General features: G+C 44.7%; 1 protein-coding gene across 1 annotated transcript; it reads left to right on the forward strand.

Annotated features, from left to right (window-relative positions):
* The first annotated feature begins 286,941 nt into the window (after positions 1-286,941).
* ABCC12 (ATP binding cassette subfamily C member 12) lies at positions 286,942-886,639 on the forward strand. The gene is made up of 30 exons (XM_069217731.1): positions 286,942-287,074; positions 361,165-361,322; positions 377,606-377,764; positions 382,061-382,208; positions 399,969-400,202; positions 402,504-402,677; positions 422,340-422,487; positions 425,047-425,195; positions 462,089-462,196; positions 463,133-463,405; positions 471,951-472,022; positions 477,241-477,365; positions 503,785-503,857; positions 521,246-521,449; positions 529,037-529,171; positions 532,676-532,775; positions 532,882-532,953; positions 547,524-547,613; positions 552,209-552,312; positions 572,491-572,697; positions 618,768-618,994; positions 630,745-630,882; positions 653,734-653,923; positions 718,764-718,853; positions 725,368-725,557; positions 739,825-739,984; positions 785,970-786,048; positions 834,875-834,988; positions 867,351-867,515; positions 885,261-886,639. Exons 1-30 carry the CDS (start codon positions 286,976-286,978, stop codon positions 885,345-885,347), a joined length of 4,272 nt encoding a protein of 1,423 aa, XP_069073832.1. The 5' UTR covers positions 286,942-286,975; the 3' UTR covers positions 885,348-886,639.
* The last annotated feature ends 195,952 nt before the right edge of the window (positions 886,640-1,082,591 follow it).

The raw sequence follows: 1,082,591 nt of genomic DNA on the forward strand, positions 1-1,082,591 counted from the left end.
GTCGTTCCATTCCTCCTGTAGGGAGTTCTCTGCAATGATTAACTTTTCAAAAGGGAGATAAGAGCCTTTACAAAACCTTGCATGGCATTCCCAGACGTACACCTGCAAATCTGCACCAAGCATACATTTTGGTAATGTTTAAGAATAGGGAAAAAACTGCTTAGGTGGAAGTGTAAATCTCCACACATCATTTTATGTTTATTTCTTGTACGGTCCATTATCTTTATATAATTAGGTGACAATGTGAGGGCAAGAGAATAAACTTACAAAACTCCCAGCAAAGACTACACTACCACTGCTAATAAGGCTTGGCAAAGCTAAGAGCTCTGGCTATAACGGAAAATGCCTAGATACTTCCATCCATTCAGCCATTCACCCACCTATCAGTGCACTGGATCACTAATTATCCATGTACATTTATTCATTCTTGTATTCATGCAGCTATGCATCCATCCATTGGCTCAGTTTTACAATCACCAACTCATCCATCCAAAATACCACACACAGATTCACCTATGATGAAGATGCATGTTAGGTAGTAGCTAGACCTATTGACTGTGCTGCTAGTTAGTGAGGAGTCTGATTGTACTTCCAGCAGTGTGTGACTGTAAGTAGTGGTTCACGGCTTGCCTGTAAGGATTATGAGTGTAATTCTGGTGATGTATGACTGCTATTGTGACAGATGTGTAAGTGCTCTCAGAAGTACTAGACTGCTGCCCATCGTGCCACATAGTTCCAGCTCTACTGCCGAAACTTGCGGCATGAGATGATGGTGCTGCTTTTTCAGAAACGACTTCCCCGTCATCTTTAGGAAGTTGTGTTCGCACAGCAGGGGGCGCAGGGGCAGATGGACAATAGCAGCACTAGTGATAGTTCCACTGGCAATGGAAATATCAATACACCTTCATCGCAGGTCATTTGGGAAGTGGTTGGGGGTCAGGGCAATCAGAGGTTACTTGGCTCCAATTAAGATGACTGCAGTATTTTACCTCAAGAATTGTGGGACCTCATTGCTACTAGACTCGGACTGTGCACCAGGTACATTTCTTTAGCATTTGCCCCTCAGGGTAGTGAGGCAGGGTATTTCAAGGTTTCATAAGGGTAGCTATGGGGGTTAGAAATTCACAACTGAGCAAAGCCCACAAAAGCAATTAATCACCCAATTTCAAAAATTCAAACACAAATGTTCAAGCAGTAGACCTAAAATTGGAAACATACACAACGAAAAACAACACTTTCTTGCTCTTCCTATACTAGACATCTGTATAAGAAGGTCTCCTAGTGTCATACAATGTAAAACTCCTTCTTTTAAAGCTTTAAAGCCTGCTTTATCTTGCCATGTTTTATCTCATTAGGTATTGATTTTTGTACTTTACTTTTTTGGTCTATTTCAATATGATCGCATAAAGCTGACTTGACTTGAAGCTTGTCATGTGGTGCACAATGTACAACTCCTTCCTCTTGCATTTGGCAAAGAGTTTACAACGTAAAGTCCCTTACTATTATATTCTTCAGAGCTTTTCACAATGTAAACCCTCTTCCTACTGCATTTGTCAGGGGGTTGCACTATGCAAGGCCCCTTCTGACTGCATTTTGCATCGGGTTTGCCTTAACAATATATATAGACGTTATGAGCAATGTAACTACTTAATTGGCGGCCTAGCACAATTGGAGCCAAAACAAATGCCTGTAAAGACGAACATCAACAGAGGGATGAAGCCAGAGCAACGGGCCCACCTCTCTGTTGGACCCAAACTGAGAATCCGGTAAACACATGTACAGAATTCCATATCGTGAACCAAAAATAGCTTCATACGTGTGACAAGTAACCAAGCAGTGGGTTGCACTCTTCGCGCCTGAGATGGGACACGCGGTTCCCGCAGAGCATGAAGGTCCATGACAGTGCCCACAGGCTGCTGCATCCTTAAACTAAACCTACCTTCATGCGCCCGTCACACCCATGATGTTCCCTATACTACTTTCCCCTCTCTCTCGGTCTCTCGGGGGGCGGGGTTTATCAGGAGACACCATCAACACCTTCATATTTCCAGTCATTTCTCTTTCTCAGAAACCCTTGTGAGAATTTCCGTGAAATAGTATTTGAACCAAATTCAGGCTGGGAATCTCTGTATTGAAGTCTGCCCCTGTTTTCACAATCCAGTATAGACTCTTAAGCATTTCCTGGTCCTTTTCCCTACAAAAAATGGCAATTGGTTAATTCCTTGCAGTGCAATGCCTTGTGCGGAGCTGTCGTTTTGTTCCAGTGCTCTTAATTGAAAGACAATTCTCTCCTGGGGTTTTGCAGTACTCACCCTATCTTCCATCCATAGGGGGTTTCCCTCTCCTCCAGTTCTTTTCTGAATCCTCCTTGGAATTCTCTGGCAGGGTTTCTTCTCCATCGTTTTCTCCGGCCTTGAGCCCCGGTCAGATTTGGTCAGTTGTTCCCGTCCAAAACTCCTGTGTACTCTCAGAGGTTTTTTGTGCCTTCTAGCTTTTTCCTTCACTCCGGACTTTTCAGGAGGCATCTTCTGCTTAGGTGCTACCTTGTGTTGGCAGCAACATGGCTACTGAAAGGGAGTTGCCCATACCTCTGGCAGACTAAGATGGGGAATGCCTGGGCCACTGGACCGGGCCGCAGCCAAAGACTCATCAAGTGTCAGCTTCACCACACAGTGTCATGTTCTTTGGACGAGGAAACTGATACTATTGGATTACTTGTCACATTGATTGTTATTTTTGGTTTGCAATACCACGTGATTATGTCTACGTCTATGACATAGGGGATGTATTAGCAAATGAACAATAATCGTCTCTCTCCCTGTTTTGTGAATAGAGCATCATGTACACATCTTTAGTATTTGATGCGCTGGGTAGAGAGGCAGAGCTGTCTAAGGCTCACTCAGCGAGGTGATAGGGTTAGAAGCTCAGAGCTCCACAAAACACACAATACCACTCAACAAATCAATATGCAGTCAGGTTACTTTAACAAAAGATCAGTGTAAAAATGTCTCTCAGGGCCAAATAATGTAAGCACCTTTCATTAGGCGATTTTCGCAATGTAGAACCCCTTCTGACAGTATTTATCACAGAACCCTCCATGAAAACACTTCCTATTGTATTTTCCACAAAGCTCACAACGAAAAACCTCTTCCTGTTGTAACTGTAAGACAGCTCACAATTATAAATCCCTTAGTGTATTTGTCAAGAGGTCAAGCCATGCAAAGCCCCTTTCTACTGCATTTAGCCTGGGGTCTCAATATCCCCATATCTCTGGCAGTTCTAAGTTATGGAAGTACCTAATAGTCTGACTAATACAACTGCTTCCCAATCACATTACTTAAAGAAGATGCTCAGTAATGAAAAGTGCCAGGGCCCCTCTCTCTCTGCTGCTTTTTCATTCTTTTTTGCCATTACTGGAGTTATGACACACAGCTAAAGCTCTTTCTAGTCAGATCTAATAAGGTGTCTAAAAAGCCGCTTCCTTGCATCCCAAAACATCTGTCACGTGTAGGGATTTACCATGTTTTATCAGCTACATTGCAATATTTCACACATAACTACTGCCAAGGACAGCCGGTGTTTGTTTTGGCTATGTGTATGAGTAATCTCCCGCTGGAAGAAAGCCTAGCAAGAAGTAAAATGCTACTCCCAGTACTTCCTACTGCCATATCTACAGAAGGAAGCTGACAGCATTCACAAAAAATACTCCTATATAAACTTCCCTAAGCGCTGCTACATTTTATCTGGCACATGGCCCTGTATTATGATTGTTATACAAGCCAATTGCAAAGACATTTATTTTTAAAATGTTGATCCCGCCTAATGCCCAGATGTGAGGTCCGCATGAACGGACAGATTCTCATAGTCTATTCTTCCATGGGTAAGTGAGACAATCTCTTAGAAATTCAGGAGTAAGATTGGAGTAAGTGAAGAGTAAGTAGGATCCTATTGAGAATGGTTGTGCATCTGTTCAGAATGAGTGAATAAGCTTGGCGCTTTGTTTTTCAAACATAAAGCTTGCAATAGAAACATCTGCATTTGTGGTTAGGGGCAAAGTAACATGCTTCATCAAGCAATGGCACAGCCAAAAGGTCTGATTTGCATTTCTAGTTGCCAACCAGACTTATTAGTTTTGCCAATGTTTGTTTTCGTGTTTGATTGAGTGTGTGGGCAGTGTCTGAGTAAGTATATGCATGTGTCTGAGAGAAGACAGATTGCACAAGTGTGCATAACTGGGAAGCTGCATTTTACGTTTTTGTGGGTGGTTGCCATTTTGATTGTGTGTTGTTTTTTGGGAGCTCCTGCACACTCTCACTTGAGAAATCTCTTACATTTGTGGAAGTACACCTGCCTTATGGCCTATGAGATGTCTTTCACTCCTCTAAAGATGCAGGGGGGAAGGGGACAGAGGGCAGCAGCTCCCCCATCTTACTGAGAAGATCAGGTCAGGCTTGGAAATACACACGGCAGCACTCTGCCACCTTGCGGCATTCAGGACGGGAGGCTGAAGGCATTGACACACCCGGAGTAGGGCAGCCATGAGATGGTGGTGGATAAGGTGCTGAGAGCCCAAGAGCAAATGAATAAGAAGCTGGAAAAGGGAGAGAGGAAGTACACAACTGCAAAGGGGAATGCTCTGCCAGTAGCAAGAGCAAGGACTGTGGAGAGAATTGCTCAGTTGCAGTGCTTAATTTGAGCCTATGGTTGCAGGTGAGGCTCAATGGCACTCATTTTTGGAGACCGACACTAAAGTTTCCTCATCAGACGTTGACCAAGTACAAGACAAAGAAAAACACAATAGGAGGAAAAGAGGATAAGAGGAGGAAGAGAAAAATGGGAAAACATCGACAGAGAGGGCAAGGATGGAAAATAACCTGCAAGAGTGAGATAGAGCGGCAGTGAGTGGATGGTGGAAGAAGAAAGAGGCAAGGCAGATTCGAGACAAGGGAGCCTTGCTATTCAGCAATTTCAACATTCATCAGCATTAGCACTATGTGCTATATTGAAATTGTCATCTAGTAGATTTAATATTGAAACACAGGTTCAGTGTCGAGTGCTAAATCCGTAAAGGGATAAATACCGCTGAGACTGAGGATGTTCAGCTGGTCTTTCCCTGAGATTTAAAATGACCCTGATCTAGTCTGCATCCTCGATTTCTGATGACCAAGTGGAGATGTGGCAGCTATTCTGGGGTTTTTTAAAGTGTTTTTGGAAGTATCAATAGGGAAAGGGCATTTTAACATGCGTTAGAGTATAATAGAAGATAGAGGAGAGTGGTGCATGTTGGGATTTGTAGTTCAAGAGAGAGTATGGCATCATGACTTTTTCAAAATTGTGAGTCTATGTATTATGTGCCTTTTATATGTGAGCTCGTAGGGCCTATGGTTATTGTCATGTTGATGTTTTTCTTTGATGTCTGAGGGTCTCACCCCAGATGCAACAGAGACAGCTTGTGGGCTTGTGCTGTGTGATTTTGGGTATGCTTGCCACACTTAGGCCCATAGTTATACTTTTTTGTGCAACATTTGCGTCATTTTTTTTGCAAGTTTGTGCCGTTTTTGCGTCAAAATGCGGTGCTAAAAAAAGTATGTATATGGGCCTAAGAGTAACTGTAAGAGAAAGTTGTGATTTAAATTGATGGACTCTTCAAAATCTGTAATCTCGAGATTTAGTAATTTTGTTGAAGTTATTTGCTAATGTAGAGTAGCATACTGATGACTGCTATCAGTCAGATCAAGATAGGGACGTAATATCAACTGTGTGTGAATGTACTAACCTGGATTCAATGTTTGTTTATTTTTTGGTGCACAGGATTAGATCCGCCAGGTCAAAGTAAGCTCCTGCAGGTATAGAATTTGCAGCTGTGAGATTGGAAGGGCCTTTGAAAGGACAATCTGCATCTTTGAGCTGTGATTTTCCTTTTTGGTTTAGGGAAAGCAGACTGTGGCTGTTCATTTAAGGTCATCAAACATTTTCATTTATTTACATTTTTGATATATGCTTTGTTGTAGCATTATCAGGTGTCATGCTGGGATAGGTCCGTTGGTGTCAAGAGAAGCACTGTGATCGATTGACTTTTGCACTTAGTGTGTTAGTTAGTCTTAGGTTAGTGTGTGGATTAGGTGATGCTAGTCTTTACTGATTATTGAGAAAGCATGGGCAATCTTGCCTAAACAACCCTGAAGTCTATATGTAAAAAGGATACATTGAAGTTCAAGGGAACACCTGTCAGTGCGATGGCAGTAAAGAAATGGTTCTATATATGTAAATGGCTCAAATTATGGCAGCAGTACACTGAGAAAGACTGGGATCTGCAGTTCCCCATTACACAGCACATTCCATAAAAGGAGCCTAGAGAAGCCGAGAAAGAGAATGTACGAGATGAAACCGCATCCCAGATCCACACAATTTAAGGCTCCAAACATTTGGGAATATACAGCAAACAAAAGACTGTGAGAGATACAAGATTCAGACAAGAAACACAATTTGCACTTGGGTTGTTGAGCAGTATGATGAGAGACAAATAATCTGGAGTCAGGATGTGATTGAGTCAGTAGGTGCTTATCCTGCAAATAATCTGGAGTCAGGATATGACTGATGCAGTAGGTGCAAGCGAAACCTCAGATAAGGAGAAATCCCCTAACAAGAAGAAATAGGAGAACGACATAGTGGCTGAGAGTGATGTGGATGATGATTTGTTGAGGTCAATGCCACCCACTTGCAGTCTAGTTCACCCAGAGGGCAGCCCCAATGGGTCTTTCTGGAGGGAGCCACAACAGGTCCCCCTGCAGAGGCAAGCACACCACCAGTGTAAGCAGACGTTAGTTGTACTTTCCAGCAATTCAAGGTGCTCCCTGAACATCAGTAACTCAAATCACTCCCCAGATTTTGGCAAGTACAAGCCTTCTGCTGATGCACTAAATTATGAACAGCCCACAAGTTCAAGTAATCTTAGGTACTCTACAGACCCTGTGAATGCAGGTGTTCCCCTGGAACTAAGGACCCCTGAGAGAGAGTCCACTGACACACCTAGCACAGAGGGGCCATTGTAGCTGTAATCTGTTAATATACACCACAGCCTAGTGGAATTGTCCTCAAAAGATTAATTCTGCACAGTTGAAGACTGAGCTTGAGGAGAATGTGAAGGGAAACTTGGACATATATTTTCTAAAACACGATAGCGTGCCTGAATTTGTGTATATGAGCAATGAAGCTGCAAGAGTTGTGTATGAGGTGTATGCTAAGATGGAGGTATTGGCTGATGAGTGCAGATTTGATTTCTTGCAAAAAAGATGTTATGAAAATTTTCAGAATGACTGTAATTGATAAGGACAGAAAAGGAATGAGGTTCTGAGGATTGAAAACACATGTCAAGGAACTGGTGGATTGTATCAGGGATGGGGAGAGTTGGAAAAATTCAGGAAGCAATACTGGAACAAGGAAAGGCTGAATGTGCGAAAACAAAGAGTAGTTTCAGAAGGTGAGATGGGTGAGAGCACTGATAGGGCAAAAGCGAAGGAGTACCCTTTGAGAGAAGTTCTGGGAGGAGCATATGCTCCACCAGACCTCTTCCATTTCACAAACAGTCGTCCAAAGGTTAAAGAGAACCCAGACAAATGTTGCACCCAAGTGAATAGAACATGGACGTCAATTCACCAAAATGTGAGGGCCAGCAGAAGTGACATCGCCAGGTGTGGCTTGCGGGAGGGAAAAGGGGTGGGCGGTGCGTGGCGGGGAGGGTGGGGAGGACCCAAATAAAATAAAAAATAAAACTTACCTTTTTCCCATGCTGCGCTGCTCCGTTGCTGCAGGCACAAGCTCCCAGCCTGCCCTGTGGCCAATCTTGACGCTGCTCAAAGCAGCGTTGGGATTGGCTAGGAGCGCCCAGCCAGAGAGCTCTCAGGCAGACTGGTAGCCTGTGCTTTCTCTCTCCAGCCCGGCAACACAGTGCTGGAATGGAGAGACCACAGTGCGCATGTGTGTTTGCCCGGCCCAAGACGGCTGGCCAAACATACATGCGCACTGAGTGGTAGTGCTCTGCACTCCCCCTCTGTCCCCGTCACACTGTGGCCCCGCTCACTTTTATAGTAAAACATAATACAATGAGTTTATTATGTTTTTACTATAAAAGTTTTGCAGCTCCTGCTGCTGGCGGGGGCGGTGACGCTCCTCGGCCCCCTGGACATCACATGCCATTTCATCTTTACTTTCACTCACACACACACATGCTTACACATAAACACACATTCACTCATACATACACTCTCTTTTACGTAAGCACACTCCCACCCACAAGCATGCACACAAGGTACATTGAAAAGTGTTCTTTACTTACTTCAGCTAGCAAGAAGGATCATATTCCAGCTAACTGTAATTTATTTTTTATTACACTAATAGTGAATAATATCATATGGTTCACTATTAGGGTAATATCAAAGATTGAATGAAAACAAGAAAGTGGAGCCCCAAGCAAAATCCGCAAGGACATGCTGCTCTGTGTTTCTGACACTGATGTAGCGACCTCTGAGGCCAGGGGTCGCAAAGGCAGTCACAGGGGTCGCAAGGGGCAAGCTGGGGGTCGCAGCTGCGACCTCTGGTGACCCCTAAATGACGTCCATGGGACAGAACTTTGACTATCTCGAAAGTTTTGTGGGAATACCTAGACATGTTCTTTGAGATGGTGAATCCGAGGGATCAAATGTAGGAAAGCTGGCCTGTCTGAGAGGCTCTGAGAATGGCAAATACCATTGCCCCTTCTAATCAGTTTAAGGCTTAGTACAGCACTGTGATTGCACATTTGAAAACTAAGGTACCAGAGAAAGGTGAATTGGCCCAGAACTTTGAGGTTGACACAGGAACTGAAGGAATCAGTGTATTCTTTCTTTCAGATGCTAATGCAGGTTTTTATAAAGAGCACAGTAGAATTGATGACCCAATTTCTGAGAATTTGAATGGTTTGTCTTGGCTTTTGTTCTTGGTTTGTTCCCAGAAACTAGCCCTCCAGTATGGCAGAACGTGATTTGTTGGCAGATTAAGTCCCTAGATGAGATCTTCAGTAGCAAAAGCGCACAAGCAAAGAAGGCTGAATGAGACATAAATAATCTTGCAGACAAAGCTGGCACAGAATAGTGATCCTAGAGGCTCCATGGTGGTAGATTCAGGTCTGTATCTTGCTCTGGGTGTGAGTGCGAACATGCAGGGAGTTGCCATTCAGTATGTACAAGGAGGTAATGTGGACTCACAAGGGAGAGGAAGAGAAAATATTGGTGGTACTAATATTAATGCTTTAAAGAAAGTTACCCCTTGCCACATTTGTAACAAGATTTCACTAGAAGAGGGAATGTAGCTATAAACCTGAAAGAGTGTAATTCGATTCTCAGATACAGAATGCCATGTCACAAGATAGGGTGATGTAGGAAGAAACCCTAATGCCAATGTCTCCTATGTACAATGTGAAGTACCAGTGATACATGAGGCTGAATGTGCCTGAAGCCCCGGTGGTGTAACCGTGGATGCAGAATGGAGAATTTATGGTTAGTGATCATGTTTCCAAGGCCCCTATGATGTTTGAAAGTTTCATTGGACTGACTTAGTTGCAGTGAAGTTGTTTGAGGAGGGAGAAGGATTGCACACTTGGAACAATGCTAGAGGTAGATCTGACTGCCCCGTATGTAGAAGGTGAGGTGGATGGCCACCCTGAATCATTTTTGATGGATGTGGGAGCTACCCATTCAATAGTTAGAATAAGTACGTTTCCAAACATGCCCCTCTTAGGAAAAGAGATCGAAGAGGTAGGTATTACACATCAGCAGTGCACATCTAAGCTTTCAGCCCCAGTCTTGGTAAAAATAGGCTCAGTCGGAAACTATTTCCAATTTGTTATTTGTGATTCAAGTTCCGTGAACCTACTGGGAAGGAATTTACTTTGCAAACTCAATTGTGTGATGTATTGCACACCTCAAGCTGTGAAGATGGAAACACAGGCAGCTGGTGTAGAATTCAAAATAAAGTCATAAGAGACTGTAACCAGGTTATATCCTGTCCTCAAAAATGAGGATTTGCCCCCTGACTTAAAGAAAACAGTGAAGGAAGTGTTGAATTTCACAGGGAAGTAAAATGGGCTGATTAAAAATGCAAACCCCCAAAATATTTAAATAAGGCAAGACACAGTTTTTCCATGGACATCCCAATACAAGCTTTCACCAGAATCAATAGCTAGCATAATGCAAATCATCAAAAGCATGTTAGAATAGGGCATTCTGAAAGAAGCCACCAGGAGTCCATGTAACTCTTCAATCATGGCCCTTCAGTAATAAAATGAAGAAATGAAGGACAATGCAGGGCCTGTGAAAAATCAATATAGCTGTCATTTCATGCTATATAGTGATACCAGACCCTGTAATTCTTTTTGAAATTTCTCCAGAGCCTGAGTGTTTTACGGGTATTTATTTGTGTCAAGTATTCTTTTCCATTCCTCTGCACAAGGACAGCCAGTACTTTTTCCCTTTCAGATTTCAAGATAGGACTCTCATGTGGTGTAGAGCTCCTCAAGGGTATACAGAAATCCCTTCATACTTTAAACAGATACTTCAGAAAAATCTAGAGACTTTACAGTTGCCTTGCAGTTTAACATTGGTGCATTACATTTATGATCTGCTCATGGCATCTGAGACCAAAGGAGAGTGTAGACAGGAAACTATCACCATACTCCATCATCTTGAGGAAACTGGACATAAGGTTTCCCCCAATAAATTGCAGTACTGCCAGAAGGAAGTCTGTTACCTAAAACACCAATTCAAAAAGGTAGCAAGGAGAGTGCTGCATGAGCACATCTCCACAGTCTTGAGAATGAATTACCCTTCCACACAGACACAGGTGAGACTATACCTGGGGCTGGTGGGATACTGTTGCCAGTAGGCCCTAACTTTTCCCTTGTGACAAAGCCCCTAAATAGGCTTACATGTAATGATGTCAGTGACCGGTACCATTTGATGAAGAATGCATGGAAGCCTGCCTGGAGCTCAGAAATATATGTTGTGGTGCCCTAGTTTTAGTACTGACAGAATACAACAAGGAGTTCACCTTATATTGCCCAGAACATGATGGACGAGCACAATCTGTGTTGACACAGACACACAGGGAGCCAAAGTGACCAGTTGAGTACTGTACAGCTACTCTTGATCCAGTGCCCACCATGCTTCCTGGCTGCTCAACACTGTTGTTGCTGTCAGTGTGAGCATACAGCAGAGTGAGGGCATGGTAATGGGCCATCCCCTCATTATAATTGTTCCACACTTAATTGAAATCCTCATGACCCGGTTCTCAAACCCAACACATGGCAAATAGCTCCCTCACTTTATATGAACAGGTGATTTTGGCCACAGAAAATGTGTCATGGTGGAGGTATAATCCACTGAACCCCACAATCCTTTTGTCTGCTTTCGAAGTGACACTGATGATTATGAATTTGACCACAGCTGTGTTTATTTAACGAAGTTGTGTACTAAGCCAAGACCAGATATTCTAGGTATGCCTTTTGAAGAATCTGATTACACACGATTTGTTGATGGCTCTAATTTGAGAGACAGACGCTGTATCTTGAGAGCAGCATATGCTGTTTGTACAACGAATGGGGTTATTGAAACCTCCTACTTGTGTCACATAGCATCTTCACAAATGGCTGATAAGGGCATGCTGTGTGTCTAATGGGCTGAGAGTTAACATGTATACTGATAGTAAGGATTCAGCGTAATGCACAACTTTTGACAGCTGAGGTCACAGGGAGGTTTGTTGACCATCTCCGGATTCCCTATGCGAAATACCCTGTATGCAATTAACCTGTTAAATGCCCTATAGTTGCACAAAAAAATGTAGCAGTTGTGAGGTGTACTGTCGACTAGAGACAATTTTGTCATCACAAGACAGTTATGCAGATGCGATTGCTAGGCACTGGGCTCTTCAGTCCAGCACATTTCACTTGGATGAACCATGTAGTGATGAAAGTGGGACTGTCCTGAATATACTGTTGATACTGTACAAAGTTTTAGTGAGGTCAGAGAATTACAGCATGAAGCTTCAGAAATCGAGAAATACAAATTCGAGAAAGGAGAATGTGTGAAAGACTCTAGCGACATTTTCGTGTCAAATGATGGCTAACTAATTCTGCTGATTCCATGTTGCTGGCTATGGTCCGACATCTGCATGGTCCGTACACTTAATTTGAGATGAGATGGGATGGTACAGATCTTCAAGTGTCATTGGCACAGCACACACTTCCACAGCATAACCAAGAGCATATGTCAAGGATGTACTATGTGTCAGAAAATAAACGTTGGAATGAAAACCATTAGGGCTATGAGTCAACCAGATGGTTCTTTTCAATTGGCTCCTGATCGACTTCTTGGAAATGCTTCAAATGTATCTTTTCAAGTTGGGTGTAGGCATATCCAACTAGGCAATGTAATACTTTGACTGTGGTCAATCTATATTTGAGAGCATTTATCCAGAGGTTTGGCATGCTGGTTTATCTTGAAGACCAAGTTAGTCACTTCAAAAGTGAGGTAATGCAGCTGTTGGCAACAGCCAAAAACATCAACCACATATTCCACTGCAGCTATACGCTGGAAGCATTAGGAGTGGTAGAGAGGGTGAATGGGATGATCAAGGCTAAGTTAGCAAAAGCATGTGCTGCCACATCTCTAAAATGACCGAATGCTCCTGCTTGTACTTAGGAGCATCCAAAGCACTCCCTGCAAAAGAATGGAACTCTTCCACGATGAGATACTGATGGAGAGAGCAATGAGAATTCCTTCTGTTCCTGCAGCTGTGCTTGCAAATATTATTGATGCCATAGACCTTGACTACTACAAAGGACTGGCTGATGTGGTGCATTCTATGTCTCACCAGGTCTACTTGGCGACTCCGGCTGTCAGGTCTGACCCATGTCAGAACCTGAACCCAGGGAATTGGATTCTCGTTAAGAAGTATGTTTGCATGTCTTGCCTGGAGAGGACCTTACAGAGTAATCCTTGTGACTAAAATGGCCATGAAATGTCTAGGCCTTCCTAACATGCCTCGCACACGAAGAGAGTAAGACCTGCAGAAGAAGAGGTGGGGACAACACCCACTGATTCTCATAGCCCAGCTCAATTTAAAGTTACTGAGGCATCGGAAGAAGATGGAGAAGAAGTCTGGCCTGAGAGTATGCAGCACAACTTGCATGAACAGCAGCCAGAGGGTAGCCCAAGCAAAATACCAGGGCCTCCAATCTAAAGGGAAATGCAGAAATCAGGTTTGAGGCTCCGTATCTGCAGAGTCCCTGTTAAGTCCTGGAGAATGTAGATAAATCATACAAAAATAGTGCACCACCAGTTGGAGAGATGCTGGAAGTGCAATAGGGGCAAATTCAGCGAATGAAAGCAAGAGGAAAATACTGATGAAATCGGGGAGGCGAGAGACTATCAGAGAGGAAAGGAAGCTAAAAGAACAAGAAAACACATAACAAGTAGAGCTTAGTGGCAGTGACTTTGACCAGCCAAAAACAAAGAGGCCAAAGAGAGTGAGAAAACCAAGCAAAAAGTACTAAAACCCCGACTGGACTTACTTTTTGAAAATTGACTCTGAATTAGATGACTTTCAAACAAGTTGAGGAGACTCCAAGAGAGTCAGATACAGTAATTGACAAAAAAGAATACTGACAGCAAAATTTTTTAACTTGCAGAACCTCACTGAAGGAACTAATTATATGGTTTAGATATTTGTACCTTAGGTCAACAATTAGACGACCATAGAGCCTATAGATACCCAGCTAAAGAAGATGACTATCACTTTAGATTTTGGTATAGGGTAGAGACCGTAGGGTAGAGTGTGAATCAAACTAACAAAGGCGAAAACTGAACTGAGACAGATTTTTCTTTCAATGAGTTGAGGTGTAAATAGAGTAACAAGCAGTTTAAGGCACAAATATGCTGCAAAATTGTCCTAGAAGTTTTGCCAATTGCAATAGTAGTGGCAATAGTTGGCTTGCTGTTACATGTCTATCTTCTGCAGAGATGTGCATCAACTAACGATAGAATAAATTAAATGTTAGGAATTAGTGAAGAAAATTAAGAAGGGAGGTTTTCACATAAAGCAAATTCTAAATGCATACATATGTACAATGTTTACTATAAAATATAATGATTTACAGAGTGTTGAAACTTTTTAACTCTCACCACCAGTCACAGATATGGGTTTTATCCATCATTATTTTGCTCGCTATGTCATCCCAGTTTTGAACTAGCCATACGCAAATCAGCCTTGACCTTGCTCTGCATGGGAGCAGTCCAGTCTGAACTACCAAACCAGGTCCTCCCTGGATGGGAAACAAGCATCCTGGGACTGGTTTTAGAGTATCACCCCTCATCAGTCAGGCTAGCTTGAATCCAGTAGCACAACAAGCAAGGGACCCACGTCTAGGCATACCCTACCCACTTAGGGCACACATAGCAACACCACAAAATAAAATGATGGACGTAGTGTTGAAACATTTCAAATACTCACACCCAGTCACGGATCTGGGTTTAATCCATAGTTAATTTGCTTGCCATGTCACCCCAGCTTGGACCCAGTCATATGCCAATCAGTCTTGACCCAACCCTGCTCCCTGGTATGGTGAGCAAAAAACACAAAAACTATGGATTAAACCCAGATGTGTGACTGGGGTTGAATGTTTGATTTGTTTAGATTTCCGTCCATCATCTGTTCTTTTTGCTGTGTTACCCTAAGGGGGAAGGGTATGGCCAGATGTGGATCTCGTGCTCACTATGCCACTGGATTCAAGCTACCCTGGCTGATGAGCGGTGACACCCCGAAACCAGTCCCTGGATGCTTGTTTACAGTCCAGAGATGACCTGGCCTGGCAGTCGGCTGAACTGTTCCCATAGGAAGCAGGGTCAAGACTGATTTGCATATGGCTGGCTCCAAACAGGGGTGGCATGGTGAGCAAACCACCCTTACACAAAGTACCTGTTGTTACCAATTTTTCAAAGCTACAGACATGCATGACAAACTCTACCTCTCTAGTTTTGAAAACGTACAAACAGGTAGATTACAACGAGTACATGAGTAAATATTTCCTATCTTTTACACTTTCCAGTGGGATTACCTCAGCTGCAAATGAGCTTTCATGCAAATGTAATCATGTTGAGAGGGTCTTTATAGACAAACTAAGTGAGAGAGTAAGAAAGAAAAAGGGAATTTCAGAGTAAGGAACAAAGGAAGAACTGAAACATGGGAGAAAAGAAGATTGAAAGGAAATTCTATGCATCATTTGTGAAAGAGAAGGTAGAAATGGTGGGTTAGAGTGACTGATCAGAATTATTTGGGAAGGACCAAATACTAACAGGAGATGAAACAAGTTAAGTATAAAGCAAATAAATAATGTGTGTGGAAAATGTATTTATTTCCTGTTGCTGCATACTTTGGTGGGAAGTTGCTATGTAGCTTTAGATTTTATACGGATTTACCATAAAAATAACATGAATAGAGGGAACAGCACTTATTTTAGGAGAAGGAGGCATAGTTTTGAAAAAGTACTGGGAGATATCTCGGATGCTTTAATGTATTTTGTAGGTGTAGCTTTAAATGATATGAAGATTAGAAAACTGTCTACTTTAGTAGATAGACTTGCTGCCAACTCTGCATGCGCCCTTGCAGTTATTAATAAGGAACTGCTTGCTATGAGAGCTATGATTTTGCAAAATAATCTTCATTCTGTAAAGACCTCAAAACCCGTCTCATTACATTCTAATTGGGTGACTTCTCTGTTCTCCTTAGCTTTCTGGACTCTAGCTCGCAACACTCCTTGGAGTAGCTGTTAACTTTATAAATATCATCATTTTTTTCTATCTCGTATTCATTTATTAGTTCATTCATTTATGTACTCTTCTCTTTCTTAGACGTTGTGGATATATTTCATCAAGGGGTCGGACAAACTGTGGGAAAAGGAAGCAGGCAGCAATGACCGGAAGAAAAAGGAAAAGAGTTAATATTGAATTGGAGGAGTTACAAAGTCCTGTGTACTGTGAGATGAAGGGGTTGGAGGAATTAATCTGAAAAGGTACTAGGATCATGCCTACTGTCTTGTAAAGATTTCTAAAGAGCAAATTTGTAATGATTCTAGTGAATCATCGGAAGAGAGGTTGATAGTTGTTTTTCTGAAATGTAATGCTTTGCACTAGCGACAACTCAAACTCTGGTTAACAAAGAGATTCTATACCTCAGCCTTCATCCTATTTGTGATGTTTCTTTGCATCACGTGGATAAACTCAGATTTTCATGTCGCACTGGAATTAAGTTTGAATGTGTTACAGTGTATTTTACAAGTTCCGAATAATCAATGTATTAATTCAAAATCACACCTAGCTGTCTTAGCAGAATCACACTTGATGTAACAAATATGTTTTCCAGCACAGGTGGTGCCCGTGAGAAGTTCCATGTTTTAGAATTATGAGATATTTTCTGAATGTATTAATTTGCAACTGTTACACTCAACCCTGATTGGTTTAATTAATGAGATAATAAATGTCTGAAACCCTTTGTTCAGGGCCCTATAAAAGTATTCTCTTTGGCATATGCAGAAAGATACTTATTTTGCTGACTCTTTGAGGTGAATCCGTGCCGGATTTCGCTCCCATTTTAGACTTAGCATTTGAAGACCTGAACTTTACTAAGTTCCCTAATTGATTTCTATACTTTAGCTGAGCATTTGCACTCTGATTTATTAATTGCCTGTATGACAACATTCTGAAAATAAACCCTTTAAGGTTAAGACTCCTCTGTCGTTTTTGCAGGACCAATTGGGTTCTAGTGCTAAACTGAAATTGTAATCTAATAGGTTATTATTGAGACAGCAAGGAGCACCAGAAACCCTAAGGGGTTTAACACAACTTCCGGTCCATCGGTTGCGAAGGAATAAGAGCTGCACTGTGATGTCGGTTGTGGGCATTCTGTGAAGCATGACGCCATGTAACTCATTTAGACTCGTCGTGGTGCTGTGTAGAAAGTCGAGTTTCTGCAGAGGTTACCAAAACAGGATGTGGTTAGTGGTGCACTTGCCACATATAAAATAAAACAGAAACTCACTCCAGTGAGATTATCAAAACACATTGACTTTGTAAATAGTCTAACACTGGATTCGTACCTTTAATAATGGAAAAAAACATTCACAACACTCGTTCTGTATAAGAAGAAAACATAAAAACCCTAAACTAATAATAGAATCTTCCCAGCTCCCCTTGAAATTCAAATCTCCCAATAATATTCCAATCTCACTTAATCTTGATTTATTCCCCTTTCACATTCTGACCGGTCACCGCACAGGGTGATGTTAGGCAAAAAACAACGTACCTTATGTAAAGTACTCATACATAGCAGGGAACCTAAATATCAGAGCTGAGCCTTTCTGTTCCAATAACAAACATGCCACCATACAGACACATCTCAGGGCTTCATTATAAATCCCATTTAAAATCCAAAGGTGTGGATTAACAAAATTATAGACTTCATCAGAATTAGCTCCATGTGACCAGTGACTTTCCCTTGGAGACTCCACCTAAAAGAAGAGGGACTGTGAAATGCTAGGTTCGAACTGAGAAAAAACCGGTGTGTTCTGGACTAGAATTAATAATTCACTTTTTATTTTCATTTATAAAGAGACACTTATTGTCCCATTTTTAATACTCAGTAAGTCTACTGCATGGACCTACCGTTGCTTTCAGTATCAGTAATTTCAGGGAGGTGACGGGGACCCTCAAAAAATTACCCAAAAGTTGCATATTGCATTAATAAATGCCATCATAATAGTTACCCCTCAAGTTGTCTATGCAGCTACACCTGTTCCAAAAATGAAAACACAAGTTTGATTGAGGCAATTAGGTTACAGGTTGAGGGGGTGAACCCCTACTCAAGCAGAAACCACAATTACTGTCTGGTAGGAACACAAGCAAAACCCAAAGTAACCTATGTTCAACCCTCTGGTAGCTTGGCACAAAGCAACCAGGCGTATCTTAGAGGCAATGTGTCTAGAATGTATGCAGCACTTCAAACAGTAATAAAGCAAAAACATAAAAGAAGAAAAATCCCACACCAGTTTAGAAAAATAGAGTACATTTTAACAAATGATTTGGCACCAAAACGACAACAATCCAATTAGTAGAACCACAGATATGCAATTTTAAATGTTTAGATAAAACTAGTGCTTAAAAGCACAAAGCACCAAAGGTGGTTCTCTGATCACACTAGATACAGGGCCACTGAACAAAGTACCTTAAATCCTGGTTGAGGAGCATTGCTTGATCCCGCACGGAGCATGCATCTGCAGCGTCTGGTCCAAATAGCTGCAGGGTGGAATGCAGAGTACTGCATCAAGGATGTGTTGTGCAGGCACTTCCGATGAGCTTCAGAGTTGTGGGGCAGCGATGCTAAATCTTGCGTTGAGGATGCATCATGGCGGGGTGGTTCTGTGGTGCTGCTGGGCCCTGAGTCGTGGATGCATCGCACAGTGGCGGTTCCGATGTGAAGCTATGAGGAGATGCGTCATGCTGCATTGGTTCTGCTCAAGTCCACAGCTGGGTTGGCACCTTCAGGCCCTCTTCTGAGGATCCAAGAATGGGGTGCCACCATTTGAGGTGCAAGACTCATAGTGGGCAGAGTCCAGCTGTAGGCTTCAAGCTGGTGAGAGCCTTTTTCTGTTCCTGAGGCTCTGATGAAGCAGCCAGTCAACTAGCCGTTGGAGCCACTCTCATGGTACTGGATTCAAGATGCAGGTCCAGTCCTTCTCACTCACTCATTCAGGCAGCAGTCCTTCTTACAGCAGAGCAGCACACCAGTCGCTCTGAGTTACACATGTTCAGAGGTGTACTGAAGAGTTAGGGCTGAGGGTTCAATATTTATACTTGGTGCCAGCTTTGAAGTGAGAGATGTTTCTAATACCTGCTCCTCTTGGACAGAGCTTTGCCACCCACCACCTGGTAGCAGTTAATGCATTAGGGGCCCCACCCACAGAGTATTGGGAGACACATTCCTAATAGTTCAGGGGTTACATAGAGCACATATGTATAATGCATTAAATGTAATCAGAGCAAAGGAGCACAGGCTTGAGTCAATTCAGACACACTGTGTTGCTGTTGCAGGAATCTTGTTATACCAGCACAATTTAAGAAAACAAAACTGCTTTACTTCCTTGTAAGTGAGTATTACCCTGCCAGTGAGGCACATAGGATATTAAATTTGGAGGATACAGGGTCCTACTTACCACAGCAGCAACATAATTAAAACAAAGGAAGAACAACAGGGAACGTCATTTGGTGCTTTTGGAGATTATATAGAGATTCAGCTTTTCAACCCGGCAATTTAATTTCATAAATGAGTCTGAGTGACCAAGATCAGACTTCATGGAAAAAGGCAAGATGGTTGGGCATAGGGGAGCTGTTTGGAGGTACAGCCAGATCCAGGCCACATTTTATAATTAGTGTTCCCCAAAGCACCTTGAGTTATGCACCACAGTAAACATCGGTGACAATCTAGTGGTAGTGACAAGGATGCTTGGAAAATCAAAAGAAATAAATTCAGGTCACATAACGATCCAGATAATGGTTGGGGGGGGCGTCAGTGCCAGCGCTTGCTGCCCTTGAGGCTTAGCAGAGTTACAGGGCAATCGAAAGGACTTTTTCGAGAAAAGCATCACCAAGAAAGAACCCTTAGGGGCTTCATGCCAATACTCTGGGAATCCTTATGGCAGGGCCCTGGAATGAAAGTGATGGAGCCCTGTTTTTCCCACAGAAAGGTGTAAACCTGAGCAACTGGGGTTTTCCTGATAATGCTCTGAGTTTTTTTCCTGGACTGTGGGGTCCAGATGTCGGGTGAACCCCCAGAGGATGTGCACCAGATGTTGTGTATTTCTGGTCCTCATTGGCTGGTCAGGCAGGCAGCCTGCTTAGGTCATATCAACACTGGTTGCCTTTGGATCGCCTGTAAGTTAAAACATTACCTTTCCAAATAAATCTGCAAAATACCTTCCTCCAAACAAATCTGGTGTGGTCTCAGTCATTTTGGTTGTGAACATTTTCTTTGCATGCATTTATTCAATGTAATCCAGTTTGGATGTGCATACACTTGGCTATGGGATATCTGCCCTGTGGGAGGGTGTAGGTAGGCGTCACACAGTATACACAAGGATCATCACCCATTATTCTGTATGCCTTTTTCACTCTGACAGCTTTGAAACGTGATCACAGGAATCTGCCTTGATTGCCGCCCCCTGTGAAAATGAGGGGGGCTGATTTACTAAGGTTTTTCTTCAGGGTTCCATCACTTTCATGGTGCAGCGCAAGTGTGAAATCCTTTTTGGCATTTACAAAGCTATGTAAAGCCATTAACACAGTGCATAGAGCTTCCTTGCGTTATCTTGTGTTAAGGAGGCATTCCATGGGTGGAGCATGGGAATTGCCATGCACCCACCAATGGATTCTGCCACATTCCCAAATTTACTAAAGCTAGTAAACCTGGGAATGTGCCAAAAAGTTACACCTCCCTGAAGTAGGTGTAATGAGGAGAAATATCCTTATTTCTCTGTGTTACGTCCTCTTTAGTTCAATCCCTTCCTCCACAAAAAAGTCCTGCCTGTAATGCAGACACCCTTGTACCATGGTGCAAAAGTGGCTGCGTTGGTGATAGGCAGCTCACAGTGCACCAACACTAGTAGACATCTGAAATTCACTGTATCGTCAGTAAATATGGCACATTTCTGCTGTCTCCCTTTCATACAACTTTACTTTTTGCTCTATTGCATGAAATTTAAGTCTATATGCCCCTGGGATTCTTTAAGGAAAGCTCAGATCTCAGAGAGATCATGCGTGCATCCCAGAGTTGGGATCCTCTGCAATGATTTTCATGGCTTGTAGTTAATGAGTCATCACTTACTTACTTTATACTTTATTTCGGCAAATATTGCCATAAAAGTCATGACAAAAGATAAATACAACATACATATATACATTTCACAATTAAGTATAAGATACAATACATAAAATTGGCAAGGAATATATGGATGTCTCCATGATTAAGCAGTACCGTATATAAAAATATAAATAATAATTTATAAATTAATTAAAAGCCAGAACTAAAAAAATGTATTAACTTGAATTGAAGAAACAGTGCATCATATACCTATACAAGGAAGGGAAAAAAAACGGGCCACCTAACAAATTATTACAGTTTGTAACCAAGTCGTTTTCTAATAAGGTACACATTGAATAAAAATCTACACGTGCCAAACACCACTAATTGTGAGGTATTAGACTGAAATATGCGCTCTGCTTCTTTGTAGGATCTAACCCCCACATATTTACAAACGGGTTTGATCCAACAATCCCTTGGTTTCTTGTATACTGGGCAAAAGAAGAGTAGATGAGCAACATCTTCTTTAGCCCCTAAAGTACAGAGGGCGCACAATTCACAACCTTTTACCCCTCCCCAATTGCATGTGTATGCATTAGTCTGTAAGATCCCATACCTAAACTGTAGGTATAGTGTTTTTGCCAGTGGAGGACCGATCTCATCCAAAAATTGTTCGAAATTAGGTGTATCTTTTATATTCAAAAAATTCAAAGTCAAAATACCAATCGATGAACTATGCAATAGCTCTCCGTTGACATAAGACCAAAAGGTGTCCTTTACATATTTCCTGGTACATGTCATATTCTGAGGAGCTTCCCATAGGTGTGATAAACCTAATCTCTCATACCACTTAGATACATATTTTAACCAAGGGGTATTCATATGACCATCTATCTGAGTTAATTCAGTCAATCCACTCTTGTAGTCACTCAACTCCGGGGTTACCCATAACCTAACCCAATACAGCAGTGGTCTTAATAATGCTTGGTAGTCTGCTCTTTTAAGGTTAATATCAAGGAAAACAGGGACTAGAGGAGTTCTTGTCGGTATTTTGAGTAGCCTTCGTACAAAGTGGTTTTCCGTTTTTCCAAAATTATTGTTACAATAGTAGCCCCAGAGTTCAGCACCATAAAGGGCGGCCGATTGGGCCTTCGCTTTATATACTTCAAGTGCCGGTGAAATTGCTTTGGAATAACTAGCTCCGTGTACTTTTAAAATAGGCATTGAGTTTTGTTTAAGGGATAAGATGCTTTTATCCATCTGTCCTTTCCAGGACAGGTTACTATCCAGCATTAACCCCAAGTAATTAAAACTCCCTACCTGTTCCAGTTTTTGATTCTCCAAGAACAGATTATTCACATCACATTTTAAGCAACAGCCTTGGATGAGTTCCATCTTTATTTCACCCCCAGTATCATTATGAGGCCTGTGTGGTGAGCTCATGAAGTCTAGCTTGGAAGAAATCAACAGATCCTTACTCATTATCTAGGGCCTGTCGTAATAGAAAATGAAAACAATCTGGATTGCAATGTACACAGCAGGTTATATTTATAAGATATTGAATGCAAAGCAAAACAAATACTTCACCGTGTGAGAAACTATTTACAGCTTCATCTTTCTGGGGTCTGCAAGTTGATGACTCCGGTCAACTGCGAGAAAGAGATTATCTACCCACACGGGAGACTGGCAACTGGCACCAAGTTCCAGCCTGAAGTCAGGCAGATTCGAATCTAATTCTCTGAAGCCCGTGTCATCCGTTACAAAAGTGTGCCTCCTCCTCTCAGACTCGGGAAAACTACGCAAGCCTTTGGAGACTGGCCAGATCTCCTAGACTGCTCCTCTTCCCAAGCCTGAGCCGAAAGGAACAACACCAAATGTACCCTCTCTTATCAGGTCTAGTCTGGTGTGAGAAAAACAGTTTGGTTCATCTTGTGGAAAAAGCCCAGCTTGGAAAAATACAGCTTGGATTCTCAACTGCAATGTCTAACTCCACGTTAAAGGCAATAGGCTGCCAACCTAAATATCAAATATAATGTCTAGTGTCATGTCAAAGCCAATAGGCAGCTGAGCTGAATGCAAAATGCAATGTCTAATATCATGTCAAAGCCAGTAGGCGGCTAAACTGGATACAGAAAGTAATGGCTAATGCCCTTTCAAAGCCAATAGGCAGCTAGGCTGAACAAAACATACCATGTGCTACTGGTGAACATTGAGCAACTAATATGCGCAGTGGTGAAACACAAAGTCATTGGTCAAACAAACTTAATGGCATCACAACTACCTAGGGAGTGGCCGATAGGCAGGCTCAGTGTACTTTGTCCCAGGAAATATACTAAAATCAGAACTGGTACTGAGGCCAGGAGAAATGATTATTATTGTTAGAAGGTGGGTCATTAGTTGTGTGGCCTGCACAATAATGGGTCCACACACAATCACCACTGGGAACCAAACAGCCCATTGTAGTGCTTGATTCTCATAGGGTAGCGCAGTAGAGCAGTCCAAGGCTCAAGGTAGGTGGTGTGGGCTAGTAATCCCCATTCACGAGCATACAAGCATGACACTCAATAAATGATTGTCGAGTCTGTGCTTTTTCTTTTGATAAAGTAAAAGTACATTTGTTACACACACTACTCAATCCTATGCAACAAATTACAAAAATACACAAACTGATGGAATTACTCTTGGGTGACCTTTGTGTAATCACTCAGGTCTCCCCCGAGGGGAAATATAATCCAACAACCCACATGGCAAAATAATCCCTGGTATCCCAGTGCACTTTTTAACTAATTTAGAGTGAGAGCACCTAAATCTGGCAAATAAGTACATCTACTGTGTAAAGAGGAGTCTCATTACTCAGATCAGCATCAACAAGGAACATGTAAAGACATGTTTAAATAATTTCAAGGGCTATGATTACTTTTGGATTACTTTTACATTACTCTCCAAATAATTCTTAGTTACCCTTGATTAACTTGGTGTAATACCACCCTACACCCCTAGAGGGTGCAGACCCACAAGAAAAGAACAAAAGGTCCAAGAGGCTTGTGTTTTACATTCTGTTGGAACCCCTGGGGGGGGTTATAATTCCTTTGTCCCACCCAATTTAGGGTGGGGACACAAACATTGCACTAGGGGGACGCTGCACTGTCCCTGCAGCTCCCCCTGGCAATAGGCGCTTGGTTGGTGGTGACCACATCTTCCTGGGGCCACCACGAGCTGAGCACACAGCTTGGAAAGACTTGGGCCTCGCAAGGCCTTACAGGGCACATGCATATTGAATGAGCGGCTCGCCTGTTGTGCCGGGGAGAGACGCTTCATGTTTCCTTGTTCTCTTTTTCTTCCTTTTTCTGCGGCCTTGCGCTGTGTTTCCCTTTGTTTTGTGGGGTGGAGGGCAGCACGGGGAGCCCACCCTCGGTTGCCCTTATGGTTGGGGGTGCCCAGTCCCACCTAGACACCCTCATCATGTGGCTTCTTCTTTGGAGGGCAGAGCGCAGAGATTACCCCCGGCTGCCCTCTTGCTGGGAGGGGGTTGTCCAGTACCACCCAGACACCCCGTCAGGTGAGTAACGTTGGGTAGTGGCTCGGGGAGCCCACGCCCAGCCACTCCCGCTGGCTCTCCGCACAACCAGCACCTCCTGGTGCTTCTGCAAGAGCCGGATCTGCAGTGGGTGTCTACCCACTCCTGCGGGCAGACATGTGCTTTGGCGACGGCTGAGCAGGCCTCCTGAGGGAGTGTGACTGCAACTCCCCCCACCTCTCCACCTCGCCAGGTCCCCAGGATGACCACTTTTTACAGGGGTGCAATAGCGCCCCCCGGACTTTGTCTCCCGGTGGGGCCCAGGGATGTGATCCTGGGCTCAGCCACCATCTTCATGGGGAGCACGATGGCGGTCCCTGGCTTCGTCTTTGGCCGCTGGCTCTCCCTCAGCCGGAGGCCATCTTCGCGGGGGACGCAATGGCGTCCCTTGACTGTTCTTCATGGCGGGGCCCAGGGATGGGGTCCGTGGCCCCTTTTTGCCATTTTCACGGGGAGTACGACCGGTCACCCTGACTTCCTTCGCTGTGGGTCCGTGATGGGGTCTGGGGCCCTCTCAAGTCCTCTTCCACAGGGGTAGCAATGGTGACACAGCTCTACTTCTTTTTGGGGGCAGCCCCAGGGGCCTGGCCCTCCCTGGGGTCATCAACCAGAGCAGTGCTGCTCGTTCAGAAATAGGTCAAATGTCACAGACCTTCTCTTTGTGATATCTCAGGCCCTAAGGGCTGATTTTGATGATTCTGGTGCTGTTTCACTCCTGGTGATGAGCCCTTGCCACCAGGATGTCTCCTGGACTAGAAGGGTCCCAAATTGTAGGGAGCCAGTCCCACTGAATTTCTGCGCTAGCTTTTCTTCTGGCTGCCCTCCTTTTCTTCTGGGCAGCGCATTCTCCTTGCAGGACTGCCACTGCAGTTGCGTGAACCTGGTGCATGCATCTCTTTTCACTAGAGGTCACTTCACCAGGTCACTATCCGTCTGTCAACACCAGAGCAGTACGCGCTCCATTGGTGACAAAAATGCAAAAACCCAGCACTCTCAAAACAACGTAATTTATGCATTGTGCTGATATGTTGTGGTTTAACCTTTTGCATTGCAGAGTTCAATCCTGAAAACTTATTTTTAATATGCTTACAAATACTGTTCCTTTGCAATGTATTGCTGCAGGTTTTCAGAGTGTGTTAGGGTGTGGTCCCTTTCCAGGGCCTTCCAGAGACTTTCCCTGCAACATGCCTGGGCGTGGTTCTGGCCTGGGCGAAGACTCTATGAAAGAGAGCCAGCCCCACTCCCAGTGCTCACTATTCAGAGGTCCCGGTGCCGAGCAGCAGCTTCTTCCTGAGCTCCTGTCCCGGCGGCCTATTTGGATCTTCCAGTCTTCTGCCCTTCATCGGTGATCATTGTTCCAGGCAGTAAGACGGTGGTTGGACTATCCCGACACCGTTATTGAGAATTTTCATATTCTTGGTTTAAATCCTAAATGAGTAACAGATTACTTGTGCGCTACCATTTCTTGACATTTATATGGTAGTTTACAAATAGGCAAGACGCGCGATTTGTTTCATAAAGGTTTGACTTTGTTATTCATTGTGTGCTACCATTTCTTGACATTGGCATGGTGGCTTAAGAATCGGCAAGACGCGCGATTCGTTTTATGGTGTTTAAACATTGTTGTCCATTGTGCGCTACTATTTCTTGACATTTATATGATGTTTTACGAATTGGCAAGACACGCAACTCGTTTCATGAGGATTTAACTTTGTTGTTTATTGCGCGCTACCATTTCTTGACATTTACATGGTGGCTTAAGAATCGGCAAAATAAGCGCAATTTGTTTCATTGTACTTTGATCTTGTTATTTATTGTGAGCTGTTATTTCTTGACATTTACATCGTGTTTTACGAATCTGCAAGACGCGCAATTCGATTAATGATGATTTGACTTTGATATTCATTGCGTACTACCATTTCTTGGTATTTTACATGGTGACACTCGAATCGGCAAGACGCACGATTCTCTCCTCGAGTTTAATTCATGTTGTTTATTGTATGCCACTATTCTAAGATATTTATTATGTAATATTCGAGTTGACAAGTTATGTGATTTGTTTCCTGAATCCATATTGTGTTATTCATGGTGCACAATCCTTTCATGGTGTTTACTATATATATATATATATATATATATATATATATATATATATCTGCAATATGCGCAAATTGTGTTGAAACATTTTAAGAGTACACAGAAGGCCAGAGTTTCTAGGTGCAATATTGTATGGTCCTAGTATACATTCTCAAAACAGGATTTATATGACTGGTTTAAAATTTAGTCAGACTGTTTTTCTGATTCTCATGTAAAGGAAAGTACTTGAATAAGAAAGTTTTCATTTAATTCATCTAGATTCCCCTACAGGTAACCGGCCATCTTGAAACTTAGTAATTTTAAACTTAACTCTTAGATTGTTCATGTTTTCAGAGTGACTAGGCTTAGAATCATAGTCTAGTATTGATTTCAGGAGATATATAATTTTCTTATTGTGTGTTCTAACCTTTTTCTTACTACAGGTCTCCTTCCCAGCTGTTCCCCTCCTAATCCCCTCTTCCCCTCTTGAACTCTCTCAGTCTCTGTGATTTATCTATCAGAGTCTTGGAGCTTTTCAGTGGTGGACATGTTGGGAACGTGCACAGAACCTGAGGATCTGGTGACTCTGACAACGTCACCCCAGTGGTAGGCCCTCTCAGCCCAGAGGGCAGGGTACATGTACCCGTATGTGAGGGCACTAGCAAAGGTACCCCCACAAACTCCAGACCCATTTTACTGGACTTTGTAATTGCGGGGACACCATTTTACGCATGTACTGGACATAGGTCACTACCTATGTCCAGCTACATAATGGTAACTCCTAACCTAGGCATGTTTCGTATCAAACATGTTGGAATCATAAACTAATACTTTTGCAAGTATTGATTGTATGGTTCCGTGCACTCTGAGGGCTCCTTAGAGGACCCCCAGCATTGGCTTGGGAGGAGTGGCCTTCCTAAGGCACTGGTATGCTTTGAAGGGCACCTTTGGTGCCCTCTGTGCATAAACCAGTCTACACTGGTTCAGGGACCTCTTGTCCCTGCTCTGGTGCAAAACTGAACAATGGAATAGGGGAGTGACCACTCCCCTGTCCATCACCACCCAAGGGGTGGTGCCCAGAGCTCCTCCAGTGGGTACCTGGGTTTTGCATTCTTGGATCTAAGGTTGGCAGGGAACTCTGGGAGCATCTGAGTGGCCAGTCAGGCAGGTGACGTCGGAGCCCCCTCCAGATAGGTGGTCACCCAGCTAGGTGACCAGTCCTCCTTTCAGGGCTATTTAGTGTCTCTCCTTTGGGTGGTTCCTCAGATTTGGGCTTTAAGATTCCAGCAGGATTCCTCTGCATCCCTTAGTTCGACTTCTGACCAAAGAAACCCGACGATCTGAAACAAAGACTTTGCCTGCAACATTGTTTCTAGGGCTCCTTCCAGCTTCTGCAACATTTCCCCGGTTGTGCATCCTCTGAGGACAGCCTGTCTTCAGTCTGCACAGGAAAGAAGAAGGAATCTCCCTTGGGGTGAAGGAGTCACTCTCTTGCATCTGCGGGCACCTACAGCATCGACGACTGGCTGCGTGGGTACCCTCTCCTGCTGAGCTTCTTGGATACTGCAAAACGGGTGGTGGTCAGAAGTGGTCCAGACGGTCCTCTCTACCAGCTGTCCAACTTGGGTGGAGGTAAGCCCTTGTCTTCCCATGCAGGACAGTACCCCTGTGGACCACATCCTTTGCAGCTGCCAAGGCTTGTTGGCATTTCTTCCAAGGGGTCTTCAGTCTTCTTGTAGCTCCAGCCCCCAGCACTCCTTCCTGTGATGCACAGCTCCCTGAGTGACTCTCCTGCGGGGTGGGACTCCTTTTCATAGTGTTGTATGGGCTCCTTCTGCAACTTCTGTGTCCCCGTCCTATGGGACTCCTATGTGTGCTGCCTCGGCTTCTGTGGGCTCTCTGCGACTCTGAGGGCCCCTTCTGACTCCCTCTCCTGGGTTGAGTCCTCCTGGGCCTTGCTGGTCCCTGACAGCACCACTTTCCACCAACCGTAAATTTTGCCTGTGCCAAGGCTTGTTGGTAGAATCCAGACACGCAAACTCGACTTCAATCATGGGACATCACCTGCATCCTCCAGGAACTTGACTCCAACTCCAGGGCTACAGTGGTGACTCTTCTTCCTCACCGTCGACCAACTTCTGCAATCCTCAGCTTGGTGGGCAGGGGCTCATGCCCCTACTGGACTCTGCTGTGTCTTCTGGACTTGGTCCCCTCTTTCCACAGGTCTTCCTCTTCGGGAATCCACCATTGGTTTTTTGCAGTCATCTCTAGGTTTTGAAATTCTCTTATTTTCTTCTAAGTGGATGTTCTGGGGAAATTATAGTAATTTACTTCTGCTTTCCTGGTTGCTGGGGGTGTTGTAGTACTTACCTTTGTGCTTTCCTGGTACCCCCACTGACCCTCTGCACACTCCACTTGCCTGGGTGGGGGTGATACTCTTGCATTCCATTTCTTTAGTATATGAATTGTGCTCCTTCTAGATCCACTATTCTCTATTGTGTTTTACACTATTTGCACTTTTTTCCAACTATTCTTATGCCTATTTCTGACAAATAGTGTATATATCTTGTGTATTACTTACCTCCTAAGGGAGTATTGCCTCTATAGTATTTTGATGTTGTGTTACCATAATAAAGTACCTTTATCTTTGGAAAACTGAGTGTATTCTTTCATGTGTGTAAGTGCTGTGTGATGAGCAGCTACCTCTAGAGAGCCTGGCTTCTAGACACGGCCTACACCACAATAGGTGATATCTGGACCTGGTATAAGGTGTAAGTACCTTAGGTACCCACCACACCCCAGGCCAGTGACTTCCTACAGCTGCACAACTTTGCATGATTCAAAACTTCAAATGAGACCTCCAGAGATGAGACACTAAGCAGGTCTCATAGCTCGAAGAATTGCAGTAATAAAAATGAGGTGCCCCCCGATCCTCTATTTTTCCAAATTATAGCATTACTAACTCTACAAGCAATGCTCCAACAGCTCCAACTCCTAATAAACTATTTTATATGGCACGACAAGCCCCACTGTATAGCAAGCAGGATACTTTATAGACCAGTGACAAAAGGGGGGCAAGCAGTCCTACATATTCTGTCCTACTTGCAGACCACTCACCTGTGATTAGTCAAACAATGGGGGAAGAAATAGTCATTGAAACAGTGGTGCTTTATAGAGCACCTCATAGCAAGCACATCACTCTGGCAGGTTACATGGCTAATGAAGTCACAACAAAGCTGGGAACTATACTCTTTACCTATAACTAGGGTCACCCTGGTGATCTGGGACAAGGTGTCCACAAGACCGGGGTTTAACACATTCCATTTCCCTTCATGACATATCATATTACCCATCTTTTACACCTGTTCTACTCACTTCCCCCTACAACTTAAGGTCTGGAATGAGAGAAGACATTCCATTATAGGCTCTCTCTTTGCGGACCAACAGATTATTCTACTTAAAGATCTCAAACAACAAGTTGACCCCCGGCATGTCCGAGTCTGAAAGAATTGTATACACCCAACTTTGACAGTAGGTACTCCATCCAACAATGAAAGACCACTTACAGGGCTGGAAAATGGCTTAAGGATGGTTACAAGTCGGCTTGCATAACAAGTCCCTGATATCCACTTTATAACTTTCTCATAAACACCACCAAAGATCCCAAAACCCTGCAGCAAAAAAGATGGGAACAGGAACTTGGCATAAATTGTCACCGAAAGGGTGGGGAAACCTCTTTGACAGAGCCTGCACATTCACTTCTGATGTGTGCTAGTGCAAAACACTATACAAGTTACTGACCCCGAGAAGAGTGCAAATAGGGCTCTACTTCAATTGACATATGTTGGAGGGATGCGGTTCAATGGGTTTTACTCTTACACCTATTGTGGCACTGTCTCAAGCTGGGGAGATATTGGTTTAAGATCATAGAGGAACTAAAGGAGTATTTGACAACCAGATCCCTTGAAAATCCAGTGTTATACTATTGAGATGTCCCTATACCTCGCGAAGATCACCAAAATCACTCTAGGGCAAGAAGTAGGCATGCTTATAAGACCCAGGATACAATGTCTTGTGATACTGCGGGGAAAGACCACATCTCTCAACCTCTACATGGATAGCCTAGATTTGGGACACCTTGGCAATGGAGAGGATAGTCTGCGCAACAGAGAACAAACAAAAGTCCTATGAAGTAAGCTGGTACCCATTTTATACAAATCCTAGCCCACGATTTCCGAGTGATTTCTTTCCCGTGCTGTCTCGAAGCAGTAAGGCTCATCCCAGATGAGTGTCCCAACTTTTACCTAGCTAGAACCCATAGATCCTTCACTAACTTTAAAAGCTGCACCAAACTGCCTCTCACAAACAGGAACCACCTGCAACAACGCACTACTAATAAGAAGACCACAAGGTGGGGGGGAGGTAGGGTGGAAAGGGAAGTTTACAGTTGAAATAATTTGCAATGTTTACGTTTCCCATACTAAGGATTCCTCGCAGACCAGAGGGTTGCAGGTGTTGGTATGCATACTTTATGAAGACCAAAATACAGCAAAACCTTTTTCCCATGCCATCTCTCCCTTTATCTTTCTGTCTCTTCGACCCTCTCTCAATCGCTTTTGTTTGCTCTTTATGCCCCATTACCTCTCTCTTATCCTCTGCATTTCTCCCTTTCTGTGTATTTGTTTCTCCACTCTGCACTGCGATGCCTGGCTCAGTGGGATGGCCCATAACCAGTACCCCCTGTCTACACAGGCCCCGTAGTCCTTCCTTTGTGTCTGTGCCTGATCCCTCTTGTGTACTATCAGACCATTTTCCAACTCCCCAAGAGAAGGGATAGGCCAGAGCCATTGACATTTTGTATTTTTATTGTAGAAATACAGATAACCAGCGGCGTTCGTCATCTCCTCCTTTATTGCACCCAAAGGAGGTGTGGGGGGAGGGGTGTATACGATGGATGCAGGGCTTGCAGAAGGTAAGGGTTCTCAGCTCACTTATTGCTCAAGAGACCCCGAAGAGCTCTGACCAAGCAAGAGCTAGTCATCTGCCTCAAGTCATGCTTGAGTCTTCAGTGGCTCGCTAACATCGATGTTAATGTGAGCTATGACTAACTCTCTGAAAGCCCAAACATTCTGGATATTATCAAGTGCACTGGGTTCTGTGAGTAAGACATCGTCCACTCTTGGGGATTGACCCAAGAAAAAACAGCTGCATGAGCAAACGTTGTAGCATGTGTGTCAATTGTGCGAAGCAATAATACTGTTAAGAAAAGAAAAAAAACTTGAAAGGGTTAAAAAGACAAAGATATCTGAAATTACTTGTCTGCGATCATTCCGCTCGGGCTGCAGCACACGGTCTAAAGACGCGCCGCGTCCCCAGCCTGCTCTGTACCTTTCGAGGCCCCAAATTGGGCATGGGGCCTCATTCTTTTTTAGCGCACTGCGCTTCCATTCAGGTGTGACCCCCCACTCACCTGTTCTTTTCTTCTTCTTCTTTTTCTGTCATCTTGTTGTGCCTTCCTTTTGTTTTTCTCCCTTTCCCATGTTACCCTTCTTTTCCCAGCATTCCTTGTTCCCTACTCTCTATGGCCCCCTAGTCCATTCTGTTCTATGTGCTTTTACCCATCTAAGATGGTGCCCTTTTACTTCCTGTTGGTCGCTTCCTGTTTGTTGGTATCTAAGGGCTGTGATTCTTTCTCTCCTTGCACTGCAACACTTTCTGTTTGGATGGTGTCTTCGCTCCTGCTTCCTTGCCTGCAGCACCGTGGCTACCAGAAAGAGTTGCCCCTACCTGGGCCAAGGCCGAACATTCAAGAACAGGATCCATGCCACTCGGACTGCGGACTCCAGATTAAAGCAGCACGTAAGTAGTGACATTACTAAGCAAAATTGCTTACAGATGAAAATAATCTTATGAAGTGATCACATGTTGCAGCAAATTTGAATTCGGGTTAGTTTAGATCAAAACAGTGCTTTACCTTGAATGACCAGGTCTTTTCTCAACAATGACACCTGAGGGCAACAGTGAATTCATTTTTGGCACCGAAAGAAAGCAATGTCTCTAGTATCTCAATGACCGAAAAGGGTGTCTTTGAAAGCCATGCATTAAAAGAGTAGGGCCCATATTTATCAAGATTTTGTGCAGCCCTTGCACCACGCAAGGGGGCCCAAGGGTGTCGGTAGTTTGCCCTCCAGTGGATTATACTAAGGGATTGAGTCTATGTGCTTAATGGAGAGGGTAACAGCTTGTCTGAGTTATAAATATCAGTGGACTTGGCTGTGATGTAGCTGATTGTCTTTCTGTAAGTCTTGAAAAGATTTCAGTACCGTGTTGCACATAGCATCGCCCAAGGTGGAGATCCTGATGTGATCCTATCTTCCAAAGCCCTCCAGACAGCTACTTGAAGCAGCCGTGTGCCATGCCATAGTGGTGTCCTCTCTGCTAATCTACCCCACCATCCCATGTGTGATACAGTGGTACGCCATAACCAGAGTACCACCTGTGTAGCAGGTGAGTGAGACGCTATCTCTATCTTCCCATGAAGGTAGTCTAACAGGTGAGTGTTGCCAATTGCCCATTTTTTTGACCATACATTCTGGTGATCGTACCACCATTTGTGTATAATCATTAAATGTGAAGCTGAATAGTAGGAGTATACTTCTGCTGCAGCTATGCCCCCTTGATATGTGGATTGAAAGCATGTGGCTAATGCGATGCAGGAGGCGCTGCCGTTTCAGAGGAACCCTGACAGGAAGGAGTTGATCTTCTTAAACCAGGATCTTATATAGGTAATTTTGTATTTGGTACAGGAGTCTGGGGAGGGAGACCATCTTGAAGAGGGCGGATCAGCCCGTCAAAGACAATAGGAGAAACAACCACACCCTTATCTCTTCTCTTGTCCGAGCTAATACTGATTCTATATTCCAGGACCACAACCACTCCATAACAGGCAATACATACTTGCCCAGTACTTGAAACCTCTGTCTGCCATACGTATGCCCGATGCCCAGGATGAAGGCCCAGTGTATCAATTAATGGGGAAGATCACCGACTTGGAAGTATTTCTAACTAAGCCGGATGTTTTGCCAAATATGCGAATGATTTGAAGGATGCGTGGGCCAGAAGTGTCAGAAAGAATAGGCGTACAGCTCCATGCATTCTGAACAATAAGGGCTCCAATCAAATCCGCATACCTGGGCTTCCATTTGGAACTAGAACGCCAGTGGTTCGACCACTAAGGCGAACAATAACTGAGAAATCGGGCAACCCTGGCAGGTTCCTGTCTTTATTGGGAATTCATCAGACAAGTAACCTGCTACACTCAGGGTAGCTGTCAGAGCTGTATACATTAGACATACATAAGAGATGAATCTAGGGCAAAGTTTATCCTGTGGAGTAGAGCGAAGAGATAATCCCAGCATACCAAATCAAACACCTTGCCCATGTCGGCCATGAGCACTACTGCCGGTCATTCTAGATGATTGACCAGTGCAAGGGCTTTGGAAACTAGGCAAATGTTGTGGCGGGTGGCACAACCTGGAATTAAGCCAGCCTGGTCAAGATGGATCAGGTATTTAAGTAGCCCCTTGGCGAGGGATTTAGCCAGATGTGTGGCTTCTACGTTCGGAAGGGAGCTCCAAAGATATGACGATAAGACGTCAGGGGGGCTTCCAAGTTTGGGGAAAACCAATATTTCAGCATGGCGCCACTCCTGTAGGAGAAGTATGGAGTTGTTGGCGGTCTGTATCACTTGCATGTGATTTTTCTCTAGTTGGTGCATGAAGGTTTTACAAAATTTGTCTGGGAGCCCATTCGGGTCAGGGGCCTTTCTGGACTGGAGTACTGCTAGAGCTGAGGCTATTTCAGCCTCAGTGTGCTCCTCGTCAAGGTGAGTCTGGGCATCACTGGAGAGTATCTGGAGGGACAGAGCCTCGACAAAGTCTAAAAGTTGGTCTAATTGTAATGTTTCCAGTCAGGCATACATCATCTGGAAATATGTCACAGTTATGTAGAATCTCTTTGGGTTCAACTATCAAGACTCCCTGCGTGTCCCGAATTAATGGTAGGGGAGGAGTTGGAACTATGGCCTGACAAAACCTGTGGAGTAGTTTACTCGATTTGTCTCCCCATTGATGAATGCGACTTTGTGACACTTGCTACAGATGTTTTAATTCATCCATGAACAGCTGACAATACTGCTGCTGAACCATTTCCAGATGTCTATGCGCGCTCTCTTCTCCTACGTGGCCCCCACGCTCCTCCAACTCATGGATTTGGGACTCAAGGCCGGCTATGTCTCGTATCTTACGCTGTTTTTCACCTAATCAATAACTAATGCCAATGTCCCGAAGGACTGGTTTAAATGCCTCTCATAACATCATGGCTGATGCTACAGAGCCTGTATTGAAGGTTAAGTATTCGTAGATATGTCATGTGAAGTGTTCTGTATGCGGGTAGGTGCAAGTTCAGTGGCGATAGGCACCTTCTAAAGGTGGCCGTCCCATGACCACCGGGGAATGGCAAGAAAAAACTGAAGGAACCAGTAGCAGCTCACCTCTCAGTGGCACAGGATGCTGGGAGTTGTAGTGCGGTGGAAGGTCTAAAGGGAGTAATTTACTCTGTCATCCTCTCAGCCTAGCCACACATTCATTCACTCAGAATTCCATTTACTCCCTCATCCTTTCAACCATCCATCCATCTTCTGAGTTTTCCATACATACTATCATCCTTTCACCCACCCAGCCATCCTTTTAGGGTTCCATTTACTGTGCCATCTTTTCACTCAACCACCCATACTTCAAATTTCCATTTTACTCTGCCATCTTTTCATCCATACCCATCCATCCTTCCATTCATCCATCTATCCATCCATATTTCGAGTGTTCCAATCCCTCTACTATCCTTTCACCCATACATCCATTCCCTTAGATTTCCATTTACTCTGCCACCTTTTCACCCAACCACCCATCCATCCTGCCAATTTTCCATTTACTCTGCCATCTGTCACTCATATCCACCCGTCCCTCCTTCCATCCACATTTCCATTCCTTCTGCCATTCTTACATCCACCCATCGTCTCACCCACTCATCGTTTTACCCACCCATCCTCTCATTCGCTCATTCACCCACTCACTCACTTTTACCCACTCTTTATCTATCCTTTCACCCACTCATCCTTTCATCAACTCACCTATCCATTCCTTTTACCCACCCACCCGTCCATCCTTTTACTGACCCATCCTTTCACTCACTCATCTTTAAATCATCCATCCTTTCACACTCATTCATCCACCTTTCGCTCACCCATTCTTTAACCCACTCATCAATTCTTTCACCCACTCAGTCATCCACTCATCCACCCATCCATCTATCATCTATCCTCCATCCTTTCACCCACTCATCCACCCGTACTTTCAACCACTCATGCATCCACTCATTCATCCTCCTTTCCCTTTTCTATAAGTCTGTCCTGCTTGTGGCAATTTTGAGCTTTTATCTGCCAAGTTGCAGATAAAAGAGGCCCATAACCCCCACTATCTCCCGTAAATGTCCGTTACATTATTTATGGTTTCTCTTTGTCAATATAGGTGTTGGGGGCTAGCCCCCGAGGACAGACATCTAACATGTAACAGGTAGCGCTATAAAAGTTTTCTACTTACTAACTTATCGATGTTTTTGCTTTTATACTAGCACAGCCAGTTTATGTGGGTACATCTTTCACCTGGAAGGGGGTGAGGTACATGTCACTTTACCTCTGCTACATGTGAAATTGGAATATCACTTAAATGTTTCCACAGTGAAGAAGACAGAGGGTCAATAGCATACGGGTGCCCTAGTGTGTGGTGCACCACCTAACACCTTGCACTTATTGGACACTTGCAAAAGTGCTTTGGTAAATATGTCGTTTTTGGCCCGTGTTGGCACCTGCCCGCACTGGACGTTCACCCATGGCAGACGGCATGAGCTGCCAGAGATGGGCTCGTTTGCTGGATTCGAATGAGAGTATTTTCCAATTTACGCATGTCACACGGAGACCTATTTCATTTACAGCAGAAGTTGCAACACGTTTAGTGGCAGATCACCCCTCTCCAGTTTGTGTCCTTGGCATTTGCTTGTACATGAAGTCCTCCTTATCTGAATGCAAGTAATTAGGTTTAAAGGTTAACTCGAGGGCTTATTCCTAGTTCTGTTCCCCTTTATCCACACTGCATCGATTACAGCTACTGTGGTAAAGGTGAGCCCACTCAGCAGCCTTGCCATTTAACGAAACATGTTTGTTTACTTAAAAAATGCAATGTCATTCGGAGCCGTGTGTTATGCGCCTGTGCAGCCTCATAATAGGCCCTGCGGCAATCATTGTCATCAAAAATAACTTTACTTTCCGTATTGTATCACCTCCCCGAAAGCCCGGACGTGTACGTATATGAGAAAACTTACAGGTGCTCCGTTGTGACCCTTACGTCTAGCCTCCAGGGGCAGCTCCTTTGCAATGGCGAAGGAGCGTTGCCCCACTGGCTGAGCCAGCAGCTGAAAAATAAAGATATTTTAATATCGTTTATATTTCAGCTGCTGGTTTAGCCAGCAGGTGAAGGGTGTGGGGCTGGTGCATGGGAGGAGGAGGGGGAGTGGAGTCAGTGCACATAGTGCGCATGTCAGTTTGGCCGGCCGTCTTAGACTGGCCAAACTGACATGCGCACTTAGGTTAGAAACTGCTTGACTCCCATGCAGTGTCTGAGTGGCAGAACAAGCCACTCAGACCAAATTAAGACAAACAGATACACACATTGAAGGGGAGCAACAGAGGCTTAATTAAGGACTGCCACTAGTTGGAGACTTTGACACCTTCTTCCTGGCAGTTGTGCCCTTCTAACTCCTTCTCTCATGCTGCCATTTCTTTTTGGTGTCCTCTGCAGTTTATACCTTCACCTCCAAAGCATTCACCCTGTCACTGACCTCCTATCACATACCAATTGTAAAAGAGGTAGTGATCCACTACATAATTCACAATTTCAGTCTCCTCCTCAGTGAAGTTCCTCTTCCTCTGTAGCTCAGTGGTCTGCACCACAGTGGCTGAAGTTGGTGCCAGATTCTACAGGGGTCTAGGGACCAGGATGTGCTCTCTAATTATGTGCTTTTAGGGTTCATTTTTGTCAGGAGTGGGTTATTTTCTTCAGGAGATACTTTTTCACTACATTTTTGAGGCACACTTGTCAAATATATTGCTGGCTCATCCTCAATTGCATCTCCTCTTATCTCTCTGTCAAATCTAGCATATCACATTTCCTCAATTCACATCACTTACTTTCAGCACCAACACTGGCGTACCACAAACTTTATTATCTCATTGCTCTTCTTCGAGGTTTACCTAGGCTCACTACTGAACCTCATTCCTTTTTTTAATCTTACCTGCTACTTCTATGCTGATGACACTCGGATCTTCTTAAAGCTGAAAACCCCAAAAGTAGATTACAAGGCATCTGCCTTTGGATGCTGAAGAACTGTTGCAAACCTAACTCTTCCACAAAAAAATATCCAAACCAATGGACAATGGAAGAACTACCAGCCTGTAACCATGTGGCTCACAAACTTGACAACCTCTTAGCAACATGAAATGGTAATGGATCTAAACCTACTCCTGATCCCCCCAGGTGAACTAATCCCAAAGAAGCATGTTCCGCATTGTGTAAATTCCTTAATGAATCCTTGCTTATCTAGATTTCCCAGAGATACTATGAAGTCCCATCACCTTTGTCATGTCTCATCTAGACTATGACAACATTCTTCTTACTTCACAGAATGTAAAGATGTGATCTGAATACATAGGCTCTCCGGGTCCTTCACTAAGTACCCTTGTCAAGACACTTTCAGCATTATTTGAAGTTTGGTAGACTGGATATTTCATATCAAATCTGGTGGCTGTCCAGTGCACCATGTTACAAGTGCATTATAGGTCAGTTACACTTATGGTAAAGTACGTGGGATATGTGTCTTGTTTTTGACAGAGTATCCCATCTGCCAAACTCTTGATCGCTCACACTCTCATGCACTGCAAAGGGCTAACCTTCACCAAGTAAAAGTGCAACAATTCTCACAGAACTGAATCCTCCACTCTTGAATGGCATCTAGGCTGCCACTCTGTACGAAGGAACACATCTGTTTAATCAACATTTCCATAAGAGCAGCAAAATTATGGAATTCTTTCCTGGCAAAGGCAAAACATATCCAAGGCTACACTTAATTTAGGAAAGCATTAAAGATCTAGGGCCAGAGGTACGACCCTCAGTGTTTGCAACACACAATGACCATTTATTTTGCAATTAGCAAATTGCGAGCTACAGACACTGATGTACAACAGTGTCTGAGACACTGTTTGTGATTTCCAAGTGGGTTTTAAGGGAACTGCCTCATTAATATTCATGAGGCAGATTGCAATTTGTGACCCATTCAGAATAGCTGGCACTCACAGGGATGGTGGCCTGCTGGGGTCAGCAGACCACCATGTCTGTGACTGCTTTTTAAATAAAGCAGTTACAAAAAAAATGCACCCTGTTTTTCTTAAAGGATAACAAGATGCATTTCAAAAATAAAAAATGAAAAGTTTTCTTTTGCTCTGAAAAAATGTTTGTGCTCCCATTCACAAAGGAGAAGGTGTCCCTTTGTTAACCCTTACCATTTGCGAATGGGTTACCGCCTACATCTAGAAGTCGATAAAGTATGAATTTTTTGTGACCGCATTCCTGGTCACAAAAACATTCATACATACCAGTGCGACTCTTTATTAGGAAGGGGCGCCCTTTAGAGGCCCCTTCTCAATAGTGACTCGCAAGCCCTATTTTGCGAGTTGGTACATAGGGAAATCCATTTTACCAGTCACAAATAGCCTGATGGGCTGTTTGTGACCAGTAAAATGTGTCATACCTCTGGCCCCTGGTGTCAGATGTACATCCAAAAAAATAATTACAGAGTTTACAATAATATGTGAAGTTGAGGTTCATACTTGAGAGGTTCAGCCAGTTTTCACAGTTATTGAAAGACTGGATGCCATAAGCCCATGTCACAACAATGTTATCAATCTAATGCCTCAGTAAGCGAAAAGGGGTTGCAGTCTGCAAAAATGATGTTCTGTTCAACATCATCAATGAATAGAATTACAAAACTAGAGGTAAAACTGCACATTTGGATGTCCCCTCGATCTGCAGGTAACCTTTAGGTCAAATACAAAGACATTTTTAGAAGAGCTAGTCCGCAGAAAAGAGATCATGAGGTCTGTGAGTCCTGTTAATGAAAGTAATACTTGTAGTGTCCTGCATTTTATGACTGAACCCTTTTGGCTCCCAACTGACTCTTTAACAGTGTTTTGTAATCGCTACAATAGAATTGTGGGAAATTGCCACTGTTGGCATGGTTACCCTCCCACTTTTTGCCTAGTGTTAAAGCCAATTTTGATTGAAAATGTTCTCGGATCCTGCTAACTAGGCCCAGCACTAGTGTTCTTTCCCAAAAACTGTACCTTTGTTTCCACAATTGGCATAACCCTGGCACACAGTTAAGTCCCTTGTAAAAGGTATCCATGGTACCAAGGGCCCTGTGGCCAGGAAAGTCTCTAAGGGCTGCAGCATGTATTATGCCGCCCTAGGGGACCCCTCACCAAGCACATGTACACTGCCTTGCAGCTTGTGTGTGCTGGTGAGGAGAAAAAGACAAAGTCGACATGGCACCCCTCTCAGGGTGCCATGGCCACAAACCACTCCCTGTGGCAATGGTAAGTCACCCCTCTAGCAGGCCTTACAGTCCTAAGGCAGGGTGCACTATACCACAGGTGAGGGCATAGCTACATGAGCAATATGCCCCTACAGTGTCTAAGTCCATTCTTAGACATTGTAAGTGCAGTGTAGCCATATTGAGTATATGGTTTGAGAGTTTGTCATTATGAACTCCACAGCTCCATAGTGGCTTCACTGAATACTGGGAAGTTTGGTATCAAACTTTTCAGCACAATAATCCCACACTGATGCCAGTGTGGGATTTATTGAAAAATGCACACAGAGGACATCTTGGAGATGCACCCTGTATGTTAGCCAAACTACTAGTGTAGGACTGACCAGTCTGTGCCAGCCTGCCAGTTTCAGACACGTTTCTGACCACATGGGGTGAGAGCCTTTGTGCACTCTGTGGTCAGAAACAAAGCCTGTCCTGGGATGAGGTGCTTCACACCTCCCAGCTACAGGAACTGTAACACGTAACGGTGAGCCTCAAAGGCTCAAGCCTAGAATTACAGTGTCCCAGGGCACTCCAGCTAGTGGAGCTGCCGGCACCCCTGGAGAAAACAGCCCTACTTTTGGTGGCAAGTCAGGCAGGTAAATAAGGGAAAACAGGGAGGAGTGACCACCCCAGCTAGGACCACCCCTAAGGTGTCCAGAGATGCGGTGACCCTTCTCCCTGCAGAATCCTCCATCTTGGTTTGGAGGAGAGGGACCAATCGGATTAGGTTTGTGCCCCCCTCCCCAAAGGGAGTGGACACAAGGAGGATGTAGCCACTCTCAGGGACAGTAGCCATTGGCTACTGCCCTCTGACCCCTAAAACGCCCCTAAATGTAGGATTTATGGGCCTCCCTGAACCCAGCTCACCAGATTCCTGGTGACCTAACAAGAAAAAGATGGACTGCTAAGCTGAAACCCCCAGCAGAGAAGAAGAAGACGACAACAAGGGATTTGGACCCAGCCCACCGGCCTGTCTCCTGCTTCAAAGAACCTGCAAAAGAACAGCGACACATTCAGCAGGGCCAGCGACCTCTGCCAAGCTCCAGAGTACTGACCTGCACCCAAAAGGACCAAAAACTCCTGTGGACAGCGGCCCTGTCCAAGAAGAAACCAACAACTAAGGACTTCCGTCTCACTCCAAATGCAAGAGTCCTAACCACTCTGCACCCGACGACCATGGCCCATGACAAGGTGGTCCAACCACATAGAGAGGATCCCTGGGTGATTCGAAGCAATGTCCCACCCCGGGCTGACCTCTCCACCCCTCCACAATGACACCTGCAGAGGGAATCCCAAGGGCTCCCCTGACCGTGAAAGCTACAGATGAAGATATCCGATGCCAAAGGACCCACTGCACCTGCAGCTCCCGGTCCTTGGAGACACCGACACCCCCTCATCGACCAGCATTGGAAGCCCGATGTCCTGTTTGCACCCTGCACCTGGCCACCCCTGTGCCGTTGATGGTGTGTGTTTGGTGCCTACTTGTGGCCGCTCCAGTGCTCCTTTAATCCCTCCTGGTCTGCCCTCCGAGTCACGGGTACTTACCTGCAGGCAGACCTGATTCCGAGTAGCCCTGTCGCAGAGGAGCCCACGTTAAAATTGCTCATCTTTGACCTCAGCACCCGGCCGACCCCGTGTTGCTGGTGGTGGGTGTTTGGGGTTAACTTGAAGTCCAACCATTGGACTTCCTAAAACCCAGAGACTGAAACAATAAGTGTTGTACTTTCCTGCAAATCAAACTAACATATCTTCCCCCCAGGAACTGGTTCTGAAAATTGCACTGTGTCCATTTAAAGCAGATAATTGCTAATATTTCAACAACTGTATGACATCGATTTCAAACAAAATACTGTTGATACATGTGTGAAATACTAATCTATTGAAGTACTTACCTGCAACTTGAACCTTGTGGTTCTAAAAATAAATTAAGAAAATATATTTTTGCTATTTAAAAACCATTGGTCTGGAGTTAAGTCATTGAGTGTGTGCTTCTTCTACTATCTGAGTGTGTACAACAAATGCTTTGCACTGCCCTCTGATAAGCCTAACTGCTCGACCACGCTACCACAAATGAGAGCATTAGTATTATTTACTTTAGCCTCTGTTAAGCCTCTGGGGAACCCCTGGACTCTGTGCACACTATGGGCCTGATTTATACTTTTTAGCGCTGCATTTGTGCCACTTTTTGACGCAAAAGTGGCTCTAACTTACAAAATGCGTAAGTTTGCTCCATTTTAACGTCAAAAAATGACACAAATGCAGCGCTAAAAAACTACAAATCAGGCCCTATATAATTTTGATATAGTATATGCAGAGCCAGCTTCCTGCAAGAATGTACTGAAAGCAACCCACAAGATCGTTCTGGGGATGGAGTGGTCTTGTCAGACACCCTCACAGGGCAACAGCAGGCTAATTGCAGGCAAGTCCTCAACCAGTATGCTGAACTATTTTCTCTGACCCTGGTAGCACTAACTAGTGTACCCATGATGTAGACACTGAAGACAGCTTGCCTATCAAAAACAAAATTTATAGGCAGTCAGACCATGTCAGAGAAAGCATCCAAGTTGAAGTCAACACAATGCTAGATTTGGGTGTCTTTGAGCCCTCTGAGAGCCCTTGGGCTAGCCCAGTAGTTTTAGTCTCCAAGCCTCACTTCAAGGGAGAGAAAAAGGAAATGAGGTTCTGTACGGACTATAAGAGCCTCAATTCTGTAACAAAGACTGATGCACACCTAATCCCATGAGCGGATGAACTCATAGACAGATTAGAGGTAGCCAAATAACTGAGTACCTTTGATCTTGCATCTGGGTACTTGCAGATTGGCCTGACCCCTGGAGCAAAAGAAAGATCAGCATTCTCTACCCTAAGTCAGCACTATCAGCTCACTCTAATGCCATTTGGATTAAAGAATGCCCCTGCCACTTTCCAGAGGTTGATGAACCAAGTCCTCACTGGGTTGGAATCCTATAGTGCAGCTTATCTAGATTATATTGCCGTCTACAGCTCCACCTGCCAGTATCACCTGATATACCTGGGAAAACTCCTTGAGGCTCTGAAAAAGGCAGGCCTTACTATCAAGGCCAGTTAGTGCCAGGTAGGGCAGGGAACGTTTGTGTACTTAGGCCACCAGGTACACAGAGGCCATGTTCCACCACTACAGCCCAAGATCCAAACAATTCTGACATTTGCCACATCCTTGAAACTTACACGTGAGGTAAAGTCAGCATTTTAGGCATTGGAGGCACTTTAATTTACTGCACTTTAACTAGGGTTTTCATATACTGTTGCTTTTAACTGCCTTTCTGATGTATGTCTTTTTAGCATTTACTTGTCAGCAGCCAACCATACACTGTGATTGCTGAAGAACTTGGGGGGATCTATTGTAATTATTTTAAATAATTGTACAATAAAGAATCGGTCTGTCTATCTATCTATCTATCTATCTATCTATCTATCTATCTATCTATCTATCTATCTATCTATCTATCTATCTATTACCATGTGAAGACCTCATTGAAACCACATTGATTTTACATGGTTAAAATTTTGACTAGTTCCTATAGTGGGCAATAAGCCTAACCACCCAAGTGAGGTACATTTTTTATTGGGAGAAGTCCGGGGAATGCTGGATGGTAAGTTTTTTGTGGACCCCAGAAGATTCCAGAGCTTTCCCTCCAGAAATGTGAGGAAAATCTCTAACTTTTAGTCAAAATGTAATGTTTGTAGAGCATTCTGGGTAAGAAAACACAGCTAGATGCTAGCTAGTCATACAGTCCTTGGAATCCATGGGTGTCTTGTGTTGAGAAATGTCTAGTTCGGTTCCGCAGGTTCCCACATCCCCAAGATCGGCCAGTCTGCAAGGTGAAATATTAATGTTTCTGTATTGCGTTCTGGGGCCTTTCCTCTATGTGGCAAAAGTCCCAGCCACTCAAGTAGAGAACCGTTTTTATTGGAAGAAGTGTGGGAATGGTGAGTGGTAGGAATTTTGTCAATCCCTGCAGATTCCAGAACTTTCCCCTTCAAGACATTTTAGGAAAATGTGTGATGTTAGTGGAACTCAGAGGTTCGCAGGGAATCCTGAATGAGATAACCCTGTGAGATATGCACAAGTAGTGTGGAATGTACATATATTGCGGGGTGGTCAGATTTTTTAGTGTAGCTCCAATGTCACTTACAGTGGGGGAAGTGCATACATTGGGAGGGTCAGGATGTTTACTATTCCAACTACAAGTCAGCCAACATTGTAGAAAGTGCATATAAAGGGGGGCAGGTAGACTATTCTAACTCCAAGTCCACAAACATTGGGGAAAGTGTATGTGTTGGTGGTGGGAGATTTACTATTCTAACCTCAGTCCCACTTACACCGTGGAAAGGTCATATATTAGGAAAGGGTGAAATTTACCATTCTAACTCCAGGCTCACAAACATTGAAGAAAGTGCCAGATTTTCCTGTTCTTACTTCAGTCCCTGTTACACCGGGTACAATGCATATATTAGGGCATGGGGAGGTGTCAAAATTACTATCCTAACTCCACATCCTCAATCATTGTGTTAATAATAGTTTGTTTAGGTTGAGGTAGGTTTAAAAAATATAAAACATGCTATATACAAATAATTATACATCCTGAACCAAAAATAAATGTGGTAAATATTAAATTTGAATGAAAAGCAAATTATACCTAAAATGAATATAAACCCCAATATAGTGTTTTAAAATTACATGATAATTTCCTTTAAATGTCTACATTAATTCAAACACTGAACATGCATATGTTATTAAAATTGTAAATCTTTTCAAATGTAAATACTAAATATTAAAAAGAATATCATTGACACACTCAATCTTAGTCTCAATTTAAGTTAAGTCACTAATAAAAATAAAATGCACAACCTATATCCCTTACAAAATAAGATGGCCATTTTCTAAATTGTACATTTAAAAAAGAACTATAGTTTTTTTAAACAAAGGGCCAGATTTACGAGGCCCAATCGCCACCGGAGAGTCACTTTTTGTGACGCTCCGGTGGCGCCATGCCCTGTGCTGTATTTACAAGGTGGTGTTAAGCCACTTTTTTGGCTTAACGCCACCTTGTAAATACAGCCCCTTCACACGCTGGACTTTGCGTGGAATGGGTGTTATTGTGGAGGTGCATTTTGACGCTGTCTCTGATTTATGAGCCTTCATAAACCTAAGGGATATTTCTTAAGGGATACATTAAACTAAACCTATATTATAACTACACTACCCACCCTATCCACAATAAACCCCAAACACAAGAAATAGAAAGTTATAATTAGGTGTGTGTGTGTGTGTGTGTGTGTGTGTGTGCATGTTGTGTGTAAAGTGAATGAGTTCATTAATACATTTATGAATTATTAACAGTACATTTTTAAATAACATGAACTACAACAAAACATTTCTTCTTAAACACTACCCACTCAATCCCCATTAAGCTCCAAAACCAGAAAAAATAAACCTGTAAACCAATTTTAAATGTATGTAACAAAAATGTAACACATATTAAAAGTACATTTATTGTAAACAAAAGACTTAACATCATTCATAAAAAAGTACATGAAATTCCAAGATATTTTAGTATTCTATATTTTAAATATCAATAATATTCACAAATTTAAAAAGACATGATATTTGCTTTCAATATTTTGGCCCACCCAATGCTGGTGACGTTGATATTTTAACCATTATATCATGCCCTATTTATATTTTGGAGTTGAAATCCATTAACATAACACAGAAACATACCTTTGCTGAGCAGTACTTAAACTTCAGCGGAATTAACTATTACGCAGGTCAGATAAAACAGGTGGATTGGGCTAAGTCTCGTCTTACCTTAGGAGAAATTTAGAAGAAAAGTCAAGGAGAAGGCAGAGTTTAGTGGGGCAAGGCAGCCAGCTGAGTTGTCATTTGTGGGGAGCGCTGGATGAAGCCTTGGTGAAGGTGTCAGTAATGGCAGGGAAAAGCTCACAAGAGAAACCAGATTTCTAGGCCCAGGAGTCATCGACCTTGAAGGGGAGCCTGTCACCGTCGAGCCCGGTGAAGATTTTTTCCTTTGCACTTACACAACTTTTGGGAAGACAGAAACCTCCAGTAGGACAAAGCTGAAAGTTGTAGCTGAAGAGGGCTCCATAAAGCCTGATACCATAGTGCAGAGGTAAAGCTGAACAGGATTTTCTGCTGCATAGAAGAACATAGCTGGGAGCTACTGCAAAGTCAGGCCGACCAGCGGATTGGCTGGCAGGTACATCCCGGTCTTCTGTTGGTTCCTCTCATACTTTTTGATGAAACATCATCCAAGTCCCATCGTTTAGGTTTAGGTAGGAGTAGCATCTCTAGCACCACTTCCAAGGGGCCAGATGCTGGGAGTAACACTTTGGGGGTGAAGGCTCACCCCAGCAGAGGGCAGGTGCAAATGTAAAGGGTGCAATTGATGGAATCACTTGAAGCGTCCTGATGACAAAGATTTGCTTTTTGAGTGGTATTGCAAAGGAGTTACCAGCTGAGCTTGGAAGTATGTGCCTTTAAAGGAAAGTTAGAAAAATACTGCACTATGTGCAGTCTGAGTAGTACTAAAATCTACATTTTGGAAGCACTTTTTTATGCTACATCTTTTTGTGCATTTTGTAGCACCCTATCTTGTACTGTGTGAAATGCAAGCTTAAAATAATGACTTACATATTCACAATGCTTTCTGTCACAGATTGGGACCTCTCATCACAAAACATACACAAATCACTATTCTCCAATGCTCCAACCAGGATTCAATTATGCAACTCTCTTGTTTCAGACACAAACCTATGAGATGCATTAGTTTTTTGAGGTCGAGGAGTGCACTAAAGTGGTGATCTCAGGGCCTAATATTTATACCTCGTTGCAGCCTTAGAAGTGGGGGAATTTCCTGCTCTACCCTCACATATGGTTATAGAACGTTATTTCCTTCCTCTGCCAAGGCTGTAGGATGTCTGGGGTGACAAACGCCTAGTGTTAGGTTCCTTTGTATGTGTGCTGTAGGCAGCCCTTTGAAATGTAAGTGGGGCAGAGAACAATTCCACCCCCAAGAATACTGGCAGGATGGACCGCCCTACCAACACTTAGTCCCCTTTTGTCTCACTGTCTCAGAGGAATGCACAAAGTCAAACAGCTAAGCTATTCACATTCATGTGACCCATGAAACTGTCAGCAGGCACCAAATGGTTAAGACAAGACAAGAAAATGCCAACTTCATAAAAGTGGCATTTTCCAGAACTGTGACTTAAAATTTGACTTTACCATTAAAGAGGATTTCAAATTACAATCTATTTGAGTTCAAACTTGATATCTCTATCTGTTCCCGATTAAAAGTTAGCACACATTAAATGTAAGAAGATAACCCAATGTTATCCAACGGGAGAAATAGGCTTTAAATTAGTGAAAAACAAATTTAGGAGTTTTTGACTGCCAGGACATGTAAACACATGCCCTACTTTTTAAATACACTGCTCCATGCACTATGGGCTTTTTGGGCCTACCTTAGGGGTGGTGTGTTCAGGGTGCATATACTGAGAAAGAAAATCCTCTTCTCTAACCACAGTGCTACAGACAGGAAGTTCTATATTATCCCTCAAATGCTGCAATAGAGCCGAACGCAGAGCCCCTTGAATAAAAAGGCCTCTTTTTTATCATCCTCTGTATCACCATCAGGGTCAATCTTTCAGTGGCAGCTGTCAACTACAGAGAGTGGTGGGGTGGGCAAATGGGTGGTGGGTACAAGCATGCTCCAAATTGCATTAACTAAATTGCCAACATGCATTACGTTAGCTTTAAAACCACAATGTAATGCATGTCGACGATTTGGTGCACATTAGCACAAAGATATAAAATACATTTAAAAAAGGAAATAAAATAGCCACTTACTTTGCTGCACATCCTCGCTCTGCACAGTGTTCTTCTCTCCTGCGTGAGATCAAGCCAATTCCCCTAACAAATCCTGGCAGTGCTCTCATGCTGTTAACCAGCATGAGGATTAGATGAAGTGGGCTCTCACAGCACTCCCAGGGGCACGGGAGGTCTGTGCTTGCTCCCAATCTATCTGTCTAAGACAGGTGTGTTGAGAGGATTACACTGCACATGTCCGTCTGGCTGTCGTAAGACAGCCAGCCAAAGAGTCATGCACACCTTAAACTTAAGTCCCAGCCCATTACTCCTCCTTGCTGCTGCCTCTCAGCAGTGGCCTGTTCCGTCCTGACATTCAGCTCGGAATGCAGGTTAGTAAAAAATTAAATGGTGATAAATTAACTTTATTACAATTTCGTTTTTCATCTCTGAGGCATGGAGACATTTTAGTTAGCAGGGCAACGCTCATCCACCCTAATGGAGGAGCCGCACCTGCAACTATTGCCTCTAAATGAAGCACTTTAGGTAGAGAAGGACATTCTCTTGCCTAAAATGCGGCCTCTCTGGCTTGTTCAGTCATCAACTGGATTGTAGCCACCGAGGGGAGAACCTGACGAGGGCCATGAAGCCTCCTCAACTGTCTCCTTCATTGTGCACCTAAGCGGGAGTAACACCACCAATGCCAGACCAAAGCCGGGTACCATCAAAACTTCAATAACCAAACCAAACTTCCTGTTTTTGGCTGGTTTCTAAACAACTGTAGGTCTCACAAGAGTACTCATGGATATGCCATAATAAATTGGGCCACTAAACAAGCAATTTTCTATAAGCATATTAACCCCGGCATTATGACAAAAGACATGCAGCACAAAAACAGTCCATGTGCACCTGACCTGAAAAACAACTAAAGCAAGTCTTGGGTGTAGCATGATGCAGCATGATGCTCATGTGCCCCGCCTCTGGAGCGAGGCATTGTTGGACAGAGAGCCAAATAGAAATAAAAGCTGCTGAAGCAGGCTTTCATACATAGAACAGAAACAAACAAAAAATGGAAATACTACTTACCTGCAACAGCTAGGGGCACAGGACGCAGAAACGGAATGACAGGAATTGATGTCAGTAATCCTCCCTTTTCTACTGATGCTGGGTAATAGCAGCCATACTGGGAGGATTCGCTGATCAGCTGGGGAACACCAGCCCTCTATTCAGTGGGCATGCCCTCATTTGCATGTGGCGTGGCCCCATGCAAATGATAGAGTCACTTCGCCTCTGCAGACGCAATGTACTATGGACATGGGCGCAGAGGCTAATAGGCCCTGTGGAGGTGCAAAAAGGTGGCATAGTCAGTGCACCACTTTAAGCCAGCCCTCTGGAGGAAGGAATGCCCCTGCAGGCAGGTGCAGTTACTCACTGCACATGCCTGCTAGGGATCTCTTCCCCTCTTTAAAGTGCATGTGGCTTGCTGCCTGCCTGTGAAATGCAGAGCAGCTTGTAACCAGCCAAAAAACAGACTGTAAATTGTGGGACAGAGAGCACGAGACACCAAAGTATAAGGTAGTGAGGCTTTTATTTTTTTTCCTTTATGTTAGACTTTGGTTTGCTTAGTTCTAGGGCCCTTACATAAAGAGTCTGAATTGTCCAAACAAACAAATTTCCCATGGAAGGATGTCTCTGGTCTATTCCCTGGACTTCCTAGTTCTGGGTTTGTCTTCCTCTCTTCCGCAAGCAGTATCAGAGGGCCCTTGTGAAGATAAAGCCTGGGAGGACTATTTCATATCAGGGAAAGGAAAACCCATCACTAATACCGTTGTGATTCACTCTGTGATTCAGTTTAGGGGCACTTGCTTGGAACTGTGCTCCAATCTTAGGGTCTCATTTACAAGGCCCTATCAGAACATTGCGCCACCGGAACATCATTATTTTATTGCTTCAGTGGAGCAGTGTGCCATCCCATATTTACCAGCTCACGCAAAGCCACCATGTGTGGCTTTTCACGGCCTTGTAAATATGGGCCCCTTTCACACATAAAACTGCGTGAAAAGGGCATTCCATGGGTGTTGCTGTGGGTGTTCCCACGCAACACCCATTGAATGCTAAGGAAACTGACGCATTGCCAGATTTACAAGTCTGGGAATGTGTCAGATTCCAATGCCACTTCAGAGGTGGCGTAGAAATGTCGCAAAAGTGAGAAATATCGCTATTCTACGCATTTCTTCCTCTTTCTATGTGTGCTGTATTTTGCTTCTCTTGACACTTCTCTTGATTGTTTTTCTGCAGGAAGGTGTCCCTTCCGCCTCAAAAACAATTTTCCCCACAACACACTCATCCTTGCACCATGGTGCAAAGGTGCCTGCATTGGCGCTAGACCGCAATTTGTGTGCCAGCGCAAGGGAGAAAATAGAAATGTGCCATATCTTGTATATCTCTGCCCTTTCCCTTTGGCATATGGTGGCGCAGCAAGACACTTGCTGTGCCGCCCTGTGCCACGGGGCTTGTAATTGAGGCCCTTAGTGTTTACCATGATAAAGAGCTAGGTGGCCACCCTTTTCCTCCATAAGCGCCGCCACCCTCACCAGACCCTTAGACATGCAAAAAGAGGGGAGTGCAACACTTGCCTTAAGCCGTGGCCTGAGGGTAGAGCCACAGTGGTCGGGTCCCCAGCACTTCTCTCCAGATGCCACGCTTGGGTATCCAATGCATCTTCGCCCTCTCAAATGCTCTCCGTCCCTCAGCCCCCTGCACACCTGTTCTGCGGTCTCTTCAAGTGGCATGCTCCTCCCTCCGACTGTGCATTCGTGAAACAGACACTTGTCACTTCTATCGTCTAGTGCTATGCCTGCTTGTGCAAAATTGATCTTTCCTTGTCAGCCATATTGGAATTTTCGGTGGTCATGTAGGAAACCCTGTCACACAGCGGCTCTGTTTTTCACTTAATGTGCTCGCCTAAAGGAAGGTGCTGGTTCACGGCATCTTTAAATTGATTCACACATGCTAGTGACTACAAAAAACAGCATGCAGACTCAACCAACAGGAGTATTGTCACCTTCAGGAAACAATCAAGGGGCCAGATATGATCAAAAGCAGGTTTCAGTATAGACAACCCTCTGTCAGCTCATGATCCCTTATGCACTTTTGGTACATGTTGTGAGAAAACAGGGCTGATTGCAGAGGCCCCCTAACATTTTGCCCCCATTCTTCACTTTTTGCTGGTGTTTTCCTGACTTTCATGGTGCCCTCGGTACTGCTAACCAGTCCCAGGGCCTGTGCTGTGTGTAAAATCAGTATGCAAATTAGTCTAATTATAATTGGCTAAGTCAACCTACCCTAGTATATGGTATGGCATGTAGGTTTAGGGACCCCAGCAAAGGTAGTGCATTCATAGGTGCACTGCTGAGGTGCCCAGTGTCATTTTAAAGGCAGGCCTGCCTTGCTGTCTGCTTTTAAATTAAAGTTACATGCAAATTCAACTTTGGAATTAAAAGTAGTTCCAAAGCCTTAAACTACCCTATTTTTACATATAAGTCACCACTAAGGTGTGCCCTATGTACCCCTAGGGCTGGGTGCCATGTAACTATAAGCAGGGACCTTATAAAAATAGTTGTATAAGCCCTGGTGAGGTAAAACAGCCAAATTTGTTTTTCCCTCATTGTAGTGAATGGCCCCCATAGGCTAGATTGGGGAGACTTTATTTTAATTTTAAAAATCCCCTTAGGTAACAGATACCATAGGTTTGGTATCAAATTAATTGTTATAATAAATCCCACAACTTCCAGTTGTGGGATTTAATATAACTTGTTTAGGTAAAGTGTTTTAAACTTTACCTGAAAAGTTGCCAACTTCAGCCCTGCAGTGTTTTTGCTGCTTTGCTCTATTTGGCCAGCCTTTGGCAGCCTGGCCAGGCTGCCTTGATGAGGTGTGAAATGGCCTGGCTCAACACAGAGATGTGCCTGGGGGAGGAGATCTCCCCTCAGCAGATGGGGAAGCAGGAAGGGGAGGAGGGCTGCCAAACTGGTCTTCAAAGGCAGGGAAGGACAATTGGAGCAACCCAGTAACACCCTCACATCCAGCAAACCCAGAAAATTAGGTGCCCCCTTGATTAGATTAGGAGAGGGCAGGAGAGGGGTGTGTTTAGGATTTTTAGCCACACCAGTGGGTGGGCTCAGCCAGATGTAACCTCCAAAAATCACTTTCAGCCATGATGGATTTTTGAGGAATGTTGCTCCCTGGTATTGATTTTTGCCACACTTCCCAGGAAGTGGTCATCACAGGGGGAAGGACCCTGCCCCTGACTGGAGAACCAGGACCCCCCTGATTTTCACCCAGGAGAAAGGATAAAACTGGTAGACCTGCACCCACACCTCAGTTCCCTACCAGATCCCTACCAGACTCCAACAAGGAAGAACTACAGAAGAAGAAGGACTGCCCTGCGGGACCCCTGGCCTGCACCTGGACAATGACTCTGTAAGACTGCACCAGCTGCACAGTTGGGCTTCACCACAAGAAGGACTTTGCCTTGCTTCAACTGGTTCAAGGAGGGACTCCCTTTTTGCTACAGGTGAAAACTTGCTAACCAGAGTCCCCTGCACCAACTACTGAAGAAACCAACCAACTGACCACTGTCCAGTGGCCAAAAAGGAGTTTGCACCAGGTGCATTCTGGGAGTTGTAGTCCGCACTCTCAAGGAGCATCTCAGAGTTTCTGGAACCTTGGGGTGAACTGTGGACCACAAAAGAACCTTAAAAAAATCTGATAGAAGATCCAGAAGTTTGGAGAAGTTTTGGAAAAATGCTCCATCAAGGGACCAACCCGCTGCGGCAACTCTAGCTGGCTTGCCTCAACCGCGACCCGGCCTGACTTGCAGGTTCGTCCCAGTGAAGAAAATCTCCAAAAAAGTGACAAAGTCTGAACTTTGGAAGTTGATCGGGACCTCCCCAGCAGTGTATTCGAAGAGGGCTCCAAGGATATCGGATCAAGATTCAGGTTTGCCCCGGTCAAAGGATTTTCACCTCGCAAAAAACAACTAAGTCCGAAGGTAAAAATCTCCACCGAGGGCTCCCGCAACGCGTATCCGAGGAAGAGTTCCAGGAGGTCGGATTGGACTGGCAGGTTCGTCCCGCTGAAGAAAATCTCCAAAAAAACGACTAAGTCCAAAGGTCAACTTTTGACCGAGGCCTCCTGCGGGCTGTAGCCGAGCCAGGCTCCATCACGGTCAATCTTAAACTTTGACTTTGCCCCGGTCGAGTTGCGACCAGATGACCAGATTGGCGCTTTTTGTTTCTATGCGCTAGAAAGCATTAATTCTTTACAAATTCATATCTCCGGTTCCCCTTATCCGATTGTATTCGTTTTGGTGTCATTTTGAAGCCAAAAATATTTCCTATTTTTATAAGTTGATTTTCAAACTGTTTCCTGTGTTTTATTTATTTACTGTTTTGTGATATTTGAATGCTTTATGTTTTGTCTCCTAAGTTAAGCCTTGTCGCTCATTGCCAAGCTACCAAGGGTTGAGCTAGGTTTAATTTACTGAGACCTAATTGGAGGTTAGTTGCCTATTGCTAAATGTAGGTACTTACCTGCCCTTACCAATAACCCATTTTCCAACAAATGTGGATGCCAAATCTTACTATCATGGTCTTTGCCATGCCCCCTAACATTATAATTAAATTCTATTTTGCTGTTTTGGGTGTAGGTTGTTTTAGAATTTCAAATGTTATAGGTGAAGCAGAGGTGAAGCAAAAATCAGATTTTATCACTGCCAGGTTATTCGCAGCATGTTTAATACCCAAACCAAACCTCACAACTGTAAATAAATCCACCCCTGCCACCTATTTTTAAATCTAATAGTGTGAAGGTTTTAAAAATGATATTTAAGATAGAACATTTTTGTCAGTTGATATTTAGTGCCCGAATGTCTGATATCACACTCTCAAACCATCTTCACACCTGTCCATTAGAAACTATTTAAAAAAAAATCATTTGCATCTTTGCTTTATTTGCATTTTTGTACAGCCATTATTTTAGAAGGGCATTTAAGGTGCTTATCAGAGCACAAAAAATAATTATAAACACTCCCAGCATTCGAAGTACTGTTGTCTAGGATGCCAACACTTGTTTAAGCTATCCCACATGACATGAAGTCACTTGGCGGGTAGTGATTCAACATAAAATGTGATCTAACCAAACATGTGTAGCCTTTATTACTGCTCATCAGTGTGACATTGTGTGTTGTGAAGGTGTTACTAATTTTAGAAGCAGTTTAGTTGTGCATGTTGTCAAACCAATTATATTAGAAACAACAATTCTAGCTAATTCACAAACAAAAGTTAACAAATGCGAGAACTCCATCAAACAATTAGATTGCTGTGCTGTGAAATAGCTTCAGGCATTTTCTTACAAAATGCCTGATGTTCTGTTATCCTACTGGATAGCTGTGTAATGTCACTACTTATTGTGCTAAGAGATCAAAGGGTGTCTGTGAGAAAGACATCTATTAGCATGTTCAACCCCATTTTTTCTGACTGATACTGGTGGCAACTTACGCTGACTGTGCCCCGGGCTCTGCTAACCAGGCCCAGGGCCACTGCTCTGATCAAAATATGGTGCAATTACTATTGGAAATGACATACTCCTGTTAGTTCCTCGTATATAACAGGGCATGGGGAATTAAAACTACCTATAAGACCCTGGCATATAATAGGGCTGGGAGGTTTAGAGGCCCAGTAGACTTTCTGCACTGCTGTGTTGCCTGCTGTCATATTTGAAGATAGCCCTGCCTTGCAGACTGTCTTTAAAAGTAAAATGTGTGCAAATTTGACTTTGGAATTAAAGGTACTTCCAGAGTGATAATCTACTTTATTTTACATATAAGTCATACCTAAGGTCTCCCCTAGGTGCCCATGGGGCAGGGTGCCATGAAACCTTTAAGCAGGGGTATTATAAAAGGAGTGTTATATGCCCTGGGGAAGGAAGAAGTGCCCCTTTAATTTTTTCTCGCTGTAGATCCTAGGGGCAGATTTATGAAAAGTGGTGCTGCCACTTTTCTTTCACCCCTTAGCACCCCCCCCACCACCACCATGTGTGCGCCATATTTAAAATACGGCGCACCATAGCAGTGGTCAGGGGTACTAGCGTCATAATTTCTGACGCTAGTCTGGCGCTTTGCATTATTAGCATAAAAAATGTTGACGCTAATCCTGCAAAGCACCCAGAGGCCCATTGAAAACAATGAGGGCCTCCATTTAATGTCTGCTCTTAGCAGGCATTAAAAATGCTGACAAAAATGATGCAAAGAAATCTCTTAGATTTCTTTACACCATTTTTTTTGCCCCCACTAGCGCCGCAAGGCCCCCTTCCATAAATTATGCCTGGCGCAGGCATAAAGTGGCGCAAGGGGTTACAAAGTGGCGCAATGAAAACATTGCGCCACTTTGTAAATATGGGGCAGTGTTTTTGGCCTGCCAATGCTACATTAGGACTCAAAAGAGTGGTAATGATAATCCAACAACTTGTCAATGTTGAATGTATCATAACTAATAAAGCAAAGCAGTTATAGGACTTTGTTTTCTGTAAGCCAAAATCCAGCCTGCTAGTGGCGTCTCCTGACCGGTCAGCCTTAACAGGATTAGACAGGCTGCTTTGATGAGGTGAAAAGAGGCCGACACGGAGCAGAGGTTATCTGGTGGGGGAGGTCTGCAGCTGCAGACGTCAGGCTGGGAAGGGGGCTGAGTAAATCAAGCTGGGCTTCCTAGAAAGGAATGCCAGGCAGGCCTGCCCTCTCACCCTGTATCCCACAGGCAGATAGCTGGCCCAGGAAAGGAATTTGGAGATGGGAAGGGGGAATGTTAATGATGAGCCACACAGGTAGTAGGTTTAGCCAGGTCTTGCTCCGTCTTAGATTTTAAAGTGCACTACTTTGTGGGACAAGAAAATGTCACACTTTAAAAGAAGCTGTCATGCTTTTGGGTGGCACCTTGCATCTCATTGGACAGGGGTGCCCCACCTGCTTGTCCCCCAAGGTGATTGAATAAATATCTGCAAGCTGCATTGCAACTCAGATCTGATGCTAGAAACCACAAGAAGGACTGCCCTGCTGGAGCCCTGGTCTGTAACCCAAAGGATAGCACCCTAAACTATGACTCCTGTTGCATGCTGGAACAACAGCCCCAAGGACTTTGCCTTGCTTCAGAAAGTACTAAGGAGTGGACTCCCTGAAAGCAACAGGTTAACAGAGCTTGCCTGCACCAGCTGTCACAAAATTCCCCAGCCTAGAGTGCGTCTAGTGGGCTTTTAAGGATTTGGCTAGGTGCATTGTGGAAATTGTGGTCCCAACTTCCAAGGACCATCTCAAAGCTTCTAGACCCTTGGATTTGTGTTTTGGACACTTTGAACCTTCAAGAGGAACTTCACGAAGAAGTTCGAGAAGTTTGGAGCAACTTTTGGAAAAAGCTCCATAAGTGGACCGACGTTGTGAGTCAAGCTGACTACCTTCAACTGTGACCTGGCCTGAATTTCAGGTTTGTCCAGCGGAAAGCTCCGGAGATCCAGACTTCCAGGATTTGACCTGGGCCTTCCAGAAAAGCATTCAAACAACATTGTATTGAAATTGGTATGCTGGAGAGGAGTGCACAATGTGTAAAGAGAAAAGCTCCAGAAAGGTTTCAAAGCTTGAAGGTAAAGTTTTGACTGAGGCCTCCCGCTTAGTGTATCCTAGCTGGGCTCCATCCCGGTCAGCCTCAAATTGTGACTTGTTCCTGGTCTAGTGTGACCAGATGTTCCCGTTGGTGCTATTGATTTCTAAGCACTAGGAAGCACATTTTTTTATTTAATATTTAAAAATTCATCTTTACAGTTCCCTATATTAGATTTTTGTTCTTTTTATGTCATTTTAAAGATACAAAATATTTCCTATTTGTATAAATTGCTGTGGGTTTTTTATTGTATGTTGTGTCTTACTTATTTACTACATTGGTGTATTCAAATGCTTTACATGCCTGTCTCCTAAGTTGAGCCTGCCTGCTCATTGCCAAGCAATCAGGGAATGAGCCAGGGGCTGATGCTTTGAGGCCTCGTCTGGATGTAGCATTGGGTTGGTGGCCCTATTGCTATTGATAGGTGTGTATGTACCCCTACTAGTCACCTGCCTTCCACCAGTGTCACTTCTATCTTCCCTGTAATGTTGCTGCAAAGGTGCTATAGGTATCTAACTACTTTAGGCCCCTGGTTTTGAAGGACCCCAATGGAGCCTTAATAGTAGACACATTTACAAACACACTGGACCCAATTCACAAATATATCACCACTCTCAAATTAGGCTTACATGAACAAATGGCAATATTTACCTATTCTAGCATTCACCAAAGGTGACTGAGCAGCCACGTTTACATGTACTCCTTAGTAATTTTATGGCAGCACTGCATGCAATTCCATGTTGCAGTGCCACATTATCACAGTCGAAATATCCCCTGACAAATATTGGGACAACAATATAAAATACAAAATATTGGTGCAGCAGAGTTAATAACAGTCACTCTACACTTATCTTGACAATATTTTGGAGTCAGTATCACGGTCATAGTATATAGGGGTAGGTCAATATTTTGACTGCCATAACATGACCTACAACAAAACTAAACAGCATTAAATCCGAAGGAAGGGCTCAGAAGTGGATGGATCATAGTTTTATTTGACGTGTAAGTAACACAAACAAGCATGTAAGCCTATGAGCATTCACAAACTCTTCTTTGACCCTCTCCCAGAGGAAATCTACATATGCCTCTGCAAGAGAAGGAGTAAATCCTATTTTACTGAGAGAATGGGAAAATAGCACCTTAATCCCCTTTGGGCATGTAATGGAAGGGATTTCTCCATGGGAAAAAGTATCTCTCGTGGAGGAAAAAAGCGAAGCAATGTGCAATTGTGAAAGTGTGCTGACTTTCACCCCTATTTACAAATGTATCCAGTGCACAGTTCTACCCTGGGGGAATAGCACCAAAAATGTCACTAGCCATTCTTATAATAATGGAGAATATAAACATGGCTCCTAGAGCCTTTCTCTTTCTGTTTCAGGACAGTGTCAGTAATAGCAAAGGCCAAGTTGAAAATGTCTGATTGATGTCTAATTGATATGATGGTGAATGTGCTCTGCCAATACAGTGCCAAACAGTTGTGTAATGAAACTTGAGGGGGGCCCGCTGTGAAGTACAAAGATGGCCCCTCCCCCCCAAATCAGTCAGGAGCTTTCAGACCTGAGGCCTTTAATCTGTGTACAGTGTACTTTGCTGAGGAAGACCCCTGGAGCTCAGGGGCCCCCGAACTGTGGGGGCTGATGGGGCTAATGTTACACCACTGGTGCCAGGTCTGCTGAGCACTATCTAGCCATTCAGTTTAGCTCTTTAATAGCCCTTAGAAGCCTGGATAGACACCAAGAAGCAACCTTCATTCATTAAATCAGTGGGGTCCAACATTGGTCCATCTATATAATATGCTATATTATGTTGATTTGTACAGTGTACAGTGTTCTAATCAACTGAGAGGGTATCCAGGTTCTTGGGCAGGTGAATAGGTGTGTAGTCCCCAAGGTGCTTATAAGAAGAGCCAGGACTCCAGCCTCTTGCAGAACTCAAGAAGCAAGAAGGAGGCTCTGATGTGTTGAGGAAGGTTGTTCCATGTCTTGGGTGAGATGTAGGCATTCTGGTCCTGTGTTGTGTAGGGCTCTGCATGTTTGTGTGGAAAGTTTGTATTGGCTGCACTTGTGAATGGGGAGCCAATGAAGCTGCCTGAGGTGCGGTGTGATGTGGGTGCAGTGTGAGAGGTCAAGTATGAGATATCATACACACATCATATTTTCAGGATGACCACAGACTATATGTTTTCTGAATAGATCCATTCTGTGCAAACAATTTTTGTAGCTATCCCAAAAATCTGCTATGGATCTAGGCCTTCTTTATCTACTAGCCTGGCCACCACAGCTTGGCGCACTTCAAAGAAACCGATATACCTCTTTGCACATGGGGGTACATTCTTTATCCATAAAACTCATGCAGTGTTTGTGTTTGAGCGCATTCTGGAACATGGAGTGTGATGATGGTGTCAGAATAGATGACGTAGGAGCGTGAGAAGAAACAGTTGAAGAGGAGGGCCAATGGTCCACCAAAACAGTGGCGAGGACTGGCGTGGGCCTGAAGTTTTAAATGAACTAAGTATTACAGTCCTTCCGATATGCAGTGCTGCCATCAACCTTCATGAACCTTTTTTTTCGTTTTTTCTAATTTAGCGTCGCATTTTTTGAGAAGTGGTAATTCTTACTTTTTTGTGTATATCTGCCAGGGGTAATTGAAGGTAGCTGGCCTCATCAGCACTTGAACATATAAAACGCCAGCCTGCAGATGTTTTTTTTTTCCGGCTGCCGAAGGACTGAACGGGCCCTGTCAGGCTCAGGTCAAAGTTCTTTAGGGCACTCAGGATTGTAAACATAAAATACATGTTCTGAAACAACTCAAATTAGATTGCTGCAGTCAAAGCAAGACAGAGGAAATTTCCAGACCTCTGAAAATCACACGAAAGCCAACACTTCAAGAATCTGTATTTAGTATTTCGTGGAAGGAGGACGAATAAGGGACACAAAGCACCGCTCTACCGAAGAAGCCAATCAAGAAGGAAGAAGCGCTCACTCAGTTCCTAGGGTACTGTACACTCTATTCATTATGCTTGCTGTTGTAAGACTACAGGATGTGCTGTTCCTTTCCTTTATTGTATCTGCCACGTACCCCACTATCATATAGTTTTTGTGAAAAAGAGTTGTACAAACCTATCAGAAATATAATTTAAGTTACAGGCTGTACTTTCACAATCTGTATGATTCTAGACTCTTTTCAAATCTGATGCCTTTTCGTGGTTTGACAAACTCTCTTTTAATAGCTTAACTGTAGACTATTTTTGGGAACAATGTGCACTATTAAGTCTTCACCTAACCTTCAATGAGGTCACGCTTTACCCGTTTATTTAGCTATTGTAGATGTGTTGTTTTTGCCAAAAAAAGCTTTCCGAACTTTTTTCAGTTTTTGTCACATAAAAGAGACTGTCATTCATTTTAATGTATTATTGTGGTTCCTTTGGCATTTGTTACATATCATTTATTGGATGTGTTTGCGTATATTTTTGGTAACGCATGCAGCCACGATACACTGATTACAGAAACTGTAAATAATATTTCAGGTTTCAAAGTCAGACTCTGCTCAACCTTTTCTCAGCTTTGGCGATCTTTGGTAAATGTCTGCGGGAAAGACGTTTTGCAGCCCATTCTTCATGTAGCCTAGCATGGCGGAGCTGCCTGCTCGTGTGCTGGTGTAGGCTCTTGGAAGACTAGAGACGTTTGCTTCTCCAGCACTTTGTACCTTCATCTTTTGGTGCATCCAACTGGCAACGAGACTAGGACTGGCTTTTCAGCTCAACCCTTACGAAAGTCCAGTTGAAAATGGCTAATAAATATGGAAAAAATCGCCACTGGACCACGTTATTTGTAAATTGTCAATATACATAATCATTGTAGATATTTGTAAACACGGACTGGATTTCCTATTCATTGGATGGACAAGCCCAGCGATAAATTACCTCATCTGAAACACCTCTGGCTAGGGCACATGTTGATGACCATCCTCAAAATGCTTGTCCAAGCAATTGCGAGTATAATCCCTTGTCCGGTGACTGACTAGACACCCCAACCTGGCACATACGAAAGTACTACAGGTGAATACTTTTCTGAACTAGAAATTCACGAATGCAGCCCTTGGATCTACGTTATGATGTATCCATTTCGCACAGGTTTCTAATCTCCCATGTATGCCATTGTATATCGACTTGTCGGCCTTGCTCTATACGGTCCATCCTCCCCTAGCTTGGCGTTGCAACATCATGTATCGTTCCTGAAAATATTGTTGTGTTCCCAACCCATGTATTGTATTTCCTACAAATGCTCTTGTATTTAGACTTATCCGCTTTGCTGTTTATCGGTCAGCTCGGTGTTGTGACTTCCTGTATCTCTCATGAACATGTAGTTTTGCCCTACGTGTTCCCTCTCGTTTGTTCCCGATCATTTGTAAAGTGCTCTAATACCCTCTTGGGACATGTTCGCGCTATAAAAAACTCTGTAAATAAATAAATGTAAACCAGATTCAAAATCCATTAGATCGTAGTATCGAACAGTGCTACTGCAAGTTGTTTGCATAAAATAGAAACAAAAAGGCGTCTCAGAGGAAAGGTATATTTTTAAAATACAATCCATTTTACGTCACGTGGAATTTAGAAAGACAAAATCCTTAAGCAATATACAGTCCTCATTAAGCAACTGAAAACAATTAAACGCATCTCACTTATATAGTGAAAGCCAACAACTCTTGAGAAATGCTACTAGCTTGTAGGTTGATAAATTTGTCTAAACCAAACCTCCACCAGACCATCTGAAAACATCGGTGGGGTCTCTTGATCATGAAAGTACCCTTTCAAGTAGATATAATTTAAGAATTACTTAAGTACATGTCGTACTAGAGAGGAGACTGTTGTATACCCATTTTCTAGCCATTTCTATGCTTGTCACCAGGACATCCGAGCACAGGAAATTAGCTGTACATGGTCATTTACAGCCTGTCGCCTTGTTAGTGGAAGTTATGGAACCCATTCCCTTGGTGTGTGGCCTCCCACCAGAGTTAGAGACTCCAGTGTGCCTGTTATGGATTTCTCTGCCTTCAGTGGAGCCTCGCCTCAGGCTGCTCCATTGTTGTCACTGATGCTCTGTTGAGTGGATGCCATGTGTGATGCTCCCGCTCTTCTCTTGTCAATAACGTAGGGCTAATTCCTGCTGTTTTATCTTCAGGACCACCAGACTTTTCCCGTTAGTCCCAAAATATACGTCAGAGGGATGGGGCGGATAATCTGACATAGCCAAGGCACTCTGGTGGACAGTTAAAGGTTTCTGACTTTGGAGCCATTTGAGGCTCCACCTGCGGAATCCCAGGACTTTTGACAGCTACCCCGCATCTGCCAAACACTAAATAATAGCCTTAGACACCTTCGGCTACCCAAGCATAATTCTGATTGTCACTGTATAGCTAGAAAAACAGAGCAGACGAAAGAAAAGCATTGCTTCTGCTCCATTACTTGGCCTGCCTCCCCCCTCAACTGGGGGTTCTGGCAGCAGGCATTGTGGCATCAGAACTCCACTGTAATAGGTTGTTGCAGTTAATTGGCTACATGACTGAGTGCATCACAAGTTACTGGTTATAAAGAATTTAGAGACAGGTTTTTAATATAGGGATTGCAGGCTCCCATATATTATATGACAATAGCCGCAACCTTTAGCATTCCACATGGAATGTTTCTTCCACATAAAAGGTGACACCTGCTGAGAATGTCAATTCTTTTCCAATAAAAGGCCTTGGGATTTAAATGAAATGATGTGGTAGATTATGTCTTATAGCCAGCCTAAAAGCTCAGTTGCAGTTGCTATAAAGTTGTTGGGGCCCTGATTTTAGGTGGCGAAGGGATTTACTACTTTGTGTACAGGTTTGGCAATAGGACTTTACTTGTTTATAAAAATAGAGAGAGATTAGAGATAGGTTTATCCCTTTTTAGGCAATGGAAAATACCTTATATCTTGATAATGGATAATAAGCGAAGCTTCATGGAGTCAATTGTTACTTTGCATGCAAAACTAGAGCAAGGGAGCAAGGATAGAGACCTCTTTTATTCTCACTTACTGTCTACAAAACCTGCTTTTCGGAAATCTACATCTGTATAAAAAAATGTCGAATACATCTCTACTTGTTCTCTGTTTTTGTCTGAAATAAATCTGGAATCTAATTCTGTGCTGGTTTACTTGGCGTAAATGTGTCTCAAGGAGGAAGCAAACATTTGTAATTCACAAATCAGTTATTCGCTTGATTGGATCCTTAAGCTCCAAACATTCTATGTAATGTCCCCAGCACCATGGGCAAATATGTGCAAACCCTCTGTGCTCAGCTCATCATTAAAGTTCTATAGATAATATTTGGATGGGCTTCCACCACTGGAGCTGTGGGAAATGTAATCCCTCCCATTCCTGCCTTACCAAAACTTTTGACACTTCTAACTAACACAGCATTTACGTACCATGCCACTAGTAATGCAGGTTTGACTACTCCTATCCTATGGCCCTGCACATTTAATGCACAATTTCCTTAATTCTCCTAACAGTCTCGATCAATTATGAAACAAATAGGGTAACCAGCTTTGTCAACACCATCCAATGTGGCACCTCGTCTGTCCATACAGAGCCCTACATCACCAACCTGCCTATGTAGTCTGTATGGCCCCAGGGGTCCCCACAATGTCTAGTTCCGTCAGTTGGTCTCTTTCTTTAGGGCCTCTACCGACCCACAGAAGTGATGGTTCACTCCCTCTTTGCTGGCTGCTATTTCATTGTTGTCAGGCTGATTCTTCTTGTTTTACAGCAAGGAGGTCCACGATCCACGATGCCCAGACCAAAGATAGCCCAGTAATAGTTGATGCTTTTGGATGACAGGAAATGTGTGACTGGTTTAAAAGCTTCCCCCATCATGAGTGTGATGGGGAGAGATCTTAGAAGAGTTGTATCTGCGCCCTAATGAAAGATCAACCTTGCTGTCATGTCTTGGACATTACAGCCTCCTTTTCTGTGAAGTAGTGAACTCTTACTAATACATCTGGGAGTAAGCCTCCACCCCAGCTTTGTAGGACCATCCTATGACCACTGTTGAGTTTAATTGGGTCTCCCTTCAATTCTCTCAAGTATGGCATCGAATAAATGTGAAATATATTGGTGCAATCAACTGGGAGCTGTCACAGGGGGATTCCATAGGTATATATGTTGGTTTGCCTCGTGTGATTTTCCAGGTCTCTGCATTTACTTTGATGTGTATGTGTTTTTTACTACCTTTCCATTTACAGCAATAATATATGCCTTGAGAGCTGTTCACAATTGTCGACCGGCTCATCCAAGTTACCCTCAAGCTGGTTTACTCTGTCTCCCAGTCATTGATGTGCTTCAACATCATTTTTTAATCCAGCAGTAGATCTATTTTTACTGCTTTTACCCCTACTTTATTTTCAGGAATGCCTGTAGTGGAAAATGCAGACCAAGTTGTGCTGCTCCTGAGGGCAGCTCCTAAAGAGTGTGGCTGGCTTGTGCCTAAGCTGCCTTAAAGGATGACCAGCTCACGCAACTGATGCGGATGGATGGACAACACTCACACACCTAATCAAAGTCCCACAAACACCAAAAAAGTATCTCTCTCATCTGCACCTTCGGAAAATAAACTTGCTACTACAAATTGAGATAAAATATATTTGAGCTAGTGCAAACCACTAACCTTAAACATAATCTCTAAACAACAAAGTCGTGAACCAAAAAACAAGGAATCTTTCATCATTATACACCGTTAACCTATGATCCTTTTAAAAACCAAGCAGTTACACAACATTCAAGGTTAATTAAACACCATCATTCTAGGACATTCAGAGAATCAGACAACTCTTAAGCATAGAAATTATTTGTGCATATCTGTGCATGAACAGCTACAATAGAAGAAAGATGGCTTTGACGGTGTGTTTTTATGCATGTTCTAGAACTTTAAAGTGAGTTATATATCTGAGTTCTGGCCCTATTACCGCAGTGTGTGAGGACATTAAAGGACGTATTGCATAATACCGGCCTCCATTCCTTGCTATGAAATCTTTGGTGATAACCGGATTCATTATTGAAATTGGTTCTGCATAATCTAGCTAGTTGTTTTCTTGCCATTCTTAGTCCAGTGGGTAGTTCCTTGTTGCTGGAGCTCTTTTATATTTGATTCTGTTTTTCCCCTTGCTCGTGGTCAAGGCTTCGCCAGGCAGCAGAACAGTGCATAACAATGAGGAAAGCCTATCTCTCTTCACTACTGGCTTGTTCCCACTGAAAGCCCAGTTGCCCATCTCTGGTCCTCAAACCTGCCTTCTTTATCTCTCCCTACAAGGGCTCTTGCCAATGACCAGGCCAGCAGTACCGCTTGTGGTAATTCAAGTAGATTAGGCAGGGTATTATTTCCCTCCCTCTCCCCAGTAGTTACTTAAGCTTTTATCAGAGGTCAATGATCTTCTGTCTTTTTTTGTGTGGGGTAGTCTATACCATGAATGTCCATGTGCCCACATAACCATCACCATTCAATATCCTGGCCCCAATCTCTATTTCCTTCACTGCTCCCTGAGTTGGTCTCTATGAACACTTACCTCACAAGCCCTCTCCTCTACTCAGACTGCAGACAGGTTTGTCTCAAGCCTCACTTAGACATACTACCTATTCAGTCCCCCAACCTTTCTCTCAGGTGTTTCAGGGCTCATCAGCGCTATCAGTATTAATTTAGTAGGCTGTTATGCACTCCGTAAGACCCCCAGGTCGGGCCTGTGGACAGTGACCCTCTTGCACTGGGTGAGGGGGCATGATTAAGTGGTCATCATTTCACATGCTTGGCCACACCTCTTGTTATGTTTCAGAACATAGTTCTATTGCTCCGTTATGAATGGTGCAGTAGATGTGCATCACTGAGTTTGCACCTGAGATAGCTGATAACATGGAAGTTAGTAATTTCAGGATGTGGATTACCTACCGTTACTGTCCAAAGTAGAATGAAATCTCGACTAAGAATCAGATATCTAGTGTGAAGTGTGCTAGGCATTATTTGGACTTAAAGCTGGCTTATTCTATGTGTGTATGCAAAACTTTGCTCAAATAGTAGAATTGTTGATGCAGTTGTTATGGCATTACTGGTCTAATCAGAGGTTCTTGTACATGCAGTATGGGAAGTATTTATGTGTATCCCTGAAATCATTGACATTTACCGCAATAACGTTATGGATTTTTGTAGGATTGTCAAACAATTGTCCCATTTCTAATATTTATGGTAAAGTTAATGGTTAAAAAAATCTGTCCAGTGTTATAGGTGAACATTTGGAATGATATTTTTTAATCCTAACCTGGTGCTGGAAAAATCATCAAAGAGCTCAGGATTGTGGGTGAATCATGACGTTTGTGGGGCATACCCCACATGTTGGGCCAAATCAACTGATTTGTTTGTCTAATCTACTTGTAATCTTTACTTACAGGTTTGGTTCTGCAATATTCTTCTATCCAATTTGGGTTCAAACTCTACATTTCTTATACCAGCATGCTATGCATCAGACTTTATTTTGATAGTTGTTTGGTAAAGCTCCCTTGAGGTGATGAGCTGACAAGTTCTGGTCGACGCACCTGCCCTCGATGAGTGGTTAGGAGACCTGAGAAGATTGTGAGCAGAATTCCCAGCACCTCTAAAACAAGTTATAGTTGAACTTAAAGTAGGGATACTGAAGAAGGGCTACAATCCTGAAACACATGGCTAGAGATACACAGCACTGGCTGCACCAACAATGATAAAAATGAAGAACTTTTACTGAACTTTTACTGAAATAAGTGTTATGACCACTGACCCTCGGGTAGGTCGCTCCCCTGCTCACGCAGCGCCTCCAGTCCCTGACTGCCTTCCTCTCCTGTGAGTGTGCTCCCCCCTTCTTGCCTGTGTACCCCGAGTGCTTGTGCTTGTGCTGGTGCTGACTAAAAATCCCTTTTCTCTCCTTGTATCCCGTGCGTGTGCCCCCGAGTGACTGAAATTCCCTTTTCTCTCCTTGTATCCCGTGCTTGTGCCCCCAAATGCCGTGCGCCGTCCTCCCCTTTCAGCCCCTCCTTTCTAGTAGATTTTAGTAGGCTCTTGTTCCCTTTTCGCCGTCTTGCCGCTTTTTCCCGCCGCTCCTACCGTGCTTTTCCCGCCGTTTTTTGCCGCTCTTTTTTCCCGCTTCCAGCTCCCCTGCCCGCCCACCTCCCGCCTCCCAGCTGACCCCGCCTCCCAACCTACCCCTTAAATGGCGGCCGCTGCGAGGTAGAGGTAGCGACCACTGACCCTCGGGTAGGTCGCTCCCCTGCTCACGCAGCGCCTCCAGTCCCTGACTGCCTTCCTCTCCTGTGAGTGTGCTCCCCCCTTCTTGCCCGTGTACCCCGAGTGCTTGTGCTTGTGCTGGTGCTGACTAAAAATCCCTTTTCTCTCCTTGTATCCCGTGCGTGTGCCCCTGAGTGACTGAAATTCCCTTTTCTCTCCTTGTATCCCGTGCGTGTGCCCCCGAGTGCCGTGCGCCGTCCTCCCCTCTCAGCCCCTCCTTTCTAGTAGATTTTAGTAGGCTCTTGTTCCCTTTTCGCCGTCTTGCCGCTTTTTCCCGCCGCTCCTACCGCGCTTTTCCCGCCGTTTTTTGCCGCTCTTTTTTGCTGCTCTTTTTTCCCGCTTCCAGCTCCCCTGCCTGCCCACCTCCCGCCTCCCAGCTGACCCCGCCTCCCCACCTACCCCTTAAATGGCGGCCGCGCGCAGCGGGCGCGCCAAAGGCGCGCCTAAGGCAAGCCCGTCTGCGCCCGTCCGCGCCTGGACCGCGCCCAGCGCCCGAACCCCTGGCCCCCGCGCCCCCCGCTTGACCTATGACTCCGCCACCCTCGCCAACCTCAACCCCGGCCGCGCGCCTGGCTGCTACCGCGCCACCCCCAAACGAACCCACGGACCCTTCATCTGCAGCAACTGCCGCTTCACCTGCCTACGGACCCACACCGCCACCACCAAGAACGACGCCCCCGGAAGCAACCTCGAATGCATCCTGGTCAACACCCGCTCCGTCCACAGGCACGCCATCGAACTGTGGAACCTCATCAACTCAACGAACCCAGACATCGCCTTCCTCACCGAGACCTGGATGAACCCCTCCTCGGCACCCGACATCGCCATAGCCATCCCCGACGGCTACAAAATCATCCGGAGAGACCGCTTCAACCGCACCGGAGGAGGCATCGCCATCGCACACAAAAGCTCCATCAGCATCTCGACCCACACCGACAACTCACTTCCCGACGCCGAACACCTCCACTTCGCGATCCACATCGACCCCAAGACAACCCTAAGAGGCACCCTCATGTACAGACCACCAGGACCCCGCACCAAGTTCAGCGAAGACATCGCAGACTTCGTCAACCCCCACGCACTCTCATCCACCGACTACATCCTCCTAGGAGACCTCAACTTTCACCTGGAGAACCACACCAACAACAACACCACCGCCGTTCTAGACAACCTCGCCAACCTGGGACTGAAACAACTGGTCAACACCCCCACCCACTACGCCGGACACACGCTCAACCCCATCTTCTCCTCAAGCAAACACATCACCTTCAGCCACGCCACCGAACTCACATGGTCGGACCACAGCTGCGTCCACTTCAGCTTCAAGAAAACCACTGTGCATCACCACACCCGGCAACCACCAAAAAGACACTGGAACCGAATCACCACAGAACAACTCGCAGCAACGCTCTCCCTGAACCAACCCACCAGCACCAGCAACCCCAACGAGGCCGCCAACAACCTCACCAACTGGATCTCTGACTGCACCAACCTCCTGGCCCCTCTGAAGACCCAAACCAACACCAACAACCACAAGAAAAACTCCTGGTTCACCACCGAACTCAAAAACTCCAAGAAAGAATGCCGCCTCCGCGAGAAGACATGGCGCCTCAACCCGACAGAGGAAAACCTGACAGCTCTCAAGGACACCACCCGCCAACACCACCAACGCCTCCGCACCGCACGAAAAACAGCCTACCAGAACAGACTTGACAACAACGCCCACAACAGCAAGGAACTATTTGGCATCGTCAAAGAGCTCTCCAACGCGGACGCAGAAACCAACCCCATCCCTCCCTCACAGGACCTCTGCGACTCCCTCGCGACCTTCTTCCACCGTAAGATCGCCGACATCTACAACAGCTTCACGACCACCAACATGAACCCGCCCCCGGAAGCCGCAAACGACATCTCCACCATCCTCGCCTGGAACCCTACCACCACCGAGGAAACCACCCGCGTCATGAACTCGATCCACTCGGGATCACCCTCTGACCCCTGTCCTCACCACATTTACAACAAGGCCGACAACATCATCGCACCCCACCTCCGAGACGTCATCAACGCCTCCCTCACCACTGCTACCTTCCCTGAAAGCTGGAAAAACGCAGAACTCCACGCCCTCTTAAAGAAACCTACAGCAGACCCCACCGAACTCAAAAACTTCCGGCCTATCTCCCTCCTACCGTTCCCCACCAAAGTGATTGAGAAAATCGTCAACGCTCAACTCACCGCCGCCCTGGAAACCTCCGACTCCCTCGACTCCACTCAGTTCGGATTCAGGGCCAACCACAGCACCGAAACCGCCCTCATCGCAGCCACGGACGATATCCGAGCCCTGACCGACAAGGGTGAAACCGTGGCCCTCATTCTCCTGGATCTCTCTGCAGCCTTCGACACGGTCTGCCACCGCACCCTGATAGACCGCCTCTGCAGCGCCGGCATCAGAGGCAAGGCCCTGGAATGGGTCATCTCCTTCCTCTCCGGAAGGACCCAGAGAGTCCGCCTCCCCCCCTTCAGATCCGCAGCCACGGAGATCATCTGCGGCGTACCCCAAGGATCCTCCCTCAGCCCCACCCTATTCAACGTCTACATGACCCCCCTGGCAAACATCGCACGCAAACACGGACTCGACATCATATCCTACGCCGACGACACCCAGCTCATCTTATCCCTCACCAGCAACCCCACATCAGCAAGGACCAGACTGCACGACGGCATGAAGGAAGTAGCGACCTGGATGACAGACAGCCGACTGAAACTGAACACAGATAAAACAGAGGTCCTCATCCTCGGCCCTACCCCCTCCGCATGGGACGACTCCTGGTGGCCCCCCGCCCTAGGCAGCACTCCCCAACCGACCAACCACGCACGCAACCTCGGCTTCATCCTGGACTCCTCCCTCTCGATGACCAGACAGGTCAACTCGGTGACCTCAGCGTGCTTCAACACCCTCCGCATGCTCCGCAAGATCTTCCGCTGGATCCCCATCGACACCAGGAAGACCGTCACCCACGCCCTCGTCACCAGCCGCCTGGACTACGGGAACACTCTGTAGGCCGGCATCACCACCAAGCTGCAGAGGAAACTTCAACGGATCCAGAACGCCGCAGCACGACTCATCCTGGACATACCTCGCCACCACCACATCTCCGGACACCTGAGAAAACTCCATTGGCTCCCGGTCAACAAGAGGATCACCTTCAGACTCCTCACCCACGCACACAAAGCCCTCTACAACCTCGGACCCAAACTCATCAACTCCTGCGTCTCCTTCTACACTCCTCCGCGCACTCTGCGCTCCACCGGTCAGGCCTTGGCAGCCGTTCCCCGCATCCGCAAAACCACCACCGGAGGAAAATCCTTCTCTTTTCTGGCAGCGAAGACCTGGAACTCCCTGCCCAGTCACCTTCGCGCCATACCCGAACACCTCCCCTTCAGAAGGCAGCTCAAGACCTGGCTCTTCGAGCACTGACCCCCTCCCCCCCAGCGCCTTGAGACCCTTATGGGTGAGTAGAGCGCTTTATAAATGTGATTGATTGATTGATTGACTTCATTTTCCATAATGCATCTGACCAAACTGAGTGCTGGGAAGAGAGGCTGTGTGCTTCCTTCCTCCTTTGCTTGTTTATGATACACTCAACATTCCCCACCCTATATCAACAAATATCCTCATGAACTTTTTAATAATATGGGGCCAGATGTATCATTAATTCCAATAGCGATTACCAAATAGCGATTTTTTGCAAATCGCATGTAAATAATCGCTGTTGGAATGTGATTCGCAAGGGCTCTCAAATGGACCTACCTCATTAATATTCATGAGGTTGGTTGCAATTTGTAACCCATTGCAAATGGCTACAATCTCAGGGATGGTGACCTGCTGGGCTCAGCAGACCACCATGTCTGTCATTGCTTTTAAATAAAGCAGTCTTTAAAAAAAAAAAAAAATGCAGCCCATTTTCCTTAAAGGAAAAAGGGATGCGTATAAAAAAGGAAAATGAAAAGTTTTCTTTTCATTTTTTAAGAGTAGGCAGTGGTTCGTATGACCACTGCATGCTCTTACATTTTTTTTCCGCATGCATTCACAAAGGGGAAGGGGTCCCTTGTGGACCTCTTCCCATTTGCGAATGGGTTACCACCAATTTGAAATTGGTGGTAACTGTGATTGTTTTGCGGCCGCAATCACGGTCACAAAACAATCATACATTCCTCTGCGATTCGGGATTAGGAGGGACGCCTTTGACACGCCCCTTCCTAATATCTACTCGCTATGTAGTCGCAAATCCAATTTGCAATTCAGTAACAAGTTACCGAATCGCAAATTGGACTTGATACATACCAAAATGCATTTTTGCGATCACAAAAATAGTTGATACACCTGGCCTAAGGTTTCGTCTCTCAGCCATCCCATTTTCTTCTGAGTGGTGAATATGTATTGTCATATACCACTCACAAGAAAATTGGATGGCTGAGAGACTAAGCCATATTTTACTAGCATCACGTTCACCTCCATTGGTAGTATTACTCTACTTTTTCTCAGCAGAACAAAACCCATCACAAGCAATGCTGCCAAACACAGCAAGCATATAACTTAGTACCCACAACCTTATTATAGGTTGCCATGGCCTAACTTTGAAGAAAGATGGGTAGATGTATTCAGAATGCTCTAGATACCCACTTTCAACCTTCACACATGCATCATTCAGTTGCCCCAACTGGTATCTAATTTCTATCAGTGTCATGTTCCTTTCCTTGGTGTTCACTGGTGCTCAACCAAGAACCTGAATGCAGAAAAAATCTCTAAATGTACTATAGCATAATTGAATTTAAAGAATGAAATACCAAATGGCATTCCTTAAAAAAAAAAATATTTTTTTAAATTATTTTATTGACAGTTATTTCAATCATACAAACAATTAACATTGTTAACGCCTCATCCCAAATTCTGTTCTACCCGGGTCCCACCCATAGATACTTTTAGTCCGGTTATGTATGTTTGTTATCTGGCTCTATGCTTATGCTATAAGAGGCGGGCATCTATCACAGGTATGTGTTCGTTCATATTTCCATATCCCATCCTCCCCACGTTCTTTCATATTTCTTCATACATCCTCTGCTTGTGTACACTTATTCTATAATTCTGCAGTATTCCATTCCCATTTCCCTATTCTGGAGTGTAGGTGGCGTGGCCGAGCCCCATCTCTGGGCTATATCTCTCTTGGCCACCATGTAGCCCAAGCTTATGAGTGTATTTTGATAGCGTATGTGGTCTGAGGTCTCCCAGATACCCAGTAATGCTGTTCTTGGTGTCAGACTTAAGTTCTCGCCTATTGCAGCTGCCAATAAGCTTTCTACCTTTCCTCAGAACCCTTGAAGACGTGGGTAACTCTATAAAACCTGCATAAAGGAGCCTTCCATTGCACAACTTCTCTTACAGCCCGCCTCACTTATCCACCTTCTTTGTATAAGAAGGTTTATGTGTAGTAGACCTGGTGTAATAATTTGAGCTGGATCAGCTGGAAGCTTGCTTTTATAGCCACTTTTTTGGGAAATTCAAGTGCCTCTGCCCAATCTTAATCTTCTAGGTTCCCCATGTCTAATTTCTATCTATCCCATAGTTTCGTCAGTGGACCTTGTGTATTCCTCATCAAAGTGCTGTATGCCAGTGACACCAATCTTTTTCAACTCTCCTGCTCAATAACCTGTTTTCAAGTGGGGAATTTTCTTGCATCTCCTCATTTGGAAGAATGTTATTTTTGAGCCACTGAGACTTGGTTATCTGATATTCTGAATGTTGGTATGAGAATAGGACTATCCCATTTGCGTCCCATACCTCCGCAAATGTGGATATTCCTATGGCGTCCCACCCTTTAAATCCCTGCAGTGACAAGACCTCTTTTAACCTTGTACCTTCCCATAGTGGGGTCTTGGGGGTTAGTCTCTCACTCAAGCCCATCTCTCCCGTAACTCTCCTCCAAATTTCGATTACCCTGTGCATCGCCGGGTACATTTTCAGAGGAGCTCTTCCTCCGTATAATGTGTGTAAGTAGCTATGTGGCCCCATCCCTGTTTTAGCTCTCCATATGCTGGATTGTCAGCCTCTATATATGCCCAGTCATTTACTACACTTACTTGCACTGCTTCATAGTACTTCTGTACATTAGGCAGTGCAATTCCCCCGTCGAATCTGGACCGCTGCAGTGTTTTCAGAGATATTCTGTTTGCTCTCCCGCCCATAGCAGCTTTCTTAACAGGTTATCTATCTTAATGAAAAACCTATCTGGTATTCTGTATAGTGTGTTTTGTAGAATGTACAGCATTCTGGGCAGTGCCGTCATTTTGAACCTGGCTTCTTTCCCTAGCAAGGAGAGTGGCAGTGACTGCCAATGTTCCACGTCTTGCTCTAAGTGCTGCAGAAGGGGTGCCATATTTGCCTCATAATATTCATCATCGGAGTGTGTTATCCATATTCCCAAGTATTTGAATTTGGTTTGCTCCATCCAAAGTGGTAATCTAAGGTGGGTTCTTATCTATGTCATCCATTGGGAACACTAGCGATTTATCACCTAGCGATTTATCACCGTTAATTTGTTGGAGCCTCTCCATTGTTCGCGACGTATTGGTTAAGTACAGCAGGATATCTTCAGCATATAGCGAGACACAGTCCTTTTTTTCCCCTGCCCACCAAGCCAAAGCCATACTTGTATATCCACTCTTATCCAAACTGCCAGAGATTTAATAGCTAATGCAAACAGCATCGGGGACAATGGGCAGCCTTGGCTGGTGCCTCTCATGATATTACACTTCTGAGAGAGATGGCCGTTAACTCGTATCCTAGCTATAGGGCGGTTATAGAGGAGTCTGACCGATCGTATATATTTCAGCTTGAATCCCATCCCTTCCAAGATTCCAAACAGGTAGCTCCATTCCACTGAGTCAAATGCTTTGTTGGCATCCGGGGGGACAATTGCTTTGCTCGCTGGTGACTCCCAGGCCATATCCAAGTTATTATGTAGGCGTCTAAGGTTCAGCCTGGTCGAACAACCTGGCATGAATCCATTTTGGTCCTGGTCTACTAACTCTAAAATCATGGTTTTGAATCTATTTTCCAATACCTTTGCTAGTATTTTTATGTCTCCGTTAATCAGTGACATGGGCCTATAAGATTCACAGCTATCCAGCGGTTTCCCTGCCTTTCGGATTAATATCACCATTGCAGTGCACATATCCTCTGACTAGTTACCTGTTCTACATGCTTCCAACAGGGCCTTATGAAGTGGGGTGGTTACGTGTGTTTGTAGTCTTTTATTAGTTCAATTAGGAATCTGTTCGGTCCAGGACCTTTTCCTGTTTGCATCTGACCCAATGCCTGTGCAATCTCCTCTACTGTAATGTCTTCTTCTAAGGCTTCTTTTTGGTTTTCACTCAGCCTCTTTATTGGCAAGTCATCAATGAAAGCCTTTATTTCTATTTCGGGGGCTGTTATGTGAGTCATTAAAGCGTTCCAAATATGTAGGAAACGCTTCCGCTATATCTCCACTTGTATGTATCAGATTCCCTGATGTCTGCCTAAGTTCCTTAATTGTCATTTTTTCCCTTTCCTTACTACCCTGCCACACTAGTAGCTTTCCTGTTTTATTCCCTCCTTCATATATTCTTTTTTGCTTTGCTAAGTAGGAAGTTTTTGCCTCATTTTTTGCTAATGCTTGGTATTCAAATCCCCTCAATTCAGCTGCTCTCTTACTGGTGGGATCCCCCTTCTTAGCATATGTTTCATCTATGTGTATTACTTCATCCTCTAGTTTTGCTAGTGCTGCTCTCCTTTTCTTCCTATTGTGTATCTCCCCAAAGATGGTTGTACCCCTTACTGTTGCTTTATATGCTTCCCATAATGTCATTGCTCTTTGCACCGTGTTTTTATTTTCAACAAAGTAAAGCTCTAAGGCATAGTTAAGCGTTTGACCTCTTCTTTATTAGTGAGGTGCCATATTTCCATTCTCCATAATTGTTTTGGCCTTGGAGTTTGGAGGTTAAGCGCCGTCCAAAGTGGGGAGTGGTCACTTAGTCCTCTAGCCAAATATATTGCCTTGCTAAATCTACTGAGGGTTTCCCTGTGGTTAAAAAAATAACCTAGTAGTGAGTGCATTGAATGTGCCCCTGAGTAGAAGAAGTAGCATTTTTCCTCTGGGTGTAGGCTTCTCCAAGTGTCACACAAGCCCGGTGCTTGTGTAAACACTTCAAGTCTTCCTCTAGTCCCGCCACCCTCTAAACTGGAACTACGTCTATCTCTACTGGTATCCATTACCAGGTTAAAGTCTCCACCCATCACCCCAAGGCTCTTGGGGCCTCCAGTAGTACATCGCACAACTTTTTAAGCAGTTCATTTTGGAGACCTGTTGGAGCATACACATTTACCAACAGTAGATCCTCTCCTTCCAGTTCCCCCAATATAGCTGTGTATGCTCCCTGCCTGTCTGTCCAGGTTTGTTTTTCGTGAAATGGTAGTGATCTCTTTATCGAGATTGCCACTCCTCTTGAACCAGAGGTGAATTGCGCCAAACTGCCTAGTCTATCTTCCCACCTGCCCATGCTTTGATGCTGTGGATCTAAGAGGTGAGTCTCCTGTAGGAACACTTTGTCCGGTTTTTGCCTATTGAGCGCTCTCTGAATGAGGCTCCGTTTTAGCCTGTTGCCCAGCCCATCAACATTTCATGTTAGTATCGATATTGTTTGCAACCACGTCATGCTGGATGTGTCCTGTGCGTGTTTGTGCATGTGCAGCCTCCTCTGTGTATTTGTGGGGACCCTTGTTTTGCTTCTTTGTGATTCTTGGTAAACTGAACCCCCTTGTAACTTGTCCCCCCTTCCTACCTTACCGTATGATGATTCCTGAACCAACCACCCCCCAAACATATGGTATGTGGTTACCCAAAATTAAACCATAACAAACGTTTTGTGCTTTTTCGACCTGGGCGTGGTGACCATCCTTTGGTGTCTTAGAATTTGAGGAGTAACCCTCAGTTTACACATTCCATAGTGATTGTCTGTGTGTTACCGCAGCTCCTCCGGTGGGCGACCAGGGCCCGAGGCCTGAACTTTCCCTTACCAGCCTACCTAACCCTAATCTTTCACCCCAAGTGTTCTGATGTTATAGGAGTCACTTCTGGTAGGTGTTTATCTTCTGTTTCCTGCCCAATTTCCATGCAATCAGAGTCACTTTTGTTGCCCACAACCAGTAGTGCTCTCCATCTATTGTCCGTTTGGGTGTTCATGTGTTGCTTCAGTTCTTTAACAGTATGTTTCTTTGTCTCCTGTGTCTGTTCTTTAGTTGGTGTTGCAGAACCTTTCCTCCCTTTTTTGTTCCGGCGTCCGGCTGTTGCGTATTCCCACCTTTCCCCCTGCGTTGTTCTTGGTGGCTAGCTCGTCCCTAATCCCTGGTATTCTAGCCATGTCTAGGCATCCTGTCCATTTTGTAAAAAATATGTTTTATCTTTCAGTTCCACATGTAGTTTTGCTGGGTAGCTAAGTGAATATTTTATTCCTTGTTGTCACAGTACTTTTTTAATTGGTACATATGCTCCTCTGTGTAGTCCGTATATATGTGCAACAATACTAAAATTGAGTGGCACTCATATAACAAAAAGTAGCATATATTATAATTGTCCATAAATGAAATATTCGTCCGTAGTTTACAACACAGTGTTCTTTATTCTTCTTATCAATTCTTGTGTTCAACAATATTCCTGTCACAATCCTTTCACATTGTCCAGTCAACACGTGTTTCGTCTGGGGAATACCCCTTTGACTTCCTCAGGACTTTCTACAACAGATAACAACCAATCTATAGATTTTTTGGATGTGGGATTATTCATAGATGAAAATTGGATTGAAAGCAAACTATATCGCAAATCCACAGCATGTAATACTATACTACATGCGACTAGTGCACATCCGAAGACACAGATAGATGCAATACCGTTTGGCGAAATGGTTAGAGCCAGATGCAATTGCAGTAAAAGTGATGATTTTAAAGATTGTATTAAGGATATGGGGCAGAGACTTATAGATAGAGGCTATTCACCAAATGTTGTCAAAAGATCTCACCTAAAAGTATCCAAGATATCACGCTCACATACATTGGCACAACATACAAAAGTGGAAAATAAGGAGAACGCAAATGAGAAGAAAATAAGAGTAGTAGTAGACTTTACGGACAATTCGGCTTTATTAATCAAAATTATGAATAAATGTTGGCCAATTTTACTACAAGATCAGACTTTAAAGAAATATATTGGAAATAAACCGGATGTATCATATAGGAGAGGGATGACATTAATCGATTAGTTATTTGAAAGATAGAATCAAGCCGAATTGGCTTAATGTATACAACACAGGTTTTTATAGGTGTGGAAGCTGTGCAATGTGTAGATGGGCATGGCATGGAAAGAAAGAATTTAAAGGAATTGGCAGCAGAAAATTCAGCATAACAACTCACATTAACTGTAATACGAAGTATGTTGTATATATGCTACTATGCAAATGTGACAATGTGGGTAGTACCATTCGTCCCCTTTAGGTCAGAATTGCAGAACATTGGAGAGGCATTAGGCAAGAAGATGAACGTTACCCTATAGCCTTGCATATGAGATCATGTAAGATGCAAGAAGCATATAAGGATTTAAAATGTTTGGGATTTGACTATTGTGAAATGAATCCAAGGGGTGGAATTAGGGAATCGGTATTAAGAAGAAAGGAATCAGTTTGGATTATGCGCTTAGGAGCAGTAGAACATGGTCTAAACTCAGACCATGAATTAGAATATTTTCTTTGAGATAGATAAAATAAGGTACACAGACATTTATTGGATTTATATCTGCTCAGAGATAAATCATTTACATTATAAGGTATTAGGTTTGTTAGTGTTTTACATGATGAACAACACATGGTGTAGATCTAGGAGGAATAAATAATTGATACAAGGGCATTAGGACAGATAAGGATAATTTGAGTGATTTGGAGAAGGGGTTAGTTAAACTATATGTTACCTTGACAGTGCTTAAAAAATTGTTGTAAATAGAAGATAGTCTATTTTATACAGCGACAAAATTAGGGGGTCAATTTTAATACATTCAAAATAGCCAAGCATATTCAAAATGGTTGTTTCACATTATATATGTTGGATCCATATAATAATGGTGATTATGTGGCTGTCAAATCCTGATATTTAACATATGGTTAAAGAAAAAAGATATGAGAGCGATGTCACTGTAAGTCCGCTCTCTATTTCTATAGGCTTAGAGGGGCTGCCAAAATATGAAGTCTAGGATATCAAGTCCGCTTTCTTTTTCCACAGGCTTGGAAGGGCGGGCTTATAAACCCGGAAAAACAACAAGTTTTTTCAATAGGATAGCTCTCCATAGTACTCGCGGAGCACGGCACAACTAATATCAGGTAGGAGAGAGTTATGTTGGTTATGAGGGACCAAGGGAACAACGATTACTTTGAGAGAAGGAGTAATTATTATAAACCTCTTTTCCCCAGGATACGCTTGCTTGCTTTTGAGGGGCATCCACATTAGCATTAGTTCTTAAATATACTTAATGAGGTAAGCGAGAGAAGCACTATTGCACTGACTGTGAGCATAGGAAGTGAACAATGAAGCAAACATTGGTTTAATATACAATTTCAATTACAGATCGTTAATAAATAATCATCCAACATTCATCTGTCAAAATATGAATTCTTAAAATCGGCATCATTCTAATTGAGATCAGGTATTAGCTGGATTAAATTTTTTGTGGATGTGGTTAGTTTGGTGACTTTGAATTAATTCTATAAAAATATTCATTATGCACCGTTAGTAAAAACTTTCACGGGGTGCTTGTACATATAATTATTGAGGATTACATATAACAATGGGATGTGCCACAAGGATTTCGCACAAAACGATTTATGCTCACTGAAATGTGAGGGTTTGGTGTCAATATTTGACAAATTGAGGATGATTACAATACTTAAAATCACGTTTTTCACAAGAAACTTTATATTAATCACTTTGAATGGTGAGGGGCTAATTACTAATATATGTATCATGAATTGTAACATATTGGTTGTTATGTGTTGTAGAGAGTCCTGAGGAAGTCAAAGGGGTATTCCCCAGACGAAACACGTGTTGACTGGACGATGTGAAAGGATTGTGACAGGAATATTGAACACAAGAATTGATAAGAAGAATAAAGAACACTGTGTTGTAAACTACGGACGAATATTTCATTTATGGACAATTATAATTTATGCTACTTTTTGTTATACGAGTGCCGCTCAATTTTAGTATTGTTGGACAATATTGTTTGTTATCTGGGTTGTAGGTGGAATTCCCAGTTAGTAGGCACCGTACAGGATAATAATTAGGTGATTTTATTTTGAGAGGGAGCGCCAATTAACCGAAGTAAATTACCCCTGGGAAGTTTGTGTTGTCCGTATATATGTGGATTTCAGCGTTTTCAACTAACCGGGAGCCGTGTTTTCTCTCCATCTGGAGGATGACATCTCTGTCTCTGAAGTTCATCAGTCTTACTATTATCAGTCTGTGGGGGGCTTCTGGTTGCATAGCACGAGTTGGGATTCTATGAGCTCTTTCAACGAGAAGAATTTGGATGGCTTGCCTTGCATTACATTGTTCATTAGCCAGTCTTCATAAATAACTCAATATTGTCCTTCTGCTTTTTCCGGCACCCCCACAGGTCTCACATTATGGCGTCTGGACCGCCCCTCCGCATCTTCCAATCTGTTTGTCATCTGTTTTAGCCCTACCTCCAGTTCCCTGCATTGCTTTATACAATCCGCTACTTGCGGTATTATTGTCTCTATAAGCGCCTCTGTTTTTTTTAACACGGTCTGTTAATTTCCGGTGGTCATCCCGTAGCAGTTCTACTTCCTTCGCCACAGCTGCTATTTGGGTCTCTTAGGATTGTTTTGTGTCCTTGATTGTTTGCAGGATAGTTGTCATGTGGGTTTCCATTGCATCTGGTCTCTTCTCCTTATCAGTCCCTTCTGCTCCAGGTGGGATGCTTTTCCCTCCGATACGGGGTCTCACCATTTCATTGGGTAGTTTAGTGAGCGTTCTCTATCTGTGGGTTGTTTTATAGGTCTTAGCTCTTGCTATTGGTGTTACCCAGTTTATACCAGTTCAAGGGGGTGGGGAGGCCACACATCTGTGTACTCGCACCTCTACTGCCCAAACCTCCCTTCTATGTGTCCTTCGGTTCTCTAATGGCCTTCTTTCCTCTCGCCCCAGGCTTGTAGCAGTCCTTCTCATGATTTCAGTTTTTCTCCGTCTCATTTGTGGCTCCACTGCCACCACGACTATGGTTATTGCTCAGTATCGGGGGTTGAGGCCTTGAGGATGTTTCCGGATTTTCAGCATCCTGTGTTATGTAGTGCGGTGACTTTCCTGCATTCTCTCTGTCTGCTGGCTCCTGTGGCTCTGCTAATGCTGCAGGGGTTGTTCGAGTCTTCGTATCTGCCCCTCCGGGGTGCACCCGCTCCGGCAGTCTCCCCTGGTCTCCTGGATTCACTCTTCGCGAGCCAGGAGTGTGTAAGGTTGGAGAGGGGGAGAGGAGAATGTTCTCTATTTGTGAGGGTGAAGTTCTCCCTGCTTTGCGGCTTTCTAGCGCGATGGGCGTGTCTTCTCTGTCCTCCCTTCACCTCTTGTGCCTGTCCGCTCTGCGCAGTGGCACTTCTCCCCTCGGGTCCTTTCTGTAGCTTCCCCGGTTGCGGCTCTAACCTCCGATCACCTTCTGTCTCTGTTGTGGCTGCCTCCGACGCTGCCTCGCCTGCATCAGTTCTGTCCGCCCTCTCCTTAGTGTCTTATGGCGCCCACCATTTTGGTTTCGCCATGCCAGTCCTCTAGGGGTTTTCTTCTTTCGTTTTCCCCCACTCTCTGCACTTCTCACCAGCACCACAGCGCCTCAGTTTTGACAGCGTAGGAGACCAAAGCTGTGTGTCTTGGGGTTAGGGTTCCTGCCTTTTCAGGATTAATTAGCCACGACCCCCCAAATGACATTGCTTAACATTAATGTTTTCAAAGTATTAAAATCTCATCTTCCTTTTTGTCTTCATATAGCCAGTTAAAACTGCATATCTCATAGATTTATGCACTGGCAGCACTCTGTATGTAAGATCCTGTATGTAAGATCCCTGTGGGTACCGAGACCAGCACTCACTGTGTATTGTGGAATACTAATATCACCTTAATTGAACACATCAAAACATGAAATTATGATATTACTTCATTTGAATCCATTTAGACCATTGTACCAGGGAACCTTTGATCTAAAGGCCATGACAAATGTTCAGCCTGCAGTTTCTTCTTGTCATAAATACCGTTGGCTAAACCCAGAAATATTATGTTAACATATTTATAGATATATGCTGCATTCATTGTTTACAAATATATGCACTTGTACTTATCTTTGTATACAAAATCAGCAAAACAATATCTCCAATTCTTGAAAATTCTTAAACTGCTCAAAGACATTAAAAATGGGACTCAGCTTAACTTTGAACATATCTCTTCAAGTTGCTGACTTAGATATTTTGAAAACAAACTCAACATGGGATGTTTTCCAAACACATGAATATTGGTGCCTTGCCAGATTTACATTTCATAATGCTCTAGTTAATCTTTCTTCACATTTACCAATTTAGTTGTAACACCACACAACTTGTGTCTTGTAAATACATGTTTCTTCTACATAGGTGCAAGGTTAACTTGCTCACAAATATTTTAAACATTGATTCTTGCTATCAGCTTCATTAGCTTCCTTTTTGGCAAGCTCTTCTCCCATGCTTTTGTCATTGGTTTATTTATCTTGTTTACTCTTATTAATTATTAATAGAGCTTGGATATTTCTTTTTAGTTGGTATCTCAGTTCCCAGTGGCTCTTCTGAGTTGTGTGGTTCCATTGACTACTGCACCAAGCGTTTATACTTCATCCTCTTGGAACAGATTACCACCACATTCCACCATCCCTTATTATTGATGATACCATCCTTATAAAGTTTAGGCGATTCTCATGGAAACAAACAAGTCTGAAATTATGCAAAAGGTGATAGCACCATAAATACCATAACCGCTTTCAAATATTCTCTTAACCCCTTAGCTGCTGGGCCTTTCCCCCCCCCAGTGCTGAGCCCTTTTTTGGCTATTTGGGGTAGTTCGCGCTTAGGGCTTCATAACTTTTTGTCCACATAAGCTAACCACGCCAAATTTGCGTCCTTTTTTTCCAACATCCTAGGGATTCTAATGGTACCCAGAGTTTGTGGTTTCCCCTGGAGGAGACCAAGAAAATAGCCAAAATACAGTGAAAATTTTGTTTTTTCCAAAAAAATGGGAAAAAAGGGCTGCCGAAGAAGGCTTGTGGTTTTTTCCCTGAAAATGCCATCAACAAAGGGTTTCTGGTGCTGAAATCACTAGCTTCCCACCTTTGAGGAACGGGCAGACTTGAATCAGAAAACCACATTTTTCAACACAAATTTGGCATTTTACTGGGACATACCCCATTTTTACTATATTTGGTGCTTTCAGCCTCCTTGCAGTTAGTGACAGGAATGGGTGTGAAACCAATGCTGGATCCCGGAATGCTAAACATTTCTGAAAACTAGACAAAATTCTGAATTCAGCAAGGGGTCATTTGTGTAGATCCTACAAGGTTTTCCTACTGAAAATAACAGCTGAAATAAAAAAATATTGAAATTGAGCTGAAAACAACAGCCATTTTTCTTTATGTTTTACTCTGTAACTTTTTCCTGCGATGTCAGATTTCTGAAAGCAATATACCGTTTTGTCTGCTGGACTCTTCTGGTTGCGGGGATATAAAGGGCTTGTAGGTTCATCAAGAACCCTAGGTACCCAGAGCCAATAAATGAGCTGCACCCTGCAGTTGGTTTTCATTCTATACTGGGCCTACAGCAATTGATTTGTTGAAATATGAAGAGTGAAAAAGAGGTATCAAGAAAACCTTTGCATTTCCAAAATGGGATCAAGATAAGGTTTTGAGGAGCAGTGGTTTTTTGCACATCGCTGAATTCCGAGGTGCCCATACTAGCATGTGAATTGCAGGGCATTTCTCAAATAGACGTCTTTTTTACACACTCTCTTATATTTGGAAGGAAAAAACGTAGAGAAAGATAAGGGGCAATAACACTTGTTTTACTATTCTATGTTCCCCCAAGTCTCCCGATAAAAATGATACCTCACTTGTGTGGGTAGGCCTAGTGCCCGCGACAGGAAATGCCCCAAAACACAACATGGACACATCCTATTTTTTTTTATAGAAAACAGAGCTGTTTTTTTCAAAGTGCCTACCTGTAGATTTTGGCCTCTAGCTCAGCCGGCACCTAGGGAAACCTACCAAACCTGTGCATTTCTGAAAACTAGAGACCTAGGGGAATCCAAGGAGGGGTGACTTGAGGGGCTCGGACCAGGTTCTGTTACCCAGAATCCTTTGCAAACCTCAAAAAGTGGCTAAAAAAACAAGTTTTCCTCACATTTCGGTGACAGAAAGTTCTGGAATCTGAGAGGCGCCACAAATTTCCTTCCACCCAGCGTTCCCCCAAGTCTCCCGATAAAAATGATACCTCACTTGTGTGGGTAGGCCTAGCGCTCGCGACAGGAAACGCCCCAAAGCGCAACGTGGACACATCCAAATTTTTTGAAGAAAACAGAGGTGTTTTTTGCAAAGTGCCTACCTGTAGATTTTGGCCTCTAGCTCAGCCGGCACCTAGGGAAACCTACCAAACCTGTGCATTTCTGAAAACTAGAGACCTAGGGGAATCCAAGGAGGGGTGACTTGCGGGGTTCGGACCAGGTTCTGTTACCCAGAATCCTTCGCAAACCTCAAAAAGTGGCTAAAAAAACAAGTTTTCCTCACATTTCGGTGACAGAAAGTTCTGGAATCTGAGAGGAGCCACAAATTTCCTTCCACGCAGCGTTCCCCCAAGTCTCCCGATAAAAATGATACCTCACTTGTGTGGGTAGGCCTAGCGCCCGCGTCAGGAAACGCCCCAAAGCGCAACGTGGACACATACAAATTTTTGGAAGAAAACAGAGGTGTTTGTTGCGAAGTGCCTACCTGTAGATTTTGGCCTCTAGCTCAGCCGGCACCTAGGGAAACCTACCAAACCTGTGCATTTCTGAAAACTAGAGACCTAGGGGAATCCAAGGAGGGGTGACTTGCGGGGCTCGGACCAGGTTCTGTTACCCAGAATCCTTTGCAAACCTCAAAAAGTGGCTAAAAAAACAAGTTTTCCTCACATTTCGGTGACAAAAAGTTCTGGAATCTGAGAGGAGCCACAAATTTCCTTCCACCCAGCGTTCCCCCAAGTCTCCCGATGAAAATGATACCTCACTTGTGTGGGTAGGCCTAGCGCCCGCGACAGGAAACGCCCCAAAGCGCAACGTGGACACATACACATTTTTGGAAGAAAACAGAGGTGTTTTTTGCGAAGTGCCTACCTGTAGATTTTGGCCTCTGGCTCAGCCGGCACCTAGGGAAACCTACCAAACCTGTGCATTTCTGAAAACTAGAGACCTAGGGGATTCCAAGGAGGGGTGACTTGCGGGGCTCGGACCAGGTTCTGTTACCCAGAATCCTTTGCAAACCTCAAAAAGAGGCTAAAAAAACAAGTTTTCCTCACATTTCGGTGACAGAAAGTTCTGGAATCTGAGAGGAGCCACAAACTTCCTTCCACCCAGCATTTCCCCAAGTCTCCCGATAAAAATGATACCTCACTTGTGTGGGTAGGCCTAGCGCCCGCGACAGGAAACGCCCCAAAGCGCAACGTGGACACATACAAATTTTTGGAAGAAAACAGAGGTGTTTTTTGCGAAGTGCCTACCTGTAGATTTTGGCCTCTAGCTCAGCCGGCACCTAGGGAAACCTACCAAACCTGTGCATTTCTGAAAACTAGAGACCTAGGGGATTCCAAGGAGGGGTGACTTGCGGGGCTCGGACCAGGTTCTGTTACCCAGAATCCTTTGCAAACCTCAAAAAGTGGCTAAAAAAACAAGTTTTCCTCACATTTCGGTGACAGAAAGTTCTGGAATCTGAGAGGAGCCACAAATTTCCTTCCACCCAGCGTTCCCCCAAGTCTCCCGATAAAAATGATACCTCACTTGTGTGGGTAGGCCTAGCGCCCGCGACAGGAATGGATCACACAAGGGTCAATGGTAGTCATTGCTTGAGGTCTACTGTTAACCCTGGAGTGATTCATTCCTGAAGCATGCACTAGGCGCAGGCACACAAGCGGGGTTGTGTTTTTATCAGGACAAGTGGGGAAACACTGGGTGGTAGGAATTTTGAGGATCCCTGCAGATCCCTGGACTTCTGCTCATTGAAATGCAAGGAAATGTGTTTTTTAAGCACATAATGTAATTTCAAGGGGATTCTGGGTGAAGGAAAACTGGTGAGAGCCATGCAAGTCCTGCACCCTTGGACTCCCCTGGTACTAGTTTGTTAAAGTTAACCCACCACTCACACTGGTTGGTTTTAGCACCACCAGAAATTATGGTTTCAAAGCATGATTACTTATCAAAGTATCTGAATATTGAAACCAAGCCTTCTGAAGGTGGGCCATAAAGCCGCGTCCAGGCACCAACCTCTTTATGGTCCATTCACACGCCATTCACGCACAACAAACAACCCTTTCATATCGCCAGCCACGGGCCCAATCCAATCAATCACTCCACTCACATTAACTTACCGCTGCCAGACAAGGGCCCATCACATTCACACGCCACAGAACGGAATAAGTTTGACTACATTTTACCACCTGTCAAGTAACTGCCTCCTTCTTCCTTAACATTAAAAAAAATGCATGCGTAACAAACCTTTACTAATGACTCCTGTGACAGCCAACTGAGGCTCAGGAAGACATGTTTTTCATGCGCCTTTAACGCAATCTCTGCGCTAAATCCAACTCCTTCCAGTTTGTGGATGCAAGTTGTGGGTGTCCGAGTATGCCGTACAAAGCGATTCCTCGAACTGAGTGTGCATATCTACCTTTGAAACTAAGGGAGACATGCTGGGGATTTCTCATGCTGTTACCTAAAGAGAAGGTCATAGGCTACCTGCCTCCTTCTTCCTTAACATTACCAAATGCATGCGTAACAAACCTTTACTAATGACTCCTGTGACAGCCACCTGAGGCTCAGGAAGACATGTTTTTCATGCGCCTTTAACGCACTCTCTGCGCTAAATCCAACTCCTTCCAGTTTGTGGATGCAAGTTGGGGGTGTCCGAGTATGCCGTACAAAGTGATTCCTCGAACTGAGTGAGCATATCTACCTTTGAAACTAAGGGAGACATGCTGGGGATTTCTCATGATGTTCCCTAAAGAGAAGGTCATAGGCTATGGAAAAGGGTAGTGTTTGGTACATAGGGGAGTCCATGAGAACGTAGCATATGTCCCAGCCAACATTATGTGCAGTGATGTGACTATAATGCACTTATACAGCAAACTGAACATCTACTAAGTTCTGATGGAGGATGAACATGAAAAGCAGGTCAAACACTGACCTATACAAGTCATTCTCCTTCACTGCTGGGATGGCACCAATGGGTTTGAATCCATAGGTGTAGATGATGTACATCTGTACTACCTTTACTATCTGCCTTCTACCTGTGCAATAACCCTGTGAAGGCACTCCTACCATAAGCTTTCCTTACCCATCCATGTCTCTGTTCTCATCAGAGTCCTGTCTAATCGTGTATAATAGCCAAGTGAACCTATACTAGTTTGTGGAAGCAAGTTGGGGGCTTCCAAGTATGCCCTACAAAGTGATTCCTCGAACTGAGAGAGCATATCTACTGTTGAAAGTAAGGTAGACATGCAGGTGAAGAAAGGGTACTCCATGGCAATGTGGCATATGTTCTGTCCACTAGTATATGCAGTAGGGAGAAGAAAATGCATGTTAATTGAACAGAACACCGACCACGCCAAAAGGAAGTCCATGATGAAGTAAAATTCTGTGGCTCCTTGCCTAACGAAGCAGTGGCCCATGGACGTTCGGTATCCATGCACTGCCACTGAAAGGATTACCCAACAGCAGCTCAACCTCAGTCGATTTCCCAGAACTTTGCTTTAGTATGATACAACGTAAAGCAAGTAGGGATACAGAGGCCTGGTTGTGATGGACACTGGGGACAGTAATACCGACTCTCCTGCCGCTTTCCATGCTTTGAGCACACTTTACAGCGACGACATGGACGATCCTTTTTGGGTGTTTTAGGTATGCGATCAGCAAAGTGTCGCTCCTGCAGCCTTGCCACATCCTCCAGAACATATGAGGTGGAGGCTGCTGCTTCTTCTGTAACAGCAGTGAGGCTTTCAATTACAGACAACTGGAAGTCAAGGAAAGTCATGAGTCTTCCTGTTGTTTTCTGACGGTAAACAACATACGCATTATATGTTGCCATCTGAATCAGGTGGGTGAACAGTTTCTTGTACCAAGTGCGAGTTTTACGACACGCATTGTATGGTTGAAGAACCTGGTCGTTCTTGTCCACTCCACCCATGTACTTATTGTAATCGAGTATACAGATGGGCTTGTGGACTTCGGCCATCTGACCCCAAACCGTGATGGGAGAAGTGCTCTCATCATGAATTGTAGTGAGCACGTATACATCACGTCTATCTAGGAACTTGACTGCGAGCAGTTCATTAGAACGCAATGCAGTACTCTGTGATTTCTGGAGCTTCTTGCAAACAAGCTCCCGCGGGAATCCTTTGCGGTTACAACGAACTGTACCGCAGGCCACAGTGCCAGCTTTGTAGAGCTCACTGAACAGCTCTACTCCTGTATAGAAATTGTCCACATAAAGGTTATAACCTTTGTGAAGAAGTGGCTGGACAAGTTCCCATACAATCTTACCTGTGACCCCTAACACAGGAGGGCAACCTACAGGGTTTAGGGTAGAATCCTTCCCCGCATACACTCTCAGGCTGTACACATAGCCAGTAGAGCTGTCACACAGCATGTACAGCTTTATGCCATAGCGAGCTCTTTTGCTCGCAATGTACTGTCTGAAAAGCAGCCGTCCTTTGTACAGGATCAAGGACTCATCGACTGCTATATTCTTTCCAGGAGTATATATCTCTGGAAACCTGGCAGACAAATGTTCCACGACAGGCCGAATTTTGAACAACCTGTCATGATCTGGATGGTCCCGGGGCAATGCAGCAGAATTGTCATTGAAATGCAGCATGCGCTGCAGTAGCAAAAAACGATCTCTGCTCATGTATGGTGCGAAGATGGGAGTTACCCAAACCGTGCGAGTCGTCCAGTAGGACTGCAAGGTGGGTTTCTGTACTAACCCCATTTTGAGCGTAAGGCCCAAAAATATCTTCAACTCCGCCAGCGAAGTGGGAGTCCACTGGCGTGCCCTAGAACGGGGCCCTAGAGTGCCTCCGCGCTCCCTCAGAAATTGGTCTGCACGCAAATTTGTTTGCTGCACAACTTTCTGAAGAAAGTCAACATCCAAAAACAGATAGATGTAGTCGACTGGCAAAAAGTTAGCTGTATCGACTTTACATCCAGCGTCACCAGTAAAAGGTGGAATTTGGGGCTGAACCAAACAGGGGGGCTGCCAAGAGAGCACTCTCTCTGTGCCTGCGGCAGCAAGCACGTGCTCTATGGGTTCGGCTAACCCAATGTGGTCCCGCTGCCCCGAATGTGCTTGCGAAGGGACAGCACGGATGTCGTCATTGTCTCCTTCAGACTCACTGGAAGAGGTGTCGTCAGATGGGACTCCGCCGACTGAAAAATCACTCCCAGAATCTGCCCCATTGTCCTCTCCCTCAGATGCTGTCTCAGTGTCTGCTGTCTCAGTCTCTGAGCCTACATCAGAACTGTCCTCCATAACCCGAGCTAGGGCTTGATCAGCAGTCATCCAACGAGACGCCATCTCTGCAACTGGCTAAACTGTCCCTCTAAATTACTAGCCTACGTAGAAGGCAGATAGTCACAAAATTGCGTGTGGGTATGTTTGTTGTGTACAACAGGAAATGTTGTCACCTTACCTTCGCTTCTTCTCCAATTCTGCAGATTTTCTGAAAACACTGAAAAAAACAAAAAAAGAATGTATTACTTCACCTTACCACACACCCTGTGCAACAGTCATTTTTGGTGCTCTGCCTCCCATTACCTCCAATTCTAATTCCCTCAGTACTACCCAGCAAAAGTGCCACTCATATCTCCATAGTTCCCCTGGCATTACATTAGTTTTAAAGCACAGGTAACGCTTGCCTTTACTAATCCACTCAGCTACTTTATGGCAACTGCCACTACAGAAAAGACATGCATGCATGCATATATATATACTGTATATATATGTATATATATATATATTGTGTGAACAAGATTCTCACCCCACTACACGAGGTTCAAATTGACATCTTTTATTGCAAGCAACAGCCACGTACGCGTTTCGACTCTCAAGGATTCTTGATCTCAGTAAATGAGTCCCTCTTTTCTTTCATTGTTTATACTTGCAATAAAACATGTCAATTTGAACCTCGTGGAGTGCGGTGAGATTCTTGTTCACAAAATATTTTCGAGGTTGCTCTCCCCCATCACTGAGCACCGGCAGTGGAGTGCACTGCGCAACAGTCTTTTTAACCAATTTGTGTTGTATATATATATATATATATATATATATATGTTTAGAAACAAAGTGGTTGAAGGGTTGCTGGGCGGCACACTCCACTGCCGGTGCCCAGTGACAGAGAAGACCAATCTAGAAATTATCTAATGCCGAAAAATGTCACCGCACCCCACGAAGTACAAATAAAAGTGTATTTTATTGCAGTCAATAACCACCAACGTGTTTCAACTCACCAAGGAGTCTTGATCACGGTCCTCGTGGAGTGCGGTGAAATTGTTCACCATTATAAAACAACACACACAAGAATAACAAGCATTTATGGGTCTCGCATCTGCTCGAGTTAGAGCTATTAGCGTTATAAACTCCTAACCCAACTTTTCTTGCCACATAAATTGATTATTGAAAGTTAAACTCTTTCACATAAGAGAGCCGATTCACAGCGCCACGGCCACCATGAGCATCATGTGAAGAGTTACACAAAAGGAAAAGAAGTTCGCTCGCAGTTAAACGTAACTGCAAAAGTGCACTTAGCCTTGTACCAGGGGCGATGGCCAAGGCGGTAACAAAACCTCCCCAAGGAGGGACAAAGGTAAATCATTTTCCAATGTCATGAAAGGATTTTTGAAGGGCAAGCCTACGAACGAGTGGTAGTGATGGGCGTGAGGTGGGCGTTGTTAGAAGCCCAGATACACACCAACAAGTCAGAAAAGCAGCACATGGACGCTGCAATGCTTGTCCTGAAAAAAAAAAAAATATATATATATATATATATATATATATATATATGTGTATATATATCTATATATATATGTGTATACATATATACACATATATATGAGAGCGAGAGAGAGAAAGAAAACACGACACTCATGTCACAAACCTTTTTTTTTATACATGTGTGCTTGCCCTTGCCAAAGCACACATGTATAAAAAAAAATTGGCCCCATTGATGGTCACCCTAAGGGCTGACCAACAAAATTTTTTTTTTTTCTTTTTTACCCTGGGGGGGGGGGGGGGGGGGGGGCGATTGGCCCCCCCCAGGCAAAACTACATGTTTTTTTTCCCCCCCTGGGGTCGGCCCGTGTTCCAAGGGCCGACCCCGCCATTTTATTTTATTTTTTCGTTTTTTTTTTATTTTGGGGGGTGCGATTGCCCCCCAAAACTGTGTACTATATTAAATATTGCCCCCGGGGGGGGGCGGCCCGTTTACGAGGGGGCCGACCCCCCCCAAAGAAGACCCCTGGTGCCTAGGGGCGTTTCCTGGCCGTGGATCGCAGCCGCGCTGCGATCCACGGCCAGGAAACGGTGCCAGGGAGGCATCGATGGAAAGGGGAGAGCCTCCCCTTTCCATCGATGCCTCCCTGGCATCTGGGGAGGCCGTTTTGGCCTTTTTTTCCCCACCGGAGAAAGAGAGAACGCTTACCTGCTTCTCTCCTTCTCCGTGGGGAAAAATTGCACATGGACGCTGCAATGCTTGTCCTGAAAAAAAAAAAAAAATATATATATATATATATATGTCTATATATATATATATATATCTATATATATCTATATGTGTATACATATATACACATATATATGAGAGAGAGAGAGAAAGAAAACAAGACACTGAAGTCACAAATCTTTTTTTTTTTTTTATACATGTGTGCTTGCCCTTGGAAAAGCACACATGTATAAAAAAAAAATGGCCCCATTGATGGTCACCCTAAGGGCTGACCACCAACTTTTTTTTTTTTTCTTTTTTTTTTAACCTGGGGGGGCGATCGGCCCCCCCAGGCAAAACTTCACGTTTGTTTTTCCCCCCTGGGGTCGGCCCGTGTTCGAAGGGCCGACCCCGCCATTTTTTTATTTTTTTTTATTTTGGGGGGCGAGATCGCCCCCCAAAACTGTGTACTATCTTAAATATTGCCCCCGGGGGGGGGGGGGCGGCCCGTTTACGAGGGGGCCGACCCCCCCAAAGAAGATCCCTGGTGCCTAGGGGCGTTTCCTGGCCGTGGATCGCAGCCGCGCTGCGATCCACGGCCAGGAAACGGTGCCAGGGAGGCATCGATGGAAAGGGGAGAGCCTCCCCTTTCCATCGATGCCTCCCTGTTATCTGGGGAGGCCGTTTTGGCCTTTTTTTCCCCACCGGAAAAAGAGAGAACGCTTACCTGCTTCTCTCCTTCTCCGGTGGGGAAAAACTGTGACGTCAGCGCGCCTCGCGGCGCGCTGACGTCATAAGGGGGCGGGAGGGGGGTGGGATGGAGACGCGGAAGCTCTTCCACGTCTCCTAACGTAAAAACAAAAAAATAAATAAATCCTCCGGTGCATTGCACCGGAGGATTTTTAACCCCCTCCCTGGTGTCGGCCACTGGTCGTGACCCGCACCAGGGAGGGTGTGTGGGCGTCGGCCAGTGGCCGACGCCCGCACCAAAGGGGTTAAAACTGTAAACATTTGATCCTGCAAAACAGAATAAAAATATGTGGCCCACTTTTAATTTTCTGTGGATTAAATGCAACCGTTGAAAGCTAGGGAGACCTAAACATCTTTATGAGCTTCCTTACCTTTCTCCAAAAAATAGCTGTCCCCTCCAAGCCTAAATTCAACTTGTAATTACAGAATATAAGTCTATGACCACTGCTTACTCATACCTGGAGGAATTGCCTCAGACAAGAACTCTAAATTTGGAAGAGTGACAATTGTGACCACTGTAATATATAGCCTTAGAAAGGAAACACTGTAGCAGACCACTATCCTTGCAACCAGAGATGGTAACTCAGAAATAACACCATCTTCTCAGAGTCACCATGGAGAATAGGAGGTGCTCCAAAGTAAGGATTGGTGAGGTGTGATCAAGTCACCTCAGAGTTCCATGACATATCCATGACATATCAAGGAACTCAGCCGTTGGCATCAATACTCTAAAAGGTCGCAGAACTCCTTGGTGACCTGCAATAGCCATGTAATGTACAGAAGGGTATACTTGTTCCATATATTTTAGACTGATTGTGATGAAATTACTAGATATGACTTTTGTATTCTTGTTGATCTGTTATTGCTTCACATTGTTTTTTTTGAGCTTAGGTGCACCTACATAAGCAAAGAAAACATATGTTTCTTAATTGGATACAACAGTACTATATCTATATGTTTAGTAGAACATATGTCCCTTTCATCAGTAATCCTGAGATCTTATTAATTGCCCATACAATACTGAAAAACCTGTATTCCAGTTTTTCGAAGAATGGCCTTTAATATTCAGTTTATGACTGTCACAAATAAATGTAAACTTAGACAAAATGATCATCATAATACTGCTCCTCCCACTCCCTTCCTGTTGACAAGGAACAATATATACATATCAATGAGAAAGAATGAAGAGAAAATGGGGGAGGAAGCGAGAGGAAGACACTGGTCCCAAATATCTGCTTCTGAAGTCAGCAAAGAGGTAGCAGTCCTGGTATGGTAGATGACCCTTGAGGCAAAGAAAGACAAATCAACATATATATCCCAATGAAGGAAAAATGAAGGCATAAAATATTCCAGTAAGTAAAATGGTGTGTTGCTAACCAAACTCCATGGCAGAATGCCCTGTAATGAGGCCTTTACTGACCAGGATATAGTTATAGAACCCCAGTATGCCACAGAAACCAAGTAGCTGCAGGGGTAAGTAAACAAAACAAGCAAGGGACACCTACCCTGACTAACTTCAATAACATAAAGGAGACACAAAAGAACAAAACAAGAAAAGTATAATGTTGGACCTGACCCTCTCTGCAGGGTTACCCCCAGCTTTTTGCCCTTTACCCTGTTATTTGCTGAAATCATTTCTGTTGTTTTCGGGGTTCTGTGTACTTTACCACTGCTGACCAGTGCTAAAGTGCTTGTGAATACTTCCCTAGACATGGTTTGATTGGCTTCTACCTGGTGGACATATTTTAATTTACTTATAAGTCCCTTGTAGAGTGGCATACCATATACCCAGGGTCTGTGAATTAAATACTACTTGTGAGCCTGCAGCACTTATTGTGCCACCCCCTTATGTAGCACCTTAAAGTATGTCCCACGTCTGTAGTTGAAGTCTGAAGCACTTTTTTAAACTGCCATTTGACTTGGCACTATAGCCCCCTTGCCAAGCCCTAAACTTCTCTTTTATTGTGTATAAGTCAAGTAGGCCCTAGGTAGCCCATAGAGCAGAGCCCATTGTGATTAAAAAGCTGGATGTGTGCTTTTAAGTTTTACATGTTCTGGTAGTGAAAAACTTCTGCATTCGTTTTTTTGATATTGTGAGGCCTACCAGTCCAATAGGATAACAATGAGTTGTCTTACTACATTTAGTAAGTGCTAACTTTTGATTGCGACTACTTAGCCAATTCATGTTTGTTATTTATGAAATTGTAATGACAAATAATCTTTGATGGTAAAGACTGATTTTTAATTACAATTGTGAAAATATCACTTTTAGAAAATTGGCATTTCCTTGATCTTAGCCCTTTTGTCCCTGCAGCCTGTCTTTGGGAACATGACTGGGTGAAACTGACAGACTTTATGAATTCCTACCAGACAGTCACACAATAGAGAGGTTGTATGTGCCCGAATGGGCCATCTGCTGGCAGGATGGGGGTGGAGTTGAGCAGAGCCCCACAGGCAGATGAATAGGCTGTGCTCAATAAATTCAAACTAATGACTTATCCCCTCCGCATTGTCATTGCAGTCAGCTTGGAGCTAGAGGAGTCTGGAAATTCCATGCCCTCCAAAGAACCTTTCTATAGGCTTCTCCCACCTTCCAGGCAGAAGGACCCTCAGCCCCTCCCTTCAGTCAGTTCACTCCTGGTCCTGTTGAAGGACTCTCAAAGGACTGCCAGCTGCTGTGACCTACTGTGTACTCTGCAAGATTGCTTTGCTGTAACTAGAAGGACTGTTTTGCTGTCTGGAGCCTGCCGGGAGCCCTCAGACGCCAGCCCTGCTGTTGAGCCCTGCATCTTCAACTGATTCCAGGATTACCAGATTTACTCCAATAGCTAGATTCTTGGCCCCCTGTTAAGAGGCACAGGGACACAAAAGAATCCCACCATTTTGAACCCACATCTGGACCCAGCCTAAGTGAGTCCAGAACCTCCAAGTGTTGTCCTACCAGTCAAGGGCCCTTTGTTGTGGTGCTAAAGGTTCCAGTCCAAAACTGAGGACTTACATTTTTTTTGCCCAAAACTGCTCTGAGAATCGAGAGCAGACTGGGACCTGCCAGCTTGCCTCTCTGCCTGAAGTGCATTGCTGATCGGATTTACTTCACAGCTTTTCCCTGCTACGTTCTTCTCTGCGGCAGCAAATACTGTTCAGCGGTCCTTTGCCAAAGGGGTATCTGAGCCCCTGGAACTGTCTTCGCTATAGCCTCCTGCTTCACACCGCTGGAGATTTTGACAACCAAAAAAGTGACTTAGGCCCATATTTATACTTTTTGACGCAAAACTATTTTTGTGCACTTTTGCATCAAAAAGTATAGTGCCGGCTTGCCATTCCAGAAATTTGGCGCCCGGCTGGAGTTCTCGAATGGCGCAATCCGGTGCAAAGAGTGGGCTAACATCTGGGAAAAAAACATTAGCCGGGTGGGGGTGGCGGTATGAGGAAGGGTATTTTGCACACAAAAAAATGACATTAGGCTGGTTAGAGGCAAAAAATGCCTCTAACCAGCCTAGCATCATTTCTTGACGCAAAACCATCCATACCACATGACTCCTGTCTTATAAAAGACAGGAGTCATTCCCACCACCCCAATGGCCAGCACAAGGGACAAGGGTCCCCTGGGCATGGCCATTGCACCCTGTGCCATGTAGGGAGGCCCATTTCAGGGCCCTCAATGGCACTTTAAAAAATAAATTTTAAATACCTACCTCTACTTACCCTACTTACCTGGGATGGGGTCCTCCCCATCCTATGGTGTCCCTAAACATATAAGTCTTCACCACAGCTTCGACCCAAGATTCCCTGACAATGATGCTCCTTCCTTGGACACTGCCTGCAGCCTTGTCCCGCTGAACTTTGACTTCTCAGAACACTTTTCTCAGAATTTCATCCAAGTCTGAAGATAAGCACTGACCGGGCACAATCCATTTCTTGAATCTGAACTGTGCTCCATTGGGGTTGATCATAATTTTCTTACTTTGATCTTGTCTTACACTACTAGATGTCCATAGTGGGAACTTTGATCTTCCAGGGGCGGTTTTTACTAAAAACTTTAAAAATTCATAACTCGGGTTTCACTGAATGGATTTTTGTTGTTTTGGTGTCAAACAAAATGTATTGCTTTTTTTCTAAATTGGTGTGGGATTTTTCTTGGGCTGTGTATTCTCATTATTACTGTTTGCATTCTGCATAAATACTTTACACATTGTCTCTAAGTTAAGCCTGACTGCTTTTTGGTGCCAAGCTACCCAGGGTTAAGCACAGGTTAATTTAGTGACTTTTTGTGGTTCACCCTGCAAGGGATTGTGGCTTTGCTTGACCAGGGCTCACACCCCAGTCAACCAACAACCCATTTTCTCACATGCAAGGAGCAGGAAAGATGACAAAATGATCAAATTGGAAAGTCACACCACTAAATTAAACATTGCTAGGAAGTATCTGCACCCTAGAGCTGATATCAAAATATCATGCTTCCTAAAGAATATTTTACTGAAAATACAATGGGCAAATTAACGTAGTATCCATTTATACATTTGTGCTGACAGAGAGTTGCTCTTGTGATTCATCCAACCAGGTATTCTACAGTTAGGGCTAAAATTGACAGTGTTATTAGCATTATCACAAAGGTAATATTAGCACTGTTAATTTAAAGAGTTATGGTAAGACCACCATTGAAAAAACAGCAGCAAAATCATAGCTTTGAAAGAAGATTATGGAATAACCTCTGAATACACAAGAGTAGCACTAAACATTAGCACTGTTCAATAATCAGGTAGAAAATACCTCTGTAAATGATAATACTGAACTCAAATACCTTTGTTCTGGAATCACAGGTATACATAATAAAATTAATTAGCATTCACTTTGAACTTCCTGCACAGTAGGTCACAGTGAATGAAGAAATGCCAGTGATAACAGACGGCTTCTAAATAAATAGCAAAAACACCTCATTAATATTATCAGTATGGAGTTTACCAGCTCCTCCCGAGCCGATAAATTAATGCTACTGTGTGAACTTTTATTGGGGCAATCCTTGTAAAGGTTAAAATAGTGCAGCTGATGGGCCCTTGTGCTTCACCAGGAGATTATTCCAAGTGAGTCTAAGGCACATTGAGTAGTCTGTGGGTTGTCAACACTATGGGCCTGATTCTAACTTTGGAGGACGGTGTTAAACCGTCCCAAAAGTGGCGGATATACCACCTACCGTATTACGAGTTCCATAGGATATAATGGACTCGTAATACGGTAGGTGGTATATCCGCCACTTTTGGGACGGTTTAACACCGTCCTCCAAAGTTAGAATCAGGCCCTATGTGTGACAGACTGCTGTATTAGACTCTTCTGCTGCACACAAGCTGTCCTGCAGCACCCTAGGCCCTGACATCAGAATGGTCCCCCTGGTGCAGGAAATACTCCCAACCTACCCACACCTAAGCTGTCATTTGGCCTATTCCCCTGAAACAGAGTTTGTCCCACCTGTCGCAGCTCCACACAGATCTGAGTAGTCTCCTGCTGCTCTACATCTTTTTTCCCTCTCAGGCCTACACACTGTTGCTTCCACTTCCCATATCCTATACGTTCATTGTGTGGGGCTGCAACACAATTAGCACAGATTTGCTATCACAGGATGTGCAGTATGGGAGGCATCCTTTGGCAGGAAATACTGACATGCAGTGGGTCAGGACACAGAACTTTACTTTGTAAAAGTTTGCCTTTGCATGACTTCTCTCACAAAGCTTTTCTATTCACCTGGCCCTAGATTTAATGCCATTGATTCTTGAATGTGTTTGAGGCCATTAGCTATAGACATGCAAATGTACTTGCTGTTTGATCCTATGAAGACTAGGGAAAAATATTATGAAATATGAACAAGTAACACACACTCGGCCAAAAAGATCAGATGCGACTTACATATATCACACCCTACTGTACTTGATTTCATCATCATCATCATCATCATCATCAACTTAGGCTTTATTTCGGTAATAAAAATACCATGAAAGCTTATCATACAATGCACACCTTAAAAATATAAAGGAGCAATAATATGAAACCCTCTAACTGGATAATATAAAAAATTATCAATCTTTGATACCATAATTCCAAGTAACAGTAGACTCTACAAACATGGGTAGCTGTTGGTTAGCAAATGGAAGTGGATGTTATCCCTCGCTATGGAAGAGGGACCACCATCCCTTATATTCTGAGGCTAAGTAAATATGAGACAGTGTCTGCCTTGTTGTTAGTTAGATGAGTGCTAATGCCCCTTTATGCCATACCATATGTCTGTAACCATGCAATGTATTTAAACGTAATCACAAATACCTTTAGTTTAGCATCACAAGGTGCTTTTTCACTCTTTGTCCTCTATAAGAAGCCGTAAAGGAGGTCACATGGCTTCTTTAACATGTTGAGGTAAGCATGTATTTTACATTGGTTAAAATGCAGCCACAAAGCACAGTCATTACACTATGAAGAAGTACTCCTCAGTGCACAGCATTACAAATGTATTCTTTATAACACTTTTATCTTAAGTGCTGTGAACAGAAATAATTTTCATATATTTATTATCAAATCTGGTGTAAGGGCTTTAGGAGCATCTACATTTTTTTTGTCTCAGTATTCCATCTTCCTTGGCAACATATAGGCTCTCATTAGGAGTCTGGAGGTCTCATGACCGCCAGACTTGCGGTGGCGGTTTGCAGTGGGACCGCCACATTATGACTGTCATGGAGCCGCCACAGTCGGACCACAGACACCGTCAGGCTGCCACCAACCGGCAGCCTGCAGCCTGGTAGTCCCGGTGGTTTTAATCCACCAGGGCAGCGCCGCCCTGGGGATTACGAATCTCCATTTGCCAGCCTTTCCATGGCGGTTTACACTGCCACGGAAAGGCTGGTGGAATGTGGGCCCCTGCACTTGGCATGGGCAGTGCAGTGGCCCCTATGCACAGCCCCGTTGCTCATTCCACTGCCCGAATTACAGGCAGTGGAATGCGCAGCGGGTGCTACTGCACCCGCCGCACTGCCACATTGGCACCGGCTCCATTAGGAGCCAGCGTCAATGTTAAGGCTCTGCTGTGAACTCTTAATAGGGCCGGCGGGGTTGAGGCCGCACAGGTGGTTTGAAGGCGGAACGAGTTGCTGCCCGCCAAACTCGCAATGAGGGCCATAGCGTCCTCTTATGGCCTTTTGGGGGAGAGGCCATAAGTCAGCTGCCCTCAATCACTTAGATGAAGTGGACAGCTATGGCTATTGTTACTAAATCTTACATATTACTTGTTTCGATTATAATGCTATGTGATTGAACAGAAGGGATTCTTATGTTAGGATTATATTTCTCATGCTATGGATAAGTGTCAAAGCATAAGGTATTAGTGCTCTACTATGTTTGCATGAATTGCTAATATAAGGAGTAGCCGATCATTTATATTTATTAATTACCTTGCAGTGCTATAAGCCTAAACTCTAACTCAGTTTTTTTTCTTATATTAACTACTGTTCCTTGCTATATGTTATGTTGGCTTTACAAAATATCTGCTCATTCTGCTTCTATCTATTTAAAACCTCTGCACCCGTCTTGTCTTTTATCTTGACTATAATACTTATATTTCTCCCTATCAGGCTTGCGTTATTAGATACTGTTTTACTCTCAGTTCAGATTCTATACACTTACTTGCTCTTCCTTACTTATCTTGATTTCCCAATTCACCCCAACGTGTTCACTTCTTCTGCCTCCATTTTTTAGCTGCTTCCCACTTGAATCTTATCTGGTGAATAACCTTTCGATTTCTTCCCCTACTCTTTCTGTTTGTTATTTGCTAACTAGTGCAAATTGAATGTATCCTGGTTGAACTAATGTAGATACCATATTTGTTTCATTATATAACATACTGCTTACTACTTTATTTTATAAAGCATATTTAATAAAGGCACTATAATAAATATTATAATAATAACAATTAAATAAACATGATGAATTGTGGTGTTCATAAAATCCGGAAGACAGCAATATCGAAACATGTTGTCCACAATTACTTTTAGTACTGTTAAACCTGGCAACCTTACTCATAGATGTGACATTGCAATCCTGATCCAACAATTTAATCATACAGAACAGACTCAATGCAGACACCACCTTTTGTCCTCTCATTACTTCAAAAGGAACTATCCCTATTACTGAATTTGGAGTAGTACAGTAAGACCAAATCAGATCTCTAGTGGCATCCACACAATCCACCCGATTTCATACCTCTCTGAATACAGTCTACTAAAACGTTATTAGGTGTAGGGGACACTGCAAGTGTTTAATTCCATAGTCATCTAGAAAATATGTTATGGCATATGATGTGAACTGAACACCATTGTCTGTTACAATTTCACATGGTATCCCTTCTCTAGCAAATATTTAGCCGAAAAAACAAATAACATTTGTCCTGGTGGGTTCGGATACTCCCTTAACATCCACCCATCTAGACAGATTATCTATTCAGACAATCAGATATTTCATGTTGTAGGGCAAAACATGAAAAGGATTTTAGAGATATCCACTTCAACTCTCTGCCATACCTTGCCAGGGCATTCAAGAGGATGTGGTGTAGGAACATTCAAGGATCATTTAAGTTGCCTTGTACACAGTTGTACACTATTTTCTCAATGCCTCTATCAATCCCAGGCCACCAAAAGTTATTCCTAACTTTCTGTTTAGTGGCACTCATCCCTCAGTGACCTCCATTGGCCATTTCTAAAATTCTTGATTGTAGGAAAGTGGGAGAAATGTATTTATCCCCTCTTATCAATATGTCACCTACAGAAAATTCTTCAGAAATGCTGTGAAATGGTTGCAAGTCACAACCTAATGAGCTTTCTTTAGGCCAACCTGGCAAAACAAAATTCAACACATCCTTTATTATGGGGTCTAATTTCATTATATTGATCAATTCATTTATTTTACTGCAAATTACCTTATCTTCAACCTTAGCAATGATTCCTTCTTCAGTTTAATGTTCAGAAACATCATGCCAGGGGTCATCAAGGACCAAAAGATGAGATAAGAAATGTGCTTTAACATCCTTGCCTTCTGCAATGTACTGTACTTTAAAGTTGAATTCTATGAATTTGGTTGCTAATCTTGCTAACCTTGCAGTAGATATCTTAATTGTATCTCCAGATAAAATATCAACTAGTGGTTTAGGATCAGTTTTCAAACAATATTTTCTCCCTGATTAGTAAGGTTTGAATTTTTCATCTCCTCATACTCTTCCTAATATTTATTTTTCGATAACAGAATAGCATGTTTCCACCTCTTTCAACCTTCTCCAAGTAAATCCACTGGTAACCTCCTTTAAATCATTAAGCCAGGAAAAGTATTGCCTTAATAGCATTGACACTGGCAATATGAAAAAAAGCATTTCATGGCCTGCACAAGGGGATAACACATGCCCCTGCAGCCCTGCAGCATAGAAGGTCCCAACCCCTAATGGGGTCACCAACTCATCAGGGGGTCCCCATTCAGTCTAAGTGCAATGAGGTATTGTAGACCTGGGGGGCCCTCCTCATATTCTGCAGGGGAGTCATCACTTTGTGGTATGCCACTGGACCTGCAACACATGATGGCAGAGCAGGGACTGATGATATACTCTTTTTGATCAAGTCTACATTTTCTTTGCATACTGAAGACCAAATAAACTCACTGTTCTTCTTTCATAAAGTTCTGTAGCACCCCATCAGATCAGAGATATTTTTATGAACTTTGAATAAAATTCACCTAATCCCAGGAACGGGCATAGTTGGTCTCTATCCTTGGGGCCCACAGCTTTCACAATGGCATCAACCAAGCCAGGTTTTTGGCTTTACTCCTTCAACTGACAATACATGTTCTAAGTATTCACATTCATCAATAAAAGCATTGCATGTTTCCCCTCTTAAATGAACCCCATTATCTTGCAACAGGGTAACACCTTGTTCAAAATGAATTCATGTTCAGCTTCAGTTTTGGAAAAACGAGAATATTATTCTGAAAAACAACAACATTACCAATATCTTTCAGAATCTTTGTCATAACTTTCTGAAATACATAAACTGCTGAGGTCAAAGGATTTCATCATCAGTTGAGAGGATGATGACCCAAGAATGAATGTGTATGTGAAGATGCCACACGAATGCACTCTGTATAAGAGGAAATTGAGTCATGCTGTCACAAAAGTGAAGTAGTGTGTTGTGTATTTTTGAAAATAATATCCTAGTTCAGTGACCCCCTGAGTCAGACTCATGTAAAACTTCAGTGCTGTTCTCTGTGTCCTTTCAGTGATGTTTTTCTCCTAGTTTGCACCGGCATATTCTTGTATAATTTCCGGCATTTTGCATTAGTTGTGACGCAGAATGCCTCATTTTATGCTACGTTGCGTAACTGAGATGCCGTTCAGGTAAAAATTCTATCAGGAGTACGGGTGCAACTTGAATGAACAGAAAACGAGTGGCTGTTGTTCATCTCACGCATTATTTTTGCGCTATTTTGTAGATCAAACTACATCCTAAATAGATGTGAGAATGCATACTGCTATAAAAAAAAAGTGGAAAATGTCAAACCCAAAGGAAATTATGTGAATTTCATTCAGGCCTACAAATATGTGACAATGTCATCCGAGAACTAGATTACTTACATGAAATCGTCAGGATTGGCTAAGTTTCAAAAAGCAAGTGCTCGCTTTCATTTCTATTGTTCGTGAACTGGAACTTTCTGACAATATACGAAAGTGGAAGAGGAGTGCAAACAAGCACATAATGTGGCAAAACATTATGTGCTTGTTTGCACTCCTCTTCCACTTAGGTATATTGTCAAAAAGTTAAATTTCACGAACAATAGAAATGAAAGCGAGCACTTGCTTTTTGAAACTCCCTTATCACAGACATTAGAAGTCAGAGTGGAAGGTCGAATAGAACTTCTTTATTGGCTCGCGCTGACCTTGTGTCAGTATGTCAGCTACCTCTACCCAACTGACAGTAAGTCGATGAACCGTAAATGTTACTGTAATTTAGAACACCATGGCCCATATTTATACTTTTTTAGCTCCGTATTTTGACGCAAAAGCGGCGCAAACTTACAAAATACAAGTTTGCGTCGCTTTTGCGTCAAAAAGCGGCGCAAATGCGGCGCTAAAAAAGTATAAATATAGGCCCATGTTGGCACGGGCTACCTTGTTCTTTAAAATTTGAAATTTCAGATACAGGCAGTAAAATCCTACTGACAGCATAAAAACTGCCAGTCACTTTTTAGTGTTCCTTTTAGTTTGTTTTCTTAATGTAATTGCACAATTGTTTGTTTCTCTGGCCACATTAAAACTATGTTTGCCAAAGAACACAAACCATTGCATTTCAAATTCAGTCTGAAAGAGAAATGTCAACACTGGTTTCATAAAAAGCAAAAAAGTAAAACTATATTGGTCTAGAAACGGAATAGGATGACGCATGCCCTCAACAGCGTAAATTCAGCTTGTCTTTAAACGACACAATATTCCGCCCTCTTTTCACACAGTCTCACCAGAAGGAATTTTGCAGCAACTGGTTTCTTTGTGAGACGTATACCTCACCACCAGGCGCGTCTTTTGAGGGGCTTGAAGACCTGCAGATGCGTGGACTCCCGCTCTGCCAGGGACGGAATGACATGTGCTGGCATTGCTCATGCCTCATGCTAGGGCTGTTCATAGACCATGCCTCAGCTGCTTGAAAGCTTGATTGGAGCGGTTCATGTTCCAATGTGGGATCGACCCTGTGGAAAGACTGGAGTGATCTTGACCTGGGATGGCACTGCCCATGTGCCCACAGTGAAACCTATAATGTGTAAATGCTGAGGGTGCTCATGTGTTTTGCTAGGACTGTTGACTGATTGTGCCAGGACCGGCCAATGCATGTGCAGGCTGGACAGTTCACGTGCCAGGCTTTGAAGCTAATCATCCTGCCTTCTAGCTGCCTGCCTCCCCCTGTCATGATTGTGGCCCTGTCCCACCTATTGAGGCAAATATCATTGAAGGCCAGTTGGTTTGCCAGGGTTATTGGAGTTGCTTGTGATTTAGTTTGAGCTAATGCTGCTCCCACTGTTTGCAGCCTAACCTGAGGACCGATCAAGTTAAGGATCTCAGTTATTTGCTGAAGTGGAAAAAACTGCCTAAATGTGAGAAGTGTGGATGGGACAGGTGCGAAAAAACCAAGCACTGTGCATGAAGCGGTCCTGTGAAGAGACTGGTGATGTTGCAAGAGGCCGGAAACAGCAATGGGAGCAGGGGGCTCTGAAGAACTGCTGGAACCGGTGGACAACTGATTCATTTCACAGAGCCATTTTTTCCTACATGACACTGGGATCTGGAGACCTTGTGATCAGCCCGGCCCAACCCAACTCTAGTTCCAGGCAATCCCACCTCCTTCTCTACTTCCACTTCTTTCTTTCACACACCACCAAGGCTGCTGCGGGGGCCTGAAGAATTAATTTGGTAGATAGAGTAATTCTCCTAAGCTACAGGAACAGCTACTGCTACAACATATGGCATTGGGAAGGAAGGAGTTGGCTGGAGATACAGAGACCCAGGTTGAAGGTAGTGAAGGGACAGAAGACAGTGACCAGAGCTGCTGAAGGCAAGCATACCTGTGCATCTCACTGTATTCTTGAGCAACCAAGCATTGGAAGTAGGTAAGTTTGCATGAATAGTAAAAAGGAGACAGTGAACCTTCCCCCTAGCATAAGATTGTCTCTGAGTAGTGAGCATATTTGATTGTTGAGGCATATGTCATCCATCTGCTTCTATGGTAAATTGTGCAACAGCCCAGTCTCTACAAAACATATCCAAACCACTTAAAATGTTTAAATTGGTCTAGCTATTTGACTTCTGATAATCCTTCCTCAAAATACCTCAAAGTCTTCAAGCTCTGTCAATGAACTCTTTGAACTCACAAAATAGCCTGAGATGTTCTCCCTTTTCATTATTTAGAGTGCATTGATAGCATGTCAGTAACACATCTTATTTTGTTTTGGTGATATCTGTTAACATCAGCAGCACCTTGACACCTGAACACCTCGAACGAATGCTACTTGGAGAATTGGACAGTCTGCCATATTTGGTATACTTGCCAGTTGTTAGCACATTGTATTTTTGCACTTCTGGTACCCTCAGCATTTCTAGGGCCTCCAGCCATTACTGGTACTGATACTTTGACATTTGGGCCTTACTATGAATTATTATGGCATATTTAATAACTTTTGGGAAGCAGAAGAACTGAGATGTGATTTAATTAAAGAAGATGGTGGTGTGGTAATAAATTAGGAAGCAACTACTGTTTACTTATCTTTTGTTTTAAATATGCATCTATGGTCTTGAAAAGATGCACAGTCAGTAAATACAGTCATTAATTTAATGGAGCCAGGATTATCCATGGACTTGGACACTATTAACATCAATGCTGAGCTTGCTAATTTTGTTAGTAATCCTATCTCTTGAAATGATGGGCCCCTAAAAATAAAGGCTATTCTAACTACAGATATCATCACAGCTCTCTGGGAATAATTTTGATCTCCACTCAAATCCATGTGATAGACTGCTGCAACTGTAAGGCTGGTCCTGATAGACTAATCCAGAAAACAATCTAAATGCAAGTTACTCTCAAGCCAGGAATGCCCCAATTGAAATTTCTACACCTACAATGAAGGTTACACAAGTGATGCAGGATTTAAAAGGCACTTTGTTCCTTAGCAGCTCTGACTCCATCTCTGGGCATTGAAGACACAAATGTTGTCTCTGTAACAGGTTGGGTATCCTTTTCAGAGAGATTTCTCAAGGATCTACAGCGCACTGAAGGGCTGGGATGTAATTTTAGGAGAGACCTGGAAGGACAGCCAGAATTTGATAGTTTTGAAGGGTTAAGCTGAAGGATAACCAGTGGTACTAGAAATATTGGCAGTTTCCTCACCATCATTCCTGAAGGTGGCAACTAAGCTTTGTCCCTTGGTGAAGGAACCATTAAAGCAGATAAGGCATCCAAAGTTCTGTTGACTTTCAAACATAGCAGTATATCTTGCTCTTGATGCTCTGCATGCTCTTTGTCACAAGACAGAGGCTATTAAGTTGAGACCAATAGCAAATTACTGCTGAACTTGGTACAAAATCTATGCCACCACTTACTCATCCATCAACGATGTACATCTCTTCCCTAAAGTCAGACAATATCCTGGAGGAGAGAAGACTCTAATCTCTATAATTGGTTAGCAATCTGAATAAAGGTAAAACGGATAGCAGAGAAACCTACTTTGGGGACATGACACAACTGATATACCTTCAGATGTCCTTGGTTAAATTGTAGTGCTAGTCATAAGGAAGTTAGCATTAGTCAGAGCTTGACCCTAAGGCAGCAACAAAGTCTTTCAAGAGAAGAAGACACACCACCGCAATTGAGTAAATTGGGTCACCATATAGACTGGCATAGAGGATCGCTCAGCAAAATGCTGGACTCATAAGAGGGCTAAGAGCCTACTGAGGAGGGTATTATTGACACCCCAAGGGAAAATGTCACATTTTCTATTGTCTGCAACAAGATGAAACAGAAAAAACTCAGTAAACTAAAGAACTGTGTAATAACTCACAATCAGCCCAGACATACCATCTCTTTGGCATCTAATTGCTCCTCAACAAATAAAATGGTGTTTTCCATATTTCACCTTTTATGCAGGAAAAAGGAAGAGGGCAATCCCATAGAAGATGAGGCGCACAGGCCAGTAACATCTGAGCAAACAAAACTGTGAACTGAGGGGGCATTGGCGTGTGGGCCACTGGCCCACAAATTGGCTAATGTGTGGCCTGTTATCAATCCAACTGCTGAATCCCTGACTGTTGTGACAACTTTAAATGCCCATGTTGAAATCTTTTTACCTGTGTGACTTGAAGAAGAAAGAAGTGCACCATTACCTGTAATTATGGAGCCATGGAGAGGCTTTGACCAATATAAGTTGGATTTGATGCCTTCCTATGCTTCATGGATTTAGTGTGATATCCTTAATAGAGGCTATCTTGTAATCTACTCAGGAAACGAATACTCTAAATTATTGGAAGATATTGGGTCACATGATATATTTTCTAGCAGGAATTGGTTTGACTACTAATGAGATAACAATGGTTTATTGGGAATCCATGATGCATTTCAAAATACAGAGGTCCCTTAGCGAGAGATTGGATGTATTAGGAATTAATGCATGTAAAATATTGCTAGAAAAGTGTATTTTCTTCTGGTGACCCCTGAGCAAAATCATTTTCAGAAGCCTGAGCTTGTGTTTCATGACGGGGCACATGGAATATAGTAGCCTAGCTACTGAAAAAGGCCCGGAGAGCTACTGCAACATCATCCCTGATGCTGGGCATGGTATTTCCAATGTTGTACGCAAGTCTAAGCCATAATTTTGCAAATGTAGTATATCTATGGGCTTGGGGAACAGGGAACGGTGGAGGGGGGACACTTCTCCTCTTCCACCCAACTTAAAACTAATTAGTTTAAAAACCAAAAATCAAAATTTCAAATATTTCAAAGGAACTGACTGCAGCACTCCAGATTTGACAGTTGCTTTTAACTTCAAGACTGAAAATCGCTCACATTAAACATCCTGGACTCCACTTTCGTTGAGCTTTGTAAATTTAGCCAAGGTAAAGGAAGGCCCATGATTGTAGTCACCTCTAATAGAAATTATGTATCTACTTGTGAGGAAGAAGACCAGCATACTAGCAATTTCAAGCCCTACTATAGCAATTTCTTTATTTTGCCATCTCATCGCAGATCTAAATACTGGGGCTAGAGGAAGCAGTAAGTATTAGCTCCAGGGCTAGAATGCCTTTGAGTCTGTGCAAACTTACTAAAATGCATGTTTTAAGGATTTTCACCAGCTATTTTCTAATCATTTCCCATACCAAGAAAGGATGGAAATTTACTTCTGGCAAGGGCAGAAGTAGAAGTTCTTTCAGGGTAGGGAAAAAAGGGTCAGGAAGGAAAGTGAACTTGTAAACGCTCAATAGATTTTTGCATGACCAAATATTTGCTCGTGCTAAAATACAGTTCACAAATATATTATGGAAGTACGATTTCCTGGTCTACTTACGTAAATTGTTGTGAATTTATGAAAGCCACTAATGTAAAGACATATACCATGGGTGCACTTTTGTGACTAAGAATTGGGCCCCCAAATAGGACAGTCGTTGACCAAGACATTTTGATTTTATTACAATTCTATTTCTCTCTCTATCCATCTATCGGCTGGCTTTATTGTGAGTGATAGCATTCTGCTCTTCCACAAGGAGCATTTGGCACACACAGTAGTTTTGTTCAGTGCCAGAAACTACTGTGGCAATGTGTGCTTTTTGAGACAAAGATTTGTTTTTGCTTTTTGACAATGTTTTTTACAATGGTGAGGGCCTTCGAGTTCCCACAACAAGAAAGAGTTACAAAAGCCATGTCAAAACAAAACACAGATTGACAAATCCAAGAGACTAACCACCAATGTTGGATCAGTTGGCTTTGCCAGTGCTTGTTTATTTTCATGTTTCCCACAATCTTGTTGAAAATGATTACACTGATTTTCCATTATGAATATTTTTTGGAAATACTAGGATGCATCAACACAGTTTACTAAATGATGCTTCAAAGAAATAGTACCTCAAAGTTCACAGTAATTTAGCAAACTGCTTTTTTTTCCTACACTGCATTTTTTTCTGAACTTCTTATTTTAAAAGCAAAGAATCATCAATATTGCTTGCAAGCTTCTGCAAACATCTGCATCTAATCAGAGAACATTCTGGGAGTATTACACGTAGCCTCATATTGTTAAACTTTTCAAGCGTGCGTACACACATTCTTTTTTACTGGAACCGCTCTCAGTAGTGCAGAGGCACACTACAGCGTTTATTTAGATTGCTCACTCTAATAATAAAGGCTTTGCATAATGAACCATAAATACAAGCCCGAACAGCATCAGCATATGGGCACAAATATTACCTCAACCACAGACAGTTCCCTTCCATGTAAACTGACAGCCAAAGTGTTTGTGCTGCAGGGGGTTAGGCCTACCTCTCCCAAGGACAACATAAACATGAAAACATGTTGTCCTTGACTTCAAACAATATGTCCTGGGTGTCAGGCTGTATGAATTCCACATCCCTGAGTTACCTTAGGGTACGAGTTACAGTTGCTTGAGATAATTATAACTGGTGAATTTCAGTATTTTTGTTTGTTTGAAAGGTTTGTTTTAACTGACATTTTAACCCAATTACAACATCCCTTTAACCTTTGTTTATTCAGTGAATATAAATGTGTATGTGTGACATCAGGGCCCTGAAGACACACTTGCATGAGTTATATATAACTCAACAGGGCGTCAAACAGTTAATGGTGCATTTCTTCCTCCTTTTTTATTCAGTTTCTCCTTAAATCAGTTGCTAATTAAGTTAGGGGCAATGGTATTTTTATTTTTCTGCTGCCCACCCACCAGTGCAAAACAAAGCAGAATCCCTTGAACTGCTGCATATATTGCACAACTGGAACAGTGAAAATGTGCCTCTATGTTGAGATATCTGAGAATACACTTGTTCCTTCTGTATGCTGCTATCGTTTTAATGATAAACAACCTACAAAAGCAACGGAGACATTAGTGAAAAAAACAACCAAAAGCTAAACTTGGTAGAGAGAATGCAAACACAATTGCCCTTTCATAATTCGTCCTAAAGGATACAATTAAAATGTAACTAGGAAATAGTTTATTTCTGTGCAAAGTTCAAATTACATAACATTGAAAATTCAGTTGAAAAGTGACAAAAAAAAGAGTCAACACTGAGTTGTCAATTGTACAAACAAATAGGATCCTTCATGGTTTACTGAGTGCCAGCTGGCAGAAAAACAGAGCAAATGTGGCTTCTCAACAGCTTCCAGTGCAAAGACCCACAGCTAACAGAATATGGAATTACAGCACTTGAAAACCAACACGCGCTTTACAAGCTTCAGGCGAATAGCTGCCTACTGCTCCAAGTGGATAATTACCAGCAGCCGCTACCCAATCCATTTATAAGTAATGGAAATGTAAAAAGATGTTATAAATTATAAAGCAGCTTTATTTTGTAGCCTGCAACTGGACAATAGAGAGATGACTAGAACTTTGCTGACTACATTGAAGAGTCATCCCAGTAAACAGCCTGCCACCCTCCAGCCTCACAGTAAATGTGCATGCTGCATCCCACCTGGCTTTGGGGCAGTTTGAAATAAAGGAGTGAGTAGAAGTAACAGGTCTCAATTCCTGGTAGAGGGCAGGCAGAGATTTGTAACATTCCTGGGCCTTCTTACAATTTAGCGCCTGCCTCACTCCTGGTCAGCAGGATAGGTAAATTTGCCTTTTTGTGTGGTCTCCTCGGATTCTTTGCTACCACATGTATCCTGGTAGCCAATTTCATTTTATAAATTACGTACAAGCTTCCAGTCTTTGACTCAGCTCCTCAGAAGCTCACTTCCTGGTTCTGCTAACTCATGACTCATCCCCCTTTCTGCTGCTAACCAGAGGCCCCCAATTTTTGGATCCCTAGAGTAAATGATGCCTATTTCCAGCACTGTTCGTAAGTATTTATACTGCACATTTATAATATGATAATGACACCGTTTGTGTTTTTTTGCAAGTAAGATCCTAGCCCAGTGACCAGCTGCAGCAGAATCTTGCCAAACTACTTTGCAGTGCACTATGACCTTGCTGGGGGGAGGAGGGGGCAGTTGAGCTTGAATTTGTGTGGTACCATACATCTGTAGTACTGTCATCCTGGGCCAGATTAACATTTGAAATCTTCTGATTTGGATACAGCGTCTTCCATTCTTGCTCTTATCTTCCACTTGAAGATATTTTCAGAATGTCCGCGATAATGAAAAATAGGAATTAAAAAAATACTTCCTTTTTAGGTCTGGCTTAGAGACAGCCTTAATAATATTTCAAATCTCAGCTAATGAAGACATCATAAATAAAAAATACAAATGTGCATACATAGAGAGGCTTTCAGCTTAAGCGTCAATTCACCAAATGCCAGGGGTAGCTGTCGGAAGTGACATCAGAGGACCTTTGACCTTCAGTTTCACTCACTCACAGATGCTTACACATACACAATCGCACTTACAGAGATTCACTCTCACCTAAAAACGCACATTCACACGCAAGCTTGTACACATCATACATTTAAAAGCACTTTTTTTTTAGTTACCTCAGGGGCCAGGGGTCACAGAGGCAATCCAATTGACTGTCCATGGCTTTCAGTCAGACCTCTTCATCCATTTTTCTGTTAGATAATACACTTTCTAATGGATACAACTACCTGTGGATTCCTCACCTAATGAATACTCCCATGGCGCCAGCATTCGACGGAAATCTTCTTACTAGTCTCTGCACGTCGACGAGGACGTCACTCTAGCCCACGCAACGCCGTCTGACGTCATACAGGCAATAAGAGGTCCTCGACGACGTGCCGACGTCAGTTCCCTTTTTTCCGTGCATTCGAAACGGTTATCTTCGAGGGAGCAACTGTTACTTTTGTGGTTACAGTGTATTTTTGCTGCGTAGTCTTTCTCTGTGGTAATAATGTCGCAGAGAAAGTCTGGATTCAAGCCTTGTCGTGAGTGTGGAGGCAAGATGTCAGTGACGGATCCTCATTCCGATTGCCTTTGGTGTTTGAGCTCCGACCACGACGCCTCGACTTGTGATTCATGCCAGCACATGAATCCAAAGGCCCTCAAGGAACGTGAGGCGAAGCTGTTTATGGCGAAATCGAAGGAGAAGCATCACAAGAAGTCTTCTTCACCAAGACATCGGCGTCATCGAGACTCCCGGAGCCGTAGAGAATCTCGGCGTCATTCAAAGGAGACTCGTTCCAGGTCTTCGGATCGGCGCCGAAGGACATGGGAGATCAGTCCCACGGTTACGCCGCATCCTTCGACGCCGTTGCCCTCTCCGGCGTCTCCAACTTCACCTGGACAGGCGTCGGTGATTGAGGTATTGGAGCCTCAGGTGTTTTCTCCGGCGTTGCAGACTTCTAGGCCGGCGTCGGGGTCGCCTCCGAGACAGGCACCCCAGTATCTGGCTTTTCCCACCCCTGGAGCCGATAGTTCCGCATTCTTGAATGCGATGTATGCCATCTTCCATCAGATGGCTCCAGGGGGTGCTCCGGCTGGGCCTTTGGCCTTTTCATTGGGTGATCCTGCGCCTCTTCGGCCGGCACCCTTTATGCCCTTTCTCCCTTTTGGGAACGTGGGCTCGGCGCCAGTGTCGGCGCCGGTGGCCGCTCCGGTGGCTTCAGAGGGATTGGCCCCGGGGATTTCCATCCCGTCGACGTCGACGTCGGGATTTCGGCCTGTGACTCCGGTGGGTCCATCTGCTTCGACTGCTCTTTCGTCGGCGCCGAAGTTACCTGTGGCGCCGGACGCGGCGTCGGTGGCTTCTGAAGATCGGCGCCGATCTTCGACTTCGGCGGAGGCATTGTCGACTCCGCGTATTGAACAACGGCTTCATTCGAGGAGACGTGCTCTCCGTGTATTAGAGGAGCAGGAGTACCAACGAGCCCTGGAGGAAGGAGAGCTAGAGGACTCGGGTGATGGGCTGCGTGGTCTGGAGTCGGCCAGTGGGCTGGACACTTCCCCTGAGTGGGATCTTTCGTCCCCGGGAGAATATACTGAGGAGGCTGCTTCCTTTCACGCAGTGGTACGGAAGGCAGCTAGTTTTTTGGACCTGCCTTTGCCGGTGGTGGAGGCTAAACAAAACCTTCTAACAGAGGTGCTACATCCGGCCTCAGCTGCGGCGGAGCCTCTTTTGCCATTTAATGACGCTCTGCTGGATCCGGTTTTAGAGGTGTGGAAGAGGCCGGCATCTTCCCCAGCAGTTCACAGAGCCGTGGCCAGGAGGTATCGGGCGGCTCCGACTGACCCTGGTTTTCTGTCTAGGCACCCTACGCCGGAGAGCTTGGTGGTGCAGGCCTCCTGTTCATCCAAGTCAGCGCCTGGTTCTTTCCCGACGGTGCCTGGGGACAGAGATTCAAAGAAACTAGAGGCGCAGTCCAAGAAGATTTTTTCGTCCTGCAGTCTGGCGTTGAAGGCCACCAACGCAACCTGTATCCTGGGGAGGTATATTCATGCTCTGATGGATGACATTTCCTCATCATTTACAGAGCTTCCCCAGGGTCTTTTGGATGTTGTTTCAAATGCCCAGGCTGCTGCGACCCAGATTATCCAGACGGGACTGGATACGACCGACTCAGTAGCCAGAGCAATGGGCACAACTGTGGTGGCAAGGAGGCAGGCCTGGCTCCGTAACTCGGGCTTTTCTGCGGATGTAGAGTCCACATTGTTGGATCTCCCGTTTGATGGGGACAAACTGTTTGGAGCCAAGGCTGATTCGGCCTTGGAACGTTTTAAGGAGAGCAGGGCCACGGCTAAGTCGTTAGGGCTCCAAGCTCCTTCTTCCACGGCCTCTTCCAGATTTTTCAGGAGGTTTCGTGGATTTGGGCATGGCTCTTCCTCCTCTTCCTTTCGGGGAAGATATCAGCAACCTGCCTCTTCCCATCCCTATAGATCTTTAAGAGGGAGAGATAGGGTCCACACCAGAGGAGCCTCTCAGCTGCACTCTGCCTCTTCCTCATCCTCTGGCGGGGTGCAGCAGGGGAAGCAGCCTTAGGCTTCCACCATTTCCCACTCACTCCTCTCCTGTAGGGGGAAGATTACAGCATTTTCTCACCAAATGGAAGACTGTTACAACGGACACTTGGGTTCTCAGTATTGTGGGAAAAGGCTACACCCTTCCCTTTCGGGAGTTCCCGCCCCTCATCCCGCCCCGCCCTTCTTATTGTTCAGAAGAACACCTCCTGTTGCTAGAACAGGAGGTACAAGCCCTCCTTTCAAAGGGCGCGGTGGAGTTGGTCCCAGAGCAGGAAAGGGGTCGAGGATGTTACTCAAGGTATTTCCTGATTCCCAAGAAGGATGGTCGTTTGAGACCAATCCTGGACCTGAGGATCTTGAATTGGTTCCTCAAGCAGGAAAAGTTCAAGATGCTGACCCTAGCACAGGTGCTTTTGGCGTTGAACAAGGAAGACTGGATGGTGTCTGTCGACTTGCAGGATGCTTACTTTCATATCCCGATACTCAAGTCACACAGGAAGTATCTCCGGTTTGTGGTGGGATCGCAGCACTATCAGTTTGCGGTCCTTCCGTTTGGTCTTACTTCAGCACCTCGAGTCTTCACGAAGGTGATGTCGGTGGTTGTGGCAGAGCTCAGAAGGAAAGGGATAGCAGTATTCCCTTACTTGGACGACTGGTTGATCAAAGCCAAGTCCCCGGAGCTTGTGTCGCATCATCTGCAGTCAACAACCCAGTTGTTGTTCGACCTGGGTTTTTCGGTGAACGAGCCCAAATCTCACCTAGAGCCCTCTCAGCGCCTCCTGTTCATAGGGGCAGTACTGGATACAACATTGGGTCGGGCCTTTCCTCCGCCTCAGCGGATTCAAGATATTCAGGATTTGGTTCCAATGTTTCGAAATGGAGCGGTAGTTCCAGTCCTCAAGGTCCTTCGTCTGCTCGGTCTGTTTGCCTCCTGCATTCTGTTGGTCACGCATGCTCGCTGGCACATGAGGGCTCTTCAGTGGTGCCTCCGAAGGCAGTGGTCTCAACACAAAGGGGATCTAGAGAGTACTGTCAAGATCTCCAGAGATGCTGCTGTGGATTTGAAGTGGTGGATTGCAAGCAACAATCTTTCACAAGGAAAGCCGTTCCAGCAGTCGCCACCAGTGGCCACAGTCATAACGGATGCTTCCACTCTAGGGTGGGGAGCTCATCTGGGGGATCTGGAGATCAAAGGTCTTTGGTCTCCAGAGGAACAGATGTTTCCCATCAATCTGTTAGAGTTACGGGCTGTACGTCTGGCTCTCAAGGCCTTCCTCCCTTCCCTTCGTGGTCAGTCGGTACAGGTCCTAACGGACAATACTACCACGATGTGGTACATAAACAAGCAGGGAGGAGTGGGGTCGTACCTTCTCTGCAGAGAAGCTCTTCGACTATGGTCCTGGGCAAAGGACCATCAGATTTGCTTGATAGCAAACCATCTGGCCGGAGTCTTGAACGTGCGTGCGGACAGTCTCAGTCGCCAATTCTCGGCAGACCACGAGTGGCGTCTCCATCCAGATCAAGTCCGTTTAATCTTCCAGAGGTGGGGGTTTCCTCGGGTAGATCTGTTTGCCACTCGGGAGAACGCGCATTGTCCGTTATTCTGCAGCCTCCAGTATCCGATGCAGGGAGCGTTGGGGGACGCGTTTCAAATAACCTGGTGCGGCCAGTTGCTTTACGCGTTTCCTCCCATACCCTTGATTCCTCGAGTATTGAGGAAGATTCGCCAGGACCGGGCTCTAGTCATCCTAATAGCTCCGGATTGGCCAAGGAGGGTATGGTACTCCGACCTTCTCCAACTCTCAATGTGCCCTCCGCTCCGTCTCCCTTTTAGGGCAGACCTCCTCTCGCAGTCGCAGGGGCAGGTTCTACACCCCAACCTCCAGAATCTGCACCTACATGCCTGGAGATTGAACGGGGCAACCTGAGTTCCTTCTCTCTCCCGCCTGAGGTAGTGGATGTTATATTAGCGGCCAGGCGACACTCCACTAAATCTATCTACGCTAATAGATGGTCTAAATTTGTTGCGTGGTGTGGAGAGAGGCAGATTGATCCTTTGCATGCTCATCTATCGGACGTTTTGTCTTTTGCTCTGTCTCTAGCGCAGAAAGGTTGTGCAGTGGCTACCATTAAGGGTTATTTATCGGCCTTGTCAGCCTTCATATGTCTTCCAGACCAACCATCTTTATTTAAATCCCCTATTGTTATCAGATTCTTGAAAGGTCTTCTAAATAAATATCCTCCAAAGCCATTCGTTATGCCGCAATGGGATTTGTCCCTGGTCCTGACTTTCCTTATGGGGTCCCCTTTTGAACCTATGCATTCTTGCCCCTTAAGGTATTTGGTTTTAAAAACAGTCTTCCTGATAGCTATAACATCAGCAAGGAGAGTGAGTGAGTTGCAGGCCTTATCAGTAAAGCCCCCTTATACAACTTTTTATGGGGATAAGGTGGTGTTGAGGACCAAGGCTGCTTTCCTCCCGAAGGTTGTTTCACCTTTCCATTTGGCTCAGGCAATTACTTTGTCCACGTTCTATCCTCCGCCTCATCCTTCCAAAGAGGAAGAAAGACTGCACCGTCTGGACCCAAAGAGGGCGTTGAGCTTCTTTATTGATAGAACAAAGGATTTCAGGCTGGAGGATCAGCTGTTTATTGGATACGTGGGCAAGAGGAGAGGAAAGGCAGTCCACAAGAGAACACTATCCAGGTGGGTTGTTCTTTGCATTAAAATCTGTTACTCTTTGGCAAAGAAGGATCCTCCTGAGGGCATTAGAGCTCATTCCACCAGAGCTAAGTCGGCCACTTCGGCCTTGGCCAGAGGTGTTCCTGTGGTCGACATCTGCAAGGCCGCAACTTGGTCGTCCCTTCACACTTTTGCAAAACATTACTGTTTGGATTCTGAGGTTAGAAGGGACGGCCATTTTGCACGGTCAGTGCTGCAGGATTTCTTGGTTTGACCATTTAGGCACCCACCGCCGGGCGTGGTACTGCTTTGGGACTATTCATTAGGTGAGGAATCCACAGGTAGTTGTATCCATCAGAAGAACGAGTTACTTACCTTCGGTAACGACTTTTCTGGTGGATACATTAGCTACCTGTGGATTCCTCACGGTCCCACCCGCCTCCCCGTTGCCTTTCTGGTCTTACCAAGTAATCCTTGAGTACGCTCCTCTTGGTCTTTGAGGGTGCAATAGATGTTGTATATATTATATTTATATATATGTATATATGTATATATCTTTGTGTATATACTTGATGTGTATATATATTTTAAAAAGAGAGAGTTATATATATATATAAAAGATTTACAGTTATTCATGCAATGTTGTGTATTTTTACAATGTAGTGGGATGTTGCCTTGCTCTTTCATTGCATTGCCTGGTTGTTCTCATGCACGTAAAAAATGATTGGTACTGACGTCGGCACGTCGTCGAGGACCTCTTATTGCCTGTATGACGTCAGACGGCGTCGCGTGGGCTAGAGTGACGTCCTCGTCGACGTGCAGAGACTAGTAAGAAGATTTCCGTCGAATGCTGGCGCCATGGGAGTATTCATTAGGTGAGGAATCCACAGGTAGCTAATGTATCCACCAGAAAAGTCGTTACCGAAGGTAAGTAACTCGTTCTTTGTGTCTATGCATAACACAGCATTCAGCATAGGGTTGTGGGTCAGCCCACTTCATCTGTTGTCTCACTTGCTATATGCGTTTTAGCATTTGTTCAGCCTAAAAAGAACTGTCGGGTACGGACTATCATTTACCAATGTTTTTTTTTTACCTTCTGTTAATGGAAAGTCAGAAGTTCGTTTTCTTTGTGCCAATATGAATTATATTTTCCTGTGATGCCTATTAAAAATGAGAAGACTTTTTATAACTGCTTTAAGTACTCCTTCCTACTAGAATACATATGTTCTTTCTTTTTTTCTCTTTTTCTTTTTTTTGTGGCATATGGTTTTGTTAAAAATATTTATAAATTACTATTGCACTAGCTTTTCACAGCCAAACCCTTTGGCTTTGCCAACGCTTGTTTAACGAGGAAGCTCGGAAAGCAATAGAGACCAGAGAGGGAGAGCGAAGGTCATTTTTTTATTGGCTCACGCTGACCGTGTCTCGTGTTACCTCTTGTACCTTACGGCAACAAATCAATAAACAAGTCACATGACATGGCTTACTATAATTTACAGCAACGTGTCTGCCCAGGTGAATTAGATTCTTTAAAATCAGTAGTTTGAGACACAGTTAGTAAAGTCCTCAGGTAACAGCATAAAAGATGAGAACTTAATTAGATGTTTTTATCTAATTGTTCTCTCGTTGCTTTTGCTTGTCACATTCAAACTGTACAAAAGGAAGGGACTATTTATCCGGCCCCTAGATAAATAGTACATAATATCTGCTATTTAGCCACCATCTGGCTAACCAGAGGCCGGATAACTATTGAGAAGGAGGTCTTTAATTAGCTGGACATAAAGGAAAAAAGGACCCCTGGCAAAAGGAGCAGGACCTGGGAGACCACAACTAGAAAAGACCAGGGCTTGCAGGACCAGAAGACCTGAATCGGCAGGACCAGGAGGACTACAAAGGACCAGGAAGTCCAGACCCAGTGGGACCAGGATCATAACGTGTAGCGGGGATGCAGCATGTGTGAAGCATTAGAAAGGAAATATGTATAAAAATGTGCAAACATATGTACAAAGGTAAGCACATGAATTGAGGTAAGTTGTTTACAGATGAAGAAACAGTAACATTCATTCTCAATAAAAAAATTATGATAATGTTAAAATAAGAAATGCAGGAATCAAACTTCGGTTTCCGGACATTCAGGATATGGTACACAGACATTCTTGCTGCAGCACAGGAGTATTTGCTTGCCTGCAAAGAATGAGTATGGTTATACATAATGTATTTCTTCACTTATGAGACGTAAATGCTTTCTTCTCTTATATGAATAAATTGTTTTTTTGACTTTTTTAAAAATGTTCATAATTCTCCTTTTGATGAATTTTGAGGGCTGGGATAGTTTGCGGCCTCTTATGGAAGGCCATGGGTTACGTTTGGGCCTCTTTGTAATATGGGACTGTGCTTGCTCAATGTTTCAGACCTGACAACACAGCAACAGTCGACAAGCAGCCAAGCAAACAGACAATTGCAAAGAGATAGGTGGTATTTGGGCAACTGAGGGAAGGAGACACACCGTAGGCAACTGGGGCTTGGGGCGGAGTGCTTTTGGACACTTGCAGGATGTAAACTGAGTGACACACTTTAATGATTAATGGGGCTTCTGAGGGACAGGGCAAGGGAAAGCAGGAGAGAAACAGATAAACAATGCATCTGGGTAGTAGCACCATCTTCATGGCCTTTCAAATACTTCAGCCATCCTGGAAATAATGTGATGTGCCACGGCCACCCTTGAGATAAAAGGCAATCCTACAGGGCACACATTCAATGCTTGCAGCTGAAGAATACTTGAAGGTCAGCTTCTCCAGTTTATACAGACAGTCGCCTCTCACCAGCCTGTGAGAGATAAAAACACATTCTATGCGTTTTTTTCTCCGTTTGTGGAGGTTTGTGAATGTCACAGACATGATTTATTTCTTTGCCTCCAGCCTGGAGGAGGTGAGGGGGTGGGATGCAGAAGCCAAGGCCATCAACAAAGATGTATTTTCTGAAGAAACCAGTCCGATGCCTCGAGGCAGTGGCTGTGGCCCAAGGCAAGGCTCCTGCTGAGGAACACTCGAGGCATACAGGCTGAGGTCAGTGTTTCAGATTTAGATTTTGTCCTACAACTAAGCATGATTTTTACATTCGTGCAAGAACATAATGATGTGAGGGCGCTCAAATACCATTTTTAAATTACTTTCTGCTTTCTTGTGTGTATTGGGTTAGGACGTCTTGATCACAGCATGCTCACAGCTGGTTGACTGGCGGGAAGGAGCTGGGCAGGTGACAGCCTTTGAAGCTGTAGTTATGCTTCTCAAGTTGTAGCCTTTTTTCATGAAGCTTGTATTTTAATCCCAGCTACCCCACATGACCAAATTGTGTGATCCTGGACAAGTAACAGGCATCGTATACCTTGGTTATCATATCCTATTATGAGTGCCTTGGGGCAATTCATTTGTGTTGTTTGGAAGCACATGCCCTTTGACTGAAGCTCTTATTTTCAAGAAGGAAGCATGTGGCAATGACAGAGAAACATGTTCAAGGAAAACATTGTCAGAACACACTGTCTACGTTGTTTTCAGAAAATTAGGCTTTAGACTTCTGCGACTTTAAAACTTTGTTTCAGCATATCACACCACACTATTGAGTTCATAGTGGTTCATAGTTGCAGGACAATGTGGTTATGGCACTGATGATGTTCCTTAAGCATTATTGTAGACTATTTTCCATGAATGAGGTTTCATGTTTGTGTTAGTTCGCAATAAAGCTTTTAATCTCTTTGATTGTTTTGAAGAGCTGTGCATTTAATCTTGCACATCTGGGGATTCTGCTACATAACCATTTTTGCACATTTGAGGATTCTGCTGCACATTTATTTGCACACATTTGTTTGCTGAATTGGTAAATGGATAATTGCTTAGGTGGCATGGGTATTTTTTCAATATAAACACAATATCTTAGATGTACCAACCCCTTCCCGTTGGTTTTGATCTCTCACTTATCTCACAAGTATCCTCCCCATATACATCTCTGCAATGATCCATTCATCAACGAAATGTATTAGTTCCCAAGTCATATTGTGTTATGTGCACTGTAATTTCTTACACTTTAGCCAATATGTTGTTTCATCCTGGAACTCTGGATGCCTCGATTTCTGAGTCTATTCTTACTGTGTTAAAAGTAAAGCTACATGCCGCAGAATGCAACATGGTTCCTGATAAACTGCCAGGACTAGTGAAGGGTATTACACAGGACATGAGTCTGCTTAGCAGCAATGGGTGTTTTTGGCTACCTCAAACGAGTTGACCAAAATTGTATTGAGAAAAATATTTTACTTCAGCCAGATAATGAATATTTTACATACTAGTTCTCTTGTGCACTCCAAGGAGTCATGGGGGTTCCAAAGCAATTTAGAGGTGTTGCAAATTTGCAGCCTTGCACCCTCAGTTATTCTACAAATCCATTACTACTATTTCAAGCAAACATGCCTAACTCATGTTTTTTTGTATTAGATGGTTAATTATACCTGTTACCATTCCATGCATATTGACACACGTTAGTCTAAAGTTTTCTATCGAAATTGGTAAAAGCAAATGCTACTAGGCCCACCTTCCGGGCCAAAAGTACAGTGGCATACTGTTCCAATTTTTGCAGGATAGTCCAGCAGTTCAGATGTTTGTCCCACTTTGTCAGTATATGACCAACTGTGAAAAAATGGATGCAGGAAATGATAGCCACAAATAAGTTCTGAATTTCTTTATCACAAAGAGGTGATGTCACAGCAGCCTAAAACTTCAATCAGTCATGTTTTGGCATGCTGGCATTGGCAGAACTTTGGTATATTGTCCTAAAGCTTATAGCTCCTTTTCTATCTGTCCAGTGACTTCCTCAGTGCTATGCAATTGTTGATGACATCAGATTCTGAGACATCATTTCGAATTATGTCACAGAAGTCAATGGTCATGCCCTATAGGTCTGTCCCCCCGGAGAAATTTGGAAGCTGGCTCCCCTTCATCTGCTTAAGTCAAGGGAGGAGCGTTTTTTCACTCTGCTGCCACCTGAATAAACACCCTTTTTCATACTATTCACCTAGAAGGGTGAGTTTCAGGCATAGATGCTTATTGGACTCTTGTCATGAGTGGCCGTTTCAGTCACACTGACATTTTAGTCATACTCTCAATATTTCATGGGAATAGTAGTTTCGTTTTTAACATACACAGCAGTGCTGTAAGTGTGCAAGGTCCTGTCTCTCCTGAGCCCTCATTTATATTGTCCCAGCAGGGAAATCTGGAACCCCCCCAAAATTATACAAAGATGAGTGAAAGGTTTGGAGGCTGTAGTTCAATAAACGTATTGTGGAGGGGACCTGGGGAAGGAACAAATAACACTGGTAGGAGGAGGAAAATGAGCAGTAGGAATATAAGGATCAGGAGCTGGACCACCAGGAGGGCTAGGACCAGAGCCACAAGGACCAGGGAGAAATAATCCACAAGGACCATGGTTACCAAGATGAGAGGTTACCAGAAACAAACAAATGAGGAGGTGATAAAGATCAGAAAGACCAAGAGAATATTGTACCAGGCATACCAGGAGAACAATAGAAAGAAGTGCCAGAGACAGGAGGCACCGCGCCCCAGAGCTCAGACCAAGACGGCCCATGGGACCATAAGCCTATGGATCAGGACACACAAAAACATGAACTGAACAGACCAGGACCTGTAGGACCAGTAGACCCTGTATAGCAGGATCAAGAGGAAAATAAAGGACCTGGAAATCCCAAACCTGCAGGACCAGGATTACAAGATCCATGAAGGTCAGACTGAAGGGGACCATAAACCATGGTGACAAGGACTGCATGAACTAGGCTGACCCCCAAAATGGATACTAGGAGAACCAGTGCCATAGTGATAAGGAAGACCAGGCCCATGAGGACCATTACGAGGAGGACCATGACAGAAGGGACCAGGGTGATATAGACAAGGTGATATAGACAAGAACAAGGTGTAACAGGCAAATCTGAAGACCAAGAAGAGTAACAGGATTGTAAGGAGGCAGGAGGACTGGGGATCTAAAAGGCTATGGAAACCAAGGCCAGTGGGACCAGTACCAGAACACTTGATATAGGAGGACCAGACAAAGGAGTATCAGAACTAAGATGAGGAGCAGAAAGACTAGGAACCAGAACTAGTGTGAGAATGATGAAATGTTCCAGGGTATAGAGTATGTGAAGCTGGAAACCCAGGATTCAGAAGACTATGGGGAACAGTACTTCGGAATGATGAAAGGCAAACCAGAACCAGGATCTACAGGGCTAGAAAGTTCTAAGGCAAGCATGAACTTGAGGTCCTGAACGATCAGAACAAGGAAAGTTTAGGGTGATCTATGCTGGGACTGGACAAATTATTACAGAACTATGAGGCTAGGGAGCAGGAGGACTAGGGCCAGTAGGATGAGTACCGATTAAGGAGGACTTTGAAGATCAAGACTAGACTGGCAATGTCCAGTAGGGCAAGGAGATCTGGAGAAGCCTGCCAGGGACTAAGTGGACCTCCATAATTCGCTTCTCAAATTGATGTGTCTTGATCCTTGGTATAATAGAGTGGTATGGAGTGTCATTCTGTGCCATGTGATAGCAATTACATTGGAAACATTCAAACATTCTCTTCAATGGCCAGTGGGTCCTCTAGGCCTGTGAGGTAGTGCTATTTGTATGCAACTTACATTTCAGTCAGGTTTAGCACTGTTTTGCATAAGGGCATGGGTGCAATTGTTTTCTACTTAGTAGTAAGTAACTGTTAAAATGCTAGCTTGGAGTAATAATACATACTTTCAGATGTTTAGACAGCAGCTGGGTAAATAGTGGAACTTTTCGCCTTTTCGCATGGCTACTGCCAATTTATGCATATTGTCTACTACATAGCCAGCCATCTGGTGATTAAGGAATTGTGTTTGCCATTTGAACAGCTGCTGGTGAAACAGTACATCATTTCTGCTATTTGGTCAGTGGCTGGGTGACTAATGAAGCATCTGTGTTATGCGCATAGATGTCATCCAAATACTGTAGTACATAATGTCTAATGTCTGCTATTCAGCTGGCATCCAGGTAGATAGCTACATTTCTTTGCTATTTACAAGGTCACTGGCTGAATAGTAATGCATGTCTGCTATTTAGACCGCAACTGGGTAAATAATAACATTTTGTTTGATAATTGCATAGTTGCTTGCCAAATTGAACATACAGTACATTTTGCTATTTGCCAGCAGCCAGGTAAAGAGTGAAGTTTCTTGGCAAATTTCACAGTTGCTGTACAAATAGTGCATAATGTTTTGCTGGCTAGGCATTAGCTGGGTGAATAATTCAGTTTCTTTGCTATTTGCTTGACTGTCTGACAAACACTATATAATATCTGCTACTTAGCCGTAGAAAATTTAAATAGTAAAATGTATTTGCTATTTGCCTAGCTGCCGGCTACGCAGTACATAGTCTCTGCCATTTAGCTAGCCGGCAAGTAAATAGTGAATTTTCCTTGCTATTTGGAGGTCCATCGGTGAAACAGTATAGAATCTCTATTGTTTAGTCAGTGGCGGGGTAAAAAGTGAAGTTTCTCTGCTATTTGCAAGGCGCCGGCTAAATGGTAAATTCTACTATTTAGCCAGCTGCCAAGTAAATAGCAGAGAATAGTTACATTTTACCCGGTTGCCATCTAAATAGCCACTACCTTTCAAATACTGCAATCCATTGTATACAATTTCAAATTTGAAAGAGAAATTTACATGCAAATTACCTGAAAGAGTAAAACTATATTGGTCTAAAAATTGAATAAGCTACCTTAGTACCTCAGAAGCATATATTGTTAGACTGCACCTAAACTGCATGATATTCCGCTAACTTTTGACACAGCACCATCAGGGAGAAAGTTTCCACAACTTAATGTAGTTAACTTTTATGGGGTAAGATGCTTAGAAGAAGCTTAACTGGGTGGTTGTTTATGTCTGGCAGCTCTAAATCCTTTCCTGATCTGGATGCAGGGCATCTCTGATTTTTTTTTTTGTCTCAAAGTTGAGCCAAGCAATCCCTGTAGTAATAAAAGATACTTTCAGGTCACTCTCAGAGGTGTTTGAAGAGTGACGCAATATCTTACACCACTGTAATACTTGATGATTCCCACATTTTTTAATATATTGCTGACTCTTTGATCGTGATTCTTGTTTCAATTGCTGCAAAGAAAGAGCTGAGTTGAGCATGTCAGAAATGGCAAGTCTTGGCCGATATTTGTGATTACTGCATGAAAGTGGCATATGGCCGTACCTCCGGATTTGAGTGTTCGAGGAGCTCTTTGGCTGTCGTAGAGTCTCTTGACCAGTCAGACACTTGTTGAAAGGTAGAAGTTATGTGAAGAAAATTTGTAACTCTTTTGCTAAACGTTTGTGACTCACGCACACAACGCTTTACAATTAACCAGTTGTGTTGTATCAGGGTTGCGTTTGTACCCTGTGCCACTTTCAGCTGGGGGCCTCCTTTTAGCCCTCTGCCCTTACTGTGCATTTACTTTTAGTCGGAATGGTCATAAACTGTGTGATGCTTCATTGAAGTCATTTGGAAAACGTTCTACTATTCTTTTTTCTGATCATGGGAAGCTGTGATAGAGCGTTCCGTCCTAATAAATTACCTATATTTGGACGCTCTTGGGTCGATGAATCTTTTGACCAAGTGGGGCTCTCTTCACCCGAGATTAGTCAATTTAATCTAATCAATAATCAATAACGAACATAAGCAATGCCCTGATCAACATAACACTTCACAATTAATCCAGAAAACATTTCGGCGAACCATGACCTTTCGGCCATGAATAACCACACCAGTTCATTCAAAGTTAATGAATTTATTTCCCTATATTAACAAAGCTAGCACGATATAAATGTGTCTCAACACCAAATGGTATATGTAAATGAACATTAATAGCTGTCCATAACGGCGAAAAAGATGCAATCTATGCAGCATTTGAATAACAATGCATTCGATAATAGCAACGCAAACCACTAAAACTATAATCTGTAATGGGCTAATTGCATACATTAGTCAGCATAACAAGGTCTCAAATTGCATCGTGCAACAAATCAATCCTCATCTAACATCAAATTAGCATCTGCATGTGGGACTTCATGCAAAAAACAATTTAGCAACATTGATTTGGAAAACTCCTAACTAGGGCTCTTATCAAAAATCAGCAGTTGGTTACCTAAAAAGAAACACAATGCAATTGTACATTTTCCTTTCATATTTACCAAATTCAATCAGCATTCAAGGAAGTCTTCGTCTCACAGGTACCGGTTTCGATCAGCATGGGACGGGGCAAAGGGGGCAGGGTGGACGGGGCAATTGCCTCACAGCGGCAAGATAAAAGGACAAAACTACTACTTTATGCAAAGGGGCAAATCAAAGTTAAAGTCTCTAGGGTGAGAATTACTTAAAGTCTCTTTCTCTCGATTAGAGAAAGCATCAAAGTCTCATTCAAAATGGCGTCGAACATCAATTGGCATCGTAGAAGATGGCAAAATGACGAGGTCGGCAAGATGGGCCATAATGGCTGCAATGGGCAATAATGTCCTCAATGGGTGCAATGGGTAGTGGCCGCTTTCTTCTTGTGCACCAGGTTTAAATAATCAACAGTTCAAATCCAGTAGGGTCTTCCATTGGAGGGTTCATAGGTTGGCTTCAAATTGTCCAATCAAAAACAACAATTCACAAGCTTCTACCTAGGCATACATTATCCTTGGAGTCGGGAACGTAAGTTGCAACATATTTTACCAATTAACTCACTTTCAGAGCTTCCATTGTCTGCACCTGCAGATTGACCTTGGAGCAAAGAAGAACATGCCAGGCTGGCACGAAACCTTAAAGATAAGCATGTGAACCGATCTCACTGGAAAAGTACAGCTTCAAGCAAGAATACACGTTTTATTAGCACATTAGAAAAACACGAGCATCTAAACCGTGAGACAAGGCAACTAGGCCGAAGCCTCCACTAAAGTTATGCTAAGTTAAAACATTTCAAACAAGCAAATCATGGCACACGTTTACGGTTATGTCAGATTAGTACAATTCAAATACATCACGTTATATAAAGCATGCTTATAAATGTTGGCGAACTACTCTGAGGGCACATTTGTCCCCGTACAATCTTTATTAGTTCGGTTAAAGTCACACTTGATTATTGCGGCACTACGTTTATGCGCTAATAAATGTAAAACCTTCGTTTCTGCGTCATCAGCTGTGCTATACAATATTATTAAATAAAACAGAAAAAAACAATATTGCGGAAGATGGTGAAAGCTTCAATTGTATCAGAATGGCGGCACAAAAATGCTCTAAACCATCATCTTTACAAAGAATGCTGGATTTGCAAACAAACCTGTCCAGTTTTGCTCCACATACATCGTCTGCTGTTTAGATTGCTTCACTTATGTACCAGGTCCACCTCGAAGAGCTCGCCTCTATAGTGCATTTAGGAAGTGCACACAGACGTACGTAGGGCAATGTTTTTTGATTTTACAGGTTGTCGTGGGAAAGGCTATTTATTAAAGGTGTTTGTTGGTTATGTGGTGATTCAGCAGTTCTAGTGAGCTATGACAGATATCGAGGAAACAATATTGAAATAATCAAATAAAACCTAAATAATAACGACGACAACAAAATTGTGACCCTATACTTAAACAACAAATATCAGCTACAAAAGCATAGTTGTAGAAAATATCCGAAAATATTTAAATATCAAAAACAAAAAGAAGGACAAAAAATAGCTCCCAAGTTAAACCATACAACGTAACACAAATATTGAAAATTTACTTATGGACTAATAAAATATCATTAATAATAAATAGAAAATACATTTAAAATACACTAAATTAATAATTTAAATACCAAAAAATAAAATTCAAAACATTTACCCATGTTATAACAAAAATTTAAAAGGTAAACATGATATAAAATATATTTTTTTTTAATATTGGTTTTATTGGCACTTACATAGCTGTAATTCACAAAACAATAGACATGATCATGCAAGAGGGGACATCCCACTACTCTCACAGTACATTCATACAGTTACAACACGTTAACTAATAAACACACAAAAATACCAGGAAAGGCTGCGGTACAATTACAGGGAAGGCAAAACCATCCCCAGTGGTCAGAAACCTGGGAGTGATGGCAGATGGGAGATGTGGGGATTTAGATGTTCTAGTCCAGGGGGATCCAAGCATGACATAGAGGTGAGGGGTCACCCAAGTCCCACAGCAATTTAATTCGGAGAGTAATCAAAAGCAGTGCGGAGGAGATGGACCCTAGATGTCCGTCACTGGGATGTAATTAGTTGCAGCATCACATGGGTGTCTATCCTATCATTATAGACTGCCGTGTCACACAGCCAATGCACGACAGGAGGAACTTTGAAGCGCCACAAGGTCAGTGCGGCCCAGTTCTTGGCCAGTAGGAGCGACGAACCCCGCCAGGACATCTTTAACATAACTAAGAAGGATGATAAGCGGGTCTGGGTACAGAGAATGCTGAGTATTTTCAGCTATGACCACAAGGATCGTCCACCAGCAAAACTGAATGGGGGGAAATTCCCAGGCCAGATGAAGAAATCCAGCATTATCAAATCTACAGCGCCGGCAGATGAGAAGGTGTGAGGCATCTATTCTATGTTGTTTCCATGGGGTAACATATGCGTGGTGTAGACATTTATAATGTAATAATAGTTTGTGCCTGTAGTTCATAGAGATGGAGCTGGTTTGCATACAGCAATATTTCGGATAGTCAGCAGGTATCGGTATGCCCAACTCGAATTCCTACACCCGACCCCGTAGCTGAGCCAGTCCAAGCTGACTGGAGCTGTGCCACCTGATCATAGAGCAGTGAGACTCATCTTGCACCAGCAGTTATGAGCTGGGTTACAGGGAGAAATTCCACCGGCTCCTAAGGGAACCCCGAGATGGTCTTTTGCACCGTATTAGGCAGACAAGCATAAATAAAAATGTCAAGTGCAGTAGCATCCCCCTGAGATTCGTACTGGCCCAGTGACAAAAAGGTACCGTCTTTGTATAGGTGTCCTATCTCTGACATGGCCATCTTAGACAGAGGAGCCTGCTCCGTACGTTCAACTGTGAATTGGAGAGTGGGATTAGAAAACAGTTTAATGGCAGGAACATATAAATAGATCCTACATAATGCCCTCCAGGCCCAGCAAGCCGTAACAGCAGTAGAGATTACCGTCTCGGGCTTTGGAAGGCTTGCAGGAAGAAGAAAGACTAACGGAATCCTATCCATCTGGGTACGCTTTGGGACAAGGTAAGAAATACACTGTTCTGATGGATACAACTACCTGTGGATTCCTCACCTAATGAATACTCCCATGGCGCCAGCATTCGACGGAAATCTTCTTCCTAGCTTCTGCACGTCGACGAGGACGTCACATTAGCCCATGCGACGCCGTCTGACATCATACAGGCAATAAGAGGTCCTCGCCGACGTGCCGACGTCAGTTCCCTTTTTTCCGTGCATTCGAAACGGTTATCTTCGAGGGAGCTACTATTACTTGCATAGTTACAGTGTATTTTCTGCTGCGTGGATTTTCTCTGCGGTAATAATGTCTCAGAGGAAGTCTGGTTTCAAGCCCTGTCGAGAGTGTGGCGGCAAGATGTCCGTTACTGATCCTCACTCCGACTGTCTATGGTGTTTAAGTTCCGACCACGACGTCGCAACATGTGATTCATGTCAGCACATGAATCCGAAGGCCCTGAAAGAACGTGAGGCTAAACTATTCATGGCGAAGTCAAAGAGAAAGGAGAAGAAACTTTATAAGAACTCTTCTTCGCCAAGGTCTCATCGGCGTCATCGAGACTCCTGGCGCCGTAGGGATTCACGGTGTCATTCCAGCAAGGAGTCTCGTTCGAGGTCGCCTTCGGCTCGGCGTCGGAAGACTTGGGAGGTCAGTCCCACGGTCACGCCACATCCATCGACGCCGTTGCCCTCTCCGACGTCACCGACTTCGCCTGGACAGGCGTCTGTGGTTGAGGTGATGCAGCCTATTGTGATGTCTCCGGCGTTGCGGACGTCGAGGATGGCGTCGGGTCGCCTTCGATCCAGGCACCCCAGTATCCAGCTTTTCCCGCCCCTGGAGCCAATAACACCGCATTTCTGAATGCGATGTATACCATCTTTCAACAGATGGCTCCAGGAGGTGCTCCAGCTGGTCCTTCGGCCTTTTCATTGGGTGATCTTGCGCCTCTACGGCCGGCACCCTTTATGCCCTTTCTCCCTTTAGGGAATGTGGGCTCGGTGCCGGTGTCGGCGCTGGTGGCTGCTCCGGTGGCTCCAGAGGTTTTGGCCCCGGAGGTTTCCATCCCGTCGACGTCAGGATTTCGTCCTGTGACTGCGGCGGGTCCATCGGAGACTCCAAGATTTCTTCGTCCGGCTCCTTCCTCGGCGCCGAAGCTGCCTGTGGCGCCGGACGCGGCGTTGGATGGTTCTGGAGATCGGCGCCGATCTTTGACTTCGGCGGAGGCCATCTTGACTCCGCGTATCAAGGAAAGACTACATTCGAGGAGGCGTGCTCTCCGTCTTTTGGAAGAGCAGGAATACCAACGAGTCTTGGAGGAAGGAGAGGTTGAGGACTCTGGTGATGGACTGCATGGTCTGGATACAGCCAGTGGGCTGGACACTTCCCCTGAGTGGGACCCTTCATCTCCAGGGGAATATACGGAGGAGGCTGCTACCTTTCACGCTGTGGTGAGGAAGGCGGCTAACTTTCTGGACCTGCCTTTGCCGGTGGCAGAGGCGAAGCAGAATTTACTGACTGAGGTACTGCATCCGGCCTCTGCTGCAGCGGAGCCTCTCTTGCCATTTAATGAGTCTTTGCTTGATCCGGTGTTATGGTGTGGAAGAAGCCAGTATCTTCCTCGGCTGTTCAAAGGGCTGTGGCCAGGAGATATCGAGCTGCACCATCTGACCCTGGCTTTCTGTCTAGACACCCTATGCCGGAGAGCTTGGTGGTGCAAGCCTCCTGTTCCTCTAAGTCAGCGCCTGGATCTTTCCCGACAGTACCAGGAGACAGAGACTCTAAAAAGCTGGATGCACAATCCAAGAAGATATTTTCCTCTTGTAGTTTGCCATTGAAGGCCACCAACGCGACTTGCATTCTGGGGAGATACATCCATGCTCTCATGGACGATATTTCATCTTCATTTACGGAGCTTCCCCAGGGACTCTTGAATGTTGTCTCGGATGCCCAGGCTGCCGCAACCCAGATTATCCAGTCTGGGCTGAACACGACCGACTCGGTGGCTAGGGCAATGGGCACGGCTGTGGTGGCAAGGAGGCAGGCCTGGCTCCGTAACTCAGGGTTTTCTGCAGACGTGCAGTCGACCCTGTTGGACCTCCTGTTTGATGGGGACAAACTGTTTGGAGCCAAAGCAGATTCGGCCTTGGAGAGATTTAAAGAAAGCAGGGCCACAGCCAAATCATTAGGACTGCAATCCTTCTTCTTCTGCCTCCTCCAGATTTTTCAGGAGGTTTTGTGGATTTGGGCGTGGCTCTTCCTCCTCTTCCTTTCGGGGGAGATTCCAGCAACCCACCTCTTCCCTCCCCTATAGATCATTTAGAGGGAGGGGTAGGGCCCGCACCAGAGGACCCTATCAGCAGCACTCTGCCTCTTCCTCATCCTCTGGAGGGGTGCAGCAGGGGAAGCAGCCTTAGGCTTCCACCATTTCCCACTCACTCCTCTCCTGTAGGGGGGAGGTTACGGCATTTTCTCCACAAGTGGGAGACTATTACATCGGACACTTGGGTTATCAGTATTGTGGGAAAAGGCTACACCCTTCCCTTTCAGGAGTTTCCGCCCCCCATCCCGCCCATCTTATTGTTCAGAAGAACACCTCCTGTTGTTAGAACAGGAGGTTCAAGTCCTCCTTTCAAAGGGCGCGGTGGAGTTGGTCCCAGAGCAGGAAAGGGGTCGAGGTTGTTACTCAAGGTACTTCCTGATTCCCAAGAAGGATGGTCGGTTGAGACCAATCCTGGATCTGAGGATCTTGAATTGGTTCCTCAAACAGGAAAAGTTCAAGATGCTGACCCTAGCTCAGGTGCTTTTGGCGTTGAACAAAGAAGATTGGATGGTGTCTGTCGACTTGCAGGATGCTTATTTTCATATCCCGATACTCAAGTCGCACAGGAAGTATCTCCGGTTTGTGGTAGGGTCGCAGCACTATCAGTTTGCGGTCCTCCCGTTTGGTCTTACTTGAGCACCTCGAGTCTTCACGAAGGTGATGTCAGTGGTTGCGGCAGAGCTCAGAAGGAAGGGGATAGCAGTATTCCCTTACTTGGACGACTGGTTGATCAAAGCCAAGTCTCTGGAGCTTGTGTCGCATCATCTGCAGTCAACAACCCAGTTGTTGTTCGACCTGGGCTTTTCGGTGAACGTGACCAAATCTCACCTGGAGCCCTCTCAGCGCCTCCTGTTCATAGGGGCAGTACTGGATACAACATTGAATCGAGCCTTTCCTCCGCCTCAGCGGATTCAAGATATTCAGGAGTTGGTTCCAATGTTTCAAAATGGAGCGGTAGTTCCAGTCCTCAAGGTCCTTCGTCTGCTCGGTCTGTTTGCCTCCTGCATACTGTTGGTCACGCATGCTCGCTGGCATATGAGGGCTCTTCAGTGGTGCCTCCGAAGGCAGTAGTCTCAACACAAAGGGGATCTAGAAGGTGCTGTCAGGATCTCCAGAGATGCTGCTGTGGACTTGAAGTGGTGGATTGCAGGCGACAATCTTTCACAAGGAAAGCCGTTCGCGCAGTCACCACCAGTGACCACGGTCATAACGGATGCTTCCACTCTAGGGTGGGGAGCTCATCTGGGGGATCTGGAGATCAAAGGGCTTTGGTCTCCAGAGGAACAGATTTTTCATATCAATCTGTTGGAGTTGCGGGCTCTACGTTTGGCTCTCAAGGCCTTCCTCCCTTCCCTTCGTAGTCAGTCGGTACAGGTCCTGACGGACAATACTACCGCAATGTGGTACATAAACAAACAGGGAGGAGTAGGGTCGTACCTTCTCTGCAGAGAAGCTCTTCGACTATGGCAAAGGACCATCAGATTTGCTTGGTAGCAAATCATCTGGCCGGGGTCTTGAATGCACGTGTGGACAGTCTCAGTCGCCATTTCTCGGCCAACCACGAGTGGCGTCTCCATCCACATCAAGTCCATTTAATCTTCCAGATGTGGGGGTTTCCTCGGATAGATCTGTTTGCCACTCTGGAGAACGCGCACTGTCCGTTATACTGCAGCCTCCAGTATCTGATGCAGGGAGCGTTGGGGGACGCGTTTCAGATAACCTGGTGCGACCAGTTGCTTTACGCGTTTCCCCCCATACCCTTGATTCCTCGAGTATTGAGGAAGATTCGCCAAGGCCGGGCCCAAGTCATCTTAATAGCTCCGGATTGGCCAAGGAGGGTGTGGTACTCCGACCTTCTCCAACTCTCGCTGTGCCCTCCGCTCCGTCTCCCTCTCAGGGCAGACCTCCTCTCGCAGTCGCAGGGGCAGGTTTTACACCCCAACCTCCAGAGTCTGCACCTACATGCCTGGAGATTGAACGGGGCAACCTGAGTTCCTTCTCTCTCCCGCCTGATGTAGTGGATGTTATATTAACGGCCAGGCGACACTCCACTAAATCTATCTACGCTAATAGGTGGTCTAAATTTGTTATGTGGTGTGGAGAGAGACAGATTGATCCCTTACATGCTCATCTGTCAGATGTTTTGTATTTTGCTCTGTCTCTAGCGCAGAAAGGTTGTGCAGTGGCTACCATTAAAGGCTACTTGTCTGCCTTGTCAGCCTTCATTTGTCTACCAGACCAACGTTCGCTGTTTAAGTCTCCTATTGTTCTTAGATTCTTAAAGGGTCTTCTAAATAAATATCCTCCAAAACTATTCGTTATGCCACAATGGGATTTGTCCTTGGTACTGACTTTCCTTATGTGGTCCCCTTTTGAGCCTATGCATTCCTGCCCCTTAAGATATTTAGTTATTAAAACAGTTTTCCTGGTGGCCATAACATCTGCAAGGAGAGTGAGTGAGTTGCAGGCTTTATCAGTAAAACCCCCTTATACAACTTTTTACGGGGATAAGGTGGTGTTGAGGACCAAGGCTGCTTTCCTCCCGAAGGTTGTTTCACCCTTCCATTTGGCCCAGACGATTACTTTGTCCACGTTCTATCCTCCGCCTCATCCTTCAAAGGGGGAAGAGAGACTACATCGCTTGGATCCAAAGAGGGCGTTAAGCTTCTTCATTGATAGAACGAAGGATTTCAGGCTGGAGGATCAGCTGTTCATCGGATACGTGGGCAAGAGGAGAGGAAAGGCAGTCCACAAGAGAACACTCTCCAGGTGGGTTGTTCTTTGCATTAAAATCTGTTACTCTTTAGCAAAGAAGGATCCTCCTGATGGTATTAGAGCTCATTCCACCAGAGCTAAGTCGGCCACTCGCCTTGGCCAGAGGTGTTCCTGTGGTCGACATCTGCAAAGCCGCAACTTGGTCGTCCCTTCACACTTTTGCGAAGCATTACTGTTTGGACTCTGAGGTCAGAAGGGACGGCCATTTTGCACGGTCAGTGCTGCAGGATTTCTTGGTTTGACCATTTAGGCACCCACCACCGGGCGTGGTACTGCTTTGGGACTCTATTCATTAGGTGAGGAATCCACAGGTAGTTGTATCCATCAGAAGAACGAGTTACTTACCTTCGCTAACGACTTTTCTGGTGGATACATTAGCTACCTGTGGATTCCTCACGGTCCCACCCGCCTCCCCGTTGCCTTTGTGGTCTTACCAAGTAATCCTTGAGTGTGCTCCTATTGGTCTTCAAGACTGCAAAAGATTTTGTATATATGGATATTTGCATATATATATATATATATATATATATATATATCTTGGTGTATATACATAATTAGTATATATTTGTTATATTAAATCTATAGCCATTTTATTGCAATGTTGTGTGATTTACAATGTTATGGGATGTTGCCTTGCTCTTTCATTGCATTGGGTTATTGTTCTCATGCACGTAACAAATGTTGGTACTCACGTCGGCGAGGACCTCTTATTGCCTGTATGACGTCAGACGGCGTCACGTGGGCTAATGTGACGTCCTCGTCGACGTGCAGATGCTAGGAAGAAGATTTCCGTCGAATGGTGGCGCCATGGGAGTATTCATTAGGTGAGGAATCCACAGGTAGCTAATGTATCCACCAGAAAAGTCGTTACCGAAGGTAAGTAACTCGTTCATCAGGGTTGTACCGAGACCTGACAAAGTGGCACTGTGCTGCATAATAATACATTTTAGGGTCCGGAAGCTTAAATACCCTCATTCAAAGGGCAGTACTAATATGTCCCAAGCAATCCGGGCAGCCTGATCAGTAGAGAATGCACCATAAACAAAGACATTTTTACTAAGAGGAACCAGCAGATTTGTAAAAAGGTACTGCAATTTAGGAAAGATTATTAGTTTAATCAAAGCCACTCTCCAGTCCAGGGAAGGTGGGAGTCCCAGCTACAGGTCTATCCGGTGGGAAAAGTTGTCTATTCCCAGGCTTTCAATGGAGAATTATACCATGATATTTAACAGAGTCCGTAGGCCGGTTAACAGGATAATCTAGGGGAACTAGTGTGGAGCAGTTGAGGATACGAAATAAATCTGATTTAGATCAATTCATGGAGATCACACAATAGGTGCCAAATCTAATAATCTCACAGATCAGAAGGGCATGGTTGGTCCCATGACCCTTCACAAAAAGTAGCATATTATCCGCATACATGGACATCAGAAGATGTCCATGTCATGAAGTAAGACCTCTATGGAGGTGTTTCACCAGTAATTGTCGGGCCGGTGTTCCATCGCCAGTATAAACAACAGGAAGAGGGTCATCCCCCCTGGAAAACCACAAAGGCATCAGATGTAAGACAATTGACAGAAACTTGAGTGACCAGGAGCATGTATAAATGTTGGATCAAAGCTAGAATGTTATTGTGGATGCCATAATAAAGGGTCTCTATAAGGCAAGTCCATCCAAGAGAACTAGCGGGATCGATTTGATTAAGCATTGAGAAGACCGTACAAAGATTAAACACCATAGATTTGTGTGGCACAAAATTCAGACTGTACAGTGCAATCATACATTTGAGGACCTGAGAGTCTTGTGGAAGAATTTTCACTAAAACCTTTTTATCACACTTAAGTAAAGAAAGAGGGCAGTGAGAGGTGCACTTAGTGAGATCTTTCTCAGGCTTGGGGAGGAGGGAAATGAGTGTCTCAATCAGAGATTGGGGTAATGTTCTGTCCTGCAGTGCTTCCGCATATACCTCAAGAAGGTGAGGTGCAAGAATGTGTTTATAGACTTTGTAAAAGTCAGCTGTAAACCCACCAGAAGCTGGGGCCCGGGATATGGCCAGAGAATCTATGGCAGCGATGACCTCCTTGAGTGATATCCACTGACATAGAAATTGGCGATGGCCTCCCTCCAACCATACCAGAGCCACCTCATCCAGATACTAGAACATCACAGCGTATGATGTACCAGACGTCTCACTGTACAGCAAAGAATAATAGTGTACAAAGAGGAATGTCATTGTTAGTGGTGAGAGTTATCCCATCGTGGCCCTCCAGACCAACTATACATGCTTTGGTCTTTCTCAGTGGAGAAGCCAGGCTAGCGTTCTTTCCAACCTCTCTCCCTGGCCATACAGCCTTGCCAGAGCATATTTCCCAAGGTGTCACTCCTCCTTGTAGGCCAGATCCCTGAATTGTTGAAGAAGTTGGTTCTGCTCACACAACAATGCCCAGGAAGGCTAACTTTTCATGCGCTTCTCCATAGTCAACAGTGCAACCTCCACCCTGGCAAGTTGGGCTTGTATGTCTCTGAGTTCCCCCTCATGATTCAATATCACCTGTCCACGAATATACACTTTGGAGGCCTCCCAAAGAGAGGCAGATTTGGAAACCGAACTAAAATTAGTCTGAAAATTCACTAAAATTACACCTTGGAGTTTGTTTTTGAAGACTAGGTACAAAAGCGAGGAAGCCGGGAAGCGCTGATGAGCATTATGAACAGGAGAGAGAAAGGTCACACAGAACATTGAATAGCCCGATCAGATACAGGGAATATGTTGAATGCCTGTATCATAGGAAAGTTGGTCAGAGGACGCAAACCAGTAGTCCAAGCTGGAAAAAGAATCATGTGGAGCTAAGTGAAAGATAAAGTCCCTGATTGAAGGATGTGCCCTTCACCATAAGTTTGACAGCACAACAAGGTCGATTATATCACCCAGAGTACCCACTGCCTGAGTGCCAGCGTTGCCGCCCCAAGGAGTCCAACAGCATGCCCAGTACCAGGTTGAAGTCATCCCCCCTCAAATGACAGTGTTGCATTGAGAGGTGCACAACTCAGTGGACACATCCAGAAAAAGGTGGAGAACATTAGTATTTGGTGCTTATGTATTAACAATGGCCAGAGGGAGATTTTGCAGTGTGCCCTCGAGCAGCAAGAGTCTGCCAGCAGTCTGCATTGAAGCATCACAGATTAAAGAAGACATGTGGAAAAATAATAATAGATACTCCCCGAGAGTATGTGCTGTACAAAGAAAAGTAGTGCAAGGGATAGGGTGACCAGGCCTCACGGATTTGCTGGGACAGTCCTGCTTTTTCAACAGCTGTTGCAGCATATTTCAGAAAATGTAGCTCATGTCCCGGTTTTTAGAGAGGGCTGACTGAAAATGGTGGGAGGCGTCTTTTTATGTTTTCCAAAGCAGGAATAGTTTGCAGCTGTTATAAGAAAGCACTTTAATTAGCATACATGATACTGGCTTTAACAACTGCCTTTTATTCACTTTCTTTGTAATTCCATGCTGATGAGCACCATCATTCTGCGCACTCGATTGTAGTGACATTGTAGTCCTTCCTCTATTTTGTTTTAATATCACAGTTTTTGGCTTTAAAATTCTGGTCACCCTAGCCAGGGGCCCACTTGGAAGCAAAGGAAGGTGGATGGGCAGGGGAGAGGTGTGACTGCTGGTAAAAGGGAATATCTACCCCAGGACCGCCCAAACATGCCAGCACCCTTCCAATTTAGCAGCGATCATTAAGGCGCGGATATTCAGCGGAGAAAGGGACGTGGCTGTCCTGGTGTGTATATGACAGCCAGAAGGCCACATACCTATTTCTTTCTTGGTTACATGACCAATCAAACACAGAACAAACAAACCCTCTAACCCACTCTCCACCACACTGAAAACCGCAACTGCCAGTGCAAATTCCCCAAACCAAATCTGTCCAAAGAAAATCAGAGTATGCAGTTGGTGATACACACCGTAAGTCATGACAATGCTCTAGAGTGAGACTTGGAAGTGAGCACAGACTTGAAGTAGAGAGGTGCATGGGGCCCCAAACCCACAATGCACCACAACATATTAAAGCACAAAAGCGGAGGTGTCAGGAGGAGACCGTGGGCCACCCTTAAGTATGTACTAGTGGGTAAAGCAGGAAACACTTGGTGAACACAAAGGCCGGGAACCCAATCCTCCAGGAAGCCATGGGCGTAGGAAGTGTGGGGGACGCAAGGGATGTATCCCCCACAGATTTTGGACTGTGGGGGACGAGGGTGGGGGGAACAAAATCATTTCCCCTTTTACTTCTATCATTCACAGGGCCATTAGCGTGCAAAAGCGCTACTTAGAATGGCCCTGGTTGCTGATTGCTGTCTGCATCCTGCCATCCTCTGCCCTGCCCCCACCTGCTGCCTTGAACATGAACCCTGCAGAGTATAATACGAAGATCTAAAGAGTGAAGAGTCCCCCTCACTCTGTCTCCTGCAGGCTAGAAAGGAGACTCTGTGAAATACAGTACTAACACGCTGTCTACCCTGCCAATACGTTTGGCCCCAGTAAAATATGGTGAATTTGTCCTGATGTAGCGGGAGATTTTCAGTAGCACCTGCACACACTTTCAGAAGTGCTTTCATTCATTCTGGGCATCATGGGAGAGGGCATTCTGATTCTAAATTCGTGCTGGCCCAGGACAAAGGCTGAAATCAAGCAGCCATCATTCCTCCTTTTGTTTGTTTATTCTAACTGGAAGCTGTCTGGAGCTTCACACCTAGCTGCTATGGAGATAAAAAAGGCACACAGCTTGCTATTACTTCACAGGTACCTAAGAGACACATGGTTTTCACTTTGTTCAGTCCCTGCATCTAAGAGATAGGTATGCACTGGAAGAATATCTGCTGTGTTTGTCTGACCCAGTATTTACACAAATAACAATTTAAATACCACTATTTTGCTTTATTTCTTTTATAGCGCTACTCAACCCAATACAGGGTGCCTAAGCGCTTTACATCATACATAAACATTATTATTGTTCCCTGAGATATACTGGGTACACAAAGATCTCTTCAGCAGGTGCCGTAACCCCCACAAGATATTTTAAAATGCAGAGTTTACAACCAATTAAGCAGAACTGATTTACTGCCACATTTCTCCTTTATGCCAATTTCTTTGTGGCAGAGCTTCTAAAAAATACATTTATAAATTGAGGCCCAGATTTTGTGTCAGGGTTGTGTAACTTTTTTGTCACAACCCCAAAGCAAAATCTAATTGGTTAAATATAGTAATGTGCTCATGACAGACCTGCTAAACATATGTCTGAGGTGTTAAGAGCTAATGCCACATCCTGTGAGGCCATGGGTTGTGATGCTAAGTGCAATGTCACGCGCTATGATATCATGCGCTGTGGTGTTACATGCATATTGCCTAACTTGGTTAGTCCACCACGTCTGTTTTTTGAGGGCTTGTGCCCTGAATATTTGTAGTTGCCTAGAATCACACCTCTGTAATCACCTTTCCACACATTAACATCTGTGCGCTGTATAATTTTATCAGCAAAACTGTAAGTCTGTTCAAATGTAATGATCATTTCAATTGAAGATTTGTTGCCTGTAATGGCAGTGTGCTACCACACTATGCATACTCCACTTTATGTCACTCGACTCGACTCTACTCTACACTACTGCATACCACTGCAATCTACTCTCTACCAGTGTAGAGTGTACCACTCTACTCTATGTCCCATTCCAGTCTAGGCGACTCCACTGCACTTTGCACAACTGCAGTGTACGGCAATGCACTCTATACAACTCTGGTATACACCACTGTACTTTACTACAGCACTCTACTCTACACCACTGCACTGGATGCCACTCTATTCTACTCTGCATCGCTGCACCCTACAGCACTCTATGCCACAGCACTCTAGGCCAGTGCACTCTATGCCACTCTACTCTACACCACTGTCCTTTATGACACTCTACTCTGTAACACTGCACACTTTGCCTCTGAACTCTGTGACACTCCTCTCTGCACCACTCCTCTCTGCACCACTACACTCTACTCGCCACTCTCAACTCTATGCCACTCTACTCCACTCTGCACCAATGCACTCTATGCCACTACACTCTACGTCACTCTACTCTGCATCACTGCACTCTACGTCTCTCTATCTTGCACCACTCCACTCTACCATACACCACATCACCCTACAACACAGCACACTGCACCACTGCACTCTGCGCCCTGCAATCTATGCTGTGCCACTCCACTCTGCACCCCTCTATTCTTCACCACTAGAGTAGTGCACTCTAAACCAATGCACTCTACACTTCTTTACTAAAAACTAATGCACTCTATGGCAATCTACTCTGCACCACTTCACTCAACCACTCTATGGCTCTTCACTCAACTACATTACACTCATGGTACTCCATCTGACACTCTACTCCATTAAACTCTACTTCACTCTGTGCCTCTCTACGACACTTCACTCGACTTTGTAACACTCTGCACAACTGCCTCTATGCCACTTCATGCCACTTTACTCCACTCTGTTCTATGACACACTACTCCACTCTATACCACTCCATGACATGCTATGCCACTTCAATCTATGATAATCTACTCCACTTTACACCACTCAACTCTATGATACTCCATGCCGCTGCACTATATGACAACATATGATGCTCAAAGCAAACCTGTTCAACTCTCTACACCCCCCACGTTACTTTACTCCACTCTTCTTTAGACCCCTCCACTCTATGACACTCCACTCTTACTCCACTCTATGACACTTTACTCGCTCCTCGACACACTGTGCCATACCAATCGATGGCACTCTTTGACACATTATTCTCCTTTATGCCATTAACTCATAGCCATGCTAAACAGTAGCCATGCTAGTTTAGAACATGGCTAAAACACATTTGCAAAGTCAATAGCTCTACATAGGGTGAGACCTATTGGCTTTGCTAAAGCTTGTTTATAAAGTATGGAACTTTGAGGTGACTTGCAGTATTCTTATCATCTATGCCAGGGGGTACAATAGCCCATATTATACATGGTAACACCATCAACTTTCCCACAAACCACTTAAAATCTTAGTGCAGCGGTTACCAACCTATGGCCTGAGGCCCCCCAGGGGGCTGTGAGATATTCCTAGGGGGTTCGTTAGGAAGGCACTTCTTGAGCTGGGGCCTCTAGAACCATGTGCATTGTTTTATTTATTACTTCCTTTGTGCAGCAGTTTTAAAAGCACTGCAAAGTTCCTTGTACATCCAGCAGCTTTCAGACAAAAATAAAAGCATCAAAATAACTGTCTACCTCAGTACCTTATACTTTGATTAATGTACCTGCTGGGGAGAGATTGGAATTTTATCTAGTGGCAGTTTTGACTCATATAAGGTAGTGCAGATGGTTAATAGGCCTGCTGCAAGGAACATGTATCATGCAAAGGAGCGTAGGTTATGTGGATTGCACAGTGGGTTACTACTTCTGTCACAGAGATTCTTTTGTTACAGTGCAGTTCATAAATTACAATCTTAATCTAGCACAGTAAACTATGAACTGCTGTCAAAGAGCTGCATGCAAACTGCATGCGCAATTTCAAAAGTAATGTTTTTTTCCCAGTCTTTCATTTTCCATATGCTGCTAAAAAAGGTTTGCTTGAATAGAAATATATTCTTATTACTAAAGTCAATGCTAACCACTGTGTTATTTTCTGAATCCTGAGTTTGTGCTTCTCCAGACCAAGCACCATTAAGAAATGCCTATCAGTGTGGATAACAAGTGAATCCTACACCTTGTAGTCCCCTGTAAAGTGCTCTGACACCCTGCATTGTTATGAGAGGTGCTATAAAACAAATGAATTACATGTGACAGAGAGGCTTTAGAGAGATGAGAGGCCCTTTTACTTCCTTTCCCCACCACATATCTATGTGAAAAATAGCATTCTCAGATCTTTTGTATCTAAATAATAAAAACAGAAATCTGACCAAACATTGAAAAGTTAGTCACCTGAGATGCAGCGCCAACCTTCCCATTAACATTTAGTTTTCTTCATAATTGTTCAGTATAAAATAATTATATATTTAGTAATTTGAGTATTTGTTTGGTGTGAACTTGTTGATGTACTTTTTGTGAATTACTGTTTTAATGTTTGAAATTTAAATCGTACTAATTGTGTTGGGGTCCCCGGCTTCCAGTAATGATTCAGTGGGGGTCCTCATGAGTCAAAAGGTGGGGAACCACTGCCTTAGTGCCTAGCTTCTGTCACTGTAAGCTATTAAAATACAGCAGAAGAAAGAAAAGCATTTGTTGCTTTGAACAGCTTCTTTAGTTATGCTCTGTGACCTGACCTGCCTTTCACCTTAGCTGCTGGCTCTCGCAGCAGGCATTGTGAGTCAGAGCTCGACTCTAATAACCTTATAAAAGTTGAGTTCTAACGTCTTTTATTTATAATCGGTGACTTGATGCATCAGAAGTAGCTGATTCTGATGTGTAGCTGAGCTGCCCAAGATCACACACAGGAGTAGAAGTGTTATTAGAACTATGGTTTCAGAGCACAGTTTATAATTATTGTACCTGTTTGCTTTTGATATCTCCAGTGTGGTTTCAAGTTGCATGAGGCGGGGGCATGATTGGTGGTGGCACAAAGGGTATGCTCTTCCTTTTCTCCCTCCTACCTTTATTTGCTTGGTGCATGAAGATGCAAGGTTAATCAACATGTTTCTTTCACATTTCATCTAAAAACTTTGTGAATGTAAATAACAATAAAAAATACTTTCAAAATGTGACAAAAAGCCTTCCTTTCTCCCTATTTCAATTCCAAACTATATGATTGTGTACAATTATCGGAGCCTGCAGTTCCTAAACAACGGGTGATTTATACAGGGTCAATTGAAAAGTCCCCAAGCCTGTCCCTCCCCCCCAGACATTTATTGTCTCCTACACCCTGCAGGGAGCCAACCCAAGGTGCAGGTAGCCCAGCATCTACTTCTGTCAGGGCAGGTCAGAGAGGTAGGTGTAGAGGCAGAGGCAAGAAACGACTTGTAGAATTGAAGAGCATCGGGAGCTTTCTGGAGAAAATACACCTTGCGGTTTCACCATTAGCCTTGCAGGATACGAAATGGAGTATGTAAACCCTCAGGCCTGGAGTATCCATCGAGCCTCAGTAAACATGCTCTGGGCATTCCAGACAACTACAGTATACTGTGGGTAAATAGCAATTGTAGAGCTTTGTTAGTGGAGCAGACTTCTCTCCCACACCATTTGAAGAACAGTATTGCAGTCTCAATAGTTAAGTAGTTTGCCAATAATGGGCATTAGTGGGTTGCCTGGGGTGTAGACGGGGACCAAGCAACATGTGCACCATGACACTTGAAATACCATCAAAAAGCCCTTCCAGTCAAATGTGTGGTAAGTAGGGTCTCTACAAAGGACACCATGCAAACAATATCCACTAGATTCCGCGATGCCCATTATGCAGACATAGGGGGTCATTACAACTGTTGTGGCAATTGCACCGCCAACAGGCTGGCGGTGCAATCCAGGGAATTATGACCGCAGCGGAAGCGACGTGGTCGCACCGCCGGGGCCGGCGGTTTCCCATCACATTTGCCCCAGCAGTGATAATCCGCCTGGGCAGCGCTGCCCAGGGGATTACAAGTCCCCGACCGCCAGCCTTTTCCTGGCGGTTTGAACCGTTTGAAGGCTGGCAGTACGGGGAGTCGCTTGGCCCCCTGACAGGGCGCCATGCAGTTTTTCACTGTCTGCATAGCAGTCATTTGGAGCCGGCTCCTGTGCTGCGGCCGAGATCCCCGCTGGGCCGGCGGGCGGAAACCAGGTTTCGGCCCAGCGGGGATCTCATAATGACCGCGGCGGGAGTGCGGCCGCATTGGCGGCCACCCGGCGGTCAGACAAGGGCCATAGTTTCATCTAGAGCACACCTCCAAATCCTCATTTTTTGTTGTGACAGTGAGCAGCTTTTTGTCCTGCTTGGCAGCCCTAGTTCCTGTGAATGCAAAGGAATCCTCATGGTCAGAAACTCATCACTGGACCCCGTCAATGTGCAGAGCCTGACTGTTCAGGCGTTCCGTTAGTCGGTCCAAATGGTTAGTCATGGATTTGATCTTGGCATCAATGGCCTGGAGATCTGCATGGAGCTCCAGACGGATAGCTGCAGTGGAGACAGAGGGCGTCTTGCTCTCCCCCTCCTTTGTAGGATCAGCCAGGGTACAGGAACAGTCTTTACATTGCGGGGTCTTCTTGCTATCACAGCGGAGCTTCCACTGTCATTGGTGTCCCTTGCCCATTGCCACAGGGAGTTCAGCATGCTATGCGCAGGTCACAAAATGTGGACTAAACACCAAAGCTGCACAAAAGAGGACTTTTAGGCAGCGCAGAATTTCAGGACTGATTCAGTCTCAACAATGCCCCAAGTAATGGCCAATCTAGGGCAGGAAGCAAAGGCCCAAACACTAGACCAGGGGCAGGGACCCCCTAGGGTGACTCCCAAGGCCACTAGCTCCCCACAAGCAGGAGAGCTCACCAGTACCCCGCAAAGGGTACTCCACTGGGCTAGGTCTCTGACGCAGTCCCACTCACCTGAAATCTGGATACTGCAAAAACGCAGATAGTCCATCCTCTCACCCTCTCTCCACTGACTGGTGAACAGATGAGGGCGTTAGACATCAGGGGAAAGGACGGAAAAGGGAAAAGGGATAGCAGAGAAACCTACTTTGGGGACATGACACAACTGATATACCTTCAGATGTCCTTGGTTAAATTGTAGTGCTAGTCATAAGGAAGTTAGCATTAGTCAGAGCTTGACCCTAAGGCAGCAACAAAGTCTTTCAAGAGAAGAAGACACACCACCGCAATTGAGTAAATTGGGTCACCATATAGACTGGCATAGAGGATCGCTCAGCAAAATGCTGGACTCATAAGAGGGCTAAGAGCCTACTGAGGAGGGTATTATTGACACCCCAAGGGAAAATGTCACATTTTCTATTGTCTGCAACAAGATGAAACAGAAAAAACTCAGTAAACTAAAGAACTGTGTAATAACTCACAATCAGCCCAGACATACCATCTCTTTGGCATCTAATTGCTCCTCAACAAATAAAATGGTGTTTTCCATATTTCACCTTTTATGCAGGAAAAAGGAAGAGGGCAATCCCATAGAAGATGAGGCGCACAGGCCAGTAACATCTGAGCAAACAAAACTGTGAACTGAGGGGGCATTGGCGTGTGGGCCACTGGCCCACAAATTGGCTAATGTGTGGCCTGTTATCAATCCAACTGCTGAATCCCTGACTGTTGTGACAACTTTAAATGCCCATGTTGAAATCTTTTTACCTGTGTGACTTGAAGAAGAAAGAAGTGCACCATTACCTGTAATTATGGAGCCATGGAGAGGCTTTGACCAATATAAGTTGGATTTGATGCCTTCCTATGCTTCATGGATTTAGTGTGATATCCTTAATAGAGGCTATCTTGTAATCTACTCAGGAAACGAATACTCTAAATTATTGGAAGATATTGGGTCACATGATATATTTTCTAGCAGGAATTGGTTTGACTACTAATGAGATAACAATGGTTTATTGGGAATCCATGATGCATTTCAAAATACAGAGGTCCCTTAGCGAGAGATTGGATGTATTAGGAATTAATGCATGTAAAATATTGCTAGAAAAGTGTATTTTCTTCTGGTGACCCCTGAGCAAAATCATTTTCAGAAGCCTGAGCTTGTGTTTCATGACGGGGCACATGGAATATAGTAGCCTAGCTACTGAAAAAGGCCCGGAGAGCTACTGCAACATCATCCCTGATGCTGGGCATGGTATTTCCAATGTTGTACGCAAGACTAAGCCATAATTTTGCAAATGTAGTATATCTATGGGCTTGGGGAACAGGGAACGGTGGAGGGGGGACACTTCTCCTCTTCCACCCAACTTAAAACTAATTAGTTTAAAAACCAAAAATCAAAATTTCAAATATTTCAAAGGAACTGACTGCAGCACTCCAGATTTGACAGTTGCTTTTAACTTCAAGACTGGAAATCGCTCACATTAAACATCCTGGACTCCACTTTCGTTGAGCTTTGTAAATTTAGCCAAGGTAAAGGAAGGCCCATGATTGTAGTCACCTCTAATAGAAATTATGTATCTACTTGTGAGGAAGAAGACCAGCATACTAGCAATTTCAAGCCCTACTATAGCAATTTCTTTATTTTGCCATCTCATCGCAGATCTAAATACTGGGGCTAGAGGAAGCAGTAAGTATTAGCTCCAGGGCTAGAATGCCTTTGAGTCTGTGCAAACTTACTAAAATGCATGTTTTAAGGATTTTCACCAGCTATTTTCTAATCATTTCCCATACCAAGAAAGGATGGAAATTTACTTCTGGCAAGGGCAGAAGTAGAAGTTCTTTCAGGGTAGGGAAAAAAGGGTCAGGAAGGAAAGTGAACTTGTAAACGCTCAATAGATTTTTGCATGACCAAATATTTGCTCGTGCTAAAATACAGTTCACAAATATATTATGGAAGTACAATTTCCTGGTCTACTTACGTAAATTGTTGTGAATTTATGAAAGCCACTAATGTAAAGACATATACCATGGGTGCACTTTTGTGACTAAGAATTGGGCCCCCAAATAGGACAGTCGTTGACCAAGACATTTTGATTTTATTACAATTCTATTTCTCTCTCTATCCATCTATCGGCTGGCTTTATTGTGAGTGATAGCATTCTGCTCTTCCACAAGGAGCATTTGGCACACACAGTAGTTTTGTTCAGTGCCAGAAACTACTGTGGCAATGTGTGCTTTTTGAGACAAAGATTTGTTTTTGCTTTTTGACAATGTTTTTTACAATGGTGAGGGCCTTCGAGTTCCCACAACAAGAAAGAGTTACAAAAGCCATGTCAAAACAAAACACAGATTGACAAATCCAAGAGACTAACCACCAATGTTGGATCAGTTGGCTTTGCCAGTGCTTGTTTATTTTCATGTTTCCCACAATCTTGTTGAAAATGATTACACTGATTTTCCATTATGAATATTTTTTGGAAATACTAGGATGCATCAACACAGTTTACTAAATGATGCTTCAAAGAAATAGTACCTCAAAGTTCACAGTAATTTAGCAAACTGCTTTTTTTTCCTACACTGCATTTTTTTCTGAACTTCTTATTTTAAAAGCAAAGAATCATCAATATTGCTTGCAAGCTTCTGCAAACATCTGCATCTAATCAGAGAACATTCTGGGAGTATTACACGTAGCCTCATATTGTTAAACTTTTCAAGCGTGCGTACACACATTCTTTTTTACTGGAACCGCTCTCAGTAGTGCAGAGGCACACTACAGCGTTTATTTAGATTGCTCACTCTAATAATAAAGGCTTTGCATAATGAACCATAAATACAAGCCCGAACAGCATCAGCATATGGGCACAAATATTACCTCAACCACAGACAGTTCCCTTCCATGTAAACTGACAGCCAAAGTGTTTGTGCTGCAGGGGGTTAGGCCTACCTCTCCCAAGGACAACATAAACATGAAAACATGTTGTCCTTGACTTCAAACAATATGTCCTGGGTGTCAGGCTGTATGAATTCCACATCCCTGAGTTACCTTAGGGTACGAGTTACAGTTGCTTGAGATAATTATAACTGGTGAATTTCAGTATTTTTGTTTGTTTGAAAGGTTTGTTTTAACTGACATTTTAACCCAATTACAACATCCCTTTAACCTTTGTTTATTCAGTGAATATAAATGTGTATGTGTGACATCAGGGCCCTGAAGACACACTTGCATGAGTTATATATAACTCAACAGGGCGTCAAACAGTTAATGGTGCATTTCTTCCTCCTTTTTTATTCAGTTTCTCCTTAAATCAGTTGCTAATTAAGTTAGGGGCAATGGTATTTTTATTTTTCTGCTGCCCACCCACCAGTGCAAAACAAAGCAGAATCCCTTGAACTGCTGCATATATTGCACAACTGGAACAGTGAAAATGTGCCTCTATGTTGAGATATCTGAGAATACACTTGTTCCTTCTGTATGCTGCTATCGTTTTAATGATAAACAACCTACAAAAGCAACGGAGACATTAGTGAAAAAAACAACCAAAAGCTAAACTTGGTAGAGAGAATGCAAACACAATTGCCCTTTCATAATTCGTCCTAAAGGATACAATTAAAATGTAACTAGGAAATAGTTTATTTCTGTGCAAAGTTCAAATTACATAACATTGAAAATTCAGTTGAAAAGTGACAAAAAAAAGAGTCAACACTGAGTTGTCAATTGTACAAACAAATAGGATCCTTCATGGTTTACTGAGTGCCAGCTGGCAGAAAAACAGAGCAAATGTGGCTTCTCAACAGCTTCCAGTGCAAAGACCCACAGCTAACAGAATATGGAATTACAGCACTTGAAAACCAACACGCGCTTTACAAGCTTCAGGCGAATAGCTGCCTACTGCTCCAAGTGGATAATTACCAGCAGCCGCTACCCAATCCCTTTATAAGTAATGGAAATGTAAAAAGATGTTATAAATTATAAAGCAGCTTTATTTTGTAGCCTGCAACTGGACAATAGAGAGATGACTAGAACTTTGCTGACTACATTGAAGAGTCATCCCAGTAAACAGCCTGCCACCCTCCAGCCTCACAGTAAATGTGCATGCTGCATCCCACCTGGCTTTGGGGCAGTTTGAAATAAAGGAGTGAGTAGAAGTAACAGGTCTCAATTCCTGGTAGAGGGCAGGCAGAGATGTGTAACATTCCTGGGCCTTCTTACAATTTAGCGCCTGCCTCACTCCTGGTCAGCAGGATAGGTAAATTTGCCTTTTTGTGTGGTCTCCTCGGATTCTTTGCTACCACATGTATCCTGGTAGCCAATTTCATTTTATAAATTACGTACAAGCTTCCAGTCTTTGACTCAGCTCCTCAGAAGCTCACTTCCTGGTTCTGCTAACTCATGACTCATCCCCCTTTCTGCTGCTAACCAGAGGCCCCCAATTTTTGGATCCCTAGAGTAAATGATGCCTATTTCCAGCACTGTTCGTAAGTATTTATACTGCACATTTATAATATGATAATTACACCGTTTGTGTTTTTTTGCAAGTAAGATCCTAGCCCAGTGACCAGCTGCAGCAGAATCTTGCCAAACTACTTTGCAGTGCACTATGACCTTGCTGGGGGGAGGAGGGGGCAGTTGAGCTTGAATTTGTGTGGTACCATACATCTGTAGTACTGTCATCCTGGGCCAGATTAACATTTGAAATCTTCTGATTTGGATACAGCGTCTTCCATTCTTGCTCTTATCTTCCACTTGAAGATATTTTCAGAATGTCCGCGATAATGAAAAATAGGAATTAAAAAAATACTTCCTTTTTAGGTCTGGCTTAGAGACAGCCTTAATAATATTTCAAATCTCAGCTAATGAAGACATCATAAATAAAAAATACAAATGTGCATACATAGAGAGGCTTTCAGCTTAAGCGTCAATTCACCAAATGCCAGGGGTAGCTGTCGGAAGTGACATCAGAGGACCTTTGACCTTCAGTTTCACTCACTCACAGATGCTTACACATACACAATCGCACTTACAGAGATTCACTCTCACCTAAAAACGCACATTCACACGCAAGCTTGTACACATCATACATTTAAAAGCACTTTTTTTTAGTTACCTCAGCTGCCAGGGGTCACAGAGGCAATCCAATTGACTGTCCATGGCTTTCAGTCAGACCTCTTCATCCATTTTTCTGTTAGATAATACACTTTCTGATGGATACAACTACCTGTGGATTCCTCACCTAATGAATACTCCCATGGCGCCAGCATTCGACGGAAATCTTCTTACTAGTCTCTGCACGTCGACGAGGACGTCACTCTAGCCCACGCAACGCCGTCTGACGTCATACAGGCAATAAGAGGTCCTCGACGACGTGCCGACGTCAGTTCCCTTTTTTCCGTGCATTCGAAACGGTTATCTTCGAGGGAGCAACTGTTACTTTTGTGGTTACAGTGTATTTTTGCTGCGTAGTCTTTCTCTGTGGTAATAATGTCGCAGAGAAAGTCTGGATTCAAGCCTTGTCGTGAGTGTGGAGGCAAGATGTCAGTGACGGATCCTCATTCCGATTGCCTTTGGTGTTTGAGCTCCGACCACGACGCCTCGACTTGTGATTCATGCCAGCACATGAATCCAAAGGCCCTCAAGGAACGTGAGGCGAAGCTGTTTATGGCGAAATCGAAGGAGAAGCATCACAAGAAGTCTTCTTCACCAAGACATCGGCGTCATCGAGACTCCCGGAGCCGTAGAGAATCTCGGCGTCATTCAAAGGAGACTCGTTCCAGGTCTTCGGATCGGCGCCGAAGGACATGGGAGATCAGTCCCACGGTTACGCCGCATCCTTCGACGCCGTTGCCCTCTCCGGCGTCTCCAACTTCACCTGGACAGGCGTCGGTGATTGAGGTATTGGAGCCTCAGGTGTTTTCTCCGGCGTTGCAGACGTCGAGGCCGGCGTCGGGGTCGCCTCCGAGACAGGCACCCCAGTATCTGGCTTTTCCCACCCCTGGAGCCGATAGTTCCGCATTCTTGAATGCGATGTATGCCATCTTCCATCAGATGGCTCCAGGGGGTGCTCCGGCTGGGCCTTTGGCCTTTTCATTGGGTGATCCTGCGCCTCTTCGGCCGGCACCCTTTATGCCCTTTCTCCCTTTTGGGAACGTGGGCTCGGCGCCAGTGTCGGCGCCGGTGGCCGCTCCGGTGGCTTCAGAGGGATTGGCCCCGGGGATTTCCATCCCGTCGACGTCGGGATTTCGGCCTGTGACTCCGGTGGGTCCATCTGCTTCGACTGCTCTTTCGTCGGCGCCGAAGTTACCTGTGGCGCCGGACGCGGCGTCGGTGGCTTCTGAAGATCGGCGCCGATCTTCGACTTCGGCGGAGGCATTGTCGACTCCGCGTATTGAACAACGGCTTCATTCGAGGAGACGTGCTCTCCGTGTATTAGAGGAGCAGGAGTACCAACGAGCCCTGGAGGAAGGAGAGCTAGAGGACTCGGGTGATGGGCTGCGTGGTCTGGAGTCGGCCAGTGGGCTGGACACTTCCCCTGAGTGGGATCTTTCGTCCCCGGGAGAATATACTGAGGAGGCTGCTTCCTTTCACGCAGTGGTACGGAAGGCAGCTAGTTTTTTGGACCTGCCTTTGCCGGTGGTGGAGGCTAAACAAAACCTTCTAACAGAGGTGCTACATCCGGCCTCAGCTGCGGCGGAGCCTCTTTTGCCATTTAATGACGCTCTGCTGGATCCGGTTTTAGAGGTGTGGAAGAGGCCGGCATCTTCCCCAGCAGTTCACAGAGCCGTGGCCAGGAGGTATCGGGCGGCTCCGACTGACCCTGGTTTTCTGTCTAGGCACCCTACGCCGGAGAGCTTGGTGGTGCAGGCCTCCTGTTCATCCAAGTCAGCGCCTGGTTCTTTCCCGACGGTGCCTGGGGACAGAGATTCAAAGAAACTAGAGGCGCAGTCCAAGAAGATTTTTTCGTCCTGCAGTCTGGCGTTGAAGGCCACCAACGCAACCTGTATCCTGGGGAGGTATATTCATGCTCTGATGGATGACATTTCCTCATCATTTACAGAGCTTCCCCAGGGTCTTTTGGATGTTGTTTCAAATGCCCAGGCTGCTGCGACCCAGATTATCCAGACGGGACTGGATACGACCGACTCAGTAGCCAGAGCAATGGGCACAACTGTGGTGGCAAGGAGGCAGGCCTGGCTCCGTAACTCTGGCTTTTCTGCGGATGTAGAGTCCACATTGTTGGATCTCCCGTTTGATGGGGACAAACTGTTTGGAGCCAAGGCTGATTCGGCCTTGGAACGTTTTAAGGAGAGCAGGGCCACGGCTAAGTCGTTAGGGCTCCAAGCTCCTTCTTCCACGGCCTCTTCCAGATTTTTCAGGAGGTTTCGTGGATTTGGGCATGGCTCTTCCTCCTCTTCCTTTCGGGGAAGATATCAGCAACCTGCCTCTTCCCATCCCTATAGATCTTTAAGAGGGGGAGATAGGGTCCACACCAGAGGAGCCTCTCAGCAGCACTCTGCCTCTTCCTCATCCTCTGGCGGGGTGCAGCAGGGGAAGCAGCCTTAGGCTTCCACCATTTCCCACTCACTCCTCTCCTGTAGGGGGAGGATTACAGCATTTTCTCACCAAATGGAAGACTGTTACAACGGACACTTGGGTTCTCAGTATTGTGGGAAAAGGCTACACCCTTCCCTTTCGGGAGTTCCCGCCCCTCATCCCGCCCCGCCCTGCCCTTCTTATTGTTCAGAAGAACACCTCCTGTTGCTAGAACAGGAGGTACAAGCCCTCCTTTCAAAGGGCGCGGTGGAGTTGGTCCCAGAGCAGGAAAGGGGTCGAGGATGTTACTCAAGGTATTTCCTGATTCCCAAGAAGGATGGTCGTTTGAGACCAATCCTGGACCTGAGGATCTTGAATTGGTTCCTCAAGCAGGAAAAGTTCAAGATGCTGACCCTAGCACAGGTGCTTTTGGCGTTGAACAAGGAAGACTGGATGGTGTCTGTCGACTTGCAGGATGCTTACTTTCATATCCCGATACTCAAGTCACACAGGAAGTATCTCCGGTTTGTGGTGGGATCGCAGCACTATCAGTTTGCTGTCCTTCCGTTTGGTCTTACTTCAGCACCTCGAGTCTTCACGAAGGTGATGTCGGTGGTTGTGGCAGAGCTCAGAAGGAAAGGGATAGCAGTATTCCCTTACTTGGACGACTGGTTGATCAAAGCCAAGTCCCCGGAGCTTGTGTCGCATCATCTGCAGTCAACAACCCAGTTGTTGTTCGACCTGGGTTTTTCGGTGAACGAGCCCAAATCTCACCTAGAGCCCTCTCAGCGCCTCCTGTTCATAGGGGCAGTACTGGATACAACATTGGGTCGGGCCTTTCCTCCGCCTCAGCGGATTCAAGATATTCAGGATTTGGTTCCAATGTTTCGAAATGGAGCGGTAGTTCCAGTCCTCAAGGTCCTTCGTCTGCTCGGTCTGTTTGCCTCCTGCATTCTGTTGGTCACGCATGCTCGCTGGCACATGAGGGCTCTTCAGTGGTGCCTCCGAAGGCAGTGGTCTCAACACAAAGGGGATCTAGAGAGTACTGTCAAGATCTCCAGAGATGCTGCTGTGGATTTGAAGTGGTGGATTGCAAGCAACAATCTTTCACAAGGAAAGCCGTTCCAGCAGTCGCCACCAGTGGCCACAGTCATAACGGATGCTTCCACTCTAGGGTGGGGAGCTCATCTGGGGGATCTGGAGATCAAAGGTCTTTGGTCTCCAGAGGAACAGATGTTTCCCATCAATCTGTTAGAGTTACGGGCTGTACGTCTGGCTCTCAAGGCCTTCCTCCCTTCCCTTCGTGGTCAGTCGGTACAGGTCCTAACGGACAATACTACCACGATGTGGTACATAAACAAGCAGGGAGGAGTGGGGTCGTACCTTCTCTGCAGAGAAGCTCTTCGACTATGGTCCTGGGCAAAGGACCATCAGATTTGCTTGATAGCAAACCATCTGGCCGGAGTCTTGAACGTGCGTGCGGACAGTCTCAGTCGCCAATTCTCGGCAGACCACGAGTGGCGTCTCCATCCAGATCAAGTCCGTTTAATCTTCCAGAGGTGGGGGTTTCCTCGGGTAGATCTGTTTGCCACTCGGGAGAACGCGCATTGTCCGTTATTCTGCAGCCTCCAGTATCCGATGCAGGGAGCGTTGGGGGACGCGTTTCAAATAACCTGGTGCGGCCAGTTGCTTTACGCGTTTCCTCCCATACCCTTGATTCCTCGAGTATTGAGGAAGATTCGCCAGGACCGGGCTCTAGTCATCCTAATAGCTCCGGATTGGCCAAGGAGGGTATGGTACTCCGACCTTCTCCAACTCTCAATGTGCCCTCCGCTCCGTCTCCCTTTTAGGGCAGACCTCCTCTCGCAGTCGCAGGGGCAGGTTCTACACCCCAACCTCCAGAATCTGCACCTACATGCCTGGAGATTGAACGGGGCAACCTGAGTTCCTTCTCTCTCCCGCCTGAGGTAGTGGATGTTATATTAGCGGCCAGGCGACACTCCACTAAATCTATCTACGCTAATAGATGGTCTAAATTTGTTGCGTGGTGTGGAGAGAGGCAGATTGATCCTTTGCATGCTCATCTATCGGACGTTTTGTCTTTTGCTCTGTCTCTAGCGCAGAAAGGTTGTGCAGTGGCTACCATTAAGGGTTATTTATCGGCCTTGTCAGCCTTCATATGTCTTCCAGACCAACCATCTTTATTTAAATCCCCTATTGTTATCAGATTCTTGAAAGGTCTTCTAAATAAATATCCTCCAAAGCCATTCGTTATGCCGCAATGGGATTTGTCCCTGGTCCTGACTTTCCTTATGGGGTCCCCTTTTGAACCTATGCATTCTTGCCCCTTAAGGTATTTGGTTTTAAAAACAGTCTTCCTGATAGCTATAACATCAGCAAGGAGAGTGAGTGAGTTGCAGGCCTTATCAGTAAAGCCCCCTTATACAACTTTTTATGGGGATAAGGTGGTGTTGAGGACCAAGGCTGCTTTCCTCCCGAAGGTTGTTTCACCTTTCCATTTGGCTCAGGCAATTACTTTGTCCACGTTCTATCCTCCGCCTCATCCTTCCAAAGAGGAAGAAAGACTGCACCGTCTGGACCCAAAGAGGGCGTTGAGCTTCTTTATTGATAGAACAAAGGATTTCAGGCTGGAGGATCAGCTGTTTATTGGATACGTGGGCAAGAGGAGAGGAAAGGCAGTCCACAAGAGAACACTATCCAGGTGGGTTGTTCTTTGCATTAAAATCTGTTACTCTTTGGCAAAGAAGGATCCTCCTGAGGGCATTAGAGCTCATTCCACCAGAGCTAAGTCGGCCACTTCGGCCTTGGCCAGAGGTGTTCCTGTGGTCGACATCTGCAAGGCCGCAACTTGGTCGTCCCTTCACACTTTTGCAAAACATTACTGTTTGGATTCTGAGGTTAGAAGGGACGGCCATTTTGCACGGTCAGTGCTGCAGGATTTCTTGGTTTGACCATTTAGGCACCCACCGCCGGGCGTGGTACTGCTTTGGGACTATTCATTAGGTGAGGAATCCACAGGTAGTTGTATCCATCAGAAGAACGAGTTACTTACCTTCGGTAACGACTTTTCTGGTGGATACATTAGCTACCTGTGGATTCCTCACGGTCCCACCCGCCTCCCCGTTGCCTTTCTGGTCTTACCAAGTAATCCTTGAGTACGCTCCTCTTGGTCTTTGAGGGTGCAATAGATGTTGTATATATTATATTTATATATATGTATATATGTATATATCTTTGTGTATATACTTGATGTGTATATATATTTTAAAAAGAGAGAGTTATATATATATATAAAAGATTTACAGTTATTCATGCAATGTTGTGTATTTTTACAATGTAGTGGGATGTTGCCTTGCTCTTTCATTGCATTGCCTGGTTGTTCTCATGCACGTAAAAAATGATTGGTACTGACGTCGGCACGTCGTCGAGGACCTCTTATTGCCTGTATGACGTCAGACGGCGTCGCGTGGGCTAGAGTGACGTCCTCGTCGACGTGCAGAGACTAGTAAGAAGATTTCCGTCGAATGCTGGCGCCATGGGAGTATTCATTAGGTGAGGAATCCACAGGTAGCTAATGTATCCACCAGAAAAGTCGTTACCGAAGGTAAGTAACTCGTTCTTTGTGTCTATGCATAACACAGCATTCAGCATAGGGTTGTGGGTCAGCCCACTTCATCTGTTGTCTCACTTGCTATATGCGTTTTAGCATTTGTTCAGCCTAAAAAGAACTGTCGGGTACGGACTATCATTTACCAATGTTTTTTTTTTACCTTCTGTTAATGGAAAGTCAGAAGTTCGTTTTCTTTGTGCCAATATGAATTATATTTTCCTGTGATGCCTATTAAAAATGAGAAGACTTTTTATAACTGCTTTAAGTACTCCTTCCTACTAGAATACATATGTTCTTTCTTTTTTTCTCTTTTTCTTTTTTTTGTGGCATATGGTTTTGTTAAAAATATTTATAAATTACTATTGCACTAGCTTTTCACAGCCAAACCCTTTGGCTTTGCCAACGCTTGTTTAACGAGGAAGCTCGGAAAGCAATAGAGACCAGAGAGGGAGAGCGAAGGTCATTTTTTTATTGGCTCACGCTGACCGTGTCTCGTGTTACCTCTTGTACCTTACGGCAACAAATCAATAAACAAGTCACATGACATGGCTTACTATAATTTACAGCAACGTGTCTGCCCAGGTGAATTAGATTCTTTAAAATCAGTAGTTTGAGACACAGTTAGTAAAGTCCTCAGGTAACAGCATAAAAGATGAGAACTTAATTAGATGTTTTTATCTAATTGTTCTCTCGTTGCTTTTGCTTGTCACATTCAAACTGTACAAAAGGAAGGGACTATTTATCCGGCCCCTAGATAAATAGTACATAATATCTGCTATTTAGCCACCATCTGGCTAACCAGAGGCCGGATAACTATTGAGAAGGAGGTCTTTAATTAGCTGGACATAAAGGAAAAAAGGACCCCTGGCAAAAGGAGCAGGACCTGGGAGACCACAACTAGAAAAGACCAGGGCTTGCAGGACCAGAAGACCTGAATCGGCAGGACCAGGAGGACTACAAAGGACCAGGAAGTCCAGACCCAGTGGGACCAGGATCATAACGTGTAGCGGGGATGCAGCATGTGTGAAGCATTAGAAAGGAAATATGTATAAAAATGTGCAAACATATGTACAAAGGTAAGCACATGAATTGAGGTAAGTTGTTTACAGATGAAGAAACAGTAACATTCATTCTCAATAAAAAAATTATGATAATGTTAAAATAAGAAATGCAGGAATCAAACTTCGGTTTCCGGACATTCAGGATATGGTACACAGACATTCTTGCTGCAGCACAGGAGTATTTGCTTGCCTGCAAAGAATGAGTATGGTTATACATAATGTATTTCTTCACTTATGAGACGTAAATGCTTTCTTCTCTTATATGAATAAATTGTTTTTTTGACTTTTTTAAAAATGTTCATAATTCTCCTTTTGATGAATTTTGAGGGCTGGGATAGTTTGCGGCCTCTTATGGAAGGCCATGGGTTACGTTTGGGCCTCTTTGTAATATGGGACTGTGCTTGCTCAATGTTTCAGACCTGACAACACAGCAACAGTCGACAAGCAGCCAAGCAAACAGACAATTGCAAAGAGATAGGTGGTATTTGGGCAACTGAGGGAAGGAGACACACCGTAGGCAACTGGGGCTTGGGGCGGAGTGCTTTTGGACACTTGCAGGATGTAAACTGAGTGACACACTTTAATGATTAATGGGGCTTCTGAGGGACAGGGCAAGGGAAAGCAGGAGAGAAACAGATAAACAATGCATCTGGGTAGTAGCACCATCTTCATGGCCTTTCAAATACTTCAGCCATCCTGGAAATAATGTGATGTGCCACGGCCACCCTTGAGATAAAAGGCAATCCTACAGGGCACACATTCAATGCTTGCAGCTGAAGAATACTTGAAGGTCAGCTTCTCCAGTTTATACAGACAGTCGCCTCTCACCAGCCTGTGAGAGATAAAAACACATTCTATGCGTTTTTTCCTCCGTTTGTGGAGGTTTGTGAATGTCACAGACATGATTTATTTCTTTGCCTCCAGCCTGGAGGAGGTGAGGGGGTGGGATGCAGAAGCCAAGGCCATCAACAAAGATGTATTTTCTGAAGAAACCAGTCCGATGCCTCGAGGCAGTGGCTGTGGCCCAAGGCAAGGCTCCTGCTGAGGAACACTCGAGGCATACAGGCTGAGGTCAGTGTTTCAGATTTAGATTTTGTCCTACAACTAAGCATGATTTTTACATTCGTGCAAGAACATAATGATGTGAGGGCGCTCAAATACCATTTTTAAATTACTTTCTGCTTTTTTGTGTGTATTGGGTTAGGACGTCTTGATCACAGCATGCTCACAGCTGGTTGACTGGCGGGAAGGAGCTGGGCAGGTGACAGCCTTTGAAGCTGTAGTTATGCTTCTCAAGTTGTAGCTTTTTTTCATGAAGCTTGTATTTTAATCCCAGCTACCCCACATGACCAAATTGTGTGATCCTGGACAAGTAACAGGCATCGTATACCTTGGTTATCATATCCTATTATGAGTGCCTTGGGGCAATTCATTTGTGTTGTTTGGAAGCACATGCCCTTTGACTGAAGCTCTTATTTTCAAGAAGGAAGCATGTGGCAATGACAGAGAAACATGTTCAAGGAAAACATTGTCAGAACACACTGTCTACGTTGTTTTCTGAAAATTAGGCTTTAGACTTCTGCGACTTTAAAACTTTGTTTCAGCATATCACACCACACTATTGAGTTCATAGTGGTTCATAGTTGCAGGACAATGTGGTTATGGCACTGATGATGTTCCTTAAGCATTATTGTAGACTATTTTCCATGAATGAGGTTTCATGTTTGTGTTAGTTCGCAATAAAGCTTTTAATCTCTTTGATTGTTTTGAAGAGCTGTGCATTTAATCTTGCACATCTGGGGATTCTGCTACATAACCATTTTTGCACATTTGAGGATTCTGCTGCACATTTATTTGCACACATTTGTTTGCTGAATTGGTAAATGGATAATTGCTTAGGTGGCATGGGTATTTTTTCAATATAAACACAATATCTTAGATGTACCAACCCCTTCCCGTTGGTTTTGATCTCTCACTTATCTCACAAGTATCCTCCCCATATACATCTCTGCAATGATCCATTCATCAACGAAATGTATTAGTTCCCAAGTCATATTGTGTTATGTGCACTGTAATTTCTTACACTTTAGCCAATATGTTGTTTCATCCTGGAACTCTGGATGCCTCGATTTCTGAGTCTATTCTTACTGTGTTAAAAGTAAAGCTACATGCCGCAGAATGCAACATGGTTCCTGATAAACTGCCAGGACTAGGTGAAGGGTATTACACAGGACATGAGTCTGCTTAGCAGCAATGGGTGTTTTTGGCTACCTCAAACGAGTTGACCAAAATTGTATTGAAAAAAATATTTTACTTCAGCCAGATAATGAATATTTTACATACTAGTTCTCTTGTGCACTCCAAGGAGTCATGGGGGTTCCAAAGCAATTTAGAGGTGTTGCAAATTTGCAGCCTTGCACCCTCAGTTATTCTACAAATCCATTACTACTATTTCAAGCAAACATGCCTAACTCATGTTTTTTTGTATTAGATGGTTAATTATACCTGTTACCATTCCATGCATATTGACACACGTTAGTCTAAAGTTTTCTATCGAAATTGGTAAAAGCAAATGCTACTAGGCCCACCTTCCGGACCAAAAGTACAGTGGCATACTGTTCCAATTTTTGCAGGATAGTCCAGCAGTTCAGATGTTTGTCCCACTTTGTCAGTGTATGACCAACTGTGAAAAAATGGATGCAGGAAATGATAGCCACAAATAAGTTCTGAATTTCTTTATCACAAAGAGGTGATGTCACAGCAGCCTAAAACTTCAATCAGTCATGTTTTGGCATGCTGGCATTGGCAGAACTTTGGTATATTGTCCTAAAGCTTATAGCTCCTTTTCTATCTGTCCAGTGACTTCCTCAGTGCTATGCAATTGTTGATGACATCAGATTCTGAGACATCATTTCGAATTATGTCACAGAAGTCAATGGTCATGCCCTATAGGTCTGTCCCCCCGGAGAAATTTGGAAGCTGGCTCCCCTTCATCTGCTTAAGTCAAGGGAGGAGCGTTTTTTCACTCTGCTGCCACCTGAATAAACACCCTTTTTCATACTATTCACCTAGAAGGGTGAGTTTCAGGCATAGATGCTTATTAGACTCTTGTCATGAGTGGCCGTTTCAGTCACACTGACATTTTAGTCATACTCTCAATATTTCATGGGAATAGTAGTTTCGTTTTTAACATACACAGCAGTGCTGTAAGTGTGCAAGGTCATGTCTCTCCTGAGCCCTCATTTATATTGTCCCAGCAGGGAAATCTGGAACCCCCCCAAAATTATACAAAGATGAGTGAAAGGTTTGGAGGCTGTAGTTCAATAAACGTATTGTGGAGGGGACCTGGGGAAGGAACAAATAACACTGGTAGGAGGAGGAAAATGAGCAGTAGGAATATAAGGATCAGGAGCTGGACCACCAGGAGGGCTAGGACCAGAGCCACAAGGACCAGGGAGAAATAATCCACAAGGACCATGGTTACCAAGATGAGAGGTTACCAGAAACAAACAAATGAGGAGGTGATAAAGATCAGAAAGACCAAGAGAATATTGTACCAGGCATACCAGGAGAACAATAGAAAGAAGTGCCAGAGACAGGAGGCACCGCGCCCCAGAGCTCAGACCAAGACGGCCCATGGGACCATAAGCCTATGGATCAGGACACACAAAAACATGAACTGAACAGACCAGGACCTGTAGGACCAGTAGACCCTGTATAGCAGGATCAAGAGGAAAATAAAGGACCTGGAAATCCCAAACCTGCAGGACCAGGATTACAAGATCCATGAAGGTCAGACTGAAGGGGACCATAAACCATGGTGACAAGGACTGCATGAACTAGGCTGACCCCCAAAATGGATACTAGGAGAACCAGTGCCATAGTGATAAGGAAGACCAGGCCCATGAGGACCATTACGAGGAGGACCATGACAGAAGGGACCAGGGTGATATAGACAAGGTGATATAGACAAGAACAAGGTGTAACAGGCAAATCTGAAGACCAAGAAGAGTAACAGGATTGTAAGGAGGCAGGAGGACTGGGGATCTAAAAGGCTATGGAAACCAAGGCCAGTGGGACCAGTACCAGAACACTTGATATAGGAGGACCAGACAAAGGAGTATCAGAACTAAGACGAGGAGCAGAAAGACTAGGAACCAGAACTAGTGTGAGAATGATGAAATGTTCCAGGGTATAGAGTATGTGAAGCTGGAAACCCAGGATTCAGAAGACTATGGGGAACAGTACTTCGGAATGATGAAAGGCAAACCAGAACCAGGATCTACAGGGCTAGAAAGTTCTAAGGCAAGCATGAACTTGAGGTCCTGAACGATCAGAACAAGGAAAGTTTAGGGTGATCTATGCTGGGAAAGGACAAATTATTACAGAACTATGAGGCTAGGGAGCAGGAGGACTAGGGCCAGTAGGATGAGTACCGATTAAGGAGGACTTTGAAGATCAAGACTAGACTGGCAATGTCCAGTAGGGCAAGGAGATCTGGAGAAGCCTGCCAGGGACTAAGTGGACCTCCATAATTCGCTTCTCAAATTGATGTGTCTTGATCCTTGGTATAATAGAGTGGTATGGAGTGTCATTCTGTGCCATGTGATAGCAATTACATTGGAAACATTCAAACATTCTCTTCAATGGCCAGTGGGTCCTCTAGGCCTGTGAGGTAGTGCTATTTGTATGCAACTTACATTTCAGTCAGGTTTAGCACTGTTTTGCATAAGGGCATGGGTGCAATTGTTTTCTACTTAGTAGTAAGTAACTGTTAAAATGCTAGCTTGGAGTAATAATACATACTTTCAGATGTTTAGACAGCAGCTGGGTAAATAGTGGAACTTTTCGCCTTTTCGCATGGCTACTGCCAATTTATGCATATTGTCTACTACATAGCCAGCCATCTGGTGATTAAGGAATTGTGTTTGCCATTTGAACAGCTGCTGGTGAAACAGTACATCATTTCTGCTATTTGGTCAGTAGCTGGGTGACTAATGAAGCATCTGTGTTATGCGCATAGATGTCATCCAAATACTGTAGTACATAATGTCTAATGTCTGCTATTCAGCTGGCATCCAGGTAGATAGCTACATTTCTTTGCTATTTACAAGGTCACTGGCTGAATAGTAATGCATGTCTGCTATTTAGACCGCAACTGGGTAAATAATAACATTTTGTTTGATAATTGCATAGTTGCTTGCCAAATTGAACATACAGTACATTTTGCTATTTGCCAGCAGCCAGGTAAAGAGTGAAGTTTCTTGGCAAATTTCACAGTTGCTGTACAAATAGTGCATAATGTTTTGCTGGCTAGGCATTAGCTGGGTGAATAATTCAGTTTCTTTGCTATTTGCTTGACTGTCTGACAAACACTATATAATATCTACTACTTAGCCGTAGAAAATTTAAATAGTAAAATGTATTTGCTATTTGCCTAGCTGCCGGCTACGCAGTACATAGTCTCTGCCATTTAGCTAGCCGGCAAGTAAATAGTGAATTTTCCTTGCTATTTGGAGGTCCATCGGTGAAACAGTATAGAATCTCTATTGTTTAGTCAGTGGCGGGGTAAAAAGTGAAGTTTCTCTGCTATTTGCAAGGCGCCGGCTAAATGGTAAATTCTACTATTTAGCCAGCTGCCAAGTAAATAGCAGAGAATAGTTACATTTTACCCGGTTGCCATCTAAATAGCCACTACCTTTCAAATACTGCAATCCATTGTATACAATTTCAAATTTGAAAGAGAAATTTACATGCAAATTACCTGAAAGAGTAAAACTATATTGGTCTAAAAATTGAATAAGCTACCTTAGTACCTCAGAAGCATATATTGTTAGACTGCACCTAAACTGCATGATATTCCGCTAACTTTTGACACAGCACCATCAGGGAGAAAGTTTCCACAACTTAATGTAGTTAACTTTTATGGGGTAAGATGCTTAGAAGAAGCTTAGCTGGGTGGTTGTTTATGTCTGGCAGCTCTAAATCCTTTCCTGATCTGGATGCAGGGCATCTCTGATTTTTTTTTTTGTCTCAAAGTTGAGCCAAGCAATCCCTGTAGTAATAAAAGATACTTTCAGGTCACTCTCAGAGGTGTTTGAAGAGTGACGCAATATCTTACACCACTGTAATACTTGATGATTCCCACATTTTTTAATATATTGCTGACTCTTTGATCGTGATTCTTGTTTCAATTGCTTCAAAGAAAGAACTGAGTTGAGCATGTCAGAAATGGCAACTCTTGGCCGATATTTGTGATTACTGCATGAAAGTGGCATATGGCCGTACCTCCGGATTTGAGTGTTCGAGGAGCTCTTTGGCTGTCGTAGAGTCTCTTGACCAGTCAGACACTTGTTGAAAGGTAGAAGTTATGTGAAGAAAATTTGTAACTCTTTTGCTAAACGTTTGTGACTCACGCACACAACGCTTTACAATTAACCAGTTGTGTTGTATCAGGGTTGCGTTTGTACCCTCTGCCACTTTCAGCTGGGGGCCTCCTTTTAGCCCTCTGCCCTTACTGTGCATTTACTTTTAGTCGGAATGGTCATAAACTGTGTGATGCTTCATTGAAGTCATTTGGAAAACGTTCTACTATTCTTTTTTCTGATCATGGGAAGCTGTGATAGAGCGTTCCGTCCTAATAAATTACCTATATTTGGACGCTCTTGGGTCGATGAATCTTTTGACCAAGTGGGGCTCTCTTCACCCGAGATTAGTCAATTTAATCTAATCAATAATCAATAACGAACATAAGCAATGCCCTGATCAACATAACACTTCACAATTAATCCAGAAAACATTTCGGCGAACCATGACCTTTCGGCCATGAATAACCACACCAGTTCATTCAAAGTTAATGAATTTATTTTCCTATATTAACAAAGCTAGCACGATATAAATGTGTCTCAACACCAAATGGTATATGTAAATGAACATTAATAGCTGTCCATAACGGCGAAAAAGATGCAATCTATGCAGCATTTGAATAACAATGCATTCGATAATAGCAACGCAAACCACTAAAACTATAATCTGTAATGGGCTAATTGCATACATTAGTCAGCATAACAAGGTCTCAAATTGCATCGTGCAACAAATCAATCCTCATCTAACATCAAATTAGCATCTGCATGTGGGACTTCATGCAAAAAACAATTTAGCAACATTGATTTGGAAAACTCCTAACTAGGGCTCTTATCAAAAATCAGCAGTTGGTTACCTAAAAAGAAACACAATGCAATTGTACATTTTCCTTTCATATTTACCAAATTCAATCAGCATTCAAGGAAGTCTTCGTCTCACAGGTACCGGTTTCAATCAGCATGGGACGGGGCAAAGGGGGCAGGGTGGACGGGGCAATTGCCTCACAGCGGCAAGATAAAAGGACAAAACTACTACTTTATGCAAAGGGGCAAATCAAAGTTAAAGTCTCTAGGGTGAGAATTACTTAAAGTCTCTTTCTCTCGATTAGAGAAAGCATCAAAGTCTCATTCAAAATGGCGTCGAACATCAATTGGCATCGTAGAAGATGGCAAAATGACGAGGTCGGCAAGATGGGCCATAATGGCTGCAATGGGCAATAATGTCCTCAATGGGTGCAATGGGTAGTGGCCGCTTTCTTCTTGTGCACCAGGTTTAAATAATCAACAGTTCAAATCCAGTAGGGTCTTCCATTGGAGGGTTCATAGGTTGGCTTCAAATTGTCCAATCAAAAACAACAATTCACAAGCTTCTACCTAGGCATACATTATCCTTGGAGTCGGGAACGTAAGTTGCAACATATTTTACCAATTAACTCACTTTCAGAGCTTCCATTGTCTGCACCTGCAGATTGACCTTGGAGCAAAGAAGAACATGCCAGGCTGGCACGAAACCTTAAAGATAAGCATGTGAACCGATCTCACTGGAAAAGTACAGCTTCAAGCAAGAATACACGTTTTATTAGCACACTAGAAAAACACGAGCATCTAAACCGTGAGACAAGGCAACTAGGCCGAAGCCTCCACTAAAGTTATGCTAAGTTAAAACATTTCAAACAAGCAAATCATGGCACACGCTTACGGTTATGTCAGATTAGTACAATTCTAATACATCACGTTATATAAAGCACGCTTATAAATGTTGGCGAACTACTCTGAGGGCACATTTGTCCCCGTACAATCTTTATTAGTTCGGTTAAATTCACACTTGATTATTGCGGCACTACGTTTATGCGCTAATAAATGTAAAACCTTTGTTTCTGCGTCATCAATCCCTCCTCTGATGACTATTTGTCATCACACAAAACTATTCCCACAAATTTTATTCCATTAACATTCTGTCAGTTCTCTTTGCCTTTTAGTTCCCCTTGTTCTTGCCTTGTATTCTTCTGCCATTCTTTTCATCATTTTCTCTTCCTTCCTCCTCTTAATTCTTGCCATGATCATTAGTATTCCCCTCTTTATTCCCCAAATCCCAAAGATGCAAATTAGTACTATTAGTATTCCCTGTATTATTTTTAGTAATATTCCATTCCAAATGCCACCAAGCCAATTTCCCACTGAAGCAACTCCCTTTCCAACCTTCTCCCAAACTCCTGGTTCTTTCAATTCCTTCAAGTCTGCACTCTCTTTTGTTAGATTTGCAAGCATTGTTTTAATCTTCACACTGTTGTCTGGTATATACGTGCAACAGTGACGCGCACCAAGCATTTTGCAAACGCCGCCATCCTTTGCTAAAAGAATGTCTAGGGCAAGCCTGTTTTGAAGAGTCATAGCTCTTTCTGCTGCAAGTTCAGCATCCATCAGGATTATAGCACCTGAAAACTTTGTCAACATGTTATCCACTATAGTAGACAACTTTCTTATTTTGATGGAATTCAACACAACTCCCAATGAAGGAATCATGTCTCCAAATATATCTCCTACCACAGCAGCTGCGGTCTCTCTTTTCTGGATACGATGAGATCCAGGCGTCTTTGGAATCACCGATAGGTCATCCAGTTGATAAACCTTTGGGAACACTATACCCAAATAACATCTCCCCCACCATCCCTTTGGAAGACGATAATAGACATTATGCCCACAAATGTAATATACACCAGGTATGACAGGGTCAAGTCCGTTCAGCATGAATGTCCATTTGGCCTTAACCCCTTCGCTGCCAGGCCTTTTCCCCCTCCTGTGCCAGGCCTTTTTTTGCCTATTCGGGGCAGTTCGCGCTTAGGCCCTCATAACTTTTTGTCCACATAAGCTAACCAAGCCAAATTTGCGTCCTTTTTTTCCAACATCCTAGGGATTCTAAAGGTACCCAGACTTTGTGGGTTCCCCTGAAGGAGGCCAAGAAATTGGCCAAAATACAGTGACATTTTCGTTTTTTTCAAAAAAATTGGAAAAAGTGGCTGCAGAAGGAGGCTTGTGGTTTTTCCCCTGAAAATGGCATCAACAAAGGGTTTGTGGTGCTAAACTCAGCAGCTTCCCAGCTTTCAGGAACAGGCAGACTTGAATCAGAAAACCCAATTTTTCAACACAATTGTGGCATTTTACTGGGGCATACCCCATTTGTGCAATTTTTTGTGCTTTCAGCCTCCTTCCAGTCAGTGACAGGAATGGTCATGAAACCAATGCTGGATCCCAGAAACCTAAACATTTCTGAAAAGTAGACAAAATTCTGAATTCAGCAAGGGGTCATTTGTGTAGATCCTACAAGGGTTTCCTACAGAAAATAACAGCTGAAAAAGAAAAATATTGAAATTGAGGTGAAAAAAACATAAATTTTTCTCTACGTTTTACTCTGTAACTTTTCCCTGCAATGTCAGATTATCGAAAGCAATATACCGTTACGTCTGCTGGACTCCTCTGGTTGCGGGGATATATAGGGTTTGTAGGTTCATCAAGAACCCGAGGAACCCAGAGCCAATAAATGAGCTGCACCCTGCAGTGCGTTTTCATTCTATACCGGGTATACAGCAATTCATTTGCTGAAATATAAGGAGTAAAAAATTGCTATCAAGAAAACCTTTGCATTTCCAAAAAGGGCACAAGATAAGGTGTTGAGGAGCAGTGGTTATTTGCACATCTCTGAATTCCGGGGTGACCATAGTAGCACGTGAATTACAGGGAATTTCTCAAATAGATGTCTTTTTTACACACACTCCTATATTTGGAAGGAAAAAATGTAGAGAAAGACAAGGGGCAATAGTACTTGTTTTGCTAATCTATGTTCCCCCAAGTCTCCCGATAAAAATGGTACCTCACTTGTGTGGGTAGGCCTAGCGCCCGCGACAGGATATGCCCCAAAACACAACGTGGACACATCACAGAAAACAGAGCTGTTTTTAGCAAAGTGACTACCTGTAGATTTTGGCCTCTAGCTCAGCCGCCACCTAGGGAAACCTACCAAACCTGTGCATTTCTGAAAACTAGAGACCTAGGGGAATCCAAGGAGGGGTGACTTGTGTAGCTCGGACCAGGTTCTGTTACCCAGAATCCTTTGCAAACCTCAAAATTTAGCTAAAAAAACACATGTTCCACACATTTCTGTGGCAGAAAGTTCTGGAATCTGAGAGGAGCCACAAATTTCCTTCCACCCAGCGTTCCCCCACGTCTCCCGATAAAAACGATACCTCACTTGCGTGGGTAGGCCTAGCGCCCGCGACAGGATATGCCCCAAAACACAACGTGGACATATCACAGAAAACAGAGCTGTTTTTAGCAAAGTGACTACCTGTAGATTTTGGCCTCTAGCTCAGCCGCCACCTAGGGAAACCTACCAAACCTGTACATTTCTGAAAACTAGAGACCTAGGGGAATCCAAGGAGGGGTGACTGGCGGGGCTCGGACCTGGTTCTGTTACCCAGAATCCTTTGCAAACCTAAAAAATTGGCTAAAAAAACACATGTTCCTCACATTTCTGTGGCAGAAAGTTCTGGAATCTGAGAGGAGCCACAAATTTCCTTCCACCCAGCGTTCCCCCACGTCTCCCGATAAAAATGATACCTCACTTGCGTGGGTAGGCCTAGCGCCCGCGACAGGATATGCCCCAAAACACAACGTGGACATATCACAGAAAACAGAGCTGTTTTTAGCAAAGTGACTACCTGTAGATTTTGGCCTCTAGCTCAGCCGCCACCTAGGGAAACCTACCAAACCTGTACATTTCTGAAAACTAGAGACCTAGGGGAATCCAAGGTGGGGTGACTGGCGGGGCTCGGACCTGGTTCTGTTACCCAGAATCCTTTGCAAACCTAAAAAATTGGCTAAAAAAACACATGTTCCTCACATTTCTGTGGCAGAAAGTTCTGGAATCTGAGAGGAGCCACAAATTTCCTTCCACCCAGCGTTCCCCCACGTCTCCCGATAAAAATGATACCTCACTTGCGTGGGTAGGCCTAGCGCCCGCGACAGGATATGCCCCAAAACACAACGTGGACATATCACAGAAAACAGAGCTGTTTTTAGCAAAGTGACTACCTGTAGATTTTGGCCTCTAGCTCAGCCGCCACCTAGGGAAACCTACCAAACCTGTACATTTCTGAAAACTAGAGACCTAGGGGAATCCAAGGTGGGGTGACTGGCGGGGCTCGGACCTGGTTCTGTTACCCAGAATCCTTTGCAAACCTAAAAAATTGGCTAAAAAAACACATGTTCCTCACATTTCTGTTGCAGAAAGTTCTGGAATCTGAGAGGAGCCACAAATTTCCTTCCACCCAGCGTTCCCCCACGTCTCCCGATAAAAATGATACCTCACTTGCGTGGGTAGGCCTAGCGCCCGCGACAAGATATGCCCCAAAACACAACGTGGACATATCACAGAAAACAGAGCTGTTTTTAGCAAAGTGACTACCTGTAGATTTTGGCCTCTAGCTCAGCCGCCACCTAGGGAAACCTACCAAACCTGTACATTTCTGAAAACTAGAGACCTAGGGGAATCCAAGGAGGGGTGACTGGCGGGGCTCGGACCTGGTTCTGTTACCCAGAATCCTTTGCAAACCTAAAAAATTGGCTAAAAAAACACATGTTCCTCACATTTCTGTGGCAGAAAGTTCTGGAATCTGAGAGGAGCCACAAATTTCCTTCCACCCAGCGTTCCCCCACGTCTCCCGATAAAAATGATACCTCACTTGCGTGGGTAGGCCTAGCGCCCGCGACAGGATATGCCCCAAAACACAACGTGGACATATCACAGAAAACAGAGCTGTTTTTAGCAAAGTGACTACCTGTAGATTTTGGCCTCTAGCTCAGCCGCCACCTAGGGAAACCTACCAAACCTGTACATTTCTGAAAACTAGAGACCTAGGGGAATCCAAGGAGGGGTGACTGGCGGGGCTCGGACCTGGTTCTGTTACCCAGAATCCTTTGCAAACCTCAAAAATTGGCTAAAAAAACACATGTTCCTCACATTTCTGTGGCAGAAAGTTCTGGAATCTGAGAGGAGCCACAAATTTCCTTCCACCCAGCGTTCCCCCACGTCTCCCGATAAAAATGATACCTCACTTGCGTGGGTAGGCCTAGCGCCCGCGACAGGATATGCCCCAAAACACAACGTGGACATATCACAGAAAACAGAGCTGTTTTTAGCAAAGTGACTACCTGTAGATTTTGGCCTCTAGCTCAGCCGCCACCTAGGGAAACCTACCAAACCTGTACATTTCTGAAAACTAGAGACCTAGGGGAATCCAAGGAGGGGTGACTGGCGGGGCTCGGACCTGGTTCTGTTACCCAGAATCCTTTGCAAACCTCAAAAATTGGCTAAAAAAACACATGTTCCTCACATTTCTGTGGCAGAAAGTTCTGGAATCTGAGAGGAGCCACAAATTTCCTTCCACCCAGCGTTCCCCCACGTCTCCCGATAAAAATGATACCTCACTTGCGTGGGTAGGCCTAGCGCCCGCGACAGGATATGCCCCAAAACACAACGTGGACATATCACAGAAAACAGAGCTGTTTTTAGCAAAGTGACTACCTGTAGATTTTGGCCTCTAGCTCAGCCGCCACCTAGGGAAACCTACCAAACCTGTACATTTCTGAAAACTAGAGACCTAGGGGAATCCAAGGTGGGGTGACTGGCGGGGCTCGGACCTGGTTCTGTTACCCAGAATCCTTTGCAAACCTAAAAAATTGGCTAAAAAAACACATGTTCCTCACATTTCTGTTGCAGAAAGTTCTGGAATCTGAGAGGAGCCACAAATTTCCTTCCACCCAGCGTTCCCCCACGTCTCCCGATAAAAATGATACCTCACTTGCGTGGGTAGGCCTAGCGCCCGCGACAAGATATGCCCCAAAACACAACGTGGACATATCACAGAAAACAGAGCTGTTTTTAGCAAAGTGACTACCTGTAGATTTTGGCCTCTAGCTCAGCCGCCACCTAGGGAAACCTACCAAACCTGTACATTTCTGAAAACTAGAGACCTAGGGGAATCCAAGGAGGGGTGACTGGCGGGGCTCGGACCTGGTTCTGTTACCCAGAATCCTTTGCAAACCTAAAAAATTGGCTAAAAAAACACATGTTCCTCACATTTCTGTTGCAGAAAGTTCTGGAATCTGAGAGGAGCCACAAATTTCCTTCCACCCAGCGTTCCCCCACGTCTCCCGATAAAAATGATACCTCACTTGCGTGGGTAGGCCTAGCGCCCGCGACAAGATATGCCCCAAAACACAACGTGGACATATCACAGAAAACAGAGCTGTTTTTAGCAAAGTGACTACCTGTAGATTTTGGCCTCTAGCTCAGCCGCCACCTAGGGAAACCTACCAAACCTGTACATTTCTGAAAACTAGAGACCTAGGGGAATCCAAGGAGGGGTGACTGGCGGGGCTCGGACCTGGTTCTGTTACCCAGAATCCTTTGCAAACCTAAAAAATTGGCTAAAAAAACACATGTTCCTCACATTTCTGTGGCAGAAAGTTCTGGAATCTGAGAGGAGCCACAAATTTCCTTCCACCCAGCGTTCCCCCACGTCTCCCGATAAAAATGATACCTCACTTGCGTGGGTAGGCCTAGCGCCCGCGACAGGATATGCCCCAAAACACAACGTGGACATATCACAGAAAACAGAGCTGTTTTTAGCAAAGTGACTACCTGTAGATTTTGGCCTCTAGCTCAGCCGCCACCTAGGGAAACCTACCAAACCTGTACATTTCTGAAAACTAGAGACCTAGGGGAATCCATGGAGGGGTGACTGGCGGGGCTCGGACCTGGTTCTGTTACCCAGAATCCTTTGCAAACCTCAAAAATTGGCTAAAAAAACACATGTTCCTCACATTTCTGTGGCAGAAAGTTCTGGAATCTGAGAGGAGCCACAAATTTCCTTCCACCCAGCGTTCCCCCACGTCTCCCGATAAAAATGATACCTCACTTGCGTGGGTAGGCCTAGCGCCCGCGACAGGAAACGCCCCAAAGCGCAACGTGGACACAACCAAAATTTTTGAAGAAAACAGTGCCTACCTGTGGATTTTGGCCTGTAGCTCAGCCGGCACCTAGGGAAACCTACCAAACCTGTGCATTTCTGAAAACTAGAGACCTAGGGGAATCCAAGGAGGGGTGACTTGCGGGGCTCGGACCAGGTTTTGTTACCCAGAATCCTTTGCAAACCTCAAAATTTGGCCAAAAAAACACTTTTTCCTCTCATTTCTGTGGCAGAAAGTTCTGGAATCTGAGAGGAGCCACAAATTTCCTTCCACCCACCATTCCCCCAAGTCTCCCGATAAAAATGATACCTCACTTGTGTGGGTGGGCCAGGTGCCTGCAACAGAATAAGGCCCAAAACCTGAAGAGATAGAAGGGAGAGGTATTTTTGCAATATATCATTTTGATGTGTGCACATACGTCCGTGATGTGCCAAACACTAAAATAGTGAAAAGAAACACACTTAGGTTATGTGAAGAAGACCCCTCACCCACCAACCAAGTTGGTGGCATGCTTCATCATCGGGGTCCCACCCGAGGCACCTAGCGTGTCACAGGTGTGCTGCGACGCCTGATTACAGCGGAGCAGGTTTTGTCATTTTTTACAACACATACTGGTTGGATTTGGCACGAGGGTGAGTGATGGTTCAGTGGATCAAATTTTATTAACAAGAGATTTCACAAAAATGAAATGCACTGCTAATAACTGAAAGGCAAAAAAGTGAACCAATGACTCACAGCTCGTGAGCTGTAAAGCCGCGACAAGGCACCAACCGCTTTACAGTCCATTCACACACCTTTCATACATGACACGCACAAGACCATTCACACCGCCAGCCACGGGCCCAGCACATTACAACACTCACATCGACAGACCGCGCCACTCAAGGGCCCATCACTTACATACGCCCACATGCCTGATACAAGAATCACACCAGCTGATGGGAGAGTGGACTGCCGTTTGGCTGGCACCGCCAGCCAAGCGCCACCCCACGCACACCGCCAGCCAAGCGCCACCCCACGCACACCGCCAGCCAAGCGCCACCCCACGCACACCGCAATCACTTTTTTTAATTTATAAACAACAAATAAACTACTAATTATAAAATAGGCACTAAACTACAAACACAAAACCTCAAACTAAATACACGACAGATGCCAACCGTGAAACATATGAAAATATAAAACAGACAGCTTACGCTCACGGTATTTCCCAAAAGTTTTTCCTTGTGTGGTAACTTCTAAAACAGCTGGGCACACACAGCCCAGGCTTTGAAGGGCATTCGGGGCAGTACATCCGGCTCTCCCTCCGGATTGATCTCCGGGCACATACTCTACATTTCTTTGTGGGCATGTCTTTTTTGGGAGTGGGAGGAATGTGATCTGGAAAGTGCCGATCTTTCAATCTAGCCACATCCTCCACCACTTCTACTCTAGGAACTCTTGCCGGTTCCACCACAATAAGGCTTTCTATCACCGACTCCTGAAATTTAACAAAAGTCATCCTTGACTCAGGTGAACAATCCTTGTATACAATAAAGGCATTAAAAGTTGCCAAATGAAATAAATGTAGGGCCAACTTTTTATACCACACATACGACTTACGAAGAGCAGTGTAAGGTTCCAACCTCTGATCTACTCTATCAACACCACCCATGTGCCTATTGTAGTCCAAAATGCACGCAGGTTTGCGCACTTCCGCAACCTGACCCCAAACAGCCACAGGGGAAGTACTCTCATCGTGGATGGTCGATAGCATGTACACATCCCTCCTGTCTGAAAATTTCATAGCTAACAGCTCATTATTCCGCAAGGCACTGCACTGTCCCCTCTCAAGTTTTTTACAGACAAGCTCCCTTGGATAGCCTTTGCGGTTAGAACGGATTGTGCCAAAAGCAACAGTGTCCACCCTAAACAACTCCTTGAACAACTGCACTCCAGTGTAGAAATTATCTACGTACAAATGGTGACCTTTGTTAAACAGCCGTCTAGCAAGTTCCCACACAATTTTTCCGCTAACTCCAAAAGTGGCCGGACAACCAGGAGGGTCAATACTGGAATCCCTACCAGTGTAGACCCGGAAATTATAAACATATCCTGTACTGCTTTCTGACAGCAGATACAATTTAATCCCATACCGTGCCCTCTTACTAGGGATGTACTGCTTAAAAACTAAACGCCCCTTGAAAAGGACCAAAGACTCGTCCACACTTATCTCTTTGCCTGGAACATAGACCTCTGAAAACCGATCCACAAAATGATCAAGGACAGGCCTAATCTTAAAAAGGCGGTCACAATCAGGGTGATCTCGTGGCAAGGCTAAAGCATTGTCTACAAAATGCAGCATACGAAGAAGAAGCAAATACCGATTACGTGTCATAGTTGCAGGAAATATAGCAGTTGCCATCAAGGGACTAGTAGACCAATAAGAAGCCAGTGACGGCTTCCTGATCAACCCCATCAAAAAAGTCAAACCTAAAAACCTTTTCATCTCTTCCAGATATGTGGGAACCCAATGAGTAGCTCTAGACTGAGGCTTAAGTCTGGCAGCGTTGTCCCGCAAATATTGCTCTGCATACACATTTGTCTGCTCCACAATCTCTTCCAAAAATACATCGTCCTTAAACAAGTGAAAGAATTGGACAGGCAGAAAGTTTTCCGTATTAACTCTACACCCTGGGAGACCAGTAAATGCAGGTAACTGTGGCTGCTCCATGTTTGGGGCAATCCAGGTGTCAGGTCTTCCAATGGGAAACCCTGCAGCCCCAGGCTGCTGCACTCTTGGCACATCAATGTCCTCCTCTAACACAGGCCCTTCATCTGCACTGAGAGTAGCTTCCTCATCAGAAGAATGCTCTTGGACAGAAAACTCACTTCCAGAATCTCCTGCTTCCTCCTCTGCCTCAGATGCAGAGTCAGTGTCGTAATCATGGTCTGAAGACGACTCAAAGAGCATGCGAACAACCTGCTGAGCGGTCACTTTGCGGCTAGCCATGATCCTAACAACAAATGGATTGCCAACAACAACTAGCACTAAAATAAGTAATGAACAAAGTGTAGCTTTATCACAAAGAGTTATGTACTACAAAAAACTATACCACACAGTTGCCTGAAATAGCTACTCACCAAGCAACTACTCTGCAATCACCAATGATATCCCACTAAAAAGAAAAAAGAAAAAAGCAATTTAGACATATGACAACACAAACACCACTGTGCTCAAATCTAAGGACAATGTCAAACACACAATACTGCATTTAGTACACCACCTACAAACATGTCAACAATACTCCTTTGGAGTAAATTGCGTTCACTTACCTAAAACATGCAACTATGCAAACCACTGGACAACTACTGCCAAAACCTCAAAGATCCACAGCAAAGGAAGCAAAAGCGTTGAACTAGAAGAAAAAGAAGAAATAAATTGTTATAATCACAAATACAAATACTTTGCCAGTTGACAAACACCCCACCACCAAGAACTTAGAAGTTGTCCCTGGTACCTAAGTGGATCCTGCCCCCCTCGGGGTAGATGGGCGTAAAAGAATTGGCCAATCGGACCCCAAGGGGGGCAGAAATGGGCAACACCTCTGTGCCCCCTTTCAGGGGGCGACCCTTCCCCAAGGGGTCGCCCCCAAAAACACACACAAAAAACGATATCCCTGGTGTCTAGTGGTTTTCGCCCCCCCCTGGGGGCAGATCCGCCGAAAAAACGGCCGATCTGCCCCCAGGGGGGGGCGAAATACAAATAAAAATTGCCCCGGGGGGGGGGGCGACCCTTGCCCAAGGGGTCGCCCCCAAAAACAAACATAAAAAAATATATCCCTGGTGTCTAGTGGTTTTCGCCCCCCCCTGGGGGCAGATCCGCCGAAAAATCGGCGAATCTGCCCCCAGGGGGGGGCGAAATACAAATAAAAATTGCCCCCGGGGGGGGGGCGACCCTTGCCCAAGGGGTCGCCCCCAAAAACACACACAAAAAACGATATCCCTGGTGTCTAGTGGTTTTCGCCCCCCCCTGGGGGCAGATCCGCCGAAAAAACGGCCGATCTGCCCCCAGGGGGGGGCGAAATACAAATAAAAATTGCCCCCGGGGGGGGCGACCCTTGCCCAAGGGGTCGCCCCCAAAAACAAACATAAAACAATACATCCCTGGTGTCTAGTGGTTTTCGCCCCCCCCCTGGGAGCAGATCCGCCGAAAAAACGGCCGATCTGCCCCCAGGGGGGGGGGGCGAAATCCAAATAAAAATTGCCCCCGGGGGGGGCGACCCTTGCCCAAGGGGTCGCCCCCAAATTTAGTAAAACAGAAAATCCCTGGTGGCTAGTGGAGATTCCTGCTCCACGATCGCGGGCCCTGCCCGCGATCGTGGAGCAGGAATCTTGAGAAAACAGACACAGGGGGAAAGGAAAAACCCTTTCCTTTCCCCCCATGTCTGTTTTCTCAAACCCCCCGCCCCCCAAAAACGGAGAGGACTCACCTTAGAGCTCCTGCTCCGAAGACGCGCTGGAAGCAAATGGCTTCCAGCGCGCCGGCAACACTCGATGACGTCAGCGCGCTGAGCGCGCGCTGACGTCATCGGATTGCCGTGGGGGGGGGCGGGGGTGGAAGGGGAAGGTCTTCCCCTTCCATCCCCGCCTGGGGGGGGAAGGGGGGTGCACGGGGGGCGCGCTAGCGCGCCCCCAAGTTCCCCTGTGCCATGGACGAGATGATCTCGTCCAAGGCACAGGGGAACTGTAGCCTTGGACGAGATCATCTCGTCCAAGGCACAGAACAGGTTAAAGATAAACGTATGTTTACATTCACTCGCTCCCACGAAAATGTTATCATAATAAGATTCACCACGATATATACAAAATTTCCCTACATGCCAAGCGTCTAAAGCTATTTTTCCTTGTGTTTTTATTGCGGCAAAAGCATAATTATCTACTGAAGTCCTCTTACTTAGCTCTTTTTCTAATTTCGCATTCATTTGTGCCCTTCTATCATCTGTGCGATCTAAAAAGCTTATTTCTACTGCAGAGAGCGAGCAGGTAAGGTTTTCCCTATGAGCGTGAGCTGTTTCAAAAGGTTGCATTGGCTCGAAAAATTCCCTCATTATTTTAGCATCCCAATCTTTAGCAATCTGGCTTAGTTGCGTTATTATAGGAACATATGCAAAGGTAACATCATAATTTGAATAAAAATACTGTATGTTAGTTTGACCATAAAATCTAGAAGTTACTAAACTACATGTAATCCCATATGTAAGAGGCATGTGGTGATAAGTCACCCCTTCCGTTACCGATGTCGGTATCTGTGTACACACATAACAATCTTTCGCATCCATAGTCTCAACATATTCTGTTAGTAGGCGATAGAAAACATTATACGAAAGTTCCTTCTTATCATGCAAGTGTCTCTCATCTAATTCTAGTCTTTTCAATGCGGTTAGTTCAGTGACAGTAACAGGAGCAGAAGTAGAAGCATCAATTTTCTCATTCTCACCCTTACCACGCGTTGCAAGCACTATTGCCATTATTATTAGTACACATGCAGTTATCAAGCCTATACACGCATATTTACAATATTTCACTCTACTGTTTTGTGTAGCGTACTTAGTCATGATCTGTATAGAATCAGAGAGCTAGAAGCACCTATAAAGAAACAATTTAGCAATTAGTTACAAAGCTGAACGAGCGCAATGTTCACACAGTCTTCTTCAGGAGCCCAGTCACTTATCGGTTAGCAGCATTTGTCTCAATTCGGCAATAACTCAGTCTTTTACCAGTTAGCAACGTTGTCTCAAATCGGGTTTAAGAGTCAATCAGGTTATCAAAGTCTTATCAAGTTAGCAAATGTCTCATCCGGTTTAGCAATGTCTCAGCTGGTTGTATCACGTTAGATTATAGCAAGCAATGTCATTTATCAGTTTTTCAGTCAATAGTGTCCATAAAACTTTTCTTTTCTATTGGTATCTCTTCTTCTTCGTTCTCGAGGCTAAGAGATACAAATTCGTCGGTCCAATCGTCATTGACTACATATGCCCATTCTGGACCGGAATATCTCCTGTTTGGTATCCTTTTCCTTTTCAATTTTGCATCTCTCTTTGATTCTGCCTCACTGGTACTTTCCTCTTTGGCCAAGTCTTTTTCTTCACTTGATGTTGGTACCACGACAGACACTTCCTTTCTTTTCTCTTTCACTCTTGGCCCTTCACTGTCGTTCAACGTTTCTCTAGTTCTTAGTTTTACTGGTGATATACTTGGTCTTCTCTTTGCACTGTGTCCACTTGATGGACCTGCGATCTCTTCTGAGAAAGTTTGAACAGTTTCGTTCTGTTCTGCCTTGTCCCCTCCTTCTGGGGAGTCAATCAGGTTTTCCTTTTCTTTTTCTGTACCGTCTGCTTCTGGGAAAGCCCTCCTCTGATCAGGCTCTCCTGCTTCTTCACCTCTTTCGAGCCCTTTGTCACCGTTACTTCCTTCAGGCTCTTTGTCACTTTCAGCTGCTTCAGGCTCTTTGTTACCTTCAGCTGCTTCGTCGCTGTCTGAGGTTTCTCCTTGGTCTTCCCCAAGTGAATCGGTTGTTTCGTCCTCAGAGAATATTTCTCTCTCCTCTATTTCTGCCTGTTCGCTTCTAGTTCTGTTTTGCTCTGTCTCAGCGCTCGGCACTTTGTTATCAGGTACTGTCAGTTTCAGCGCTTCAACTTCCTCATCTGTGGGACACAACACTTTCTTTGTATGACTGGCGTGAATCCAGTTGGGAACTCCCGCACACTTCACAGCGGTAGTGGTCGTCAGGATCACTTGGAAAGGGCCTTTCCAACGGGGTTCCAGACACGACTTCCTCACGTGCTTCTTTATCACGACCCAGTCACCTGCTTTCAGTGTGTGTCCTGGACCTTGGATCGGTGACAAGGTGGTTGCTTCCACCTGGTGAGAGAAAGAGCGAACCACGTCAGCCAGACCTTTGCAGTAGTCTAACACCATATCATCTGTAATATTCAAAAGCGCGTTTGCGGGAACTGCAGGAAGTCTCATGGCCCTGCCCATGAGAATTTCGTGCGGGGACAATCCAGTCTTTCTGTCAGGGGTGTTTCTCATTGACATTAACACCAAAGGCAATGCGTCAGGCCATTTCAAATTTGTCGATGCACATATTTTCGCCATTCTTGATTTCAGTGTACCATTCATCTGTTCCACCAGTCCTGAGGCTTCAGGGCGATAGCTACAACGCAGTTTTTGCTCAATGTTCAGCGCTGCGCAAAGTAACTTTATCACCTCGTTATTGAAGTGACTTCCTCTATCTGATTCTAAAGAGATCGGGAATCCGAAACGTGGTATCAACTCCCTCAACAATAGTTTTGCAACTGTAAGGCTGTCATTTCTACGTGTGGGGTATGCTTCAATCCAGTGACTAAAAATGCACACAATCACCAACACATACTTCAGACCTCCATGCACAGGCATCTCAATAAAGTCCATCTGCATTCTGCTGAACGGGCCACTCGCCCTGCCAATGTGGCTCATGTTCACAACCGTTCCCTTTCCTGGGTTCATCTGCTGACAAATGACACAACGATGGCAAACTGCTTCTGCAACTTGACGGAATCTGGGGTTAAACCAATCAGTTTTGAACAATCTTATCATGGCATCTCTCCCTAGGTGAGCCTGCCCATGATAGAACCGCGCTAGCTGCGATAAGAGACTATTTGGTAAAACAAATTTTCCTTCATTTGAAACCCATAACTTATCTGGTCTCCTTGTACATTGTGACTTAATCCAGGAAACTCTTTCATCCTCCCTGATGCTATTCTGTAATGCTTTTAGTTCATCCATTGTATCCACGACCTTCAAGGCAAATGCTTCAGCTGGTTCGAGCTCTGGCTCACTTATCAAATTCCATTTATCCCTGAGCAATATACAGTTCAAGGCACAAAATCTTGCGACTTGATCCGCATATGCATTTCCCAGGGAAACATAGTCCTGTCCTTTTGTATGAGCACTACACTTTACCACTGCAATTTCGGCTGGCATCTGAATGGCGTGTAACAATTCCCTTATTCTCCCCGTTTTTCACTGGGGACCCGGAAGAGGTCAGGAAACCTCTCTGTGACCATAATTGCCCAAAGTCGTGCACAATTCCAAACCCGTACTGACTGTCAGTGTAAATGGTAACCTTCATCAATGTAGACAGTTGGCATGCTCTTGTAAGGGCTACAAGCTCTGCTACTTGTGCGGAATAGACTCCTTGAAGCCAGGACGCTTCCAAGACACCTGTTACAGTACATACAGCATATCCTGCTTTCAAAATTCCCAACCCATCTCTTAGACATGAACCATCAACAAAAATAATATGGTCATTTTCATCAAGCTTAGTATCCCTAATATCAGGTCGGGGTTTTGTGCAAAATTCAGTCACCTGAAGGCAGTCGTGCTCGACGTCTTCAGCGTTCTCAATTTCAGCATTTTCACCGGGAAGCAAGGTTGCTGGATTCAACGTAGTGCACCTTTTCAGCTGCACATTCGGTGAGCCCAGAATTATTGTTTCATACCTTGTGAGTCTTGCTCCAGTCATGTGTTGCGTTCGGGAGCGGGTCAAAAGTATCTCAACTGAGTGAGGGACCATGACTGTTAATGGGTGTCCCATCACTATTCCTTCACTCTGAGTGAGGCTGATACCAACTGCTGCTACGGCGCGCAAACACCCTGGCAGTGCTGCTGCGACCGGATCCAAAGTAGCTGAAAAATATGCTACTGGTCTGTTTATGCCACCATGGGCTTGGGTCAAGACAGACAAAGAACATGCATCACGTTCATGACAAAACAATGTGAAAGGCTTTGTGTAATCAGGCATACCTAAAGCTGGAGCCCTGCACATGCATTCTTTCAATTCAATAAAAGCGTCCATCTCATCTCCTTTCAGCTCAATTTCATCCAATGCATCCTTCTGGGTCAGTTTCAGTAAAGGCTTTGCTAGAGTTGAGAAGTTGGGAATCCACTGGCGACAGTAGCTCACCATCCCCAAAAACTTCCTCACCTCCCTCCTCGTCTTTGGTGGACTCATTTGAAGTACACTTGTTATTCTTTCCTTCATTATTCTCCGTGACCCTTTCTCTATTTGATGACCCAAGTATTTTACTTTCTTCTGACAGAACTGCAACTTTGAAGGAGACACCTTGTGTCCATTCCTTCCCAAATGGTTCAGTAGAGCAATGGTGTCGGCTGTGCAGCCACTTTCTGTCTTAGATGCAATCAGTAAGTCATCAATGTACTGTACTAGGGTTGACTCGAATGGCAATTCTAATGCTTCCAAGTCTTTCTTTAGAATCTGATTGAAAATTGACGGTGACTCAGAAAACCCTTGAGGAATTCGACACCAACTGTAAACTCTGTCCAAGAATTTGAAACAAAAGAGAAATTGGCTGTCCTCATGAAGAGGCACCGAAAAGAATGCTTGTGACAAGTCGATGACTGAGAACCACTCGGCATCGCAAGGGACTTGAAACATTATCACAGCTGGATTCGGTACTACAGGGCAGCATTTAATTATGATGTCATTTATTTTCCTCAAGTCCTGCACGATTCGGACCTTTCCACTCGGCTTTATTAGTCCCATGATTGGTGAATTACATGGACTGCTTAACACTTCTTTCAATACTCCTTGTTTTACAAACTCGTCAATGAGTTGGGCGACTTTCATGAGGGTGTCTTGTGCCATGTGGTATTGTGGGGTCTGGGGAAAGGTTACATTGGGTTTTAGGGTCACTTTCACTGGTTCCACTCCTTTCACCAATCCCACCTCTTTTCCTGTCATATCCCACACTTCCTTTCCGACTGTTTCCCGTAATTCAGCTGGAATATCTTCTTCAGTTATCATCGGAAAAAGGTTAATCAGAGGATATTCTTCATCGACAGTTTCCATCTCATCCCCTTCTACACTGTCCTCTTCTTCCCCATCACTGCTCGTCTGAATTCTAATTCCATCGTTCGAACACATAATCGAACATCCCAATTTGCACAATAGGTCTCTCCCTAACAGTGCTATCGGGCTTGAGTCACATACCACAAAATTATGTGACCCTTGATAGTTACCAATTCTGACTTGTACTGGATCTGTGATTGGGTTCGTCAGGTGCCTGTTTGCTACTCCCACTACTTGAACTGTTCTCCCTGAGAGTGGCAAATTTGGTACTTCAATGCTCCTAACAGTTGAACGTGTGGCTCCTGTGTCAACCAAGAATGAAACACGATGACCCATAACTCTTCCCTCCACATATGGACCCTTTTGATCAACTTCCAAGGATGCTGCAAGCACACAATTTCCCTCCTCATCTGAACTTTCACTCTCCCATACATTGTTTATTCCATTCTCACTGTGTAATGGGAACTGTTGTACTGTGCCATTTGTATTCATCACCTGACCCGAGACCTGTGGAGGAACCATCACTTGCTGCTGACTCACTGGTGCCAAAGGTATTTGCATTTGCTGATTAGGTACCATGGGAAACTGCTGTTGCACTGGCTGCATTTGCATCATCTGCATACGGGGCATCTGCATCTGCTGCGGCTGCATGGGCTGTAATCCCTGCAGCTGATTTATGGTCTGAAAATTTGGGTTTGGACCTCTCATTTTCGGTCCCCTCATTGTCTGGAATGCATTGACATCATTGTTTTGCTGACCAACACCTGCACCTTCCTGCATCACCATCGGGCACTCGCGTTTCCAATGCCCGACGATTCCGCACACGTGACACGGCATCACCCTTTTCATTGCCTGCACACCATTCGGAATTGCAACAGTGTTCAAATCCGGACCATTACTCCCAAAGCCTCCTCTGCCTCTGCCTCTCGCCTGTGGCTGAAACACCATGTTTCCCTGCGGCTGCGGCTGCGGTATCTGCTGTTGGAACCCTTGCAACCCTTGCAAACCTGTCTGAGCTGCTTTAAGTTGCATCACCATCACTTTCTCTTTCAACCTTTTCTGTTTCACTTCAATTTCGTTGCTACAGTATTTCGCATAATTCAACACCTCATCAATCGGTTTCGACTGCCAACAAATCAAATGCGTCTTTATCATCTGACTTATCTCTGGTCTCAGCCCTTCCACAAATCTAAACACAAAATGAAGCATGTCCTTCGCCTCTATTGTTTCCGTGCCACTGTAGTTCTTGAACGCCTTCAACAACCTCTCACAGTAACCATGAATCGACTCTTTAGCCTCTTGGGCAGTTCGATCAATCTTCTGCCAATCCACATTTTTCGCGGCAACCTTCGTCTTCAAATGCTCAATCACCTTATAGTACAAGCTCATTACCATAGGTGATGGTGCACCCGTATCCCTGTCTCTCTCTGGTTCACTTGTCGGCCAACCTACAGCCCTTTTGCAGTCTTCCCACAAATCTGCCGGAACCACAATCTCAAAGAGGGTGTTCAGGTCTTCCCAAAGACATTTTGCAAGCTTCACAAACCTATCAGTCTGTTGATACCATTCAATCGGTTTCTCTCTCAGTTTGGGAAAATCATCCGTAAAAGACTGAATGTCGCTTCTGTGCCACGGTACATGTATTAATTTTCCCCCTGCTGTCTCCCTCATTGGTAACATGGTTATTGCATCACTACTCTGTGGTCTTTTCTCCTTATGCTCTGGGACACTATCTTTCTTCTTTTCCTTTTTCTTTGTCCATCTACTTTCCCATTTGTCTAAGCACCTCCACACTTGTGCACTCTGCTACAATTCTCTAAGGTGCGTTTTCATGCCTGCTGACCTCATGTGTTCAAAGTCTGTGGTCCCGAAATCCAATCTATAGCTCCTGCTCAAGTGTTTTGTCTCGTCTATCTCAACCCCGTTTTTGTCAGCTATTTCTTGCAACCTTCTATGTACCTTGTTCACTTCTCTCGTAATCCTGGGACATAGATACCTCAGCTCTTCTTCCGAGTAGGACTCTAACCTATTCAAACCCATAGTCCCTTCCACCAATTCTTCTGCTTCCATGTTCAACCTGACCCTATTCAGATAGTCCTCTCCCTTCCCACTGGCTGAGCTTTGTGTGGAATTCAGACTGTTGAACCACTGTGTCAGCTGTTGCGCATTCAACCCCATCAGTGTAGCATTCACATCGACTGCCATTGATGGTTGCGGCAACTTTTCAGTGTTCGATGATAGCGGTATCATCAGTGGGGGACTTGACCTCACCACTGTTGACTGAGCACATATGGGACTAAACTCCACCAAGGACCCAGATCCAGTTGGCAGAGCCGCTATCGGAGTTGTCTCTGGAGTGTTTTCTATGCACCTCCTTTCCGTCCCATTCTGCACCACTGATCCTTGACCGCTCATATCTAAGTTAGGCTGAATGTACAAAGGTACCGGTGGACCTACAGTAATGGGTAGGGATATCGCATCTGGGTTCTGTCCATTCCCCAGGTTCTGAGGCATGTTCATTCCCACACTATGGGTCATCATTGCCGGCATGCCCGTCTGACTCCCCGTCATCTGAGCATGTGCGGTTCCCCCCTGCATCTGCTTTTGAGGCATCAAAAACTGGGTTGATTCAGCTTGTGCCAATGTTGGGTTGCGACCATTCTGTACTCCCATTACGGTTGGATCTAGAATCATTCCCGTACTGTTGTCACTGCTGTAGTACCTTGGGACCTGCGGCTGATAATTTTCTGCTGTTTTCAACATAGGCACATCTGGATATATTCTCCTAACCTGCGGTATCTGCGGGGTGAACAGTAAACTCGGGTCCTTAGATCCCGATGGCGTTTCTGAACTCGGAGTTTCATTATTCTGTACCGGTGCCGGAGGGGCAGAACTGGTACTTGGACCCTGTTCACTCTCTGCATAAGGTGGTGGACGGTCGTTCAGCAATTGCATGATGAACTCCTCATCCTCTGACTCGTCTTCTCTCCTTAACTTTTTCTCTCATTAGGAGTCTGGAGGTCTCATGACCGCCAGACTTGCGGTGGCGGTTTGCAGTGGGACCGCCACATTATGACTGTCATGGAGCCGCCACAGTCGGACCACAGACACCGTCAGGCTGCCACCAACCGGCAGCCTGCAGCCTGGTGGTCCCGGTGGTTTTAATCCACCAGGGCAGCGCCGCCCTGGGGATTACGAATCTCCATTTGCTAGCCTTTCCATGGCGGTTTACACTGCCACGGAAAGGCTGGTGGAATGTGGGCCCCTGCACTTGGCATGGGCAGTGCAGTGGCCCCTATGCACAGCCCCGTTGCTCATTCCACTGCCCGAATTACAGGCAGTGGAATGCGCAGCGGGTGCTACTGCACCCGCTGCACTGCCACATTGGCACCGGCTCCATTAGGAGCCAGCGTCAATGTTAAGGCTCTGCTGTGAACTCTTAATAGGGCCGGCGGGGTTGAGGCCGCACAGGTGGTTTGAAGGCGGAACGAGTTGCTGCCCGCCAAACTCGCAATGAGGGCCATAGCGTCCTCTTATGGCCTTTTGGGGGAGAGGTCATAAGTCAGCTGCCCTCAATCACTTAGATGAAGTGGACAGCTATGGCTATTGTTACTAAATCTTACATATTACTTGTTTCGATTATAATGCTATGTGATTGAACAGAAGGGATTCTTATGTTAGGATTATATTTCTCATGCTATGGATAAGTGTCAAAGCATAAGGTATTAGAGCTCTACTATGTTTGCATGAATTGCTAATATAAGGAGTAGCCGATCATTTATATTTATTAATTACCTTGCAGTGCTATAAGCCTAAACTCTAACTCAGTTTTTTTTCTTATATTAACTACTGTTCCTTGCTATATGTTATGTTGGCTTTACAAAATATCTGCTCATTCTGCTTCTATCTATTTAAAACCTCTGCACCCGTCTTGTCTTTTATCTTGACTATAATACTCATATTTCTCCCTATCAGGCTTGCGTTATTAGATACTGTTTTACTCTCAGTTCAGATTCTATACACTTACTTGCTCTTCCTTACTTATCTTGATTTCCCAATTCACCCCAACGTGTTCACTTCTTCTGCCTCCATTTTTTAGCTGCTTCCCACTTGAATCTTATCTGGTGAATAACCTTTCGATTTCTTCCCCTACTCTTTCTGTTTGTTATTTGCTAACTAGTGCAAATTGAATGTATCCTGGTTGAACTAATGTAGATACCATATTTGTTTCATTATATAACATACTGCTTACTACTTTATTTTATAAAGCATATTTAATAAAGGCACTATAATAAATATTATAATAATAACAATTAAATAAACATGATGAATTGTGGTGTTCATAAAATCCGGAAGACAGCAATATCGAAACATGTTGTCCACAATTACTTTTAGTACTGTTAAACCTGGCAACCTTACTCATAGATGTGACATTGCAATCCTGATCCAACAATTTAATCATACAGAACAGACTCAATGCAGACACCACCTTTTGTCCTCTCATTACTTCAAAAGGAACTATCCCTATTACTGAATTTGGAGTAGTACAGTAAGACCAAATCAGATCTCTAGTGGCATCCACACAATCCACCCGATTTCATACCTCTCTGAATACAGTCTACTAAAACGTTATTAGGTGTAGGGGACACTGCAAGTGTTTAATTCCATAGTCATCTAGAAAATATGTTATGGCATATGATGTGAACTGAACACCATTGTCTGTTACAATTTCACATGGTATCCCTTCTCTAGCAAATATTTAGCCGAAAAAACAAATAACATTTGTCCTGGTGGGTTCTGATACTCCCTTAACATCCACCCATCTAGACAGATTATCTATTCAGACAATCAGATATTTCATGTTGTAGGGCAAAACATGAAAAGGATTTTAGAGATATCCACTTCAACTCTCTGCCATACCTTGCCAGGGCATTCAAGAGGATGTGGTGTAGGAACATTCAAGGATCATTTAAGTTGCCTTGTACACAGTTGTACACTATTTTCTCAATGCCTCTATCAATCCCAGGCCACCAAAAGTTATTCCTAACTTTCTGTTTAGTGGCACTCATCCCTCAGTGACCTCCATTGGCCATTTCTAAAATTCTTGATTGTAGGAAAGTGGGAGAAATGTATTTATCCCCTCTTATCAATATGTCACCTACAGAAAATTCTTCAGAAATGCTGTGAAATGGTTGCAAGTCACAACCTAATGAGCTTTCTTTAGGCCAACCTGGCAAAACAAAATTCAACACATCCTTTATTATGGGGTCTAATTTCATTATATTGATCAATTCATTTATTTTACTGCAAATTACCTTATCTTCAACCTTAGCAATGATTCCTTCTTCAGTTTAATGTTCAGAAACATCATGCCAGGGGTCATCAAGGACCAAAAGATGAGATAAGAAATGTGCTTTAACATCCTTGCCTTCTGCAATGTACTGTACTTTAAAGTTGAATTCTATGAATTTGGTTGCTAATCTTGCTAACCTTGCAGTAGATATCTTAATTGTATCTCCAGATAAAATATCAACTAGTGGTTTAGGATCAGTTTTCAAACAATATTTTCTCCCTGATTAGTAAGGTTTGAATTTTTCATCTCCTCATACTCTTCCTAATATTTCTTTTTCGATAACAGAATAGCATGTTTCCACCTCTTTCAACCTTCTCCAAGCAAATCCACTGGTAACCTCCTTTAAATCATTAAGCCAGGAAAAGTATTGCCTTAATAGCATTGACACTGGCAATATGAAAAAAAGCATTTCATGGCCTGCACAAGGGGATAACACATGCCCCTGCAGCCCTGCAGCATAGGAGATCCCAACCCCTAATGGGGTCACCAACTCATCAGGGGGTCCCCATTCAGTCTAAGTGCAATGAGGTATTGTAGACCTGGGGGGCCCTCCTCATATTCTGCAGGGGAGTCATCACTTTGTGATATGCCACTGGACCTGCAACACATGATGGCAGAGCAGGGACTGATGATATACTCTTTTTGATCAAGTCTACATTTTCTTTGCATACTGAAGACCAAATAAACTCACTGTTCTTCTTTCATAAAGTTCTGTAGCACCCCATCAGATCAGAGATATTTTTATGAACTTTGAATAAAATTCACCTAATCCCAGGAACGGGCATAGTTGGTCTCTATCCTTGGGGCCCACAGCTTTCACAATGGCATCAACCAAGCCAGGTTTTTGGCTTTACTCCTTCAACTGACAATACATGTTCTAAGTATTCACATTCATCAATAAAAGCATTGCATGTTTCCCCTCTTAAATGAACCCCATTATCTTGCAACAGGGTAACACCTTGTTCAAAATGAATTCATGTTCAGCTTCAGTTTTGGAAAAACGAGAATATTATTCTGAAAAACAACAACATTACCAATATCTTTCAGAATCTTTGTCATAACTTTCTGAAATACATAAACTGCTGAGGTCAAAGGATTTCATCATCAGTTGAGAGGATGATGACCCAAGAATGAATGTGTATGTGAAGATGCCACACGAATGCACTCTGTATAAGAGGAAATTGAGTCATGCTGTCACAAAAGTGAAGTAGTGTGTTGTGTATTTTTGAAAATAATATCCTAGTTCAGTGACCCCCTGAGTCAGACTCATGTAAAACTTCAGTGCTGTTCTCTGTGTCCTTTCAGTGATGTTTTTCTCCTAGTTTGCACCGGCATATTCTTGTATAATTTCCGGCATTTTGCATTAGTTGTGACGCAGAATGCCTCATTTTATGCTACGTTGCGTAACTGAGATGCCGTTCAGGTAAAAATTCTATCAGGAGTACGGGTGCAACTTGAATGAACAGAAAACGAGTGGCTGTTGTTCATCTCACGCATTATTTTTGCGCTATTTTGTAGATCAAACTACATCCTAAATAGATGTGAGAATGCATACTGCTATAAAAAAAAAAGTGGAAAATGTCAAACCCAAAGGAAATTATGTGAATTTCATTCAGGCCTACAAATATGTGACAATGTCATCCGAGAACTAGATTACTTACATGAAATCGTCAGGATTGGCTAAGTTTCAAAAAGCAAGTGCTCGCTGTCATTTCTATTGTTCGTGAACTGGAACTTTCTGACAATATACGAAAGTGGAAGAGGAGTGCAAACAAGCACATAATGTGGCAAAACATTATGTGCTTGTTTGCACTCCTCTTCCACTTAGGTATGTTGTCAAAAAGTTAAATTTCACGAACAATAGAAATGAAAGCGAGCACTTGCTTTTTGAAACTCCCTTATCACAGACATTAGAAGTCAGAGTGGAAGGTCAAATAGAACTTCTTTATTGGCTCGCGCTGACCTTGTGTCAGTATGTCAGCTACCTCTACCCAACTGACAGTAAGTCGATGAACCGTAAATGTTACTGTAATTTAGAACACCATGGCCCATATTTATACTTTTTTAGCTCCGTATTTTGACGCAAAAGCGGCGCAAACTTACAAAATACAAGTTTGCGTCGCTTTTGCGTCAAAAAGCGGCGCAAATGCGGCGCTAAAAAAGTATAAATATAGGCCCATGTTGGCACGGGCTACCTTGTTCTTTAAAATTTGAAATTTCAGATACAGGCAGTAAAATCCGACTGACAGCATAAAAACTGCCAGTCACTTTTTAGTGTTCCTTTTAGTTTGTTTTCTTAATGTAATTGCACAATTGTTTGTTTCTCTGGCCACATTAAAACTATGTTTGCCAAAAAACACAAACCATTGCATTTCAAATTCAGTCTGAAAGAGAAATGTCAACACTGGTTTCATAAAAAGTAAAAAAGTAAAACTATATTGGTCTAGAAACGGAATAGGATGACGCATGCCCTCAACAGCGTAAATTCAGCTTGTCTTTAAACGACACAATATTCCGCCCTCTTTTCACACAGTCTCACCAGAAGGAATTTTGCAGCAACTGGTTTCTTTGTGAGACGTATACCTCACCACCAGGCGCGTCTTTTGAGGGGCTTGAAGACCTGCAGATGCGTGGACTCCCGCTCTGCCAGGGACGGAATGACATGTGCTGGCATTGCTCATGCCTCATGCTAGGGCTGTTCATAGACCATGCCTCAGCTGCTTGAAAGCTTGATTGGAGCGGTTCATGTTCCAATGTGGGATCGACCCTGTGGAAAGACTGGAGTGATCTTGACCTGGGATGGCACTGCCCATGTGCCCACAGTGAAACCTATAATGTGTAAATGCTGAGGGTGCTCATGTGTTTTGCTAGGACTGTTGACTGATTGTGCCAGGACCGGTCAATGCATGTGCAGGCTGGACAGTTCACGTGCCAGGCTTTGAAGCTAATCATCCTGCCTTCTAGCTGCCTGCCTCCCCCTGTCATGATTGTGGCCCTGTCCCACCTATTGAGGCAAATATCATTGAAGGCCAGTTGGTTTGCCAGGGTTATTGGAGTTGCTTGTGATTTAGTTTGAGCTAATGCTGCTCCCACTGTTTGCAGCCTAACCTGAGGACCGATCAAGTTAAGGATCTCAGTTATTTGCTGAAGTGGAAAAAACTGCCTAAATGTGAGAAGTGTGGATGGGACAGGTGCGAAAAAACCAAGCACTGTGCATGAAGCGGTCCTGTGAAGAGACTGGTGATGTTGCAAGAGGCCGGAAACAGCAATGGGAGCAGGGGGCTCTGAAGAACTGCTGGAACTGGTGGACAACTGATTCATTTCAGAGAGCCATTTTTTCCTACATGACACTGGGATCTGGAGACCTTGTGATCAGCCCGGCCCAACCCAACTCTAGTTCCAGGCAATCCCACCTCCTTCTCTACTTCCACTTCTTTCTTTCACACACCACCAAGGCTGCTGCGGGGGCCTGAAGAATTAATTTGGTAGATAGAGTAATTCTCCTAAGCTACAGGAACAGCTACTGCTACAACATATGGCATTGGGAAGGAAGGAGTCGGCTGGAGATACAGAGACCCAGGTTGAAGGTAGTGAAGGGACAGAAGACAGTGACCAGAGCTGCTGAAGGCAAGCATACCTGTGCATCTCACTGTATTCTTGAGCAACCAAGCATTGGAAGTAGGTAAGTTTGCATGAATAGTAAAAAGGAGACAGTGAACCTTCCCCCTAGCATAAGATTGTCTCTGAGTAGTGAGCATATTTGATTGTTGAGGCATATGTCATCCATCTGCTTCTATGGTAAATTGTGCAACAGCCCAGTCTCTACAAAACATATCCAAACCACTTAAAATGTTTAAATTGGTCTAGCTATTTGACTTCTGATAATCCTTCCTCAAAATACCTCAAAGTCTTCAAGCTCTGTCAATGAACTCTTTGAACTCACAAAATAGCCTGAGATGTTCTCCCTTTTCATTATTTAGAGTGCATTGATAGCATGTCAGTAACACATCTTATTTTGTTTTGGTGATATCTGTTAACATCAGCAGCACCTTGACACCTGAACACCTCGAACGAATGCTACTTGGAGAATTGGACAGTCTGCCATATTTGGTATACTTGCCAGTTGTTAGCACATTGTATTTTAGCACTTCTGGTACCCTCAGCATTTCTAGGGCCTCCAGCCATTACTGGTACTGATACTTTGACATTTGGGCCTTACTATGAATTATTATGGCATATTTAATAACTTTTGGGAAGCAGAAGAACTGAGATGTGATTTAATTAAAGAAGATGGTGGTGTGGTAATAAATTAGGAAGCAACTACTGTTTACTTATCTTTTGTTTTAAATATGCATCTATGGTCTTGAAAAGATGCACAGTCAGTAAATACAGTCATTAATTTAATGGAGCCAGGATTATCCATGGACTTGGACACTATTAACATCAATGCTGAGCTTGCTAATTTTGTTAGTAATCCTATCTCTTGAAATGATGGGCCCCTAAAAATAAAGGCTATTCTAACTACAGATATCATCACAGCTCTCTGGGAATAATTTTGATCTCCACTCAAATCCATGTGATAGACTGCTGCAACTGTAAGGCTGGTCCCGATAGACTAATCCAGAAAACAATCTAAATGCAAGTTACTCTCAAGCCAGGAATGCCCCAATTGAAATTTCTACACCTACAATGAAGGTTACACAAGTGATGCAGGATTTAAAAGGCCCTTTGTTCATTAGCAGCTCTGACTCCATCTCTGGGCATTGAAGACACAAATGTTGTCTCTGTAACAGGTTGGGTATCCTTTTCAGAGAGATTCCTCAAGGATCTACAGCGCACTGAAGGGCTGGGATGTAATTTTAGGAGAGACCTGGAAGGACAGCCAGAATTTGATACTTTTGAAGGGTTAAGCTGAAGGATAACCAGTGGTACTAGAAATATTGGCAGTTTCCTCACCATCATTCCTGAAGGTGGCAACTAAGCTTTGTCCCTTGGTGAAGGAACCATTAAAGCAGATAAGGCATCCAAAGTTCTGTTGACTTTCGAACATAGCAGTATATCTTGCTCTTGATGCTCTGCATGCTCTTTGTCACAAGACAGAGGCTATTAAGTTGAGACCAATAGCAAATTACTGCTGAACTTGGTACAAAATCTATGCCACCACTTACTCATCCATCAACGATGTACATCTCTTCCCTAAAGTCAGACAATATCCTGGAGGAGAGAAGACTCTAATCTCTATGATTGGTTAGCAATCTGAATAAAGGTAAAATGGATAGCAGAGAAACCTACTTTGGGGACATGACACAACTGATATACCTTCAGATGTCCTTGGTTAAATTGTAGTGCTAGTCATAAGGAAGTTAGCATTAGTCAGAGCTTGACCCTAAGGCAGCAACAAAGTCTTTCAAGAGAAGAAGACACACCACCGCAATTGAGTAAATTGGGTCACCATATAGACTGGCATAGAGGATCGCTCAGCAAAATGCTGGACTCATAAGAGGGCTAAGAGCCTACTGAGGAGGGTATTATTGACACCCCAAGGGAAAATGTCACATTTTCTATTGTCTGCAACAAGATGAAACAGAAAAAACTCAGTAAACTAAAGAACTGTGTAATAACTCACAATCAGCCCAGACATACCATCTCTTTGGCATCTAATTGCTCCTCAACAAATAAAATGGTGTTTTCCATATTTCACCTTTTATGCAGGAAAAAGGAAGAGGGCAATCCCATAGAAGATGAGGCGCACAGGCCAGTAACATCTGAGCAAACAAAACTTTGAACTGAGGGGGCATTGGCGTGTGGGCCACTGGCCCACAAATTGGCTAATGTGTGGCCTGTTATCAATCCAACTGCTGAATCCCTGACTGTTGTGACAACTTTAAATGCCCATGTTGAAATCTTTTTACCTGTGTGACTTGAAGAAGAAAGAAGTGCACCATTACCTGTAATTATGGAGCCATGGGGAGGCTTTGACCAATATAAGTTGGATTTGATGCCTTCCTATGCTTCATGGATTTAGTGTGATATCCTTAATAGAGGCTATCTTGTAATCTACTCAGGAAACGAATACTCTAAATTATTGGAAGATATTGGGTCACATGATATATTTTCTAGCAGGAATTGGTTTGACTACTAATGAGATAACAATAGTTTATTGGGAATCCATGATGCGTTTCAAAATACAGAGGTCCCTTAGCGAGAGATTGGATGTATTAGGAATTAATGCATGTAAAATATTGCTAGAAAAGTGTAATTTCTTCTGGTGACCCCTGAGCAAAATCATTTTCAGAAGCCTGAGCTTGTGTTTCATGACGGGGCACATGGAATATAGTAGCCTAGCTACTGAAAAAGGCCCGGAGAGCTACTGCAACATCATCCCTGATGCTGGGCATGGTATTTCCAATGTTGTACGCAAGTCTAAGCCATAATTTTGCAAATGTAGTATATCTATGGGCTTGGGGAACAGGGAACGGTGGAGGGGGGACACTTCTCCTCTTCCACCCAACTTAAAACTAATTAGTTTAAAAAACAAAAATCAAAATTTCAAATATTTCAAAGAAACTGACTGCAGCACTCCAGATTTGACAGTTGCTTTTAACTTCAAGACTGGAAATCGCTCACATTAAACATCCTGGACTCCACTTTCGTTGAGCTTTGTAAATTTAGCCAAGGTAAAGGAAGGCCCATGATTGTAGTCACCTCTAATAGAAATTATGTATCTACTTGTGAGGAAGAAGACCAGCATACTAGCAATTTCAAGCCCTACTATAGCAATTTCTTTATTTTGCCATCTCATCGCAGATCTAAATACTGGGGCTAGAGGAAGCAGTAAGTATTAGCTCCAGGGCTAGAATGCCTTTGAGTCTGTGCAAACTTACTAAAATGCATGTTTTAAGGATTTTCACCAGCTATTTTCTAATCATTTCCCATACCAAGAAAGGATGGAAATTTACTTCTGGCAAGGGCAGAAGTAGAAGTTCTTTCAGGGTAGGGAAAAAAGGGTCAGGAAGGAAAGTGAACTTGTAAACGCTCAATAGATTTTTGCATGACCAAATATTTGCTCGTGCTAAAATACAGTTCACAAATATATTATGGAAGTACGATTTCCTGGTCTACTTACGTAAATTGTTGTGAATTTATGAAAGCCACTAATGTAAAGACATATACCATGGGTGCACTTTTGTGACTAAGAATTGGGCCCCCAATTAGGACAGTCGTTGACCAAGACATTTTGATTTTATTACAATTCTATTTCTCTCTCTATCCATCTATCGGCTGGCTTTATTGTGAGTGATAGCATTCTGCTCTTCCACAAGGAGCATTTGGCACACACAGTAGTTTTGTTCAGTGCCAGAAACTACGGTGGCAATGTGTGCTTTTTGAGACAAAGATTTGTTTTTGCTTTTTGACAATGTTTTTTACAATGGTGAGGGCCTTCGAGTTCCCACAACAAGAAAGAGTTACAAAAGCCATGTCAAAACAAAACACAGATTGACAAATCCAAGAGACTAACCACCAATGTTGGATCAGTTGGCTTTGCCAGTGCTTGTTTATTTTCATGTTTCCCACAATCTTGTTGAAAATGATTACACTGATTTTCCATTATGAATATTTTTTGGAAATACTAGGATGCATCAACACAGTTTACTAAATGATGCTTCAAAGAAATAGTACCTCAAAGTTCACAGTAATTTAGCAAACTGCTTTTTTTTCCTACACTGCATTTTTTTCTGAACTTCTTATTTTAAAAGCAAAGAATCATCAATATTGCTTGCAAGCTTCTGCAAACATCTGCATCTAATCAGAGAACATTCTGGGAGTATTACACGTAGCCTCATATTGTTAAACTTTTCAAGCGTGCGTACACACATTCTTTTTTACTGGAACCGCTCTCAGTAGTGCAGAGGCACACTACAGCGTTTATTTAGATTGCTCACTCTAATAATAAAGGCTTTGCATAATGAACCATAAATACAAGCCCGAACAGCATCAGCATATGGGCACAAATATTACCTCAACCACAGACAGTTCCCTTCCATGTAAACTGACAGCCAAAGTGTTTGTGCTGCAGGGGGTTAGGCCTACCTCTCCCAAGGACAACATAAACATGAAAACATGTTGTCCTTGACTTCAAACAATATGTCCTGGGTGTCAGGCTGTATGAATTCCACATCCCTGAGTTACCTTAGGGTACGAGTTACAGTTGCTTGAGATAATTATAACTGGTGAATTTCAGTATTTTTGTTTGTTTGAAAGGTTTGTTTTAACTGACATTTTAACCCAATTACAACATCCCTTTAACCTTTGTTTATTCAGTGAATATAAATGTGTATGTGTGACATCAGGGCCCTGAAGACACACTTGCATGAGTTATATATAACTCAACAGGGCGTCAAACCGTTAATGGTGCATTTCTTCCTCCTTTTTTATTCAGTTTCTCCTTAAATCAGTTGCTAATTAAGTTAGGGGCAATGGTATTTTTATTTTTCTGCTGCCCACCCACCAGTGCAAAACAAAGCAGAATCCCTTGAACTGCTGCATATATTGCACAACTGGAACAGTGAAAATGTGCCTCTATGTTGAGATATCTGAGAATACACTTGTTCCTTCTGTATGCTGCTATCGTTTTAATGATAAACAACCTACAAAAGCAACGGAGACATTAGTGAAAAAAACAACCAAAAGCTAAACTTGGTAGAGAGAATGCAAACACAATTGCCCTTTCATAATTCGTCCTAAAGGATACAATTAAAATGTAACTAGGAAATAGTTTATTTCTGTGCAAAGTTCAAATTACATAACATTGAAAATTCAGTTGAAAAGTGACAAAAAAAAGAGTCAACACTGAGTTGTCAATTGTACAAACAAATAGGATCCTTCATGGTTTACTGAGTGCCAGCTGGCAGAAAAACAGAGCAAATGTGGCTTCTCAACAGCTTCCAGTGCAAAGACCCACAGCTAACAGAATATGGAATTACAGCACTTGAAAACCAACACGCGCTTTACAAGCTTCAGGCGAATAGCTGCCTACTGCTCCAAGTGGATAATTACCAGCAGCCGCTACCCAATCCCTTTATAAGTAATGGAAATGTAAAAAGATGTTATAAATTATAAAGCAGCTTTATTTTGTAGCCTGCAACTGGACAATAGAGAGATGACTAGAACTTTGCTGACTACATTGAAGAGTCATCCCAGTAAACAGCCTGCCACCCTCCAGCCTCACAGTAAATGTGCATGCTGCATCCCACCTGGCTTTGGGGCAGTTTGAAATAAAGGAGTGAGTAGAAGTAACAGGTCTCAATTCCTGGTAGAGGGCAGGCAGAGATTTGTAACATTCCTGGGCCTTCTTACAATTTAGCGCCTGCCTCACTCCTGGTCAGCAGGATAGGTAAATTTGCCTTTTTGTGTGGTCTCCTCGGATTCTTTGCTACCACATGTATCCTGGTAGCCAATTTCATTTTATAAATTACGTACAAGCTTCGAGTCTTTGACTCAGCTCCTCAGAAGCTCACTTCCTGGTTCTGCTAACTCATGACTCATCCCCCTTTCTGCTGCTAACCAGAGGCCCCCAATTTTTGGATCCCTAGAGTAAATGTTGCCTATTTCCAGCACTGTTCGTAAGTATTTATACTGCACATTTATAATATGATAATGACACCGTTTGTGTTTTTTTGCAAGTAAGATCCTAGCCCAGTGACCAGCTGCAGCAGAATCTTGCCAAACTACTTTGCTGTGCACTATGACCTTGCTGGGGGGAGGAGGGGGCAGCTGAGCTTGAATTTGTGTGGTACCATACATCTGTAGTACTGTCATCCTGGGCCAGATTAACATTTGAAATCTTCTGATTTGGACACAGCGTCTTCCATTCTTGCTCTTATCTTCCACTTGAAGATATTTTCAGAATGTCCGCGATAATGAAAAATAGGAATTAAAAAAATACTTCCTTTTTAGGTCTGGCTTAGAGACAGCCTTAATAATATTTCAAATCTCAGCTAATGAAGACATCATAAATAAAAAATACAAATGTGCATACATAGAGAGGCTTTCAGCTTAAGCGTCAATTCACCAAATGCCAGGGGTAGCTGTCGGAAGTGACATCAGAGGACCTTTGACCTTCAGTTTCACTCACTCACAGATGCTTACACATACACAATCGCACTTACAGAGATTCACTCTCACCTAAAAACGCACATTCACACGCAAGCTTGTACACATCATACATTTAAAAGCACTTTTTTTTTAGTTACCTCAGCTGCCAGGGGCCAGGGGTCACAGAGGCAATCCAATTGACTGTCCATGGCTTTCAGTCAGACCTCTTCATCCATTTTTCTGTTAGATAATACACTTTCTGATGGATACAACTACCTGTGGATTCCTCACCTAATGAATACTCCCATGGCGCCAGCATTCGACGGAAATCTTCTTACTAGTCTCTGCACGTCGACGAGGACGTCACTCTAGCCCACGCGACGCCGTCTGACGTCATACAGGCAATAAGAGGTCCTCGACGACGTGCCGACGTCAGTTCCCTTTTTTCCGTGCATTCGAAACGGTTATCTTCGAGGGAGCAACTGTTACTTTTGTGGTTACAGTGTATTTTTGCTGCGTAGTCTTTCTCTGTGGTAATAATGTCGCAGAGAAAGTCTGGATTCAAGCCTTGTCGTGAGTGTGGAGGCAAGATGTCAGTGACGGATCCTCATTCCGATTGCCTTTGGTGTTTGAGCTCCGACCACGACGTCTCGACTTGTGATTCATGCCAGCACATGAATCCAAAGGCCCTCAAGGAACGTGAGGCGAAGCTGTTTATGGCGAAATCGAAGGAGAAGCATCACAAGAAGTCTTCTTCACCAAGACATCGGCGTCATCGAGACTCCCGGAGCCGTAGAGAATCTCGGCGTCATTCAAAGAAGACTCGTTCCAGGTCTTCGGATCGGTGCCGAAGGACATGGGAGATCAGTCCCACGGTTACGCCGCATCCTTCGACGCCGTTGCCCTCTCCGGCGTCTCCAACTTCACCTGGACAGGCGTCGGTGATTGAGGTATTGGAGCCTCAGGTGTTTTCTCCGGCGTTGCAGACGTCGAGGCCGGCGTCGGGGTCGCCTCCGAGACAGGCACCCCAGTATCTGGCTTTTCCCACCCCTGGAGCCGATAGTTCCGCATTCTTGAATGCGATGTATGCCATCTTCCATCAGATGGCTCCAGGGGGTGCTCCGGCTGGGCCTTTGGCCTTTTCATTGGGTGATCCTGCGCCTCTTCGGCCGGCACCCTTTATGCCCTTTCTCCCTTTTGGGAACGTGGGCTCGGCGCCGGTGTCGGAGCCGGTGGCCGCTCCGGTGGCTTCAGAGGGATTGGCCCCGGGGATTTCCATCCCGTCGACGTCGGGATTTCGGCCTGTGACTCCGGTGGGTCCATCTGCTTCGACTGCTCTTTCGTCGGCGCCGAAGTTACCTGTGGCGCCGGACGCGGCGTCGGTGGCTTCTGAAGATCGGCGCCGATCTTCGACTTCGGCGGAGGCATTGTCGACTCCGCGTATTGAACAACGGCTTCATTCGAGGAGACGTGCTCTCCCTGTATTAGAGGAGCAGGAGTACCAACGAGCCCTGGAGGAAGGAGAGCTAGAGGACTCGGGTGATGGGCTGCGTGGTCTGGAGTCGGCCAGTGGGCTGGACACTTCCCCTGAGTGGGATCTTTCGTCCCCGGGAGAATATACTGAGGAGGCTGCTTCCTTTCACGCAGTGGTACGGAAGGCAGCTAGTTTTTTGGACCTGCCTTTGCCGGTGGTGGAGGCTAAACAAAACCTTCTAACAGAGGTGCTACATCCGGCCTCAGCTGCGGCGGAGCCTCTTTTGCCATTTAATGACGCTCTGCTGGATCCGGTTTTAGAGGTGTGGAAGAGGCCGGCATCTTCCCCAGCAGTTCACAGAGCCGTGGCCAGGAGGTATCGGGCGGCTCCGACTGACCCTGGTTTTCTGTCTAGGCACCCTACGCCGGAGAGCTTGGTGGTGCAGGCCTCCTGTTCATCCAAGTCAGCGCCTGGTTCTTTCCCGACGGTGCCTGGGGACAGAGATTCAAAGAAACTAGAGGCGCAGTCCAAGAAGATTTTTTCGTCCTGCAGTCTGGCGTTGAAGGCCACCAACGCAACCTGTATCCTGGGGAGGTATATTCATGCTCTGATGGATGACATTTCCTCATCATTTACAGAGCTTCCCCAGGGTCTTTTGGATGTTGTTTCAAATGCCCAGGCTGCTGCGACCCAGATTATCCAGACGGGACTGGATACGACCGACTCAGTAGCCAGAGCAATGGGCACAACTGTGGTGGCAAGGAGGCAGGCCTGGCTCCGTAACTCGGGCTTTTCTGCGGATGTACAGTCCACATTGTTGGATCTCCCGTTTGATGGGGACAAACCGTTTGGAGCCAAGGCTGATTCGGCCTTGGAACGTTTTAAGGAGAGCAGGGCCACGGCTAAGTCGTTAGGGCTCCAAGCTCCTTCTTCCACGGCCTCTTCCAGATTTTTCAGGAGGTTTCGTGGATTTGGGCGTGGCTCTTCCTCCTCTTCCTTTCGGGGAAGATATCAGCAACCTGCCTCTTCCCATCCCTATAGATCTTTTAGAGGGAGAGATAGGGTCCGCACCAGAGGAGCCTCTCAGCAGCACTCTGCCTCTTCCTCATCCTCTGGCGGGGTGCAGCAGGGGAAGCAGCCTTAGGCTTCCACCATTTCCCACTCACTCCTCTCCTGTAGGGGGAAGATTACAGCATTTTCTCACCAAATGGAAGACTGTTACAACGGACACTTGGGTTCTCAGTATTGTGGGAAAAGGCTACACCCTTCCCTTTCGGGAGTTCCCGCCCCTCATCCCGCCCCGCCCTTCTTATTGTTCAGAAGAACACCTCCTGTTGCTAGAACAGGAGGTACAAGCCCTCCTTTCAAAGGGCGCGGTGGAGTTGGTCCCAGAGCAGGAAAGGGGTCGAGGATGTTACTCAAGGTATTTCCTGATTCCCAAGAAGGATGGTCGTTTGAGACCAATCCTGGACCTGAGGATCTTGAATTGGTTCCTCAAGCAGGAAAAGTTCAAGATGCTGACCCTAGCACAGGTGCTTTTGGCGTTGAACAAGGAAGACTGGATGGTGTCTGTCGACTTGCAGGATGCTTACTTTCATATCCCGATACTCAAGTCACACAGGAAGTATCTCCGGTTTGTGGTGGGATCGCAGCACTATCAGTTTGCGGTCCTTCCGTTTGGTCTTACTTCAGCACCTCGAGTCTTCACGAAGGTGATGTCGGTGGTTGCGGCAGAGCTCAGAAGGAAAGGGATAGCAGTATTCCCTTACTTGGACGACTGGTTGATCAAAGCCAAGTCCCCGGAGCTTGTGTCGCATCATCTGCAGTCAACAACCCAGTTGTTGTTCGACCTGGGTTTTTCGGTGAACGAGCCCAAATCTCACCTAGAGCCCTCTCAGCGCCTCCTGTTCATAGGGGCAGTACTGGATACAACATTGGGTCGGGCCTTTCCTCCGCCTCAGCGGATTCAAGATATTCAGGATTTGGTTCCAATGTTTCGAAATGGAGCGGTAGTTCCAGTCCTCAAGGTCCTTCGTCTGCTCGGTCTGTTTGCCTCCTGCATTCTGTTGGTCACGCATGCTCGCTGGCACATGAGGGCTCTTCAGTGGTGCCTCCGAAGGCAGTGGTCTCAACACAAAGGGGATCTAGAGAGTACTGTCAAGATCTCCAGAGATGCTGCTGTGGATTTGAAGTGGTGGATTGCAAGCAACAATCTTTCACAAGGAAAGCCGTTCCAGCAGTCGCCACCAGTGGCCACAGTCATAACGGATGCTTCCACTCTAGGGTGGGGAGCTCATCTGGGGGATCTGGAGATCAAAGGTCTTTGGTCTCCAGAGGAACAGATGTTTCCCATCAATCTGTTAGAGTTACGGGCTGTACGTCTGGCTCTCAAGGCCTTCCTCCCTTCCCTTCGTGGTCAGTCGGTACAGGTCCTAACGGACAATACTACCACGATGTGGTACATAAACAAGCAGGGAGGAGTGGGGTCGTACCTTCTCTGCAGAGAAGCTCTTCGACTATGGTCCTGGGCAAAGGACCATCAGATTTGCTTGATAGCAAACCATCTGGCCGGAGTCTTGAACGTGCGTGCGGACAGTCTCAGTCGCCAATTCTCGGCAGACCACGAGTGGCGTCTCCATCCAGATCAAGTCCGTTTAATCTTCCAGAGGTGGGGGTTTCCTCGGGTAGATCTGTTTGCCACTCGGGAGAACGCGCATTGTCCGTTATTCTGCAGCCTCCAGTGCGTTGGGGGACGCGTTTCAAATAACCTGGTGCGGCCAGTTGCTTTACGCGTTTCCTCCCATACCCTTGATTCCTCGAGTATTGAGGAAGATTCGCCAGGACCGGGCTCTAGTCATCCTAATAGCTCCGGATTGGCCAAGGAGGGTATGGTACTCCGACCTTCTCCAACTCTCAATGTGCCCTCCGCTCCGTCTCCCTTTCAGGGCAGACCTCCTCTCGCAGTCGCAGGGGCAGGTTCTACACCCCAACCTCCAGAGTCTGCACCTACATGCCTGGAGATTGAACGGGGCAACCTGAGTTCCTTCTCTCTCCCGCCTGAGGTAGTGGATGTTATATTAGCGGCCAGGCGACACTCCACTAAATCTATCTACGCTAATAGATGGTCTAAATTTGTTGCGTGGTGTGGAGAGAGGCAGATTGATCCTTTGCATGCTCATCTATCGGACGTTTTGTCTTTTGCTCTGTCTCTAGCGCAGAAAGGTTGTGCAGTGGCTACCATTAAGGGTTATTTATCGGCCTTGTCAGCCTTCATATGTCTTCCAGACCAACCATCTTTATTTAAATCCCCTATTGTTATCAGATTCTTGAAAGGTCTTCTAAATAAATATCCTCCAAAGCCATTCGTTATGCCGCAATGGGATTTGTCCCTGGTCCTGACTTTCCTTATGGGGTCCCCTTTTGAACCTATGCATTCTTGCCCCTTAAGGTATTTGGTTTTAAAAACAGTCTTCCTGATAGCTATAACATCAGCAAGGAGAGTGAGTGAGTTGCAGGCCTTATCAGTAAAGCCCCCTTATACAACTTTTTATGGGGATAAGGTGGTGTTGAGGACCAAGGCTGCTTTCCTCCCGAAGGTTGTTTCACCTTTCCATTTGGCTCAGGCAATTACTTTGTCCACGTTCTATCCTCCGCCTCATCCTTCCAAAGAGGAAGAAAGACTGCACCGTCTGGACCCAAAGAGGGCGTTGAGCTTCTTTATTGATAGAACAAAGGATTTCAGGCTGGAGGATCAGCTGTTTATTGGATACGTGGGCAAGAGGAGAGGAAAGGCAGTCCACAAGAGAACACTATCCAGGTGGGTTGTTCTTTGCATTAAAATCTGTTACTCTTTGGCAAAGAAGGATCCTCCTGAGGGCATTAGAGCTCATTCCACCAGAGCTAAGTCGGCCACTTCGGCCTTGGCCAGAGGTGTTCCTGTGGTCGACATCTGCAAGGCCGCAACTTGGTCGTCCCTTCACACTTTTGCAAAACATTACTGTTTGGATTCTGAGGTTAGAAGGGACGGCCATTTTGCACGGTCAGTGCTGCAGGATTTCTTGGTTTGACCATTTAGGCACCCACCGCCGGGCGTGGTACTGCTTTGGGACTCTATTCATTAGGTGAGGAATCCACAGGTAGTTGTATCCATCAGAAGAACGAGTTACTTACCTTCGGTAACGATTTTTCTGGTGGATACATTAGCTACCTGTGGATTCCTCACGGTCCCACCCGCCTCCCCGTTGCCTTTCTGGTCTTACCAAGTAATCCTTGAGTATGCTCTTCTTGGTCTTTGAGGGTGCAATAGATGTTGTATATATTATATTTATATATATGTATATATGTATATATCTTTGTGTATATACTTGATGTGTATATATATTTTAAAAAGAGAGAGTTATATATATATATAAAAGATTTACAGTTATTCATGCAATGTTGTGTATTTTTACAATGTAGTGGGATGTTGCCTTGCTCTTTCATTGCATTGCCTGGTTGTTCTCATGCACGTAAAAAATGATTGGTACTGACATCGGCACGTCGTCGAGGACCTCTTATTGCCTGTATGACGTCAGACGGCGTCGCGTGGGCTAGAGTGACGTCCTCGTCGACGTGCAGAGACTAGTAAGAAGATTTCCGTAGAATGCTGGCGCCATGGGAGTATTCATTAGGTGAGGAATCCACAGGTAGCTAATGTATCCACCAGAAAAGTCGTTACCGAAGGTAAGTAACTCGTTCTTTGTGTCTATGCATACCACAGCATTCAGCATAGGGTTGTGGGTCAGCCCACTTCATCTGTTGTCTCACTTGCTATATGCGTTTTAGCATTTTTTCAGCCTAAAAAGAACTGTTGGGTACGGACTATCATTTACCAATGTTTTTTTTTACCTTCTGTTAATGGAAAGTCAGAAGTTCGTTTTCTTTGTGCCAATATGAATTATATTTTCCTGTGATGCCTATTAAAAATGAGAAGACTTTTTATAACTGCTTTAAGTACTCCTTCCTACTAGAATACATATGTTCTTTCTTTTTTTCTCTTTTTCTTTTTTTTGTGGCATATGGTTTTGTTAAAAATATTTATAAATTACTATTGCACTAGCTTTTCACAGCCAAACCCTTTGGCTTTGCCAACGCTTGTTTAACGAGGAAGCTCGGAAAGCAATAGAGACCAGAGAGGGAGAGCGAAGGTCATTTTTTTATTGGCTCACGCTGACCGTGTCTCGTGTTACCTCTTGTACCTTACGGCAACAAATCAATAAACAAGTCACATGACATGGCTTACTATAATTTACAGCAACGTGTCTGCCCAGGTGAATTAGATTCTTTAAAATCAGTAGTTTGAGACACAGTTAGTAAAGTCCTCAGGTAACAGCATAAAAGATGAGAACTTAATTAGATGTTTTTATCTAATTGTTCTCTCGTTGCTTTTGCTTGTCACATTCAAACTGTACAAAAGGAAGGGACTATTTATCCGGCCCCTAGATAAATAGTACATAATATCTGCTATTTAGCCACCATCTGGCTAACCAGAGGCCGGATAACTATTGAGAAGGAGGTCTTTAATTAGCTGGACATAAAGGAAAAAAGGACCCCTGGCAAAAGGAGCAGGACCTGGGAGACCACAACTAGAAAAGACCAGGGCTTGCAGGACCAGAAGACCTGAATCGGCAGGACCAGGAGGACTACAAAGGACCAGGAAGTCCAGACCCAGTGGGACCAGGATCATAACGTGTAGCGGGGATGCAGCATGTGTGAAGCATTAGAAAGGAAATATGTATAAAAATGTGCAAACATATGTACAAAGGTAAGCACATGAATTGAGGTAAGTTGTTTACAGATGAAGAAACAGTAACATTCATTCTCAATAAAAAAATTATGATAATGTTAAAATAAGAAATGCAGGAATCAAACTTCGGTTTCAGGACATTCAGGATATGGTACACAGACATTCTTGCTGCAGCACAGGAGTATTTGCTTGCCTGCAAAGAATGAGTATGGTTATACATAATGTATTTCTTCACTTATGAGACGTAAATGCTTTCTTCTCTTATATGAATAAATTGTTTTTTTGACTTTTTTAAAAATGTTCATAATTCTCCTTTTGATGAATTTTGAGGGCTGGGATAGTTTGCGGCCTCTTATGGAAGGCCATGGGTTACGTTTGGGCCTCTTTGTAATATGGGACTGTGCTTGCTCAATGTTTCAGACCTGACAACACAGCAACAGTGGACAAGCAGCCAAGCAAACAGACAATTGCAAAGAGATAGGTGGTATTTGGGCAACTGAGGGAAGGAGACACACCGTAGGCAACTGGGGTTTGGGGCGGAGTGCTTTTGGACACTTGCAGGATGTAAACTGAGTGACACACTTTAATGATTAATGGGGCTTCTGAGGGACAGGGCAAGGGAAAGCAGGAGAGAAACAGATAAACAATGCATCTGGGTAGTAGCACCATCTTCATGGCCTTTCAAATACTTCAGCCATCCTGGAAATAATGTGATGTGCCACGGCCACCCTTGAGATAAAAGGCAATCCTACAGGGCACACATTCAATGCTTGCAGCTGAAGAATACTTGAAGGTCAGCTTCTCCAGTTTATACAGACAGTCGCCTCTCACCAGCCTGTGAGAGATAAAAACACATTCTATGCGTTTTTTCCTCCGTTTGTGGAGGTTTGTGAATGTCACAGACATGATTTATTTCTTTGCCTCCAGCCTGGAGGAAGTGAGGGGGTGGGATGCAGAAGCCAAGGCCATCAACAAAGATGTATTTTCTGAAGAAACCAGTCCGATGCCTCGAGGCAGTGGCTGTGGCCCAAGGCAAGGCTCCTGCTGAGGAACACTCGAGGCATACAGGCTGAGGTCAGTGTTTCAGATTTAGATTTTGTCCTACAACTAAGCATGATTTTTACATTCGTGCAAGAACATAATGATGTGAGGGCGCTCAAATACCATTTTTAAATTACTTTCTGCTTTTTTGTGTGTATTGGGTTAGGACGTCTTGATCACAGCATGCTCACAGCTGGTTGACTGGCGGGAAGGAGCTGGGCAGGTGACAGCCTTTGAAGCTGTAGTTATGCTTCTCAAGTTGTAGCTTTTTTTCATGAAGCTTGTATTTTAATCCCAGCTACCCCACATGACCAAATTGTGTGATCCTGGACAAGTAACAGGCATCGTATACCTTGGTTATCATATCCTATTATGAGTGCCTTGGGGCAATTCATTTGTGTTGTTTGGAAGCACATGCCCTTTGACTGAAGCTCTTATTTTCAAGAAGGAAGCATGTGGCAATGACAGAGAAACATGTTCAAGGAAAACATTGTCAGAACACACTGTCTACGTTGTTTTCTGAAAATTAGGCTTTAGACTTCTGCGACTTTAAAACTTTGTTTCAGCATATCACACCACACTATTGAGTTCATAGTGGTTCATAGTTGCAGGACAATGTGGTTATGGCACTGATGATGTTCCTTAAGCATTATTGTAGACTATTTTCCATGAATGAGGTTTCATGTTTGTGTTAGTTCGCAATAAAGCTTTTAATCTCTTTGATTGTTTTGAAGAGCTGTGCATTTAATCTTGCACATCTGGGGATTCTGCTACATAACCATTTTTGCACATTTGAGGATTCTGCTGCACATTTATTTGCACACATTTGTTTGCTGAATTGGTAAATGGATAATTGCTTAGGTGGCATGGGTATTTTTTCAATATAAACACAATATCTTAGATGTACCAACCCCTTCCCGTTGGTTTTGATCTCTCACTTATCTCACAAGTATCCTCCCCATATACATCTCTGCAATGATCCATTCATCAACGAAATGTATTAGTTCCCAAGTCATATTGTGTTATGTGCACTGTAATTTCTTACACTTTAGCCAATATGTTGTTTCATCCTGGAACTTTGGATGCCTCGATTTCTGAGTCTATTCTTACTGTGTTAAAAGTAAAGCTACATGCCGCAGAATGCAACATGGTTCCTGATAAACTGCCAGGACTAGGTGAAGAGTATTACACAGGACATGAGTCTGCTTAGCAGCAATGGGTGTTTTTGGCTACCTCAAACGAGTTGACCAAAATTGTATTGAGAAAAATATTTTACTTCAGCCAGATAATGAATATTTTACATACTAGTTCTCTTGTGCACTCCAAGGAGTCATGGGGGTTCCAAAGCAATTTAGAGGTGTTGCAAATTTGCAGCCTTGCACCCTCAGTTATTCTACAAATCCATTACTACTATTTCAAGCAAACATGCCTAACTCATGTTTTTTTGTATTAGATGGTTAATTATACCTGTTACCATTCCATGCATATTGACACACGTTAGTCTAAAGTTTTCTATCGAAATTGGTAAAAGCAAATGCTACTAGGCCCACCTTCCGGGCCAAAAGTACAGTGGCATACTGTTCCAATTTTTGCAGGATAGTCCAGCAGTTCAGATGTTTGTCCCACTTTGTCAGTATATGACCAACTGTGAAAAAATGGATGCAGGAAATGATAGCCACAAATAAGTTCTGAATTTCTTTATCACAAAGAGGTGATGTCACAGCAGCTTAAAACTTCAATCAGTCATGTTTTGGCATGCTGGCATTGGCAGAACTTTGGTATATTGTCCTAAAGCTTATAGCTCCTTTTCTATCTGTCCAGTGACTTCCTCAGTGCTATGCAATTGTTGATGACATCAGATTCTGAGACATCATTTGATATTATGTCACAGAAGTCAATGGTCATGCCCTATAGGTCTGTCCCCCCGGAGAAATTTGGAAGCTGGCTCCCCTTCATCTGCTTAAGTCAAGGGAGGAGCGTTTTTTCACTCTGCTGCCACCTGAATAAACACCCTTTTTCATACTATTCACCTAGAAGGGTGAGTTTCAGGCATAGATGCTTATTGGACTCTTGTCATGAGTGGCCGTTTCAGTCACACTGACATTTTAGTCATACTCTCAATATTTCATGGGAATAGTAGTTTCGTTTTTAACATACACAGCAGTGCTGTAAGTGTGCAAGGTCCTGTCTCTCCTGAGCCCTCATTTATATTGTCCCAGCAGGGAAATCTGGAACCCCTCCAAAATTATACAAAGATGAGTGAAAGGTTTGGAGGCTGTAGTTCAATAAACGTATTGTGGAGGGGACCTGGGGAAGAAACAAATAACACTGGTAGGAGGAGGAAAATGAGCAATAGGAATATAAGGATCAGGAGCTGGACCACCAGGAGGGCTAGGACCAGAGCCACAAGGACCAGGGAGAAATAATCCACAAGGACCATGGTTACCAAGATGAGAGGTTACCAGAAACAAACAAATGAGGAGGTGATAAAGATCAGAAAGACCAAGAGAATATTGTACCAGGCATACCAGGAGAACAATAGAAAGAAGTGCCAGAGACAGGAGGCACCGCGCCCCAGAGCTCAGACCAAGACGGCCCATGGGACCATAAGCCTATGGATCAGGACACACAAAAACATGAACTGAACAGACCAGGACCTGTAGGACCAGTAGACCCTGTATAGCAGGATCAAGAGGAAAATAAAGGACCTGGAAATCCCAAACCTGCAGGACCAGGATTACAAGATCCATGAAGGTCAGACTGAAGGGGACCATAAACCATGGTGACAAGGACTGCATGAACTAGGCTGACCCCCAAAATGGATACTAGGAGAACCAGTGCCATAGTGATAAGGAAGACCAGGCCCATGAGGACCATTACGAGGAGGACCATGACAGAAGGGACCAGGGTGATATAGACAAGGTGATATAGACAAGAACAAGGTGTAACAGGCAAATCTGAAGACCAAGAAGAGTAACAGGATTGTAAGGAGGCAGGAGGACTGGGGATCTAAAAGGCTATGGAAACCAAGGCCAGTGGGACCAGTACCAGAACACTTGATATAGGAGGACCAGACAAAGGAGTATCAGAACTAAGACGAGGAGCAGAAAGACTAGGAACCAGAACTAGTGTGAGAATGATGAAATGTTCCAGGGTATAGAGTATGTGAAGCTGGAAACCCAGGATTCAGAAGACTATGGGGAACAGTACTTCGGAATGATGAAAGGCAAACCAGAACCAGGATCTACAGGGCTAGAAAGTTCTAAGGCAAGCATGAACTTGAGGTCCTGAACGATCAGAACAAGGAAAGTTTAGGGTGATCTATGCTGGGACTGGACAAATTATTACAGAACTATGAGGTTAGGGAGCAGGAGGACTAGGGCCAGTAGGATGAGTACCGATTAAGGAGGACTTTGAAGATCAAGACTAGACTGGCAATGTCCAGTAGGGCAAGGAGATCTGGAGAAGCCTGCCAGGGACTAAGTGGACCTCCATAATTCGCTTCTCAAATTGATGTGTCTTGATCCTTGGTATAATAGAGTGGTATGGAGTGTCATTCTGTGCCATGTGATAGCAATTACATTGGAAACATTCAAACATTCTCTTCAATGGCCAGTGGGTCCTCTAGGCCTGTGAGGTAGTGCTATTTGTATGCAACTTACATTTCAGTCAGGTTTAGCACTGTTTTGCATAAGGGCATGGGTGCAATTGTTTTCTACTTAGTAGTAAGTAACTGTTAAAATGCTAGCTTGGAGTAATAATACATACTTTCAGATGTTTAGACAGCAGCTGGGTAAATAGTGGAACTTTTCGCCTTTTCGCATGGCTACTGCCAATTTATGCATATTGTCTACTACATAGCCAGCCATCTGGTGATTAAGGAATTGTGTTTGCCATTTGAACAGCTGCTGGTGAAACAGTACATCATTTCTGCTATTTGGTCAGTAGCTGGGTGACTAATGAAGCATCTGTGTTATGCGCATAGATGTCATCCAAATACTGTAGTACATAATGTCTAATGTCTGCTATTCAGCTGGCATCCAGGTAGATAGCTACATTTCTTTGCTATTTACAAGGTCACTGGCTGAATAGTAATGCATGTCTGCTATTTAGACCGCAACTGGGTAAATAATAACATTTTGTTTGATAATTGCATAGTTGCTTGCCAAATTGAACATACAGTACATTTTGCTATTTGCCAGCAGCCAGGTAAAGAGTGAAGTTTCTTGGCAAATTTCACAGTTGCTGTACAAATAGTGCATAATGTTTTGCTGGCTAGGCATTAGCTGGGTGAATAATTCAGTTTCTTTGCTATTTGCTTGACTGTCTGACAAACACTATATAATATCTACTACTTAGCCGTAGAAAATGTAAATAGTAAAATGTATTTGCTATTTGCCTAGCTGCCGGCTACGCAGTACATAGTCTCTGCCATTTAGCTAGCCGGCAAGTAAATAGTGAATTTTCCTTGCTATTTGGAGGTCCATCGGTGAAACAGTATAGAATCTCTATTGTTTAGTCAGTGGCGGGGTAAAAAGTGAAGTTTCTCTGCTATTTGCAAGGCGCCGGCTAAATGGTAAATTCTACTATTTAGCCAGCTGCCAAGTAAATAGCAGAGAATAGTTACATTTTACCCGGTTGCCATCTAAATAGCCACTACCTTTCAAATACTGCAATCCATTGTATACAATTTCAAATTTGAAAGAGAAATTTACATGCAAATTACCTGAAAGAGTAAAACTATATTGGTCTAAAAATTGAATAAGCTACCTTAGTACCTCAGAAGCATATATTGTTAGACTGCACCTAAACTGCATGATATTCCGCTAACTTTTGACACAGCACCATCAGGGAGAAAGTTTCCACAACTTAATGTAGTTAACTTTTATGGGGTAAGATGCTTAGAAGAAGCTTAGCTGGGTGGTTGTTTATGTCTGGCAGCTCTAAATCCTTTCCTGATCTGGATGCAGGGCATCTCTGATTTTTTTTTTTGTCTCAAAGTTGAGCCAAGCAATCCCTGTAGTAATAAAAGATACTTTCAGGTCACTCTCAGAGGTGTTTGAAGAGTGACGCAATATCTTACACCACTGTAATACTTGATGATTCCCACATTTTTTAATATATTGCTGACTCTTTGATCGTGATTCTTGTTTCAATTGCTGCAAAGAAAGAGCTGAGTTGAGCATGTCAGAAATGGCAACTCTTGGCCGATATTTGTGATTACTGCATGAAAGTGGCATATGGCCGTACCTCCGGATTTGAGTGTTCGAGGAGCTCTTTGGCTGTCGTAGAGTCTCTTGACCAGTCAGACACTTGTTGAAAGGTAGAAGTTATGTGAAGAAAATTTGTAACTCTTTTGCTAAACGTTTGTGACTCACGCACACAACGCTTTACAATTAACCAGTTGTGTTGTATCAGGGTTGCATTTGTACCCTGTGCCACTTTCAGCTGGGGGCCTCCTTTTAGCCCTCTGCCCTTACTGTGTATTTACTTTTAGTCGGAATGGTCATAAACTGTGTGATGCTTCATTGAAGTCATTTGGAAAACGTTCTACTATTCTTTTTTCTGATCATGGGAAGCTGTGATAGAGCGTTCCGTCCTAATAAATTACCTATATTTGGACGCTCTTGGGTCGATGAATCTTTTGACCAAGTGGGGCTCTCTTCACCCGAGATTAGTCAATTTAATCTAATCAATAATCAATAACGAACATAAGCAATGCCCTGATCAACATAACACTTCACAATTAATCCAGAAAACATTTCGGCGAACCATGACCTTTCGGCCATGAATAACCACACCAGTTCATTCAAAGTTAATGAATTTATTTCCCTATATTAACAAAGCTAGCACGATATAAATGTGTCTCAACACCAAATGGTATATGTAAATGAACATTAATAGCTGTCCATAACGGCGAAAAAGATGCAATCTATGCAGCATTTGAATAACAATGCATTCGATAATAGCAACGCAAACCACTAAAACTATAATCTGTAATGGGCTAATTGCATACATTAGTCAGCATAACAAGGTCTCAAATTGCATCGTGCAACAAATGAATCCTCATCTAACATCAAATTAGCATCTGCATGTGGGACTTCATGCAAAAAACAATTTAGCAACATTGATTTGGAAAACTCCTAACTAGGGCTCTTATCAAAAATCAGCAGTTGGTTACCTAAAAAGAAACACAATGCAATTGTACATTTTCCTTTCATATTTACCAAATTCAATCAGCATTCAAGGAAGTCTTCGTCTCACAGGTACCGGTTTCGATCAGCATGGGACGGGGCAAAGGGGGCAGGGTGGACGGGGCAATTGCCTCACAGCGGCAAGATAAAAGGACAAAACTACTACTTTATGCAAAGGGGCAAATCAAAGTTAAAGTCTCTAGGGTGAGAATTACTTAAAGTCTCTTTCTCTCGATTAGAGAAAGCATCAAAGTCTCATTCAAAATGGCGTCGAACATCAATTGGCATCGTAGAAGATGGCAAAATGACGAGGTCGGCAAGATGGGCCATAATGGCTGCAATGGGCAATAATGTCCTCAATGGGTGCAATGGGTAGTGGCCGCTTTCTTCTTGTGCACCAGGTTTAAATAATCAACAGTTAAAATCCAGTAGGGTCTTCCATTGGAGGGTTCATAGGTTGGCTTCAAATTGTCCAATCAAAAACAACAATTCACAAGCTTCTACCTAGGCATACATTATCCTTGGAGTCGGGAACGTAAGTTGCAACATATTTTACCAATTAACTCACTTTCAGAGCTTCCATTGTCTGCACCTGCAGATTGACCTTGGAGCAAAGAAGAACATGCCAGGCTGGCACGAAACCTTAAAGATAAGCATGTGAACCGATCTCACTGGAAAAGTACAGCTTTAAGCAAGAATACACGTTTTATTAGCACATTAGAAAAACACGAGCATCTAAACCGTGAGACAAGGCAACTAGGCCGAAGCCTCCACTAAAGTTATGCTAAGTTAAAACATTTCAAACAAGCAAATCATGGCACACGTTTACGGTTATGTCAGATTAGTACAATTCTAATACATCACGTTATGTAAAGCATGCTTATAAATGTTGGCGAACTACTCTGAGGGCACATTTGTCCCCGTACAATCTTTATTAGTTCGGTTAAAGTCACACTTGATTATTGCGGCACTACGTTTATGCGCTAATAAATGTAAAACCTTCGTTTCTGCGTCATCAGCTGTGCTATACAATATTATTAAATAAAACAGAAAAAAACAATATTGCGGAAGATGGTGAAAGCTTCAATTGTATCAGAATGGCGGCACAAAAATGCTCTAAACCATCATCTTTACAAAGAATGCTGGATTTGCAAACAAACCTGTCCAGTTTTGCTCCACATACATCGTCTGCTGTTTAGATTGCTTCACTTATGTACCAGGTCCACCTCGAAGAGCTCGCCTCTATAGTGCATTTAGGAAGTGCACACAGACGTACGTAGGGCAATGTTTTTTGATTTTACAGGTTGTCGTGGGAAAGGCTATTTATTAAAGGTGTTTGTTGGTTATGTGGTGATTCAGCAGTTCTAGTGAGCTATGACAGATATCGAGGAAACAATATTGAAATAATCAAATAAAACCTAAATAATAACGACGACAACAAAATTGTGACCCTATACTTAAACAACAAATATCAGCTACAAAAGCATAGTTGTAGAAAATATCCGAAAATATTTAAATATCAAAAACAAAAAGAAGGACAAAAAATAGCTCCCAAGTTAAACCATACAACGTAACACTAATATTGAAAATTTACTTATGGACTAATAAAATATCATTAATAATAAATAGAAAATACATTTAAAATACACTAAATTAATAATTTAAATACCAAAAAATAAAATTCAAAACATTTACCCATGTTATAACAAAAATTTAAAAGGTAAACATGATATAAAATATATATTTTTTTAATATTGGTTTTATTGGCACTTACATAGCTGTAATTCACAAAACAATAGACATGATCATGCAAGAGGGGACATCCCACTACTCTCACAGTACATTCATACAGTTACAACACGTTAACTAATAAACACACAAAAATACCAGGAAAGGCTGCGGTACAATTACAGGGAAGGCAAAACCATCCCCAGTGGTCAGAAACCTGGGAGTGATGGCAGATGGGAGATGTGGGGATTTAGATGTTCTAGTCCAGGGGGATCCAAGCATGACATAGAGGTGAGGGGTCACCCAAGTCCCACAGCAATTTAATTCGGAGAGTAATCAAAAGAAGTGCGGAGGAGATGGACCCTAGATGTCCGTCACTGGGATGTAATTAGTTGCAGCATCACATGGGTGTCTATCCTATCATTATAGACTGCCGTGTCACACAGCCAATGCACGACAGGAGGAACTTTGAAGCGCCACAAGGTCAGTGCGGCCCAGTTCTTGGCCAGTAGGAGCGACGAACCCCGCCAGGACATCTTTAACATAACTAAGAAGGATGATAAGCGGGTCTGGGTACAGAGAATGCTGAGTATTTTCAGCTATGACCACAAGGATCGTCCACCAGCAAAACTGAATGGGGGGAAATTCCCAGGCCAGATGAAGAAATCCAGCATTATCAAATCTACAGCGCCGGCAGATGAGAAGGTGTGAGGCATCTATTCTATGTTGTTTCCATGGGGTAACATATGCGTGGTGTAGACATTTATAATGTAATAATAGTTTGTGCCTGTAGTTCATAGAGATGGAGCTGGTTTGCATACAGCAATATTTCGGATAGTCAGCAGGTATCGGTATGCCCAACTCGAATTCCTACACCCGACCCCGTAGCTGAGCCAGTCCAAGCTGACTGGAGCTGTGCCACCTGATCATAGAGCAGTGAGACTCATCTTGCACCAGCAGTTATGAGCTGGGTTACAGGGAGAAATTCCACCGGCTCCTAAGGGAACCCCGAGATGGTCTTTTGCACCGTATTAGGCAGACAAGCATAAATAAAAATGTCAAGTGCAGTAGCATCCCCCTGAGATTCGTACTGGCCCAGTGACAAAAAGGTACCGTCTTTGTATAGGTGTCCTATCTCTGACATGGCCATCTTAGACAGAGGAGCCTGCTCCGTACGTTCAACTGTGAATTGGAGAGTGGGATTAGAAAACAGTTTAGTGGCAGGAACATATAAATAGATCCTACATAATGCCCTCCAGGCCCAGCAAGCCGTAACAGCAGTAGAGATTACCGTCTCGGGCTTTGGAAGGCTTGCAGGAAGAAGAAAGACTAACGGAATCCTATCCATCTGGGTACGCTTTGGGACAAGGTAAGAAATACACTGTTCTGATGGATACAACTACCTGTGGATTCCTCACCTAATGAATACTCCCATGGCGCCAGCATTCGACGGAAATCTTCTTCCTAGCTTCTGCACGTCGACGAGGACGTCACATTAGCCCATGCGACGCCGTCTGACATCATACAGGCAATAAGAGGTCCTCGCCGACGTGCCGACGTCAGTTCCCTTTTTTCCGTGCATTCGAAACGGTTATCTTCGAGGGAGCTACTGTTACTTGCATAGTTACAGTGTATTTTCTGCTGCGTGGATTTTCTCTGCGGTAATAATGTCTCAGAGGAAGTCTGGTTTCAAGCCCTGTCGAGAGTGTGGCGGCAAGATGTCCGTTACTGATCCTCACTCCGACTGTCTATGGTGTTTAAGTTCCGACCACGACGTCGCAACATGTGATTCATGTCAGCACATGAATCCGAAGGCCCTGAAAGAACGTGAGGCTAAACTTTTCATGGCGAAGTCAAAGAGAAAGGAGAAGAAACTTTATAAGAAGTCTTCTTCGCCAAGGTCTCATCGGCGTCATCGAGACTCCTGGCGCCGTAGGGATTCACGGTGTCATTCCAGCAAGGAGTCTCGTTCGAGGTCGCCTTCGGCTCGGCGTCGGAAGACTTGGGAGGTCAGTCCCACGGTCACGCCACATCCATCGACGCCGTTGCCCTCTCCGACGTCACCGACTTCGCCTGGACAGGCGTCTGTGGTTGAGGTGATGCAGCCTATTGTGATGTCTCCGGCGTCGCGGACGTCGAGGATGGCGTCGGGTCGCCTTCGATCCAGGCACCCCAGTATCCAGCTTTTCCCGCCCCTGGAGCCAATAACACTGCATTTCTGAATGCGATGTATACCATCTTTCAACAGATGGCTCCAGGAGGTGCTCCAGCTGGTCCTTCGGCCTTTTCATTGGGTGATCTTGCGCCTCTACGGCCGGCACCCTTTATGCCCTTTCTCCCTTTAGGGAATGTGGGCTCGGCGCCGGTGTCGGCGCTGGTGGCTGCTCCGGTGGCTCCAGAGGTTTTGGCCCCGGAGGTTTCCATCCCGTCGACGTCAGGATTTCGTCCTGTGACTGCGGCGGGTCCATCGGAGACTCCAAGATTTCTTCGTCCGGCTCCTTCCTCGGCGCCGAAGCTGCCTGTGGCGCCGGACGCGGCGTTGGATGGTTCTGGAGATCGGCGCCGATCTTTGACTTCGGCGGAGGCCATCTCGACTCCGCGTATCAAGGAAAGACTACATTCGAGGAGGCGTGCTCTCCGTCTTTTGGAAGAGCAGGAATACCAACGAGTCTTGGAGGAAGGAGAGGTTGAGGACTCTGGTGATGGACTGCATGGTCTGGATACAGCCAGTGGGCTGGACACTTCCCCTGAGTGGGACCCTTCATCTCCAGGGGAATATACGGAGGAGGCTGCTACCTTTCACGCTGTGGTGAGGAAGGCGGCTAACTTTCTGGACCTGCCTTTGCCGGTGGCAGAGGCGAAGCAGAATTTACTGACTGAGGTACTGCATCCGGCCTCTGCTGCAGCGGAGCCTCTCTTGCCATTTAATGAGTCTTTGCTTGATCCGGTGTTAGAGGTGTGGAAGAAGCCAGTATCTTCCTCGGCTGTTCAAAGGGCTGTGGCCAGGAGATATCGAGCTGCACCATCTGACCCTGGCTTTCTGTCTAGACACCCTATGCCGGAGAGATTGGTGGTGCAAGCCTCCTGTTCCTCTAAGTCAGCGCCTGGATCTTTCCCGACGGTACCAGGAGACAGAGACTCTAAAAAGCTGGATGCACAATCCAAGAAGATATTTTCCTCTTGTAGTTTGCCATTGAAGGCCACCAACGCGACTTGCATTCTGGGGAGATACATCCATGCTCTCATGGACGATATTTCATCTTCATTTACGGAGCTTCCCCAGGGACTCTTGAATGTTGTCTCGGATGCCCAGGCTGCCGCAACCCAGATTATCCAGTCTGGGCTGAACACGACCGACTCGGTGGCTAGGGCAATGGGCACGGCTGTGGTGGCAAGGAGGCAGGCCTGGCTCCGTAACTCAGGGTTTTCTGCAGACGTGCAGTCGACCCTGTTGGACCTCCTGTTTGATGGGGACAAACTGTTTGGAGCCAAAGCAGATTCGGCCTTGGAGAGATTTAAAGAAAGCAGGGCCACAGCCAAATCATTAGGACTGCAATCCTTCTTCTTCTGCCTCCTCCAGATTTTTCAGGAGGTTTTGTGGATTTGGGCGTGGCTCTTCCTCCTCTTCCTTTCGGGGGAGATTCCAGCAACCCACCTCTTCCCTCCCCTATAGATCATTTAAAGGGAGGGGTAGGGCCCGCACCAGAGGAGCCTATCAGCAGCACTCTTCCTCATCCTCTGGAGGGGTGCAGCAGGGGAAGCAGCCTTAGGCTTCCACCATTTCCCACTCACTCCTCTCCTGTAGGGGGGAGGTTACGGCATTTTCTCCACCAGTGGGAGACTATTACATCGGACACTTGGGTTATCAGTATTGTGGGAAAAGGCTACACCCTTCCCTTTCAGGAGTTTCCGCCCCCCATCCCGCCCATCTTATTGTTCAGAAGAACACCTCCTGTTGTTAGAACAGGAGGTTCAAGTCCTCCTTTCAAAGGGCGCGGTGGAGTTGGTCCCAGAGCAGGAAGGGGGTCGAGGTTGTTACTCAAGGTACTTCCTGATTCCCAAGAAGGATGGTCGGTTGAGACCAATCCTGGATCTGAGGATCTTGAATTGGTTCCTCAAACAGGAAAAGTTCAAGATGCTGACCCTAGCTCAGGTGCTTTTGGCGTTGAACAAAGAAGATTGGATGGTGTCTGTCGACTTGCAGGATGCTTATTTTCATATCCCGATACTCAAGTCGCACAGGAAGTATCTCCGGTTTGTGGTAGGGTCGCAGCACTATCAGTTTGCGGTCCTCCCGTTTGGTCTTACTTGAGCACCTCGAGTCTTCACGAAGGTGATGTCAGTGGTTGCGGCAGAGCTCAGAAGGAAGGGGATAGCAGTATTCCCTTACTTGGACGACTGGTTGATCAAAGCCAAGTCTCTGGAGCTTGTGTCGCATCATCTGCAGTCAACAACCCAGTTGTTGTTCGACCTGGGCTTTTCGGTGAACGTGCCCAAATCTCACCTGGAGCCCTCTCAGCGCCTCCTGTTCATAGGGGCAGTACTGGATACAACATTGAATCGAGCCTTTCCTCCGCCTCAGCGGATTCAAGATATTCAGGAGTTGGTTCCAATGTTTCAAAATGGAGCGGTAGTTCCAGTCCTCAAGGTCCTTCGTCTGCTCGGTCTGTTTGCCTCCTGCATACTGTTGGTCACGCATGCTCGCTGGCATATGAGGGCTCTTCAGTGGTGCCTCCGAAGGCAGTGGTCTCAACACAAAGGGGATCTAGAAGGTGCTGTCAGGATCTCCAGAGATGCTGCTGTGGACTTGAAGTGGTGGATTGCAGGCGACAATCTTTCACAAGGAAAGCCGTTCGCGCAGTCACCACCAGTGACCACGGTCATAACGGATGCTTCCACTCTAGGGTGGGGAGCTCATCTGGGGGATCTGGAGATCAAAGGGCTTTGGTCTCCAGAGGAACAGATTTTTCATATCAATCTGTTGGAGTTGCGGGCTCTACGTTTGGCTCTCAAGGCCTTCCTCCCTTCCCTTCGTGGTCAGTCGGTACAGGTCCTGACGGACAATACTACCGCAATGTGGTACATAAACAAACAGGGAGGAGTAGGGTCGTACCTTCTCTGCAGAGAAGCTCTTCGACTATGGCAAAGGACCATCAGATTTGCTTGGTAGCAAATCATCTGGCCGGGGTCTTGAATGCACGTGTGGACAGTCTCAGTCGCCATTTCTCGGCCAACCACGAGTGGCGTCTCCATCCACATCAAGTCCATTTAATCTTCCAGATGTGGGGGTTTCCTCGGATAGATCTGTTTGCCACTCTGGAGAACACGCACTGTCCGTTATACTGCAGCCTCCAGTATCTGATGCAGGGAGCGTTGGGGGACGCGTTTCAGATAACCTGGTGCGACCAGTTGCTTTACGCGTTTCCCCCCATACCCTTGATTCCTCGAGTATTGAGGAAGATTCGCCAAGGCCGGGCCCAAGTCATCTTAATAGCTCCGGATTGGCCAAGGAGGGTGTGGTACTCCGACCTTCTCCAACTCTCGCTGTGCCCTCCGCTCCGTCTCCCTCTCAGGGCAGACCTCCTCTCGCAGTCGCAGGGGCAGGTTTTACACCCCAACCTCCAGAGTCTGCACCTACATGCCTGGAGATTGAACGGGGCAACCTGAGTTCCTTCTCTCTCCCGCCTGATGTAGTGGATGTTATATTAGCGGCCAGGCGACACTCCACTAAATCTATCTACGCTAATAGGTGGTCTAAATTTGTTATGTGGTGTGGAGAGAGACAGATTGATCCCTTACATGCTCATCTGTCAGATGTTTTGTATTTTGCTCTGTCTCTAGCGCAGAAAGGTTGTGCAGTGGCTACCATTAAAGGCTACTTGTCTGCCTTGTCAGCCTTCATTTGTCTACCAGACCAACCTTCGCTGTTTAAGTCTCCTATTGTTCTTAGATTCTTAAAGGGTCTTCTAAATAAATATCCTCCAAAACTATTCGTTATGCCACAATGGGATTTGTCCTTGGTACTGACTTTCCTTATGTGGTCCCCTTTTGAGCCTATGCATTCCTGCCCCTTAAGATATTTAGTTATTAAAACAGTTTTCCTGGTGGCCATAACATCTGCAAGGAGAGTGAGTGAGTTGCAGGCTTTATCAGTAAAACCCCCTTATACAACTTTTTACGGGGATAAGGTGGTGTTGAGGACCAAGGCTGCTTTCCTCCCGAAGGTTGTTTCACCCTTCCATTTGGCCCAGACGATTACTTTGTCCACGTTCTATCCTCCGCCTCATCCTTCAAAGGGGGAAGAGAGACTACATCGCTTGGATCCAAAGAGGGCGTTAAGCTTCTTCATTGATAGAACGAAGGATTTCAGGCTGGAGGATCAGCTGTTCATCGGATACGTGGGCAAGAGGAGAGGAAAGGCAGTCCACAAGAGAACACTCTCCAGGTGGGTTGTTCTTTGCATTAAAATCTGTTACTCTTTAGCAAAGAAGGATCCTCCTGATGGTATTAGAGCTCATTCCACCAGAGCTAAGTCGGCCACTTCGGCCTTGGCCAGAGGTGTTCCTGTGGTCGACATCTGCAAAGCCGCAACTTGGTCGTCCCTTCACACTTTTGCGAAGCATTACTGTTTGGACTCTGAGGTCAGAAGGGACGGCCATTTTGCACGGTCAGTGCTGCAGGATTTCTTGGTTTGACCATTTAGGCACCCACCACCGGGCGTGGTACTGCTTTGGGACTCTATTCATTAGGTGAGGAATCCACAGGTAGTTGTATCCATCAGAAGAACGAGTTACTTACCTTCGCTAACGACTTTTCTGGTGGATACATTAGCTACCTGTGGATTCCTCACGGTCCCACCCGCCTCCCCGTTGCCTTTGTGGTCTTACCAAGTAATCCTTGAGTGTGCTCCTATTGGTCTTCAAGACTGCAAAAGATTTTGTATATATGGATATTTGCATATATATATATATATATATATATATATATATATATATATCTTTGTGTATATACATAATTAGTATATATTTGTTATATTAAATCTATAGCCATTTTATTGCAATGTTGTGTGATTTACAATGTTATGGGATGTTGCCTTGCTCTTTCATTGTATTGGGTTATTGTTCTCATGCACGTAACAAATGTTGGTACTGACGTCGGCACGTCGGCGAGGACCTCTTATTGCCTGTATGACGTCAGACGGCGTCACGTGGGCTAATGTGACGTCCTCGTCGACGTGCAGATGCTAGGAAGAAGATTTCCGTCGAATGGTGGCGCCATGGGAGTATTCATTAGGTGAGGAATCCACAGGTAGCTAATGTATCCACCAGAAAAGTCGTTACCGAAGGTAAGTAACTCGTTCATCAGGGTTGTACCGAGACCTGACAAAGTGGCACTGTGCTGCATAATAATACATTTTAGGGTCCGGAAGCTTAAATACCCTCATTCAAAGGGCAGTACTAATATGTCCCAAGCAATCCGGGCAGCCTGATCAGTAGAGAATGCACCATAACAAAGACATTTTTACTAAGAGGAACCAGCAGATTTGTAAAAAGGTACTGCAATTTAGGAAAGATTATTAGTTTAATCAAAGCCACTCTCCAGTCCAGGGAAGGTGGGAGTCCCAGCTACAGGTCTATCCGGTGGGAAAAGTTGTCTATTCCCAGGCTTTCAATGGAGAATTATACCATGATATTTAACAGAGTCCGTAGGCCGGTTAACAGGATAATCTAGGGGAACTAGTGTGGAGCAGTTGAGGATACGAAATAAATCTGATTTAGATCAATTCATGGAGATCACACAATAGGTGCCAAATCTAATAATCTCACAGATCAGAAGGGCATGGTTGGTCCCATGACCCTTCACAAAAAGTAGCATATTATCCGCATACATGGACATCAGAAGATGTCCATGTCATGAAGTAAGACCTCTATGGAGGTGTTTCACCAGTAATTGTCGGGCCGGTGTTCCATCGCCAGTATAAACAACAGGAAGAGGGTCATCCCCCCTGGAAAACCACAAAGGCATCAGATGTAAGACAATTGACAGAAACTTGAGTGACCAGGAGCATGTATAAATGTTGGATCAAAGCTAGAATGTTATTGTGGATGCCATAATAAAGGGTCTCTATAAGGCAAGTCCATCCAAGAGAACTAGCGGGATCGATTTGATTAAGCATTGCGAAGACCGTACGAAGATTAAACACCATAGATTTGTGTGGCACAAAATTCAGACTGTACAGTGCAATCATACATTTGAGGACCTGAGAGTCTTGTGGAAGAATTTTCACTAAAACCTTTTTATCACACTTAAGTAAAGAAAGAGAGCAGTGAGAGGTGCACTTAGTGAGATCTTTCTCAGGCTTGGGGAGGAGGGAAATGAGTGTCTCAATCAGAGATTGGGGTAATGTTCTGTCCTGCAGTGCTTCCGCATATACCTCAAGAAGGTGAGGTGCAAGAATGTGTTTATAGACTTTGTAAAAGTCAGCTGTAAACCCACCAGAAGCTGGGGCCCGGGATATGGCCAGAGAATCTATGGCAGCAATGACCTCCTTGAGTGATATCCACTGACATAGAAATTGGCGATGGCCTCCCTCCAACCATACCAGAGCCACCTCATCCAGATACTAGAACATCATAGCGTATGATGTACCAGACGTCTCACTGTACAGCAAAGAATAATAGTGTACAAAGAGGAATGTCATTGTTAGTGGTGAGAGTTATCCCATCGTGGCCCTCCAGACCAACTATACATGCTTTGGTCTTTCTCAGTGGAGAAGCCAGGCTAGCGTTCTTTCCAACCTCTCTCCCTGGCCATACAGCCTTGCCAGAGCATATTTCCCAAGGTGTCACTCCTCCTTGTAGGCCAGATCCCTGAATTGTTGAAGAAGTTGGTTCTGCTCACACAACAATGCCCAGGAAGGCTAACTTTTCATGCGCTTCTCCATAGTCAACAGTGCAACCTCCACCCTGGCAAGTTGGGCTTGTATGTCTCTGAGTTCCCCCTCATGATTCAATATCACCTGTCCACGAATATACACTTTCGAGGCCTCCCAAAGAGAGGCAGATTTGGAAACCGAACTAAAATTAGTCTGAAAATTCACTAAAATTACACCTTGGAGTTTGTTTTTGAAGACTAGGTACAAAAGCGAGGAAGCCGGGAAGCGCTGATGAGCATTATGAACAGGAGAGAGAAAGGTCACACAGAACATTGAATAGCCCGATCAGATACAGGGAATATGTTGAATGCCTGTATCATAGGAAAGTTGGTCAGAGGACGCAAACCAGTAGTCCAAGCTGGAAAAAGAATCATGTGGAGCTAAGTGAAAGATAAAGTCCCTGATTGAAGGATGTGCCCTTCACCATAAGTTTGACAGCACAACAAGGTCGATTATATCACCCAGAGTACCCACTGCCTGAGTGCCAGCGTTGCCGCCCCAAGGAGTCCAACAGCATGCCCAGTACCAGGTTGAAGTCATCCCCCCTCAAATGACAGTGTTGCATTGAGAGGTGCACAACTCAGTGGACACATCCAGAAAAAGGTGGAGAACATTAGTATTTGGTGCTTATGTATTAACAATGGCCAGAGGGAGATTTTGCAGTGTGCCCTCGAGCAGCAAGAGTCTGCCAGCAGTCTGCATTGAAGCATCACAGATTAAAGAAGACATGTGGAAAAATAATAATAGATACTCCCCGAGAGTATGTGCTGTACAAAGAAAAGTAGTGCAAGGGATAGGGTGACCAGGCCTCACGGATTTGCTGGGACAGTCCTGCTTTTTCAACAGCTGTTGCAGCATATTTCAGAAAATGTAGCTCATGTCCCGGTTTTTAGAGAGGGCTGACTGAAAATGGTGGGAGGCGTCTTTTTATGTTTTCCAAAGCAGGAATAGTTTGCAGCTGTTATAAGAAAGCACTTTAATTTGCATACATGATACTGGCTTTAACAACTGCCTTTTATTCACTTTCTTTGTAATTCCATGCTGATGAGCACCATCATTCTGCGCACTCGATTGTAGTGACATTGTAGTCCTTCCTCTATTTTGTTTTAATATCACAGTTTTTGGCTTTAAAATTCTGGTCATCCTAGCCAGGGGCCCACTTGGAAGCAAAGGAAGGTGGATGGGCAGGGGAGAGGTGTGACTGCTGGTAAAAGGGAATATCTACCCCAGGACCGCCCAAACATGCCAGCACCCTTCCAGTTTAGCAGCGATCATTAAGGCGCGGATATTCAGCGGAGAAAGGGACGTGGCTGTCCTGGTGTGTATATGACAGCCAGAAGGCCACATACCTATTTCTTTCTTGGTTACATGACCAATCAAACACAGAACAAACAAACCCTCTAACCCACTCTCCACCACACTGAAAACCGCAACTGCCAGTGCAAATTCCCCAAACCAAATCTGTCCAAAGAAAATCAGAGTATGCAGTTGGTGATACACACCGTAAGTCATGACAATGCTCTAGAGTGAGACTTGGAAGTGAGCACAGACTTGAAGTAGAGAGGTGCATGGGGCCCCAAACCCACAATGCACCACAACATATTAAAGCACAAAAGCGGAGGTGTCAGGAGGAGACCGTGGGCCACCCTTAAGTATGTACTAGTGGGTAAAGCAGGAAACACTTGGTGAACACAAAGGCCGGGAACCCAATCCTCCAGGAAGCCATGGGCGTAGGAAGTGTGGGGGACGCAAGGGATGTATCCCCCACAGATTTTGGACTGTGGGGGACGAGGGTGGGGGGAACAAAATCATTTCCCCTTTTACTTCTATCATTCACAGGGCCATTAGCGTGCAAAAGCGCTACTTAGAATGGCCCTGGTTGCTGATTGCTGTCTGCATCCTGCCATCCTCTGCCCTGCCCCCACCTGCTGCCTTGAACATGAACCCTGCAGAGTATAATACGAAGATCTAAAGAGTGAAGAGTCCCCCTCACTCTGTCTCCTGCAGGCTAGAAAGGAGACTCTGTGAAATACAGTACTAACACGCTGTCTACCCTGCCAATACGTTTGGCCCCAGTAAAATATGGTGAATTTGTCCTGATGTAGCGGGAGATTTTCAGTAGCACCTGCACACACTTTCAGAAGTGCTTTCATTCATTCTGGGCATCATGGGAGAGGGCATTCTGATTCTAAATTCGTGCTGGCCCAGGACAAAGGCTGAAATCAAGCAGCTATCATTCCTCCTTTTGTTTGTTTATTCTAACTGGAAGCTGTCTGGAGCTTCACACCTAGCTGCTATGGAGATAAAAAAGGCACACAGCTTGCTATTACTTCACAGGTACCTAAGAGACACATGGTTTTCACTTTGTTCAGTCCCTGCATCTAAGAGATAGGTATGCACTGGAAGAATATCTGCTGTGTTTGTCTGACCCATTATTTACACAAATAACAATTTAAATACCACTATTTTGCTTTATTTCTTTTATAGCGCTACTCAACCCAATACAGGGTGCCTAAGCGCTTTACATCATACATAAACATTATTATTGTTCCCTGAGATATACTGGGTACACAAAGATCTCTTCAGCAGGTGCCGTAACCCCCACAAGATATTTTAAAATGCAGAGTTTACAACCAATTAAGCAGAACTGATTTACTGCCACATTTCTCCTTTATGCCAATTTCTTTGTGGCAGAGCTTCTAAAAAATACATTTATAAATTGAGGCCCAGATTTTATGTCAGGGTTGCGTAACTTTTTTGTCACAACCCCAAAGCAAAATCTAATTGGTTAAATATAGTAATGTGCTCATGACAGACCTGCTAAACATATGTCTGAGGTGTTAAGAGCTAATGCCACATCCTGTGAGGCCATGGGTTGTGATGCTAAGTGCAATGTCACGCGCTATGATATCATGCGCTGTGGTGTTACATGCATATTGCCTAACTTGGTTAGTCCACCACGTCTGTTTTTTGAGGGCTTGTGCCCTGAATATTTGTAGTTGCCTAGAATCACACCTCTGTAATCACCTTTCCACACATTAACATCTGTGCGCTGTATAATTTTATCAGCAAAACTGTAAGTCTGTTCAAATGTAATGATCATTTCAATTGAAGATTTGTTGCCTGTAATGGCAGTGTGCTACCACACTATGCATACTCCACTTTGTCACTCGACTCGACTCTACTCTACACTACTGCATACCACTGCAATCTACTCTCTACCAGTGTAGAGTGTACCACTCTACTCTATGTCCCATTCCAGTCTAGGCGACTCCACTGCACTTTGCACAACTGCAGTGTACGGCAATGCACTCTATACAACTCTGGTATACACCACTGTACTTTACTACAACACTCTACTCTACACCACTGCACTGGATGCCACTCTATTCTACTCTGCATTGCTGCACCCTACAGCACTCTATGCCACAGCACTCTAGGCCAGTGCACTCTATGCCACTCTACTCTACACCACTGTCCTTTATGACACTCTACTCTGTAACACTGCACACTTTGCCTCTGAACTCTGTGACACTCCTCTCTGCACCACTACACTCTACTCGCCACTCTCAACTCTATGCCACTCTACTCCACTCTGCACCAATGCACTCTATGCCACTACACTCTACGTCACTCTACTCTGCATCACTGCACTTTACGTCTCTCTATCTTGCACCACTCCACTCTACCATACACCACATCACCCTACAACACAGCACACTGCACCACTGCACTCTGCGCCCTGCAATCTATGCTGTGCCACTCCACTCTGCACCCCTCTATTCTTCACCACTAGAGTAGTGCACTCTAAACCAATGCACTCTACACTTCTTTACTAAAAACTAATGCACTCTATGGCAATCTACTCTGCACCACTTCACTCAACCACTCTATGGCTCTTCACTCAACTACATTACACTCATGGTACTCCATCTGACACTCTACTCCATTAAACTCTACTTCACTCTATGCCTCTCTACGACACTTCACTCGACTTTGTAACACTCTGCACAACTGCCTCTATGCCACTTCATGCCACTTTACTCCACTCTGTTCTATGACACACTACTCCACTCTATACCACTCCATGACATGCTATGCCACTTCAATCTATGATAATCTACTCCACTTTACACCACTCAACTCTATGATACTCCATGCCGCTGCACTATATGACAACATATGATGCTCAAAGCAAACCTGTTCAACTCTCTACACCCCCCACGTTACTTTACTCCACTCTTCTTTAGACCCCTCCACTCTATGACACTCCACTCTTACTCCACTCTATGACACTTTACTCGCTCCTCGACACACTGTGCCATACCAATCGATGGCACTCTTTGACACATTATTCTCCTTTATGCCATTAACTCATAGCCATGCTAAACAGTAGCCATGCTAGTTTAGAACATGGCTAAAACACATTTGCAAAGTCAATAGCTCTACATAGGGTGAGACCTATTGGCTTTGCTAAAGCTTGTTTATAAAGTATGGAACTTTGAGGTGACTTGCAGTATTCTTATCATCTATGCCAGGGGGTACAATAGCCCATATTATACATGGTAACACCATCAACTTTCCCACAAACCACTTAAAATCTTAGTGCAGCGGTTACCAACCTATGGCCTGAGGCCCCCCAGGGGGCTGTGAGATATTCCTAGGGGGTTCGTTAGGAAGGCACTTCTTGAGCTGGGGCCTCTAGAACCATGTGCATTGTTTTATTTATTACTTCCTTTGTGCAGCAGTTTTAAAAGCACTGCAAAGTTCCTTGTACATCCAGCAGCTTTCAGACAAAAATAAAAGCATCAATATAACTGTCTACGTCAGTACCTTATACTTTGATTAATGTACCTGCTGGGGAGAGATTGGAATTTTATCTAGTGGCAGTTTTGACTCATATAAGGTAGTGCAGATGGTTAATAGGCCTGCTGCAAGGAACATGTATCATGCAAAGGAGCGTAGGTTATGTGGATTGCACAGTGGGTTACTACTTCTGTCACAGAGATTCTTTTGTTACAGTGCAGTTCATAAATTACAATCTTAATCTAGCACAGTAAACTATGAACTGCTGTCAAAGAGCTGCATGCAAACTGCATGCGCAATTTCAAAAGTAATGTTTTTTTCCCAGTCTTTCATTTTTCATATGCTGCTAAAAAAGGTTTGCTTGAATAGAAATATATTCTTATTACTAAAGTCAATGCTAACCACTGTGTTATTTTCTGAATCCTGAGTTTGTGCTTCTCCAGACCAAGCACCATTAAGAAATGCCTATCAGTGTGGATAACAAGTGAATCCTACACCTTGTAGTCCCCTGTAAAGTGCTCTGACACCCTGCATTGTTATGAGAGGTGCTATAAAACAAATGAATTACATGTGACAGAGAGGCTTTAGAGAGATGAGAGGCCCTTTTACTTCCTTTCCCCACCACATATCTATGTGAAAAATAGCATTCTCAGATCTTTTGTATCTAAATAATAAAAACAGAAATCTGACCAAACATTGAAAAGTTAGTCACCTGAGATGCAGCGCCAACCTTCCCATTAACATTTAGTTTTCTTCATAATTGTTCAGTATAAAATAATTATATATTTAGTAATTTGAGTATTTGTTTGGTGTGAACTTGTTGATGTACTTTTTGTGAATTACTGTTTTAATGTTTGAAATTTAAATCGTACTAATTGTGTTGGGGTCCCCGGCTTCCAGTAATGATTCAGTGGGGGTCCTCATGAGTCAAAAGGTGGGGAACCACTGCCTTAGTGCCTAGCTTCTGTCACTGTAAGCTATTAAAATACAGCAGAAGAAAGAAAAGCATTTGTTGCTTTGAACAGCTTCTTTAGTTATGCTCTGTGACCTGACCTGCCTTTCACCTTAGCTGCTGGCTCTCGCAGCAGGCATTGTGAGTCAGAGCTCGACTCTAATAACCTTATAAAAGTTGAGTTCTAACGTCTTTTATTTATAATCGGTGACTTGATGCATCAGAAGTAGCTGATTCTGATGTGTAGCTGAGCTGCCCAAGATCACACACAGGAGTAGAAGTGTTATTAGAACTATGGTTTCAGAGCACAGTTTATAATTATTGTACCTGTTTGCTTTTGATATCTCCAGTGTGGTTTCAAGTTGCATGAGGCGGGGGCATGATTGGTGGTGGCACAAAGGGTATGCTCTTCCTTTTCTCCCTCCTACCTTTATTTGCTTGGTGCATGAAGATGCAAGGTTAATCAACATGTTTCTTTCACATTTCATCTAAAAACTTTGTGAATGTAAATAACAATAAAAAATACTTTCAAAATGTGACAAAAAGCCTTCCTTTCTCCCTATTTCAATTCCAAACTATATGATTGTGTACAATTATCGGAGCCTGCAGTTCCTAAACAACGGGTGATTTATACAGGGTCAATTGAAAAGTCCCCAAGCCTGTCCCTCCCCCCCAGACATTTATTGTCTCCTACACCCTGCAGGGAGCCAACCCAAGGTGCAGGTAGCCCAGCATCTACTTCTGTCAGGGCAGGTCAGAGAGGTAGGTGTAGAGGCAGAGGCAAGAAACGACTTGTAGAATTGAAGAGCATCGGGAGCTTTCTGGAGAAAATACACCTTGCGGTTTCACCATTAGCCTTGCAGGATACGAAATGGAGTATGTAAACCCTCAGGCCTGGAGTATCCATCGAGCCTCAGTAAACATGCTCTGGGCATTCCAGACAACTACAGTATACTGTGGGTAAATAGCAATTGTAGAGCTTTGTTAGTGGAGCAGACTTCTCTCCCACACCATTTGAAGAACAGTATTGCAGTCTCAATAGTTAAGTAGTTTGCCAATAATGGGCATTAGTGGGTTGCCTGGGGTGTAGACGGGGACCAAGCAACATGTGCACTATGACACTTGAAATACCATCAAAAAGCCCTTCCAGTCAAATGTGTGGTAAGTAGGGTCTCTACAAAGGACACCATGCAAACAATATCCACTAGATTCCGCGATGCCCATTATGCAGACATAGGGGGTCATTACAACTGTTGTGGCAATTGCACCGACAACAGGCTGGCGGTGCAATCCAGGGAATTATGACCGCAGCGGAAGCGACGTGGTCGCACCGCCGGGGCCGGCGGTTTCCCATCACATTTGCCCCAGCAGTGATAATCCGCCTGGGCAGCGCTGCTTGCAGCGCTGCCCAGGGGATTACAAGTCCCCGACCGCCAGCCTTTTCCTGGCGGTTTGAACCGTTTGAAGGCTGGCAGTACGGGGAGTCGCTTGGCCCCCTGACAGGGCGCCATGCAGTTTTTCACTGTCTGCATAGCAGTCATTTGGAGCCGGCTCCTGTGCTGCGGCCGAGATCCCCGCTGGGCCGGCGGGCGGAAACCAGGTTTCGGCCCAGCGGGGATCTCATAATGACCGCGGCGGGAGTGCGGCCGCATTGGCGGCCACCCGGCGGTCAGATCTTGGCGGGCGGCTGAAGCCGCCCGCCAAGGTCATAACAAGGGCCATAGTTTCATCTAGAGCACACCTCCAAATCCTCATTTTTTGTTGTGACAGTGAGCAGCTTTTTGTCCTGCTTGGCAGCCCTAGTTCCTGTGAATGCAAAGGAATCCTCATGGTCAGAAACTCATCACTGGACCCCGTCAATGTGCAGAGCCTGACTGTTCAGGCGTTCCGTTAGTCGGTCCAAATGGTTAGTCATGGATTTGATCTTGGCATCAATGGCCTGGAGATCTGCATGGAGCTCCAGACGGATAGCTGCAGTGGAGACAGAGGGCGTCTTGCTCTCCCCCTCCTTTGTAGGATCAGCCAGGGTACAGGAACAGTCTTTACATTGCGGGGTCTTCTTGCTATCACAGGGGAGCTTCCCCTGTCATTGGTGTCCCTTGCCCATTGCCACAGGGAGTTCAGCATGCTATGCGCAGGTCACAAAATGTGGACTAAACACCAAAGCTGCACAAAAGAGGACTTTTAGGCAGCGCAGAATTTCAGGACTGCCCCAAGTAATGGCCAATATAGGGCAGGAAGCAAAGGCCCAAACACTAGACCAGGGGCAGGGACCCCCTAGGGTGACTCCCAAGGCCACTAGCTCCCCACAAGCAGGAGAGCTCACCAGTACCCCGCAAAGGGTACTCCACTGGGCTAGGTCTCTGACGCAGTCCCGCTCACCTGAAATCTGGATACTGCAAAAACGCAGATAGTCCATCCTCTCACCCTCTCTCCACTGACTGGTGAACAGATGAGGGCGTTAGACATCAGGGGAAAGGACGGAAAAGGGAAAAAAAGAAGGAAAGATTTCTCCTGAAAGTTGGGCAGCATTTTCAAGGAAAGGTACTCCGCATGGTTTCTACACAAATGATTTATGCAGCTAGATATTGTCCACAGACACAAATGGCCCTCATTACGACCCTGGCGGTCCGAAGACCGCCATGGCCACAGTGGTGGTCTCACCACCAACGGGCTGGCAGTGAAGACCATCACATTACGAGTGTGGCGGTTTGGCCTCTACTACACCGCCTCATCTCCACTGGTACCACCAGGGCGGTAGGACAGCTGGGCCGGAGGACAGCACCTCCGGGCCACTGTCCACTGAAGACTGCCGGCGGTATAATGAGTCTGCAGCAGGAGCACCTCCACTAAAACCCTGGCAGAAAGGCTGCTGGTGACAGAAAAATTCATTTCTTGTCAACAGCAGATGACTCTCCCAACCCCCCTGCAATTACAATAGCCCCCCCACATCCCCTTCCTTGACAGCCAACCCCTCCCCACACCCTATTCCATTACAGCACAACTCCTATCCCCACCACCCCCTTCCACAACAGCACCCCCCTCCCCAAATACATGCACACACACCCCCACATGCACCCCGCATACACTCACATGCCAACACTTACATTCACGCATACACCAACACTCACATTAATGCATTCACCAACACGCATACATACATTAATTTACTCACACCAAAAGACATACATTGACACAAACATTCTAAGACACACTCCCTTCAACAATCACACACACATTCACACATCCTGAATGCCAACTGCCTTTGCCAGGAGATAAGCAGCAAGAGCGTGGTGGTGGCAGCATACTGTTTAGTGATCATTAGTAGTGAACAGGTCATTTTTAACCTGTGTGATTAGAGTGAGGCCTACAAGCTCACTCAATTGTACGTTTTGCTACTGTGTGCTTAACTCACCTGTGGCCTACTTTGGGTTGTTGTGAAGTGCTGCACAGGAGTAGTGTATCTCCACTGGTTGTATGTGTGCCTGGGAAGGGGAGACAAAGCAAGGATAATGCATTACTGAGCAGCGTGGGCAAGGTGTATGTGAGCCCATGAGTGGTACACTACATGGATGATGTAGTGGTGTGCTGTGCGTCCATGGTATATGCATGTGCTGGACATATGCCTAGGAATAGTACGATACATGGAGGATTTTGTACTGTGCAGTGAGTGTGGCTGTATACATGCACTGGAAGTATATGTGCCTCTGGATGGTACAACACATGGAGTACCCTGGGTTCCATTTTGGACATGGAAAGGAGGTAGAGAAATCCCCCCAGACAGATTTGTGTATTGCTGAATCATTGTTAGCTTGGTGGGACACACATAGGGTAAGGGAGAGCAAGGTATTCCCTGTACACCTCAAATGGTGCTCTTTGATTGAATGAGAGGTCACAAGGAATTGCCTGGGCACATCTCAGGAAGCAGATGGGGCGGATAAGAGAATCATAAAGAGTAGGGCTGTGGCCCCTGGGATAACTTTTGGATGCACATATCACTATGGCTGACATCTACGTGTGAACTCTAGTCACTCCCATGGCAAGAGTTGTGGCACTATCTGCTTAGGAGTTGCTCCTGCTGTGAAAGACTGCTTTTCATTAGGAAAAGAGAGCAGAGGATTGGAGACTTCAAATGAAACAGACCCCAACACAAATCTGCAAAGACTCATACCCTAAATCACATTTGGTGTCTAGAAATGGACTATAAGAAGTGGAGTTTGAGTCCTCAAAAATTGTTATCTACTAAGCTGCCAGAGGAAAGGAAACTTTGCAAGATTTCTACCTTTGACCAGAAATGGGGGCCAAGGCCTTCTAGCCTCCTTTCTGGATGATGGGACATCACCTAAGGAATCCAAGACCACCTCTTCTAGAGCCTAGAGTACCACCCCTCCCTGCTTTTGCAACACAAGTGTGCCATGTGAGGAAATGTAGAGCACAGGGTCCACTGGGGAGTCCTGCTGAGTGGACTTCCTGTGCGAGGTGTGGGAAATTGGTTGCTGCACTGATAGGGTCATTAGGGTAGCACAGCCACGAAAACCTGGCGGAAAGGCTACAGGTGACAGGGAAATTCTTCCGGTAGATGACACCCCCAGCAAGCACTAAACCCCCCACCCCCTTGCAGGCACAGCACCACCTACCCCTCACCCCCCAGACACAGTACCCCCTCCCCGCATATATGCACATGCACATATACCCCCACACGCACCATGCATACACTCATTCACCTACACTTACATACATGCATTCACTCACACGCATCCATACTCTCATTCACCTCAGCACTCATACAAGCATTCAATCATGTATACTCACATGCAGACAAACACGCATTCACCACAACACTCACGCTCACATATACACATGCATACATACTTACATGCATAGACACACTCACTTCTACATTCAGACACGCATACAACCACGCATACACACATTCATGCACACATGCAGACAACACACACGCACACACAACACCCCCCCTCCCACCTCCTCCCTTGTTGGATGATCAACTTACCTTGTCCGGGGAGGAGGTCGTACGGAACGGGCACTTCCACCTCCGTCCGCACCCTGTCAGCAGGACACCACCAGGCAGTATTATTGCACATAGTAGGGCGGGTGGTGTCCTTCTGGTGGGGTGGGGCAGGTGGTGGAACTGTCCCAGCGCCTCTAACTGCCAGCACGACTACTGCTGGATTTCCACCAAAAGTGTGGCGGAAATCCAGCAGTACCCATAATATGGTGGGCAGACGACCTCCAGCACTGGCAGTCTTCTGGCACCTGTGACTTTCCGCCAGTCATAATGACCACCTTAACATCTGTTTGTGCGGGTAAGACTGATTTCGGGCCTGACGGTCTTGGGGGAACTTGGTGCTCGTTAGCATCATAGAACCATATTTACTCTAAATTAGAGTCAACGTGGACTCTTGAGACCTGGACTGCTAGTGGGTCACACCCTGGATGTTACCAAGAGTAAATGGGGAATAACCACTATTACTAACGCGAGGACGAAGTGGGACAGGAGATTGCCAAAGAAACACTAGAGCCCAGATCTCATGGGGGACTGTGTGATTGTTTGTGAATGTTGTGTTTTTCGTTGTGTTAGGCGGTAGAAATAAAATACTTCTCTTTTGTCATAGAAGTGAGTATTTGGCGAACAATGATGTATTGATGCTGCTGCGTGCATTTTGAGTTGTGAGCCCGTGTTCACTTTACTGTATCCACACCTCCCCCACCACTACCAGGCCTGGGACTGCTCGGATCACCCTTACCCTGAGAGTGAAGTGCAGACGTGGTACTGGGCCAAGTTGCTCATGATCTATAGTAAGCCGGGGCTTCGGACATCAGGAGTAAAGCTCCTCAACCCCCACAGTTATGCCCAGTGACCCCTGCTTACCCCGTGGCATTCTGAAAGGGGTTATGACACACCTCTTTAATTTACTGTTTACTGGATATGACAGAACCTCCATGTGATGAAGCCAGTGGCCAAGTGACATGGTAAAAACCCAGTGTCAATGCTTTTTACCGAAATTCCCTGAAGCCCAATTCAAGGTATTGACACACCCAAAACTCTGGTTATACCTTGTTTCACAGAGAACTTGAGGGTTATTAAACACAAGTAGGATGCTCTTATGCCTAGAGGTCATAATGACAGGGAATATTTTTTCCAGAATCTTTCAGCCTATATCTTTTTAGATATGCTCCTTGCAAAATCAAAAAATTGTGTATGCTGGGTGTAGGAGAATACATGTATCACTTAAGATGTAAGTGGATTACTTTTTTTATGTTTGTTAGAAATGGGGTCTTTGGCAGTCAGGTTACCCCCTGTCCAAGCAAGGACCTTCACTCGACCCTCACTCTAGTCAGGGTAAAGGACAATCACCCTCCGCTAACCCCTGCTCACCCCCTTGGTAGCTAGGCATGAGCAGGCAGGCTTAACTTCATAGTTCTAGGTATAAAGTATTTGTACCAACACACACAGTAACTTAATGAAAACACTACAAAATAACACAACATAGGTTTAGAAAAATAGAAGATATGTATCTAAACAAAACAAGACCAAAATGCCAAAATGCCAAAAATCCAACATACACATGTTAAGTTATGAAATTTTTAAGAATAAGAGTCTTAAATCCTTAGAAAACAGTGAGATCACTGTTAGCATAACAAAGTACCTGGATTGCGTCAAAATAGCACTGCACAAGTGAGTGTGCATCGGAAAAGGCCAGTGATGCGTCGATTTCTCACTCACAAGCGAGACCGTTTATCGTTCCTCCTCTGGTCGGGTCAGTGTGCGTCGTTTTTCCTCTCCGCAGAGCGATGCGTTGATCCGGACAGGCACCTGGGGTCTGGGCAGGCTTTGTGTTGTTTTTACACGCCCAGCGATGTTGCATGGAAAATCCGGTCCCACAGTATCACAAAACCGCGCTGCGTGGGGTTGTGACGTTATCAGCTTCCGTTAACGGGTGTTCTGCATCGTTTCTCCAGATGCGTTCGTCGATCTTCCTGCTGTGATGCAGGTGGAGTGTTGATTTCAGCTGCGAAGCCGGCGGCACGTTGTTTTTCAGCAGCGTCTCGGAAGGTGCGTCAAACATTTGCTGCACAGTGGTCTGTGCATGGATTTTCAGTCTTGTCTGCCAGCTTCACCTTTTAAGGGCCCAGGAACTGGATAAGGCACCACTTGGCAGGGAGGAGTCCTTTCAGGTGTAAGTGACCACTCCTCCCCTCTCTCCTAGCACAGATGGCTCATCAGGATATGCAGGCTACACCCCAGCTCCCTTTGTGTCACTGTCTAGAGAGAGGTGCAAACAGCCAAACTGTCAAACTGACCCAGACAGAGAATCCACAGCAGGTAGAGTCACAGAATGGTTTAAGCAAGAAAATGCCCACTTTCTCAAAGTGGCATTTTCAAACACACAATGACTCCCCATGCCAGTTCCCCAATCCACCTCAGGGACCCTGTGCATCACTGGAGCTACCTCATACCCCTGAACCTCCTGGTGTGTGTCAACACCCTCTTTTGAGTTGGGCACCAAGTCTCTGGGCATGTGCACTTCTTCATCTGCACTGAATACAAGATTTTTTGCTGCCACCATCTGAATTGGACCCAGCCCTCGTGGCTTCCAGCTTCAGCTCTTCACAGCTCAGCTCTTGAGCTGTAAACATTTATTTTTCTCAGGGCTAAGGCTCTCTCTGCCTCAGACCTCTCTAGCTCTTTATCTAGCTCTCTCAGCCTCTGCTCTTGAGATAGGAGCCATTCATCCCTTTCTGTTCTCCTCTAAGGGCCACTGCCCCCCTCCTCAGAGTAGTCCTCCTCCTCAGACTCAGCTGTTATGGTTGCTTCCCAGCGTTTCATCTCATACTGAAGCAGGGCTGTCTCAAGAACCCACCTTTGAGCCCTTCTCTTTACAGACAGCCCCTTTTCCTTGCAGAAAGCTTGTAGCTCCCTCTTTGAATAGATCTCCAAGTGCCAGAAGTTGACTTCCATTCTGCAAAGGCTTCACAACCAAAAACCAGAGTCCCAAAATATCAACAATATATCCAGGAGGACATCCGAGAACAAAAAGAAAAACTGTCTGTGGCCATGTAATGGTCTGCACTGAAAACAGTAGCGTACACTTAATCACTGTATGTCAAGTACAAATACAAGTCCAATCCCAACCGCTGATCACCAATGTTAGAAATGTGGTCTTTGGTTGGCAGCCAGGTTACCCCTTGTCCAAGCAAGGACCTCACTCTAGTCAGGATAAAGGAGAATCACCCTCAGCTAACCCCCTTGGTAGCTTGGCACAAGCAGGCAGGCTTAACTTCAGAGTTCTAGGTGTAAAGTATTTGTACCAACACACACACAGTAACTTAATGAAAACACTACAAAATGACACAACACAGGTTTAGAAAAATAGAAGATATTTATCTAAACAAAACAAGATCAAAACAACAAAAATCTAACATACACAAGTCAAGTTATGAATTTTTTAAAAATAAGAGTTTTAAATCCTTAGAAAACAGTGAGAACACTGTTAGCGTGAAAAAGTACCTGGGTTGCAGCAAAATACCACTGCATGGGCGAGTGTGTGTCGGAAAAGGCCAGCGATGCATTGATTTCCCACTTGTAAGCGAGACTGTGCGTCATTCCTTCTCCAGTCGGGTCGGCGTGCGTCATTTTTCCTCTCCGCAGGAGAGCGATGCATCAATCCGGACAGGCACCTCAGGTCCGGGCAGTGATTTGATTTACAGGCCCTGGGCACCTCTAGTGCACTTTACTAGGGACTTACTAGTAAATCAAATATGCCAATCATGGATAAACCAATCAATAATACAATTTACACAGAGAGCATAAGCACTTTAGCACTGGTTAGCAGTGGTAAATTCTCAGAGTTCTAAAGCCAACAACAACAGGTCAGAAAAAATAGGAGGCTGGAGGCAAAAAGATTGGGGATGACCCTGCATCAGCAAAAAAGTCCAACAATGTTAATGGAGTATACACTTTTCCTTTTCAGAAAATTTGCTCCACCCTCTGTTCTGGCACCAACTCAATGCATGGGTGGTCAACTGTGCATGAATGTTGTTATTTTCAACGACATGTAATGTTACATTATTTTTTAAATGTAGAAAGGTGAATATATTAATATAAGTTATAAATGTGTACTATTTTTTATTGTTTTAATTAATTTACATTCATTTATTTTTAACAATTTTTTATTTATTGTAATTTAGTTTCACATTATTTCCTATGGAGCTTTATTGGAATTCTAGCCTCTATTTTCTGTGGGAGGGGTGTTGCAGTACAAGTGTAAGTTCCTACAAAAGTGTAAGTTTCAAGTACAAATGTGTAACTTAAGTTACACCTGTGTTGAACCTGGCCCTTTTTACAGGGTCATCCCCAAACATTTTGCCTTCCTCCTCCTATTTTCTCTGACCCTTTTTGTTGACGTTAGGACTCTGGGTACTTTACCACTGCTGATCAGTGCTAAAGTGCATGTGCCCTCCCTTCTAAACTTGATATGATTGACTTTTACCTGATTGGCACATTTAATTTACCTGTAAGTCCCTTGTACAGTGGTGTCTCTATACCTGGGGCCTGTAAATTAAATGCTACTAGTGGGTCAACCGTGCAGCTTCACCACTCACAGAAGTAGCCTTTCAAACCTGTCTCAGGCCTGCTACCGCAGAGCCTGCATGCACAGCTTACTGCCAGAGGAACCTGACATCTAAATTGACTTGCCAGGCCTGGAACTCCCTTTTTACTACATATGAGTCACCCCTAATGTAGGCCCTAGCTAGCCCTTTTGGCAGGGTGCTGTGTATGTAAATGGTAGGACATATCTCTTTATGTACTACATGTCCTAGTAGTGACAAACTAGGTTTATTATCATTTTATTTTTAAAGGGGGCGGGCCATGGGGTGACAAGCAGTGAGGGGAATGCACAGAGCACTCCCCTCAGTGTGCATGTATGCTTGGCCGTCTGTCTTGGGCTGGCGAAACACACATGCGCAGAAGGGCCCTTTCCAACCTGTTGCTGAGTTGGGGAGAGCCGTCCCAGGCTCCCAGTCTGCATTGGAGCACCCAGCTTTGAGCAGTATCATGATTGGCCACAGAGCAGGCGGCGGAGAGTGGAGCTACCTTCAGGTAAGTATTTTTGTAATTCATATTTTATTTTTATTTTATCCACCCCCACCCCGCCACATTTCCAAGTCGCGAGCCGTGACTGCAAACAGTCTGTTTGGTTGTCGCTACTGTGGGTGCTGTCTCTCTCATAGGACTGCTTTTGAAATGCCCTAACATATGTCTATGTGGCATTGACTGATCTATGAGGGGTCGCGTAGGCATGTTTGGCATGGTTGCAATGGTAGTGAGAAATGCTGCTTACTGGTGTAGGTGGATTTTTTAATACCATTATAGAAATGCCACTTTTAGAAAGTAAGCATTTCTCTGGGTTTATGACTCTGGTGTTTTGCAGCTTGCTTCCAATCCACGTCTGGGACAGAGTGACAGCTGGGCTTTGTGCATACTTTATAGACAGCCTGTACACAGGGAGGGTGGAGGTGTCACAAGAGTGAATCTGTATACTGAATGGTCTTCATGGGCTATGATAGATAAAGGTGGGGCACTCACACAAAGGACTCCTTTACCCCCCACTGATATCTGGAGCCAGTGCTGGAGGAGAGAGAGGACATTCCTGGAGCTGGTTAGTGTTGGCTGGAATCCCCTCTCCCAGGGGGCTGTCCCTCACAATCAGCGACACTGTATGGACTTGGGAACAGATGCTGCTGGAGGGAGTCTGTGATGCTGCATGGAACCTTCACAGGACTTACTTGTGATGTGCTGGCCTGGGGACTGCTAAGCCCCAGAGAGACTACCACTTACGCTTCAAGGACCCTGGTGAGCTGGCCTATTGTCTTCCCTCTGCCCCGTGTTGCCCCAGTGCGCTCTCAAGGGTCAGAGAGGATTCCCCCATAGGCTACATCTGACTGGAAGTAAGAGCATAGTGAGCATTTCTTCTTTTGTGGAGCCCAGCACAGGGGGAGCCCTTTATTATGGTTGTCTGGTGCTAATTATTGAGTACCCACTGTGCTGGCTAAACTGAGGACGGGAAGAGTGCCCCTCAGCATTTTGCCCTGTTTCATCACCTGGAGAAGGGAGGGGTGGCAGTACAGACCAAGGCAAACTACACTGGCCCCACTGCCAGTTACCTCAACCGGGAGGGAGTGACTGCCACAGCACTTACCCCTGTGTGCTTCCTCTGGAGCTTGGGTGTGCGGCCGCAGGAGAGGTTAGGCCCACCCCGACAGTGCTGGTCTGCCTCGTTCCTGAGACGTCTTTCCACCTGCCCATCAGAAGGGCACCTTGAAGGCAGACCCTGCAAGGCTTCCCCCAACAGGAGAGGCTGGCATATGAGGCTGCTTAGGGGAGTGCCCAGAGGCTTCGTGGGGAGCTGTACTGCTGAGGCGCAGTATGGAGTGCACATTCAGACCCCGATGAGTCCTTGGTATTTCACTACACGGGCAAGAGAGGATCCTCAAGGGAGGTTCCAGTCGCACTAAGACTGACACCAGACCCAGGAGGCTCTTGTGGATTACCATATCTCCTGTAAGGGGAGCAGCATTTGGAGATCCTGCATGGGGAGGCCAGGGAGGGTCCCCCCTCCACTTTTTAGTGGGTTTGCCCTCCTGTTGGGGGCATACTTTCAAGCACTTGTGTGACTTGGCCAGCAGGACGAGAAGGGAGCCCTCGATGGAGGCACTGTCCCTGCTGTGCCCGCACCGCATAATAACTATGGTAATTGGAGCACAGGAGGCCGGGATTGGGATGAGAGTGTCCCTGATTACTGCATATCCTTTAATAGGAGTGCAGAAGCTCCTATGCCCAGCAAGGTGAATCTGTAGTTACCGTAGACCTTGTATAGGAAGTGCAGATGCGCTGCCATCTCCGTGTAGAAGGTGCATTATAATAATGTCTTGGCATTCCTGACACTATGTTCATGATGAGTTGTGCATTTTGGGTGTCTGACATGTGCCAGGTGGGAACGTTTCATTTCATGTGCATTCATGATCATGACGTGGCATGCACGCTAACGTGTTTCTGAGGATGTGTGCATCTTTGGTGGTAATAACATCCTGACTACTGCTTGTGTTGCAGAATACCAGTAACCTATATGGTTACCTGACTACTGCTCATTTTTGCAGAGTTACTACAAAAGTGTAAGTTATATGTGTACGTTACTATAAAAGTGTATGTTATACATGTAAGTTACTACAAAAAGCAGCACTTTGTAGTAAGTTCTGTAATACAACTTAAGTACTACAAAACTTAGTTCAAAGTTCAGTTTGTGCATAAGGTCCTCAGTGCATAGTAAGGTAGGCCAGTGAAGTCCTGTTACAACTCAGATGGCCCAGTGTCTTGCACAATGCTATGCAAAGCTTACACAATCACCTATTATTGCTAAGCCCCTGCAGTGAGTGTGCCACAGCAAGCTCCACTGTGATCCAGAGTGAAGAATGTCCATCCCCTATCATGTGGCACTCAAGTTAGATTTAACATTGCCTCTTTAGACAAATCTGACCACTTACACTTTATCTGCGGTTGATGACTCTAGACTTTGCACTTCAACAACTATAACAAAGCATAATTCTTCCACTTCACGGAAAGCACTTTCTCCACCGCCGTTTTTAGTTTGTGCTTATCCACCTTCTTCCTCAGTATCAATAGTGATTCACTGTCCCCAAGTTCTGTTTAGTGCTAGATCATGAAATAAATATAAATTGTAATTTTTACCTTATCATTGATTATAATATAGTTATTTTATTTTATTTTATATATTAAGGCTAGTTGGACCCATTAGGTCTCTAAATCTGATCTCCGTCTAGCCTCTACTCCTGGCTTTAAAGCATTACAACAAACTTGAAAGGGTAAAATGGGGGGAGGGTTTGCAGTTATTCCTGAAGATTTATTTAATTTGATCAATTTTACCATAGACTGCTTCCTGGACGCCAAACCTTTCCAGCCTTAAACTATTGACACTGAGCTCAAAATTAATCAACTTTATTTTTGCCTACTAACCTACTTTATTGCGAGCTTCCCTGACTTCCTTGCCCCCGTTGTGTCGAACTCTGTAAATCATATTTGTCTGGGTGATTCCAACATTTGGTTTGACACTGCTTCACTCCCTGAAAGTAATATTTTTGAAACCTTCTCTGCTTTCAGTATGATGTTATTGATCTTTGACACCAATTCCTAGCTGGACACACACAAGGTCAATTAATTGCCAACACCGATCTGTTGCTTTCTTACAGTCCACTCATTTCCCATATAATAGACGTCACACAACTCCTCGATTTCAACCCCCGAGAAGCAAACTTGTTGATAGGAGACACAGGTCGCAGGAAGATATCCACTGTGTTCTGATTGTTGGTGATATATACACCGACACTTTCAACGCTCTTAGACATGGAAGAGGTATGTGGGTACACTCACTGATGAGGAACAGAAACAACTAGGTTGGCACCAAGTGAAATGGCCATAGACAACCAATCCTGATGTTGTCCAGAGATGGTGGACAATGTGGACGGCCTACTTAATAGTTGCTGCTCTTTAATTGTGAGCAGCAGAAAAGATGTGGCTGAAAGACTTTTGGTCTTCTGCAAAGCTCCCATTTTCAAACTGAATCAAGCATAGAGTGAACAAGAGAGGAACACCTTTGACCAGCCATCGTCATCAACTAGTACATTCATTTGTAACACACAAACCAATGCAGATTTGCAAGGGGGAAATATAATGCTGGGCCTCAGACAGTCCTTAGTTGACATGGTCAACTTAGGCAGCAAGAAGTCCAGTGGGAGGCTCAATATAGTGAGTGTACTGTGTAGTCTCGCCCTAGAAATTCGAAATGCCTAGTGAACAATGATATACATCCTCAGATTTCCTCCGGATTTCACTCCATATATTATTGTGTTGGTTAATGTCTCTAAGCCAGCACATTCCCATATGGAAGATCATGCATCTCTCTTAAACTAAGTTGTCCATTGGCTTAGGAAACACTCTTGTTGGACTTGTAACCTGTGTGCAAGGATCTTATCTATTAGAAGAGGTACACTGGTTGGGACATGCACAAATGATTCCTTTGACTACTATATCATTATCAATTTAGAGAATCAATTTTTTCGTGGAGTAATCTGTTAGTTCACAAAACTCGAAGTAGGTTTCTTCTATGGGTCATTGAGCTGCTTCATAAGACCTCAGAGACCCCAGAGTACTAACATCGAATATTATGGCTCCAATTTGAATCCATTGTCCAACTTGCCAGCTACTAACAGATATGAGGCTCTCTCAGCATTGGACCAGATGGACTGACCATCAAGTCTCTCTTTTAATGACTCTGGTTGACAAGGAGGGAACATTTTGCATAAGGCTGATATCGCTGCTAGTATTACTATTAGTACTAGTGTCCCTGTTGTATCACAGGGTTTAAATGTTATTTCCTGGAGTGTGGCAGGACTGCAAACTAAGCTAACTAATCCAGACTGGCTACAGTTAGTGAATCAATACGATATTGTTTGTTGCCAGGAGACATGGCTCAGGGAACAATATCACATAAAGGGTGCACATATTTCATTACCCTGCCACCCCATCAGCCTCAGGAAGGGCAAAGAGAGGTCTGGTAATATTTGTCTTTGTTAAACTTAAACGATTAGTTGTGGAGAAGCTGCAGTACACTCCTATTATCAGATATTATTCCTTAAGCTTTAACAAATGTATAACCTCCTGTTGATAAATGTTTATCACAACATTTTTGATTTGTCAGCCATGGAGAGCATTGATGATGTAGAGGATTATTTGTCAAATCTGGAGCCAAGCAGAAAAAAGAGACTCTGATCCTCTGGGTGTGGGCCTTCAACGTCGTACCTGCAATCCCAAAACTGCAATGACCTGTGGTTTAAAATAATGCATTCATTGACTGTGCACTTTTGACACCCTCATATGTTGACTCATTATATAGGATAATTTGTTTAAAAATTTGGTATCTGCGCAAAACCTTAAGCCTACTGCTACCAATTTACTCCCAACATTTAATGACGTTGGAAATTGTCGCACTATTGATTATATAATACTTTCACCTGATTTGGCACACATGGGCAAGGTGCATTAGTGATCCTAATCAGGGCTGGCTTTAGGGCCGGTGGCGCCTAGTCCAACAGTCTTTTTAGGCGGCCCCATTTAACCTCCTCTGATCCATTCACTACCACGTTGCAAAAGTGCCCCTCATCTCTCCATAGCCCTTCTCTTAAATACATTTAATATGTTTTAAAGCACTGGTAAAGCCTGGTTTTGCCAATCCACTCAGCTAGCCACATAAAATACAGATCTGTTCTTTGCAGCAGACATAATAACCCTCTGCGGCACTTTATGGCGAGTCACAACTGCTACTGGATAAAACTTAAATCTCTCTCTAGCAGGAACATGAATCAAAAGATTTATCTTTTGGGGGCGTGGCTGGAGGTCACGCAAGATGGTCTCTGTTCTTTAGAGCGCTGCATAAATATGCCTTTATCTTACAGTCGTTTCAGAGACTTCATGTGAGGGCCTGAGGTAATTATTTATCTGCGTCATTTGTGCTTCGGTAAGCCTCTGCACAAACCTAAACTTTCACAGAGATGTTTCTATTTGACTATGTCAGTCTACACATCTAATTTCCTCTGCAATGGAATATTTATTACCTTCTGACAGCCAGCTGAACTTTTGACCTCTCTCTTCAAACACATTTAGCTGAGGTTTTCAACTTTCAGTATTCACTGGCAGCTCTTGTTGTCAAGGAGCTCTTTCAAATTGCTCCTCACAACATGGTAAATGCTTTCCTTTGACGGAGGGGATTTTTCCTTTTCAGAAGTTTCCCTTAAAACTAGTCACCAATTGTTTGACTATGTGCAGTAAAGTGCTTTGCTCTTGTGGTATTCTGTCATGCCTGTTCTGAGAGAATAATTTAGGATTTTCTATTTATATTGCTTCTCATGTAATATAATTTCATCATCACCTCACATTGCTGGCTTCCTATTACCAAATTGCTGCTGGCTTTTATGGGGAGACCACTTAATTCTCAGAGTAGCCAGTCATTCTCTTCCTCCAAGTCTAATAATCCTCTTCGAGTGGTGCGCACACATATAACTAAATCTTCTGTACCATCAGCTTTAACAATGGATAGTGCTACAGACTTTTTTAAAGGATAGCGCCTCTTCATCTTATGCTGCTGGCGCAATTGCGAAAAAACCATCTAACACCTCCTCTGTCAAGCGCCTAAAAAATACCTTGATTCTCCCTCAAATTCACCTACACATCTTAATCTAGATGATGTCATAGAGGAATTGCGTGCATTAAAGCCCTTTATGATGGACACTAATGCCTCTTTGCAACGTATCGAGGAGCAATGGTCCCAACACGAACAACAAATATGTACTCTGGAACAGAGAGTCAGTAACCTTGAAGATTATAACACTGTCAATCCTCAGATCTCCAAGGACATAGCTCAACTTAAAAGGCTTAATGAAAACTTAGAAAATAGAAATAGGAGAAATAATCTTCACCTTTTTGGGATTCCAGAAGGTTCGGAAGGCTCTAACATGATTGCATTCCTTCAAACAGCAATACCTTCAATTCTTCGCTTGCCTTCTACCTATCCCCTCTCTATCAAACGGGCACATCGTTTAGGTCCACAGACTTCAACTGGCCCTCGTGCCCAGCCTAGAGGCATTATTATTCTCTTTCTCCAATTTACTGACTTGATGCAAATACTCTTGGAAGCCAAGAAGATGGGCTCTTTGCTATGGTCAGGTCATAAAGTGTTTTTCACACAAGACTTCTCTCCTGCTACAGTTGCACATCGCAAACAGTTTTTGGACTTACGTCCACAACTCAAATCATTGAATATTCGATATGGTCTTCTTCACCCATGCCATTTCAAAATTACATTCAAGAACAAATCTTACTTGTTTGAGGAACCTTCAACACAACAAACTTTTATTAACCAACACAAAACAGAAGCAATGGAACTAGGAGCATCTGCAATTACTTGAAGATATAATTTAATTTGTCTTTAATGTCCTTTCTTTTTTTTCTGGACAGTTTAATAGTAATGGTTATGTTTAGTATTTACATCCACAGTTTTCCTTCTCTGCATCTTCTTCTTTTCTTCTTTTTTCTTTTTTTTTTGATAGTGTTCTTTGTGCAATCTTCATGTTCCTTTCCCAACCGTATCCCTTTCTCACCATCCAAATTGTTCTCCTACACGTTCCACTGGTAAGGTTTGATTTTTATTGTTCATCATGTCACATTCCTTTACTGTAGTTATAACGTCATTTCGTCTCCTGAATGGTACATTTTTCGTTTGTATGTTTTTTTTCTTCCATGAAACTCGCCTTCATATGTTTTAATATATAATATCACTTTTCTTGTGCTGAAGCCACTCTTGCCTGTCTTTTCAGGTTCTCCACTGTCCCTCTACCTTTTGGGGTATTCACTTTCTATCTTGTCTTCTTTAGCTTTCGTGGACTTTAGTCCCTGTATTTCCACATCCATCTATATACAACTTCTGGAGGTCATCTTCCTCCTTTTCTTTTTCTTTACTATCTTATTTCTTTCCCATTTCTTTGCTTTTGCAAAATTGATATGCCTAGTGTTTTCCTTGTTACAGCATTTGTTTATTAATACTTCTTGTTATGCAACTTAGAACTGTTACTTGGAATGTTAAGGGGCTTAAACACCCCATTAAACGTCAGCATGTCTTATCTCACCTAGCTCGTTTGAAATGCCACACTGCTTTGTGGCAAGAGACTCACCTCAACAACTCTGAGGCAATTAAGCTTAAAAAACAATGGGTGGGGGACATTTTCTACTCCCCTTCCACCACAAACAAAAATGGGGTAATTGTACTCTGTCATAAATCTCTCAAACCTACCATAATTTCACAGCATCAAGATATAGAAGGTCGCTGGGTACTTGTTACATTTATAATTGACAATATTTCTTTTACTATCCTGAATATATACGGCCCCACAAAACCAGATCCAAATTTTTGGAAGAATCTTTCACATATTGTCTCCAAACATTCCTCAAACAATTTACTAATAGGTGGTGACTGCAACCAAATTCTCAATCCATTTTTGGACCGACGTTTCACGTAACATTTCGTTCCACATGCCTCCCACAAAGCTTTTAAAAACTTTATTTTACAGCATTCTCTCTCTGATTCCTGGAGAATATGCAATCCCGACCTCTTGGAATACTCTTTTTATTCTCCTATCCACCATTCTCATTCTAGGCTTGGGTATATCTTTCTGAGTAAAGGTTTATTGCAACATATGGTCAACTCTGAAATCGGTGCTATTTTAATCTCAGATCACGCACCTGTGATTACTGACCTTGATCTTTTTCTTAAAGGTTCTAAAACATCTTCATGGAGGTTTAATAATTCTCTACTTTCACATGCTATTTTAATCTCTTCCTACAGTAAGTTTATAGAAGAATACTTCCACATCGATAGTGATCAACTATGATTTCATTTTGTGTGGGTTGCATTCAAAGCAGCCTCTAGGGGTTTCTTCATAAGTTACGCTCACTCAAAAAAAAGTCTGCTCAACAAAAATTGACTTCCATCCTTGAAAATATAAAGTTCCTAGAACATGAATACTATACTCACAAAACTAGTAAATCACATCTTGAAGCACTAATCCCAGCTAAAATGGAGTTTAACCAATATACCACTGAACAAGCATGCGGCACCCTCCTGAAAATAAATGGCAGATATTATGGTGGTACCAATAAAGCTGGTACTCTTCTAGCTCAATATTTGAAACAAAGAAAAGAAAAAAACATCTATTAAATCTATCACAGATAACAATGGTGTTAAACACTTTAGAGATAAAGATATAGCATCGTGTTTCGCTTCTTACTACAAGGACCTGTACACTCCAGAACACACACCAACAGTTGAATCTCTCAACCAATATTTCTCTAATCTCAAACCAAGCGACCCATTGCAGATTGACCTCTCATCTTTAGAGCGACCCCTACAACTTACCAAACTATATACAGCTTTACAATCTCTCCCCAAGGGTAAGGCTCCAGGCCCAGATGGCTTCACAGTAGAATTCTTTATTTGGTGTGCTAAGTCTCTCTTCCCCAAACTCTTTCATTTACTTAATCACTTTATAATGTCAGGTTCTACATCTGGCTCATTTACGGAGGCCATGATTTGTCTTATTCCCAAAAAAGATTGGGATGCGACTGACTGTAAAGATTTTAGACCCATATCTTTAATTAATACTGTTTGTAAACTCTATGCCAAAGTTTTTGCTCTCCGTTTACTCCCATATATACCTGACCTTATTGATTCTCATCAATCTGGTTTTATCCCTAGTAGAAATGTAGCAGATGATTCCCGTACTTTTTTAAATATTATTAACAAGGCATCTAAATTTAGGATTCCTCTGGCAGCTTTATCATTGGATGCAGAAAAGGCCTTCAATAGGGTCTAGTGGGGTTTCTTGTTGAAGGCATTGCAATGGCATGGACTAGGTACTAAATTCCGACATTTTATATCTATTCTTTATTCCTCACCATGTTTCTTGGTTATAACAAATGGTATCTGATCTCCTTTTTTCCCTCTTAAAAGGGGTACTCGTCAGGGATGCCCATTATCTCCTTTACTATTTATTTTGGCTCTCGAACCTTTTCTATACCAATTAAAAATGTCTGAACAATTTACGGGGTTTCAAATTAATAATGCACACATTAAATTTATGGCATATGCTGATGATATTCTTTTGTTCATGTCTCACCCTGACACTTCTCTTCCTGCATTCCTGCATGAGCTCAACTTATATTCTGATGTATCTGGCTATAAACTTAATATAGACAAAACAGTGGTCTTACCACTTAATGCTCATTGCACTGGCTCTGTATTCCTTGATGCAGGATTATCTTGGAATTCTTCTAAGATTAAATGCCTAGGGGTATGGTACTGCACTACTCTTGCAGTGGTTCCCAAACTGGGAGCCGCTGCTCCCTGGTGCGCCATCAAAACTAGCCGGGGCGCCGCACACAGTTTGGGAACCACAGAGCAATGTCCAGTTCGGACACAATAAAACTACACCTGGAAGCATCATAAGGAAGAAGTTAATGATAGGAAGAAGCATCATCTTAATAGTGTCCAAGCGGCCCCACCACGTGAGATATAACGGAGACCATTTCTGTGTGAGGTCTACAAGCCATCAAAACTAGCCAGGGGCGCCGCACACAGTTTGGGAACCACAGAGCAATGTCCAGTTCGGACACAATAAACTTTTACCACTTGTTCTAGTCTTCAGACTTTCTCTTCACTGATAGTGTCTCACTGTCAGAAGAGATGGTCTCCGGAGCCTTCAGAATTACTGGCCCTCGCTATCAGGGCCTCAATGGCAATGTACCTCTTTGTAAAATCAGGAACCACATTTTTTAAGAAAATTGAAGAAAGAGAACGAAAATAAAGGAGAAAAAAGAGAAAGCTTAGACTGTTCCTTAATCATAGTTGGTGACAGGATTTATTGACATTGCATTTTACCATAGAACATGTGGTTCACACATGTCAACAAATTATATATCACTTGAATCAAGCTTTAAAAAAAAAATATATATATATATAAATGCTTAAATGGTTTTTCTGTGGGCAGGAATTGTAGATCGAATAGGGCTGAGTTGCTTAAGGCAGTGGTTCCCAACATTTTGACTTCTGTGGACCCCCACTTTATCATTACTGGAACTCGCGGACCCCTAGTAAATCATTAATGGAATCCAGGGACCCACAGTGAGTCATTATTGGAAGCCGGGAACTCAGACCTATACATTGTTGATGATTTGAACCGCAAAACAATACAAAAAAAAATATAGAAACTCATTCCATCAAACACATACACAAATGATAACACATTTTCTTTAATTTGAAAACAAATAAAATAAAAGCAATCAACATTTTAAATTTAATAAGAAGGTTCGAACTTTTCTAAATACAATTGAAGCCACACATTGTCCATACTATATTCTGTTTCATGCACCTGCACTGCTCCCATGAATCAATTTAAGGACACTAATTTAATTTGTAGCCTCGAATTTCAAATTCCTTGACATTTACAGTACGTTTTAAAATTTTTAATTTTACATTTACCCGCTTTATTTATGCACACACTTGTAATCTGTTAATATTAATTACTTTTCTAAGTAGTCATGGACCCCCGGAGGATCCTTTGTGGACCCCCAGGAGCCCCCGACCACAGTTTGGGAACCACTGGCTTGAGGCGTTGGAAAAGTTCCCAACTTGCATTCGTTGTGAACATTTTAATTCTGGTGTTGAATGGTCTTCCTGTACACCATTTTCTATGGCCTATGTTGGCATTGTGAATTGATGTAACTTTTTCCCTTTGCAGAGACTACATTTTAAAATAAAGGAAAAAGGAGCAATATCTTAGAGAAGATGACAAGGGGTTGATTTAAAGAAGGGAGCTAATATATAAACATCCAGCCAAAAAGTAGCAGTAGCATGAAGTTTAAAGTTTATTGACAGATCGTCATACTCCTTTACAAGGCCCTTGTGCCACCGGAGTGTCACTTTTAGCGACGCTCTGGTGGTGCAATGCCCTGTGCCTTATTTACAAGGTAGTGTTAAGCCACTTTTTTGTGGCTTAACAATGCCTTGTAAATACAACCCCTTTATATGCATCACTTAGCGTGAATGGGGAGTACAATGGGTGTTGCTGTGGGCATTCTACTGCGAAACCCATTGCATTTTGATACTGCCCTAGGTTTACGATTAATCTTGAACATCAGGCAGCACCAAAAACTAACACCACCCCAGGGGACACCTTCCTGCACATAAGCAATCATTCCCTGCAACACAGGCACTCTTGCACTATGGCTAATTGTAGCGCCAGAGCTAGGGGAAACACAGGGCTGTGCTGTATTTTCATGAATACGGCACATCTCTGTGTTTCTTAAGTGATGCATAGAAGCGCTGTCACTTTTGGTGCAGCCCCAAACTGTGCCACTTTCTTGTAAATGAGCCTCTTAAACTCTTCTTTATGTGCTCACAACACACGTGTAGATAGTGCTTCTCTAGCAGCAGCAGATAGGGCTAAACAAAAGAAAATAAACGCTTAGTCAAGTGCAGCAACTGCTCAAAGGCACATCTATGTGTAGATATCTTAGAATACATACAGTAGCTTATGATTGTTCGAGGTCTCTGTAAAGGATGGCAGGGTGTTAGAGGGGTGGAGCAAAGGTCAGTGCCTCACTGTTTAACACAAGCACATGCGATGGTCTTACTGTGTCAGAACAGCAATTGCACGTCATGTAAGCTCTTCAGATGTTTGTACTGACTGAAGCAGGTGATGGTAGTTTGCTATTGGAGAGTATTAACCTTGAGCTGTTCTGCTCACAAATTAGACCACCGGATGCTGAGGAGACATGATATCTTGTCTCGCAACTCGAAGTCAGCTTGGAGGGATGTCCCCTCAGAAGGGGTGCAGGAGTTCACAGCAGTGATGGACCACCACTTGTGGTGCCTGGAATGGATGGCCTCATGTCTGTTGGTATTGATGCCATGGGAGCCTCACTCTATGGGTGGAGGGGCTCACAGCATGGATTAGACATTACTTGCAGTGCCAAACATAGGGCTAAATGTACGATGAAATTTAGCAGTCGCAAAAGGCGAAAATAGCTGTTTGTGACTACAAAATGGCCTTGTACAATGTACCATCCCTATTTTGGGAGTTGGTATCCAGTTACCTACTCACAAAATAGGGATTGAGACTTGCAATTAGGAAGGGGTGTCCTAAGGGCGTCCTTTCCCAATTGCGACTTGCAGGGGGATGTATGATTGTTTTGTGACCATGAATGCGGTTGCAAAACAATCGCAGTTAATGCCAATTTCACCCATCCGCAAATGGGAAGGGGTCCCCATGGGACCTTTTACCCTTTGTGAATGGTAGCGAAAATGTCTACTCTGAAAAACTGAAAAGAAAACTTTTAATTTTCATTTTTTAAATGCATCCCATTTTCCTTAAAAGAAAACAGGCTGCATTTAAAAAAAACTGCTTTATTGAAAAAGCAGTCATAGACATGGTGGTCTGCTGACACCAGCAGGCCATCATCCTCATGAGTGCACCCATTCCCAAATGGGTTTCAAACTGCGACCTGCCTCATGAATATTCATGAGGGAGGTCCCTTGCGACCCATTTGGGAATCGCAAAAGGTATGGTTAACACTGTTGTACATTTTGTTTTGCAATGCGCAATGTGCGTCTCGCAAACTGATTCGCTAATTGCAAGTTGGTCAACAAAAGGTCATAAATTGGCCCCATAGTCACATATACTTTCATCAGGCCTGAGGCGGTATGGTTGAGTGGTTTGTTCCTCCAGTGCAACAGCTCACAACCTTAATGGCCATGAATTCAAGATGCTTGATAAGGGTCATATATTAGCCTTTACCTGCAATGATGTTGGGCTCTTGAGACTGCTTCTCAAGATAATCAGCACCTTTGGGACTCAGCAGCAGTATAATGTCTCTGTCTGACTGTTAAATACCTCATGGTAGGGGGTGTGACTTGGAGGGGAGTGGCTTGGTGGTCAACATGGTGATTCCTGCACTCCCGCTTGAACTTGGATCAATCCTGCACAGTTATGCCCTTTACAAGGCCACGCACAATACTAGTGGTTGTTCTCAACTTGTGGTGCAATGGGTGGTGCCTTGGTGTCTCCGTCCTTCCTTGTCTTGACTGGGTGGCTGGGTGGTGGCTGCTGCACGCTCTGGGAAATGGTTGGCATGCCTGAGGGCTGGGTCCATGGGGCTCGGTGTCCAGAGATGTCTCGAGGATCCCCTTTGGTGGTCGGCGGACCGCCTCTTGGGGCCTGGGATCTCACAGGTGATGACTTGATCCCTGTTGTTTGACGACTGTGTCCTTGCCTGCTGGCACACGACTTGAGACTATACCTAGTGGGACACCTAGTGGGGGTGCTGCACAGTGACTGCTAATGCTGCTGGAGGGGGCCCTGAATGAGATACCATTGCAAGAGACTCAAATCCCTAGTGAGTGAAATAGGTGGGCCCCAGAACGATCGAACCCTGTGGTGAAGGCTGCAAAAGAGACAGGATTGGATGTAGGCCTCCAGAGATTTGAATGCACAATGGTGGTGGCCTCGTCAGGTGCTAATACTTACGGTGCCTCAAGAGATGGATTGCTGGTGTTTCCTTCTGTGCAATGGACAACTGGTGCTCGGGGGTTGCATAGCTTGATGTCACTGACGGGTGGCCCGCGCACACTTTGACCTCCTTGGGGGCACTGTGGAGAAGGCACTTGTGTGTGTACGACAGATGGAAGGGCGGGCGGGCAGGAGGAATGAAAAAAGGACTCCTGTGGATGCACTATTAAGGAGACACTAGGTGTATACCTCCAGCTTCTTCTCCTTTGGATTGTTTAAATAACAGTCCTTGTGCATGCAGCAGTGACTTGGGTCTGTCTTTCTCTCTAAGGCCTTCATACTTTCCTGAATGGCCTATAGGAGACTGTGACTAGTGTCTGGTAGGATCCTTGTAGTTCTGCTACTTAAGCCTGTTCTTGGCTCAGTTTCTGTTTTTTTTCCCCTGCAAATGTCAACATTGGTGAAAGATAAGGTTACACAGAGGCATCACCACGCCAAAATCGATACATGTGCAAGAGTACTTCCTTCAGGGCTGATGGGGACACTCATGGGAGATGAAGGGATGGGTGGCTGAAGCTGTAACCCAGGCTATCTCCCGCCAACATGAAGGCTATTTTGTTGGTAATAAATAACACAAAGTGCACTCTTGAGACTGGCATAGTGGAATTTAGTTATGATATGTTTCTCCTCCGACAGGATTTGAGGAATGCAGTTGACAGGGTCACCAAGGCAGAAGGCAGGATCAGTGAACTTGAAGACACAGTAAAAGCTAAGGTCCACTGACTCTCCATCTCCAGCCATTCGCTGCTTGACAGAGTAGAGCAGACGGAGAACAAATTCTGTTGCAACACAATTCACCTGGTGAGCATTCCAGATAGAGTGAAGGGCCCTAGTGTGGATCAGTTTATCCATTAGTGGCTGTGACCTTGAGTGGCAGACGAGGAGCTGTCACCCTGCTTTATTGTGGATCAGGCTCATAGGACTCTGACAGTGTGCCTTTCCCTCTGGTGCGCCTCCTGGACTGATTGTCACCAGGATTCTGAATAATAAAGATATAAACATTATCCTCCAGACAGCATGAGAAAAGGGTAGGCTCCTGTACTGCTCCAGCAACATTATAAATGTACCCTACTATACCAGAGAGTCAGCTCCAATCCTTTCATAGAGATAAGCAAGGACTACCCTGCCCAATTAAAGTAATCTAACAATTTAGGAACCTTTTTCTTCAGACATCCGAGACTGCTTAGTACTGGGTGGCTGAGTGGAAGGTGCTCCACAAACTTGGTTGTTTGGACTGTCGGTGGCCCTCTGCTAATGACTCGTCCCAGGTGGGGCCCAGGAGCTTGTGGAGGTGGCGTTGTGGTCTCTACAGGGGTGCTAATGCAAGGAGGGTACAGATATGGGATCAAGTACAAAGTCTGACCTAGTGCTGACTACACTGATTTTCAGCAGCAACTTTTTGGATGCTGCCTGAATACCCCTGGATCCTCTTTTCAGGGGTCCTCCTGCATCTGCTGTTTCTTGGCTCTTGCCAGGGCTGTTCTTTCTGGTATTCAGGGCCCTTTTCTCACTGCTTTCCATGTCCGAAACCTACTGGTCACCGCTGGTGATGTGTTCAGACTAGGATTGTACTCACACCATGGGGTATCTCTTATGGACCCTAGTAGGCTTGCTGATCCGATCTTCCAGCTCCATGCCACATTTATTGTTTTCTTTCACTGCATTTACTGACTTTTTGTTAGAATATTTTTGGAGTTGAGGTTACACAAGTCCATGGATACTGGTCTCTTTTGGCAGTTGTTCTTTGTGGACCACACAACAGATGCTTCTAGTTTCAGATGGGTTGGTTGGGACTTGGTTCTGTTTCTTGTTGGTTCTCTATTTTATTGTTCCCACTTAGCACACTTTATGAATGCTGTGGGCCTCTGTGATTAGCTTCTACCCCTGTGATAGTGCCCTCACCTTCTACTTAGGCCCATATGTCCTATTCTAGACTTGATTATATCTTGCTTCCCAATTCTGGCTCGAAATTCGTTCTGGATGTTCAGAATTTGACTAGGGGACTTTCAAACCAGTCCCAACTTAAACTAACAGTGTGAGGGAAGGGTGACTGTGTGCGGGCAGCTGCTGCCTCTCGGTTTGTGGGACTGACTGACCCCACATTCAAGGACTCCATAATTATGGAGACTGGGGACTACTTTTCACAAAATACTGGCTTTAAGCTTTTCCATGTGGTTCTTTGGGAGGTCTTTGAGGGCACATATATGTGGCTGGCGTATTAGTCATGTGTCAGACCAGAGCAGACAGTGAACACTAAAGGTCACTACCTTAACATCCCATCTTTTAAAGCTGGAATGCAAGTCTCAGATGGCTCCCTGTAAGAAAATGGGTTAATGGTTGGGGAATGTGGGGGTGAGAACCCTACACAAGTAACATCCACAGTCCTTGTAAGACTGAACCACAAAAATCTTTAAATTTACCTGTGTGGTTAACCCTCTGGTAGCTTGGCTTTTAAGTAGTCTGGCTTAATTTAGCGGCACTGTGTAAAGTATTTATTCAGTAAAGTGAAAACACAACACAATAGAAATCCCAAACCAATTTGTAATATTCATGGAAAAATAATAGAATTCAGCATTGCAGGAAGGACAAAGGTAAAACGTTTCCAACACCCCTGGCTCCACTCTCCTCCGTAACATTTTCCACCATATAACCAGGATTCAGCCATTACTATTAGGGGAGTCATGGGCAGCATGGTTGGCCTCTCAAAGCTGGTTGTGTAAGCACAGGGGCTGTGTTAGGGTTTGTGCACAGCAAAGAGCATGTCCCCTCTCACTGCACTAGTGGGTTCTGTAATAGCTCCCTTTTAAACTTACTATTGAAAGCCTTTCTTGTTATCTCACCTTCCCCCCTCCCCCCTAGGCTTCTGTGTATGTTTAATGTGCTGTTTTGTTTACACATTGGGCCTTGCTTTTACCAAGGCTTCTTTAAAACACTCCTCTCTAGGCCATGTGTTAATTCAACTCATTTGCATAATAACTGAAACTCTGCACACCTTTCAAGAACATGTGCAGCATGTGAGGACCACACCCAGCTCTTCAAACCACACCCAGCTCTGCACACCTTTCAAAAACATGTGCAGCATGTGAGGACCACACCCAGCCCTGTCTATAAAAGGCAGCCCCCGAGCCTCACCCAGTGCTTGTGCTCGTCTACCTCCCGCTTACCTGACAACAGATCCCTCGGCGCTGACACTCCTGCTCTCTACAGACTTCCATTGGCTTCAATGGGCGCAGCTGCTGGCTCTTCCTTCTTCCGGTTTCCGGTTCCTCCTTGCCTCAGCCTCTCTCCTACAAGCAACCTGCAAAAGAGAAAGAAGACAAGGTTAGACTGATCAGTATCTCTTGCCAGCAACAAGTAAGTGCAAAACTTTTTATTACCTGAAAGAACTTTGACAACAATTTCTGGATTCGTGTATAGACAATTTGAAACAAGATACCTTCCACGAACATTGTGATTCAAACCCTTTGTTACAAGAATACTTTGCGGAACTTTGTGAAGCAAACATATATTTTTTTTTGTGGAACTTTTAAGAATCGAACAGTGGAAACCATTAACAGCAAGGCAAACAGTAAATCAAGGACTTGCACAAATTACATGCTGTATTTTGATGTAAAAGTACAGTATTTGTTTTATAAAAGATTCTGGAAATATGGGAAAAGTGAGTCTGCTATTGGGAATTTAGGCTTTAGTTATATTAAGATGAATGTTTGATATTGGTAATTCTGATAACGGTATTTGTTTAATGTTTTAGAAGCTTTAGAGTAATAGAAAGCACATCCCAGAGCAGTAACACATTCCAAACCTGGAAACTAGAGACCAGGATCCAAGAGGTACTTTTAGAAGAGAATTTTTAATAAATAAAGGGATAGTCAGGAACCCAGTTAGGAATAGGTTGTACTTATCTGTTCTTTGTTTATGTTTCATTAGGCACCAGTTTCTACAGAAGTCAGAAAGGGCCGCAGATTTGTGCAGCACTTCAACAGTGGAAACGCAAGAACGGTGTTGTCTCTTTATTTTATTTTATCCACTTCCCCCCTTCCCTTGAGCTTCTGTTCTTAGTGCACTGTTTTAAAAACTAGTGAGCTGGAACAAGCAGTTTCAGGGTGGGGTCGGATTGTCTTCAACCTCCATCAGAACTGAACAAGGACTCAGGTGAGCTGGGCTTTGACAGAAGCACAAGCCTTAAAAAATTTCAGTTCTGGTGGACGATGAATACCGGGGAAGAAATAGAGGGCATTGACGTCACGGATATGGCGCAGGCCCTAAATGAGGACTTGGCTCATAATGAATCAGTGTCTGGCATCTTGAAACATATGCAAGAGGAAATAGAGAGATTAAAGATGGAGAATACCTCCTTAAAACAGGATTTAAGCAGGTATAAATTTAGGGGATCTCAGTGGAACACAGCTTTTACGCCTTTGTTTAAAACCTCCTCAGAGACAGGGGCGCCATCAAAACATACAACTTTGCCTCCCCCAGTTGAGGTCACTGTTAATGTTCCTAATGCTGTGCCCTTAGCAGCACCTGAACGTTTTCATGGAGATAGTAACAAATTCCATGTTTTTATCAATCAATGTCAATTACACTTCGTTTGTAAGCCACAACAGTTCCCTACTGATGCTACGAAAGTGGCATTCGTCTTGTCTTATTTGGGTGGCACAGCAGCCAATTGGTCAATTCCTTTCGTGGAGAGAGATGATCCCTTCCTCCATAATTGGAATCAATTTAAACGTACCATGACCAGCCTTTTTGCAAAACACACTTTCATGCAGGCAAGTGATAATGAGCTTTTAAATCTTAAACAAAGTAACAAGGATTTATTGACCTATCTCACTAGTTTTAATCATTTACTCACCGAGACACAGTGGCCAGAAGAAAAGCGTGTCTCCCTTTTTTATAAAGGTTTGAGAGACGAGTTAAAAGACGCGCTGGCTCATATCGTTGATTTGCCAGAAGACTATTCGGACTTTGTAGATTTAGTTGTGAAATTAGAACATAGACTAGGAGAAAGAAAGGGAGATAAATACAAACTGGAATCACGGTTAATTTTTATTAGACACAAGAAGAAAGACCCAGATAATAAACTCCCTGAACCTGAGCCTATGCAAATAGGGACACTCAGAGGTCCACTCACATCAGAGGAAAAAGAAAGAAGGAGAAAACTTCAATTATGTTTATATTGTGGAAGGGCAGGTCACTTTGCCAGAGAATGTCCAGTAAAGCCTAAAAATCCACGAAAGGGTGCTGTTTCCTCCACCTCCTCAACTGAATCGGGAAACGATTAAGCTCGACAAGGGGAGAGGTTACTTGTTCGAGAAAACATCTTAATCAAACCTCTAATGCTGCAGCCTTCATGGTACCGCACATACCTAGACATTTCATAATTCAGGTCGTTTTAATTGTTACTACCCAAGTGAGGCATTCTCTCCCTGTCCTACTGGACTCAGGCGCGACAGGAAATTTTGTGGATAATAAGTTAGCTGAAAACTTAGGACTTCCTATGTGCCTAAAGCCTTGTCCAGAAGCAGTATGTGCAGTGGATGGGTCAGAATTGACCTCTGGATTAATCACAAAACAAACAAGTCCACTTGTTATGGTCTGTCAGAACGGGCACACAGAAGTGATTAGCTTTGATCTGATAGATACTCCTAATTTTGGTTTGATTCTCGGGGTACCCTGGTTAACAACTCATAACCCGAAAATTGATTGGGTGAATAGAACTGTTACTTTGGATTCCTCTTTCTGTAGAACCAATTGCTATCAAGAAGCAGGTACAGAACAGAGCACAGTATTACACTGTGCTAGTGTTACACAAGATGAACCAAGTCTCCCTCCTGAATATTCTGACTTTAAAGACGTCTTTGATCCAGTAAAGGCTAGTGTGCTGCCCCCACATCGGTCTTATGACTGTCGTATAGATCTTATCCCAGGGGCCCCTTTACCTAATAACAGAGTATATGCTTTGACTGACGAAGAAACCAAATACTTAAGAACCTACCTAGATGACCGACTACAGTCTGGGTTCATCCGTCATTCCACATCTCCGGTGTCATCTCCACTCTTTTTTTATCCCGAAGCCGGATAAATCCCTGCGCGCGTGTATCGATTATAGAGGACTAAATAAGGCTACAATAAAGAATAAATATCCTCTTCCTCGAATACCTGTGTTGTTGGATCAATTAAGACATTCTACTGTATACACTAAACTAGATCTGCGGGGAGCTTACCACCTGGTCCGAGTAAAAGAGGGGGATGAGTGGAAGACAGCTTTCAAAACAAAGTTTGGTTTATTTGAGTACACAGTAATGCCCTTTGGGTTATGTAATGCCCCTGCGGCCTTTCAGTTCTTTATAAATGAGGTCCTACACGAATTCCTGGACGTTTGTGTCATAGTATACATAGACGACATCCTCATTTACTCTAAGAACTCAGAAGAACATACCCAACATGTTCGTGCAGTATTATCAAAGTTAAAAGAAAATCATCTTTTTGCTAAGTTAGAAAAGTGTACTTTTAATGTCAGCAAGGTGGACTTTTTAGGATACTGCCTGTCACCTCAAGGAATAACTATGGATGTAAAGAAAATCAGTGCTATTGCTGATTGGCCCGAACCATCCTCTGTAAAAGATATTCAGAAATTTCTGGGTTTCGCCAATTTTTATAGGAGGTTTATTGCACATTTTGCAGACATTGCGGCCCCAATAACTACCTTGTTGTGGAAAGGGCAACGATTTCTTTGGACTGATGAGGCGGCACACGCCTTTCAACTCCTAAAACAAAAGTTCACTTCAGCCCCAATTCTGAAACATACTGATCCTGACTCGCCCTTTTTTGTTGAAGCGGATGCCTCACAAGTAGCTTTAGGAGGAGTTCTCTCTCAACGAGATGCAGTAGATGGCCAGTTACATCCTATAGCCTTCTATTCCAAAAAGTTATTACCAGCTGAACAAAATTACACTGTGGCTGAAAGGGAACTACTAGCTATCAAAGTAGCCTTTTCAGAATGGAGGCACCATTTAATGGGAGCCAAGTACCCAGTTACAATCTTTTCTGACCATAGGAACCTACAGTTTTTTGGATCACTTAAAGCACTAACACCACGTCAGATGCGCTGGGTAATTTTTTTTAGCACATTTGACTTTGTAATAACCTATAGACCAGGTGCACAACAAATTCAATCTGATGTGTTATCTAGATACGGACATACCTCAGACATGAAACAAGATAAAATAGGAGAACCCATTATTCCTCCCCAAAAGTTTTTGGCACCAGTACAACAGAAGGATTTCATCACAGATCTATATAATGCACACATGCAAATAGCACCTCAGGATTGGTTAAAGGATTCCCATAACACAATACAACGAGGTTTATTGTATCACGACAACATGCTGTTAGTGCCCACCTCTGAATTACAAACACAGGTGATAATTTGGCATCACGCCTCACCGTTGGCAGGTCATCCTGGTTTGGTAAAAACCCTGGAAAATGTGCAAAAACACTTTTGGTGGGACACTATAAGAAAGGACATTAAGCAATTTGTCACTACCTGTCCAATTTGTGCAAGACATAAATCTTCTCATAAGGCCCCTGACGGCTTGTTAATACCAATGCCAACACCCAAACAACCTTGGCACACTGTGAGCGTAGACTTTATTGTAGGTTTACCACCTGTAAAATCTTTCACAACAGTGTTGGTTATAGTGGATTTTTTATCTAAAATGGCACATTTTGTACCATTACGGAAATCACCCACGGCGGCAGAATTTGCTGATATTTTTATAAGGGAAATTGTGCGTTTACATGGTTTACCAAGCAAAGTGGTGTCAGACCGAGGGAGCCAGTTCAACTCTAAATTTTGGAAAAAATTATGTAAAAAACTGAAAATAGATGTGGCATTATCCACTGCTTTCCACCCAGAGACAGATGGACAGACTGAACGACTGAACCAAACCTTACTTCAAACGCTACGTTGTTTATTGGCTGATTATTCTAGTGAATAGTTGGAAGCTCTCCCTGTAGCGGAGTTTGTTTATAATAATACTGAGCATTCAGCTCTACTTTGCTCACCATTCTATTTCTTGCAGGGGTATCATCCAAGAGCTATACCCATTTTGTTAGAAGATTCTCTGTTACCTACAGTAACGTATAGACTAACGAGGTTAGGTGACATACAAGACAAAGCCAGGAAACATTTATTAAAGTACAAGGAAAGCATGAAAAGACAAGCAGACAAACACAGATCTGAGGCCCCAATGTATAAAATCGGTGACAAGGTATGGCTCTCCACAAAGAACCTAAACATAGAGGGATCCCGAAAGCTGCAACCACGTTTCATTGGACCCTTTAGTATAACTGCCATAGTAAACCCGGTAACAGTAAAATTAGATTTACCAAAAGAATATCCAGTACATACTACATTCCATGTGTCCTTGCTTAAGCTGTACAATCCAAAAACCCGACCTGAACCTCCACCTCCACCCATACCAATTAAGGGAAATCTAGAATATGAAGTGAAAAGCATAAAAGACTCAAAAAGAATTAGTGGACGTCTGTTTTATTTAGTAGAATGGAAAGGATATGATGAATCTGAGAATTCATGGGAACCAGCATCATATGTACATGCCCCACAGCTGATTAGACGGTTTTATTTAAAAAATCCAGGAAAACCCCGTCCTGTAGGAGGGCCTTTGAGGGGGGCAACTGTTAGGGTTTGTGCACAGCAAAGAGCATGTCCCCTCTCACTGCACTAGTGGGTTCTGTAATAGCTCCCTTTTAAACTTACTATTGAAAGCCTTTCTTGTTATCTCACCTTCCCCCCTCCCCCCTAGGCTTCTGTGTATGTTGTTTAATGTGCTGTTTTGTTTACACATTGGGCCTTGCTTTTACCAAGGCTTCTTTAAAACACTCCTCTCTAGGCCATGTGTTAATTCAACTCATTTGCATAATAACTGAAACTCTGCACACCTTTCAAGAACATGTGCAGCATGTGAGGACCACACCCAGCTCTTCAAACCACACCCAGCTCTGCACACCTTTCAAAAACATGTGCAGCATGTGAGGACCACACCCAGCCCTGTCTATAAAAGGCAGCCCCCGAGCCTCACCCAGTGCTTGTGCTCGTCTACCTCCCGCTTACCTGAGAACAGATCCCTCGGCGCTGACACTCCTGCTCTCTACAGACTTCCATTGGCTTCAATGGGCGCAGCTGCTGGCTTTTCCTTCTTCCGGTTTCCGGTTCCTCCTTGCCTCAGCCTCTCTCCTACAAGCAACCTGCAAAAGAGAAAGAAGACAAGGTTAGACTGATCAGTATCTCTTGCCAGCAACAAGTAAGTGCAAAACTTTTTATTACCTGAAAGAACTTTGACAACAATTTCTGGATTCGTGTATAGACAATTTGAAACAAGATACCTTCCACGAACATTGTGATTCAAACCCTTTGTTACAAGAATACTTTGCGGAACTTTGTGAAGCAAACATATTTTTTTATTTATGGAACTTTTAAGAATCGAAACAGTGGAAACCATTAACAGCAAGGCAAACAGTAAATCAAGGACTTGCACAAATTACGTGCTGTATTTTGATGTAAAAGTACAGTATTTGTTTTATAAAAGATTCTGGAAATATGGGAAAAGTGAGTCTGCTATTGGGAATTTAGGCTTTAGTTATATTAAGATGAATGTTTGATATTGGTAATTCTGATAACGGTATTTGTTTAATGTTTTAGAAGCTTTAGAGTAATAGAAAGCACATCCCAGAGCAGTAACACATTCCAAACCTGGAAACTAGAGACCAGGATCCAAGAGGTACTTTTAGAAGAGAATTTTTAATAAATAAAGGGATAGTCAGGAACCCAGTTAGGAATAGGTTGTACTTATCTGTTCTTTGTTTATGTTTCATTAGGCACCAGTTTCTACAGAAGTCAGAAAGGGCCGCAGATTTGTGCAGCACTTCAACAGTGGAAACGCAAGAACGGTGTTGTCTCTTTATTTTATTTTATCCACTTCCCCCCTTCCCTTGAGCTTCTGTTCTTAGTGCACTGTTTTAAAAACTAGTGACCTGGAACAAGCAGTTTCAGGGTGGGGTCGGATTGTCTTCAGCCTCCATCAGAACTGAACAAGGACTCAGGTGAGCTGGGCTTTGACAGGCTGTCCTCGGCATATTTCCATTTTTGCTGTGCGGACAGCCAACTCGTCATAGGTCAGCAGAGGTTTAGCTTAATTTTCACTGCATTACTCCCTTCTCTATGCCAAGTGTGAATCCTGGGACTTGGCCATGTTACAGAATTTTGTCTGGGTCCTTCCACTTCCTTCTCTCTTGAGTGTTCAACAGGTGACCTTGGGGTGCAGGGTTACCGAGGAGGAATTTATGGAGTCACTATCCCAGCTCCAGACGTGGAACTCAATGGGGCTCTATGGTCTCCAGTGGAGCTCTTCAGACTCAGAGCCTCACATTCTATCCCCTCGCTCAGGGTGACTTGTGATGAGTCACTGGGGCTTGGTATTCTGCCAAATTGTCTGCAACTTGCTGGCATTGTTATGATCTCCAAACCAGGGGGCTCTTTGGACTTGAGTTGGTCATACCGCCCCATTCCTCTCATTAATCTAGATTTGAAGCTGCTGGCCAAGGTTCTGGCAACTTGTCTCTTGTCAGTGATCAGCTCTTTGATCCACGGAGACCAGTGTGGGTTAATGATGGGGTGAACGACTAGACATAACTTCCACAGATTCCATAACTCTTTGGCACAGAAGGATAGGTTAGAAGGTCCCTTGGTGTCTCTTATGGTCGATTCTGATGAGGCGTTCAATTTAGTGTCCTGGGGTTACATATTTGTGACCCTCCGGAAGGCTAACTTAATAAATACCTTGTTCACTAGTTTGTCTTCTCTGCACAGCTTTGGGGACTGGAGTTTGTCTTGCTCTGAGCTCGCTGTGGAGTTCCCTATCAAGAGGGAGATGAAGGAAGGCTAACCCCTTTAGCCTCTCTCTTTGCGCTGGTCCAAGGGCTTGCCTAGGCAAGGGAAATCTCTAGATAGAATTTCATTGTATTCAAATGATTTGTAGAGTTTTCTACGAAACCCTTTTGAATCTGGATCCAGAGCCCTTCAAATATTGCATATTTTTGGCAAATTTATTAGGTTTACAGTGAATATATTTAATTTGGTGGCGTATCTGATACTGACACTCTGGAAGATCTGGGTTTGTTTTTCTGGGATGACTTTAAATCTCTAACGATTTAAAATAACTACTGATAAGAGTAGAGAGTGGGAACATAATATCCTAAGGCAAGTTTCCAGATTACAGGCTGTTATCTCCTTCTGGTGTCCACTGCCCCTCTCTATTATCTGTTGGGCTGCCATCTTCAAAATGGTGCCTCAACCATGCACTCTTTATCAGCTGCAACACTATCCTTACAAGATTTCCTCAGACCTCTTTTAAATGTATCACATCACTGTTTAGGGGTTTCCTTTGGGGTGAGAAAGCCTCTACAATTGCCGCAAATAAATGTTCTAAGTCTCCTTTCAGTGGTACATTCATAATACAGAGCTGCGCATATTGCAGTGATTGATTTCAGGCTTCACTCCCCTTAGTCGAATCCTGCATTCGCCACTAAGAGATGTGCTGGGTGCAGTACATTTTTTTAATTACCTATATAGAGGCAGTATACTGCCCTCACTTTCCCCAGCAACGAGGCAGGTATTGGAGCTCTGAAGGACCGTGCTTGGGAACCTTGATTGGCACAAGAAAACAACTAGGGGGACTACGCTTTGGGTAGGCACCATACTAGGAGATGCTGCAGCTCTGGAGAGTTTCTGGGGTTGGGATGCCATCAGCATCTCTCCCTTTGTGGATATGATGATGGGTACCCGTATGGGCTCCTTGGACCAACTGTGGCCATCTTTTCACCTGTATAAACAGTAGTCTTTCTGCTACCTCCAACTCTGTCATGTCCTGCATTCATATATAACCCATCTTAATGAGCTGACGGATGTCAGCCAAATTGCTGACAGATGAATTTGGGTGCATAGAAATATCTTAGATTTATTGTAACATTATTGCTGATTCACCTGACATTTTAGATTGTCAGCAGGTGGCCTGGGAAAAGGATCTCAGGTACTTTTGGACAAAGACTGGCAGAATGTCAGGATGGCCCCTAGGATCACCCCCATTGCCATGTAGTTCAGAATGATTAGGTGAGTGTATTTGATAGGACCTACATTGCTCAATCAAAGCTATGATGCTTTGGGAGGGTTCCCATGCCTAACCATCTTCAATGTAGGCACGGAAAGGGTGGCTGCTTGTACACCATTTGGTCATGTTCAATGCTTCACACTTTCTGAGCAGCGGTGTTCAGGGTTTTAGGCAAGGTATTAGGTTGGTCCCAGCACCTTGAATCCAAACTTGTGCTACTTAACATCACCAAGGACATTGGCTCCAATAGATGTAAAGAGGCTTTCCTTCATGTAGGCTGAGATTGCCCAAGATTGGGAAGATGTCTGTCAGCCGTCCGTGGAGAGGTTGGCCAATGGATTAGATCATTGTATGGCTTTGGAGATTCCCATTTATGAATCTAGGGGCAGCCCGCAAAAGCAAGCGAGGCTCTGAACTGACTGGCAGGATCACAGGGAGATTGTTGTTCGGGGCCCTTGGTGAGAGGTCTGGACTTTTGGAACTGCAAAATCCTCCTGAGTTATGGAAACACTAAAGCTGTTGTAGACTTGTTGCAATGGATTTTGTGTTGTGTTGCTGATGAGAGGTGGGATGTTGATTCAGAAGATTACTTTTTGAATGTACGGTTTATTGAGAAATGTTAATAAAATTATAGCAAAAAAATACCTCATGGCACAATGACAACAAATGCAAATCAGGATATTGTGTGCAAGGCAGGCTGTAAGTACACCTGGCTGTCTACCACCTTATTCAGCAGGTGCAGCAGCGATGCTCCTATTCTCAGTACTAGAAGTATATTTATTACATCGCAATGGAAGACAGCCAAGAAATCTGTAGGGAGAAGGGATATTGCAGACACTGGCTCTCAATATGACTGTAGAGGCCCCTACAATCTTAAGAATTGCATGTATATGGGTGGACTATTAACATGGGTTTCCTACCTCACATGTTCCCGTGCACTCATATACATACAGCCTGTTGTGGCCTCAAGTGCTATTTGAAGGAATAAGACATTAACCCTAAGCATATTGGCCTGAAATAATTTTTAAAGTAATTATGAAAATAGAAAAGGCATAGAGAAGCCATGCTCTCATCAGTTTGGACTCATGTCACATTATATCACCTGTTCTTTGAAATTATTATGGCTTTCGTGGGTGGGGGAGCACTTTGTGCAGCCATATATAGAGGAATAACTGCATTTGCAGCCTGGGTCTGAGAAGTGCATGGTTACGGAAATCTCTTTAACCCGCATTTATTCTGCTTTCAGGACTTTTAATAGAGTAATGTTCATACCTACAGCCAGGATAGGGTTAAAGGCCTGATTTATATTTTGACAGGTAGCCTATCATTCCACCATGGGGATGGAATAAATTACTCCATGTGGCAGAGGGGCCACCCACCAAATCTACAAATGAGGGCCGTGCAGGCCATCATTTATAATGCATTAATAGGAACTGCCCTCACGTGTCATCACATTTAACTGTTTGGTGCAGGGATGTGTCAGGATGATGCAACCTTGCACCTAACAGTTTTCTTTTTTTATTTCCAAAAAGAAAATCCAGAAACATGATTTTCTTTTTGAAAATAAAAAAATTATTGCTCCTCTTCACATAGGAATCATCTCCAATAGCGGGGGGACAATTATTTGCATTTTATTCAGTGGAGGCTCCTCTGCTATGGCAGAGGAGTGTCACCCCACCACCAGCAGCGGCCGCTGCAAATCCTTTCACAAGGAAAGGATAATAAAGTATGTTTATCATCCTTTACTTGTGAAAGGGGGCGGGGCATCGGGGGTGATGAGCAGAGGGGAGAGCACTGTGCATTCCCCTCAGAGCACTTGTGTTTGGCCGGCTGTCACACACATGCATCGTAGGCTCTGTCCACACAGTTGCCGGGCTGGAGAGAGCCTGCACAGGCTCCTAGTCTGACTGGGAGCACCCTGGCTGGGCACTCCCATGTGATTCTGATGCTGATCAGCAGCATCAGGATCGGACACAGGGCAGACTGGGAGCCTGTGCCTGCCTGGCCTGGAGCTGACGCAGGATCGGTGGCATGCGGCGCGGAGGTAAGTTTTAATTTATTTTTATTGTTATTATTCCCTCCCCAGTGCGCCGCCCTGCCCCAGTAATCCCCGAGAGCCGCGACTGATTTTACTAGCAGTGATAAACCATGAAAAAATGGCTATATGTCTGCCCATCTCTGGTAGAGGGAGATCGAGAGAGAGTGGTAGAGAGCGATGTAGAGAGAGAGGTAGAGTGAGAGGGGGTAAAGGTAGAAAGAGAAGGGTAGAGTTAAAGAGAGAGGGGTAGAGGTAGAGAGAGGGGTAGAGTAGAGAGCGAGGGGTAGAGGTAGAGAGAGAAGTGGAGAGAGAGGGGTCGAGATAGAGAGAGGGGTAGAGATAGCGGGAGAGAGTTAGATGTGTAGAGAGAGGTAGAGGTGTAGAGAGGTACAGAGGGAGAGGTAAAGGTAGGGAGAGAGGTAGAAGTAGAGAGGTAGAGAGAGAGGGGTAGAGGTAGGTAGAGAGGAGTAGGGGTAGAGAGAGAAGGGTAGAGGTAGAGGTAGAGGTAGAGGTAGAGAGAAGTAGAGAGAAAGAGAGATATTCAAGATATCCAAGAACAAAGCACCATCACAAAGGAAACCTGAAACCCTTGGTGCCTTTCTAAACACAGCGTTTTCACTAGTGTGGTGTGAACACATTGTGTTGGACACCCAAGAGAACACTAAGGCTGCAATACCCAGATGCGTGGAGGGAGGAGAGGCCATCACACGCTGTAACGTAAAAGAAGCGGGAGCGTAGTGTGATGGCCAACAAAAATGTTCTGAAATTGCCTTAGAGGGAACTAAGCACACAAAGGAGGGACACTTAGAAAATGCACCAATAAAAAGGAAGCATTGAAGACAAGCACAACAAAGAACGAATAGCACTAATGGGTGTTGTTAAAGTCCATAGACTGAATCTAGCCTGTCTTGCAGACAGCACATGCAAGCTGCTTAGGTTTGACCTAAAAACACAGGCGATCTCGGATACATCCATTTCTGACTAAGTAGACACAATTCAGAATTCAACAAGGGGTCATTTTGTGTAGGTTGTTCATGGTCTTCCATAAGACACTTATCATTGAAATAAAACAAACAATGAAGTTAAGTAGGAAAAATCACAAATGAGAGACAAAGTTCATCTGTAATTTTTGCCCCAATAGATGATTAACTAATGTAACATACCAATACGTCCTTCAGACTCTTTCAGCCGCATAGACTTTTTGAAGCAAATTTTATTGATTTATAAGTGAAAATAAAGGGAAGAGAAAGGGGAAAAGAAACATCAAAATATTGCTTGCAATAAATTACAACATTATGACGTCAATAGAATAAGAACCAAACATCGGTGTACAGAGTTCTGAAAAAACTATATATATATATATATATCACATTTTTGTGATGTATATCATTAAAATCAGTAGTGAGGAACACGGTCAATCAGCTCTCCCAAAGGAAACCCTAGAAACCATGAATCCCAATTCACCAGCCAGCCACATTGACTTATAGTGTTTGTTTTAGTTTTTTGTCCAAAAGCATGCTGTACTTAGAGCATTGAAGGGAGCTGCAGCTTTAATCACTTTTATTGTTTACTAGCCATACATCAGTTTAGAAGGTAAAATCTATTGCATGAAAAATGGGCATGAAGGAAAGCATTGCATTTTTTTAAATGTGCCCAAGAATTTTTAATTAAGGGACAGAACAAACGTGATCTAACAGCTCTGTCCAGCCCATACAGAAATCCAGCAAAATGCAAAGCTTATATAGGTGTCCAACAGCCTGTATACCTAGCAAAGCCCAACAGAGCCAGAAAACAATGAGTCTTATAAAAGGGGCCACAGGGAGAAGTTGCAGCAGCCAAAGGAGGAGATTGTGTGGGGCCTGTCCATTGAAGGAGGGTGGCTGTTTCTTTCCTTCCACCACTGTTGTCAAAACTGTGGAAATCCTGTGCCAATGTATGATACAATTGGCAGGGTGGCCTCCCCATGCCTCAGTAAGGCTGTAGGTACCCCCCTAATGGAATAGGAGAGGTGTCCAGCTGGGGCAACTCTGGAGTTTTCCACTGGCCATTCTGGGAACCAGATATCCACAGTAGGATGGGGTGGCTAAAGGATGTGTGGGTTCCCCATGATCCCCCCTAGCACAGACAGAATGTGGCTAATGTCACCTGGAGAGAAGAGTAAACACCATATGTGCCACAGGAAGGAAAAACCTGCAAGCAAAACAAATATGACTAGACACTCCCTTAGGTGATCTAGTACCTGAGGTTTTGTGTCAGTAGGTTAAGCTTAATTGGGCTAAGTGGGGTTGAATGGGACCACATGGGATGCAAAATTACTTGTGGTATTGTTGCAGTCCATTAACTAAGCACATGAGTTTTGCAATATTGGGCTAGTCACCTGATATACCTGTCTATCAGTGGCATTTAGTAGTTTGCTCCCCTTGGCTTCTCCCACTCTTGCAGTATCTGTGATCAATGAAAAGGAGGGAGAGTGCTTGAATGCTGTCTCCACAAATGATAAGTTGCCCTTATGATGATCAACAACCTGAACAACAACCTGTCCCCCAAATCCTCCCCAAGTGCATCATAATTAAAAAAATACAAAATACACATGGAACAGTGGGTGAGACGTCTGCTACCTACACACAGTTTATCACAGTTCTTTTCGGTGGATCGTGCTCACTGTGTACTGGCACGTCAGCCGACAGACCCTTGTTGTTACATCTACTACACTATAAAGACAGGGATGCTGTTCTACGTGAGACACGAACGATACAGGACCTTTCAGTGGATAACGCCAAAATAATGTTTTTTCCCAGACTACACTATCATGGTGCAGAAGAGATACATCTCTTTTCTGGAGTTAAAACGCCAACTTTGCGTACTTGACTTCAGATATGCCCTCCTCTTTCCAGAAAGGCTGTGGGTGATGGTGGAGGGGAAGACGTTCTTCTTCAACTCCCAAGAAGATACCTATAATGCTGAAACACTATTTTCTGTCACTACCCCTGTGAACGTAGGAACATCAGTTGTGGCGACCACCTTTGTAATGAATAACTCACTTTACATCTATTTCTGAGGGCATGCTGTAAATGACATGGTTCTTCTTCAGTTGCAGGAACACAGGACCCCCTGAGTAGGCTAGACAGTCACCCTGCATTTAGATAAACATCATTAAACTGGTATGTGCATTGGTGATCCTCTACGGTGGGTGCTTGTACTCCCAATACAGGATACTGAATACATCTCCTTAATTGTATGCGGTGTCATCCCATTGGCTGCCTAGATTTCTTACCTAATCAGTTTTCCCACTACTGATTAACTCCCACTGAATTTGCTCCTTTCACAATTAGGGCAGAAACATGATGTTCCTCTGCTCTATTGAATGTCACAGTTAAATGTCATTACACATGCTTTATGTATTGACTTGCAACTTTGCCTGTCCCAGATTTCCACTACAAGTATCCTGTAAACACACTATGCGGAGCTCTACTCTAGTTATCACCTGTACTACGCCTGGATTGCGGGCCCCATACACTGTCATGTATAACTCATTTTAACATACTTACATAGAACGTGAGGGGCATGTATACTCTTTCTCAATGCTATTCAGTCTATCAATCAATCAAAATATTTATAAAGCGCGCTATGTACCCGTTAGGGTTTCGAGGCGTTGGGGGGGGGGGGTTGGTGCTGCTAACGTTCGAAGAGCCATGTCTTGAGGAATCTCCTGAAGGTGAGGAGGTCCTGGGTCTGGCGAAGAGAGGTGGGGAGAGAGTTCCAGGTCTTGGTGGCGAGGTAGGAGAAGGATCTGCCGCCAGAGGTCTTGCGCTGGATTCGGGGGACGATGGCTAGGGCGAGGTTGGCAGAGCGTAGTTGACGTGAGGGAACGTAGAAGTTGAGTCTGGAGTTCAGGTAGGTGGGTCCGGTGTTGTGGAGTGCCTTGTGTGCGTGGGTGAGGAGTTTAAAGGTGATCCTCTTTTCCACGGGGAGCCAGTGGAGGTTCTTCAGGTGCGGGGAGATGTGACATCGGTGGGGTACGTCGAGGATCAGGCGGGCGGCTGCGTTCTGGATGCGTTGGAGTCGTTTGTCTTTCGTTGGGATGCCTGTGTAGAGTGCGTTGCCGTAGTCGAGTCTGCTACTGACGAGGGCTTGGGTCACCGTCTTTCTGGTTCCTGTTGGAATCCACTTAAAAATCCTGCGAAGCATGCGGAGGGTGTTGAGGGTGTAGTCTACGCCTACCTGAAGCATCACTCCACACACATTGTGGTGCTGCAAGAGACTCATCTCATCCATGCTGAAAGCATTAAACTGCAGCGGCGATGGTGAGGGCAGGTATTTGCCACCAATTACTCCACCTATACTCCTGGGATGCTCATATGGGTCAAGTTTGGGACCCTGTTTGTGGCAGAGGACACGCTGCTAGTCCCAGAGAGTCAATATGTCGTAGTGTTTGGTCCCCTAGATAGCAAACCCATTCATTTCGGCTTTATATTTGCCCCAAACTCAGACCAGGCCACTTTTTTCTGTACCCTCTCAATCACGATCTCAAGATAGAGTGCTGTACCATGGCTTAAAGGGGAGGATTTTAACAGTGTACAGGACACCACCCTTGACTGTTTGCTCTCCCAGCTACTATGCACAACTGCATCCTCCAATGCTCAAATGTTAACAGACTAGCTTCATCATTGGGGGCTGGTTGACGTGTGACGGTCCCGAAATTTTGGATGCAAGGGTTTATTTCTTTTACTTCGCACCCCATAACTTACATGTTCGAATTGACAAGTTTGTTGGTATGCCATTGCTACTTTCCTCTATTACACGAGTATAGTACATTTGTCATACTCCTTCTGATCATAATGCCCTGATCATACAAGTCCAATGGCCGGCTGACCAGCCTCCTATCCCTACATGGTGCTTCCAACCTGCAGTGCTGGAGGTTCCCCCATTCAGAGCCTCCTTGGAGGCCAAGATCATGGACTAGTTTGAATATAATGCTGGTACCACCTCTTCTAAATTGATGGGACGCTTTCAAAGTGACATTACGGAGACAATGTCTAGGCATACAATGGAACATGAGGCAACTCCTTAACACGGGCATAACTAAGTTAGAACATACCTTGATGGGGCTGGAGACCAGAGCAGCTAACGAGCCCAGTGATACAGGGCATTCGACAGCAGAGAGGCACAAACATTTTACACTACTAGAAAGATTGAGCTGTCTTACCTATACCGCTCAGTCAGCCCGCACTCATGCCACAGCTGACAGAGCTGGACAACTCTTAGCGTGGCTTATACATCTATGTCAACCTCAAAGACCTATGCTAGAGCTATGCTCTGAATTGGGTTCTATCCTCTAACCAAGCATACTATCCACAAAGAACTTACACAACGTTATATACAGCTATATCGATCAACTGCAGACACAAGTTCAGAAGCTTATGACCTCTTCTTAGACAGCCTGTCGATTCCTCGCATCAACATGGACCAACATATGAAACTAGATGATCCTATCACAGTGATAGAAATTAAAGAAACAATAGCTGCGCTGTCCACTGGCCCTAATGGTTTACTGGCAGAAGACTTATGCAGCCTTACTGTTAATGTATAATGAGGCCTTATCCGTTGGTAGCCTCTCTGCCTCCTAAAGAGAGGCAACAGTCATTTCCTTGCCACATCTCAATAGGGATTCACTCCTTGTCAGCTCCTATAGACCATTTGCCCTGATCAACACTGATTATAAAATCCTGCCCAAAATACTTGCAGAGCGACTGGCTCCCTTGGTCCTGCCATTAGTTCATTCAGTTAAAACCACATTTGTCTCTGCCCACAACACCTCCTCAGTTTTGCGGCACTACTTTAGACTCATGACTTATGAATGACATGCTTGACCTTGTGCTGGGGGGGGGGGCTGGTCTTAGATCTTGAAAAGGCCTTCGACTCATTAGAGTGGGGATACCTCTTTGCATACCTCTTTGCTGCACTATTGTGATATGGTTTTGGCCTCTGCTTTCTTCATTTAGTGAAACTGACATATACCAGCACCCTAATTAGAGTCGAGATGGGATCCCTTTTTTCAGATGTCATTACTATACACGGGAATGAGACAGGGCTGTACCTTTCACCCCTACTATTTTCACTTGCGGTTTAACCACTAGCACTAGCCTTGCACAAAGGGGGACACAATGGGGCATTCCTCTAGGAGATAGGATACATGCAATATCTCTATATGCAAACTATATGTTGCTTTACATAAAAGACACAGACAATACTCACGACACAATCGCTTCCACCTCAGCCCAGTTTGAAACCCTTTCTGGTTTGCACGTAAACTGGGTAAAATCATGCCTGTGCCCCTTCCTTCTGGGTGCTCCTGATCCCTGCTTTACTCTTGGCAGAACATTGTTAGACTGGTAGCAACACACATTTGGAGACCTTTGAATATAAGTTTATCATTTATTCACCCTGGCGGCAGCAAGGGGGCAAGGCTAGGTAAAAGAGCCGCAGAACCATGCCCCGAGTGAGTGAGTGAGTCCACTGAGCATCACCAACATGTGTGTTTCTGCTTTTATCTCCACAGAGCCATCCATCACTCTGATATTTCATTCCCTGTCACCTCCTCTGATTGACTTGGTAACACAATCAATCACTGAAAATGTCATAAGGTCCTAATTTCCATTATGTTCCATTGCTTAGAACAGCAAAACTTAGAAGGAAAGAATGTTATTCTAGATGGCTTCTCTAACAGACCTCTAAAGTGGTCAATAGTTTTTTTCCTCATTCTCCGAATAAATGTTTCAGATGCCAGCAAGAAGGGTCCGATGATAGACAGCATGTACTAGATACCTGTTCAAACTTTAGAGATTTCTGGGATATGGTTTATTTCTCTTTTACTTTATAAATTGGATATTGTTCCCTTCCCCGAGGTTCAAGTCATTTTGTTTGGCCATACTATGAATGAGTCAAACCTTTCAGGTAAATAGATTTTCATTTTAATGCCCATTGCTCATTCATTGATTTTACAGACCTGGAGATTAACAGATATCCCTCGGTTGGGCCATTGGAAGGAAAAGAATGTAGCAGGTAGCCTATTTCGAATTAGGTTTTGCTAATGGGAAGAATCAAAAAATGATCAAGCTGTAGGGCATAACTTGGAATCAGAAACATATTAGAATATGTAGTCTCCTCTTTGGCATGTTGAACATGATTAATGGAGCAAGAAAGAGTTAGCTACAGATATTTTTCTATGTTCTATGATAACATTATCATATGTTGTGTTTTTAAGAAATATCTTGGCTACTTTAGTGAAAAGACAGGATAGTAGCAGTACTTAATTTGCGCTGGTGGATGCCGGTGGCGACCTTGGCACTCATTTTTGGGAACTAGCATTTATTTTTCCTTATCAGACATTTCCCAAAAGCAAGAGAGGGAAAACAAACCAAAAGGACAGAAGAAGGAAGTGAAAGATGGAGTAAACGTCACAAAGGGAGAAAGCAGGAACTTGCAGGAGTGAGAGAACAGGGCAGGGAATGTCTGGTGGCAGATAAGAGACATGAGGTGCGTTCAAGGCTAAGCAACCTTGGTAATTGGTGCACTGACGTTTCATAGCCCTGGTCCCAGCTTCTGAGCAGAGCTTTGGGCACAGGCACTCATTCTGTTACAAATTAAACATTGGCAATTTAGAGCGACTAACAGCACTTTTATCGGATATTGCAAGTGTTGTTTTTTAAAGAGGTTAATATATAATTGCGCTGAATCACGTTATCTTATATAAAATATGATCAATTAATTATGGCTAATTTAGAGATCTATTAATAAATACATTTTAGAATTGAAATTATTTGTGTTAAAAATGATTCGGGCTGAGTATTGATGTACTTTCTGCCACATCACCCAGTCACTGTATTTGTACTATAGGGAATTTCTTGGTAAAGTTTGGTTTTGTTTTGCTATACCTAGCTCGATAATTAGAAGTCATTGTGTCATCAAAATGTTTCTCGGTCTCTATTGATGCATCAGGACACTTTTTATATACTGCATACGCTTACTTCAAGAGTATGGGTGGGGGCAATATTCCTTCGATTAGCAAATGTATTATTGCGCTTCATCACTTTGTTCAGCTCAAAATGCTAATAATTTAGCTATTTTGCATTGTATAATGATACTTAGGAAGCTAGAATTGACTGTCTTAGTTAAATATGATTTATGAGATCGCTATGGGTGCATTTTGTTATATGAATTACTGACTCTACCAATTAAAAATAGTTTAAAAGAGTTTTTACAGCATTTACATGCTTTACATTTTATGCAACCTTTAAAATCCTAGCACAAAAAACCATGCATTCATGTCTGAGAAGAAATAGCTGTGTATTAGTCTGTTTCGAATTGACCTAATTCTCTTGAATATTACTCATGGTTTCTTAGAAAGTAGTTCACCTCCAACTGCATCACTAGTAAGTAAATTAAAGTGTTTATCCACGATCTTTATAATAGTTATGGTGGCTGTCATGTGTTGCTATGTGTCTCAAAGCTGTGTTATCCTTTGAAGTTTTCTTCCCAAATGGCACGTCCTCTCTTCTCCTGCTCTCTGCTCTAGATTTGGCCTCATTTAAGCTGTGTTGCTTTAACCCCTGTTTTTAACTATATTAACTTGTTCTGTTACATAGAGTTCACAGTTGCTGCAAATACATTTACCCCTCAACATCTCCCTGTACTTCAGGGGTAGTGGGTGAAAGATACTTACAGGTGAGGGTTGTTTCTCTTTTGTGATCATTGACTTTGAGACTTACATCTGATTTCAAAGATTCTGCCTTGGATATCGGTGACATCCCTTATGTGGGATGCACATAAGGTCCTAAAACAAGCTCTTCAGTCATCAGCTAGTCATTCTAGGGTGCCTGCGTGAGCTTATAACTGCCACATGGTGTGTAAGGTCAGGACTCATTCTTACTTGTGAATACTTGTTAGAGAAGAATTCCCACAGACGGGGGTGTTCTTAGCTCTAGTATATGCTGGGAGGGAACAAGTCCAGAAAAATGGGCTGCATGTTTTTTAACCCCCTGGATATTTGCGTTTTTGGACTACTTCGTTTTTGGACTTTCTCTGTAATGAGTCTCACTTAGTAAGTATCACTCAGTGTAAGATCTGTTATAAGGAGGGCTAGCTGCCATTGTCTTTTAAAACAAGGTCCAATGATGTGTAGCTAGGGTTAGAGGCTCTGGAATGGTAATGGCTGCACATTAACACATGCATACACATGTGTGGACACAAGTGCTGGCTGAGCGAGTGGGGCTATCATCCATTTGAGCCTGAAATCTAGGCACAGGTAGCCTGTTGCAGAATGGACCGTTCATGTATTGGTGCTGACCTGTGCAGGTTTTATTATGTGAGTGAGCATTAAAGTATGCACCAACATACAGTTTTGCCATAGCAAGGCTTATAGACTAGTATGACACACCAATAGTATGGTAAATAAGGATATCATGAATGCAGATTTAATGTGCCTTTTATCATATCTGCACTCCTTCTGGCTCCTGAAGATTTATTATATTTTTGACCCTGCTCCTAATTAGATTTTGACCTCTGTTCACTCAGCTTGCTCAGTTTAATGACTCTGTTGGCCAGCAGGAGGCTCAAAGGCTTCCCCATTTAGTAGGGCCATTTGATGCTGAGTAGACCTGTTCATGGCAGAGGAAAAGAGGAAAGGGTGGATATAGACTCTGTGTGCTAATTACCTTTTACAGTGTACAAGGCCTTTCGAAGGCTCAACCGAAGAAGATCAAAGATGAGATGGTCAGACCACTGGAGCCAAGCTCAGGAAGTGCTCCACTTTGATATTTCGACTGAAATGAACCAGGCAGCTGTGGCACATAGGGCTGTGGTTTCAGGTCTTTAGAGAGTTCTTTCAAATTTCTATGTTGAGAAGTCCCAAAATGATTTGCAGCAGCATTGAGACAAGAGTGGAGTGTTGATGTAGTAGTCTAGGAATGGGCAGAGGTGCCTACTGTTAGACCTGACATCCTTGGTGTGGTCTTCCCCCAAACATTTTTCTTCTCCCCTCCTGTTGTCTGGATTTTGTGTCTGTTGGCATTAGGAGTCTGTGCACTTTACCACTGCTAATCAATGATAAGATGCTTGTGCTGTCCCTTTTAAACATGGTAAAATTAGTCTGCGCTCATTTGGCACATGTAATTAATTTATAAGTCCCAAGTAAAGTGGTACTACATGATCCAGGGCCTGTAAATGAAATGCTGCCAGTAAGCGTGAAACACTTATTCCTCCATTCTACTAAAGTAGCCCTTTAAAACATGCCTCCGGCCTGCTGGTACTAAACCTTCTTTTTTAATATATATGTCACTCCTTAAGTAGGCCCTAAACAGCCCACAGGGTAGAGTGAGTGCATTTTATTAAAAAAGTACAATCTGTTTTTAAGTTTTATATGTCCTGATAGTGACCGATTTCTACATTTGTTTTCACTACCATAAGGCCAACCTCTCCCAGTGGACAACATTGGATTACCTTATTACCTTTAACATGCTAATGTTTTATTGGGTAGAAATGTCATGTTTAGCCTGAAATGAATTGTAATTTAAAACCCTCTTTATTGGTACAGTTGTATTTTAAGTCACAATTCTGAAAATACAACTTTTAGAAAGTTGGCATGTTCTTGTCTTAATCATTTGGTACCTGCAGCCTCTGTCCTTGTTCACATGACTAAATATCTTGGAAGTTGGCCTTTGCAAATTCTTAGGGGCAGCTCTTCCATTAGGGTGGAGGAGTGTCATTCCCCACCAGCAGCGGCAGCTGCAAACCTTTTACCAAAAAATTATAATAAACTGTGTTTATTATCGGTTTTGGCAAAAGGGGTGGGGCCACAGGCTGTGACAAGCACTGAGGGGCAGTGCACTGCACTTCCCCTCAGTACACATGTATGTTTGGCCGGCCGTCTCGGGCCAGCCAAACACTCATGCGCAGTAGGCTCTCTCCAGCCCAGCAAAACCGTTGCCGGATTGGAGAGAGCCTGCACAGGCTTCCAGCCAATCCTAACGTTGCTTTGAGCAGCGTCAGAATTGGCTGCAGGGCTTGGCTGGGAGCCTGTGCCTGCATGCAGCAGAGGAGATGGAGGAGCGGAGCGGCAGTGTGCAGGTAAGTGTTTTTAAAAAAAAATTAAATTGTACCCCTTACTACCTCCACCCCCCTTCCCACCCTCACACACCGCACCCGCCCTGCCCCGCGTGAGCGGAGTGAGCCGTGACTTTGTATTCTTCTTGAACAGTGAGACAGAGGTGGAGTGGGTGTTGGATGATGGGCTATTCTGCCAGGATGAGTGAGGTGGAGCTGTTCCTTTGCCAACTTATATTTAAAGGGACTGCCTCCAGCATATTCATAAAGGACTTTGATAACAGTCATTTATCACACTAGACTAGTTAGATCCTAGACAGGGGAAGGAAGGAACTTTACAGAACCTGTTGTGGGGGTAGTCTATAGGTTTCCCCCACCTCTGGCCAAGTCTGGCATTGGTTTAAATATTGGGCCTTCAGACCAATTCTTCAGAACTCTCCTGAACTTGTGAAGGACATCAGAATGACTGCCTTGGTCCCCCAGAGGACTGTCTGACGCTTGATCCCTGCCTTGTACCTCAGAGAACTGCCCTGCTGCTACGCGATTACTACTTTCTGCTTGAAGCTTGCCCTGAGCTGTCAAAGTACTACCCAGCTCCTTGAGGCTAGCCTTGCTGGTTGAATCCAGGACTACCAGAGTGACTCTAAGGGACAGTTGACTGGGCTTCAGTGTGAGTTACAAGGTACATAACAAACTCCAGAGACCTTGAACCATGCAAAAGGCCTTTGCTTGAAGGAGGCAAAAGAGCGTTGGATTAGAAGGCAACCACAGAGCTTGCCAGTGTTAGATTTATTGCAAGCACCCTCCTATCACCTTTTGTACGTTTGTTTTTTAGTTTAGTCACAGCAAATGAAACTTTCTTTTTTTGCTGATTCCCTGAAGTGCTTTCGCCACTTTCATTTTCTGCTTACATCAGGGACCACTTCTGTTGCATTTGCTGATTATTGTCTTTTTCTAATTACTTCTTTCACTTTATTTTTTTGAGGGCTTCAAATTACCATGCAAAGGTGTACACCCTTCCTGATTTTTAATCCATCTTGCCTCTCTGATACTTTAAGTTTTTTCTTTTTATTGTCCTCTTCTATTTTTGACAGTCTGCCCATAATACCTTTGTAGAATTTCTCAGTATACCTGCTGCTTTTGTGTTTTGTTAACTCGTTTTGTAGATTCTTAATTTCTTTCAATACATTTTCTTTATCCATGATAGGTTACTTCACTAAAATGTGTCCCATTTGTGCTGATGCCAAGGTATTGTACTGTGGTCATTCCTATAACAATTCAGGGTTTAGATTTTCATAACTTGGATTAATCAAAATCCACAATCCTTGTGGGCCTCTGCCAACATCTAAGTAGTTTTGAAGATAATTGCTTGCATAGTAGTCTGTAATTTCTGGTCTTGGCAAAACATTGAGTCTTCTGAGCATTTGGTGGAGTCCTAATCAAGGATTGCCCCACTGGCACAACCTAACAAGTCATCAATCTCCACAGCCTTGATCCATTTAGCAACCTTGGCCTTCAAAGGAGTCCCCAGGGTAAGTTTGACATATAATGAACACTGTACCTCGGTATAGATGGATCCAGATAAGGTTCAAGAAGATTTGTGCTTTAGAAATCCATATACCACAGTTCCACTCTTACTACACTCATTTATCGTTTGCTTTTTTATATTGCCAGTTGGGCTCCTTAATCTTGGATATTGTTTCCCAATTAACTGCTATGGGACCGTTGCAAATGATATAGAGTTTAGTACATGGTTCCACCAGAGCATCTCAGGCAATCTTGGATAATAGCCTACCTCTCTTATGGCCTCCAAATAAATGCCTGCTAGTCAGGTTATTTGTAGGCGGGCCTAATAAGTTATTAGCTGTAAGGCAATAATATTGGAAATAGGTTTAATACCCAGTTCCATATATAGTGCTGCTAAAGGGGTGCCTGGACCCCACAGCACCATTGCCTCAGAAACCTAGTCTCAATTTTCTGGAGCATAGAAGAATCTGCCTAACCCCAGATTTCTGCTCCATATATTACTGCTGTAACTACCTTTGCTGTATAAACATGTAGTAGTGAACTCAGTGACTGCCTCCTATTCTCTGCTTACATCTAATAACTGCGACTGCTGTCTGCTTTAAATCTGCAGCTGCTTTTACCCTTTGCTGTTTCCAAGTCAGTTTACTGTTGTAACTAATCCCAAGACAGTCAAAATGATTTACATACTTCAAAAAATCACTTTTCACGGAAAAAGGATACTTTAACTCAATCCTTGGCTTCAGTAGCCTAGATTTAGTTTTAAAAACATTGATGGTCAAATGTTTTCTTGCACAGTAGTCAAGGAAGCCCTTAATCACTTTATGCATAGAAAGCTTGGTACGGGAAAGAAAAACTGCAAGGTCTGCATATAACATAACAGAAATATGTGAATTACTGAGATATAGGTAATTTAAATTCAGACTATCTAGGTTAGGTCAAAAATAATGAAAAGAACAGGGGGACCAGCAAACACTGGTAGTTATCAGTAAACTCGCTGTGCATTCTCTCCTGGATCCATAAAGCACTTGAGCACCTGTGTCTCTGTACAAGTTCTGCAAGACTATAATCAGATACTGATGCAGTCCCTGTTGTTGTAGTCGTAGACAAAGTAAGTGCTTGTCTACTAAATGGAAAGCTGATTTCAAATAAATAAATGTTAAAATCAATGGGAACTTCCTTTGTCTGGTATATTTTACACATATACAATATAAACACATGCCTGTTCCACTGTTCCAGTACCCCTTCTGAAGCCTGCTTTGTTGTCTGCTACTATTTTCCCATCTTCACCTGATTTTGTATGTGATTGAAAAGCACCCTCCCGTAGATCGTACCCACTACATCTAGTAATTATAGAAGAATTATCACCCCAAAGCCATGATTTTGGCATGCTGATCTCTAGAGCTCAATAGAGCATTAGAAACCTTAGTGAGAAACGTGAGCCATAATGAGAGATCAGCCTTATATATTTGTGGGAACAAAATCAGATCCTGGGGCTTTCTTAAGCTTTTATTGTAGGATGGCTTCTTTGGCCCCTGATTTGGTGAAATCACAACCATCAGTACCTCGGAATGATTCCTTAAGCATAGGTGTAACAGTTCCTCTCCCCGTTTGAGGCATAAAGGCTAAAAAATGCATATCCCATTTCAGTTCCTGGAATTATTTTCCATGGCTGCCTGTATGACCTTATCCCAGGTCTTAAGTCCAATTTCAAACTTCTTTCCCCAGATCAATTCTTTATATTCCCTTCTTACTCTAATAAAAAAAACAGTCCGAGGCTGCCATGGCACCTCACCAAGGCGTATGAGAACTTCTTCTTTCTTGTCCAACATTCATGGTCAAACCAATTACCAGTATGATTATATATATATATATATAATATATATATATATATATACAATATATATGCCACACTTTTAGTAGTTGCCATAAAGGGGAACATCTCCTCAACGGTTTGCTAAAATAGGGCCATTACCTTTTTATCATAAGGCTCTTTATCCCCTTTTGTTAACAATTCCTCAATGCTAGGCTGGATTAAATTCCCCAAATCCTGCATAGAGTTTTTGTATTTTTCAGGATTCCGTCTAACCTCCCTTCTAAAACGTTCTCCTTTGGATGCTCTTTTGGGCGTGCAAACTTCCAAATTAAGTCTGACATAAAGGGATGTAAAAAGTACCTGGGAGGAGTACAACAGTTTCAGTTTCATTCAACAATTATTGTGCTGATTCCTACCTTTCTTTAATAAAACTGGTTGTAATGGTACTAATCAATAAGGGCCACAGGGACAAAGCATTTTTCTAGTCACAAACGCTCCGATTCTGTGAATCGGCGCATTTGTGATTAGAAAAATGTTTTTGGGGATGTATACAGCCCAAATTGTGATTCAGTAATTTGTTCCCGAATCGTAATTTTTGTTTTGCGATTTGGTATTAGGAAGAGGCATGTTCAGGGCCCCCCTTCCAAATACCAAATCTGAATGATAGCTATGATTGTTGTGCGACCTTGAATGCGATCGCAAAACAATTGCAGTTATCACCAATTTCAAATTGCTGCTAACCCATTTGCAAACGAGAATGGGTCCCCAAGGGACACCTTCCCCTTTGTGAATGGTAGTGAAAATATTTTTTCGGAGCAAGCAGTGGTCCCACAGACTGAAAAAATGAAAAGAAAACTTTTAATTTTCTTTTTTGAAAAGTATCCCGTTTTCCTTTAAGGAAACCAAGCTGCATTTAAAAACAAGAAACTACTTTATTTAAAAAGCAGTCACAGATATGGTGGTGTGCTGTCCCCACCAGGCCACCATCCCTGTGAGTGCAGCCATTCCCAATGGGGTTGCAAATTGTGACCTACCTTATGAATATTGATGAGGTAGGTCATTTGCGACCCCATTGGGAATCCCACACAGTGTACTTAACACTGTTGTACATTTTGTTTTGCCCCTCGCAATTTGCGATTCTCAAAGTGATTACAAATTGCGAGTCGCAAAATAAAAGACCATACATCTGGCCCCAAATTACTATGGTACACCTCCCTGTATCAACATCTCATAACAGGTTGGTTATGCTGCAAAATACCTCTCCCTTGTATATGTTCCAGTTTAAAAAGTAGAACTACTCGCCAAAGAGACAACCATCCTGTTCTCTCATTCTTAAATTCTCAACCACCAAATCCTGGGAAGCCCCATAGCTTCATAAGGTTAATTTGGCACATTGGGATCAGGGCCTGCCAGCCAAAATATTTTATCCTCAGGTCAGCGGTATGCCAGCTTTCGGCAAATCGATGTAAGTGTGGAAAGTCAGCAGAAACCATCTGTTCTGCTCATCATGTATGCCTTTTCCACATCATTTCTTTTCAAAAGAAATATCTTAACTCCGAAGCCATAGACAAAATCAATTTATTGAAAATTGACCAGATCAGCATGTTTTGGCCTCAGTCTGCCCTTGTAGATACGCATCATCAACCATATTTGTGAAAGAGGCACATATACCTGAATACCTTTATCTAAAAAATTATTATCTGATTTTTCAATAATATACTTTCCCAAAGGTGCACAAAGACAGAAAGGACCCCAGCTACGCAAAATTTCCTACCATTGTGCATGGAAAAATGCTATGCACAGAGTGGATTGCCGTATGTGGGGGTTTGGGCATAGATTCCGGACATATGGAAGCAAACAGTCCAACCCATTTTGTATGTTGGATGCAGGGTCTGGTGTGACACAGGGCTTTGCAGACAACCTCCATTGTACCTGTTCAAACTCTGTGCACAGCTGACACTTGTGGAGGAATGAGTACAGACCCTGGCTGCAGGCTTTGACCTGTGTCAAACCTTTCCCATGTATGGCTGAAAATTGTGTGCAGTGGAAGATGAATGCTTGCAAAGTGTTGGGTGTAGGGCCTTGCCTTAGGCACGGAGTCCAAGTGCTGATCTGGATTGGATGCTGGGTTTGACTGGTGACTGTGACTGAGATGGCAATTAACATATCATGAGTAATGTAATATGTGAGGTCATAAGTAGTGCATGATGGGGGCCAACATATTGGGGGTCATTTTGACCCTGGCGGTCGATGGTAATGAGGCAGTGGTACCGCCAACAGGTTGGCGGTACATACCGCCAAATTATAACATTGGCGGGTTGGCTGAAGCCAACCTGCCAATGTACCGCTCTGACCGTCATGGCGGTAGCAGCCTCCGGGCTGAAGATAAGAATCTCCAGTCTGGCGGCCTCTATTGTACCTCAGGCATTTTGACCCTGCCTACCGCCATGGTTTTCGTGGTGTTCCTAATGCCACGAAAAGCATGGCAGTAGGCCCTATCAGTGACAGGGAATTCCTTCCCTGTCACTGATAGGAGGCCCCCCAACAACTCCCCAGACACCCCCCACGCCTTCTCCATCCACATTCCCCCCTTCCAATCCCCACCTCTACACACACACACATGCAGACACGCACCACGCATACACACACCCACTCACACAGTCATACATGCATTCATACAGGCATGCAGCCATGCATTCATGCACACATCTGCACCACATCCACACTGAGACGCTGACATGCATTCACATATCCATACTTACACGCATTCTCACACATGCTTACACGCAAGCAACATTACACATATATTCACATTCATTCACACACACACTCATGCACACACCCCCACACACACACAACACCCTCCCACCCCCCTCCCCTGTCGGAAACCCAACTTACCTTGATCCAGGGGGTCACATCCCCCATGCAGACCTATAGTTAGCATGAATCAGACTCTGCTTGAAAACACTTCATGGTATCTAGATCTGTTTCTGTGCACCTATGTTACCGAACTACCATCGTATCTACGTGATACCAATGACTTTCTGGCTAAAATACACAACATTCCATGGCGTACAGATTATTTGATGGTCACCATGGATGTGGCCTCCTTGTACACATCTTTTACAAAAACAAGGGACAGCTATGGGGGCATCTTTTGCTCCCAGGTATGCCAATCTATATATGGGCTGGTGGGAGAAGGAGGTGGCATGGCCTGAAAAGACCAATATCTATATGGATAGAGTTGTACTGTGGGTGCGCTACATTGATGATCTGTTCATTATTTGGGATGGCACTGATCAATTATTGTTGGAATACATAAATATATTAAACAACAATGAATTCAACATTTATCTAGAAGCCACGTTTACCAGAGAGACCATTGAATTCTTAGATGTCCTTTTGGAAGTAAAAAATGATCATTTGAAGACCACCATATATCGCAAACCCACTGCATGTAACTCCATATTTCATGCCAACAATGGACATCCCACGGCATTGAAATGGAGCATACCATACAGTCAGTTTCTGCGGGCTCGCAGAATATGCTCAGATGAGAGTAGATATGACTTGGAGATTAGGACCATGATGGAAAGATTTTTAAACAGAGGTTATCCTCTTAAAATCTTAGAGGATGCACAGAATAGAGTTAGAAATAAAAGCAGAGATGAGTTACTTTTTAACAACATATCAACAAACAGTGACCCTCAACAATCATTTCCCAGAATGTTCTTGCAATATAATCAACAACATAATTTATTGAAAACCATACTGCAGAAAATCTGGCACATTCTACAGAATGATCCCATTATTAGGGACAATATTGTTCCTCGCCCGTCCATAACCTTTCGCAAGGCTCGCTCACTAGGGGACCATTTAACCAAAAGTTTTCTCCATGAAGACTAGCACGTCCTGGTTGAGCCAAAAAAGCTTAGGATTTTGGAAATGTGGCCACTGTAAGGCTTGTAAGTACAGTATGCACAGAACATGCAGAAATTTTAAACTTTTGAGGGTCGCTACTGTGAGATTAAAGACCGCATCACTTGCGACACAGAATTTGTGATTTATGTTATCGAATGTGGTTGTCACAAAAAATACATCAGCAGTACCATCCATAAGCTAAACGTCAGATTTTTGCAACACTTCAAAGCCATCAAAAATCATCCCTTGGCCAAACATTTTTGGGATATACACAAAGGTGATTGTAGCACATTATCGTTTTACGGCATTAAATCTATTAAAAACAATCCCAGACCAGGTGATAGAACATTGGAGCTTAGACAAATGGAATCGAAGATGATTCTACTACTAGGCTCTGAATCTCCTGGGGGACATAATCTTGATGCTGAATTATATGTCCATCTAAGATGAAAAAATGACTGTTCACTGCATTGATAAAGTGACTCTCAGTGCTGGGTGGTTGTACTTACAATTAATTGTGGTTATAACATCTCCACTTTTATCTCTATAACTGCCATATCTTAGGGATGATTTTTCTGTTAAAAGTGATTTTATAGGCAATTAGGAAAGCATATTTGTCTTTATTTTTAATAGATATCTGATGAGAGAAAGCTTTCCTATACTAGATTATCTTTACAACTTCTTAAGAATTTTCTTCCCGTAGAATTCAATATCTAGAAGAGTAAAAATAGATATATGACTTTTGTATTATATATATAAATTGTTTTTAGCACTGTTTTGCACCAGTTATATACACCTTTTTCAATATAAAATTATTTATATATATTTTTATATATTTATATATTTTTATATTATCAGCACTATGCACTTTAGTCTATGGTCGGCCTCTTTTTACTTTTTACTTCCAATATTTAACACATGCGGAAATTAGGAAACTCACAATTGAGATCCTAATAGGCCAATTTTGGACATACAACATTGAAATGTATTGCTTTTTGGATAATATTTTATAACACCTAGACACAATGAGATACAATTTTTGAACCAATATATTTATATGTCATACTTATGTGGACAAAATGTAGCCAAATAAGTGAAGTGGAAATATATTTGATTGTAGTCATAGATAGTGTAAATTATAATTAGATCATAGATTGATTGATACTGAACCATGTGATAACAATTAATTCATGGATTGGCGTATATGTATTGATCTAATTTCTTATACTAAAAACTATTTCAACTATTTAAAATGTTTTTTAGCACTATGCTATATTTACAACATCTTAGATAACTTTATTACTAACTATTACAGTCATCTTTATTTTTAAAATAATATACATTGAATAATATGTCCCACAAACAATTGATAAATTAAAATGATGGAGGTTGATCAAAAATTGACAAGATTGGTTCGAGTTATGTATTAGCACATAGTCTCATGGTTGTAATATTTATTTAACAATTTTTATCACATTTATTCAAGTCTATGTAGTATGCATTCATGAGTAGTATGTGAAATATATCTCTTATCGGTGTGTAAATTGTTGGATGATATCCCTACATTGACAGTCAAGCTTAAATTCCTAGTCTTTGCATGTGTTAAGATGGCCGCCGTAGTAGTTCACAATAGAATGTCATGAAAACAAAGGATGGAGTTAAATTTGTATATATACGGTGCTGGCTTGTTGGCCAGATTTGTCCAGTTGAAGGCGTTCTGCCAAAACGCGTTGACTTTTCTTTTCAGGACTCTATAAAAACCTTAATATTTAATAAAAAAATGTATGAATTCTACACGGCCTTGAGTGCGATGTTTCTCCGATGGTCTGGATCTAATTTGCGGGATTGGCGCAGCCGTTGGATGGCTATTGTTCCATCTATTGAGGATTACATATATATATATATATATGGACATATAAGTAGACATCAATTTACATACCATTTTATATATATATATATATATATATATATATATATATATATATATATATATATATATATAAAATGGTATGCAAATTGATGTCTACTTCCAGTTAGATGTTACATGTAGATTATATTTTATGGAAGGACTTTGAGGAGTTGTCCCACAAAACAGCTTCATCACCTCAAAACACTCATTGATAAAAAGCATAACATAAATTCCTGGTATCACTTAAACATGTCAAGTCCAGTCAGCTGGCATTTCAGATGTTACTGCTAGTGACATGAACTTTCCTTGCATTTTTGCATAAATTATGTTACAATGTATTCCCTGTTCTCTGTTACGTCCACAAGCAAACATATACAGTGACAGTAGTCACTTTTTGTCACTCCTGAGCAGTGGCTTCAAGCCTGTGTACCTAAAAGACTCAAGTGTCTAGAAAATAGAATATGCCTTTAGCCTCGCACCAAGCTTTTAACACACATAATTTGGAGTCAGCATCTAAAGAGGGTCTGTACCCAAAGCAATGACCTATATATGTGTGCTGATGATACACCGTTTTTACTTCCTTCTCTGTAATACCACTCAGTGCCCAGCAGAGGATTGTGGAGGACATTACGTCACTGCCCTAACGGAGTGCAGATGAAAAGCTGTTGATCCACCTGATTCACAATACAATGGTGACCTGGTGGACAGGGTACTCCATACTTTTTTGCGACAGAATATCCTGTTTGCCTACCTTGTCCACCAAATTCTAAATCAGGCACTTGCCAGTGTACTGTTCTATTATAGTACTATTCAAAATCTATTTTTCAAACTTCTTCACTTTCTTTATTTTAGAAACACAGATCACTGATTTATTCAATTGTTAATTGAACATGTCCATGAACGATGAAGTACAGTTTTCCAAAAATGATGGCTCCCTTGACCCAGAGAAAAGAGGAAATAGCAGAAACAACATTTCAGGCCTCTCTTATGTAAGTAAACATTTACTAAACTCATATGTTGCTCAACAAAAGAAGATAAAGGTAGGTCGTTTACATGAATCATTTTTAAAAGCAAGTGTGTCAAAGGAGTTTTATCCATTCGGTACAGTGAACAAGAACAATTGATTATGCATCAATACCTTATGTATAACTTTATTAAATGACATGCCTTGGCTTGGTTTCCTATAAATCGGTTCTGTAGTTTTCTAGAAATTAGCATTACAAATATTTTGGGTGGCCTTTAAGGATTACAAAAGTTAGAGATATCTTGACAGCTTAAAAAAGATTTTATTGATACATCTATAATTTTAACAGCCATTTCATGATTTAACATGCCATTTGGCAGCCACAAATCTGTTTAGCTTACACATGGGATTTTGCAAATGTATGCAGAGGTGTCAGGGGAGCTGCGTTTAAAGGAGAGCCATTAGCTAATAACTGTGACATCATTCGAAGAATTCACATGAAATTGGGTTTTCATTTAACATGCTCCATCTTCTGTAGTTTTGTGTAGAACCATCAAGGGGGAAAGTTAAAAGGGAGGGGCAAGATGTTTGTGTTTGCTGATAACTTTGGTACTATTGGCTGTTAACAAGTCAGTTTTCATCCAGATATAACATTGATTCTTTATTAACTTTGGCACAGTTTATGGACATGCACAATTCTTGGCAGGCACTTATCATGGTAAGCTTACTCTTGCATATTTATCGGGGGCACATGTTAAAGGGGGGAATGATAAAAAAAACACAATGCTTCCCATTTAAACTTCCAGGTCAACTTTTGCTCTCTGCTACAGAAGGAATTCCTAAAAGAAATTGCTTCAAACGTATCCCAGTTCCTTTATGTTACTTGGAGTAGTGTATTTGTGTTGTTTGGTTTAAATCTATTCAATAGCCTTTAAAAAATTGCTACTACAAAAATGTGTCAGGTGGGTTCAAAGAGTTGAACCTTAGTGATATATGGTCATTGGTCTACATGCAGACCTTAGAACTGTGTTCACAATTGTTAATGGACCTAAATATAAAAAAAGACCTGCTCCCACTGAATGAGAAAACTTTTGAGGAAAGGTTTTGCATGAGGGACGATTTTGCTCCCATTGCCATTTCGGGTTTGTGGTTTCAAAGTTAGGTCTGCAGGCCTGAAAAGTCTATCTAGCCACAATAGACATATTGATGTTGCAGATCCTACTAGAGGATATGGGGATCAGTCCAGGCATCTTGTAAAAATTGAGAGGACAGTTACAGCTCCCTCAGACTCACTATTCATTTAAACATTTTGAAAAAAGAAATATTGGTGCAGAGTTTTCTGAGCCTTAGCCAGGATGTTAAGATTTGATTGATGATATCATCAATGATGTCATTCAACATGTCACCAGTTACATGTGAGGTTATGGGAATTCTTAATGGGTTGTAAATGCTTTCATTGATTTTCTGAGATCATTTATAGATGTAAATTCTAATACTGTATGTTCTAACCATAACATTGATCTTTTTTTTCAGTGAATTGCAAAGGTTTAGCCTACATGTAATTTAAGATATGTCATATGAGCTTGAGCCATAACTTCACTTGAATTGTTCTTTCTTTAGTATAAAAGATATATTTTATATGTGTTCTAATCAGAACTTCACCATTGAATGTTTCAGGTTTATATAATAATATCATCAACATCTTTTGATAAATCTACATGAAACTTTTTATACCTCAGAGAAACTGCCTAATGTTTGACATGGAACGTTTTGTAGAGATCCGTGCAGGGAAAACATTTTAAAATAGGTGGTAAAATAATACATTTCTGATCTTACTTCCCACATAAAATTGTGATATGCTCTCCAGCAACTAGTTCTGAACAGGATTACTACAATTGTGGCTTACAAGTAGAATTACACTCCGAGACATCCCTTTGCTTTGCTTGATGTAGTGTGAACCTGCTCGGTTGTGTTTATAAAATTCATGAATCTATGAAGAAATGAAGCTAAAAGCTGTTTGGACAAAATATTGAATAAAAAATGTTGTTATACCAATTATTGTGTCAAGAATATAGGGATGTAAAAATTTTAAGGGCAGTAATATCGAACGGAAAAATATTGCTTTGTGTTGTTTTAAATATCATTGTAAAAAATATTGTTTAATAAAATAGTCTATATTGTTTTTTATGTTTTGTTTTTTTACGTGTATTTTATTGTATTTTGTTTTAGATGATTATTTATTTGCTAGATTAGTGTGTTTATTAAAACAATTATTCTGATGGATACATCTTCCTGTGGATTCCTCACCTTTCGAATATCCTCAATACGTCAGCATTCCGTGGAAACTTTTCTACATAGCTCTCTACGTCAATGAGGATTTCATAATGCCACGGCTCTGCACGTGCATCCGTGTGACATAATCGGAACCATAAGAAGCACATCGGTGTGCTGATGTGAGTTCCCTTTTTAACCGGGCCATGACCGGGCCATGACTCCATCTGGTGTGCCTGCGGGTCTCATGGGTCCGATGTCATATTCGTTGGGAGGTTTCCCAACACAGGACCACCAGTCGTTGTTCCTACCTTTCATGCTGATGGCCCAGGTACCCTCGCCTTCTCTAGTGCTGTGGAAGGTGACTCCTTCACTGATTGAAATTCGCCAGGAGCCAGCGGCGCCAATAGCGCCTTCACTGACAACGGAACGCACCGTGCCTGCATTGCATCATGTAACTCCAGTTCCTGTGGACCTGGCTGCTCAGGTGTTTTTCCGGCTCCTATAATGGCATCTTCGGCACTGATGAACTCTGCTGTAGCACCACTACTAGAGTTGAGGCATAGATACCATAGGGGAGCTCAGCGCCTTCTGAAAGAGGAACAATATTCGTGTGCCCAGCAAGATATTGACCTGGAGGAAGGGGAAATTCCTTCTCATGATCCAGAGTCTGAGAAGCAGGACATTGCAAGTGGTTTGAACAGTTCCCCAAAATGGGAATTATTGTCACCAAAGGGTATGCCTTCTCCTGAGGTCACATCATATCATGCAATGATTAGGAAGGCTGCGGACATGTTGGAATTGCCCTTCCTACAGGAAAACATAAGCCTAATTTATTGACTGAAGTGCTGCATCCAGCTTTCTCTGTGTCCAAACTACTATTTCCTTTTAATTTGGCCTTATCTGAGCCTGCGTTGGCCATGTGGTAGAAACCTTTGTCATCTCCAGGAGTGTCATACTCCATTGCCAGAAGTTACAAGATTGCTCTAGGTGGTCATGTGTTTTTGAATAGTCATCCATCATTCAAAAGTTTTGTGATTCAAGCTTTGTGTTCCTTGAAGTTCACTCCTGGGTCCTTTCCAATTACTCCAGCACATAGAGAGTCTAAAACAATGAAATAATCAGCAAAGAAGATATTTTCTTTGGGGAGTATGGCTCTGAAGTCAGACAATTCTATGTGCCTCTTGGTTCGCTATATTCATGACTTGATGAATTCTGCAAGAGCAGTGGTTCCAAAGCTTCCAGAAGATGTTCAGGGACAGTTTGTAGAACTATCAAGTGACAGCCACGCAGCAGTGAGGCAAGTTATTCAGTCCCGTCTGGACACAGCTGATTCGGTGGCTACTGCAATGGGGATCTCTGTGCCTACACAGTGGCATGCTTAACTGAGGGGGGGGTCTAGATTCTCGCCTGACATGCATTCCACTGTGATGGATTTGCCTTGTGATGGGGTATGGCTATTTGGAGCCAAAGCAAATTCTGCTTTGGAGAGATTAAAGGGCAGCAAAGTGACATCAAGATCTTTAAGCCTACAATCTGTACCTAGAGACTAAAGGCCATTTTGCAAGTTTTGGGACTGGCTGGAACTATTCCTTTCATGGCAGGCAGCATTTCAACAGCAGCAGCAGTCTGCCAATCCGCTAAACAAGTCCTACAGAGAGCATGGCAAAGGGAGACAGTGAGGACCTGCCCATGAGCCTTCCTCCTTCTCTTCTTCCCCAGCCAACTTCACAGGAAACCTACCCTAGTTCTGCATTCTTGGAGCATGATTTGCCAGTGGGAAGAAGTTTGTCCCATTTTCCACCTCAGTGGAGGTCCATAATATCAGACCAGTGAGTGTTCAGTATTGTAGAAAATGGGTATGCCCTACCCTTCCAGGAATTTTCCCCACCCATTCCTACCCAACAAAGGTTTTGTTAAGAAGAACATCTTTTGCCCCTCTAACAGCGGATCCAATCCCTACTTCAAAAAGGTGCAGTGGAGTTGGTTCCAGAGCAGAAGCGGGGTCAAGGATACTACTTTTTGTACTTCCAGAGTCCCCAAAAGGACAGTCGTTTATGTCTGATCCAAGACCTCAGGCCTTTGAATTGGTTCCCCAAACAGGAAAAATTCAAAATGCTGACCCTGGCACAAGTGCTTCTTGTACTGGACAAGGAAGACTGGATGGTTTCAAATATTTTGCAGGATGCATATTTTCTCATTCCCATTCTGCAGTTGCACAGGAAGTATCTCTGCTTCACGGTGGGGTCTCAACATTACCAGTTTACAGTCCTTCCATTTGATCTTACTTCCTCACCTCGAGTCTTCATGAAGGTAATGGCGGTGGTCGCAGCACATCTCAGAAGGTGAGGCATACTGGTATTCTCTTACTTAAATGATTGGCTGCTGAAAGCTAAGTCTCCAGAGTTGGTACTGCATCACTTGCAGTTGACAACACAGTTGTACAACTTGGGCTTTTCCACCAATGTGCCCGAATCTCACCTAGAGCCCTATCAGCGCATCCTGTTTGCAGGGGCAGTACTGGACTCTACAGTGAATCATGCCTACCCTCCGCCTCAAAGGATTTGGGACATTCAGGCTATGATTCTGATGCTTCACAGGGGAGCAATGGTTCTAGTCTGGAAAGTCTTGTGCCTGCTCAGTCTGAGAGCCTCCTGCATTCTGTTGGCCACCCATGCATGCTGGCAAATAAGGGCCATCCAGTGGTGCCCCTGCAGACAGTGGAGATCTCAGAGAGTCGGTCAAAATCTAGAGACACTGCAGTGAATCTTCAATGGTGGGGCGTGGACAGCACTCTGTCTCTAGGAAAACCATTTTTTCCTCCAACTCCAGTGGCCACAGTGATCATGGATGCTTCCACTCTAGGGTGATGAGCATATCTGGGGGATTTGAAGATCAAAGGACTTTGCTTTCCAAAGGAGCAGTTGTTGCACATCAACCTGTTGGAATTGTGAGCGATATGTCTGGCCCTGAGGACCTTCTACCCTTCCATTTGCTGTCAGTCAGTGCAGGTCTTAACAGACACTACTATCACAATGTGGTATGTCAACAAACAGAGAGGTGTAAGGTTGTATCTTCTCTGCAGAGAGGCTCTATGTCTCTGGTCCTTGGCTCAGAACCATCTAATTTGCATAGTGGCAAAGCAGTTGGCCAGTGTTCTGAATGTACCTGTAGACAGTCTCAGTCTGCATTTTTCAGCCGATCACAAGTGGCGTCTCCACATGGAAGTGGTGTGGTGCTTCACATCTTCTGGCTATGGGGAACTCCTCAGGTAGACCTGTTTACTACTCATGAGAATGCACAATGCCCATTGTTCTGCAGCCTCCAGTATCCGATGCAGGAGGTACTGGTGTACGTATTTCAATTGGACTGGGGTTCACAACTGCTTTACTTGTTTCCCCCATACACTTGATTTCTCAAGTTCCGGGGAAAATTCATCAAGACTTGGCCTAAGTCATAATAATAGCCTCAGATTTACCAAGAAGGGTGTAGTTCACAGACCTTCTTCATATCTCACTGTGACCCCCACTCTGTCTCCCACACAGGGCAGATCCCCTGTCACAGTCGCAGGGGCAGGTTCTAAATCCCAACCTCCAGAGCCTGCACCTACATGCCTGGAGATTGAACGGACAACCTGGGTTCTTTCTCTCTTCCCCCTATGGTGGATGTACTTTTATCAGAAAGGCGATGCTCTACCAAGTCTGTTCATGCTGGCAGATGGGCTAGGTTTGTAAAGTGGTGTGAAGAAAAATTGGTTGACCCTCTAAAAGCCCATTTGTCTGATATTTTATGTTTTGCGCTTTCCCTAGCACAACAAGGTTATGCAGTTGCAACAGTTAAGGGGTATTTGTTTGCCCTTTCAACATTCCCTTGTTTACCAGCCCAATCTTCCCTGTTTAATTTGCATATAGTGCTAAGGTTCATTAATGGAATTACTAATAAATATTCTTCCACTACATTTATCATGCCTCAGTGGGATCCTAATTTAACACTAGCTTACCCTATGGGTATGCCATTTGAAGCTGCCCTTTGAGACTACTTACTTTCAAAACTGTTTTTCTGGTTGCCATAACGTTGGCTAGACGTGTTAGTGAACTGCAGCCATTAAGTGTGAAAAGCCCCTCCACAACTTTCTATGCAGATAAGTTGGTATTGAGAACTAGGGCTGCTTTCCTACGAAAAGTGGTTACTCCTTTAATATTGGGCCAGTCTATCGGCCAGTCTATCAGCCTTACTACTTTCTATTCTCATCCCCATACATCTAAGGAGGAGGAAACGTTTCATCACTTGGACCTTAAAAGGGCTGCGAGTTTTATATTGACAGGACGCATGATCTCCAGCTGGACGATCAACTGTTCATTGTCTACTTCAGCAAAATTAAAGGAAAGGCTGTGCATAAGAGGACATTATCCAGATGGATCATCCCATGCACAAAGAATTTCTATGCCGTGGCTAACAAAGAGCCACCTGAAGGTGTTAGAACTCACTCCACTAGAACTAAGTCTTCTACTTCCACTTTAGCTAGATGTGTGCCAGTAGTAGAGATTTGTAAAGAGGTAACTTGGGCTTTCACAAAGCGCAATCGCTTAGACTCCGAGATGAGGAGGGACTGTCACCTTGCCCAATTTGTCATGCAAGATTTTTTTGGTATAGGCAGACAGGCACCACCTCTCTGTGTGGGAGTGCTTGTTTTTTTTTCTTCTGAAGGTGAGGAATCCACAGGTAGATGTACCCATCAGAAGAACAAGTTTTTTTCTAAAGGTGAGGAATCCACAGGTAGATGTATCCATCAGAAGGACAAGTAATTCTTTTTCTGGTGGATACAGTATCTATATATATATATATATATATATATATATATATATATATAGATAGATGAATCTGGATTGTGGCTTGTTGTTGCATTTCTGATGTTGGGTTCACCTGTTCGCCTTGAAGGCATGAAAAAAGTGGGTGGTAACTGACATCAGCACGCTGACAAGGGCTTCTTATGGTTCTGATGATGTCATGCGGAGCCGCGTGCAGAGCCGTGGCATTATGGCACCCTCATCAACGTCAAGAACTATGAAGAAAAGTTTCTGTGGAAGGCTGACGCACTGGGGGTATTCAAAAGGTGAGGAATTCACAGGTAGATACTATATCCACCAGAAAAAGCACTACCGAAGATAAGTAACTTGTTAATTATGTAAATTGTGATTTTTTTTTTTTTTTTTTTAATGCGCATACTTATTTTTTATTTTATTGAGTTACAGTAGTAGGATCTTGGAACTTTAGAGGATGAGGGAGGGAGAATTTTAAAATGCGTATATTTAAATTTGATTTTATGTGTAAAACTTAACAATATTGAAATTGATTATTTAATATTTTAAAGCCATTGCTTTCATTTATTAAATAAGTTAATTGTTATTTAAAAAATAGTAATAATTTAAATGTACCAATACATTTAAAGAACTGATAAAATGTGTGCATTTAATTACAATTTTATAAATATTTTTATTTAATCAAACACGATTGGAAAATTAAAATGTTTGCGTTTTAAGTTGTGCAGTGTAAATATTTACTTATTTATATAATTATTCTAAAACATAAAATTATTTTTTATTAAGTATATTATATTTATTTTCATTTTTAGTAAGTTGTGTAATGACAAATGACATTCATTTAAATTTAAATAATTCAATATTTTCTCAGTACATTTTATTGTGTGAAGTTTGAATACAAATATAGCCAGTACTTATTTATTATGGTGTATTTAACAAACATTATAATTATATTTTACATGGATTGTGTGTTACGAATATAGAATATTTTATTGGTAATTAGAGATGCCATATTTATATTTACGTATAAAATATGTAATTGGGAAAATACATTATATTTTATATTTTTGTTATATTTCATAGTCTGAATCAACTGTAATAATGTTTTATGTAATATATATATATTTTTACATTTTTACATTTTATTTATGTATATTTTTATTTTTTTATTTAAATGTTTCATTACTAAATGCTATATATTTTTTGTATAATAGACACATTTATTTAATACTTTATTACTTCATGTTTAGTATATAGATTTTTGGTAATAGTGTGCAAGAAGTCATTTTTTACTTTATAAATTAATAGTTATTATGTTTTACTATGGAGTATGGATTTTGTATGCAACTCTTTTAGTGTCTACTACCTTCCCCTAGTTGGTTTAGATTAGAGTGGGAGTAGTAAATGTTAACTCTTTATTTTCCAAAACCTTCCCTAAAGTGGTTTAGTTTGAGAATAGTAAATGTGACCACTTTAGTGCCCAATGCCTTCCCCAAAATGGTTTAGGCTGGAATGGGAATAGTAAATGTGACCTTTTTAATGTCTAATGCCTTCCCCAAAATTGTTTAATTTGGAGTGGGAATAGTAAATGTGGCCCCTTTAGTGTCTAATACCTTCCCCAAAATTGTTTAGATTGGACTGGGAATAGTAAATGTGACCCTTTAGCATGTAATGCAAATACATGATTTTGTTATCACCAAAATGATTTTGATTGGAGTGGAATCAGTAAATGCAATCATTGTAGTGTCCAATATCATTGGTAAAATGATTTTGTATGCAGTAGATGTAGGTAATTGTTACACTTGGCATCTTTGGCGTGGTTCCCCCTGTCTTTTTTTTCCTCTGCTCCCTGTATTTTTGACTATGTGCTGGATTTAGTTTTTGCTGGTTTTTGGTAGTCTGAACACTTTACCACTGCTGACCAGAGAAAGTGCAAGTGCTCCCTGTGTAAATTGTGATTATGATTGGTTATCCCTGATTGGCATATTTGCCTTACTAGTAAGTCCCTAGTAAAGAGCACTAGATGTGTCCGGGGCCTGTAAATCAAATGCTACTAATGGGCTTGTAGTACTGATTGTGCTACCCTCATGAGTAGCCCTGTAAACATGTCTCAGACCTGCCATTGCAGAGTCTTTGTGTGCAGTCTTTAACTGCCACTTTGACTTGGCAACCAAGTCTTCCCTTTTATTACTTGTAAGTCACCCTTAATGTAGGCCCAAAGCAGCCCCATAGGAAGGGTGCAGTGTACTTAGAAGGTAGGATGTGTACTGATGTGTTTTACATGTCATGATAGTGAAATACTGCCAAATTATGTTTTTACTATTGCATGGCCTCTCTCTCCCATAGGGTAACATGGGAATTCCCTTGAAATATCCTTTAAGTGAGTTTCCTATTGGGAGCAGATAGAGATTTGGAGCTTGGGGTCTCTGAACACACAATTCTTTTGGTAAAGTTGTTTTTTAGAATGTCTGTTTGAAAAAGCCACTTTTAGAAAGTTGACATTTTCTTGCTTAACCATTCTGTGCCTCTGCTTAGCTGACGTCCGGGTCAGACTGACAGTTGGGCTGTTTGTGAATTCACTCTAGACAGTGACACAAAGGAAGCTGAAGTGTGTCCTGCATTTCCTGATGAGTCTTCCTGGGCAAGAGTGGGAGGAGGAGCTGACACCTGCACTTGAAAGGGCTGTGTCTGACCTCACACAATGCAGTCTCCAATCCCCTAGAGTGTGCTGGGGCAGGACAAGAAAGAGGCAGGGTCTTGTACACTACACAAACTTTCCTTTGAAGTTTGCCTACTATAAAGGCAGAACTGAGTATAAGTATTAGACTGTTGACCCCAAAATTTTAGAACATTTCTGGATCAAGAGGAACCTCTGCCAAGGAGATGAACTGAAGAGCTGTGAGGAGGAGTACTGCCCCTTTGATGTGTGTACTTTGCTGGGTTGGCCTGCAGTTGCTGCTTCTGCCTTGGAACGGACAAATACTGGATTTTGCTGTTTATCCTGTTTGTGAGGTTTCTCCAAGGCCTTGGACTGAGCTTGCCTCCTGTTAAGAAGTATCAGGGACATCAAAGACTTAATCTGCCAGCACCTAGGCCCTCTTGGTGAGACCCATTGACTTGCCAAGTGGTGCCACATCCAGTCCCTGGGCCCCTGGAAGGAGAAGCTGGCAGAACCAGAGTGAAAATCCACACCTGGAGCCGAGCTGCAGAAAATTGACACAGTACCCTACTCACAGCTGTAAAATCAATGCATCGCCTGCAGAAATCGACGCATCGCCAGCTCAGTGTGGATTCATCGCTGCCGTATGTCCGGATTTTCCATGCATCATCCCTGGGTGTTAAATCTTCAACATCACCGCACGGACCCGAGGTTGCTCGTCTCCAAATCGATGCATACCCTCCCTGTGAGGAAAGAATCTACGCATTGCTTACCCATCAGAAAAAGAATTGACACATGGCCTTGCTTGCGAGTAAGGAATCCACACATTGCTTGCTTTTTAGATGTACCCTTGCCCCTGCAGCTTTATTTTTGAAGCATACCAGGTATTTTGTGTTAAAACAAAGCATCCATTGATTCTCATGGATTGAGACTCTTTTTACTTTAAAATTGAATATCTTTTCTTGTCTATGTTGGATTTTTGTTGTTTTGCTCTTGTTTGATGTAGATAAGTATTGGATATTTTTCTAAACTGGTGTGGAGTGCTTTTGTGGTGTCTTGCTGTATATGTTTGTGCAAATACTTTACATGTTGCCTCTGAGATAAGCCTTACTGCTTGTGCCAAGCTGCCAAGGGGTTGAGCTGTGTATCTGCCTTACCCTGACTAGAGTGAGGGTCCCTACTCAGAAAGGGTGTAAACTGACTGTCAGCTACAGAGCCCATTTCTAAGAGTTTTGTAATTTAATTAGTGTCTTAGATTTTCCTAAAAAATAATTCACATAGGAGTTGGTTGTGCACTTGTAAAATACCATACTTTTATTTAGATTTTTTTATAATAAAGATACATAACACATATGGAATTGGGCAACTGTTTGGGAGAAGCGTAAAACCCTATTCTAGTAGCAACCACAATTTTGTCAGGGTAAGGCACAAGCAAACTCCAAATTCACCTGTGCTCGGCCCTCTGGCAGTCAGGCTTTACATTGAGATAATGTGTAAAGTATTTATGCAGCACTTCAAGCAGTAATAAATGTGAACACACAACACAAGAAAAGTCCCACACCAATTTAGAAAAGTAGAACAAAATTTAATAAAAAAATTAAGGCCAAAACGAGATACATTCAAATAGTAGAACTTGAGATATGCAATTTTAAAGGTTTTAGTAAGAATAGTACCAAAAAGCCCAAAATGCCACTCACGATTACCTGGTCATGCAAGACCAGGAGAAAGTGACAAGTTCAGGCCAACCTCAATGTACGTTGGGCCAGCTACAGGTCCAGGTTATTCCTGCTGAAAAATGGCCTTCTCAGTCTAGCACAAAGAATCCTATTCGTAGTGGGGGAGGCCATGAGGAGTTGGGAAACATTATGGACAGTTGTCAATGTAGCCCAAAGAGTAGGTCTGTTTTGTGGACGATTGTCGAACTAGCATGAGAATCCTGTTGTTGTCACAAACGGGTGGGCCAGAGTTTCACAGTGGTGCTCCCATGTGCAGTTGAGGCTGTAGCAGGACTGGTCCGGTTGACAGAATTTCGCAGTGGCGTCAGTGCGAATGACAAGGTTGTGGCCTCTTCACTTCAGTTCCACCAATACCACACCAAGGGTGTGGTCCTGAGGAGCGCCCCTTGGGGATTAGGGGTTTACTCCAGATGCATCTTGGAGCTGGTTTAGGTGGTTGTGAACTTGTCATGTCCCTGTGGCTCTGAACAGGAGGCCAGCAGACTAACCTCTGGTGTCAGCCTGGGAGTCCTGGGTTCAGGTGCATGTCCAATCCCTTTGACTCAGGAAGGGTGGCAGCAGGGCAGCAATCAAGCAAGCCACCAGTCCAGTTAGGCAGTAATCCAGGAGGGCAGCAGTTGAGCAGAGGGGCATTCCTTTCAGCAGCAAAGCAGTCTTTCTTTCTGGAAGAGTTTCCACAGGTCCAGAAGTGTTCTAAAGAGTTGGTGTCTGAGGTCCAACATTTATACCAGGTGCCTCATTTAAAGTAGGAAAAGCTTCTAGGGGTTTCCCTTTGAATTGCACAGGTTTTCTGCCTCCCCTGTTCTAGGCTCCAGACTAACTACAGGGGATATGCAGCCCTCTGTGTGGAGGCAGGACACTGCCTAGTCTAGTGTAAGTAGGGGCACCTTACCATCCTGCCAGTGATGGCCCATTCAGGCACACCTGAGTCCTCGTTTGTGTGTGACTGTCCAAGAGGAATACACAAAGCCGAACTGTCAGCTACATCCAGTCTTGTGACCCAGAAACACCCAGATTAATTAGTCACCGTAGGCCCTTGCTCGCTGACAGGAGGCACCTGTCTCCAAAGGAAGGGTGAAAGGGTCAGGCAGGGTTGTGGATCTGAACACGGAGCAACGTACAATAAAGAATGAGGAGAGGAAATAAGAGGTGAATCCACCAGTTCTTGAAGGTTTGAGAATGACTGCAACTTGACTGGACTGGGGAAGCGCGTTTGGAGGCGGAGGCAGAGGCGGTCCACAGGGCAGGAGCCCTTTAACTTGATTTCGCGAAGCGTGTTTGGAGGCGGAGGCGGTCCACAGGGCAGGGGCCCTTTAACTTGATTTCGCGCTCCCGCTATCGCGGGACGCGCGCAGGTGGCGCCCGGGCAAAGCCCGGGCCAAGGGCGGGCCCGTCCTTCACCCGGAAGAGGCTGGGCTGGGCTGGGCCACCCCCCTGAGAACTTCCTTGGGACTTCAGGATCAGGCTCATTGGACTCCTAAGAGGTACTGCATTTTTATCTCTTGTGTTTGTTCTTCCATAACCCCCCTTTTTGGGTTTCACGGCTTAGGAGGTCCCAAGTAACTGGCATATAAGTAAGATCTGCTAATAGAGCAGTTCTACTTATTTATTTACTATTATCACACTGCCATAGCTTCCCTGTATATTACTCATATCGGCTTAGATTGGTGTTTTGCCCCACTATTATTTGCAAGATGATGGGTAAAAGAAAAACCACCACACTTGGGGCCGATGGAGCACACGCAGTGCCCGTCCAATCATCAATAACTAGCTACTTATCTTCAGTTATCGGGGCCATTGAAACTGAAATTGTCCAAGTGGAAGAAAGAATTGGGGTGGCAAATAACTTGACTCAAAGATCCTCGTTAGAACCCACGACTTATATACAGTCTGCAGTCTCTTCAATTGCTCCCCATGAATTCAATTTGCCTCTGCCTGAAGATGACGTTAATGCCTTGCATTCTTTACAGCCCTTTAACGCAGCTAACATCGAACATTTAGCTGACACTCCCCCTCCCCCAAAAAAAGTAAAGCTGGAGGACTCCGTAAGTGTAATAAGTCACTTAAATATCCAACGAAGGCTAAGGAATGTATTTCTACACCATTGGATACCCCGGCCGACCCTTTTTCAAAGGAAACTCCATTATTGGGCGAACTAGGCTCAGACTGCAGGATTCTAAGAGACAATCATTTGACCAACTTAGACTCGATCCTCAAACCTTTTTTTTCAGCTTTAGAGGAGAAGCTAACATTACTTATTGATTCCAAATTTGAGCAGTTACAAGAAACTATTCCTAAATATCTGCCTCAGCAGTCCACTTTAAAAACTAGCACAAATTCCCCTCCCTCTACTCCGAAACTGGTGTCTGTTCCCAATGCCTCTCAGCAGGCTAACTGTTTGACGAATTGCAACCAACTCCCGTTCCATCGCATACTTACCTGCGATTCCCATGATGACTTACTAACTGATTCTCTGTCTACTTTGGCTGGTGGTGCGATTGCCTTACTGAAGCCTGAAACTGCTTCTAAACCTAGATCTTCCACTAGTACAAAGGAGGTTCTACAGCTTCCTCCGGATAGCTTGCCATATGTTTTAGTCTTAGCAAACGTTCCTCCTCTTGATTGTACCCAGAAGGAAGATACTCATGCGCTAATAAGGAAATGTGCACATTGGATGAGCCAAAAACTTAGACACTAAGATGATCTAAATAAAAGAATAATTATGGCTAGGAGGGTGAAGTGGTTAGGCTTGTCTAAAAAAGTATATGAAGGCGATTGTATAGTGATTAATTTTGCAAATTCTCATTGTGTTAATTATTTGTTGGCGTCTCTACCATCAAGTCCAAAAGGGGAAGGTGGGATCAAAGTCTATCCATTAAGCTTTTTCTACAGGCCGCCCATTTCATCACTTCCTCCTACGAGGGTTTCCCATGGTAAAAATATTTTAACAAAGGCACCTTTACAGAACCCCACCCTTGACCCTGGGGGTACCCAAAATCACTCTTCCCTTGATGCAATTGATTGACAATTGGAGGGCTTGGGGCTCGCAAATGATTGTTTACAGGAACTAGAGCTGATGGGAGTGTATACACTTTTGGAGTCACCCATAGGGTCTGATGAGCTAGTTAGCTTTCTACATCTTACAACAGACACGGCCATAACTGAGGAGTCTGGGAAAATGCCCTAGCAAAGTAATGCATTGTTGGAATATTGCTGGGCTTCGTTCTAAAGTTGAAAATTTGGAATGGCTGGAGTTTATATCCCCATTTGATAGCATTTGTTTTCAAGAAACTTGGCTTACGGCACCCTTCCATTTAGACGGCTACTACTCCGTGTCTCAGCCAGCTACTCCATCTAGAGCAGGCAGAGCAGGTCTTCTTGTACTTGTGTCATTATTACTCCCAAAAATTGAGGTTTCATTGATTTGGTCTTCTGCTTTTTTTTTGGTAGTTTTATTATCAATATCTAGACGGAAAGACATTCTACTCTTAAAGTTTTACAATAACATTCCAAGCGTTGCCCTGCCAGGAAGTCTCGAAGAGCTTACAGACCAACTAGACTCAGCCGAGAAACTCCAGGACAAGGAATTTGATACTATCTGGGTTGGAGATTTTAATGTTCAGTTATGCAATTATGAATTACCCCACTTATGTGGTGCCGCTACAGAAGGCAGAGAGTCACTCACTCATTTCATTCACTCTAATTTAGGAAATGCCTTGAATACCCTCATTTATAAATTTGATCTTTCTTTTGCAAGGGATATGGCAAACAGTCAGATAAGAGAAATACCCACTTATACAGGGAGTACTAATGGCAGCATTATTGATTTTATTCTTATCAACTCCTCACTTTCACGTTCAATAGTGGATTTTAAAATTAAATCTCACTGTGCCAGTGACCATAACCCTTTGAGTATAAAATTATCCTTTAAAACTAGAGTAATCTTACCTAGGACTGCATATAAAGGGAAAGAGGTGTTTAAAAGAAATTCTGGCCCTCGCATGAGGTGGGAGAGAGTAAACCCTAACACTTTTCATGCGAACCTTATAACTCAAAATAAGGCTAACATCAACACTTGCTTGTCCCTGCAATCCACTCCATTCCACCTTATAACTGCCTTTGAATCTTTAAGCTGTGCTATTTCTGAGGCACTGACGTGTGCCCAATATCCCAAAGGTGTAAAACCTCAACGGTGGTTCAATTCTGCCTGTACGGCTGCCCATAGAGATCTAAACTCAGCTTTACCTGCTAAGAGATCTAAAGTCAGCGATCAAAACTATTCCATATAATCAGGATTTAATTAAACAGGCCAGGGGCCGATACAAATCAGTCCTTGAAGAGAGAAAGAATGAAATATGCACTAGCGCTTGGGAAGACCTTATGGCAGCGACGGAACTACGGGATCCCTCTCAATTTTGGAAGGTGGTTAATCACCCATATTTCTCAGGAAAGGAAAATAGGGACGACGACTGTTTGATACCAGAGGGGGTTTGGGTAGACCATTTTTCATCTGTATTTCAATCTGCAAATAATCCTAATGATGGAGGGGAGGTATGTGGCCTCCCATGTTCGGCTACTCTAATTCAAGTTAAGAGCTGCATTTTACTTGAGGCACACAAGATCAGTGCAGCAATAACTAAAATGAAACTAAGTAAAGCTCCTGGCCCCGATGGGATACCGGTTGACCTATTCAAATCTCTACCTGATCTGTGGGTTCCATTAATCACAAATGTTCTGAACAGTGCTATTCAAAGTGCTATCCCCTCCTCATGGTTAATGGCAATAATCGTCCCGATCTTCAAAAAGGGTAATAGGCTTGACCCTTTCTGCTATAGACCCATCTCTTTAATAGACTCCACGGCAAAGATACTGGGGAGTGTCATTCTGACCCGGCTCGAAGATTGGGTTGTAAGGACAAACATTTTATCGCTAATTCAATATGGGTTTAGGCCTGGATTAGGCACAGTGGATCAGGCCCTAAATTTACATCTTATCCTCAGTAAATATGTTATTGCCAAAAGGGAACCTATCCACTTAGCATTTATAGATCTGTCCAGTGCATTTGATATGGTGAACAGAGCAAAACTGTGGGATATAATGGATACAATGGGGATTGAACAAGATTTGCTGGATTTGATCAAACACTTATATTCTGAACTCTCTATTTTAATTCAGTTTGGACAACACAGCAAAAGGTCTCATCCCCTTGTTTCCAATTGAGGTGTTAGACAGGGCTGCACACTGGCACCTTTTTTGTTTCTACTGTACATAAATGGCTGGTATAATTGTTTGGTCCAAAATGGTAAGGATTTCCCAAGGATGAGTTTTAGACAATTGCCAATTTTATTATATGCCGATGATGCTGTTTTAATTGCCCGCACGGCCATTGGTCTACAGTCTCTCCTGGATCTTTTTTTAACACATACACAAGAGCTTGATTTGAAAGTCAATTTTAAAAAATCACACGTTATGACCTGCGGTCCTAAAAACACTTGTACCAAATGTTTTAGAATGGGGGAGGAACACTTTGACAAAGGTAAAAGACTTTTGCTATCTAGGTCTGTATCTAAGTTCCACTCTGTCTTGGAAATTCCATTTGAATTTTAAATTTCAACAACTGGCAAGAAATGTTGAGACAATCTTTCGTTTTGCCCGTAGATTAGGGCATAGACCGGTCCACCAGATCCTCACGCTCTACAACTCTAAATGTGTTTCGGCCTCGATTTATGAGGGTGGCCTTTGGGGATATACTAGTCGAAGCATTCTACAGCTTGCAGATAATAAATTCCTTCATCGGTTACTCATGGTACATAAGAACATCGCAAACATTTTATGCCATGAGGAACTGGGAATTCGCTGCATTACAGATTTGATAGATATTGCCCCACTTTTGCTATGGATAAAAGTATGGTCAAACCCGGCGGCTACTTTAACCCACGATTGCGTAAAAGATTGTATTTCACTAACAAACTGTAACAAAATTCCATGGCTAAATTTTGTTCACAATGGCTTCCGAAACTTGGACTTGGAGTATATGTATTTTAAACCAGAGCTCCTGCCAGCTAATGCGAAAGAAATTGTTAAACTTCGACATAAAGAGCATGTTATGAATCTTAGATACCAAGTGGCAGAGAAATTGAGTTCTTTTAATTCATACATACAAATTCTATCATCAGACTTGCTAGAACCTTATTTTGTTTAGTTCCCGACCCCTTCTTTATACTCTTTACTCGTACTTTTTAGATTTAACCTGATCCATTTTAGAGTGACGTTTCCGATAAAATGCGTGTGGGAAAAAACATTACCGCCATGCCCTTGTGATAACTTTTCGAAACAAAGTACTTGCCACTTTATTCTATTTTGTAAACTTTACTTAGTTCCCAGGAAATCCTTTCTATTACCCATTTTGCGTAACTTGCACGCTTCTTCTTATCAAGAAGGATTGACTGGCATCCAAAGCCTCTCATCCAAACAAATGTGCATTTCTATTCTTAGTTTTATTAAATCAGCTATCACCATTAGAAACCGATATGAACTGGTAATGTGACTATTTATTAAGAGAAACTAGGCATTGTCTCACTACTATATTGTCTTATCATTATATACGCTTTTATAAGTATTTATTATCTTATACTGTTTTAGTAAGCTTGGGCGGTAAGCTTAGATTTAATAGATTTGCTTTTTATGAATGCTATAAGTACTGTATTTTATGATGACTTTTATGTATGCATGTATACTTTTATGGCAAAACGCTGAATAAAGTTATTTTGACTGACTGACTGACTGACCCAGAAACAGCACAGACCTCATTACGAGGCTGGCGGTCTTAAGATCAGCCTTGTGGTGGCTGTCAGGACTGCCGCTGTTGTCGCAGTCTGACCACCACATAAAGAACCTGGCAGTCAGACTGCCAGTGTTCCGCCATCTCTATCGGTATTGGTGATCCCAACGGGTTGATGGCAGGTGGAGGTCGTAATTGGCCAGGGCAGCACTGCCCTGCGGATTAGCACCTCGCCAACCTTTTCATGACGGTTTCACCGCCCTGCAAAGGCTGTTGGAGAACATGTGCAGGGGGCCACATGAGGGTGCTTGCACTGGCATGGGCAGTGCAGGGGTCCCCCTGCCCAGCACCCTCTGCAGACAGTGAACATTGCAATGGTGCTGGTACAGCCTGCAGGCAACAGTATTGCCACCAGCTCAATTACAAGCCAGAGACAATGCTGCTGCCTGTTTCCTGCTAGGCCGATGGGCGGAATAGGTCCGGTGGGGTGGTCGCCACTACAGTAGCGGCTACCTTGTCGGGAGTTTCGCAGATGGGCTTTCCCATCCACAAAACTCAAAATGAAGCCCTAAATGGCCAAGACAGGAAAATGCAAATTTTCTAAAAGTGAAGTTTAAAAAATTGTAATTTAAAATCCGACCTTACCATAAAATGATTTTTTAATACAGTTCCGAATACACCTAGCATGAACTGGTTACCTGTTCCCATTTGGAAGTTACAGCTTATTAAATGTTGTAAGGTAACTCCAATGTTACCCTATGGGAGAGGTAGGCCTTACAGTAGTGAAAATGAATTTAGGAGGTTTTCACCACCAGGACATGTAAAACTTAAACATACATGCCCGACTTTTTAAATACACTGCACCCTGGCCTCCAGGCTGTCCCGGGCCTACCCTAGGGGTGACATATATACTAAAAAGAATTGTGTGGGTCTGGCAAAAGGATTTTTTCACAAGGTTGAAATGGCAGTTTAAACTGCATACACAAGCTGCATTGGCAGGCCCAAGACATGTTCAAAGAGCTAATTAGATGGGTGGCATAATCAGTGCGGAAGGCCCAATAGTAGCATTTAATTTACATGTCAGGGGCACAGGTAGTTCCACTTTACTAGGGGCTTACAAGTAAATGAATATTCCAGTTGGGTACAAGCCAATTCTACCATGTTTTAAGGAAAGAGCATAAACACTTTAACACTGGTTAGTATTAGTAAAGTGTGCAGAGCCCTAAAAGCCTACAAAAACGGTTTCAGAAAAAGGAGATAAAAGGCAAAATAATTTTGGGATGATCCTGCAGAAAGGTCCAAGCCCAACAACACAGTTTGTATTTTATTCTAATAATGATTTAATGTATGTTTTCATTTTTTAAACATGTATATTTTAAATTTTACAAAAACATTTTTATCTTGATATTTAAACAATATTTTACTACAATTTTTGTACCAAATAAACCATGTAAATTACATTTGAACAGTTTTATGTTTTGTGTATTTTCTGTAATTGTTTCAAATGTTTTAATTTTTTTATAAATTAATACAGTTCTTTTAAGTACTTTTTTTAAACATAATTGTTACATAATTTGCTTAGAATATATTAAACAATTTTATATTTCTATATTCTATTATTTAATTTATTCAATTTACTTCATTGTTTTTTACATATTTTTACAATTTGATTTACATGTTAAATGTTTTGTTTACATTTTTTAAACTTTCTTTTCATATATTTGCATTGTTTTTCAGTTTCGTTCATGGGCCATTTTTTACCACTACCTTCTATTTTGTGTCTATTTGTCTCAATTTTAGTCTATTTTCCTGGAAGGAGGCAGAAGGAAGGTGCTGCTTTTGGGCAGAACAGTTAAGACATTTTCAAAAGTTTTTTTAGGGAGGAGTTGTACATTTTAGCTATAGTGCTGGTTTGGGTTTTTTGTAGATGTTGATGTACTTGCTGTGTAATTCACTGGTGTGTGAGCCTAGGTGTTGGAAGAGTTTGTTCGTAATATATGGCCACATCATATTGTATAATGTTATGATATTTTATGTGCTTTATGATGATTAAGTGTAATGTATATGTTATTTTTGAAGTTACTTTTTTTGGGTGGGCAATGTGTTTTGCAGGTTTTTGATTGTCAATCTGGTTTATGGACATTTACAGTGGGCATTTTTCTAACACTTTTTTGTTTTGTCTTAGTTTGGACTGTTTCGATAGATCTTTATTAAACTAGTTAGTTTTGCATTTTTGGGAGCTTCCTGGAGTTTCTTTTTCCATTTTATGTGGATTATGCTTTTTTGTTTACATATGGAGGAGGACAGCCAATACAGAACAGTAAACACTATGGAGCTCATTACGACTTTGATGGCGGTAATCCTACTGCCGTATTAAGAGTCACACTGGGAAGTCTGCCAAAAAGCAGCCAAATTTCTGAAACTGCCAGGACACTGGAGGACGGAAAAGAGATGGTTCTATCACCAGCACCGCCAGCCCGACAAAATTCCACCACCAAATTACGATCTACAAATCAACACAACGGTTCCTCCATGGCAGAAAACTATTGACGGTCTGAAACACGGCGGTCACAACTCACTTCTGTCACAACACAACACCACATTTGACAGTTTGAATACCCCACACCTGACACACATCCACACACCAGACACACCTACTCACAGCACTATACAACACACCCCTAAACAACCCACAATCCTTTGGATCCAGAACACGATACACAAACAGCAAGAAGCCAAACAAGAATAGAATTTCTACTTGTACAGAATAGGCACACATAGACATTTCACTCAGCACACACCCCACATCAGCACATGCCATGACTTCACCCATCACTGTTTTGTTCATTTATGTTAGTATAATGGTTCCAGTTTTCCCTTCGCTATCCACAATAAATCACACTTAAACACAGATACTTGGGTATGTGTCCTTTATAATCCATGTACAATAGTTATGCATGTCAACTGTGGTGTAGTCATGTCCCCCTGTATCAAACAGCCATTGTAATGGACATCAAACGGAGACTCCCTCAGCAGGAGACTCATTACAACATAAACATTACCAGACAGATGTCAAAGATGTTGAAATCCAGGTCAACACACATTTCGAGCCAGTATTGCAATTAGCACATAGAGCATGACTGAGAGTACCATCAGTATGTATGCAACTTTTGTCATACAATGCAAATGCACAGGATACAGAAGTAAGGCCATTGGTAATCTACCTACAAAGCAGGGGCACACTGATAGATCCTCTATATCACCTGGTACAGGCTCTTTACATACTGATATCATAGCTTCAAAATCACGTATCCAATGGAACATACAAAGATTATTACAGAGGTACCCAGTACTGAAAACATACACTAACATTGGTCCCATACCTGTAGGATTGTCACTCACCTATGTCAGCCTAGAGTGATATGCACCTTGGACTGCAAAGTAAGAAGAAAATGACAGCTAGGTCCAATGGTGATCACAAAGTACTCCACCCATTGCGATACAAGAGGCTATGATCAAACCTTTACACGTGTGCCAGACACTTCTCCAGACACATAATACACCATTGGACATCCTCTTCCACTCCATAGGTAAAAAAAAAGGATAAACCATTTACCACTCACGTTTTATGATGGTTACACTATCAAGCTTACATCCCACTCAAACCAAACTGATATTACCAGGTATACGTCATGTACACCTCTCATGTGTGCCTGCAATTCCCTTTTGCTCATGACAGAGTATTCCTCAAGCCAAGCATGCAGAGTCAAACAGGATCTAGGCAAATCTGTGAGTGAAAGGCAAAGAGGATAGGAATTTGCACAAAAAATACCTCACATCTGAGAACTAATTTCCAGAAGCGTAAGTTAGCATCTGCTGTAACAGTACATGAGAATGAAGAACAATCTGTCCTGTACACAATACAAACTTTCAGTCTGCATTCACAACTCACTCATATGCATTGAAGCACATTACACCCCCAAAGATGAAGCAAGTAAGCAGGTGTTATGTCAGCCATCTACATCTGGTCATACACTTAAATCAGAACAGTAGGTCTACTTCACATAACTGTGTGTCAGCTGAACTACTGATTGATTAGATCTGCCCTAAAGTCACCTGCTTCATCATCCTCTGGCTCTCCATCACATGGCATATCAGCATTTCTAGCCACAGCTTCAGCTGCCTTCCCCTCATCTGCTATCAATGGTATTTGATGTCTCAGGGCTAGATTGTGGAACATGAAGCAGGCAACTATTATCTGACTTACCTTGTAGGGCAAATAAAGGAGGGATCCTCCAGGGACATAAATCTTGCTTTCAGGAGCCCAAACATCCGCTCAACTACATGCTTTGTCCTCCTGTGGGCCTCTTTGTAGCGGACTTCCCGTGGTGTGGCTGGGTACCTCACTGTTTCAACAGCCAAGGACGGTTTGGATAGGCAGTCACCTGTGAACACATTGTGAAAACAATACAAACATATATGTGTTACATACTATATTGTGATGGCAAGAGACATAAATCGCAAACACACAGTTCAATGGTAACTTTCCAACCAGCCAGGTCCTCTCTGTGTAGAGTAGTGTCATTAGCAGTGGGGCATTGCTGTTTCGCATGATGAAGGAATCATGCACAGATGCTGGATACTTGGCTGTGACTTGTGAGATGTACTGGTCTGCCAGACACACCACCTGAATGTTGTTTGAGTGGTAGTTTTTCCTGTTCCTATACACATGTTCATTTGCACTGGGAAGGACCAAGGCTACATGAGTGCCATTAATGGCTTCTACCACATGTGGAATGTGTCCCATCTCATAAAAAGCAGCCTTCACATAGGCCAAATGTGCTCGGTGGGGAACTTGATATAGCTGTCCAGGTGTTTCAACAATACACACAGTACATCCTTCAAAACCAGACTGGACATGGGCGGAGACATCCCTGCTGTTAGAGCCACTGTATTCTGAAATGACCCTGTGGCCAAGAAGTGTAGCACTGACAAGACTTGAATGATGGTAGGCATGCTATAGGGATTACGAATGGCAGGCATCAGATCTGGCTGCTACTGATAACAAAGATCCATGCTGGTATGACGATTCAGACGCCTGAATGACATGCCTTTCCTCCATGGTGTGCAGGTCTACCATTGGACGGTACACTGATGGTTGTCTTACTCTCCTCATGGCAGGATAGCTATGTGAAAAAAGTAAACATAGTATGAGAAATGCAGAATTCACACATCATGTACATCTATTTACAGTCCTCACACCTAACAACCTACATATACAGTACAGCATATAGCTATGTATCCGATTACACCCTCCTTGATGCACTTTGCCAACAATAACAATGGGATAGAACTTATGCAACTACTGTAACTGTCAATGTGTATAAAACCTATCAGTTATACATGTCTGACATATTGTTGGACTTAATAATTTTTTTCTGACAAATAGGAACCTCTGAGTAGCTGCACATAGCTATCACCACACGTCGTCACAAATCACAGCTTTTACAGCACATATGCACAATATGTCACCCAAACATGAGGGCAGTACATACAGATGTACAGCACAATAGGGGGTTAAGTATATGACACAGATTAGCAAACACTTCCATACATGAAATGTTCTCAAAATGGCAGGCGCCTGACCTACTGTCATGGACATCTGTAAGTGACCTAAGTCCGCCGGCTGAAGTCGTCATGGCAGTAGGCAGTCGCAATCGCAGTATAATTTGCCATTGGAAGACATTGATGCCTTGGGTAGACTTGGGCCAACGGTGATGTCCGCCAGCGGTGATGGTCAAGTATGTGGTGGCCGTGACCACCATCTTCTGCAGTATTGCTCTCTTGACTCCTGACACTACTGCCAGCTAGACCTCCCCGACCTGAGCTGCTGTGTGCTGCCTCTGGGAGCTATCATGTCAGGTCCTGCACATGATAGGGCCCCTGCATTGACCCCTGAAGAGCTGGAAAAGCTAGTGGAGGTGGTCCTACTCCTGTATGAACAGCTTTATGGTGCACCAGAGGAGAAGTGAGTCCAGTGTTATAGCAATGTATGATAGGTGTTGTGTTTGACGGTGAACAGCTAATTTAAACTTGTGAAGGTGTTGATGCAATCAGATAGTATACTGTGGAGGCGTGTGAGCAGAGAGGATGGGTATGTGTTCCAGTTTTCTATGACTGATGTGTACTGTCCACTCCTATTGGTATGATGCATGTGGACATGACTTTCTCCTATTGTCTGTGTCATCCATGCAGGTCAACGCCCATCAGAAGAAGGGGATTTGGCGTGCCATCACCAAGCAAGTGCTGCCACTGGGGGTCCACAGCCATCAGAGCACGCATTGCAAAAAGTGGTGGGAGAATCTGAGATGGTGGGCCAGGAAGACTGCTGAGGCCCAGCTGAGAATGCCCTCCTAACAAGGGAGGGGTGCCCATCAGACCCTGACCCCCCCCATGGACCGCATTTTGGTGTTGGCCTACCCTGCAGAGGATGGGTGTTTGAGGACAGCACAGCAGCCACAAGGGGGTCCTCTGATAGTTTGGTGTATGCTGTCTCAGTATAGCAGCTGTGTCAATGTCTTAGGTGCTACAGGTATGTTGACTATTGGGAAAACCTAGTACTCCAGTTGCCAATGTAAATATAAAGATCTGGCCTTTGGGTTGTGCATGGAAGCATGATGATCACCTGTGTCCAGCAATATGTATGACTTCATGTGGAGATGCACATGTGACAGAGCCACATGTTATTCTACTCAGCCATATATATGTCTGTAAGCTGCTGTATCATCCTTCCCCTCTAGTGTTCCCAAGTCCTATCATCCATTTAGTGTTTAATGTAGCTCTAAGGCGTCAAACCACTCCAATTTAAATGACCATGCTCTATGTGCAACATTGGGCCTGACATATTAGTTACAGGGCCTAGTTATCCTGTGTCCTGAAACAGTTGTAGACTTCATGTGAGGCTGGCATCCCCTTCAAGCAATATAGTACTGCCCATATGAGGTCTGAGGAGGTGTCCCCATTGTCAACTCATAATCATACCGAGGGATATGTGAACTTTGTAACGGATGGACATCCACCAATGGGGGACTCATGATGTATATTTTTCCTTAGCATTTCTTGTCATTACATTGACATGTGGACAGATAAATTGTATCCCAATGCCTTTGTTGTAGAGGAGGTAAGTGGCTAGGCTATTTTACCCTTAGACAATGTGCTTTGTCCATGCTAGGTATGCCAATGCCATACCTATAAGGGTACTACATATCGTATTACCTTCCCATATCATGCGTCACTGGATACTTGGTAGCTGATGATGTATAGTAGGTATTCTTTGCTTCTTTTACTGTAGATGATGTGGGCTGTTTGGACAGGATTTGGTCTTGGCTCACCTCATCTTAGCCAGATGTCATGGCTCTAGCTGTACTTCCATTTCATATACACATGTTGTTGTTGTGGAATATGTTGTCAGTAAAATAGCAGTCATGTAGGTGCATGTGTAATTCATGTATACATTGGTCTTCAGTGGGGTAAGTGTTTGGTCAGAACTTAGCTAATGGGAATCACGTCAGGACAGCTCTACGTGATGTAGGTGTACTCATGTTGTCATGTTGTGGTTCTGAATCAGCATGTCAGGTGGAATGCTATCAGCCCTCCTAGAAATTTGTAGCCTGTCCATAGTATTGTTGTTGTAACTATGCTCTCTGTAATTGTCTGCAGATGTATCATGTGTGCTAGGTAGGCCACAGTTTCAGTACATGGAGTTATAGTGTATTTGGCAATGTCTGTGAATAGTAACTGCAGAAAATCCTGTAAGATTTAGTATATGTCCAGACATGGAATATCAAATTGTGACTGCCACATGTTGTGTATTCATCAGAGAACATTGCCATTGTGTCAGTTATGTTCAGAAGGACCAGATAGGCATGTGATTGGAAGGCTTGGTGCTGTGTCGTATGTGATGAGAGATGACTGTCCTTGCATGGAACATGACTTTTGTTGATGCACTGGACAGCTGTGGAGTCGGAGCAGGCATGATATGGTGTTATCTGTCAACTGCATTTCCTTAGAGGTGATGGATAGTGATGAGCTGTATGGGGATGAAATATTTGTTTTAGCCAGGCCATGATGAGTATGCTGCCTTAGAGTTACAGGTGATTTGATGGGATGGTCAAGTAGTGCTCATATACTTGGCTCATGATGTTGGTGAGACAGATGACATATGGGGTAGTTAAAAGTATCATATTTTGACATGATGTAGGATCTGAGGATTTTAAACTGGGACTTCCCTTGCAGGAGTTCTATACCTACTGTTGTGCATGTTGTAATGTGAGTATGTGAAGAATGTGATGACCCTCTTTCTCCCTCTCGCTCCCTCCCTCTCTCTCTGTTTGTGTGCATCAGCATTGGCAAGCAAAGGAGACGAGTCTCAGGCAAATGGGGATACTGCTGGCCACAGGACTGGGAGTGCTGAGACCACCGACAGCCTGGAAGACGAGGGGAGTGCCACGGGGGAGACAGAATCTACATCATCCTCCTCAGAATCTTCCTCCAGTGGACACTCGCTGGTGGTGGCGGACCCATCTGGGGCTACCCCAGCACTATCATTGTCCACCATCCCCTTTCTACCACCCTCCCTGTAGATCCCGACCCAGTTAGTCGTGCCCATTCACCCAAGAGGGTGGTGGGCGTCTCCTTTGCCGCAAGCACCTCTGCCCCAGCCCCTGTTAGCCCTGCTGCCCTCAGTGAGGAAGCCATTGACCTCCTGAGGTCCATATCTGTGGGTCAGTCGATCCATCCAGGGACTTGCAACTCAAGTGAAACAGAGTAATGCGTTCCTGGAGGGCATTCACGATGCACTGGCTGGCCTTCAGAAATCCTTTCTGGCTCTGGGATCTACACTGACAGTAGCCAGTCACCCTTTGTCTTCCGTCCCCCCTCAACCTTCCTCTTCCCAATCCCAATCCCCTCTTTCCCGCCCCAGCCAAAGCACACAGGCAGACAAGCATGCATCCACCTCAATATCCAAGAGTAGCTCAGACAAACACAAGCACCACAGGACAACCCACAGGCATGCACACAAGCAACGTACAACTGCAGACATATCAACAGTCCCAATTTGCCCTGACATTGCCACCCCCCCAGCATCACGGACACAACACCTGACACACCTGTGGACACCACACCAACATTCACAGATCCAACCACTACACCTATCTTACCACAGACATCATGACAGCAGACCCTCAGGCATCTACCCTAGTTATCATATCTGTGGACACCACAACCACAGACACACCTACATGTAGCACATCCACCATGCCTGCAGTCACCACCCCAACAGACAGTCACCCATCCACCACGCCATCAACCAAGCACCTCCACCCCCAAGACACAATGCCCGCACTCACCCACCCACAGACCCCCACCACCCACAAGCATATTTCACACACACATGCAGCCGAGACATCCACAACTACACCTCAGACAACCACTCCCTCTCCCTTCACACCCAAACCCTTTTGCTATAACTGTCCCCATTTGTCAAAGAAAGCTTTCCTCTCTGAGTTTTCCCTTTTCCCCACTCCTCTCTCACCCCAAGATACCCCTAAATGTTCTGTGTCCCTCCCAAGTCCGGCCCTTCCACCTCCAAGACTTCCCCTGTCCCCCTGCTAGTACCCATGCCCCTCCCCTGCCAAGAAGTCAACCCCTCCCAAGAGTACGCAGCCCTCCCCAAAGCCTCGACCTAAGCCCCCCTCCCAAACCCAAAGGTCCCCCTCCCAATCCAAAGCCTAAAACCCCACTCCTGTCCCCCAATCCCTGAGGTGCCAGCCTGCCCACTAGATGCCCCTGCCCATGGAGTGTTACATAGCAGTCAAGTTGGGAGCACACACATGTGCTTTGTGTGCATGTTGCACTTGAAAATATTAGACTGGTTTCTGGCCTTGGACATTGATATTATTTATTTACAGTTATTATATATTAGGACCAACTTGTTGGTTTCAACATTACATCTTTGTTCTACATTTCTTTACTTAGGGCAGTTTTGGCCTTGGCTGATATCGTTTGGGTGTAAGCATTTGTGTATCAGTGGTGGTTGTGCTACCTGTTTTGTCTGGGCAGTATGTGTGGTTGTGTGCATAGCATTTGTCCCCCTGTGATGGGTGTATTGTGTGATGGCCATGTGTGTGTTGGTGACATGTTGTTGTGCTGGTGTTGTGTGGTGTTTGTGTTTACATGTGCTAGTTGCAGTGTTGTGTGCCTTTGTGTGGTTGGACTGTGTGCATCAGTGTATGTGAAGAATGGTATGTCAGATACACTGTGATGTGTGTTTGCGAGGTATGTCGTATGCTGCGTTTTTTCGATGTGTGATTGAGTCTGTTTGTTCCCTGGTGTTGAAATGTTGTGTTGTATGTATGATTTGTAAAGGGGTAGTGTCTATTTGTGGTCTTTGACCATGCTTTGATGGTGTTACAATTGTGGTGTAGTTGTGATGTTTGGTGGTGTTGCGTTTGACTGTGCTGATGCTGTGTATCTGGAGGTTGTGTGGTTTAGATATGTGTGTGATGGCTGTAGTGTGTGTACTATTTATGTGCGGGTGTGTATGTGGCTGTGTGTAATCTGCATGTCCGTTTGGGGTTACGTGTGTGTCGCCCTCGCCACCCGTTCCTGATTTGTATGTTGCGTGGGCGTATGTACTTTGACATAGTACAACAGTGACAGATAAATGTGTGTACTCATAGTTGCTGTCATTGTCACTGGTTCCTAAGTCAGGCGAGCAGGAGCAGAGGGAAGACATGTAGTTCAGGTTCCATGGCGGTTCTGGACGAGTATGGTTTCCTGAAGGTGAGTGTCTCCTTTTATACAGTTTGTTTCCGCCTGGGTTTCTGTGGTGGTGCAACCGCGGCGGAAACCTTGGTGGTGTGCAGCCTCATAATCTGTCCAATAGGAACATGGTCTCCGCTGGCCTGTGGAGGCCTGACCATGCTGGCAGTGCTGGTGGTGGTTTGGCTGTATTCTGTTGGAAGTACCGCTGGGGTCATAATTTGTCAGTCTTCTCCACCAGCCAGTTGGCAGTTCCACCGCCAGCGCCAACATGGCAGTCCTTAGACTGCTAAACTCGTAATGACCCCTTTTTGAGGATTTTTTTCCGGGTGGGAAAAATATTTGGTTAATTTTGACTGTTGTATGGACAGCTTTATGTGGTTGATATATGTTACAATCAATAGTTTTTGTTGTAAATACCTTTTGCAATACATTTATGTCATATTTGACGTTTGTAGTTGATGAGATTCGTATTTTTAATATAAATAGTATACATAATATTTGTATTCATCAGCCATATTTCAAGTTATAGCTTTATTTTTTTAATTTATGTTTTGACAGATATTAAAAATAATATGTATATTATTTATTATTTTGGGGGGGTTGGAGGTTATTATTTTCACTATTGAGTCTAAGTAGTATATTCCCTTGTGTTTTTTTATACAGTTTTACTTTACATTGTAGTATGTCATACATTCCAGTGGTTTAATTAGAGATACTGATGGTTGCATTCATAGTTGTTGGTAGCTTTGTTCTTTTTGTAGGGCTCCTACAAATTTATAGAGTGTAAGTTGGGTTCTGCCTAGTGTGGGGTGGAAGGCATTGGTCCATCCTTTGAATTGCATTGTTTGTGTTGGCTTCCTGTGCCAGGAAGCTGTCATAAACGTTCCATCATGGTATTTGGAATTTGGTTTGGCAATGGTGTCCAGAGCGATGCAGTCTACCAACCCATGTGTCTTCAAAATAATCCATTTGGGAGCTTAGTTTGTGTTTGTTTTGTTGCTACAAAGGGCTGTTGTAGTTTGGACTCTTGCTCTGAGCAAGACTTCTGGTCTCAGGATGACAGTACTTTCGTTTGTAGGTGACTAAGGTGGTCATTACAACCCTGGCGGACGGTGTTAAAGGTGCGGTAATTCCGCAAACAGGCCGGCGGACAAAAAAAGGGAATTACGACCCTGGCGGAAACCGCCAACTAAGACAGCCACTTTAACACACCGCCCGCCACAGCGGTACAGACAAACAGCGCGGCGGTCACCGCCAACAGACAGACGGAAGACAATGTACCGCCCACACTATCACAACACACCAATCCGCCACCTTTTCCGGGGCGAATTCACCGTGGATAAAAACACGGCGGAAACAGCTTGTGCTATGGGAAAACGCTCACCTCAACACATCCCACGAGGAACGAGGACACCATGGAGCCAGAACTACAAATACTCCCTGCCCTTGCATTCCTGCTCATCTACGACCAACAGCGACGTAGGCGCAGAACATACCGGTGAGTACAGCACCTACGACACGGGGGAGGGGGGTGGCAAAAGTTACGGGGACACCCACCAAACACCCCCACCCTCGCATATTACAACATACACACCAATGCATTCACAAAAATCACAGTAACAGCCCACAATCCCCCCGGAAGAATGCAAAGACAAAGCGAATAGCGGTCAAACTTTGTATTGTGGCAATATACTACTTATTAAAAAATATACGGATATTTATATCACAAAATCTGTCAAAAATAAATGTACAATACAAGAAGTAGTGCAGAGATGTACACAACAATGTCCGTGCACCAACAGTCCAAAAATGCATGGGCGACGCCCACAATAGATACCTGACCAAAATCCGAGAGAACACTGCCGGTGCATCAGATAGAAACAATACAGGCACCTCAGGGGGAAGGGAAGGGGTGGCACCTCAGCCAGATGAATGCGAAGCCAGATCCACGACGGGGCTCCATGCCCATTGATGTATCCAGGGGAGTGCAAAGCCACAGTCTCTCAAGTCTCTACAGTGGGTGGCTTGCCCACTGTGCCATCCTGGGGAGTGCAAAGCCACAGTCTCTCAAGTCTATACAGTGGGTAGGTTGCCCACTGTTACATCCTGGGGAGTGCAAAGCCACAGTCTCTCAAGTCACTTCAGTGGGTGGGTTGCCCACTGTGCCATCCTGGGGAGTGCAAAGCCACAGTCTCTCAAGTCACTTCAGTGGGTGGGTTGCACCACTGTACCATCCTGGGGAGTGCAAAGCAACAGTCTCTCAAGTCTCTACAGTGGGTGGCTTGCCCACTGTGCCATCCTGGGGAGTGCAAAGACACATCTTCGCAAGTAGATGCAGTTCTCTACTGGTGCCCAGACTGGATGAGTCTCCCCGTGAAAGGTAGTGTCCTGTCACTGTCCCAGCTGCACATGGGAGAAAGATGCCTGATGTGCCGGACTATTCATACCCACATGGTCTTTGCCCTGTTCAGCGGTCTTCACCATGGCGGTCTTTGCCCTGTTCAGCGGTCTTGGCCTTGTTCAGCGGTCTTCACCAAAGCAGTCTTGGCCTTGTTCAGCGGTGTTTTGCCATGGAAGTCTTTGCCCTGTTCAGCGGTCTTCACCATGGCGGTCTTGGCCTTGTTCAGCGGTGCCTTGCCATGGCAGTCTTTGCCCTGTTCAGCGGTCTTCACCATGGCGGTCTTGGCCTTGTTCAGCGGTCTTCACCATGGCGGTCTTGGCCTTGTTCAGCGGTGCTTTGCCATGGCAGTCTTTGCCCTGTTCAGCGGTCTTCACCATGGCGGTCTTGGCCTTGTTCAGCGGTGCCTTGCCATGGCGGTTCTGGTATGGATTTTGGTGTGTGGCATTACGATCTCCACACTGGACATTGGTGTGTGGCATGACGATCTCCACACTGGACATTGGTGTGTGGCAAGACGATCTCCACACTGGACATTGGAGTGTGGCATGACGAACTCCACACTGGACGTTGGTGTGTGGCATGACGATCTCCACACTGGAAATTGGTGTGTGGCATGACGATCTCCACACTGGACATTGGTGTGTGGCATGACGAACTCCACACTGGACGTTGGTGTGTGGCTTGACGTTCCATCATTGCCCAGCGGGGCTGTGGGATTCTGGACCCTCATGGGCTGTGACTCTGGCGGTGGTCTCCTGACCAGTTACGATACTTGAGCCCTCCTGGGCTGTGACTCCGGCGGTGGCGGTGGTCTCCTGACCAGTAACGATACTTGGGCCCTCCTGGGCTGTTACTCTGGCGGTGGGCTCGTGACCAGTAACGACGGTGCTGGCGGTTGTGTCTGGACCGCCGGAAATGATGGCGCACTTCTCCGCCGTGACACTCACAACAGGTTGGGGAGACTTTCTCGGGACCTTCCCCACCTTCTTTTGAGTTACAGATGACTCACCAATCGCCTTGGATCCCATTTCACTGTTTGTCCCACCAGGAGTCTTGACATGGTCCCGTCGTCCACTCTCCAATTTCGGAGCCTTTACAGGGGGTGTGCAGACAGTGCCTTGGCTCCGTGTCCTACTGCCTGCCCTGGTGGACGGGGCACTCCAAAAACCTGGTACACGCACCACTGGTACTGGAGGCTTTTTGGCTCAGGCGCTACGACGGGACCGATGAATTGGAGGGGGGGGGGGTGGCGGCCAAAAAGGTCAATTTGACATAGGGACAGTTTCTGACGTACACTGGGATGGGTAGCTGGAGGGGCTCTGGGAGTGGAGGAAGAGGAGATGGTTGTAGGAGGTGTCACTTTAGATGTTTTGGGTGCAGGTGCAGGAACTGGAGGCTGTCGTGAGGTGGATGGATGTTGGGTGAGTGATTGCCGGCGTTTGTGTACTTTGGGAGGGGGCGTCACAGACACACTGGGAGAGGACACAGGGGACGTGTATATGGCAGTGGAGGTGGTGAGTGCAGGTGAGCGGCCTGTGGTGCTGGGTGTCCTGGTGCGAGTCCTAGTGCCTGTAGATGTGGTGCATGGCGGTGTGTGTGTAGACGAGACTGGGAGGGAGGAGGGAGAAGAGGAGGAGGGGGACACAGTGGAGACAGTGTATGTTGCTGTGTCTGTGTGGGTCTGATGCTTGTGTGAGTGCCTGTGGTGTGTGTGGTACCTATGTTTGCTTGAGCTACTTGTGTGTGTTGACTTGTGTGCATGCTGGTCTGTAGGTGTGCTTGGGATAGGCTGGGGTACAGGGGATTATGTCTGGGTGGAGGAAGTTGGAGGGGGGAGGCTGGACACAGGAATAATGGCTGCCATCAGTGCTGAGGCCAGAGATTGCAGGGTTCGCTGAAGGGCAGCCTGACCAGAATGAATGCCTTCCAGGAATGCATTACTGTGTTTCAACTCTCGTTCTACACCCTGGATGGCATTCACAATGGTAGACTGCCCAACAGTGAGTGACCTGAGGAGGTCAATGGCCTCCTCACTGAGGGCAGCAGGGGTGACTGGGGCAGGGCCTGAGGTGCCTGGGGCGAGGGTGATGCCCACCCTCCTGGGTGAGTGGGCACGGGGCGAACGCTGAGGGGCTGCTGGGAGGGCGGTGCTGGTAGGGGAGGTGGCGGCTGTACCTGTAGAAGTGGGGCGCACAGATGCTGCCGCCACCACAGGGGAGCTCACATCGGCGGACGAGTCCGTGTCGCTGTTTAGTGATCCTGTGGCCGACGTGAAGCTCCCCTTGCCCTCCGTCCCACTGGTGAATTCAGAGTCTGTGGTGTGGCCCACCATGGCCATTTGGGATGCAGCTCCCTCGTGCTCCGGTGCCACTGTACCTCCGCCTGTTGATGCTGATGTACAGAAGGACAGGGAGAGCAGAAAAAGGGGGGAGACAGAAGAAAGAGAGTTTTAGTGCATGGCATACCGCTACCGTTGGCGGACAAGACAAACGCAGCAGTCCCCTGCATTACGCCGTGCTCCTGCCCTCTGCACATGCAATTTCTGGGATATGGCCTACATGGCAATGGTAGAAATCTGCCCACATGGATGGCAAAGGGGCAACTATACATCAATTTGCCATTTTTTTGAGCTGGGGTAGAGTGCCACATGGCCTACATAATGGAGGGGCCTTGCCTACATAACTCGCCCTGGCCTAGGGACACCCACAGCCCACCACCCCCAGCCAGACAGCTCCACTGCACGCAAAGTCCATAGGATGAGGTTGTACTCACCCCCTTGTGTCTGCTGTGATGTCCTTAAGTGCCCATCCAACTCCGGGTAGGCCACCCCCATGATCCGGAACATCAGGGGGGTCATGGTGCGACGGGCACCCCTCCCACGTTGGGAGGCCATCCCCAGTTGAGCCTCCGCCGTCTTCTTGCTGCAGCGGCGAATGTCCTCCCATCTCTTCCGGAAGTGGGTGCCCCGTCTCTGGTGGGCCCCCAGGGTCCGGACTTCCTTGGCGATGGCACGCCAAATGTCCCTCTTCTGGTGGGCGCTGACCTACATGACATGCACAAGGAAAGAGGAACAGTCGTTACCTACAGCACCGTTGTTCTACTTGGCCCCCTCCCAACTCTATCCCTGTGGCCCATTCATCCCCATGCATGACTGTTCTATGTACTCTGCCCCCTTCCCTCATCCACCCAGCCCTCTCCACCCAGGCCTAGCCCATACAACGTGCTCCCTGTGTACTAACCTGTTGGTCTGGAGGACCGTAGAGTAGCGTATACTGGGGGAGGACCCCATCCACAAGTTTCTCCAACTCCCGTGCAGGGAAGGCAGGGGCCCTTTCCCCAGACGCAGCAGCCATTGTCGCTTCCAGTCCGAGGTCACAGCAGCACTAGCAGTGTAGGTTCTCTCCTGTCGAAGGTCAGGTATCTAGTGAACAGATAGAAAATGGTGGTGACGTCCGCGGCGGTGACGTCCGCGGCGGTGCGCATCATCACCGCCAGCGCACCTGTTCATTGGCTCGTGGGACCCATAGGGTCCAATGTGAACCAATGCAGCATTGCGCCGCGCTCTACAACCGCCTACCGCGACGGTGTCCAACGCCAGCGCAGTTACCCCACAATTCCATTGTCCCAGTTTAGAGGTCAGGCAGCCGCCATTTCAGGGGCCCACATGGCTTCAATTACTAATGCGTCACACATACCGAGGCCTACACTCAAAACCTTTCCCGGATGGGTTAATTGTCTGGTGTAGTCTTGTGTGTGACTGTGAGTACATACCTGGAGGAATGCTGACAGTTTCTTCGCTGTTGTCCTTCTTAGGCACCGTCAGTTGGGACATATTGGAAGATGGCGGAATCCGCCGGTGTACCGACCACTGGTGGACCTGTTGACAATGGAAGAGCGACATGTCATCATGACCTACCGGTTTGACCGTGCCACAATCCAGGAACTATGTACCCAGTTGGAGCCAGACCTGATGTCGCCAATCCGCCATCCGACTGGAATCCCCCCTGACGTGCAGGTGCTGTCAGTGCTCCATTTCCTTGCAAGTGGGTCTTTTCAGACAACAGTGGCCATGGCATCAGGGATGTCCCAGCCTATGTTTTCCAACGTGTTGTCCAGAGTGTTGTCTGCCCTGCTGAAACACGTAAGGAGATACATAATTTTCCCTGAGGTGGCGGATTTGCCTACAGTGAAAGGTGACTTCTATGCCCTTGGACATATCCCCAACGTCATAGGTGCCATTGATGGGACCCATGTAGCTCTGGTCCCCCCCGCAGGAATGAACAGGTGTACAGGAACAGGAAGAGTTATCATTCCATGAATGTCCATATGGTCTGTTTGGCAGACCAGTACATCTGGCAGGTAAATGCAATGTTCCCGGGCTCAGTGCATGACGCCTACATCCTGCGGAATAGTAGCATCCCTGATATGATGGGTGAACTCCAGAGGCACCGTGTATGGCTATTGGGGGACTCTGGTTACCCCAACCTGTTCTGGCTTCTGACCCTAGTGAGGAATCCCAGGACCAGGGCAGAGGAACGGTACAATGAGGCCCATGGGTGGACTAGGAGGGTGATCGAGCGGACCTTCGGCCTCCTGAAGGCCAGGTTCAGGTGCCTCCATATGACAGGTGGTTCCCTATTCTACTCACCGAAGAAGGTGTGCGACATCATCATCGCCTGCTCCATGCTCCATAACTTGGCATTGCGACGCCAGGTGCCTTTTCTGCAGGAGGATGATCCAGATGACGGTGTTGTTGCAGCGGTTGAGCCTGTTGAGCCTGTGGAGCCTGTGGACAGTGATGAGGATGAAGCTGATGAAGATGAAAATGACAACAGGGAGTCAGTCATACAGCAATATTTTCAATGAGACACAGGTGACTACAATTTCATGTTTCACATTATATTACATTTCACACATCTACCTCTATCCTGTACCTACATTTCACTCCCTATTTGGTAACTGAGTTGTCCCCTTCCATTTCAGTGTCACTATTGTGGTAACCTACGTGTCAACAGCTTGCACCCTTGAAAGGCTTGTGATGTGTGACATTGGTATGTTGACCTTCCAATGGGTAACCTTTTTTAACACTGTAATTGACAATACAAAGTTCACAATCAATGACTGACTCCAATATTATTGAGGTTTCAAGGGTGTTTATTGAAGTGCATAAAAATGTAGGGGGGTTGTGAAATGGGGATAGGTCATGGTGGAAGAATGTCCATGGCAGAGTCCTGTCTATTAGTCTCACAGGTACATTGCACATCTGGCCATTGGAAGTGGACCTGGGGCAGTTCCAATCTGGACAGGGTAACAAAGTGGGACAGTGGGGGGACAATCAGGGTGGTCTTATTTCCTGGCGGGGGTCTTGCCATCTTGCTCTGTCCTGTTCCTGGATCTCAGGGCCCGCTTGCGTGGTGGTTGTCCGTCTGCAGGGGATGGGGTGCTGGTGTGGTGGTCCTGTGGCGGGGCTGCCTGCCCACTAGCGCCGGCGGAGGTGGTGGGCAGTTCATCGTCATGGCTAGTGTCAGGGGCCCCTTGGAGTGCCACGGTGTCCCTCAAGGTCTTTTGAATGTCTGTCAGCACCCCTATGATGGTGCCCAGGGTGGAGGCGATGGTCCTGAGCTCCTCCCTGAACCCCAAATACTGCTCCTCCTGCAGACGCAGGGTCTCCTGCAACTTGTCCAGGACCGTTGCCATCGTCTCCTGGGAGTGGTGGTATGCTCCCATGATGGAGGATAGGGCCTCGTTGAGAGTAGGTTCCCTTGGCCTGTCCTCTCTCTGTCACACAGCAGCCCTCCCAGTTCCCCGGTGTTCCTGTGCCTCCGTCCCCTGGACCATGTGCCCACTACCACTGCCCCCAGGTCCCTGTTGTTGGGGTGGTGGGTTAGCCTGGGTGCCCTGTAGTGGTGGACACACCGCTGATTGACCTGTCCTGGGTAGGGAGGTATGGGCCCGCTGGGTGGGTGCTGTGCTGGTGTTCCCAGAGGGTGTAAGCTCGGTGTTGGGCTGTGGCTGGGCAAGGGGAACCGACTGTCCTGAGGCCCACGATGGTCCGGGCTGGTCATCAAGATCCAGTAGGGCAGAGCTGCTGTCGTCACTGTGGGCCTCTTTTGGGGGTGGAGTGGTGTTGTCTGGACCCTCTGGTGACGTTCCTTCGGGTTCCTGCGGGGGTATAAGTACATGATTATTGCATGTGTGTGTTTCATGGTGTGCAATGGTTGGGTGTGCGTGAACCCCAGTGCAGGCATTCCTGTGTGGGGACTTGTGTGGTGATGGTTGGGGGGTGTTGTGGGTCTGTGCAGTGGGCATGCTTTAGTGATGGGTGTCCATGCTTAGTTATGTCATGCAGGTCTTGGGGTTGGGATGGGTGGTTGGTGTTATGGGTAGATTAGTGAGGAGTTAGGGTGATAGGGGAGGGTGTGAGGGTGGGGGTGTGTGATAGCATGCAGGTAGGGTGGGGGATATGATAGTGAAGATTTGACTTACCAGTGTCCGCTCCTCCAACGACTCCTGCGAGGCCCTCAGGATGCAAGATGGACAAGACTTGCTCCTCCCATGTTGTTAGTTGTGGGGGAGGAGGTGGGGGTCCGCCGCCAGTCCGCTGTACCGCAATGTGGTGCCTGGATACCGTGGAACGCACCTTCCCCCGTAGGTTGTTCCACCTCTTCCTGATGTCCTCCCTATTTCTTGGGTGCTGTCCCACTGCGTTGACCCTGTCGACTATTCTTTGCCATAGCTCCATCTTCCTGGCTATGGATGTGTACTGTACCTGTGAGCCAAATAGCTGTGGCTCTACCCTGATGATTTCCTCGACCATGACCCTGAGCTCCTCCTCGGAGAAGCGGGGGTGTCTTTGGCGTGACATGGGGTGGTGTGTGTGATGTGCGGGGTGGTGTATGTGTTGATGAGTGTGGTGAGTGTAGTGGTATGTGGTGTTTTGTGCGTGGATGTTGTGTGGGTGATGGTGTAGTGTGCCTCTGTGTGATGGGTTCTCTATTCTGTGCTGTCTCTCTCTGGCCTTCTCTCAGAAATTCTGGTCGTAGGGGTTTGTGGGTGATGTGGGTGTGTTTTTTATATTGTGTTGGGTGTGTGGGAGTGTTGTTTGTATGTGTATCAGGTGTGTGTATTTTGAATTGTCCAATGTGGCGGTGTTTTGGAGGTGTGTGTGTATTTTGAGCGCGGCGGTGTGTACCGCCAATGGAATAGCGCGTTTGAAAGACCACCGCGTGGAGTCGTGGGTCGTAATAGCATGGGCGTGTTTCTGTTGGCGTGGAGGTGGAGGATTTGTTTCCGCATATTTATCACTGACCTTTGATGTGGCGGACTTGTGTGGGTGTCTGAATTTCGGCGGAATACGTGATGTGTGTCATAATAGCTGTGGCGGTCTCCAGCCGCGGTGTATTGGCGGTCTTCTGCACGGGGGTAAACGGCTTTTACTGCCAATGTTGTAATGACCCCCTAAGTCTCTTCCTACAACTAGTTGTAACTGTTGCCTAAACCTTACCACTCACTAGCAGTACCTCACCAGAAACACAATAGTAAAAGGTGATTTGTAGTAGTCACTTATGCATGGACTCAAAGTAAGATATCTCAGGGTTGTCGTGGTTAAACGGAAATTACCCTTTTCTCACAGATGTATTATGTCTCATACAAACAAAGGTAATAACACAGACGCAGTGAAGTTATTATAGTTTTTATTTAACATAACTGCCATTTGCGATAAGTTGCATGAACTGCAATGATTAGGATAATGAATATACCAAGCAACAGTATTGTGAAGAAGAGAGTCATGGTTATAAAGACCCCCACCATGTTTGCAATATATGAAAGAAATATATATATATGTATGAGATGGAATATGCCCTAATACCCTAATGAGAATAGGCCTAACCTCCTACCTAAAGGAGAGCTGGGTTTGCTAAACCTAATCTGCCAAAGCTGTGTCCATGAGAGGAGCCCCCAACCCTCGTTACCTTGGAATGAGGTCTCTATTTCAGACTCCATAGGGACACGAAGACTGGGTCAGCGTCAAAAGGACTTCAGCATCGGTATCAGCGATGGTGGCGATGCCCTCTGGTCGGAATCCCTCTGATTATCTGTCTGAAGTGTGATGTATTTATACAGATCTACAAGGTCTCCTGACGTAGGTGTATTTCAAAACAATAGATAACAGGCATGCTTGGGACGGCAATTAATATCAACAATCCCTCGAAAGTATAGAGTATAGTGTGAACACCTACTGTTTGTTTGTCTTTTGTGCTTGATCTTGACGCCTTGGTGCAGTGACACTGATAATAAAACTCATAACAAGTGGCCTAACTATAAACAAGGCAGCCATCTTAGAGGAAGTAAATAATTAAATGAGCTAAGACAGAGAAAGCTAAGTAGGTTAAAAGTCACTAGGTGACGGGGGCACGAGTTTACACGCCTACCGCTAAGCTAACTCCAGTTATCGCATTAAAACAAACTAGAGTTCACTACAGGGCTTTCTATAAATAAATCCAGTGGTTTAGGTACTTCTGTGTCAGGGACATAGGCTAGTGTAATCATTTTCTAATTTCAAAGGATAATTGGCAGTTTGTAGCACATTCTACACTTAGGGCTTCATTATAAGTGTGGGGGTCTTCAGACTGACACACTAGCAGTGGCAGTGGGACAGGCGTGCTCCTGGCGGTCCCACCGCCACATTATGATTCTGGCGGGTAGGACTGCTGAAAGAACACCGTCACCACCAGAAGCATTGTTCCCATGGGAATGACGGCACTCTGAGTTGTGGTCATCTACAGAGGCACTGAACTCAGCACCGCCATGCTGATTACAACTCAGTTTTCCACCAGCCTTTCAATGGTGGTCACACTGCCATGGAAATGCTTGCAGAAAGCCAATGCCGGTGGCCACAGGGGGGTCCCTGCACTGCCCATGACAGTGCACATTCAGCGGGTGCTGGTGTACTACAGTATTGGCCCTTAAAGGAGCCGAGGCCAATCCCATAGCACTGTTCCCGACGGTCAGACCTGTGTAAACGTTGTAATACAATGTTCCCAGGGGGCCGCCCGACAGGAACATTGTAATACAACTGGGGGGATGCCACCGGCCTGGCTGTGGCATCCTCCCAGCGCATTGGTGGTCCTGTGATGGGACTGCCAATGTCATAATGATGATGTTAGTACAGATTGTTGGCGTTGTCTCCATATGCTTTGATTGAATTAGTTTCCCAGCTTGTATGGCTGTGTGTGGTAAAGTTGTAAACTAGTTTGAATCATGGCTTGTTCAAAATTAATTATTATTTCATATGGGCAGTGGCTGTTTTATTTTTAATGTGGTTCAATAGTTCATAATAAGTGCTACTTTGTTTATTAGTAGTAGATCATATATGAATCGTATATTTGTGTTTTGGTATTGACCATGTTGGAAACAATTTGAAGGCACCATCCATCATCCATTTTGGACAATGGCTCAGTTTTAGTAAGTGATCTGTGGTAGAAATTATTAGGATTCCTTTATCATTGGTTAGGTTATCATGTAAGAGGAAGGGTTCCTCATTTTGTGTGGTTGTTAAGTTTTCAGGCATTTCAATTCCCTGGTATCTTTCAAGGTCATGAAGGGTATCACTGGTGTTGTTTTTAGTTAATGTAATTCAGTGTTTAAAGTGAGTATTGCTGCTAGTTGTCCTGTGATGTGTCAGGGATTTTAAGGAGTATATCTTATAGGATTTTAGTTGTGACATATTCAAACCATTCAGTCTTTGTCATTGTGGCTTCAGATGTCACGAAAGCCCTCAATGGCAACATTGGATCATATTCCACATTTGCCCATTATGTGGACCATATTCCACATTTACCTAGTATGTATTATCTACGTTACATGATTTACTGTTTATTTGTTGGTTGCCAGTGGTTTTAGCCCCTGTAAAAACAATCAAAACTAATATTTTATGCATTTTACCTGGCGCCGCTGGCACCCCATAAAACACACATGGTGCTGTCTCAAACATGTGAAGCCCTTTCACCTCCAGTTTTGCACATATATAAATACATTTCTCACCCACCTACCTCCCATGCTATCATGGTACATTCTATTGTCTTTCATGCATTCAGGAAGTATGCTCAGACATTGACTAAAGCCAGGGAGGACTAGGAAAAATATATTGTATGACTTTCTTACATTATTCCCCTCTCCTTCTATCCCTTGCTTTGGAACAGAGCTGTATAAACGGTTTGCCAATGGAATACAGGACCAAGAACGTACTCTAATTGTACTCAAGTAAGGCACATAAAAGCTGTGAAACATATGGCCTTCTTAGTACAAGAAATAATGGAAGAAGGTTCTAACCAGAAATGTTGTTTAATATTGCAATAGGCAACAAGATTAACTGAAAGTAACCATTTTAAACATTGACTAAAGTCAGGGAGGACTAGGAAAAATATATTGTACGACTTTTTTACATCATTCCCCTCTCCATTTATAAATAAGAATGGAAAAGTTTATTCTGAAATCCATATTTCTGTTATGTTGTTGTACTCTATTTAGTACATCAACAACACATTTCAGAAATAATATGTATTTTGCGTAAAACATATCTCTCTTCTTTTTACATGTATCTGAGTTTATATAAACGAAATAGTGCCATAAACAATGTTCATGTCTTTCAAACTATGCAAGCAAATCCTATAATCCTGTAATCTAAAAACACATAACAGGCTATCTATCTATCTATCTATCTATCTATCTATCTATCTATCTATCTATCTATCTATCTATCTATCTATCTATCTATCTATCTATCTATCTTATCTATCTGTCAGTACATAGGGGCAACAATTATTATTGCAATTTGTGTGTTAAACGCATTTATATTATATGTATAAATTATGTTAATATTAATGATTATAATAATTGCTGCGCCTATCGTGCACATTATCAGCAACATCACTGATAACACCTCAAATGACATAATGAAAGTCAACCCTGATGAGATCAAATGTGACATCACCAATTAAGTGTTTATGGCTTTGGCCGAAGTTGATAATCTCCCTGCACCCTGTACCAAGAGTCCATTTGTGTCTAATACGTATTATACAAGCATTATGTTCTTCAAGCGCACTTTTAAATTGCAATCATTAAATGTATGGACCATTAATTTGTGTTTGTCACAGTTGTATAGTATAGTTTACAATTATTTGTAGCACTTGTTTGTCATATAAACAGAACTGACAGTCTGTGTCACACATTGCGTAGCTTGTATAGTGATGTCATCAGTAATGTCATTGGTGATGTCATATATGAAGTCAAGTTTGAGGTCATAAACAGTGTATCGGTAAGCATAAGTTATGATTTGTGTAGGTAATCATACCTACCCAATGCCACAAGATTTGGGATTTTTATGGAACTATAACTCCTTTTAAACTCAGTTTTTAAGTGACTTTCTATTTTTTTAAACCCCTTCGCTGCCAGGCCTTTCCCCCCTCCTGTGCCAGGCCTTTTTTTGCCTATTTGGGGCAGTTCGCGCTTAGGCCCTCATAACTTTTTGTCCACATAAGCTAACCAAGCCAAATGTGCGTCCTTTTTTTCCAACATCCTAGGAATTCTAGTGGTACCCAGACTTTGTGGGTTCCCCTGAAGGAGGCCAAGAAATTATCCAAAATACAGTGAAAATTTCGTTTTTTTTCAAAAAAATTGGAAAAAGTGGCTGCAGAAGAAGGCTTGTGGTTTTTCCCCTGAAAATGGCATCAACAAAGGGTTTGCGGTGCTAAACTCAGCAGCTTCCCGGCTTTCAGGAACAGGCAGACTTTAATCACAAAACCCAATTTTTCAACACAATTTTGGCATTTTACTGGGACATACCCCATTTTTGCAATTTTTGTGCTTTCAGCCTTCTTCCAGTCAGTGACAGAAATGGGCGTGAAACCAATGCTGGATACCAGAAACCTAAACATTTCTGAAAAGTAGACAACATTCTGAATTCAGCAAGGGGTCATTTGTGTAGATCCTACAAGGGTTTCCTACAGAAAATAACAACTGAAAAAGAAAAATATTGAAATTGAGGTGAAAAATACTTAAATTTTTCTCCACGTTTTACTCTGTAACTTTTCCCTGCAATGTCAGATTATCGAAAGCAATATACCGTTACGTCTGCTGGACTCCTCTGTTTGCGGGGATATATAGGGCTTGTATGTTCATCAAGAACCCGAGGAACTCTGAGCCAATAAATGAGCTGCACCCTGCAGTGCGTTTTCATTCTCTACCGGGTATACAGCAATTCATTTGCTAAAATATAAAGAGTAAAAAATTGCTATCAAGAAAACCGTTGTAGTTCCAAAAAGGGCACAAGATAAGGTGTTGAGGGGCAGTGGTTATTTGCACATCTCTGAATTCCGGGGTGACCATACTAGCATGTGAATTACAGGGCATTTCTCAAATAGATGTCTTTTCTACACACTCTCCTATATTTGGAAGGAAAAAATGTAGAGAAAGACAAGGGGCAATAACACTTGTTTTGCTAATCTATGTTCCCCCAAGTCTCCCGATAAAAATTATACCTCACTTGTGTGGGTAGGCCTAGCGCCCGCGACAGGAAACGCCCCAAAACGCAACGTGGACACATCCCATTTTTTTGAAAGAAAACAGAGGTGTTTTTTGCAAAGTGCCTACCTGTAGATTTTGGCCTCTAGCTCAGCCGGCACCTAGGGAAACCTATCAAACCTGTGCATTTCTGAAAACTATAGACCTAGGGGAATCCATGATGGGGTGACTTGTGGGCTCGGACCAGGTTCTGTTACCCAGAATCCTTTGCAAACCTCAACATTTGGCTAAAAAAACACATGTTCCTCACATTTCTGTGGCAGAAAGTTCTGGAATCTGAGAGGAGCCACAAATTTTCTTCCACCCAGCGTTCCCCCAAGTCTCCCGATAAAAATGATACCTCACTTGTGTGGGCAGGCCTAGCGCCCGCGACAGGAAACGCCCCAAAGCGCAACGTGGACACATCCAATTTTTGAAAAGAAAATAGTGGTGATTTTTGCGAAGTGCCTACCTGTAGATTTTGGCCTCTAGCTCAGCCGGCACCTAGGGAAACCTACCAAACCTGTGCATTTCTGAAAACTAGAGACCTAGGGGAATCCAATATGGGGTGACTTGTGGGGCTCGGACCAGGTCCTGTTACCCAGAATCCTTTGCAAACCTCAAAACTTGGCTAAAAAAACACATGTTCCTCCCATTTCTGTGGCAGAAAGTTCTGGAATCTGAGAGGAGCCACAAATTTCCTTCCACCCAGCGTTCCCCCAAGTCTCCCGATAAAAATGATACCTCACTTGTGTGGGTAGGCCTAGCGTCCGCGACAGGAAACGCCCCAAAGCGCAACGTGGACACATCCATTTTTTTGAAAGAAAATAGAGGTGATTTTTGCGAAGTGCCTACCTGTAGATTTTGGCCTCTGGCTCAGCCGGCACCTAGGGAAACCTACCAAACCTGTGCATTTCTGAAAACTAGAGACCTAGGGGAATCCAAGATGGGGTGACTTGTGGGGCTCGGACCAGGTTCTGTTACCCAGAATCCTTTGCATACCTCAAAATTTGGCTAAAAAAACACATGTTCCTCAGATTTCTGTGGCAGAAAGTTCTGGAATCTGAGGGGAGCCACAAATTTCCTTCCACCCAGCATTCCCCCAAGTCTCCCGATAAAAATGATACCTCACTTATGTGGGTAGGCCTAGCACCCGCAACAGGAAATGCCCCAAAGCGCAACGTGGACACATCCAATTTTTTGAAAGAAAACAGAGGTGGTTTTTGCGAAGTGCCTACCTGTAGATTTTGGCCTCTAGCTCAGCCGGCACCTAGGGAAGCCTACCAACCCTGTGCATTTCTGAAAACTAGAGACCTAGGGGAATCCAATATGGGGTGACTTGTGGGGCTCGGACCAGGTTCTGTTACCCAGAATCCTTTGCAAACCTCAAAATTTGGCTAAAAAAACACATGTTCCTCACATTTCTGTGGCAGAAAGTTCTGGAATCTGAGAGGAGCCACAAGTTTCCTTCCACCCAGCGTTCCCCTAAGTCTCTCGATAAAAATGGTACCTCACTTCTGTGGGTAGGCCTAGCACCCACAAAAGGAAATGGCCCAAAACACAACGTGGACACAACATATTTTTTCACAGAAAACAGAGGTGTTTTTTGCAAAGTGCCTACCTGTGGAGCTTGGCCTCTAGCTCAGCCGGCCCCGGGGGGGCAGAAATGCCCTAAAATAAATTTGACCCCACCAAACCCCCCCTGCCCGGGAGCGACCCTTGCCTACGGGGTCGCTCCCCCTGCGTGACATTGGCGCCAAAAAACAAATCCCAGGTGCCTAGTAGTTTCTGCCCCCTTGGGGGCAGATTGACCTAAAATCAGCCAATCTGCCCCCAAGGGGGGCAGAAATGGTCTAAATACAATTTGCCCCCCAGGGCAGCGACCGTTGCCTGATGGGTCGCTACCCATCTCTAAAAAAACAAAAAAATAAATAAAAAAACACAAAAAAAAAAATTGCCCTGGCGCCTAGAGGTTTCTGCCCCCCCTGGGGGCAGATCGGCCTAATAATAGGCCGATCTGCCTCCAGGGGGGGCAGAAATGGCCTAAAATAAATTTGCCCCCCCAACCCCTACCCCCTCCCCCCGGGAGTGACCCTTGCCTACGGGGTCGCTCCCCCTGCGTGACATTGGCGCCAAAAAACAAATCCCAGGTGCCTAGTAGTTTCTGCCCCCTTGGGGGCAGATTGACCTAAAATCAGCCAATCTGCCCCCAAGGGGGGCAGAAATGGTCTAAATACAATTTGCCCCCCAGGGGAGCGACCCTTGCCTGATGGGTCGCTCCCCATCTCTAAAAAAAAAACAACAACAAAAAAAATTGCCCTGGCGCCTAGAGGTTTCTGCCCCCCCTGGGGGCAGATCGGCCTAATAGTAGGCCGATCTGCCCCCAGGGGGGGTCGAAATGGCCCAAAATAAATTTGCCCCCCCAACCCTCCTCCCCCTCCGGGAGTGACCCTTGCCTACGGGGTCGCTCCCCCTTCGTGACATTGGCGCCAAAAAACAAATCCCCGGTGCCTAGTGGTTCTTGCCCCCTTGGGGGCAGATTGACCTAAAATCGACCAATCTGCCCCCAAGGGGGGCAGAAATGGTCTAAATACAATTTCCCCCCCAGGGGAGCGACCCTTGCCTGATGGGTTGCTCCCCATCTCTAAAAAAACAAACAAACAAAAAAATACCACACAAAAAAAAAATTGCCCTGGCGCCTAGAGGTTTCTGCCCCCCCTGGGGGCAGATCGGCCTAATAATAGGCCGATCTGTCCCCAGGGGGGGCAGAAATGGCCTAAAATAAATTTCAATCGCAGAGCTTCCAGCACAATGGGGAAGGCCCTGTGACTAATCAGCGCGCGCTCGCGCGCTGTCACAGGGGGGTGGGGGTGTGGGGGGTGGAAGGGGAAGGTCTTCCCCTTCCATCCCCGCCTTGGGGGGGAGGGGGGGTGCACGGGGGGTGCTCTAGCGCTCCCCCAAGTTCCCCTGTGCCTTGGACAAGGTCACCTCGTCCAAGGCACAGGGTTACTGTAGCCGTGGACGAGGTCACCTCGTCCAAGGCACAGAAGCGGTTAATTTGTTGATGTGTTATGAGCAGAACATAACGTACCCTTAAAGTTTTTCAGTGAATTGTTTACTTTAATGATATCTTATATCCAACGTCTATGCTACCAACCACCAATGTATGCAGCACACTGTGTATGCTGTGGGGTTATCAATCTGGTCCAACTCCTGTGATGCAAAGCCTGTGCACAGCCAGAGACTATGCATAGCTTACCTTGGCCAGGGGCCAGGCCTACTGTCATGCCCTGTACCCAACCTTTCACTAGGCTGCGGGTGGCATGGCCTTGAATATTGAGCAGTGAAAGACGGCCTCAAGGCCTGGCCTCTGGCCATCTTCTGCACCCAGTCTCCTATACAACTTACCCAACTGCACATGACAAAAGGCTGTGAGAAGCAGAGACAGACCAAAGGGCCTGGCCTTCAATTAATTATTTTGAATGTTTACCCCAAAATATTAACTTTCACACAGATAATTTTCAGGAAGCATTTTCTGATTTGGGAATGGCATGGAAGGCATGGGAATGTAGCACCAGAACCAATGACTTCAATAGCTCTAGCTCAAACAATTATCAGAAATGAAGGGTCACTATAAAAGCTCTATTAATCTCTATTAATGCTCATAAGGCTAACGTGTGTGATGCATCTGTAAAGCAGCAATGCAAAGAGAGCACAGGGCCCCTTATAAATACAGTAAAAGACTCCTTTTTTCTGCTGATCTTGGTATGACATCTGGAAATTTGAAAACACTCTAACCTTTTTGGATCTAAAGGCATGTGTCAATTACATTCCAGCTCAACACAAATCTATAGTAGACAGTGTTTACAAAATTGCAACAACTTAAAAAGTTTATAATTATCAATTCAATGTCAGTATTTTCATTTAACCAAAAGGGTTGAAGTACTTGGGTTGAGTCTCTTTTTTTTTCAGCGGTATAGCTGTTCTGCTGTAGACCATAGCACTGGCCTGCCAGTAATTCCTATAGCTTTGAGCAAATTAAAACATGTCCTCTACATCACATGTTCATTCCAAGCTAGTATGACTAACTCATGGCTACATGATGCTCATTTACTTGTGGAAATGGAGGTGTGTTAAATGTACACACTCTGCAATGATTTAATGCAAGCCAATTTTCACTTAGCTGCTGTACATTATTACATTCAACTGAAAATATCATGAGGTCTGCACAGCTGTAAAGTGTTAACCTTTGAATTGATCGCAAACATCCAGCTACGATATACGAAAAAGCAGAATGTGTCTTCACCTGCAATAATTGTGCACAATTATCACATCTACAATGTGATCTCATTAAGTGTGTCAAATCAGTTTGGTCCTCAGATTTAGGGCCTGATTACGACTTTGGCAGTTCGACCGTTGGACTGCCAAAGCCACAGAGAGGAGGCCACTGTCAAGCCAACCGCCTCCCCCTGTTGTATTATGATGTTTCCATCAGGCTGACTGGCAGAAACTGCATAATACGGTGTTTCCGCTGGTGAGCCTGGTGTAAACAGTGTGGCGGCATTGGCCTCGGCTCTCTCAGGGAGCCAAGGCTGATGCCATCGCACACAGCACCCTCGGAAAGCAGACAGTGCACATTCTGAGGGTGCTGGCAGGGGGGGGCCCTGCACTGTCTGTCGACATGGTCATGGGCAGCGCAGGGGCCACCAGCACTGCCTTCCCACCAGCCTTTTCAGGGTGGGGACCTCGTCTTGAACAAGCTGGCGGAAAGCAAAGCTGTGATCAGCACGGCGGTGCCAAACTTAATAATGCAATCCATAAATATATATATAAAATGAGGATCGAGCTAATTTTGTGTATATTAGACCACTCTACTTGACTGTGTTAGACCATAAGATGTTTTATTTTGCAATTCCTATTCACAAGGATCAAAATATGTTTAAACCGAGCTGAATTTCGCTTTGTCAGGGCACCAATTTATTCAGTGTAAAAAACCTTTTCTTTTCAGTATTTAATTGTATTTAACGAGCTGTGATGTGTATATATATATATATATATATATAATGTGTATATATGTATATATGTCCAACAAATCATTTGTGGATTCAAACAAGCAGCTTCCTCGGGGCTGATTCATAGTGGCCCTCTAATTTTAAGAGGAGTGTGATCATTAAAAAAAGTTGCCCTGTTCGAATTTACTGGGCCAGAGTTCCCCACTTAAAGTGACAAATCAAAATATATTTCCTCTGTATTAACGTAATTTCAAGAGGGTTTTCTGTGAAGTATTCTGTAGTAATTTATCTAGAGTCAAGAACACTGTGCTTTTTTGATAGCACTTGGCCGAAAACAAGTGAATCATATTTATGTCTTAATTAAATCCAGGTGATAGAGTTTAATAAATGTATTATATACAGGTCTCAAAAGAAGAATTCTAGTAGTAGTTAGATATTTGTACTAATAGGCATTCAATATTACACCCACCAGAGAGACACTTTATTTCAACTGATATTTATGCTAACAATGGAACCAGTTGTTACTTTTGTGAGGTAGAAATCTTTCATCAGCAACAAAATTCCTTCAAAAAAGAAACATTTCTTGAATTGTTTTCTCAGCTTGTGATGTTTATCAACATTACCTGATTTTATTAAAAATATAGATTAGCACAAATGCTGGTTGTAAGAAAGTGTAATATTAACTGGGGTGGATGGTAGTCCACTATAAGTTATATAGTCATGAACCAGTTCAGTCAGAGTTCTCAATAATATAATACTAAGCTCAACAACTTGCAGCTATGGCCCAGAGCAGAAAGGATTAACTTAACCAAAATGTGTAAAGCATCTAGAAGTATCAAAATGGATAAAAGATTATCAGGTTCTACATGCAATTTGAGGCCAAGTGTGATAAGGCACGGGTTGGAGATGCCAAGTGGATTGGTACTGATAAAAATCTGGAAGTCAGAAACTACAAAACTGTTTCTAAGCCCCAACTCAGAAAAATACTTTGCTGTTTTTCTAAAGGGGCATAGATCTCTGAACAGGACAAACCTGAATTCAGTCTAATACTGTGGGACTGTCAGTTGGATACGTTTTGCAGCAGGTCCCCATGAAGCTCTGGTCCTCTGAAGCAAACATTTTTTTAAAGTTTACAAACTACTTTAGGGCCCAAACAACCAGGAGATGCACTTCTAAGGCCTCCAGGACCTCAGTGACTGTAGTTATAGAATCCCAGGGTGCCAGGTAGAGGCTACTAGCAAAGTTGATTCCAAGTTCGAGTTGCCACAGCTTAGCAAGGTGATTTCCAGCAAAAAGCCTCTTACAGCCTGTTGTGTCCCTGTAGCCACAAAGGAGGTCAACCAACTGACTCTTGGAATCCAGTTCTTTGACCTGGATACAGAGTGGAGCAGATACATTCATACCTGAAGCCCATAAAAAGCTAAACAGACACTGGCGGAAAATCACTACGGACTCTTTTGCTCAGCAGTTTGATTTTATCGACACATTGATAGATTCAGACATCGATCAGATGCTTGCACTCTACAATAAAGCTCTAAACTCGTCTCTAGACAATATTGCCCTTCTTCACCTTTTCTTCAACTTTACTTTAAACATGGATCCTATGTGCTTATGTACACAGCAGAACTGAGGACAGAGAAAGCTGCCTGTAAAACATTTGAAAGATGTTGGTGACTTACCTGGATAAGGAAGCCTACAGAGCAGTTTAATAGTGTACCACCATAACATAAAAAGAGCCCAGAAAACTTACGATACTAGGCAAACTGACCAAGCTGGAAATTCTTCCAAAGTGCTATTTAAAGTGCTCAATGCTTTCACAAGCCATGGAGCTTGCTTCCGGGAACCACCTTCATTACAAGCACTCTGTGATTCTCTGGCTAACCATTTTGAAGATAAAATTAATGTGATTTACCAGAACTTCCCTAGATTGCATCACCAAGCAAGTATGAAGTGCAATTCTGCCCCACCCCCGACTAATGTGGTCAACAATCTAGGACAGTTTAATAATTTTTCACTGGGGACAATCCAGAAAGCACTTGTACTAGCCAAATCGGGCTCTCCATTAGAAATCTGTCCTCCCTGGATCACTGCAGCTCTTACCAACCAGCTCACCCCTGCTATCTGTTCCTTATTTAATTTATCAGTCAAATCTGTGAAAATCTCCGCAGCTTGGAATGCAGCTCAAGTCAGGCCAATAGTAAAAATGGCTAATCTGGCATGGGCCAATCTTACCAACTATCGCCCCATGTTGCTGCCTCCTCTATTAGGCAAGTTGCTAGAAAGACTAATAAACAAACAACCCATGGAGTAACTTCAGCTTAACAAGATCCTTGATTCATTCCAATCTGACTTTAAACCATTGCACAGTATGGAGACAGGCTTGATTGCTGTCATCGATCATATTTGAGTCTATTGATGCCAACTTACCATCCATGCTTGTTCTGCTGGACTTATCTGCAGCGTTCAATACTGTATTTCATCCTAAGCTATTTCACAGGCTGCAGAAAATTGAAATTCACGGAACAGTGATACGCTGGCTCACTGATTTCCTTTCCAACAGAACACAAGCCATCATGATGGGTGCTTATAAGTCTCACACCATGCCACTGAATAAGGGGGTGTCTCAGGGCTCCTTTCTTAACCTCACAGTTCTTAACATATATGTTACCCCCGCTTGCCACTATTGTTAAAGATTTTGGTCTTGATATAATTTCTTATGTGGATGATACACAGCTAACACTTTGCTTTGGCAAAGATCTAGTCAAAGCAAAATACTGTTTCTTATCAGGGATGAAAGCAGTCACCACCTGGAGGATGGAGAACTGCTTCCAGTCGAATGCTAGTAAAACAGAAATTATACTGATTGGCAAGGCCCAACAGATTTGGGCCTCTGACTGGTGGCCTTCTGAACTTGGTATAGCCCTAACACCCAAACAGGTAGTCAGAAACTTGGGAGCAATCCCTTACCATGAAAGAGCAGGTTATGTCCATCACAGGTTCGTGCTTCCAAATGATGCAGCTGCTTAAAAGAGTTTTTCCTTTCCTTCCTCTTGCAGCAAAGAAAACCCTGGTTCAGGCTCTTGTCATTAGCCATCTGGGTCATGGCAATGCCTTATTACCCTCTGCGGATGAGCCGCTGCTATCTTAACTACAGGTTGTGCAGAACATTGCCACCCATCTCATCTGTAACCTTCCTTCCGGGGCGGCTTCTGCTCCTCTTCTGCGGGCCCTCCACTGGTTACCGGTCTGTAAGAGAATTGTTTTCAAAATTTGCTTTCTAGCTCACAATGCCCTGACAGGGAAAGGTCCAAACTATCTATCTTTGATGATCATTCAATATTGTCTATCGAGACTGCTCAGATCACGGTCCCATGGATCAGAAAGACTCAATCTTGGAAAAGATCCTTTGGGTGCCTAGTCCCTTTTTACTGGAACAACCTGCCACTACATATTCATGCATGCACCAATCATCTCCTCTTTAGGAAAGCTCTTAAGACAGCACTGTTCTAAATTCTAACATAGCTGCTTCCCCCTGCCTGTGAATTATGGTTGCGCTGAGATACCCCTTCATGGGTTAATTGTGCCCTTTACAAATTAAATTAACATAACATTCAGAACTCCACTCAGGTTGAAGACAGTAGGTCCAGTCCTCTTCTGTCCTTCCACAGGTCCAAAGAGTGTTCTTAGAAAGGGTGGATCAGGGTCCAGCTTTGTATGGATCACAGTCTGTGGCTTGGGGACACCTTAAGATACTCCTAGACCCTCTCTAACCAATGGAGTAAATGTCCCCAGGCCTTGGCATACCTACTTTTTTAGTAATTTTTGTTTGCTTTCCTCCAAACAGGTCCCTAATGCAATCTGCCAGAGCAATCTTTAAGATGGCCAAAATATTTACCCACACTAAACTTGGACTCTAAAGGTTTGGTGTGTGTAGGAGAGTGGACTATGAAAATAATCTGTGTCCTTCCCCAACTAACACTAAATCCAGTTTGAAGCATGCCCCGTACCCTCAACAAACCAGGAGCTGGAGGTTCAGTAAAACAAAAGCAGAATCCTGCAGCCCTAGACAAGGGAATCACACAAATTGTCTTGGCATCCTGTTTGCTCCCCTTTATGGGTGCAGGTATTTTACATGTGCTCCAGACAGACCTGTCATGGAGGATTTGCACTGCAGTGTCAACAAGAGGGACACATCCCCACCCTTCTGCTCAATTCAAAGCAGTCATCCCTGCATATTTGCAGATTCAGGTCAACCAGTTAATCAAAGTGACCTATTGGGTATCTCCTGGGAAGAATTTCACACCTCATTCACACCTTATTCAGGCCAATGACAGGCTGTGAGGAGCTGGAGAGTTTATGCACATTAGCCTTCTGAAATTTCAGGCAGGTAACAGGTCACTTTTTCAATGTTACTGTTCTTTAATATTTCTTAAAAATCCAACTTTACATTTGATTTGGATTTTTGATGACTGTTAAAGTTAGTTGTTTAATTGTTTTTTCAGCTCTACTCTTTCCTGAGATACAGTATTAGTACTTTAATCTGTACTGGGGTTTATTAGACAGGTACAAATGCCAAAGTAAAAATAGCTTTGAAGGCCTTGTCACTGTAGGGATATGTTAACATTATCTTTCTACATGTCCCCTGTGAGAAATTGGGTTGTTAGTTGGAGGGGGGCTGAGTCAACAATGTCTGCAAACCCTGTCAGGGCGAAACTCAAAATTCACAAAATTAACCTGTGCTTAACCCTCTCATAGCTTGGCTCAAAAGCAGTCAAACTTAACTTAGAGGCACTATGTAAAGTATTTATGCAGCACACAATCAGAAATAAAGGGAAAATACAACACAAGAAAGATCCTTCACCAATTTGGAATAATAGAACATATTTTAATAAATTGACACCAAAAGTACAAGAATCCAGTTAGTAGAACTGGAGAAATAATTTTTTGAAGCTTAAGGTATAATCTAAAATCCTAAAAGATCAAAGCACTGACTGCAGGCATCTAGTCGTGTAAGACCAGGTCAAAAGAAATAAATATTGCCAATTCTGAGAAGAATGTTCTGAGAAGGTAAGGTTCAGTGGAGCAAAACTGCAAGCAGTGTCTGAGGAGGAAGCATCGTCGTTGAGTAGCTGCTGGATGAAGTCACAATGAAGATTTCTATGTTCAGACTTAGGGCCTCATAATGAGTTTGGTGGTCAGTGGACAGCCATGGTGACCTTGGCTGTCTGACTGTCATTGGGTTGGCGGTCGGACTGCCATATTACGAGTCATGCAGGCCTATGGAGCAAAGACTACCACGGTCCCGCCAGTGCCAACAGGAGGCACAGACTGCGACGGTCACGGGGCAGCACAAACAGGCCGGCTGAGGCAGTGTTTCTGCCAGATACATTATGAGGTTGCGCACCACCAATGTGACCATGTATCAGTAGGCGGAAGCAGGGAGACACTCACCTGCAGACAGCCTTACACATCCGATGCCACCACGGAGTCCATCACCATGAATGTCCTGCCACTGCAGATGATCGAAGTTGCATAAAATCCATGCCATCGTAGATGCAAGTGACCATAAGTACACTCAGCTATCTGTGTCATGCAGCTCAATAACAGATCGTCGCGCCGTCTTTCACATGATAACGGGGTCACAGTACGGGCACCAAGTACACGTCTCATTGTGTCCCAGATCGGATTCATACACAAAGAAGGATACATTCGCAGTCACCAAACGTCCCCTTTGGGCAGGTCACTCATACTGTACTGCAGCACTACACAAAAATACATGTCTGACCATCACAGGCACACGGGGACAGTGAAGTGTACACAGCATTGTGTCACAACACCAACAGTACAGCAACATGGTATCTACAGATACAACTCACACACTCACATTGCACACATGTCATGGACTGTCATCACATTCAACACACATATGTATGAATGTGGCATGGAACACAAACACCACCCCCATGACCATCCCTGGTATGGACACACACCTAACCAACGTTGTAACACAATGGAAGGACAATGCAATGCACAATAGTCAGAGAGGCAAGTATGCCAAGCTCACTATGTAAAATATACCTGAACAATAGGGATGGGGGCAACAGGAGCACTCAGGGAAGGAGACTACACTGGGACACATATCATTTGCACCTGTCCCTTAAACAACATTTCCACAGGAACAGGACCTTCAGGTATCCCAGAGGCAACAATTTGTAGACTCAAGAGACATGCCAGTCTGCACAATCTGCATACAGTCAACAGATACCTTTGTCTTGGGGGACCACCAGCAGTACTCACAAAGTCAGACACTGCAAACAACAGCAAATGGATCAGCAAATAGGGTCAAACACACACAACTATAGAAAGACAGTGCAAGTTACTGTGTAGTGGAACAACATTAAGGTAGAACAGGAATTGGAGGACAAATGTGTACCCAAAACACCAACAGCTTGGGTTTATTTGAAAAACAAACGTAAAACGTCAAAGAGGTTGGTACATCCGGATTGGTCTGTGTGCTTGGGATAGGTTGGGGAATGAGGGATTTGGATTGGTAAGAGAGAGGTGGATGGGGGGACGGAAGGTGGGTGAGGGTGTGACTTGCTGCTGTCAGTGTGGAGGCCAGAGTCTGAAAAGATCTCTATAGGCCAGACATTGCACTGTGAATGCTTTCCAGGAATTCATTTGTCTGCTGGAGTTGGGTGGACAACCCCTGGATGGCATTCACAATGGCTGCCTGACCCACAGAGATACTCTTCAGGAGGTCAATAGCCTCCTCGTTGAAGGAAGCAGGGGTAACAGAGGTTGGGGCAGAGGTGTCTGTGGTAAAGGAGATTCCCACCCTCTTGGGTGAACAGGCACGGCCAACAGGGTGGTGATAGAACTAGCGGTTGCAGACAAAGATGGTACAGAAGCATATCCTGAGTGGTCCACCACCACTAGGGAGTGGCCACTGGAGGAAGAATCCGATGCTGTAGATGATGAAGATCCGGTCTCTCCTGTGGCACTCCCCTCTTCCTCTGGGCCACTGGGTCCCTCTGTGTCAGTGCTGTCTTTACCCGATGTCCCATTGCTACATGCTTTCCCACTCAGTTGTGCCCTGGCTCCTTCGCTTTGCTGGGCTGATGTTGCAAAGAGAAAGCGAAACAGAGTCATCACGTGTCCATGATCACACATGAACAACAGCTCTGATTAGCAAACATTACCAGGATGTCAAGTAGGCACCAGCAACAAACTCCACCTAAGTGGCCCATACTTGTACCATACCACATGCATCCATGCCATATGAACTGTCAACAGTTGTCACTGGAAAATCAGGATCTCATACAACTACTGTTACATGGCTGAAGTTGTGCAGTAACTGTGACCATTGAACAAGTTGGAGAACTCATCACCTTCATGCTTTGCCTCATTGAGCATTCATCACTTGCCTGTCATCATCAAACGAGAGGCCAATGACAAATCCATTCCCACAGATCCCATACAAGGTCATGCACACATTTATTTGTCACATACACAATGACTCAACTATAGGAAATGATGGTTGCAGAATATGCGTTGTTGCTGACAACAGTACAATAGCCTAGAGGAGGTGACATGGAAATACTCATGTCACACTGGAAACATTTCTACAATGCACACTTCACCAAGTGCTATCTGTCCCAATGGAGTCATGGAGGGAGTACTAATGTTGCCCAGATATGCCACACATTTGGCATGGGAATGTACACTGTAGACAAAATGTGCAAAATATTATTGATATATGTCTCTAAAATCCACAACACAATAAATTAATTATCAAGTCCCAGGGAAATTACCACTAATGTCTGGCACCCCTTACAATTACATACTCTGAGTGCATCAGTAGATGTCATGAGTCCCTTGGATGTTGAAGAGGCCCATAAATGTGAAAGTAGTGGGCCCTCAACATGTTGCAAAATTATAAGCTCTATCACTGTCTCATTTTGGTCATGCAAGCCCAGATGTGTGTGGATGAATAGTTGTATCCAAACACATGTATTTCCAACACTCCATGATGCATGCCAACAGTCAGGTTACAAACCATCCCCGTTTAACATCTGCAAAGCACTTTGATACTTGATACTACATCAATGGCATGGAAATGCACATTGTGTTTGAAAATCTTTAAGCCTACCTGTCATGTCCCTCATCGTTACTGAAATTGTTCATGCAAAATGACATGCTATGATGGGTGAGAGTATGTGTGAGCCAAGAATCAATGGCGACACACTGCTGTCCGTGGCACAACATGAAATGTAGCCCCATTGTAAATGTCCTATTCCACACACCGATTGGAATGCACATATATGTGAGGAAATACAGAAATTATCCCCTCAACATAGGTGGACCATACATGAAACAACAGCTTACAACTGTTTTCTAAAGAGACTGGGACAAATGCTGACATGTAGGTTCAAGGAATGTTGGCAAAAGTGATGGTTCATAAATCATGTAAATGAACATTCCCCATTTACCAAGGGAAAGCAGTGATCCTTAGCTGCAACATCAAAAAATGTATGCACTGTCACATGTATGATGGCCATCTTCACATTACAGACAGTAGAGAGGCACCAGCACCAGTCACATGCTGAATACATGTAGCCTCTGGGTGGCAGAGGCCAATATACTAATTTCACCAGGCACATGGCTGAGGACAGTGATCCATTACTACCTTTTTTTGGCATGTAACATTGAGGAGTAATGGCCTGTTGCACAGATTTTACACCCACTACAAGAACAAACAGTACTCGATGATCACTGTACTTATATGTTGTCCCTGGAAACCAAATTGTTTGTGGGTTGTACATAGTTGTGTCCTAGGTCCCTGCGTCAATACATCAGAATGTACCACATAACATGTCTACACAAACAATCACCCATCTACTGTGTTACACGTTGCTCATCCCTAATGTCAGGGGGAACTGTAAGAACCTAACACATTCACTTGGCAATGTGACAGGCAGGAATATGCCCTGGTCTCCCCCCCCCCTTGTGGCTTCTCTGCTGACCTCAAACGCCCATCAAGGTCTGGGTAGGCCACTGCCAGAATTCGGGCCATTAGGGGGGTCATGGTCTGACGGGCACCCCTGCCAACATTGGGAGGACTTTCCCAGCTGGACTTGCAATCTTCTGGGCCCAGCATCTCAGGTCCTCCCACCTCTTCCGACTGTGGGTGCTCTGCCGGCTGTGGACCCCAGGGTCCACACCTTCTTGGCTATGGCTCTCCATAGCTCGTTTTTCTGATGAGTGTTAACCAGCATGAATGAAAAAGACAAATCACATGATTACAATCAACATTTTTGTCACAATCAGTTGAGTCACATACTGTACATGTCAGAAACACCAAGCTATAATGATTCAATTTGTGAACACTCCACAAGTGTGAAACACACAAGCCCATGAGTACAGTGACATGACTGACAGACATATGTATTTCCATCTGCAGACTAACCCATTACCCTTCTCAGGGCCTACAATGACTGAGCAAGCTTACTGCCATCAGGTAGCCCTTGCTCCAGCAACATGTACTGTGATGTGAGCCACAGGTAAACACTACACACCAAAGTAGCTTCTGAAGGGTAAACTCCTTAGGCCTGAATTGACAAACACATTCACACTCTGTAAGAGTGACTCTCTGCACACAGTCCCTACAGGTTACTGCTACAGTACAAACTTCACTCTTACACTTGTATCACAATGAAGGGACTGGCATGGTGGGCAGATAAAGCGTCTTTCTTGTGCATATGTGGACATGTGGCCTGCCAAATGCAGACTGTGGTCCAGTGGCATGTACATGTACTACAACACAGTACTTTGGACATATCTGTCTATCCGACAGAGATGGCACCCAACATCCAAAGGTATGCATTGTACAATGTCTGATATGTGACCAATCTATTGACTCACATATTATGGCATTCATGACATCAACACACTGTTTGCACTGTGGCTCAGTCATTTGTGCAATAAGCCTGTACATGACAAATACAACTTGTGTGAAGGTAACAACAGAACTATGGGAGTAAGGGACCTGTAATGAGTCAAGGACATACATTGACAATGAGGCAACATGTACATATGGAGTAGTTCAATGATTTACCTCTGTAACCCTTTCTAATCTGCTCAAAGGACTGAGACATTCAGGGCAGGTTTTGCCACTAGAGTATCATTTGACCACATGCCAGAATCTGCTGATGTACAGGGAGTGGGTACAGTGCCACGGTTAAATAGCCATAGTCACTCTCCAAAAGCCTGTACTAGGTCCCATCCTGTGAGATACAAGTGACAGGGCCTGGTCTCTGCCGTCTGTGCTGAAATAACCTACATGATATTCCATTTACATCACTTCCATGCATGTCTGTACATCATGTGGCCCTCTGCAATCTGGCACCTAGTTTGTGTGTGGGTAGTTGAAGGGCAGAGTGAGTCATTATATGCTTTCCACACAACAGTTTTGCAAGGCCTGATGTGGTTTGAAAGATCTGTGGCAGCACACACATTGCTCACATGATTCTCAAATGACTCCTACCAGATACATATGCAGCTCATGCTCTCATGCACATATATGTTGTCTAACATTTACAAACATTGTGAAGAAAATGATATCAGTGGATGGCAGTAAAAACTTCTTAGCTAGTTATATGCATCCAACACAAGGAGGATCTAGGACCCCAGGCTACCTCACACTACACAATGTGACTGAACTTAACATATGGTATTGCCCACCAATACCTGCACCATGCACATTCCATTGATGCCAGATAGACCGCAACAACAGGCACACAAGAAGACTAACTGGCGCATAGGGGCACATTGTAGCCTGTGAGGATGGAAAGGGTGGTGTCAAACAGTATCAATTGTGCCTATAGAGTTCTTACCTTCATACAGGGATAGGACCTCATTAACAAGCCTCCCTAGTTCCTCTGGAGAGAAGGCAGGGGCCCTATTACCTGCTGGACATGACATGATTTCTTCCAGATGCGGCACACAGCAGCTCAGGTCATGGAGGTGTTACTGGCAGCAGTGTCAATAGTCAAGTGAGTGAATCTGCAGAACATGGCAGTTGCATCTGCCACGTACACAGTCATCACCGCCAAAAGACAGCAATTGGGCCGCGACTGCCAATGGCAATAAAGTTAACCTATTGCTGTGTCCGCCTAGGACCATGACGACTTCTGCCGGCAGTCGGGAGCAGTTCCTAATGTCAAGTGGAGTAGGTCAGGCATCAGTCATTTTGGCAGCCTGAAATGCTGTAATGGACTTTATAAACTGCGTCACTCCTAAACAACATCTTATGTTACCTCACAATCATCCTTATACTATATTGTCATGTAGGTCATTCTACTCAACCAACATTATAGTATATTTCAGGGAACCTATGGCATTTAGCAGCAGTGCATAGTCTACCACCGCTGACTGTCAGTTAGGCGGTTGATATATGCAGTCACATTTCGGGGGGAAATTGTGTTGCTCATGTTTGAGATTGGTCCAAATCCATGTTATGGACACAGATTGGAAACCATGTGGGTCACATGTGACCCTTGTGTACTTGCCAGCTGGGGTGTGTACTGGGAGCCATGTCTATCAGTGTTATATCACATGATAATCTTGGCATGCATCATGCATATTGCTGTGGACACACTGACTAATGTTACAAATCATGTCTTGTCACACATTTGAACCCAGGGAGAGGGAGGAGGTGACAACCTCCTGTCTACCATCCAATGCCAGACCTTCAGACCATGGAGAAACACAACATCATCATGTACTACTACCTGGATAGGCAAACAATTATGGACTTATGTTGTCCATTGGAGCCATATCTGATGCCAGCTATTAGTTATCCAACCAACATAACACCCATTGTGCAAGTCACGTCAGTATTGCAGTTCCTAGCCACAGAGTCCTTCCAACATACAGTGGGCCTATCTGCTGGTATGTCCCCGCCTATGTTCAGTCTGAGGTTAAAGGATGCCTTCTCAGCAATATTGAAACACCTTGACACCTATATCTGCTATATCTAGTTTACCCAATGTGAGGATTTAGCCAATGTGAAGGCTGATTTTTATGGTTTTGCCCACTTCCCACATATGATATGGACTATTGATGGCACACATGTTGGCTTGGTGCCACCGCAGGCCAATAAACAAGTCTATCGGAACAGAAATAACTTCCATTCCTTCCATGTGTAAGTTGTCTGTTTGGCTGATCTTTACATATCACATCAGTGCCCATTATCCGGATTCAGTCCATGATTCCTTCATTATGCAGAACAGCACCATACCCCAGCTAATGTCACAATGGCGACCAGAGGGGCTGGCTGGTTAGTAAGTCATGTCTGTCCTGACTATGTGTGTGCAATGTCAGGTGCTACTAGCATGAAGTGTGGGACTTATTGTTGCACATATTTCCCATTCCTTACTGCCCCTGATTGTTGACATCACTAAGGAATGCAATTATGCCAGGGTAAGTCTGCTTCAATGAAGTCCATGGTGGAGCGGGCTTTTGGGCTCCTGAATGCCAGATTTAGGTGTCTTGATCTGACTAGTGGAGTCTTCCTCTACTCACCCGGGAAAGTGTGTCAGATCACTGTGGCATGCTGCATGCTCCACAACCTCGCGGAACATCCCATACATCCCAAAGGGGGGGGAGCCTTTAGTGTCCCCGGGTGAGAATCCTGAAATGCCTAGTGAGGGTGACAGTGGTGAAGAGCAAGGAGTGGAGTTGCGGGAAGATCCCATCAACAACTACTTTTTATGAGTGTAAGTATGTCCTGTGATGATATTACTGTGACTGTACCATGAACTGTAGTTGTGAGAATGTGTAAGGATTACTGTGTTTGAAACAGCTAGGGAGCTGAGACACTGCGATAAGCAGCAAAAGGCTGCTTGATAATATTGCTTTGACACATCCCCACCTTGATGATGTTGCTGTGTTTGTGTCAATTTGCTTGCAATGTAAGTTGTTTTCAAGATGATTGCTGTGTTATTGTGTAATAGATATGTGTTGGACCTGGGCCTTTTTGCAGGGTCATCTCCGAACTTTTTGCCTCCTTCCTCCTATTTTTTCTGACCTGTTTTTGTTGGCTTTAGGACTATGGGCACTTTACCACTGCTAACCAGTGCTAAAGTGCATATGCTCCCTGTGTAAAATGTATCTGTAATTGGCTTTTCCATGGTTGGCATGTGTAATTTACTAGTAAGTCCCTAGTAAAGTGCACTAAAGGTGCCCACGGCCTGTAAATCAAATGCTACTAGTGGGGCTGCAGCTCTGGTTGTGCTACCCACATGAATAGCCCCGTAAACATGGCTCAGACCTGCTACTGCAGTGTATGTGTGTGTAGTTTTAATCTGCCAATTCAACCTGGCAAGCGTACCCACTTGCCAGGCCCAAAACCTCCCTTTTTACACATAGAAGATAGCCCCATGGGCAGGGTGCAGTATATGTTAAAGGTGGCACATGTACTGATGTGTTTTACATGTCATAACAGTGAAATACTGCCAAATTCAGTTTTCACGTTTGCAAGGCCTATCTCTCTCATAGGTTAACAGGGGGACTGCCTTTAAATATCCTGAAAGTGCAGTTTCCCTTTGAAAGCAGATAGAAATACGGAGTTTGGGATCTCTGAACTCACAATTTAAAAATATATATTTTAGTGAAATTGGTTTTTAGATTGTTTGTTTGAAAATGCCACTTTTAGAAAGTGGACATTTTATTGCTAAAACCATTCTGTGACTCTGCCTGCTTTTGGATTCCCTGTCTGGGTCAGACTGACAGTTGGGCTGTTTGTGAATCTCCACTAGACAGTGACAAAAAGGGAGCTGGGGTGTAGCCTGCATATCTTGATGGGCCATCTGGGCTAGAGTGGAGGGAACAGTGGTCACTTACACCTGAATGAGCTGTGCCTGACCTCACACAGTGCAGTCTCCAGACCGAACAACAGAGACTTTCTTTGAAGAAAGGGGTATAAGTAGTGGACCCAAAACCCTAGCTTTTCAGATTACTTCTGGAACCAAGTGGAACCTCTGCCAAGGAGCAGAGCTGAAGAGATGGAGGAGGAGTACTGCCCCTTTGCATGTGACTGTGCTTTGCTGGGTTGGCCTGCAGTTGCGGCCTGAAAGAGGATAAAGACTGGACTTTGTGGCATATTCCTGCTGGTGAAGAATCTCCAAGGGCTTAGATTGAGCTTCCTCCTGCTTTGAAGTCTCAGGGCCATCAAAGACTTCTTCTGCCAGCACCTGGACTCTCTGCTGAGACTCATGCCTTGCCAAGTGGTGCCCTATACAGTCTCTGGGCCCTTGAAAGGTGAAGCTGGTAAAACAAGGACTGAAATCTACGCACAGGAATCCGTGCAGGGAAAATTTTGACGCACCACCTGCAACGCAGCTGTAAAAATGATGCGCCATAATCTCACTTGCGAGTAAGGAATAGACGCATCATTGACTTTTCCGACGCACGCTTACCCATGCAGCTTTATTTTTTATGCAAACCAGGTACTTTGTGTAAAAACGTTTCCATTGTTTTCTATGGAGTAAGACTCTTTTCACTTTAAAAATTCATAAGCTGACTTGTGTATGTTGGATTTTTGTTGTTTTACTCTTGTTTGATTTGGATAAATATTGCCTATGTTTCTAAATTGGTGTGGTGTTCTTTTTGTAGTGTTTCTCTGTCTGTATTACTGTGTGTGTTGATACAAATAATTTACACATTACCTTTGAGATAAGCCTGACTGCTTGTGCCAAGCTATCAAGGAGGCAAGCAGGGGTTATATAACTGTGTATCTCCATTGCCCTAGCTAGAGTGAGGATCCCTGCTTGGACAGAGTGCAAACTGACTGCCAACCAGATACCCCATTTCTAACAGTATGCCTTCAAGCCTATACTCCTTGTTTTGTCTATGTACAGGCACCTTCACCATGACATCCTCATGGGGGCATTTCAAAGTTGTGACATATGAAGTGGACATAGATTGTCCCAGGTAATGTGGTTCACAGAGTTTGTGTGTACAAGGCCTGTGTCAAGACAGCCTGCACAGTGTTTGGGTGGAAGGTCATCAGTGCCCATTGGACTTTTCTTGTGTGCTGTGGTGGGCTGATTGCTTCATGTGTGTCATCATGTGGGCATGCAATATGTAGTCAGAGATTGAAACCATGTCATTTTACCTTCACATTGGCAAAACTATTTTTGTATGACTGGTATGTAATTGTAGATGTGTGTCATCATTGCAGGCCACAGTGCCTGTGTCTCAACACTGACATACGTATGTGTCATACCACCAGATGCATGGTAACTGGATTACAATGGTCCTTCGACCAGGGACTGTTGTACTGCCATTGGTCTGTATCTTACATTATGTGTGGTTAGATTACTTTGTTGTATGTGTGAAAGCTCAAGCTGGTGACATCATCCACTTCAATGCTTGCCCATTTCACAGGACAATGTCTGACAAATCCCATGTATCTGTGGTCTGGGGGGATGTACCTTGGAATATGTACTTTGAGTCAATATGAGTCACACATTCTTCTTCCTAAAAGTCCAGACATGTAGACGGTCTATGTGCTGCACACTGTAATAAAATATTTGGTGTGACCAGACACTTGTACTGATGTGTTGTTGAGTAATGGTTGCAATCCTAAACAGGGCACTGTGTGCCTGTGACACATTCCTCCTTGCACAAGAAGCTTGTGTCCTTGTCATATGGTTCAAATGATCTTGCATTTCTACAGAGGAAAGCAGACACTGATTTTGTGATGGGTGACTTTATTACATTGATAATTCAGAAAATAAGTATTGGACAGAAAAGAACAAAAAGTAAAGTGAAAGTGTCAGTCATGGTGAATTAAATCATTGGAGTAGATGCCACACCATTGGTTCAGAGTACTCCTCCCATTGTAGCTGGTAGGTATTTGAGGATCAGTCAACAGAATGAATGTGTGGCACACAAAGGAGGTCCTTTAGAAAGAGTTCACTTGCTGGCAGTGGTGGGTGTCTTGCCCTCTGCACCTCCTGGGTTCTTTGCTGGATGCCCCTTCTTGTGTTTGGTGGGGGGATCTGCTGCTACAGAGGCAGGGTGTTTATGGCTGGTTGTTCCTCTGGCAGGGCCTCCCTTCCAGTGGCTGGCACTGATGTTGATGAGGGAAAGGAAGGAGACGATTGGTTTAGAGAAGCCCCTTGAGGGCTGTGTGAATATCCCTCAGCACCCCTGTTAGGGAGGCCATGTTGTTATTGTCAGCCTCCATCTGTTCCCACATGTCCCTATGGATATGCTTCTGTAGCTGCTTGATTCCCCAGAGTTCGGTCAAAACCTGGTTCATCATGCCTTGGGACACCTGATAGACCCCCAAGACATGGCTGATGGTGTCCCGGCCATGAGCAGCTCAATTGGCCTCTCCCCGCTGGCCCACAGCATCCCTCCCATGCACCCAACCCCCACAGGCCTGTGCCCTTACATCAGGGTGCCCTCTCCAACTGGGCCCTGGTCTCTCATTGTCAGAGGTTTGGTGCTGCAACACAGGATCCAGGACTGGTGGGCACAAGATGGTAGATACTGTGCTGGGTACACAGGTTGGGGGTGAACAGTGTACAATGTTATTGGTTGTATTGTGACATCTTCCTCCAACAGTTTTAGTGTTACAGTAAACAGAGATTTAGTACAAAGTTGAGACACAATTAATCCTATTGTTGCAGGTAAGCATGGCATTGGTAGTATTGTCATGACATTTGTGAAGCATGCCACTTCAGACAAGCAGCTGCCCATTAAGAGGCCTAGTTGACTGTGATGCAGGCAGACCCAGGAGTTTGTGGTTTATGTGACCAGAGTCATCATTTGGCCAGTGCAGTGTGCATGTGTCTGCTGACAATACCATTCTGATTATTCATCTTGAGCCCTTAGGGATAATTGTTTTGCAGACTGGGTAAGGTGTCCTTCCTGTCCTCAATAGTTTCATCTTGGGCTAGCAAGTCACTATGGAGTTAGGTACCCAGACACATCCTGTAATTGAGCATGATCTGTATATTGGTCACTCTTTGGTGAATGAACGTCAATTGAGATTTAGTAAGCCAGGGTATTTTGAAAGGTGACCACTAGTCTGCTATTAGGAGTTAGAGGAATAGTGCCGATTGGGAGTTGCAAACAGGTGTATGGGCAAGTGGACCCTGTGCTGGTGTTTGGAGTTACAGAAACAGTGCCTCCTGGCATTAGCAGTCATGTCACACTCTATACTGCACACACTTGACAAATGTTGTCCTCCCAGGTGAGAAAACTTCATTTAAGAGTTACCAAACAAAATATTTTGTAGGAGAGGACACAGGACTGTTGGTTGGAGTGACAGTAACAGTGACTCCTGGGAGTTGCAGTCTGGTCACTCTCTCTACTTCCCACCACTATACCAATGGTATCCTCACAGGTGAGTAAACTTTACTTGAGCGTTGACAAACAGGGGTATTTGGGCAAGTGAACCCTGTTCTTGTGTTAGGAGTTAGAGGAACAGTGCCTGGTAGGATTCGCAGTCTGGTCACTCTCTCTACTTACCACCACTATTCAGATGTCATACTCTCATGTGAGTACCCTTCACTTGAGAGTTAACAAACTTGTGTTTGGGCAAGTGAACCCTGTGCAGGTATGAGGAGTTACAGACCCAAAGCCTGCTGATATTTGCAGATATGTCACTCTATCTACACTACACACACTATACAAATGTTATCACTACAGGTGAGTCCACTGAAATTTCTAATCGTGATACTGATGTATTATAGCATATGACCACTGTGTTAGTCTTTGTAGTTACAGGAACAGTGCCTTCTGAGAATTGGAGCCATGTCAGTGACTTTACAACACACACTATACAAATGTCATCTCCCCATGTGAGTACACTTCAATTGGGTTTGGCCCAATAGAAGTCTTTGGACTGGTGCACACTGGGCTGGTGAGCGGAGTAACAGTAAATGTGGCAAAAGGTGAACTATGATCATGCATGATATGCCACTTTTATGACTTTTTTGTGTTTTAACTTACCAGACTCCACTCCCCCAGGTATTCCAATCAAGCCCTCAGAATGCAGGAAGACCACGACCTTCTCCTCCCATGGAAAAAGATGTAATGGGGCACTGGGAGGGCCACCACCAGTCTTTTTGGCCTGCAGCTTGTGCCGCCTAGAGACCAGGGAGTGTACCATGCCTCTAAGGTCATTCTACCGCTTCCTGATGTCCTCCCTTGTGCGCAGGGTGGTGCCTACAGCATTAACTCTGTCAATGATCGTGTTCCACATTTCCTTTTTCCCACTGAGAGGAGTATGCTGGACTTGTGCCTCAAACAATTGTGGCTCTACTCTTATGATTTCATCCACTGGGGCTCATAACTCATCTTCTGAAAAACGGGGATTTTTGGAATGTGACATGGTAGAACAAACAGGTGACAGTGAATTACTAAACAGGTGGATTGCAAAAGGGTGTGAATTGGCAAAGGTGTGAAACAGGGTGTTCTACGGGATGGTGGAAAAAAGGGGTGCCTAATCTATGTACTCTACAACAAATAGGTGCTCGGGCTTCTCTGTGTTATAGTGGTAATGTAAAGGATTGTGGTCTGTGAAGGGGTGTATTTTATAGTGTGCTTTCCAGGTGTGCCCAGTGTGGCACTATATGTCACCTGTGTTGTTTTCAAGTTTAACCAACGTGCAGTTGTGTACTGGTTTGCAGACCACGAACTGCCGTGGTTTGGACTGCTATTGGCTGACCGCCATGGGTGACTGCCACGGCAACTGTGTGTTTATAGTACAGTTGGTGGTTGGTCACGGGGCTGGTGAAGCAGGAGGTTGGACCGCCTATTTCCATGCTGCTGTGCCACTGACGGTCTGCTTATTTGGTTGCCAGTCGGCAGTCCTGCCTGTATAACTTGTAATAGGGCGGTTTGGAAGACCGCCAACATGGCGGTCTATTCAGGACTGCCCACATGGCAGTCTGGTGGTCTGACCGCAAAACTCGTAATGTGTCCCGTACTCTTTGGAAGTTGAAAATCTTCAGCTGAAGGAAGCAGGATGCTGTGGCTGACAAGAGTTTCAGGAGTCCAGATAAAGATCTTTGCTGAAGGACCGCTGAACAGGATTTTCTGATCAGGAGCTGTCATGAATCAGGCCGACTGGCAACTCACGTTGGGCAAATAGCTGAACAGATAAGTCCTGGCCTGGACTTTGGCTATCTAGGCACCTTTAGCATCACCATCAGGGATCCAGGACTAAGGGGGCACTATTTTGGGAGTGAGGACTCATTCAGGCTGGGTCTGGGGGGAAGAGGGGGTTTCAAGATGGAGGGAGTATTTCCTGTCCCTCAGGCTCTTGGTCTTGGAGTCACTCTGGTAGTCCTGGGTAGAGGTGATGAAGCAGGACTCAGGCAGAAATGCAGGCCTCTGATGTTCAAGGCAGACTCCAGGCCACAAGGAAGCAGTCCTTCCAGGTGCAGCAAAGCAGTTTTGTGGAGTACACAGAAGGTCACAACAGTAGGCAGTCCTCTGAGAGAGGGTCCTTTTAAAGGTCCAGAAAGTGAACTGAAGATTGGAGGATCTTAGAATCCCCTTTTTTTATCCCTAATACACCTCCTTTGAAGTAGAAGACATTTTTAGAGAATTTTCCTTGAACTTCTTGAATTTTCCTGACCTCCCTCCCCCGGTTTAGGCTCCAAGCTGGCTGCTTGAACAATGCAGGGATGACAAGTAAGAAGGCAGATCACAGCCTATTTAGTTGTAAGTGGGACTGTACTTAGCTCCGTCCCCCCACCCTACCACTTGATGGCTCATCTAGGCAAACATAATCCCTCTAATGTGTGGCGGCTGTTTGGGAGGAATAAACAAAGTCCAACTACCAAGTGCACCCACTCATGTGACCCAGGATAGGCTGCAGGCACCCAATAAGTCAGGGCAGAAATATTCAAACTTTCTAAAAGTGGTGTTTTCAAAATTGTAACTTAAAATACAACTTTACCATTAAAGAGGATTCATAATTACAATATATCATACACCAAACATGAAATGCTTACCTTTTCCCAATAAAAGGTTAGCACAATGTAATAAGGCAACCTATGGGAGAGATAGGCCTCACAATAGTGAAAAACACATTTAGGAGTTTTTCACTACTAGTACATGTAAAACTTGAATGTATATGCCCAACCTTTAAATTATAATGCACCCTGCCCTATGGGCTACTAGGGCCTTCCTTAGAATGAATGAATGAATGAATATGTTGTTTATAAACACACAGCTGTCAGGAAACATCCCAGCGCTTCTTGCAGAAAAAGAGGGAGAATGGCTGTAAGAGATTCAGCATGACTGGTATTGCCATGTTGTAAGCCTTTTCTTAAAAAAAGGTTCGCCAGGAGAAGCCCAAATAGATAATAGCAAAGAATTCCAAAGTTTTGGTGCTAGCTAGGAAAAGGAGCTGCTATCTAGACAGGCATGCCTCACCGGAGGAACCACAAGTGTAACATATGTAATAAAAGGGGAGTTTAAGACTTGGCAAGGGGGTTAGATTGCCAAGTCAAACTCGCAGTTTAAAACTGAATCCAGACTGCATTGACACCCATAGGACATGTTTAAAGGGGCTACTTAAGTGGGAAGCACAATAGCATTTACATTGGGGGTGACCCTGCAGAGATGGCCAAGTACAACATCCCTCTTTTAAATACCAAATACCCTACCTTGTGGGTTACAAGGCCTATGCAGGGGTCACCTGCACATTTTTAAAATGGAGTATTTTAGCTGTTAAAAAGTGTTATTAAATAGGGTGCACTGCAGGGTTACACCACAGAGGTCAGGCTAAAATTGAAAGCCTGAAAACCATGTTTTCCTTGTCACATTAGTGGATGACACAATAAGTGCTGCCGTCCACAAGTGACATTCAGCTTTCTATGCCATGGATATAGTTTTACACATGTGCTAGGGCCTTATAGAAATGTTACATATGCCATTCAGGGTTTGGTCTATCTCTATATGTTTTATGAGTGAGAGAACATACACTGGGCACTGGACAGCAGTAAAAATGAAGTTGAGCAAAATATGGGTGTGACCTTGCAAAGGGGCAATTTCTCATACTGGAATGACAATGTTCAAATTAGTAACTTGTTTATTCACACTTGGGTTTGCAATCATGCATTCTCATCCTAGGTCTCTGCTCATCTTTGCAAGTGTGCTGCAGATCTGTTTTCCTGACAGCTAAGCTTATAAAATATAATGTTTTATTATGAAAGAATAATTCAGTAGATTTAAAATGAGAAACAATGAAACATTTGTGTGTAAAGATTCTTTGTAGCCATAATGGTTGTGAGAAATGGTGCCCTTAATTTTCTAACACAACACAGTGATAGCATTAAAATAAATAATACCTGTACATACAAAGTCAAATTTGCAACCCTAAAACTCACCAGTTTGGAGTTGGGCTGTACCAGGAGACCTCTTTAACTTGGATTGATGTCTCATCTGCCTGACTCCGGGGGACTGCTTTATTTCTGATGGTGGAACCTTAGCCAGCTCTACCATTAGACGCATCCTGCTGGTGGGCCAACTGTAGCATGACCACTATTTCCTTGGTGTTAGAAAGCCACACTTACAATGTTTTGTTTTTCTTTTTTAACCACCATGAAAAGCATGTGTTCAAAATACAGGACAAAGGCAACAATTTCCCACAAGGGGTGAAACTCAAGAAGATTTATTTTCTGCCTTTCAGGGAAAAACTTTGGGGGTTGTTCTTGAAAAACAGAAGAATAGTGTCTACAAAGGTGATTATTCTATATTAACAGAAGCATGGTCATCATTTGGAACTCTAAATTTGACAGGTGGGAATGGCACAAGGCAGGTGTAAGTGGTTCCCACAACTGTAATGATGCCCGAAGTGCTTTGCTGATGTACAGTGGTTAGTGTCAGGACAATCTGGGGGTTATTCCAACTTTGGAGGAGGTGTTAATCCGTCCCAAAACTGACGGTAAAGTGACGGATATACCACCAGCCGTATTACGAGTCCATTATATCCTATGGAACTCGTAATACGGCTGGTGGTATATCCGTCACTTTACCGTCACTTTTGGGACGGATTAACACCTCCTCCAAAGTTGGAATAACCCCCTCTGTTCTTTCATTAGGAAAAGTGGAAAACAGCATGGAAGTATAATTTGACATACAGGTGATACCTGCTATTCTTGTACATATATTTGGGACCTGCACTCTTCTCTCTTAGAAAGTATTTCAATCTTCGCAAGTGTTACTAAATTTCTCTTCCAGGGGATCCTCATCAATAGTCATAAGCACTGATTATTCCTGCCTACATGCTGGGACCCCAGAGCACATCTAAACATATATGAATGTATAGCGTAAAAATTGTACATAGAATTTTAGAGACATATATAAATACACATGTATATACATATATCTATGTAGCCCATATTAAATGAAAAAAATGCCCACATACATGCTGTGTTTCTTTAATAAACCACATCAGACTAAAGCATTTCTGTAAACCAGAATAGAGAGAGCATAAAGTGCAAGTACAGCATTTATTGAAGAGAAAACTGCAAGAAAATGCAAAGGTATTGTTAGCCAATAGGCTGCATGAAAGTATAACAAAAGAATAGTGGCACAGTGCCTTTACTGACCTCCAGGACCTCATGTATTCCATCACGCCAAAAGATGACTGTTAGGTGACAGGTCTGTTTTTTTTTTTTTAAGGTAATATGCAGAACAGGACACAGGCATATATCACCTGCTGTATGTAGAATTCCTTTGGGGAAGTGGGCGGGTTGCTTATGACTTTGATAAGGATTCCCCTGGAAGAGAACCAGGATTACAGGTAAGTAACTTATCCTTCTCTTCCAGGTGATCCTCACCAATAGTCATAAGCACTGAATAAAGTAGCAAGCCCATCCCACATCCCTGCGGATGAGGCAAAAACTAGCAAAAGCAGTTGGCATGTTCATTTAAATAGGTTTCTTAAGAAGGCCTGCCCTTCTTGGGTGTCTGTCTTAGTATCTGAATCTAGACAGTAATGCCTTGTGAAGGTATGCACTGATCGCCAAGTAGCAGCTTTGCAGATTTCAGAGATGGGGACATTCTTTAGTAGGGCTGCTGTTGCCGCCTTGCCTCTTGTAGATCGGGCTTTGGGCTTGGCAGGTAATTGCTTGTTGGCCATCTGGTAAGTGACCATAATGCAAGAAACTATCCATCTAGAAATGATTTGTTTAGGGGCGACGATGCCTGTCCTCATAGGGCCATAGTTCACAAACAGGTGGTCATACTACCTGATGTCTTTAGTTTTGTCCAGATAAAACTTCCCTACTCTTCAGATCTAAAGAGTGTAACTCTCTTTCTTCTGGTGTGGACAGATTAGGAAAGAACGTAGGAAGTGAGATTGTCTGGTTAATCTGGAAATTAGATACCACCTTTGGAAGAAAACTAGGGTGAGTTTTCATCACTACCCTGTTGGCATGGAAAACTGTGTAAGGCTCTTTGGCACAGAGAGACTAAATTTCGTTGACTCTGCATACCGAAGTAATAGCGACAAGAAAAGCAGTCTGATTTACAGAAATGCCAGAGTCTGGTGTGATGTTTATTAAAGAAAAACTCAATGTGCATTATGCATTTTTAGCCTTCAATATAGGCTGCACAATTTTTATGCTATACATATATCCATATCCAATTACTGAATTTTTATGCTATACATATATCCATATCCAATTACTGAGAGAAACAAACTTATCCTCCTACCTTAAGCTCGTTACGACTAAAGCACAAGTTATAGCTGCTGTTATATGCCAGAGAAACACCACCTTCCACAAAACACACCTGGAACGCAATTTAGTTTTTAGGTGGAGCGCGCAAGCACTTTGACCTGTTGTAATCTATATGTGGGCTTTTAACCACACCCACCTCACCGCCCCTCACTATTACTCGTTCATGGGCTTGCCTTTCAATAATCCTTTGTTATCATTGGTACATGCTTGAATAATTGCACATTTGCAGATACGTTTGACTGTGAGCGACCTTCTTTTTCCTTTTGTGTCTCTCCTTCGCGGGCATGCTCATGGTGCCCACAGCGCTTTGAATTGGCTCGCTTATGTCACCTGTTTTACTTTTCATTTTCAATTTATGTGGCAAGAAAAGTCCAATTATAAATTTACAACGCTAACAGCTCTAACTCTAACATGCTTGTTTTCTCCTACATTCAACAGGAACACGAGTGAAGCACTATATCTTCTTGGCACATGCATCACAAAAGCCTATATAGAGAAACGTTGCTACTGAAAGAAACACCTGTGAAGGTCATTGAAGGACACATCCGTAGCTTTCTTATGCCCTCATTCCGAGTTGTTTTGGAAATGCTGGGCCTATTTGGGCCCATTTAGTAGCCATTTGAGTTTTTGTACTGAAATGGTTAATTACCAGACTCTTCATCAGCTGTGATTCCAAAGTAAATTCTGAGCCTCTTTAGTGCTACTGGGAGCCTCACTCAGTAAAACGTTTAATTCCGCGTAGTGATAATCTCAAAAATATGCAGATTTACCATTCCTTCATAACAATGGATGAGGGTCTTAGTCTGAGCTTCAATTTCCAATCTCCAAGTGTTTCAGTGAGACAACCAGTTGAATTTCAGATTTTATTCATTAATGTCATGGTTTTTCTCATTTTCGTCATACTAAATGTTGTTGGAAAAGGAAACCCAATCTCTAATTTAAAATGGTCTTTAGATCTGATGACGTTTTTTCCGACTTTACCTGCAGCACTTTGGTTTGTTTTCTAAAAATGTCGTAGGTGGAGGACTCGCACAATCACGTTTAGAGCAGTTTTAAAATCATGTTTTAAATAACTGATGCACAGTAGATTCCTGAAACTTCTCTAAACATCTACGGCCGACAGTTAAGAATAACACCTTTAACGGGGAATGATTATAGGGAAACTATTAAATGCAGGCATTGCTGAAGTGTTTCATAAAGGAAATATTATGGAGCATTATGGGAAATCAGTATGAATTGATGTGCTGTTTATTGCTTTACTTTATAGAAAAACACTACAGAGACCGATGGCCCGTGGTACCTGGAGACAAGTGGCCTGGAGGCCTCCACACCTGAAACCCTGGAAAGTTATGCTCGACATCACAGTTTCTACGAGAAATATCATTCAAGTTTACAGACGCTGATTCCAGTCCGCCGGAAACCCAAGTACGTCAAATAATTGCATGTTGCAGGTCAGATTGAGCAAAAGTAACACGATGCAGTGGAAGGGAGTGGTCTGTGAACGAGAGGAAGGGAGATCAATAAAGAGAGAGAGAGAGAGAGAGAGAAAGAGATCAATAGATAGATAGGTCAATAAAATGAGAGAAAGAGCTATTTAGAGAGAGAGAAACAGCTGAGGCGGAAAGGAATAGTAGAAAATGAAGCACGGGTGTGGAGCATTGAAAATGAGAGAGTCACGGGGAGAGAAATAGAGAACGAGGGGAGAGAGAGATACAAGTGAGTTAAAGAAGGTGAGAAAGTATGTTGGGAGAAATGATTGGAAAGGAGAACCAGTGGTAATGGATCAGAATAGAATTGTCGAATTGCCTCTGTAGCGTAGTGTAATTTGTTTCAAATATAGCTTTGTCCATGTATAAAACAAATCTAGCCAACACCTCACGAGCATGTCCACAAAAACACTTTTCGTAAATTATTATTTATGTATTTGAGAAGTCTGAACCTTCCTTCACCAGTCAACTAAGTTTCCAGAACAAAAAGATAAATTAATGGCTTAGCCTAATACAAAAAGTCCAACACCAGTTCTATAGATGCTCAGTCAGAACACTGGCATTTCAGAAAACCTATTTTAACCTATGTATTCTTTTCATTAGGATGTGTGGTATTATTAAAGATACAACTTGTTCAATATGAAAATATTGCTGCCATGGGCAACACAGCGTGTGCTTGAATTTCAAACCGCTGCTCCTACCTCCCCCACCCCCGGCAAGAACGCTTGCCCTTCTAAATAATGCCTTGTACACATCCCTACAAAATGGTGCTCCTGAGATGAAGCAGGAACAGAGACGAGGTACAGCATACTAACAACCAAATAATACCCAGCAATCCGTTAATTCCTTATACCTATGACGTTAACATTTATTTTTGCTTCTGGAGTCGTATTTCTTCTGGGAAAAGGGTGTGTGAGACTATTCAACACAATGAAACTCGATGCCTATAATTGTAAGGAATTATGAGTAAATCACAATTGAAAAAACTCTAAATATAATGAAAAAATGGTGCAAATAGAACTTGTGGGACTGGAGTGATAGGAAATAAACTGAAATGTTTTTTTCTGAAATTCATGACAGCAAGAGGAGATTCTGAGGGCAATATCTCTTTTTTTAATGTTTGTTTTCCCGAACTGTGTGCAGGAACACTATAGAAAGCAAAAATGCACAAATAACTTGAAAGGAGTTCATTACATTGAAAGTGCAATTCTCTATTTAGCTCCCCATCAAAGTGTTGTTAACTACATAGAGAATATTATCATTCGTGGGTTATCATCATTGAATATCACAGAACTGGATAAGGCTGAAAGTGGAACATGTGAGAATGCTTTGATGAGTAGTCTTTCCAGAACACAGCCTTACGAGGCTTTTTAGTGCCCCTCTCATAAAGGACTTTGTCAATGTGCCAACCATAGTGAAAAGCCAGTTGTACTGCAACTACTGCATAACCTGATGAACACTACTTGAGTGATATTCATTTCAGGTAATAATAATCAATTCTGTGAGATACGACAGGGATAGGTAGTGGGGCCCAAACACTCATGGCAAGGCACACTTGGGAATACTAGGAAACCATGAATATGTTTCAAGGATTTAATTTAAAGTCAGAATCCTATGCTAACGCATGCATTATGAATCATAACTATTATACAATTCAACAAAATAGTGTGAATGATCCATGTCAGAAAAGTGAACAACTACTAATATTGTAACATGGTGGTGATATCTTAACGCTTTATTTATATCAATGTCTCCAGCCCTACCCACCTTTCTCTTGGCGACTTAAGCTAAACCTAGCACCAAAGAGAGTTCTAGTTTGCGTTTCAAAGATGGCATCTACCTACTTACCTCCTCTGAACAATAGAACCAGTGTTCAGAAGAGTAACCAGGCCTAGGTGTAACTCCCTGTAGTCTTCAGCAAAGAAAGATGATTGTAGATCTGTATGTCCCTGCTGTTTTGTGTCTCTAGTTGGAAGTTGTTCTCTATCTCATTACACTCTGTTCTTAGTTTAGATATTGTATCTGTTGTTGAAAATTTTCAGAATAAACAATTAATAAAAAGGCCCATACACCATTTCACTTACATACATTCTGTGAAATCTTGCTTATTGTTTAAAAACAAAAAAAACCAAGAAGTGACAATATCAACTTCTATGAAACCTTATTCCCTACCTACAAATAATCACTGGAAAAGGAGACTCGATTGATACAGAAAAGCATGAGTATTTTCAAACAGGCTTGATCATCACATTGCAATGAAGAGAAACATGATTAAATGTTTATTTACATTTAGAACATATCTTAAATAAACAACATAAATAATTCAAGAAGGGAGAATACCTAAAAGGAAATATATTAGCTTGCTCTAACATAAATCAAATAGCAATAGAGTGTTCTTGTTTGACTATTATATTATTCTTATTTGATTGTAATAGTAACCCTGTTATTACATAACTAATAACAGTTTAGGATTCCCTGACTGTATGCCATGTTTCCTTCTTTCAAGACTTTGAATAGTTACACTCAGCGCAACAAAATCTGCACACCTTGTTCCATGCAAACATGTTCATTTATTACCTGCTGGGTAAGAGGCGGAAAACTAAAACCAGTGATTTCTGACCTGGCACAGGAGTTTCCAGGACATGCCTGTGAATGTGTAGCAATCATAGGTACCTAAGTGTTCTTCCAAAATAACTTTTGTGAATTATTTTTATGCATTCAAGAGTATATATATATAGGAAGGGTCGAAGACAGGTTTGTGAGTATGGGTGCTCACAAATTTACATGGCATTCACATTCTGTACTGTTCACTAGACACCCATGCCCCTGCTTGCCAGTAGATTCACTCACACAAAAATAATTACATAAGTAAATCCTTTAACGAGAGGAATACGAACTTTCGAGTGTAGCCTCACTTACACACAAATAGAATTGGGTTCTATTTTTGTAAGTAATTCACTCACTTATATATCTTTTTATATAGCATGGGCAAGGTTAAAGAGGTGACAGAGCTCTTTTCAAATAGGCATTCCCTAGTTATAAATCAATAGTAAGTCATAAGGGGAGGGAAAGCTAACACAAATTATACAATAAAAATAGTTGATAACTTGGACACCAGCATATTAGCATCTGTTAGGTAAAACATGTCTATGTTAGATCGCAAACAATTAATTGATTGGTAGAAGAATTTTGAAGTGCTTAGAGTGCTCATTCACATTTGAATGTAATGCTAAAATATTAGTGATTTTATTCTCTTTTAAAGGTTTTAATGCCTTCGCTGCCTGGCCTTTTCCCCTCAGTTGCCAGGCCTTTTTTGGCTCTTCGGGGCAGTTCACGCTTAGGCCCTCATAACTTTTTGTCCACATAAGCTACCCACGCCAAATTTGCATCCTTTTTTCCTAAATCTTAGGCAATCTAGAGGTACCCAGAGTTTGTGTGTTCCCCTGGAGGAAACCAAGAAATTAGCCAAAATACAGCTAAAATGTCCTTAAAAAAAAAAGAAAATGGGGAAAAAGGGCTGCAGAATAAAGCTTGTTTTTTTTCCCTGAAAATGACATCAACAAAGGGTTTGTGGTGCTGAAATCACCACCTTCCCTGCTTCCAGGAACAGACAGCATTAAATCAGAAAACCACATTTTTCAACACAATTTTGGCATTTTACTGGGAAATACCCAATTTTTAGTATTGTTTGTGCTTTCAGCCTCTTTCGAGTTAGTGACAGAATTTGGGTGTGAAACCAATGCTAGATGCCAGACAGCTAAAGTAGAGTAGACAAAATTCTGAATGCAGCAAGGGGTCATTTGTGTAGATCCTTCAAGGTTTTCATACAGAAAGTAACAGCTAAAGTAAATAAATATTGAAATTGAGGTGAAAAAAAGAGCAATTTCTAGCCACGTTTTCTTCTATAACTTTTTCCTGCTATGGCATATTTTTTAAAGCTATATACTGGTACGTCTGCTGGACTCTTCTGGTTGTGGGGATATATAGGGCTTGTAGGTTCATCAAGAACCCTAGGTACCCAGAGCCAATAAAGGAGCTGCACCTTGCTATAGGTTTTTATTGTATACTGGGTATACATCAATTCATTTGGTGAAATATCAAGAGTGAAAAACAGGTATCAAGGCAATCTTTGTATTTCCAAAATTGGCACAAGATAAGGAGTTGAAAAGCAGTGGTTATTTGCACATCTCTGAATTCCGGGGCCCCCATACTAGCATGTGAATTACAGGGCATTTCTCAAATAGTCGTCTTTTTTACACACTTTCTTACATTTGGGAGGAAAAAATGTAGAGAAAGACAAGGGGCAATAACACTTGTTCTTCTATTATGTATTCCCCGAAATCTCTTAATAGAAATAGTACCTCACTTGCGTGGGTAGGCCTAATGCCCGCGATAAGAAATGCAACATGGACACATCACATTTTTACATTGGAATCTGATGTGTCTTTTGGAAAGTGCCTAGATGTAGATTGTGGCCTCTAGCTCAACCGGCACCTAGGGAATCCTACCAAACATGTGCATTTTACAAACCTAGACACCTAGCGGAATCCAGGATGGGGTGACTTGTGGGGCTTTCACCATATTCTGTTACCCAGAATCCTATGCAAACCTCATAATTTGACAAAAAACACTTTTTCCTCACATTTCGGTGACAGAACGGCTGGAATCTGAGGAGCCACAAATTTCCTTCCACCTAGTCTCCAGATAAAAATGGTACCTCACTTGTGTGGGTAGGCCAAGTGCCTGCAGCAGGAAATGCCCCAAAACACAACATGGACACGTCACATTTTCCCAAAGAAAATTGACCTGTTTTTTTCAAAGTGCCTAGCAGTGAAGTTTGGCCTCTAGCTCAGCCGGGACCTAGGGAAACCTACCAAACCTGTGTATTTGTGAAAACTAGCCACTTAGGGGAACCCGGAATGTGGTGACGTGTGGCGCTCTCACCAGGTTCTGTTACCCAGAATCCCTAGCAAACCTCAAAATAGGGCAAAAAAAACACTTTTTCCTCATATTTCAGTGCTGCAAAGTTCTGGAATCTGAGAGGAGCCACACATTTCCTTCCGCCCAGCATTCCTCCAAGTCTCCCTATAACAATGGTACCTCACTTGTGCTGGTAGGCCTATTGCCGCAACAGGAAACGCCCCAAAACGCAACATGGACACATCAGACTTTTACATTGACAACTGACGTGTTTTTTGGAAAATGCCTAGCTGTGGATTTTGGTCTCTAGCTCAGCTGGCACCTAGGAAAACCTAGAAAACCTGTGCATTTTTGAAAAACTAGACACCTAGCGGAATCCAGGATGGGGTAAGTTGTGGCACTGTCACCACGTTCTGTTACCCAGAATCTTTTGCAAACCTCAAAATTAGGCAAAAAAAACCCCTCTTTTTCCTCACATTTCGGTGATAGAAAGTTCTGGAATCTGAGAGGAGCCACAAGTTTCCTTCCACCCGGCATTCCCCCAAATATTCCAATACAAATGGTACCTCACTTGTGTGGGTAGGCCTAGTGCCCCCAACAGGAAATGCCCCAAAACATAACATGGACACATCACATTTTCCCAAAGAAAGCGGACCTGTTTTTTGCAAAATGCCTAGCTGTGGATTTTGGGTTTAGCTCATCTGGCACCTAGGAAAACCTAGAAAACCTAGACATTTCTGAAAACTAGACACTTAGGGGAACCCAGGATGGGATAACTTGTGACGCTCTCACTAGGTTCTGTTACTCAGAATCCTTAGTAAACCTCAAAATGTGGCAAAAAGACACTTTTTCCCCACATTTCGGTGCTGCAAAGTTCTAGAATCTGAGGACAGCCACAAACTTCCTTCTACTTAGCATTCCCCCACATCTCCCGATAAAAATGGTACCTCACTTGTGTGGGTAGGTCTAGTGCCTGCGACAGGAAACGCCCCAAAACACTACGTGGACACATCAAAATTATCAAATTCAAAACTACTTGTTTTTGCGGGGGCACCTGCGTTTTTGGTCCTGGGCTCAGCAACCATCTAGGGAAACCTACCAAACCCAGACATTTCTGAAAGCTAGACACCAGAGGGAGTCCAGGGATGTGTGACTTGTGTGGCTCCCCCAGTGTTTTGTTACCTGGAATCCTCAGCAAACCTCAAATTTAGATATAAAAGCACATTTTTCCTACATTACTGTGTGGAATCACCGTACCAGCACAAATTTCCTATCACCCAACATTCCCCTCAGTCTCCCAGTAAAAATGATACCTCACTTGTGTAGGTGGCCAAGTGCCTGCGACATAGATGAGCCAAAAACGTGTTGAAATTGAGGGGGAACCAAAGCTGGTCCAAAAGGGCAGTTTGAAAAAAAACTTTTATAGGCTGACAAGTGAGGCAGAATTTTTATCGGTATAGATTTGACAATGCTGGCTGGTAGGAATTTTGTGGATTCCTGCAGATTCCATAAGGTTCCATCACAAAAATGTGGGAAAAAAGTGTGATTTCAAGCAAAGTTGGAGGTTTGCAGGGCATTGTGGGAAAGAAAATGGTGCGGCATGTGAAGCACACCACCCTGGACTCACCCAGATGTTTAGTTTTCAGATGTGTCTATATCTCATAGATTTTTCTACATGGCAGCGTCCCAAAGTCCAAAAAGTGCAGCCCTCACCATTCCAAGTGGGACGATTTTGAGAGTTAGACAGACTCTTATAGCGCAAATGTAAAACCAAAAGCCAAATTAATCAAACGTCCTCTTGCTTGCAGTTGGGATAAGACCCTTCAGTTGGGGTTGGGGCATAACCATGCCCATACTGGTTGGTAGCCACCACCCCACAATTTTTTTTTTTTTAATCCACCGCCCCAATATTTTTTCTGTTTTTTAATCCTTGCATCTAGTAGGCTTTCTGCTCCGGGAAGTGGAATGGGGGTAATTGCCCCATCTGCCCACCGGTGGGCAAAACAACTTTGTCCCCATTTATTTACCCCCACCCTCTTTTTCTGATTTTTCTTTTTTCCCTAGTGCCTAGTGGTTTCTGCCACCTGGGGGGCAGATCGGCCTAATCAAAATAGGCTGATATGCCCCCAAGGTGGGCAGAAATGACCTAATGTAGATTTTGCACCCTCCAGAGGAGCGACCCTTGCTTAACGGGTCGCTCCCCTTGTGTGAAAATGGCGCCAAAAAAAATCTCTGGTGTCTAGTGGTTTCTGCCCCTCTTGGGGACAGATTGGCATAAGAAAAAGAGGCCGATCTGCCCCCAAGGTGGGCAGAAATGGCCCAAAATAAAAGTGCCTCCAGGGGAGCGCCCCTCGCCTAAGGGTCACTCCTCATCTGTAAAAAAATAAAAAATAAAAAAAAACCTGATGCCCAATGGTTTCTGCCCCCCTTCGGCTCAGATAGGCCTAATTAAAATAGGCCAATCTGCCCCCCTTGGGCGCAGAAATGGCTTAAAATAAATTTGCCCCCCAGGGGAGCGCCCCTTGCCTAAGGGGTTGCCCCCTCACGTGAAATTGAACTGAAAAAAAAATTGTTGGTGTCTAGTGGTTTCTGCCCCTTTCAGAGGCATAATGGCCTAATAAAAATTAGCCGAAATGGCCTAAAAACAATCTGCCCCCAGAGGAGCGACCCTTGTCTAAGGGGTCGCTCCCTACGTGTAGAAAATAACTTTAAAAAATGATCCCTGGTGTTTAGTGGCTTCTGCTCCCTCTGGGGGCAGATTGGCCTAATTAAAATAGGCAGATCTGCCTCCAGGGGCAGCAGAAAAGGCCTTATAAAAAATGCCCACCTGGGGAGCGACCCTTGGTTAAAGGCGGGGTGAGGGGTCAGGGTGGAAGGGGAAGCGATTCTCCTTCCATCCCTGCCCAGGAGAGGGGGGAGGGAGGCCCACGGGGAACGCTAGTGCTCCCCCGTGGGCCGGGTGCAGGACGCAATGGTTACGTCCCCGCCACTGAGTAGTGCTGCTGAGGATGTAACTGTTACATCCACTGCACCCAAGGGGTTAATGGAAGGTAAATATCCTGATTTTTTGTGGAATGGAGTCATAGACCACGAGAATAAATGCTTTAAAATGTTGTTGTTTTGAAGGGATACATTTCCAGATGTTGGCTGTCGTGGCTCCAGAGGAGATGTTGTACACCTGAGATAATCAGTTTCTATGCAAGATGGCTTGCATATCCTTTGCATAAGGCTTGTGTGTGTGTTTCAGGTAATCTCAGGAATCAGAAGTGTTTGCTAGTTAGAAAGAGTTTCATTTTCTGAAACATAATTTGCTGAAAATGGGTAAGGCATGGTTACCTTAATAAAATAAATGCAATAAAAATAGACTGGGAATATAGGTTTACGATTTACTGGTAATATGGTAAATTCACCTGTAATATGTTTAAAATATTTTAAATATATTCCTTACTTTTCATATAAAAACATACTTCACCTTTAATATTTGTATTTATTATAATTGGCTCACCCTCAGTATTACGGGTTCGTATAATTATTATGATTAAAACACATTTTTAGCCCTTTACTTTCAGTGGCGGCTGGTTAGGCAAGGAAGAGGGGGATGGGCCATACATGCGCACTCAGTCATACCCATGCATTCACATGCACCCACACCAATTCACAAGACATACTCACAAATACACATACATGCATTCATACATACACACTCCCACACAAGCATCACACATTGAAAAACATAAACTTACTGACAACAGCATCACTGGAAAGAGGACTGAGTGGTTCCTGACGACTGAGGCTACCTTTTACTCCTAGTAGCTAATCTTAGGTCAGCCAATGAGAGGATGCGGCAGTCCTGTGCCCATCTCAAAGTGGGATAAGGTCAATGAGACTGCTGACCCCACTCTGTGATGAGGTGTCAGTGATAGACAATCAGCCCAGGGCACTTCAGGGCTTAAAGCTGCAGCACCAAGGTCGGAGGCTATTAGTGATGTGACCGCTCATCATGAGGGGGAGGACCTCAAGGAAATTTGCTGAGCTGAGGAGGTCACACCCACTGGTCTGTGACACCTTCAACTGAGCAAAGTTCCTCTCAGGCAGGCGCATGCGCCTTATTGACCTGAACATAAAGAGTTTGTCAAGCTGACCTTTGCTCAGCTTGACAGACACTCTTTAGGTCTGCAGAAAGGTAGAGGGGCGGAGGCCCTCCACCCTTCAAGGATGGGCCATCGCTGTTCACCAGGCTGTTCTTTGTACAATTAGAACACTAGTACCATATAGTAAGTGTTGTTACAGTAGGAACACATGATTAGAGACATATAATGGCTGAGCACATAAATATTATTTCAGAATTTGTATTTCAGTTGATTGACAGGAAGTCTGAATGCCTATTCACGAGTTACAAGCACTAACAATTCAGACTGTTCTCACAGAATTATGAATTCCAGAATTATGATTTTTATGAAAAATAAACCTAATTTTAATGTGGGACATGGCCTTTGGGATTTGGTCAGTCAAAATGATGATTGATCTCATTCTCCATGACTCTTTGTTCTTTTGATCTCTAAGTTTTTCGAAAAACTGATACAATATCCAATTTAAGTGATGCTAAACTCTTTGTGAAATAGAGCGTTTTGTCACATAGTGATAACTTAACATTTTAATTCATGTCATCCAAGAGAAGGAGTTCTTCAACTTAAGGAATTGAATTTCTATGGGAAACACTGATTAAATTAAAGTTAATTTTTATAATTTTGCATCTTTATCAGAGATTGTATATGGTGGCATATTTTATTTTACATGTCAAAGTGCAGCACCACACAACACTGATGGAGCATTTTGCACATCCTGAAAGTTCCAATGCACTCTCCCACACTCACTGTTCATAACTCCACCTCATAGTTGCCCACTCCCACTTTCAGAGCAGCCCACTGTGACAGCATCCAACAGTTGACCCTCTCATACCTACACTCACCAGCCACTGACCACTCAATGCTCCACACTCTCATACACTCTCCTCAACACCCACTCACTCCCCAACATGTCACAGAAATCTGGGACCTGCAGTACGATGGACCTGCTGTTCCTCACTGAGACCTAGCTGAATGCTGCAAGTGCCCAAACATTGCCACATCAATCCCTACCTGCAACAAGATCACCAGGCAGGACAGATGGCACAGGCCAGAAGACAGACTTGCATCATCCTCAAGGACGCCATTAGATCCAGCACTTTTACCACCAACACATGAATGAATGAATTGCCATTTATACAGCACAACAGCTGCTTACAATAAAAGTATCTCATTGCTTACCAACGTTGTGACCCATCCTTCTTCTAAACATCCCTAAATTTGAAAGTCTTCAAACCTGATTTGAATAGTGATTCTGATTTGATCTCCCTCAGCTCTTTCAGCAGGGACGTCCCCACAACATTGAACACTTGTAGTTCAAACTGCACATTACAGCCAAATTCACCCTGACTTGTGCTCAGCATATCAGGACTACCAACAACTTTGCCAACACCATTGCAGACTTTGTCCTACTGCTCATATTAGACTTCAGCGCCTTCATCCTCATTTGAGCCCAGAACTTCCACCAGGAAGTCAGCACAGACCCGAACTCAACAACACTACCAGAAGACCTCTAAAATCTAGGCCTCACCCTGTGTGTGAAAGCACTCACACTCCCCTGGAGACACCCTGGATTTAATCTTCATCTCCTTTGACAATATATTGGTCGACAAGCTAACACAGATCACTTGGGCAGATCATGGAATGGTCAAGTTCAGCATCCCCATCCCACAAAACCTCAGATCAAGTACCTCCAAACTAACCTGCCAAAACTGAAACACCACCCCAGAGGAAGACGGGGCTGCAGGACTTATGACATACCAACCTGAAAACAGCAGCAACCTGCCCAAATCCATCAACAACTTCAACCACTGGATCACCACCTGCACCAACAACCTGGATCCTCTCAAAGCCCAGCATAGCTGCAAGTTCCAGAACACAAGCTAGTTGGTACAAGAAGGAACTCAAGATGACAAAACACCACTACAAACAACTGGAACACAAATGGAGATTGAGTCAAGACCTTACAGACAAGAATTTCTTTAAATGTGCCCTGAGAGACTCTACCACCAACAGATCCAAATTATCAAACAAACTGTGCTTACAGACTGCATCAACACCAACATCAACAGCAGTAAAAAGATCTTCGCCATTGTGAAAGATTTCACTTCATCAGTGGCCACCCCCAACAGTATCATCCCCTCTCAGTACCTCTGCAAATCCTCTAACTATTCTTCTACAGCAAAATAATGCCCATATACATCAACTATGAATCTTAACCAGACCAGACCGGCCTCACAACTCGACTCCCATTTCAGTCAAAGATTTGACCCTGACCATGTGGCCCACAATCTCCACGGATGAAACCTTGCCTTACCCCACACCTTCATCATAAGTCTTCAATCTATCAGTGAAGCACTCACCTACACCATGAATGCCTCCATTTCATCTGCCACCTTCCTGGACTTATGGAAACACGCCATTGTCCTCTCCTTGCTCAAGAAACCCACCACGGATCCATCAACACTCAGCAACTAAGCCACCACCATCTTCTCAACATCACACATTCCTAATTCAGACCCACCACAGTAGGAGAACAGCCCTCATTGTCGCCCCACACAGCATCCACATGACCCGGACTATAGGAGACATGGCTGGTCTCATTCTGCTGGACATTTCTGCTGCATTCAGTACTGTAGCCCATCCCACCCTCATCCAAAGTCTGCACAAGACTGTAATCCAAGGACTTGCTCTTCATTGGATGTGCTTCTTCTTTCCTGGCAGGACACAGGTAATCAGTCTGGCCCTCTATACCTCAGACACCAGCAACCTCATCTGTGAAGTACTGCAAAGATCATCCCTTAGTGTGACCATCTTCACTTGCAAGCACCATCCACATCTATGACATCAACATCCTCTCATGATCAAAGTCACTGATTGGATGAAGACCAACTGTCTCAAACTGAATGCTGACAAGACAGAAGTCATGGTCTTCGGCAATAAAACCTCTATGTGGAATTCCACCAAGTGGCTGGCAAAAGTAGGGCCCACACCCACCGCCCACGCCAGGAACTTTGTAATCATCATTAACAGAAAAAGTATCATCACCACCCAAGTCAATGTCATCACAGTCTCTTGCTTCCACCCCCTGAAGATGCTGAGCAAAATCTTCAAATGACTCCAGACCAGTACTGGCAAAACTGTTAATCATGCCCTTTTTACTAGCAAGCCGGACTACAGTAACACCCTCTATTCTCTAAACAGCAACCAAATGGCAAGATGTCAACAAATCATTCAGAACTCAGTAACCAGAATCTATCTCAGCTTCCCACAGTGTACTGACATCACACCCAAGCTTAAGGACCTCCACTAACTCCCTATACACAAAGGCTCACAATTCACACTCCTCATTCACACCTTCAAGGCACTACACAACTGTGGCTAAGCCCACCTTAATAGCCATATCTATTTTCAGAAAGCATCCAGACTCCTCTGCTTGGCAAACTCCAACTTGCCTATATACCTCTGATAGAACCAGATCCTGCAGTCGGGCTTTCTCCTAGTTGCTCCTAAAGCGCACTAGAGACCAAGGAAGATTTTTTTTTTTTAAATAAAAGGGCGGGGGTATGACCATACCCCCACACCAAAGAAATGGGGCCAAAGTTGTTCTGCCTTCCAGTGGGGGACGATGGGGCAATTAACCCCAATCCACACCCCAGGGGGCAGAAAGTCTACTAGATGCCAGGGAATTAAAAAAAAAAACATATGGGGTGGCGGCTACCAACCAGTATGGGCCTGGTTTTGCCCCCACTCCAGCTGAAGGGGGTAACAGTCTTTCATCTATCCCTGGCACAGTAAAACATCTAATCCCACTGCAAGCAAGAGGACGTTTGATTATTTTGGGTTTTGGTTTTACATTTGGGCCACGAGAGCTTGGCTAACTCTCAAAATTGTCCCACTTGGAATGGTGAGGGCTGCACTTTTTGGACTTTGGGACGCTGCCATGTAGAAAAATTCACAAGATCTATACACATCTGAAAACTAAACATCTGGGTGAATCCAGGGTGGTGTGCTCCAAATGCACCCCACACAATTTGTTTACCCACAATGCCCTGCAAACTTTGCTGGAAATCACACATTTTTCTCACACTTTTTTTTATGGAACCTTCCGGAATCTGCAGGAATCCACAAAATTCCTACTACCCAGCATTGTCTCATCTATACCAATAAAAATTCTGCTCCACTTGTCAGCCTAAAAATGATTTTTTTCAAACTGCTCTTTTGAACCCGCTTTGGTTCCCTCTCAAATGTTTTTGGCTCTTCCTTGTCACAGGCACTTGGCCCACCCACACAAGAAAGGTATCATTTTTACCGAGAGACTGAGGGGAACATTGAGTGATAGGAACTTTGTGTCTATTGTTAAAAAATGCACAGGTTTGGTAGGTTTCCCTAGGTGCCGCCTGAGCTAGAGGCCAAATTCCAAAACTAGGCACTTTGCAAAAAACAGCTCTGTTTTCTTTGGGAAAATGTGATGTGTCCACGTTGTGTTTTGGGGCAATTCCTGCCACGGGCGCTGGGCCTACCCACACAAGTGAGGTACAGTTTTTATCAGGAGACTCGGGGGAGTGCTGGGTGGAAGGAAATTTGTGGCTCCTCTCAGATTCCAGAACTTTCTATCACCAAAATATGAGGAAAAAGTGTTTTTTGTCAAATTATGAGGTTTGCAAAGGATTCTGGGTAACAGAGCCTGGTGAGAGTCCCCCAAGTCACCCCATCTTGGATTTCAAGATTTCATACACCCACATGCCTGACACAGCAATCACACCGGCTGACGGGGTGTATGGACTGGCATTTGGCTAGCAGTGTGCATAGTGACCTGCAGGCAGCAATCACTACTCACGCACCACCAGCCAAGCACCAGCTCACACACACCAACAACCGAGTGCCAGCTCACACTTACCGTCAGCCAATCGCCAGTCCATGCACACCGCCAACAAAGCACCAGTCCACGCACATTGCCATCACATTTTAACAAAAAAGAAAACAAAAACCAATTGTAAGTAAATGTAAAACTGCAAGCACAGCAGCTCTAACTAAGTACATCACACTAATGCCAACTGTGAATCTGAACAAAAACATAAAATGACACAGGCCAGACAATGCCATGGGTGCCCCCAAAAACTCTCTTGTGTATTATACACCATAAAACATGCAGGCTCCCATGCCCAGATTTAAAAGGACAATCAGGGCAGTGCATACGACTCATTCTGCATGCCTTTTTTCATACAGACTCTTCATCTCTTACAGAGGTTGTGTTTTTTTGGGCGTGGGAGGATTTAATCAACAAAGTGTTGATCTTTCAATCTAGCTACATCCTCCACCACTCCAACACTAGTAACACTTGCCTTTTCCACTACCAGAAGGCTGTCTATCACAGACTCCTGAAACTGAACAAAAGCCATCTTCGACTCTGGAGAACAATCCTTGAACACAACAAAAACATTAAAGGTTGCTAAAGGGAAGATATAGATAGCCATCTTCTTATACTAAATGTAAGCCCTTCAAACACTAAATGTAAGCCCTTCAAACAGCAGTGTAAGGTTCCAACTTCTGATCTACTCTATCTACACCACCCATGCGCTTCTTGTAGTCTAAAATACACCCAGGTTTGCACACTTCAGCAACCTGACCCCAAACAGTCACAGGTGAAGTACTTTAATCGTGGATGGTAGTCAACATGTAGACATCCCTCCTGTCTTCAAATTGCACAGCTAGCAGCACAGCAACGTCTTCCTTATCAAGCCCATCAAAAAAGTTAAATCCAAAAACATCATCTCATCCAGATATATGGGAGTCCACCGGGTTGCTCTAGAGTGGGTCCTAAGTCTGGCACTGCTGTCCCTCATATATTGTTCAGCAGACAAATTAGTCTGTTCGACAGTCTCATTCAAAAATACATTGCCCATAAACAACTGAAAAAAATTAATAGGAGAAATGTTTTCAGTATGCACTGTATTCACAGGATTGGCCCGTTTGTGACTGTAAAAAAAGCAATTTGGGATGTACAAAGCCCAAACTGCAATTTGGTAATTTTTACCAAATCACGATTTAGGTTTGCAATTCGGTATTAGAAAGGGGCGTGTTCCTAATACCTAATCATCTGAAAGGCATGTACAAATGTTTTGCGATCAAAACGAGGTTGCAAAACATTCACAATTTACCTCCAATGAAAGGTTGGTGGTAACCCATTCGTAAATTGGAAGGGATCCCCAGAGTACCCCATCCCTATTGTGAATGGCTGGGAAGATATTTTTTAAGAGCAGGCAGTGGTCCCAAGGATCACTGTCTACTCTTTAAAAAAATGAAACTTAAACGTTTCATTTTTTTTTTTTCTTTTTAAACGCATCATTTTTTTTAAAAGCAATCTCAGAGATGGTGGTCTGCTGACCCCAGCAGGCCACCATCCCTGTGATTTTTGCAATTCCCAATGGGTCACAAATTGCGACCTTCCCTCATTATTATTCATGAGGTAGGGTTATTTGCGACCCACTGGGAATGGCAAAAGAAACTCAATGGAGTTTCGTACACTTGGAATTGCGATTTTCTAAATACGATTCACATGGAATCGCAATCAGGAAATCGCAATTTCTAATGTATGTACATGTGGCCCAACCTTTACCACCTATATTGAGTCGGGGATGAATAGAATGTTTCAAATTGTATAGATGAATTCTGTGTATGAGACATAAAGGGCTCACTTACTTGGACTGTGGTGAGGAAGACAGATGAGGTAGGCCGTAAGAGACAATATGGTAAAATCACTGGAGCTAGAGACCAGGTAAAGTCCTTTGAAAGAGTATGTTTTATGAAACCCATGTGACTGTCTCAAATACATAGAAGGCAGGCTTCCAACAAAGATAAAGTCTGAATGTGCTCTCTTCAAAAGTGTGCTAGAAACTCACCAGGATGACAGCTTATGTGTATTATACTTGTAACAAATAGTGCTCAAAAGACAACACTGACTAACAATGCCAACAGACTAAAACTTTATTATCTCTTGGCCTTTGAAAGAGCCTATTATGTTTCAATAAATCATCCTGGAATGATATTGCCCAATGCACACAGTGCAAAATTGCTGTCTCACTTATTTGATAGATTTGATTAAGTCCATGAGAGTCTCAAAGGTGATTACTTCGGTAGAGATCATACTAATCTTTTTGTCATTTTGTCTTACCAGGCCCGCTTCTCTGAACCCCATAGATGATGCTGGATTGTTCTCCTTCACCACATTTTCATGGATTACATATCTTATGATAAAAGGATACAAAAAACACCTGACTGCAGAAGATATGCCACCATTGTCCTGCTATGACAGTTCGGATGTAAATGCAAAAAGGTATAATGGGGAACACATTTTGAGATAGGAATGTAAGGGTGCAGTAAATAATTCACTAGACCGCTGACCGCAAGTACAACTGCTGGCAGTTTTCCGCATGGAAAATGGCGGAATGCCACCAGCAGTCGTAATACAGCGGTCGGAGGACCGCCATGCTGGAGGTCTTTTGGCGCTCTTACCTGCTGAAGTCGTAATGAGTCCCATAATCTGTTTCTTCTCATGAAAAATGATTTCCCTTGAAAAACATTTCCGTCACTGATACCCCATTGAAAAGGGGGAATTTAGGTGCATTATCGCATACTTACTACCCAACTTAAACTGGGTGTTTTCCAGTGTAAATTAAAAAGTGTGAGGAAAAATGTCAAAGTGTACAACAATATCATGTTTCATGAAGGTGTTTCAAGAAGAAAGGTTTTCACTTAGAAAAGAGGTTTCTATGAAAAGTAAAAACTTAATAAGACCTAGGTGCATTATACCTTTCAACTGCAAAAACTCTACTATCGAACCACAGTCATAGAGTTAGGTGCCATAAGCCTAGACCCTCTAAATGGGTACCTTGTTCTGCAGATTTGCATTTGTGTGTTTATTGTTGTGAGCTAATAGGTTCAGCCTCCTGAAGAATGAATGTAGTACTTCAACCACTTCTCAATGGTTTGTATTCCTAACCATCCATTAACCTGTAAGCTAACCTCCTCTCTGATGCACTAACATGGTTCCCCACCATGCTGAGAAACAAACACTGAACCAATGTGAACATTTTGTCTTTTGGATGGATATCTTCAGCAGCAACTCCTACTTTAAGAATTTTCAATGCTCTCGAACATTGGCCCTGACAGCAATGTAAAATACTATCTCCTCTTCAGTCTGCCTCTGCTCTCTGCTACCATTCAGAAGTATTTTCTGCACACAAATGGCACCAGAACAAGGTTTAAGCAGCCCTTGTGTCAATAGATGTGTTGAAGGGCTAGCACTCCACTGTCATCATCAGTCAGTCAATGTTCCTGTCCAAGATTATTGAAATAAGCTCTCCTACTGTGGACGATGTTTAGAAAATCACTGGCTGGATAGGCTCTTGAAAAAATAGGTAAAACACGTCCCGGTTCATCAGTAACCTAGAAAAAGATTAACAGAACACAAAACAAAAGTTATTAAAAAACTGACCTGACATTTTTCAATATCTATATATTTTGTATGCTTATATGTTTTTTTCCTTCTTGGTCAGCAGACACAACAAACAGATTACACTAAAGTTAATGCTTCTAGTCTTGTTACGCTCTGTACTTTTCAAACAATACCTTTTTGTTATGTGACTCCCTTTATCATTCATCAGACACTCTTTCTAGTATTTTAATGCAAAAACCTTGTAGACTGTGTTCTACGTTCTGTTGTATTCTAAGGTTTTGAGCTATGCAAACTTGAAATTGTGGAAAAGTATATATTCTCCAACACTTGCATGAAGGACATTTAGACCCTGGTGGAGGTCTGTACCAGCCCCTGGGTGACCAGTCTCCCATAATACCTGCTTTGTCTTTGGGGATTTTTATTAAGTGCTGCCGTTGATAAAATGGCATGATGTGAGGGACACAGTTGGGTGAGGGGAGAGGAAAGGAGGGAAGCATGCTGGATTGCCTGAGGGTAACATGCAGTCCTTCCTTGGGCTGTTCTTTTTAGGGAATCACTCACCTCCACATTTAGGGTCTCATTACGAGTTTAGCAGGTCATCGGTCCACCAGAAGCATGGGTAGAGACTGCTGCACAGCTGGAGGTCTCCCTCCAGGCCCTATTACAATGTTTCCACCAGGTTGACTGGTGGAACCCTTCATATTAGGAGGTTTCCCCTGGTCAGTCCAGTGAAAACAGTGCAGCGACATTGGCCTCGGCTCCTCAGGGAGCTGATGACAATGCTGTTGCACAGAGGGTGTCTGTCCCCAGCACCAGCGAAATGTGCAATGTCTGCCGTGGCAGACAGAGTACACACTGAGGGTGCTGGGGAGGGAGGCCAATGCACTGCCCACAACATGCTCGTGGGCAGAGTAGGGGACCCCCATAAGGCCCTCAGCACTGCCTTTCCGCCAGCTTTTTTATGGCTGGGACCCTGCCATGAAAAGGCTGGCAGAGAGGGAAGTTGTGATCAGCACAGTGGTGCTGAACTCAGCGCCGCCGTGGCTGACCACGACTTCGACCACTGGCAACCCATCAGGAACTGCCATTGTCGTAATCTGGCGGTCAGACCACTAGGAGTGCGGCGTTCGGACCGCCACGCGAGTTGGCAGTTTCATGACCACCAAACTCATAATGACGCCCTTAGTAATGGAATTGATCGGGCCTCCTTCACAACCATCTCCTAATGGGGCCTATCTGATATCTGTCATTCAAAATTAGCTAATGTTTTCTCTCTGGATGTCAGATATTGTATTTGTGTTAATCAAGTTTGACTGAAAAAACTCAGGTACCTGTATTCAAGATGTCAAGTTGAGGTTTACACTCACAGGCCCCTTTTTATACCTTTCCAACATTACTTTCAATGTTATTGGATCTTCATCAACTTGACATCACAAGAAACAAGGAGGAACTGTGTGTTCGTATCAAACTCCTAGCCCGTCCCCTCACTACTTGTGTTTCCTTTATCCTGAAATGTACCTGGACATACACTACCAAGCCAGAAGCGCCTTGTCAGAGATGGAACCCTACCACAGTCTTCCATATTAGTAAATTATCATTACTGGAAATAGTCAGGTGTAGGTTAGGGTTTAAAGTTTTCCCTCTAAGACACCCACAACCAAACCACGAATGAACTAACAACTCATGGAAATGTAAACTTGTGATGAAGTTCTCTCTTCCTCCGGAATTTGGCTTCAGTTGAACTGTACATAGATCTAAAGTGCAAAGCTTTATTAAGTGTCAAAAAGCAGTGCGTGCCCCTCTCCTCTGTGGAAAAGGCACAGGACATTTCAGCTCAACTCACATTTTTTCTAAAATGCAAAAATGCCATGAACATCTCGTTTGCCATCAGACATTTTCACTATCCTTGCAGTCACAAAAATAATGCTGCAGTATTGAAAACGACATTACACATGCTTACTAACCAGGGCACTGCCTACGAGATCTTCAAAGGAAAGCTATCCTCTTTGAGACTAGATAAAGTGTAACAGGGCTGAGACAGTTCCAATAAAGACAAGCATGTTCAGTCAGAGTAGGAATTAAATTGAAAAAATGCAACACTTTAAAAGCAGCTTTAGATGTAAAAATAAGTGTACAGTAAAAAAGGATAAAGGTATTTAAATGAAATAAATTAAGAGACAAAAGCATATTATACATAGTTAATAACTGATTGTGAACAGTGCTGTTCCTATTTTTAATTATGAGCATGGAGGATTGTTAGGCTCCCACCAATGTTTTGATGTTGGCTAGCTGATTGAGAGCACCGGAAAATGACAATATACACACAGCTCTATCTCTGGGTCTAGGGTTAGGGTTTGTTGGTTTCTTAACATGTGGATATTTCACAACTCGCAGATGCTAGTCACACCAGCCCAATGCCCCAGGACCAGACATAAAAGATTTTGGTATTTAGGGGGAAGAAATGAGTTTGATCCTCGAAGAAAGTTGGCAAATTGAAAACAAAGGGCTACGTTTACCTAAGTGCACCTATTCTGTGTTAACAGTTGCACTCTCCTAAAAAAAGGAACACTAATTTGTTAACTCTTCAAGACAGGGCAGAGCTTCGAAATACAGGGAGGGGTTGATGCTTCGTTACTGAGTTGTCAGACACATAAACCTCCTACAAACACATGCCTTCTGCACCTAAGAGCTCAGTGATTAGGACGAGCTCAGGTGTAAGGTTCTGAGAATGTAATGCTCTGTGACATTGAAAGATTGTTTCGAATTTTGTAGCGTCTTCAGTCACGGTAGAGATTTTGTATATCCGACTTTGGTGACTCTTTTATTGATCCTGTCAGAGCCAGCTCGTCAAGCTGCACTCTAGGTAACTAGCAAAGTTATTTGATCTACTGTGACCTCTCAAAATTATTTCAAGAACCACCAACTCACTCATTACCATTGAACTGTAAACTTTGAAACTGAATTCTGTGTACTATGTATGTTACTGCGGCCTGCATTCCCTCTGTCTGTCATGAAAGCAAGTGAACAAGAATAAATGTAAATGACACCGATGAGATGATAGATTTTGTCAAACTGGTCTTCATTAGTACAGAAAGAGTGGCACATTCACCTTCACGTTGTAGTATTTCTAGATCTTTAATTGAACCGGCATTAAACTACCTCTGTTATTTACAGACTCAAGGCTTTTTGGGATGAAGAGGTTAAAAAGGAAGGCCCAGCAAAAGCTTCTTTGGGTCGTGCTGTCTTAAAGTTCCAAAGAACGAGATTGTTGATGGATCTGGTTGCAACTATTTTATGTGTCATGTGTTCTGCGTTGGGACCAGTAAGTTATGATCCAACTTTCATATTTCTTGCCCACTGAGAATGTACACAAAGACCATGCATCTTTTATGAGGTCTGTTCTTTTTCAGTTGCCAGCGTGCGTCAGAATGTTACTAGTTACATCAGCATGTTGGTAATTCACTTTCATTCCTTTGGCATTTATTGTTCTGTAAATATTCACTATTTAATTTGTTATTAAAAAGTAAATAGCAGCTTAAATGGGATCACGCTGAAATTGAAAATTAATGTGATAATTCTGCAAAGTACACCAAGTCCTCAGCAGTGTCTAGTAAATCCATGAGCACATGTAATTCTTTTTAAGTGTATTTGAGAGTATTTGTGGTTTTCTAAGAATTAAAATGTATTCACTAAAAGATTCACCCTGGACTTAACTTACCCTACAGACAGCATTCCTCATTACACCAACTTGTCACAGCCTTGGGGGGCAGTCCTTACTAGGAAATAGGCAACAAAGCTTGCCTTTTATATATTACAAAATAGTGTTGACCCCTCCTCTGGTGCTAAGGAAATAAATACCTTAATTCTCATCTGGAGATCATGTTCTACTACTCATACAGAACTACAGTAGCCAAAGACACAGATGACACAAGAGGGAGAGAACTGATGAATTTAATAGGGAATCATTGAGACTCGCGATAAGAACCATTATGAGTAAGTAAAAACACACCATCACTTAGGGCCATATGTACGAACACATTTTCCCATAGACACAGAATGGGCAAAACTGCTTGCTACATCTGGCCCTTAGTGTTTCTTCCACATCACCACTTAATCAATCTGAGAAAAGGCCCCTTTTTGCATGGTCAGATCCCATTCTTTTGCTCAATTCTATTGCTGGCTTGTAGGCTCTGCACTGAAGCACTGCTGTCCTGTGGCCGGTGCATGTGCTCTGACTTCTAAAAATTTTAACATTAACTAATCCCTGATTGGCATATTTAACATTTAACATGTCAGACTGGCCTACAGTGCAATCAGGCATTGCCTGAGGAGTTGGCCTGACTGATCAGTGTGTAGGCTGTCTTTTTATTTGTTTGTGGGTCTGTTTTATGGTTTGATGGGCTGGTTTTTACTTGTTGAGTTCCATGTTATTAACACAATCATTGCTTGCAACAAGCTCAAATCTATGCAGACTTCCATACCTTCAAAAATACTAATACAGAGTGTCTTTACATAATCAAAACTGCCCCAGTTTGCAAACATGGACCACTTTTTAGCTATGCAATCCACTTATGGGGGCCACTTTTATTTGGTGCTCAGGCTTACTTTGTGTCCTACTATGACTGTGTCTGTAAGGCCATAGTATATGGTGTAGTACCTACACCTGTGACATGGAAAGCTAAACGTCACCTGTGGGCTACTGCACTTATTGTGACATCCACTAGTGAGGCAAATGAAAAGATGACTTCAGTCTTACTTTGTGTAGCCTGCCAGTAGCTGCTTGAATCCTGTCTCTAAAACATCACCCTTTTGAAGGAAAGGGAAACCTGATTTTAAATATTAAATAAGTCGCCCATGGGGGCATGGGCGAACGAGGCAAGATGTCGGACGCATAGGCGCGCGGCTCCGACAGGGCCTGCTATTTGATCCTGCTGAACGGCCCTACCGGGGACCTAGCGGGATAATCCACTTGGTTCAGGAGAGTGTGACCCGGCGGGGAGCAGCGGAGCCCGAATCTCTCTCCCCTGATCCATCTGGTGCGGCGATTGGGGAGTGGTCTTGGCATGCACCGGGCTCGACTTTGGAGCCGCGGCCTCGGGTTGAGCGGGGCGCCCGGCGGGGAAGGCAAGAAGAGCCCGCGGCATGCGGCGGGCCCCCCCGAGGCCGTCGCCGTGAACTGGGCCGTGCTGAGGGGCTGCTCGGGACCTGCCCCTGGCCTCATCCTTGTTGGAGCTGCCCCGCTGACCTCGGGGCTGTGGAGGCGGCGGTTGGAGCTCCGGTCCTGGGTGCACCAAGTAGGTGAGCGGCGGCCGAGGAGCGGGACCCGATTTGGACTGCGGGTGCCCCCAGGGCTGACGGAGGGAGTCCCTGGCGCCTATTGAAGTGCGGCTGGGACCCCTTGGGGGATCGAGGGGCGCCCCCCCCTGCAGTGAGGGGATCCACTGCCAGGCTCTCCCGACCTCCCCAAGAGAGTGGACATACTGGAGCAGTGTGGCGGAGGCGGCCTGAGCTGGATGGGCAACGGCCGAGTCTGGTGCCAGGGAGAGACAGGCGAGCCTATGCTGGGGGCCTGATGGCCGCTCCGGGGCGCTGACCCCACCACGAGGACTTATGCCACACCGTGGCAACGCCACACATGCGGAGCGGATGGGGAGCTGGCGGCGGACCCCCAAAAACAACCTGCAATGACACACTGAGTGGACAGAGAGTGTACCGGGTTCGTGGGCATCGGTGGAGGGAGAACCCTTTGGTCAAGAGAACGGTGGCTAAGACATCAGCAGGCCCTATAGGAGTGTACCACGAACGTCGAGATCCGAGGCCTACAGCAGAGGGGGCCCGCTCTGAACGGGTACTTAAAACCACAAAGCAGCGTCTTGCAGATGCCATCCAGAGCCCGGAATAAAGGCAAAATGACGAGTCGCAGAGCCCCAACAGAGCGGGGCGGAGAGCACAGTGGGATCCCAACCACCCAACAGTGCAAGCTACACTTGAAAAAATACTAGGTGCCATTGAAGACACCAAAACAACCCTGCCACATGATATCAACCAGGTGGCGGTGGACGTGGGCCTCCTGAGAGCGGACCACCAAAAGTTAACAGACAGAGTCCGAGAGGCAGAAAACACACTGATGGAAATTGCTCCAAAACATGAGAACCTGGCAGCCACGATAACCGACCTGACCGACTGAGTCCTGTGCCTGGAGAGGAGGGCAGAGGACGCGGAGAGGATAAATCGCAGGAACAACGTGCGGGTGGTTGGACTACCGGAAGGCACAGAAGGAAAGAACATGGTGGGGTTCCTGGAGGAGTGGATGCGTACATTGGTGGCTCCCGAAAGCTTGACCCCATTTTTCTCCCTGGAACACGTGCACCGGGTACCCTCGAGGCCCCTAGAGCCGGGAGGACCGCCCCAGGTGGTGGTGGCCAAGCTGCTGCACTACAGAGACAGAGACGCCCTTCTCCAATGTGCCAGAGAGGCTGGACCCTTCAGGGTAGCGAATGGGGAGGTGACGCTGTTCCCAGATTTCACGCTGGATGTACAAACCAAGCGGGCTTCCTTCCTGACGGTGAAGAGTGCGCTTAGGGAGGAGTGGATCCAGTATTCGCTCCTCTTCCTGGCCAAATTGAGGGTGATTGCCAATGGCCAAACTATGTTTTTCATGAAACCTGATGAGGCATGGGAATGGCTGGAGTCACGTGGAATGGGAGAAGGGCGCCGAGGAGGCAGCGACCAGGCCGGGTGAACCCCCGTGGGGGACAGAGGAGACAACGGAACAGACGCCACACGCGGGGTGAACCGACCTGGGCTCAGAAGGATCTTGCTAAGAGAGCCGCCTTGGAGGAGGCGGCCTTCATCAATAAGGAAATGTACTCACAGAAGGGAAGTGGAGGCGAATCAGACCAGGCCTCTGTGTCCTCGGTGGGGGGTTTGAGCTGTTTCGCATCTGCTCCGAGGGTGACCCCCCAAACGGCAGACGAACTGGGCTGAGTGACTCCATAAATCGGACCTGAGGTGAGGAGCACAGTACGAACAGCAGGCCCTGATGGGCATGGAGCTACCACTCCCCACAGGTGTCTTGGCCACTCAGCTACGGATGGCAAGACCTATAATTAACTTGTTGACTAAGTCGCACTGTTGCGCTCTTTAATGGGCCACCTACAATTGGAGAGGCGCCCTGGGGTATGGGAGTTACAGTTGTATGTTTTTAATGGTGATGTCGCTGTAAGGGGCTACATATATATAGGTCACACAGGCTGGGGGGCTGGTCTTGGGGCCAAGCGGGGTTGGGGGCGCATACCCTACTACAGACTTGTTATCATGGAGATGGAGAGGGCAGATATTCGCCACCAAATATTCGGCATATGCTGGGGGGCCCTGGTGTGGGTTAGAGCGGGAGTCCCCTTTGAGGCCACCTCGATGGACATTGACCAAGAGGGCAGGTTTGTAACAGTAAGCGGGAAGTTGCATGGAGTCCCGATCGCCTTAACCAGTGTATATGCCCCTAATCAAGACCAGATCCTCTTCATGCAGTGCCTTTCGAGCCATATCACACGCCGCCAAGGGGAGGAGTTAGTGATTGGGGGAGATTTTAATAGTATAATGGACATTGATCTTGACCGGTCCACTCCACCACTTGCGGGAGCTGTAACACATAAAATAGCTAAGAATCTGAGAGAGTGGGTGAGGGCTTGGGAGCTGGTGGATGTATGGCGCAGTCAACACCCTAGGGAAAGGGACTACTCCTACTACTCCTGCCTCCACCGGGTCCACACCAGGATAGATAGGATAGTATGCTCGACTGCAATGGCGCAGGGGGTGACACACTTGGAAAATCTAGGGCGTACCCTCTCTGATCATAGCCCCCTCATGCTTACATGGAAGGCGATCAATGATAGAACCCCCATCCCAATATGGAGATTGTACCCAACAGCGCTGGAAGACCAGGCTTATAGGGAGATGCTCTGCTCTCACATAGCGAACCATATCGCTATTAATAAGGGCTCTGCAGCTGCAAGACATGTGGAATGGGAAGCCCTTAAGGTGGCGTCTAGGGGTTACTGCTTGGGGCAAACAGTCGGAATCAGAAGCACATTGGAGCAGGAACTGAATAAGTTGGAGAGGATTATACATGAGGGTAAAAAAGGGGGAAGCAGAGAGGCGATTGAGCAAGATAGATACAAAGAAGCAAAGAAGAACTATTCACAGGTCGAGGAGCAGCTGAGATGCCATAATACACAGGGACATTGGGCATCGGTGCAGGCGGAGGAGGGCAGATCGGGCAGGATGTTAGCTTGGTTGGTGAGACCAAGAGGAGGGGAGATACCCATTGTCAGGAGTCAGAAACATGAAGGGAGAACGCAGAAGCACGCCGGGAACCATCAATGATGCCTTTAGAGAGTATTACACCTTTCTCCATAGGAGCCCAGAAGCGCACGAGACAGAATCATTGGACACCTACCTGCACTCATTACCTCTGAACAGACTAGAACAGAGAGAGGGGGACGATCTGGGTGGACCAGTGACTCTAGAGGAAGTGCAGGAGGCCATCACACAGTTAGCAACAGGGAAGACTCCGGGTACACAAGGACTCCCGATGGACTTCTATAAGAAGTATTCGGCCCTGCTGACGCCCCAGCTGGTGGAAATGTACACAGAGGCTTTCCAGCATTGCCGCCTGCCGGACTTGATGAGGGAGGCCCTGGTGACCCCTCCCCCCAAGACGAATTCGGGCGACGCGTCTGTGACCGACTTTCGCCCACTATCGATGCTGAATAATGACTTCAAAATTCTCAGCAAGCTTATGGCCAACCGACTGCTCCTACATATATCCAACCTGATCCATGAGGATCAGAACGGGTTTGTACCTGCCCGCAACACCTCACTAAACCTTAGATGCCTTTTTGCCATTTTGCACATGCCACGCGAAGAGAGGCCCCCTACAGTGACGCTCCTAGCCATTGACTTTGAGAAGGCCTTTGTTTTGGTCAGATGGGACTACCTGAGGACTGTCATGTGTCGGATGGGACTGGGGGAGGGATGAGTGAGATGGGTAGACCTACTATATGAAGCCCCACTGGCTAGAGTAAGGACGGGCAGGGTGATGTTGGAAACTTATCCTATATACAGGGCACCAGGCAGGGGTGCCCACTATCCCCATTGTTATTTGCATTGGCGATTGAACCCCTGGCGGCTCGGCTAAGGATGGAGGGCAAGGGAATAGGAATGGAGTGGGGACAGGACGAACACATTATCTCCCTCTATGCTGACGACATCTTGATCTATTTAAGAGATGGTAATTTGGGACTACCGTGGGCACTTGATAACCTGGATTGCTTTGGAAGCTTGTCCGGCCTGCGTCTTAATAGGGGTAAGACCTTCGTATTTCCCTTGGTAGCGGGAAGCCCGCGCCCTCAGTCCTGTCCGGAGGATATGGTATGGGCACCACACACCTTCAAATACTTTGGCATTCAGGTATTTCACGATCTCAGGGAACTACGGGAAGGTAACGTGGGAAGGGCACTCCGATCGCTTTGTGCCTCTGTGGGATTCTGGCAATCTCTTAAATTGCTCATAATGGCCAGAGTATCATTATCCAAGATGATTATGGTTCTGCGCCTCCTTTATTACTTCACCAACCTCACGGTATTACTCCGTCTGTTGTAGTTTAGGGAACTGAACAGTCTCCTCAGGTACCTCATTTGGGACGGCGGTCGCAGACGCACTGCGCTCACGATCATGTGTAGACCGACTAGTGCAGGGGGTTTGGGAGTCCCGGATTTTGAACTTTACTATCTGGCATGCCTGCTACAGTGGATTTCCAGATGGTGTTCTGGGGGGGTCACCTAGACAGGTGCACTCAAAAAGGTGCGACAGATACAGAGTGAATCATAGCACAAATGATAGGCCGACGAGTGGAGACACAGGAAGAAAGCATCATGACGAAGGTAGCCCTGTTGTGCTGGAAGCGATGCTCGAGATGCATGGGGAGTGGGCACCCTTACTCTGTTCCACTGCCTTTATCTGTGATAACACAGGGCACCAAGGAGGGCATCTTACTGGGTTTCAGGCTGGGAGTCTGGGCCAAAGCTGGGGTAGAGAATATAGGAGACCTCTTCAGTGATGGTGTATTGAGATCTTTCACAGAAATGACTGATCAGAAAGGAACACCAACCAGGCAATTTCTACTACATCATCACTAAAGGCACAATGGGACACAGTCAATACGGAACCTACCACACACCGGGTCCTACATCTCCTGCTAACCTCCGGAACCGACCGACACCAGGTATCTGGGTTGTATAAGGCCCAGACTGATGACACACTCGACCCACTGCAGACACTGAGGGAGAGATGGGAAAAGACACTAGGTAGAGATCTGTCAGAGGCAGAGTGGAGGAAGGTACTGGCATACCCGCGGGTGGTCTCACGAAATACTAGACTTCGATACATGCAATACAATTAAACCCACAGAACATACCTCACCCCGCACCGGCTGAACCTAATATACGAGGGTGAACCCAGGGGATGCCCTAGATGCGGAGAAGTAGATGCGGATCTGGACCATATGATGTGGCACTGCCCTGGACTCCTATGGAGCTGGAGGGCAGTTTTGACTGACCTGGAGGGCCTTTTGGGTGCCACTCTGGGACTGACCCCCTCTGTGTGTCTGCTGGGCTTGTACCCGGGACCATCACTTGGGAAGGTAGGCAATCGATTCCTCGACTTGGCCTTAGTGCTGTTCAGGAGACGGGTCACACTGGGGTGGAAGTCACCGAGGCCCCCACTCATGGAGGGCTGGAGATGGGACCTGACAAAATGGACGAAGGCTGAACTGCAGGTGCTGCGAAGTGAAGAGGCTCGGGGGTGCGTATGGCAACTACATGGGAGGAAACCCTGATCAAATGGGAGAGTAGGGAAGGGGAAGTAGGGACATTGACAAGAGGGTCAGGATCCAACACAGAACAAGAAGAGAGGGAGGAACCGGAGCAGGTGGAACACACAGAACCTTAATACTAGAGGGGACATCTTGGATTGTACCAACCCTTCTGGGCAGCACATGACAAGGACAGAAAAGGGGGTGGGCAGACCTGGAGAACACCAGAGGATATGGACAGCTTGAGGGAATATAGGTGGAGGTGTGTTGCCCCATCCCCGCCCGGGGCTACTCCCACAAAGCGGGGAAGCCACGGAAGAGACATCTGGGGGTGGCGGTCTCCCCGGGCGTGGGGCCCTTTGTGCACACCCCCTGCAAATTGGTTGTCAATACCTGCCCCTTCTGCGATACACCACATGTTGACAGTTGTTATAGTTAAGAAGTGTTAGGTTGGTGTGGAAACAAGAGAAGATATTAAAATGCACGACACAGGAATATACATAACTATTGCATACATAGCACACAGAGATAAGACCATACAAAACATAAGTACCATATTTACACAGGAACCCATCAATAATACATTAGAGACTAACACTGGAATGTGCTGCGATTGGTCATAACTGCATGAATTAATACAAGTGTATGTAATAAACAGAACTGATTATGTACACCAAAAATGTTAAAAATACAACAACAAAAATGCAAAACAATAAATAAGTCACCCATAAGCACACCTTGCTGTCTGCAAGGTGAGGTGCATGATAGTTGCGTGGAATGTGTGTGACATTAGAAATAGCATGACAAGGCCCAAAATGAGATTGCCACTGATCAGGCTGTAATGGGCATATAGAAATCATCAAAGTATATATCATGCACTTTGATCTATAACTTTTGATCTGTACCAGCTAGCGACTCCAATCAAAGACTTTTTAATTGTGCTGTTGGATTTGCACTAAATATATGTGAAACACATTTAAAATATTACATTTTCCATGCCTGAAGCTGCTGAATCAGGAGCATTAGCATTGCATTAGCTAATTAGCTAATTAGCATTAGCATTGACAGCATTAGCTGTCCAGCCACTGCCCTGGCTGTATTTAGTCTGATTGAGGTGCAAAAGAGGCAAAAAAGCTGCTCCTATTGGAATTGGAGTAGGGAGTTGTTTTCTTTCTCAGGTAGGGTGACCAGCTAGGGTAGGCCGAGGAATTTAATTTACCTCCAAGGGCATGTCCTGTCACAAGTAAATGTAAGGTAACACCTGTAAAGGCCAAATCTTTGTTCCCATACTGAGACTGACATCAAACCCAGTGGGAGGAAAGCTACCCCCAGTACAAGCTTTGAGTGACACAGAGGAGGGAACTGCTCATTGCCCCAGCTACACTGCTTGGTGGGCACATAGGTTCTGCAAAAGGGAAGACGAGTTTCCCCATCTTGAATTTTGCAAGTGCAGTGCACTGTGAGATTGTTTGTTGTAGGCCAAACAGGAACTTCTGAAAAAGTGGGTACGCTTAGAGAGTGTCTAGGAGTCACACCCCACTCACTAGGTAGTTCAAGGCATAAAGGTGGCACCGCAAGGCACCCTTTTCAGTACACCTTCTGGAGCTACAGAAGAGCAGTAAAGGACTATTCCCAATACCTGTGACCTGGGAGGAGCCCTGAATGACTGGGCCTGCTCCAGCTTGTACCCCGGACAAAGAAGTGGACTCCAATGGTCAGTTGACTGACCTCCTGCATGGCTACAGGGAAACAACAAGCTGCAAGTGGCCTTTTTCATAAAGTGCTCAGCTAACATGTGACTACTAGACCTGGACAAAACTCTGTTGTTGGCCTTTGCTTGACACCCTTAGAGGTCCTGGAAGCCTTTGAAGTGTACCCCGTGGTTGTTTGGACACCACAAGCAAGGTTTGGAAACTTTTTCTTTAGAGCTCCAGTGGGACCTATGGGAAAAAGTATGACTGGCAATTCCATGGCGTCAGATTGAATTTCAACTTCATCCTGCTCAAGGCTCACAGCACCTCTGAAAAAAAAAGACAAAGTCCCATTTTGTGTTGGAACCTAGAACATTTTCAGCAAGTCTCCAAAGCTCCTGAGTCTCATTGGGACCAAACTGGGTCAGGTAACTGGCTTTTGTTTCCATGGCAGTGGCTACAATTTCAGTGGTGGTCAACTTAGGGAGAATTTTTCTTCTCGAAAAGTGACAAAGTCCCTTTCAACAATAGGACTTGAAAGAAATGTCAAATGTTTCGTTAAAAAATGACTAAATCCCTTTCTGTGTTGGGACTTTGAAACTTTTTTAACGTTTTGACTGCTAGACTTTCACCTGGACCAGTGTATCTGACTTGGGCTCCATTGTGGTTGGCCTCAAATTGCACTAGATCCCAGTCTACTGCAACCATTGACTACTACTGTTGCTTTTTACACTTAAATCTTTACAAGATAATATCTCTAGTTACCCCTAATGGATTTTTGTTATTTTTATGTCATCTCACTGATTAGATTTTTGTTAATTTTCTAAAACTGGAATAGGATTTTTATTGTTGTCTCTTTGACCTTTTAATTGTTTTGGTACACACATTTTCTCTAAATTAAACCTATCTGTTCCGCCCCATAGCTACCAGGGATTGAGCTCAAGTCTAAATAACTGAAACATTTGACTGGCCCTAACAGGTCACTGACATTATTACTTTTGATGGACTGTCATCGACCCTAACTAATAATTCACTTTTTACAATCAATATGGGTGTATACCAAACAGAGTAATGTTATTGACTGATGCACTGCAGCATGTGAGCAGGAGCCATGCACTGTTTATGTCCCAAGTAGGATTATTGGCATCAACATACTGGAAGGAAATGTGATCAACTCATAAAATCCCAGCAAAGTTACAGCCACAGAGAAGTATCACTCCAATCCCATATTCATAACATCACAAAACACAGACTGCTCACAGGAACAAAGTGTCATCTAAGCCACCAAATGGACTGAACCCACCATTGCAGAATGTGAAATACATAGTCAAGGTGTATTAAATCCACAGACATGTAAAAGGGAATGGACAATGCACCTGCCCTAAAGGGGGGAAGCCTCTCAAATTCCCTTGTTTTTAGTTTACTCCTAACCTCCTTTTACCACTACCCACCTCTAAACGCTAAAATTGCCCATGTCCTTTACCACTACCCATCCTTAAACCCTAGAAACAACGTTACCTTCCTTTACCACTACCCACCCCTAAACTGTAAAGTTACCCTTACCACTAATCACACCTGAATACGTTTTTTTTTAAATAACACAATACAGGGAGTGCAGAATTATTAGGCAAATGAGTATTTTGACCACATCATCCTCTTTATGCATGTTGTCTTACTCCAAGCTGTATAGGCTCGAAAGCCTACTACCAATTAAGCATATTAGGTGATGTGCATCTCTGTAATGAGAAGGGGTGTGGTCTAATGACATCAACACCCTAAATCAGGTGTGCATAATTATTAGGCAACTTCCTTTCCTTTGGCAAAATGGGTCAAAAGAAGGACTTGACAGGCTCAGAAAAGTCAAACATAGTGAGATATCTTGCAGAGGGATGCAGCACTCTTAAAATTGCAAAGCTTCTGAAGCGTGATCATCGAACAATCAAGCGTTTCATTCAAAATAGTCAACAGGGTCGCAAGAAGCGTGTGGAAAAACCAAGGCGCAAAATAACTGCCCATGAACTGAGAAAAGTCAAGCGTGCAGCTGCCACGATGCCACTTGCCACCAGTTTGGCCATATTTCAGAGCTGCAACATCACTGGAGTGCCCAAAAGCACAAGGTGTGCAATACTCAGAGACATGGCCAAGGTAAGAAAGGCTGAAAGACGACCACCAGTGAACAAGACACACAAGCTGAAACGTCAAGACTGGGCCAAGAAATATCTCAAGACTGATTTTTATAAGGTTTTATGGACTGATGAAATGAGAGTGAGTCTTGATGGGCCAGATGGATGGGCCCATGGCTGGATTGGTAAAGGGCAGAGAGCTCCAGTCCGACTCAGACGCCAGCAAGGTGGAGGTGGAGTACTGGTTTGGGCTGGTATCATCAAAGATGAGCTTGTGGGGCCTTTTCGGGTTGAGGATGGAGTCAAGCTCAACTCCCAGTCCTACTGCCAGTTCCTGGAAGACACCTTCTTCAAGCAGTGGTACAGGAAGAAGTCTGCATCCTTCAAGAAAAACATGATTTTCATGCAGGACAATGCTCCATCACACGCGTCCAAGTACTCCACAGCGTGGCTGGCAAGAAAGGGTATAAAAGAAGGAAATCTAATGACATGGCCTCCTTGTTCACCTGATCTGAACCCCATTGAGAACCTGTGGTCCATCATCAAATGTGAGATTTACAAGGAGGGAAAACAGTACACCTCTCTGAACAGTGTCTGGGAGGCAGTGGTTGCTGCTGCACGCAATGTTGATGGTGAACAGATCAAAACACTGACAGAATCCATGGATGGCAGGCTTTTGAGTGTCCTTGCAAAGAAAGGTGGCTATATTGGTCACTGATTTGTTTTTGTTTTGTTTTTGAATGTCAGAAATGTATATTTGTGAATGTTGAGATGTTATATTGGTTTCACTGGTAATAATAAATAATTGAAATGGGTATATATTTTTTTTTTGTTAAGTTGCCTAATAATTATGCACAGTAATAGTCACCTGCACACACAGATATCCCCCTAACATAGCTAAAACTAAAAACAAACTAAAACTACTTCCACAAATATTCAGCTTTGATATTAATGAGTTTTTTGGGTTCATTGAGTACATGGTTGTTGTTCAATAATAAAATTAATCCTCAAAAATACAACTTGCCTAATAATTCTGCACTCCCTGTAAGTATGTTATTTAGAAAATACTTACCTGCAAAAAAAGTCATAAAGGCATGTATGGTAAAGGCAAACATACTGACATGGGAGGTTCTTGCCTGCGTGGTAAAGTTTGTCTGGTAAAGGCACTACTTGGTAAAGAATTTGTTGAAAAGCTGTTTCTCATGCAGGGCTGTTTGGTCTCTGTTAGAATATACCCATGCTAAAGGATACTTTTATTACACCTGCAAAGAACTGTGCACGGTATGTTTGACACAATCGCTCTACTGTGGTAAGGGCTACCTGCGAATGGCATGGATTTGTATTCTTAGGATTTGAAAGACTTTCTCCTCTTATACATCCTCAAATTCAGAATAAGCTGCTAGATACCTACTGTGGACAACCTAAAAATGTTTTGACAAAGAAGGGTTGGATGGCAACAAAATCTTATTTGAAGTTTTTAGATCAACATGTCTTCTCATTTTATCATCTAGTGTATGAAATTAAATCTGCTTATAAAGCAATTATAATTCACATATTAAATGACTACAGTGATATTCCAAACAACATTATAAAAATTAAGCCCACAGCGAAGCAATCTATGTAATCAACCAACTGTCTCAAATATTTTTTTCATATGCTTGATAATGCTACAAAGCATTTACATGAATTCAAATTGCTATCTACTTACTAAAGGACATGCTATGAATAAGTGAGATGTTCAATCAGTTATGGAGTTTTTCTACAGCGTAAAAATACCTTTGTGAAGAAAATAATTTGGTGGGTGTGCACAGGGATATTTATAAACTGTAGTTTCCACTCTTTGGACTGAACTAGGTGTCAAACCAGTTTTGTCATTGAGTGTCCAAATGTAACCAATGTTTCTTCTGCTAATATTTTGGTGGATTGAATTCCAAGCAAAGCATGCCAATAGGTAGCCAATTGTAGAAGGTGCAACTTTTACATTTCCTAATCCTCTAAGTACTTCCCAAACATTTTAACAGAAAACAGTCAGCAATATGATCTAAGTTGATGCTAGATCAGTTAATGGAGAAGAAGAAAACTTAGGGCTGCATTTTAATTCTAACATGTCTTTTATTTTTTTGAATATAAATGAGACAAAAACCACGGCTGCTTCCATTGCAGAAATACTGTGCACTTGAGAGGGAGAGAGTAGATTGATTTGACTACGATAAGCAATTTGTAGCACGTGGTTAGTCTTGTACAATGGGGACATGTCCGCAGGCACACTTATCAAAACTGGACCAGAATTTAAAAGCACTTGGTTATAAATTCACTTTCTGAATGATTTATAGATTCCATTTGTTGGAAAATGGGTTATTGGTAAGGGCAGGTAGGTACCTACACTTAGCAATAGGCCACTAACCCCCACTTAGGTCCTGTTAGGTCTCAGTAAATTAAACCTAGCTCAACCCTTAGTAGCTTGGCAACGAGCGACAAGGCTTAACGTAGGAGACAGAGTGTAAATCATTCACATATCACAAAACAGTAATTAAATAAAACACATGAAACAGTTTAAAAATCCAAAACCAATTGATAAAAAGAGATTATATTTTTACCTTTAAAATGACACAAAAACTAATAAAATCGGATAAGGGGAACCGGAGATATGAATTTTGAAAGAATTATTGTTTTCTAGCGCCTAGAAACAAAAAGCGCCAATCTGGTCATCTGGTCGCACCTCGACCGGGGCAAAGTCAAAGTTTAAGGCCGACCACGATGGAGCCCGGCTCAGCTACAGCCTGCGGGAGGCCCTGGTCAAAAGTTTACCTTCGGACTTAGTCGTTTTTCGGAAGATTTTCTTCCGCGGGACAAACCTGCCAGTCCAATCCAACCTCCTGGAACTCTTCTCCATATATGCGTTGCGGGAGCCCTCGGTGGAGATTTTTACCTTCGGACTTTTTTTTTCAAGATGAAAATCCTTCGACCGGGGCAAACCTGGATCTTGATCCGACGTCCTTGGAGCCCTCCTCGGATACGCTGGCTGGGAGGTCCCAGTCAACTTCCTACGTTCGGACTTAGTCTCTTTTTTGGAGATTTTCGGGATGAACCTGCAAGACAGGCAGGGTCACAGTTGAGGCATTCTGGCTAGAGTTGCCGCGGCGGGTCGGTCCTTCTATGGAGCTTTCTTTTTCAAAAGTTCTCCAAACTTTTCCAAACTTCTGGATCTTCTTCCAGATGTTCCTTTAAGGTCCTTTTGGGGTCCACAAATCACCCCAAGGTTCCATAAGCTCTGAGATGATCCTTGGGGGGTGGACTACAACTCCCAGAATGCACCTGGTGCAAACTCCTTTTTGGCCACTGGACAGTGGTCAGCTGGTCGGTTTCTTCAGGAGTTGGTCCAGGGGACTCTGGTTAGCAATTTTTCACCTGTAGCAAACAGGGAGTCCCTCCTTGAACCAGTTGAAGTCAGGCAAGGTCCTTCTTGTGGTGAAGCCCTAGTGTGCAGCTGGTGCAGTCCTTCAGAGTGCAGGGTCCAGTTGCAGGCCAGGGGTCCAGCAGGGCAGTCCTTCTTCTTCTGTAGTTCTTCCCGGTAGGGATCTGGTAGGTAACTGAGGTGTGGGTGCAGGTCTGCCAGTTTTATCCTTGCTCCTGGGTGAAAAACCGGGGGGTCCTGGTTCTCCAATCAGGTTCAGGGTCCTTCCCCCTGTGATGACCACTTCCTGGAATGTGTGGCAAAAATCTATCCCAGGAGGCAGCATTCCTCAAAAATCCATCATGGCTGAAAGTGATTTTTGGAGGTTCCATCTGGCTGAGCCCACCAACAGGTGTGGCTAAAAATCCTAAACACCCCGTCTCCTGCCCTCTCCTAATTTACTCAAGGGGGCACCTAACTGTCTGGGTTTGCAGGATGTGGGGGTGTTGCTGGGTTGCTCCAAGTGTCCTTCTCTGCCTTTGAAGACCAGTTTGGCAGCCCTCCCCTTCCTGCCTCACCATCTGCTGAGGAGAGATCTCCTCCCACAGGCACATCTCTATGTGTGAAGCCAGGCCACTTCACTCCTCATCAAGGCAGCCTGGCCAGGCTGCCAGAGGCTGGCCAATCAGAGCACAGCAGCAAAGACACTGCAGGGCTGAAGATGGCAACTTTTCAGGTAAAGTTTAAAACTCTTTACCTGACCAAGTTATATTAAATCCAACAACTGGAAGTTGTAGGATTTATTATAACAATTAATTTGATACCAAACACTTGGTATCTGTTACTTAAGGGGACTTTTAAAATTAAAATAAAGTCTCCCCACTCTAGCCTATGGAGGCCATTCACTACAATGAGGGAAAAACAAATTTGGCTGTTTTACCTCACCAGGGCTTATAAAACTATTTTTATAAGGTTCCTGCTCATAGTTACATGGCACCCAGCCCTAGGGGCACAACTGGAAGTTGTAGGATTTATTATAACAATTAATTTGATACCAAACACTTGGTATCTGTTACTTAAGGGGACTTTTAAAATTAAAATAAAGTCTCCCCATTCTAGCCTATGGAGGCCATTCACTACAATGAGAGAAAAACAAATTTGGCTGTTTTACATCACCAGGGCTTATAAAACTATTTTTATAAGGTCCCTGCTCATAGTTACATGGCACCCAGCCCTAGGGGCACATAGGGCATACCTTAGGGGTGATGTATACTTAAAAATAAGGTCGTTTAAGACTTTTGAACTACTTTTAATTCCAAAGTCGAATTTGCATATAACTTTAATTTAAAAGCAGCCAGCAAGGCAGGCCTGCCTTTAAAATGACACTGGGCACCTCAGCAGGGCACCTATGGGGGCACTACCTATGCTGGGGTCCGTAAACCTCCATGCCCTACCATATACTAGGGACTTATAGGTAGGGTGACTTAGCCAATTATAATTAGCCTAATTTGCATACTGATTTTACACAGAGCACAGGCCCTGGGACTGATTAGCAGTACCCAGGTCACCATCAGAGTCAGGAAAACACCAGCAAAAAGTGGGAAATGGGGGCAAAAAAGTTAGGTGGCCTCTGCAATCAGCCCTGTTCTCTCACACCATTGGTCTAGAGATTAATGACATCCCTACAAATAATCAGCTAATTAGACTAAACACAAGTACACCTTTAAATATATATAATGGTATATGCATGCCACAATTACTGTGTAGAGAAGGAATTGTTTCTGTGCCAGGTTTTCAACGCTTTAGCATGGATCACAGCTGCCTCACCAGACTCACTTCATCCATCCAACCTATGGCAGAGCCTAAGTGCAGTATGATTAGTATCTGGATTTGGAGAGTAATTGAAGCCATTTCACACATGTATGGCCTGTGGCGTAATAATCTAATATTCCATAAGAAGCATAGGAGATGCTATATGAGTATCATCATGTTTTAGCATTAGTGAATCCACCATCTCTTTATAGTGTTAGTGTGCATGTTAAAGCACATCATCATGATATAATTGCTAGCCCCCAAGTCAGATACCTTGATACAGAAGCACAGGCAGACACGTAAAATAAATAGTAATTCTCTCATTGATATTGCCACCTAGAATGTTCATTAATGCTATTAGAGAACACTTGTTTAAAGGTTTAAAGCATACTATGAAGGAAGAAAACATGTGATAACTTACAGAGATAACGTGGTTTTAAGATTATAATAAATCTAACATACACTGTGGGCCTGATTATGAATTCCACGAAAGATTTACACCGTCTACCGAACTTCCGATGGGGAGGTTACCACCATACGGGCTACCTCCCCACCGGGCCCATTAAAAGTTTCCCGCTAGGTCACCGGGCGGACACCTGAGTTTCCACTGGCCTAGCGGGTAATAGCCTGCAGAAATGTATCTAGCTTGTAATCAAGCCAGCAGCAATGTGTAGGCTGCAGGGCACCCCAGACACAGACAGTAAACATTGCAAGGGTGCTGGCCACAGGGGCCTCTCCACTGCCCTTGCCAAGGGCATGGGCAGTGCAGGAGCCCCCCTGGGGCCTCCCGCACCCATTCTCTGCCAGCCTTTTCATGGCGGTGCTACCACCATGAAATGGCTGGCAGAGAATGAGGTCGCAATCCCCAGGGCAGCGCTGCCCTGGCGGATTAGGTCCGCAACCTACCAGCAGACTTTTGGGATCCCTGATCCTGGCTGAGCTGGCGGTCCCCCCACAGCCCAACCTCCAGGATTGAAATATTGTGCTCGGACCCCCCATTGGTGGCACTCTGACCGCCATCTGCGAGTCTGGCGGTCTAGTGACTGACAGACTCGTAATGAGGGCCATTGTGTTTTGCCAAATGTACTTTGTAAGCAGTGTCAGTCACCAAGCTTTAAGGTATAATATTCAGTCATAAAAGTTAAGATATCCTGTGTGATTAATTGATTTTTGTATTTCTTTTTTTTAGGCAGTGATAATTCGTAGTATTCTGCAGTACAATGAAAGTGAATCCAATGATATTGCATATGGCATTGGACTCTGCCTGGCACTCTATTTTACAGAGCTTGGAAAGTCATTATTTTTTAGTTTATCCTGGGCTATCAACTATCGGACAGCTACTAGACTGAAGGTTGCGATCTCTACAGTGGCTTTCGAAAAGCTTATAACATTTAAAACGTTGACACACATCTCAGTTGGTGAGGTAAGCAGTGAACTTCTTCAGTCACTACTGATGAATAAATAGATACCGAGTAATACAAAGTGGGTTTTTTAGCATTCAGTTTGAAAATTGTGATAACGATTGTGTATCACTAAGCTAATATCTCATTGGACTGCTCTGGCATGGGCCTCCTAAGGTTGTATCATTCTAGTTATGAAGGACTTGGAACCTCTGAAGTAAAAGGGGTGAAGAAACACAGCAGAGTTGAACATTAAAGCAGCAGTGTAAAATGTTTGGACTGTGCAGATTCTGGGTGCAAATTCAAGAATAAGGTTGAATCGCGGAGACAGTTCTTTGATTCAAATTGAAGCTTAACCTCAACACTTCAACACTATATCAATGAAGGTGAAACACATTTTGCCCCACAAGGATGACAGAGAGTAATATATTTGCAAACCAAAAGGTTTAATAGCAGAGTAGTAAAGTTACAACTTGAATCAATCAAATTAGTCATAAATCAATAGTCACCTTATAAAAGCATGAATGACATATTCCAAAGCAAGTCAAAATAGCAAATACAAAGAAAAGTTATTTAAAGATTGCCATATGCGAATCCAATACCATTCAGTTCCCTTTAAGGAAAATTCCCAAATGCTAAGCTAAAGATTCAAATGAGGTTGGGTATGTTTCAAGAAGCAGATGTCAACCAGCAAAACACCTGAAAGCAAGCAGGGGGAAAACAAGAAAGGTGTACAGGTTGGAAGCTTGGGTAGAAACTGAACAAGAGTGAGGTGTAACTACTGATGTACAAAGTTGTCAGGCCCAGACACCCAGATGAAGAAGTGCATGCAAATGGCTACCATGTTGGATAGGAAAGATGCCTTGAATATCTATGGGAGATGATGGGTTTAAAGGAATTCAATATGGTCAACTCACACTGAAACAATTTGACACTTACCCTTCTGTACTAAACCCTCTATTTCTCCCTTGCCATCAGAGTCTCCAAACTACAGCATCCCACATAACACATAATGGATAGAAATGGCCCAGAGAGAGCAGTATACTTCATATACCTGTGCCAAACCAATTTTGGGAATTTGCACATGTTTAAAAGTTGACTGAATCAGTCAGTTGCTCTGGAGGTTATGAAGTCCAATTGAAGCAAGTCTCAACCTTCTATCCTTTCAAGGTGTGTGTATTGGGTACCTTAAATTGGATAGCACCAACCTCATTTATTTGCAGAGAGTAGAATTACAGATAGTATATAACTATAAATCAGTTACATCAAATAAAATGTATTATTATGATACCCCATCATGTTTATAGGGTATCCTGGAACCAGTAAGTACGTATCTGAGCAGAATCGTGAATCACAGGTCAACATTGAGAAACATGATGCACTGTAAATGTATATTCTAGCCAGGTGAATAAGTGAAACTAGAATAACATTTTAGGGCCTTATTAGTTTGATAGAGAGGATACTCCATCAAAATATGACAAATATCCAGGCAGGCATATTACAAGTGCCGTAGCTTATATTTTACTTGTAACATGCTGACTGGACATAGACAGAGGACATTTGTGATAGTGTCTCCTGTCCGCTAACTATAAATAAGGCTTGAGATATTGTAAAGACGAACAATTATGATCCATGTACTCCCTTCTCCAACAGTACATGTGCATTTGATAAAAAACACCTGCATATTTTTACACCGGTTTCCTTTAATTTCATTCAGGGCATTGATTCCTATCTCGCTGTCATAGAACTTCACTGGGTTCAATCTTCTAAGGGATCAATCCCATTCCGGGATGATCATAGGTGTTATTAGTGTTTCTAGTAACTATATCCAGGAGCTGGATAATTACCAAACCATTCTTAATTTTGGACCTTGGAATTGGAGATGATGAGTTACCTGCAGATGGTTTTCCCCTTTCCAACAGGCATAAACTCAGAATCTGCTTCAGTTAGCAGCCAGCACAGTTCTACCTGGTTAAGATCATGGGTGCAAACACAAGTAAGGTGAGCTATTCGCTTTCCAATTATGATCCCCATTAGGGCACTAAAATGGCTACTGTTTAGTTTGAACTATCTCCTTAGAGTTGTTGGGATTCTCTCCCTAATAGACACACTTCCATTCCACTTATATGTGTAATTCACCTGAGCCCAAGGGACAGTGCTGTAATGGAGCTTTATATTAATCCATAATATCATAATTTTTTAAAGGCTCCTCACTTGACCTTAGCCTATACAATCTGCAAAGGCAAAGTACAAAATTGCCTACTCCACTTTTATGAAGTCTGTCTTGTCACTATTTGTTCAACATTCTTCTCAATTTCTTTCAGGTTATCAACTTACTCTCCAATGATGGTCATCGCTTGTTTGAAGCTGCCTTGTTCTGCCCGCTGGCCTTTGGCACTCCTGTTTTGCTCCTTATTTGCACAACATTTTCCTGTATAATTCTTGGCCCCACAGCCCTTATTGGAGTTGCTGCTTACTTTATATTCTTGCCTGTGCAGGTAAGTCCTTGTTTTTCAAAACATTTAATTGGTATTTACACTCATAATCCACAAGGGCTACACACTAAGGTAATGTTGGAAAAAGTACATCAAATGATCTCACCCAGTGAAAAAAAGACCAAGGGTACAAGGGTAAATGTGTTCACAAACATATGTTTATGAGCGAATGTACCTTTTTCAGGCTCGTCAGAAAATTCACAAAAGGGTTCCTGCCTGGTGTAGGCCTACTTATGTGTGTGGAGATTTACAGACCTTGGGGGCATTCCAAGGAATGGTTTGCTCTGAAAGTTTGTGGTTGGCCACAAACAAGGACATTTGTCAGAATTCACAAACTCCTTTCGTTACCTTTCCCACTGTGGGAAGGGTTAGATTTGAGTCCCGGCAAGGCCTGCAATAAACTCCTTTCATGGATGGGAAGGAAAATGGATCAACTCTACTTTTGGTGGGAGTGTGAAGAAGGGAATTCTCTACTAGGAAAAATATTGGTGAATAAAACATAAATGTGTATATGCACAGGCAATCCTAGTCCATCTGCATGGAGTGCTCTGCTTTAGTTCTGCACAGCTGGAATAAGATCTTGCAGGTAATGTCACAGGTCCTTCCCAGGAATGCTCATGAAAACCTGATAAAATATCTTTCCATGCAGATTACTGAGAATATTTGTGAATCACAGAAAGCTGTAAAATTAAACTCACACATAGGTGTAAACCTGCAAGTATAGATTTACTGTTTTCTTTGTGACTAAGCTTAGGGTGATAAAAAGAGTAAAGCAGACCACCTGGAAGTCTGCCCAGGCAGCAGAACAGCAGAAGCCCTCACCTCCACATGCCCTATGTAGAAAGGTTGCTAAAAGTACTTCCATTGGTGCAGTTGAAACTTCCTTTGAAACAGAAAAGCTGTCCAAAAATCATGTCATGGTGGCTGATCTGCATTTTCTTTTAGCAGAAAGACATTTCCAAAGCAAGAAGTTGTTTCTGCAATACAAAACATCTGTGATCTTGACATTCAGAGATTTGTACTGACTTTTGGGGTCCATAGTTTTATTTCTCTTCGCAAGACCACCTTGCCTGTCATAGTGATCACAGATTGGAAAAAAAGGGTGTCCGACCTCAATATGGTGGTCATTCCAACAGTGTGAGGTTAGTGGATCAGATGCCAACAAAGGCTATTCGATGGCAAACTTTGCTGAGCCTCTAATTTACCGTAGTTCTATGAGCCTGTAACCTCTAGATGAACCCATTAGTAACTGCTCAGATATCAAAACAGTCATAGATGGAAACAAAAGCTCTGATTTAGATTTCGACAGATGGGTTACACCATCACAACTGTGATGGATATTCTATCCGCCGAAATATAAATCCCATAGGAAATAATAATAATAATAACCTATCCGCCAAAATCTAAATCAGGCCCAAAGTGTTATTTGAAGGAGTAGGACCCTGCTTGATTTTTATTGCATCTGTACTTAGTAAGCATGCATTACACTGATGCTTGAAAGTAATAATTAATGCTGCTATACATTATGTTTGGCACAGGTGTCATAATTTAGGAGCAAAGCAATAGTTATATTTTATTGATGGATTGTTTGTGGGTTTCATCTTAATCTGCCATGGGATTCTCTCTGATTTCCATAAAGAATCACAGAACTGCGGGTTCCCTAGAACACTATTTTTCAGAAACATTTTACAATGAAAAAAACACTGTTGGAGGCAATATATTTTTATTATATTTCTTATTACCTGCCTTTAAAAAGAAAATCTGATTAGTGAGGTTTACATACAGTTTGCTGGAAACACTACTGAACTATCCTCTTTTTACAGTCCCTTAATGAAGATGAAATGTATCCTGTAACAGGCTGTGCACACACTGTCCAGTTAGACACTGCACCTTTGAGAAACTGGAGTCAGAAAGACTTCCCATCTTGCAGTGCAGGGTCGATGAGGCAGTTAACTTGTAGAAAAACCCTCAAACACTGCTGCCTTGCCAAGGCTTTCTTTGGCTTCTTTTTGGTGTATTCTCTACATTCAAACATTTATTTGCAGTAATTACCTTTTATTCTCCTGATTGTTCCTCTAAGGTATTTCTTTTCTCCATTCACCTTTGGCACCTTGCCGGCTATTATTGAAAGGTGCCTTTGTATTGATTCAATAAATCCTGGAAGGGTAAATTTGATGCTTGTGTCTTCTGTCTACCAGATTCTCACTCCATCATGAGATGTCCAATCTGTGTGGAGATGCCCTACAAGTGCCTCAGGGATTGGAATGGAGTTTACTTCAGGGCAAAATCAGAGAAACTTGGCTGTTCTGCCTCACGGTCCACCATATTTAGAGGTGCAAGAGAGTCTTGTAGCTCCTTTTCAACTATTAGTGTGACCTTCAGAACGTTTAAGTCACAGGTTGAAGTCGAGATGTACAACTTCAAGACATACAAGATAAAAAGGGTTCCTCTTCAAGACAGTTGAAATTGAGATATTCAATGTCAAAACTGTCAGTGTTGAGGTAGTCAAGGATTTTAGGAGTTTCCCCATCAGCGTCTGGTAGTTTAACTTCAGTCAGAACTGTTTCCATTTTGGGCCACAAAAGCTATGAGACATTATGCCATCACTCCTAAGGTGCAGAGAGTCCAAACATGGATGTCCAGAGAGAATATGAGATCCTAGATAACCATCTCGAATGCCCCATCATCTCCAGAGCCACAACCTTCCATAGAAGAACTTATCCTAGTTCTATCAGTGGAGGATGATCTTCAGCCACTTCATTGCCTAGTTGGTCCCCCTGCATCTTCACCACCACCTCATGTAGGTGACGATCTGCTGACACAATCTCCTTCAGCGCCACAAAGCAAATGTAGAAGGCACATGGCCATTGAAATGTATCACACTATGATTTAGCACAGAAAAATAACAAAGTTTGCCATGCTGGATGTTATAGAGAGAGAAGCTCAGATTGGTCTTGCAGATACAGATCACACACCCCTCAGAGATGATGTGATCTTGTTTTAAGAGGTTTTTCACAGAGGCCAGCTCAGAAACTGGATATTGAAGCATCTGCTCCTGAAACGTTGATTATTTTCAAGATTCTGTTCCTAAACCCTCAAGTAAGTCCTGTGGTTGTTCTTGGTCCAGGTCTGCTAGAATCCATTATACTTATCTTTTTGACACCTATATCTATAAAGCCTATTGTCCGCCACAAGGACAAAGTACAGCTCTTAAAAGAAACACCAACTTTTAATGAATTTTTATTATTTGTAACTTACACTATCACTTATACTCAGAGTCTCTTGGTGCAGACCTTACATAGTCTAAGACAAAATTGCTGGATCAGTGCATATTTTATAAAGTAAAAAGCCAGACTTTAAGGAGTTTGCAGAATTTAAAGAGTTTGAACTATAGGCAAATGTGTAAAAGAAATGAATTGAGAGACGGACCAAGGACTTGGCAGGCTCTTCCTCCCCAGAGACAAAGACTGAATTTTAGAATTGTAAAAGTGGGTTTGGAAGATGATCTCCAATGCTGAGGGGGGGAGGATTTCCTGAATTCATTGGCTAGAAAAGGAAAAGGAATGCATTAGTAAAATGTTTAGTGCAGTGGTTCCCAACCTTTTGACTTCTGTGGACCCCCACTTTATCATTAATGAAACCCAGGGACCCCCACTGAATCATCATTGGAATCCGGGGACCCCCACTGAGTCATTACTGTATTATTGGGACCTAATTTGTCAATATTTGTAAATATGTTTTAATTTTTTAAGCAGTTGCGGACCCCCAGGGGTCCCAGGACCACAGGTTGGGAACCACTGGTTTAGTGCATTCTTTGACCTGGCCCTTTCTGCTGGGTCATCCCAAACCATTTATCTACCCCCTCTTACTTTTTGCTAAGTTAGTTTTTGTTGACTTTAGTACTCTGTGCATTTTACCATTGCTAACCAGTGCTAAATTGCTTGTGCTCTCGACTCAAGACATGGTAACATTGGCTTGTACCCAATTGGCATATTTAATATACTTATTTTTTCCTAGTAACGAGGCACTACATGTACTCGGTACCTCTAAATTAAATGCTACTAATGGGCCTGCAGCACTGACTGTGCCAGCCCCGTTAATAGCCCTTTAAACATGCCTCAGGCCTGCCAGTGTGGAGCCTGTGTGTGCAGTTTTAAACTGCAATTTGGACCTGGCAAAATAAACCTTTTAAAAAACAACTGGTGCTTCGTCACATACCCACTCAAGCCGTACACCCTTGCAGGCACAAGTCAACCAGCAGAAACTTTTTGACAGGGCTAAACCTTTCTTTTTAATACATATCAGGCATCCTTAAGGTAGGCTCTGAACAGTCCCAATGGTAGAGTGCAGTGTATTTGAAAAGTTAAACATGCACCTTTAAGTGTTACATCTCCCGGTAGTGAAAAACGTTTAAATTTGTTTTTCCTTACTGCAAGGCCTATCTCTCCCATTGAATAACATTGGAGTTGCCTTATTACATTTTATAAGTGTAATTTCCAAATAGGAAGAGATAACTAGTTCATGTTTCCTGTCTCTGGAATTACAACTTAAAATCCTAACGTGTTGAAATCGGATTTTAAACTGCAATTCTGAAAATGCCACTTTTAGAAAGTTGGCATTCTCTTGTCTTAGCAATTTGGTGTCTGCAGCCTGTCTCTGGTCACATGACTGTATGCAGCTGACAGTTGGGCTTTGTACATTTCTCCTAGACAGCCACACACAATGGAAGCTTGGGTGTGATAGATGGGCAGTCACTAGCAGGGTAACAGGAAGGAGCTGGGCACAGCCCTACTTACACTTAAATAGGCTGTGTCCTACCTCGACACAAAAGGATGCATATACCCCCTGTAGTTAGTCTGGAGCCAGGGCAGGGAAGGCAGGGCATCTGTGCACTTCAAAGGCATACCTCTAGGAACTTCTCCCCACTTCATAAGCACAACTGTTCATAAAAGAAGGACCTCAGCCACCAACTCTTCAGTACACTTCTGGACATGTGGGTACTCTGCCAGGAAGAATGGCTGTTGTGCTGCTACAAGAACTGCCATTCTGCTGGACTGCTTCTCCAAATGAACTGCTACCCTTTTGCCTGGGGAAGAAGAACTGGACCTGCAGGTTCACCTTGAACTCAGGACCCCAGAGTTACTCAAAGGCTAGTCGCTGGTGTCCTAATTTCAGCGTTAGGGACATAAAAGACTCCCAGTGGATCCAACAAGGCCTGACCCCAGAGTGGTGCCTCTAAGGTCTTGGACCCTTGGTGTGGCTCACACGCTCTTCAGAAAAATCTTTTGGCTATTCCCGACTGTGAATGGCCCCACTTGCACCAGAACCGTGCCACTTCCACCGAATTCCAGCATAAGCCACCCCCAGCCTGTCTCTTTGCACAGCAACATTGGCAGCCAAAAGAGTTTGTTACAGTAAGATAATATATGATGACACTTTTTCAAATGAAAAACAAGTCTAACTGTAGTAACCTTTTGGAGTTTCTGCAGTCAGTCTGAGCTGTGTTTTGTGCAGAGCAGAGTAGGCTATGTTTTCCTAGTCCAATCTTTCCTGGCAAAGGCATTTTCTGCTATCACTTTCTGAGAGAATATTGTGAATAAGAAGATTATTTGTAATTGCTTGAGGTGAAACGGTGAAAAAACAGAATTTTCAGGACTGCTCCTATCTGGAATTCCTAAGAAAAGTTAGTATCAAGTATGGTGCCAAGACTGCAGACTGATGTTACAGGTGTAGGGCCATTGCAAAGAGCAACAAGGAAGGGTCCCCTTTATTTAGCTTTTTGAAGACTAGATGCATCTCTCTCTTCCTGGGGTAGAATTTCATCCAACCGTAGGTGGTGTCTAGTGTAGATGAGATAAACTAAAGTGTTTTTGGAATGGATGGTTCAGTGACAACGGATATGCTGTGAACCATAAGTATAAAAATATGATTTCACTTGATGCGGCTGTAGCAAGAATGCGAAATGTTTCAGGTAATAATTAAACAACAAAGGAGAAATGTTGCTTTTGTACAATTCCCCTTGGAAGTATTTTTTCTAGATAATCTTGAGTTGGATGGATTGAGACCTGTTTGATAGAAACCATGTGGTCCATTCTAAAACACCATTTTACCAATTCCAATGAAGCTGAGTCTTTGTAGTTGGATCAAGAGGTCAATGATGTCAAAGTCAGAAGAGAGGTCCAATAAAATTAATGGGAGGGGACTGATGCCACCATCCACCTTTATTCAGCAGTGATCATTTGCTGAAGTTAACACCAATTCAGTAATACAATCAGGTTAGAATCCTGCTTGACAGTCCTTCAGGAAGTGCAATTCTTCAACAAGTCTTAAATCTTTTGGTTAACTGTCTTCTTAATAAGCTTGACAATATAGTGGTAAAAGAAAAAAAGCCATAAAATACTAAGGGACAGTAGATTCCAAAGTAGTTTTTTTCAGAGGAGGATGAACAAGGCCATGTTGAATCAGTTACACAATACATCAGATGAAAATTAAAAATGTATAGTATTCGTTACATAGGGGGCAACGTTCTCTTTTATACGTTTCTAGAGCATGCCTGGAGTTGGGTCACCTGGGGAGCCAGAATGTCTACTTCTAATAAATAGTTTAGCACAATCTTCTGTCATGATGGGTAAAAGTGACAAAAGATTGATACTTTTGGATACTTTCTGTTGCCTCAGGGGTTAATAAGTCTATTCTTATTTCTAGTTTTGGTGACGCAGCTAAAGGTTAAGAATGCAGGCCGGTAATAGTTAAAGATTCAGCTGTGAGACTATCCTAGTCCACAAATTAATTTGTGATTATCCTGATTTTTTCAGACAAAAATTTTAAGAGACCATTCACTAATGCTTGAGAGGCAGGGACAGAGTTACTGGAAGCTATTGGGTGGATTAAGTGATTAATAGTTCGGTATAAATCCTTAGTTCATTTTTTGCATTCGTACCTTGTTTGAATAACAACAGCTTTTCCGTCCTCTTATTAGAAAGCAGTATTTCTGCAGCAGATGGTAATGCGTAATACTAATGGCAGGATCATAGCCTCTTTGCCATTATTTCTCATGCCTAGTTGAGTATCATTTGCTTGGCTCTGGTTAATTCTGTAGACTAAGGCGGTCATTCACGTGGCCGTGTGGCCCACCATGCCGGTGATGGTGGGTAAAACTGCCAGACGGCATGGCGGGCCACACCGCCACATAAAGAACCCCATGTGCGCTGCCATCAGCAGCCCTCACTCACCGCCAGGCTGCCTCCGTCAGCCAGCCTGTCAGCAGTAGGAAACATTATCTGACAGGGCAGCGGTGCTGCCCCTCGGATAATGTTTTGTCAGCCACCAACCTTTCCCTGGCGGGTTTCCCTGCCAGGGAAAGGCTGGCGGAAGGGCTGCACCGTGGCACCCCTGAGGGCCCCTGCACTGCCCATGCCCTTGCAGCTGCCTCCGCCACACAGAGGCATTGGCGGCGCCTCCATGTGGAGCCGCCGTCAATGTCCTGGCCAGGCCTTCCTGTGGGCCGGCGGGCGGAAACAATGTTTCTGCCCGCCGACCCACAGGAATGTTCTTTATGCGGCAGGCGGGGATCCGAGGACGCTGGCGGTCAGTGTTTTGACCTCCAGCATGAACACGGTGGTTTTTACTGCTGTGTTCATAATGAGGGCCTAAGTCTGCGAGGTTTCTATCCAGAATGGGTGTGCTATAGTTGTATAAGTCTCAACCGTAGTAGAGCATTTTGGTTTTCCCACTGAAGGTAGAGTTTAATGTATGAATTGTCAGTAAGGTTGCTAAGTTGGCTATATTGTTGGCATTTCGTAGGATCGTTGGTAGTGCCTGCTACCAGGAAATAGTTCAATGCCTCAACATCCTCAGCTGCACCCAAAAAAGGAAGTAAAAATTGACTCAGCCTTGAGCGTTGGAGGTTCTACTGCATTTCTGAGCTATTATAACAGAGAGTTATGGAACTCTATGGTACATTTTTTCACTGTGTACCTGAGAAGGATCAAGAGGATTTCAAACATATCGTTTGAGAGGATATGATCACATCGGGCCAGACCACCAGAATAGCCAATGATTCCGCTGATTTGGCATTATGTGAAATTTTTCATGGCTTCTCTTTGAGATGCTTCTCCTCACTGAGATTCATGTCTTTGACTCCTTGTGGGGAACAAGTATTCATGGACATGCTTTTTTCTGGAACTACTCTTTTTGGTTCTCATGTCCAGAACATAATTAGAAAATGTGAGAAACTGGATTATTGGTTGAAGTCGATGTTAGTCTTCTTCAAGTGATAATGGCGCTAATCCTTACAAGTCCAGTTAGTTCTGAATAAATGAAACCTGAACTCGGACCTTTTTAGCAGAGCAGATAGCATAATCTTAGGAGAAATGTGTAAAGCGTTTATCAGCACCAAAATAGTTAAAAAGTAGAAAGCAGAACACAATAAAAATTCCATTCCAATTTATAAAGATGGAGCACATTTTAATGAGCAAATAGTTACCAAAATGTAAAATATCGGATGTAGGGAACAGGAGATTTGATTTGTCAAAGTTTAAGGTGTTTCCAATGCCGAAAAATGGAATGCGGATTGGATACAGTCTTAGTGGAACTACAAGGTAACCGGACAGATCGATCCTGTGTCATCCGCTTGCTTCTACATTTAAACATTGCTGAGAAAATGGTACCATGTCTGCACAGGAGCTTCATGGTCAGATTGAATCAGTGTGTGTCATATTAAGCATTAACTGCCGCAGTCATTTTTCCACTACTCTAATTGAGGTCTCTCTACCTAAATTACAAATCATTCCAAACTTTCTTGTCCAGAAGATAGACCAGGTAGGGAAATTCCATCACATCTCCCTGGAAAGATTTCATGTGCATTGCCAGTCTATTAGCCAACAATCAACTTCAACAGCTATGCCTTTTGCATAGTGTGTTTGACTTTATGGAAAAATCTGGCTTGCGAAAGTGATCATGTCACTACAACATGTGCAGGAACTTAGAGTCAGAGAGTCGGAGAGACCTTTTCTTCCTTCAAGCGGACTGGATTCTTTGGAGGCTGGTCTTGAAAGCGCAGGGCTGCTCCTGGTGCCTCTGTCACATTCCCCAGTTCCCCGTGATTAACTGCAGCAGAAACAGAGGAATGGAGGAGAAAGGTAAGGCGAAAGTGACCAGGGAGGGAGAAGAGAGAGGTGGAAAGGGAGATAACAGATGAATGAAGAGAGAGATTGTGCAAGGAGAGCAAGGGAGGGCACAGGTTTGAGCAGGCGCGGCCCTTCCTTTAGGGCAGAGGGGCCACCCCCCCCACTTTTTGCCCCTCATGAAGAGTGTCTGTCAGGTTGAACAAAGGTCAGCCTGACAGACACCCTTCATTTTCAGCTCAGACAGCCAGGAGTGAGACGTGCGATTTGCACAGACTCCTGGCTGCCTGAGCTGAACTTTGCTGGACTGAGGAGGTCACAGCTCCTATGGGCGTGACCTCCTTGGCTCAGCATAGGTGCCTCGAGGCTCTCCCCTGGGTGACGTGGAAAGCATCACCCATTGACTTTGACCTGGGCGCTTCAGGTGTCAATCAGTGACACTTCGTCACAGAGTGGGGTGGGTTCAGCAGTCTTACTGACCCCATCCCACTCTGTGACGAGGCTGGGACTTCTGCCTTCCCTCATTGGCTGACCTATGGATATGCGTGCCTGCGTGTGTGAAAGAATGAGTGTGTGTGTGTGTGTATGATGTTTTAAAATGAATGTTTGGTGCGTGCGTGCATGTTTGAATGGTATGAGTGTTGTTAATGGATGTGCTTGCGTGCGTGTGTGTGTGAAAGAATGAGTGTGTGTGAACTTTTAAAAGGAATGTTTGGTGCGTGCGTGCATGTTTGAATGTTATGAGTGTTGTTAATGGGTGTGCGTGCATGTCTGTGTGTGAAAGAATTAGTGTTTGTGCTTTCTGCCCGCCCTCCTCCCTCCTAAGGTTGCCGGCTGCCACTGGGTTTGAGCATTTCTGCGGAGCACCTTTTGGTTCCCCAGTCTGGCTCTGTCCACTCCATGCTCCTACTCTCTGTACCTGAGTCAAAAGCTGCACTTAAGGGGAAGCTTTTTTAAGGAATAATCTCCCTCTAAACATCAAATCCTCTCACCATTATTTTAGCTTCGGTAAAACACGTAAAACCTATCTATATTGTTTAGATACGTTTTGTACTTTATTGATTTCTAGGGCATTATATAGAGGTGGGTGAACTTGTGATATCTGACAAAAAATGCAGATGTCACAGCTGCCATCCTAGGAGTGGATTTGTGTCAATGGCACTCTAGAAACCAGGAAGGGAACTTCTCTCACTTTTTTTGATGGATATCCTGCTCTGCCAGATGATAAATATGGTCCTTATTCCTTACCTTTCTCTTTCTCTTGTCCTTTTTACACCAAGATCCCCTTCTGGCTCAACGTGCATTTAGGAGATTAAAAGATGAAAAATTAGTAATAGAAAATGGTCAGCATAGCTCGCTGTCATTCACAGTAGACAGTCTTAGTACAGCCTCCACTCAGTTCCCTATAGTTCACAAATTCAGACTTCAAACATAATTTTTTTGAAAAAAAAATCATATGTTCTCAAATAGTACTGATAATACATACTCATGATTCATTCTCAGTATTATCATGAAATGACTAAATATGTGTAATGAGTCAACCATAGGAAAAGCAAAGTCATAAATCAAAGCAGTGTCTTCTACAACCAAAAAATGATGCCTGGGAACAACATATAGATTTGTTATTTCCTGCAAATACACAAGGGGCTACATGTATCAAATTTTCATGCAGCGCAGCAAGCCACCTTGCTGCACTGCAATGCGTGAAAGAGCAGGAATGCGCTGAATTAAACATTATACAGTGCATTCCTGTTCTTTCCTTACGCTGGTGCCTTTTTGGCTGCCTAGGAGCAATGCAGGCACCCGTGTCCCTTAGTGAAAGGGTGCATACGTTATACATAGGATTTTTTTGGTGGAGGAAGGGACACCTTTTTGCACAAAAACAATCCTCAGAGGCATTTGTCTATTCCCAAATGCGCTGCAGAATGCAAAGTTGTTGCTCCTTCCTTCATAGCATTTTGATGCAATCACAGGTTTATCAGTGTTGGTAAATCTGGGAATGCACCCAAATCCATGGGAGGAAGCGTGGGAACACCCACATTCCACCCATGGAACACCTCTCTGGGGCAGAATAACGCAAAGCAGCTATTTGTGTTTCCTTGCATTATTCTAAATTTATCAAGCCAGGCAGGGCCATGCAAAGTGTCCTTGCGCGTCTTGATAAATTTCTCTATGTTTTGCTTTACCCCAGTGCTCCCCTACTCGGCTCAAGGGTGACACAAAACCCTTGATAAATATACCCTAACTGTTTTACAAACTTGAACCTTTAGTGAAAAAAAGCTAAATGGAAATTGGGAGATTTAACATAAAAGTTTAAATAGCAGTTGATTCATTTGTGGGTTCATATAGAAAAAGGTATAAAGGCCTATATCATTTATGAATAGTTTGGTAAGGTTTCTTCCTGCACTAAAAAGAGCACTTCAGATTTAATTTGAAATATACTGTGATAGTGCTGAGGAACATTCTAAGTATCAATCTTAAAAGTTTCCCAAGCAGCATAAAGGCAAAATAAGATGCTTAGTGGGTCATTACGACCTCGGCGGTCTTTTATCAAGACCGCCGAGGTACCGCCGTGCTGAAGACCGACAGTGGTGGTGGTCTTCCGTGCCGCGTATTATGACCGCTGGCAGCCCGCCGTCCTTTTTCGTACGGAAAGCCGCCAGCAGCCATACTGGCGGACGGCGGGAAAGTGGAGGTTGCTCAACCTCCACTGCCACGTCAACAGAACACCGCCCACTGAATCACGTCCCATGATTCGGTGTGGCGGTGTTCTAGTGGAGGAGTTGCCCCCATGGATCCCGTCCCCTCCCGGAGGATCAACGGACAAGGTAAGTTGATCGCCTGTTAGGGAAGGGGGTGGGGGAGATGTGGTGTGTTGTGTGCGTGCATGGGGGTGTGCGTGTGAGAGTGTAGAGGGAGTGAGTGAGTGTATGCGTGCTGGGGGTGTTGTGTGTATGGGAAATGTGTGCGGGTCGGACTGTGTGCATGTCTGTTTGTATGTGTGAGGGTATGTGTTGTCGGGGTGTATGTGTGCATGTAGGGGTGTGTATATGTGCATGTTGGGTGTGTGTGCATGTAGGGGTGTGTATATGTGCATGTTCGGGGTCGGGGTGGGGAGGGGGGTTGTGGCACCTTTGGGGGGTGGCAGGGGGTGGTGGGTGTGGGGGAGGATTTGTGGGGGGTAGCAGGGGAGACCCCTATCAGTGCCAGGGAAGCAATTCCCTGGCACTGATAGTGCCTACCGCCATGGATCTCATGGCGTTTCCCAACCACCTGAGATCCATGGCGGTATGCAGGGTCCTGATACCATCGGCGGTCTAGTGACGACCGCCTGGCTGGAGACCGCAATCTCCAGCCCAGCGGTCTTCACCGCCATGGCGGTCGGAATGGTGAAGTGGCGGATGACTGTGGCGGTAACCGCTGAGGTCATAATTCCATTTTTTTTCTGCCGGCCTGTTTGCGGTCTTACCACCGCTTTACCACTGACCGCCAGGGTCGTAGTGACCCCCTTAGTTCCTGATCTACAGTTCAGCAGATGGAATGCAACCTATTAGGCTGGCGGAGGACATTACTTCAACCACCCTGATGGATTACCATCTGCCAAATTTAGCGATCACTTCCTGCCCAGAGGTGATCTCTTTACCTTGATAGGAACTGCCACTATTGCAGTTCCCTCTCAAAGTTCAAAATATTTGGTGGATGGCAGCCATTGGTTATGACAGCCATTCTCCAAACTTTACCAAAGTTTCTGTATTCCAAAAGCAACTTTGTGAAGTGGGAGTCAATTATTGAAAATAAAATAATTAATGATCCCCAAACCCAGCTAATATTTCCTTAGGTACAGGGCCAACATTTGTTTCTTTCTCATCCTCTTACCTGGTGGTGACAGACCGAAAAACAGGACATTACACTGGTCACTCTGAATCGGGCAGGTGATTTAAGGCCCTTCATCTGATGGCCCCTGCTCTGTTGGGCCATGGAAAGAAGCTTTCCTTCGACTGAACCAACTGGGGCTCCATTAATGGACAAATGGTGGTTCTCCTGACCCTAAATAGGGGAAAGACCATTGGTTTGGCAGATAGAGCACTCCATCACCATACTATGAGTGGATTGTGGAGTGGAGTGCATTTGTGATGGAATTCACTGTCTACCAAAATCTAAATCTAATTCTTAGTCTCCAAAATGGATTTTAATATTTTCCTAGTTTCAAGGTCCAAGGCTGTAGCTGGTGAGGGCGCCTCCAAATAATCTTCAGGTTCAGGCAGAAGCCACTGGTTCTGGTGCCAAAAGTTCTGAGTGGGACAAAGCCAAATGTTGTGGCCACCAAAAAAGCTTTGTTAGTCAGTTTGATTTGCTATCTTGTCCCGGTCTAAGGGTTTATCTTCAGACATAGTCACTTTTTTGGAAGTTGAAAACATCCAGTGGGCAAAGATGGATCCTGTTGTCAGATACCTTTATCGCAAGATCCTATTAATCCTGTTTTCAGCACTGAAAAAACATTCAAGTGGGATATAACGCGTTTTCTTGCCCACCTGGGTTACAATCTTCCTAGGCAAACCTGAGCATTTTGTCCCAGTTGTCTGGGGGTGCGGAAAATTACAAAGTCTCACTTTTCTCCAACTTCTGGTTACATTTCTTCTGGTCAGTCCAGCAGCACCTATCTCTTTAAGGCTTGTATCTAGGTACCAGTTTTCTGTACTGTGATGTCTTCTGCACGTCAGGTCCTCTGTGGTCCACTAGGCCCTTTTGGCATCCCATGTGTTCCTGAAGCAGGCAAACAGGAGGCTATGTGCTTGACTGCTGGAGAGCAGTTCTAGTCTCTGCTGGCCAGGAGAAGTTAGGAGACCTTGAGGGAGTATTTTTTTCCAGTTTGAGTCACAATTTAGGAGCTAGGCGTCTTTTTCAAGAGGGTCTTCTTCTTCAGTTGGGGTCTTTCCTGGTTAGAAATGTTCTAACGACTTAGTGGTTAAGGTGCAAGATTTCTCCTGTGCACTAGCCACTGATTCAGGCAATTCTTCCACCCAATCCTAACTATCTTCTCACAGTTCCCTACCTCCTTTTTCAGAACTTTACTGTAACATTACACAGGAGCCTCTGTTTAGTATGATAGTACCCTTCAGCCTCCAGACAGGATTGTCTTCAGCCTATTGCTTAATCCCCTAGATAGATGACCTCTCTTCCCACCATACAGAGTCTGAACGGGTTCTCTCCTCTTCTGTTACTGGTGCCTGGCTGTCTAGGAGGCCCCTGGGAAGAAATTGAAGAAGCCCACCTTGTCATCTCGAAGTTAAACAAGGTAGTGCTCAGACAGTCTTTTACATTACCAACTGTACCTGCCTACTTCCAGGTAGTAATTCCTGCTATACGTTCAGCAATTATCACCCATTTGCTCTTCCTAGGATGACAGGCTGGTCATTGTCTTCTGAGCCAGGGTCATTAACTCTCCCAGTCAAGGATGTGTATTCCAGTTCTGGAGGATTGCTCTGGCATTTTTATAATGTTACTTTTCCACTCAAGTTATACAAAATAAAAAATTAAAGCAGCTATGGCACTTTATATTCCAATCATATCCAGGGCTGTCCTGTGGAAAATGTACCTGGGACTAAACAATAAAATACCTTTTAGGCCTTCAGTCACTGTGAAAGCATGTTTTAAATGCCACTTTTTATAACTAAAAGGAACCCTGCTCCATGGGCCCTCAAGTTACATCTAAGAGATGACAATTAAAAAATAGGTTTTCCTACATGGCAAAAGTACTTTTCCTGACCATGTGTCACTGTCATATTTTTAAACTGTAACCCAGAGAAAACACATTGGTACTCTTGGCAGCCATATATTTTGTCATATGTGGGTTGTGTAGATTCATCCTGCAGCCCACATATAACATTTATCTCCCATATCATTGGTGTATTTTATACACCACTTACGATGGTCTTACAGGAAAGTTAAATAAACCTTTTTGGTGAAACTAATTTTGCCAATACCTTTTTTGGGCCCAAGCAGACACACTGTGGCACTGATTATCAATGCCACAATGCACAAGTCCTAACACCAGTAAACCTAATGTCTGGAGAACTATGAAAGGTCTGGACTTCACATGCAGAAAAGTTGCATTATTTATAGTTTCTGACTAACCAGTGCACAGCTGCTGTATGCAGGCCCTTATATGTGTCTCTGTGCTTCTTTGCCATGTTGGTGTTGGGCAGAGGGACCAATCTACATGGTGTAACCATGCACTGCCTTCCTATTCAGAGCAGGTAGAGGACAACAGCAGGTTGCAGCTTTCTTTTCTGAGGTCATGGTCAGTGTGGCACTAACATCAAGGGGTGACCACTGAAAAGACAGAGGAGAGTTTGAGGCAGCAATGGAGCTCAGCCTGCACAATGCAATTGCAGGTGCAATGGTGGACAGAACATATATGGTCTTGATAGCCCCTGTAGTGTTCTCTGTCTCTCACCCTAGCTCTTAAAGTAGTGCTATCCTTCTTCTTCTCTCTCTTGGCACCCTTTTGTGTCGTGGAAATGTACGTACACTATCCACGTTGAGGTCCTGAACTCAGTTTAACACATCAGTTTTTTTGCACTACTACCTGGCAGGATTTCCACATATCCAAGGTAGTGGGTCTATATGCCACTCAAAAGAAGTACTAGGCTGACCCCAGAGGATGACCAGGATATTTCAAGGCAGGCTGGTTGCTGTGCTGGGGTGCTCCAAGACTGGAGGAGGCTCTCACTCCCTAATCCTCTATCTGAAGTACACACTTTTCCTCATCATTGGAGAACCAGCTGACAAAGACAGCCTCTCTCGCAGCTGGAGCTCTAATGTCAGAAGTGGAGCAGGCAAAAGGGACAGGAATAGCAGCATAGATAAACATGCAATTGCACTAATTTATTTGCCACTTTGGCTTCACTTACAATCTTGTGGTAGTGGGCTGTTAACGTCTCTAAATCATTCTTCTTCACTCATCACTTTACATACACTCATGCTCGCAAGGCAGTGAAAAGGCAAGAGAAGAGAACAAGAAAGTTAGAGAAAGCAATGGTAGAAAATGATAAGATCAGCAATATCCAGCAAGAAAATTCAGACTTGTAGAAAATTGTAAGGCAAAGATGAAAAGAAAAAATAAGAAGACAGCTAAGCTATAAAAGGAGGAGAGAAAAGAAAAGAGAAACAACATAAAGAGAAAATAAACAAAATAGAGTGATACCAAGACATAGAGAACACAGGCAATGTGACTAGAGCTAATTAAGAGAACAGAAAATAAAGAATGAAATGGGAGCAATACGCCAGCAGTAAAATAACCTTTGGAACAGAGGAGAAATAATAGATTGTAAACAAAAATTAACCAGAGCTTAAAAAGCAGGAGAGAGGAGCAGAAAAAAGAGAATAGAAGGAAATATGAGGAAAGCTAGCGAATATATCAAGTTGTCTGTTGTACATTAAAATGTATATTTGGTACTGCTTCTATTTCAGAATCGGATGTGTAATATGCAGTTCACTAATAATGCGACAGCAGCGGCTTTGCTGTCTGAGCATCCGAGACCTGCAGTATTTTGAATGGCAGCTGCCTGGAGTCCCACTCACTTGAGGCTTTCTTCCCTTGTGGGTCTGGGCTCCTGGCTGCTGTTTCTTGCTGCTCTTTGCTGCTCAGCTCTAAAGTGGCAGTCACATACCTGAGAGTTTGCAGGTGCTTTTATGGAGCTTTGCAGAGTTTACAGAGCTTTTCACAGCAAGCCCAGTTGTGGTTTTTGTCTCTTTTTTCATTCTGTTTTTCATCATGGATGCTTTACGCTTGGCGCTTTCCTAATTCTCCCACTCCATTATGTCTCCAGTGATGTGATCTTTGATGTCATTTACTTTCCCTTTTCATTCGCTATATAAGGGCTTCAGTCTGGTTGGAGGGTGCTTCACAAACAAAGCTATGTTGCTTCTCTTGTTTCCTTGCCCACACTACTTGCTGATCCTGCCTCTTTGCTCCAGATAAATTCCACTGTTGGATTCATAATTCCTGGTTTACTTCAATCCTTTGAAATCTTTATCCATAAAGGAGGTTTTTAATACCCTTTTCCTCCTGAGAATGTGGCAGCTTCTGGAGGGCACTTGCCTCCAAGAGTGTGGTGACATTGTCGCTTCTAGAAACAGTTGCACTTGCCTCGGACAACAGAAGACTCAGACCAGGATTGTGAATAAGTGTCCAGCCCTGAACAATTAGTTTTTGTCTTTGTGAGATTGTTCAGTTGGCTAATATACCCTCTGCAAAGATATGCATTGCTTCGAGATCACAGCTTACATGAGCGACTTTGGAGATGCTGACCTAGATAAGAGCTAACATTAGGGGTGTACAAATCTTGCGTGGTTTGACACAGCGTAATTAATCCAAATTACGGCAAAATTACGTGGAAATGCATCTCACCTTCAAAACGGCCTGCCCAGGTATCAATTCAATTTAAAAATGTAATTTCAATATAATTTCCAGTGCCCCTTGCATTCAGATTTGTAGTTTTGCACTAAAAAATTACCTCGACAGTCCGGTTGGGAAAAAAATCTACCTGAAATGCCATTTGCATTGAAAAATTACCTGACTTGTACAATAAACATTAATATTTCTCCATAAAATGTTGTGATACAGCTTATTGCTGCAATCTCTGTGAATTTGTGTAAACAGTTATGCAATAGTACCAATTTATGCCAGTTACACTGGCATGATGAAACTTTTGCCCAGGCCTAGCTAACAGTATTGTTTTACATACAGTGGCATTGTAGATATTGCATGCTGAGAGTATAGTACTGTAACATATAGCAGCTTTGTGTACACAAGCCTGGTTAAGGGGTTTTATGTATTGAGACACTGTGGATACTGGTCACAGCATGGTGCTCAATATACTAAGGGCCTCATTATGAGTTTGGCGATCTGTGGACCGCCATGGTAGTGGTGGCGGTCTGACTGCCGCATCTTTCGTGGTCGTACCGCTGGATTACAAGTTTGGCAGTCGGACCACCAGAATACCACCAGCGAACTGCCGGCCCCTCTATAGTCAGTGCGGTAGGGCACAGGCGGTCCTAACCGCAGCAGCCAATGTTGGAGATCCCAGCATTGGGACCGTGATGGCCATTACGACCATTATGACCTGCAAGACTGCCAAGCTTGCAATGGCAATCCCACCGCCATGTAAAGCTTGGCGGTCAGGCAGGTAAGGGGCCCAAACTGGGGGGCCTCAGGAAATATGGCCACATAGAGGGTGAGGTGGGGGTCAATATGCCCCACCCCCCCCCACTAATTTGGTGTTTGCGGGTGCACTGTGTCCAGTGCACAATGTGGTCCATGGGCACAGTCCAGGAAGGGATGCACAGCCGGCAGTAGCTCCATTATACTGCCCCCTGCCTTCCCCAGCCAGTCACGCAAGCCCCATTGGGAACTCATAATCCGGCAGTCTTGGGACCATCAGCCTGATGCCGTTTGAAAGACTGCCACCATGGTGGTACGGCAGTATGACCACCAAACTCGTTATTAGGTCCTTAAGCAGCATTTCCCAAACTGAGAGTTGGGACCCACTGTTTGGGCTGTGCAGGTATTCTGTAAATACTAGCATTGTCCTGTTAATTCATATGATGGGCCACTGTTGATACTAATCCAGAGACAATTTATTAAATGCAGTGTTTTTGTGGTTTCTGGTTAGGAGGTAATGCTTTTCACACATACTGGGACATGCAGGTACTGGCATAAGGATAATACTTTAGATGGGGTGACATTCTGATACTAGCCTCTGAATAGTGCTTTACAAAGAGTGACATTGCATATTAGCTTGAGAATTGTCCTTTAAATACTGTGGTGTTACGCATACCATCCAAAGACAGTGCCTGTGTACAGAGGAATTGTAGGACAGTGCGTTAGGAATGCTGCAAACTGGACTGGCAATGGTGCTTTACATACTAGAGCAAAACAATCCCAGCTACTGAACTTTACACGCTGGGGACTGTGGTGCTTTACATACCCGGAAATGGTGGCTACTGACCTGGGGATAATGCTCTATTAATTGTGAATCTTAGCCTGGGACTTGTGTTCCCTGGCCCTGGTGGTGTTTTACAGATAGTGGCTCGGGGAAGGTCCTTTATGATTTATGGATACTGACCTCACTATTGGGCTTTACATAGTAGGGAAAAAAGAAGAGTTGTGGAAATGGCTATAGTGCTTTATATAGAATGTCATTCTGAAAGCTGGCTTGGTAACAGTGCTTTCCATTCGGTCACCTTGTGATTTTTCAAAAGCTCTTCTTCACTGCGTCATATACAATTTAGTGGTTTATCATGTCCAGTATCCTTCATAAATGTGTCTTTGGTAGTATTTCCAAAGGGTTCTTGGGTGGGGTAATTCCCCTATGAGATGGTCTAGCTGGATCCTTTGCTCACTTCCTGGGTACACATAAGAAGTGTTTGCACTTCCTTTCCATCAAGTTAACATCAAAGAACTCATGTAGATTGCACTACATGTTAAAAGAGCACAAACCATATGCAGTTAACTAATGATTTGTTTTTGTTCCAGATGCTCATGGCGAAGCTTACTCTAGTGTTCCGAAGAAAAGCTATTGACGTGACTGATCGGCGTGTACGGACTATGAATGAAGTCTTAACTTGTATCAAATTAATTAAAATGTACGCTTGGGAAAAGTCATTTGCAAAAACGGTCCAAGGTACGCAAAATATATAGACAGGAAGGGTTTCTGACATATTAAAAGACCAACATATTTTTAACAATCATGTCTTGCTGCATGGGCTCGACTGCAGCAGTTTAAAAATCATGTTCAGCGGTTGCTATTTTTAACAACTTTCATGTTCCAGTAAGCGTATACAAATTAAGAAAAGTGTCTGATGGCACAGGACTGCCACTGAGGTACACATTACAAACTTTTGAGGAATGTGTGAAAGAACTGTCACGCAATGACAACATTCGTCAGATTATTTGACACAATCTTTAAGTGAAATGTGCAATTGAAATGTTTACTTTTTATACATGTATACATTGTGAAAGCAAATATATTGACAGGAGAGGGGCGGCCAATAAAGCCTTCCTGTTTTCTCTTGACTATACAGCTCCACAAGGACAGCAAGCCAATGGTATAGCTCAGCTGTTTCTTTACAAGCCAACAGGGGCGTTTTCATTAGCCCCTCTGTGCCTATTCTATGCACCGACTGAAGCCATGAACTTTCTTTTTTACAAAAATTTGTGATGTTGAAGCAGAGTGGAATGGGGTTTGCACTATGCAAATCCTTGGTGTAAATTGAAGAACAAGCTACACTCAAATCGATGGACCTTTGTCGCGTTTTGAGGCCTATCATCAACTTACCAACAATGCATCTATGGCAGTGAAGTGCATTAAGCTCTACATTAATGACTTAGGGCCAGATGTAGGAAGTTCCGACTTTGTGAATCTGAAATTGCGAGTCTGTTCGACTTGCAATTTCCGATTCGCAAAATCGGATGCAGAACAGTGTCTCAGCGTCTGCGATTCGCTATGGGGTCGCAAAAACCCACCTCATTAATATTAATGAGGTGGGTCGCATTTTGCGACCCCATAGCGCGTCCCTGCACTCACAGGGATGGTGGCCTGCTGAAGACAGCAGACCTCTGTGTCTGTGACTGCTTTTTAATTAAAGCAGTTTTTTTTTTATTTAGCAGCCCGTTTTCCTTAAAGGAAAACGAGTTGCAAAATAAAAAAAATAACGAAACTATTTGGTTTCGTTTTTTCAGAGTAGGCAGTGGTCCATTGGACCACTTCCTAATCTGAAAAAAAAATTTTGGCAACATTCACAAAGGGGAAAGGGGTCCCATGGGGACCCCTTCCCTTTTACGAATGGGTTACCACCAGTGTGACACTTGTGGTAACTGTGAATTGCTTTGCGACCACATTCGTGGTCACAAAGCAATTTAACATCGCGATGCGAGTCACACATAGGAAGGGGACACTCCTTCCTATTTGCGAGTCGCATTCACAATTTGCGAGTCGGTACTGACTCGCAAATTGTGAATGAGCATTGCGATGAGCATTTTGCATGGCGCAAACTGCGATTTTTGCAGTTTGCACCATGCAAAATGCTCCCTACATCTGGCCCATAGTGTTATGTTTGCAAACCACAAAGGTTTATTAGCAAAGTTCCAAAGTAAAATGATTCAAATTTGTCATAAATCTTTGGTTATAATGCAAATCAGTCAAAATAAAGTGATGACTCAAATTAACAAATGTTGATACAGACAATATACAGACTATATAGTATAGTATATATTAGTCATAAGCAAATCTAACAAGCATCCGTTTCCAATGAAAGTGTCAACAAGAAAAGCCTCTGTAGGAAAAACCAAATGAAGGTTCAGTCCTGTTGACCCTTTGAGTACTGCTTTACACTTTCATCATAGTCTTGCACCCTATCATGGTCAACCTGTCCTCCATAAATCAGATTTCTGAGATTTGTTCTCTCACAGATTGCGGCTATTGGTCTGCAGGTTGTCCTGAACCAGATCCCTGGCCATGTTCCATCATCAGCATGTAAGATGCACTGGAATGCCTTTCAGGGATTTTAATGTACTGTGCTCCTCAGTAAAGGATCAATATAATTTCCCATGGGACTCAATCTGTCCTGCAGTTTTTAGAAAGTCTTTACTCTGGTCCCGCTTGTTCTCATTTTAATGATTCAAATAGGCTGTCATGAGCAGTAGTGTCTGGGAAACTATTGCTAAGGGGATCTCTTGGTTGAACATCCGCTTTGAAGTTTTTAGATCTCCCATCTGTTTTGCTGAGCGCTGACTTTCTACTTGTTATTTACAGTTTGCATTAGACACTCTTCAGGCCCCTCCATTTAAGTCCCTCTAGTCAAAATGCCCACACATCAGCAAAGAGAGAGGGTTATGATTATAAAGATTAGTTTGATAATTTGCCACCTTGACCTCAATTCTTTGATTCCATCATATTGGTGGTGCATTCCTTCTTATTTCCTAATATGACAGAGGTCCCCTGCAATTTTCTAGATGAACATGGGGTGTTGATCTATTTTTTGATTCTGCCACATTTTGTCTATGGGATCTTTTCTTTGTCATTTTTGGGGTACAGTATACAATGTCTACTATCACTTCTAAGCAATTAATTTATGTTTCATAAAACACTGCTTAAATCATGAGTATGCACAGAACCATTTTGACTATATTATTGTGATGGTAAAAAGCTGTTCTTCAGTTTGATAATGTAATATTTTTACAGGTATGAGGAAATCAGAAAAGAAGATATTGGAAATGGCTGGATATGTGCAGAGTGTCAACTCGGCTGTCATTCCTGTGGTTGTGACTCTGGCAACTGTATTGACCTTTGTTGTTCACACTCTTCTGAAGCAAGAATTAACTCCATCCACTGTAAGAATTTCTTTATTTCTCCTTCTATTAATAAAGAGATTGACTGCATTGGCTAATCTTGTGCTCCTGGTTTTCTTGCAGACTTCATAAGGTCTGATTTTTCAAGATCAGTAACTTTGAGCAAAAATGTTGGAGTTTGTGACAAATGAGTAAAATATACGAACATTTCCATACATATCCTTTCCAAAAGTATATATTTTTAATCTGCAGTTGGATCGGATAAATGCAGAAGAATCTGGCACCCCTGTTAGGAAAGTGTATCATCATCCTTGGTTATGCAATGAGTTACGGTAAATGTCAATTCAAAGGGTACATGGTTCACCTTAACATCCATCAATGTGCAACAAAGACAAGCATGTTTCGGTCCTTTCATTACTTTCCTCGAAGCCTGTCATCACACAGGTGGAATGTGGGATAAATCATCTAACACCCTCCTGCTTTCTCTGTAATCCACTGAAATGGCCATTTAAGCTAACTGTAGCTTGATTAACTTGCATGCAACCCACTCAAAAGCACACAAAATATTGATCATTCAGACTGATTTGTGGCCAATCATGTGTGTCACAATTCTGCATTTGATTTGTTTATTTGCCCATGAATGCAAGTTCTTTACAATATATAAACAATAACAGGGTAACCAAATTGTAAGGTAATAGCAAGAATGCTTCTTCTTTTTTAATGGATGTGAATGGTTAATGGGAATATGTTCCACTGTGCTGATCCAGCAATTTGAAAAATAGGAGACATAGCCAATGAGTGTGAGTAAATTTACATGGAGTTGTACCTCTGGCAGCCTACTTGTCATCTACAAGAAGGAGGACATAGTGGACATCAAGGACATGGAGCAATTCAAAAGGGTATGCAGCACAAGTGTTACAATTGCAAGACTGGAAAGACTAGAAAGATATTCAATGTCACCCAACATGCAGTGGGTATTATTGTAAACAAACAAGTCAAAGATAAGATTCTTGACAAGAGAATTAACGTGCTCATTGAGCATATTAAACATTCAAAAACAGAGTCAGCTTCCTGGAGTGTATCAAAGAAAATGAAAGAAAGAAAACAAAGGGCTACACCAGCCCAAAGCACCAGGAGCACCGCACTTTGTCAGTACACTGCACAACTCTCCTCCTTAACTCCCAGTGGATGGCTTGTCCTGTTAGGAATGAGCTGTTGCAGTGGTGATTTGCTTCTGAAAACCATGCTTTACCCAACACAGCTGGAGCACTTTGGTTAGAAATTAATTTTGGGATAGAAACCATGTTACGTAACTAGCACAAATTCTTTTTTTATTTCTTAGACACAAACCTCAAAAGCGGGGTTTCTGATGGATACAACTACCTGTGGATTCCTCACCTAATGAATTCGCCCCATGCGCAGCATTCGACAGAAACTTCTTTCCAGCTCTGCACGTCGGCGAGGACATCACAATTGCCCGACTCCACGTGGCTCCGCCTGACGTCATCGTGGCAATAAGAGGCCCTCGCCAGCGTGCTGACGTCAGTTCCCTTTTTTCCGTGCCTTCGATAACGGTTATTTCTCCAGCTCCAGTATCGTTTGCTGTTCAAAGGGATACTTTGTGTTTTTTCGAGATGTCAGCCCGAAAAAGTCAGGGTTCAAGCCTTGTAGGGAATGCGGAGGGCGAATGTCTGTTACTGACCTGCATAACGACTGTCTATGGTGCCTGAGCTCAGAACACGACATCCAGGAGTGTGGTTCATGCCAAAAAATGAACCCTAAAGCTCTGAAGGAACGTGAGGCTAAATTGTTTTTAGCAAAAGCTAGGAAGGAGAAAAGGAGGCACCATAGGTCTTCGTCGGGGAAGTCGAGTCATAAGAAGCGGCGCCATCACGACTCCTGGCGTCGTTCCAGAGGAAGCCGGTCGAGGTCTCCATCTGCCTGGCGCCCTAAGTCCTGGGAGGTCAGCCCAACGGTGTCTCCTCAGCCTTTGACTCCACAATCTTCACCGGCGCCATCGGTCTTTGAGGTGGTGGAGCCTCAGAGTCATCATTCATTTCCGGCGCATCCGGATGCTCAGGATTCGAGTCCGGCTCCAGCTTCGGCTCCTCAAGAGTATCCTGCCTTCCCTGCACCGGGAACGGATCCGGTGGCATCTCTTAATGCCATGTTTGCTATATTTCAGAACTTGGCGCCGGGAAGTGTTGCGCCGGCTGGCCCCACTGGTCCCTTGGCATTTAACATAGGTGCTCCGGCTCCGTACATACCAATGCCGTTCATGCCATTCTGTCCGGCAGGAGACACTAGACCGGTGCCGGTGCCGGCGGTGCAGCCATCAACGTCGAGAGAAAGGCCTTTGACGCCGGTGTCTATTGAGATAGAAGGATCACGGAGCCGGATGGCATCGATGGGTGGAGGTCGAGTATCCACGGCACCGACGGATCCATCTCCGGCGTCGGAGGGTTCCGGAGATCCTGTGATGACGCCTTCTCGGCACTGCTCTCCGACGTCAGCACACTCTTTGTCGACGCCAGGGCTGGAGGCGAAATTACGGTCCAGGAGAAAGGCCCTCAGGTTGTTGGAGGAGAGAGAGTACCAAAGGCAGCTCCTTGAGGAAGGGAAGATTGAGGAGCACCTAAGTGAGTTTCAGGGGTTGGACACAGCCAGTGGGCTGGATACTTCCCCGGAGTGGGATTTAGCCTCACCAGGGGAATATACTGAGGAGGCAGCCTCATTCCATTCTGTCATCGGGAAGGCTGCTGATTTCCTAGAACTCCCACTTCCAATGGCAAAGGTTAAGACCAATATTGTGACGGAGGTGCTTCATCCTGCCACAGCTATTGCGGATCCGTTGTTACCATTTAATGAAGCTCTTATGGATCCCATAGGAGAGGTTTGGAAGAACCCTGTTTCTTCGTCAGCAGTGAGCAGGTCGGTGGCCAGTCGGTTAGGTCAGCACCTGGAGACCCCAAATTTCTTTCAAAACATCCGTCTCCTGAGAGTCTGGTCGTGCAGGCGTCCTGTTCGTCACGGTCTGCTCCTGGCTCCTTCCCTGGTGTACCATCTGACAGGGTGTCCAAACGCATGGAGCAGTCAGCCAAGAAGGTTTTCTCCTCCTGCAGCATGGCACTGAAATCAGCTAATGCTACGTGTATCCTGGGCAGATACATTCATGCAATAATGGATGCAGCTAAAGCAGCATTGCCGGACATGCCCCAAGACTTGCATGGACTCCTCTTGGATGCCCAGTCAGCGCCGACACAGGTCATACAGTTGGGACTTGACACCACGGACTTTGTTGCTAGAGCCACAGGAACCTCCATCGCCACCAGGAGTCATGCTTGGTTGCGCACGTCTGGGTTCTCATCGGATGTTCAAGCCACGCTCTTAGACTTGCCCATTGATGGTGCTAAATTATTTGGCACTAAAGCTGACTCTGTGTTGGAGCGCTTTAAGGAATGTAGGGCAACAGCGAAACCCTTGGGCCTGCAGGCTGTTTCGACCCCTTTTAGGTCCTTTAGACAGCTGCAGGTATTTGGACGAGGGGCTTCTTTCGTGGGAGATCACAGCAAGCAGGCCAACAGCCTTCAAGCCTCCCTTATAGATCATGTAGGGGGCGGGGTAGAGTCCGCACTAGAGGGGCCACCCAACAGCAGCACCCGTCCTCTTCCTCAGGGGGGATTCAACAGGGGAAGCAACCGTAGTCCTCTAACCATTGCGTCCCATGTGTCTCCTTTAGGGGGAAGGTTGTCTCTTTTTCTTCCCAGGTGGGAGTCGATAACATTCAATTCCTGGGTCATCAGTGTGGTAAAGAAAGGCTATGCTCTTCCCTTTCTGGAGATTCCTCCTCCCTTCCCTCCCCGTCCTTCTTTTTGTTCAGAAGATCATCTCCTGTTGTTAGAACAGGAGGTTCTATCCCTATTGTCAAAAGGTGCAGTGGAGTTGGTTCCCGAGCAAGAGAGGGGTCAGGGATGTTATTCAAGGTATTTTCTGATCCCCAAAAAGGATGGTCGCTTGAGGTCTATCCTGGACCTGAGGATTTTGAATTGGTTCCTCAAGCAGGAGAAATTCAAAATGCTGACTCTAGCACATGGACTTATGGTGTTGAACAAGGAAGATTGGATGGTGTCTGTCGACTTGCAGGATGCTTATTTCCATATTCCCATTCTCAAGTCACACAGGAAGTATCTCCGTTTTGTGGTAGGGTCGCAGCAGTACCAGTTTGCGGTCCCTCCCTTTGGTCTTACTTCCGCACCTCGGGTCTTCACGAAGGGATGGCAGTTGTTGCAGCGGACCTCAGGAGGAATGGAATAGCAGTATTGCCTTACCTGGATGATTCGTTGATTAAAGCCAAGTCTCCGGAGCTTGTGCTGCATCATCTGCAGATGACAACCCAGTTGTTGTTCAGTCTGGGCTTTTCGATAAATGTGCCCAAGTCTCACCTGGAGCCCTCTCAATGCCTCCTGTTCATAGGGGCAGTACTGGACACTACCTTGAATCGGGCCTTTCCTCCGCCACAGCGGATTCAGGACATTCAGGCGTTGATTCCATTGTTCCAAGAAGGAGCGCTTGTTCCTGTCCCCAAGGTCCTTCGTTTGCTCAGTTTGTTCGCTTATTTCATTCTGTTGATCACTCATGCACGCTGGCACATGCAGTGGTGTCTCTGCAGGCAGTGGTTTCAGCACAAAGGGGATCTCGAGGAGTTGATAAGAATCTTCAGAGACACTGCAGTGGATCTTCAATGGTGGGCTGCGGTCGGCAACCTGTCTCAAGGAAAGCCGTTCTCGTTGCCACCTCCAGTGACCACAGTGATAACGGATGTCTCCACTTTGGGGTGGGGAGCTCATCTGGGGGACCTGGAGATCAAAGGTCGTTGGTCTCCAGTGGAGCAGATGTTTCATATCAATCTGCTGGAATTGCGGGCAATACGTTTGGCTCTCAAGGCCTTCCTCCCTTCCCTTCGCGGTCAGTCGGTTCAAGTCCTGACGTACAACGCAATGTGGTACATCAACAAGCAGGGAGGAGTAGGGTTGTATCTTCTCTGCACAGAGGCTCTGTGGCTCTGGTCCTGGGCGCAGGACCATCGGGTTTGCGTAATAGCAAACCATCTGGCCGGGGTTCAAAACGTGCGTGTGGACATTCTCAGTCGGCTCCTCTCAGCCGATCACGAGGGGCATCTTCATCCAGATCTGGTTCTTTACATATTTTGGATGTGGGGCTTTCCCCAGGTAGACCTTTTTGCCATTCGGGAGAACGCACACTGCCCGTAGTTCTGCAGCCTTCAGTATCCGATGCAGGAAGCGTTGGGGGACACGTTTCAGATGTCCTGGAACGACCAGTTGCTTTACGCGTTTCCCCCCATACCCTTGATTCCTCGACTTCTGAGGAAGATTCACCAAGACCGGGCCCAAGTCATACTAATAAGTCTGGATTGGCCAAGAAGGGTGTGGTACACTGACCTACTCCAACTCTCACTGTGCCCTCCGCTCCGTCTCCCTTTCAGGGCAGACCTCCTCTCGCAGTCGCAGGGGCGGGTTCTACACCCCACCTCCAGAGCCTGCACCTTCATGCCTGGAGATTGAACGGGGCAACCTGAGTTCTTTTTCTCTCCCATCGGATGTGGTGGATGTTATTTTATCAGCCCGGCGACACTCCACCAAATCTGTCTATGTGAGCAGATGGGCTAAATTTGTTCATTGGTGTGGAGAGAGACAAATTAATCTCTTAAGTGCTCATTTGTCAGACATATTGATGTTTGCTTTGTCGTTGGTACAGCAAGGTTGTGCTGTGGCCACTGTCAAAGGCTATCTTTCGGCCCTTTCAGCCTTCTTATGTCTTCCTGATCAACCCTCTTTGTTCAAATCCCCTTTAGTGTTGAGGTTTTTGAAGGGGCTTACCAATAGGTTTCCTCCCACTCCGTTTCTCATGCCCCAGTGGGATCTAAATCTGGTATTAACCTTTTCGATGGCCTCTCCTTTTGAGCCACTTCATTCTTGCACTTTAAGGTTTTTAGTTCTAAAGACTGTGTTTCTTACGGCCATCACATCTGCTAGGCGTGTGAGTGAGCTTCAAGCTCTTTCTGTTCACCCACCTTTTACAACCTTTCATAAGGACAAAGTGGTACTGAGGACCAGGGCGGCTTTCCTCCCCAAGGTGGTGACTCCGTTTCATTTGGGACAGTCCATCACTCTCTCGTCATTCTACCCTCCTCCGTATCCATCTAAGGAGGAGGAGAGGCTCCATCGACTGGACCCAAGGAGAGCTCTCAGCTTTTACCTAGACAGAACGAGAGAGTTCTGCTTGGACGACCAACTCTTTGTCGGATACGTGGGGAAGAGGAAGGGGAAGGCCGTCCACAAACTAACGCTATCCAGTTGGGTCATTCTTTGTAGTAAGATATGTTATTCATTGGTGAAGAAAGATCCTCCTGAGGGGATAAGAGCCCATTCCACCAGGGCTAAATCAACCACATCGGCCCTGGCTAGAGATGTTCCAGTGGCAGACATTTGTAAGGCCGCGACTTGGTCATCCCTCCACACCTTTGTAAAGCATTATTGCTTGGACTCGGAGTTGAGGAGGGATGGCCATTTTGCGTGGTCTGTGCTGCAGGAGTTCTTGGTATGACCAGACGGACACCCTCCTCCGAGGCGGTACTGCTTTGGGACTCTATTCATTAGGTGAGGAATCCACAGGTAGCTAGTGTATCCACCAGAAAAAGCGTTACCGAAGGTAAGTAACTTGCTCTTCAGTCTGTGAAACAAAACAAAATGGCCCAGATACCTAAGTGTTTTTCTCTCTGCTCTTGGTGGTCATTATTGATTTTTCCTGTCTGGTTCAGCCATGCTTATCATGGTGAACACAGGCAGTAGAAATCTATTGCAGGAAGCCTGCCCTGAAAATTGTGGGCCTTTCATTGCTGCAGAGGCTCTGGTAAGTGGGCTTCCATCAAGAATTGTCAGCCTGCTACACCAACGGAGGCTCCACCAGGGGTTCATCAGTGGTGCCCCCAACTCTAAAAGAGGGGCAGGGAACCATGTGTTTGTCTGACCTGGAGCACTACCGCTGCCAATAGCAGCCAGAGCCAGGGAAAGGGAGTGGGGGGAGGGGGGCGGGAGTGGAGGGAGGCTATAAGTAAAGAAAAAAAAAATATCCCCAAAAAAGTACCTGACTCCTGTTGTTCAACGCACGCTACTCTTCTGTTGTGTGTGTGTGTGTGTGTGCGCACAGGCTGAGGCTACCCACTCTCCTACAGCCAATCCAGACGCTGCTGTCATGCAGGTAATACCCATGAGAGCAGCACCAGGATTGTACGGAGCGGGTTGGATTTGCGCTCCCAGGGGGACTGAGAGGCTGTGCCTGCTATTGTTCTCCACCCAGCACTGACAGCAATTCCCACCAATCTGCCCGTTTTGTTATGGCCATGCCCCCAAGACTTGTCTCCTAACTAAAACAAAATGATATTAAACATGTTATTATCATTTCATTTTTTTGTTTGCCTCTTGTGGTAGAGAGGAGCTGCCCCTCCTTTAGGCTCTTCTGAGATATTAATAGCTTTTTGGAGACCATTAGTATCACATGCAATAATGTTATTGCCATAGTATATGGCTGGCCCATGTTCTGTAAGTGGGAAATATTACGTTTCACCTAGCCACAATCTAAATATCACAGTTGACACAAGTGCAGAATACTATTACTTTTTAAGCATTTAAGCGTTTAATTTTGTTTGATTGTTGCCTGTTTACCCTGATACATCTCACTCATTTGTAGAGATGACCCTTGAGGCAGACCCAAAGGAAACACTTATTTCAAAAATGACATTAATCATTGTTGACAAGTTGACTAAGAAAACACAGAATCATACCGTCCTTTTCATAGTCCAACAAATATGACTGCTTTGTTATTTTTATGAATTGCTGATGTTCTGTTTTGAGATCAGTTTTTCCAAAGGCAGCCTTTGAATTAGTATCAGCACAATTCCTGAAGAAAAAGAATTATTTGCTGGAGGACAAGGCATAGTCAGGAAACAATAATATGTGGAGTCATGGGAATAAGTAGAGACACAGCTGTTGCCCCAGAAGAAGTACATTTCTATTCAATCCAATTTGATTATTAGATTCTACAGGGAGTAATGTCATGTGTTGCTTTTTCGGTGTCAGAAGCTTTTCTTCCAACTTCTGAATAGTTGGTGAAAAAGTGAGGCATTTTGCCAAAAAAAGTTATACATTCCCTGACTCTTGCGTACTGACAGGTAAGTAGACTTGTGCAGAGATTTTAATGTAAATATGCACAATTTTGGGGAAATTACACAAAATTACATGAAGTGCAAATCCATCATTTAGTGCTACATTTTAGAGTAAACTGCATCCTTCCGTCAATTTTGAGGACACATTACACATAAAAAAATAGCTCAAACTACACAAGTACCACCAATACCAGCCGCTCACCTTCTTGTTGCTCAAATTGTTGCCACGCCCCAGCGTTATAAAATTTGTAGAAAATGATGGTGTAACTACGCAATGTGGTGTACTGGTGTAATTTCGAAAATGTTATGTAAGAAGCATAACATGAAATTCCCAAACTTTGAAAATCCTGGCGGCATAATTTAAAGTTCACCTGGTATGAAATGTAAACTTCCCAGAATGTTACAGCTGATTCTTCTAAGTCTAAATCAGTTTTAGATTAACTTTCTATTGCTGTGACCTAGTGGGAAATGCCTCGCTGTTTCTGAGGTTCCATTCATTTAACCTCTATCCATCTTACAGTCTAGTTGAACGTGAGAGGAAAGTTGTCATTAATAGAGTGATCACGTTCTTTATTGCCAAATAAGCTGTGCTATGGCTTTTAGTATTCAACTTGGTTGGAACAAACGCATAGTTTAGTATGGAGAACATCCCATGTGCACCAAAATAAAAGCATTTGTCTGGAATGTGCTTGAGCTGCCATTATACATCCACTAGCTCAAGGTCCATTACAAATGTCTCTTATGTCAATCTCACAACTACCCCTCCTGCCCATAATTTGAATCTTTTTTGGTCCTCCTTAACAGCAGTTCCAAATCCCCACTCGCTAGTAAATCTGAGTCTGGAGCATCTCATTCATCCTTTCAAGACCAAGGATTAAAGACAGAGAAGGAGATACAACAATACTAGTGACATGTTTTCACTATTGCAAATCCACCGGACAGCTGAAGAGCACACTGAGAAAACATTAATATTTAAGGCAACAGGAATACATGGTCATGTCTTTGCACATGTATTCTATAATGTGTAATAATATATTACAGAATCAAATTTGAATATCATTTTTCTGAGTCTGAAGTGTTCATCAGCCATAGCATGCATGCTTCCTGTAGGCCTGGAAGCTTTTATATTTGAGGTAGTACATCTGCACATTTACTGCAGCTCGTAGTGTAGCCTAACCTCCCTTTCAATATTAGCAAACAGAAGCATGATTTTAGAAAAATAGTGAATTCAGCTTCTTGTTTATGTATCTTTAGCTTAATTTCAAGTATTTCTCGCATTATTTTAATGAGAAGATCCTGCCTCCTTCTCATTAAATAGTTTCATTGAAATAACAGTTTCTGCCATATGTTTATGTTCTATAGACATATATTGTGAGAGAAGTGTACAAGAACCATCCAAAACTGCATGCATTTTCAGTGGCGTAATGAAACCTGAGGGAGCCCTGTTGCAAAGTATGTGGAGGGTCCTCCTCCGAACTCACGCAGGAGCTCTCAGGCCAGGGTACTGTGATGAGGTGGCCCACTGTACCACAGGAGCTGCAGGGGCCTGTGTTACGGCACTGCACATTTTAACATTACATACTCCACCTGGCTTTTTAAACAACAGCTCTAGTCAACTGAAATGACAATTGTTGCCTGATTATTTGCTGTGTCACTTGCTATTTCTTTGTATTGTTAGACTTTTAGGCCTTCAAGGTTTTGTGTTTCATTTTAATAACCTCATGGCATCGACCCAAGTCTTTATAACTGGGAAGCAGATTGATTCATTCAGGAGAACTGCGTTTACTTGGGAGCCTTAACCCCTTCCCCGCCACGGACGTAATGCTTACGCCCAGTGGCACGGTGCTGAGGCATCACGAACGTATCCATTATGTCCTGGGACTGGCGTTCGGGGTAAGCGCTAGTGCTCCCCCCAAGGGCCTCCACCTCACCCCCACAGGGCAGTGCTCGAAGGGGAATCTCTTCCCCTTCCATCCCACTCCTCCCAGTGACATCTGATGACATCAGCGCACAATCGCGTGCTGACCTCATCAGAAGTCAACTCCTGTTGCGTGTTTCGTTTAGTTTCTTAACGGTACGGGGGAAGGGGAGGCAGAGAGGCATGAAAAGCGATGGAAAGGCTCTCTGAGCATTCCTGCAGCATGATCACATGGAAACAAGCATCCTAAGACCAGTTTCAGGGTATCACCCTTCATCAGCCAGGCTAGCTTGAATCCAGTGGTGCAGTGAGCACGGGACCCACGTCTGAGCGTGTGTGTTTTGTTTGGGGGCAGATTGGCCTATTTTTGGAAGGCCCATCTGCCCCCAAGGTGAGCAGAAAGCCCGCCAGAGATCAGGAAAGATTTTGTTTTCAAAATAAGAGGGTAGGGGTATGGCCATACCCCCACCCCAAATAAATGGGGCCAAAGTTGTTCTACACACCTGTGGGCAGATGGGGCAATTACCCCTGATCCTCTCACTGGGGGGCAGAAAGCCTACAAGCTGCCAGGGAATTTAAAAAAGAAAATAGTGGGGTGGTGGCTATGGTTCTGCGCCCACTCCAACTGAGGGGGGTAACAGTCTTTCAGCTCTCCCCTGCACACTTAAACATCTTATCCCACGGCAAGCAAGAGGACTTTGATTATTTTGGGTTTTGGTTTTACATTTGGCCCAGGAGAGCTTGCCTAACTTTCAAATTCGTCCCACTTGGAATGGTGAGGGCTGCACTTTTTGGACTTTGGGACGCTGCCATATAGAACAATCCACAAGACCTAGACATATCTGAAAATGAAACATCGGGGTGTGTCCAGGGTGGTGTGCTTTACATGCACCCAGCACCATTTTCTTACCCACAATGCCCTGCAAACCTCCAACTTTGCTGGAAATCACATATTTTTCCCACATTTTTGTGATGGAACCTTCCAGAATCCGCAGGAATCCACCAAATTCCTCCCACCCAGCATTGTCTCATCTATACAGATAAAAATTCTGCCCCACTTGTCAGCCTAAAAATGTTTTTTTTCAAACTGCCCCCTAGGACCCGCTTGGTTCCTCCTCAATTTTGACATGTTTTTGGCTCTTCCCTGTCACAGGCACTTGGCCCACCTACACAAGTGAGGTATCATTTTTACCGGGAGACTGAGGGGAATGTTGGGTATAGGAAATTTGTTCTGGTGCAGTGATCCCAAACAGAAATGTGGGAACAAATGTTTTTTTTTGTTGCTAAATTTGAGGTTTGCTGAGGATTCCGGGTAGGAGAGCACTGGGGGATCCACGCAAGTCACACCTCCCTGGACTCCCTTAGGGGTCTAGGTTTCAGAAATGTTTGGGTTTGGTAGGTTTCCCTATATGGCTGCTGAGCCCAGGACCAAAAACACAGGTAGTTTTGTATTTGATAATTTTGATGTGTCCACGTAGTGTTTTGAGACATTTGCTTTTGCGGGCATCAGGTCTACCTACACAAGTGAGGTATCATTTTTATTGGGAGACTTGGAGGAATGCTGGGTGGAAGGAAATGTGTGGCTCCTCTCAGAATCTGAACTTTCTATCACCGAAATGTGAGGAAAAAGTGTTTTTTTTTGCCAAATTTTGAGGTTTGCAAAATGCACAGGTTTGGTAGGTTTCCCTAGGTGCCGGCTGAGCTAGAGGACAAAATCCACAGGTTGACACTTTGCAAAAAACAGAGCTGTTTTCTTTTGGAAAATGTGATGTGTCCATGTTGTGTTTTGGGGCATTTCCTGTCGCGGACACTAGGCCTACCCACACAAGTGAGATACCATTTGTATTGGGAGCCTTGGGGGGATGCTGGGTAGAAGGAAATTTGTGGCTCCCTCAGATTCCAGAACTTTCTGTCACCAAAATGTGAGAAAAAAGTGGGTTTGTTTTTGCAAATTTTGAGGTTTGCAAAGCATTCTATGTAACTGAACCTGGTGACAGCCCCACATGTCACCCCATTCTGAATCCTTCTAGGTGTCTAGTTTTCAAAACTGTATAGGTTTTGGTGTGTTTCCCTATGTCCCGGCTGAGCTAAAGGCCAAAATCCACATCTAGGCACTTTCCACAAAAAACACCACAGATTTCAATGTAAAAATGTGATGTTTCCATGTTTCTTTTCCTGTCACGGGCATTAGGCCTACCCATGCAAGTGAGGTACCATTATAATAGAGAGACTTGGAGAAACACAGAATAGCAGAACAAGTTGTAGTGCTTGTGCAAAGCACAATGGATTAGCAGCGTTCTCGCTGAGCGTGCCGGTCAGCTGTGATCAGCTGTTCGTGGTGCCGCACGCGCAGCGGAGATGCTGACACGAGGCCGTGTCTTGGTTTTTCGGTGTTTCTCGCGCTAACAACGCAACAAGGAACACCGGAGATTCTGAGGCAACGGTCGGACGCGCGGTTTGGATGCTGCGACATCAGAGGGGCGACTGCTGCGCACTGGGGTGATGTTATTTGTTTAATGTTTATTTTATCCAAATAAACATTAGAAATTGGCACTCACCAGGCTCTGCTCGCTTTGTTTCCAGCTCACTTCAAATGGCGACGAGCTGTGAAACTGAATCACCCCAGACAGAGATCGCGTAGCCCACTCGTGCTAGCTCTATTTCTCTTCTCATTGATGACCTCCTGGACTGCTGACATAACGGTGAGGTTTTTTTTCCTCCCATGAACCTTCATTCAGGAGGTGATGGTACAGGGAGGCCCATTTTGGATGGAAAAAGTGGCGGCCATCTTTGAACGGCATTGATTATCAAGCAGAAGTTGTACTGGAGCTACCAATTCTGCGATAAACAAATGTTTTCAGGTTGGATATAGTTCCTGTGTCTGTGTTGCCTCTCTCTCCAGTCATGCAGTCGATCAACCCTCCGCCACCCTTCTTGGAAACACCTGGTGAGCTAGCTATACCAATGGTAGCAATGGTATGATGCGTTTGAAACGTATATGGGTGCTATTGGAGCGTCAAGGTTCAGACCGGAAAGAATAAAATGCTTGTTACTCCATTCTTTAGGTTTCGAGGGAAGGTCGGTGTTTAAACATTTACCAGACATTCAGGTGGATGAAGACGAGGAACTCGACGAATTTGATGAAGCTCTTAAGAAATTGACCAACAGATTTGATGCTCCACCAAGTTTAGTTATTGCAAGACATACGTTTTTTAGGAGAGACCAAAAAAGTGGAGAAGATGTGAATACCTAAATTTCTGCCTTGAGGAAACTTGCGTCAGAGTGTTGTTTTGACACATTTACGGATCAGTTAATTCGTGACCAATTCATTTGTCACTGTTCTGATAAAGCTATTGTCAGAGTCACCAGATCCTCGGTGTCTGCGCATGTTCCCAACACGTCCACCACTGAACAGCTCCAAGACTCTGATAGATAAATCACAGAGGCTAAGAGAGTTCAAGAGGGGAAGAGGGGATTAGGAAGGGAAACAGCTGGGAAGGAGACCTGTAGTAAGAAAAAGGTTAGAACAAACAATATGAAAATTATATCTCCTAAAATCAATACTAGACTATGATTCTAAGCATAGTCATTCTGAAAACATGAACAATTTAAAAATTAAGTTTAAAATGACTAAGTTTCAAGATGGCCGGATACCTGTAAGGGAATCAAGATGGATTAAATGAAAACTTTCTTATTCAAGTACTTTCCTTTACATGAGAATCAGAAAAAACATTCTGACTAAATTTTAAACCAGTCATATAAATCCTTTTTTAACCCCTTCCCCGCCACGGACGTAATGGTTACGTCCATGGCAGCGCCCGTGTGGCGCCATGGACGTAACCATTACGTCCTGAATGCTGCCCTCGGGAGAAGCGCTAGCGCTCCTCCCGAGGGCCGCTCCCCCACCCCCCTAGGTCAGGGCTGACAGGGGAATCCCTTCCCCTTCAACCCCCGACCCCCCCCACCCCCCCTGTGACGTCAGCGCGCGCTGACAATCACACAACCTCCCCCATCGCGCTGGAAGCAGAGCTTCCAGCGCGATCGAAAGAGAAATGCTCAGCATTTCTCTTTCGATCACATGGGGGAGGCCCGGAGGGGCTTCAAAGGGAAGGAAATGTATTTCCTTCCCTTTGAAGTCTCTCCGAGGGTTTCAAAAGCCGGATTGCTTGCAATCCGGCTTTTGAAACCCCACTAGACACCAGGGATTTTTTTTTTTTTATATGAAATTGACAGAAGGGAGCGACCCCTTGGGCAAGGGTCGCTCCCAGGGGGTCATTTTTTTTTAAGGCCTTTTCTGCCCCCCCTGGGGGCAGATCGGCCTATTATTAGGCCGATCTGCCCCCAGTGGGGGCAGAAACCTCTAGACACCAGGGATACTTTTTTTTTCTTTATTTTTTTATTTGTTTTCTTTTGTTTTTTAGGTGTGGGATGCGACCCCTTAGGCAAGGGTCGCTCCCATAGGGGGAAATTATATTTAGGCCATTTCTGCCCCCTTTGGGGGCAGATTGGCTTATTTTTATGAGGCCAATCTGCCCCCAAGGGGGGCAGAAACCACTAGACACCAGGGAGTTTTTTTTGTTTGTTTGTTTTTCACGTAAGGGGAGCGACCCCTTAGGCAAGGGTCGTTCCCTTGGGGGGCAAATTTATTTTAGGCCATTTCTGCCCCCCATGGGGGCAGATCAGCCTATTTTTATTAGGCCGATCTGCCCCCACGGGGGGCAGAAACCACTAGGCACCAGGGATTTTTGTTGTTGTTGTGTTTTACAGATGGGGAGCGTCCCCTTAGGCAAGGGTCGCTCCCCTGGAGGGGCAAATTGTATTTAGGCCATTTCTGCCCGCTTTGGGGGCAGATCGGCCGATTTTAGGTCAATCTGCCCCCAAGGGGGGCAGAAACCACTAGGCACCAGGGATCTTTTTTTTGCGCCGTCACGCAAGGGGAGCGACCTTGTAGGCAAGGGTCGCTCCCCGGGGGGGGGGGGAGGGGGTCAAATTTATTTTAGGCCATTTCTGCCCCCCCTGGGGGCAGATCGGCCTATTAGTATTAGGCCGATCTGCCGACAGGGGGGGCAGAAACCTCTAGGCGCCTGGGCAAATAGTTTTTTTGTGTTTTTTTTTTTTGTTTGTTTGTTTTTTTAGAGATGGGGAGCGACGCATTAGGCAAGGGTCGCTCCCCTGGGGGGCAAATTGTATTTAGACCATTTCTGCCCCCCTTGGGGGCAGATTGGCCGATTGTAGGTCAATCTGCCCCCAAGGGGGGCAGAAACCAATAGGCACCAGGGATCTTTTTTTTGCGCAGTCACGCAAGGGGAGCGACCTTGCAGGCAAGGGTCGCTCCCCGGGGGAGGTGGGGGGGCAAATTTATTTTAGGCCATTTCTGCCCCCGGGGGGGGCAGAAACCTTTAGGCGCCAGGGCAAATTTTTTTTTGTGTGTTTTTTTTTTTTGTTTGTTTGTTTTTTTAGAGATGGGGAGCGACGCATTAGGCAAGGGTCGCTCCCCTGGGGGGCAAATTGTATTTAGACCATTTCTGCCCCCCTTGGGGGCAGATTGGCCGATTGTAGGTCAATCTGCCCCCAAGGGGGGCAGAAACCACTAGGCACCAGGGATCTTTTTTTTGCGCAGTCACGCAAGGGGAGCGACCTTGCAGGCAAGGGTCGCTCCCCGGGGAGGGTGGGGGGGCAAATTTATTTTAGCCCATTTCTGCCCCCCCTGGGGGCAGATCGGCCTATTGGTATTAGGCCGATCTGCCCCCGGGGGGGGCAGAAACCTCTAGGCGCCAGGGCAAATTGTTTTTTTTTTTTTTTTTCTTTTTTGTTTGTTTGTTTTTGTAGAGATGGGGAGCGACCCATTAGGCAAGGGTCGCTCCCCTGGGGGGCAAATTGTATTTAAACCATTTCTGCCCCCCTTGGGGGCAGATTGGCCGATTGTAGGTCAATCTGCCCCCAAGGGGGGCAGAAACCACTAGGCACTGGGGATTTTTTTTTTTGGCACCAATGTCACGCAAGGGGGGGGCGACCCCATAGGCAAGGGTCGCTCCCGGGGGGGCAGGGGGGTTGGGGGTGGGGGACACATTTATTTTAGGCCATTTCTGCCCCCCCTGGGCCCGGCTGAGCTAGAGGCCAAAATCCACAGGTAGGCACTGTTTTCTATGAAAAAATGGGATGTGTCCATGTTGTGTTTTGGGCCATTTCCTGTCTCGGGCGCTAGGCCTACCCACACCAGTGAGGTATCATTTTTATCGGGAGACTTGGGGGAACGCTAGGTGGAAGGAAATTTGTGGCTCCTCTCAGATTCCAGAACTTTCTGTCACTGAAATGTGAGGAAAACATGTTTTTTTAGCCAAATTTTGAGGTTTGCAAAGGATTCTGGGTAACAGAACCTGGTCAGAGCCCTACAATTCACCCCATCTTGGATTCCCCTGGGTTTCTAGTTTTCAAAAATGCGCTGGTTTGCTAGGTTTCCCCAGGTGCCGGCTGAGCTAGAGGCCAAAATCCACAGGTAGGCCCTGTTTTCTATGAAAAAATGTGATGTGTCCAGGTTGTGTTTTGGGCCATTTCCTGTCGCGGGTGCTAGGCCTACCCACACAAGTGAGGTATCATTTTTATCGGGAGACTTGGGGGAACGCTGGGTGGAAGGAAATTTGTGGCTCCTCTTAGATTCCAGAACTTTCTGTCACCGAAATGTGAGGAACATGTGTTTTTTTAGCCAAATTTTGAGGTTTGCAAAGGATTCTGGGTAACAGAACCTGGTCCGAGCCCCGCAAGTCACCCCTCCTTGGATTCCCCTAGGTCTCTAGTTTTCAGAAATGCACAGGTTTGGTAGGTTTCCCTAGGTGCCGGCTGAGCTAGAGGCCAAAATCTACAGGTAGGCACTTCGCAAAAAACACCTCTGTTTTTTTCCAAAATTAAGGATGTGTCCACGTTGCGCTTTGGGGTGTTTCCTGTCGCCGGCACTAGGCCTACCCACACAAGTGAGGTATCATTTTTATCGGGAGACTTGGGGGAACGCTGGGTGGAAGGAAATTTGTGGCTCCTCTCAGATTCCAGAACTTTCGGGCACAGAAATGTGAGGAACATGTGTTTTTTTAGCCAAATTTTGAGGTTTGCAAAGGATTCTGGGTAACAGAACCTGGTCCGAGCCCCGCAAGTCACCCCTCCTTGGATTCCCCTAGGTCTCTAGTTTTCAGAAATGCACAGGTTTGGTAGGTTTCCCTAGGTGCCGGCTGAGCTAGAGGCCAAAATCTACAGGTAGGCACTTCGCAAAAAACACCTCTGTTTTTTTCCAAAATTTAGGATGTGTCCACGTTGCGCTTTGGGGTGTTTCCTGTCGCCGGCGCTAGGCCTACCCACGCAAGTGAGGTATCATTTTTATCAGGAGACTTGGGGGAACGCTGGGTGGAAGGAAATTTGTAGCTCCTCTCAGATTCCAGAACTTTCTGCCACAGAAATGTGAGGAACATGTGTTTTTTTAGCCAAATTTTGAGGTTTGCAAAGGATTCTGGGTAACAGAACCTGGTCCGAGCCCCGCAAGTCACCCCTCCTTGGATTCCCCTAGGTCTCTAGTTTTCAGAAATGCACAGGTTTGGTAGGTTTCCCTAGGTGCCGGCTGAGCTAGAGGCCAAAATCTACAGGTAGGCACTTCGCAAAAATCACCTCTGTTGTCTTCCAAAAATGTGGATGTGTCCACGTTGCGCTTTGGGGCGTTTCCTGTCGCGGGCGCTAGGCCTACCCACACAAGTGAGGTATCATTTTTATCGGGAGACTTGGGGAAACGCTGGGTGAAAGGAAATTTTTGGCTCCTCTCAGATTCCAGATCTTTTTGCCACAGAAATGTGAGGAACATATGTTTTTTTAGCCAAATTTTGAGGTTTGCAAAGGATTCTGGGTAACAGAACCTGGTCCGAGCCCCGCAAGTCACCCCTCCTTGGATTCCCCTAGGTCTCTAGTTTTCAGAAATGCACAGGTTTGGTAGGTTTCCCTAGGTGCCGGCTGAGCTAGAGGCCAAAATCTACAGGTAGGCACTTCGCAAAAATCACCTCTGTTGTCTTCCAAAAATTTGGATGTGTCCACGTTGCGCTTTGGGGCGTTTCCTGTCGCGGGCGCTAGGCCTACCCACACAAGTGAGGTATCATTTTTATCGGGAGACTTGGGGGAACGCTGGGTGAAAGGAAATTTGTGGCTCCTCTCAGATTCCAGATCTTTCTGCCACAGAAATGTGAGAAACATGTGTTTTTTTAGCCAAATTTTGAGGTTTGCAAAGGATTCTGGGTAACAGAACCTGGTCCGAGCCCCGCAAGTCACCCCTCCTTGGATTCCCCTAGGTCTCTAGTTTTCAGAAATGCACAGGTTTGGTAGGTTTCCCTAGGTGCCGGCTGAGCTAGAGGCCAAAATCTACAGGTAGGCACTTCGCAAAAATCACCTCTGTTGTCTTCCAAAAATTTGGATGTGTCCACGTTGCGCTTTGGGGCGTTTCCTGTCGCGGGCGCTAGGCCTACCCACACAAGTGAGGTATCATTTTTATCGGGAGACTTGGGGGAACATAGATTCGCAAAACAAGTGTTATTGCCCCTTGTCTTTCTCTACTTTTTTTCCTTCCAAATATAGGAGAGTGTGTAAAAAAGACATCTATTTGAGAAAAGCCCTGTAATTCACATGCTAGTATGGTCACCCCGGAATTCAGAGATGTGCAAATAACCACTGCTCCTCAACACCTTATCTTGTGCCCTTTTAGGAAATACAAAGGTTTTCTTGATAGCAATTTTTTACTCTTTATATTTCAGCAAATGAATTGCTGTATACCCGGTATAGAATGAAAACGCACGTCAGGGTGCAGCTCATTTATTGGCTCTGGGTTCCTCGGGTTCTTGATGAACCTACAAGCCCTATATATCCCCGCAACCAGAGGAGTCCAGCAGACGTAACGGTATATTGCTTTCGATAATCTGACATTGCAGGGAAAAGTTACAGAGTAAAACGTAGAGAAACATTTATGTTTTTTTCACCTAAATTTCAATATTTTTCTTTTTCAGTTGTTATTTTCTGTAGGAAACCCTTGTAGGATCTACACAAATGACCCCTTGCTGAATTCAGAATTTTGTCTACGTTTCAGAAATGTTTAGGTTTCTGGGATCCAGCATTGGTTTCATGCCCATTTCTGTCACTGACTGGAAGGAGGCTGAAAGCACAAAAAATTGCAAAAATGGGGTATGTCCCAGAAAAATGCCAAAATTGTGTTGAAAAATTGGGTTTTCTGATTCAAGTCTGCCTGTTCCTGAAAGCTGGGAAGCTGCTGAGTTTAGCACCGCAAACCCTTTGTTGATGCCATTTTCAGGGGAAAAACCACAAGCCTTCTTCTGCAGCCACTTTTTCCAATTTTTTTGAAAAAAACAAAAATTTTCCTGTATTTTGGCCAATTTCTTGGCCTCTTTCAGGGGAACCCACAAAGTCTGGGTACCTCCAGAATCCCTAGGATGTTGGAAAAAAAGGACGCAAATTTGGCTTGGTTAGCTTATGTGGACAAAAAGTTATGCGGGCCTAAGCGCGAACTGCCCCAAATAGGCAAAAAAAGGCCTGCCACAGGAGGGGGAAAAGGCCTGGCAGCGAAGGGGTTAAGAATGCATACTAGAACCATACAATATTGTATCTAGAAACTCTGATCTTCTGTGTACTCTTAAAAGGTTTCAACACAAATTGTGCATATTGTAGATTTCTATATATATATATATCTATATATATATATAGTAAACACCATAAAAGGAATGTGCACCATGAATAACACAATTTGGATTCAGGAAAACAAATCACATAACTTGTCAAATCGAATATTACATGATAAATATCTTAGAATAGTGGCATACAATAAACAACATGAATTAAACTCGAGGAGAGAATCGTGCGTCTTGCCGATTCGAGTGTCACCATGTAAAATGCCAAGAAATGATAGTACGCAATGAATATCAAAGTCAAATCATCATTAAACGAATCGCGCGTCTTGCCAATTCGTAAACCAGGATGTAAAATGGCAAGACATAACAGCTCACAATGAACAACAAGATCAAAGTACAATGAAACGAATCGCGCGTCTTTTGTCGATTCTTAAGCCACCATGTAAATGTCAAGAAATGATAGCGCGCAATGAACAACAAAATTAAAAAAACATAAAACAAATCGCGCGTCTTGCCGATTCTTAAGCCACCATGCAAATGTCAAGAAGTGGTAGCATGTGATGAATAACAAGATTAAATTATCATGAAACAAGTCACCCTGCAAATGTCACAAACACTCAAGTGCATATTTCACACGCGCAAAGTACTCTGTCAAATCATAAAGTAATTAGGCCCAAGAACATGAGAGTTCTCGATAACGGCGTCGGGAGGCCAGCCCAACCACCGTCTTACCGCCCAGAACAAGGATCTCCAAATGAAGAATGAAAGTCAGATGTCTGGAAGATCAAATAGGCCACCGGGACAGGAGCTCAGGAAGTAGCTGCTGCTCTGCACCTGGACCTCTGAATAGTGAACACTTGGAGCTGGGCTGGCTCCTTTTTATAGAGTTTTGGCCCAGCCCACAACCACACCCAGGCATGTTGCAGGGAAAGTTTCTAGAAGGCCCTGGAAAGGGACCACACCCTAACACACTCTGAAAGCCTGCAGCAATACATTGCAAATGAAAAGCATTTGCAAGCACATTAAAAATAAGTCTTCAGGATTGAACTCTGCAATGCAAAAGGTTAAACAACAACATATCAGCACAATGCATAAATTACGTTGTTTTGAGAGTGCTGGGTTTTTGCATTCTAGTCGCCAATAGAGCACGCACTGCCCTGGTGTTGACAGTACTCCCCTCTCCCAGACGCGCTCTAGTACCTGGTTTGCCTGGATTAACACGATGAAAGCGTCTCACAACTACTGGAGCATGAACATCAGATGCGGAAACCCATGAGTTACTTTCAGGACCATAACCTTTTCATGAGATTAAGTACCATAGATTACGCCCCCTCGTAGTTTAGAATCCAACACTTTCTTAACTTCATATTCTTCTTCTCCCTGTACTAGAACAGGAGTTGGATGAGGGTGGACCTTTTGGACTGCCCTTTTCAATAGGGAAGTGTGGAACACTGGATGAATCCGTAAGGATCTGGGCAATTGTAGTTTATAGGTTACCGGATTGATTTGCTGAAGGACTGTGTAAGGACCTATAAATTTGGGATTAAACATGTGCTTCTTCTTGAAGTCTATATGTTTTGTGGAAAGCCACACTTTGTCACATGGTTGAAATTGCGGTCCCTCACAATGTTTCTTGTCGTAATGCCTTTTGTATTTTTGTTTGGCTTTTTCTAAATGCTGTTGAATCAGTTTCTGGGTTTGATGCAAATGCTGAATGGTTTCTGACACAGCTGGAGTAAGAGAATTTTCTTGAGGAATTGTGATGGGCAGGGTGTCAGGATGATAGCCAAATAAACCAGAAAAGGATGTAACGCCAATAGAAGTGTGGAATGAGTTATTGTAAGCTAACTCAGCTAACCAGAGCATAGATATCCAAGAATGAAGTGCCTTTTCAGCGTAGGCATGTAGATATTGTTTCAAAGTCTGATTTAGTCTCTCTGTTTGACCATCTGTTTGAGGATGGTGACTAGTAGATAGCGTAGATGTCACTTGGAGTGTTTTACACCATGTTTTCCAGAAATTGGAGGCAAATTGCGACCCCCGATTGGAGAGGATAACTTTTGGCAGTCCATGATAACGAACCACTCTGTTCAGTAAAATAGTTGCCAGTTCACTAGAAGTGGGCAATTTTTTACAGGCGATGAAATGACCATATTTCGTGAGACCATCTACTACCACCAGAATTACTGAATGCTGTTGAACCACTGGCAGACCGGTAATAAAGTCTAAAGAAATGTGCTCCCATGGACGACTTGGGGTTGGAAGTGGATGTAACAACCCTTTTGGTTTTGAATGACTTGTTTTAATGCAAGCACAAACTTCGCAGTTGTTTACCATTGCTTTTACATCTTTTGTTAGGGTAGGCCACTAAAAATAGCCTTGGATCAGTTCAAGAGTTTTAGGAGTACCTGGGTGACCTGCCGTCGGTATAACATGCAACCAATGAAACACTATCTTGCGAAGTTTGGTAGTGGGTACGAACAAACGAGCCTCATGAACGGGTAGTCCTTGCTTGATTGACCTTTTGGGATCTGCTTGGGCTCATGTTTGCCATTTTTCAACAGTGAAAGAGTAGCAAATTTCTTCAAAGAAATCTTCAGTTTTTATCATACATAGAATCTTGTCAGGAGCAATGATAGCTCTGGAGGCTTGAAATGCAGGCAACGTGGTAGAGTCTTGACGGGACAAGGCATCAGCTTTGCGATTATCTTTACCAGGCCGGAAGGTTACTACAAAATCTAATTCGGCAAAAAACAGCATCCAGCGTAATTGCCGAGGGGTCAAAAGTCCGGCGGAACTCATGAATTGAAGATTACGATGATCAGCATATACTGTGACAGTGTATTTGGCACCCAACAAATGATGTCTCCATTCTTTAAAGGCGTCACGAATCGGCAGAAGCTCTTTTTCAGCAATGACATAGTTCTGTTCGACTTCGTTCAACTTCCGAGACATATAAGCTACAGGATGAAGTTGACCAATGTCTTTATTTCGTTGTCATAATACGGCTCCTATTGCTACATCTGAAGAATCAGCTTCCACTATGAAAGGTCGATTCGCATCAGGATGAGTCAAGACTGGGGCAGTGGAGAAAGTTGTCTTCAAATTCGAGAAGGCTTGATCAGCTTCTGGGGACCATGCAAACTTTTCTTTCTTTCTTAGTAGCTTAGTGATTGGAGCCACTGTCTGGGAGAAATGGTTTATGAATCTCCGGTAAAAATTTGCAAACCCCAGGAAACCTTGTACATCACGAACAGTCTTTGGGGTGGGCCAATCAGATACAGCTTTTACTTTCTTTTCTGCCATCACCATACCTTGAGGGGTAAGAATAACCCCTAAAAACTCAACTGTGGTAACATGAAACTCACACTTGGTTAATTTGCAATATAAATGGTGCTTTCGAAGGGCTGCAAAAATGTTCTTGACATGTTGGACATGTTCGTTTTCATTGTCAGAGTAGATCAAAATGTAATTGATGTAGACTATGGCAAATATGTCGAGGTACTCTCTCAGAACGTCATTCAAGAAAAATTGAAATGCTGCTGGAGCATTACACTGACCAAAAGGCATGACGGTGTATTCAAAAAGGCCATATCTTGTCTTGAACGCTGTTTTCCATTTGTCACCCTCTCTCATTCTGACCAAATGATAAGCACCTCGAAGGTCAAGCTTCGTGTAGATTTTTGCTCTCTTTACTTGTTCCAATAATACTGGAATTAGGGGTAAAGGATATTTATTCTTGATGGTGACTTTGTTCAAACCCCTATAGTTGATGCAAGTTCGAAGTTCTCCATTAGCTTTTGAAACAAAAAACAAAGGCGAAGCTATAGGAGACTTAGAGGAGCGAATGAAGCCATTCTCCAAAAATTGATCTAGGTATTTTCGTAAATGTTGATTTTCATGTTCTGACAGGGCATATACACGACAGTTGGGAAGTATCGCACCTAGGGCTAAATCAATTTGACAGTCATAAGATCTATGAGGAGGTAGGGTCTCTGCTCCTTTCTCATCAAATACATCTTTGTAAGATGAATACTGTTTGGGCAGCTGAATTTCTTTCTGCGCAGCAGTAGCTATGTGAGAGTTACAAACTTTTGGTACTTGAATCTTTTGGAGACATTGTTCGTTACAGAGCACAGATGAGAACACGATTTTTCGTTCTGCCCAATTGATCTCTGGATTGTGATGAGTTAACCATGGCAAGCCAAGGATAATCCCATATTGGGGAGCATGGATCACGTCAAGAATGATTTTCTCTTTATGTTTCTTTGTTTGATTCTTATCTTCACAAATCATTGACAAGGGGAGAGTCTGAAGAGTTACTGGACCTCCAGTCAAGAGTTTTCCATTGACTGCCTGAATGATTTCTTGGGTCTTCTTTTCAATACATGGGATCCCCCATGCATGAACCAGTTGGACATCAACAAAGCTTCCAGTAGCCCCAGAATCGACTAGAGCTTTTTTGAAATAGATCTTTTTCTTGACCTGAACTCTTATTTCCAGTTTAAGATGTCTAGATTGTGAAGGGTCCACAGTCACACCCAAGAGCAACCCTTCTCTGCATCTCGGGTGTTTTAGTTTTCCAACTCGACTGGTGCATTGGCTGCGACCTTTTGAAACTGGACCTTGCTTGTTCTTTGGTTTGATTGGACAATCTTTGGCAAAATGACGCTTTCACCCACAATAAAGACATTGTCCATTTTTTCTGTGTAGGTCCTTTTCATCTTTGGTCAAAGGTCTTCTGATGGTTCCAATTTCCATCGGTTCCGGCGTTCTCTCTTTCGGAGTTCTTGAGTCTCTGTTATCATGAACACGCCATGAATATTTTTCAATCTTGTTGCGCGTTCCTTTATGTTCTGCTAAACGATGATCAAGCCTCAAGACAAGGTTTATTAATTCTTGAAAGTCTGTAGGTTGTGGGTCGATTTGCGCTAAGATATCTTTTAGTTCCTCTTTGAGTCCCTTGTAAAATAAGACCGCTTGTTTTTCTTCAATCCAGGATGTCTCGGCAACCAGCCGGTTAAAGTTGGCTAAATACGACTCTAGGTCTTGATTCCCTTGGCGTAAATCTAATAATTCATGATCTGCTGACTGTGTTACAGTTCTACGATCAAAAACTCTCTCAAACTCATGAACCAAATTTCTCCAGTTGTACAACAAGGGACTATTTTTACGCACAAGAGGAATTGCCCAAGTAGCTGCATCCCCAGCCAAATATGATAACAAGAAAGCTACTTTGGACTGGGCATCAGGGAAAGTATGTGGTCTGCAGGTGAAGTGTAGTCCCACTTGAACCAGGAAAGATTGCGCTTTCAAAGGGTCACCTGAGAAACGTTCTGGGGGAGCTAAAGGAATTGCGGAAGGAACATTTAGGGAAATGTTTGTCGGATTACTTCCAGAAGCCTGAGAAGAAGTACCTGGCCAGGACACACCTGTGGGACTTTGTTCCTTCTTCTCTACCTTATCTTGCAACTGACTCACTCTCTCAGCTAAGCTAGTTGTCAATTCTTTGGATGATACCACCTCTGCCTGGAGCTGGGTGATACCCTTGACTAACTCGTCCAGCGTGGCCATGCTGAGAACATACACAAACCAGGAGGATAATAATTTGTGGGCTCGCTATTCTGTCAGAGTCACCAGACAAGAAATGGTAGCGCGCAATGAACAACAAAGTTAAAACACCATAAAACAAATTGCGCGTCTTGCCAATTCTTAAGCCACCATGCAAATGTCAATAAATGGTAGCATGTGATGAATAACAAGATTAAATTATCATGAAACAAATCGCGCGTCTTGCCGATTCGCAAGTCACCCCGCAAATGTCACAAACACTCAAGCGCATATTTCACACGCGCAAAGTACTCTGTCAAATCATAAAAGAATTAGGCCCAAGAACATGAGAGTTCTCGATAACGGTGTTGGGAGGCCAGCCCAACCACCGTCTTACCGCCCAGAACAAGGATCTCCAAATGAAGAATGAAAGTCAGATGTCTGGAAGATCAAATAGGCCACCGGGACAGGAGCTCAGGGAGTAGCTGCTGCTCTGCACCGGGACCTCTGAATAGTGAGCATTTGGAGCTGGGCTGGTTCCTTTTTATAGAGTTTTGGCCCAGCCCACAACCACACCCAGGCATGTTGCAGGGAAAGTTTCTAGAAGGCCCTGGAAAGGGACCACACCCTAACACACTCTGAAAGCCTGCAGCAATACATTGCAAATGAAAAGCATTTGTAAGCACATTAAAAATAAGTCTTCAGGATTGAACTCTGCAATGCAAAAGGTTCAACAACTACATATCAGCACAATGCATAAAGTATGTTGTTTTGAGAGTGCTGGGTTTTTGCATTCTAGTCGCCAAAAGAGCACGCACTGCCCTGGTGTTGACAGCTATAAAGCAAAAGTTATTGTCCTTTGGAGATCCTTCTTTGTTGGATTTCATCAGGATTGCTAAAAGCATTGAGACTGCTATTAAATCTGCTAAAGAATGGGAATGTGCTCAAGCAGAACAGGTGAATGTAGTTCAGAGACCTGACGACAGACGCAAGACTACTGTATTTTTGCACAACAAAGGGGAGGCGACCAAATCCAGTAGCTTTTTCAAGCAGACTAATATTTGTTTTAGATGTGGCTACACATCACATGTAAAAGGAGGAAAAACCTGTCCAGCAAAGAATGTTCAATGCAGATCATGTGGCAAAACAGGTAATTTCACAAGGGTTTGTCAAAGTAACAAAAATAGTAACACTAAGGTTAATGCGGTCTGTGATGATAATGATGACAGGATGGTTGAGTTGATGACTGACATGCAAGAAATGATTCTGGCTTTGGGAGACCAGGACATAGTAACTGGTAATCCCGAGCAGTGTATTGATCCATACAGTTTTGTTCAAGTAGAAGACAAATATTTAAAGTTACTGGCTGATTCGGGTGCCAGAATCACTATGATTACTCAGGAGCTTTTTGAACTAAACTGGGGCACACGAAAATTTAACCCACCAGATAGGACTCCGATTTCTTATGAGGGAAGGAGGATTGATTTAGTAGGTTTTTTTGAAGACATTATGGTTTTCAAGGGTCGACGCATTTTCGGGAAGGTCTATGTGGCAGTGAAAGGACTGAACATTTTAGGATGGTTTCACCATGGGCTGTTTGGAATGGTTTTGCGCCCAGGTACGTGTGAACAGGTGACAGCTATTAGAGTCTCCTCTGATATAGAGAATTTGTTGAATGAGTTTCCAAGGGTTTTCTCGGGTGAGTTAGGAAAGATAAGAGGCTTTACACACATGATTAAGGTCAAGGACAAGGCTATTCCTATTAAAAATAAGCTGAGAGGTGTGCCATTCAGTGTCAGAGATGAGTTGGAAAAAGAATTAGAAAGTTTACGAAGAAAGGGAATTATTGAACCCATTGATTCTTCCTTATGGTTATCTCCGTTGGTGGTCGCAAAGAAAAAAATGGGTATTTGAGAGTATGTATCGATTTGAGGGCACTCAACAAAGAGATCTGGGTAGTCTCCCATCCTTTGCCTAAGATTGGTGAGATGCTCTCCTGTATTAATGGAGCGAAATTATTTTCTAAACTTGATTTGGCTACCGCTTATCACCAAGTTGAATTGACACAGGATTCTCAGCACTTTACGGCATTTGTTTCCCAGTGGGGAACATATCAATATTGTTGTATGCCGTTCGGTTTGGCGTCAGCAGCGTCAGTATTTCAGAGGATAATGTCTACACTTCTCAAAGGCATAGACAAGGTGTGTATTTTTCAGGATGACGTGTTGATACATGCGTGTGACTGAGATGAACATGATGCAATTTTTAAACAGGTCTTGAGTAAGTTTGACGGTGCTGGTGTGGTGTTGAAAAGAGAAAAATGTCACTTTTTACAAACGTCTGTAGAGTATCTCGGTCATGTCATCACAGCTGAAGGTGTGCATCCCAGACCAGGTCTGGTGGATTCGATTGTAAGTGCACCAGCTCCTCAGGACAAAGGTGGGGTCAAATCGTTTTTGGGACTATGCGAGTTCTATTCTAGATTTATTGAAAATTTTGCAACACTAGTCAGACCCATTTCTAATCTGCTCAAAACTAATGCTACGAGTGTATGGAAGCGTTTGGCACGATTAAGCGGAGGTTGTGTAGTGCTAAAGTTTTACAATCTTATGGTCATAACATGAAATGTTATTTGACTGTGGATGCCAGTAAATTCGGTCTGGGTGCTGTCTTGACACAAATGAATGAGAAGCAGGAGCATACCATTGGGTTTGCGTCAAGAGTACTCAGACCTAATGAGGTACATTATTCTGTAATTGAAAAAGAATTATTGGCATGTTGGTGGGGTATAGAGAAATTTAAGTCATATTTATGGGGAAGAAATGTTTTTCTCCAGACAGATCATAAGCCATTAGTTTCTATTTTAAATGGTACCAATGTTAAAAGTAGCACACCAAGAATTGCAAGATTTGCAGCCAGGCTGTTACAATTTGATTTTTCTGTGGTACACATTTCTGGGGGAAAGAACGTGAGAGCTTTCATTGCTGTCATCGATTTGGAACGTACTGGGTCGTTCTCCGAAACGCAGCGGAAAGAAGCGGCTTCAAGTGATTCTGTACTCTCCAGAATTTTGACATACATTGAGGAATGTTGGCCACATGAAATTTTGTTAAATCAGAGTGAGCAACCCTTTTTAAAGGTGTCTGACGAACTATCTATTGAAGATGGTGCATTGTTGAGAAATTATAAAATTGTTCCTCCTGATGTTATAAGTCCAAGATTCTGCAAAAAGCACATGAAGGTCATTTGGGTGCTACTTTTACTAAAAAAAAAAAGGGTGAGAGAATACTACTGGTGGCCGCAAATGGACAGAGACATTGAAACATTAGTCAAATCATATTTGTGCATCTAGTGATAAGACTCTCAAAACGTCAACTCCTCCGCTAAGGCCAATAGAATGTCCGGCAGGTCCCTGGGAAAAGTTAGGTATTGATTTGCTGGGACCGTTTAATTCTCTTTCTCCTAAATTACAGTATGCTTATGTTGTTATTGATTACTTTTCCAAGTGGCCTCATGTGAAGTTTGTGAGTCATGCAGATTCCACATCAGTTGTATCGTTTTTAAAAGATGTATTTTTGGAGGAAGGGTTTCACAAGGAACTTGTGTCAGACAACGGGGTTCAGTTTGTATCCAGTGAAGTTGAGAGTTTTCTGAATGAGTGTGCCATCAAACATTTGAGAAGTTCTCTCTATCAACCGCAAACAAATGGTTTGGTTGAGTGATTTGATAGAGTGATTGGTGAATGTATTCAGTGGGCGTTAGCTAATGGGTGTGTGGTTGATGCCGCTGTAAAGAGTATGCTCTGGTTTTACCGAACAACACCTCACACTAGCACAGGGGTATCTCCGTTTGAGGCACTTAAAGGGAGAAAGCCGGCCACTCTATTTAGGCAAGCTTGCTTGTCCAAATTTTTCAAGCATGCTACATGTAAGGAACACATACACTCAAAGGTTCGTTCAAATGTGGAAAAAGCTCAACAAGGATGTCCAGTTCACCGTTGGTGATTGGGTGCGGGTTAAATTGCCAGTATTTGTCAAGAAAGGTGACTCTAAGTTTTCTGAACCATTGAAGGTTGACAAAGTTTGTGGTAATGCTGTGTGTGTTGACGGACGTAACTGGTGGAACATGGGAAAAGTTGTAAAGGTGGAATCAAAGGGGGTTTTGTTGCCTCCTCAAGACAGAGGTGATCATTCTTCGAAAGCAAAGGAATGCTTAAATATAAAAAACTCTGGAGAGGTAAAGTACTCCTGTTCAAAGAAGGGAGGTTCGTGCATAGATCTTGTGCCTATCAGGAAAAGTGATAGAGTGCACAGGGTATCTATAAGGTATCATTGAAAGGGATTTGTTTATGTTGAATTTTAGGTAAATGCTTCAGTACATGGCATGTATAGCTATTAATTTTTTTTTTTTTTTTTTAGGGGTATATTTATGTTTTTGTTGTTTTTGTTGTTTTGTTTTTTTTGTTGTTAAAAGGCAAAACTAATTGTAGTGCTTGTGCAAAGCACAATGGATTAGGAGCGTTCTCGCTGCACGTGCCGGTCAGCTGTGATCAGCTGTTCGTGGTACTGCACGCGCAGCGGAGACGCTGACATGTGCCCGTGTCTTGGTTTTTTGGTGTTCCTCGCGCTAACAACGCAACGAGGAACACCGGAGATTCTGAGGCAACGGTCGGACGCGCGGTTTGGATACTGCGACATCAGGGGGCCGACTGCTGCGCGCTGGGGTGATGTTATTTGTTTAATGTTTATTTTATCCAAATAAACATTGGAAATTGGCACTCACCAGGCTCTGCTTGCTTTGTTTCCAGCTCACTTTCACAAGTGTTATTGCCCCTTGTCTTTCTCTAAATTTTTTCCTTCCAAATGTTAGACAGTGTGTAAAAAAACCCGACTTTTTGAGAAATGCCCTGTAATTCACATGCGAGTATGGGGACCCCGGAATTCAGAGATGTGCAAATAACCACTGCTTCTCAGCACCTTATCTGGTGTCCATTTTGGAAATACAAAGGTTTCCTTGATACTTATTTTTCAGTCTTGATATTTCAGCAAATGAATTGCTGTATACCCGGTATAGAATGAAAACGCATTGCAAGGTGCAGCTCATTTATTGGGTCTGGGTACCTAGGGTTCTTGATGAACCTACAGGCCGTATATATCCCCACAATCAGAAGAGTCCAGCATACGCAACAGTATATTATTTTCAAAAATCTGACATCGTAGGAAAAAGTTACAGAGTACAACGTGGAGAAAATGGCTGTTTTTTTCATCTCAATTTCAATATGTTTTATTTCAGCTGGTATTTTCTGTAGAAAACACTTGTAGGATCTACACAAATTACCCCTTGCTGAATTCAGAATTTTGTCTACGTTTCAGAAATGTTTAGCTTTCTGGGATCCATCATTGGTTTCACACCATTTCTGTCACTAACTGGAAGAAGGATCAAAGCACAAAATATAGTGAAAATGGGGTATGTCCCAGTAAAATGCCACAATTGTGTTGAAAAATATGTTTTTCTGATTCAAGTCTGCCTGGTCCTGAAAGCTGGGAAAATGGTGATCTTAGCACCGCAAACCCATTGTTGATGCCATTTTCAGGGAAAAAAAACACAAGCCTTCTTCTGCAGCCCTTTTCTCCATTTAAAAAAAAAAAAAGAAATTTTGCTGTATTTTGGGTAATTTCGTGGTCTCCTCTGGGGAACCCACTAACCCTGGGTACCTCTGGAATCCCTAGGATGATGGAAAAAAAGAATGCACATTTGGTGTGGGTAGCTCATGTTGACAAAAAGTTATTAGGGCCGAAGCGCGAACTGCCCCAAAAGGCCCAAAAAAGGTTTGACACCTGAGGAGGAAAAGGCCTGGCAGTGAAGGGGTTAAGGAAGATCTGTGTGTGCTAAGTATCTATATTTAAGTCAATATTTGAACCAGCATCTAGAAAGATGAAATGAGTAAGGAGATTGGGTTGGGATTGCATTTTTGAGGAGGGCTGTGGTATCTATTGTCAGTGCACTCTGAAATAGGACATTTGCCCACCCACCTACTGGACAGGCTTGACGCACTTCAAAATACTGGCACTAGGTTGTAGCATTCTGCCATACCTACCAGCTCCAAGGGCTTAAATAGGACTTTGATCAACTGCCCAGATACACATTGTTTTCATGGTGTATTTGAGAAACATTAGGGACCTTCAGTTTTATTGCTACATTCTGTGTGGGTCTGTCTTCCATGGCTACATGTCCTATGCACACCTACTCATCTATTCACATGACTACAATGCGACTCACAATAGTGCTCATGAACAAGTCATACTAAAGTGATACTTATACTAAAGTATTACTTTAGTATAAGTGATACTAGAGGTAAGAAAGTTATGACAAGAATGTTTATTCCAAAAGGCTGCACATGTACATTTGTGTTCATTGGAAGAATGGCCCATTTAGAGCCTGATGTTGGAAGCTCTATTTGTATGTAAAATCTGACTGCTACTAAATGTCCCAAGATGAATGTCAACAAGGAAAAAAACTTGCATCATAGGCACAGGCAAAGCACAACAAATGGGAGAAATAACAAGATGGGGAACTGCATAATGCTTTCTTCTCTTGCAACTCTCTTCTTTTGTGTGGGTCTCATTAAACTCTTGAACTCACCACATGCTTTCTTTGTTTTTTTTTTTCTATTGCTTATTTTAAAGAGGTACTTCATGAAATTGTAGTTTCTCGTGAAGATTTTCTTGCAAACGTCATTGCTATAGCAAAACAGTGTCATAGTTAGGCTTAGATTTTGTGCAAATAGTTCTTTAATGTTTATTGCAGTGTTGTTTTGCTTCCTGGTGTATGTGAGAGTCTGTACCATGTGCTTATTCCGTGTTTCATAGTTTCATAGTTTGGTGCCTATATTAAATGTGTCTTTTTGCGTGCCTCAATATTTATATTACTATACATATGAGGAGTTTGGTATTGTGTGTTTGGCAGTTACAATGCAGTTGGGTGCTGCAAGTGTACCCGTGGCAGTGTTCAGTCATTCCTGTTGCTTTCTAACGCAGTTTGTGCTACACAAAAACCATTGCATACATACATACGAACCTTGTTGATCGATAGATGTAAGAAGGTTTCAATGTGACATTGGATGTAGGTGAGGAGAATATGAATTGTTGTATTTTTTGCTTTATATTGCTTCTATTTTATGCATCTTATCCAGGGGCTATAAGGGCTCATTTCATGTGTGAGTGTGATTATCCATGCACCTTTGTGCAGTTGACTCAAAGCAGATAGTACTGTGGGGTTTAGACTATAGTTTGTTACGTTGTTTGGCTTTGTGGTGGTGACTGTGCGTTGTTTAATTTGTTTATATTGTGATATGTGCTTTCAGGTCACTGGTGATGCACTTTTGTGCATTGTTGCTACCAGAAGATTATATTGTGGTTGTTTTTTCTTTGTAAAAGAATGCATGTGTGTAGGATACTAATAATAATTGGCTTCCCAAGTCTATTGTGCCTGTGCATAATGTCATCATTGGGTTCTGCAAAATGTATGATGTGGAAGAGTGTTGCTGAGCTTTCTGCTTGGTGTCAGCGATGAGGTCCAGTTAGAGATTATCTGAGGAAAGGCCTACACTGCTCCTTTTGAAAGTGCATTGAAGACAACCTGTAGCTTTCATCCTACCCAACAAACTTGAATACTGTAACTAATATACAATTAATTGGATGCCAACTCTTTCCACAAAACACAATCCACTATAGAGGAGAAATATCTCTCATGGGCACATGGATACAACTGCAACAGGAAGCATTGTACACACAACATCATGATTTGCTTTTTGTAGATAGCGAGGAACTATACGAATGGTCTACACATTAGCCTACAGCTGGCTTCTTACACTACACTCCTCAGCAGGTCACAGTGCAGCAGCAACAAACAAATGTGGTTCCAGTGTGTCCAACGTTTTTTGGTGATGAGGACACTTCTATGACTCAGCATGGATCCCAGTTCCCTATCTCCACAACTCTGTATGCAGTATTCAGAAAAACTCCACTGGGAACTGAGAAACAGCACCCAGAGGAAACATTAGTCTGGGTTGTCAGATTTGCTCTTGGTCTTGATGGTAATTTGTAAGCATCTAGGACAGGCCAAAAGACAGACCTAAAGGTTCGGCCTGTCAAACCAAACTGCCGCTGAAGACACAGAAATGCTCCCCATGGCACTCAAAGACAGCAGCAGAAACATCATACACTTCAACATGTTACAATCTAGTGTTGAGCCTTGGATCTGACACACTGTGCATCTGACTTAATATTTAGAATATGTACCTATATTGTTGGTGAAATAAAGTTATTTTCTATTTTCTTTGTCACTTGCAAGTATGTAGAGATCTGCTACCTGAGTTTATGCTGTACTTAAAATATGAATGCCTGAGGCTGCTGTAGTCACATAGATTTCTCTATGAACAGGCGTGATCACTTTAAGCTGTATGTCATGTGTTTAATGTTCGATGGTTGACTCTTCAATTAGTTTGGGATCAGCTTCACTGTCTACCCAGTAGTTACAAAAGGCTTTACTTAACACTTCTACTCAAAATACACTACAGGGATGCTTCTTTGGTGTTGCAAGGTTAGCAATGTTGGTGTCTATCTACTGTGCATCTCAACTTCTCAGGGGAGTCTACCTGCAAAGAAAGGCAGATGGCGTACCAGCCTGGGTTTATATTGTGTTCTGACCATTTTCATAGGCTAACTTGTGTTTTCAATGGATACACTGTACCATATTTTATAAAATGATAGACTGAGTGTTGAAACTTTGGTCCACATTCCATCCATCAACTGTTCTTTTTGCACTAGTGGTCCTGCAGCACTGATTGTGCCACCCACTCAAGACCTTTACACATTTCTAAGGCTTGCCACTGCAGTGCCTGTGTGTGCAGTTTCACTGCCATGTCGACTTGGCATTTAAAACCGTTTGCCAAGCCTCAAACTCCCCTTTTATTACAAATACTTCATCCCTAAGGTAGGCCCTAGGTAGCCCATAGGGCAAGGTGCTATGTAAGTGAAAGGTAGGACAAGTACTTTTTCATGTCCTGGTAGTAAAAAACACCTCAATTTGTTTTTTACTACTGTGAGGCCTACGATCGCAAAGGTTGATTATGGCAATTCCTTACTACACGCAAGCTATAATTCCTGATTGAGAAGGAGTAGCTCTATCATGTTTCATACCACTGAAATGGTAATGATAAATCCTCTCTGTTGACCAAGTTGGATTTAACATTGTTATTTTAGAAATACCACTTTTAGAATTTGGGTATTTCGCTGCTTTTAAAGCTCTGTGTGCCTGTAGCCTGTCTCCAGTACACATCTTGAGTAGGTGACAGCTTGACTTTGTGCATTCCCTCTAGACTGCAACATACCAAAGAAGGTTAGGTGTGTGTGAGTGACCATCTGGATCCTGATGACTCATCCTGGGCAGAATGGGAGGGGGGAGCTGACACTTAACACCTGAAAGAGCAGTGTCCTGTCTCCACACAAAGGGGCTGATGACCCCCTGTAGTGAGTATGAAGCCAGGTATAAGAAAGGACCTCTGTGCACTTTGAAGATGCTTTTTTGAATTCACCCCCACTTCAAAAGGACAGATGGTTATAAGTACTAGATTTCTGACCCCAGCAAATCAGACACTTTTAGACCTGTAAAGAACCTCTGTTAGAAGGACTGCTGTGCTACTACAAGGACAGTTCTGCTGCTGAACTGCTGCTGTGGAAAAACTGCTTTTCTGCTGTGCCACCCTGTTGCTTTCCGACCCTGCTGAGGGACAGCTGGGCTTTGCATGGAACCCAGAGTGATCCCCAAGGGCTTGCAAGCTTGCCTCCTGTTGCATAAGGCTCAGGGATATCAAAGTCTCATCACCTGCTCCTGTGCCTGGTCCATTGGAAGTGGACCCAGGAGATTGCTCTAGTTGAACCAATGCATCCCCTGTCTGCTGGAAGCAGAATCAATGCATTGTCGCTATTGCAGGAGCAAAATAGGTGCATCACACTTGAAACCAGCGATTCTCCTAAAGAACTATTTCATCAGAATCACCACATTGCTTCTGGTGCAGTGTGGGAAAATCAACACATGCCCTTGACTGCGTGAAGAAACCGGCCCATCATCTACAGAGCCAGTGTTTCTCGGCTGGTGCATCGGCTTCCGAACCAGTGCATCACCTCGACTGCATGAAGAAAACTGATGCATCACCTTGACTGCTGGACCGACACCGACGCATTGCTCGGCTGCACCCCTCATTTCGCTGTTGTGACCAGAATCAAGGTACTGTGTTCAATGGGCCTGAGTGACTCCGGTATCTGGCCCACGCTCCATTGCGGTCTGCCTGAACTCATCACTTTGCCATGGTCCTGCGTGACCAAAGAACCCCCCATTGGCTCCTATTGCTTCTAAGAGCTACAGACATGTTTATTTAAAAAAAATCATATCTTGACTTCTACTTCTTAGATTTGTGTCGTTTTAGTCTTGATTTATTAATAAAATAATAATCTATTCTTCTAACTTGATGTGGAGTCTGTTTGTGGTGTTTTCACTGTGTTTCACTGTGTATTGTGTTCACAAATACACTGTGCCTCTTAAGCCTGACTGCTCTGTGCCAAGCTACCAGAGGGTGAGCACAGGTTAACTTTTAGTGTGTATCTTACTTACCTTCACTAGACGTGTAGTTCCTGCTTTGACAGGATTCATACGTCTGCCCAAACCCAATTTCTAACAATTGCTTTTACTAGACTCAAATGTCTACCAAAGAGAGATACTCTCGTAATTCTATCTACAAACTTTGACCAACATGAATGCACCTCAAACTTTTAGAAAGAGGTGAGGCACCCTTCCTTTTTCCATAATGGCTAGGTACAGGGCTTGAAAGACTAGCTGAAGTTGTCACAGGTCTTCATTAATTTGTAAAGTAAATAATAGCAGTTATATTTAAAGTTCCTTAGTTACCATATGGGGCATTTTTATGTTTGAGACTCTCTGTTTGAGTGTAAGGGTAATACAGGTGGATTCTGTGCCTAGAGGTCCATCTCTCTTGCTCCTATGGCCTTATCAATGCATTCTTTCCTTTATTTCTGAGCTCTGGCCAAGGTGTACATTGTAACTTGTTTGAATTACAGTGTGTGGGTTTCTCCTGTGGTCCTAGGAGAAGAGACCATCTTCTCCTCCTCTACTCAGTCTCTTTTTAGCACTTCATTTTGAGCAATTTGAGCTAGGATATATCTCCTCATTCCTTAATAGTTAACTGCCTTAGCCATGTATAAATTATCAATAATTAGGGTTTTTGCAGATTATGGAATGTGCTTCCTGAACTAGTTGTGTGAATGCAATACTTTCTATGACATATTATATTTCACAAAATGTTCCACATGAGCACGGAGTGTTTTAATATGAATGTGACATTACATAAAAGTGCGAAGATTTCCATTCATTAGGTTTGTGGCTTTTTTTTGCTGTGCTATCTGGAGAGTGTGTGGGGCATGTGCCTAGCGGGGCTCTTGTGAGGCTTTCACATCTCAATTAATATTGTATGCTCTTTTTATTACAGGCATTTACTGTGATCGCCGTTTTTAACGTCATGAGGTTTACAATTGCCATTTTGCCCTTTTCAGTGAAGGCTGCAGCAGAGGCAAATGTTTCTCTGAGCAGATTAAAGGTGGGTCACTTTAAAATTACAGTTTTAAGATATTGCATTGCCAGGGTAGTCTTTGAGTTTTTAGTGCACTTGAGGATAATTACGTATGAACCCCTTCACAGTGGCCTTTTCCTGGAAAGCGTGCAAGCATCCATATGGGTGGGTGCATGCACACACACACACCTGCACACACACAGACACACACACACACAAATCCAAAACCATTTTCACATCCTGTATGTCACATGTATCTCTTCCAGTTCTTAGAAGCAGGGTAGGAATCCCTCACAGTGTTTTTTTTTTTTTTAACTACCCTATTTAGTACATTTGAGAAGTACACTGTTCACTGAGTAAATAAAATGTGTTGCTTGTATTAAGTTAATGGATTGCAGAGTAATATATAACAACAACACCAGTTATTTTTACAATGCTCAGCAGCAGTCTTCAACATGGTGATTACTTTACATGTTCACTGAGAAAGACACTGGCAAAAAATCAGTCAGATTACGATGAAATGATCTACTTGGAAGGAAGTACTTTGCTGTCATTTATCTCCAGCAACCTCAGGCAAATCTCCTTGTGTAGTAAGATAAAGGGCTGTGCCCTGTGCACTTCAAATCCAGTTGAAGCACAGGTCTAAGATGCGGCACAGAGACAAACAAGGAGAGGAGAGTCAAGCACTTTAAATTAAGATCACGGATCAGCAGAAAAAACTACTGTGATTCCTGATAGTAGAAGTGTAAGGTGTTTTAAGAGACTCCACAGATATCAGAAGAAAGACAATCAAGCAAGCAAGAGGTGCATACCTTTTTTTGTAGTGTATGTTACACATGTATTGTGCCAATATTTGATTTTTTTATCTAGTGTACTACAAATTGAACCATAAATATCATTCATTTAAGATGAAGTTAATGTACTGCAGTCTAGTTTTAGAACAGTTATCTTTTTTTCTTATAGAAAATTCTTGTAAGACAAAATCCCCCATCTTACGTTAAGGAAGACGCAGGCTCACAATCTGCTCTTCAGCTGAACAATGCCACGCTATCCTGGGAAAACATGGATGAGGATGGACACACTGGAAGCACTAATGGTCGAGTCGTGCATGAAAATGGAATCAATGGAACAGCTTCCCTCAAAAACCCAGACTCAGCCTCACAGAGTGAACCTGCAGGAGGAGGAAATAATTTCCCTTCCACCATACTGCACAACATAACATTCAAAGTACAGAAGGTGGGTTTTTAGTAGAACACCTCACAGAATCAAGGCCATCAAAACATGAATGCAGAAATCATTGAAATGTAAGTCTGTAACCGTACTCAGGGACTCTGGAAAATTCAGAATGTGTGGGAGCAGTGGTTTTCGGGTAAATATGAATATACAACTTAACCCATCAACTACTGCATGATTTGCAGATTTTAATTAAAATGTGTTTAGCTCAAAGGGGTCAAAAGTTACTAACATTGCCGTACAAAGGTTGCGATGCCACTGCAACAGGAAGTTTTCTGACAACTAACCATTTAAGGTGCAAATGTTGAACAGATATTGTAAACTCTACCGGGTAGTTGTCTGGGAAACATGTTATGTTGGCAGCAGGAAAGACAAATGTTAACTGTAAATCAGAAGGGGTGGAGAGAACGATTCAGTTTAGATAATTTTATTTGTTTGAGAATAGTCAAAACACCTATCATTTAATAAATAAACAATTTCAGAATTAACATGCTGCATAAGCCATTTACACATAAAGAAACACTAAGAAATGGTTTTAGTCACATCTTCCTAGCCCATAAAGTGGGTAGGTAAAATCTGTTCGTTAACTAATAAAATAATGCCAAAGTACTAAAACTCATAAACTTCTTCTACGGCACTTTATATACATATACCTAGTCATAAACACACTGCATGGAAATGATTTGCGGCCTCAGATACCAAATATAACCAACTCACTGTCTCTGGTATTATTGTGAAAACTGCTGTCAGAATTTTAAGTCTGACATAACACTGATATCAAACATGAGTCCTCGCCTTATAGCACGGTATACATGTGGAAGCCAAAATCTCCTCTTGCCTCCCCATTGCCATTCACAGTCACTCACCCCTTGAAACATTTCCACTTTCTCCTTGTATAGAAATGCTGCTCCGTTTCTAATGAACAGCATTTTAGTTCACAAAGAAAGTGAGAGCTAGACTTCCTTCACTGTCTAAATCCTTTCCTCGTGTCCCAAATGACCAACTCTAATTCATTCCTAGAACAACCAGCTCTGCTTCTGAACATGATTGAAAAAAAGTTTTTGGGGGATTTCAACTCAACGATTGGCATTTTGAGTTCTCTAGCAGTGCAAGAACATTATTTGGTTGCCAGGAACTCTACATAAGCGTATTGATCTTCAGTAACATGCTTCTCATGAGACAAGTCAATATTTGTCTCAATGAATTTGAGAGATGCAGTTTTGGCTCTCAAGTGTGTTTCAACATCCAGAATTATGAATATTACAGAAAGATTTTAAAGGATTTTGGCCAAGTCCTACACATTAACCAGTACAAGTGTATGTCTCTTATTCATCCTTTCCACCATCTTTCTTGCCCTTTATGCTTCTTTCCTTCCTTCTTTTCATCATCTTTTCTTTGCTTTCATGCCTATGTCATTCTTTATTTCCATTTCTTTCCTTCTGCCTTTTCCTCACTTAGTCCATCTGACCTTTTTCTAGCTTTCCTTCCTTCTTCATAGCCCTTTATTCCAATCATGCCCAGGTTGCTCCTTCACACTTTCGTTGCATCTTTTACTTTTGTGTTTGTTCCACTAGTTCATTCTTTTTTGGCTTCTTTACTTTAGTCACCCATACTTTCTTCTCACATTACTTCTTTATTTCAACATATATTTCTGTTTTCTTTCTTTCTCTCCTCTAATTTTTCTTACTTATTTTGTTGTTTCTTCTATTTCTTCTCTCCACCCTTTAGTCTTTCTTTTATGTCTTTTTCCTTCCTTTTTCTTCTTTTACATATTTAAGAATATTAATGAGGTAGGGAACAAACCACAACCCACTAGGAATCGCTGCCATCACAGAAATGGTGACCTGCTGAGGTCAAAAGCAAAAACAACAGATGATGGACAGAATGCAGAACAAATCAAACATTCACCCCCAGTCACAGATCTGGGTTTAATCCATCAGTTATTTTGCTTGTCATGCCGTTCCAGTTTAGACCCTGCCATATGCAAATCAGTCTTGACCCTGCTCCCCATGGGAACAGTCCAGCCCAAACTGCCAGGCCAGGTCTTCCTTGGACCAGAGACAATCATCCTGGGACCGGTTTCAGGGTATAACCCTTCATCAGCCAGGCTAGCTTGAATCTAGTGGCATAGCAAGCACGGGACACACGTCTGGTCATACCCCTCCCACTTGGGGCGACAAATGCAAAAACAACAGATGATGGACGGAATGCAGAACAAATCAAACATTCACCCCCAGTCACAGATCTGGGTTTAATCAAATCAAATCAAATCATTAACATTTATAAAGCGCGCTACTCACCCGTGCGGGTCTCAAGGCGCTAGGGGGAAAGGGGGTTACTGCTGCTCGAAAAGCCAGGTCTTGAGGAGTCTCCGGAATGCGGAGTGGTCCTGGGTGGTCCTGAGGCTGGTGGGGAGGGTGTTCCATGTCTTGGCTGCCAGGTAGGAGAAAGACCTACCACCCGCGTGGAGCGGCGGATGCGAGGGACGGCAGCGAGCGCGAGGCCGGTGAAACGGAGGAGACGGGTGGGGGCGTAGAAGCTGAGGCGTCGGTTGAGGTATTCAGGTCCCTTGTCGTGGAGGGCTTTGTGTACGTGGGTGAGAAGTCGGAAGGTGATCCTTTTGCTGACTTGGAGCCAATGTAGGTGTCTCAGGTGTGCAGAGATGTGGCTGTTGCGGGGTACGATGAGGATGAGGCGGTCAGAGGCGTTTTGAATACGTTGCAGACGTTTTTGGAGTTTTGCGGTGGTCCCAGCATAAAGGGTGTTGCCGCAGTCCAGGCGGCTAGTGACTACGGCGTGGGTCACGGTTTTTCTGGTGTCGGTGGGGATCCAGCGGAAGGTCTTGCGGAGCATGCGGAGGGTGAGGAAGCAGGAGGAGGACACGGCGTTGACTTGTTTGGTCATGGTGAGAAGAGGGTCCAAGATGAAGCAGAGGTTGCGGGCGTGGTCTAAGGGGGTCGGTGCGGTGCCAAGGGCCGTGGGCCACCAGGAGGCGTCCCATGCGGTCGGGGTGTTGCCTAGGATGAGGACTTCCGTTTGTCAGAGTTCAGTTTTAGACCGCTGAGCCTCATCCAATCTGCGACGTCCTTCATGCCATCTTGTAGGTTGGTCTTAGCGCTGGCGGCGTCCTTGGTGAGGGAAAGTATAAGTTGAATGTCGTCGGCGTAGGAGGTGATGATGATGTTGTGCTTTCGTACGATGTCGGCGAGGGGGCTCATGTAGGCATTGAAGAGTGTCGGGCTGAGCGAGGAGCCTTGAGGGACGCCGCAGATGATCTCGGTGGGGTCTGAGCGAAAAGGTGGGAGGTAGACTCTTTGAGAGCGGTTGGAGAGGAAGGAGGCGATCCAGTCCAGGGCGAGCGGAGGCGGGTTATTAGGGTGCGGTGACAGACGGTGTCGAAGGCAGTCGAGGAGTATGAGGGCGACTGTTTCACCGTTGTCCATCAGGGTTCTGATGTCGTCTGTGACTGAGATGAGGGCGGTTTCAGTGCTGTGGTTGGTTCGGAATCCGGATTGTGAAGTGTCGAGAAGGTTGTTATCTTCCAGGAAGTTGGTAAGCTGTTTGTTGACGGTCTTCTCTATTACCTTGGCAGGGAAGGGGAGGAGCGAGATGGGGCGGAAGTTCTTCAGGTCGCTTGGGTCAGCCGTAGGTTTCTTTAGTAGGGCGTTGACTTCGACGTGTTTCCAGCTTTCGGGGAAGGTAGCAGATGAAAATGAGGAGTTGATGATGGTCTGGAGGTGCGGGGCGATGATGTCGTTGGCTTTATTGAAGATGAAGTGAGGGCAGGGGTCCGAGGGGGCGCCGGAGTGGATAGAGTTCATGGTGGTTTTGGTCTCTTCAGTGTTGATGTGGGTCCAGGCGTTGAGGGTGATGGCAGGGGGTGTGGGTTCGGTGTTGCTTGGCTGGGTCTGGTGTCCGAAGCTGTCGTGGAGGTCGGTGATCTTGCGATGGAAGAAGGTGGCGAGGGAGTTGCACAGGTCTTGTGAGGGCTTGATGGCGTTGGCGTTGGAGAACTCTTTAACGATGCTGAAGAGTTCTCTGCTGTTGTGGCTGTTTTTGTCCAGACTGTAGGTGAAGAAATTCCTTTTGGCTGCGCGGATCAGGTGGTGGTGTTCGCGGGTTGCGTTCTTGAGGGCGGTCATGTTGTCGGCGGTGTGGTCCTTGCGCCAGGCTTTCTTGAGGGCGCAACAGGTTTTCTTTGATTCCTTAAGGGTGTCAGAGAACCAGAGAGGTTTTTTGGTGATGGCCTGTCGATGCGTGCGTCTGAGGGGAGCAAGGTTGTCTGCGCAGTTGGAGATCCAGTTCGTGAGGCTGAGGGCTGTGTCGTTGGGGTCGGTGGTGAGGGTAGGTTGGTTGACGGTGAGCGCGGAGAAGAGCTATTCATTGGGGATTTTGTTCCACTGTCGACGAGGGATGGGTTGAGTGCGGAGGTGGCGGGTCTCGCGTCGGAATGTGAAGTGGACACAGCTGTGGTCGGTCCAGTGTAGAGCGGAGGCGTGGCTGAAGGAGACGTGTTTGCTGGCGGAGAAGATGGGGTCAAGCGTGTGTCCGGCGATGTGGGTGGGGGTGTTCACCAGTTGCTTGAGGCCGAGGTTGGCGAGGTTGTCGAGCAGGGCGGTGGTGTTGGGGTCGTTGTTCTGTTCCAGATGGAAGTTGAGGTCGCCTAGGAGGATGTAGTCCGGCGAAGTGAGGGCGTGCGGGGAGACGAAGTCGGTGATGGAGTCGCTGAAAGGGGCGCGCGGTCGGGGGGGGGCGGTAGATGAGGGATCCTCTGAGGGTGGTCCTGGGGTCGGTGCGAATCACGAAATGCAGGTGTTCTGCGGCGAGGGGGGTGTCTTCGGTGGAGGTGGTGACGCTGATGGAGTCTTTGAAGACGATGGCGATTCCTCCTCCTACTTGGTTGGTGCGGTCTTTCCTGGAAATCTTGTAGCCTTCGGGGATGGCTGTGGTGATGTCTGGGGCCGAAGAGGCGTTCATCCAGGTCTCTGTGATGAAGGCGACGTCCGGTGCTGTGGAGTCCAGGAGGTCCCAGAGTTCAACGGCGTGCTTGTGGACTGATCGAGCGTTGACCAGGATGCATTTGAGGTGGTTGATGGGGCGTGGGCTGGTGGTCATGGTAGTTGCGTGGTGGAAGATACGTTTGCAGGAGTGGCAGGCGAAAGGTCCATGGGTACGTTTTGGGTTAGCTTGGAAGCAGGTGTTGGAGCGTCCTGGGTTGAGGGCGTGGAGGGTGGTGGGGTCGTAGCGGAGCAGAGGGGTTTGGGAGTGCTGAGGACCAGGGGTCGTGGCGCTGGGCGCGGGCCAGGCGCGGACGGGCGCAGACGGGCTTGCCTCTGGCGCGCCAGCGGCGCGGTCGCACCGCGGCCGCCATAAGAGGTAGGAGGGGTCAGCTGGGGGCGAATGGGAGCTGGGGGGCAGGGGCGTGCAGGTGGTGGCGGCGGGAAACCGGAGGGAGGGGGGGACAGGTAGAGGGGAGAAGAGCTGGGGGAGGGGGTTTAAGGGTGGTGGGGGGTGAGTTTTAGGAAGTATAGGAGTTTAGGGAGAGAGATAGGAGTAAGGTTGGGAAGATAGGGGAGGGGGGGTTGTAGAGGTGGGTGAGGGTGAGAGGTAGAGTGAAAGGATAGGAAGATAGGGGTGGTAACAGAGGGGGTGGCGAGTGGGGGGGAAGATAGAGAGATAGGTAGATAGGAGGAGGTGGTGAGTGAGGGAGATAGAGAGATAGAGAGATAGGTAGATAGGTAGGTAGATAGGAGGAGTGAGGGAGGCAGATAGCGATAGGGGTTGATAGGGGTGATACGGAGGGGGAGGCGATTGAGGGAGAGAGACGAGACAGGAGCAGGAGGACAGGCGCGGGAAGAACAGAAGACAGAAGACGAAGAACAAAAGACAGAAGACGAAGAATAGAAGACAGAAGACCACAGAAGAAGGTACAGAGGACAGAAGACGAAGAACAGAAGACAGAAGACCACAGAAGAAGGTACAGAAGACGAAGAACAGAAGACAGAAGACCACAGAAGAAGGTACAGAAGACAACAGAAGAAGATAAAGAAGAAGAGGGGCGCAGAAGACAGAAAAATACAGAAGAAGGTGAAGAAGAGGAGCGCAGAAGACAGAAGATTACAGAAGAAGGTGAAGAAGAAGAGGGGCGACGAGCAACAGAGGAAAGAGCCAAGAAGAGGGACAGAGAAGAAGAGGCACACGCAGGTCGCGGTGCAAAGGAGAGAGAGAGAAGCACACAGATGAAGAGAGAAGACGGGGAGCAGGAGGGACAGAAGAGAACAGAAGAAGACTACAGAGGAAGAGCGCAGAGGAAGAACAGAGAAGAAGAAAAGAAGCAGGAGAGAGGGTGAGTAGCGCGGGGCAGGGCGAGGGGCTGGGAGGTGGGGGGGTACTTACTGCGAGGTAGCTGGGCTTGCTAGGAGGTCTCAGGAACCTGGCCTGGAGGAGCTGGAGGAGCTGGAGGAGCTGCAGCGGCAGGGGGAGCGACCTACCCTTGTTTATCAGTTTTTTTGCTTGTCATGCCATTCCAAATATACCAGCATGTCTGTGATTGCCTTTAAATAAAGCAATTTCTTTAAAATGCAGCCTGTTTTCCTTTTAAAAAATGGGAGGCATCCATAGAACCACTACCTACTATTAAGAATATTTTTTTCAACATTCCCAAAGGGGATCCTGTCCCGTTTTCTAAAGGCTTAACAATACATGTTTGCAGTCTGTAAAGTGGTTAGTGTTTTGTAATCATATTCTGGTTGCAAATATCAATCAGATTTGGTGTTTGGAAGGGATGCCCTGACCATGTCTCTTGAAAATACCCAATCAGTATTTGGTTACAAACCCAGTTTGTAATTCAGTAATGTGTTACTGGATGACAATTTAAGTTTTAAACATACCAAATGGACATTTGCAGTCACAAATGACCTGACTCTGCAAATGTAAAAAGACTTTGTTCCTGCCCTTCACGTATATTCCCTCTCAAAGGTTCACTAGAAGCTGATAATTGCCCGTACCTTCCCTAATTTCCTATAATGATACTGTAGCAACATAAACCACAGTTACAGATTATGGTGGAAAATGGGGGATAGGCCAGAGAGAGAAAAGGAGAGAGAGAGAAAAGGAGAGAGAGAGAAAAGGAGAGAGAGAAAAGGAGAGAGAGAGAGAGAGAGAGAGAGAGAGAGAGAGAGAGAGAGAGAGAGAGAGAGAGAGAGAGAGAGAGAGAGAGAGAGAGAGAGAGAGAGAGAGAGAGAGAGAGAGAGAGAGAGAGAGAGAGAGAGAGAGAGAGAAAAGAAAGAAAAAGAAAGAAAAAAACTTTTTCCATCTGGTCAAGTGTTGGATAAAGGCTCCATCACTGATTCAGACAATCACAGGTAGGTATATCCCAATCCAAGTGGGACCAGGATACCTGTCTGGCATTCTAGGAACCAATAAACAAAACAGAAGCCACAACTTTTCTTTTAGGTTGGCGCCAGCCAGTCAGGGCTTTGCTTTTCCCTCGGATCCAGGGATCACCCATGAGTGGACTCTCATTCCTAGATATTCGTATTTCTTTTTCCTTTAATATCTCAAAAACTACTGAGCAGATTCACATCAAATAGCAAAATGGGTTATTATTGGACCAAGAGCTACCTTTCTGCCAAATTTGGTGTAATTCCTTCCAGTGGTTCCGGCTGTAGCTGTGTTTAAAATCCCTATTTGAAATTGCAAGGAGAAAAAGCATTTTAGGACTACCTCATACTAGGCCCCTGCTTGATGAATCACCCCAAAACCTTAAACACAGCTGCTAACCTGACCATCAAAATGGGTTTTGAAAATGTTGTGAAAATTCATCAAACGGCACCACTGTTATTGGCAAAATAAAAAATAGTTTCCTTATGGAAAGTAGGTCCTAACTATATCTACCTATTGGTGACCACCATATATATATATATATATATATATATATATATATATATATATATATATGCAATGCATACCATGAAAGCTCAGGGACAAAATAAAAAAATAGATATGTTTAAAATCTAATTAAGTAGATTACTATTTATGCCACATAATTTATTTGGATTATAACATTCAATGCCTTTCTCCCTTTCGTATTCTCCAAGCGTATTTTTTTTAATGTTCCACTTCTTGCTTATCAAATCTTTCTATGAAGAGTTTTCCTTTCACTTCAACATGTCAATTCTAATTTCTTCTTTTATTTCATGAGGCACATATATACATGTCTATTTTATTTTTGAGTGTTCAATTTATTAACATTGCAATCGTTCTATCTGTTATGCTAATTAATTGCTTTCAAACTGAATTTCTGTTTAGTGGGTATGACATCCAAATACCCAAATTCATCTTAAAAATCTATTGAATTTATTTCCATAACCCAGTTCCTCAATTGGAAGGGTGTTGTTTCGTCATTGACACTGCAGAGCACATGGCATTTTGTTTTTGCATTCTTTGTAATATTATAAAAAAAACGTAACATTCATTTACCACAAATGTTTCAACTTTTCGTATTCATGATGATAACATAACATTTGTCAAATTATTTCTGTTGCAGGGGAAGCTATTGGGGATTTGTGGAAACGTTGGAAGCGGAAAAAGTTCTATAATTTCAGCATTGCTAGGTCAAGTAAGTTCATGATCACCAGCCACAAAATGGCTGACAACTATGAATTTCTCCATGAGGGTGAATAGACCATAAACAATCAGAAGGCATTTGGGCACAATAAATTCGAAACACATTGTGTCTCGATGTTACATATTAAGAATGGAGTGAGGCATGCATGTTTTAGCAATAGCAGCTTGATGTCTGACATCGGGCCAAGATTTTGTATGTTGGTATTTCAGCTCAGCTGAACTCATCAAATGTGGAAGTGCTAGTAAGATAAGTACTTATTGGAGAACGTAAATGAGCTTCGCACTGTTCCTGTCATTATCTGCCCTCAATATTGAGCTTCTTACAAGCATGATCCACAGTAACACCCAAATACACATATGTATGCCAACTGTGAAAGTTAAATGTGTTTTATATACAACTGACATACTATTAACATTCCAAGGTAGTGTTGGAGATCTAAATGTAGACTAAATGCCATTAGTATGTCCTCTGTCACCTTGCATTATAGGATGAACATGTCTAAAACATAAGTAATCTCTATCCAAGTCCAAATTTATTGCCAGATCAATTTTAGCAATTCATCCACAAGTGCAAAGATTAAGAACAAATTACATAGGGGGTCATTCCTATCTCCCGCCGCCCGCCAAGCGGGAACCGCCAGAAGACCGTACCACGGTCGAAAGACCGCGACGGTCATTCTGAGTTTCCCGCTGGGCTGGCGGGCGACCTCCAGAAGGCCGCCCGCCCAGCGGGAAACCCCCTTCCACGAGGATGCTGGCTCCGAATGGAGCCGGCGGAGTGGAAAGGGTGCGACAGGTGCAGTTGCACCCGTCGCGATTTTCAGTGTCTGCATAGCAGACACTGAAAATCTTTGTGGGGCCCTGTTAGGGGGCCCCTGCAGTGCCCATGCCATTGGCATGGGCACTCCAGGGGCCCCCAGGGCCCCCAAGACACCCGTTACCGCCAGCCAGGTTCTGGCGGTCAAAACCGCCAGAACCAGGCTGGCGGTAAGGGGGTCGGAATCCCCATGGCGGCGCTGCCTGCAGCGCCGCCTTGGAGGATTCCCTAGGGCAGCGGAAAACCGGCGGGACACTGCCGGTTTTCCGTTTCTGACCGCGGCTGTACCGCCGCGGTCAGAATGCCCATGGATGCACCGCCAGCCTGTTGGCGGTGCATCCGCCGCGGTCCCCTACCCTGGCGGTCTCGGACCGCCAGGGTAGGAATGACCCCCATAATGTATAAGTCAAATTTTTTTAAAAAACAGACTGATAAAACTAATCGATAATCTAATATCAATACAAACTAAGGTCATCAATGGCCTTTTAAAAAGTCCAATCCTTCAACAGCAATATTGGTAAATGCATACTGCTGACAATGCAACAATGCTGAGATCCATATGGAGGCTATGATCCTCTGCTCTTGACCATCCATACATACAAACTTTAGCCACAGCAAACACCATAATTACTGTACTGTCACTTTTGCATATTCTTAATGAGTTCATACAGTCTATTAGTTCCAGAGCCCAAAACATTGGTGCAGTCCACCTAGACCTCAATCTAGAATAAGCCCTAAAGAAAATAAAAAAATGCCCCTCCGACTCATCTGTAGACGACATGCCAGACAGCATTTCATTTTGTTAATCAAAGAAGTCCAAAATGAAACATAGATGGTCAATGGAAGGACAATGTAGCAAAACTGCAAGAAAAGAGAGTGAGTCCGAGTCAGATGGGTAAAATCCAGGGCATCCTCTAGTTTAAATATATTTTTGTGCATGAGAAAGGCTTAAGTCCTACTACCTTGAGAGTCAGAGGATTCATTGGATGTAATAAAGTTTGCCCAACGTGCTCATTTGACAATGCCCTTGGTGTTGCTATTGATGGTTAGTGGGTTGCTCCAGAGAATTTCCAAACTATTGATAGTGAGTTTAATATATGCCAACCAAGGGATTTTGATGAGTCATTCAGGGCTATAATCTCACTTATGGCTTCACTATATGGCTTTAGTGCCTCTATTGACCAGACCCGAAACCAATACATTAAGGGTAGCAATCTTGCAATGTTGTTGATGGGCTTCAGGGCAAGGTCCAGTCTGAGTGGAAGGAGAGGGATCCACATTTCTCCTGAGGCTCTAAATCAGAGCTATCATGCTGCTCCCTCAGTGTTCGTTATAAACGCATGGCTGCAGATGTCCAGCATACAGATGTCAATAAAAAACTAATCTTTTAGAGTATCTCAGTTTACTGAATGAGTGGACACTGCCATAATAATTGCTGGAGCATGTGGTGGGATAGTCATAATACCACTGTCTTATCCCTCAAAATTTTATGGCCATGGCCTGGATTTCAATGGAGGCCCAGGGTGCCTGTTCAATCCTCTGATGACTAAACCACTGTTTTAAAGGAAGCAAACACTTTTCATAGGCGTCATAAACCATGCTGCATAAATCATACCCTCTTGGTTTTTCCCATCTCTTTTGAGAAAGGAAACTTTAATATGAAACCAGTGCAAAGTCATATGTTTTTTTGATATCCGCCATGCCTTCGATATTCAATGTGCCAGGCTTGTATTGATTTGTGAAGGTAATTAGGTAACCGGGAAAGAGGAGGGTGCAAGGGGACAGGCAAGGAGGCTCCATTTGAGGGGCATACCTTGAGCATGTAAAGTTGCAGTTATTTGTCTTTTGGGTATTTTTAGATCAGGATATTTCCACTCAACTTGATGTCTGACCCCACCCAAGATTTTACAAATGTGCCAGCTATGGGTCATGTCAAAGGAGTTCTACTAGAATAAAGATTTTAAATATGGTGCTGCCAAAATATTGTACCCAGAATATTGACAATCACAATATTGCTAAGGTTTTTATAAGTATGAATACATTTAATGTTCGAAACCCCACATCTCCCTACTTTGAACATATGTATCTTCAAGGTAGATAGGCATGGTTATAATTTGACAGTAAACAATAGTCAGTATTCTGGATATGGTGTCATGGCAGGAATATATTTTGTCATTGATATTGTGATGTACATAAATCAGGCAGTCACTGTGTGCTTGCCTTGATGATTGGATGCTGCAGGCTTCCTCTCTCCAGAAGATGTTGGGAGTAAAGGAAGCTCTGTGAAACAGATATTTTTAACATGGTATGGACGATAGGAAAGGAGGACAGAAACGTTCTTGCTTGCAGAGTTCTACCAATACAGCTTGAATTATGAGACTGAGAACACTTTGTAGCTGCACACATGGCATATTGTTGACTGTGGTTTAGAGAATGTATTGCTATAGTCAGACAATATGGCCTCGTTGTCAGCTAACAGTGGTGCACTAATACTGTTCATTGAGTTTACTTGCATTTCAACTGAATTGTTAGGAAGGGATTAATTTCTTGGTCCTACTTGGACACAATTAATACCTTGACAATATAAAGTTAAACTGTCTTAGTAACATATTGCTGATTCTCAGGAGTTGTTGATCTGTTTGCAGTTTAAAACAAATCTTGTTTAGGGAATGGTTGGCGCTCCATTCCTGGATCAATTTAAGTCCCATGAGAATGTGCACCAATGTATCTTCCTCTTGGTTCTTTGTTGTCCTCGGGTTGGAAGACAAAATCAAAGAAAAACCAGTGATGATTGCTTTGGTTCCTCCCTTTGCCAAGGAAGGTCTTCAATCCCACTTGTGCAAGCTTTGCCATTCCAGCTAACTTAGAACTTCTTAGTCTTCTGTTGATGTTTTATTAATACTTATAGGACTTATAGCATTCATGCAGTTGCCTTTATTTATCTGAATATTAAAAGGAGGCAGCCTCAGCAAAATAGTTTACCCACATATTATGCAGCAACACTATTATATTCTAGATGACCTTCAATGTTGAAATCTAATTCTAAACATTGGGCTGCATTCAGAAATTGATGTATCATTAAGGATATTTTTACACTTCAGAATTAGAGGCTGTTCTGCAGATCCTCTGGGCGGGGTTCTCCATGATTCTGCACATTTCTACCTTCAGATCTCAGAAGACAGAAATTAAGTTTTAAGTAAGCTAAGAGATGGTCATAATGAAGGTTACCCTCTAGCAGCCCAATTGATGATTAATTATTTTCCTGTTCAGACTTTGGGTTAGAGGCATACCCCACCCATGGAAACACTCTGGTGTTGAGAACTCTATAGTCTCATGTCTTTCGGCCATATCAGGACTTTGATTTCAGAAGGCTCAGAATTAAGGTATCTTTGTTGTTTATCCCAGCTAGAGTAGAGCAATAAGGAGTACTGATGTGCAAGGGGTCATGTCTATTAGTTCACCATAAAAAGGTAGTGCTTCACTCTGCATCTAGGGTTCTTTCCTAAAGGTTCTGCCTCTTTCCACAGAGCCCTAGAGGTTGTTTTTCCCTCCTTTTGTTCTATTTCCATTATCTATTGAAGCATATTCTTGGCACATGCAAAATATTTATAGGGCTTTTCTGATTGATTGAGAGACCTGCCAGTACATTCCAGGAAAAACTTGGGAGACCTATTTGTTATATCTGGAGTAGCTGTTCGGGGGCAGATGTTGTGTAAGAGTTCAATGAGAAGGTAGCTATATTCTACCGTTGTTCTGTCCTTCTCATTGACTGATGTTGCACTGCCAATTGGAAAGTATTCTCAGCCTAGAAGAGTGATAAAAGCATTCCATTTAAGGAGAATTGCAGAACTGCAACTTTGACCTCTTCAAGTACTTTTGCCTACTACTACATGCTGAATGGGGTGAACATAGATGATCAGTATTTTGGTGCTGGCTTTCTTTGAACATTTCTCAATAGATCTGTTACTGGTACCGCCTTTAAGTTTATGGCTTTTGCCAACAATTGGCTTTATGTTTATTTGAGAATATGTATATTTATCGTTTTTACAACAGAAAAAAGTGCATGTTCTACATTCAGTCTCAGAAGACTTCTCCTCTCTGAAGAACTCTACGCAGGGGGTATAGGAGCATTTTAGAAAAGTAACATGACATTCCTAGAGGTGTGCCTGGAATTATGTGACTAGTGAATCTTTCCAGGCTTATTTCTGGACATTTTGTAAATGGGGAGAAAAGAGAAAGGCATGCTCAGGTGGAGGTGTAAAACTCCACCCATTATTTTCCATTTATTTTTGTGAATAGGGTCCTTTGGGTATTTTATATTCAGTACTAGTATTATGTGTGTGCCTCATACCCATCCTTGATTCTCTGGGTAATCTAAATCTGCTTGTTTCAGATGCATCTTCAAAATGGAGCTGTATATGTTAATGGAACATTGGCATATGTGTCGCAGCAAGCTTGGATCTTTCATGGAAATGTTAAAGAAAATATCCTATTTGGAAAAGAATTTGATAAGAAAAGGTAAGCATTGGTTATCAGATTGAAATATTATAATTGCATATCTAAGAGAATCTGTGGATTGTTTTCCAGAATCTAAATGACCCTGAAAGTGAATCATACCCTTCAAAACCTGTGACCCTCAAATTTCCTTCTACTATAGTCTTGTTCTGGTGTGTTATGAAGTAGAATGAGTTGTTGCTGGGTTTTTGGAAGAGTTGGAGCTGAAAAACCACATCAACTATGAATCATAGGTGCTAAACGAGTGTATACCATGAAGATAGCTAGCCATTAGATTGGTAAAGATACAATTGTGTTGGTAGTTGACTTTGCACTCAATCAGAGACACCTCACAAACCAACGTTTTGTAGATTTTAATATAAATATAGTGTTTGGGTAAATCATAGTGTTCTTATTTTAATTGGAGATTATATCATAGTTTGGTGGACTATGTAGTGGCCTAGAGGCAATTTTAGTTGGAACAAGGCCATGGACAGGCATGAAATAGATGGAAGGAGTCCAGGAAGAAATGTAAATGAGTACAAGAAAAAAAAATAGACCTATCTCCAGCAGTACCAGGAATTATTAAAATATCCCACATGAAAACAAGGTCAAAGAACTCTGTTTGATAACACTCACAATAGGATGATAAACAGATCTGAGAACAATACCTCTTTCAGAAATCAATGGTTAAGTAAAAGACTATGGCAAACCGTTAAATGGCCATATAAATCCATTAAGTTCCTTATTTATCAAATAGAATGGGGGATAGTTAAAGATCAGACATACTAAATAGGAGGAATCTTTGACATGCATTCAATAAGGTCCTCTGACATTAAAAACAAAATAATCCTCACTGATAATTGAACTCAATGTAGTGCAGAGTTTGCTATAAGGTAGCATTAGGTAGCATTAAGTATTAGTTTTGGCTAATCAGGGTAAACTTCATTGTGAACTAATAAATATTACATATTGATAGGTAATAAATTAGATTTCCAGCAATAGAATTGTAAAATGAAAGAGAGGTTTGTTTGGGTTAAACAGAGATCAAAATTTAGTGCACAGTTAAGTGGGGAATAATTGATGCTTCATGGATGCATTGAGGGAGACAGCTAGAAATAATATGGACATAGAGACCCATGGGGAGTTTTATCTTAAAAGAGGCTATCACCTGTTCTAAAATCTGGGCAATCAGAAAAGGTGAAACAGAACTATTATTTGTTCAGGTCATAATCCAATTATGTGTCTTTAACTGATACATAGCAAGGGATTGGCTGCTGAACAGTGCAAGATTTCAGAAGAGCTACTTAGAGAATAATTTTATTTCACTGTTAGCAGGTATTGAAAGTCCAGTACCAAGTGGAAGATGATCAAAATGGTTATTTTCCTGAGAGAACGTGTTTTCCTGATGTGTTTCAAGCTCTAGCACCTATTAATTTTTACGTTCCGAGTAAAAGACAAACCAATGGTGGATAACCAAGATGCACGTTTGGTAAATATGTCTACAACCAGCATTTAAACCTGCTACTCAAGCTGCATGTTTTAAAAAACTGCATTCAGAAATTATATTCAATATGAAGAGGACTTGGTGGTCTTTGACAAGTCTAGAATGCCCTTTATGAGGAAACTGGCGTGTTGGGAAATTGGGATGATTGGGGGGGGGGGGGGGGTAATGAGAGTAAGTGGATATTGTTGCTGCAGTGGCAGATGAGCGGCACATGAAGCCAGTAAGATAAATATGTCACCTTTTTCTAACAGAGCTGATGGTCATATTGAATGGAAGATATTTCTGCTGATGAGTAAGCTTGACTGATATTTTTTTACCACAGACTCAATGACTCATTGATTATGCTTTACAGGTTTGATTGATAGAGGCTTTCACATTTTAGACAGAATAAACAGTTATGACTCAGAGGTTATGATTAAAAACACTGTTCTGAAATGGCAGTTTTCAATGGAATTGTGTGCTTTCAGTTTGAAAAGATATCAAACCTGAAGCTAACCTAATTAAAGATAGCTCAACTTTAGATGATATAACAGCAATTCTTTGGACTGCATGTGTGAAGCAGGTTCTCAGTGATCTTAGAATTCTAAATATCTTTACTAATTGAGGGTCTGTTGCAACAACTCCAAACAACTTGTCAAAAATCTATTTCTTACTAATGTGATGAGGTGCATACAATAAATGCCCAGAAGAAGTAAGTGGTAGCTTTGTATTCTGTATCACCTCCACCCAGAATTATATCTTATTTTACTCAATTACACCCAAAATAGATATTATCTCAATTGTTTCAATTTTAACACTCTTCAATATCTGTTTGCCTTCCATATTCAAGGAAGTCGGTTGCCAACTCCCCCCCAAATGTCCAAATGTCCATGTGATAACTCCTCTGATCATAGCACATGCCACATTTTGCTTGTTGTACCTTGTATAGGTTTAATTGGAATTGCTTTTTGGATCCAAATTTACAATCGGCTACATAAGACATTGTAGAGCTGGTCTATTGTTTTTACAACTGAGGTCAACAGAAGTTTGTTATGCAGTGATCAATTTTATCAGATCCACTTTGCAGGTCAGGAAAAGATAGTATGTAGCTAATTGCCTAAAAAATTGATGAATGTCACATTCCGTTGTTACACATCAACAGATTTGCATTGAAAGCCTACTTTAATGTTTGTTCTTCTTTTGTTTTATTTGTTTTTAGATGTAGCAAACTAAGGCCCTCATTATGAGGCTGGAGGTCATGAGACCGCCAGCCTCGCTGTGGTGGTCTTACTGCCACGGACCCGGTAGAAAGGACCATCATATCACGAGTTGTGGGGCTTGGCAGACGGTAAGCTACCACAACCCCGCCCAGCCCGCAGGTGCGGTTGCACTGACGCTGCCGGCAGTGTGCACCTCCAACCCGGCGGCAGGCCTTAGCATGCTGGCTAGATAACAAGGCTGCAGACTGTTAGGTTTTCCGTAGCTGCCACCCAGGAAAAAACCTTGGTGGTCATGCACCCGTCAACAGGAATCCCCATTACTGTTGCCGGCACACACATGCACACATGTCCCCACACATACACACTCCCCCATCCGTCCACACACTCACAAACCCTCCCACATCTTCACACATGCATGCATTCACATACACACCCCTCAGCATATGTATACATCCACACAGACACCCCCATTCACTCACAAACTTGCAGACACACACCCCCACTCACTCACAAACATGCACTCAGATACCCACATACACACACACATACACGCACACATACATTCACATTCTCTCGCAAACACACACACATTCACCATCTCCCTCCCCCCTCCGCATACATGCACTCACTGTCAACGAGACCGGATCCTCGGGGTTTGCGCCTGTTCCCAATTTGTCCACCTCTTGGCAGCTCCAAACTCTACTAGCCGTTAAAGCACGGAGTTAAAGAATGGCCAAGCGGGGGATGGGTTTTAGGTTGAGAACAGCACGGAAGGAGACCTGTGGAAGCAAGCGTTAGTAACACAATAGCAAAGTTATTCACATTAATCTTCATGAACTTTGTTAATAAATATCTATACTTTGATAACATGAGAGATCAAAAGCTTTTAATAACATGACTTTTTAGTTCTGGATACCTGGAAGTAAAAAAAAGATTACACAAACTTTCATTTAAGCATTTCCAGAATAACACTGACCATGGAACTCTCTCAAGTTAGTTCTTGGAATAGTAACTATGGCATGACAAAAGTCAATTAACACATTAATTCCCAAAACATGAACAGCGAAAGATTCATGAATAATACTGTAAAGTCACACTCTGTTTTGATGTGAGTTTCAGGATTCAATTGTACAGAAATTAATATGCATCTTATTGCTAAACTGTACATCAAGATTCCAATGTCAGGAAATGATTGCGCACTCTGCCGATATGAACTGCAAGGGTTAATTGCCAAGAATGAATTGTACACAATACTACCAATTCAACCATCAAGATTTAAATGTCAGGAAATGATTGCGTGCTCTGCCGATCTGAACTGCAAGGATTAAATGGCAAGAATAAATTGCGCACACTGCTGCCTATTCAACCATCAAGATTCAAATGCCAGGAGATGATTGCGCACTCTGCCGATCTGAAATGCAAGGGTTAAAGGCCAAGAATGAATCACGCACACTGCTGCCGATTCAACCATCAAGATTCAAATGCCAGGAAATGATCGCGCACTTTGCCGATCTGAAATGCAAGGGTTAAAGGCCAAGAATGAATCACGCACACTGATGCCGATTCAACCATCAAGGATCAAATGCCAGGAAACAATCACACACGCAATTTAATCCAAAGACCAAAACTTGAAAAATCAAGAAACTGAGTCGGGACCCTAACCCGACCTCCGCCTTACCGCCCTGCTTGTAGATCACCAAGGTAATGAGGACAGGGCGTGGACATGTCCAAGTAGGCCTCTTGAACAGGAGCCCTGGAAACTGCTGCTGCTCTGCACCGGGACCTCTGAATAGTGAGCACGTGGAGCTGGGCTGGGTTCCTTAAATAGACCCAAGCCCCGCCCACAGCCATACCAAGCCACACGTAGTCAGGTTGCAGGAAAGGCTTGAAAACGAACAATACATTGCAAACAGTATTACAGACATATCAATATAAATACCTTCAATGCAAAAAGTTAATATGCAATATCAGCACACAATGCATGAATTATTACATTGCACAGTTTTTGTTTCTTTGCATTATGTTGCCCGTAGAGCGTGCATTGTCCTGGTGTTGACACTCACACCGAAACCCCTCTACATACACGCACTAACACTACACTCCCGCCCTCCTCCGCATGCATGCACACATGCACCCAAACACAGGCACCCCCCCTTTTGGATGCCCACTTACCTTCTTTGTTGAGGAGGTTGGTTGGAAGGGGATGGGTCCTGAAGGTCTTGCACAGCCAGCACCACCATGCCAGCAGGACTCTGCCAAGCCGCATTGTGGTGCTGGCGATCAACCGCCTCTTCAGAGTTGGACTTTTGCCCAGCAATTGGCAGAAGTCCTCCAAAGACTCCTAATATGGCGGCCAACAGACCACCAGCACTGGTGATCTGTTGCCTGCAGTGGCTTTGGCGGTCTTCCAAAAAGACCGCCGAAGTCGTAATGAGGCCTAGAGTGTACTTTTATAGCTGGTACAGCTAAATAAAAAATAGTTACCTATAGCAACACCCACAAGTCTCACCTCACAACCCTACAACATCTAGTGGGGCAGCTAGAGGGCTGGTTGGAGGATGCTGAGGGCAGACCAACTTGCAACAATCTATGCATCGTGGGCATCCTTGAGGGGGCAGAGGGGCCTCCATCATCTCCTCCTGGCTAAAGAGCTTGGTACCCGTGACAGAGGTCTCCACTTTCTTCATAGTCGAGTAGGCGCACTGAACATTGATTGCGGGGTCCCCGGTGGGTACCCCGCCTCCCTCTTTCTTTGCCTTGGTGCTTAACTATGCAGATGGAGATGCCATCTGCCTGGCACGTAAATCAGGATAATTGACATTGACATTTGAATCCTCCCCCATGATGATCTTCCCAGAATACAGTTTTAAAGTCCAGCTGCAACACTGTCCCTTCCAAGAGGCTAAGTGAAAACATGGAACCAAGGACATTAGATGTCTTCCTGGCTCACCTGAAGATTATCTTCCGGGATAAGACAATTTTTTTCTTTACCTGAAGCAGTTTAGGACTAGATTGAGAAGCGCTCTGCTTTTTACAAAGGAGGGACTTCCTCACAAAAAGGAGGGTGAGATAAGGGGATCAGGGGCTCAGGGATCTCCAGGTAAGTGGTGTACTGCTTTTCGGAAGAAGTCACTCGTCTGGGACCATATATCGTGCTCACTAGGGCTGGAGAGCGTTCCCAGGTAAGGGTATGATCTGTCTGCAGAGGTGAGGGTACCCTTGTAGAAAGCATCTGGGAGAGCTTTTACCAATCATGTCAGTCCCTGTGTAATGACTCAGGACCCCAGTGTGACAGGTGCCTATACTACTGTGGGGAGGGCGCAACAGGCTTCCTCACCACTCACCACACTTAGCCCATTATCACTTTTTTCCTTTTTTCTTTCGCTAGAGGCTTTATGTTAGTTTAGTAGTGGGCGACTTCTTAGGGTTAGTTGGGTGGGGGTTTGCGCAGCGCAACAGGTACTTCCAGTTCGCAGAGTATGGGGAGGGATTTGAGGGAGGGGATTAGTGGGTTGGGGTTTGTTTTGGTTAATCCCAGTGAAGGTACAACAGACACTGGTTCAGCAACAGTTATACATAGAATCCACACTGCAATCATGCAACACATCTTCCCATACACAACACACCAGAACTCTTAACTGAGACTCTGCAACTTCTTTACCTGAATAGACTGACAATCCTTTCCTGTAATGTCAATGGCATGCTCGACAAAATCAAGCATGGGGCGTTTCTAATAGTGGCATATAGCTCAAATACAGACGTCCTCATGCTACAATAAGCACATCTCATCCGGAGTAACTGCCCCTTCTTAGCCCGCAGGGGCCACTTTCAGGTATATCACTCAGTTTTTGTCTATAGCTCACAAGGTACAGCCATTCTAATCTGACGGCATGTCCCCATAGTGGTGTCCAGGGTGTGGCACAAGGCATGTGCCAACATTTTCTGCATGAAAACCATGAATCAGTGTCATCCCCTAAAGCCCTCTGGGAAACACTTAATCTCATCCTTAGAGAGGAAGTTTTTAGCTTTTGCAAGGGACAGAGGACGAGCACTCAGGAGAAGGTGGAGGACCTTGAGGCGCGAGCAATGGACCTCGAGCGAAGATATGTTGCTATGATGAAGAGGCCCTCCTATACGACTCACTTCATACACAAGTCTTGCTTTGTATGAGCTCACTCAGGAGGCTGGCATGGCGCGGCTAACCGCCAGCAGCTGTGGTCACCAATGGGGGGATAAGGGCAGTAAAATACTGTAATGGATCTGCACTCCAAGGGTCACTAGCGCCCCTATCCCATTTCTAGTGACTGACTCTGGGACTCGAATAACAGGCGTGAACATGTGAACACGTTTGTGAAGACCTTTATGGTTCTGACACTGCAAGCCTTCAGGCAGACTTCTATCAATTTTTGCGGGATGCACCAGTGCCATGCCTCTCTCTGACAGAGCACAACTCCTTAGAGGCAGAAGTCACATATGAAGAGCTAGGAGCCGCCTTTGCGCAACTTCACACATTTAAAGCGCTGGGTCCAATGGCTACCCGGCAGAATTTTGTCATGTCCTTTGACCCCCAGTGGGTCCGTTGTTATTAAAAACTTTTAATGAATACTTAACGCACTGAAAACTATTTTGTGATCTCAGTTCAGCAGAAATAGTGGTGATCCTGAAACCAGGCCTAGATGACACACCGTGTGAGAACTTTCATCCGATCTCCTTACTAAATTCAGAGGTCAAAATATGGGCTAAGATGCTGGCTAGCAGACTTGTAAGGGTGATCACCCTCTGGTGGTGTTTACTCCTGAGCTGGAGTACTTACACTACAGTTTGGGGTATTGTTGGCTGTAGTAACTTTAGAAGTAAAGTCTGTGAATAACAATGGTCTTACTCTTTTGTAGTTTGATGTCTGTCTCTTACTGGACCCCTCCTTAGACCTCTACAAACCCCTCTTTTCTCCTCCCTAAACCCCTCCATTTTAGTGGTAAATATTCTCCTTTTTTAACCACTTGTTACTAAATAGTAAACCTAAATGTGCGAGGATCTCACCATAGAAAATATAAGAGAGGTGGTGATTTAAACTTGTAGCTTTTCAAAATCAATTTTCTAGTAATTAATTAGTACTTCTGTAGTGTTACTTTATGTTCTACAAAATGCAGTTTGTTAATCAGGCCCAGAATGTTGAGCTTACATGAATGGACTGGTGATTAAACAATAGTTAGAGGTTGTGCTCAGAGACTAGTGAAGCATTCACCAGCAAAGCAGTGCTGACAATGGTACATGCCTATATTTAGAATGACCATGTCTTGATGAATTCCATAAATAGACTTGCAAGTTCAATGACCAATGGGCACTGATTTGAATATCTCAGTTATGCTTTAGCGATCATGGTGTTACCAATTTATGAGTGAGCAATGGCGAATTGTATGCTAATTCAGTGAAATATAGAAAATATTTCCTGGCTCACTGTGATATATGAGTTTTCCTACTACAGAATTTTGTGCAATAAAGTGCCCAAACATGTAATACGTTTAGTAAATATGCAGATGTGCAGAGTGTAATACTTTATTTGCTCCTATAGTTAAAAGTGATTAGGGACCATTATTCACAAGAGGCAAGTGTATTAGGCATCAGCAAAGTATATGTATTTCTGTGAGAATTGTTTTTTATCTCACAAGGCCGAATGAATAGAGCACCAGAAGGCCAGAGTATGAACTTAATATTGACTTGACAATTGTAATGAAAATGTTAATATTGAAAGATGAATATTAATTATTGTATTACTGAATTAATACATTATTACAAGTGCGCTATGAGTTGGAAAGTGCACAACTTAACAACCAACACGTTTATGATCTACAAAAGAATATATAATATCTACATAAGCAATAGGCATTATAAATGTAGAACTCATGTTGCCTTTACCTGTGTATTAAAGCCACAATCTACTAAGATGCATGGGGAAAACATGGAAGTCCTCCATGCACTATAAAAAATGGAACTCATAAAGGACTAAAATTTGTGATCAAGACTTCGATGGTTGTAATGTATTGGAGGAGCGCAAAGTAATACTTTTTTAATGTGAAAAATAAAAGCACTTTTAATGTTCCTAAAAAAATCTTTCTATTGAGCTAGAGAGGCTACACAGTGCTGACCTGTGTAATATAGTATATTGTTGCCATTGTGGGTTTTGGTGAGATCATAGACCATGAGGGTGAATAAATAGATAAATTTTTTCTAAACCAATAGATAATGGTCAATAGTGAAGACCATTGGATTTATGTAACGCTGTGGCATTTTCTGCATAGTTACTAATTTACTGTATTTGTTGCATAATTTGCAACATTATTTGCAACTTCCCACAAATGTTGTTTCTAGCTTCAATATATGAAATTAATACTGCAAGAGAATGTAACGCACAATTCGCATTTTTTTGCCACATGATTTTTATAACTTTGGCACCGAATTTGGTCCTCTATGTTGATAAGTTCTAGTAGCCCTGACAATGAAAAAGCTTTGTAGAGTACCTTTGGGATATCATTATGATGATGAAACTCATATTTCACAAAGAACCATTAAATATTTCCATGTTCTACAATTATTTGTGAAATATAGAGTCTTACAGTATTGCATTTTATGAAATAAAAGCACTCTCACATTATTATTTATATATGCTTCACTGGCTACTGATTAAACAATTATCTATCTTTAAATCTCTGTGCATAACTCATAGAGCAATGTATGGGGAAGGACTGATCTACCAATGTAACAAATTCAAGATACACCTTCTGTCATGTACCTTCCACTCGCCTTTCTCTTTGCTAATTTTCACTCCTCACATCAATGGTTGCAGATCTGGTAGACACACTTCCCCTTATCTCTTAATGCTAAGAGGGGGACCAATCTCCCTCCACAGCTTAGATTCATATCCTGTGTCATGAAGACAATGCCTGATGTAGAATCTTTAGCTGCTGGTCGGTCTAGTAGCCAAGGGTTTCACTATCTTTGTATGCCAGAGGTTTGTGCACCCCCTTCTAGTAGGCATGTTGTTGCCGACTTGCTAAGGTTTTATCAGAAGATAATTTCTTAAGAGCTGTGAAATGGGCCATCTTGGAAAATGAATTAATGGTGACCATGATAACCTGTTTACCTTCTAATGGAAGCAGATCTACAATGAAATCAGTGCAAATAGCATGCAATGGCTCTGGAAGTACTGTTAAAGGCTGCAGGTGTCCAGAGGATTGAGAGTGAAAATTCTTCCCCTGGGAATAGACGTGGCATGATATAACATGAAGTTCAGTGCCATTTCGAATGGAGGACCACCAAAAAGAATGGAGAAAGAGCTCCAGAGTCGATTGTATTACTCTGTGACCAGCAATAGCAGAGTCATGGCAATTTTGAAGACTTCCAAACTTAGGGCCAGATTTAGATCTCAGTGGAGGGGTTACTCCGTCACAACCATGACGGATAGCCTTTCCACCAAAATACAAATCCTATTATCTCATATGGGATTTATTTTTTGGCAGAAGGAATATCCGTCCCCGTTGTGACGGAGTAACTCGTCCACCAAGACATAAATCAGGCCCTTAATTCTTTGGAGAGAACAAATAAGGTCTTTTTAAATACAGGATCCAGTTGTTTTTAGGCCTGCCCTTGTAAGGTTTCCCAGTACTTTCTGGTGTTTTTAGAATACCATGCCTTAGACTCTTTACAAGAAAAGATTGTGTAGCCCAAATGGTCTTTTGTGGCGAAGGGATATTTTGATTAGAGAATATTTGGGATACCTATGTGAAATGACATCAGCCTAGGTATTCTTAGCACAAGCAATCTGAGTAATAAAGAAGTCAAACTGATTGCAAAAACAGGCGCAGCAGGTTTAACGACACTTCCTGTACTGCAAATTCCTGAGGCTCTGTACTTTACCATGATCAATATGAATTTTAAAGGATTGACAGTCTGCCATTAAAATGTTTCTCTATTTAGCAAGCCATTTTCATTGCCAGAGGTTCTCTTTCTAGAATAATTGCTTTGGATGTCAGACACAGTATTGTAGAGAGAAATACTTGGGTGTTCTAGCCCATTATCATCTTGAGTACAGCACCAATGGTCCCATCAGAAGCATCAGTCTCAACAATAATTTTTTTGTTTGACCTGGATGGGGTAAGACTAGGGCTTGAGTAAAGGCTTGTTACAGACTCTCACTGGAAACCGTAGTTAAGCATATCTTTCTAAAGTAAGCAGGTGATGTTACTAGTTGATGAGCAAAATTGGCCACAATCTGCCAATAAAATGAGCAAACCTATGAACACACTGTGCTTCCTTAACACTAGAAGCCGCTGGCTAATACAGAATGGCAAATACTTTACATGGGTCCATTGAGATTCCATTGCTATTCAATCGGAAACCCAGATATCCAAATTCAGATTGATCAAATTCCCACTCTACAGATTTCCAAAATGTTGATTCTGACAAAGCCTGATCAACACTTGTCAGACACGATGGTGGTGTAACAAATGATCAGTGGAATAAAGTAAGATATTATCGAGGTTTACTTAATGAATTGATTAGGCATGTCAGCAAAAAAAAGGTGGTCCTGGAAACGCAGAAAAATGGCTTGAGCATTACTTTAACTGAGAGGCATAACTCAATACTCAAAGTGACTTAATGGTGTTTTAAAAGCTGTTTTCCATTTACCCTCCTCCTTTATTCAGACAAGATAATATGTTCCATGAATACCTAACTCAGTAAACTTCTTAGAGCCTCTAACAGACTCTAAAATATTTTTGATGAAAAGAAGGGTGTAACTTTCTTTCACTGTGATATTGTTAGCCCTCTTAGGTCTATGCAGGATCTCAACTCATTGGATGTCTTTGGAATAAAGAATATGGAAGCAACAGCTGGAGAGGCAGAGCCAGTTCCCAAGTCATTCTATACAGTTTCTTGCATTTATTCTTTTAAGGCTCATTTTCAGACTCTGAAATGGAATAAAGTGTTCCTAATGGAATAGTTGCTCTAGATTCAATAGGATAGCAGGCAAAATCCCAATGGAGGCAGTGTCAAATCTTTAGGTTTTTCAAAACGATCTACATACTCTTCGTACTCAGAAGGTATACCTTGGAGTAGATTTATCATATTGAAATTTGAAACTTGGTTTCAAGCCATGTCCAATAGGCTTTTGAAAAGTCACAATGCTTATGGCAGAATGAGAGGTTAGGGAAATCATTCCAGTCTCCCAGTTGAAAAGAATTAAGTTGAGCCAACCAAGAAATCCCTAAAATAGCTGTGTAGTTGGGAGAATCAATGAGGCCAAAGTATACAGTGTTTCTCAAAGGTCATACTTAAAAGTACAGTCAACTCTTAAACTGGACTAGAGGTCAAGGGTGTATCATCCACTGTCTGGACTTGCTCGGGAGCTTCCTTAGGTATCCCTGGAAAATGTTTCTCTTTTTCCCAGTTCTCGTCTAAGTACAATCCACTTGTTCCACAATCAAGTAGTGCCAAGATTCTCTCTTTCCATCCCTCTGGAAACCCTACTAAAACTGACAAAAGAAAGAGTGGAACATGAAAATCTTCAGACGCAGCAACAAAATGAACTTGATGTCACAAACTGCACTCGACTTCTCACCTCTGGATGCAGGACTGGAGAAAACACTTGGTCTTCTGCAGGTTCTAGATAATCCCAGATAGGGGCGACTCTTTCTAGTAGCCAGGGTGCCACTTGACAGGGAACGCCAAAGCAGACCGTACCCTCCAGAAAGAGTCCAAGAGGAAAAAAAAAACAAGAACTGGGGAAAACCCTCAAACAGGAACTCCTGAAAAAGAAGAAAAAACAGGACTTGAAAAACAGGAAAAAACAAGGCAAAAATACTCCAAGGTGAAAACAGGAACGACGAACAGGAGCGAAGAGCACTACCAAAGGGAAGTGTTTGCAACGTAAGGTAGAGAAAGACTGAGTGGCTTATATACTGAAAAATGGGAAGTACAGAAAATGAAAATAACTCCATCTTGAATTGGGAAAAAGCCCATAGAAAAGAATAGGAAAAAAAGTAGTATATAAGAAAAAGAGCATGCTGGGAAATGAAAACAGGAAGAAGACAACATGGACACCAACAGGAACACAAAGAAAGGCAGAATACAGAAGCAAGAAAAAGAAACGAAAAAGAATAGAAAAAGACCAGAAAGAAGACCACCACCGACAGGGGAGACAACAATGCCCTACAAGTTGGTAAGGGCAATGCGACCGGGAGCGCAAAACACGCTTCCTGGTACGCGTTGCCAAAATGGCTAGAAAACGCGGGGAACATCGCTCTGAGAATCGGCATCGCGTTCCGACCGTGGATGGAAAAAGAGACGCTGCATCGAGGAGCGCCGTTACAGTAGGTCCCCTCCCCGAGGCACCAGGTTTGTCAGGGTGATGGGCAAAAAACAGGTGAACCAAACGGGGAGCATGGACGGAGGAGGCTTCCTCCCAAGAGCAGTCACTGAGAGGGTAGCCTTTCCAGTGAGCCAAATATTGCAGTCTGTGCCGAAAAAAGCGTGAATCACAAATTTCCTGGACTTCATATTCAGGCTGGCCGTCAACGAAAAGAGGAGGAGGACATTGAAATTGTTGGTGGTATGGATCAGGAACAAAGTGCTTCAATTGGGACACATGAAAAACTGGATGAACCCTCCAAGTATGAGGCAATCGCAGACGCACAACAACAGGATACAAGATGTGCAAAATCCGAAAGGGTCCATAAAAACGTGGTTTGAATTTATTGACAGAAAATCAGGAGAGTAGAAATCTGGAGGAAAGCCACACCTTGTGGCCTACTTGATACAAAGCTGCTGTTTGTCGATAACGATCCGCTTTTCATTTCATGGCTTGTTTCGAAGCTAAGAGAGTTGTATGAAGTAGGCTCTGGATTTGGTGGATCCGACGTTCAAAAGAAGTGACTACAGAAACAAAAGAGGATGTACTGAGAACAGTAGATATGGCCCTAAGATTAAATCCATAGGTGCAATTAAAAGGTGTGGCCTTGGTCGCACTATGCACTGCGTTATTATAGGAGAACTCGGCAAGGGCAAGAAACTCCAACCAATTACTCTGAGTGGCATGACAGTAACATCTCAGATACTGTTGGAGTTCCTGATTCACTTGTTCAGTTTGACTATTCGTTTTGGATGGAAACCAGAGGATAAGGAGACCTCAATGTTTAATAAGGCACAAAAGGCTCTCCAGAATCGTGACACATTTTGTGGCCCTCTGTCTGAAATGACCTCTTGTGGAAGACCATGGAGGCGAAAAATATCCCACATGAATATGCGACTCATCTCAGGGGCTGTTGGTAACTTTTTTAAAGCTATGAAATGTGCCATCTTGGTGAAATAATCTACTGTTACCATGATTACGTGGTTACCAGAAGAGGTTGGTAAGGAACATATGAAATCCGTGGAAAGTGTACACCAAGGAGCTGACGGAACCGGTAAAGGCCTTAATAAACCTGCTGACTTAGTTCGGGGTGTCTTGGTCTGTGCACATACTGGACATCCTGAAACATAAGTTTTTGTATCTGTCTTAAGCGAAGGCCATCAAAATGATCGTTGTAGCAGCTCCTGGGTCTTCTTGATTCCTCGATGCCCGGCTATTGGGGAATCATGACACATTTGTAATGCCTCCATCTGAACTTTCTTGGTAGGTAAGAAAAGAGCTTTCTTCCGTAAAAAAGGTGTTACTCTGTCCCATTCCGAAGTAGAAAGAAACTGGTTCTCAGATTAAACACGTTCTTGAAAAGATTGAGTAGCTCCAATGATTCTACTAGACTCAATAATGTGTGGAGAAGAGTTCTTAGCGACATCAGGATATTGACGGGATAAAGCATCTGCCACTGAATTTTGATAGCCAGGTATGTACGTGATCACAAAATCATACTGGCTAAAGAAGAAAGCCCATCTTGCTTGACGACTGTTGCGACACTGGAAACTCCAAAGACATTGTAAATTGTGGTGGTCAGTCCTGGCTTCAAAAGGCTCTCTGGATCCCATCAAGAAATGCCTCCATTCCTTACATGTTACTTTGAGTGCAAGTAATTCTCGTTCCAGTACTGAATAATTGCGTTCTGCTTCTGATAAGATATTAGAAAGATAAAAGATAGGATGTTCTAATCCATCGTTGTCTTGTTTCTGCAGCAGAACTGCCCCAATGGCTCTGTCTGAGGCATCTGCCACAACTATACATTTTTTGGTAATGTCAGTGTCGCAAAATGGGTGCTTGGGTAAAGGCCTTCTTTAATTCTTGAAAAGCGCGTTCAGCATTCTCGGTCCAGACGAAGCCCTTCTTCAGATTCTCTTTCTTAATTGTTTGGTTAATGAAACTTTGTAGGTAGGCAAAGATCTGAATAAACTGGCAATAAAAGTTTGATAGCCCAAGGAAACATTGTGTTTCCTTTATTGACAATGGAGAAGGCCAATCTAAGTTGGCGCTGACCTTGTCAGGGTCCATGGATGTTCCGTGTTGAATGATACTGAATCCCAAATACTTCACTTCGGTCTTATAGAATTCGCACTTCTCTGGTTTACAAAATAACTGGTTCTTCTTAACTCTTTCCAAGACCTGCAGTACATGTTCCGTATGTTGCTCAGGATCACCGGAGTATATCAAGATATCATCCAGATAGACTACTACATATTGATTTAATAAGTCAGAGAACACTGAATCAATGAATCGTTGGAAGACAGAAGGTGCATTGGTCGACCCGAAAGGCATGACATGGTACTCATAGTGTCTGAAAGGAGTACCGAAAGCTTTCTTCCATTCATCTTCTTCTTTGATCCGTAAAAGATGATAGGTACCCCTTAAATCTAATTTGGGGCCAGATGTAGCAAAAGAAAATTTTGCGAGTTGCAAATTGTATGCAGAAAGGTGTCTCAGACACCTTCTGCGACTCGCTATGGGGTCGCAAAGACCCACCTCATGAATATTAATGAGGTGGGTCGCATTTTGCGACCCCATAGCGAGTCCATCCATTCACAGGGATGGTGGCCTGCTGAAGACAGCAGACCTCCATGTCTGTGACAAAAGGAAAACGAGTTGCAATACAAAAAAATTATGAAACCATTTGGTTTCATTTTTTCAGAGTAGGCAGTGGTCCATTGGACCACTGCCTGCTCTGAAAAATTATTTTTAGCGACATTAACAAAGGGGAAGGGGTCTCCTGGGTCACAAAGCAATTCTGCATTGCGGTGCGAGTCGCAAATAGGAAGGGAACACCCCTTCCTCTTTGCGAGTCGGTACCGACTCGCAAAATGTGAATCAGCATTGTGATGGCCGTTTTGCATGGCGCAAACTGCGTTTTTCGCAGTTTGCGACATGCAAACCGGTTCCTACATCTGGCCCTTGGTGAACATCTTGGCTCCTTGAATGACATCCAATATAACCTGAATTAAGGGTAACGGGTAACGATCCTTAATTGTTATTCTATTGAGTTCGTGAAAGTCGACACATGGACGCAGATCGTTTGTCTTCTTGGGGACGAAGAAGAGAGGAGCCCCAGCAGGAGACGTAGAAGGAGCAATCAACCCGTTCTGTAAGTTGTCATCTAGGTATTCCTTGAGCACCTTCTTTTCTTGGTCTGTCAATGAATACATTCGCCAAAAGGTACGACTTCATCTGGAACCAATGGAATAGCACAGTCATAGATTCGATGAGGAGGTAGAATGGGATTACTGGGTTTCTGAAAAATCCCAATATATTCCTGATAATAATCTGGGACTCCCTGAATCGTGTTTATGGAGTTAGTATTATCCTTTGTTGACTGACAGGACCTTTTAGGAGACCAATAGGAGTTAGTGGAATAACGTTCTGCTGACAAAACAAAGATGTTAGAGATATAGTTCTCGTTTCCCAATTGATATAGGGGTTGGGACCTTCACACTACTTGGCGTGGTGTCTTATTGGAAGGATCTGCCATCTATTCCAAAAAATGCAATACAGACACTAAAGGATGCATTTTGGCTCCATTTCCAACTTTCACAATTGTCTGTTGTTTCATCATCCTCCATGACGGGCAGTTTCCTACAAATCAAATGCCATTATGAATCCGCGCAATATATGGACATAGTACTCTCTCCACGTGCATGCGCATTGTATATTAGATTTAGGATAGGCTCTCTCCCTTTGTGCACCCTAACACATAAATGGACCAATCCCATAACCCATGTCCTCTTCCAATGTCCTGCATACCATAAACCAAGAGTTTGTTGGATTATTCCTTTGTGTAGGAAAATGGCTTTTAAGAACTGCCCACTGGCTTTGAGAATTTTTTTATCTGATCCATCTGTTTTAGTGGCTTGTTGTCTGGCAAAATATTTAGATTCTATTTGGCACTGTAGACTGAACACGCTTAAAAAAATAGAGGAAAACTTAACAATAGACGTGGGGAGTGGCTATTGATGAACCCATTCGTGAATTTTAATGTATGCACTTACCACTTTCCATTGTCTAAAGTATTTTTATGCTTAGATATTTTTATATTTTTAAATAGAAATGTTCTATTTTATGTGCTATGTCTGGTTAGGCTTGTATTTGATTCTTGATACCTATCATGCTAAATCTTGCATTTTCACACGATCCTATAATACGGTATGAATTTTCAGATGGAAAATCCTTACGTTTAATGTTTTTTTATGCAGTTCAACTTTTTATGTCTGAAACTTTTTATACACAGCTTGTTGTCTTGTAAAACTATGAAACTGTGAATTGTGGTGTGCTTTTATGGTATTTATTTTTACTGAAATAAGGCTAACGAACGACGAACGATATAGGGGTTGTGTCGAGTTAATCAGGGTATTCCTAAAATCATGGTGTGATTTGGTGAGGCTATAAGGTCAAAGGCAACATGTTCTTGGTGCCCCCAAATGTCAGACAGAGTGTAGGAGTTGAGGCCACCATAGGACCTGAGGTTAAAGGAGAGCCATCAACCGTCTGAGCCTGCTCAGTAGCATCTTTATGAATACGTGGAATTCCTTTTTCGTAGCCCAGGTCTCATCCAAATAGATTCCACTAGATCCACAATCTACCACAATCTATCACAATCTTTGTAACTTGACCAAGAGGATAAACAGGGTGGACATACTTTCTCTGGAGGAACATATTGATGGTACTTCAGCTCCTCCCTTCTCCTTCCTCCTTACAGGGGACAGGAGTTGGCGTTTCCCGCAGGTCTTGAGGGACGAACTGGGCAACTACGAATCAGATGGCAGGCTTTACCACAATACAGACAAAGTACCTTTCGCCTTCTTTCCTCCCTTTCTGATTCAGTTAATGGACCACAGACGATATCAATCTGCAGCGGTTCTTCAGTGGGGGATAGAGAGGCTTCGGATGGGACATCATCTGTTCGCCGACTGCTGGTACGAAAATTACCAGACTGGTATGGAACTCGCGTTCTTCGTGTCTCCATCTTGCGCTCTCGTAGTCTATATTCAATGTTCATGACTTGATCCATCAATTCCTTCAAGGACCAGGCTGGAGTAGAATGTACAAGTTCATCTTTAATTTCTTCACACAGGACTCGGCGGAACAAGGTTATAAAGGTGCGTTCCACCCAAGAGGTTTCAGCTGCCAGCTGTTTGAAACGAGTTATATACTGCACAACATTCTGATTGCCCTGCTGTATATCACATAAGGCCTCCTCAGCAGCTGCTTCCACACCAGGCCTCTCAAACATCTGTCTGAAAAGAGTCAGGAAAGCAGGATAATTAGTCAGGACTGGATCTTCCGCAGAGACCAGAGGAGTCGCCCAAGCAAGTACAAGACCAGACAAGGCGCTGATCAGATAGCCCACCTTAGCCTTATTGTAGGAAAATTGGAGTGGACGAAAGGCAAAGAAAACCGTTAGGGTATCCAAAAACTCCTTTATCTTCAGAGGATCTCCTGAATATCGAGGAGTAGCGGCAGATACAGGTGTTATATGCATCAACCTGGAAACAGGACTTGTCGTAGTGCAGTGTTTTCAGCCCGCAATTGTAATTCTTGAGCTTGTTGTTGGACTGTCTGCAGAATGGCTTGAGCATTTTCTGCCGCCTCTCCCTGTGGACCTTCCATGGCTGCCTTGCAACGCAGAATCTTTGGGCGTTACAATCTGTCACAAACTGCACTTGACTTCTCACCTCTGGATGCAGGATTGGAGAAAACACCCGGTCTTCTGCAGGTTGTGGATAATCCCAGATATGGGCGACTCTTTCTAGTAGCCACGGTGCTGCTTGACAGGGAACGCCAAAGCAGACCGTACCCTCCAGAAGGTGCAATTGCTGGAGAGACTGTTGGATTGTCAGAGGCTTGACATAAGGCAACGTTTTTATATCTGTCAGACCTGGCATCCTTAGGGTGGTCTTACCACACAAATTTTGCCTTTCCCTCCTGTTTTGTTGCTGCATCGTTTTGTTAACCTTAGGACTCTGAGCACTTTACCACTGCTAAGAGGTGCTAAAGTGCATGTACTTCTCCCCTAAACTCTTAACATTGGTGTATTCCCAATTGGCATATTTAATTTACCTGTAAAGTGGTATATCATATACCCACAGGCTAGAAATTAAAAGTTACGAGTGGGCTTGCAACACTAATTCTGCCACCGACTCAGGTAGCACTGTAAACATATCTCAGGCCTGCCACTGCAGAGCTATTGGGTGCAGTTTAACTGGCACCGGCAATTGGCATTCAAAGCCTCTTGCCAAACCCTAAACTCCCCTTTTCTTACATACAAGTCACCCCTAAGGTAGGCCCTGGGTAGCCTATCGGGCAGGGTGCCATGTAAGTAAAAGGCAGAACATGTACCTTTAAGTTCATGTCTTGGTAATCAAAAACTCCCAAAGTTGTTTTTCATTACTGTGGGGCCTTCACCCCTCCTCGGCCAGCATTGGGAGCTCCTTAAAATACTTTTAAGATGTAATTCCTGATCTAAGAGGAGTAGGAGTAGCTGCATCAAGTTTAGTATCATTGGAATGGTAATGATAAAGCCTCTTCACTGGTAAAGTCAGATTTATTATTACTATTTTAGAAATTCCACTGTTAGAATGTGGGCATTCCTCTGCTCTCACTGCCCTGTGTGCCTACAATCTGTCTCCAATACCCATCTGACCTGGGATAGGTGAGAGCTACACTTCTGCATTCCCCCCAGACACCCACAACACAGGATACTCAACTGCATCTGCATTCATCTCCATACTGATGGGTCTTCCTGGGGAGAAGACTGGGGAGGGCTGGCACTTACAACTCAAAGGGTAGTGACCAGAGCCCACATAAAGGGGATGATTAACTCCCACTGTTAGTCTGGCGCCAGGGCTGGGCTAAAAGCTGGACCTGTGCACTTCAGAGAAAGCTTTTAAAGTCATCATCCACATCAAAGGCACTCTTTAGTTTAAGTACTGGGTCTCTGAACCCCTAAAATGTGTACATTTCTGGACTCAAGAAACCTACTGGAGTAAAGATTGCTGTGTGCCAGGATAGCCACCTTGCCAGGATTACCTGTTCCCAGGAACTGCTTCTCTGCCTCATTGTGCTGCCCTGCTGCTTGCTGCTTGCTGATGTGTGCGCTGCAACCAAGGATCTACAGCTAGCTCAAGAGTTACTCCAAGGGCTTGCTAATCTGCCTCTGGTTCTACTATGGGTCTCTGGGACATCAAACACCCCCGAGCAGCTTCCTTGCAACCAGATGCCCACTTTTATCAAAAACCCAGAGCAGCTTTCCTGCAGTGCGCCATCGACTATGTTAAGGATCGCAGAGCGGCTTCCCTGCAGCTCGCTGCCCGCTCGTCAAGAATCAGAGAGCAGCTTCCCTGCAGCTCACTGCCCACTTGTCAAGGATGGCAGAGTGGCTTCCCAGCAGCTGGCTGCCTGCTTTGTCAAGGATCACAGAGTGGCTTCCCTGCAGCTGGCTGCCTGCTTTCTCAAGGATCGCAGAGTGGCTTCCCTGCAGCTTGCTGCCTGCTTTCTCAAAGATTTTTGTTGGTTTTGTCAACCGGCGCCACAGATATAGGCAAGTAAAAAATGCTTTTCCGATTGAAAACTGGTCCAAACCGTAACTACCTGGTAGCGACTGGCACTAGAATCTATCAGTATATATATATATATATATATATATATATATATATATCTCTCTCTCTCTCTCTCTCTCTATATATATATATATATATATATATTCACTAAAAAAGCAATGGTTACAGGGATGTTATGGTTAGGTTTTGAATTTACATTCACAAAACCATAGAAATTCAACTGTTATAGATAGAGGTATGTCAAGTAACTGTAACTTGTGCCCTAAGGTAACTATAACTCCCGTCCTCGCCATGCACAGTTTTCTCATCAATAATTTTATTGCAAATGTTGCAATGATAATATCAATGATGCCATAGAAAATGTCATTAATGATGTAAAATGTGGGGTAATTAACTGTGCATGCTGAGGGTTCGAGATACGGTTACCTTAGGGCACGAGTGATGGTTACTTGAAATATCTCTAACTTTAACAGCTACATTTCTATGGTTTTGTACATGTAGATTTAGAACCTAAGTATAACGTGCCTGTAACCTCTGTTTTTTAAGTGCATTTTTAAGGTTTTATTTTTAATTCTAATTCCTATGACGTTCCTGTAACCTTTATTTTTTTCTGTGAATTTGTATGTTTTTTTTTTTTTTTTAACCTGGGGAGATGGGGGGTTGGACCTGAGGCCAATCCCCTGCATGTATCTAACCCTGTGCCACCACAGCCTTTGGCTGCGCATGGTGGGGGTTGGCCACAGGGCCTAACCTGTGGGCAGACCCTGCGGCCAACCCCCTGTATGCATCCAACCCTGCACCATGCACTGCCTTTGGGTGTTGACCCTGGTTGGCATCTAAAACTGTGGCATGCATGTACTTTGGCTGCACGCAACGGGGATTGGCTGCAGGGCCTGGCACAACGCACAGCCTTTGCCTGTGCATGGTAGGGGTTGGCCGCAGGACTCTGGTCTCACAAGAAGAGAAACAGAGGAAAGATTCCATTCACCACAGTCACTACAGAAGAGATTGCGCTCCAATAGAGCAAGGATGCATTTACTGCCATATGATACTGCCATTTATCATACTGAAATTTGAAACTTAGTTTGAAGCTATGTCCAATAGGCTTTTGAAAAGTCATAATGCTTATGGCAGGAATGAGAGGTTAGGGAAATCATTCTAGTCTCCCAGTCGAAAAGAATTATGTTGAGCCAACCAAGAAATCCCTAACATAGCTGTGTAGTCATATTGCTTTTCAATGTAAAAATGCAGAGAAAACACCCTTGCTTTGCATTGGACAAGTTCAAGAAGTTGGTATGATTTGTCCTTTACAGAAGCAAACTTCAACGGGGACACCTGCTGTGTTTATATTTGGAAGCGCTTCCCATTGAGGTTCAATTTCTGTGAAATGAGCATTGGTGCTGAGATGCACCAGGGACAGCAGGGGGAGCCTCAAGGCCCTTGCGGTTGATGCAAACTTCTGCCTCCTGCGTGACAGCAGATAGGAAAACACAATAAAAGTCAGCTCCCACCACATCACCAAACCTCACTAACGTGTTCACTGTGCACCAAGCCACAGAGAGCACCCTTTCAACAATATACTGTCAAGTGCGACCAGGAACCAGACGCAGATCGAGTGCCTCACAACCTCACCAGGATTTGAAGAGTTATACAAATAATGCAATCTGTATGTTCCAAGAAACATGGGCTACGCACAGAATGCATAGGCAGGGGTTTTGTTCTTTTTTTTTAAAAGCCACGCCGTCTCCTGCTGGTAGAGCAGGGGCCTTAGCACTTGAGTTAAAATGACAGTGGTGGTTGGAGCAAAGGAGCTATATGTAGACTCCCCTGACATCTTGGCTAAAGTCATACAGCCAAACCTGGGCCCTCCTGTTCTGTGTATAAACATCTACAACAGACCAGGCCCCTCTAACCAGCGGTCTGCCATTATAGAACTTTTGAATACTGTGGTAATAGATCTTCGCCCAAAGTATCATATTATTATAGCCGGGGATTTTAACGTGGCAATTGAGCCCAATCCTGCATTCATTGAGGCCACGCAGATTGAAGATGACACATGGAATATTCCTCCCTATTCATCCCTAACACATCCACCCAAAGTTAGTATCAGGGCTTCGCAGATAATAGATCTTATGATACTCCATGGTCTTTGCCCCGGTAATGGGCGTTTTCCAGCTGACAGCCCTGCTAGACCATCCTTTTTTAGGGGATCATATAGTAACTTCCTTGACTTTGTTCTCTTTGACCTAAGGGTCTGGCATCACATAATAGACATTAAAGTGGGCAATCAGTATACGAGTGACCACGCTCCTCTTTTAATTATATGTGATAGACAATTTTTATTAGGAGCTGTGCATTTTTCTGACCCTGTATTTACTGGTGTCTTGAAGACGTCTAGTAATAAGTGTGTGGTAAGATGGGCTTCTTTCCAAACTTCCAACAAATTAAGGGGCAAATTATGTGCTATAGTTTCCAGTCACCAGCTCTTTGATGACCACCTCACACTCACCCCGCTTGAGGTTATGTCCTCTCACTTGGGCCTCTTTGCCATCCTCAAAAATGTGTTCTTTAAATCTGTCAGGGCCGAAACCCATCTATCTCCCCACTATAAGAACAAGTGGTTTGACAAGAGATGTAGAGAGGCTAAAAGTGCCCTGATCGAAATGTTAAGATCTAACGATAGAGAAGCAATTGCAAACGCGAGACAAAACTATGCCTCCATATGCAAGTTATGTAAAAATTAACATGAAGAGGCGATATGGAGAGAATTAGCCCAGGCCGCTAGGGCCTCTGACCCCGAACACTTTTGGTCTTTGCGCGCTCGTATCGATCAAAACCAAGTATCTAAGCCAGAGTGTTATATCTCCCCTGAAGCTTGGCTTACCCACTTCAGGGAACTGTATGGCTCCCCTTCTGACTGCGATCTTGCAAGCCCTGGGGAGATGACATCTTTATGCCTGGCAGCGAACATTTTGCTACCTTTCTCATTAAAAGAAACTGAGCTTGCTATTACTGCTCGAAAATCACGGAAGGCTCCAGGGCCAGATGGCATCCCCTCGGACATGTACAAAGCAGATCTGAATAATTGGAGCTTATACATAAATAGGATCTCTAATGCCGTTTTGACTAATAGATCTTACCCCGGGTCATGGAAAGAAGCAATTATTGTGCCTACATATAAGAAAGGTGAGAGGGGTATTCCAGGGAACTATAGACCTATCAGCCTCTTAGATAATTTGCAAAACATTTTTGGCTACCAGGTACTAAGTAGGCTGAAGAAATGGATAGCGGATAACCAAGTACTTAGCCATCTTCAGGCGGGGTTTAGGGACAAAGTCAGCACAATTGACCAGGCTTTCCATTTTCTTTCAATCAAATGGAAAACAGTTGACGTGGATTTAGGCCACCTTTTTGTGGCATTTGTAGACTTGAAATCTGCTTTCGATCTAGTTCCACGTCAAAAGCTATGGGAAGTTATGAGCAGTGCGGGGGTCCCCAGTCCCATGCTAAATATAATTAGAGATCTTTATAGTGGCAATTGTGCTAGAATTCAATAGGGCCCGAAAGGTGAGTTAACATCGGAGTTTCCCACAAATCGCAGTGTGAGACAGGGCTGTGTACTTGCTCCCACACTATTTATTTTATTTATCAATGCATGCATCCCTTATCTCATGGAATGTGTTAGCGATGCCCCCAGGTTGGGAGGGCAAAAGATTCCATGTCTGTTATTCGCAGATGATACGTTGTTAATATCAAAAACGGCTTCTGGCCTCTCTAATTTCATCATGAGGTTTGCAGCCTTTTGTAAAGATCATGGCCTAGAAATAAATTCAACAAAAACTGTTTGGGATGTAAAGCAAAAGATGAGGAGACCTATTTGGTTGAAGGGAGTTACTCTGGAGAGAGTAGGTGTTTTTGATTATTTAGGATTAAAATTGGAAGACTCACACAAATGGCATGCCCATCTCCAGAAATCAACAATGTGCCTGAAATAAAGGGCGGGTGGCATTGTGAGATTTGCAGCAAGATCCTCCAAATTTGCTATGACTCCCCCTCTAGAAATATATAAATCTCAAGCGAGGGGAGCCTTATATGGAGCTGAGTTGTGGAGCCATTGTAATCAAAGGTGGAAAATTATTTTTTAAAGATGCTGCTCAGGGTTCCATCTAGTACTCCATCCCTACCAATCCGAATGGATTTAAATCTCCTTCCTATTAGCCAGATTGCCGTCATAAGGCCATTGCTGTTCTGGATTCGACTTTGGACATTAGATTCTCTCATTCCATATAGATCAGGGCTGATCAACTTGGTGAGTACCAATTCTGTTACAAAAATTAGGTGGAGCTCCTATATAGAGCTGACCTTTTCTTCTCTTGGCCTGGAGAACTATTGGAAGGACCCTTTTTCTATCCCACAAAATGCTATCCAGATACTGAAGGATGCATTTTGGCTTAATGCTCAAACTTCGCATTTGGCAGAAGCTTCCTCTTCCACCATGATTGGCAGCTTTTTACAAATCAATTGCCATTATGAGTTTGAGCACTTTATGGATATACCACTTTCCCCATTTGCCTGCACTCTGTATATTAGATTTAGAATAGGGCCTCTTCCCTTGTGCACCCTAACTGATAAATGGTCAAATACAATCGATACGTCCAAGACATGCCCAATGGGTTGTGAGATTGAAGAATCCTTGACCCATGTTCTCTTTCAATGCCCTGCATATGCTAAGCAGAGGGTACTTTGGAAAGTTCCTTTATGTAATCGCATGGGCCTTAGGAATTGTACACCAGCTTTGAGGATACTCAAATCGGACCCATCTGTGTTACTGGTGTGCTCGGTGGCAAAATTCCTTGAATCTATTTGTCACTTTAAACTCGGAATCTTAAAAGCAAAAATTAAGATATAGATATGAGTAGTAGGCAATGTAGTTTTATAGTTGTGTAACACAACGTAGGCTAGTACCATATCCTAGACAATGCACAACTATCATTGTACTCCTCTATCACATTTGCACACTCAGGTATATTTTTAGGCACTTTGTTCTGCTTTTTAACTTTAAGGATTTTAGAGTATTATTTTAAATTTTAATGTTTTTATGTCATATTTTTATCTTTTAAATGTTTTGTATTGTGCTTTTATGGTATATTTCTACCGAAAAAAAGCTGCTGCTGATGATGAAATAATGCAACCAGGCCAATCATGGAAATGTTTGGGTTCCCCATTGGAGTATGGAAAGCACTATATAAATACCAATAAAAAAACTTAGGAGATGCATAGAAATCATAGTTTTTGTTTTCTGTGATTCTCACCAGTAATGTGCAGTGCATTGCTGCCCAGATATGGATTTGATTAGTGCTTTATAAAATATTGACGGTGAGGAGCAGGAGAGAAAACTTTATTTTCCAGTATTCTCTGTATGTAAAATGAACATGCCATTGAATATCAAAGATCTCGCTTTCAATGTTAAGTGTACCATTACTCTCACAACACATTAATCAGTCACAGGAGTTACAAAGAACGTTCAAATAAGAGTGGAGAGAATTGCAAAAACATCACATTAATGATATGTAAAACTTTCACATATTACGTCGACCACATAATGCATGTGAAAATAGTAGTTGTGTTGGAAAAAATTTAATTTATTCTCTGGAGACGTGTCCATTCCAACAACACAAACTATAAACGTACTTTGAATTTGAACTTTTAGGTACCGAGAGGCAATCAGGGTCTGTTCCCTGGAAGCGGATTTGGCAAGTCTTCCTTATGGAGATATGACAGAAGTAAGTATGAGCAGGTCAATAACTATTCATTATTTCATACATGCAGAACCGAAGAATGTCAATGTTTGGCTGTCACAAAAAAACAATAAACCACATCCCTCCCCCAAAAATACTATAGTCCCACTCTTTCAAATGAACATCAGCATCTTTCAGGTGTGTGATTTGCGGGTAGTAGCTTTTCATCTGTTTCTGGTCTCCCATTTTGGAGCGTCTAAATGTATTTTTTGCAGGTTATTTGCTACATTTGGAAAACAGGTTCTCTTAGCCAATCTGTCATGTTTGAGTGCATTCTGGCAATTGCAGTTATTCTTGTGGTAGACTGGGTCGGATTGGGACCAAAAATGGGCCCGGGTACCCAGAGAAGGTGGCCCGCATTCAGGGATCACAATCTTTGCCCAAACATTGCTTGGTTAGGACAGGGTTAGGTGCAGTTCAATTGCAGAAGGGAATATATATATTTTTTTAAATGCTTGTTTTGAACAACATTTTGAAGTACATAAATTAGTGATATAGTATTACTACTTTTTTACAAAAAAAATCTATTATATAACTGCTAACCTCCCCATCTTCTATGTCTTCCGTAAATAGATCTCCACCAAAGTGATGAAAACCACCGGAGATGTAGGCATACATTTTTGAAGTAAATGTGGGCGGGACAAGGGGAAGTGGCTGGAAAATGGGAAATACTTACTATTAAGTGGGAGGGATTTAGTGAAATTTAAGGAGGGGTTTTGGGAGGGAAATGCTAATACAAACACACACCCACAGAAGGTAAAGACCACTGCAATTTACAAATTACACTTCTATAGTTACTGCACCTGTAAAGTTGCTAAAACAGGTGTAAACATATTCCAGCCCAGGCTTGGAGTAAGTCATGTTCCACACATGGCCAGTCACAGGCTCTCCACCAAAGTGTGCACAGTTGCTTTTAGTAACTTTACCCTTGTAAATTCTGTTGCAGGTCAATCAATCAATCAATCAAGAAAAATGTGTAGAGTGTGCTACTCACCCATGAGGGTCTCAAGGCGCTGGGGGGGGCAAATAAGGAGGGGGAGGGTTACTGATCGAACAACCATGTCTTGAGGTTTTTTCTGAAAACCAGGAGGTCTTTGGTTTTGCGAAGGTCGGGGGGAGGGAGTTCCAGGTTTTGGGGGCGAGGTAGGAGAAAGACCTGCCTCCTGTGGTGGTGCGTCGGATGTGGGGGACTGTGGCTAGGGCGAGGTCGGCTGATCGGAGGTTGAGTGTGGAAGTTAACTGTTTCGTTCAGGTAGGTTGGGCCGGTGTTGTGGAGGGATTTGTGTGCGTGGATGAGGATCTTGAATGTGATTCTCTTGTCTATGGGGAGCCAGTGAAGGTATTTGAGGTGTGGTGAGATTCGTTCGTGGTGGGGGAGGCCCAGGACGAGGCGTGCGGTTGTGTTCTGGATTCTCTGGAGTTTGCGTTTGAGTTTGAGTGTGGTGCCGGCGTAGAGGGCGTTACCGTAGTCCAGTCTGCTGCTGATGAGTGCATGGGTGACTGTCTTTCTGGTTTCTGGGGGAATCCATTTGAAGGATTTTTTTAGAGTGCGGAGTGTGTGGAAGCAGGAGGAGGTTAGAGCATTGATTTGCTGAGTCATGGAGAGGGAGGTGTTAAGGATGATGCCAAGGTTGCGTGTGTGGTTTGCGGGGGTGGGTGCGGGGCCTAGGGTGGTGGGCCACCAGGAGTTGTCCCATGTGGTTTTGTTGGGGCCGAAGATGATGATCTTCGTTTTGTTTGAGTTGAGCTTGAGGTGGTTAGTTGTCATCTAGTTGGCGGTGTCAAGGAGAGTGGCGTGTAGGTTGGTTTTGGCGGTGGTGGGGTTGCGGGTGAAGGAGAGGATGAGTTGGGTGTCATCTGCATAGGAGGGGATAGTGATTCTGTGTGCGCGGAGGATCTTGGCTAGGGTGATCATGTAGATGTTGAAGAGTGTGGGGCTGAGGGAGGACCTTGGGGGACTCCGCAGGTGATCTTGGTAGTGTTGGAGTGGAAGGGTGGAAGGCGGACTCTCTGGGTCCGGTCGGTGAGGAAGGAGGTGAGCCAGTCTAAGGCTTTGTGGCAAATTCCTATGCTGTGGAGGCGTGTGCAGAGTGTGTGGTGGCAGACGGTGTCAAAGGCTGCGGAGAGGTCTAGGAGGATGAGTGCGATGGTCTCGCCTTTGTCGACTTTGGTCCTGATGTCGTCAGTGCATGCGATGAGGGCGGTTTCCGTGCTGTGGTTTTTGCGGAATCCAGATTGTGAGGGGTCAAGAGTGTTGTTTGCTTCGAGGAAGTGGGATAGGCAGGCGTTGACTAATTTCTCTGCAACCTTAGCGGGGAAAGGGAGGAGGGAGATGGGGCGGTAGTTGGAGAGGACCTCCGGGTCGCCTTTTTTTTTTTTTTTTTTTGGGAGAGCAGTGATTTTCACGTGCTTCCAGGGGTCTGGGTAGGTGGCGGAGTCGAAGGAGGAGTTGATTGTGTTGCAGAGTATGGGGGCGATGGTAGGGCTAGCTTTGTTGTAGATGCTGTGTGGGCAGGGGTTGGAGGGGGAACCGGAGTGGATGGAGTTCATGTTTTTTTTGGTTTCTTTGTGTGTGGTGGGGGTCCAAGTGGAGAGTGTGGTGGGGGGTCATGAGTGGGGGTTGGGTTGGGTGAGTGAGGGGTGTGTGTGGTGGGTGGGTGTGGTATGAAGCTGTTGTGGATGTCCAGGATTTTGTGGAGGAAGTGGTTGGAAAGGGCGTCATATAGGGGCTGTGTGTGTGTGGGGTCTATGTTGCTGGCTTTGGGTTTTGCAAGATCATTGATGATGGTGAAGAGTTCTTTGTTGTTTTGAGAGTTGATGTCAAGGTGTGTCTTGTAGTGATCTCTTTTGGCGGTGCGTATGAGTTGTTGATGGGTGCGAATGGTGGTTTTGAGGGTGGAGAAGTTGGTTGTGGAAGGTTCTAGTCGCCATATTTTCTCAGGTTGGCGGCATTTGCGCTTGGAGTCTTGGAGTTCAGGGGTGAACCATGGGGCGTTCTTGATGTTGTGGGTGGCGATGTGTTTTTTGAGGGGGCTAGTGTGTCTGTGCAGGTACTGATTCATTTGGAGAGGTTGTGTGCTCCTGTGTTAGGGTTGTTGGCGTGGGAGGGGGGGTTGTGGGCCAGTTGGGAGTTTAGTCGTTCTGTGGGGATCTTTTCCCACATGAGGTAGGGTGTGGTGTGTTGATGGTAGTGTGTGGGGGGTTTGGTGAAGGAGAAGTGGACGCAGTGGTGGTCAGTCCAGAGGAGTTCGGTGGTGTAGGTGTAGGCTATGTGTTGGCTTGCAGTGAAAATTGCGTCAAGTGTGTGTCCTGCTGAGTGGGTGGGTATCGTGACCAGTTGTTTGAGTCCGAGGTTGGTGAGGTTGTCTATGAGGGAGGTAGTGTTGTGGTCTTGTAGGTTTTCTAGGTGAAAGTTGAAATCACCGAGGATGATGTAGTCTGTGGAGGTGAGGGCGCGCGAGCTGATGCTGTCGGCGATGGTGTCGCAGAAGGCGGGCGTGGTCCGGGTGTTCTGTAGATTAGTGTGCCTCTGAGGGTGGAGTTGTTGTTAATGTGGATTAGGAAGTGCATGTGTTCAGTGTTGTCGATAGTGTCTTGGGAGCTGGTGGTGACTTTGATGGTGTCTCTGTGTAGGATGGCGATGCCACCGCCTGGCCTGTTGAGGCGGTCTTTGTGTTGGAGTTTGTATCCCTTGGGGGTGGCTATGGCTATGTCAGGTTCTGAGGAGGGGTTGGTCCAGGTTTCCGTGAGGAAGGCAATGTCAGGTGAGTGTGATGTGATGAGGTCCCAGAGTTCTATGGCATGTTTGTGAAGGGAGCAGATGTTGAGGAGCAAGCAGTTGATGTGGTTGTGGTGGATGGCGTTGGTGTGGTGTGTGAGGGTGTTGTTGCGGGGTGTGTTCTGGTTGTGGGCTGGTGTGCTGCGGGGTTGGTTGGTGGGGGAAGGTGGGTGAGTCTTGTGTTGGGGGTGTTGTGTTTGTTGAAGGTAGGGTCTCTATGGTTGGTGTGTGGTGTGAGGGATGAGGAGCAGGAGAAGTGACAGGTGTGGCAGGTGAAGGGGCCATGGGTGTGTGTGGGGCTAGATGGGGTGCATGTGGGGCGGGGGCCTGGGTTGAGAGAGTAGAGGGTGAGGGGGAGTAGGTGTGTCTGAGAGGGCCAGGGGGACTGGCGCTGGGCACGGTCTTGGTGTGGACGGGCGCAGACGGGCTTGCCTTTGGCACGCGTCCGCTGTGCGGCCGCGCCACGGCTGCCATAGGAGGAGAGGGTGGGAGTGGCAGCTGGGAGGAGGGAGGGCTTGGTGAATGAGAGGTCTGGGGGGTGGGGCCGCAGGGGACACAGTGGCGGGGAAAGCAGGCTACAAGGATGGTGAGGAGGAGGGGGGAGGCAGGAGGGGCCGCAGGGGCCGCAGCGGTGGGGAAAACAGGCTACAAGGATGGTGAGGAGGAGGGGGAGGTGGGAGGGGCCGCAGGGGACGCAGTGGCGGGGAAAGCAGGCTACAAGGACGGTGAGGAGGAGGGGGGAGGCGGGAGGAGGCCGCAGGGGACGCAGCGGCGGGAAAAGCAGGCTACAAGGACGGTGAGGAAGAGGGGGGAGGCGGGAGGGGCCGCAGGGGACACAGCAGCAGGGAAAAACAAGGAAGAAAGAAAGATGCGGAGTAGAGGTGGCGCAGATGGCGGAGCGGGGAGCGACCTGCCTGCAGAAGCAGGGTCAAAGGTTGCTCCCTGCTACCATGCCGCGGCTGCCATAAGAGGAGGGGAGGGTGGGAGTGACAGCTGGGAGGAGGGAGGGCTTGGCAAATGAGAGGGCTGGTGGGTGGGGCCGCAGGGGACGCAGTGGCGGGGAAAGCAGGCTACAAGGATGGTGAGGAGGAGGGGGGACGCGGGAGGGGCCGCAGGGGACACAGCGGCAGGGAAAGCAGGCTACAAGGATGGTGAGGAGGAGGGAGGAGGCGGGAGGGGCCGCAGGGGACGGAGCGGCGGGGAAAGTAGGTGGCTCCATTCCATGATTTGAGGGGATAGAGACATGTAACTCTACACCTAACTGAGAAATGATGAATAGCAAAAAATGCAGAGTGACACCCAGGTGTAGGTGTAAATATTTAAATGAGTAAACATGTTAACACATATTTACCATTGTGAATAACCCCCTATTTAATGAACCTCAAAAGCTTGGGGCAATGCATTGGAGTTGGCTGTGTCCACAAGATGAAGAAACAACTTACCTCCAGGTGGTAAGGTTTACTATGAAATTAAGACTTTAAAAATATTTCCAGGGGCATCACTTTACAAACATATGCTGGTATATACAACATATTAAAAGTATGGGCAGAGCCCTCTACATAGCATCATTTTCATGGTGATAACTATCTCTGAGGATTGCTATCAGAAACCATTCAGACATCAGTTTTGGTCCACCTATTTGGCAATTTTGGACCTAGCACACATTGCTTTTAATCATAGTATCCCCATCTAACCAAATATTGTGCTTGGGGCAAATCTTTTTTAACCTTTCCCCTGCATCTGGTTTTATTCAGGAATGGGAGTATTTAGTATTTCAAGTTAACAACTGATAGTAAGTGTGTGATACGAAAACTGTCAGGATATCAAATTGAACATATTTAATTAGCAGAACCTTGGGATAGGTCCCTAGCATCCAAATAGCTCACTTATGAATTCAAGATTTACCACTTGGAGAAAGAAACTACAGCACTCAGCCAGAGCACTGCCTGTGAGATGCAGCAGCTGCAGCGTCTGTGCGTGACTGTTGACTGAGCAGGTAAGGGAAAAACTCTTACAAGTTGATGAGAGCAGGGTTGATATTCATGGGGCCTGATAGGATCAAGTTACCTTTAGGTTACTGATTTTACAGGTTCAGGACTCAGACATCCGTGTTATCAATAAGGCAACAGATAACCCCAATTAAGCCAGCATCAGTTCAACACCTCCCCTGTAGACGCATTGAGCAGCAAATTTCCCAAATAGTCAGTGCTTGAATCAAAATTGTTGTTTCACTCTCTCAGCAATAAAAAAAATAAGAATGCAATACCTGTTTCTACCAAGCACCAGTAGGTTAGGCTCTTTTGCTTTATTTCTGCACGCTTCTCCTCCTCTGACATCTCACCTTTTCCTTCATGTTCCTCTCCTCCTCCTTGGTTTAATGAAAGCTTGCTAGAAAGAAGAATGAGAAGGACTGCAGCATTCACTCTTATCTTGTCTATCCAAGAAAGATGCAACAAAGGCGGCCTCTTTTTTTGCATTGTTGTTGGATAGACAGCAGAGGGTTCACCACGAAAGAAAGTTTCCTTCTATATGAGGGCAGACAACCCACTAAGTTCAGAGGCACTGACAGTCGGAACGGTAATCTACAAACAGGTGGAGTTCTCCAATTTGCTAAGGTCATCTTGTACCTTATCAAAGCTGATCTGTTCATTTCCTAGGAGGCACTCTATGGAAAGATGATCAAGTGTGTCTATTGCAACATCTCTATCCTTATCTCAACCTGTAAGTTAGGCCATGCCAGTGGATGACTGATATAGTTTCCTAATATGGGCCTGGCCAGACCTGTGAAATTAATGGGATCCGTTATTGATAGCCACAGATCAGTTCAACACTACTGTTTGATTAACTTTTCTTTCTCAGAGTCCAGTCAGTTGCTGGCATTCCACAAATGCTACAGCTATCAAGAATTGATATTCAGTTGCACTTGGAAAGAAAATACAGGCTTCCCAGCTCCAGTAATTAGATTTGCTAGTCATGGTTCTTCTCAGAATAGGATACCGGTTATCTTGTTGAGGACAGGGATAATTGTGGGCAGGTTTTCTTCCTATGGGCTAGGTCATTATGCAAACCACCCTTTCAGTTTTGTTTCTCCCTGTTGTAAGCCCACTGATCAGCCTTCATAGTCAGTTGTTAGTGATAAGCAATGTTTGCATCAGCAAGATACTTATGTAGATCTGTAGGAGAAGGGAAAAGCCCGGAACAATCCTTCCTGAACAACGACCCTGCTTTTCATTGCCTTAACCACGCTTGTCCTGAGCAATGGGTCGGGGTAGTTTTAGGTTTTAGGGGCAGGGGTGGGGGGGTTGCAGTAGTTTTAGGGGCCTCGTGATGGGTCGGAGTAATTTAAGTTATTAGGGGCAGGGTGGGGGGGTCGGGTAGTTTTAGGTTTTAAAGGCGGGTTGGGGGTTGCAGTAGTTTTAGGGGGAGGGGTGAGGGGTTGGGTTTTTTTAGGTTTTAGGGGTGTTGTTGGGGTAGTTTTAAGTTTTAGTGGCAGGGTGGGGGTCACAGTAGTTTGAGGGGTAGGGGTGGGTAATTTTAGTTTTTAGGGGTGGGATGGAGGGTCAGGGTAGTTTTAAGTTTTAGGGGTAGGGGGTCACGGTAGTTGTAGGTTTTAGGGGCGGGGTGGGGGTTTGGGGTAGTTTAGGTTTTAGGGGCAGGGGTGCAGGCTTGGGGTAGTTTAGGTTTTAGGGGTGGGGTTGCAGTAGTTTTCAGGGGCAGGGGTGGGGGGTCGGGTGGTTTTAGGGGTAGGGTGTGGGGGGTCTTGGTAGTTTTAGTTTTTAGTGGTGTGGGTTGGGGATTGGGGTAGTTTTAGGTTTTAGGGGCAGAGTGGGGAGGTCGGGGTAGTTGTAGGGGCGGGTGGGGGGTGGGGTAGTTTAGGTTTTAGGGGTGGGGCGGGGGGTCACATTAGTTTTGTGTGTTAGGGGCGGGTGGGAGGTCGTGGTAGTTTTAGGGGCAGGGGTGGGGGATTGGGGTAGTTTAGGTTTTAGAGGTGGGGTTGGGATAATTCAGGTTTAAGGGGGGGTTTAGAGGGCTACAGTAGTTTTAATGGCGGGGTGGGGTCGTTTTAGGGGCGGGGTGGGGGTCGGATAGTTTTAAGTTTTAGGGTCGGGTGGGCAGTTGGAGTAGTTTCAGGGGCAGGTTGGGGTAATTTAAGTATTAGGGGCAGGGTGGTTTTAGGGGCAGGGGTGGGGGGGTCGCAGTAGTTTTAGGGACGGGAGTGGGGGGGTCACATGCTGGAACCATGCATGCTGTTCCGCGCATGCTGTGCCGCGCATGCCTTTACCAGGCATGCATTTACAATGAAAAATTGTCAGGGCATTTGTGGTAAAGGCATTAGTCGTAACAATGCGGTCGTTGTTCCTACCGCGTTCTTCAGGCATGCGTGATTCCAGCATGTGTCGTTCTAATGTGTATTCGTAGGAGAAGCTTACCAGAGATGTTCCTTCAAATGAAATATAAACAAACACTCAGATGTCCCACCCTCCTGACATTTTACCCTGCTGTAAAAACTTTTAGTGGCACCTTGCATCTAAGAATGGCCTGTCTCATGAGACTCCTTCACAACCTATTTATTATTGAAAATGTATGCAAGTTATTCCAAATATCTTTAATAATAATTGTTTCTTGCTTCCACACTTTGTCATTCACCGACACATAATTCCTTGATTCTGCTGTACCACTGAGAGACAGACTGCTAGGTAAACATGCTGCTGTCTTTTCCTGTGTAAGATGATAATAACATGACTGTCCAAATAATGCATTTCATCTACGTACTTTGGGATATGACAGTAAGGAGGATAATTCACAGGGGGCAACTCACTGAGTTCCTCAAGACACACTGTATCTTAGACCCTTCCCAGTCCAGATTCAGAAGCAACCACAGCACCGAAACCGCACTTGTAACAGCCACAACGACATACACATCATACTGGACCGCGGAGGCACTGCCTCACTCATCCTCCTCGACCACTCAACTGCATTTGACACGGTCACCACTCTAACCTCTGAGACAGACTGCATGACACCGGCATCTGAGACAAAGTCCTGAACTGGATTAGGTCCTCCCTCATCTGAAGAACACAGAGGGTCAGACTACCACTGTTCACATCAGAACCTAAAGAAACTTGCTGCGGAGAGGCCCAAGGAACCTCACTCAGCCCAACGCTTTTCAACGTCTACATGGCCCCACTCGCTAAGATCACAAAACAACAGGAGCTAAACATGGTCTTCTACGCTGACAACACCCAACTGATCCTCTGCCTGTCCGAGGACTCTGCACAAGCCAAGAGGAATTTCCACAACTGGATGAGATCAGTCTCCACCTGGATGGAGGCCAGCTGCCTCAAGCTCATCTCGGACAAGACAGAGAGCCTCGTGATCAGCTCCACCCCTTCTGCCTGGAAAGACTCCTGATAGCTCACCGCTCTTGGTAACGTCCCTGCCCCCACTGGCCATGTGAGTAACCTGGGCATCATCCTTGACACCTCTCTGTCGATGACCCGCCAAGTTAATGCCATCTCCTCATCAAACTTCCATGGCTACGTCTCCTGCAGAAGATTTTCAAATAGATTTCCCCCCGATACAAGGAAGACAGTCACCCATGCACTCATCACCAGCAAACTGGAATACGGAAATGCACACTATGCCGGCATTACCAAGAAACTTCAATCAAGACTACAAAGAGTCCAGAATGCCGCAGCCAGACTCATCCTGGACATCTTCTGACACAGCTGAATCTCCTCCCACCTAAGAAACCCAGCCAACAAGTGCATCACTTACAAACTCTTGATCCACACCTTCAAGGCACTGTACAACATAGGACTGGCATACCTCAACCACCGCCTCACCTTCTATGTACCCAACAGACATCTCTGTTCCTCCCAGCTTGCCCTTGTAGCTGTCCCCAAGATCCAGAAAAGTACAGCAGGAGGAAGATCCTTCTCTTACCTAGCAGTCTGGACATGGAACACACTTCCCATCAAACCTAGGCAGACAACATCACTGAAGCAGTTGACCTTAAGACCTTGCTCTTCGACTGAGCAGCACACCTACATTCAGCACCTTGAGACCCTCTGGGTGATTAGCTGCGCCTTACTAATCCATGATTGATTGTATTGACAGCGGGTGGGTGCAGCAAAAAGAGGCACCAGAGCCTGAGAGGATTTCAAGATCTTTAACCTAAGTTGCTTTCTTTCAAGTGCATGAACACTATCTCTTCTTTTACTCCCTCTTTTTGAGCAACGTATACTTTTAGAACTACCTATCTTTACCTACCTCCATTAACATAGGATTCCTAAATTCACTTTTCTGCCACCAGTGTACTATAAACCCGTGCTGTACTACCACCACCTAACATGGCACTTTGAATCACAGCACCAGAAGCCACTGAGAAGAACCACAACACTATGACTCCATGACTATAGTTCTGCCCAGTGCTGCATTAAAACCCATTGCTACAATTTTGCCACAAACTGCAACACTACTTTCAACTCAACGGATCTACTGCCACACATCACTGCACTATCCGTTTGCAGTCCCACTTTGCTATGACTCAGTAATGCACTAAAATCCCCAGCATTGCACTCACATTCAATCACTACAGTCCCTGTTACTACAATAAAATCCCCATAACATTGCATGACAAACCAACATGACAACTCTAACATCCCCAGTATACTTTTACCCTCAAGCATTATTCAGCCCTACATCATTGTAATGCCATCCCATACCATTGCAATAATACCACCGAACCACTACCACAATGGTTAGTAGTGCATTGTTGTGCTACCTTAACCATACCCCTATGGTTAGACCTGACACCCTTGCTGTGATCTTCCCCCAAATGTTTTACCTTTTCTCATCCTGTTTTCTGAATTTAATATTGTTGGCATTAGGGCTTTGTGCACTTTACCATGGTTAACCAGTGCTAAAGTGCTTGTGCTCTCTCCCTAAAACGTTGTAACATTGGCCTACACCTAATTGCCAGAATTAATTTACTTGTAAGTCCCTAGAATATGGTACTACATGTACCTGAGGCCTCTAAATGAAATGCTACTAGTGGGCCTGCAGCACTTAGTGTGCCACCCACTAAAGTAGCACCTTAAAATGTGTCTCAGGCCTGCCATTAGTGCAGTTTAAAACTATCCTTTCAACTTGGCAAAATCAACCTTTTTCCAGGCTTAAACCTTCATTTTTAGTACATATGCAACCCCTAAGGTAGGCCCTAAAGGCCCGTGTGACATGGTGCATTGTATTTAAAACGTAGGACATGTGGGTTTAGTTTTACAAGTCCTGGTAGTGAAAAACTCCTTAATCATTTTTTTACTATTGTAAGGTATACCTATCCAAAAGACTTACATTGGGTCGTCCTATTACATTTAATAATTGCTAAGTTTTGATTGAGAGCTGGTAGAAATGTCATGTTTAGACTCATATGAATTGTAAGTTTAAACTCTCTTTAATGGTGATGTCGTATTTGAACTCATGATTCTGAAAATGTGACTTTTAGAAAGTTGGTATTTTCTTGCCCTAAATATTTGTGCCGTCTGTCAGTGAACTGGGTCACATAACTCTGAATGGCTCTGCTGTTGCGCTTTGTGTATTCCTCCCAGACTATGAGACAAAAGGGAACTTGTCATTGGGAGGAATGGCCATCCTGCCAGGATGGCTGGTGGTGGAGGTGTTCCCAGCCACACTTATTCTTCAAAGGGCTTGCCTTCAGCACAGACAAAGGAATCTGACTCTAGTCTTTTGTCATCCCAGAGTTCTTGGAGCTTTGGCAGGGGAGGTAAGAACTTTTCAGAACCAGATGCGGGGTAGCATAGGAAATTCCCTCACTTCAAAGGCTGCCACCAGCTATCAATATTGGACTCTGAAAACACCTTTTCAATACACTCTAGGACCTGTGTAAAACTTCAGAAGGACTGCCCGGACCCCTGTAGGACTGCCCTGCTTCTACCAGAGGGCTGCCCTCATGCATGAAGGCTTGTCTTTCTCTTTGAAGGAGAAGTGGACCATCTCCTTCAAAACAGGACCAAAACAAGTGAATCCAAAGGCTAGTTGGCCGGCATCCTGTGTGAGCTACAGGGACATAACAAGCTTCTGAGGCCTGGAAACCTGCACCTGGCCTCTGCTGGAATGACGCCTAACCCCTCAAGTGGTGCCCCAAGGTGCTAGACACTTAAAGTGGTATTAAAGGTACCTCTCCTACTTATCCCTAAAACTTGTCACGTAGAACATTTTTCAACACAAACTGGTAGGAGAATCGACAGAACACTGGGACCTACCTGTCAGCTGATCCACCCAATTATCACCATTCAGCCTGACTTTGCAGTTGCTCTTCCTATGTTTTTCTCCACAGCAGCAAATCCCTTTCAACAGGACCTTTCAGCGATGAAGTCTGGCCTTGTGCAGCCTTCTTCGACCACAGCCTGCAGCTTCATCCCCCTGGAAGTTGCTCGATTTCCAAAAAGTTGTTGAAGCCTGAAGGTAAAAATCTTCACCAGGCAGGATGGCCACCAGCTCCCCATCCACGAAGATGATGTCTTCAGCCTGGAAATCCAGGTTTCCCGCTTGAGCTTCTACATGCCTTCATTCATGGCTTCATTGATACTTCATCCATGGGTTCCCGATGACAGTGATGCTTCCTCAGACACAGCCTTCTGCATTGTTTCCCTAAACTTTACCTTCTCCTGGACTCTTCCTAAGAAACTTTCTAAGTGCCAAAGTAAACCAAGGATCGTATCGTATCCACCTTGTGAATCCGACCCAAGCTCCATTGCTGCCAGTCTAACGTTTTGACTTTGTCCTGGTCTCATGTGACCAGCTTCTCATAGTTGGTGCTTTAATCTTTTAGGAGAGATACTTCACTAAAAACTTTAAACATTCATAACTCTATTTCTGCTAATTGTATTTAATTTGTTTTGGTGTTGTGATTTACTAAAATGTATTCTATTTTTCCAAATTTGTTTGAGATTTTTCTTCTGTTGTAATTTCACCTTATGACTGTGTGTGTGCTGATTAAATACTTTATGCATTGCCTCTAAGTTATGCCTGACTGCTTTTGTGCCGAGCTATCAGAGGGTAAGCACATGTTAATTTAGTGACTTTTGTGGTTTACCCAAACAAGGATTGTGGTTGTTACTTGAGAAGGGTTTCACCCAGACAACAAACAACCCAATTTATTATACCTACTATAGAAGCCCACTATACTATTACACCTTGTGCCATGCTACCGCACTACCATTCCACTTCCCTACATCACTGTAGGAAAGTACCATCCTTTTTGGAATGTTACCCCCAATTTTTACCTGTTTGTCAGTGTAGTGTGTTTTTACTGTATCACTGGGATCCTGCTAGTCAGGCCCACAGTGCTCATAGATTGTGGCCAATCTGTGCTATCAGTATGCTTGACTGAGTCACTGGAGGTCTGCTAACCAGAATTCCAGTACTTATGCTCTCTCTGTTTATTGAAATTGTCACTATAGTCTAGTGACTCCATTTCAGATTGGCATACTGGAACCCCCTTATGAGTCCATTGTATATGGTACCTAGGTACCCAGGGCATTGAGGTTCCAGGAGATCCTTATGGGCTGCAGCATTTCTTTTTCCACTCATAAGGAGATCATACAAACACTCCTTCAAGGCTGCCACTGCAGCCTGAGTGAATTAGTGCGCACACTATTTCACAGCCATTTTCACTGCACTAGGTAACTTATAAGTCACCTATATGTCTAACCTTCAGTTACTGAAGGCTAGGTGCAAAGTTACTGTGTGTGAGGGCACCCTTGTACTACCAAAGGTGCCCCCACATTGTCCAGGACCAATTTCCCGGACTTCGTGAGTGCGGGGACACCATTATAAGCGTGTACTACATATATGTCAATACATGAGGTATCTAAAATTGAGACGTTTAACCCCCAATCCAATTCTAGTATTGGGGGGTTAGTTACATGCACCCTGGTGGCTCCACCATGGACCCTCAGTACTGCCAAACCAGCTCTCAGAGTTTTCCACTGCAGCCCCAGCTGCTGCCACCTCACAGGCAGGTTTCTGCCCTCCAGGGGATTGAGCAGCTCAATTCCAGGAAGACAGAACAATGCATTTCCTTTTGGAGAGGGGTGTTAAACCCTCTCCCATTGGAAATAGGTGTTACAGGCATGGGAGGGGTATCCTCCCAGAACCTCTGGAAATGCTTTGAAGGGCACAAACTGTGCCCTCCTTGCGCAATCCAGTCTACACTGGTTCAGGGACCCCCAGTCCCTGCTCTGGCACGAAACTGGACAAAGGAAAGGGGAGTGACTACTCTCCTGTCCATTACCACTCCAGGAGTGGTGCCCAGAGCTCCTCCAGAGTGTCCCTGGCATTAGGCATCTTCGATGTCAAGGTGTGGGGACCCTCTAGGAGCATCTGAGTGGCCAGTGCCAGCAGGTGATGTCAGAGACCCCTTCTGATAGGTGCATACTTGGTTAGGTAGCCAATCACCCTCACAGGGCTATTTGGGGTCTCTCCTCTGGGTGTTTCCTCAGATTCGGTTTACAAAACTCCACCAGGACTCCTCTGCATCCTCTGCTTCAGCTTCTGACCGTTGGATCAACCGCAGACTGCTCCAGGACCGTTGTAACTGCAACAAAGTATCCAGGAACTGTGATCAAGCAACTTTAGCTCCAGCCAGCAACTGCAACAGTATCCAGGTTGTGCACGCTTTGAGGTCTCCCTGTCTTCATTCTGCACCAGAAGGGATCTCCCATGGAGTGACGGAGTCACTTCCCTGCTTCAGCAGGCACCTCTCTACAATGACAACGGGTACTATAAGACTCCTCTCCTGTCAATGAGCATGATCCCTGGAACACAGGTGGTGGACCAAAGTGATCCTGACTTTCCAAAAGTCCAGCTGTCCAAATTTGGTGGAGGTAAGGGCTTGCCTTCCCATGCCAGAAAGTACCCCTGTGCACTGTATATTCTGTAGCTCCTTGGGCTTCTGTGCACTTCTACCAAAAGTTCTTCGTGCACAGTGTAGCCCAGGTCCCCAGCAATCTATCCTGCGACGCTCAGCTCTCTGAGTTGTTCTTCGGCGGTGTGAGATCCCTTTGTGTAGTGCTATGACGTTCGCATTCTGCAACTCCTTCATCCACATGTTCTGGGACTCCTGTGGGTGCTGCCTAGTCTTCTGAGGCTCTCTAAGGTGCTGAAGCCCCTTCTGTCTCCTCAGTCCAAGTTGAGTCACCCAGGTTCCTCCTGGGCCCAGGTAGTGCCTTTTCCCGCAACCGCGACATTTGCGTGAGCCAAGTCTTGTTGGCGGAATCCAGCCTGCATCCAACGACTCGATGTGGGACATCTGCACCAAGCAGGAACCTGCAGCTGTCTTCTTTGGTGCATTTCTGCTCTTTTCTTCTAACCCGAGGATCCACTTTTGCACCTTTATCTGGGTTAGCAGGGGCTCCTGTTCTTCCTGGACTCTACATCGACTTCTGGACTTGGTCTCCTCTCTCCACAGGTCTTCAGGTCCAGGAATCCATTGTTGGTGTCTTGCAGCCTTGCTTGGTTTTAGCATAATCCTCTACCACAACTCCTGGTGTTTTCTGAGGAAACTTGCTGTACTTTACTCCTGTTTTCCTGGGGTGGGGTACTTTACTTACCTTTGGTGTTTTCTTACACTGCCAGTGCCCTTCTACACACTGCACTTGCCAAGGGGGGAAAACCAACATTCACATTCGACTATTTTAGTATATGGTTTTGTGTTGTCCCTAGGCCCATTGCAATCTATTGTGTTTTTCACTGTTTGCACTATTTTCTGACTGTGTACTTACCTGATTTTGGTTACTAGTGTAGATATTGTGTATAATACTTATCACCAGTAGGAGTACTGCCTCTAGGATATTTTTGACCTTGTGTCACTAAAATAAAGTACCTTTATTTTTGGTAACACTGCAGTTGTGAGAAGGAGGAGTGCTATAGAATGGGTTGGTATTGTCGTGATGGGGATGGTAGTGCAGCAGTGGAGAGTGATAGTGTTATTTATAGGATGGTTGTATGGGAGATAGTGTGAGGTGCATTGTGGCAATTTAAGTGCTTGTCTAGGGCTTGGGAAGCCATGGTCCTGTTTTACAGTAACAGAATATTGCAGGGTGACAGTGTGATATGAGGGTGATAGTGTGGTGGTGTATGGTGGCAACACAGAGGTGAGAATTGTAAGTAGTCAGGTATGAAATGATAGTGCAGCTGCATGGGTGATAATGTAGTGATTAAGTAGTAATGTGGTTGGGAGATTTTGGACTGCTATGCCCTGGCAGTGTGATTGTGGTAGTGTGGTAATGTTATGTACTATCATGGTGTGGTAGTGGCATGATAGTTAACTAATGAAAGGGCTGCTGTGTGATGAACAGATAACTATGCAGAGCTCTTGAATAGTAATTGAGAGCTGGTACGGGAAGTGAAATGGATGCTAGTGCTAATGAATGCTAGGGTAATGCTAGAGTGAGGCAATGTGGCTAGAGTGCAGTGGTATGATGTGGCAATATGAATAGAAATACTGTGGCAGACGATTGATTTCACTTTGATGTAGATATTTTAGAGCACACATGCAACACCACACGGTTTTGTGGTACTAGGAGCATACAGCTCAGTAAGTTCCATAGCCAAGGAGAAATGGGTAAAGATGTGGAGATAAAAACCAAGAATGAGGAGGTACACAAGAATGGTTTTACAAGCTTTCTTGAAGGTGAGTTAGTCATTTATGTGCCAGACATGAATAGGCGGAGCATTTTGAGTGCTTGCAACCGATCAACTTAAGTGCCCAATGCCACCTTATTGACAAAAGCATATAGGTAATGGATGGAATAATGGAATTAATCTAAGCCTCTTCTACTTTTTGTAGGCCAATCCAGTCTATTTATTAGCTGACTTTCCCATAGCTGACAGGAACCAGCCTTATGTTAATCAGCTTTGGTCTAGCTCCAAAAGAAAAAAAATAATTTGAACTTCTCGACCACGTCCCTCAGCCAGTCTCATTGGCCTTTTAGGTTAATTACAGCTTGAGTCCTATGGCAAAGCAAGTTTCAGACCAATGCTAAAGTGTACCCATCAAAATTAGCCCGGCAGCTTAAACTGGAGAATCCTTTCTAGAGTAGAGCCAAAACTGATTTCCATATGTTTGATCCCTTTTTTCATAGCATAGTTAAGCTAAAAAGAATGCACTGGATTGGGTCCCAGACTAACTGCCAGTGCTAATTCAAGCATTCCACCTATCACATTGTGTGTTGCATATGTGAGTGCCCCTAACTGAGAGGCGCATGCCCAGGTTTGGATCCCAGAATAAAGCTACTTCTCACTTACCTGGCACAAAAAGTCAATTTTGAGGTCAAGAGTACATCTATAAATGGATGGGAGGCATCTGGGAGTGCTAGAGATGAGGCCCAGTCTAAAGGGATTTGAAAACATGGAGCGCCGTTAGTGAAAGGTGTGCTTCTATCTATTGCATTTCTGGACTTTAAGGTTCCTAGACAGTGCTGGATTTCATGCAGAAAGCAATATGTTGAATATCTGGATGAAAACAATGGCTGTCTGTAATTTAACTTGGTGATGTTTCCCCTTTTCAGATAGGTGAACGAGGCCTTAATCTCTCTGGCGGACAGAAGCAAAGGATCAGCATGGCACGAGCAGTGTATGCAGACAAGGATATCTACCTGTTGGACGATCCCCTATCAGCTGTCGATGCACACGTTGGAAAGCATATTTTTGAAGAATGCATTAAAAGAAAACTGAAGGGGAAGACAGTTGTCCTAGTTACTCATCAACTGCAGGTGACACATGCTAAATGGTTTTTATGCTGTTATTCCACTTGCAGCTTGTGAAATATTTGCAAATGAATCCTCAATTATGTGATTGCAAGACTGACATAATTTTATCTTTGTACCTAAAGGAATGTCATTAAATGATGAGGGGGTGAGGCCATTCTCAAGTAGGAACCACAAATATCAGGGTGAAGTCACAAGCAAACTCTTAATTAACCTGTGCTCAGCCCTTGGGTAGCTTGGCGCAGAGCAGTCAGGCTTAACTCGGAGGCAATGTGTAAGGTTTGTGTGCAACACTCAAAACAGTAACACAGTGAAAACACCCCACAAAAGGATACCACACCAGAGTTAGAAGAATAGAGAAATTATTACTAAATAAAACAAGGCCAAAAAAACAAAACTCCAACTAGGCCATGCTGGACCAGGACAAAGTCACACGTTGAGACCAACTGCGATGAAGCGCTGGCTGGCTACAGGAACCCAGCTAGGCCCTCTGAAAAAAGGGCCAGATTTACAAGGCCCTGGCGGTTCCTTGCACCACATTAGCATCATTCTTTTTACGCTAATGTGGCTCAAGGAGACAATTTTCACTGTGCCATATTTACAAAATGGCACAATGCATGCAGTGAGCCACTTTGCGACCCCTTGTGCCACATTATGCCTGCGTCAGGCATATTGTATGCAAGGGGTGCATTCCAGTGTTGAGGCCCGCAAAAATGGCGCAGTGAAATCTACATACTTGGCGTCATTTTTAATGCTGTTCTGAGCAGGTGTTAAAAAGATACACCCATTGAAATCAACGGGCCTCCTTGCACTTTGCTACACTCACGTCAACATTTTTGACACTAGTGTAGGAAAGCGCTACAATAACATAAAAATTTTTGACGCTATTGTTCTAATGACTGCCATGATGCGCCGCATAAACACATGGGCCCTCATTACAACTTTGGCAGGCGGCCACCGCCGACCGCCAAGTTGTAACCGCCGCGTGGCCGCCAATGTGGCCGCACTCCCGCGGTGGCCATTTCGACATCCCCGCTGGTCCAGCGTGGATGACAGCCGCACCATGGGAGCCCACTCCAAATGGAGCCGGCGGTGTTGCGGCAGTGCGACAGGTGCAATTGCACCCGTCGCGCTTTTTACTGTCTGCTATGCAGACAGTGGAAAGCTTCATGGGGCTGTGCCAGGGGGCCCCAAGACTCCCCTTTCCGCCAGCCTTTTCACGGCGGTTTCTACCGCCATGAAATGGCAGGCGGGAGGGGCACTCGTAATCCCCTAGGTAGCGCTGCAAGCAGCGATACCCTGGAGAATTGAATCCACCGGTCCCGGCGGTGCGACCGCAGCGCTTCCGCCGCGGTCGTAATGTGCGAGTTTGCACCGCCAGCCTGTTGGCGGTGCAACCTCCAGAACAGCCCTGGCGGTTGTAATGAGGCCCATGGTGTTGTTAGGTGGGGCAAGGGCGACGCACCACTGATTCACCACTTTCTTGTAAATCTGTCCGAAAGTACATTAAATCCTAGTTTCCGGAGTGTTGAGAGTATCTGCATCAAAGATGCATCTCACAGCTGAAAAGATGGGTTGATTCCGAGATGCAGCAAGTCTGCAGTGCAAGGTTCTGCATCCTCATTGAGGATCCCATTGGCAAAGGCTTGCAATGTGAAGTCCGAAGTCGAGGATGCACGGTGCAGTTGGGGCAATGCGTTGGTCCCTATGAGATGCAAGGCTGTGATGTGGAGTCTGCCATCATCGTCGAGGCTGCTGTTGATGAGGGATGCAAGAGTATGCACCAAGGATGCGTCCTGGGTAAGTGATTCTAATGCAGTGATGGGTTGGGATGCGATGTGTATCTTTGTGACAGTTCCAGTCCATGCAGTAGCTGCAATGTGTTGTTTCTGCTTGAGGTTGTGTTGCATAGCAGGGGCGATACATTGGTTCCGCTGGATCCACAGAGGCTGACAGAGCACCTTAGGCCCACTTCCAAGGATCTAGGACTAGGGTGGCACCACTTTGAAGGGTAGACACACAGACGACAGAGTCCAGGTGCTGTGTCAAGGTTGTTGGAGCCGCTGTCCCTAAGGCTCAGGTCAGGAGGCCAGCCAACTAGCCCTTGGAGTCACTCTGGGGTTCCGGGTTCAAGTGATGCAGGACCAGTCTTTTTCACCCAGGGACAGCAGGTCAGCACAGCAATGCAGCTGCAAGGCAGCAGTAAGGCAGCAGGAAGGCAGTAGTCCACCAGGGCAGCAGTCCAGCAGAGTGGCAGTCCTTCAGCAGCAGAGCAACATTAAGGAGACCAGACAAGCTTTGCACAGGACCTTCCACTATGCAGCAACATGTGTCACTGCATTTTTAGTAAGTTCGAAACTGTTTGAGCTAGAAACAACATATTTTTGGTTTAAATCTGCAGATTATGCATTAGATGATGGATTATGTGGCAAATGAGGCAAATCCATAATTATGCTGAAAAACTCTGCGGCCGCACCATGGCATAATTGCAGTGGGCCTGCCTAATGGCCAATCAGGCAGTGCCTGATAGGCTAGTCTGACAGATCAGTGTGTAGGCTGTTTTTTCAGCAGTTATGGTCTGGTTTAATGGTCAGGTTTGCTGTTTTTTACTGTTGATTTCCCTGATATTACCACTTTTTTTTTTTTAGATATCTGCTTCGCTAATGGGTGCCTCTTTTATTTTGGTGCCCAATACTATTTTTTGTCCCATTTGAGTTCTGCTGAAAATCATTAGGAATGGGGTGAATGTGTTACCCCTCTCCTGGCTCCCATCCTGGAGAAAAGCATCTGTCTCCCCTGCCAGTGGAACTGGTCTCCAGCTGAAGAATCTCTTCAGTTGGTGGTCCAGTCTTAAGGCAAACCTATCCACCAAGAAGGGACTCCATTGTCCTTCGGTGGCTTTAAAGATGGAGAGGTGCAGCTTCCAAAGACTCGATTCCCAGAGATGCCTGGAGTTCCAATCAGCCACTTCGTTGGCCTTGCAGGGAAGGTGCTTAACAATTTGTGAGATGTGATACAGGCAAAAATGCCAGAAGCTTTTGTTAAACCCCATGAAAAGACCTGGTGGAAAGAGGACTCATGATCAGCACGGCAGTGCTGAACTCTGCGGTGGCGTGGCAGACCACAAGTTTGCCTGGAGGGCAGCGGTCCAACTGCCACCGCGAGGCTGGCGGTCTCAAGACCACCAGCCTCATAATGAGGCCCTATGTCTTTATGCTGGATGGAGAGATGGGGGACGTGCCCGAGGCAGAGTACATGGCACGTGGTTTGTCCAACCATTCACAGCTTCTTATCCATCTGGGGGCAAAACCCAGACCTCCGGCCACGGGGAGGAAATCGAATGCTTGGGAACTCCAGGATAGAGAAGTAGATAGTAGCCTCTGGGCAGACACTGAACTCTTCTTTGTGAAAAATAAGGACTCCGTTGACTCTACAATTACGTTATGGGAAGCTTTCAAAACTGTACTAGGAGATAGGGTTAAAAAGGTGGTCACCCAAAGAAAGAAGAGGAAGGTGGCAGAGCTGGGGCACCTACAGGGGCAAGTCCTACATCTAGAAGAGTGGTCTGTTCACTCACCAAGCCCCCTACTTTTTAGTCATTTAGCGGCCCTGCGTACAGAATATAGTGGCCTGGCACAAGATAAGGCTAGACAGCAGAGGTTGGTGACACAACACCGTTTATATAAAGTTGGGGACAAGGCTGGGAAACGTGTTGCCTGGATTAGTGAAAAAGAGATGGAGGCCAGATAGGTCAGTAGGATCTGAGATGACGAAGGGGCTGCCTACACCACGGATGCCCAGATTGCCCAGGCATTTGCCACTTACTATGCTTTGTTTTAGGAGGCCCACCCTTTAGGTGACCACACAGCCATCATTCATTACTTAGATGGGATTCCAACCTCTGCACTGGGACCTGAGGTTGTTGAGGCCCTGGTGAGCGACCTTATCCTTGCTGAGATAGAGGGAGTGGTCTCCAAACCCAGCACAGGCAAAATTCCAGGGCCTATCTACATCCCGCCAACTTTTTCAAATGCTATCTTGATATCTTGGGATCCCATTTGTTGAATCTTTAAAAAAAAAATAATGAGCCAGGTGCTCTGCCCCTGGACCTCTGGACTTCCACCATCACAGTTATCCACAAGAAGGGTAAGCCACAAGACTGGTGTGACTAATACCGGCCAATCTCGCTTTTGAATATTGAGATCAAAATCATTGCCACTATACTGGTGGCAGGTTTGCTCCAGGTCATAACACCCCTCATACATAGGGATCAGCCAGGGCATTCTACCCAGCTGAATCTACTCTGTACCCACAATTGGATGTCTGAGGTTAAAAACCACCCGTTTCCTCATGTAGTTTTGTCCCCAGACGCAGAGGATGTGTTTGACGTGGTGCATTAGCCATTTCTAGAATGCACGCTGGCCAAATTTGGATTTGGCCTAAATTAAGAGATTGGATATCAAATCTCTATCGAGCACTAAAAGCAGCGGTCTGCATTAATGGGTTGTTGTCCTCCGAGTTTCCTTTTGGCTGAGGGACCCGGCAGGGATGCCCCTCACCCCTATCCTATTTGCCCTCATGGTTGAGTCTCTGGCGTGCCATGATCTGATGCACCCTGGTACCAGTGGCTTTCGGACATCCACTGAGGATGTAGAGGAGAAGAGTTCCCTATAAGCAGATGTCATTCTTTTACACATCACCGACCCCCTGACTACCATCCCCAACCTATTTGACACCCCGGAAGAATTTGGGCGGCATTCAGGATATAAAATCAACTGGGACAAGTCCATTATGTTCTCGCCAGTACAGGACTGCCAATCACCCCCCTTCCAAGGTAACCTAAAGGTGGCCCCTGAGGGTTTTAAACACCCTTGTGTCATAGAGAAACTTGTTATTGCCACTGTCTCTGGAGGGTGGTGGAAGGACTTGCCCCATCACTAATGGAACGAGCAGCACTCTTTAAAATGATTACTTTACCACAATCCTTGTACGCCCCTCAAAATATGTATTTCACACTCCTGAGGACCACACTCACAAATAATAATGGGGATGTGCGATCACTCCTGTGGCAGAGTGGGCATCTGAGGATAGCTCTTCTGACCTTACAAGGGAACCCCTATATTGGTGGGATAGCCCTCCCCGATATAGAGGCCTACTACTGGGCAGTGCAATTGTTCCCAATCAATGACTGGATACATACACCACAGGACCACCCTACATACAGACTGAAAAGGGGTACCCAGGCACACCGTTCTCACTTACACTACCTTTTTGGAGGTTTAGGTGCATAAAGCCTGCTCCTAGCAACCCAGGTAACCATGGAGGTGTGGGAAAGGGCAACAAGGATGATCGGATGGGCCCAGAAAATCACAAGGGCAACACCACCTTTGAAGGGGACATGGCTAAGTGAGATTAGCAAATTACAGGGCTTTTGGGCATGGGATATAATTGGAATCTCCACTATTGGGGTTATCCTGGAAAATGGAGAGTTTAAATCCCTCACAACTTTTTGTTCCAAGTATAACTTGCATAAATCTCCGTTTTTTAAATATGCACAACTAAAACATGCAACATGCTTGGGTTGCCAAGGGTCTAACTGGCACCTGAGATCCCGGAATCTGCACCATTGGAGGGGAGACTACTGCAAGAGGAACTCACTAAATGGGCCATCTCTCACTCATTAAACATTGAATAAAAGTGTGCCCAACAATCTATGCAACCTCAGGGGCCACAGAGTGCTGAATATGGGTGAACTGGAAGACACTGACTGGGAGGTGGGGCTTATGCATCCTAGGGAACTTGCTGTCAAGTCCCGGTTGCACCTAATCCAATACAAAATCATACAAAGGGTGTACTATGACAGGGTTAAACTACACACAATGGGTAAAGCAACATCGCCCGCATGCCTGCGGTGTAATGATGCAAGAGGGTATTTCATGCACACATTATGCAGCTGCCCCCTTATTTAGGGGTATTGGAATGGAATCCTAGTGGAACTTTGTATGATCCCGGAGGATGGCCTGCCGACTGAACCCACATATGCCATATTGGGTATATGAAACAATATGAATATTCCAAGACCCTACCTTCTCTTCAGCGCTCTAGGCCTAGTAGTTGCAAAACGAGATGTGGCACAGAGGTGGGGTGTTGCAGACGTTCCATCCATTCAAGAATGGAGGAGAGGTATGGACCTTTACATGGCAGTAAAGAAAGTAACATATGCCAGTAGAGGCTGACCCCGAAAGGTCAGTAAACAATGGGGCAGGTGAATCAGCTAGTATGGGCTTCATCTTGTAAATGACAGTCAGAACAGCACATCAGACCCCTGTGTGAATGAGAATTATGAGGGGCCGACCGGGCTGAGTGGCCAGTAAATAAGACTGTGGCACTTGTGAGGAGGATGGGAGACTATGCCTGTCTGCACTGTACCGCTATGACTCCTGTGTACCACCTGTTGCGTGTGAACGTCCTGTACTTTGACTTCTTGCAATGTTTCCTCCACGCCACCTCCTTAATGTTTGTTTTTAAATGCGGTTATTCTGAAAACTGCTAAATAAAAAAAAATATTTTTTTAAAAATCTCGGGATTTTTGACGCTTCACAGAAATGAATAAGCCTATGTCCAGCTACAGAACTACAGCCGAAGGACCTTGAAAACTGCAACGCATAGGAACTTCTATTCAAGTTCAAGTTCATTCAAAGAGCATCTGTAAAAATCCACTACATCTGCTAGTCTTCACTTCTACAGAGCTTGTGTAGAGAGAAGATGCTCAGCGGACAGGATGGGAGGGGTAAACACAGGAGTGATGGCAGCTTTAGAATAGCATCGATGTAACCGAAATGGTCTTTTCATACAAATGAGGCCCTAACTACAAGATATTATTAAACACACTTCTACTAATTTTTTTAACGCATTTCAATTGTAATCATATTTAAGCATCATTTACATGTTGGATTCAAAATAAAAATCATTATTGGTATTATTTTTACACAAAATGATACACCCAGAAAAATATCACCACTCTAAAACAATGCAAATGTAATTGTTGGTTTAGGGCTTTTTTTTCTGTTTGTGCCTTAGCCACATGCTATACCCCAATCGTTCTTGCATGTTTTGCATATTTATTTGTTCAACTTTAGTTTTATTATAACTACTTGTGGTTGGGTGTACAGCTTTTTTTTCACAAAGACTTTCAAACAGAACCCTTCTTAAAGATACCACGATAATTATGTTTCTTTGCAAAACATATCTGCTATGTGACATTTTGCTGCATATTGCTTTTCAGATCATCATTTACAATATAAATGTCTTCTGACTCGTTTTCATAACACTCTTCTAAGAGAGAAAAGCTAAACTCTCCTATTACAGTCTTTTCAGCAAATGGGTCACAACTTCAGCTTGCATATTGTTGTAGCCCATCGTTAGATTGTTTTTCGAGGACTGCTGGATCAAGCATATTCATAATTAACCAACTACTACCAAACATCTACTCTGGCCAATAGTCAAACCTTTTGGCTTTGCTATTTATTGCTTTTGATTCTTGTGCTGTATGTTTCTAAACATTTCTTCCATTGTTTTGCTGCTCCTTCACAGTATCTAGAGTTTTGTGATAAAGTCATTTTGCTGGAGGACGGCAGAATAAGTGAAAAGGGAACGCACAAGGAGTTAATGACTACAAATGGACGCTACACTCATCTCATTCAGAATTTCAACATGGCTCAGTCACAGGTTTGTGAAATTTACTTTTCTCCTAAACTCTTTGCATGCTTCTCTGAAGATAAATATGTAATGAATGAAACATTTGGTAATATTTGAGTGCTTCAGCATAGATCTTGGATTTAAAAAATCCCCAAACGATAAATGACCTATCAATCCCCTATTCCTTTTAGGCTCATGTGAAAACCTGGTATTAATTGTAGAATGACACAAATTAAAAATTCAATTTTTTATCCTTTCTATTGAAGGTACATCATGTGGAGTGTTCTGAACCCAGATTGTCTTTTAACAATATAACACATATAAGGGAGATTTATCGACCAATCTTTTTAAGCCACATCCAAGTTGTAGTGTCTTGCATGATTTAGAACGGAACCTTTCTGGCTCCTGAGGACTCTGTATCAATGTGATGTACTGCTAGAAAAGAATGTAATGAAAGCTTAGTTTAGAATGTTGGAGTCCACAGGTACACTCAAAGGAATAAAGACGTGTGATATACAGCTCAGTGTGTGGCCTACCCATTCAGCTGGTACCAGGCTGGGGAAGACACTGTACAGGTGACCATTCCCACTCTCCTCCATTTCCAAGGTGTGCTGTGAATAAGAAAGGGAGCCCATGTCAGCCTTTCCAGCTTAACCTTCAAAAGCTCAGCTTCTATATGCATTTAAAAATAATACTTCAAAGCTGAAACTTGTCCTAGGAAATTCTCTTCATGCTGCACCTGGAGTGTCAGTTCCAATATAAGAGTTCCTCAAGAAACAGGAATATTCTTCCTTATGTAGCTAAACAATTAATAAAATGTGGTAGGTACCCTTTACCAAATCATAAATATGAAATACTGAGTTGTTGGTTAACTTTTTCCTCTTTCTGTAAGCTACTTTCTTTTTAAAGTTTTTAGTTCATGTATAGTCCAATAACGGTGCTTTCTATACTTTACCTGTAGTCAACAAGAACTTGGTGGAGTAATGCAATAAAATACATTTTCATAATGTTTTCTTTAAACACACAGCAGCTGCATCTTTTAAATGCTAGAAATTTTAAGATGGGGATCTTTAGATACAAGAAGGAGTTGTCGGCTAGCAGCTAGAGCTTTTGACCTTGCAGTGGGGGGCCCAGGTTCGGCCTTTTACTCAAAATCTTGTAATTCTGAGCAAGCCTCTTAGGGGGTCATTATGAGTTCGGCGGTCGGCACCGACGCCCGCTGAACTCATTACCGTCAATTTGACCGCCACTGCAGTGAAGTCTCTGCTGGCCCTATTTTGAGTTTCCCGCTGAGCTGGTGGGTGGAAACAGTATTTCCGCCCGCCGGCCCAGTGGGAAATAGGGCCTTTAGGTTGAAGCGGTTCCTAAAGGAGCTGGCGCCAATGTGACGGTGCGGCGGGTGCAGCAGCACCCATCGCGCTTTTCACTGCCCGTACTTTGGGCAGTGAAATGAGCGATGGGGTTGTGCATGTGGACGCCTGAGTCCCCCATTCTGCCAGCCTGACGGAATGGGACTCATAATCCCCAGGGCAGCGCTGCCCTGGCCGATTTGAAACACCTAGACTGCCAGGCTGCCTGGTGGTAGCAGCCTGGCGGCGTTTCAACTGTGGTGGCTCTGCCATTGTCACAATATGGTGGGCGGACCACCACTACCTCAGTGGTCCACCTGCCACCATGTGTCTGACGGTACATGGACCGTCAGAGTCATAACGAGGGCCTTAATCTCCTGGTGCCTAAAAATGTGAAATGTAACCTGTGTAAAATGTATTTTTCTATTCTATACTTGATGGAAATGTAACCTCTAGTTGTGTAATCCCTAGTTGATGTACAAAATCGTCTCCCAACCCCTCATGTAAGGTTTGGTTCTCTTGTTGCTGTTGAGATACATCAGTGCAATCTAAAATATAAATACATTCATAGAGGAAGTAACTGGAAGAAAAGGTGCATACCATGCATTCCCTCAAAGAAATTTGCATTTCGTATTGCCCTCTCAGGCATCCAACAACTTCTTCCTTTATTAGCAACATTCTACGTAGTTGTAAAACACAATGGTTTATTGGAAACATTCTAGGCCCCCTACATCCAAGCAAATGTCACATTATGTGCCACAACAACTAAAGACATTGACATCATATTAACAATGCCCCCACACAAACCATCAAAGAAACACTGCTATAATAAAAGCAGTCTCTGACAATCATCTTTATTCACCTCCGCAAGAGGACACATGATGATAGTTAGGCTTTTTATTGAAAATGGTGTGCTTTTCAAGCCTTTTTGTAGATGTCTTGCCTTCCATTGACAACATGCTTAATCCTATAAGTTTTGTGCTGCAATCCTGAAGAGTGTGCTAATAGTACAATGCTTTTAGTGTCAAACACTGAGGGTCTGATTGGAAGTATAGGTGCTATTTTTCGCACCTGATAAATAATGATACCACGGAGTAAGTTAGTTATCGGGTGCAATAAATAACAACTATTACAAGTACATGGTGAATAAGGTGGATTTTGGTGTTTAACGCACCAAAATCTGCTTGTGACAGTAAACATCATGTTTTCCCCTGTTAAATTTCAGCAAGTTTGCCCTGCCGAATAAAATTGAGTTATTCAGAGACAGCTCCTCCATAAGGTTGAAGGAGTATCACCCCTGCCAGTTGCAGAAGCATCAAAACCTTTATCAAGCGAAATGATAATAAACCCTATTTATTATCGTTTAGTTGGTTAAAGGGGCGGGGCCAAGGGGGTTATGAGCAGTGAGGGGAGTGCACTGTGCACGCCCCTCATTGCGCATGTATGTTTGGCCGGCCAGCTCGGGCTGGCCAAACAAACATGTGCAGTAGGCTCTCTCCAGCATGGCACTGTGTTGCCGGGCTGGCACGAGCCTGCACAGACTCCCAGTCTGCCTGGGAGCGCCATGACTGGGAGCTCTGAGCCAGTCCTGATGCTGCTTTGAGCAGCGTCAGGATTGGCCACAGGGAAGGCTGGGACCCTGTGCCTGCAAGCGAGACAGAGGAGAGGGGCGGCGCGGAGAAGAGTGAGGTAAGTTTTTATTTAATTTAAAAAAAATTTTTTTAGATCCCCTCCCACCCTACGCCCACTGCACCCACCACGCTCCTTATAAGCGAAGCGAGCCGCGATTGGAGTTATTATTTAACAAATGTAATTCAAACCTTCAAACCTGTAATTACCGACCCATGCATGAAGAGGACTTTATGCAGAGGTCGGAATATTACTAGGATCAGGCACTGTGTGTGCATTCCTGTGTCTGACCGCATATATGTCTGTATGTGGATATGTATCTACCTCTCTATGTGGGTATATGTGCAGGTTTCTGAATGCATGTATGATTGTGAACATATGCTTGCTTCTAGTACTGTCTGAATGCATATGTGTGGCTGTGTGTGTTTTCTATTGTGCATAAAACATAACATGCACAACATACCGGTTTTACAGCAAAGAGCGCATTTACGTAAAACAAATTTGACATATTGGCTTTGCCAATGCTTGTTCTGACATGCATGTACATTTCTTACAGGAAGTGAAAGATCATTCCGTAAAACATGGCACGCCTTTGGAGATTATTAGCGATGAAGTAAATTCACCAGCGCCCACTCAGAACGGAATTGCGAACCCTGGTAAAAAGCAACGTTTACAAACATTACAATTGTTTAGTGCTATTTGACAACTGTACCTTTGTAGTTTGCTTTTATTTATAAATGTCTTTTACTCTCTTCTGTACAGCGTTTGACATGTCGGATGAGTCAAATGGAAAGAAAATAGTTGGGGCAGACCCTGACAAGGGAGATGAAACAGGTATCATATTCATGGAAGCTTCTGATCATTATAGCAGATAATGAAAAGATTCCTGAGTAATATAAGTGCCACATGTTCCAATCAAACTAGTCAACTGAAGTCTTCATCCTTCCAAAGTAAACAATTTAATTGATGTGAAGGTTTATCGCTGATGATGCTGGGTGCAACAATATATTTTGGCGCTCTCCTCATTAGCTTCTTGCCCATGGATTCCCTCTCTATCCCTCTCGAACAGTGCTCCTCATTTCCCCATAGCCCCTCTCTCACAGCATTTGATTTGATTTATAGCGCTACACATACCAGTATAGGGCGTTAGAGCACCTTACATCACACCTACATTATACAGAGGCAGTGAGTCATACATGTGCAAATCAGTCTATAGGAAATGTTACATGAGACAATAAGGATCACAAGGTGTAGGTGACACAAGGCATCCATATTACTAGGCAGGATATCTTAAGAGTGTTTGGTCTGGGAAAGCACAAACTCTGGATTTAAAACATACCACAGTGGTTAGGCTTGGCTTCACTAATAAGAATATATTTCCAAACTAACACTTTTTAGCAACATTAGGATAATACAACACTGGGAAAAGTGAGGAAAAACATAGTGTTCCAGCCCTATATAGTTGCAGGTTGTATGCAGCTCTCTGATGACAGTTCATAGGTCATTGGTGCTATATTACGATTGTAACTTGTGAACTGCAAGTAACAGAAGGATCTCTGTGACACAAGCAGTAATCCACTGAGCTACCCACATAAAATACAGTTCTGTTATCTGCATAGTACAAGGTCTTTGCAGCTGGCATACTAACACTCTGTGCTACTTTATGACGAGTTAGGACTTCCTCTAGACATTAATCATCAGAGTTATATTGATTTTTTTATTACTGCCAGAAAATTGTCTGACACACAAGGAACTAAGCAGCAGGTGTTTTTAAACCCATAAATCACTTCTAAACACAGTGCCCTTTCAGGTCAGTGCCAGATGTGGCTGCCCCACAACTGGACCTAGCATCCACTTGTCTGTCAAGTATGTTTGTCTAGTCTTTTGTTCTCAAACTGTTGATGGATTGTCACTTTTTGTACCCCTTCTGAATTTTGAGGTACATGAGTTTACATGCAAAGTCCAGTGCTGCTGGGGGGGGGGTTGTCCCCTTGCCAGTGCCCAGGTGCACTTTACTTGAAACCCGCAGGGGTCTTTATCACACATCAAGAAATATACATAAAAGTTGTTAAGTGGTAAAACACGTTCATGGATTTATTCAGTAGAGTTTCAAATTTTGTGTTGTCCATACAGAAGTCCTATTCTCCAGAATTATTAATATTCAAATTTCAAATAATCCAAATGCATAAAAATCCATAGCCACAATTGTCACTTCCTCATGCCTTCCCAATGCATTTTGGGTGAGACACCCTTCATCAGGGGATCTGTTAATCCAAACATGATTTGTCAATGAGAACTAATTCCCTTACAGAGCACTACCAGCTCTCCCCTGGTGTGGTTCAGTGCAGGTGAAAGAGGACCGCCACCGTGCTAAAATGTGAAACGAACATCCTTCGAAGAATGAGGCTAATTGAGCAAAACCAAGCAAGCAGAGAAGCCAGTTGTGTGATGAAAAGCTGCCCTCGTTGTTCCCTAGCAGACGCTGAACGTGCTCCCTCCTTAGAAAGTCCCTTTCCACAGTAGCACAGGACTTCGCATGTTGGCTCCACAGGTGGATGAGAAGCTTTTCACCTACCCAGGCAGCACACGTGTACAAAGACAGACAATGTTAGAAGACACAGTCAGAGTGTGATACTGGAACATTATAAACATAAGTATTTGAGTTTGCCACTTTGACTCGACCCTGAGTAACTTCCGTCCCTCTCTGAAGGTATGTGTATTTTTATAGCACAAACCTGGAGTATGACAGAAGAAATCTGTACATGCTACTGAAAAATCTACAAAGGAATGAAGTGAGTGCTGATGCCCATAGCAGAAGGGGCACGCGTAATGTATGAGGACAGGGTGTATTGGATTACTGGCTTACGGAGATGGAATCCTGAAGAATTGAGTTCTTAGTTCCTTTTGCAAGAGCAGATGGTGGAGACCCTAATGTGCAGGAATTTGAAGGCAGTGGTTGCATGGCTAATCCAGTGTAGTTTCTAGTTTCATACCCCAGAGAGGTGAGCATTAGGTATGGTGCAGGAGTGTTGCTTTGAGGAGAGTTTGACTACAAGCACACCGCCCTCCCAGAGGAGCTATGATATGAGAATCCAAATACCTCTGAGTATCAATGACGGACACCATAAACAATAGGTATCATCTTATGACACCACATTAGTAAGGTGAATTGTACCATGTCACAGAGCATATATTATTCATGCTTTCATTAGAGGTAGTCAAACAAGGAGTGGCACCAGGGAGTCCACCTTGGTCCTGAAGAGGAGGCTAGGGGTAAGGTTCCAAAACATGTAGACTAGGAAGTCAGGTACATTACATCCCCCACTTCCGCAGCCTCTTTTTAATCATACCGCCTCCAAGAGATCTATTAAATCATTGGAATTACTAGGAGACAGGAATTTTTAACTCACCCAAGACCTCACCACTCCTGTCCCTTATTTGATTCACATTGACAAGACTACATCAGTGCTCCCACGTACTCCGTAGGTCGTAGAGCGCCCGCTCCGTAGCAGAACGGGAAGAAACCCAATGATGAAGCATGCCATCAAGGGGTAACCCTGGTGGGTGAGGGTTTTTCTAACAGGGAAAATCATTTTTCCTATCCATCCTGTGGTAGTTCTTTTAGCTGTGCCTCTTTTGTAATGTGATCCAGTGTTGAGGCAGAGTCAGGTGGCAGGTAATGGTTGACATGAATGAGCAATAAGGTCCAGGATTTTCCATTTGGTGGGTGTCGCGAACATAATGTGATACATGATAGTGGAAGTTACCAGCAGACGGACAATTGTTTCCATTATACACTTGGTGAAAGTATCTCACAGAATGTTGAAGTTGGCAAGCAATATGTTGTAATAGCTGGCAGGCGCTGAGTTCATGAAATTGTACTGCAGGGGTAGGTGAAATGTTTTTATTAACTATTGGGTAGCCAAGAAAATGCTGGAAAGGCTAGAAGGTATGAAAGTGAGGCAATGAAGAAATATTGGTTGCTGCTAAAGTTAAGAACATTGGAGTAGTTTCATAGTTATTGATTTATAAAGTTACAGGCTAACCACCTAACTAACACCTGGAATTCTTACATCAACCTGCCAGCAAACTCTCACTTTTCTTGTTAGAAGGAAAAAAAGAATCACAACACCACTAGCAACTGTTTCTTCAGGCTCCTGTGCTGTTACACAATCTTTGAGTAAGTCTAAAAACATCCAGGATTCAGATTATCTGGTGGTTCTAATCATCATGAGCGTGTTAGCCTTATAATTCTGAGTCTCCATTTGCTTTCTAATTGCTAGTAATGTCAACTTTTATTAATTGAGAAAGAGTTGCAAAACTACCCATCAAAATGATCTGTATCACTTGAGAACCATGCTGCAGCCTTATCTAAATGGAGGTCTTTGTGGGACAGGACAAGAGATGGCTGAAGATTACTAAGTTAAGAAGAAAACTGTAGTTGTACTTCAACCTTAATATATATGGACCCAGATTTACTAAGGACTTGCATTGCCCTCCTTTCATGCAAATTGATTCAAGACACTGCTAGTCCTTTATTAATATTTACCACAGCAAGAAAGGGGTGATTTGCGCCGCCTTGCATGACTTTGTAAAGAAATTAAAGGTGGCTTGCGCAGCATTTAATTACATTTATAAATGGTAGGCATTCAACGGGTGGAGTATGGCCATTCCCTTGTCCCCACCCATGGAATTTGACGCAGTCCCTGGTTTATTAAAATAAGTAGCCTCTGGATAGTGAGAAAAAGCTGTGCCTACTCTAAACTGGTGTAACAAGGAAAAATATGTGTTTATTTTACCTTGTTGCTTCCTCTTTCTATCCGTAGTGCATTTCCAATCACACATCGAAAAATAAAATTGCCCTTTTGAATTAAAACAATTGTGCCGGTAACATAAGCATCCTTGCACCATAGTGCAGGGGTGTCTGTGTTGAAGCTAGGCAGCATACAGTGCACCAGCATAAGGAGGAGGAGATGTATTGCATATCATATATCATATGGCACATTTCTGTTTGCTCTGTTTTCCACAATGCACAGCAGGAAGTTCCCTTGCTGCGTTATGTTATGTGAAACTTTAGTGAACCTGGGCCCTGCTGTCCTATGTCATTCTGGTACCCCTGGCCCTATCTTCTGACCCAAATACACTGGAAACAAACCTGGCATCATGACCCTTGCCCGTACACCCCCACCACAAGGTATAACCTCCCACCTACCCCCGCCTTCATTTTAAATATTCTGTTCCCCACATTAAATGTAAAAACCTACAAAAGCCTGGAATCGTTTAACTCTCCTACAACACCCTCCCTCGCTCAGTCCCAATTAAAAATAAACTAAGTAATAACTGGAATCCTGCCATACGTCCACATGGCTCTCTGCCCATTTCTCTTGCTGTCCAAATCCAAACTTCTGCTCAAACCCTCAGAAGTGGGCAATGTTACAGTGAAAGCAGCTCTGTGAGAACCATCCATTAGGGTGGCCTGCAGTTTCCTCCCACAAATTATGCATTCTGCCACTCTCTTTGGTTCACTGTAGGCTCAGAAGAAACATCATATCACCAACAAGTCAAAGCACAGGCATCACAGCCCAGCCTTTCACTACTCTGTTGTCAGAGTAGTGAAAAAAAAGACTTGTTTACATTTAATGTATGTAATAAGGATGGTATGGTCTGCATGAGCTCTATGGAAACCATTCAGATCGCCTCAGAACCAATGGGCCCAGTGTATTTTAAGACACCAAAGGTAGCAAGAAAAAGAGGTATGAGTGAGCATTCACTTAATAAACACAATCACCAAGTATGTAGAATTAAAGATGATTAACACTGAGTAGCAGATGTTTTTAACTAACATGTTCTTAGTGACATTGGGTCAGTGTTGATAGATACGAGGGATGTTTGAGTTGTCTATGATGTAATTCAAAACCCCCAGGAACCCGATTGTAAAAGGCAAGTTGGAAACATTGGAAAGTTGTAAATGTTACCTATAAAAATATTTTTGTGATGTGTTTCAAATAAAGGACTAAAGGGATACTTAAAATCGTCATTGGTTTCATGGGAACAGACCCATTTACGAACGTTGATAAGATGTTTATTTTGTATATTTACTCCATATAATTCCATTAGACGTAAGAAGAGGCAGCCTTTGCAGTTGGATTTTATAGAATTGTATATTCAAGCAGCCAAGGTCTTCAGGGTGTTTTACAAAGGAGAAGACAATCGTTCTATTTTTCCACTGCATTAGTATTATATAAGAATGTGGTCAGGGGCGGCTCCTTTGCAATGGTGAAGGAACGTTTCCTCCCTACGCTAAGCCAGGAGCTGAAAGATAAAACAATATTTGATTATTGCGTTATCTTTCAGCTGCTGGCTCAGCCAGCATCATGTCCAGGGAGGGGTGGGCTGAGGAACAGAAGGTGGGATGAGGAGAGATTGCAACTAAGTGCGTATGTGTATTTCGCCAGCCGTCTCAGGCCAGCCAAACACACATGCACACTTAAGTTTTTCCAGCCCGGCTCTGTTGAACTGCCGGTGTGGAGAAATTGCACAGACCCTAGGGTTGTGTCTGAGCAGCAATCCAAGCACCTCAGACCAATCCTGACGCTGCTCTCATGCTATGTGTAGCATGAAAGCAGTAGCAGGATTGCTGGGCAGCCTGTGCTGGTGTCCCAGTAAATGCTGGGACATTAGAAGAAGAGGAGATAGGTGGCAGGAGATGACGGCAATGGAAAGAGGTTAGTTTTTAAAAACTGTTGTTATTTTTTTTTTCTGATGGATACAACTGCCTGTGGATTCCTCACTGAATGAATTCTCCCCATGCGCAGCACTCAACGGAAACTTCGTTCCAGCTCTGCACGTCGGCAAGGACGTCACAATTGTCCGACTCCACGCAGCTCTGCCTGACGTCATCGTGGCAATAAGAGGCCCTCGCCGGCGTCCTGACGTCAGTTCCCTTTTTTCCGTGCCTTCGATAACGGTTTCTTTTCCAGCTACCTGTATCGTTTGCTGTTCAGAAGGGATACTTTATGTTTTTTTTTTAGTTGTCAGCCCCGAAGAAGTCAGGGTTCAAGCCTTGTAGGGAATGCGGAGGTCGAATGTCGGTTACTGACCCGCATAACGACTGTCTATGGCACCTGAGCTCAGACCACGACGTCCAGGAGTGTGGTTCATGCCAAAAAATGAACCCTAAAGCTTTGAAGGAACGTGAGGCTAAATTGTTTTTAGCAAAAGCTAAGAAAGAGAAAAGAAGGCACCATAGATCTTTGTTGGGAAAGTCGAGTCACAAGAAGCAGCGCCATCGTGACTCCCGGCGTCAATCCAGAGGAAGCCGGTCGAATTCGAGGTCTCCGTCTCCCCGACGCCGTAAGTCCTGGGAGGTCAGCCCGACGGTGTCTCCTTTGACTCCACAATCTTCTCCGGAGCTGTCGGTCTTTGAGGTGGTGGAGCCTCAGAGTCATCATTCCTCTCCGGTGCATCCAGGCGCTCAGGATTCTAGTCTGGCTCCGGCTCTTCAAGAATATCCTGCCTTCCCTGCTCCAGGGACGGATCCGGCGGCATTTCTTAATGCCATGTTTACTATATTTCAGAACATGGCACCAGGAGGTGGTGCGCCGGCTGGCCCCACTGGTCCCTTGGCATTTAACTTAGGCGCTCTGGCTCTGTACAGACCATTCTGTCCGGCAGGAGACACTAGCCTGGCAACGGTTCCGGCAGTGCAGCCGTCGACGTCGGAGAGAGGCCTTCGACGCCGGTGTCCGCTGAGATGGAGGAGTCCCGAAGCCGAATGGCGTCGATGGGTGGAGGTCGAGGAACCACGGCGCCGATGGATCCATCTCCAGCACCCAAGGGGTCCGGAGATCCTGTGATGACGCCTTCTCGGCGCCACTCTCCGACATCAGTACACTCTTTGCCGACGCCGGGACTGGAGGCCAAATTGTAGTCCAGGAGAAAGACCCTCAGGTTGTTGGAGGAGAGAGAGTACCAGAGGCAGCTCCTTGAGGAAGGGGAGATTGCTGAGCCCCAAAGTGAGTTTCAGGGGTTGGACACGGCCAGTGGACTGGATACTTCCCCGGAGTGGGATTTGGCCTGGCCAGGGGCATATACTGAGGAAGCAGCCTCGTTCCATTCTGTCATCAGGAAGGTTGCTGATTTCCTGGAACTCCCCCTTCAGATGGCACAGGTTAAAACCAATATCCTGACTGAGGTGCTTCATCCTGCCATGGCCATTGCAGATCCGTTGTTACCATTTAATGAAGCTCTCATGGATCCCATAGGAGAGGTTTAGAAGAAGCCGGTTTCTTCGTCAGCAGGTCGGTGGCCAGACGGTATAGGTCAGCGCCTGGAGACCCTGAATTTCTTCCGAAACATCCGTCTCCAGATAGTCTGGTCATGCAGGCGTCCTGTTTGTCACTGTCTGCTCCTGGCTCCTTCCCTGGTGTACCATCTGACAGGGAGTCCAAACGCATGGAGCAGTCGGCCAAGAAGGTTTTCTCCTCCTGCAGCATGGCATTGAAATCAGCTAATGCTACGTGTATCCTAGGCAGATACATTTACGCAATAATGGATGCAGCAAAGGCAGCGTTGCCTGACATGCCCTAAGACTTGCATGGACTCCTCTCGGATGCCCAGTCAGCGGCAACGCAGGTCATACAGTCGGGACTTGACACCACGGACTCTGTTGCTAGAGCCATGGGAACCTCCATCGCCACCAGGCGTCATGCTTGGTTGCGCACATCTGGGTTCTCACCGGATGTTCAAGCCACGCTTCTAGACTTGCCTGTTGATGGAGCTAAATTGTTTGCCACTAAAGCTGACTCTGCGTTGGAGCGCTTTAAGGAGTGTAGGGCCACTGAGAAATCCTTGGGCCTGCAGGCTGTTTTGACCCCTTTTAGGTACTTTAGGCAGCTGCAAGTTTTTGGAGAAGGGGCCTCCTTTCGTGGGAGTTCGCAGCAGGCAGGCCAACAGTCTTCAAGCCTCCCTTATAGATCATTTAGGGGGCGGGGTAGAGTCCGCACTAGAGGGGCCACCCAACAGCAGCACCATTCCTCTTCCTCTTCCTCAGGGGGGATGCAACAGGGGAAGCAGCCCTAGTCCTCTAACCATCGCGTCCCATGTCTCTCCGGTAGGGGGAAGGTTGTCTCTTTTTCTTCCCATGTGGGAGTCAATAACATCCGATTCCTGGGTCATCAGTGTGGTAAAGAAAGGCTATGCCCTTCCCTTTTTTGGAGATTCCTCCTCCCTTCCCTCCCGGTCCTTCCTTTTGTTCAGAAGATCATCTCCTGTTGTTAGAAAAGGAGGTTCTGTCCCTATTGTCAAAAGGTGCAGTAGAGTTGGTTCCCGAGCAGGAGAGGGGTCCGGGATGTTATTCAAGGTACTTTCTGATCCCCAAAAAGGATGGTCGTTTGAGGCCTATCCTGGACCTGAGGATTTTGAATTGGTTCCTCAAACAGGAGAAATTCAAAATGTTGACTCTAGCACAGGTACTTATGGCGTTGAACAAGGAGGATTGGATGGTGCCTGTCGACTTAGAGGATGCTTATTTCCATATTCCCATTCTCAAGTCACACTGGAAGTATTTCCGTTTTGTGGTAGGGTCGCAACACTACCAGTTTGCTGTCCTTCCTTTTGGTCTTACTTCCGCACCTCGGGTCTTCACGAAGGTGATGGTGGTTTTTGCAGCAGCCCTCAGGAGGAAGGGAATAGCAGTAATCCCTTACCTGGCCGATTGGTTGATCAAAGCCAAGTCTCCGGAGCTTGTGCTGCATCATCTGCAGATGGCAACCCAGTTGTTGTTCAGTCTGGGCTTTTCGATAAATGTGCCCAAGTCTCACCTGGAGCCCTCTCAACGCCTTCTGTTCATAGGGGCAGTACTGCATACTACATTGAATCAGGCCTTACCTCCGCCACAGCGGATTCAGAACATTCAGGCGTTGATTCCAATGTTTCAAGAAGGAGCGGTTGTTCCAGTCCTCAAGGTCCTTCATTTGCTCGGTTTGTTCGCTTCTTGCATTCTGTTGGTCACTCATGCACGCTGGCACATGAGGGCTCTTCAGTGGTGTCTCCGCATGCAGTGTTTTCAGCACAAAGGGGATCTCAAGGAGTCGATAAGGATCTCCAGAGACACTGCAGTGGATCTTCAATAGGGGGCTGCGGTCGGCAACCTGTCTCAAGGAAATCGGTTCTCGTTGCCACCTCTAGTGACCACAGTGATAACAGATGCCTCCACTTTGGGGTGGGGAGCTCATCTGGGGGACCTGGAGATCAAAGGTCGTTGGTCTCCAGTGGAGCAGGTGTTTCATATAAACCTGCTGGAATTGCGGGCGATACGTTTGGCCCTCAAGGCCTTCCTCCCTTCCCTTCATAGCCGGTCGGTTCAGGTCTTGAAGGATAATATGACCGCGATGTGGTACATCAACAAGCAGGGAGGAGTAGGGTTGTATCTTCTCTGCAGAGAGGCTCTGCTGCTCTGGTCCTGGGCACAGGACCATCGGGTTTGCGTAATAGCAAACCATCTGTCCGGGGTTCAAAACGTGCATGCTGACAGTCTCAGTCGACTCTTCTCAGACGATCACAAGTGGCGTCTTCATCTGGATCTGGTTCTTTACATCTTTCGGATGTGGGGTTTTCCCCAGATAGACCTATTTGCCATTCGGGAGAACACGCACTGCCTGTCGTTCTGCAGCCTTCAGTATCCGATGCAGGGATTGTTGGGGGATGCGTTTCAGATGTCCTGGGACAGCCAGTTGCTTTACGCATTTCCCCCATACCCTTAATTCCTCGAGTCCTGAGGAGATTCGCCACCCCCACCTCAAGAGCTTGCACCTTCATGCCTGGAGATTGAACGGGGCAACCTGAGTTCTTTTTCTCTCCCATCGAATGTGGTGGATGTTATTTTATCGGCCCGGCGACACACTGCCAAGTCTGTCTATGGGGGCAGATGGGCTAAATTTGTTCATTGGTGTGGAGAGAGACAAATTAATTCCTTAAGTGCCCATCTGTCAGACATATTGATGTTTGCTTTGTCATTGACGCAGCGAGGTTGCGCTGTGGCCACTGTCAAAGGCTAGCTTTCGGCCCTTTCGTCCTTCTTATGTCTTCCTGATCAATCCTCTTTGTTCAAATCCCCTTTAGTGTTAAGGTTTTTGAAGGGGCTTACCAATAGGTTTCACCCCACTCCGTTTCTCATGCCCCAGTGGGATCTAAATCTGGTTTTAACCTTTTTGATGGGCTCCCCTTTTGAGCCACTTCATTCTTGCCCTTTAAGGTTTTTAGCTCTAAAGACTGTGTTTCTGACGTCCATCACATCTGCTAGGCGTGTGAGTGAGCTTCAATCTCTTTCTGTTCACCCACCTTTTACAACCTTTCATAAGGACAAAGTGGTACTGAGGACCAGGGCGGCTTTCCTCCCCAAGGTAGTGACTCCATTTCATTTGGGACAGTCCATCACTCTCTCGACATTCTACCCTCCTCCGCATCCATCTAAGGAGGAGGAGAGGCTCCATCAACTGGACCCAAGGAGGGCTCTCAGCTTTTTCGTAGACAGAACGAGAGAGTTCTGCTTGGACGACCAACTCTTTGTCGGATACGTCGGGAAGAGGAGAGGAAAGGCCGTCCACAAACAAAAGCTATCCAGGTGGGTCGTTCTTTGTATTAAGATACGTTATTCATTGGCGAAGAAAGATCCTCCTGAGGGGATAAGAGCCCATTCCACCAGGGCTAAATCGACTACATCAGCCCTGGCTAGATGTGTTCCAGTGGCAGACATTTGTAAGGCCGCGACTTGGTCATCCCTCCACACCTTTGTAAAGCATTATTGCTTGGACTCGGAGGTGAGGAGGGATGGCCATTTTGCACAGTTTGTACTGCAGTCGTTCTTGATATGACCAGATGGACGCCCACCTCCGAGGTGGTACTGCTTTGGGACTCTATTCATTAGGTGAGGAATCCACAGGTAGTTGTATCCATCAGAAGAGCAAGTTACTTACCTTTGGTAACGCTTTTTCTGGTGGATACACTAGCTACCTGTGGATTCCTCACGGTCCCTCCCGCCTCCCCGTTGTCTGTCTGGTCATGCAAGATTTCCTTGGGTGTGTACATGTATATTTTATTCTTTCTGCATTATGAGGTTATGCATTTATATATATATTTGTATATATGTTTATATTTATATGTTTTGGCATTTATTCATGATTGTGCAGAACTTTTACGAATGTGTATTGGTGTTGCTATTATTATTGGCTTTTGCCTTTTCTATAAAGGTTTCTTGGATATAGATATGAGGTGTTTGGAATGTCAATATTTTTACCTATTCGTCTCAAAGGCACGTCAAAAATGGTGTAAACTGACGTTAGCACTCCGGCGAGGGCCTCTTATTGCCATGATGACGTCAGGCGGAGCCGCGTGGAGTCGGGCAATTGTGACGTCCTCGCCGACGTGCAGAGATGGAAAGAAGTTTCCGTCGAAGGCTGTGCATGGGGAGAATTCATTAGGTGAGGAATCCACAGGTAGCTAGTGTATCCACCAGAAAAAGCGTTACCGAAAGTAAGTAACTTGCTCATTTGACCCCATCCCCTCAACTGCCCCATTCCTTGTGATCTGCGTAAGCCGCTGCTGGTGTGGTTATCAGCATTACACAATCCATCTTGGATTAATGATTACATATGCGTAAGGAGCTGGTCCATAGATCCACGGGGAGTAAGAGTTAAGCCTTGATGTGAGCTGTATTCCTTTTGCCTCACCTCAGACAAAACATAAATAACTTGTTGGCCATAAGCATGTTTCAATGAAAGATAAAAATATATATTCAAGAGTAGAACCAACTTAAAAGAGGGACTCAATAGTTATTAATCATGGAAAATTGCCTTCCTTCGTGAATTAAAGAGCACAATCAGATAAATGGTCCCTTAACAAGCTAAAGAGTAAGTGGATAATAAAACAAGGAAACAGCCACTTTGAGCTGTTGTTGAACTTATTGTGTATCAGAAATGGTGAGATTTTCTTGAGCTGAATGCTGATGCATCAAAACACCATTGGCAAAGAATTAAAGTAGCTCATGTGAGTTACCAGATCAAATCCATACTGGAGGCTGTTGAGCAGTGTAAAATTGGTTTGATGCTGTAGAAAGGTCCAGGCATCAGGTTGATGTGCGCAGATGAACCCTGAGGACCCGATTCACATGAGTAAATATAGAAATATATATTATGTATATTACCTGTGAATTGAGCTCAAAGTCTGTAACATAGAAACGCATTGAAGGAATCAGCTCACAATTTGAATGCTTGTTGACTGTTTCGATTGGTAGTTCAAGCAAGGAATTTGTAGTACTCAAGATGCATCAAGCCGGTCTTGAGCAGTTGAATCAGAGACTTGTTCCTGTTACAGTCATCCTACTACTAGTTGTTGATTACCTGCTGAATGTGTGTTAGAAGTTTGAACTCTTTATTAAACGTTCGTAGGACTCAATTTCACTCTCCATAAAGTGCTGGCCACATAGATTGTTATACTCTACCCAACACTCACAGCACAACAGCACTGCAATCCCATGGGATACAGAGGATTTCTCTAGTACGAGATCAGGTGACTCCAGTGTACAAGCTACTTGCAAGCAATAGTCACCTCTTAGTTGATCACATCTCTAGTAGTGATATGGAGATGCCTTTGTCCTTGGGAATAAAAGGCAGTGGGTTGTACAAACCTGAGATTTAGGACCAGATGTACAAAGATTAGGAATTCCTAATTGCGATTTCCTTTGAATCACAATTAGGAAATAGCTATTCCTATTTTGATTTTTTTTAGTTTCATTAGCGATTCCTAATGGGTTGCAAATAGGCCTACCGCATACATATTAATGAGATAGGCCACAATTTGCAACTCACTAGGATTTGCTGCCACCACAGCGATGGTGGACTGCTAGAGTCAGCAAGCCACCATGTCTGTGACTGTTTTTAAACAAAGCAATCTTATTTTTTAAATACAGCCAGTTTTCCTTAAAGGAAAATGGCATTTGTTTTAAAAAAATGAAAGATTTAATTTTCATTTTTCAACATTCAAACAGACCCCTTCCCATTTGCGATGGGTTATCACCACTTTTTTAAATGGTGGAAAAGTATTACTATTTTGCAACCTGAATTTGGTCACAAAACAGCAATACATAACATGCCTATTCAGAAGGGACGCCCAAAACACGTTGCTTCCAAACAACAAGTCACAAATGCAAATTGTGATTCCAGAACAAGTTACCAAATCACATTTTGAACATCATAAAAAAGCATTTTTCTGCTCATAAACAGCCCGATTCTGTGACTCAGGTTGTTTGCGACTGGAAAAATGTTTTGTAAATCTGGCCCATAGTTTGGTTCTATGAGTAGAGCTTCTTCCTTCCCCTCAATGTTCAAAGCTGGTTCACATGAACAATGTTCCTAACAGAGATTTGTGAAGGGTGAAAACCAATGCCATACGTTTAATGCTAATGACAATTCACCCAAAACAAATTCCCACAACAAACTCAACCTTTACATATGACACAATGATATATTTTTCACCCTACGAAATTGCCCCGTTGCTGGAAGATTTCCAAAGTCCTTTGCGCAAAAATACCCAATAATGCATAGAACTGAACTCTTTCCTGGTTTCAAGCCTACTAACTGCCCAAAGAGCAACTGGCAGATTCCATGGTGCACACAGAGAGGTAGATGCAGCAAGCTTGGCTTATAGTGTATGTAATAAACAATTCACTTATGGGTCTCATTCATTCAGCTCCTGGCAGGTCCCTCTTTCATTACCTGAAAGAAGCCTAAACATCCGCTTGGACCACTTGTATTGCTTAATTATTTTACCTCTTGCAGGCACAAAAATGAATTTACTTGATCCATATTGATATTGAATGTAGGATAATTTCTTAACTGTGGTTTTACGTGCAGAACTATGTGTATTTAAGCCTGTTATTCCTCACAAGTTGCCACCACAATAGAAATAGTAATAATAAAAGGCAGAAGGGGCACTATTTGAAAACAACACATATGTTTCTGATGCTTATTTAAGAGGGCCTCAGAGGTTTCAGTGCTAAACACAAAAGGAAAGTCACAAATCCATATGTATAAAGTGAAGGAATACGTGAAGCAGCAGAGATTCCTCACTATCTACATGCAGATGTATTGGGCTTACATATTACCACAAATACTGCTTGTATCTCAGTGGAGAGGCACATTTAAAACCTTTGTAAAATAAACTGAAGGCAAATGTAAATAGTTTTTCTGAGTTGTATTTAAATTACACAATTAAAATTAACAGATAATTATTTTTGTTTAGTTTGTATGCATTTGGTCTCTTCATGTGTGTATTTGGTTTGAGAACAGAAATAATAAATGGAATTACACAGTACATTGAAATAATAAATAGTGTTTTTTGTTTCAAAGCATTTGAAAATCAGCTTGTTTTGAAAGAGGAGATGCAAGAAGGGTCTGTTTCAGCGCAGACCTATCATCATTACATTAAAGCAGCAGGAGGTAAGCGAAATGTGTTTCCTGACTTTTTAACTTGGTTGCACTAAGATCTGACTGAAATGCATGCCTTAGTTCAGTTTACATCTGTGTTTTGTTATTTAGTGGTGTGAGTGAATTGTTTTTAAAGTGTAGTGTATTCTTGGGTAACCCCTTCAAAGTCAGCTGACCCTAAACAATTTGAGGGTTACTCACTCCACCCCAATATACCCAGCAGGCCCCAGAAATCCATGCAATAAGGGATTTTGTATCCTTAATTGATCCCCTTCTCCTACTGTAGTGTAGTGTAACCCCAGTCACCAACACAGTTAAGTCTGATTAATGCTACATATAATAGAAGGATGGCTGTTTGTTTTGCAGTTAACAGTTTTTTCTATTACATAAGTAGCAATACAGATATAGTAGAAGGACCATCATTTCAAATGCTCAGAATGGTTCTTCTATTATGTCAATAAAAAGCCACCACAAGGTGGACAAATGTGTAAGTTTACCTTTGTGAATCGGACCCTAAGTGTAGAAAATTCTTTTAGTGGACAACTAAAATCTGTTATTATGGACAAAGTGAGGGGGTATTGTTCATGTTATCTTTTTTGTGTAAAAGGTTTATTGCTTGAAATTTTGTTAGTGTACCTTGGTGTATGATGAACGCCTTTTCAGCCTTGGAGTCAATGAGGAAATTAATCATCTGTGTATTTCCTCAATATCCTGAAATAAAAAGAAGGCTATTATTAATTGAGTACTTCAGTTTTTATATTTTTTACGGTGTTACATCCCACCAAAATAACTGGGATGGAGTCTCTAAAGCTACTATCTCGGACAAACAAGTTGGATTGCCAGGCTCAACTTTTAGGGTTTAATTAATTTACTGAATTGTTGATAGGTATCTAGGCTGCAGTTTACCCTAAGCAGTAAGTTCTCTCACTGTGCCACCAAATTTGAAAAAGAGTTTCTTCTGGAGGGTATTTTTTGAAAGGTGGAATCCAATGTAAGTTTATGCATGTATGTGAGTATTTGTAAAGTGGAAACCTAGAACAGGGCAATAAGTACTGTATGGGACATAGGCAAAGACTATGATTCAAGACTGGTTACACTGAAATGAGAGGAGGAAGAATGCTGATGAAGACGTTAGGAAGAAGAACTTTCTATGGTGTCAATGTGCTGTGTTGTTTGAAGAGCGGAGTCTTTAGCTCTTTCTTGAATTGTAGGAGGGATGGGCACTTCTGGGGGTTAAAGGGGTGATATTCCAGATCCAAGGCCCATAGACAGGCGAGCATTTGTTTCTGTTTTAATCAAATGTACATATCTTGTTCTCCAGTCCAGTGATGCTCAGGCAGTAGGTTTGTGTTGCTGAGATCCACTGTAGACAGTTAGTTTACCAGGCATAAAGACAAGGGTGTCATTCTTTGTACCTTTGTACATAATGCAGACAGTTTTGAAAATGATTCAAGCTTACAGGGGCAGCTAAAAGATCCATCAAGGTTGGAGTGTTATGTTTTTATGTCTTTGAGTTGGGGCACTGTAGCATGCGGTATATACCTTACAGGTGAGTCATAGTGGTGTCTTCGGAAGAGAAGGCAGCCTCTATTCAGGAGTGATAGCACAAGGGTCTGCATGAATGTTCTGCAATTATTTTCTGCAATTATTATGTGTACACGCTACCATCCCTTCTTGGACTTCTTAGTATGTGAAACATTGGTGTTCGGGGTGAATCTGAGTGACTTGGCATTGATTGATAGTTGGGGGTTGAACCCATACAGATTTAGGTCATTGGGACAGATTTGGACAAACTGCTGTTCGGTATTGTTGGCAAGAAAGTCCTAATGGATTTGGGATTCTTATTGGTGCTAGAGTTACAGGACTGGATGAAGAAGCAATAGTGTTTGAGTTGTCAAATGCCTTGAGAATAGGTGATCATAAAAGGCATGTTAGAGTATTATTCAATGACAAGGGGATATAAGTGACTGTTATATACTAACATGTGTCATACTGAACACCTAAACAGTGTCTTCTTAATCAGGTCGAGCTTAGGACTAAGTAAAGAGAAAAGGGGGAAATAATGTCAATCTGATCTATGGTTGACAGATGGTGAGCTTTGCTTTTATGTTCTCACATAAGATCTGTTATAAGAAAGTTAGATTGACCTTGAAATAGCCGTTTAGAAAAATCCAATATGGAAGTTAACACCATGTAAACAATGTGTAACTGGTGATGAAGAGACAGTCTTAGAAAAACCTTTAGTTCCTAGTCTATGCTTTTTGTTTTACAGGGGAATCAAAGTCTGGCAAGAAAAATTGATTTGACACTCTGCCTGGCTTTGGTGTCTTCTGGGTTACTCAACAGCTGGAGATTATCCATGTGTTTCTGTGCTAATACACCAACTAAAGAGAGCTTTTACCACCCTGATAGTTGCTTTCATCTGCGCCAGCGATATTTTAACCCACGTTAAGGCTATTTTGTATTTACCATTGTAGTTGTAAATCCAGCTCCTTCCTAAATGTGTACACTCTATCAGAAATAGAAAGACATGAAAAGTATCAGAAACAGAAAGACATGAAAAGATCCCTCTGTTCACAATGTATCTTTTGTATAATGTCTGTATGCTAGTTGGATTTCTAAAGTTATGACTTGCTTGTCAGTGATGAAGCACTATAGGGTCTTTAAGTAATGCTGTTTTAGGAAGGTGCATGTATAATGGGTATCTGGGGGGTTCTATGGACAGCTGGATCAAATTCATTGAAAGATCAAAATTCTATCTCCAAGGATATTGGTTTATGCTAGGGGATCCGCAAAACATTTTAGGATGTATTAAAGCTTCTCCAGTGGGCCTGCATGCCTGTAAGGGTCTTAGTGATGTAGTATTAATAAATAGAACGTTCATGTCATGATATTAAGTTTTTGGGTATTGATGTGTGGGTCAGTTCTGACCCACTTCATTTTTGTGAATCTCTAGTTTGGTGGACACCCTCCTTATGAAAGAGTGCAAGAAGTAACACTTTTGAAGGTATAAACTGAACATTTTCCTCATAAAATGGGGTGCAATTGGAAAATAATGAGCCTTTGGTCTTTTCTGCTCCAGCAATGTAAGAAACAGAAGCTAAATAGCCTGTTATTGACAGTGAAAGTGAGTGTTTTGGTGGGTTCCCTATGTTGACAAAACATTTAGATTTGTACTGTAATTATTAGCAACCGCCTATCAGAATTACAGGCAGTCTGGCCTATAGAAGAGACATCTGAATTCTACTTTTGTTTGCACAAGAGCGTTTGGATTGGGAAGGCAGATTATTGTTATATGCGCCTTGCGAAGAGAAGGATAATTTGACCAAGTAACTGCTAATGGGAATTAGAAGATCCAGATAATGTTCCCAAGTGTAAAGGAATGTAGCAAAAACTTTACACTTGGTGACTGATTGCCTGTTGATGAACAACAGAAATAGTTTTAGCCAAACTGCAAACATAAAATAAGGCAGTTTGGAGGGAATTCCACAGAATGCCATACACTTCAGTTTTCCATCACAGCACCCTGTAAATTATGTTTTATTTACGCTAGTGAGCCCAAGGCAGGCCTTTGAGTTATACTGCATTTTGGTTTTGCAAGACCCTGCAAGCGGGACAGCTGCACTGAAGCATGTTACATTCTTGCATATAAATTTGCTGTTGACCACAAATTTAGAAAGCAGAAGTTACACTAAACCAAGCGTAAGGCTCTAAAGCATATACATGTGTTTTTTGGCTAATGGAAACATAACCTGTTAGCTTTAATCCAGGGCAGGTATCATGCAGAGAGGTACTGCCTACTATCATATACAGGTGAACATGTTTGTTTGAACAGCCACTAGAGGCAAAATGGATGATGATTTATGTTAAAGTATACTTTACTTCAAATCCTATCTGCCTCAATTGTCTCTTTCACTGAGGATTTGAACTAAATAAAGTTTCCTGTGGTATTCCCAATCAATGCATGCCATCCTACTAACTGGAATCCTCCATAGACATTCAAAAATGCTATTAATATCAGGATGCATGTTGTGGCCCATGTGACTATTCTGCCTTCTAAATGCCCAGAATAGTGAGCAGGTGAGGTCTGCTTGGAATAATTTTCCTCAGCCAACAACCATTGTTTCCCACATCACTAACAGCACTCTTTGGGGTATCCAACTACATGCCATACCACACACCGTATGACATTGATCAATTCTCAATCATGTTATGCACAATCCTCTCACCATGGTAACATTAACTGTTCTTGGACAGGCAGGGTAGCTTTTATTTCTGACTGGACAATGGCAGGACAGGGCTGCTCTGGCAAGTAAATAGATAGTCAATTTAAATGTTATGCTTCAACAAAAGTAAGCATTTACTTCTAATTTAAAATGTAGTCAGAAGGAAAGATTCATGTCAATATTTTGATTGCAATATAATTATGTGTTAATTATTGTACCATGACTTTGTTTTAACCTTACTTCAACATAGTCATCAAAATGAATCACATACACTTTTCAGCAAAATAAAAATAAATGAACGGTAACATTTGTAAACAATGTGTGTTTATGTTGTGCAGAAAGTTTCAATGTATTACTAATAAACATGTTTTTGTTTCGTAGGATACATAGTGGCAATCCCAGTTATCTTACTCTTCATGTTAATGATTGGCATCTCTGTCTTCAGTAACTGGTGGTTAAGCTATTGGATAGAACAGGGTGCTGGGGTAAGTTTGAACATTTAAGAATATGTGTTTCTTTATATCTTTATATTTTTTATTTTATACAAAGTTTATTGAGGGATTATTTGCATTAGATGATTTTGAATATTGTTCTATCTATTGTTCTGAATATTGTCTTATAAATTGTTGACTATGGGAAATGAAGATAGCAAAATAATATTGTGACAGTAAATACATTAATTGACTTATTAAATTACATCACACTTAAAAAACACTAGGGTCTGTTCACAAAGATAACTTTTCATGTAAGTAAATCTACATGTGTAAATTTACTCATACTTTTGAGTACCTTTATTACTCTTGGCTATTCACCATTTGCTGGTGTAAAGAAAGTTAAAACCCAGACTTACATGTCTCCACTTTCTGAAACAGGGATTGGAGTCAGCAAACATCACATAAGATATAAAGTTACTACTAGTATTGGTTTTATGACTATATTTGATGTTCTGCACACTTGGTTAAGATTTCCACAATGGGGCAAAAATCTGCTATGGTATAATGAAGGGATATTTAAAAAGTTAGAGTATTTAAAATATTTTTAAATTCAATTTTGATGCAAATTAATTTTATAAATGTCTTTGAAATGTAGAATATTTGAAAGAGTCCAGAGAACTTTCAACTACATTTTAAAATAAAAAATAAAATGTATGTATGTTAAATTAAAATAAATTACAATTCTTTTCTAAAGATTAAGGTAAAAACTAACATCATCTTAAAGTAAAATGTTTACATTTATTTATTATGCATTAGAAGTTACTAAAAGTTATGTATAAAATTAACTTATTTAAGTACTTTAACAAATAAAATTTAAATTAAGCACATTTATAACTAGTATGGGTCCTTTTTGGCTGTAGTCTTCAATACGGTCACTTATATGTTTCTTGATGTAGTGTAAATACCTAATGTATCTTGTGGGGTCAGTTGTTTGTGGTAATTCACACTTTATTTTTCAACTCGCTACTTAAAAAGTATGGCTGGGCTAAATGACTCCTCTTTGATACCATAACCACATTTCTCTCATCTCCTGTTCAGGTCCATAATATTCCTGTCAATGCTTCGTCATGATAGGGCTCTGCTGCTCCTTCAGTTTTTTATCCCAGAAGGACGCCCTGTAACCTCTAGTGACACCCTATGTGTATTGATGCTTATGCTCCCTCAATGAGTCTATGGTGCTTTTTCTGGCCCTCCTTTTTATACAGAGGAACGTTGGCTCCTCTCCTGCCACTTTAACTCTCCCAGTAAGCTCCACATGTGCATAATGCATGCCACAAGTCAGGTGCCCATCATATACAAAGTTCTCATTTGCAAATGGCTGTGGACAAAGTAATCACATTAGAGGTGAACCCAGCAGGTGACATTAGTTAAGGCATGCATTCTGTGTGTTGCACACCTTAACTTGCAAATCTCAATGGTTTTGCAGATTTGAACCACAGCCATAACTCAATAACTTATTTTTTTACTCTACCTTTTTCATAAAAAATAATAAAGTGTATGTTAGTAATGGGGTTTCTGGTTGAGTAGGGTATTCAACCAAGCCAGGCAGAACCCACCCACTCTAGTCAGGGTGAGGGAGTTAAACACACAAGATAACCCCCACTCACCCCCTTGGTAGCTTGGCATGAGCAGTCTATCCCAGAGGCAATGTGTAAATGTTTGCATAACGCACACAACACACGTGACACACTATCCCCACCACAAAGGAAACACAACACCAAGTTATATAAAAAATAAACTGTATTGTACACAACATCACTAGACCAAACACAACATGCCATTAAAACCCTGCTACCCAAGCAGTTGTCAGAATATTACACAGTACTATTACTCTGCAAAAGCCAGCAGCAGTCACTTACAACACATAGGTAACTGGTTATCCTGCAACATAATCAGTAGTCAGGTGAACCTTGCTAAAAGAATGCCCATGTTATCATAAATATACATCATCATGAACGCATAAGGTCACAGTAAACACCTTACCAAGAATGCACATGCCCTAGTAAACAGACCATCATAAATGCCCATAGAATGCACATCAGAGAACACAAGGGCAAGTCATTAAAACCATATCAGTAGCACAGATCATTATCATATTGCACCATCTCATGAATATCTTTCCATATGGCACATGTCTCAATAGGCATTACCCCCACTCTCACTGTATACTCGGCAGATCCTGCACATAGGCACATCCCCACAACCTGGAAGTACAAGTTACAAACTCACCCAAGTCTGGAAATACATGAGAGATATGTAGGGTGAAGGAGCAAAGGAAAAAAAAATTAAGGGCTAGGGTCAGTACAACCTTGGCCTCTACATGAATTACATCGCACCTCTGCGCATCCCCTATCCGATGGGTGGTAAACAGAGATACACCCTGTCCGATCCAGGGGCTCTCATGCTCCAATTACTGCAAAATGCAGTACAGTAGAAGAGATGGCCCTGCTACTCTCCCGGGGGCAACCCTGGCAAACAGAAACCCCAGTAGGCCGTGAATCTTCCTCAACAGGACGTGGCCCTGTGAGGGATTAGTATGCCCCACAAAATGGTCCAGCTTCTGCGCCCTCGACCCCATGACCAGGGGGAATCCTACTGTGATGGATGGGGAAAGAAATCACACACACCTTCTGTCCACTACAGGAGACCTAGAATGGTCCCCCGACGAATCATCGCCCACCAGCTACCCATGTGCTGTTGCCGGTGCCTTTTTGCTAGGGGCCATGGGGTCTCGCCCAACCCAGGCGGTAGCACACTAGCACAGCATGGCAGGGGGAGCAGAGCGCGGTTGTCCTCACCTCCTGGTGATTCGCTCAGTGTGCGGCCTGGGCTGCTGCACTGCCTTTTCCCTAAAAGCAGTTCCTGCTTGTGCCCCAGTGACATTACTGTAAATGTACCAGTGCCCTGGGGGGACTTTTGCGAGCACGCCTCAACTGGCGGGTCACAAAGTCCTCGGAACGCGGGCCCTTCGAATGCTCTTTATGCGCTTGGGGAAAAACAATTTGCAGAGCTCCCCATGCGATTTGGGTACAGCAATTTTCAGTGCTGTCCAGGCCCCAATCACAGGGTCAACAGGAGTGCTCTCCTAATGCTCCTGATCCGGCCAGCACAAGGAGGACCCAGCACTTCGTGCCTCCAACGCTAGGTAAATTTCAAGTTAAGCGCCCTTTCAGCACTTTAAGAAATAAAACTTGAGGGTGTGTGGGACCACAGCACCCAGCCCCTGGAGACCACAGAAGGGGACATAGGCACCCAGCAAGCAGGCCGGCACAAGGGGTTGCAGTCAGGCAGTTCCTCCTAGCGACCCAGCAGGTCACAGATCAGCACAGTAGCAGTAGTCCAAAGCGGTTCCTGGTGAGTACCTCCAGCAGCATTCTTTGCCCAATTTAATAGTCCAAAAGTGTCTCAGTGTATCTTTAACATGGGGAAAACCTCCTGTACTTATACTTAGTTTTGCACAACTTTTACAAGAGGGGGAGAAGAGGTTCCAACCAGTTCCAACTGGTTGTAGGAGTTTCCTCTCTCCCCTCCAGCACAGGCTCCAGTCATCAGTTGGGGGTAAACAAACCCTTTGTGTGAGGCCAGCTCATAGCCTTTACAAATGTAGGTGTGCCCCGCATCCCCTTCCCTCAGCCCAGGAAGACCATTCAATATGCAGATGCACCTCTTTGACACCCCTCACCCTCTCTGAGTACAGGCTGTTTGAAAAGTATGCACAAAGCCCAGGTGTCACTCTGCCCCAGACTTCGATTGAAGTCGAGCTGCAAAACACTAGAGTCATAAGCACAGAGAAATGCTCACTTTCTAGAAGTGGCAGTTCTATAATGGTAACACAGAAAACACCAACACCAGTAAGCAGCATTTCTCACTACCATTGCAACCATATCAAGCAGGCCTATGCTACTCCTCATACATCAGAAAATTCCCCCTAGACATAAGGCAGGGCATTTCCAATGCAATCCTATGAGCAAGGCAGCACTCACAGCAGTGAGACACCAAATAGGCTGTTTGTCACTAATAGGACAGGCCACACAACCAGTTACATGTCCTGCCCTCTACTTACATAGCACCCTACCCATAGGGCTAGCTAGGGCCTATCTTAGGGGTGACTTACATGTAGTAAAAGGGGAGTTCCATACCTACCATGTAAATTTAGATGCCAGGCCCCTGTGGCAGTAAACTGCGCAAGCCTGGGACAAGTCTGAAAGGCTACTTCTGTGGGCGGCGCAAGCAGCGCTGCAGGCCTACTAGTACCATTTATTTTTCAGGCCTTAGGTATAGGGAAGCCACTGTGCAAGGGACTTACAGGTAAATTAGATGTGCCAATTAGGTGCAAGACAATCATACCAACTTTAGACAGGAGAGCACCTGCACTTTAGCACTGATCAGCAGTGATAAAGTGCTCAGAGTCCTAGAACCAACAGCAAGAAGTCAGAAAAAATAGAGGGAAGGAGGTAGAAAGTATGGGGATGTCCTTGCTAAAAGGGATAGGTCCAACAGTATATATACACACGCACATGCATTTTTTTGTGTTGCCAATAACTTTGGCACTGTTTGAGGAATCTCGAGGAAACTTTTTTTTAAAGTGCTCTTTTTTGCATCATTTGTGAATGGAACGTTCCAGGAAACTTTTTTTAAAGTGCTCTTTTTTGCATCATTTGTGAATGGAATATTTTGGGGTGATCCATCAAATGGGGGCTGAGAAAAAAAGGGGGGTTTGCTACAGCAAAAACATTCAGCAACAAATTAACAAGTCTTTGGAGTTACCCTGGGAAGCATTTGGAATTTCAACAGCACAAACAAAAGTGACAGAATCCCATTTGTGGTTGACTATTATCCATCAGCTCCCAACTACAGAAATATAATGCAAAAACTGTTTCCCTTACTATCCACTTGTGAAAAATTGCAAAAGATTTTCCCAAAAAGCCCCACTCATTGCTTATCATGAGGCTCCAAATTTACGATCTCGTATTGTGAGAGCTAACCTCAAGCAAGCTGTAACAAATGCTGGGGTTCATTGCTGTGACCCTAAAAGGTGCATCACATGTGAGTACCTTTTACAAACATCATCAGTAACTAGTTCTGTTACGAGAAGAACCTATGGATTAAGACAGGATCTTACATGTCGCCCAACATGCATTATTTATATGATTCAGTGCTAATGCCAAAGCTCTTAAAAACAATATTTAGGGTAAACAGTAAGTGACCTTGGTACATGATTCAGGAACCACAAATCAGCAATCATTAATAAGAAACCCGACCTGCCTGTAGCCAATCATTTTAACCTTGTGGACCAATTGTTATCATATGTGAACATTTTCCCTCTGGAAGATGTCTTAAAGGAAGATCTACTAGACTCCAGAGAAAACTGATTTAAAATCACTGCATCCAGATGGACTGAACATCACTGCCAATACTAATTGATTACTGTATATCTCATGATATCACAGGACTGCATTTATTCCAGATTCCAAATGGAATCTTCACTTATGGTGCTTTTTTAAAATACAGAAGTGTGTAGCCACAGCATCTTGTACTACCTGAGAAAGGTGGAAGCTGGAAATATATTTTTGTTGTTTTCTGAGTATATATATGTAAGTCACTTCTTTCTTGTATATATACATTTATATATATATATATATATATGTATCATATATGCATATGTATACACACACGCATATATATATATATATATATATATATATATATATATGTTACATAGTAGTTATAGTTAGTACCTAGTTTCCATAGGAAAAGCATTTCATTAACTTTTCAAAACAAAAGTGTCCTCTAGGGTTTTGTTGTGCATAGAATGTCTCAAGGGCAATCTGTCAAGCTGACACCGAGTAAAAGGGGGGAGGGGTTAAAAGAAGTATGTTTCCCATGTTAATTCCCATCGAAATTTTGGATACAACTACAGCCTGAACTATTGGACGGAATTACACCAAATTTAGCAGAAAGGTAGCTCTTGGTCCAGAAAGCGCACTTTTTGTGTGCATATATGTATATACACACATATATATATATATATATATATGTATACATATATATATATATATATATATACACACACACACACACATATATATATTTATTTGTTGGATACTCCTCACCTCAGATTTCTCACCTTTAGAAAATTCATAGTCCCACAGTGGATCTGGAAAGTTGTGCTGCGGTGTGCTGGTAGGTGGTGTGGCTTGTGGTGGCTCTGTACCCACCTGGAAGTGATGGAGCGATGCCACATATAAACACCACTCCTGCATACTAACATTATTTGCTTTCTTTTCATGCCTTCTGGAGTAGATCTAGAGTTACACCCTCAACTTTGTAGGCCTTCTGATGATTTCAAAATTCTCAAATAGTATGCTAGGAGAACAATGTCACCTCCAAAAACAACAGGTTTCAAACTGTGCCAAGATTGCAGGAAGCAGATGTCGGTCACGGACCCTCACAAAGCATGTCTGGTGCTTAGGCTCTTGACAGGACCCAAAGATGTTCTCATTTACCTGGAGATGATATGAGAAAGGGAGGTGAAACTCTATGTCGCCAAACACGGAAAAAGGACATGGTCGTAGCATTGGAATTCTGATGCTCCAAGTGACAGGTCCACTATCAGTCCTGGCATTGAGCTGTTCTCACAAGAGATCTACTTTTTTTATTAATTTCTATCCACAATTGGCTACAAACTATCAGTAGAAATGGCTGAAACATTTACAGTTGCACAGAATTAGCTATTTCTGAGGTTTCTGTTAAGTCAAAATCAAAGTTCAAGCACAAGCAAAGGAAGATGAAGTAGAATTAGTTTCTGTTACTCCACTCAAAAACTGACAAGAAGGTGCAAGGGCATCAAGGTATAAATCTTTCACCTTCAAAGTGCCCTGAATCTCAACCGATTCTGCAATTGTCTCGGTGAGCCCTACGTTTCATGGGTCTTCATTGACTCTGCAGCTGATAGCTGCCTTCAAGGAGGAAATGCACCAGATTTTAGTCTGATTTCCAGTCCCTCTTGCTTGACTTTGTTTCCCAGGAGCTGCAGACATGTCCAGTTATAATACTGCCTATGGGCCTACTCCAATGCAGTATGCTCCCTTGGGACCTAGTGCTGGGCCCTGCTGACTGAGGTACAAATTTCCACACTGGTGCCAATGTCCATGCAAGTTTCTGCTTCACTAATGCCAAGCCTGACTCCTCCAGCAGTTATTAATGTCATAGTGCTGATGTTGTTTTTGGACGCAAAGTTGACATCTAACTAATCTAGACCAATGTTATGCTACAAAATGACTACCTTTTTCATGCAGTTGTCATGCAGCATGACTCTACTTTCCTGCCACTATCACACTTATATGCAATCAGAAATCTGATGATGATGGGTGTTAGAACTGTGAGCATTGGGGTGGTCTTCCATCCAAATAGTTTATCTACTTATCATCTTTTTTGTGCTGAAATTCGTTTTTGTTGGTCTTAGGACTCTGTGTACTTTGCCACTGCTAACCAGTGGTAAAGTGCTTCTGCTCATTCTCCCAAACATGGTTTGATTGGCTTACATCTAATTGACATATTTAATTTACTTGTAAGTCTCTTTTAAAGTGGTATATCATATATCCAGGGCATGTAAATGTTAATCCTACTAGCGGGCCTTCAGCACTTATTGTGCCACCCACTTAAGTAGCCCCTTAAAACATAATGTCCTAGGCCTGCCACTGCAGCCTGAAGTCAATTTTAAACTGCCAATTCGATTTGGCAATATAGCCCCATTGCCAAGCCTTAAACATGCCTTTTATTGAATATACTTCACCCTTAAAGTAGGCACTACATAGCCAATTGGGCAGGATGCATTGTAATTAAATGATTGGACATGCACATTCAAGTTTTGCATGCCCTGGTGGCGAAGAACTCTTAAATTCAGTTTTCAATACTGTGAGGCCTACCTGTTCCCTTGGATACAATTGAGTTTCCTTATTACATTTCATAAGTGCTAACTTTTAATTGGTACCAGGTGTCAAGTTCATGTTTGATATCAATAAAATTGTAATGAAAAATCCACTTTAATGGTAAAGTCAGATCTTTTATTACAATTTTAAAAATGCCACTTTTAGAAAGTTGGCATTTTCCTGCTCTTAGCCTTGTGCCTGGAGTCTGTCTTGGGTCACATGTCTGGGTGTAACTGGCAATTAGACTTTGTAAATTCCTCCCAAAAAGTCCCACAATAGAGGGATTAGGTGTGCCAGAATGGGCCATACTGTCGCGTTGCGGTCCGCCGCTGCCTGAGCAGGAAGATCGGCTCAGGACACGGCCAGGGCCGTGGGTAGTTTTCTTGGCCACAGGGGTTGCCATGGCCCCTTTTTCCGGCCTCATCTCGCACAAGGCCATAGATTGGGCATTGGGCCTCGGCGAGTTCAGGGCGTGGCTCACCCTCAAAATTAGAAGTGGGCCCCCCCCACCCCTCACCTGGTGTTACCTGTTCTTTTTCTCTTCTTTTTCCTTTTCTTCTTTCCTTCATTCATCCAAATAAGAGCCATGTTCTTCTTTCTCCCAGCCTGCCCTTCTTCTACCTCTTTCCCTGCATGCATTAGGATCCTTTTCTAAAATGGCGTCTTCATCTATTTTTTCCTGTAGTCTTTTCCCAATCCATCATGGCGTCTTTTACCTTCCTATATGTCACTTCCTGTTTTAGGGTATATAAGGAGTGGGATTCTTGCTCTCCTTGCGCTGCAACACTTCCTTTGGCGGTGATCACGCTCCGGTTGTTTTTCCTCCAGCATTTTTCCTCTCTTGTTCCAGTTTTTTCCAGTTATTGTTTTGTTTTTATTGGAAGAGTTACCTTTTTCTTGTGCCTATTCTCTGTTCCACAGAGTTCCAGTCATAGTGTTTTTTTTTCCCTTTGGGTTTTTCCTTTGGGACTCCTTCTAGAGGGCACAGACTGCCTTTTGACATCCCATTGTCAGCAACACTGTGGCTACCAGAAAGGGCCGCCCTTACCTTGGTCAAGGCAGGACCTACAGGAATCGAGACCATCCTGCAGTTCCAGTTGGCACGAGCCGTAAGCAAAGAGTAAACCGTGACACATAGGCTAGCGGGATGGGGGGTGGAACTGAGCACAGCCCCACTTGCAACTGAAAAGGGAGTCCTCTGCCTTCTCACAAAGGATTTAACACTTCCACAATGTCACTGCAGCAGGCTTGGAGCCAGGGCAGGGGAGGCAGGAAATCCCCTGCACTTGAAACAACCTTTCTAGTAATATCTCCCACTTTCCAGAAGAAGGGCACCAGGGTATACAAATAGGACCTTCAGACCACCCTTCAGTTTAATCCTGGACCTGTGGAAGGAATCTCAGAGGACTGCCTGACACTTTGACCTGCTGTGCACTCTGCAAGACTGCTTTGCTGCACCCAGACGGACTGCATTGTTGCCTACAGCCTGCCTTGAACCATCAGAGGCAAGCCCTGCATCTTGAGCTGACTGCAAGACCACAAAAGAGACTCCAAGGGCTAGTTTGCTGGCCTCCTGTTCAGAGCCACAGGGACACAAGAGGCTCCCACCATCTTGAACCCATACCTGGACCCAGTCTGAGTGAGTCTTGCACCACCCCAAGAGGTGTCCCATTAGTCCTGAACACTTGGTTGTGGTGTTAAAGGTGCCCAGATGTCCCCAAACCAAAACTGAGGACATAAAAGTTTTTGGCCCAAAACGAATCTGAGTGCTAGGAGGAGACTGGGACCAGCCTTCTCGCCTATCTGCCTGAGATGCACAGCTGGTCGGATAGACTATGCAGCTTCCCCAGCTACGCTCTGCTCAGCAGCAAATCCTTTTAGGGGTCCTTTGTCAAAGTGGTATCTGCCCTCCTGGAATTGTGTTCGGCTACAACCCTCTGTCCCACTGGAGATTTTTGACTTGTGAAAAATAAATTAAGTCCAAATGTAGAAATCCTCACCACAGCTTTGACCCAAGCCTCCCCAATGCAATGCTCCCTCCTTGAACACCTCCTGCAGCCCTACCCCGCAGACCTTTACCCTTTCAGAAAATATTTTCTCAAAATTGCTTTCAAATCTGAAAGTAACCGCTGACTGGCCCCAATTCTCCTCTTTTATCCGAAATACGCCCAATCAACTATGACCCAGTCTCGTGTGACTAGATGACTACGGTTAGCGCTTTGATCTTTAAGGAGCTCGTTTATACTATCAATTTAAAAATGCACACCTCTTGTTCTACTGTTAGGATATTTGAAGTTTTGGTGTTCAATAATTTATTAACATTAACTCTATTTTTCTAAATTGGTGTTGGAATTTTCTTGTGTTATATTTTCACTTTGTTACGGCGTGTGATACATAATTACTTTACACGTTGCCTCTAAGTTAAGCCTGACTGCTTTTCGTGCCAAGCTACCCATGGTTAAGCAGAGGTTAATTTTGTGACTTTTGTGGTTCACCCCACAAGGAACTGTGGCTTTTGTGTGACCTAGGCTCACACCAAAATTAACCAACAACCCAATTTCTCACAATGGGGACCATGATGACATTGGGTATCTATTTCTCCACCTTCATCACATGGATGATGAGCTGCACTTAGACCTGCAGAATGCCAATGAGCTAGGTACATTTCCTGACACCGATTTTGAATTGCAACATAGACCAGAAACAGATAGGAAGTACCTTGTTTGCAGTGGTAATTCAGAGGGTAGCTGAGACACTGGCACTGTAGTTGTCTGTCACTGAAACAAAAACAAACATTCTGACTGAGATCCTTGCACCATGTCTTTCTTCACCTAAGCCATTACTGGTATTTATTGAACCCCTTACTGATGCCCTTATGGCTACATGGTCCAGACTGTGTTGATGTCCTAGCATCAGTTGACCTGTGGCTCAGTGACAAAGACCTGCTTCTGGCTATTCTTACTAAGCAATCTACACCAGAGAACCTGATTGTGTCAAATTGAATTCCCTGGACAGAAAATGCAAAGGAACTGATGCTTTCATTAAGAGATTGTTTCTATCAGTTAGCCTGGCCCTGGAATTCATCAATATGATTTGCTTGTGAGGCTTGTGCTCACATGTATTATGGGTAGGTAAGGGAAACCTTGATAGTGGTCTCAGAGCTCCTCAGTCCAGATGATTCATGACAGCCAGGGTGCAGAAAATATATGTGCTCCAGGCTGATCTGGACACTATTGACTTCATTGTCAGAACTACTGGTACCAATGCTATGCTTGAAAGGCAAGTCTGAATGAGATAAACTGGGTTTTCCGATGATGCACAAGTATGTTTACTGGATACAACCTTTGATGGGCTTCAGAGAAAAGGTGGATTCAATACTAGAGCAGTTGAAAGGCTGTCACACCACAGCAAAATAACTGGGATTATTTATATCAATGAAGCTCTTCCTCCACCATTTCAGAAAATTCAGGGATTACTTTAGACGATCAGCCTACAGGCAGCACCAGCCCTCCCAACTGATTGTACAGCAGTAATCCCAGTCTTTTCAAGGTCCGGGACATGGCATAATCAGAAAACCAGCAGGGACAACAGTCTTCCAATTTATCTTTTCCAGCTGCAATTGCAACGGATCTACTTTAGTTTGCCTCAATGACTCATGCCAGGCAAGTAGGGGGCACGATCCACCATTTCCTCTACTGATGGAGAGCCATCTCATCAGACAGACTGGCCTCACAGACTCTTCAAAGGATCAGCACCCTTGCTTTCTTTTCCTTCTCACACCTCCCTTCCCCCACACTAATGCAATTTTTGGAGGCGCACTCTACAGCCTTTTTGCAGGAGTTTCCAGGGTTCCACTGAATGGGTACCAGACTCGAAGACACAACAAAGGTACTTATCCGAAGAATGCCTTTTTTGTGGAAGGACATGTTCAAAATACTCATGCTGCACAGATTGTCTCTAATCTGGATCCAGGAGCCTGGATGTTTCCTTGGACTTGCAGGACGAGTATTTCCGTAGACCTTTTCTGCAGAGCCACAGGCATTACTGGTGGGTCAAGGTGGGCTGAGATTGATTCAGTTGGCCATGCTCCCCTTTGCCTACACGTTTGCTCCCCCAGTACTCATGAAAGTGAAGCAGGTGGCCGTTGCCCAAATTTGGATGTCAGGCATGACAGGCTGTACCTTGTTGATTGGCTTCTAAAGATGGGCTCTCCGCAGTCAGCCATATACCACTTCTGATTGACAGGCAAATGTCCGACCTTGTTGCACTTTACAGTTAGTGAGCTGCAGTATCTCCTGTGCTCCTTGAAAAGGATTCCAGTTATTGGGTCTGTTCTGGACATTGAGGCACTCAGAGCTCCTCCTCCTCAATAATGCAGGACATTAAAGAAAGGATCCATATGTTTAGCCTTCAATAAGGATTGGTCTAAGGCTTCTTTGCCTCCTAGCATCTTGTATCCTCCTCATCGCAAATGCTGGGTTGCACATGCATGCTTTATAGTGGGCCCACATATACCAGAGTCAAGGCTACCTCTATGACTCAATCCAACTCCAGCAGGAGATGTTTCAGGATCTTCGGTGGTGTCAAACATATGACAACCTGACCTGCAGCAGTCTACCCGCCCTCTCTCCATCCAGAGTTCACATTGGTTGCAGGTTCCATTTGGGAATGGTGGAGATCAGAGGCCTTTGGTGTCTGGCAGCCAACTCTATATCAACCTGCAGGAGCTTGAAGTGATGCATATGGTCTTCAAAGCCTTCCCAGTGTCCATCAAATGGCAAGCTGATGCAGCACCTCATTAACAACATAACAGTTACATGGTACTACAACAAGCAGGGTGGAATAATTCTGAAATTTGCTATTATTAGCATGCAACACAATGCTCATGATAACGCTCATCATGTTTAACTCATTTTAGCATAGCATTTATTTTTTTATCTACTATTGGTCAGCTATCTTGTTTTAAACTGTTATAATTGATAAAACCCCACTGAAAGGGAAACCGCCCTCATTAGTGTGAACACTGTCAAACACCTGCACATTCACAAACTAAATGCAATTCAAGAAAAGAAACAGAGAGAATGGGTTGTTTTTATTTATTTCTGAAGGGGCCAACAAAATGTAACTTAGATATACAATGTAGCAGCAAGAAAGACTGGTATAAGATTATTTTGCATGGGTTTTGTTGTTTTGGGATGCCACTAAAGGCTACAAATTATTATGGTGTAGTTAAATATTTTAAAGGTTTCCTTACTATGCTGTTGGCAGGGTTGGCCACTCCTACAACGTCGTAATATTTAGTAAGGGATAGGTGAATGAACCCCACCATTGTCTAGGAATTTTTAATAAAACAATTGAATATGGCGCTCTTACATTTATTATCCATTAATAGCCATGTCACAAAGACAGAGTCCTGTCAGAGTGAGTGTGAGAGGTACTGAGATGTGAGTGCTATTAAGAATGCAATACACATACTGTCTATGCTTAAAACTGTCTAACACACACCCATTAGACACACTGCCAGTGGGAAGACCACACAGCCCACACTACTTCTCATTTAAATTAAATATGCACTTTTGCAACAATCACTGTAAAAAAATAATGTTTTTCTAAATGCTGAAACAAACACAGTTTTGTATATTTTGGGGGTTAACCAGCTGAATAAACACTGATAAGCCCAGTTTAAAAAAGGTTGGGAAAACACAGAGAAACACCACTAAAATCAAGAAAAAAACACAGAGAACAGGAAAGCCTAGCCATTGGCTAAGGTGTGGATTGAACATGACAGATGCATATGTTCACTGAACCATAACTAACCTTTCACTGTGTTTGTCAGTGAATGTCATGGGTTTTTATGATGTATTAATTTCACATACCATCTAACCATTCTTTATTGCACACAGCCTTTGACCAGTCTTTGCATTCAACTCCCTTCTGGAGCAGCAGGGGTTAGTTATAAGGCCTGACTGACTGGTATTGCACTGCCCTTAATTTGTTAACTTAATTTCATGTAGGTTCATCAAACATTAACACATTTATCAGTAAATCAAACTTTTATTACCCTCAACGTATGATGAAATACCCTTTCAAAACTTGCCATTACCAACAGAAAACGAAGGCCCTCATTACAACCCTGGCGGTTCGAGTAAAAGTGGCGATAATACCGCCAACATTGCGGGAAAAAAAATGTAATTACAGCCATGGCGGTAACCGCCACGGCAAACTGCCACTTTTACACTCTGACTGCCAGGGTGGTAACGACCGCTGGGCTGGAGGCTTCGGTCTCCAGCCCAGCAGCCATCACCATACCGCTGGCGGTATCAGGACGCCCGCATACCTCCATGGATTTCGTGGGGTTTTGCACTGCCACAAACTCCATGGCGGTAGGCATTATCAGTGCCAGGGAATACGTTCTCTGGCACTGATTGGGGTCTCAATCCTCCTCCCTCCCCCTCCACCAGAGCCCTCCCCCAACACCCATGACCCCCCTACCACCCTGAAAAGGTGGTAGGATCCCCTCCCCCACTGCCCCCCTGATATACACACACACACCCCACACCCCCTACAGGCACGCTCACACCACTCATACACAGACACGCACACATACACGGACACATACATGCACACATACATGCACACAGACATTCGTCACATTTCCCATACACACAATACACACACCGCATGCATACACGCACTCACCCAACCCCTCTACACACGCACACTCCCATGCACGCACACAACACACAACACCCCCTCACCCCTCTCCCCTAATGGACGATCACCTTACCTGGTCCGGTGATCCTTCGGGAGGGAACAGGATCCAAGAGGTCTGCTTCGCCGCCAGCACCCTGTCACCAGAACACCGCCACGCCGAATCCTGGGTTGTGATTCGGTGGGCGGTGATCTGATGATGTGGCAGTGGAGGTGGAGCAGCCTCCACTGCACCGCTGACCGCCAGTATGGCTGCTGGCAGCTCTCCGTCTGAAAAAGGGCAGAGGGCTGCCAGCAGTCATAATACGCTGGGCGGGAGACCGCCTGCACTGGTGGTCTTCAGCCCGGCGGAACCTCAGCGGTCTTGGAAAAAGACCGGCGAGGTCCAAATGAGGGCCAAAATCTGCTAAATACCTTCTAAATGTCATACAGGTTCATCAAACTCTGCCAAATATATTGGCAATGCAACACTTCATGATTTATATGTGTTCCCTGCCCGGGGCTTGCATGGAATTGAGTAAACCAAGAGTAGACTAGAATGCTAAGCCTCTGCCAAATTGAGCGCAGCTCCATCAATCATTGCCAAAGCAGCCCTTTCAAGCTTGAGACAAATTACAAAAGTTCAATCACATGCCAAAGCAAATTAACACTTTTCTCTCTCCTCCCCCAACTCAACTGAGTTTCCCTTAACAGTTCTGCACACATTTGAAATACCAAGAATAGTCTCAGCATACTGAGGGCCAAATTCGGAGTTGCATAGTGCTGGCGAAGTGGTAACACCACATCAGTACCATGAAATTATGAGTTAAACCCCATGGGGAATACACATGTGGGACTGGATTTACTGGTCAGAAAAACCACAAAGCATTTGCGGTACCATGAGGTTTATTGCATACATTTGCCACCTTAACCCACATCTTGGAGAGATTTTCCACCAGGAAGCCCTATCATCTCAGGAATAGACTCACCCACTGAGCATATTTCAGAATATATTGATATCTATCTTCAACTCTTTGAAGTTAATATCTCCTCTGATGTGTGCGGTACCAAGGATTTCTTCAACCAACTTATGGACTTTGTTTGGACAGATAAGATCAATGCTGGTTTGTTACATTGGACATCTGTTCTCTATAGACTTCCATTCCTAATACACAGGGCCTACAAGCCACATGTTATTTACTCCCCTTAAGCGATACCACACTGTATGAACATACTAATTTGTTAATTGAGAAGGTTTCACTCGTACTTGACAACAATGTGTTCATTCACAATTGCTCAGGGTTCCGACAGTGTCAGGGCGTGGCAATGTGATCTAAATGTTCCTCTTCCTTTGCTAACTTCTATGTGGGATGGGTGGCAAAATTTTACATTCAGTCAATGTGTCCACCAGAGATTATTAACAATGTAGTATACTGGGGAAGATATATTAATGATGTACTACGTATTTGGACTGGTAGTACATAACTTTTCTTGCAATTTGCCTCTTTTCTTAAAAACAATCCCTATAAGATTTCTTTCACTTACCGATTTAACCAAACATAGCTAGAATATCTGGATGTAATCATTTATGTGAAAGATTCTAGAATTTTGTCCAAGCTGTTCAGGAAACCTACTGCTTGTAACTCTATACTTCACGCAACAAGCACACGCCCTAGGTCACAGGTACAATCTGTACCCTGTGGAGACATGGCAAGATTGACATAACTGTAGCAAAGAACAAACCTTTCTTGAGGAACTGGGGAGGCTTTAAAATAGGTTTATATCTAGGGTCTACTCAGCCCACATTATTGCCAAAGCCAAGCATAGAATTATGGGAGTGAATCATCAGACTTTGCTTAGTAACAAATCTATCAACTGCAAGGATAAACCCAGAGTGGCACTTTTTACCCCATATAACAGCTCCAGTCATATACTGTATAGAATTCTCCACAGACATTGGCATGTGTTAAATTTGGATGTTACTCTTAAGAACATCATTTCTAAAAAAAAAAAACTGTTGATCACATATAGTAGGGGCAAGGCACTGTGCAAAATATTATGCCCAGCTTTTGGATCAGTTCAAGAGTCAGACTGAATGGTGTTGGTTACCACCACAATCAAAGGGGTTCTTTTAATGAGGTTGTTGTAACGTGTCCTTTTTCTATTGACAAATTGATGTGGTTCCAATACAGTTCCAGAACTAAACACAGTATTGACCATTTAATCAATTGTAACACCAACTTTGTGGTTTATTGCATTTTCTGTCCATGCCATCTAACGGCAGTACCAAGAGACAGCTGAAAGGCAGAATTCAGGAACATATTTGTGCGATCAGAAACAAAAACAGTAATTACCCTTTGTTGACACACTACAATGCGATACACAGAATCACACATCTAAGTCAGATGAAATTTCATGCAGTTGGAATAGCCCCAGAACTTCCAAGAGGAGGTGACAGAGTCCAAAGACTGAGAAAATTAGAGACTAACTGGATCCACAAACTTATGGCTGTTGACCAAAGACTAAATTTAGATCGGGAACTCCATGTGTTTTTGGATGACAGGTTAAATATTGTGTTCTATATTGACTGTATTTATTGTAGCTATCCTCTTTTCCATCAAGTCTATGTACTTATTTCTTCACATACACTTATTTTTATATAATTTGTTCTTCCCCTTGTGTGATTATACATGTATTTGTTTACTCATCCTCATAAACTTGCAGTTTCTGTTTTATACATTTAGGGCCATATACTAAAATACACAATTGGTCTAAATGAGGCCATTTCAGTTTATTGTTCTGTACATATGATAGGTTCTCTTTGTTAGAGCTTTTTGTGATCTGGAACATACGTGCTTCAGATTGCTTACATGGTCTGAGTTCCATACTCCATTCCTTTATTGTCACGTCTTGGTTTACATTTCTTTTATGACTCTTTCTCTCTCTTGGCTTTGATTACTCTCCTTTTGTGCCATAGTGGCTTGGCCAAATTTTTCTTCTGATGACCACAATTTTATTTTTCAAATTCCTGGTCTTCCCTACACTATATTTGCACTGGTCGTTCATACACTTTGTTTCAAACTGCACTGGATACCCAGTACAGTGTTTTACTACTGATTCCAAGATAGTGCTTTTTTTGCCTGTTGAATTCACGGTACCACGCTAACAATTTCAGTTGAGATTTTATACTAGTAACTAGTCTTTGACTTCAGGCACCTCCATTTTAGAGCTTTTGCTAACTAGCTTGACTTGGCGGTAACTCTAGTATTACTCGATGGAACACACATCATATACTTGTTATGGCCTACTCCATTTCAAGACGGCACCCATTTGGCGTGTTCACAGTCCAAATTGTAGCTGTAGAGTCCTCTTTTTGTTTCTTATCAACCTACTACTTATGCATTCATTTATGCTATCGGCACTGTCACTACTCTGCCAGGACTCAACCGACTCTGAATTCAGGTTAGTTATGCGGGGTTCACTTGTGCTGGGGGAAGACACTTTATGTACTTTTGTGCCATTATTCACTGTTTACTTCGTGTAACAGGTCTCTTTACACTTTTTATAGTGCTACTTGGAGGCTTATCAGGGCCTCGTCTTCACTCACATTTTGCTCTCGTCCAATACATTGGGAAACTGGAACCTTAATCATATGCAATGTTAACACTCACAACTCATAATCACTTGTATAGTGGCTTTGACTACAGGCATGAAGTACTTTTTAGCTAACACGTATGCCAGGTCAAAGAAGTTTTTTACTTTTAATTCCAATGCTCAGATAATCAGTATTGCATCAGGGTGTTTATTTACTTTTTCTTTTTACCCTTCCTTTACCATTTCTTTTGCAGATGCTTTTTCTACAAAGTGAGACCTTTTTACAAGTTTGCTTTCTGAGGTAACAGACCTGAGATTTCCCTTACTGGTATTTCTCCTTTATGTTGATTGGACCACAATCTTAGGCACATACTTCCAGAAGTTAGCCATTTGGCCATTGTCTTCACACAATATTGGTGTGCGCTCAATTATCAAGGGCACTTATCACCTCAGATTTACTAGTTTTCTGTTTTATTTAGTGCACATTCAGGTGCAGTCTGTTTGATTTGTTCCTTGTATACATTTTGATAATACTGACAAGTCTAATTAGTGAACTTTGCATCCTTGAAAAAGTTGTTTACAAGACGAAACACTAGTTGGCTGCCTTCTTCTTTTGTATTACATCCTTTGTGTTGGATTCTAAATTATGCATAATGAACAATTAATGGGCTTGTTTGATGAATTGACCACCTAACACTGTGTTTGTGCTATAGATCGACTTGTATTATTTAGCTTTGTGAGAGGTTTCTCCCAAAGGCGCTGTACACTATACTGGTTGCATAGTGTCTTAACCTGTTGAGCACTCTTTACTTTACTCAATGACATTAGACTATACCTGTGTTGTAGGAGATGTGGAGTTTTCATCCACTGCTACCAAAAGATTTGCATTTCTTGATAAGATCTATAAGCATGGTTTGTCTTCTTCAGAATGGTGATGGATAGATTGATTATAGTGTGCTACCACCTACATCATGTTATGCCAAAATATGTGAAATTTACAGAGTTGGTCAATCCCTATCCAAGAACCTGGTGGAAATTGATGCTTAAACAAATTATGATGGGATTCATGAAGAATCTGAGCACCAGATCAGCTTAATAATTTTGGGATGGTTGCTCTCTATCTCCTTTTACCATACCAATATATCTATCCTTCGTGTTGCCGGTGTACAATCTGATGCTGAATTGATTAATATGATATTGCTTAATTACAAGAAATTCCTGGGTCTTTGTTTGTTGTAATGACTGGTTTGTGGCCAGCAACAAAAATAAAATTAAAAAATACACAGGATTGAACAAACACTTCAAGTGAATGGAAGCAAACACATGCAACATTTTTAAGAAATTTCCTTTTTGCACAGTCTAAAGGACTAATAGAAATATTACCCTTTCTATGGTAAACTGTGACATCACTATCTCTCAGTTTCCGAACCGTTGTATTTACTTTATTAAAACGTAATTAGCTGTAGGCATATCAACTACAGACAACATCTTTGATGTAAATATTTTAGTTTTCAGCAAATGCCGACTGCCCCTTCAGATCACAAGGCCAGTCCAATAAGGCTGTCAGGTACTGCGGCTAATCTGTTGGTTTTTCCAATCCAATAAGGCCTACAAACATGCTCCTAAATTTAAGCCAATATGATAAATTGTAGAGTGGCCAATCAGATTGCCTGTTAGCTTACATACTATGAGACCTTCCTGGACTAGAAGGCGCGGGGGCATCCTGTGTAGTTCATGAAGACGTTCTTGGGTTGAGTATAGGGCACTAGTGTCTGAACCTTAGGATTCTGCTCTAGAGTGGGTGTTGTGATATGCTGATTAAGTTTACTTTTCAACATTTTGCCCCCTGTGTTGCCTAACACAAGTTTTCAAAATTGTGCATGTTTTAGCTTCACATTCAAATCTACTTTTGCACTAGATGTTTTGATTAAAAGTTTGTATTTCTGTTTTGTAGAGAAATTGCAGTACATCTAGTAATGAGACTTCTGCACCAGTTTGCAATCCGCAAAGCATAACCGAAAACCCTAACTTGAGCTTTTACCAGCTAATCTACGGAATGACAATAGTGGGAATGATTGTCTTCAGTGTCATTAAAGGATATGCTTTCACAAAGGCCACATTAAAAGCCTCTTCAAATCTGCATGATAGTGTGTTCTACAAGGTACAGTAAAAACACAGGTACTCATTTATTAAATGAAGTTTGCAAACATTGTTATGTGTGGATTATAAATGTGTAGTAGGGTATTACATAAGCTGTTCAAATTAGTCCACATGTAAAACTTGAACTCTTAAAATGTGTCAACATGTAAAACTTAAAGTAATCTGTTTTGCTGCTATCCTTTAGCATTTGCAATTTGACCTCGAACCAATCATGGCTCAGAAAGTACTTCCTTAGTTAGGCTTCTTTAAATTCACTCAAATGATTCAAAGCCACTAACTTTATTTTATTACTTAATAGCTCTGATACTTACTACTCTTGTTCTGACCAAAACACCAAGGCTTCCGTCTCACATTCTATACAACATGAGAATAAGTCATCATATTGGTTGTATAATGGAAAATAAACACCAAAACATGGAAGGTGACTAGATTTTTAGATTTACACAGGGCTTTTATCCTCACCTCTTTCCTGAAAATTTGAAGCATCACGAGAAAAGGTTACGGTTCAACATGCCCCTATAGTTAGGCGTTGTTACGACCTGTACATTCCTTTTTCAAAATGGGCAAAAGAAAAAGATGTGGATGTTGGGAATTCCACTAATCAGGTCTTTCCTAATGGGCTCAGCATATTTCATAGCTGCCAAGTTTTCAGATTGCTTATGTGTGACATTTCCATAGTTTTAATGCACATATGAGTAACATTGAAGGATTGAAAGTGTGATACGTAGAGTGACAGTTTCTCATGAGTAAAACCAAACAATAAAGTAAACAGGTAGAGATAAATATAAGATACTAAACTCTTTTGATTAGTGAGAAGCTTTAAGAGTCTCTTGAAACTGCTCTAAGACCCGTGAAAGCGAAGCTTAACACATGCTTTATAATGAACAGAAAGGGCTAGATGTACTAAAATGCAATTTTGTATTTCCTAAGTAGCAACTTCATAGAAATGCAAAATTCTATGTACAAAGATACTGATTCCCTAATAGCGATACCTACAAAGTAGGAGTCACTATTAGGAAATCGCAAATAGGAATCCCGTGCCATTTGAGACAATGGGGCGGTTTTGCATTTTCCAAATAGCGATTTCCTCACTATTTGGGAAATGCAAAACCAAGGATGACCATGGACAAAAGGCCCCCCCTTGGTGCACCCAAAAATAGTGGTTCAAATGTAGAATGCATATATGCCAAAGGGGGTTGTGTGCGCTCTATTGCACTTTAAAACAAGCTTCTTGATGTGCTTTTTTAAAATTGCACATGGTTACCATTGACTTGACGATTTAGAAAATGCTTTGTAAATCTGAATAGGAATAGCAAATAGGTAATCCCTATTTGCGATTTCCTATTCAGAGGATCACAAATTGCAATTTCTTCAGAGTAGAAATCGCAATTTGCGATTCTTTAAAGGGCTTTCTTTGTACATCAGAAAAGCCCATTTTGCATTTCTTAATGGCCCGAAATAGAGATTCAGACCATGAAGAAATGCAAAACGCCTTGTGCATCTTGCCCTTAACCTCTTCATGGTTGCACCAGCCTAATTATACAATGTGTAATACATTAGTTACTATTCCTCATTTCGCCAACCAATTTTCCAGTGTGGTATGCTAAGCTAAATGATTCTTCAGGTAAATTGAAAATCAATGCTCTGTTCCAGTGAGCACAGTCTTTTTTTAATTTAAATTGCAACCCAGAGGTCTTGGCTTTTTAAATTTTTATATCTTGTGCAGTAACGATGACCATGTTGAAGAGTGCCCAAATAAGTTACTCTCAAGAGTCTGAGATCTCATGCTCCTACAATAATATCAAGTACACACCTCTTTACCACTTAAGAGCAATTTTTTCAGCTGTGAGGGAGAAGGTTCTGTAGCAGCCAGGCTGCCCAAGTTCTTGCCCACATGCTGTATACTTCTACTGTAAAATTGTCAGCCCTGTATATCGGCTCACTGCTGTGCATGCGTTGGCCCTGTAGTAGGAATTCGAGCAATGTGACAAGGCCTTGATATTTTTTTAAACTACATAATCTATTTTTATTGTAAGGCAAAATTGGCATTAACAAGTTACAAAAGTCAAAGCTTAAAAACAGTCATAAACAAGTATGGACATGGTTATAACACTTGTTGTGAAATGTAAAATTGATGTTTAAAGTTCCGTTCGAGGGAGGCCAGTCTTGGCCTTTTATTTACACTTGTCAGCGCGACCTTCTCCAGTGGTCGGACAGCAGTGTGGAAAAACAGAACGTCCGTCCTCTGCCTCAGTGCTGGATCTGGTGGACTCCAGGGCCAATCAGACACAGTGTAGTCACAGTGGAGAAGGTCTTGTGCGTTAAAATAACAGGCAAGGCACCTCCCCACCATTGTGTTCATGACCAATGGCTGTGCTGATGTGAATGCTGAATTCTTATCAATTAATTTCATATATCATGAGTTGAGAATTTGCATAGAATTAGACTGATAGTAAAAATAATGTGCGACTTGGAAAATGTGCCCAGTTGAGTGGCCGTCATGAATACGTAATGCTTTTAGAGAATGCATATTAATAATTATTCAAAGTGTATGTGTAGAGAAATTATAGTAGTATGTTATATTGATGATTTAATGTAATGTACTTGCTTATTATTTGTAGGCCTTAAGTTAGCAAGGTTTGGGCCTAGTCTGCACAGCTTCATGTTAAGGTGCAATGTCTGAAAAAAATCATGGGAATGTATGTCAAGAGAAATAGTGATGTATTGTTCACACTGTGTTGACCAAACGTTTAGCAGATTTCTTTAACTTCCTCATGAGAACTGCTTACTAGAATGTCTTGCACTAGCAGTCGCTACTTTGTAAAGTTTGTTGTGTGAGACAGCAATGTTCCCAGGAACCAACAATGGATGCATTAAGTGGAGTACGGATTGTTACAAGAATGATACCCAAGGACCTGGCCGATGCAAACAGGAGAAGAGGAGCCAATCATCAATGTGTGAAAGACAGTTTAATTATATCTTAGATTTGTGGTTTAAATCTTATTGGATTGACTGTAAACGTATGATTTTCTGACCAATTACAACGTGGGAAAATCTTTAGGAGATTTTAACATAGCTCGACTGCACAAAGAACGAGGGCACCTTTTCTATTTTGATATCCTCCGTAAAGGTTCTGTTTGAGGAGCTGAATAGTTCCTGATGCCTTTATTTTTAACTTTAACCTTATAGCTTAACTGTTAATGGTTGATGCTGACCCTTAGAGATTGCTTCTTAAATGGTTCAGATTGCTTGGAGACCCCTGTGTCTGAGCCATTTCCTTTCATTGTCCTTTTGCTGCAGATAAACAGACGCGCAAACACCCGCAGACACGCACCACGCATACACCCAATCACTCACACTGGCATACACTCAAACTTCCCGACATGCTCGCACACATTCTTACACACAATCACACTGACATGCAGACACACACTCACTTCACCATTCTTACACACATTCACTCACACACATACAATCACACAAGGAACACAACACACACAGACCCATTCACACACTCACTCACACATTCATGCACACACTCAGACACACACACACAAAAAGCACCCCCACCTTCCCACCTCCTTCCCCTGTCGGAAGCCCAACTTACCTTGCAGCAGGAAGTCTTCTGGCAGGGAACGTGAAGGGGCACTGCTATCTCCAGCAGCGCCCTTCCAGCAGAACACCGGCAGGCCATATTACTTGTCATAATACAGCAGGCGGCGTTCTACAGGCATGACGGTGCTGGTGGTAGAAGCGCCACCTTAACACCGTCCACCACCATGAACACTGCCGGATTCCCGCCCTTCTTGTGGCGGACGTCCGGCAGTGCTCATAATATGGTGGGCGGATGGTAGCCGCGGTGGCTGTATTTTGGCAGGCATCACCGCAGCGGTAGGCGCTGTTTACCATCAAAGTCAAAATGACCACCTATGTCTCCCTAAGAACCTACCATGACTTTCCCAAAACCTTGGAGTTTACCAATGCTTGTTAGATGATGTTCTTGGCATTCTACTGACAGTGTGAATAGAACAGGTTTTGCGCTTGCACAGCTTAAGCAAATAGCAAGTGAATTGTGATGTTTGTGAGGGTTTAGGGGGTCTGCGTCCTCCAGATGAAGTTGTTTAAAGAGTTTGAGTACTCCAAAGTGTGATAACAGAGAAGTTGTTGAACTTCACATGTGTGTGACGCTTTGTGCTAAAAATTGTCCACATGGTTGTTAGTATATGGACCATGAGTGGTCTAAGACTCCGGAGTATTGAATAAGTGTAAGAGACACTTGGTTTATGTTGTAATTTGTCTGTTTAATAGATCAATCAGGCGTGGTTGACAAACTCAAGAGTGCATGTTAAAGTGAGTGGTAGGTTTTTTCGACTGAGGTTTGGTGAGTCCTATGTGCACCAGGAGGATCCAATGATCAGTTGAGAGTGAAATTTACTGGTTGAATTTTACTTGCGAGTCAGGGAAACTGAGATAGAAGGAGTATCTGTCAGAGTGAAAGGCCACAGAGATAAATCAGTAATGCTTCTGAAGCGATTGTGTTACCTATCTGTAGTAAACTGGCAAATTTGTGTATTGAATTTTACTTAGCGCTCGCAATTTTTGGATTTAGTTACCGTGAATCTGAGTTTAGGAGGGCAAGCCGAAACGCCTTGTCAGCTGCTGTATGTGTGAGTGTGACATCATTGGAGCTGCGCTGGGATAGGTCGGTTAGTGAGTAGGATCGTGAACGGATTGGTGGACAACTGTCAAGCGTAATTGGATGAGAAGGTAGGCGAACAGGATTTTGGGATTGAAAATCACTTCCTGATTAGATTGAAAGGAGCATAAATTACAGAAAATGAAATTTTTCAAAGCATTAAAGAGTGCCCTAGGGGGAGAAACGTTTATTCCGAGCAGAATGGGAGAAATTACACCACCAGATGATACATCCGTCCATGTTGTATTCGAAGAGCAGGGTGCTGCGCCATGTCTTTGGCTGAAAAAGTGGTGCAAAGAAACAGAGAGAGATGGGAGTTTAGCATTCCCTGCCCATGGAACATTTAATTTGAGGATTTTTGAGAACTTGAGGAGGGTGCTGTGTGATTTGAAACCTCAGTTTGAAGCATTAGCTATTTGGGAACTAGTAGACAGACAGCAATAGCATTTGACATTTGAGAGGAGAATGAGGAAAGCAAAGAAGACTTTCACTGAGGCGAGATGGGATACTGATTAAAAAGTTTGGAGAACTGAAACTTTACAGGGAATTAAGGTGTTTCCTGCACTTACACAAGAGAACGGGAACAAGGCTAGAAAAAGTACAAAGAAGTGGGATTCCTATCCTTCTGATGACGCGCAGAGATCGACAGAGTCTAGAAAGTCCTTAACTCACGATAAAGAATCAGATGATGACAAGTTCATTTTACCGTTACTGAGAAACTGTCCCCCATCATTTGCAGCACATGAGAAAGGTCCAAATACTAGTGCGGACCCTACAGCTCAGATAGCAGTTGAATCCACAGAGTCAGTTCAGGGTAGCAAAAGTGTACCAAATACTTCTGTGATTCAAATGCCTATGCCGCAGATTGACATTCCCAGAATTTACCCAGATATATCTATTATAAATATTGCAACAAGCTTAGTAGTGCTGACAGGATCCAGATAGAGTCTGCACCAAATTTGATGCCCCCAATGCAAGTACACACCATCCTGCGAAACACCTGCATAACAGGATCACAGACCGAGATGTCTGATTGATTGGTCAAAATACAGGAGTAATGTACCCGAGAGCGTCAAATTCCAGATTCAGTCTAGATGCAGTGTCAGTACCGGTCACCATAGGTCCAGTCATACCGTGGTTTGCCCAGGGAAATAACAGGAACAGTGAGCAGAAAACTTGAATCCGAGCGTAGAAGGGGAGAGATTTAATGAAAACGCCGTTATGATGACTCCCATGAGACCGACATTTGATGGAACCGGCCCGTTAATTGATTTGGGTTCTTTTACGACCCCTTCAAATAGTCAGAGGAGTTTCGAGATATGTTCCAGTCCAAATATGGTAACACCAGAGACCCTGAGCCTAATGTCACAGCAAGTGCCAGGTGCAAGTAATAACATCAATTCATTACAAGGTGTGACAGCTCAGCAGTTAACTGAATGGTTGGAGAAGCTGAGTAGCACCCAAGGTGATTCCAGTGGAGGAAGTGCCCTGAATTTGACCAGTCTTAGACTAGAAGCAGAAGACTTGATTGAAGGGACGACAGGGTTAGACAGAATTGACTCATACAGAGAAGACGAGTTGCGTTACTTGTGCCAGATGATTACCAACAAAGCAGGAATGGTAAATCAGAAATTGTTGGCAGGAAAATACGACATAGAAATTGAGAAAACAAAGCAGTTAAGGAGTAGTTACAGATTAGTATTTGACTCAAAGGACTTTGAGAACATTAGAATAACGGGAATGAAAAATCACATTAGGGAATTAGTTCAGAGCATACAAACTTGGGGAGCATTAGATAAGTGGAAAGGCAGATGGGTGAAGAAAAGAGACAAAAGGAAAAGGAATTCTGGGGATCCTACTGTAATAATGCAGCAGTTCGAAGACCCAGTGAAAAAATTACCAATGAGAGAAATTCCGGGAGGAAATTTTGTCCATGTCTCTTGGATCGGAAGTGACACACTGTCATTCACAAGTGATTATCCTAGGTTGAGAGAGAAGCCAGTGGAGTGGTACCAGCGAACAGATAAGTTTGCAAAAAATTGCAAAATGCTTGTGGAAAGATTTGAACACCCTTTTAGAAATGGTGGTTCCAGCAGACTTGTTGGTCGAGTGCAAGAGGAGTGCAGATTGGCCTACAAAAGAACCTCAGAGAGATCCAGTCACAGGTGCACCATCTCCTGAAATATTATTATAAGGTGATTGAATTTTTGAAAATGAGAATTTTGCCCAAGAATATAGATTGCCAGAGAATAGACAGGATGGCTCAGGAAGACGAAGAGTCAATACATGTGTAGTATGAGAGGTTGTTGCAAGCGTTTAAATATTACAGTGGTACTGAAACAATTAAGGTGAAAGACATGATTAATTTTGTGTTCAGATTTGTTGAAGGATTGAGACCTGAAATTAGCCAGATAATTAAGAGTCATTTGATTTGTGGGCAAATGAAGCCAATTGACGAAGTGTTGCTGCATGCAAAGTACTGTAGTGACGATATTGAGTGGAAGCAGAGAAAGTTGAAGAAGAAGGCAATGGTGATGCAGTTTAAAGTGGCACAAACAGGGATGCAGGAAAGTTTTCTACAACAGCAGCAGCAAGGAAACATGTGGTTGCAGAACCAGGTGAAAGGTAGAGGTAGAGGTGGAATTGGAAATGTGAACCGTGGTCCTGATTTGAGGTCAGTTGTTGTTCAGAATGATAGGCAAGGAATGAAGATATTGTTACCATGTCACCTTTACGGAGGCCTCGGACAATAAAAACGGGAGTGTCTGATGTTAGGTCAGGAAGGTTTTGTTCAGCAAACAAATGAAATCAATTCTTTCCCAAATATGAGAGAACCAAGAAAGAAAGGTCAAAATCTGAATTTCCAAAACAATGTAAACCCAATGCAACATTTTCAGCCCATGCAACAAGTGCAAATGCCACATTTGCAGGTGCCCCGCTCGCGGCCAATGCAACCTCAAGTGCAAATGGCACCTAGCCAACAAATTCAAATACCTCAAGCCCCAGTGGAACAGCAACAGGTGATCCTTCCTCAGCAGGTCACGAGTCAAAGGTTTAACCAAAGTAATAACACAGTACACCATTTCCCGTTACACAGTGAGGATGACGCGAATGATGATTGGGTGAGTGAAAGTTCAGATGAGGAGGAATGTGTGTTAGCAGCTTAATTAGAAGTAGATCAGAAAGTTCCATATGTGAAGGCAAAAGAGATGGGTCACAAAGTCTCAGTTTTGGTTGACACAGGAGCTACATGCTCTACAGTGAAAACTGCAGAAGTTTCAAACGTGCCACTTTCAGGGAAGACAGTGCAGGCCGTAGGAGTTGCCAATCAGTATTGGACAAATCGAATCACAGAACCAGTTCAGGTTAAAATTGGAAATTTCAATGGGTTACACAAATTCATAGTTTGTGACTCAAGTCCAGTATCCTTACTAGGGAGAGACTTGCTATGTAAGACAAAGAGCTGAGCCAGTTAAGGTCCCACTCAATGCAAATGTGTTTTTTCCCTAGGTATCCCAATACACATGACACAGGACACAATTGAGGGGATTGCTCCTATAATTGCAGAATTTGTAAACCAAGGTGTTTTAATAGTTTAAAAGGAGTGCTGAGAAGCCCATATAATTCACTGATAATGGGATTGCGAAAGCCATGAGGGAAATTTCGGATTGTTCAGGATTTGAGGAAAGTGACAGGGGAGGGGGGGAGGGAAAAGAGAGTGACACACACACGCAACATGCAATACCTCCACCCCCACCCTCACCCACAACACCATACACACAAATACATGCAGCAACATTACATATACACCCCCCACCCCCTGGAAGAATGCAAGGAAAAAATTAAATGATTGTAACAATTGTAATCATCAAAAATCTGACAGTGAAAGTTCAAAATTCAGTATATATGAATATGTACACCAACTACACAAATCCGGATAGTGTACCAATCATTGTCCGTGGACCAGTGTTCCCAAAATGCATGGGTGAAGCCCACACAAGATACCTGACTAGAAACAGAGAGAACACTGCAAGGGCATCAGATGGAAAATAAACAGGCACCTCAGGGGGAAGGGAAGGGGGGCACATCAGCCGGATAAACGCACAATGCCACTGCTGCACGAGGGGGCTCCATGCCCAATGCTGTATCCTGGGGAGTGCAAAGCCACAGTCTCTCAAGTCTTTCCAGTGGGTGGTTTGCCCACTGCTTTATCCTGGGGAGTGCAAAGCTACAGTCTCTCAAGTGGATAACAGTCTCCACTGGTTCTGGAGGGGGCCTTGTGCCCAGAGTGCTTCATCCTGCCAAGGACCTAGGTAGAGGATGTGATTCTCCACTGGTTCTGGAGGGGCCATGCCCAGAGTGCTTCATCCTTCCAAGGACTGAGGTAGTGGATGTGATTCTCCACTGGTTCTGGAGGGGGCATTGTTCCCAGAGTGCTTCATCCTGCCAAGGACTGAGGTAGTGGATGTGATTTTCCACTGGTTCTGGAGGTGGCATTGTGCCCAGAGTGCTCCATCCTGCCAATGACTGAGGTAGTGGATGTGATTCTCCACTGGTTCTGGAGGGGGCATTGTGCCCCGAGTGCGTCATCCTGCCAAGGACTGAGGTAGTAGATGCCTTTCTCCACTGGTTCTGGAGGGGGCATTGTGCCCAGAGTGCTCCACATGCAGTGTGGCCGGTCCCATCCCCTCACCTGGGTGTGTGTGCTACGAGATTGCCTAGGAACAGGTAGCATGATACGCCATGGAGGCAGAGACATACCCCACACTGCTGTGGCTTCGCCTTCCACCTGCAGGTACAAACAGTGATGGAAGTCATGCCTCATGGAAGCTGGGCAGGGTCCAGGAAGTCTCCTCCAGCCACTGTCCGAGCATGTTGCGGGGCTGGTGGTGGTGCTTGCGGCGGTGTCTGTGGCGGCAGTGCTGGCGGTGGTGCATGTGTCAGCACCTGTTGAGGGACACAGTAGGATGTCTCTTGCAGCCTCGGACGGCTGCCCACTGGCGAAGAAGCTGGGGACTGTTGCTGAGGCTGCAGACGTGCCAGTGGTGGTGCAGGTGGCTGTGCAGGTGGCGGGGCTGGTGGCTGTGCAGGTGGCGGTGCTGGTGGCAGCGCAGGTTGCAGTGTTCGCCGCTGTACAGGTTGGTGTAGTCGTGGACAGAAGGGGTGACACTAGTCCCTCAGTCGGTGCCGCTGTGGCCTCTCCTGACCTGCTCTTCTGCTTTTGTCCCTTCCCCACCTATGATGGTGCTGCAGGTGTCTTGCCACTGTCCCCTTTTGTTTTGGCTGAGCCCTTAGTGGCTGGTAGGTGCAGCTTCTTCCTCCAGGATGTGGGCACCTTCTTCACCTTGGCATGTGACAGCATGTTCTTGCCCTTGCTACGTGGCACACTGACAGCCATGATGGGTGGTGCACTCAATGACCCCGCAGTTGCTGGTACCACTGTGCCTGGGGATTTGGTGGCTGAGGTGCTGGGCTGGGACCTGGAAGGCCCTAGGGGAGGGACGGGGGGAGGTGAAGGGAAGAGGTCAAAGTTTGTGAGGAAAAGGTTTTTAGACACACTGGGATGGGAAGATGGAGGGGGTTTGGGAGTGGAGGAAGAGGTACTGGTTGTAGGAGGTGTACATTTGCTGAATTTGGGTGAAGGTGCATGGGCCCGAGGCTGTTGTGAGGAGGATGGCTGTTGGGTGGGTGTGTGCCTGCGTTTGTGTACTTTAGGAGGTGGGCTCACAGACACACTGGGAGAGGACACTGGGGATGTGTGCATGGTAGTGGGGGTGGTGATTGCGTGTGATCAGTGTGTGGTGATGGGCGTGATGGTGATGGGGGTAGTGGCTGAGGATGTAGTGCATGCAGGTGTGAGTGGAGACGAGACGTAGAGGAGGAGGACGTGGAGGAGGGGGACACAGTGGAGGCAGTGGATGTTGCTGTGTCTGCATGGGTATGGTGCTTGTGTGAGTGCTTGTGGGATGTGTGGTGCTTATGTTTGCCATTTCCACTTTTGTGTGTTGATGAGTGTGCATGCTGGTCTGATGGTGTGCTTGGGATAGGCTGAGGTATATGAGATTGGGTCGGGGTGGAGGAAGTTGGAGGGGGAAGCTGGACACAGGGACAATGGCTGCCATCAGTGCTGAGGCCAGAGCCTGAAATGCTCTCTGTTGGGCCGCCTGCCCAGAATGAATGCCCTCCAGGTATGCATTTGTTTGTTGAAAATGCCTCTCAGCACCCTGGATGGCATTCAAAATGATAGATTGCCCAACAGTGAGGGATCTCAGGAGGTCAATAGCCTCCTCACTGAGGGCAGCAGGGCTGACTAGGACAGGGGCTGAGGTGCCTGGGGCGAAGGAGATGCACACCCTCCTGGGTGAGCGGGCACAGGACACACGCTGATGTGCTGCTGGGAGGGCGGTGCTGGTAGGGGGGGTGGCGGCTGTACCTGTTGATATGGTGGGCATAGAGATGCCCGCCACTGCAAGGGAGCTCCCATCAGAGGAGAAGTCGTTGTCACTGGTGTATGCTCCTGTCCCCGTAGTGGAGCTCCTCTTGCCCTCTGTCCCATTGGTGGCTTCAGACTCCAATGCTTCACCCTCCAGGGCCAAGTGGGTTGCAGCTCCCTCCTGCTCCGGTGCCACTGCTCATCCACCAGATGATGCTATTGCACACAAGAACAGGGAGACAAAACAAAAAGGGGGGGGGAGACAGAAGAAAAACATGTTCAGTGCATGCAACACCACTACCATTGGCGGACACAACACACAGCGAGGAGCCCTCTGCACTAAGCCATTCACTAACAGTTCCTAGCAAATTCACATGCCCATGGGGTACGAGGCCTAAGCCCAATTGCTGCACACTTGGAAGTCACAGGAGCCTGACTAGGTGAAGATGCCTATTACCATTAGTGAGGTTGGGGTGCCAAAGAGCCTGCCTAACAAGGGACCTTGCCTTCCAAGGTGGCCATTGCCTAGGAGAACCCACAGCCCACCTCCCCCACCCAGACACCTTGTAATGCGCGCAGAGTCAGCTGAATGAGAGTGTACTCACCCCCTCGTGGCTACTGTGATGCTCTCAAGCGCCCATCCAACTCCAGATAGGCCACCGCCAGGATCCGGTACATCGGGGGGGTCATGGTGCGAAGGGCACCCCTTCCACGTCGGGAGGCCATCCCCAGCTGGGCCTCCGTCGTCTTCTTGCTCCAGTGCTGCAGGTTCTCCCATCTTTTACGGCAGTGGGTGCTCCGTCTATGGTAGACCTCCAGGGACGGACTTCCTTGGCGATGGCACGGCAAATACACTTCTTCTAGTGCGCGCTGACCTAGAGGAAAAGTGAAGTAAAAATGGATGTTTCTAACCCGTACATTCTGATGGATACAACTACCTGTGGATTCCTCACCTCATGAATACTCCCATGGCGCCAGCATTCGACGGAAATCTTCTTACTAGTCTCTGCACGTCGACGAGGACGTCACTGTCTCGCACGCGACGCCGTCTGACGTCATACAGGCAATAAGAGGTCCTCGACGACGTGCAGACGTCAGTTCCCTTTTTTCCGTGCATTCGAAACGGTTATCTTCGAGGGAGCAACTGTTACTCTTGCGTTTACAGTGTATATCTTGCTGCGTACTCTTTCTCTGTGGAAATAATGTCGCAGAGAAAGTCTGGATTTAAGCCTTGTCGTGAGTGTGGAGGCAAGATGTCGGTGACGGATCCTCATTCCGATTGCCTTTGGTGTTTGAGCTCCGACCACGACGTCTCGACTTGTGATTCATGTCAGCACATGAATCCGAAGGCCCTTAAAGAACGCGAGGCGAAGCTGTTTATGGCCAAGTCAAAGGAGAAGCATCACAAGAAAAAATCTTCTCCAAGACATCGGCGTCATCGAGACTCCCGGCGCCGTAGAGAATCTCGGCGTCATTCAAGGGAGGCTCGTTCCAGGTCTCCAGATCGGCGCCGGAGGACATGGGAGGTCAGCCCCACGGTGACGCCGCATCCTTCTACGCCGTTGCTCTCTCCGGCGTCTCCAACTTCGCCTGGACAGGCGTCGGTGATTGAGGTATTGGAGCCTCAAGTGTTTTCTCCGGCGCAGACGCCGAGGCCGGCGTCGGGGTCGCCTCCGAGTCAGGCACCCCAGTATCCGGCTTTTCCCACCCCTGGAGCCGATAGTTCCGCATTCTTGAATGCGATGTATGCCATCTTCCAACAGATGGCTCCAGGGGGTGCTCCGGCTGGGCCTTTGGCCTTTTCTTTGGGTGATCCTGCGCCTCTTCGGCCGGCACCCTTTATGCCCTTTCTCCCGTTTGGGAACGTGGGCTCGGCGCCAGTGTCGGCGCCGGTGGCCGCTCCGGTGGCTTCGGAGGGATTGGCCCCAGGGATTTCCATCCCGTCGACGTCGAGATTTCGGCCTGTGACTCCGGTGGGTCCATCCGTTTCAACTGCTCTTCAGTCGGCGCCGAAGTTACCTGTGGCGCCGGATGCGGCGTCGGTGGCTTCGGAAGATCGGCGCCGATCTCCGACTTCGGCGGAGGTATTGTCGACTCCGCGGATTGAGCAACGACTGCATTCAAGGAGGCGTGCTCTCCGGGTACTAGAGGAGCAGGAGTACCAACGAGCCCTAGAGGAAGGAGAGCTAGAGGACTCGGGTGATGGGCTGCGTGGACTGGAGTCGGCCAGTGGGCTGGACACTTCCCCTGAGTGGGACCTTTCGTCCCCGGGGGAATATACCGAGGAAGCTGCTTCCTTTCATACAGTGGTACGGAAGGCAGCTAGTTTTTTGGACCTGCCTTTGCCGGTGGTGGAGGCGAAACAAAACCTTTTGACAGAGGTGTTGCATCCGGCCTCAGCCGCGGCGGAGCCTCTATTACCTTTTAATGACGCTCTGCTGGATCCGGTTTTAGAGGTGTGGAAGAAGCCGGCATCTTCCCCAGCAGTTCACAGAGCCGTGGCCAGGAGGTATCGGACGGCTCCAACTGATCCTGGTTTCCTATCTAGGCACCCTACGCCGGAGAGCTTGGTTGTGCAGGCCTCCTGTTCGTCCAAGTCAGCGCCTGGTTCTTTTCCGACGGTGCCGGGGGACAGAGATTCAAAAAAGCTGGAGGCGCAGTCGAAGAAGATTTTTTCGTCCTGCAGTCTGGCTTTAAAAGCCACCAATGCAACCTGTATCCTGGGGAGGTATATTCATGCTCTGATGGATGACATCTCCTCTTCGTTTACAGAGCTTCCCCAGGGTCTTTTGGATCTTGTCTCTGATGCCCAGGCTGCTGCGACCCAAATTATCCAGACGGGACTGGATACCACCGACTCGGTAGCCAGAGCAATGGGCACAACTGTGGTGGAAAGGAGACAGGCCTGGCTCCGTAACTCGGGCTTTTCGGCAGATGTACAGTCCACATTGTTGGATCTCCCGTTTGATGGGGACAAACTGTTTGGGGCTAAGGCTGATTCGGCCTTGGAACGGTTTAAGGAGAGCAGGGCCACGGCTAAGTCGCTGGGACTCCAAGCTCCTTCTTCCACGGCCTCTTCCAGATTCTTCAGGAGGTTTCGTGGATTTGGGCGTGGCTCTTCCTCCTCTTCCTTTCGGGGAAGATATCAGCAACCTGCCTCTTCCCATCCCTATAGATCTTTTAGGGGGAGGGGTAGGGTCCGCACCAAGGGAGCTTCTCAGCAGCACTCTGCCTCTTCCTCATCCTCTGGCGGGGTGCAGCAGGGGAAGCAGCCTTAGGCTTCCACCATTTCCCACTCACTCCTCTCCTGTAGGGGGAAGATTACAGCATTTTCTCACCAAATGGGAGACTGTTACGTCGGACACTTGGGTTCTCAGTGTTGTGGGAAAAGGCTACACCCTTCCCTTTCGGGAGTTTCCGCCCCTCATCCCGCCCCGCCCTTCGTATTGTTCACAAGAACACCTCCTGTTGCTAGAACAGGAGGTAGAAGTCCTCCTTTTAAAGGGCGCGGTGGAGTTGGTCCCGGAGCAGGAAAGGGGTCAAGGAGTTTACTCAAGGTATTTCCTGATTCCCAAGAAGGATGGTCGTTTGAGACCAATTCTGGACCTGAGGATCTTGAATTGGTTCCTCAAGCAGGAAAAGTTCAAGATGCTGACCCTAGCACAGGTGCTTTTGGCGTTGAACATGGAAGACTGGATGGTGTCTGTCGACTTGCAGGATGCTTACTTTCATATCCCGATACTCAAGTCACACAGGAAGTATCTCCGGTTTGTGGTGGGATCGCAACACTACCAGTTTGCGGTCCTTCCGTTTGGTCTTACTTCAGCACCTCGAGTCTTCACGAAGGTGATGTCGGTGGTTGCGGCAGAGCTCAGAAGGAAGGGAATAGCAGTATTCCCTTACTTGGACGATTGGTTAATCAAAGCCAAGTCCCCGGAGCTTGTGTTGCGTCATCTGCAGTCAACAACCCAGTTGTTGTTCGACCTGGGCTTTTCGGTGAACGAGCCCAAATCTCACCTAGAGCCCTCTCAGCGCCTCCTGTTCATAGGGGCAGTACTGGATACAACATTGGGTCGGGCCTTTCCTCCGCCTCAGCGGATTCAAGATATTCAGGATTTGGTTCCAATGTTTCGAAATGGAGCGGTAGTTCCAGTCCTCAAGGTCCTTCGTCTGCTCGATCTTTTTGCCTCCTGCATTCTGTTGGTCACCCATGCTCGCTGGCACATGAGGGCTCTTCAGTGGTGCCTCCGAAGGCAGTGGTCTCAACACAGAGGGGATCTAGAGGGTACTGTCAAGATCTCCAGAGATGCTGCTGTGGATTTGAAGTGGTGGATTGCAAGCAACAATCTTTCACAAGGAAAGCCGTTCCAGCAGTCGCCACCAGTGGCCACAGTCATAACGGATGCTTCCACTCTAGGGTGGGGAGCTCATCTGGGGGGATCTGGAGATCAAAGGTCTTTGGTCTCCAGAGGAACAGATTTTTCACATCAATCTGTTAGAGTTACGGGCTGTACGTCTGGCTCTCAAGGCCTTCCTCCCTTCCCTTCGTGGTCAGTCGGTACAGGTCCTAACGGACAATACTACCACGATGTGGTACATAAACAAGCAGGGAGGAGTGGGGTCGTACCTTCTCTGCAGAGAAGCTCTTCGACTATGGTCCTGGGCAAAGGACCATCGGATTTGCTTGATAGCAAACCATCTGGCCGGAGTTTTGAACGTGCGTGCGGACAGTCTCAGTCGCCACTTCTCGGCAGACCACGAGTGGCGTCTCCATCCAGATCAAGTCCGTTTAATCTTCCAGAAGTGGGGGTTTCCTCGGGTAGATCTGTTCGCCACTCGAGAGAACGCGCATTGTCCGTTGTTCTGCAGCCTTCAGTATCCGATGCAGGAAGCGTTGGGGGACGCGTTTCAAATGACCTGGTGCGGCCAGTTGCTTTACGCGTTTCCTCCCATACCCTTGATTCCTCGAGTATTGAGGAAGATTCGCCAAGACCGGGCTCTAGTAATCTTAATAACTCCGGATTGGCCAAGGAGGGTGTGGTACTCCGACCTTCTCCAACTCTCAACGTGCCCGCCGCTCCGTCTCCCTTTCAGGGCAGACCTCCTCTCACAGTCGCAGGGGCAGGTTCTACACCCCAACCTCCAGAGTCTGCACCTACATGCCTGGAGATTGAACGGGGCAACCTGAGTTCCTTCTCTCTCCCGCCTGAGGTAGTGGATGTTATATTAGCGGCCAGGCGACACTCCACTAAATCTATCTACGCTAATAGGTGGTCTAAATTTGTTGCGTGGTGTGGAGAGAGGCAGATTGATCCCTTACATGCTCATCTATCGGACGTTTTGTCTTTTGCTCTATCTCTGGCGCAAAAAGGTTGTGCAGTGGCTACCATTAAAGGTTATTTATCGGCCTTGTCAGCCTTCATATGTCTTCCAGACCAACCATCTTTATTTAAATCCCCTATTGTTATCAGATTCTTGAAAGGTCTTCTAAATCAATATCCTCCAAAGCAATTCGTTATGCCGCAATGGGATTTGTCCTTAGTCCTGACTTTCCTTATGGGGTCCCCTTTTGAACCTATGCATTCTTGCCCCTTGAGGTATTTGGTTTTAAAAACAGTCTTCCTGATAGCTATAACATCAGCAAGGAGAGTGAGTGAGTTGCAGGCCTTATCAGTAAAACCCCCTTATACAACTTTTTATGGGGATAAGGTGGTGTTGAGGACCAAGGCTGCTTTCCTCCCGAAGGTTGTTTCACCCTTCCATTTGGCTCAGGCAATTACTTTGTCCACGTTCTATCCTCCGCCTCATCCTTCCAAAGAGGAAGAAAGACTGCACCGTCTGGACCCAAAGAGAGCGTTGAGCTTCTTTATCGATAGAACAAGGGATTTCAGGCTGGAGGATCAGCTGTTTATTGGATACGTGGGCAAGAGGAGAGGAAAGGCAGTCCACAAGAGAACACTATCCAGGTGGGTTGTTCTTTGCATTAAAATATGTTACTCTTTGGCAAAGAAGGATCCTCCTGAGGGCATTAGAGCTCATTCCACCAGAGCTAAGTCGGCCACTTCGGCCTTAGCCAGAGGTGTTCCTGTGGTCGACATCTGCAAGGCCGCAACTTGGTCGTCCCTTCACACTTTTGCAAAACATTACTGTTTAGATTCTGAGGTTAGAAGGGACGGCCATTTTGCACGGTCAGTGCTGCAGGATTTCTTGGTTTGACCATTTAGGCACCCGCCGCCGGGCGTGGTACTGCTTTGGGACTCTATTCATGAGGTGAGGAATCCACAGGTAGTTGTATCCATCAGAAGAACGAGTTACTTACCTTCGGTAACGACTTTTCTGGTGGATACATTAGCTACCTGTGGATTCCTCACGGTCCCACCCGCCTCCCCGTTGCCTTTATGGTCTTGCCAAGTAATCCTTGAGTGCGCTCCTCTTGGTCTTTGAGGGTGCAATAGATGTATATATAATATATTTATATATATATATGTGTATATGTGTATATATCTTTATGTATATACTTGGTGTGTGTATATATTTTAAAAGAGAGAGTTTTTTATATATATATATATATATATATATGTACATAAAAAGATTTACAGTTATTCATACAATGTGGTGTATTTTACAATATAATGGATGTTGCCTTGCTCTTTCATTGCATTGCCTGGTTGTTCTCATGCACGTAAAAAATGATTGGTACTGACGTCTGCACGTCGTCGAGGACCTCTTATTGCCTGTATGACGTCAGACGGCGTCGCGTGCGAGACAGTGACGTCCTCGTCGACGTGCAGAGACTAGTAAGAAGATTTCCGTCGAATGCTGGCGCCATGGGAGTATTCATGAGGTGAGGAATCCACAGGTAGCTAATGTATCCACCAGAAAAGTCGTTACCGAAGGTAAGTAACTCGTTCTTTCATCTCATGCATTGCCAAACACCTCCCACACTGGCCCTGCCATACATACACACACAATCATGACATGCTGGCCTATCCCCCTCCCCACCCTCTTCCATCCATGACACTCCATACACTCCGGTGCCATCCACCATGCTCACAGTGGTCTCACCTGTTTGTCTGGAGGACCGTACAGTTGCGTGTACTGGGGGAGGACCCCATCCTGCAGTTTCTCCAACTCCTCCAAAGTGAAGGCAGGGGCCCTTACCCAAGACACTGTAGCCATCGTCGCGTCAAGACACTGGTCACTGCAGTACTTGCAGTGTAGGTCCTCTCCTGTTGAAGGTCAGGTATCAAGTGAGTGAAAAGTAAGAAAATGGCAGTGACGTCTGCGGCAGTGCGTACCGTCACCGCCGGCGTACATCATCATTGGCTCCTGGGACCCATAGGGCCCAATGTTAACCAATGCTGAATTGCGCCATGGTCTTTGACCGCCCACCGCGACGGTGTACAACGCCAGCGCAGTTACTTAATTTCCCCTTGTCCCACCTTACAGGTCAGGCAGCCAACATTTCAGGGGGCCACATGGGATGGATAAAAACGGTGTCACACCTATCTAGGCCGGGAATACAGACAGATACTGACACATTGCGATTTACCAACGTTTCAGCAAATAACACATTCTGATACCTCAGTGTTGGATGACCTTCTGCTCGCTATTCTCCTCCATAGGGCACGTCTTTCGGGCCAGGTGATGAGATGGCGGCATCCTCCGGTGTACAGACCCCTGGTGGACCTGTAGACAATGGAAGAGAGACACATCATAATCACATATAGACTTGATCTTGCAACAATCATGGAACCGTGTGCCCAGTTAGAGCCAGACCTGATGTCAGCTATCCGCCATCCCACAGGAATCCCCCCTCTAGTGCAGGTTCAGTCTGTACTCCATTTCCTGGCCAGTGGGTCTTTTCAAACCACAGTGGCCATGGCATCGGGGATGTCCCAGCCAATGTTCTGTAACGTGTAGTCCAGAGTGGTATCTGCCCTGCTGAAACACATGCACAGCTACATCGTTTTCCCACAAGTGGAGGATTTGCCCACAGTGAAAGGTGACTTCTATGCCCTGGGACATATCCACAACATCATTGGTGCCATTGATGGTAAACATGTGGCATTTGTATCCCCTCTGCAGGAATGAACAGGTGTTCAGAAACCGGAAAAGCTACCATTCGATGAATGTGCAGATGGTGTGTTTGGCAGACCAGTACATCTCCCATGTGAATGCCAAGTATCCTGGCTCAGTGCATGACGCTTACATTTTGAGGAATAGTGTTAGACCTGACAGCCTTAGGGTGGTCACCCCTAACTTTTTGCCTGCCTATCTCCATTTTTTGGACACTCTTTTTGCTGGTTTTTAGACTCTGCGCACTTTACCACTGCTAAACAGTGTTAAGTGCATATGTTCTCTCCCTGTAAACATGGTAACATTGGATCATACCCAATTGGACTATTTAATTTACTTATAAGTCCCTAGTAGAAGGCACTATATGTGCCCAGGGCTTGTAGATTAAATGCTACTAGTGGGCCTGCAGCACTGAGTGTGCCACCCACTTAAGTAGCCCCTTAACCTTGTCGCAGGCCTGTCATTGCAAGGCCTGTGTGTGCAGTTTCACTGCCAAATTGACTTGAAGGTACTTGCCAAGCCTAGAACTCCCCTTTAACTACATATAAGTCACCCCTAAGGTGTGCCCTAGGTAACCCATAGGGCAGGGTGCTGTGTGGGTAAAAGGCAGGACATGTACCTGTGTAGTTTACATGTCCTGGTAGTGTAAAACCCCTAAATTAGTTTTTACACTACTGTGAGGCCTGCTCCCTTCATAGGCTAACATTGTGGCTGCCCTCATACATTGTTGGCGTGGTAGCTGGTGATCTGAAAGGAGTAGGAAGGTCATATTTAGTATGGCCAGAATGGTAAGACAAAATCCTGCTGACTGTTGAAGTTGGATTTAATATTACTATTTTAGAAATGCCACTTTAGAAAGTGAGCATTTCTCTGCAATTAAATCTTTCTGTGCCATACAATCCACGTCTGGCTCGGTTTAGTTGACAGCCACTTGTGAATTCACTCAGACACACCCCAAACACAATATACTCAGCCTCACTTGCATACATCTGCATTTTGAATGGGTCTTCCTGGGCTGGGAGGGTGGAGGGCCTGCTCTCACACAAAGGACTGCCACACCCCCTACTGGGACCCTGGCAGACAGGAGTGAACTGAAAGGGGACCTGGTTCACTTCTAATTCACTCTTTGAAGTCTCCCCCACTTCAAAGGCACCTTTGGGTATAAAAACAGGGCCTCTGCCCTACCACCTCAGGCACTTCCTGGAGAAGAAACTTGTAACCAGAACCTGCATCCTGCCAAGAAGAACTGCCTGGCTGCCCAAAGGACTCACCTGACTGCTTTCTGTGAAGGACTGCTTCCTTGCTGTTGCCTTGCTGCTCCCTGGCTGTGGTGAAGAAGTGCTCTCAAAGGGCTTGGATAGAGCTTGCCTGGTTCCTGAAGTCTCAGGACTAAAAAGACTTCTCTCTTGCAACTGGACTCCTTGTGCGGCGAAAATTAGACGCACAGCTTGCTAAAACCGATGCACAGCCTGTCCCGCAGTGAGAAATTCATGCAGCTCGACTTTGCAAGGAAAAGATCGATGCGGCGCCTGCGTTGCGGCTGGAACTTAGACGCACGGCCCACCAGATCGACGCACAGCCAACTTGGGATGACGCAGCCCAACTTCCAGAGGGGAAATCGACGCAGCGCCTGCTGTGCGGGAGAAATTTCCCCACAACCCCCACCGGAACGACGCAGAGCTTGTCACAAGCCCAGGATTCCATACACAGACCCCGGGGCGTCTGAAAACCCTGCAAGCCGAAGAGCATCCACAACCGAGCGCCGGAAATCGATGCACAGCCGTCCCTGCGTGGAAACTAAACGACGCATCGACCGAGTGCGGCCCAAGAAATCGACGCACACCCCTTTGTTTCCACACTTCTCCTTCTCTGCGGCCCTTTGCGGAGATTCTTAATGCGAACCAGGTACTTTGTGTTTGAAAGAGACTTTGTTTGCTTTTAAAAGTCTTAAGACACTTTATATCACTTTTCAGTGATACCTCTACATTTACTTATTGCATCTTTGATCATTTTGACCTGCAATAATCCAGATAAATATTATATATTTTTCTAAATACTGTGTGGTGTATTTTTGTGGTGCTATATAGGGTTATTGTATGATTTATTGCATGGATACTTTACACATTGCCTTCTAAGTCAAGCCTGACTGCTCAGTGCCAAGCTACCAGAGGGTGGGCACAGGATCATTTGGATTGTGTGTGACTTACCCTGACTAGAGTGAGGGTCCTTGCTTGGACAGGGGGTAACCTGACTGCCAACCAAAGACCCCATTTCTAACAAATAGCAGCATCCCTTATGTGATGGGGCAACTCCTGAGGCACCGTGTGTGGCTAATAGGTGAGGCCAAGGTCCCAACACAGTTGACATAGCTGTCTGGGTATGGGGTTGTCCCTAAGGGTTAGTGTGTGTCTAACAGTTGTCCCTTGACATTTGCAGGTGACTCTGGTTACCCAAACCTGTCATGGCTACTGACCCCAGTGAGGAATCCCAGGACAAGGGCAGAGGAACGCTACAATGAGGCACATGGGCGTACTAGGAGGATTATAGAACGCACCTTCGGCCTCCTGAAGGCTGGATTCCGGTGCCTCCATCTGACAGGTGGCTCCCTATACTACTCACCGAATAAGGTGTGCAAGATAATCGTGGCCTGCTGCATGCTGCACAACCTGGCTTTGAGACGCCAGGTGCCTTTTCTGTAGGAGGATGGGCCAGATGGTGGTCTTGTGGCAGCTGTGGAGCCTGTGGACAGTGAAGAAGAGGAGGCAGAAGAAGAAGATGTCGACAACCAAAACAACATCATCATGCAATACTTCCAGTGAGACACAGGTAAGAAGATGTAACTGGTTCTCACATCTCATACTATTGTTGGAGCTAGCTTAAGTCTGTCATTGTCACTCAGTGTATGGACCCTGACTTGTTACTTTGCCTTTCCATTTCACAGATCTGGGTCCCACTTTGTGCCCTCTACTATGTTTACTGCTTGCCTACAGCTGTGTTATATTGATATGTGAACAAGTACATTGACATTGCTATATTCCAGAGGTTTTGCAATTACACATTTGTGAAAGCACAGACAGACTCCAGATTGTTTTGTGATTGAAGTGTGTTTATTTCTGTGCACATAAGTGGAGGTGTGTGTGAAATGGGCTGGGGTGATGGTGGAGGAATGTCCATGGTAGAATCCAGTCTATTTGTTTCACAGGTGCATTGTCCAGTGGGGCATAGGAAGTTGAGCAATGGCAGTTTAAGGTGGACAGGGTGACAAAGTGGGACGGAAGGGTGACATTCAGGGGGGGTCTTATTTCCTGGTGGGGGTCATGGCAATGTTCTCTGTCTTGTTCCTAGATCTCAGGGACCGTTTGCGGGGTGGTTCTCCATCTGCAGGGGGTAGGGTGCTGGCGGCCTGTTGTTCCTGTGGCAGTGCCTCCTGTCCACTAGCGCCGGCGGAGGTGGAGGGCTGTTCATTATCCAGGCTAGTTCAGGGGCCCGTTGGTGTGCCACTGTGTCCCTCCTGGTGTTGGGAAGGTCTGCCAGCACCCCTGCAATGGTGACCAGGGTGGTGTTTATGGACTTCAAGTCCTCCCTGATCCCCAGGTAGTGTTCCTCCTGCAGCTGCTGGGTCTCCTGAAACTTGGCCAGTACCGTGCTCATGGTCTCCTAGGAATGATGGTAAGCTCCCATGATGTTGGAGAGTGCCTCATGGAAAGTTGGTTCCGGGGGCCTGTCCTCCCCCTGTCGCACAGCAGTCCTCCCAGCTTCCCTGTTATCCTGTGCTTCTGTCCCCTGAACCGTGTGCCCACTGCCACTGCCCCCAGGCCCCTGATCGTCCTGTGTTAGTGGGGTTGCCTGGGTTCCCTGTAGTGGTGGACACACTGCTGATTGACGTGTCCTGGGGACAGAGGGATGGGCCCCCTGGGTGGGTGCTGTGGTGGTGTTTCCTGAGGGGGGAGGTTTAGTGGTGGTTTGTGACTGTGTCAGGGGAACCGCCTGTCCCGCGGTCCCTGATGGGCTGGGCTGGTCATCTTGATCCAGGCGTGCAGAGCTGCTGTCATCACTGTGGGGCTCTTCTGTGGGGGGACTGGATATGTCTGGCTCCTCCTGTCCGGTGACATTGGGTAGGGGTCCTGTTGGGGTGTAAATGCATAGTTATTGTATCTGTGTGTGTCATCTTGTGCAGTGGGTGAGTGACCCTCTATTCCTGTGCTTGCATTATTGTATTGGCCCTTGTGTGATTGGTGATTTTGGGGCATGACCGAGTCTCTCTACTGGACATGCTTTGGTGATGGGTGTCTATGCATTGGGGTTACATGCAGGGCTTGATTATGGGATGTGTGGGTTGTGTTAGTGGGGTATCTGTGGTTTGTTGGGGTGATGGGTGTGAGGGTGGGAGTATGTGATGGCATGCAGGTGAGGTGTGGGGGATATATCAGTAAAGATTTGCCTTACCAGAGTCCAGTCCTCCTGCTACTCCTGCGAGGCCCTCAGAATGCATGATTGCCAAGACTTGCTCCTCCCATGTTGTTAGTTGTGGGGGAGGAGGTGGGGGTCCACCGCCAGTCCTCTGTACAGCAAACTGGTGTCTGGATATCACGGAACGTACCTTCCCCCGTAGGTCGTTCCACCTCTTCCTGATGTCATCCCGTGTTCTTGGATGCATTAAATCGTCGACAATTCTGCGCCATAGTTCCATTTTCCTTGCAATGGATGTCTGCTGAATCTGTGATCCGAATAGCTGTGGCTCTACCCGGACGATTTCCTCCACCATGACCCTGAGCTCCTCCTCAGAGAACCTGGGGTGTCTTTGAGGTGCCATGATGTAGTGTGGATGATGTGTGAGGTGGTGTGTGTTGTGATGTGTTGGTGTGTGTTGTTTGAGGTGCGTGGATGTTGTTTGTGTGATGGTGTTGTGTGTCTGTGGATGCTGGTGTTGTGTTAGGTAGTCTCTCTCCCTGGCCTTCTTTCTGAATTTTGGTTGTAAGGGTTTGTGGGTGATGTGGGTGTGTGTTTTATATTGGATTGGGTGTGTGGGTGTGGTGTGTGTATGTGTATCAGGTGTGTGTATTTTGAATTGTCCAATGTGGTTGTATTTTGAAAATGTGTGTGTATTTTGAGCGCGGTGGTGTGTACTGCCAATGGAATACCACGGTTGAAAGACTGCCGCGTTGATTGTTGGGTTGTGATAGTGTGGGCGTTCCTGTTGGCCTAACGGCGTAGGTTTTGGTATCGCCAGTTTATCACTGACCTTTGGTGTGGCGGACTTGTGTTGGTATCTGCATTGTGGGGGATTCTGTGCTGTGAGTCGTAATATCTGTAGCGGAATTCCGCCGCCGCAACAGTATGTTGGCGGTCTTCTGCATGGCAGAAAGCAGGATTTACAGCCAGGGTTGTAATGAGGGCCTAAATGCTGTCCAGCACTGCCAAATCCAGCAGTGATATTGTTTTACATCCCATGCTGGTTCGTTCACCGTAGTATACCTGTCACAAGCAGTCTTTTCTGTAACTCTTCATGAGGGTAGTAAATTTTTCTTCTGTTTTCAATTTTTGGATCGAGTGCAGAATTCCTCAAGGATTTTCAGAGTCACCGTCCATTTTCAACCAGTACTGAAAAAGTACCTTGAGTCATTGGAAATGCCTTTCCAATCATGTTAGTCCAGTACATTGATGATCTGTTGGTTGCGTCAAAGAAGCATGCAAGTACAATACTATTGCCTTATTGAATCACGTAGGGAAGAATGTTAGGGAAGAATGGAGATAAAGTGTCACTAGTGAAATTACAATACTGTCAGAAAGAAATGAAATTTTGTGGGACACCAAATTGAGAAGGGAGCTAGAAGGATTTCCAGAGAGAGAGTTACAGCCATATTGCAGATGAATCCCCCAGCTACTCAGAGAGATGTCAGAATGTTTGTGGAAATGGTGAGCTATTGTCGCCAATGGATTTCCAACTTTTCCATCATTTCAAAGCCATTGCAGAAGTTGACTCACAAAGAAGTTACTGATCCCCTAGTGTTAGACCAAGCTTGTATGAAAGCCTTTATTGAATTGGGACAGTTTGTGCAAGGCCCCGGCTTTGGGAATGCCTGACTACGCAAAACCCTTCATGTTGTTTAGTCATGAGCGTGGTGCATGTTCTTTGTCTGTTCTGACACAAGTCCATGGTGGTGTAAACTGCCCAGTAGCATTTTTTTCAGCTACTTTGGACCCAGTCACAGCAGCTTTACCTGGCTGTCTTCGAACAGTAGTCGCAGGTGGATTGAGCCTCAGAGTGAGAGCATTGTGATGGGACGTCCTTTAACTGTTATGGTCTCTCACTCCATAGACGTTTTGCTTACCCGAACCAAGACTCAGCACTTGACGAACGCCAGGTTGACGCTTTATGAAACTGTCATCCTGGTTTCCCCCAATGTAACATTGAAAAGGTGTACAGTGCTTAACCCAGCAACTTTACTTCCAAAAGAGAATATTGAAGTTGACAAATTGAAAGAAGTTGAACATGACTGTCTGGAGGTAACTGATTTGTGCACAAAACCAAGACCTGACATTAAAGATACCCGATTAGAAGAAAATGGCCAAATTATTTTTGTTGATGGTTCCTGTTTAAGAGATACCATGGGAACATTGAGAGCAAGCCATACTCGGAAAGTACCATGTCCTATGGACGATGAAGAATAGTTGTTGAGGGTACCAACAACTTCCAGACCAACTCCAGAATTGGAGAGGGGAGTAGGAGCATCAGAGACTGAATCTGAGCAAACTGAAAGTGTTTTGAATACTCCTGTGAGAGATGAAGTGGAAGAAGTACAGGAGGATGACAGTGAACCAACCTCAACTGAGGTAGCATGAGAGACTAGTCGGAGGAGGGCTCACCCAGAAGCAGATGGTTTTGAAAGACAAACATAGCAAGTGACAGACCCCGAGGAGAAAGGAGTTGAGGCAGATCAAAGCTAAAATGATCGGACTCCTCCTGAACCAGGTACATCAAGAGAAAATCCTGCAGGACAGAAAGAAGTTACAAGTCCAGCACTGAAAGGAGCATTTACAAGAGGACCACTGAAACGAAATAAGTGGCCGAAATCACAACCAAAAAGGAAAGAAGCTATTATAGTGACAACAATTGAAGAAGAAAGAGACACAACAAGAAAAGAAGATTTGAGTGATGGAGAATAAAGGGGAGATCGCAGACTGAAAAGAAAGAGAATTGAAAATCGAAGGTACGCAGGTCCTGAATGGGTGTATGCAGAGACAAGTGAATGGCAGAGTGAATTTTTGTCTTTTTGTTTGATGGAGAAATTCCAGGTCAATACTTTGGCATGTGAATGAGATCAATTAACTGAATTCTTGTAAAGGTTGTAAACTGAGAAAAGAAAAGAGACAATTGAAAGTAACTGGAAAAGACTTTTGAAGTAACCTGATTTGACAAGCTACTAAACTGATTTTGACAACCTACCTGTTTTTGAGAAAGGGTCATGAAAGAAAGACTGTGAGCTGTAAATAACTGCTTAAAGAAGATTGAAGATTTTTGTTTTTGCTTTTTGCTGCAAAGCTATATATGTTTTCCCCTTCTACTTTCTGATTCTTTACATATCATGAGTAACCAAACCTGTAGGTTAGGAAAAATAGGTGCTGCAAATGCACAGTTATTGGTTTGGCGATTGTGTGCATGATAGGGTGTTTGCTATTGATTGTGAGTATGACTTTTCTAGACAAGATTATGGCCAACCATACCTCTCCTTTAGAGACAACTACTACACTTACAGGGTTAGATAAGTTTAGGTTAGATGAGAAATATTTGCACGTAGACAACAACCAAGGAGATCTTTCATCTAATGTTTTCTATCGCCTATTGCATGAGTATGTTCAGATGATGAATGCGAGAGAGTGTTATGTGTGTACGCAGATTCCTTCATCAGTGGAGGAAGGAATTACTTGCTATAGTATGCCTCTTACTTATGGAATAAGCTGTAGTCTTTTACAAACAAGATTCTATAACCAGGAGTACATTTAATATTTCTATTCAAACCATGACATAGTGCTTTCGTTTGTTCCTATAATTAAGTAACTGAATAAACTAGCTAAAGAAAAAATATAGAGTTAGTGAAAGGATTTTTTGAACCTACATTGACATTTGGCACAGCTTATTTGCATAGGAACAATCTCACATCCTTGTTGACACCTTTAGAAAAGAGCTTCTTAGCTCAGACAGATGACAGGAGAAAGGCATTAGAGGAAAGGTTAGAGAAGGGTTTAGAAAAAAGGACATTTAGGAATGAGCATGCATTTAGCTAAATAACGACGCAAGGGAAACTAGCTTTAGATGTACCACACGTAGGGAAACTTTGTGTATATAGGCCTAAATCTAGAACTGACATGTTGTTTGTGGGAACGAGTGAATGTAGACGTGTTTTTGTTTCAGAGTAAATGGACTTTATGTTAAATGGACAAGACCCAGCAATTCTAGGAGTTTATTACATCTGTGAACCAAATGGGTATTACCATCTTTCAAGAGGATGCTATAGCACATGTTACTTGGGGATAGTTTTCCCAAAGATATTTCAACTCGAGAACCTGAGCAAAATACCTAAATTGACTGAATTACATCACAGTAGACAAAAGCGAGAATCAAATTCTGGCATAGTGGGAGATATATTTGGAGCAATGATTACTTCAGTAGGAGTTATTCTGAATTCAGTGAAAATTTAAAAGCTGTCTACTATTGTGGATAACATGCTGACAAGGTTTTCAGGAGCCATGATCCTAATGGATACAGAAATGGCTGCGGTAAGATCTATGACTCTTCTGAACCGCCTTGCGCTAGACATCCTTTTAGCAAAGGAGGGCAGAGTTTGTAAAATGCTGAACTAGCCACATTGTTGCATGTTTACACCTTATAATAGTAAGGAAATTAGAGGCTTAATTAATAACCTAACTAAAGAGAGCACTGGTTTGAATGAGCTGAAAGAACCTGGAGTTTGGGAAAAAGTTGGCAATGGTTTTGCTTCTGTGGGAAATTGGCTTGGCATCATTGGGAAAGGGATAATTTTGAAAATAATACTAGTAATATTGATTATTGTGTTTTGTTTAATGGGAATATCAGGAATTTATAAATTGTATCATGTGATTAAAATGAAGAAATTAAAAAATGATCAGAGGAAGGAAGAAATTTAAATGGAAAGATTCTTTACGAAAAATTCAAAAAGGGATAAAAGAAATGCAAGTTTTAGGGAAAGCAAATTTTAGGTGAACAATAATTTGTACGCGGTGATGTAAAGTGTGATGACATATTTAATCATCAGAGGAGGGATTATAAACGCTGAATTTATTACTAATGAATTTGATATATTATGAGTTAAGAATTTGCATAGAATTGGACTAATATTGAAAATAATGTGTAACTTAAAAAATGTGCCTACGTGAGTGGCCTCCATCAATACGTAATGCTTTTAGAGAATGCATATTAATGATTATTCAAAATGTATATGTAGCGAAATTATGGTAGTATGTTACATTAATGATTTGATGTTATGTACTTGCTTATTAATTGTAAGCCTTAAGTTAGCAAGGTTTGGAACTAGTCTGCACAGCCTCATGTTAAGCTGCAAATGCCTGAATAAAATTGTGGGAATGTATGTCCAGAAAAATAGTGATGTATTGTTCACACTGTGTTGACCAAATGCTTAACTTTCTCATGAGAACTGCTTACTAGAATGTTTTGCACTAGCAGTCGCTACTTTGTAAAGTTTGATGCGTGAGACAGCGATGTTCCCAGGAACCAACAATGGATGCACTGACAAGCCGTACGATGGGAATAGGAGAAGAGGATCCAGTCATCAACATGTAAAAGACAGTTTAGTTATATCTTAGATTTGGGGTTTAATTCGTATTGGATTGACTATAAACATATGATTTTCTGACCAATTGCAATGTGGGAAGTTCTTTATGAGATTCTAACTTAGCCCGATGGCACAACGAACAAGCGTGCCTTTTCTATTTTGATTTCCTCCGTAAAGGTTCTGTTTAAGGAGCTGAATAGTTCCTGATGACTTTACTTCTAACTTTACCTTTATAGCTTAACTGTTAATGGTTGATGCTGACCTTTAGAGATTGCTTCCTGAATGGTTCAGATTGACTAGAAACCCCTGTGTCTGAGCCATTCTCTTCCATTGTCCTTTTGCTGAAGATGAACAGACGGATGCCCAACTGACGAAGAGAATCGCAGCTTGCTGATCCATATGGAGGAGAGGTATAACGAAATGCTATTGTCTTGGTTGTAGATTTTAGATTTTGTTTCTATGTACCAACCACTATTTTGTTAGAACCATAGTTAGATATTTTTTCCAAATTAACCTCTGACTAAATTGTTTTGCATGAAGTCCAAAAATGCTATTCTAATCAGAAGGTTAGATAGGGAGATACAGAAAATGCTAATACATTATTACTAGAAGAGAGTTTATGTTAATTTTCTGAATCTAGATGCAGGTTATTTCTAATGCACAGTTATTCTTGCTATTTGTACGGTGATTCTTGAATGACTAATAGTCAAAGCTTTAGCTAAATTGAGATTGTTTAGAAGATTTGGTCAACTGGTGTTGTTTGTGTTTGTCTACCATTTGGTTTTGTGACTAATTTACGTGATATTAGCATTGTTAATCTAGGCAAATAAATATTTTAACTTTTACTAAAGGTGTAATTGCTTATGGCCGAATGTGTCCTGGTGCATGAAGATTGAGTACCAAGACATATTTGTTGATATTTATTGATTATGATTAAATATCTGCATTGAATAAGGACTTATGGTGGAATCACTCTAACCATAGTAAAAAGCTCTATCAAAGCCTTATGAAGTAAAAGACCAAATAAGGAGTGGCACGCTAACACTGATAGGTCACCACATGGTCACTGAATTTGAGCAGAGTGGGACAGCTCTGCTTTCTCGAAGGGCCTAGTGATAATTAATTCCCTGTCCCGCGGTGCAGCGCTGCACCGAACAGTAGTGAATAATTAAACAAGAGAGGCATCCAGTGTTGGGAGCATTGAGTACACAGCTCCTCTTTGGGAAGCACAATAAGCTTGCTAGTTAAATCGTAAAAAACGCATTTGGGTAGCCATTGGGGCTTTAAAATACACGACTAATGCATTTTAGTGTGGTGATGCAGGCACAAGCACTAAACTACATTAGTCTAGCCTCTGGTGTGTGGTACTTGGCAGGGCTGATATTCATAATGTGTATGCACGGTTCCCATTTAGGACATTATTCATGTCCTCAAAGGTAATGTTGAGGATAAGCACCTACTTAGTGCCTCAATCTCTTTTTATCTCTATAACCCTTGTTAGTATATTTTAATTTTTAGGTCCAACATAGCAGCGCGCGAGCTCTGCTCTTCTCGACATATTGTAATCTAAGTTGTGGGCTTTAACCACACCCATCTCCTGCCCATCACTTTCATTCATTCCTGGGCCTGCATTTCAAAAATCCTTTGATATCATTGGCAATTGCTTTTGTTTTTCCTGCCTTTAGGCTGTTTTGTTACTCCCTTGGAGGCTGGCCCTGTTACTTGGATTATTGCACGATCGTCGAGATATCTTAGTGTGGCACACAATTTTTTTCTTTTGCCTCGTGCTCATGGCGGTATTTTGTTTCTTCCTCTTCCTTGGTTTTGGGCATCTTGCTTTTTCTTTGCGATGTCTGCGGTTTTTTCTTTTTTTTTTTTCCAGCACGAACTTGACACAAAGGTATTGGAGCACTTTATTTATTTATTTCTGCAGTTTTATATAGATCAAACCTGATACAAAAGTATTACAGTGAATTCATGAGCACTGGTTACATTACACAAGAACCTATTCATTTTTGGTAGCAAGGGGAGATGAAGTGATTTACCCAGAATCACAGGATGTTGAGCCGGCTCTGAGACTCAAACCGTGTTCCCCAGCTCCAAAGAAGCAGCTCTGGCCATACGCCACATCCTCTCCCCTAGGGTTCTTTATCTGCTGCGTGTTGGGTAGTCTGGTTATAACACTGTTTATTTTTTATATAGCGCTTGGAAATACAGATTCTGTCATTTTATAGTGCTGCAAACCAGGTGGCATTGTTAACAAAATTGCTATAATTAATTTGCATCGACCTTGCAGAGAGAAAAACATGAAAAAGGTACGTCAGGATTGTAATCTGTGACATTCTCGTTTTGCCAAGACCTCTGCAGTGGGTGCATTAACCAACTGACTTGAGTAGAGCTTACCACTAGGCGATAGCACCTGCTCTTGACATCCTCCAGATGTTCACCAACCAAGCACATTGGTTAGTTCTGGGCAAAAAGATGGTGAAAGGTGTTGTGTCCAAAATGGTGGAAAAGGAGTTGTGACTTCAGACCCAAATACTTCAAGACCGCAAGCTTTATGGCAAAAAAGCATCTAGCCTTTGGATGTAAATTGGGCCTCTTCAAATAGAGTTCAGTTAGTGCAAACTCGGTACAAAGGTATTACAGCTTAACATGAGCACAGGTTACATTACACAAGAACACATTCATTTTTGGTAGCAGAGGGAGATGAAGTGATTTGCCCAGAATCACAGGATGTTGAGGTGGCGCTGAGACTCGAACCATGTTCCCCATCTCCAAGGTTGGCAGCGCTGGCCCTTATGCCACATCCTCTACCCTAGGGTTCTTTGGTGCGTGTTGGGGCAGTCTGGGAATAACTCTGTTTTTGTTTAATTAGTGCTCAGTTCTGCCATTTCATAGAGCTGCAAAGCAGGTGCCATTCTTAACAAAATTTCTATAATTAATTTGTAGTTAAGCTGTCTCTTCTGTTATTCTGCGATTTGGCATTTTGGAGATGCAGTTACCACAGACTTGAAGTTGGTGGTAACCAGGTGCAATTCAAAAAAACACCTCAAGGTACCTTTTTTAAATTGCAATAGAGCACACACATGCCCCTTAGGCATTTGTGTGCTCTACAGGTGCACCCCTATTTTTGGGGTGCACCAAGGGGGGCCTTTTTCCCATTGCCATCCCTGGTTTTGAATTTCCTAAATAAGAAATCGCAATTTGGGAAATGCAAAACTAGCCCATTGGCTGAAATGCAATGGGATTTCTTAATACCGATTTCCTAATAACGTTTCCTAATTTGTAGGAATCGTTATTAGGAAATCACTATCTTTGTATATAGCATTTTGCATTTCTGACATAGTGATTTCTATGAAGTCGCTATTTAAGAAATGCAAAATTGTAGTTTCTTACATCTGGCCCATTGTCATTTACAGCACCAATAGCTCTAACACTCACAAATACAAGACCTGTTACATTGCAAATGCTTATTTCTGAGAGATTCTTTGCGCTTCTGTGGTAGTGTAGTCACGTTATTGCATCCACTCCCACTTCATGATGTCATCACACGTAAACAAAAAAGGACTGCATGTGCACATGATTGAGTTCATGGAAATGCTGGAAGACATGCAGTCTCTAATGTTGATGGATTGTCTTTATCGTGTTGTGTGACAATGTTTTTTGTGAGGACCATCTTCCACAGAACTCATGGAATTTGTAGTTTATTAATTGCAGTAGAGTTTCCTAAACATCAGGCTTCTGTGATTTCATGTTTCTTTGCATGTTTAGTTTTGGTGCCCATTGAAAATGTTCTTATATCTCTTTTAATATGTCTTACTTCTCCTTAAACGTCTATTGGTTTTAACACATGATTCTCACAATAATTCTCCCAATAAGTCAGGACTAGTACATATGTTTTCATTTTTTATAATAAACAGGCTGACCCTATAGCACTGGGCATTGTGTTTCCTTAATGAACCAATCAGGTCTAACCTTTGTCATTGGCCTTCTAAAAAGGCAGCCATCAGGCACACAGTCAGCAAACTCACCAATCCCTTTAAAACTAATATTGGCAAAACTCCTCTTAGGAATGACTAACAAGGACTATCAGAGTTCAAATTTTCTAGCCCAACGAATAAATCATGAGGGAAACCAATATGAAACCTCTTGCATAGTAAAGTAATTTGTGAGATTCCTTGTAACCAAATTCCGTTCTACAACCTTTAACACAGTGCAATAACAATTCACCCCAAAGGCGTATTTGCTTTGATAAAAACATTTCATAGTAGGTAAGTTAGGTCTTCTTTCTTTGCAATAAATGTAACCTATGCTATTTACAATAAGTAAGTCAAACAAACTGTCTTTGTTATAACTTAATAAACAGATCAACCCAGATAATTTCTCACTGCAACTGTCAAGTATATAGCCTTTATCACTGGCTTGTCACCATACCCAGCTCAAGCCTAATGCATTGAGCCTAAGCTTCCCCAGAAAGCAATCATCATTTGCAAAGTCATAAAAGTAAGAAAATGTACAAAGTTAGAAAAGGTAACATACTATTAAACCTATCCCAAACGGGCCTAATAAGGACTGTAACAGTTAAAATGTTCTATTACCAGGATTTGACAGGGGGGGGTAACCAACTCCAAATACTGGTCTATAACAGTACTCTGGGAAATTCCATGTAACAATATACCTGAAATACCTTTCTACAGTCTTTAACACAGTGTAAAGCCAAGCCACCCAATACACCCTTAAAGACCTATTGGCTTTAGTATACATATTTCATTATAAATAAGTTAGGTTTACTGACTTTGTGATCTTTTCATAATAAACAAGTTAGCTCCATGGCATCTGGCATGAATTGTCCCAAAGAACCAGCCAAGCACATAGCCTTCACCATTAGCTTGTCACCATAATCAACTGCGGTATCTTTTATTATGCATAAACTGGCAACCATCAAGTATACAGTCATATGGTTACAAATATATACAGAAACATATTTAGCAAAACAATATACAGCCCCTCTGAAAATTGCCATGAATATTCCAGTACAAATTTTCAACTCTAAGGCCCTCATTATAAGATTGGTGGCAAATGCCGCCACGGTGATGGGCGCCAACATACCGTCGCCGGGTAGGGGGGTGTTGTGTGCATGTGTGTGGGGGGGTGTGACTGTAATTGAATGCGTGCATTAGTGTGTTGCGTGTGTGCATGAGTGGATGTGTGTGTATTTGCATGTTGTGTGATTGCGTGTGTGCCTGCATGTATGTTCATGAGTATTGCTGTGAGTGTGTATGAATGTATGCATGCGTGGGTGAATGGGTGTATGCGGGTGTGTATGTATGTGCGTGTTTGTGTGTTTATGTAGGGGGGTGGGGTAGGGGGCAGGGGAGACCTCTATCAGTGCCAGGGAAGGAATTCCCTGGCACTGATAGTGCCTATAGCCATGGTTTCTGTGGCAGTACAGAAACCACGGAAACCATGGCGGTGGGCATGGTCAAAATGCCATGGGCGGCCTAGTGGCAGCCGCCGGACTGGAGACTGTAGTCTCCAGCCTGGTGGTCGTTACCGCCATGGCAGTCGGTGTGTTGACTTGGTGGTTTGGCTTTGGCCAAACCACCAATGTCATAATAGTGAAGGTATGTACCTCCACTATTACACCAAGCTCTGGGGTCGTAATGATCCCCTAAGTGTTTGTCAGAGGAGATAACCAATGCTGAAAACCTTGATTACTAAAATAACCTTCAAGATTACTTTTAACAAAACATCTGTTTATTGTCTTTAATGCACCTAAATGGCAACCCACTTTTAAATGCCTATAGGTGTTAACAAACCCTTTTTACAATAAATTTGGAAGGCCTGCTTGTTTTGTCGTAACTTTTCAATACCCAAATCAGATTTATGGCATTTGACATACATGTTCCCAAATCTAACATGTTCTTTTCACATTCTATATGTGAATCTGTTTTATTATGTGTTGTTTTTAGCCTTACAATTGTCCACCCCATAGCACTGTCTTCCTCTTTCAGCCCATTAGCTCTGACTCTCCACCCATCTCTGGACTGTGTACCTCCATGCTTTCACTGCTCCACTTTCTGTTAACTCTTGGCATTGTCTCTTTGCCTACCCCTTGTCTCTCCACCCATTCCTTGTTCTTGATTGCCCATTCACCCGTCCACCTTGTCAACCATTCATCTCTATGTCCTTACCTCTCCACCTTGCCTTTGGTTCTCACTTTCCATTGTTAGCCTGTCTCTCCATCCATACCTTGATTGCGTATCTGAAAGTATCCCTGGGTCTCAACGCCAGTGAATCTGTTATCTCCAGTATCTCCACTAATCCGTGTCTCGCCACACATCGCAAGTCATGACTCCCATCCCTCCCGTCTTCTGCAGCCCACACTTTGGACCTGTTTTTCCACCCTTACGTTTAGCATACCCATCAACCCATTCCTTAACCCTGGTTTCTCCACTGGTTGCTGGTCACTCCATGCAGCCAATGGCCTTCTTTCCTCATCTATCCAGTCCCCCAAGCTTCCATTGCCCTTACCCTCTCTTGTCTCTACACATCCCATGCCCCTCCATGTATTCCATTCCTTCACCCTGTCCTTGCCTCTAGCTATTTCATACTCCCTGGGCCACGTCGTGTTTCTGTCTCCTGCCTTTCTGTTTTCCCTCGACTCACACCCTTGGCCTGGTAATTTGAGACAATCCACATTTTAAATTACAGACAGACCTGACTTTGTTGCAAAGTTTAAGAGACTTACACAGCAGTGTCTGATATTGAATAAGAAGATGGCACATGACCTATATCCCCTACAGGAAAACACGTTTAGCTCCAGAGATAGCACAGTTTGTTAATGTGCTAGCTGCGGCGATCAGCATCTAGCCTGCCAGTTATGTTTACAACCTGGCAGGGATGGCCTGTCTGAGTATTTTATCCTTCTGAGGCTGACAAAGGGAACCTGAAATATGGAGGGTAACAAATCCATCTGCATAAACTTAGAAATATTGCACAACATTTACTCAAGACCCATACCTCCCTCTCTGCTGCCTCCTGGCACTGCTGGTTTCCCAAATACATTCACTTCCCTTACCCTTCCTACTCCCCTACCCTTCCTACTCCCCTACCCTTATTATGTTATGTTATATTATTTATAGAGCGCGTGGCTACCGACCGGCTTCCTAGCGCTGGAGGACTGTGGACCAGTGCAGGGGGAGAGGGAAACTTAAACCTTGAACAGTAAAGTTTTTAAAGATTTCCGAAATTTAAGTTCATTGGTCGTCATACAAAGGCCAACGGGAAGAGAGTTCCAAAGTTTGGCCCCCTGGTAAACAAGAGTTGCACCTCCCCATCTGGATTTCCTAATTCTGGGGAGGTTAGCAAGGAACCCTGAGGCTGACCTCAACTCTCTCTTAGGTTTGTAAGGAGAGAGATGGTTCTTACAATATGGGGACCCCAGTTATGGAGGGATCTGTGTATATAGCATAAAACCTTAAACATAATACGATGGTCTACGGGGAGCCAGTGAAGTAGATTCAGTCCTGCCTTTACAGAATTACTTCTGGGTATTTCTAACAAAACACGTGCTGCCGCATTTTGAACTCTTTGTAGTTTATTCTTAACATATAAAGGAGATCCGGCAAAGAGACTATTTACATAGTCTAATCTGGAAATAATAAGAGCTTGGACAATAAGCCTTTTTGGCTACCGGAGGAAGAATATGCAAAACCTTTCTAAGAATTCTTAAAAGGCCAAAGCAGATACCGGATATATACTTGGCGTGTTGATCCATCGAGAGAGATGGGTAAAGCCATATTCCTTGGCTTTTGATATTCTCACTAGGGGCTGGTATCACTCCTCTGGAACCATCAATCTCCAAAGTCTGAGGAGGGCCAGACTTATGTCCCAGGATCAGCAACTAAGTTTTATCATTATTTAAGCGCATTCTGCTATTCGTCATCCATCCTGCAACCGCTTGCAGGAAGGAGGATATCGAGGCCGTATTTTCCCTAGAGTTGGAGTTGAGCGAAACCACCAGTTGTGTGTCATCAGCATATGTGACAAGTGAGAATCCCCATGATTCCACCAACTCAGCCAGGGGAACCATGTATATATTAAAAAGCGTGGGGCTGAGTGATGAGCCTTGCGGTACCCCGCAGATGTTATGGAATTTGGCTGAGAGGTGGGATCTATCTAAGACCTGAAAGGATCTGTCTTTCAAAAAAGATCTTAGCCAGACCAGCGCCAATCCTTCTATACCCAAATTTCTCATCCTCTCAGCCATCACCTCATGATCCACTGTGTTGAAAGCTGCGCTCAGATCTAATAGTATGATTGCTGTAAACTTTCCTTGATCCATGCTCTTCCTGGCTTCTTCCAGAACAGCAATGAGTGCAGTTTCCGTGCTGTGCTGTGGCCTGAAACCTGACTGGGTGGCGTCCTTTATAAAAGGAGAGGCCTGATCTTCTAGCCTAGAGGGAGATTCTGGAAAGTTGGAATAAATATCCAGGATCTTTTGATGGAAGAATCCTGCTACTTTTTTTTACTGTGTTCTACTGAGGCTTTAATGGGATTCTCCTCACCAGGTACTTGAATAATCTCTTTTAATATCTGGTATACTACTTTATTACCTCCTCATTCAGTTTCTCTGCCCTAATGGTTCTCTGGTGTGAGCAGAGCCATATCCTTCTTAAAAGATGTAGCACTTCAGGTCAGACTTCCAGCCCCTCCAGTCAGGCTACCAACTTCGGTTGCTCAGCTGGTTAGTGGGCTTTTGATGGTCAGCTGTCATAGGTGTACTCATTTTCTTTACTAATCTTGCTGGCGCCTCTGACCATTTAAATGTTGCCCAGCGCCGTGAATGTATATTAAAGGCTATGAGTCCTGGGCCACGGCAACAGCAGAAATCCTGGGAATAGTAAATGGTTCCCAGAATCCTCCACCCTCGCCATTGCTTGTTGTTCTGCTATTGGATACTCCATGTTTTTTTTTGCACGGCAACCAAATTGATGTCAAATTTGTGCCCACAAGGAGAAGTTATAACCTGTCTCTAGCCTGGACTAAAGAAGGTGATGGTGGGCGTGGGGAGGAGCTGAAGCCTTTTCAGCCCAGTGGGCTTTGCATGCATGGTTTGTCATAGAAGATGTGCATGTACCAATAACATCTTATCCCAATATTGTTTGACCATGTCATGTAGATTGATGAATGTTAGTATACATTACAGTCCAAGTGCTCACTGTGTTCAGTTCCCTTGGTTCCACTGAATTCCATAGTTTAGCCCATCTGATATCTGTCTATGTATCAATCGTTGTTCTCATTCTTGTACATTTCTGTTTGTGTCTGGGCTGTTAAAGACTTTTTTGTGTTCATTCATCATAAGTCGTTCTCTCTGTGACCTGCACTCAGTAAATGCATTTTTATCTTGCTCGTAGAGTATAAAAAATCCCAAATGCTTCTGCGATGTTCACATATTCTGGTCTTAATTTTCCTGACAGTCTTTACTGTACAGGGACACTCAAACAGGTAAACTACATTTGTAGAGTCTGTTATGTCTATGGGCATACAAACATTGTCCACAAGGGTAATAAACAATGGTCTCCAAACAAGTGATGCTCCAAATGGTCAATTGATTTGTGTCACTGTCAGTCTTGGATCTTGTATGAACCAGTGGGTCTCGAATGAGAAAGTATTACAATTCAGAATATGCCAATGTTTGTTTAAAATCATTTTCACCTAGTTTGAGCAGTTATTATAGGTGCTCACAAAGATTAATTGCTTTGATTCTTCACTGTGCATGTCTATTACAAGAGTTTCTCTGTGGGTATTTTTCACTCACGTATTAGTTATTTCAGTATGATTTTGTGGGTACTACGTTTTTTGTCCGGTTTTTTAGCCCCAGCCTTATAGTCATTCAATTTAGAACAGTTTCTTCCTATTCTCAAAAACTGTCCCACTGGTAGGTTTCCCCTTAGGGAACGTGCATGTGCACTCTCAAAGTGTAAACAAGCTTTTCTCTGGATTTTGGGAATACCCTTGTCTTTAGTGTACCTTCGTCTGCTCTTACTCATCATGAGGATAAATCTGAGATACTTTTTACGTATGTTAAGCCAGTTCAAACACTCATTAGCAGAGTCTCCTGCACCATGCCATAATATGATGAAAATGTCATCAATGTAGCAAAGCCACAGGCGAAGCTGGTCATGGCATGAATAATGGCCCATATATTCTCATTTCCAGAGTAGTGGACATAAAGTCACGCAAGACTGGGTACCGAAGGTACTCTCTATGGATGTGCCATACACTGTACATACGAAGTGCCTTCAAATTCAAAACTGTTTGTGTCAGAGCTAATCTAGCTAGTCTTATCACAAAGTTTATTAAGGCTTCAAATTCCCAACTACCTCTCTTCAGGAGGTCCTCGATTACCCATAGCATTTCCTCTTGGGGGATGTTGTGTATAATGTATCTGCTTTAAGGCCTATCATCAGTTCTATGTTTGGGTCAAACTGTATTTCTTTTACTATGTTAGGAAGATGTTTAGTGTCTTTTATGTGTGAAGTTATTTATTTAACTAGAGATCGTAGGAACCAGTCTACATTAGCAGAGAGAGGCTCCATAAAAAGACGCCAAAGAGAAATCCAAAACTTAGTGGATGAAGCTAGACAACTGAGCTGGGCCACAAAATAAGAGGCAGAGCTCCTAATAATGAAAAAACCCTGGGACTTCATCCTTCTGTACTCTGCCAAAGATTCCTACACACAGGGATTCACCTCCAGGACATACAAAGTTTCAGGTGTTGGGTCAGTACTAGAGACTGGGCACGACCAACACTGTCTCCCAAAAAATATTGTATCTCAAATACACAGAACGAAATATGTGTACACCAAAGCAATGAAGCAATTGATCCTCAGGCAGAAAGTCTGAGAACAATTCCCTGTTAAAAATTAAAAAGTGAACCTATTTTAGTGAAGAACATTGAGTCAGTGTGAAGGGATACATTGGTCTGAGATAACTGTTATAAAAGCCCTTTGATATAAGGAATCCAATTTACCAGTGGGCATCAACAAGATCACTTTCCCTGAAAAGAGAGGTAAGACATCTCATAACTCGGCTAAAAGAAGTTTTATTATAGACTAATCGTTTTTTCATTGTTGACTTTTTTCTACAACAATTTTATTCATAGGTTTTGTATTTTGGTTAATTTCTTCCTAGACCTTAAATCTGTCCCATAAACCCCAAACAGGTATTTTATTCATTACAAAACGGCAGTGATCCAAGTAGTGTAAACTTGCATAATCTCACCATTTTCCACCTTAGAATTGCCTGTGCACAAACATCTCCAGTAAAGTTTGAAAGCGTTCATGTCATTTAGTAGGACACGTGCAAAGCGGATTCTGCTAAATATCATCGCCAAATGTTGTGGCCTGGAAGTCAATGCACTAAACAGACTTTGCAATCTATGATAACCTTTTCTATACAAATTGATGCAACTGGCCACTAAGTGGTATGTACAGCAAAATTTGAGGGCCAGTGGCTTATTCATACGTTGAGCTGAAAGGGAAAATAGGGTGAAGCCAGGTGAAAGCTGGTGCTGGGGCTATGTCTATGAAGCAGGCCACACAGCCTTCATTTCACCTCTTCATTTCACCTCTTAACCCCTTCGCTGCCAGTCCTTTTTCCCCTCAGGTGGCAGGCCTTTTTTTGAGCTATTTGGGGCAGGGCGCGCTTAGGCCCTCATTACTTTTTGTTCACATAAGCTAACCACGCCAAATTTGCGTCCTTTTTTTTCCAACATCCTAGGGATTCTAGAGGTACCCAGACTTTGTAGGTTCCCCTGAAGGAGACCAAGAAATTAGCCAAAATACAGTGAACATTTCGTTTTTTAAAAACAAATTGGAAAAAAGGGCTGCAGAAGAAGGCTTGTGGTTTTTTCCCTGAAATTGACATCAACAAAGGGTTTGCAGTGCTAAAATCACCAGCTTTCAGGAACAGGCAGACTTGAATCAGAAAACACAATTTTTCAGCACAATTTTGACATTTTACTGGGACATACCCCATTTTTATGATTTTTTGTGCTTTCAGCCTCCTACCAGTCAGTGACAGAAATAGGTTTGAAACCAATGGTGGATCCCAGAAACCTAAACATTTCTGAAAAGTAGACAAAATTCTGAATTCAGCAATGGGTAATTTGTGTAAATCCTACAAGGATTTCCTACAGAAAATAACAACTGAATTAAAAACATATTAAAACTGAGGTGAAAAAAACAGCCATTTTCCCCTGAAATTGACATCAACAAAGGGATTGCAGTGCTAAAATCACCAGCTTTCAGGAACAGGCAGACTTGAATCAGAAAACACAATTTTTCAGCACAATTTTGACATTTTACTGGGACATACCCCATTTTTACGATTTTTTGTGCTTTTAGCCTCCTACCAGTCAGTGACAGAAATAGTTTTGAAACCAATGGTGGATCCCAGAAACCTAAACATTTCTGAAAAGTAGACAAAATTCTGAATTCAGCAATGGGTAATTTGTGTAAATCCTACAAGGGTTTCCTACAGAAAATAACAACTGAATTAAAAACATATTAAAATTGAGGTGAAAAAAACTACCATTTTTCTCTATGTTTTACTCTGTAACTTTTTCCTGCGATGTCATATTTTTTAAAGCAATTTACTGTTATGTCTGCTGGACTCTTCTGGTTGCGGGGATATATAGGGCTTATAGGTTCATCAAGAACCCTAGGTACCCAGAGCCAATAAATGAGCTGCACCTCGCAGGGGGTTTTCATTCTATACCGGGTATACAGCAATTCATTTGCTGAAATATAAAGAGTCAAAAATAGGTATCAAGAAAACCTTTGTATTTCCAAAATGGGCACAAGATAAGGTGTTGAGGAGCAGTGGTTATTTGCACATCTCTGAATTCAGGGGTGCCCATACTAGTATGTGAATTACAGGGCATTTCTCAAATAGATGTCTTTTTTACACACTGTCTTATATTTGGAAGGAAAAAAAGTAGAGAAAGACAAGGGGCAATAACACTTGTTTTGCTATTCTATGTTCCCCCAAGTCTCCTGATAAAAATAGTACCTCACTTGTGTGGGTAGGCCTAGTGCCCGCAACAGGAAATGCCCCAAAACACAAAGTGGACACATCACATTTTCTCAAAGAAAACAGAGGTGTTTTTTGCAAAGTGCCTACCTGTGGATTTTGGCCTCTAGCTCAGCCGCCACCTAGGGGAACCTACCAAACCTGTGCATTTTTGAAAACTAGAGACCTAGGGGAATCCAAGACGGGGTGACTTGTCAGGCTCCCACCAGGTTCTCTTACACAGAATCCTTTGCAAACCTCAAAATGTGGCTAAAAAAACACTTTTTCCTCACATTTCGGTGACAGAAAGTTCTGGAATCTGAGAGGAGCCACAAATTTCCTTCCACCCAGCGTTCCCCCAAGTCTCCCGATAAAAATGGTACCTCACTTGTGTGGGTAGGGCTTTTGCTCGCAACAGGAAATGCCCCCCCCCAAAAAAACTGTCTGGACACATTAAAATGATCAAATAGAAAACTACCTGTTTTTGCGGGGGGCACCTGCATTTTTGGTCTTGAGCTCAGCAGCCATCTAGGGAAACCTACCAAACCCAGACATTTCTGAAAACTAGACACCTGAGGGAGTCAAGGGAGGTGTGACTTGCGTGGATCCACCAATATTTTCTTACCCAGAATCCTCAGCAAACCTCAAATTTAGCCAAAATCGTCACATTTTTCCCACATTTCTGTGCCGCACTGCACCGGGACGAATTTCCTACCACCCAACGTTCCCCTCAGTCTCCCGGTAAAAATTATACCTCACTTGTGTAGGTGGGCCAAGTGTTTGTGACAGGAAAGAGCCAAATACACGTCGAAATTGAGGGGGAACCAAAGTGGGCCTAAAAAGGCAGTTTGAAAAAAAACATTTTTAGACTGACAAGTGCAGCAGAGATTTTATCGGTATAGATGAGACCATGCTGGGTGGTAGGAATTTTGTGGATTACTGCAGATTCCGGAAGATTCCATCACAAAAATGTGGGAAAAATTTGTGCTTTCCAGCAAAGTTGCAGGTTTGCAGGGCATTGTGGGTAAGGAAATGGTGTGGGTGCATGTGAAGCACACTACCATGGAATCAACTAGATGTTTAGTTTTCAGATGTGTCTAGGTCTTGTGGATTTTTCTACATGGCAGCGTCCCAAAGTAAAAAAAAAAGTGCAGCCCTCACCATTCCAAGTGGGACGATTTTGAGAGTTACCAAGCTCTCATGGCCCAAATGTGAAACAAAAGGCAAAAATAATCAAATGTCCTCTTGCTTGCCATGGGATAAGATTTTTTAGTGTGCGGGGGAGAGCTGAAAGACTGTTAGCCCCTTCAGTTCGGGTGGGGACATAACTAGCCCCATACCGGTTGGTAGCCACTACCCCACTATTTTCTTTAATTTTTTTATTCCCTGGCATCTAGTAGACTTTCCGTCCCCCTGGGGTCTGGATCAGGGGTAATTGCCCAATCTGCCCACTGGTGGGCAGAACAACTTTGGCCCCATTTATTTGGGGTGGGGGTATGGCCATACCCCCAACCTCTTATTTTGAAAAAAAAATCTGGTCTCTGGTGGGCTTTCTGCCCCCCTTGGGGGCAGATGGGCCTTCCAAAATAGGCCAATCTGCCCCCAAGGGGAGCAGTTATGGCCAACAGTAATGTGCCCCCAGGGGGAGAGACCCTTGCCCAAGGGGCTGCCCCCTCCAAACAAAACACACACATACACACACACCAATCCATGGTGTCTAGAGATTTCTGCCCTCTTTGGGGGCAGATTGGCCTAACAAAAATAGGCTGATCTACCCCCAAGGGGGGCAGAAATGGCCTAAAAACAATTTGACCCCCAGGGGAGCGACCCTTGTCTAAGGGGTCACTCCCCAAACATAAAAACATAAAGTAAATAAAAAAATATATATATCCCTGGTGTCCAGTGGTTTCTGCCCCCCCGGGGGCAGATCCGCCTAATTATATTAGGCGGATCTGCCTCCGGGGGGGCAGAAAAGGCCTAAAAATATTTCCCCCCCGGGGAGTGGCCCTTGTCAAAGGGGCCGCTCCCCTTATGCGTTAGTATTAAAAAAATTAAAATTCCCTGGTGTCTTGTGGTTTCTGCCCCCCTTGGGGGCAGATTGGCCTAATTATATTATGCTAATCTGCCCCCGGGGGACAGAAATGGCCTAATAATAATTTGCCCCCCCCCCCGGAGCGACCCTTGCCTAAGGGGTCGCTCTCCAAATATGAAAAAATAAAAGTAAACAATAAAAAACTATCCCTGGTGCCTAGTGGTTTTCTGCGCCCAGGGGGGGAAGAAATGGCCAGGAAATAATTTTCCGCCGAGAAGCGGCCCTTGCCCAAGGGGCCGCTCCCCTTACTTCAAATAGCCCACAAATAAAAATATTCCCTGGTGTATAGTGGTTTCTGCCCCCCCCCCCCCCCCCCGGGTCAAATCGCAAGGCCGATCTGGCAGAAATGGCCTAATAATAATGGCACCCCCCTCCCCCGGAGCGACCCTTGCCCTCCCCAAACATAAAACAAAACCAAAAAAAAACAATAAATACAATTTTCACTGGTGTCTAGTGGATTTCTGCCCCCTTTGAGGGCAGATCGGACTAATAATATTATCGCATCGCGATCCGGCAGCAGAAATGCTCAGAGAGACATGAAAGGAGAGGAAAGGCCTTTCCTCTCCTTTCATGCCTCTCTGCCCCTCCACGTGATCGGAGGAGAAATGCTTTCGCATTTCTCCTTCGACTGGGCACTGGAAGCTGAGCTTCCAGCGGCGGAGGGAAGGCCTCTGTTTCGCGCGCTGACGTCATCAGACGCCACAGGGGTCACAGGGGGGCGGGGGTGGAAGGGGAAGCGATTCCCCTTCCATCTCTGCCCAGGGGAGGGGGGTGCTCGGCCATGGGGTGGAGCGCTAGCCCATTGCAGGACGAGATGGTCTCATCCTCGGCACCGGCGAGACCAGCTCGTCCTGGGAACCCAAGGGGTTAAGACTCAGCTTGAATACTGCAAAATAGTTCACTGATTATTGTTTCCTGATGCTTGTCTGACAAAATGGAAACCAAACTATCTTCTTTTCTGCTAATGTGTTCACCAGTTTCTCTGGCCGGGCTCCAAATAGCTTAAAAGTTAGAACACGAAAGACAGTAGTAAACTCTTCATGAGCCTAGTCCATATTCCCTGACTCCATGAAAAGGTTCTGTCTGGCAAAGATTATATAAAGAAATTGCAGCTGTTCTGTGTGATATTGCATAGCATATTTAATATTTTAGCATTGATTGGACTTTGTCTTCATGTCCCTGACAGTATTGTGAAATTTAGTTCTGAAAGGAAATGGTTAGCTGCTGTTCTAACCAGTATGGTACAAAAATATCATGGCCTAAATATCATCTGGCAAACATGTAAGGGCACCATTCACAAAGGTAAACTTAGACCTGAAGTCTAAGGGCCAATTGACTTCAGGTTTAAGTTTACCTTTGTGAATTGAGCCCTTAGACTTCAGGTCTAAACTTAGACTTCAAGTCTGTTTACCTTTATGAATTGGACCCATAGTGTCCTAAATGTTGTTTGCCAAAATATAGCCCTGTTGGAGTTCATTATAGAAAATCTACACATTATCTGCAATATTTTACAAATAAGCTTCTTCTCAATGCAGTACAGTCTGTGACAAGTGTTTTAACAACACTGTTACTTTATGGGGAAAAATGAATACACACAATCTTAAAGGGTGTTTTAAATTTTAATCACAAATTAATTGGTGTTATTTCAAATATCTCATGTACAAATGGTGGCCCATGCTTTTACATATGATTGGATAATAACAACCATTGTGTTGTGCAGACTGTGGTGCATGCTTAGTGTTGTAGTAGTGAGTCTTGGGTAGCAGCAGCCAATCCCACACCATTCACCATTTCACCATTGACTTGAGACACATGTATTATTTTACCAATACATGATTAAATTTCTCCATCTCCACAGATCTTGCAGAGCCCAATGAGCTTCTTTGATACGACTCCCACCGGCAGGCTGATGAACCGCTTCTCCAAGGACATGGACGAGGTGGACGTGAGGCTCCCATTTCAAGCGGAAAACTTTCTGCAGCAAATGTTTCTCGTTCTGTTCACGATAGTCGTCGTATCCGTTGTGTTTCCCTACCTTCTTATCGCTCTAGCGATCCTCGCTGTTGTCTTTTTCTTTCTTCTGAAGTAAGTTGGTGATGAAAGTGCATTGAAGTGTTGTGCACAAGTAGTGAAAGTATGGCATTATGAGAAGCCGCAGCCTTTAAGTGTAACATGGCTTTTTTTAATAGAAGGTTTTACTTTTTATCCCTGAACCACCTCTAACATCTAAAGAGCAAGTTACTGGTTGCTTCAGAATAACAGAAATATTCAAAATGCACACCTATCGATATTTCTGGTCACTGTGAACGTGTTGTGGTGAGGAGGGGGCCAGATCTCCAATGTACATCCTGAAAATAGCCTTAATTTTGCCCTCTGACTCATGGCATTGCGACATGTTAAGGGATCTTTTGAATCAAAATTAATTTGTGATATGAAAAGAAAATTAATGCTGGCCTGATTCTAACAACCATTTGCTCATGTATGAGCCTGAGTTAGATCCCAAATGGCTTGAAATATGGTGTAGGGTACTTGTTAAAGGTGTCTGCGCATTTGTAAATCTCTTGCTAACACATTATTCCCCATGAAAGAAAAATATTGCTCATGAGTAAATGCCATTCCTGAAGTGGGCAGTGGGTGTTTCAGACTGGGGAGTCCTTTGAAAGTCTGGATACACTCACAAACTCAGCATATTTTTTGGCAGTTTTCAAATTCATCTCTGATGCCTTTACACCGTGAAAAATGATCAGCAAATTACTCCTGCTGGGTGCTTTGTTTGAATCATGTGAATGGAGGGAAATTTTGGTTTCCAGCAGAAAGTCTTGTGGCTCCACAAGAGAGGGGGCAAAGGTTTAATGTAATTGATGGTGAGAACCCGCCTTCCCTTGGTCATTAAGAAAGTGCTTCATGCATGATGCACTACGTCATAAGCAGGAAGCCTGCAGTCACTGACTGGTAATTTCTCAACTGATGGGCTTTGTCCTCAGATGACTCCAGAATATATAGATGCTTGACATCACCATACTGATGAAGAGTGACTAAACAGTGACACCCTAGATCTAGTGACATACATAGTGAAGAGTATCACCAAACAAAAGACACCTGGGTCACTCTGATAGAGGCAGGTCTAAAGAGGATTGATGAAAAATAACTAAGAACAACACCCTTTTAACACAAAGGCACAGCAAGAATGGAGGACAGTGTTCCTTTCTCATCCATCTCAAACACTGGTCAAATGTTCAATCCCATGAGCAAGCTCATCATTCCATCATTTGCAGCTTGAAGATGATGTTCTTTCACTTAAACAGTGGGGGTCTGATGGCTGTGCCTGGGAAGAAAATCATACTGATATGCTTGAAGAGGTTTATACCACTTACTAGGAGGTGGTAGCAGCTCCACATCAACCAAATCATACCACTGGTTGGTTCCCCTATGTCTATCTTGATTAGTTTTAAAATATTATTACATGGAGGTTCTCCGTAGTTCTATCCTCACTACTGAAATGCACATTGTAACACATGGCCCTGAATGATATCAAAGTTCTTTTGGGGAGAAACAAATCTTCACAAAGCCATTTGCACAACACATTTGCAACCAGATGTGGAAATGGCTTGCCACAAGTGTACTTTTATGTTTTATATTCACAAAATATGCATTTAATTTAGTAATGTAATTATTCAAACATAATATTTGTTGGTAATGGCCTTTCTGCAGGGACACTCCCAAACTTTTGCCTTCCTCCTTCTCTTTTTCTGACCTAATTTTTGCTGGCTTTAGGATTCTGCGCTCTTTACCATTGCTAACATGCATGTGCTCCCTCCCTAAACATGGTGACATTGCTCATACCCTATTGGCATATTTAATTTACTTGTATGTCCCTAGCACAGTGCACTACATGTGCCCAGGGCCTGTAAATTAAATACTACTAGTGGGCCTGCAGCACTGGTTGTGCCACCCACATACGTAGCCTCTAATCATGTCTCAGGCCTGCCATTGCGGGGCCTGTGTGTGCAGTTTCACTGTCACTTCGACTTGGCATTTAAAAGTAATTGCCAAGCCTTAAACTCCCCTTTTTCTTTATATAAGTCACCCCTAAGGTAGGCCCTAGGTAGCCCAGAGGGCAGGGTGCTATGTAGGTAAAAGGCAGGACATGAACATGTGTGCTCTATATGTCCTGGTAGTGTAAAACTCCTAAATTTGTTTTACACTGCTGTGAGGCCTGCTCCTTTTATAGGATAACATTAGGGCTACCCTCATGTACTGTTTGAGTGGTAGATTCTAATCTGAAAGGAGTAACAAGGTCATATTTAGTATGGTCAGAATGGTAATACAAATTCCTGCTGACTGGTGACATTAGATTCAATATTACCATTCTAGAAATGCGACTTTTAGAAAGTGAGCATTCCTCTGCACTTAAACACTTCTGTGCCTTACAATCCACGCCTGGGTGGGTTAGTTGACAGCTTCCTTGTGTATTTCACTCAGACAACCCCAAACACAGGATGCTCAATCACACCTGCACACATCTTCATACTGAATGGGTTTTCCTGGGCTGACAGGGTGGAGGGCCTGACACTTACATGGTGAAGGACAGTGACCCTGGCAGACAGGATGGAATTGAAAGGGGACCTTGTGCACTTCTGAGCCACTCTTTGAAGTCTCCTCCACTTCAAAGGCACATTTGGGTATTTAAACATGGCCTCTGACCCTACCAACTCAGACACTTCTGGACAAAATACCACTGGTGAAGAAACTCTGACCCAGAATCTGCAATCTGCCAAGAGAAGCTGCCTGGCTGCCCTAAGTACTCACCTGACTGTTTGCTGAAAAAGACTGCTGCCTTGATGTTGCCCTGCTGCCTTGCTGCCCTCTGGTTCTGCTGAGAAGGGTCTCCAAAGGCTTGGATTGAGCTTACCTCCTGTTTTCTGAAGTCTCAGGGCCAAAAAGGCTTAATCTCTGCAAAGAACTCCTTGTGCGATGAAATTTCGATGCACAGCCTGCCAGAAACGACGCACAGCCTGCATCGCAGTGAGAAAATCACTGCACCCCGAACTGGAACGATGTAGCCCGGCTCCCTGAGTGGAGATCGATGCAGCACCAGCGTTGCGATTGGAACTTCAACGCACGGCCCACTAAAACAACGCATAGCCAAGCCAGAAGGACGCAACGCAACTTCCTGCAAGAAGAATCGATGCAGCACCTGCTGTGCTATAGAAATTTCCCCGCATTGCCCACCAAATCGACACAGCTCCTATGACTTTGTCCTGCACACCCAGGATTTCTCTGCATCGTCCCCGGGGCGTCCAAATACCCGCCACCCGAAGAGGATCCAAGTCCATGCACCAAAAATCGACACAAGACCCTGGCTGCGTGAACAAAATAGTGATGATTCGTCTGTGTGCGCCCGGATAAAACTGACGCACACCTCCACGGTTTTCCACGCATCTCCTCCTCTGCAATTTAGATGCAAACCAGGTGCTTTGTGCTTGCAAGAGACACTTATTGCTTTCAAGAACTTAAGACTCTTTTTATCATTTTCTAAAGTGATATTTCAGTGTGTACTTATAAAATCTTGATTGTTTTTGACCTGCCTTTAACTAGATAAATATCATATATTTTTCTAAACCTGTGTGGTGTATTCTTGTGGTGTTTGCACTGTGTTATTGATTGATATACTGTGCACATACTTTACACATTGCCTTCTAAGTTAAGCCTGACTGCTCACTGCCAAGCTACCAGAGAGTGGGCACAGGATAATTTGGATTGTGTGTGACTTACCCTGACTTGAGAGAGGGTCCTTGCTTGGACAGGAGGTAACCTGACTGCCAACCAAAGACCCTATTTCTAACATTGGTGATCAGCGGTGAGGATAGGACTTGTATTTGTGCAGTGACATAAAATAGCTATGTGTACACTACCTAGCCACAGCTGAAGGTCAACTTGAGTTTTTATCTTTTTCTGCAATTTCGTTTTCTACCTGACATTTTCAACTAAAGCCTCATTCAACATGTCTCTGTCTGGGTCTCAAGCAGGAGCTGAAGATTTTGACCTAGCCAAAATGGAGACATACACTATTAACCAGCTGAAGGGGTTCTGCAGGTGGATGGGAGTACCTACCCGGGGTGCCTCCAGAAAGGAGGAATACCAAAAGGCGCTGAGGGCCTGGGCAGAACCCATTCAGGTGAGAATGTTGAGGAGGAGGAGCAAGAGGATGGCCCCTCAGAGGATTTTTTGCCAGCAGTGGGGGTTGTACCTCCTGGAATTGTGCCCCTTGTAAACCAGGGAGCAGTGTCTTTAGCAATGGCCTCACTGCAGAGGAAAGGAGGGAAGAGAGAGAATTTCAAGCGCAAATGGCAAAGTTAAAAATTTAAGCGCAACAGGAGGAGAGGAGGTCAGAGAGAGAAGCCAAACAGGCTGAAGCTGAGGCTGAAAGGGCTTTGGCTGAAAATAAACTTTTGTTGGCTCATGAACTGAGTCTCAAAGAGCTGGATATAAAGGTGAGGCAGTCTGAGTCCAGCAGTGATGGTGGCAGCATACATGCAGGACCTTCTGGAGAAAGTAGGGTTCGTATACCCCAAAAATGTAGTGCCAAGTTATGTGCTAGGAGATGAAATTGATAAGTGGTTGGCTGCTTGTGAAGTTGCATTAAGGGCTCATGAGGTCTCTGAAGAGCAATGGGGTCAGCTTTGTGGTGGTATGTACCAGTTGTGGGGAGGGACACACTCCTTGCCTTAGATCCAAGGGATCAAAACACATATGCACCCATGAAAGCTGCTTTACTTGCCAAGTTTGGGCTGACACCTGAGAAATGCTGTCAGAGGTTCAGGGACAGCAACAAACTCTCCACACAGAATTGGGTAGACTTTTTTGATTTCACCAGTAAGGTACTGAATGGATGGCAGTAAAGTAAACGATTACACAGGGTTATATAATTTAATTCTGAGAGAGCATGTGCTCAGTACTTGTGTTACAGAGTTGTGCCAGCACCTGATTGACAGTAAGCTGACTGATCCTAGAAAGCTTGCTGAGGATGTAGGCATCTGGGTTAGCACCAGAGTGTCCAAAAAGGTACCTGGGAGTGACCCCGAGAAGGGTGGTTCCGGTTCCCCTCAACAAAGTGAGAGGGAGGTCAAAGATGACCCAGACAAGTCCCAGAGTAACGGGGGAGGAAAGGGTTCCCATGTCCCATCTGATAAACAGGGTGGTGGTTCTGATGGGCAGTGACCCAAAGCATCCCATTCCCAACCCCGCTGCTTTGAGTGCTCCCAGCTAGGGCACAGGAAGGGGGACTCTGTCTGTTCAAAGAAATCACCCACTGGTGGGATCTCTACAAGAGTGGTCAATGTGGCCTTAGGGAAAGTAGTCCCCAGGGGCAGGTCATACACCATGCCCTCATCTCCTTCAGTTGGGAGATAGACTCAGAGGGTAAGCTGGTGATCCCTGAGGGTGGGAGCTGTCACTTCCACCAGGTGGGAGTAAATGGGATCCCAATCACCACTCTGAGAGACACAGGGGCTAGTCACACCATGATGGTGGAGAGACTTGTTTCCCCAGAGCAGTACACCAGTCAGGTGTGTAGGGTGACTCCAGCCCATGGGTGGATTTCTTCTGCCCCATGGCCCTGGTATCCCTAGAGTGGGGTGGGGAGGTGACCCAGACGTGGGTCATAGTTAGTCCCCAGATGCCCATTGACTGAATTCTGGGGAATGAGTTACCCCTAGTGGCAGAAGAACTGAGAGGGGTGACCCCTAAGGGTGCCCTGACAGTTCAGCTATCTGGCAGTACCCCTTCCCAGAGGAGGGTACGTGAGCCCAGATGTAGCGGCAAGGTGAGGGAGGACTCACTCTTGTCCCCTGTTCAGCCTAAGGGTACAGACCCTAGGTTGATTGACCAGTGTTCAGGGTACCACCCCTGAAATGGTGAGAGGTAGAGTGAAGAAGGGGTACAAGACCCCTGGGGCTACTGCTGTCCATTCTGAGATACCTTGAGAAGTCAGAGAAACCTCCAAATCCCCTAGGGAACTCACTGCCATCTTTGAGGCTGGAGGAGAAGCCTGCCAGTGGCCCTGCTCAGGGCCTCCACTTAGCAGTGGATGGTCTGGGGCCTGGCTCCTGACACAGCTGTCAGAGGCCTAATTTGGTTGCTGTCCTTGTGAACAGAACTTTCCCTGGGTTGGGGATAGAAGTCAGACCCAAGGAGTGGCACGGGCCACATCACTTTGTTGGCCATGGTGGTACTGCCTGCCTACTGGAATGGATCTGTGAGCAAATTAAGGTTAGGAGCTTCACAGATGGGGTCCACAGATGAGGAGAAGGGTTCCCCAGTTCAGTGGCCCCAGAGAGTATAGACAGAGAAGCCTCACTGGGTTCAGAAAGGCATAGAACTGGCAAGTGCCCCTGCAGTAGTGGACCATTGTCCATGTTCTATCACCTTAAGCATGGAAGTCCATCAGAGTGTTAATTAGCCTACCCTGGCTTTAGGCTGAAAGGGGGATATGTTGGAAATAGCCTTTCTGCAGGGTCAATCCCAAACATTTTGCCTTCCTCCTTCTCTTTTTCTGACCTCATTTTTGCTGGCTATAGGACTCTGCGCTCTTTACCACTGCTAATCAGTGCTAAAGTGCATGTGCTCCCTCCCTAAAACATAATGACATTGCTCATACCCAATTGGCATATTTAATTTACTTGTATGTCCATAGCACAGTGCACATGTGCCCAGGGCCTGTAAATTAAAAACTACTAGTGGGCCTGCAGCACTGGTTGTGCCGCCCACGTGGGTAGCCTCTAACCATATCTCAGTCTTGCCCTTGCAGGGCCTGTGTGTGCAGTTTCACTGCCACTTCGACATGGCATTTAAAAGTAATTGCCAAGCCTTAAACTCCCCTTTTTCTACATATGAGTCACCCCTAAGGTAGGCTCTAGGTAACCCAAAGGGCAGGGTGCTATATAGGTAAAAGGAAGGACAGGAACATGTGTGTTCTTTATGTCCTGGTGGTGTAAAACTCCGGAATTCGTTTTACACTGCTGTGAGGCCTGCTCCATTCAGAGGATAACATTAGGTCTACCCACATATACTGTTTGAGTGGTAGATTCTGATCTGAAAGGAGTAACAAGGTCATATTTAGTATGGCCCGAATGGTAATGCAAAATCCTGCTGACTGGTGAAGTTGGATTTATTATTACTATTTTAGAAATGCCACTTTTAGAAAGTAAGCATTTCTGTGCACTTAAATCCTTCTGTGCCTTACAATCCACGTCTGGCTGGGTTACTTGACAGCTCCCTTGTGCATTTCACTCCAAACACAGGATGCTCAGTCACACCTACACATCTGCATACTTAATGGGTCTTCCTGGGCTGGAAGGGTGCAGGGCCCGACACTTACATGTCAAAGGACAGTGGCCTGCTCACAGGCAATGGACTGCCAAACCTCCTACTGGGACCCTGGCAGACAAGATGGAACTGAAAGGGGATCTTGTGCACTTCTAAGCCACTCTTTGAAGTCTTCCCCACTTCAAAGGTTCATTTGGGTATTTAAACAGGGCCTCTGACCCTACCAACTCAGACACTTCTGGACAAGATACCACTGGTGAAGAAACACTGTCCCAGAACCTGGAATCTGCCATGAGGAGCTGCCTAGCTGCCCAAATGACTTACCTGACTGCTTTGCTGAAAGGTACTGCTGCTTGGCTGTTGCCCTGCTGCCTTGCTGCCCTCTGGTTCTGCTGATAAGTGCTCTCCAAGGGCTTGGATTGAGCTTGCCTCCTGTTTTCTGAAGTCTCAGGGCCAAAAAGACTTCATCTCTGCAAAGAACTCCTTGTGCAGCAAAAATTTGATGCACAGCCTGCATGTTGGTGAGAAAGTCACTGCACGCCAAACCAGAACGATGCAGCCCGGCTCCCCAAGTGGAGATCGACACAGCACCAGCGTTGCGACTGGAATGTTGACGAACGGCCCACTGGATTGACACATAGCTGAGCCGGAACAATGCAGGCCGACTTGCTGCAAAAAGAATCGGCGCATCGCCTGCCGTGCGACAGAAATTTCCCTGCATCGCCCACCAGATCGATGCAGCTCCTGTGACTTCGTCCTGCACGCCCAGGATTTCTCTGCATCGTCCCGGGGGCGTCCAAATACCCCGCAACCCAAAGAGGATCCAAGTCCACGCACCGGAAATCCATTCACGGCCCAGGCTGCGTGAAAAAAATATCAACGCATTGCCTGTGTGCGCCTGGAGAAACCGGCGCACACCTCACCATTTTCCACGCATCTCTCCTTTACGGTCACTTGCTGATAATTTAGACGCAAACCAGTTACTTTGTGCCTGAAAGAGACACTTATTGCTTTTAAGAACTTAAGACTCTTTTTATCATTTTCTAAAGTGATATTTCAACATGTACTTATCAAATCTTGATCGTTTTTGACCTGCCTTTAACTAGATAAATATTACAGATTGTTCTAAACGTGTGTGGTGTATGTTTGTGGTGTTTACACTGTGTTATTGCATGATTTATTGCACAAATACTTTACACATTGCCTTCTAAGTTAAGCCTGACTGCTCAATGCCAAGCTACCAGAGGGTGGGCACAGGATAATTCGGATTGTGTGTGATTTATCCTGACTAGAAAGAGGGTCCTTGCATGGACAGGAGGTAACCTGACTGCCAACCAAAGACCCCATTTCTAACAATATTACATCAGCATGGTGTAATATTGTGTGTCATCCAATCTGCTCATGGTGGGGTGTATCATTGGTGTTTCAATTCAGGGATGCCTGGTAAAGATGATGAACAACCACAAAAGTGTGAGATTGGGAACATTCACAAACATTTGGAAGTCACATTCCATCTAAGGGCAGACATAAATCTGTATCATGGGTGGAAATGGAGAACACAGCCACAATTGTTGAAGGGGTAGGTTTCGATACTGGGGAAATTTGGTTTTTGTTTGTTTACAATTGTGTAAATGTACAGAATGTCTGTGTAAATGAAACTGCATGTGCGTGACTTATAATTCACACAGAATTTCACAACTACTCTTGGAAATCCTCACCTTTCCCTGTTGTATGTTCTAGAATTCCCTGTTTTTTAGAATTTTACTCCGAACCTAGGAAGTAAGAGGAGGGAACCCATTTCAAGCTATTTTTTCTGCTGTGGGCCCAAAATAACTGTAAGGCGTGTAATTCCTCAGCTTTAATAAATACTGTGTGATTCCTCAATTTTGAAGCGACCAGAAATGTTTTGCTCTGGGATTTCGAATTCATTTTCTTTTGAACCAAATATCGCCTCATACGCATTGCAAGCCCATCGCTACTCCTCTGACACTACCCTAGAAACGCTGACTTTCACCTATGTAGATCTGTCATGTTCGTACATTGACATCGTCTTTATAAACATGTCCATCACATCAGTTACAATTAAAATTAAATGTACTACACATTCGTTATACAAGAACTTTTCTGGGTATATGTATACAGGGAAAAACGTTTAGGATTGACCGAAAGTGTTGGACAATAATTCAATATATGTGGATTTGAACAGTCTGAAGGAAGAAGATCGTCCTGTGAAGCCTAATTTCTTCAAAAGATGTTACTTTTACTCGTAACAAACTTAGCCTTATTTTGCTCATATAAATGCTTTTGATAGATCTTGTTGTGAACCTTTCGAAAAGTATTTATAGGCAGTTGGAACGGGATGGTGGTATTGTGCTTAAAAGCTGGAAGTGGATTGAAAATGGGTTGAACTGCACAGAGCATCTTCTTATGTCTATATAGTTCCAATACCTTTCATCAGAGATCTCTTGACAGGGGTTGTAGGGGAAAGCACGTGTAAACATGATGATGCTATAACTGTAAGGAATGTGGTATAATGTACTGAAGGGATATCTGGAAGAGGACAATAGATTTTATGTTCATAGCCAGCAACCCACTCAGAACAGTTTATTTTTCAGACCTTCATTTGCCTCACAGGTGCTCGATTCATAGTGGTTGAATTATACAGAAACATTTGGGTACAGGGCAACAAAGTACGTCACCTCTACGTTCTGATGGTTGTAGGTACGATTTGTGTTGAGAAAAGATATAACCGCCTGACTGTGGACTTAAACCTTAGTAGGGTCGCAGCAAACGTCATATTAGGTTATATTCCATGCAGGGATGCAAAATGCCACTCAGTGAGTGATGATTTAAGCCATGATCTGCCTTTCACTTCAAAATTAGGGTCTAGACGTGCAATGTCTTGGCTTGAGATCTCATCGGACAGGTGTTGTGTTCCAAGTTTTCCACGTGTTAAAATAAAACGAGCATACCTATTGGAAGTGCAAAATTTCCGTGAAAAGAATCCAGCTGTGATCCTGCGAATGAATACATTTTTACATAAAGAGTTGTTCTATATAAGTATGTAATTCAGACAGAGGACATTTGGCAGTATTACCTGGTTGTTTTAAGACTACCAAAAATGAGGAGCGGACGAGTAAATAGACATTCTAAAGGACTTATGAGAATTACGAATTCAACACATTTTTCAGGTGCTGTATTTTTGTACGCTGAATGTACTTGCTTGGGAAGATACTTGCAGAGAAAACGTGAAGTTTTTTACATTCATAGTGCATTACGTATTCTTTTAATACATGTCCCTTTGGATATGTCTTTCTTAAAACATATTATTGATATAATACCCATTACTAGATAACCATTTAATAAATAATAAACATAACATGCCGAAATGTGTCTAATAAAATAAAAATGGCTATAGATGGGTGGCTACTGGAGGCGTTGTAAGTATGTGCATAATATCACTTTCAACAGCATATTCTCGAGAATAGTGAATTCCCTATTATATATTGTACAATTTTACCATCTGCACATAACTACCGCTATTTGTGTGACTTTCACCAAATTCTACAATTTAACATAAGTACATTTTGGCTTGGGTATACAGGATGATATTAGTATTATCTACAGGACATAGGGCCAGATGCAGGTTGTTTAATGTTTACAATTCCCTAATAGCGAATCTTAACGATTTAGGAAATCGCAAACTGCAGTGTATGACAGTGTGTTTATTACTGTTAGCGATTAGCAGTGGATCGCAAATGGACCTACCTCATCAATATTCATGATGCAGGTCGCAATTGTTGACCTATTGTGAATGGCTACAGTCACATGGATGTGGGCCTGATGGGGTCAGCAGACCACCATGTATGTTGTTGCTTTTAAATAAAGTCATCTTTTTTATTTGTGTAATGCAGTCCATTTTCTTAAAGGAAAATGGGAAGCATTAAAAAAGAAAACTGACAAGTTATCTTTTTATTTCTTAAAAAATGTTTGCATCCCCATTTACAAAGGAGAAGGGGTCTCTTGAGGACCGCTTCCCGTTTGCAAATGGTAACTATGAATGTTTTGCAACTGCATTCCTGGGGGCAAAACGTTCTTACATCCCCTTCAACACTCTCAGTAAGGGACGGCCCTGGCATGCCCCTTCCTAATAGCGAGTCGCAAACCTGTGATGCATTGGTAAATAGTATATGATGTACATTGCTTGGACCATATTTTGAACCACCTTCTAAGGGTGTATAATCAATACAAAGTTCATATCTTATCATGTCATGGGAAGTTATATAGGCCTATTTTGTGTTTCACTTTTGAAACCAAAATGTGCATCTTCTATATTGTTTTGTAATGTTGCTTCCATACATCAGCTTTCTCTCTTTCTTCCAAACAATATTTAGGTTCCTGTATGCATCCTCCTATAAATTATGATCAAGCCCCACACCACATTTATATTTTTCTCTCTTTTGTTGTGAAATAGACTCAGATGTTGTTTTTGTACTTTTCTGTCACAGAGTCTCCCAGAAGAGTGTCAGTGAGATAAAGAGGATCGAGAACATAAGTCGCTCACCTTGGTTTTCTCATATCACATCCACTGTTCTTGGCCTCAGCACAATTCACGCTTATGACAAAAAGCAAGAGTACATTAACCAGTGAGTATTTATTTATATTTACTGTAATTCTCCATTTTTGCTACATTTTTGTTCTGCCTTTGTATTGACATCTAAAAGGTTAACACATTTTTTAATTGTTCCCTTCATATTCAGTTTTCTGGATGGCATCTGCTTGACCTTCCGATGCCATATTGATTTTAGCCGAACAACAACTTTACTGCATTATGGGGGGGTCCATCATCCTCATATAAACAAAGCAGTCCTGACTATGGTCTCGTGGATGTTTACCAAATTAAACTGAAATGTCAACCCACAACCCATCTTTCCTCTGGTCAATTTATGACACCCATAAAAGTTTAGTTTGTATCACGAGACATTCTCCATTTACACACATGAAAGTGGGTATAGGTTACATTGGAATATGTCAAGAAACATTTGTAAATGTGGACCACGCTGTAATAGACACTGTCAATGTAATATAAGATATTATATGTTAATAACCCTTATATTATCTTTTGAATATTCTTTGAAATCTTTGTTCTGTGCTTGATTGTAACACAAATTTAAAATCACATACATCTGCCTATCTGATTGATTTCTTTTCCTTTAAATCATGTTATATGTATTGAATAATAACCAATCTGTTTGAGATGTCCACTGATAGGCATCACTAAAAATGAGAAGTGATTTTATAATACTCTTTTGAAGTAAATCCCTTGTTGGTATGTTTACCTACTCTCTTACTATTACCCAACCCCACAAGGGAATATTGAGTTGCCTTTTTGTGTATCATTACATTTCGAACAGTGGCATTTCCAAAATTGCAGCCAATAATCTGACTTTACCATGAGCTAGAATGTTTCATTACATTTCCAAAGATACCAAACATGAACTTTTTACCTGTTTCCATTTGGAAGTTACAGCTTAATAAATATAGTACATTAACGCCAATGTTATCCTATGAAAGAGGTTGGCCTTGCAATAGTGATAAACAAATGTAAGAGTTTTTCGCTATAAGGATATGTAAAACCTAAAAGTACATGTACATCCTATTAAATACACTGCACCCTATCCTCTGGACTGTTTGGGTTTGCCAAGAAGTGATGTATATGCATTGAAAATGAAGGTATGGGCCTGGGAAAAGGTTTCTTTTGCCATGTCGATATGGCAGTTTAAAAGACCACACAAAGGCTTCAACAGCAGGCCTGAGACATGCTGAAAGGGCTACTTAAGTGGGTGGCATAATAAGTGCTGCAGGCCCACTAGTATCATTTAATTTATAGGTCCTAGGTACATGCCGAACCACTTTACTAGGGACTTACAAGTAAATTAAATGTACCAATTGGGTAAAAGCCAATTCCACCCCATTTTAGGGAGAACGTGCATGCGATTTAGCACTTTTTAGCAGTGGTGAAGTGTGCAGAGTCCTAAGGCTAGCAAAAACAAGATCAGCAAAAAATGAAAGGGTGAAGGCAAACCATTTGGGGGAAGCTCATCCTAAGGCTGACAGGTTTAACAAATTCCTTTGCAAGAGACCCCTTAAAAGTCCACTACATCATATTGGGTTCCTAAGTAGATTGGTCAAACTTTCATGACATTTGTTTATTCAGCATCTAAAGGTGTGGCCATTGTTTTGAATTATTGGTTTGTGGGTCTAAGCTACAATTTGGAGTCCATTTTCAAACTTGTAAGTCACTATGGTACAATTGAAGATGACTGTCATTCATCATGGCCCTTATTCATTACAACAATTACAGGTGTCTCTAATGGGGTTAAAAAACCTTCTCACCATTGCCAGTGATTTTAACTGCTTACAATCTACTATAATAGATTCTCCCAAAAAACTTAAAAGGCAAAATAAGCCACTTACTTTAAGGACAATTGTCACTTTAAAAATAGAGTCCCCCAACTGAGAACTCTCACTTTCTTAAAGTATGGGAAAAATATAAAAATGCACTTCACTCAAAAATAAATATTAAACATATTTTTATGTTAAATAATGGTGTAAATTAATTTTATATATATAAATATAGAACAAAATAAAAAAGTGTCAGCACTACTAAATCACTGTTGAGCTAAAATAAAATAAAAATATTGTTTTCAAGTCAATCATTTACCTAAAATTCTTTAATGTCCCCCTACCCCCTGAAAGAAACTAAACAAAATAAAGTAGCAAACTTGGCAGATTACTGCTGCAACTTTAAATAACTATTTCCTGGCTGTAAGGAAATGCCTCCTTGGCATGGTTACCCCCTGACTTTTTGCCTTTGCTGATGCCAAGTTATGATTTGAAAGTGTGCTGAGGCCTGCTAACCAGGCCTCAGCACCAGTGTTCTTTCCCTAACCTGTACCTTTGTTTCCACAACTGACACACCCTGGCATCCAGGTAAGTCCCTTGTAACTGGTACCCCTGGTACCAAGGGCCCTGATGCCAGGGAAGGCTCTAAGGGCTGCAGCATGACTTACGCCACCCTGGGGACCCCTCACTCAGCACAGACACACTGCTTGCCGGCTTGTGTGTGCTGGTGGGGAGAAAATGACTAAGTCGACATGGCACTCCCCTCAGGGTGCCATGCCAACCTCACACTGCCTATGGCATAGATAAGTCACCCCTCTAGCAGGCCTTACAGCCCTAAGGCAGGGTGCACTATACCATAGGTGAGGGCATAGGTGCATGAGCACTATGCCCCTACAGTGTCTAAGCAAAACCTTAGACATTGTAAGTGCAGAGTAGCCATAAGAGTATATGGTCTGGGAGTCTGTCATACACGAACTCCACAGCACCATAATGGCTACACTGAAAACTGGGAAGTTTGGTATCAAACTTCTCAGCACAATAAATGCACACTGATGCCAATGTACATTTTATTGTGAAATACACCCCCGAGGGCATCTTAGAGATGCCCCCTGAAAACATACCCGACTTCCAGTGTGGGCTGACTAGTTGTGCCAGCCTGCCACACACCAGACATGTTGCTGGCCACACGGGGAGAGTGCCTTTGTCACTCTGTGGCTAGTAACAAAGTCTGTACTGGGTGGAGGTGCTTCTCACCTCCCCCTGCAGGAACTGTAACACCTGGCGGTGAGCCTCAAAGGCTCACCCCCTTTGTTACAGTGCCCCAGGGCACTCCAGCTAGTGGAAATGCCCGCCCCCTCCGGCCACGGCCCCACTTTTGGCGGCAAGGCCGGAGGAGATAATGAGAAAAACAAGGAGGAGTCACTCGCCAGTCAGAACAGCCCCTAAGGTGTCCTGAGCTGAGGTGACTCTGACTTTTAGAAATCCTCCATCTTGCAGATGGAGGATTCCCCAATAGGATTAGGGTTGTGCCCCCCTCCCCTCAGGGAGGAGGCACAAAGAGGGTGTAGCCACCCTCAGGGCTAGTAGCCATTGACTACTAACCCCCAGACCTAAACACACCCCTAAATTATGTATTTAGGGCCCCCCAGAACCTAGCAAGATAGATTCCTGCAACCTGAAGATGAAGAAGGACTGCTGACCTGAAGCCCTGCAGAGAAGACGGAGACACCAACTGCTTTGGCCCCAGCCCTACCGGCCTGTCTCCCCACTTCGAAAAAAACTGCAACAGCGACGCGTTCCCCAGGGTCCAGCGACCTCTGAATCCCAAGAGGACTACCCTACATCTAAAAGGACCAAGAACTCCAGAGGACAGCGGCCCTGTTCCAAAGAAACTACAACTTGCAACAAAGAAACAACTTTTAAAGGACTGCACATTTCCCGCCGGAAGCGTGAGACTTTCCACTCTGCACCCGACGCCCCCGGCTCGACCTGCGGAGAAACAACACTACAGGGAGGAATCCCCGGCGACTGCGACCCTGTGAGTAGCCAGAGTTGACCCCCCTGAGCCCTCCCAGCGATGCCTGCAGAGGGAATCCGGAGGCCCCCCTGACCGCGACTGCCTGCTTCCAAGAACCCGACGGCTGGTAAAGACAATGCACCCGCAGCCCCCAGGACCTGAAGGATCCGACCTCCAGTGCAGAAGCGACCCCCAGGTGGCCCTCTCCCTTGCCCAGGTGGTGGCTACCCCAAGGAGCCCCCCCCCCCTTGCCTGCCTGCTTCGCTGAAGAGACTCCTGGGTCTCCCATTGAAACCTATTGCGAACCCGACGCCTGTTTGCACTCTGCACCCGGCCGCCCCCGTGCCGCTGAGGGTGTACTTTTTGTGCTGACTTGTGTCCCCTCCGGTGCCCTACAAAACCCCCCTGGTCTGCCCTCCGAAGTCGTGGGTACTTACCTGCTGGCAGACTGGAACCGGGGCACCCCCTTCTCCATTGAAGCCTATGTGTTTTGGGCACCACTTTGACCTCTGCACCTGACCGACCCTGAGCTTCTGGTGTGGTAACTTTGGGGTTGCCCTGAACCCCCAACGGTGGGCTACCTTGGACCCAACTTTGAACCCTGTAGGTGGTTTACTTACCTGCAAAACTAACAAATACTTACCTCCCCCAGGAACTGTTGAAATTTGCACTGTCTAGTTTTAAAATAGCTTATTGCCATTTTTGCCAAAACTGTACATGCTATTTTGCTGATTCAAAGTTCCTATGATACCTAAGTGAAGTACCTTTCATTTGAAGTATTGATTGTAAATCTTGAACCTGTGGTTCTTAAAATAAACTACGAAAATATATTTTCTATATAAAAACCTATTGGCCTGGAATTGTCTTTGAGTGTGTGTTCCTCATTTATTGCGTGTGTGTACAACAAATGCTTAACACTACCCTCTGATAAGCTTACTGCTCGACCACACTACCACAAAATAGAGCATTATAATTATCTCTTTTTGCCACTATCTTACCTCTAAGGGGAACCCTTGGACTCTGTGCATGCTATTTCTTACTTTGAAATAGTACATACAGAGCCAACTTCCTACACTGGCTAATTTGCAAACAGAGTGAAAAACACATTTTCAAATGTTTAATGCTTTAAGAGCTTATACAATCGTATGCCCCTTATTAAATGGCTAGCCAAAACCTACCTACAAATAGATCCTCCTTCAACTAGCTTATGTCCAACCACCACAAACGATATATAACAATCAGTTGATGTCTCAAATCCTTACCATAAAAAGTAGATAGAAATGGGGGGGACGTGGCTTGCCGGCCATGATGGCGGGCACAAGCTGAGGGAGCTCTGGGACGATATCCCAGACATCCGACCCATATACGGTACCTGGAGGCCGCTGGGTTGCGGTGCGCTCGTGCCTGTGCATCCAGAACCTGCGAGAGATCGGATGGCGCTGTCTGACAGATCTGAGGCGGTGGCGTGGGTGTTGCTGGAGCTGCCTGCCATCAGGAGTGGAGAGGCCTGTTGCTGAGCGGCCGCGCACAAGGGGCCCGAACGGATCGGGTGTGACTGGAGTGCCGGCGAGGCCAACTAAGGTGAACTGAGCTGGGGTACACTGCGGGAGGTGACAGTGGAACGGGGCTGGAACCCTGCGATGCCTGGGATTTACCTGGCCTGGTCGGTGGCTGCTGCGGCTCCCGTTGCTGATGGGGAGGAGCGAGACCGGAATTGTAGCTGCAGTTGGGCCCGGGGGTGAGTGCCACAGGACGGAGGCCTGAGGGCAGGCAAGTGACTACTGCGCTGCTCTGTGTGTCCCTCCTATAGTTTGCTTGCCCACGTTGGCCCCATCCTCTTCTGCTACATCCGGGTGCTGAGGTGGCCTTGTGGTGAAACTTTCCCAGCTCTGACTGCTAAGGTAAGGGGGGACTGCTCGTGCTGCTGTACTTCAGGCCTTGTGCCGAGCGTGCAAGCAGGCCTCCCACACCTCCCGCCCCTCTGGATTCTTGGTATCTCTCCTGTGGTTGGCTTGGCTGCACCGTACTTGTCATTCACCACTGGATCCAGACACTGAGGTGACCTTGTGGCAGGGTTCTCCCGGCTCCAACTGCCAGGGTAAAGGGGGGCTGGTCGTGTTGCTGTGCCTTGGACCGCACACCACACATGCAAGTGGGCTCCCCGTGCCTCTCCTCCCCCCTGAATTGAATCTTACCGAGGCCCACAACTGCGACCCGCACCAATGCACGCTGCCCCCTTGGTCTTCGAAGTGGCAGACATGGGTCGCCTCCGCTCTGGCGCAGGGGCGAAGCTACAAGCGCGAGGCATGAGGCCCAACATCCTGACAGCCACAAACTGGACACCGTATTGGGGGCCGTAGAGCGGATTGGTACCTCCTTGGAGCAAGCCCGGACCTCGCTGGAGGGCAATATCGAGAAAGTGACAAGTGATCTCACCCTGCTTCATGCAGATCACTGCAAACTCGCAGATAAAACCCGCTCAATAGAAGACCAGCTGCACGACCTAGCACCCAAGACAACTCAACTGGAGAACTCGCTACAAGTGGCACTTGACCGGATAGCAATATTGGAAGGTTGTGCAGAATACGCTGAAGGGCAAACCAGGAGGAATAACATTCATGTTATAGGCCTTCCGAAGGGCGTAGAGGGCCTGGACCCAGTAGCCTACTCTGAAACCTGGTTACAATGACTGGTCCCGGTCTCTGTAGAGCAAGCCCACAGGGTCCCTATGAGAGCCTGGCTGTCAGGAGCGGGGCCGCGTCCCTTTCTGCTCCACCTTTTGCACTATGTAGACAGGGATATTATCCTACCTGCAGTGAGATCACTCCAGACGATCCAAGTGGACAGCACTCCAGTTATGCTGTTTCCAGACTACACCATTGCCGTGCAAAAAGAACACGCTTCCTTTCTGTCAGTGAAACGCAAACTCTGTGCCCTTAATCTGACATACTCTCTCTTCTTCCCCGCTAAACTGCGGGTAGCAACTGATGGTAAAACGCACTTCTTCAACACTCCAGAGGCAGCCTGGGAGTGGCCGGAGTCCATGGACCTGTTTAGTCGGCGGAAGCTGGGGTAGAGGGGCTGGCGACGTGGGGCCTGCAGGCCCGCAAATGGAGAAGTCGCAAACAAAATACACTCTCTTCGAGGGAGGTACGACACGCTCCTTACCTAGAACAGATCATACACGAGCGTCTTTGTGCGCTACAATCTGCCACAGCCATTAGGTTCCATCACTCACCTCAGACATAGATGCAGACTCCAATGGTGAAGATGGTTTCTCTCCCAAGGCATCTTCTGAGGTGGGGTCCTCCGTCCACCCCGCGGTGACACCACAAACAGCGGATGACCTGATCTGAACTTACCAAGCTGACACACGTATGACACTTACTCGACTGATGATGACATGGCAAGCGGTATCAGGAGAGCTGCACTTTGCTATCTACCATTCCAGCTTTCTGGGTGTTTGTATAACCTTGGCTAGGATCTTGCTGGGGTATCCGTGGTCTTGGCACCCTTGCTGGCCAGAGACTGTTGCTTGGCAGCATCCTACCTCCTGTCCCCTACACTGAATACTATATACTATAGACATTGGTAACCTGCGCTTATATTGGGTTAGGGATTACATCCTAGATTACACCAAACACCAGCCACCTCCCTCCCTCCAAACCCCCACTTGTGGGAGCCACTCTCTCGCATCTGTTACACCACATAGGCAAATTGACTTGTTTGGGCAGATGCCAGTTGTCCCTCTGCTCTAATGGGATTCCTTCAAGTTACTTTTACACCAGTCTTTGGTCTTAAGTTGTAGTTCAATGTTTTAGAATGGAGTCTGGATTTCCTTCGCCCTCCTCCTTGCGAGGGTCCTATCGTTGACTGCATGTTGTCCTGCACTCCTGGAAGTGAGACTGAGAGCCACTTCCGAGTTACTGACCCACCACAAACCCACCAATATTCTCACATGGAATGTGCATGGCATACACACGCTGGCATGCAGATATTCCATATTTTCATATCTTAAGAGACACTCAATCCATAGAGCGCTCTTACAGGAGACTCACCTTGCACAGCCTGAAATTGTCAGACACCATCGGCGTTTGCGAGGGCAACTTTTCACGACAGGCTATTCCTCATATGCCAGGGGAACACTAATCTGGGTTAGACCGGCCACTCCATTTGTTATGGAGGATCAGACCTTTGATGCATAAGGGCGTTATGTCCTGCTGGCCAAGCAATGGTATTGGGGTCCATATACGCATCGAATACAGACCAAGCCTCCTTTTTCCACGCATTGTCCAGCTCCCTTTCTCGTTGCGGTGATCTTCCCTGGCTGTTAGGGGGCAACTTTAATAGTGCACTGCATCCCCATCTGAACCGTTCCTTCCCTCCATTGCCCACTGCGCCTACTGTGGCGACTGCGTGCACATTTAAGAATTGGCTCCAGAGCTGGCAACTGCATGTCCGTCTTGATAGAATTTTATGCACACCCAACCTGTACCCCGCTGTACTGATGACTTACTATTTAGGTCGCACTCACTCAGACCATAATCCACAGCTCTTTCAATTGGGCTGGGACGCGTCTCTTCCGATCATTCCCACCTGGCGTCTTCGCCCAGAAATGTTGGAGGATGCAGTGTTAAAAGCATCGCTTCCCGAATGTATTTAATATAACAACGGCACAGCGTCCTCTGGTCTTGTTGAGTGGGAAGCATTCAAGGTCTTTACCAGAGGACATTGTATGAGAACGCAAGGGAACTTACGCAAATCCATCAAACGCGACCTGACTCGTGTGGAGAGGTCCCTGATGCAACCTGAACAAAATGCTGCCCAACACTCCTCAGCTGCTCACCGACTCTCGTCCGCCTGAGCAGAACATATATCCCTCTTGGAGCGATTGCCCTGTTTAAACTATGCAGCTCATTCGGCCCGTACCCATGCCTCTGCCGACCGATCAGGGAAATTACTGGCTTGGCTAATCCGTCAAGAACAAGACTGCGGCCCTATTATGGAACTCCGCTCAGCAGTGGGGAGTATGCTCCACACCCCGCAGGAAATACACTCTGAACTCACACGATACTATGACACACTCTACCCCTCATCTGTGATAACAGACTTGACAGGCTACAATGAGTTCTTCTCCCTGACTGTTTTGCCTCGACTGACGGACGGCCAGTGGGAGGAATTGGAGTAACTCCTGTTGCTGGCTGAGGTGCAGGATAGCAATCACGCTTTGGCAGCAGGCCAAACCCCAGGTCCTGATGGCTTTCCCTCCGACTTTTATAAATCTTTTTCCGAAGTACTAGCACCCCGCCTTCTCAGTCTCTACGAGGAGGCCTCACAGGAAACATCTTTGTCTGCATCACAATGAGAAGTGTTGCTGGTGTCCCCTCCTAAGCCTGGCAGGGACCCATCGGAGTTGGGTTCCGATAGACCATTAGCGATGCTCAATACTGACTACAAAACCCTGGGCAAGGCCTTGGCATTGCAACTGACACCTCTGTTGCACCTGGACCAGAACTCATGAGATATTCAACACAGAATTGGCCTCGTGTAGGCTGTCTGGTTCTCGATCTGTAGAAAGCCTTTGATTCGTTGGAGTGGTCTTACCTGTTTGAGTCCCTGCAGCGATTTGGTTATGGCCCTCATTTCCTGCACATAGTGAGACTGTTGTACACTCAGCCCCGATTTAGGGTCAAGGTCAGCACGATCATCTCTGAGCCGGTGGAGTTGGGAAGGGGCACTCTGCAGGGGTGCCCCTTTTCTCTGCTGCTGTTCTCTCTGGCAATGGAGCCTTTGGCTGCAGAGCTTCACAGGAGAGGAGAGGCATGGAGCATCCTGCTAGGCGATGACCCCCTCGTTATACCTTTATATGCAGACAATCTTTTCCTGTACCTCAGAGACATTGATAATGTCCCTGTTGAAATTGTGGACATTCTGCAGCACTTTGCTACATTATCTGGATTACGTGTCAACTGGGCGAAATCTTGCCTCTTCCCCTTCGACCTTGACCTACCAGACCCGCACCTGTACTTCTCTGGAGTTCGGGTACCATGGCAACCCAGAACATTCCGATATTTGGGTATACACATCTTCCACGAAGAGGAGGACCTGCATGACGGAAACCTCCGACAGACGGTGTCGTCTGTCCGTTCCCCGATGCACTTCTGGCAGACACTGCCACTCTCAGTAGCAGGGAGGATTGCCCTCCTGGAGATAGTGGTACTCCCTCGCCTGCTCTACTTCTTCTCCAATTTACCATACTATGTCCCAACCAGTTGCTTTAGAGAGTTTGAAACCAGAATAAGGGAGTTTATCTGGAACAAAGGCTGATGCAGAGTGGCATTCAAGAAGCTCTACTCACCTTAAAGAGCCTTTGGCGTTGTGTCTGCTTAGAAGGGATACTGATAATCCGGCTCAGCTACTAACAGACCATATCAATGACGATCCTTGGGTATGAATGGAGTGACAAATGAGCAGCGGCGATGGGAGGCCTCCATGGGCTGGGGTTGGGAGATGTTAAGACCGGATTCCATGTTTGTTATCTGTTTCATGAGTTATACTGTTTTCCCTACAGTATAACCAAGCTGTATCTACAGGTTTATAAACTGCTATTTGCATGCACATCCTACTGAGCAGCTACCTCGCAGGAGCTCATGATCTATGAGAAAACAACTGACAGGCCGGGAATGCTGAATTTCAGCCTAATGTTGTCTTATATATATTTGCTATACACAATGAACCCACTAATACTTTGTTGGTGCCCGTGGATATAATCCATGTAAACCACACGCAGTTCCTCGCTAAACTTATTATATGTAAGTATGTTTGAATGCACAAATTCTGTATCCAAATCATATGTCTATATTGTGGTTTTCAAACTGTTATTGCACCCAAATATGTTAAATGGAAAACTTGATAACAATAAAAAGATTCAAGTAAAAAAAAAAAAAGCAGATAGAAATTTTAACAAATCAACAGCTTTGTCTCCAAGGAACTTAAAGACCATTCCAGGCACTAAGAGACCCAGGCCTTCCATGCCCTTCTATGTATTTCCTGTGTCCATGGAACCCAGGAGTCTCTTAGAGGCTGTGAACCCTCATCCCTCTTATAGCTTCCATACATGAATGCTCAGAACACCACTGGATATCAAAGGATCCCTCTCTCCTTCTAGCTTTGTAAGCAAACCCAGAAAATTCTGAATTAATCATGTATCTCCCACTACTAGCTCTATCACACCAATGGACACCATGGTTTGACTACCCAAAACTGAGTCAGTAATACTAACTGACACCTAATCTCTCAAACTATCTAAAGAGCCCTTTGAATAATGGCAAATGGAGGGAGGCATAGCCTTTGATACCCCTCAATACCCATCTGCCCTGTTGAAATGTGTCCGACACCCCAGCTTCTGGAATGTGTCTGCAAATGGAGCATCTCTCTGACAAGACAGATGTGATACGACCTCACTCGTCCTCCAATTTACAAAACATTACGAGACTCGGATAGCTGTACTTCCTCAAATAACAGGAATTCAATTCTATCACACAGATACTTTGCTACTAAACCAATTTTGTGCTCCAGGCAAAAACATCTCAATTCCTTTGCTAACTTGGTCAAATTGTGAGATGTGCTCCCTCCCAATCAATTATATACCGCACAGACGATGCACTGTCCATTTAAAACAGGGCATTTTATCTGCCCAGTGTTCTCTCAAGATGTTTTAGAGCAGACAGCCCTGCCTACGTAACCAGTTGAGCACCTCCATCTATGAGAAAAAGCAGCTACTGGCCTCAGAATCTTTGTAAAGTACAAAGGGGTTGATACTAGGCTACAGTTGAGACACACAAATTAAGATAGCTCACCTGAACTGAACATATCTCAATCAGTCAATCAATCATAGAATTTGTAAAGTGCAGCACTATCACCGCTAAGGGTATCTAGGCACTGAAGGTGGTGTGTTACCATCAAAAAGCCATGTCCTGAGTCTCTTTCTGAAGTCTACCAAGGAGGGAGCTGTTCAGAGATGGAGGGGTGGGCTGTTCCAGGACTTGGCTGCTGTGTAGGAGCAGGAGTGTCCTCTGCTGTGGCTGTGATGGATGTGGGGGGGACGAGGTTTAGTGAGCCAGTGAAGGATCCTGAGGTGTGGGGTGATGCTTGTGTGCTTAGGGAGGTTGAGGATGAGTCTGGCTGCGGTGTTCTTTAGAATCTGAAGACTTTTCAGTAGCTGGGAGGACACTCGGGCATAAATAGCATTGACATAGTCAAGGCGGCTGGTGACCTGGAGGTGTGTGACTGTCTTTCTGATGTCAGTATGGAGCCAGTTGAATATTCAGAAGAGCATAGGGAGGATGTAGAAGCAGGAGGAGGCAACTGAGTTTACTTGTTGATTCATGGATAGTTGGCAATCGAGGATGATGCTGAGGTTTTGTGCGTGGTCTGATGGAGAGGGCATTGGTCTGAGTTCTGCTGGCCACCAGCTGTGGTCCCATACAGAGGTGTTCTTCTTGAAGATCAGGACTTTTGTTCTGTCAATGTTTAGTTTGAGGCAGCTGTTTTTCATCCATTTTGCTACGCTGGTCATGGCGTTGCGGAAGTTGGCTTTGGTGTTGTGGGGGTCTTCGGTGAGTGAGAGGATTAGTTGAGTGTCGTCGGGGTAGGAAACTATATTAAGTCCGTAGGATCTGACGATGTATGTGAGGGGGTCATGTAGATGTTGAATAGCAGGTGATGTTCTTGGGTGTAGAAGTGAAGGGAGGAAGGCGGATGCTCTGCGTATGGCCTGAGAGGAAAGAGGCGATACACTTAAGTGTATTTTGTTGAATGCCTATGTTGTGGAGTCTGTTGAGGAGAGAGTAGTGGGAGACTGTATTGAACACTGTGGAGTGGTCCATAAGGATCAGAGTTGCCGACTCTCCTCGGTTGAGGAGGGTCCTGATGTCATCCATCGAGGCGATCAGTGCAGTCTCCGTGCTGTGGTTGGCCCGGAATCCTGATTGTGAGGTGTCCAGAAGGTGTTTTCGTTCGAGGTAGATGGTGAGCTGTTGGCTGATTGCTTTCTTGAGCCTTTGGCAAAGAAGGGGTGCAGGGAGATTGGTTGCAGTTTTTGAGGTCACTGGGGCAGTGGAGGGTTTCTCAAGAAGGGGTGTGACCTCTGTGTGCTTCTATTCATCCAGGAAGGTTACAGTGGAGATGGAGGTGTTGAGGCTATGAGTTAGTTCTGTGCTAATAGAGTTGGCTCCAAGGTTGAAGAGCCAGCGGGAGCAGGGGACGGTGGGTGCCCCGGAGTGGATGGATGACATGATGGCTGTTGTGGTCAGTTTGGTAATTGTGGACCAGGAGGTTATCATGTGGCTGGTGTTCGCTGCTTGAGAGAAGTTGTCTAGGCTGGAGGTGGAGGGTTGGGGGTCAAAATTGTATATGGTGGTGATCTTGCTGTTGAAGAAGTCTGAGAGGGTATCGCAGAGTTCCTGGGATGGGTGGATGGTGGTCTCTGTGGATATTGGGTTAGATAATTCCTTGATTCTGAAGAGTTCTTTTGTGTGATTGGCTACGGTGTTGATGCAGGCAATGATTGCTGCGCTTTTTGCGGCCTTGATGTGGTGGTGGTAGTTCTTGAGTGCTGCCTTATAGGTGGTTCTGTTGGAGGTGCCCTTGGTCACCCGCCACTGTCTTTCGAGTCAGTGGCAGTCACGTTTGGAGTTTCTGAGCTCCCTAGGGTACCATCTTGCTGGCTTGGAGGTGTTGTTGCTTTTATCAGGTTTCAGCGGGGTGACTCTGTCGGCGGATTTGGTGATCCAGGTGGTGAAGTTTTGGACAACCTGGTTGAAGTTGATCTCTGCCGTGGGCTCGGGTTGTGCGGTGCCTTGGCCTGTGCCCATAGAGTCTTGGTTACCTTTCCCCAGCTTCGATGGGGATTGCTGAGGTGCTTGGAGGTAGTGTGCTGGAAATTGGAGATGGTAAAGTGGACGATGACGCGGCCGGTCCAGGTGAGTTAAGTCACGTGGGTAAAATTGATTCTGTCACTAGAAGTGAACATGGCGTCCAGTGTGTGTCTGGCTTTGTGCATGAGTTTGATGACCATTTGGGGGAGGCAGATGCTGCCGAGAATCTCCATGAGGGAAGTGGAGTTGGTGTTGTTGGGTTGTCATTGGTAATGGTGCATTGGATGGTTTCCTTGAAGATGATGGAGATGCCCCTGCCATGTTTGTTGGTGCAGGCTCGGTTTATGATCTTGTAGCTATCGGCGTGGCCATGGCGATGTCGGGGTCTGAGGAGGGTGTTAGCCATGTTTCGATGATGAAGGCAATGTCTGGATCATGGGTGGTGATGCAGTCCCAGATATATATAGCATGTTTGCATGAGGAGCGGGCGTTGAGCAGGGTGCACTGGACTGGTTCTTGGTTGTTTTGCTTCCCTGAGAGATATGAATAAACAAGCATCTTTGCCAACCAAGCTTTATCTTTGCAAAATGTCTCACAAAAGATTGATATTCTCTATCGTGAAGTGTCTGTATTCCTCAAATCAGCTGATTTTCTCAAGTTTGTTGCTGGGCTCCAACCCTTGTTCTTTTTCTTTACTGAAAATATTGAGGTCACTAAAGTCCTGAAATCTCAGGAATCTTCACAATCCCTCTGTTCTCACATTTGCTGCACTTCTGCATCTGTTCACCCTATCTGCTTATCTAAAAAATCAGGCCCTTTCATTGTTTTGTCTGAACAGGACTTAACCTGAGTTCTGCCTCATACCCATCTACTGCCTCCAGGATCTACTGATCATTTGTAAAGTTGTTCAGTTCTATTTTAAATTCTTCAATCTCTCCCCATCGTTCTGATGGAAAAACAAAAACAATAGTCCTTGTAATTAAATTTTAATGGCCCATTCTGTTGGGCTCTGCCTTGCAAAGCTCTTCCTCTTCCAGACCTTACCCTCTGAGGAAAGAACCCAGTGCAGAATAGAAACCCCTGAAGGTGACTCTTCCAACAAAAATGATCAGCTCCAAAACCAAATCTGGAGTAGCACGCCCCTCATGGTAAATTACTGGCCAAGAACACTCCAACCTAAGGAGTCCTTTTGCCTCTTTGTGTAAAAAGCTTCACATTCAAAGCATAACAAACTCACTCACATAATGTAATGGCCACCAACGTCTGTAATGAGAAATCAAGTCCAGACAATGCATATACTCACCCTGAAGGTCTTTCCCAAAATCCTTCACTCTATACACTATCAAAATCCCAGCCATTACTCTCAGTTATGTAGCAATGTATTCATCTAGTTCAGACTTGGAATACCCTGCATCTTTCCTGCACTGCTATGGACACCCATCAATGTACTACAAATGACACCATTTGCCTCTGTGGTACTAAGGACATCCATATCCTAGCTGTCCAAACACACCCTATCTCTCTTGGAGAACTGTTTCCTCTTCATCTTCCTTTTACCAAACTTACTGGGTTCCTTTTTCTCAACCTCATGCAGAGACCAAAACTCTTCCTTATGCTAAGGCTGATCCTCTACTTTCCTCTACCTATTGCATACACTCCTCACTGCCTCCTTATAGAGAGTAGTAAGCACAGGAGACAAATGAATATGTAGTAACAGCATTTATTAGAGCAACCATGCACGGAGGAAATAGTAAGCAACTGAACAAGAATGTACAATTGAATGTGGAATCACATTCAAAGAATATCATGCAAGACCCAATGACGAAACAAATAAGTATTCTGAACACAGCAAGATAGATAAGCACTTAACCACTACAACATTACCAGACATCTCCTTTAATTCAGAAACAACAGAAATAAAAACAAAAATGTTTAGAAAAACGTAGACAAAAACATAAAATGAAAACAATGAGTGTATAACAAAATCATCACATTTTTTGGGTAGCTTAAATTTTTTTTTTTCGTTCACTTTCTATTATTCCAAGCAGGCATAGATGAACCATTGGAACCCTCCAAAATTGACAAATTGCCATTCACGAAGAAAACAGAACCAACATTAGTTACATCAGATGAAAATATGAATTTAGAATTACACAAATCACTTGCAAAATCAGGATTAGTAAAATCATCAAAATCATCATAATTCTCCCTCTTTACTTTAGGCAATCTGGAACAACTCCACCAAGAAACATTGTTCCAAAGAGCTGAAGTTTTTCTAACTTTCACCACTTTTCATGCTTTTGAAACTTTAAAACTGCCTGTCCTTAGAATCTTTAGAAGAAAAGTACAGAAATGCACCAATGAAGACAGCTGCGGGTTCATGCTTGGTGCAAGAGATGTCCCACGCTGAGTCTTTGGATGCAGGCTGTTTTTGTCGCAGGATTCCACCAACAAGCCTTGGTGCATGCAATGATGCGTTTTGCATCAAAGAGGCGCTGCCTGTGCCCAGAGAGCCCTCAGAAGAAAAGGCAGCACCCACAGGAGTCCCAGGACACAGGGTAAAAGGAGTTGCAAAATGTGGTTGTCGCAGCACTACACAAAAGGATTCCAAGCTGCCGGAGAACAACTCAGGGAGCTGAGCGTTGCAGGATAGAGTACTGGGGACCTGAGCTACACTGTTCATGAAGAACCTTTGCAAGGAGTGCACAGAAGCTCAAGGAGCTGCAGAAGACGTGGTGCACAGGGCTACTGTCTGGCATGGGGAGGCAAGCTCTTACCTCCACCAAATTTGGACAGCTGGACTTTTGGACAGTCAGGATCACTTCGTTCCACCACCTGTGTTCCAGGGATCACGCTCGTTGACAGGAGAGGAGTCACAGAGTACCAGTTGTTGTTGCAGAGAGGTGCCTGCTGAAGCAGGGAAGTGACTCAGTCACTCCACAGGAGATTCCTTCGGTCCTTCTAGTGTAGAACGAAGACATGAAGTCCTCAGAGCGTGCACAACCTGGAAACTGTTGCAGTTGCTGGCTGGAGCTGAAGTTGCAGGGTCACAGTATCCTTTCTGGATACTTTGTTGCAGTTACAGCAGTTCCTGGAGCAGTCTGCGGTTAATCTAACGTTAGAAGCTGAAGCAGAGGATGCAGAGGAGTCCTGGTGGAGTTTTGCAGACCAAAGATGTCTAACACCAGGGACACTCTGGAGGAGTTCTGGGCACCACTCCTGGGGTGGTGTTGGACAGGGGAGTAGTCACCCCCCTTTCCTTTGTCCAGTTTAATGCCAGAGCAGGGACTGTGGGTCCCTGAACCAGTGTAGACTGGATTATGCAAGGAGGGCACTGTTTGTGCCCTTCAAAGCATTTCCAGAGGCTCTGGGAGGATACCCCTCCCATGCCTGTAATACCGATTTCCAATGGGAGAAGGTTTAACATGCCTCTCCTAAAGGAAATGCATTGTTCTGCCTTCCTGGGATTGAGCTTCTCAAACCGCAGGAGGGCTGACACCTGATTTTGAGGTGGCAGCAGCTGGGGCTGCAGTGGAAATCTCACAGAGCTGGTCTGGCAGTACTGGGGGCCTATGGTGGAGCCCCCAGGGTTAGTGGAATTGGCTCCCCAATACCAGATTTGGATTGGGGGTTCAATTTCACAATCTTAGACACCTCACATGTCCATATTTGGAGTTACCATTGTGAAGCTACATATATGTATTGACATATATGTAGTGCACGCTTATAATGGTGTCCCCACACTCACAAAGTCCGGGAAATTGGTCCTGGACAACATGGGGGCACCTTTGCTAGTGCAAGGGTGTCCTCACACACAGTAAATGTGCACCTAGCCTTCAGTAACTGAATTTAGACATATAGTTGACTTCTAAGTTACCTGCTGCAGTAAAAATGGCTGTGAAATAGTGTGTGCACTAATTCACTCAGGCTGCAGTGGCAGTCCTGAAGGAGTATTTGTATGAGCTCCTTATGGGTGGCAAAATAAATTCTGTAGCCCATAAGGATCTCCTGGAACCCCAATGCCCCGGGTACCTAGGTACCACATACTAGGGAATTATAAGGGGGGTCCAGTGTGCCAATCTGAATAGGAATTTGGAGTCACTAGACTATAGTGACAAATTTGGGAAACAGAGAGAGCATAAGCACTGGAGTTCTGGTTAGCAGAACTCCAGTGACACAGTCAAGCATACTGACAAGACATATAGGCCACAAACTATGAGCACTGGGGTCCTGACTAGTAGGATCCCAGTGAGACAGTAAAAATACACTGACAAACGGGTGGAAATTGGGGGTAACATGCCAAGAAAGATAGTACCTTCCTACACTCATAAGCCGGGTATAACTTGATTCCAGTGACGCAGTGTGCACAGGACCCACTTCTGGGCATTCCTGACCCACCTAGGGTGACGTACTACAGTAAACAAAAAGTGATGGATGGAATACATAAATTAATCTCAGCCACTGTTAATTACTCAGAGCCGCATCCCAGTCCATCATTATTTTGCACATCATGCCACCTCAGTTTGAACCCTGCAATATGCAAATCGGTCTTGACCTTGCTTCAGTGGGAACAGTCCAACCCGAACTGCCAAACCAGGTCCTACCCGAACCAGAACACAAGCAACCACGGACCGGTTTCTCCCTTGTGGTGGACTCATCAGCTGGGTGTAACTTGGTTCCAGTGACACAGTGTGCACAGGACCCACGTCTGGGCATTTCCGTCCCACCTAGGGTGACATACTACAGTATACAAAAAGTGATGGAGCCACTGGTAATTACTCAGGGCTGCAGGACAGAACATTGTTCTTTTGCCCACCATGCCACCTCTGTTTGGACTCAGCAATATGCAAATCAAGCTTGATCCTGCTCAAGTGGGAACAGTCCAGCCCAAACAGCCACTCCAAGTCTTCCCTGAACCAGAACACAAGCAACTAAGGACCGGTTTTGCCCTCGTGGGCTCAGCTGGGTATAGCTTGGTTCCAGTGATACAGTGTGCACAGGACCCGAGTCTGGGCATACAGATCCCACTTAGAGAGACATACTACATGATACAAAAAGCAATTGATGGAATGCTTGAATTCAACTCAGCCACTGGTAATTACTCTGGCCTCAACCCAGTCCATTGTTGTTTTGTGTACCATGCCTCCATGCCACCTCAGTTTGGACCCAATATATGCAAATTAATTTTATCACTGCTCCAATGGGAACAGTCCAGCCCGAACTGCCACACCAGGTCCTCCCCAAACCAGAACACAAGCAACCCATGGCCACTTTTTCCCTTATTGTGGGTTCATCAGCCGGGTATAGCTTGGTTCCAGTGACACATTGGGATTGGGATGTGGCCTGAGTGACTACCAGGAGCTGAGATTAATTCAAACATTGCATTCATCACTGCTTTGTATACTTATTGTGTCACCCAAAGTGGGACAGGTATGCCCAGATGTGGGAATCATGGACACCGAGTCACTGGAACCAAGCTGTACCCAGCTGATGAGCCCACACCTAGAAGGAAAACTGTCCTGGGTTGCTTGTGTTCTGGTTCAGGGAGAACTTGGCTTAGTAGTTTGGGCTGGACTGTTCCGACTAAAGCAGGTTGTAGACTGATTTGCATCCAGCTGGATCCAAACTGAAGTGGTTTGGAGTGCAAAATACTGATGGATTAGGAAGTGGCCTGAGTGATTACCAGAGGCTGAGATTAATTCAAGCATTACATCTATCACTGTTTTGTATACTTATTATGCCATCTTGCCCAAGGGCAGAAGGAGTTTGTCAACATAACTTGCCCAAGTTGACGATAGGCAAAGGTAGTGAGAGTTCCTATGACACCTCACTTTGTTGAAGAATAAGGGTGGGGGGGCTCACAAAAAAGACCACACAAATAGACGAAGTGATGGGTAACTCGTCCCTACACATTGTTTGCAAACATGGGTGAGTGTAAGGTGACAGCTGTCCCAGTCCTCTGTCACTGCTAGCTATAAAGGAGCACAACAACTGGCACCGGCCCTTGTGCCCATTTGCCAACAGGGAGGAGGTGCTGGTACCAGCTGACCTTTTTTCCATGGCCTGCATCATTGCTAGGCTGCGGATGAGTGAGGCTGCTCCTAGATACCCCTTGAAAGCATCCTTAACTGTTGGACAAAGAGAGGGGATTGAGTATGGAGCCCCTTGCACTTGGACAATCCATGCAGAAGAAAATAGGGCATTTCCCTCTCTTGAGTAGGGAGTGGCCTACACTTGTCCAGTGTAAGGAGTATAGGGCATTTTTCCACTCTCACTCTTGAGCACGGTGAGGCTGTCATGGGGGCATTAATCCCCATTCTCACTTCTGGGTACAGTAAGGGAAGGTTATTTGTAAAAAACCTACATTCCTGGACATCTTAAGGAGAGATTGAACTTCCTCAACACTTGTAGGAAAAACCGTGTAAAAAAAAAAAAATTAAGTCATCTACACTTGAGCAATGCAGTAGGGAAATTCCATCACGCTTGCACTGGGGCAAGGCAAGAAGGGTTATATATAGCTGCTTACTCACCCTACCTGCTGGTTTCTACCCAAGCCTCTTCCTAGTTTCAGGCATGTCGGAGACAGATATACAAATTCTAGAAGGTGAAAGCAACTCACCACATTGTGGATTCTTGGACTGAGTAACAAGAAAAACGTAAACTGGGAGGAAGGAGAGACAACAGATGAGAAGACCTTCACCAAATGAACAAAAGTCACTGGGTGGTCATGAATTCAATTGGAGAAAAAATAAGGAGCAAGTGACAGTTCAATGCATGTGTGAGAAATAAATGTCAAATGTCTAACGAGTGAAAACAAGTTAGATAGGGTTTAATATGAACTGAATTATTGAGACCAAATAGTAAGTAAACGGAAAAATAAAGATTAGTTTGAAGAGGAAGATGAGCATATTATCAAAGACCTGTAAACAGATAGCAGTGGCAATACAGGCATGAAAGAACAAATGACTGAATAAGAGTTTTTAGTAGAAAAGGGAGAAAGAATTATTGTCTTGGTATAATATAGACAAAGGCAATATGTGTCGGCACCCAAAAAAAAATATTCTTGAAAAGCCAAAGAAGTGTGAAAATGAATGCCTAAATTATGGGTGGGAGTCGTTAGAGCAATAAGAGAAGGTTGAAAACTTGGAAGAGAGACACAAATATGTCTCAGACAGGGAAAGAATAGTACTTCTGTTTTTGAGGGGCTTAAACAGAGAAAATAAAAAAACATCCAAGATTCAATAGCAGAGAAACAATACGAGTGGCGAGAATGATTAGAAACACTTAGGCCCTCATTTTGAGATTGGCGGTAAAAACCGCCTACAGCCGTGGCAATGGCCGCCAAAAGACCGTCGCCCCGTCTACCAGCCATCTGCAGTATTATGACCACAGCTGGATTTCTGCCACAAGAATGGCAGAAATCTGGCTGTGGTCATGCCAGCAGATGGTCGGAAGGTGGTGCTGCTACCACCAGCAGCGCCTCCCCAGTAGAACGCCGCCAGCCATATTATGACCAATGATATAGCCTGGCGGTGTTCTGCTGGTGGGCCCTGCTGGTGACAGCAGCACCCCATCCCATATCCTGCCAGAGGACCCCATGGATCCAGGTAAGTCGGGTCTCTGACAGGGGAGGGGGGTGTTGTTGGTGTGTATGGGGGTGCGTGCATGTATGTGTGTGCATGAATGCGGGTGTGTGTTGCGTGTTGAATGCGTGTGTGCATGCATGGAGGTGTGAGTGCATGCATGTTTCTGTTATCTGAATGCGTGGCTGTGTGTATGTATGAAAGTGTGTGCGGATGGATGTGTGTGTGAATGGATGTATGCATGTGTGGAAGCATGTGGGAATGGGTGTGTGTATGCGTGTGTGTGTGAGAAGGGGGTGTGAATATATGGGGGTGGAGGGCTATGGAGAGGTAGGGGGGTACCTGAAGAGGAAGGGGGGTCGACCCCTATCAGTAACAGGGAAGGAATTCCCTGTAGTGCCTACCACCATGGTTTTCGTGGTGTTACGAACGCCATGGAAACCATGGTGGGAGGTGGGGTCATAATCCTGCAGGTGGAACAGTGACGGCATGCAGGCTAGAGATGGATATCTCCAGCCCGGCAGCTGTAACCCGCCAATGTCATAATATTGCGGTAAGTACTGCTAGCCTGTTGGCGGTATGTACCGCCATATTTCCACCGACTGCTTGGGTCGTAATGACCCCATTAATGTTTAGAAACAAAAAGTAAACTGAGCTATCATTTGCATAACAATGCACTTGGAAACCAAATGAAGAAATGACAGAAAACAGTGGAAATGTACACAAAATTAAAGAGTTCTAGACCACGCATTGTATGGGGGCAAGAATAAACTAGTCTAAATATCATCTCATTGAAACATTGTGTCCTAAATATTGTTTATAAAAATATCACTCCTTTGTAGATAATATAAAATCTACACCCAATAGAGCAATATTTTTGTGAATGATATTAACCTCAACAATATTTTTGTTACCGATATTCTAACATACTCGCAAGTGAAGAACCCAAAAAATGCCCCACAATTGAAAAACACTTTTTAAAGATCCCACTGATCTATAATAAAAACTATTTTTTTAAATAAAAAAATCCATTTTGTCCCAATCAGATCTTGGAACTGAGCTTTAATGTAACTAATTGCCTATGTATGTTTAATAATAATGTGTGTATATGCATCTGTATGTAATACAAGGATGCCGCTTTTAAATGCTTAAATAGAAAGTGAATGTTCTGGTTTTAGTTCTGCTCTTCATCTGTAGTCCAGTTAATAAGAATATATCCAAAAACCTTTACGATCTTGTTCACATGATACACATGATACATGGTCAATCAAAATTTCAACTAATGTGATTTATGATTCTATAATGATCTTTTAAAATTTTTGACTACAAGGGTTGTTGTTACTGATTGTTTATACGGTTATACGTTTTAATTGAAATAAATGTAGATACTGTTTGCACTAATCATAGACAATCTGCATAGGAAGAAGAGTAATATGCAAATAGATATAGTGCAAAAATTAGAACACTTAATTAATACATTGTGAAATACTTTCAAGACTACATGCTCTTTAAATCACACCATAATATAACAGAGCCTGTACAGATTTGTAAGAATTACATCTAGCATTGGTTTGTTTCAAAAAGTAAAGTTAACCATGTTGTTTTTCATTACAGATTTAAACTGTTAAATGATGACAACTCTTGCCATTACCTCTTATTTAACTGTGCAATGAGGTGGTTATCGCTGAGAACGGAGTTCCTTGTTAACCTTGTAACAGTAACAGTAGCTCTGTTTGTGGTTCTCACTCCTCCATCAACAGTCAGCACTTCATCCAAAGGCTTGGCATTATCCTATACTGTGCAGGTAAAATAATAGATAATACTACTATCAATAAATAATATGAAGCTTTGTCTACTGTAAGATGAAAACATCATCATGCCATGTTGAATGCATACGTCTTTGACTGGTGTAAAATCCCATTAACTTTAACTTCTGTGAGAGGAGAGGACTGTGACTCACAAGCTAGTCATTAATTTGTATCCTCTTATATGTAACATTAAATGCAATATTTCAATGCAAATTGTAACATAATTCATAAATATTAGTTTCCCCAAAATGTAAGAAAACAGATATGTTGATGTGGTGAAGCAGTTGTATGTCTATTTCTTTATTATGTTATATCTAAGAATATAGATGATGCACTTACTATGATTGGGATATTTGTTTTGTGTTATGTGTTAGGTGAAAATACTGTAACAAAATGGTCATATTAGGCAAAATAGTGTAGGGTTTGGTTTTCCGGTTTGTATAATTGTAGTAAATAATGCCATGCCCATAAAAACTGCACATAAATTCAAAGTTGTTTCTCAATAAACGATCCATGTTTTAGTGGCTTGTTTGGACAGTCCTGAGAGTAACAATATTTTTCTACCCTCATTATTTTGCAAGAAGCAGACAATGTGGTGACAAGGCATTATCTGCATTGCATAACCTTTGAAATTGAGGTGTGGCTATTGAATCAGACTTCATTTTTTACATAGGGCAGTAGTGGGTAATTATACTGCTTTGTGATTAGCATGACTATCGAAATGTACCACCGGCCATTATCCCTAGATAGTGAGGAAAAGGTTGGGAGAGGGATAAAGATGGAGATTGGTCAGCTGCAATGATTTGTGGGTATTGGTTTGCAGCCAGTGTGTGGCAGACATAAGCTGTAACCACTGCTGATGTTTGTTAGCCATTTTTAGAAATGGTGTTGACAGTGACTGTGAAGATTTTAACCTTATCCTAGACCCTTGTCTTAGTGACCCTAACACAGTGACTAAGTTCGAAAAAATTCTGGATTCTAATGGATTAGCAGATACTTGGTGAGCTATGTGGAATGGCAAGTGGACATATTAATTTGACTCGTCTGCACATGACACCTACTCCTGAATTGCTTTTTGACAACTATCCAATGACTTAGCTTTCAGGGTGCAGCCTCTAGAGATTCTGCAACCAACCGTATCTGACCTCTCCCTAGTCCTCTTAACATCAAATCTGTCTGACCCTTTGCATTGCTTGTGACCCTCGTGTTTCCTCTCTGCTGTGCTTGGTGACCCTGTTTTTCCTGCAGACATGACAATTAAAAAACTCTTTGCTATAAATGTGGGTTTGATCTCTGTGTTCACTACGGTCTGAGAGACCTTCAAGAGCTACCTCAGGGGTATCTCAATTGCTTAACAGGCCAGTGTATTGAGATCATTATGAACCCTATAAAACAACTCAAGATGGCTTTTGCTGCAGATTAGATGCTGTTTGAAAATGACAGTACTAAAGTGACCCTTTGAGAATTTAGTGAACTACACAATCAGTATACAGAGGCCACTGAGAATGAGGTTGCTTACATGGGCAAAAACTTGCAAAGCTCTGTAAGGTTCTGTGGAGGTCTGAGAATGAGCAGAAATCCAAACGTTGCACGGCCCATGCTGATTTTTAGTGCTAGGGGCTTGTGCTGTGCTACAAAATCTGTGAGAATGGCACCATGTATTGCACCAGAAGCTGCTGCTGCTCAAGTTGCTTTTGATGCCGCTTGAGTAGATTTACTACTCGAGTGGCGGTTTGCAGTGAGAAAATCCAAAAAGGAGGCTTTGGGATGCCAGTTCTTTCCCATGCATGGCAACTTACCACTGGCGAGATGCACATAAGAAAAAACTCTGCAACCCGATGGTTGGCAAAATTTGGCTTGTGTGCGGATCTGGGTGTACTCTATAATGGCTGGATGCCTTGTTGTGCAGTACAATCACAAATACCATCTTGGGTCCAGTCAGGTACGTTTACTTCACCTTAAGATCAATGCTGGGTAGCTGTGGTTATGAGCAGTAAGGGTTAGCAAGGGAACAATGTGTAAAACATGCAACAGCACCAAACAATGAAATAGGAACGCAACGACACACAAAAAAAGAAGACACCAATTTATAAAATCAGATTATAGATTTATGAATGTTGTTATGAATTTTTAGAGACCTTGATAAACAAAAATCCACTGGGGATTCAGAAGATACAGATTTTTAAAAATATTATTCCTTTTAAATTCAACTGCAAACAAGCATTGGTCAACAAAAACCTTGGAAATCTTTAAAAGGTTTGAACCAGGTAGTGTGACTGCTTCAGTACAGGTTGGGTGGCCAATTCTAGTAGGACAGAGGTCTAGGAGGCTATAATGGACACTTTGGGCAGTTACCTGGCCACATTTTGAAGCAAAATTCAAACTTTACAGGACAACCGAAATAGACGACAATGGAGTGGTCCTAATGCTGAGAGATGCAAACAAAAAATGCTCAAAGGATGCTCCAGTTGTATTGCTGACGACAAGGGTGTCTTTGTGTGCTCTCCTTGGTCCACAGGTGGAGTGGGGTTATCTTGGACAGAGAGGTCAGGGTTCCTTGAAGTCCTCCATGGTTGCAGTAGCACGCCTGCTGATCCTGGGCTACTGGTCAGTCTACACCACAGTTGGGGCAAAATCTGTTGGTGGGGGATAATTTCCCTGGGGTGCAATGAAGCCAGATTCTGATAGCAGTCCAGGCAGACTTGGGTGCCACTTTTGGCTACCTCAGATTTGTCCTCTTATGAGCCCAGAGACTGGTAGCAGCAAAACATTTGTGGTGGTTACCAACTTGCCAATTAGGGCAACTTCAGCTCTTTGGTCCCTGAAGATCAGCAAACTGATCCTTGGAGTCACTGCAGTTGTTGTCTGTCAAGAATCAACAGTTTCTGGAGCCAGGAGCCATAGGCACAGTCCACACTTTCCTAACTCAAAGTGCAGCAGTTGCATTCCTTCCGAGCATGCAGCCTCTCTTCGTGTGGGTTCAAAAGCAGCCGTGCAGTCATTCTCCAGTTTTCTCTCTGATTCAAGCATGATATCAGGGTCAGAGTGCACGGGGTGCTATATTTATCTGAGTAAAGTCCACTAAGGAGACCATATGATCATTAGCCAATTGGCCGCTGAGTCCCCTTCTACCTATTGATGAAGTTCCTGTGATGTGTGCCATCTGGTTATCCCAGAATGCCACATTCCTGACCCTTTCCTTGGTCAATAGGAGCTTGTTAGCCCACCCTAGAGTTTTCCCTCCTTGATCATATCTACACTTTGTCTGCAGGAGCAAAAGGTATCCTGCTCAGTAGTGTTGGTGCTACTTCTCTCATAAAGGCTGTTTCACCTTTGAAGCCTCAAGTGGCCATCCTGGGGAAGAGGTGACACCTCTCTCCATGGAAAGTGCCTTTGTTCCTGTGAGTCATTCACACATCTTCCCAGACAGTCAAAAACCTGTCTGTGTGCCAGGGCCTTTGTGAGGCCATTGGTTTAGCTTGAGCGCAGACTGGCAACTTTCTAATAGTTGCTTACCTTCAGTAATGGTATTAATTTGAACCTGGGCATCGGGTCGGGTTTAATGCCATGATTCATTTGCTACCTTACATGACCCAGTTTGGTTGTCCCAATCAGAATTTAGCTGGGTTGGGATGCCTACCCTTTGCTAGCCAATGGGGCTACTAACTTTATTTACAACAAAACAACAATTTGAAAGTATTGCTTTTAAGAAATATCAAAGTATATATGTCTTAATTAACAAAATACATCTTCCTGCCATAGTCCTCTATAGGCCGTCCTTAGGGGAGACTTACATAAAGGCATAAAGGACCGCATGATGATTTTGGCGGTCTGACTGCCAGACCGCCATATTGGCGGCCACCAAAGGTTGGAGGTCTCACGGACCTCCGTATTGCGAATTGATTAGCCAGGACTGTCAACACAAAGGCCATAAACCAACACCGCCAGGACTCTGGAGGGTGGAAAATAGGAGGTCCAACCACCAGCACCACGAGCACATCAACCAACCACCTTTCGTATTTCAATTCACAAATCACAATGGCAGTACAGCAATGGCAGTTTACTAATGGTGGTGGAAACCGTGGCAGTCAGCGGTCACCACAGTAACACACAATACCACATTGGATGGATTCAAATTCCACAGAGCTGACACATATTCACACACCCGACACACCTACAAACTTCACTATAAAACATGCCCCTTAATAGACCACAATCCTTTGCATTTACAATGTCACACATAGAAGCCAGAGCCCAAATCAGAGACACAGTACCATAGATTAGGCCCCCTCCAACCTTCACATAGCACTTATCCCATACCCTCACAACACACCCACCATACAAAATAGGACTTCTACACATCATTTACTAACCATCACCCCTCATCACACAGCACCTACACCCCATCATCCTATTTTAGTCTTGTCTACCACCACCATGTCACCCCACAAACATCCCTGTTTCATAGATGACGAGTTAAGAGTCATGGTGGTTATCAGAGCAGAGCCACACTCATTTGGAGCCCAAGGGAAGCAGACTACAATTGCAAGTTAAATGGAAATGTAGCAAAGAAAAGTCAACCTGGTGAATTCTGTAGGCAGCTACCCGCTCATAGGGGGTGACATCAGGAAGCAGTGGAATGACCTCAGGGGAAGGTGCGTTCCATGTCAGCCGCCAGGCACCAGCTGGTGGTCCTCAAGACTGGCAGTGGTCCCCAACTTCCCCCCCCACAGTTCACATCAAGGGAGGAGAAGGTCTTGCAAGGCCATTCTGCATCTTGTGGGCTTGACAGGAATACCTCGGGGAGTCGAGTCGGGTAAGTCACACATCAATAATGCAACAAACTATATTGTCATGCATGCTCACAGATCACTTTTGCCACATTAACAGTCAACCCACCCACCACCCATGTGTCCAACTGTCCAAATACCCCTGTCTGGCATTTCACATGTGAAGTTAACACACCTGGGGCCAGAGTATCTGTGGACGGTGTGGGTAGTACAGGGACTGACAGCCCCACAACTCCCAGCAGTCACTGTTCGACCATTAAGAAAACCATACTGAAAATAACCTTGCATGTAAACCAAACAAAGGAGTATACTCACCTGAATAGTCCACAATTGTATAGTCTGTGGGAATGAAAGCTATGCTGGGGACATCGGCTAGTACAATATCCCTCACACACAGCCACAACTCTGTCCTCTGCAGCTCAGTCTCTTCTACCTTCCATCACATATAGAACTGTACTCACCTAGGGGAATAACAATTGTAAAATCAGTTGGCATAGGGCAGCTATTGACAGGGATGCTAAGGACAGCTGCACTGGTATACCCCTCACACACAGCCACAACTGTGTCATATGCAACACTCTCCCTTCTACCTCCCATCACTTACTGGACTCTACTTACCTGGTGGGATCTTACATATATGCAATGTGATGTAATTGATGTATTATGTCACATATGGCCAGGTAGAATAATTACTCCAAATCTGACGGCCAGTCCAGCATCCACATGACATTGTGCAGCTGTCTGTTAACTCAATAAAGAAGTATTGCTAACTGGGATATGCCATGAAACATTTAATGCTACACTGCTTCCAAGATATGCAAGTGACAAGATACTCTGATATCATGTAGCAAGATGACTTAAAAAGGAATTGTCTTTACCCCAAATGTCAGGTCTTCATAATTTAAAGCAGGTGTCCCGCTCACATGAGGGTATCAAGCAAAGCCAATCTGTATATGGCCCAAAGCGTATCTACTTGTTAAAATTGGTGCTACATGTCACATTACTACCTGTAACTGTCTGTTTCATATCTTCAACAGGTCTACCTGCCACTGGGACCATGAAAAACACTCCTGAGACAGCCACTTTCCCCTGGATGAAGCCCTCAGTGAGGATAGCACTCCTGGCTATGTGGATGTTGGGGCGGCTCTTGCCCATCTGCGCAACCTAGCCAGATGACAACTGTCAGCCTCAACCTGCCCACATCGAATCATCCCAGCCCTGTAGCATGTACACCCCAGGTAAGCAGTCACCCCCAATCCTGTGTCTCAAGGACAATAACAACCACATGTGCCCCCAGTCAAGGTATCAAAGTCACAACTCGAAAATCCTGACAATGATGTACCTGGCAGCAGTGGGCAAACTGTGCCAACGGCGCAGGCTCTTGGGGGTAGGGTGCGTGGGAGGGATGGTGCAGGCCAGCAGCATGAGGTTGCTAGGGATAGTTTTGGCCAGGACACAGTCTCCCAAGTCTTAGGAGCCTACCAACAATCGCAAGGTGTGATGGGTCAGGGACTTGCCGTGATGGGGGTGGTCAAGCAGCTGCAGAGGGACAACCACTGGGACGTCAGGGAACAATGGGAAGCCCATAATGCCCAAATAGTCTGAGAGACATCAACACCACCCTGAGCAGGGAACCTCCACAATACCAGACCTCTTCCAATGGCCAAGTCACACCAGGCCCTTCAACATTTGGGCAGTCAGTGGAATGAAGCCCCTGCCAGGGGAAGGATATGCCATAGACACCCCTGCCTCTGTGGCTGAATAACCCCCCCCCGAAAGAGTAGGCGTCCACCCAAATAACGAGGAGTTGCAGATGGCACGGCAACAACCACTGCCAGGAAGTAACCCCCAACTGATAGATTACCTTTTTTGTGCCTCAGATGCGCCCTATTGGCTTTTCTAAAACCACTTTCCAAATTTCCAGGATAGGAGGACAATGAACTTGGGACTTCAAATGTTGTGGCAGCCACTCAAATTATAACATGCACCATAACTGATCCATTCACTGTTCGAACATCATTTCTTTGTTCATATTCATACTAATCTCCAGTGCACATAAAAATGAACACAACTAATACACTATCAATGTATGATAGTCATTTTTCATCTATGTGAGTAGTTTAATCTGAAATATATTTCAGGATCATGATTAACTCATTAGAAGGGAATGTGAGGAAGGACATGTCACAGGTAGTGCCATGCTGGGGGTCACTACCAACTCAATGTCACACGTGGACAATCACCCATCTCTTTCTATTATACTGTGCAGCACATAGGCTGACCAAATGCTAGGACCTTTATAGTCAAGTATGTCTAAACATGTATTGCTTCTGCTTAGGTGTCAGCAAGTAACAGCCCACTGACCACTGAAGTAAGGAACATGTCAGACTGTGTCCCAAATAGCCTAACAGATTGGTGGAAATTATCATCAGCCTAGGCCTTATCACATACCTATACCATGCCTACCAAATCAACATACCCCCTAATTCAGACAGAGGACAATACCACAGTCCCTATTCAGAGAACCTTCCAATTACAAAGGTCAGGCATCTGTAGGCATATCACTCACATATGTCAGTGTTAACACACATGCACAGTGGCCTGCAATGAGGGAACGCAATGGCAGCAACATACAAGTCAAACAGGATTATTGGCATTACAATGTGAAGGTTGAAAAAATGGATTGCACAGGATGACGTGCAAAACACACATGATCACACACATGACACCATTGCAAACCCACATACTATTGCAAACAGGTCTTTTGTGTAGCAAATATGTCTGCCATCCCACTGTCCTTATAGCCTGGGCATGGGACTTATACACTCCAAAAATATGTAACACAGTTTCTGGATCAATCCATGTCCACTTCTAATGGCAGACCAGCTACAGCCACCTGCCATTGACACAACTCAGAAATGCCACCATGAAGAAGGCATTGTGAAGAACCCTGGAAGGAAAAAGTGGTCAGGAAGGAATTTAGGCAGGTAACGGCATACATAAGCTAGAAAAATCTGTTCCAAATATTGTTTTTCAGATTGTGCATTTCGACCACCCCAAACGAAGGAGAACCTCATGAGAGTCACAACTCCAGTCTCTAAACCTGAGCTGTATACTGCAAGGCATCAAATGACCAGTCTGATGGTCACACAAAGACCCTTCTCAACCAATCCTGACCCCCCCTACTACGCCACAGAGTCAGTGAAATTACAGAACATACTTACGCTCAGCTGAAGTACTGATTGAAGAGATCTGGCTGCATGTCTCCACCTTCATCCTCATCACTGTCATCTTCACTTGGCATTTCCGCATTCTGACCTGGTGAAACTGCTAGCTGCCCCACATCTGGGATGTAAGGGATCTCTTGCCTCAGGGAAAGGTTGTGGAGCATGTAGCAGGTCACAATGATCTGACACACTTTAGTGGGTGAGTAGAGGAGGGCTCCACCAGCCTTAACAATGCTGAGTAATCTTGCCTTCAGGATCCCATAAGCCCTCTCCACGACACGCTGTGTCTTTCCATGGGCCTCATTGAAGCGGTCTTCCCCTGGTGTGGTTGGATTCCTCACTGGTGTCAACAACCAGGGCCGGTTTAAGTAGGCAGAATCCCCTGTAAGGAATTGTGACGTGTGCAAACATGAGTGCAGGGTATCATCACATTTGGCAGCAGATATACCATACTAACACACATGACATATGTAACATGCCAACCAACTAGGCCCTCTCTGAGTACTGTTGTGCCATCAGCTGTGGGATAGCGTTGTTCTGCATGAGAAAGGCATCATGGACTAAACCTGGGCACTGTGCACATACTTGTGAAATGTAGAGGTCTGCCAAACAAACTACTTGGACATTTATGGAGTGGAAGTTCTTCTTGCTCTGATAGACCTGTTCATTGGCATGTAGGGGAACCAAGGGTACATGGGTACCATCAATGGCTCCCTCCACATGTGGAATGTGTGCCAAACCATAGAACTCTGCTTTCGCATGGGCAAAATCTTCATGTTGTGGAAATCGTATGTAGCTGTCCAGGTTTTTCAACATTGCAGAGAGAACATCCTTCAAGACCAGACTAAACATAGGCTGTGACATCCCTGCAGTTAGGGCCACTGTATTGTGGAAGGAGCTTGTGGCTGTGAAGTGCAGCACTTATATGACTTGAACAATGGGTGGTATGCTATTTGGATGACTGATGGCAAGCATCACATCTGGCTCCAACTAACGACAGAGATCCTTGACCATGTCTATTCTCCATGGTCTGCAAGTCTGCTAGTGGGCAGTACACAGGAGGTTGTCTGACCCTTATCTTTCCAGGGTAAGTATGTGAGAGAAAATAAGAAGGTATGTCTATCACTCATTGTCTCCCTTGTAAGTGACATGACTTATGCCACTTAAAAGCTATGACATGCTATTTGATACAGTGAAAACATGTTACACAGCACATACCAATAATAAAAGTTGCACATTAGTTACATGTCATCCCTCTGCTTCAATTAAGATATGTGTATATAAACTGATACGTTAGAGCGACTATGTGATACTAACATCAAACAATGCCTGTGATTAAAAGCCCAAAACACAATTTTGCACATAACCAAGAGGGTGGTGACTGTGCCACCAAAGATTCCTAAAACTTAGCAGGACAACATAACAACATGATCCCTCAATCAGGACAAAAATACATCTTTAGACAATGCCAGCTCTGAAGATTATGCCGTAGAACTTTTTCCCACATTGTGACGCATCAAAAATGAACTTTTCCGACCTTTGAAAGGCTTTAAAATGGCAACTGTCTGACCTACTACACTGGACAATAGGAAATGACTGTGACCGGCAGCAGAAGTCGTCATGGCAGTAGGTGGATGCTACCGCAGCGGATATTGACATTGCTGCCTGTGGTGGTCTTGGACCAATGGCAGTGTACGCCGGTGGTGACGGTCGCGTATGTGGTGGATGTGACCACCATCTCCTGCTAAATCTGTCACTTGATTCCTGACACTGCTGCTAGCAAGACCTCCACAACCTGAGCAGCTGTGTACTGCCTCTGGGAGCAATCATGCTACATCCTACAGGTGATACGGCCTCTGCCTTCTCACCAGAAGAGCTGGAGAAGCTTGTGGAGGAAGTCCTACCCCTGTATGAACAGCTCTATGGTACACCAGAGGAGCAGGTAAGAGCACCATGTGCACATATGTTTCTGTAGCTCTACTAAGCTTTGATTTAGTTAGCCTAGGCTTATGGGCAATATGTCAGAATGCATCTTTAAAGCCCTATAGGCATTATCTGTGTGCCTAAATGGTTGAGATTCTGGGCATGTACCTATATGAAGTGACAGGATTAGAGTCCTGAGACATTGTGGAGAGTGTGCAATGAGTGTTCCCTGACCTACCTTGTGATTGTTGCACATGGTTAGCTGAGGTGTCATGACAGCCATCACCAGGTAAATCCCATCATCAGATGTGTTTGATGTGTGGTCATATGTAGTAACATGACAGCAGAAGATGTTGATGCATATTGTTTGCCGGTTTCTCACCTTACTTGTGTCCTTTCTGTATCTGCACATACATCAGTGGCCACATCTGGCATTGTTGTAGTGTTGTACTGAAGCCAGCTAATGACACTCTATAGCTGTAAGCTCTGCACAATGACAGCGATTGGCAGTTGGCCATGGGATACAAGACGTATTGTGATGCATCCAACCTTTTGAGACATGGTATTATGTATTGATTTGTGTGGTCTGACTGCAGAGAAAGCTGCCTTTTTAATTGCCACTTTTGGTGAATATTGCCATCTGGACTGATACTGAAAAGCTTTTGCACTGAAAGTGTGAGCCTGTAGCCACAACCTGTATCCATAAGCAGCATGTGTAGGTCAAGAATCTTGCCTCACTACTAAGGTTCATCGACTTGAGCCTTTGACCAGTGTTTACCCTTGTTATGACAGAGGGGGGTATGGTGAAGATCTGTGACAGATGTGCTCATTACAACTCTGGCCATTTGTGTTACATATCCTTGACGGGTCCCATGATCACACTGCCCTGTTGACTCCTTAATTAAGCTCTGATGCGTACTGTGCATGCTCCTATTTTATTGGCTATTGAACTTCTGCAAACAGTGTGCTGTGCACTGATGTTCCATGATATTTGAACCTGTTTTTTGGACATGATGTGTAACATGTCAAATGCAAGGCTATGTGTGTCTTACTTTGACATACTTTTGTGTGCACACGTTTTTGAAGTATGATTCACAATTTTTTGACTGACACTGAGATCCCCACTTCCTGAAATAGCATGTGGGCACATGTGTATGTGCATAGATGCATACATGAAGAGGCTTGCATCTTTGTGTGCACAACATGTGACTCCCTTGTATGTTGTCCTGGCAATATAGGCCTGTCTGTAGCCTGGCTATGACCTGTGGGGACCATATGCAGCTTGTGATCATCAGGGATGGTGGATGTATGTGTGCAATGTTTGCTATTTGGTATAGCTGTCACTTGCCATTTAGTGTGATATGTTATATTATGTTCCTGGTCAATGCCTTGTGGATTGTTCATCTCACACTAAACACACTGCACTACTGATTGGTCATGCAGGGGCTGAGCTGGTGGTTGTGATGGTTAACCTTGTGGGGAGTGTTAGCAGTAATGTCCCCTTACCCAATGACTGCTGTGTTCCATCAGTGGACAGGATAGTCAAGAAAGGTTGTTATTGGCTTGTTGGACTGACTTGTAGATAACTCTGCCTGTTCTTGTGTGGGATATGTGGACTTAATTTGCTGTCTTGTCTTTTGCAGGCCAACGCTCATCAGAAGAAGGGGATTTGGTGTGTTATCGCCAAGAAGGTGCGGACCCTGGGGGTCCACAGCCAGCGGAGAGCTCAGTGTCGGAAGAGGTGGGAGGACCTGAGATGCTGGGCCTGGAAGATCGCAGAAGCCCTGCTGGGGCTTATCTCCCAACAAGGACAGGGGGCTCATCGGCCGATGACCACCCTGATGGCCTGTATTTTGGTGGTGGCCTACCCTGAGTTGGATGGGTGTTTGAGTGCTGCACAGCAGCCACAAAGGGGTAAGTACATACCTAAATCATGTTAGACCCTTTACCAGGTGATTGAGTGAGGAACAGAATGCTAGCTCTGACAATATGGGAAGTGTCATGTGTCACAGATCTTCTGTGTTCACATTGGTGTACACAGGTCAGGTATTGGCAAGAGGTGTACACATTCATTTTGGTTTGGGACATGGTACTCACCTATGGGGACCCCTCAGTCCTATAGCACAGAATCGAGCACATATGACTGTGTTTTGAGATACAGTACTCTGCTTTTATTACCCTGGTGGGTGTTAGTTCCCACCAACAGATTACACCTCCCTAATGTCACAGTAGAAAGGAGGGGAGGTTCTTGTTCTCTGTCCTCTTCTATGTATCATGGGGTATGTCTATGTGCCATTTTAATTCAGGCAGGGGCAAGTAATCTCCATTGTCTGTTAGTTTCTGATGTGTCACAGCATTATGTGATGCAGGGGTGTCCATCAAACATGTCACATGACTTACATAACTCTCATCTTAACACCTGTTGCAAGGTAATTTCCCTTGGTAAATGAGGAATGTACATTGACATGTGTGATGTCACATTAGAGTTGACAAAATGCATGTTGGATACCAGTGTACATGTGCTACATTTTAACTGGGACACATGTTGGCATCAGATGTAAGCTTGTGGTAGTCACACTGATGTCCTGATAGCAGAAAGTTATCACATTTTTGCCCATGGGATACTTTAGTAGATATGATACACAGGAAATGATTGTCCACTCACAGCTATGGCCCAGACAGTACTGTGTCAACATCATGTGTATTCTGAAAATAAAAGTCATGCCTGAATATGTGACAGAACAACTAGGTCCTAAACAACTATAGCCTAAACCACTACTGCTAAACAACTAAAAGGTCTCTACAACTAAGTACTGAACAACTACTGTCTGAACAACTATTGTGTCTGAATAACAATTGCCTGAACAACTAATATATATATATATTCTAAACAACTAATAAACCATAAAAACCAAAAGGAAAACCTTACCTTAAAATTAGTTGTTCAGGCAATTTTTATTCAGGCACAATTGTTGTTTAGACAGTAGTTGTTCAGTACTTAGTTGTAGAGACTTTTTAGTTGTTTAGCAGTAGTGGTTCAGGCAAGTAGTGGTTTAGACCTAGTTGTTCAGGATGTTTCCCGTCATGCCTCAGTGTTTGAATTTATCGTGTACCTGCGGTGGCTATGAAAGAGTTTGACACGAGGCCAGAGTGTTTGGGAATTTCATGTTTGGTGATGAACTTATTTTGTGCAGTTGTAGCAATTCATTTACACATGTGTGTAGGTGGGTAAGTGTGACCTAACTGTTGGCTTGCATCACGGTTTGTGTACCAGTAGTGTTAGCATCACTTATGCTTTGCCTCTGGGAATCCTCGAGAGACAGATGCCATGCTTGCCATATCTGATGTGTGGGTAATGAGGTTGCTTCTCATTATGTAACAAATTAGTTTACTCATATTAGTTTCTTCAAGGTCTGTCTCCCTATTTGATGCACACTACAGTAGTCTATGTGATACACACACAAAATAGTTAACTTTTAAATGTGTGTGGGACATTGGTGTGAGCTTACTTGGTCATTACATGACTATTATTGTTTGTCTTCTGGAGACGTTTATCCTAGATATTTTGGACCTGAGCCCATTGTTACTCCTTGCTACATTACAATTGGGGCATGTGTGTGTAACATGTGTACTACCTCCTTGACTAACATTTGGCAGGTGTTACATGTTTATACGTCATATGATGGTATGTGTCCTTAGTGATATGGTTGATTCTATGTCACCTGATGAAGGTATGGCTTGTTTGTACCAGGATTGCCTGCCTTTACTTGGCAACATATATTATTGCCTGGTACATGACATCAGGATAAGGGATTTGTGTGGTAGGAATTGGTCTGTGGATTTGGTAAGCTACCTTACAATGGGAATCCATTGCTTGTCTACTGCTTGAATATGTTGTGCAGAATATGGCACCTGTATTGGGTAGAATAGTCACTTAGCCATGGTATGGTTAGTGTGATTGCTCAACTTCATTCCTGGTATTGTAGCTGTATGATAGCTTGCTTTGCTGGTGTGTTATGGTTGTACAATTGGGGAACATGCATTGTATTGTATTGTCTCATGATTTTGTACATTGCTACCACTTCCTGTGGGGGGGGGGGGGTCAATTGACATGATGGTATGTGATTTTCTTCTGATTTGTGATGGAAGTGTTATCATGTGTTTATTATGACCCTACTTCACTATCTACTTTTAGCATCAGCACCGGCAGGTGAAAGAGACAAGGCACAGCCAAGTGGGGACGTTTCTGGCAGCGGGCCCTTCGGTCATTAAACCACAGACACCAAGGGACCCAGTGGCCTGGAGGTCAAAGGGATTGCCATGGGGGGACTGAATCTTCAACATCTTCATCTGAGACCTCCTCCAGCCGTTACTCCCTAGTGGTGATGGACCCATCAGGACCACTCCAGTAACATCTCTGTCTGCCACCCTGTTCTATCACCACCCTCCCTGTAGCTCCCCACTCAGTTGGCTGTGCTCTCTCACTCACAGGGTGGGCGTCTCCTTTGCTGCAGGCACCTCTGCCCCTGCCCCTGTTCCCCCTGCTTCCCTCAGTGAGGAGGCTATTTACCTACTGAGAAGCATCTCTGTGGGTCAGTCCAACATTGTGAATCCCTACAAGGGACTGGCAACCCAGGTCCAACAAAGCAATGCATTCATGGAGGGAATTCATGGTACAATGGCTGGCCTACATAGGTTTTTTCAGGCTCTGGCCTCTACACTGATGGCTGCCAGTCACCCCTTGTCTACCATCCCCCTCCACCTTCCTTTTCCCAGTCCAAATCGCCCCTTCCCTGACCCAGCCAAAGCACACAAACAGACTTGCATGCATCAACCTCAATAGACAAGGGAAGTGCACACAAACATAAGCACCAAAAGACACACCATCGGCATGCACACAAACAACATCCACATGCAGACACAGCAACAGTCACGACTTGCTCTGACACCACCCCCAGCATCACAGACACAACACCAGGCACACCTGCAGACACCACACCCACATTCATTGATCCAGCCCCCACACCTATCCTACCCACGGACACCACCCCAGCAGGCCATCAGACATCCATCCCAGTCACCACATTTGCAGACATCACAACCACTGACACGCCGACATGCCGCACAGCTACCATACCTGCAGGCACAACCCCAACATACTTACACCCACCCACCACTGCATCCCCAGCACCTCGACCCCCAGCCAAAGACACATAAACACCCTCACCTACCCAACAGACACCTACCACACAAACACATCTTCCACAAACACGTACCTAAGACAACAACACCAACACGTCAGACAACCACTCCCTCACCCTCCACACCCAAACCCCCTTATGATGACCGTCCCCATGTGTCTAGAAATGTTTCCCTTTCTAACCTTGACCTTTTCACTACTCGTACCCAAGTGACACCCCCAAAAGAGATGTTTCCCTTCCGAAGGCCATCTCTTCTACCTCCAAAGCCTCCTCTACCCCCATGCCAGTACCCCAATGCCCTTCCCCCCACCAAGAAGAAGTCTACCCGTCCCAAGAAGGATCCCCCCTCCCAAACCAAACTCAAAACCCACCCCTCCCAAAAAACACAGTATTCTCTGAGGTGCCTGCATGACCCTTTGATGCCCCTACCTGTAGAGGTTACATGGCAGCCAGGAGTCAAGTTGGGGCACCATATTGTGCCTTTGGTGCAAAAATGTAAGATTTATGGACTGGCCAATGGCCTTGGACTTTCATATTTTTAGCACTTTTTGAATATTAAAGCCAACCAGTTGTTGGTTTTATTAGTTACATCTTTGTCCTACATTTTCTTTCTTAGTTTTCAGTTCCTGTCTGACATTGGTTGAGTGCCAGTATTTTTGAGTGTGTGATGCTTGCTGCTTCATGTTTTGTTTTAGCAATGTGTGATTTTGTGGGCACTGCTGTTGTCCCCCAGGGTAGTGTGTGTGTTGTGTGATAGATATGTGTATCTAGCTGAAATGTTGGTCTCATGGTATTGTGTTGTGTTTGTAGTGATATGTGTTTGTTGCTTTGATGTGCGATGTGGTCCTGTATGGTGTATGGCTCGTTCCCTGATGTGGCTATTGTGTACATGTGGCGTGTGTTCTTGAGTTTTGTCAGTGCAGACATGGAGTGTGTTGAGTTGTGCAAGTTTGCCTGCTTTTCTGTGCATATGACTAATTAGGTTTGTGTCCCTCAGAGTTGGCTGGTTTCTTGCATGGTGTGTGGAGCAGTGTATGCTTTTTAGCCTTGCCCTTCACTCATATGTGTGACCATGCATTACACTTCTTGTTGGTATTGCTTGTCCATGAGATCTAAATGGGGCCTGTTCATGTCATCATGTTATGGTGGACCTTGTTCAACATGAGATGTGTCCCAGTACGGCCCCCTTCCATGTAGTGGTTTTGCTGCTCCCATTGCTGCTGTGCCGGTCTTGTTGTGAAGTGTCACTTTGTGTGTTTTGAATGTTTGTGTCTGCGTGTATTGTGCATGGCATAATAGGTTTGATGTGCAGTGTGTGTCTGATGTGTGTGTTGATTGCTTGGTTGTTTGATGGTGGTGTTATATGTGTTCCATTACACATGTATGTATATGTTTGTTGTATGGATGTAGAAAATATTGTATTAATATTGTTTGTGTCAATTAGAATGTAATGTATTCTACTGCTGTTTTGTATCTGTTTATTTTTTTAGACTAGTGTTTTTAGTGAGATACATTTTTAGTTAGAAATTCTTGAAAGTTGTATATTTAGTTGTATTAATAAATATTTTTAGCATTGAGATCTAAAGCTTTTAGTGGGTAAAAGTGAAGAGATTTTTACAATATGTATATTTTGAAATAACAATATTGTTAAAACTTTTGAAAGTGTGCAAAGTTATATATTCAATTTTTAATAACTGCTTCTAACATTTACTAGACATTTTGTTCATTAAGATAGATGTTAATGGTGTAGGAAAATACTTTAAAAAAAATAAAAACATATTATAAAAGTTGTTATAAAAAATAATATTTAGAATTTTGTATTCAAATGTATAATTTTATAAGTTAAGTAATTGTATTTAAAAATTGTAGAAATGTGGTAAAATTGTTTTTGAAATTGTAATTTTATTTTAACTATATATTTTACATTTATAAATATATATTTAAATAATTTTTGATTTATGATTGGTAATTTTTAAATCCTATTTTAGTTGTTATTTTACGGTTTATAGTTTTGGAAAGGTTGGAAAATAATTTAATAAATATGTCAATTATTAATATTCAGATTTTTTTCAATTTTAAGTTAGTTTTATGTTTTATTTTATTTAGTTCGTATATATTAGTGTGTAGTTTAGGTTAGTTTGTTTTTAAATAACATTATATTTGATAAAATATTAAACATGTGTATGGTTATGGAGTATTGAGTGCTCTTTAAATTGTTTAGTTTGTATTATTGTCTAGCATCTTTTTTATTGAAATACATATTGTAAATTCCACATCCTTAGCATCTAACACCTTTTTCAAATATAATAATAAATGTCAGCTACTTGCCCAAATTGGTTTAGATTCGAATGAGGATAGTAAATGTCACCCTTTTAGTGTCAACACCTTCCTCTAATATGGTTGGATTGGGAATAGTAAATGGCATCCCTTTAGTGTCCAATACCATTCCCAAATTGGTTTACATTGGAGTGGAAATAGTAAATGTCACCTCTTTAGTGCCCAACACCTTCCCCAAATTGTTTTAGATTAGAGTGGGAATAATAAATGTCACCCACTTAGTGCCAAACACCTTCCAAAGTTAGTTTAAATTGGAGTGGGAAGAGTACATTTCATCTCATTAGTGCTGAACAATTTTTATAAATGGTTTATGTTAGAGTGTTATTATTTAATTGTTTTCTGAAATCTTTTATTTTATATTTATTTGTAGAAATATATTGTTATTACATTGACATTGTTGCTTATTAGTAATATAATGACAAATAGTTCCACATTTGTAAACAATGTTAATTACATTGTTTTGTACAATAAAGACATGTCACACATTTTTCTCACATTATTTCTATTTTAAAAATTGATTTTTCTTTATTTCATCGTTTTTAAAACTATATGTATTATCTGAAAAACAAACATTTTTATAAAAGAAAGTAAATAAAACATGTTTTTGTTTTAATGATAACAAATATAAATTATATTTACACTGTATTTAGTGTTTTTCAACTTTGTAAATCTCTTGTATTTACACATTTTCTACATTTTAACATATGTTTTTATGTACGTAGTAAATAATTGTATATATTTGAAGCTATTATTTAATTTATACTGTATGCATTTGTTTACATTTTATCACAACACATTTTGACGTTTCACATGTTCAATATTTTTAAACATTTTTTCATACATTTATTCAACATTTCTACAATGTTCCCCATTCATTTCTAGTTTAATTTAGCAGACTTTTATTTTAATGCTACCTACTATTTTGTAATCTATTTATGTTATTTTTAGTCTGTTTTCACTGAACCATGCAACTGTAAGGTCCTGCTGTTCAACAAAACAGGTAAGTCTTTTTTAGGGATGTTTTAAGGATTTTGATGGTAGGAGGGGTTTGGGAGCGGTCTAATAGGTAGTTAGATTATTGATTGTGGGGGGCGTGGCTTTGGGCGTCAAGATGGCGGTCGCACTCTGAGAGTGCTCTGGACCCCTCCGTCATCCGCCCAAAGAAGCTGCCATTTCGAATCTTAAAATGCCATCCTAAGTGTTCCCATGGGCTCCTGGACTCCGGAGATCTCTGCGGAGTCAGCGTTGACATGCTCCGGGCCGCGGAGCGCCGGCCGCGACCGGAGCGGCTGAATCAAGATGGCGGCTGAACCCGCAGCGACCTGCCGGACACGGGGCTTGGGGCCGGCCTGTTGACGCGGCCGCCTCGGACGGGTTCGCCGCGAGCGGCGCGGAAGGCGCCTGGGCCGGGCTCCGAGATCTGAGCCCCCCACGAGCGGAGGAGCAGTGCTGTTGACGCGGCCGCCTCGGACGGGGTCGCCGTGAGCAGCGCGGAAGGCGCCTGGGCCGGGCTCCGGGATCTGAGCCCACCCGAGAGCTGAGGAGCAGTGCGGCAAACGTAGAAGACCCTCCCGGCGACCCGAGCCCCGCAATTCAGGTGCGCGGAAGATGGGAGGGACCTGATTCAGAGAAGACTCCCTCATCTGAATCAAACATAGAAGCGACCGAGCAAAACACTCACACTCCCAGCGGTTGACTCCGGGCGCCTGGGGTGATACGGGCGGCGGCCCCCCCAGAAAATCAGCAGACCCCGGGGCCCAACACCCGAAAAGAGTGGCTCCCTCCCGGGAGAGAAAAGAGAAGAGATAAGAGACACCGCCTCAGAATAGGAATAGTAAAAGATTCAAGTGAAACAGCAGGCCGGGCGGTTGGACAGTCCCAGACCCCCAGTCAAAGAGACTATACACAAAACATCAATAAAACCGGGCCCCCAAGATTGTTAATCCTGAATGCTGGGGAGAGATTCCCCTCAGCCCCGATCACATCGCTAGCCACACCAACCAACCCCGGCCATAGAGACCGGTCAGAGATGTACTGCAGCAGCCATAGGGGGAAAACACTCCGTATCCTCATGGAGACATGAAGCAAACCCTGGTGCGAGAATACCCAGCCACTTGACGGCGTGGCCCAACGGAGCGGAGTGGACCAGTGGCTGCCGGACACCGGGGAAGAAACTGAGACAGTGACCATCCGTATGCCCTAAATGAGACCCCGCCGGCGGACCTCCTCCGAGACTCCCCCCTGTGAGTGCGCTTAGGGTGCGGAACTTAGACGAGGTGGCTGTAGAAGCCGAATAAGCAACCCCGAACCTCCTGAGACAAAATGGGGAAGGACAGAGCGAACAAACAACCCCCACCCTCCCAGCAAAAGATCGACCAGTTCACGACACCAGCAGGCCCCAGGGGAGAAGGGGAGACAACCACTGGAGGCCCAGCAGTAGACGGAGTGAGTACCATCCTTCAAGCAATTCAATCATCGCAGTCCGCCGTAGAGACTAAATTCGGGGAAGTGCTTGAGGATATGGCCCTCATCAGACAAGACCTCAGAAACGCGGTGAACCGAATCACTGAAGTGGAAGGCCGTGTCTCCCAAACTGAGGACGAACTAGCTGATCTTCGAACCAAAGTGGCCCAGTTGCAGACGCAAACATCCGAGCTGCACCGCCGTGCGGAGGATGCAGAAAACCGATCACGACGTAATAACCTACGCTTTGTCGGATTCCCGGAGGGAGCAGAAGAAGATAAAGCCTCGGATTTCTTGGAGCATTGGATTAAGACTTGGATGCCAGACCAATCTCTTTCACCCTGGTTTGCAGTGGAACGCGCCCACAGGGCCCTTGCTCCGCGCTCCCCACCGGGCGGCCCCAAGCACCCGATGATTGCACGCATCCTCAACTTCAGAGATCGCGACAATATCCTCAAAGAAGCGAGGCGTTCGGAAGATCTTCAATGGGAAAACCAGAGAATCGTAATATTCCCAGACTACACCCGGGAGGTCCAGACCCGTCGCCGCTCGTATGAACAAGTTAAACAAAAACTTAGAGCTATGCAACTTTCGTACATGCTCCTCTTCCCTGCGCCACTTAAAGTCATTATGGCGGGTAAGGCGCATTTCTTTGAATCTCCGGAGGAGGCATGGGACTGGCTAACCGAGGAGGGCATAGGGACTCGCAAAAGACCCATGACACGAGGGGGGGAACCCTCCTGTGATGATCCCCCACCTGCTGGGGGACCCCGGAGGAGCCGTAAACGCACCAGATCTCGGAAGGGAAGACAAAAGGACCTTGACACTCCCATGGACGGGGGAACAGCTGGAGACCCTGGCTCCCGGGGGGAGGGGTAGCCCGATGAGCCCCCAGAGATGCAGAACCAGACACGAGCCGGAGACGATGGCTGCCTGAGCCAGTCCCCGGTGCTTGGCTGACATGTTACGCGGAGCTCCGATTGGGGTGCGTGGGAAGGACCGGAATGTCCGGATCGCACCTGAGAGCCCCCTTGGGGGGCTCCATCGGTGTCCCGGTTTCTCCCTAAGGTTTGCCAAACATGGCCTGACTTCTTGCGAATAATTGTAAGTGATCCGACTGAATGGAGGGGTCCACCACTCCACTCCTATGACAGCCTCACTGGCTGTTTTGTTCTGGTTGGGTGCTAGGGCGACAGATGCTTCCTGGGTGGGAGTATGGGGAGGGGGGCGGTTGGGGGATAAGAAGTTTAAGTTGGGGTTAGATAGCTACAGTTTGACAATTGTTCCTTATGACTTTAGTATTGCACTGTTACGGTTTAAATGGTCGTTCCTATGTCCGCTGGCAGACACCCGACAATGTAAGACTCCCATGCAGTCCACGCCTGGTCCTCACTGACACAAATCATCTCCTGGAATGTGAACGGTCTACTAGATAAGATCAAGAGATCCGCAGTAATTAACACTCTCCGTCGGTACTCCCCCTCAGTGGTCCTACTGCAGGAAACCCACCTGCTGGGAACTAAATGCCCTATGCTCGCACGAGGAGGATTTGATAGGGTTTATCACGTGGGCTTCTCCAGAGGGGTGGCCATCCTGCTCCACCGCTCGCTACCTATGGTGATCACATCTACGTTGTCTGACCCGCAAGGCAGATTTGTAGTTGTCTCAGGGTTACTTTGCGGCTCACCGCTGAACCTTGTATGCGTGTACGCCCCTCCAGCGGGATTTGACGCCTTTTTACTCTCACTCCGCCAGGTAGTAGTGGGACTCCCCCCAGGGAACCACGTTAGTAGGAGGGGACTTCAACACTGTTCTGGACCCCAGACTAGATGTATCTGAGGATGTTACCGCGGGCAGGTCCTCCCGGGCCACGAGCCTTAATGGCTGGGCTGAAAGCCTTGGCCTGTGTGAAGTTTGGAGAACTTGGCACCCCAAGGAACGTCAATATACACACATATCGGCCGCTCACCGGACACACTCCAGAATTGATTTAGTATTCATGCCGGCCCTGGACTTAACCAGCGTCACCGGGGCAGAGATACTGCCTCGAGGGGTGTCGGACAACGCACCCGTGCGAATCCGGCTGGGCGGAGTGGACCCCACTAGGTGCCAGGTGTGGCGTCTGAATGCTTGCTTCTTGCAGGATAACGATTATACCCTTGAAATTAGGGACCACCTTGCACAATATTTTGAGCTGAATGTAGGAACGGTCCAGTCCTCGGGCACATTATGGGCTGCCTGTAAGGCCTCCCTAAGAGGGCATGCTAAATGCCTCCTATGTGCGCGCGACACTCGCAACTCGCTAGTGACCGAGTTGGAAGCTGAAGCGTTAAAACTGGAGCGCCAACAAACAACCTCATCTGAGGCCTTTACAATGAGACAGCTTACCAGGGTCAGAGACTAAATCAAACACTTAGTACTAGAGTCAGCGAAACACATGTGGAGGGCATCATCCGCCCGAATATATGGTTGGGGAGACAAAAATGGGAAGCTTCTCCATTGGCTGGCCACTCGCCCCCTAATTAACAGAACCATTCCGGAAATTAGGGACGACTCGGGTACCCTCTCTAAAACACCCTTCGAGATTGCTCAGAGCTTCGCTTCCTACTATACGCGCCTGTACGCAGAGCACCCTCGGCCCACTATGGAAAAAGAATCCCCCCTCCTGAACGACATAGCTCTCGCCAGAGTTTCCCAGACGACCAAGGCAAGGATGGATGAGGCAATTAGCATCGCAGAAGTAACCAACGCGATTGCCAGCCTGGCATCGGGCAAGACCCCAGGGCCAGATGGGTTCCCAGCGGAGTTATACAGGAAATGTAGGGACATTTTAGCTCCATACTTACTTAAGATGTATGAGGAAGCTGAACAAAAGGGTCATTTCCCTCCTGGGATTGACCTAGCTACAATTGTAGTGATCCCTAAAACCCAACCTCCATCGTAAAACTGTTCAGCATACCGGCCCATTTCACTCCTCAATACCGAGATCAAGGTGCTAGCCTCAATCCTCGCCTCTAGACTAAGAGATACAATGCCCACCTTGGTACACCCTGATCAATGTGGCTTTATGCCTGCCCGTAGCACTAAGCACTGCATTAGGCGATTACATCTAGCCCTAGCACACCGCATGACCCTGTCACACACCCCTCTGGCGTTGCTCTTACTTGACTTCGAGAAAGCTTTTGACACAGTGGATTGGTCCTACCTTGAACACGTATAATAAAAAAATGGATTTGGACCCAAATTCCGTGGCCTGGTGGGACCACTCTACTCTAACCCAACGGCTCATGTCCAAGTAAACGGAGTAGTCTCAGATGCATTCCCTATTGGCCGAGGCACTAGACAGGGTTGTCCATTATCTCCCCTGCTCTTTGCACTAACAATAGAACCCCTGGCGAAACTGTTACGAGAGGACCCTCTGATAGAGGGCTGGCATTGGCCTGTTTGCCAGGAAGACCGGGTGGCGCTGTACGCGGACGATGTCCTGTTATACATCTCTAACCCGGCCAAGAGTGGCCCCCGCATTTTACAAATTCTAGATCTCTTCTCAGAGGCCTCAGGACTGACTCTAAATCCCAATAAATCCCTGCTGGTTCCCCTCCATCAATCTCGGACTGTGTGGACTGGCAACAAAACATACCAGTGCGGAGGAATAGCTTCAAATACCTGGGGGTACATGTTTCAATGATCCCTGAATTAACATGGGAGCTCAACATCACACCATTAACCAAAAGAATCAAAAACGATCTCCAACGATGGAAGGACCTCCCCCTCAACCTACTTGGAAGAATTGCACTCTATAAGATGATGGTTCTTCCTAGGCTTCTCTATCTCCTCCAAAACTTCCCACACCCTATCCCCATGAAATGGTTCAAGGAAATAGACTCACTAGCACGCCAGTTCTTATGGAGTGGCACCCGGCCCGATTGGCGCTTAACACTTGCCAGAGAGACGTTTATGAAGGGGGTCTGGGAATGTCCAATATCCATTATTACCACCTTGCGATGCAGTTGCTCGTGATCAATGACTGGATGGGGGGTGGATGGACAGATCCGGCGTACCGGCTGGAGCTCCAGACATTGAGCTATCCTAAGATCTTTGATGCCCTGTACGGCGGCCCGATCTCGCGTGGGGTCCCAGAGGTGACCGGGGTGGTAATGCAGGGATGGCGGACAGCCCAAAAGGTATCGGGATGGTGGGGGCGCCTTACCCAACAGACCCCACTATGGCATGGGACATACTTAAGAGAAGTAGCGGGTCTGGAAGGATTCCAGAAATGGGATAGCATAGGCATCTCCACACTGGGTGATGTATGGGAGGGCTCACATATGCGTTCCTTTGAAGGCCTCCAGGAAACCTTTTTGTTAAACAAGACGCAATTCCATAAGTATCTCCAGGTCCACCACGCCCTATTGGCGCATGTCCAGACAGGGGGCAATATTCCAGAGGGCAGCCCTATGGAGAGGAGGGCACTGATGGGGAATCTGGGTAAAGGAGGCGTTTCCCAGGTCTATCGCACATTAACCACCACCACTGCCTGTTCCCTGGAGGGACTTCGTCGGAAATGGGAGGGATGGGTGGGTCCTGTGGAAGAGGTGGACTGGAATGAAGCACTGGCAGCTCCTCACACCTTAACGATGATGACTCGTCTCCGACTAATTCAGACTTACGATCTCCATGCGGCCTACCTTACACCCGCCAAACTGCACAAGGCGGGTCTCCGACCCACAGCTGACTGCCCCCGTTGTATGAGTCCAGATGCCGACTTCTTCCACATGGTATGGACATGTCTGGCTATTAAAACCTATTGGGGGGTTATCTCGCGGGAGATTTCAATGGCCTTGCAGGTAGACATGGAGGTGACACCATTGATATTCCTGCTAGGGATCATGGAAGACTCAGGACTGAGAAGAGCAGAACGATCCTTTCTAGGGGTGGCGTGCCTAGTAGCCAAAAGAGACATTATGACGGACTGGAAAGCCAATAATGCACCGGCTTTGACTAAATGGAGACGGGGGTGGATTGGTGCGCTCAATGTGAAAAGCTAGTATACGAGGCCAGAGGGTGCCCGGAAAAATATAATAAGTTCTGGGGGAAGTGGGAGGCCACAACAGCTTACCCCCCCTACAAACTGACTGACATAACAAGAGGGAGAACCGGAACACACTCACCCCTCTCTCCCCCCTAATGGGATGAGATACTTATGAGATACGCCAATGTGGAGATGCACAATCTACTCGTGCAAGGTGTCGTCTGGGACATTGGGACTGACCACTGTTTGGTGCCCGTTGGCGCCTAGTTATCTGTATGTATAATTGCTTTATTTGTTTTACCTTTTTGCAAAATCAATAAAATTTCTTTATCAAATTTTTTTACAAAAAGATTATTGATTGTGGATTTTTTGTATATTTAGATGTATTAGGCCCTGATTACGAATTGTGTGGTTGAACTGCCAGACCGCCATGTTGGCAGTCCTAAAAAGGCTGCTAAGTCAGTTGTCCCCAGACTGCCGTATTTTGATGCAAACAGGCCAGACCGCAGCCCACCAAGCAAAAAGGGCAAACCGCCAGTGGGGTAACAGCTTGTATCTAGGTGGTCCGACCTCCGGTGCCGTCAGGGACGCAGCCAGCCACCTAGCATTTTACAAATACATAGTTAACCCGGGGATCTCTTTGTGGTGGTCAACCAATGGCAGTTAACCACTGCGGTGCACTGCCAGCAAAGTAACAAACAAGTGCACGTTGGATGATTTAAAAAACAACACTGCTGACACATACTGGTTCAGTGGACACACCTGCAAAGCACACTTTAAACACCCCTTCACAGACCATAATCCTTTACATTTCCATAGGGAGTCAAAGAACCCTGACCACCGTTATTGAATTTTGCATAGATTAGGCACGCCTTTTTCCACCATCCCATAGAACACCCTGCACACACTGTTGTCCATTCTTTCCCTATTAAGTAAGTCCCTGCCAGACACTTTATTTTTACACCATGTCATTTTCCAAAAATCCCTTTTTTTTTCAGAATATGAGTTGAGAGTCATGATGGATGAAATCATAAGAGTAGAGCCACAATTGTTTGAAACCCATGTCCAGTACACCCCTTTCAGTAGGAAAAGGAATTGTGGGTTAGGATAGTTAACAGAGTGGATGGTGTAGGCACTACCCTGTGTACAAAGGAGGACATTAGTAAGAGGTGGAATGACCTCAGGGGCAAGGTCTGTTCCCTGGGCCTCAGGCAGCAGCTAAAGGCCAAGAAGACTGGCTGTGGCCATCCCAGTGTCCCATTAAGGGAGTCATTCCAATATTGGCGGGCAGCGGGCGCCGCCCGCCAAGTGGAAACCGCCAATTGGCCGCTCTGCGGTCAAAAGACCGCGGAGGCCATTCAGACTTTCCCGCTGGGCTGGCAGGCGCCCGCCAAGGGAGCGCCCGCCGGCCCAGCGGGAAAGGCCCTGCAACACAGAAGCTGGCTCCGAATGGAGCCGGCGGTGTAGCAGGGGTGCGACGGGTGCAGTTGCACCCATCGCGATTTTCACTGTCTGCTATGCAGACAGTGAAAATCATGCTGGGGCCCTGTTAGGGGCCCCACGACACCCGTTCCCGCCATCCTGTTTCTGGCGGTGAAAACCGCCAGAAACAGGCTGGCGGGAAGGGGGTCGGAATCCAGCAGCGCTGCCATGGAGGATTCTCCCAGACGGGGCTAATCTGGTGGGAAACCGCCGGACCCGGCTGGGCGACCGCAGCTTTACAGCCGCGGTCCGAATTCCACATGAAGCACCGCCAGCCTGTTGGCGGTGCTTCCGTGGACAGCCACCCTGGCGGTCTATGACCGCCAAGGTTGGAATGAGGCCCTAAGACTCTTTCCCTGGGAGGAGACGGTCTTGGCCATCCTGCATCCTGAGGGCTTGACAGGAATAGTTGGATTAGAGGAGTATTGTAAGTTACAACACAAAAACTGTCATGTAATAAATGCTCACAGCTTAACCTTTGCCACTGTCTTGTTCATGTACCTCACCAATATTCAATATCCAGAGTATTTGAGTTTTAACACTGTCAGTGTGTACAATTGGACCTAACATCACAGCTACCAAGGTACATCACATGCCGTATGTCTAAATAGTGCCTGTAAACCTCACAATACCAAAAACACATTACAGGATTCATGGTACATCCCAAAATGTAAATGTGTGCTCAAACCTAAATGCAGCCTGCATACAGATATGTAATACCCAACATTTTTCTTTTCAAGTGTTTAGGAGTAGAGGAGGTGGCCTGACAGCAACTCACAGGAGTCTCTGTTTCTGTAACTCCAACCACCAGCCCATTGTGTACTTGCCCAATTACTCCTGCGCCTTAACTCTTAATTGAAGTGTACTTACCTGGGAGGATAATGTTTGTATAGTGTGTGTAGCAGAGAAAGTTACCTGACTGCAGCTCCCAGGAGGCCCTGTTTCAGTAACTCCAGACACCAGCCCAGTGTTTACTTGACCCAATAAATCTGTTAGTGAACTCCCAAAGGTAGTTTGCTCACCTGGAAAGATACCATATGTCAAGTGTTGGGAAGTAGAAAGAGTGACCTGACTGAAACTCCCAGGAGGCTTTGTTTCTGTAACTCTAAACACCAGCCCAGTGTCCACTTGACCCAATACATCTGTTAGTGAACTCCCACACAACGTTTACTCACCTGGGAAGACACCATATGTCAAGTGTTGAGAAGTAGAGGGAGACAACTGACTGCAATTCCCTGGAGGCCCTGTTTCTGTAACTCCAAACACCAGCCCAATGCCCACTTGGCCCAATACATCTGTTAGTGAACTCTCACATGATGTTTACTCACCTGGGAAGATACCATATGTCAAGTGTTTGGAAGCAGAGGGAGTGACCTAACTGTAACTCCTGGGAGGCTCTGTTTCTGTAACTCCAAACACCAGCCCAGAGTTCACTTGGTCCAATACATCTGTTAGTGAACTCCCACATGAAGTTTACTTACCTGGGAGGATACCATATGTCACGTTTTGGGAAGTACAGGGAGTGACCTGACTGCTAGGGCTAAAAGGCCCCATTTTTGTAACTCCAACCACTAACACAGTGTGCACTTGTCCAAATCCCCTTGTTTGCCAACTCTCAATTGAAGTGTACTTACCCAGGAGGATACCATTTGTAGAGTGTGTGTAGTAGAGAAGTGACCAGACTGCAACTCCCAGGAGGCCTTGTGTCTGTAACTTCAAACACCAGCCGAGTATGCACATGCTCAAATACCCTTGTTTGCTCACTCCCAAGTAAAGTTTGCTCACCTGAGAGTAACCAAGATACAGATCATGCTCAACTCAGATACATGTCTGTCTACCTAGCTCCATCTTGACCTGCTAATACAAGATGAAACCATTGATGACAGGAAAGACACCTTACTCAGTGTGTACAACAATTATTCCTGAGGCTGCAAGCTGCATCACCAGATTGGTGTTGGCATCAGAAACATGACACAGCACTGTGCACATGATGACTCCAGTAACATATACATCAATGCCCTGGGTTTGCCAGCATCCTGCTCAACTAGGCCTCCAAATGGTCAAAGCCATATGTTGAGTCACCACTGTCTTGTCTTCACTTGTGGTAAGATGTCATTTTCAGGCCATCTTCCAAAGTGAAACTGATCTACACATCTCATCAGCTGATTGAGTTAAAAATGTTAGGCATGCTTCACACATGTCATGTCAAATAACCTAGTACCAGGGTAACTGGGCACAATAGAATTACATACAACTTAACTATGTCCAAAGTCTCTGCTTACTGTCACACAAAACCTTTCAACCAGTAACAATGTATGCTTTTCATCAATAGGTGGATCTGCCAGTAGGCACTCAAAGGCCACAGAACAGACCACCACTGCCCCCTGGATAAAGCCCTCAGTGATGACAACACTCCTGGACTTGTGACGGAAGGTGTTGGCATACCTGGGCAACCAGGCTAGATGGCAACAGTGAGTCTCACTGTGCCCCCAATGTCACCGCTCAGCCCAATTGCTTCAACATCCCAGTCAATGATGCTCCCCCCAAGCTGTGTACATAGCACAGTTTCTACCATCTTGTGCTCCGCAGTCCTGGATCCTGAGGTGTAACTCAACACTCTGGACGCTGAGGTTCCAGGACCCAGTCGGAGAGGGCACCCTGTGCCAAGGGCACAGGCTTGTGGGGAGTAGGGTGCTTGGGCCAGTGGTGTGAGGTCACTGGGGCTGCTGTTAGTCATGAAACCATCAGCCATGTCTTGGGGGTCTATTAGGAAACCCAAGGCATGATGAGCCAGTTGTTGAATGAACTCCCGTACATTAAGCAGCTACAGAGGGTCATGATTGAAAAAATGGATGCCCATAATCCCAAAATGGGCATCCTAACAGGGGTACTGCAGGAAATTAACACCACACTGATCAGGGTTTTACTCCCAACATCTACCCCTTCCTGTGGGTCAAGTACATCATGCCAAAAATGTGGCAGACATAGGAAGGGAGCCCTGACAGAGGCACAGACAGCTGCATTCACCCCTGCCTCTGCAGCAGCTGACTCCCGCCCCTTCATAAACGGGGATGTCCAGCAAAGCATCCAGGAGGTGCGGATGGCAAGATACCCACCACTGCCAGCAACAATACTCTTCCTTAAGGTCCTCCTTTGTGTGTCACACATTCATTCTGTGGAGTGATCCTGAACCACCTTCCATTTCCAATGGGAGGAGTACTCTGGACATTTAACTTCTAATGGTGTGGAATCTACTCCAATGATTTCATTCACCATGACTGACCCCTTCACATTGGTTTTTTGTTGAGTGATGTCACATATTTTTTCTGTTAAGCATAGATTCCCAATAAAATCACCCATCACTGACTGACTCATTGTCTGTTGTTTTTAATTTCACATTTATACATGCAGAAATGTCAGATCATGTGAACCATACAATGGTGATTTAAGGTGCTTGTTCAAGATGGGATATGGTGCATGTACACAGTGTCCAGATCAGGATTACAACCATCCCACATAAACATATACATTCAAGTATCTGGTCAAATAAGATATTTTATTACGGTGTTCAGCACATATGTCTGAACTATTGCAAATCATAAATGATTGACTCATACTGAGTAAATTAACATAATTACAGGTACAGACCTCCAGGCCATGATTAGAAGGGATTTGCCAGACATTCTCCTGTAGAATATGCAAACATTGAAGTGGTTGATATCATCAACTGAAGCCTTATCACACCAAAGTAATCCAACACCACATAATCCAAGTGTTATAAATGGGGTCTCTAGTTGGCAGTCATGTTGCACTCTGTCGAAGCAGGGACCCTCACTCTGGTCAGGGCAATGGAGATACGCACTTAAAATAACCCATGCTCACCTCTCCCTAGTAGCCTGGCACAAGCAGTCAGGCTTATCTCAAAGGCAATGTGTAAAGTATTTGTACCACCACACTCAGAAATACAGTGAAAACACTACAAAATGGACACCACACAAGTTTAGAAAAATAGGCAATATTTATCTAAATCAAACAAGACCAGAATGACAAAAACCCAACATACACAAGTCAAGATATGAATTTTCAAAGGAATAAGAGTCTTACTCCAAAGAAAACAATGAAAACATTGTTGTTACACAAAGTACCTGGTTTGCGTAAAAAATAAAGCTGCACAGATGAGCGTGCATAGGAAAAGTCAGTCATGTGTTGATTCCTTACTTGCAAATAAGGCGATGCGTTGTTTTTCTCTCCTGCAAGTGAGCGATGCATCGATTTCCGGAGGGGACCTCGGATCTGTGCAGTCTTCTGTTGATTTGTAATGCCCAGCAATGATGTGTGAGAGTTCCGGTTGCACGGTGTCGGAAAAATGCACTGCGTGGTGTTTGTGTCGCTAGCAGCCACAAGTGGGTATTGCGTTGTTTCTCCAGCTGTGATGCGTCGATCTCCCAGCCGCGACGTAGGTGGTGCATCGACATTTGCCCTACACAGTGTCCTGTGCATGGATGTCAGTCCTTTTTCCACCAGTTTCTCCTTTCAAGGGCCCCGGGACTGGATGGGGCACCACTTGGCAGGGCAGGAGTCTCAGCAGTGAGTCCAGGTGCTGGCAGAGGAAGTCTTTGATGGCCCTGAAACTTCAAAACAGGAGACAAACTTAATCCAAGCCCTTGGAGATTCTTCACAAGCAGGAATACACCACAAAGTCCAGTCTTTTTCCTCTTTCAGGCAGAAGCAGCAACTGTAGGCCAACCCAGCAAAGCACAGTCACAGGCAAAGGGGCAGTACGCCTCCTCCAGCTCTACAGCTCTTCTCCTTGGCAGAGGTTTCTCCTGATTCCAGAAGTAATCTAAAACTCTGGAGTTTTGGGTCCACTACTTATAACCCTTTCTACCTTTGAAGCAGGCAAACTTCAAAGGAAAGTCTCTGTTCTTCACAAGATCCTGCCTTGCCCAGGCCTAGTTCCAGACTCATACCAGGGGGTTGGAAACTGCATTGTGTGAGGGTAGTACATCCCATTCAGATGTAAATGAACACTCCTCCCTCCACTCTAGCTCAGATGGCTCATCAGGATATGCATGCAACACCCTTTGTGAGATTGTCTAGAGGGGATTCACAAACAGCCCAACCGTCAGTCTGACACAGACAGGGAATACACAAGCAGGCAGAGTCACAGAATGGTTTAAGCAAGAAAATGCCACTTTCTAAATGTGGCATTTTCAAACTGACAATTTAAAAACCAACTTTATCAAAAGATGTATTTTCAAATTGTGAGTTCAGAGACACCAAACTCCAAATTTCTATCTGCTTCCAAAGAGAAACTACAATCAAAAGTTAATTAAAGGCAGCCCCCATGTTAATCTATGAGAAAAATAGGCCTTGCAACAGTGAAAAACAAATGTTTCAGTATTTCACTGTGAGGACATGTAAAACACAGTATATGTCCCACCTTTAACATACACTGCACCCTGCCCATGGGGCTACCTAGGGCATACCCTAGGGTTCTTACATGTATAAGAAGGAAAGGTTTGGGCCTGGCAAGGTCAAATTGTCAGGTTAAAACTGCACACACAGACACTGCAGTGTAGGTCTGAGCAACATTTACAGGGCTACTCGTGTGGGTGGCACAATGAGTGCTGAAGGCCTACTAGTAGCATTTGATTTACAGGCCCTAGGCACCTCTAGTGTACTTTACAAGGGACTTACTAGTAAATAAAATGTGCCAATCATGGACAAGCCAATTACACATACATTTTACACAGGGAGCACTTGCACTTTAGCACTGGTCAGCAGTGGTAAAGTGCCCAGAGTACCAAAAACAGAGTCCAGCACACAGTCAAAACATGGGAAGCAGAAGATAAAAAGACAGGGGTGATTATGCTAAGGATGCTAGGTCTAACACCAAGATTCAGACAGATGGCAGTACAACAGTTTTTAATCACAGGGTCATTATAATCTAGTGCTCATGAATCTGGTGGTATGACACAAACATGTGTCAGTGTTGTGGCATAGGCACTGTGGCCTACAATGATAAAAACACATCAACAGCTACATAAAGGTCATACAAAAAGGCTGTTTAGCCAATCTGAAGTGGAACTGACATGGTCATTACCTAGGACTAGATATTTTTTGACTAGCTGATGACACACATGATGCATAAGGACCACCTCAGGACATGAAACAAGTCCAATGGAAACTTCTAAACTTACATTCTAACACTGTGCAAGCTGACTTTACATAGGTCTCCTACACATAAACTATGTGACCTACATTACCTGGAACAATCCATGTCCACTTCATATGTCAGAACAGGATCACATACCTGCCAATGTGAAATGCCCACATGAAGATGTCATGGTGAAGGTACCTGTACAAAGAACAGAACAAGGAGTATAGGCAGGAAACCATACATGTGACAGAAGTCACATAGCAAGCATCTGGAAAACAAAGTACATTGCAAGAAGTCTGACACAAACAGTGCAACATAATCAAGGTGGGGAAGTGTCAAACATTTTCTCATCAAACAGTCTTTGGCTGATTTTTGCTGAGTATCAGCTCCCTGACTATTTAATTTTTTTTAACTCCACACGCTTTCACAACTATAGTACATTGTACAATCACAGTCATGACATCACATGACATACACTCATGAGAAGAAGCTGTGGAAGAGATCTTGTTGCAAGTCAACTCCTTCCTATTCACCACTGTCATCTTCAGTTGGCATTTCAGGATTCCTACCCAGTGGCACTGCAGGTTCTTCCTCCTCTGGGACGTATGGGATATTCCTCAAAAGGGTGATGTTGTGGAGCATGGAGCATGCCACAGTGATCTGATGCACTTATCCGGGTCAGGAGAGGATGGCTCCACCAGTCCTGTCCTGTCCAGACAGTGAAATCTGGCCTTCAGGAGCCAAAAAGCCCGCTTCACTGCCCTCTGTGTTCTTTCATGGGCCTTAACAAAGCAGACTTCCCCTGGAGTAGTTGGATTCCTCAGCGGCATCAATAACTGAGGGTGGTTTGGATATGCTGAGTTTCCTGTTAAGGAATGGGATATAAGTGCAATAATGAGTCACTGACTTTGTGATTGTAGCACCTGACATTCCTCACACACAATCAGGATAGACGTGACTTACCAACTAGCCAGGTCTTCTATGCTTGCAGTTCTGAAATCAGCTGAGGTATGGTGCTGTTCTATATTATAAAGAATCATGGGCAGATCCAGGAAAACGGGCACAGACATTTGAAATGTAGAGATCCGCCAAACAGGCACCTTGCATGTTGATGAATGGAAGTTTTTCGGTGCCATAGACTTGTTCAGTGACCGTTGGTGACACTAAGGCAACCTGTGTGCCATCAATACCTCCCACCACATGTGAGAAGGGGGCAAAACCATAGAAGTCAGTCTTCACATTGGCTAAATCCTCACATCGGGGAAACCTGATATAGCTGTCAATGTGTTTCAACATAGTTTGGGACATATCCTCAGATAGGGCCACTGAATGTTCGAAGTGCCCTGTGACCTGGAAGTACAAACATGCCATGATTTGAACAATGGGTGGTATGCAGTACGGATTACTGTTTGCTGGCGTCGGATCTGGCTGCAACTGATGGCATAAATCCACTATTATTTGCCTATTGAAACAGTACAGCTGGATAATGTGGCAGGAGATTGTCGCATCCTCCCTCTCCCAGGGCGCAACGTGTGATAATACATGATTTGGAACATTAATCACTGTGTCCACACCAACACACGTGGTGCATTCCAACAAAATCATGTGACAAAGCATTTCTGACGGGAAATACATTACACCCAGTACACATCACAGCTGTCAACTACACAAGGGTCAAATGTGACCCCCATGGTTGCGAATGCATATGTCTAAAACATGGATTCAGGTGATGCTGAACTATCTGCTACTCAATTGCCCCTCAAAATGTGTCAGTCTTTAACGACTGCCAAAAATACCATCAGCAGTGGCGGACAGTACACTGCTGTCACATGTCATCTGTGCGCTGCAACACACTACACTGGTAGTTGTGTGGTAGGACCTACACAAAAAGACAGATTTAGGATATTTGTGATGATCCTACACATATATTGTTGTGACAAATTTAATAGGGCCCTATACCATATTTTGAATCATCAAAATGGCGGATGCTTAACCTACTCCACTGGACATCAGGAACCGCTTGCGGCCATCGGCAGAAGTCACCAATGCAGTGGGCAATACCAATGGCAGTGGACACAGCCCTAGGCTAATGTTGTTGCTGTGGCAGTTGTGCGGGTTAATGGCTGTGATTATTGGAGGTGATGACCGCATGCTTGACATATGTGTGCGCTGCATTTTGCAAAATCAGTCACGTGACTCCTGACAGTGCTGCCATCAACACCTCCACCCAGTCAACTGCTGTGTGCCGCATCTGGGAGCAATCATGCCATGTCCAGATAGTGAAAGGACCCCTGCCTTCTCTCCAGAGGAGCTAAAGAAGCTTGTGGACAAGGTCCTTCCGATGTGTGGTCACCTCTATGGCTCACCAGAGGAGCAGGTAAGAGTCTCACAATTGACTCTGTTATACATCATCCTTTCCCTCCTCACAAGCTACAATGTGTCCCTGTGTAGCAGTTAGACTTCTTGTGTGCCTGTTGTCGCAGTTTGTGTGGTATCAATGGGATGTACACGGTGCAGGTATTGGATAAAAGTATTAAACAATGGACATTCACATTGTGTTGTATGATGTGTTTTGAGGCCTAGATCCTCCTTGTGTTGGATGCATATATCTAGGCAAGGAGACTTTACTGCCATACAATGACATTTATTTGGGTATTATGGTTGAAAATGTCAGACAACATGTATGTGCATGACAGCATGAGCTGTGTATGCATCTTGTTTGAGACATTTGACGATCTTGTAAGCAATGTGTATTGTGCCACAGATCTTTCACCCCACATCTAGCCTTGCCAAACTGTTGTTTGGGAGGCATATCATTACTCACTGTGCCCTTCAGATTGCCACCCAAGCCACAGTGACGATGGCCACATGATGTACTGTCATGCATGGAAGTAATGGAAACGTGAGAGTCATGTATGTTCTATATGCTCAGCCTGCAGAGACCAGGTCCAGTCAAATGTATCTCCCAGTATGTGACATACTCCAGGCTGTGGGAGAGTCACTGTGGCTATGCAACTGTGGCACCATGCCCATTCCCTATCGACCTGCAGATCCTATTATGTGACCAATATGAGGCTCTAGTTGCAAACCCTGCCCTGCATGCCTCTGTCCACTGACTAGATTAAGAATGGCTACTGGGGTGAATCCCTGAACTAGTCCATATATGCATTTTGCATCATTGTCAATGTGTCTTTGAATCATGGCAGATTCCTTACTCCCACAGCTCTGTTGTCACCTTCACATAAGTCATATTTGCCCACTACAGACATTTTGCACAACTGACAACCCCACAGTGCAGTTAGTGTGTAGAATCCAGGGAGGCCATGATATGTGACTTAATGACTTGGTTACAAAACAGATTTTGAACCAAACATACCTTTGTATGTTTGATGCAAATTCTGTAGGTTTGCCACCAATGTTCAAAGGTGTGTTCTGTGTCACAGAAACCACCCTGAAGAGGCATGAGTTGGCATTTGGTAGGCCACATATCCACACATACTGGGTAGAGACTTTCTGTGCCCACCATGCCAGTCCTTTAATTGCCACTGAAGTCTTAGGGTGAAGTCTGTACTATGGTAATTGCCTGTAGGAACCTATGCATTGTGTCAATGTTGCAGAATGTAAATGTGTTGGTCCAGTCAGACCAAAGGAGTTTACCCTTCAGAAGCCACAATGGTGTGTAGTGTTACATTGTGGCTCACATCACAGTACATGCTGCTTGAGCTTGGGCTATCGGATGTCAGTAGGCTTGCTTAGTCATTGTGGGCCACGATCAGGGTAGTGGGTTAGTCTGCAGATAACTCCAAAAGTGTGTAGGCATGTCCCTGTATTCACCAGCATGTGAGCTTTACAGTGTGCTTGGTGTTTCTGACAAGGGTGTGAAACAACCATTTGTGCAAAAACTTGTTTGTAAACTTTTGATTTGTCTCTGGAATCCATACAGGTCAATGCCCATCAGACAAAGGGGATTTGAAGAGCCATCGCCTGCAAGGTGGGAACTCTGGGGAGCCATAGCCAGCAGAGTGCCTACTGTTGGAAGAGGTGGGAGGACCTGGGACACTGGGCCCGGAAGATCGCTGAGGTCCAGCTGGGGCTGTCCTCCCAACATGGGCGAGGTGCACATCAGAGCCTGACCCCCCCCAATGGCTCGCATTCTGGTAGTTGCCTACCCAGTGCTTGATGGGCATTTGAGGGGAGTACAGCAGCCACAAGGGGGTGAGTCCAGTGCACATTCCTGTCTGTCAAATTGCCAAATTGATGTGTTCAGTTTGACTATCTCCTCCTGAAGACTGGGGATGGACCATGTGTGACACACAAGATTAGTAACTGTGTAGGTATAGAAGTTGGTGCATGCTGATGTCCCTTGCCTATTAGCCCAGGGACCTAGGATACAACCGAGTACAGTCCACAAACAATTTGCTCTCCAGGGCCAACACATAGCTGTGTACAGTGATCAATCAAGTTATATTGGTTGTTGTTGTGGATGTAATTTGTACACAACAGTCTGCTACTCTTCAGTGTGACAGTCCAAACAAAATAAAGTGATGGATCACTGTCCTCAGCCATGTGTTTGCTCAAGTGAGTATGTTGGCATCTCGCCCACAAAGGCCACTTGTCTTCAGTGTGTCATGAGTGCTTGTGCCCTACTACTGTCTGTCATGTGAACGTGACCATTATACATGTGTCAAAGCATAAATTGTTCTTTGGGTGCTGTTACAGATCAATACTTTTCCTTGGTAAGTGGGGAATGTCCATTGACATGATTTGTGTGACATAACTGTTAGAAACATTCCGTGTGCCTACATGTAAGCATATGTTCATTTCACTTTTGACAAACAATTTCCCCTGCTGTTTCATGCATGGTCTACCTGATTTCAAGTGATGATTTCTGTAGTCCCTAACATTTATGTTCTTGCCAACATGTGCTTGGAATCGGACATGTGTCATGGGGCTTCATTTCATGTGGTGCCACAGACAGGAGTGTGTCACCATTGAGTGTTGGCTCGCTTATAACCTCATCTGTCATTGCATGTCCTTTGGCATGTACAACTGCAGTAGCCATGAAGAACATGACAGGTAGGGCTACAGTTTTTAGCCACAATGTGAATTTTCATGCCATTGATGTGGCATCATGTAGCAAAGTGTTCTGCACATGTGCAATGTGGAAGGTTCATTACCTGGCTGTTGGCACGTATCATGCAGTGACTTCTAGTTATGTGTGAATCATAAGTTGTTGTGACTAACCATTCAGCCATGAATTTCTGGGTTTGCAGGACCAAAATGGAGACAGTGATAGTTTCCTATTGGGCAACATGTTGAGGATCTTCTACAAGTGCTTGATAATCCCGGGGCCCCTCACCATTCAAAGGACTATTGGCTTCTACTGATGCAAGCAGAGTAGGTCATTGTCAGGAGTGCCATTCAAGTGAGGTGAATTACCTGTGGCTAGCGGATTTTTGTGTTGTGGATTTTGGAGACATAGCTATCTGACATTTTGCACAATTTATCTACAGTTACATTTCCATGCTAGATTTATAGCATATCTGAGCTTCATTAGTATAACCTTCATGACTCCATTAGGACTATTTACACGTGGTAAAGTGAGCATTGTTGATTTGTTTGCAGTGTGACGTGTGTCTCCATGTCATCTTTTTCAGGCTACTGAACTTCTGTCAGCAACATGCCAGGATTTTGTACCATCAATTCTTATTATTGTGTATGTGACAAATAGATGTATGCATGACCTCGTGTGGGATCTGTGGGAATGAACTTGACATTGCTCTCCTACTGAATGACAACAGGTAACTGAGGTATTCTAAATGACACAAACTATTGAAGGTGGTGAGGTCTCCTACTTGTTTAGTGGTTACTGTGTTGTACAACTTCACCCATGCAATTGGAGTTGTCTGAGATTCGTATTTTGCTGTGGGCATCTTTTGACAGTTCATGTTGAATGCATGCATATGGTGTGGCAAGTGTAGGAGCCTCTTTGATCGAATTGTTTGCTGAGGCCTACTTTACGTCATGGTAATGTTTGCTAATCACAGATGTTGTGCAAGTGTTATTAGGAGCATGTAGTGACCCTATTTATCTTTGTACTTGCAGCATCATCCCAGAGAAATGAAGAAGACAGGGCGGAACCAAGTGGGGAAGCATCTGGCCATGGTACCTCCAGCCATTACACCACCGACAGGGAGGGACCTAGTGGCCCAGAGGGTGAGCGGAGAGACACGGAGGACACAAGATCAACCTCATCATCATCTGATTCTATCGCCAGTGGCCCCTCCCTAGTGGTGATGGACCCATCAGGACTTGCTCCTGTTACATGCTTGTCTGCAACCCCCAGTTCCTTCACCACCCTCCATGTTGCTCCCCACCCAGTTGGCCATGACCACTCACACAAGGGGGTGAGTGTCTCCTTCACCCCAGGCACCTCAATCCCATCCTTATTACCTTGTATCTCTGAAGGGGCAGACTGCAATTGTAAATTCCATTCTAGGTTTGGCCAGCCAACTTCAGCAGACAAATGCCTGCCTGGAAGGCATTCATAGTGGCATGTCTGGCCTACAGAGATCTTTTCAGACTCTAGCCTCCTCACTGAGGGCAGCCATACACCCCTCCACAATCTGCCCCCACCGCCTCCCTCTTCCCAATCCAAATTCCCTATTCCCCTACCTGTCCCAAGCACACAGACACATCTGCACGCAACCACATCAACACACACAAGCAGCACACATAGACACAAGCAAAACAAGAGACACTGGACACAAGCACTCAACAGTCACTCACAGATACCACAACAGTGACCATTCCAATAGACACCCCCACCAACCCACACACCACAATCACCATACCCACAGACACCACCACAGCAGCCATTGACATATCCACCACCCACCCCTACCACACACCTAGACAACAATTCACAACCCACTGACCTACACACCTCAGACACCATATCCCCAGACACCACCCTGGCACCTACAGACACATCCACCACATCCACCATACCCCCAGACACTATCCCAACAACACACAGACACATCCACCACATCCACAGACACCACCCCAACACACAGAGACACATCTACCATATACGCCATGCCCACAGACAACACCCCAACAGCCACACCTCATCCACCACTCCCACATCACCTAGCACCTCAACCTCACAACCCCCCAAGGCATGCAAATGCCTACACTCACACATGCAACAAACCCCACCCAAACCCAAGCATACCTCACATACGCACACACCAAAGGCATCAATACCCACAGGCAAGACCACCACTCCCTCAACCTCCAAATCCCCAGTCCCTTCTGATGACCCTACCCAATTTCCCAAAGAAAGTTTAACTTTTGACCTTGCCTTTTCCCCTGTTACCTCCAAAACCCCCCCAAACCCAAGTGGTCCCCAACCACATCCCAACCCATCCTTTCCCATCCAAGTCCTTCCCTGTCACACATGCCCCCTGCAAGCCTCTTTATCCCTCCCTCCAAAGAAGAAGCTCACCGTTCCAAAGAAACAGTCCATACCTTCCAAACCCAAACAGACCCATCCCAAATGCGGCCCGACCCCACACAAGCATGACCCCTCAGGTGCTTGCCTGCCCACTTGATGCCCCTTCCTGTGGAGGTTTTCTGGCAGTGATTGGAGTCAAACTTGGGCACAATCATGTGCATGGACTATTATGTGGACTAGCCAATGGCTCTTGCTCTTCAGCATTTGCTGTTAATAAACCCAAGTTGTTCTTTGTTGGGTACACATTTGTCCTGCCATTACTTTTCTACCTTTTTGTTGTTCCTGAGCAAAATGTATTGCATGCCTACAGTTGTGTATGTATCACCCTGATTGCTGATCCATTTTCTATTGTTGGCAAAATCTGACTTTGTGGGCAGTGCTGGTATCACCCAGGACAAGGGTAGATGCTCACTGTATGGATATGTGTTTTTTAACCCATTTGGTGTACATTGCGTTATGTTTGATATGGTAAGTATGTAACTATGGATTGGTCAATGTCAGCATGTAGAGTGTTGGAATTGTCCCCCTGATATGGATTGGACATTGGTCTCATGTGCACAAGCTAGAGTTTTGTTTGTCCACACATAAAGGGTGTTCGCTCATGCTAACTTCCTTTACATTTGACTGACCATGTGTTCATTTTGGCTGTGTATACCTTCCAGCTAGTTCATCTACATGTATGACCCATGCTGTTGCTGTTGTATTTGTTTCCATGACTTGCAATTACACATTTGGCACATAGTCATGGCACTTGGTTATACTATTGGTTGTCCCTGAGATACATGAAAGTCCATTTCCTGTACAAATAGTGTTTTAGGGGCAGGTGCAGAGTGAAACGTGCTCCAGGGCAACATCTTTCCAGGAGTGCTTCTGATGCCCATTCCTCTTATACAGGTATTGTTTACATTGTAAGCTTTGTATATTTATCTCACAAAATATTGTGCATCCATTGACCTTCCATTGTGTTGCAATGTGGGTGATATGTGTGGGTCCATTACAGGTGATATTTCATGGGAGGAGTATTTGTGTTTCATGACACATCCATACAATATGTGTCTTCAATTTGACAACAGGCCATGGCATGTGAGCAATGTCTGGGTATCAGTTCAATTAATAGAAGTGATATTGATATGGTGTTGCTGTTGTGTGACACATTGCTCTATAAACTTCACTGTCCATGTGCCTAAGATGAGCAGATGTGTGTTTTTGTGAAGTGTGGCAGTGGACTGTCAGTGACCTGCCCAAAGGGGGCATTTTACTGCTATGAATGTGTCATTCATTATGAATGACTCTGACCCGGGACACACTGACAAGTGTAGTTTGTCCACATAGTGTGACCCCCATATCATGTGGATGCTGGCATGACGTTCTGTTGTTCAGCTTAATGACACAGGTAGGTGTATGTTCTAACCATCTGTTTCATCCATGGCAGAGTGGATTTTGGGCCCCATGCATGAGCATCAGCATCAGCAGCACATGGGTGATTGGCTCCAAAGGATGTGTGATGCTCCCTGCAGCTGAGTTCCTTCCTTTTTACTTTCTGTTTCTGCCTGCTGGAATTTGGTGGTTGGAACGCCACTATCACGTTGATGGAAGACAACACCATAATGTGTCCGGTAGAAGCACTGGCTCCGACAGCCTGATTGGCCTGTCTCACCACTGCGGCAGTCCCCCTGCCGTGTCGGTGCCGGCGGGACCATGGCAATCTTTAGTCTATGGAACTGCAATCATCGTAATATGGTGGTCTGACCATCAAGCCAATTGCGATCGGACTGCCACCACCATGCGGTCCATGGACTGCTAAACTCTTAATCAGGACCTATATCCTAGTGTTTTTTTCTAGTTTGTAGTTTTGCATTTTTGTACACTATTTTAGCAATTTGCTGCTATTTTATGTTAAATTATGCTATGTTTGTTATATTTTGATGATGTACTGTGATCAATATGTATTTGTGGGGGTGTAATGTGTTTTATGGGTGGGTTTTTTATTTACTTTGAATGTTTTTGTCTACAAACGTCCTGTGGCCATTGGGAGTTTACTTTTTGTTTTTTAAGAAAATCCTTTTTGGTTTAACAAAAGCCATTGCTTTTTAATTTGATTTCCTTTTTGGGGTTTTCCTGGAGCATTCAATTTTTTAAAGTACTTTTTCTGTTTTTTATGGTTTCTCCACACTTTGGATTGCTTTAAGGGATTTGTGCTGGATTTGTTTCCATTTTTGGTGGATTACTTTTTTATTATGTGACTACAGAGAAAGATCTGCAGCTACAGATATGAAATTGTCTTTATTTAATTTTCTTTTGGTTGGGAAGTGTTATTTTATCATGTTTGTGCAAATATTATGTGATTGTTATGTGGCATTGATTTGGTTTATGTGTTGCAATTAATTTATGTGCTGGATTGAGTTAGTTTTTTTCTATTTTGGTGACAACAACATTTTATTTCAAATAATTTATATATTGTTTTATTATATGAGTCTATACAAAAATTTGAGTTTTAATTAATTTTTGACTGATGTAATAAAATATTATATTTCATATTTAAAAAATGTGAGGTTTATTATGTTGGTTGACAAATTGTCAGAGTTTTTGAGGACTTTGGTAGGTTACTATGTTTTTTATTGTATGTTTTTGGCTGTGATTTCTAAGTAATCTACTCCTTTGTTATTTATGAAAGTTTTACTTTAAATTGTACCATATTGTACATTCTTTTGGTTTGCTTGGTAAGCTTAGGATCAATTTGGGTAACCAAGTGCTCCATTCTTAGTTGTTGGTAACTTTTCTCATTTTTGTTCTAAAAAAGTGTATAGTGCAGGTTGGGTTCTGCCTAATGTGGATTGATAGGTATTGTGCATTCTTCCAGTGCACTGTTTGTTTTGGTTTCCAGTGCCAAGGTTCTGTTATACCTATTTCCCCATATTATTTGGAATTTGAGTTGACGTCTGTGTTCTGAGCGATGCAGTCTGCAAATCCAGATGTCTTCGAAATTTTCCATCGGAAATAGGTTTGTCTTCATTTTGTTGGCAGAAAGGACTTTCTATTAGAAAATGGTAGTGGTTGGCTACCTCTGTGACAGGGACATAGGCTAGTACCAATGTATTTTTGATTTCAAAGCAAAGTGGCTGTTTGTAGAATATTCCACACTTAGGGCCTCATTACGAGTTTGATGGTCTGGTGGTAAGACCGCTGCTGTGGCGGCCCCCATAAGAGTATCATGTTGGTGGTCATACAGACCGCCGTATTAAGGGGCTACACAGCCAGGACTGCCGAAGCTCAGCCAAAATTCTGACACCACCAGGATTCTGGAGGGCAGGAAAGATCCATCCCCAGCATCACCAGCCTGTCAAAATTCCTCCGAACCAATTACGACCCACAAAATACAATAGTGGTTCTCCCATGAAGGTAAACCAATGATGGTATAAACTGTGGGGGTCGGCGGTCTACACAGCAATACACCACACCACATTGGATAGTTTGAATTCCTTACACCTGACACACATCCACATACCTACAAACTGTATTATTAAACACACCCCTTCACACCCCACAACCTTTTACATCAAAAATGCTATACAAAACAAGATAGAGGCCACACACTTAAATTAAGGACCATTGAATAGGCACCCCTCCGTACTCCAAATACCACTCATCACACACCTGCACATCATACATATCCCACAGTTCTTTTATCCACACATCATACAACACCCATCACCCACCCACAACATAGCACCCATACCCCATCACATGTTTTTTTCTCCTTATCATGTTGTCCACTACTACCGTGCCCCACAAAAACATCCCTGCTTCACAGAAGATGAGTTGAGGGTCATGGTCGATGAAATCATCAGGTTAGAGCCACACATATTTGAATCACAAATCCAGAAAACCTCTATTGCCAGGAAAATGGAGATGTGGCAAAACATAGTTGACAGGGTAAATTCTGTAGGCAGCTATTCATGCACAAGGGAGGGCATCAGGAAGAGGTGGAATGAACCCAGGGGTAACGTATGTTCCCTGGCCACCAGGCACAAGCTGGCGGTCCTCAAGACTGGCGGTGGGCCCCCACCTCCTCCCGCTACGTTCACATCATGGGAGGAGATTGTCTTGGACATCCTGCATTCTGAGTGCTTGACAGGAATACCTGGGGGAGTTGAGTTGGGTACGTCACAACACTGAAAATGTCACCCTAAAGTTCAGTCTTGCATGCTCATTGATCACCTGTTGACGTCTTAGCAGCCAACACACTCACCACCCGGGTGTCCAACTGCCAAAATACCTCTCTCTGGCATACCACATGTCAACTTAACTCACCTGGGGGCACAGTGTCTGTGAATGGCGTGGGTAGTACAGGGACTGACAGCACTATAGCTCCCAGCAGGCACAGTTCTACCATCAAGACACCAGAACAGTGAACCAAAATGAAAATAGGCTCGCATGTCAACTATACGATCGACTAAACACACCTGAATGATGCACAATACCACGGTCTAGGGCAATGATAGCAAAGACATGGGCATCTGCCAGTATAATACCACCAACACACAGCTGTGTCCAAAGCTAAAATGTGCCTTTTATCTCCCAACACCCATTGAAAGCTGCTCACCTTGGAGGAACACACATATCTGCAGTGTGCTGTACTAGGTGTAACCTGATATATATGGCCATGTAGATTGGTTACCCCTAAGCTGGTGTACAGGTCAGTTTCCTTTCCACATTCTGCAGCTGTCTGGTGTCTCAATACTGAACTATTGCTAACTGGGATGTAACATGGACAATATTAAGCTATACAGCAAACAAGATATTAGTCTATCAACAGACATCCACTTTTCAAACTAATCTGGTATCCTGTAGCAAGGTGTATGTCATAGGAATTACCTGTATCCCGTATAGCTCTACCCCAGATTTGTAAGCAGGTGTCACTGTCATATCAGGGAATATAGCTAACTCCTTCTACACATGGCTCAAAGCATATCTACCTGTCAAAAGTTGATACCACATGTTGCATTACAATCTGTAACTGTCCCACTTCTTCAACAGGCCACCTAGCCATTATAACCAGGAAGAGGACACCTGAGACAGCTACTTCCCCCCGGATGAAGCCCTCAGTGAGGACAACACCCCTGGATGTGGGGTCATTAAAGACGACTCTGGCCCATTTGGGACACTTGGTCAGTCTACAACTATCAGCCTCACCCTGCCTATATCGACTCTCTCTGCCCTGCTGCTTCTACATCCCAAGCAACCATTCACTTCCAAACCTGTGTTCCAAGGACAGTTAATACCATCATGTGTCCCCCAGTACAGGTACTGGAATCATCACTAGAAAACCCTGACAATGAAGGACCTAGCACCAGTAGAAGTGGGCAAACTGTGCCAAGGGCACAGGCACGTGGGGATCGAGTGCATGGGAGGGATGGTGTAGGCCAGCTAGTTCAGGCTCCTAGGGATACTGGCCAGGAGACCATATCCTAAGTATTGGGTGCCTACCAACAGTCCTAAGGTATGATGGACCAAGTACTTGCCATGATGGGAGAGATAAAGCAGTTGCAGAGGGACAACCAACAGGAAGTCATGCAAAAGTGGGAGGCCCACAATGCCACCATGGCCTCCCTAACAGGGGTGCTGGGAGACATTAATACCACCCTGATTAGGTTATGTCCTCAACAGCAAACCCCTTCCATTGGCCATTGAACATCAGGCCCTTCTACATCTGTGGCAGCCAGTGGAATGGAGGCTCTGCAAGGGGAAGGACGTCCCTCAGACACCCCAGCCTCTGTAGCTGAAGAACCCCTCTGCAAACGTGGACGTCCACCAAAACATCAATGAGAAGCAGATGCCAAGACTTCAACCACTGCCAGGAAGTGAGCCTCTATACATTGGTTCCCCTTGTGTGTCACAGATACACCCTGCTGACTGTATTAGAACCAATCTCCATTTTCCAATGGGACAAGCATACTGTACTTTAGACTATAAGTGTTGTAGCAGCTAGCCTGATGATTGCAGTCACCATGACTGATTCCTTCACTGTGTGCATTTCATGATTTGATTCCATTTCTAAAATATCCATGAACACTTGTAAATAAACACTAATAAACCACATGTCATGTTTGCGAGTCATTTGTCAGTTATTTTGAATAGTTAACTGGGAAATGTGTTGCTTACACATTATATTCACATATGTACTAAATCGGTTAAGTCACGTCTCACAGGTACTTTTTGGTTCAGATATATGTACATTTATACAAATGGACACATTCTTAATCCCATTATTGTACTTCCCTGCACATAGGTTGACAACCTGCAAATTATCACACTGTGCAGCGCAGCTTCACAATTGAAAGCTACAGCATTGGTGTGAATAACAAGCACCCCATAGACTAATGAAGTTGAAGACATGTCCATACAAATAGGCAAATTGATTGGTTGGTTTTATTAGTCATCAGCTAAAGTCTTATCTTATTCTCATACCATACCACTCAAATGACCATACCCCATTATACAGGCAAAGTTCAGTACAACTGTCCCCACTCATTTTTCCTCCCACATACCATGATCAGGTATCTGTAGGCATGCTACTCACCTGTGTCAGTCTTTACACACATGTACAGTGGCCCGCAATGAGGTAACACATTGGCAGCTACATACAAATTAAATAGCATCTACATCAAACAAATAAGAAGGTAGAGGTTATGGATTGCACAGGATTATATGTGTCAGAAGCACAAGATCACACATTTGACACCCTTGGACCCAGATAACATGACGCACAGGTCAAATGTTTGGAACAGTACACTACCATCACACTGTCCTGAGAGTCTGGGCATGGAACTCATACACCAGCAATATGATGACATACAGTACCTGGATCTATCCATGTTCACCTCACATGTCAGACCTACATATCTCACCTGGCTGTGACACAAATCAGAATTGACCAAATGGGGATGACCTTGTGAAATCTACAAAGTATAAATGTGATACAAAAGGTGTAGGCTGGTAATGTATTCAATAGAACCACTGATTGTGCAGTGTGATAAACATTAAAACAGGAGATCATCACGATAATCACAACTCCAAGTACAATTTAGCATGCACTCCTAAGCTATGAACTGTTAAGAAACTAATAAGCTCTATGATGGTCATACCAAGACCCCTCTCAAGCATCTCTAAGCCACCCAATAACCCACTGAGTCAAGTATGTAACAGAACAACACATATCTACAGTCAGTTGAACTAATGGTTAATGAGATCTACACAGCTGTCTCCATCTTCATACTCTTCACAGTCATCCTCACTTGGCATTTCCGTATTCTCACCCACTGGAACTGCTGGCTCCCCCTCATTTGGTATATATGGGATCTGGCATCTCAGGGCAAGGTTGTGGACCATGCAGCAGGCAACAATGATTTGACTCACTTTGGCGGGTGAGTAGAGGAGGGCTCCACCAGACTTATCAGTACAACAAAATATAGCCTTTAGGAGCCCAAAAGTCCTCTCCACAGCACGCCTTGTCCTTCAGTGTGCCTAATTGAAGCGAACATCCCCTGGCATGGTTGGATACCTCACTGTTGTCAACAATTAGGGATGGTTTGGGTAGCCAGAATCCCTTGTAAGGAATTGTTACATGTGTGCAAACATAAATCTTTCACATTTAGTAGCAGACATGATACTGATAGACATCTCATAGATTACTTACCAACCAGCCAGGCCTTCTCTGTGCACTGTTGTGTCATCAGCAGTGGAATACTGCTGGTCTGCATGATAAATGCATCATGAACTGAACCCGGGTACTTTGCAAATACTTGGCAAATGTAGAGGTCTGCCAAACAGACTACTTGCACATTTATAGAGTGGAAGTTCTTCCTGTTCCGATACACCTGTTCATTGCCATTTGGGGGAACCAATGCTACATAGGTACCATCAATGGCTCCCCCCACATGTGGGATGTGCCAAAGCATAAACATCTGCCTTCACGTGGGCCAAATCCTCATGTTGTGGAAATCTAAAGGAGCTGTCCACGTGTTTTAACAATGCAGAGTACATCCTTCAAGACCAGACTGAACATAGGCTGGGACATGGCTGCAGTTAGAACCACAGTTTCTAAAAGGACTCCGTGGCTAGGAAACGCAGCACTGATGTGACTTGTACAATGGATGATATGCTATTTCGATAATGAATAGCAAGCATCAGATCTGGCTCCAGCTGACGACACAGATCCACGATTGTCTGCCTATCCAGGCAGTAGATCTGGATGACATGTTGATCCTCCATGTTCGGTAGGTCTGCTAGTGGATGGTACACTGGAGGTTGTCTGACCCTTCTCATTCCAGGATAACTACATGAAGGCATACAAGAAGGTATGTCAATCACTCATTGTGTCCAGTGTGTGAATCCACATATGTCACACATGATGCGTGGACATGGTATATGAACTAGTTATACATGGTACACAGGACATACATAGGGAAATAATTGCTTATTGCTGCAATGTCACCCCCTTACCTCGATATGACTAGGAAATGTATATGCATGTTACTGAAAGTCTCAGTGAAAATGACATTCATGTTTCACACATGATAGGCACTAATACCATCTATCCAATTGTCATGAGGGTGCAGGCCATGCCACTAATAATATATAACTCAAATATCAAGTATCTTATATCTTTTATATTAAATTGGAATTTAAATACATGGTTGCTCAAAGCCAGCACTGAAAACTATGGCGTAGATATGTTTCTGACCTCGTTATGCATCTTTATTTGTACTTTTCCGACCATCTAAGGACCTTAAAATGGCAGCTGCCTGACCTACTATACTGGACAATAGGAAATTACATACGTCCGCTGGCGGAAGTCAACATGACAGTAGACGGAAACTACTGCGGTGGATATTGCCATTGGAACACATTGCTGCCTTTGGTGGGCTTGGGCCAATGGAGATGTCCTCCGGCGGTGATGGTGTCTTACTTGGTGGACATGACCGCCATTTCATACTTCATCTCTCACTTGACTCCTGATACTGCTGCCAGCAAGAACCCCATGACTTGAGCTGCTGAGTACTGCCTCTGGGAGCAATCATGCCATGTCCTACAGGTGATAGGGCCCCTGCGTTCCCACCTGAGGAGCTGTAGAAGCTGGTGGAGGAGGTCCTACCCCTGTATGAACAGCTCTATGGTGCACCAGAGGAACAGGTAAGTACACCATGTGCACAAACATTTCTGTAGCCCAACTATACTTTGTGAAACTAACCAAAGACTGATGGACTACATTTCTGATTGTGTGCTCAAAGTCTCTAGGGTGCTAACATTGTGATAGAATGGGATGAGTTCCTGGTCATGTACTTACATTTTATGACAGATTGTGAGTCCTGAGACATTGTGGAGAGTGTTTGATGTATGTTCTCTGACCCACCGTGTAACTGTTTAACAAGGTTAGTGGAGTTGGTATACCAGACACCTTCTGAAATAGCATATATGTAAATGTGTTTGTTGTCTGGTCGTATGTGATAACATGACAGCTGGTGCTGGAGATGCATGTTGTCTGCCTGTTTCCACCTCACATCTGGCCTGACTGTATATGCTTATCTATCAGTGCAGTGGATGGTAAAGACAGTCTACGTTTTGGCTTCTTGTACTAACTAGTTATAACCCTGTCTGTTGTGATATGGTGCATGTGGACATGACATACTTTTTTATCTATGTGATCCATGCAGGTCAACACCCATCAGAAAAAGGCGATCTGGTGTGCCATTGCCAAGAAAGTGCAGACCCTGTAGCATACAGGCGTGCACATACAAATGTATTTAGATGCATGTTACTAAACTATGTTGTCCCCTCAGTATAATTGCATATAATGGTGCACATAGGACTGTCATATGTGTACTACTATACTGCATTTTCTACTTTGGTGATTGTAGATACCCACCAACAGGTCAGTCCTCCCAATTTAATGGTGGTTATGTATGTGAGTCTTTGATCTCTGCCTCCTGCAAAGTCTCAAGATTCCTGTTTATGGGCAACAGAGTCAGACATATTCTATTCATCACAATCTTGCTAATGCTTTCTGATACGTGACAGCAGCAGCATGTGAGGCTGTGATGTCCATCTGATATGTCACATGACTTACAAGGTTAAAATCTTCACACCTGTTACAAGGTAATCCTCCTTGGTAAGTGAGGGATGTACATAGATATTTCTGATGCCTCATCAGAATAGACAACATACATGTTGGATAGCATTGAGGTATTCCAACATTTCTCTGGGCATACGCATATTGATATCAGAAGCTAAGAATGTTACAACCTTGCTTATGTTCTGTTAGTGGAAAGTGGCCACACAGCACTGTCCTTGCGCGTACTGTTATAGACATAACACATAGGCAATGGTAGCCTATTTACAGTTACATTCTTGACAGATATGTATCAACATTATGTATCATTCGAAAGGTTCAGATAGGATTAAACATTGCAAACAGTTATGTATACTTGCTGTTGCTTTGAAGGATGTGGCAAATCAGTCCTAGCTGTTTTGGAGCCTAATGTTGGCATTGAAACCTATGTGGTGCAGGTGTGGTAGTCCACATACACATGTGAGTTGTAATGTAAGTGTATCTGGTATTGTGGCTTGCATCATAGTAGGTGTACCTGTCATGTTAGCAACAAATGTGCTTTGGCCCAGAGATTCCTACACAGATGTAAGGCTTGGCATGTCTGATGTGTGTGTGTAGTGATGTACCCACTCAGTCAGAGGCCCAATGGTGCACTAATTGCATGATTAGATAAGTCTGATTGTCATATTGCTCCATAGTGTAGTTGTCCATATTTCTGGTACACTCTTTTTGACATCTTGCGGTTGTGTGTTGGACATAGCTAACTTACTTGACTGATGATGTTTACTGTCAGAAGTCCAGTGACCTAGATGACTTGGTCCACCTTGTATTTTCAGTCCTTGATCCATCACTATTGGTGCATGTATGGGTGACGTGTTTAGACTCCTTCACCTTATCTTGCAATGTATGGCAATTTGAGTGCTCGCAGATTTGCATATGTCTATTGTGTATGGTAATAAATATGTGAAATGAAGAAGGTTTGGCTTGTCTATACTAGGCTTGCTTGCCTTTACTTTACAACTGATGTCAGAACCATGGTTCACTGACATCAGATTAAAATATTTGTATGTGTTCAGTATGTGCTTTTGATCAGTGTAAAACAATTTCTCATCCCTAAACTATTGCTTCATTGGTGCTTGACGATGTTGTTGTGGATAGGGAACCTGTATCATGTGGCAAAGTCACCTTGCAATGGTATGGTCAGTGTGATTGGTCTACCTTATTCATAGTATTGTAGATGTCAGTTAGGTAGCTTAGCTGGTATTTGACAATGTTCATATTGAGGGACATACATCATATTTTGTTGTGATATGATGCTTGCACTTTACTGGCACTACCTGAGGGTGTTGGTGAACGGGACATATATGTATTGTATGATGGAAGTGAAATCTTGTGAATGTGATTATCATACCTGACTTTGACCTTTTTTCAGCATCAGCACTGGCAGGCAAAGGAGGCAGGGCACAGCTGAGTGGGGAAGTTTCTGGCCACGGGCCCTCCAGTCATGAGAGCACCATTACCTAGTGGCCTGAAGGGCGAGGGGAGTGCCACGGGGGAGACTTGATCCAATACATCTTCTTAGGAATCCTCTTCCAGTGACCATTCCCTAGTGGTGGCGGGCCCATTGGGGACTACCCCTGTACCATCTCTGTCTGACACACTGATTCTATCCCCACCCTCCCTGTAGCTCCCCACGCAGTTGGCCATGCCTGACCATTCAAGAGGGTAGGGGTCTCCTTCGCTTCAGGCACCTCTGCCCCAGCCTCTATTATCCCTGCTATCCTCAGTGAGGTTGATCTCTGTCGTTCAGTTAACCATCGTGAATGCCATTCAGGAACTGGCAACTAAAATCCCACAGACTAGTGCGTTCCTGGAGGGCATTCACAGTACACTGGCTGGCCTACAGGGCTCATTTCAGGCTCTGGCCTCCACACTGGTGGCAGCCAGTCACCTTTTGTCTTCTGACCCTTTTTCACCTTCCTCTTCCAAGTCTCAATCCCTCTTCCCCGACCCAGTCAAAGCACACACACGGACAGGTATGCATCCACCTCAATATCCAAAGGTAGCACAGACAAACATAAGCACCACAAGACATACTACAAGCAATCACACCGACATCATCTACCTGCAGATACAGTAACAGTCAGTACCTGCCCTGACACCCCTAGCATCACAGACACAACACCTGGTCAGACATTCATTGACACAGCCACCACATCTATTCTACCCACAGTCAGCACCCCAGCAGACCCTCAGACATCCACCCTAGTCACACCCGCAGACACCACAACCACTGACATGCCTACATGCAGCACATCCGCCATACCTGTAGCCTCCACACCAATAGTCAGCCACCCGCCCAACACAGCACCTCCACCCCTTCAGCCCAAGACACATAAATGCCCACACTCACCCACCCAACAGACACCCACTACCCACAAGCACATCTCCCACAAACATGCTCCCAAAACATCCACACTGACACATTAAACAACCACTCTCTCACCCTCCACACCCAAACCCCCTTCAGCTGAAAGTCCTTGTGTGTCTTTCCTTGCAGAGTTTAACCTTTTCCCTACTCTTTCTCCCCTGTGATACCCCTAAAAGGTCCGTTACCCTCTCCAAGTCTATCCGTTTCACCTGCAAGGCCTCTGCTACCCCAGCCAGCACCCATGCCCCTCCCCCGCCAAAAAGAAGTCCACCCTTCCCAAAAACATCACCCCCCCAAAGCCTAAGCCCAAACCCACCAACCCCCAAGGATCCTTGAGGTGCCTGTCTGCTTCCTTGATGCCCCTACCTGTGGAGGTTAAATGGCAGTCAGGAGTCAAGTAGGGGCCCCATTTAGTGCCTTTCGTACAGTTTTTGTACAGCGAGGACTGACCTATGACCTTGGACAATGTTTTTTTTTTTCAATTTAGCCATAAGGTTAAACCAACCAGTTGTTGGTTGTGCCTTTACATCTTTGCCTTGCATTTTCTTTCCTAGGTTATAGTTGTTCCTGGCTGACATGGGTTGTGTGGCAGTGTTTGTGTGTGTGCTGCTTCATGTTTCCCATATTGTCTGAGCAGTCTGTGAGGTTGTGTGCAGTGCTTTTATTCTCCAGGGATAGGGTGTGTTCTATGTAATGGGTATATGTCTGTGGCTGAATTGTTGTTGTCTTAGTGGTGTGTTGTGTTAGTGTTGATATGTGTTTGTTGTGGTGCTGTGTGACTTTGTGTGTATGGCCTGTTTGAGTCTGCATGTATTGTGCATGGCATAATGGGTTTGGTGTACTCTGTGTGTGTGTGTGTGTGTGTGTGTGTGTGATGTGTATGTCAATTGCTAGGTTGTATCACGGTGTAATTGTGTGTGTTTCATCACAGATGGTTGTATATTGTGTTGTATGTGTGTGGGGTTCCTGGCCATTGTCAGTTGTGAGTGTTTGACGTGTTCATATTTGTGCGGTTGTGGTATTGTTGTCACATATTTGTTTGGTGTATGTGAATTGGTGATGCTGGCCCTGTTTTGCTATGCATAAGTATGTATTATTGACATGTGGTGTATGTGTGCTAGATGCAGTGTGCGTGCTGTGTATATGTGGGTGTATTTGTTGTTATATGTGAGCGTGTGTGTCACTGTACAGTTGCGTGTGAGTATAGCCCTTGCACCCCACTCCCTATGGTATGTTATGTAACAGTTCAATTTCAACAGGTGAGTGTGTGTACTTACGGTAGTTGTCTTTTGGTGAGCAGGAGCAGTGGGATGACGTATAGTAGTGGTTCTATGGCAGTTCCAAAGGAGTATGGCTTCCTGGAGGTGAGTGTCTCGTTTTACTCTGTTTGTGTCTACCTGGTGTTCCGTGGTAGTCTGACCGCAATGGTTATGTTGGCTGTATGCAACTTCGTAATGAGTCAGGTGGAAACATGTTCTCCGCCTGACTGATGGTGGCTCTAATCGACTTCGGCAGTGCCGGTGGTGCTTTGACAATATTCTGCATGCATCACTGCCAACGTCATAAGTTGGCGCTCTTCTCCACCAGCCTGTTGGTGGTCAGACCACCACTGCCAACATGGCGTTCCTCAGACAACCAAACTCATAATGAGGCCTTTATTGCAGATTTTTGGAGGTGTCTCTATGTACTTTGAAATTATAGTGACCCCATTGTGGATTGGAAGGCATTGTGTTATCTTCCACTATGTTGATTGTTTTGGGTTCCTCTGCCAAGGTGCTGTCATAAACATTCCACCATGGTATTTGGAATTTGGGTTGAGGTCCGTGCTCTGAGCGATGCAGTCAACCAACCCAAGTCCCTTTGAAATAGTTTATTGGGGGAGGGTAGATTTATCTTAATTTTGTTGGTAGAAAGGGCTTTTTATTAGTAAATGATAGTGGCTGGCTACTTCTGTGACAGGGACTTAGGCTAGTGCTAGTATTTATATGATTTCAAAGGCAAATAAACTGTTTGTAGAATATTCTACACTGCAGATTTTTGGAGGCGTCTTCATTTACTTTGATAGAAATTATAGTAACACCATTGTATTTGTGTTTGCTATTGTTTAGGATCTCTTAGTAAGTGCCGTTGTGTTTATTTGGCACTAGACTATATATAAAAGGGATATTTGGGTTTTGATATTCACCATGTTTGGTGTATATCTGAGTGAACGGTTTGGTATACATTTGAGATCTATTATACATATTTCACATTGTTTCAGTTTTAGTAAGTTATCGGCTGTAGTAAATATTATGATTTATGTTTCATTATTTAGGTTGTAATATAAGAAGAATGGTTCCTCATTATGTGTCATTGTTAAGTGTACAAGTATGTGCACATCTTGGTATTTTCTAGGGGCAGGTGGGTTATCACTGGTGGCTTTATCTGACAAAGACTTCTAGCTGCAGATTCCTTACCTTTGAATTTCCCTGGCACCAGACTTAGGCCCTCATTACGAGTCTGACGATCATCGGACCACCAGCCTCACTATGACGGTCTTACTGCCGCAGACCCAGCAGTAAAGACCACCAAGTTACAAGTTGTGGGGTTTGACACAAGCCAAACCTTCACAACACCGCCTGGCCCGCCAGTACGGTCGCACCTACGCTGCCGACAGTGAGCACCTCCAGCTGGCGGCAGGCCTCAGCCTGCCAGCCGGATTAGGAGGCTGCAGACCGCCAGGCTTTCCGTGACGGTCACCCCGCCATGAAAACCCAGGTGGTAACTCACCCAGAGACAGGAATCCCCATTCCTGTCCCTGGCCCACACACCGCCATACGTCTACACACATGCACCCACACACGTCCACACTCTTACAAACATGCACCCCACTCACACATGCACTCGCTACATACACCCCCATTCACTTGGACACACACACTCAAACATGCACACTGAAACACGCATTCAGGCACTTAGACGTACTGAGGCACACCAATGCAAATGCACACAAGCACACAAACACCCCCATTCACGCGCACACATGCACACAAACATTCACATTCAATCACATACATGCCTGTATAAAAAAAAAAACTCCACATACACGTACGTATTCACCACCTCCTCTGCATACTCGCACTCATACTACACCCTGCCGCATACTCGCACTCATACTACACCTCCTCCGCATACTCGCACTCACACACGCAGACACCCCCCACCCCTGCATCAAACTACCACACACGCACTCACATACGCAGGCACGCACACACAGACACCCCCTTGTTGGACGATCACTTACCTTCTCCATCGAGGAGGTCATCCGGGAGGGGAGGGGTCCTGACGGTTTTGCACTGCCAGGACCACCATGCCAGCAAGACTCCACCAAGGCATATTACGGCTTGTAATATGGCGTGCAGAGTCTTGCTGTGGTGGAGGTGCTGGTGATGCAACTGCCTCTTTAACTCCATCAGCCAGGCTGACATAAATAAGCGGAAGTCCACACACAACTCCAAATATGGCGGTATTCTGGCTGCAGCGGCTTCCACGGTGTCTGAAAAAGACCAGCAAAGTTATAATGAGGGCCTAACTCTGCAGGATTTTTCGTGAGCAGTACCCGTGTGCACCTGTAAGTGGGCTTTCTTCAGTTCTGCATGTTGCTGTCGGCATCGTATGCGCTTGAAGTGACTTTGCGGTCACCTATATAGGCAGCACCTCAGTGAGTGGACGTCTGTTTTTTTCTTTCTGCGACAGTTAGCGAATATGTGGGAAGAGCTACCCCTCTGTCAGTTTTTGACAGAATTTTATATTGTTTTGTCGAAGTCATCGGTGTTGAGGATGTCTTCAAGGAAGACATGTTTTAAACCATGTGGCACCAGTCACCATGTCATGCTGGTTACAGACCCCCATTTGGTCTGTTTGTCGTGCCTAGAGCATGACCACAACTCCAAGTCGTGCTCAGACTGGTGTGCCATGATACCAAAGGCTTTGTGGGATAGGTCCCTGGAGCTGCTAACAGCCGGAAGGCAACACCATGTTGTGCAACTTCTCGCAGGTCTTGGTCCCAATCTGGGGGAAGGTTGCAGGACTACTACAGGAGCCCCAAGTTCTCTTCGTCCCATTCCAAGTCCTCAGAACACTCTGGGAAGAGGCACAAGAAGCACAAGAAATCATAGTGTGCTTTGACTTCTCCTTGTCCGTCAGCCGACATGACGAGTACAGAACATCAGCTTTCCCAGCATGGATCTGCAGAGCATTGTCTACATCAACTTCACGCCTCCCCATTTTCCGGGAGCCACAGTGACTCCCACTCAGGTAAAAGACTTCTAGAAGGCCATGCTACACATATTCGAGCAAAAAGAACAGTTGATGGACAGAATGTAGACCAAATCAAACGTTCATCCCCAGACACAGATCTGGGTTTCATCAATCAGTTTTTTGGCTCACCATGCCATTCCAGTTTGGACCCAGCCATATGCAAATCAGTCTTGACCCTGTTCCCCATGGGAACAGTCCAGCCCGAACTGCCAGGCCAGGTCCTCCTTGCAACAGAAACAAGCATCCTGAAACCGGTTTCTGGGTATCACCCCTCTTCAGCCAGGCTAGCTTTCACAAGTTCCCCAAGCTTTGCGTGGGTGCGGTGCAAACCAACCTCAGTTGGAAGAATCCACCATCATCTCCTCCACTGGCAGTCCATAACATTGACAAATGGGTCTTGCACGTCATTCAGACAGGCTACTCACTCCTCTTTGAATCTTCCTCTCCTCCTATACCTCCAAAATATGATTGGCTAACAGAGGATCATCTTGCCTTGCTCCACGCTGAAGTTGAAGCTCTCGTGACCAAGTTAGTCCTACAGAGGGTTCCGATATCAGAATTAGGCAGTGGTTGTTATTCTCTCTACTTTCCGATATTCAGAAAGAACAAGGGTCTTTGGCCTATTGTAGACCTCTGGACCCTCAATCTCTTCCTCAAAAAAGAAACATTTAAGAAGCTGACTTTGCCTCAGGTGTTGTCTGACTTCGACCAAGAAGCCTGGATGGTAGCGTTGGACTTGCAGGAGACATATTTCCATCTTCCAATCCTGCCTGCCCACAGATGATACCTGCGGTTTACGGTAGGCCATGAGTACATTCAGATCATCTTGCTCCCTTTTGGACTTACTAGCGCCGCTTGCTTTACGTTAGTTTTTGTAAATAGATTTATTAAATGACTTGTAGATATGTTTCTCCCTTTACCCTTCATTATGCTTCAGTGGGACCTTAACCTGGTTCTCACATTCATAATGTGTGCTCCTTTTAAACCTTTGCATAATTGTCCCCTCCGGCTGCTCACCATAAAGATGCCTTTCTAATGGCAGTAACATCTGCCTAGAGAGTGGGTGAGTTGCAGGCTTTGACATCCAAGCCCCCATTCCTGTCTGTTTCCCAGACAAACTGGTGCTTCACACTAGGGCCTCTTTCCTCCCTAAAGTGGTGACTCCATTCGATGTGGGCCAGTCAGTCACCCTGCAGATATTGGCTAGATATTGTCTCTACAAGATAATGCTTTACAAGTGGTAAGTAATGTGTTCTTTAGTTAGTGCTTATCAACGTTTTAAAGTGGCGATAGATGATAGTTGGCCTGTTATATGTTTGGTGACTTTAGGTAGTATATCTTTAAGGTTTTTGCTTGTGGATTTCTGTGAGCTAGTGATTGTTCTCTGATATCCTGCAGTAGCTCTCATACTTCTATTTCTGGGGTGTGACTGTGCTCTATTACACGAAAAATTACAGCATCACCTTTAACAGTTTCCCTCCCATAACATGCATCCGTATAATAGTTAGTACATTTCCAGTGTATAGTTTCTGTTGAGGCAGGTTATTTGCTGTAGGTGTAGCCCATGTGATTTAGTAACAGCTTTTCTTTCTGCAAAGTGATATACTTTGCAGCTTCTGTCATTGTATCTGAAAGTAGTGTAATAGTATCAATATATTGAATATTTTACCTTTTGCCTATTTATTATTTATATTTAAAATTATCACTTCTATTTTGTATACTTACATGTATGTTGTGTATAAATGTGTCTCACAATTTTGTACCTTTTCTGTTAGAAGTGTTCTTATTTAGAGCAGGAGTTTTCTTTTCTGTTGAATGAAAAATAATTGTCAGTTTCACTTGAAATATTAATTTGTTGTTAGTTTTTAGATGTTGAGGTAATTTGTTTTATTTTTGATTGTTATTTAGGTGAGTTTATACGTTTGTATTCATTTAAGTATAATTACTTTCTTATATTTTTTTTAAATATTTACAGACAGTTTATCTCCATTTCTGTATGTGGGTTTTTCTTTTAGGAAGGCTATGTAAAAAGATAGAAGTTATATAATATTTTATTATCATTTGTTATTTGAAGTGTTTAAGTTTAATAACAATTACATCTTAGTATAAATATAAGTTTTACTTATTTGGTTAGGTAGTTTTTTAAATGGATATATTTTTTCTGTAATGGTTTGACGAGAAAATCCAGCAGTGTCCTCGTGTACCTTTCATATTGTTGGTTTGTTGTTTGTTTGATTGTATTAGTTAAAGTTGTTTATAGTTTTATTTCCTTGGTTGGTTTAGTTTTAGTTTGATTATTTTCTAATTAATTTTGTACTTTTACGGAAAATGCTAATTCAGTATTATTTTTTATGTATAATATATACGTTGCTACTTTTGAATATACTTTTGAGTATAAGGAGCATAATTATGCGGATGTTATGAAGAGCGCTAACAGGGGTGGGTAACTGGGAACTGAAATTGTGACAATGTGACGTTTTGTGGATTATGCGTTTATATTCTGTTGTATAGGGACTGAACATTGATTATGAAATGCAGTACCTCTCCGCACTATAATGTGCTGTAAGTATATTTTCCAAATTTGTGTTCCATCCACCTGGTTATCCTGAACTTATATCTTTTTCTTCTATGTTGAAGTGTAGTACTGTGGGGTATCTCCTTCCTTTCTCCTTTTTAACATGTTTTCCTGTGACTATATTTTGCCAGATGTAGACATATTATAGATGGAGTGTAAAAACTCTGTTAACTTTGCCTCTTGCTTTTTGGTGTGGGGATACAGCTTGCATGACGAGATATCCGAGTGATATGAATTATAGTACACTCATTTTTGGGTGGTGTGTTGATGTAGATCGGTATAGGAATTTGTGCATAATAGCCCACTGTGGCAATATTGTATTTCATTTTCTCAGGTTTCGGTATGTACTAAATTGGTTTGTTTAGTCTCTTTTACGTCCTCTTTCCTTGGTACCTATTCCTACTCTTGGCTTACTTACACTGATAGAAATGCGACCCACAATTCAAAAAGTATCAGTTTGGAGCTGACACTTTGATATTTGTATGGGGTAGGATAGTTTATGTATGACTATGGTTAAGGAATGACTGCTCAGTAATAGATTGCTGTTTTCCCTTTCTGCCTTGCCAATACTGAGCACAACTGTGATTCTCTTGACTTTGTATGTGTGTGTAATAAATATTTATTATATGTTTGATGCAAGATGTTTAGAAATAGACTTTGTAGAAATACTTCTGTGATGCTGTTGTTATAATTTTGCCGTTATGTGAGGCTATTTAGAATATGATAGCGACACACTGCTGTTTCCCTTGCATTCTTGCCAATAGCGGGCACAACTGTGTTTACCTTGAGTTTGAATGTGTGTGTAATAAATATTTATTATATGGTTGATGCAATATGTTCAATAAATAGACTTTGTAGAAATACTTATTTGGTACAATTGGCATGGTTCTCCCTTATAAAAGGCTATTTTGCTTGTGTTTTTGAATCCCATAATTTGATACTGACCTTTTTCTGTGTTGATGTTTTGATCATTTATGGTCTATTTGCCCATGGCAGTATGCCGATAGTGGGCACAATTGTGAAATCGTGGTTGTGTGCTTGTGTACAGTTTGCAATACATTTTAGATAACATATAATAGTAACTTTTTAAATGAACTAACATGGTACAATCGGTACGATTCTACCTTATAAATGGTTGCCACATTTATAGCTTGAAACCCATGATATGGACACAGGTCTTTACTTTGTGTTGATGATGTGGCACATCATGTCCATATTTTATTGTTATTAAATGGTCAAAGGTCTACATATAGTGAGGCTATGGCGCCCAACTAACACGCCAATAGTACATGAGGATGCTTGTAGCCCTCTCCTTGCCTTTATCCTTTGTATTGCAGTAAGTCCATGTGTTTTTGCAAATGTTTTGATAAGTTTCATTTTGCGTATTGCCTGAGAATGCTTGATATGGGTGCTTATGTCATTTCCTAAGTGTACATGTTTTGCTGTGACATGAATTTATCAAATGAGGATGATACAGCCTCTTCCTTGCCAACCGTTGTTAGAAGCAGTAAATGTATGCTGTACACTTTGTAGGATTCTGCCCTTATGAATGCTCTTATGCTTATTGACTTTGTATGCGTAACATGGGGTTTTAAGGTACTTGCTCAATCATGCCAGTTTTGTTGTAATATTTGTTCACACAATAGTGACGGTACTGCAACTTGCCTACATATCCCTGTTGTAAGGGGAAAGTCATAAGATATTTACTATGTTTTTTCTTATCTTATTGATATATGTATTTTATTTTTATTTGTGTACAGTTTGTGCCCAGTGATGTAAATAAAAAAATAGAAACTTTGGTTTTGGACATTGTTTGTGTATGAGTCTGAATGTATGACTCTAAGGTAGAACGGATAAGTGTAACGATATATCGCTGGGATATTTTCTTATTTGAGGGACATTGAATGGAAGGATATCAATTTTGTAACTGCCCAGTTTTAACTAATTACTCAATGAGACATTTTGCACTTTGGTGTTCAGTTATTTTATTTGTTATATTAACCTACAATGCTATTGGATAAGATGTGTGTGGTTTCCTTTTTTTTTTTTTTTTTTTTTATTGGACACACAGCGGTATAAGAATTAATCACAAAGAAGACATCATGTTCAATACATAAGAATTAATCACAAAGAAGACATCATGTTCAATACATAAATCTCAAATATCCGTTATTAAAATATTTTTATACACAGAGTAGAAAAATATTCATGTGAAAAAAGCGGGAAAATTCATTAGTAGCCTGGTTTTTTGATCAGTCCACTCTCAGGGACCTGAAGCCATGAGCATAATGGTGCCCACATTTTGGAACCTTTTTCATAGCTGTGACACCCTTTATACTATGTAAACAGTATTCCAGGTGATATGCAGATAAGAGCCGCGTAATCCATTGATTCCAAGACGGAGGATCAGCTTCCCGCCAATAGATGTGTGTGGTTTCCATTTGTTTGTTGCAGGACTTGAACACTATGATGCACACTTAAATTTCAATATGAACATGGACTAAGGTTTTTTCTGATAGGTAGGATTTGGAATTCAAGTAAGTGTGACAATACAGCTTTATGAAAATATCAGAATTTACTACTAATTGAGTTATTGGAATATGCTTAGTGATCTAGCTGAGTATGGGTTATTAATCCTAATTGATATCTGATGATAACAAATGGTCTGTTATTTAGTTTTTTACCTTTTGCTTTTCAACTATGCATTTATTATACATTATGACAATATTATATGTCAAAATTAATTTTAGTTAGAGTATCAGGGTCATTGTTTATTCAGCTGTTTATGTGTTATCTCTGAATATAATACTTTGTGTGTGGATATAAGTAGACATTTCTATTCTGTGTTTCAGGATCTTCGATTATTTTATTTTGATGCATTACTTTGGCATTGGGTAATAAGTTGATACTAGGTAAGACACAGAGGTCATATTAGTATATAGCATTGATATTTTGACACTTTAGTGGTAAACATTTTTCTGTTTCCATTTTTTTCTTTTCAAATTTACTTTCTTTTGGCGTGTGTTACTTGAGGTTTCCTGTTATATGCACAATTGATTCTTTGATTGAATGGATGGAAACACAATTTTTGGGACATATTTACATACTGGTTTATTATCCATGTAGTGCAATGTATCTACTTGTTTTCATTGCGTTTTTCTTCTTTAGCTAGTATTTGTGTCTTGTGTATTGGTGATCGACTATTTTGTGCATGTAACATATTTTAGTTTTGATTTAAAATTTTGTCTGATTGTAGCCCTGACAAAAACACGTGCTGGCTACAATGTGAAGATTCACTAGAATCAGATGAAAACCGAAAATGGAGAAGTATTGAACAATCAGGATTTACTTCACTGAACTTTAAATATATTTGGTTTCTCAGGTGTTGTCTATTTCTTGTTGGAAGTTCTATGCTTCCATTTGAAGTGTATGGTGGCCCTTGCTCCTCCCTGAAGCACCACCTGTTATTCAATAATATTTGATTACTATAAGCATTCATGGGATTGTGCTTCTGTGGAATCTAGCAACCTGTCCTGTCTTTGATTATTATTGAAATATGTTGTGGAAACACCCCGTGCAGCCAGGTGACTACTAGTCTTTTCAAAATTACTCGCTAAATGGAGAGTGGTCAGATAATGAATGAGTGGTCTCATCCCCAAGTTAATTTACTCAAACATATTTTACATTGTGTAATGAAAATGCTGACAACAATGCTGTCCTACTGCCCCAAGCCATGCCTCTGTGATGTATGAGGTCCTTTTAAAAGTATATGCTACATAAAAGAGAAATGTCTGCAGACCCTACAGTTGTGATGATGTTTAGTTAATTCTGTATAACCCGCGCAGTATTAGATGCATCTGTAATGATCGGGGAGATGCCACCTGCAATTGTTAGGCTTGTAACTGATCATATAACCTTAGTTTATATGCCTGAACAACTTATGTGACCTACACATTCTTCAAATAATGTTGTCACTTTTCTTGTTTGTACTCCTTATTCAACAAAACCAATACATAGAATTTAAAATAAATTAAATGTTCTACCAGTGGGATAATCATTGTTTGGCACCTGATTCTTGAACTCACATACTTGCAAAAGCATATATGATCACTATATCTTTCGGCTCTCTGTAGTTATCATTTTTCCAATACTAGAAAATAGTGGAATTACCAAATTTAAATGACTAACTATTCAAAGAAGACTGCATGTAGGGGTACTGATGCCAGGTTAGTGGTCCTCACTTTAGACATGCACTAACAGATCTTGAAGTTGTGTGCCCATTTGAGAGACAATATGGGAATCAGGAAAGCACATCACCTTGCCTCTACAATGTGCCAGTTATTTGAGATTATTTTTTTTAACCTGTTGGTATTTCACTGAAGATTGTTATGCATGTAGTATACTTTCAGGATGCCCTGGCCTATTTAGTGAATAATACATCAATGTTTGAGAACCAAGCACATACTTTTGCACTTTGTGTCCAATATGTAGGGATCCCCCTTTGCTTCGTTTGTGACATAAATCATCACATTTTAAAAAAAGAAGCCATTCTTAGTTATAAAACTGTGATGGTTTTCACCAAATTGCCCAAAGGAAAGATTGTCTCTAAAAAAGTATAGGATGTATAATGTTTTGTGTTTTAGTCGTATGTTTAATGCAATCTGATTTGTGCAGATTTTAACTGATAGTTGATCGCCTTTGTAAAGTTGTGTTTTGTAAAAACATTCTAAGGTCTAGAGTGTTTCTGATTCTCATCTTCTTTGAACTTAAGGTTAGTGCTTTGGTAATTGGAGTGGATTTGAAAGGACATAAACATGTGAAGAGAAGAGATCTAAAATAGGAAACTATTGTCAATATACCTCTTCCATGTGGTGAAGCTTTGTTAGTGTAAATTGTGTTCAGAGAGGTAATGTTCTCTTCAAATCCTACTGCAAACAGGTCTTTCTTTTTAAGAATGTATTGAGTCATGACATAGCATGTTACTATATTGTAAACATAAAGTTTAGTGATGTAAATGTGCTTACTGTGAATTTTACAAGGTATTCAACATTTTTATCGGTAGACCAAAGCTGACGAAATACATGTATTCATGAATGCATTGGAGAGGGGTCAAATTTATTCTTGCGATCATGCTTTATGTTTTATAGTTATTCTACTGATGTCGTAACTCATGTCAATAAAGATTGATGAAATATAGGCCATGTCTAGATTATTGTCCATGTGAAAAAATACTAATTACTAATGAACATCTGTCTATGATTCATCTTTTGTTATCTCTCTTAGTTTGCTGGACTACTGCAGATATGTGTTAGAATGGCAACAGAAACAGAATCGAGGTTTACATCTGTGGAACAAATCTTGGAATATATCTTGGTGGGTATTGTAATACAGAATGATTATGAAAATTAAATAGAAATTAAATAGTTTCATTTTATCTCACGTTTGAGTTGAGTTGTGTTTTGTATGAAAAGCATTTAAAAACAGTTGTATATGTTGGCACAAACAGTGATTTGCCATTTATAAATAAATAAGTTTCAAAGGCTGACTGACAAGCTTTATGTAAGAACATCTATGTTGCAATCAATCAAAGTGTAAGGAATATGAAGGAAGAAGATATGTGCATTCTGATGTCTGTGCCTCTTCAGCACTTTTATCTTTGGGATATCCCTCACCACACATTGGGACCTGAGAAATCTTTTACCATGCTGTGACACCGTTTTTGTCTGGTGTGTTGCACTGAGGTCTTGTAATGCTGATCAGGCTTAGTGACATGAAGCATATAAATTATGCCTCTCAAAATGAACACTTTTAGTTCACATACTTTTTCAGCCCTGCAAGTGTCAGAAGGTCAGGGGTCTGACAGGAAACTCTGCTAAAAATCTGTAGAGGGTATGCAGCATCAATCAGAGCCTATGTTCACAAATAAATTAAATTTTCCTCTGAATTATGCTATTTCCAAAGTGGATTCTTTATCTTTAAAGGGATAACCAGAGATGCATTATGAATGTGAATGAGAATATCTAAGCTATCCAAAATGTGTTTAACTAATGATCTTCTTAACAAGATTCAGTCATTTTATCCACTAAGTAGAAGAAACAGTACTTTGTAAAAGTTTTTTTTTTTTAATTGCCTTCTTGTAAATATCATACAAAAGTAAACTCCTCATTAATGCATTATTGGCTGGCCACTACTAGAAGAGTAGTGTGTGATTATTTATTTTACGGCATGCCACTAGCTGGTGCCTAGTATTCCTTGATACCTGAAAAAAATTCCCTTTTGTGACAACAACATAAGATGAAGTAGCCCCATAGTTGACTTCAGATAGTAGGTGACCCAAGTAGCATATATAGGTGTCCTATTTTTAGGATTTGCTATGGCCACAATGGAGTCTACATACTCATTTTGAAGTTTAATTTTCAGAAGTAGGTGATAATGAGTAGAAATCGTCTAAATCCTATTTCCACTTTCTCCTTAAAAGTAGGTTGGTGCATAGAAAGTCTCTCTCCCTGCAAAATATTTTCAGCTACATAATTTACGTTGTCAGTGTACAGAATGGCTAGCCCACTGCAAAAATGTCACAGGGAAATTTATTGGCAGTCACTGCAGTTCTTAAAGTCATTAAGTTCAACATCACAGCAGGTGCCAAGGAGGGTAGAGAGCCAAGGAGGGAAGAAAATAACAAAGGTGACTGGAATGCCAAAGCTAGGTGTGACCCAGGGAACAAGCAGGAAGCCATTGCAAGCAAGAAATTATGCCAGGCATTGCCCAAAGGGGAAACTATGCTTTTAAACCATTACTACCTTCAATGGTCTAGAAGTGGCTCCTCAAATAGAAAGTATAATTTCTGCTACATGCAAGTGTGTGTACCCCTATTTTCAGCCTTCCCAAACACCAAGCCCCTGTCCTCCACCAGTGCCACAAGTGTCTGTTTTGAGTGAGGTTTACTTTCTCCCTAATGTTCTTCCACAGTGAATGTATGAAACCTCTCAACTTGTTTCTTTGTCTTAGAGGAGTTGCTTTGGTGACGTGATGGTATTTACTCACAAGCTCTTAACAGTGGGAACGTAAGGGAGAACTGGAGAATTACTAGCGTAATCAGGCCCTCCGTAATTCCCCATTTCTTGTGGACCTTCAAGGTCCAAATTGCAATGGGCTAGATTTTCGCAATGCTAGAGTTACTGGTACCCTCAGTATCAGTAACAATGTGGTGGGGAAAATCCAAGGAATCTCCAAGAATCAAAGCATACCCACAGACGTTTAGAGATAAAATGGAGCAACCACCGCCTACCGTCCACCGATGAAATATCAAGAACACAAGGAAGAACGCACTCCGGAAGTGCATCAACTCCTTCGCACACAACTCAAAGGAACTTTTCTCAGCCATCAACGTGTTAACAGATCACCCCCCCTCAAAGCCACCAGCATCCCCCCATCATGGGACCTCTGCAACAAACTTGTCTCCTTTTTCCACCACAAGATCCAGGACATCTACGACACCTTCCTGTCACCTGGCACCTGGCACCAGAACCTGCAACCGGCAGACCATCCACGACTGGTCCACGCTCACCACAGAGGAAACAGTCAACATCATGAACAGCACCCACTCTGGAGCCCCTCAGACCCCTGCCCACACCACATATACATCAGAGCCACCGCATCCATCTCCCCCAAGCTTAGTAACACAATCAACTGCTCCATCAGCACGGGCACCTTCCCTGAGGACTGGAGACACACATAAATACGCCCTCTCTTGAAGAAACCTTCGGCCGACACATCAGAACTAAAGAATTTCCGTCCCATCTCGCTTCTACCCTACCCCGCCAAAGTACTAGAGAAAGCAATCAACGCACAACTACGGAATTTCATCGAGTCCAACAACTCCCTGAACAGCTCCCAGTCCAGCTTCCGCAGCGATCACAGCACAGAGACAGCACTCCTGGCAACCAACAATGACATCCGATTACTCCTAGACCACAGCCACACCACAGCACTCATACTCCTCGACCCCTCAGCAGTTTTTGACAGGGTCTCCCACTGCACTCTGTGTATCAGACTCCATGAATCCGTGGAAGAGCCCTGGAATGGATCCACTCCTTCCTCTGCGGGAGGACACAGAGGGTAAGACTCCCCCCCTACACCTCCCGACCCACAGGATTCAACTGCGGAGTCACCCAAGGATCCTCACCGAGTCCCACACTGTTCAACGCATACATGGCCCCTCTTGCTGCCATTGTCAGAAGCCATGATATGAACATCTTGTCACATGCCGATGACACGCAACTCATCATTTCCCTCACCGAAGACCCAGACACAGCCAAAAGGAACTTTCACACGGGAATGGAAGCTGTCGTCACCTGGATGAGAGAAAGCTGCCTCAAGCTCAACTCCGACAAGATGGAGCTCATCATCTTCAGAAACGCCACCTCAGCTTGGGACAACTCCTGGTGGCCCACATCCCTCAGCACCCACCCTGCACTGACCGAGCACACCCATAACTTAGGAATCATCCTTGACTCCTCCCTATCCACGACCCACCAGGTAAACTCTGTCGCCTCCTCCTGCTGGCACACACTCCGCAAACTCTTAAGGATCTTCAGAGGGATCCCAGCAGATTGTCGCAGGACAGTCACCCATGCCTTAGTCCCGCTCGACTATGGCAACACCCTCTATGCTGGCACCTCAACTAGGAACATCAAAGAACTTCAACTAATCCAGAATACTGCAACCAGACCCATTCTGGACCTCCCTTGCTGAGAACACATCTCCCAACACCTGAGGACCCTCCACTGGCTACAGGTCAAGAAGCGTATTACCTTCAAGCTTCTCACCTACACATACAAAGCCATACACAACGCAGGACAAGCCTACCTAAACCACCACGTCTCCTTCCACATCCCCACCAGATCCCTCCGCTCTGCCCGGATGGCCCTGACCACCGTCCCTCGCATCAGCAAAACCACTGCCGGTGGACAATCTTTTACCTACACTGCAGTGAAGAGCTGGAACTACCTCCCCCTGCACCTCAGAGAAGCCCATTGCTCACCATCTTCAGGACGAACCTCAAGACGTGGCTCTTTGGATGAGGCCCCTGTTTCCCCCCCAGCACCTTGAGATCCTCACGGGCAAGTAGCTACGCTTTACAAATACTGATTGATTGATTGATTGACTCACAATGAGGTCCAGGTTTCCTTCTCACAGGAACAACATTGCATACAGTAATTTCCAAAATGTTTCAGTCTGGCCACTTAGACCCCATACTACATTGAAGACTTCAGTTGTATCCCATGACCATTATTACAATTTCCTAACAATCCTTTGCGCCCATTATATATATATTTAACAAAATGTTAAAAACATAGATAAATTCAAACTTTTAGCATGTTTTGGCAGAGATTCACAGAACATATTTTTAGAACAGTTATTCTTTATATTATCATTCCTGCCTGATATAAAATGATGGGAGCATCAGTTAAGGTCATTCATCAGTTGTTTTCATAGTTTTTAACACAACAAAGGAAATGTGTTTTAGACAAAAAAGCCATCATTACAGGTTGGTTGAAGCAGCATATCCAGAGGATACCTCCTTGGCCAATTCTGAATGCCACTGTGTTCCCATACCAAAGATTATCAATTGCAGGAACACCAGACCTGGTTTTACTTGATGCACACCCAGTACAATTATGGGTGGAGTGTGGCTGAAGCTTCAGGCATAGCCCATACCCCATCTGGTACCACCAACACCCTGTCGTAGCAGACAGTACTCCTGAAGTATTCCTGAAAGGAGGTCACAGCTGCCCCTGGTCCCAGATGTGCTACTTGCGCTGGCCTACATCCCAACCCCAGATTTGTCCCAGGAATCAGGAAAAACATTTAGAAAAAGACCCAGTAATTATGGGACCACTTGAATATTCCCCATATTGTGGTGATACTTCTTGCTGGATTTAGGTGCAGAGTACCACCTGAGGTCACAAACTACTCCCTCTGGCATTGCCATACCTAAATATGGCCAAATCATAATCAGGGTCAAAATGGTGATGAGCAAGAAAATATCACAAGACTATCAATATACCCTGGGGACTCAATTGACAAAGGTAAACGTAGACGTTTGGTCTAAAGTTAGACTAAACATCTAAATTTACGACTTTGGGAATTCACAAAGGACCTTTATGAGTAGTGTCTTTACGCAGAGATCCGCCGAAAGTCTAAGTTTAGCTTTGTGAATCCGGTTCTGGGTCTTTTACAGCCCCTTTCCTGATCTTAATTTGGGCAGGACTCAATGATTTGTGCCTGGTAAAAAGCAGCAGAAATTGTGTGGGCAAAAACATCTTATTCTCAGCTTGCACAGCTAAGAATTTTGGAAAATATGTGGTGCTACCTCAATAGCTTCCATTGCTAGGTGGGAAAATCAGATTGGTGTGGTACTGTCACACATGATCCATTCTGCACTCTGAGTTATCTGTATATACCCAGCAGTATATACCAAGAGATATTAAGTACAGCTGTGAAGAAACTTCAACGTAAGACAAGTAACCAGGGGCCAGATGTACGTACCTCATTGATTGTGATTACCTAATAGTGATTTTTTTTGTGATTCACTATTAAGTAATAACAAACAGCCATGTACTAAAGTGTGTTTACACTGTTTGCAATTCTCAGTAGGCTGCAAATAGACCTACCTAATTTATAATAATGAGGTAGGTCACAGTTTGCGACCCATTCGGAGTAGCCAAATATCACAGAGATGGGGGCCTGCTGGGGTCAGCAGACCAGCATGTCTGTGATTACTCTTTCAATAAAACATTTTTTTAAATGCAGACTTTTTCCTTAAAGGAAAATGGGATGCATTTCAAAAAGAAAAGTGAAAAGTTTTCTTTTTATTTCTTAAGAGAAGGCAGTGGTCTGTGGAACCACTGCCAGCTCTTAAAAATGTTTCGCCCACATTCACAAAGGTGAAGGGGTCCCCATCCCATTTGCAAATGGGTTACCACCAACATGAAGTTGATGGTAAACTGCAAATGTTTTTCAACTGCATTTCGGTCACAAAACATTCCTACATATCACTGCTATTTGGTACTAGTAAGGGATGCCCTTAACATACCCCTTTCTAGTACAGAATGCTAAACTCTTTTTTGTGATTTGGCAATAGGTTACAGAATCTCAAAACAGGGTTTATACATACAAAAAGTCATTTTGCAGCCTCAAATGTCCCGATTCTGAGAATCAGGCCGTTTGCGATCACAAAAAAAGCCCTGAACATCTGGCCCCTAGTCACTTTATTTACCTAAATACAATTTTCAGCTATGAAAAATAAACATAATTAATTATCATGCATTTAGCTGTTGTAAGAAGGATTATGACGTCCTTTGTTGTGTATTTGTACGTGGAAACGAAGTATTCATCTCAGGTTTAACCTATGCTACTCTTGATCATTAGCAGTACTTGTGGATCGCTCTCGATTTTTGCACAAAATATAATGATCTCAGGAGCATAATTTGAAGCCACATTTTCAAGAGGCTTTAAAAATAAATCTAAAAGGAAGGATTTCAGTTTATATATGAAACGATCTAATATGATCTTATTGGTGCCAGAGGGCAAGGATTCAAAGAGTACTGGGGATATTTCAGTAATGAGAATGTGAATTTGAATGACTTTTTGTTAGCTTTTTCCAATGCTAATTACATACTTACTATAAATTGGTATGGTATGGTATGGTATGATATTTACCATACCATACCATTTAAATGTAATATTGTTTATGTGCTTCATAATTTTTAGTAATTTAAATAAAAACAATGCATGCTACTTATTTGCCATATTCTTTAATCTCACTATCTACATGCCTAGTCACAGTGTTTGGTTTATTGTTTTCTGCTTGCATGTTTAACAGACCTGTGTTCCAGAGGCATCTAATCGAGTCAATACTGTACAGGCTCTAAAAGACTGGCCAAATAAGGGAGAAATCTCTTTTAAAGATTATCAAATGAGATATCGAGAAAACACACCAGTTGTCCTAAAGGGACTAAACGTGAACATTCATGCTCAAGAATCAATTGGGATTGTTGGGCGGACCGGCTCTGGTGAGATGTTTTCTCTGATTTAATTCGTTTTATATGTAGCTGTATGTTTTGTATTTCTTTTTTGTCCCTATATAGTTAAAAAAAACACTGAACATAGAGGTCTGTTACACATCTTACAAGACGAAGCACATACAAACAAAGCCACTTTTTATGACTTCCTCCTGTTGTCTACCACTGAATTGTCCCAATGACGTTAAACAACTACCCATTCCAACCTTTATTGAATTTCCACCACTCAAGTACAGCAAATCAGGTATACAAACACAGCTCTTGTTTCTTTTAAGTTAAAAGAGCAGGTACACATGTATTAAAAATTCTACTACCGTCAAAAGGTAAATATTGTCCGATTCCTAGTCACCCCAAAAATAAACCTTGACATTACATATAATCTCAGAGCACACTGATTTCACCCTCAAGCCTCTTTTCATTGCCTCTCTCGTTTCTCATCCATTACCATCATCATGTTGTTTTTACTCAAAGCATTTTTCAAGTGCTCCTCTTGTATACCTGGCTTTACTGTGAAAACAACATCAAGCTCACTCACCAAGGAACCTTGGACATTTCACTGTGTGGAAAAATCCGGCTCACTCTCAAAGCCTTGCTTGCCTGAGGTGATTGTTACTTTTTTGTACGAGAGTGCCCGTCTGTGCCGTGCACTCGATCCCACAATGCCCACAGGAAATTTGCCACCTACAGTTGCAACACGGTTTAATTAGGTGCTACAGTGCAGGTAGCTAAATTCCCTTCGGTAAGAATGACGCACCACAAAGTCTGCATACCCTCACCAAGCTTACTCACCAAGTAATCCTCATCCTCCTCTTCCCAGCTAGTTTATTTCAAATCTAATAGTCAATTAGACCTCAATGTGAATATGTGCAATCATGCATTTCATTTCAACATTAACATAAAATTATTTCCTTGGTAAATACCTTTACCAGTGATTTCCGAAACATCAAAAAATTCATCCAGAATTCAAACATTTCACAAACAATACCACTAATATTGCTGAAGGTGTTCCAGGGATAATGTGATGTGTAAATATTAATGAAAAATATCAAAACGTTATAGCGAATTTTCAGTGAATGAATCTGAAAATTATAAAAGCAGACACAAATAAGCTTATCATCATCCGCTAACTATAAGCTTAGATTAAGTTGAGGTCTGTGACAAGCCCAAGCACGTTGTACACAAGTTGTAATCACAAAAGTAACTTATTATATAACATCAGTGGGGGAAGAAAGTGTAGCATAGCTTTAGCAATTAAAACATAATTCTTATAACCTTAATAGCATCCTCAATGTGTTGGGCCTGTACAACAATGTATTAATGTGTGTGAGAAATTGGTTTGTTGTTTGACTGGGGTGTGAGTCCTGGTCAAGCAACAACCACAGTCCCATGCAGGATGAACCACGAGAAGTCACTAAAGTTGGCCTGTGCTTAACCTCGGATAGCTTGGCACAAAAAAACAGTCAGTCTAGACTTACAGGTAATGGGTAAAGCATTTGTGTAGCTCGCAAACAGTAATAAAGTGAAAACACAACTTAAGAAAAGTTACAAATCAATTTATAAATAGAGTGAATTTTATCAAATTATTTGACACAAAAACAACAACAAAATCCACTCAGTAGAATTAAAGTTATGAATTTTTAATTTTGAGGTTCAAAATAGCACCTAAAAGATAAAAGCACCAACCAAAAACATATTGTTGCACTAGACTGATGCAGAGTCAAAGGTTAAGGCCAACCGCAATGGCGCTCGGTTCAGATCCAAGAAGTGGATTGTTCCCAGTCTGCTCTTTCATTTGGACTTAGAAAAACACTGAAGAGAACATTTCTGTGAAGGTAGAAGTTCAGCGTGCCAAGGCTGAAGGAGTAGCCTAGGAGGGAGCGTCATTGTTGGATAGCTGTGGAGTGGAGCCATGGTGAAGATTTTTACCTTCTAACTTAGTTGCTGAAATGGAAGTCAAAATTCTTTAGCGGGACAAAGTAGAAGGCTGTAGCCGAAGACACTTCCGTGAGGTAGGATACCCCTTTGGCAAAGGACCGCTGCAACTGATGTGCTGCTGCGGAGAAGAACATAGAGGGAGAAGCCTCAGGTGAGTAGGTTTCCTCCAAATCCTCAGTTATGACAAAATGGCCTTCTGGGCTCCTTTACCAGCACAATCAAGGGCCCAGGGGTGAATGGAGAGAGTTCAGGACACAGTCAGACTAGACCCAGTTAAGGCTTAATTTGGTGGGAGCCTGTTATGTTCCTGTGTCGCGGAACAGGAGCACAGCAAACTAGCCCTTAGGGTCACTTCTGAAAGTACTGGGTGCAGGTGTAGTTGTAGGTCTTAACAGCAGGGCTGACCTCTGGGGGTTCAAGGCAAGCTGCAGGCAGCAAAGCAGTCCTTCCAGGTATAGCAGCAGTCTGGCACAGCAGGTCACAGCAGCAGGCAGTCCTCTGAGAGTCCTTACACAGGTCCAGAAGGGAACTGAAGCTTGGGTCTGAAAATCCTATACTAATACCCTGTTGCCGTGCTCCTCAAAGGTGGGAGAAGTTTCTGCACCTGTTCTTTGAAGTTCTTCTAGTTTCCTGACTCTCCTGCCCTGGGTCCAAGCTGGCTGCACTGACAATACAGGGTTGTTAGGCCTACTGTGAGGAGACAAGACACAGCCCAGTCAGGTGCAAGTGGAGCTGTGCTCAGCTCCGCCCCCCCCCCCCCATCTTGCCAGTCGATTCCCCATTGAGGCTCAGCTAATCCCATTGTTGTGTGACTGTCTGTGAGGAATTCACAAAGGCTAACTATCAGCTACACCCAACCATGTGACCAAAGACAGGTGGCAGGCATGAAGGGTTTAGGACAAGAAAAGGACAACTTTCTAAAAGCAAGATTTTCAAAATTGTAATGATAAATATCACTTTTCCATTAAAGAGAGTTTATCATTACAAATTTGGAGGTACCAAACATGACATATTTACCTTCTTTCATTCAGGAATTACAACTTATTAATTGTAATAAGGAATCTCCAATGTTATCCTGTGAAAGGGGTATCCGCATAGTAGTGAGAAACAAATGTGGGAGTTTTTTACTACCAGGACATTTAAAACTTAAAAGTACATGTCCTACCTTTATATTACACATGGCTTGCCCTATGGGCCACCTAAGGCTACCTTGGGAGTGACGTATATGTAATGAACGAAGATTTTAGAGCTTGGCAAAGGTGTGTAAATGCCAAGGCAGCATGGCATTGTGACACTTTTTGAAGTGCTGTTTAAGTGGGCGTGCACAATAAGTGCTACAGGCCCACCACTAGCATTTAGTTTACAGGTCCTCTGCACATAGTTACCACTCCACAACTGACTTCTAAGTAAATTGAATATGCCACTCAGATATATGCCAATTGAATCATGTTTAGCACTGGTTAGCAGTGGTAAATTTCACAGTGTCCTAAGGCCAACAAAAGCAAACATTCAGAAAAATGGAGGCAAGCAGGCAAGTAGTCTGGGCGAAGACTACCCTAAGGCTGACAGTTCTAACAATGTTGATTATATGTTATAATATTAGAAGCTGTACTCCTCACCAACTTCTTAAAAAGATAAACCATGATCATAGTTGTTCCACCTATTTTCTGGTAAAAGTCCTATATCCTGTGTTCAAGTTTTGGATATAACATTTCACAGAAAGTATCACTCTTAATCATTCCGTAAGAGAGATCGCATGTAATGCTGAAAAATACAAGATAAAAGTAAAAATGAATAAAGTTTGCACAGTTTTTCATTGAAAATGTAGCAATTTCATTCTGCTCTGTTTTATATTAAATTACTAAACACTAGAGATACATTTAATTGCTTTCTCACTCATTGCGATGCAATAAAATATTGTGCTAAATTGATTTGTGGCCTGTTTCAGTTCTGTTCTGGAATATTCTTAACACTCTTTGCTGATAACATTATTCTCCCTACTAGTTATTCCCTCATATTTCCTTTACCTTATGGTCTATCTAAGTTCCCTGTCTGTGCACAAGCCACTCAAAGCAAGTTTCAGTAGAGGTTTTCAGCACAACTTCACGTCAACACATTGGTGCATAAACAACGCCCTTATAATAGCCACATATTTTCTTCAAGCAATCTGTCAGACAGGCTGCAGCTTCCTAATCATGACTCAGATCTGATGAAGAGTTGAGGTATCAAGGGATAAGCAAGAAGTTATTTTTATAGGTTCATTCTCCTCAATCTAAAGGCCCTTGTATTTGAGATGAAGCTGCTTTGCTGTGTGAAGAAAGGGCGATGTATTCTTGTTATGCTACATCGTTTGTAAATACCAGATATAAGGTTTGAAATAAAAAAAGTCAGATATTTCTCTGCAGGGATGAAATAGCACATACTGGGACTTGTTGTCGTAAAACAGAGACCCAGACAAAACTCAATTATTTAAAAAAATTAACTGGCAGAAGATAAGATACTAGAAACGACTTCCAAGTTATTACATTTTAGACAATTAGAAATGCACACATTAAGAATTGAATTTTCTCTATGTGCAGTTAGAGCCAATAGGGGAAACTGGTGACTCTGCTGAGCTGAAAAGTAATGCAATTGCATGCTGTCAGTAGCATGCTTATAAAACAATAGCAAGGAGGGGAATAGTTGTGAGACTTTCCAATTTTGTGTGTACACAATACTTGCACTGGTCTACAAGTATGGAGACATGATTGGTGGAAGATAGACATCATCTGGGTGATTTAGGTACTGTTTTACATGTGACGGGCACCACAGCATATTCCATTAGGCATTGAGGCAGATGTGATCATTTTGTTTTTCCAGCTGCCTGAGCTTGAACTTTCAGAGACACACACATGACATTGTTATGCTATTAAAGCGCCTTTGATAACTAGATAATCTATTTTGTTTTTTCTCAGCCCAGATAGGAAAAGGGCAGTCATTACCTTTAGACTTCAGAGTACAGTTTTGTATTTTGAGAGCCTAGGGCTACACTAGTATACATGGATTTTAAGGTATGTTACCTGGCCTTATGTGATCAACAAAAAAGAGCTGTCACAATCTCACTAAGAGAGGGTCTTAGGCTACAATCGCATGTTGATTCCCATGGGCACAGAATTTGTGTGCTTCTTCTACTTAAAAGACTGCTTGTATTGCACTTTTTGACTAGTAAGAGAGTTTATATCCAATACAGCAGGACTTAGTTGGTTATGGTGGCAAGCCAATGAGCATGGCTAGAGGCCTGATCTCTCTGTTATAAAATGCTAGGATAAATACACTAGGCATGGCATATTTATAGTAAAAAGTGTATGTTAAGGTTGATAGGCATTGAAGTGTGGACTATTATTATTCTATATTAAAGTCTGCAGATAGGTATTTTGGGCCAGATGTATCATCACGGCCCTTTGTGATTCGGAAATAGCGATTTTTAAGAAATCGCTATTTCCGACTCGCAAAGTGCCATGTATCACATTTGCGAATCGGTAATAGCAATTTCTTAAAAATCGCAAATGCTATTACTGAATTGCAAATTGCGATACCGGCCCCATTCGCACCTATGGGCCGGCCCATATCTGCAAATTTTTTGCATTTCCAAAATTGCAATTTCTGAACCAGAAATCGCAATTTTGGAAATGCAAAACCCCAGGGTGCTGGGGGGCTAAGGCCCCCTCTGCTGCACCCCAAAAATTTTTGGGGGGACATGTAAGGTGCACACATGCCAAAAGGGCATGTGTGCTTTACATGTACAATTTAAAAATGCATTTCAAATGCATTTTCAAAATTTGCACATGGTTACCACCAAGTTCAACTTGGTGGTAATTAGCAATTCCTAAATGCCAAAATTGCATTTAGGAATTGCTTCATACATGTGCTAGGAAATCGCAAATAAGGAATCCTTATTTGAGATTTCTAATTTAGAGAGTCACAATTTGCGACTCTCTAAACAGGGTCGCAATTTAAAGGGATCGCTATTTTAGCGATTCCTTAAAATTACGTTCAGAATGTATTTCATACATTCTGAAATGGCATTTTGCATTCGCAAACGGGCATTTGCACCATTTGCGAATGCAAAATGCCTTCATACATCTGGCGCTTAGTTAGATGATATTTCATGGATTACCATAGTAGGCAATGGTTTGGGAGTTGGTCACCCAGTGTGACCTAGGGCCAGATGTACGTAGGGAATGGTTTGCGATTAGCAAATAGCTAATTTTTGCAATTCGCTATTTGGTAATCACAAACACAAATGTACTAAAGTATGTTGAATACTTTTTTTGATTCCTTGTGGGTCGCACATTGACCTACCTCATTAATATTCATGAGGTAGGTCTCAGGTTGTGACCCGTTGGGAATGGCGAAAATCACAGGGAGGGTGGCCAGCTAGGGTCAACAGACCACCATGTCTGTGATTGTTTCTTTTTTTAAATGCAGCATGTTTTCCTTAAAGGAAAACAGGATGCATTTCAAAAAGAAAATTTTTAAGTTTTCCTTTCATTTTATCAGCGTAGGCAGTGCTCTCTGGGGCTACTGCCTGCTCCTAAAAATATGTTTACAACAGTTCAAAAAGGAGAAAGGGTCCCTTGGGGACCCCTTCCAATTTGCAAATGGGTTACGACCAACTTGAAGTTGGTGGGAAAATGCAAATGTTTTGGGATTGCATTTCGGTTGCAAAACATTCACACATACCACTGCGATTCAGTATTAGGAAGCGATGCCCCAAAGACACCCTCCCTAATACAGAATTGCAAACCCAATTTGCTATTCAGTAATAGATTACCGATTTGCAAATAGGGCTTGGTAGATACCAAAAGAAATTTTTCTGGTCGCATATGGGCCTATTCTGTGAATCGGGCTGTTTGCTCAAGAATTTCCGGCCCATCTCCCTGCTCCCATTCCCGGCGAAGGTCATCAAGAAAATCGTCAACACACAACTGACCCGCTACCTCAAAGACAACAACATCCTCGACCCCTCCCAGTCCGGATTCAGACGGAACCACAGCACCGAGACCTCCCTCCTCGCCGCCACAGACGACATCAGAAGCCAACTCGACAATGGAGAAACATCAGCCCTCATCCTCCTAGACCTGTCAGCCGCCTTCGACACAGTCTGCCACCACACTCTGAAAATCTGCCTCCACGAATCAGGGATCCAAGAGAAAGCCCTTGACTGGACCACATCCTTCCTCTCCGGCAGAACCCAGAGAGTCTGCCTCCCCCCTTCCAATCCGAAGCCACCAGCATCATCTGCGGCGTACCCCAGGGTTCATCCCTCAGCCCGACGTTGTTCAATATCTACATGGCCCCCCTTGCACAAGTGGCCCGCCAACACAACCTCAACATCATCTCCTGCGCTGACGACACCCAACTCATCCTCTCCCTCACCAAGGACCCACACACTGCCAAAACCAACCTCCACGAGGGCATGAAGGCCGCCGCCGACTGGATGAGAGGCAGCCGTCTGAAACTGAACTCGGACAAGACGGAGGTCCTCATCCTAGGGCCCACCCCCTCCGCCTGGGACAACTCGTGGTGGTCAACCTCTCTGGGGACTCCACTGACACCAACGGACCATGCAAGCAACCCTGTCTTCATCCTCGACTCATCCCTCTCCATGTCAAAACAGGTCAACACCATCTCCTCCTCCTGCTACAACACCCTCCGCATGCTTCGCAGGATCTACAAATGGATCCCAACCGAAACAAGAAAAACAGTAACACAGGCCCTCGTCAGCAGCAGGCTCGACTACAGCAACGTATTCTACGCAGGCATCCCGTCCAAGCACCTGCAACGCCTCCAACGCATCCAAAACGTCTCCGCCCGACTTATCCTCAACATACCCCACCACAGCCACATCGCCCCCACCTGAGAGACTTGCACTGGCTCCCCTCGACAAGAGGATCACCTTCAAACTCCTCACCCATGCATACGAAGCACTCCACAACACCGGACCAGCCTACCTGAACCACAGACTCAGCTTCCACACCCCCCCGACACCTCCGCTCTTCCAACCATGCCCTCACCTCTGTCCCCTGCATCAAACTAAAATCCTCCGGCGGCAGATCCTTCTCCTACCTCGCCACCAAGACCTGGAACACCCTCCCGACCAACCTAAGAAAGATCCAAGACCTGCTCACCTTCAGAAGACACCTCAGACCTAGCTCTTCGAGCAGTAGCAGCACCCCCCCAACCCAGCGCCTTGAGACCCTCGCGGGTATGTAGTGCACTTTACAAGTATAATGATTGATTGATTGATTTGCTACCAGAAAAATCCTTAGTACATCTGGCCCCTCAATGCAGATATAGAAGGTTTGCTCGGTGAGAATCTTTTTTTAGGCTGTTTTAGGAGAAATAGTATCCTGCCTGGTCAACTGTAATTTTGTATATCTTTCTAGTGTTATGACTCTCAGATGGTTGATTTGGGAAACACATGCTCAAAACCCGTAGGCCTGATTTGGTTATGGTGACAGCTATATGGCTGTTTAGTGCACCAAAAAATTATGTTATATATTAGTTGTGAAAAGTTTATGTTAAATCCAGTAAGCCTTTAATCATTAGTTGTTATACCAGTCTGTTATAGACAGGTGTTTTGTTACATGTAATCCCACAGATTATCGTAGTAGGCAAGGATTTTGGCGGTGGCCACCCACATTGACAAACCCTGGGGGTTTATACTGTTATGATTCTTGGTAGGCCCTATTAGGCGGGGTTGTATATTGTTTTGCAAAGTGTATTTTTCTATAGATTCATAATTTATAACTGTATGCATGTTAGTTACCAGTTTATTTGCACTTAAATAGGCTAGTCTTGGTTAAAATCTAAAGCCAATATTAAAAGATAATGGTTTCATCAGTTCATTGTGAAAAGTCATGCACAATGTTATAGGGTTGATCTGTATTATGAAATGTTATAAGAAAGCCAATATGCCTGACTTACTTATTGTGAAAAGCCAAAGTTAAAGTTAAACACAATAGTCTTTTAAGGATGGATTGTTATTACAGTGTGCTAAAGCCTGTACACAGGTATATTGTTTCATGGAATTTCGCAGATTACTGTAGTAGGAAAGTGCTTTGGTATTGGTGATCCACCCAAACTAACTGTGGGGATCGAAGATGTGCACTGCAATAAACCTTATCGGGCCTCTTATGCAGAGATAGTATTTTGTTTTGCCAGCTGTAATGCTATATACTTTTATACTTTTAAAACTGAATACCGGATAGTTGCCATGGGAAAGTTTTCTAATAGGCTTGAGTTAGTTATTTTGACAAGCTAAGAGGAAAGGCTGTATACTTGATTGTTTATTATAAAAAGTTATGATAAAGGCAATGGGCCTGTCATATTGATTGAGAAAAGCATATGTTAACGTCAAAAGAAATTTAAGAGTAGACTGTATGGGACATAATGAGTCAGAGTTGTTTATGGTAACTAGTCACTGATGAAGATTATTGCCCTTTTATATAATAAATAAATATATACAATTTTATAATGAAAAGTTTTGGTAAAGACAGTAGGCCTGATATATTAATTGTGGAAAGCATATGTTGAAGTCAATATGTATTTATTGGTAAATTATTAGTTCTGTGTAATAAAACCTCCTGATAGGTATTTTGTGACTTGAAAAGTCTCAGATTACCTTGGTGGAGAATGATTTGGGTGCTCTTACTGTCTCTGATAAATCCTAGGAGGAGAAGATTTGCACTCTAATAATTCTTGCTAGAATCTCCTGCTTAGCTGTGTGCCAGAATCTTGTAATAAAAAGCCAATAAATAATACATATACCCATACATTTAACTATATACCAATATTGGTATTTAGCGGGTCTATGGGTCATAACTGTTCTGCCATTGGTCTATCTGAGTGTCATTTACATTCTTCTTCCATCCATGACAGCATACTGTGTGGAATCATGGTTCAGTCCACACCAACCATTGACTCTCTTGCCCTGTGAATGACAGCATTTTCTGATCACATTTATACATCCACCTAAACACGAGTCCCAATTACCTTTTGCGGAAGCACATAACTTCTGCTCAATCAAAAAATGTTTTCCTGGATATCAACATCTAGGTGACGGCAAAGCCCCTCTTCTGGTAGTGCTTTTTAAAGCCCTATTTTAGGTTGATCACTTAAAGTGTATTGATAGCTACAATGTTAAACCAGGCCTAAAAAGTGATCCCAGTTTGCCTTGTACCCTTCAAGACTAGCTATCTGGGGAATATTTATTAGGTATTTTCTATCTGAACAGACCAAAGCTTAATTCCAATATAAAATCTTGTACAGAGGTCTCAGGGTCTTTTATGGAGGTAAAAATGCAAGATGCAATGGTTCAAATAATATTGTGGAGGAGACTGGGGTCGGGGGAGTAGGAGAGGCAGCACAAAGGAACATAACTTTATGTTGCTTTTTTAACTTCACAGCCCTTCCATATACTTGCATTTCTAGGCCTACTGAATCGTGCCTACATTTTGTGTATAAATGTAGATGAAAACTGCTGCAACTTGGTGCATATTAAATTAATAAACACAAGCATTTTATATGTTTACTTGTACTAAAATGGTCCCATATACCAGTACATTGCCCCACTCCTTACGAGCCTGCCCAATATGATTCCCAAAGGGGAAGCTGTCCTACAGGGATAAGACCACCCACTTTGAGGTGTGGCTATCTGACCAATGGTTTGCAAACACACATGAGGTTACAAAACATTGATACATCACACTACATCTATAAAATAGATATAACATTCAAGGTTATGGACAATTACACCTAGGAAGGCAAGGCAGCACGGTTGAATAACAAAGGTAGGGGGAGGTTGAATTGGTTAAATCTCTGTTAAATTCCTTTGTTAGTCCTTTTATCAGATCCTCACCTCCAAGGTGTCCTCCTTCTTGCTCCCGTTTACTCACACTCAAGCTTTCACAGTGCAGTAAATTATGACATGCATAAAGTACACCTATATATTGTGTAGTTCATATCTGTTCAGGGTATAGACCTACACTTCTAGGTTATGCATTTCGTAATGTACCCCTGTATACATATGAGCCACAAGTACATAAACTAATGTCTATTACCTTAACTCTACAGTATTTTTGTCCAGTATGAATGAACATTTAGGGAACATTGTGGGAATCAGTTAAATGCATTACTTTATATTATATCCTTAGTTGTAAACAGTTTTGCAGTTCACTTTGGATGTAGATTAGATACACAGAGATCAGTGGTAAAAGGACAGCATGTTTTCGGCCTCTAATTAACAGATTAACATTTGTTAATCATTCTCAGATTACGCATGCATCACTACTGTTTGTGTGTGTGTGTGTGTGTGTGTGTGTGTGTGTGTGTGTGTATATATATATATATATATATATATATATATATCCAATTTCTCCTCACTCCATAGAATCCCCCTGTATGACTCTCATTCTTGAGGTGAACAAACAGGAACGGCACAATCCAGTATTAAATCCATGAAAAAAAGTGCAAGTGCTCAGGAAACAGTATCCTACGTATGTCGTCTGAAGCCTTCAACTGGCTCATATATATATATATATATATATATATATATATATATATATATATATATATATATTTAAATAAAACCAAAGCGGCTCAGTTCAAAAAGGCGCCGTGTTCAAATACCGGTGCAACCACTCTGGGTGAGGCGAGCCCTTAGGAGAAATATGTAGACCAAGGATTAGCAGCGCACTCCATCAAGGATATGAGTAAACCTTGTTTTTATTGTAAGACTGGAACAAAGAACAACGCATTTCGACCAGAAGGTCTTTTTTGAGTTCAAACGTTTGAACTCAAATAAGACCTTCTGTTCGAAACTCGTTGTTCTTTGTTCCAGTCTTACAATAAAAACAATGTTTACTCATATCCTTGATGGAGTGCGCTACTAATCCTTGGTATATATATATATATATATATATATATATAAATGTCCAAATATATTTAAGAGAAACTGAAGTGGGAAATTGTTAGGTGCCTGAGAATGGCTAGAAGAATAGCGGGTCATGAAATTGATTAAAAACATACTTACACAGAGTGAAGATTATATAATGATCTTAGGGCCTCATTATGACTTTGGCGGTCCTAATAGCAGACTGCTAAAGCTGTGTGGAGGGCGCCACCATTATATAAGTGACGTCTCCCCCAGTCGTATTACAATGTTGCCATTAGGGTGACTGGCAGGAACATTGTATTATGCATTCCCGCCGGACTGACCAGCAGGAAGAGTGCTACTATATTGGCATCAGCTCCTTTAAGGGAGTCAAGGCCAATATCGTAGCACTGGGCAGGGAGATCCTTGCACTGCCCATGCCATGAGCAGTGCACAAGGCCCCTCTGTGGCCCCCGGCACTGGCTTTCTGATACTGCTTCCCCGCCATCGAAAGGCTGGTGGAAAGCTGAATTGTAATTAGGCAGGTGGTGCTGAGTTCAGCCCGTCTAGAACCATGTTCCTTGTGGCAACTGCAGTCTCCTGGCAGTCCAACCGCCAGGTTTGTAATGTGCTTGTCAGACCACCACAGTTGTTGTGGTCCAACTGTCATCGCGAGGCCGGGAGTCCTTGGACCGCCAGCCTCGTGATCAGGCCCTGAGACTGCATTAAATGACAAATTCCTCCTTTGCAGTAATGTTTTTTGATGACCTGCAATGGGAGGGGGCTTTAAAAGATATAGGGCCTCGTTTAGAATTGAGCTTTGGAGCCACCTCCTGGGCCTCAATAATGCCATCATCCTCCCCTCCCCTAGCCATGCTTACTGACTGTAATTGCCCTTAAATCCTGGGTTGGGTCACGAAAGTAGGATAAGGGGCAGTGGCAGAGACCAGGTTGGTGGCACTGCCATGCTACTGTTTTGGTGTGCAGGTCCTCCTGGCTAGAATAGTAGCTTGTGTAGGCACAAGGATCCTGCCAAATCCTACAGGGTTCACTTGCCATATCTAGGGGTGCCTGGGTATTTGTCAGGGCCTAGTTGACTCTCAGAAGCTGGTAATCACAAAGATTACTTTTCCTGGCATGCACATGTAAGCCCTGATGTTACATTGCACTGCACATGCAGGTGGCGTTGGCAATGTATTTCCGAAATACACTTTTGACAGGAGTTCAAGCACACCCCATAGTAAGTAACTCTTTGAGCTACCAATGTCGATTGATGAGAGCAGTCTTTCTTTACCTGAGGCTCCAAGATTCTCCATGGTTTCCCCAGGCCTACTGTATATGTGCTGCAAACCTGGGAGGTAACCTCCAGAAGAAGGAGGACAGCTGATTCTAACCCTACATACAAGAAGGCCTAGTCACATATGTGATGATCAACAGCCCAACTCTTCAAGATGATATACATTAAAATGTATTACACAAAAATATTACACAGCTCATAAAGATCAATAGATATATGGAGCATTGATTCGAAATTCAGTGCAATTTAATACAATTTCTCCCGGACTGTATGAAAAATAGGTAGAAATATAAACATTACGATGTGGAGTCAAACATGATTTTGTACATATTGAGATATTAGGTAATTGACAGAAGGTAGTTAACTTCTTAACTTCTTGAGTTATGAAATATTGCCCTCATTAACTACCAACATCTAGCACTTGGAAGACTCTTCATTTCTGAAACCTTTAGGCTCTCAAGGGCAGGTTGAATGCTAAATTTAATTACAACAGCATAACATTTATCTTACCGGTACAAGTAATGTCTGCATGGTGGCCATAATATACATTTCAAACACATAAACTTTGCATCACATTGATCTATAATTAGCCGCAAAATTAGTATATCGGGATTACTAATGAGTTTCTATAGAATTTTAATTTTCCCACATATTCCCAACTTGACCTAACATGGTTCCTAGATTGTAAATATGTACAATATGTACCAATGATTGTACAGCATTCCAGTAAATTTGAAAAGCTAAGAAGGGTGTGGTGAAGCATCAAATATTTTTTGAAGGCCAGAGATGGCAACTTGTTCATTGCAAAACTTTTGTTCTCACATACTTCCTAAATATTAAAATAATAGGTCCTTTCTTTATATATATTTTTCCAATTTGTGCTGTTATTCTACCTTGTGTTTTTTTCAGTTAGTAACATTTTTCTAAGTAAAATATCTTTTACATTGTAACAACATGTTTAAATTTTTAAAGTGTGCAATCTCTGCACATTTGAAAATGGAAATGTTAATCTTATTATGAAAGTAATTTGTGTTACTTGTCATTTGTGATGTATTTATCTTTACTGTTTTAAGAGGTAAATGTAGTATTTATCGCATCACTTCCCCCCAGGAAAGTCATCGCTTGGAGTGTCACTGTTTCGTCTGGTGGAGCCGATCTCAGGCACCATCTTTATTGACGGTGTTGATATCTGTACCCTGAGTTTAGAAGATCTTCGGTCAAAGCTGTCTATCATTCCTCAGGACCCTGTCTTATTTGTTGGGACAGTGAGGTAAATCTTGAATGCTTAATCAATAAATATATTCATGTTTGTGTACAAATAACATGATGAAGTTTTTGTTAATACCTCCAAGCATTTTAGCATTATATTCAGACTTTGTACTAGGTAACATTATTTTAAATTTTGTTTCCAACCAATAATAATTTTAATTAGAGTTGAGCAAAGTAGCAACCTTTTGTTCGGTAACATTCCAAAACTTCAATGGGAAACTTCACAAATTTCACAAGGGTTGAAAACAAATTTGCATTGTGCTCTTCTGTATTAATATAAGTAGCATTCAGGGAATCTTAACATGCATAAATGATTATTCGAGCTAAAACATTGAACTGTCTAACATATACTTTTCAGAAGACATGTTTTACTGCTTAGGACCATATGTGCACAATTTGTGAAAAGTGTAGGCCTGTGGAGAAATATATTTACCAAAAAATGTGATCTGATAGAGACTTCTAGCTGCAGATTCCTTACCTTAGAATTTCATGACGTCTGCTTGGAATCTAGAACTTTTGCAGAGCAATACCCTTGCGTGTGCCGTCGGGTGGCGTCATTCGGATCCGCATGGCATTGTCGGCATTATTGTATCCATCTGTGATGTCACTTGTAAAGGCACCACCCAGGTGCGCGTCGTCAGTTCTTTTCCTTCCTTCCGTGCCGGTTAAAGCTCAAATCCAGAACAGAGCTAACCTCTGTCTTTTTTGACAGGCCTTTTTTGACCTTTTTGTCAAGATGTTTTGTGTCTGTGCAAGGATGACCTTGAGAAAGACTGGATTCAAGCCATGTGGCGCCTCACATCGTGCCATGTCAGTGACGGATCCACACCAGGTATGTCTCTGGTGCATAGATTGAGACCACAACTCAAAGTCATGTTCCGACTGCTGGGCCCTGGCTCTGAAAGCTATGAGGGAGTGGTCCTTGGAGCTTATGGCGGCCCGGTGGGCAAACTCCTCAGAAGTCATGGTCCAGGGCGAGGAGGATGTCGCGGAACCGCTCCAGGAGCCCTAAGTCCTCATTGTTCCACTCAAGGTCTTCTGAACACTAAGAGAAGAGGCACAAGAAGAAGAAGAAGTCCAAGTGGACTTCGGCTTCACCTTGCCCATTGGCCGACTAGGCAATTCGGGAATGTCGATGTTCCAGGCAGTCCCACGGAACCGATACCAGGGCCGATTCTGAGCCTCCCCCTTTACAGGAGCTGGAGGGACCCCGCTCAGTTCAAAGAGTTTTAAGAGGTCATGCATCTCCTATTTGGGTGGGCTTGCCACGCCGGTGCACGGTCGGGTCCCACAGGCTTGGCAGGGGCCCCATCAGGTTCCATGCCAGCGGCTTCGGCCTCAGCATCAATGGGGTCTCTTAGATTCGATATCAGATCCAGAATGATGCAGAGTCCACACAGTAGGCCTCTTCCGGCGTCGCTCCAGATGTTGACGCACCCCGGTGCTACCTGCGCCAACTGGTGGCACGAGCCCCATTCTGATATCTGATACACAACACCGATTCTGGCACCAACGGCGCTAACAGGTACCAGATCAGTTCCTGAGCCTTTCTATGATCAGCCAGGCAATGGTGAGGAATGGGAGGGGTCTCAGGACCCTCTGGAGTCCCAATTGCCAATGGACTGGTATAAGGAGTTAGGAGAGGCCAGTGGACTGGATATCTCTCCACATATTGGCATGGCATCACCTCCTACAGTGGCTATGGCGGAGAGAGCATCATATGCAATGGTGGTGCGTAGGGCGGCTGAGGTCCTGGACCTAGATCTGCCTATGATGCCAGTCAGGACTAACCTCCTGATTGAGGACACAGTGAGGGCTGGGGCATGTTTGGTGGTAGTTTTCTGGGGTGGGGGTGGATTAAGGGCTTAGGGTGGGTGGGGGGCACAGAGTAGGTTTTTTTTAGGAGTGGGGTGGTGTGGTTGGGGAAGTTTATTTTTTAAGGCTTAGGGTGGGGGATCTGGGTACTTGATTTTTTAGGGGTGGAGTGGGGCAGGGCAGTTTATTTTTTAGGGGTAGGGAAAGGTCCTAGGGTGGGGGGGCTTAGTAGTTAAATTATCAGGGGCGGGTGGGGTAGTTTATTTTGTAGGCACAGGGGAAGGTTTAAGGAAGAGCTGAAGGGGAGGAAGAAGGATCAGAAGAGGATTGTTAGAAATGGGGTTTCTGGTTGGCTAGGGTATGTACCTCAGCCAGGCAGAACTTACCCACTCTAGTCAGGGCAAGGGAGTTACACGTCCAAGGTAACCCCTGCTCACCCCCTTGGTAGCTTGGCACGAGCAGTCAGGCTTAACCCGGAGGCAATGCGTAAAGCGTTTGCACAACACACACATACATGTGACGCAATATCCCCACCACAAAGGAAACACAACACCAGATTATATAAAAATACACTGTATTGTACACAACGTAATTATTAGACCAACATCACATAACAGTACTATCCTGCTACCTTAGCAGTTGTCAGAACGTTACACATTAGTTACTCTGCAAACTAGCAGTAGTCACACATAACACACAGGTTACTCAGTATTCTGCAACATAAGCAGTAGTCAGGAAACACGTTATCACATTAGCACACTTGTCATAAGAATATCATAAAACGCCCATAGTAGGAACATTAGAAAACCTATGGCAAGTTAAGCAAACATATTAGCAAGTCATGCCCATAAAAGGAACATGTGCACACATATGTAAAACCATCAAAGGACAGGTAGGCAATATATCACAATTAGAAAAGTCTGTAACAAGAACTTCAATTATGATCCTATTGGTCCATTTAAAAGTACCTGGTAGATGGTAGAGGCACCTCCAGTGCCTAATACGAATAATGGGGCCCCCGGCGCTCCTCTGCGCAAAACGGGGGCCTCCCTGATCTCCTGGGGATAGGGGAGGGCGGCACGCACCTCCTCTAGATGAAAAACGGGCCCCTCTGAGGGCCGTCAACACTGGGGGCCCCCCTAGGCCTCCACCGGCCCTCCCGAGGGGGGCCCAGGTCAGGGAAACCTTTGGGACGGAGGGGGGCGCCACGCACCCCCTCCGATTCAAGTGCGGGCCCCTCCTGGGACCCGCAACCTTTGTCGGGCCCCCCGAGCCTTGTCTGGCTCTCCTCACTAGGGGGGAGCCCAGAAAAATTAGTGCCGGCCCACACAAGGGCCCAGCTGGGGACCAGCGGCGCGGGCGAGCCTCCGGCGAGGCCTCGGTCCGCCCGGGAACTCCCCGAGAGAGCCTCTCCAGGCTCAGCAGGGCAGGGAGAGGCTTCCTCCTCTCCCGGCCGTCTCGGGATTCTTTCCGGCCCACGGCAGGGCCTTCCGGTGCCCCGGGGGGACTCACCAGAGCAGTCCTCGCCCCGGGGGCACCCACAGGAGCACGCTTGCTCCTTAGGATCCAACAAGGAGTTTTCCTTCGTGCCCTGGGGGCACAGGGCTGAACACAAACCTCGCGCTCAGCTGAGTGCTCTGCCCGGGTTGCGGCGGTGATTTCCTTTTTAGTCCAGGCGCGCTCCAGGAAGCGCGAGGACATATTTAAAATCCGGGCTGCGGCGGTGATTTCTTTTTAGTAGAGACGCGCTCCAGGAAGCGCGAGGGCATGATTTAAAACCCGGGCTGCGGCGGTGATTTCCTCAAGCAAAAGAAAAGCGCTTTCAAAGCGCTAGGACCTCAGCAGCTTCCACTATTAAAAGAATGCCTTTTTTTTCTCTTCAAGCATCCTGGGCACAGATGTCAAAGATCGTTGCAGGGGTCAGGGGCCACAGCACCCTGCCCCTGGGAACAACTACACAAGAAGGAGCATAGGGCTGGTGGGCCCAGCTACAGGCCAGCACAAGGGGTGCAGATGGTGGCAGTTCCTCCTAGTGACCAGGCAGGTCACAGGTCAGCACAGCAGCAGCAGTCCATGGCGGTTTCCTGGTGAGTCCATTCATCAGCGTCCTGTGTCCAGTTTCAAGTTCCAAGAATGTTCAAATTGTGGGGAAAATTCCCCTGTACTTATAGTCAGTTCTTACAGTGTTTTACAGTGGTAGGGAGAGGAGGTTCCAGCCAGTTACAACTGGTTCTGGGAGTGCCCCCTCTCTCCTTTCAGCACAGGCTCCAAACATCAGTGGGGGGTTAACGACCCTATTGTGTGAGGCCAGGGCACAGCCTTTACAAATGTAGGTGTGCCCCGCCTCTCCCTTCTCTCAGCCCAGGAAGACTATTCAGTATGTAGATGCACCTCAGTGACACCTCCACCCTCCCTGTGTACAGGCTGTCTGAAAAGTATGCACAAAGCCCCAACTGTCACTCTGCCCAGACGTGGATTGGAGTCAAGCTGCAAAACACCAGAATCATAAGCACAGATAAATGCGCACTTTCTAGAAGTGGCATTTCTGTGATAGTAATAAAAAATACACCCACACCAGTAAGCAGTATTTATTATCACCATCACAACCATACCAAACACGCCTACGCTAGCCCTCCTAAATCAGACAATCCCCCTACACATAAGGCAGGGCATTTCTAATGCAATCCTATGAGAAGGCAGCACTCACAGCAGTGAGACACCAAGTTAGGCTGTTTGTCACTACCAGGACAGGCCATGCAATATGGCACATGTCCTGCCTTTCTACATACATGGCACCCTGCCCACAGGGCGTACTTTAGGGGTGACTTACATGTAGTAAAAGGGGAGTCCTGGGCCTGGCAAGTAAATTTAGATGCCAGGTCCCTGTGGCAGAAAACTGCGCACACAGGCCCTGCGCTAGCAGGCCTGAGACAGGTTTGAAAGTCTACTTCAGTGGGTGGCGCAAGCAGCGCTGCAGGCCCACTAGTAGTATTTAATTTACAGGCCCTGGGTATAGAGATACCACTGTACAAGGGACTTATAGGTAAATTAAATATGCCAATCAGGTATAAGCCAATCATACCAACTTTAGATGGGAGAGCACCTGCACTTTAACACTGGTCAGCAGTGATAAAGTGCTCAGAGTCCTAGAGCCAACAGCGAAAGGTCAGAAAAACCAGGAGGAAGGAGGCAAAAAGACTAGGGATGACCATGCGTATGGCCAAAAGTCCAACAAGGATGCAGTGAGGTAAGTGGGGCTTGGTCAGGGTTTGGGGAGGTAGTTTTTAGGATTGGGGTGGATGTAGTGCTTGAGGTGGGTGGGGGGTTAGGGTAGCTTATTCTTTAGGGGTGGGGTAGGGGGTTTGGGTCGTTTTTTTAGGGCTTAGGGTGGGTGGGGGCTCAGAGTAATTTATGTTTTAGGGGCTCTAGTGGGGGTGGGGTAGTTTCTTTTTTATGGGTGAGAAAGGCTTAAAGAAGGGCGGAAGGAGGGAGGAGAGGAAAGGAGAAAGGATCAGGAGAGGATGCGGTGAGTTAAGTGGGGCAGGGTTTGGGGTAGTTTTTAGCAGTGGGGTGGATTCAGGGCTTAGGGTGGGTGAAGGGTTGGGGTAGTTTATTTGTTAGGGGGCAGTGAAAGGGTTGGGGTAGTTTATTTTTATGGGCTTAGGGTGGGTGGGGGGTCAGGGTAGATTACTTATTAGGGGTGTGAGAAGGTTTTAGGACTCAGGGTGGGTCAGGTAGTTTAGTTTTTAGGGGTGGTGTGGGGGATTGGGGACTTTATTTTAGGGCTTAGGATGGGGGGTCGGGTAGTTTATTTTTTATGGCTTATGGTGGGGGATCAGGGTAGTTTACTTATTGGGGTGGGGGAAGGTTTTAGGGCTCAGGGCAGGTGGGGTTGTACGGGTAGTTTAATGTTTAGGGGTGGGATGGGTGGTTGGGGGTAGTTTTGTTTAGGGCTTAGGGTGGGTGGGGGGTCAGGGTAATTTAGTTATTAGGGGTGGGGGAAGGTTTTAGGGCTCAGGGCGGGTGGGAGTGTTTGAGTAGCTTACTTAATAGGGGTGGGGTAGTTTTGGGCCTCAGGGCGGGTGCAGGTGTTGGGATACTTTTTTAAGTTAAGGTTGAGTTGTATGATACAACCACTATGCGGTTTCCACATATGCCTTTACTAAGCATAATTTTACAACAAAATTTGTTGTAAAGGCATGTGTGCTAAAGGCACGCATGGAAAAGACGCAGTCATGGTTCTGACTGCGTTGTTAAGGCATGCGTGGTTCTGGCATGCGTGGTTGTGTCCTACAACCGCATCCAAGCGCTCCTAGTATGATTCTGCAAGACAATGTGCATTCAGTTGGAGGGAGAATACAATGTTATCTCCCTCACTGGCAGTCCATAACTTCAGACAACTATGTCTTGCAAACCATATAGAAGAGATATAACCTCCCTTTCCCATCTTTCCCTCCCCAATGCCTCCATCAAAAGAACAGCTGATGGAGGATCACTTAGTTTTACTCTGGGAGGAAGTTATGGCTCTCTTGGCCAAGGGAACCATAGAAAGGGTCCTAATATCAGAAGTAGGCAGTGGTTGTTATTCCCGCTACTGTCTGATACTCAAAAAGAACAAGGGCCTTCACCTTATTCTGGATTTACAGGGGATCAAACTCTTCCTCCAAAAAAGAGAAATTGAAAATGCTTGCTCTGGCTCAGGTCTTGTCTGCCCTAGACCAAGGAGACTGGATGGTAGCGTTGGACTTGCAGGGTGCGTATTGCCATAACCCCATCCTGCCTGCTCACAGGCATTACCTGCTGTTCAAGGTGGGCCACGAGCACTTTAAGTTTACCGTGCTCCACTTTGGCCTTACCAGTGCCCCTTGGGTAATCACCAAAGTGATGGCGGTGGTCACAGCTCATCTACTTAGGGTAGGCGTTTCAGTATTACCCTACCTCGATGACTGGCTGTTGAAGGCTTCTTCGCCCCAGGCTGTTGTCACCCACCTTCAGGCTAGGGTAAACCACCTGCATTCGCTGGGGTTCACTATAAATATGCCAAAGTCACACCTGACTCCCTTTCAGACTCTCCCTTTCATCGGAGCCATTCTGGACATAGTGCTGTTCCGAACCTATCCTCCCGAGCAGCGACATTTCGACCTCTATCCTGGATTTTGGTGAGACAGACTCTGAAGCTACAGGGCCATATGGCCTCCTGCATCCTGTTAGTAAACCATGCCAGATGGCATATGAGGGCTCTATAGTGGGACCTGAAGTTCCAGTGGGCACAGCATCAGGGGAATCTCACCAATATGGGTCAGATCTCGGAGGGAACTGCATAAGATCTGCAGTGGTGGTTAGTGAACTGCGATTGGGTCAAAGGCAGACTCCTCTCCCTTTCCCAACCAAAGTTTACAGTAGTGACAGATGCGTCACTTCTGGGATGGGGCCGCCATCTGGGAGAGGTGGAGATCAGGGGCCTCTGGTCTCCAACGGAATCCGGACTCTACATCAACTTACTGGAGCACTGGTTGATCGACTAGCATTGAAGGCATTTCTTCCTGTTGTCAAAGGGAAGATAGTTCAGGTGTTCACGGACAACACCACCACAATGTGGTACTACAACAAACAGGGCAGTGTGGGGTCATGGACTTTTTGTCAAAAGATCCTGCGTCTCTGGCTTGGCTGGAATAGCAGGGCATAAGCCTGGTGGTTCAACATCTGGTTCAGGTTCTCTGAATGCCAGGGCAGACAAACTCAGCCGTTAATGTCTAGCAGATCATGAGTGGTGTCTCCATCCGGAGGTGGCACAGGACTCTTTGAGCAGTGGGGAGAGCCTTGGTTAAATCTGTTCGCCTCAGAAGAGAACATGCAATGTCAGCAGTTTTGTACGTTGGAGTTTCCAAGCCAGCACTCGCTCGGCCACGCTTTTTGTCACGAGTGGAACTCAGGCCTCTTGTACGCCTTTCCACCCAGGCCACTTCTGTCCAGAGTTCTCAAGAAGATCAAAAGCGACCTGGCCCAAGTAGTCTTGGTGGCTCCGGACTGGGAACGAAGAATCTGGTATCCTGAGCTTCTGAAAATGAGCATTGATCCTCCAATCAGGCTGCCCCTTCAGGAACATCTTCTGCCGTGGCGGAAGGGGAAGGTTCTCCACCAAACTTGTCATCTCTGAACCTTTATGCATGGAGATTGAGCGGCAACAGTTGACAGCCTTCGACCATCCTCCTGAAGTCTGTAAACTTATTTTGAAGCCAGGCATCCCTCCACTAAGTCAGTATATACCTGCCGTTGGAAACGCTTTGTAAATTATTTTACAGAAAGATATATTGATCCTCTTTCTGCTTCTCTCTCTCACATTCTACTCTTTGCCTTATCCCTTGCCCAGCAGGGCTCTGCCTTGGGAACTCTCAAAGGCTATTGTTCTGCCTTATCGGTGTTCCTTTGGCTGCCTGATCAGCCTTCATTATTCAAATCACCTATTGTACTTAGATTTCTCCAAGGGCTTGTACATATGTTTTCCCCTATGCCCTTTGTTATGCCTCAGTGGGACTTAAATCTGGTTCTCACATTTCTCATGTGTGCTCCCTTTGAGCCACTGCACAACTGTCCCCTCCGGCTGCTTACCATCAAGACAGCCTTCTTAGTGGTGATAACATCTGCCAGGAGGGTGAGTGAGATGCAGGTTCTCTTATTTAAGCCGCCATATTTCACCATGTTCCCAGACAAGGTGGTACTCAGAACTCATGCATCTTTCCTCCCTAAGGTGGTGACCCCATTTCACCTGTGTGAGAACATCACCCTGGCCACTTTCTTTGCTCCACCGCATCCTTCAAAAGAAGAGGAGCGACTCCACTGACTGGACCCAAAAGGAGCATTGTCATTCTACCTTGACTACACAAAAGAGTTCCGGGTAGATGACCTACTTCTTGTTGGATACGTGGGAACAAAGAAAGGTCAGGCAATGCAGAAATTAAACATTGCGCTGTGTCATTCTCTGCATTACTTTTTGTACTCAGTGGGGAAGAAGCAGTCTCCTGAGGGCTTGAGAGGTCATTCCACCAGGGAAAAGGCTGCTAGCACTGTGCTAGAATAAGGTTTTCCAGTCCTGGATATCTGTTAGGCAGCGGCGTGGGCATCCTTGCACACGTTCGCAAGACATTACTGCCTGGATAATCATGTCTGTAGAGATGATCACTTTGTCCATTCCGTCCTACAGGACTTTTTAGTGTAAGGAGATATGTCTGCAGCCTACCGCCAGGAGGTTATGGCTTGGGTATCTATTCTAAGGTAAGGAATCTGCAGCTAGAAGTCTCTATCAGATGAACAAGTTGCTTACCTTTGGTAATACATTATCTGGAAGAGACTTTACCTAGCTGCAGATTCATTACACCCACCCATGCCTCCCCGCTCTGCAGACACGTCTAATAGGGTCAGGGAGTGTCCCTTTTAGGACCCTAGTTTTTTGCATAGTCAAACTATACTTTTCATGGCTCTGCACTTCTGGTGTGGAAGTTCGTGGAAAAGGAACTGATATATGAGTGCCTGGGTGGTGCCTTTATAGGTGACAATGATGTCACAGACGGCTCCAATGTCAACGACACCACACAGATCCGAACTACGCCACCGATGGCACACGCAAGGATATTGCTCTGCAAAAGTTCTGGATTCCAAGCTGACACCAGTAAATTCTAAGGTAAAGAATCTTCAGCTTGATAGAGTCTCTACCAGATAATGCGTTACCAAAGGTCAATAACTTGTTCTTATGGTATTGTGACCCAAATAGATAAGTAGTTTACCTCACACTCATTAGTTTTTTTTTGGCTGAGGAAACAGAGGGGAATGCTGTAGCTTATGCCCTTTGAGCTCCCTAGAATTGTGAGCCCGACATTGACACTTATTTTATTGATGAACATTTTTTATTGCCCTAGTCCCATTCCTGTATCTTTTCTGTTTTAGTCCCATGTTGTTTTTGTTTCTTTTTCTTTTGTAATTCTGAAAGTGGCACAAAAGGATCAACTTTTATTGCAGAGAAGCAGAGGAGGAGAAGGTGCACCTCATATTTTTACCACAAAATAACCACTACCGTGCTTGGGTGGGGGGTTAGGGCCTGGCTGGATTTTTTTCTTCCGGGAAGTAAAGTCCTGTTGAGCCAAAATTGCTATCTGATAGAAGCCTCTAGCTGTAGATTCCTTACCTTTGAATTCCCTGGCGTCAGCTTCGATCTGGAATGTTTTTGCTGAGCAATACCCTGCGCGCACCATTGGGTGGTGTCGTTCAGTTCCACGTGTGTCGTCCTGCTCCATGTGGCTTCATCAGCGTCGTTGGAGCCATCTATGATGTCACAGTCGTTTATATAGACGCCACCACGATGAACGTATATTAGTTCTTTTCCTTCCGTGCCAGTTAAGAGCAGATAGAGCTACCCTTTGCCTTTTTTGAAAAGCCTTTTTTTGAAGTTTTGTTGAGGATTTTTGTTGTTTGTGCAAAGGGGATGTCCTCTAGGAAGACGGGGTTCAAGCCGAGCGGCACCTGCCATCGCACAATGTCGGTTACGGACCCCCATGAGGTATGTCTCTGGTGTCTCAACAGGGACCACTACTCGAAGTCGTGTTCCAACTGGCAGGGCTCCGAAAGCTTTGAGGGAGTGGTCCCTAAAGCTCATGGTGGCCCAGCAGTCGACTTCGGTCGGGGTGACTCCTAGGAGGTCCTGCTCCCGCTCTAGGAGGAGGTCGCGGAAGTGCTCCAGGAGCCCCAAGTCCTCTTCGTCCCTCTCAAGGTCCTCGCGGCACTCAGGGAAGAGGCACAAGAAGAAGTACAAGCGGACTTCGACTTTGTCATGCCCATCGGCCGACGAGGCATCTCGGGAACGTCCACATTCTGAGCATGGTTCAGCGGAGCCATTGCCAGGGCCGACTTTGCACCTCCCCCCTTTTCCTGGAGGCAAAGCGACCCCGCTCAATTAAAATAATTTTACGAGGCCATGAGCCTTGTTTTTGAGCGTGCTGCTCCCTCAGGTGGGTCTTTGGGCCCCACGGGGTCAGCAGGTGCCCCATCGGATTAGACGCTGGCAGCTTTGGCCTCAGCGTTGTTGGGGACCCCAGGGTCCGATAGCGGATCCATATCGGCACCGGGTTCTCACATCCGGCCTCCTCTCGCGCCAGGCCCGACGTCGACTCTCCCTCCACGACTGGCGCATACTGGTGGTGGTAGCCCCATCCTCATTCCTGATGGTCCGGAGCTGGAATGACATCATACAATGACGATTCCAACTTCCACGGCGCCGACTAGGCCCAGATCAGTACCTGAGGCTTATTTTGAACAGCCAGGCACAAGTGAGGAGTGGAAGGGGTCTCAGGACCCTTTAGAATAAGGATTGGAGCATGAACAGGACTGGTATGAGGATCTAGGGGAAGCCAGTGGACTGGATACTTCTCCAGATGATGGCATGCTCTCACCTCCTGCTGTGGCTACGGAGGAGAGGGCATCTTATGCCATGGTAGTGCGTAGAGCAGCTGAGGTCTTGGACCTAAACTTGCCTACAGTGCCAGTCAGGACAAATCTCCTGACGGAAGTGCTTCAGCTAGGGGTTACTACATCAGACACAATGTTACCCTTCAATGAAGCTCTCACAGATGTCCTTCTGGGGACGTGGTTGAAACCCAGCACAGGGGCTCCTGTGAATAGGACAATTGGCTGCCGCCATCGACGAGCTCCAAACAATCCTAGTTTCCTTACCCAAACACCATCCCAGAGAGCTTGGTGGTCCAAGCCTCCACTTCCAGTGGTGCCTTCCCTTCCGCTCCCCCGGATAGGGAATCCAAGAGGCTGGACCAACTTGGAAATAAGTTGTTTTCTTTCTCCAGCCTGGCATTGAGGTCGTTAAACACCTCATGCCTATTGGGCCATTTTTCCCATACTTTATGGGATAGGGTGGCACAGGTGCTGCCCCAGGTCCTGGATGGCGTACGGGATACTCTCACCCAGGCTGTCAAGGATGGGAGAGATGCAGCCAAATTTACCTTCAGGTGTGGTTTGAACACGACCGCCTCGCTGAGCAGGGTGATTTCTTCTGCAGTGGCCCTCCGACGTCATGTCTGGCTGCGTACCACTGGCTTTTAGGGGGATGTCCATTCAAACTTGATGGACATGCCTTTCGATCGTTCACGCATTTTTGGTGAGAAGGCAGACCCATCGCTTGAGAGATTCAAGGATTCTCGGGCTACAGCAGATCCTTGGGCCTCTCAGCACTTGTTCGCCAGCAGTCTGCCTATAGCCCCTTTCAAGGCTTCAGGAGGGGCGCGATACCACGCCAACCACAGGTTAGCCACCGTCCTCCGGCTTCACAACATCCTATGCGAGGACGAGGTTGTGGTACCTTCGGCCCCAGAGGGTCTAGCCAGTTGTCGGCCACCCCCTTGCTCCCCTCTTCCGAAATGCCCAAACCCTCCTAGTATTGTTCTGCAAGACCATGTCAGTCCAGTTGGAGGGAGGATTAAATTTAATCTCCCTCACTGGCGGTCCATAACATCGGGCAAATGGGTCTTGCAGATCATACAGGAGAGCTATCCCCTCCCCTTCCAGTCTTTCCCTACCTCTATCCCTCCGGTACAAGAACGGCTGATGGAGAATCATTTGATTTTGTTCCACAAGGAAGTTACGGCTCTCTTGGCCAAGGGAGCCATAGAAAGGGTCCAGATGTCAGAAGTAGGCAGTGGTTGTTATTCCTGCTACTTTCTGATCCCTAAAAATAGCAAGGGTGTTATTGCTATTTTGGATTTAAGGGATGTCAATCTCTTCCTCAAAAAGGAGAAATTCAAGATGCTCACACTTGCTCAAGTCTTGTCTACCCTAGACCAAAGAGACTGGATTGTAGCGTTGGACTTGCAGGATGTGTATTTTCACATCCCCATCCTGCCCGCCCACAGGCGTTACTTGCGGTTCAAGGTGGGCCATGAGCACTTTCAGTTTACCGTGCTCCCCTTCGGTCTCACCAGTGCTCCTCGGTGTTCTCCAAGGTGTTGCCGGTGGTGGCAGCTCATCTGCGCAGGTTAGGGATTTCAGTCTTCCCCTATCTTGACGACTGGCTGTTGAAGGCTCTTAGTACCCAGAATCTCATCACCCACCTTCAGACTACGATGGACCACCTGCGTTCGTTGGGGTTCCCTATAAAGGTGCCAAAGTCACACCTGACTCCCTCTCAGAGGCTCCCTTTCATCGGAGCTGTTCTGGACACAGTGCAGTTTCAGGCCTAACCTCCCGAGAAGCGAGTCCAGGACATTCAGGTTATGATACCAATGTTTCGGCCTTTATCCTGGATTTCAGTGAGACAGACTCTGAGGGCTTTGCAATGGGACCTGAAGTTCCAATGGGCACAGCATCAGGGACATCTTACTGACACGGTTCAGATCTCAGAGGGAACAGCAAAAGGCCTGCAGTGGTGGTTTGTGAACTGCGATTGGGTCAAAGGCAGACTCCTCGCCCTTCCCCAACCAGATCTCACAGCAGTGACAGATGCATCACTTCTGTGATGGTGCGGCCATTGGGACAGGTGAAGATCCACTGGTCTCCAGTGGAGTCTGGGCTCCATATCAACTTATTGGAGCTCCGGGCGATCCGGCTAGCATTGAAAGCATTTTTTCCTGTTGTGAAAGGGAAGTTAGTGCAGGTGTTCATGGACAACACTACTGCAGTGTGGAACTGCAACAAGCAGGGTGGTGTGGACTCGTGGACCCTTTGTCAAGAGGCTCTAAGTCTCTGGAAATGGCTGGAGCATCTGGGCATAACCCTGGTGGTTCAACACCTGACAGATTCTCTGAACACCAGGGCTGACAAACTCAACCGTCGATGCCTAGTGGATCACAAATGGTATCTCCATCCGGAGGTGGTGCAAGGACTCTTTCAGCAGTGGGGAGAGCCTTGGTTAGATCTGTTCGCCTCTGCAGAGAACGCGCAATGTCAGCAGTATTGCACATTGGAGTTTCCAAGGCGGCAATCGCTCGGTGACGCTTTTCATCGCAAGTGGAATTCAGGCCTTCTATATGTGTTTCCGCCCATACCACTTCTGCCCAGAGTTCTCAAGAAGATCAAGAACAACCGGGCCCAAGTCATCCTAATGGCTGCAGATTGGGCACGGAGAATCTGGTATCCCAAGCCACTCAAAATGAGCATCAATCCTCTGATCAGGCTGCCCTTCCGGGAGGATCTTCTGTCGCACCAGCAGGGGAGATTGAGGGGCAGCAGTTGATGGCTTTTGACCTCCTCCTGAAGTTTGTAAAGTTATTTTGGCAGCCAGGCGTCCCTCCACTAAGACGGTATACGCCTGCCGTTGGAAACGCTTTGTATTATATTATACAGAAAGGGCTATTGACCCTCTTTCTGCTTCTCATTCTGACATTCTTTTCATTCTGTCTCTAGCCCAGCAGGGTTCTACCTTAGGGACTCTAAAGGGCTATCTATCTGCCTTGTCTGTATTTCTTTGGCTGCCTGACCAGCCTTCCTTGTTCAAATCTCCTATTGTAAATAGATTCCTCAAAGGGTTTGTACATATGTTTCCCCCTACGCCCTTTATTATGCCTCAATGGGACTTAAATCTTGTCCTCACATTTGTCATGTGTGCTCCCTTCAAGCCTTTACTCAACTGTCCCCTCCGGCTGCTCACCATCAAGACAGCCTTCTTAGTGGCAATAACATCTGCCAGGAGGGTGAGTGAGATGTAGGCCCTGTTTATTCATCCAGATAAAGTGGTTCTCAGAACTCGTGCCTCTTTCCTCCCCAAGGTGGTGACCCCATTCCATCTGGGTCAGAATATCACCCTGCCCACCTTCTTTGCTCCGCCACATCCCTCTAAGGAAGAGGAGCGACTCCATCGACTGGACCCAAAAAGAGCATTGTCGTTCTACCTTGACCGCATAAAAGAGTTCCGGGTGGATGATCAACTCTTTGTGGGATACGTTGGAGCAAAGAGGGGTCGGGCAGAGCAGAAGCGAGCCATTTTGCGCTGGGTCGTTCTCTGCATTAAGATAAGCTACGCATTGGCCAGGAAGCAGCCTCCTGAGGGCTTGCAGGCTCATTCTACCAGGGGCAAAGCAGCTACCACTGCACTAGCTCGAGGCGAACAAGTCCTGGAGATCTGTCAGATGGCAATGTGGGTGTCCTTGCACACGTTTGTGAAACATTACTGCCTGGACAGTCAGTTACAACGGGACAGGTACTTTGCCCATTCAGTCCTGCAGGACTTTCTAGTGTAAGGAGTGGAATCCGCAGCCCACTGCCAGGAGGTTATGGCTTGGGTATCGATTCAAAGGTAAATAATCTGCAGCTAGAAGTCTCTATCAGATGAACAAGTTACTTACCTTTGGTAACGCATTATCTGGTAGAGACTCTAGCAGCAGATTCCTTACACTCACCCATGCCTCCCCGCTCTGCGGATATAACTAGTAGGGTTAGAGTTTATCCAATCTTAGGGCCCTAGTTTTGCACAGACAAATGTTGGTTCTATCCGTGGCTCTGTGCTTCTGGCGTGGAAGTTTTGTGGATAAAAGAACTAATGTACGCACGCCAAGGTGGCGTCTATATAGACGACTGTGACATCATAGACAGCTCCAATGACGCTGACGAAGCCACGCGTAGCTGGAGGATGCACGCAGAACCGAACGACCCACTTCGCCCACGCGCCAGGGTATTGCTCAGCAAAAAGATTACGTATTCCAATCTGATGCCAGGGAATTCTGCAGCTAGAGTCTCTACCAGATAATGTGTTTCCAAAGGTAAGTGACTTGTTTGTTATTATTTGAAGGTGGAAAGGAAACAGGTCAGTTACCTATGATCTAGTATCCTTTTCTGAAAGCGTAATTTCATGCAGGATTAAGTGGTGGAATTGCTGACATAGTTGCTCAGAGAGGCAGAGGGGCAGGAAGTGGTTGTAGCTTGTGTAATATGACATTACGTGCAAATGTCTGTCATTGTTATGGCCCTGTACTTGTGTCGTGGGTTGTCCGGAGACAGGTGCATTTTCACAAAAATAATAGAAACTGTTAGAAAACACGTGACTCTAACAAATGAGTCCAAATAAAAGTCAGACATTTTAGAAGGAAAATGAAAGTCAAAAGAGTAAACCTAATTATATATGTAACCCAGAGGCGGTCGCTTAGTTACCATAGGAAGAGGGTTTCTTGGTTTTGCAGTAACCTTAGCACCATTTGACAAACCTTCAAGAAACTTTCCAAAAACAAAGATCGCCCACCTCAGCTCCTTCCTCCAAAGATTCTGTGTGATCCATCAAGTAGGAGCTGAGAAAAGGCATTTTGTCCAGAAATGCAGTTTTTTCCATTCATTTTTCCACCCGAAACTTGAACAACGATAATGTGAAAACAGACTTACATCGAATTTGGTAAAAGCTAGATGTTCGTCCAGAAAGCGTGCTTTTTATGATTTAGTGAAAATCCGTTCAGTGGATTTTGAGAAATTAAGGGTCAGAAATTTTCTGTATCTGGATGGTTGAATTCGCGGTAGGCTTTGGGGAGTTCTGTAATCATGCAACTTCAAATTATACAGTGATCTGATTTGCTGAGGGGGTTTGTTTTCCCATCAGCCCCCTCCCGCTTACCAGAGTGAAATACTGTTGTGAACTCCTGTGGGAGTTCGTGCTCTGATTGGCTGGCCACAACATGAATAGAAATGTCACAAGTGCCATTTCTGGACATGGAGACTCAGTCCTTGTATCCTGAAAATTGAAAACAAAAAGGTATAATGTGGCAGGGTAGTGGTACACTGACACCCTGGACAATGTGTGAGGGTGCTACACAGACACCACCTGGATTTATATATCCAGAGAATTGTTTTTAGTTTTTTTTTTTTAATCATGCTGGTGGCTCACAGGAATCCAAGGGGCCGCTGTGACTCCTGAGAGCCACCCATGTACATGATGTGTTATGGTCTAATAATTACACCCTAAAGCACATGCCCATCGTTCTGAAGAGTGGTCTTTAAAGGGAGGTCATTCTCCCTCCCATCCTACAGTGCTTAACTTTCACTTTGAGGAATGATGTGTGCGGAGAGACCTCTCCCTCCTCAAACCTTATAGGGCATGCCCTTTTGCCCTGTGAAGAGGTCTGCGGGGAGAAGCCACTGCCTCCCCACACCTTACAGTGCATGCCCATCACCCTGGGAAATGGTCTGTGCAGAGATGCCACTCCCCACAAATTACAGGGCACACCCATTTCCCTGGGGAGTGGCTACTCCCTCCTCACTCCCTCCAGTGCACACCCATTGCCCTAGAGTTTGATTTATGTAGACATGGCACTCCCTCCTCACACCCTACAGTGCACTCCTGTTGCCGTGGGGAGAGGTATACACAAAGAGACCACACATTCCCCACACTCTACAGCACATGCTCGTTGCCCTGGGGATTAGTCTATGCAGACATATGCTTTTGGAAAAATGTGCAATTAAGTTTGCTGTCCCATCATGGGAGTAGAATAAATGTGCATAGAAAGTGGCCATTTGCCTGGTCCCGCGGGTGGCCTGATAGTGTGAAAATTATATTTACAAAATGATTGTTAATGAAGAAATGTTTTATTTTTAGTTGTAGGTTGGCTCTGAAAATAGCTGTTGTGTCAATGGTGTAGATGTAGAACTGGATGCACATCTTAATGTTATTGTACTTTTTATGTTAATAAGTGTCACAAACAGACACATTTACACCACTGCCCTGTTACACACTAGAAGAGGACAGAAAGGAGAACACAGGATGCAATTACCTAGTAGCAGATTTTGCCTGAGGACAGATTTTGTGACAATAGTATCCTCTCTCTGTCTGTTGACTTAGATTTTAAAGTTTTTGATCCTTGGAATTCCAAGAAGGATAACGGGGCCTATAAATCAAATGGGCGAACTTTCTGGTCTCGCAGTAATTTAAAGGCTTTGGGCTGATGTCTTAAAGTAGCATGTTTTAGGCCCTCCTTAAGCAACCCCGTATGACCCCATAATAAGGTATGAAAGGCAGCTGACCTCCTTCCATTTTTATGCGAGTAAAGATGGAGGAAAAAGTTCTAAACCTCTAATAATGCAAAAAAAGGTAAATCAGAAGTCAGGAAGAAATTACATTTTTTTTTTTACAATCCAGAGACAGGCTAAAATGTACTACATTAAGTGCAAGAAATCAAGATTGAGAGAGGCAGAACATAGTAAGAAAGAGGATAGCAAGCAGATCAATTTGAGGGAAGCTGCCCCCTCTAGTAATCCAAGAAAATACTGGACTCTAATTGCAAAGTATTGTAACTCTACAGTCACTGCTCAATATATTCCGATATCAGATGAGAATTGGACCCAATATATTTCTGAGCTGCACATTTGTCACTGTAGTAGTAGCATCTTAAATGTTGATGTAGATTCTATAGTACTATATGGGCCACCTTCTGGCAAGCAGGTTGAGGTATTCCTTAAAGGTGCAAGAACATCTAGGGCCATGGTTCCTGGTGAATTTCTGACTGCTCTCCGTAAGCAGGAGGCTTTTTTATGGGCTACTTTCTTAATCCAGCTTATCCGGGATTGCTACCTGTCGGGCGATAGTTCATCTTCCTGGAGGAGAAGCATTATTGTTCCCTATGTAAAAAAGGACCAAACACTTCTTCCACCAGTTATAGGCAAAATCCCCTTCTGGATGTGATGAGAAAATTATTTGTCAAAAGCCTTAATCTCCAGGTATGGGAATTTGGGAACAGCATAATTCCTATAGAACAGGCTGACTTTTGTAAGAATTGTGGCACCCTTGAAAATATTGCAACTTTACAAACACACTCATAGAAAATAGTCTCAGCTGAGGGGCGTGCTCATTGACTCTGCATTTATTGATATCTCCACAGTGTTTACTATGGTGGACCAAGGGACGCTGCAGAGAAAATTGTTTGCCCTAGGAAATCCCACTCATCTTTTGAGGCTAATAATAGTCATTCAATACTCTAAGTGGACTAAAGTCCTGATGGGGGGAACCAAGGCTTGTCGAGAAGAATGGTGATGCTGAATGACTTGAAGCAGGGGTGCCTGCAGGCACCGCTTATCTTCTCGCTTTATACTCGTGATTTGCCTCATAGTGTGCCTCTGGCAAAAAGGGACCCCCCTAAATTTGGTATAATGGATGTTTGTGGTCTTTTATATGCTGAGGATATAATCCTGCTGGATTTAACTCCAAGTTGGGGAGTGCAAAGACGGAAAAAGTGCAATTTTATCCTTGCCAAGGTAGGGTGTTTTCAAGTAATTTTAGCCATAATGATCACATAAACCATTGTAATAGCAAGGCACTGACTCAGCCTTCTGCTATTCACAGATTACATAAAAGCTACCAGAATATGCACTTTGCAAATGTTTCATCTGTCTAAAAGGCAAAAATTCTACCTACTTTGAGTTATGCCTATGAAATGATTGACATGAAGCATTGGACCTTTTTCAACAATGTCAAGGGGGATATTTGATGTCAAATTTGTAATTTGAATTCTTTGGTTTCTCCATCTGTCCTTTGACTTGAATTTGGGTTACTCTCCATGGTTGTGCTCGCTGTGGCAGCAGTTTTGAGGTGGTGAAACAGCTTGCTAGGAAGTGGAACGGGAATAATTCAGCCCACACTAAAGCATGACATTTTTCACACTATGAGGTAGAGAAGTGCATTCTATTCTTCATTTACAAAAGCAATGAAAATGTGTGAGGTTGTCCAAAATGTGGATTCTCCATTTCCAAAACGTCTTTAAAAAAGTAATTTAAAATCTTTTTATGCAGTGAGCAGGAAAAGGGATATTTTACTCAGTACACAGCATGTGAGGAAAAATATTGTAATAGAAGGTAGTATATGCATAAATCCTCTATCCCAGCTCACATGTAATCTTCTGCATGATGTCCGGAGAATTATCTTGGTCCTAAGGCTAAACTTGCCTCCTTTGTGGGTGATGACAGGAATATTTGAAGGTTCACTGAAGGAAGAGAGATTTACTGACCTTTGTTTCAAATATGTTCAAGATCTAAATCGTATTTTTTGTATATACATATCTGCACTTTGCACATCACCATTTTTTGATGAATGATACCGATATTTTTGAAACGCAATATTAACTTGGCATCCAGGGCTCAAAAATGTTTATTTGTTCCTCCATCTGAAATGGCTTGTGCAAAAATGTTTAACTTTTTTATACATTTTCCAAATGTGTTTTAACCTCACATGTATACTAGTATTTTTGCATGGTATACACTCCTTTTGCACTTTGTATCTTGTGACCTTTTTGGGTTGTCTCTTGTGTGTATTAGTAATCTGATAGGGATATTTAGCTGTTGATTCTTTACCTTTGAATTTCTCAGGCATCAGACTGGATCCGGAAGATTTTTGCGTGAGCATTACCCCTGTGCGCCATCAGGTGGCTTTGTTCGGGGCCTTGTGTCATCATTGGCGTCGTTGGAGCCAGAAGTGGCATCGTTGTCATCTATGTAGTTGTCACCTAGGTGCACGGATGTCAGTTCTTCTCTTTCCGTGCCAGTTAGTGCTTATCTGGGGAATACCTATCCCTCTGTCTCTTTTTTTGGCATGTTTTTCTACATTTTGTCAAGTATTTTTTGAGCGTGTTGAGGTATGTCTTGAAGGAAGGTAGGTTTGAATTTTAAACCGTATGGCGCTTGTGACCAGGCATGTCAGTTACAGTGTGTTTGAGGTGTCTCAAGCTTGACCACGACATGTGCTTCGACTGCACAAGAGCTCCAACAAGTTGATGTGGAGTCCGGATTCCGCTGGAGACCAGAGTCCTCTGATCTTTACCCCTCCCAGATGGTTGCCTCACCCCAAGAGTGATGCATCTGTCACTACTGTCAGATCTGGTTAGGGAAGGGAGAGAAGTCTGTTTTTGAACCAATCGCTGTTTGTCAGCCTCCAATGCAGATCTCTTGCAGTTCCCTCTGAGATCTGGACTGTCCGGAGGAGCGGCAGGGTATGCGCCATTTGAAGTTGAGACCTAGACAACCAGGCTCTCTGAGGAGGGTTGCTGGCTGAGGATTCTTGGTTCATATGGGGCAGGGCGATACCTGCAGGCAATTGTCCTGTTCACTGGAGCCCCTGTGCTGGGCATGGACCAGGTTCCCAGCAGGACATCAGTCAGTGCTTCATTGAAGGGGAGAAGGGGTCCTGAAGAGTAAGCTCCAGGTTGAAGCACTTTCATCAAGAATTTAGTCTTGAAATCCACAGGTGCAGGAAGCATCAGCATCAGGACTGGTGCTGTAGGAGGTCGCATTGGCACGACCTGCACCCATCCGGTGGAACCTAAGAGATTCCACTGCATCATTTTCTGCAGCTCCTTTTAACGCCTGTTCAAAGCAGGCATTAAAAGGGGGCACACATTGGTTACAGTGGGCCTCTATGTACTGGTCAAGGTTAGCATCAATGGCGTAAAAAATGTTGATGCTATTGCCCTCTATGCTGTGCCATGGTGTGCAATATTTTAAATACAGAGCACACATGGTGGCGGTAGGTGGGCGCTAAGGTGTCGTGTAGGCTCTCATTATTCTAATGAGACTACTGGATTTGAGCGGCAAAATCACCTACGGTGTGGATGCAATGCTTTAGCATTTGGAACGCTTGCTTTGGTCACAGCCTCAAGGGCTGGAATCGGAGAGATGACCATAATGCGTTTCCCATGGGCTGGTGGTCTTTCTTTAATGACGGCCATCTGAACAATAGTGAGAATTTTCTCAGTGGGAGCAAAGCGTTGTTCTGCCGCTGAATACAAATGTGATTTGTATGCAATCAGGACTGTTTCACCCTCATTGAAAGTTACATAGGTGAAACAAATGGCACCAGCAATTACTCTGATGACCAGATGTTTTTTGCTGTCCCTTGTGCGTAAGGGTTGTACTGCATGCCTGTCTGTTTGCAAAGCTCTGAGAATGCGTGTCCGAGCGAATGTCCAAAATGTACTTGAAAAGTCAGGAGGTATTAAGCCATTTAATGGTTTTATGCTCGATGCATAAGCTGAAATGTAAGTTCTGCCAAAATTTAGAAAACCCATAGGGATTGTATTATATCTAATCTGTGGGGTCTCCGTATGCGGAGATTCTCCCCTTTCTTTTTTAGGTTTTGTTTTTTATCCCAGCATTTCTTAGTACCCTCAGGTGCTTGCTTGGTAGAATCTTTGTTAGATTTACCCTGTATGTATGTGGTTTTGTGGCTCTGACCCCCAGGCTATCTCAACCAATACTAGAGAAGGTCTGTGCGATAATCTTTGGTAGCTCACATTCTTGATCCTGTGGAGGAACGTCCCGGAGCTGCATGCGCACCGCTAGTGCGACTGCTTCCCCTTTAAGGTAACTTAATTTAATTGAGATACTGTGGCAAAGTTGCCCATTAGTTGCATCCCCAAGTCCAGGGCCGGGGCAGCCCCGTATTCATCTTGAATTTGTTTCAACACTTCCGGTAAATTGGAAAGTGTCTGTGTATCATGTGTGGTAGTATAGAACGTGGCAAATACCGTGCCCCAAGTATTACAGTTATCTATAGTTCGAACCATCCCAAATGGCAAGCACATAGTTAATATTCTATGTTTATCCTGAGGTCCCGTATGGGGAAAAACTGCTTCCAGTGCGTTTATTTTTTTAGATAACCAAAACAGAATTTCTTCCTATTTGGCGGGTACCTTACCAATTATCGAATGTACAGTTGCAGGATTAATGCCTGACGTTACTGCATGTGGTTGCACCGGAGCAGCACGTGTTGGGTTTGTATTTAATGTTTGAATTACAAACTATACTAATCATCTATATATTTTCATCAGCTGAGCGTATAAGTGGCGGACTTCAGCTACCATCAATGTTACTGCATCAGGATGAGGTGTATAAGTGGCCAATAAATGACTGGTAGGACCATCATTACTTAGAGGACCTAACCTAACATGTAAAATTGTGTGGGGTAGGACGCCATCAAGACAATTATTATGTTCTTGATAAGATAGAGGTATCTCTAGATATGCATATGCTCTCTATTGTGCAGGCACATTTGTAGGTGTATAGTGATGAAATCTATTTGTGTTTTCATCATCTGCTGGAAATGTGAACCAAGAATAAAACATTTCTGTTCTGTAGGCTGCGTGAGCCTCAACAACAAATGTTACTGGACCCCCCTAGGCCGTTAGGTCATGTGCCAATAAATGTTCAGTAGAGGTGGTTGCATATTGACTGCGATTGCTACCTGTTGTAGATTCGCCATAATGAATGGTAATTTTGTTCAGAGATAAGCACACCAAATGGATATTATCCTTTTAATGGCTCAAGCTTGAACAACCTACAGCGTTAGTTAGGTATTCCCTCCTTAGCTGAGGAGAAAAATATCGTCAGTACCACAGACGTCTCCGTATATAGTACTGAGGTGTCTTTGTGTGTAGTGAGACTGAGATATTCAGGAGGACCCGAAAATTAGAGCCTGGCCAAATGTTGGTGGCGCCATATCGTGTAGGCTCTCATTATTCTAATGAGACTAATGGATTTGAGCGGCAGAATCGTCTGCGGTGTGGGGGACTGAGTCTAACCTAGGTTTTGCTCCAGCTAACTAGCAGTGCCTCATCTCTACCCAAGAGCAGGGATGATTGGGAGGCCGTGTGTATGACACAATTGACTCCTTAGGGAAATCGTGGTCACTCAGATCGCATCCGTTTCTCTCAGTTACATTAGTCTCACGTGCACAAGGACAAGCAGAGGCAGTATATGTTTCAAAAGGTTTTTAATGAAGCAGCTGTATCTTAGATAATAAAGCATGTATTGCAATAACCAGGATGATGAAGCATGACATGATTCAAATTGTGACAAGGAGAGTAAAGAATAAAAATAACACTACCATATTGTCACCAGCATCTTTAAAATAATTCCTACCTAGGCTATGTTAGAGCACAGCATATTAAGCTCTAATTCTGCCCCTCAAGTTCTACTGGGAAGACATCCCTCATACCTGAGCAAGAGGCCTTAAGGCTGCATAAGCAGCCGTAGCGAAGCATTCAGCAATCAGCATACAGTCATGGTCATTTAGCTGGAATCCCCCCCTAATGTGTATGGGACAGAGAAGTGTTTTTATAATAAAACAGCTGATGTTCTGAGAAAATGTCCCTGCATAAGGATGTGTATGTTTCTATGAACACTAGAGACAAAGCGTTACCACGTTTACTGGCAACCTATCTTACTGCAACCTTGAAAAACCACAGAGTGAAAGAAATGTTTTGTTTAAGAACGCAGTGCTGACCTAGGCAAAGAACAGCTAGATAGAGAGAAATAAAACAAGTGTGCAAATGTGGCTATTGTTAAAATAATGAATAGAGCTGAATAAAATATATCTAGCTTAAAGTGCACAGCTGCAGGCCTAGTTCACTAAAATAACATGCATGGAGCTATAACTAAAATGGTTACACAACAAAGGGGTGCAAGAAAGGTGGCACTGCACTGGGTGCAGCACCACTTTTCTTAACTCTGCCCCATAGATTCTTACAAACTATACCACAATAAAAGACACACACACTCTCTCACACACAAACACTAACACACTCAACCACACATACAGATTTACTCATGTGTACTCTCATGTACAAACATACCCTGAGACATATAAACACACAAGCACAGACACTTTTACACTTACAAACAACTAACACATGGGCACATATATCCTGACATACTCTTATGCAAACACATACACACATACACATTTTAACACACACACATTTTTTACAGTTTTACAAACACTGATTCACAGATGTACTTTCAGAAACAAAATGACACACAATCACAGACACATACACAATTTCACACATACACCCACAGACACAAACATTCATATATATGAAGACTATCATTCATGAACAATGTCAGACATAAAAACACTCATTTACTCATACATATTGTAGTAAACAAACACAGTTTCATGCTTACTCACATACGCTAACACATAGATTATGCAGATGCCACACAAATACTCCTTAAACTGGACAGCCCCTAACACCTTGAAAACTCAAAAATCATCGGTTACCTCAGAGCCGTTGATCGGAGAATGACATGGAGCCATCTCAAACTTAATGCTTCCAAAACATGTGCTGATTGGAAAAATTATGACCCACTCTGTGCCTGGCCTGACAATGTGAGACCACCTCCTAAAGTATCAGAAGAAGTAAGAAACCTTGGAATTACCATGATCTTTAAGTTATCACTGGATGCCCAAGTGGACAAATTAGCAAGATCAAGCTCCACTACTATGAAAACTCTATAACTCATCTTCCTCACCTGGGATTTTCACACAAGATCCAGGCTACTATCTCTCTTGTATTATCTAAATAGGATTATGCCAATGGCCTCTACCACAAATCATCTTTATCAACAATGAAAAGACTGTAACGGATTCAGAACTCTGCTGTCAGACTACTGCTACATGTAAAGCCACAAGACCACATCTCCCCTGCCTTGAGGACCCTACACTGGTTATCAGATGTAAGAAGACCCTCCGTCAAGCTGCTTTGTATCACGCACCTTAAAGCTGCATTGTATCACCCACAAAGCAATACATAGAACAGGACTGCTTTTTATCAGGAATAAAATCACCAAATATATTCAACAAAGGAACCACTGCCCCATATTGGCACCTCGCCTCAAAATCCCACCATACAAAAAGAAAACATTGGTGGTACACCTTTCTCTGTTCAAGACACCATACCGTGGAATTGATTACCCCAAAACATAAGATCTATAGATAACTGTCTTATCTTCAGAAGACTACTCAAGAGTTGGCTCTTTCGGACATAGTGATTAAGTAGTACCCCTGTGGGGAAATAATCATACTAAACACCGCATAATTCTCTTATCCAACACTCAGGCATACCAATGATTAATCTTAATAAAGGGATATGAAAAAGTAGTATTTAATAAATAATCCCATACAAAAACTAATACATAAAATCACAATTATAAAAAAATGTCAATAAAAATCCAACAGGCCCTTCCAAGGACCACTAAACAAACTCTGGCCTAACACATATGTGTCCCCTTGGGTGGATAGGTGAATTGGGGGGGGGGCTCTCTCTTCTCTTTCCGACATAACCACCATGCTCAAACACAAATGTACAGCATATGCCTGTCCATGTGAATATGTATAATTTGATGATATAATTATATTTAGATACATGCATTTCTTTGCACAAATATATATACTACCCATGGTTTAAACATATATAGATATTCTTCAGGTTTGCTTAATACATATAGATATTACTATATATTACTTATGGTTAAAATATTTTACAGCATATCCCTCTGTATATAAACATTTACATTATAAACATATAAACATTTGTAATTTGATTATAAACATATAAACATTTGCAATTTGATTGTATGTATGTATTTAGATTTGTGTATCTCTTATGCAGGCTGTAATGGCAGTCCTTCAGAAGCCTTTGCATGGGCTCCCCATGAGTGGCAAAATATATGCTGCAGCCCATAGGGATCCGCTGGAACCCCAATACCCTGGGTAACTGGGTGAAATACTGGTTTACCTGTATGCAACAACCAAATTTAGAGGAGAGAGAGCATAATCACTGGGGTCCTGGTTAGCAGGATCCCAGTGAACACAGTCAGGCACACTGACATCAGGCAGAAAATGGGGGTAACAATGGCAAAAAGAGGATACTTTCCTACAGTTTTTTATAACTTTTTTTGTATTTTTTCACATTTTTATTAAGACAACTTATATAAAAAGGAATTAGGAAACATAGAGGCAATAAAAAAGAGGAAAACAGTTAGGGATTCTTCAAGCACTTGTGCTCCTTAAAAAAGGCAATTACACAAATGGGTTCTCATTTCTCCTGAGAAAACTATAAGGCTGCAGCTGCAGTATAGCACCATGTCCTTATACTCCGGAAGGATGTCACTCCCCTGCTGTACCATTTGTAGTGGTCCTTGCTGCCTATCCCTTTGGCATTCCGCACTAATAATGTGCCTTGGTTGGATGGGTCATATTTAACGCCACATCCCAGTAGTCCCTTGGGAGTATTATTTGTGCTTCCTGCTGAAAAGGTTTTCTTGCATAAGTCACAGATCACATGTTTTTGGTGGCAGATGAAAATAATGCCACACCAGTGACCCTTTTCCTCTGAGGAGAAGATGCTCTTCCTCTTCTCTCTCTTCTAGGTTTCCCTTCCCATCTCCTCTTGATGCCATTTTTCCAATGTAAAATGGAAAAAATAACAACAAATCCGCAAGGCTGACAGAAGAGAAAAGCCTCTTATGTTCCTTTGTGTTCAAATTTGGTATTTTGATTGAGGGAGGGGAGAGCACTTCTCAAGCAGAAAACACAATTCCTATCCGGGTGAACCACAAATTTCATTAAATTAACTTGTGTTTAACCCTCTGGTAGCTTGGCACAAAAGCAATCAGGCTAGTGTAGAGACAATGTGTAAAGTATTTATGTATCACACAGACAGCAATAAAGTGAAAACCCAAGAAAAATCCCACACCAATTTAGAACAATCAAGTAAAATTTAGTAAATGTTTTAACAAACAAAATGACAAAACTTCAATGAGTAGAACTGGGGTTATGATTGTTTAAAGTTTTTAACTAGTGCCTAAAGGATCAAAGCACCAACCACAGCCACCCAGTCATGTGAGACCGGGGCAAGGTTGAAAGTTATGGCTGAGTGCGAGGAAGGGCAGTTTAGATACATGAGGTAGATTGGGCCTAATCACCACTTAACTTCGGACTCAGAAGAATTTTTGAAGAAAAATGTCTGAGAAGGTATAGTTCAGCAGGGCAAGGAAGCTGGTGGTGCCTGAGGAGGCATCATTATCAGTGAGCTCTGGACGAAGTAGCGGAAAAGATTTCTATATTTAGTCTTAGTCTCTTTTTTGGAAGTTGAAAATCTCCAGTGGGCCTAAGCTGCAGGTTGTACCCCAAGAAGGCTTGACAATGCCATATACCCCTTCTGCAAGGAACTCCTGAGCTGGATTTGCTGCTGCGGAGAAGAACACGATGGATGGATTGGTGAACAGGCAGGTTTTAATCTTCTGTGGGCTCTCAAGGTACTTTTTGGAAAATAAAATTGCCATGTTTTGACTTTAAGCTGTTTGAACACCACTTTCAAGGGTCTAGAACTGGATGGGTACCACCTGGAGGATAGGATTCACTTCAGGCAGGGCCCAGGTGCAGAGTTAAATTTGTTGCAACTTGTCATATTCCTGTAGCTCAGACCAGAAGGCCAGCCAAATAGCCCTTGGGGTCACTCTGATGGTCTTCATTTCAAGCAGCAAGGTAATCCTTCATCAGCATAGTAGTCCACTGAGAGTTCAAGGCAGGCTTCACGCAGAAGAACAGGCCTCTGAAGTACAAAGAAGGCTTTAAGTAACAGGGCAGTCCTCTGAAGTACACAGCAGGCTTTCTGATAGTCCTCCACAGGTTCTGGAGAAAACTGAAGAGTGGGTTTGAGGGTCCTATTTGTGTACCCGGTGCCATGTCTGAAGTGGAAGAAACTTCTGGAGCTTTCTCCCCACAGTTGCTTCTGGATTTTCCTACATCCTTGACCAGCCTCCACAGGTTCGGGGGTCACAGAAGGCTAGTGTTGAGGTCTTTGTGAGTGTGTGAGGCAGCTCCTTTGAAATGTAAGGGGGCTGTGCACACACCCATCCCTCCCATCCTAGACGTATGGTCTCTCCTGTTAATTCCTAGGGCCAGATGTATGAAGAAATGGCTTTGCGAATCGCAAATAGCGATTTTTAAGAAATCGCTATTTTCGAGTCGCAATAGGCCATGTATCATAATTGCGATTCAAAATTAGCAATTTCTTAAAAATCGCTATTTGTGGTTTGCGAGGCCCATTTGCCGAATCGCAATTTGCACACCTGGAGGAGCCTGATGACATCACAAGCAGGACGTGAGTCATCCCAGGCAGTTTCAGGTGCCACACCCAAACCAGCACTCAGAGAGAGTCAGCCCAGCCACACTGAGCAACACTCTGAAGGAGGCAGCACACCAGAACAACCATGGACACCTCTGCCCAAGGAAAGGAGAAGGGAGAAAGAAAGCGTAAGCTTAAATTTAGTGAGCAAGAGCTGGAGGTGCTGACAGAGGAGGTGGCCAGGAGCCATGACCGGCTTTTTGGCAAAAGCTCACTCCAGGTGCCTGAGAGTGAGAAAAGGAGACACTGGGCAGACATACAAACAAAGATCTGCGCTGTTGGAGTGGTACAGCGCTCGGTAGAAGAAATTAAGAAGAGGTGGTACTACCTGCGGTCCCGTGCCAAGGAAAGGGTGGCAAGACGACTGCAGGAGGCCAGGAGCACAGGAGGCTGCCCACCCACAGAGTCACCCTCCACCCCTATAGAGGACCTAGCAGAGTCTACACTCCTACCTGAAACTGAGATTGACACCTCCGGCACACCAAGTACCAGCAAAGGTAAGTGCAATATTGAATTGTAACCCCATATGTGTATGCACAAAAGCCCCTTAGGAATTAGCAAGTAATGTAAAACATTGTGAGAAGTAGTCCATTCCACATCTTAGAAGCAGCACAACAATGGCAGTCCACAACCCAGAGCTGAAAGTAGCACATACAATGTAATTAAGTAGAGCGACACCCAGAAGAACACAACACCCACAACACAGTGAAGAGAAGTACCTGTACCTTTATTACCATTGTGTGACGGTAATTGTAACAAACATAACTGACATGCTACATATTGTTGTTGCAGGTGGGCCAGGCCCAGCAGCCACAGCATGTGCCAATTTGGTGGAGACTGACACCCATCCTGCTTCAGGCTCAAATACGAGTGGGTCTCTGAACATTGCGCCACTCCGACGCAGGGCCAGGGCCAGGGCACTGCCACTGCCACTGCCAGAACTCAGTTAGGACTCCGATGAGCAGCAGGAAGACCCACATGCACCCAGATGCAGGAGCCCAGTTCGCAGCAGACCACAGCAGAATGGCTACAAATGCAGGTGCACAGGAGTATGAGGCAGGTGAGGGAACCTCCTTCTTTGGTGGCCTGGAATTGGCTATGTTGCAGCAGCAGCGCCTGCAGAATAAAAAGATCACTGCATTACAAAAACAGATGCAGCAACATAATGCCAACATGGGGGGCCTGCATCGCCAGCTGGAGTGCCTGAATGCAAACATTGAACAGCTGCATGAGGGACAGGTCCAGGCATCGCAGGACACAAGGGAGCTCACTTCTGCTGTGAGGGAACTATGTCAGGAGCTGCGCCATGACAGGGTGAGCCACCGCAGGCAGGAGTGATGCTTCATGAGCATGTTCGGGGGATTTTGTCGCTCTGTGACTAGGCTGGCTAATTCCACCTCCCAAATTTCACGTTGTGCAGTGGCTGCACAGGTGGAGGCAGCACACAGCAGCAGGGATGTGGCTCACGGACTAGTCCAAATCACAAATGTGATTGACAATATCATGGGAAAAAGGTCAGCCACACCTAGCGAGCTTGGACTGGGGGACACAGAGGACACATCCAGCCTCAGCAGCCTAGCAGTGGCCGCAATGGACACCAGATGGCACAGTGCCAGGCACAGCACTGCCACAGAGGCAGACAATCGAGGTGCCAGTGAGGCAACTGGGCACTCGAGTGGCGTGCATGGCCGACAAAAGTGACTGTAGTGGCCAGAGGTGTAATGAGTACACTATGAGGGATTAGTGCTTTACTGTGAACTGCTATTGTATTTTTTTTAACTCACTATTGCTGGTATTCGTTGGACTAACATTACCTGACTTTAAGGTAATGAATTTACTCACTACAGGTACATTTGTCAGTGCAGTGCAGTCCAGAGGTGTAATGAGTACACTATGAGGGAATAGTGCTTTACTGTGAACTGCTATTGTTTTCTTTTAACTCACTATTGTTGGTATTCGTTAGACTAACATTACCTGACTTTAAGGTAATGAATTTACTCACTGCAGGTACATTTGTCAGTGCATTTGTGTTTACATACTTACATCTGAAATGGTTGTGTGTGATGTCAGCAGGCCTTTGCCTTCCCTCTGCTGCAATGGTCCTGTCTCATGGCTGTAGGGGTGGTATGGGATCATCATCCTCATCGGAGTCTGGCTCCGATATTTCCACAGGTATGCCCCTGGTGGTAGCTATATTGTGCAAGATTGCACAAGTAGCCACTATTCTACATGGCGTCTCTGGGCTGTACTGTAGTGCCCCTCCACTTTTGTGGAGGCACCAGAAGCGACTCTTCAGCATGCCAAAGGTGCGCTCCACCAAGTTGCGGGTCGACCTGTGTGCTGCATTGTATCTCCGTTCAGCAGGTGTAGTAGGATTTAGGTAGGGCGTCATCATGTAGGTGTGCACTGCGTAGGCACAGTCTCCTGGAAGGGACAGAGGGTATATTGAGTAACTGAGCCACCCGCATCAGCACGCCATCAATGGGCCAGTGTACAGAGGGACAATACCTAGTAGATATCCTTCTCCAAACTCCCCAGCTAGCAGTCTTGTGTGAATGCCGCTATGGCGAAAGATGTATGAATCATGGGTGCTCCCTGGGTACCTGGCCACGAGATCAGTTATGATGTAGGAGGCATTGCATATCTCCTGTATATTCATTGAATGTTGGTATTTACGGTTGCGGTACACATACTCTGTGGTCGATGGTGGACAGATTGCAACATGTGTCCCATCTATGGCTCCTAGGACATGGGGGAACTGTGCTATCTGGTGAAAATCTATTTTTGTCTGCTGTATTTCCTGTGGGGTGTGGGGAAATCTGATGTACTGGTGTATCCTGCTCAGCATGGCGTTAATAAATGCATTGAGAAACCTAGAGAGGGTACTCTGTGAGACCCCTCCAGCTGCTGCTATGACCCCTTGATAGCTCCCTGAAGCAAGTAGGTGGAGGGAGCATAATACCTGCACATGGGTGGGGATACTGTGAGTCCTATGTGTTCTGCCCGACAGTATGGGTTGTAGCTCAGCTATCAGATCAAGTATCATGGCTGAGTTCAACCTATACCTCTCAAATATTTGTTTCTCTGTCTGGTCAAAAAGTGTAATGCGCACTCTGAAAATGTGCTCCTATCTCCTCCTCCCTCTCCTCAAACCTGCCAAGATCCTCATCCTCCTCGCCATTACGTGGAGTGCAGCCATTGTGGAAAAGAGTCTGAGGCATTCTGGGCCTCTTTATATAGGTTGCACCTGGTTACCACCTGGTTTCACCTAGTGGTATTTTGCATATGCAAATTGCCATTCTGCGAAAAATCGCAATTTGCGATTTTTTGGTGCATTGAATTGCGACTTGGATTTTGTGAATCACATTTTGCGCCTCGCAATTTCCTACTGGAAATACCGAATCTCCAAATGTGACTCTCAAAACCAGGTCGCAACGCAAAAAATCGCAATTTTTGCGATTTCTTATTTTTGGTCTGCGAATGCCTTTCATGCATCGCAGACCACGTTTTTGCATTCACAAACGGCCGATTTTTGCGATTCGCACCGTTTGTGAATGCAAAAAAGTTTCATACATCTGGCCCCTAGTACCCTTTTGTGTCACTGTCTTATGAAAAAACACACAGGCCATTTGCCAATCAAACCTGGTCATTTGACACAGGACACAAGCTACAGGCACCGACGATTAGGACAAGAAAATGGCAACTTTTAAAAGTGAAATTTTTAGACTTGTGACCTAAATTCCAACTTTACCATTGTTAGACCTGTCAGCCTTACAGTGGTCTTCCCCCTTAGTTTTTGTCTGGCTGCCTCCAGATTGTCTGGATTTTTGCTCTGTTGGCCTTAGTATTCTTCACGTTACCACTGCTAACCAGTGCTAAGGTGCATGTGCTCACTCTCCTAAACATTGTTTGATTGGCATATACCTTATTGTGCCACACACGTAAGTAGCACCTTAAAACGTGTCCCAGGCCTGCCATTGCAGCCTGAAGGCCGCAGCGTCCCAGTGCCAAGTCAACTTGGCATTTAAAACCCCTTGCCACACCTTAAACTCCTCATTTATTACATATATGTCACCCCTAAGGTAGGCCCTAGGTAGCCCATAGGGCAGGGTGCTTCGATTTACATGTCCTCGTAGTGAAAGACTCCTACATTTGGTTTCTCACTACTTAGAGGCCTACCCGTTCCATAGGGTAACATTGGAGATTCCTTATTAAAATTAATATGTTGTAATTCCACCAACCAGAGGTGGTAAATATATCATGTTTTGTATCTATTGACTTGTAATAATACACCCTATTTAATGGTAAAGTCTGATTTATTATTACAAGTTTGGAAAGTGCCACTTTTAGAAAGTTGCTAAAACAACAATTGATGGACAGAATGCAGAACAAATCAAACATTTACACCCAGTCACAGATCCGGGTTTAATCCATCGGTTTTTGTGCTTGCCATGCCATTCCAGTTTGGACTCACCATATGCAAATCAGTCTTGACCCTGTTCCCTTGGAAACAGTCCAGCCCAAACTGTCAGGCCAGGTCCTCCCTGGACCAGAAAAAAGCATCCTGGGACTGGCTTCAGGGTATCACCCTTCATGAGCCAGGCTAGCTTAGTGAAAGGTTTAATTTGCCATGTTGAATTTGCAGTTTAAACTCCACACAGGCTACAATGGCAGGCCTGAGATATTTTTTAAAGGGACACATAAGTGGGTGGTACAGTAAGTAATACAGATCCACTAGTAGTATTTGAATAACATGCCCTGGGTGTCAGGAGTCTGCCATCCTGCTTTTACATCTGTGTAGAGCAACATGCACATCAACACTTCCCACATTTAGTTTCACATTACCTTTTAGTCCAGGTTTTTGTCCACATCCCTGATGCATCATGGTACTTGTAGTTCTCTTTGTCATTAGACAATTCCTAGATCAAGTCCCTGAGATGGATCCCTATTCCGTAGCTTGGTTCTTGCATCCTACTGATATTTTGACCCCTTTATTTTTGCATTCTGGATCCTCCTCTATTTCTGTTGCAATCTGTGCTCAGTTCTAGGTTTTCCTATTCTCTGTCTTGTGTCCCCTGGTTCCCCTGGTCTTCCCTTCTCTAGGGCCAAGCTGAGCATTCCCTTCTTTGATAGTTTCCTGATGCCCTGCACCTGGTTAAGTCCTTTCACCCAAATTTCTCCCTGCGCTTGTATTCCTTCACTGGGTCTCCAGCTGTTTCAGCGCTATCAGTGCAGAGTGTAGCGTCTTGCATCTGGCTTCTGTTAAGTCTCATTAAGCTCTTTCGTGTTGCTGCTGTTATTACAGGCTTGTTTTGGGATTATGTTTCCTCTTTTCTCTGTACACATTTTCCTGTTTTTGGGCTATTTGTAGCATCTGTTTCTGTCCCTTGTTTTCCTACATCCCTGCTCCTGTGTTAGCCATTGATCTTAAGCTCCTGTCTGAACTCTTTTTGCTCAGCCCTGTTACATGCAGACTCCTTGCCTTGTGTTCTGTGTTCCTGTTTGTATGCATATTTATGTCCTGCCTTGTTTGAGTAAACATCATTCCTAGCCTTGCTTTCAGTATTTCAACTCTGTGTATTGCAGTCCTGTTTCTGACCCTGATTGCAGTCCAGTTTTTTGTGTTCCTTGTTCTGGTCCCTATTGTTCTGTCTTATGATTACATTGTACGTTTGATTGTCCTAGCTCCCAAAGGTGCCAGTTAGACTCCAAGGCTTGTGCCCTCTTTGTCACAATTAACCACACAAATCTCCCCCACAGTAGTTGCTGGTTATCTTCCTGAACTCCGTCAGATTAATCTGCTCCTTGCTTTCATACATGATCTTTTCATCTCAGAGATAGGTCACTACCCAGGGAGCATAGTACCATTTATGATAGTTTGCTTATTGCCTCCCTTATCTCCTTTTGTTTTAGAATTTGTGTTATCCTTTAGTTTCCCTTTACAGACTTTCAGCTTCCTAATTAAAGCCCATCCTTGCCTACTCCAGTCCTCAATAGCGGTGCTCCCTTTATTCCAACATTCGTACCCAGCTTTCAGGTACTTACCTCTAGACGTTTTACCCCAGCACTGGAATCCCTTTTTCCTACAGTGCTTACACTCTTTATATTCCAGTCTTGTCCTGCTAGACTCCTGAAACTGTGTAAATGTGGTACCCCTTTAATAGGCACATATAAGTAAATTAAGTGTGCTAACCAGGTGTAGGCCAATTTGATATTGTTCTGGGAAGTGAGTCCAATCACTTTAGCATTGGTTAGCAGTGGTAAAGTGCAAAATAAATACATTTAGAAAACAGCAGCAACTGTCAGGTCCAACTAAGCCTAAAATGGGAGTGTGGAAAAAAACCTTTACAGCACTAGCTACCCCCTGATGGCTGGAGGTTCATCTTTCTAACTCCAGACAAAGGTCTCATACATTACCCATATTGTTACTAAATAGAGAGTGTAAAGGAATGGAAACAATTACTATGTTTGAGTTTCCCTTGGTTTTTCAGTTTTAAAGGGAGTTGCTGAACATATATATTCCCTTACCTTACATTTCTCCTCAGTGAGATGTCAACTTAGTCTTGGCACCATTATGGCTTCCTCTTTCCAGTTTTCACACATCTGTGATATAGAATGCCTCCTATTGATTTACTTGTGGCTATAACCAGAGCCAGTGTCATATGTTAGTAGCAGGCTCTGTCAGGAGAATCATCATACAATGTTTTTTCCAAAGATAAAGTGACTTTAAGGGGGAAACAGTCCTTCTGGCTAAGGTGGTAACAGAATTTCATTTCCATAAGTACACACACCTCAATACCACCATGAAAACCATCTGAGGAAGAGGGGAGGCTGGCACAGGGTTGTCCTACAAAGAGCAGTAGTAGGTACATTTAGATCATTGTGGTCAGCCCACTAGCCCACCAGGTTGCCTGAGGCTTTGAACCCCACCCCTTTGGTGGAGTACCACTACCATATTTGATGCCTGCCCATTTAGAATCTCTGTAATGAAAGTCCATCTACCAGAGCTTCACACGTACTTTCATTTCTATTGAAAGCAAGGCAGGTTGAAATGATGATGTGGTACATTCAGTGTTCTCTCTATGTTTACAGCAACAAATTCCCGAAGCTGGGGTGTGTTGCTGGAAAGCAAAAGACAAACGTCTCTGACACACAGGGTGTTTTTGACCATCCACTTCCATCAAACTGCTCCCATTTTGCTCTTTTCTTCTGTAGCCATCAAGTTCATCTGCTCTACCTATTGACACATTCATGCTCATGGTCAGAATTCTGCCACTTTATAGCAAGTGCTTTGCCATATAAATCATACACATACTGCACATATAGTCACATACAAAGATTTGTAAAATCTAGAGAACAAAGTTTTAGCTGTCCAAATCTGATAGAGACTTCTAGCTGCAGATTCCTTACCTTTGTATTCCCTGGCGTCAGCTTCGAACCCGGAATTATTTGCTGAGCAATACCCTGTGCGCTCAATTTAAAGAATTTTAATAAACCATGTGCTTCGTATTTGAGTAGGCTGCCCCCACGGGTGAGTCTTTGGGCCCCACAGCATCAGCAGGGGCCCCATTGGGTTTGACGCCGGTGGCTTCAGCACCGTTGGGGACCCCGCGATCTGATATCGGATCCTGACCAACGCCGGTACCACACAGTCGACCTACTCTGGCGTCAAAGTCCCGACGATGATGCTACCCCCACCACGTGCACCCACCCGTGGAAGTAGCACCCTCCTCATTCCAGATGATCCGGAGCAGGAACAATGTCGTACGATGCTGATTCCGACTTCGATGGCACTGACACAGCCCAGATCAGTGCCTGAGGCTGATTTTGAACAGCCAGGCACATGAAATGGGATGGGTCTGAGGACCCTTTAAAGTATGTTTTGGAGCAGGACTGGTATGAGGATCTAGGGGAAGCCAGTGGACTGGATACTTCTCCAGATACTGGCATGCTCTCACCTCCTTCTGTGGCTGTGGAGGAGGGAGCTTCATATGCCATGGTGGTGCATAGAGCAGCTGAGGTCTTGGACCTAGAGTTGCCTACGGTGCCAGTCAGGACTAATATCCTGAAAGAGGTGCTTCAGCCGGGGGTGGCTACATCAGAGCCGATGTTACCCTTCAATGAAGCCCTTAGTGATGTCCTGCTGGGGAGGTAGTCAAAACCCAGCACAAGGGCTCCTGTAAATAGGATAATCAGTCGCCACCATTGACCAGGTCCTACTGACCCTAGTTTCCTCACCAAACACCCCACTCTAGAGAGCTTGGGGGTCCAAGGCTCCACTTCCCATGGTGCCTTCCCTTCTGCTCCCCCAGATAGGGAATCCAAGAGGCTTGACCAACTTGGGAAGATGTTTACTTCCTCCAGCCTGGCATTGAGGTCTGTAAACACCTCATACCTATTGGGCCGTTTTTCCTATACTTTATGGGACACAGTGGCACAGGTGCTGCCCCGGGTCCTGGAGGGCATAATGGACACTCTCACTCAAGCTGTCAAAGATGGGAGAGATGCAGCCAAGTTTACGATTTGGTGTGGTTTGTACACAACCTACTCACTGGGCAGGGTGATTTCATTGACAGTGGCCCTTTGATGCCACGCCTGGCTTCATACAACTGGCTTTTTCGGGGGGATGTCCAGGCAAACCTGATGGACATGCCTTTCAATAGCTCATGCTGTTTTGGAGAAAAGGGAAAATCGGCTCTGGAGTGGTTCAAGGACTCTCAAGCTATGGCCAGATCCTTGGGCCTCTCGGCGCCTGTTTGCCAGCAGTCTACATTTTGCCCCTTTCAAGGCCACGCCACCCACAGGTCAACCACTGTCCTCCATCATCACAGCATCTAGTGCGAGGACGAGGTCGTGGTACCGTCAGGCCCAGAGGGTCTAGCCAGAGGTTGGACACCACCCAGCCCCCCCTTCCACAGCGCCCAAGCCCTACTAGTATGGTTCTGCAAGACCATGTTCGTCCACTTGGAGGGAGGATTCAATTTCATCTCCCTTACTGGTGGTCCATAACATCGGACAAATGGGTCTCGCAGATCATACAGAAGGGCCATTCCCTCCCCTTCCAATCTTTCCCTCCCTCTATCCCTCCATTGAAAGAACAGCTGATAGAGGATCATCTAATTTTGCTCTGAGACGAAGTTCCGGCTCTCTTGGCCAAGAGAGCCATAGAAGGGGTCCCAATGTCTGAAGTAGACAATGGTTATTATTCCCGCTATTTTCTGATTCCAAAAAAGAACAAGGGTCTTTGCCCTATCTTGGATTTAAGGGACATCAATCTCTTCCTCAAAAAGGAGGAATTCAAGATGCTCACTCTTGCTCAGGTCGGTCTTGTCTGTCCTAGACCAAGGAGACTGGATGGTAGTGTTGGACTTGCAGGATGTGTATTTTCACATTTCCTTCCTGCCTGCTCACAGGCGTTACTTGCTGTTCAAGGTGGCCCACGAGAACTTTCAGTTTACCGTGCTTCCCTTCGTTCTCACCGTTGCCCCTTGGGTGTTCACCGAGGTGATGGTGGTAGTAGCAGCTCAACTGCGCAGGTTAGGGATTTCAGTCTTCCCCTACCTTAGCGACTGGCTGTTGAAGGCTCCTACTCCCCAGGCTCTCTTCACCCACCTTCAGACGACTGCGAACCTCTTGCATTCACTAGATTTCACTATAAACGTGCAGAAGTCACACCTGACTCCCTCTCAAAAGCTCCCTTTCATCGGAGCCATTCTGGACACAGTGCAGTTTCTGGTTTATCCTCCTGAGCAGTGATTCCAGGATATTCAGGTTATGATACCAATGTTTTGGCCTCTGTCCTGGATTTTGGTGAGACACTCTGTGAGGCTGTTGGGAATCATGGCCACCTGAATCCTGTCAGTCAAACATGCCATATGGCATATGAGGGCTCTGCAGTGGGACATGAAGTTTCAGTGGGCACAGCATTAGGAAAATCTCACTGAAACGGTTGAGCTCACAGAGGGAACTGCAAAAGACCTGCAGTGGTGGTTAGCGAACTGCGATTGGGTCAGAGGCAGACTCCTCTCCCTTCCACTGCCAGATCTCACAGTAGTGACAGATGTGTCACTTCTGGGATGGGGCGGCCAACCGGGAGAGGCAGAGATCCGAGGCCTCTGGTATCTGGTGAAATCCGGGTCCATTTCAACTTACTGGAGCTCCGGGTGATCCGACTAGCATTGAAAACATTTCTTTCTGTTGTAAAAAGGAAGATAGTGCAGGTGTTCATGGATAACACCACCACAATGTGGCATTGCAGCAAACAGGGCAGTGTGGGGTCGTGGACCCTTTGTCAAGAGTCTGTGCGTCTCTGGACATGGCTGGAACAGGAGGGCATAACCCTGGTGGTTCAATACCTGACAGGTTCTCTGAACGCCAGGGCTGACGAGCTCAGCCTTCGATGCCTAGTGGATCATAAATGGAGGTGGCGCAAGGACTCTTTCTGCCTTGGTTAGATCTGTTTGCCTTCGTAGAGAACTAGCAATGTCAGCAGTATTGCACGTGGGAGTTTCTGCCCAGAGTTCTCAAGAAGATCAAGAATGACCGGGCCCAATTAATCCTAGCGGCTCTGGATTGGGCACGGAGAGTCTGGAATCCCGAGCTTCTCAAAATGAGCATCAATCCTCCGATAAGAGTTCCCCTTCGAGAGGATCTTCTGTTGCAGCAGCAGGGGAGGGTTCCCCACCAGAATCTGTCAACTCTGCGCCTTCAAGCATGGAAATTGAGTGGCATCAGTTGATGACTTTTGACCTTCCTCCCGAAGTCTGTAAAATTATTTTGGCAGCCAGTCATCCCTCCACTAAAACGGTATACACCTGCTTTTGGAAACGCTTTGTATATTATTGTACAGAAAGGCCTATTGATCCTCTTTCTGCTTCTCTTTCTGATATCCTTCTCTTCATATTATTCCTTGCCCAGCAGGGTTTTGCCTTGGGTACTCTCAAGGGCTATCTTTCTGCCTTTTCCGCATTCATTCGGCTGCCTGACTAGCCTTCACTTTTCAAATTCCCTTTTTTACATATATTTCTCAAAGGGCTTGTACATAGGTTTCCACCTACCCGCTTTGTTATGCCACAATGGGAACTAAATCTGGTCCTTACATGTCTTATGTGTGCTCCCTTAGAGCCTTTACACAACTGCCCCCTCCGGCTGCTCACTATCAAGACAGCCTTCACAGTGGCAATAACATCTGCCAAAAGGGTGGATGAGATGCAAACTCTGTCATTAAAGCCACTGTATCTCACTATCTATCCGGACAAGGTGGTACTCAGAACCCGTGCCTCTTTCCTCCCCAAAGTGGTGACCCCATTTCATCTCGGTCAGAATATCACCCTGCCCACCTTCTTTGCTCCACCTCATCCCTCTAAAGAAGAGGAGCAAATCCACCGACTGGACCCAAAAAGAGCATTGTTGTTCTACCTTGATCGCACAAAAGAGTTCCGGGTGGATGACCAACTGTTTGTGGGGTACGTTGGAGCAAAGAAGTGCTGTGTTGTTCTCTGCATCAAGATCTGCTACGCACTGGCCAGGAAGCAGCTTCCTAAAGGCTTGAGGGCTCATTCTACCAGGGACAAAGCTGCTGCCAGTGTGCTGGTGGAGGTTTGTCAGACGACAACGTGGGCATCTTTGCACACGTTTGCAACACATTACTGCCTGGACAATCAGGTACGGAGAGACAGACACTTTGCCCATTCAGTCCTACAGGACTTTTTAGTGTAGTAGAGGTATCCGCAGCCCACCGCTAGGAGGTTATGGTTTGGGTATCTATTTAAAGGTAAGGAATCTGCAGTTAGAAGTCTCTATCAGATGAACAAGCTACTTACCTTCAGTAACGCATTATCTGGTAGAGACTCTATCTGTCAGCAGACTCCTTACACTCACCCATGCCTCCCCGCCCTGCAGATATGACTAGTAGGGTTAGTGTTTATCCCTTTCAGGGCCCTATTTTTGAACCGATAAACTGTTGGTTCTATCCATGACTGCGCTTCTGGGGTGGAAGTTTGTGGGGAAAACTGACGTACGTGTGCTTTGGGGTGCCTTTTTAGGCGACAGTGATGTCGCAGATGGCTCCAACAATACTGACGACACCATGCAGAGCTGAACAATGCACTTGGATCCGAAAGACGGCACATGATGGCACGCGCGGGGTTTTGCTCAGCAAAAAATTCCAGATTCTGAGCTGATGCCAGGGAATTCAAAGGTGAGGGATCTGCAGCTAGATAGAGTCTCTACCAGATAATGCAATACCGACGGTAAGAAACTTGTTGATCAAGTTCAAGATACATCAAGGGCCTCATTTACAATAAACTGGCGCATCAATCACAATGCGCCAGGTTTGCTTACGCCGCCCCCCCTAACAACACTATGATAGCACTGTATTTACAATAAAACGAACCATGGCGCTCGTTACCATAGCTGTGTCAGAATTTCTGATGCAGTTGTGGTGCTTTGCTGGAGTAGCATCAAAAATGTTGATCCTAGTCCAGCAAAGCTTGGGGAGGCCCATTGAAAACTGCATAGCATCACTTTAACGCCTGCCCTTGAGAAGGCATTACCAAATTACACTAGAATGACACAGCCATTCCTGTGGGCCTCCTAGCGGGGGAATCCCTCCCTTGCATACATCATACCTGGTGCAGGTGTAATGTGGTGCAAGGGTTTACAAGCTGGCGTAATAGCCCCATTGCGTCAGTTTGTAAATATGGCGTGGAGTGGAGGACTGTTCTGCACTGCTGTAGCGTCAAAGAACAATGATGCTACGGTGGCGCAAGGGGCTTGTATCTGAGCCCAAAGTCTTTGTAGCTGCTCATTTATACCATCTCACTCCTTCCACTAAGTCAACTCAGTGAATTGCATTCCTGGTGCTGCAGTGAGCAGTGTGCATCTTGCATCTCAAATTGTTGAGAGTTTGGCACAGTAAGGACAGCATTTTATCAGTTAATATAGATATCATTGAATTATGGTGTGGCTTAATTTGTAAATAAATGAGAGGTGGGCCCCAAAGCTCTGCTCAGAAGCCCGCAGCCAGTACAATTAAATGTCAGAGTGTCGAATACGAAGCTGTGTAGTTTTGAATTCACCTTAGGCTTCTTTAATCCAATACCTGACACTCCCTCCCACTTTACTTCACAATTACAGGTTCCCCTTTATCCTTTTGTGGTGTTTTTTCTACCTTTCTCTTCCTGTGTCTTTCTACTTTACGTTTATCTCTCTAGCGCTATTGGTAAATGTTTGATGGGGTGAAACATGTGCCAGTTCCCACAAATAAGTGCTGGTGGCTCCCACCAGCAACCATCGGCTCAAATTAAGCACTGATATTGCAATACCGTAGACTGCACCCTGATGGGCTTTCTGGACTGAACATCTGGTTTTATGTGCCTGCATTGTACAGTACATTTCTCATAGTTAGGTGCACTATATTAGCTCACAAAAAGAAAGAAGCAACCCCTGTTCAACGCTTCTCTGAAAATCAGACCTTAGCTCAGAGAAATATTGAGTCAAACGACTTCTCTTTACACATTACTGATGCATAAAAACAGGAGCTTGTCTCTGTGCTGAGCCAGCACGGGTGTTGCTCAGGTCTTGAGCAATAGGAAATGATTGAACATGCTGCTGTCAGCCTGAATTGATGTTTTAACCTTTCATTACCAGTGGTCACAATTTGTGCACCGCCCTTTGGCAAATCCAACAGTATTTTGTTAACAGACTTATGTACTAATAGATTGGTCCACAAAATACTAAGGTCCAGATTTACTAAATTATCATGCAGTGCAGCTCAGCAGCCAAATAAAAAATGCAGCTTTGCATTGGGTGAGAAGGAGAGAGAAGGAGAGCAGGAGAGCACCATAATGGCAGAGTTATGGCTCTCTCCTCCTCTCTCTCTCTCTAGTGCCGGCGTAGAAATTTGCTGCTGAGCACCAAGCACACAACCACTGTGCTGTACTTAGGTTTTGTAACTCTTCCTGACCTACTTTTTGCACCTATAGTTTTTAGTGGGTTTGAAGTAATTTTGTCATGAACTATGTTGTTGGTTTTAGCAGCCTAGTATGAGTGTTTTCTCATGTATTACATTGCAAAGGTGTTTATTAATCTAGCAATAACGATTATCATACACTGCGCTATAGTGTGAGGGTGTCTGCATGAGTCTAGCAGAAGTTTTGTACGGGAAGAATGAATTCCCTTCCACTACAGAATACTAAGCTTAGACTAATTTTAAAATGTTTCTCACCTTGTAAGTGTGCTAGACAGTGAAGCACACATGTAAAGTTGGAAAAATAAGGAGAATTCGAACCATTTTGCAGTGATAGCGCCTATTTGACATGGGCATTATTTTTTGAATGCAAAACCCTGTCTACTTTTTTGGTAAGTAGCGTTTTGCATTTAAAAACCATCAGTGGTTGCATGGGAACGTCCTTGGACCATCAACCAAACATCTCCTTGGTGCTAAGTAATACAAAGCAGCGCTATGCAATGCTCTGCGTTACTTTCAAGTGTTTTCTCAGCTCAAAGCACATTTTACCCTGGAAAGGAATTGGGGAAAAAAGGTTTGGAATCAATTTGCATTACTTTTGTGATGCAAAAATACCACAAAAGCTTAGTGAATACACCCCTAAATCTCAGTGGGTCAGAATTCATCCTACCTCATGATAAGGTAGGTCCCAAAGTGCAACCAACTACAATTTTCTGCCATCACCATGATAGTGGCCAGCTGGAGTCAACAGAGCACTATGTCTACGATTGGTTTCAAATAAATAAATTTCAGCCTATTTTCCTTAAGGAAAAATGGTAAGCAATTAGCAAAAAAACAGAAAAGTTTTTTAAACTATTTTTTAGGATTAGGCAATGTGTCTATGGTTTTTGGACCATTTATAAAGGGGATGGTGTCCCTTGGGGACTATTTCCCATTTGTGAAAGGGTTACCACCTCCTTTGAGGTGTCTGTACAACATAAATGTTTTGCGACCACAAACAGGTTGAAAAACATTAATATATACTATAAGGAATAGCTGTATGGAAGGGAAGCCCTAAACACATAACTTCCAAATAGTGATTCCTTAGTTATTTGGTAAGATGTTACCAGTAGGAAAGTGCCCTTTTTGGATGGCCACCCCCACACCTTTTGCTCTAGATGTTGTTAGTTTTATCTCTGAAAGTGCAATGGAGCCTGCTAACCAGGCTCCAGTGTCACTGATCTGTCCCTAAATTGGTCAATGTGAATTGCTATCCCTAACTAGCAACTGCCCTTATAAATCCCTAGTATAAGATACAGTGGTACAGAGGGAATGGGTATTAAAGGTGTCACCAGGGCCTGAGGTACTGTTGGTGCCACCCTGCCATTCTAGACTGCAGGAGCAGTGTAAATGCTCAAACTTGACCATGCCACCACTATGTGCAGCACAGCCAAAACACTATTTTTAATATATGTCTCTCACCCCTAAGGAAGGCCCTCCTGAGTCCAGAAAACAGAGTGCATTATATTGAAGGTGTGGACATATACGTGCAAGCTTATATGTTTCTATAGTGGCCTTTTCCATTAGAGGCTACTATAAGTGAATGATGGTCCATTGGATAACATGGGCTGACATCTGGGCAAACCTTAGGTTGCCAGCTCCATTATGGTACCACTGAAATGGGTTATGTTTGGTATCCAACATTGTGCCACATCTCATGTCATGGGTGATGTGGCATGAACCCAGTGAGCAACCTAAGAGGTTGCCCAACAAGTTGCCCCAGTTTATCCGTGCTTTGGCTGCCAGCTTGCAGCTGCTGCTCCAAGAAAGGTTTCTGTCCCCTTGTGAAAAAGTATGAACCCTCCCAGGACTCAGGACAAAAACCTTGATGGGAAGACAAGGAAAAAACACATGATGGATGGAATGCTGAGCAACTTCAAACATTCAGCCCCAGTCACAGATTTGGACATAAATCCATTGTTATTTTTGCTCACCATGCTATTCCAGTTTTAACCAAGCCATGTGCAAATCAGTTTTGACCCTGCTCCCCCTGGGATCAGCACAGCCTGAACTGTCAGTTCAGGTTCTCTGGAAACAGCATGCTGGGGCCAGTTTCGGGGTATTACCCCTCATCTGCTAGGCTAGCTTGAATCCTATGGAGTGGCGAGCAGGTTTTTGCATTTGTCCCACTTGGGGTGACAAATGCAAAAAGAACAGATGATGGACACAATGCTGAACAATGTCAAACATTCACCCCCAGTCAGAGATCTGGGCTTAAAGCCATTGTTTTTTTGCTCGCCACACCATTCCAGTTAAGACTCACCCATATGCAAATCAGTCTTGACCCTGTTCCACATGGGAACAGTACAGCCCGAACTGCCAGACCAGGTCATTCCTGGACAGAAACAAGCGTCCTGGGAAAGATTTTGGGGTATCACCCACTGTCACAGTGGTAAAGCCAGCAATCACTGCCGCCGTTCTGCACCACAGATAGCCAAGCACACCTCTGTATCCAAGATGCCTGAACTAGGTAGAATTCTTCTGCCTGGGGACTCCTGGTCCAGAGGCCCACACAAGCTTAATCCCACAAAATCAGCCTGCAAAGGACCGAGAGTCACAAGTACTCTTTTTCAGAATCCGCACGATTTTCGGATGCTAGAACACTTCCCGGTGAGATTTCTTAATATGGGCAGTTGCGTGGGGTCGTAACCATTTGTGTTGAGAAAGGTGCTGCTCGAGTAGAAAATCTACTCGAGTGACAGAAAGAAGCAGCTCCCTCTACTGCATCGCATGGTACAGTTTGCACTTATTTTAAATGCGGGACAAGCTCCTGGTGCTAAAAAGCACACAAGCAGCATGATGTGCCCATATTCATCCCACTCGCCGTACTTCACTGAATCTCGCAGAGCTTTTATGTTACTGCACAGTATTCTGCAGAGTGAAACTGTGCGAGTTCTACCCAGGCCTACACACAGTCACCCAACTATTGCCAAAAGGCCTACATACAGTCACCCAACTATTGCCAAACTCTGTCCCTAACAGAAAGCCACACCTATTGGATTTGCAAATATTTGCTTCTTATCTGTCTTCTTTTGTTAGCATTTTTCTATTTGTGCTACAGTTATTTTGATTTTGTTGTCAGTGAAATTGATTGTTTGGTTGTTATAGTTTGATGGTGAAAACTGTAGATTAATTCCACAGAATCCTCAGCTCTTGGGACTTTATTGAAGTGAAATGGCTCTGTTTTGTGCAGCAGCCCATCTTCATTAAAACTTTCATTTATTTCTGCATAACAGGTACAACTTAGATCCATTTGATAACTATTCAGATGAGCAAATCTGGCAAGCACTGGAAAGGACATTCATGAAAACTACAGTGAGTAACACATTGATGTTGATGTATATTCGTGTGTTCCATACCGTATGTTCTGTTATAGTTCTGTCATAACTTAAAAAGAATGCCCTCTGAGGACACAGGGCTAGCACCAGTTCTCCCTTCTGAGACACTAATCACGTTCAGAAAGTCATGCTTTTAATGTAAAGATAATGCTGATTCTCACTAAGGAGAGAAGGAATAAGGAAAAAGGACTAGCAGGAAACCATGGGCAAGATGTAGTTTGGATAGTAAATGTCCCTTTAATGATTTAGGGATGTGCTGCTGGCACTCATGGCCAAGTGCCTAAGCTATGGTGGTCAGTTTTCACTCTGGCTCCTTGCTGCAACTCACTTCAAAATACCATACATTTTAGAGTGCTGGTAACTGCTAACAGAACCGCAACTCCTGGGAGATAACTCTTGTCCGCCAAGAGCTCACAAAGCCACAGCAGATATAACAGAGGAGAAATTTATCACTAGGACCAAACCCCCTGAAGCTACTGTTCAGAAATATTATGGCTTCACGTAGCACCCTATTCCTTTACCTGTGTGACCATTTTCCTACCCTTAGACTCTTATCTGGTCTGTGGAATTGGTTTATTCTATACAAAAAACGACTATGAATAAACCTCAGAGACAGTTGACTTCACAAGGAACTGAACTACTACTGAGACCTCAAGTGAAGAGTCCCAGATATAGTGATCTTCAGGAATGGGCACAGTAGAGATCAAATAGTGACTGTTTAGATAGAAGGTGATGATACAGATGTTTTGATAGGAAGATGCTGCACAAAGAAATCCAATTTCAGAAAAGGCATTGTGAACCAGAGAAGAAGTGGCTCCCACAAGAACTACTCCAGAAGAATGATGTTCATAGAAATGAAATGTATTTGCGGGAACTGATACCAAAACAGTAATGTTCAAAGGATAAGCTGTAGTTCCAAAGTCCCTTGTCCCACAAATTGTTTTGTTAAGAGGGAAGGCATCTTTTTTCCAGGAAGGGTAACTCATATTAATAAAATGACTGCCTTTCTTAGGGTCATATTGTGATGGGAAGCAACCTCCATAACAAATGATGTTCATTATCTATGGGCCCAGCTCAGACAGGTGACATGACAGCCGATAGGTTCAGTAAACTAAGATGAGATGAACTGTGTTACTAAAAGGAATGTTTGCAGAGTACTAGTAATTCTAAATAATTTGTAAAGGGGTATATACTCAAGCACATGTAACCCAAAACATTGCTTCTTTTATAAGTGCAAAGAGTTGGGCTGTGTAAGAACATGCCTCTTTTTAATTAGCACCCCATTTGTTATTACTGATGCCGTTGATTTTTTAACACTGTGCACTGGGACCCTGCTAACCAAGCAATGGTGCATGTGCTCTGACTCCTCACAAATTGGCTAAAAATCCTAAATGGCACATTTAACTTACCTGTAAGTCCCTAGTATATGGTACACAGTGTACCCAGGGCCTGTAAATGATGGCACCGAATGATGTTGGTGATGGATCCGCACCTCATGTGTCTTTGGTGCCTGGAGCACGATCATGACCTGAAGTCGTGCTCTGAGTGTCGGGCCATGAATCCGACAGCTTTGAGGGAGCGGTCTCTAAACCTAATGGCGCCTGATACTGGACTCCGCAGCGCTCCCGGTCTCGTTCGAGAGGAAGGTCTCGAGACCGACCGCGGAGTCACCACCACTCTTTGTCCTCGAAGTCATCGGGACATTCGGGTCATAAGAAAAAGAAGTCGAATAAGAACAAACGTTCTCCGATTTCACCCCTCGCTTGGACGATGCGGCGAGGGAAGAGCGTCGACGCTCTAGGCCTCTGTCCACGGAGCCTCTATCTGGGTCCACCCGCTTTCCTGACTTCCCAGGAGCCGGAGTCACCCCTGCCCAGCTCAAAGAGTCTTATCAGGCAATATGCCTCATTTTTGGACAGACTGAACCACCTTCGATGCTCTGGGGCACAGGTGATTAGGTGAGGACCACCTTGGGTTCGAAGTTGTCGGCTTCGGCCCCGGCTCTGGAGGGCTCCTCCAGATCCTATCTCAGATTCGCCCAGATGCCGGTCTTGCCACAGTGACCTTCCCTGGCGTCGGGGCAGACGACGATGCTCCCAACGTAGGTTGGGCCCACAATCGATGTTGATCCTGTTCTCATACCCGACGACCCAGAGCCGGAACAAAGTCGCTTGATGCTGATTCCATTCTCGATCGGCTCTCCTGGGCCCAGGGTTGATCCCCAGACCCTTATACTTACAGGTATGGATCTGGGGAAAGTTTAGAGGGACACTTTAGAATACAAGCTTGACCCCCAAATGGACTGGGTGCAGGATTTGGGTGATGCCAGTGGTCTAGACACCTCATCTGACACTGGTATGCTATCTCCCCCTACCATGGCTAAGGAGGAGGGTGCCACGTACTCCATAGGAGAGTGGGGTGTTGGGTGATACGGGCGGCTCATGTCTTGGACCTTGAGCTAACTTCTGTGGAGGTTAGGCCTAATATCCTAACCGACGTGCTTCAGCTGGGGTCTTCCACATCAGAACCCTGTTCTCCCCTTTAATGAGGCACTGATAGATGTCCTTTAGGGTACTTGGTCCATATCCAGCACAGGGGCTCCTGTGAATAGGACGATTGCCCGCCGCCATTGGCCTGCACCAACAGACCCGAAATTACACACCCAACACCCCACGCCTGAGAGCCTTGTCTCTGGACTTGGCTGGAACATCAGGACATTTCCCTGGTGGTTCAACATCTGGCGGGTTCTTTGAACGCCGTAGTGGACAAACTCAACAGACGATGCATAGTCGATCACAAATGTCTTCTCCACCCAGAGATGGCGCAAGGTCTTTTTCAGCAGTGGGGAGAGCCTTGGCTAGATCTCTTCACCTCTGCAGTGTACACGCTATGTCAGCTGTTTTGTGCATTGAGTTTCCAAGGTGGCACTCGCTGGTTGACGTCTTTCGTCTTCAGTGGAGCTCAGGCCTCCCGTATGCCTGTCCGCCCATACCACTTCTGCCCAGAGTTCTGAAGAAGATCAGGCAAGACCGGGACCAAGTTATTCTGGTGGCTCCGGACTGGGCACAAAAAGTCTGGTATCCTGAGATCTTGAGCATGGCCATTGCTCCTCCAATCAGACTGCCCATTCAGGAGGATCTTCTGTCCCAGCAGCAGGGGAGGGTCATCCACTTGAACCTGTCTACTCTATGCCTCCTTGCGTGGAGATTGAGCGGTGACAGTTGACGGCTTTTGACCTTCCACCCGAAGTTTGTAACATCATCTTGGCAGCCAGGCATCCCTCCACCAAAACAGTATACGCCTGTAGTTGGAAATAATTTGTGGCATGGTGTATCGACAAATCTGTCAATCCTCTCTCTGCAAAGTTCTGATCTTTGTTTTCTCTCTTGCCCAACAGGGCTCTGCCTTGGGCACCCGTAAAGGCTATCTTTCTGCTATCTCTGCCTTCCTGAGACTACCTGACCAACCTTCTTTAGTCAAATCTCCCACTGTAGGGAGGTTTCTCAAAGGCCTCACACATCTCTTCCCACGTATCCCATTTATGATGCCCCAATGGGATTTAAATTAAATCCTCACATATCTGATGTGCACTCCATTCAAGCTGCTTCATAGCTCCCCTTTATGGCTCCTAACCATCAGGACTGCCTTCTTGATTGCCATTACCTATGCTCGCAGACTAAGTGAGCTCCAAGCTCTGTCATCTAAACCACCTTTTCTGGCAGTACATCCTGACAAAGTGGTACTCCGCACTATGGCTTCTTTTCTCCCTATAGTGGTAACACCCTTTGATGTGGGTCAATCCATCACCTTGCCTACTTTTTACCCACATCCCTCACATGAGGAGAAAAGACTCTAATGTCTTGACCCAAAAAGAATGTTGGTGTTCTACCTTGATCGTACTAAAGACTTCCGGGTGGACGATCAACTCTTTGTGGTATATGTGGGGGTAAGAAAGGGAAGGAGGTGCAAAAGAGAACCATTTCATGATTGGTCCTCCTATGCATCAAAATGTGCTAAGCTTTGGCAAAGAAGCAACCCCCTGAGGGATTGCGAGCTCACTGAAATAGAGCAACTGCAGCTACCACAGCATTAGCATGAGACGTTCCAATCTTGGACATCTGTCAGGCAGCCACGTGGGCATCTCTGCACATGTTTACCAAGCACAACTGCCTGGACAGTCAGGTCCGTATGGATGGCTACTTTGGTTGTTCAGTCCTACAGGACTTCCTGGTGTAATCTTGGTTCACAGCCCACCTACAGGGATGGTATTGCTAGGGTATCTATTCAAAAGGTAAGGAATCTGCAACTAGAAGTCTCTATCAGATGCACAGGTTACTTACTTTCGGTAACAATGCAAATGCGGCGCTAAAAAAGTATAAATATGGGCTTTAGTATTTTCTTATTCTTACTTTCTCATCAAAAAGGAAGGTTTAGGCCTGTTAAAAGAGTGACACTAACAGATAGAATTACAAGTTACTTACTTTCTGTAACAATATATCTGGTGGAGACAAATTCTATTTGCAGATTCCTTACTGACCCGCCCATCATCCCCACTCTGCAAACTGATTTTTGGGGTCAGGAACTTTCCTTAAAGGGCTCTAGCTTTGGTGCACCGCTATCAGTGTTCTTCATGGCTCCGCGCTTCTGACGTGGAAAGTTTGGAAAGAAACTGACGTCAGCGCACCGGGGTGACACCTAAATACGACCACGGCGTCATCACAGCGAACACAATGCCACTGAGGCCCGCAGAGTCGACCGAAACCCCCTGACGGCGCGCAGAGGTACTGCTTCAAAGAAAAAGTCTCCGGATCCAGTCTGAAGCCTGGGGGAATTCAAAAGGTAAGGAATCTGCAACTAGAATATGTCTCTACCAGATATATCATTACCGAAGGTAAGTAAATTGTACTTCTACCTGTTAGTGTCACTCTTTTAACAGGCCTAAACCTTCCTTTTTAATGTGCATAAGAAAATACTAAGGCCCATATTTATACTTTTTTAGCGCTGCATTTGCGCCGCTTTTTGACACAAAAGTGGCGCAAACTTACAAAATACAACTGTATTGTATTTTGTACGTTTGCGCCGCTTTTGCGTCAAAAAATGACGCAAATGTGATGCTAAAAAAGTATAAATATGGGCCTAAGTTGGGCACTAAAATGCCTGTAGGGCAGGGTGGATGTGTTTTAAAAAGTAGGAAATATGTGCTTAAGTGTTAAAATGCCCTAGCAGTGAAAACATTTCCAAAGTTGGTTTTCATTCTGCCAAAGCTGGGTTTCCCATAGAAAAGCACTAGGTTACATTATAACACCATATAATGCATTCCTTCAGTTTGATAATAGCCACAGCCATTGTTCAAATACTCAAGGTCATAGTAATTTAAAATACAATCTGATGGTAAAGTTGGGTTTAAATTTGCTATTTAAAAAAATGCCACTGGCACTTGGTAGCCTGCTGGATTGCTCCCAGCAAAGAGAACAAAAGGGGCTTGGCTGGGAGGTCGTGTGATCTCCTCCTGACATGATGGCCTAGGAGATGTGCCTGCCAGCTGCACAAGCTTCAAAGGGCCATTCTATGTAATAGGCAAATGTAACTCATACTTAGGCCTGCCCCATCCAACTAGTAAGAGTGGCATCAATCCTAGTGGAGTGCAAACCTGTTCCAGACTGGTTTCCAGGGGGAGTTTCTCATTTCCTTAGACACACTTCAGGGATGTGTCCAGGGCTGTTGCGTGGGGGCACAAATGTTCTGCTGTGTTGGATTTGGCAGAGCAGTACAGCAGATGATGGATTATGTGGAAAAAGCTGCAAAGTCGCATGGATGCAAAAACCTCTCTATCCCAGCATCACATAAATTCTGAAGCCCTGCTTATATCCCAAAAATAATCTATAAAAAAGATAAAAGGGATAGATCATGGGGATGAGCATGGCAGATGTTATATTTCAGGGCTCTGTGATCTGGGCATTCATGGTGTCATAGTAAAATGATAGTGATTTTCGAAAGCACAAGTGAGGTGTGCAATGACACCCAGGTATAACAAAGAGCTTGTGTGACAACAAACCAGACGATGAAATACAAGCCTCTAAAAACTGATGAGACTCAAAATGGCAGTCGGTAGGATCTTTCAGTGCCTGATGTGAGGCAGGGCACTAAGAACCGACAGTATTTCGAGCAGGAGTAAGGACCTCCCTGGTAGATAATTCTGCCAGTTATACTGGAACTAGCATGAACTGCACCCCCTGGGTGGCGCATAGGTTGGGTGGATGTGACAGGAAGGAGATCCTCCGAGAAAGGCACAGGTTATAGTGGGCCTGATGATAGGCTCTGATCCTTATGAAAGTAGTCTGAATGTACAGTGACCACCATGGTTCTAAAAGGGTAAAGGATGTCGATGTGGGATTTCTTTGGCCTATGCAATAAACCCTAAATGGCTACCACAGCGAGTATAAATACAGGGTTGAGCAAATTATCCAACAGCAAGAAAGAGGTGAGGGGAGCACAGGACTCCATATTAAAAAAGCTGTAAAGGCAGAAAGATCCAGCTCTATCTTGTAAACAAAGAATGGAGGCAATGGAGTCTAGTGTGGAATAAATAGAGCTGGCAACTAAATATAGACATCACAGTCAGTTGTCTGGAGACCAAATCCAGAGGAGTGCAGAAGCAGAAACATGGGTGCAAATGTGATGTATATTTCAGACAGTAAAATGGAGGTGCTGGAAAACCAAGGCAAGCAGTTTCCATTGGAGTTCTTCCTGTGACTTCAGAGGCCTCAGTGCTAGAATTAATACACTCCCTTTTCAGCAAACAGCCAACCTCCGTGGGCAGTAGTGAGGAGGAAAGGGGGTCTAAGTTGTCAAATATTATTTTGTTTCTGCATGTCTGGGATTTCCCAGAGCCTATATTGTAGAAAATGGCTACAATGAAAGAGCTCCTCCAAATGAGGGTAACAGGATGCTTCACTTCCCTGACTTTAGTTGCACAAGACAACAGAGACAGTAACAGCTACAGGAGTTGCCATTTTTGTGCCTGGGCATTGGAGTGGCAGTACAATCTTCAAAGCTGAAAGCCTGACAAAATAACAAAATATGTCTTCACGCACCTGAAGGTCGCATGGACTCAACAGTGATATTTAACTCATGCTGAGGCGCTACTTTGAGGTCTAGCTGTCATTTGATGTCACATCACTTGGTTCACTCCAGTGTTCATATTTTAGTATCACACTGAAGCAGGAAGAACATTTAACCAGGTATTATTGTTTTAAGTTGTTTCTGTTGAGCTTCTTTCCTTTCTTCCTGTGTCCCTTTCCCTTCTGCCCTGCAGTCTTCTTTTGTTTGTCCCTTGTTTTTCTTTCTCTATGCATTCCTTTCCTTCCTTCCTAAAGGGTTACGTTTGGTGCACTAAGTTTACAGAGCTTTTAATGATTCCAGCGTGTTGGCATGTTGATCTTTGGTGGCGGTTGATAGTATCTAAGCAGACAGGCTCCCCTTGTTTTTATGCTTTAGATGTTTTTTTGTCATGGGTTGGTGGAATAAAAAGATTTGAACCCCCAAAAATAGATGAGCTGTAGATGTTAGAGGAGAATTTAGCAACTCAACAATATCACCTCCATCTGTGGCAATAAAATGATGGTTTAAAAACCTGTTTATTAGCAGATCTTTCCACACATAAGATGAACAGCTTTGCTATATACAGGTATTGTGAGAAATTGGGTTGTTGGTTGATTGAGGTGTGAGCCCTGGTCAAGTACCAGCCACAATGTCTTGCAAGGTGAACCACAAAAAGTCACTAAATTAACCTGTGCTTATCCCTGGGTAGCATGGCACAAAAATATGGCTGATCGATATTCAACAGGATTCGAATACAAGAAGTGGATTGGGCTCAGTCAGCGCTTACCTTTCAACTTAAAAGAATTTGTGAGAAAATGTTCAGAGAAGGTAAAGCTTAGTCAAGCAAGGCTACTGGAGGTATCTGAGGAGAGAGCGTCATCGTCAGGGAGTCTTTGGATGAATTTGTGGTGTAGATTTCCAGGTCCTCCATTAGTCTCTTTTATGAAAGTCAAAAATCTCTAGCAGGAGGAGGCAGAAGACTTCAGCCAAACACAATTTCAGCAGCTTGAATTCCTCTTTGAATAAGGACTGCTGAACAGGATTTGCTGCTAAAGAGAAGAACGTAACCCTTGGAACTACACTGCTAGTCTTTAGTTCAGGTGAAGATACAGAGCTCCATAGCAAGGCTGGACTCTGAGGTCTCAAGGTAGTCTCTAGGCAGCAAAGCAGTCTTCCAGAGTGCACAGTAGGTAACAGAAGAAGGCAGTCCTCTGGGAGTCCTTCCGCAGGTCCAAGGAGTGAACTGAAGAGTGGGTCTGAAGGTCCTATTTTTATACCCTTGCATCCTTATTCTGGAAGGTGGGTAAAGCTTCTAAAAATGTTCTTTGAAGCGCTTGAAATTTTCTGATTCCCCTTCCCTGGCTCCAAACTGGCTACAGGTATAATGTGGAGGCAATAGGTCCTTTGTGTGAAGGCAGAGCATACCCTATTCAGTCGCAAGTGGGACTGTGCTCAGCTACGTCTCATCCTGCAAGTAGATGGCCCATTCAGGCACACCTAATTCCTATATTGTGTGGCTGTCTAGGAGGAATTCACAAACTCTGTCAATCACACTGAGTCATGTGACCCAAGACAGGCTACATGCACAAAAGGGCTAAGGACAGAAAAATGCCAACTTTCTAAAAATGACATCTTCAAATGTGTTATTAAAAATCGGACTTTATCATTTAATTACAATGTCATAGATACCAAACATGAACTAGATACATGATCCATTCAAAAGATAGCATTGAATGTAATAAAGCAACCAAATGTTATCCTTTGGGACAGGTAGGCCTCCCACTAGTGAGAAATGAATTTAGGAGTTTTTCATTACCAGGACATGTAAAACTTGAAAGTACATGACCAGCCTTGTAATCACAATGCCGTCTACCCCAGGCTGAAAACATCGAGCCTTGCATGTTTTTAGTAGTTTACTGGTGCTGTGTAGGTGGGCTAAACACCGTAAAATGCATGACTTGTGCATGCTAAAAGGCAAGCCCACGAACCAATGTAAGTGACTGACGTGACATGGGTGTGGTTTGAAGCCCAAAGAGAGATTACAGAATGGGCCGGAGCGCTTTGCGCTCGCCCATAAAAAGTGGTATAGAGTTTGCAGTCCTGGCTCACATGCCAATCTGCTGATCAGACTCAATGTGAGTACTAATAGAAACATTCAGTGCCTAATTTGAACAACTGGTTAAACTGCATTTAAATGTAATTATCAGACTTTGACACAGAAAACGAAAGAGAAAGGCTGGAAAGAGAGAAAGAAGGAGGAAGAGAAAGAGAGATTAACAGTAAGGAAGCAAGAAAGCATAGATGAAAAAAATTGCACGGGTGAGAAAATACTCACAGACGGTCTGGTGGTGAGTGATAGAGGAATGAGGTAGAATCAAGACTAGAATACCTTTGTTCTTGGAATCCCCACCATTCGCCAGCCCCAACTATGGGCTTCTGAGGAAAAAGTTCAGCTCCTGCACTTACTCTTTTACAAATATTGGCCCGCATGTACGAAGCATTTTTGCAGTCAGAAAGGTGCGGATTCACAGAATTGGGCCGTTTCCGACTGCAAAAACATTTTTTTAATGTACAAAAGCACAGAAGGTTTCCACTAGGAATTTTTCCTTTGCAGACGTCCTCAATAGTATTATGGTTATGTATGTATTTTTCTTCATGTCGCACTGAAAATAAGGCTTTAGTGCACTTTTTAATTTGCTGCAAAATAAAAGCTAACCCACATCATCTATCTTAAAAATCCTGAGTTAAAGGGTGTTAACATCAACTTACGAAAAAATGAGCCAAGGGTTTTATTGCCAACTACCACCCACAAGGATGCATGAACATTCGTGAGCAAGGAATGGCAGATTGCAAGGAAAAACAAGCATTTGCAACTCAATAGGTCTCACGTTTGCTCGAGTTAGAGCTATTAGCGTTGTAAACTCCAACCCTGACTTTTCTTGCCACATAAATTGAAAATGAAAAGTAAAACTATTTCACATAAGTGAGCCGATTCAAAGCGCCACGGCATGAGCATGGAGGAGCACACGAAAGGAAAAAGAAGTTTGCTTGCAGTCACACATTTCAGCAAAAGTGCAATTAGCCATGTAACAGGGTCGATGTCCAGGGCGGTAACCAAACCTCCCCAAGGAGGAACAAACAGAAATAATGTATCAATGATAACAAAGTATTTTTGAAGGGCAAGCCCATGAAGGAGCGATAGTGATTGCCGTGAAGTGGGCGTGGTTAAAAGCCCAAATAGTTAACAACACGTCAAAAAAACAGTGCTTGCACGCAGCTATGCTCGACCTAAATAGAGTCTCTGTAACAACAGCAGTAACCCACTGAGCTATCTACATTAAATCCAAACGTGTGATCTGAATGTTGCCCGTTGTGCTTTGGGGTAGCAACATTAACCCTCTGTGCAGCTTAATCATGAGTCAAAACTGTAATCAGACTCATCACAGATCTCTTCATAAGGTTCATTAACCACCAAACTTATTATTAGCCCATAACAAATGCTGGGCACACAGAGATCTCTCCAGGCTGCTTTTATCTCACATCAGCATGTCAAAGGGCACCCACTGGAGTGTGTGTGAGAATATGTAATTATGTATGGGGCAGAGGGTTCAAAAGAGCACACAAGGGGTCATCTGACTTGATAAAATCTTTGGTACTTGTTATTCTGCAGCAGTTAAGCGCTTCCCTATGAAGCAGGTTATGAGAATACTCAAGGATTATCGATCAATACTGATTTGGACAAGAGTGAATATGGAGAGGCATCGAGGAGGAGGGGCGGTGGCCATGCACACCTGTACAAAATAACTACTACAGAACAGAAGTAGGTGTTCAGAATATCAGAGTATTGTGCCATCACACAGGGCTAGCAACAGGGTGAGTAAGAAGATATTTGTAATGCTAGGGACACTACATGTAAATCAGGAATCCAAGTGATATTTAGAATCAAAAAATGATTCAGAACAAAAAACACTGGTCCCTGTTTTACGTATTCTGTTTATTACGCTAAGGACCTTGCTTGCTTGGAAATTCAGAAATTCAATCACAGTGCAGCGCCCGAGGAACCGCTGCCTATTTATCACTAATTGCTACACACTAAATGGGCTGAGTGTATGGTTAGGATACCTACAATTTATTAATTCTTGAGTAACATTTCACGTTTCCAACTCCAACCCGGTGAGCCAGGGGCAATAGGCTGAATCTGGTACACTGTATTCACATCGAACAATTTTGCTTAATGATGGTATGCAAAATTCAACAGCAGTCAGTGAGAGTGTGATACATACAGATACGCATATATTTAATAATCTGTAAATAAATCACAGCCTTAAGAAATCAAACTAAGAAAACAAGAACTGGGATTGCAAGAGCAATCTGCCTTTTCCCATTACTGGTCTTTGTAAGTGGCGGCTGACCGGAGTACACAAGTTTCTATGTTAACCACATCACTGACCTTGAGATTAAACATTAAAAACTGTGCTTTTTAGGCAGTGATCCGGAGCCTTCCCATCTGCTTGCTGTGCTGCGGGCTCATCCAGCAGGAGGGTGCAGGGTCATCGTGCAAACACTACCTAAGAAACCAATGGCCATGGCAGTGGAGGCTGCCCCCAAGCAGGTGGAAGAACTCTCCGTACTCAAAGGGAAACTTTGAAACTCAGCTGTAGCAGTCAGTGACCAGGCACACTTTTAACAGGCACCTCCGCTCTACCTCAGCAAGCGGAGGAGTCCTTTGTACAAATAATCATTAAGGCTAGGGACGATGATTCGGGCAGAACTCAGAATCTTTGAGAACAAGTAATACAATTTAAAGTACTTCTGTACAAGGAGGACACATTAAAAGCAGGGCACTTTAACAAAACATAAGGCAAGAGGGCTTCCAAAGATCAATGTAAGCGTTTTAATGTTGCCCGAGAGAAGATCTCAATATTACACTAAACACCTTCTGAGGCAGAGAAGAACATGATTTAGAGCCCTTTTATCAAAAACAGACTGGAGCCTCTGGAAACATCCAGCACTCTGGTCAAATGATATTAGCCTCAGTAAAAAGTAGTCCCCAACTACCTGCTACATTGGGGCAAGTGCAAGGGTACAGGTACTGGGACCATGCTCTAGGGGAGTGTGCAACTGTGGAAAAGGAGGGACAAAGAGCAAGGATTGAACACTAGCAAGCAGGGAGTTTTTAAGGACACTGAAACAAACCAGTGAAAAAGCAGAGACCCCACAAAGAAGTATAGAAGTATATACTAAAGTATATACAAGAGGTCTTGAATGCTCGACCTAACTAGTGAACCTGTATATATAACAATACTGGAAGACTGGGTGGCCAATAATTGGAAATTCTCAGAGTCTACACTTGAATAATGGCAATTTTGCACACTTCCCGCTTCCAATTCAGAATCAGCATGTGTGCCTTTCATAGGCATAACAGGCGCCAGGTGTGTTAGTTAATCAATCCCTATAAAATATATTTGGCAAAATCCAACAAGTAACTATGAAGAGAATTTATTTTAGGCAATTTTTCATCTGAATCCAAAACAATAAGTACTGGCGTGTTTCCAGGGTGCATCCTCTCCTGTTTTTCCTTAACATTTATATGCGTCCACTGAAACTGATCAGCTCCTGAGTCTATAGTTCTTAAAAAACAAAATCATAAATATACTTCAACTGCTTCTTTCTGCGGTTCCCTCCACAACATTTCTGATCCAGCCCTCTTTAAAAACTCCAGATCTTGAGGTAAAGCACTTTTCACTGGGGCTCCTAGTTTCTAAAGTAGTCTTCTGTAATAAAAAAAAACGCCCACTGTCATATTTTTGGGGAAGAACTTGAAAACTTTAGACTTCAATTGGTTTACTTTATTTCTCTTTTTTTTAGTCTGATTAATCCTCAATGCCAAGAGACTTTTTTGGTGTATGTTGTTCGTTATAAATTGGTCATACAACATAACATATCTGATAGAGACTTCTAGCTGCAGATTCCTTACTTTTGAATTTCCCCAGGAGTAGACTGGATCAATGTGTGAACATTCCTCTACACGCCCCATTAGGTGGCTTTTTTTGATTCCGTGTGGCATATGACATCGCGGTCACCTATATAGACGCCACCCAGGAGCTTCAAAGTCAGTTCTTTTCTTTCCTTGCCAGTTAGCACTTAATCAGAGAAAAGCTACCCCTCTGTCTCTTTTTGACAGAATGTTTTCAGCATTTTCTCAAATATTTTTGGTGTGTTGAGGATGTCTCCTGGAATGTAGGATTTAAACTGTGTGGTGCCTGTCACAGACTCAAAGTCATGCATGGACTGCCGGGCGTATGGCACCAAAGGCTTTGAGGGTGCAGTCCCTAAACCTGCTTGAAGCCTGGCAGTCGATACCATTGAGCACGACTCCGTGGAGGTCCCTGTCAAGAATATGGTTGTGGGACCCTGCCAGAACCCCAAGTCCTCTTCCTCCCACTCGAGGTCCTCGGGACACATGGGGAAGAGTCATAAAAAGAAGAAGTCCAGGCAGAGTTTGACTTTGCCTAGTCCATTGGCTGATGTAATCAGAGAGGAACATCGGCGTACTAGGAAAGGTACTGCAGAGTAGCTGCCAGAGTCGACTCCGTGCCATTTCCAGGAGCTGGAGCAACTCACGCTCAAATTAAGGATTTTTCAAGGACATGCACCACGTTTTTGAGCAGACCGACCACTCACGAGCACCTTTGGGCCCGCGGGGTCAGAGGAGTCCCCAACCAAAGTTCTGCGCCGGTGGCTTCAGCTTTGGCTCTAATGGGATCTCATGGATCCAATCCGGATTGATGCTGGTCGCAGCCATGCAACATTTTCCAATGCCAATCCAGATGGAGATGCTCCAGGCACCGCCAGGTCTCACAAGCCACCAGCCCCATTCAAATCACTGATGATCCAGAGCTGGAACAGCCAGCGCCCATAGGTGCCAGATCTTTACCAGAGCATTATTTACAACAGCCAGGTTTGGGAGAGGAATTGGTGGGGTCACTGGACTCTTTAGAATACTAGCTGGAACAAGCTTTGGAATGGTATGAGGGACTAGGAGGGGCCAGTGGCCTGAGCACATCTCCAGATTCTGTCATGCTTTCTCCTCCTACTGTGGCTACGGAAGAGGGAGTTTTCTGTGCCATGGTGGTGCTTAGGGAAGCAGAGGTCTTGTATCTCAAACTGCTCTCTGTGGCTGTCAAAACCAACATTTTGACAGAAGTGTTTCAGCCTGGAGCTTCCTCTTTCAAATCTCTTTTGCACTTAAATTACACACTTATAGATGTCCTGCTGGAAACTTAGTCCAAACCTAGCACAGGGGCTCTTGTGAACAGGACAATTGCCTGCCGCCATCACTGTGTCCTGAGTGACCCTACGTTCCTCAACCACCACCCCTCTCCTGAGAGCTTGGTAGTCCAATCCTCGATTTCCCATGGCACAATCTCTGCTGTTGACCAGACAGGGAATCCAAGGGGCTGGACCAGCTTGAGAAGAACATATTTGGGAAGAAGATGTTTTCTTCTACCAGCCTGACATTGATGATGGGGAACACCTCATGCCTTTTGGGCTGTTATTCTCATGCCCTTTGGGATACGGTTTCGAAAGTGCTGCCACAGGTCCCAAAAGCTGCCCAGGCCATCCTCTCCCATGTAGTGAAAGATGACAGAGATGCAGCAATATTCATCAGTAGGTGTTGCCTGGATACGACTGAGTCGCTGGGCAGAGTGACTTCATCAACGGTGGCCTTTAGGTGCCACACCTAGCGGAGAACCTCTGGCTTTTCAGGGGATGCCCAGGCAAACCTTTTTGACATGCCCTTCGATTGCACTTGCTTGTTTGACAAGAAGGCAGAGTCGGCACTGGAGAGCTTTGAGCACTCTCAGGCTACAGCCAAGTCCTTGGGCCTCTCGGTGACCCCTCGTTCCCAGTCTGCCTTTTGCCCCTCTTGTGCTCATGGAAGTCACATATCACCATGTCAGCCCTTTGCTAGCCACTGTCTTGTGCAAGCTCCTCAAGCTATGAGAGGACGTGGGTGCTGTGTCTTCAGACCTTGAGAGTCTGGAAGCCAGAAGTCATCTGCCACCCACTGCCCAGCACCTGCAACCTTCAAGCCCTCCTAGTTTGATCCTGCAGCACCGTGGGAGCCCAGTTGGATGGAGAATTTAACATAATCTCCTCCACTGACAGTCCATTACATTGGCCACATGGGTTCTGCAGATCATTCAGAAGGGCTATGCCCTGCCTTTCCTATACTGTCCGCCTACTATACTGCCAACACAAGAACGGCTGGCGGAGGACCACATTACATTGCTCCGAGAGGAAGCTAAAGCACTCTTGGCCAAATGAGGCATAGAGAGTTCCGTTGTCAGAAGTAGGTAGTGGTTGTTATTCCTGATTCCCAGAAAGAACAAGGGTCTTTGCTTTTGTCTAGACCTATGGACTGTCAATCTCTTCCTCAAGAATGAGAAATTCAAGATGCTTACTTTGGACCAGGTCTTGTTTACCCTAAACCAAGGAGAATGGTTGGTAGCGGACTTGTAGGGTGCATATTTCCAAATTTCCATCTCGCCCGCCCACAGATGTTACCTACAGTAGGACATCAGCACTTTCAGTTTTTCGTGCTTCCTTTTAGCCTTAACAGTGTCCCTTTGGTGTTCACCAAGGTGGTGATGGTTTTTGCAGCTCATCTGCGCAGTTTGGGGGTTTCAGTCTTCCCTTACCTTGACGACTGGCTGTTGAAGGCAGACTCATCCCAGGCTGTCATCTCCCACCTCCAGACTACAGTGAACCTCTTGCATTTCCTGGGGTTCACTCTAAGCATGCCAAAGTCACACCTGACTCCCTCTCAGATGCTCCCTTTCATTGGAGCTGTTCTGAATACAGTGCAGTTTTGGGCTTATCCTCCCGAGCAGCCAGTCCAGGATATTAAGGTTATGATACATATGTTTCGGCCTCTATCCTGGGTTTCGGTGAGTATGACTCTGAGGCTGTTGGGCCTCATGGCCTCCTGCATCCTGCTGGTGAATCCTGCTAGATGGCATATGCGGGCACTGTAGTCAAGAGGCCCTCTGTCTCGCGACATGGCTCGAACAGCAGGGCATAGCCCTGGTGGTTCTACACCTGGCAGATTATCTGAATACCAGGGCTGACAAAGTCAGCTGCATCACGAATGGTGTCTCCATTCAGAGGTGGCACAAGGACTCTTTCAGCAGTGGGGAAAGCCCTGGTTAGATCTGTTTAGCTCTGAAGAGAACATGCATTGTCAACAGTGATGTGCATTTGATGTTTCAAGGGGGAAATCGCTCGGCAACGCTTTTCTTGCAAGTAACCCTTGTGGCTCCAGACTGGGCATGGAGAGTCTGGTATCCTGAGCTTCTGAAAATGAGCATGGATCCTCCGATTAGTTGCCCTTTTGGGAGAATATTCTGTTACAGAAGCAGGGGACGGGCCTCCACCCCAACTCTGCGCCTTCCTGTGTGGAGATTGAGCTGCGACAGTTGACAGCTTTCGACCTTCCTCGCAAAGTTTGTAATATTATTCTGGCAGCCAGGCATTTCTCCACCAAAACAGTATACCCCTGCCTTTGGCAACCATTTGTAAACTATTGTACAGAAAGGTCTATAGATCCTCTTTCTGCTTTAATATTGGAGCTTCTCCTTTTATTCTCTGCCTTGCCCAACGGGGCTCTGATTTGGGCACTCTTAAAGGTTATCTCCCTGCTCTATCCTGTTTCCTGCAACTGCCTGACCAACCTCTTTTTTTAAGTTCCCTGTTGTAAATAGGTTTCTTGAAGGGCTTGTACATATGTTTCCACCTTCACCCTACATTATGCCTCAGTGGGTTCTAAACCTGGTTTTCCCATACCTCATTTGTGCTCCCTTTGAGCAATTGCACAATTGTCCCCTCCAGCTGCTTACCATGAAGACAGCCTTTCTAGTGACAATAATATCTGCCCTTCGGGTGAGTGAGCTGCAGGCTTTATCATCCAAGCCTCCGTAGCTCATGGTATTCCCTGACAGGGTGGTGCTTCACACCTGTGCCTCTTTCCTTTCAAATGTGACCTCATTTCATTTGGGACAGACTGTCACTTTGCCCACCTTCTTTGCTCCCTCACATCCGTCTAAGGAAGAGGAGTGACTCCACCGTCTGGACCCAAAAAGAGGGTTGTCATTCTACTTGGACTGCACAAAAGAGTTTCTTGTGGATGACCAACTTTTTGTGGGATGTGCAGGAGCAAAGAAGGGTCGGGCAGTACAGAAATAAACCATTTCGCTCTGGGTGATTCTGTGCATCAAGATCTGCTACACACTGGCCAAAAAGCAGCCTCCCCAGGGCATGAGGCCCATTCACCAGGGGTACAGCTACTCATGCTGTGTATCAAGATCTGCTATGCACTGGCAAAAAAGCAGCCTCCTGAGGTCTTGAAGGCCCATTCCACTATGGGTACAACTGTGACCATGGCTTTGGAACACATTGTTCCAGTCCTGGACATCTGCCAGGCAGCAACGTGTACATCCCTGCACACATTTGCAAGACACTACTGCCTGTAAAGACAGGTCCATAGAGATGGCCATTTTGCCTATTTGGTCCTGCAGGACTTTTTAGTCTAGTTAAATTTGTCCACAGCTCATCGTCCGGAAGGTATGGCTTTGGGACTCTATTCAAAGGTAAGGAATCTGCAGCTAGAAGGCTCTATCAGATGAACAAGTTACTTACCTTCGGTAACGCATCTGGTTGACACTCTGCCTAGCTCCAGATTACTTGCAGTCACCCATGCCTCCCCCCTCTACAGACTCATTTGTTTGGGTTCAGGGTGGCCCTTTCAGGGCCCCAGCTGTGACACACAATCGTTAGTTCATTTCATGGCTCTGCGTTCCTGGCTTGGAAAATTGTGTATAAAGTAACTAACAATGGTTTGCCTAGGTGCTGCCTATATTGGTGACCGCAACGTCATATCCAACACCAACAAGGATGCCACGCAGAACCCAACATGGACACCTGAAGAAGCAGGCAGGGGTGTGCTCACACAAATGTTTTCGGATCCAGTCTATGCCTGGAGAAATTCAAAGGTAAGGAATCTGCAGCTAGATAGTCTCGACCACATAATGAGTTACAGATGGTAAGTAACTTGTTCAACATAACATTCTTGTTTCCTTGGTATTGGTTTGCTGATTTTCTTTCAAACTGTTGTTGCACCTAGGTAATAATAGCTTCATTATGGGCTTAGGGCCTCATGTACAAAGCATTTTTAGAGGTCACAAATGGTTCATTCACAGGCTAGGGCCATCTGTGGCCACAAAAAGACTTCATTAAATGTACAAAAAATGAATTGCGATTTGGTAACCTGTTAACAAATCACAATTTATGTTTGCAGATCGGTGTTTAAAAAGGGTGTGTTTAGACCGTCCCTTGCAAAATGCAGATTCGTAGTGGCCTGTAATAATGCTTTGGAACCAAATTCTGGTTGCACAGTGTTAGAAATGGGGTCTTTGGTTGGCAGTCTGGTTACCCCTTGTCCAAGCAAGGACCCTCGCTCTAGTCAGGGTAAAGGATAATCATCCTCAGTTAATCCCCGCTCACCCCCTTGGTAGCTTGGCACGAGCAGGCAGGCTTAACTTCAGAAGCAAGGTGTAAAGTATTTGTACCAATACACACAGTAACCCAGTGAACCCACCACAAAAGGACACAACACAGGTTTAGAAAAATAGGTAATATTTATTTAAACAAAACAAGACCAAATGACAAAAATCCAACATATACAGGTCAAGATATGAATTTTTAAAAGAATGAGGCACTTATTACAACATTGGCAGTAAGTGCTGCATACTGCCATGCTGACTGCCGCCAACATACCGTGACCGTGGCGGTATATCACTACCCACATTATGACCCAAACATAGAAATCTGCCACTATACAGACACACACACACACACACACAAGTCCGCCAGCCCAAAGGTCAGTGATAAAATGGCAGTACCAAAACCCACACCGTTACGCCAAAAGAAATATGCCCAAAGCATCATGACCCATGAATCACCATGGCGGTCATTCAACCGCAGTAAACCAATGGCGGTACACACCGCCGGGCTCAAAATACAAACACACTAACAAAACAACACCACATTGGACAATTCAAAATGCACACACCTGACACACATACACACACCACACCCACACCAATATAAAACACAACCACACACTACCCACAACCCTTTACGACCCAAAGATTTTGGCAAGTGAGAGAGAGACAAGCCAGGAGCACCCACTGAATCTGAACCACAGAACACCATCACCCATAACCATCCACGCACCTCACAGCACACACGCCAACACATCACCCAACACAACCACACACATTCCACTCACACTACACCCATGGTACCACAAAGACACCCCAGGTTCTCAGAGGAGGAGATAAATGTCATGGTGGAGGGAATCATCCGGGTAGAGCCACAGCTATTCTGATCACAGGTGCAGCAGACATCTATTGCAATGAAGATGGAGCTATGGCAGAGAGTCGTGGACAGGGTCAATGCCGTTGGACAGCACCCAAGAACAAGGGATGACATCAGGAAGAGGTGGAACGATCTACGGGGGAAGGTATGTTCCATGGTAGCAAGGCACCAGATAGCAGTACAGAGGACTGGCGGTGGACCCCCACCTCCTCCCCCAAAACTACAACATGGGAGGAGCAAGTCTTGGCAATCATGCATCCTGAGGGCCTGGCAGGAGTAGCAGGAGGACTGGACTCGGGTAAGTCAAATCTTTACTACTTTATCCCCCACCCTACCTGCATGCCATCACAAACAACAACCCATACCCTCACCCCCATCACCCACCACCTCACATATACCCCACCATCACAACCCACCCATCCCAATGCCAAGCCATGCATGCAACACCAATGCATGGATCCCCATCACAGACCTGCATGGACACCCATCACCACAGCATGCACACTATTGACAATCACTTAGCCAAACCAAGCACAGCCAAACCAAGCACAACTCACAGAAGCCAAAGCTGCCTTGCTAATAACAACCATAGAGGGAAACATATCCATGCACAAGATGGCACACACAGATACAATAACCCTGCATTTACATCTCCACAGAACCCCCACTCAACATCACCGGTACGGAGGTGCCAGCAACATCCAGTTCCCCCCCTGAAGATGCCCACAGTGATGACAGCAGCTCTGCACGCCTGGATCACGATGACCAACCTGGCCCATCAGGGAGTTTTGGACAGTTGGTGACCCAGGCACAGTCCCAACCCACCACAGAGCCTCCCCACTCAGGAAATACCACCAGAGCACCCACACAGGAGGCCCATCCTTCTGTCCCCAGGACACGTCATTCAGCAGTGTGTCCACCACTACAGGGACCCCAGGAAACCCCACTAACACAGGACGATCAGGGATTTGGGGTCAGTGGCAGTGGGCACACGGTTCAGGGGACAGAGGCACCGGACAACAGGGAAGCTGACTGCTGTGCGACAGGAGGAGGACAGGCCCAGGAAACCGACTCTCCACGAGGCACTCACCAACACCCTGGGAGCATACCACCATTCCCAGGAGACCATGGGTTAGGTACTGGCCAAGCTTCAGGAGACCCAGCGGCTGCAGGAGGGACATTACCTGGGGATCAGGGAGGACCTGAGGGACATCCACACCACCCTGGTCACCACTGCAGGGGTGCTGGCTGACATTGCCAACACAATGAGGGAGGCAGTGGCACACCAACGGGCCCCTCACACTAGCCAAACCGAAGAACAGCCCTCCACCTCCGCCAACGCTAGTGGACAGGAGGCCCCGCCACAGGACTAACAGGCCACCAGCACCCCACCCCTTTAGAAGGAGAACCACCCCGCAAACGGTCCCTGCGATCCAGGCAGAAGCCAGAGAACATTGCCAAGACCACTGCCAGGAAATAAGACTCTCCTGGTTGTCACCCTTCTGTCCCACTCTGTCACCCTGTCCACCTTGAACTGCCATTGCTCCCCTTCCTATGCCCCCTTGGACAATGCACATGTGATACAAATAGACTGGACTCTACCCTGGACTTTCTTCCATCGGCGTGCATCGTTTCTTCTTTCCCACAAGAGAGCGATGCATTGATCCGGACAGGCACCTCGGGTCGGGCAGGCTTTGCGTTGATTTTCCGCAACCAGTGATGTTGCATTGAAATCCGATCGCACAGTGTCAAGAAACCATGCTGCGTGGGGGCTTGCGTCTTTAACAGCAGACGCTGTGGGTGTTGCGTGTTGTTTCTTCAGCAGCGCTGCATCGATCTTCCAACCGAGAGGCAGGTGGAGCGTCGATTTTAGCCGCGAGGCTGGCGGCGCGTCGTTTTTAGCCACGAGCCTGGCGGCGCGTAGTTTATCAGCCACAAGGCGGGTGGTGTGTCAAATGTTTCCCCGCACGGCGGTCTTTGCTTGGATTTTCAGTTCTTAGCTGTCAGCTTCACCTCTCAAGGGCCCACGGACTGGATAGGGCACCACTTGGCAGGAGTCTCAGCAGAGAGTCCAGGTGCAGGCAGGGGAGGTCCTTGATGGTCCTGAGACTTCAACAACAGGAAGCAAGCTCAGTTCAAGCCCTTGGAGATTCTTCACTAGTGGGAAGTTACACAAAAGTCAGTCTTTGTCCGCTCTCAGGCAGAAGCAGCTACTGCAGGCCAAGCACAGTAACATGCAAAGGAGCAGTACTCCTCCTCCAACTCTCCAGCTCTTCTCCTTGGCAGAGGTTTCTCTTGGTTCCAGAAGTAATATGATTTTCAGGGGTTTGGTTGCTCTTCCTATACCCCTTTCGGCCTTTGAAGTAGGCCTACTTCAAAGAGAAGTCTCTGTTGTTTTCAAGATCCTGCCTTGCCCAGGCCAGGCCCCAGACACTCACCAGGGGTTTGGAGATTGCATAATGTGAGGGCAGGCACAGCCCTTTCAGGTGTAAGTGCCCACTCATCCCCTCAGCCCAGATGGCCCATCAGGATATGCAGGCTACACCCTGTCTAGAGAAGAGGTGAGGTGCAAAACAGCCCAAGTGCCAAACCGACCCAGACAGGGAATCCACAAACAAGCAGAGTCACAGAATGGTTTAAGCAAGAAAGGGCCAGATGTAGCAAAGGATTTTACCCATTCTGTGCCTATGGGAAAAAGTGTTCATACATATGGCCCAAAGTGTCTACTTTCTAAAAGTGGTAATTTCAAACACACAATCTAAAAAACAACTTCAGTAAAAGATGTATTTTTAAATGGTGATTTCAGAGACCCCAAACTCCATGTCTATCTGCTCCCAAAGGGAATCTGCGCTTTAGTAATATTTAAACACAACCCTATGTTAACCTATGGAGAGATAGGCCTTGAAACAGTGAAAAACAATTTTGGCAGTATTTCACTGCCAGGATATGTAAAACACATAAGTACATGTCCCACCTTTAACATACACTGCACCCTGCCCATGGGGCTACCTAGGGCCTACCTTATGGGTGCCTTACATGTATCAAAAGTGAAGGTTTAGGCCTGGCAAGTGGGTAAACTTGCCAAGTCGAATTGACAGTTTAAAACTGCACTTGCAGACCCTGCAGTGGCAGGTCTGAACCATGTTTACAGGGTTCCTAATGTGGGTGGCACAACCAGTGCTGCAGGCCCGCTAGTAGCATTTGATTTACAGGCCCTGGGCACCACTAGTGCACTTTAATGGGGACTTACTAGTAAATCAAATATGCCAATCATGGATAATCCAATGTACACATACAATTTATACAGGGAACTGATCACCAGTGGTAAAGTGTCCAGAGCAAACAAAACAGCAAAAACAGAGTCCGGTACCCATAAACAACCTGGGAAGTAGACGCAAAATGTTAGGGTAGACCATGCCAACAATGCCAAGTCTTACATAAAGCATTAATATTTTACCAACAATGAAAGAGGTAGTAACCCATTCGCAATTGGGAAGGGGTCCCCAAGAGACCCCTTTCCCTCTGAGAATGTAAACAAACTATTTTTCAACCTGTTGGGTGCCTTGGACACAATGGTTACGTCCTAGGCAGCACCGCTCGGGTGCCCAGGATGTAACAGTTAAGTCCAAGTAGGGGACATCAGTTAAGCGCTAGCGCTCCCCCAGTGGCCTTGCACCCCCTCCCCTGGGCAGGGATAGAAGGGGAATCACTTCCCCTTCCACCCCCACCCCCCCTTACCTCCCTGTGGCGTCTGATGACATCAGCACGTGATTGTGCGCTGACCTCATCAGAGGCCTGCCCCTCTGCGCTGGAATCTCAGGTTCCAACACCAATCGGAGGAGAAATGCTCTTGCATTTCTCCTCCGATCACGTGGAGGGGCCGAGAGAGGCATCAAAGGAAAGGAAAGGCCTTCCTTTTTATGTCTTTCTCAGCACTTCTGCTGCCTGATCGTGATGCGATTGGGCAGCAGAAATGCCCACTAGACACCAGGGAGTTTTTTTTTTGTATTTCTCAATGAGGGGAGTGGCCCCTTGGGCAAGGGCCGCTCCCCACGGGGGCAAATTATTTTGAGGTCATTTCTATTATAATTAGATCTGCCCCTGGGGGGGGCAGAAACAGCTAGACACCAGGGATTTTTTTTTTATATTATTGAATTAGGGGAGTGGTCCCTTAGACAAGGGATGCTCCCTAGGAGGGCAACATATTTTTAGGCCTTTTCTGCCCCCAGGGGTGGAAGAAAACCCTAGACACTATGGATTTTTTTTTGTTTGTTTACCATCTCTGATTGGCATATTTTTGGAAGGCCCATCTGCCCCCAAGGGGGGCGGAGAGCCCACCAGAGACCAGGGAAGATTTTTTTTTCAAAATAAGAGGATGGGGGTATGGCCATACCCCCACCCAAATAAATGGGGCCAAAGTTGTTCCGCCCACCAGTGGGCAAATGGGGCAATTACCCCTGATCCACACCCTGGGGGGGGGGCAGAAAGTCTACTAGATGCCAGGGAATTAAAAAAAAATAGTGTGGTGGTGGCTGCCAACCAGTATGGGCATGGTTATGCCCCGACCCCAACTGAAGGGGGTAACAGTCTTTCAGCTCTCCCCCCACACACTAAAACATCTTGTCCCATGGCAAGCAAGAGGATATTTGATTAATTTGGGTTTTGGTTTTAGATTTGGGCCATAAGAGCTTGGCTAACTCCCAAAATGGTCCCACTTGGAATGGTAAGGGCTGCACTTTTTGGACTTTGGGATGCTGCTATGTAGAAAAATCCACAAGACCTAGACACATCTGAAAACTAAACATCTGGGTGAATCCAGGGTGGTGTGCTTCACTTGTACTATTTTCTTATCCACAATGCCCTGCACACCTCCAACTTTGCTGGAAATCACACAGTTTTTCTACATTTTTGTGATGGAAGCTTCCGGAATCTGCAGGAATCCACAAAACTCCTACCACCAGCATTGCCTCATCTACACCGATACAAATTCTGCCCTACTTGTCAGACTAAAAATGTTTTTTTTCAAACTGCCCTTTTGGACCCGCGTTGGTTCTCCCTCAATTTCAATATGCCACAGGCACTTGGCCCACCTACACAAGTGAGGTACCATTTTTACTGACTGAGGGGAACGTTCGGTGGTAGGAGATTTGTCCCAGTGAGGTGATCCCACACAGAAATGTGGGAAAAAAATTATTTTTCAGCTAAATTTGAGGTTTGCTGAAAACACTGTGGGATCCACGCAAGTCACACCTCCCTAGACTCCCTCGGGTGTCTAGTTTTTCAAAAGTGTCTAGGTTTGGTAGGTTTCCCTGTATGGCTGCTGAGCCCAGGACCAAAAACGCAGGTTCCCTTCCCCACAAAAAGGTTGTTTTGTATTTGATAATTTTGATGTGTCCAGATAGTGTTTTGGGGCATTTCCTTCTGCTGGCACTAGACCTACCCACACAGGTGAGGTACCATTTTTATCGCAAGACTTGGGGAAACGCTGGGTGGAAGGAAATTTCAGATTCCAGAACTTTCTTTCACCAAAATGGGAGGAAAAAGTGTTTTTTTTGGCCAAATTTTGAGGTTTGCAAAGGATTCTGGGTAACAGAACCTGGTGAGAGCCCCACAAGTCACCCATCCTAGATTCCCGTAGGTGCCTAGTTTTAAAAAATGCACAGGTTTGGTAGGTTTCCTAAGGTGCCGGCTGAGCTAGAGGCCAAAATCTACAGCTAGGGACTTTGCAAAAAACAGGTCAGATTTCAATGTAAAATGTGATGTGTCCATGTTGCGTTTCCTGTCGCGAGCATTAGGCCTACTCATGCAAGTGGGGTACCATTTTTATTGGGAATCTTGGGGGAATACAGAATAATAAAACAAGTGTTATAGCCCATTGTCTTTCTCTACATTTTTTCCTTCCAAATGTAAGACTGTGTAAAAAAGACGTCTATTTGAGAAATGCCCTGTAATTCACGTGGTTGTATGGGCAACCCGGAATTCAGAGATGTGAAAATAACCACTGCTTCTCAACACCTTACCTTGTGCCCATTTTGCAAATACAAAGGTTTTCTTGATACCTACTTTTCCCTCTTTATATTTCAGCAAATGAATTGCTGTATACACAGTATAGAATGAAAGCCCATTGCAAGGTACAGCTCGTTTTTTTCACCTCCATTTCAATATTTTTTTCTTTCAGCTGTTATTTTCTGTAGGAAAGCCTGGTAGGATCTACACAAATTGCCCCTTGCTGAATTTAAAATGATGTCTACTTTTCATAAATGTTTAGCTTCCTGGGATCCAACATTGGTTTCACACCCATTTCTGTCACTAACTGGAAGGAGGCTGAAAACACAAAAAAACAGTAAAAATTGGGTATGTCCCGGTAAAATGACAAAATTGTGTTGAAAAATTGGGTTTTCTGATTCAAGTCTGCCTGTTCCTGAAAGCTGGGAAGATAGTGATTTGAGCACCGCAAACCCTTTGTTGATGCCATTTTCAGGGGAAAAACCACAAGCCTTCTTCTGCAGGTGTTTTTCCCATTTAAAAAAAAAAAAAACAATTCGCTTTATTTTGGCTAATTTCTTAGTCTCCTTCAGGGGAACCCACATACTCTGGGCACCTCTAGAATCCCTAGGACATTGGGAAAAAAAGGTCACAAATTTGGCATGGGTAGCTTATGTGGACAAAAAGTAATGAGGGCCTAAGCGCGAGCTGCCCCAAATAGACAAAAAAAAGGCCTGGCACCTGAGGGGAAAAAGCCTGGCAGCGAAGGGGTTAAGACCAGGCAGTGGTCCATAAAGTTCCCTTTTCTTTTTTTAAAAAGGCACCTTCTTTTTCAGACAGGCTTAGCTTAGAAGATATGTGTAAAGCATCTATCAGTACCAAAACAATTAAAAAGAAGAAAACACAACACAATTGGAATCCCACTGCAATTTATAAAAATAGAGTAAATTGTAATGAACATGTAGACATCACACAAAATCGGATGTAGGGAGCTGGTGATAACATTTTTAGAAATTTTAATTTTAGCAACCAAAACCTCAAAGTGCAGATTGCAGGTATCTGGTCGAGCTAGTCCAGATCAAGGTCAAACGTTTGGGCCAACCATGATGGAGTATGGGTAGGATGCAGGGCCCAGGTTCCTTCTGACTTAGTTGCTTTCCTGGAGAAAAATTCTTTACAACAATCTTTTGGGTAGGTCAGGCTGCTGGCTGTAGCAGAAGAGGCACTCGTCTATGGCAGCCTGCTGAAGTGCGGGTCTTCAATGGGAGCCTTGGCTCCAGGATAAAGTTTGAGGTTCCTAATATCGAAGGCAAGAAGGCTCTAGGTGGGCTAAGTCTGAAGTTGGAAACTAAGAAGGTGTCAGTGTCATTGGAGTACTGCTCAGTGTTGGTCCATCTACACATATACTTAGAAACCTTTCTGGAAGGCAAGATCCTTTCAGTGGTAAACCAGCAGCTTGAGTCCTAGCAGCAGTTTGGCGCTGGTGAATGTGACTCAGTGATGGTCTCTGGTTCTTTTTTGAAAACAGTTCAGATAAAGTTTCTTAATATCAGGTTTTGCAGTTTTTTAGGGGGTGGGAGTACACTTCAACACCAACCAAGGGTCCAGGGCATTTTGGGCACCACTTGGGTGTTACAACTCAATCTCCCAAAGCCACCAGCAGGGTCTGGGAAAATCCAGTTGGAAATAGTCAGTTGGCCTTAGCAAACATTTAGATGTCTTGCAGCTTTTGTGTTCCTGTAGCTTAACAGAAAGCTACCCAACTAGACGTTCAAGCCCACTCTTGTGTCCTGGTTACACGTGGGAGTAGGTCCAGCCTTTAGAGTTTCTCTCCAAGGGGGTTAAGCAGTTTATGGAGTCTTTCTTCTGTCTTCCACCGGTGCAGATGTGTTTTGAAGAAAGTACTCAGGGGTGCCACTTTTATGTCTGCCACTAGTTTGTACATGGGGAGACTTCCTAACCAATCGGAAAACAGTTCTCAGAAACAGTCATATCCACTTTGACATCACTTCCTGGGGTTTTGCCCTGACAATCCCACATTACACTGCTGTTCCAAAATCCAACATAGCAGAGGCTTTATTCTCATGGACAGGGCTCTGGGAACACTCCTGAAGTGTGCCTAGGCAAATGAGAAAGGGACAAGCTCAGATCTAAGGTACATCGGCCTGTCACAAGGGTGCCATTTTTAAGTTTTGGAGATGGTTAGCACATCCCCTCTGGCCATCCTAAAAGGAGGAGGTCTCACCTGTGCCAGCCAGGGGCCTTTTGTTTCCTTTCCTGGGAACCATTCACACCTCTGAGCAAGCTGCCAGGTGACAGTTGGGGATTATCTCGGAAAAGGCTAGTAGGGACTTTTATGAAAGAACGGGGTGTAATATGAGGAAATATGGCGCTCACGGTGCCAATCTACCAGAGTAAATGCCGGGGAACCCCACTAGGGAAACACCCAACCCTCAGAGGTCAAACAACCTCACAACTCAGAAAATGCACAATCGGGTGACCATGTATAATACATAGAACAATGAAATATATCATTCATATATACATGGTTGCACAAATCAGTCCATAATGCAACCTGTAGGTCTTGAAGTCAATTAGTACAGTAAATTTGATCAATCCAAAGTTTATTGCGAATATGATTTCATATTGAATAGTCAGCAATCCAAAGAAATTTGTAATTCCGGTTTCCAGCCAACACGTGTTTCGTCTTTGGGAGTTATTAACATCCCTATACGACTTCTTCAGGGCTTACAAATCCAATATCATTTAAACACGAGATAGTAGTGTCAGTTAATCCAAAACCGATATTTTGCAATGTGAAATTTCTCCGAATGGAAGTTGAAAAACACGCTTATTATCCTGATTAATAACACCTGTTAGACAAATATCGGCGCCTCCGTATCAGGACGCCTAGCCTCCCAAATACGAAACACGTGGACTGATCAAATTTACTGTACTAATTGACTTCAAGACCTACAGGTTGCATTATGGACTGATTTGTGCAACCATGTATATATGAATTATATATTTCATTGTTCAATGTATTATACAGGGTCACCCCATTGTGCATTTTCTTAGTAGGGACTTTTAGACAGAAATATTGTAACTTTCTAAAGTTATAATTTCTGATATAGTTAGCCAAAGTTAGAATTTAGCATCAAGTTGGATTTTGTATAACCATAAAAACAAGTGCTTGAGTATTTTTCTAGCTAGTGTCAATCTGCAGTTAGCTTTATAAAATGAAATAAAGTAACCATATTTCCTATGGAACTGCCATCCTTGCTACAGTGAAAAATGAGTTGAGGTCTTTTTCACTGTAGGGACATGTAAAAATATAAAATACATATTTCATACAATGCACTTTGACTTAGGGCTAGTAAGGCCTAATTTAGGGGAGACTCACTATCATTTAAAAGGAAGGTTTAGAACTGGCAAAAGCGTGAATTACACAGGTCTAAATGGCAGTTTAAAAATGTCAGGCTAGACCACTGTGGCAGGTCTCGATTCATGTTTTACATGGTTACTTTAGTGGAGAGTCCATAAGTGTTACAGTCCATTAGTGGCATTTAACTTACAGGCCTTGGCCATGCCAGGTGCCATCTGCTAGGGACTTATAGGTAAGTAAATGTGGCAATCAGAGATTTTAACCAATTGAGCATGTGTTTAGCGGTCAGAGCATATGCACTTGGGCCTGATTAATATGGCCCCAGTGTACACAATTGAAAAACCAAAAGCATCAGTCAAAATAAATAGGGTTGGGGTGATCATGCATATAAGAGATATTTTCTTACGTGGTTCATTTCCAGATAAAAGATCAGGAACACCTTACCATTCCCTTGGTAGTTATCATCTAAGTGAAAGAACCTGGAACGGCCATCTGCATTTGATTGTCAGCACCAGGCCTATGTTCTAATGTACCGTCCATTCAATGTAGGGGGATGAACTACCAACAGTTTGGGGTTTTCCCCTTTCATCTGCATTAGCCACCTCAGAGATCTGTGGTCAGTCTGAACCTTGATGCGCATCCCAAAGAGATAGGGACCCAGCTTCATTAGTAACCAAGCCACAGTAAAGACTTCCCTCTTTTACGGCACTCTAACACTATTGTCTGTGATGAGAGAGACATGTTTTAATAAAGTCAACTGGTTGATCCTGGCCCTCATCATTTAGTTGTGATTATACTGCCCCAATTCTGTGCTCTGAAGCATCTTTTTTTACAACAAACTCTCCGCTAAAATCAGGTGTTTCAAGTACAGGTGCTGTGCACACTGCCTCTTTCAGTATGTCAAAGGCCTTTTGACACTCTTCAGTCCAAATTACTTTCTTAGGCTGTTTATTAAAGGTGGGTTCTGTCAAGAAGGTAGCAATCGTGACATACCCCTTCCCAAATCCTCCTTAGTATCGAGTCAGGCTCAGGAAGCATCTGGCCTGAGTCTGTGTTTTGGGAGGCTCCCAAGCTATGAATCAAATCAAATCATTAACATTTATAAAGCGCGCTACTCACCCGTGCGGGTCTCAAGGCGCTAGGGGGGAAAGGGGGGGTTATCGCTGCTCGAACAGCCAAGTCTTTAGGAGTCTCCGGAAAGCGGAGTGGTCCTGGGTGGTCCTGAGGCTGGTGGGGAGGGAGTTCCAGGTCTTGGCCGCCAGGAAGGAGAAAGATCTCCCACCCGCCGTGGAGCGGCGGGTGCGAGGGACGGCAGCAAGTGCGAGGCCAGTGGAGCGGAGGGGGCGGGTGGGGACGTAGAAGCTGAGGCGTCTGTTGAGGTATTCCGGTCCTTTGTTGTGGAGGGCTTTGTGTGGGTGGGTGAGAAGACGGAAGGTGATCCTTTTGCTGACTGGGAGCCAATGCAGGTGTCTCAGGTGTGCGGAGATGTGGCTGTTGCGGGGTACGTCGAGGATGAGGCGGGCCGAGGCGTTTTGGATGCGTTGCAGGCGGTTTTGGAGTTTGGCGGTGGTCCCGGCGTAGAGGGTGTTGCCGTAGTCCAGGCGACTCGTGACAAGGGCGTGGGTCACGGTTTTTCTGGTGTCGGCGGGGATCCAGCGGAAGATCTTGCGGAGCATGCGGAGAGTGAGGAAGCAGGCGGAGGACACGGCGTTGACTTGCTTGGTCATGGTGAGAAGAGGGTCCAAGATGAAGCCGAGGTTGCGGGCGTGGTCTGCGGGGGTCGGTGCGGTGCCGAGGGCCGTGGGCCACCAGGAGTCGTCCCAGGCGGACGGGGTGTTGCCGAGGATGAGGACTTCCGTTTTTTCAGAGTTCAGCTTTAGGCGGCTGAGCCTCATCCAATCTGCGACGTCCTTCATACCCTCTTGTAGGTTGGTCTTGGCGCTGGCGGGGTCCTTGGTGAGGGAGAGTACAAGTTGGGTGTCGTCGGCGTAGGAGGTGATGATGATGTCGTGCTTGCGTACGATGTCGGCGAGGGGGCTCATGTAGACATTGAAGAGTGTCGGGCTGAGCGATGAGCCTTGAGGTACGCCGCAGATGATCTTGGTGGGTTCTGAGCGAAACGGAGGGAGGTAAACTCTTTGGGAGCGGTTAGCGAGGAAGGAGGCGATCCAGTCCAGGGCCTGGCCTTGGATCCCGGTGGAGCGTAGGCAGGTGATTAGGGTGCGGTGACAGACGGTGTCAAAGGCAGCCGAGAGGTCGAGGAGAATGAGGGCGACTGTTTCACCGTTGTCCATCAGGGTTCTGATGTCGTCTGTGACTGAGATGAGGGCGGTTTCCGTGCTGTGGTTGGTTCGGAATCCAGTTTGTGAAGGGTCGAGCAGGTTGTTGTCTTCCAGGAAGGTGGTCAGCTGTTTGTTGACGGTCTTTTCTATTACCTTGGCTGGGAAAGGTAGAAGAGAGATGGGGCGGAAGTTTTTCAGGTCGCTTGGGTCAGCCGTAGGTTTCTTTAGTAGGGCGTTGACTTCAGCGTGCTTCCAGCATTCGGGGAAGGTAGCAGAAGAAAAAGAAGAGTTGATGACGGTCTGGAGGTGCGGGGCGATGATGTCGTCGGCTTTGTTAAAGATGAAGTGCGGGCAGGGGTCCGAAGGGGCGCCGGAGTGGATAGAGTTCATGATGGATTTGGTTTCTTCCGTGTTGATGTGGGTCCAGTTGTTGAGGGTGATGTCCGGGGAAGCGGGTTCAGTGGTGTATGGTTGGGTCTGGTGTCCGAAGCTGTCGTGGAGGTCGCTGATCTTGCGATGGAAGAAAGTGGCGAGGGATTCGCACAAATCCTGTGAGGGCGTGACGGCGTTGGCGCTGGCGCTGGGGTTGGAGAACTCTTTGACGATGCTGAAGAGTTCTCTGCTGTTGTGGCTGTTTTTGTCTAGTCTGTCGGTGAAAAAGTTCCTTTTGGCAGTGCGGATCAGGTGGTGGTGTTCGCGTGTAGCGTTCTTGAGGGCGGTCATGTTGTCCGCGGTGTGGTCCTTGCGCCAGGCCTTCTCAAGGGCACGACAAATTTTCTTTGATTCTTTGAGGGTGTCAGAGAACCAGAGAGGTTTTTTGGTGTTGGTCTGTCGATGCGTGCGTTTGAGGGGAGCAAGGTTGTCAGCGCAGTTGGAGATCCAGTTTGTGAGGTTGAGAGCTGCGTCGTTGGGGTCGGTGGTGAGGGTGGGTTGGTTGGCGGCGAGAGCGGAGAAGAGTTGCTCTTCAGGGATCTTGTTCCACTGTCGACGAGGGGTGGGTTGAGTGCGGAGGTGGGAGGTCTCGCGTCGGAATGTGAAGTGGACGCAGCTGTGGTCGGTCCAGTGTAGGGCAGAGGTGTGGCTGAAGAAGACGTGTTTGCTGGCGGAGAAGATAGGGTCGAGCGTGTGTCCGGCGATGTGGGTGGCGGTGTTCACCAGTTGTTTGAGGCCGAGGTTGGCGAGGTTGTCAAGCAGGGTGGTGGTGTTGGGGTCGTTGTTTTGTTCCAGATGGAAGTTGAGGTCGCCTAGGAGGATGTAGTCCGGTGAGGCGAGGGCGTGCGGGGAGATGAAGTCGGCGATGGCGTCGCTGAAAGGGGCGCGAGGTCCGGGAGGACGGTAGACGAGGGATCCTCTGAGGGTGGTCCTTGGGTCGGTGCGAATCTGAAAATGCAGGTGTTCAGCGGCGAGGGGGGGGTCTTCGGTGGAGGTGGTGACGCTGATGGAGTCTTTGAAGATGATGGCGACACCTCCTCCTACTTGGTTGGTGCGGTCCTTTCTGGAGATCTTGTAGCCTTCGGGGATGGCGGTAGCGATGTCTGGAGCAGAGGAGGCGTTCATCCATGTCTCCGTGATGAAGGCGACGTCCGGGGCTGTGGAGTCCAGGAGGTCCCAAAGTTCAACGGCGTGCTTGTGGACGGAACGAGCGTTGATCAGGATGCACTTGAGGTGGTTGATGGCGCGTGGGCTTGTGGTCGTGGTAGTTGCGTGGTGGAAGATGCGTTTGCAGGAGTTGCAGGCGAAGGGTCCATGGGTGCGTTTGGGGTGAGCTAGGAAGCAGGTTTTGGAGCGCCCTGGGTTGAGGGCGTGGAGGGTGGTGGGGTCGTAGCGGATCAGCGGGGCTTGGGGGAGCTGGGGACCAGGGGTCGTGGCGCTGGGCGCGGGCCAGGCGCGGACGGGCGCAGACGGGCTTGCCTCTGGCGCGCCTCCGGCGCGCCCGCTGCGCAGTCGCGCAGCGGCCGCCATAAGAGGTAGGAGGGGGGGGGAGGGGTCAGCTGGGGGCGAATGGGAGCTGGGGGGCGGGGGCGTGCAGGAGGTCGCGGCGGGAAAGCGCGAGGGAGGGGGGGGGACAGGTAGAGTGAGAGGAGCTGGGGGAGGGGGTTTAGGGTGGAGGAGGGTGAGTGTTAGGAGGTTTGGAGATTAGGGAGAGAGATAGGAGTAGGGTTGTGAAGATAGGGGAGGGGGGGTTGTAGAGGTGGGTGAGGGAGAGAGGTAGAGTGAGAGGATAGGGAGATAGGTAGTAGAGGGGGTGGCGGGAGGGGGGGAGAGATAGAGAAATAGATAGAGAAAATAGATAGAGAAGTCGATAGATAGGGAAATAGATAGATAGACAGATAGGTAGGTAGGAGGAGGTGGAGAGTGGGGGAGTTAGATAGTGAGATAGGGAGCTAGAGAGATAGGAAGATAGGAGGAGTGAGGGAGGTAGATAGCGAACGGGTTAGCTAGGGGTGAGAGAGGGGGAGGCGAGTGAGGGAGGGGGATGAGGAAGGAGCAGGAGGGCAGGCTCGGGGGAAGAAGACGGAGGAGGTAGAAGAGCCGAAGACAGGAGAACAGAAGACAGGAGAACAGAAGACAGGAGAACAGAAGACAGAAGAACAGAAGACAGAAGAACAGAAGACCGGAAGAGCAGAAGACAGAAGACCAGAAGAACAGAAGACAGAAGAACAGAAGACAGAAGACAGAAGAACAGAAGACAGAAGCACAGAAGATCGGAAGAGCAGAAGAACAGAGAAGAACAGAGAAGAACAGAGAAGAACCGAGAAGAAGAACACAGAAGACCGGAAGAACACAGAAGAACAGAAGGGAAGAACAGAAGAACAGAAGAGAAGAACAGAAGAATACAGAAGAAGATTGCAGAGGGGGAGCGAGGAGGAAGAGACAGAGAGGAGGAAAAGAAGCAGGAGCAGGAGAGAAGGTGAGTGGCGCGGGGCAGGGCGAGGGGCTGGGAGGAGGGGGGTACTTACAGTTAGGTGGGTCTCAGGAACACAGGAACTCGGGAACTTGGAGGAGCTGCAGCGGCAGGGGGAGCGACCTACCCTTGGGTCAAGGGTCGCTACCACTGTCGCGCAGCGGCCGCCATAAGAGGTAGGAGGGGGGGGGAGGGGTCAGCTGGGGGCGAATGGGAGCTGGGGGGCGGGGGCGTGCAGGAGGTCGCGGCGGGAAAGCGCGAGGGAGGGGGGGGACAGGTAGAGTGAGAGGAGCTGGGGGAGGGGGTTTAGGGTGGAGGAGGGTGAGTGTTAGGAGGTTTGGAGATTAGGGAGAGAGATAGGAGTAGGGTTGTGAAGATAGGGGAGGGGGGGTTGTAGAGGTGGGTGAGGGAGAGAGGTAGAGTGAGAGGATAGGGAGATAGGTAGTAGAGGGGGTGGCGGGAGGGGGGGAGAGATAGAGAAATAGATAGAGAAAATAGAAAGAGAAGTCGATAGATAGGGAAATAGATAGATAGACAGATAGGTAGGTAGGAGGAGGTGGAGAGTGGGGGAGTTAGATAGTGAGATAGGGAGCTAGAGAGATAGGAAGATAGGAGGAGTGAGGGAGGTAGATAGCGAACGGGTTAGCTAGGGGTGAGAGAGGGGGAGGCGAGTGAGGGAGGGGGATGAGGAAGGAGCAGGAGGGCAGGCTCGGGGGAAGAAGACGGAGGAGGTAGAAGAGCCGAAGACAGGAGAACAGAAGACAGAAGAACAGAAGACAGAAGAACAGAAGACAGAAGAACAGAAGACCGGAAGAGCAGAAGACAGAAGACCAGAAGAACAGAAGACAGAAGAACAGAAGAACAGAAGACAGAAGAACAGAAGACAGAAGCACAGAAGAACAGAGAAGAACAGAGAAGAACAGAGAAGAACAGAGAAGAACCGAGAAGAAGAACACAGAAGCACCGAGAAGAACAGAGAAGAAGAACACAGAAGACCGGAAGAACACAGAAGAACAGAAGGGAAGAACAGAAGAACAGAAGAGAAGAACAGAAGAATACAGAAGAAGACTGCAGAGGGGGAGCGAGGAGGAAGAGACAGAGAGGAGGAAAAGAAGCAGGAGCAGGAGAGAAGGTGAGTGGCGCGGGGCAGGGCGAGGGGCTGGGAGGAGGGGGGTACTTACAGTTAGGTGGGTCTCAGGAACACAGGAACTCGGGAACTTGGAGGAGCTGCAGCGGCAGGGGGAGCGACCTACCCTGAAGGAAGTGATCTTGGGTTGGAGAGGTTGTACATGTCCTCCACCAATAAGGTGGCCCATATACATGACAGATCCCTGCCTTATCTGACACTTGCTGACCTTGATAGTCAGGCCTGCTTGTTGCAAGGGCTGAAACACTTCCCGGAGGTGTGTCAAATGTTTCTGCCAGGTGGAACTAAAGACCGCTATATCAGCTACACCAAAGGTCTAAAACATAGACAGTGCCATCCTCACCCTCCTCTGGAGGCAATAGTATTCTTCAGATCACAGGGCATCACATTAATCTGAAAGTGGCCCTCAGGAGTAAAGAATGCTGACCTCTATCTTGTCCCCTCAATTGGGGAAATTTGCCAGTACCTAGATGTGAGATCAAAAGTACAGAGGTACTCAGTAGCTCATAGTTTGTCACTGAGTTTATCAGCTCTGTGGATGGGTTGTACATCAGTCTTGGTGACAGCACTGAGTCTCTTGTAGTTCACACAGAACCAGAGTTCTGGAGACCTTCCTTTTAGACTGTCTTCCAGCACCGGCACCACAGAGCTTGCCCAGGAACGTCTGGAGGGCTCAATCACCACTAAGTCCAACATTGTAACAACTTCTACTTAGATGCTGGCCTTGACCTTGTCTGGCAAACTGTGAATTTGGTTTTTGAAAGGAAAACTTTCACCATTGTCTATGTTCTGGCCAAGGTGATCTTGAAAACAGTCCAGCAAATTGTTCAAGGACCTGGCATGTTGCTGCTGTTCAGTCAGCGTTGAAGAGAGGACTTATCCTTCCACTCACCCTATCCATCAAAACCTTCAGGTTTGAGGACATGAAGTTTGTGCCCCATCGAATATTATCTCTTTGGTGAACCCTACTCTGTTGAAGACATATAGCAGTTCCCTGGCCACTGAGGACACAATCACTGTGCTCAGAGATGTTGCTTCTGGATGCCTTGTTGGATTGTCCACCGCTGCTAAAATGAACTTATTCCCCGAAGTCCCTTGTAAAGTTGTACACCAGATACCCTAGGCCTATAAATTAAATGCTACTATTGGGCCTGTAGCATGTATTGACCCATCCACTTCAGTAGCCCTTTAGAATATGTCACAGGCCTGCCATTGAAGTCTGCTAGCAGCTTTAAACTGTCAATTCGACTTACCAAAATAACCCCTTTGCTAAGCCTAAAACTCCCTTTTCAATGCATAGAAGTTACCCGCAGAGTAGGTGCTAATCACCTAATAGTGCAGAGTATATTGTAATTTAATCAGTTGAACATTTACTTTTAATTTGTACCTGTTCTTGTGGTGGAAACCATCTAATTGCTTTTTCTGCTGTGAGCTCTACCTCTCCCATAGGATCATATTGGGTTACTTTATTATTGCTTTTAATAAGTGCTAACATTAATTGGGAACAAGTGGGAAAGTCATGTTTGGTGTCTGAAGAATTATAATTTAAACTTCTCTTTAGGAATAAAGTTGGATTTTAAGTCTAAATATGCCACTTTTAGAACTTTGGCCATTTTTCCCCAAGCCATTTGGTACCTGCATCCTGTTCCTGGGTCAAATGACTAAGTAGGGGTGGCTGCTGGCCTCTGTATATTGCTTTCAGACAGCCTCACAATAGAGGGATTTGGGGTGTCTGGAGGGGCCCTCTCAATGAGAATGGAGGGGCAGAGCTGTTCTCATTCTTACTTACACTTCAATAGGGTATGCCTTGATCTCACACAAAGAACTTCACTCTAGCCTTTTCTACCTGTAGACAGGCTAGAGCCAGGACAGGGAGGCATGAAATTCAAGACATGTCTGTGGGGGGAAGCCTTCAGAAGTTTCTCCCACTTCAAAGAAGGCACCAGGTATAAAAAGGGGACGCTTAGACCCACTCTTTAGTTCACATTCTGGATCTGTAGAAGAACTCCCAGAAGGCTTCTGCTGTGGCCTGCTACCTAATTCAGAAGACTGCTTTGTTGTACCAGGAAGGACTGTCCTGCTGCCTGAAGCCTGCTTTGAGCCCTTCTCTGCTGTTTGGAAATCTGAGGTTCAAGCAGAAGATCAGGCCTCAGAGTGACTCCAATGGCTAGTTGGCTGGCCTTTTAATCAGCATTTCATGGACTTAAAAGGATCCAACCAGCTTGAACATGCACCTGGACCCTGCCTGGATAAGTCCTGCCCCCCAAGCGGTGACTTTCCAGTCCCAGAGCCTTGAAAATGGTGCTAAAGCTGCATAGATAGCCCAAACCCAAAACTTGGGACTTGAAATATTTACTGCCAAAAAGCGCTCTGTGAACCGAGAGGAGACCAGGACCTACTTACTCGTCGATCCACTCAAGGTGCATTGCCGGTTGGCCTGATTTTGCTGCAGCTCCCTCTACTTGCTTCTCCGCACCAGCATATCCTATTCAGCAGCTCTTCGCAGAAGGGTATCTGGCCTAATGGAACCCTTGGCTGTTACAGCCTGAAGTTTCATCCTGCTGGAGATTTTCGGCTTCCAAAAAAGTCTGAATGTACGAATCTTCACTGTGACTTCCTCCAGAGTCTCCCAGATGACGATGCCTCTTCATTGGACACCACTGGCTTCCTTGTCCCGCTGAACTTTACCTTTTCAGACATTTTTCTTTAAAATGTCCTCTAAACCCAAAGGTAAGCGGAGACTGAGCCCAGTCCACTTCGTATACCAGAACTGGCCGCTATATCGCTGTTGACCATAAATTTGAACTTTGCCCTGGTCTTACATCACAAGATGTCCTTGATAGCTGGTTTTACAAGTATTTATCTCAGACTTTCAAAAATCATTCTATTGGTTGGATTTTGTCATTTTGGTGTCAAATGCTGTTTGGGATTTTTCTTCTGTTGTCTTTTCACTTTATTACTGTTTTGAGTGCAGCATAAACTCTTTATACTAGGTAAAGCCTGACTGCTTTTGTACCAAGCTACCAGAAGGTTAAGCACAGGTCAATGTTGAGACTGTTTGTGGTTCACCCTAATGGAGATTGTGGCTGTTGTTTGAGAAGGGTTCACAACCCCCTCAGTCAACATTCTGATTTCTCACAGAATGTCATCAGATAAATTCTGGAGAAATACCCTAAACTGTTGAGAGATTATCAATCTTGTGGATAGCCCAGGGTTTAGGTCCCAACTTCAGTGTACAGGACACCCTTCTCCCAGTAGATTCTGTGGGTTGCACTGGTATCAACCTATGCATTTGTATCTGCCTGGCACTGAAGCTCTTCAAGAGTAGGGCATGGTTTCTACCCTTGGCAGAATTCACAATGGAGTTTAGCCAGCTCTGTTAGGTCTCTCGAGGAGGATTCTCCTTGTTAGGTCACAGATACTCCCACCTTGGGTTCTGATCCAATCTGGGCCATTGGAACTTTAAGGCTTGTCTCCCATGCCTCTTGCCCCTACTCTTGGTTATGTGGCCATGGGCCATTGCTCCAGGCACTCCCTTGGCATGCTAAGTCCTTGTGAACACATACACCCACTCAGGGAGACCTGGCATTTCTGCATGTGTCCTCCTTTTCACTTCAGTCCAAGCAGAGGCTTCTATGTATTTTACAACACACGCTCCACTGGGATGGCAGGGCACATAACTACCTTCTTCAGGCCAGTAACCCCTCCCCACTCAAAGTTGACCATTGCCAGGGGAAGGAACTTCATCTCATTGTCAGCATTGAGATCTTTATGGAAGGCATCTGAAATACTTGCTCTCAAGAAACCAGCCTATCCATCACAGTGGTCATGCTAGCTCATGTATCTCTCAGAACCTTTACTTTGTTTCCATTGCTGGGAGGCCATTGTCTGTACTTCAATATGCTGTGAGGTAAGGTGGCTAGGGTTCAGTATCCACCCCACCCACAGAGAATGAAGCGGCTTCAGTGTAACCCCTCATTTCCCCCGGACAAACTTCACCCCAATTCCTACACTTGCAACCCTTGGGACTGCTCAGCACTGGGGGGCTCATGGAGCGGCTCAATTTTTTTGTCCTGGCTGATGATAGTCCAGGTAAACCAAAGTTTTCCTACGGTCATAAGGTTTCTTCCCTTCCCACCTATATTTAGCAAAGGCACAGGAGTGTTCTTTCTTGGTTTGGGACCCTTGAGAGAACTGCTTCTTTTTATCACTGTTGCTCCCCTCTTTCACTTGTTGGGGTGCCCGACACCCTTTCTTAGGATCATACCCTAGAGACATTTTGTATACACGTGTGCTCATCCACCACTCAGCTGACTTACCCAGCCCTCTGGGGCTAGACATCTTTGAAACTACTAGATGGTGGTATAACAGTTCTGAAGATGAGGTATGTAAACTATACAGACCATCATACATTCTAACCTCGTTCCCCTATAACCAGCCTTTTAGTGCCTTCACTGAGATATTCCCCAAATATACCCAGGATGGTTGTGTATCTTTGTGGGTGTCTCTGTACTTTTTGTGATTCTGATATGAGCCCAAACGCTTTCACTAAGGCATCTTTCATGTGCTAATAGAATTCAGCTAACCTCTCCTTTAGAGTCAGGGGCCTATCCCTACCCACTGTAGGTTCTAACTCCCACAGTAGAGAGCCCCAGAGTTTTGGACTCGTCTTGTGCCTTTTGCAAATCCTCTCAAAAAGACAAAACCATTTATCTAAATCATCCCCAACCACAAAGCTAGGCACAATGCCCTTGGCCAGAAGAGGGTTGTGTGACTCACCTGCAGATACCGTTATGTCAGTGGTCATCGAGCTCAGTCTGTCCATCTTGTCCTGGAAAGCCAGTTTCTTTCCTTCTAATGCCAGCTTCTTTTCCTCCAAGGCTATGGCTGCTAGCTATACTTTTAGCTCCCTCTCTGACTGCCTTTCACTGGCTTCCAGCTTGGGGAGTGCTGGCTTAAAGAAAAAACATCTTGACTGCTAGACCAGGTTAGCACAATTGGAAACCTGTTGTCTGGAACTACTTCTATCTTCTGCTGTTCTGGAGTTACAGTTGCAGAAATAATTGTGTTCCTGCCTAGGCAAGCTTCTTCCCAGGCCCTAAGAGCTTTTTCAAAATCTGCATTCTTGGCATGATGGCCCAATTTAAATTCCCTTTTGGTGCATATGGCCTTCAGCTCTGACACCTTAAGGGTATACAGAGTAGACTGATCCACTCTGTGTTTCCCTTGGCATGAATTGGAACTAGAAATAATTTAGAAAAAACAAAAATGATGCAATGAAAGACTAAGGGCCTCATTACGACGGTGGAGGTCAGGATCGCCACTGCTGTAGCAGTTGGACTGCCACATTAAGACCCTGTCAGTCAGACCACCAGGGTTCTGCCATCTTCACTGGGATCGGTGATCCCAATGGGTTGACAGTGGGTTGAGGCTGCAATCAGCCAGGGAGGTACTGTATGCAGCGCCGCACTGCTGATTACGACCTCATTCCTCCCCAGACTTTTCATGGCTGTTTTACCTCCATTAAAAAGCTGATGGAGAACAGGTGCAGGGGGCCACAGGGGCCCCCTGCACTGGCCATGCACTTCGCACGTGTAGTGCAGGGGTCCCCATGCCCAGCACCATTGCATTGTTCGTTGTCTGCCGTGCAGAGAGTGAACATTGCAAGGGTGCTAGTGCACCCTGCAGACAATAGCATTTAATTTCAAGCTGGAGACAATGCAGCTGCCAGTTTCCCGCTAGGCTGACGGGTGGAACCCTTGGTTTCTGCCCGTCAGCCTAGCGGGAAACTCTTAATAGGGCTGGCTTGGTGGTCGTCACTACGGCGTCAGCCACCCGGTCGGGAGTTTGGCGGACGGGTGTTCCTGTCCACCAAACTCATAATTAGGCTCTAAATATCTAATACAAATAAAAAAACAAGTTTTATACAGTGAATTTAGGGATTTTCAATTTTCTAGCTTAGGATCTGAGCTGAAATGTAAATACACATTTTGGATACCATTGCTGAACATCACTGTGAAAAAGAAGATTATTAGTTTAAGTGAATGGTAGTTCTCTTCAAATAATAATGGCACTATTTCTGACTAGTTTCAATTAGGTCTCAATAAATGTAAACCCTTAACCCTTGGTAGCTGTGACACAGATTGGAGAGGCTTAACTTAGGAGAAATGTGTAAAGTATCAATAGCTAAACAGTAAAAAAAAAAAAAAAAAAAAAAAAAATGAAACAAAATATAAATCCCACTCCAATTTATAAAAGTAGAGTAAATTCTAAGGAGCAAATAGACAATAAAACTACAAAAATCAGATAAAGGGAACCGAAGAAATTATTTTTAGAATTTTGAATAATTCTAGCTCCAAAAAAGCTCAATGCACCAACCATGGGTATATGGTCAAAATAGACCGTGTCAAGGTAAAAAGTTAACGCTGACCAAAATGGAGCACGGGTCAGACACAGGGACCAGTTTTGTCCTGGTGAAAAATGTACCTTCTGGCTTAGTCGCTTTTCTGGAGAAGAGTTCTTGTCAATGATCATGTCAGCGGGTCAGGCTGCAGAATGGATTTAAAGAGGCCATCCGGCTGTCTTAGATTCGAAGGGGGCGGATGTCCAGCTGAAGTATGGACCTCCTTCATGGGCTGTGGTGAGAAGTTCAAGGCTCTAGATGGTGAAGGCGAGAAGGCTCCTAGCAGGCAAAGTCTGAAATTGGGAACCAAGAAGGCGCTGTTGTCATTGGAGTGCTGCTACGCATTGGCCCCTGTGAAGTCCTCTATATTCAGACTCAGAAAGATTTCTAGAAGATGAAATCTTTTCAGAGGAGCAAACCAGCAGGTTGAGTCCTACCAGCAGTTCAACATTGGTGGCTGCTGCTCATCGGTGGCCCCATGCTGACTCTGGTTCTTTTTAGAAAAAGTTCAGAAAAAGCTTCTAAGTATCTAGTCTTGCAGTTTTTGAGGGAGCAAAGCACACTCTAAGGCAAAGGGTCCAGGACCTTTTAGGCACCATTTGGGCATTAAGACTTAATTTCCCAGAAGCCACCAACATGGTCCAAGCCAAATCCAGTTGGAACTGGTCAGCTGGGCTCAGCATAGATATGGGTGTCTTGCATCTTTTTTGTTCCTGGAGCTTAGCAAGAGAATAGCCAACTAGCTCTTGGAGTCCACTCATCTGTCTGGGTAGAAGTAAAAGCAGCTCCAGCCCTTGAGGTTTCTCTCCACAGGTTAAAAAGCAGATGCATTACTTCCTCTGTCTACTACAGGCCCCAATGTGTTCTGAGGAAGACACGTTGGAGTACCACATTTATGCCTGGCATTAGCTTGAGGATGGAGAAGACTCCCTGCCCATTTGAGAAAAAGTTACAAGGGCAACCCTACCCACTTTGACATAATTTCCAGGCGGGTAACCCTGACCAATCCCACAGTGTGATGCTCAATGAAAATCAAAAATGACAGAACTTTGCTTACCCTGGACTGAGCTCTGTGCATCCACGTGGCTTGTGTCAAATGAAAGGAGAAATTCCTTCTGCAAACCAGTTCTGAAACAGCTGGGAGTGGTGCCACTCTGACTATCTGGACAATGGAAGAGGTAGGCATAGGTGTGAGTTAGAGCTGCCTGTGACAGGGGTTGGCTGATTAAAGTTTGTGCAGTTGGTGGGTACATTCCCTAGGCAATTGTTTCAGGACAAGGTCATGCCTCTTCTCAGCCAAGGCACTTTTGCTCTCTTTCCTGGGAGTCCTTCACACCCCCAGCAGACTGCCAGGTGACAATTGGGGCTAACTCTGAAAAGACTAGTCTGAGCTTTTAGGCAGAAAAATAGGGATTTTCTAAAGTTAACATTAAACATTAGAATTAGGTTGGATTTTGTATAATTATAAAAGTGAGTATATGAAATATTGTTATAGCTTGTGTTAATCTGAAGTTAGCTTTATTAAGTGAAATAAAGTTAACCAGTGTTTCCTGTGTCATTGCTCAACTTGCTACGTTGAAAAAACCATTTGAGACACTTTTCATTGTACAGGAATGTAAAAACATTGAAGATATATGTCCTACTTTTAAATACTGTGCACTCTGTCTTAGTGGTAGTAAGGTCTACTTTAGGAAGATTTAGGCTTGTTAAAATGGGATTCGGGAACACTTGAACATGGAAAATGTAATTGTTATACAGAAGTGTTACTCTATTTGCAGATTGGCACTGCAAAACCTGAAGTTCTAACCTGCTTATAATTCGGTCCGGTTGCTTGTCATTGATAGACTTCACTATGGCCCTCCTTATGAGTGGATACTGGGGAATGGAAATCTCCAATTCTGGCTGGTGTACCCGCGTCACATTCCAGTGACTGCAAGCTCACTCCCTGGAATGTGAAATTACTGGATGGTCCAGGTAACAATAGTTCATTTTCCATGCCTTTTGCTACTGATTCTTGTGACAAAACCACTGACAGTTTCCCCCGCTCAGACCAGGTGGAAAGTATTAGTGGGACAGTTGGTGAGGTAGGGTGTAGGGCAGGTGGTTGGGACGCTTGCCCCACTGTCTGGAGGAGCACTGCTATGATGGCCTAGCTCTGTTGCTGCCCACATGTAACAGCTAGTAGGTTGCAATGTCTATAGATCAGGAATTATGATGTCTAGAGTGTACAGACCTACTAGGCCCCAGCATAACATCACTCAAAATTGCAGGTGGTAAAATTCCTCCCACAGTTATTGCTTTGTGAATCTGATAGAGACTTCTAGCTGCAGGTTCCTTAAGTTTGAATTCTTTGGAATCAGCTTCAAATCCAGAATTTTTTGCTGAGCAATACCGTGCCCGCACCATTCGGTGGTGTTGTTTGGATCCGCATGGGTCGTTCGGCTCTGCGTGGTGTCGTCGGCGTCGTTGGAGCCATCTGTGACATCATGTCGGCTATAAAGGCACCACCCCAGCGCGCGTATGTCAGTTCTTTTTTTTCTGTGCCCGTTAAGTGCAGGTCTGGAATCGAGCTACCCTCTGCCTTTTTTGGCAGGCCTTTTTTCGACCCTTTTGTTGAAGATTTTTCATCCGTGAGATAGGTCCTCGAGGAAGATGGGGTTCAAGCCGTGTGGTGTCTGTCATCGTGCCATGTCGGTGACAAACCCCCACGAGGTAGGTCTCTGGTACCTCGTCAGAGACCACGACTTGAAGTTGTGCTCCGACTGCCGGGCCATGCCCCGAAAGCTTTGAGAGAGCAATCTCTGAAGCTCATGGCAGCCCAGCAGTCGACATTGATAAGCGCGACTCCTAGGAGGCCACCATCCCACTCTAGGAGGAGGTTGCAGGACTGCTCCAGGAGTCCTAAGTCCTCTTCTTCTCATTCGAGGTCTTCCAGGCACTCGGGGAAGACCCACAAAAAGAAGAAGAAGTCCAAGTGGACATCAACGAGGCATCATGGGAACATCGACGTTCTGAATACGGTTCTCCAGAGCCAATGCCAGGGTCCTCTTTGTGTCTCCCCCCTATCCGGGAGCCAGAGCGACCCCTGCTCAATTAAAGAATTTTAGGAAGCCATGCAACTCGTATTTGAGTGGGCTGCCCCACGGGTGGGTTTTCAGGCCCCGCGGAGTCAGCAGGGGCCTCATTGGGATTTACACTGGCGGCTTTGGCCTCGGCACTGTTCGGGACCCCGGGATCCGATATTGGATCCAGACTGAAGCCGGTTCCACACATTCGGCCTCCTTTGGCATCGGTCCCAACATCGATGCTGCCTCCACCGCCGGCGCCCACTGTGGTGTGAGCCCCTCCTCATTCCGGATAATCCGTAGCCGGAACAAAGTCGTACTTTGCCGATTCTGACTTCAATGGCTCCGACACAGCCCAGATCAGTGCCTGAAGCCTATTTTGAACAGTCAGGCACAGGTGAGGAATGGGAGGAGTCTGAGGACCCTTTAGAGTATGGTTTGGAGCAGGACTGGCATGAGGTTCTAGGGGAAGCCAGTAGACTGGATACTTCTCCGTACCCAGGCATGCTCTCACCTCCTTCTGTGGCTACAGAGGAGGGAGCTTCATATGCCATGGTGGTGCGTAGAGCAGCTGAGGTCTTGGACCTAGAGTTCCCTACGGTGCCGGTCAGGACTAACATCCTGACAGAGGTGCTTAAGCCGAAGGGTTGCTACATCGAAGCTGATGTTACCCTTCAACGAAGCCCTTACTGATGTCCTGCTGGGGACGTGGTCCAAACGCAGAACAGAGTTCCTGTAAATAGGACTGTCCGCTTCTGCCATTGACCAGCTTCTACTAGCCCTAGTTTCCTCACCCAACACCCCACCCGGAGAGCTTGGTGATCCAAGCCTCCACTTCCCATGGTGCCTTCCTTTCTGCTCCCCCAGATAGGGAATCCAAGAGGCTTGACAAACTTGGGAAGAAGATGTTTTCTTCCTCCAACCTGGCATTGAGGTCTGTAAACACCTCATGCCTATTGGGCCGTTTTTCCTACACTTTATAGGATATGGTGGCACAGGTGCTGCCCCTGGTCCCGGGGGGCATACAGGACACTTTCACTCAAGCTGTCAAAGATGGGAGGGATGCAGCCAAGTTTATGATTCAGTGTGGTTTTGACACAACCGACTCGCTGGGCAGGGCGATTTCATCGACAGTGGCCCTTTGTCGTCACTCCTGGCTTCGTACGACTCGTTTTTCAAGGGATGTCCAGGCAAACCTGATGGACATGCCCTTTAATGGCTCACGCCTTTTTAGAGAAAAGGCAGGCTCTGCGCTTGAGCAGTTCAAGGACTCTCCAGATACGGCCAGATCCTTGGGCCTCTCGGCGCCTGCTCACCAGCAGTCTGACTTTTGCCCCTTTCAAGACCGCGGAAGGAGCAGGGTACCACCCCACCCACAGGTCAGCCACCATCCTCCATCATCACAGCATCCAGTGAGAAGACAAGGTCTTGGTACCTTCAGACCCAGAGGTTCTAGCCAGAGGTCGGCCACCATCCAGCCCCCCCTCTTCCACAGCACCCAAGCCCTCCTAGTATGATTCTACAAGACCATGTTCGTCCAGTTGGAGGGAGGGTTAAATTTCATCTCCCTCACTGGTGGCCCATAACATCAGACAAATGGGTCTTGCAGATCATATAGAAGGGCTATTCCCTCCTCTTCCAGTCTTTCCCTCCCTCTATCCCTCCACTGAAAGAGCAGATGATGGAGGATCATTTAATCTTGCTCCGCGAGGAAGTTACAGCTCTCTTGGCCAAGGAAGCCATAGAAAGGGTCCCAATGTCAGAAGTAAGCAATGGTTGTTATTCCCACTACTTTCTGATTCCAAAAAAGAACAAGGGTCTTCACCCTGTCTTGGATTTAAGGGACATCAAACCTTCCTCAAAAAGAAGAAATTCAAGATGCTCACTCTTGCTCAGGTATTGTCTGCCCTAGACCAAGGAGACTGGATGGTAGCGTTGGACTTGCAGGATGTGTATTTTCACATCCCCATCCTGCCCACAAAGAGGCATTCCTTGCGGTTCGAGGTGGGCCACAACCACTTTTAGTTTACTGCTCTCCCCTTTGTTCTCACCAGTGGCCCTTGGGTGTTCAGAAAGGAGATGGCAGTGGTAGCAGCTCATCTGCACAGGTTAGGGATTTTAGTCTTCATCTAACTCAACAACTGGCTGTTGAAGGCTACTACGGCCCTGGCTCTCATCAGCCACCTTCAGACGATGGCGAACCTGTTGCATTCGTTGGGGTTCACTATAAACGTATCAACATCACACCTGACTACCTCTCAAAAGCTCCCTTTTATCAGAACTGTTCTGGACACACTGCAGTTTTGGGTTCATCCTCCTGACCAGCGAGTCCAGGATATTCAGGTTATGATACCGAAGTTTCAGCCTCTATCCTGGATTTCAGTGAGACAGATTCAGAGGCTGTTGGTACTCATGGCTTTCTGCATCCTGTTAGTCAAACATGCCAGATGGCATATGAGAGCTCTGCAGTGGGACCTGAAGTTTCAGTGTGCGCAGCATAAGGGAGAAATCTCACCGACATGGTTCGGATCTCGGAGGAAACTGCAAAAGACCTACAGTGGTGGTTAGTGAACTGCGACTGGGTCAGAGGCAGACTCCTCTCCCTTCCCCAACCAGATCTCACAGTAGTGACAGATGCATCACTTCTGGGATGGGGCAGCCATGTGGGAGAGGCCTCTGGTCACCGGCGGAATCCAGACTCCATATCAACTTACTGGAGCTCCGGGCAATCCAACTGGCAATAAAAGCATTTCTTCCTGTTATAAAAGGGAAGATAGTGCAGGTGTTCATGGACAACACCACCGCAATGTGGTACTGCAACAAGCAGGGCGGCGTGGGGTTGTGAACCCTTTGTCAAGAAGCTCTGCGTCTCTGGACATGGCTAGAACAGCAGGTCATAACTCTGGTGGTTCAACACCTGGCAGGTTCTCTGAACGCCAGAGTGGACAAACTCATCCGTCGATGCCTAGCGGATCACGAATGATAACTCCATCCAGAGGTAGCGCAAGGACTCTTTCAGCAGTGGGGAGAGCCTTCGTTAGATCTGTTCACCTCAGCAATGTCAGCAGTACGATAGTGGCAGCCTCCCTGAGCTTTGAAGGTCCTGAAATGGGACTGCCAAAGTCAGAATGAGGCCCTTAAGGCCTAATTTAGATATTGGCGGATGGGTTACTTTGTCACAACAGCAACAGATATCTTGTTCGCTGAAATCTAAACCCATAGGAAATAATGGGATTTAGATTTTGGCGGATGGGATATTTTTTACCGTTGTGATCGAGTGACCTATCCACCAATATCTAAATCTGGCTCTTAATTAGGATGACAAGATCTGAGTCTAGTGGTTTTTGTTTACTCAGCAACCTTTCCTGCTGAATCCAAATGAAATTTCCTGGTGAAACCTCAGAAGAAATTGGGAAATTCCTGTGCTATTCAGGGGGGGGGAGGGGTCTTCCAGATTTTGCCCATAATTACCCTTTTCTGAGCATTTCCTTGTGGTATAACTAATAATCAGAGTAATTATGCATGTTGCCAGTATTACTGATGCCCATGATATTGATACGTTCGGAAATGGTGTAGCAAATGCCAGGCTTTGGGAGACCTACTCGTAGTGAGGCATTTGGTTTTATTTTCCTACAACATTTCACAATCTATTAAAAAGATAAGAAAAAGTTACATTTCAAGACTTTCAGAGAAAAGTCTGCTTATTTTTCAAGTTTTACTCAGTTCAGTTATGAAATTGATTTTGCAATGCACACAAAAACATAGACTAGTTGGAGATGATAGCCAGGAAGATTTTTTGCAAGCTTTATGATGGTTCAAAATGGAAACACTGCAAAAGCTCACTCACAACAAAAACACTTACCACAGCACTAACCTCAAATCCTCATAGGCCAGCCATGACAATGCTTCTCCATGGCTGCTATCAATTTATGGATTTAGTGCTTAGGGAGCCAAAGAGACAGATAGTTCTTGAGTTGTGGCCTGAAGCATGTCTTTCTTTATTGAGATGGCAGCATGACAATAAGGGCAAACAACTGTGATCTTGTTCTTTTTATGGGCAGAAGTTTAAATTTAGTTCTGTTGTTCTAGATTTCTCAGTTGTCCGAAAAATTGCAAGCAGAGGTTGTGGAAAATGGAGAAAACTTTTCTGTTGGACAGCGTCAGCTTCTCTGCATGGCACGAGCTATACTTCGAAATTCAAAGGTAAGAATATATACAGCAAGATATTAAATGTCCTTGCCTCTTTTATTTCATGATGTCCTGCATGTATGTAGTCCAGCTAAGAAAACTGAAGACCTCTTTTTATGGTATGATTTGGCATCTTACCTTCTATTAAGCACTGTTTGATTGTAGTCATTCCAATGCTGGGTCACACAAGTGAAAAGTGATAAATTCACTTAACTATGCTGTCAGCATTTCAAATTAGGCAAATGTCATTCTTACATTATGGCTCTAAATAGATACACATAATGTATGGGATACAACACCCCCTGTCCTGGATTATAAGGATATTGCCAGTCATCAAGGAGTTCTATGACCATATAGAGCAGTGCTGTCCAACCTTTTTATCGCCGCGGACCGGTAAATGTTTGATAATTTTTCCGTGGCCCGCTTGTCCCATTAAGTGACAAGCGGGCCACGGAAAAATGATCAAACATTCACAGCCCGCCACAGTGGGGCGGCCCGGTGCCGATTGATCCACGGACCGGCACCGGCCCGCGGCCCGGGGGTTGGGGAACACTGAATAGAGGAACTAGGTTGTTTGGACAAAATATCAATAAAAAATATTGTGATACGAAAATATCATGCACAAATATTGGGATGCAAGAATATCAAAGGTGAGAGTGTTGATTTAAGTGTTATTTCTCTGTTGTAAAACACATCACTAGAGAAAATATTGTTGTGTATAATATTATTTTGTGTTATTTTATATGTATTTTATTGCAATGTATCTTATTTTGGTTGTTTGGTAATTTTTTTGTTAGTGTGTTTTGTAAATACAGCTATTTTTGTTTTTAACATTTCTAATATTTTTATTTTATTTTAATATTGTGTATGAATAATGCTTGTGCTAGAGGAGTGGAATTTTGACTTTTTTAGGGGATAATAATGGGGAGATATTTCAAATGTGACAGTTTTAATTTGATATTATGTTAAAGTTTTACAAATATGCAATTTATTTTAAATTTGGTAAATTATGCTTTTTAGTTATTCAGACAAGTAAATCATTAAAATGATAAAAAATTAATTCTTTTGAAAATTTGCTAAATTAAAATAAAAGTAAAGATATATTTGTGTGTTTTAATGAAGCAAGCATATTTTTATAGTTTAAATACATTTATACATAAATAATTTTAAAATTAAAGTATTTAAATGTTTATTTGTTTAAAGTCTGGACCTCATTTTTCAAGTTCATTTTAACAAATATAATTGCTAAATGTATTTTTTCAAAAATTAAACACATTATATTATATATATATTTATCTTAGCAATATGAAATATTTTGCTTTTATCATTAATAAGTTGTGTGTGAAATAAAAATTGTTATATTTTAAATGGTAACATTATCATACATTTATCAATAGTATTTAATATGTTCATTTTTTATGAAATTGTAATCAATATGTATTGATAACAATTGATATTTACATTGATATTTTATATGTATTATAATTCACACAAAAAACTGTTTTGTTAAGAACAAAAACGCTATGTATTTATTTGTTTTGAAATAGGTAATTGGGGAAATAACTTTCTTTTCTGTTTTTGACCACATATGTTTTAATTATTTCAAATTGTAAACATTTATTTCTAAATATATTTTAAAATATTTTATGATTTTATTTTGCTTCATGTATTTAATTATTGTTATATTATTTTTAAAAGTGTGTGATCTAAATGAAGATGTATAATTTCCTGCATTTGTTTTAAACAATAAAAAATATTTAATAGGTTAATATTTAATGTTAAATGTATAGAAAAAGGTAATTGGTATTATGGTGCTATAAGTAATGTTTTTATTTATTTTAGAACTAAAAATGTATTATATTTGACTATGAAGTATGCTTAGTCAATATAACCTTATTGTGTCCACCATCTTCTCCAATATGGTTTTGACTTTAGTAGAAATAGTAAAAGTAACTTCTCTAGTGTCAAACACACTCCCCAGATGGTTTGGATTGGAGTAGCCATAGAAAATATAACCACTTTAGGGTCCAACACCCGCCCCAAAATGGCTTAGAGAAGAGGGGGAATAGTAAATGTAACCACTTTAGTGTCCAACAACTTCCACAGAATGGTTTAGACTGGAGTGGGCATAGTAAATGTAACCCCTTTAGTGCCCAACATCTTCCCAAAATAGCTTAGATTGGAATGGGAATATTAATTATAAACACTTAAGTGTCTAAAACTTTCCCCAAAATGGTTTATGTTGGAGTTGTAAATGTAAATCCTTTAGTGTCCATCACCTTCGCACCTAGTTTAGATTGAAGTGGAAATACTAAATGTAACCCGTTTAGTGTCCAACACCTTCCCCAAAATGGTTTAATTTGATGTAGTAATATTAATTATAAACGTTTCAGTGTCCAAAACTGGGTTACATTAGAGTTGGAAAAATAAAAGTAAACCACTTAGGTGGCCATTATGACTTTGGGGGTCTTCCTTTAAGAGCGCCAAAGCCGCGGACGCTAGAAGACCGCCAGTGCTGCTGGTCTTCCTCCCACCATGTTATGGGTACTGCTGGATTTCCGCCAGACTTTGGGTGGAAATCCAGCAGTAGTCCTGCTGGAAGGCAGAGGTGGTTCCACCACTGACCCCACTTCGCCAGAAGGACACCGCCTGTTGTATTATGTGCAATGATATTGCGTGGCGGTGTCCTGCTGGCAGGAGGCTGCCAGAGGTAGTAGCTCCCCTTCCTGTTCCCTGCAGGACGACCTCCTTCCCAGGCCAGGTAAGCTGATTGTCCGACAGGGGTGGGAGTTTGGAGGGTGTTGTTTGTGCTTGTGTGAGTGTGTGTTGTCTGTGTGTGTGCATTCATTTGTTTATGCATGGTTGTATGCGTGTATGAATGTAGAAGTGAGTGCGTGTATGCATGTAAGTGTGTGTGCATGTGCATGCGAGTATGAGTGTTGTAGTGAATGCGTGTTTGTCTCCATGTGAGTATGCATGTCTGTCTGTGTGTGAGTATGCATGTTTGCATGTGAGTATGCGTGTTTGGATGGGTGTGAGTGAGTATGCGTTTTTGGATGGTTGTGAGTATGCATGTTTGGATGGGTGAGTATGCATGTTTGGATGGGTGTGAGTAAGCATGTTTGGATGGGTGTGAGTATGCGTGGTTGAATACATGTATGAGTGCTGAGGTGAATGTGAGTATAGATGCCTGTGAGCGAATACATGTATGTATGGTGCATGTGGGTGTCTGTGTGCGTGTGTATGTATGTGGGGAGGGGGGTGCTGTGTCCGGAGGGGGGGGCGTTGTGTCTGGAGGCAGGGTGTGGGATGGGGAGGGTGGGTTTAGTGCTTGCAGGGAGGGTGGGGGTAGTCGTCTACCGGTGACAGGGAAGAAATTCCATGTCATCGGTAGCCTTTCTGCCAGGAAACCCTGGTAGAAAGGCATCTCCTGCTACCGCCGGTGGTCTTCTGTGGACCGCCGGGTCAGAGATGCACATCTCCAGCCCAGCAGCCAACCTGCCACACTCATAATGTGGCGGTCTTCACCACCAGCCTGTTGGCAGTGAAACCACCACCTTTGTCCTGACCGTCAGGAGACCGCCAGAGTCATAATAACCACCTTAGTGTCCAATAGCTTCCCCAAAGTGGCTTAGATTGATTTGGTAATAGTAAATGTAACCCCTTTAGTGCCAAATACCTTCCTCAAAATGGTTTAGATTGGGGTGGGAGTGGGAATCGCAAAATTTAACACCTTAGTATGAAGTAGGTGTAATTTTACCAGTATCAAAGATTTTCTGAAAATTATTCACATTGGAGTTGGTTGTGAATTTTTAGATACAGTATTATTAAATATGTATTTTAATATAATAAAAGTACATACCATAGTTCTTAATTTTTAATTATATTTATTTCATATCTAATCTGATAGAAACTTCTAGCTGCAGATTCCTTAACTTTGAATTTCCCAGGATTCACACTGGATCTGGAAGCTTTTGCTTGAGTAGTACCCCTGCGCGCTATTGGGTGGCTTTGTTTAGTTCTGCAAATTGTCATCGTCGTTATTGACCCTGGAAGTGACACTGCGGTCACCTATGTGTGAGCCACCAGGCATGCAGGTATTAGTTCTTTTCTATTTGATAGAGACTTCTAGCCGCAAATTTCTTAGCTTGGAATTTCCTGACATCAGCTCGGAATCCAGAATTTTTTGCTGACCAGTACCCTGTGTCCGCTGTCTGGTGGCATAGGTCAGATCCGCGTGGCATCATTGACATCATTGGAGCTGTTTGTGATGTTGCGGTCACCTATAAAGGCACCACCGTGGTGCATGTATGTCAGTTCTTTTCATTCGGTGCCGGTTAAGCGCAGTTCTGGATTCGAGCTGCCTGCTGCATTTTTTGGCAGGCCTTTTTTCGTCCTTTTTGTCTACGCTTTTGTGTCTGTGCAAGGATGACATTGAGGAAGACAGGGTTCAAGTTGTGTGGTGCATGCCATTGCACCATGTCAGTGATGTACCCCTATCATGTATGTCTCTGGTGCCTCAACAGAGACTACGACTCAAAGTTGTGTTCCGACTGACGAGCCATGGCCCCAAAGGTTTTGAGAAAGTGGTCTTTGTAGCTCATGGTGGCCCAGCAGTTAACTTCAATTGGCACGACTCCCGATTGAGGAGGAGGTTGTGGGACCACTCTAGGAGCCCTAAGTCCTCCTCGTACCACTCGAGATCCTCCGGACACTCTGGGAAGACACAGAAAAAGAAGACTTCGCCATGCCCTTCGGCCGACAAGGCATCTCAGGAACGTCGATGTTCCAGGCACGGTTCTGCGGAGCCGATGCCAGGGACAACTTCAGGTTTCGCCCCTTTCCGGGAGCTGGATCGACCCCCCCACTCAACTCAATGAGTTTTACAATGCTATGCGCCTCGTATTTGAGTGGGCCACCCCTGCTGGTGCACCGTCAGACCCCGGGAAGTAGGCAGGGACCTATCAGATTCCACGCTGGTGGCTTCAGCCTCGGCACCATTGGGGACTCTTGGATCCGATACCGGATCCGAAATGATGACAAGTGCACACAGTCGGCTTTCTCCCATGTCGTTCCCAATGTTGACGCTTCCCTCTCCACCAGCGCCCACCAACGGTGTGAGCCCCATCTTCATTCCAGATGATCTCGAGCTGGAATGATGTGGTACGATGCCAAGTCTGACTTCAACGGCCCCAACAGGAGCCAGATCAGTAACTGAGGCTTATTTTGATCAGCCAGGTACAGGTGAGGAATGGAAGGGGTCCCATGAACCTTTAGAATATGGTTTGGAGCATGTGGACTGGTATGAGGAACTAGGGGAAGCCAGTGAACTGGATACTTCTCCAGATACTGGCATGCTCTCACCTCCTACTGTGGCTACGGAGGAGGAAGCTTCAGATGCTATGGTGGTACATAGAGCAGCCTAGCTCTTGGACTTAGACTTGCCTATGGTGCCAGTTTGGATTTACAGGGACATCAAACTCTTCTGCAAAAAAAGCGAAATTCAAGATGCTCACTCTTACTCAGGTCTGGTCTGCCTTAGACCAAGGATACTGGCTGGTAGCTCTGGACTTTCAGGATGCGTATTTTCACATCCCCATCCCAACTGCCCACAGGCATTACATGCGGTTCAAGGTGAGCCACAAGCGCTTTCAGTTTACTGTGCTCCCCTTCGATCTCACCAATACCCCTCGGTGTTCACAAAAGTGATTACTGTGATAGCAGCTCATCGGTGCAGGTTAACGATTTCAGTGTTCCCCTACCTTGACGACTGGCTGTTGAAGTCTCCTATGCCCAGGCTCTCGTCACCCACCTTCAGACTACGGCGAGTCTCCTGCATTCACTGGGGTTTGCTATTAGTGTGCCGAAGTCACATCTGACTCCCTCTCTGAAGTTCCCTTTCATCAGAGCTGTTCTGGACACAGTGCAGTTTTGGGCTCATCCTCCTGAGCAGCAAGTCCAGGATATTCAGGTTATGATACCGATTTTTCAGCCTCTATCCTGGATTTCGGTGAGACAGACTCTGAGGCTGTTGGGCTTCATGGCCTCCTGCATCCTGTTAGTCAAGCATGCCAGGTGGCATATGAGGGCTCTGCAGTGGTATCTGAGGTTCCAGTGGGCACAGCATGAGGGGAATCTCGCCGACACGGTTCAGATCTTGGAGGGAACTGCAAAAGACCTGCAGTGGTGGTTTGATTGGGTCAGAGGCAGGCTCCTCTCTCTTCCCCATCCAGATCTCACAGTAGTGAAAGATGCGTCACTTCTGGGTTTCAGCAGCCATCTGGGAGAGGTGGAGATTAGAGGCCTCTGGAGCTCCGGGTAATCCGACTGGGATTGAAAGCACATCTTCTTCAAGGGGAAGATGCTGCAGACGTTCACTGACATCACTACCTCAATGTGGTACAGCAACAAGCTGGGTGCTCTGGGGTCGTGGACCCTTTGTCAAGAGGAACTGCGTCTCTGGACATGGCTGAAATTGCAGGGCGTAACCCTGGTGGTTCTACACCTAGCAGGTTCTCTGAATGCCAGGGTGGACCAACTCAGCAGTCGATGCCTAGCGGATCATGATTGGTGTCTCCACACGGAGGTGGCGCAAGGACATTTTCAGCGGTGGTGAGAGCCTTGGTTAGATCTGTTTGCCTCCGCAGAGAATTCGCAATGTCAGCAGTATTGCACATTGGAGTTTCCAAGCGGCAATTGCTAGGTGATACGTTTCAAGGCTTCCTGTACGTCTTTTAGCCCATACCACTTCTGCCCAGAGTTCTCAAGAAGATCAAGATCTACTGGGCAGAAGTAATCCTAGTGACTCCACACTGGATATGGAGAGTCTGGTATCCTGAGCTTTTGAAAATGAGCATCGATCTTCTGATCAAGCTGCTCCTTCTGGAGAAATCTTCTATCACAGCAGCAGGGGAAGGTTCTCCAGCCAAACCTGTCAACTCTGCGCCTTCATATGTAGAGATTGAGCAGCAGCAGTTGATGACTTTTGACCTTCCTCCCAAAGTCTGTATAGTTATTTTGGCACATAGGTGTCCCTCCACTAAAACAGTATACACCTGCTGTTGGAAATGTTTTATAAATTATTGTGCAGAAAGAGCTATTGATCATTTTCTGTTTCTCCTTCTAATATCCTTCTCTTTATACTATTCCTTGCCCAGCAAGGTTCTTGCCTTGGGTACTCAATGGCTATCTTTCCACCTTATCGGCATTTCTTTGGCTGCCTGATCACCCTTCACTTTTCAAGTCTCCCACTGTGCATATGTTTTTTAAAGGGCTTGTACATATGTTTCCCCTTACGCCCTTTGTTATGTAAGCCTTTACACAACTGTCCCCTCTGGCTGCTCACCCTCAAGACAGTCTTCTTAGTGGCAACAACATCAGCCAGTGAGTGAGATACAAGCTCTTTCTTCTAAGCCACTGTATTTCACTATGTTCCCAGAAAAGGTGATTCTCAAAACATGTGCCTCATTCCTTCCCAAGGTAGTGACCCCATTTCATCTGGGTCAGAATATCATCCTGCCCACCATCTTTGCTCCACCACATCCTCCCAAGGAAGAGAAGGGACTCCACCGAGTAGACCCAAAAAGAGCATTGTCGTTTTACCTTGACCGCACAAAAGAGGTCTGGGTGGATGACCAACTCTTTAAGGGGTATGTTGGAGCAAAGAAGGATCGGGCAGTGCAGGAACAAACCATTTCATGCTAGGTCATTCTATGCACTGGCTTAGAAGCAGCCTTCTGAGGGCTCCTTCCACCAGGGGCAAGGCTGCTACCACTGTGCTAGCACAAGGTGTTCCTGTCCTGGATATCTGTCAGACAGCAATGTGGGCATCCTTGCACACGTTTGCAAAACACTACTGCCTGGATCATCAGGTCCGGAGGGACAGACACTTTGGCTGTTCGGTCCTGCAGGACTTTTTAGTGTAAAGGAGATCCATCTGCAGCCCACAGTCAGGAGGTTATGGATTGGATATGTATTCTAAGGTAAGGAATCTGCAACTAGAAGTCTCTATCAGATGAGCAAGCTACTTCCCTTCGGTAACGCATTATCTGGTAGACCATCTATCTAGCTGCAGATTCCTTACACCCACCCATGCCTCCCTGCTCTGTGAATTTGTCTAATAGGGTTAGGGTTTATCTCTTTCAGGGCCCTAGTTTTGCACAGACGAACTGTTGGTTCTATCCATGATGCTGCGCATCTGGCTGTGGACGTTTGTGGCTAAAAGAACTGGCGTACGCTCGCTGTGGTGGTGCCTTTATAGGCAACCATGATGTCACAGATGGCTCCAACGACACAGACAACGCCACATGGATCTGAACACCACCACCCAAGGATGCGCGCATGGTACTGCTCAGCGAAATATTCCGGATTCCAAGCTGATGTCAGGAAATTCTAAGATAAGGAATCTGCAGCTAGATAGAGTTTCTACCAGATAATGCATTACCTAAAGTAAGTAACTTGTTCTTTTGTGGCAGTTAGCAATGATCCGGAGAGGAGCTACAACTTTGTTTCTTTTTGCCAGGATTTTTTTGACCTTTTGTCGAATATTTGTCCCTAGGATGTCATCTAGAAAGGTATGGCGCAAGCCATGTGGTACATGTCACCATGGCCATGGCTAAGAATGCTTTTTCATAGTAATATATAAACAAAATCTTAATACAATGCTATTTTTAAATAAAAAATGAAAATTATTGTGACAGATTAATGGGCTCACTAGGCTTAAAACCGGGGTCTGTGACTGCTGATGGCCAGGAAGTAGGACGGTTCCTCGGGGAGTACCAGCAGGGGACGGATGTGGAAAGAAAAGCAGGACTAGTTGTTACGTTGGGCTCTTGTTTGGAGAACATTCGACAGCATGAAATGAGGGGCAGACAGAGAAGAAAAAGGAGGAGACACCAGAGAAAGCGAGCAAGGCAGCAGGAGAATGAAGGACACAGCAAGAGACTCCAGAGACAATGGTAGATAGAAGGGAGGCCAAGATGAGGCCTGAATCCAACCGACCTGATGACAAGAGAAACCAGCAGGAGAACGAGATGTCGCACCACATTCCAGGAGGAAAGTGGCTCATGCAGGTACGGGACCACATATGAGGCTAGTAGCGAAACTTTAGAGGCGGTGGGGTGAGAGTGACAGGAGAGGGCCCTAAGTAAACAGTGCATGTAGGCTCCACGTGTGTCCGACAGAAGAGCACAGGCCTGATACAGACCAGAAAGCACGGGGAGACACCAGGAAGAACAGGGGAGGCACCAGCTACAGTGGTTATCAAGTTGCACATGGGTGGATGTCACAGGCGAACCTGGTCCCTCACAAACCCAACCCTTTTCCTATCCCCTTTTTTGTAGAGACTGACAGTACACTTACCTGGACATCTGTTCCTCCTTTATTCCCTGAGGCCCACATCCAGCTCACAGTGGTCAGAGCAAGGAAGAGGAAGGAAAGAAGAAGAGAAAAGGAAAAATAAACCAAATGAACTGAGGTGAACAAAATAATCCACATGATCTGGAAATCATTATTTTGTGCAATAAGAACTAATGACGAAAAGTTAAATAAAAGATCCAATATTATTTACCTTAACCTGGACTGCCTACTTCTCCCCATACAACCAAGAAGTGTGGGCCCCAGAACCCAGTGACAGGGTTGTCAGAAGTGGGATATTTGAAGGCTATAATGGAGCACAGATGAAACAGACTGTCACCCTAGATTACATGATCAAGCAACTTGCAGAAGGACAATGGCACTTTCAGCTAGTTGTGCAAGGCCCACGCCAAGTAAAGAAGGAACAACAAGACCAAGAAAATCTACAGAGTGCCCTCAAATCCCAAGTCACGGTCATAGCCAATAATCAGCTGGTGCACGAAACAGCCATACAACAATTATCTGGAGCTATTGCCAGCACTAAGGTCCATCCCACTGTACCAAGCTCTGTTTTACAGAAATATTAAAATGGGGAGGACCCAGGTGGTTTCTTCGCTAACTTCGAGCAAGTTGCCACTTCTGCCACCTGGCCCCAGGACTGATGGAGCCAGTATGTGGCCCCACTACTTACAGGAGAACTACAGACAGCCTATCAGGTAGCCACTCCTAGGGGGGACACTCCTTATGTAAAAATAAAGAAAGCCATTTTGAAAAGAATGGGATATGCTAGTAAACATTGTTGCACCAAACTCAAGAAAGAAAGTGGACCACCCAGGACAATCCTAGGGCTTTGTTTTACCGCATTCAGGGCTTGGCGGAATGCTGGTTGAAACCCACAAGGTCCACCAAGGGAGCGATAGTCATTAAAGTCTTGTTGGAGTAATTCTTTGAAGCTCTCCCTGGGTCCATAAGGAATTTGATCAGACAGGATTCAGATTTGATGGTTCCCCTAGCAATAGACCTGGCCTATGCCTTTCACCGGTCCCCCAACTTTAGGATGTCCAACTCAAAAGGATCCCCCTCTCCTTCCCCTAGTCAGGGGATTTCTCCTTCCACCCAAACAGTTCCTTAAAGCCCCATCCGAGATGCGCATCCAACACCGACCATTAAGAAAATAACTTCCATTTTGTAGCATATTTGTCTCATTGCTAGTCAGTTTCCTTAGACGTAAGTTGCAGAACAGTGCTGCTGTACTGTGGACCAGGTAAGACCTTTTTAAAGGTTTTTTTTAGGGTTTTGAGGGTAGAGGAGATGTGTGGGGCATTAGTATATTATAGTTATAATGTTGTTTTTGTTTTTGGGTTTCTAATAGATTGAGCTGTATCTTTTGTAATTTTATTCAATAGTGTTTTTGGGCCAAGTTTACGTACAGTTTGTTAGTAATGCATTGTTATGTTATGTCATATTATGGTATGTTATGTGGTTTTTGTTGATTAAGTATGAGGTTTATGCTAAGTTTGAAGTTGCTGTTTTTTTGTGGACTGGTATAGTCTTCTACTTTACAGGTTTTCAACTATGAAGGTGTCCTATGTAGTTCTGGTTTGTATTAAACCCATATTTTTTACTTTGATTTCTCCCTTTTTTCGGGTTTCCCTGAGAGTTTATTTTTCTGAGCACTTTTTTTTATGTTTTCATGGTTCTTGGAGACTTTGGATTGCTTCGATGGTTCTTATGGGACTCTTTTTCTTTTTGTTTTTTGTGGCTTTTTGGAATTTATTATTCAACCACATGGATATGAAGCTACATAACAGAGAGTTATGATTAAGTTTTGTAATTTGTGTCACATAAGGCAGCCCTTTCTGCCCATCCCATTTTTTACCTTACACACACTTATACCATTTTGTCATTTTTTGTCATAAATATCACTTGTCTTGTTTACTTTGTCACTGTCATCCACTTTAATTTCAGTCATGTCACGCACCAAAAATCCATGGGCCTGATTCACAAAGGTAAACTTAGAAGTTTGGTCTAAACTTAGACCAAACGTCTAAGTTTACAACTTTGGGAATTCAAAAAGAGCACTTAAGAGTAGTATCTTTAAGTCTGCACTCGGGTGGAGATCCGCTCCAAGTGCAGACGTAATGATACTACTTGTAAATGTCCTTTGTGAATTCCCAAAGTCGCAAACTTCGATGTTTAGTTTAAGTTTAGACCAAACGTCTATGTTTACCTTTGTGAATTGGGCCCCACATTTCTCAGAAGATGAGTTGAGAGTCATGGTGGATGAAAGGAGTCATAAGAGTAGAGCCGCAATTGTTTTGAGCCCAAGTCCAGCACACTTCTCTCACTAGAAAAATGGAACTGTGGCAAAGGATTGTCAACAGAGTGAATGCTGTAAGCACCACCCTGCGCACAAAGAAGGACATTAGGAAGAGGTGGAATGACCTGAGGGGCAAGGTGTGTTCCCTGGCCCGAGGCAACAGATGGAAGCTAACAAGACTGGTGGTGGCCCTTCCAATGCCCCCTTACAAATCTTTCCCTGGGGAGAGAAGGTCTTGGCCATCCTGCTTCCTGAGGGCTTGACAGGAATACCTACGAAAGCAGTGCTGGGTAAATTACAACAGAAAAGCTGTTTCTAAATTGCAGTGCCCTGCATGCTCACAGCTCAGCTTTTTCCACAGTGTTAGTCATTGACTCTAACAACATTCAATACCCAGAATATCTGAGATGGAAGACTGTCAATGTGTATTATTAGACCTAACATCACATCTACCAAGGCCCGTCACATGCCATTAGTTGGAATGGTGCCTGCAAGTTTTTCAATAATAAAAATTCATCCATGACTTATGGTATGTCTCAACATGTTAATGTATGCTCCAACCTAAATGCAGTCTGGCAACATATATGTAATACCCAAAATCTGTCAAGTTTTGGGAGACAGAGGTAGGGACCTGAATGCAACTCTCAGGAGGCCCTGTTTCTGTAACTCCAACCACCAGCCCAGTGTTCACTTGCCCACACATATCTGTTAGTGAACTCTCAAATTACGTTTACTCAACTGGGAGTAGGCCAATCGTCTAGAGTTTGAATTAGAGGGATGGACCTGACTGTAAAACCTAGGTGGTCCTATTTCTGTATCTCTAACTACCAGCCCAGTGTTTACTTGTCCACATATATCTGTTAGTGTACCCTCAAATTAAATGTATTCACCTAGTAGTATGCTATTTATCCAGCGTGTGAATTAGAGGAACTGACTTGATTGCGAAACCCAGGAGACCCTGTTCCTGTAACTCCAACCACCAGCCCAATGTTTACTTTCCCAAGGATACCTGTGTGTGAACTTTCAAATTAAGTTTACTCCCCTGGGAGTATACCATTAGTCTAGTGTGTGAAGTAGAGGGAGTGACCTGACTACAACTCCCTGGAGGCCCTGTTCCTGTAACTCCAACCACCAGCCCAGTGTTTACTTTCCTAAAGACATCTGTGTGTGAACTCTTAAATGAAGTTTACTCAGCTGGGAGTGAGGATAATACAGGTCATGCTTAACGCAGGGATGTGTCTGCTTAACTAGCTCCATCTCGACCTAGTATCACAAAATGAAACTAGTGAGGACAGGAATGATACCTTTACAAGTTTGCATACCAAGTATTCCTAAGGCTTTAAGCCGAAACAGCAGATTGGTAGCGGCAGCAAACACATGGACACAGTGCTGCATACATGATGACTACAGATATAACAAAGTTATGTGTTTGTCTGTATCATACTCAACTAGGCCTCCAAATGGTCAAATGCACATGTTGCCTGTCCACTGTGTTGGTATTACTGTTGGTAAAATGTAATTTTCACTCATTCATCCAAACTGAAACATTCAGCACATCTACTGAGCTTCTGGAGTCCAGTAGTCTAGGCAAGCTTCACAGATGTCAAGTACTCCAATTCCATTGTAACATGGCACAATACGCTAACCTAAAACTTAAGAATGTTTAATGTCTCACTTATTGTGACACAAAACCTTTGGAGGTAGATGGCACACTTCAACCAATGACAATTTACTCTCTTACTCAACAGTTCGAGTTGGCATAGCCCCTGGGCAGACCTCGTCCACCGATCAGACTACTGCTCCCTCCACCCCCAGATAAAAACCTCAGTGATCACCACTTCTGGGCTTGTGGACATGGATGACGCTCGTGGCACATCTGGGCAACCTGGTCAAGTGGCAACAGTGAGTCTCACTGTGCCCACAACTACACCTCCCAACCCTGTAGCATCAACATCACAGGCAACAATGTGCCCGCCAACCTCTGTATCTAGCAAAGGTTCTACCATCTTGTGCCCGTGGTCCTGAATCCTGAGGTCTAACCTAACACCCCTGACACTGAGGTTCCGGGGCCCAGCAGGAGAGGGCACTCTGTGCCAGGGGCACAGGCTTGTGGGGTTAAGGTTCATGGGAGGGATGCTGTGGGCCAGCAGAATGAGGCCACTAAATACCAGGATACCATCAACCAAGTCTTGGGGATCTATAGAGAGTCCCAAGGCGTGATGGCCCGGGTATTGACTGGACTTCGGCAAGTGAAGCAGCTGCAGTGGGACATGCATAGGGACATGTATTGGCAAATAGAGGCCCACAATTCCAACATGGCCTCTCTAACAGGGGTCCTGAGGGACATCCATACACCCCTGAACAGGGCTTTTACAATCAACCCATCCCCTGCCTTTGAGGCAACTACATCAGGCCCAGTAGATCTGCGGCAGCGTGAGAAAGGGAGGCCCTGCCAGAGGCACAGCCACCCACAGACACCCTTGCCTCTGTAGCAGCGGATCACCCCACAAGTGGTGATGTCTATGCAATATTCCAGAAGGTGCTGATGACAAGACACCCACCACTGCCAGCAATAAACCTCTTCCTTCCTGTCCTCCTTTGTGTGTCACACATACACTCTATGGACTGATCCTGAATCACATTCCATTTCCAATGTGAGGATTATTCTAGACTTTGGACTTTCAATTGTGTAGCATCTACTCCAATTATTTATTTCACCATGACTGACCACTTCACTTTATATTTTTGTTTGTTTCTGTCACAATTTTTTTTTATGTTGTAGCATTGCAATAAATTTGCCTGTCACAAAATCATTGCCTGCTGCCTTTAAATTAATACTTAGCCATGTAGATTTGTCAGATCATGTCAACCATACAAGGAAGATTCAAGATACTTGTACAAGCAGGGATATGTTGCATGTACACATTGTCCAGCTCACGACTGCAACTATTCCACACAAACACATAAATACAAGTGTCTTGTCAAAGAAGAAATGTTATTACATTTTTCAGCGCTTAGGTTGTCAATATGTCTGAAACATAGCAAATCCTACGTGATTCAATCATACTGGGTAAATGATCAAACTAACAGGTACAGACCTCCAGACCATGAAAGGAATATATTTATCAGATATTGTCCTGTAGAATAGGCCAACATTAAAGTGGTTGCTGACATCTGCTTGAGCCATATCGCCTACCACACAAAAAAATCCAACATCATATAATGCAAGACTTAGACATATGCCATAACAACAGTTTCTGATCACCGGGTCATTACAATCCAGTGCTTCAGCATCTGGTGGTATGACACAAACAAATGCCAGTGATGTGTCATAGGCACTTTGGCCTACAATGATGAAACACATCAACAGCTATACACAGTTCATACAAAAAGAGTGTTTAGCCAATGTGAAGGGAAAATAACATGAATGTGGCCTAGGACTACATACTTTCTGTCCACATGATGACACACATGATGCATTGGGGCCACCACACAGCAAGGAACAAGTCCAATGGAGTCTTCCAAACTTCCATCCAAATACTGTGCAAGCTATCTTGCCACAGGTCTTGTACACCCAAAGTCTGTGACCTTCATTCCCAGGAACAGTCCATTTCCACTTTGTATGTCCAAACAGCATCATATACCTGCCAATGTCACAACTCTGAAATGCCCACATGAAGATGTCATGGTAAAGGTACCTGAACAAAGAACAAAACAAGGAGTATAGTTATGAAACCATACATATGATACAAGTCACATAGCAAGCATCTGGAGAACAAAGTATAATAAAATAAATTTGACACAAACAAAGCAACATCATCAAGATGTGGATGTGTCAAAAGCTATCTTATTAAACACTCTTTGGTTGATTTTATCTAAGCATCAACTATTTCCAATAATAAACTCCACACATTATCACAACTACAGTTCATTGTACAGTCAAAGTCATGAAATCTCCTGAAATACTTACGTTCATGAGAAGAAGCTGTCGATGAGATCTTGTCATAAATCAGCCTCTTCCTCTTCACCACTAACATTTCCATTTGGCATTTCAGGATTCTCACTGAGGAACTGCAGGCTCCCCCTCCTCTGGGATGTAAGTATATTACTCCACAGGGTGATGTTCTGGATCATGCAGCATGCCACAGTGATCTGACACACTTTTCTGAGTGAGTAGAGGAGGGCTCCCCTAGTCCTCTCTAAACAGATAATTCTGATGGATACAACTACCTGTGGATTCCTCACTCATTGAATTTTCCCCCTGCGCCAGCTTCCGACGGAAATTTTCTTCCTAGCTTCTGCACGTTGACGAGGACATCACAATTGCCAACGCGACTCCGTCTGACGTCATACAGGCAATAAGAGGTCCTCGTCGGCATGCCGACGTTGGTTTCCTTTTTTCCATGCCTTCAAATGACGATTATTCTTCGAGGGAGCTACTGTTTCTACTCTGCGTAGTTACAGTTACTGTTTCTTTCTTCGAGATGTCTCAACGAAAGTCGGGATTTAAGCCCTGCAGGGAGTGCGGAGGCAAGATGTCGGTGACAGACCCACATGTGGATTGCTTGTGGTGTCTGAGCTCCGACCACGACGTGGAGAAATGTGATTCCTGTCAACGTATGAATCCAAAAGCGTTGAAGGAACGGGAGGCGAAGCTCTTTTTGGCAAAGTCCAAAAAGAAGGAGAAGCGGCATTGGCGCAGATCATCATCGCCTAAGTCTCACCGGCGTCACTGTGACTCCTGGTGCCGTCGTGAATCTCGGCGCCGGTCGAGTAGAGACTGTTCACGCCCGAGGTCGCCTTCGGTTCGACGCCGAAAGACATGGGAGGTTAGTCCCACCATCACTCCTCAGCCGCAGACGCCTCCCACATCACCGACTTCGCCTATGACTCCACCATCTGTTTTTGAAGTACCTCAACAGGATCAGGAGTTCTCACCTGCTTCTCAGATGCTGGGGCCGGCACCGTTGTCACCTCGAGCTCAGGCTCCGCAGTATCCGGCTTTCCCGGTTCCAGGTGCTGAAAGTTCTGCATTTCTAAATGTTATGTTTGCCATTTTTCAACAAATGGCTCCAGGTGGTGGACCGGCTGGTCCTTCGGGGCCATTGGCCTTTAATATGGGTGCTCCGGGTCCTTTACGTCCGGCACCTTTCATGCCCTTCCTTCCTATGGAAGGTGCTGGTTCTTCTCCTGTACATTCTTTGCCTCGGTCGGTGCCAAAGAAGACCACGGCGCCAATAGATCCGGCGTCAGATGGATCGGAGGATCGCGTCAGGCATCGACGTCGGCTGACGCCCTGTCAATGCCGAGGATCGAAGCCAGACTTCATTCAAGGAGGCTAGCTCTTCGCCTCCTTGAGAAACAAGAGTATCGAAAGCAGGTCCTGGAGGAGGGGGAGATTGAAGAACCTCTGGGAGATCTCCAGGGTTTGGATACTGCAAGTGGTTTAGACACTTCTCCAGAGTGGGACTTAACATCTCCTGGAGAATATACAGAAGAGGTTGCTTCTTTCCACTCTGTTATAAGAAAAGCAGCTGACTTTTTGGACCTTCCTCTTCCAGTGTCTGAATCAAAACCCAACTTATTGACGGAGGTGTTACATCCTGCTTCAGCAGTTGCAGAGACACTTCTGCCATTTAATGAGGCTCTTCTGGACCCGATTCTAGAGATCTGGAACAAGCCAGTGTCATCTAGGGCTGTTAATAGAACAGTGGCGCGCAGGTATCGTGTGGCTCCTGTGGATCCAGGCTTTTTGTCGAGGCACCCGACTCCAGAAAGCCTGGTTGTACAGGCTTCATGTTCATCTTGCACTGCTCCAGGCTGTTTTCCGGGTGTGCCTTCGGACAGGGACTCTAAAAAGATGGACCAGTCTTCCAAGAAAGCATTTTCATCTTGTAGTATGGCTCTCAAGTCCACCAATGCCACATGCATTTTGGGCAGGTACATCTACGCCCTTATGAAGGAGATCAAGACGTCTCATTCGGAAGTGCCTCAGGAGGTGTTGAGTCTTGTTTCTGATGCTCAGGCTGCGGCGACCCAAGTAATCCAGTCAGGGCTGGACACAACTGATTCTGTGGCCAGAGCTATGGGCACTACTGTTGCTACAAGGAGACAGGCCTGGCTTCGTTCTTCTGGATTTTCATCTGATGTTCAGTCAGCCCTGCTGGATCTTCCCTTTGATGGGGATAAGCTTTTTGGATCAAAGGCGGACTCAGCCCTTGAAATATTTAAGGAGAGTAGAGCCACAGCAAAATCGTTAGGCTTGCAAGCCTCCTCTTCTGCTTCTTCTAGGCTGTTCAGAAGATTTAGGGGGTTTGGTTGTGGCTCCTCCTCTTCTTTCAGGGCAGATTTCAGCAGCAGGCCGCCACTGCCCTCCCCTATAGGTCATACAGGGGGAGGGGTAGGGTCCGAACCAGAGGAGCCGTCCAGCAGCACTCTGCCTCTTCCTTTTCCTCTGGAGGGGTGCAGCATGGGAAGCAGCCTTAGTCATCCACCAATTCCTTTGCATACCACTCCTGTAGGGGGGAGATTAATGAACTTTCTCCACATGTGGGAGGCAATAACATCGGACTCCTAGGGTCACCAGCATTGTGGGGAAAGGCTATGCCCTTCCCTTCCGGGAGTTTCCACCCCCCATCCCACCCCGTCCATCCTTCTATTCAGAGGAACATCTCCTGTTACTAGAACAGGAGGTTCTAGTCCTCCTTTCAAAGGGTGCAGTGGAGTTGGTTCCAGAGCAGGAAAGGGGTCAGGGTTGTTATTCAAGATACTTCCTGATTCCCAAGAAGGATGGTCAGTTGAGACCAATCCTGGACCTGAGGATTTTGAATTGGTTCCTCAAACAGGAAAAGTTCAAGATGCTGACCCTAGCTCAGGTGCTTTTGGCGTTGAACAATGGAGATTAGATGTTGTCTGTCGACTTGCAGGATGCTTATTTTCATATCCCGATACTCAAGTCGCACAAGAAGTATCTCCGGTTTTTGGTGGGATCGCAGCACTATCAGTTTGCGGTCCTTCCGTTTGGTCTTACTTCAGCACCTCAAGTCTTCACGAAGGTGATGGCGGTGGTTGAGGCAGAGCTTAGTACTTAGTACAAAATCTTTATTCGGCTTTCAACAAGTCATAAAAGACATAACAGTCATAAAAGATCTCCAATTATGATGCATACATACAATTCAATAATGAGAAAAAGTCGAGGAGATAAAAATAAAATAATAAAAAGAAGATGTAAAAGCACACAACAATAAATCAGTCTAATATATCAATATATCAATAAATCAATAAATAAAATTAAAAAAACCCTATCACAATGAGTTACAATTCGATCGCCTCCCCCATAGATTTCCTTATCTTTAATACAGAACATAAAAAATTAGCTAAGATTCCGCACATCTCTAAAGAAGATAGTGACTGGAGACAGACATAGGCTGTGCGACACTGGGGGAGATTAATTGACCTTAGAAGCGGAACAACTAGACGCTTCCTCTGGTAGGCGTAGAAATTACAGAATAAAACCACATGAATTGTAGATTGAAGTGGTTTTTGCATCACAGGGACATGGTTTTAACACAGTGGTCCAATCGTTCATACTTGGAAATGAAACTAGACGATGGAATGTGTCTAGTCTAAATCTTGTGAGAACGTAACGGTGGCGAGGAAGTACCATGTTTGCCAAGTACGGCTGCATACCCTCAGCCGTCAAAATTATTTGATTATAAATGACTGAGGTTTTTTTTTATTCCACCTCCCAACGTATGTCTTCTAGATAGTTTAGTGCCAAGATACTCAGGTCCTTCCTGGATATCTTCTGCAAAGAGACTGGGTTTGTATAGTAGTCTTGCTTGCCCATTTTTTCGAAAAAGGTCATGATGTATTTTAACCATGGTACCCTTGATGTATATAATGATTTCGTACAGTCGGTCAGGATAGCCTTATTAAAACTGGTGTGTTCCGAAGTCCAGACTTTATGCCATAGTAGTAGTGGCTGGATCTTTATTAAGTCTGCAATGTAGGGAACCCCAAGTTCCGAATGTGTGACATACGATGAGGTGCCTTTTGGTACCCTCAACAGATGCCGTAGGAAGTCATTTTCCACTGTCTGCACTAGATCACAGTTTGTATGTCCCCAAATTCCAGCCCAGTACGTAACGGCCGGAATACACTTGGCTTTATAGATCTTTATCATGTTAGGTGGTGTAATCCCCCCAAGCCTTTTAGAGAAGAGTCGAAGTGCCATCGTTGTTTTGGTCAGGTGTACTCTCTTCATCTTCCTGCAGTTGGCCCAGGAACCCAGCTTATCAAATGTTATGCCCAGGTATGAAAAGGTTTGCGTGATTTCGACCTTGCTATCTAGAATGGTGGTGTTATAAGTCTTGCCACGCTTCCTTCCGCAGTTCATGATGAAGGTTTTGGAGCGATTGACAGTGAGTCCCAGCTGTGTCATGTATGTAATACAGGTTGTTAGAAGTTTCTGGAGAGCTATTGGGGTTCTGGCCATTAATACTGCGTCGTCTGCGTAAAGTAATGCTGGGACAGGTTGCTTATCTATTTGTGGTACATCTTTACACCTAGTGGCCAATTCTTTGTCTAGATTGTTTATATACATTGAGAACAGAAACGGTGCGAGAACGCAGCCTTGGCGCACTCCTCTGTGTAGACCAAAGGGGCGAGTACATTCCCCTTTTAGGCCGTACCTCACTCTTGCTCTGCACCCTGTGTACATTTCGTGAATAAATTGAATTAGGGCTGGTTCTACCCCCATGCTTTTTAAAATGTCCCACAATTTATCATGGATTACACAGTCGAAAGATGATGATAAATCAATAAAGGCCAGGTACAGATTGCCTGTTCTAATCTTAGTATACTTTGCGATGATGAGACTTAAATTTAAACTTTGTTCCACTGTTCCGATTCCTTTCCGGAATCCATACTGGACCGGAGATAGAACTTTCTTTTCCTCTGCCCATGATTGCAGCCTACTCAGGATTATTCTCCCTGCTAGTTTAGCTGTTGTGTCTAGCAGGGAAATTGGCCTGTAACAGGCTGGATTAAGGCGGTCACCCTTTTTATATATTGGAATTATGTTGGAGACTCTCCAAGATGGTGGGGGTCCGCATGTGCAGATGGCCCTCAACGTCTGCGTCAGTACAGGACCCCACAGCTCGATATTGGCCTTAAATATATCGATCGGAACGCCATCAGGGCCTGGCGCTTTCCCTGGTTTGCTTTCAATTATAGCTTCCTCTACTTCCTGAAGGCTAAATTGGGGGGTTATATCTAGGCGCGTACCTTCCTGGTGGTCGTGGTCATGTGTATTGTCTAATAAATCACTTGGGGGAATTTATTGTCTGCCAGAAAAGTATATTATCTTTCTTACGGCTTGCTATATGGAGGGTTTCCCACAGGTTTGTTTTTATAGTCAATTTCCTTTCCTTTATTGCTGTCTTATTTTCCTGTCTGCGTTTACGTATGTCACTCACGCATCTTTTTGGGGCATTTAGGGCCTTTTTCAATCTCTTGTGTGCTTGAGTGCAGTTATGGTCAAACCATCCGTACGTCCTTTTCCCTAACTTACTGCTTCTAATAGTGAGAGCTTCTTTTATGGTTTGGGTAATCATCGTAAACGCATTTAGACATTGTCCTGGGTGTGGGTTCTCTCTTAAGCAGTCTGCGAAAGCATGTTTATATTGGCATATAACCTGTTTTAATAAAGACTTGGGATCTGACTGGGACCACTTCATAGTGTATCCATTGCGCGGCACCAGTTCAATGTCATCTACCAGTGTGATGCTGTCTTCCCTAGCTGCTAAAGGGAGGGATAGAAGGAGATTTATGCTCTGGGGGTAGTGATCACTAATTGCGATGTCGTGCAAGGTATAGTTTGTAAGATGGTGTGCGAAGTGAGTGGACATTAGGACATAATCGATCACTGTGTTTGCGCCCCTTCCGTTATACGTTGGTTTAAAGTGTGGTTCGTCCAAGAATAGTTCATTTACAAAGGATAGGTTATAGGTTTGAGCTAGCAAATTCATTTCATCTCCTTGGATGTTGTGAGAAAAATGGAGGCTTGCACCTATACCTTCCGAGTCCCATCCACATATCTTATCTGAATTTTCTTTACACGGATGGACGTTAAAATCACCACCCCATATCAGTAGGATCTCACGGTTATTTTTTCCACCTATTTTTTTTAAGTCATTTCCCATTTCCACGAGAGTATTGGAAAATTCTCCTGGAGGAACGTTATTATAAAAATTAATAATGACCAGGTGGGTATTGTGATCTAAGTCACTCTCTATCATTTGGTAGTATGGACTCATAAATTGCATCACTAGATTCTGTAAGGGCAGCTTATTAGAGATATATGTACACAGTCCCCCTTTAGGTCTACCATACCTGGACTGCTCAGCAGGGGTGTGGAATGTTTTGTAGCCGTTTAGATGGACTGGGGTTAGAAGCCACGTCTCTTGTAGGCAAACACATAGATAGTCTTCTAAAAAATTAACCCAGATCTCGTTGCCTAACTTATTTGCTAGACCTGCAATGTTCCAGAATAGTAAGACTATTTCAGGTTTCTGGTTAGGATTCTGTTTAAACTTGCAGGGCCAGTTCTTTGGGGAAAGAGGGGGAATATTGCCCATAGTGGTATTTGGTATATTACTAGATTCATCATTGCCCTGACTTAGATGAGGTAATATCTCATTCCTTATAGAAACCGTTTTATGTGATGTATCTTCCTTTTGTAGTTCCCTCCCTGATCTATATTTTATCTGTACTTCTCTATCATGGAGAGCTAGTTGTTTCATGTCCAGTTAGTCTATATTTTCCAGCGTTGAAAGGGGATAAAATCTATTTCACATTTTAGACAAGTCTGGGCTGGATGAGGGTGCTACAGCTCTCTGTGAGCAGGTGGAATTGTTCCCCTCTGGTCTTTGATAAAAATATCCCAAGGGTAATAGCGAGATTCCTTGTAAAGTAGGTTGTCTGGCTCCTAAATCAAGAATAATCCTATTCACTAAATGTGGTGAGCCAAAAGAAAGGACCACACAGTCTCCCATCAGTGCTTTCGTACTGGTTCCTATCCATTTAATTCTTCTGACCATTTTTATATCATCAAAAAGAGTCCTCACCATTCCAGGGCTCATACGGGCCCCGATCCAATTAAGGGCCTTGTTTCTTAAGGCTGTCCAAGTTTCTCGTTGTTGACCATCTATCGGTGGGACATTAGCCAGGACCACAACATATGGTGTAGCCTCCGGGGGAAGATGTAACAAGTCACTAGGGAGGTAAGCGAGATTCGGCGATCTAGGCCTGCTATTTATATTTCTCCCCGGATTTAAATGGGGATTGGTATTTGCTGTCCTGCACGTAGCACTACTCGCTATCTTGCATAGAGTGGGATTTAGAACTTTTTTATCTGAGGAAAAATTATGAGGTAAAAATGAGGGTTGGTTATGTTGGTTCATAGAAGAAGCTTTTGGGTGAGGTTGGGGCTCATTCTGGGAGTCAACGTTTCGATGTGTACTACTTGGCCTGTTAAACGGAGTAGATTGTGTGTTGTTCTCGTGTTCTAAGGACCGCAATGTGTTTCCGGGATCCTTACTTGTAGAATGCGTGTCTTCCCGTTGTAAGGACTTTATTGTTTCGAGGCCTGCCTCAAGACTAGACTCCACCCCCTTTAGGCGCTCCGACATTGAGTCCAAAGTGACTCCGATAGATAATTTCAATGAGTTTACTGTCTCATGGAGTTTTATGAGGAGTGATCGAACAGTGTCTCCTGCTAAGGTTGGGGGCTTCTTCCGAGTTAGTTTTTTTGGATGTTTTTTAATTGGAGTGGTTATTAAGTCTATCACTGGCGTTTTCTTTGAGGTCTTGTCCACCAGGCCCGTCTCCGGTTTCCTTGGTCGTTTAGCAACAGGGGATATTTCGTCCATGGAATAGATTATGTTCGAAGAGTCTTTAATACAACCATTTGTAAACCTTGGGTTTGAGTGACCGTTCCCAGGTTCACTAGTTGGGGAGTTATGTTGCGGTAGTACAGACCCTAATGAATCACGAGATTGCTCTTTAGATAATGACATTTTCCCTTCAACAGTAGCAATTTGCTTATCTATCATTCCCATCGCCCCAGAAATGTATTTTAATATAGATGAACTGTCTTTTAAATTTGTTGAAATGTTTAGTTTTGAGTACTTCCTTTTGCCCATAATTTACGTTGTGGCCGGTAGCTCGGAGAGCTGTATTCGTATGTCTAAAGTAAAATCCTTTAATATAAAGGAAAAAAGGGGGCTCCAGTCGCTAGGGGACCGGCTTAAAACACAAAAGTACAGGGGTACAAAGGGGGGGCCCAGACCAATCTCTTCCCGTCGATGTCAGGCGAGGGACAGAGGGTTCCTTCGTGCAATGGGCCTTACGGCCAGTCCAGATAAAAAGTTGGATTTAGAGGGCTCCTGCCCCCTCAGCAAAACACAGCGCGACAGTTATAGGGAAGGTTTGAGAGGCAAGGAGAACAAACAGAGCGTCACAGTACCTTCGGGCAGCCCTATGTTCGTAGATGTCCAGTCCAGAGATTTTTTGTTGAGATGTCAGGGGGGTGGCCCTGCCCTGCCTCTTCCTGGCAATGACGGGCAAGGACGGGCAAGGACGGGCCCGCCCTTGGCCCGGGCTTCGCCCGGGCGCTGCCCACGCGCGTCCCGCGACGGCGGGAACGCTGATCAAATTTAAAGGGCTCCTGCCCTACCAGGCTCGGGTGCAGCGCTTCCCGCGACGGCGGAAGCGCGATTTAGAAATTAAAGGGCTCCTGCCCTGTCAGACCCCGGTGCAGCGCGTCCCGCGACGGCGGGAACGCTGATCAAATTTAAAGGGCTCCTGCCCTACCAGGCTCGGGTGCAGCGCTTTCCGCGAGGGCGGGAGCGCGATTTAGAAATTAAAGGGCTCCTGCCCTGTCAGACCCCGGTGCAGCGCGTCCCGCGACGGCGGGAACGCTGATCAAATTTAAAGGGCTCCTGCCCTACCAGGCTCGGGTGCAGCGCTTCCCGCGAGGGCGGGAGCGCGATTTAGAAATTAAAGGGCTCCTGCCCTGTCAGACCCCGGTGCAGCGCGTCCCGCGACGGCGGGAACGCTGATCAAATTTAAAGGGCTCCTGCCCTACCAGGCTCGGGTGCAGCGCTTCCCGCGAGGGCGGGAGCGCGATTTAGAAATTAAAGGGCTCCTGCCCTGTCAGACCCCGGTGCAGCGCGTCCCGCGACGGCGGGAACGCTGATCAAATTTAAAGGGCTCCTGCCCTACCAGGCTCGGGTGCAGCGCTTCCCGCGAGGGCGGGAGCGCGATTTGGAAATTAAAGGGCTCCTGCCCTGTCAGACCCCGGTGCAGCGCGTCCCGCGACGGCGGGAACGCTGATCAAATTTAAAGGGCTCCTGCCCTACCAGGCTCGGGTGCAGCACTTCCCGCGATGGCGGGAGCGTGATTTAGAAATTTAAAGGGCTCCTGCCCTGTCAGACCCCGGTGCAGCGCGTCCCGCGACGGCGGGAACGCTGATCAAATTTAAAGGGCTCCTGCCCTACCAGGCTCGGGTGCAGCGCTTCCCGCGACGGCGAGAGCGCGATTTAGAAATTAAAGGGCTCCTGCCCTGTCAGACCCCGGTGCAGCACGTCCCCAGAGCTCAGAAGGAAGGGGACAGCGGTATTTCCTTACCTAGACGATTGGTTGATCAAAGCCAAGTCTCCGGAGCTCGTGCTGCGTCACCTGCAGTCGACAACCCAGTTGTTGTTCAATCTGGGCTTTTCGTTGAACGTGCCCAAATCTCACCTGGAGCCCTCTCAGCGCCTCCTGTTCATAGGGGCAGTACTGGACACGACATTGAATCATGCCTTTCCTCCGCCTCAGCAGATTCAGGACATTCAGGCGTTGTTTCCAATGTTTCAAAGTGGAGCGGTCATTCCAGTCCTCAAGGTCCTTCGTCTGCTCAGTCTGTTCGCTTCTTGCATTCTGTTGGTCACTCATGCTCGCTGGCACATGAGGGCTCTTCAGTGGTGCCTCCGAAAGCAGTGGTCTCAGCACAAAGGGGATCTCGAGGGATCGGTAAAGATCTCCAGAGACGCTACAGTGGATCTAAGATGGTGGGTTGCGGATGGCAATCTTTCCCAAGGAAGGCCATTCTTGCTGCCTCCTCCAGTGACCACAGTGATAACGGATGCTTCCACTCTAGGGTGGGGAGCTCATCTGGGGGACCTGGAGGTCAAAGGTCATTGGTCTCCAGTGGAACAGATGTTTCACATAAATCTGTTGGAATTGCGGGCAATACGTCTGGCTCTCAAGGCCTTCCTCCCTTCCCTTCGCGGTCAGTCGGTTCAGGTCCTGACGGACAACACTACCGCGATGTGGTATATAAACAAGCAGGGAGGAGTAGGGACGTACCTTCTCTGCAGAGAAGCTCTGCGGCTTTGGTCCTGGGCAAGGGACCATCGGGTTTGCTTGGTAGCAAACCATCTGGCCGGAGTCTTGAACATGCGTACGGACAGTCTCAGTCAGCACTTCTCGACCGATCACGAGTGGTGTCTTCATCCAAATCTAGTCCGTCAAATCTTCCAGATGTGGGGAATCCCTCGGGTAGATCTTTTTGCCACTCGGGAGAACACGCACTGCCCGTTGTTCTGCAGCCTCCAGTATCCGGTGCAAGGAACGTTGGGGGACGCGTTTCAGATGTCCTGGTGCGGCCAGTTGCTTTACACGTTTCCCCCATACCTGTGATTCCTCGGGTTCTGAGGAAAATTCGCCAAGACTGAGCCCAAGTCATATTAATAGCTCCGGATTGGCCAAGAAGGGTATGGTATTCAGATCTTCTCGAACTCTCTCTGGGCCCCCTGCTCCGTCTCCCTCACAGGGCAGACCTCCTCTCGCAATCGCAGGGGCAGGTTTTACACCCCCACCTCCAGAGCCTGCACCTTCATGCCTGGAGATTGAATAGGGCAACCTGTGTTCCTTTTCTCTCCCACCTGAGGTAGTGGATGTTATTTTATCGGCCAGGTGACACGCCACTAAATCTATCTACGCTAGCAGGTGGGCTAAATTTGTGAACTGGTGTGGAGAGAAGCAAATTGATCCCTTACGTGCCCACTTATCGGATATCTTGTCTTTTGCATTGTCCCTGGCACAGAGGGGTTGTGCAGTTGCTACAGTTAAGGGCTATTTGTCGGCTCTGTCAGCCTTTCTGTGTCTGCCTGACCAGCCTTCTTTATTTAAATCTCCTTTAGTATTCCTCAGTGGGATTTGAACCTAGTCTTAACATTTCTTATGGGCTCACCGTTTGAGCCGATGCATTCTTGCCCCATAAGGTTATTCCTTGTTGCGATTACTTCAGCTAGAAGAGTGAGTGAGCTGCAGGCTCTTTCTGTTAAGCCCACATATACATCCTTCTATGGGGATAAAGTGGTGTTGAGGACCAAGGCTGTTTTCTTGCCGAAGGTTGTTTCACCCTTCCATATAGGTCAGTCTATTACTCTCTCCTCTTTTTATCCTCCACCTCATCCTTCGAAAGAGGAAGAAAGACAGCATCGCTTGGACCAGAGAAGAGCGCTGAGCTTCTTCGTAGACAGAACGAAGGAGTTTAGACTGGAGGATCAACTCTTCATCGGGTACGTGGGAAAGAGGAGAGGAAGGGCAGTCCACAAGAGAACACTCTCCAGGTGTGTCATTCTTTGCATTAAGCTGTGTTATTCTCTGGCAAAGAAGGAACCCCCTGATGGAATAAGAGCTCATTCCACCAGAGCTAAGTCGGCCTCTTCTGCCTTCGCTAGGGGTGTTCCTGTGGTTGACATCTGCAAGGCCACAACTTAGTCATCCCTCCACACTTTTGCAAAGCATTCTTGCTTGGATTTGGAGGTTAGGTGGGATGGCCATTTTGCACGGTCAGTGCTGCAGGATTTCTTGGTTTGACCATTCAGGCTCCCTCCACCGAGTGCGGTACTGCTTTGGGACTCTATTCAATCAGTGAGGAATCCACAGGTAGTTGTATCCATCAGAAGAACGAGTTACTTACCTTCGGTAATGCCTTTTCTGGTGGATACACTAGCTACCTGTGGATTCCTCACGGTCCCACCCGCCTCCCAGTTGCCTGTCTGGTCTTACCAAGTTATCCTTGGGTGAGCTCCTGTTAGTATTATGTTATTTTCATATGTATATGTGTATATATTTATGTATATATGTACATATATTATTTAAAAAAAGAGATTTGTGATGATGCTATATATAGTTTATATGTATATATTTTTGCGTATTTACATATTTGTGCTGATGTTTTCTCTATTTGATTTAATTAAATGTTGTGGTATAACTATTTGTTTCAATTGTATATATATATATATATTTTGCTGGTATTTGCCTGTTCGTCTCAGAGGCACGTAAAAAATGTTGGTACTGACGTCGGCACCGGCGAGGACCTCTTATTGCCTGTATGACGTCAGACGCGTGGGCAATTGTGACGTACTCGTCGATGTGCAGAAGCTGGGAAGAAAATTTCCGTCGGAAGCTGGCGCAGGGGGAAAATTCAATGAGTGAGGAATCCACAGGTAGCTAGTGTATCCACCAGAAAAGGCAGTACCGAAGGTAAGTAACTCGTTCATCTGGCCTTAAAGAGTTCAAACACCCACTCCACTGCCCCCCATGTTTTTTCATAGGCCTCACTGAAACGGACTTCCCCTAGTATAGTTGGATTCCTCAGTGTATCAATAACCAAGGACGGTTTGGAAATGCTGAGTCTCCTGTTTAGGAATGAGCCATAAGTGCTGCAATGAGTCACTCACTTCATGATTGTAGCACCTGACATTGTACACCCAAAATCAGGACAGATATGGCTTACCAACCAACCAGGCCCTCCCTGGGTACAGTTGTGACATCAGCTGGGGTATGGTGCTGTTCTGCAGTGCAAAGAAATCAAGGGGTGAACCTGGGAACCGGGCACAGATGTTTGAGATGTAGAGACCTGACAAGTAGACAACTTGCATGTTGATGGAATGGATGTTTTTCTGGTTGTGATAGAATTGTTCACTGGCTTGCCATGGCACCAAGTGAACATGTGTGCTGTCAATGGCTCCCACCACATGTGGGAGGCGGGCTAAACCATAGAAGCCAGCCTTCACATTGGCTTAATCCTCTCATTTGGGTAATCTCAAATAGATGTAAATGTGTTTCATCATTGCTGATAGGACTTCTCTTAAAACACCACTGAACATAGGTTGAAACATCCCACTGGATATGGCCACTTTATATTATAAAGACCCTGCGGCCAAGAAGTGTAATACTGCCATGACTTGAACAATTGGTGGTATGCATGCTTCTTAGTGTTTTCGGGCATCGGATCTGGCTCCAACTGACAATGTGAATCCACAATTGTTTGCCTATCCAGACAGTACTGTTTGACGATGTGACGTTCTTCCATTTTTTCAAGGTCTGGTAATGGACAGTACACTTGAGGTTGTCACCTCCTTCCTCTCTCAGAGTACCTATTTGTGAAATTACATGAGTAGGAGCATAAGTCACTGTGTCGACACCAACATACATGATGTATAGCACCAAGTGCCATGTGACAAAGCATTTCTGACTGGAATTAGTTTACACCCACTACACATCACAGCTGCCAACTACACAAGGGCCAAATGTGACCCCCGTCGTTATCTACACATGTGTCTACAACATTGATCTGGCCAACGCCCAACTTACTGCTCCTCAAATGCTCCTCGGAATTTAACAGTCTGCTCTGACTTTCAAAAATACTGTCAGCAGCGGTGGATAGTGCACCTCCATAATAATCCATCTGTGACCAGCAACACACTACACTGGTGATTGTGTGGTAGAACCTACAGAACAAGGCTGCTTTAGACTGTTTGTGATGATCTGCACATATATTGGTGTGGGGATGCATTTATCAGGGCCCAATAGTGTATTTACAACCACCAAACTGGTAGATGCCTGACCTACTTCACTGGTAATTAGGGAGCGCCCACCACACAGTGAGCGGTTTCAACCATGGCAGACACAGTCGTAGGCTAACCTTATTGCCTGTGATTGTAGTGGGCCAATGACTGTGCTCGTCGGCAGTGATGACTGCGTACATGGTGTACATGTATGCTGCATTTTGCAAATTCACTCACTTGACTCCTGACGCTGCAGCCATCAACACCTCCACCATTTCAACTGCTGTGTGCCATCTCTGGGAGTAATCATGCCACACCAAACAGGTGAAAGGGCCCTTGCCTCCTCTCCTGAGGACCTGGAGGCTCATTGAATAGGTCCTTCCCCTGTATGGTCAGTGCTATGGCAAACCAAAGGAGCAGGTAATAACCTCATAGGCATATATGACTCTGTTCAACAACATCCTTTCCTTCCTCATAGGCTGCAGTGTGCCTCTGTGTGCCAGTTAGACTTTTGGGGTGCCTGTTGTCACATTTTGTGTGCCATATATGGGGTGTACATGGTGCAGGTAGTGGAGAAAAGTACTCTATGTATTTCACATCAATATTGTGTTGTGTGATCTATGATAAGGCATATATCTGCCTTGTGTTGCTATAGGACTGCTCTCCTGCTTCTTGCTCTGCTGCCTGCTGACCCCTGACCCTGCAGGAAGGACTCTTCCTTTCTCCACAAGTGCTCTCCAAGGGCTTGGATTTAGCTTCCCTCCTGTTCTGAAGTCTCAGGGCCAACAAAGACTTCACCCAAGAGAAGAAAATCGCTGTGTGTCAAAAAAACCATTGCAAAGCCTTCAGAAATGAATGCAGCGCCTGCCTCGAGGCTGGAAAATCGCTGCATCGCCTACCGGATTGACGCAATACCTGCAGAAATCAATGTATCACCTGCTCCTCATTGCCTACCTGATCCACGCAGCACCTGCTCCTTCCTACCAGCGTGTTCTGGATTTTAAATGCATCATCTCTGGGCATAATATTCCTGCCTCACAATAAGGAACCAAGGCTCCTGAAAGTATACACATTGCCGTGCAGCGTGGAAAGAAAAAACGCATCGCCTTTGCTGCGCTGAAAAATCGAACGCATCACCTTGCTTTTCAATGCATCTCCTCCTCTGTGGCCCGTTTGCATTGTTATTTTGACACATCCCAGGCACTATGTGTTAAAATGATACAACCACTGATTCTTAAGGATTGAGACTCATTTAAACCTTTAAAAAAGTGATATTTTGACTTGTGCATATCAGATTTTTGTGATTTTGGTGTTATTTTATGTAGATAAATATTATCTATTTTCCTAAACTGGTGTGGAGTACTTTTTGTAGTATTATCAATGTCTTACTATATGAGTTATTGCACAAATACTTTACACATTGCCTTCTAATTTAAGCCTTCCTGCTCTGTGCCAAGCTACCAGAGGGTGACCACGGGATAATTTAGATTGTGTAGTGATTTACCCTGAATAGGATTGTGGTCCCTGCTTCGACAAATGTGTATGCCACTCCCCACTAGAGACTCAATTTCTATCAGCGACTAAGTAGGAGTTGTTATGGGGCGAAGGTGCCAAAAAAATTCCATCTGGCAAAAAGCCTTCTCTAGGTGCGAAATTCGAATCTCTCCCTCTCAGAGCTATTGCACCAAAAACCAACAGCTTTAGTGGGACCGTGCCCAACAGCTATTCAACATCACGGGTCCCTCCTTGGTTACAGTCTGCTGCCTTGGCCTGCTGAAGATTTAAAACTTCCATTTTTGAGACAAAGTCCTAACCTGTTTTTTGTATTTGCTTTGCTCTCCATTGCCATCGTCCTCAAATCATGCTTAGGCCCTGATCTACTGCGACTAGTGGACAGAAGTTGGTACATAATGTTTTTTAGAATTATTTTAATTTAAAACTTTTAAAATTCAAATCGCTGGTTCCACTTATTAGATTTTTGTTCTTTGTTGTTAAAGTTTACTCTGTTTTTCTAATTTAATTTGGGATTTTTTGTGTACTCTATTTTGAATTTAGTACTGTTTTAGTGCTATATAAATCCTTCACACATTGCCCAACATTAAGCATGCCTGCTCTGTGCATAGCTACCTTGGAATTATCCCAGGTTAATTTAGTGACATTAAGGGTTCACCCTGGCGAGGTTTGGGATTATTACTTGAGGTGGGTCATCACTTTCTCTGACTAACAACCCAATTTCTTGCAGTCCCCCATAACAAAATATATTTATGTTTTCCACAGAATGACAGTAAAATGTGTTGCAAATGTAGTTCATATTTGATTAAATAGAACCTTAGGAAGAAAGTTGATAACAATGTTTGGTTTGGTGTCAGTAGGGAATATTTGTGAAATGTACATATTTGACTCAAACAGAAGAGTGAAGAAAGCTGGCTATGACACTCACTGTGAAGTCCTGGATGCATGGTTTCAAGACTCATTTTCTCCGAGGTCAGAACCTGGTTAAGACAGCCACGTGTGTATCTCTAGAACACAATTTGATTGAGCATGGAAATGGCATCTTCTATTGGGACTATCGCTTTTGCAGGAATTAATTGCATAATTTGTTGATGGAGCATATTTTGGAATGCATTTGACATTTATACTGCTAGTTGATAATATTGAATTACAAACTTGTGATGAATCTCAAAATAACAATGGTGTAACGTACTTATTCTATCATACGTGTGCTGTCGTGAGTTTGCGCCATGCTCTGCAATTGACAGATGCGTTATTTGATGTTAGTCTCCTTACTTTACAGATCATCCTTTTAGATGAAGCCACAGCATCCATTGATTCGGAAACAGACAATCTGATTCAATTAACAATCCGGGAGGCGTTCAAGGACTGCACGGTGCTAACCATTGCTCATCGGATAAACACTGTTCTGGAGTGTGACCGCATCCTGGTCATGGACAATGGACAGGTCAGCTGCCGACATAACATGAAATATGTAAACGTTTCTGTTAATAGGGGGGTGCATTAGAAACCAGCAACGTGGTGAATGAGTCTGTTCTGACAGTATTTAAAACGTCCCTCTCACATTATCTTTTATGAGGGCCAGTGGCAGCTGGTGAACTTTGAAACAGGTGGATAGTAAATAGACTGTCCTGACAACATCGAGGTAGTGCTTGAAGCAAGTGAGTCTGAAACTTCCTACGGGAGGAGGTGCTTTTCATGATTCTACTGCTGTGAAAAGTTTTGACAAAAAACATAAGAACGTTATTTTGCAGCTCACATTTTCAAAGAAATTGGCTAAAAAGTCACAGGTTTTGCATGCAGGTATGGAAGGGTATCCCTTGAAGTAATCCAATACTCTGTAGTCTGCTGAAAGACTAACTTGTTCCCGGGATGTATTGATGCTTATCTTTCAATGAAAATATTGCAATCATTTGTGTATATATAATATCTCAGTGTAGATTCAATGCAGATAACCAGCAATATAATGTGCCACCGATTTTACAGGCTCAGTAAACGGACAGAACATTTTGATGACACCTAATTTAAAGTATCAGAAATCAGACCGCAATAGTGATGATGTCACTAAATCAGTTGGGATGTCTTCACAAAAGTCATAAAATAATAGGGATGGCTCCATCTAGTCTTAAGGAAATAACACCTATAGTTGTCAGCAGGATTTAAGCTTCGGGACTGCAGCGTTTTTTCCTCGTTTGGTAGCTTATAATTATCTGAAAAACACAAATCGTTTCCTTCAAGTGCAAACTTTGTCCATTCGGTTAATGAATATTTTTCCTCAAATACCGGCTTACCATATTATTATATACACCAAACAGTCAAATACACAGCACAAATCCAAAATCTAAAACCAAATAGTAACGAATTTGGTGCATAGGTTTGGTGGAGATGCATAATTCAGCGCAGACATGTTATCAAGATCCGATGGAGGTTGATCACTGTGTTTTCCATTTGAGATGCTCCTTGGTGAGTGCCATTATAGATCCTCGTGAGCAGTAACTGTGTTCTCGAAATATTACCTTTAGATCTGATTGTTTCTTCATACATACATGTCATGTCATTTATTTGATAAGTGTAAACACAAAAGGGCAAACCAATCTTCCCACAAGAGATGGGCGAACAATATGTGTAGCAAAACACTCCTGAAGGTCTTGTTTATGAAAATGTCTTCATTTATTGTTTTTAGTTATTTTTATGGTAGATCAATGAGATCCAGACTTTAATGATGCCATTAAATAAAAATAATTCAGTATGAAGAAAACAAATCAATAGGGGTAGTCTAGTGTTTAAGTTAAGGAATGCATAAAACTTTTGTAATGGCATCGACGACAGACAGTTGTATACATTTTACATAAATATCCATGATACAGTTGAAGTCAGATACAATATACAATATATGGCAAGTGTAACATCAATAAAGATACACATACTAGAGCACCAAACGTATTGATAGATTATTTTAAAAAGTCACTTAGTTTAGTGTAAAAACTCCAGTCAGCCTTATTACAGAGACTCAAAATAGGGATTAAATACATTCTGCACAATTCATAGAGACTGATGCTGAGTAGAAGTCCATATTTCGGTTATTAAGGGAACGAATCCAAAAGCCCGTCCTCAAGACAACTATGTAATAGGACCCTTAAATAGAAATAACATAAATGAAAAAGTAGGAAGAACATAAATGCAACACAACAATGTATTTGATAAGTGGCTTTACGTTAAGTGGGTTATTTTTTGCAGATAACTATATTCTTAGTCAAAACTGAAATTTTAGAGGGTGTGTAATAGAATTTGTCCTGGCTGCAATCAGTAGCCCCCTATATAAGGTATAGAATATCGGGTATAGATACATCGTTACCTAGTTTTATGTTTAATCAGCATAGGACCGGAATGCTTTCGTTCAATACAAATTCTGGATCAAAGATTTTGTTAAAGACGTTTCATACTTCTAAGAGCAATTTTGAAGGTTCCCATTGTGATATCCATGGTACTGTAACAAAGGTATTTTTTTACATTAATTACAATTTTCTTTACTGTTTTTGTTTACTTCATCTGCTCAAATCTAAATTAGCAACAATGTTTATGTGAGATGTGATGTCATGATCTGGGATACATCTGTGCTGCCACTGAGTAGCTTGATTGTCAATAATGTGACTTAACCTGCTTACTAAATATTGTGTGCCTAGGCTACCTTCGTTTTAAATTGTCCTGCAAGGAACTAAGAACAATCCAAGGGAAACGTACTAGGGAAGCTCACATAGATACAGAGGGCCCTAACTGTATTTGTTCTTCTTATTACAATGGTAAATAATAGGAAGACTGCTTGGAGCTTCATTACAGGCCACATTTTACACCTATCATGCCCCTCCAGCATGGGGCCAAATATATGCACATCAGCACTGGTCCTGCTTCAATATGAACTGTGTATCCCAAACTGCCAAGTCAGGTCCTCTCTCAACAGGAATGCAAGCTGCCTCCAGACAGTTGTGGCCCTACACATGATCCACATATAGATATGAGTGCCACACTTAAGGCATCACTGAGGAAAGCAATTAGTAGTTTATAAACAACATAGTATTTAACTGGGATTTGATCTGGAGAAGTCTACTATCTCAAACTTAGGTGTTGCTCTTCTAGCTTTTATTTTGATGCTCTTTACCCTTTTCATCGAAGCATGTTTGTCAGAAATTGGGTTTTTAATCTGGGAGTGGTAATCCTGAGGTGTAAGAAATTACTAACTCCCACTTTTCCCCAACTGTTGACCAGTCCAGAACCCGAAACCTTCTGATTTTCATGTTCACAGGAGTCAGATGTCCCCAAGTCCTTCAGTGAATCCTCTTATTTCAGTAGGGGAAGTTTTCTTTCCTCCAGCATTTCTCCAGTCTTTTACTTTGTGAATGTCAAGGTGACCTCATAGCAGTAAACCATTTACCTATGTCTTCCATAAGCACATAGCTCAGCACAAGCACTTTAGGAATGTTGGCTTTGCTGTTACTCATCCAATATACCTTAGTGTTGCTGTTACCATCTTCAATGTACTCTGCTGCCCTTCTGGACCTCAAGTCCATGTTATGTTGGCTCCTCACGGACCAGCATGGCTTTCTGCTCCTGTAAGGCCAATGTTCTCTCCTTCAGTGTGTGTGCTGCTGCTGCCTGTTTCATCCCAGCAACAAAGACGGTAGCTGACTTCTCATTACTTCAAGAGCATCTTCTGCCCTTTTCTCCTCAGCAACTAGGGTAGCATTTTTCTCCCCAGGAGCTAGGACAACCTTTTTCTCCTCTAGCTCCAGCTTGCAAGTCTCCAGCTCTGATGGGGTCAAACTAACAGAGGCCACACTGCTCGTAGCCCTGGACAACACAAGCAAAGCTACTCCATGGGAAGAATCTGCATGTTGCCCTGGAACTTCCTTAACTTTACCCTCATTCTCTTTGGGGGTGATATGTCCTTGCTCAGCTTCATCCTAGGCCCTGTGGAATTTCCCATAATCTTACTTGTTGAAGTTCTGACTCATAATAGGCCCCTTCTGCTTTTCAGTTATTCATCACAACAAAAGTAAAACTAGACAGTGTCAACAGATACACCTTTATGTTCCCAAAGAAAAAAATCTAAAGGCTACAACTTGACCAAAAATAAACAAATTTGAAATTAATCAAAATTCTTCCCTAACAATGAACCTTCCAAAAACACATTTTTGCTTCTAAATCTTGAATTAGATTTTTAATTTGTACCTTTTAAAAAACTGAATAGTAACTGTTGGACACAGTCATATTCCAGCTGTTGAACACCAATGTTAGGTCAAAACACAGCTACAAAGGAATCTCTGGCCAGCTCTCGAGGTTAACTCACAAGCACCAGGCAATTCTTAGAGAAATTAGTGTTAAATTCAAGTAGTACTCTCAATTTCAAGGTAGATAGCACAACACAATAAAATTACCAAGCTAACTTAGAAACAATTAGAGAACAAATTGATGGGCAACTGGACATCAAGAACATTAAATTGGTTAAGGGGAACTGACAATATACATTTTAAAAGCATAAAGTGCTTAGAAAAAGTTAAGCACCATTGAGAACAAAGATTGAGGTTGGCCTGACAAGCTCAATTTCCTGACAATCACAATGGAGTGGAGGTTGATTATACCAACTAGGTTATCACTGACTTCATATCTGAAATGGAAGTCAGAGCCCTCCTGAGGGCAAAGCACCATGCTTCAGCTGGCAAGGGTCCAAGTTGGATATGTCATGATTGAGCTTCTGGTGAATATGTGGCATTCTCAACAAAAGCTCTATGTGGGATAAATATGGATTTTGTGGCCACCAAGGGAGATTCATTGTTCAGATAGATTTGGCATCTCACCCCAGTTTTTATCTTTGGACTCAGTCAATTTTGTGGAAGTCAAAATCCTTCAGCGGGACAAAGCTGGAAGTTATAGCCGATGGTCTCCTTGAGGCCATGTCCTTTCATTTTATTTCAAGCTGAGCATTTGTTCAGATAGGGAAAAATTTCTGAGTGGGGCAAACCTGGGTGTTTTACCCACCTTGATTGTGACCTTCGAGGACAAGCCTTAGCACACTTCCACTGTGCTTTGGAGGTAGGAAAAATGGGTAAATTTTACCTTTATCCAGCTTCTGGGAAAGTTCCTTCAGGCTAGTTATTCAGTCATTAGTTCCTCAGAGCATTTTCCTTGGCACCAGGTCTCTCCAGCCATGTCTCCTTCAGGGTGTAGTCTTCTGTGGTTAGTTGGACCCTCTTGCTGTCAGGAGTCATTTTGCTTTTTGTGTCCCTGAAGCCACCAAACAAGAGCCAGTCACTTGACTCTAGGAGACCAGTTTCAATCCCCGGGTGCCAGAAGGTTTCATAGGTCAATGAGTCCTTGCCTGGGTCTTTTTCTTCTAATGGGAGTCAAGACTAAACAGTATTCTCTTCTTCAGGAGGTCCTTATTTAAAAATCCATGAATGTTCTAAGGAGGTGGCAGTTGAGACACCAGGTGTATCCCGTGCAATAGCTGGTGACTGAAGAAATTCTGCCACCCAATCTTCACTATTTTCTGCAGTCCCCACCTCCTTTTGCACCACTTCCTCTTCCTCATACTCTAAAATTACCCAGACACATACACTTTAGTGTGACAGTAAATTTCTACCACCAGGGAAGCTTGTCTCCAGCTCCTTGGTGTCCACCATTTAGATGAGCTCTCTTTCCATCTGACATGGTCCAAACTGGTTCTCGTCCCCACCATGGCTGGAGCTTGGCTGTCTAGAAAGATCCTGTGAATAAATAGGAAATGCCCTCCCTTGAATCTCAAAGTCAAAAGAGGTAGTGCTAAGGTTGTACTTTGTTCTGTCACTTCCAGAAATCTAACCTATGCAAAGTATGCAGCAGTTAACACAATTGTGGGTTCAGAGGCAGCACAAAGTCATGTCTTCTAAGTAAGGTTTGCTGACTCTCCCGCCCATGAGTGTGTATTTCAGTTCTGGAAGTGTGATGGGTAGTAGAGGTATCTTAGTCTTATGTTCCTCAATGTTTAGGTAGCTTCACTGAGCAAGTTGATTAAGATACTCCAGCTCTCTCGTATGCGTTATGCTGTGACACTCCAATAATACTGAAACTGGATATAAAAGATGATGCTCTCTGTGCTAATTGCCTGAAATACTTGAAAGCCGTAAATGACTGGATGCTTTCCAGCTGCCTAAAGTTAAATTCAGATAAACCTAATGTATTGAAACTGGGTGGCTCTTCCTTTATTTGGACTGCTGACTGGTGGCTTGATGCTCTTTGTCAGTGCCCCATTTATGTTTGGACTGTAAGGAAATTTGGCGGTAAGGTTGATGAGACCTTCTCCCTTCTCCCTCAAATCGAGGATGTCTCATCAACTGGACCTGGAGGTATTAAATAATATTATTTCATTCATCCCTAAATCTGCTCACTGTTCTATCACTCATGCCACGGCTGGAACCAGATTCGGTTAAGGTAATGTACTGTATCTTGGTTTCCAACAATCCTAGTTCAATGCCTTCAACTGGTGAAGAGCAGTACAGCGTACTTACTATTTAGTTTGCCATATAATGCATCTATTTCATGCAATCAGCAGACCCCACTCCCTGCTGATAAGCACCTTGTCTCTCATAACCTCTGTATTTATTTTGAAGCTTTGCATGGGTATGCCCTGCTTTACTTAAGAACCTCTTCACTTGATACTCCCCTCTGAGAACACTTTGATCATCCTAGGCCTGTTTTCTTTATATACCTAATAAAAATAAACCTTGCCAAGGTGGCAGTTTAATTGCTTATTAGGTAGCCACCTAATAACATTTATTACTTAAAAACGGAGATGTCAAACTAACTTGCTAAATTCTAGGATGGACCTTAAGACCTAGTGCCCGGTGTACAAATATCTGGTCGCAGGTCTGAACCAGTACTGTATAAACCAGTAAAGATTTTTAAGAGCCAACCTATGTATTAATAAGTTGATTCTTAAAAAGCCAAATCATAATGGGTTGCAATCTGATCTACCTCATGAACATTAATAAGTTATTGCACAAACAGCAACTCAGTATGATTGGAGGCCAAGGCAGGAATGATGGCCTCCTTTGGCCAGCAGATCACCACGTCTGTGAATGCTTTTTCTTTAAATGCAGACATTTTTCTTAAAAGAAACAGGGCTGCTTTGTAAAAAAAAAAGTGATTTTTCTTACAACATTGTTTAAGAGTAGGTTGTGACCTGCTGGACATCTGCCTCATCTTAAACCAACTCTTTTTACATTCATAAAGGGGAAGGGTCCCCGGAGGACCCTTTAATTTTCACAAATGGCTTAGCACTTTCTTTTAGGTGTTGGTAAAATATCAATGTTTTGCGCCTGGATTTCAATCTCAAAGCATTGATACATTATATACTGATTCAGTATTTGGAAAGATCGCCTACAGAATGCCCTTTCTGAATTAGTATTTATTCAGAATCTCATTTTAGAAGCCATAAAAATGAATTGGTGCAAAAGAAAAACATTTTAAAAGTCGCAAATGCTCAGCATTTGTGATTGCTAAAATGCTTTGTACATCTGACCCTTTGTTGTTTAAACAGTAGGCATGTAATGCTGGTAGTCTCTTTTTAGGCAACATACGCTTTAGAAGTAAATAAACAAAAACTAGTGTAAGGCAAATCGGTCAGCCTAAAGTACATTTTATAAAGCTGTTTCCTCTTTAGGTTATTAAAAATCTGATTCACCATTAAATTTTGTTTTAAAAATTGAATAAGAACTATCCTGGAAGGACTTTGCTAGCATTTTCCAAGTTGGAGATAGATAAATAAATTTTTTAATCACACCTAGGCTTGTTCTATGGAAAATTTGACTGGGCTTATTCAGCTACTGTAATAGTCCACTATTTAAATAGAAAGCGTTCTACTTTTTTTATGTAATAAGCACCCTGCCTTAGGGGCTTACAATGCAGACTTTAGGGGTGACATTATTATATGAAAATAGGCTTTCCTAATAGGCAAGGACACTTTTTCCTGTCCTGTGTTAATGCAGTGTATTAAAATACAAGTCAAACATTGCAGACTTGTGCTATCACAGCCATATATTCTTGTCACATAGGGAGTGGTGTAAAGAAACACTGGGGCTCACATGTATCTTTTCACTCCTATGCACTAGGCCCATGTTCTGTGCCATCTGCTATGGTCTTACAAGAAGGTTAAATTTACCAATTGAGTAAAATTTGTTGTACCAGTACAAGTTTAGCACTACAGAATACACATTTTGGCCCAAATGGAGTCCTCATAGCAACAAAATTAGTCCCAAAAAAGTGAAAAATGCATAATAAGCATTTATGCTACAATATTATTAAACAGTTCATGTGATTTCTCCATGCTTTCTCTATGCGTACCAAAATTTAAAATTTGAATACAGGGTGGGCACTTAGCTGTAGGTTCCCTCACAAACCTGAGGCATTGACTAAGATTATATTTGCTTAAGTATAATTGCATGGGGAAGGAAATTATGTGATTTTCAATTTTGCTGAAAAATTATGTAAATGCATCATTATGTTGATTTCTGTATGTCACCAATGTTATCTGTTTTAGCATGTTTATAATTTCTCGTTACCCTTAAATATTATTTACATTTTGGTCAGCTTTTTACCTCTTTTATTTTTTTCTTCAATGCTTTTTTTCCTGATGTTTTCTATACTTTGCTTTTATTTTAGAGACCTACATGTCCCCTCAATTTCTTAGATCATCATTTGCCATGCTCCCTATCATAGCGTTAGTCTATTAGTTCAGATTTTCTGGTAAGCTATTTGTACTTGTAGGAGGGCAAAACTCTCAAAGTTCCTAATTTATTCCTCCCTCCTCCACTCTCACCTCTTAGGCCCTCATCATAAGTCCAGTGTATTTCCTGATTTGGGTAGAAATGGGGATTGCAAAGAATGCAGGAATACAGCATTATGGTACTTTTCCCTCAGACATTTCACAAACTAAAAGATGAATATTGCATTGGGTAAACATTTTGTCACAAAATCAGGAAATATCATGGCTATCAAGTGCCATTTCCCCAATACCCAGTATATTCCCATTTTTTAGGCGCCCCTCTAGGGAATGCTTGTAATACATCTGTATTCGTACAACTCTCAGTTGTAAAGCCACTGTACATATAATAAGTGCATACCAATGTAGTATTTTCGAGGAACATGTGATGAGAGCATTATCCTTTGGATGCCTTAATATCCTGTGCATCCTTCTGTTTTCTTGTGACCGGATGGCTAGAACATTTTAAAACTTTAATTAGCATATCCTCAAAAACTGTAGGATTATCCGAAGTAAAGTCATGTAAAGAACAGCCCTCTCAGATCACCTTCAACATGTCTATAGTGCTAGGCATGGCCCTAGCTCAGCCTCTCCAGCCCATAGCGCTAAACCATGGCCACTGAATTTCAGGATTTCCACCAGATAAAAGGGTTAGCTACCTGATATTTCAAGTGTTGCACCTATTCCAGGGGTACAAATATTTTGCTACTAAGTTGACTAGGTATCAGGGGTGGCCGCCAATGCCCTACTTGTCAACCTTAGGCTAGGGTGTCACTACATTATGTCAAATGTAATCTTTAAGTAAAATATAATATCTTACTAAGTGTTCCAAACCAATGTTGGCAATCAGATGTCAAGGGGTTCATCCAGCCGATGCCAGTTGTCTCATTAAAATATACTTGGGGTCTTGCCACTAGATGCCAAGACCCAACATGAAGGAGTTACTTTCAGGGAGGTTCTCTGAAGGGAACACACGTTCATACACAGACACAAGGAAACAAGTACGCATGCTCACACACACAGAGACACCCACACGCATATACACATATATGCATACCAATAGAGGTATTCATAGACATTCAAATGTGGGGTATATACTCTGAGTCACACAAACAAAGAAAACGCTTTACCATCCATCCGAAATTCAACTCTCATATTGGGCCCAGCATTTACTGCCTCACAAAATACAATTCTACTTGGTGTAGTTCCTTTCCATACTCAGAACTTTGGACCATTCTCTATTTTCTGCCCTCTACTCACCTTCCACATAAATTGGCCCACTGACAGATATCCTGCATTCCTCCAGCTTTCAATCTCACCACTGTCTAGTGTTCTGCTTCCTGCACTCTCAAAACACCATTTCCCAGAGGTCTGCCTCTCCTTAACCTCCAGATCCTTATGTACTTTCCATTTTGTCTCTCTACTCCTGCACGTAACATGCCTTCCTGGTGTTCCGTCTTGCCATGCTACCCACCCCACCCCTATCCGATGTGTTACATCTCTTTCCTCTCCATATTCCATCCATCTAGCATCTTGCCTCCTTCAACTTCCTATCCACAAATACCTACAGTCCTGTCCTCTGACCAAATCCCACCCCTTCCTGTCATCCTCTAAAATTTCTAGCTGTTATTCAGTCTTCTCTCAACCTTTTAATCACATCCTTATTTGGCATCTTGCATCTAAATACTATGTTGCCTGTACCATTACTTAGCATCCTCAATTGTATCTCTGCAAAGCACCCTTTTATTTCCCCACTCTCGCTTTTCTGGTTGCATCATGCTCGCATGCACAAACAGAATGTGACAGGGCAGGGCCTACAATAATAGGATCATGAGCTGCTTGCTGACATTTTGGTTGAGGGAGCACAATTCATTGTGAGGGAGATGAAAACAAATGATGCCACATGAAACTCTGACAGGGACTATGGTGTTCTCTTTTATAAAACAAAAAGTGCACTGTGTGATGAGTCACTCCCACATTAGGCATTTGCTTCTAGCATCAATCAGCGAAGCAAGTGTTGTGCAATCTATCTGCTTGCAGTGTGCATAAGGAAGCTCCTAATACTTTCAGCTCTCCGATTGATGGTTTTGATCATCCAGCATGTCTCCACCATCAGGCCTTGCCTGCTCCCACTTACCTGTGCACAGTCCTCTAACCAGGCCTGGCCCTTGTGGGCCCACCTCCAATGCTGTCTTAAGGCTCTCAGCCTCAATCTTAGGCACCTCTCCCCCACCTGGCACTTCTCTTTTGCATTTCTCTTAGCTCTCTTTTTGCCTCTTTGACCTTCTTTGCTCTCCCACTTTGATTCAGCTTTTGTCCCCTTTTGCCCTCTCTTGTCATTTCACTATTTGCACTCTCACTGTTTCTCACCTCTTAAACCTTTTTCTCTTAGCGTGTTCTTTTCTACTCACTCTTTGCACTCTCATTCCAGCTCAGGTCTTTTGGCTCTTGTCCTTAAATAATTTCTCTCTTCTTTGTCTATTTTTTCTCTACTCTTGCTTTCCTGCTCTTTTGCTTCTTTGTTTACGTTTACTTTTTGTACTCTCACTCTTTCTGTCTATTTTAACTGTTTTCATCTCTCTTTTTTCACTTTTGCCATGCACTTTCTGCTCCTCCCTTTGCATCCTCACCCCCTGCAGCCTATCTGCCTATTTCCCTGCCCCACAATCTCACTTACTACCCTATCACTCCTGCTGCTTCTCTGAATCCCTTTCCCTCCTGCTCCTACTAGATTAGAGCTGCAGAGTCAACAAGTGAAGCTTGCATACTGCTGGTGTGCCTTTGGCAAGCCTAGGGCACATCTGTATGTACCCATCCACACCCCACCAGTGTCCAGCTCCAAGACCCCTGGTCATCCACCAGCCTACTGTACCCCTAGAACTTTTCTGTGCCACATTCCTCCATGAACTGAACCCCGGTCGCTCCTTGTAGGAGGCTGGTCTGGCTTATAGTGGGTACCTAGTAGTACTTACACCTTGTGCCAGGTCCAGTTATCCCTTATTAGTAGATTAGTAGTGTTCTAGCATCTTATGCTGATAGAGGTAGCTATAACAGAGCAGCTTAGGCTGAACTAGGAGACATGCAAAGCTCCTACTATACCACTTATATCACTTAGCATTATATCACAAAAAAACACAATACTCAGAGTTACTAAAAATAAAGGTACTTTATTTTAGTGACAATATGCCAAAAGTATCTCAGAGGATATACTCCCTTAGGAGGTAAGTAATATACATAAAATATACACACAAACCAAAATCAGGTAAGTAAACAGTTAGAAAAGTAGTGCAAACACTGTAGAACACAATAAAATGCAATAGGAGATAATAGGCTTAGGGGCAACACAAACCACATACTACAAAAGTGGAATGCGAACCACAAATGGACCTCAGGCCTAGTGTAGTGTGCAGAGGGTCACTGGGAGTATAAGAAACCACTAAGGGTGTCCAAGATACCCCACCCCAAGACCCTGAAAAGTAGGAGTAAAACTACCCTACTACCCCAGAAAGACAGTAAAGTCGAGAAAGGGGATTCTGCAAAGACAACAACTGACAGCAAAACACTGAAGACGGATTCCTGGACCTGAGGACCTGCAAAGGAAGGGGACCAAGTCCAAGAGTCACCCAAGTGTCCAGCGGGGGCAGGAGCCCACTAAACCCCGGATGAAGGTGTAAAAGGGCTACCTCTGGGTGGAAGAAGCCGAAGATTCTGCAACAACGGAAGGTGCCAGGAACTTCTCCTTTGGTCAGAAGATGCCCCATGGCGTGCTGGAGGATTCAAAGTTGTTTCCACGCAGAAAGACCGCAAACAAGTCTTGCTAGCTGCAAGAGTTGCAGTTGAGGATTTTGGGTGGTGCCAGGGCCCAGGAAGGACCAGGAGATCGCCACTTGGAGGAGGAGACAGAGAGGGTGCTCAGCAAAACAGAGAGCCCATGCACAAGCAGGCAGCACCCGTAGAAGCACCTGAACAGGCATTCAGAAGATCTGAGCATGATGGTCAACTCTGCACAACAAAAGAGGGTCCCAAGAAGTTGGAGTCCAACTCAGCGAGTTGGGCAATGCAGAACAAAGTGCTGGGGACCTGGGCTAGGCTGTGCACAAAAGAAGTCTTGCAAAAGTGCACAGAAGCCCGAGCAGCTGCAGTTCATGCAGTACACAGGATTACTGTCTGGTGTGGGGAGGCAAGGACTTACCTCCATCACATTGGGACAGAAGGACCACTGGACTGTTGGGGTCACTTGGATCCAGCTCCTGTGTTCCAGGGACCATGCTTGTCATGATGAGAGGGGACCCAGAGGACCGGTGAAGCAGAAGTTTGGTGTCTGCGGTAGCAGGGGGAAGACTCCGTCAACCCACGGGAGATTTCTTCTTGGCTTTCAGTGCAAGGTGAAGGCAGCCAGGCCCCAGAGCATGCACCACCAGGAAACAGTTGAGAAAGCCGACAGGATTAGGTGCTACAATGTCACTGGTAGACTTCTTGCTACTTTGTTGCAGTTTTGCAGGTGTCCTGGAGCAGTCAGCTGTTGATCCTTGTCAGAAGTCAAAGGGGGAGATGCAGAGGAACTCTGGTGAATTCTTGCAGGTCGTTATCTGAAAAGAAACCCACAGGAGAGACCATAAATAGCCCTCAGAGAGGGGTCTCTGACGTCACCTGCTGGCACTGGCCACTCAGAGGTCTCCATTGTGCCCTCACACCTCTGCATTAAAGATGGAGGTCTGGGACACAATGGAGGAGCTCTGGGCACCTCACCTGGGGAGGTGATGGATAGGGGAGTGGTCACTCCCCTTTCCTTTGTCCAGTTTCACACCAGAGCAGGGGTTGGGGGATCCCTGAACCAGTGTAGACTGGCTTATGCAAGGAGGGCACCATCTGTTCCCTTCAAAGCATTTCCAGAGGCTGGGGAGGCTACTCCTCCCAAGCCCTTCACACCTATTTCCAAAGGGAGAGGGTGTAACACCCTCTTCTGAGAGGAAATTCTTTGTTCTGCCTTCCTGGGCCTGGGCTGCCCAGACCCCAGGAGGGCAGAAGCCTGTCTGTGGGTTGGCAGCAGTGGTAGCTGCAGTGAACACCCAACAGAGCTGGTTTGACAGTACCCTGGGTCCATGCTGGAGCCCCGGGGATGCATGGGATTGGCACCCCAATACCAGATTTGGCATGGGGGGACAATTCCATGATCTTAGACATGTTACATGGCCATATTTGGAGTTACCATTGTGCAGCTATATATAGGTATTAACTTATATGTAGTGCACGTGTGTAATGGTGTCCCCGCACTCACAAAGTCCGGGGAAATTGCCCTGAACAATGTGGGAGCACCTTGGCTAGTGCCAGGGTGCCCTCACACTTAGTAACTTTGCACCTAACCTTCACCAAGTGAGGGTTAGACATATAGGTGACTTGTAAGTTACTTGAGTGCAGTGTAAAATGGCTGTGAAATAACATGGACGTTACTGTACTGCACCTCCACTTCTATGGATGCACCTGAAACGGCTCTTCAGCAGCCTAAAAGTGCGCTCCACCACATTGCGGGTAGCCCTATGTGCAGCATTGTACATCCTCTCTGCTTGGGTGGCAGTGCTCAGGTAGGGCGTTAGCATATAGGTGCGCACTGTGTAGGCACTGTCTCCTGAATGCACAGAGAGTAAAATGAGTACATTTGCTGTCTGACGTCATGCTTGCATCAATGTATCATTGTGAACTGTCAAATTACCTAGTAGATATCCTTCCCCAAACTCCCCAGCTAGCAGTCTTGTGTGTGTCCCGCTGTGGTGAAAGATGTAGGAGTCATGTGTGCTCCCTGGGTATCTGGCCACGAGATCCGTAATGATGTAGGAGGCATTTCATATCACCTGTATGTTCATGGAATGATGGTTTTTACAGTTGTGATACACATACTCGGTGACCGATGGTGGACAGATTGCTACATGTGTCCCATCAATGGCACCTAGCACATGTGGGAACTATGCTATCTGGTAAAAATTAACTTTGGTTTGTTGTACTACCTGTGGGGTGTTGGGGAATCTGATGTAAAGTTGTATTCTGTTCAGCATGGCATTGAGAAATGCATTGAAAATTCTAGAAAGGGCACTCTGTGATACCCCTCTGGCTGCTGCTATGACCCCTTGATAGCTCCCTGAAGCTAGTAGGTGCAGGGAGCATAATACCTGCACATGTGTGGGTATGCTATTGGTCCTGTGTGTTGTGCACTGCAGCATGGGTTGTAGCTCAGCTATCAGGTCAAGTATCAAGGCTGAGCTTAGCTTGTACTTTTCATACATTTCCTCCTCAGTCTGGTCAAAAAGGGTTATGCGCACTCTGAAAATGTGCTCTTGTCTCCTCCTCTCTCTCAAACCTGCCAAGATTCTCACTCTCCTCACCATGACATAGAGTGCAGCCATTGTGGAAGAGGAGCTGAGGCATTCTGGGCCTCTTTATATAGGTAGCACCTGGTTACCACCTGGTTTCAGTTTGTGGTAAATTGCATGTGCAAACGGCCGTTCTGTGAAAAATCGCAAAAATCCAAATTTTTGCTACATCGCATTGCGAATCCGTTTTTTGCGTGTCGAAATCTGCATCTCGTAAATAGCGACACGATTTAGGAAATCGCTATCTGCGAACTGCTATTCTGTATTGCAATTAGCGTTTCGCTAAAAGCGATTTGGTAAATCATATTGCTATTTGCGATTCGCTGCTTGTGACACGCTAATTCGTCTCTCATTTCTTATTTTTCCGCTGCGAATGCATTTCATACATCATGAAACACATTTTTGCATTTGCAAACGGACATTCGCACCATTTGCAAATGCTAAAACGCCTGATACATCTGGCCCCAAGACTCACCAAAAGTCACTGTAAGCAACTCTAGCACAGATGAAGAGAGGCCCATGACAAAACCAACAAACACACCAACAAATCAGCCCTCAGGTTCTAGCATCATTGATTAGATCTACGAAGTGACAAGCACTGATCGAATGCATCGAAAATAGTGCAAATGATTCCAAAAAAGTATTTCCCATCATGAAGGATTTCACCTCACTCGTCGCCAGCTCCACAACCTCACCCCTTCACAGGACCCCTGCACCCAGCTCTCCCACTATTTTGACACTAAGATCAGCAACATCTACAACAGCTTTGACACCCAGGTGGATCCATTCACTTTTGGAGCCCTAAGAACCCCATCATGACCACTTGTCCCACCATAACATCAGTGAAAACCACAACCAAGATGCGCTCCATCCAATCAGGAGCACCGTTGACCCCTGCACACTAGATCTTCATAAAAGGACTGGACCCGATCAGCACAGCTTCTCCTCTTGCATGTCTGATGTCGCCAGTTGGATGTAGGTCAACTGTCAAAAACTCAACACTGACAAAAAGGAAGTGATACTCTTCTGCAAGGGCACTTCACTACAGAACTCCAGCTAGTATTCAATAGATCTGGGGCCAGAACCCTGCCCATCCATCCAAGCCAGAAACCTGGGAATAGTAGTGGACAGCCAAAAATCAGTGACCGGCTAAGTTAAGCTGTCACTACCTCCAATTTCTACACAATTGATTTTCTCAAATCCAATGTTCAATTGGCTCCCAATGATATATGCAAAACCATCACCCAGGTCCACATCATTAGCAAACACACTAACCAACTGACTAGATGACTTCAAGCCATACAAAATGCAGTTTCCAGACTCACACTCAGACTTCTACTCCTGCACACACATCACCTCACACCTCGGAGACCTCCACTGGCTCACCGTCCACAAACATGCACTCCTCAAGCCCCTTACACACACACTTACAACGTCCTGCACAATCTAGGTCTCTCCTACCTCAACAGCCACATCATTTTCCACACCTAACGACAATTCTTTGCTCAGCCAGCCTCCTGCCGGCACACATCCCCTTCATCTGCAGTGCCATTGCCGATGGCCGCATCTTCTCATAATTTTCCCCCAAAGCCTAGCCTGGAACAACCTTCCCTTGATCAGAAGAGCCACCTCCCCAGTCCTTCAGTTCTGCAAGAAAATTAAGACATGGCTCTTTACATAGACCACTGGTTTGGCCAGTACAGTCCCCTTGTTTTTGCTCTGGTGCCTAGATAACGTTGAGACACAAGCTCTATAAATAATTATCACATAACATAAAAATCAAAATACCTCAGTTGAGAGTGATTTTTGATGAAGTCCAATACTATGGATATTAACTTTTTTATAACACAATGGCAGGATATGGAATGTTTTTGCATTTAAGGTGTAGAAATAACAGAGTCCAACTACAAATGTTTACGATGGTGCTATTTTTGCATTTACAATGCAGCATGATGCCATGACACAAAACATAGGCGGTCATTCTGACTGCCGCCCGCCATGCGGTCACCGCCAAATGGCCACCGCGGATGCCATGCTGGCTTTCCCGCTGGGCCGGCGGGCGACCGCCAAAAGAGCGCCCGCCGTCCCAGCGGGAAAGGCCCTGCAACAATGAAGCCGGCTCCGAATGGAGCCGGCGGAGTTGCGATGGGTGCATTTGCACCCGTCGCGATTTTCACTGTCTGCAATGCAGACAGTGAAAATCTTTATGGGGCCCTGTTAGGGGACCCTGCACTGCCCATGCCAGTGGCATGGGCAGTGCAGGGGCCCCCAGGGGCCCCACAACACCCGTTCCCGCCATCCTGTTCCTGGCGGTAAAAACCGCCAGAAACAGGATGGCGGGAAGGGGGTCGGAATCTTCATGGCGGCGCTGCTTGCAGCGCCGCCATGGAGATTCAGCCCATGCAGGGGAAATCCGGCGGGAAACCGCCGGAATCCCTTTTCTGACCGCGGCTTTACCGCCGCGGTCAGAATGGGCTTGGAAGCACCGCCAGCCTGTTGGCGGTGCTTCCGTGGTCCCCGGCCCTGGCGGTCTTGGACCACCAGGGTCGGAATGACCCCCATAATGTGTCAGTGGGTCCTCTTATGAACATAAAGGGAGCTGCACTGCTGTGTAACAGTGAAGGCTCCTTTTAGCAGCACAGGCCTTAGCCAAAAGAAAGCTTTCAGTAGAAGCAAACTTGGTGCAATATAATCTTTAATGCTCCTCCGACTATATAAAGCGATAAAAGGCACAATGTCAACACAAACAAGTTCTGTAGTGAGGCTATACTGTTACCTTAAAATGTTCATGCCATTGTGTGCATTCTGTCTGCTTTAATCCAGCTCTAAGGTGGGGTATTAAATAAAAGCTTTGTGATAGCATGTATTAGCAAGTAATTTGCTTTCAGTAAAATGCCCCTCTGCACAATCTAAACACTAGCCTATAGTCCAGAAAACAAAGGCACTAAGAGAGCCTATCAAATTGTTTCTTTATTAAATTAGGTAGCCCTGGAGCCATTTTTAGCTTGTAAATATAATTTATTTTCTCTTTCAGGTGGCAGAGTTTGGCAGGCCAGCTGACCTGGTACAGAAGTCCGACTCTGCATTCGCAGCATTGTTGGCAGCAACTGGGAATAACTAACAATGAAACAGAGTGACAAGCATAATTCAGTTAATAAAGCTGAGATCCAAGAGAATGTAGAAGATACGTCTAAAGGATAGACTGACTGTACGTCAGTAGATCAGCATTCAGATTCTGCATTGCAGGGCATCATAAATGCATGCCTTATTATCCACAGACTTGTTGTTACACAACAGTAAACTTCTCTTGTCATATGACTATATATGATGGAATTCCTGTGGGGGAAAACAAGCTGAAAGACTCTTACTCCTTAATCACACATTAACAATAAGTTAATGTTGCAACTCGGACACTTTTGCACTGTAGAACTACAGACTCTATACTAGTCATTATAATGGGATGTGATGCTTCCATGTTTTGATAACGGTGAAGGCTGTTTGTCCTTCAGGTGTAACACAACTAAATACACTATCGTGTGTGAAATATTAAAAAAGCGCTAATTATAAAAAAAAAACATTTAAATTGATTGAACCAAAACACATTTTCTAAATTAAATTAAGACAACAAAACTACCTCTAAAAGTGGGACTGTACATCACTTTTCTGATGTTTCCGTTTGAATGTGAGCTAGGTTTCCGTTTTTAAGATGTTTACCTGTTTTCTGTATTTATACAACAGGGTTGTATAGCAGGGTTTCACTTATCATGCTCAACCTGCCTCACTCATCTACAGATCGTGCTGTCAACCAATGTCTCAATCCAGTTGAGGACATAGCTGTAAATGTTGTTCAGAATACCTTGGCCACAATGTTTGAATAAGGCACCTCACTGACAATAAAAGTGATGGCTACAAACACACATTGGAGTGAAGACATTTTATTTTCGAGTTAAATTTTGGTACCTTATTCATGCAAAAGAATTTGAAAAATAGTATCAAATGTTAGAAAAAATATTGATTTAAAATAGTTGCCAGATTACATTAACAGTTTTTCTATAATTTTTTGACAATTTCTTTCCTCCCATTCCCTTTGTCGAGTGCAAAGCACTCAGTCCCCTGTGTAAATCTCTATGTGGGCTTTAACCACGCCCTTGTCAAGCCCATCAGTTTGGTTGGTGTGTGGGCTTGCCTTTTAAAATTAGCTTGATTTATTTAGTGAAAGGCATGCATATGTCATGCCTTTTCCGGTATTTAGCCTGCCTCGAGCGCACCGGCCAACTACTGAAAACATACGAGGGTCCATGTTTTCCGTACGGTTTCTGGACTTTTTTTATTTTATTTTGCAGGCAGTGCAATCTCACTCTGCACTAGTAGAGCGCTTTGCATGACATCAACCCAGTTACATGGATATTTGCACTTTTGCCGGTTTCATGTATAATTGCACTTTTGCCGTTTACATGGATAATTGCACTTTTGACAATACGTTTCACTGCGAGTGAACTTCTGATTCCTTTTGTATGTTTGCTTTGTGCTCATGACAGCCATCGGCTCGCTTGTTTGAAACTGTTTTACTCTTTAGTTTATGTGACAAAAAAAGTCCGGTTAGGAGTTTACAAAACTAATAGCTTTAACTTGAATAAACATGAGACCCATTGAAAATGCTTGTTTTATGTTGAAGGTGCTTGCCATTACCATTGTGAAAGATTTCCAAGTATCAACCCTCGCCATACTTCTACAGATGTAAATGTCTTTTTTGATTTTTCCATTGTTAATATTGGAAGGATTAATGTTGATGTATGCCATGATACATTCGTACTTAGCAACGAAAACACATTGCTGTTGTCGAGTTTCCCCATCATTAACTCTCTGTCAGCCCTGCTCCCTAAGTACGTGGTCAGGCATTCCTTGCGACCCAGGCCTGAGGCTGACTGATTACAAGTCACAGGTGGGGCTGCACTTAGCTGGTAGGCACATGTGCCAACAGGAAACACAGGTCAGTACCACAGATAGGCACAGCAACACCACACTTGTTTTACGACGTTGGCCCCAATAAACCACATATGGCTGGAAGGGAATGCTCATTCCTAAACACCATAAAAGTCAGATGTCACATACAGTTCGGAACACTCAGCCAATCATAAACAGCATAGATAGCAAAATGCAGCGACCACGCATACCTCATGCCAGACATCTGGACATGTATCCACTGGCCCACATTCTGTCCACGTCCATCTGGACTTGCTGTCAGGATTTATTTTATGACTTCAAAGACAACCACTTGCTGTCCCAAACAATAAAAGGATTTTCCAATTGTTTTATGGTGTACAGAAAACAATATAAAATGAGATTTCAGATCTGTGTCTGTCTTCAGAGCCCGGTTTTGTAACTGGTCTCCCGGACGTAATGTTTAATTAAATAAATAGTTCCTGCTTTGCTAGATGCCTCTTGTCTTCTGTTTTTTAAGGCTTATTTCTCATTCTTTCAAAACCTTTTTTAAATTTTGGGATGCTCATTTTTGTTAGAGATTGGGTTGTTGGTTAACTGAGGTGTAAACTTAGTCAAACAGCAACCACAATCCTATTCAGGGTAAGTGTCAGGCAAACCCTAAATTAACCTTTGCTCCCCCCTCTGGTAGCTCAGCACAGAGCAGTCAGGCTTAACTTAGAGGCAGTGTGTAAAATATTTGTGCACCACTTCAAACAGTAAAATGGTAAAAGCACCACACAAAATGAGTCCATACTTGTAAAACAAAAAATAGTAAGATAAAATAAATAAAACTAATAAGACTAAAATGACAAATATCCAATAAGTAGAACTTGAGGTATAACTTTTTAAAGAATAAACTGTAAAACAACACTTAGAAGCAAGAGGCTCCAAACGGGTAAAGTTCAGACCAACTGCAAAGGAGCACGGGCCGACTACAGAGATCCTGTTAGGTCTGCTAACACAAAGTAACTTACATGCTGGTTGCAAGGTGGGGCTTCTGATGGATACATCTCCCTGTGGATTCCTCACCTTTTGTATTCCTCACCTTCTGAACATTCCCATGCCCCAACATTCCACAGAATGGAAACTTCACGACTACCCATGCAATCTTGCGTGAAGTCACTGGAGCCAGGGTTCAAGCCCTTAGAGGAATGAGAGGGCCACATGTCAATTACTGACCCTCCTGACATTTGTCTTTGGTGTCCAGGGTCAGATGAAGATGTTGACGTTTATTCTTCGTGCCAAAAGATGAATCCAAGCGCTTTGAAGGAAAGGGAGGTGAAAATGTTTATGGCAAGGAAGAATCACGAAAAAAGAGGTCATCATAAGTCTTGTCCTCGATCCAAGTCTCAGTCTCCTCATTCATTCAGGTTGGCAAAGAAAAAAGCAAGAAGAAACAATTTTATAGTCACCAGTTCTTTGACGTTGTTTCTAATAAGGACAGATCTCTGAGGCTGGTGTCTACACAGCTGGCTGTCTATGATGGGTGTCAGGAAGCCACTCTTGTGCCATCTCCAGTGCCGTTCTCGGCATCACCTTCAGATCCTAGTGGCCATGGCAGACTTCACCTTGGATGCAGGAAAGCGATGCCAGTCTTGAATCCAGAGCCTCAGAAGAAGCCTTTCCCACTTTGGGGGGGGGGGGGGGGGGGGGGGGAGTAGATCCTTCCCATTTTTTAAATGCTCTGTTTAGTATTTTTAGTTGAGCAATGACTTCAGCTGGTGCACCTGAGGGCCCTATGGGTCCACTATCATATTCTTTGGCTTTCGGGCAACGTATCAACAGGCTTCGTGTATGCCTTTTATGCTGATGGCCTAGGTTTCCTGGCCGACTCCCGGTGCTCAGAGAGGCTCCTACTAAGAAGACTCCTTCGTTAGCTGTTCCACCTGCTAAGGTGTCGCTGATGCTGAGCTTGACTTCTCTGGTGATGGCTGGCTCCGTCCCTACATCAAAATGCGTTGATTCTGGTGACAGTTCTCACCATTCCAGTATAAGCACCGATGTCACCGGCACCAACACCAGTGTTGAAGGCACAGATACTGCCTCCATGTCACAGATAATGAAGATAGGCCTAAAGGCTTCCTGAAGAAGAAAGGTATTTTTTCAGGGAAAAAGATCCTCCAGAGCTGGAAGAGGGTGAGATTGTGTCACTAAACCAGGTTTGGGGATTTGAAAGGGTTGGAAGAGGCAAGTGGCTTGGAGATGTCCTCGGAATGGGAGTTTATTGTCACCCAAAGGTATTCCATCCACATAAGTTACCTCCTACCACTCAGTTATAAGGAAGGCAGCAGAAATGTTGGAATTACATTTACTTTCACCAGAACATAATTCAAATGTATTAACTGAGGTGGTCCACTCTTCCTCATCGGCCTCAGAACCTTTGCTGCCTTTCAATAAAGCTTTAACAGAGCCGATTTTGGACATTTGGCAAAATGCTATGTCAAATCCTGCTCAATCAATCAATCAAAAAAAATGTGTAGAGTGTGCTACTCACCCGTGAGGGTCTCAAGGTGCTGGGGGGGGGGGGAAAGGGGGGGCAGGAAGGGTCACTCATTGAACAACCATGTCTTGAGCTTATTTCTGAAGACCAGGAGGTCCTTGGTTTTGCGAAGGTCGGTGGGTAGAGAGTTCCAGGTTTTGGGGGGCGAGGTAGGAGAAGGACCTGCCTCCTGTGGGTGGTGCGGTGAATGCGGGGGACTGTGGCTAGGGCGAGGTTGGCTGATCGGAGGTTGAGTGTGGGAAGTTAACTCTTTCGTTGAGGTAGGTTGGGCCGGTGTTTGTGGAGGGATTTGTGTGCGTGGATGAGGATCTTGAATGTGATTCTCTTGTCTATGGGGAGCCAGTGAAGGGATTTGAGGTGTGGTGAGATTCGTTTCGTGGCGGGGGAGGCCAAGGACGAGTGCGTGCAGCTGTGTTCTGGATTCTCTGAGTTTGCGTTTCAGTTTGAGTGTGGTGCCGGCGTAGAGGGCGTTACCATAGTCCAGTCTGCTGCTGATTACTGCATGGGTGACTGTCTTTCTGGTTGCTTGGGGGAATCCATTGGAAGGATTCTTTTTAGAGTGCGGAGTGTGTGGAAGCAGGAGGAGGTTAGAGCATTGATTTGCTGTGTCATGGAGAGGGAGGGGTCAAGGATGATGCAGAGGTTGGCATGCGTATTTTGCAGGGCCTAGGGCGGTGGGCCACCAGGAATCGTCCCATGTGGTTTTGTTGAGGCAGAAGATGATGATCTCGGTTTTGTTTGAGTTGAGCTTAAGGTGGTTAGTGGTCATCCAGTTGGCGGTGTCGAGGAGAGCGGCATGTAGGTTGGTTTTGGCAGTGGTGGGGTTGCGGGTGAGGGAGAGGATGAGGATGAGTTGGGTGTCATCTGCATAGGAGAGGATAGTGATTCCGTGTGCTTGGAGGATGTTGGCTAGGGGGATCATGTAGATGTTGAAGAGTGTGGGGCTGAGGGAGGACCCTTGGGGGGACTCCGCAGGTGATCTTGGTAGTGTTGGAGTGGAAGGGTGGAAGGCGGACTCTCTGGGTCCGGTCGGTGAGGAAGGAGGTGAGCCAGTCTAAGGCTTTGTGGCGAATTCCTATGTTGTGGAGGCTTGTGTGGAGTGTGTGGTGGCAGACGGTGTCAATGGCTGAGAAAGGTCTAGGAGGATGAGTGCGACGGTCTCACCTTTGTCGACTTTGGTCCTGATGTTATCAGTGCATGCGATGAGGGCAGTTTCCGTGATGTGGTTTTTGTGGAACCCGGATTGTGAGAGGTCAAGAGTGCTTTGAGGAAGTGGGATAGGCGGGCGTTGACTAATTTCTCTGCAACCTTGGCGGGGAGAGGGAGGAGAGAGATGGGGCGGTAGTTGGAGAGGATCTCCAGGTCGGCTTGTTTTTTTTTTTAGGAGAGCGGTGATTTCCGCGTGCTTCCAGGGGTCTGGGTAGGGTGACAGAGTCGAAAGAGGAGTTGATTATGTTGTAGAGTATGGGGGCAATGGTTGGGCTAGATTTGTTGTAGATGCGGTGTGGGCAGGGGTCGGAGGGGGAACCGGAGTGGATGGAGTTCATGGTTTTTTCGTTTTCTTCGTGTGTGGTGGGGGCCCAGGTGGAGAGTGTGTGGGGGGGGTCATGAGCGGGGGTTGGGTTGTGTGAGTGAGGGGTGTGTGTGGTGGGTGTGTGGTATGAAGCTATTGTGGATGTCCAGGATTTTGTGGAGGAAGTGGTTGGAAAGGGCATCACATAGGGGCTGTGTGTGTGGGGTCTATGTTGCTGGCTTTGGATTTGGCAAGTTCATTGATGATGGTGAAGAGTTCTTTGCTGTTTTGAGAGTTGTTGTCAAGGCGTGTCTTGTAGTAATCTCTTTTGGCGGTGCGTATGAGTTCGTGATGGGTGCAAATGGTGGTTTTGAGGGTGGAGAAGTTGGTTGTAGAAGGTTCTAGTCACCATATTTTCTCAGCCTGCCAGCATTTGTGCTTGGTGTCTTGGAGTTCAGGGGTGAACCATGGGGCGTTCTTGATGTTGCGGGTGGCGATGTGTTTTCTGAGGGGGACTAGTGTGTCTGCACAGGTAGTGATCCATTTGGAGAGGTTGTGCTCCTGTGTTGGGGTCGTTGGCGTGGGGGGATTATGGGCCAGTTGGGAGTTTAGTCGTTCTTTGGGGATCTTGTTCCCACATGCGATAGGGGGTGGTGTGTTGATGGTAGTGTGTGGGGGGTTTGGTGAAGGAGAAGTGGACGCAGTGGTGGTCAGTCCAGAGGAGTTCGGTGGTGTGGGTTAGGCTATGTGTTGGCTTGCGGTGAAAATTGCGTCGAGCGTGTGTTCTGCTGAGTGGGTGGGTGAGGTGACCAGTTGTTTGAGTCGAGGTTGGTGAGGTTGTCTATGAGGGAGGTAGTGTTGTGGTCTTGTAGGTTTTGTAAGTGAAAGTTGAAATCACCGAGGATGATGTAGTTTGTGGAGGTGAGGGCGTGTGAGATGATGCTGTCGGTGATGGTGTTGCAGACGGCGGGGGCGTTGTCCGGGTGGTCTGTAGATTAGTGTACCTCTGAGGGTGGAGTTGTTGTTAATGTGGATGAGGAAGTGCATGTGTTCAGTGTTGTTGATAGTATCTTGTGAGCTGGTGGTGACTTTGATGGTGTCTCTGTGTAGGATGGCGATGCCACTGCTTGGCCTGTTGAGGCGGTCTTTGTGTTGGAGTTTGTATCCCTTGGGGGTGGCTATGGCTATGTTGGGTTCTGAGGAGAGGTTGGTCCGGGTTTCCGTGAGGAAGGCGATGTCAGGTGAGTGTGATGTGATGAGGTCCCAGAGTTCCATGTCATGTTTGTGAAGGGAGCGGATGTTGAGGAGCAGGCAGTTGAGGTGGTTGTGGTGGGGTGGCGTTGGTTTGGTGCGTGACGGTGTTGTTGCGGGGTGTGTTCTGGTTGTGGGCTGGTGTGCGGCGGGGTTGGTTGGCGGGGGCAGGGGTGGGTGAGTGTTGGGGGTGTCATGTTTGTTGAAGGTAAAGGGGCCATGAGTGTGTGTGGGGCTAGATGGGGTGCATGTGGGGCGGGGGCATGGGTTGAGAGAGTGGAGGGTGAGGGGGGAGTAGGTGTGTCTGAGAGGGCCAGGGGGACTGGTGCTGGGCGCGGTCTTGGGGCAGACAGGCTTGCAGGGGACGCAGTGACGGGGAAAACCAGGCAAAATGACGGTGAGGAGGAGGGGGGAGGCCGGAGGGGCCGCAGGGGCCGCAGCTGCGGGAAAAAACAGGCAAAAGGACGATGAGGAGGAAGGAGGAGGGGGGAGGCGGGAGGGGCCGCAGGGGACGCTGCCGTGGCAAAAACCAGGCAAAAGGACGGTGAGGAGGAGGGGGAGGCGAGAGGAGCCGCAGGGTACGCAGCGGCGGAAAAAAACAGGCAAAAGGACGGTAAGGAGGAGGGGGGAGGTGGGAGGGGCTGCAGGGGACGCATTGGCGGGGAAAAACCAGGCAAAAGGACGGTGAGGAGGAGGGGGGAAGGTGGGAGGGGCCGCAGGGGACGCAGCGGCGGGAAAAAACAGGCAAATGGACGGTAAGGAGGGGGGGAGGCGGGGAGGGGCCGCAGGGACGCAGCCGTGGCAAAAACCAGGCAAAAGGACAGTGAGGAGGAGGGGGGAGGCAGGAGGGGCCGCAGGGGACGCAGCAGCGGGAAAAAAACAGGCAAAAGGACGGTAAGGAGGAGGGGGGAGGGCGGGAGGGGACGCAGCAGCGGGAAAAAACAGGCAAAAGGACGGTGAGGAGGAGGGGGGAGGCAGGAGGGGCCGCAGGGGGATGCAGTGGCGTGGGAAAACCAGGCAAAAGGACGGTGGGGAAAACCAGGCAAAAAGATGGTGAGGAGGAGGGGGGAGGTGGGAGGGGCCGCAGGGGACACAACGGCTGGAGAAAAGGAAAGCAAAGCCGATGAGGAGGTGGCGCGGATGGTGGAGCGGGGAGTGACCTGCCTGCAGAAGCAGGGTCAAAGGTTGCTCCTGCTGTGTCCAGGCAGACAGCTAGGAGATGTAATTTGGCTCCAGGTGATCCTTCCTTTTTAGATTTAAACTGATTTTTAGTAGTTTTAGAAAACAAAACCTTTCATGTACATCCAGTGGCCAGCAAGGAACAAGAACAGTATGGGTAAAACAAACATGTGGGGTGATATGAGGGGTGAGAGGGGTGGGAAGAATAGATGGGGTCACTCATAGGGTTCTAGGTAGGGAGGTAGGTGTGGGAGGTGGTGCTCAGTGCTTGCAGTGTCACTCTGTACAGATTCAAGTGATGTCAAAAGTGATGTCTTTTCCTCCTGGAGGTTTAAATGGGGCTGGGAGCCTCGGCAGTGAGACATAGCACTCTGAGAAAGATTGGACACATTAACTCCAGAACCCTTGCACTAGAAATCGGATACAGGGACCCCAAGTATTCTCAAACCAGGTTGCTTAGACACAGGTTGAACAGTTTTAGACATTCACCCATGGCACCAAAAACATGTTCTCTCCTGGGGCATGCTGCACAATGCACTCACAAACATTTCATCCATCTGAACACTAACATCTAAAAGTCTAGAGTCTTTTCACTCACTCTTTTATCCTTCAATTCTTGCCATTGCTCAAAAAGTGTTAGGACTGCAGCTTTGGTCCTCAAGCATTACTTGGCACACTACTCATATAGGCTGTATGAACAACACACTGTTCTATCCACTGCAACGCCCAAAGAGTAGATTGGTACTCTGTTGTCAGTGCACTCCACCACTTCCTTGGGGTGTTAGGGAATATATGTGTCTCTTAAACATTTTGTGATAGTTACACAATCGAATTATTAACTTTGAACTAGGCTACATGGATTTTACATGAGATCATTCTTCCCTTCACCTCCACTCTTGCTTCACGTAGATCTATCTTTCATGCACAGGTTTTCCAAACAATGTATTTTTCCGTCCTCTGCATGCCAATATCTGACCTTTCCCCTTTCTCTCACTTTCTTTCTATCTAATGTCTCTTACCTGCACCTCTCTTTTGCACAAATCTTTCAAACTGATCTTACATTATCTAATGTTTCTCCAGTCCCCACTCTTCTTGTCTCCTCTATTTTGCTGTCTTTTATCTCTGTGTATTTGCTTCCATGATATAGGTATTTTATTCCCTTCAATATCCACTCTTTCATCTCTTCTTTCCTGCTCCCTCATCTGCATTTTATTTTCCATGTCTCACTATCCCTTTCTCCTAACCATTCCTTGTCTTCCTCTCTCCTCCCTTTTTTCTTTCTTGTCCTTGCCAGGGAAATGGCCAGAATGCAGTAGAAAAAAATACAAGTTTAGCTTGGGTGATAAAAGGCACCATATAAACTAACAAACAGTGCTAAATCACCTTCATAACTCATATTGATAAAATGCGACTTAGGGCCTGATTTAGATCTTGGCAGTCACAGTCCCGCTGTCAGTCTTCTGACTGAAAACCTACCTGCCTGATTTAGATGTTGGTAGTTGCATGGACGAAAGCTCACTGAGTCCTGCCGACTCCGCCACAAATTCCCCAACCGTATCAACTGCACCATAGGAAATAGTGGCTGATGGTAGAACTCCAGCCGCCCCTACCGCAGTGCAGATTTGGATGTGCCTTACTGCCAAGACATCTGTGGTGGTCCGACCTCCACATCTGAGTGGGTGGATTGGAAGAGGGAGGAGGAATGGAATAAAAACGTACCTCTTTCCAGAATCTACTTCAGTTTCCGACTGGACATGACTCAACAACATCTTCTGTCACTGTTGCCACTGGACCACAGAGAAAAAAAAAACATGACCCCACTTCCCCCCCTCCCCCCTCCACATCGCTGGATTTGAAGGCAGGGAACCTGCACTGGCTCACACCCTGTACTTTTTCTTCCCCAAAACTACACAACAAAAACTGAATACCAAGCAAGGATTCTATGCCATAGCTGGATTTCCTAATGGGCTTGGTGCAATTGATTGAACACATGTGCTATTGGTGCCCCATGCTGCCACATCCCACCTGCACAGAAACCACAAGCACACCTACTCTATCATTATCCAGGCCATAGTGGATCATCAGGGAATGTTCATAAATGTGCTGGCTAAATAACCTGGAAACGCACATGATCAGTTTATCTTCTGCCACAATACCATCAATGAGTGGTTTCTGAATGACAGATATGGGAATTGCCTACTCATTGGTAAGAAGAGCAGAAATATATATTATACAAATTAAGAAGTTGAAAAGTATGACATAATAGCCATTTCTGTGCTTCTGTATGGATCTCATGTCATGCGCACATAGTGGAAATAACGTAATCCAACATCTAGCTATTGATGTCTCATTGTGTCATTCCTTCACTAATACTGCAACTGAAGTAGCAAATATTAAACAGTAAGAAGTATTGTGTCATCTCATACTGTGTGAGTGGACAAAACTACATTTTCTGCACTGTTCAGGAAATCAACTCACAAATCATGTGGGTCACAATTAAATCAATATGAGTAGAAAGGACACATATTAGCTAAGTGTGAGATGTGTGTATGTTCAATTATGTATCAGTTCTGGGTTATTAGTTCCACTAAAATAACAGGTGTTAAACAAATCATGTGTTCATAAGTAAATATGTCACACATGGCAGCAAATCAGTAGGTTGAACAAATCATCAGGAGCACAAATGGAAAAATAACTTGTGTATTCCTTGTATGTCATGTACTGTAAGTTTAGCATCAAATCATGTGTAAATATCAACTCTAGCTGCATATGTGGTACCAAAAGTACAAAGTACACATATGTTTCAGCCATTCCAACATTCTAGGTCCAAGCATATATATAGATAATAACCAAGATTGACATACTTCATTGATGTAAAAGACTACTGTAGTATCTTGGGACCTCTCGACCCTTGTCAGACTCAATGAAGACATTACCCAATCATTCCAGGAAATGTTAACCCCTTGGCTGCTGCCCCTTCCCCCACCCCCCCCCCCCAGTACTGAACCCTTTTTTAGCTATTTGGGGTAGTTTGCGCTTAGGCCCCCCATAACTTTGGGTCCCCATAAGCTTTCTACACCAAATTTGTGTCCTTTTTTTCCAACATCCTGGGGATTCTAAAGGTAGTTCACGCTTAGGCCCCTATAACTTGTTGTCCACATAAGCTATCTACACCAAATTTGCATCCTTTTTTTTCAACATCCTGGGGATTCTAAAGGTTCCCAGAGTTTTGGGGTTCCACTGGAGGAGATAGAGAATTTAGCCAAAATACAGCTAAAATATGTTATTGGGGGAAAAATGGGAAACAATTGCTGCAGCAGAACGCATCTTTTTTTTTCTCTGCAAATGGGATCAACAAAGGATTTTTGATGATAAAAAATCACCATCATCCCAGCTTTCAGGAACAGAGAGACTTGAATCAGAAAATAACATTTTTCAACACTGTTTTTGCATTTTACGGGGACATTCCCCATTTTTACTATTTTTTTGCTTTCAGCCTCCTTCCAGTTAGTGGCAGAAATGGGTATGAAATCAATGGTGGATCCTGGAGAGCTAAACATTTCTAAATTCAGCAAGTGGTCATTTGTGTAGATCCTTCAAAGTTTTCCTATGGGAAATAACAGTTGAAATGGAAAAAATATTAAAGTTGAGTTAAAAAACAGCAATTTCTGTCTACGCTTTCTACTGTAACTTTTTCCAGCTATGACACATTTTTTAAAGCAATATACCATTACGTCTATTGAACGCTTCTGGTTGTAGGGATATATAGGGCTTGTAGGTTCATCAAGAACTATAGGTACCGAGAGCCAATAAATTAACTGCACCTTGCAATGGGTTTTCATTGTATCCCCGGTATACAGCAATTCATTTGGTAAAATATAAAGAATGAAATATAGGTATCAAGGAAACTTATGTTTTTCAGAAATGGGCACAGAATATGAAGTTTAGAAGCAGTGGTTATTTGCACCTCTCTGAATTTGGGGGTCCCCATACTAGCAGATAATTTACAATGCATTTCACAAAAGGACTTCTCTCTTACATATTGTCTTACATTTGGAAGGCAAAAATGGAGAGAAAGACAATTGGCAACAACACTTGCTCTTCTATTCTGTGTTTCCCCAAGTCTCCCGATAAAAATGGTACCTCACTTGTGTGGCTAGGCATGGAGCCCGAACCAGGAAATGCCCCAAAACGCAACATGGACACATCACATTTTTCCATTGAAAACTGATGTGTTTTTTGGAAAGTGCCTAGCGGTGGATTTTGGGCTGTAGCTCAGGCAACACTTAGGGAAACCTACCAGACCTGTACATTTTTTTAAACTAGACACCTAGGGGAAATGTTGATGGGGTGACTTGTGGGGCTCTCACTGGTTCCTGTCACCTAGACCAGTTTGCAAACCTCAAAACTGGGTTAAAAAAAACACTTTTTCCTCACATTTCTGTGCTGCAAAGTTCTGGAATCTGAAGGGGGCCACAGACCTCCTTCCCCCAGCATTCCCACAAGTCTCCTGATGAAAATGGTTCCACACTTGTTTGGTTAGGCCTCGTGTCCGCAACAGGAAAAAACCCAAAACACACGACATTTTCCTTTCAGTTTTGGACTTCCAGTGATGAAATTATATTTTTGTAGTGTCAACTATGTGCGCTGGACATTGACTTTGAATGCACATTGTCACTTTTACTTTGACAGCATTGCTATATATGTACAATTTGGTGCTACAGTGCTTTTGATGGCATTTATCTGGGATAAGTAAGCACTATTAGCGCAATGAGCATGGAAACACATTAATTATAATGCATGCTGGTTATATTGGTACTGGGCACATCACAGCCAGCATATAAAAGCACATGATTACGTTACAAAGTAACCTTTTGCACCTGTGATCAAGGCTTAAAAGTGGAGCCGAAACGTGTCAGGACTGAACAGAAGGAATTCACGTTGACACTTTATTTGCTGAATAAATAACTGAAAGTCCCAAATTTGGCTCCTACTTTGCTTTTCTGTGCGGTAATATATATATATATATATATATATATATATATATATATATATATATATATATGGGGAGAGTGCCTCTCACACTCCATATCTATATATAAAGAGATCACTTTTATATGTGTGTGTGGTTTTCCTGGGGGCCCATCATAACCCCCAGGGAAACCACACATTCAATGATGAAAGTGATCTATCCCTCTCTCTCTATATATATATATACATATATATATATATATATATATATATATATATATATATATAGATATACATTTTTTGTTTAAATAGCTGTGTGGTTCCTTGGGTTGTGAGAACTGGAGGATTTTTAAAAACTCCTCCCCGGTGTCGGCCACTGGTCGTGGCCTGCACCAGGGAGGGTGAGCATGTGTCGCCCATTGGCCAAAACATGCACCCATAGGGTTAAGGTGTAGTCATTAATGGTTATGAGATAATGAGAAGTCAGTTCAATGTTGTACACTGATGAATAAAGACTCTGACTGCAAGCTCTGTATGTGGCGTTTTCTTCTGGGCTGGGGAGGACATGACAACTGGTGACAAAGGAGGGATACATGCCCCGAAGAAACAGGAGTTCTCTCCCTGAGTGTTTGCAAGCATATGGTAAACTGCTTGTGCATGCCACATGCACCGAGGTCAGTGCAAAGAAGCCTGCAATTACCGTATGTAGGGTGCAAATCCCCCAAAATTCTTAAGCGCACTACTCACCCGTTAGGGTCTCAAGGCGCTGTGAGGGGGTGCCGGTTACTGCTCAAAAAGCCATGTCTTGAGGTGCTTTCTGAAAGTTAGGAGGTCCTGGGTCTTGCGTAGGTTGGTAGGGAGGGAGTTCCAGGCCTTGGCGGCGAGGTGGAAGAAGGATCTGGTACCGGAGGTGGTGTGTTGGAAGCGGGGGACTGTAGGGAGTGGAGCTGTCGAGTTGGTATGTGGAAGTTTACTCGTTCGTTGAGGTAGGCCAGTCCAGTGCCGTGGAGGGCTTTGTGAGCATGGACGAGGACTTTGAAGATGATCCTTTTGCTGATGGGCAGCCAGTGTAGGGATCTGAGGTGGGTGGTGTAGGGATCTCCAGCCTATACAAGTCCTCATGAAGAAGTCGAAATCCTAACAGAGAAGCCCTGCTAGAAAAGATCGCCAAGACTTGCTGGCCATGCTAAGAGTACATGGTGTTCTGCCGCAATGCTGAGCCATCCTTCACACCAAGAGAACGCTAAAGGCAGCAAGAACCAGGTACAACATAAAAGGCAGCGGGAACCAGATATAAAACTAGAAGGCCGCGACAAACAGGTATGAAATTTATGCACCGGCCTTACAACCTCAAATTAGGCAAGGTGACTCAAGAGCGAACACCAGAGTTGAGCTTGCAAGGCTGTTGGTCCCCGGAGAAGCTGCAAAGAGAGGGGAAGCTGGCAGCCAGTGGCCTTTAAAATAACTCAAAAGTCTTCAAGACAACAAAGGTTCCAAATACCTGCCACAAGAGATATGGAGTAGAGTGCTGCTGCATTTTTTAATTGTACACCACCGTTCAACACTGCCAAAAACTGAAATTGGTGCCAGATGGATCACGTGGATCAAGGCTTCATAGACACCCGGAAGAATGAAATGATAAGGAAATCATTAAATACTTAAAGAAGCTTGCTGGTGTTGGGTTGAAAGAAGTAATAAAGAAAATGTCACAGACGAAAACAACGTCATACTGTCAGATCAAAGAAGCATTAGAAGCCAAGTTGAGTTTGACGAAGAACGTCGACTACGAAATGTACATTTTCAATCAAGTGAGACAACAAGTTGGTGAGAGGATGGATGAGTTTATTGAGACACATGATGACCAAAGTCAACCATTGTAAGTTTAGTGAATTTAACAATGAAGGAGCCATGTGCCTCAGAGTCATTGATTGTTGCTTGTCAGTCAAGTTCAGAAGAGGCATGTTGAGAGATATTATCAGTCTACAAAAAGCACTGATGGCTGCCAGAGCAGAGGACTAAGTAAATCAACAAGCCGCCGACATGGAAGTTGAAACCATAAAAAGTGAATTGGCACAGTCATGAAGAGGAAATAGAAACACCAAACAGATGCCTGTTGTCGACATCTTCAAAGAAAGAAATTCTGTGTTTCCGATGTGGGTTTTCATTTCCACATGAAAGCAAATGTCCAATTATTGTACTGACATACAAAAGATGCAGGAAAGAGAACCACTTCAGAGAGGTCTGCAAAGCAAAAGAAAATTCAAGGGTGTCACGGCGAGAAGAGAAAATGGTCACCAGAAGGTTCCAGAAGCACTCCAACCACGCTCACAAAGACAAAAGGCAGCCTCAACTGTGACAGGTGGGAACTAAACAAAGTCAATTATCATCAAGTTCATCTGGCAAGTATCACTTGATGTCATCATCGAGTGACAGTGAAGAGGGTGAATGTGGAATGCCTATGTCTAAAAAAGAGCGACATATACATGTGGGCCAGCCACGTGTAAAGAGGACAAATGAATGACAAAAAAAAGTGATCTAACTCAACAAAAGAACTCTAATGGACATTGCTCCAAGACTTAACTAAAAGTCAATGGTTGTCCCATAACCTTAGTAATTGACATCAGTGCATCGATCAACATCATGCCAACGGACCAGTTTAACACTTTGGGGGTCATTCCTACCCTGGCGGTCATGGACCGCCAGGGCAGGTGACGGAGGAAGCACCGCCAACAGGCTGGCGGTGCTTCATGGGCAATTCTTACTGCCACGGTCAGAAAAGGGCAACCGGCGGTTTCCCGCCGGTTTACCCCTGCCCCAAAGAATCCTCCATGGCGGCGCTGCTCGCAGCACCGCCATGGGGATTCCGACCCCCTTCCCGCCATCCTGGTCCTGCCGGTAAAAACCGCCAGGAACAGGATGGCGGGAACGGAGCCGGCTTCATCGTAGAAGGGGGTTTCCCGCTGGGCCGGCGGGCGGCCTTCTGGCGGTCGCCCGCCGGCCCAGCGGGAAAGCCAGAATGGCCGCCGCGGTCTTTTGACCGCGGTGCGATCATTCGGCGGTTCCCGCTTGGCGGGCGGCGACCGCCACCCGCCGAAGTAGGAATGACCCCCTTTGTCACCTGTACCGTGACTCACAGCATCCAATACAAAGGTGTACACCTGGGCTGTTTCCAAACTGTTGCGGAGTCAAGGATCATTCATGGCAACCTTGAGGCACTTGAAGACATCTGTGCAGACCCCAATCCACGTCCTTCATTATACTCCATCCAGTGCGTGCCTACTTAGTTTTGCAACCACAGCTGACATGGGACTGATATCTAACAATTACAACCTAAATATGCAATCTGAAATTGTGAGTCAGTTCCTGTCCCTTTTTTGTAGTCTACAAAGTCTCAAAGCAATGAAGGTGCAACTCTACATTAATGAAGACCTCTGGCCTGTTGCACAGTGACATCGCAGAGTAGCATTTCATCTAAAAGAAGCAGTCATGAAAGAACTGGAAGTCTTGTCAAAACGCAATATCATTGAGCATTCTCCTGGTCCCACACCATAGGTGTCACCCATAATGGTGGTGTCAAAAAAGGACATTGGACGTGCAGTGCACATCTGCATGGATTTACGCCAATCAACAAAGCAATCAAGAGAGAGAGAGAGACATCCTGGTCCTCACATTGCAGATATGATCATGCAGTTTAATGGAGCAAAGGTTTTCTCTCATTTTGACCTAAGCAGAGGATATCAACAACTTGAACTGGAAGAAAAATACAGGTACATTACCACTTTTTTTTTTACTCATGTTGATTTGTTCTGATATAAAAAAAATGAGATTTGGACGGCCATCTGCTACAGAAATAGTCCAAGATGCTACATGTAGAAATATTCAACCAGTTACACATCTCTTCAATTACAGTGAAGATATACTAGTGTTTGGAAAAAGACTGAAGGGAAATTATAAGATTCTCAAACAGCTATGTCAGTTACTTGCAGTTGCAGGTCTCACATTAAATGCAGAAAAGTGTAAATTTCACAAAAAGAATTCAAATTCTTTGGGCATGATGACTCTGGATCCTGATAAAGTGTGAGCATTATCAGTTACCAGTCCAGGCACAACATTTCACCATGGTATGATCTTTCTTGAGCATGACCATCAATTGTGCAAGGTACATTTGTGACTTTGCCACAGTGGGTGCCCCATTGTGAGATCTGACAAAATGAAATGTCCAGTTCTGATGGTTCCCTGAATGTGACCGCACTTTCGAATACATAAAGAATGAAATTAAAAATGCAAATGAGATGGCTTACTTTGATCCAAAGCTACATGCCAAGATCACTCTTGATGCAAAGTGGGGCTTGGAGCGATTCTTACTAAGCATAATGGACATCCAAATGTTCAGAGACTTATTGTGGCATATGCCAGTTGAAGCATGTCTGACATGGAATGTGCCTATTCCCAGCAGATAAAAGAGAGTCTCGCTATAATATGGGCCTGTGGGCATTTTTATGGGTTTCTGTGTGGAAAGCATTTCATGATTGTCACAGACCACAAAGTGCTGCTTACCATCTTTGGAAATCCAAAGGCCAAGATGCCCCCTAACATTGAAAGGTGGGGGTTGCATTTACAAGAGTATAGTTATACAATTGTGCACAAGCCAGATAAAAATCAAAACACGACACGAGTAACCCTACAGTGGCACAGCTCAACATAAAAAGCAAGGGAAGACAGGGTGCTCCCCATTTTGACTGTTGTAATTAAGGCTCCCATGAGCCTCTGAGCTGACGAGCTCGGGTGAAGCACCTGTGCGCCTTCTTGAGTGGTACTTAAACCTGAGAATACTTTCAAGGCGGCATTTCAAGCAACCCCGCCAGCTACACGTTGCTCTTCGCTGATGACAGCCAAATAGCCAGAAACACGTGTCCGAAGATACGGCACTCGCCGCACCAACTTATGGTGAAAACTTTCAAAACTCAATTCAAATTTGTGCTAATGACTGCATTTACCATGATGCCTTGGGGTCACAAATGCTGGAATGGAAGACAGGGTGCTCCCCATTTTGACTGTTGTAATTAAGGCTCCCGTTAGCCTCTGAGCTGACGAGCTCGGGTGAAGCACCTGTGCGCCTTCTTGAGTGGTATTTAAACCTGAGAATACTTTCAAAGCGGCATTTCAAGCAACCCCGCCAGCTACACGTTGCTCTTCGCTGATGACGGCCAAATAGCCAGAAACACGTGTCCGAAGATACAGCACTCGCCGCACCAACTTATGGTGAAAACTTTCAAAAATCAATTCAAATTCGTGCTAATGACTGCATTTACCATGATGCCTTGGGGTCACAAATGCTGGAATGGAAGACAGGGTGCTCCCCATTTTGACTGTTGTAATTAAGGCTCCCGTGAGCCTCTGAGCTGACGAGCTCGGGTGAAGCACCTGTGCGCCTTCTTGAGTGGTACTTAAACCTGAGAATACTTTCAAGGCGGCATTTCAAGCAACCCCGCCAGCTACACGTTGCTCTTCGCTGATGACGGCCAAATGGCCAGAAATACGTGTCCGAAGATACGGCACTCGCCGCACCAACTTATGGTGAAAACTTTCAAAACTCAATTCAAATTTGTGCTAATGACTGCATTAACCATGATGCCTTGGGGTCACAAATGCTGGAATGGAAGACAGGGTGCTCCCCATTTTGACTGTTGCAACATAAAAAGCTGCTGAGGAATGCATCCTTTTTATTGTAAAGTTGAGCATTCCATTGGCTTTGTCCATCAAACAGGTTGCTGCCACTATGAATGCCGATAAGACATGTTTGCCCTTAAATCTCATTTCAGCACAATCATGTAGACAGAGTATTCAACCTCTAAGTGGCAATGTTGAATTTAAAAAAAATTACATAATGTCTAAGGTGAAGGGCATTGTGGAATTGTAGCCACAAGAAGGCATTGAGAGATTGCGAGTGGTTCCCTTGCTCGGACAAGAAAGTTGAGAGCTAAATATGCTCATGGAAGGTAAGATTTGTGCCTTAGATTACTTTGGGCTTCTCCCAAACAGACACCCTTTTATGGTGCCAATTGACAAACATTCCTGTTTTCCTCTGGTGAAGGAAATGTCTTCAACAACTCAAGGTAAAGTTATTGAGTGGCAAGATAACATATTTGCAGTGTGGGGCGTACCAGACATTCTCAAGTCTGAAAATGGTCTGCCATTCAACAGCAAGGAGTTTAAGGGGTTTCTGACTAAACTCAATGTCAAGCATTAGAAAAGTACACAATCAATGAATACAATTGAGCTGAGTCAGCCATTAAGGTAAGCCTTCTGTGCCTATCTGTTCACCCCTTACGCTACCATTGGTGATAATCCTGCCACCCTGATGTTTGGAAGAGCTACGAGAGCCAAATTACCACAGTGGGCCCCTGAATGACCCTTCAATGATAATGAGGTTCGTGCCACTGACACTGCTTGGAAACGTCAGATGAAGGCATATGCGGATCAAGGTTGTCAAATTTAGGACTGCATGATTGACAACGGTGATGGGTTTTTGTCAAGAAAAAACAGAAATGAAAGACAAATCATCCATTTGATGTTAAACCCTTGAAAGTTATAAAGCATTATGCATATGATAATGATGTACCATCCCAGCAAATTCATCACAAGAGACTCACCACATTTCATCCATCTGTTGTTGTCTAGCCATTTTTAGTTATAATTTTATATACATTATTTTAGCAAACTAGGCCTGCTGCCATGCACTTTACCCTAGATGTTTTAATTCAGCTTCGTTATATTATTTTAACAGTAGCCACATTTGCGGTCTTGTTTTATTTTCTCTGTCTTGCTGTTCTTCGCCTAGGTCAGCACTACGTTCTTAAACAAGACATTTCTTTCACTCTGTGCTTTTCTCAAGGTTGCAGTAAGATAGTTTGCAGGCAAAAGTGGTACGCTTTGTCTCCAATGTTCACAGAAACATACACACTCTTATGTGGGGATCCTTCCTTGGAACATCAGCTGTTTTATTATAAAAACACTATTTTGATCCATATACATTAGAGGGAGATTCCAGCCAGATGACCATGAATGTATGCTGATTGCTTTGCTACAGCTGCTTATGTACTACAGGCCTATTGCACAGGTATGAGGTGAAGCTGAAGGGCAGAATTAGAGCTTAACATGCTGTGCTCTAACATAACCTAGGTAGGAACTATCTTTACAAACTCTAGTGATGATATGGTAGCGTCATTCTTGTGTTTTACTCTCCTTGTCACAATTTTAATCTTATTGTGCTTCATCGTCCTAGTTATTGCAATACATGCTTTATCATCTAAGATGCAGTTACTTCAATAAAACCTTATTGAACTGACACACAGACACGTATTGAACTTTACTCTGCCTCTGATTGTCCTTGCATTGAGACCACGATTCCCCTGTGGAGTCATTTATCTCATGCGCCCGGGTTCCCAAATCATCCCTGCTCTTGGGTGGAGATGAAGCACTGCTAGCTGGCCAGATAAAACCTGTATTAGGCTGACAGGTGTCACATGGTGCGGGATCAGACTCAGTCCCCCGGAGTCCAGGTGATTCTGCCACCCAAATCCAGCAGTCTCATTAGGACAATGAAAACCTACGTGACACTGTGTAGCCAATCATCGACCTCTGCAGCTTCAGGTGAGGCTGTTCCACATGAAACCCCTGAGTAGACACTAGACTCAGTACCCTCGGGGTCCATCCCAGGTACAGAACAACTATCTCATATCACATGGGCCTACATTATGACTTTGGCAGTAAGTACCACCTACCGCCGCGGTGACGACTGCCAAAAGAACGTTGCCGCGTCTAACATCTGTCTGCCAAATAATGAACACAGCCGGATTTCCACCACAAGAAGGGTGGAAATCGGGCTGTGGCCATGCTGGCAGATGGCGTTAAGGTCAAGCCAGTAGAGTGCCGCCAGCCGTATTATGAAACATGATACAGCCTGGTGGGGTTCTGCAGGCGGTCGCTGCTGGCGGTAGCAGCGCCCCGTCCCGTCCCCTGCTGGAAGACCCCCTGGATCCAGGTAAGTTCGGTTTCTGACAGGGGAGGGGCGTGGAGGGTGTTGTCTGTGGGTGTGTGGGGTGGTTTGCGTGAGTGTGTGAGTGAATGCAAATGTATGCGTAGTGTTGTTTGTGTACATGTATGCATGTGTGAGAATGCGTGTAAGTATGGATATGTGAATGCGTGTCTGCATGTCAGTGCGAATGTGGTGCGGATGTGTGCATGAATGAATGGATGCATGCGTGTATGAATGGGTGTATGCCTGTGTGAGTGGGTGTCTGTATGCGTGGTGCGTGTCTGCGTATGTGTGTGTAGGGGGGGTAGGGGATTGGAAGGGGGAGCGTGGATGGAAGGGGGGCATCTGGTGATTTGTTGGGTGAAGGGGGGCCTCCTATCAGTGACAGGGCATTACAAATGCCACAAAAACCATGGCGGTAGGCAGGGTCAAAATACCTGAGGTGGTACAATAGCAGCCGCCGGGCTGGAGATTCTTATCTCCAGCCTGGTGGCTGCTACCGCCATGGAAGTCGGAGTGGTATATTGGCGGGTTGGTTCAGCCAACCCGTCAATGTCATAATGTGGCGGTATGTACCGTCAGCTGTACCACCGCCACATTACCAATCAATCAATCAATCAGGAATTTGTAAAGCGCACTACTCACCCGTGAGGGTCTCAAGGCGCTGAGGAGGGGGGGGAGAATGGGGGAAGATGCTGCTACTTCTTGAACAGCGGACCCCCACCAGCTGTCGGGGTCGAAATTACCCCCATAGTCTGGCTGAACTGTGCGACCACCTAGAAAGTTGATTGAAGAAATGTGATGCTGGTATTTGTTCATATCCTTTTGTTTGTGCCTTTTTGCTTAACAATGGGGAAGATGTAGTGTCTTAGGACTCTGAGCATTAGGACCCTGCAGCCCGGGGAGGACTCAATGAAGAAATTACACAATCATTCTGGGAGGAGTTAAGGTGTAGTCATTAACCGTCATGTGATAACAAGAAGTCAGTTGAATGTTGTACGCTGATGAATTATGATGTTGAATATAAGCTCTGTGACTGGAGTGTTCTTGTGCATGCCTGGGCTGGGGAGAATATGACAATGACCAGTTTAGTGGCTCAAGTTACCTATATTCCCTGCATCTCAGTCCATCAATATAAAAATTACGCCATCAATGAATATGCTGTGAAATATGTCCTACACTAGAAAATAACACAAGAGGAAAGGCAACCAAGGTAAGCTATCACTGTACACTCCGGACCCTAAGCTGAACACTCTCAGACTATATCAATGATGTTGAAATCAAGGCATAAAAGTACTGAATCACCTGCAAGGCAAAAATCACATACGTACGTGTAAAAAACAAAAGTGTGGTGTATAGGGCTGCAGTACAAAGTTACCTTTATCTACGTCATGTTTGTCCTGTATGAAAAATACCTACATTGACATACCTATGTGTCAATCTAAGTTCAGCACAAAAACTTGGCATACAAAAAGCATTAGGTTCTGCTTGAAAAAAACAAATTAAAGTGGTCATTACAACCTCAGCAGTCTTTAAACAAGACCGCCGAGGGACCGCCGTGCGGAAGACCGCCAGTAGTGGCGGTTTGCCGCTGGGCGTAATATGACCGTTGGCTGCCCTCTGTCGTTTCTCCAACGGAGAGCCGCCAACAGCCATACTTGCGGGCGGCGGGGAAGTGGAGGTTGCTCCACCTCCACCTCCACCGCCATGCCAACAGAACACCGCCCAGCTAATCACGTCCTGTGATTCTGCGCGGTGGTGTTCTGTTGGCGGTGTGGTGTCGGCGGAGCTGCCCCCATGGCTCCCGTCCCCTCCCGGCAGATCGGCTGAACAGGTAAGTCGATCGTCCGTTAGGGGAGGGGGTGTTCTGTGTTGTGTGGGTGCATGGGGGTCTGCGTCTGTGTATGTAGGGGGGTGTGAGTGCGTGTATGCTTGCGGGGGTGTTGCGTGTTTTGGGAATGAGTGTGTGTATGTCTGTAGGGTATGTCTGTGTGGATGTGTGCGTGAATGTGTGAATGTGGGTGTACGGGTCTGACTGTGTGTGTGGATGTTGGCATGTATGTCGGTGTGTGTGCGTGTATGTGTGTTGGTGGTGCCTGCGTGCGTGTCGGGTGTGTATGTGTAAGGTAATGTCGGGGGTCAGGGTGGGGAGGGGGGCCCTGCCACCTTTGGGAGGTGGCAGGGGTGGTGGGGGGTGTAGGGGAGGGAGTCGGGGTGGGGGGTGGGGAAGACCCCTATCAGTGCCAGGGAAGGAATTCCCTGGCACTGATAGTGCTTACTGCCATGGATTTCATGGCGGTTCCTACTGCTGGAAATCCACGGCAGTCAGCCGGGTCAAAATACCGGCGGCGGTATTGTCACGGCCGCCGGGCTGGAGACCCAGGTCTCCAGCCCAGCAGTCGTCTCCGCCCTGGCGGCGGAACGGAGAAGCGGCAGATGACCATGGCGGTAACCGCCATGGTCATAATACTCAAGAAAAGACCGCCAGCCTGTTGGCGGTCTTACAGCCGCTTTAACACCGTCCGCCAGGGTTGTAATGACCCCCTAAATATCCATGTCACATGTTGGAAATTGCTTACATTTACTAAGCAGCAAATAGCCATGCTAAATAAAAGAACTAAAAATCAAAGGCTGTGCAAATGTCACACAGGTAAGCAAGTACATCATAGGTGACAAAAGGAAAAATGTATGCGTGAGTGCCAAAGATGTTGGCACTGTCACAATCCATATAGGTCTGAATGTATGCAAGAGATTCTGATTATAAGTTTGTTCCTTTGCAGACATATGGGGCCACATGTAGGTAGCTTTTTGCACGTTGCAAACAGCAAATTTCGCTGTTTGCGACGTGCAAAAAGCACATCGCGATGCACAAACCCAGTTTTGCGATTCGGTAACTTGGTTACCGAATCGCAAAACGGGTTTGCTACTCACAATTAGGAAGGGGTGTTCCCTTCCTGAGACTCGCAGTGCAATGTAGGATTGTTTTGTGACTGCGAACGCTGTCGCAAACCAATCGCAGTTTGCACCCATTTCAAATGGGTGATAACCCATTCTCAAAAGGGAAGGGGGGAACCCCTTCCCCATTGTGAATGTCACTGTAAACATTTTTTCAGAGCAGGCAGGCAGTAGTCATACAGCCTGCTCTGAAAAAATGAAACGAAAAGGTTTAATTTTTTGTTTTTGTAATGCATCTCATTTTCCTTTAAGGAAACGGGCTGCATTACAAAAAAAGAAAACTGCTTTATTGAAAAGCAGTCACAGACATGGTGGTCTGCTGTCCACACAGCAGGCCACCATCCCTGTGATGGCTGCCATTCGCAAGGGGGTCGCAAATTGCAACCCACCTCATGATTATTCATGAGGTGGGCATTTGCGACCCCCTTGCAAATCGCAGATGGTGTCAGGGACACCATCCTACATTCGGATTTGCGACTCGCAATTCGCGGGTCAGAAATCCGAAATTTCATACATGTGGCCCATGGAGTGCAAACAACACAGAACTGATAACAACATTCAAAAGTACTTATCATAGCAAACTACTGCCGATATATAAAAGTCATCATGTATGTGTGTTCTATGCTACACAACATGGATAATATGTGCAATAGCACATAATAAGTGCAATAGCACATAGAAGTTGAACATACATGTGTAAAGCAATGGTCAACAGTACCTAACACATCTGTTAAAAGTGAAAGAAATGTGTATGAGTTGGCCTAATACACATGTTCAGTTATGTCTAAGTAACAATGTGCAAAATCATTGAATGTTGGTATGTTCCACTTTTGAGGTGACCCAGAATATGAGTTGCAGCCATGGCTCATGATCCCATTCAACAATCCACAGATAGAAGCTGAAAAAAGATTTAACTAAGCTCTGCGAAAGACAAGGAATGTATTTGAAAGGATGTTTGGGAGTCTCGAAGTCTTGTTCCGCTGCCTAAACATGTCAGGGCAAAGACTCATACATGCCTGCTATGGTGTGCAAAATCATCCATGTGTGAGCCATATTGATGGCAAAGTTTTTTGAATAATGAATGGCAAAAGATGGGGCCCGATTCACAAAAGTAAATGTAAACTTTTGGTTTAAACTTAGACTAAAAGTATAAGTCGATGACTTTGGGAATTAACAAGGGCATTTACGAGTACTATCTTTAGGTCCGCACTCAGGTGGATCTCCTAGTTAGGACTTAATACTCGTAATTGCATTTTGTGGATTCCCAAAGTCGTAAACCTAGACTTTTGGTCTAAGTTCAGATCAAAAGTCTAAGTTTACCATTGTGAAGCAGGTCCATGGTAATATTGACACAACATATGTCAACTTATCATCTAATAAATATGCTTTGAAACTCATCCATTGTGTTGTGTATGTGTGAATGCCATTGTACATATCTAGTTACTCACATTTTCTCAACTAGATGTAGGCCTCAACGTGTATAAATCATGATTTCTGATCAGTTGATGAACATGGGGCCATTTCTCCAAATAAGAAAATATTAATGCAGCAAGCCAGTGTGATGAACTGCACTGTATGAAAGCCACAGGGTAGGATTACTGCATATCTAAGTAATTCCTGTCCTCCCTCTCTTAAGCAGTGCAGCACAGCAAGCTGTCTTGCTGTGTTCTGCTGCATCAACGTGTGCTTCCTGTTGCACGGAGTGCATGATGTATCAAAACTCTACCACAAAAGTCAGTCTCTGAGCAATCTAATAATTGTAGTTTGCCACACATATAGACAAGCATGCAGAATTGCAGTACTTTGCTGGAGCAAATGTTGTAGCAGACATCATCGCAGATCATCGGTGATAGCTGTCATGGACAAAGGCCTAGTCATGTATAGATGTAAAAATGTAATTTATAAAAAAATGCATTCATGCACGTATGGGTATGCAAAAAAAAACACACATGTAACACCTTTCCAGGGCTGGTTGATGTTAAGACTGCATTTCCCCACACTTGATACAATACAAATTTACCATGCTGTGCAGAGCAATGCAAGAAGACTCAAAGACCCTTAACAAAACCTAGTAAACTGCTGAAGTAGCATTGTGTGGCATTTTTCAGAAAAGCAAGACGAGAGATGTTTGCCAACCATCACATCAGGAAAACAGAGATGGGTAATGTGTAAAGCTTGTAGGTAAAATAACCCACTGCAAATGGTTGTGGACATGCACATTTTCATTTAATATGGTGCAATTGTATTTTTGGGTAGGAAATTTACCCTGTATGGTAAAATTTATATACCCCTAGCATCAGTGTCCAACTGTATTGTTGTCTCGATAATTAATGCTGGTATTTTCACATCGGGTAACATGGAATATGTGTGTGTGTGCCTTGACAGAGGCCTGTGTAACGGATTTCAGACTGGTTGGGCCAGTAGAACCACACAAATACCTGCCATCATAATTGATGTAAGCCACTGCCTTTGCCAGGAGTGAAAGAAAGCAAACATGGGGTTAAAGCATACTGTGTAGTGATCAGTAGTAGTGGACATGACCATTTAAACCTGGGTCACTGCAGTCAGACCTACTTTCTCAGTCAGCTCTTCTAAAGTGTTTCACTTACACCTTCCGAACATCATGCTGACCTGGAAGTGTGTGTGTGATACAATCATGTGCAGAATGCACATGCCTGTGCAAGACACACACAACACATAGGTTGATATGTGGAACATTGTGCACATGGTCAATGTGTGTGTTGGTAGTGTGTGTTTCAAGTGACACACTCTGGTACAGTACAAAGGGACTGTAGTACAGAACAGTGTGTGCACATCAAGTGTGTGTGCTGAATTTCAGTATGCTTGTGTTAGTATAATGCACGTGGATTACAGTATTGGTCACTGAATGTACACAGTGCCAAAGTGTCTGCACTGCTACATAACATAGAGAACCTTGGTGTCGTTTGAGGGTAAGGGCCTCGCTGACTGGGGATAACATAAGGGTTAGAGAAATACCACCAGATGATGGAGTTTTAGAGTCGAGCAAAGCGGCAAGCTGTGTGGGACATAAACTGCGGTATGGGAGAGCCAGCCTGTGTCTGTGCAACCATAGGTGAGTGTTGAATCAGTGATATTCCACAAGGGAGGGGCCTGGACACATCTCAGGGACAAAGATTGGGCTGAATAAGGCACCTAAAAGAGTGGGGCAGAGAGCCCAAACTCAACCTTTAAATGCGCATATGACTGTGGGTGACACCCAGGTGTGTACCCTGATAACTCATATGAGTTATGATGTGTTAGCAATCAGCTCTTGAGTCCTGCATTGCTGTGCTGCCCTGCAAACTGTTGTTCTCCTGGCTAAGTGATAAGGACTGCAAATGTATTCTTTGAAACCAGTGTGACTCCAAAGGCAATCTGCCTGGCCTACTGTTATGAAGACTCAGGGATATCAAAGACGTCCAATCACCCTGCTTAAGCACCAGTAGGCATATTTATGAGTACTGTTGCATTACTCTTGCACCATGCAATGTGATGTGAGAGCGATGCAAGCCCAAATTTAATTTATAAAGCGATGCAAGGCCACCTTGTGTGTGCCAGAGTGGCTTCATGAATCAGGAGTAAAGCAACGCAGGCTAAATCGCTGTGTTGCTTTGCTCTGTCCCAGGGAGGTGTTCCATGGGTGTTGCCTGGGTGTTCCCACGCAACATCCATGGATTTTAACGCATTCCTAAATTTACCAGAAGTGTTAGATCTGGGAACGCGCTAAAATACCTATGCCTCCCCAAGTCAGGCGTAACAAGGATAAATATCTTTATTTCTCCTTGTTACTTCCTCTTTCTCATTCTGCAGCACCCACAGAAAGAAGAATATACCTCAGGGGATTGTTTTTGTGCAGCAAGGTGCCCCTTCCTGCGCAAAAAAACCCCTCAATACAACAGAGGCACCCTTGCACCATAGTGCACAGGTGCCTGGATTGGGGCTAGGGTGCCAAAACGGTGTCAGCGCAGGGACAAAGGCAGGAAGGTGCGATAGTCTTTTAAATATGCCACATTTCTGCCCTTTCCTTGTGGTACAGCACAGCACAACAAGGAGAGAGGCTGCACTGCATCACTTGGCCATACATATGGCCCCTGGACTCACATCTGTCAGTCTGCCATGCCAAATGATGCCACCCCAGTGCTGAACTAATGGAAGTGGCCCTAAGGTATTTGCTCCAACAAAAGCCACACTTTTCTGTAGATCCTGCGCATGGCCTCTGTTGCGTGGGTCATAGCCCGCGCATAGGCCCTGTGGCGTGGGTCGGAACAAGTGCATTTCTTCCAGCACAACTGCACAGGGTATCCATCACCCTATATACATTTGCATAGCAATGCATCAGAAAAATCAACGTCAATGTCAAAAACCTGCTGGTTACATCTCCGAGGGGTAGGGTGAGCCAAAGGTATCCCCCAAAGGCTGGAGAAGACCAATGGGAGAGGGTAGGATGGTACATGCTACAGGTGTATAGAGAGGTTCGTACATCCTATTTGAAGCATTGTTGAGCAGATGTGGTAGCCTATGAGGCTGATCTGGTGGCCCTGCTGAGTTTGGAAGTTGGAGACCCAGTAGGTATGTATTAATGTATCATATGCATGTAGTAATGTTATTATGCGAGTTAACCAAAACATTGACATCAGAGGGCTAATTAATGAATGGGTTGCATTCATTTTGCAACATGCAGCATGCTTCAATCGTAATGCATTAAAGTCCAGTTGATCAAGTTAGACAAGACCACTTTGTATGCATGAGAGTGGCTTGATAAATCCTGTTTAATGTAATGAAGGGCAAATTGTTGTGTTACTATACCTTGCCCCAGGGGGCTGTTCCATGGGTTGGGTGTGGGTGTTCTCATTCAACACACACAATTTTTGACATATTCCCAGATTTAATATATGTGAGGGACAAGGGAATCCATCAACATTGCTACACCTCCTCAGGTGATTTTAATGGGGAGATATATCTTCATTTCCCATTTTTTACTCTTACATTCAGAAATAGGAAAATGTCTCTGTTAGAAATTGGATCTCTAGTTGGCAGAGGTATACAACCTGTCCAAGTAGGGGCCACAATCATAGTCAAGGTAAGTCAGATACACAACCTAAATTAACCTATGCTCACCCTCTGGTAGCTTGGCACAGAGCAGTTAGGCTTAACCTAGGAGGCAATATGTAAAGTATTTGTGCAACACTTAATTACAGTAACACAGTGAAAGACACCACAAAAAGACTCCACACCAGTCGAGAAAAATAGATAATATTTATCTGAGTAAAACAATGCCAAAATAACGTAAATCCAACCAGTAGAACTCACGATATTAATTTTCAAAGATTAAACTCAAAATAGTGCTCAAAAGTCATTAGTAGTCAAAAGGTTACTTGAGATTGTAAGGGACTGATAATGCAAATCCAAAGTTCAGGCTGACTGCGATAGAAGGTAGGCCAGCTACAGAACCCATTTAGATTCTGCTGAAACACTGAAACAGTACTTTGGATGGAACAAGTGTCGAAGTCGAGAAACAAATGAGAAGGCGATGCATCAATCTTTTCAGCGCAGTCAGGTCACTGCGCCATCGTTGACCCTAGCAGTTGGGTCCCCTGTAGAACTCCATTGAGATGAATGCAAAGTATTGTCATTGAGCTGCACAGAGCATCATGGTTGGGTTGTGCAGGCTGTGGACCTGCTGTCTTTGAACAGCTTTTGCATCGAAAGATGATGCTTCAGTTCTGACTGGAGCAATGGTGACAATGCATCTGTTTTAGCAGAAAAGAGCTGTAGAACCACTTCTGAGGCACAGGACTGGACTTAGGCAAGGGTAGGATTCACAACTGACAGAGTCCAGCCACACCAGGAGAGTACCAGGTAGTCTTTGATGTCCCTGGAACTGCAGGAGAACAGGGGGCAAGCAAGCAAGCTGTTGGAGAAACTTGGGTTCAAGGAAGTCGTAGTATAGAGAACTTCAGCACCTGGATTACCTGTACTGCAGACAGCGTTGCACAGACCAAACCGGCCAGACCACACAGACCCAATATACAGGCAAGTTGGTACAGACCAGAACTCAGCACAGCTAAATGAATGTGCAAACAACTGGAAAGAGAGTGGCGGACCAGCAGAAACAACCTGTACTGGGCCACATTTCAAAACGGCCCTTAACTACCACCACCACCAGCTCAAAGCCACCAAGAAGGAGGCCCTGACCTGATTGAGACCAGCACCAACCACACCAAAGAACTCTTTTACCATTGTCTACAAGGTCACCCACCCACGAGCCACAGAAGAATGAATCCCCCATCCCAGGAACTCTGTGACAGCATTACCGATCAATTTCACAACAAGATTGAGACCATCAACACCAACGTTGACCCCCTACCTACTGATCTACCCAGCACCACACCCACCATGGTTGTCATCTACTCACTCACTGTATGGGAGCAGGTCACCACACTGAACACAAACACCCTCATGAGCTCTATCACCTGGGTGCACTGATCCTTGCCCTCAATGACTCTTCCCTGAGGCCTCAAAACAAGCAAATATAAGAAAGACACCTCCTCAAGAAGCCATCGGCAGGCCCCAGTGGACTCCAAAACAACAGTCCCATTACTCTGCTCCCGTTCCCTGCCAAAGTCCTGTAGAAAACCATCAAATTTCAACTCATGTAACACGCAACAACCTACTGGAGCCCTCACAATCAGGATTGAGAGCCAAGCACAGCACTGAGACACGCCTCTTTCACTGCTATGGATGACATCCACACTCTGCTTAACAAAGTAGAATCAGCTGTCCTAATCCCGCTGACCCTCTCCACAGCCTTCAACTCCATCTCCCACCATACACTCATCCACCGACTATGACAGACTGGAATCATAGATAACATGCTCAAACGGATTGCATCCTTTCTCTCAGGGTGCACCCAGAGAGCCCGGCTCCCTCCCTTCAATTTGCAACCCAAGCACACCATCTGTGGCGTCCCTCAAGGCTCCTCCCTCAGTCCCACACTCTTCAATATTTATATGACTTCTCTTGCCGACATCGTTTGAACTCACAACATAGTCTCCTATGCCGATGACACACAGCTCATCCTCTTGCTCTCATCGGACCCCACCATAGTGAAAACAAACGTCCACAGCTGTATGAAAAGCATCTCTACCTGGATGAAAAACCACTGCTTGAAGCTCAACACAGACAACACTGAAGTATTGATCTTTGGCACACACACCTCCCTCAGGGATGACTTCAGTTGGCCAGCAGAATTCGTCCCCACCCCTAATCCAAAAGACGATGCCCGCAACCTCAGTATCATTCTGGAGAGTGGACTTTCCATGAAACGCCAGGCCAACTCAACCATTGCATCCTGCTTCCACACCCTCCGTGAGCTCCGCAAAGTCTTCAAGTGTCTCACAGTCAACACAAGGAAAACAGTGATACAAGCTCTCATCACAAGCAGACTGGACTACGGCAACACACTCTATGCTGGTACCAACAACATACTCATGAAAAGACTCCAGCCAATCCAGAACTCGGCAGCCAGACTCATCCTCAACCTGCCCAAAAGGACCCACATCTCTCAGCACCTGAAAGACCTCCACTGGCTCCCCACCCAGGAAAGACTAAATTCAAGCTTCAAACCCACTACTGTATAACCCTCCACAACCTAGGACCCGCCTACCTGAACTACTGCCTGACCTTCCACAAACCCCCCAGAAACCTCCTCTCTGCTCACCTAGCCCTCACACAGTGACCATGAACCAGATGCTGCTGTACCAGAGGTTGCTCCTTTTCCTATGTCTCCTAAATCCTGGAACACCCTCCCCCCATCTGCGCACCTCTCCCTTCCTGCCCCACTTCAGAAAGGTGCACAAAACCCAACTTTTCAACCAACGCAGCGCTCTAAAAATACAGCCTGATTGTCATAACGTGCGCTTCATGTGCTGTCTGTATACCCCCATGCTCTGGTACTGATTTAGGTGTATTAAAGAATTACTCCCTAGGCCTCCCTCCATCCCACGTTGTTCATATATTGCTTCTCTTATGTTATTATTCATGTTATATATGTGGATTGTATTCACCATTCTAATGTCACAATTTTAGACAAACCTAGGCATGTTTATGGAGACTCCCCCAAACTTGTGCCTTCCGCATGTTGCTGGTTGGTGTCTTTCACATGTGCTTGGTAGACATTTTCAGCAACCCCCACCACCCGTGCGGAGCAATATGCTAGTGCCTCTCTCTAAACTGCACCAGTGGTCTCTCACATTTGCTTGGATTCAAGTTACCTACCTTCCTCCTTGGATCTCAGCTTTTTCCTGGTTGCTGGTGCCTCTCCCCCTTCCGTCTCTCCCTCCTACTTGATCTCCATGACAATTGGCTCCTACCCCACCTCCACTCTAGATCTTTAGCTCCAGCAGCAGCAGTCCAATGTTCCCTAAAGAGGAGACCAAACCAAAAGAACTGTAAACTTACCTAAGCGTGCCCGCGCTTCTGGAGAAATAAAGGTCAGTGTACAGAACAATTCTATTATAAGGGACATATAATTATCAAAACTGATAATAGAGGTTTATTGTGGATAATGAACCAGTTGGTTTGGCAGTTCAAATAACCCTTAACCATATTACTGATGATAGCCCATGCATTTAATAGGCATCAACACATTTGGTAAACCTACTGTGTTTTCCCAACGTCTTGTGACACCAGCATTAATAAATAAGAGGCGCACATAAAAGGCACAGAATATCAGAACTCGGACCTTGTGACATTGGCACTAATAATAAGAGGTGCGCATGAAAGACACAGAATATCAGAACACGCATTTAAATGTCATATGAAAAGTGATTTTTGACTAATTCCCTGAGTTGTGAATTTAACAGTTCCTAGGTAAAACGCTACAGATTTTTAATATAATGTTTATTGGTGATTGTTGAGTAGTCGCCTTAGTAAAGAGGAGTGTTATTGCACAAGGGTTGCCCACTGTGTAGTTTAGTGGTTTAACTGTGTTTTGTTTACTCTTGCTCAAGGTCCCACTACCACTAGCTGTACAGTTGCTTCACTGCAGAACTACCAGTCACAGATCTATTGAGGTCTGTTATTTTCTTGCTCCTTATTCCATCTCCATTTCCCTACCACTCCTCCCTTAGAGCTACTTGCTCTCATCCTGTGTTCTCCAGGTATGGAAGACTAGTCCATAGGGGTGTGGGCTTCACGCTTTACTCCTGCGGAAACCTGGAACTCAGATGAGACGTCCTGGCCTTGCCACTGATGGATTGATTGGAGGATGTAGAGAGCAGGTTCAATCCTTCTCACTCCCCAGTAAGAAGCTAGAGGTGCAGGCCAGGTAGCAAAGTGACAGTCCTTTCTACAGCACAGCAGTCAGCAAGCAGCAGGCATAAACAGCACAGTAGTTAGCAGAGTGGCAGTTTCTCCTGCAGCACAGTAGGCTTCTTCTAGGCAGAATGTCCTTGGTTCCAGCTAAGTTCTGATTTGGTGGGGTTTGGGGTCTAGTATGTACACCCAAATGTGTCTTTGAAAAGGGGGAGACTTCAAAAAAGCCTTTGAAGTTCACAAGGTCCCTTCCCTTCCTTCCCTGGCTCCAGACACTCTACAGATGGGTATGCAGCCCTTTCTGTGAAGAGAGACATAGCCCTATTCAGGAATAAGTGTCAGCTCCTTCCTCCCATCGAGCCTAGGAGGACCCATCAGCCTGGTGCAAATGTCACACCCCAGCTCCCTTTGTGTGTGACTATCTAGAGGTAATGCATAAAGGCCAGCAGTCATCCACCCCAGATATGTATTCATAGGCAGGCAGAGGCATATAGTGGTTTAAGTAAGAAAATGCCAACTTTCTAAATGTGACGTTTTTAGACTTACAATTTAAAATCAAACTTCACCATAAGTTGTGATTTAAAATTGTGGTCCAGAAAGACAAATCTCCAAATTTCTATATTTTCCCAATTGGAAGTTACAATTAAAGGTTGCTTTGAGGTAACCCCAATGTTAACCTATGGGAGCGATAGGCCTTGCAGTAGTGAAAAACAAATGTAATCGTTTTTCAGAATCTGGACATGTTATACCTAAAAGTACATGTCCATCATTTAAAATACACTGCACCCTGCTCTTGGGGCTAACCAGAGCCTACCTACTTTAGGGGCGACTTACATGTAACAAAAGGTTTGGGCTTGGCAAGTCTGTATACTTGGCAGGTCAAAATTGCACTTTTAAAACTGCACATACAGGTTCTGCAATGGCAGGTCTGTGACATGTTTAGAGGGCTACTGTAGTGGGGGGCACCATCAGTGCTGTAGGTCCCCGAATACCTTTAATTTACAGGCCCTGGAATATACAGTGCACTTTACTAGGGACTGACAAGTAACTTAAATATGCCAATTGTGGATGAACCAATGTTTCTGTGTTTAGAGTATAGAGCACCTGCACTTTAGCACCGGTCAGCAGTGGTAAAGTACACAGATTCCTAAAGCCAGCAACAATGAAGTCATGAAAACAGGGAAAAAAAAGGGTAAAAAGTTTGGGGAAACCACCCCAAGGATGCCAGGTCTAACTGTGTAAGTCACTTATTTTTGTTTAGGACGGTGTCCCTTCCTGATCACAAACAAACCAGATTACAAAACAGGCACCCTTGCACCATGTTGCAAGAGTGCCTTCACTGCCGGTAGACAGCACTTTCTGCGCCAGTGCTGGGGAAAGGCAGAAATGGTCCTTACAATGTTAGATACAGTCCACACCTGTCCTTTCCCTGTCATGCAGCTCTGCACAGCAAGATGACTTATTGGGCAGTGCTGAATGACTTCTGGTTTAAAGTGCCCAAAATATAGCTGCTATGTGTGTATGCCTTGTGAAACCCAAGTCAAGAGAGAGTTACACCAGATGGCAGAACTATCAAAGTGTCATACTAAGCAGCACACCTGCCATATATTTGGTCTTGTGGTATATGGAGCAAACACTCATGGGGTCAATTAATAGCAAGCATGCCTTTACACAATTGATGTACACTATTTATCAAGAACACGCTATGATGAATACAGTTGTATGTCATTTTAATGGGATACAGGAGGTATTGCTGATGCTGACATTGCCAGTCTGGCTAAATTCATATCATATATCAACATCCATACTGCACATGGAATGCGGTTTGTCTGTGTGGCAAGGTTAGTATACTTGTACCAAGTGACACATTCATCACTAGTACGCACAGCATAGCACAGTTACCTTGCTGTACTGACCCAAAGTGAAAGGGCATAAATTCATTGCCTTGAAACTTTACAGTGCATTCCTGTCCTTTCCCATCTCAAGACAACTTTTGTCTGCCTAGTGCCAATGGTTTCAACCTTGTGCCTTGGTGCCAGAGGGCCTGAGATGATGCTGGTAAACAGTCCTTAAAATATCACATGCCCGAAGCATGCTTTAGGCATGCAATATTAAATGACCTTTTTCTATAGCCAGGTCAGCCCTGAAAGGTTACTGGCTGCATTCCATATTCATCCACTTTATACATATATGTGTTGAGAGTGTTGATATTTGGAAATACGCTTGGTTATCATAGGGCCCGATTCACAAAGGTAAACTTAGACCGTTTGATATTCACAAAGGTAAGTTACAAGTAGTATCCTTATGTACGCGTGTGGTAGATTATCCTCAATCGGGGTGGATAATCCACACTCAGGGTAGATTATCAACACTCAGGGAGGATCATCTGCACTCAGGGCAGATCATCAACCTCTGCCCAGAATCAATGGAATTACACACACTTGCACACTATCAATACCACCTGCAACCCTGCACCAATAACCAGATAAGATCAGGACACATCCAAGGCACTGTTTTTTTCACACCAACACTGCACCTTCCTGCTCTGAAGACATGCTACCCCTCAGGAGGAAGAAAAGTTACACAGAGGAGGAGAACATCATGATTCTCAAATCCATATTGAGGAACTACAAAACACTGCATTCCCCTCTCTACAGCAGCAGTTCTTCACAGAAGGCAGCCCTACGGCAGCAGTTGGCCATGGCTGTAACTGCATTTGGGGAGGATATACGCACTGAAACATGTATCAAGAAGTGGCATGATGACAAAAGGAGGGTGAAGGAGAAAGACAGTAGGATAGAGGTGGCCAGAGCTCTTTCAGTTGAAAATTCTAGACCCCACCTCCAAGTAACTCCACTTGAGAGGGACGCCCTCTCCACTATAGGCCCCCGCTTCATGAGATGCTTGTGAATGATGAATCCAATGTGGTGCCAGGTAATATGTGAAGATACTAACAAAGACACTTAGGGCCTCATTATAACATTGGCGGTAAATGCTGCCTACCGCCACGGCGACGGCCGTCAACATACCGTCGCCGTGGCTACCAGCCATCAACCGCATTATGACCGTAGACAGAATACCACCAGAAGGCTGGCGTATTCCGTCGATGGTCATGTGATGGACGGCGGTAAGTTGGCGCTGCTACCAACAGCAGTGTCACGCCCGCAAAACACTACCTACTGTATCATGAGCCATGATACGGCCTGGTGGTGTTTTGCTGGCGGACGCTGCTGCTGGCAGCAGCGCTGCATCCCGTCTCCTGCAGGAGGACCCCCTGCCAGCAGGTAAGTTGAGTTGTCTGACAGGAGCGGGGGTGGGGTTGTTGTGTTCGTGTGTGGGGGTGTTGTGTGTGGGGGTGTGTGTCTGTTTTTGTATGCGTGCATGCGGGTGTGAGTCGAGTGGAATGCATGCGTGAATGAATGTGAGTGTATGTTGTGTGTTGTAAAGGCGTGTGTGCTATAATATATGTTAGTGTGTGTTGCGGGGTGTGGGTATGTGTGTGTGTGTGGGTGGATGTGGGTATACATGTGTGTATGAGTGTGTATGTATGCACGTGTGGGTGTGTGGATGTCAGGGGGGTCGAGAGGTGGAGGGGGAGGACTCTCTGGAGGGGAAGGGGGGCAAGTGAGACCCCTATCAGTGCCAGGGAAGGGATTCCCTGGCACTGATAGTGCCTACCGCCATGGTTTTCGGGGCGGTAGATTTGCCAAGAAAACAATGGCGGTAGGTGGGGTCATAATCCCGAGATTGTGATGACCGCCTGGCTGGAGACTTTGGCAGACGGAGTAGTACATTGGTGGTTTGGCTTGAGCCAAACCACCAATGTCATAATTTGGGAAAAGGTCCTGCCAGCCTGTTGGCAGTGCCTTTCTCCAAATTACCACCATCGGCCAGGGTCGTAATGACCCCCTTAGTGATCACTATTTGTGATTCTCTACAAATGTGACAATAAATGTTGTTCCTGCAATTTGCATTGTGAGTTAGACTGTTATGTGTCTCATTTAGTCCATTGCACTGCAAGTCCCAGAATTCTTTTTCATGGAAATCGCATCTTCAAATTCCTTAGTCCCAAACAGTGGCCCATCACTGCTGCCTCATCCACTTAACACTGGTAAATGGTAATAGAAAATGTCCCACATTCACTTACAATTGCTTTTGGCATGTAGATGCAATTGTGTACATATGTGACAGGTTGAACAAATTAAAATAAATTGGTTAAGTGTGATGACCTGTCCCTTTTGTTGCCACATACAGCTAGCGTACAGTACCACACACAGGAACAAATGTCCCTGCACCATCAGGAAGCCAATGCCATGGATCTCATCAATCCATACCATCAGCACAAACTGGTACAAAAATATGTCGAGGAGAGGGCCCTAACTCATACATTGTGATCAGCCAACTCATAGGTACATTACATGGAATCTATAAACAGTACCAAACCTGTGAAATGAACAAGGAAATGTTGTACATCACGTCTCAAATTGAATGTAAAGTGAAAATACACATATCATTGTAAGCCCTGTGGCTTTATCCAGAAATTCAGTTTGTAGTGATCTCTGCTACATGTATGGGTGTGACATCTGGTCAAGCACCACACAATGGTCGGATGTTGGACCCTAGTAAGTATACCCAAATATGATCCTACCAAATGCCTATGCTCCTAAACTTTGGATTAAATGTCAGCAGTATGTGATGTGTATCTAGTATTACTGTTGTCTGTCACTCATCTTCATATGATCACATATGGCTCATAACAGTATACCACATCATACCATGTTGGCTAATAGAAGGCTGACTCACAATCTATGTCTAGGGTACGTACCTAAGTGTTCAAATTGGCCCTTGTATATAAGGATTTGGCTTAGGTCAATGTAGCAAGTCTATACGTCATGTCAGTACGCCTCACCTAGTGAGGTGTAAGGTTTTTGTGCATCCCCAGGTTTACAGGGTTCTATCACTCTGGGGAAGTGTCAAAATCCATGGGTGTTGTGTGGGAACACCCCATGCAACGCTCATGGAATGCCACCCAAGGGAAGAATAAGGCAACATAGTGATTTGCACAGCCTTGCCTCAATCCATAGCTAGGAGGCCATTCAAAGTCATGCAAAATGGCTTGGTGTGGCCTCATAGATATGATTTAGTAGTGTGCACAGCCGAAGCTGCACAAAAAGTCATGCTCCTGTGGCTCAAGGGGCTCAAACTATACCACCAAGCTTTATGGAGAGGAATAGTCACAACTGGTTTGTAAGCCCATGACAAGGATACTCGCTGACAAAATGCCAGGGCCCAAAATGTACAGTAATGATGAAGATGAGAGGCGCGCTGATGCCAGCAGGCTTGCGGTTGGGGAGAGGGGTTGTGGCTGGTAAGATGAATGTAGAGGAGGTGAAGCATGCACATCTAGTGGTTGAACTGCACAACGTGAAACCAGTAAATGTGGGGTTCAGCCCAGCTTCTCTAATTGATAGAATTGTGTGGTCCTAGACAAATGTTTTTTCACTGTGCCTCCTCTTTTCCCATAATCACATATGAGTAAACCTTGGAATACAGGACTTCAGGATATGTGCTGTACTTAACCGTATCCAGTGTCAGGTAAAATAGAACATGATGCTGTTCATGTACATTGGGAACACAGGCCAGAAAAAGAGTGGACAGCAGAAATGGTTGACCTCCCAGTCCACAATGGGCAACGTTGGTCGGGGGTAGTAGAATTAATGCTACCCAAACCTTGATTCATAATTGTGCATATCAAACTTGTGCACTACAATGACGTGATCTGATGCACAAAGATTAACCAGATCTGCATGTTGTGGAAAACTCCTTTACAAATTTGGAGAGACCACATCATACTTATGATGCTCCTAAAAATGAAGGTGTGTCCAAAGGTAGGCAGCGTTGGACACTCTAGTCATTTCCATCCCGTAGCTCTTAGTAACCTCCAAATACATGTTTACCAGTAAGTGTGATACCTGGTTGATATGAGGGCTCAGTTGAATTAGCAGCTGACCAGTGTGGTTGTTGACCAGGCTGCTTCATCTAAGGGTCAGGAGGCATACATGTGGCCCTTGCTTGTAACTTGTAGATCTCTATGGTCTATAAAAATAACATGTACATATAGAATCACACCATCATCATTTGCCCCTATATATGGACATGTGTGTTAGATTACAGCTGCTGGCAAGACTATCTCAGTGATACAGATGACACCATCCAGAGGTTTGGGAGACATCCTGGCTGTAGCAGTCAAACCCGCTGCCATCCATCTGTCAAGTAAGCGTGTTATATAGTGTTGCAGACCATTGATACCCTACTCATGCATAATAACCAAATCCTTATGGAAGAGCATTAGCAGATATGGCCACTTTTACATTGCATCTGAAGTTGGTGTGTAAAATGTCCCCAACAGAATCAGTGATGTGTGTGTCAAGTGTGCCTATTCATATATAAATCATGCAGAACATTAACTATGGTATCACTTCCTTCACAAGCTACTTAAACCTGGCCTACTGATATACCTCCGTAAAAAAATTGTTGTCCAGAGATTTTCATTTATGAATTTGTGTTTTGGATCATTAGAGAAGAAATTTTACTTGGGTTGACCTTGCTGATCTGGGCTGAATTTTTCTGGATGACATTTTAAAAAATGACAGGTGTGTTGCAGTGATGATGTGATATTTCAGGAACCATGAGACCTACACACATTTTGGTGTCACAAAATGGGTTTTGGCGGTCAAGTAGTCGTATACTGTAGAGACAGAAAATAACTCCTCATAGCAACCCTTCTCCCATTTTTTTTAAATGACAGCTATAATAGAGCAAGAAGAGACATATATAGAAATGAAACAAATAATAATAGTTCCTTTTATGTATACACCAAACAAAGCTTTTGATCTGAATATGAAAAAAGAATAATGTTTTTCACTCCTGTTTTAGACACATTTTAACACTTTATTTGTTTCTGCACTTGCTCGTGGTATATTTGCAGAATGTTGAACATTTGAAAAAAGCAGATCAACAGGGAAATTTTTTTGTAGCACAGGTTTTGCAACTACATGTACATGTAAGTTCTGTGGGTAGGTAGAGGCTTTGGACATTTCATAGGTTTTAGCACCCCATCAACATCACCCCAATCAAATTCACACAGATGTTTTTCTACATATGCATGAGCCAAACCATTTACACATCTTCTGATCAAGTAGAACGCACAGAATATAACATCAGCAGAAGGTCATTTAGCTGAACTGATCTCTTGAACTCACTGCACCGAAGATCGTCTATTTGTGAAAGTCAGAACTTGTTTACCACATATGCACAAGGTATTTTTCTACATCTTTAAAGTCACATTCTTCTTTTATCCCAGCGATTCCCTTTAGAAATTTCACAAGTTCAGCAGTTAAAGCTTGCAGATTTGTTCCAATTTTGCTCATAGTGTCATCACCCGTAGGAATATGTAACTTGATAATAAAACTGGGCATCTCTGGGTCAAGCTTCTTGTACAGAATATGAAGCAGGACTAAGTGTAATTTCTCACCTGTTCCATAACATATTCATAACTCTGACAAACCTTGACTTATGAACATTGCAACAAATCTAAGTAGCACAATAATAACATCTGTCATTTGACAGTACAATGCCTCAATCAGAAACATTTTGAGCAACCCACTGAACATGTGGCACAACACGAAGGTCAGGTTCCTCTAATTTGCTGTTAAGTTCTTGAACAATATAGCCTGTCCCTTTCAAATATATCTCTGCAGGCACGAACTCCCCATTGACAATCATTCCACTTGCAATAATTGGAAAATCAGTATTCACTGAAGCATCAGCAATGATTTGGCAAGTTAACATCTCAAAGTTCAACTTGTTCGATGTTGATGACCAGAATTTATCAAGTTGCACAAATAAAAGGTGCTGAATTTTTGATGCAGGCAAGGTCAATTGTTCCACTTGTAGACATTCATCTGATTCTCTCACATTCTTTGACGGATAGTTCAAGATAACTGTCAAAGTGAATATGCAGTTCTTGCAAGGTGCACACTGACTTTGATGTCTGTAGAACAGTCTGAACGACCTCTCCAAAGATTTGCATGGATGAAATCTTGACCATTCGCATTTGTGACGTATCGTCCGCAAAAACAGCAGTTTTCAATGAGTATACCTTTTCGCATTGATATTCTTCAAGTGAAAGTGTTTTTTTGAGATTTTGTACAAGTTTGTACTTCAATGGTTTGGTCGCAGCATCTTCATCAAATAATGCATTTGTTGGAAGAAGATCATTCAACAGAAAGTTCTCAATACATTCACCTCTTTCTTTTGCTACATCCATCTCTGTATGTGGTTGTGAAAGCTGTTTTTTTGTAACCTGTTTTCTAGTGGCAGATTAGACAAAACTCTTACTAAGGCAATTAAAACATGAAAGTTTAGCTTTGGTGATTGTGTCAAACAGCTTTTTCTCTTTCAACACACATTTCTCCTGCTTCAGTTCTGTGTATGGTTTCAATCCATGTTCCAAGACATCTAGTAGCTGTGTCTTTATATCGTTATCCACATATTGTTTGGTCACAAAGTTCTGTAGTCGCAGAGGCTTGGTAATTTCAAAGGGGTTTCCTTGCTGCCGCATAAAATGAAGAAGGCTGTCAACATGTTTATTAAAACATTCCCCTCTCTTTACCACAAGTTCAGGGTGAGGAACAGTTTCACAATGTTCCATTAATTTTGAATCTCTCTGAAAACATTGCAAATAGAAAGGGCTTCATGGTAAACTAGCTGCAATTGAGGAACATATTCACTTTTACATGTCTGACCAACAATGACCTTGGAGCTTTTCTGTGATCTCTGGATTGTCTGTTACAGTTTCATATCTAGAGCGACATCATTAAACCTTACCCCTCTGTCTTTTACCACAAAATGTCTTTGGATTAATTTTTATTAGGGGCATGGTTTTTACACCTCTAGCTTCTTCATCTTTTCAAATACCAGGACCCATCTCAGGTAGTTTATGCAATCAAATTCACAAAACACAGTAATTAGTGACTCCACAGTTTTCATGTGCAGCTCCCAATCGCCTTCCTGATCAGCATGTACCAAGTTTTTCACTAGAGCTATCGTGTGTAAAGCATTTCCCCTATACTTGCAAATTTCAGGTTTTTCTTCACATTCTTTGACAAACTCTACAACCTTGGTTTTCAGGTTTTCTGATTTTGATCTGAGTGTTTTGAACACTTCCTGGCTTTGCATCATATCTTTTAAATAAAAATGCACCTTGTGCCTTGTTCACTTCTGAGATAAGATATGCAAAATCTAATTTATCATTCTTGTTCCAGAAAGCTTTTCACTGCAATGTCTCTATAGCATCAGATATGATGAGCATACCTTGTAGCAAATGAACAAATTGAGTTCTGTTCAATACTGACTGGACAGCTTTGCTTCCACATATTTCAAACTCAATAAGTACACCCTCTGTGCCACATCCACTGAGATAACTTCCTGCACACCATATGATAAAGATCATCAAACTCTACTGGTTTGCTCATAAAAACGTCAGCTACAATATGGAATACACCTTCATCACAGAAAATTGGCAGCATAGGCTGGTCTTCAAACTGAGAATGTGCATTTTGGAATTCTTTTTAGAGCTGTGTATACTGTTGTGTAGTTTGTGACTGGAGATGGTATTACTGGTAAAAATCCAACCTCTTCAGTGGGACGGTATTCTGGGAGATCAGTGCATGATTTCCAGCCCATGGAGGAACTGGCTTTTCAGTCCGCACTGAAAAAGCAATATGATAAATTCAGTTTAATCAGTTTGGCAGACCACAGCATCAGGTAGAACAAGATCTATCTCATCAGCCACTTTGAAATGTTCTGGTAGACTGGAATATCTTTACGGTTTGTAGTGATTTTGTACATGTTGGCAAGGCAGTTGGGTTATACGTTTGCAGCTTCGTTCATTTATGCCTACAGTTGCCCAGCTTGTTTGTTGCTAGATGTTCCAGGCACAGAAGAGATGCCTTCAAAATATTAATTATCAAGATCAGCATTTGTAACTTCTTTCCTGGGAAAGTGACTTGGAAGTGGGATTCTGTCACATTCACAAGATTTTACAACATGAGCTGCTAACAAGTTCCTGCTCTATACTTTGTCATTATAACTTGTTAATACACCAATCCTATTCATTGAAGTGATTAGCTCTGTACTTTTGCACTTGTCATAGATTGCATGGGCAGTCATCATATGTAGCTGAGTTTTCTTTTTGCTGTGATGTAATTCATAAAATATGATTTTGAAAAGACAGTTCATTTGCACAGCATAAGCCTGACGATTCATGGGATTGTCTTCCACTTCTTCACTTATATCTTCAAAGCCATCATCAATGTTGTTGGCTTCTGTTCCGAACTCAAGAACTTTAGGCTGTAAAGTTTTGCTTTGCTGATATTAAACAATGATGTAAAAGTTAAGACTACATCAGGCATTCTTGTTGACTCCCATAATTTGCGGAGCTCTGGGGCATCACAACATTTGTTATTAAGTCCAAAATCCTAATCTTTCAGGACATTTCTTAAAATGGTTCCTTCTGATTTTACTGCATCCTGAGAACTTATTTTGGCAGCAAGAACTTCAGGAGTCAAATGAACTGAGAAGACCATAAGTGGCTCATTCTTTTTGTTAGACTGACCATAAACATATTCTGTCATCGTACATTCTCACCAGACAAATCTTAGTTTCATTATTATGGATCAATACAGTTTCATCAATGTTGACCATTATTTAGCTGATCTCACTGAGTGTGAATCCGTAGCCAGGACTCAAGAGTGGCTTTAAAACTTAATTTGCTTTTTCAAAGAGTTCAAACTTAACTCAAGGCTGGTGGTTACATTGCAGCTGGGAGCTCATTGTACATTCCTATTTTTGAATGTATGCACACGTGCAGTTCGGGTGGGCATACAAATCCACTGTGGGCATACATGCACCTCACTGTTTAGATCAGCTACTTGGCAGAAGACCTAATCTTGGAAAAAACTAGCTGCAGATAAAATCATGTTTGCCCTTTGAGATTAACATCTTCTTTTATCAATTCAGTTGGCCCTTGCTCTGACTAAACCACAGATAACACATTGAAGATCCTCTGCTTTCTGATCAGTTGTCCAAGGTGGACGAGGGGTAGCCATCGATCTTCTAAGTGAGTGGGCAATGGACTTGATTGTTGTTGATTTTCTCAGAAGACTCAGATTCTTCTTGTGATCCACTGGTTTCTGCTATTTTTTTTTTTTTTTAATCCAGGTTCCTTTCCATTGAATATGACTTGTAGCACTTGTTATTACAGTGATTAAATATTTGATCCTCTTCACCCATAAGTTTCAATCTTTTGTGAACTTCATCTGGCCATAATCCTGCAGCATCTGTCCAGCTGCAGATGATGTTAGCTTTTCTTTGGGATTAGTTTGGTATATGATACATTTTTCTTTATTGAAGGAGTCCTCAGATTTTGTAATTAGCAACACTCTGTTAGGAGGTAAAGATCCTCCGCTACCACCAGCTTCGCTCATGTTTATGAACTTGAATCAACAGAAAACCTGAAACAAAAACAATATTGAAATAAATTACAAATATGATGGCTAAAACATTATTATAGAGGTACCAATTTGGAAAATGGCAGAAGGGTTGCTCTGAGGAGTTATTTTCTGTCTCTATAAGGCTACTTAACCCCGAAAACCTATGTTTTGACACCAAAATACAGAATAGAGGTCTCATGTTTCTTGAAATATTACATTAGCACTGCAACACATCCACCATTTTTAAAAATGTAATCCAGAAAAAATTGGCCCATATTTAGCAATGTCAACCTAAGCTAAATTACTTCTCTAATGATACAAAACACAAATCAAAAATGAAAATCTCTAGATACATTATTTTTTTTACGGTGGTATATCAAGGGGCGAGGACTAACTGGATCAAGGACCAAATCCTCTGTTGCACACTTGAGGAGCCAGGTCCAGCAGCTGTCATCAACGGTGATTTCAATACCACACAGAGCTGTGGTTGGAACTGATGAGTTTGGTTTTGCATTGTACACCTGCATTGATCACCTCAATGCTACAGTGTGAGCTGGCATGTGTAGGAGTACACAAACCAGTCACATGTGTAACATCCATTTGTGCAAAGATAATTTGTCTCAATCCTTGTGTTGCCCCACATGGTGTTCTAAGGCAAACACTTAGGTGGTCATTATGACATTGGCGGCTATTCCATAGACCGCCGTAGTAACGTCCGCCAATGGACCGCTGCCGAGGCGGTAATCCACCTGCCAGATTATGACACACAAACACAAAATTGAGAAAAAACAGCTACAACAACAAGTCCGCCAGACCCAACAAAGGCGAAAAACTGTCTGTCCCACCACCCTCACCACTACATCAGTAATACACCACCCTCCAAATTATGACCCATAAATCACCACAGCGGACATTCAACGGAGGTCAACCATTGGCGGTGCACACCGTCGTGGCAGAATTGGGTACGCAACACCACTTAAGGAGAACATTGGCCAGAACAAAAAACCCACACCTTACACAAATACTCACACCCTACACACCCACCAACAGCACTAAAAAACACCCCCCCACATAACCCACAAACCTTTGCCAACACGAAAAGACTGCAACACCTTGCCCTGCCAATCCCATAGAGAGCTGCATACACACACTGCAACTACCTATTCATCCGTCACACAACACACATCCCGCCACAACACTGAACACCGTCTGCACAACACACACAACACACAACAGGCATGTCCCCACAAATGCACCCCTGTATCACTGAAGAGGAGTTGCAGGTGATGGTGGAGGAAATCGTTAGGGTTGAAGCCACAGCTGATTCGTGCACAGGTCCAGCAGATCTCCATTGCCAGGAAGGTGGAGCTATGGTGGAGGATCGTGGACAGAGTGAACTCCGTGGGGCAATATCCATGCACAAGGGACGACATCCGAAAGAGGTGGAATGACCTACGGGGGAAGATGAGTTCCATTGGATCTAAACACCAGGTCACCATAATAAAGATTGGAGGTGGACCCACACTCCTTCCCCCACAGTTGACAGCATGGGAGGAACAAGTCGTGGCAATCCTGCATGCTCAGGGCCTAACTGGAGTCATAGAGTGCTGGACACTGGTAAGTCACCATTACTACCTTACCTCCAACGATACCTGCATGTTACCCCCTCACCCCGATTCCCAACACCCCACTCCACCCCACACAGTGCACCACCCCAATTACCACACCTAAATGTGTCCCCCTGCATGCCGTACACACTGCAAGCATGTCCCTCCTAGCCCTGCATGCATACCCACCAGCAATACATGGACAGCATGTAGAACTACCAATCCCACAATCCATCACCATATACTACCAAAGGTGGGAGGACAACACCAAACCCACAGGGAAGGGTAGAAATGCTGAATATGTGACAGACAATGACCATGACAAAACTGTTACATCCCCACATGTGCCCCAGCCAATGTCAGCGGCGAGCAGGAGCCATGGCAACCCAGTCCTCCACCAGAAGATGCCCTCAGTGATGATAGCAACTCTGGATGTCCAGAGCTGGATGAACTCTGTGTCCCATCAGGGACCACTGGTCAGTCGGCCACCACATCTCACAGCTAGTCCACCACAGGCCCACCCCCCTCGGACTCCAACACCACACAGCCACTCAACGTACCCAGACCCCAGTCCCCAGGACACGTCGATCAATAGTTTGCCCACCTGTACAGGGACCTGAGTCGACACCACACAGGCAAGATGATGAAGGTCCAGGTGTAAGTGGGAGTGGGCACACCATTCAGGGGACACAGGCACAGGGGGCCAGGGACAGTGGGAAGTCAGCTGTGCGCCAGGGGGAGGCCAGGCCCAGGAAACCCACTGCCCAGGAGGCACTCACAAGTGTCCTGGGGGCATACCAAAAATCCCAGGACAGGATGAGCCAGGTGATCACCATCATGCAGGAGAACCAGCAGCTGCAGGGGTGCACCACCAGCAGGTCATGCAGCAGTTGCAGGCCCTAAATGCCAACATGGCCTCAATTGCAGGGGTGCTGGGTAACATGGCCAACATCGTGTGGGGAAACAGAGAACACCAGCAACCCACCTCCACTATCTACTCTACTCAACAGCAATCAACACCTGCTGCAGCTAGTGGACAGGAGGACCTGCCACAAGACCCACAGACCACCAGCACCTCTTCCCCTGCAGAAGGTGCACCACCCTGCAAACATTCCCTGCAACCCAGACAGACATCAGAGACTGTTGCCAAGACCAAGACCACCGCCAGGAAATTAGCCCTTCCAGAATGTCCCCCTTGTGTCCCACTGAGTCACCTTGTTCACTTTGGACTGCCATTGCTCCTCTTCCTAGTGCCCCATGGTCGCTGGACCTGTACCACAAACAAACTGGGCCACTCTGAAATTTTCCTCAACCATCACCCCACTCTATTGCACCATCTCATTATTATTGTCACCTCAATAAACACTCTTGAACACAACTAGAGTATTAGTGTTTCATCATACAGAAATGTACAAATTTATTAAGTATTAAACTGCATTATCCTGTGCAAATGTCCTGTAATGTGTGAATTCATCCAACAAATGAGTTTCAGCAGGTTTAGTCATCACATTAGTACACAATTGCAACCACACCAACATCTGCAAAAAGGGAAGGCATATGTGACAGTCAGTTGTAATTCAAAGGTAGTGATTGGCACAACACAGCTGGCACACAGCACCTACCTACCATAGTTACATGAACAGATCAACAGTCTTATCAACAGAAGTACTGCTATATGATATGTGTCATTTTGTCCACATCCTCCTCCTCTTCCTCCTCCTCACTGTCCTCAGTGTCCACTGCTGCCACAGGTACATTGTCACCACCCTCTTCCTGCAGGTAGGGCACATGGCATCTGAGGGCCAAATTGTGCAGCAAGCAGCAGACCACCACAATCTGGCAGACCTTCTTAGGGACGTAGCATAGGAATCCACCTGTTAAATGGAGGCACCTGAACCTGGCTTCCAGTAGACAAAATTTGTGTTCTACAACCCGCCTGGTACAGCCACGTGCTTCCTTGTACCAATTTTCAGCCCCTGTTCTCGGATTCCTAACAGAGGTCAACAGCCAGGACAGGTATGGGTAGCCGGAGTCACCTGGAAGAAGTGAGGGACACACATTAGCCATGAATAATGGAATGGAGTATACCTCCAGTAGGCATGCACTGACATACATTGTGTGGAGACTCAAGCTCACCTATGAGCCACACTCTGCCTCTGTAGTCATGCCATCAACTGTGGAATGCTGCTATTCCTCAATACATAGGCATCATGCACAGGTCCAGGAAACTTGGCAGTGACATGGGAGATGCATTGATCAGCAAGGCACACCATCTGGACATTTAGAGAGTGGTAACTCTTCCTATTCCTGTAGACCTGTTGATTTGCTCTGGGAGGGACCAAGGCAAAATGGGTCCCATCAATGGCCCCAATCACATGTGGTATGTGTCCCATGCCTTAGAATCCACCCTTTACAGTGGGCAAATCTTCACTCTGGAGGAATGAGATGCAGCTGCTCAAATGTTTCAGCAAGGCAGGCAAAACCCTTTTGAGCACAATCAAGATCATTGGCTGTGACATTCCTGCAGCCAAGCCCACTTTCACCTGGAAGGAACCACTTGCCAGGAAATGGAGCACATAGAGTACCTGCACAAAAGGGGGAATTGCTGTAGTGCTATGGATAGCAGGAATTAGATCAGGCTCCAATTGTGCACACAGCTCAGTGATTGTGGCCCTGTCCAGATTATACGTGAGTATGATTTTCTGGTTCTCCAGTGTAGCCGAGTCCACAAGGGGTCTGTACACAGGTGTTTGCCTCCTCAGCCTCATCCTCCGCAGTGGTTGGTATCTAAGTGCGCCAAAATGAAAATGTGTTTGTCTACAGGAAGCATGGATACACAACATCACAGTACACAGTGCATATATGTATGTATGAGACAGTAATTGTATAGGTGTGTAGAATCTATACTATTGATGCACATATATTGGTCCCACATGAGTACTAGCATTAGGAAATGGCAACCGCCTGTCCTGTATGCAGGGACAGGTAGAAGTGACCTCACTCCGTCAGCGTTTGACGTCATGGTGGAAGGCTGTCTGCACCACCGTGGAACTCCTCATTGGCTAACATGGAGCTCTATGGAGTATAGGAACTAATGATGATCAATGACGGGGGTGACGGTGTTCACCGCTGCGGACGTGACCGCCATTTTCTATGAACCACTTCACTTGATTCCTGACTCTCACCGGATCAACATCTCCACTGCGTGTGCTGCTATGACCTGTGTCTGGAACCTGCGATGGTCCGTGTTACAGGGGAAAGGGCCCCATCCTTCAAATCTGAGACACTGGAGAAGCGTGTGGATGGGGTCCTACCCGTATATGGGCAGTTGTATTGGCCTCCAGACCAACGGGTGAGTACATCAGGGATACGTTGAATGCGGCATGGCTGCATGTGGATGTTAGTGTGTGCTGGTAGTGTGTCATTTGGGGGGGTTTAGTAGCATTCAATGTGTATGCAGAGGTAGGGGTCATGTGTGTACTTCATGTGGGTCATTTGCAGAATGTATGTCATCTGTGTGATAGAATGGATTGTTCAGTTCATGGTGTCCTTCTGTCTGTGTTTCCCCTGCAGGTCAGTGCCCATCAAAAGAAGGGGTTGTGGCATACCATCGCCAAGGACGTGTGGACCTTGGGGGTCCATAGCCGGCAGAGCACCCACTGCAGGAAATGGTGGGAGGACCTGAGACGCTGGACCCGGAAGACCGTGGAGGCCCAGCTGGGGACAGCCTCCCAACGAGGGAGTTGTGCCCATCGGAGCCTGACCCCCCCCCCAAAGGCCTGCATACTGGTGGTGGCTAATCCTGAGTTGGATGGGCGCTTGAGGGCAGCACAGCGGCCACAAGGAGGTGAGTACAGACTGTGTGGTAATAATTATTTGTGGCCTGGCATGGGGTTTGGGTGCATGGTTCTAGTCACTGGATGGCCTAATGTGCCGCTTTAACTTCTCCAGTGTGGTTCTGCTTAGCTATGTAGGGTGGTATGCATATTTGGTATTGGTTAGTTGCTTGCATACCATGGCAGACAGGGCTTAGTGAGTCCCGTAGGTGTGCAGAAGGTAGTGAGTCAACAACTGCTATTGTATTGTATTGTAGGTAGTGGTTTGTCATTGTGGTCCATACTTCATAGTGTTAGTCCCAGTCAGTGATTGTGATGTGGATGCCATATGTGCTGTTGTTGCTGTGATTGACCACGTGCTCCCTTTTTTTTTCCCCCACCCTTTCTCCTTTTCTCATCCTGTCTTTGTGTGCATTAGCATCATCTGGTGAAGGAGCATGGGCCCCGGCAAGTGGGGAGCTGCAGCCCATGGGGCCCAGGAGGCGGAGAGCACATACGCTGAGGGGACCAGTGCATTGGAGGGTGAGGGGAGCACGGCCGGGAGACAGGAGCCATGACTGGAGGTAAGAATTCTACACAATGTATGCACTAGACACCAAAATAAGGTAAGTAATTAGACATGGGGTAGTGCAAACAATAGGAAATGCTACAGAGTGCAGTGGGAGAAAATGGGTATAGGGGCAACACAAACCATATACTAAGAAAGTGGAATGCAAATCACGAATTCCCCCCTAGACAAGTGTAGTGTGTAGAGAATGGCTGGGAGAGTAAGAATACAGTAAAGGTAAGTAAATTACCCCACCCCAGAGCCTAGAAAAGCAGGAGTAAATTACTGCAAGTTTCCTTAGGACATACTACAAGTCGTGATTAGAGTTATTGCAAGAACCAAGCAAGACTGTAAACAACAAATGGTGGATTCCTGGACCTGAAGACCTGCAAAGAAAGGAGACCAAGTCCAGAAGTCGAAAGAAGTTCCAGGAAGGACAGGAGCCCCTGCCAACCCAGAAGAGGGTGCAAAAGAAGAGTCCCCGGTTGGACGAACCCTGCAGAAATGCACCCAAGGAAGATGTCAGCGGGTTCCTGCATGATGCACTGGATGTCCCACGAAGAGAAGTTGGATGCAGGTGAGTTTTGGTGCTGGATTCCTCCAACAAGCCTTGGTTCCGCCAAAGTTTCTTTTTGCATCAAGTTGGCGCTATCTGGACCCTGGAGGGCTCTCAGAACTTTAGAGAGCCCTCAGAACACCAGATAGCACCGACAGGAGTCCCAGGACACGGTTACAAAGGAGGTGCAAAATTAGGTTGGTGCAGCACTACAAAGGAAGGTCCCACGCTGCCGGAGATCAAGGATATATTGCTGGGTACCTGGGGCAGGCTGTACACGAAGGAATTTTGCAAGTAGTACACAGAGGTCTCAGCTGGTGAAGAAGACACGGTGCACAGGGGTACTGTAGTTCTCAGGGAATGCAAGATCTTACCTCTAACAAATTGGGACAGCAGGACCTCAGGACAGTCTGTGTCAGAGGGGTCCACCCTCTGTGTTCCAAGGAGCATGCTCGTTGCCAGGAGAGGAGTCCAAGAGAACCGGTCGTTGACTTAGAAGGTGCCTGCGTGAGCAGGGGAGTAACTCAGTCACTCTACGGGAGATTTCTTTGGTCCTTCTGGTGCGGGGTGAAGACAAGGAGTCCTCGGAGCGTGCACACCATGAAAACTGTTGCAGTTGCTGGCTGGAGCTGAAGTTGCAGAAGAAAAGTAGCTCTTCTGGATACTTTATTGCTGTTACAGCAGTTCCTGGAGCAGTCTGCGGTTGATCCGAGGTCAGAGGATGAAGCAGTAGTTGCAGAGGATTCCTGCTGGAAACTTGCAAGTAGAAACTGCAGAGCACCCACAGGAGAGACCCTAAATAGCCTTGACAGGGGGATTGGCTCCCTTATCAGTTATGGACCTATCAGGAGGGGTCTCTGACGTCACCTTCTGGCACTGGCTACTCAGATGCCTCCAGAGTGTCCCCACACCTTGTAAAGTAAGATGGCTGAAGTCTGGGACACACTAGAGGAGCTCTGGGCACCACCACTAGGGTGGTGATGGACAGGGAGTGGTCACTCCCCTTTCCTTTGTCCAGTTTTGCGCCAGAGCAGGGACAAGGGGTCCCTGAACCGGTGTAGACTGGCTTATGCAAGGAGGGTACCATCTGTGCCCTTCAAAGCATTTCTAGAGCCTGGTGGAGGCTACTCTTCCCCAGCCTGTTACACCTATTTCCAAAGGGAGAGAGTGTAACACCCTCCTCCCAAAAGAAATGCTTTGTTCGTCCTTCCTGGGACTGAGCTGCTCAAAACCCAGGAGGGCAGAACCCTGTCTGTGAGGTGGCAGCAGCAGTAGCTGCATTGCAAGCCTCCGAGAGCTGCCTTGGCAGTACTGGGGGTCCATGGTGGAGCCCCCAGGATGCATGGAATTGGCTCCCCAATACCAGATTTGGAATGGGAGGACAATTCCATGAACATATAGGTGACTTGTAAGTTGCTTGTGTGCAGTGTAATGGCTGTGAAATAACATGGATGTTATTTCACTCAGGGTGCAGTTGCAGCCTGTGTAAAGATTTGTCTGAGGCCCCTATGGGTGGCAAAATAAATACTGCAGCCCATAAGGATCTCCTGGAACCCCAATGCCCTGGGTACCTAGGTACCATATACTAGGGACTTATAGGGGGGTCCAGTGTGCCAATTGAAATAGGTAAATGAAGTCACTAGCCTATGGTGACAAATTTAAAAGCAGAGAGAATATAAGCACTGAGGTTCTGATTAGCAGAGCCTCAGTGACACAGTTAAGCACTACACACACACATTAGGCCATAAACTATGAGCACTGGGGTCCTGACCAGCAGGATCCCAGTGGGACAGGCAAAAACATGCTGACATACAGGTAAAACTGGGGGTAACATGCCAAGAAAGATTGTACTTTCCTACACACCACAACAACATACATCCACATATCCTATTTGTCCTCTCCCACATTGTCTGCCCCCTCTCCATTTACACATAAACGCTCCCACCCAGACACCCAACAGCCATCCACCTCACACACTGTCCATGCAACTGCACCCAAGTCCAACACATCTACTCCTCCTACAACCTCTCCCTCTACCTCCACTCCCATTTCTCCTCCCATTATCCGACCCCTTGGTCCTAAGAAGCTTTTCCTTTCCCTCCATGACCTCTTCCCCCCATCCTGCCCATAAGAGGAAGATCCCTCCCCACTAGCCCAGTACCTCCACCTCCCGTTTGACTCCTGTTACTACCCCTAAGACTTCAACTGCCATTAAGGGGCACAAGAGTGGCACTGCGGCCCCCCAACCAAAGCCCACTCCTCCGCCCCCTCAACGCAAGGGTAAAGACCCTCCCTCTCCCAAACCCAAGCCCACGGACCCCCCTCCCCAGAGGAAACCCCCCCTACCACACCCACCCCTCACCTTCTGAGGTACCTGCCTATTTACAACATGATGCTCCTGCCCAGTGGAGTGACTGGACTGTCAGGGGTCAAGATGGGCCTTGGACGTTGCCCTGTTGCTTATGCCTAACATTGGACTGGCCAATGGCCCTTTGTGTTTAGTTGCCTCAATTGTTGTGGGCGCAGGTCCAACGAAATACAGAGGTTGGACCTAAGGTATGTGCCCTGGCTTTCTCTACTTCTGGCTTATGTTGGTGTAGGAGTTGTCTGCAGATGGTTCTCAGTGTGGTGTGTGTGTTTGGTGTGTGTTGTGCATGTGGGTGTGTCACTCTCCCCTCCCTCCTTTTTGTGCTAGGCGGTTCTACTCACCATTGTCGTCTTCATTGGCATTGGTTCTCTTGGACTGCCATTGCATGGTACAGCATCAGCAGGACTTCGAGTTCAGATTCCATGGCGGCCACGGACTCCTCTGTGTCCCGGGAGGTGAGTGTTTCCTTTTATATGATGTGTTTCTGCCAGGCTTTTGGTGGCGGTGGTCCCGCCCAGGAAATCCGGGTGCTTTGTCATAATATAATAACAGACAATGCTGCACTCAGAAAGTCCATATATAAATCAGTCTTTCAGTTGAAAACAGTTGTGAAATGATCCTTTATTAGAAGGCATCAGCATAGGTCCATCAATGTTCCTTAACCACAGCCATCGTACTCAGTTGGATGAACATCTTTGCATAAGCAAGCCAACACGTGTTTTGTCACAAGTGACTTTTTCAAGGCCGCAAGGTATATACAAACATTATGGTAATAAATACCCTATCAAAGAACGTTCGAGGATGATAGCATGTTAAAATGGAGTGTGAGAGTACAAATGGTGACTCATGCATCAACTGAAGAGAAAAGGTGCTAAGTTGCCCGTATGCCAATAAGAAAGGGAAGAAGTGAGAGATGATCGTAAGAAAACACCTATTATATAAGTAAGAAAGTCAAGGAACCCAGTGTCAGCATACCCTGAGTGGAATAACATAGTAGTGATGGCATAGGAAAAGTGTTACACATACAATATTGTATTAAAACCCCATTGCCAACATCAGGGAGTTACCTAGAAATAGTGATAGTTTATCATAGCTGAGAAATTAGGAAAAGCATACCTCAAAGCAAAGGCACGGTCTGGAAAGTACCAAATGTATGTAGAAAGAAGATAGAATATGCTTCAGAAATATGGTTATGAGTAACTCTTTCATGGTAGTCACAAGGAAGAAAAGTGGCAGTTATGTGAGACCATGATAAGTCTCAAATCTGTGAGGGAATAAAATTCTAGGTAAGATTTGAGACCATAAAATATCTATAAAGTATACAAAGATTATAGAAGATATACGGGAGTGGCGGGGACTAAATGTGAACTAATTAATATATATAGATGGCAAGTGTTATATAACTAGTAAGCACAAGTATCTTAAAGTGAAAAAAAAGGGTTACATTTACATGAAACATTTTGTAAAATTGATTTGCACAAATATCTAGGAGTGCAAAAAATAATAGTGAACCTAGTAACCGATCAACAAATGAAGTGAGGGCTATTGGTGCAATCCAATATTGTAGGAAACAAACTGAGGGCAAAAGTATTCACATTATGGAGTAAACAGATAAGGGGTTTTCCATAAAAAATAACTGAAAGCACAAGCCAGGAAGCTGTGCCTCAAAACTGCTGTAATGCTGATATGAAATCCGAGCAGCAGTAATAAAGGTAAAACGGTCTGTCTTAGAATGAAAAAGTTCACAGAGAAACCAAACAGGAAATGTGTTTAAGTTAGCTAACCTCGGAGTACATGCCAAGGAAGATAAAACGGTTTGTCTTAAAGAAAAAGTCCACAGAGAAAACACAAATAATATGTTAGCTTACCTCGGAGTACATGTTGAGGAAAGTGCCGGCGTGGAGACGGGTAAGAGAAGGTCGGCCATGTTGATGAGCCATTTTAAAGGGCTCCGTGGGCATGGCCATAGAAGTGGGGGAGGAAGCAGAATGAGGGAAGTCAGAAATGGCAGCCGTATTGGAGTCTAGTGGAAGTAAATTGAAAAGAAACTAACAAACAAAGGAAAGAAGGTAATTATTGATTTATGTCAAATAATTAACATGCCCCTGTACTACATGTGGGTGAGCATGCTAGCATTAAGATATATATTAACATTTCGGCCATATCGGTGAGTCATAAAGGAGATCCATGAATAAAGAAAAAAGGCGGAAAATGATGAAAGGAAGAAACAAATATCCTAATCATATATAAAGTATAGTTAATCATGTGTGTTAACTGGTGATAATATTGAGGTGTATAAAGAAGGGAAAGTGAAGGGGAAGATGTGAAGTGAAACACATTAGTAATACCAATAAGAAGAGAATTGCGTAGTGTGAATACCATAACAACCTAAGTAATCTGCAATTCTTAAAGCTCTAGACAGGGTAAACATAGTAACAGCAATGTTGACGCAGGCTTAACAAAGGTAAGGGGAAAAGTATAAAAATAAACATGTAGAGACAGACATGTACGTTGCTACAATTATATGCTTGAGTTTAAGCAAAAAATATGGCCTAAAGTATTGTATATAATGCAACAGAGAGCTATAAGTAACATAAATAATTACAAGTACCAAAAGAGAACAAAATGGCTTGAATATGATGACATAGTAACAACCTCCAATATGATTAATAAAGAGTTGGTGGAGGAATGAGGAAATTGTGATACAATCGGATAGTATTCCAAAAAGAAGTCCTGAAAAGCATGTATATATGTGCAAATCAATAATCAAGCTAGGCACACAGTTCCTAAAGAGCGAGAGGGAAGAAGCACAGGCACCTCTTATTCAGAAGCTAGAACCCTCACATATACATTGGATGCCATACTTCATCGTAGGGTCTGCTCCTCACCGGGCTGGCGCAGCAATGCCCGACGGACACCTGTGAGTGGGCTCTGTGCTGGGGATCTTATAAGTGTGCCACAAAAGTAAGTAGGAGAGGAATCAGACCTACTAAAAAGAACAGAGAGAGATATAGATAAAATTGTCTCAAGAACCAGCCAAAGTCAGTTTTATTTGAAAATGTCGGCCCTGAACAAGGTTAAAAACAAGGGGAGTATAAGGAAAGTAATGTTCCTAAACTCTAACCATCAGGGGTATAGAGGACACTGGCTCTCACCCTAACAAGAAGGTTGACATGTTTCACGCCTCAGCTGTCCCTAAGGATCAAATGGCGTTTCATCAGGACCACAACAAACAGTTCTTCTAAAAAATAAATATGCATTAGGCATGCGAGAAACAGAAACTTACATGAACAGCTATGCAAAGGAAAAGAGAGCCTCAATTGGCGTAAACCTGTAGGAAGACAGACCCCTACAAACAAAGTAAATCGAAAAGCATTTTAGCATGTAGTGAACAGAATAAATGGTTGTTGTATAAAAAAAACATCAGGAATTAATAAAGTGTCCCCCACATAGCCACAACAATCAAAATATGTGATGTAGTACTTAACCTCCTCAATTTAAGAAACGAGCATCATGGGTTAAGTACTGGCCAAAGGACTGTCATCACCTTTGGTACAAAAAGTAACCACAAAGAACAAAGAAACCAATAATCTACGTAGTTTCAGGAGGTGGGCTTATGCAACAGTCATGTCTAGAATCTTAGTTGTCTCAGCTCCAAACAAAAAATAAGCTATAATTTACAAACCCAGTGAGGGTACACAAACTCCTTCTCAGGTGCCGGACGTAGAGAGAATGTCTCACTTCTGGGTTAAATGTGGAATCGCCCCGACCTCGAGCCAATCAAAGGATTACAATAGACGGCTCTGTGGTAAAATCTAGAAACCGAAGAGGACTCAGTAACTAGGCTACCATGTAGACATTACAAAAATAAAACGGAGGTGCTGTAGTATGCTGCGCATCTTTTTTGAGTTAATTATCTTCAGTTCCACATGGGGGAGGATCTCTTTGTGAACCCACACAAAGTGTTTTAGTACAACGGAGTCTAATACAACTAGATCCATCTGGGTATCACTTGTGGGTACAGTCAAGAAGAAATAGTAATACAGAAAAAAACTCATTGCAAGGGAAGTAAGCCTCAACAAAGCGAGGTGATAGAGAGACCACAGAGGGATTGTTTTGATATTGAAATGGAGCAGTACTAACCATCCAGGGTCATCAAAAATGCCCGATAGTCCCCCAGTGAACTTTGGGTGGAAAAAAGGAAGGAATACCTCTTGGGCATAACAGGCAGTACCATTATCTCTTAGGGTACAAATTAGTCTATGGAATATCATTGTTAAGGCTTCTGATGTGAGTTTTAAGCTTAAAGACCCACCGTTGTTCCTTTTCAAATAGAACTAAGGGGTCTATCGTAGGGCCAAAAAATGCCTCCAGGATGACCCACCAAAGATCATCAGGGGAATGTTTAATGTCAATAAAATGAGTACTTAGTTTCGTGGTTGACCATCCACATCTAATGTCGCTGCGATGTTCACTGATGCAAACTTTAACTGATCTTTTGGTCATACCGATATATCGTAGGTCACAATGAGCATGTGATCATATATATGCAATTCCGTGTATAGCAATTGGTATGTTTAATAAGATGCCATGTGCCAATCAATTCCAGATCCAGCGAGTCCATTAGTTTCGTTAGTGGGCAGAGAGAGCAGTTGCCACACAGATGGTGTCTTCGAACTGGCAGGAGGTGCCATAGAGTCCCCTGTTTCGGTTCCAGAGAATGTGTTTCGGGTCTAGTGTGGACCAAAATGTCTTTAATGTTTCTGGTATGTTTAAATGCAAATAGAGGCTTTGATATCTCATGGCCACCACTATTCAGGATAGGCCACCGTTTGTTAATAATTTTCTTGATGGTATTTGATAGGGGTGTATAAGTAGATACACAGGTTAGTTTAGGATCCATAACCTTAGAGTCGGAAGCTAATAGGGCATCTCTATGATTATTATAAGCTCGTTTGCTAGCCGTATTTATGACTTGTCGTGGATAATGTCTTCGTTGAAGTTTCTGGGTCAATTCTTCTGCTTGTTTCTCAAACGTAGACACATCACTGCAGTTTTGGCGTAGACATAAGAATTGGCCAAAAGGAAAATTGTTCCTTAATGATTTGGGATGGTACCTCTCATAAAGGAGCAAGCTATTCCGGTCAGTCTTTTTGGAGAAAGTGCTTGTCTCCAATTTACCATGATTGATGGTGGTCTGTAGATCCAAAAAAGAGATCTGAGAGGAAGATGTTGTTGAAGAAAATCTCAAAAAAGGGTCGAGACTATTGACCCGAGATGTAAAAGAGTCAACCATTTGCAACTCTCCCTGCCAAATAATTAGAATGTCATCGATGTATCGGCACCACAGTCTAATGTTTTTAGTGAAAGGGTTGGGACTAGTGAGAATAAACTGTTGTTCAAAACGAAACATGTACAAACATGCTAGACTGGGTGCCAAGGTACTTCCCATTGAAGTTCCTTGTACTTGATGATAGATCTGGTTTTCAAATTGAAAACAATTCTCAGTGAGCGCCACAGTAGCACACTGCATAATGAACTGTATTGGTGTGGGGGAGGACCAACTGTTAGCAGACAAGGGAGGTCATTACAACCCTGGCGGGCGGTGTTAAAGCGGGGGTAAGACCATCAACAGGCCGGCGGTAAAATAATTGCAATTACGACCGTGGCGGAAACCGCTAACAAAGACAGGCACTTTAACACTCAGACCACCACGGCGGTACAAACACACAGCGCAGCGGTCACCGCCAACAGAGAGGCGGGAGACAATGTACCGCCCACGGTATCACAACCTACCAATCTGCCACTTTTTCCGGTGCGGATTCACCGCGGATAAAAACACGGCGGAAACAGGAATTTTGAAGGGAAAACGCTCACCTCTACACACTCCACGAGGAACGACGACACCATGGAACCGGAACTCCAAATTCTCCCTGCGATAGACTTCCTGCTCCTCTACCAGGACCACGAATGCCGGCGGCAAAACCACAGTGAGTACAGCACCTACGACACAGGGGAGGGGGGAGGCAAAAAACAGGGACACACACACGCAACACCCCCACCCTCACCCACCACAACACACACACTAATGCATATCAATACATCACAGTTACACCCCCCCAAACCCCCCGGAAGAATGCAAAGACCAAAGAAAATTAGTGTAACCATCAGAATATATTAAAAACAAGTAGGCAGAAATATATATATATATATACATAATGTAAAAAATAAATACCAGGCATGATAGTCCAGGTACTGCACAAAGAAAGTCCGTGGAACACTGGGACCACACGGTATGGGCAAGGCCCACACAAGATCCCCGACCATGACGGAGAGAACACTGCAGGGGCATCAGAGAGCAAGAAAACAGGCACCTCAGGGGGAGGGAAAGGGGGGGCACCTCAGCCGGTTGAGTGCACAACACCAAATCCACGAGGGGGCCACATACCCACTGTTCAATCCTAGGGAGTGCAAAGCCACAGTCTCTCAAGTCTCTCCAGTGGGTGGGTTGCCCACTGTTCAATCCTGGGGAGTGCAAAGCCACAGTCTCTCAAGTCTATATAGTGGGTGGGTTGCCCACTGTTCAATCCTGGGGAGTGCAAAGCCACAGTCCCTCAAGTCTCTACAGTGGGTGGTTTGCCCACTGTTCAATCCTGGGGAGTGCAAAGCCACAGTTTCTCAAGTCTCTACAGTGGGTGGGTTGCCCACTGTTCAATCCTGGGGAGTGCAAAGCCACAGTCTCTCAAGTGGATGGCAGTCTCCACTGGTTCTGGAGGGGGACTGGTGCCCAGAGTGCTTCTTCCTGTTAAGGACAGAGGTAGTGGATGGATCTCTCCACTGGTTCTGGAGGGGGACTGGTGCCCAGAGTACTTCATCCCGTTAAGGACAGGACAGAGGTAGTGGATGGATCTCTCCACTGGTTCTGGAAGGGGACTGCTGCCCAGAGTGCTTCATCCTGTTAAGGACAGAGGTAGTGGATGGATCTCTCCACTGGTTCTGGAGGGGGACTGGTGCCCAGAGTGCATCATTCACCCCGTGACGGAACCAGTTGCGTCAGTGCCCCTGCCGCTCATGGGCTAGCGGTGCTTGAGATGGCAGTGCCCTGTGCAGTGGTGCTTGAGATGGCGGTGCCCTGTTCAGCGGTGCTTCAGATGGCGGTCTACATTGCAGGGTCTCAGCTGCTGGGCCTTTTGCTGGTGGTTCTTCATGGCCCAGCTGGGCTGGTGCTCGCGGTGACCTCCTGGGAAGCTGGGCTGGGGCTGGCGGTGGCCTCCTGGGCAGCTGGGCTGGGGTTGGCGGTGGCCTCCTGGGCAGCTGGGCTGGGGCTGGCGGTGGCCTCCTGGGCAGCGGGGATGATGGCGGTCTTCTCCGCCGCGCTGCTCTTCCCAGACTTGCCGGGTTTCTTGTGGCCCTTCCCCACCTTGGAAGGTGTCACAGCTGTCTCCACACTCCCAACGGGACCCCTGGGAGTGGCTTTGGTGGCTGGAGTCTTCCCCCTCTCCCGCCGGGCACTGGCCAACTTCTGATGCTTCACAGGTGGGGGACTGTCTGTGCTGTGGCTCCGTGCCACACTGGCTGTCCTGGTGGCCGGTGCACTCCACATTCCGGTGACTACAGGCACCACTTGTCTTGGAGATGTTGTGGCTGAGGTGCTACTTCGGGACCTATGAGATGGACGGGGTGGGGGAGGTGTGGGAAAGAGGTCAAGGGTGGACAGGAAAGGTTTTTTGGACACACTTGGAAGGGTAGCTGGAGGGGGTTTGGGAGTGGAGAAAGAGGTGGTGGCTGTAGGAGGTGTACGTTTGGTCACTTTGGGTAAAGGTGCATGCGCTGGAGGCTGTTGTGAGGTGGACGGCTGTTCGGTGGGTGTGTGCCCGCGTTTGTGTTTCTTGGGAGGGAGCGTAACAGACACACTGAGAGAGGACACAGGGGACGTGTGAATGGTAGTGGGGGTAGTGACTGCACGTGAGCGGGGTGTGGTGGTGGGTGTGATGGAGAGGGACGTAGTGGCTATAGAGGTAGTGCATGCAGGTGTGAGTGTAGCTGAGACTGGGAGGGAGGAGGGAGACGAGGAGGAGGGGGACACAGAGGAGGCAGTGGATGTTGGTGTGTCAGCCTGTGTGTGTTGCTTGCGTGAGTGCCTGTGGGATGTGTGGTGCTTATGTTTGCCTGAGCTTCACTTGTGTGTTGACGTGTGTGCTGGCTGGTCTGATGGTGTGCTTGGGATACGCAGAGGTACAGGGAATTGGGTCACGGTGGAGGAAGTTGGAGGGGGAGGCTAGAGATGGGGACAATGGCTGCCATCAGTGCTGAGGCCAGAGTCTGAAAAGCTCGGTGAGGGGCCGCCTGACCAGAATGAATGCCCTCCAGGAAAACAGTGAGGGACCTGAGGAGGTCAATGGCCTCCTCACTGAGGGCAGCAGGGGTGACTGGGGCAGGGCCTGAGGTGCCTGGGGCGAAGGTGATGCCCACCCTCCTGGGTGAGTGGGCACAGGGCAAAGGCTGAGGTGCTGCTGGGAGGGTGGTGCTGGTAGGGGGGGTGGCGGCTGTACCTGTAGATGCGGGGGGCACAGATGTTGCCGCCACCACAAGGGAGCTCCCATCAGAGGATGAGTCCGTGTCGCTGGTCTCAGCTCCTGTCCTCGCCGTGGAGCTCCCCTCGCCCTTCGTCCCACTGGTGAATTCAGACTCTGTAGTGTTGCCCTCCAGGGCCATGTGGGAAGCAGCTCCCTCGTGCTCCGGTGCCACTGCTCCTCCGCCTGATGATGCTAATGCACACAAGAACATGGAGACCACAAAAAGGGGGGGGGAACAGAAGAAAGACATGTTGAGTGCATGTATTACCGCTACCGTTGGCGGACACGACAGACACAGAAGCCCCCTGAACTACACCGCGCTCTTGGGCTCCACTGTTCAATTCCTGGGAAATGGCCTACAAGGCTATGGACGACATCTGCACACATAGATGACACAGGGGCATGAATAGCTGTACTTGCCACTCTACAGAGGAGAGGTGGGGTGCCACATGGCCTGCCTTATGGAGGGGCCTTGCGTACGGAACTCGCCCTGGCCTGGGGAAACCCACAGCCCACATCCCCCACCCAGACACCTTGTAATGCGCGCAAAGTCAGATGAATGAGAGTGTACTCACCCCCTTGTGTCTGCTGTGAGGCCCTCCAACTCCGGGTAGGCCACCGCCAGGATCCTGAACATTAGGGGGGTCATGGTGCGACTGGCACCCCTCCCACGTTGGGAGGCCATCCCCAGCTGAGCCTCCGCCATCTTCTTGCTCCAGTGGCGAATGTCCTCCCATCTTTTACGGTAGTGGGTGCTTCGTCTGTGGTAGATCCCCAGGGTCCGGACGTCCTTGGCGATGGCACGCCAAATATCTTTCTTCTGGTGGGCGCTGACCTACATGAAATGTACAGGGGAAAAAGAGAAGTAATTACCAACTACACCGTCAAAGTGATTGGCCCCCATCCCTACCCTTGCCATGTGGCACATGCATTCACCGTCTTTCCTGCACGCAGCACTCTGCCCCCTTTCTTCTTACATCCAGCCCTCTCCACACAGGCATAGCCCATACAACATGTTCCCTGTTGCTTACCTGTTTGTCTGGAGGACTGTAGATTAGCTTGTACTGGGGGAGGACCCCATCAACGAGTTTCTCCAACTCCTCCGATGTGAAGGCAGGGGCCCTTTCCCCAGACACTCGAGCCATTATCTCTTCCAGACCAAGGTCACAGCAGCACTTGCAGTGTAGGTCCTCTCCTGTTGAAGATCAGGTATCGAGTGATTGAAGTGATAGAAAATGGCGGTCACGTCCGCGACGGTGCGTACCGTCACCGCCGGCGTGCATCGTCATTGGCTCCTGGGACCCATAGAGTCCAATGTTAACCAATGCAGCATTCCGCCGCGGTCTTCGACCGCCTACCGCAACGGTGTACAACGCCAGCGCAGTTACCTCACATCCCATTGTCCCACTTTAGAGGTCAGGCAGCCGCCATTTCAGGGGCCCACATGGCTTCATTTTCAAGTGCGTCACACAGACCTAGGCCTAGACTCAACACACATACAGGTCACCTTTTGTGTATGAATGGTGTTCTGTGTAAACTGTGGGTACGTACCTCTGAGTTGGTTGACTCTGTGCTCGCTGTTGTCCTTCATAGGCACCGTCCGCTGGGACATGTGAGGAGATGGCGGCATCCTCCGGTGTACCGACCATTGGTGGACCTGTCGACAATAGAGGAGCGACATTCGATTATCACCTACAGGCTTGACCGTGCCACAATCCAGGAACTGTGTGCCCAGTTAGAGCCAGACCTGATGTCAGCAATCCTCCATCCCACAGGAATCCCCCCTCAAGTGCAGGTGCTGTCAGTGCTCCATTTCCTTGCAAGTGGCTCCTTTCAAACAACTGTGGCCATGGCATCAGGGATGTCCCAGCCTATGTTTTCCAACGTATTGTCCAGAGTGTTGTCTGCCCTTCTGAAACACATGCGGAGCTACATCGTTTTCCCTCAGGTGGAGGATTTGCCTACAGTGAAAGGTGACTTCTATGCCCTGGGACATAGCCCCAACATCATAGGTGCCATTGATGGGACACATGTGGCTTTGGTCCCCCCCCACAGGAGTGAACAGGTGTACAGAAACCGGAAGAGTTATCATTCGATGAATGTACAGATGGCATGTTTGGCAGACCAGTACATCTCCCCTGTGAATGCCATGTTCCCTGGCTCAGTGCATGACGCCTACATCCTGCAGAATAGCAGTATCCCTTATGTGATGGGTCAACTCCAGAGGCACCGTGTGTGGCTATTAGGTGAGCACCTGGAAGCAAGTCATTGGGATTGGTTGTCTGGGTCTGGGGTTATCCCTACAGGTTAGTGTGTGTCTAACAGTTGTCCCTCACCATTTGCAGGTGACTCTGGTTACCCCAACCTGTCATGGCTACTGACCCCAGTGAGGAATCCCAGGACAAGGGCAGAGGAACGCTACAATGAGGCCCATGGGCGAACTAGGAGGGTGATCGAGTGGACCTTCGGGCTCCTGAAGGCCAGGTTCAGGTGCCTCCATATGACAGGTGGATCCCTATTCTACTCACGAAAGAAGGTGTGCCAGATCATCGTGGCCTGCTGTATGCTTCACAATTTGGCTTTCGACGACAGGTGCCTTTTCTGCAGGAGGATGGTCCAGATGGCGGTGTTGTGGCAGCTGTGGAGCCTGTGGACAGTGAAGAGGAGGAAGCAGAGGAAGAAGACATGCACAACAGGGACTCAGTGATCCTGCAATATTTCCAGTGAGACACAGGTAAGAATACAAACCTGCCTACTACATGTACTTTAACACTACTACCTCTCTATTGTCTCTCATTTTCACCCAGTGTATGGTCACTGAGTTGTCACTTTCCCTTACGATTTCACAGATGTGGGTCCCACTGTGTGATATCTGCTTAGATTCCTCATGGTCTAGAGCTGTGTGACATAGGTATGTTGACATTACTATTTAAAAAGCATTTTGTCACAGTAATTGCTAATACACTATTTCAAAATCACAGACAGACTCCAGATCATTTTGTGCTTTAGGTGTGTTTATTTAAGTGCTCAATATTGGAGGGGGTAGTGAAATGGTGAGGGGTGATGGTGGAGGAGTGTCCATGGCAGAGTCCAGTATATTAGTCTCACAGGTGCATTGCCCATATGGGCATAGGAAGTGGAGCTGGGGCAGTTTAAGTATGGACAGGGTGACAAAGTGGGACAGTAGGATGACAATCAGGGTGGTCTCATTTCTTGGTGGGGGTCTTGGCATCGTGCTTTGTCTTTGTCCTGGATCTCAGGGACCGTTTGCGGGGAGGTTCTCCCTCTGCAGGGGGTGGGGTGCTGGTGTGGTGGTCCTGTGGCGGGGCGTCTTGTCCACTAGCGCCGGTGGAGGTGGTGGGCAGTTCATCGTCCATGCTAGTGTCAGGGCCCCCTTGTAGTGCCACAGTGTCCCTCCTGGTGTTGAGTACTTCCTTCAGCACCTCTACGATGGTGCCCAGTGTGGAACTGATGGTTCAGAGTTCCTCCCTGAAGCCCATATACTGTCCCTCCTGCATGCACTGGGTCTCCTGAAACTTGGCCAGTACCGTTGACATCGTCTCCTGGGACTGGTGGTAGGCTCCCATGATGGAGGAGAGGGCCTTGTGGAGAGTGGGTTCCCTTGGCCTGTCCGCCCTTTGTCGCACAGCAGCCCTCCCAGTTCTCCTGTGTTCCTGGGCCTCTGTCCCCTGGACTGTGTGCCCACTACCACTGCCCCCAGGTCCCTGTTGTTCTTGGGGTGGTGGGTTATCCTGAGTTCCCTGTAGTGGTGGACATACTGCTGATTGACATGTCCTGGGGACGGAGGTATGGGCCTGCTTGGTGGGTGCTGTGCTGGTGTTTCCAGAGGGGGGAAGGTCTGTGGTGGCCTGTGCCTGTGTGAGGGGAACCGACTGTCCCGAGGTCCCCGATGGTCCGGGATGGTCATCTAGATCCAGTTGGACAGAGGTGCTGTCATCACTGTGGACCTCTTCTGTTGGTGGTGTGGACATGTGTGGACCCTCCTGTCCTGTGATGTTGGGTAGGGGTCCTGCAGAGGTAGAAAAGGATGTTTATTAAATCTGTGTGTGTAATGGTGTGCAATGGGTGGGTGATCGTGTACCCCAGTGCTAGCATTACTTTGTGGGACCTTGTGTGATGATGGTTTAGGGGGATGTATGGGTATATGCAGTGGGCATGCTTTGGTGATGGGTGTCGATGCTTTGTTGTTGCATGCAGGGCTTGGTGTTGGGATGGGTGGTTTGTGATGTTGGGACATATGTGAGGAGTTGGGGTGCTGGGGGTGAGGGTGGGGGTTTGTGATAGCATGCAGGTAGGGTGGGGGATGTAATAGTAAAGCTTTGACTTACCAGAGTCCATTCCTCCACCTACTCCTGCGAGGCCCTCAGGATGCAGAATCGCCAAGACCTGCTCCTCCCATGTTAGTTGTGGAGGAGGAGGTGGGGGTCCACCGCCAGTCCGCTGAACCGCCAGGTGGTGTCTTGAGACCACGGAACGCACCTTCCCCCGTAGGTCGTTCCACCTCTTCCTGATGTCCTCCCGATTTCTCGGGTGCTGTCCCACTGCGTTGACCCTGTCCACTATTCTTCGCCATAGCTCCATCTTCCTTGCAATTGAGGTGTGCTGCACCTGTGCTCCGATTAGCTGTGGCTCTACCCGGACGATTTCCTCTGCCATGACCCTGAGCTCCTCCTCCGAGAACGTGGGGTGTCTTTGCCGTGTCATGGGGTGGTGTAGGTGATGTGTGGGGTGGAGTGTGTGGTGATAAGTGTGGTGATATGTAGTGGTGTGTTGTGTGAGTTGCGTGGAAGTTGTGTGGGTGACAGTGTTGTGTGCCTGTGGATGCTAGTTTGTTGATGGTGGTGTCTCTCTCTGGCCTTCTCTGGGTGATTCTGGTCGTGGGGGTTTGTGGGTGATGTGGGAGTGGTGTGTGTATGTGTATCAGGTGTGTATATTTTGAATTGTCCAATGTGCCTGTGTTTTGGAAATGTGTGTGTATTTTGAGCGCGCCGGTGTGTACCATCAATGGAATACCGTGGTTAAAAGACCACCGCGTGGATTCGTGTGTCATGATAGTATGGGCGTATTTCTGTTGGCGTGACGGTGTTGGTTTTGTTTTCGCCAGTTGATCACTGACCCTTGGTGTGTCGGACTTGTGTGGGTGTCTGAATTTTGGCGGATTCCTAAATGTGGGTCATAATAGCTGTGGTGGAATTCCGTGGCCGCGGCGGTGTGTTGGCGGTCTTCGGCACTGCGGTAAGCGGCTTTTACCGCCAATGTTGTAATGACCGCCAAGGTCTCTTCAACTACATGAAGCGTGGCTTCCTGGGGAATGTTGGTGTATAATGCTTCTACATACAAAGTGATAAGAGCATTCACCGTAGAGGTCATGGTAATAGACTTTTTTTTTTTTCACCCTAAGCCGTTTTCCAGGGATCACAAAGCATCAAAAACTTAACATAATCTTAAAAGATTTTTGCAACTTTGGGTTTGTGCTGTCTCTTACCCCTTTCTGTGGCATCTAAAACTGGATCCTGAAGGAAATTGAAATCCCCTCCAATAATAATTTTCCCTGTCAATTGCAAGAGGGAGTGAAACAGGCCTATATAGGGGGCTGGGTCGTCTAACAGAGGAGCATAAAAATTAACAAAGACAAATCTTTCCTTGGCAATTAAACACTGAACCCAACACCAACGCCCATCAGGGTCAGAAAAAAAATCCAGTAGTTGTGCGTTGAGGGCTCTGGCTAAAAAGACTGCCACAACTCTGTGAGCCGCTGAAGCTGCAGCAACTACTTTAAAATCAGCCATTTTTTTAAACATGTGAAAATCTGGGACTTTATTAACCGGAATATGAGTCTCCTGAAGAAGTACAACTGAGGGATTTAAAGCAGTTACCCTTTCCTCGATTACGGACCTTTTCCTACGGTTATTTCATCCATTAACATTCCAGGAAAGTATTCTTAATGGAAGAAAAAATGTGGTCATTGATTTGTACCTTTGCTTAGTCTGAATATCATCACCCCCACTCTGGAGTGAAATACACTATCATAGACATAACAATCCTCTAAAGTGACAAAGACGGATCCTGGTATCCATACCTCTCCCCAACCCCTCCCCCTTCCTTATCCCCCCATCCCTCACCCTCAGTGGCCCACACCTGGAGCCCTCCTGCCTGGACAGCCTGAGGCCACACCCATCACCCACCATCTGCCCCCATCCTTCCATAGCGTGGTGCCTTGTCATAGCACCCTAACCAACAGACTAGAGAGACAAAAATTTAAATAGCTTGAACATGCGTTGTGGGTGTTAAATTTTTTTTTTTTTAAATGGGTCCGCATTCTCTTACGGTGTCATACGATATCATAATCCTCATGGTCCAATATGTCGCCCTGGCGGTCTCTTATTAAGTTTTTTCTGCCCCGGCACCGCAACCGCCACCCCTTATTCGTCCTGACTGCTCAGAGTTCTGAATTACATGTAGCAAGGATTTAGCAGCATCCACTGTGTGAATAAAATTCGAGTGACCCTGAAAAAACACTTTAAGTTTGGATTGTTGAACAAGTCCAGCCTGAGCCCCCACTTTTTGCAATGCCGGAATCATCCCTTTCAATTCTCCTCTCCGATGCACTGACATATCTGAGAAAATCTTGAACGCATAGTCACCGGGAATCTGGAAGGTTTTAGGGGGTCATTCCGACCCTGGCAGTCATGGGACCGCGGAAGCACCGCCAACAGGCTAGGGGGCTTCCTGGGCCATTCTGACCGCGGCGGTAAAGCCGCGGTCAGAAAAGGGCAACCGGCGGTTTCCCGCCGGTTTCCCGCCGGTTTACCCCTGGCCCAGGGAATCCTCCATGGCGGCGCTGCTTGTAGCGCTGCCATGGGGATTCCGACCCCCTTCCCGCCATCCTGTTCCTGGCGGTTTTTACCGCCAGGAACAAGATGGCGGGAACGGGTGTCGTGGGGCCCCTGGGGGCCCCTGCACTGCCCATGCCACTGGCATGGGCAGTGCAGGGGGCCCCTAACAGGGCCCCATAAAGATTTTCAGTGTCTGCTTTGCAGACACTGAAAATCGCGACTGGTGCCACTGCACCCGTCGCACCCCTACAACTCCGCCGGCTCCATTTGGAGCCGGCATCATTGTTGAAGGGGGTTTCCCGCTGGGCCGGCGGGCGGCCTTCTGGCGGTTGCCCGCCGGCCCAGCGGGAAAGCCAGAATGGCCGGTGCGGTCATTCGGCGGTTCCCTCCAGGCGGGCGGATTTTTTCCGGTAAAAAGCATTTGATCCACTCCAATGCATGGCCAGTGACTTATTTTAATCAATTAATGGATGAATGCAAAATGAGAAACTGTGTCAAAAGCTGCCGCAAGGTCTTAAAGGACCAAAGAGGCAGAGTCGCTTGGGACAAAATTGCTCTGATGTCCCGAACTATAGTGAGAAGAGCAGCCTCGGTGCTCTGTGACTCTCTTGAAAGCCAGACTACATTTCACCCAGTAGCTGGTTGATTTCCAAATAAGATGTCAGGTAAGTGTTGACATCGCTTTCAATGAGTTTAGGATGGAAGGGTAAATGCGAGATTGGCCGAAAGTTGGACAGTACTGTTGCTTCAGAAGATGGACAATGAAAACTGATTTACTACTTTAAAAAAAGTGTTTCATCTGATCGAGATCTATTGCAGGTATCCAATAATTTAGGTATAAGACCATCGTTGGTCAAGGCCATAATCTGGGGAGGCTACGGACCTAAAGAGGATCCAGATTTGATCTATCCAAGAGCGAACTTAATGTGTCAATGGACGTAGGAGGAATTCCGTTCAATCTGTGGTGACAGCAGAGAGATCGTTCGCCGAGAAAACTGGGGTAAAACTAAACCATATTTTAATGCCTTATCCTTAAAAAATACTACAAAGTCATTACGAAAGATCTGAAAAGGATTAAGGGTCTCAACACACGCTGCTGGAAAAAGGAAACTTTTAAGGGTGGTGAGGGCTGAGGCTATAATGTACAGTAACGCATTTTAACCGAATCCCACAATGTTCCTAAAGCTGCGCATTCATAGGGTGCACAAATACTCTGGGTTTAAGGAGGTTGCGTACGTTGCTGTAGGTGCCTTTATTAGTATATAGACATACATTTCAACATGCATGACCTAGGAACGTAGATCAATGCCCTGTATAGTAATTAACTATATAGATAGGTAGGTGTACTTTATGCATGCCATAATTTAATGGAAAGGCACAGGTGATGTGATGAATAAACCGATGTTTAATGCATGGGCGTAAGGTGAGGACATCTTGAGGATGAGGTTCTAGTAAAATATTAGCAACATTTACTAAGCAGCCCACTCCTACCTTTGCAAATCAATTACACTGCTTTCCCATCTTCAGTGCAATTTTCATAACCCTCAAATGTTATATCTATTTTATAACTTGAACGTTGTTTTACTATTTATAAACATCTAGAAAAATGTTCATGTTCATTAATGTATAGTTTTTTCTGGGTTGGTAGCCTTCATCTACAATTACACTTTAAGGGCCAGATGTATCAAAGGGTTTTTCCCATTCTGTGTCATTGGAAAAATGTGTTCGTACATATGGCCCTAAAAATGTAGGCACAATTCAGTAGGCTTGTGATGCAAGTGTAGGTTTGGGCTGCGGAGGTAAAAACAATTCAAAATGATTTTCTTTGTTGGTGCCTCTATTAATCTCCCACATCAGCCTCTGGCGAAATATGCTTTAGAACCAATGCGTCCTGCATTTTACCTCCTCAAAAGGAGCTTAACACCTCTGCATAAGGGTTTAAATCTCAATTAAGCCTAGCGGTGATAGGATAGGAACATTAAATGCAGCATTCTCTAGACGAATAGTCTCTAAGGGTGCTGAGCAAATTGAGATCCCCTCTTTATAAATATTTGATCGTTAGCAGAAAAAGGGCACCCGGCCCAATGAAACTTCATAAGTTTCATTTTGTGTTTCCTAATGGGTCGCAAATCGACCTACCTCATTAATATTCATGAGGCAGTTGGCAATTTGTGACCCATTAGGAAATGGTAATGTTGGCCTGCTGGGCTGAACAGTCCATCATGTCTGTGATTGTTTTGAAATAAAGCAATCTTTTTTTTTAAATGCAACCCATTTTCTTTTCATTTTTTAAGAGTAGGCAGTAGTCAGTGGGACCACCGCCTGCTCTTAAAAAACGTTTTCTCTACCAGTCACAAAGGGGAAGGTGTCCCTTGGGGACCCCTTCCCACCTGCAAATGGGTCACCAAATACTTGAAGTAGGTGGGAAAATGTGAATGTTTTCAGTCACAAAACATTCCTACATACTGCTACGATTGGGTATTGGGAAGGGATGCCCTGAACATGTCCCTTCCTAATGCTGAATCTGTATGTGTGCGCAATTCCAAATTGCAATTTGGTAACATGTTACAGAATCGCAAATTGAAATTCCTACATACCAAAATGCATTTTTGTGGTCGCAAATAACCCGATTGGGTCTTTTGTGACCACAAAAATGCATGATACATATGGCCCTTAGTTTATTATTGTGTTGGAGGCTGGCCCTCTATGTAGTGTGCAAAGCTAGGCACACTGTGCAGGGGGTCTAGGCAACCCCACAATGGTTTCCAGAGGTAAAAAAATAGACCACCTAATGCTCCAGTTTTTAAAGTAGCTGGTCGAGCAGTTAGGCTAATCCAGGAGATGTGCTAAGCATTTGTTGTATTCAAAAGACAATCATGCAGCACAGACACTCAATGAATAACTCAAGACCAGAATTTATAAAAATACTCCCGACTTTTACATAATTTTTAAGACCAAGATCTTTAAAATACGTTAAGTACTTTTTGAGTTATGACTTCCAAGTTTTAATAAAGTTAGTCTTTCTGTGTGTAATTAACCAACATTGGAATCAATGCACAGTCACCTTTAAAAATGCAATAAAAATTGCACAGTTGAGTTATAAGTCTCTTCCCTTGCAGGATGGTCGAAGAAGTCAGGGGGCACGCTGTGCCAGCTGGAGAGCCTCGGGCTATTTATTAGTTCCAAGAGCTGCCTCTCTGAGGCCAGTCTCTTGACCAGCCTGGCAATATCCAGTTCCATTTCTGTAGGTGCTATAGAGCTACTGAGGGAACAGGAGCTACCCTCATCCCCGATCTCCACAGGATCTTCACCCATCACCAATGAATCATCATCGTTTACTTCATCTGTGGGGTTGTCTCTTTCATACTGGGCCACCCAAAACCTAAGTTTCTCTGTTTTGGGGCTCTTTCCAGTCTGAATTTTGTATAGTCTGAAGAGTCCCCTTAAGTGGCCATAGTTCTCTCTATATCAGACATTTTTATTTTACTGAAGCTGGGACCTTTTTAGAATTTAGAATTCCCCTTTATGGAAAACCATCTAAAGCAATGACTTTTAAACTTTTTCTAAGTTGTAGGGCCCTAACCAGAGCCCTAACAATTACTTTTAGAAATTTGTAAAAAAAATTGTTAGTCAACTAGAAAATCGAAAATAATTATCTAAAGACAAGGAGTTATTCATTGGTTCACACAATTGAAAAAAAGTGGTATCAGCAAATGCAAAGTCTTTATCCAAACGCTGATACACTAAATGTAGGAGGCTGGCCCTCTATGTAGTGCCCAAAGATATGCACACTGTGCAGGAGGTCCAGGAAACCACTCTTTGGTTTCTGGAGGTAAAATGAAACTACCTAATGCTCCAATTTTTAAGGTGGCTGGTCAAACATTTAGGCTAATGCAGGAGATGTGCTAAGCATTTGTTGTAGTCACAAAATCAATCATGCAGCACACACACTCCATGAATAACTCAAGACCAGAATTTATAAAAAATACGTCAGACTTTTACATCATTTTTAAGACCAATTTTAAATACATTAAGTACTTTTCGAGTTATGACTTTTTCAAGTTTTAATAAAGTTAGTCCTTCTGTGTGTAATTAGGCACCATTGGAATCAATGCACAGTCACCTTTAAAAATGCATAAAAAAATCGCCCATTTGAGATACCAGTCTCTTCTCTTGCAGGATGGTCGAAGAAGTTGGGGAGCACGCTGTGCCAGAAGAAGAGCCTCGGGCGGCTCCCGGGTTACAGTGGGAGCAGAGCAGGAAAGTCTCTTGGCACAGGCACGTGGCCACTTCAGAGGGTCCACCTGAAAAAGGAGCTGGTTTAAAAATTAAAAGATGGTGCCTGGGGGTCCTCTTGGGCCGTCGAGGTCGCAAGCAGTTGGGGACCCCTGAAGCACACCTGGTTCGTCGGAGCAGGGTGCAGGGCAGTCGGATGCAGGGCAAGTTGGAGATCCAGGTACTGTGCGCAATGGAGTCCTTCGAAGCAGGAGGTGAGTCTCTTTGAGGGCTGCTTACAGGACAACAGGGCCACTCTGGCAGGAGGTCCAGGGTGTTCCCGAGGTCTCTTGACTGAGGCTTCCTCCTGATCCTTTTTCAGCTCTGAGGCAGCTGGTTTTCTGGTTGTCCAATGTCAGCTGACCAGTATCCAGGGTATTAATGTAACTCAGCCACAGGAAGGCGCAGTACCACCAAACTTGGCACACTTGTAGGTCACATCTGAGCAGTTGTTGCTGTGCTGTTGGGTCTGGCTGTACAACTTCCAGTTATGGAGATATTGGCCAGTCAGGGAAGTGACCCTCACTACTTTGTTGGTTCTTGATTGGTTGTTGAGTGGTGCCTCCACTCAGAAGGGCGATCTGGTGTGATTATTGAAGTCTGGAGGTCCCCTGGGTTTCCTGGGGTTGTTTCAGTGTCTAGCTTCTCTGCAGCAGTGATTTTCAGGCCCTGGGTGCAGCAGGCAGGGTTTGGCCCCTTTTCTTGTGCAGTAGATTCACAGTTTTCTCCCTTTGGATCTTCTTTGGTGCTGGTCTTCTTTGTCTTTTCAAACCTGTTTTTTGGTCTAGGGATGCCCACTAAATACTAAATTTAGTGGGCGTTTAAGGGGTAACCTGGTTTTGTCCAATGGGACACTTTAGTGACCACTTCCTGTGGGAAGGGTCACTTTCCTAAACCTGATTTGATATTTTCCTCCATTCCAAGATGGAGGAAACTGAATTTGAGGGTCCACTTCGCAGGCAACACCTTTGGGCTGGTGCATGCTAGGTGAGGCCACTCCTCCTACCGTTTTTTTGGTTTTCCTCCTTTGCTCCCTCCAAAAGCGGATGTTTACAAAGGGGGAGGCCATCTGCTGCTAGCAGCAGGCCTGGGGGTCGAGTTTCAAAGGTGGTATCCCTTTGAATCTCACTGCTAGGGCAGTGCACATTCCTGAGGGAGGGGGTGTTAGCTCCTCCACCCAGGAAGGGTATTGCTTTACAAACCAGAGAGACAGGGCTCTCCCCCAGGGTTTGTATATTGGCTGTTTGGATGGGGCAGGTTGACTGGAACCAGTCAGCAACCATGCAAGGATAGTTAGCTTTTGCAGGGGGCACCTCTAAGGTGACCCCTGTGTAGATTTGATAATAAATCCAGTACTGGTACCAGTTTGGATTTATCATTCTGAGTTGTTTGATACCAAACAACCCGGGGTTCAGATTAGCCATTAAGTAGCTGGGAAACCCGTGTTGACCAGTGTCCAGTACATGTATTAAAATGGCTGCTCTGTTCACTCACTTTGTCCCAGGTTTGGCAAGGACACAGTGGGGGCATATTACTTATGCAGCTATACCTTCACATATAATATGGAGCACCCTGCCTTAGGGCTGTAAGACCTGCTAACAGGATGACTTACCCATGGTAAATGCAGTTTATGGTGGACAGGACACACAGGTAGTGTGCCAAGTCAAGTTTGTGTCTTTGGTTTGCACCAGTACACCCAGACTTCTATGGCAGTGCTGGGTGCATCTGGATGCAAGGCCCTAGAGGGTGGCACAATCAGTGCAGCTTCCCTCAGGGGCTTACCCATAGTACCTCATGCCCTGGGTACCTAATTACCTTTTACTAGGGAACTATGGTGGTAGCTAAAGGTGTATCCGCTTACATTTGCAATGTTTTAGGGAGAGAACACTGGCACTGGGATCCCGGTTAGCAGGATACCAGTGCAATCCAGTCCCAGTTGCATTCAGAAACCAGGCAAAAGTGGGGGGGTATTGCAACAAGGTACCAGTTTCTCACATATTGAGCTTTATAAAACATTCAGTCATGCTCAGCTGAGCTGGTATATTTTTCAACTTGTCGACAGCCTTGTTACCAGGTCCATCTTTTCAATTGGTTTCCCTCAAGTATCTCACTCAGAGATATGTCTTCTCTATGTCAAACCCTTGTCCTGTTTCAGTCAACTAGCAATATTAGCTGTTCTGTCACTATACAGGCCATGAAGGTTTGTCATTAGCTCATGATCATATTAGTAATACTCCCTATCAGCTGCTTATGATCTTTTAAAGCCCTAACAACTTAGACAAGTAGGTAGACACTCACACCTTCTAACCATATGCCAGCTTTCATCACCACTGGCAACCCGACTCTTGGTGACTTGAAAAGCAGGTATGACACCACACTAGGCTTGAAAAGTGCCCTGCTCTTCTTTCATTTAGAGACTCTGGCAATAAATCAAGATACTGCTCTCACAGGCACAACATGCAAATGCCTAGTGGACACTGCACTTGCACATGTTAAAAGGAAACCTGTACCCAAATCACACAGGTGATGCCTATACTGCACCAATCATGTCTCCATCTTTCTTGACCAGTGCAAGTGTTGCTAGACGCACACACAGTTGAAAATACTTCCCACAACTAGCCATCCCCTTATGACTCTTTAATCAGCATCCTATTAAAGCATCATAATATATTATTTTCCAGCAAATAAGGATCATGACCAAATGGCTTACTTTCCATAGAGAAAATTCAGTTCATAATATGTGCATTGCTAATTGTCTAACATGTAATAACCTGGCAGCCATTGCTAGTGTCTTTTATCTTCTGCCAGTTATACTATTTAGGTACATACTTTGAGTAATTTAATGGATCAGCTTTTCAGTTATCGCTATTGAAATTTGTGGATGCCAAATACTAAGGGGCTCATTATGAGGCTTGCATTCTTGAGAATACCAGCCTCTCCATTGCAGTTTGACCGCCATCATCCAGGTGGTCTGACTGCCAAATTATGATCCTGGCAGTTGGACCACCAGGGACTGCAGCCACTTCCAGGATTATTGTTCCCAGCGGGGTTGTGGTAGCGTTCAGAGTCATGGTCAGCCACAGCGGTGTTGAGTTTAGCGCTGCTGTGTTAATCATGAGTTCAGTTTCTGCCAGCCTTTTCATGGCTGTAATACCGCAGTTGGGCCGCCACTTTGGTGGCAGTCCGACCTCCACCACAAGTGCAGCGGACTCAAGACCGCCACACTCATAATAAGGGCCTAAATATCTACATTTTTTGTTGAAAAATTGATCAAACTTTATAAGGTAAACATTCTAATGTACTCTCAGAATTATAAATGATTTACCTTAGAGGCTGATCATCAAAATTATGTGACCTTGATGGTGAAATTATTTGAATGCTGAATGGATTTTATGATGTATCACCAATCACGTCTACAAGTACCTTGTTTTTGATTTTGCCAAGTAAGTGATTTTGCATTGATGCTGAAATGAAATGTATGACTGTACATATTGACATTGATGTTTAAGGGACTACTATACTTGAAACAAAGAAGAGGAGGAGGACTACTAGGAGATTAAAGTTGGTGAGTATGCTTGATGTTGTTTTCAATGTAAAGGTAAGCCTACAGGAACAAAAGTTGACAAATACTTTGAGTGAGGACAATATGTGAATTGTAATGGAAGAGAAATGAGGGTGGTCAGGAAAAAAGGAAAAAGTGGAAAATAGTATTGTCCAAGATTATGTGTTATGTTAAAGTTTAATTCATTGTAAGACTAAGACTGAACTTGGAAATATGTTCTTCATAATTATCCTGCCAAGCAACATCCCTCTCCCACCAGCTGATGGTGAGATTGGCATTACTGGGTGAGAAAGAAACTCCCATGGCAGTTCCGCATTTCTGTTGAAATGAAAAAAGTATCAGAAAGATACATCACTTAATATGATGGAGCCCAGTGCATGCTATTGCGATAGTCAGCAATGTAATGCCCAAGTGGGCAAACAAATCACTTGGGTCAGGAGATTGACAGAGAAAAAGAATACAGCCCAAGTGGGCACAAGATTGTAGTTAGCAAAGAAATAATGAAGCACAGGGTATAAATCAAATTTCATGCAAATCAACAAAGTATCTACACAAACTAATAATGGCAATGTTGAAAACAATAATAGAGATAAAAAGATTCAATTTTAGCTCAAGCAGTCAGGCAACATCTCCAAAGTGATCTCCCAATAACACCTGTATAAGAAAACATAACAAATATTAAAACCCTGAGCACAAGCATAGGAGATCAGCAGATTAAAAACAATAGCTCAAATGAAAGTTATCCGAAGTATACAGACAATTCTTTGTTCATATTAAGACCTGAATGTTTGAGTGTGTTAAGACCAATGATATATTTGGATTCCAATCTCCACAGGGCAAGCACTCTCTCGCCCCGCGCCTGTTGAGGGTAACCTGATTGATGCCAAAAGATTGTAGAAGGCTGCTGTCACTGGATTGGAATTCCTTAAAACGTCTTTCTTGATTATTAATAGCTTGCATATGCTCTAAAATGCACTTCTTGGCTTTGTGAACTGTACTACCAATGTAAAGCAGACTAAAGGGACAAAATGGCACCTGTTTTTACTGTGCATATTGCTTAATTATTGCTGCCCTTTGCTTATTATTGATGATTGTGTTCACCTTATAAATTGTCTGTCTTTTATTTTCACCCTAACTTGTGATCAAGACACTGTAGATGTTGAAATACGCTGAGTGCATTGCTGTTACTAAGCTTCACTGGCTAAATCTTCTACTGGGATACTAGATACTAGGAGAGTGCATATATATCAAATTGAAATCAGTGATACAAATAAACCATATAAATATATATATTTATATATATACATATATATATATATATATATATAGTCACTGATTTGAATTTGATGTACTTGAGTGGTGGAGTTTCCATGGAGGTTGGAATGGGTGATGGTTTGATGTTTGGGACAATGTGGTGGTAGACAATCAGAGTCAGAGAAAGCTATAATAAGTCCTTTCATTTGTATTTTCTTCATCTTGTAAGATGTATAGCATAACTCTATACTCAGTGATTTTTAAATAGTAATAATAGACAAAATGAAATAGAAGACACATAGGCCCTCATTACAACATTGGCGGTAAAAGCCGCTTACCGCCGTGCAGAAGACTGCCAACACACGGCCGCGGAAAACCGCCACAGATATTATGACCCACATTTCGGAATCCGCCAAAATTCAGACACCCACACAAGTCCGCCACACCAAAGGTCAGTGACAAACTGGCGAAAACAAAACCGACACCGTCACACCAACAGAAATACGCACACACTATCACAACACACGAATCCACATGGCAGTCTTTCAACCGCGGGAATTCCATTGGCGGTACACACCGCCGCGCTCAAAATACCCACACCTTTACAAAACACAGCCACATTGGACAATTCAAAATACACACACCTGATACACATACACACACCACTCCTACACACCTATTAGAATATGAAACACACACCCACATCACCCACAAACCCCTACGACAAAAAATCTTGAAAGAAGGCCAGAGAGAGATACCACCAGCAAGAACAACAGCATCCAAAGGCAAACAATACCATCACCCACAGAACTTCCACGCACCTCACACAACACACTACTACATATCAGCATACTTATCACCACACAATCCACCCCACACATCACCTACACAACCCCATGGCACAGCAAAGACACCCCAGGTTCTCAGAGGAGGAGCTCAGGGTCATGGTGGGTCAAATCATCCGGGTAGAGCCACAGTTATTCGGATCACAGGTGCAGCACGCCTCCATTGTAAGGAAGATGGAGCTATGGCGCAGAATAGTGGACAGGGTCAACGCAGTGGGAGAGCACCCAAGAAATCGGGAGGACATCAGGAAGAGGTGGAACGACCTACGGGGGAAGGTGCGTTCCGTGGTCTCAAGATACCACCAGGTGGTTCAGCGGACTGGCGGCGGACCCCCACCTCCTCACCCACAACTAACACCTTGGGAGGAGCAGGTCTTGGCGATTCTGCGTCCTGAGGGCCTCGCAGGAGTAGGCGGAGGAATGGACTCATTGGTAAGTCAAATCTTAACTATTACATCCCCCACCCTACCTGCATGCTATCACATACCCCCACCATCACCCCCAGCATCCCAACTCCTCACATATGTCCCAACATCACAAACCACCCATCCCAACACCAAGCCCTGCATGCAACAACAGAGCATGGACACCCATCACTAAAGCATGCACACTGCACATACCCATACAACCCCATAAACCACCATCACACAAGCTCCCACACAGGAATGCAAGCACTGGGGTACACGCTCACCCACCCATTGCACACCATGACACATACAGATGTAATAACCATCCTTTTATACCCCTGCAGGACCCCTACCCAACGTCACCGGACAGGAGGGTCCACACATGTCCACACCACTAACAGAAGAGGCCCACAGTGATGACAGCACCTCTGTCCAACTGAATCTAGATGACCAGCCCGGCCAGTCGGGGACCTCTGGACAGTCGGTTCCCCTCACACTGACACAGGCCATCACAGACCTTCCCCCCTCTGGAAACACCAGCACAGCACCCACCCAGCGGGCCCATACCTCCGTCCCCAGGACACGTCAATCAGCTGTGTGTCCACCACTACAGGGAACCCAGGATAACCCACCACCCCAACAAAAACAGGGACCTGGGGGCAGTGGTAGTGGGCACACGGTCCAGGGGACGGAGGCCCAGGAACACAGGGGAACTGGGAGGGCTGCTGTGCGACAGGGGGCGGACAGGCCACGGGAACCCACTTTCCACGAGGCCCTCTCCTCCATCATGGGAGCCTACCACCACTCCCAGGAGACTATGGCAACGGTACTGGCCAAGTTTCAGGAGACCAGCGCCTCCAGGAGGAACAGTATATGGGCTTCAGGGAGGAACTCAGAACCATCAGCTCCACCCTGGGCACCATCGTAGGGGTGCTGAAGGAACTCGTGAACACCAGGAAGGACACTGTGGCACTACAAGGGGCCCCTGACACTAGCATGGATGATGAACTGCCCACCACCTCCGCCGGCGCTAGTGGACAGGACGCCCTGCCACAGGACCACCACACCAGCACCCCACCCCCTGCAGAGGGAGAACTACCCTGCAAACGGTCCCTGAGATCCAGGACAAAGACAGAGCACAATGCCAAGACCCCCGCCGAGAAATGAGACCACCCTGATTGTCATCCTACTGTCCCACTTTGTCACCCTGTCCATACTTAAACTGCCCAACCTACATTTCCTATGCCCATTTGGGCAATGCACCTGTGAGACTAATAGACTGGACTCTTCCATGGACATTCCTCCGCCATCACCCCTCACTATTTCACTACCCCCTCCAATATTGAGCACTTAAATAAATACACTTAAAACACAAAACAATCTGCAGTCTGTCTATTATTTCGAAATAGTGTATTAGCAATTACAGTGACAAAATGCTCTTTCAGTTGCAATGTCAACATACCTATGTCACACAGCTCAAGTCCATGAGGAATCAAAGCAGATGTCACACAGTGGGACCCACATCTGTGAAATCGTAAGGGAATGTGACAACTCAGTGACCATACACTGGGTGGAAACGACAGACAGTAGAGAGGTAGTAGTGTTTAAGTACATGTAGTAGGCAGATCTGTACTCTTACCTGTGTCTCACTGGAAATATTGCTGGATCACTGAGTCCCTGTTGTTCATGTCTTCTTCCTCTGCTTCCTCGTCTTCACTATCCACAGGCTCCACAGCTGCAACAACACCGCCATCTGGACCATCCTCCTGCAGAAAAGGCACCGGTCGTCGCAATGCCAAGTTATGAAGCATACAGCAGGCCACGATGATCTGGCACACCTTCTTTGGTGAGTAGAATAGGGACCCACCTGTCATATGGAGGCACCGGAACCTGGCCTTCAGGAGGCTGAAGGTCCGCTCGATCACCCTCCTAGTTCACCCATGGGCCTCATATTGTAGCGTTCCTCTGCCCTTGTCCTGGGATTCCTCACTGGGGTCAGTAGCCGTGACAGGTTGGGGTAACCAGATTCACCTGCAAATGGCGAGGGACAAGTATTAGACACACACTAACCTGTATGGTAACCCCAGACCCAGACAACCATTCCCACTGTCTTGCTTCCAGGTGCTCACTTAATAGCCACACACGGTGCCTCTGGAGTTGACCCATCACATAAGGGATGCTGCTATTCTGCAGGATGTAGGCGTCATGCACTGAGCCAGGGAACTTGGCATTCACATGGGAGATGTACTGGTCTGCCAAACATACCATCTGTACATTCATAGAATCATAACTCTTCCGGTTTCTGTACACCTGTTCACTCCTGTGGGGGGGGGAGCAAAGCCACATGGGTCCCATCAATGGCACCTATAATGGTGGGGATATGCCCCAGGGCATAGAAATCACATTTCACTGTAGGCAAATCCTCCACCTGAGGGAACACGATGTGTTTCAGAAGGGCAGACAACACTCTGGACAATACGTTGGGAAACATAGACTGGGACATCCCTGATGCTATGGCCACTGTTGTTTGAAATTACCCACTTACTAGGAAATGGAGCACTAACAGCACCTGCACTTGAAGGGGGATTCCTGCGAGATGGCAGATTGCTGACATCAGTTCTGGCTCCAACAGGGTACACAGTTCCTGGATTGTGGCACGGTCAAGCCTTTTTGTGGTCTCCCTGTTCTTGTGTGCATTAGCATCATCAGGCGGAGGAGCAGTGGCTCCGAAGCAGGAGGGAGCTGCATCCCACATGGCCCTGGAGGGCGACACTACGGAGTCTGAATTCACCAGTGGGACGGAGGGCAAGGGGAGCTCCACGGCGGGGACAGGAGCTGAGACCAGCGACACGGACTAGTCCTCTGATGGGAGCTCCCTTGTGGTGGCAGCAACATCTGTGCCCCCCACATCTATAGGTACAGCAGCCATCCCCCCTACCAGCACCGCCCTCCCAGCAGCCCGTCAGGCTTTGCCCCGTGCCCGCTCACCCAGGAGGGTGGGCATCACCTTCGCCCCAGGTAACTCAGCCCCTGTCTCAGTCACCCCTTCTGCCCTCAGTGAGGAGGCCATTGACCTCCTCAGGTCCCTCACTGTTGGGCAGTCTTCCATTTTGAATGCCACCCAGGGTGTAGAAAGGCAGTTGCAACAAACTAATGCATTCCTGGAGGGCATTCATTCTGGTCAGACAGCCCTTCACTGAGCTTTCCCGACTCTGGCCTCAGCACTGATGGCAGCCATTGTCCCCGTCTCTAGCCTCCCCCCTCCAACTTCCTCCACCCAGACCCAATCCCTTCTACCTCAGCTCATCCCAAGCACACCTACAGACCAACATACACACACGTCAACACCCCAGGGTAGTTCAGGCAAACAAAAGCACCACACATCCCACAGGCATTCACGCAAGCATCACACACATGCAGATACACCAACATCCACTGCCTCCCTGTGTCCCCCTCCTGCTCGTCTCCCTCCTCTCTCAAAGTGACATCTACACTCACACCTGCATGCACTACCTCTACAGCCACTACGTCCCTCTCCAGCACACCCACCACCACACCCCACTCACGTGCAGTCACCACCCCCACTACCATTCACACGTCCCCTGTGTCCTCTCCCAGTGTGTCTGTGACGCCCCCTCCCAAGACACACAAACGCAGGCACACACCCACCCAACAGCCATCCACCTCACGACAGTCTCCAGCGCATGCACCTTCACCCAAAGTCACCAAACGTACACCTCCTACAACCACCACCTCTTCCTCCACTCCCAAACCCCCTCCAGCTACCCATCCCAATGTGTCCAAAAAACTTTTCCTGTCCACCCTTGACCTCTTTCCCACACCTCCCCCACCCCGTCCATCTCATAGGTCCAGAACTAGCACCTCAGCCACAACATCTCCGGGACCAGTGGTGCCTGTAGTCACCGGAATCTGGAGTGCACCGGCTACCAGGGCAGCCAGTGTGGCACAGAGCCACAGCACAGACAGTCCCCCACCTGTGAAGCATCAGAAGTTGCCCAGTGCCTGGCAGGAGAGGAGGAAGACTCCAGCCACCAAAGCCGCTCCCATGGGTCCCGGTGGGAGTGTGGAGTCAGCTGTGACACCTTCCAAGGTGGGGAAGGGCCACAAGAAACCTGGCAAGTCTGGGAAGAGCAGCACGGCGGAGAAGACCGCCATCATCCCCGCTGCCCAGGAGGCCACCGCCAGCACCAGCCCTGCTGCCCAGAAGGCCAGCACCAGCAAAAGCCCTGTTGGGCCATGAAGGACCGCCAGCAAAAGCCCTGTTGGGCAATGAAGGACCGCAAGCAAGCGCCCCATTGGGCCATGAAGGACCGCCAGCAAAAGCCCCGTTGGGCCATGAAGGACCGCCAGCAAAAGCCCCTTTGGGCCATGAAGGACCACAAGCAAAAGCCCTGTTGGGCCATGAAGGACCGCCAGCAAAAGCCCCGTTGGGCCATGAAGGACCGCCAGCAAAAGCCCCGCTGGGCCATGAAGAACCGCCAGCAAAAGCCCAATTGGGCCATGAAGGGCCGCCAGCAAAAGCCCCGTTGGGCCATGAAGGACCGCCAGCAAAAGCCCCATTGGGCCATGAAGGACCGCCATCAGCTGAGACCCTGCAATGGAGACTGCCATCTCAAGCACCGCTGAACAGGGCTCCGCCGTCTCAAGCACCGCTGCACAGGGCACCGCCGTCTCAGGCACCGCTGCACAGGGCACCGCTGTCTTAAGCACCGCTGAATAGGGCACCGCCGTCTCAAGCACCGCTGCACAGGGCACTGCCGTCACAAGCACCGCTGCACAGGGCACCGCCGTCTCAAGCACCACTGCACAGGGCACCGCCATCTCAAGCACCGCTGCACAGGGCACCACCATCTCAAGCACCGTTGAGCAGCCGTCTCAAGCCCCGCTGCACAGGGCACCGCCGTCTCAAGCACCGCTGAACAGGGCACCGCCGTCTCAAGCACCGCTGAACAGGGCACCGCTGTCTCAAGCACCGCTGCACAGGGCACTGCCGTCTCAAGCACCGCTGCACAGGACACCGCCGTCTCAAGCACCGCTGAACAGGGCACCGCTGTCTCAAGCACCGCTGCACAGGGCACTGCCGTCTCAAGCACCGCTGAACAGGGCACCACCGTCTCAAGCACCGCTGGCCCATGAGAGGCAAGGGCACTAACGCAACTTAGTCCGTCACGGGGTGAATGATGCACTCTGGGCACCATGCCCCCTCCAGTACCAGTGGAGAGGTACATCCACTCCCTCAAGCCTTAGCAGGATGAAGCACTCTGGGCACCATGCCCCCTCCAGAACCAGTGGAGAGGTACATCCACGACCTCTGTCCTTAGCAGGATGACGCATTCTGGGCACCATACCCCCTTCAGAACCAGTGGAGAGATACATCCACTCCCTCTGTCCTTGGCAGGATGATGCACTCTGGGCACCATCCCCCCTCCAGAACCAGTGGAGAGATCCATTCTCTCCCTCTGTCCTTAGCAGGATGAAGCACTCTGGGCACCATGCCCCCTCCAGAACCAGTGGAGAAGGCATCCACTTGAGAGACTGTGGCTTTGCACTCCCCAGGATTAAACAGTGGGCAGCCCACCCACTGTAGAGACTTGAGAGACTGTGGCTTTGCACTCCCCAGGATTGAACAGTGGGCATGTGGCCCCCTCATGGATTTGTCGTCGTGCAATCAAGCGGCTGAGGTGCCCCCCTTTCCCTCCCCCTGAGGTGCCTGTTTAGTTGCTGTCTGATGCCCCTGCAGTGTTCTCTCCGTCATGGTCGGGGATCTTGTGTGGGCCTCGCCCATACCATGTGGTCCCAGTGTTCCACGGACTTTCTTAGAACACTACCTAGACTACTATGCATACATACATTGTCTCCCGCCTCTCTGTTGGCGGTGACGCCGCGCTGTTTGTTTGTACCACCGTGGCAGTCGGAGTGTTAAAATGGCTGTTTTTGTTGGCGGTTTCCGCCACGGTCGTGATTCAAAATTTTTTACCGCCGGCCTGTTGGTGGTCTTACCGCCACTTTAAAACCGACCGCCAGGGTTGTAATGACCACCATAGTTCCATATAAAAAACAAGATACAGTGATCTGGTAGAATCACATCAAAATATCTCCCTAGAGCCAGTCCGCCCAACAATCCCAACTGACTCCTGAGCATGAATAGTGAAGTTTAGTCCTTTTAGGATAACTGATGTGCTTTCTCGTTACCTCATGTAATAGTCTCTAAAAATGATTTGTCCCTTAGGTGGCCAGTCTTTTGGAGATTGTACAGCACTGACTTGGTTGGAGGCCTCTGGAACACAGGTCTGTGAAAGAATACAAGTACAAAAACGCATCAAAATGTATTAAACAAATAAATCGCCCTTAAGCATGTAGATAGTGAGATCACAAAATGTTATTAGGTAGTATACATTATTAATATTTAGGTTACTCTATCATAGAAATTGTAGACCACCTTAAATGTACATAAAGTACATCACCAACATTAGAAAAAAGTAATTAATTAAAAAATAATAAAACCTTATCCAAATTTACATTCTCATTGTTGGGAAGTGAATTATTGGTAAGGACAGGTAAGTACCTTCTTTTAGCAATAGGCCACTAACCCCCACTAGGTTCATTTAGGTCTCGACAAATAAACCACAGCTCAACCTTTGGTAGCTTGACAACGAGCAACAAGGCTTAACTTAGGAGACAAAGGGCCTCATTACGAGTCTGGAGGTCACTAGACCACCACATTACAACCCTGGTGGTCGGGCTGCCAGGGAACCACCTGGATTGGAGATCCTGGCAGTCTGGAGGTGGCTGTGGTCCTAATCCGCCAGTGCAGTGCTGCCCTAGGGATTACAATCCCTTTCTCTGCCAGTGGTTTCATTGTGGTACCACCGCCATGAAAATGCTGAGAGAGAACAGGTGCAGGGGGGTCCTGAGGGGCCCTTGCACTGCCCATGCACTTAGCATGGGAAGAGTAGGAGCCGCCCTTGCCAGCACCATCGCGTTGTTCACAGTCTGCTCTGCAGACAGTGAACATTGCGAGGGTGCTGGTGCACCCTGTGCTATACAGCATTACCACTGTCTCGATTACAAGCCGGAGACAATGCTGTAGGCTGTTTCTCGCTAGACCTGGCGGAAATTTGGGATTCTGCCAGCTGACCTAGTGGAAAACTCTTAATGGGGCTGGCGGGGAGGTAGACAGTATAGTGGCAACCTCCCTGTTGGAAGTTCAGCGGACAGTGTAAACTCATAACCAGCTCCAAAGTGTGTAAGGCATTCAAGTATCACAAAACAGTAATAAAATAAAACACAGAAAGTAGTTTAACACCTTTGCTGCCAGGACTTTTCCCCCTCAGGTGCCAGGCCTTTTTTTGGCTATTTGGGACAGTTCGCGCTTAGGCCCTCATTACTTTTTGTCCACGTAAGCTACCCTCGCCAAATGTGTGTCCTTTTTTCCAACATCCTATGGATTCCAGAGGTACCCAGAGTTTGTGGGTTCCCCTGAAAAAGACCAAGAAATTAGCCAAAATACAGCAAAAATTTAGTTTTTTTAAAAAAAAATGGGAAAAAGGGCTCCAGAAGAAGGCTTATGGTTTTTTCCCTGAAAATGGCATTAACAAAGGGTTTCCAGTGCTACAATCACCATCTGCCCAGCTTTCAGGAACAGTAAGACTTGAATCAGAAAATCCAAGTTTTCAATTACATTTTGGCAAAAATAGTAAAAATGGTGTATGTCCCAGTAAAATACTGGGACATACGCCATTTTTACTATTTTATTGTGCTTTCAGCCTCCTTCCAGTTAGTGACAGAAATGGATGTGAAACCAATTCTGGATCCCAGAAAGCTAAACATTTCTGAAAATTAGAAAAAAATTAGGAATTCAACAATTAGTAATTTGCGTAAATCCTACAAGGTTTTCCTACAGAAAATAACAGCTTAAATAAAGAAATATTGAAATTGAGGTTAAAAAAACAGCCCTTTTTCCCACGTTTTACTTTGTGACTTTTTCCTGAGATGTCAGATTTTTTAAAGCAATATACAATTTCGTCTGCTGGACTCTTCTGGTTGCGGGGATATATAAGGCTTGTAGGTTCATCAAGAACCCTAGGTGCCCAGAGGCAATAAATGAGCTGCACTTTGCAATGGGTTTTCATTCTATGCCAGGTATACAACAATACATTTGGTGAAATATAAAGAGTGAAAAATAGGTATCAAGAAAATGTTTGTATTTCCAAAATGGGCACAAGATAAGGTGTTGAGAAGCAATGGTTATTTGCACATCTCTGAATTCTGGGGCCCCCATACTAGCATGTGAATTACAGGGCATTTCTCAAATAGACGTCTTTTTTTAACACTGTCTTACATTTGGAATGAAAAAATGTAGAGAAACACAATGGGCAATAACACTTGTTCTGCTATTCTGTATCCTTCCAAGTCTCCTGATAAAAATGGTATCTCACTTGCGTGAATAGGCCTAATGCCCACGACAGAAAACGCAACATGGACACATCACATTTTCCCAAAGAAAACTGATGTGTTTTTTGGAACGTACCTAGTTGTGGATTTTGGCCTCTAGCCCAGCCGCCACCTACGAGAACCTACCAAACCTGTGCTTTTTAAAAAACTAGACATCTAGGGGAATCCTAGATAGGATCACTCACAATTTGGCCAAAGAAACATTTTTCCCTCACATTTCAGTGACAGAATGTTCTGGAATCTGAGAGGAGCCACAAATTTCCTACACCCAGCGTCTCTCCAAGTCTCACAATAAAAATGGTACCTCACTTGTGTGGGTAGGCCTAGCGCCCACGACAGGAAATGCCCCAAAACACATCATCGGTACATCATATTCTCCCAAAGAAAACAGACCTGATTTTTGCAAAGTGCCTAGTTGTGGATTTTGTCCTCTAGCTCCACCGGCACCTAGGGAAACCTACCAAACCTGTGCATTTTTGAAAACTAAACACCTAGGGGAATCCAAGATGGGGGGACTTGTGGGGCTCCCACCAGGTTCTGTTACCCAGAATCATTTGCAAACCTCAGAATCTGGCCAAAAAACACTTTTTCCTCACATTTCGGTGACAGAAAGTTCTGGAATTTGAGAGAAGCCACACATTTCCTACACCCAGCGTCTCTCCAAGTCTCACAATAAAAATGGTACCTCACTTGTGTGGGTAGGCCTAGCGCCCACGACAGGAAATGCCCCAAAACACATCATCGGCACATCATATTCTCCCAAAGAAAACAGACCTGATTTTTGCAAAGTGCCTAGTTGTGGATTTTGTCCTCTAGCTCCACCGGCACCTAGGGAAACCTACCAAACCTGTGCATTTTTGAAAACTAAACACCTAGGGGAATCCAAGATGGGGGGACTTGTGGGGCTCCCACCAGGTTCTGTTACCCAGAATCATTTGCAAACCTCAGAATCTGGCCAAAAAACACTTTTTCCTGACATTTCGGTGACAGAAAGTTCTGGAATTTGAGAGAAGCCACACATTTCCTTCCACCCAGCATTACCCCAAGTCTCATAATAAAAATGTTACCTCACTTGTGTATGTGGGCCAAGTGCCTGTGACAGGAGAAGAGACAAAAACATGTTGAAATTGAGGGGGAACCAAAGCGGGTCCAAAAGGGCAGTTTGAAAAAAAACATTTTTAGGCTGACAAGTGGGGCAGAATTTTTATCAGTATCGATGAGACAATGCTGGGTGGTAGGAATCTTGTGGATTCCTGCAAAGTCCGGAAGGTTCCATCACAAAAATGTGGGGAAAAATGTGTGATTTCCAGCATAGTTGGAGGTTTGCAGGGCATTGTGGGTAAGAAAATGGTGCGGGGTGCATGTGAAGCACACCACCCTGGAATCACCCAGATGTTTAGTTTTCAGATGTGTCTAGGTCTTGTGGATTTGTCTACATGGCAAAGACCCAAAGTCCAAAAAGTGCAGCCCTCACCTTTCCAAGTCGTACAATTTTGAGAGTTAGCCAAGCTCTCATGGCCCAAATGTAAAACCAAAACCCCAAATAATCAAAGTCCTCTTGCTTGCCGTGGGATAAGATGTTTTAGTGTGCAGGGGGAGAGCTGAAAGTTGGGGTGGGGGCATAACCAGGCCCATACTGGTTGGTAGCCACCACCCTACATTTTCTTTTAATTCCCCTGCATCAAGTGGACTTTCTGCCACCCCAGGGGGGTGGATCGGGGGTAATTGCCCCATCTGCCACCCGGTGGGCAGAACATCTTTGGCCCCATTTATTTGTGGTGGGGGTATGGCCAATAGGCCAAAAGTATATTTGCCCCCAAGGGAGCGACCCTTGCCTAAGGGGTCGCTCCCCACATATAAAAAAAAAACAGATTTTTTTTTTTATCCCTGGTGTCTAGCGGTTTCTGCTCCCTGGGGCAGATCGGCCTAAATTATAATACGGGCCGCTCCCCTTATAGATATAAAACACACAAAACAATTCCCTGATGTCTATGGGCAGAAATTCAGAGAGACACATCAAAGGAAAGGAAATGCCTCTCTCTGCCCCTCCACGTGATCGGAGGAGAAATGCTTTTGCATTTCTCCTTCGATCGGTAGGCACCTGATGAGGTCAGCACGTGATTGCGCGCTGATGTCATCAGACGCCATGGGGGCTTTGGGGTGGCGGGGATGGAAGGGGAAGCGATTCCCCTTCCATCCCTGTCCAGGGGAGGGGGTGCGAGGCCCCCGGTAGGAGCACTAGTGCTTCCCACGAGGGCCCCTTTCTGGACGTAACGGTTACGTCCTGGGCACCCAATGGGTTTAAAAATTATTATTTTTTTATAAAAATAGGAAATATTTTTATTTTTAATTTGACAACAAAACAAATAACATTGGATAAAATCAGATAAGGGGAATTGGAGATATAATTTTATAAGTATTAATGGTTTTTAGCGCTTAGAAACTAAACACGCTACTCAGGATATTTGGTCTCACCTCCACTGGGGCAAATTCAAAATTTAAGGCCAACCACAATGGAGCCCTGCTTGGCTACAGCAAGTGGGAGCCCTGGGTCAAAAGTTTACCTTCAAACTTAGTCTTTTTCTTGATGATTTTCTTCAGCAGGATAAAGTCACCAATCCACTCCGACCTCCTGGGATCCCTCTTCGGATATGCGTTGCAGGAGACCTCAGACTTAGATGATTTTTCAGGACGAAAATCTTCATCCAAGTCAAAGCTGAATCTTGATCCAACATCCCTGGAGCTCTCCTTGAATACACTCCAAGGGAAATCCCGGTGAACTTTATATGTTCAGACTTTGAAACTTTTTTTGAGCTTTTTCTATCTGACGTTGGACGATCCTCCACAGCAAGCCGGTTTCAAGTTGAGGTCGTCGGATTGCCTTTCCAGGAGCTCTGGGTGAAATCCTGGAAGTCTGGGTCTCCGGAGCTTTTCAGCGGGACGAACCTGCAAGTCAGGTCGAGTTGCAGTTGACGTAAGCCGGCTTGACTCACAACGGCAGGTCGGTTCCTCTATGGAGTTTTTTACTAAAAGTTGTCCAGTCTTCTCAAAATTTCTGGATCTTCTTCCAGAAGGTCTTTGAAGGTCCTTTAGGAGTCCAAAGCTCACCTCAAGGTTCCAGAAGCTCTGAGTTTCTCTTTGGGGGGGCTACAACTTCAACTCCCAGAATGCACTGCCATCATAAAATGACCACTGGATAGTGGTCAGCTGGTCAGTTTCTTCAGGATTCGATGCAGGGGACTCTGGTTAGCTATTTGTCACCTGTAGCAAGTAGGTAGTCTGTTCTTGAACCAGTTGAAGCCAGGCAAAGTTATTTTTGTGTTGAAGCCCGAGCGCGTAGCTGGTACAGTCCTTCAGAGTGCAGTGTCCTGGTACAGTTCAGGGATCCAGCAGGGCAGTTCCTCTTCTTCTGTTGTTGTTCCTTGTAGGGATCCAATGTGTTGGTGCAGCTTTGCCAAATGTATCCTTGCTCCTAGGGTGAAAAGCGAGGGGGGGGGGGCGACCTTCCAGTCACAGGCAGGCCATTACCCCCTTGGATGACCACTTTCTGGCAAGTTTGGCAAAAATCAATTCCAGGGAGCAAGATTCTTTAAAAATCCAACATGGCTGAAACTGAATTTTGGAGGATAGGTCTGGCTGAATTCTCCTACTGGTATGGCTAAATATCCTTAACACACCCCTCTCCTGCCCTCTCCTAATCTAATTAAGAGGGCACCTGGTTGTCTGGGGTTACAGGAAATGGAGGAGGTCCTGAGATGCACCAAATGACGTTTCCTCCTTTGAAGACCAGTTTGGCTGCTCTCCCCCATCCTGTTTCACTATCTGCTGAAGCAGATCTCCTCCCCCAGGCACTTGTGTTTGGCCCAGGCCACTTCATACCTCATCAAGGCAGCCTGTCCAATCAGAGAAGGGCACTACAGAGCTGAAGTTGGCAACTTTCAGGTAGAGTTCTAAAACCCTTTCCCCTGAACTAGTTATACTAAATCCAACAATGGCAAGTTGTGGGATTTATTATAGTGATCAGTTCAATACCAAACGTGAAATATCTGGCTCTTATTGGGACTCTATTAATTAAAATAAAGTCTCCCCATTTTTGCCTATGGAGCCCATTCACTACAATGAGGGAAAACATATTTGGCTATTTTACCTCACCAGGCCTTATGAAACAATTTTTAAAATGTCACTGTTTATAGTTACATACCACCCAGCCCTAGGGGCACTTAGGGCATTCCTTAGGGGTGATCTATATGTAAAAAAAGGTATGTTGGACCTGGGCTTTTTTGCAGGGTCATCATCAAATCTTTTGCTTCCTTCCTCCTAAGTTATCTGACCAGTTTTTGTTGGCTTTAGGACTCTGGACACTTTACCACTGCTAACCAATCAATCAATCAGGGATTTGTACAGCGCACTACTCACCCATGAGGGTCTCAACCAGTGCTAATGTGTATTTGGTCCCTGTGTAAATTGTATTGGTGATTAGTTTATCCCTGATTGGCATATTTGATTTACTAGTAAGTCCCTAGTAAAGTGCCCTACAGGTGCCCATGGCCTGTAAATCAAATGCTACAAATGGGCCTGCAGCACTGGTCGTGCCACCCACATAAGTAGCCCTGTGAATATGTCTCAGACCTGCCACTGCAGTGTCTGTGTGTGCGGTCTTGCACTGCCAGTTTGACGCAGCAAGTGTACCCACTTGCGAGGCCCAAACCTTCCCTTTGTATACATGTAAGCCACCCCTAAGGTAGTCCCTAGGTATCCCCATGGGTAGGGTGCAGTACATGTTAAAGGTGAGACATGTACTGATGTGTTTTAATTGTCCTAACAGTGAAATACTGCCAAATTCGGTTTTCATTGTTACAATGCCTATCTCTCTCTTAGGTTAACATGGGGTCTGCCTTTAAATATCTTTTAAGTGTAGTTTCCCTTTGAGGGCAGATCGAAATGTGGAATTTGCTGTCTCTGAACGCACAATTTAAAAATACATCTTGTGGTGCAGTTGGTTTTTAAATTGTCAGTTTGGAAATGCCACTTTTAGAAAGTGGGCATTTTCTAAACCATTGTGCCTGCTTGTGTATTACCTGTCTGGGTCAGACTGACAGTTAGGCTGGTGTGAATTCCCTCTAGACAGTGATACAGAGGGAGCTGGGGTGTAGTCTACATATTGTGATAAGCCATCTGAGCTAGAGTGGAGGGGGGAGTGGTCACTTGCACCTGATTGGGCTGTGCCTGTGCTCATACAATGCAGTCTCCAACCCACTGGTATGAGTCTGGAGATTACTTCTGGAACCAGGAGGAACCTCTTCCAAGGAGAAGAGCTGAAGAGCTGAAGGAGGAGTACTGCCTATTTGCCTGTGACTGTGCTTTGCTGGGTTGGTCTGCAGTTGCTGCTTCTGCCTGAAAGGGGAAAAAGAATGGACTTTGTGGTATATTCCTACTTGTGAAGAACCTACAAGGGCTTGGACTGAGCTTGTCTCCTGTTTTGAAGTCTCAAGGCCACTGTAGGAAGAATAAACTGGCATAGAAATATATAACATCATAGGACATGGAGATGTACAGTACATAATCACACCACACACACCTACAAAATGGTGGCTTATACAATGCCTGCATTGTTCTAGCTGGTTACACATCTCTGGATATCTACAGATAACTATGAAGAGTTGAGAACAAAATAGGTGTGACGGTTCTGCAAAAATCTAATTTTGGCACACCAGAATGGACGATATTGAAGTAACACCACATATTCCCTTATGTCCTCATTTGTGAGAGTAGAATGTGCAGTGCTTACTAACATATTCTGCCTGTTTTTACCTGCCAAAATCATAAACTCCTCAATGAATCAATTAATTCAGATTTATAAAGCATGGCTTATCACCCAAGAGCGTATCCAGGTACTATGTTCTTGCTGGGCTCAGTCAAAAAGTTATGTCTTGGGTCTCTTTCTGAATTTCGGCAGGGAGAATGCTGCAAGGAGGTGGAGGGGGAGGTCATTCCAGGACTTGGCAGAGGAGTAGGATCATCTTCCACTGTAGCTTAGGCAGATGCGGGGACTGTGTGCAAGGGCAAAGGAGGTGGAGCACTGGTGTTTGGAGGTTTGGTTGAAGTTCAGGCAGTGGTTGATGTATATCGGTCCTAGGTCTTGGACGGCCTTGTAGCTTTGGAACAGATTTTTCTTAGATAATACGTGGGTAATCATCTTGTGGTTCTGCTACTGTATCACTAGTGTTAGCCGCAAAGAGCTATTTTTATGCACTTGTCTGGCATTAGTGCCATTTTAACATGAATCTGATAACCATTTTAAGTTATTATATAAGCTTTTTATTACATTGTGCTTGTGTTTTTAATGACTTGACAGTGCCTAAATTTGCCTATACGATTGTGCCGGTTGCAGGCGCCCTTACTAAAGTATGCCACCTAAACTACCAAGAAACTGTACTATTATGTAACATCAACTCAGCACTCTAAATCTTAAATCATGGGCCTGATAGCTTGCACTTATCTTGGTGATGGTACCACCTGGGAAACTTGAATCTGAAACCACCTCATATTGTTTTAAGAGCCTTAAATATTTGTATTATTTTTAACACTATGAAGCAGATGTTTAGAAACCTTGGCATCCAAATGTTAAGTTATGTATCGGGAACAATGGTGGACTATAGTAGGCCATGGCCTATAGAAGCTATTTTTATTCTAAACTCTATTTTATGCCAGTGTGAAAGTATAATGAAACAAATGCACCTTCTTTGTATAATTTAATGTGTAACTTTTATGACCCATGGTCGAATAAAGTATATATATATATATCGGTCCTAGGTCTTGGACGGCCTTGTAGGCATGTTTCAGCATTTTGAAGTGGCATCTTTTACCCATGGGCAGCCAGTGTAGATTCCTGAGGTTGGGCCATGATGGTGGTCTATTTGGGAGGTCGAGGATGAGCATAGCGGCTGCGTTAAGAATCAGCTGCTGACGCTTCAGGAGTTGGATGGTGATTCCTGTGCATAGCATGTTGCTGTAGTCCAGGCGCCTGGTAACTAGGGCTTGAGCAATGGTGTTTCTGGTGTTAATTGGGAGTCATCTAAGGATCTTTTGGAGCATGAGGAGGATGTGGAAGTAGGCCAAGGAGACTGCATTGATCTGGCATTCCATGGTAACTTTGCTATCCAGGATGATGGCCAAGTTGCAGGTGGAGTTTGTTGTGTGTGGGTCTGAGTTTAGAGGAACAGGTGTCGTTCCATGGAGAGGTGTTGTTCCCAAAGATCAGCACTTTGGTCTTATCTATGTTGAGCTTCAGGCAGTTTGTCTTCATCCAGTCAGTGATGATCATTATTCAGTTGTGGAGCTTCGCCCCTGTGGTGGTGGGGGCTTCTGAGAACGAGAGGATAAGCTGATTATCGTCTGCGTAAGAAATGATGTTGAGGCCACGCATTCTGATGATGTTGGCTAGGGGTGTCATGTAAGTGTTGACCAGTTCGGGGCTGAGTGATGACCCTTGAGGGATGCCTCAGATGGTGCTCCTGGGCTCAGAGGTGGAGGGTGAGAGGCAGATTATATGGGTTTGTCCTGAGATCAATGATGCAATCTAGTTAAGGGTGTTTCCTTGGATTCCGATGTGGTGGAGTCTCTTGATGAGTTGAGTGTGAGATAGCATATAGTGTTCAATGCTGCTGAGAGATTGAGGGGGATCAATGCTGCTTTTTCTCCCCTTGTCAAGGAGGGTTCTAATGTTGTCGGTAGCGGTGACCAGGAATGACTCAGTGCTGTGGTTGGTGCAGAAACCACATTGGACGGTGTCCAGCAGGACGTTTGCTTCTATCCAGGTGTTCAGTGAGTTGGCAGTTGATGGCCTTCTTAAGGACAGTGGCAGGGAAGAGGAGCAGAGAGATAGGGTGGTAGTTTTTGAGTTGGGTGGGGTCGGCAGAGAGTTTCTTGAGAAGGGGTCTGACATCTGTGTGCTTCCATCTGCCAGAGAAGGTGACTGTCAAGATGGATGTGTTAGGAATGGCAGTGAGTTTGCCAGCAGTTGAAGAAGTGGTGGGGACAGAAGTCCATGGGGGCTCCAAATTGGATGGGATTCATAATGGCTGTGGTGTCTTGGGTGGTGAGCTCCTCCCAAGCAATGAGCAGGTGGTTGTGGGTGCTGTCTGATGGTGTGAGGAGGTAGTAGAGGTCGGTGAGTTCGGGTTTGAAGTTCCTGTAAATGATGGATATGTTGTTGTAGAAGTGGTCCGCCAGGGAGTTGCAGATTTCCTGGGAAGGGGAGATTGTGTTCTTGGTGTCTGATGGTCAAGCAAACCATATGACAATGTTGAAATGTTCCTTGCTGTGGTTGGAACTTGATATGATGCAATCTGCCAGGATGCTTCTTTTTGTGTCTTTTATGCAGAGGTGGTGTTGTGGTGTATGTTGAGAGCTGATTTGAAGGTGGTTTGATCTGTGGGATCTTTGCTGGTATCCCATCTTCTCTCTAACCTTTTGCAATTGAGTTTCATTTTTTCTAAGTTCTGTTGTATCCTAAACGGCTTGTTTGGTTAATCTGCTATACCTAGCTGGCTTTATGGGACTACTCTATCAGCACAGTTGGGTATACAGGCAGAGAAATTCTGGGTGGCATGCTGGAGGTTGGTTGTGGAGTCAGGCTGGGTGGTGTTGAGGGCATCTGTCCATTGGGTCTTGCTTACATTAATTCAGTTGCGGTGGGAAAAGCCGGGTGTCTGGGGATGTGCATGGGGGTCCTGCAATGGTAAAGTGGATGATGGCATGGTGGTTCCGAGAGAGTTCGGTGACATAACTGTACTTGACTCTGTTGCTGGCCATGAATATCAGGTTGAGGGTGTGTCCTGGGCAGTGTATGGGGCCAAGGACTAGTTAGGTGAGGCCGATGTTGCTCATGCGTTCTAGTAGGTTGGTAGAGATTTTGGCCCTCATTATGAATATGGCTGTCCGGACCGCCATGGCGGTGGTGGTGGAAATTACCGCCACTGTCATGGCAGTCTGGACCGCCATATAATGAACACTTGGAGACCGCCACAGGCGGCACTCCACCACCATCAGGGTTCCGCTGCCAGGCAGCCTGACGATGGTGGAGTTCCCTATCCGACAGGGCAGCTCGGCAAGCAGCACTGCCCGCCAGATAATGCACCTGTGTTCTCCCAGCCTTTCCCTTGCGGTTTAGGCTGCCAGGGAAAGGCCCGTCGCACATGTCACTGCCCGATGTGGAGCTGTTGGCAATGTACAGGCCCAGCATTCCGCTGGGCCGGCTGGCTGAAACAATTCAGCCTTCAGTATGGCATTTGAAGTGGAGGTGCTTCATGATCGGTGTGGTGTTGGCTCTGGTTGTGGCTCAATGGATGTTTTTTTTGTGGATGATGGTGATGCCTCCTCTGTGTTTGTTGGGGCAGTGCCTGTGTATCACCTTGTAGCAACTGAGCATCACAGTGGATATGTTGGAGGAGAAGGAGCGGTTGAACCAGGTCTCTGCGATGAAGATAATGTTAGGGTAGTAATGGTGTCCCTGAGAATGATTGGGTGCTGAGCAGGAGGCAGTGGAATGGTCCAGGGGTGGTCATGGTTGGTGTGGTGGGTGTGGCGTGGGTTTCCATGGGACTGGGAGGTCCTGTGTTGCAGGTGAAATGGCAGCAGTGGCAGGAAAATGGTTCTACCATTGATTGAGGAGATGCAGAGCGGCAGTTGCTGTTGCATCGACTAGGGTCGAGGGCTCAGAGCTCTTCAGTGGAGTGTCTGTTGGTGGCCAGGGGGTCAGGGTTCCTGGCGCTGGGCACAGTCCATGCATGGACGGGTGCTGACAGGCTCACCTTTGGAACACCTTCAGTATGTCGGTGGCATGTCCACTGTGCAGTTGCGTAGTGATCTCCATTAAGTAGGCTCTGGGAGGTGAGAGAGTCAATGGGAGGCAGTGGGCAGGGCTGGCAGGAGGTAGAAAAAATGTCGGGAAGCGAGCGGGTGGCGAGGGAACAAAAACAGTCTACACAAGGGAATAGGGCACAGGAACAACAGAATGCAAAAACTAGAGCAAAACTGAACAAATGCAAGTGAACAAGATGGAGGGAGGTGAGCAGGCAGGGGGGAGCAAAAGACAATCAGCACAAATAATCAGGCATAAGCACAGCAAGGAGTGAGGCAAAGAGCATAAACAAATGCTAAAGTGAACAAAACTAGGCAGTACCAGAGCACAGAAAGTGAGGGGGAGAAGACACAAGGACCTTCTCAATGGGGTCGCGCTGTGACCTCCATTAGGTAGGTACTGAGAGGTGAAAGGGTCGCTGGGAGGCAGCACCCCCCCAATCTCACTCAGGAATCCCATGTATGTGGAGAACTGCCTCACAGCCCTGAAACCAGCTGTTCATGTCATCCTCCTTAGTGTACTATTTCCCTACACTCTTGGGAAGGTACGCTCTCCTCTCAAATTGCACTGGAGAAAAGCTGCCACCATCTCTGCTGGACTTGCTCTTGCAATTCAGCTCCTTTGAGGTTAGCTCCTGAGCTAAATGCATTTTTCTCCTTCTCCACAGCAATTCACCGTTTTCCATAGTAACTTTGTCTTTCTCCTCCTTCTTTCTCATCTTAGCCAGCTCCAGCCAATGCTCCCTTTAATGCTACAGCTTGAGCTTCTCCATTTCTAACTGATGCCTCCTGGTTTCCCTTCCGTCCTCCAGTTCCTACTGGGACAGGACTTTGGAAGAAACACTGCTGCCTGCCCTAGATGCCCTCCCTCCAGGCAGGGCTTAGTTATCCAACAAAACATAATGGATGCTCTGCACCTCCACTTCTCCAGCAACATCCATACTCTGTGGGCCCATCAGCCTCCTTTGCTGCCAGCCAGGCCCTCATTGCCTTTTGCAGCTCTTCCCTTTTAGTGAGATTTTTAATTGGACATTTGAACTCTCTGCAGAACTTTTTGAGCTGAGGCACTGTATAGGTCTCCAACCTCTCCTGCATAAATACTACTTCTGCAGCTCCAACTGATGGCTCACCAGACCGAGACATGATTGTGAGTAAGGCTCAACAAAGGTGCAGAGTTTCAGAAGGCAAGGGAAATCCAAAAGGGAAAAAGCAAAAATCCAAGAGGAAAAACAGTATGTGGTTGTGTAATGGTTGCAATAAAGCAGTAGTGTACACCAATCACTGTATGTCAAGTGCAAATATAAGTTCTATCCTCAACGCTGATATCCAAAGGTTAGAAATGGGGTCTCTGGTTGGCAGTCAGTTTACACCCTTTTTAAGTAGGGACCCTCACTCTACAGGGTAATGAAGATACACAGCTCACATAACCCCTGCGCTCACCCCTTTGTAGCTTGGTGCAAGCAGTCAGGCTTATCTCAGAGGCACTGTGTAAAGTATTTGTACAAACACACACAGTAACATAGTGAAAACGCCACAAAAGAACTCCACACCAGTTTAGAAAAATAGCCAATATTTATCTAAATTAAACAAAACAGAGACAACAAAAATCCAACATACACAAGCAAAAATATGATTATTTTAAGTAAAAAGAGTTTTAATACTTAGAAGTCAATGGATGTGTTGTTTTAGCACAAAGTACCTGATATGCATCAAAAACCAAAGCTGCACAGGTGAGCGTACATCGTGAAAGAAAGTGATGCCTCTATTCCTCACTTGCAAGTGAGGCTGTGCGTTGATTGTTTATCCGCTGGGTAAACGATTACGGACAAGAAGCTTCAGGTCCATGTGGTGATGTGGAAGATTCTGATACCCAGGGACAATTCCTTGAAAATCAAGACGCACGGCAGCAATGATTCTGAGCTTAGCTGGCGATGCATTGATTTCACTGGTGCTGCGTTGATTTTTTCAGTCGTGCCGCTCGACTCCAGTGCGAGGATTTTCATCTAGGGTTCACCAGCTTCTCCTTTCAAGGGCCCAGGGACTAAGGGCCAGATGTAGGAAAATTCAGAATTGCGACCTGCAAATTGCGAGTCGGAGCAACTTGCAATTGGCGAGTTGCAATTCTGAATGTTGGATGGTGTCCCTGACACCATCTGCGACTCGCAAGGGGGTCGCAAAGGCCCACATCATGAATAATCATGAGGTGGGTCGCAATTTGCGACCCCCTTGCAAATGGCGGCCCTCACAGGGATGGTGGCCTGCCGTGGACAGCAGACCACCATGTCTATGACTGCTTTTTAATAAAGCAGTTTTTTGTTGTTGTAATGCAGCCCGTTTTCCTTAAAGGAAAACGAGATGCATTACAAAAACGAAAAATGAAACGTTTTCTTTTAATTTTTTCAGAGCAGGCAGTGGTCCATAGGATCACTGTCTGCTCTGAAAAAATATTTACAGTGCCATTCACAACGGGGAAGGGGTCCCATTGGGACCCTTTCCCTTTTGCGAATGGGTTACCACCCATTTCAAAAGGGTGCAAAATGCGATTGGTATGCGACCGCGTTCGCGGTCACAAACCAATCCTGCATTGCACTGCGACTCACATTTAGGAAGGGAACACCCCTTCCTAATTGCGACTCGCAAACCCGGAAACCAGGTTACCGAATCGCAAAACAAGGTTTGTGCATTGCAAAGTGCTTTTTGCACGTTGCAAACAGCGAAATTCGCTGTTTGCGAAGTGCATACTGCTTGCTACATCTGGCCCTAGATTGTAGTGTGGTCAGTTTTATGTATCCTTTGCGCGTTAGCTTCAGGCGTTAGGCCTTTGTGCACTTTGCCCTGGATGTCTTTTATTCCTTTGCTCGCAGCATAGAGCCTCTGTGCACTTTGCTCTAAATGCTTGTTATTCAGCTTTATACTGTTATTTTTCAAATAGCCAGTTCTACGGACTTGTTTTATTTTTTATATCACACCGTTTAGCCTACTTCAGCACTGAAGTTTTCAATAACACATTCTTGTTCACTCTGTGCTTCAGTCAAGGATACAGTCTGGTACATTGCCGATTGACGTGGTAGGAGTTTAGTCTTTGGCATTCTTGCGTAGGGAAATTTTGTGATCACACTGACATGTTAGTTATAAAAACACTTCCTTGTCCTAATACACGCAAGAGGGAGATTCCGACCAGGGAACCACAACTAGACGCTGACTGCCTCGTTGCAGATGCTGAACCAGATCACAGGCCTTTGCTCAGGTATGAGGGTTGATGGCTTTCCGGGGAATCTGAAAGGCAAGTTAGTAGCTTAACATGCTGTGCTTGTAACAGAACTAACTGAGAGAAAATAGAATCCATTAACACCATGATAGTGTTATTCTTATGTTTCACTCTCCTCGTGACTATTTCAATCCTACTGTGGTATGGTTCTGGTTATTGCGGCTCACGCCTTAATATCTAAAATGCAGTTGTTTTATTAAAACAATCTATAAAATTCAAACTGCCTTTGTCATTTGTGTATGAGATCATACTGTAAATGAGAGAGCTGGTTGGGATCTGAGTGACCACGACTTCCCTGAGAAGTTCCAAAGATGTCATGCGCTCGGCTGCCCAATCATCCCTTCCCCATGGGAGAGATGAGGCACTGCTAGTTAGCCGGAGCAAAACCGGATTTAGGGTGACAGAGGTCCTTCCAAGTGGGTCAGACTCAGTCCCCCACATCAGGAACGATCCTGCTACCTAGAAATCCAGTAGTCTCATTTAGGATAATGAGAGCCCACACGACAAGATGTGGTACCACTTGGCAGGGTAGGGGACTCAGCAAGAGAGCCCAGGTGCAGGTAGATGAAGTCTTTGATGGCCCTGAGACTTCAGAACAGGAGGTAAGCTCAGTCCAAGCCGTTGGAGAAACATCACAAGCAGGATTTCAGAAAGCAAAGCCCAGTCCTTTCCCTCCTAAGGTAGAAGCAGCAGCAGCAGGCCAGCACAGCAAAGCAACAGACAGATTTGCAGGTCCTCCTCAAGCATCAAGCTCTTCTACTTGGCAGAGGTTCCTCTTCATCCAGAAGTAATCTAACATTGTGGGGTCAGGAGTCCAATACTTATACTCCTTTCTGCCTTTGTAGGCATACTTCAAAAGAAAGTCTTTGTAGTACACAAGACCCTGCCTCTTCCTTGGCCTGCCCCAGACACACACTAGGGGGTTGGAGACTCTGTTGTGTGAGGGCAGGCACAGCCCTTTCAAGTGCAGGTATCAGCTCACCCCACCCACTCTAGCTCAGGAAGACTCATTAGGATATGCAGGACACACCTCAGTTCCCTTTGTGTCAATGTCTTGAGTGAATTCACAAAAAAGCCCAACTGTCAGTCTGACCCAGATGCGTATTTAGCAGCCAGACAGGGGCACAGAATGATTAGGCAAGAAAATTACCACTTTCTAAAAAGGGCATTTTCAAACAGACAATCTAAAAATCAACTTCACCAAAAGGTGCATTTTTAAATTGTTCGGAGACCCCAAACTCAATATCTCTATCTGCTTCCAATGGGGAACTTAAAGATATTTAAAGGCAATCTCCATGTTAAACTATGAGAGAGATACGCCTTGCAAAAGTGAAAAACGAATTTGGCAGTATTTCACTATCAGAACATCTAAAACAGAACAGTACATATCCTACCTTTTAAACACACTGCACTCTGCCAATGGGGCTGCCTTCGGCCTACCTTAGGGGTGACTTACATGTAGTAGAAGGGACAGGTGGGCCTGAAAAGTGGGTACCCTTCCCAGGTCGAATTGCCAGTGCAAAGCTGCACCCACAGACACTGCAGTGGCAGGTCTGAGACGTGTTAATAGGGCTACTAATGTGGTTGGCACAATCAGTGCTGCAGGTCCCCTAGTAGCATTTGATTTACATGCCCTGGGCACACATGGTGCGCTATAGTAGGGACTTACCAGCTAATGAAATGTGCCTATCATGGAAAACCAATTACTAATATCCTTTAGACGGAAAGCAGTGGTAAAGTGCCCAGAGTATCAGATCCCCCAAAAAAAACAGGAGATCAGAAGCAAAAAGTACAGGGAACCCACCCCAAGAGCTGCCAGGTATAACAATAATACCCTTCAGGGTCATGTGAGGGTTTAGAGGAAGGAAGGCTCTGGAAACAAGAGACATAGAGCCCAGATTGTGAAACACTTGGAGATATTCAATGTTTTCAGCAGCCAAAATCCTGGGCTGAATGTAAAGAGATCTGCTGATCTCATAAGTCTGATAGGGCTGGTATCTCTAATTGTTTGCTTCACTAGAGTTAATAGCCCATTCGTAATGAGACAGAGTGTAGGTTGTTTCTTATTCTTAATTACATTATTAATTGTACTGTCTCCTAATAACTTGCCCTAGGGCATTGTTGTAGTGTGGTACTTATTCTGTAAAACAAGATAAATTGTGCAGCTGAAGTCTTTGAGCAGGTTAAGAAACACTTAATGGCCCTCTTTACATTTGAGGAGAAAGTGTAAATGAGAATTAGAGGTTTTCTAATTCTTAATATATTATCTATTAAAATAAAACTTGAAAAAGAGTATGTGAACTCCTTTCTGAAAGATGTAGAAAAACACAGGTAACCTATGTATGCTAATTGGGGATTCTAGTGCCTGGCTTTTGAGTGATAAAGATAAATTGATTAAAAATGTAACGTGATCAATCCCAGATATAATATTTCAACAGGTAGCAGGCCAAAAAGCGAGCAGCATTTGATTTTGATGTAACAATGTGTGGAAGTGAGTTCATTGAATGGATAATTGCAAGGGGCAATACCTGAAAAAAAGTTTGATTTGCATACTGTGAGATCGATTACTGACTAGCCACTGTTTATCTGCCACTAGTTTTTATTATACAATGATCTTTCAATATTAGGGACAGAAGTTACAATCAACAGAAATAAATCATTCTATGTTCCAATAACAATGTTTTGCATGACTCACCTACTGTCGGAACATCAGATGAAGAAGCAGGGAACAGACCTACATAGTGTCATACATGAGGAGATTGGGAAAAAGGCAGTGGGAACTACAGAAACGTAGGAAAATATATCCTGTACACAATAGATAGGCGTGCTATACTAGCTTCTACAGGGCCGTCCGTAGAAAAAACGCTTCCTGATATGGTGAAAAGGAGTGATTGACCTTGATAGCCAACACTTGCTGGTACAATTGTCATACTTATGTGCATGATGTGGATCAAATTAGCTGAAAAGCAAAGCTGCATGTTTACCTAATTGACTTCATTAGAAAAGCGAACCATTTTAGTGATAGAATCTAGTAAAATTACCAATCTTGCTCATCTGTTTATTGGCCTGGGCACACAAACAGTGCTGTCATCTGAAGTCAACTATGGGACTCCTTCCAAGTACAAAGCTGTAAGGATATTGATATTTTTAAGGTGATTAGCCTCCCACATCAAGGAATAGTATGATTCAGCTAGCAGTTGAAGAAATAATCACACTTTCTACCCTTGGGTGGTGGCTAATAATGCATTCATTAAGGTTCATTTTTGCATATTTCAAAAGTGGCCATTCAGTCTTTGCTTCAAACCTCTGAACTTCATTGGTGCCTTCAAGGGTGAATACCAGTGCTAAAGCTTCCCAGAATGGTCAGTTGTGAAACACCTTTTTGGATATTTGTGCTCACCCGAAGACCTTCCTTTCCCATACATGTTGCATTTCTGGAAATAGCATCCTTTAGAAGAAAGTTTCATTGCTTCTGTAACATTGGCTTTTACCCACTACAGACCTTCTGACACTTGAAGGGCTGAAAACGTATATGAACTGGAAGTGTTAGATTTCAGTGGTACCATTTAGGTGCTTGATGTCACTAAGCCTGGTCAGCGTTGAGAGACCCAAATGATACACCACAGACAAAAGTGGTGTCACAGCATTATGAATGTTTCTTGGGTCCCAATCTGAGGAGAAACATATTTGAAAGATAAAGTATGTGCAGAGGTAGCCAGTGGTCTTCAAAAAGCACACTTTTTTATGATATAATTCTTCATAATTTGATTAACTGCATCAGGGGTACCCTTGGATAAATTCTGTCAGTCAGCTTTTGAAGATTATTTATTCATACATGGCAACAAATCCACTGTCTGTGCAAACATTTATTCCTGTCATTAAAGATGTTGTATGCAAACACAGCTTTACTTAATTGTGAGCTAAGATCAGACTTTTCATTTCCATAATTTTTCCATAAGGCACAATTCTCACTGTGATGTAATGCAATAATTGTTCCACAGATGTAAACTTCGATCTTGATTCTGATGCCATTCTAACACAAATCTGAAATAGTCCAGCTAACTATGAGAAATAGCAAAGAATGAATCAGTCGGTCATTCAAAACTTATGTCTATTTAGACCATAATCCTAAAAACAATCCACTTTACTTCCATTTAATAGTAATATACAATAGATATTCATGATCAATGCCATATTACATAATACAATTGCAAAACATCCTTCTTTACAGCACTATGATTAGATAGTAATGCCCCTACAAGGTTCCCAAATATCCTGCTCTCTTGAAAATACCATCTTTTAAACATTCCTTAAGTGCTATTAAATATTAAAAATATTCCAATTGCACAAGTAATATCCTAATATTTCATATCTATTAAAAGGTCCAATGGTTGTTCAAAATTTAAAATTGAATAATTCAGAAAAATTGGTTTTAAAAACATTTTCCGTATCAATAAAAAACAAAGTTACTAGTGAAATGTACACCATCACGCTTTATATCTAGCCCTCATGTAAATTTCCCCTTATCATCTATGATAACAGATTGGTTATATTATTTTCCTAACACAGGTTTATTCCAGATCTAAATTTCAGTAGCTTCTCTCAGCAAGGGTTTGGGCAATATCTCAAATTATGGGACCCATCATCTCCTTCCCATGCCTTTCTCAAAAAATGAACAGATGTTTTCCACTTAGGTATCACATGTCCTGTTCCATGATAGAACCTTTGGTCAACGTACGCAGCTCTGCCTCAGAAATATTAATTTCCAGAATCCTTTTGGTCTAAATTTAATGATAGTCTACATACCTCACCCAATATACGCCTAACTTATTTTGCCCATCTCAATTTTCTGTATGCAACCGTGTTTTTACAGAAGCTAGAGATTTTTTGACATCCTACCCTCATCAGTCCAGATGAAAGCCTTACCACTCTTGAATACACCAGATGACTGGATGAGGTAAGCTGTGTTTCTTTTTTTATGGCCGTATCATAAATTATGCATGTAAGAATACAACCGATTTTTGCTCCTCCGGTCTGTATCTCTATTCAATTTTAACACTTAACTTTATAAGTTCTCCTCCATACTGGAATTGAGGGTGAATCATAACACTATAGGCTGACAGAATTGGATGCAAAGAAGGACCTCCATATTTGTGGTTAAACCGCTTTAACACACATACTGAAGACAATGCTGTAGCTCACAGCAATTCAATATGTTCTTTTTCAGTTCAACCTTTCATCAAACCACACCCTCAAGTATTTGTATTTTTTGACCACTTCAATTTTGTTTCTGCTAAGAAACCAGCTATGATTTGTATCACCTTTTCACCAGTGCCAAAACCTTTGTCTTGTTCATATTCACTGATAGCTTCTTCCTAGGGCAGTACTCATAAAATACCTTCATGTGTTTTGCAGACTTATTTCTGTCACATTAATTATCACTAAATTATTTTTCATTCAAAAGACATGCAACATGCAAGCCATTCATTTTGGGGCTTAAACCCTTGGCTCTTTTAAAGCTGTAGTCAAATTTGCTAAAAATATGGAAAATAAATGGGGGGCAAATACAGAACTGATACAGGCTGTTATTATTTTGTACTTTTCGAGATAGCGTGCCATCACTATCACCTGTGCCCAATTTTGCTTGTGTAGTTCTTCTAAGATTAGAAGTAAATCATTTAGAATTTCAAAATGTATCAAAGTTTCCCACAATAAATTGTGATCTACTAGAGCAAATGCAACATAAAATTCTACAAAACAACAAAATAAATTTACCCTTTGATCTATACACTTAGTTGCCATCATCACATGCTAAAACAATGGACCTCCTTGTTCTATGTGGGTTATAATATTTACTACTTCCCAACAGTAGTTTTGAATTCAATTCCCCCCTACAAATAATAAACTGACCAATCTGTAATTTTTGGGAGTCATAGTGTCCTCTTTTATTTTAATTAACTGATCTTATAATTGCTCCCTTCCAACTATCCAGGAATACACCAGTCACTAGGACTCTCTAGGACTCTTTGATAAATCAAAGTGTGCCCACCAGTCTACTTTTGTTTTAATTATAGCCACTGGTAGGTTATCTGCTGATTTAGTTAACTTTAGAGCCTGTATTGTTTCCTTAATCATTTTAACAGAATAATATGATAAACTCTCTTATCCTACAGTACAAAATCTCTCTGTGAGTGCCTTCTCACTTCTATCCCCACATAATTCTTCTAAATAACTAACCCATGCCTCTTCACCCACCAGGCATCTCATTTCCTGACACCCTCTCCTGTGCCGTCCTGTGCTAGCTGCCAGAATGTCCTAGCAGTTTTTGATTCAATCACCTTTATCATGTTTTCCCAGCATCTCCCATGATATTCTATTTTCTTCATGTTCATCTTGTTCTTATATTCTCTTTTAGCCTCACACAAGTCATTTTATACCTCAGGAATATATTTGTTTTAAATGTTCTACATTCTCTGTCAAACTATGGCCCTCATTATGACATTGGAGGTAAGTCCCGCTTACCGCCATGCCGACTGCCGCCAACATACCGCAGCGGATTACTGCTACCCATATTATGACACACACATAGCAATCCGTCACTATACAGCCACACACACAAGTCCGCCAGCCCAAAGGTCAGTGATAAACTGGTGGTAGCAAAACCCACACTGTTACACCTTCAGGACTACGCCCACAACATTGTGACTCACGAATCACAGCGTCGGACATTCAACCGTGGTAAACCATTGGCGGTACATACCACCACTCTCAAAATACACACAACCTAACAAAACACAACCACATTGAACAATTCAAACTACACAAACCTGACACACATACACACACCACACCCACACACCCACATCACTATAAAACACACACACACATTACCCACAACCCTTTACAACCAAAAACATTGACAACAGAGAGAGAGACACACCAAGAGCACCCACTGAACCAGAATCACAGAACACCCTCACCCATACACCATCCACGCACCTTCCAGCACACACCCAGACACAGCACTTCACACACACCACACACACTACACCCATGGCACCACAAAGACACCCCAGGTTCTCAGAGGAGGAGCTAAGAGTCATGGTGGAGGAAATCATCCAGGTAGAGCCACAGCTATTCGGATCACAGGTGGAACAGACATCCATTGCTAGGAAGATGGAGCTATGGCGGAGGATCATGGACAGGGTCAATGCCGTGGGACAGCACCCCAGAACAAGGGATGACATCAGGAAGAGGTGGAACAACCTACAGGGGAAGGTACGTTCAGTGGTTGCAAGACACTAGATAGCTGTACAGAGGACTGGCGGTGGAGCCTCACCTCCTCCCCCACAACTAACAACATGGGAGGAGCAAGTCTTGGCAATACTTCATCCTGAGGGCCTGGAAGGAGTAGCAGGAGGATTAGACTCTGGTAAGTCAACTCTCAACTATTTCTATCACCCCCCACCTGAATGCCATCACATACCCCTACCACTCACCCCCATAACCTCACCACCTCACATACACCCCACCATCACAACCCACTCATCCCATTACTAAGCCCTGCATGCACCACCAATGCATGGACATGACTCACAGCCCTGCATGGACACCCATCACTAAAGCATGCACATTAGAGAGAATCACCTAGCCCACAAAATCACTATTCACACAAGGCAAAGCTCACAGGGCAATCAGAACCATACAGGGCAACACACCCATGCACAAGATGTCACACGCAGAAACAATAACACTGCATTTATATCCCCACAGGTCCCCCACCCAGCGTCACCGGAGAGGAGGTGCCAGCAACATCACGTCCCTCCACAGAAGAGGCCCACAGTGATGAAAGAAGCTCTGGATGCCTGGATCTGGATGACCAACCTTGCCCATCAGGGATCTCCGGACAGTCGGTTTCCCCAACACATTCCCATACAACTACAGAGCATCACCCCTCAGGTAATACCAGCACAGCACCCACCCAGTGGGCCAATACCTCTGTCCCCAGGACACGTCAATCAGCAGTGTCTCCACCACTACAGGGACTCCAGGCAACCCCACAAACACAGGACAATCAGGGACCTGGGGTCAGTGGCAGTGGGCACACGGTTCAGGGGATAGAGGCATAGGACAACAGGGAAGCTGGGAGGACTGCTGTGCGACAGGGGGAGGACAGGCCCAGGGAACTGACTCTCCACGAGGCACTCATCAACATCCTGGGAGCATACCACCATTCCCAGGAGATGATGGGCCAGATACTGGACAAGTTGCAGGAGACCCAACGGCTGCAGGAGGGACAGTGCCTGGGGATCAGGGAGGACCTAAAGGACATCCACACCACCCATTGAAGGGGTGCTGGCAGCCATGGCCAACACAATGAGAGAGGCAGTGGCACAGCACTGGGCCCCTGACACTAGCCACACCGATGAACAGCCCTCCACCTCCGCTAGTGGACAGGAGGCCCTGCCACAGGAACAACAGGCCACCAGCACCCCTCCCCTGCAGAAAGGAGAACCACCCAGCAAACGGTCCCTGCGATCCAGGCAGAAGCCAGAGAACATTGCCAAGACCCCTGCCAGGAAATAAGACTCTCCTGATTGTCACCCTTGTGTCCCACTCTGTGACCCTGTCCACCTTGAACTGCCATTGCTCCCCTTCCTGTGCCCCGTTGGACAACGCACCTGTGATACGAATAAACTGGACTCTATCCTGGACTTTCCTCCACCATCACCCCAGCCCATTGCACATACCTCTCTACTTATTAGCACTTAAATAAACACCCCTTGAAAAAATACAAGTATGGAGTATGTCAAATGATTTAACTAAGTATTTGCTTAAGAAGGTTTAAACACTGCAATACAACTGTACAGTAATGTATACATAGGAATGACTTGTAGTTGGCTGCAGTCAACATACCAGGTGCCAGAGTGGGGCACAGATATCTGAAAATAGAGATGCCAAGGGGTACAGTAAGTGGCCATAGAATTGGGAGAATCTGCCTACCATGTACAATGTCAATGCAAAGTGAAGTTACAGTGTCTCACCTGTGTGTCACTGGAAGTACTGTCGTATAAAAGCTGTTCTGTTGTCCTCATCCTCTGCTTCCTCACCTTCACTGTCCACAGGGCCCACTACTGCCACATAACCAACACCAGCCTCATCCTCCTGCAGATAAGGTACCTGGCGTCTAAAGGCAAGGTTATGCAACATGCAGCATGCCACGATATCTGGCAGACCTTCTTGGGTGAGTAGTACAGGGATCCACCAGTTAGATGGAGACAATGAAACCTGGCCTTCAGGAGGCCGAATGTCCTCTCTATTATTCTTCTTGTTTGCCTATGTGCCTCATTGTAACGTTTCTCTGCCCATGTCCTCGGATTCCTCACAGGGGTCAGTAGCCATGAGAGGTTGGGGTAACCAGAGTCACCTGCAAATACCGAGGGATACCTGTTAGCCAAACACTAATCCTTATGGCCAACACCATACCCATACACCAATATGTACTGGGTGGGAACCATGGGCTCACCTATTAGCCACACCCTGTGCCTCTGGAGTTGGGGCATCACATTTGGGATGCTGCTATTCCTCAGGATATAGGCATCATGCACAGATCAGATCCAGGGTACTTAGCATTGACATGGGAGATGTACTGGTCCGCCAGGCACACTTTCTGCACATTCATGGAGTGAAAGCTCTTTAGATTATTAACACCTGTTCATTTCTCCGGGGGGAACAAATGCAATATGTGTACCATCAATAGCCCCAAAAATGTTGGGGATATGTCCCATTGCATAGAAGTCAGCTTTCACTGTGGCCAAATCTTCCACCTGGGGGAAAACAATGTTGCTGCGCATGTGTTTAATCAGGGCAGACAACACTCTGGTCAGCATGTTTGAGAACATTGGCTGAGACATTCCTGCTCCCAATCCCTCTGTCACTTGGAAGGAGCCAGTTGCCAAGAAATGGAACACAGACAGGACTTGCACAAGAGGGGGGATCCCAGTGGGCTGACGGATAACAGATATCAGGTCTGGCTCCAACTGGGCACACAGCTCTGTGATTGTGGCCCTATCCAGTCTATAGGTGAGATAATGTGCCTGTCCTCCATTGTTGCCAAGTCCACCAGAGCTGTACACGGGGTATGTCTCCATCTCCTATTCATCCACAGCAGTTGTAATCTAGGGGGCAAAACAGTGAGCAGCTGGTCAGTATTCCACATTTCCAAACACTACACTTCATTGCATGTTGTGATTGTAGCAGTAAGTTGTTGAATAGGCCCAAATGGTGCCTAGGTGTACTGTAAAGCAGTTAGGTGCCATGGCCTGCCCCCCCAAAACAGCCTCCGCCTGTCCTGTGTGGTTGGACATGTGGAATGAGGTAATGATGTTGTGCGCCGTTGCGGGAGGCGGTCGAGTACCGACGTGCAACTCCTCATTGGTTGTCATTGGGCCCTATGGGTCACAGTGGCCAATGGTGATGTACGCTAGCGGTGACGGTACACACCACCACAGACGTGACCACCATTTTCTATCTACACTGCAAGTGCTGCTGTGACCGGTGTCTGGAGCCTCCATGGCTCCTGGGTACTGTAGGATGCAGCTCCCTCTGTCGCCGGTGCCCCTGCTCCTCTGCCAGATGATGCTAATGCACACAAGGACAGGATGACAGAACAAAAAAGGGGGGGGGGGGGGAGTAAAGGAAACACTGGGTCAATGACTGCACCAACACCACAGTTGGCATACACAGCACCATCACAAACAGGGAAAAGCACTATGCATTGAACTGCCAGTGATATGGCTAGATGCTAAGGTAAGATGAGGGCCACACTCCGCCAACTGCAGCCCTCCTGGGACCTATGGTGCCCTGCCTGAAATGGACTGCTAATAAGCTAGGTTACCTGTATTTGATATACACCCATTACCCTGGTGATGACCCACGCTGCAATGTCTGGCCTGGCCTTAGGGGTACCCCACCTGTCACAATTTGTAATGATACCCTCTGTACTCACCCCCTTGTGGCTGCTGGGATTCCCTCAAGCACCTATCCAGCTTAGGGGAGGCCACAGCCAGTATGGGGGCCATCAGAGGGGGTCAGGTTCCGATGGGCACCCTTTCCTCATTGGGAAGCCATCCCCAGCTGGGCCTCCGTGGTCTTCCATGCCCAGTGTCCCAGGTCCTCCCACCGTTTCCGACAGTGGGTGCCCCGCCTGCCATAGACCCCCAGGGTCTGCATGTCCTTGGAGATGGCACGCCATAATTCCTTCTTTTGATGGGCGCTGACCTGCAGAGGCAATACAGACAGGAGAACACCATTAAACAAACAGTCTAGCCTGTCACACAAATGCCCCACCATACTCATTTCCATCACCATTGGCACACACATCGCCCAGCACACACCATGTGCACCATCACAAGACATTCCCCCCACCCCTCTCCATGCATGCTTTTCAAATGCATCGTGCCCAAAGTGCACTCACCTGTTGGTCTGGAGGCCCATACAGCAGTCCATACTGGGGTAAGACCCCATCCACCAGTCGCTCCAACTCCTCCAAAGTGAAGGTATGGGCCCTTTCCCCAGTCACACAGGCCATGGTAGGTTCCGGACACAGGTCACAACATAGGTGTTCTCCTGTTGAAGGTCAGGAAACAAGTGAGGAATCAGATAGAAATTGGTGGTCACGTCCGCGGCAGTGTTCACCGTCACCACCGGGGCAGATCCCCATTGACCACTGTACTCCATAGAGCCCCATAGTATCCAATGAGGAATTGCACGGTGGTGCAAGACCACCGTCCACTACGACGCACAACATTAGCAGAATTACCTCACTTCCACCTGTCCCTACATACAGGACAGGCGGTCGCCATTTCAGGGGGGGGAACAGTCATATTGACATAATTAGATTGGCACATACCTCACCATTAACATTGTTCCATTACATAAGTGCACCAAGAAGACAAGTTGTGGTTCCATTGTTCCAATTGTGATAGCCAACTCACTCTTGGGTCCCTTAGATACCTACCGCTGCGGATGAGTAGGAGGTGGAGACATATCCCCGTGTACAGACCCCTTGTGGACTTAGCTACACTGGAGGACAGGCACGTTATCCCCACCTATAGAATGGACAGGGCCACAATCACACAGCTGTGTGCCCAATCGGAGCCAGACATGATCTCATCTATCCGTCATCCAACTGGGATCCTCCTTCTTGTGCAAGTGCTATCAGTGCTCCATTTCTTGGCAACTGGTTCTTTCCAAGTGACAGTGGGCTTGGCAGCAGGAATGTCACAACCAATGTTATCAATCGTGGTGGCAAGAGTGTTGTCTGCCCTTGTAAAACAAGTGCAGCTACATTTCATTCCCCCAGGTGGAAGAATTGGCCACTGTGAAGGCCAGATTCTATGGAATGGAACATATCCCCAATATTATTGGGACAACTGATGGGACACATATTGCGTTTATCCCCCTCGCCAGAACGAACAGGTGTACAGGAACCGTAAGAGTTTCAACTCACTGAATGTGCAGATGTGTGCCTGGTGGACCAGTACATCTCCCATGTCAATGCTAAGTATCCTGGGTCAGTGCATGATGCCTTTGTTCTGAGGAATAGCAGCATCCCAAATGTGATGGCCCAACTACAGAGGCACAGGGTGTTGCTAATAGGTGAGCCTTTGTCCCCACCCACTGTATGTTAGTGTAATGCCTTCTGGTGTTAACCTCATAGGATTGTGTGAGCTAAATGTGCTCCCTCAATACTTGCAGGTGACTCTAGCTACCCAAACCTATCGTGGCTGCTAACCCCTGCGAGGAATGCCAGGGCAGGGGCTGAGGAACGGTATAATGATGCACATGGGTGAACCAGACGGGTCATCGAGAGGACCTTCAGCTTCCTAAAGGCCAGGTTCAGGTACCTCCATCTGACAGGTGGGTCCCTGTGCTACTCACCGAGAAGGTGTGCCAGATAGTAGGGGCATGCTACATGTTGCACAACCTGGCCCTCATAAGCCATGTAGCTTTTCTGCAGTAGGAGGAGACTGGAGATGCCCTTGTGGCAGCAGTAGACCCCGATGACAGTGAGGATGAAGAGGCTGGGGATGAGGAAAACAGAACATCAGTTATCTGTTAGTACTTCCAATGACACACAGGTAAGACAGTGCAACTGCACATTCCTATGACTATTGGTGTATTCTGTGTGGTTGTAGCATGATGGCATTAACTTCCTTTGCATCGCAACTTACTGTCACCTATGGTTTGTTATTTTACAGATGTTGGTGATATAACAACTGTGTACTGATGTGCTGACTACAGCCAGCTACAGGTCATTATTTCTATGCTCTCACAGTGTACAGTTCATTTGAACTAGATGTGACTGTTTCCATACATACACATTTTCAATCCATAAAATAAGAGTAGTCAAGTTGTGTTCAAGAGTGTTTATTGTAGTGCTAAGAAATTGAGAGGAAAGTGCAATGGAATGGGGTGTTGATGGAGGTAAGTCCAGGGTAATGTTCCAGTCTATTTGTAGCACAAGCGCAGTGTCCAACAGGCCATAGGAAGGGGAGCAATGGCAGTTCAATGTGGACAAGGTAACTGAGTGAGACACAAGGGGGACAATCAGGAGAGTTTCATTTCCTGGCGGGGGTCTTGGCAAGTGTCTCTGGGGTCATTCTGACCCTTGCGGTCCAAGACCGCCAGGGCCACGAATGACGGAAGCACCGCCAACAGGCTGACGGTGCTTCCCATTCCGGTCATCCGCCGTTTTTGCCCCGGCTTGGAGAATCCGCCAGGGCAGCGCTGCAAGCAGCGCTGCCCTGGGGATTCCGACCCACGTACCGCCAGCCTGTTTCTGGCGGCTTTCACCGCCAGGAAGAGGCTGGAGGTAAGGGGTGTCCTGGGGCCCCTGGGGGCCCCTGCACTGCCCATGCCACTGGCATGGGCAGTGCAGGGTGAAGCTTTTCACTGTCTGCCTAGCGACGGGTTCAACTGCACCTGTCGAACCACCGCTGGCTCCATTCGGAGCCGGCTCCTGTGTTGCGGCCCCCATTCCCGCTGGGCCGGCGGGCGCTAACATGGTTAGCGCCCGCCGGCCCAGCGGGAATGTCAGAATGGGGGCAGCGCTATTTTGGCCGCATGGCGGGCGGCGGTGGAATGACCCCCTCTGGCTTCTGTCTGGGTCGCAGGGAACGTTTGCAAGGTGGTTCACCTTCTGCAGGGGCAGGGGTGCTGGTGGCCTGTGGGTCCTGTGGCGGGGCCTCCTCCCCATAAGCTGCAGCAGAAGTGGAGGGCTGGTCAATGGACTGGCTAGTGGTAGGGCCCCACTGGTATGCTGTTGCCTCCCTCATGATGTTGGCCATGTCTGCCAGCAACCCTGCTATGGAGATCAGTGTGTTGTTAATGGCCTGCAAGCCCTCCCTGATCCCCTGATACTGTCCCTCCTGAAGCTGCCTGTTCTCCTGCACGTTATTAAGGAGCTGGCCCATCCTGTCCTGGGAATGTTGGTAGGCAACCAGGATCTCAGAGAGTGCCTCCTGGAGAGTGGATTCCCTGGCCCTGTCCTCCCCCTGGCGCACAGCAGGCCTCCCAGTGTCCCTGTTGGCCTGTGCCTCTTTCCCCTGAATGGTGTGCCCACTACCACTGACCCCAGGTCCCTGATGGTCTTGGGTATGAAGTGTGGCATGGGGTCCCTGTACAGGTGGGCACACTGCTGATTGACGTGTCCTGGGGACAGAGGTGTGGGTATGCTGGGTGAGCGCTGTGGTGTTGGATACTGAAGAGGGAGGCTTTGTGGTGCACTGGGAGTGGGCTTGGGTGACCGGCTGTCCAGTGGTCCCTAATGGGCCAGGTAGGTCATCCAGATCCAGAAGTCCAGAGTTACTGTCATCACCGGGGGCATCTTCTGTTGGGGGACTGGATAGTCGTGGCACCTCCTCTCTGCTGACATTGGCTAGGGTACCTGTGGGGATGTAAGTGATATATTATGCTTTATGTGTGTGACATGTTGTACATCCCTGGCTTCCCCTCTATCGTTGGTGTTGCCCTGCGACCTTTTGCTTGTGTATGGTGATGTATTGTGGGATTGTTAGTTTCCCTGTGCTGTGCACGCTTTGGTGATGGGTGTCCATACAGGGCTGGGAAGGCTGTCCGTGCATTGGTATAACATGCAGGGCTTGGCATTGTGGTTAGTCATATGTGTGTGTACAGTATGTGGGATGGAGTGGAGTGATGGGAGTGGGGTGAGGGTGTGAGATGGCATGCAGGTATGGGAGGTGATTAGTGGTAATTGTTGACTTACCAGTGTCCAGTCCTCCGGCTACTCCAGTGAGTCCCTCAGGATGCAGTATTGCCAAGACCTGCTCCTCCCATGCTGTGAGATGTGGGGGAGGAGGTGGGGGTCCACCACCAGTCCTCTGTATGTCGAGCTGGTGGCTTGTTGCAATGGAACGTACCCTCCCCCGTAGGTCGTTCCACCTCTTCGTAATGTCGTCCCTTGTTCTTGGATGCTGTCCCACAGCATTCACCCTTTCCACGAGTCTCCACCACAGCTCCATATTCCTTGCAATGGATATCTGCTGTACCTGTGCCCCAAACAGCTGTGGCTCTACCCTGACTATTTCCTCCACCATGACCCTTAACTCCTCATCAGTAAAACGGGAGTGCCTTTGTGGGGGACATGGGTGTTGTGTGATGTGTGTTGGTGAGAGCGTGTTGAGTAATGTGGTGAGGTGTGTGATGTGGAGTGCGTGAGGGATGTATGGGTGTAAGTGTTGTGTGTCTAGTTGTTGCAGTGGTCTTGGCGTCAGTCTCGTGGCAATGATTTGTATTCGTAAAGGGTTGTGGGTAATGTGGATGTGTGTTTTATAGTGGTGTGGGTGTGTCCGTGTGTTGTGTGTATGAATGTCAGGTATGTGTTTTTCGTATTGACCAATGTGGTAGTGTTTTGTATGTGGGTGGCCATTCTGAGCACGTAGGTATGTACTGCCAATGGTTTACTGCAGTTGAATGTCCACCGTGGTGATTCGTGGGTCATAATGTGATGGGCGTTGTTTTGTTGGCATAACGGTATGGGTGTTGGGACTTCCACTTTATCATTGACCTTTGAGCTGGCAGATTTGTGTATGTGGCTGTATCCGGTCGAATTGGGGTGTGTGTGTGTGTCATAATATGGCGAACGGATTTTCGCCATCGCGGCAGTATGTTGGCGACCGTCACCACAGCGGTAAGCGGGATTTAACGCCAATGTCATAATGAGGGCCACAGTCTCTTCTGCATACAACCCCCCCCCCTAAACAATGCTCAGAACCAAGGACTAAGCATCTTTTACATACGTTTTTCTCAGACCAGAACTGAGCATGAAGACTCTAGTCCCCTAACACACATACCATGTATTAGTAGATGGGGTCACTTGTACAAACATGAGTCTCTCTAATCGAAGGTCTGAGTCAAAAGGGCAGTTTCCTAGTAAACCCTCACCTAATTTCAGGTGCAGCCACTTCTGCATGCAGCTCTCTTAGCAAAGCCTAGAACTAAGTTCAGTGTCCAGTCCTCTACTGGACACATTAGACATGGCAATACCTGAGCCTCTTTAAACGTTTCTATCTAAACAGACCTGAGTATGAGCACTCCAGTCCCAGGCCATACATTGAATGTACTAGTAAGTGTAGTAAAGGTATGCATACACAGCTGAATCCCCCAGTAAATACATCACCTAATTGTACGCCTAGCCAGTTAAACAAACCTAAGAATAAAGATGGTATGAAGAAGTATTTTATGAGTAAAATAGCATATTTTGTACAATTATTAAGCTTTTGATAATATAATGATTTTGAAAACCAATATGTTTTTATACACATGTTTTTCCATTGTGTCATCCTTCTTCTGTTTTACATCTTTCATAATGTCTACTAAGGAGCAGCATAAGAAGACAAAACATGGCTACTACAGGAAGGAAAGTAACATTCCAAATTAAAACATTTGCGAAGGAAAGGAAAAGAAAAAAACACAATATTTGTAAGAGTACGCAAAGATTTTGTAGAAAAATAATGAATAAAAATAGAATTTCAAATAAGAATGTAAGGAAGAAAGAAAAGCATGCTACATTAAAACTAGGTATAAATCAAGAATGTATAGCAGAGAATATTGTGCATAAGGAATGTAACTGCTTTGATGCAAGGAAGAAGAAATCTAAAAAGCTTAAACAAAGGTTTTTATGCTAAAGAGTAATGAATAATATTCTTAAATCAATGAAGTCAGAGAAGAGAAGAAAAAGTAGAATTTCTCAAAAATAGTTTGCTGGTAACTTTGTGTAGAAAGCTTTTGCAGTCAAAAGGAAGTTATTCATTCCTATCCTGAACTAACTGAGAAGTTTAGATAAATTAGTCTCTTGTTGGGAAAAAGAAAAGTGCTGACAAAAGGTTCAGATCACTAGGACCAACTGTCACAGCATATTTGATGGGTAGTAGAAACATATGTCAAGTACTGAGGGTTACTTTAATGAAGAAAGTAAAGGTATTTTCAGAAAAAAATATTTTTGTTTGCTCTTGATATAGATAGTCAGTCTTAAGAGGTAAAACAAGGGACAGACGGGCCAAAGGAAAAATCTCTACTTCCTCAAGTAATCAAGGATGAAATTTTACGGCAATGTCCACCTGCTCCAGTGGCAGTGCAGCAGTTTCTGTAACATAAGGCAAGAATTAGTTGGCAAGCATAGAGTATTCCTGGTAGAGTTTTATAGAGGAAATTTAAAACAGAAAATGAGGATGAGGCAAAGTATCGATCACTGTAGAATAGGAAAACTTTCTAAACTTCAAGGGCATTCATTAGCTTGCCTACATAAAGGCATATGTGATAGAATCTTTTATCATTTTTGGATGCTTTCTGCCCATTTCTCAAACATTTGTGATCTAGCTAGAAGCCAGTATTTTGTAAAAAGCCCAGCTCTGCATTTAAATGCTTTGAATGAAGCTCTTAACTATGGTACTGTGTCTGAAATTACTGGTATATCTGAAGATATCCAAATATCTTAATTCAGATTGGCGAGTTAGCAGAAGTATGTGAAGTACCAATAGCTCCTACCTTAGAGACTGAGAATACTGGTATTAAATTAGAGAACTTCAGGAAGGAAATGAAATAAGCCAATTTGAAGCTACATCTGCTGAGATTCCAAACAAGATATGTGTTTGTTGCTGATGTACACACTACAAAGCACAAACAAGAAAAATAGATATTTGTGCAAAACTGAAGAGGAAGGCCTTTTTTAGTGGTTTAAATTTTCTCTTTAATTGCAGAGTAACAGTTTTATTATGTTTCAATCAAGTAATGTGCAAATACTGCATTATTAAATTTGATGATAATAAAATATGTGCTAGAGGTATTCACAATAACTTACATTTTTCCGAATTCCTCCATAACTGAACGAGCTCAATGTAAATGAATGGATTTTAATTCAAACTGTGCACCCTTTTCAAGCTATGGTCAGAATGCAGACAAGAAGTGCAAAATACCTCAAAGTAAGTTAGTGAAATGTCTTAAAGGAAAAGTATTTGTGTATCTACCACTAGAATTAATAAAACAAAACATTGAAACTCTTGAAATAGGTCAAGAAGTAGAGAAACCATTAGTGGTTTTAGTAAATGGTGTCCCAACGAGGAATGAAAAGATTTGCCAGGAATTGGTTAGTATAGAGAAAGTAAAAAAAGCCATAGAAAATCTCCAAAGAGGAAACATATTCTATAAAGATATGGATCAAGTAACTTTGGTGGGGACACCCCTGTTTCAATGTCTACTGAGTGTGGGCAATTTGAAAGAGTAGACTCTGCAAAAGCTGAAGAGCTATGTGAGCACTACTGTATTTATTCTCTTCATTGTAATGGGTGATGCTTTGAAATTATATCAAATGCAACAAAAAGCCAAAGGTGAACTTATAAGTATCCAGGGGAAAGAGCTTAGAAGCTCACTGTTTTCCACAACTCTTTCTAACTAGTGAAGGAGGTCATTATGATGACCGGCCAGTACAGATTCCTGCTTCAGAATGCATATTAACTAGACTGTATTCAGAAGATTTAGTTTAGACAAAACATTCCTTATCTATGTAATCTTCACTTGAAAGTGAACAGTCAGTTTTGTCATATGTAGTTGCATATATTGTAAAAACAGAAGCAAATGTTCAGAATATGAGTACAATAGAGTTTGTCGAAAAAGTTGTCAGCATGGAACAATGAGTATTGGTTTCCTCAGCATGGTAAGCTGAAGTGCATGTTACAAAACTTAGATGTACGCACCTAGTTCATAACTCAAAGTTTGCAGAGTATGCCTGGGATGATTTGCATGAGTTCCTTAGAGAAGCTAACTTGAACATTCAAGGCATTAACTTCAACATATCACTTGAAGTATACTCAATGGACCCTGCAAATGCAAGGATGTACTTCAACATGTGAGGAATGCTCCTCTTGGTGAGGTCACTGACTACTTTTGGAGGAAAACATATGAAGCAAGGGGTGCCCCACACATTCACATGCTGCTGTGGGTTAAAAGTGCACCACCATTTAGAGAGAATGCTTAGCAGTCAGCACTAATATTCAATTAGCAGTTTACAACATGTAAGATGCCCAAAAAGAGTCTAAATAAACCTCTTAGGCAGCAAGTATTGAGATTTCAGGACCACAGATGTTGCAAGTAATGTTGTTGTATATACAGAACCAAAGGTAAATACTACATCAAGTATCGCTGGTTTCCACAGTCTGTTATCTATATAGGAAGAGTAAACAGTTGTATGCTTACAGTCATACATACAGTCACTGGCAAATCTTGTCAGAACAAATAAAACATTAATAGAAGTGAGGCTTTGAAACTCATAAATGACCATTACCCTGTCATTTTGTTTCTATGTGGAATGCAAATATGGACATGCTTTCAATGCAGTTATAGACTACAGTCAAGCCCTCATTATGAGTTTGGCAGTGCGAAGAACACCATGGTGGACCGCCATATTATGACCATGGCAGTATACTGAGCCAAACACAACCAATCCAACACCAGTACCGCCCGTGCAGGTATCTCCAGGCAGGCGGGGACCATGTTCCACCTGACCGCATTACGAGGTTGCACACCGCCAGGATTTTTTTGCCACCTTCGCACCGGCACCAAAGCCCTGGCAGAAATGAACCACATAAAAGGAGACCTTCACCTTCAGGAAAACAGACACATCCAGAGCCACTATAGAACCAGAACTTGAAGCCTTCCCAATGCACCTGCTCACCCTGCATCTTCAAAACCAGTGACGGCGACGACAAAGAGAATAACAAACGTAAGTACACACACCTAGCACACACAACACACACATCCTGGACGGCTAGCGACGGACACACACCCATACCAAAAAACACACACATGCACACAAACAATACACATTCAACACACATGCGCCATAAACACACCACCCGCACACACACATCATCTCCACAGGCAAACACATATATACGCAACATCGAGTCACACAACATCACAACCGCAGCTACACAAACATTTGTCAACACATTGCACAGCACACCTACACATGACAACACATACTGACAATAACATGCAAATACAACACACAACCAATCAACAATAGCACACACCCACACAATGTACCAAATGTCACACAATGCAGATGACCTAGGCATCACCACACACGGGCACATACCAAACAAACCACACAATGACATACAACACCACCACAACACATCATACGACGTACAATGCTCAACTCAGCTACAGACATGCATTGAACCGCACAAACTTTTTGGACAAATACTGGTGGTTACTGACTCTTGGGTATGCCCTGGGTACTGCTTAACAGTCTCAGGGCAAGTGCTCTGTGTAAAGGGGATATGCAAATTAGGCTAATTTTAATTGGCAATATTAACCTACCTGTAAGTCCCTAGTATATGGTAGGGCATGTAGGTTTAGGGATCCCAGCCTAGGTAGTGTACCCATAGGTGCACTGCTGAGGTACCCAGTGTCATTTAGAAGGCAGGCATGCCTTGCTGGCTGCTTATAAACTAAAGTTATATCCAGATTCGACTTTGGAATTAAAAGTACTTCTAAAGTCTTAAACTACCTTATTTTTACATGCAAGTCACCCCTAAAGTGTGCCCTATGTGCCCCTAGGGTTGGGTGCCATGTAACTATGAACAGTGACCTTATATAAATAGTTGTATAAGCCCTGGTGAGGTATAACAGCCAAATGTGTTTTTCCCTCATTGTAGTGAATGGCCTCCATAGGCTAGAATGGGGAGACTTTATTTTAATGTATAAAGGCCCCTTAAGTGTCAGAAACCTCAAGTTTGATATCAAATCAGTTGTTATAATAAATCCCACAACTTATTGGATTTAATATAACTTGTTCAGGTAAAGAGTTTTAAACTCTACCTAAAATGTTTCCAACTCCAGCCCTGTAGTGCCCTTCTCCGATTGGCCAGCCTTTGGCAGCCTGGTAAGGCTGCCTTGATTAGGTGTGATGGGGCCTTGGCTGAGCCCAATGAGATGAGGCTGGGGAGGAGAACTTTCCTCAGCAGATGGAGAAGTAGGAAAAGGGGGAAGGCTGCCAAACTGGTCTTCAAACTCAGGGAAGAACATTTGGAGTAACCCAGCACCTTCCTCACATCCCGCAAACCCAAACAATTAGGTGCCCCCTAAATTAGATTAGGAGAGGGCAGGAGAGGGGTGTGTTTAGGATGTTTAGCCACACCAGTGGATGGGCTCAGCCAGATGTAACCTCCAAAAATCGGTTACAGTCAGGTTGGATTTTTGCAGAATGTTGCTTCCTGGGATTGATTTTTGCCACACTTCCCAGGAAGTGGTCATCACAGGGGGAAGGACCATGCACCTGATTGGACAACCAGGACCCCCCTGTTTTTCACCCAGTAGCAAGGATAAAACTGGCAGACCTGCACCCACACCTCAGATCCCTACAAGGAAGAACTACAGGAGAAGAATGACTGCCCTGCTGGACCCCTGATCTGCACCTGGACATTGCACTCTGGAGGACTGCACCAGATGCGTACTTGGGCTTCACCACAATAAGGACTTTTCCTGGCTTTAACTGGTTCAAGGAGGGACTCCCTGTTTGCTACAGGTCAAAAATTGCTAACCAGAGTCCTTTGCACCAACTCCCAAAGAAACTGACGAGCTGACCACTGTCCAGTGGCCAATTTAGAGTTTGTGCCAGGTGCATTCTGGGATTTGTAGTCAGCACCCTCAAGGAGCAACTCCGAGCTTCTAGAACCTTGCAGTGAGCTGTGGACACCAAGAGAACCTTAAAAGAACATCTGGAAGAAGATCCAGAAGATTGGAGAACTTTTGGATAAAGCTCCATGAAGGGACCGACCCTCCGCAGCAACTCTAGCCACCTTGCCTCAACCGCGAACCGGCCTGACTTGCAGGTTTGTCCCGGTGAGGAAAATATCAGAAGAAGTGACTAAGTCTGAACGTAGAAATCTCCACCGATGGCTCCCGCGACACTTCTGTTGTACTCTGTCCCCTGCAGAGGATGCCTCCCTCTACAGTAATTTGCACTGGCTGTGGGTTTAGGGGTATCACTACACAGAACATTTTGCTCAACACACATTTGTACATCACAAAATAAATACAAGAATGCAGTTGCTGTGATTTACAGTGTTTATTATGCATATTTCGTCCATTCGTTGATGAGTGGGGTCATGGTGGATGAAACCATCGGAGTGGATGGCGTTGCTGTAAGTAGTACAGTTCTGGTGTCCAGGGGACATACTTAAAAAAATGGAGTAATGTCATAGAACAGTCAACAGGGTGTATCAGTGATACCCAAGGGGGATGTTCAGGAGAGGATAACTTCCTTGCAGTGGGTTTGGTCTTTGCATCTGCACCAGCTGGAATTCTCTGGCACCGTCTCCCTGGTAGCAGTGGTACCTGCGGATGGAGTGGAAAAGTGTTACCTGGTGGTGTGATTGGTTGTCTCTTTTTCTGATGCATACAGTGGCTTGACTTGATTCCCAGTTATGGCAATGACTAATGCAGCACTGCAGGCATTGTTTGTGGATGGTGGATTGTGGGGTAGGTCCCTTGTTCCATTGGGGTTGGAGGAATGAGGATTGCATTTCTGCCATTGTCATGTGTTGGTCTTCAGTCGAAGCATGCAGTTGGTGTGGCAGGTGCAATAGTTATACATGCAGGAGTTGCACTGTGCAGTGGACATAGCAGGGTTATTAGGAGATGGGCTGGTGCATTGTGGGATTTGTAGTGATTGTAGTTGGCAGTGCTATCTGTGCACTTAGGAGGTACTGTTTGGGCATTGTGGGTGGGTGGTGCTGTGACATACAGGGGAGGGGTGTGAGGTGGAGTGGTAGACAGGGTGACTTGGGTAGTGATAGGGTGGTGAGGAAGCATGCTTGGGAGTAGTACTTGATCCCAGTGGGGTGTTAGTTACTTACCAAACTGCACTCCTCTGGGTATTCTAGTCAGGCCCTCAGGATGCAGTATTTCTAAGACCTTCTCCTCCCACATTGCGAACTCTAGGGGAGGAGGTGGGGGCCCACCACCAGTTTTCTGTACAGGTATTTGGTGTCATGATACCATGGAACGCACCTTCCCCCTGTATGTCGTTCCACCTCTTCAGGTTGTCCTCCCTTGTGTGTGGATGGTTGCCCACTGAGTTGACCCTGTAGACGATTCTCTGCAATAACTCCATTTTACTGGCTATGAATGTTTGCTGTACCTGTGCTCCAAACAGTTGTGGCTCTATCCTGATGATTTCATCGACCATGACCCTCAGCTCTTCGTCTGTGAAGCGTGGGTGCTTTTGACTTGACATGGTGGTTGTGTTGTGGGTGGTAGTGTGTGTTGTGTTCAAGGATGCAGTGTAGGGTGATTGGTGGGATGGGGGTGTTTGTGTGTCCTGGTGGTATCTTATGTGCATTGGCAAAGTGTGTATTGTGTTGCTGGTGCAGTTGTGCAGTCTGTGATACGTGGGAAGTGTGTTGGTGCCTATGGTATCAATGTGCAGTATCCCCTGTTGGTGTGCTCCTCGCTGTCTGTGTTGGTAGTTGTGGTTGCAAAGGATTGGGGGGGAAGGTGTGTTATATAGTGCAGTGAGCAGGTGTGTGTGGTGTATGTGTCTCAGGTGTGGGGTATTCGTACTGTCCCATGTGGTGTGTTCTGGTGGAGGTGAGTTTTTAAACATGCAGTTGACACCGCCAATGGTTTTCCGTGGTGCAATGAGTGCTGATTTGTGGGTTGTAATCTGGAGGGTGAAATGTGTTTGCCTTGGCGGTGCTAGTAGTGGGACTGTCTCTATAACACTCTTGGTCATACTGGCGGTATCGAATTTGTAGCTGTATTTTGACTGTCTTCATTGTGGACTCTTAATACGGCAGGCAGGCTACCAACAACACTGGTGGTCTTTTGGCACCCGCAACCACCGCAGTCTTGGCAAAAGACTGCCAAACTCGTAATGAGGGCCTCAATGTTCAGTGTTTCCTACGTATTTGAAAATGTTGAATGGTGAGATTCAACAAGAGGAGAGTGTAGCAACTGAGATAGCAAATTACAGCTTGCAAAGGAGCCACTGTTCAGGATCTCGTAGTCAAGATCCATTTGGGCAGCCCATTATGGAGAATGAGGCAGCCATTGCAATGAATAGAGTGTACAATGTTATGGATCAGGTCAATCTTCAAACTTTAGACTTAGATGAGTTAGAAGCTTAACTAAATGACGAGCAGTGAAAACTATTTTAGGAGATGACTGCATTAGATGATCATTCTATTCTGAACTATATTTGTGAATGTACATCCACTACATCCCAGTCTACACTTCTATCTGTTAGTTGGAAAAGCTGACAACAAACTAGAGTACCATAAAGTAAGTGGTGATGCTTGTCATGAAGTATCAAGAGTTCTGAAGAAATTGAAGGTCCTGATTATAGATCGGTGAGTATGTTGTCAAAAAATGTGCTTGCTTTGGTTCACCTGAGAATGCGAGAAGTTCTAAGGACAGGCTATGATACTCTCTTAGTAGTAAGCACATTATAGTTTTTGGGTATCTACTACAGCTGAATCCAGTGAAAGGTCAGCCAGTGTTTAATAAAGTGATCCAAGAGGAAGATAGAAATTCACTAGGCAGCATTGGATATGTTAAAAGTTGGTTACATTTCCAGTACAGCCAACTAACTTAGAATGTGATACAGGCTGCAGATGTGAAGTATGGAGATGTTTTGAAAGACATTGTAATAGGAATAGTTACAAAGAAATCTAAATTGACTCATGATAGTTGCACTCTCACTACTCTTTTTCCAAACCATGGCCCGCATTATGAAAACGGCGGTAAACACCGCATCGCTGGCGGTGGCGGTAACAACCGCCATCAGACGTGCAGTCCAAACCACCAAATAATGAACCAACTTAAACACAGACAGCCTGACAACCACTCACTGCCAGCAGAGGAGTGCCGACAACGACAGCAGAGCCCGCCCACAGGCCAACAGAAAGGCCCTACCCGTCCATCAAATAATGAAACCAAATAATGAAGCACTAGACTATTTTCAGTTCCGGGGCGGGAACCACCGCCATGCAAAGCCAGACGGAAACTAACCAGATAAAAGGAAACACTCACCATAAGCACACACAACACGCCGAAGCAGACATGGAGAAAGAGTTGCAGATCATGCCAGCCCTGCTCCTTGCCATATACCTCCAAGACCGAGACCGCCAACGAAGAAAAGGGAAAAAGAGCACAGTTGCATACCCACCCACTCCACCCACCCCGCAATGCTCCCACAATCCTTCACAGCAGCACAAGCCATACACCCCACAGCAAGAGGTACTTACCTGACACACAAGAGAAATCCAACCTGCACACATGTGCCCAACACCCCCAACCAATGAAACGATGAACCACGGATCCTGAGTATGCCATAAACAACACAGGCCACACATTAATTTTATTCAGCTCATTGAGCATAGTAAGTGCAACAAAAGGACAATGGCCAGTCCAGTGTACGTCGTCCGATGGGCCACATTAGCCCCAACTTGACTCCCACAAGTGCAAAGGTACTCCACCTCATAGGGGCAACAATGGGGCATCAAGGCACCTCAGGGAACAAGGGCAGGGGGTGGTGGAAGTGGGGACTTAAGACTGGGAGGGGGGCTTTGATTTACTTTTGGAATGTGGAGGGGGCTTGGGTTTCGTGGCTGCAGCTGGTGGAGCGGACTTGGCCTGGGGGTGCGGCAGATGTTCCAGGGCCAGCAAGGGGTCTCTTGCTCACAGGGGAGCTAGCACAGGAATGGGAAGGGCGGACAGGGGCGGGCTGTGACGTGGGAGGAGTGGACAGGGCAAGGAGGTGTGCATGTTTAGGGATGAGACGGGGTGGGCCAGTGGGTTCAAATAGGTCTACAAGGGATAGGAAATCTTTCTTGGGGGCAATTGGGGTGGACCTGGAGGAAGGCGTGGGAGTGGAGGAAGAGGGAGTGGATGTGACAGGTGTAGGTGTGCATGACGTGGGTGCAGGTGACTGGACAGTATGCTGAGGTGTGGTGGATGTGTGATGGGTGGGTGATTTGGTGCATTTGAGTGTCTTGGGAGGAGTGGACACAGTGGGACAAGACAGGCTGCCAGTGTAAATGTATGTTGTCCGGGTGTCTGCAAGTCTGGTGAGTGTGCTGCATGTGTCTACCAAAGTCGCTGTGGTGAGTGAGGGTGTGGTGTCTGGGGTGCATGAATGGATGTCTGATTTTGTGGTGACTGCAAGTATAGGGTCAGCAACATTGAATGAGGGTGCAGTGCCTGTGGGTGTGCATGTAGAGGGGACAGACAGGGAAGTGGATGTTGGTGTGTGTGCATGTCTAAGTTGGCTGTGTGTATGACTGTTGTGGGAGGTGTGGTGCTTGTGTTTTGAAGTGTGCTTCTTGTGTGTTGAGGTGTGTGCCTGCGTGTCAGAATGTGTGCTTTGGATGGGTAAAGGGAGTTGGGTGCTGGAAGGGGTATAGGTGGTTGGAGGGGGACGGAATGACCAGGGACAGTGGCTGCCACCAAAGAGGAGGCCAGAGCTTGAAAAGATCTCTGTAGGCCAGACACGGCACCATGACGATGGTTGTCTGCTCTACAGAGATGGTTCTCAGGAGGTCAATAGCCTCCTCCATGAGGGCAGCAGGGCTGACTGGTCAGGGGAGGAGGTGCCTGGGACGAAGGAGACGCCCACCCTTCTGGGTGAGCAGGCATGGGCAACTCAGTGGGGAGCACATGGGAGGGCAGTGATGGTATGAGTGGTGGCGGAAGATGGCACAGAATGGGTGGGCCCACTAAGGTCCGCCACCGCCAGGGAGCTCCTATCGGAGGAGGTATCAGAGTCACTATCTCCAGTGGTAGTTGTCTCCCCTGTGGTACTCCCCTCACCCTCCAATCCACTGGTCCCCTTGGCGTCAGATGACTCTACCTCCGTCAAACCATGGGCTGCTGCATCCCCACTCGCTGGGGCCTCAGCTCCCTCGCCAGATGATGCTGATGTACACAGACAACACAAGAGAACAGGGATGGGGAGACAAAACAGGAGACACACTTGTAAATAGTTGAATGGAGGTACATAACTGGTTCACACATACACCCACCCTGAAAATATTCCATCAGGCAACACCTACTGCAATACACATGGCTATGCCCCTGACTAGCGGCCAGAATCCTGCTCTACAACCATTCCCCACAGCACTGAAGGACCTGACGTACTGCAGACTTGACCCTTACAACCCTAGTCCCCATGGGGGCTATTATGAAGATGGACATCAGTCAGAGTCCCTGCCACTAGACAGTATACATACGAACGCACCCACACACATCCATCAAGGAGCCAAAGTATGGTATTTGTACTCATACCCTTGTGACTGTTGTGCACCCTTCAAGTGCCCATCCAGGTCCAGGTACGCCACCACCAGAATGCGTCGACATAAGGGGGGGTCAGTGCCCGACAGGCACCCCTTCCTTGTTGGGAGGACTTCCCCAGCTGGGCCTCCCAGATCGTCCTAGCCCAGCACCGCAGGTCCTCCCACCGCTTCCTGCAGTGGGTGCTCCGCCAGTTGTAGACCCCCAAGGTCCGCACCTCCCTGGCGATGGACTGCGAAAGTCCCCCTCTTCTGATGGGCGCTTACCTATAAGGGACAAACAGAAAAAGTAACACTGAGGTCAGACAATGGCCAATAATATACAGCTGGCTATACGTCCACTATGGGATGGACATTTTAAACAGCCTAACAGCACACACACATGCAGCATGCCAGGAACCCAGGATTATACAGTGTCACATGTGCATACATGTATACAGCCATCTACCACCCTTACACACATCCATGCCCCCCAATCCTCCTACTCACCTGTACCTCTGGCCGATCGTAGAGCTTGGCATACAGGGGCAGGACCCCGTCCACAAGCTTCTCCAATTCCTTGCTGGTGAAGGGCGGGGCCCTTTCCCCTGCCACACATGCCATTTCCATGACCAGAGGCAGGACACAGCAGTACACTCAGTGGAGTACCTGCATGCACCAGATCCAGGAGTCAAGTGAAGTTAGAGTGACGAGTTCGCGTACACACCGCGGGGGTGTGCAGCGTAACCGCCGCCGGCGATCATGATACTCTAAGAATGCCCATTGACAACCATGTTAAACAATGAATTTGCGCACGGCGGTAAACGCCGCCTTACGCTGTTACGTCAACCGCTAGCGGTATGAGGTCACTTCCACCACAACACTTCTGGATAACAGGGGACAGTCATATTGGCATTAACTACGCAGTTGTAAATTCCTCATCTGCACCATGCACGCCCTATTGTTCCCAAACAATAGCATAAGCATGAAACAATATACATTAGCTGACCTGAACAGTCCTGATATATCATTTTGGTCATGTTGCTATTTTGTCACACATACCATGCATTTGTGTTGTGGACAATCATGCCAGAAGTGCTGAATAGGAAACATTGTATGAAGATATATGTGTGTTCCTCACATGTGTTCTATACTCCTCCTAGGTACAGACCATTGTGGCGAGGGAGGGCCCCATTCGTGTGCAGACCACTTGTTGATTTGCGAACCATGGTGGAGCGTCACATCATTATCAGTTACAGACTCACTCCTGCAACTATTCATGAACTTTGTGCATTACTGGATCCAGCACTGAGACCAGCTAATCGTAATCAGCATGCCATCCCTACTGAAGTGCAGGTGCTCTCTGCACTCCATTTCCTGGCCACGGGCTCATTTCAAGTGACAGTGGGCATGGGTGCAGGTTTTTCACAGCCAATGTTTAGCATTATAATGTCCAGATTCCTGAATGCATTTGTACAACACCTGCAGTCCTATGTGAGGTTTCCCCACAGTACTGACCTGCCTGCCAGCAAGTCAGACTTCTATGCCTTTGCCAACGTACCCCACGTAATAGGTGCCATTGATGGCACCCACATAGCTATCATCCCCCCAAGAGTCAGTGAACAGGTGTATAGAAACAGGAAGAACTTTCATTCCATGAACATTCAATTGGTGTGTACTGCAGACCAATACACCTTGCATGTAAATGCCATGTTCCCTGGATCAGTCCATGATTCCTTTGTGCTAAGGAACCGTAGTGTGCCACACAAGATGCAACAACTACAAGGGGACATAGGATGGATCATAGGTAGGTGTGTCTAACTCTTATTCCACATAGCAGACAGCCAGGCTGTCTGCCACTGAGGGTTGTCAGTGACAGTCCTGTTTGGCCCCCCTTTTTAGGTGATTCTGGCTACCCCAACATGCGTTGGCTCCTGACACCAGTGAGGAGTCCTGGGACAGATGCAGAGAAAAATTACAATGAGGCCCATGGATGGACTAGGAGGGTGATAGAGCGCACAAGAGGTCTCCTGAAGGCTAGATTTTGTTGTCCACATATCTCTGGCGGTTCACTGGCCTATGGGTCTGAAAAGATGTGTAGAATAGTGGTGGCCTGCTGCATGCTGCACAACGTGGCTGTGAAGAATTCTTTCCCATTCTTGGAGGAGGAGGGTGCTGTATATCCAGACCTGCTTCCTCAGAGAGGGGATGTGAGTGATGGTGATGATGAGGAGGGGGAAGATGTACATTCCAGGACCCAGCTGATACAACTCTACTTCCAGTAACTATGTGGGACTAATCGATGGGATTGCTGTCTGTGCAGCATACTGTCAGTGTGCGTGGGGTGTAAATCCTGCTAATCAGATAAGAATAAATGGTTAATAATACAGTTGCACACATACTGTTTGTTTCAACATAATGACAGGGGACGTAATTGGTGAACTGGTGTTTTATTTGGTGCAGGGATGACATTGTGCAGTTTACAGTGATGGGAGTGGGCTACTGGTGGTTGTGCAATATGGCAACATAGTGGAAGCATTTGTTGGCAGTAGTGGTATGTCCACCCATGTTTTCCAGTATTTGGTGTTGTTTTTACACGGTTTGATCGTTGGTTCAGTGGGACACTTGGAGGACAGTTCTTGCCAGAGTCACTTCTTTGAGGGGGCTGGGTCTTGGCAGGTGTTCCTGTGCCATTTGTGGGCCTGAGGGACCATTTATGTGCCTGGTGTTGGCCTGTGCAGATTGAAATGCATGTCTCCTGTGTGTCCTGAGATGGTGGGACATGTCAAGTTGCTTCTGCTGATGCTGTTGTCCGGTCTGTATCCTGGCCTGTAGTAGGGGCTTCCTGGTCCGTGTGGGCCTCAGGCTATGTTGGAACAAGGTGCAGCAGCGCACCTGCTATGGTGGCCATTGTGGCATTGTGCAGTTTCCACTGCTCCATGGCCTCTTGGTGGTGTGCTAGCTGCATCCTTTGACTCTGATCCAGGGTGGACACTATCTGGGCCAATCTGTCCTGGGTATGGTGATATGCTCCCAGGACCTCAGAGATCACATCCTGGGCTGCAGCATCAGTCCTGTGTCCTCCCCCGTGGGCCAGTGATGCCCTCCCACTGGGCCTAGCACCCTGTGCCTGTGTCCCTTGCACGGGTCTGGCGGTATCACTTGTACTGGGGCCATCGTCTTCCTGCCTGTTGGTAGGGGGTGACTGCGGCCTCTGTCCATGTGTTCCACCAGTCTATAGCCTGGATACACAGGTGTGGGAACGGTTGCCCTGGGCTGATGTTGTTGGCTGGGTTGTAGGGGTGTCAGTGGTGTCTTGGGTGGGGCTGCTGGATGATGACAGTCCAGGACTGTGAGAGGGGCCAGGGTGATCGTCAATGTCCAGGGTTCCATCTCCAGTGTCCTGGGAGGGGCCTCTGTCTCCATGTGGGGCACTGCCACTCCTTGTCCTGTCCATCAGGGTGGCATGGGTGGTGGTGCCTGTTGGGGGGAATGGACATGTCTGTTACAATTGCATGATCGGATGGGGTGCACAGGGCTGGGCTTTTTTGTGTGCATGTTTTCACACATTGGGGCCATGCAGGGTGCCTCTGTGAGGTTTGCATTGCATTTTGCTTTGGATGTTGAGGTGCATTGTGGGTACAGTGGTGCCATTGTTATTCCTTGCAGGGGTAGGTGGCTGTGCACAGGGGGAGGGATATGGGCCTGTTAGAGGGTGTGTGGGCATGCAGGGTGACTGGATGTAGTGATTGTGGCCTGGGTGGGGTAGTGGTCCTGGTAGATGTTGGCGGGGTGGGGTGGTACATGCATTACAGATGTGATGGATATGGGGTAATTGTAGATGACTTACCCAAGTCCATTCCTCCAGTGAGTCCGTCGTCAGTACCTTTTCCTCTCAGTCAGGGTATTCAGGTGGTGTGGGTGGAGGTCCTCCCGCAGTCTTCTGGACTGCAATGCTGTGCCGGGATGCCAGGGACCTGACCTTCCCACGCAGGTCATTCCATCTCTTGCGGATGTCGTCCCTGGTGTGGGGATGGTGTCCCACTGCATTGACCTTGTTCACTATTGTCTGTCATAGCTTCATCTTCCTGGCGATGGGTGTGTGCTGGACCAGTGCCCCGAATAATTGTGGCTTGACCTTCAGTATCTCATCCACCATGGTACGTAGGTCCCTTTCTGTGAAGCGTGAGTGTTTGGGGGGTACCATGGTGTGTATTGTGAATGGTGTCTTGTGTGGATCTAGGTGAGGGAGCTGTTATGTGGTTAGGTGTATGTATTGTGTATTGTGACATTCGGTGTCTGCTTCTGGGGTTCTCTGTATCAGTTGTCCTAATTTTGTTGCAAAGGTTTGTGGGGTGTGTCTGAGTGTTTTATACTGTTGTGGATGTGTGTCAGGTGTGTGGGTTTCAAACTAGCCAATGTGTGCATTTCTTACTGTTGGGTCCACTTGCTGCCTGTGGCGGTCTGTACCGCCAATGGTCGTTCGGCTTCCACTGACCACCGCAGTGATTTGTGCTTCATTATTTGGAGGGCAGGGTGTTCGCGTGCTCGGCAGTGGCGGAGTGGGAGGTCCTGCATTCCCACTGACAAGGTCCTGGTGGTGACTGGTGGCAGGGAGATTGTTGTCGGTTTCTGATTTTTGCATCGTTATATGGCGGGTTTCTGTTCGCCATCAACACGGCGGTCGACAGTATTTACCGCCGTGTTCATAATGAGGGCCCATATCTCTCCAGAACCTGTAATGGAAGATCCTAAAAAACTTACAAACAAAGTGTATGTTTTATGCCAACTTTGGACCAGTGTGTGCAGTTTAATGTACAAACACTGACATAAGGGAATGAGGGCATTATTACCCTTCCATGCAAAGAAAAGATCAAGCATCAATGCATGAATTTATCATTGTTTTCAATCAGTGGTTAGGAAGCTGGAGGTACTAGACAAATCAGTGTCTTGAACAGCAGGTTAAGATAAAAACCTAACCCTTTGTTAAATTCAGAATGATTCTGCGTCAGAATTTCAATGTCAAGGAAGATTTAGTGAATGGTGCTATGGGAAATGTGTTAGACTTCATCAAATATCCCAATAAAAGTGAATTTGAGCACATTGCCCTGGTGTATGAACATATGTATGAGCCAAATCCTATTGGTAGGTGTATTGCTAGGTTTCTTTTAGTTGAAGATGTGTATGCACATTGAGAACAGTTTCCTCTATATTTGGTGTGTGCAGTTACCATTCATACATCTCAAGGACTGAGTCTGGATGTAGCACTTTTAAGTATATGGCAAAAAGTATTCAAAGAGGGAATGTGTTATGCTGCATTGCCATGTGTTAGGCTACTTTCTGGACTGTACCTGGTAGACTTTTATGAGAGTAAGTGCTGAAAGCTTATATGTCAGGGAGTATAATTAATTGAGAAGTCTGTGTGCTCCTTATCTGAGTCAATATCCAGTCTATAAAAAATGATTTATCTGTGTCAAATATAAACCCAGTGAGAAAAGATTCTGGTCAAAACAGGAGAGTTTAACATCCAGCCAATAATTGCATTCAGTTGTCTTATCCTGTATCGGAGAGAAACATGTATGATTACCATGGGGAATTTCACTTTTGGGACCTCCCTTTTTCTTGATCCCCATAACTCACTTATATTATCAACAATGGTTCTCTTTAGGGATTAATCTGTACCATTTGTCAGCTCAACAATAGAGATTATTTCATTATTGGAGAATACCAAATTTTGCAAATTTTGTTTACTTTATTCATAACAGTATAATCACATCATTATATATACATCAGACATTGGACAAGAATATCAAAATTAAAGACAGCAATACATAACATAAAATACTTCAGTTCTCATCAAAATTTATAGACATCAAACACTGCTTGTGTGTACATTCCACCCTAATAGTCATCTCCCAAACCATCCAGGACAGCCTTTATCATAATTTGCAGGGCTTTTATGTGACCTTTAAAAGTCCAGTCAATGTCTACGGTCATTAAAGATTTGCAGGTTGGGGGATCCCATATATTTTAAGAAAATTGCTGTGTTTCTGCACTCCTCCTTCAGCCCCCTCAGGACCATGCAGAAAAAAATGTTTCGGTTTAAGAATCACACCTTTGTATAAACAAATATGTATATCAATTGAACAAATATATCTGCACATAAATGAAATTAATAACTCAAAACCTATGCTTATTCCTTCACTAGTTTATGCCCTGTAGTAAGAGAATCACTGAAAAGGTGTGTGCATCGATAGGTCACCTTGTGTTCAGGACAGAAATAGATTGTACTGAACCACCAGAAATAGAACTGTTTACATGCAAGGTATGGTGTTAATCAATATTGGAAAGAATACTTCCAGGGCTCATGTGCACAGATGTTGCATGCCAATAATCCCATGTCACAATTTATCATGCTATGGAAAGTATGTATCAACCATCAAAAGCCAAAGATGTGTAGAAATAGAGGGTAAGATCCCATCCCATATGACACACATTTATCATGTGAACTCGGAGATTTAGGAGCATCCGCATAGAGAACATTCACCCAGCTGTTAAACGAGCATTGTCTCATTAATGAGATTATGCTGCAACTAAAAGGCCACATTACATTAGCTAAAATGAACCGAACCCACCAAAGTAATTGTGATCGCACAGTCTCTCATTCCTACATTAAGGGATTTATTCTCTTGACACTATGTTGTTTTGTGCCATTTCATGTTGGACGGGTCTCTGTCTTTCAATGAAATGAACTGTGTCCACCAACATCTTTAAAATGCCGAGGCTTTGTGCCGAAGCCACAAGGATGTAGTGATGACTCTGTATACTAATCGTTGTCTAGTACACATGGTTTTGTTCCATGTGTGGAGAATACCCTTCTCAGCGCCATCTTAGGTGTGTTTACTTCATTTTTTATACACTGATATCCTCTGCTTTGGGACAATTCGGGACATACTTCAGTGACACCAGTCGTTAGTGTAAAAGGTCATTTATTAGGACAGGATTGTAACAATAATACATGTTTAAACTTTAAACGCATACACCCCAACTTTAACAGATCCCACCCTTTAACCTTTCCCGCTCATCTTTTTACTTCAAAACCCCCGCCTTTTCCGCTAAACACTCCCCTTTTCTTTTCATGCCCCAGTTGTTTCGTGCATCCCTCACGCTGTGATCCTTTGCCTGCTTATTTTTCTCCTGGAAGGGTGGCCAAGCCCGCATCTGACTCTCCACCCTCCCTTATCTACTGTCATCTAGCATAAACCCACTTGGCGTTTTGCTGCCCCACCAAGTAACAAATCCCTTTTTTTTTTAAATGCTGCCTGCACCCTATTCCTTCCTTTGTCTTATGAGCCACATCTCCCCTCCCCACAAATCTCCTACCAGAAACCTCAACTCTGTCAAATAGTAAGCATTCCCCAACTGCGACAGATGCACCCCATCATCCCGGAAAAGTGCCTCATCCTGTTCTTTAATATCCTCATGTTTCAAGACCTTTATCCCTTGCGACCAGCAGAAGACCCTCATAGCCCGATTGAGATTTTTTGCGAGCCCACTCTATGGCTCCGTGCCTAACTGCCCCTCTCCATGCCCTCCAAGGCACAAATTCAGTCCAAACCAGACAAGTACCATGCAACTGCTGCTTAAGGAGTTCCAGATCTCTCTGCATGTGCTGCAGCAAGGTGATGCCTGACAGTTTCACAATGTCATTTTCCCCAAGGTGAATCAACAATAAATCTTGACAGCCCCAGTTCGGCATACTTGTAGTAATAAATGGAAGCAGATTTCCCCACCTCATGCTTCTTTTTCCCCACCAGATGACTTCGTGTTGGTCGCTAGGTAGTCCCAAAACCTGTCCGTAAATCTGATTTTCTGCAAACTTTGCCGCCCAATGGATAAAAGAATGGCCGACCAGCCATGTGGTCGTCTTGTCCCTCTGCGGTCCATATATGCATCCTGCAAAGAAAAAGAACTGTAACAACGGTCACTACCTTTGATCTTAACCCCCAACCCCCTGCCGGAAATTGGCCATCCTTATGTAACCCTTCTCAAACCACTTGTTATGGCCTCACATAGCGCTCACAGCATCTAGACTTCCATCTCCCTATAGCCTTAATCTTTTCCCAGTCCCAACCCAAATATGCCGCAGCAGTAGCCGCCCCAATCCTAAAAGAGTGAGTGCCAAAATCCATGGCCTGCCGCCCTGTTCGCCTCAATGCCATACGTAAAACATGAAGCAGCTGAAAACTAGTAAGCTTAGCCCCTGACTTGTGCACGAAAACCCCGCTCTCCCCCGCCAAGCACCTTACCCTTTGAAAACTTGTCCATTCCACTACCGTGCACGCCACCTCATTGCCACCTCTATCCAGCAACACCCATTTCCCCTTCCCCAACTGATCTGTCTTTGATCGCCTGAGCCAAATCCCTAAGCGATACCCATGCAGGCGAACTTCCTTAACCCTTACCCCCACCCCTTTACCAACCCCTAACATTTCCGAAACTCGAAAAGCCCCAAAGAACATCCATACCATGCATAGTCTGAATAAAGCCAACTCCCATTCGTCAACACAGCAGACTGGCAAAACATGCAAGAGCTCCAGTAACAATTCAAAAGTAATGGGCTCTCTAACTGATCTCGCTAAACTCGACCTAAATCTTCCCCAGCCTTTTAACATCTTCCCTAGTAAGTCATTGCGTGCTGGGTCACACCCAAAAAAGAGGTTCCCGTAGAAGGATACCCCTGCCAGCTTGCCACCTATGGTTGCGGGCGACAAACCTTTCTCAATCAGTGATAGCACAAAACGCAACGCGCGTAACTCTAACGCCTCAGCTCCTTGCGACCAAAATTTGCCCCGACAGGACTCAAAGGATTGAAAATCCAACCATGCCAGCCTGTAACTCCGCCGAGTGGATTCAGCTAGAAACATCTCCACCAGCCCAGTGATCATCACGTCCCCCACTCCCAAATGTCTGCCGGGACCATGGTCTTGTTCCGCTCTGCTCCTGGCGCCAAAGTGCAAAAACGTTGCCACTGTGAACAAGATAGGGAATCTGCAATCTCATTGTACACCCCAGGTATGTGTGCAGCTTTAAAAATCACATTCAATGATAGACAACGAAGTATAAATTGTTGCAACAAGTGCAAAACCCTGAGATCCCTCGCTCTCTGTCTGTTAACCAGGTCAACTACTGTCATGTTGTCCACCTCAAAAACCACTGTTCTGTTTGCTAACTCATGCCCCCACACTGCCAATGCCACCAAGAGGGGGAAAAACTCCAGGAATGCAATGCTCCTCCCTTGCTGCAGCCACTGTGTTGGCCATGCTTCCGCACACCATCTCCCATCCCAGAAAAGTCCGAAACCTGCGGCCCCTGCAGCATCCGAAAAAATTTGCACCTGCCATACTGTATTAGTTTCGCAGAAAAACATAGACACACCTTTGAAATCCGCCAAAAATGTTTCCCACACCTTGATGTCCTCCCTCACACCTACTGAACCGCGTATCCTATGGTGTGGCAGCACGGCTCCCGACATGGCTAGTCCTAACCGCCTACAGAAAGTCCTACCCCCCCTTTATTACCCTAGATAGCCTAAAAGCTTCTGTGCTGACCACCGGTCGATCTTGCGGAGTACCTTTATTGAGCCCAAAAATTCCAGCATTTCTTGCACCTTAGGTCCCGGCAGTCTAGCCACCATGGTGTCCGTGTACAGTTCTATGCCAAAAAAGATTAAAACTGACTGTGGCCCTTCTGTCTTTTCTGGAGCCAAAGGCACCCCAAAATTCTGTGCTAGGTTTTGAAACAATGTCAGCGCCCTTCCGCAGGCTCCTGAAGAGACGTTCCCCACGAAAAGGAAATCATCCAAATAGTGTGTCACCGTCCAATGACCACTCTGTTTGACAAAAACCCACTGAATGAACGTACTGAAAGCTTTGAAAAGTGCGCATGAAACGTCGCAGCCTATAGGAAGCACCCTGTCTACATAAATGGCGCCCTCAAATTGCATTCCTAGCAAGTGGAAATCGTCCGGGTGTATTGGCAGTAGCCTGAAAGCCGATTGAATGTCACACTTTGTCAGTTCGGCATGCCTGCTGCACCCCCTAACCAGTTTGATGGCATCATCCACAGATGCGTAAACCATTCTAGTATCTTCGGGTGCAATGAAATCATTAACCGAGGTACCCTCTGGACAAGACAAATGATGAATCAAGCGAACTTCCCCTGGGGCCTTTTGGGCACTACCCCCAAAGGTGATATCATCAATCGTGCGCTTGGCCACTCAAAGTAACGCCCCACAATTCTGCCCAGTGACACTTCCTTATCCACTTTCATTCGCACCACTTGTGGCATTTCCTTGGCGGACCGTAGGTTATCCGCCCATCTCCTTATTCGTGGGCCCTGGTAGCCCACCCGGAAACCTTCCCTAAAACCCCACTCCAACTTGCAAGCTGCGTCACTATCCGGGTAGCTGCGTAACCAGGGCAGAAGGGTCCTCAACCTAATTGGCGTAGGTGCACTTTGGCGCAGGAGTGCCCTGCATGCCTCTCCCTTTGGACGCCCTCCATTGCTCAGCTGGGCTGGCGAGCGTAAAACATTGTGTGACTGGATGAAGACCCCCATACTTGGAGCAGTCATGTTTGAATTTACAGGGTTGTCTGGAACAGAAACCTTTATTAAAGTTCCAACAGGCTCCTGTTGTGGACACCGGGGGCCGCTGTCCCCCACCCGCCCCTCCCTGGGCGGGACGTGCCTGAAAAGGCTTGTAGTTTACCGGCAAACCACTTGCGGTGTGCGTAGATGCCGTGGACTGTGCTGACGCCATCCACTGCATCCATAATTCCAGGTCTACATCCCCCCGGGGCTTGTCAGGATTGACGCTCACCCTGGCCCTAAATTCCTCATCATAGCTCAGCAAAGCGAAACCCCCAAAATGCATCTGAGCTTTCCTTATGATATCCATATACTTGAAGAGTGCAATGGCCCTGTCCGGGAACTTTTCGCAGTATATGCTAGCGAAAATCAAAAAGGACGATGTCCACTTGTCCATCATTATCGGCACCCTAGGTCTGCGTGCTAGCTCCCATTCCTCCTCCTTGGAGCCCTCTTTGGCCTGTATATCTCTATGTCACAGCTTAAAAACATCCACGTATTTGTGTTTCCAAATCCTGGCTTTAGTTTTCTCTGCTATGTGCGAGCCCCAGGGCATGGCAAGGCCCATGTAAGGTAGCCTCTTCTTGTGTCCCCCCAAACTGTCCACCATTGCCCCTTACCTCTGCCTTGACCCGCCAGGGGCCGCGCCACTTTTCTTGCCCCCCGACCTCGTGCCGGGCCGCGCTGTACCTCCAGCGGCCTGCAAACTGACATAGGATCTTGCAAAACAAAAGCAGAAGAAGGGGTTGCGCCACACTTGCGCCCCTGTCCCCTCCCCCTTACTCTGTTCACCTCCGCTTCACGGATCTCTCCCTCCTCCCATTCATCTACGTCCTCATCATAAGCGAGGTCAAGCACCTCGTCCTCAGTCATCTCCGTTACATAGCCCGCACCTCCCTTCATTCGCATCTTGTTCACCAAAACCTCCTCCTGGCCCTCGTGGCGCATACCACCTCTGCATTCCCCTCGCTCCTGCGGTGTAGAGAAGGCCGCCGATGACCCCTCTAGTGCTTTGGACCAACGTGGTGGGGCTGTGTTGCGCCCCGTTGGCATCACTGTCTTACCGCCAGCCTCTGCCGCTGGCATTGAATGTCCAAGCCCAACGTGACCGTGCGGGCCACTGGGACCTTCCATGCCAGAACGCCCTCCGGCCGCACTAGCCTCCTGACCCTTCCCTTCCTCTACCTGTGGCACCCAAACCCAACTGCCGGGCCCCATACCTGTAGGCGGGTGGCCCATACCCTCCATCACTTCGACTGTCCCCCCCACTGCCTACCCCGTGTCGCTGCCTCCTCCCTGTCCCTACACAATTGAGACCATTGTTCCTCTGTTTCTGCCACCACGCGGCGCTGCTCCTTAATTCTGGCCTCTAACTCATCCACTTCGCTCTGGTCCCATCTAGCCTGCTTGGCCCCTCCTTTTTTTTCCTGCCCTGCCAGCCCCTGTCTGGCCCCCACTTTGACCCTCCTGGCCTGCCTGCCCACCATTTTTGCCCTGCTATGCACTCCTTTCGCCCTGGCTTTAGCCTTGCCCCCTTTTTTGACAAAGGGCCCGGGGCCCAGGCTGTGCTCTGTCCCCCCTGTCTGACATGAAAGGTCCAAAGGGGCCCAGTCCTTTTATCCCCTAACCTAGACCCTCCCCCCCTTACCTGACATCCTGCCCTACGTCCCTATGTTACTTCCCCCCTGTCCCGAATATGCTTGCGGAGACTAGAGCGTGTCTCATTTCAGAGGGCCCCTCCATTCTAGCAGTGACATTTATAAACCAGTATAGTTGAAAGGCATTCTTACTTTTCCTTTCCAAGGTTAGCTTTGGCATCACGAGGGGAAGAAAACAAACTCCAGCAATCTCCAGTGCTACGAGATGCGGATGCTGTTCAGAATCTGATTATTTTAGCACACATCCCACAATAAATGCCCAAAGGTACATAAATAAGGATTAATGCAAGCCACCAGGCCAACATGTAAGTTCAGCCAATGAAATCCTTTTTGAAAATACATCTTTGTGTATTGAAAATGATTTATGCCCATTCATAGAAATGCTGCCATCTTACAACAGAAATTGTACTGATTTGTTATGCAGAATATTTGATGTAAGATGGAAATAGTATTATATGATGGTGACTATAGATGTATCCTGATGTATCCTCCTTGTACACCAGTATGAAACATACAGATAGTGTAAGGTTGTGTGATTTTATCTTCCGTCTAGACCTAGCAGACTTTATGATCACTCTGATGCTTTTGGAGATGATCAAATGGTGTCTAGAAATTAATATTTTCCTTTTTAATGACAAAGTATGCTGCCAACTGAGGGTCAAAGCCATGGGTAGCTCCTTCACCACCAACATTCCTAATTTGCGCATTGGCTGTTGGGAGGAGCAGGTAATATATGTTATATATAGGGGTGGGCTGTGAACTCCGTTCCACCGATGCAGCAAAACTCTGCCAAATGCAGTGTGGCAGAGATTATCGGCGCTCACCCCTATAAACAAGGGGATACAACAGCTTGTCCCTTCAATTAACACGTGCATTGTACTGGGTGTACCACACAGCCAACATGGAAATCTTGTTGCCATGGGCAACTTGGAAGCAAGAATTTTGAAGTCTGCGGGTTTTCTACCTCAGACGGTCCTCTCTCTTTGTAATCACCAATAATGACAATGGCTGGGCCTGACCTGCTGACGGGCCAGCTCCCCTCCCCTACCCTCCCCTCACTAGTCAATGGGAGTCTGGAGAATAGACATGTGTAAGGAGTAGTTTGGTGGTTGAGCAGTGGGGCTGTGATGTAAGCATCACCACTGATGAGCTGTCTAGTGCTGTGTTTGTGAGCAGTGCTCACACATGGAAGCAGCCATTTACATTATTGTAGAATGAATATGTGTACAGTTATTGCTAAAATACATTTATCTGCACACTCTTATGTCTGAGACACTGTTTTCATAAACGCCTTATGTAATGAAACAAAAGTTATATCTTCCGTCAATCACCACACAAGACAGCGGGAGTCACTGTCTACTTTGCACACAGTACAGAGCCTGGAGTAGCCACTTGCGTGCAGCACACCAATCCTTTGTGGTGCATTCTCTATTCCAGGGCAGCACAGGGATTACTTCCAGGATGATTGAGCCCTCTTTTCTGGGGTGGGTACTATTTTCTAGGCAATTGCCATGTTTCACAGGGTAGAAGTGTAACCCAGAACTCTCCCTCAGCCTGACAATCATTATAATAAAAACTAGCTTTCTGATTGATCCTGCTTGAGTCGAAAGCAAAACACAGGAAACAGATGTTTTAACCGGTTCTGTTCCACGGACGTAATGGTTACGTCCTGTGGCACAGTGCTGCTGTGCTGAGGACGTAACCATTATGTCCTCGGCACACAGCCCAGAGGGAGCACTCTCGCTCCCTCTGTGTGCTTCACCCCCCCCCCCCAAAGGCAGGGATGGAAGGGAAAGACCTTCCCCTTCCACCCCCCAAAATGACGTCAGCGCGCGTTCACACGCTGACTTCATTACAGGGTGCCCGTCGCACAGGAAGCCATATGCTTCCTATGCGGCGAGGGTGGAAGAGGTGAGTGTCTCTTCCCAGTGGGTGGGGGGTTTGCAAAAAGAGGCACCGGGGGAAAGGCAAGGTGGGCAGAAACCACTGGAACGCCAGGGATGTTTTTATTTTTGTTTATTTTTGTGGCGGGGTGCCCCCTTGGGCAAGGGGCACCCTCCCCAAGGGGGCATAGAATTGTTGGCCTTTTCTGCCCCCCTTGGGGGCAGATCAGCTTTTTTTTTTTTAGGTCCATCTGCCCCCAAGGGGGTCAGAAGCCACTTAGGCACCAGGGATTGTGTATTTAGTGGATGGGGGGGCGGCCCCTTGGGCAAGGGTCGCTCCTCTTTGGGGGACTTGTCTTTTAGGGCCATTTCTGCCCCCCTTGGAGGCAGATAGGCCTATTATTTTTAGGCTGATCTGCCCCCAAGGGGGGCAGAAACCACTGGAATGTCAGGGATGTTTTTATTTTTGTTTATTTTTGTGGGGGGGTGCCCCCTTGGGCAAGGGGCACCCTCCCCAAGGGGGCATAGAACTGTTGGCCTTTTCTGCCCCCCTTGGGGGAAGATAGGCCTATTATTTTTAGGCTGATCTTCCCCCAAGGGGGGCAGAAACCACTGGAACGTCAGGGATGTTTTTATTTTTGTTTATTTTTGTGGGGGGGGTGCCCCCTTGGGCAAGGGGCACCCTCCCCAAGGGGGCATAGAACTGTTGGCCTTTTCTGCCCCCCTTGGGGGAAGATCAGCTTATTTTTTTTAGGTCCATCTGCCCCCAAGGGGGGCAGAAATCACTAGAACGCCAGGGATTTTTTTTATTTGTTTATTTTTGTGGGGGGGCGTCCCCTTGGGCACTGGGTGCCCCCCCAAGGGGGGCATTGACCTGTTGGCCATTTCTGCCCCCCTTGGGGGAAGATGGGCCTATTTCTTTAGGCCCATCTGCCCCCAAGGGGGGCAGGAGCCACTTAGACACCAGGGATAGTGTGTGTGTGTGTGTTAGTGGATGGGGGGGGCCCTTGGGCAAGGGTCGCCCCCCCTTTGGGGCACATGTACCAAGGCCATTTCTGCACCCCTTGGAGACAGATCGGCCTATTATTTTAAGAAACCACTAGAATGCCAGGGATTTTTTTTTATTTGTTTATTTTTGTGGGGGGGCGTCCCCTTGGGCACGGGCCCCCCCCCCCAAGGGGGGCATTGACCTGTTGGCCATTTCTGCCCCCCTTGGGGGTAGATGGGCATATTTTTTAGGCCCATCTGCCCAAGGGGGGCAGAAGCCACTTAGGCACCAGGGATAGTGTTGTGTGTGTTTTTTTGTTTTTTTTGTTTGGGGGCTGTCCCCTTGGGCAAGGGTCGCTCCCCATGGGGACACACTACTAAAGGTATTTTCTGCCCTCCTTGGGGCAGATAGGCCTATTTTTTTAGTAGGCCCATCTGCCACTATGGCAGAATCCACTTAGGCACCAATTTCTAAATGTTTGATGGTGGGGTGTTTGTCAACTGATGAAGTATTTGCATTTGTGATAAAAAATGTTTTTCTCCTTTTTGTTCTAGTTCAAAGCTTTTGCTTTATTTGCTGTGGCTCCTTGCGGTTTTGGTGGTGGTTGATCTGCGGTTGCATAGTTGCATGTTTTAGGTAAGTAAAAACAATTTACTCCAAAGGAGTATTGTTGCCATGCATGAATGACATGTTTGTAGGGGGTGTACTAAATGCAGGATTGTGTGTGAAATTGTCCTTAGATTTGTGCACTATGATATTTGTTTTGTCTTATTTCTAATTAGCTTTTCTTTCTTTCTTTTTAGTGGGATATCATTGGTGATTGCTGTGTCTGTGCAGAGTAGTTGCTGGTGAATCAAGCTTTTTCAGGCAAGTGAGCGGTATAGTTTTTTAGTTTATAACTCTTACTAATAAAGCTACACTTTGTTACTTATCTTACACAGTGCTGGTTGTTGGTGGTGAATTTGTCCAGATAATTTTAGTAGGAAAGATCATGGCTAGCCGCAGGATGACCGTTCAGCAGGTGGTTGGTATTCTTTTTGAGTCATTGTCTGATCATGATTATGAGACGGACTCTGCATCTGAGGCAGAGGAGGAAGTGAGAGATTCTGGCAGTGATGTTTCTGTTGGAGAGGAATCTTCTGATGAGGAAGCCACACTCAGTGCAGATGAAGGGTCCGTTTTAGAGGAGGACACTGATGTGCCATTAGTGCAGCAACCTGGGGCTGAAATGTTTCCCGTTATAAGACCTGATCTCTGGATTGCCCCAAACATGGAGCAGCCAGAGTTGCCTGCCTTTACTGGTCTCCCGGGGTGTAGTGCCAATACAGAGAACTTTTTGCCTGTCAATTTCTTTGAGTTGTTCATGGATGATGTGTTTTTGGAAGAGATTGTTGAGCAGACTAATTTGTATTCGAGCACCATTTGAGGGACAACGCAGCTAGACTTAGGCCACAGTCTAGAGCTGCCCAGTGGATTCCCACAAATTTGGAGGAGATAAAAATGTTTTTGGGTTTGACTTTTTTGATGGGGTTGATAAGGAAGCCGCCACCGGCTTCTTATTGGTCTACTAGTCCCTTGATGGCAACTGCTATATTTCCAGCGACCATGAGTCATAATCGGTATTTGCTTCTTCTTAGGATGCTGCATTTTGTTGACCATGCATTAGCCTTGCCACGAGATCACCCAGATTCTGACAGTCTTTTTAAGATTAGGCCTGTCCTTGATCATTTTGTAGATCGGTTTTCGGAGGTCTATGTTCCAGGCAAAGAGATAAGTGTGTACGAGTCTTTGGTCCTCTTCAAGGGTCGTTTGGTTTTTAGGCAGTACATTCCTAGCAAAAGGGCACGATATGGAATTAAATTGTATATGCTGTCTGAAAGTAGTACAGGATATGTGTATAGTTTCCGTGTCTACACTGGTAGGGATTCCAATATTGACCCCCCTGGTTGTCCTCCCACTTTTGGAGCCACTGAGAAAATTTTGTGGGATCTTGGTAGACGACTGTTCAACCATTTGTATGTAGATAACTTCTACACTGGAGTGCAGTTGTTCAAGGAATTGTTTAAAGTGGACACTGTTGTTTGTGGCACAATTTGTTGTAACCGGAAAGGCTATCCAAGGGAGCTTGTTTGTAAAAAAACTTGAGAGGGGACAGTTCTGTGCCTTGCGGAATGAGGAGCTGCTAGCTTTGAAATTTTCAGACAAGAGGGATGTCTACATGCTAAGTACCATCCATGATGAGAGTACTTCCCCCGTGACTGTTTGGGGCCAGGTTGCTGAAGTGCGCAAACCTGTGTGCATTTTAGATTATAATAAGCACATGGGAGGTGTAGATAGAGTTGATCAGAGGTTGGAACCTTATACTGCTATTCGTAAGTCTTACGTTTGGTATAAGAAGTTAGCAATTCACCTCTTCCACTTAGCAACCTTTAATGCTTTTATTGTGTTTAGGGATAGGTCTCCAGAGTCAAAGATGACATTTGTGAAATTTCAGGAGTCAGTGATAGGGAGCCTTATTGTGGTGGAACAGGCCAGAGTTCCTAGAGAAGCAGTGGTGGAGGATGTGGCTAGATTGAAAGATCGCCACTTTGCTGAGCACATTCCTCCCACACCCAAAAAAGACTTTCCAGCTAAGAAATGTAGAGTGTGTTTTCGAAGAGGTATCCGGAGGGAGACTCGAATGTACTGCCCAGATTGTCCTTCAAACCCTGGGCTGTGTGTGGGTGGTTGTTTTAAGAATTACCACACCCAGAAGAATTTCTGGGAACAACCATGAGTTCAAACTCATGTCTGTTTTGTATTTTCATGTGTTCAGTTTCATGGTTAGCATTTCTGTCATGTACTTAGTTAGAGCTTTTGTGTTTGTAGTTTTGTAATTCTTTCTACTTAGTTAGGGGTTCCTCTGTTTAAAAAAAAAAAAAATGATGCCATTGTGTGTGGAGTGGGGCTTGGCTGAGGGTGTACATAGTGTACATATTGACTTGCTGTTGGCTACTACAACACACTGCCACCCAAACACCAGTCCACACACTCCCATCAGCTGGTGTGATTGTTGTATCAGGCATGTGGGCGTATGTAAGTGATGGGCCCTTGAGTGGCGCTGTCTGTCGATGTGAGTGTTGTAATGTGCTGGGCCAGTGGCTGGCGGTGTGAATGGTCTTGTGCGTGTCATGTATTAAAGGTGTGTGAATGGACTGTAAAGCGGTTGGTGCCTTGTCGCGGTTTTACAGCTCACGAGCTGTGAGTCATTGGTTCAGTTTTTTGCCTTTCAGTTATTAACAGTGCATTTCATTTTTGTGAAATCTCTTGTTAATAAAATTTGATCCACTGAACCATCACTCACCCTCGTGCCAAATCCAACCAGTATGTGTGGTAAAAATGAAAAAACCTGCTCCACCGTAATCAGGCGTCGCAGCACACCTGTGACACACTAGGTGCCTCGGGTAGGACCCCGATGATGAAGCATGCCACCAACTTGGTTGGTGGGTGAGGGGTCTTTTTCACATAACCTAAGTGCGTTTCTTTTCACAATTTTAGTGTTTGGCACATCACAGACGTATGTGGACACATCAAAATGATATATTACAAAACTACCTGTGTTTGGGGGGGAGGGGGCACCTATGTTTTTGGTCCTGGGTGCGGCCGTCATCTAGGGAAACCTACCAAACCCAGACATTTTTTAAAACTAGACACCCCAAGGAGTCCAGGGAGGTGTGGCTTGCGTGGATCCCCCAACATTTTCTTACCCAGACTCCTCTGTAAACCTCAAAATTTGCTTACAAAAGCATATTTTCCTGACTTTTCTTAGTAGGATCACCGCTCCAGCACAAAATTCCTACTCCCCAGTGTTCCCCTCAGTCTCCCAAGTAAAATGACACCTCACTTATGTGGGTCCCCAAAGCAGAGTCAGCCTAAAGATGTATAAAAGAAGAATATGTCCTTATAAACTCGCTGTGCTATCCCCTCTATCTCTACAAGTTTTGGGCCTTATTCTGTTGCAGGCACCTGGCCCACCCACACAAGTGAGGTATAATTTTTACCGGGAGACTTGGGGGAACGCTGGGTGGAAGGAAATTTGTGGCTCCTCCCAGATTCCGGAACTTTCTGTCACCAAAATGTGAGGAAAATGTGTTTTTTTTAGCCAAATTTTGAGGTTTGCAAAGGATTCTGGGTAACAGAACCTGGTCAGAGCCCCACAAATCCCCCCATCTTGGATTCCCCTAGGTCTCTAGTTTTCAAAAATGTACTGGTTTGGTAGGTTTCCCTAGGTGCCGGCTGAGCTAGAGGCCAAAATCCACAGGTGGGCACTGTTTTCTATGAAAAAATGTGATGTGTCCACGTTGTGTTTTGGGCCATATCCTGTCGCGGGCGCTAGGCCTACCCACACAAGTGAGGTACCATTTTTATCGGGAGACTTGGAGGAACGCTGGGTGGAAGGAAATTTGTGGCTCCTCTCAGATTCCAGAACTTTCTGTCACCGAAATTTGAGGAAAATGTGTTTTTTTAGCCACATTTTGAGGTTTGCAAAGGATTCTGGGTAACAGAACCTGGTCAGAGCCCCACAAGTCACCCCAGCTTGGATTCCCCTAGGTCTCTAGTTTTAAAAAATGCACAGGTTTGGTAGGTTTCCCTAGGTGCCGGATGAGCTAGAGGCCAAAATCTACAGGTAGGCACTTTGCAAAAAACAGCTCTGTTTTCTGTGAAAAAAATGTGATGTGTCCACGTTGTGTTTAGGGGCATATCCTGTCGCGGGCGCTAGGCCTACCCACACAAGTGAGGTACCATTTGTATCGGGAGACTTGGGGGAACGCTGGGTGGACGGAAATTTGTGGCTCCTCTCAGATTCCAGAACTTTCTGTCACTGAAATGTGAGGGAAAAGTATTTTTTAGCCACATTTTGAGGTTTGCAAAGGATTCTGGGTAAAAGAACCTGGTCAGAGCCCCACAAGTCAACCCATCTTTGATTCCCCTAGGTCTCTAGTTTTAAAAAATGCATAGGTTTGGTAGGTTTCCCTAGGTGCCGGCTTAGCTAGAGGCCAAAATCTACAGGTAGGCACTTTGCAAAAAAACAGCTCTGTTTTCTGTGAAAAAATGTGATGTGTCCAAGTTGTGTTTTGGGGCATATCCTGTCGCGGGCGCTAGGCCTACAAACACAAGTGAGGTACCATTTTTATCGGGAGACTTGGGAGAACGCTGGGTTGAAGGAAATTTGTGGCTCCTCTCAGATTCCAGAACTTTCTGTCACCGAAATGTGAGGAAAATGTGTTTTTTTAGCCAAATGTTGAGGTTTGCAATGGATTCTGGGTAACAGAACCTGGTCAGAGCCCCACAAGTCACCCCATCTTGGATTCCCCTAGGTCGCTAGTTTTAAAAAATGCACAGGTTTGGTAGGTTTCCCTAGGTGCCCACTGAGCTAGAGGCCAAAATCTACAGGTAGGCAGTTTGAAAAAAACAGCTCTGTTTTCTGTCAAAAAAGGTGATGTGTCCACGTTGTGCTTTGGGGCATTTCCTGTCGCGGGTGCTAGGCCTACCCACACAAGTGAGGTATCATTTTTATCGGGGGACTTGGGGAAACGCTTGGTGGAAGGAAATTTGTACCTCCTCTCAGATTCCAAAACTTTCTGTCACCGAAATGTGAGGAAAATGTGTTTTTTTAGCCACATTTTGAGGTTTGCAAAGGATTCTGGGTAACAGAACCTGGTCAGACCCCCACAAATCACCCCATCTTGGATTCCCCTAGGTCTCTGGTTTTCAAAAATGCACAGGTTTGGTAGGTTTCCCTAGGTGCCGGCTGAGCTAGAGGCCAAAATCTACAGGTAGGCACTTTGCAAAAAACAGCTCTGTTTTCTGTGAAAAAATGTGATGTGTCCACGTTGTGTTTTGGGGCATATCCTGTCACGGGCACTAGGCCTACCCCCACAAGTGAGGTACAATTTTTATCGGGAGACTTGGGGGAACGCTGGGTGGAAAGAAATTTGTGGCTCCTGTCAGATTCCAGAACTTTCTGTGTTTTTTTCACCACATTTTGAGGTTTGCAAAGGATTCTGGGTAACAGAACCTGGTCAGAACCCCACAAGTCACCCCATCTTGGATTCCCCTAGGTCTCTAGTTTTCAGAAATGCACAGGTTTGGTAGGTTTCCCTAGGTGCCCGCTGAGCTAGAGGCCAAAATCTACAGGTAGGCAGTTTGAAAAAAACAGCTCTGTTTTCTGTCAAAAAAGGGATGTGTCCACGTTGTGCTTGGGGGCTTTTCCTGTCGCGGGCGCTAGGCCTACCCACACAAGTGAGGTATTATTTTTATCGGGAGACTTGGGGGAACGTTGGGTGGCAGGAAATGTGTGCCTCCTCTCAGATTCCAGAACTTTCTGTCACCGAAATGTGAGGAAAATGTGTTTTTTTAGCCAAATTTTGAGGTTTGCAAAGGATTTTGGGTAACAGAACCTGGTCAGAGCCCCACAAGTCACCCCATCTTGGATTTCCCTAGGTCTCTAGTTTTCAAAAATGCACAGGTTTGGTAGGTTTCCCTAGGTGCCGGCTGAGCTAGAGGCCAAAATCTACAGGTAGGCACTTTTCAAAAAACAGCTCTGTTTTCTGTAAAAAAAAAAGTGATGTGCCCGCGTTCTGTTTTGGGACATTTCCTGTCGCGGGCGCTAGGACTACCCACACAAGTGAGGTATCATTTTTATCGGGAGACTTGGTGGAACGCTGGGTGGAAGGAAATTTGTGGCTCCTCTCAGATTCCACAACTTTCTGTCACCGAAATGACAGGAAAAAGTGTTTTTTTAGCCAAATGTTGAGGTTTGCAAAGGATTCTGGGTAACAGAACCTGGTCAGAGCCCCACAAGTCACCCCATCTTGGATTCCCCTAGGTGTCTAGTTTTAAAAAATGCACACGTTTGCTAGGTTTCCCCAGGTGCCGGCTGAGCTAGAGGCCAAAATCCACAGCTAGGCACTTTGTAAAAAAACAGCTCTTTTTTCTTTCTGAAAATGTGATGTGTCCACGTTGTGTTTTGGGGCATATCCTGTTGCGGGCGCTAGGCCTACCCACACAAGTGAGGTATCATTTTTATCAGGAGACTTGGGGGAACATAGAATAGCAAAACAAGTGTTATTGCCCCTTGTCTTTCTCTACATTTTTTCCTTCCAAATGTAAGACAGTGTGTAAAAAAGACGTCTATTTGAGAAATGCCCTGCAATTCACATGCTAGTATGAGCACCCCGGAATTCAGATATGTGCAAATAATCACTGCTCCTCGACACCTTATCTTGTGCCCATTTTGGAAATACAAAGGTTTTCTTTATAGCTATTTTTTGCTCTTTATATTTCAGCAAATTAATTGCTGTATACCCGATATAGAATGAAAACCCACTGCAGGGTGCAGGTCATTTATTGGCTCTGAGTACCTAGAGTTCTTGATGAACCTACAAGCCCTATATATCCCGCAACCAGAAGAGTCCAGCAGACGTAACAGTATATTGCTTTAAAAAATCTGACATTGTAGGAAAAAGTTACAGAGTAAAACGTAGAGAAAATTGCAGATTTTTTCACCTCAATTTCAATATTTTATTTTTCAGTTGTTATTTTCGGGAGGAAACCCTTGTAGGATCTACACAAATGACCCCCTGCTGAATTCAGAATTGTGTCTACTTTTCAGAAATGTTGCGGTTTCTGGGATCCAGCATTGGTTTCATGCCCATTTCTGTCACTGACTGGAAGGAGGCTGAAAGCACAAAAAATCGTAATAATCGGGTATGTCCCAGTAATTGGGTTTTCTGATTCAAGCCTGCCTGTTCCTAAAAGCTGGAAAGCTGGTGATTTTAGCACCGCAAACCCTTTGTTGATGCCATTTTCAGGGAAAAAACCACAAGCCTTCTTCTGAAGCCCCTTTTTCCCATTTTTGTGAAAAAAACTAAATTTTCACTGTATTTTGGCTAATTTCTTGGCCTCCTTCTGGGGAACCCACAAAGTCTGGGTACCTTTAGAATCCCTAGGATGTTGGAAAAAAAGGACGCAAATTTGGCGTGGGTAGCTTATGTGAACAAAAAGTTATGAGGACCTAAGCGCAAACTGCCTCAAGTAGCCAAAAAAAGGCTCGGCACAGGAGGGGGAAAAGGCCTGGCAGCGAAGCGGTTAAGGTCTGTGGAGGTAAATAACCTGTTCGAAAATATCCTGCAAGATTTGGGAGGTCTAGCAAATATCTGCACCAGCAAAATGTATCTTTGGCACAGTCGGTGCGCTGATAAAGGTCAGCATATTTCCACAGAATCTTGAAGAGAAGAGTTTTTATGTAACGAACTCTGTGAGTTCCACCCAACCCTTGTTATCATTTTAATACAGTATATTGATGATTTATTTTTTATTTGGAAAGGTGAAGAAGCGAGTGTTCAGACATTTGTTGACCTCTTGAATGTTAACAACTTGAATCTTGAATTTTCAGGCCACATAGCAGACACTAGGTTATTTTCTTGGATATCAACTTTGAAGTATAAAGTTAATTAAATCATGACATCACTATATAGAAAAAACATAGAAGTTCCCACAGCAGTCAGCAATGTACTACATGTCCATAGTTTCCATTTATTTGCAAAAGCAAATAATATGCCATATAGGGAGTTTCTCAGGGCCAAATGAAAATCCACAAACATTTGACCACAAAAGCAAGGAAATGGCTACTAGATTAAATTAGGAGGCTATCCTCAAACAGTGTGGGATACAGTGATTTCCAAAGTATCCAAACAAAAGAGAGATGATTTACTGTTTAGACATTCCAAAATGAAAAAAAAACAGCTGTTGAACTCCTATGAGATTAGATTTCTCCCCACATTCTGCAATGCATGTGCAGAAACACACATCATATTAAAAAAACACTGGAAAGTGTTGAGGGCTGATCCCATTATAAGGAAACATATTCCAGGGAGACCATCTACTTTGTTTAGCAATGTCAAAACACTTAAAGACAGCTTGATTAAAAGAGAGTGACAACCAAAAGAATAGATAGGGAGTACATCCCATAAAAAGGTTTTTTTGGATGTAGAAAATGTAAGGCATACAAGTTTGGCACTAATCATGATAATCCATTTAACAATAGGAAAATGTATTTTAACAAAGTGTTAACATGCAGACCCAGTTTTGTGATTTGTGCATCTAAATATGCCTGTCTGAAGCTTTATATAGGTGGCATAATATTACCAGTGTGTAAGTGGATCCTGTAAAATTTACAAGCAATTGAGAATAAGTATCTTTCATACTCAGTACCAAAATATTATATAAACAAACTCAGTGGAAATACATTTGGAACAAAATATTTTGCCATCGATGTGGGTCTGCATGATTGGAGTGGGTACATTTATTACACTGCTTTGAGTAAAAACAATAATTGAGGTTAAATGTTTAAAACCTGTGATTCTTATTTTTGATGAAGATTTTTATGTACATAAAAGTGCCCCCTAATTTCAGGTTGTTGTTCTAACGTTTTAACACAATTTTGCTTGCTCGTCCAATATGCATACACATTTGTTGTATCTCCTTTTTCCAGATATTATGGACAAAACACTTGATTGCCCTCAGATCAGAGGAATCTCAGGAGTATAAACGTATTAGACATGGTTTCTAAACACAGAATAGCATGTTTGTTAGAGGTTTGGTGATTATTGGGAAACATCAGTCCACTTGGGCAATGCTTTTACAATGTTAGACATCTACAGATTTGTATGGTATTGTCCTTTGAGATTCTGCCCACTTCGGGTTGACAGCATGAATAGCACCCCACAAAATTTTAACAAAGCTGACAAAGATGCCCATCATATCTTTTGATTTGGCATACACACAATACAAGTAGAGGGTATTCCTAAATCTGGATGATTTGAAATCATGAAAAAATACTCAAAACATTGTGATATATCTAAAAATAGCAGCAATTGAAAGTGAAAAATAATAAGAGTGATTTTCAATTCTAAAATGGCTGATCTCACAGACGTTCAACACAATTTGAATGAATTGTATATGTGTAGCTTCAACCCACTTGGGCATGATTCATTAATGTAAATGTATGCTTGATCTGATAAATAGATCGCAGTGATGAAATTGGTCCATTTGAGATCTTGGTCCTATCATAGGATCACCTGATCACATCTGAAAGTGTTATTTTAACGTTGTAAATCATGCCACAATGCACAGAACATTACAACTGCTTCAATTATGACCGACTATATTTGAGAAATTCATGCACTTATCATATTGATTTAATATGTAAAGACATCAATTCTAAGACATGTCTCATTATTACAAAATGTAAGATACTATTAACATACGATGCAACATAGCCAATGAACATGCAACCAATAAAGTAAATGTCTTATTAAAAGCACTTGTAGCACAACTGCAACCAACATTAACCTGGCTGGCATTCCAGATGAAATGTGTTATCCATCTATGACGAAATGTAGCCTAAAATAAGTTATCATATTCCAAATAGAAAAAAAAAGTTCACCCGTTGCGAGATGTAAGCTAAAATATCATTCTGAACAGCACCATCACCTCGAGTGCCAAAGTCTGTTGTGGGACCATGGGACCACAATACAGATGGTTATTGGAATGTTTGAAACATGGATTGTTGTTGCCTGTTCTGCATTTTCTGTGCACCTGCTAGCATCTAGAACAGATCAGGCAAGATAGCAATGGTATCTGTGAGAGTTAGTAGTTACAGAAGTAACATTATATAATTTCAGTGAAAGCATAATGTTTTGAACTAAAACAGCACTAAAGTTCACCACTTACAGGTATCCCAAGCAACTATATTACGTGCCCTATGGTATCTATAATTTGCGCCCCTGCCATGCACTGTGTTGTGATCAATGATGTAATTTCAAATGTTGCAGTGATGTTATACATAATGTCATAGTACATGTCATGAGTGATGTAGTATGTGGGGTAATTTGCTGTGCATGCGTTCAAATCAAATGCATTTTCATAAATTCACACACTGAAATGTTTATCTAAACTTATTGTCTTCATTTTTATTTAAATAAAGCTGTATTTAAAAAAAGCATCAACATGTCTCAAAGTCTTTCCTATAACAGTTTCTAGGCTACAAAGTGCAGCCATTGATCCCACCACAACAGGTCTCTGCCCTCAAGCTGGACAGCATACAGCTCCAGCAAGAAGTCCTAAAAAATAAGGTAAGTTCTCCTGGGTCATGGATTCAATGATCCAGGGGATGCTTTTTATAATGCTGCACTTTCTGCAGAACCACAAAGACTTAAAAAAAAAAAACAAAAAAAAAAAAAAAAGGGTTGGTGGTGCCTGGCCCCTTATAGGGGCACCACCAAACTCCACACAAAGGTTAGTAAAAACTCCTCACAGGGCATTATGGGGCACTCTTTCTCTGGAGTAGTGAATAATAAATAAGTGTCTCTAACCGCTCAATTATTATTCCTTTTTTATTTTATCTCTTGGGCGCCACAGTGCCTTCCTGGGACACCCACACCTATTTTTAATGTTGGGGGCCACAGAAGGAGCTCCAAGGCCCATGGAGCATCATATTGGGTGCTAGAAGGTAGCCAGCTTTGTAACTTAGTCTCTGCTTGGGTGAGACAGCATTTTTATCTGCTCTCCACCGGGCAAGAGCAAAGTATGTCCACACTCTCCCAAATAAACAAGTTACTTTCCTTCGGAAATGATTTATCTGTTAGAGACATATTCTAGTTGTAGATTCCTTACTTAGAATTCCCCCCAAGTGTCAGGCTGGGTCCAGAGATTTTTCTTTAAGCAGTACCCTTGCGTGTCGTCAGGTGCAGTTGGTCGACTCCACGTTCATCGTTGGCATCGTGGTTGCCGTGATGATGTCCCTGTCGTATAGAAGCACCACCCCAGCATGCTGACATCACTTTCTTTTCACAACTTTCCACACCAGTAGCGGGGAGCCATGAAGAACACCAAAAATAGTGCGCCAGAACTAGGGACCTGAAAATGGAATTCTTATCCCTAGAAATCAGTTTGCAGAGTGTGGAGGGTGGGTGGGTCGGTAAGGAATCTGCAACTAGAATATGTCTCTACCAGATAAATCGTTACCAAAGGTAAGTAACTTGTTTATATGATAGAGACTTCCAGTTGCAGATTCCTTACCTTAGAATAGATACCCAAGCAATACCATTCTTGTGGTGGACTGCGAACCAAGATCATACTAGAAAGTCTTGCAGCACCAAATGGCCAAATTAGCTGTTCCTATGGACCTCACTGTAGAGGCAGTAATGTTTAGTGAACCTGTGCAGGGATACCCATGTTGCTGCCTGATAGATATCCAGGACAGGTACTCTGCATGCTAACGTTGGGGTGGCAGCAGTTGCTCTGGTGGAGCGAGCACGCATGCCCTCAGGGGGTTGCTTCTTTGCCAAAGCGTAGCACATTTTGATGCAGAGTAGTACCCATCAGGAGATGGTACTCTTCTACACTGCCTTCCCTTTCTTCACACCAACATATCCAATAAAGAGTTGATCATCCAATCGGAAATCACTTGTACGATTGAGGTAGAACGCCAACTGTAACGCCAAAAAGTAAGCAAAGTGATGGATTGGCCTACATCAAAAGGCGTAACAACTTTAGGAAGGCAGAAGACCCTTGTATGGAGCACCACTTTGTCAGGGTGGACAGATAAAAATGTTGGCTTGGCAGAAAGAGCTTGAAGCTAAATTACTCTGCGAGCAAAGGTGATGGCAACAAGAAAAGCAGTCTTGATTATAAGGAACCACAGGGGATGTAGTAAAGTACCATCATGCCTGGCATGTTAACCCCATATTTCACTGCATATATGTTGTTTTAGTCTATGTGTCACTGGGACCCTGCCACTGTGTGATGCCTAACTGTCTTACTGAGGCTCTGCAAACCAGAACCTCAGTGGTTATGCTCTTTCCGCTTTCCAAATTTGTCACTAACAGGCTAGTGACTAAATTTACCCATTCACACTGGCATACTGGTAAACCCATATAATTCCCTAGTATATGGTACTGAGGTACCCAGGGTATTGGGGTTCCAGGAGATCCCTATGGGCTGCAGCATTTCTTTTGCCACCCATAGGGAGCTCTGACAATTCTTACACAGGCCTGCCGGTGCAGCCTGAGTGAAATAACGCCCAAGTTATTTCACAGCCATTTACCACTGCACTTAAGTAACTTATAAGTCACCTATTTGTCTAACCTTCACCTGGTGAAGGTTTGGTGCAAAGTTACTTAGTGTGTGGGCACCCTGGCACTAGCCAAGGTGCCCCCACATCGTTCAGGGCAAATTCCCTGGACTTTGTGAGTGCAGGGACACCATTACACGCGTGCACTGTACATAGGTCACTACCTATGTACAGCATCACAATGGTAACTCTGAACATGGCCATGTAACATGTCTAAGATCATGGAATTGTCACCCCAATGCCAATCTGGCATTGCGGGGATAATTCCATGATCCCCCGGGTCTCTAGCACAGAACCCGGGTACTGCCAAACTGCCTTTCCGGGGTCTCCACTGCAGCTGCTGTTGCCAACCCCTCAGACAGGTTTCTGCCCTCCTGGGGTCCAGGCAGCCCTGGCCCAGGAAGGCAGAACAAAGGATTTCCTCTGAGAGAGGGTGAAACACCCTCTCCCTTTGGAAATAGGTGTGAAGGCTGGGGAGGAGTAGCCTCCCCCAGCCTCTGGAAATGCTTTGATGGGCACAGATGGTGCCCATCTCTGCATAAGCCAGTCTACACCGGTTTAGGGATCCCCCAGCCCTGATCTGGTGCAAAACTGGACAAAGGAAAGGGGAGTGACCACTCCCCTGACCTGCACCTCCCAGGGGAGGTGCCCAGAGCTCCTCCAGTGTGTCACAGACCTCTGCCATCTTGGAAACAGAGGTGTCTGTGGCGCACTGGACTGCTCTGAGTGGCCAGTGCCAGCAGGTGACGTCAGAGCCTCCTTCTGATAGGCTCTTACCTCTCTTGGTAGCCAATCCTCCTTCCTAGGTAGCCAAACCTCCTTTTCTGGCTATTTAGGGTCTCTGCTTTGGGGATCTCACCAGATAACGAATGCAAGAGCTCATCAAAGTTCCTCTGCATCTCCCTCTTCACCTTCTGCCAAAGGATCGACCGCTGACTGCTCAGGACACCTGCAAAACTGCAACAAAGTACCAACTACTAGCAACCTTGTATCGCTTCATCCTGCTGGCTTTCTCGACTGTTTCCAGGTGGTGCATGCTCTGGGGGTAGCCTGCCTCCTCTCTGCACCAGGAGCTCTGGAGAAATCTCCCGTGGGTCGACAGAATCTTCCCGCTGCAACCGCAGGCACCAAAAGACTGCATCACTGGTCCTCTGGGTCCCCTCTCAGCACAATGAGCGTGGTCCCTGGAACTCAGCAACTCTGTCCAAGTGACTCCCACACACCAGTGACTCTTCAGTCCAAGTTTGGTGGAGGTAAGTCCTTGCTTCCCCACGCTAGACTGCATTGCTGGGTACCATGTGATTTGCAGCTGCTCCGGCTCCTGTGCACTCTTCCAGGATTTCCTTCGTGCACAGCCAAGCCTGGGTCCCCGACACTCTAACCTGCAGTGCACAACCTTCCGAGTTGTCCTCCGGCGTCGTGGGACTCCCTTTTGTGAGTTTGCGTGGACTCCGGTTCACTCTTCTTCCAAGTGCCTGTTCAGGTACTTCTGCGGGTGCTGCCTACTTCTGTGAGGGCTCCCTGGCTTGCTGGGTGCCCCCTCTGTCTCCTCCGCCAAGTGGCGACATCTTGGTCCCTCCTGGGCCACAGCAGCACCCAAAAAACACTACCTCGACCCTTGCAGCTAGCAAGGCTTGTTTGCAGTCTTTCTGCATGGGAACACCTCTGCAAGCTTCATCGCGACGTGGGACATCCATCCTTCTAAGGGAAAGTTCCTAGTCCTCTTCTTTCTTGCAGGACTCCAAGCTTCTTCCATCTGGTGGCAGCTTCCTTGTACCCTCAGCTGGCATTTCCTGGGCTCCTGCCCACTCTCGACACTGTCGCGACTATTGGACTTGGTCCCCTTGTCTTACAGGTACTCAGGTCTGGAAATCCACTGTTGTTTCATTGCTGGTGTTTGTTCTTCCTGCAGAATCCCCCTATCACGACTTCTGTGCTCTCTGGGGGTAGTAGGTGCACTTTACACCTACCTTTCAGAGTCTTGGGGTGGGCTATTTTTCTAACCCTCACTGTTTTCTTACAGTCCCAGCAACCCTCTACAAGCTCACATAGGTTTGGGGTCCATTCGTGGTTCGCATTCCACTTTAGGAGTATATGGTTTGTGTTGCCCCTATACCTATGTGCTCCTATTGCAATCTACTGTAATTTTACACTACTTACATTACTTTTCTTGCTATTACCTGCATAATTTTGGTTTGTGTACATATATCTTGTGTATATAACTTATCCTCATACTGAGGGTACTCACTGAGATACTTTTGGCATATTGTCATAAAAATAAAGTACCTTTATTTTTAGTACTTCTGTGTATTTGTGTTTTCTTATGATATTGTGCATATGACACCAGTGGTATAGTAGGAGCTTTACATGTCTCCTAGTTCAGCCTAAGCTGCTTTGCCATAGCTACCTTCTATCAGCCTAAGCTGCTAGAAACACCTCTTCTACACTAATAAGGGATAACTGGACCTGGCACAAGGTGTAAGTACCTCTGGTACCTACTACAAGCCAGGCCAGCCTCCTACAGGGGACAATTGTCCAGCGGTTAAAAAGGGACACACATAAGGTAAGTTAGGACCAGATCCAAGTCCCACTGGGGCATAATGAGCAGGGTCGGAGGAAACAAATGGGTGAGTCTCCTAAAGAACCTTACAACAATGCAAGACTTGAATAAGGAAGGTTGATCAGGCAATCTAAGAAAGGCTGAGGTAGCCAATAAGTAACTTTTAAGGGTGCAAAAGGAGAGCCCTGCTGGGCCAAAGAAAGAATGAAGAAGAAAACCTCAGAGAGAGGTGCAAAAGGGGGATCAACAGACTTGTTGGTACACCATGCCACACAAAATGTATGCCAACAACAGGCATATACAGTTTTGGTGGAGATACGCCTGGCTGGCAGAATAACATCACAGACTTTGGGCAGAAGGACAAAAGCTGTCAACTGCCGCCACTCAATCTCCACGCAAGAAGGCTGAGACTGGACAGGTTCGGTGAGAGCCATCCCCTGCTGCTGCAACAGAAGATACTCCTAAAGGGGCAGCCAGATCCGAGGATACCTAGCCATGCTCATAAGCTCTGGATACCGTACTCTTTGTGCCCAGTCTGGAGCAACAAGGATTACTTGAGCCCTGCAGCTCTTGATCTTCTTCAGCATTCTGGACAGAAGTGGAATAGGCGGGAAGGAGTAAAGGAGGCATGAGTTCCACTTGAGATGAAAAGTGTTGCCAAGCAAGTGCCGCCTTGGAAACTCCAATGCACAAAGCAGTCGACATTGCACGTTCTCTGCAGAGGTGAACAGATCTAACCAAGGCTTTCACCACTGCTGAAAGGCCTTGCACCATCTCTGGATGGAGATGCGATTTTACATCAACTATGTATCAACGACTGAGTTTGTCTGCTCTGGCATTCAGAGAGCCCACCATATGTTGAACAACAAGGTTTGTGTCCTGATATGCCAGCCATGTTCAGAGGCGTAGAGCCTATTGACAAAGTATCCATGACCACCCTCTGCTGTACTTATTGCAGTACCACATGGCGGTGGTGTTGAACATGAACACCTGCACTACTTTTCTTTTTAGAAAGGAGCGGAATACTTTCAATGCAAGTCTGTTCACCCGGAACTCTATAAGATTGATGTGGAGTCCGGACTCCGCTGTAGACCAGAGATCTCTGAGCTCTGCCTCTGCCATGTGGCCACCCCATCCCAAGAGTGACAAATCTGTTGCGACTATAAGTTCTGGTTGGGGAAGGGAGAGGGATCAGCCATTGACCCAATCTCGATTTGAAAGCCATCACTGCAGGTCTTTCGCAGTTCCCCCCTGAGATCTGGACCATGTTGGAGAAATCCCCCTGTAGCTGCACCCACTGGAACTTCAGGGCCCACTGCGGAGCCCGCATATGCCATTTGGCATGTGTCACCAGCAGATTGCAGGAGACCATAAGGCTCAGCAGCCTCACAATCAGTCTTACCAAAACCCAGGATAAAGGCTGAAAAATCTGAATCATTGCCTGAATATCATGGACTCGCTTTTCGGGAGGATAGGCCCGAAACTGCACTGTGTCCAGAACAGCTCTAATGAAAGGGAGCATTTAAGGGGTCAGGTGTGACTTCAGCATGTTTATAGTGAACCCCAGCGAGTGAAGAAGGTTTGTTGTAGTCTGAAGGTGGGAGATGAGTTTCCAAGGCGTATTCGCCTTCAACAGCCAGTCATTGAGGTAGGGGAAGACTGAAACCCCTAACATGCGCAGGTGAGCTCCAACTACGGCCATCACTTTTGTGAACACCCAAGGGGTGCTGGTAAGGCCAAAGGGGAGCATGGTAAATGGAAATTGTTTGTGATCTACTTCAAATTCCAAGTAGTAACTGTGGGCAGGCAAAACAGGTATATGGAAGTAAGCATCCTGCAAGTCCAATGCTATCTGGGTCCAAGGCAGACAGGACCTGAGCTACAGTGAGCATTTTGAACCTCTCCTTCCTGAGAAAGAGATTGAGGGCCCAAAGATCTAAAATAGGACATAGGCCCTTGTCCTTCTGGGGCACCAGAAAGTAACAGGAATTGCAACCACAACCTACTTCTGGCACAGGGACCCTCTCTATTGCTCCCTTGGCCAAGAGAGCCACAACTTCCTGGCAGAGAAGTGCCAGATGACGCTCCTATAAGCAGAAATAAGATGGAGGCATGGTCGGAAGAGCATTCTCAAAGGGGAGGGAGTAGTCTTCGGGCTATTTGCATAACCCACCCACATTGTTGTGATGGATTTCCAGTAGGGCATGTAATGGCAAATCCTGCCTCCCACTGGCCCGAGATGGGAAAATGGACTAGGAAGATTTGAAGGCTATGGCAGAGCTCTACTTCCCTGTCCCTCGAGTCCGTGGGATTCCGCGTCCCCGGCCATGCAGTGGCTGAGTTGCATGCACAGCACAGTGGCAGGCAGGGCAAGGACGTGACAGACAGCCCCTTCCATGACCACTAAAAGGGTGAAAGGCAGACTACATTGGACAAGGGGCAGGTGCAAGGCCAAGGGACCGAGCCATAGCCAGGGGCTCCTTGAACCTTTCAAGCAGAGAGTCTGCCTTGTCTCCGAAGAGACGGGTGCATTGAAGTGCGTGTCCATAAAGGTCTGTTGAACATCCTCCGAAGAACCAGACATCCTCAACAAGGCGTGGTGCCTCAAGGCCACTGTCAAAACAACCGATCTGCCTAGTGAGTCGGTTGGGTCCAACCCACAACAAATTACAAATTTAGCTGCGTCCCTCCCATCAGCGACAGCTTGGGAGACGATAGCTCAGGCCTCCTCCAAGATAAGCGACAAGTCTTGCGCGACCGTATCCTATAATGAATGGGTGTAACGGCCCAAAAGGCATGCAGTGTTCACGGACCGCAATGCCAGACTGGAGAAACAAAACGTCTTCTTCCCAAGTTAGTCTAGTCCCTTTGATTCCCGATCCTGAGGAGTGGATGGGAATGTGGCAGAGGAAGAAGAAGCCTGGATGACAAGACTCTCAGGCGTGGAGTATTGGGACAGGAATTTAGGGTAATTCGGGCAGGCCGATGGTGGTGGGCAATTGTCCAAATCACAGGAGCCCCTGTTCTGAGTCTGGACCAAGTGGCCAGAAGGACATCGGTGATGGCTTCATTAAATGAGAGGAGAGGCTTCGAAGTGGAAGCCACAGGCTGAAGCACCTCTGTCAGGAGGTGGGTCCTGACTGTTACAGAGGCAAACTTGAGTCCAAGGACCTCTGCCACCCTACTGATCACCATGGAGTAAGAGGCTCCCTCCGATGTAGCCACAGTAGGGGGAAAAAGCATGCCAGCATCTTGAGAAGTATCCAGACCACTAACCTCGTCCAATTCCTGTGTCCAGTCCAAGTCAGGATTATCCAGCTGGTATTCTAAAGGGTCTAGTGACCCCCTCCAATCCCTCCACATGTTCTTACCCATAGTAAAAATGGTCCAAATCCGACCAGGGGTGAGTAGGCCCCATCGAAGTCAGAAGCGGCATCAGCCGACGCCACTCTGGCTCTAGCTTGTCATTGATGAGGATTGGGTTGACGTTGATTGTGGGCCCAACCGGCACTGTTAGCATCAACGTCTTAGCAGGGGCCGAGGAAGATCGCAATAGCTGTTGGATAACAGATCCGGAGGGGCCCTCGGAGGCTGACGGAATCCAAAAGACCCCCATCTGAGCCCCCAGACACCAAAGGCACCCCGGGGGTTGGGGGGAGTCAGTCTCCTCACAGATGAGGTGCATGGCCTCATTGAACTCTGAGTTGGGCAGGAGTAACTCCGGCTCCCGGAATCTCAGCGAGGCAAGGAGCAGACCCAGAAGCAGGCTCTGCGGATGGAGGCATTAAATGTTGATGCCCGTCCTTGGTCGCATGGGCCGAGCGATGGGGTGAAGTCGAAGAATGCTTGTCCTTCTTTGACTTCTTCTTCTTACCTAAATGATACGAAGATTTGGAGGAGGAGGAGTGGCGATGATTCCGCGACCGGTCTCGAGACATTCCTCTTGAGCGTGACTGGGAGCTATGTGGAGTTGAGTGCCTGGCCGTCATGAGTTTCAAGGACTGCTCACTCAAAGCCTTTGTGTGCATGGCTCGGCATTCGGAGCACGACTTCAGGTTGTGGTCGCGCTCCAGACACCATAAACAGATCTGGTACGGGTCTGTCACCAACATCATGTGGTGACATGCATTGCCGGCGGGAAACCAGAGTCACAAAACACATGATGAAAGGGTTAATTTTAGACAAAAAATGATCAGGGTACCTCTCTCCAGATCTGTGCATAGCGTGGAAAGAAAAGAACTGACATCACCGTTGTAAGATGCTGGCCTGGTTTGTAGTGGGTTCCTATGGTACTTACACCCTATACCAGGTCCAGTTATTCCTTATTAGTGAAATGTAGGCAGTGTCTAGAAGCCAGGCTCTCTAGAAGTAGCTGTAGCTGAGCAGCCAAGGCTTATCTAGGAGACATGCAAACATCATGTAATACCACTGTAGTCACTCAGTAGTCACACACATGAAAGAAAAGTGTTACAAAAATAAAGATTCTTTATTTTGGTGACACAAATGCCAAAAATGCCAAAGAGACTATACTCCCTTAGGAGTTAAGTAATACACAAATTAAATAAACTAGTATGCAAAAACAGGTGTAAAAACAGTTAGAAAACAGTGCAATTAGTGAAAATCACAATAGTTAGAAATTAGCCTGGGGGAACACAAACCATATACTAAGAAAGTGGAATGCGAAAGTCAGTTTCCCACATAAGCAAGTGTAGTGTGTAGAGGGTCGCTAGGAGTGCTAGAAAACCCCAAAGGTAAGTAGTAGAACCTACCCCAGAGCAAAGTAAAGCAGGAGTAAGACACAGTAACTTTCCCAGAACACACAGAAACATGAGGAAGAAGATTATGAAAGAATCAGAAGAGACTCCAAGACACCAACAGTGGATTTCTGGACCTGAAGACCTGTGGAAGAAGGGGAACAAGTCCAAGAAGCACAGAAGAGTCTTGTAGAACAGGAGCCCCTGCTAACTCGGATGAAGGTGCAAAAGGCGAACCACCAGTGAAGAAGAAGTGTTAGTACTGCACCCAAGAAGATGGATTTGGGTTCCTGGTTGGTACAAGTGATGTCCCACACCGGATGGAGGATTGCAGTCTAATTTGCAGCACTGAAGTCTGCCAACAAGCCTTGACACACGCAAAGCTTGCAATTAGCAGAAAATGTGGCTGCTCTGGACCAGGAAGGACCAGATGGACTCTACCCAGGAAGGGGAGCCAGAGGGGGCTCTCAGCAACTCAAAGAACCCACAGAAGACCAGGCAGCACACACAGGAGTCCAACGGCACAGGGACAAAGGAGGTACAAAAGGAGGCCCACGCAGCACTACGACAAAGGCTCCTACGCCCCCGGAGAACCACTCAGGAAGTTATGCATCACAAGATAGAGTGCTGGGGGCTGGAGCTCCACGATGCATGAAGAACTTAGTAGAAAGATGCCAGCAAGCCTTGGCAACTGCAAACAACGAGGTGCACAGGGGTACTGTCTTTTGTTGGGAGGTAAGCTCTTACCTCCACCAAAGCTGGACAGTAGAACGTCAGGACCATCAGGACCACTTCAGTCCACCACCCATGATGTAGGATGCACTCAGCTCAGCAGGAGAGGGGATCCATGCAGCCAGTCGTTATTGCAGTAGGTGCCTGCTAAAGCAGGGAAGTGACTCTTTCACCTGAAGGGAGATTCCTTCGCTCTTCTGGTGCAGGCTGAAGACAGGCTGTCCTCGGAGGATGGACAACCAGGAAACAGTTGCAGTTGCAGGCAGGAGCTGAAGATACAATGTTGGAGAAGTCATCTTTGTTTCTTTGTTGCAGTTTGTAGAGTTCCTGGAGGGTCTGGATACAGTTTCTTCAGTGAGAAGTTGAAGTGGAGGATGCAGAGGATTCCTGCAGGAGTCTTGCAATCCGAATCTGAACAACCACCTAAAGGAGAGACTCTAAATAGCCCTGAAAGGGGGATTGGTCAGCTAAACAGGTAAGCACCTATCAGGGGAGGGCTCTGACATCACCTGCTGGCACTGGCCACTCAGATGCTCCCAGAGTTCCCTGCCAACTTGGAATTCAAAGGACCCTCTGGAGGAGCTCTGAGCACCAACCCTGGGTTGGTGATGGACTGGGGAGTGGTCACTCCCCTTTCCTTTGTCCAGTTTCGCACCAGAGCAAGGACTGGGTGTCCCTGAAGCAGTGTAGACTGGATTATGCAAGGAGGGCACCAAATGTGCCCTTCAAAGCATTTTAGGTGGCTTGGGGAGGCTACCCCTCCCAAGCCTGTAACACCTATTTCCAAAGGGAGAGGGTGTAACACCCCTCTCCCAAAGGAAATCCTTTGTTCTGCCTTCCTGGGCTTGAAAGGCTCAAGCAACAAGAGGGTCAAAACCTGCTGAGAGGTAGAAGCAGCTGGGGCTTCCTGGAAAGCCTCAGAAGGCTGTAATGGCAGTACTGGGGGGGGGGGGGGTCCTCTAAGAAGCCCACAGAGTGCATGGGATCATACAAGCAATGTTTGCAAAAGCAGGGGGTATGATTCCTACATGTTTGATACCAAACATGCCTATGTTTGGAGTTACCATTATGTAGCTGGACATAGGTATTGACGTATGTCCAGTACACATGTAAAATGGCGTCCCAGCACTCACGAAGTCCGGGAAAATGGCCCTGGAGGTCGTTGGGGCACTTCTGTTAGTGCAGGGGTGCCCTCACACATAGGTACTTTGCAGCCTGCCCTCAGGGCTGGAGGGCCTGCTCTGTGGGTCACTTATAAGTGACCTGGTGCAGTGTAAATGGCAGTGAAAGGGTGCATGCACCCTTTCACGCAGGCTGCAATGGCAGTCCTGCAGATGCTTTTGCGAGGGCTCTCTATGGGTGGCAAAAGATATGCGACAAGCCATAGGGATCCCCTGAAACCCCATTGCCCTGGGTACCTAAGTACCATATACAAGTGACTTATAAGGGGCACCAGTATGCCAATTGTGGGTGAAATACTTGGTTACGAGTATGCAACAACCACATTTAGAGGAGAGAGAGCATAATCACTGGGGTCCTGGTTAGCAGGATCCCAGTGAACACAGTCAAGCACACTGACATCAGGCAGAAAATGGGGGTAACCATGGCAAAAAGAGGGTAGTTTCCTACACAACCGTGCTGAGGTGACGCCTATGTATGACAGGGACATCATCATGGATGAGGAGTCAACCAACGCCACCTTACGGCGTGCAAGGGTACTGCTTGAATAGAAACATCTGGATCCAGTCTGATGTCTGGGGGAAATTCTAAGGTAAGGAATCTGCAACTAGAAGTCTATCAGATTGGAGTGGTGTAGAGTGGTATGGAGCGGCATATAGTACAGTGATGTAGAGTGGCATAAGGTGGGGTGGCATAGAGTAGGGCAGCACAGAGTGGCATGGAGATGAATGGTGTGGAGTGGTGTAAAGAAAGGCTTAGAGTGGAGTAGTATGGAGTAGCATGGAATGGTGTATAGTATAGTGCTATGGTATAGAGTGGTGTGGTCTAGAGTAGAGGGGTGTAGAGTAGAGGGGTGTACAGTAGAGTGGTATACAGTAGAGTGGCACAGAGAGGAGTGGTGTACAGTGGCACAGAGTAGACTGGTATAAAGTGGAATAGGGTACAGTGGCATTGTGTGGAGTGGATTGGCATAGATTAAAGTGGTATAGAGTAGTGTGGCAAGGAGTAGAGTGACATAAGGTAGAGTGGCATAGATTGGAGTGGTGTAGAGTGGAATGGAGTGGTATAGATAGATGTGGAATGGTAGAAAGAGTAGTGGGATGGCTTGGAGTGGAGGGGCATGAAGTGGAGTGCTGTAGGGTGGCATAGAGCCGTGTGGTGTAGAGTACAATGTTGTAGAACAGAGTGTAGGGGTGTCCAGTAGAGTGGCATAGAGTAAAGGGGCACATATTAGAGTGGCAAAGAATGGTGCTGAGTAGAGTGGTTTGGAGTAGAGTGACATAGAGTGGCACAGAGTGCACTAGAGTAGAGGCACAGAGTGGTGTAGAGTAAAGTGGCACAGATGAGAATGGCATACAGTGGAGGGAAGTAAAGTGGTGTAGAGTAGAGTGTTGTTGAGTAGAGTGGTCTGGAGTAGAGTAGCATGGAGCAGAATTACATAGAGTGGAGTGGTGTACAGTTGCATTGTATGGAATGCCATAGAGTGGCAGAGAGTAGAGTGGCGTGGCATGGAGTAGAATGGAGTGGTGTACAATAGAGTGACATAGTGTCATAGACAGTGTAGAGCAGCATGAAGCGGCTTAGAGTGGAGTAAACTAGCAAACAATGAACTAGAGTGGCATAGAGTAGAGTGGAGCAGAGTTGCGTAGAGTGGCATAGCGTAGATTGGCACAGAATGGTTAAAGTGGAATAGTGAGGAGCAGGGTGGGGTGAAACAGAATTGCATTGAGTAGAGTGGCATGGAGATTCAGAGTAGAATAAAGTAGCACAGAGTAGAGTGGGGTAGAGGAGTGAGGCATAGAGTGTAGTGCTGCAGAATGGTAGTGAGGTAGACTGGAGTAGAGTGGTGAGAACTGACAGAATTGATTGGTTTTCGGTGGTATAGAGTGGAGTGGTGTAGAGTCAGGTTGTGTGTAGTAATGTAGAGTAGAGTGGAGTAGAATAGAGTGGTGTAGAGTGGCACAGAAAGGTATAGAGTGGAGTGGTGTAGAGTGACATTGAGTAGTATAGAGTATGGTGGCATGGTGTAGAGTGGTGTATAGTAGAGTGCTGTAAAGTAGAGTGGTTTACAGTCAAGTGGCATAGTGTAGACTGTGGTAAAGTGGAGTGTCATATAATTGCCTAGAGTGGCACTGTGTGGAGTGGAGTGACATAGGGTGGAGTGGTGAAGAGTGATGTAGAGTGGCACACAATAGTGTGGTATGGAGTAGAGTGACATAAGGTAGTGGAGTGGCAGAGGGTAGAGTGGAGTAGTATAGAATGGAGTTGTGTAGATTGGTGTTGAGCAGCTGGAAGTGGCTTGGAGTGGAGTAAAGAGTACCAAAGAGTGAAATGGAGTGACATAGAGTGGTGCAGAGTGGCATAGAGTAGAGTGGTGTAGCACAATGTGGAGTATGAGAGGAGAGTGGAGTGGTGTAGAGTAGAGAGGCATAAGGTAGGGTGGCATAAAGTGGCACAGAGTGCCATAGAGTGACATCATTTTGAATTGAGTGTCATAGATTAAAGTGGAGTAACAGAGTGGAGTGACATAGTATGGTGCAGAGAAGCGTGGCATAAAGTGACAGACTGGGGTACAGTAGAGTGGCATAGAGTTAAGATGAGTGGCATAAAACAGAATGGCATAGAGTGGAGTGGCATAGACTAAAATTGAGTGGTGTAGACTAGAGAGGAGTGTAGTAGACTGGCATAGAGTAGAGTCAAATGGAGTGGCATAGAGTATGGTGGAGTGGAGTAGTATAGAGTTGTGTAGAGTAGAGTGGCATAGGGTAGAGAGGTGTAGAGCAGAGTGGAATGGCGCATAGAAGAGTGGTGTAGAGTGGAGTGAAGTGGTGTACAATGGACTGGCATAGAATGGAGTGGGATGGAGTGGAGTGGCATAGAGTACATTGGTGTGGCATAGAGTAGAGTGGCATAGGCTAGAGCGGAGTGCTGTACAGTAACATAGGGTAGAGTACAGTGGCATGGCCTAGAGTTCGGCAGAGTAAAGTGGCATAGGGTGGAGTGGCAAAGAGTGGAGTGGAGTGTCGTAGAGTAGAGTGGCAGGGAGTGGAGTGGTGTGGATTGGCGTAGAGTGAAGTGGCACAGAGTGGAGAAGCCTAGAGTGGAGTAAAGTAGTACCATTGTTGGTGTAAATAACTAAAGACCCATTAGAGATGGCAGATACGATGAAAACATCCTAAAATAAAAAACCTGTATGCCTGTGTTAAAAGTAGGAAAGCACATTGCATGTCCAAATATTCTACCAAAAATCTTGTAAGAATAAAAAAGAGAGGTGTGTTGCAAAATGACAGGAAGCACAAAGATGTGGAACAACACATGGCGTTGATCCATGCTACAGGGAGGAGCTAATACAGGAAAGGAAGAGCCTGCAAGTGCGAAATCAAAAGCCTGCAAATGAGGGTAACAATGAAAACAACTAATGGTATGGTGTGGGCTGATTGTAAGCCTGATGTGTTGTAAACAGTGCCCCTCCCCAACTGGGGCAGATGAGCATTGCCTCCCTACTGCCAGTGCAGCAAACATGAAAAATAAAATGGTAATACAATGAATTACCATTTTTTTTTTCACTGCTTCCAGCCTGAGAAGTGTTTGGGGGCTGGGGCATTGCTACTGACTGGCAGCAGGGGAGTGGTACTCACTTCCTCAGTTTACACAGCGCATGGCAGTTTGGCCGGCTGTCTTTGGCCGGCCAGCCTCACATGCGCAGTGTAAACCTCGCCACTCAGCTGTGTGGGACAGCTGGGTGGAGAGCAAGCACAAGCCTCCTGTGCCTTCTGAAGCATCGAGGCATCCTGCTCCAGCTAATCCTGGTGCTGCTCACATGCTGCTTATCTGTAGAATGAAAGCAGCATCGGGATTAGGAGATGGCAAGTGCTTGAGGCTCCAGGAAGTGCGAAACGAGGATGAGGAGAGTTAGTAAGTACTTTTTTAGGTTGAGCATTGCTGTGCACAAGTGCTGCTTTTCCGACATGTTGGTATGTGTCTGGGCTTTTAACCATGCCCATCACCATCACTCAATTATGGGCTTTTCTTTCAAAAATCATTTGTTTTCGTTGGTAACTGCTTTACGTTTGTCCCTTCTCAGGGCGGTTTTGTTACTGCCTTGGCCATCCACCCTATTACATGGATAATTGCACTTTTGCCGATAACTTTAACTGCGAGCGAACTTCTTTTTCCTTTTGTCTCTCTCTTTGCGCTCATGGCGGTGCTTTGAATCGGATCGCTTATGCCAACTGTTTTACTTTTTATATTCAGTTTGAGTGGCAAGAAAATCCAGTTAGGAATTTACAATGTTAATAGCTGTACCTCAAGTAAACGTGAGACTCATTGCATTGCAAGTGCTTGTTTAAACCTACCAGCACTGTCACCAGGGACATCATACGTCTTTATGAGTCTAATTTTTTAAACAAATGCACTTGGTGAGCTGTTATCCTGATACTTATCGAGTCTTCAAGTGAACTATTTGACAGTTACAGATTAAAATTGCTCAACAACATTGACTATACGGCGTCCCTTGTTTGCCGTCACTCGGATGGAGGTAAGCTGGGTCGCATGTTGACATGGCTTTTGTATTTGGCGGTCCCCAGAACCATTATAGGGGTGATCTGGACATCTGCAGGCACCATTGTGTCCTCCTAGGCTGAGATTTGTGAGACCTTTGCTCAATATTATGAGCACCTCTATTCCCCCCCTCTAAGCCCTCTTCATGAGCACCTCCAGCACTATGTTGCCAGGGTAGCTCTCGCCTCACTCAATCCCCTCCTGTCCCAGGAACTGGAGCAGCTGATGCAACTTGTAGAATTGCAGACAGCTGTACGACAGAAGGCCTGTAACAAAACTCTGGGTATGGACAGGTTCCCCGTTGAGTATTATGCAACGTTTAGAGCGACCCTTGCTCCCAGGTTGCATGCGGTGTACTAGGAGGTGGATTGGTAAGGCAGGCTTCCTGCCTTCCCTCTGTGAGACTCTTATAGTCGTGTTGCTCAAGGCGAGTGGAGAAGACATTCTCAGGTTTGCTGACCACTCAAAGTTACTACTTTTGAAACATTTTTTGAAAAGTTATATATAATGCAGCTTTGTTGTTTTACAATTGCATTAAACATGCATATAAGAGCCCTGGGTCTTCTGATAAAATCACAGATTCCTCTGGCTATTAGTAAAGGAGAATCTTGATTTTATTAAAGGCATGGAGGCAGATACTATCTCAACTCTCTACTTATAACCTCTCCCTTTATTGAGAACTCAAACATATTTTCTTGCTCCTAGTTCCAGTCATTTGTTTTGTTAAATATATCTTTATTGCCATTTTCAGAGTATGACAACAATTGACAGGATCCTAGATATGTACAAACAAACTTTGGGGCAGAGACTAAAGACAATGATAGTACAGGTATCATTGTCTTAAGCCAGGTAAAAAATAGTGAAAAAAATATAAAAATATCCCTGCTTGGTGGAACCGTCCCTGCAAAATAAGTGGGTTAGTGACATATGACCCTCAACAGGAGGCTTTTTTTGTGCAGTGGCACAATGACAGCAGATCTCCCAAATGCTGAACCTCTCCAAACTCTGAAATTGAATTTAACACTGTGGCTGATATTGGCAACCAGACTGACAAGTTGCTACAATATGTATCAATTGGAATTCTGTCCAGGCCCAGGGCTTTCATTTGTTTCTGCTTGTGAACGGCTACTCAGACCTCATCTTCAGTAAATTCTGGACATGGGGTGCTGTTATTCCAAATGTTGCGATTCGGGGGAACGGGCAATATTGACTTTCCTGCCACTAGAAAAAAGGTGAGGCGATTTAGTCTGTAGTCTTTGGCAGAACAGGTTATACATAGCTGTAAAGTGCTCTACCCAGAAATGAAATGGAATGTCTGATTCAAGAGTTTTGACCTGTCTTTCCGCTCCATCTAATTTAATCCCCAAAAGTGCCTTGTATTCTTATCATGTGTGGCCAGTTGGAGTGCTGGTCAGGGCTTAACATAGAGATATCTTTTTTTTTGTTTGTAATTGATTAGTTGTTTATATTCTTTTGTTAGTGCCATGAGGCGTGTCTCTATCATTGGGTTCAGGCATTTGGTATTGAACCGTTGAATATTGATGAATTCCACACTACCTTATTTTCCAACTATGGTAGATGGGGAGATTTGTATTAACCCCTTCGCTGCCAGGTCGTTTCCCCCTCAGGTGCCAAGCCTTTTTTTTGGCTATTTGGGGCAGTTCGTGCTTAGGCCCTCATAACTTTTTGTTCACATAAGCTACCCACGCCAAATTTGCGTCCTTTTGTTTCAGCATCCTCGGGATTCTAGAGGTACCCAGACTTTGTGGGTTCCCCAGAAGGAGGCCAAGAAATTAGCCAAAATACAGTGAAAATTTAGTTTTTTTCAAAAAATTGGAAAAAGGGGCTGCAGAAGAAGGCTTGTGCTTTTTCCCTGAAAATGGCATCAACAAAAGGTTTGCGGTGCTAAAATCACCAGCTTCCCAGCTTTCAGGAACAGGCAGACTTGAATCAGAAAAACCAATTTTTCAACACAATTTTGGCATTTTACTGGGACATACCCCATTTTTAAGATTTTTTGTGCTTTCAGCCTCCTTCCAGTCAGTGACAGAAATGGGCATGAAACCAATGCTGGATCCCAGAAACCGCAACATTTCTGAAAAATAGACAAAATTCTGAATTCAGCAAGGGGTAATTTGTGTAGATCCTACAAGGGTTTCCTACAGAAAATAACAACTGAAAAAACAAAATATTGAAATTGAGGTGAACAAATCTGCAATTTTTCTCTATGTTTTACTCTGTAACTTTTTCCTGCAATGTCAGATTTTTTAAAGCAATATACCGTTACGTCTGCTGGACACTTCTGGTTGCGGGGATATATAGGGCTTGAAGGTTCATCAAGAACTCTAGGTACCCAGAGCCAATAAATGACCTGCACCCTGTAGTGGGTTTTCATTCTATATCGGGTATACAGCAATTAATTTGCTGAAATATAAAGAGTAAAAAATAGCTATCAAGAAAACCTTTGTATTTCTAAAATGGGCACAAGATAAGGTGTTGAGGAGCAGTGTTTATTTGCACATCTCTGAATTCCGGGGTGCCCATACTAGCATGTGAATTACAGGGCATTTCTCAAATAGACGTCTTTTTTACACACTCTCTTATATTTGGAAGGACAAAATGTAGAGAAAGATAAGGGGCAACAACACTTGTTTTGCTATTCTATGTTCCCCCAAGTCTCCCGATAAAAATTATACCTCACTTGTGTGGGTAGGCCTAGCGCCCGCGAGAGGAAATCCCCCAAAACGCAACATGGACACATCACATTTTTTGAAAGAAAACAGAGGTGTTTTTTGCAAAGTGCCTACCTGTAGATTTTGGCCTCTAGCTAAGCCGTCACCTAGGGAAACCTACCAAACCTGTGCATTTTTTAAAACTAGAGACCTAGGGGAATCCAAGATGGGGTGACTTGTGGGGGTCTGACCAGGTTCTGTTACCCAGAATCCTTTGCAAACCTCAAAATTTGGCTAAAAAAACACATTTTCCTCACATTTCGGTGACAGAAAGTTCTGGAATCTGAGAGGAGCCACAAATTTTCTTCCACTCAGCGTTCCCCCAAGACTCCCGATAAAAATGATACCTCACTTGTGTGGGTAGGCCTAGTGCCCGCGACAGGAAATGCCCCAAAACGCAATGTGGACACATCACATTTTTTGAAAGAAAACAGAGGTGTTTTTTTGCAAAGTGCCTACCTATAGATTTTGGCCTCTAGCTCAGCCGGCACCTAGGGAAACCTACCAAACCTGTGCATTTTTTAAAACTAGAGACCTAGGGGAATTCAAGATGGGGTGACTTGTGGGGCTCTGACCAGGTTCTGTTACCCAGAATCCTTTGCAAACCTCAAAATGTGGCTAAAAAAAACACATTTTCCTCACATTTCGGTGACAGAAAGTTCTGGAATCTGAGAGGAGCCACACATTTCCTTCCACCCAGCGTTCCCCCAAGTCTCCCGATAAAAATGATACCTCACTTGTGTGAGTAGGCCTAGCGCCCGCGACAGGAAATGCCCCAAAACGCAACATAGACACATCACATTTTTTTAAAGAAAACAGAGGTGTTTTTTGCAAAGTGCCTACCTGTAGATTTTGGCCTCTAGCTCAGCCGGCACCTGGGGAAACCTAGCAAACCAGCACATTTCTGAAAACTAGACACCTAGGGGAATCCAAGATGGGGTGACTTGTGGGGCTCGTACCAGGTTCTGTTACCCAGAATCGTTTGCAAACCTCAAAATGTGGCCAAAAAAACACTTTTTCCTCTCATTTCGGTGACAGAAAGTTCTGGAATCTGAGAGGAGCCACAAATGTCCTTCCACCCAGCATTCCCCCAAGTCTCCAGATAAAAATGGTACCTCACTTGTGTGGGTGGGCCTAGCGCCCACGAAAGGAAAGGGCCCAAAACACAACGTGGACACATCACATTTTTTCACAGAAAACAGAGGTGTTTTTTGTAAAGTGCCTATCTGTGGATTTTGGCCTCTAGCTTAGCCGGCCCCAGGGGGGGCAGAAATGGCCTAAAATAAATTTGTCCTCTCCCCCCCGGGGAGCGACCCTTGCCTACGGGGTTGCTACCCTTGCGTGGTGGCGCAAAAAAAAAGATCCCTGGTACCTAGCGGTTTCTGCCCCCCTTGGGGACAGATTGACCTAAAATCTGCCAATCTGCCCCCAAAGTGGGCAGAAATGGCCTAAAATACAATTTGCCCCTCCAGGAGAGCGACCCTTGCCTAAGGGGTCGCTCCCCATCTGTAAAACAACAACAACAAAAAATCCCCGGTGCCTAGTGGTTTCTGCCCCCCTTGGGGGCAGATCGGCTTAATTAAAGTAGGCTGATCTGCCCCCATGGGGGACAGAAATGGCATAAAATAAATTTGCCCCCCAGGGGAACGACCCTTGCCTAAGGGGTCGCTCCCCTTGCGTGAAAAAAATAAATAAAATAAAACTCCCTGGTGTCTAGTGGTTTCTGCCCCCCTGGGGGGCAGATTGGCCTCATAAAAATAGGCCAATGGCCTAAATATAATTTGCCCCTTATGGGAGCAACCCTTGCCTAAGGGTTCGCTCCCCATACCTAAAAAAAAAAAAAGAAACATTTTTTTTTTTATCCCTGGTGCCTAGAGGGGGGCAGAAAAGGCCTTCCAGAAAAATGCCCCCCCTGGGAGCGACCCTTGCCCAAGGGGTCGCTCCCTTATGCCAATTTCAGAAGAAAGAAAAAATCCCTGGTGTCTAGTGGGCGTTTCAAAAGCCGGATTGCAAGCAATCCGGCTTTTGAAACGCTTGGAGAGACTTCAAAGGGAAGGAAATACATTTCCTTCCCTTTGAAGCCTCTCCGGGCCTCCCCCACGTGATCAAAAGAGAAATGCAAAGCATTTCTCTTTCGATCGCATGGGGAAGGCTCTGTGATTGTCAGCGTGCGCTTGCGCGCTGACGTCACGGGGGTGGGGGGATCGGGTGTGGAAGGGGAAGGGATTCCCCTTTCAGCCCCGGCCTGGGGGGGTGGGGGTGGTGGCCCTCGGGAGGAGCGCTAGCGCTTCCCCCGAGGGCCAGTGGCAGGACGTAATGGTTACGTCCATGGCGCCACACGGGCGTTGCCATGGACGTAACCATTACGCCCATGGCGGGGAAGGGGTTAATTTTGGCATTAGTTTTAGTAAATTTTTCTGTCTGCTAATGGTGCTAGGACTTGCCTGCCCCTTTATTTTTAATAACTCATAATATTTACATTCCCATGAGTTGCCTGCTCCACAGTTGTCATGGTTTGTACTGCGGCAAGGATTCTTTCATTTAAGATTTTTCCTCTTCGAATCAACAATAATTTTGGTTTCTAGGTCAGGGTCATGCTCAAGCTGGATTTTCAGGACTGCAGTTAACAGAGTGTGATCACTTTTGTACCTCCTCGTAAAGCTCATATCAGTAACCACCTACCATGACTCCACATTCAAGAACACATAATCAATTATGCTAGCATTATTGATTGCTCCAAACGTACATTGCAGTGGGCAATCAGACATGGTTCGGCCATTAAAGGAACGCAGCTCGCTTCTAAGTAATAAGTCACTTAGGAAACCACCTTGCTTGCAGGCCAATTGCTTATTGGTATCAAGATGGGTACGGTCCTATACTGCCTCCAGCCTGTGCATCTCTGATTCCATCAACATCCGGTGAGGCCTGGTATTAAAATCTTCATAAACCATTGTGATGTGGGAGCTGCCCTTCCTTTTAAACAAGTTCTCAATACTGAGGGCACTAGGAATATTGTTTTCTAGGTCTTTAATGCTGACTGAAAAATCTTTCAGGTTTCCTGATGGTAACTAGACATTGAAGATATTGATGATCAACATCATTAAAATGTCTTAGGTGCTGGATATTATTATTGATTTGGAGGTTTACCAGTCTTTCTACATGAATAATGGTTAAGAACCAAATTGGAAGACCACACTTGACTCTGCCTCTGCCTTCTCTCACGTTTCTACTAAACCTAAACATTGTGTATCCATGGAGCCCTAGATCCTCTAGGGCCCACATCTCCTGGAAGAAGCAAATACTGTAAGATTTAATAAAGGCAATCCATCAGAATCCTCCCACTTTGATGTCTGCCCTCTATATTCCAATTTAATGACCATCCAAACCTGCATCAAATGTAACTGGGTTCAAATGCCTATGCATGTGTGTGCTGCTGCCCAGGTTGATAATGCTGATGGGATTCGCAGGCTGTGGATGGTTATATACGCTGCTTGTGAATTGGTGGGCAATGACATTATTTAGGCCCATATCTGATGGGTTGGTTGTAGGCAATTATAGTGCCTCAACAACCTAGATGGAATGAACTGTTACTCTTATACTTTGACTGGTCTAGTCCGGCCGTGCCCTTGAGCCCCTCGCAATCTAAGCATTGAACTTGCATGAAAATATGGATTGGAGTGACCCAACTGGTGAAGACATTTTCAAATTTAAATGCGTATTGTTACGGTTTCCCTTCTGCAATGAGGATGCCCCATCTATCCAGGATCTCCTTTTGTGCCAATATTGCTTCTGCCAAGGAGATGTCAGACCACCATGTTATTGTTGTTTCTCCTTTGTCCACTGAGGGACTGGAAATAAAGCCTACCCCACATAGATCATGCAATTCTACATCAGATAGACCTGATAATGCCTTTTTAACTTTTATCAGGTTGACTCTATTAAAGATGTCTTGGGTACTTTGACCATTAAGTATGTTTTTGGTGATGTTGGCACTAGTATTGCCAGTGCCCTCTTGACTATGCAAAGAACTGTTTGTGATATCCATAAGTCTATCATACCTATACCTATACGAGGAGTTACCGCCAAGGTACATGCTGGTCAAGTGTAAACCTTTGGTTTTTGCTAATCTGTGCTCTTGCTATTGACCATCATTTAAGGACCAATAGTGTCGCTGTAGGAGAGGTTGAGATGGTATTAAGGTGACCTTTTTATCCAGACCAGTTTCTCGCTCAACTATCCATTTTCCTTCATGTGAGAGATTGTGGAATTGAAAACTATAACAGGTTATTTTCTCTTGTTCATTTCTGGTTGGTCATTAGTTGGCACAGCTGCATTTGCAAATTTTCCAATGAATCTTTCAAGGTTGCACATTCATTGCTTGCTTTAGGCCTAGCTATTTCTAGGTTGACATTGCTCCCACAGGATGGAGTAGTCAAGCATTGAGTAGTCAGGGGATCTTAGCACTCCACAGCAGTGATGTCCGGTGGACAAGTAAATGATCCTACCCCAGTAAGACTAGATTGTGGTTGTCCCAGTGGAAATATTTGCTGCTTCTCTTCAATGTGGCTGGCTTCATGCTCATTAAAGATCAGTGAGATAGTGGGGCTTGCCAGTAATGGCAGTAATGGTAACTGATGCAATGCTGTCAGGTCTCTTACACCTGTGGGAACTCTTTGAATATGTGTATGATCCTTGAGTGACACATTGCATTTCATAGCAAAGATTGCAGATGGGAAGTGGGGGGGCTCTCTACGATTATTCTATTTAGAGGGCATACCTCTGTGTCTACCATCTCAAAAGATCAGAAGTGAGTGCAGCAAAACTTCTTTGGGCTTACTGGGGTAATACTTTCCATAGGATTTTGTTTTCTCTTGTCAAGTGTGTTTTTTAAAGATTTAGAGCCAGATGTACATAGGTTTTTGAGGTTGAAAATGACCCTTTTTGCACAATTGTTGTGTTTGTAACCCCAAAATAGCATTTTTTTGATGTACAAAACCCTATTTGTGATTTTGTAGTCTATTACCGAATCACAAATTGTGTTTGTGAGTCTGTATTAGGAAGGGGCGTGTTTAGAGCGTCCCTTCCTAATACTGAATCGCAGTATTATTTGTGAATGTTTGCAACCAAAATGTGGTAGCAAAACTTTCTCATTTTACCACCATCTTCAAGTTGGTGGTAACCCATTCCCAAATGGTAAAGGGTCCCCAAGGGACCCCTTCTCCTTTGAGAACATCTGTAAAAACATTTTTTAAGAGCAGGCAAAAGTCCCACAGACCACTGCCTTCTCACAAGAAATGAAAAGAAAACTTTCATTTTTGATTTTGAAATGCATCCCGTTTTCCTTTTAGGAACACGGACTGCATTTCAAAATAAAAGACTGTTTTTTTTTTTTTTAAAGTAATCACAGACATTGTGATCTGCTGACCACAGCAGGCCACCATCCCTGTGATTTTAGCGATTCCCAATGCATCAACATTCCAGTGTTCTACGATTGACGTCTGGAGCTACATGTAAGAGTCCTCAGATTCCTCCCAACAGGGGTATAGTTTATGAGTGGATTACACATGATTACGTTCTTTGAAATATTGGCCATTTTGGCTTCAACATTCATCATGGACCTATGGGCTTGATTTCTTAAGCCGTCTTCCCATATTCAATTTTTACAGTCAGTTAGAATTGACTGAATAATTTCTAGTACCTCACCCACTTTTGCTAGTATTGCCTAGCAATTGCATGGCTCTCCTAGTTCAGGACCATTCTTGAGAGAATTTATCACAGTTTCCTCCATCAGGCCCCTTCATTTGTCAATTACTACAAAATTATGTGCAATATCACACATAAGTAAGGTTTGTTCATCTATTTTTGTGGACAGCATAGTAAGTGCAGTAGCTGCAATGTCTAGAGTGATTGCACATTGTAGTCATAAGTGCAGGGATTGGCTGGGTCAGCGAGGTCTCAGGTCTAATTTGTACGAGTTTGTTGGAGGGTGTATTGGGGGGCATTAAGGTGCTTTTAAAGATGTCTTCAGTAACGACAATAGACTTGGCGACAAATGGTATGTGTCCATCAGCTTGAGTACTTCATTGTTCAACACAATTGATTAGGGTGATTGAGATAAATTATTGGTGTCAAAAAATTTGAATTAGACTGTAGCCTGTTTATCAACACAGACCACCAGGCTCTTTGGAACAGATAAGCAAAATAGACTGCTATCACTAAGAGAAGCCAAAAGCTCTTCCCCTTGCTCGGCCTCTTTATGAGTGAATACTGATGTGGTGATGTTAGTGGCCCATTTTTGCCAAGTTCTGTTTTTTTCGGTCTTTGGTTGGTGGCCTTTGATTTCTGCACGGGCACCTGAATCATGAGCACATAAATAGGCTCCTGCTCATTGCAGCATCTGCTGCTCCGTGCCATCCTCAAGTGCTTGGAGTACATTTGTAGTTGATACTGGGCTCACTGGAGGAATTCTTTTGGATTTTTTAAATTCATTTTTCATGTCGGTCTTGCAGTCAAATGCTTCTGCCCTCTTTTTAGGTCGAGCCCGCAAGCGCTTTGACCTGTTGTAAGTATTGTGGGCTTCAAACCACGCCCATGTCACGCCAATCACTTACACTTGTGGGCTTGCCTTTCAAAAATCATTTGACGTCATTGGTCGTTGATTTACGTTTGTCCCGCCTTGAGGAAGTTTTTGTCACGCCTTGCAGACTGCCCCTGTTACATGGATTATTGCACGAGTGCAGATATACTTCAGCATGGGTAAACTGTTTTTTTTTGTCTCTTCCCCTGTGCTGCATTGCAGCAATAGCACTCACAGCGCAAACAGGCACAACAGCGTGAACTCAATCGGTGGTATTGAAGCGCTTGTTAACAGTCCGAGTTATTGGTAAATGCTTTACATAAAGCAGAACTCCTCAAAGCGAAATCGGCTCTCCTGGCACTGCGGGGGAGCAGATACTACAATATTCACTGCACCAGGGAAAACTCGATCCAATAATTATTTACGAGCATTTTTCCACAACATTTTTGGCCATAATACAGCTTGTGGTGGTCCTAAAACAATGGGGCTGCCACCAAAACATTCAGCACGATACACTATGTCTAGGTCATCTTTGGGTCCCCACACTATGTTAGTGGGACCCCAAAATAATAACCCCTCCCACCACTTGATGTCTTTTTAAGCATTCTCATGGCTGGAACTTTTGTTTTCTAGCTGGGAATAGCTTGTTTATGAAGGCCTTGCTTGTAATACCATTGTTATAGGCCTGCTACCCCTGAAAATATGTACTGCGCTATGCCCTCCAGAGGCTACATAAAGGTTACTCTGAATTATTTATTGCCATTTCCTTTTTGTGTGGTTATGCCCTCTGCAGGCTAACTATATAGTTACATGACCATGTTTATTACAAATGCTATTTTCATTGTGATGTCCTGTTCTAAGCATTACAGTCATATCAACATATTAAATATTTGTGCCATGGAAATTTGCCCCATAATGCTTTGCAGAGCATTACTTTTAGAAAACATTATTGCTCATAACTCAACCTGTGATGGTCCTAGGATAATGGGACCACCTTCAAAACATTGACCACAATGTGTTCTTTCTGTCTATATGTCGGTGGGGACTCCAAAATAATAACCGCTCCCACCATTCAATATCTTTTAAGCTTTTTCATGGCTATAATGTTTCTTTTACAGTTTGAAGAAGTTTTATTTTAAAGGCCTTGTTTGTAATATCAGTGCAGAAGGCCTGCTAGCGTTGAAAACACCCTCAAGGGGCTAAGTACATGGTTACACTGAATTATTTTCTCCTGTTTTTCATGGGGTTATGCTGTCTAGGGGCTAACAATATGGTTACACAACCATGTTTCTTACAAATGATATTTTTGTAATAGTGCCATCTAGGGCCTGTTTTGAGCATTACAGTCTAATCCCAAAAGGTTCTTTCTGATAAAGGTTCAAATGATAATTGCATATGTTTTAATAGTCTGTACTTATTACAATTATGCTCATAAATCAGGCCAATTTAACATCCTTATTACACTATGACTGTTTGAACACTCTTGAAATGTTTGGGTGACCCTTCTAGTTTATTTCTCCTACATGGGTGTCTTTTGTCTTTTTGGGGGGAATTGTGTTAGCCAGCCAGAAACTCTGATGGTGTGGTGGTGAAAGTGGTATTCTATGGGAATTAGCATGGCAGATTTAAATTAGGATGATAAATGGCAACATTTTGATTTTTTTCTGCACATAGAGGAAGGCAGTAAATGGAAGTACTTTAGTTATATGCAGGGCCACTGGAATTGTATGACAGAAAAAGATAAAATTATTAGGCAGGCTTAACCAATTAATTGGAAAGAAAAGTCCAGTTATGAATCTGCAATGTCAATAGCTCTAATTCAAGCAAATGTGAGACCTATTGCTTTGCAAATGCTTGTTTTTGGCCCACTGACAGGCACTGTGAGAAACTCACATTGCCTTCAGCTTTAATTCCAGAGCTTTCAGGCACAGCCCATTATAATAACGAGCCATGATTAAAAGCTTTGGAATTTGAGCTAAAGGCATTGTGTGTTTTTTACTGTGCCTGTCACTGGACTGTAGCTTAACGACCTCCACTGTTTAGGGTAATCGACCACCACTGGTCGTAAACAATGTCTCGCAGGACAAGGCAGTACCTAAAAAACCTAAGTAGAGGTTTACAGCCAGTCTCCAATATTACCAGGTCTAATTAAGGGCGCCATGGATACATTTAATTTAGTTTCTTCTGGCTCTCAAGGGAGACCAGGGTTTGTATGAAAGATTATAGGCGACTTTAATTTGCCCCTTCTTTCTATCTTGACTGCCTATGAAGATTGATCAGCCGAAATTCTTTAAAAACATAAAATGGAGCTAATTTGAGATGCTGCACATATTTGATAGAACATTCAGCAGTATTTGGGTCTTCCCAGCATACATACTTTGACTGATGTTTCGTCTAATCCTACATTTATTTCACTTCAGATGTCTTACCAACACACCATTAAATATTGAAATATGAGAAATTATCTATTAGATGAGTCTGGAAAAGTAAAGTTGTTTCAAGTTTTCAAGAATTTTTGGGTCAGGCTGGTACAAAGTCTTCATTGTTCAAAAAGGTAAGTTTAATTATAAAACAGGACGATCCAGAGTTACGTTACACCTACTTCCACACCTGACCTCTTCTCTTTCACTGCTTCTCTCCCAACCGCCTGCTTTCCACACACATACTGTTAGGGTTTGTACACAGCAAAGAGCATGTCCCCTCTCACTGCACTAGTGGGTTCTGTAATAGCTCCCTTTTAAACTTACTATTCAAAGCCTTTCTTGTTATCTCACCTTCCCCCCCCCCTAGGCTTCTGTGTATGTTGTTTAATGTGCTGTTTTGTTTACACATTGGGCCTTGCTTTTACCAAGGCTTCTTTAAAACACTCCTCCCTAGGCCATGTGTTAATCCAACTCATTTGCATAATAACTGAAACTCTGCACACCTTTCAAGAACATGTGCAGCATGTGAGGACCACACCCAGCCCTTCAAACCACACCCAGCTCTGCACACCTTCCAAGAACATGTGCAGCATGTGAGAACCACACCCAGCTCTTCGAACCACACCCAGCCCTGTCTATAAAAGGCATCCCCCGAGCCTCACCCAGTGCTTGTGCTTGTCTACCTCCCGCTTACCTGAGAACAGATCCCTCGGCGCTGGCACTCCTGCTCTTTACAGACTTTCTTTGACTTCAATTCGCGCAGCTGCTGGCTCTTCCTTCTTCCGGTTTCCGGTTCCTCCTTGCCTCAGCCTCTCTCCTACGAGTAACCTGCAAAAGAGAAAGAAGACAAGGTTAGACTGATCAGTATCTCTTGCCAGCAACAAGTAAGTGCAAAACTTTTTATTACCTGAGGGAGCTTTGACGGCAATTTCTGGATTCGTGTATAGACAGTTTGAGGCGAAGTGCCTTCCACGAGCATTGTGATTAAGGCTCTTTGTTGCAGGATTATTTTGCAGGACTTTGTGAAGCGGACATTGTTTTTTTTATGGAACTTTTGGGAATCGAACAGTGGAAACCATTGACAGCAAAGAAAACAGTAAATCAAGGACTTGCACAAATTACATGCTGTATTTTGATGTAAAAGTACAGTATTTGTTTTATAAAAGATTCTGGAAATATGCGAAAAGTGAGTCTGCTATTGGGAATTTAGGCTTTAGTTATATCATGATGAATGTTTGATATTGGTAATTCTGATAACGGTATTTGTTTAATTTTTTAGAAGCTTAACAGTAATAGAAAACACATCCCAGAGCAGTAACACATTCCAAACCTGGAAACTAGAGACCAGGATCCAAGAGGTACTTTTAAAAGAGAATTTCCAATAAATAAAGGGATAGTCAGGAACCCATTTAGGAATAGGTTGCACTTATCTGTTGTTTGTTTATGTTTCATTAGACACCAGTTTCTACAGAAGTCAGAAAGGGCCGCAGATTTGTGCAGCACTTCAACAGTGGAAACGCAAGAACGGTGTTCTCTCTCTTTTTTTTATTTTATCCACTTCCCCCCTTCCCTTGAGCTTCTGTTCTTAGTGCACTGTTTTAAAAACTAGTGTGCTGGAACAAGCAGTTTCAGGGTGGGGTCGGATTGTCTTCAACCTCCATCAGAACTGAACAAGAACTCAGGTGAGCTGGGCTTTGACAGAAGCACAAGCCTTAAAAAAAAAATTCAGTTCTGGTGGACGATGAATACCGGGGAAGAAATAGAGGGCATTGACGTCACGGATATGGCGCAGGCCCTAAATGAGGACTTGGCTCATAATGAATCAGTGTCTGGCATCTTGCAACATATGCAAGAGGAAATAGAGAGATTAAAGATGGAGAATACCTCTTTAAAACAGGATTTAAGCAGGTATAAATTTAGGGGATCTCAGTGGAACACAGCTTCTACGCCTTTGTTTAAAACCTCCTCAGAGACAGGGGCGCCATCAAAACATACAACTTTGTCTTCCCCAGTTGAGGTTACTGTTAATGTTCCTAATGTTGTGCCCTTAGCAGCACCTGAACGTTTTCATGGAGATAGTAACAAATTCCATGTTTTTATCAATCAATGTCAATTACACTTCATTTGTAAGCCACAACAGTTCCCTACTGATGATACGAAAGTGGCATTCGTCTTGTCTTATTTGGGTGGCACAGCAGCCAATTGGTCAATTCCTTTCGTGGATAGAGATGATCCCATCCTCCATAAATAGAATCAATTTAAACGTACCATGACCAGCCTTTTTGCAAAACACACTTTCATGCAGGCAAGTGATAATGAGCTTTTAAATCTTAAACAAGGTAACAAGGATTTATTGACCTATCTCACTAGTTTTAATCGTTTACTCACCGAGACACAGTGGCCAGAAGAAAAGCGTGTCTCCCTTTTTTATAAAGGTTTGAGAGACGAGTTAAAAGACGCGCTGGCTCATATCGTTGATTTGCCAAAAGACTATTCAGACTTTGTAGATTTAGTTGTGAAATTAGAACATAGACTAGGAGAAAGAAAGAGAGATAAATACAAACTGGAATCACGGTTAACTTTTATTAGACACGAGAAGAAAGACACAGATAATAAACTCCCTGAACCAGAGCCTATGCAAATAGGGACACTCAGAGGTCCACTCACATCAGAGGAAAAAGAAAGAAGGAGAACATTTCAATTATGTTTATATTGTGGCAGGGCAGGTCACTTTGCCAGAGAATGTCCAGTAAAGCCTAAAACTCCACGAAAGGGTGCTGTTTCCTCCACCTCCTCAACTGAATCGGGAAACGATTAAGCTCGACAAGGGAAGAGGTTACTTGTTCGAGAAAACATCTTAATCAAACCTCTAATGCTGCAGCCTTCAGGGTACCGCACATACCTAGACATTTCATAATTCAGGTCGTTTTAATTGTTACTACCCAAGTGAGGCATTCTCCCCCTGTCCTACTGGACTCAGGCGCGACAGGAAATTTTGTGGATAATAAGTTAGCTGAAATCTTAGGACTTCCTATGTGCCTAAAGCCTTGTCCAGAAGCAGTATGTGCAGTGGATGGGTCAGAATTGACCTCTGGATTAATCACAAAACAAACAAGTCCACTTGTTATGGTCTGTCAGAACGGGCACACAGAGGTGATTAGCTTTGATCTGATAGATACTCCTAATTTTGGTTTGATTCTCGGGGTACCCTGGTTAACAACTCATAACCCAAAAATTGATTGGGTGAATAGAACTGTTACTTTGGATTCCTCTTTCTGTAGAACCAATTGCTATCAAGAAGCAGGTACAGAACAGAGCACAGTATTACACTGTGCTAGTGTTACACAAGATGAACCAAGTCTCCCTCCTGAATATTCTGACTTTAAAGACATCTTTGATCCAGTAAAGGCTAGTGTGCTGCCCCCACATTGGTCTTATGACTGCCGTATAGATCTTATCCCAGGGGCCCCTTTACCTAATAACAGAGTATATGCTTTGACTGACGAAGAAACCAAATACTTAAGAACCTACCTAGATGACCTACTACAGTCTGGGTTCATCCGTCATTCCACATCTCCAGTGTCATCTCCACTCTTTTTTATCCCGAAGCCGGATAAATCCCTGCGCGCGTGTATCGATTATAGAGGACTAAATAAGGCTACAATAAAGAATAAATATCCTCTTCCTCTAATACCTGTGTTGTTGGATCAATTAAGACATTCTACTGTATACACTAAACTAGATCTGCGGGGAGCTTACCACCTGGTCCGAGTAAAAGAGGGGGTTGAGTGGAAGACAGCTTTCAAGACAAAGTTTGGTTTATTTGAGTACACAGTAATGCCCTTTGGGTTATGTAATGCCCCTGCGGCCTTTGAGTTCTTTATAAATGAGGTCCTACACGAATTCCTGGACGTTTGTGTAATAGTATACATAGACGACATCCTCATTTACTCTAAGAACTCAGAAGAACATACCCAACATGTTCGTGCAGTATTATCAAAGTTAAAAGAAAATCATCTTTTTGCTAAGTTAGAAAAGTGTACTTTTAATGTCAACAAGGTGGACTTTTTAGGATACTGCCTGTCACCTCAAGGAATAACTATGGATGTAAAGAAAATCAGTGCTATTGCTGATTGGCCAGAACCATCCTCTGTAAAAGATATTCAGAAATTTCTGGGTTTCGCCAATTTTTATAGGAGGTTTATTGCACATTTTGCAGACATTGCAGCCCCAATAACTACCTTGTTGCGGAAAGGGCAACGATTTCTTTGGACTGATGAGGCGGCACACGCCTTTCAACTCCTAAAACAAAAGTTCACTTCAGCCCCAATTCTGAAACATCCTGATCCTGACTTGCCCTTTTTTGTTGAAGCGGATGCTTCACAAGTAGCTTTAGGAGGAGTTCTCTCTCAACGAGATGCAGTAGATGGCCAGTTACATCCTATAGCCTTCTATTCCAAAAAGTTATTACCAGCTGAACAAAATTACACTGTGGCTGAAAGGGAACTACTAGCTATCAAAGTAGCCTTTTCAGAATGGAGGCACCATTTAATGGGAGCCAAGTACCCAGTTACAATCTTTTCTGACCATAAGAACCTACAGTTTTTTGGATCACTTAAAGCACTAACACCACGTCAGATGCGCTGGTTACATTTTTTTAGCACATTTGACTTTGTTATAACCTATAGACCAGGTGCACAACAAATTCAATCTGATGTGTTATCTAGATACGGACATACCTCAGACATGAAACAAGATAAAATAGGAGAACCCATTATTCCTCCCCAAAAGTTGTTGGCACCAGTACAACAGAAGGATTTCATCACAGATCTATATAATGCACACATGCAAATAGCACCTCAGGATTGGTTAAAGGATTCCCATAACACAATACAACGAGGTTTATTGTATCACGACAACATGCTGTTAGTGCCCACCTCTGAATTACAAACACAGGTGATAATTTGGCATCACGCCTCACCGTTGGCAGGTCATCCTGGTTGGGTAAAAACCCTGGAAAATGTGCAAAAACACTTTTGGTGGGACACTATAAGAAAGGACATTAAGCAATTTGTCACTACCTGTCCAATTTGTGCAAGACATAAATCTTCTCATAAGGCTCCTGACGGCTTGTTAATACCAATGCCAACACCCAAACAACCTTGGCACACTGTGAGCGTAGACTTTATTGTAGGTTTACCACCTGTAAAATCCTTCACAACAGTGTTGGTTATAGTGGATTTTTTATCTAAAATGGCACATTTTGTACCATTACGGAAATTACCCACGGCGGCAGAATTTGCCGATATTTTTATAAGGGAAATTGTGCGTTTACATGGTTTGCCAAGCAAAGTGGTGTCAGACCGAGGGAGCCAGTTCAACTCCAGATTTTGGAAAAAATAATGTGAAAAAATGAAAATAGATGTGGCCTTATCCACTGCTTTCCACCCAGAGACAGATGGACAGACTGAACGACTGAACCAAACCTTACTTCAAACGCTACGTTGTTTATTGGCTGATTATTCTAGTGAATGGTTGGAAGCTCTTCCTGTAGCAGAGTTTGTTTATAATAATACTGAGCATTCAGCTCTACTTTGCTCACCATTCTATTTCTTGCAGGGGTATCATCCAAGAGCTATACCCATTTTGTTAGAAGATTCCCTGTTGCCTACAGTAACGGATAGACTAACGAGGTTAGGTGACATACAAGACAAAGCCAGGAAACATTTATTAAAGTACAAGGAAAGCATGAAAAGACAAGCAGACAAACACAGGTCTGAGGCCCCAATGTATAAAATTGGTGACAAGGTATGGCTCTCCACAAAAAACCTAAACATAGAGGGATCCCGAAAGCTGCAACCACGTTTCATTGGACCCTTTAGTATAACTGCCATAGTAAACCCGGTAACAGTAAAATTAGATTTACCAAAACAATATCCAGTACATACTACATTCCATGTGTCCTTGCTTAAGCCGTACAACTCAAAAACCCGACCTGAACCACCACCTCCACCCATACCAATTAAAGGAAATCTGGAATATGAAGTGAAAAGCATAAGACTCAAAAAGAATTAGTGGACGTCTGTTTTATTTAGTAGAATGGAAAGGATATGATGAATCTGAGAATTCATGGGAACCAGCATCATATGTACATGCCCCACAGCTGATTAGACGGTTTTATTTAAAAAATCCAGGAAAACCCCGTCCTGTAGGAGGGCCTTTGAGGGGGGCAACTGTTAGGGTTTGTACACAGCAAAGAGCATGTCCCCTCTCACTGCACTAGTGGGTTCTGTAATAGCTCCCTTTTAAACTTACTATTCAAAGCCTTTCTTGTTATTTCACCTTCCCCCCCCCTAGGCTTCTGTGTATGTTGTTTAATGTGCTGTTTTGTTTACACATTGGGCCTTGCTTTTACCAAGGCTTCTTTAAAACACTCCTCCCTAGGCCATGTGTTAATCCAACTCATTTGCATAATAACTGAAACTCTGCACACCTTTCAAGAACATGTGCAGCATGTGAGGACCACACCCAGCCCTTCAAACCACACCCAGCTCTGCACACCTTCCAAGAACATGTGCAGCATGTGAGAACCACACCCAGCTCTTCGAACCACACCCAGCCCTGTCTATAAAAGGCATCCCCCGAGCCTCACCCAGTGCTTGTGCTCGTCTACCTCCCGCTTACCTGAGAACAGATCCCTCGGCGCTGGCACTCCTGCTCTTTACAGACTTTCTTTGACTTCAATTGGCGCAGCTGCTGGCTCTTCCTTCTTCCGGTTTCCGGTTCCTCCTTGCCTCAGCCTCTCTCCTACGAGTAACCTGCAAAAGAGAAAGAAGACAAGGTTAGACTGATCAGTATCTCTTGCCAGCAACAAGTAAGTGCAAAACTTTGTATTACCTGAGGGAGCTTTGACGGCAATTTCTGGATTCGTGTATAGACAGTTTGAGGCGAAGTGCCTTCCACGAGCATTGTGATTAAGGCTCTTTGTTGCAGGATTATTTTGCAGGACTTTGTGAAGCGGACATTGTTTTTTTTTATGGAACTTTTGGGAATCGAACAGTGGAAACCATTGACAGCAAGGAAAACAGTAAATCAAGGACTTGCACAAATTACATGCTGTATTTTGATGTAAAAGTACAGTATTTGTTTTATAAAAGATTCTGGAAATATGCGAAAAGTGAGTCTGCTATTGGGAATTTAGGCTTTAGTTATATTATGATGAATGTTTGATATTGGTAATTCTGATAACGGTATTTGTTTAATTTTTTAGAAGCTTAACAGTAATAGAAAACACATCCCAGAGCAGTAACACATTCCAAACCTGGAAACTAGAGACCAGGATCCAAGAGGTACTTTTAAAAGAGAATTTCCAATAAATAAAGGGATAGTCAGGAACCCATTTAGGAATAGGTTGCACTTATCTGTTGTTTGTTTATGTTTCATTAGACACCAGTTTCTACAGAAGTCAGAAAGGGCCGCAGATTTGTGCAGCACTTCAACAGTGGAAACGCAAGAACGGTGTTGTCTCTCTTTTTTTTATTTTATCCACTTCCCCCCTTCCCTTGAGCTTCTGTTCTTAGTGCACTGTTTTAAAAACTAGTGTGCTGGAACAAGCAGTTTCAGGGTGGGGTCGGATTGTCTTCAACCTCCATCAGAACTGAACAAGAACTCAGGTGAGCTGGGCTTTGACACATACATTCCACATTCTATGCACGTTGTTGACATTCAACACACTCTGAGCTAAACAAAGACCCAACACTTTTCCGTTAACCAAAAACAAAGTAATAAACATCCACAATACCTGAAGCCCAATACTAAATTAAAACCAATACCTAAGAATAGAACACCAATTTACACCCCATATCTGTTTCCTTAATACTAAATCACATAACAAAAGATACACATTACATTTTCACAGTAGATATACATTACGTTTTCCTGGGTACATTAAGTACATAATCGTGATACTTTCTCGGGCATGTCCTTTTTCTTGGAATTACTTTTGGCTCCTCTTCCTTGTCGAGCTTGTTGCTTCCACTTGTTCCTTCTTTGTTATTGCCATTCATTTTCAGAGGAATTTATAACTTTTCTTTGTTCCACCACTTTCCATCATCCAATTTAATGGTATTTTTAAAAACTCTTACAAACTGTTTGGGGATGAAAACTTTGACTCCCCCTTCTGAATTTTCCAGACACTTTTAACCTTCACATACTCATCCACTTTTACACACATTGTCATCCTCGGCTCCCCTATATACCTACTTTTATCTTGCACCCTTCTTTCACTCACCTTATCAACCAATTCTCTGTCAACGACAAACTCTCCCATCCATTGTCTTGTTAACTGAGTTGCAGGAACCCTGCCCCTCAGCAACACAAATACCTTTGTATCCACGTTGGAAGTTGTAGGCACAGCCCACAACGATTTCTTGAGCTCCAGTTTGCAATTCAAACCACTTGCCTTAGCGAACAGTACATTATCCTTAACAACTCTATTGAATCGTTCCATCAAACCATTGCTTCTAGGATGATACAATGAAGTCTTTGTGTGCTTGATGCCCATAAGTGCCACATAGTTAGAAAATTGAGCTGCCACAAACTGACAACCATTATCAGTTACAATTTCATCTGATATTCCTTCCTTATTAAACACTGAATCCAGGAACTCAATAACCTTAATAGTATTGGGAGCCTTCACAAACTTGAGTTCAGGCCATTGGTTGTAAAACTCCATGAGTACTAATCCATATTCTGTCATGCCATTTGACAGCACCATAGGACCAATAATGCCCATTGCAATTTTACTCCATGGTTTGCCAGGTACACTTATTGCCTCAACTAGAGTAAGTAGCGTGACCTGAGATTTGTCGCTCACAGCACACATTATATAATCCCTCACAAAGTGCTCCACACTTTTATCCAACCCTGGCCACCAAAACTTCTCTGGGCTTCTCCTTTTCATAGCACACATACCAACGTGCCCATCATGAGCCAAAGTTAATATCTTGTGCCTTAGACTCCCTGCCACCACCAATACGTTTGAACGCATCAAGATATGATTTACCACTGATAACTCTTCAAAAATCTGCTTATAAGCTTCACTTATACTCTCCTTGCATTTCACGTTTGTCCATCCTTGCAATAAACCACTTTTAACCTCACACATCTGTTCAACTGCATCACATGCAACCTTCCACTCATCTTCCGTCACTACTCCTTCCAGACGACTTTCAACAGAGCATACAACATCATCATCCTCACTTGATCCTACTTCATTTTCACTGCTCATTTTCACTGGGAAGGCATGAAAGACAATCCGCTAACAAGTTCCTAGCACCAGGTACATACTCAATGTGGTAATCAGACACTTGCAATCTGTATTGCCACTTGGCCAGTCTAGGAGAAGAATGTGCCGCTCCTTTTGTAGAAAATAACTGCACTAAGGGTTTACGATCCATCCGAACTTTAAAATGCTTGCCCCACATGTAAGTCTTAAAATGCAAAGTATCCCACCAGCACGCAAGTGCTTCTCATTCTATTGTCGAGCTGCAAGAAGCAAATGCAATCACTTCATCCTTACCCAGTTTCCATTGAAATAAAACTGCACCTATGCCTCTTTGACTGGCATCCGTCATAATCATAGTCTCGTCCTTAGGATCAAATGATTTTAACGGAATCGCCTGAGCTACTTCGTTCCTTATTAATTGGAATTCTAGTTCACAATTCAAACCCCATTCAAACCTGACATTTTTCTTTAACAAATTCCTCATATTAAATGACTTCTCAGCACAGTTAGGAATAAATCTAGTATAGAATTTCACTAGCCCATAAAAGACCTTACTTGATCCTTGTTTTCAGGAGACTGGAAATCCTCAATTGCCCTAACCAAACTAACCTTAGGTTGTACCCCTTGCTTTGAAATCTTATACCCCAAATAATCTATACACAACACATTAAATTTGCATTTGTTCGCACTGAGAGTGAGCCCTTTTTCCTTTAATATGGATAACACTCATCTCAACCTCTCATCATGTTGATTCTGATTCTTCCCAAAAATTAAGACATCATCCTGGAACGTGATAATTTCCTCAATATTGTTTAACAAATTATCCACCACCCTTTGAAACACAGCAGAGGCAGAAGCCAATCCAAACAGCATCCGTTCAAATTGGAATAAACCGGAGTAATGAATGCAGTTAGATGCCTGTACTCCGGATGTAAATTGACCCGATGGTAAGCTGAAGCCATATCCAACAAACTGAACTTATTGGCCTCCTTCAAGGACAGCATCTCAGTAATATTAGGTATGAGATGGCGATGAACAAAATTTGACTGTTCAAAACACGCAAGGCCGAACACATGCAGATGGACCCATTTGCCTTTCGAGCTATAACAATGGGAGCAACCCAATCAGACAATTCAATTCTTTATATCACTCGATGACACAGTTTGTCAAGCTCCTTCCTTAACTCCTCTCTTAGGGCTAAAGGAACTCTACGCACCCTATATATTTTTGGAATAACATCATCCCTCAACTTGATCTTATGAGAAAAACCCTTGAATCTCCAGAGTCCATCCTGGAACACTTCCGAAAACTCATCTTCCCATGTGTTATTTTTAATGGAAAACACAGGCTTGTAATGAGCAAGATTGTTAGGATCAAACAAAATTCCTAAACTTTTTTGATCATTCCAACCTAATAATACACCACACCTTTTGCAATACTGCCTTGAAAATAGAATTCTGCTTCATATTCCCCCACAACGTCTATTGGTTTTCCACCATAACCAACAGGTTTATTGCAAGAATCTTTAAGACAAATATGATTAAAACACTCCCTCCATTTTATTTTCACTCAGCAAGGTGAATGGTGAGCCTGAATCAGCCACTCACACACCCCTCCCATTAATATGTAGATCGCAAAACGGCCTCTTGAATTTGTTAGATGTTATGCCGCATACATTCTCTTCCTGTGTCACACATACATCAATAATGGTCAAGATTTGATTTTGTCACTGGACGTTGCCTCAAAACCAGATGTTCCATTTTTGATTACACCATGAACATTTCCAGGTGCGATTTTACCTTTAGACCTACAAACTCTGGCAAAATGCCCCCTTTTCATACATTTGGAACACTTCTTATCCATTGCTGGACACACTTTGCATTGCCTAATTGTGACACACTGCCACACCTATAACACTCCAATTTCCTAAAGTTCTACTTTTTTTTTCAGTTTAAACTCTTTCTTTCCCTTTACTTTTCATTTTCCCTTTCACTAACGATACACTCTGATGCAAATATTTTTCATCTGAAATTTTAATTTGTTCCATATACACAGTTGTATTCTCTATTCTTGTGGCAATTTCAACCGCTTTTTCCAGGGTTAAGTTTGGGGTGGACAGCAGAGTTTCTTGCACCTTTTTGCTACTCGTTTTCTCTACCAGTTGACCATGTATCATTTCATCTTCACACACCTTGAACTCACATATAACAGCAAGTATTCTTAATCCATAGATTTAATGGCAAAAACATTTCGTCGGTTCCTCCATCTCCTTCACCTTATCCTATCTGAACTAATATTTGAGGTATGTGTTTTAAAATTTCCCGACCTTCGGATCCCAAGCAGTGTTGAAGAATGGCAAACTTTTTCTTATGTGTAAAAGTGTCACCATCCAAAACATCCAGGTATGCTTCAAAGCCTTCTTTCCATAATTCCCAATCCAATTCAGAAGAGGCAGGATCAGGAGTAAAAAAAGGTGGTGGAATTATAGAATGTTGCATAACAAGTCATAAATGCAAGTTATCTAACTTGCACTGTGCACTAAAATGTTTTGCCACTTCAATGCCCACAACACTATCCACCAAGACATACACAAAATCACTGAATGTATGTCCGTTTTGATGTGCGTATCACCGTGCAGAAGTCAACACTAACTAAAACCAAATCCAAGTGTTTCGTTGCTTGGATACTGATAAGAATCAAAGCAACCACATGTAGAGTAAGGTTGCTTGAAAACAGAGGCCTCGTGACCCCGCACGCACTGCTAGTGCTGCGTGCACAGGATCAAACACAGCTCGGGTCCTCGTCCGAGCAAGAGCTGGCATTGCCAAGCATTGCTTGGAAACAGGAATGCAGGACTACAACGTCATGCGGAGATCGGCTACAGACACTGGTCTACTGACAAATGGTTCCGGCTGCGCGTGCCAGGTCCTGCAAGCACACCCCAAACCTGGGTGTTCAGAGGCGGTCCGCCAAAGAATATGAGCAAAAACTAAAGACAAGGTTCCGGAGGTCAGACTGAAGGGCCGGAAAACTTCACCGCATCAGGAACACAGCCTGAGTCCAAATGAAGATACGACTGCACACGTGGGGGATCGTCCTGTTTATAGCTCATCGCCAGTATAAAGTCTTTGTTGTTCAAAAAGGTAAGTTTAAATGTAAAACTGAACGATTGTGAGTAACGTTACACCTCCTTTCACCTGACCTCTTCTCTGCTTCTCTTTCACAGCTTCTCTCCCAACCGCCCACCTTACACACTCTGACCTTCCACCTTCTATGCACGCTGAGTGTTTGTTGACATTCAACACACTCTGAGCTAAACTGAGACTCAACAGCTGGGTAAACATCTGGAGGCATGTTTATACTCTGTTTGCGCCGAATGTGTGTCAAAAATTTTGATGCACATTTGGCACAAACCTTGCCCTATATTTAAAATATGACGCCCGACCCCACGGACGTCAAAAATCCTCCGTGTGCGTCATTTTTTGGATGCAGGAAACCGCCTTGCGTTAATGACATGCAAGGTAGGCGTTCCAGTCTAATAAATGACTTTAAGACCTGTGCGCCTTATTTATTGTCTCGCGTCATTTTTGACGCACAGGAGGGGAGTGGGCCTTAAAAAACGGCACCCAGCCTGATGTGTGCCATTTTTTAATGCCTGGGTGAGGGCAGTTGTTGAGGGACATGTGGGCTCACTTCCATGATCTCTGACCATGGAAGCAGTCCAGAGGTGCCCTTCCTTGCCCCCAGGGACACCCCCTGCCACCCTCGCCCACCCCGGGAGGACACTCATGGGGGACCCATCCCAGGTAAGTACAGGTACGATGAGGTAAGTATAATTTTTTTAAGTGGCATAGGGGGGCCTAATTTGGGCCCCCCTACCTGCCACTGTGCCCAATGACCATGCCCAGGGGACAGAAGTCCCCTGGGCATGGCCATTGGACAAGGGGCATGGCTCCTGTCTTTGCTAAGACAGGAGTCATTTCAAAGGGGGGTTGTGCGTAAAAAATGGCGCAAGTCTGGTTTGAGTCATGATTTTTTACTCAAACCTGACTTGCACCATTTTTTGACGCACAACCCCCATTCTTCCCTACGCCGGCGCTGCTTGGTTTGAGTCTTTTTTTTTTTACTCTGACCAGCCCGCAGGGCCGGCTAACGTCAATCCTTAAATAAGGCACCCGCATGGCGCGTAGGAATGGCATTAGCCGGTGGTAAATGTTTTGACGCAAACCAGCGCCGGTGCTGGTTTGCATCAAAAAGTATAAATATGGGCCCTGGTATCATATAGGCAAATTCATAGTAATGCGAATAAAGTTAATTAGGGATGACTCAAGGAAGCAACCACATTCCAACAATTTCTAACTCAGAGCATTCAGTAGGAATGACCTCTCAATTTCATGCAAAAATACAGGGTTGCAAGAAGAAAGTTCCTTGGGAGGAAGACTTAAGAAACAGGCAGGTGAAAGAAAGTATTGATATTGTACACATTCCAAGGGCAGAAGCAATAAGTTCAATCTTGTATGTCTTCTTTGCAGTGAAACTTAAATTATCGATAGAAAACCTGAATGAATTTGTGGCCTGAGGTTGCCTAGGGAAACAGGTTTATTTTGTTTCCTCCTTTAGAGTCCGGAGATTAAATGATTGTATTGAGCCAGGGGACCCCCGGATATGGAATGGTCTGGATTCAGGGGGATTCCCACTGCTAGGAGAATTTCACAGAAAAGATGAAAAAAAAACAACAGTTAAAAATGTAGAAGTATGGCAAGGACTGAGATTT

This window comes from Pleurodeles waltl, chromosome 12, assembly GCF_031143425.1.
Source record: "Pleurodeles waltl isolate 20211129_DDA chromosome 12, aPleWal1.hap1.20221129, whole genome shotgun sequence".
In the NCBI taxonomy this organism is placed as follows: Eukaryota; Metazoa; Chordata; class Amphibia; order Caudata; family Salamandridae; genus Pleurodeles; species Pleurodeles waltl.

What these genes read in the sequence shown, in the direction of transcription:
- ABCC12 (XM_069217731.1), top strand. Translation starts at nt 286,976, where the DNA reads ATGTCCATGAACGATGAAGTACAGTTTTCCAAAAATGATGGCTCCCTT. An exon ending in AAAGAATTTGATAAGAAAAG is followed by an intron (nt 477,366 to 503,784) that starts GTAAGCATTGGT and finishes TTGAACTTTTAG; the next exon opens with GTACCGAGAGGCAATCAGGG. An exon ending in TCAACATGGCTCAGTCACAG is followed by an intron (nt 529,172 to 532,675) that starts GTTTGTGAAATT and finishes CATTTCTTACAG; the next exon opens with GAAGTGAAAGATCATTCCGT.